We start from the raw sequence: 1,122,335 nt of genomic DNA on the forward strand, positions 1-1,122,335 counted from the left end.
CGTGGGATGCCCCCATGAACTCTGTCCTACTCCCTGCGAGGCGAGCGGGGCCTGGCTCGGCCTGCTTGCCTGCCAAAGACAGTATTTTACCTTCACGTTATCAGCATAGCCAAGCTCAGCTTCCCGAAAACACATTCCTGTCTAGCAGGGTAGATAAACAACCCCTCAGCTGCAGAGCAAAGGGCCCGGCCTTTCTGTCTCCATGCAAGTAATTCATAGCTCCCGTTACCATGGTAGGCCCATGGCCCCCTCGCTTTACACACAGACACGTAGGCACATATGCACGCATTCATAGTCAGTATAGGATAGCCTCTGCCCAAGAGACCTTTCCTTCTAGATAATATGGTTCCCAAACATCAGATATCAGATATGATATAGGAACGAGTTGATCTGACATGCCAGACTTCTGTCTCTTTCCTCTAGTGTAAATGTCAAGTCCCCTGCATCCTCCAGCTTCACGTCAATCACACGTCATGCAGCTGCGCGCGCATCCAGACCCCAGATTTCTGCTGACATTGCAAGATTCTGCTATGTACCCACCCACTTGTGACACTTTCATGTGACGTTTCTAGCACACACCTCTGTGTACGCCCTAGTTCACGCCTTCTGATTACGTATTGCTAACACGTGTGTGTTCTTATCTTGTTTCTCTCAGCTGTTACGCCTTCTGTATTGGTTACCATTCTGTGCATTAAGTATAAAAGTTATGTATTGTCAATAAAGTATGCTCTATCCCTTCCTGAACCCCAGCGGTGTCAGGAACATGATATCCGGTTCAAGAACCATTCCTTTTTAAGGAATAAAACCCCTTAGAACTCTAACACCACGGACTCTGTCTCTTTCTTTCCAACTGAGTTATTTTATAGTACTTACCTGCATAGAAATTAGGACGGTAATTAAATATTTACCACATTAATTTGGCGCCCGAATAGGGACCCCTCCCCCACCCCACGCGCCGGTAGGTGCGTTGCAGCCTTTGCCCCCTGCTACAGTCAAGACGGACAATTACGCGTACCCCCAGGATTTCCTGTATCTCCCTCAGGCCTACGGAGGTGACGGAGACTGCGATCAGCACCCAGACGAGGCGGTGAGGAGTGCGGAGGATCCCGACCAGAGCCTAGCCGAAAGAAACAAGGTCCGAGGTGTCAAGAGGCCCACCAGTTCCGAAGTATTCACGTATCGAGTCGAGCCAAGTCCAGTCGAGTTGTCCGAGGCCTTCCGTTCCGTGCTTCCCGGTGAGTACCGTTGCTGGGGACGTATCTAGACGGGTGCATTATTATGTATCCGGTAAAGACGGGTTTGGGTACACAAACACGGTCTGCACTGTTTTAGACAGTGTATCTGTACTGTTTAGCAGTATATCAAGTATTCAAGGGTCCGATTTTTGTTCTCGTTTTCTGGAGTTCAAGGATAGTCCATATGTGTTCAAAATGTTTCATGTGATTAATGTCGTGGTATGAGTGACTGTTTTGATGTACATTATTGTGTTTTTGTATATTAACTGTGTTCGGGTTAAAGTAAGTAACAAGTATCAAGTATCAAGTATCAAGTACCAAGCAACAGGATGCCATTATTCAATAAATTAAGACAGTTAGGAACTAGGAAAGGGATACTAGAGGAAGCGATTCCTGTCCCACCTAGGGACACTCCCGGAAATTTTATGTACCATAAACATGGCCTAGATGCCATACTGTATCTAGATTTATGGGCCGATTATACCAAGCACCTAGAAGAGAAACATAGGTGGCCTGTTACAGGGACATGGGATGCCGAGTGCATCATGAGAGTAGAGGAAGCGCTATGGAAAAAGAAAGCCAGACAATCTCAGAAAGACGCCATAGAATTGTGGCGTAAAGAATCGCATAAACGTGCAGAAAAAGCATTCCGAAAAGCAGAAAAACACAGAGAAGAGTCGGATGAGGTCCGAGAAAACAAATTAGTTGCTGAAGGTATCCGAGTACAAGCAGAACAAGTAGACCGTATACGAAACACTCTTGCAAATGGCAAGTATCTAGTGGCCGAGGGTTCGCCTAAAACCACTCCAGAAATACCGAAAGATCTGCCGCCACCATTGGTTCCGACTAAAGTAAGGCACAAGACCACAAAAGACATATTCCTTTCTTCTTATCTAGACGATGTAGCTCCCGCTTATACAAATCCACGTGCCCACGTACCGCCTACTGACGGTGACGGAGATGGCAACCTACTCCAAGACAATGCCCAGCCAGTACTGCAACAAGCTACACCCGTTCAGCATCCTCTACCACCTATTCCCCCACCACTTCCCGCTCCTACTATTAATCCACTAAATCCTTTCGGGCCTGATCCTGGTAAAAGACAAGTTCCGTTACACATACAGACTCCACAGAGAAGCCATGCTCAAGCCTCCGCCTCAGGAGGTGCGACAGGAGGTTACCAGACCCCGCCACAAACACACAGATTGACCCTTAGGGACCTAGCAAAGCAACGTACACCCCGAATCCAGAATTACAACCTACTTAAAGAACCCCTTCCAGATTGCAGATACGATCCAGTACCGGGTAAAACCGATAGAATGGAGCTAGCATCACTACGCCTACGACGAGTTACAGATTATTTAATGTTATTACCAGGAATGACTGATCATCTAGACAGAATATATCATTTTATCCAGACGGGGGAAGGTCCTGAAAGTATTAAAGAGGCCATGGCTCACCAGAAAACTGACACTCAAGGTTGTATATTACGCTTCTTCATAAATTGTCTAATAAGAGAACAAGACAGGCCTGGTGTAGACAAGGACAAGATGGATGCACTAAACAAGTGGGGCCAGAATATAGCCGAGGGAAAGCATGATAAACAGAGCAGTATAGCAAATATGTACAAAAGAATCAGGAAAGCAGTAATAGAAATACATGAAAGAAAGGAACCAGAAAGGGAAGGAGACAGCGACAAGATTGAATCCTCAGAGGAGGAAGAACCAGAGGATAACGACACGACCAAAGAAATGATAGCATATGTAGGTAAGGGAAATTACCTTAAGAAAGGCATTCGTCCAGAAAGCAAGAGAGTTTTTCTCTCTGGCATCTCAAAAACGAGCTCTCCTGAATATCTGTTTCAGGTTACCGACAAAATACTTCAAGAACGAATGGGGTACCATGTACTCAATTCTATGGATGAACAAGAACTAGCCCGGTCAGCAGTACAATGGGCTGACAATCCTAGCACATATAATGATGATACAATAGCTCAGACATTTTTAAATCTTTCCCCAGACGAGCAGAAATTAGCTGGTATGTACATGAGTCAGCATCTCATCACGTTATACAGAAATCAACATTCTGATCCAGGTCCCCTACCTGACACATTAGAAGCACTACTTTTAAATAGATGGAGAGGCCTAAGTACCAAGTTAATTAGAATAATTCTAGAACAACGGCACAGATATAACGCTTTCTTAGGCCCACAATATGTTTCAGCTCCGCCCCCAGAAAGAAAAATGTTTTACCTCGACAGACAGAATCCTTTACGAGAAGTACATCCAGTCAGAAAAGATGATGACACGCTAGAACGTGTATTTGTATATACACCTTTAACAAAAATGGAGCTACTAGAAATGAAGAAACTAGTACCCTGCCACGATAAAGACCCGGCAGGTTTCCACCGAGAAATTAAAGACATGTTACTCATGGGAGATTACACGTATACGGATATTATGAAAATGTTAAAAGTACTGTTGCCCACAGGCATTTACGAGAAACTCAAGGAAAAAGAATGGGAGGTGGGAGATAAAAAGATTATTTGGACTGAAATAGAAGACGAGGAAAAAGGTTGCACTCCAGGGCTGGGCCTTGGAGAAAAAGCTAAAGCATTACCAGGTTTAATAGTACAGGTTTTGCCAAGACTACTGACAACTAAAAAGGAAGACTGGGACACAATCTCAGCCTGTAAACAGAAACACGATGAAGATACTAGTGATTTTTATTCAAGATTCGAGAAATGTTTTATTATTAATAGCGGCCTGAAACCAAGTAGCGAGTCATACCCGCACCTTTTTGTAACAAAATTAGTCGAGAATTCCCTGACACAGGTTAAGAATCGTGTATATAAAGTCGAAAGCACGTGGCAAGCAAATACGCCATCCCAGATGTTACAAATGTTACAATATCACCAGAACAGAATTAGAGAAGAACAAGATCACGAACAGAGACGCATGAAAGACACGAAAATGAAAATGCTAGTTGCCCAGTCAGTTCCAGCTGACGGTCAGAAAAAGGGTGTGACACAGACAAGTAATTCAGCGGCTCCCGTTAAAGGGACATGCAACTATTGCAAGCAACCAGGTCACTACGTACATGAATGTTCGGTCCTAAAATATAATATAGCAACAGGTAAAACTAAAGAAAGACCACGTCAGCCTAGACAAGATCAGGTCCAGCAACAGACTTCCCAGAACATACAGCCTACGCATGCTCCACCTCAGACAGTACAGACCGTAGCGGTATCACAGCCACAGCCTATTGCCGCGACGCAGCAAGTTTCGCAACAGATGTACCAGTATGCCCAATCTGATTATCCCGATTATCAGAGATACACATGAAACAGCCTAGAGAGGGAGGTTGGCTTGCCTCTTATTGAAATTCCTGTAGATCAAGAGGGTCCTTATGTACATAGTCAAGTATTGGGAAAAGACAGAAAGTTTCTAATTGACACAGGGGCAAGTCGCACCACGATCAGTCATGACGAAGTTCCAGGGGCACCCCTCTCAGGCTCACAGAATGTTTCCCTTGGTTTTTCAGGACAGCCTATTGTAAATGAAGTATCAAAACCTGTACCCCTAGCAGTAGGTCCATTATCACGTGTTACAGACCTGTTACTCACGAAATCATGTCCAGAAAACTTGCTAGGTATCAAGACACTGAAGGCTCTAGGAGCAGTGATATGTTGTTCTCCGGAGGGAGTTAGACTTTTCTTACGTGACTTTAAGGGTCACTATGTACTACGAGAGTTTGATGTCAGATTGAAAAATGTACCAAAACACCTGTGGGCACAAGGCCCAACCGATGTAGGTTGTATGCACATCACACCATACCGTGTTACACTCAAGCCAGGAGTTGTATTACCCCGAATCAGACATTACAAGTTACCACCCGATGCTGTAGTGGCTTTACTGGAAATCATTGAAGAGCTCATTGCCCAAGGAGTGGTCGTAGAAACCGACTCCAATATCTGTAATTCTCCTATCATTCCGATTATTAAACGTACTGATCCTAATGCACCGCCTGTATATCGGCTGGTGATTGATTTACGAGAACTGAATAAATGCATTGTACCACAGTATCCTGTGGTTCCCGACATCTCATCATTATTGACTGCTATTGATTCAGAGGCGACGTTCTTTACTGTAATTGACCTCAAGAACGCCTTCTTCAGTGTACCCATTGATCCGGAGAGCCAATATCTCTTCGGGTTCTGTTTAAATGGCCGAAGCTTCAAATTTTCACGCGCACCTCAAGGATTCACAGAAAGCCCCAGCATCTATAGCCAAGCACTGAAAAGACAACTTGACTGTATCCAAATGCCAGTTAACGCTGCCTTACTACAGTACGTCGATGATCTGCTGATCACCGCACGAAGTGAACCCGAATGTGAACAAGCATCACTGACAGTTTTACATTTTCTGGCTGACAAGGGACACAAGGTGTCTCCTTCGAAGCTACAATTCTGTGTTCAGCAAGTGGTGTACCTTGGGCACTTACTGTCCAAGTGGGGGAGACAGCTCACACCTGATCGCATTCAGTTAATTGCACAGTTACCACAACCCAAGACACAAAAGGAAGTGCGGGCCTTTATAGGCCTCACCTCGTACTGCAGACAATGGATTCCTCAGTATGCATTTCTAGCTAAACCACTGATACAGTTGACAACACAGGAGGCAGCGACTTCGACTGTCCTCCCTTGGACTCAGGAACATACACAGGCTTTTGAGGAATTAAAGAAAGCTTTATGTCAAGCACCAGTTTTAGCTACACCATGTTACAGCAAACCTTTTACACTTTTTGTTACAGAACGTGATGGTACAGCGTTGTCTGTCCTCACACAAGATCAAGCAGGTTCACATAAGCCTTGCGCTTATTTTTCAAGTACATTAGATCCAGTGGCCCAGGCTCTGCCTGCGTGCTTAAAATCAGTTGCAGCGACAGCTCTAGCAATCAGACAAAGCGATTCAATAGTATTAGGACATCCATTGACAGTACAAGTTCCACATTCTGTAGAAGTCCTGCTAAATAGAACACAGACTCAACACCTGACTATAGCACGATTGACAGGTTATGAATTGACGTTATTCCAGCCACACATAGAAATCAGACGCTGTAACATACTCAACCCTGCCACATTGTTACCCTCGATTATGACAGATTCAGCCCTGCATGATTGTATAGAGATCATTAATGCAGTAACAAAGCCCCGACGAGACTTGACGGATGTTGTACTGACTAATCCGGACCTGACACTTTACGTGGACGGTTCATGTATGAGAACAAGCACAGGAGAATTAGTGGCCGCATATGCAGTGACCACTGAAACTGAAGTCAAAGAAACACACCGTATTGATATACTGTCTGCTCAAGCAGCAGAGCTTATCGCTCTGACCCGAGCCTGTATACTAGCCAAAAACAGGAATGTTAACATATACACAGATTCACGTTATGCCTTCGGAGTTGTACACGACTTCGGAATGTTATGGCAAGAACGAGGTTTCTTGACCTCTCACGGAGTCAAGATCCAACACGGTCCCCTCATTCAAGCACTGTTAGAAGCAATACATCTGCCTTCAGGCATATCCATCATGAAGTGTAAAGCACACACTAGAGTTACAGATTCTATTTCCCGGGGTAACGACCTGGCAGACCAAACAGCAAAACATACAGCATTGACTCACCCCCAGACAACTGATGTGACAAAGACAATAGTACCGACACACTGTATGGCAGTTAGGGATCCCACACTAGATGTAATTGATATTCAGACACATGCTACTCCAGACGAAATCAAGAAATGGACTGAACTAGGAGGGATCCAGACAGACCAGGGATGGGTGACAAAAGGGAAAGCCACGTGGTTTCTCCCCGACTCTATGGTTCAAGTCATAATTAATACAGCACATAGTCCAGCACACTTAGGAGAAAAAGCTATGTTAGACAGTTTACAGAATCTATGGTACAACAAACATTTACGAGCAGCAGCAAAACAGAAAGTGCGTACTTGCATGATCTGTTGTCAGTTCAATCCAGGTAAAAGCGTCCCTGTAGAGCAAGGTGGATTTCATCCTCCCGATCACCCTTTTGAAGTCCTCCAGATGGATTATATCCAGATGGAACGTTGTCGAGGATTCAAGTACGTCCTCGTAGTTGTTTGTGCACTTTCCCGTTGGACAGAAGCATATCCAGTCCCAGATTACACTGCCCCGACCACTGCCAAGCAGCTGGTTCGAGAATTCTTCCCACGGTACGGCTTGCCTCGTGTCGTGTACTCAGATAACGGACAGCCATTCTCATCCGAGCTTATGAAGCAGGTTTCACTCTTGCTAGGATATCAGTGGAAATTCCACTGCGTCCGACATCCCGAGGCAGCTGGCCTTGTAGAGAGGCACAATCAGACACTGAAAACCCGCCTTGCTAAAGTATGTAAAGAGAAAGGGGTCGACTGGATAGTCGCCCTGCCAGTTGCACTATTCTATATGAGAATGGTCCCACATTCGAGATCAGGACTATCCCCGTATGAGGTGGTCTTTGGCAGGCCACCAAATATGTGGGGGACGCCCATGCCTAAGAAAATAACTGATGTTGATTGTAATATGCTGACAGATTACCTTGCCTCCTTGATGTCTGCACTCCAATCATGTCGTTCACAGGTTGCTGCAGCCTTTCCCGACAACACTGATGTAAAGCCACACGATGTCCGTCCAGGGGATACTGTCCTAGTGCGAAATTTCGATAGGAGGAGTCCGCTGGAGCCCCGCTGGCAGGAGCCGAAGCTCGTCCTTCTGACCACGAGGACTGCAATCAAAGTTGAAGGCCGTAAGGGGTGGATTCATTCGAGTCACGTTAAAAAATGTAATGAACTGTTGCCAGAGACTGACTCCTCCACCCCTTCAAAGGACTGCCCAGATTCTAGTGACTCTAAACTTCCCATGGTAGAGAAAACTCCGCAAGAGGAGTATAAATCAAAGTTGCGGTCTAGCAAGTCAGACAGTTTAATTGTTTAAGTCCTCCCCTAGGTGAATCGGTTAAATAGTTTCTGACATGTATCCCCTAGACCCCAATAGAGAGAGAGATAGAGAGAAACAGATCAAGAAGCAACGATATTGCAAATCTCTCAAAAGTTACTGTATTGTTACCTTATGGATCATGTTTTCTTTAAGTCTTACGATTATTGTCACAAGTGTAATTTTGCATATGTATTTTCCTATTGCTACACGTGCACATTCTTCTTCTAATAGCACTGCCGAGCATTCTTTCAGCGAATTACCGCCTCATGAGTTGTCTTACCGACTTGCGCTGCGCAACAATACATTCATTAGTATGTTACATCACTCTCATCAGACCAGCAACGCTACAAATTGTTGGATATGTGGCCGACTCCCCCCCTACCAGAAATATGAGGGAGTTCTGCCCCTTTTTCCGTACCCGTTCACACACAATCGTTCATGTGGCGCATGGTTTAGTTTGATTAATTCTTTAGATTCAAATTCCGTAGTTTATCAGGGTAACTGGGTATGGGGAAACCTGAACACAGTTCTGCATAGAGTATGTTATCCTGACAAGGAGGGACTTCCCAAAAGGACAGGGACTGATCTAGAAAATGAAGTATATGGATTAGGAAATTTTACACTTAACCTCATGATTCTGAATGTTGAATCCGAAACCAAGCCAGACTTGCCCACTATGTCAGTATTACCAGTCAAGGGTGAATTATGTGTCAGAAAGAATGGTTCAGTACACCTGGGTCATAGTAAATGTACTACTGTGATCGAATTTAGTGATAAGGGCAAGTCCACGTTCAAAGCTACCCGTCATTCCTACTTCATTTGTGGTCAGACAGCATACATACGTTTGCCACTAGATTGGGATGGTACCTGTTATATTGGATTCTTACTGCCACCTGTTTTCCTAGCCCCACCCGATTATCATAGAAATTCCCGTCTAGTTCACAGACCCAAAAGAGATCTCCCAATTGTCGACTATACTGAGACAGCATGGGAACAGTACACAGATTTCAATAAAGGTTTCTTTCCCTATTTAGGTGCTATTTTTAATAGTAAGTCTATCCGTCACTTGACCAGAACTCTCGAAGCAGTAGTGAAAGAGACTACTTCTGCCCTAGGTAACTTGACCGAAGAACAGTCTGCTATGAGACTTGTCGTTCTTCAAAATCGTCTTATCCTTGACGTCATACTAGCCGACCGAGGAGGAGCCTGTAAGGTCCTCGGGTCAGCTTGTTGTGTTTTCATTCCAGATAATGCTCCGTCCGTATATAAGGCTATTACCCGTCTCCATAAGATAGCTAGTCAGATACATCAGAACCCAGGCACCTGGACTTGGTCCGGTTGGCTCTGGACTACTATTTCAGCTTGGGGATGGAAAATACTGTCACTCCTTGGAACGATACTACTTATAGTATTCAGTTGCTGTCTATGTTTACAATGTGGGCCAGCGATTTGCGGCTTGTGCGCCACATCCTGCACTCCCCATTCACTCCCCATTCAAGTCAACTTTCTAAATCCCGTTTGAGAAAGGATGAGCAGATGATGCTCACTACACAGATAAATGGATTAATGAAGATTGATATATCATGAAGGGTCCGTAGGGAACAAGGAGGGAATGAGGAAATAGAAATTTTATGGTCAGGAATGTTCCCTAACGTGTACCCCACCGTCTCCATGTACGAGCTTAAAGTGCATGTAACTTCCCTCCTGTGCCAGCTATGAAGACGCAAATACATTTGCGTCCAACGTTAACATGTCCTCTTTCAGATCCACCCTGAATGGGTCGGATATTCCGTTCCTAAGTATGCCTTGCCACCGTCTTTGTATGGTGCACTTTCTGTATTCCTGGCTCTGTGTGAGCTAGGCCCCGATTTCTGTCATCAAGCCTTTTCTTTTAACAAAGTCATCTCTGCCTCCTGAAACTGCAACGTGGGATGCCCCCATGAACTCTGTCCTACTCCCAGCGAGGCGAGCGGGGCCTGGCTCGGCCTGCTTGCCTGCCAAAGACAGTATTTTACCTTCACGTTATCAGCATAGCCAAGCTCAGCTTCCCGAAAACACATTCCAGTCTAGCAGGGTAGATAAACAACCCCTCAGCTGCAGAGCAAAGGGCCCGGCCTTTCTGTCTCCATGCAAGTAATTCATAGCTCCCGTTACCATGGTAGGCCCATGGCCCCCTCGCTTTACACACAGACACGTAGGCACATATGCACGCATTCATAGTCAGTATAGGATAGCCTCTGCCCAAGAGACCTTTCCTTCTAGATAATATGGTTCCCAAACATCAGATATCAGATATGATATAGGAACGAGTTGATCTGACATGCCAGACTTCTGTCTCTTTCCTCTAGTGTAAATGTCAAGTCCCCTGCATCCTCCAGCTTCACGTCAATCACACGTCATGCAGCTGCGCGCGCATCCAGACCCCAGATTTCTGCTGACATTGCAAGATTCTGCTATGTACCCACCCACTTGTGACACTTTCATGTGACGTTTCTAGCACACACCTCTGTGTACGCCCTAGTTCACGCCTTCTGATTACGTATTGCTAACACGTGTGTGTTCTTATCTTGTTTCTCTCAGCTGTTACGCCTTCTGTATTGGTTACCATTCTGTGCATTAAGTATAAAAGTTATGTATTGTCAATAAAGTATGCTCTATCCCTTCCTGAACCCCAGCGGTGTCAGGAACATGATATCCGGTTCAAGAACCATTCCTTTTTAAGGAATAAAACCCCTTAGAACTCTAACACCACAGACTCTGTCTCTTTCTTTCCAACTGAGTTATTTTATAGTACTTACCTGCATAGAAATTAGGACGGTAATTAAATATTTACCACAAGCTGGTACTGGAAATAAAATAATATGAGCAATAATGTAGTGGGTATTTGTATAACTGCTCCATGTGCAAACTATCTTGCAGCATTTCTGTTCCTGCTTGGGCTCAGAGCTGTTAATACCAAAAAATCTGAGAAAGTGGAGACCATACTGTATAAAATTAACAAGCTCTTCCATCAGTCCGACAGTCCGGTTTGCTATTGACGTCACATTAGATGCTGTTGCTTTCAGGAGCCCTGATGAAGCAGCATACTCACCATTAATTGATTTAGAATTGAGGGCATGTTTAGAGTCCGGGCCTGGGAGGTGCTGCACTAAGTGAGTGGCGTTGAAGACCTTGGAGGCATCCAGGATATTTTACAGTATGGCATCATAAATTAGGTGCCAAACCCTGAAGTATGTGTGTAGTGCATAACTTGAGACAGTGGTTTCCGGTGCTGGGCATCAGCCCTTAATTGTCAACACTGGTGCTGGTGGAAGCCTGCCACAAGGTGGCGCTGTCTGGCTAATTTAGAGATGGCCACAACAATAGTCAATTATGAATTCAATAGACATTAAAAATGACTTACCTGTTCCCAAAATTATAGATTTGGGGGTCTGGAACAGTCTGCATTGTTACACTTGTAGGTGTGTTATTACTATCATTGGAAGCATGGAAGGGGCAATGTGCAATGCAAGCTGCTGTGGCCTCCTGATGAGAGTCCTGGCACCTATTCTTTTATACATTAAGCACTGGTGTGGAGGCGTGGAGACTACTACTGTGTAAGAAACATGAAGCAACATGGGAGACAGATATCAGGAAAGATTACGAATGCAAGGTGCATCGGGAAATAGAACAAAGCAACATGAGAGCATAAAAGAAAGGCAAAATAAACGAAGTTGGTGAGAAAGAAAGAAACTGAAATGAAGTAACTTTCGATATGAGATAGGCTGCCAGTTGCTGCACATTCTGACTCTTAATGGAGTGCTGTCTCCATGGTAGCTGTACCATGGGATGGTGTTTCATCATGGGCTGCCTTCTGTTCAAGGATGTGGTGTGCCCTTCAGGCTCCATTCCTGCCACTGAACTCTTCAGTCTATGGGGTAGGGGTGGGCTGCACCCCTCTCTCTCTCCAATAGAAGTATTTGAGCCATTCGCTCACCCTGATCCCATGTCTGCTTAAAGATCTGATCATTCATAGTCAGAGATATGTAGATTTGGGATTCATTGGCTCTTCTCCATTCCACATTCCTGGATGCTGAGTGATACTAATGCTTGTTCTTCTGTTGGAGTTGTGGGTCTTGTAGATGTTCTGCCTCGGGGTTGCATGCTACTATGTGTCCTCCTTCTTGCCACGTTGTGGGGAGGCTTGTTCTCTTTATTCCATCGGTTCCTTGTGGGATTGACATCATTTTTACTTTCTCGAGCATCCTCTATCTCCTTGGTGGTCTTTCTCATCAGCTTCCTTATTGTAGTCTACACATTGGCCACTGTGGTGGGCTGCATAACTTTTTTGTGCTAATCCTTGTAATTGCCTTTGTTCTTCTCTTACACCCTCGTGGACCTTTTTCCTATGGGGTTTAACTTGTGGTTCTTACTTTCTGAAATCTCAATGCCTTCTCTGTGGGGCTTCACCCTTCATGGTCTTGTTCTTGGGCTTCCTTTTGCCCTGACTTCTTGTGCTTGTTGAGTCTTGGTCATCCTTGTGGGCTCAGAACGGTCTGTGTAGACTGTGGGTACACCTTCTCTACTGATGCCTCCAGAGTGACAACCTGCTTCTTGGTTTCAGTTGCATGCTTGGGCCTACCTGTTTGCCACCCTCAAGGACCAGTTATCTGGTCCTATACTTCCTAGAGCTTGGTTCCGCTTTAATTTCTACTGTGGGTTTTTACTGTTCTTGGGTTAAGGGCAAGTTACTCTGTGGATGGCTTCTATGTACCTTCTTGTGCCCATATCACCTGGTTTGGTGGCACTTGAACATATCAGTTGCTTGAGTTCCATATGAAGCATTCAAAATCTTTCTTTTCCATGTGTCTTGCTACGAAGGGTCCCATGGTTACCTTTTAACTGCACAGGGGCCGCCCTGCCCGCCTGTGTACTGGCTTCCTGCTTGTGCTTAATTTGTAAAACAATTAATTTTAAATAAATAAGTAGAGATGGCAAAAACGTCCTTAAGAGGCTGCTGCCAATTTTTACTGACTGCCACCAGTTGTGTGCCCATTTCCACAACTGGCCCCTCCAAAGCTGGGTGTAAAAGAGGACTTCGGTTGCAAACGAGCCCACATTATAACGCATGTCTTTACAATGCAGTTTTTACAACGCATCTACCAGTACCACGCACGTCTTTACCATGCATGTCACTACCACGGACATACATAGAGGTACATTATAAGTACTATTACCACGCATACCATTACATACAGCTATAACAATAACATTTGCAACACATTTTTTTATATATATATAGAAAATGTTAGTTAAGTAATAAAAAATATATATATATTTTACTAGAAAATGACACATTGGAAAACAAGGCAGCACAGTAACTTTATGAGAAGATTTATTGAAATGAATTTATATTAAATAACACAAATAAGCATAGAGCAAACGGCTTAAAAAACATTAAAAAATGTACATCCACACAATAGTCCTTCCTTCATTTCAACCATATATATATATATATAGGCAATGGTCAGCCGGTTGAGGTGACCATAGGGGGCGGAGAGCTTTAAGGAGCGAGAATGGCGAGTGCACTGTTTGGCCGCTGGGATGCTGTGGCTTCTTCTCCTGAAGAAGGTCAAAGGTTTAACCGAATGCATCGGGACAATAATGCCATTGCTGCAACATGAAAATAAATGTTTTTAACTTGCCGGAATGTGTGCGGCTCACCTTGTCTCTGCGAGAGAGACCCAGTTGGATATTGTGAGGCTTGGTCGAGTAAACGCACCGCCTTAAAATGAGCGCCGGATTCTGACCGAACTCGGACCACTCTAGAGAATCTGCGAAAGCCTACAGGGCAGAAGGCTGCCACCAAAGACTGGACTTTGGAAGATCCCCAGCTGCCTCAAAATGGTAAGCGTGGGGGATTTCGGACAATTTAATCAGCAGCATTAAAAACGAACATCACCCACCAATGGGAAAATACATACCAGGCCAACAGCACGAGCGGAACTGTAATGGTGCAACGAGGTTATTAACCTCAGCCTCGGCGGGTTGCTCCTTTCCTGCCCCCATTCGACTGAAACTCGTGCTTTAGGTTGAAGGATGAAGAGGGGACCCGAGGGGCATCTTTAACGTCTTCTACTGGGATTCCTGCAGCGTTGTGCACAGTACCGAGCTACCCACACATATCTTGGACAATTCTGAGTATGACCCTTGCAGCACTTACCTGGGTACCAATGGTGCATCCTGGGTGTTTGAGTCCTGGATCGATCAAGGACCTGTACAATCTAGTGAATTCACCTGCGGAGGGGCGGAGCGGACATTGCACCAATCGGCATGCAGCAAGGTACATTTACATGCAGAGCGCCAGCTATTCCCTAAGACACACCACGGCACTGACGAAGGCCTGATGAGGCCGAAATGCATTCGCCAAACTTGAGAAATAAAGGTGTTGCCTCTAATCCCCTTGTGGCTTCTGCTTCTTTCAATTTGGGAGGAGTTTTCCTGTATGTGTGTGTGTGTGTATATATATTTATATATAAAAGGAAACTTGCCAAATAATCCGCACCACTGCCACGTTCTTTCAGGCTGAGAAAAGACGAAGAGAGGAACCCATAGTTGGTGCCAAACAAAGTGCGTTTATTTTAGCTCAATTTCGCTCAGCATGCCTGCCATTACGCGTTTCGACAGTATCCACTGTCTTGATCACATGATGTGATCGCAAAGCCAAAAGGGAAATTTATACAATTGACACAAAAGGTGGACTGATCCTAACCACCTACATATGTAAACAGGTTTCGAAATGAGGAAACAAAAAGGGGACTATAAATGTAATTTACAGCCTTCCTGGTCACAAATACAACCCACAGTGGGTATATGTACAGTCATGTAATGTCATATATGTACACATGTGCAACATTGAGCAAATAAATAAATACATATATAAATAAGTTAATAAATATATAAATATATAAAATATCACAACACAATGTTAATGTCATTACATCAAAGACCAAGTTTCCTGATTAAAAAGCTGTGCAAAGTAAATCCCAAGTGGGAATCTACATTAAAGTGTCTTGTGCAACATGTAAACAATAATCTCAGTAAACATGAGCAAATTTTCATATTATTCCCATTTTATAGCAAGGAGCAGATATTATAGCTAAGTGCAAAATAGATTCGTAAAGTGCAAAGTGCAACCAGTGAATACATTTTCATATATAATGTGAAGGGAGGAGCCCCTGCCTGTAAAATAAGTTATCTGACTGGTGTTATAAAACAGCTGTGTGCCATGGCAAAAGATGGAAAAAGAAAAATGAGACACAGTTAGAAAGTTAGAAGATATTGTATGGCTGCCAATGAACATGAGATATACCTGATACTACTAATATATATATATATATATATATATATATATATATATATATATATATATATATATATATATATATATATATATATATATATATATATATATATATATATATATATATATATATATATTCAATGAAAAAACCATAGGTTATAGTCCATATATAGTTAGGAATTTGCATTTACAAAACCTTATTTTACTCGCATAAAACCATTGACATTCCATATATAGTTAGATGCGCTAACTATATATCGCGCACCCGCAATCCACTGCTGATGATGTCACATATTACATCATTCATGACATGGTCAGTGACATCACTGATGACATCACTGATGACAACATCCAGTTACTGTATGTTTCTGTAAAGTTTAAATATGTTTTACATATTGAAGAATGAGTGGATGTATAAGTGTCTGGATAAAGAATTTAGTAGGTGCATGGCTGACTGTATGAAAGAGTGATTAAATGTGTCTCACTGAGTGCATGGGTTAGTGACTAAACTGTCTTAATTTGTGCATCAATATGTCTGTTGTTGTGTAAGCTACAGCATGTGTTGATCAGTAGCTATATGAATAACTATATGGGTTATTGATTGGTTGCTCAAGTATTTGTATGGGAGACTGAGTATGTGTGTGGGTGGCTGGGAGGTGTGTCAGTCTGTGCATAGATGTGTAAGCAGTTGATTCACTAGGTGTATGAGTTCAAGAGTGCATGTGGAAACAGCTATATGGGCGGTTGACTGTGCATGGGTGTCTTGGTGAGTGAATGGATATCTCAGTGCTACATGTGCAAGTAAATACGTATGTAAAACACAATACATCTGAGAGTTGACATATATAAATAACTGTGGATTAGAGCCAGTGAATGTGTGAGTGGCTGTATGGATCACTGTGAGCTTGTATCAGGGATTGTATAAGAGAGTAAATATGTGTTAGAATATGTTTGAATAAGTAAAGTATCTATAACTGTATAGTTGAGGAAATGGAGGTGTGATTGATTCTTTCCATGACTGACTAGGTGTGTGAGTAACTCCATGGATGAGTGACAGTCTGTGAGTGTCTGTTTATACTGAGTGTATGTAAGATTATATTAGAGTCTGAAGAGGTTCATTGTATTATCACATGACTGATGTCATCAGTGATGTCATCAGTGATGTCATTTGAGATGTCATCAGTAATGTCATTTGAGTTGTCATCAGTGATGTCATCAGTGATGTCACTGACCATGTCATGAATGATGTAATATGTGACATCATCAGCAGTGGATTGCGGGTGCGCGATATATAGTTAGCGCATCTAACTATATATGGAATTTCAATGGTTTTATGCGAGTAAAATAAGGTTTTGTAAATGCAAATTCCTAACTATATATGGACTATAACCTATGGTTTTTTCATTGAATTTCAATGGTTTTTTGAAAGCTAATATTTCTATCTATAAAATGTATTCTTCTTTAAATCATAAAATATATTGTACATGTTTCCTTATACATTTAAAAAAAAAAAAAAATTTGTTCCGCTCCTAGTCTGCGAACTGGTCAGCTTCCCGTTAGCGGAATTCAAAGCCGCGACTTAGTACGCGAGCCGGTAATCGTTGCTTAAGCGTAACTGTTACGTTATCATGACGTTTTGCGTTGTCGCGTAATACGTTTTCCGACGCGCCAAGTTAGCGGACCCGGAAGCGGATTGGATAGCGGCGCAAAGCGCGAAACGTAAAGACAGCAGGTCATGTGACTCGATAATAACACTTTTCATTAGTTCATTTCACTTTTAGTTTCCTAATGATGTAATACTAGGTCATGTGATCTAAAATTAACACTTTTCATTGGTTTAGAACTTTGGCTTTTCCCAAATGATGAAAACCCCTCCTTCTTTCCTCACTCTGACTTTCATCTTGGTGAGAGAAAGACCTTTGTACAATCCAGAGAAATGGCTTCTGTTGTTGCTTCTGGTAGTGTTCCTCCACCACCACCTCCACCTCCTCATGGAAAAAAAGGACCACCTACTCAACCAATCTTTCCACAAGAGGAAGATCAGGAAGAGGAGGAAGAACCTGAATATTTGCCAGAGGAGCCCAGGAGGTACAACAGGAAGGAAAATTTCATATGGCAATTCTTTAAAATTCCACCAGGACAAAAGAAAGTGAACGCCAGATATGTCTTCTGCCGTATCTGTGATGATCGCCTTTCGAGAGGGACGGATAAAAAATATAGTTTTGGGAATTTCACTATGCACAGGCACATGAGCAGGTGGCACCCAAATAACTATAGTGCTGCTCAGCTTCGGGACGAACAACAAAATTCCCCAGCAATAGCCAGAAGATCGGTCGTGCCAGAAGTTTCGGGACCAGAAGCAAGGGAGTTGATCCCGAATATTCAAGTGGACATGGGGGAAGTGAAACAAATGTGCGTGTGGTGCAATCAAACATTATGCTTCCGCGAAAGTAGCATAACTCTCATAATGAGAGCAATCAAAAATCATGCATGTCCAAAACGCCCCAAAAAATAAATTCATCTTTGTTTTTGTTGCTCCTGTTGAGCCCTCTTCCATGAGTCATTTTTGTTTCCCCCCTACCCCCCAAAAAGTAAAAAAAATACAAAATGTTCAGAAAAAAACAAAAAATATAAAAAATGTTCAGAAAAGTAATAAAAAAATTTAAAACAACAAAAAGTAAAAAAAAGTTCTTTTCAGAACTACCTCCCCATTATTTAAAAAAATTGGTAGAATTCTTTCAACTCTGCCAAGCTCTATTTCTATTAGTTCGCTCCCAGTTCGCACTCCGGTACGCGAACTTTAAGCGCACCATAAAAAACTTTTTAAAAAAAGGAACAGTAAGTATAAGGAAAGAAAACAGACAGCTATGTTACAAAAAAGACAGCTATAGGGAGTAAAGAAAAGATACTGTGACCCGCAATTCACTTCTGATCATGTCATATATTACATTATTTTTGACATGGTCAGTGACATCATCAGCAGTGGATTGCGAGTAACAGTTTTTTTTGTGTACGTCCTATAGCTGTCTTTTTTGTAACATAACTGTCTGTTTTCTATCCTTAAACTTACTGTTCCTTTTTTTAACGAGATAACAGATATGCCCACTTATTACATCATTCATAACATAGTCAGTGACATCATCAGCAGTGGAATGCAGGTTAAAAAAGTAGAAAACATTTACCTTATAATTCTTGTTAATTTTTAAAGAAAATTTTTCATACATTCAATCTGTAAAAGAGAGAACAAACATTTCCAAAAATATTAAAACATGTATTTAAAAATTAGAAAAAAGAAGGGAAAACATTCAAGAAGAAACACTTTTTAAACAACTTTGACACTTATAGAAACCTCTACTTCTCTACGATCCCTACACAATCCTAAATATATTTATTTTAAACAAACAGTATCTTCATGCTGATGAAATGAGGCCTATTTTGAAATATGATGCTTCTTTTGCATTGCTTATGTCTCACAATAGTGATGCCATAACAGCGCAAAAAGAGATGTAAAACCATCATAAAATTGTGTCTAACATTTAAAATTATTGTTTTAGGATGCAAATAAGATGTGTGCTTTCAAGAGCTTTCTTTGAGATGAGGCCTCTTTTCTTTTTTTTAAAAAAAAACAGTACCCAGAAGTACAGCACTGTAAGCATTAAAATTGACAGTTACAGAAGACTCAGCTTTCCCATATGTACCTCACATTTCTAAATGTATATCATAAGTACAAAAAGCATAACATTAAATATACATGTTAAACGGTTTATTTTTGCTGTTCTCAGAATGTATCAAATTTCACTTAAATCAGTGACTTGAAGGTATTCATCATGTAACAGCGGGGAAAAAAAAACACAATCAAAATGACTGTGTTTAAAAAACCCATACAACCTAAGAAATCTGATTTCAAAACTCCTTAAAATTAACTTACTTTCAATGACGTCGAAGGATCTCCTATAAACAGCATCCACTCTGTTGTGCTATAAATATTTCCAGCCCGCCACTTTCTGAAAGAAAACCTCCATCGATACGTAAAATATGTTACATAGAAAAAAAAACTTCTCTCGTTCTATCACATGTTTCCACTAGGCCAAATCATGTTGCCGCGATTCGCAAGTCTTGTAATTCTTCCAATCAAATCCCGACATTTTCTATTTTCGCAACTTTCAAAAATAAAATATTTTAGATTATTTTCACAATCCTGGACTACTAATATCTTACTCTTCTTTGTCACTCATGTTCTCCTTTTCCTATGACACTGATACTGCTTACTATGAAGCAGACTTACTTGCATCAGGTTTATATAGTTGGATTTTTAATCTAGACAGCATTGCAGACTTACATTTCCTCTACTTAAAATTTTGGTTTTAAAAACACCAGGTAAGAATTTTTAAGATCAAACGGCAATTTTTTTTTGAAAGTTACAACGGAATCATTACAGAATGACCAGCCATTTCCAGACTTTAAGTAAGCTGTATAATGTCCTGATGTTGTTGATGGACCATCGTGATAGATAATTGCTACAGTTACAAAAGTCCTCCCTGATATTGACAGCTGAGAAGCCACAAATTTTTTTATTAAAGTTGACAATTTTGATCCATCAGGCCTACATCGTTGGATCATTAAAATGACATACTGGCCATATCTACGTATAAATAATGTTGACATCATTTCAGATTTACATTGGCTACACTCCATGTTGTGATCCGCTGCATTTACTAGCTTATTAAAGGACACTGATTTACTGTCTGGCAAAGTTAAATATATAAATCTTTCTGAGTCTACACTAGTAGTACTTGATACAATACAGTTCTCGCAGTCATGCTGCCATTGATAAGAAAGCCCAAACAGGTGATCTACATCTACACCCTCATCTTGCAATACATCAAGCATATACATTAAAAACTCCTGACAATCTTGCTGATTATTTTCAGAGAAGTCTGTTTGACCTGAACATTCATCTAACAGATAACGAACATCAGGCACACTTTCTACTTTTGTTCGATCAGTGCTACATTTCTCTAACACAGAATTCAACAAGCAGCATAAACTTTGTTCCGAATTGAACACAATCTGTTCTTTTAAACTCTCTAGTGAAAAGAGAACATTAACCACTACATTTGCATAGCAGTTGACACCAGAACTGTTTTCAAATTGAAAACCGACAACATCTTCAACAGAATCCACTTTCTTTCTGCTAACAACTTTCGGTTCATTGAGTTTTGGTCTTTTTGGAACAACCTCCCTACTATTACTGATATTTCTACGTTTCTGGCCTACCACACGTTTCTCAAACAAAGGATATTGAGGCAAATGTGGCGCATACTCTCTTCTTAACCTATTGTATTCCTTAACACAATCTAGATCCGCACAAATGTTTGTGACATCACAGTCAATCAAGTACAATCCCGATAAAGTTCTAACTCGTGACAATGCCACATATGCCATACCCTCCTTGAAGACAGAACTGCCAATATTGACCAATGCACAGTCTAAACTTAAACCTTGCGATTTATGGATTGTCACCGCATATGCCAAGCAAACAGGAAACTGTTTCCGGCGAACATATAAGTCTTTAACAAGCAAAAACCTAGCAGAACAACGACCAATTTGCTGTACTTCCTCAATGCCATCAAATTTAATTCTTAAAAATTCTATTCCATCTCTATTTCTGTATTTCTCAAAATCAACAACATTACCCATTGATCCATTTACCAGACCTCTTTCTACATGTAAATTCCTTCTCAAAATGATTCGGCAATTTAAACACACATTCAAAGTCTTTTCAAAACCCGCTGTTTTAGATATAGTCTTCTCTAATGAATCCAATTTTGATTTCAAATTGTCTGACAAAATAATTGTTGATCCCATATGCTCTAATTTGTCGATAGCTTCAAGTTTCACAATCTCTTGCTTTTCTAAATTCAACATTTTGTTGTTGAAGATGGCACATTCTGCAAGAGTTGGCATGAGACATATCCCGGATTTCTTCTCAGTAATTTTCTGAAAAATATTCTCAGGCACAATCTCTTGTTTGGGATATAAATTTGACAGTAATCGTGCATTTAAAGCTTCTTTCCCATGCTCGGTCACTTTTCCAATTCTAATATCTTGTAGAATATTCTTGTAATCTTCATCCTTTGCCTGACGCATATTTTGATGCAGTTCAGCATAATTGAAGTTTAACCATATATTGACGTTGCCAATGCTCCCTAGGCACTTCCTGGTATCTTCATGCGTGAGTATTTTGAACACAGGTTGACCTTTTACTGGTGTCAGCTGCAGAAGATCTCCGAAAACAATGATGTGTTTGCCACCAAATAACACATCATATTCAGTTTTAAGTACTTCTTGCATTCTCAAATGCACAAAGGCAAGCATGACATTGGAAACCATGCTTACTTCGTCAATGATAAGTAGTTTCATTTTCCTCAAGACTCTTGAAACTTCACAGCAAGCATCTCCAGATAACTTGTTGTATTGTAATTTGTTGTCATGCTCCACCGGCAGCATCAGTAGACGATGCAAAGTAATACCTTTAATGTTATGTGCTGCCAGTCCAGTAGGAGCGGTGACAACACAAGACAGCGATGACTCAGTCCTTTCCTGCAAATAACAAGAAATTGCTTTAATGAGGAAACTCTTTCCAGTTCCCGCTTCTCCACTCACGTACAGTCGGACAGGCTTCAACGACGTACATGAGCACTCTTTCTTCTCATGACTTAATCCGTGCTCAATTTCCTTGGTAACTTCATCATATATTTTCCTCTGCTCAACGTTCAGTTGTTTTTCCAAGTCTTCTAAGTTAACTGAATCCTCCTGAGCATGTGCCATGGCTCTTTCCACTTCATTCATAGCAGTGGCAGCTTCATTTTCGATAATAGGTCCTCCAAGTGGATCTTGACTCAATGAAACAGAACTCTGACTGTCCTGAGAACTGTCTCTGGCAATCTCGGCTGCAATCGTTGCTTCCTGCTCAATTTCCAAAGTTAGCATTTCTTGATATTTAGGAAAAGCAGGACATGCTATGGACTCCTTGGCTGCATTAAAAGAGTCTTCGTAACAGAGGAAATCTCCAAGCAGTTCCTCTTCTGCACGCCAAGGCTTGAAAAGTTGCAAAAGTGCTAAATAGAAAAACTCCTTTTTTTCTCGAGATTCACCACTCAATTTTCGATGGTTTACTAATTGGCATTTTCTTTGCTTGACCAGGCATCCCTCACTTCCAATTACAGCATACACTCCTTTCTCAATATTTTCTTTGATGTTCCTCTTGAATATATAATTTTGGAGAACCTCATATAGACAAACATTCTCAAGGTGACTGCTTCGATTTGGATAATATGTATCCAACATGTTGGTCTTCAAAATGTCGGTACTGTTTGGCTCCTTTTCCGCCAAATACTCAATTTCCCGGACAGGTTTAAGAACTCGATTTCGCGTTGCAGCAAGACCAAGACTCGCCCAAACGATACTCCTAGATTTGGCATAGAGACTTGCTGAAGACAATCGATCTGAACATTCGTAAGCTCCGATTTCTCGATGCGACAACATCTTCAGACTAAAACTGTACAACTTCTTGCTGAGGCTCTTTTCATGGGAAATGTCCTCCCACATATCCTTCAGTTCTGTCTTTTCTTTTTTGGTGATGTAAGATGTCACATACCGAGCCACAGCCATGCAGTTGTCACCCACAAACTGTATATCCATGTTAGCATTCCACATGGACAAAATCACTGGGTTGTAGTCGTTGATGTACTTGGACTCTTCGTTCCTTTTCAAATTGTATGTATTTTTGGGTGATTTCCTCGTCACATTATGTCGTAGTGAAGACATCAAACTGTTCACTTTTCCTTTAGAAATCACCGGCCGTGGAAAGTTGAAACGACATTTGGTGTAGAACTTGTCCTTGTTTCTGAATTTACGACGACAGTACTTTCCACAACGATGGCTTTGGAAACGTAGAACTTGTTCTCTTAGGCTTTTCTTCTCCGTTGCATTTGGAACAGCACACGTAGAATACTGTTCTATGAAATTCATCACTAAGTGATCGGGATCTGTTCCAAATTTAGGTGCATCCTTGATCCACAACAACATATGTATATGAGGAGCACCTCTTGCTTGGTACTCCTTTCTCCAGAAGAAATCCAACACCTCTCCAAGAGGTGGATTCTTCTTATTTGTGATGAAAGACATCATAGCTTCAAATTTATGATTGAAGTACCTGCATACATTCACAGGATCCAAAGAACACAGTTCTCCAGGTGTCTTGAATTCAATGTTTTCAATATTTCCATTTGCTTCTCGTAGAAATTCAAGTAAGTCTTCCCAGCCATACTCGGCACAGCTCAGAGTGAGGAACCATGTCGGAGTTCCTAAGTTCCTCAGCATACATTTTAAATCACCATGACGACGATACCAGTACTCATTAGTACCACGCTGACACGCCATGAGATTAATTAAGTGAGAATCCAAAATACTATCTTGGACATTGACTTTATGCATAAAGTCCCTTGCCGAGATGTTTCGCAGCTGTATACCACTTTTTAAGATGTGGTTCACTGCATATGACAGTCCAGACAGATCGCTTTCAAACAGGAGATGAAACAAATAGGGAATGCATTGACGAAACCTAGGATCTTCTCCATACAATCGTAAAGTCCGGTATTCAGACGCAGGAATTTGATGAGATCGCTCATCATATCTTCCTCCTCGACCTGTGGGAAATAGCTGTGGGAAACACCGAGCTTCCAAACTTTCCTCCCAAACAATAATGGGACTCCCTTTGGCTTGTTTCATTTGAAACAACTCAATAGCATTCCCCATGACTTCCTTGGAATGCAAAGGATGAACACTATAATGTTCATATATTTCTTCACTTTTAGAGGCCTCTACTTTCTCAATTTGGCCAGCACACAAATCGCTATCCTCTTCATCACTTACTTCCTCTTCTGCAACATACACATTCTTATAATACTTATTATTTTTCTTCAAATACACTGTTGCCTTTTTGACTTTCCTAACATCCACTAAATCTTGCCATATTTTCTTATTCTTTGTCGGAACCCCATTAACCAAGATAACCAGAGGTTCCTCTTCCACTTCCTCTACTCCAATTGTGTTAATGTTTTTATTCAAATCTAAAGGCAAATAAACAACTCTTCCCTTTAATCCTCTCTGTAAATCTGCTGGAGGCAACTTCCCTGTCTTTGGCTCCATTCTTACAATAGCCTGAAAGGGATGGATACTTTGAATCAAAATAGATTCATAAGTATTTAAATCCTTCAATTCAGAAGGAATCTCAACCAATTCAAGATTATTATGAACTGCCCTAGCAGGCATCTGGTTTTGGTTTAATTTATTACAACAATAAGTACACACACGTTGATCCGATCCCAAATCAAAATAATTTTCTACCATCAAGTATGTGGCCAAATCCTTCCATTCACTATTATTTTCCCTTTCAGTTTTTGCATATAAATCCACTACCTTAGTCTGATTCTTATAATAAGTGCGTCGACAACAAACACAAGTGAAATTAGGCCTCTCACTTGATTTCATCTGAAACGTGGCAATTTCCTTCTGAAAATTATCTGTACTGTAAACCTGTACATTATCTTCCACATTACTCTCTACTTCAGGGTCAATTTGAACATTCTCATCTTTACTACTAAAGTAACAAAACTCAATTTCTTCACAAATATTCTTCACATCTATTTCAGAACCATGCAAAAGAGCAGCACATAATTGTTTAAGCATAATTGCTGGACTCTTTGCATAATACAACATTCTCACTAATTTTCTCACTTTATTATGATGCACTGCTAGCATCCTGAAGTGATGAAAAACACTCTGGCATACTATCCTGGAAAGACAAGCCAGTGAATGACCACGCAAACCTGTTATTTGTCTCACTCTGCAAGGATCTAAATCTTGCAACAACTTCATTTTCTGCTTCAAACTTTTCTTATTAAATGTCCGTATAAAATCACAAAGCAAATTGATGGAAACCTGTCGCACACTGCAAATAGAACTACACTTCCAAATGAACACAGGAACCTTAGGACGTCTTCCTAAAACCTCATCACTTAGCGCCTCTTCTGTCTCTGTTGTCACAAGTTTTTCTTTTTCAACTGGACAACCATCCTTCACTTCATAAGCTCGACCACTGATGTCAACTGCATGCACCAAATCATTATCCTGAAAATAAGTCTCCTCATTAAAAAATGCCTCAGAACTTGAACTATGCATCCATTCTCCGGAAAAAACTTCACAAAAGTTAGTACGATTTACTACTCTCTTCCATCTACTGTTTGTTTGGAAATCAGAAATTACCTTGCTTAGTTTCCTAATTCTATTGATTACCAAAATAAACAACTTTCGCTTAATTTCAAAAGCATGATCAATAATTTTCTCGACATTTTTCTTCTTCTTATAAAATGCCGCTTTCTGTTTGCATTTCTTAATATTTTTCATTAAATTAACTATTATCCTATTACGGAACATTCGTTGTCGAATGTCCCTAAACTGTTCTTTCCTTCTACTATCATGCACAGAGTTATCTCTTCCTCTACCAGTAACATTTTTCATGGGTCTTTGCTTTCCATTTAAATTACTCTTGTTTTTCTGAACTGAAACATTTTGGCGAGAAATACTTTTTGTACTACAAATATTTTTTAAGAAAGATTTTGTGCTCTTACCCGGAGCTTTCTTGGTGTTTTGATAAGTATTTAGGGAAGAGGACTGCTGCAATAAAACATCACTGTGCTGTCTTTGACGTTTTCGAGCCTTTCTAATTCTATTTCTGGTAGGCATTTTCCAAACTATGAAAGAATCTGCAGTTGAATCTGTTGAAAAATTTAATAAAAAATGTTAATAACCACTATTACCAAACAGTAAATGAATAACAGTCATCAAAAACTTAATGCCCTACTTATTATTTAACATAGCAAATCAAGGCATATGACTGTGTATGATGTTATTTTTCTTTTTTAAATGGAAAGCGTTCTTCATGGTGCAAGTTTCTTGTAAATACGCTCCCACCTGCGAAACGGAACTTTGCGTGCAGAAAGCTGATTGGCTCTCCGGTGTCTGTCAACATTCTAAACAGTCCGGAGCGGCCGCCATTTTATCTCTCGGTAGGATCGAGAGAGAAGTAGAGGTGAAAAGCGAAGGGGAAATTTAATGAAAGGGGGCAAGGTATACCCCAGTTGACCCCCTAGGAATGTTGTTGGGATTTTTAAAGGGTCCCCTGGGGAAAATAAAAAAATATATATTTTTCACGATAGAACCGCTTCCCAAACACCGAACTAGGCCGCAAACTGCACGAGAATACGCCATTTTGTGCTTCGTTTTAATTAAATTACTAGGAATAAGAAGGTGCGGGAGACGTATCCTAATCCCTTATATTTTCTGAGGGTGGCTGAGGAGTCTCATATATGTTGATACATGTGTTCCAGCGGCTGTGCGTGAGCTTCTTTTTATTTTTGCTGCGCGACGTCTGTTAACATTCGATTCGAAGGAAATCAGGAAGTGTTGACCACCAATTTCTCAGTGCGATAAAATATTTTGGGGCATATTATCAAGCCTACGCGCTAAAATTATCGCCGATAAAGCGGCGACAATGGGCTTGATAATATGCTCTGTGGAATTCCAATCGAAGCCCATTTTAGATGTCTTCACATCTAGCATGTGCTTCGATTTGAAATCCATAGAGCATATTATCAAGCCCATTATCGCCGCTTTATCGGTCGTTTTCGGCCGATAAAGCGGCGATAATTGAAGCACACAGGCTTGATAAAATACCACATTGTTATAAATGAATCCTTATTGAGACACAATGTCTGCGCCAACTTGCCTTTTTTACAATGCCACAATTTTGTCGTGCACGGTAGCCATTTTACATGCCAGGCTGGTCTCAGCCTATCACCTAGCCCTGCGAATGTAGGGAAATATTATCAAACCTGTACACTAAAATTATCGTCGCATTATCGGCCGAAAACGGCTGATAAAGCGGCGATAATGGGCTTCATAATATGCTCTGTGGAAATCCAATCGAAGCCCATGTTGGATAACATGGCTAAAAACTACTCAGCACCATTGTTTGGACATTATTAACATGGCTATGTAACTCCCATAATCAAAATTTAAATTTGCCAAGAACACTTGTGTTACTGCATGCCAGAATGCTACACCGAATATGCAATTACAATTTCGCAAAGTAACAAAATCTATTTCTATATCACTACAGACAAAGCCACAATTTAAAAACACAGCTTTCTTCATCATTTTCTCCTTAGCGATAAAAAGCGGTAGCAATGCATGAATATCACGCTGAAAAGTCAGCGATATTCATGCATTATCCTGCAAATGCTCTTAGCCATGTTATCCACCTCCCATTGGATAACATGGCTAAGAACTGCTCGCAAATGCGAAAAGAAACGGCCGTAATGCATGAATAACGGTGAAAAGTCAACGATATTCATGCATTATTCAGCAAATGCTCTTAGCCATGTTATCCACCTCCCATTGGATAACATGACTAAGAACTGCTCAGAGCCCCATGAGGAACGCTTTCCATTTAAAAGAGAAAAAATAACATCATAGAAAAGAATCGTTTTTAAACACAGCATATAAATCAATTGTATACCTGCATTGTATACCACATTTTAAAAACACAGCTTTCTTCATCATTTTCTCCTTAAATCATACTATTCTCTTTCTAAATTAAATAAATCTTTTCTCACCTTAGCAAATACTTTTTGAGTTTCAAAACAGTCTCAGAAATACACCAAATTGTCTTGAGCAGATCAAACAGGATGCACTCCAGAGGCTGCAGCTATTGAAAGCACAGAAATACAGATATTCTTTTCACATATCTCTCATATTAGCCAATCATAACTCTTCCCTCACTTTTTTCAAATCAAAACCCTTCCCCCCTCTGCCCTCTCTGCCTTTTTTCCATAGCAACCACCTCCTGGAAGACCTCTCATGTTTGCAAATTCACACAACAATGTTTCAATTGAACTCTGAACTCTCAGTGCACCTGCGTATCCAGTGCAATCTTTCATTAAAAGTTTCTTCCTTGACCATTGAAATTACATCTTTCAAAGAACACATCCATGCACCCTAACTTTCTGTTTTCAGAAATGGAAATGCACCAATCACTGCTAATGAATCATTAGCATTGGAAATCCACAGTTTTTTTTCTTTACAAACTCCTACTGTTTCAACTGCCCTTTCATTACCACACTTCATCTGACTGCAGCACAACCTCCTCCCACCATGTTTAACGTCTGGATTGTTGGACATAGTTACATCCACTGGGCTCAAAGGTATGCTGACAACAGAAATTTACACAACCTCAATTTACAAGATGTGGAAATTAAATGGTTGGGCCAAAGAGGATTAGAATGTCACCAATTGATACCATTGGTGAAAACCTTTATGCATTTGCCAAAACCTGACCTGTTAATAGTGCATTGTGGAGGTAATGATTTGGGCACTTTAACAGGAGTAGGTCTGGAAATGCTTTTAAAGGACACCTTTGAGCAATTAATGGCACTTTTTCCTCAAACTGCCTTGGTATATTCCAATATATGCCAAAGACAGAAATGGAGGTGGTCCAACCAATTTGGTCCACAAATTGAGAAAGCGAGGAAGCATGTAAACAAATCTGTTTCAGCTTTCATGAGAGACCATGGAATGGGCTCCCTGTACAATAATAACTTGCGTTACTACATGCAAGATATCTACAGAGGAGATGGAGTTCACTTCTCAGATGAGGGCAACAGAATTTTCATTCTGAATTTAAGACTGTGCATTGGTACCTACTTATAAGTACCTAAATGGAACATAAACCCAAAAGCTCTTCTCAGAGCTACCCTTCATCTGATCACGCACAATTAATACTTTTCTCTAACTTATTTCTGTAATTTTCAACAAACTACGCTCAAAGAGCGCTACCCGGTACGCGAACTGGAAGCTAACCGCCGAAAATTATTTTAAAAATGTTTTTTCTACGCACATATGGTCCTCCTCAGCCACCCTCAGAAAACCTGGGGGGTCAAAATACTTGTACCGTGTCCCCTTCTACCCTTTCTGAACATTATTTAACCTCCATTTTATATGTTAATTCGACCGAAACACAAAATGGTGGACTCTCGTTACGCTTCTAGTTCGCGGACTAAACTGCTTCCCGGGAAGCGGCCCAAAGAAAAGGTGGGAAAGTAATTCACAAAAAAAAAGAACTGGAGACACTCTCACCAAATATAGATTAGCTCATACTACATAACAATCCCTTTCATTTTCACAAATTTGATTGAAATTCCATTTAGCCATTAAGCCTGTAGAACTCTCTAAATACCTTGAGGTAAATTACTTCACAAAACACATCTGAAGTGTTGGAATTGACAACCAATAAAAATCTTACTTTCATTTTCTACTTTTATTACCTGATATTTGATTGGTTATATACCTGTATATATATAAAGGAACAGAAGAAAACACAGCCATTTTGACTGCTACTTCTTGTTGTACATCACATTACAAAACTTACCTAAGACTTCAACTTGTTTCTGAAGGTAAGTTGTTATTTTTAAAAATGAAGTATATTGTGCACTATAACTTGATATGGTACACTTTTTCTTAAACATATACACTATCCCTCTGTAGTAGTTATGGATTTAGATAGACTTCTCTGTTATAGTTAGGAATGGAGTTAGGCTTCTCTTCGTTAAATCACATACACTTTTTTTATAGTCCTATTTCCACTCTGATACTATACACTGCCAAAAGACAAATTCACTGATAAAAACTACCTATCTAAAATTAATCCCAACAGTGCCCAATCTCTACTAATATATATTTTTTTATTCAAAATTTCAGGCAAAATGGAAGGCGAACAACAAGTTACATTTTCAATTGAACTGAAGGAGAACAGCCAAGACAAAATTGATGACTTTATGGATGACAGTAGAGACCACGAACTTCTACAATGTGTTGAAGCAGTGGACAACCTGCTTCAAAATGAAAAAAAATTACACCCTATAATAAATTATGACATTTCTGACAATGAAATGTTAGAAAATTTAATAAAGTATGAAACACAATCATAATAAAAAAAAAAAATAATAAAGAAAACAAAAAAACCCAACAAAAACAACAAATAATTAACATACAGTATTAGAAAAGTCTATCATTCCTTTATCCTTATAGTACGCTGCCCAGAGCGCTTCCCGGTTCGCGTACTAGGAGCTCACCACGCATAAATAATTTTTTTTTTTTTTTTTTTTTTGCCCTGCAGAAACCTTTTACAACCTCCACATAAAACCTAGGGGGTCAGGGAGGATCTACTATGCCCCCTTATCAAAATTTCCCCCTTTGTTTTGGCCTCCTCTTATCTCTCGATCCTACCGAGAGACAAGATGGCGGCCGCACCGGACTGTTTAGAATGTTGACAGACACCAGAGAGCCAATCAGCTTCGCTTCGCATAGTTCCGATAAGCGAAAAGTACGCGAACCGGATCGCTGCCCGGAGCGCTGTTACAGATATATATCTTGATTTAAACGTTAATTTCTCAAAATCCACTGAAGCACATATATTGAGACCTAGCAAAGGCACATCGGGCTAACAGTCCCTACAATTTTGCCAAGTTTCGTGCAAATCCATTCAGCCATTCGAGCTAAAAGTGAGTCCAACCGCCCTATGGAAAACTCAATGCAAAAAACGCGTTTTGGGACCCCCCTTTTTTCTCGGCCCCCCCTTGACGAAACCCCCCCAAATTGTCAGGAGCTGCTCAGAAACAAAATGTGCCATTTTCCTGAAAATTTCAGCCGATTCCGTCCACAAACGCCAAAGTTATTAGACATAGAATTTTCAGAAATCCCATAGGGAAAAAATCCTAACTATATATACCTACTGGCGACCGCCAGTAGGTGATATATATATATATATACATATATATACATATATATATATATATATATATATATATATATATATATATATATATATATATATATATATATATATATATATACATATACATATACATATATATATATATATATATATATATATATATATATATTGTGATCAAGGCCGTTTTGTGACGGCCGAAACGCGTCATGCCGATGGCGAGGAAAAATAAAGCCACTTGTTAAATCTTACCTCGGAGTTTTGGTGATCTGTTCCACGGTGGTGCGAGGAGACGCATTGCAGGACCCTGTGTTTTGATATATATATATATATATATATATATATATATCCTACTGGTGGTCGCCAGTAGGTGGTTATAGTTAGGATTTTTTTCAATGCAAAATCTCAAAATTCTATTGTGAATAACTTTGGTGCCGGTTGACGAATCTGCCTGAAAATTTCCTCAAATTTGCTCGCGGAGCTCGGTCCTTCCTTGAAAGTTTGGGGGGGATTCGTCAAGCGGGGGCCAAGATAAAAGGGGGTCCCAAAATGTGTTTTCCCCATGTTAATTTCCTTAGGGCGTCAACCTCACTTTTAGCCCGAACGGCTGAATGGATTTCCACCAAACTTGGCAAAATTGTAGGGACTGGTACCCCAATGTGCCTTTGCTATGTCTCAAGATATATGCTCCAGTGGTTTTTACGAAAATTAACTTTGAAAAAATATATATTGGGCTACATTCGGCTATATATATGTTAGAGCCCAAATGTAGCCCAATGTAGCCCAAAGATGGCCACCAGAGACAAAAAAAACAAATGTAGCCCAAATATCAGCCAGATGTAGCCCAACCATAGCCCAATGACAGAATGTCCCAGAGTGTTCTAAAGAACAACTAGAGCGCTAACAGTCTTACTTATGACAAAAGTATGGCACACCTGCAGTCATCTTGATTGGAATAAAGTGTTAACACTTAAAACATTTAATTTGCAAAGGAACAAAATGAGGGGGTTCATTTTGCCATAGAAACTATGATTAGTGCTGAAGAAAGAAAAATTAGGGCACATTTTGAGTGACTTCTCAAATCCTCTTATATTTCATTAAAAAAATTCTGATATGCAGTCTCCCAAGATGGCCACCATAGACAAAAGAGCCCAAATGTAGCCCAAATATCAGCCAGATGTAGCCCAACTATAGCCCAATGACAGAATGTCCCAGAGTGTTCTAAAGAACAACTAGAACGCTAACAGTCTTACTAATGACAAAAGTATGGCACACCTGAAGTCATCTTGATTGGAATAAAGTGGTAACACTTAATACATTTAATTTTAAAAGGAACAAAATGAGGGGTTTCATTTTGCCATAGAAATTATATATATATATATATATATATATATATATATATATATATATATATATATATATATATATATATATTCACTGAAAAAACCATAGGTTTCACACCAGTTATAGTTAGTAATTAGCATTTAAAAAACCTATTAAATTCACTGAAAAAACCATAGGTTTCACACCAGTTATAGTTAGGTGGAAATTTTACTCGCATAAAACCATTGAAATTCCCACGTTATAGTTAGTTGGACTCACTATAACTTGTGCGTGCAATGCACTGCTGATGACGTCACATATTACATCACTCATGACATGGTCAGTGACATCACTCATGATGTCACTGATGACATCTCAAATGACATCACTGATGACATCATCCAGTGAATTTGTATCTTTGTGAAAAATAAATATTTTTTTATATATGTATATCTAAAGGTTGATGGAAGAATAAATGGGTAAATAAATGTCTAAATGGATGTTTTTTTGTGTAAAATTGAATGGTTAACTGACTTATTAAATGTGTCTTAGTGAATACATATATTAGCGAGTAATGTTTAAATATTTAAATATCTGTATCTGTGTCTCACTTTGTGTATAAGTGGCTGCATGGGTTGGTGAGTAGCTACATGAGTGTGTATATGTGTTATTAGTTGTTTTTTTGAGTATCAGTATCAGTGTCTGTATGGTTCGGTGGGGGATATTACTTAGAGCACAGATGCATGAATGAGTGACTCACTATTTGTATGTATTTTGAAGACAGCATGTGTGCAAGACTGTATGGGTAATGGTTGTGTGTATAGGTGGGTTAGTGAGTATGTGTTTTTATAATTGATTGTTTAAGAGAGTAAATATGTTTCCGTTTCTGTATAAGTATGTGTAGTGGTGTGTATATAGCAGTATAATCAAGTAAATAGTTTTTTGATAGTTTATTTGCATGTGTGAATTTGTGTGTGAGTAACTATATGGATGAGTATTAGTGTGTAACAGGATGTATAGGTGTATGAGTACATATGATGAGTAAGTACATGCATGAGTGACTATATAGAACTGTGGATGTGTATGTAGATGTTGGAATTACCTAATAAGTTGTTGTACTTGGTATTGGTTTCTCCTTTTTTAAGAAAATGTTAGTTTCTATTTTTGAATGTGTGTGTCAAAGGTTATTTTATGCTGATAGGAGGTCTGCCACTTTGTCACAAGGATGTTGTCATCAGTGATGTCATTTGAGATGTCATCAGTGATGTCATGAGTGATGTCACTGACCATGTCTTGAGTGATGTAATATGTGACGTCATCGGCAGTGCATTGCACGTGCAAGTTATAGTGAGTCCAACTAACTATAACGTGGGAATTTCAATGGTTTTATGCGAGTAAAATTTCCACCTAACTATAACTGGTGTGAAACCTATGGTTTTTTCAGTGAATATATATATATATACATACATACACATATATATATATATATATATATATATATATATATATATATATATATATATATATATATATATATATATATATATATATATATATATATGTGTGTGTGTGTGTGTGTGTGTGTGTATGTATATATATGTATGTATATATATATATATGTATGTATATATATATATATATATATATATATATATATATATATGTTGCTTGTCCCCAACCAAGATGGCAGTCGTAAAATGTGAAGAAGGCCAAAAACGTGCTTTTTACCACAAACAAATGAATAATACATTCAGTCAGAATGTAAATCACGTTAAAAAATACATCCCAAAACATATTTTACTGTGAATTATCAAATACCCAAAAAAATATATAAAATGATCTGTCTGCCTTTTTGTGTTCAGTGGTACACTGGCTTCAATCGTGACCACACACACCATTAAGGGCAGGAGAGAGAGAGCCACAGCCCATTCCAAAAACTGCCATCTATCTAGAGAAGTAATTATAAATTTCACCAATACCATTCACCAACATTAGTAACAATATTCCCGAAACAAATATTTCTTCAGAATTTTTTATGTTTTACAGACTTTGTGAAAGTTCTCTGCAGCCATAATTTTCAGTTGAATTACGAAAGGTAAAAAAAAGAAACTTAATTTTTAAGAAAATCATGAAAACTTTATTTGTTAAACATAAAACGTGTCACCTACTCAGATTTAGTCCTGGCCATTGACTGAGGGACAAAATGATTATTCTAACAGCGCTAGGTCCTTATCTCGGGGAAGGTGCTGGACATTGACTGGGGACCAAAATTACTATTCTAACTCCACCAGGTACTTACCTTAGGGAAGGTGATGGACGGTGACTGAGAGCGAAATTACTTTTACAACTTTGCAGAATACTTAGTTGAGCCAAAGTACTGGACAATGACTGGGGTCAAAATTACTATTTCAACTTTGCTGGGTACTTACCTCAGGGAAGGTGCTGGACCGTCTCTTGGTGGGGGGATTCATATTCTAACTCCATCAAGTACTTACCTCATTTTGTTTTCCACAGATCTTAAAAGCAAAAACTAATTTGGAAAGTAAAAGAAAACAAAATCAGTGCATAAACCAAGTCCAACTTGTAAAGAAAAAACCCAATACATTGGTGTGTTAACCTATAAACAACTGAAAATGCAATGAACACAACAAAACAGTAATTTCGTCAGTTTTTTGATTCTACATCAAAATAGAAAACCAAGAAACAAGGATCCCGCCTCACCAGAAAACCTAACCATATTTCTACAGAACTTAGTAGACCATATTGGAAAAGGAGAAAAACTCACAAGCTGAAATTTCACATAAAAGCTATGAATAACAAATTCTAACAACTTTCACTCTACAGGGTGCAACCAATAACAATTAAACCTTTCTCAATTTCAACAGGAATAATAACATCTTTCTTTTCGTCCACCACACTCCTTCAAGTAATCATGCACATCTTTTTCCCTTAGTAGGTAGATTATTTACAAACGAAATAAAGAACAATTTTAAACCATAGCATTCACATAGTTTCCCTTTTTAAAAATATTTCTACAGATTACTGAAAACAAGGCTAGCTATGTCCAATCTCAAAGAGGTAACAGGCTCCTGAAATATGATGGCAATCTTTATTGTAAGGATAGGTTAAATGAGCCCAGGAGTCATTGGAGATGTGTGCAGTACTTTTTATCCTACTGCAAAGCCAGAGCAGTTACTCTGGGTGACACTGTTGAAAGGACCACATAATATAACCACTCTGCTTCTGCAAGGGAGATTGAAGTGATAGAGAATAGCCAGCAGATAACAATGCCAACATCCAACTCCAATTAACCGTGTGGCTCAGTTTTGATGGAGGCTGCCCAAAGCATCCCAATGTATGTTGCTTGTAGTATGCCCACAATACTCAATTTGAGGGAAATGGTTCAGAAGCAAAAACAGGCAAGTAATCATAAAGAGTAACACCACTATCCTACTCTAAAGTTAACATCCCCCTGAAATAACAGTTTCTTATACTAATTAACCTTACCGACTGTATAACAACGAAAACCCTCTCAAAAGAACTTGAGACTTTAGCACAACCCATAACTTAGTAACCCTTGAGAATAGTGAAATTTGGATGATGAACAGGACTTTTAAATCAACACCCTGTCCATTCACATAAATGTACAATGTTTAAACATTAATACAAGGGTATTAAAAATAATGCCCGAGTATTAATGCACTTCTTCACCCAATACCCCTATATCCCTTGCATCTGGTCTTTAAAGGATTGTGCTATAGTTTTTTAAATAATTCACAAAAATATATTGTTCCTAAATCTCACATATTATGTTTAAACATGAATGCTCAGGTATTAAAATTAATAATGGAGTATTAATACACTTCCCCACCCAATACCTGTATATATCGTGCATCCCACCCTAAAGGTTTGGGTTGCATTTTAAAAAATATTTTATACAAATAATATTATTACTAAGTATAACATATTATAATGTTTAAACATTTATAGTCAGGTATCAAAATGAATACCTGAGTATTAATACACCTCTCATCCAGTATCCCTATATAATTTCCCTCCCTTTTCAAAAATGTTAAATAAAAAAAATATGATTCTATAAACAAATATACCATATACTTACCTATATACTTACCGAGCAATACATATATCAAAAATGCGTGGTAAAGTCATGCGTGGTAAATGTATATAGCTATAATGCATGGTAAATGCATGCATGGTAATGACATGCATGGTAAAGGTATATACGTGCTAATGAGGTGTGGTAAAGATGTCTGTGTGTTAATGACTTTGTTGTGCATTTATTGCGTGGTAAAGACTGTGATGTAATGGATGTTTTCCTAACAAAAGAAATATATAACGACTCAACAAAGAAAACTTGAGTGTCGCAGAAAACATCACACAAAGATAAGGCTCGCTCAGAAACAGCTGAATATCTGGAAGACCGAGGGAGCATGAACTACTGATCTATGGATGCTGGGGCTGAGTTGGAGGACAGCCTTAAGGTGCAGAGGAAGATAGAAGCCAATCAGAATAGCAGAATTATGAGGGCAGCACTTCCAGAGAAGCATAAGAAACGTCAATACCTGAGCCATGTTGCCTTGTAACTTTCTTGGATGTATTTTTCCTGCTGCCATTAGTTCATTCACCGTTTTGGTTCTCACACTTTTGCTGTTTTCCCCCTTCCTTCCCTCTAGCATTTGTTCTTCCCTTTACCCTTGCTGACCATGTATCTTCAGTATTGCTACTTGTGTTTTGTCTAACAAATTTTCTTACCATACAGCTGGCAGTTCCACCTCATTTTCAGAGCATCAGGTAAGACTTGACTTTCTCAGGAGGAGATTTAGGCCTATTTATGATCATGAGCTATATTCAAAGAGCTATGCACATTCCTGGCAGATAAACCACCCCACAAGTTTGTCATTCTGAAGGACATCGTCTGTAGCTGAAGTATGAGGCATGGGGAAGACAAGCTGAGCTTCCTTTGGTTCTTACTCCTTCCCTGTACCCCATTCCTCATCACAGTGTTTCCAGCTCCCACTGTCTAGTCTCTTTTGTGAGAAGGATTAGAGAATTTAGGTTTGGGTGCAAGATTTTTTCTCTGGATCACACTCAATACAGGTCCTAAGGCACACGTGCATAATGGCAGAGTGGTACCTGACCATTATGACGTGGTATGCGGGACCAGGCAGGGGTGGATGTATGATGTTACAATGCATACTTTTACAACGCATACCTTTACAACGCATTTTTTACAACGCAACATCCATTACAACGCATTCCATTACAAAGCATGCCATTACAACAAATTTTTTTAAACTACCTTTACAACGCATTCCATTACATCGCATACTACCTTTACAACGCATACCATTACAACGCATAACATTACATTGCATGTAAGGTAAGTATTGGATAGTGTAGAGGTAAAAATTACTATTCTAACTCCAGGGGGGGGCAACAGTAGGGTAAGTGTTGGATAGTGTAGGGGTAAAAATTAATATTCTAACTCCAGGGGGTGCAATAGTAGGGTAAGTGTTGGATAGTGTGGGGGCAAAAATTACTATTCTAACTCCAGGGGGTGCAACAGTAGGGTATGTGTTGGATAGTGTAGGGGTAAAAATTACTATTCTAACTCCAGGGGGTGCAATAGTAGGGTAAGTGTTGGATAGTGTAAGGGTACTATGTGTTGTAATGCTATGCGTTGTAATGGTATGTGTTGTAATGACTGCGTTGTAATGACATGCGTTGTAGTGGTATGCGTTGTAGTGTCATGCGTTGTAATGGTTGCGTTGTAATGGCATGCGTTGTAATGGATGTTGCGTTGTAAAAGTTTTGTTGTAATGGTAGTGCGTTGTAAAAGTTGCGTTGTAAAGGTTGTTTCCCGGCAGGGGTGTCTGATGTACCGCTTATAATTTGCTATTGTAATGGACCCTCTGGCCAGTTGTGCCCGCAACAGGAATTTTTATCATGGAATGGAGGTCCCTGGGTAACCCCATTTTGCTTCATTATATGCTGCTGAATTGCTGCTCTTTCTCCAAGATGTTGGATTGGATTTGCCTAGTTGTTTAGACTTATTAAACTGCTTTGGTATAGTATCTGGCCTGCATATTAAGTGACAAAAATTTCATTTGGTTCCACTTTGCTGAGATCCCGTACAGCCCCTGAATTTACATGGCCTCATTGGAGCCCTACCTTCATTAAATATTTAGGTGTAAAAATATATCATAGACAGCAAGATTTATTAGATCGGAATATTGAAGCAGCTGTTAGAACACTTGGAATTCGTATTCATTTTTTGGACGAGCTTACCATTATATGTGGCAGCAGAATAGCGATAGCTAAGATGGTGGCACTACCAAGATCGCTCTATTTCTTTAACACGTTGCTGTTGGTGGTGTTGGTGGTGCCTCGCCAATTATTTAGGGAGTTGGAATCACTACTTCTGAAATTGTATGGGGAACAGGTAGGAGTACTAACAAAACTACAGTGCCCTGTAACGGACGAAGAGTTGGCTGCTCCTGATCTTGAATCTTATTATCTGGCAGCTCAATTGCAATGGCTAAATAGGTGGGTTGTCAAATGAACCCCATGGAGGGTGTTATTGGCTCACTGCCTGAGTTGTAGGACTTATTAAAAGTCTTCTTGCTTCCTCAGAGGAGACTGCCAGCAATTTCTCAGGAGCTGCTAGTGACACAGCAGTGTTTGCGGCGTTGCCTGCAGCAAACCTGAGTCCAAGTTACCTATTCGCCTGATATGCTATTAAAATGGAAGAAAATGGTGGCCCAGGAAGGAGCATTAGCAGGGATTGAAAGATGGACTATTTTGGGGGTTAAACGTGTTGGAGACCTAAATTGGGATGGAGTATTGGTTAGGTTTGAAGACTTGGCTGAATAATTTAATATACCTCGAGGACCTTTTTAAACACACAGGGAATTGGTTACAGCAATAAGGAATTATTGGAGAAATTGAGATGCTAAACCTGCCACACATCAGATGTGTCAGCAGCTCTATACAATAACAGGGTATGTAAGAGTAGTCTCGTATTTATATTGTGCGATTCATGCACATATTCATTCTCCTCTTGCTGATTTGAAAATGAAAATGGGAGAGAGACTTAGAGCTCCAAATTAATGATTTGGACTGGTATAGGATTGTAGCGCATATACCAGCTGTTTCTAGAAATGCTAGGTTTAAATTAATTAATTTTTACATCCTGCATAGATCTTATCTTACACCTGGCAGGATAAACAAGTTCTATGCGACTGCTGCAAACAAATGCCCTAAATGTGGGGAATTGGAGGCAGAAATGTTCCACATGGTATTATCCTGCCCTTCATTAAAGAGGTTCTGGGAGGCTGTAGTAGAATATATTAATGGAATAGCCTTGACGGATATCCCTTGTACACCCTTGGTCTGCTTCCTAGGGGATACCCTTGTCCTAAAAATAAGAAAACTACTACTAGATTTACTGACTTAGGTTTGATTTTGCCACAGTGAGAATTTACTATTCACTGGAAATCAGTGCATGGTTCTCAAATTTCTATATGGTGTAAAGAAATGGTTAAATGGGCAAGTTTGGAGAGTGTTTTGTTGTTTCCTGAGTTAAAAAAAAGGCAAGGAAAAAGTGAAAGGCTTAAAGTTTGGGAACACCTGTTCAATAGCTTGTTGGCCCGGGAAGCAGACACAGATTCATCGAATAGCTCCCTGAGTCCTTGTGGGTAAGGGAAGGGAAATCTAGTTTAATACTGATAAATTGGTTGATAATGGGTACTACTGTAATATACTTATCCATGTGGAATATTTTGACACTTTATTTATGACAACTTTTCTTAATTAGGGTTATCTGTGGGTGGGGGATTGATGTTATAGTTTTATTGTACTCTTTTTTGTAGACCTAAGATGTGTATGAAATATACAGTAGTTGGAATATGTTTGAATGCATATCAAATGAGATATATTGATATGATTTTTAATCTGTAAATTATAGTTATAAGGGTATTTCTCCTTTTTAACCTTTTTTAATGTATCTGTAGTGTACATCATTCTTGATCTGTATTATATGCCTGCCACTATTGTGCTACGGTCCATTTAATGAAGCAAACAAAAATCATTTAACCCCTCCCCTGCTGATGACGGAACCGCTCCGTCATCAGCTACAGTTGGGCTGTGCTGATGACGGAGCGGTTCCGTCATGGCCCGGCCGCCGCGCCTGCGCAGCGCTGATTTTGCGCCTGCGCGGCAGTATTAATGAGCGGGGCAGGTCATGACGGAACCGCTCCGTCACCAGCATAGCTCAACCGCAGCTGGTGACGGAGCGGTTCTGTCACCAGCATGCGCCCCTTTAGCGCTGCGGCGGAATAGCAGCCGCAGCGAAAGGGTTAAACTATCATTAGAATGTCTGTGACTTCGTAAACAACCCTTTCAAGAATAGTGACAAATTGTATAATGGATTCTTATGTTAATCTTCTTCAACTAATGCCTCAGACAACTGGGAAGAGTCAGGGGGACCTTGGGATAACTCAACAAGAGTGAACCTTTCTTCTCACAAAGATAAATACGTTTGTAGCTCAACAAGATAAAAAGTATAATGGAGAGCCTTGGCAATTTCAAGCCCTTATGACTCAATCATGTCATAAGTTGATTAATTGATCTTGTGGATTTCCTAACAACTTCTCCAAACTGCTTTTCACACCCTCATACCATGCAAAGGAAGCATGCCGTTGAGCTACTCCCTTAATTAACAACACCAGTCACAAGATAATTCATCTTCAGGGAATTCTTTGCTGTATTCTCCAAGATTTTTGAACGCTAACAAACAACCCTAGAGGAACACATGGACATCTTATGTTTACGGCACAGCAACATGGAGATAACTACATAATGTATTTACAACAACTTAGAGCTGCAGCTTTATATAATGGACGGCAGGAAGAAATACAGAATGCTCTTTCCTTGGTTGTCAATAGACCAGTCAAGTGTGATCCATTAATTTATTAGGTACTACAAGTTGATGCCCAATCATAATCTCACATAAGTGAAATGAAATAGAGTTTTAGATTTAATTTCTTGTTGATCCACACTTTCCAAGTCAGAAGAAGGAATTGAGGAACCTGTCTTCCATCAAAATAATTCCTACTCTAGAAGTGGAAAGAAAAAGAAAGGAAGGGTTATGCTAAAATTGTGGGAAAAGATGGTATTTTGTTAGAAACTGACCTTCTCTTCACAAACGATAGAAGGCTCACCTGCGAACAGCAACCCCTAGTTGAGTGTATTGGACAAACAGTTTCCTATTCAAAGAACACTTTTGCATCTACTGATAACTATTATCACTTCTATAGGGCCATGAACTCCTGGTGCCTCTGGCTGTTAATTGGCCTCACATTCTGAAACCAAAATGAAATTCCCTTTAAGGAAAGGACCATGGCAGAACTGATTCTTTGCATTGATGAGATTCCTCTAACTCTGGTGAAGTGCAGTTGAAGACTAAGGGCCCGATGTAGGTGTCCTATTACCGGTCGGTAAACCCGAAAATCGGTAAATTTCAGGTTTACCGACCGGTATTGAGTCATTTGCTATGTAGGGGAGATTCGGTAAATACCGAATCGGTATTTACCGATTCTGTATTTACCGAATCATCATTTACCGATTCAGTATTTACCAAATCGGTAAATGAAATGTAGGAAGCACTTTGAAGAGTGCTTCTGTGCTTTAAGGATCCATTATTTACCACCAACTATTAGTTGGTGGTAAATAACGAATACCTCTGTAAATGCAAATCTGTGCATTTACACCAGTGCCATGTGGCAGACATACATGCCCTTAGGGCATGTATGTGTGCCACATGTGCACACAAGCACTATTCAGGGGTGCAACAGGGTGTCAATGTGACACCCTGCCTCCCTTGACTCTTTCCCTATTTTACCGAATCGGTATTTACCGATTCGGTAATTCCCATTCATTCCTATGGGCCTGGAGGCCCATAGGAATGAATGTGAATTACCGAATCGGTAAATACCGATTCAGTAAATACCGAATCTTAACGATTCGGTAATACTTACCGAATTTTTCCCTACATAGCATTTACCGATTCTAAAATACCGAATCTGTAAAATTCGGTATTTTAGAATCGGTAAATGTCCCTCACCTACATATGGCCCTAAGTCTATTGTGACGGTGGCAGATAATGGGCACAAAGAAACCTTGACATTTGACGTCATCGCCTCTCTCATGTTCCCCTTGATTTCAGAGACAACCTGGCTTAGAAACATATGTACATGGAAGAATTGGAGCATGTTGTAAGCTTTCTCGGCTTAACGCCACCCTACACCACTTCTGAAATTGAGGGCTGCACCGTATTTACAACAATACAGTGCAGCCCTGTGTTTCCCCCTGCCCTGCTGCTAAATTTAGTTGCCTAGTGCAAACGCAGACACCCTTGCGCCATAGTGCAAGGGTGCCTGCGTTGTGGAGAATTATTGTTAATGTGCAGGAAGGTGATGTTTTAGGTAGCAGAAGGCGAAGGATAGCTTGGGGTATCAACATGATATCCATTGCAACTGTGCCGCAAGGTGATATGTCTTGAAGGATGGGCCCCACAGGCCACACCGGTCAAGCGGGAGCTGCAGCTTGCTAAGTACCACACAGCACCGTCCATTGCCCCAGATAAGAGTACCCAACAGGGTATTGAGTTCTTGGAAAGAAGAAGGAAGGGTACCAAAGGGAGATTAGCAAAATCATAAAGCAGGCTAAGTAATATAATCATTTTCACCAGGGCAATTTTTCCTTTTGGGGCAAGAGGTAGTAAGCAACGGAATTGCATTTGTGCTTTGATACTATGCAGTGTCACCTAGAGATACCCAACAAAGATATCCAATGAGTTATGGTAAAGGCAGATCCTAATTAGTGTGGAGATGTGCCCAGCCACCATAGAGGTGTAGAGCACGGTGAAATGGATTGAGATGCCTGATCAGGGTGCAGGGGGTATATTACAGATTGTTCCTAGTTGAATGTGGAGACCCGTAGCCTTTGGAAATTGACTGATAATGGACCCTGATATAAGTACAAGGGGCAGACGGATCAGGAGGGTGCTTACTTATTCGAGGTGATGTGTGGACAAAAAAAAAGTACTGACAAGTGCCATGACCCGTTTAACGTCAGTCCCATCCTTGCCCAAGTTACGTGATTTACCCACCATGTCAGAGAGGGCCTCTTTTTTTAAAAAGTTTCCTGTTTCACAGCTCTACATGACTGCATTACCACACTTTACACTCAGCAAGAAAGACTAATAATGAAACAAGCATTTGCAATGCAATAGGTCTCGCAATAGAAAAGTTTGAGCTTTTGGTGAGTAAAATGTAAAACATTTTTAATTTTTATTTGTTTTTCAAAATATAAAAGTATTAATTTTGTTATTAGAAATGCCAATAGTTATAAAGTTAGCAAATGTTACATCTATAGCATTAGTAAAGGTACATGTTTAGTTTTCCCCTGTCTTACATGTATTGATCTGACAAATCACAATGTTTTAACAAGAACAGAAGTGAAAACATTTAACATATTTTTATGACATTTGTAATAAAGCTTGAAACATTGACAGAAAATATTTGAACCAGTTGTTGTTGAATGGTTGCACAGATTGATGCTGTGGTGGCGCTGAGTGATGTTGTTTTGGGGACAAGTGATGCTGTGGCGTTCAGTGAAGCTGTTGTAGTGCATAGTGATGTTGTGGTGCCCCTGAGTGGTGCTGTGGTGACGCTGAGTGATAATGTGGTGGTGCTGAGTGATGCTGGGGTAGCGCTGAGTGATAATGTGGTGGTGCTGAGTGATGATGTGGTGATTCTGAGTGGTGCTGGGGTGGCGCTGGTTGATGCTGTGGTGGTGCTGAGTGATGCTGTGGTGGTGCTGAGTGGTGCTGTGGTGGTGCTGAGTGGTGCTGTGGTGTTGCTGAGTGATGTTGTGGTGGTGCTGTGTGATGCGGTGGTGGTGCTGAGTGGTGCTGTGGTGGTGCTGAGTGGTGCTGTGATGGTGCTGAGTGATGATGTGGTTGTGCTGAGTGATGCTGTGGTGGTGCTGAGTGGTGCTGTGGTGGTGTTGAGTGGTGCTGTGGTGATGCTGAGTGATAATGTGGTGGTGCTGAGTGATGCTGGGGTAGCGCTGAGTGATAATGTGGTGGTGCTGAGTGATGCTGGGGTAGCGCTGAGTGATGATGTGGTGATGCTTTGTGGTGCTGGGGTGGCGCTGGTTGATGCTGTGGTGGTGCTGAGTGATGCTGTGGTGGTGCTGAGTTGTGGAGTGGTGGTATCGAGTGGTGCTGTGGTGTTGCTGAGTGATGTTGTGGTGGTGATGAGTGATGCTGTGGTGGTGCTGAGTGGTGCTGTGGTGGGCTGAGTGGTGCTGTGGTGGTGCTGAGTGATGATGTGGTGGTGCTGAGTGAGGCTTTGGTGGTGCTGAGTGGTGCTGTGGTGGTGCTGAGTGGTGCTGTGGTGGTGCTGAGTGGTGCTGTGGTGGTGCTGAGTGGTGCTGTGGTGGTGCTGGGTGGTGCTGTGGTGGTGCTGAGTGATAATGTAGTGGTGCTGAGTGATGCTGGGGTAGCGCTGAGTGATAATGTGGTGGTGCTGAGTGATGCTGGGGTAGAGCCGAGTGATTATGTGGTGATGCTGAGTGGTGCTGGGGTGGCGCTGGTTGATGCTGTGGTGGTGCTGAGAGATGCTGTGGTGGTGCTGAGTGGTGCTGTGGTGGTGCTGAGTGATAATGTGGTGGTGCTGAGTGATAATGTGGTGGTGCTGAGTGATGCTGTGGTGGTGCTGATTGATAATGTGGTGGTGCTGAGTGATAATGTGGTGGTGCTGAGTGATGATGTGGTGGTGCTGAGTGATAATGTGGTGGTGCTGAGTGATAATGTGGTGGTGCTGAGTGATACTGGGGTAGCGCTGAGTGATGTTGGGGTAGCGCTGAGTGATGCTGGGGTAGCTCTGAGTGATACTGGGGTAGCGCTGAGTGATGCTGCAGCAGTTATGTCATACAGGGACACATTCTTTTGTAGCAAGCAAGGGGTGAGTAAGTGATTTGCGCTGAATCACAGGATGTTCAGCAGACGTCCAAAGCCCGTAGCTGGCAATTCTGAGCGTTAAGCCACACCCTGTCTTGGGTCTGTAATAACAGCCAGAGCAGAGAGCGAGAGAGGCTTGTACCTGGCTTAAATGCTTGGTATGTTGGGCAGGTCAGTGTTTTAGGGTATAACTCACGGCGACAAGCCCTTAGCCATGGGCTGCACGCATGCCCCTAGAATTAGGTTCTGATTTCTCTGCATTTCTTGCTGGGGACACACATTAAGTCGCCGATCCTTTTAATATCTTTCCCCTGCCATATAAAGATGTGTTTACCGAGTCCCACGCTGTTTAAATGTAACCAATGGCGCTGGTTACAACATATAATATTTAGCCATTATTTTCAAAGAAGAGTGTATTTTTTTTGTTTGTATTTTCTTTGACAAGCAAATGCAAACAAAATTGAAGGCTTGCGAGTAAAAACATACATATATTTTTGGGGTAAAAGGTGAGATTTACAGAAAATCCACAGCCAGCGACACAGCCACAGCGCACATATCTCCTTCGCAAAGCAAGCAAACTCCTGGCCGGCACCACCGCGTCGTAGGAGTGATGCAACAGCAGGCCCTGGGGCCGGCCGTGCCAAGTCTTCCTGTTTTCTGTACACTACAACAAATGGGACTGGAAAAATCACAGAAAAATAAGTTGCAGAGATTGCTTGTGAAATGGAATAAAGGCACCTCTCTGGCTGTGGACGCTCATTAACCCATCCTCCCCCGGACTGGAACAAGCCTCAAAAGGTCTCTGGCGACAAGCAGCGTCTCTCATCTGATTACAATCTACGCTAGCGACAAGAAACGGGCCAGTGACGAGATCATAACTAAATACAAATAAATGCAATCGAACAAGCCACGCGCAGAAAGGACCATTGTGTAAGCGCTAAATGACTATCCCTCCATCATACATGCCAACATTTTAGGACAGGGACGTGGGAGATTTCAAATAGAAAATCGGGAGAAGGAAAATTCCCCATTGACTTCCATTCAGGCGGGAGACAGACAAAATAAAGACATTTTTGGCTTGGAAAATCGGTAGTCTCCCATCTGTATTGGGTCTATTGGCATGTATGCTCCATGCCTCGACTCTTTGGCAGTATTAAAACATAAGCCGAAACGATTAAAAGAAGGCAGCGCTGGGAGGGGGGCTGGGCACGAACTGAAGTGCTCTGGGTGGTGCAGGCGGGGGGGCGGAGGGGGGGAGCAGAGCCTTTGAAGAGCAGAGAAGCAAAGTGAAGTGAATAATTAGGGAAGAGGGTGTGCTGGGGAAGCAACAGATGGCTTCCATCACAATCCCCGCAAGGTAACCCAAACAAAATGTGACATTTCTTTAATGTCTGCAGCCTGACAAGAACCAAAATGATGCGGACATTACACCCAACACCGTGAAAAACTTTGAGTAGCGCTTAAAAATATAAATGTTGTGTTGCAGTTTTCTGCACAGCAAACATTATCCAGGTACTGTGTAATGCTAGGCACAGCATGCACACATCATAAATATGTTTCCAAGCCCACTCATCAGACAAAATAAAGCCATTTTTGGCTTGGAAAATCGGTAGTCTCCCGTCTGTATCGGGTCTATTGGCATGTATGCTCCATGCCTCGACTCTTTGGCAGTATTAAAACATAAGCCGAAATGATTAAAAGAAGGCAGCGCTGGGAGGGGGGCTGGGCACGAACTGAAGTGCTCTGGGTGGTGCAGGTGGGGGGGGGCAGGGAGCAGAGCTTTTGAAGAGCAGAGAGGCAGATGCGCGTCACGGCCTGCGGCGTGAAAAGTGAAGTGAATAATTAGGGGAGAGGGTGTGCTGGGGAAGCAACAGATGGCTTCCATCACAAACCCCGCAAGGTAACCCAAACAAAATGTGACATTTCTTTAATGTCTGCAGCCTGACAAGAACCAAAAAATGATGCGGACAATACACCCAACACCGTGAAAAACTTTGAGTAGCGCTTAAAAATATAAATGTTGTGTTGCGGTTTTCTGCACAGCAAACATTATCCAGGTACTGTGTAATGCTAGGCACAGCATGCACAAGTCATAAATATGTTTCCAAGCCCACTCATCATAAAGACACAAATTCTATGGGTCAATCATCAAGGAACCTCTCGCCCCACCCAACCACTGGCACCACGGCGAGTCTGAGAGCGAGAGGGCGCGCTGTGACTGGGAGGTACGAGAGATGGCTGAGGGGAGACACTGTTTGTGCTGCACTTGCACTGGGGTCAGGCGCCTGCTGTCACATCCATCGCTGCCCGCGGGCACTTAAGGGTTAACCCTGTCGCAGGACTGCTCGTCCTTTCACCTTTGTTGCATAGTGAACGGATCCAGTCGCCGTGGAGTCTCTAGAGCTTGTCCCAGTGTTTTTGCGGTGGGGTGTCCCCAGGGCTTTACGTGGCATGAAAAAACGGGGGGAGGAGGGAGGTCTCAAAGGTGTGGGGCCAATGTAATTAAGTGCGGGGCTTAAAAACACGTAAACTAACAAGAAAAGTTGTGGCAGTAGTAATATATATGACAAAACGAGCAGAAAGGGGGAGAGGAAAGAAAATCGAGCACAGATAGAAGAAATAACAAGAATGGGAGATGAAGCAGACAAGAGACGTGGAACACAAAGAGTGGTGGGTGCAAGAGAAACGCACGAATTGGGAGGAGAATAAAAGGTATGAGTGTGGAAGAAGGGGAGTGAAGAGAATCATGGAGGACGAGGGGAAAGGTAAGAAAGAAGGCAGAGAGGAAGCAGAGCGCAGGAAGGGGGAAGAAAACGAGTATAGGGATGGAATGGAAAACGAGTGTGGTGCACACCTGGGAGATGTGATGAGGTGGGCTGAAAAGGAGAAGAAAGAACGAATGGAGGAAAGGACATGGAAGAGTAGAGAGACGGGCAAAGAAAGCTGAGTCATTAAACAGGACGAAAGAGACGAAAGTGGGAGCTGGCCAGCCATGAATAATTAGGGGAGGGGAAGCCACAGAGCGCACGCTGGGAGAAGCCCTTTGATATGGTGTCACGGCCTGGCGGCCGTGAAAATGCGCGAGCTTGTTTGGTCACGTGATTCACGTGAACTGTTGAAAATCCGCTGGAGAGCCTTTTGAGAGCCTTAGCTTAAGTAGTGGTTAACTGCATTAGGGCTCACCCCTATTCCTATTCCTGCGGAATGGAATAGGGGCGAGCCCTAAGAATGGAGGAAAGGACATGGGAGAGTAGAGAGACTGGCAGAGAAAGCTGAGTCATTAAACAGGACGAAAGAGATGAAAACGGGAGCTGCACGGCCGACCGGCCGGCCATGAATAATTAGGGGAGGAGAAGCCGCAGAGCGCACGCTGGGAGAAGCCCTTTGATATGGTGTCACGGCCTGGTGGCCGTGAAAATGCGCGTGCTTGTTTGGTCACGTGATTCATGTGAACTGTTGAAAATCCGCTGGAGAGCCTTTTGAGAGCCTTAGCTTAAGTAGTGGTTTAGCTGCATTAGGGCTTACCCCTATTCCTATTTCTGCGGAATGGAATAGGGGCGAGCCCTAAAAATAGGAGGTTTCCATATCATCTCCTGAGACACCATTGTTGAGAAGAAAACAAGTTTAAGAATTAGGGAAAAGATACATGGGAAGAGATTATTTTGTCATTACTTTAGATCTATTCAAAGAGATGTGTCTTCAATAATATTTTGAAGGAGAAAAGGATAGGGTGAGTTCTCAAAAGAGTGAGAAATGGTTGATATATGTTTGCTGCAATCGCAGAGCAAGAATGTTTTAACTTGGCATGTTCAAAGTGCCATATTTATGAGAGCCTTGCATTACATTTGCACCACACAACGTGGTACATGCGTAACTCAAACCATTATGTCAAATATATGAAACTTTGCATAGCTCTGAGTGCTTCATAAATCTGGAGTAATGCAGCGTAAATCACTGCGATGCATTATTCTGCCCTGGGAAGGCATTGCATGGGTGTTCCCACTTAACTCCCATGGATTTTGATTCATTCCCAGATTTACAAGCGCTTGTACACCTGGGGATTTGCTAAAATCATACAGAGGAGAAATATCACTATTTCTCCTTGTTTCTTCCTCTTTCTATGTGTGCTGCAATCTGGAGTACACATAGAAAGAGGAAAATTCCTCTCAGGAACGTTTTTATGCAGGAAGATGCCCCTTCCTGCACAAAAATAATCCTACGTACAACACAGGCACCCTTGCGCCATGGTGTAAGGGGGCCTGCATTGCCGCTAGACAGTCAAAATGGACTAGACGCAAGGGAAAGGACAGGAATGTGCATTCAATTGATTCCATTAAGTACAGCAGATTCCTGCCCTTTCCCTGTGGCGCGGCACAGCAAGGTGACTTTCTGTGCTGCATCACTTTGCCAAAATATGGCCCTTCATTTCTGGTGCAAGATAGTATTTAATCCTCAGCCCTTGTCGATCTCCAGAAATAATCCTGTAGAGTGCTGTGAATAGGCTACAGATTGAGACTGATGGTGGCGGCATAGCTAAGGTTGATAAAAGTCTGAGTTTCACTCAAAGGCTTGGGATGATTAGTTTACGTCAATAGGAACACCTACCCATAGAGTCCGATGTAATGTTTAGCTCTGGAGACATGTTTGTTGTGGTCAGGGACAGCACCTGTCCAGTTGTCGGGTGCTCTAGTGCAGTGGATCTTACCCTTTTGACTACTGCAGACCCCCACTTAATCATTACTGAAACACAAGAGATCCACTCTGAATCATTTTTGGAATTCATGAACCCCCACTGAGTCACTACTGGAAGCGAAGGACGCCTGCCTATGGATTTTCAATGATTTGAACAGCAAAACAATACAGGTTGTATTTTGTCTAAATTCTAATGAGGCCACACATCATCAATGCAATATTTTGTTAAGTGCGCTTGTATTGCTCCCACAAATCAATCTGAAGATACCAAGTTAATTTTTAAACTCTAATTTCAAATTACTTCACATTTACACGATTAACATTTTTTAACTGTATATTTTGCTTCTTTATTTATATACTCTTTATTAATCTGTTAACATTATTGAATTTTCTAAGCAATCACAGACCCTCTGAGTAAGCTTCGTGGACGCCAGGGGTCTACATACCACAGGTTAAGAACCATGGTAGTGTGAAGAAAGCCTAATTGGCCACTGTTCATGTTTGACCAGTGCCCAAGTACGCAACCCTTAGTATAGTCATTTTTTGGCTTCAGCTATTACCTTGGTTGTCCAGCGAAGGAAACTGTTATCAGCTCCTACAGCCCAGTCCAGACATAGAGTGTCCTACAGTGGTGTACTATTTAGCAGTAATTATTCATCCTTAAGGGCAATTCAATGCCAAATCTTCAGGATAGACACATGAGGTACATTTATATATAGTGACTCTACATACACATAACGTGCACACTGAATGGTTTGCCTGAACGGTGTCATTGGTCGACTTACCACAGCACCAACGCAGCACAAACCTGACCTCTACGTTCACTCCTGAAGTCATATCCGCTTCCTGGTTAGGTCTGCCTCCTTAAGCTGCTTGCTGGAAATGCATAGAATACCTCTTTGTAAGTAAGTCGACAAATTCTTCAAATCAAGGGGTCGATTAGGATCGCGGACGACCCCAGAGCAGGAGGGAACTCCTGTGCAATTAGGATGTGACCGCCACCCTGGCGGTCACATCCTCTATTTTTAACATTGCAGCGGGTGCAGCTTCAAGCTGCACCCGCGGCAATGTTAAAAATGCACGCATTGCATTTACATGCAGAAAGAGGCAGGCACCGCGCGTTGCCTGCCGCTTTCTGCATGCAAATGCAGGGGGGTACCATAGGTACCCCCCATGTGCACCCCCCACCACCCCTTCACCTAGGGGGCCCGCAATGGGCCCCCGCAGTGAAGATCCGTATGCTTTTCCACGGCGGAAAACCCGCTGCGGAAAAGCACTTTTTAAAGCCCATCCTGATATGGCGGACGGTGTCTTAGAGACACCGTCACCATATCAGAGCTTTTCCGCCGCGGTTGTAAGCCGACCGCGGCGGAAAATCTGCGGACAGAAACCAGGACTCACCAGCCATCCTAATGTGGCGGTGGGTCCTTGGTCAGTCCGCTGCGGTTTTTCCGCATCCTCTGGGCCGGCGGTGGCTTCCGCCTGCCCCGAGGATGCGGAAAAACCGCAATCATAATCGGCCCCTTAATGTGTATTGTTCTCAGTCACCAAGCAGCAGCAAAAGCTTAGATTAGTGACCATCCAACCTACCCAGGGAACAAATCCTAAAAAAAGAAGTGGGGGATTAACCAAGTTAGGCAGTACGCAGGTGGCATCACGGCAGGTGACATAATCACCCCCAATATCACACCACGAGGCATCACACCTCGTGACATCCATGTGGCATCACAGGAAGTGACATCAGAGGAATTGGCATCACAAGCCATGACTGTATAGGAAATGACATCACAGAAAGTTAGATCAGATCTTAAGACCTCACACATATGTTTAGCGGGTCACTCATGAAGTTCATTTGAGTGCATTACGAGTATACACACAAACACTCCTGATTGAGGCAAAAGACTCACGCTTTTGTACGGTACACATAAAACAATGTTGCCTTTTGTCAGTGTAAAGCTTCTTTTACCCATGGATCGAACAAACTAACTCTGCCACCAGCATACCTCAGCAAGCATACCATTCCATATGCAACACGTTTCAATGTAGATATGATTACTTTAGCAGCATGCGCTCTCCAGAGGAGAGAACGCTCCCCTATGCAAAGTATGCTTAGCCCAACCTACCCAGCACTTAATATGTCTGTGGTGGGCATCTGCACTCATTTTAGATTGGGGCTCCTTTTTCACCAGCAGACCATGACCCAAAGCAGATAGAAAGACAGAAAGGGAAGAAAACTGGAAGAGAGATAGGAAAACACTGCTAAAGGCAGAAAATAGGACCAACAAGAATAAGCAAGTGTGGAGTATTGAAAGAAAACCTTGCCATTCAGCAATAGGACCCGAAGAAAAAGTTTGGGGCTCTGCATTTATATTTCCACAAAGTACACACTGCCCCCCCACCTTCATGTCACCTCCACATTTAGCAACAGACATCTCTTGTGTTCCTATTGTTGGCATACCTGTATCTAAACCACCCTCACATTCACCAGTGCACCCCGACAGCTCACCCTGGAATCACTACAACCAGAATACCCACAAAAAGATTGGACCATAAATTTCACAGTAAGAGCTATCACCTCCATTTCAAAGTTACGTGTGAGCCACCCAGTATTCAAAGATGAGAAGGAAACTGTGACAAAGGTAATTGCCAAGAAAAATGTACATGCAATTCCAATCTCAGCTAGCAATTTCAAGAAAATATTGGCATTCACAAGGAAAGGTTGATAATTTGTGTAGAAAATCTACCCAAGTGGGGAGATGTAGGAACAGCGATAGACACCACTAACTATGGCCAGTATTCAGAATCTACACTTGACTGTGCTCAGTAATAAGAACTTGGCATATCCTAGACATGCTACACTTGAGATGGCCTACTTGACCTATTGTTTACAGTAGCGCTGACCTGTCATCTTGCCTATTCACTGTAAACTCATCCTGCAAGAGCAAGCCCTACGTAAGCACACATGATCTTTCATTTCATACATAGTTTAACTCTGAATTACATCAGTTTCCAGACCTAAGAACATCATAACAACAAAGCTACCCTGTGTTGTTGTGTTATAACACAATACATACCAAACTTTGAAGTATTGCTGCAATATGTAGGTGTGAGAAGGGCAAAAAAGCAAGACCACCCATACCACTGCAGGGTAACAACTTGGCAAAATTTAACACAGCCATATCCAGTGCTCTCAGATTTCCAGAGCTACAAAAAAGCAAATTGTTGTCCTTTCAAGGAAAACTGCTCATCAACATTTAGTGACTGGAATTCGTTAATAAAGTACATAATTTGAAATGTATTGAAATCATCTTTTTTGTGGTGTGACGGATTTAGATACTTCTGAACGCTTAAGCAGGATTATGCAAGGCAGTCTTTATTTGAAGTGAAAAATTAAGTTGTGGCATCTGCCTGCCGCCCACGCTCCAACCTTATGTGCCAAGAATTAAAGACAAAGCATTAATCTTTTAAGTAAAACAGGAGAAATAAAAAGATGTCCATGTAATGGATGAAATGAGCAAAGTGAATGCAGAAAACATGTGATCAATCTCGGCTTCCCAGATTGACCAAATTGTGTGATCCTAGGCAAATCTCTCACCTGTGTTTGATTTAATAGTCTGTAGTGTTGCACCATTTATAATAAGAATACAGGCCACATATGGGATGCACTTGACACTTGACTTTCATGTGTCTTCTGCTGGCCAGTCACACTCTAACCTCATGCACCAAGAATTTAAGACAAAACAGTATCCTTTGATGTGAAATAGGAGAAAAAAATGCATTTATTAGCTAAATTGCACAAAATGAATGCAGAAATTATGTGTGCTGCCTATGACCTCCATATGTCAAGTGTGGGCTGCGGTGATGATCGAGGGCTGTTGCCCTGTAGCATTGCTCTATCGAGAAGAGGGCTGTTGCGCTGCACAATGCTCTGACCTGAAGGTGCTGTTTCCCTGTGAGCGCTGTTATGAACCCCATACGCCAGGAGTTAGCCGTAGTGAAGTTGGAGGGATGTCACCCCTGACCAGCATGCAGCTTACCTGCACTGGCCATGGCTGATTTACTGTCAATATAATGTGTACGTGTTATGTAAGGCGTTCTGACACTGTGCATTGGGAGGAATAGCGCTATAAAAAGACATGAAAATACTGGGATCTAAATTGTTATTTTGTACTGGGACAGAGCAACACATGTGACATTCTTACAGTGCATACATATCTATTATTTATGGGGTCTGAACAAAGTTAAAATCGTGGCCTGTGAAGTGCTAACAAGCTGCGTGCTTCTGTTTCCCTTCTAGGTAGGAGTGAGGCTTCAGGCAGCTCCCAGTCTGGATACTCGGACAAAAGGGGGCCAAATGGTCCCTTAACTACGGCCTTGGCTATGGCCCAGCTGAAGTCTGAAATAACAAAGCCACCTCCCCCTGCAAGGTGCTTCTGGGAATGAAAGCAGACAACCAGCAGGATCTTCTGAATGCGTAGGGTGTTGAAAAAATACACTGGAATGAGTTCAACATATTATACAGTAGGCACCAACTTTTTCTCAGGCCGGACGGCGTCCACCCTGTGAAAATAGTGGGTGGACGCCGTCCACCCGCGTGTACCCCTGACGGACCCCAAAACCAGTCAAACTAAGGGACAGATTTATGAGGCCGTTGCGCCTCTTTGCGCCGCAATTGCGTCACTTTATTTGACGCAACTGCGGCACAAACAATGCACCCTATTTACAACGTGACGCATCTAGGAGATTCGTCACGTTGTAAAGCACTGCGCCATAAGGAGGCGTTCCTGCGCAGGGGGGTGCGTTCCTGCGCAGGAACGCCTCCTGAAAGTTGCTGAGTGAAATCTATGAGATTTCACTCAGTCACTTTCAGGGCAATGCTGCGTCAAAACCCTGCGCCTGCTTGAAGCAGGCGTAGGTCTTGACGCAGCATTGTGCAGATGGTGTACCCCCGAGCCTTGCTGGAGCTGCGTCGCGCTTGCGACGCAACTCCAGCAATGCGCCACATTTCCGGCACAGATGCGTCACGCATCTGTGCCGTTTTTGCACCATGGGTGACGGAGCTGTGGCGCACGTTAACTGGCGCATCCCAGGGGATGCGCCAGTTAACATAAATCTGCCCCTAAGTACAGTCGCGATAAATACCCCACTTCGGTGCTGCTGCTGCAGCGCGACCTGCCAGACCACGTGCCCGACTGCCTATTGGGTCCTATTCCAAACAGAGATCCGTCAAGCCGCCTGCGAGCTGGAGAGAAGGCAGAGGCTGCAATTAAGTTCTTACTCACACGGCTTCTTCGGCCTCAGCCGAGAGGAAAACTCACCAGGGGCCAGCAATATCTGCCAAAATCTGCGAGGGTGTTAACCAGCCCAATTGAGATAACTGCGAGCACGCAGTCCAAATATACAAACGCAAGATTGCTTTATATCAAAGTGAGGGCTAGATTTCATTTACATCTGTGCGTCCCCCGCGCCAAGGCATGCCTTCCACGATCTGTGCCTATGAGCAGGAACAAATCTGTGACCGCAGTCATTAAACAAAATCTAACTTAAGGCTCGTAGATTTCACGTCCGATAGCAGTAAGAGATATAATCCAAAAATATTTCAATTTGTCTGCTCAGAAAGCTGTTGAAATTAATGTAATTCACTCAAGCGTTACTTTCAATTTTAGCTCCCTTTCAACATGCTCTTGCTGTCAGAAGCATCACTTTTCAGTTGCTTATTCAAAGGGCCGATTTTGGACGCATTACTTTCTTTGTGGAATATGATGGGAAGCAGTAGGTGGCCCCTTAGAAAGGAAAGAACATTACCACGCTGTGCGGAATGCTGAGGTTGGCGTAGCCAATCAGACGGCTTGGAATTGTGTATTTGCATACCATACAAGTTTATGCAAATTGAGGAGATGGCAACAGTTGTAGTGTATGCTTCTGAGTGGCGACGTTTGGCTGGATTTCACAAATGAAGAGGAGAAGAGGAGGCCTTTTTCAGTCAGTTAAAAAGTGTGAGAGATTGGATTGTACAACATTCACAATCTTCGTCTGGGTGAACCATGAAAGTCATTAAATTAACCTGTGCTTAACCCTAAGGTAGCTTGGCACAAAAGTAGTCAGGCTTAATTTAGAGGCAATGCGTAAAGTATTTTTGCAGCACACAAACAGTAATAAAGTGAAAACACAACACAAGAAAAAACGCACACCAATAGAGCAAAATGTAATACATTATTTTAAACAAAAGCAACAAAAATCCAACCAGTAGAACCAGAGGTATGCAATTTGAAAGATTTCAGGTAAGGATAGCTCCTAAAGGCACAGAGCTACACGCACGGTTATCTGGTCAAGCAAGAATGGATGAAAGTCACAAGTTAAGGCCGACCACGATGAAGCGCTGGCCAGATTCAGGGGTCAGGTTAGTCCTGCAAATAACATTACTTTCTAAAGTCCAGCAAAAACAGTTCTGCTCGCAGTTGAGGAAGCCGCAATGACCAAGGAGAGCATCACAGTTGGTCATCGCTGTAGCGCAAAAAGTAGGACATGCCTTGAGGACAATCGTCACTGTAGTGCGAAGAGTCAGGTTAACTGGAGCTTCATGTTGGTGATCGTCATGGGCACCAAGATCTTGGAGCGAATGGGCCTGTTCACGGTCACAAAGAGGCCAAAACCTCAGGATTTCTCCTTTTCAACTAATGCCACACCAAGGGTCCATGACCTGAAAGACACCTCTTGGAGATCAGGAACTCACTCCAGTAGACTCCAGCAGAGCTAACACAGGTCCAGAACACCAAGTCGGCTGGGCACTTGATGCAGGCCCCTGGAGCTTGTGTGTCCCTGTAGCTTAGAACAGGAGGTAAGTCGGCTGACATCTGGAGTCACTTCCGTCTGGGATGAAGGGTGCAGGTGCAGCCTTTCTTCTTAGAGAACAGGGCAGGCCTCAATCAGCAGTACAGTCCCCTGGCAGCAGGGCAGTCCTTCTTCTGTACTAGCCACAGGTCCAGCAGTGTACTGAATAAGGGGTCTATACTCGGTGCCCACTTTGAAATGTAAAAAAACACCTGGAGTCTTACCCCTACAGAGGTGTCTGGATTCTCCAGCATCTCTGTCCTGGTCCTGGTCAGTCTGCAGGCACAACAGTCTAGTGTGAAGTACTTTGTGTGTGAGCTGAGGCAGTGTCTTTGAAGTGCAAGTGTGACAGGTGACAGCTCCAACCACCCTCTTTCCAAAACTCAGACCCTCTATCGTGTGGCTGCCTGGGAGGAAAACACAAAGGCCAGCTGTCAACTACACCTAGTCAAGTGACACAGGAACAGGTTGCAAGTACCATATAGTTAGGGCAAGAAAATGCCAACTTTCTAAAAGTGGAATTTTCAGAATTATGACTTAAAATCCGACTTTACAATTGAAGAAGGTTTTAAATTACAATTCCTTAGACACCAAGCATGTAATTTCTACCTGCTCCCAAACAAAAGTTATCACTTTTTAAATGTAATAAGATAACACAATGTTATCCTATTGGTGAGGTAGGCCTTGCAGTAGTGAAAAACGCATTTTTGAGTTTTTCACTACAAGGAGCTGTAAACCATAAACATGCATGTGTCAGGAGCTGACTCTAAGCGCCTACTAAATTCTCGCAGCAGACTGAAACTACATCTCCCAGAATCCCCGTTTGGCATGGGAGGAGCCAAGGTTATATTACCCAGCAGGCTCAAAGATGGAGTGCGCGTAATTCTGTTGAAGCAGCTATCGGCTGCTCATCCCGTATCCTGTGTTCCCAGTGTTTAGCATTCTGTTCATGGATCCTTCCTTCCTTTTGCTGTTCTGTTCCTGTGTTGGTTCCTAGCACTGGTCCGTGCTTCGTGGTTTGGAAGTGTTCGTGCTTCAAGCTGAAGCTCGCTGTGTTAGAGCTGCAAGTCCATTCTATTCTTTGCCACGCTAGACATTTCCATTGACATTGTTTTGAAAGTACGAGTCCAGCGCTGGCTGAGCGCGACTCGTTTTCTCTTCATTTTCCTCACCGCACTGAGGGAAGCGCCGGCAAAGGGAAATCATTACCTTCAACACGCTAAAAGAAGCGATGTTGTCGAGGTACCTTTGTTGCTGTTTGTGTTTTGTTTACCAGCGCTGTGGAAGCGCGATTTAAAGTACAAAGCTGTTACCTCGCCGCACTGAGGGAAGTGCAGGCTGAGAGAACCCTTCTTTGCAGCTTAATGAATTTGGTTCTTTGGAGAAAGTAAGGGGAGACCTTAATTACTGTGAGAGACTTCGAGACTTTTTGTTCCATGGTCTGGGGAACACCTGTTGTTCTTTGGAGTGAATTAACTTCCTACATCGAATCAAAGCGGATCGCTTAGGCAAGCTGGTCCATGGTATCTTACTTTTCTTCTTGTTCTCTTCACCACTTACCTGGGACTTATATATATATATTCTTTGGTATGTATGATTTGGTTTTATTTAATTAAGTAGTGGAATGCTCGAGGAATAGAATGAATGACTAATGTTGTGCCTTCTTGTTGTAGAATTACCCTGAAGTCCAGGAGAGAAGTATCTCCAGTAGGATTGTTGACGCCGTTGTCGGAATACAGATATTGGCTGACTTAAGCCCAGGTATTTGATAAGACCTAGCGAGATACTATGAGAGTAGTCAGTATTGTAAGCTGTACTAATAGATGCCTTTTTGTTGCAGCTCTCCCTCTCCCTGCTGTTCCCTTCCTAATACCTTCCCTCGCCTGATTACCTTACTACTCTGTGTTGAGTTCCAGAGTTGGGGACATCAGGAGGTTGACCCCTTTGTGCATCATTCGGAATCCAAGTAGAGGACGTGCATCTTACAGCATGTCTAACTTTTTAAATACAGTGACCCTGCCCTATGGGCTTTTTGGGGCCTACCTTAGGGGTGACTTATCTATACTACTATTATAAAGAGAGAACTGTGTCCTTTGAGCCAGGTAAACTCGAAAAGTACACCACCAATCCAAACACCCAAGACATCTTTGAAAACCTCAGGGCAAGCAGAAGGACATAGGCTATATAAAAATAAAAAATATACGTTCTTTAAAAAATGTAGGAATAAAAAAAAGTAGTCCCTTGCAAGTAGCGCCGGCCGCGACGTGCGTGATGACATCGGGAGCGCGGGGAGGAGCGGCGTTCAGGAGCAAGAGGAAGAGCGGCAGACATGAGCGTGGGGAGGAGCTGCGGACAGGCGGGGAGGAGCGGCGGACAAGCGGTGAGGTGCGGCGAGAAGCGGAGGAGCAGTGGAGCGGTAAACTCAGCAGCGCGGGGAGGAGCGGTGGCTGAGGTAAGTGAAGCAGCCGCGGGTGCGCACCGAGGGACGGGCGGGGGCCATGAGTGCTCGTAAGCCTTTTCCTCAAAGTCGGGACGTCGGGGGAAACAGCGGACACGAGCGTGGGCAGAATCGGCCAGGACCAACAAAACCAGAGCAAGGAAACACTGTAAGTACGCTCTGCTGCTCCCGGCCGCTCTGCTGCGCCTCTCCTGCTGCGATGCTGCCCCCAGCCCCCTTCTGCCCCGGGTAACGCCGGGGCGGGCTGCTAGTATATATTAAAAAGGAACTTTTAGGTACGAGGGAGGGCCCTTGAGAGGGGGGCTGCTGGTTTTCTGTCAAAAGGAAACCACCATTGTCGATAATTTGTCAATATGATGTGAACCTTGTGCTATATTGTTTATGTTCTTCAGTATTCAATAAAAATAAAAAAAATAAAGTTTAGGCCTGGCGAAAGGTCTGTTTTGCCAAGTCAACATGGCAGTTGACAATATACACACCAGTTGCAATGGCAGGCCTGAGACATTTTTAAAAAGGCTGCAGCCCACTAGTAGCATTTTTTTTACAGGCCCGTGTACAGATAGTACCACTTTACTAGGGACTTACAAGTAAATTAAATGTTCCAATTGGGTGTAAGCCAATTTTACTATGTTCAGAGGAGAAAACACAAGTGCTTTACCACTGGTTAGCAGTGGTAATGTCCACAGAGTCATAAAAGATAACAAAAACGGGCTCAGAAACAGGCACAGTGAAGGGAGAAAGTTTGGGTTATAACTCTGCAGAGAGGGCCAGCCCAACAGAATGCAAATGTTCAGAAAAGAAACCTGTTTGGTTGGCACTTACTTAGAAGTGCGGTATGGACAAACCTTTGTGAAGAGGCAGACATTTTGATGTCTCACCTACACAGCACATGCACTGTACTGCGAGATGTATTGTTTACAAATTACAAATTAGTGTACTTACAACCAACCCACAACAGTTGTTTTTGTTGTCGCTCGCATTTGCAATCGTTTGATTTGTTAGCTCCTATAGCCTTCCTTTCCTTTCTCGTGTTTGCTCCTTCATGGAACATGGACCAAGTATATATGCTTTTTTTTGCAACACCCTCTTTTTTTTTTCGCTTTCATAAGTATTTCGGTATTATTCCTGGAGGTGCAATGTGTTTTTCTATTTTTAACACAGCTTCATATTCATGTTTCTTTCACACTATCTGCTGTCTTTATTGATGCTTTAGTAATTTACTCCCACAGCTCCACTACTCTATGGTACTCTATTCTTCTCCACTCTACTGTACTTTACTCCATTCTACCCCATGCCATTTTACTCTACGCCTCTCTACTGTACTCCAATCTATTCTACGTCATTCTAGTCTACAACACTCCACTCAATGCAACTTGATTCTATGCCACTCCACGCCATTCCACCTGACAACACTGTACTGTACGCCACTCTACTCTATGCCACTTTGCACTAATCTATTCTGCACCACTCTACTCTACACCACTCAACTCCACTCCACGCCACTCAACTCTACACCACTCTAATCTATGCTGCTCTACACAATATCAGTTAACTCTATGCCACTAAACTCTAAACCACTCCACTCTATGCCACTCTACTTCACACAATGCCACTCTCCTGCACTCTAATCTAAGTCACTCCACTCTATTCTATGCTACACCACTCTATGCGACACTACTCTATGCCACTGTACTCTACTCTACTCCACTCCACTATATTCTACACCACACCTCTGTACTCTATGCCACTCTACTCCATTCTAAGCCATTCTACCCCACACCACTTCACCCCACACCACCTAACTCTACACCACTCTACTCTACACCACTATAAACCACTCCACTCTACGCAACAAGCCCGCATCTCCCATTCCTTGAGGGCCCTATATTGGTAACCAGTTGCCAGATGATTCACATTCGAACTGCTTTATATCACCCACTAAGCACTACATGGAGCAGGACATCCTTTCATCAGTAATAAAATCACCAAATATATACAACAGAGGAACCTCCGCTCCGGACTGGTGCTGCACTGCAAAACCCCAGCATATAAGAAAAAAAACATTGATGGTACATCTTGCTCTGTTCAAGCAGCCAACTATGGAATTAATTACTCCCAAACATAAGTTCCACACATAATCTTCATCTCTTCACAAGCCTACTCAAGAGCTGGGTCTTTCCTACATGACCATCATACTTAAAACATAAATGTACAGCATTTGCTTGTGTGTATAAAATGTATAATCTGATTATATGTATATATTTAGAAATGTGTATTTCTTTGTATAGATGTATATACGAGCTATGGTTTAAAATATAAATATATTCTTACAGTTCTGCTTAACAAATGTATATAGTCCTTAGAGGTAAAATATATATATATAAATATATATTTCTGCTTAACAGGTATTTAGATCACCGCATAGCTTACATATAAGTCATTTAATTATATGCTTAGGGGTCTCTGTTTTATTTTATTTTATTTATCACAATGTGTAATTATGATCATAACAATTTTATCTATAAGTGCTTTACTATTGAAATATTAGGGAAATATCAATATAAATAAATAGATAACTAAATAAATAACTTAAAAAAATAACATTACCAAAAATATGAATACAAATAAATAGTTAAATTAGCTTTATGCACAACAACAATTGAAAGCCCAAGTCCCATGTACATATGGGACTTTATATTATACCATTTTATAGCTCTTATTTTCCATATACATATATACCTTTTTATGCAGCTCTGTTTTATATATGCTTAACTTTACTCCCACTGTAGATAAAACATTATCAACTCTCTTTAATTTTCTACTCCATGTCTAAGCTTATACCTCTTAGAATATATCATCTACCTCCACTGTCAGACTCATCCCAAAAGTCATGTTACTACCATAATCTCCCCAAAAAACCTTTCTAGACTCTCCTCTCCGCTATTTGTCCTTTTTCCTTTTCAATCCAGCAAAAAGACTCACATTTCCACTGCTTCAATTAACAACTTATATTTCCCTATACTAATCCACCACTAATCGACCTTGAGTTCCGGAGTAGCGTGCCAATTGCCGTAAGCTCTTCAATGCCTTGGCAGGGGTAGTAATTGCTATATAAATATAATTACAATTTCTCTATGCCACTCTACTCCACACAATGCAACTCTACTCTGTGCCACTCTAAACTATGCCACTCTACTCTATGCTGCTCCACACTATTTTACACCACTCTGCGTCACTTCACTCTAAGCCACTCTATTCTATGCCACTCCATTCCAAACAATGCCACTCTGCAACTCTCTAAGCCACTCTACTCTAAGCCAATGTACTCTATCCAATGCCGCTCAAGCCTATTCCAATGCACTCTACACCACTCCACTGTACTCTATGCCACTCCTTTCCTCTCTACTCTATACCACTTTACTTTAAGCTACTCCATTCCACTCAACTCTATACCACTCCATTCTCAACACTATTTTACTCTAAACCACTCCCATTCGCACAATGCCACTCTGCACCATTCCACTCTACTGTATGCCACTTTACCCTACCTTACTCAATGCTACTCCACTCTACTCTATGATACTCATCCCTACACCACTCCACTCTATGTCTCTCAACACTACACTACTACATTCTACGCCACCCTACTGCATGCCACTCTACCCTACACCACTTCACTCTATGTCACTCCACTCCACTCCACACCATGCCACTCTACGTCACTCCACTCTATGCCACTCCAATCCACTCCTCTCTATGCCACTCTACTCTATTCCACTCCATGCCATTCTATGTCATTTCACTCTACGTAATTTTACTCCACTGTACTCTACCTTACTCCACCCCAATTTTTGCCACCTCTCTCTATGTCACTCTATTTATGCCACTGTATCCTACACCATTCCGCTCTACGCCACTCTGCGCCATTTTATTCTACATCACTCCACCCTATGTCACTCTACGCCATACCGCTACGTTTTCACCATGCTAAAACAGCAGCCAAGTTACTGTACAACAGAGCTAAAAGACATTAGCAAAGCCAATGGTTCTCACATCGGCAAGACCTATTGGCTTTGCCAATGCATGTTCTTGGACTATGTAAAATGTTGCCAATTCTGTCAAAAGGATCTTGATTTGTGAAATCACATAAAAAAGGAAGAAGGAGTGCAATTCTTGCCCAATAAAATCGTGCTTAACAATAGCAGTAATCACATTTTATTAAAAGCGACAGGGAGATTAAAACGAACATTTATATATTGCACTTTACCTCAAGATAACACATCTCCTGTCAAGTTCCATTACAATGTGAACTTTTTAATGTTATTATATGCATATTTTTGTCTCAATTTAAGTCTGCCATTTTCTCGTGCTAGTTTTGCACATGACATCACAACTATGGCGCTGCCAGGTGGCCGCATGCCATCACAAGCACTTTTGTCCAGTCCTCACCTTTTAGCACTTTGGGAGTCATAGTATATTTTCTTCTAACAAATCAAAAGTGCTATTAGCTAAAACGCTAGGACTGGATAAAGATGTCTCCGGTGGCACGGGGCTTGTTGTCAATTCTTGTAAATGTAAACTACTCTCGTTGTCAGTACTTTTAATCAGTCAAAGTAGGTGGCTTCAGGTGGCTGATAATGCAGAGACAAGACAGAAGTGTCCGAAAGCCGAAAAACCAACAATGCATAAAACAGCGGAAGTACGGTCAACATTTCCTCAATGCCAAGAGCAGAGAATGTGACAAGTAAAACAGATCTTCAGAGGTATTGCAAAACATATTTTTCGCTCCAGTCCGCCTGTCCCTTTCACATTTGGATACTTATTTGTTGATCTCTACATCATACTTTGGGGTCTGGCTGTATATGTCTCACATATCCAGAACCCAATGAAAACCTTTCTATTAAAGAGATCCAGAAACCCTACTGCCCTGTATGAGTCCTTGAACTACTATGACTATATTCACAGATGTAGACTGGTTAAAATGTCAAGAGTGACTCAAGAGGCCACAAGCAGGGCCGGACTGGTCGTAGCAGGCACCGGGCATTTCCCCGGTGGGCCTGAGGTGTGGGGGCTGGTTTTGTGTCCGTGGGGGCCGGTTTTGTCAATAGGGCCTGGTTTTGCAGCAGTGCTGCAATATCGGCCCCCTGTAACAAAAGTGAGAGTGGTGCTTCTTGATCCCAGGTCCCCTCAAGCAGCAATCTGCCAGGGCTGGTTGCTGTTCCCTGATCACAAAGCTACCACATGGATGAGCGTTTGTTCCACTTTTACCCAACCCTCTATTTGCTCCTGAGGGGCTAAGGGTAGGGCAAGAAGTGGAAACAAAAGAATCAAACTTAGGGGCTTATGTATGAGAATTTTGCGTCATGCTTCCACCACCCAACCTGGTACATGCGTGACGCAACCTCTAAGTCAGATGTATGAAGCCACGCAAAGTTTGACTTTGAATGTCTTAAAAAATCGGGAGTAAGACAAATTGCTGCGTAGCCTTACTCTGCACAAGAGAGGAGTTCCATGGGCATTGTGGTGGGTGTTCCCACACAACTCCCATGGTTTTTGACTCATTCCCAGATTTAACAGGACTTTTAAACTTGGGAATGCACCAAAAAGATATGCCTCCCCAGGAGAGGCGTAACAAGGAGAAATATCTTTATTTGTCCTTGTTTTTTCCTCTTTCTATGTCTGCTGCATTCTGCAGCAGACATAGAAAGAGAAAAAACCTCTCAGGATTGTTTTCTTGCAGGAAGTTGCCCCTTCATGCACATAAACAATCCTGCCTACATCACAGGTACACTTGCACCATGGTGCAAGAGTGTCTGCGTTGGTGCTAGGCTGCCAAAACAGTGCCAGCACAGGGGGAAACGACGGGAATGCTCCATATTGGATACATATAGCGCGTTCCTGCCCTTTCCCTGTGACACAGGGCAGCGTAACAAGGTCACTTGCTGTGCTGCCCTGCGACATACAGTTCATAAATACGGTTCCTAGTTCCTTGAGCTTTAATGTTTTATTTTTGTTGCTGGGGTTGCCTTCTTCACCTCTGAAACCAGGAGTACCAAGTGCAGGGCCAGTATAGCAAAAGGCTGACCAGCTGTGCTAGCTGCTACCTCACGCTGATGCCCTGGCCCTCCTATCATAGATAACGTTTACGACAAACAACGATTTCCTTGTAGACTGACATTCAAAGAACTATCTTGAAGACAAGCTGATCATAGAGAGGGTACAGCCAATACCATCCACAGTGCTTCAAGATACAATCATGCCAAACTCTGTGAAGCAATCTAGAAGTTAGTTAGGATCCACATAGAACTAAAATGACCTAAACGTTGCTAGTGTGATGTGAGAGGAAGATCGGTGTTTCAACTGAGAACCAAGTCAAGGGAAGCACAATGGTGTCTTCTTTCTATCTGTTATTGGTAATAATATTAGCTTGTAATGTAGTTTAGCAAGATTAAGAGATCAATTGTCAATTCTGCAGGTCACCATGTTGCAGCTAGTGTTATTTTTAGATATACTTCGACCTGTGCGTTATTTTGTAATATTTTAAGAAAATTATATGAATTTCAATGAACTGGTAGTAAACACATCACATTACATGAACTTTTGGGAAACACATTCTCGTTTATGAAAATTGAATGCAAGGGACATAGCTTGCGTGCAATAGCCATGCATGTTAATGACAAGGGGACTAGCTCAAGGAGAAAATGTCTCTTGCAAGATATTTTCTGTCTTCCTGCCTCATGCAGAACAAAACCACGTAAAATTCGGCACGTGCCAATTTGACAAAAGACTGATATTTACAAATTTTGCAAGCATTATACAAATTTCAAACGGATGCGCCCAGAGTTAATATGTATGTAAGCTTGAATCTGTATAGCTCTAAACTAACTGGGGAGCAATGGAGCGGTGTACATCAAGAGGGGTTCGAGAGAGGATTGGACACTGTAATCATGTAGAGGCTGTGGGCACATTTTAAAGCAAAATTCTCTTATCAGATCTTTGAATCATCAATGTGTTTTTGCTGCTGATTTTTTTATCATATTTTTTTAATTTAGACTATCGAGTTTAAGTTTGCAGGCAGGCACGAAAAGAGCCCAGGGCATGTACCCTCAGCTTTAATGCTGAAAGTCTCACCTATAGGGATCTACAGTCAGCAGCCAACCAGGCAGTATGATGCGTCATAATATCTGTGGAAACGACACCTTGTAGTGGTGCCTGTTAACGGCACTCAAAAGTAGGTGATGCGTGATGGCCAACACAATGCAGGTGACAGTGGTGCCGGTTTGATAGACATAAGATCTTGTAGTGTCACTTGATACCTATGGATCAGGGGACTCTTCATAGTTTTAAGAGACCACACTGGCTTTTGTGGCAGGGCCAGTTCTGGTTTTTTATTCTGTCTGTCAAATCACTCTCATTGTGGCTGAAACTGACTGTGCCAAGTCCAAGTCAGTGGCTGCATACTTTGATGTTACAGAAGGTTCCAAAAATGTTATACATGTTTCTTCTGGACCTAGCATCCAGTTCCTCATCATTTAGCTCCACCTTCAACTCCTCTAAGTTTCTGGCCTGCTGCGTCTGCACATCCTCCACATCAGAGACACACTACTCTGCATCAATTAGTCTCGTAGTTTGCTTATCGATACGGTTTTTCAAATCATCCATGCATCTGGACTAAAGTTGGATGTCCAAATGGTGAGAGGAATCTGCAGCTGATCATCGTGTGTGGCGGTTTGGAGACCGTGAGCGAGCCGAAGGCCTAGCTCACGAAAGCGAAACTGACGCCGCGGACTAAAGTGGAGATCGTAGCCGTGTTGCACGCCACGCAGCGCGGCTGGGAGCTGCGGCTCGGACTGTCGGGATCTGACTAGCCGGCATCGAAGGTATGGAGTGCGTGTTATGTTGCCGGAGGGCCGGGCTGCGGTGCATACTCGTGTAGGAGGAAGGACAGTGCTTGCCAGGCCAGAGAAACTCCGAGAGTGTTTTTAAAATAGAGACAGGACCACACGGAGGGGACGAGGTGCGGCGCTCATGAACTTGGAATGCCCGTCGACCATCGGGTAGCCTGCAAAGATGTATGGGCTGCATGGATATAATCCATATATTTACAGAGGCACCATGGCATACAATCTGAGGGAGAAAGTGTGAGGTGTGCGCAGCAGTGGGGCTCAACGGCGATCACATGCCCAGTAAGCCATACAGGATAAAACATGGTGAGAGCTAAAAAACATATACTCTGGAAACCATATTGCAGAGTGCGACAAAAAGAGCTGATGGGCGGGCGGCCCAAACTACCAGTGCGGACTCCGGACAGCACTTTGAGCAATTGGTGAGGACACCTGGGCAGACATTGCAGCGGCCCCTTGCTGGGAGCGACGGGTGACAGCTCTGCAGGCTTTGGGCTAGAAGATCTGTGCGACCCCCTCCCCCGGGTGAGACCCACAAGTACGACCACCTAAGATTTTTTAGTTCAAAAATACGCAGGAACAGAGAGTTGGGCTGCTGCATGGGACTCTGTTAGCGGATGGCCACAGTGCAGAGAAATACGACCAGCTGAACCACGTGGCAACATGAGCGTGGGAGGTGAGAGGACCGAAAAACTGAATCAGGGTACAGGGCCAAAAACGGAAAGCATGAGTAAGGCATGTGCCGATATATCTAGGTGGCCCACCGGTAATTATCCATCAGGGGCGCAACCTGAGTGCTATGCCTGAAGGGATGCCTGTGTGTCGCAGCTGCTGCTGAATGAAGTCTGGCGAGCTGAGCTCATTCTATAACCTCCCTGAAGCAACTGCTGTCTTTGTTGGGACCAATTACGGTGCTGGTGCCCCTTGAAACACTCCTGCTCTAGACATACATACTGTGGGGAAAACCAAGGGAAGAGCAGAGAATACTCTACAACATCATGGGTAAGACAGATTGGACTCAATTCAAACTTACCTTCGACCAGACACTGAAACAACCTCATCATGATGCAGATGAACACACTTCGTCGCAATCAGCGAGAGGAGCGACGGGAGGAGTAACAAATGACGACGTGCAAGCAATTTTCACCACGATCCAAACTGAATTGTCGAACATAGATGGCAAAATAGACTCATTAACATATCGAGTGGATAGGATGTCCGAGCGCATAGACAAACATGTGGAAAGGATAGACATGGCGGAGAAGAGGATATCTGAAGCAGAAGAAGACGAGGTGCAGATGGACATGAAACAGACCAAGATGGAAAAGCAACTGGTGGCAATGACTGTGAAGGCAGAAGACTTGGAAGCGAGGTCCTGTAGAAATAGCATACGCTTAATGGGAGTAACGGACACTACAAACACGGGCCCGATGGAACAGTTTGTGGAGAACCTTCTCATATCCCTGATGGGGAGAGAAAAATTCTCTGACATCTTCATTGTTGAGAGAGCCCACAGATCACTAGCGCCGAAGCCACCAATTGGATCAAGACCGTGACCGATCATAGCAAGACTACTTAACTACAGGGGCAGGGAAGCGGCGCTCCGGAAAGCTAGGGAAATGGGTAAATTGAACAATGAAGGAATGGAAATCTCTCTCTATCCAGACTTTACAGCATCTGTACATGAGGCAAGGAAAAAGTTTGGTACAGCGAAACAAAAATTAAGAGACTTAAACATACTATACGCCATGCTGTATCCAGCCAGATTTAGAGTCACGGAAGACAAAAAATCACAGATTTATAACGATCCTCAGGAAGTGCTGAAATTTCTCTAACAGAAGGGACATTCAGGGACTCGAAGGAGATCGCCAAGGGGAGAACAGGGGGATCAATCCACCACATCGGACATAGAATGAATGGGCATTGTGACTGCAGACATTGCTTACCAGGCGTGAAATAGTAGACATTGTACTGTGGAGCGGATATCTAAGGAATGCTGATTGCTCGGGTTTGCTGGACTTTCAACATATAGAAAACTGGACAGGCGCGCTGGGGAGGCTGGCCTGCGCGCAGCTGTAAATACTCCTCTGTTTGCGTTGGCACAGCCGTTTTTGAAAACTGGAACTGGTGTATCGAGCTGAATCATCACTAAGGATCAGATAAGTCGGAAGACAAGTTTTTATTATTTGAGTCACATCCTAAAATTGAGACTTTAATTTTTTGATGTATAACTATGTTAGCTACTATCTGTGATAGCTTGGTTTATAGATGATCGTAACGCTCAGAATCGCCAATTCACTGAACTATGACTATATATGCATAGTGTTGTTTTTAGCATCTGATAGCATAATTATTGGGCGTTTACCCATGTGGATAAATTCCACAAGAAACGGGGTTGCAGCTCCGACATCTCAGTGTGAACCACAACTGTTTCTTCATGGTTCTTTATTTAGACCTTTCTTTTATTTCTTCTTGTTGTTACTTGGGGGAAGAGAGGGTGGTAGGATCGATCGAATGGAATTCTGGGACTGTCTCCGCTGAATGGGACTATGCGGAGTGGGTGGGGGTGGGGGATGGGAAACTACAGAAAATGTCTGGTCAGCGTTGCACACTCACAGAGGTAAAGTTTTCAAAACACGCATGATATTCAAAGGGGTGAAGGTTTTACATCAGAAACTAGATAGACATGGCTGACAATAGCACTCCAACCCAAAAACTAATGTTTCTGACATGGAATGTACGCGGACTTCCAAATCCGCAGAAGATACGAAGAGTACTGGCATACTTACACAGGCATGGCATAGACGTCGCCTGTGTGCAGGAGACACACTTTACCCCACACACGGAAATTAGAGTGGGCATGAGATGGGCGATTTATCGTATGGCTTCTTCATTCTCCACGTACGCTAGGGGTGTGATGTTGCTGGTCAGACGCGGTATGCCCTTCCAGACGATCACTACACTTTGAAGACGATAAGGGCCGGTATGTGATAGTGCGTGGAGATTTTGGGGGTACAATACTGATGGTAGTTACGTCCTTTGGCCCAAACAATGACGACCCTGATTTCTACGCAGCCATATGGTCTAAACTCAGAGTGGAGATTTTAATACGTGTATTGACCCAACCTTGGATAGATCGACAGGTAATGCGCACTATGGCAAACAATCAGCTAGAGTGCTGCGGGAGGGAATGGATGCATGGGCCATGTATGATATATGGCGAATGTGACATGACGGCCGTAGAGAGGGCACCTGCACGTCCACGACACATAACACTTGGTCAAGAATTGACTACTGGCTTATCACTGAAGACGCATGTATGTGGACCAAGGAGATTGAACATCTACCTAAAACACTATCTGATCACTCCCCTCTCCGTCTCACACCTGCAGTCCCTACATATGTACCTAGACAATTTACATGAAAGCTGTGGGGAGACACTCTATTAGATCCAGTTTTTCACAGTGAATTACACCAAGCAATAACAGACTATTTGATTTTAACACAGGGTCAGTAGACAGTGCAGGTTCGCTATGGGAAGCATTCAAAATTACAATAAGAGGGTATTGCATCGGTAAGCATGCTGGTAATCTAAAGGATATATAACAGCAACTTAATATGATTGAGAGAGACATTGCACACCTAGAGGAAGAACATACACAAACTCAGAACCCAGCACTGCTGAAACAGATAAGGGGAAAAATGGATGATTATCAACGTTATGCAGCATATGAAGTAAAATATAAATCCCACAGATATGTGGCCCGCAGGTACGGGGAGGGAGGCAGGCCGGGACGTGCCCTTTCAAGCAAAATAAAACCAGCACCCACACAATCATACATAAAGAGACTGATAGATGACGAGGATCACACACACTATGACACCCCGTCTATTTTGGAATGCTTTAAAAACTACTTTAGCCACCTTTATGGAACCAAAATAACTGCTGGTTTGCAAGAAATTGATCAATATCTGCATGATATAGCTATAGCATGGCTGTCAGACACCCATCGTAAATTTCTCAGTCACCACATTACGAAAGATGAAATAGTGGACGCAATAAACTCCCTCCCAAACAACAAAAAGCACCTGGCCTGGATGGGCTACCTGGTGAATTCTATAAAGCATATAGCGAGCTGTTGATACCACATATGGAAGAAATGTTTGAAGAAGCATATGACAACAGTAAATTGCCCGCTTCTTTGAGGGAGGCCCTACTGGTAGCACTTCCTAAACCGGACAAAGACTCCACAAAATGCGATTCGTATCGACAGTTATTTTTCATAAATATTGATGCTAAAATTCTAGCCAAGATACTCGCCACTAGAATTCAGCTCCTGCAGGAGAAACTAGTGCTGCCAGATCAGGCAGGATTCGTGACAAGCAGATCCACCACCCTTAACCTTCGCACCATATTTGCCCTCTATCATCATTTAGTTTCTGGCACCTCAGCAGCGGCGGAATTATTGGATGCGGCAAAAGCCTTTTATTCCGTCAAAAGGGTGTACATGCATACAGTGTTACGGAGGATGGGCTTCCCTGCACAGTTTCTGAAATGGTTAGAGATATTATACACAGACCCCAGCGCCAGAGTTAGAATAAATGGGCACACATCGGACGCTAATAGAATAAGTCATGGAACAAGACAGGGATGCCCGCTCTCCCCTATCCTGTTTACGCCGATAGTAGAACCACTGGCATGCAAGATTAGACAGTTGCACTCGGAGGCAGCACTACAGTACCACCTGCGCCCACTCGGCATTTCTCTTTATGCCGACGATAGGGTACTAGTCATTCAACACCCAGACAAGCACTTAAACAAGTTAATTAGGGAGTATTTCCGATTTGAACATTTTTCTGGCCTACAAATTAATTGGGATAAGTCGGTTGTCATACCGCTCACATCGGTTACAACACAACCAAATTTGGACTATCCCCTGAAGTGGCACACGGACCCAGTAAAATATCTAGATATATGGGTACATAGAGATCCGGATCTGGTGGTGAGGAAAAATTATGGCACAGCACTGTCCAAGCTGGAAGAACAGTTCGACAAGTGGACACGGATGCCCCTCTTGTTAGCAGACCGCAAAGCTTTGCAGAAGATGATTGTGCTGCCAAAATGTTTATATTTATTTAGTAATATCCCTATTTGGTTGACACAGGCGTTGTTCACAAAATTGAGGTCAGCCATGCAGAAGCTCACATGGGCGGGGAAGCAAGCCAGGATACGCTGGGATATTTTGACCAAACCGTACCACAAAAGGGGCTTTGGGCCACCAGATTTACAATTATACTATTATTGTGCGCAGGCACACATGCATGTTATTGGTTGCAGCCACACGCTTATATCCCGCATGTGGCGGTGGAGAGGGACAGTGTATACCCAACATCATTGACAGTTTATATCTCGGACCCTGTGGCCTTCACTCACAGTGACAAAATACAAACAGTATGCTGCACCTCGAGAGCCTGGTATATGCTAGCGAGGCGAGCCGAGAAATCCCCCGTCTATGCCCCGGCGCTCCCACTCGCTCACCATCCGAAACTATCGGTCTCGCAGGAAAAAAGGATGCCCAGCTCCTTATTGAGATTAAATTGATCACTATGGCAGATGTGTTCCCACGCGGTAGTTTCATATGGAGGGGGGATCCATCGCTCAGCACGCACAACACACAAATGAAGCAGCTTGCTCACATGCGGTTACAGATGGCAATGAAGGACTTAAGCGACTCGTACCCGACGGAACCAAACACATTATTAGCTTTACAAACCCTACTGACTGCACATAGCTATAGGAAACTGGTTACCCGATTGTACAACACGTCACAATCGGAGCAAAAGGGAGCAGCAGACAAATCACTTCGTAAATGGGAACTGATGCTAGGGGACAATATAAGTGAGCAGGACTGGGACTATAGCTGCATGCAACTGCAACTGATGACGCCAAACTGCAATCTGCGTATAGTGCATTTTAAATTTCTACATCAATTTTACTATACCCGACTAAATTAAACAAATGTGGACTGCGACCAAATGATAAATGCTACAGATGTGAGATTTTGGGGGCGGACTTCTTGCATATAGCATGGGCCTGCCCACTGTTGCACAAACATTGGGAGGATGCAACGAGGGCACTATCCACCATGTTGTCCGAGATGATACCTAACACACCAAGAGTATGCCTACTGGGTATGTATAAGATAACACCAGTAAGAAGGAGGAAATTCCTGGCTGTCGCGCTTTTATTAGCTAAGTGCAGTGTAGCCATTAGGTGGGACAGTAAGAGTCCCCCTAGATTTGAAGACTGGCTCAAAGACATGACGTATTGTAGGAACACCTTAGAGATCTACTCGAAAGAACTACCGCAGGCATCCAGGCCTAGGGATTACTGGGAACCCCTGCTGCAATATCCCCAAAATGCACAGACGGCTGAGGGTACATAAGAATACACAGAAGAATAGCTGAATACATGGTGAATATGTAAGATGCTTTATGAGAGGTAGACTGTGGGTACAACATAAAAAATGTATGCATACAGTGTGAGATGGCAAAGTGGAATTTGAAATGTCAGAGGGTTTGTTTATCAACACTGAAGAGTATTGTTGTACAAAGTCAGAGATCGACAAGACTGGGATTCCCCTTGATTACAAGAAGATGTAATAACTATTTCATTGAAGATGAACATATAACATGTGATGTAAAAACTGTATTATTTTAAGAATAAGAATGAGATACTTTATATAAACGTGGAAGTGTGCTCATTGATGTCTGGACTCAATAAAAAAAAAAATACATTTATAATCAAGGGCATTGCCACTCGTTCTCAATTCTAGCAGGAGAGATTTGATTTCTTCAGCAGGGGGTGGGAGGGATTCCCCTCATCGCCTTCACCAAGTATTGACTGGTCGTTGGATGTCACAGCCAGTCGCGACCTGCCTCCTACGTTCATCGGTGAGGAGCTGTTAATTAGCATCTGTTTTAACCATGGGCAGATGTAGAAAACCAGCCATACAACATGCAGAAAACAGAGTGGGACGATGATAACATTACAGCACAGGGTAGGCCCTAGGTGGTGCAATCAGTGTACACCCAGCTGGTAGCAGAAAGTTACTTCCCACCGAACAGAGCTAAACATGGTGCAGGTATGGGGAGTGCCTAAAGAGCAGTCCCAGGTACTGGCATTAAAATTAGGCCCATTTGGTGGGAAACAGCAGAAAACAATGATATTGCCGCACTTACTGGGCTGCAGAGGAGGAGGAACAGCAAGAAAAACACCTCCTCAGGCTAGAGTCAATCAAGGCGGGTATCCGTTGCGTCAATGTTGATTGTGCTCGTCCACAAATTACGGGGAACCAGCACAGGTATAGGAAATGACTTGGCCTCAAAGCCACATAGGCGCCAACAGCCACCGGCCCTCTCCGACGTGCTCAGTACCACCTGCAACCCCTGACAGCAATCCTGGCGGCCCCCACTGAGAACAATGCAGTGCTCCAGCCCTGCAAACGAGGGTATAGGGAGCCCCCCACTACAGGAGCCTGAAACCACAGGCAGCAGCCCGGCGATTCCAAGCCCTGGCCGTCTCCACCTGATGCATGGCAGTTGGTGGACCATACATGTCCTGGTGTCACCAGATATCAAGCTGTGCAGATGGATTTACAACAGGATATTTGCTTCGTCAGGCAGAGCCAAATTAGAATGCAACCATCTTGGTGCAGTGCCAAGTCATGCCCCTTGAATTGATTTTTTTATGTAGTGCGTCTTGGCCACTAAGTGCTGTCTCTGAGGTCCTGGGAGACTTAGACATGACCCAGATGAGCTGCTCCAGAAACTGTGAAAAGTTGGGACTTGGAAAATCAGTGGGACCTTGCAGCAAAGGTGTCTGATTTTGAGAGAACGTTGTCAGAAACAGCTTCCGTTTGCCCCACTGGAGGATTTTGAACTCCAAAAAAGAGGTAAAGGCAAAATCTGAAGGTAGAAATCTTGACCAAGTGAAAGCGTGAAAACAAGAAGGCTTTGGCAGCTGCAAAGTTTGAAATTTCCCACTTGGAGCTTTTCCTGCCAAAAACGACTTTAGCTTGTTCTCACCGAGTGATTATCAGACTTTGAGACTATTGCCTTCAACCTTGCCCCAACCTCAGGATTTCGATTTCCTTAAAAAAGACCAAGTCAGAAGGTCAAAACTTTAATCATGACCAGCTTGGTGTATCCGACTTCTGCTCTATCATGGTCGACCAGAAATTGCACCTAGATCCCAGTCAACCACAAATATTAATTTCTGATTGGCGCTTTATTTTTCCGTTTGCGTTTAAAAAAAAACATAACTCCAGACACTCTTATTGGGTTTTGGTGCCACTTTTCTTATTAAATAATTTTTAAAAATTGCTTGTGAGATTTTCATTTCATTGTGTTTTGATTTATTAACTGTTGCTATGTAGTAACCAGTGTTCAAGCTCAGGTTTAAATTATTGAAACTGCATTTTGGCCTGAACGTATTTTGAAACTTACTACTTGGTTAGAATTTGCATCCTTTCCAACTAATAACCCATTTACTTACAACTAGCATACAAGAAATAAAAATAAGTACTTAACATTAAAACAATGTGTGAGAAGGTAATCTTTTTTGCCCTTATCACCCTAATTGATTGACTGATACTGGTGGGTATTGACTCTGATTGTGCCCTTCGCTCTGTTAACCAGATGCAGGACCACTCTGTTTAAAATGTACATGGTAATTAAGTGTAATTACAATTGATGTGACAATAACTGTAAACCCCTAGTATATGGTAGGGCATGTAGGTTCAGAGTTCCAGTGGATTTAATTCACTTAAGCGTGCAATGCTGTGTTGCATGCAGTCATTTTAAAGGCAGTCCTGCTTTGCAGGCTGCTTTTAAAATAAAATTATATTCAAATTCGACTTTGGAATTAAAGGTACTTCCAAAGTCTTAAACAACCTTATTTGTACATATATGTCGCCCCTAAGGTCTCCCCTAGGTGACCAAGGGGTAGGGTGCATTGTAACTATAAGCAGGGACATTATATAAGATGTTTTAATGCCCTATTGAGGGAAAAACAGCCAATTTTGTTTTTCCTGATTGTAGTAAATTAGCTCCATAGGCTAACATGGGAATACTTTACTAAAGTATTTACAGGAGCAAGCTAAAATGATAATTCCTGGATTTAAAAGAATAGTTATGATAAATCCAACTTACCAAGGTTATATTAATTATTACTATTAGAGAAAATAAGTTATAGAACTTGCTTTTCTGATGTGCCAAAATCCAATCTTTCAGCAGCCTCTCCTGATTGGCCAGCATTTGACAGGCTGAGCCACACTGCTCTGATGAGGTGTGAAGTGGCCTGCGTAGAGACAAAGGACATCTGGTGGGAGGAGATCTGTAGCTGCAGAGGAAAAGACAGAATGGGGGTGGAGTAGCCAAACTGGTCTTCAAAAGGGAATGATAGCACAGCACAGGCTCATCCCCACGTTCAGCACCCCCAACCAGACAGGAGCCCCAGTAATTGAATTGGAAGAGGGGATGGAAGAGGAGTGTTAGGGAAAGTTAGCCACGCCAGTGGACCGGATTAGGCAGATCTTAAACTCCAGTAGAGAGTTTCTCCATATTAGATTTTGTCAAACAGTGCATTCTGGGACAAGAATATGCAACACTTGGAGGAAGCTGCCATACGTCTGGGTGGCACCCAGTACCCCAATTGGTCAGCAATGCCCACCTACTTGTCACCCAAGAACACTGGATAAATATGGGAGAGCTGCCCAGCAACTCAGATCCCTGCCTGAAACTACAAGAAAGAGAAAGACTGCCCTGCTGAACCCCTGGCCTGCACCAAGAGGACTGCACTCTTAAGGACTGTACCAGCTGCACACTGTGGTCCTAAGCCCATAAGGACTTTGCAGTGCTTTGAAAAAGGAAGGAGTGGACTTCCTGAAAGCAACAGGTTAAAAGAGCTCCACCTGCATCATCTCCAGCAAGAAGAACCCAGCTGACCTACCTAACACTGGACTTCAAAGAATTTGGCCAGGTGCATTGTGGGAGACGTAGTCCCAACATCCCAAGGAGCAACACAGAGCTTCTGGAACCTTGGTTTGGTGTTTTAGACACGTTGGAAACCCAAAAGTGCCTTCTGGAATAAGTTTGAGAAGTTTGGAGACATCTGGAGAATTTTTGGTGAAAAGCTCCATACGGAGACAGACACGTCATCGAGAGACAAGTCGCCAACATTGAACCAGCCTTGATTTCAGGTTTTTCCCATTGAAGCACGACCAGATGTCCCAAGTTAGCGCTTTTCGTTTATAGGTGATATAAAGAAAAAATCTTTTTTGAAATAAAATATTTTTAAAAAACTATATCTCCAGTTCCCTACATTGGATTTTTGTAGTTTCATGTCCTTTTAATCATAACAATATTTCCTATTTTTATAAATTGGTGTTGGATTTTTACTGCATGTTGTGTCTCACTTATTCAATGTATTGGTGTTTTTAAATGCTATACACACCTGCCTTCTAAGTTATGCCTGCCTGTTCACAGCCAGCAACCAAGGCATTACCAAAGGAATAATCTATTGAGACCTTGACTGGGCCTTATATTGTGATTGCGGCTTTATTATTAGTGGTAGGTACCTCCTTACCTCTAGAAATAAACCACATTCCAACACTGTATGGTAATGAAATCCTACTGCCCCAAAACATAGCTACATTAAAAAAGTTAGCATGAGAAAAAATGTTAAATTTCATTAGTAATGTGAACTACCATCTATGGTATTTTTGCATTCATATTTTATATTCAACCTTGTCAATTGTGCTATTTATTATTGTTATTAGTTGTTAATGTCAGCTATTGGTTGCTGGTGGGCACCACTGATACTTATTTGCAGGAACAGGCTCCTTCACTCTCTCCAACTCATAATGATTGGGACTCCGCAGTTGAGGTGGGCTTCTGCTGCCTGATGACGTTTGACCTGGCCCACTCATCCATAAGTAGCATGGAACAGGCTGGGGCAGTGTGAGTTAGGACAACTGCAACTGTGCTTAGGAGACACAACTGCACAGTTCTCCTGGGTCAGCAACACTAGAAGAGGAGAGTAGCCTTTGGCAGGCTGACCCGCATGAGGAGCCCAGAGTAGCAAACACCGATCATGGCCTTGGAAGTGAGGCTGTGCCTGGGGAAGGCTGAGGCTAGGCTCGCATCACACCAGCAGTAAACTCTGTGACACCAAGGAGCACTGCCCTCCAACAACTTCTAGTGGCTATATCAGTACGTTAATGGGAATGTGGGGCTAGGGGTACCTGCCTCTGACAATAGGGAAAGGTTTAAGCACTGGCACTTACTTATCTACAAATTAAGAACTGATTGCAGTCATTATCATAATGATTATTATTATAAATATTAATTAGTCATTATAATGAGTAGTATTGTTATAATTATTGTTATTAGAAGTAGTAGCAGTATCGGTATTTTTAGCAGTTTACCACAACTATGTTGCATTTAAATGCCAGTCATCTTTACTTGTCAGATAGGAAATAAAGTGATTGTTATATTCTTCCAGGGCGCCCTTACATATTCGAGAATGCAAATACCCACCGTAGTGAACTTAAATTCAGTGTGGCTAATAGAATTTTTGCCAATTTTTGCAAGTAGGTTTACAGGATTTAACTTTAGCCATTAGCTACATATCTAAATAGGATAGAAAGATATATGTATTTTACCCTGGCCTCCATTGGACACTTGTAGGGCTCTGCCACCAATAGACATTTGGCCAGATGTAGGTGGCCCAATACCGGTCGGTAACGGCCGAAATTACTGAATTTCGGCCATTACAGACCAGTATTGGGTATTTGGGATGTAGGTGGCCTAAATTGCAAATTCGGTAATTTACCGATTCGGTATTTTAAGGAATCCGTAAATTACCGATTACTTAAAATACCGAATCAGTAAATTACCGAATTTGCAATATAGGGAGCACTCAAATGAGTGCTTTTCCCACTTTAGGATTCGTTATTTACCACCAACTATAAGTTGGTGGTAAATAAGGAATACCTTTGAAAATGCAAATCAGTGCATTTTCAACTGTGCCAAGTGGCAGACATACATGCCCCCACATCTGAACACAAGCACGATTCAGGGGTGCAACAGGGTGTCAAAGTGACACCCTGGCACCCTTGAATGTGTCCTCCATTTTACCAAATTGGTATTTACCGATTCGGTAATTGCCATTCATTTCTATGGGCCTCCAGGTCCATGGAATGAATGGCAATTACCGAATCGGTATATACCAATTCGGTAAATACCGAATCTTACCGATTCAATAATTTTTACTGAATTTTTTGCTACATAGCATTTCCCGATTCTAAAATACCGAATCAGTATAATTCGGTATTTTAGAATCTGTAAATACTATTTACCTACATCTGGCCCTTGGTTCCTTCTGCTTGAGCCTTTCGCCAGGAGGATTCATATGATTTGTTTCCCATGACGAGAACTAACTTACCTCTGTTAATTCCCAGATATAGGGCGTTTCCATATTTTGGTCAGCAATTCATCAAAAATCTCATTAGCAACTTGTAGAATTTCAGTGGAATAAAATGACTGCAGTTTCAACCTACGATTTCATTAAGAGGATCAGCATCCCATGTTTTTTAAAATTTTTCTCTACTAAGTTGTACATATTTTACATGACTCACAACATGCTGCATATGTACACCTTTTTCAGGGTCCGCATTTTTCCTTCAACTATAATCCAACATTATCATTTAGCACCCACGTTTTTTAAAAGTGTGATATTTTGACCATACATCTGAGGAATCTGCAGATGTAAATCAAAATTTATTTGAGTGTCAACTAGTAGGAGTTTGATGTCTCCATTATCTAGCTGCATAAAATGTTTGCAGTGTAAGCCATGACTTTGGCGTAGCTCCTCAAATTGTGCTTTCTCTCCCACGGGTGAGCTTAGTTCAATGCACCAACAATGAATTGGAAAGAGGTTATTGTAGCCCCGAAGAGCATTACTCAATGTGTAATTAAAATAGAGTTATTGCTTTTGGGTTACTAACAATTCCTGTAAAGGGATCAGGGGCACTGTGGTAACAGTAACAAACCTATTTAGCTATTCACAATATCACACACACATGGCATTAAGATGAACAAACATCTTTAAGTAATAGTATTTATTACTACAGGAACAATCTGTTTCTCAGTACTTCTAAAATACCGACACAAAATATTATAAAAACAGCAAGAATGCACGTTATAAATAACGAGAATAAAATTAGCATATTTTATCGCGCCAGGATACTTTGCAGTAGCAGAGAGCGCTACAAAACATTTTATAACATAACATAACATAACATTTCTAACATAGTTAAATATCATCTAGAACTTAACACCCTCTTCTATGCGTCACGTTAAGAGAGCAGGAAGGCAGAGCAACTAGGGTTTCTTAGGAAGAAGAGAAGCACTGCATAACTTGTTGACAGCAAAGGCTATCTTTATCAGGGGAGGCATGAAGATAGTGTCCCAGCGAAGGGCAAACACACACTGCAGTAGCAGTTTTTCTCCAAGACTTGGCTTTATAAGCTTGAAGCATCTGATGAGATGTACCACCCACCTAGTGTGCTGGCAGTAGGTGAGATGTTCTCTGACAGAATCTTGTGGGATAATCTGGGTAAAGGACCTCTCCTGACTAGTGGCGACGTGGCAGTCCATATATATGAAATATTATCAGAAATTGGAATTTCTGATATAAATTTAGGAATGTCTGACATAGACTGTGTGCATCAAGGTGTGCTTCCCAGATGTTTCATTGTGAACATCTAAGGTGAAAGAACATCAATTCAGATTAAATTATTTTGGCTGTATGTCTGTATTTGTACTTTGACATTGTGAAGGGTAGACATTTGACCCAGATGAATGTCGCATTAGATGTTATATCTCTGTCATTAAAACAATTACTTGACGGTTTCACAGTTCTTAGAAACATAGGGTCAGAAAATATTGGCGTCTGATGGCAGACATGACAAAGATTCTGCATAAATCAGGGAATATTGCGACTTCCGTTGTCTAGGATAGGAAAGATGGCAACCTCCATTACCTAAAATGGAGTAAGGGCCTGCATAAGATGGAGTCGGACCTTAAGGGCTTTACGTCAAGTTTTTTTATTTTCTAACTTAACTTTACCTAGATTTATCTAGAACAATTAAATGTTGGCTTTACCAAGCCACATCAGGATCCAAACATCATCTGAATATGTCAGGATCTCCAGTTTTCTTCCTCACAATGGCCATAAGAAGGTTCAGATAAATATTAAGCGAACAATGTGAAAATGTGGAATCCTAAGAACGTCACATACTAGAATGGATCAATGCGTATTTTCTATCCTCTTTTGTGAAGAAAGGAAATAACCCATCAGGGGCTTACCCCACATCTCTCTCCTCCAGCAGACTGGAATATCATGTTGCTCAGAACTGAAGGCTGTGGAGAAGTCCAAAAGTATCAGGAGAGCCAATTCTCCCTGGTTGATGATTATCAGAAGGTTATCAACTTGATCACCAAGGCTGTCTCAGTTGAGTGTGTTGCCCTAAAATTGGTTGTCATCAAGGTTGTTACAAGCCCCTCCATGTAAGACTGTATATGTGAAGTGACAATCGAACTTCCCTATGATTCACTTAAAGGAGGAAGACCAACAAATAGCGGGGTCCTTGGAGTCCAAGCTGGGTTTCTTCTGTTAAGGTTTTAAATTCTTGGGACCACTACTTTTTTAAATGAAGTGATCACTAATGGAGTTTACTACTAGATTTATAAGACACATGGAATATTTCCCTACTGTAGTTATTTTTTACAAGATTCACAAATGCTTTGTTACATAGATGTACATGAGGCTCTTGCCATAGTATTAAAAAGAGATTTTCAGAATCATATGAGATCTTGGATGAATCTTGGGGCAGTAAGATCATTTCTTGCCTGAAGGAATATTTAATGTCTACCAAAGAAGCATGGTATCATTTTACTTCTATCGTATATGCCTTGTTATCTTATTTTAAATATGTTTAATGGCATTCTGACCCAGTCTATGGGTTTATTGTCTTAAATTTGTGTTTTAATTTGCGATGATTGGATTACAACAGCTGCTTTGGTGTGTATGTTTCCAATATTCTGTGACTGTGTGTATAATTAAAAACACGTGGCAGATTGTTGTGAAATGCTTAATTGTTTGCAGGATCCTTGAAAATTTTGCTGAACCACAACTTTGATGCCAGGTTAATTAGCTTCTCTTCAGGAGCCTCTATAGAGAGCTGAACAAGGATACAAAAATATTTAAATATTATGGAAGATTGTTCGCCTCCACCCAAATGTGCAGTATGGATCAAAATGGTCTTGTCTATGGAAAGGGAATACTACCCTGAGGTCGATCAGTTACTCCTAAATACATAGGACCTTATTTATGAGGCCATGCAATACTTTTGCTCCGCCGTTGCGGCACTTTGTGATGCACAGGCGGCGTAACAAATGTGCTATGTTGCACCCTATTTACAAAGTGACACATCTAGGTATCACTTTGTAAAGCCCTGTGCTGCATTATACCTGGGTCAGGTATAATGTGTGTAGGGTGGGCGTTCCCCCGCAAAAAGCCTTGTAGAAGGGACGCAGTGAAATCTATCAGATTCACTGCGCCACTTCTAGGACGTTACCACGTCAAAATCTTATGCCCGCCTCACAGCAGGCGTAAGACTGACTCAGGTACATTTAACATGGGACTTGCCCATGTGTAATTACCCATTGCTGGAGTTGCGGCACTTTTGCGACACACTTAACAATGCATCATTACTGCGCCTACAGATACAGCAGAAATTCTGACGTATCTGTAACTCCTTGCAACATGGAGCGCCATACATTAAATACGGCGCATCCATCATGTTGCAAAGAGGGTGCAGTGAACACTGTTGCATCGCTGTTTTCACGCAGCGATGCAACAGTTTTCATAAATGAGGCCCCTATTATGGGCCTCCTTTATGGTTATTTTGCTATAGAGCGGCACAGCAGGCCTTGCTGCTGCGCTGTTCTACGGCAAAAGAAAAGGACAGGAGTGCACCATATCTATTAGATACGCCACATTCCTGTCTTTTTCCCTCCGCTGGCGAACAATGGGCTGCCGTGCGCCAACGCAGGCTCATTTTCACCACGATGCAAGGGTGCCTGTGTTGCAGGGATGGCTATTTTTGTGCAGGAAGGTTTCCCTTCCTGCACAAAAATAGCCATCTCTTTCTATGTGTGCTGCAGAATGCAGCACACATAGAAAGAGGAAAACGAGGAGAAATTAAGATATTTCTCCTTGTTGTTCCTCCCTTATGCCTCCCCTGTTAGATTTTTGGTGCTGCCTCAGACTTACGATTTCTCGTAAATATGGGGCAGTGTCAAAAAGCCATGGATGTTGCTGTGAAACACTCCCAGCAACACCCGTGGAGCGTCTCTTTCGCGCAGTTTTCTGCATGAAAGGGGCACATATTTATAGGGCCATGAAAAGCCACTTAACGTGGCTTTATGTGGCCCTATAAATGGGCCAGTGCCACATTGCGCCACCGAAACGTCAAAAAATTGACATTCCGGTGGTGCAAAAGTGCCGTAGGGCCTTAGTATTTAATGCATAGTGCCCACACCGCCAGCGCTCGCTCCACACTGCGCACGTTAACACTTACATACCAAGGAAACTCATGAGACATATTTTTGGGAAAGCAGTGGTGCAGGTTTATTTCGCACAACAAGTAGCTGATAAGGTGGGTCATCTTACAGGCGATCCAATGCGGCAGCCCCTCGCTGACCCGCATGCCTAAGGAGCCATTCTTGCACGGCGAGTCGATGCTCTGACGGTGCAGTAAATTATCACTTTATTTCGCTCTACTCCCGCCCCCCCTGTCAGGGCGGAGCGATGAGGCACACCCCCGGTCGGTTCAGGCCCCCCGACCGCCCGAAGGACTAACGGGGCGCCGACGCTGTTTCCTGGAACCCCTTCGGCTCCAGGTTCTTGGCTCAGGCACCCTTACTGTGCCAGGCAGAGGTATTTAGACTGTATCCTTCTGCCGCAGAGGTACCCCTACTGTCCATCTGCTTCCAGATCGCCCTGTGACTCCGCCTACAACACAAAACATGACCGTTAAAAGTTCACAACTTTCACCCTCCGCACTGCCGCTGGGTCAGGGTTAGGGTGGGAACAGCGCAGAGCAGCCCACGGCACCGACGCGGCAGGAAAGACCGAGCAACGTGCTAGGCCTGCTATAACAAACCCCCGGGCATGCCCCCCCACCTAGGAGCGCCCTCCCATTGGCCGTTAGTGAGGAGGGGGGATGGTGCGCTGTATGCTCCTCTCGCGCGTCGTGTGGTACTAAGGCGCTGTCTCGCCCATGCTCCCCTCTGTGTCGCGCGGCCAGCGGCATAGTGCCCACACCGCCAGCGCTTGCTCCACACTGCACATGTTAACACTTACATACCTAGGAAACTCATGAGACATATTTTTGGGAAAGCAGTGGTGCAGGTTTATTTCGCACAACAAGTAGCTGATAAGGTGGGTCATCTTACAGGCGATCCAATGCGGCAGCCCCTCGCTGACCCGCATGCCTAAGGAGCCATTCTTGCACGGCAAATCGATGCTCTGACGGTGCAGTAAATTATCACTTTATTTCGTTCTACTCCCGCCCCCCTGTCAGGGCAGAGCGATGAGGCACACCCCCGGTCGGTTCAGGCCCCCCGACCGCCCGAAGGACTAACGGGGCGCCGACGCTGTTTCCTGGAACCCCCTCGGCTCCAGGTTCTTGGCTCAGGCACCCTTACTGTGCCAGGCAGAGGTATTTAGACTGTATCCTTCTGCCGCAGAGGTACCCCTACTGTCCATCTGCTTCCAGATCGCCCTGTGACTCCGCCACAGCTCTGGAGGAGGCCCCCGTCGATGACAGAGCCCCCCACCCACCTAGCTACTTCACTACGCTGTCTCGTACCACTTGTACATCCAGGAGGGATATGTTCACCCTCAGTTTCGCTTGTACTGGTGCCACCCAAACCTCCTTCCAAGTAACTTCTGCATGGGACCGTTGCCCATCCTGCGGCATGCTCTATCGCTACCGGTTGTCTGGCCCTACGAGTGCCACCCTCAGACCATGGGAACTCGCTCGCTCTTAACCTACTGCCCACTGCTACCACCTCCTCCTGCACGATACCCTCCTGTTCTTCTTGTAGGAGTGCATGTCTAGGACCCCAGGCCTCTCTTTTCCATCAACAATTGCCTGGATCCATTGCCCCACCCAATCCAAAGTGGCATGGTGGTAAAAAACCTATGGCTTCAATTACTCCCGAGCAACTGCTGTTATTTAGACAAATTGCAACAATCGACCCATCCCCATTGCGTATATGGGAGCTCCTAACCTACACTCCCTTCGCCTGCCCAAAAATGGGGGTGCTATCCACTCCAAGTGTTCTAAGCATTAGTATTACCACTGTGAAATTTAACACTCAGAAATTCACTTTCTGGTTCTACTCAGGGTTATGTCTTTGCTCGCCTGAAGTCTTATCACTACTCTTCCTCGTTCTGGACTTGAAGGAGGAAACTGAAAATTGACGTGTATTTGTTCACATTTCCTTGTTCGCTGGACAGCCAAGACATCTGGAACTTTTACATTTACATTTACACAACTTACAGTGCCTCTGCCAGTGTATGGAGTGACAGGTCCCAAATAGTGCCGATACATCGTTATTTGGGTAAGTAAGGAACCGACAAGGCGTCTAGTAATCTACAGTACCTGGACTCATATATAGCCAGGCCAAGTAACAGGGAAGCCTCTCTTAAACAGATACATTTTACCTGCCAACGAAGATTTCTTGCTATGGTTCCCAGGTCATACTCAATTCCATAGTCACACCACTTACGGATCTTTCTTAGAACGGGTCTTAGGACTGCCATTATTGCAGTGCTCTCCTTGTACCTGTGTTTGGTACTCTTTGGTGCATGCCGCGCCACTTCTCTCTTAACACACTGTTTGCTATTTCTCGTATAAAGGCTTATTTTGAATGGTATATAATTGGGGGAGGAGTCTTTATTGTGGATCCCTTCAGAACTCTCTGGTGTAACACAGTGCTTAGCCTGGTGATTGATAAAGCGGATTTGAACTGTGTTGAAGTCAGCAAAATCATACCCACCCTTTGTGTGCTTAAGTCTAGCCTGGGTGGCTGTTTCGTCCCAGGAGGGAGTGTCTGCCTACAGTTTTAGTAGAATATGTTGAAAGAAATTGTTTGTTAGTGTGTGAACAAACATTTGGAACAATACACTTTTGCTAGCGCTAACTTTGTTTAGCAACAGAAACATAATATCACAACACAGATTTGCTATCACGCATCTTTATATTAAAAGATGAATCAGTTGTCATGGCACATTCCTATTTTATACCCAATCACAGTAAATGCTACACTTCTCTCTCACAGGTCTATCCCCCTAAACCCGCAAACTTTACTTACATCTATTCACTATTTCTGAACTGTGAATGTACACCAAGCTGCAACACCTGCAAGCTTCCAACATCACACCATCCGAAGAACACATTTCTCACCGCTCTCTGCGTAGGTTTACAAAGCTGTTGCAACCAGTACGCCGCCCAACAGACAAAGGAATGACCGATAACCAGCACAACACAGCTCTTAAGAAAGGAAATTATAAGCAGAAGTAATTTCACTGGAGCTCCCGTTTCGCGCCCCCCGTACCCCAGCTGAGGACACGCTTTGATCGAATACTAAGAAAGTAAACATAAGGCCTCTTAACCCAATGAACCCACATTGTACTTGTTGCGATACCAGGATTCTTATAGGAGACCTATGGCGGAGTAATGAGGCAACTGCCTGGTTTCAACAAATTATTCCGGCCTCATAGACCGCCAGCGCTCCAATTGTTCCCAGAAACCCCGGCGCCCCTTTTTTTAGACATGGTACACACTCCCTCTTCTCAGCTCACCAGAAAACGTCGACATGCCCTCCGCGCGCAGGACCAAGACGCCCAGTCCTCGACTCCACGCGCCCGCCGTTTAGATGTCGAACATGAAACCAGGCACCACACTATTCACAACTCTGGAGCCGGTTGCAGCAATAGAAAACACAAACAACGAGCGTGCATGGTCACCTCTTGCTCGCAGCTGCAAGACCGATAAGAAGACGGAACACCAACCCCAATTTCAATTCATTTTCCAAGTACAAAAGAAAACGCAGTATGGAGACTGCAGGCAGCAGGACCCGTGTGAATCCGCATGGAACAGACACTGCCCGGCCCGCACCCCCTCGGTCCCCCTAGGCCACACAAACCGCCGCTCTCGCGCCTACACTTCCTCCCGCTCTGTGTCCCTCTAACGCAGCCCCCCAAACTGAACACAGAAACCCGGAACCAGCACTCACCGCAAAACCCGACGAGGGAATACCCGACGCAAAACCCGCGAGGCCGGTAGGCGCACGACAGACACATCAGGAACAACAGCGCAGAGCAGCCCACGGCACCGACGCGGCAGGAAAGACCGAGCAACGTGCTAGGCCTGCTATAACAAACCCCCGGGCATGCCCCCCCGCCTAGGAGCGCCCTCCCATTGGCCGTTAGTGAGGAGGGGGGGATGGTGCGCTGTATGCTCCTCTCGCGCGTCGTGTGGTACTAAGGCGCTGTCTCGCCCATGCTACCCTCTGTGTCGCGCGGCCAGCGGCATTCCTGGTATTTGATTCTCTTCAGGGCTTGTATCGATAACCAGTCTAATACAATGATGGTAGAAATATATCTCCTTCTTGGAGGTTCGGTCTTTTTGATAAATTGCACTGGTATCTGATAAGAGATGAGTAGGGTCTTTCAAACTGCTGATATGCTATTTATAACAGATGACTTTAAGTTAGCATGAGTTATACCCCTTCAAATTTGCAAAGGGTGCCCACTAAGCCTACTTCGGGATGTGAAACATGGCTTCCAGTATTCATGGGAATTGCCCGTTCAGTGAAAGAATGTCTCTCCGCTGTACAGAAAAGATGTCATTATGAATACTATTAGGAAAAACAAAAAGTCTTCTTATTTTTGCTTTTGCTAGTCGCCACCAGGGAATTTTTTCGAAAATGCAGGTTGTTACCGAAATCCACCTATATTGAAGACTGTGGCCCAGATTTCCTACGATTTTACCAAAAGTGATGCAGCTTCGACACAAAGTCCTTTTTTGCCATTTACTAAGCCACGCAAAGCCACTTTGCGTATCTTTACGTAGGTTAGTAAATGCGCTTTGCGTGGTTTAGTACGTACAAAGTAATGCAGCGCATGGCGCTACCTTATCTTACTTTGAGTTGGATACGCACTACACAGTGGAAACCGGGCTTTCTCGTGCATCCACCCATGTATTTTGACATAAACTAGATGTACAAAAACTTGTAAACAAGGGCGTAATGCAGGCCCCTGTGCACAGGGACACCCCAATCGTTCGGGCCCCATTCAGCTGACGACCAATGGATATCTGTGAGAGATGGGAGACTCAGGGGCCCGTCATTACATTTTGTAGGGGGCCCCATTATTTTGCGTTACGCCACTGCTTGTAAACCTGGGGTTGCACCAAAATCGTGCACCTACCCAATGGAGGCGTAACCAGGAGAAATATCTCTCTGTTGCTGCCTTTTGTGCAGCACACATAGAAAGTGGAATATGCCTCTAAGGATTGCATCTCATCCGCGGCTGAAGTGCAGAACAATCAGGAAACCTATTCAACTAAATAATCCGAGGGGTTTGGGTGATTCTTGTATATTTTGTAAATATTGTAAACATTGATCTCTCTATGTCACTTTTGTTGTCATGGCTCGCTGATAATCACATTTTCACTGCGCCGTCACTTGGAGCACCTTTTTTAGACTTACTTAACAAGATGATCAATCCTTGCATGTATGAGTCTGAATACAGAATGAAAACATCTGCATTGTGGTTGCAAGAAACAGTTTTCCTGAGAGTAAGAAATTGTTTTAGACTACTGGCCAACAGAACATCTCTGTCTTTTTGGAATTAAATTCTGGTTTGAATAGTCCTCCGGTAGAGCACATGTTTAAATAACAGTCTATTATGACTTGCTCGCCCTAAACAGGCTGGCTGTAGGCACTGCACATATTTACGCCTCTTCTAAGGAATGTCCTTTTCTAAAGGTGTCAACAACACCTGTGTGCAAGCAACTGCTTGAGGGTAATGGAAGCCGTGTTTCCTGTAGTACCATGGAAAAAAGGTGTGAAAACTTGCTGGTAATTTACTCAATAAAAGCACCTGTTCCTGGCGTGTAAGTGAAATACAGATATCAACAACAGCTTGTGACTTAAGTGAAACACACACAAAATGAAACAGAATGTTATTGTGTCTGAACCAAGGGACCAATGTGAAGCCACAGTGATGCACATAGTAGTAGCACAGAAAATTGAAAGAGATTCACACTCAACCAGACACAGTAGTGAAAAGGTATTTCAAAGCAACACATAGACAGGGGCGCCTCCTCCGCTAAGGCGGAGGAGTGTTGCCCCACTGCTATTTCAGCAGTACAAAAAATAAAAATAAAATGAGAATAACAGGATGTTATTATCATTTTATTTTTCTATGCGGGAGTCAGGGCAGGGCTGGACTCTCACGCCAGAGCAGGGCAGGAGTGGTTTGCACTCCTCTAAGCACACATAACGGTACAGCTGACCCTCCCAGGCCGGCCAAACTGTCATGCGCACTTGGCATGTTCTCCATTGGGCTGCGTGTTGCACAGCCCCGTGGAGAACATGCCCAGGCTCCCAGGCACTTCCTGAGCGTCCAAACAGGATGCTCAGTGCAATCACAACACAGCTCCTGCAGTGTTATAATTGGCTGGGAGAGTCCAGAAGCCTGGGTGCTTCCGCTGCTTCCAGTAGACCTTCCTTCCAGGACTGAGGAGAGGCGGCGCAGCATAGAAGGTATATTTTTTTTTTTTTTTTAGTCTATTCCCCCGCCCTACCACCTCCATTCCGAGGCAACTGCACACTGCAATTAGAGGCTTCTATAATTGGGCTACGGCTTCCTGTTGGTTTCAAATGGCAATGGCATATGAGTGACGCCAGAGAGTGGGCAGGAAAAGGAGGTTTCTTTCCTCTCATCCCAGATTTCTCAAGGGTTATTTATTCTTTTACTCGCGAACAATTGTTTGAAATGGAAATATATAAGTGCAGGTACTACTCGGATACATGCCAACATTTTATACTAGAAAACTGGAGATTTTGACAAGATAATTAGGGGATTCTATTTCCTTTTTTTTCATTAAGGCAAAAGCAATTGTAGATGGGAGACTGCTAAAATAAAGCCATTTTTAGCTTTAAAATCTGGAGTTTCCTGCCTGAATAGGGTCTGTTGGCATGTATGTCCTTATACCAGAGGATCTGTTTGCTGCTCTGAAAAGCTGGAAGTCTCCAATTAAAAGCAGTGGAGCAGTGCTGAGAAGTGGCGACGCAACCCCTTCAAATGAAAGTACCGTAAGTGTTGAGCACCTGGTCCCATTTAAAACACTGGGCCTCATTTACAAGTCCATTGCGCCGCCAGTGGTTCACTTTTTTTATGCACCGGCAGCGCTATGGGCTTGCCCATATATGTGCCATGTAAAGTCACTCTGCGTGACTTTTCATGACCTTGTAAATATGGGCCCCTTTGATGCATTACTCTGCGTGAAAGGGGTGCCCATAGGTATTGCTGTTGGGATTCCCAAGCAACCTCCGTGGAACCGGACACATTCCCAGATTTACAACATTTTGTAAAGCTGGGAATGAGTCCGAAACCTACGCCTCACCAGGGGAGGCGTAGGAGTGGAGCAACGAGAAGAAATACTTTTATTTTTCCCTGTTTTTCCTCATTCTTTGTGTAGAGGAAAATGACATCAATGATTGGTTTTGTGCAGGAAAGTGTCCCTTCTGCCACAAAAACAATCATCTTCACAACAAGACAACCTTGCAACATGACCGGGGGGGGGGGGTCTGCGTTGGTGCACAGCTTCTGTTTGTGCCCCGGTGCAGGGGAGAAGGACAGGAATGGGCTATATCTTGTAGAAACGGCACATTCCTGCCCTTTTATTTTGACGCAGGGCAGCGAAGCAGGAATGCCTACTGCGCTGCGGTGCATCAAAATATAGTAAATGAGGCCCATTACTCTAAGCATTTCCAAACTTCTATCTTGTTCTTCGAATGTTGATTACTTTCAGGCGTTTGAAGCATATCTGTGCCAATGAAGTGGAAGGCTAGGCTCTCCTCACAACGAATTTATCGCGTCGCTACCTATTTACGAAAATATCGCCAGGCAGTCTTTTTAAGTCCTATAGCTGTTTTAAATATTAGGACAGATTTGACGTTCCCCATCAAAATTTAAAAAGGGGAACATTAATCAGCTTTTGATAAACTGGCCACTGACTGGTGGCAGTTTTTACTCTGGATTTGGTGCAATATTTCATCTTTCTATGTTCGCAAAAAGATGTGTATCTCATTGTTCTCTGTCAGAACAGAGTATAGGTACGCTGGGTATGTCAGCAGGAACTTAAAAAAATGCGTTTTACTTCATATGGCACAAAATGCTTAGACAAAATATTGTACGCTTAGAGATTATGTTTTGAGCTTATGACAGCCCAACAATCTGTTGTTTCAGGAATAGATCATCAAACTACTTTGATATGAAGATTTGTTATCACTATAGATTATCGCAGTGGTCCAGGCATCTCATGATATATCTTATGCAGACGTCAACTGAGGACTATGAGTGTAATTCACTTGCGCAGTAAACGAAACTGATGGAGCTGAACTGAGAAGTGCATGGGTCAGGAGCAAAGTGTACAGTTCCTGCTGGATGGATTGATATAGCAAGTGATGAAAGTTTCACGAAAGCCGAAAAAGTTGTTTATTGTGAAGCATGGGTCAGCTTTGGGTGAGGAGTTCATCTTGGAAAAAAAAGTCCACTTCTAGTCCTACTTTTGTTTCTGGTACTGGAGCAACTGCTAGAAATGAAGTCCCAAAGCTTAGCTATTTACTTCCTCTCGGGGTTTAGAGTAACTGACTATAGCTATATTTAAGTTGTCAACATTTGTGTAGAGTATTTCTACATTTTTTTTTATTACGTGCTGGGGGAGACTGTTGGAAACTAGGTGCACGTTCCACCTCGTTGCAGGGTTTGGGAGAGAAGGGGGCAGACCTGACTAAAACCAATTTATGTGTGAAAAAAGCTGCTTTATTGTAACAGGTGCACATTACAATACCATACCTGGCAACTGCCTTCCATAACTAAAACCTTGCTATACATCCAATATCTAACCCCTGACCCTGCCCCTATGTTCCCCTCAACATGCCCCCACCCTGCCATTACCATATTAACACATTACAAAGTATTGCAGTTTCAAATATACACTTCTATTAAACTAACATCCTACAACTGCCTTTCTGGAACTGTAAATAATGACATGTCTACAATTGAACCTTAAACTACCTGCCTACCCTTTCCTTGCCCATGTTCCCAACTTCCAACACTAACCAAAACTTCTGTGAACCCTGGTCAACTTTTCAAACCCTGCCACCCAGAAAAAGGGGGGGGGCACTACCCCTTTTTTCTGCCCCTCCTTCCTGGCTTACTCCCCAAATGCCTCTGCATGTTTAAAGTCCTGGCCAAAACCTCCCTAACCTCCAGAAGGTATAGATCCATGCCAATCCTGGAAAGGTGTATGCCATTGCCCCTAAAAAATCTCACCACATCAAAACATATTTCTGTGTGGCAAATCCTGCCAAACCCCTACAAAAACGTGCCATTTTGGTATTCAACTTCTGTCTGGCACTACCCACAGCCCCTGGGATGACCACTCCCCGCCACACTCTATGAGGTACAAACTCAGTCCATAAAACAAAACAACCTGGCCACTGCGCCAAATCTCTTTTCATGCTCCGCATCAAGACAACACCCTTTTCTTTGCACAAGTCGTTCTCACCCAGGTGTAACACCAGAATATAAGGGCACTTACCGCCCACCATCAAACCATTTAAACAAGAAAAAAACTCCTTCCAAATCATACCCCCTTTGCCCTTCCAAAAACAAGCATTCGTTAAATCCCAGATTTTGCCTGAAATAGATCTGGTGAGCCTGTACTTGGGCCCATTTTACAAACGAGTGCCCACCAACCCAAATAGTCATCTCCTCTGCCTAAGAGCCGGACACCGAACCTCAAACGAGAAAGATCAGCATGAGTTTCGAACATTGTTATCCACAGCTGGTGCAATCCCATCCTCCCTTCTCACTTATCGTCTGTAACAATCTGACGACCAGCGTCCCAATCGCATAATGTCTTCTTGCCCCCAGCCTCTGTTACTCGTGTCTAATGCTGCCCCAATGTGGAAGGAGTGGGTCCCAAAACCCGCTCTGTCTACCCTAATGTGTTTTAATGCTTTCCTCAAGACTGCCAGCAGCTGATACGCCGTTAGTCTGTCCCCGTTTGCATGTTTGAATACCGCCCCCTCTGACCTCATTGAGAAACCAAACCATTGCAACGCCCATCTGAACGGCCAAGTTAAAGTGGGGCGGCTGCCTGTAGCATCACCCATTTTCCCAGCCCCCTCTGATCTGTTTTGGAGCGGCTCAACCATATCTGCACACCAGATCTGCGCAGGATCAATTCCTGCCAAGTTACTCCCCCACCCCTTTTATTACCCAGCAGCTCAGATACTCTAAAGGCCCCACAGAACATCTACACCATCAGGGTTAAAAACATACATGTCTCTAACTCATCTTTGCAGATCTCTGGCAGTACCGCCAGCACCCGACTCAGCATCCACCAAGACAGTAGCTTCCTCCGATGTCTCCCTTGTCCATGTTCCCTCTCCCACCCTTCTACAATTCTCATTCCTAATTCCCCTGCTGTCAGCAGGTAGCCCCATAGTAGCTTACCCATGAAGGCAATACCTGTTAGTTTCCCGGCAATTGTGACCCTCCACAAACCCTTGTCAATGAGGTCCGAAATAAATTGAACGATATCTTCTGCTCGCCGCCATCCCTCCACATGCCGCTGGGTGCCTGATAGCAAGAACTCTTTCCAGGCTAAACCATAAGCTACCCTGGTGGGATCCGCTAGCGATGCTACCACCAGTTGTAGCATCCTGCATGGCCTACATACCACAAATGAAGCGGCATTGGCGTAGGAATCCTGCCGGCGTACTTGGCTAGCCCACGGAATCTCCCCCACTGTGAACGATACAAGGCATCCACAATGTCATTGTCCACATTTGGGTCGTGGTGTACCCTGAAAGCTATGTCGTGTCGCAAACAACCAAAAACAAAGACTCTCAGCAACTTTAAAACCTGCTCATCCCTTGCTGGCTGGAGATTCACTATTTCGACTACCGCCCTATTATCCACCCGGAAAAGAACCTTCTTGTGAGCTACTTGTTCCCCTCACAGAGTCACCGCTACCACTACGGGAACACACTCTAGAAACGCTATGCTCCTGCCACTGTCCCACCATTGTACCGCCCACTGTTCTGCGCACCACTTCCCTTGCCAGAAGAAGCCAAAACCCACTGCATCTAGAATTATCTCCCACGTTAGGTCTTACTCTCTTGTAAGCGGAATCCTGTTGAAGGACAGTAAAAACACTTTCCACATCCTTAAATCCTCCTTCAGACCAGCAGAGAGCTGAACGTGATGGTGAGGTAGATGTTGTCCTGACAGTGCCCGCCCCAATCTCCTATAAAAAGTCCTCCCTGCAGAATTTGAGATGACCTAAAAGGGCCTGTATTTCTTTGACCTTCACTTTCTCCCGTGATAACATGTCCCTTAACAGTGCCAGCATTTTCCTTTTTTATCCTCTGGCAAGTGCACCCACATTGCCTAGAATAAATCTCGATTCCCAAAAAAGACAGTGCCGTGCTGGGGCACATTGTCTTTTCCGGTGCCAAAGGCACCCCAAACTCCTCCATCAGCTCTTGGAAACTTTCCAGCACCTCCTGGCATTCCGCTGAGCCAGGTGAGCCGTCAAAGAAAAAATCATCCAGATAATGCATCACCAACTGGTGCCCTGTGCGCCTTGAAAACAGCCATTGTAAATACGTGCTGAAGCACTCAAACAACGGGAAAAAAATAGAGCAGCCCATCGACAGTGCTTTCTCCACGTACCATTTTACCTCAAAATGGATACCCAGAAGATCCCAGTCATCTGGATGGACTGGAAGCAAACGGAAAGGCAATTTTATGTCACATTTTGCCATTGGTGCAGCTGCGCCCGCTGTCACGACCAGTGACATGGCCACTTCAACCAATGAGTAGGACACTGTGGCCGCTTCCTCAACGATAAAGTCATTGACTGAACTTCCCTCTGGCCATGACAAGTGCTGGATTAGTATGTATTGCCCGTACTCCTTTTTTGGAAGTACCCCAATGGGGGAACGATTAACTTTTCTATGGCCCAGTCCTCGAACAGCCCTGCCATCCTCCCCTCCCTCACTTCTTTGTCTAATTTTTCTTGCACTATCTGTTTATGTTCCGTGGCTGATTGCAAGTTTCTGCCCATCTCCTGTGACTAGGACCGTGTATCCCAAACGATACTCCCATTTGAACCCGTCCCTCAAAACCTGTGCTGCCACTTGATCTTCATAGCCCTGCAGCCCTGCCTTCACTTTCTCCAGTCTAACCGAAGTACAAACCTATTGACTCAGGCCTTTGAGGTACCTTACCTCCCCTGGCACCTGCAAACTGTTGTTGGTGAACCCGGCATTGGCTCCTGCCAGTTGTGTTGCCATTGTTGGCCTCCCTAATGGTAACTGCCCCTGCCCCGAAGCAGTTGACCATCGCATGCCAACCTCCATACTTCTAGCATTTGTAGCAGAATTTACAGAACTCTAGTGTGCATAACCCTTTGTTGAAATCTTAGCAAGTCCCTCCTGCCCATGGATGACCCTTTCCTGTGGCTCCCACCCTTCCCCGGATGGGTCTCCCCTAAAAGGGACGATCAACAATATGAAGATCACTGGCCGTAAATATAGTTTTCCCCCTTTCGCTGCCCCCATGGTATGTTGCCACAAATCTGTGTCTAGCTCCCCCCATTTAGCTTTGGGGTCCCAGGCCATGCACGCTCTGAATTCTTCATCACTTTGGGCCCATGTGTATCCCCCCAACTGTGTTTTGAGGCTTCCGGATGACATCCGTGTATTTAAATAGCGCTAAGCAACGCTCCGGGTTTTTTCCGCAATATAAGCCTGCGTATATCAGTTTTCTATTGTCAATGGAACCCTCAGCAGCTTGGCCAATTAGGATTCTTCTTCTTTTGACTCTTCTTTGGACCTCACCTCCCTATGCAGCAGCTTATGCATTTCTACATATATTCCCCTTTCTAAAAACCCAGCTTCTTCGTTGTTAGCATCAAGGGCGCCCCCAAGGGTTTTGTCACCCCATGTAAGGGTGTTTTGTTATCTTCAGCTCTTTACTCTCTGGTTTTTCCTTCTTATCCTGTGTTAACTCACAGTCTATGTATGCCTTTCCAGGGTTTGTACTACCTTCAACTTTACTACCCCCTGCGTTCCCTACCTCATCTGTACCTACTCCGATGCCTGTGACTTACTTCCCTTTCCTTATCCTACCCCTCCACCCTCCCATACCCACAAAACCATTATGTGCTTCGTCTTTGCACCCATGGCCTTACCTGGCTCCAAGGAGGGTGCCCGTGAAGTTGCCGCCCACCTCGCCAGTTGCCCCGTACTTGCAGATGTCCTTGCTGGCCTCAACGAAGGCCCAACACCTTCCGTGCTGGTGCCTGAAACACACTAGTTGACAAGTTACTTTGTCCCCCTCCATCCCAGTCCTCCTCCTCCTCCTGCAACTCACCTTCTTCAAGGATCAAAATGTAGGGCCCAATTCACAATAGCAACCTGAGACAAAATCATAACTTTATGACTTTCGGTATTCACAAAATTTTGTCTCAGTTAAACTTAAGTTTTAGTCTTAACTTAAACTGAAGAACAAAATTTAAGTTTAACTGAGACAAATCCTAACTTTTACAACTTTCGGTATTCATAAATGGCATTTAGCAGTAGTAAAGTTAAGATTCCTAACTTTACTACTCCTAAATGCCCTTTGTGAATACCGAAAGTCGTAAAGTTAGGATTTTGTCTCAGATTACTTTTGTGAATCGGGCCCCTAGTACCTCCTGTCCCAACTCTTGGGGCCATTCCCTCGGGTTCCTACTCGTCCCACGTCTCCCACTTTTGGTGGGCTGACTGTACCCGCTGGTACTCCTCCGGCACCTCAACACGTTTGTTACTGTTCTTCTTTGTCCCACCAGTCCACAGAGGTCCGTCAGGTGTTGGGGACAGCGAGGTTGTTCTGCGCCTACATATTCTGACCGCAACAGGTTCCTTCGCCGGTACCTGGCGCACCGTTCTGGGCTCCACCATTCCTTCATCTCAGTACCAGCAAGCCGCTCCCAGCACTGATGAGTCTGCTGCGCTACGTTATTCCTCACACTGCAAAACAAACGTCTGGTCTGGTGTGCAAGGTCCCTGTACACCCCTTGCCTGGTCTATCCTCCTTTTCTTGCCCTGTCGTAAGTTTCCTTCTGCACATTCTCCTTTTCCCCTAAATCCATTGCCACCTCCCGGTCGCTGTCTCCCCAACCCATTCCAGCATGGCCGCTATACACACCGACGCCGGGCCCTGCTCTAAGCCCCGCACAGCTCCCCCTGCGCCCGAACCAACAATACCCCATATCCCCTGCTCCCCCAGGCCACCAAACATGGCCTATGGCCCCCTCATCCCTGAATCGACCCTCCCGAGCCATGTATGCATCTATCTGTCCCCACCCTATACAACCCCCTCACCTCCTCGTTCCAAGATGTAAATATATCCAGGCCCTCTCAAGCCTGTGTAACCCATGCAGGCTCCAGTTATACAGGTATGTCCTCCCCCTCCTCTAGACCCAGGAGCTAAAAAAAAAACTACTTTTTCCTGGTCCTCTTCCCAACCCAAGTAACCTTCCCTCAGCCCCACAGGGGCCCCTGCACTTCCCCCCCGGTGCCTCATCCTTTGTGTGCGCCATACTCCTTTCCCCCTCCCTACTCCTGCCAAAAAGGAAGCCTCTGCCCACCCCCTCCATACTCGAAATCCCCGACTGGACCTCAGAGAGTGCCTTACTCCTAGCTCTGCACTGAGTAGTGCTCTTAACCCCTTCGATGCTCATGACGAGCTCAGCTCGTCATGAGGCACAGTGGAGCTGTGCTGATGACGAGCTGAGCTCGTCAAGTAATGATGCTTTTCAAGCTTTTCAAGCACAGAACGGGAAAAGCCATAGCAGCCAAGGTGTTAAAGCCCTGCCCCTCACCCCTGGCCTTTGCTGGCTCATTCGGAGCCCTCGCTCACTTCTTGAGAGCACCGGAGGCCCAAAACCAGCCCACCATTGGTCCTGGTGCTGCATCTACCTGCTTTCCGGGCCTGCTGCTGCACCTTGCCTCTCCTCCCCCACGACTCGGGACTGCCCCACCATCCCCAGAGCCTCAGCTGATGCTCCGGCTTAGGCCTGTGCTGACGCTCTCAGGCCGTTCTCCTGGTATACGAGCAGCCACTTTCACTTACCACGCTGGCCTTTGTCTGCTTTGGCGACGTGCATGCCACGATCATAGTGGTCACTCATGCAGACGCCCGCCGAGTCGGTGCGACAAGCCTCCGGCACCAGGAGGTCAAGACGCCCTGACTCGCTCAACAACCGCAGAGCTTCAAGTACCCGATAATCCTCTACACCTCTTGTAGGATAATTTTATATATTCTTACTGAAACTACCCTGCCTGCTACTATACTACACACTGAAAAATTCTTGCTACCGCTACTCTCCGCTCCCAGCCACCAGATCACCAAACCTAAAATTATGGCTGGAAGCCCCACTAGTTGGCACTTATACCTTGGGCTACACATACATAGCCAAAAATGTAAAAATGGCAGAACTCCAGGCCTGCCCGCCCCCTCCCAATCTGCCCAGGGGCAGACCTACCTTAGTTCGGCTGCCCCCCCAAACCCCTATTATCATTAACTGTCTGCAGGGGCGGCTCCAACATTTGGGCGGAGGAGCGTCGTCCCACTGCTTTCTCACAGTGTGAGAAGTAGAAACATAAAATGGTATTTTAAATACCATTTTAAGTTTATGATTCTCGTGCTACGAAAAAGCAGAATGGTATGCCTGGTTGGGGGCAGGTGGTTGGGCGGGCGGGTCGCGGAGTAGTGGCTTGCCCAATGCTGTGGGTCTTGATTGTTTGTTCAGCCCTCTGGGGCTGACCAAACCAGTCATGCGCACTCTACATTTTCTCTATGTAGTCTGCATGCACCTACATCGAGAGAATGGCCTCCCTACAGGCGCCCGGCTATGTGCTGTCTGCACCAATCACAATACTGCCATTGCAGCGTTGTGATTGTCTTAGGGGAGGGGAGTGAGACTGCCTTGGCTTCTTTCCTGTTCCAGCAGCGGGACCCGACCAGGAGCAGAGGTGGCGCAAGACCCGGTAAGGTATGTTTTATTTAATTTTTTGTTAAATTCCCCCCCCCCCGCATGATCCTGCCACCCGCCTCACCACCTGCAAGTCATGCGAGCCGCGACTGACTGTCTGCTGTCAAAGCATGAATGGTCGTGAATGTCTCACTTGGGCACCACCTACTGGAGCCAGAATACCTGAGACTGTGCATGAAGTGGACTCTGGGTGGCAAAGTGAGTCTCCCCAAGGCATTCCTCTGGAGTTGGACACCTGTCATATGACACTTTCCATGTGCGTCCTGCTCAGTGTACTCTTTTACTCAACCTACCAAACAACGTGAAATGGGTTTACAAACACTGTGGCAATTGAACACCCACACAAATTGTAACTCATGGGGGTGATTTATATGATCAAATGTCGCTGTTCACTTAAGTGCATTGGGATGACCACACGCAAGGTCAAACAAAGAATTGTGGAACACCGGCGTTCAATTCCGGTGTAAAAAAATCGAATACATGGTTGACAAGACACTACGTTGAAATGTCCCATACTGAAGACGATCTGTCCTGGGTGGTGTTTGACAAACCCAGATATGACACACAGATTGGTCCCCTAGAAAGAGTCCTCTTCTGGAGAGAGCAACAATGGGTGTTCCTTACTAAAAGTCACATCACGTGGTGTTCGTTGTAGGATACTCACACAAAAAGGAAGGTGACCCTTCTGTACCTGGGTTAGGCAGACTACTCTATTAATATACTTTGGACCGGAGATGTACATCATGTGATTCCAACATGACCTACTCCCAATAATACACAGTCCATACTCATGGCCCCACAGTCTCCCTGGCTTTTGCTGAGAACCCTATCACACCAGAACATTGGGACACTCCCATTTGGAGCATATTTAGACCCAATTATTATCGTCACTAATGCACTGGTCGGTACCTTGGAACCATACAGGCACCATTACCTAAGTGGTTAGTATAATTTTTGTAAAAAAATGCTGTGCTCCCGGTTGTTAAGGCAGTTGTAGTAATGGGTCTTTAAATAGCTTGTAGAATTTAGAGTGTAGAGTGTTATGTAGACTCTGTATTCTATGTGATGTCAAAAAGAATGTGAATACAGGCAGACGCAGTGTAGCAGTGAATGTGCTCACATCTCAACACCAGCGCTGCTCAGGGTTACTAATAAACTACAAGAATAGATTCTCATTTGTACTGAATCATCTTTACATATTTGGCGAACTAAACGCAACATCAAATCTTTGTATTGGTAGCCTAAAGTTGAAATTGAAACAGAACGTTTTGTTAGCTCATATGTGGAATGTGTATCAGCAGACAAATCATAGAAAACATTAAAGCCTCCTTTAAGTTCTTTAGCATGCCACAATTTACAATGGGAAGAAGTAGCTTTAGATATAATGGGACCAGTGTTATGGACTGATGGATCTTAAAAATACATAATTGTCAATTTTTTCGATGTGGCTTGAAGTAGAAGTAGTTACAAAAATTGACACTCGTTCTGTTATCAAATTCCTCGAGAATATTTTTCTTAGAGAGGGTTTCCCTAAATCCTTACTTACTTATAATGGTGTTCAGTTTAAGTCCTTAGAAATGAAAAACTTCATGGAATATGCTGGTATTAATAAAAAATTCACAGCACTTTATCACCCAAGAGGAAATGCTGTCGTGGAAAGGATAAACAGAGTCATTAAAGGTGCATTGCAGCTAGCTATGCAAAACAAAAAGAACTTAGAGATAGAATGTATGAAAAAGGTGTGGAGCTACAGAGTCACCATTCATGATTCTATTGGTAATAGTTCTTTCGGTATCATGAGAGGTAGAGTTCCCCATTCTAAAGTGAATCCAGGTTGGATAAACAAAGAAAACAACATTGAATGGAATGTCAACGACGTACAGGAATGCATGTTAAAATCTTAACAGAAGAACAAAGTGTTCTTTGACTGAAAATATGGGGTCAGAGATGTTAATATTCATAAAGGTCAATGGGTACAAGTTAAATCCAGTAGGAAAGTTATAAAAGGAAAAATCAGATTTAGTGAGCCAAAGAAAATTTTCAAGGTGCATAGAAATACAGTGCAACTTGAAGATGGATCTAGTTATCATATGAGCAAATTAGGCATTGTAAAATGTTTTACTGCATGGAAAGAAACTCAAGATACTAATGTAGGTTCTGAGGAAGACAAATATTGGTGGATTACCATTGATCATACAAACGATCGAAATGTACTTCCTTCCACTAACAATATGTCTGATCAAATCTCAGACCTGTGTAATGATAATGAAATAGTCAATTGTTCTGTAAATCAAAATTAATATGTCTGATCAAAGCTCAGACCAGTGCAATGATAATGAAATAGTCAATTGTTCTGTAAATCAAAATTCTTCTACTAGCACTGACAGAGTTAGCAGTTTTGGTAGAAACATTGTTAAACCCAGGGAAACTTGAAGACTATGTTTGTGTCTCTTATATCAGATTGTTTAGTTGTTTATTACTTTGTTTTTTGTTGTTGTTGTTTATTATAACGTGAGGATATAAGCATGTTTTTAATAAAGAAGAGGAATGTGTAGTAATGGATCTTTAAATAGATTGTAGAATTTAGAGTGTTATGTAGACTCTGTATTCTATGTGATGTAAACAAGAATTTGAATACAGGCAGACGCGATGCAGCAGTGGATGTGCTCGCACCTCAACACCAGCGCTGCTCGAGGTTACTAATAAAGTACAAGAATAGATTCTCATTTGTACTGAATCATCTTTACACCAGTCTTCTGTTAATAACATAAAGACTACAATACCCATGAGCCCCCTGTGAACCAGAAGTGGTCCAGTCTACTGCTGGGCCGCCGTATTCTTAACCAGGAGAGAGGCATCCTGATTCTCCCCCTTCAGCCTTTAGCAGAAACGCGGCAGGAAACAGGAGAATCAGGTAAGGCACCTATAGTGCATGCCCAGCCAAACATTTGTAGTTTTTAGGTCTTGCATGCGCTGCTCGCTTGCCAGATCTATAGTCATTGGTTTTCTGTTGGGCTTCTTTGGAAGTGGGGTTGGTTGGTGCACGCCCGGTCTCCCTTAGGCCCCGCCGACCCGTAGTCTGCTGCTCGGCATATTTGCGTTGGACACACAAGGAGCGTCGCATCTGTGGAGCGATATCTCAGAACTTTTTTCTCCAATTAGTGCGTAGCTTTTTGCTGTACCGGGAATATTTCACTTATCTCATTGTGCCGCTGTACAGTGTTGATCTTTTTGCGGTGCTTTGTTTCCCGGTATTTTTTTGTTCAGGTGCGCGCACACAAGCGTATGCTTTTTTTTCTCTTGCTGTGCTGAGTGCTGCCTGTGCTCAGACTCAGTGCCTAGAAGCCCTCGATGTTATTGCCTGATGGGTCATTATAGAGCTGCTGACTTTGGAACTAGGCAATCAGACTTGAGTCCCAGCGTTGGCTCAGCACCCTTTGATTCCAGGCAAATCGCTTCATCTTCCCTTGTTCACAATATGAATGTGTCCCTGTGTTATGTAAGTGGGGCTCATGTTTTGCGTTAAATAACACTGCTCTGATGAGAACTAAACGAGATCTGAGCCTGTCCGTCCCATACCTCCAAGGCTAAGAGGGAACCCACCAATCAGAAGGCAGAACAGGAGCATTTCATCACTCACCAGGTGGATCCAGTCTTCTGTCCTATTGTGTTCCTGTCTGATCCTTTTCACAGTGCTTAGAAGCCCCCCGTCACCTGTCCTGGCTGCAGACCACAACGAGGTGTCTGCACAGGGGTGTCACCCCCAATCCCAGTTACTTTTTTGTTTGTTTTAAAACCTCCTTTATATGTACTGAATAAGCTTGGCACACCTACGTGGCATAAGAACCTGCCAGTGAGAAATATCTTATTGTTTGAGAACGCACCAGGCCTTCACAAGACTGCGAACAAACAGGACGTTTTCCTTTCGATAACGATAAAGATGACCTGCCGCTCTTGTGTTTGAATAGAATGCCGGGCCCCGGGGAAAGCAGAGTCGCAGACTAGTCTTCCCCCGGGGTCTTTCGCGCAGGGGATAGGCCAGGTAGGGGAAGGGGAGGAGTTAGGGGGTGGGTATTTAAGCGCGGGGGAGGAAGGAAACTTCCTCTTTCTGTGCCTGCCACCATCGGGAGGGAGATCAAAAGGAGATAGTTAGGACTAGTTTCTGTGAGGCCTAGTGCTAGTTTTGGTTGGATTTCGTTCGGAGCTGTTTCACGGCAGCTGGGTTTTTCTTGTTCCTCTTTGTGGGCGGTTTTTTGGTAAGATGTCTGGTGTGTCTGCGGAGCAGGTGCGTGAGGCCTTGCTGTTGCTTGCGAGGGCCGGCCGGGAAGACCTTATTCAGCCGGAGGTCTTGGATCAGGCCTGGGTGGGGGCCATCAGGGGTACGCGTGCTGCCTCGGCCGGGGTTAAGGCGGCGGTGTTTGCCTGCCAGGAGGACGAGCAGGACCCTGCGGGGGGGTTTGAGGGCAGGAGGGGGGGCGGTGTTCCCAAAGATCCGGCGAGGGGCGGGAAGTGCAGGAGCCTTTCAGCGCGGGCCTTCCCTCCGCTTGATTTTTTGCCTGGGGCCTCGGGGGCGGCCGTGAGGGCCGCGCCCACCGCGCTTCCACCCTAAAGGCCTCTGCTGGTGCCGGCCAGCGCCTTGCAGGGGGAGGGGCAGGCGGGCGCCCCTGCTGGGCCTGTTCCGGTCCAGGTGGGGCCTCTGGGTGGGAGTGGGGCCCATGGGCCCGCCGGGCACCTTGCAAATGGTGCTGTTCAGGGGGATGGGACTGGGGATGCCTTGCGGGAGGCAGGGGAGCTGGAGGAGGAGGCCCCCATTGGCTTGTCCAGGGGTTCCAGGGCTGGCACCCCGGCCGTTGCGCGGCCGGTGGCACCCGGGGATTTGGCGGGCCGGATCGGGACCCCCGCTCTGGTCCCCATTGGCGGGCCTGGCTGGGTTCAGGGTTTTCAGCAGGTGGGTTTCTTCCCCCCGGGGGGTGATTTCTTTGGCTACTGCCCGCCCCCCTGAACCCCCCCCCCCCCTCGGATCTGGGGTTCGGTTTCCTGGGAGGACAGGGCCCGGGGGGAGCGGATCTTGGAGCAGATTCAGGAGGTCAGGTGGGCCGAGGCGACCCGCGCCAGGGTGGGTGCGGTGTGGGGCCATGAGATTGAGGGCCCTCCCACCCCGACCTCTGAGGAGGAACAGGAGGCAGAGAGGCAGGAAGAGGAGGCTAGGAGGGCTAGGAGGGCCAGGGCGCAGAAGGCAGGGCAGGCCATCCCTCCCTCGGGGGGTGTGGCTGGAGTAGGGACGGCCAGGACGGCTTTGAGGCCCGACAACCGCCGGCTTTGATCCCCTGCCGCCCCTCAGGTTCGAGCGACCTGAGGGGCGGCAGGGGATCAAAGCCGGCGGTTGTCGGCAGAGCCCGGGGGGGCCTGGCAGGGCGCAAGGCGGCTCCAAGACGCAGGCCGGAAGCAGTAGGGCAGTCCGCGGCGGCTGTCCCTCCACCGAGGGATCGGGCGACTTCGGCACGTGGCATTCCTGGAATGCGTGGACGAGGGAGTGTGCAGAAGGGTGTGAAGCGTGCAGTGAAGGAGGTGGACAGCGTGGGTGTGGATCTGGAACCGGTGCTTGAGTTGGATTACAGTGCTGAGAGTGAGGAGCTGGAAGACGGGGAGGTGCGGGATGACCTGGGAGGCATAGGCGGCGCGGCGGGAGACAACGACCTTGGTGTGTTGCAGGTCGAGACGGTGGCGAGGAAGAAGGCCGGATCGATGGCGGTCCGGGGGACGGAGTCCAGAGGACGGCCCCGGGAGCGGACGCCGGCACTCACAGGTGAGGGCGCCTGGTGGGCGGCTTGGGATGACGCTCCACATGGGGGGGAAGGCCGGAAACGGACCTGCCGGTCGGTGGGTGTGGGGGACGGTTCTGTGCGGGAGGGGGAGAAGCCATTGGGCGGTCCGCCTGCGGATGGTGAGAAGGTGGATGGTAAGTCGCTCACTTTGGGGGTGCAGACGGACAAAGGGGATGGCAAGGAGGAAAAGAGGGTTAAGGTGCCTAAGAAGCTGCCGTATATGGGGCTGGCGATGCCTCTGGGGTCACATTTATCAGAGAAATTCAAGGACAGAATCTGGAAACATGAGTTTGTGGATGTTTTTAAGTTACTTCATCGGGAGGTTCAGGCCAAGGAGGGCTCTAAGGAGGAGGAGTGGGAGCTGACGAGGCGGCCTAGAGTGCCGGTGACTATGGAGAATTGCACGTCGGCTTTCCTGATCTATGCCAGTGTGTATTGCCAGAAGTATCTAGACCGGGCGATTGCGCTGTTTAAGTACATGGACATCATTCGCAAGGCCCAGATGCAGTTTGGGGGGTTTGCTTGGTTGAGCTACGACGAGGAGTTTCGGGCCAGGGTTAGCGCGGATCCGGAGAAGAGTTGGGGGGAGGTAGACCAGGAGCTTTGGATGCAGTGGATGGCGTCCTCGCACTCGACGGCGTCCACCCATACTGCCAGTGGTTTGCCGGTGTTGTATCGGTCTTTTCAGCCACGTCCCGCCCAAGGCGGGGCGGGGGGTGGAACAGTGCCCAGCACCATTGTTTCAGGTCAGCAGTCCAAGCAGGGGGGTTATTCCACGGGGGCATGCTGGAGCTACAATCGGGGGTACTGCTCCAGGTACCCCTGTAAGTTCAAACACGAGTGCTCGAATTGTGGCGTCAAGCACGCCCTTACGCAGTGCCTCACGCTCACCACCCCCTCTGAGTAATGGAGGAGCACGCGGGGGTGGGGCCAGCCTGGACCGAAGGGCGCCTACTCCGGTTAGGGTGGAGACGATGGCCCCGTGGCTCGCGTGCTATCCTGATCGCGAAGGCGCGGCTCTTCTGGGGGTTCACTGAGGGCTTTAGGGTGGGCTACCAGGGTCCCAGGGAGCGTCGTTGGGCTGAGAACCTGAGATCGGCAAAAGAATTGCCGGGGGTGGTGTCTGCAAAGTTGGAGAAGGAAGTGGCGGAAGGGAGAGTGGCTGGCCCGTTTACTGACTGGCCATTGCCGGACCTGATCATTTCCCCGTTGGGGGTGGTGCCGAAGAAGGAGGAAGGGGAGTTCATAATGATCCACCATTTGTCGTGGCCGGAGGGTCATTCGGTGAATGACTTTATTGCAGAAGAAGACTCGAGAGTGCTGTATGCGTCGGTGGACGATGCGGTCCGCCTGGTGAGGATTTGTGGGCCGGGTGCGGAGTTGGCGAAGTGTGACATCAAGTCGGCTTTCCGCCTCCTGCCTATTCACCCGGCGGATTTTTCGCTTTTGGGTATGCAGTTCGGGGGGGGCCATCTACGTGGACAAAGTTTTGCCCATGGGGTGTGCAATCTCCTGTGCTCTGTTTGAGCTTTTCAGCACTTTTCTGCAGTGGGTCATGGTGCGGGTCAGTGGGTGCCGTGAAGTCACCCACTACTTGGACGATTTCCTCTTCCTTGGGAGGTCGGAGTCCGGGGATTGCGGCAGGGCCCTGTCGCGGTTCCAGGCTTTGGCCTTGCAGTTTGGGGTGCCTTTGGCGCCCGAGAAGACGGCTGGTCCCAGCTGTTGCCTCACATTCCTGGGGATTGAACTGGACTCGGTGCAGTGGTTGGCGCGCCTGCCTGCAACTAAGGTGAGGGAGATTCTTGCATGTCTGGAGTGGGCTGTGGGGGAACGCCGGATCCCTTTGCGGGCAGTGCAGAGGCTTCTGGGTTTCCTTAACTTTGCGTGCAGGGTGGTGCGGGCAGGGCGGACGTTCTGCAGGCGGCTCGGCATGGCCATGTCGGGGGCAGTGCTTCTGCATCACAGAGTGAGGATTTCCTTGGGGGTGAGGACGGACTTGAGGACATGGATCACCTTCTTGCGGGATTTCAATGGGGTGTCCTTGGACTTTGACGAGGAAAGGGCGGTCTGGCAATGCCAAATTTACTCTGACGCGGCTGGGTCAGCGGGGTTTGGTGTTTTCTGGGATGGCAGGTGGTGTGCGGAGAGCTGGATCAAGCAAGGCAGGGGCATTGCCTTTTTGGAGTTCTTCCCTTTGCTGGTGGCGCTGGTGGTGTGGGGGGAGGACTTTCGGAATCGGTCCGTGCTCTTCCACGTCGACAATATGACGGTGGTGGAGCTGGTGAATCATCAGAGGGCGAGGGACCTGCGAGTGCTGCGGCTGTTGCGTAGGTTCATGTTGGCGTGCCTGCAGCTGAATGTGGTGTTTTGGGCTAAGCATGTCCCTGGGGCGAATAATGACATTGCGGATGCTTTGTCTCGTTCGCAGTGGCAGCGGTTTCGACACCTGGCACCGGGAGCAGATGCCTGCAAGACCGAGCTGCCGGCCGGCATCTGGGCCTTGGGGGAGTGAGGATGATTGGTCTGTTGGAGGGTTCGCTGGCTCCGACCACGAGGAGGACTTATCGTCTGGCATGGTCTGAATTTAGTGCTTTCATGGGCTGGACGGTGGATGGTGTTGTGAGCGGGGAGTCGACTGTGGTGGAAGGGCTGCGGGGTTACGTGTTGGCTTGCATAGACCGGGGGTTGACTGCGGCTACGATCTCTGGGAAATTGGCAGGGATTTCTTTTTACTGTATTTTGTTCTTGGGTTTTGACCCGACCAAGGATGTGGTTTTGGCTCGCATGTTGCGGGGTTGGGGTCGGGAAAGGGGGGCTGGGGGGGTCGGCTGCGAGAGACGGTGACGTTTGACTTGTTGGTTCGGCTGGTTGGGGTGTTGCCGGAATGCTGTTATGACATGGTTGAGGTGGGACTTTTTCGTTTGTGCATGGTGTGGATGTTTTTTGGGGCTTTCCGGGTGTCTGAGCTGTTGGGTACGAGACGGGGGGTGGGTAGGTTGTTTGAGGAGGTCCGTGTGGATGCGGGGCGGTTGGGAATTTGGCTGAGTTGCTCGAAAACGGATCAAATGGGCAGAGGCAAGTGGGTGTGGTTGAATGAGTCTGGCGGGGCGGTTTGCCCAGTTCTGGAGTGGCGGTCTTTCCTGGGGACGGGTGGAGTGCGTTGTGGTGAGATTTTTTGCCATGCGTCTGGTGCGAGGGTGACGGCTGGCCAGCTGTTGGCGGTGTTGCGTATGGCTTTGAGGCGTTTGGGCATGGATGGGGCTGGTTTCGGCACTCACTCTTTTCGCATTGGGGCTGCGACTGCGGCGGCCCGGCTGGGTTGGTCCTGGGACAGGATTAGGAGGATTGGGCGTTGGAAGTCGCGCTGTTGTGAGAGGTATGTGAGGAAGTAGATTGGTCCCAGGCAGGTGGTTGTTGGTTGTTTCACTGTTTTGTTGCCTGTTCTAACATCTTTTTCTTCGTAGGTTGCGTGGGTGGACCGGGCGGTAGGACGGTGACTTGGATCGTTGGGCACTCCTTCGTGCATTGGGCTTCCAAATATGCGGACCAGCAGGTTTACGGCCGTAACCTGGGACTGAAGGGACAATTGCACGAGGTGAAATGGTGGGGAAAGAGTGGTATGCGATGGGGGGCACTACTGCCCTGGCTCGCAAAGATGGTCCCACAGAGGGGATGCCCGGATTTGCTGATCATTCACTTGGGGGAAAATGACCTGGTGCAACTGTCTGGATTGGCAATGTTACAGCTCATGCAAAGGGACTTGGAGGTTTTGAAATCGAGGCTGGCAGGGGCCTGCATTGCCTGGACGGAGCTGGTCCCCAGAAAAGTGTGGAGAGGGGCTGTGAAACATGGGGCCATTGAGAAGGCCCGGAGGAAACTTAATAGGGCGATTAGGCTCTACTGTGCGGACAGGGACATTAAGGTCATTGCACATCCTGGGATTCGACTGGAGGAACCATTAGTTTTTAGGGAGGACGGAGTGCACTTGTCTCAGCTGGGCAATGCGTACTACATGATGGAGATGCGGGATGTGGTGAGCAAGTTGTGGAACGAGGCTATCTGGTGTCGCCGGGAGTGAATGGGTGTTGGTGTCGGATGAGCGGCCCTGTGGGGGTGGAGCAGTGAACCGCCCTACAGGGGTTCACTGGTTGGCAGGATTCGAAGGGACAAGGGGGTCAAGAGCGGGCACACCCATCCCTTAGGGGGGGAGTTTGCATAGGACGGATAGAAGCGTGAATGGAATGACGCAACGGCTGGGGGCTGGATGACGGTGATTGACGGGCAAGAAGAAAAGTGTTTGGAGCCTCTAGGGCTTGGTGATGAAGCGGAGTGAATGAAACGAATGAGGGGGGAAGTGTGAGTGGGGGTTTGCTGTTACTGTTATTGTGATGTTACTGTTATGTACAGATTTGCAGTTCTGGTCTAATAAAATGGCCTTTTACGCTGAAACTGCGTGGTCTGTTTATTGCGCGATGCCGGGCCCCGGGGGAAGCAGAGTCGCAGACTAGTCTTCCTCCTGGGTCTTTCGCGCAGGGAATAGGCCAGGTAGGGGAAGGGGAGGAGTTAGGGGGTGGGTATTTAAGCGCGGGGGAGGAAGGGAACTTCCTCTTTCTGTGCCTGGCACCATCGGGGAGATCAAAAGGCCACCCACCCACCCGGCAATTGGAGGAGGTTTGTTGGGTCGGTCCATAGCGTTGCCAGTTTAGGCCAGAGCTGCTGTAGGCAGGATTCGAAGGGACAAGGGGGTCAAGAGCGGGCACACCCATCCCTTGGGGGGGGGGGGTTTGCATAGGACGGATAGAAGCGTGAATGGAATGACGCAACGGCTGGGGGCTGGATGACGGTGATTGACGGGCAAGAAGAAAGGTGTTTGGAGCCTCTAGGGCTTGGAGATGAAGCGGAGTGAATGAAACGAATGAGGGGGGAAGTGTGAGTGGGGGTTTGCTGTTACTGTTATTGTGATGTTACTGTTATGTACAGATTCGCAGTTCTGGTCTAATAAAATGGCCTTTTTCGCTGACACTGCGTGGTCTGTTTATTGCGCGATGTTTTGACTCTCACTCAACCATCTCGCGGTGTGTTCAGTTCACAAAACAATCATAGTGCTATACGTCTGTACGTTTTTTAACCCCTTCCATGCGGCCGCGATTCCCCTGGTGTGCTGTAAACAACACGAACAGGGGCGGGCCGTGACGAACCCCAGCCGTCATCAGCACACTAGCACCGTAGTGCATGACGGCTGGGGTTCGTCATCAGCATGGAAGGGGTTAAATGACAACTACATTTTGGAAAACACTTGCTTTTTGTAGTTTAACATCTCAGTGGTGTCAGTAAATTGGTTTCAAAGTTTTCATTTAGCTGAAAGGCGTGTTTCTTTTTTACGTGCAATACTTTCCAGACTTACGTACATATCAATTCAATCCCCATTCATCGCAGTTCTGCCCACACCTTCATCTTTAGCATACCAAATAATCCCATATTAAGAAGTATATAACAAGCATTTGCAAGGCAATAGATCTCGCATTGTAAATGACAATGCGTTTTATTCATGCTTCAAAAACATAAATAAAAGGCATTGTCATTTACAATGCCGATAACTCAAACTTGCGTAAATGCGAGACCTGTTGTATTGCAAATCAAATGCTTGTTCCCTTTATTATACCCCTTGAGCCATTACGTGTATTGAGCATGACCGTCACTTAGTCTCTGTGGATGCACCCCACGATACGGCTACAAGACGCAGACGCTGCACCACCGATATATAGTCACGTCTGTTGTTACCCCGCGATGCACATACACGAATTAGCATCAGCTCTATCGGTAGATCGTACATTACGCACCTTGTTTGCTTAGACGTCCTGATGGACCGTTCGAGTCACTACACCATCATTTTGGTGACCGGTATAGCACCCCACATAACTTTGGCACGATAACCTTGCATTAAGCGTCAAGAACTGCATGAGAGGCTTTAGGCTCATCGGACACACTGCCCAACCACATTGTTGTTACACGCCTCTCTACCAACCTTGGGAGCTATGTACTATGATCACAAGCAGCACGTACCACGGATGGTGCACTGCACTGCAGACCATACGCAGCGTGTCTGCAACATGCGAATACTGGTAACCGCTTTAGTATTCGTATAGACTCCGGCACTTCCACCTTGTCACTGGCGGTAGCTCCACACAAAGATTGTCCTGGCATATCGACCAAGGTTACACTACCCAAACTTTTAACCTGATATCACGCAGCATGCTTGACTGGTTGCCCAATATTCACTTGCCATACATGGCTAAGTAAGCGTATGTTGTGCTCGATGCAGCATGTTTGTGGTGATGTCCTCCTCTTTAGTCTAGCGCCTATGTCGATAGATGTCCATAGTGGTTAATTCCTCCCTGGTTTTAACTCCCTGTTGAACATCATGAGGAGCGGTTGGGCAAGCCTACGCTTGTATCACAGAGAGTGCATGTCAAACCATTATGTTATCATGCTGGGTAATTAATCATAGGTTGTGTACATACTGAAGCTTTGCATATCAGATACCATCACCAGCCACATTGACTAGGGCCACACCTGGCGCTGTATGTAAAGCATCATGTCATTAACCCACCCCTGATGCACCCTGCCATACAACCCCTATTGGTATATGCTCACCAAAGGGTGCTCTATTCTGGACATGCTTGACCCCATTGATATTAGAGTTCAAATGTTTTAAATAGGAGATGGTGGTTAGAAGAAAATACATTTTTGTATCTGACTATGTGCTACTGAACCTTTTATACCTTTAGAGTCCTGAATACCTGCGATCTAAAGGATCTATGAAGGATGATGTAGACTAGTAGTCTCACATTGGTGAAACTTTATACAACTGTTTGTTTTTATTTGCATCTATACAGTTTTGCAGTGATGGACACTGGTATTTTCGATAATATGGGACATTTTGTTATGCATACTGTACTACGATGTGTTTTCGTATATCCTTACAGATTGTGGACCTGACTTGATGCTGGTTCTACAGATCAGTGCCATACCAGTAAAAGTATGGTATATTCTTTCTTCTTAACTTCTTTAGAATTTACTTACATTTATCAAGCAGAGTGACAAAGCATATGGTCCTGAGGAATGCCGAGAACCTTTTGGGGTCTAAGTAGGCAGAAACATGTTGAACAAATCCGAATAGGGAACATCCATATCCCTATTCTCACTTAGCTGTTTTTAATCTATCCACTTGAGACATTAATAAAGAATTGACTTTGTCATCCAGGAGATCGTTTTAAACTCACTCTTTTGACTTTTGCACTCTGACCTCGTAGAGTTGTAGCCCACACTGGGTACCTTGCGGTCCCAGTGGGAACCCAATGATGAAGCATGTCACCTAAGGGTGAGTAAGGGTTCTCATCTTAACACGTGTGTGTCTGTCCCTCCACCCTCACAATGAAAGTTTGGCGAGTAGTGTAGATACACCATGGGTTACCTTTCTGTGAGTTCTGATTAGTTGGAGTGGTACCGTAGATGGTAATAATTCCTCCTAATTGGACCCCTATAGTTAGATTATACCACAAAGAATGTCACACCAAAAGAATGTGTAGGCTACTTGAAAGGGCTGAGGATATTTGGCGGATGAAGGGTGGAGAATGGAAAGGGGAGATGTGGCCTAACGGCCAGAGCTACAGACCGTGGAACTGGGAAACCAGGTTCGAGTCCCCACTTTGCCTCAACATCCTGTGATTCTGTACAAATCACTTCCTGTACCTAAGAAATATGACTTTATGTAATGCAGTGGCATAGCTAGAAACATGCTGCCATGACAGTCCCTGCGTTTGCCGCCATCGGCGGCCGCATGCAAGAATAGAGGGTAGGGTGCTGGCAATTCTTGCATTTGCCGCCCACAACGGCAACATGTAAGCGCGGGGGATGCCACCACCCCCAATACATGTGCCACCCGGGGCAGACCATCCTCCCTTGCTCCACCACTGGTGTACTGTAATCTGATGGTCATGTACAACGCTCCAATATGCTCGGCCCGAGTTCGCGCAATACAGAAAAAGCTAAATAAATACAAGCATTGGGAATGCCATTAGGTCTCGCATTTGCGAGAGTTAACGCTATTGGCATTGTAAACCACAATGTCTTTTACCCGTGTGTTTTTGTTTGGAGTTGTGTAGTGGAGTTGTTAGTTGTGGAATTGTGTGGCTTGGAATAGTGTGGTGAGGAATGGATTTGTGTAGTTGAATTTTGTAGCATGGCGTGCAGTGGAATTATGTGGCAAGTAATTATGTGGTATTGAGTATGGAGTGTAATTATGTGGATTTTTATTTTGTGGAGTGGTATGTAGTTGAGTTTAATTATGTAGAGTGCTGTTGAATTTTGTGGCATGCTGTGGAATTCTGTGGTGTGGATTGGACGTGTGTTGTGCAATTGTGTTGTTGAGTTGAAGTATGAGTTTTGTTGTCAAGTTGCGTGGAGTTGAATTGTGTGGCGTGGAACAGTGTGCGTTGAGTGAAATTATGCTAACTGGAATTATGCTTTATGGTGTGGAGTGTATTTATGTGGATTATTGCTATGTGGTGAAGAGTGGTTTTATGTGGGGTGTATTTATCTGGTATTGAGTAGTATAATTATGTGGAGTTGAATCATGGTGCATTGAGTGGTACTATGTGGAGTGTAATTATGTTGGGTGGTGTCAAATTGTGTGGTGTTGAATTGTGTAGTGTTGTATGTCACACTAAGTATCCAGGTATGGCACAAGGTGCCCAGGTGAGTGGAGCAATTCTGTTTATTTAGAATCTGCTTCTGACTTTTCAGATAGGATTCACATTACTGAAGATTATCGGATTTGCCCAAGATTACCCAATGTCGTCAAGTGAGAGTCAGGATTTAAACCCTACTGTCTACTGGTCCCACAGTCAACAAAACAACTCCAGATGTTTTCTAAGAAAACAAATGTATGTGTGGCTGATGATGTCTGCCATTGTGTGCACCTATATTGTTATGCAGTGGCAACCATTTTGGCATATTATTTGAAAACTTGTATTTATTTTTCCAAGATGGCTGATTGTTACTAAAGAACAAGACATTTAAAAAGAAACATTTTGCACATTGCCACATAAATGGACATTAAATATTAAACAACTGAAAAGTACTCATTGTTCCCAAGTGAGAATAAGTGTTTCTAGGTCAGATAAGTCAGGTCTTCTGATCGAATATTTATACTGATGACGTTATTAGGAAATTATGTACATTTCTGAAAGCTGTGAGGTACGCAACATATTAGTTCTCCTTTGTTCTCGGTAAATAGAAAACAGGGGCTGCTCCTCCACTAGGGCGGAGAAGCGTTGCCTCACTACTTCTCGCAATGCCAGAAGCAGAAACATAAAATGGTAATAACTTTCGTTATTACCTTTTTATGTTTGGTTGTGGGTGGGCGTGACTGCACTCAGAGCAGGGGAGGGGAGGAGTGGTGTCCCTGTCCACTCTGCAGTGCGCAAAGACTGTTTGGTCAGCCCCTTGGGGCCGCCCAAACCAGTCATGCACACTCTGCCTTTTCTCCATGTAGGTTGCATGCTGCCTACATGGAGGAAATGGCTTCACCATTAGCCCCTGGCTATTTGGCATCCCGACCACTCACAACACCGCTTGGGCAGCATTGTGATTGGCTTAGGGGAGGGAGGAAGCCTGGCTGCCTGCTTCTGCTTCCTGTTCCTGGAGAGCAGGAGAGTGGAGAAGATCAGGGACTCGGGACTCGCCAGGTAAGTTTAATTATCTTTTTTTTTTTAAATTAACGCCTCCCCTTCCTTGCGCGACTGATAGAGAACATGCATAGAAAGAGTAAAGTTAAAGGGTTTGTGAAAATGATCATCTCAGAGGTTCTGTATGAACACCTCACCAGAGTGTAGGTGCTCTGAAATGGTGAGACGCAGGTTCTTGGGGATGTTCAGCTGTACGACACCCCCAATTAAAAACATAAGCCGAGAACTTGATTTGATGCACTTGTGAGGCAGTTAAGTGCAACTTATTCTCTTTGAGAGCATTTCTAAGAAAAGAAGAGTCCAGACTGTCAGTTGCCTTTGCAGAGCAAAGATCTGGTCGGATGAATGGCTTTCACTACAATAGGGCAGTAACCCTGTAGGGAATTTAGTTAAAACTCGATTTTCTCTAAGAGGTTTTCCTTGCAGATTTTTCACCTCGGAACTTTAAAAATGATGGAACTTTTGGGGAGGGGTTATGCGAACTTCCAACTTAGATGCCTTTTGGGAAAAAGTGCTACGCAAACAAATGGGGGACGGAATGCTGAATAAATCATACATTCACCCCCAGTCAAGAGATCCATAGTTCTTTTGCTGAACATGCCACCCAGTTTAGACCCGGCCATATGAAAATCAGTCTTGACCCTGTGCCTCATGGGAACAGTCCAGACCGAACTGCCAGGCCAGGTCCTCCCTTGACTGGAAACAAGCATCCTAGGACCCGTTTCGGGCTTACAGACGATTTGTTTGCATAGCACTTTTCACCCTAAGTGGGATGGGTATGCCCAGACGTCAGTCCCTTGCTCACTGTTCCACTGGTCCAAACTGGAATGGCATGGTGAAATGGCAAAAAAACTATTTAGGCCCGGATCTCTATACTGGGGTGAATGTATGACATTATTCTGCATTCTGTCAATTGTTCTTTTTGCTTTTGGGAAAAAGTAGCATGTCTTCGGAAAGGAGTGGGAGAAGTACCCTCAATACTATTTACTCCACACTTGTGATTTAGAAAGCAGAAGATTGTACCTTGAAGTAAGTTAGGAGATGTTCTTTACCTGGTTTGGAAGAGGTTTATATGCTAATATTCCGGAAATTAAGTATTCTGGGGGATAGTCACAAGAAAGTGGCGGAGAGAGGCATTAGCCTTCATGACTTAACGTCTCTCTCCCCCACTTCGAAAACGCAAGGTTGCACCAAATTCACAAGAATATGGTGCAGCCTTATGTTTTCCTCTGCAATGGCGCTAAGTTTCACAACTTAGCGCCAACGCAGCAACCCTTGCACCAGAGTGCAAAGGTGTCTGCAAGCAGGGAGGATTGTTTATGTACAGGAAAGTGTTCCTTTCTGCACATTAAACAAACCTAAAATGGCAGTTTGTAACTTACATGTGCACTGCTTCATGCAGCACACTTGCAAATTACAAAACGGCATTTGGAAAAAAAAGTTTGTTTATGTACAGGAAGGGACACCTTCCTGTACATACACAAACCATGGCATTTTGCTTTTTCCATGTGTGCTGCACAAGGCAGCACACATGGAAAAAGCAAAAACGAGGCAAAATAAAGCATTTCTCCTCGTTTTGCCAACTTAAGACCAGGTTTTCCTGGCCTTCATTTTTGCACTGTCTCCTATTTACACTGCCCTTGCCCACCAGGAAAGCCATCTTGAGAGTGAGAAGACTTAAGGGACAGTTATGAAGGGGCTCAAAGGGAGCGCACATCAGAAAGGTCAAGACAAGATTCAAGTCCCCCTGAGGCATTATGAAAGGCACAAGTGGAAACGTATGCGTAATGCCTTTGAGGAAACGGTTAACAACCGGGGACATAAAAAGAGAAGGCTGGTCTGGAAGCCGGAGAAAGGCGGAGCTGGCCAAAAGATAACCTTTGATAGTGCCCAGCGCAGAGCCCTGCTGGGCCAAAGATAGAAGGAACAGAAGGACCTCAGAAAGAGGGGCAGAAAGGGGAACCACAGCCTTTGCTATGCACCAGGCACAAATTTGTTCCACATGCAGGTGTATACCGTTTTAGTGGAGGGACGCCTGGCTGGCAGAACACCATCACAGACTTCGGGAGGAAGGTCGAAAGCTGTCAACTGTTGTCGCTCAATCTCCACACATGGAGGTGGAGGCTGGACAGGTTCAGGTGGAGGACCCACCCCTGCTGCTGCGACAGAAGATCCTCCCAAAGAGGCAGTCGGATCGGGGGATCGATCGCCATGCTGAGTAGCTCGGGATACCAGTATCTTCGAGCCCAATCCGGAGCCACAAGGATAACTTGGGCCCGGTCGCGCCTGATCTTCTTCAGCACTCTAGGAAGAAGTGGTATAGGCAGAAAGGCGTACAATAGACCACAGCTCCACTTGCGATGAAAAGCGTCGCTGAGCAAGCGCCACCTTGGAAATTCCAACGTGCAGAATTGACGACATTGCGCATTCTCTTCAGTGGCGAATAGATCCAACCAAGGCTCTCCCCACTGCAGAAAGATACCTTGCGCCATGTCCAAGTGCAGACGCCATTCGTGATCCATCATGCACCGGCGGCTGAGTTTGTCTGCCCTAGCGTTCAGAGAACTTGCCAAGTGTTGAACCACCAAGGTAATGCCTTGATGTTCCAGCCATGTCCAGAGAAGCAGGGGCCAGGACACACACCGCCCAGTTTGTTGCAATACCACATGGCAGTGGTGTTGTACGTGAACACCTGCACCACACTTCCCCAGACAGAGGGAAAGAATGCCATCAGTGCAAGTCGGATCGCCCGCAGCTCCAGAAGGTTGATATGGAGCCGGGACTCCGCTGGAGACAAGATGCCTCTGATCTCCACCTCTCCCAAGTGGGCTCCCCATCCGAGGAGGGACACATCCGTCAGCACTGTGTGCTCCGGTTGGGAAAGGGAGAGGGATCTGCCACTGACCCAATCTAGATTCATGAGCCACCACTGCAATTGTTGAGCAGTGCCCTCTGAGATCTGGACATGATCGGACAGTTTGCCCTGATGCTGTGCCCACTGGAACTTCAGGTCCCACTGCAGAGCCCGCATATGCCTTCGGGCATGTTGCACTAGCAGGATGCAGGAGGCCATCAGGCCCAGGAGCCGGAAGGCCATCCTGACTGAAACCCGGGATAGAGGCCGAAAGATCAGAATCATAGCCTGAATATCCCGGACTCGCAGCTCAGGAGGATAAACCCAAAACAGCGTCAAATCCAGAACCGCGCCGATGAAGGGGAGCTTCTGAGAGGGACTCAGGTGCGACTTCGGCACATTGATGGAGAACCCCAGCAGATGCAGGAGGTCGGCTGTAGTCTGAAGGTGGCTGACAACAGTTTGGGCCGAGCCCACCTTCAACAACCAGTTGTTGAGGTAGGGGAAGACTGACACCCCAGACCTGCGCAGATGAGCTGCGACCACCGCCATCAGTTTTGTGAACACCCAAGGGGCGCTGGTAAGGCCGAAAGGGAGCCCGGCAAACTGAAAAGGCTCCTGGCCCACCAAGAACCGCTGGTAACACCGGTGGGCCGGCAAGACGGGGATGTGAAAATAAACGTCCTGCAAGTCCAACGCTACCATCCAGTCTCCAGGGTCTAGGGCAGCCAGGACTTGAGCCAGAGTCAGCATTTTGAACTTCTCCTTCCAGTGGAAGCGATTGATGTCCCGGGGGTCCAAGATGGGGCGCAGGCCCCCCTTGTCTTTCTTGGAGACCAGAAAGTAGTGGGAATAACAACCACTACCTACTTCCTGCCCAGGAATGCACTTGATGGCCACCTTGGCCAAGAGGGCCGTGACTTCCTGTTGGAGAAGAACCAAATGATCCCCCGACATGTGGTGGCACCGAGGTGGCATGGCTGGAGGGGAGGACTGAAAGGGAAGGGAGTAACCCTTGCAGATTATCTGCAGCACCCACCTGTCTGATGTGATATCGCGCCAGTGGGGGAGGTGGTGGCGGATCCTGCCACCCACCGGCGTGAAGTGCTCCATGAAGCTCGGACTAGGAAGGTTTGGAGGTAGGAGCAGCGGGGTGGAGGTAGACTGACCAGCAGGCTGATTCCCAGACCTGCCCTTGCGTAAGCCGCGACCACGTCCGCGCTGAGGGTAGGTATGCACAGGCTTGTTGAAGGAACGTGCCTGGGAGCCCCTGCCCTTGCCAAGAAAGGAACGAAACCCAGGAGTGGCCGGATTCTTTGCAGAAAGACCCAAGGGCTTGGCCGTGGCCCGTGAGTCCTTAAAACGCTCCAATGCACTGTCAGCCATATCGCCAAACAGGGGGGTGCCATCAAAGGGCAAATCCATGAGCAAGCTCTCGACATCGGCCGCAAACCCAGTCAAACGCAACCAGGCATGGCGTTGTAATGCCACCGTTCTACAAATCGCCCTGCCCAACGAGTCTGCGGTATCCAAACCAGACAGAATGGCGAACTTAGCCGCATCCTTACCTTCAGCAATCGCCTGAGAAAGGACAGCCTGGACCTCCTCAGGACACTGAGACAACACTTGAGCAACAGTATCCCATACTGCGTCGGAGTAGTGGCCCAATGAGCAGGCGGTGTTCACCGACCAAAGCCCCAAGCTGGCCAAAGAGAACAACCGCTTACTAAACTGTTCCAGTTTCTTAGAGTCCTTGTCCGGCGGAGCCGTGGGAAAGGCACTCTGCGACGTCGAAGCCTGGATGACCAGACACTCCGACGTGGGATTGGTGGTCAGAAAGGCTGGGTCGCCAGGTGCCGGGCGGTGGAGTCTGGCAACATTTTTATCCACAGGGCCCCCGTGGCCGGCCGCGACCAAGTGCCCAAGAGGACTTCGGTAAGGGCGTTATTGAAGGGAAGCAGCGGCTCCAACAAAGTAGATGCCGTCTGGAGCACCTCAGTGAGGAGGTTGGTTTTGAGGACCACCGTGGGGAGGTCGAGGTTCTCAGCAGCCCGACGGAGGACCATCGTGCAGGAAGCGCCCTCCTCCATCGTAGGTGGGGGAGAGGCAAACCCCGGGTCAGAAGAGACATTGAGGTCACTTGCATCCTCCAGGTCGTCCACCCAATCCTGCTCGGAGTCATACTGTCGAGGAGCAAGGGGGTCCTCGGACCCTTCCCAGTCCTCCTCTGCCTCTGGCGCAAGAGGGGTCGGTCAGGGCGCTGCTTCCCAATGTGGATCCCAGACCGGAACAAATTGTCCTGGAACCGGGGCAAGGGTGGAATGAATGGAACCCATTGCGGCGCCGATGGTGAAGCCATGGGCGGCGCTGTGGCTGGGGCCAGAGCCGGCAACGCTGCACCTCGTGGCTTGGCCTATTAAGGATGACGTGTTGTTATGCTTTCGGATCATTATATTGTTGTTTGATTTCTTTGCATTGTTATAAGTTGTGCGTAGGAGTATATATTCTAAATTGAAATTGGACGGCACCTCATACAACTGTGTAGTGCTGTTATAGGTGCCTGTGAGGGACTGACATATGTTCCTGGTGATCATGCCACCACATTATAAAATGGAGCTTGAATTGACTCTATCACAACTCCTGATACCATTTGGAGATGTATATCCCTTAATAGGACAGAAAGGAGACCCAAGAGAAAAGAAACAAGCACTAAACATTCTCCTTTCATTCCTTTTTGGCCTACAAGAAAACCAATTATGATTTCCCTCTTTACTGTATTTTATTGCTATGTTTGCTAATCTGCATTGGTAATATTATTATTTTTTCCCTCAGCCCCTCCATTTGATTATTATTATCCTCTAAATCCTGCAAATTATAGGCCCATTTCTCTTCTTCCTTACTGTAGTAAGGTCCTGGAAAGCCTAGTTAGTCAACAACTCTCCCAATATCTGGAATCCTACACTTTGCTAGACCCTTAACAATCTAGATTTAGAGGTTCACATAATACTGAAACAGCACTGATAAGGATTCTTGATACCATAAGACTGCTTGATCTCTCTGCTGCTTTCAACACCATCATGATTCAAAGACTTTCTGAGATTGGTGTCAGAGGCAAAGCACTTGGCTGACTTGAAAGCTTTCTCAGCAATCATACCCAGACCATCAATCTAGGTCCCTTTAAATATGGGGACATATCATTGGGCAGAGGAGTTGCTCAGGGCTCTTCACTGAGCCCTGTACTTTTTAACATCTTTGTGGCATCCTTGGCTCAATTAGTAAGGTCCTGTGGTTTCGGTGTCATCTCATATGCAGATGACCCACAACTAATCATCTCCATGGGACCAAACCCAGACTCTACCAAATTGAACTGCAAGGAATGCATGAGGGAAATCGATTTCTGGATGTCCCACAATTGCTTACAGCTCACTGGTGAGAAGTCTAAAATGGTGCTGTTTGGCAATGCCCTGGACAACTGGATGAATGATTGGTGACCACCTGAATTAGGCACTCTTCCTCAAACCAAAAAAAGTGGTCACAAACCTAGTCATTTTAATTGACGACAGCCTCTCAATGTGAGAACAGGTAAAATCTATGAGAGGCACTTGTTTTGGGATAATGTGCATGTTGAGAAGAGTATTTCAATGGCTGCCTCTCCACACAAGACTCTTACACAGGGGCAGGTAGTTAGCCGTCTAATTATTGAAATGCCCTAATGGCAGCGGCTAATGACTCGCTTCTGTCTAGATTACAAGTAGTCCAGAACACTGCAGCACGTCTTGTCCTCAAGCTTCCACCTAACACCTCTTCTGAACCTACTCTTAGATCCCTGCACTGGCTTCCTATTAGGAAGCAAACGATGTTTAAGCTTCTGAGCCTGGTACATAGATCTCTTGCAGGTAAAGGGCCGACATATCTGCAAAACAAGCTCTCAATCTATCGGCCCAGCAGAAATCTGAGATCCAATGATAAATTCTTACTTTGCCCATGCCATATCTGTACAGTCAGACATGATGGTCAGTCCTTCTCATACTTGGGCCTTTTTTATTGGAACAGACTTCCATTTCATATCGTGATTTTGTCTATTTCAAAAAAGCTACTTAAAACCAGGCTTTTCTGATCATATCTCCTCCTTTCCTCTCTTTTCCGGAATTTCGATTGTGTCTGTTTTATTAGCTACTTCACTCCTGGCTCTTTTTAATTGTATCTCCTGCTTCCCTTTCTGGGACTGCACTTCAGCGCCGAGATACCCCCGCGGGGGTGATTCCCTGCGCTATATTAAGTTCTGATAGCATAACACTATCATTATTATTATTTTCACATTGGCTTCAACATGGTTATGGCCTTAGAGGTATCTAGTTGCTTTCACTATACCACATATGTGTTTTGAACACAAGTGAATATAATAAATGGCCTAGGTCAAGTTATTGGGGCATGTCTTGTTTGGGCAATTGCTTCAATTTGTTTTTATAGTTTTTTAACTTGTTATAAATATTTGTTATACATTTTTGTTAATTGTACTTGATTTTGCATTTAGATTTATGTTTCTTATTTACCATTCTTCCCTTTAGTTCTTGTCTATTCTGTATTTGGCTGAAAAGCCTGTTTGATGTTGATAAATATAAAAAATGTGTCTTTCGTATGTTGCATTATATATGTGTATTTTATATTCTTACAGTCCTCATGAAGTTCACGGTGTGAACGAAACGCATTGGCTGCCCTGGGTTGTCATCAAAGAAAAATCAAATTTTTAGAACACATATAATTGATTGGAACGATATATATTGATTGGACTGATATATACATTTGACTTTTGATATTGCGGTTCATTCTAAGTCTGTTTGTTGGATTGTCTTGACATTTAGGTTGCACCTATGGAGCAGCAGCTGCTGTGTTTGTGCGAGCGAAAAGATACACTTGTTAAGAATACTGGGACAAAGAGGGAGGAGCAGTTTTGGGGCTTTGGCTCACTGCTTCATCTTGTTTTATACATGTCCAGCCAGGTATTTCTTTGTATTCTGGAGTGTGTAGTCTAGTGTAACCAATTCTAAAACTTGGACTAAAAGTCCAGGTATGCAAAGAAACAACCTGGACTGGAGCAGCCAGACATACATGGACCTGGGAAACCTGGCAGCTATGTAACACATGGCTTCTTGGTGATAAATGCGAGGATAAACAGCTGCAACGTGCTCGAGATGAGAAGAAAATCCATCGCGCAAATAACTGGAACTGTTCTGCAGGTACGTGAGGGAGACTAATTCAGTGAGCAGACGAATATGGAATCAAGTGCTGAGGAGAGGGCTAAACTAGAAAGAAATGAGTAAAACAAAATATTTTTCATTAAAACATGCCAACAGATAAGAATCTAAATATGGCTGATATAAACTTAAGTTGTGAAAGTACTCATTACCAATAATATTTGTCACGGTCTAGTTGAAAATAAATGAGACTTGAGTGTTATGTTTTGAAGATTGTCCTGAAATATAGTTCAATAGAAGTCAGGAAACGACCTGAAAAGAGTGCCCATCATCTCTAAAGCCCTCAGGCTGTAGGGTAGGATGTGCGCCACCCACAGGAGAATAATGCCAGAGAATGCTAACATCCTGACACCCAGCGAAGGAGAAGTGTAAAACAAGGTTGCAACAGATGACTTCAAAGGTGAATAGCAGCTTTCAGTCCCAGAGCAACAATTCACAATCTGGTCTCAAATCTTGTGACCAGTGGGACTTCCACCTACGGGTTGGCCACAGGAAAATGGCCTCCGCCATGCTTGGCCTTCTATGTGAAACATATTTAAACCATTCCGAACTCTAGTGCATCACAAAAATATATTTTAAGACATAACGCGAGTGGCAAGCTGTTGGCTTTGCCATGTGTTGTCTGTAGAGTATTGTTAACAAAAAAAAGTAGAAGATAAAAACATTTACAATGCTGGAAGAAAAGCAAACCCATTTTATGGCATCTCAAAAAAGTAGATTGAATTCGCAGCACAATATTTCTAAATGGTACGGCTTATTTTTCAAATACTTTTCAGGAAGGAAGGAAGCTCAGAACAGAATTTAAAAAGATTAAAGACGTGTCATATTGGAAACGGAAACGTTTGCCCCAGCCCCAGCCTAATTTACTATCTACAGGATTCAACCATTTGGTCCTTTGTAAGAGTCCAGGGAGCAGGTTTATTCGCCTTCAGATACATGTCATGCTTCTACATCAGACGCCATTAACACAGCACAAAGGGACATGACATTTTTAGGGAGTAAGAGGCACATGAGGGAAAAAACGAGAAAATCTAGAACCCACACTCAATGAGCTTTGAATGAAAAAGTAAAAAGTAGCTCCCTACATGTGATCTGTGGAATGATAAATCAGCCAACCAAATTATCACAAGGAGGCTATGCTCCAGAGGAGGGACACACAGGAGGAAGCCAAGCAATCAAATAAGAAGCAATCAACTAAGAGTGACCATAAAACCAGCCAATGGTAAGAAATGGGTGACCTGGAAGAACGCAGTAAGTTCACAAGCAGTCTTTCGCAACCAGACAGCTTGCAATGTCTGGTAGGCGAGACCTAGAAACAGATCCACAAAACACATGGGCTGTGTCTGATACAATTTGGCCAGAGGAGGACAACAGCATCAATTACACACCTCTTGACTGACTTATGTAAAACAGTTAAACATACGACCCTTACTTCATTGTGAAACAAACGGTGATGGATATCAAAAGAAATTTCTCACACCACACCGCCTACACGTAATGTTTCTGACAGCATCACCAGCTTGCTCGCAATGTGGTACAGCCGATGCCACAATCCTAGACATTGTCTGGGAGTCCTCAACACTGGTGCTAACATGGATACAGGTAATGGAACACATATTGAAAGTGACAGACGTTTGATTGCTACCAGGTCCGCTCTTATGCCTCATGGGGATCACAAAACACACTCAACGCAATAAACATTACCTAAAGATGGTTGACCTTGTACTGGTCCTATTCAAGTGCTTAATTGCAATGGCTTGGAAAGCACCACGCCCACCTATGATCAACTGCTGGCTCCGAGTGACCCCCAAACGGGCTCTGGTGAAAGGAAAACGCAATGGCACATGATCAGAAATTGCGGGTGGGAAGGGGGCTGAAGGCACTGCTACACTTTGGGACACATATATCCTTAAAGTGTTTGACAAAATGAATAAACCTTCCGCTTAGACGGAAGAACTTGCTACAGTGTGCCTGCTGAGAAACCAGGTCAAAATGAAAAGCGACCAACACTCATATTCATTTAGACTCATTGGGGGCCAAACATGACTAGGGTTGACTCGTGTGGGACTCCCTCCCCTCCCCACACGGTTCTTCGCCTTGCAGTATACTTCTTGCATACATTATAACACACTCCGTGTTAGCTGCATATAGCAGCTCCAGTCATAGGTCATAAAAAGTTTCTTGCTCTTTTCAATTTGTTTTGTATACTTTGGCTACTCCTCTAAGGGGGCAGGGTGCACAAGTTTACTCTGTGGTATTACCTTGCTCTTCTTTTGTGGCCGAATACCCTATGTAATATTATAAGTTCTGCTGTCAATAATACTGTTGATTTGGGCACAGTGGCATATACACGATTGCCAAACTCTTGGAAGTATTTACTGCTATACTTTGTACAATTTGTGGTGATTTTGATTAAATGCCAATAAGGAAATGTAAACAAAAAAAAAGGTAGATTGTTTCATTGACCGCAGCATCAGAGAAAACGTTTAAAAATAATATTTCTACAAAAGGAAATTTCCTTACTCATCATTATTGGACACCTTTAGAATCAGGAAACCTAAGCACAGAGGGATGGAAGTACAAGTTACTTACTCTCTGTAAGATTCTTCCTATTAGAGCCTATCTAGCTGCAGATTCCTCACCTTTTGAATATTCCCTAGGCATAAGACTGGATCCGGAAACGTTTCAGCAGTACCACCGCGTGGCGGTGACGCCATGTTGCTCCACACTGATGCCAAACTTCTCTGGAAATAACATGTGGAGCCTATAGAGGCTGCATACCCCGTTCTGTCAGTTGCTTTCGAGACTGTCTGCACTCCCCGATGCGGAGTCCCAAAAGCATACTGGTAGACTAGTGGACAGATTCCTAGACTTGGGATCTTATTAACAGATAGAGTCCACTCACAAAATGTGGAGGATGGGAGGGTCGTGAGGAATCTGAGGCTAGATAAAGCCTATACCAGAAAGAGTGCTACCAAAGGCAAGTAACTTGTTCTTCTAATAGAGACTTGCACAATGATTCCTCACATTTTGAATAACTACCAAAGCAGTACCTATTTGTAGGTGACCTGACCTGTGAATGGGCTCAAACCAGAAAATACAGAAGAACTAAGGGGGGAAAAAGGCCCTTCTTGGCGGAACTGACAGTCCAGAGAATAGATTTTTGGGAATGTATGGAGGGATGCCCACATAGCAGTCTCGCAAATGTCTAGGACAGGGACTCCACATTATAACACAGTGGTAGAAGCTTTAGCTCAGGGTAGAATATGCAGGCAGTCCTTTGGGAGACAGCTTTTTAGTGAATGTGTAGTAGTTTTTAATTAAGGCTCCCTGTTTTCCATTTTTACAGAATCATATAGACAGAAAACCGTTTCACTTCTTGTCTGTATTTATTTCTAAATGTGGATAAAAATGGAAATTTTGTTTTTTTTGAGTGATTTTAACTATTCTCTGCCATGACTGTCAGGCCTATAACCGTGTGGATTGATAGGTTAGGGGGTTAAAAACGAAAGGAATTTTAGTAAAGAGGCTTAAAAAGCAGGCGATATGCTCATGGTTGATACTGAAATCTGCATATTTGCATAAAAGTGCATTGAATTATCTTCTTCAGGTGTTCATATCACTGAAACCAGGAAGGCCTGCAAGCAAGAGCGCATGTTTATAAGTTAAATAAATGTGAATATGTACCAGTTTCAGCTTCATTTATTTCACAAAACCCAAATTCTTTATGGAGAAATACAGATAAAATTAGCAAAAATTAAATATGGATAAGTACAGATGGAAATGTAAAAAAAATACCATAAAACCTGGAGCCCTAATCTTAATGCAGAGCACCATCCAGCAGGAGACTGATCTTTTGCACAGCCTTGCAGTTTTTCATCCAAGCATCCACTTGGTTGTCCTTGGCAAAATCTATGGAGGTGCTCGGTGCTCTCTTGGGTTCCCAATGACTGAGCTCCTCCTCCTCAGAGAGGTGAGGCGGACCATATATTGCCAGCAGGGTTATGGTTTGGACGACGTGGAACAGATTCACAACTTTTGACAGAAGGGATGCCCAAGTCCACAGAACCAGTTTGTCTGGGAAGAAGGTGGTGTTTGGAGAGTTGACACAGACAGCTTAAAGCTCACTTAACCCTTTCGATGCTGATGACGAGCTCAGCTCGTCATCACCCACGAGTGGCGTGTGCTGATGACGAGCTGAGCTCGTCATGTAGCGCAGCAATTTGTAAATTGCCGCACAGTGCAAAAATCGCCGCAGCAGCGATGCGGTTAAAAGCTGCACTAATGTTATTATGATGAGGAACACTGTCTTGAAGTGTGAGGAGCTGCAAGGAACATCTGTGAAGCAGGTGAAATAGAATGCACATTAGAAAGGTGAGGACCAAGTTACAAACTGTAAGGAAATAAGCTTTTTGCAGGTTCACCCAGTTATTATCCCCATTTTGACTGCTATCAATTAGTGTAATGACTAAAAAGCCCGAGCCCTGCAAAACTGGACTCAGTGCATGTGCTCTGTCCATTAAAGTAGTTATGTTTGATTGGGTTGTCCCCTGTTGGCATAGCCCAACTTACTTGCAAGTCCCTATTGTATGGTAAGAGGGGTACCTAGGGCCTGTAAGTTGAGGTGTCTCTCAAGGACTGTAGCACTGGTTGTTCCATCATGAGTATGACCAGGTAAAACATGGCTCCCAGTTAGCTGCTGCAGACTGGAAGGGCAGTTTAAGACTGCTAACTTGACTTTGTCATTTGAGGTAATGGCAAAGCCCAATCCTCCCTTTTTTAATATATAAAAGTCATCCATTAAGGTAGGCATTAAGAGCGCTAAGGCAGGCTCCTGTATGTTAAAAGGTTGAACATGTAGATTTATATGTTTCAGCAGTATAACACCTAAATTGTTGTTTTTAATGTGGAAAAGCTAGTAGCCCATTTCCCAGAACAGAGCTACAGGCTGGCATCTCAGCCTGCTAACTTCTGAATGGGACTACTAAAGTTGCTACAGTCAGGTATTAAAAGAATCAGTGCATTAAATCCGATTTAATGATTACATCAAATGTAAAGTTACTGGGGAAGAAGTGCAACTTTAAAAGTGGTCATGTTAGTTACCCAAAGTTTCCAGGGCTTTTTTACTGTTGTGCACATGGTCTCTCCTGCAGAAAGCTTCATGCCCTCCTGGGGAGATGTGCTAACTACTCTTAGGGAAGGAGATAAAAGCAGCCTTCACTGGACAGAGCTGTGACCTGCCTCCTGCAGCAAAGCACACAGGTGTTGGCCAATAAAAGGCCAGCTTCAAAGGAAAAGCCACCTTCGAAGGGCAAATGGGTAACATTTGGGATAGGGGCTGCTCCATATTTTAGGTAGAAAGGCTGGAACTAGGGTCAGGGAAGGAGAAACCAACGGCCAAACGCTTTTTCTAGGGGCAAGTGGCCCCATTGTTAGCCACATTTCTGGGTTGGGGTAGGGAGCTCTGAAAGCCTAGAGAAGGGTTCTGCATGTTGGTAGTGGGCAGACTAGTGCATATAGGAATAGCCAGATGCCACACTTCCCAGGAAGTGGTCATCAGGAGGGAGGGAACCTAGCAGGCAATTGGCTACTGACAATGTCTACCCTGAGGGCACTTTTGGAGCATAACTAGGGCACTCCTGGCAACCAAGAACTCAGAGCTCGACTGAAGTAAGGACAGGAGAAGGACTGCCCTGCTGCACCATGGATCTGTTAGGCAGGATGAACTGACATGGACTGAACCTGCTGAGCCTGGTGGCTAGAAAAGAAGAGGGACTATGCCTGCTCAAGGTGGAGTCTTCTCCAGAGACCAGCCAATGCACAGCAAAGGGTCACAACAGCTGAGAAGCCGGTTGGGGCTGGTTGGTAGCCCAAAGTCTTCAGACCGCCACCAACTGTCTCTGTGCAGCACCAGGGACCAGGACGTAATGCACAAAGTTGCACCAAAGTTCGCTAAGCCTGGGAGTCTCATCGGAGTGCAGATTGGTTGCCCTGAAGACAAGTTATTACCCAGGGAAGGATTTGGCTGCAACCATAATACAAGGTAACTGATAGCTCAGTGGCAATTAGACTTCTACTAGCACCGAAAGGACTTCAAGGGACATCGACCCTTTGGCTAGAACCACCTCACTCCTTCGCGGACCAAGGAGTAGCCTCAGGAAGACCCCTGTCAAACGCATCACATCCACAGCATCCTTGAGCATCTTTCATTCCTTACCTCAGGACCACTTCCATAGGAAACAAATGGAACTGATGAAAGTGCCTGGAACTGACTGAAGACTACTTCACTTGCTGAGATTACTTTCCTGAGTACCTTGCAGGTGCTCCTGACTGGCTCCCTACTGGACTTGGTTGCATAAAGTGATACTAGGTGACGGCATTAAAATTAGCCCGATGTTTTGGTGAAAAACGTCATTGAATTTGACAATGCTTGTTCGCTGTTGAGTGAAATGCTTTGATCTATACCTTCTAAATTCTATATCCCTGGAACCCTCAATGTATCTTTTTCATTGTGGCGTCTAAAAATATATTCAAAACAGTCTATTATTATAAATTAGTGTTGGATTTCTTGAGTGTCTTGTCATGTCTTCAATTGATTTGGTGCAATTCAAATGCTTTACACTTGTTCCTTTGTGTACACCTTGCTGCTCAGAGCCACAACTACCCAGGGTCAAGCTGAAGGTAAAAGAAACAAAATCTAAAGGAGTTGGTAAGTGTATTACACAGTGAGGTCACACCATATAACACACACCATTTCTTACAAGGTCCCAGTATGATGTAACAAAAGAGAGGGAGAAAACAAATGTTGCAGCCTTTTAAAAAATATCATAACAAAGGACTTGAATAAAGGGCTGATCCGGCAACCGCTCAAAAGAGAAGAAAGGTACCCTTTAATGGTGCCCATGACAAAGCCTTGCTGGCCGAAGGCAAAAAAACCAATAACATTTCAGATAACTTGGCCTGAAGTGGGTCAAATTGCTGAGAGCGGCGCCAAGCCACAAATGTGTCCAAACGATCAGCATATACAGTTGTAGTCGAGGGCTGCCAAGATGACACCAACCATCTCCAGAGGAAGATCAAAGGTGTTCAGCTTTCACCGCGTAATCTCCACGCATGCAAGTGGAGATTGCGAAGGCCCAGTTACAGACCTCTGCAACAGTAGGTTCTCCTGGAGGGGCAGCCTATTCGAAGAACCGATGCTTAAGCACAGGAGCTCTAGATACCATACTCTCCATGCCCAATTCGGCGTCACCAGGTAACTGGGGCCCGTCAATCCTGATCTCCTTCAGAACTCAGGGAAGGAGTGGTATCAGCAAAAAGGCATACAGGAGTCCCAAATTCTATTTGAGGAAGAAAGGGTCTCCAAGTGAGTGACGCCTTGGAAATTGCAACGCGCAGATGTGCTGAAATTTGCACATTCTTGGCAGGGGTGAACAGGTTGAGCCAAGGTTCTTCCAATTCGCAGATTGGTCCCTGCGCCAACTCTGACTGTAACTGCCACTTGTGATCTGCTAGGCACAGACAGCTGAGCTTGTCCACTCTGACATTCAATGATCCTGCCAGGTGGTTCAATACCAGAAAAAGTATGCGGTGATTCAGCCACTGCAGAGGTGCTAGGTCTCCTGGCACAAGGGGGGGGGGGGGGCGGGGGGGAACACCTCCTCCCTGTTTGTTGCAGTACCACATGGATGTGGTGTACTTCTTGAACAGAAGGAAGGTTTATGCGCCAAGCAGATGACCCTCATCTTCCAAAGGATGATATGGAGCCGAGACTTGGATGGAGACCAGAGGCCTCTGATCTTCACCTCTCCCGGGAGGCTTCCCCAACCAAGAAGCAGCCCATCGGTCACCACTGTCAATTCTGGCTGAAGTAGGGAGAGAAGTCTGCCGTTGACCAATCAGTCTCCTTTGAGATCTGAACATGCTCGAAGACGTCCTTTTGATGTTAAGCCCACTGGGACTTCAGATTGCACTGCAGAATCCACATACCGCAACTGGCGTGCTCGGCCAGCAGGATGCAGTAGGTCAATCAGTCTCAGGGTCGACCTCACTGAAATACAGGATTGAGGATGAAATATCAGGACCATAGCCTAAATGTCCTGGGCTTTCTTTAACAGGGGAGAGATACAAAACCAAACCATGTCCAAAGTGGCTCCAATGAAGGGGACCATCTGAGGAGGAGTCAGGTGTGACTTTGTAGAAGTACAACATAAGGATCGAAATATAATAGCCGCAGACATGGTGGAAAATGCAAATCCACCTATCAAACAGCAAAACACAAAAATGTATATGTAGTATACCAATACAATAATTAACAAACCAAATTGACATAAGTAACCAAAATCAATAATATATGGCAAGATTATCGCCTAAAGCTGGGTAAAGCCAACCAGATTACATACCAATCCACAGCTCACTTTTGAACTCTGGAAACAAAATGTATTCTTCCTTGTGTGTTGCCAGGAAGCAGACCACTACGCCTCTGAATTTATTCCAACTCATCCCTTGATGGTAGAGGAACAATTGCAACATACAACTTCATCTCAGTCATGTTGTTTTGGAAGTGATGTTGTCCTTTTACTATTTCCCCAAATCATGGTGCAGGGATTAAAAAAATGTCTGTGTTTCCAACACCAAACAAGAGGTTTGCTCAGCTAACTGTCTATGCTCTCGGAAAACAAAGCAACTTCATCAAGTCAATAGGAGATGCTGCGACTTCTGAGAAGGAAGACAATTATCAGGGTATCATCAAAGGTAGTCTTAGTGGCCCTGCGTTCTTCTGACATTTGTTCATCAATAGCCCAGCACCCAAAGTCATGACAGTGTGCTCACTTTGTAACAGGACTCGAACACCAGGAACAAAGTCTTACGACACAGGCTATACGGCCTGGGTTGGAGAGGAGCTTACCTGAGTGTGTATAGGCAACCCAATGACCTCAAAGGTGAAACACAACTTCAGCAGGCAACAAAGAACAAGTTACTGACCTTCCATAGTGCCTTTTTGGTAGAGACTCTTACTGCAGATTCCTTAACTCTGAATATTACCCCAGACATCAGACTGGATCCGGAAACTATGAAGCTGTACCTCTGTAGTACATCATAGTTTTTGTCCATGCAAGATGTGATGTGTGCAGGCCAATATAGGCACCATCGAAGCACGTGGACATCAGTTGCTTTAGGGACTCCTCCACGCCCACAGAGCCAAAATCAGACTGGTCATGACCAGTGTGCAGATTGCTAGATAAGGATCCTTTTTGTAAAATAATCCAGTTCACAGCACTGCATGAATGAGAGGGTCAGTGAGGAATCTACTGTTACAGTCTCTGCCAGGACAAGATACTCTAACACCTTATCTGGTAGAGACTATATAGCCGCAGAGTCCTTACCTGAGAATTATCTCCAGACATCAGACTGGATCAGGGATTTGGTTTTGAGCAGTACCCGAGCGTGGCAGTAGGTGGCGTTGTTTAGCTCTAAGTGGCATTGGCAGCCGTGTCTGCGCCGGATGTGACGTATGTGGTGCCTACATAGGCGTCACCCCAGTGCGTTGACGTCAGTTACTTTTCGTGACTTTCCATGCCAGACAATTAATGTGGAATACTAGGGCACTGAATGGGGAAAAGCCCTCACACTAGAAATCTGTTCGCAGAGTGGGAAGGATGGGTTGATCAGTAAGGAGTCAGTGGCTAGATAGAGTCTCTACCAGATAAGGCATTACCAAAGGTAAGTAACTTGTTCATCTGATAGTGACTTCTAGCCACAGATTCCTTACCTAAGAAGAGATACCCAAGCAATATCTCTCCAGAAGTGTGTCTGCAGTGTAATTTCACACCAGGAAGTCCTGCAGGACCGAATGGGCATAATGCCCATCCCCATGGACTGGACTTTCTAGACAGTATTGTTTGGTAAACGTGTGCAGGAAAGACCACGTTGCTGCCTGGCAGATGTCCAGGACTGGAACTCCGCATGGAAAAGCAGTGATAACCGCATCTTTAGTTTCGAAAGAATGAGCATGCAAACCTTCAGGGGGTTGCTTCTTAGCCAATGCATAACAGATTTTGATACAGAGCACTATCCATCATGAAATTGTCCTCTTCTGTCTGGCACGTCCTATCTTCGCTCTGAAATACCCCATGAAAGGTAGGTGATCCCCCAGAACTCTAATATGCAGTCAAGGTATAACAACAACACTCTTTTGGGGTCTATGCCGTGACGTCACTCCTCTTTTTGGAGGAATGAGGCAGAGTATAATAAGTAGGCAGAGTAATGGATTGGCCTACAGGAAAGAGAGTGACTATTCGGTAGAAAGGAAGCTCTCGTACTAAGTACCAGTTTGTCTAGGTAGATGCTCAGGAAAGGAGGATTGTATGACAACGTCTGAAGCATACTGGCCATCCAGGCAGATGTTACAGCCATGAGAAAGGCTGTTTTGATGGTAAGGAGCCTGAGGGGACAATTGTGCAGGGGCTCATAGAGAGTGCACATAAGAAGACCCCCCCCAGGATATAGCGGCATGGATTTGCAAATTTAGCGGCACAAATATGGAAATTTAGCAGCACAAATATGGCAATTTAGCGGCATTTGTGCGGCACTTTATTTTACTGATAATCAATCATTTTCAGCCTTAATCAATGGAAACTGTTTTAGCAGAGTATTCCACTTTGAAATAGGCAACCTGGGATATGGAACAGAGGAAGCAGCCCACACATGAAGGCTGTTATCCCTTGGAAATGCAATCCTCCATTTGCTTAGTGTAGGTTCTGTTCACTGTTGCGTTCTCCACTTGGTCACGTTGTGGCATTTTTGGACAGCTCATGAATGTGCATCTGTCTCCTTGTTTGCTATATTTGTGAACATATGGTGAGTACTATTTCAATGATTTATTCATTTTTAAACCGGAGTCAAAAAGTTATCTCAAAGCTGCTTATGCATGTAAGCTTGGTTTACGTGTGTACGCGTTATATTGGCCCCGAAAAGATTATTAACAGAAACCATATCTGTATGCACAAATCTACTGTAGCCAAAAGGATTCTATTGTTTGAGTCAAAGTTTCCTATTCCAGTGGATAAAATAACAAGCATTGGCATAGCCAATAGGTCTCGCTTTAGAGACCTTATAAGTATTTAGTTATGCAGCACAATATCCTTGGTTCAACAACATAAACTGTTGCATGGCTAAACACTTATAAGGTCCCAAAGGCGAAACATATTGGCTATGCCAATGCTTGTTTCAAGAGTTTCGGCACTTGTTTCTTTCGAGTCTTTCACCAATTTAACGAATTCACAAACTGCAAAGCCTGTCTACAAAATAGGAGGCAAGAATGAGATAGGTGTTAAGCTCCCAGAAACCCTGTATCTTGTTGCCGTGCCAGCTATGACGACAGTGACCAAACTTCTAGAAGCCGTGTACAGTGATGTCACTATGCACAAATCGCAAAGCTCCCAGAAGCCAAGAGCCTTGTTGTGTCATTGCACGCTTAGTGTTAAAGCTCCTTGAAACCTGTAAACGGTTTCATATTACATGTACCATTAAAGCGCTAAGAAGCCCTGTATACTATTATAAAATCCCGTATACATTGCCAAAGCTCCAAGAAGCCTGACTTATAGTGTAATATCAAGTGTTTTTGAAGTCTTATGTTATGTTGGGACATCACTGACAAATTATTAAAGTACCCAGAAGCCAGTGGGTTTGCTGTGATGTCACACACAACATGGTTCATCTCCTAGAATCTTTGTATCCTGTTCGGATATATACACACATAAAAGGGGTGTACAGGACTGACACCCGTGCACCAGTTCCTATGTGCACCCTGCTGATCTGCATGTGTGTACTTATGACGTAAGAACCCGTGACATCGGACAGGCCCTGGGTCCAACCCACAGGGGGCTTTGTAATGAGAGCAATCTGTCCGCACCGTTGTTGTGTAGCACCCCAGTACTTTGTAATTGTAATGAGTGATGACGACCCCGCCTGGTTTCAGCTTCTCACGTGTCTCCCAGCTGCATTCTGTCTTTTGTGAACACAATACAGCTCATACTTCATGTCGGAAAATAAAATGCGTCTGTTTTGCATCTGTCCAGCCCGCCCTGAGTGATACCGAGGAGTGTTTTAAGGATTGCAAAGGGGTGAACCGGGGGAAATGGAGCCCACCTGCTCATTCCTTACTTACACTGATGTTAAGAACTTAATGCCGCAGGTATAAGCAGGCGGCTATTACAGCTGAACAGCGCCACGTAGTGATGTAGACGCGTACAGCCAGTAAGATGTCACCATCTTTTTTTGATGCCTGCAAGAGACCTTTTTCGCGGCCAGAAAGGCCAATATCGCGGTCATCGCGCTCATCAGCCGATTTCGCGATTATTTTGCAAATCACGAAATCGCGAAAAGCTGGAGGGTCTGCATAAGGAAAGTGAGGACAAGATTGCTGTCCCACAGTGGCATAATAAAGGGTGAATGTGGGAACAAATGTTGCAAACCTTTTTAGAAACCTATTTACAATAGGAGATTCAAAGAGGGATGGCTCATCAGGGAACCACAGAAAAGATAAAATAGCCGAAAGATACCCTTTCAGAGTGCCCGAAGCAGAGCCCTGCTGGGCAAGAGATAGAATGGAAAGGAGATCCTGAGAAAGAGGGGCAGAACGGGAATTGATTTGACTTTATGTACATAATGCAACAAATTTTCCACAACGGCAGGGGTATAACGTCTTGGTGGAGGGATGCCTGGCTGCCAAGATAGCATTACAGTCTTCAGATGGAAGGTCGAAAGTTGTCAAATGTTGATGCTCAATCACCACACAAGATAGCATAGCGTTGACCGGTTCTGAAAGAGAGTCCTACCCTGCTGCTGCGACAGACGGCCATGCTCAACAGCTTGGGATACCAGACTCTCCCTTCCAACTCCAGAGCCAGAATAATAACATGGGCCCAGTCGGTCCTGATCTTCTTCAGACCTCTGGGCAGGAGTGGTTTGGGTAGAAAGGCATACAGGAGGCCTAAGCTCCACTCAAGATAAAAATATTATCCGAGCGAAACCCGCCTTGGAAATGTCAGCACACAGAACTGTGGTGAACAGATCTAAACTATGCTCGCCCCACTGCCGAAAGAAACCTAGCACCACCTTCGGATGGAGACATTTGTGATCCACTAGGCATCTTCAACTGAGTACATCTGCTCTGGCATTCAGAGAGCCTGCCAGGTGTTGAACCACAAGGGAGATTTCCGGACAATGTCCAGAGAAGCAGGGCCTCTAGACAAAGGGTCCACAACCCCACCCGCCCTGTTTGTTGCAGTACCACATGGTGGTGGTGTCCGTGAACCCCTGTAGTAGCCTTCCCTTGTTAGAGAGTAGAAAGGCTTTTAATGTCAGGTTGAGGTGGAATCAGGATTCTGCTGGAGACCAGAGGCCTTTCACTTTTCCCTGATGGGCTTTTTTGTGTGAACATAGGTCACATCGAATATTTTGATTCACCAGATGTTTTACTTAATGTGAGTAGAAGAGAAGTAAAAAATCGTTTTGTCCTTCATCAGCGATCAAAGATTTTCAAAGGAGATGGCCAAACTAAGTGTCATTAAAAACAGCTGACACTGGTTACAGATGGGGTTCAGTTGCATCTCACTGCACTCAATACCGGCTGGTTGTTCCACGCTTTAGACGGGTGCGTCTTGGTGGGCATTCGAGCACCGCAAAAGTAGCTGCTGCATTGAACAGCCTTCCCGTGAAGTTACACATGTCTCAGGATTTTAATCTTTTTAGAAAAGCACTCAAAACCCATCTCTTTAAAATGACGGTCAAACCTTTCAATTCCATCTGTCTACTGTTTATCTGCATCTTTACGCGCCAGGATACTTCCCGAGTAATTGAGCACGCTATAAAACCACCTATAACATAACAAACAACAATCAGCATAGGTTTGTCTTAACACGTTTTAAATTAGATATTTTCTACTGATTAATTACTTTCTCAGTTGTCAATGACTGGTGAGCAATCTTGATAAAATGCCCGTGACCATTTCTGACCCAATGCACCTTGCGCTTTACATTCTTCTGTCCTTTATATGCTGTACCACGTAAATGCTATATCTTACCCATTTGACTTGATCATAATTTTAATCAATGTCGACCGGCTTTGCTTTTTCTACAAAAATTGACCTCTTTGACGATCTGTTTTAAGATTTCTAGTTTGTTATGGTCTGTGATACAGCTAAGGAAAAATATGAATGCTCTGTAATGATGTTCATCAATTTGAATTTTTATGACGTTTTTTACCTCAATTTCTTTAAAAGATATTCGAAAAAAGCTAAGACTGTAAACACCGGTTCTCATTGAAACAATAACTCAAGGGGCAGATCAAAAGAACAGGTTCATCATAAGCACATCCAAAGTAGACCCTGTCCTCGAAGTCGCTTGGGTCATGTGACTAAGTCAACCACCACATTTCATGGTCACCTAGAAAGAAAAGAAGACTCAAACACAAAATAACAGCAATCTTTAACTCTTACCGCAATCTTAAGAAGACCAGACGTCCTGGTGTGACTCTCAGTTGGAATGTAAAGTGCCAAACAGGTCAGTGCTGAGGAGGTTACTGATAACTAAATATCGATGCTTGATTTGACAGATGTTTCATTACTAACCTAATACTAGTGTAAAAGCTGTCCTACAAGTGATTTAGGAGGCCAACTATTCTCTTTCACCTTAACTGTAGCCTAAACGTCCATCACAAAACCTATCATTCAGCACATAAAGCCTGTCAAGAGGATCTGTGCTAAGTCTGTAATACAAATAGAGTCAATTGTCAGACACAAAGTAACAACAAATGTTTTTCTAAAGATACTATAGTGCTACCGCAACACATTTCCTTTATGTCTGTTGGTGGTCTGATTAGGCTGCATTCAATGAACACTGGGATATCAAGACATTTACAATGCAAAATATTCTGAATTTTTTTTATATATCTGAAGAATGTGATAGCCATATCATGCGTCTTAGATGTACAAATACAGACATTTTCTTAACATACATGATTCTGAACTGTGCAAGGCATGTCATAAATATTTGGTATAATACTTAATACAGTAAATATGAGTGAACTTATTACTTGTTTTGTGACAATATAAAAATAACGAGTGAGCATTTTACAGGTTGTGCTTAGCTATACAAATGAGCACCACAAATAAACAACTTTTGGTAAAAATCCTGAGGCAATTATTTTACATATGAAATCTGCATATATAACATTTCATACTGCATTGCTTTAAAATACCCTTTTACATTATTGCATCCGTCACAACTATAACAGTTCGGACAATCAGTTTCTCCTTTTCTGCAATAGAGCCTCTAGGTCATACACACCTGCTAATGCTGCCTGTAAATTTCACAACAGTCTGTACAAATGTGCATTACAATACCATTATTGAATGTCCAAATTTAACAAGTAATAATTTATTAATGAAAGAGAAAATATCAAGTGTTTAGAAGATTTTATCTAAGTTAAAAAAATGTAAACCCACAAATCCACCTTAACTTACTCTTCTTTTGGAAGTCAAATTTGTTATTTTGAGATTATTACTTTTAAGAGGAAGTTATAGTTTTAGGTACCTCAATGGCATGTGAAGTCTGCTCTGCGGCTGGCATGTGAATAAATATGAACATTCCATTAATGTACTGTGTTCTGTTTGTGGCAATATACACTTCAGCAGTTCGCAGACATGCAGATAATACTTACATTATCAATATGAAATCACATCAACATTCTAGGTGGGATTTACATTAAAATCAGTTCATTTACTTAACATGGAATTATGAACTAACACATGTTTATCATAGCCATTGAACTAACACGTGTTTATCATAGCCATTTCTCTATCTCCTGAATCTGTCTCCTGAATTTACAACCTCTGAAAAAATGATTGTTCAGACATGGGAAGATAAAATTATCAGAATGCTGAGGGACCCTTCTGACAGAGGAAGAATAATGTATTACATTACATACCGTTCAATTGATAGCGCAACAATTTTTGGGTTTGAATACAGAGAATCTGAGGAGTCCGAGAACAGAGTAGAAACGTTATGGAGAACAGTATCCCAACCAATGCGATTAACACAGATACACTGTTCTGTGGTCAAGAAAAACAAAAATAATGCCTCACCACCTTATTTCTGTTAAGAGACACATGACAAGATAAAGTGGACACTATACTGGATTAGGTTACAAGATAAATATTTGTGTAGATACATGCACCTTAAGGTTCACAAAAAAAACAGACAGCCCAAGGGCTTACATGTAACAGACATACCATTAACTGAAGCTCTTAAATTCTTTAAATATTAGCAGATATCAGAGGCACAGAAGAGCACTGATGAGGAAAACAATGTGGCCGCTACCACCAATGCAATCATCAAGTTATGAAACACAGAGATGGATGTCCACCCTGCTCCAACATTTGTGAGTTTAGAGAGTTATGCAGAGAAGCCCCTAGAAGGTGGGCAAAGGAAGAGTGAGGGATGTCTGTCAGGTGAATAGCTAAGATAAGAATGGCATCCCAGGTAAATTCATTAGAGTAAAAGTTCATTCCTCTTCTCCATTTTCACACTTTTCAGTCTCTTATTTACAGTGATTGAAAGCTAGTGTACCTAAGAAGTGCCAATATTGCACTGTAACAGAACATGCATCACCTTTCAAAAAAACTAAAGCTTAGACTATGGAGACCTGTGTGAATAGGTTTAAAACCCACTGTATACTCCTCAGTTTCTCGATTGACTATTGAACCCGACACGAAAATCTCTAAATCCTTGTAAGCAATTGTCCAGGTCTACAAATTCAGTACATTAGAATTGTTTTTTGTTTTCAGCTGGAGGAGAAGTATTTACGGCAGACATTTTCAATAACTAAAGGATCGGTCATGTGGAAGACAGGAAAAGAATGCTGGATACACACCACGTAATATACATAAATAAAATCACACATATATAAATAACACACATATATACATTATACATTTGTGAGAAGTGAAGATTTAAATTCCATTCTATCCCCATCCTTCCTAAAGACTATCTATAAATCCACCACTGAAGAGTCAATTTTTGAACCCTACAAAATTAACGTGGCCAGATACATATAGAAGGGTTGCAATGGTTTAAGATGATAAAAATCCGATGTGCATTTTGTCCTGTGCTGAAATCTTTACTGGAGAGGTGGAAGAAAAGAAAAGTAAGTTGTGTTAAAAACTCTTGCATATTTCAAAGCCTATAAATTAACTGTATAGAAAAATAATTCCAACCTGGATTTTATTATTACTCGAACCTATGAGCTAGAGCTAAACAGAACCTATGTCATAACTGAATGTCCTCCTAGGGAAAAAGGTGTACACTTCTGGACTCTTGTGGTAGCCAGACACAGAGGAGGTATACAAGATGTGGCAGCAACTGATTTTTTTACATTTTTTTTAAATGACACTCATTTTGGATACTATAGCCACCTTGCAGAGTGAATAATGTTTGCAGCTAGGATCACAATATTTTATGTAATAATATTCCCTTTGTAAAGTTAGTGATCAGACAAATATACTATCATGGTAGAACATAAAACCAGTAGCCTTTTAAGGGTGCTACGTAGACTCTCTCTATCTACATATATATATGTATGTATACATATATATATGAGAAAAGGTTCCTCCTTATCAGGCAAACATCATAATAGTTTAACTGTTGAAGAAGGGCACCAAGTAGTACATTGAATTTTGATATGTAGATGTGAGAACCACATGTGAGAGTGTAGGACATCTCAAAATTAATGCTGCAGACCTACTTTCAGAGTAAACAAGGATGGAAAGAAAGCCCTGAGGCTAAACAGTAAAGAGACTGTGCTGGGGACAATCTTATAAGAATCATCCTTCGTCCTAGAGATTCAGTATGTAAAAAAAAAAAGGATTTGCAGAAAGAATTAGAAAAACACATTGTGGCAGATCAGTTAGTGTTAGTCAATGCATTTGGCAACTCCTGTCTAGAAGAGGATGGAATTAGAGTGGCTGGAATAAGCAGGTCAGATAACACAAGCCCACACTGGCAAAATTCAGGTATCATTTATAGGGAATGCAGAAGGACATTAGATTTGTCATTTAAAGTCGCATAAGTTGAATATATAAACAAAGTATGCTAAACCATAGCAGCCCCAAGTTTTTGACTTCGGTGCAATGTAAGCAGTGACTCAACATTGCAAAGAGGTAGTGCCTTCAAAGGCAAGATTACCTCGGAAAACAGGCACTGCCAACTAAAAGTTCCTTACTGACTACAAGTGCCGCCTTGCTGGAATCAATTTTATCAGAGCAGGGCTTGAATGGAAGCCACAACTCACAAATTGATACATGTGCAGAAAAAACACATTCCTGTACTTGAAACCTGCTGAAAACCGCCCATCCGGGGAAATGTTGGTCCCACTACTGACTCACACTCTGGACACATGTGGCTCTTAAGTCATAGACTGCCATGTGGCTCAACACTGCAATCACAGGTGAGTTCACACAATGAGGGCAAGGGACACCCTCATGAAACTAAAGAAGTTAAGTACACATTGCTGCTAATTGCTGAAAGGGAAGACGTTACTTCAAAAGACTACCTTACTTTAAAAAAAAAAATTAAGTGCATGTCAGGACTTTCTTCATTGTACTAGTACACTGCATTAACACATTATGATGTTTGCATTGTAAATTTAGGCGGTGCACAATCAAAGTAGAGCCAGAACAATACATTTGTGGTGCAAAGACTCTAGGCACAGGTAAATGAAGCCTAATTTTGTGTTTTACTTCTAAGACAATTGGTCGCTGCAGAAAATCAAGGCCTAAGTGACAAAAAGAAAACTGAAAGTTGTCCCAGCAATGGTGCTACCCTTGGCACATGGTTGAACCAAAATGTTCAATAATGTATCATGATGATATAAAATCAGAAGCCAGGTTAACTCAACTTCAGAAATCCCTAGAGTATGTATCCGTCCATCAGGCAAGACAAAGTGCAAATGCAGAGTTGAGGCAAGATGTAACTGGAAGGACTGCTACCAGGTGACCCATGGAGCCTATGTACACGACAGAAAAAGATGATGGGCTAGAAAGGACGCCTTCGTCTAATGTGGTGTCAATGACCAGAGCTGCATAGATCAACGAGCACAGATTATATCAAAAGGAGAAATGACCTCATACTGAATCTTTCTGGTTCAAGATTAAACTTTGTAATTCGAATATGTCACAGAAGTTGCAAGGCACTGCATGGCGTTATAATCTGAAATACTTCAAGGTACATCATTGAGAGGTCTTTTTGAACATACACAAGCAAAGCTAGCTTCCTAAATCTACCATAGGACAGTTTTTCTTAAAAACCCATTGGGAGTTCTTACTTAGGAGGAGCACATTGAATTTTACATCAAATCCCCTTCTAAATTACAAAGCACAGCAGTGTCCATTTCTTGTACACCACCATCTGTAAACATTGGCAGCAGTTGAAACGTTGGCATGTTTTCGTTCTTTCCTAAAACAAGAATTTGTCTATATATTTTTTGCACCATGTAGACACATCTTCTTGCGTGTGATTTCAGTGCAGGCAGGTAGTCTCAAATAGGAGGGAGTCACACCCATTGAATCGCACTAGGTGAAAATTCCATAGATGTTACAGTCTGAGGATTCAGTTGAAATACTATTTTTGGCACTCCTTTCCTCTGATACGTCCTCATTGCTACATCAGTTCCTGAAAGCTCTCCTTTGGTTTTTCGTTGAACATTACTGATCTCCGATCTGAAAAGGTTGCCGTCACGTTCAGGATGTACACTTTTTATCATTGACTTGATAAGGTCATTCAATTCTGAGGTTTCCCAAAATGAAGTATGGTTTTTGCTTCTAAAGGTGTCTGGTGACAATCTGAACAAACTGATGTACTTCCTGATAAGCTGTGTGGAACTGGAGATATTATCCAGAGAATCAACAAGGCGATAGCCATGACCATCTGTCCCTTTGAAACAAAGAAAACAATCATTATTGCATTTGTTTTGGCTACAGATTAGAAAGCATTAAGTATAACAACAATGGTAAAAGTTGGTGGTCACCCAATAAAAAAACTATCCTTTCGATGGAAGATACTCAGCAAGCTTTCAGATGGTAACTCTTATTTGAGGAAATAGTTTACATTTTTAAACATTTCCGTGCACCAGCCCATGGCTAGTAGACCAATATAGAATTTTTTAACATATTGAAGGTAATAATTACGTGTTGACAATTACAATATAAAAGATTCACAAACTAATATAAATATGAAAAAACTCCTCAAAGAACAAACTAAAAGACTTACAACAACTTTCAATTTTTGCAAGCCGGTGTCCTTCCTTGAGGTTACCCGAGAGGGTTTTTAAACCTTGAAAGTAACCAAAGTCTATTAAGACTTCAAAACTGCAGTCAGTTCAGATGATGCAAAAGAACGAGTGAACAACCCTTCTTAGTTAAGTGAGCTTATTGCTCTCACATAAACTCAAGGGATGACATTTCTTGAGTTAGTGTGGGATCATTGAAGATGGTTATTGAACCATGGCACAAGACTCTCAGAGAAAGTTGGATCACACAGTAAGAGAAATACTCTGCCATCTGAGGGAACGTACTGTACCCCAAAACATCCCACTAAAGCCTTAACTAAGTATGACTAATTAAAACAATAAAGCACCAATTAGATATCTTCACAGCATGTATGTGTGCCAAAGGTGCAATGTGTAAATGTATAGTAAATAAGTAACGATGCACAAACATTTGTTCTGAGCAATTTAACTAGAAAAATAAACCAGTTACTTACCTTCAGTGATGATCTTTCTAGTGAATACTCTACAGCAGATTACTCACCTTTAGAATACCCACATGCATCAGACTGGATCGGAAAATGTGCAACAGCAATTCTGCACCAGTTGGTGTTGTTAGTCTCAGCATCGTGTACCACATCAGACATGCATCACTCAAGCCATATATTGGCACCTTGTCCGTTGCTCATTCATTTGTTCCAAGCCCATATTTGCAGTGGAAATGCAGTGCTACAATCTAATTTGTGGCAACCTTGGCCATTCCTCAGTAAGGGGAGGAGGTGGGTGGAACTGGTGAGGAATCTGCCAGTAGACAGAGTATAAACCAGAAAGATTGTTATCAAAGGTAAGTAATTTGACCTTCTAATGGAAAACTCTACCTGCAGATTGTTCAAATTCAGAATAGATGCCACCACAATACCAACACACCTCTAAGATGGTGAATCTGAAGGAATGGTCACAACAGAAAGTTCCGAATGGAACCAATAAGGTTTGGTAAACGTTTAAATTGATGCTCATGTCGCCACTGGACAAATTCCTGGAATGGGCTTCCCAAAGAAAATGCAGAAGAAGTCACATTCACTCTTGTGTAGTGGGGGCTGACACCTTCTGGAGGACCCTTTTTCGCAAGAACATGAAAGATCTTAACACAAAGCAAAATCCACCAGGATAGATTTCTCTTCTGGACTTCTCTGCCTTTCTTTGTGCTCACATGTCCACCAAAAGTTGATCAGGTCAAAATTCGCTGATACTGTCAAAATAACAGCTGACCTCAAAACAAGGGTTCAGCCTCTGCAGCCTCTCCTTCTCCTTGTTGCAGTGTGGCAGAAAGAAAGACGTAGAATGAGTATTGGAGAGATCCACATACAACGTAGTAGAACATTTTGGGTGAAAAGATACTTAGACCTGGTCTGCAAAACCAGCTTGTCTTTAATCCCTTGGACGTTCATGATGAGCTGAGCTCGTCATGAGCCACAGTGCTCGTGTGCTCATGACGAGCTGAGCTCGTCATGACCGTTGGAACGCTGGGCTAATTTCCCCTGCTGTGCGAACGTTCTAGAGAAACGGGTGTGGTCATGACGAGCTGAGCTCGTCGTGAGCACACGACCACCGTGGCTCCTGATGAGCTCAGCTCGTCATGAGCACTGGGGCGCTGTGCCCACCCCCCCCCCCCCCCCCCCAAAGCACAGCGGGGGAATGAGCCCCGCATGCAAGGGGTTTAAGAAGGAGTTGAAGAGGGGCCGGACACAAAGTGCTTGCATCTCACATGTGCCGAGCTGACACGATAGCCATTAAGAACAACTTTTTCAATGTCAAAAGCTATAACTGGCTGCTATGCATCAGCTCTGATATCTCCTCAAGTAAGAGAGAACCAAGGTAAGGTACAACAAAGGTACAACAAAAGCATAAAGAAAGAGGAGGGAGGGAACATATACAACATCCCCTTCAAAAACCTCAACACGATCAGGGACTTAAAAAAATGTTGGTCATATAAACAAATGAAAGCTGATGAGGCTTCAACATCCTCCTTAACCATACCAACAGCACAACCCTCAAAAACAACACACCAGAAAAGGGCACTTTAGGTAAATCAATATTCTCCCCTGTACACCAGGAAACAAAACTGTCACCATCCAGCATAAACAGATTTCGAGGAGGGCAAGCATGCTTCCAGAATGATGTATATCACCTGTGCTGGAAACAGAAAGGAACTCATATGTCCGGCTCAAAACTTAAGTCTGAAGGTGGAAGCTCTGGTGGTTGGTGTGAAGAAACATCCCCTCTGACTGCTCCAGCTGGTCCCAGAAATCTAGTACAGAGGGAGAGGTGTAGAAGATCTGCATACCACACCCTTCGCAACCAGTCAACGGAAACCAGAATAATTTGTGGCTGCTTCAGGAGCAGGTTCCTAAATACTCGAGTGATCAAGGGTATGGAAGGAAACGTATAGTCCAGGGGAAAGCCGCTGGTCAGTAGAAACACACCTCTCTGAGCGCCTCGAAATGGAAACTGGAGGGCACAAAACAGAGGCAATGCTCATTCTTGAAAGTGGTGAAGAGATTTCCCGGAGGAGTGCCCCAGAGGGCAAAGATGCTTTGTACAATATCCAAGTAAAGTGCCACTTGTGGTCGGCAATATGAAGCAGACACAGGCTGTCAAGTCTCAAGTTCAAGGAGCCTGCCAGATGTTGGGGGAACAGCCAGATTCCATTCACCTGAAGCCAGGCTCAAAGCATCAGCACTTCCAGGGATAGGGACTGAGACCACACTCCGCCTGTTTACTCAGACACATCTCAGTTATTTTGTTGTTCAGAATCTGAACAGACCAATCCTGAAGAGAAGGCTTTTGTCCTTCCACTCTTCAGGTGGAGAGAGGATGCAATATAACATCACCCTGGGTTAATTGACCCTTGCTGAGGACAGCAGGTGGCAAGGATGCCTTGAAGGACCAGAAGGTATGCTGAGGGGAAGTGGTGAGATCGATTAGGCACCAACATGTTGGCTACTGGTTCTCTGGGTATACAGATATCATTTTCCTAAATCCACATGAAATAACACTTGGACACCCTCCCATTCCTAAATACCAGGCAATGGCTACAGACGTCTCCCATTAGTCTTTAGAGTGGAAATAAGTTTCACTCCCACTTAACCACATTTAGCTCTTTGCTTCGTTATGAAAATACTATTTACTTTCGCTTGAGATCTTTCTGGTGGATACTCTACCTGTAGATTTCTCACTTTCCATAACCATTCTACACACTCTGAAGTACACAATGGTCCAAAGTAATGTCCACCACTTTGCCAGAAAATAGACATGTGACCTATGCACGCCACCACCACTGATCACACATTTCTGTTTCAAGTTGGATTAAAGACAGGTGAATCAGATTAAACTGGAATGATCAGAAACCTTAGTGGGGCACATCCAAGCATAATGCTGAATCGCAACAGAGGAGTCTATGGATATTGCCTTGGAGTCGGCCATGTCCACCATAGGGTCCAGGATTTATGTGGTCATATCCTGACCAATCTTCACGAGATGCATAAAAGAGGCATGCAGTTAGTCCTGGAGACTAATTATTGTCACATGGGCCATCTCAGCAAGTGCTTGAAAGCAGCTCCCTAGCAAGCATATGGCAATGGACTGCAAACGTAGGGTTCCAGAGGAAAAACCTTCCTCCCCACAGCATAAATGCATTTAGGCTACTAATCATGGGCAAACCAAAGAAAGGCACTAGATGTCTACTCAGAAGAGATGGCCTGTGCCACAAACTTCAGGTGATACCCCAAAACTGGTCTCAGGATGCTTGTATCCGGTCCAGAGAGGACCTGGCTTGGCAGTTCGGGCTGGACTGTTGACCATGAGGAGCAAGGTCAAGACTGATTTGCACATGGTTGGGTATAAACTGTGTTGAAAAAGAACAATTTAACCCAGATCTCTTGACTGTGGGTGAATGTTTGATTTATTTAGCATTCCGTCCATCACATGTTGCTGTAGCCTTTATCGCCCTAAGTGGGATGGGTATGCCCAGACGTGGGTCCCTTGCCTGCTGTGCCACTGGATTCAAACTAATCTGGCTGATGAGGGGTGATACCCCAAAACCGGTCCCAGGATGCTTGTTTCCAGTCCAGGGAGGACCCGGCATGGCGGTTCGGGCTGGACTGTTTCCATGAGGAGCAGGGTCAAGACTGATTTGCAAATGGTTGGGTCCAGACTGGGGTGGCGTAGTGAGCAAAAGAACAATGGATTTAACCCAGAACTCTTGACTGTGGGTGAACGTTTGATGTATTTAGCATTACGTACATCATTTGTTGCTGCAACAAACTTCAGGTGAGGCACGGGCTAAAAAGCATTTTAGGTCTCTTGCGGTTGGCCTTGGTCACAGAGCCCCCTGGCAACTAGCAGCTAGAGCAAAGAAGGGTCTTTCCCAAGCCACAAGCACTGAGAAAAGCCACATTAAGTGGACAAAAATGTTGTTTTGTACACATAAGCATTGGACTCCTCAGTACTTTGGCTGTCTTTCAGATGACTGCTGTGAAGGGGCTAACCTTCTCTGGAGAAGGACCAGTAGATTTGGGGGATAGGGGGAAAACAACACTACTTCAGGCAATTATCTAATCCACTGGCATTCTGTAAATCAGTGTAGAGTCCATCATTATCATTTTAGGAAGGAGAGCAAAGATTATCCACCTCACAGTTATCTTCATCAGTATGTGGAGCCCTTTGGGGCAACTTAATGAAATCAGAATAAGTATCTATCCTGGTGAAAACGTAAGCACATGACCGAGGTATATAAAAGCATCGTCCTCAAATAAGGCTTTGAATTTTTATTCCAAATGCTTGCATCAGAATAAGCTGCATATTAGAGACAGGAGTAATCAAATCCAGAGTCATCAGCATCAAGAGCAGTGGCATCTTGGCAACCGGAGAGGCCTTTGTGGAACACAAGTCCACCAGCGTCATGCTTAAGCTGTTTTGTGTGACTTCCATAGGATCAACCAAAACTGAAGAAGGAGCTGCTGACAGAGGATCAATCTGTGGACCTGAAGGAAACGTGGGCCCAGCAGAGAAGGTGGAACAAAGTTTAAGGGAGGACCACTTCCACTTACAGCACTTCTTGAGAGATTGTTCCTAGAAATCTCCTGTTTAAATTTAATGTCTGTAGAAGGAGACCTGAAAGAGAACAATCCCAACGTATTCAGTCCTGAGCATTAAAAGACTTGGCTTTTGCTCTCCCTGATAGCCTTAGAAGGCATGACACCTCACTTATCACAGGAGCCCAAGTTATGCTTCATGCCAAAGCCTCAAACACAATTGTTGGGAGGATTTAGATCTGACAACTGCTTGAAAAAAGCACACACCCCTTGAAACCTGACACCTTGGGGGTTGACATGCCCCTAACAGTACACTGCCAGGAAGAAACCGTTGGCTCCAGACCTATTGCAAGATTTTCTGGATCCCTTCTGGAGCCTGGGAGGATAGACAAGGTGAGGGATTTGTTGGTAGAAGTATCCATCGTAACAGCCCCCGGAAGATTTCTGGTGCTATTTCCTTTTTCAACGAGAAGACCAGAACTGCCTGGAACAGCATTTGGGGACGCTCTAAAAATAGTTGGAAAAACGCTATTGCCCTCTTAACTGACATTGCAGTGGTTAGACTTGGCACAAATAAGACCGCTACTTAACCCTCACGATTCAGAAAAGGGGGTGGTGATGGACAGAGTATCTGAATTAAGCAGAACACTCCTACCCAGTCCAAAGATCAGGGCTTGATCCATCACCGTTTTTTAGCTCACTGCACCATCCCAGATCAGAACCTAGCTACATGCAAATTAGTCTGTCCCTGGCCCAGTGGATCATGGGAACAGGGCAGACCAAACTACCAAGCCAATTCTTATACTGGGAAGGAAACAAGCTTCCGGGGACCGGTTTCTGCAGTTCTTAGCTGGGATGGTGCAGTGAGCTAAAAAACGGTGATGGATCAAGCCTTGATCTGTTGACTGGGTACGAGTATTCTGTTTAATTCAGATGCTCTGTCCATCACCACCCCCTTTTTCTGAATCGTTTTGTCCACCATGAGCGTGGTAGGGTATGCTCAGACATGAGTCCCTTGCTCACTGCACCATCAGGATTCAAGCAAGCCGGGCCGAAGATGGCTGTAATGCCAGAAACCGGTCCCCGGAAGCTTGTTTCCTTTCCAGTAAAAAGAATTGGCGTGGTGGTTTGGTCTGCCCTGTTCCCATGATGCACTGGGCCAGGGACAGACTGATTTGCATGTAGCCAGGTTCTTAGCTGGGATGGTGCAGTGAGCTAAAAAACGGTGATGGATCAAGCCCTGATCTGTTGACTGGGTACGAGTATTCTGTTTAATTCAGATGCTCTGTCCATCACCACCCCCTTTTTCTGAATCGTTTTGTCCACCATGAGCGTGGTAGGGTATGCTCAGACATGAGTCCCTTGCTCACTGCACCATCAGGATTCAAGCAAGCCGGGCCGAAGACGGCTGTAATGCCAGAAACCGGTCCCCGGAAGCTTGTTTCCTTTCCAGTAAAATAATTGGCGTGGTAGTTTGGTCTGCCCTGTTCCCATGATGCACTGGGCCAGGGACAGACTGATTTGCATGTAGCCAGGTTCTTAGCTGGGATGGTGCAGTGAGCTAAAAAATGGTGATGGATCAAGCCCTGATCTGTTGACTGGGTACGAGTATTCTGTTTAATTCAGATGCTCTGTCCATCACCACCCCCTTTTTCTGAATCGTTTTGTCCACCATGAGCGTGGTAGGGTATGCTCAGACATGAGTCCCTTGCTCACTGCACCATCAGGATTCAAGCAAGCCGGGGGGGCGAAGACGGCTGTAATGCCAGAAACCGGTCCCCGGAAGCTTGTTTCCTTTCCAGTTAAAGAATTGGCGTGGTAGTTTGGTCTGCCCTGTTCCCATGATGCACTGGGCCAGGGACAGACTGATTTGCATGTAGACAGGTTCTTAGCTGGGATGGTGCAGTGAGCTAAAAAACGGTGATGGAACAAGCCCTGATCTGTTGACTAGGTACGAGTATTCTGTTTAATTCAGATGCTCTGTCCATCACCACCCCCTTTTTCTGAAACTTAACCCTCACAGCCCTTTTGTTCCACTGTGCAAGCACCTCATCTAATGTTGGTTAGAAAAGAGTCTACCACCAATTTTTTTGTTTTTTTTTAAAGTAATTTTTATTGCAGACAGACAATACGCACACCAGGTTATACATTTACAGTATTGTTTGGGTCATATATCGTTTCATTTTCAGGTTTCAGGTTCAGGTTTTAAAGTCTTTATTTCGATTATTAAAAGAATCATAAAAGACAAATATTACAAGCAATAATTAATTGACAATAAATACACAATCATTAAAAAGAATTAAACAGTTTGTAGACAATCCTGAAACAAATTTTCCTTAAGGGGAATGGGATTGCAAGTAAATTCATACTATCCAGATTTAAACTATTGTTTTGCCCTGAGTATCCACGCCCAGCCCAGATATTTGGCTATACACACTGTGATAATTTCAAGTGTGTTGGTTTTTAATACATGGATAGCCTCTTCTGATTTTCTTATGGGCAGGCTCTGGAAAAGTGGTTTTAGCCATTTGACCCTTGGTTCATGATATTTGGGACAAGCAAACAGAAAATGGCCCTCTGTTTCCTTCTGGCCTGGGCACCATTTACATTGATCCGTGATGTTTGAGGACCAATTTTTCGTGAAGGTATTCAACGGCAATGTGCCCACCCGGAACTGGTGGAAAAGTTTCCTGTCTAAGGATTTGGAAACCGTGTCCCAATAATGTTCACGTGTGGGGTCCAACTTAAAACAAAGAAACCTACCAGTAAGATTAGTAGAGCAGGAGGCATTTATTCTGTTCAGGCGGAGCGTGGACCAGTACAATTCTTTAAATGCCAATTTAGTTGGGAAGATACTAGTGGCTGGGGATGTCCAAAGGTGCTCTAAGCCCATATCCGTCAAGATGGATTTGACCGTTCGGAACCAGGGAATTTTTTCCGATCCACTAATTGCCCTTACTTCTACTACCCCATTTGCAAATAGGATAAGGTCAGGCGAGGTCCAAAGGCGCCTCCAAAAGGCAACCAGTCTGAATCTGGCCATCTCGTTGATTGGAGGACATCCTAAGTCCAAGCAAAGGGGGATTGAGGGGGACGACTGTGGCAAGCCTACCAAGTTGCGGAGGAACTTGCACTGTATTTTAAACAGGCCCGTCAGATCCTTATGGCCCCACAGGTCTGCACCATATAGAATTGCAGGATTGATTTTTGCATCGTAAATTTTGAGAGCTGGTGTGACCCGCTTGGTAATAGATTTCCTTTGCTCACTGAGTAAGCAGCCAGTAAGTCGAGCAAGCTTAAGATGTTGGGCATCAACTTGTGTTTTCCATTTCAGGCGACTATCTAGCATAACCCCCAAGTATGTCATGTTCTCTACTTGGTCCAGTTTGACTCCGCCCATACTAACTGTACTCCGGACAGGGTGGTTCTTGGTTAGCACCATAAATTTGGTTTTCCCAACATTCACCTTAAGGTCGCTGATGACACAGAACTCCTCAAAGCGGTCCAGGGCCCGCTGTAGTCCGCTGCGTGTTCTGGAGAGGAGTAAGGTGTCATCAGCAAAGATGAGCATTGGGAATCGCTGTCCTGCCAGCATGGGGGCATCGGTTGGGGTCAATTCAAAGAATTTTACCACTTGGTCAATGAACAATAGGAAAAGAGTAGGTGCCAAGACACAGCCCTGGCGGACACCACGGGTGACTGGGAAGGGTTCTGTCACCTGGCCCTGTCCACCCCATCTTACCCTTGCAAAGTTGTCCTTATGCAGTTTGATTATCAAATCAAGCAGTTCTGTTGGCATTCCTAGAGTCTTCAAGACTCCCCACATTTTCTCCCTCGGTACAAGATCGAAGGCGGACTTCAGATCGATGAACGCTGCAAAGATGGTACCGCCGCCAAGCTGCACCACCTTCCAGTAGATCAGACAGAATCTGAACACCTGGTCGATGGTGCTGGTTCCCGATCTGAAGCCCGCCTGCATTGGGGATAAGATGTCCTCCATCTCAATCCATCCTTGGACCCTGCCCAGAACCATGCGAGCGATAAGTTTTTGTATAGAGTCAATAAGACTAATCGGGCGGTAATTACCCGGATTAGACCGATTGCCCTTTTTATAGATCGGCAAGATCTCCGCCCCCTTCCAAGATTTGGGTATGCCTGCACCTGCAGCTATGGAGTTTGCCACCGTGACAATGTATGGTATCCACAGGGCGGGGTTAGCTTTGAACAAGTCGGCAGGAATGAGATCCATACCTGGCGCTTTCCCTCGCGTGGTGCAATTTAATGCGAGCTCGACCTCTCCTTCTGTGAAAGTGATAGTCTCGCTTTGAGTGGTAGGGTGGGGTGTCTTTTCTAATATACTAGGTGGCGTAGGGTTTACTGCACGGAACTGGGTTGCATAGAAGGTCACCCATTCATTGGGGGGCACATGGTTTGTGGGAATGCGTCCGTCCGGATCCTTCCCCCACTTGACTATTTCCCAAAATTTTATGGGGTTGTTAGACATGGAGGCTTCCAAGAGGTCGGACCAGTATTTATCCTCCCACTCCCTTTTAGCTTCCCCTTGTGTTTTCCTATAGGATGACCTGGCGGCTTTCACCAAACTTATATTCCGAGACTTAACAGCTTTAACCAAGGCGGTGTGCGCTTCCCTACATTTTTTGTTGTACCATTTATGGGGACGAGTAGGTGCTGTGTTGTTACCCTGTCGGCATGGTTGCGAAAGCAGGATTTTTAAGTCATCAAAACAACGATTATGGAGATTTAAAATGAGGTCAGCTTCTCTAGTGTTGTCCCCCAACTCAGCGTGGGTCAGCATTTTGTTATAAGTATTATTAACCACGCTAGTAATCTTGTTTCTCAATAGCTCATCCCCCTCAATTTTGGACCATTTTACCCTCTTCCTATCATTTGTTAGGTAGGTGTCCCCCGTCTGAGAGACACCGGGTTCCTCTAATCTTGCAAATCCTGGCAATTTTAGTTGCAAGGTCAAGGGATTATGGTCACTTTCTGGGCGGGGAGTTACCTCCATATCCACCATCAGGGACCAATCTACTACTTTCAACAGGATGTAGTCGATGCGGCTTCTTCTTAGCCCGTTGTCAAAAGTACAGTTGGCTCCCTGGTCTGATTTAGTTCGACCATTACAGGCCCGAAAGCCACTGTTAAGACAAAAGGCCGTCCAATTCACCGCTGCCTCTGTGGCAGGTACTGGTTTAACAGTCAACAGGTCGGGTATGCCCCATACAATGTCCTCCACGGAACCCCAACAGTCCCCAGGGTCTAATAGGGGTTCAAAACAACAATTTAGGTCCCCAGCAAGCAAAATGACATTGGTACAATCGAGGGCTGCCAGAACAGATTCTAATACCTCCAACAGTGGTGGCGTACGGCCACCTGGCAGGCCTCGTGCATATATGTTTAACAAGATCAAGTCCCGATGGCCAGTCTTTCTCAGCCTAACAATAAGGAGGTCCGGGTTTGGTACACTTATCTCCGTGATACAATAACCCAGAGATTGTCTCACCCAGATCAGTAGCCCCCCGGAGGCTCTCCCTTTGGTGTTCCCAATAGCACTTCGAGTGGCTGCTTTATGAAAGTTTACATAGCCCTGCTTAAAAATTGGATCGGCAGCCCAGGTTTCCTGGAGTAGGATGACATCATGTTTACCCATGAACTCGAGCCAGTCACCAGAATGGATGCGACTTTTGATCCCAGCAATGTTCCAGGACACTAGGGCAAGAGTTTCCGGTGTGGGTACCATAGAGGAGGGCACCACCTCGGAGGCTACAAACGTATCCTGTCCTATCCCAGCTTCCAGCCCATTTTCAGACCCCCCCGTAAAACTATGTTCAATCAACAACAAAGAGGTTCCCCCTTCCCTCAAAGATGGTGTATCCCTCCCTGTTGGTGCTGGGGCCCTTTTACACTCCTCTATCATGACTGTAAGTTGGGTGGGCGCCTGACCCTGCCTCTTACCCCCTTCCCCAGGGTCGGCATTTTCTACGGGTTCAGGTGTTTGGGGTAGTTTATGGAGTCAATCAATGGCCTCCAAATCAGACAGGGGGCCAAAACGGTTGAATAGTGGTGGAAAAATTGGTAAATATGGTGTCATGGGGTGGTTCCTAGTGATGGGTCGTCCCTGTTTGGGGGCCTTTTGGGAGTGAGCCTGTCTTTGGGGATAAAAATAAGAAAGGTCTAAAGTTTGGACGTCCCCCTGTCTGGCAAACCTAGCTTCTCGGCAGATTGTATCCACCACCCAGGAGTCCCTGAACGATATTTAAATACAATCACCCTCCAAATCCTTGGGGCCCTGTCCCACCCAATCAACCCTTCTTACAAATAAGATTTCTGTTGGCGAGGATGGAGGCAGGGGTCTGTTTTTATTCAGCCAAAAGGTAACCTTATTGCGCAGGTCGTCATGGGTCTCCCTTTTACCAGATGGCAATGGGGCTACACCGGTCAGCACCATGGTATAAGGTGTTGCCTCAATAGGGATGTCGACCCGCGGCGTAGGATACCTGGGTTGTTTCTTTGCCGGGGGATTTAGTGTATTTTGCTGGTTTGCTGGGGGCCTATGGGGTGGGAGGCTATGGGTGGCTGTATTGGGTTTTGCCTGAGGGGGTGGTTTGGTTGATTGGCGTCTAGCGGGGGTTTTATTCGTAGGCTTTGTCATATGAGAGCATTGGGGCGCGGCCTTTGATACCTTGCTTGGAGGATTTTTATGAGCACCCCCTTTGTTAGAGTTGTCTGTTGCTGGCCCTGGCGGAATGCGATTGTTATCAACGAGACTAGGTGGAATAATAGTTGTTTTTGGGGCCGAAGATAAGTGGGAGTGTTTAGTCAACCCGGAATCTATGTCCGATAAGGACAATAATATTGCAGAGTTCGCATTGACTACGGCCTCCAGAGAGTTTATTTGCAGTGTCATTAATCTAGTCCTCTCCAAGACAGGTGATAGGAGGTTTTTCATTAGAGCCTCTATCTTTGCCAGCAGGGAATCATCACTGCTTAGGCATGTTGGGCATGGGTTTGAGGAACCTAAGGAGATAAGGGAGGGGCATAGAGTGTTAGTCAGTGCATTTGTGCATTGATTTCCGCTTGGGTTATACATTTACAGTATTGTTTGGGTCATATATCGTTTCATTTTCATTCCTCGTTGTACACAGCCTGTAGGCCCACAACCCGGAGGTCGGGCGGCAGCGATTAATCAACCCTCCTTTGCCCGGTTGCTATTATTAGGATCAGCTTCGTCGCATGAAAAATGTATGTCTACTTTTCTTTTCCTAATTGAAATAATCTCTATAAAACTCCCCCTTAACCTACCCCTCAACATTCCTATTTGCCCACCCTCCCCTCCACCCTGCACCACCCGCTCATAGGGACTCTTACTGCTGCAAATCTAGGGTAATATCATGGACTTGGTATTGTCTAGGTGTGTGATGTGCCCGGTGTGTCCGGGGTGCAATTCCTGTCCGCGCTGAGGGTTTCCTCATCTTCTGTTAGTATGCTATCCCCAAAAGCTTGTACTAGCGCCTCCCAGGCTGCCGCCAGTTCGAGTGCTCTAACGTCTGGTTTTCGGCGTGCGTTATAACTGATATCTGTGTGTACTGTCACAAGATGCCCACTTGAGGAATTCATTATACCATTTCCTATGAGTAGGGCCCGATCTCGCCTTCCACTGTCTTGTTATTTCCCTTTTAGCTGTTATCAATCCCATATCTATGAATTTGCTTGAATTCTTATTTTTAGGCGTGTGTGGGAACCAGTGCAGAATGCACACCGCTGCATCAAACTCAATAGTTCTATCCGTTGCTTCGTTCAAGGTGTCCCCTATTGCCCGCCAGTACTCCCGGAGGGCAGGGCAGGACCACAACATGTGTTCCAACTCCGCTCCCTCCATTGCACAGCGGGGGCATGCCGACTCAAGGACCCCAAAATACTTCTTGATTCTGCCAGGGGTCATGTAAGCCCTGTGTAGCACGTAGAAATGTATTAGCTGGAATCTCGCATTCCTCGTGCTATTTCGGGCTCGGCGCACCAGTCGGGCCCAAGTCGTCTCAGGTATGTCCTTACCAAGATCAGCTTCCCATTTGAACTTTAGCTCCGTGAGGGGCTGCAGGGTCTTGCGGAGCATCCTAGAGTACAGACACGTTACAGCCTTAAACGTCCCGGCCGCCATCGTTGTGTATTGGCAAGCCATAGCCGGTTTGGGCTCTGTCAGACCCTCTTTCCAGTGTGCCTGCATTGCTCCAACCACCGCCGCATGCAGAAGGTAGCCCCCGCGTGGTAGGTCGAAACGTTCCTGAAGTTCCTGATAAGGGAGGAGTGCCCCATCCTCGTAAAGGTCTCCCACAACCTGTATACCCGCGTCTTCCCAATTCTGCAGCTGCGACCAATCCCCTCCATGGGGCAGCGCAGTCAGCATGCCCAGGGGTATTTCCGGGACATATGGGTGTCGTATCCCCGCACGTCGCTGAGACCGGTTCCAGCAAAGCCGGAACGTTTGTTCCTCCAGCGTCAGGTCGCGAACGGCGATCTTCTGCTGTAGGGCTATATAGGCCAGGACATGTCTTGGCGTACCTCTCGCAACGTCGCTTTCAGGGCCCCGGTACACTCGCGCCACCTCCTGCGTGTATATCTGCAGCTGGGCGGCGAGATAATACTGTCAGAAGCAGTACCTGAATTGTCCTGGTTTCCGTGGGAGCGAGTGACCAAGGCTTCTATGACGATTATTTCCGAATTCCCAATCACCCCATCACCCGGATTGCTCCAAGCCCAGGAATGGAAGGGAAAGGGGAAGTGGATAACAAACAACAAAGAGAGACTTCCACACTGGTGTCTTCGTCACTACCTCTGGGATGAGTAGCTGGTGAACACCTGAAACAGTTAACAGATCATTACTAACGTTCAAACCTTTTTTGGGAAAAAACCACACTCTCTCACTCTCTCCGCTCACTTCTCTTATACCTGATTCTGTGTGGAAATTGCCGCTCTCGTGCAGAGTCCGATAAAAGTTCTTATGGAAGATTAGAGGACTCTTGTTGATGTTAGTGTCTATTAGGCGGTTGATTGAGTAGAGGTGGTAGACAACAGTATTACCATATGCATATAATATATACTCTCGTTTACTTGTAGAATTACGTAGATGCTGGACAGTAGATGAATTTCTATACTCCACGGCACAGGTACTCAAGAAAGGCTGAATGACTGAAGAGTCTTTTCTGAAGCTCAAATTCGACTTTTCAAATATTAAGTTCAACTTGGACACAGAGCTACTCTTCCTGACCATGAAGACTCAGTCTCAGAAATAACTCAATATAGCGCTGGACTGAAATTGCGCCACAAGAAGTCTTTGAGGAAAAAATATTCTTACCGCTATGGAGCTGACGAGATGCGGAATAATTACTTGCCAACAGGAATTGTCCACTGAAGCATGCCGCTTTCATGAATAGAGCCGACTCCGCCGAACACTGGAAAAGCGGAGCTGCGGCAGATTTCAGAATGCAGGAATCAGTCTGGAACTGAAGCGAAACAAGCTCCCTAAGCCCAGAGCTAAAGTCTCAAGAGTTTCTCACTGGAATTGGGCAAAAACTTGGGATTACGCAGTGACTTGACGGGAGCCAAAATCAGGGCGTCGAACTGCTGGAAACGAACAGTTGAAGTGCGCCACATAGAACGCGCGGGATAAGGAAATGGCGGACTGAATTGGAAAGACTAGAACGCTAACCCTACCACTCGGTGGCACAATCAGGAAGCGCTAACTAACCATCCCTCTGACTGCGGACATGAACTAATTTCTGGATGGAGCCCCAGATTGGAAATGGCTGCAATGCATTAAATCTTCTTTTGACCGTAGGGACTGAAAGAGGTCTCTTGACGGAACCTGGCATGGACCTGACAGTACCCCCCACCAAAGCCCCCTCCCTGGGCTTCAGAGGATGAGTCTTATGGAACTCTGTGACCAATCGGGGAGCATGAACATTACTGCTGGGTTCCCACGACCTTTCCTCAGGACCATAACCCTTCCAGTCCACTAAATAAAAGATTTTCCCTCTTTTCAACTTAGAATCTAAGATTCTTTTGACCTCAAATTCTTCTGAACTCTGCACTTGGATTGGAGCTGGAGGTAGGACACGTCTGAAATTTGGAGGGTTTCTTTTAATCAACGAGACATGAAAAGTTGGGTGGATCTTCAAGGACTTTGGGAGCGCTACCTTAACACTCACCGGATTCACCATTCGAACCACAGGGTAAGGACCCACAAACCTGGGTTGGAACTTCCGATTCCCCCTCAATCGCATGTGTCGAGTGGAAATCCAAACCTTTTCCCCGGACTCATACATGGGACTTATTCTTCTCTTCTTATCTGCCTGCACCTTGTATGCACCTGTTGCCTTCTTGAGATTCGAAGAGGCTACCTGATAGGATCTTTGCAACTCTTGTATCATCTCCCCTGCTGCAGGGACCTCAACATCCACCCGCCCCACCAGCATGTTGGGATGACGACCAGAGTTCAAAAAGAATGGAGAAAAGCCTGTAGCGGAATGGACTGCATTATTGTAAGCAAACTCTGCAGTGCTCAACAAAGAAGGCAATTCCCCTTCCTGATCCATCAAATATATCCGGAGATATTGTTCTAAATCCTGGTTCACTCTTTCCGTCTGTCCATCCGTTTCTGGGTGGAAACTGGTGGACAAACGAGAGTAGACTCCTAAACCCTTAAGGAAGGACTTCCAAAACCGAGAAACAAATTGGGGCCCATGATCTGAAATAACCACTTTAGGGACCCCATGCAGTTTGACAATGTTTTCAATGAATAGTGTGGCTAACTGAGATGCAGTGGGGAGTGCCTTCAGAGGGACGAAATGGCTCATTTTAGTAAACTGATCCACCGTTACCCAAATCACTGAATACCCCTGACTAGTAGGCAGGTCTACAATGAAATCCATGGAGATCGTGTGCCAGGGGGATGGAGCAACCGGTAAAGGCATTAAAAGACCCTGCGGGGATTGTCTCAAACTCTTGCCCTTAACACACGGTTCACAAGTGGCGATGTACTGCCTCACCTGAGCGTCCATGCCTGGCCAGAAGAAGATTCTCTTGATCAACTCCAAAGTCTTCTTGGCTCCTCTATGGCCTGCTAATGGATGGTCATGGAATTGCTGAATGACTTCATTTCGCAACTTATCACTGGGAACAAACATCTTTTCTTGCAAGAATGGTTTCCATCTCTTACAATTCGATCTGGACCTTCCAATTCCCAATTTGAAAATTCTGTTTTAGCGAATTCTTCTCTAATCTGATTCTCCAATTTATCTTCAACTGCAATAGCTACGATCTTTTCTTCAGGAATGATAAATCCCTCCACCTTGGCTTCGACTTCTTCTCCCATACTCAATCGTGAAAGGGCGTCAGCTTTTCCATTAGAGGAACCTGGCTTATAGGTCAAGACAAAATCATAGTCTGCAAAAAAGAGTGACCAACGCAGCTGCCTAGGAGTTAACGTGCGAGCTGATTTTAAGAATTGCAAATTCCGATGATCTGTAAAGACTGTGATCACATGTTTCGCTCCCAACAAGTAGTGTCTCCACACTTTGAAGGCCTCTTTTACCGCCAAGAGTTCTTTATCTGCAATGGAGTAGTTGATCTCAGCAGGGGATAGTTTACGAGAATGATAGGCCACTGGATGAAGTTGACTCGTGTCCTTCTGACGTTGAGACAGAATTCCTCCTATCGCCAAATTGGATGCGTCAGCTTCGATGAAGAATGGTTCTTTCAAGTTGGGGTGTTGCAGAACAGGAGCTGTAACAAACGCTTTCTTTAACTGTTGAAAAGCCTCCTCTGATTCACGTTCCCAGATGAATCGTACGTTCTTTTTAAGAAGACGGGTAATTGGGCTCACTTTTTCAGAGAAATGCAGAATGAAACGCCGATAAAAATTGGCGAATCCCAAAAAGCTCTGTATTTCTTTCACGGACCTTGGCGCAGGCCAAGACTTGATCGCCTGTAACTTGGAATCATCCATGGATACTCCTTCCGGAGACAAAATGAAGCCCAAAAATTCCACACTGGAGGAATGAAAGACACACTTTTCCAGCTTGACGAACAGATGATTCTCCAGCAGCCGTTCCAGAATAGCTCGTACATGGCCAACGTGTTCCTCTCGACTGTTTGAATAGATGAGGATATCATCAATGTAAACCACCGCAAAACGGTCCAAGAACTCTCGAAGCACGTCGTTCACGAAATGCTGGAAGGCTGCTGGGGCGTTACAAAGCCCAAAGGGCATCACTTGGTATTCGAACAACCCAAACCTTGTTCGGAATGCAGTTTTCCACTCCTCACCCTCAGCCATGCGCACCAAATGATATGCCCCACGTAAATCTAACTTGGTATACACACACGCATCCTTGACCTGATCAACAAGTTCAGAGATGAGGGGTAGTGGATAACGATTTTTTTTTGTAGCTAAATTCAAGGCTCGATAATCGATGCAGGTTCTCAAAGTCCCATCCTTCTTTGGGATGAAGAATAGGGGCGAAGACACGGGAGATTGTGAGGGTCGGATGAAACCGTTGGCTAAATTTTGTTCTATCTAGTCCTTCAAATGGATGTTCTCGGGCTCCGATAAGGCGTAGATTCGACTGCATGGCAGAGAAACCCCCGGCTCCAATTCAATCCGACAATCATACTCTCGATGAGGTGGTAATTTTCGAGCTTCTTTCTCATTAAAAACTTCCATCAGGTCTTGATATTCTTCTGGAATCTCTGGAATCTACAAAGCACAAATCATCTGAACTTGATTAGCCAAATTCAATGACAAGGTGGAGCTGGAAGTCTCAGGTATAGACTGAAAACAATGCTCAAGACAAAAATCCGAACTCATTTCTACTGAACGTCGAGACCAATCAATCCGGGGGTTATGCTCGGTGAGCCAAGGCAAACCCAGTATGAGCTGAAACTGAGGAGCATCTATGAGATTGAATCGAATGTAACTCCGATGTTCTCCTGGGCCCACTACGGTTATCAGTTCAGTATCATAGGCTATAGGCCCCGAAGACCAATTGGTGCCATCCACCGCTCAAACTGGTTCTGGTCTTAACTTCTTTTCAAATTGAATTCCTAAAGATTTGGCAAACTGGATGTCACAGAAATTCCCTGTAGCCCCCGAATCAACCATCACGGAAACTTCCTCCATATGAGTTTTTCCAAACACAATTCTACTTGGCAGAATCAAATGCTGGGCTGCTGATTGCAGGGTATTTGCTAAAAACTGTGGCTTTGGAGTGGTCTCTTCACTCGCTCCCACCAGTGCAACTCCGTCTACTGGTGGAGCCAGTCTTTTACCCACGTGCTGGTCTTTGGTTTCTTCGGACACTCCTTGACAAAATGGCCCGACTGACCACAATACATGCACAGCTTGCCTTGACGTCTCTTTTCTCTTTCCTCCTTGGACAGAGGACCTCGAATCGTTCCCATCTGCATGGGTTCTTCATTTGAATGACTTTGGCCTTCTAGGTTCCTAGCCAACTCCGTCCTGGCCCGATCAAATCGTGGTGGGAGAGTACGAACGTCCCTCCGACGTTCACTTAGTCTTTCCGCCTGCCGCTGGTCAATCTGCAACACTAAATCAATAAGTTCAGATACATCGGTTGGTCTTTTGGGAATCTGGGCCAATCCATCCTTCAGCTCATCCTTTAAACCTCTGTAAAAAATGGCCGCCCTCTTAGATTCGGGCCAACTTGTTTCAACTATTAATTTGTTAAATTGTGCTAAATAGGCCACCAAGTCTCGATTTCCTTGCTTCAACTCTAGAAGTTCATTGTCTGTGGTCTGTGAAACGTTTCTTCGATCAAAGATTCGCAGGAATTCGGCCTTGAATTCTTCAAATTTATACAACACAGGATCGTTGCAAGCCACCAGGGGCAATGACCACGCTGCTGCATTTCCGCTCAGGTAGGACAGCACAAACGCCACTTTAGACTGATCCTCCTTAAACAAAATGGGCTTACAAAGGAAATGTAACGAACACTGTGTAAGGAAAATTTGGGCCTTATGGGGATCTCCTTGAAATCTCTCGGGGGGGGGGGCAATGGGATCGTAGGGGACATAGCGTGCACTACCTGTGTGGTTAACTCTGTAGAGGAAGAGGAAGAAGGAGAGGAACCAAAAGCTGATGACTTTATACTCCCAAAATTTGGACGAGGACTCTCTGAAAGCTCTTCAATTCTCTGACGCAAATAACTAGCCTCCTGATTAGATTTCCTAACTTCCTCCCTAGTTTCGCTCAATTGTTTCTGTAATCCCTCTAACACCGAAGCCAAGGCTTTGACATCCAACCCTTCTGCCATCTCGCCCAGACGGAAGGTAATTAAGGCACTTCAATCTGTCAGAAGCAGTACCTGAATTGTCCTGGTTTCCGTGGGAGCGAGTGACCAAGGCTTCTATGATGATTATTTCCAAATTCCCAATCACCCCTGCACCCGGATTGCTCCAAGCCCAGGAATGGAAGGGAAAGGGGAAGTGGATAACAAACAACAAAGAGAGACTTCCACACTGGTGTCTTCGTCACTACCTCTGGGATGAGTAGCTGGTGAACACCTGAAACAGTTAACAGATCATTACTAACGTTCAAACTTTTTTTGGGAAAAAACCACACTCTCTCACTCTCTCCGCTCACTTCTCTTATACCTGATTCTGTGTGGAAATTGCCGCTCTCTTGCAGAGCCCGATAAAAGTTCTTATGGAAGATTAGAAGACTCTGTTGATGTTAGTGTCTATTAGGCGGTTGATTGAGTAGAGGTGGTAGACAACAGTATTACCATATGCATATAATATATACTCTCGTTTACTTGTAGAATTACGTAGATGCTGGACAGTAGATGAATTTCTATACTCCACGGCACAGGTACTCAAGAAAGGCTGAATCACTGAAGAGTCTTTTCTGAAGCTCAAATTCGACTTTTCAAATATTAAGTCCAACTTGGACACAGAGCTACTCTTCCTGACCATGAAGACTCAGTCTCAGAAATAACTCAATATAGCGCTGGACTGAAATTGCGCCACAAGAAGTCTTTGAGGAAAAAATATTCTTACCGCTATGGAGCTGACGAGATGCGGAAGAATTACTTGCCAACAGGAATTGTCCACTGAAGCATGCCGCTTTCATGAATAGAGCCGACTCCGCCGAACACTGGAAAAGCGGAGCTGCGGCAGATTTCAGAATGCAGGAATCAGTCTGGAACTGAAGCGAAACAAGCTCCCTAAGCCCAGAGCTAAAGTCTCAAGAGTGGCTGACTGGAATTGGGCAAAAACTTGGGATTACGCAGTGACTTGACGGGAGCCAAAATCAGGGCGTCGAACTGCCGGAAACTAACAGTTGAAGTGCGCCACATAGAACGCGCGGGATAAGGAAATGGCGGACTGAATTGGAAAGACTAGAACGCTAACCCTACCACTCGGTGGCACAATCAGGAAGCGCTAACTAACCATCCCTGACTGCGGACATGAACTAATTTCTGGATGAAGCCCCAGATTGGAAATGGCTGCAATGCGTTAAATCTTCTTTTGACCGTAGGGACTGAAAGAGGTCTCTTGACGGAACCTGGCATGGACCTGACAAATACAGCTCAAAGTCCGACACCGCGAGCCCTCCTTCGTCCTTCGGGCGGGTGAGCGTCGCCAGCGCCACTCTGCATCTACCGGCACCCCACAGGAACGTAGTCAGCTGGGACTTGAGTTGTCGGAAGAAGGAACTAGGGATCCAGATTGGAAGTGTGCCAAAGTAGTATAGTAATCGCGGCAGGGCAACCATTTTCAGTAAGGATATACGGCCAGTGACAGAGCGGGAGCGTGGCCCAAAAGTCCATGCTGCCTTTCAGCGCCCGCACTCAGCGGCCAACGTTCCCCTCCAACATGTCCGCCGCCGCGTGGTATATATATACACCCCTAGGTACTTCAGGCAATTAGGCTCCCAATTGAGCAGAGGCCGGTGGTCAGGGCGGTCCGCGCCCCTCCGTAGCGGGAACAAGCATGTTTTCGCCCAGTTAACCTTGAGACCCGATAGGTCTCCGAATCGTCCCAGCAACTTCTCTGCACCCACCAGATCTCTTGTGTCGTTATTTAGAAATAACAACAAGTCGTCGGCATACAGAGAGATATATTGCTGACCGTCTCTGCTGTCTACGCCCTCAAAGTGTTTTCCTGTCCGGGCCTCGGCCACCAGTGGCTCAATCGCTAGGGCAAATAGCAGGGGGGACAAGGAGCAGCCCTGCAGGGTGCCTCTCTCCTCCGGATATTGGTGCGAAACTAGGGGTCCTATCCTCACCCTTGCTACTGCCGCCGTATACAGGACTCGCGTCCAATTAATGTACCCTTCTCCCAGTCCGAAGCGTTCCATGACCTTGTATAGATAGTCCCATTCTAGACTGTCGAAAGCTTTTTCGATGTCTACCGATAGGACTAAAGGCGATCGGTCCATAGTGTGCGGACCCTCCAACAGGCGCGTGAGTCTCCTGATATTAATTGCCGTGTTACGTGCGGGAATGAATCCATTTTGGTCTGCGTGCACTAAGTCGGGCATATGTTGTAGGAGTCTAGTTGCTAGGATAGAACTCAGTATTTTGTAATCAGCGGTCAACATGGAAAGTGGCCTATAGGACGCAGAACTACAGCTCTCCCTTCCAGGTTTCAGGAGTGGTATTACTAGCACTTCCCGTATTGAATGGGGTAGGCGCCCCGTTATTCTGGCTTCGTAGTATATTGTTTGGAGTCTCGTGCTAATACGTCTAGGTACTTGCTATAAAATTCTATGGGCAATCCATCTAAACCCGGTGTCTTGTTGCGGGCTATCCATTTCACTGCTCCCCTGATCTCCCCATGTTCTATATCTCCCTCCAGAGCCTTTGCTTGTTCCTGGTCTATATGGGGCAATTGAAGGCCATCAAGAAAGATCTCGGTGTTACTTTCCCGTTCCCTCGGTTCACTCTTGTAGAGGCCCTCATAGTACTTCTGGAACCCATCCAAGATCTCCGTTTGGGAGTAGTGAACGTGGCCATCTTCATCCTCAATGGCTAATATTGGGGAGCATCGCTTAGTAGGGTTCGCCAGCCATGCTAGTAGTGTTCCGGCCTTGTCCCCCTCTACATGGGCCCTGAGCATATAGGCACGGTGATCGAAACCACAAAGTCGTTCCACTTCCACCGCCACCGCCTCCCTAGCCAAGCTGACCTCCTCTTGGAGTTCAGGGTGGCCAGGCCTCGCCTTCTCTGCTTCCCGTAGTTTGGAATCTGCCTTACTGAGGTCCTCTAGTACCACCCTCCGCGTGCCCACGTATTTCGTTATGCATAGGCCCCTCACTACCACGTTAAAAGCATCCCACTCCACCGCTCTAGTGGCCGCCGTCCCCTCGTTGTCGGCAAAGTATCGGGTTATGCCTTCCTCCAATGCCGCATGGAACAATGGGTCTTCTAGGGTCTCTGGTCTCAACTTCCAGGTCGGAACTCGAGGTACTTCGACAGCCAAGGCCAAGTTGGCTATTAGCAGGTTGTGGTCCGAAATTGTCCTTGTCAGGTACTCGGTCCAAGTTACAGCCGGCATTACGACCGGAGAGCACAGTATGGCGTCGATTCGGAAGTGGAGGTCATGCAGGCTAGAGAAATGCGAATAATCCCGCTCAGTTGGGTGTTGTGCGCGCCAGGCATCGGTCAAGCCCCACCCCCTCCTGCCATTCCAGTCTACCCTTAGTGAGTCGGTGAACAGGGAAGTCCCTCAATGGTGGGTGGGACCTATCTAGTGTTGTGTCCGCTACTGAATTAAAATCCCCACCTATCAGAATCGGGCCTGCTAAGAAGTGTGCTAGTGTCCCCGACAACCCCGTTAAGAAGGACAACTGCTCAGTGTTTGGGGCGTATATGCTGCACAGCACTATGTCCCTACCTCTCAACCTGCTCTCTACCACAACATGTCTCCCCTCTGGGTCTATTGAATGGCGCGTCGCCTGAAAGGGTGTGCCCGCCCTTATCCATATCAAAGCGCCCCAAGCATACGCTGAATAAGTGGTATGAAAGACCTGACCTCTCCATCTTCTTTGCAGTTCCGCCCCTTCCTGCTTTGTGAGGTGTGTTTCCTGTAGTAGTGCGATGTGGACCTCCCTACGAATCAAGTAGGCATGTATCTTATGTCTCCTCACCATCGTGTGAAGCCCCCGCACATTCCAGGTTAGGCACTTCAATACATTCGCACTAGCCATTGTCCCACCGTTCGCGTTGTTTCATCTCAGAGAATCCCAGTCCCTCGCAGGTGGTGAACCCCCCCCAACTTCCTCTTGAATCTTCCAGTTTCCAGACTCCCAGGTGCCCCGGGATCAACCGTTGCCAATTGTGGAAATCGTCCCCAACAGAACTCCCCTCAGAACAGGCCCCAATATTGGTCTATCAGTTCCCATCCAAACTTATGCAACCTTTCGAACTGTTGCTAATTCACGGTCGTAACCGCGAGTGCCTTAAGGGCGAGTGGATCGTGGCCTAGACCGGAAGGTAGCTACGCAGGCTCTCCCCCCGCACCTTCCCGTGGACCCCCCATGATTAGCAGCGGTCTCATTGCCCAGTTCGTAACCCCCGGTTGTAGTACTCTTTAGTTCGGGGGGTTCTCGTTGGCAGCACTGCCCACTACCTGTCAGCTCCGAGTCAAATGTTCAGGATCTCCTCCGACGTTTACGGCGTTATCAGCGGGCCCTTGGTGCTGTGTATTCCCGAATGACCGTTTCCGAGCCAGAGGCGTGTGTCTCTGTGTCCGTACCCTGCTTCGATTGGGAGGCATCTGATCTCGACAGCGTTTCCACTACTTGCAGCGCTGCCTTCCGCTCCACTTCCATTTGAGACGCCGAGGGTTTCCGTGTGCCTTGTCGTCTCTTGCGCAATCTCTGCTTTGTATGATTCCCACCATGCCCATGCATCCGCCGACGTGCTGAAGAAGTGTGTTTTATCGTCGACCACCACCCGGAGCTTGGCTGGGAAAAGTAAAGAGTATGGGATGCCATCAGTTCGGAGTTCCCGTTTAATGGACAGGAAGGAGGCACGCAGTCGCTGCGTCTCAAATGTAAAATCTGGGTATAATGTCACTCTGCTGTTCTCCAGTTGAAATGGGCCAGTGTCTCGAGCTCTTTGGAGCAGCAGGTCCCTGTCCTTGAAGTGCAACAATTTGGCCATAATCGGTCTCGGGGGCAGGCCTGGTTTGGGCTGCCCGGGCAGGACCCGGAGAGCGCGCACCAGGGTGAAGAAGGGCAAGAGGCCTTCTGGCGCCACCGTAGTCCTGAGCCAGTTGTCGAGGAAATCCACCATGTCGTCCCCTTCTGCTTTCTCCGGAACTCCTACTATGCGGACGTTACTGCGTCGACTCCTATTTTCAGCATCCTCAGCCCTTCTTTATTGTATCTGAATCCGGTCCAGGGCATCCGTTAGCCTTCCTTCCATAGTTTTATGGGCAGGAGCCAGGTCCTGTAGGGTAGTCTCGACGTCCTTGACCCTATCTTTAAGTTTGTCATGGTCCGCTCGTAGGAGGCCCAGTCCCGATACCACCTGCGCTATATCTTGATGCAAAGTGTCTCTTGTTGCCACTATAGCCTCCAAGTTGCGATCCTGTAGCTGCTGCAGCTCCGACGGCCCCGCCGGATCCCCTTCAGCCGCGTCGGAGGCCGCAGCTTCCTCAGACTTTCCTTTGGTTTTTACCATGTTGTAAGCCGCCTGCTCTGCCGGTGTGCGCGGTGCCTCCAGTAGCCACCCGGGTTCCCTCGTCGGCCTCCGGATCTCCTCTCGGGCGCGGGACCCCAACAGCAAGGATCGCCGCGAGCCCGGCTCTCAGACTGTTGGCGCCTCGGGACCCCCTTTACTAGATCGCTTTTGGATCTCTGCACCACTCGTCGACTCCCGCCACGTGTTCGCGGTCTTCTGTGAGCGCAGTGGCGTCAACCACAGCTCTCTCGGGCCAGGATCGTGCGAAGGCCTGGTATTGTCCAGGAGTTACTCTCCACTCAGCCCGTTCGTGCGGCCCACCGCAGGATGTGCCCGTGTGCTTTGTCTTCACGCCGCCTCTAGATAGATCTCCGCTTGTCGCCAAGTTAAGTCCAGGTCTCTCTGTTTACTGCGGGGTTGACAATATGGCCTTCCCTTCCGCTCCTCTATCCTAAGGGTGTCACGGCCACTTCTCCTCAAGTGCCTGCGATCGCCTTGTTCGCCGGCGGTAGTCCGGGGTCCGGTGCCCCGCCCCTCCGTCTTATTCAGGGGGTCCTGAGCCAGCCACCGTCTGATCCCCCAACGAGGGCGTTTTCCGCTGCTCCTCCGTGAACAGCAATCTCCCCCATAGCTCGGCGAGTCAGCAGGTCCGGGTTCGATCTTGCTCTTCTTTAGTTGAGTCCACATTTCCCTTTCAGCCATTTTGGTGTCTCTTGCATGTGAGTGAGGGTAGCGTACCTGGATTACTTTCCCCCAGAGTGATTTCGAGTGCGGATGTGCTCTATTGTCTTTGTTGACTAGCGTTGGGGGTTGACCCTGCACCTCTCCAGCGGTCTCGGTGGACTTCTCCTGCGGCTTTTTGGCAGCTTGGTGGTTCTCCGTGGTGTTGTGGTGGTGTTGCATCACTGTGTCGGCGTGCTGTCGGCGGGCTGGGTATCCTCAACCGAATTCCGTCTCCACTGCACAACTAGTTTGTGCTCCCAGAGTATATGAAATGCCACCGGGTGTTCGTGAGTCCTGTGCCTCCCACGTGTGCCAATTGCCTTCACACTGTCAATCCTGCAGCAGTGTGCGCGAGCAGGGTCTCACAGCCTTCCCACGCTGCATGTCATACATCGCAATGCCCTCCACATTAAGCAGGAGCCTTGCTATGGGACCAGGTTGAGAGGGGCCTGCTGGCCGCACCAGCAGACTGTGTGCATCACTTCTGTCGTGCGCTGCTGTCCCCAGACCGAAGTCTCAGCGGTCCACGCTGTTCATGGGCGCTCCCCACCAATTCACTGCTCCCCATTAACATGGGTCCCCTGTGCGCCGCCCCACGATGGTGAAGGCCCGAAGTACCGAGCTCAGGGCCCATAAGTCGCCTGCCGTGGACCAGCCTGCAGTCCAGCCCGTGTTCTCAGCACAAGTCTGTGCCACCACACTGTCTTCTGGGCCCCCCCTTCTTCCTGCTGATAGATATGCAGGGGTGGGTCCCCCACGCCGTGGACTAGTGTAGTACTACAGGGCCCAACAAGAACCCACGCAGGGGGAGGTTGGCCAGGGCCTCCCGCTTGCTGTTATAGCGCTGCTTCCTCCTTCCCGAGGGGTCCCCCTCACCTCTCTCAAAGCTGGGTCCTCTACTCCCATGATGGTGGGGCACTCACGCGAGCTCCCGCAGGGTCTGAGCCGTCCAGCCGGATTCGGCTTCGCCTCCTGCTCACACCTCCGCTCTCACGGTCGCTGGATACAGATGCGGCCCGCCTTCTGTCTGGCTGTCCATCTGGACCGTCACAGTGCCACCAATTGCCCCGCAGTCAGCCCAGCAGTACCACCGGCAGCCGGGCAGTCGAGAGCTATGACTACGGAGGATGGGGGAAGTGTCTTTTTTCGCCGAAGCGTCTTCCTCCTATGCCAGTCTCCGTTCCCGCCGACACTGGGAGGTGCTGACTTTCACCCGCGCTGCCCCGGGAGCGGCTCTCAAGATCGAGTCACTGTTGCCTGTGACTCAGAGCGCCGCCATCTTGTCTACTGCTGCGTTGCCATTAATGTACTGGGAGTTCTAATTGGAGAGTTTATCTATTTCTATTACATTTGAGGGGTGCCCTTGCAGGCTGTGGAAGGTTCCTTGAAGGCCTCCTCACCCTGTTCAATCGTGCTGGAAAGCATGGGGAGGTAACGATTTGCCCTCTGTGATGGCATCAGAATTTCCAGGAGAAAGCATTATTTATTCCTTTATTTCTTGAGCTGACTCTATACATGTCTGCCACCCTCTTGAGTAGTCCACTGTACATAGATAGGTCATCAGGGGGTAAGGGATAGCTGTCGAAACTCTCCTCGGGTGATTCGGCGTCCAGATCCTGTCATTCGTCATCAAACTGGCCCCGTCTCTCCACCACGTTGAGATTGTCCTCCTCATAGTTGAGAAGATTTTTCTGCACCTCTTTGTCAAGCTTCAGCATTGAGTGCGCCGTGATGGGCGGCACATCGTCGCCCACTTCCCTTGATTCTGAGGACTTTGTGGGGATGCAAAATGCATTGAGGGAGCCGTCATACACCTACTTGCACTGCAGGAGCACCCCCATCTCGGCCTTAAGCCAGTGCTACTTTTTCTAAACCTCGAGCAAACGCTTTGCGTTGGTCATGGGGAAGTATTTATCTTTGGGTTATAAGGCTCTTTGTCTTTCACCTCCCCCTTTGTGCCTGCTGGTGTCAAGGGTAGGCTCAAATGTTTGTCCCCATCTGTGTCCTTTAGTAAAGGCCTGAATGGACTCACAGTTTGTGCCCACCTTCAGTCATTGATTGTTTCGATGTTGACACCGAAGTGGGTTTGGGGTCTGTAGCTACCTCGGGCTGCATAGTTCTTTCAACATCCCTCTCCCCCTGCTTTGCTGCTTCTGCCTTTTTAAAACGCTGACGATTCTCCCTTCGGCTTCTGACTCTCCCCCTCTGCCGATCTCCACCATTAATCCCACCACTTCATTCCCTCAACTACTCCGTCCAATACCCCTCCATACAAACCATACTCCCTCCTTCCCAGACCTCTCGAAACATTGACAGAGATGCTCATGACCCCAACCCCTGCTGCCTTCTCTATGCGCACAATACATTGATGACGCCATCTCAGAGGGGCTGACTATTTATCCACCAGTCCCACCATCACTATCAGACTGGCTATGGCCTTACCCCATACAACAAGAAGCAACCATCCTGCACTCCCTCCTCACTAAAGCAAATACCCATGTCTAAGCTAAATGAGAGACCAACGCACATAGAAAATCAACTTGATAAACTACTACAGAGTCTCAACAATGTTGCAAAGAAACAAAATTACCCACAAATCACCCATCATCCCCACCTCCACCATTCATGCAACAGCACAAAACCTCTAGGACAAGCTATGACACAGCCACACAGCTGGCACACAACTCCTCTCAACAACAAAACTCAGATCTAAAAGAACAACCAACACTATCTCTCTGAGTGGAAGCAGCCGAGTTAGCCAAGTCTTACAACCTGACATATAAAAGTCACAACCCCGCCTCCATAATCCAAGTTATCACAGGACTAGGAAGAAACCCCATACCAGCAAGATAGACTTGGCCATCATCTCACCTCATCAAGACCCCCATGACTCACTCCCTCCAAGAGAATACAAACTGCAATAAGGCCAAATGCATGCTCATAAACTGCAGATCTACAACCAAGCATGCAACAGAACTAGCAGAAACAATCCTTAACCATGACATTGAGATCACATTCAATACAGAAACATGGCTAACTGAATTGTCATAACCAATCGTGGACACGCTAGTTCCACCAGGTTTTTCAATCAAAGAAAGACAGGATGGACCACCATGGTGGGGGCATCGCCATTATTGACAAGAACAGCATTAATGTGAGTGAAATAAACACCTTCTCCTACAATAAATGTTAACATATCTGCGCCACCATAAGAATGAAAGACAACATAGCAATGAACTGTCACCTGCTCTACCAACCTCCAGGTAAAACAATATCCTTTGGCGAACAATTAGCCAACATACCACCACTGTTAACTCTCCCTTACCAAGATCATCACCCTAAGTGATCTCAAACTTTACTGGAATGATGAACAAGTTACTTACCTTCGGCATTGATATATCTGTGATAAACATTAATGAGTGATAGATTCCTCACCTTAGAATTACCCCCAGGCGTCAGACTGGATCCGGAAAGTTTTGTTCAGTAGTAGCCATGCGCTTCGGTAGGTGCCGTAGTGCGGCTCCGCGTACGCTGTTGTAGTCGCAGAGATTACGTCGCTGGAGCTACTTAGACACGCCCACGCGCGCTGACGTCAGTTCTGTACACGACTTTCCGCATCAGGAACGCAGAGCCATGCAAGATACGGACCACCGGTGCATTGAAACTAGGTCCCTAAAAAGGATGACCTTAGCCCTGGAAATCAGTTCGCAGAACAGGAAAGATGAGTGGGGCGGTAAGGAATCTATCAATAACTAATGTTTCTTACAGATATATGGTTAACGGAAGTAAGTAATTTGTTCATCTAAAAGAAAAATGTTAGTGATAGATTCCTTACCTTAGAATAGATACCCCAGCAGTAGCAAACCCGGTGGTGGGTCCGTGAACCAAGGTCACACAAGAAGGTCAATCAGAACAGAACGTCCAAAGAGGCCTTCTCTGCGGACTTGACTGTCAAGGCATTAATGCTTAGTAAAAGTGTGCAGCAAGGTCACGTGACACCACGCACCAATACAGTAGTAGCTGCTGACGCCCTGGTAGAATGGGCACGCAAGCCCACCGGAGGTTTCTTTTTAGCCAGAGAATAACAGGCCTTGATACATAGGGCGACCAATTGGGAGATAGTTCTCTTGTGTACAGCCCAGCCTTTCTTGGCGCCTACGTAGCCAACAAAGAGTTGGTCATCCACCCGGAACTGGTGTGTGCAATTTAGGTAGAATGAGAGCGCACGTTTCGGGTCCAGACGGTGGAGCCTCTCTTACTCTCTGGAAGGGTGCGGAGGCGGAAAGAAGGTGGGCAAGGTGATAGTTTCCCCTATGTGGAAGGCAATAACGACCTTTGGCAAGAAGGAAGGACGAGTGCGAAGCGCAACCTTGTATGGATAAACAGACAGAAAGGGAGGCTTACAGGAAAGAAAGAATTAGACTCAAGTCCCACTGCGGCATTACAAACGGAATAGGAGGGAAAAGGTGAGTAATGCCTTTGAGAAATCCATTTACAACAGGGGACTTGAAAAGAGAGGGCTGCAGGGAGCCTGAGCAAGGCTGAAATCGCAGAAAGGTAGCCCTTAATAGAGCCCAGAGCAGAGCCCTGCTGGGCCAGAGAAAGAAGGTACAAAAGGACTTGTGAAAGAGGGGCAAAAAGGGGATCCATAGCCTTTGCTGTGCACCATGCCACAAATGTATTCCACCTGCTGGCGTATACTGATTTAGTGGCGGAACGCCTGGCTGCCAGAAGGATATCACAGACTTCAGGAGCCAAGTCAAATGGAATCAACTGTTGCCGCTGAATTTCAATGCATGTAGGTGGGGGCTGGATAGGTTCGGGTAGAGGACCATCTCCTGCTGCTGTGATAGAAGATCCTCCCGAAGAGGCAGTCAGATCATACTGAGTAGCTCGGGATACCAAACTCTTTGAGCCCAGTCCGGAGCCACAAGAATAACTTGGGCCTGGTCGCGTCTGATCTTCTTCAGCACTCTGGGTAGAAGTGGTATAGGCGGAAAGGCGTACAATAGGCCGCAGCTCCACTCGTGACTAAAAGCATCGCCGAGCGAGTGTCGCCTAGGAAATTCCAACGTGCAGAAGAGATTACATTGCACGTTCTCTTCGGTGGCAAATAGATCTAACCAAGGCTCTCCCCACTGTTGAAAGAGACCTTGCGCCACCTTTGAGTGAAGACGCCATTCGAGATCCATCATGCACCTGCGGCCTTGGAAATGCTTTGACGTTCCAGCCATGTCCAGAGACACAGAGCCTCCTGAAATAGGGTCCACGACCCCACTTCGCCCTGTTTGTTGCAGTACCACATGGCGTTGGTGTTGTCTGTGAACACCTGCACTACTCTTCCCCCATTGACAGAGGGAAGGAATGCCTTCAGTGCAAGTAGGATCGTCCGGAGCTCCAGAAAGTTGATATGGAGCCTGGTCTCTGCCGGTGACCAGAGACCCCTGTTCTCCACCTCTCCCATATGGCCGCCTCATCCCGGGAGGAACGCATCCGTCACCCCTTTGTGTGCTCCGGTTGGGGAAGGGAGAGGGATCTGCCGCTGATCCAATGCTGGTTTGTGAGCCACCACTACAACTGCTGTGCAGTGTCCTCCGAGATCTGGAGGTGCTCGGACAGGTCCCCTTGATGCTGTGCCTACTGAACTTCAGGCCCCACTGTAAAACCTGCATATGCCATCTGGCATGATTGGTCAGCAGAATGCAGGAGGCCACGAGGTCCAGCAGCCTCAAGGTTATCCGAAACCCAGGACAAGGGCCGAAAGTCCGGAATCATAGCCCAAATGTCCCGGACTAGCTGTTCGGGAGGAAATACTCGAAACTGCGCCGTGTCCAGAACTGCTCCGATTGTGGAGAGCTTCTGAGAGGGAAGCAGGTGCGACTTTGGCACGTTGATGAAGAACCCCAGAAAATGCAGGAGGTCAGCCGTAGTCTGGAGGTGGGAGACGACTGGCTGGGGCGAGCCCGTCTTCAACAGCCAGTCGACGAGACAGGGGAAGACTGAAACCCCTGATCTTCGCAGATACGCTGCGACCACTCCTATCACTTTTGTGAACACCGAGGGGCGCTGGTAAGGCCAAAAGGGAGCACGGTGAACTGAAAGTGCTCATGGCCTACCCTGAACCGCAGGTAAAGCCAGTGGGCCGGCAGGACGGTGACATGAAAATAAGCGTCCTGCAAGCCCAACGCTACCATTAAGTCTTGCGGGTCTAGGGCAGACAAGACCTGAGCAAGTGTGAGCATCTTGAACTTTTCCTTCCGGAAGAAACGATTGATGTTCCGAAGGTCTAAGATAGGACGGAGGCCCTTGTCCTTCTCTGGAACCAGGAAGCAGTGGGAGTAACAACCACGACCAACTTCTGGCGTCGGAACGTGTTTGATGGCCCCTTTGGCCAAGAGGGCTGCAACTTCCTGTTGAAGAAGTACCAAGTGATCCCCAGACATGCGGTGGTACTGAGGTGGCATGGCTGGAGGGGTAGTCTCGAAGGGGAGGGAGTAGCCCCTTTGGACTATCGTAAAACCCACCTGTCCGAAGTGATGGTGCACCAGTGGGGAAGGTGATAGCGAATCCTGCAGCCCACTGGCGTTTGATGGGTCTGAAACACCGGACTAGGAAGGTTTGGAGGCAGTGGCGGCAGGGGAGGTGGTGGACTGACCCGCCCGCTGGCCCCTTGATCCACCTCTGCGGGTCCCATGTCCGTGGCTGCGCTGTGACTGTTGCTGCGCTGGCCTGTGGCTCTGAAAAAAACGTGTTTGGGCGCCCCTTCCTTGGCCACGAAAGGAGCGAAAAGCAGAAGGGGAAGGAGTGCGGGTGGCAAAGGCCTAAGGACTTGGCTGTAGCCCGTGAATCCTTAAAAATCTCCAACGCACTGTCTGCCTTGTCGCCAAAACGGCTTATGCCATCAAAGGGTATGTCCATCAGAGTGTTCTGGAGATTCCTGGAAAAGCCAGTTGTCCTCAGCCAGGCGTGGCGGCGTAGCACCACTGTCGTGGAGATCGCCTTGCCCAGCGAGTCGGCAGTGTAATGGCCACAACAAATTGTGAACTTGGCAGCTTCTCTCCCCTCAGCAATTGCTTGGGAGGGCACCCTCTGGGCTTCCCCCGGACACTGAGGCAGCACCGGCGCAACCGTGTCCCACAGAGAATGGGAATAAGGGGTCAAGAGCCATGCGGTGTTCACAGACTGCAGCCCCAAACTGGCGGAAGTAAACAGTTTCTTCCCAAACTGTTCCAGTTTCTTGGATTCCCTGTGCTGAGGTGCGGAAGGGAATGCGCATGGGGATGCAGAGGCCTGGACAACCAAGCTCTCAGGGGTTGGATGTTGGGAGAGGAAAATGGGGCGTCGGGCCACGTTCTTATCCACAGGAGCCCCTGTGTTGGGCCTGGACCAGGTGCCCAAAAGAACGTCTGAAAGTGCGTCATTGAAGGGCAGCAGGGGCTCCGTAGCACTTCTGTCAGGAGGTTAGTCCTAACGGCCACCGTAGGGAGCTAGAGGTGGAGCACTTCGGCTGCTCTACGCAACACCACAGAATATGTACCACCCTCCTCCAGGTGGCGCTGTATGCTCGGAACCCGGAAGTGACGACAGACGCTACTGCTTGCAGTTGCTGCTTGCTGCTTGTAGCGGATTCCTCGTGTGTGGCAGAGTGCTCTCTCCTGAGAGCTGCGGGAGCCGCCAAACAGGAGCCGCTGAGCGCCGAGAGTGCCGCGAGTTGCCTTCCTGTGCGGCAGGAGCTGCGAGTTGCCTCTCGTGGAGGTGGAGTGGGTTTGAGCACAGCGCGGCGTGTGTGCTGCCGCTGCAGAGTTTCGCCGGTTGGCCCTGAGGTGCGTTGGCTGTTCCCAGTGCCTGTCTTGTCCTGTCCCTGCCCTGTGCCTGTCTTGTGCCTGTGTCCCGCCCTGCCCCGTCCTGGTCCGGGCAGCAGAGGAGGAGGCACGGCATCCAATGCAGTGTGGAGCAGCCATTTGGACCGGGTGAGCAAGCCCATGAGCCTGTAAACCTACAAATCCTACAAGCCTGTACGCCTTCATTCACTAGGAGGAGGAGAAGAGGAGGTGGAGCTGAAGTCCTGTGCCCGATTTGGGGCTTCCGTGTGGCGTGCGGGGTTACAAAACCCGATAGTCTCAGGAGAAAAGTAAGAGGCAGCGGTGGTAAGCAGGCAGACGGCTGTGGGAGCAGCAGCAGTGGAGCAGCAGTGTCCAGAGAGCATCTGGAGAGCGAGAGCAAGAGAGCAAGGTGAGCAGGGTGTGTGGGCGAGGCAGTCAAGCGTGGTTGGCTGTTGGCGCTCGCCCCTTCCTCACCCCCCCTCAGCACCCCCTCTCCCCGTGCCTGCCGCCTAACATCCAAGTTTAGAACTAAGGGATTCCTCTGCCTACCTGTGCTTGCTGAAATCTGGTGATACGGTCAGCGTAATCTTCTGCCTGGATTTGCAAGGCGCTAACCTCCACAGGCCCCGCTTCATTGACTGTCTTCGTGGGGGCGAGTGAGTACTCCAGGGCTGCGAGCGTGCAGGCAGGGACTCTATCATCCAGGAGTCCCTGCGAGGCCGATAGTTTACACCTGGCCCGCTCTCCCTGTTAACACGCCCTCTGCTAATCACGTACATAAACAGCATATTTCCCGCAGGACGCGCGCGGGACGAAGCGCAGAGCGAAGCCCGGGCAAAGGGCGGGCCCACCCATTTATATTAACATTTATTTGTATTGCAATCATTTTTGTTCAGTGTCACATATCTCGTGTTGGAATATGACGATATAGACATTGTCACTCTGACCAGGAACTCACCGTTACGTACCTCCAAATATTTATTCTTTTTCTGATTAACTGTGATTAAGTATATTCTTCGGGGTTACGGTCTCCCCTGTTTTCCACGCATAAAGAGTTACGTTCAGGGAGACTATTGGGGGGAAGGTCTTGCATGAAGACTAGATCCAACCCCCTTAGAAACAAGGATTCCAATAATTTGTTATTAAAGGGCCAATGCCAGCTGCTGCAATTGTGGGAAAAACCCAAGGATAAGGAATTGTTAAATGTTGCAAACAAAGCCTTTGACATAGCTTCTCCATCCGGCACAGCCCTTATGGTGGTCAAGAAGGTCCCTCTTTCGATGAATGAAGAACATTCGGGCTCCCTGATTACTGAGGAGCCTTGCCCAGTGCCCCCTGAAATGACTTAGACATTAAGTGTTCTGCTTCCAGTTTGGAGGGTGGGCAACAAAATAATGTGTCTGCAAATCATAAAGTGTTCTTATCGAATGTTCCTATAGGAGGTTTACTGCCAAAGGTGGGCGGTAAGGGGGACTCTCATTTGTCGAGTATTGACCTGGAGCTTTGTGGTCGATACCTAGCTGATGGTACTCTGAAATCATCTGAAACTATTAAGTCCCCGATCGGTGCTACTCCGTCTGGTATATTGCTTTATAGCAGTACTCCCTCCTTAAAATCGCAAGACATTTCCTCACAGTATAACATCTCAAAGAGCCCACTGCTTAATATATCTGGCATTGGTCCACCAGGCCTTGCTAAATCTGAAAAACCGATTTCAGAATCCCTGATTGCTTTAGAACATTTACTGGCATCCATTTTACTATTATTGGGCAAATTTGTGGGAAGCTCTGATTGTATCTTGGAATCGGTCACTCAGATATTAAATGTTTTACTGCTAAAGCTCCCCGAAAAGGTTCCTGATCTAGATCCTATGGCTGAATTGCAGGGGCCTGAGTCGGGTAGTGACCATCTAGCTGGAAATATTAATTCAGTTCAAAATAAACCTGTGGCTATTCTTAAAAATGAGCCATCTTTAGTACCCACACTTTCAGCACATAACTGTGTAAGGAATTCTGACCTTGAAATTTAAGAAGGAAGTGCTGATGTTACCGCTCCAAAATCTGAAAAAGAGCTATTCCCAATTTTTATTCCTGAAATTAAGGAGTTGGGGGGGGGAGAAAAAGAAAAATCTGGAAAACACAGAAAGAACAAAGGAAAAAAGAGGAAACCAATTCGCAGATACAGGAAGTAAAGGCAGAGACAAATAATTTTTGAGGATTCCCAAGTCCCTGATATTAATGATCCCATCACTGGAGAGTCTGTGAATGGGTCCTTGAGTCAGGAAGATGCCATTCATCCTTCCGATAATCTGAATCCCTCTGCATAAGGCATTAAAATTTCTTCCAATTGTTCTATCTCTCCCGTGGGAGGCCCCCTATTAGATGTAGGAGGATTGACGATCCCTTTCCCCGTAGTAGAGATGACAAGGCCAGCCCCTATTGTATCTGTGGCTCTCAATCCTTCTGCTCCTGCTTTTCATGCCACAGGGGAGGGCGCTGTATGGCCTCATCATTTGCCTATAAAAGTACCAGAAATTTTTGTAGATACATTGACTGTGGATTTTCTATTGTTATTTGATTTTGATCTGCCTTTAAATAGAGCATGGTTACTCAAATGTTTTAAAGAGAGAGAGTTTAAAATTAATCCAATCTAACAATATTGATTTAGTCTCCATATCAGGAACAGTTGCCGCGCCTTATGTCAGGGTAAAGTTTTATTCCAAACTTATAGTAAATCTTATATTGAAACAGGCTGAGAATTTCCAGTGTAGGGGAATTGATGTATTACCCGTTTTGTCTTCTGGAAGAGACAATTTCCCTCATAATAGACTCTCTCAGCAGGGCACTGGTCAAGATGGTCCCCCTCCCTCTTTTGATGATTTAAAGATATGGGTTTCGAAAAGCACACGTCTGGTGACGCATGTAATGCCTGCCCCGTTAATTCAGAACTGCCTCCTAATAGAAGATAACCAGCGGTGGAATTGGCTGCCCGGAGCTTTGTCTAGTAAATCCACAAATAACCCTAAACTTTTCCAACATCTTTAGCAGTAATTTGAAAGTTCTCTCTTGGAATGCTGCCGGGATAAACAATAGTCCCGAGAAATTACATTACTTGTTCTCTCTGAACGCTAATGTGATTTGCATCCAAGAGACTTGGTGTGCTAGTAGATTGTGTGTAGAGAGAGATTATTTTGTCCTTGAGGCAGTGGCCTCTCCCTCGAAGAAAGGGCATGCAAAAGGGGGAATTGCGTGCCTTCTGTACAATAGATTAAAGTGGAACTTTACCCATTATGTTGATCCAAGCAACCTCTTTCAGGCGGTGACTCTCTGTGGTTTACCCAGTATGGGAAATAATAATTCTCTGGTAATAATAAACGCTTACATCCCCCACGATGAATGTTTTAATATTCTATTGAAGCAAGTCTTTTCGTACATTAAACAGATTAAAGAGTTAGAACCTCCCCCCTATGTGTTGTTAGTTGGTGATTTTAATTGTAAAGTTTCTAACTCTAGCTTAGAGCTATTTAGAAACAAATTTAAAGAAGAAGCCTACCTTATCCCTCAATCCCTCTTCCCCAATAAAATTAAAACTAATAAGAGAGGGAAGCTGTTGCTGGAAGAACTTTCAGCGGCGGAGGGGTTAATAGTGAATGGTAGGCTTCCCTCTGATGTCCCTACAAAATATACTCATAGATCTTCCCAAAGTGAGTCCATTCTGGACTATGTAATCACCGACTATAGTATTTTCTCCCTAGTGAAGGATCTGGTGGTCACTCCGACATTATTTAGTGACCACAACATGATTACTATAAGCCTCTCATTACAACCTCCTAATTCGGATCCATGGTCCCTTAACAGTGATGTAGTAAACTTTCATAAGGACTCTGGAAGAGGCTTTTGGAATTTTATAGCCAAGAAGGGCCTGGAGTGTATTCTAGGTAAAACAATACTAGAACTGAATGATTTGCAGGGTTCCGAAATAATTCACTTAGAGAATTTTATGAAGGAGGTCATCTTTGTTGCCAAAAGGTCTAGCTCCTTAGTAAAAAAGGCTTATGTTTCTAGACCGATTACCCTCTTAAATAAGGAAATAAATTAGTGCGGGAGCAATTTTTGCGTAGATCTATTGAAATAAATAATAAAATATCCCTGTTAAAAAGAAGGAGAAGCAGAATCAGGAAGAAACTTAAAAAAGAAAAAGAAGATTCACTCTGGATAAGTCTACGGGAGGCCGCAGTTCATGGTAAAATTAGACAATTCTGGTCACTCATTGGTGAGGGTTGTGGAGCAAGAGTTAGCCCCCTTCCCATTCCCATTGCTGAATCATCATGGGTCACTTTCATCTCCAACTTGTATGCTGGGAATGGTGTAAGGGTAGAATGTAAGGGGACTACTAAAGAAGATGAGCTTCCTATTGACTCCCCTTCGGAGAACACCATTGAAATGGCCATTAAGGACATGCGTTCCTCCGGAGCAATGGGGCCTGATGAACTTCCCATATCGGTACTGAAGCAGGACCCTGTTTCTTGGAGCAAGATCCTCTTTCCATTATTTAGATCTTGCTTCATTAGTAAAATTGTGCCCTCTTCTTGGAAGGGGAGCATATTGGTTCCATTATTCAAGAAGGGCGAGAGGGATAAGCCAATGAATTATCGCCAGATAGCCCTCCTTGATGCCATTGGAAAAGTCTTTTCCAAATGTCTCCTATCGTTAATTACTGATTGGGTTGATGAGAATCAGATATTACCCCTTGAACAAACTGGTTTCCGTAAGGGGCATGGTACATTGGATAACCTCACAGCCCTTCAGGTTATTTCGGACAAATATATAAGAGTTCGCGGGGGAGGAGTGTATGCGGCCTTCATCGATTTCTCCACAGCATTCGACAAAGTTGATCGTCCCTTGCTGTGGAGAAAACTTTTCGACTTGGGTATGCCTCCTCTCCTATTAGATCTGGTGCGATCTCTACACACGGACATCTGGTGCCGAGTGTTACAAGGTGGAGAAAGGGGTTTATCGCGGGTTATTCCCTCCATTAATGGATTAAAACAGGGTTGCCTTCTGGCCCCAATACTTTTCTCCCTATATATTGCTGACCTTCCAGCTTCGCTCTCAGCTTCTGTTGGCATAGCCCCGGTAGTGGGGGGATCTTCTATTTCCTGCCTGCTATATGTAGACGACATCCTTATCCTAGATTTAACTCCCAGGGGTCTGGCTAATCGTCTGCAGGCTTTACATCTTTTTGCAGAAACCCACTACATGAGGATAAATGCCACAAAAAGCAAAGTTATGTGTATTACAGGGAAGAAAAAATCTAAATCAGAGAATTTTGGTTGGTCAGTCGGTGGTCAGAAATTGGAGGTGGTTAAGACATATACCTTTTAGGGAAAATAATTTCCGCTAATCTGAGTGAGAAGCCTCACATTGAGAATATTTCCTGTAAAGCCTTATCCCAAGGCAAAAGTCTGAGCGCCCTTTATTCCGCCACAGGGAGAAGACATTTTGCTTGTTTACTGGAGGTCATTAGGGCAAAAATTCCATCAACCCTCCTGTATGGAATGGAACTGGTTGACTTAAAGCACTGTTTTTTTTTACAGCAGACGGTTGAAGGAAAATTGTTAAGGTCTATAACTTCTCTCAATCCCGCCTGTTCTGTGACTGCCTGTAGACTTCAATTCGGTCTCCGTAGTAGTTGGGCGCAGGGCCTGTCAGCTCTTGTTCGATGGGTTGCTAGCCTGGCTAGAGGAGAAACGGGGTCTTTAAGATCCCTCCTCAAGGGGGAATTGTTGGGCAGCTTAAAAGAGTACTCCCAAATTGTTAAGAACTTTAGAAAGGCTGTGGCACTTCTTGAATTGGAAGAGAGTACCCTTTTTACCATCTCACCTACCCAGCTAAAATCCCTTTTGAAACAGGCTTCATGGGATCTTTGCTTCACGTTGGACAAGAAGTCCATGCAAGTAAAGAGGGGAGGTGATCTCCTTGTTAACACATACTCAATGAAGCTTTACCAACCCTATGTCGCCTGGAATTTACCACATGGTACTCGGAGATTTTGGTTCCTCCTAAGGCAGGACTTACTGCCCCTAAACATCCTTTTGGCAAAATGGTATGGGTCTTCTCCCATATGTAACTTTTGTAATATGTCTGTTCAGGATCGCTCTAATGTTCTGTTTATATGTCCTGCACTGCGTCCACTCCGGTTGAAGTGGTTAAGATCAATATGCTTGCAATTGGGTATCCTTAATGTGAATTCTTTTTTACAGGCCTTATATACTCCTCCAAATGAAATGTTTTGCTTCAATATTTTTACCTTTTTTAAAGGTTTTTTAGCCATTTATTGATTAAATATGGAGATATGTGTCGCTGATTATTCTGGTTTAGTGGAAAATGGTGTAGTTGTCATTTTTACTTCGAGAATGTGTACTTTGTATTTGTGTATCTTGTTTTATGTGGAACTCTTCGGAGTGCCAAAACATAATAAAATTTATTGAATTGAATACCACCCTCCTCCATAGCCACAGTAGAAGGAGACAGTGTGCCAGGTTCTGGAGTAAAATCCATGTCACCTCTTGCATCCTCCAAATCTTCTTTCCAGTACGGGTCTAACTCGCACTGGGCTGTGAGAGGGTACTTAGACCCGTCCCAGTCCTCTCTTCCTCCCCAACCTGCCAAGCAGGCGGAAAAGAGGGATGCGGATGGAGAAAGGGATAGAAATTCCCGATTGGCGTCGGTATCGGCGTTGATCGACACCGGTCCTGCGCCACCTCCACGTTGGGGTGGAAGCCGGGGACGGCGTCAGCCATGGAGCCAGAAACCGCCAGTGGTGGTGACGTCGATGTAAGTCGTACGAGGCCACCCGACATCGGCTGGGATCTAGCGGCGGCGAGACCGGAGTCGTCGGCGCCGTCGGATCCGGAGCCGGCGAAGAAGAGCGAGGACCCCCAGTCAGACCTGGGGGGCCCGAAGGCATTCCGGGGGGCATGCTGACAAGAAGTCCTGTAGATGGGCCGGAGTCACCGAAGGACCTGGGAAGGGCAGGTAGGACGTAGGAATCTGAGCAGGCTCCGCGGGGGTGGCACCACCCGCACCCTCAGCCATGTCATGCGACAGGCTAGGGGGAAGGCGAAGAGGGATAACGCTTCCTCGACTTCTTGTGCTTCGCCTTACCTGACTCAGAGTGCGAAGACTTTGACAAACTATGGTGTGGTGGTGGTGGCTCCGTGACCGATCCCTCAACCTCCCACGGGACCGGGACCTTGAACGGCGCGGAGCAGACTCCCGGGCCTCCGGCAACTTTCGGGACCGCTCCCGCAAAGTCTTCGGAGCCATGGCCCGGCATTCAGGGCACGACTCAGAGTGGTTGTCGCGTCCCAGGCAGTAGAGACACTCACTGTGTGGGGTCCGTCACCGACATCCAGCGGGGAAAAGCCGCGCAAGACTTAAAACCGGGCATCCTTATACACTAGGAGTCAAAGACTCAAAAACAGAGACAAAAGTCCCAAAAATAACTCAGTCAAAAAGTGACTGGGGGTACCTCTCTCTTCGGATCTGCGCTTGATGGAATGGAAAAAGAAAGAACTGACGTCAGCGCGCGTCCAAGTAGCTCCAGCGACGTCATCTCGGTGACTACAACACCAACGACGTACGCGGAGCTGCACAACGACGCCTACCGACGCGCAGTGGTACTGCTGATGAAAACTTTCCTGCTCCAGTCTGACGCCGGGGGTAATTCTAAGGTAAGGAATCTATCACTAATGTGTATCTTTCAGATAAAATCAGTACTATAATCCAATTGTTAAATGACCTCCTACCCAGTAAGAACCTCTCCCAGCACTGCAGAAGTAAAACCCACATTAAAGGCTCAACCCTGGAAGCTGTCAAAGCTCATGAAGAAACACTAACTAATAACAGCATCTTCCCTGTCAACTGGTCGGACCATCACTTTATTTTGTTTCACATCAACAAAGTGTCACCTCACTTAATCCAGATGCAAAAAAACACTCCAATGGACAAGAACTTAAGACAAGTTCCTCTACAGGACTTTGAATAAAGAATTACGTCACTTCTACCCCCTCCATCAGAGAACCTTACAACAACTCCCCTCACCACCACTACAATTCAACTATGACCTCCATCCTGGACCAATTAGCCCCATATAAACTGAAAAAGATGAGAAACACTCCCTCAAGATCCTGGTTCAAGAAAGACCCCAACACTGAAAGAAGACAGCTCTGAGCAACCAAAAGACTCAGGCAAACAAACCCATCCACATCCCATCTGGACCAGTTCAGGAGGGAACACAAGAAATCTAAAAAACACATTTCAAATGAAAAAGCCTCCTTTTTCTGCCACACTCTAGATAAGGCCAAAAATCACCCAAAAGAGCTCTTCAAAATCGTCAATCAACAAACCTTCAAACCAGCCTCAAAAAGCCTTCAGATATCCTAAGCACTGTGTGACAAATTCACCATATTTTTCAATTATAAAATCACGAAGATAGAGATCTCCATTGATCACAAACAATCCTCCAATATGACCCACACAACCAGAAATTAAGCCAACAACCACCACTATCACTCTACAGTCTCGCTAGCAAAGACCACTCCACAGGACAACAAATAGTGCAATAGAACCAAAGAATCCCACTTAAAACCGAGAACATGGAAGGATTTCGATCCACTCGCATGGGCAAACATATCTGCTTTGCTGGCTAATTCCAAGCCCTCCTCCCACCATGCGAACCCCCTCCCTACCTCTCACGCCCTAACACCTCTCTGGACTAAGATTATAAACGGCTCCCTGAAGACTGGAGTGATAGCAGATTGTCACAAAATAGGGCAAGTCATGCCACTGATCAAAAAACCGGGAGAACACCCAACAACCCAAATTTCAGACCAGTCTCCAATCTTTCCTTCCTAGCCAAAAATCTAGTGAGATATGTTCTTGCACAACTTACCTTACACATTGAAAACAACAATCTCCTGGACCCTCACCAATCTTGCGTCAGAAAAGGATGCAGCACAGAAACAGCTATCCTAAACATAGAGGATGACCTACACAAATCTCTGGATACAGACAAATGCTGCCTACTAATACTCCTGAACATATCGGCGGCTCTGGACACAGTCGTACACAAGTTTCTTTTGGATTACCTCCAATAAGTAATTGGTGCGGTTGGGGTGGTCCTACACTGGTTCATATCCTTTTTACAAAACCGCACACAACAAATCAAAATAAGCAATTAGACCTTGGATATAATGGCAATAACCCTGGGTGTTACCCAAGGCTCTGTCCTCTCACCCACACTGTTAAACATTTATATGGAACCCCAAACCGTCAGCCTTAACCAAGCAAAAGTCCAATTTAACTTATACACAAACGACACCGCTCTACTTAGAAATTTCCTCACTAGAATGCATACACCGATTAAATGCCATCCTTGAAGAACTCGAACACTGGCTATCTCGCAACCACCTAAAACTCAACCATGACCAGATGGAAATTCTGCTTATATCAAAGAAGGAGGAGTCTCCTCAGATGCAAGAATAGATAAAATCCATTGATGCCCCTTAACTGCACTCTAACACTAGTTGACTGTCAAATCTCTCTGTATCACACTGGACTCCGAACTGATTAAGAAAGATCATATTAAGACTAGTGCGAAGAGTGCCTTTTACAGCCAGAAAGTTCTGAACAAAATTAAACCCTACCTACCGTATCAGGATATCAACTCTGCCACATAAGCACTGGTGCTGTCCAGATTAGACTACAGGAACGCTACCCTCACAAGCACTGCTAAATCACACCTTGCGCCCCTTAGCACCACTCTCAATGCAGCAGGGTATTGCAAATTGTAGAAAGGGGGTATTCCCTACCCATCGAGCAGTCACTCCCTGGATTAATTATAACTCACCACTGTAGCATGCAGTGTGTTCAGGCATATCATGTAATTTGACATATCATAAGTGTTGTTAATAATGCAGTGATTTCACATGATGTAATTTCTGTAACACGCATGGGTATAGATACTGCATGGCGAAGGGACGAGTTAGAGTTAATGTAGTATGGCGAGTGAGGTGAGAAGACTGTGGACGGAAGTGCACGAGTTGTATGAATTTAAAGGTGGTGCATCAGTATAAATGTGAGTTATAAGTATGAAATATTAGCTTGAAAGTGATACTTAAATTATGAATTGAAGATGTGACTTTAACGGTAGAATTTCTAATGTTTGTTCAGTTTAAGTTGTGTTTGTATATCAAATATACATACAGTGTTCCTAACCATAATTTATCCTTTTTTTGGGGGTGAATTTCATTGGTTTTCGTAATGCTACTAAGATGCATGTTATATTGGTACAGTTTAGTGTTGTGGACTGGAGTGTTACTGAGTATGGAGTATGGTATAATATAGTGGAGGATAGTGTTGTAAAGTGAACTTGGGTACAGTACATTTTGGTATACTGGAGTGGAATAAAGAGGAATTAGGTACACTGGAGTGGTGTACACTGAAATGGCGTAGAGTGGAGTCGCTTACAGTGGAGTGGCGTACACTGAAGTTGGATGTAGTAGAGTGGCATATATTACAGTGGCATTGAGTGCATCGGCGTACAGTGCAGTGGTATACAGAGGGATAACAGAGTGGAGTGTGGTAAAGAACAAGGTACTTACCTTCGGTAACGATATATCTGTAAGAGGCATAGATTAGTTATGGATTCCTCACCTTAGAATTACCCACAGGTGCCAGACTGGATCTGGAGAATATTTTCTTCATCAGTACCCCTGCGCGTCGATAGGTGGCATTGGTTGACTCCGCATTCATCCTGGTCACATGAATGATGTCGCGTTATCTACTTAGACGCCGCTGACGTCCGTTCTTTACACAACATTCCAAGCCAGAATCGCAGAGCCATGCAAGACACTGACCACTGGCGCACAAAACTAGAGCCCTGAAAGGGAATACCTTACCCTAGAAGTCAGTTCGCAGAAAAGGGAGGATGGGTCGGGCTGTGAGGAATCCATAACTAATCTATGTCTCTTACAGATATATAATTACCAAAGGTAAGTAACTTGTTCATCTGAAAGAGATAATTAGTTATGGATTCCTCATCTTAGAATAGATACCCCAGCAATACCAACTCCGGAGGTGGGTCTGCGAACCAAGTTCCCACCAGAAAGTCCTGGTGAACTGAACGGCCAAAGAAGCTGCTTCTCCAGACTTGGCTATCCAGGCTGTGTGTTTGGTAAACGTGTGCAGTGAAGCCCACGTAGCTACCTGGCAGATGTCAAGGAGGGGGGCTCCACGTCCCACAGCAGTAGTGGCTGCCGTCGCCATGGTGGAATGGGCACGCAACCCCAATGGAGGTTCCTTTTTTGCTAAGGAATACCAGATTTTTATGCAAAGAACGACCCATCGAGAGATGGTTCGTTTTTGCACGGCTCGACCTTTCTTGCTGCCCACATACCCAACAAAGAGCTGGTCATCCACCCAGATTTGTTTTGCGAGATCCAGATACAATGAAAGCACACGTTTTTTGATTTAGACGGTGGAGTCTCTCTTCCTCTTTAGGAGGATACGGAGGCGGGAAGAAGGTGGGCAAAGTGATGGTCTGTCCTACGTGGAAAGAGGTAACCACTTTGGGAAGAAAGGAAGACCTATTACGAAGGACAACTTTGTCCGGATGAACAGCCAGGAAAGGAGGTTTAGAAGAAAGGGCTTGAAGCTAACTCACCCTTCCAGCAGAGGTAATGGCAACCAGAAAGGCAGTCCTAAGTGTCAGAAGTCTGAGAGGACAGTTATGGGGTGGCTCGAACGGAGCGCACAGAAGATAGTTGAGAACCAGGTTCAAGTCCCACTGGGCCATTACGAAAGGGGCTGGAGGAAACAAGTGAGTAATGCCCTTAAGGAAGCGATTTACAATAGGTGACTTGAAAAGAGAAGGCTTGTCAGGCAGCCGTAGAAAGGCCGAAATATAGCCTTTGAGAGTGCCCAGAGCCCTGCTAGGCCAAAGAAAGAATGAACAGGAGAACCTCTGAAAGGGGGGGCAGAAAGGGGATCCACAGCCTTTGTTGCGCACCATGCCACTAACTTGTTCCATCTACAGACAGACCATTTTGGTGGAGGGACGCCTGGCTCCCAAAATAACATTACAGACTTTGGGAGGAAGGTCAAAAGCTGTCAACTGTCGCTGCTCAATCTCCACGCAAGGAGGTGGAGGCAGGACAGGTTTGGGTGGAGGACCGTCCCCTGCTGCTGCGACAGAAGATCCTCCCTTAGAGGCAGTCTGATCGGAGCATCGATGGCCATATGCAATAGCTCGGGATACCATACTCCGTGCCCAATCCGGAGCCATAAAAAATGACTTGGGCCTGGTCGCGCTTGATCTTCTTAAGCACACTGGGCAAAGGTGGTATAGGCGGAAAGGCGTATAGAAGACCGCAACTCCACTCGTGACAAAAAGCGCCGCCTATCGAGTGCTGCCTTGGAAATTCCAATGTGCAGAACTGTTGACATTTTGCATTCTCTTCTGTGGCGAATAGATCTAACCAAGACTCTCCCTACTGCTGAAAGAGACCTTGCATCACTTTCAAGTGAAGATGCCATTCGTGATCCATCATGCACCTGTGGCTGACTTCGTCCGTCCTGGTGTTCAGAGAACCTGCCAGGTGCTGAACCACCAGAGATATGCCCTGATGTTCCAGCGGAAAGCCTCCTGACATAGGCTCCACCAGCAGGATGCAGGGGGCAATGATGCCCAGTAGTTTCAGGGTCATTCTGACGGACCCCCGAGATAGAGGCTGAAAGATCAGAATCATAGCCCGAATATCCCAGACTCGCTGATGGGAAAGATCAGCCCGAAACTACGCTGTGTCAAGAACTGCGCCGATGAAAAGGGCTTCTGAAAGGAAATCTGGTGTGACTTCGCACATTGATGGTGAACCCCAATGAATGCAGGAGGTCGGCCGTAGTCTGGAGGTAGGAGACGACAGCATGGGGCGAGTCATCGAGGTAGGGAAAGACTGGAACCCCTGATCTGCACAGATGAGCTGAAACCACCGCCATCACTTTCGTGAACACCCGAGAGGCGGTGGTAAGGCCAAAGGGAAAGTGCTTGTGACCTACCGTGAACCGCAGGTAACGCCTGTGGGCCGGTAGGACAGGGATATGAAAATAAGTGTTCTGCAAGTCAACGCTACCATCCAGTCTCCGGGTCGAGAACAGACAGGACCTGAGCTAGTGTCCACATCTTGAACTTCTTCTACCGGAGGAAGCGGTTGACGTTCCTGAGATCCAAGATAGGACGCAGGTTCTTGTCCTTCTTGGGCACCAGAAAGTAGTGGGAATAACAACCACAACCTAGTTTTGGGGCAGGAACTCGCTCGATGGGTCCCTTGGCCAAGAGAGCGGTAACTTCCTGTTGGAGAAGGGCCAAGTGATCCTCAGACATGCGACGGGTTTAAGGTGGCATGGATGGAGGGGTAGTCTCGAAGAGGAGAGAGTAGCCCCTTTGGACTATCTGCAAAACCCACCTGTCCAACGTGATGTTGAGCCAGTGGGGGAGGTGATGGCGAATCCTGCCGCCCACTGGCAAATAGTGGCCCTAAAAGGTCGGACTAGGAGGGCTTGGAGGATGCTGCAGAGGGGGCGCTGGTGGACTGGCCTGCCCGCTGGCCCTTAGACGCACGACGGTGGGTCCCACAACCCCGGCCACGCAGATGTTGGACAGCTAGCACAGGCCTGTAGCTCTGGGCAGGACGTTGTGGGGCACCCATTCCGTAGCCGCGAAAGGCAGACTGCGCTGGGCGGGAGGTGGATGCGAGGCCCAAGGACCTGGCCATAGCCTTGGAGTCCTTAAAGCGCTCAAGCGCGCTGTCCGCCTTGTTACCAAACAAGCGACGGCCATCAATGGGCATAACTTGGACATCACCCGAAAAACCAGTAGACCTCAACGAGGCGTAGCGTCTAAGGGCTACCGACGTGGAAATCGTCCTGCCTACTGAGTCAGCGGTGTCCAGCCCACAATGGATGGCAAACTTCGCTGCGTCTCTCCCTTCTGTAACTGCACACTGTGGCAGCACCTGCCCAACCAGTAGGAGTAACGGCCGAAGAGACATGCAGTGTTCACCGACCGCAGTCCTAAGTTGGAGAAAGACAACATCTTATTCCCAAGGTGGTCCAGCTTTTTGGAATCCCTATCAGGTGGTGTGGTAGGGAAAGCACCCTTGGAAGTAGGGTCTTGCACCACCAAGCTCTCAGGGGTGGGGTGTTGGGAGAGGAAAATGGGGTCGCCCGGGTCCGGGTGGTGGCGTTGGGGCAATAATCCTATCCACAGGAGCCCCTGTGTTAGGCTTGGACCAAGTGCCCAAAATGATATCCGTGAGGGCCTCATTGAATGGCAGCAGGGGCTCCGAAGAGGCCACTGCTGGCTGAAGCACCTCGGTCAGGAGATTAGTCCGGACTGTCACCGTAGGAAGGTTTAAGGCCTCGGCCGCCCTACGCAACACCACTGCATAAGATGCACCCTCCTCCTTAGCCACAGTAGGGGGGAGAAAGCATGCCAAGGTCTGGGGACGTATCCAAACCACTGGCCTCACCAAACTCCTCTCTTCAGTCTGGTTCTTCCAACTGGTCTGATTGAGGGTCCACAGAGCCCTCCCAGTCCGCCGCACCCTCCTCTGGTAGCCACTCAGGGCAATAAGTAACACCAGAGGCGAAAAATGTTACAACAGTACTGGTCGGTGTTGGTCCGGCTCCGTGTCCACATCGAGAGGGAGGCTGGGGTCGACATCAGCTGGGGACACAACCAGTGTTGGAGGGGGAGGAAGTGTCACGAGTTTGACCGGCATCGATCCAGATCTGGATCCTTGGGGGCCCTGCGGTGCATCGAAGGCCTAGAGTCGCCAGCAGAGTCTGCGGGGACCGAGGGCGCGCCGGCAAAGTAGGGCCTCCCAAAGATGCAATGTAAGGCTTCGTAAATGCTTCGAAGCTGAGCAGGGGTCACTCCAGCTCCCAGAAAGGGAGGGAAGGCTGTAGTCGACCCAACTGAGTCCGCGGGCAAACTGGTTTCCGTAAGGGGCATGGTACATTGGATAACCTCACAGCCCTTCAGGGTATTTCGGACAAATATATAAGAGTTCGCGGGGGAGGAGTGTATGCGGCCTTCATCGATTTCTCCACAGCATTCGACAAAGTTGATCGTCCCTTGCTGTGGAGAAAACTTTTCGACTTGGGGATGCCTCCTCTCCTATTAGATCTGGTGCGATCTCTACACACGGACACCTGGTGCCGAGTGTTACAAGGTGGAGAAAGGGGTTTATCGCGGGTTATTCCCTCCATTAATGGATTAAAACAGGGTTGCCTTCTGGCCCCAATACTTTTCTCCCTATATATTGCTGACCTTCCAGCTTCGCTCTCAGCTTCTGTTGGCATAGCCCCGGTAGTGGGGGGATCTTCTATTTCCTGCCTGCTATATGTAGACGACATCCTTATCCTAGATTTAACTCCCAGGGGTCTGGCTAATCGTCTGCAGGCTTTACATCTTTTTGCAGAAACGCACTACATGAGGATAAATGCCACAAAAAGCAAAGTTATGTGTATTACAGGGAAGAAAAAATCTAAATCAGAGAATTTTGGTTGGTCAGTCGGTGGTCAGAAATTGGAGGTGGTTAAGACATATACCTTTTAGGGAAAATAATTTCCGCTAACCTGAGTGAGAAGCCTCACATTGAGAATATTTCCCGTAAAGCCTTATCCCAAGGCAAAAGTCTGAGCGCCCTTTATTCCGCCACAGGGAGAAGACATTTTGCTTGTTTACTGGAGGTCATTAGGGCAAAAATTCCATCAACCCTCCTGTATGGAATGGAACTGGTTGACTTAAAGCACTGTTTTTTTTACAGCAGACGGTTGAAGGAAAATTGTTAAGGTCTATATCTTCTCTCAATCCCGCCTGTTCTGTGACTGCCTGTAGACTTGAATTCGGTCTCCGTAGTAGTTGGGCGCAGGGCCTGTCAGCTCTTGTTCGATGGGTTGCTAGCCTGGCTAGAGGAGAAACGGGGTCTTTAAGATCCCTCCTCAAGGGGGAATTGTTGGGCAGCTTAAAAGAGTACTCCCAAATTGTTAAGAACTTTAGAAAGGCTGTGGCACTTCTTGAATTGGAAGAGAGTACCCTTTTTACCATCTCACCTACCCAGCTAAAATCCCTTTTGAAACAGGCTTCATGGGATCTTTGCTTCACGTTGGACAAGAAGTCCATGCAAGTAAAGAGGGGAGGTGATCTCCTTGTTAACACATACTCAATGAAGCTTTACCAACCCTATGTCGCCTGGAATTTACCACATGGTACTCGGAGATTTTGGTTCCTCCTAAGGCAGGACTTACTGCCCCTAAACATCCTTTTGGCAAAATGGTATGGGTCTTCTCCCATATGTAACTTTTGTAATATGTCTGTTCAGGATCGCTCTCATGTTCTGTTTATATGTCCCGCACTGCGTCCACTCCGGTTGAAGTGGTTAAGATCAATATGCTTGCAATTGGGTATCCTTAATGTGAATTCTTTTTTTACAGGCCTTATATACTCCTCCAAATGAAATGTTTTGCTTCAATATTTTTACCTTTTTTAAAGGTTTTTTAGCCATTTATTGATTAAATATGGAGATATGTGTCGCTGATTATTCTGGTTTAGTGGAAAATGGCGTAGTTGTCATTTTTACTTCGAGAATGTGTACTTTGTATTTGTGTATCTTGTTTTATGTGGAACTCTTCGGAGTGCCAAAACATAATAAAATTTATTGAATTGAATACCACCCTCCTCCATAGCCACAGTAGAAGGAGACAGTGTGCCAGGTTCTGGAGTAAAATCCATGTCACCTCTTGCATCCTCCAAATCTTCTTTCCAGTACGGGTCTAACTCGCACTGGGCTGTGAGAGGGTACTTAGACCCGTCCCAGTCCTCTCTTCCTCCCCAACCTGCCAAGCAGGCGGAAAAGAGGGATGCGGATGGAGAAAGGGATAGACATTCCCGATTGGCGTCGGTATCGGTGTTGATCGACACCGGTCCTGCGCCACCTCCACGTTGGGGTGGAAGCCGGGGACGGCGTCAGCCATGGAGCCAGAAACCGCCAGTGGTGGTGACGTAGACGTCGATGTAAGTCGTACGAGGCCACCCGACATCGGCTGGGATCTAGCGGCGGCGAGACCGGAGTCGTCGGCGCCGTCGGATCCGGAGCCGGCGAAGAAGAGCGAGGACCCCCAGTCAGACCTGGGGGGCCCGAAGGCATTCCGGGGGGCATGGCTGACAAGAAGTCCTGTAGATGGGCCGGAGTCACCGAAGGACCTGGGAAGGGCAGGTAGGACGTAGGAATCTGAGCAGGCTCCGCGGGGGTGGCACCACCCGCACCCTCAGCCATGTCATGCGACATGCTAGGGGGAAGGCGAAGAGGGATAACGCTTCCTCGACTTCTTGTGCTTCGCCTTACCTGACTCAGAGTGCGAAGACTTTGACAAACTATGGTGTGGTGGTGGTGGCTCCGTGACCGATCCCTCAACCTCCCACGGGACCGGGACCTTGAACGGCGCGGAGCAGACTCCCGGGCCTCCGGCAACTTTCGGGACCGCTCCCGCAAAGTCTTCGGAGCCATGGCCCGGCATTCAGGGCACGACTCGGAGTGGTTGTCGCGTCCCAGGCAGTAGAGACACTCACTGTGTGGGGTCCGTCACCGACATCCAGCGGGGAAAAGCCGCGCAAGACTTAAAACCGGGCATCCTTATACACTAGGAGTCAAAGACTCAAAAACAGAGACAAAAGTCCCAAAAAAAACTCAGTCAAAAAGTGACTGGGGGTACCTCTCTCTTCGGATCTGCGCTTGATGGAATGGAAAAAGAAAGAACTGACGTCAGCGCGCGTCCAAGTAGCTCCAGCGACGTCATCTCGGTGACTACAACACCAACGACGTACGCGGAGCTGCACAACGACGCCTACCGACGCGCAGTGGTACTGCTGATGAAAACTTTCCTGCTCCAGTCTGACGCCGGGGGTAATTCTAAGGTAAGGAATCTATCACTAATGTGTATCTTTCAGATAAAATCAGTACTATAATCCAATTGTTAAATGACCTCCTACCCAGTAAGAACCTCTCCCAGCACTGCAGAAGTAAAACCCACATTAAAGGCTCAACCCTGGAAGCTGTCAAAGCTCATGAAGAAACACTAACTAATAACAGCATCTTCCCTGTCAACTGGTCGGACCATCACTTTATTTTGTTTCACATCAACAAAGTGTCACCTCACTTAATCCAGATGCAAAAAAACACTCCAATGGACAAGAACTTAAGACAAGTTCCTCTACAGGACTTTGAATAAAGAATTACGTCACTTCTACCCCCTCCATCAGAGAACCTTACAACAACTCCCCTCACCACCACTACAATTCAACTATGACCTCCATCCTGGACCAATTAGCCCCATATAAACTGAAAAAGATGAGAAACACTCCCTCAAGATCCTGGTTCAAGAAAGACCCCAAAACTGAAAGAAGACAGCTCTGAGCAACCAAAAGACTCAGGCAAACAAATCCATCCACATCCCATCTGGACCAGTTCAGGGGAGAACACAAGAAATCTAAAAAACACATTTCAAATGAAAAAGCCTCCTTTTTCTGCCACACTCTAGATAAGGCCAAAAATCACCCAAAAGAGCTCTTCAAAATCGTCAATCAACAAACCTTCAAACCAGCCTCAAAAAGCCTTCAGTTATCCTAAGCACTGTGACAAATTCACCATATTTTTCAATTATCAAATCACGAAGATAGAGATCTCCATTGATCACAAACAATCCTCCAATATGACCCACACAACCAGAAATTAAGCCAACAACCCCCACTATCACTCTACAGTCTCGCTAGCAAAGACCACTCCACAGGACAACAAATAGTGCAATAGAACCAAAGAATCCCACTTAAAACCGAGAACATGGAAGGATTTCGATCCACTCGCATGGGCAAACATATCTGCTTTGCTGGCTAATTCCAAGCCCTCCTCCCACCATGCGAACCCCCTCCCTACCTCTCACGCCCTAACACCTCTCTGGACTAAGATTATAAACGGCTCCCTGAAGACTGGAGTGATAGCAGATTGTCACAAAATAGGGCAAGTCATGCCACTGATCAAAAAACCGGGAGAACACCCAACAACCCAAATTTCAGACCAGTCTCCAATCTTTCCTTCCTAGCCAAAAATCTAGTGAGATATGTTCTTGCACAACTTACCTTACACATTGAAAACAACAATCTCCTGGACCCTCACCAATCTTGCGTCAGAAAAGGGTGCAGCACAGAAACAGCTATCCTAAACATAGAGGATGACCTACACAAATCTCTGGATACAGACAAATGCTGCCTACTAATACTCCTGAACATATCGGCGGCGCTGGACACAGTCGTACACAAGTTTCTTTTGGATTACCTCCAATAAGTAATTGGTGCGGTTGGGGTGGTCCTACACTGGTTCATATCCTTTTTACAAAACCGCACACAACAAATCAAAATAAGCAATTAGACCTTGGATATAATGGCAATAACCCTGGGTGTTACCCAAGGCTCTGTCCTCTCACCCACACTGTTAAACATTTATATGGAACCCCAAACCGTCAGCCTTAACCAAGCAAAAGTCCAATTTAACTTATACACAAACGACATCGCTCTACTTAGAAATTTCCTCACTAGAATGCATACACCGATTAAATGCCATCCTTGAAGAACTCGAACACTGGCTATCTCGCAACCACCTAAAACTCAACCATGACCAGATGGAAATTCTGCTTATATCAAAGAAGGAGGAGTCTCCTCAGATGCAAGAATAGATAAAATCCATTGATGCCCCTTAACTGCACTCTAACACTAGTTGACTGTCAAATCTCTCTGTATCACACTGGACTCCGAACTGATTAAGAAAGATCATATTAAGACTAGTGCGAAGAGTGCCTTTTACAGCCAGAAAGTTCTGAACAAAATTAAACCCTACCTACCGTATCAGGATATCAACTCTGCCACATAAGCACTGGTGCTGTCCAGATTAGACTACAGGAACGCTACCCTCACAAGCACTGCTAAATCACACCTTGCGCCCCTTAGCACCACTCTCAATGCAGCAGGGTATTGCAAATTGTAGAAAGGGGGTATTCCCTACCCATCGAGCAGTCACTTCCTGGATTAATTATAACTCACCACTGTAGCATGCAGTGTGTTCAGGCATATCATGTAATTTGACATATCATAAGTGTTGTTAATAATGCAGTGATTTCACATGATGTAATTTCTGTAACACGCATGGGTATAGATACTGCATGGCGAAGGGACGAGTTAGAGTTAATGTAGTATGGCGAGTGAGGTGAGAAGACTGGACGGAAGTGCACGAGTTGTATGAATTTAAAGGTGGTGCATCAGTATAAATGTGAGTTATAAGTATGAAATATTAGCTTGAAAGTGATACTTAAATTATGAATTGAAGATGTGACTATAACTGTAGAATTTCTAATGTTTGTTCAGTTTAAGTTGTGTTTGTATATCAAATATATATACAGTTTTCCTAACTATAATTTATCCTTTTTTTGGGGGTGAATTTCATTGGTTTTCGTAATGCTACTAAGATGCGTGTTATATTGGTACAGTTTAGTGTTGTGGACTGGAGTGTTACTGAGTATGGAGTATGGTATAATATAGTGGAGGATAGTGTTGTAAAGTGAACTTGGGTACAGTATATTTTGGTATACTGGAGTGGAATAAAGAGGAATTCGGTACACTGGAGTGGTGTACACTGAAATGGCGTAGAGTGGAGTCGCTTACAGTGGAGTGGCGTACACTGAAGTTGGATGTAGTAGAGTGGCATATATTACAGTGGCATTGAGTGCATCGGCGTACAGTGCAGTGGTATACAGAGGGATAACAGAGTGGAGTGTGGTAAAGAACAAGGTACTTACCTTCGGTAACGATATATCTGTAAGAGGCATAGATTAGTTATGGATTCCTCACCTTAGAATTACCCACAGGTGCCAGACTGGATCTGGAGAATATTTTCTTCAGCAGTACCCCTGCGCGTCGATAGGTGGCATTGGTTGACTCCGCATTCATCCTGGTCACATGAATGATGTCGCGTTATCTACTTAGACGCCGCTGACGTCCGTTCTTTACACAACATTCCAAGCCAGAATCGCAGAGCCATGCAAGACACTGACCACTGGCGCACAAAACTAGAGCCCTGAAAGGGAATACCTTACCCTAGAAGTCAGTTCGCAGAAAAGGGATGATGGGTCGGGCTGTGAGGAATCCATAACTAATCTATGTCTCTTACAGATATATAATTACCAAAGGTAAGTAACTTGTTCATCTGAAAGAGATAATTAGTTATGGATTCCTCATCTTAGAATAGATACCCCAGCAATACCAACTCCGGAGGTGGGTCTGCGAACCAAGTTCCCACCAGAAAGTCCTGGTGAACTGAACGGCCAAAGAAGCTGCTTCTCCAGACTTGGCTATCCAGGCTATGTGTTTGGTAAACGTGTGCAGTGAAGCCCACGTAGCTACCTGGCAGATGTCAAGGAGGGGGGCTCCACGTCTCACAGCAGTAGTGGCTGCCGTCGCCATGGTGGAATGGGCACGCAACCCCAATGGAGGTTCCTTTTTTGCTAAGGAATACCAGATTTTTATGCAAAGAACGACCCATCGAGAGATGGTTCGTTTTTGCACGGCTCGACCTTTCTTGCTGCCCTCATACCCAACAAAGAGCTGGTCATCCACCCAGAATTGTTTTGCGAGATCCAGATACAATGAAAGCGCACGTTTTTTGATTTAGACGGTGGAGTCTCTCTTCCTCTTTAGGAGGATACGGAGGCGGGAAGAAGGTGGGCAAAGTGATGGTCTGTCCTATGTGGAAAGAGGTAACCACTTTGGGAAGAAAGGAAGACCTATTACGAAGGACAACTTTGTCCGGATGAACAGCCAGGAAAGGAGGTTTAGAAGAAAGGGCTTGAAGCTAACTCACCCTTCCAGCAGAGGTAATGGCAACCAGAAAGGCAGTCCTAAGTGTCAGAAGTCTGAGAGGACAGTTATGGGGTGGCTCGAACGGAGCGCACAGAAGATAGTTGAGAACCAGGTTCAAGTCCCACTGGGCCATTACGAAAGGGGCTGGAGGAAACAAGTGAGTAATGCCCTTAAGGAAGCGATTTACAATAGGTGACTTGAAAAGTGAAGGCTTGTCAGGCAGCCGTAGAAAGGCCGAAATATAGCCTTTGAGAGTGCCCAGAGCCCTGCTAGGCCAAAGAAAGAATGAACAGGAGAACCTCTGAAAGGGGGGGCAGAAAGGGGATCCACAGCCTTTGCTGCGCACCATGCCACTAACTTGTTCCATCTACAGACTTGGACCATTCTGGTGGAGGGACGCCTGGCTCCCAAAATAACATTACAGACTTTGGGAGGAAGGTCAAAAGCTGTCAACTGTCGCCGCTCAATCTCCACGCAAGGAGGTGGAGGCAGGACAGGTTTGGGTGGAGGACCGTCCCCTGCTGCTGCGACAGAAGATCCTCCCTTAGAGGCAGTCTGATCTGAGCATCGATGGCCATATGCAATAGCTCGGGATACCATACTCCGTGCCCAATCCGGAGCCATAAAAAATGACTTGGGCCTGGTCGCGCTTGATCTTCTTAAGCACACTGGGCAAAGGTGGTATAGGCGGAAAGGCGTATAGAAGACCGCAACTCCACTCGTGACAAAAAGCGCCGCCTATCGAGTGCTGCCTTGGAAATTCCAATATGCAGAACTGTTGACATTTTGCATTCTCTTCTGTGGCGAATAGATCTAACCAAGACTCTCCCTACTGCTGAAAGAGACCTTGCATCACTTTCAAGTGAAGATGCCATTCGTGATCCATCATGCACCTGTGGCTGACTTCGTCCGTCCTGGTGTTCAGAGAACCTGCCAGGTGCTGAACCACCAGAGATATGCCCTGATGTTCCAGCGGAAAGCCTCCTGACATAGGCTCCGCCAGCAGGATGCAGGGGGCAATGATGCCCAGTAGTTTCAGGGTCATTCTGACGGACCCCCGAGATAGAGGCTGAAAGATCAGAATCATAGCCCGAATATCCCAGACTCGCTGATGGGAAAGATCAGCCCGAAACTACGCTGTGTCAAGAACTGCGCCGATGAAAAGGGCTTCTGAAAGGAAATCTGGTGTGACTTCGCACATTGATGGTGAACCCCAATGAATGCAGGAGGTCGGCCGTAGTCTGGAGGTAGGAGACGACAGCATGGGGCGAGTCATCGAGGTAGGGAAAGACTGGAACCCCTGATCTGCACAGATGAGCTGCGACCACCGCCATCACTTTCGTGAACACCCGAGAGGCGGTGGTAAGGCCAAAGGGAAAGTGCTTGTGACCTACCGTGAACCGCAGGTAACGCCTGTGGGCCGGTAGGACAGGGATATGAAAATAAGTGTTCTGCAATTCAACGCTACCATCCAGTCTCCGGGTCGAGAACAGACAGGACCTGAGCTAGTGTCCACATCTTGAACTTCTTCTACCGGAGGAAGCGGTTGACGTTCCTGAGATCCAAGATAGGACGCAGGTTCTTGTCCTTCTTGGGCACCAGAAAGTAGTGGGAATAACAACCACAACCTAGTTTTGGGGCAGGAACTCGCTCGATGGGTCCCTTGGCCAAGAGAGCGGTAACTTCCTGTTGGAGAAGGGCCAAGTGATCCTCAGACATGCGACGGGTTTAAGGTGGCATGGATGGAGGGGTAGTCTCGAAGAGGAGAGAGTAGCCCCTTTGGACTATCTGCAAAACCCACCTGTCCAACGTGATGTTGAGCCAGTGGGGGAGGTGATGGCGAATCCTGCCGCCCACTGGCAAATAGTGGCCCTAAAAGGTCGGACTAGGAGGGCTTGGAGGATGCTGCAGAGGGGGCGCTGGTGGACTGGCCTGCCCGCTGGCCCTTAGACGCACGACGGTGGGTCCCACAACCCCGGCCACGCAGATGTTGGACAGCTAGCACAGGCCTGTGGCTCTGGGCAGGACGTTGTGGGGCACCCATTCCGTAGCCGCGAAAGGCAGACTGCGCTGGGCGGGAGGTGGATGCGAGGCCCAAGGACCTGGCCATAGCCTTGGAGTCCTTAAAGCGCTCAAGCGCGCTGTCCGCCTTGTTACCAAACAAGCGACGGCCATCAATGGGCATAACTTGGACATCACCCGAAAAACCAGTAGACCTCAACGAGGCGTAGCGTCTAAGGGCTACCGACGTGGAAATCGTCCTGCCTACTGAGTCAGCGGTGTCCAGCCCACAATGGATGGCAAACTTCGCGGCGTCTCTCCCTTCTGTAACTGCACACTGTGGCAGCACCTGCCCAACCAGTAGGAGTAACGGCCGAAGAGACATGCAGTGTTCACCGACCGCAGTCCTAAGTTGGAGAAAGACAACATCTTATTCCCAAGGTGGTCCAGCTTTTTGGAATCCCTATCAGGTGGTGTGGTAGGGAAAGCACCCTTGGAAGTAGGGTCTTGCACCACCAAGCTCTCAGGGGTGGGGTGTTGGGAGAGGAAAATGGGGTCGCCCGGGTCCGGGTGGTGGCGTTGGGGCAATAATCCTATCCACAGGAGCCCCTGTGTTAGGCTTGGACCAAGTGCCCAAAATGATATCCGTGAGGGCCTCATTGAATGGCAGCAGGGGCTCCGAAGAGGCCACTGCTGGCTAAAGCACCTCGGTCAGGAGATTAGTCCGGACTGTCACCGTAGGAAGATTTAAGGCCTCGGCCGCCCTACGCAACACCACTGCATAAGATGCACCCTCCTCCTTAGCCACAGTAGGGGGGAGAAAGCATGCCAAGGTCTGGGGACGTATCCAAACCACTGGCCTCACCAAACTCCTCTCTTCAGTCTGGTTCTTCCAACTGGTCTGATTGAGGGTCCACAGAGCCCTCCCAGTCCTCCGCACCATCCTCTGGTAGCCACTCAGGGCAATAAGTAACACCAGAGGCGAAAAATGGTACAACAGTACTGGTCGGTGTTGGTCCGGCTCCGTGTCCACATCGAGAGGGAGGCTGGGGTCGACATCAGCTGGGGACACAACCAGTGTTGGAGGGGGAGGAAGTGTCACGAGTTTGACCGGCACCGATCCAGATCTGGATCCTTGGGGGCCCTGCGGTGCATCGAAGGCCTAGAGTCGCCAGCAGAGTCTGCGGGGACCGAGGGCGCGCCGGCAAAGTAGGGCCTCCCAAAGATGGAATGTAAGGCTTCGTAAATGCTTCGAAGCTGAGCAGGGGTCACTCCAGCTCCCAGAAAGGGAGGGAAGGCTGGAGTCGACCCAACTGAGTCTGCGGGCGGTGCTGGACGACTACCTTCCACTTCCCACGTCATGATGGACAGGGAGAATGCGAAGAGTGACAATGATTCTTCGCCGCCTTCTTCTTGTGCTTCGATTTACCCAAAGATGAAGACTTCGATGACGACTGCTGGTGATGGTGGTGGCTCCGCGACCTTCCTCTCGACCGGGACCTCGACGGCAAGGAGCGGGCTGCCGGGCCTCGAGAAGCTTTTGGGGCCGCTCCAGCAAAGACTTCGGGTTCATGGAACGGCGGTCAGAGCAGGACTTTGGGTCGTGGTCGTGCACCAAGCACGAAAGGCACACGAGGTGCGGGTCCGTGACCGACATCAATTTTCAACAGAAGTTGCAAGCCTTGAAGCCGGTCCGACATGAGATCCCTCTGTGCACCAGCAGTCGTACAACTTAAAAAAGGTGTGGACAAAAGTTACAAAAGTTGAGTCGTCAGCACTCTGGGTAGAAGTCGTATAGGCGGAAAGGCGTACAATAGACCGCAATTCCACTCACGCAGAACCCCCAACATTGAGAGTTCTCTTCGGTGGCGAATATATCTAACCAAGGCTCTCCCCACTGTTAAAAAAGACCTTGAACCACCTCCGAATGAAGACACCATTCGTGATCCATCCTGCACCTGGGGCTGAGTTCGTCCGCCCTGGTGTTCAAAGAACCTGCCAAGTGTTGAACCACCAAGGAAATGCCTTTCTGTTCCAGCCATGTCCAGAGACGCAGAGCCTCCTGACATAGGGTCCATGACCCCACCTCGACTTGCTTGTTGCAATACCACATGGCGGTTGTGTTGTCTATGAAATCCTGCACTACTCTCTCCTTGACAGAGGGAAGGAATGCCTTCAGTGCAAGTAGGATCGCCCGGAGCTCCAGAAGGTTGATATGGAGCCTGGACTCCGCCTGAGACCAGAGGCCTCTGATCTCCGCCTCTCCCATGTGGCCAACCCATCCCAGGAAGGATGCATCCTTTACCACTATGTGCTCCTGTTGGGGAAGGGAGAGTGATCTGCTGCTGACCCAATGCCGGTTCGTGGCCCTCCGAGCCCTGGACATACTCGGACGGGTCTCCTTGATGCTGCGCCCACTGGAACTTCAGGTCCCACTGTAGAGCCCGCATATGCCACCTGGCATGATTTGTCAGCAGCATGCAGGAGACCATGAGGCCCAGCAGCCTCAAGGTCATCCTGACCGAAACCCAGGAAAAGGGCCAAAAGATCTGAATCATAGCCCAAATGTCCCAGACTCGCTGTTCTGGAGGATAAACCCGAAACTGCGCTGTGTCCAGAACCGCTGCGATAAAGAGGAGCTTCTGAAAGGGAATCAGGTGCGACTTCGGCACGTTGATGGAGAACCCCAGCAAATGCAGGAGGTCGGCCGTAGTCTGGAGATAGGAGACGACTGCCTGGGGCGAGCCCGCCTTCAACAACCAGTCATCGAGATAGGCGAAAACTGAAACCCCTGATCTGCGTAGATGAGCTGCGACCACCGCCATCACTTTCGTGAACACTCGAGGGGTGCTGGTAAGGTCAAAAGGGAGCACGGTGAGCTGAAAGTGCGCATGGCCTACCGTGAACCGAAGGTAGCGCCGGTAGGCCGGCAGGACGGGGATATGAAAATAAGCACCCTGCAAGTCCAACGCTACCATCCAGTCTTGCGGGTCCAAGGCAGACAAGACCTGAGCAAGTGTGAGTATCTTGAACTTCTCCTTATGGAGGAAGTGATTGACGTTCCGAAGTTCTAAGATAGGACGCAGGCCCTTGTCCTGCTTTGGAACCAGGAAGTAGTAGGAGTAACAACCCCAACCTACTTCTGGCGTCGGAACATGCTCTATGGCCTCCTTAGCCAAGAGGGCCACAACTTCCTGCTGGAGAAGTGCCAAGTGATCCCCCAACATGCGGTGGTACTGAGGTGGCATGGCTGGAGGGGTGGTCTCGAAGGGGAGGGATTAACCCCTTCGGACAATCTATAAAACCCACTGGTCCGTCGTGATGGTGCACCAGTAGGGGAGGTGATGGCAAATCCTGCCACCCACTGGCGTATGACGGGCCTGAAACACCGGACTAGGAAGGTTTGGAGGCAGTGGTGGCAGGGGAGGTAGTGGACTGACCCGCCTGTTCGCCCCGTAACCCACCTCGGCGGGTTCCACATCCGCGGTTGCGCTGAGACTGTTGTGCGCAAGCCTGTGGCTCTGAAACAAATGTGTTTGGGCGCCCCTTCCTAGGCCACGAAAGGAGCGAAAAGCAGACCCCGATGAATGCGCGTGGCCGAAAGGCCCAAGGACTTGGCCGTAGCCTGTGAGTCCTTAAAGCGCTCCAACGCACTATCTGCCTTGATGCCAAAAAGGCAAGTGCCTTCAAAGGGCATGTCCATCAGAGTGTTCTGGACATCCCCTGAAAAGCCAGTGGCACTCAGCCAGGCGTGACGGCATAGCGCCACGGTCGTGAAAATCGCTCTGACAGTGAGTCGGAAGTGTCAAGGCCACAACAAATCGTTAACTTGGCTGCATCTCTCCCCTCAGCAATAGCTTGGGAGAGCACCATCTGCGCCTCGTCCGGACACAGAGTGGGAATAACAGCCCAAGAGGCATGCGGCGTTCACAGACCGCAGCCCTAAACTGGCAGAAGAGAAAATCTTCTTCCCAAACTGCTCCAGTATCTTTGATACCCTGTCTGGAGGTGCGGAAGGGAATGCGCTTGGGGATGCAGAGGCTTGGACAACTAAGCTCTCAGAGGTAGGGTGTTGGGAGAAGTAAATGAGGTCGCCCAGGGCTGGTCGATGGCGTCGGGCCACGTTCCTATCCACAGGAGCCCCTGTGTTGGGCCAGGACCCGGTGCATCATTAAAGGGCAGCAGCAGCTCTGCAGAGGAAGCCGCCGGCCACAGCACTTCTGTCAGAAGGTTAGTCCTGACTGCCACTGTAGGGAGCTCGGGGTGGAGAGCCCCTGCTGCCCTACGTAACACCACCGAATAAGTACCACCCTCCTCCGTAGCCACAGAAGAAGGAGACAGTGCGCCAGGTTCTGGTGAGAAATTCAGATCACCGGCGTCTCCCAAATCCTCTGTCCAGTCCGGGTCTAACTGGCATTAGGCTGCGAGAGGGTCTTCAGACCCCTGTCAGTCCTCCCCGTCCTCCATAACCTGATGGGCAGGTGAGAAAGATGGAGGAGGATGGACATAGGGATAAAAATTCCCCATTGGCATTGGAATCGGCTTCGATCGACACCGGTTAGGCACCATGTCCATGTTCTGCAGGGTACCCGGCCGACGCCGGTGGCTGTGCCGTAGATGTCGGTGGAGGTCCTACGAGGTCAACCGACATCGGCTGGGATACTTGCATGGATCAATGGGGTCTCGCGGCACCGAGGCCGCAGCCGTCGGCGACATCGGGGCACGGGCCGCCGACGAATGCCGAGGATCCCCAGTCGGACCAGCGGCCCAGACGGCATGCCGGCGGAGCCCGACGGACCATGGCTGACAGAAATTCCGGCAGCTGGGCCGGAGTCACCGACGGACCCAGGAAGGGCGGGTAGGCTGATGGCAACTGCGTAGGCTCTGCAGGAGCCACGGGGGAGGCACCACCCGCCCTCAGAGCCGTGTTGCGGAACAGGCTAGTGGAAGGCGAAGAGAGACGTAGCTTTTTCAACTTCTTGTGCTTCTTCTTACCTGACCCCGAGTGCGAAGACTTCGTCGAACGATGGTGGCGGCTCCGCGACTGGTCCCTCGACCTCTCACAGGAGCAGGACCTTGAACGGCGCGGAGCCGACTCCCAGGCCTCAAGCAACTTTCGGCACCACTCCTGCAAAGTTTCGGAGCCATGGCCCGGCAGTCGGGGCACGACGTGGGGTCGCGCCCAGGCATTAGAGACACTCGCGGTGCGGGTCCGTCACCGACATCATGCGGGATAAGCCTCGCAAGACTTGAAACCAGGCATCCCTATACACCAGGAGTCAAAGACTCAAAAGACAGACAAAAGTCCCAAAAAACTCAGTCAAAAAATGACTGGGGGTAACCCTCTCTCCAGATCTGCGCTTGCTGGCGGTGAAAAAGAAAGAAATGACGTCAGCGAGCGAGGGCGGCGTCTAAGTAGCTGCCGCAACGTCATCCCGGCGATCATGATGCCTACTATGGACGCGGAGCCGCACAACGCCACCTTCCGACGCGCAGGGGTACTGCTGACGAAAACTTTTCGGATCCAGTCTGACGTCTGGGGGTAATTCTAAGGTAAAGAATCTATCACTAACGTGTCTCTCTCAGATATATATTTATAACTTTCTCGATAAAAACAGAGTAGTGCGGGATTGTTGCAGTACCCCCAAACTAATTTCTAAGATTTACATATTTGTTAAATGTATCTATATTTTTATACCAGTGTACGGTGAACTGCTGTTTTTTTTAAGTAGCGTGGTCATTTTTACAAATGAACATGCTACTCTGTACACTTTTTTGTGCATATTTAAAAATTTTAAGAATTGCATAATCGCTTAAACACTAATATTAAAATACAGTGTCTTATAGACTATTTTCAATTTTTTTATTTATATTTTAGTACCGCAGTATTTGTATTTTTTCCTTAAATATATAAACTTATAAATCTTTTTCCCTACCGATTACCACTTCAGCAAGTGGTATCGGTATGGACAAAAATACCAAACCGAATACTTACCTACATTGAATAAAGGAACGCAGATTACAGGGAAACTCAAGCTAAAAATAAATTGTCTGCCTTTAAGTTTTGTAAAGAAAGTCATTATCCAATCAGCGAATGACTTGACATCGCTATATACCTCAAGAAGTACCATGGTACTACCATGGCCACAGATATACCTAAACACTTAAAACATATGAAATTCTTACCTGCAGTACCTCACAGAATCATCTGCGCATCATAATACACAATCCTTCCAAATTCAATCAAAAGCCGAGTGACTGTTTTCACGCTACGTGAAATACAAAAGTCTATGTAAAATGCATTTGATATTTACGTCTGTTTTGGGATCCCCTGACCAAATGCCTTGAAACTTTGGGACTCCAAGAACAAAACGTGGGCACAAGGTCTGCAAAGTTTCACGGACATTCGTCAAACTGGTACAAAGTTATTAAGAGACAATGATCCCTCTCTCTGGTCACTCTAACTATAAAAGTGGCTACCACCACTCTAATTAAAATAACCTTCTGGCGGTCGCCAGTAGGTAGTTCTAGTTCAGTCCAGAATCCATCGAAGAAGGTTTTTTTGACTTGTCTATATCTGTGGCGCCGGTTGATGAATCTTCAATTAATTTTCCAAAAATAGTATGCCGGTGGGTCTGATTGTGCATGGAAAGTTTCGGGGTATTTTGTCAAGAGGGGGCTGAGAAAAGCGGGGCGGGTGAAAAAAATAAAAAGTACATTTCCTATGTTAATTCCCATAGGAATTTTGAACACTACTACATCCTGAACTGCTGGATGGAATTACACCAAATTTGGCAGAAAGGTAGCTGCTGGTCAAGAAAGAGCTCTTTTAGTTATTTGGTGTTAATCTGTTCAGTAGTTTGGATATTACAAATTTATATATCAAGGGTCGCAAATTCTTTACAACTATATTGCGACTAGTCTCGAATACACACGCCAACAGGAATATTGTGATTGGCTGGCGGCAACCTGTGGAGAAAAATGCTGCCGCCATTTTATCTAATGGCACAAGGTTGTGAAGAGTCAAAATAAAAATTTTAAGAGATGGAAGGGGTCAGGGTGAGGTACCCTGACCCCATGAATCGAATATAGGGGGGTTTGTGGGACCCTTATGTGTTTAAGATGTTGAAAAAGTTTTTTCCCCCGTGTACGATCTTCGTCACGGCGCTCAATAGGGCCCCCTGTGTAACGTCGCCACAAATTTGGGAATACTGCAGAAAATTTTTAAAAATATATATTTAGACCCTCACTCAGAAACTATTGCACTATCAGACACATTCAGACACTCATGCACCCACTTACAGACCCGCTCAGAAGCTCACACAAACATACTTACACACCTATTTAGAGGCTCATGACCCTACTCACAAATCCACTCAGGTTCTCATGCACTGACTCACAAAGCGAGTCAGAGACTCATGAACCAGGCACAAACCCATTGAGACTCATGCATGCACTCAGAGACCCACTCAGACACTTATGCATACACTGACAGACCCACTCACAGTCATGCATCCAGTCACAGAACTACTCAGACTCCTACACACACTCACGGATCCACTCAGAGACTCATGCACCCACTCAGAACTAAGACACTCACCGTCACTCCCAGAACCAGAGACTCATGCACTCAGTTACAGACCCACTCAGACACTCTCACACCCACTCAGATACTCATGCACTAACTCACAGACTCACTCAGAAAGTCATGCAGCCAGTCACAGACCCACTCACACTCAAGCACCCACTCACAGACCCACTCAAATCCTCACACAACCAGTCACAGATAAAGTCAGACTAGTCATAAACCCACTCAGACTCATGCACCCACTCACAGACCCACTTAGACACTCACTCACAGAACCAATGGGACTCACTCACCCATTCACAGACCCACTCAGAGACTCATGAACCCACTCATGCACCTACTCACAGATCAACTCAGGCATTCGTACAGCCACCCACAGACCCACTCAGACACTTTCAATCCCACTCACAGCTGCATAAACCTACTTACACACCTAAACAGTCACTCATACACCAACTTACAGATCCATTACAGCCACTCACACATCCATTCACAGACCCACAGAGCCACTCGCACACCCACTCACAGAGCCACATACCCACTAACAAAGGTCATAGTTAAATCACTGACAAAATCCAAAGGTTACAAGGACGTTATAGTTAGGAAATGCAATTAAAAAACACTTTTGAACTTCACAGCAATAACCAAACATGGAAATTATAGGTAGGCTCAGATTTCACTCATATACAAATTCAGCAGTTTTAGTTACCTGAGCTGACTATAAGTTACGCCCCACAATGCACTGTTATAACTTCACATATTACATCTCAAATTACATCATCCACTGAGTGTTATTGTCTAAAACGATTTTGAGACTTAAAGATATATACTAACCTACTGCATACATTAAAGTACTATTCTTTCTACTATTACTAAGTGATAACATTTCTAACATATGTAATCTGAGTAGTTGTGTGATTATCCGTGTGAGCAGTTGTATGGGTGGATATGTGACTAGTTTATAGGTGAGTGAGGGGTTATATGAGTGGATGTATGGGTGGGTGAGTGGGTATGTGAGTGGCTATATGGATGAGTGAGTGGGTTTGTGAATGAGTGAGTGAGTGGCAGTTTGGGTGGGTGTTTGCTTAACTGAGTGGGTTTGTGTAGAAAGCTGGCCCTCTATATAGTGTACTAAAACGGACACTGTGCAGGGAGTCCACTGGATCCTTTACTGGTATACAAGTCAAGTCAGAGAATTTATATAGCGCACTACATACCCAGAGGGTCTCAAGGCGCTTAGGGAGGGGAAGAGGATTACTTGTCAAATATCAGAGACAAAAGTAGCTATTACTAACGCTCTTTTTGTGGTGGTTTTGGCGAGCTGTTAGGCTTATCAGAGGGTAGTGCTAAGAATTTGTTGTACTTAGAGGCAATAAATGAGACACACTCTAGAATAAATCAAAGACCATTTTGTAAAAATAAAGCACAAGTTACTTACCTTCGGTAACGATATATCTGCAAGAAACAGTAGTTAGTGTTAGATTCTTTACCTTAGAATATCCCCAGGCATCAGACTGGATCCTGAAAGTTTTGCGAACTGATGACATTGCGCGTTCTCTTATGTGGCGAATAGATCTAACCAAGGCTCTCCCCACTGCTGAAAGAGGCCTTTCACCCCGTCAGAGTTCAGACGCCATTCGTGATCCATCATGCATTGGCGGATGAGTTAGTCCGCCCTGGCGTTCAGGGAACCTGCCAGGTGTTGAACCACCAGGGTGATGCCCTGGTGTTCCAGCCACGTCCAGAGGCGCAGAGCCTCCTGACAAAGGGTCCACGACCCCACCCCGTCCTGTTTGTTGCAATACCACATGGCGGTGGTGTTGTCCGTGAACACCTGCACTACACTTCCCCGGACAGAGGGAAGGAATGCTTTCAGTGCAAGCCTAATCGCCCGCAGCTCCAGAAGGTTGATGTGGAGCCGGGACTCCGCCGGAGACCAGAGGCCACTGATCTCCCTCTCTCCCATGTGGCCCCCACCAACCCAGGAGGGAGGCATCTGTCACCACTACATGCTCTGTGTGGGGAAGGGAGAGAGATCTGCTGCTGTGGTTCGTGAGCCACCACTGCAGCTGTTTCGCAGTGCCCTCCCTGATGCTGTGCCCACTGAAACTCCAGGTCTCACTGCAGAGGCCGCATCCGCCACCGGGCGTGATGCACCAGAAGGATGCAGGAGGCCATCAGCCCCAGGAGCCGCAGCGCCAACCTGACCGAGAATCAGGATAAAGGCTGAAAGACCGGAATCAGGGCCTGAATATCCCAAACCTGCTGTTCGGGAGGATGTACCCGAAACTGCGCTGAGTCCAGAACTGCTCCGATGAATAGGAGCTTCTGAGAAGGACACAGGTGTGACTTTGCACGTTGACTAAGAACCCCAGCGAGTGCAGGAGGTCGGCCGTAGTCTGGAGGTGGGAGACGACTGTCTGGGGCGAGCCCGCCTTCAACAGCCAGCCGTCGAGATAGGGGAAGACTGAAACCCCTAATCTGCGCAGATGAGCTGCGACCACCGCCATCACCTTCGAGAACACCTGTGGGGCGCTGGTAAGGCTGAAGGGGAGCACGGTAAACTGAAAGTGCTTGTGGCCTACCGTGAACTGCAGGTATCGCCGGTGGGCCGGCAGGACGGGGATGTGGAAATATGCGTCCTGCATGTCCAACGCTACCATCCAGTCTTCTGGGTCCAGGGCAGCTAGGACCTGAGCCAAAGTCAGCATCTTGAACTTCTCCTTCCGGAGGAAGCCGTTGACACTCCTTAGATTCAAGATAGGGCATAGGCCCACTTTGCCCTTCTTGTGTACCAGAAAGTAGTGGGAATAGCAAACACGTCCTACTTCTGGCCCAGGAACGTGCTCGACAGCCCCCTTGGCCAGGAGGGCCGTAACTTCCTCCTGCAGAAGTTGCAAGTGATCCCCCCGACATGCGGTGATACTGCAGTGGCGTGGCTGGAGGGGTCGCCTCGAAGGGGAGGGGGTAGCCCCTTCGGACGATTTGCAGCACCCATCTGTCCGATGTGATGGAGCGCCAGTGGAGGAGGTGATGGCGAACCCTGCCCCCCACTGACGTCGAATGGGCCTGAAAACTCGGACTAGGAGGATTTTGAGGCAGATGCTGCGGGGGCGGGTGTGAACTGGCCTAGCCTTTGTTCCAGGCACCACCACGGCGGTTACCACGTCCGCGACCGTATTGAGGTGGGTTATGCGGCCTGTGGCTAGCAGGACGTGAGGGGGTGCCCCTTCCTTGACCACAAAAGGGACGAAAGGCGGAAGTCTGCTGGCGTTGGGCGAGGCGCAAGGACTTGGCCGTATCCCTGAAGTCCTTAAAACGTTCCAGCGCGCTGTCCGCCTTGTCGCCAAAAAGGCGACGGCCATCAAAGGGCATGTCCATAAGGGATGCTAGGACATCGCTCGAAAAGTTGGTGGAACTCAGCCAGGTGTGCCGGCGAACCGCCACCGTCGTTGCAATCGGCCTGCCTAGCGAGTCTGTGGTATCCAGTCCACACCTAATAGAATATCGTGCTGTGTCCCTTCCCTCCACGAGGGCCTGGGTTAGCTTTGCCTGGACCTCTGCCGGGCACTGCGGCAGCACTTCCGCAACTGTATCCTACAAAGAGTGAGAATAACGGCCAAAAAGGCAGGATGTGTTGACCGACCGCAACCCCAAGCTCAGTGAGGAGAACAGCTTCTTACCGAACTGGTCGTACCTTTTGGATTCCCAATCCAGAGGGGCGTCGGGATTGCGGTCTGGGAAGTAGAGGCCTGGATCACCAGGCTCTCAGATTGTGGGATGAACGGACAGGAAATTGGGGTCGCCCGGAGCCGGGCGGTGGCGTCGGGCCACGTTGCGATCCACAGGGAGGCCTGTGGAGGGCTTGGACCAGGTGCCCAACAGAACGTCAGTGAGGGCCTCGTTGAACGGCAGGAGAGGCTGCGGTTTGAGTACCTCAGTGAGGAGGTTAGTCCTCACGGCCGCGATTGGGAGCTCAAGAGCCAAGGCCTTGGCTGCTCGAGTCAACACAACGCTGTACGCAGTCCCCTCCTCCATAGCCGCGGTAGGAGGGAGACAAACCCAGTGTCGGGCGAAGTGTCCAGACCACTGGCCTCCCCAAGTTTGTCCGTTCAGTCCTGACTCAACAGGCACTCCAGTGCCAGAGGGTCCTCAGACCCCTCCCAATCCCCCTCGTCCTCCATCTCCTGAAGGTCAGGAAAAAATGATAAAGCCGGATCGTCGGTGAAGGGCTCAACTATCGGCGTCGAAGACGGCGCCGGTCCGACGCCGGATCCGGACCAGGGTGGGGATCAGGGACGCCGCCGCCGGAGGACGGTGCCGGGGGAGACACCCTTGGTGACGACGCCGGCGGAGGGGTCATAAGGTCGACCGGCGTCGACACGGATCCAGGCCTGGATCCTGAGGAGCCCTGCGGCATCGGGACTAAAGTCACCGACGGTGCCGGGGCCGAAGCCGCCAGCCAGCTTGGGCTCCCAGACCGGTCCGCAGGGCCCTAAGGCACCTCGACGGGACCCGACTGAGGGAAGCACGACCTCATGACCGTGAGAAAGGCGCTGATCTCCTCCTGCGTCGCGTTCCGCCCAGGGACCGCAGGATGTGGAGCTGGACGCGGCGACGGTGTCGCCTGAACCCCCGGCCGCGTCGCGCGAGCGTCGGGGGTAGTCAGAAGAGCGATGTCGTTTCTTCGACTTCTTGTGCCTCGACTTACCTGAGGACTTTGAACCAGACGAGTGGTATCGACTCGCCGAACTGTGATGACTGTGGCCCCGTGACCGGTCCCTCGACCTCCTCCTGGACTGGGACCTCGAGCGGCGTGGGGCCGACTGACGGATCTCGAGTCGCTTACGGGACCGCTCCCGCCTAGCTTTCGACGTCAAGGCCAGACAGTCTGGGCACGACTTGTCATCATGGTCAGCCCCGAAGCAATAAAGGCACCGACGGTAGGGGTCGGTAACCGACATCAGTCGGCTACAGTCGTCACAGGGCTTGAACCCGGGCATCTCTACCGGCACCGGAGTCGGTAAACGTCTCGAGAAGATCCAAAATAGAGCGAAAAAAATTTGTCAAAAAGTGACTAAGGAGTACTGCTCTTCGAAATCTGCGCTTGCTGGCGCGGAAAAAGAAGAACTGACGTCAGCACGCGAGGGCGGCGTCTATGTACTCAAACGTCATCCAGGCGATCACAACGCCGAACGCGGAGCCGCAGACGACGCCTACTGACACGCAGTGGTACTGCTACGCAAAACTTTCCGGATCCAGTCTGACGCCTGGGGATATTCTAAGGTAAGGAATCTAACATTAACCTGTTTCTTTCAGAAATTGATTTTTATATAATTTCCAGACCAAGAAATTCGTTCTAAGGTAAGTATTTTTTGAGTTATGATTAATCAAAGTTCGCAAAATAAATCACTTGTGCGCAACTACGCACAATAGATGTCAATGGGCAAAAATAGTAAAAAGCATAGAAAATCACACACACACAGTGTTCTTAAGGCTCACCTTCTGGATTTAGATAAATAGCACGGCCAGTACCAATGTTCTAGCAGCGGAAGATCAGGAGTGTCCCAGATTCGGCCGCGAGCAAGGTGATGAGGTTGTTGGTAGCCAGTACAGAGGGACTCAAATGTATGTCCAGGATGTCCTACTTGAGGAAGCAGGTTGCAAGGGCCTCAGGACCACAGCTTGTTCGTTGTTACCCATGCCGGGCGAGCTGGGTGGAGAGTAGGATGGGGCAGCCAAGCGCCGAGATGGTCCTCGCGGTTAAGGGCAGGCAGGTCGCAGGTGCAATTTCAGAACTGCTGGACCACTCGCGGAGCAGGTCTCAGGGGTCTCAAAGTCCCTCGATCAATATCTGCGTCCTGTGAAGTTGGAGTCTGGATTGAACTCTTTCTTCTTGGTCATCTGTGTAGGGGCCCCGGTACCCCTGGTATTGGCACAACTCCGGTAGGTCTTGGTGTACTCTCACTTGGGGGGGGGGGGGGGGCAATGGGGGACCCTTTGGAGCAGATGTACCTCTTCTGGCTTGGCTGTTGCATCAGAGTCAGTGGGGAGCAGCAGATCAGTCACTGGACCTCGCAGTTCAGTGGCTGCAGGGGAGTAGCTCCTCTACTCCTGGGGAGATTCTCAGCAATTGGTAGAAAGCTGTAGGGCTCTTGGAGGCCTCACAGCTGCAGGACAAGACAGCACACCACAATTGTTGAGCCCGGGAAGCAGCCGGCAAGGTCTGGCAGCAATTTTCTGCAGCAGGTCTCCGGTTCTCAGGTCAGCAGCTCTTCTTTGTTTGTTGCTCTACTTAGGTCCATCGACTAAGTTCAGGGTCCAGGGATGCCACCCAAATACTAAATGTTGGGGTGTTAAAGGGGGTGACAGGTAGTAGCCAATGGGCTACCTACCTTTAGGGTGTCTACTCTCTCTAAGTGACCACTTTCTGTGGGAAGGGGCACTACCCTAGCCCTGATAGGTTGATTTTCTACCTTCACAAGACGGAGGAATGTACAAGTAGTGGCCACATCGCCTGTCCCACCTTAGGGGTGGTGCTGACAATGTGAGCCCACGTCCTATCTAATTGATTTTTCCACCTGTTCTCCCGCCAAAAGTGGGAGCAGGAAAGGGGAGTTGGCATCCTCCACTATCTGGAGATGCCTGGGTTCTCTTTCAAAGGCGGAATCCCCTTTGAAGCTTACCGCCTTGGTAGGACCTCCCGGCCTGGAGGAGGTCTGATGCATCTATGCCCAGAGCAGGCTATATTCCTGGCCTCTGAGAGCACTGGCTCTCATCCCATGAGGTCAGAAACATGCCTGTTGGCGGCAGGAGACCACACCACTGCTTGGTAGGTTTTCAGGGGACCCTTTAAGAAGGTCTCCAGTATACATTTATTAATAAATCCAACACTGGCATCTGTGAGGATTTATTAAGACTAGATGCCTGGTAATAAACATCTTAGGGTACAGTGAAGCCATCATGGAGCTAGGAAACTTGTAATGAAAAATATCCAGCCTATGTACTCTCTATGGTTTCCCTGTGCACTTACAGTATCCGGGAATGGAATTAGACATTGTAGGTAATATCTGTGCATGCTGATATGTCCACACACTGGATATAGTGCACCCTGCCTTTGGGCTGTAAGGACTGCAATAGGGGTGACCTACCTATACCTCATGCAATGTCTGTGGGCATGGCACACAGGGCTGTGTGCCATGTCGACTCTTCGTTTTTTTTGTGCACCAAGATATGCAGCCTGCAATGGCAGTTTTCATGGTCTTGGTGAGGGGTCCCTAGGGTGGCACAATTCTTGCTGCAGCCCTAGAGGACCCTCTTCAGTACCCAGGCCCTAGGTACCAGGGTTACCATTTACTAGAGACTTACAGGGGGTGCAGAAGTAGTGTCAATCGTGGTACAGTTTTAGGAAAGAGATCTGGCACTGGGAGCCTCGTTAGCAGGGACCCAGTGCACTTAAATTCAAAATCACATCATGCATCAGATAAAAAGAGTGGGCTAAATGTGAAAAGAGGCACTTTCCTACAGTGTGTGAGTGGCTCTATTGGAGAGTGAGTGTCCATATGAATGGCTGTATGGGTGAGTGAGAGGACGCGAGAGTGCTTGTATGGATGTGTGAATGGGTATGTAAGTGGTTTTATGAGTGGGTACGTGAGTGGTTGGGTTAGAGAGTAGCTCTGTTGAGAGGCTGTATGTGTGAATGAGTGGGTGTGTGAGTGGCTGTATGGGTGAATTTACTGGTGTGTGAGTGGCTGTATGGGTGAATATACTGGTGTGTGAGTGGCTGTATGGGTGAATATACTGGTGCGTGAGTAGCTGTATGGGTGAGTGAGTGGCTGTGTGAATAGGTGTATGGGTGTATGGGGAAGACAGTGGCAGTGTGGGTGATTGAATGGGCGTGCGTGGCTCTATGGATTGGTGAGTGGGTTTGTGAGCTGTTGTATGGGTGTGTGAGTGGGTGCATGCGTGGTTGTGTGAGTGAAAGTGTGAATGGTTCTGTCTGTGGATAATGTCATCAGTGATGTCATTTGAGATGTCATCAGCAATGTCACTGACCATTTCATGAGTGATGTAATATGTGAGATCATAAGCAGTGCATTGCGGGGGGCATAAGTTATAGTTAGCTCAGGTAATTGTAACTACTGAATTTCTATGGTTTTGTACGAGTGAAATCTGTGCCTAACTTTTGGTTTTTGCAGGCTGAGATATATATATATATATATATATATATTACCTACTGGCGATAGCCAGTAGGTATATATAGTTAGGATTTTTTCTCTATGGAACTTTTGAAAATTCTATGCCTAATAACTTTGGCGTTTGTGGACGGAATTGGCTGAAATTTTCAGGAAAATGGCACATTTTGTTTCTGAGCAGCTCCTGGAAATTTGGGGAGGGTTCGTCAAGGGGGGGCTGAGAAAAAAGGGGGGTCCCAAAACACGTTTTTCCCATGTTAATTTCCATAGGGTGGTTGGCCTCACTTTTAGCCCGAACGGCTGAATGGATTTCCACTAAACTTGGCAAAATTGTAGGGACTGTTAGCCCGATGTGCCTTTGCTAGGTCTCAATATATGTGCTTCAGTGGATTTTGAGAAATTAACGTTTAAAACAAGATATATATCTGTAACAGCGCTCCGGGCAGCGCTCCGGTTCGCGAACTTTTCGCGTATCGGAACTTTGCGAAGCGAAGCTGATTGGCTCTCCGGTGTCTGTCAACATTCTAAACAGTCCGGAGCGGCCGCCATCTTGTCTCTCGGTAGGATCGAGAGACAAGAGGAGGCCAAAACAAAGGGGGAAATGAAGGAAAGGGGGCAAGGTAGACCCCTTCTGACCCCCTAGGATTGATGAGGGGGATATTATAGAGCCACGCCGGGCCCCAAAAAAAAAAAAAAAATCCGATTTTTTTCGCCGTAGAGACGCGTCTTGGTTCGCGAACCGGGCAGCTAACCAGGAAGCTAACCGGCAGTGTAACCCAAAAAAAAAAAAAAAAAATCCGATTTTTTTCGCCGTAGAGACGCGTCTTGGTACGCGAACCGGGCAGCTAACCGGGCAGCTAACCGGGAAGCTAACCAGCAGTGTAACCCCAAAAAAAAAAAAAAAAATCCGATTTTTTCGCCGTAGAGACGCGTCTTGGTACGCGAACCGGGCAGCTAACCGGGCAGCTAACCGGGAAGCTAACCGGCAGTGTAACCCAAAAAAAAAAAAAAAAAAATCCGATTTTTTCGCCGTAGAGACGCGTCTTGTTACGCGAACCGGGCAGCTAACCGGGCAGCTAACCGGGAAGCTAACCGGCAGTGTAACGGGAGTCTGAGGAGTAGCTGATTGGCTGTCAATATTGTAAACAGTCCGGAGCGGCCGCCATCTTGTCTCTCGGTAGGATCGAGAGACAAGAGGAGGCCAAAACAAAGGGGGAAATGAAGGAAAGAGGGCAAGGTAGACCCCTTCTGACCCCCTAGGATTGATGAGGGGGATATTATAGAGCCACGCCGGGCCCAAAAAAAAAAAAAAAAAATTCCGATTTTTTCGCCGTAGAGACGCGTCTTGGTACGCGAACCAGGCAGCTAACCGGGCAGCTAACCGGGAAGCTAACCGGCAGTGTAACCCAAAAAAAAAAAAAAAATCTGATTTTTTCGCCGTAGAGACGCGTCTTGTACGCGAACCGGGCAGCTAACCGGGCAGCTAACCGGGCAGCTAACCGGGCAGCTAACCGGCAGTGTAACGGGAGTCTGAGGAGTAGCTGATTGGCTGTCAATATTGTAAACAGTCCGGAGCGGCCGCCATCTTGTCTCTCGGTAGGATCGAGAGACAAGAGGAGGCCAAAACAAAGGGGGAAATGAAGGAAAGAGGGCAAGGTAGACTCCTTCTGACCCCCTAGGATTGATGAGGGGGATATTATAAAGCCACGCGGGGCCAAAAAACAAACAAAAACAAAATCCGATTTTTTCGCCGTAGAGACGCGTCTTGGTACGCGAACTGGGCAGCTAACCGGGCAGCTAACCGGGCAGCTAACCGGGAAGCTAACCGGCAGTGTAACGGGAGTCTGAGGAGAAGCTGATTGGCTGTTATCATTGTAAACAGTCTGGAGCGGCCGCCATCTTGTCTCTCTGTGGGATCGAGAGACAAGAGGTGGAAAAAAAAAGGTGTAAATGAATGAAAGGGGTAGGGCAGACCCCTCCTGAACCCCTAGGATTGATGAGGGGGCTATTAAAGTTCCCTGGGGGGTGGAAAAAAAAAAGAATTGCGATTTTTCGCGGTAAAGGTGCTTCCTGGTACGTTAACCAGGCAGCTAACCGGCAGCGTAACGGGAGTCCGACATATTGTGTTTTTTGAACGTTTGTGATATGTGCACGTGTGGATTTTGTCTAATTAAGGTTAAAAAAATATATATATATCTTTAAGCGTGTTCTGGCGCGCTTACGTTTTGGGTTTGGTTTGCGCTGCAGAGACGATACGTCACGGTTATGCGATGCATCATGAGGCGTCTCACGGGCTACGTGATACGTCACTTAATAAAGAATATATTTTACAGCTATAGATATTAGCTTTTAAAAAACCAATGAAATTCACAGAAAAAACCATAGGTTATAGACCATATATAGTTAGGAATTTGCATTTACAAAACCTTGAAAATTCACTGAAAAAACCATAGGTTATAGACCATATATAGTTAGGGATTAGCATTTAAAAAACCTTATTTTATTTGCACAAAACCATTGAAATTCCATATATAGTTAGTTGCACTAACTATATATCGCGGACCCGCAATCCACTGCTAATGATGTCACATATTACATCATTCATGACATGGTCAGTGACATCACTGATGACATCACTGATGACATCTCAAATGACATCACTGATGACATCACTGATGACAACACCCAGTGACTGTATGTTTCTGTAAAGTTAAAATATGTCTTACATATTGAAGAATGAGTGGATGTATAAGTGTCTGGATGAAGGATTTAGTAGGTGCATGACTGACTGTATGAGAGAATGATTAAATGTGTCTCACTGAGTGCATGGGTTAGTGATTAAAGTGTCTTAATTTGGCAATCATTATTTATGTTCTTCTGTAAACTGCTGCATGTTTAAATCAGTAGCTATATCAGTAACTATATGGGTTATTGAATGGTTGCCCAAGTATTTGTATGGGAGACTGAGTATGTGTGTGGGTGGCTGGGAGGTGTATAACTCTGTGCATAGATGTGTGAGCAGTTGATTCCCTAGGTGTATGGGTTCAAAAGTGCATGTAGAAACAGCTGTATGGACAGTTGACTGTGTGCATGAGTATATTGGTGAGTGAATGGATATCTCAGTTCTACATGTCAAAGTAAGTACATATGTAAAACACACTCCATGTGAGAGTTGACATATATAAATAACTGAACATAAGAGCCAGTGAATGTGAGAGTGGCTGTATGAATCATTGTGAACTTGTATCAAGGATTGTATACGAGAGTAAATATGTGTTAGTATATGTTTGAATAAGTAAGGTGTGTATAACTGTATAGTTAAGGAAATGGAGATGTGATTGATTCTTTGCATGACTGACTAGGTGTGTTAGTAACTCCATGGATGTGTGACAGTCTGTGAATGCCTGTTTACACTGAGTGTATCTAAGGTTATATTAGAGTCTGAAGATGTATTATCACATAAATGATATCATCAGTGATGTAATCAGTAATGTCAAATGAGATGTCAGTGATGTCATCAGTGATGTCATTTGAGATGTCATCAGTGATGTCATCAGTGATGTCATTTGAGATGTCATCAGTGATGTCATCAGTGATGTCACTGACCATGTCATGAATGATGTAATATGTGACATCATTAGCAGTGGATTGCGGGTCCGCGATATATAGTTAGTGCAACTAACTATATATGGAATTTCAATGGTTTTGTGCAAATAAAATAAGGTTTTTTAAATGCTAATCCCTAACTATATATGGTCTATAACCTATGGTTTTTTCAGTGAATATATATATATATATATATAATTAATTAATTATAGGCATTTTAGCGGTTATGCTCCAACTGATATTTTGTAGGAGTCCTTGTCAGTTGAAATGACAATTGTATTTCATTCTTTTGCTGTGCTGCCCGCTATTTTCCATTAAACAATACTTGGACTTTAGGCTTTCCATCCTGTTGTGTTTTATTTTTAACATCTGGCAGTTTCTGCACATTTAAAATAAAGTCAATAACCTGCTGGGTTGCACAAACGTGATTGAACTTGTGGGACTAAAGAGAAAATAACTTGAGACTTATTCTGCTTTCAATGTCGAAATTTAACATGCTGAAACATTTCTGTAGCAAACCTAAAGAAGCCCAATGGCCATACAGCATTGTTTGTCTGCATTTATAATGTCAGAAAACCCCTCAAATTACAGAACCTGGGAAACATACCTTTTATGAAAGAGACACAAATCCGGAAAAACTGATCAACAGAGTGAGTCAGTTTCAAGAGCTCCTCGCCAAGGCTGGCAATCTTCTTCAAGTCATGACAACCGGCATCTTGTTCTTTTAACTGCGCCTCAATATTAACCTGCATCAATGTCGAAACATTCAATAAACTTACATTTACAAAGGCAGTGGAAGGAAAGCAGAACATGTTCATAAAGACATTTCAGTTTGGATGCATTCCTACAAATCTCACTTACCTTTTTGTATTCCTTTAAAGGACTTTGCAGAAATATCAATAGTCGCACAGCAATATTTTTTGCCTCCTTCAGGGCCTGCAAAAAGATACATTAAAGAAGTAAATGGAGTACGTTATTCACAAATGTCAAAGGTACGCTAGCACACAACAAATTGACATACTACTCGCCAGATAATTTTTTTTTTAAATAAAGAAGCAATCAGTTTGTGTGGAAACACAGCCAATCAACAATTCCTTGGCCAATATCCAGAAATTCTAAGTTACATCGAACTCTATCATACATCAGAGCCAGAACTATTAAAACAAGCATTTACAGTGCAATAGGTCTCGCAATTGCGATTTTTTTTTAGCTATTGCCATTGTAAATGGCAATACCTTTTACAATATTAAAAGGCATTGTCATTTACAATACTAACAGTTCAAACTTTTGCAAAAGTGATACCTATTGTCGCAATACCCATTTTAAATGTATCCTATATATGGTGACGCCGAGGGCATATCCGACTCCACAAAGGTTACATATCATTTTTCCTACCATCCTGCCCTCCTGTCCTAGATGTCCTGAACAGGACGCAGATCTGTGACTCATGCTATGGACCTGCCCAGCTTGGGGAGATACAGGGGTGGCGTAACTACTTTTTTAAAGGACTTGATAGATGACATAGGGTGGCTTACAGCAGATACATGTCTACTGGGGCTATATAGAAGCCGTAAAGAGCGCAAAGTACAGGCTAAATTCGTAGACCTGGCTTTGCTACTTGCCAAACGAGGTATCACTAGGTCCTGGAGGTGGAAATCCACTGTAGCCCCCAACACTACTTAGCTGGATGGAGGAATTAGAAAAATGTGGACTGGTTGAGAGTCTAGCTATCCGGCAAGAGAAGAGAAACCTAAGAAAGGAACCAATCGCTATGAATTGGGACTTCTTGTTGGAGGCTTTCAGGGAGGCCAGCACCCCCGTTCCATGAAATCTTGTAGGAGTTTCTGCACATGGTCACTACGCTCCTACATAGATGGGGGCATCTGCTAAGGTAGTTACACTATACGAATTACTGAGCTTAGGATCTAGTTTGATCCTCCCTTGTCCTCCTACAATTTAAACGGCCTCATTCATTTATAGGGATAGACCCCCCACTTACGGCTCTTAGAAGCTAGGCTCGAGAGACATCCTAACGGATTTCGGTTTTCAAAGCACAGGCCCGTCAGCAAGGGAGGGGGTGGGGAGTTTTGCAAAAATGTGTATTACTAAACAATTCTTGACTTCAGAAACAAGTACACTTGATATGGTGGCAGGATGTGAAGAGTTATTATATCGGGACGTAGGCTGGCTAGCCGGGTCCCAAATATGACAAGCATACCGAGGTGGCATATGGCCAAACTGTGTAGGAATTGTATGCGATTTATTTTTACCACCCTGTATATAAGTGATATCCTGCTGCACAGATAGTAATTATTCAAATGTTCTACTTGCTTGTACTGTAATGGGAGAAATTGAATAACATTTGTTTTTAAAAAAAAGCGATACTTATTGTACTGCAGAGCGCGGTGTCCGTGAAACAGGCACCGCACTCACAATTAAAGTTAAAAAAGAAACAGAGCGTGGTATCCCTGAAGAGGGCATCAAGCTCAACATCAAGTTTTATTTTTTTAAACGTTGATACTGCGTGCGGTGCCCCTAAGCAGGCGCAGCGCTCAACATGCAAGTTAGTGCGGCACAGCGCTCTATAAGAAAAGCGGCCGCCATTGTCCTTTGTAGGCGCAATGCAAATACAACAAAAAGCAGTCGCCATTGTTCCCATCAGTGTCAGTAAACAAAATAGTGCTCACCGACTTATAATGCAGACCGTGTAACAAGCCAAGTAAAAGGTCCAGTTTTCATGGGAGGTAACAAATGCAGACAAGGCGGTGCCAAGGAAGGACTAACAAGCCAATTTACAAATCAGAAGCCTGCATTTACGAAGGACAATGACACAAGCCAATGACGAATATGGGCAGAGAGTGGGCGGGGCTTCTCCAATACAGCATGCCTTACAGAGCGAGCAGCACATGCAGGCTGCCGCTAGGCTTGACCTTAAAATCGAAAGAGATTATGACATTGGAGGATAAACGGAGAGAAATAGACAAAAAGTAAAAGAGAAGAAATAAAGATTAGTAGCTAGAAAGAGAGGGAGATTGTGGGAAGGAAAAGTGGAAGCAAAAGTGCAGGGAGGGAAAAATGTGAAAAGGAATAGAGTTAGGCATAGAGTTAGGCACTGTGAAAAGAAGGAAGAAAGGGTGAAAAACGACAATAAAAGAATGGAAATATGTTGGATAGATTAAATTGTGAAAGTGAATGGCGAGGAGAACTGATCCATGGCTGAAAGGAAGGATAGGTGGATGGCAGACAGTATGGGTAAAAGTAAGGGTTTATGGAAGGCTTAAAGTCTGGTTTGATGGGTGAATGGAACGATGATCAGAAGGGTTTAAGGCTGGGGAGAGGGATAAAAGTATGTATTGTTTGATTAACATATATAGGTATTGATGGATGGATGAATTTATGTATTGGTGCACAAATGGACAGTTGGACAGTTGGATGGGAGGAGGATAACATGAGAACCTGTAGATGGATGGTTTGATGGAAGGTGAAAATATGGATGGACAGATAAATTGAAGGAAGAATGGAAAGGTGAAATGAACTCCTCTAGTGAGGTATGAGCAGCACACTTCACACACTTGCTGCTATTAAATGTATAATTCAAATCTGGACGTATTTTGGGCCAACTGCCGAGCATGGCGGCAGCTTGAAGAGGGAGCTCCGCAAGGCATAACGGCCTGACCAACTATCCGTCGACCCATCCGTGAAATCGCCCGCTCGAAGGAGCGACATCGGCTGCGGGAAACAAGCGGCACGCATCGACCCGCTCCCGGCGACCATCTGACGCCGAGAAGTGCTCCGATCAGAGGCGGACTGCTGCGGCCTTTCACTGCCCGGCAGCACCGGACTGGCGTGCTTGGCGAACCCGGGCGGAAGTGCACCCTGGGCGGCTGCGGCGCACTGACTCCAGCCGGCACCTGCGGAAGCCCGGAGTAAAAAGAAACGCTCCGACGCTCCATGCTTCCAGACTGGACCCTCGAGGGAGCGACATCGGCTGCATTACCCCGGACAGGATAAGCACCCTCGCAAGCGGGGAATTCCCTGACCGTCGGCGGCGCCATCTACGGGGAGAGAAGAAGACTGATATCGCCGCCCCGGTTGTGAGGTGAGACAGCAGCGCGCCCACAGATCCGTGCAGCGCACACTGGCTCGAGCCCACCTGGGGGGGTCGGCGCTGATCATTGTCCCGAGGAAAGCGGGCGCTGCCCTGGGAAGGCGTGTGCTGCGCTATCTACGCTACTGGTGGGGGCTGCGACCTCCCGGGTACTGCACCCCCGGCACTGCGGCCCGAAACGCAGCGGGACCCTGCCGCAATTTACAAGACACAATCGGTCCTGAGGACACAGAAAGAGACCTCGAGGCACAGATAATAAGCGTGCTGTAGCGCGCAGAGGAGCGGAGTACACACGGAAACAGGTCTTCTAACAAGTGCGACCCCTCGGCCGCAGTGAACGGAGAGACTGTAACTAACGGTGCAAGATACTGCTGGCGGTAGGACTCCCGTCAGGCCACACATAGCCTGGTGTCCGGGGAAAGGCGCGGCCCTCAAGCAGTCTGCGTTGGACATATATAAGGGACCGGGTCGCACGACAGAACGCGACGCCATGGCGGGCAAAGGTTTAAGGAGCACAACAACACAGGCAAAACTGGATAAATTTGCATATGGTCCGGACACAGAAGGAGCGAAGAAAGTAACCCTGGAGGACATTATGAGGACGCTCACTGATGTGCAGGCGACAGTGGGCACTATTTCTTCCGAAGTAAATTTGCTGAGGGCGGACTTTAAGAAGATGTCAGAGAGAGTGTCACAAGTGGAGGTGGTCACAAAATCGCTCATTGAGGACACTTCAGACCTGCAAGTGGCGATGGAGCGAATGGAAAAGGTCACGAAGCAACTACAGGACAAACTGGATGACCAGGAAGGGCGCTCCCGAAGAAACAACGTTCGCATCTTAGGCCTTCCGGAGTCGGAAGGGAAAGGCGCCATGGACCTGTACGTAGAGGACCTTATCAAAAGCAAGCTACAACCGAAGGGCCTGTCCAATTTCTTCTCGGTTGAGAGGGCGCACCGGGTCCCGGGAGGTGCGGCCAAACCGGGAGCAACGCCGCGGCCTGTCCTGGCCCGGCTGTTCAACTTCAGAGATAGAGACGCCATCTTGCAGGCAGCAAGGGTCGCACCACCTGTAAAAATTCAGAACTCTACTTTGGCCTTCTTTCCGGACTATACGGCAGAGGTGGCTAGGCGCCGGAAATCATTCACTGAAGTGAAAAAGACGCTACGCGATAGGGGCCTACCCTACTCAATGCTTTTCCCCGCCAAATTGCGGATTGTGGCCGAGGGCAAGACATGGTTTTTTGACACACCGGAGGTGGCACGAGAATGGCTGGATGGATGGAGGCAGGTGGGCCAGCCCCAACGCCCGCAAAGGGACCGCCAGAACCAGCGTAACGGGAGGACGACGGAGCACCAAACCAGTAGCCCTACAACTGAAGAGGGAGCCGCGGGGCTGGACTCGGATCTAGAGAGAGACCCTCTCGACTCAGGACAACCTGCTAGGGGCTGAATGAATGTGATGCATGTGGACCGGCGCATCTGCTGCCATTGGGACCTTGTAGCTGATGAAGCTGAGTAGGGCGGGCATTGGCCGATGCCTGTGGGGGACTCACCGACCCCACGAGCAAGTAAGATAGATAGGGATGGGACTAAGCACTCTGCCGAGTTGGGGATGCGGGCGGGTCATCGTCCGTGGAGCAGGGGAGCAGGGAGGGGGTGGGAGGGGAAAGTTGTATTGTTATGGTTATCGTTACTGGTCATCACTACTTCCATAAGGACAGCGGTCACACTGTGGGCCATCCACATTTGGCGCACGGACACACAGTATTCCTCACAGATAGCGCCACATTGCTGCACACTGGCGTCACGGGTTTTAAATACAGATAGCAAGACGAGAACAAGCTGCACCCACTGAGGGCGCTCCCGCACTAACAACGGTGCCCCCACTGAAACTACTTACGTGGAACGTCAGGGGATTGGGAGATAAAATAAAAAGGGGATTGGTACTACACACCATCAAACGCCACGGGCCTGAGTTGGTTTTGCTTCAAGAAACACACCTGACAGGGAATGCATGCAAGGCTTTAAATAGGCGCGGATACACCATGGCAGTTCATGCTCAATTTACTACGGGTTCCAGGGGCACTGGGATACTCCTTAAGAAAAACTCGCCCTTTCTGGCTCACAGCCACAGGACGGACGACCAGGGACGTTTTGCGGCGATCTCTGGCCAGTGGGAGGGAAGAACCCTTAATGTGGTGTCAGTATACATCCCCCCGGCGCTGCACTCTACTGCACTGCCGGCACTAGGGCAGTTTCTCCTAGAACTACCGGAGGGAAACATAATCATTGGGGGGGACTTTAATGCTATAACAGACCCCTTGCTAGACACCTTTCCCACATGGGACCGCCCGAGAGGAGCCTCTGCTCTTCCCAGCTTCCTGAACGCACTGGGCCTCACGGATGCATGGCGCCAACTGAATCCCACAGCTCATCAATACACGCACTACTCCTCCTCACACAACAGCCTCTCACGTATTGATTTCTTCTTCCTTCTGGGGGTAGGCTTGGGCTCCATAGATAAGCTGGAAATTCTACCCAGGGGCATTTCAGATCACTCCCCGATATCACTACATCTTACTACCAAAGAATCAAAGCGCGCCAGAGTATATCCGATATATCCCAACTACCTACAGATCCCAGGGGTCAGGAAGAAACTCAAGCTAGCCACGACACATTACTTTACCGAAAATGCAGGAACAGTCTCCTCACCCTCGGTGCTTTGGGAGGCGTACAAAACGGTCTTACGTGGCGCTGCCATAGCGGCAATCGCAGGGCACAAAAAGGACTCCAGAACAGAACTTACGAATTTAGAACTGGCGCTTGGCGCAGCGAACACTGCCCACATGTCGGACCCCACCCCGGACACAGCTCATACATTACACCTCCGACAACAGCAATACCAGGCTCACTTGACAACGATCACTAAGGGTCACTTAGCAAACACCGCACACCGAATATATGATGTGGGGGACAAGGCCGGGAAGATGTTGGCATGGCTGGATAAACGAGGCGGTAGTAACAGAGGGATACAGAGACTGTACGACAGTGAGGGCCAACTACAGACACACCCGGAACAAATAGTACGCACCCTAGCGCGCCACTTTCGGGGGATATACACCCCGGAGCGCTCCGTCACGGAACAGGAGGCGATGGCCTCGATTAGTCACATTGATATCCCAGTGCTGTCCAACGAAACGCAGCAAGAACTAGACGCAGACCTGACTGAGGGCGAGATCCACTTGGCAATACAGGCACTACAATCAGGCAAAGCGCTGGGGCCCAACGGCATACCTGTAGAGTGGTATAAAGCGACGGCCTCAGTGCTGGCGTCCCCTGTTAGATATGTATACTGAAAGCGTAGAGAAGGCAATGCTCCCACTCGACCAGCGCACAGCCACGATTGTAGCCATTCCCAAACCAGCCAAGCCACCAACTGAATGTAACTCGTACCGGCCCATTTCCTTGCTTAACATTGAAGCGAAGATACTAGCAAAACTCCTAGCCAGTCGCCTGACTCAACACCTACACACCTTGATACACCCAGACCAGTCGGGTTTCATGCCACACCGTAGCACGGCACTGAACCTACGAAGACTACATGGGGTAATGGCGCGGGCGCATCTTATCGCGGACCAGGCGGTGATAATATCCCTAGACGCTAGGATGGCGTTCGATCTGGTTGAATGGGAATACTTGTTCGCTGTACTGACTCGAATGGGCTTCGGCCCCAAATATCTTGCATGGGTATGGTTACTGTACACGTCACCAGTCGCGCAGGTGGTAGCGAATGGTCACATTTCATCGCCTTTCCCACTGTGGCGGGGAACTAGACAGGGGTGCCCGCTATCACCCCTTCTCTTTGCACTAGTGCTGGAACCTTTGGCAATCTTGCTCAGAGCAACGCCACTGTTCCGGGGCATCTCCTGGGAGGAAGGGTGGGAGGATAAAGTCTCCCTGTATGCAGACGATATGCTAATTTACATGGTCAATCCCACCGAAGGAGTCCCTGCCTTATTGACAATGTGCGATGAGCATGGCAGGGCGTCGGGCTACACCCTGAATTGGGCCAAATCCATAATGTACGTGCTCAAGGGCCCAGCCCCATTGTTGCACGACGACTGCCCCCTAAAGATAACATCCACCTCTTTTAAGTATCTGGGAATTTTCGTTACTACTGATGCTAAGGGATATTATACCGAGAACTTACTGCCGCCTCTAGTTCGCCTACGTGCGGACGTTAAATTCTGGGCTACACTGCCGCTGACCCTCCTTGGGCGGGCAGCGCTGTATAAAATGATGGCTCTCCCGAGGTTTCTATATGTGCTTGAGAACTCCCCCTATATCGTGGACCCACGCTACTTTAAACAAATCGCTGCACTGGTATCGAGCTTGCTGTGGAGTAATGGCCCAGCGCGGATAGCGCATGATAAACTGGTGAAGAGCTGGTATGAGGGGGGGATTGCGTTGCCCAATCTTCAATTATATTATTGGGCGTCCCAGCTGAAAATAATTAACCACTGGATCCACACCTCACGGAGCGATCCCGCATATAAGGCGGACTGGTCTCAGCTGGGTACAGACGGCATGCTCGCGGTGCTATACAACTACTCACAAGTTAAGAACCTACTAGGCCCGACATTTCACACGGCAACACTATGGCACACAGCACAATCACGTCTGGGTTGGAAGGGAAGAATTACCAGATTAACACCGTTGTGGGACACTAAGGCGCTGGGAAACCTGAGGTCCTGTAAGGGATTCACACAGTGGGACAGCATAGGGATCTCAGTGGTAGGAGACCTTTGGGAGGGGGGCACAGTGCTTGCATTTTCCCAACTCCAACAACAATATGGACTAGGCCCCACCGAGACATTCAGGTATGTACAGATACGACACGCCCTCCTACAGGCAATTCCACCTGACACCACACTCCCAGACTCATCACCACTGGAAGACAGGCTACTGACAGAGTTTATGGAGCAAAAGGCTACCTCTCTCACATATAAAAAAACTAGTTAACAACTTACCGGACCCCACACAGAAGCTTAAAGAGAAATGGGTTGGGGAACTGGGCGAGATGGACGAGACGGTATGGAACGAGGCGCTTGCATCACCACGGGAGGTAGGCATATCGGCCAGGTTCCGTTTAGTACAACTCAAGATTCTACACCGCACTTATTACACCAGACCACTCCTACATAAAATACAACGGGCGCCACACCCATACTGCCTCAGGGGCTGCGGGGAGGAGGGTACTCTGCTCCACACCTTGTGGGATTGCCCACGAATCCAGGATGTGTGGAGGCAAATTATGCGTACTGTCTCCCAGGCCATGGAAGTGTCAGTCCTGCCAGAACCCTGTATGTGCCTGTTAAACGTCTGGGAGCCTAATGACCTGAACCGGTATAGGCAGTTGTGGGTTACGCTGGCCGTAACGGTGGCCAAACGTGATATAGCGCAAAAATGGGGTGCCCCGGAACTGCCTACAGTAGCTGGGTGGATCAGGAACATGGACCTTTTAATGGTAAAAGAAAGGGCAGTATACGTGATGAGAGCTTGCCCCCGTAAGTGGAATAAGGTGTGGATGCAGTGGAACAAATATAGGGGAGAACCATGTACACCACTGCCGGAGGGCCAGGATTCAGAATCTGAGGAGGATGACGACTAGATGGAATGAGTCCATACACTGAGCACTGGGATGGACTGAGAGGGTGTGGGGTGGCGAAGCTATCTTAGAACTAGTAATGCTTGTGTGGAATGGCCGACTGCTGACTGTATGCGGAATTACCCCTTGCCAAGTGATGACCTTAGTTGGGTTAACTGTTTTTGTTATGCTTTAAAATTGAACTGTTAGGAGCGGGTAAACGTACCACGAGTGAGAAACGCAAGGATTACCGTGAGGAACTGTTATGAAGGTATGACTTGAAACCTGTATTTCACGGAATCTTATGAATGCTCCATGCACAAATCAAGGTGGCAGACAAAGATGTTTGATCACGACATGCTATTATTTTTTCCATTTCTCTTGATTGAAAACACCAATGGTCCAAGATCGAGATTTCTGTATGTTTATGTGATTGTGTAATATGCCATCTTGACAATAAAGATTTTTCAAAAAAAAAAAAAATCTGGACGTATTTTGGGTACTCACTTGGACTTACAAAATCTTTTTGTCTTTACAAAAAACAATTGAGCGCATGGCCGATGAACTGAAGCAGATCGCAATGAAGTACTTACAAAGCCAATAGATTTTTTTTAACGTTCACTTTTCCAGAGACATTCAACTTCCATGTAACCTCTTCATGACAAAACTCCTGCATGCTGGATTTTGAAAGTTGACAAACGTCACCGCTGTGGTCATATTTTTGCAGTGACAAAAGTGATGTGTGGGTTTTATTTGGTGCATTATGATTCAACTTAAATGGGGGGTATCTTGCTTGGAACGCAAACTGCAGGGTAGGTAGGTGGTTTGATACTGAAGAATTGCCTGGCTGGTTCCTTTCACCCAGTCAGGGTTCAGACAGCAGGAACCCCGATGTCATCTGAGCGGGGTGGGGTACATTCGGCTGATCCCAGAATGCCTGCAGCATGCCTGCCTTTTGTTCCCCATCACACGCCTCTGGGCAGTCTGTAATTATCAGGAAGCACAGCGCAGCCTGTGATTACCAGCCCGAGTGATGGCAGCCAACCCCAGCCAGCCCTGCCAGGCTTCATAGTTTGGTTTGCCCTGCTCCCATCATGCACTGGGACAGGAACAGACTAATTTGCATATAGCCAGGTTCTGAACTGGGATGGTGCAGTGAGCTAAAAAACGGTGTTGGATCTAGCCCTGATCTCTTGACTGGGTGAGAGTATTCTGCTTAATTCAGAAACTCTGTCCATCACCACCCCTTGTTGTTAAATATTTTGTCCACCCTAAGCGTGGAAGGGTATACTCAGATGTGAGTCCCTTGCTCATTGCACCATCAGGATTCAAGCAAGCCGGGCCGAAGACGGCTGAAATGCCAGAAACCGGTCCCCGGAAGCTTGTTTCCTTCCCAGTGTAAGAATTGGCTTGGTAGTTTGGTTTGCCCTGTTCCCATCATGCACTGGGCCAGGAACAGACTAATTTGCATATAGCCAGGTTCTGAACTGGGATGGCGCAGTGAGCTAAAAAACGGTGTTGGATCTAGCCCTGATCTCTTGACTGGGTGAGAGTATTCTGCTTAATTCAGAAACTCTGTCCATCACCACCCCTTGTTGTTAAATATTTTGTCCACCCTAAGCGTGGAAGGGTATACTCAGATGTGAGTCCCTTGCTCATTGCACCATCAGGTTTCAAGCAAGCCGGGCCGAAGACGGCTGAAATGCCAGAAACCGGTCCCCGGAAGCTTGTTTCCTTCCCAGTGTAAGAATTGGCTTGGTAGTTTGGTTTGCCCTGTTCCCATCATGTACTGGGACAGGAACAGACTAATTTGCATATAGCCAGGTTCTGAACTGGGATGGCGCAGTGAGCTAAAAAACGGTGTTGGATCTAGCCCTGATCTCTTGACTGGGTGAGAGTATTCTGCTTAATTCAGAAACTCTGTCCATCACCACCCCTTGTTGTTAAATAGGCTTCATAGCCCTGCATTGTCCTGGGCCAATACAGCGGGCACTAAAAAGCAGCAATGGACCCAACTCTTATGCCTTCGTTGCCTGTCCTTTCTGCAGCTAATAGCATTCTATGCACCGACAACTGTTTGTTCTGGGCATCGCCACCTCGCTTGGGATTGTCCTTCTAACACAATCCCCGTGCTCTGTGGGGGTGTCTGTCCCCCAGAGGACTCCTGCAACCAAGCCAAGCACCTTTACTTTTAAAGCCTTAACTGCTTTTATGGTGGCTGGCGGAATATCCATTTCGCCAGTTGAAGATAAACACCAGAGCAGAACTCTGTTTCATCACACTCCAGATTTTTAACAACCCTTGCAGGCAGGCATTGTCGATTCCCTGATGAAGGGCATGATGTAAATGCCCGAAATGCATTGGACACACGATAAAGACTTTGCCTGAAAGAAATATATTTCATAATGATCTTGAAGATATAAGATACAATTTTGAAAAACTGGAGTTTAAATTGCAATGAAACATAAAGAAACGCAAACGAAAATACATTGAGTGGAAGTCTTTTGTTACCTAGGAAAGACGACAACAAGTGTGCCGGCAAGGGATGAGACTAGAGATTCTCTAGACTCACTTTTTGGGGAATATCCATTTCGCCAGTTGTGAATGGTTTATATTGGCTCTGACCGCGTGTATACTTTTTTTTAATCATCATATGAAGTGCAATGTATACAGTTATAGTTGAGTCCTGGTCCATTTTGTAATTTAGGGATTGCTGATCAGTTGGTGTTCTATTTTACATGTAGAACTTCATTTTTTCCTCCATTGGTCAGATATAGTCTAATGCACATTCCGCAACTGGATTCAGAAAAAAACATTAGTAACTGGTCAACTGGAAATTTCTCCATTACTGGTCTATCTAGTTCTCTGGTTCTTTGGAAAATGGACCATCAAGGGAAATGTGTTCAAAACTGATCTTAATTCCCCACCATGCGTCTCAAACACTGGGCACGCTGGGAACTCCTTGTTACTGATTTTTAAAAAGGCATGCATGGATGTAAAGGACTGAAGTTGGTGGCCCCATTAAAGAGAAGGTGCCCTCCCATGTTTTACAGTTCTGTGTGGCTTTCTACCAGTGACAGAGGTGCGGCCATGCCCTCGCCCCCAGCAACAGTTTCCCAAACGATGTCATTGAAACGCTGTGTGGCTTTCTACCAGTGACAGGTGTGGCCATGCCCTCTCCCCCAGCAACAGTTTCCCAAACAATGTCATTGAAACACCACAGTCAGCAAGCGCCATAAACGCGCATTTTTTGTGGCGTGAGTTTGCCTTTCAAAGGATGTACCGATGCCACCTGGGGTGTGAGTGGCGCCGAGGGACGGGTTCCCACCGTCTACTTTGGTCTCGGGCCAGTCCCTTCCCACCTCTGGGGGGAAGCGTCATCCAGTCCACCCGCGATTTTACCTAGTGTGCAGAGTGGATTTAGGGGCACGTCGTTTACTGACATGCAGGGTGAGATTGGCCGCACGTTGTTTACTTGTGGGGGGCTACCGGCACGCCGTTTCTCTGGGGTGCCTGGCTGTGTTACCGGCACCTCGTTTACCTTCGGTGAGGTTACTTGCAGCGATGCTGAAGTTACTGGTACGCATCACTTCCTGCGATATGACTTACGGATTACATAATTGCACATTGCCTATGTTTATAGTTTATAGGACGTGTGCCCTGCCAGAACTTGGTTTTTAACATTAAACTTTAATACAGCAAAATCGAAGAGACAAAAGCATGGAGAGAAAAAAATAAAGTAAAACAGAAAATATCAACCTCAAGAGTGAGATGCAGTGACAGGAAGCGTAGGAAAGAATTATGAGTTGAAATCAAAGCTTGTCCGCCTTGCTATTCAGAAATACCACACCCTTCAAAAACTGTTGCCTCCTCCCCCACTCCCTGCATTATTCCTTCCCTTATTCTGTGCAATTACCGCTGCCTCGTAGGAACGCTGGGCCCTCCACACAAAGCCACCTGTTCTGTACGTGCGGTGCCTGCAGCAGGTGTCACATGCAGCTACTGTGACACATGGTATTTATAAAAGCAAGCAGAGGAAGGCGTCTATGCTCGTTAGTGTGAACATCGGGCATTTGTGGAGGTAGGAGGAGAGGTGAAGGCCTGGACAAAGCTGCGTGAATGGAGAAACTTAATAAAGGAAATAGTACACGCCCCGTGTAACAACCAAGTAAAGGGGCCAGTAGCCACGGGAGGATAAAAATGATGACATGACTGTACTAAGGAGGGACTAACAAGCCTCATAATTTATCAGAAGCCAGCATTTACAAAGGACAAACACACAAGGCAATGAAAAATAAGGGTGGGGTAATGGGCGAAGCTTCTCTCTGTACTGAACTAAAACAGATCTTCGCAGAGCAGCGCGCTGGTTCACCTCGACCTAAAAATGTAAATGACAAAATAAAAAGGTCAAGAGAACACAAAACAGCCAACCATACTGCCTGGGACCCTGCAGATGTGATGATGGAGTAGGATTTTACCAAAATGTCCTAATTAACGGATAAGTAATAATCCACCTCTCTCGCTCTCTCTCTCTCTCACATATACACACACACATCGACAATGGCAAATCAATATCATCCACAAAACAAGTGCACTCACGGAAATTGATAGCAAAGTGCAATTAATGTGCAAGCCTCCTCGCACTGAAAGATGCGTTTCGGCACTACGCCTTTGTCTAAGACAGTTAATGTTTGTTCACGGAGCCATTCTAATAATGACGTGAAAATCATCGAAAGAGAAGTCGGCCTAAGAATGTCTTATTGTTAACAAAATAACAGTGGCCATCTTGTAACACGATTAAAGCACAATCACGTATTCATGAAAAACACATAAGTGATACTGATTGAATCGGACCTTTGGGAGAAAAGTATGATCTGCAAGAGTGACACAAAATGATAATGAAAATTCATCATTTGTAACAAATTAATTTCCCCTAATCGCAATGCATGAATCTACTCTGTAATTTCTCCAATTAGCAAAATAAGTCTCCTACGTCCTTGCGTGATCAAGCCTTGAATTGGCAATCAAGATGTAGTCACGGAAGGAGAAAGTGAGTGTGTGAATGTAATGGTATTTTCCAGTGCTAAGTGGCAAAACTGAAACACCCATATACATTTCCACATCTTTCATTAATTACGCCCCGAGTGGGCAATCCAAATGTATTGGTAGAGTACATGTTTTCTCAAGCAGGCTTGCCCAGCCCTATCTGTTGCAGCTTTCATTGTCAATAAAATACAGTCCAAATTGAAATACATTAGTGCATAGAATAAAATAAATCTCAGCAGAGTAACCCAAATATAGCCAACTGATGTATCATTTCTATTCCAGATGTACACACATTTCTTTGTCATTATTAAGACCCAATGGAGCTTTTGTCTGAAGGTCTATTATGTATCTTGATTCTTATGTACACACTCTCCTAACTCTGTCTCCCCCTCTTTCATCCTCTGGTACCTGGTTGATACAAAAGAATTTGAGTAGATCTTGATTACTCTGATAGGTAGTTTCAAAATGGCACGCCACCAGATAGTTAACATCATTCTTAGTGATGGCACGCATTTGTTCCAAAACACATTTCTTGGTGGGGTGAATGGTACTCCCTTTATAGCGTTTGGGACAGGGACACCCGTCAATATACTGTAAACTCTGAATTGCAGTTCAGTAGCCGATTAATGTTCCTGCGTGTTTTGGAGCCCTGCTGTGTAACACTGTAATTAGTGACTTTAAAGCTGTATTTGCAGTCCTTGCATTTCATGCATGGAAAGAAACCGGTGATGCTATCGATTTAGGGAGGGGTGGGTCAGTAGTGACTATGTATCAGATGGTCACTGATGGACTTGCAACGTCTATATGTGATCTACGGTTGTGTGGGAATCATTTTTCCTATTATGGTGTCGATTTGGAGGATGTGCCAGTTTCTTTTGAAAATCTGAACTATCTGGGGTGATTTCTCATTATAGAGTGTAATCATCCTCACTGGTCCCCCTTCCTTTTGTTTTTTAGAGGTGCCAGTAGTTTTCACTTCTAGGAGTTCAGATCTGGTCACTTTCCCAGTCCTTTTCTCTGCATAATATATAGTACAGTTAGTATATCCCCTAGCCTTAAATCGTTCTAAGGCCCCAGCTTTTGCTTTCGGATATTTAGGCTGAGTGGCACAGTTTTGATCAAACGTCTAGGATGGATACCCCCTGTGTGTAGGACTGAGTTCTCTGCTGTGGATTTTCTATATAATCTTGTTAAAATGTATCATCCTCCACAGAGACTTCCAAATCCAAATAGCATACCTTAGTATTGCTGAAATGCTCAGTGAATGCCAAATTTAAATCATTGGTATTGAGGGAGGTTATGTACTCTTCAGCAGATGAACGACTACCTCGCCACACAATGAAAAGATCATCTATATATCGGGCCCATAATGCCACCTTTTCGATCCAGTTCTCAAAGGCCACGTGCTTCTCCCACATGCCCATCGCGGTTCCACACTGCTGTCTGTACAGTTATCCTGAGAACATAAAAATATTGTTCTCTAGACAGAATCTAACCATGTCTAGAAGCAAGAGGTTATGTTTTTGATATACAAGAGATCTTTTGTTTAGGAACAATTTCACTGCGGCAATACCTTGTTCATGGTTAATGCAAGTATATAGGCTAGTTATGTCCAAGGTGATCAATAACATATCATCCTCCCAGGTTATACCCTCAATTAGTCTAAAAAAAATCTTGTGCTTCTAGTACATAGGAGCTTAAGTCCTTAACCAAAGGTGATTAAAAAAAAAAGAGTCAATATATATGGAGGTGTTCTCCAAGAGATTATTGATGGAGGCAACAATGGGTCTTCCAGGAGGATTCTGCATGTCTTTACGTACTTTTGGGAGATGATAAAAAGTTGGAAGGACAGGATATTCACAATGCAAGAAGGTATATTCCGTCTTGATCCAGCATGCCTTGATCTCGCCAATACTGCAGACAATGATGGAATGTTCTGATACAATTTACATATTCCGCTCTCTTGATGGGCAGATAGCATTGTTCATCGCTTAGTTGTCTCATGGCCTCTTGGTAGTATTGGTCCTTGTAAAACAAGACAATGCCCCCCCCCCCCCCGTCCAAGGGTTTGATCAAATTACAAATCATGCATTCTCATCTTGCTTAACATCTCGGTGGCGTTCAACACAATTGCCCATCCTTCAATGCTCACAACACTTTACTTACTTGGCTTCACAGGTTGATGCACTCGACAGGCCACACTGATGGTGCAACAATCTTTATTCAGGAGTTCAGCAGCTTCTCAAGTGACCAGACAGAGCCCTTACATGAGATTGGAACACAACTAGAACCTGGCACAAGCAGCCATGCAGTTTTCTACTGTTCCAACACTATAAAACCCTCATCTGTCTGAGTCCTCCCAAAGATAAGTTTTGGAATCTCTTCTTTTCTCCCTATATACAGCCAACTGGAAAATTGAAACCTTCATGCAAAGTATTGCTACAGTTGTGAGATGCTGATTATGGCTTTTTCAATACTTTTAACAATTCTATCTGCCTTCCTAGCTCAGTATCGCTTAAGACCTCTAGACAACCTTTTTTAACATGCCCAAATAAATATTCATCACCTATTTAAAACTCTCAGCGAGCTCACTGCAACAAAATTGAGCTATATTTCAGCTACCAATAATACAGCGTTGTTTCAATATATTGTGTCCATACACCTACTCCAGCGCACACCTGCATGAAACTGCACAACTAACCACAACCTACTGGTCACATCATGCCTTGCACCTTCTTCATACTGCGATCATTTAGCCTCCAAACTTCCCTCTATTAAAAACTACTCCCCACGAACTCCAGAGTATTACTTCTAATCATGAACTGCACCAGTGAATGACAAGAGAACCACCATGGCCAAACAGTTCCAAGACAACATCAAAACAGGAACATGTGTTCTCTGCATAAGTGGGACTTGACCATCACTCCGGATTTTCTGCATATTTTTGTCTATTGTAAGCTAGATATTTTTACCCATTTTCCTTGATTACTCCTATATGTATTGTTCTGAACTCTTACAGTATATTTTGCAGAAATGTTCTGGTTGTTTTATAGTAAACCAGGTCATTGCAGTGTTTGGTTAGGATCCTGATGATTTGTTTTCCCCTAGAAGGCTTGCAATATACAGACTGGGCGGAACATTGCACCAATTGTACAATGTCAAAAATACCCTTAGAAAAGCCTGTACATGGTTAGTGTTTCCAAACCATGGCTAGTCCTGCTATGTTCCTAGGACTCCGTTGCTTGACCTTCCACTGCCCCATGTGCATTCCTCAAGCACACAGATCCAACAAGTCTCAACATGAAGTTCCAGGAAAAGGCAGTTACCAAGAAGACCTTTTACGAGACACCTCAGGAATATTTAATCATTCACTCCTACACTGGGACCCTCTTTGTATCTATTTAGAGCAATATCATATATGGTCCATTTAACTACACTGGTATACTACATCCAAGCATCCTTCAGTACCAGCTCAATATCTTCACATGTCCAGAACCAGAACTTGAGATGTGTTGCTGGCTTAAAAGAGTAATGAAAAAGGAGATTTTATCCCTTAGTCCATAGAAACTTTCACTGGATGCCAACTGAAATCCAATTATGATTGGCAGCAGCAAACCTATCTTACCAACCAAAAACCAATTCTAGTCAGGGACTGAATCTAAATCAATCAATCAATCAATCAAGGCATTTATATAGCGCACTACTCACCCAGAGGGTCTCAAGGCGCTAGGGGAGGGGGGTCCGCTACTGCTCGAACAGCCAGGTCTTGAGTGGTTTCCTGAAGGCAAGGTGGTCCTGGGTCTGGCGGAGGTGGGTCAGGAGGGAGTTCCATGTCTTGGCGGCGAGGTAGGAGAAGAACCGTCCCCTGTGGTGGCTCTTCGAATGCGGGAGACGGGGGAGAGGGCGTGGCCGGTCGATCGAAGCTGGCGTTTGGGAGCGTAGAAGTTGAGGCGGCTGTTGAGGTATCCTAGGCCTTGGTTGTGTAGGGCTTTGTGTGCGTGGGTGAGGAGACGGAAGGTGATTCTCTTGTTGACCGGGTGCCAGTGCAGGTTTCTCAGGTGTCCGGAGATGTGGCTGCGACGGGGGATGTCCAGGATGAGTCGTGCTGAGGCGTTCTGGATCCGCTGGAGTCTCTTCTGGAGTTTGGCGGTGGTTCCGGCGTAGAGGGAGTTGCCGTAGTCCAGCCGGCTGGTGACGAGGGCCTGGGTGACCGTCTTCCTGGTCTCGGTGGGGATCCACCGGAAGATCATACGTAGCATGCGCAGGATGTTGAAGCACGACGAGGAGACGGCGTTGACTTGTCTGGTCATGGAGAGGGAGGAGTCCAGGATGAAGCCCAGGTTGCGTGCGTGGTCTGTTGGTTGGGGTGCGCTGCCTAGGGCGGGGGGCCACCAGGAGTCGTCCCAGGCAGGGGGTGAGGATCCCAGGATGAGGACTTCCGTCTTGTCCGAGTTCAGTTTCAGGCGACTGTTCTTCATCCATTCGGCTACCTCTTTCATCCCTTCGTGGAGGTTGGCTCTGGCGGGGTCGTTGGTGAGGGAGAGGATCAGCTGGGTGTCGTCGGCGTAGGAGAAGATGTTGAGGTTGTGCTGGCGTGCGATGTCTGCGAGGGGGCTCATGTAGACGTTGAGGAGGGTTGGACTGAGCGAGGACCCTTGAGGAACGCCTCAGATGACTTCGGTGGCTTCAGATCTGAACGGGGGAGGCGGACTCTCTGTGTCCTTCCGGCGAGGAAGGAGATGATCCATTCCAGTGCCTTCTCCTGGATTCCGATGTTGCTGCGTCGCTGCACTAGTGTACGGTGGCAGACAGTGTCGAAGGCCGCGGAGAGGTCTAGGAGGTTGAGGGCCGCTGTTTCTCCGTTGTCAAGCAGTGCTCGGATGTCATCGGTGGCTGCGATCAGGGCGGTCTCGTTGCTGTGTTTGGCTCAGAAGCCAGACTGCGAGAGGTCGAGGGATCCGTTCGTCTCGAGGAAGGCGGCCAGCTGCTTGTTGACGGTCTTCTCGATGACTTTTGCAGGGAACGGGAGCAGCGAGATGGGGCGGTAGTTCTTGAGGTCGGTGGGGTCGGCTGATGGCTTCTTTAGTAGAGCGCTGAGTTCGGCGTGCTTCCAGCTCTCCGGGAAGGTCGCGGTGTCGAAGGAGGTGTTGATGATGTCCCGCAGGTGGGGTGCGATGACGTCGGCCTTGTTGAAGACGTGGTGAGGGCAGGGGTCGGGAGGATGGGGTCCCCAGGGCGTTTTAGGCTCAGAGAGAGGGGCTGTGCGGCACCCTCCCTTTAATTGAAGGCTGCAGGGAATGGGGTCACCGGGGTCTCTTAAAGGCTCGAGGAGGGAACCTGCACCCCCTCCCCTTTATTTAAGTACGGCCCAGGGAAAGGGGTCCCTGGTGCCTCTTATAGGCTTGGGAAGGAAGGGGGACTTTGTGCCCCCCACCCCGGGGGTATTTATTTTAAATAACACTTAAAAAAAAATGTTTACTGCTGATTCATGGAACATCCGCAAATTTACTGTCAAATTAAAAAATAAAAACATGTTTGGCCCCAGGCAGGTCCCTCTAGGAAATCACCACCATACCCAGGTGGTCAGGGGATCCCTACCCTGTCCCCTTATGTCTTTTTGGTGCATTTTGTTTAGGACCAGAGTCCTAAGATGGCAGCCCAAATTAGTCAATCTTGAATTTGAGACAAATCATGAATTGTGAATCAGAAGTGTTCTGTCAATGTATCTTTTTCTGTGCCTTTTGCTTGACAGTCAGAATTAAATTACCAGTACTTAGCATAGCTATGGACTGATAACCATGTTGCTGTTCCACAACCCTGAATTATTCAAGTGCTAGGTGAACTGTATCAATAGCTAAGTGTCAGACATTCTGCAACTGCTTACCTACTCATGCACCCATAAAAACACAGCCTCATTTTTAGAAATAATGTGTTTCTTTTGCTGCTAAAATTCATTAGACAGGTGCTGCTAGAAGAGAACTGGGTCAGAAGAAAAAGTTGATTATGTTTTAGAAAGATTAGCTCTGCCACTTTTCTTCCACAGATTCCTCACTGAGCAGCGCCAACCAGTAGGCTGTAACTACACAGATTTCTGTTGTGGGTCTACATGGTAACAGGTATACACATCTGAGCAAAACATCAATTGACATTACAGGGCAAACCTAGTACACTCAAACAAATATATATAACATGTGGAGTGGTGTGGCTCACTGATTAGAGGCGGCAGACCTGTAAGCACAGAACGGCCCGGGGCCAGGGTTCAATTCCCGACCCGACCAGGGTCAAAACAGACTCGATAATTCTTGCCTCGGTGCCTACTCTAACCAGGGAACACACTCGGCAACTCTGGGCATTAAGCTTGCCTCATCCCTACAACGGCCCCCCACAGACGCCGGGGATGCCTGGTTTCACCTTGAAGATACCCAGAAAGGGACCATCTCACAGGGAAAACCAGGACGGGTTCCCCAGCGGTCTTCAGCACCAGGATACTCCATGGAGTCGCAGTGCGCTTTACAATTACACCCACATTTACATTTACATATCATAAAAACAAGTAGCACATGTTTCAGAGGAGTGGTGATACAATATGAAAAGGACAACAGTTTCAATTAAAACTATTGTTATTTATGTAGTTGGAATCTATTCCTTAGTAGATACTTGGTTTTATAAACAAGTTCCTTGAGAAGTAAAGGGTATAGATTTCAAGAAGGACCTTGGTTGTTAAGGATACAAAAACTGATAGAACACTGAACTTTGAAACACACTCTAGAGGCAAGCATATGAGGCAAGGGAATAGAGTTCTGAAAACATATTTCGAGGATCATGTAGCTTCCATTCAAAATGTTAAGAATTGTACCTGTATTTATAGTTTTCCAGCCTTGGTATCTTTCATAGATTTTCACACTTGCTTTCGAGGTGGTCCACACCCCCAGAAGCAGAGCCTCAAGAGTAAATTGGTCGTTATCAGTCTGCAGATGACTAGATTGGGATCTTATTAATGGATAGAGCCGAATTACAACAAGCATTTGCAATGCAATAGGTCTCGCATTTACACAAGTTTGAGCTATTGGCATTCGAAATGACAATGCGTTTTATTTATGCTTCAAAAACCAAAACATAAATAAAAGGCATTGTCATTTACAATGCCGACAGCTCAAACTCGAGTAAACGTGAGACCTGTTGCATTGCAAATGCTTGTTTTTTTTGCAAGCAGGAGACAAGTTCCCCTGTAGGCCCTTCCCACTGGTGGCAATCATTTCAAGGCAGTGATGTCTCACTACAGCTGCTGCCGCAACCGTAGAAAAAACGCCTAGAAGGGGGAGATCAGGTGGCAGGGTTCTAAGCTGGCAAGGGGTGCAAAGCTCTTACAGCCCATCGAAGGGACTATTTCTAGATCACTTAGGCTCAGGCCGTCTGGGAAAGCTGCAGGGACTGATTTAACACGAGGACAAACACAATCATATTTTCCAAGTGCTTTTCTTAAAGTAGGCAAAAAAAACGTTAATTGACATGTGAAAAGTCTAACAAAAACAAATCCCTTATAGAACCGCTCAGCGAGTCACCCTGTCTGGGTCAGGCAGGCCAGGGACAAACAATGAGGCGGTGTGAGTAAAAGGTACACCACACGATTAAGAGAGGCTAACAGAGTGGCCTTGGCCTTTTTTAGTTTTTTAGAAGGGTCGAAAAAGAAAGACTGTAATTTAAGAGAATAATAAAAATGCAATAATATTTGGAAGATAACGAACACAGTGAAAATCTCCGGCTGCGTTTTCAGACTTTGTCGTGCGTCGTTTCATTATTAATCACACTGGAGATGTATGAAACATCGTAACGCACTCTTCGCAGGGGGTGGGGGCGTGGTTTGGAAGTGACGGTCAACTAGTGGAACAGTAAACACGTCTTATTTATAGTGGACCTTTGTGAGCTGGAGATTTACGCCGGGAATAAATATTTGCTGACTTGTTTCGCCGAGGCCACTCGCTGAGACAACACATTGAACCTTTTAGTAACAAAACAAGAACGCATGGCTACTATTTTGGTTAAAATGTCGCCGCACGTGACAGTCCTTTCACGTAGCCAAAAATAGATCTCAGTGACAACAGACCTCAAAAACATCCTTAATCTTAAAACAAAACATACACAGTTAGGAGGAAAGACACCGTATGGGGAGATTTTAAGCACAGCGAGATATTTAAACAGACAAAATTATACACATGCAGTTCTGCGAATAATGAGGATGGAGCAGATGAAAAGTGTACTCAGCTGGTCTAAGGTCAAAGTCTGGGCCTTCTGCAGAGGGGCAACCCCTGGTGCCATAAATCACCCTGTCAAAGAGTCCAGTCAGCTAACAACCGCGGTATGAAAGCAACACATGACTTGCAATGACCTCAAATCACGGAGATGATTACAGCTGAAGCTAGCCAGCATTTATGCATCTTTTCGTCCACTCGTCTTGGCAAACGTGGGGGTCAGTGGAAGCAGGGCCGCGTGAGATTATGGAGTACAATCTCTGTGTACAATTACGTAGAAAACAAGCTCTTGGCATTGCTGAGGGAGGGGGGCTGGGCTACCATGCCAGCATCCCGATTCACGAGCAGATGGTCCTGTTTATGACCTGCGGAGCGCGTGAAGTGGATGGTGGCAAATGGACTCAAAGCGGCCGGTAGCTTTGATGTTCTTGGCTTGCTTTGTGGGAGGGGTGGATTCATTGCAAGTGTAAACCAGCATGAGTGCGAATGGTGTGCGATGTACACGCGCTCGGACACATGCACTGCACGTAATCCGCGCTTGGTCAAGAGTTTGTTTCGCCTACTTTATACTCGCTAGTAATCCCTGCGGGATATAATAGCTCGACCTAAAAACTGTTGATGCATTTACTGCAGAAATGCACATGTAACCTGTAGATACAAAGCACCAAGGTGGGTAACAACAACAAAACCGCTGCTGAAAGTCATTCAAACAACTAAGGAACATCAACATTTTAAGACAATCTCTTAAGATACTGCTGTTGGGAGAGCTTGTGGTTGCAGGTCAGTTTCACCTTGGGAACTGTGCCCGTTCTTTTTAAGTCCTCCTCGGTTAGTAATAATCCACAGTAAATAAAACCTTATTAACCATTACAGCAACCACTAAGTAAAGAAAAAAGATATTGTCACATAGCTGGCAACAAGGCTCTGTGAATTAATAGCTTGCTATGGAGAACTGTTTGTCACCTGAAATCCTAGATTTGAATACAGAAAAAACGCAACTAAATATTTATAATCCCATTGCCGATAAATTGAGCAAAACCGATAAGGGTAAGACTGGAGGTGTGCAGCACAGCAAAGAAGCAAAATGGAGATAGTAAGTGTTATACAAAATTACTAGTTATATTAGGTGCTAACAAATTAGCACATTAAGGGCAGTCTAGTCACTATACAAAAGCACAAACAAACAGTGACCCTCTCTCCAAACTACCTGGGAGCCATCGAGCCACTGTGAATCTGCGCCCCAATTCAGTATGGGCAGCCTCGTCCGATCCATTTATCCGTGGGGACATCTACAAAAGGTCAGGACCGCCTCACATTCTCCTCCGCCTTTCAAGGTGGTCTCCATACTCTAAGCAGGGAACCTACCCAACAGCCCCCTTCAAGCAAGCAGTGTCAGGCCCATGCATGCTCGGGCCACCAGTTAGTTCAGCCTCCTCCAAATCTGCATAAGCTTACCCCGTAATAAACTGAGTGAGAAGTGGTCCCAGATTTGGGGGACCTCATATATTTACCTACCCACTAAAGGAGCCCCAACACTTGCACTTGTGGCGGGAGCACGCGCCCCCGGCCATCCGCATGTGCAAATAATGCGTAGGGGTAGATGCAATGGAAAGCACCCATGGCCCCCACCTGTGAGGGCCACCCCTCTTCAAGTCTATCTGCCCAGCGTGGCCCCCACCCATGCCCCCTCACTCTGCAGAGCTAGGCTCCATCCCCATGTGCATCTACACTTAAACCTATGCAGCATCCTCCACCCTCTTTTGGAGCCTCTTCTCCCCATTCCCACCTCCCTCCCCCAGGGACGGTGTCACTTCCACGGTGACACTCACCACACCATGCCTTATGCCCCTTTCCTGATGTAGGAGAGGCTGGTGTAACGGGGGCCCACGTCGAAGGCCTGCCCCCGCACAATCTCGTGCCCCCCCTGGTTGGCTGACCCCATCTTCCCCCCGGTGCGGTGTGGCTGGCTGGGGCACGGCGCCGGAGCTTGGCTGTCCTCGGGCTCCGCCGCTCACACTCTCCCCTGGAGGGTGGGGGCAGCTCACGCAGCGGCCGTTACAAGCACAGGGGAGCTCGCGCCTGCTGCCGCCGCTGATGGTGACATGAGAAGCAGCCGGGCTCACGCTGCTGATGCTGTGCACAGGCAGCGAGAGCGCCTAGGCCCCTCCCACCGACCCGCCCACCTACTCCTTGGCTGAAGTCGCGCGCACGTACTTGACCGAGAGGAGCGGGCGCAGTGCAGAGAAACAAGCATCTCAGAAGCGCGTCCACAGACCAGAATCTGCTCGTGCACCGGTCTGTGCCACTTGGACGGCAACACAACCACAATACGTCTCGCTGGCTACAGCGCTTCGCGCTGCAACGCCAGGCGAGACCTAAAAAAAGAGAGGATGGGAATGTTGGTGAGGAATATGAGACAAGATAAAGTTTCTACTAGAAGAACAAGTTATTTATCTTCCATAATGACTTATCTGGTAGAGACTTTCTAGCAGCAAATTCCTTACCTTAGAATTATCCCCAGGTGTCAGACTGGATATTGAAATTTTTCAAGCAGTAACCCTGTACCCCAGCAGGTTGCTTCGATCTGCTTCTCGTCGTCAGCCGTGCCAGGAAATGACATATGCGGTACCTTTATAGGCGCCTCCTTGGGGCACTGTTATCAGTTCATTTTCACAACTTTCCACACCGGGAGCACCGAGCCACGATAAAGACTGACCACTGGTGTCAGCTGCTAGGGCCCTTCGTAAGAGGATGCCCTTATTCATCAGGTCACAGAGCAGGGAGGATGGGACAGTCTGTAAGGAATCTGTGTCTAGATAGAGTATATACACCAGATAAGGCATTACCAAAGGTAAGTAACTGGTTCATCTGATAGAGACTTCTAACCGCAGATTCCTTACCTTACAATAGATACCCAAGCAATACCCATCCAGAAGGACTTGACTGTCCAGGCAGTAATGTTTCGTGAACGTGTGTAGTGAAGCCCACGCTGCAGCCTGACAGAAGTCCAGGACTAGAAATTTGCAGGCTAACACAGTGGTCATGGCTTTAGCTCATGTAGAATGAGTGCACAAGACCTCAAGTGGTTGCTTTTTGGCCAATGTGTAGCAGATTTTTATGCACCGCATAATCTATCGGGAGACGGCTTGTTTTCACACCGCCTTCCCTTTCTTGGCTCCAACGTAACCTACAAAGAGTTGGTCATCCACCCAGAATTCTTTTGTGTGGTCAAAGTAGAGCAACAATGCTCTTTTTGGATCCAGACGGTGGAGTCCATCCTCTTCCTTAGAAGGAAGAGGCAGGGCAAAAAAGGTGGGCAAGGTGACCTGGCCAACGTGGAAAGCAGTGACTACCTTCGGGAGGAAGGAGACCAGTCCGGAGTACCAGCTTGTCAGGATCAAAAGTAATGTAAGGCAGGTGCATCGAGAGATCCTGCAACTCGCATACTCCCCTGACCAATGTAATGGCAAAAAGAAAGGCAGTTTTGATGGTTAATAACCAAAGAGGGCAGTTGTGTAACGGCTTAAAATGAGCACACATCAGAAAATTAAGGACCAGGTTCAAATCCCACTGGAGCATAATAAATGGTCTTGGGGGAGGTGTTGCAAACCCTTGAAGAGAGTCATGTCACAATGAATGTCTTAAATAAGGAAGAAAGGCACAAATGGCTGAAAGATAGCCCTTAACTGTGCTCAGAGCAGAGCCCTGCTGGGAGAAACAGAGAATAAATATTAGGATCTGGAAAAGAGGGGAAGATAGGGGATCCATACTTTTAGAAACACAACAGGTCACAAATGTGTCTCATCAGCAGGCATATGGAATAACAAAAAACACAGTTGATGGACAGAATGTAGAACAATGTCATACATTCAACCCAGTACAAGGATCTGGGCCTAAATCCATTGTTTTTTGCACTCCACACCACCCTGGGTTAGACACTGGCTATATGCAAATCAGCTCTGACCCTGTGCCTCATGGGAACAGTCCAGTCCGAACTACCAAGCCATGTCTTTCCCAGACCGGAATCAAGCATCCAAGGACCGGTTTCTGGCTATCAGCCTTCTTCAGCCTGGATAGCTTGACTCCAGTGGTGTGGAGAGCCTGGGACTCACGTCTGAGTATACCCAGCACACTCGGGGTGAAAATTGCAAAAAACACAGTTGATGGACAGAATGTAGAACAATGTCATACATTCAACCCAGTACAAGGATCTGGGCCTAAATCCATTGTTTTTTTGCACTCCACACCACCCTGGGTTAGACACTGGCTATATGAAAATCAGCTCTGACCCTGTGCCTCATAGGAAGAAGATGTATTCTCTCCCTCCAGTGGGTATATAAAAAAAGCGTTCAAGATTCCTGGTAGATATGTAACTTTTTGAATTACATTCACTATTTTACTTTATAGATTATGTACTTTTGCAGTAGCTTTTCCATGTCTTAAGGTCCTGAAGAAAGCCGGGGTAGCGCCCCATAGGCTGAAACATGTCGACCGTTCTGCAACAGCGCCGTAGGGTAGTCATCACTACTCGGCGTGTTTTTAACCTTTGACACATTGATTTCTGTTTCAATATTTCCAGAATCTATGTAGTTGATTTTATCTGTCACTATATTCTTTTGAGCACTGCACTTTATTCAGATTAGTCCAGACTTATATTAAGGATGAACATAAAAGCTAGACTTCTGACATCCATCCCTGCAATGGCATCATGCGGTCATATGCGGCACTGGATTGATCAGCTCTTCCCACATGACGTGATCTCCACCGAAAGGGTGGTCTGATGGGAATTGTCTCAGCTCTTGGTTTGCCTTGTACCACATTGTGTCATGCATTGTAGTTTGTTTTCCACAGCATTTGTTCACACGTCTCCCAACTGTTTTGCTGACTGGTATAGTCACACACCATCCTTTCTGACCTGTTCTGCTCTGTTGTGTTTTGTATCTTATGAGTAGGGGATTGAGCAGTCAGGTCGTTAAACATTCCCCTTAACCCCCCCCACATCGTGTTTGTTTTTCAGCAAGGTGATGGTGTATCCTGCCCTCACAGGATGCTCAAGATGGTGAGAGGGCAAGCTAAAGTGACTTGGAGGCTTTGGCTGCAGGGGGAGTGGTGGATTGGCGCAACCGCTGGCTACCTGTCCCATGTAGTCTGTCAGAACCGTGTCCTCGGTCACAAAAAGGCGAGGAAGCCTCGTGGCCATGGTGGCTGACAGGTAATTGACAAGCTTGGAAAACCCTTCAGTGGCTACGAAATTGACGTTGGCTATAGGGAGGCCCAAGGACCTGGCCTTAGCCCAGAAGTCCTTAAAACGCTCTAGTGCAAAGTCTGCCTTCTCTCTGAAGAGACAGGAACCATCAAGGGCATGTCCACTGAACATTATTGGAAAATCATGTAGCTCTCAGCCAGGCCTGGCGCTGAAGGGCCACCGATGAAGAAACCACTCTGCCCAGTGAGTTGGTCGTGTCCAGACCATAATGAATGGCAAACTTTGCCACATCTCTCCTGTCTGCAATAGCCTGAGAAAATATGGCTCAGGATTTCTCTGAGACCATTGGCAGTACTTACACGACCAAATCCAAGATCACGTGGGAATAACTACCCAAGAGGCATGCAGGGTTCACCGACTGCAGTGCTAGGCTGACAGAAGAGAACATTCTCTTGTCAAAGGTATCCAGTCTCTTTGATTCCCTATCTGGTGGAGTTCAAATGAAAGCACCAGGGTGATTCGGGAAGTGCAGGCCTGGACCACCCAACTCTCCGGAGTGGAGTGCTGGGTTAGGAAACTCGGGTCGTCTGGACCGTAGGGGTGGTGAGCAATTGTTCTGTGCACAGAAGCCGTTATGCAGGGTTTGGAACAGGCCCCGGGTAGGACATCAGTGAGGGTTTCATTAAAGGGGAGCAAGGGTTTGGAGAGGGCAGTCCCCGGTTGAAGCACCTCCATCAAGGTATTAGTCTTGACAGCCATTGAAGGCAACTGAATATCCAAGACCTCGGCCTCCCTCTGCATTACTGTAGCGAAAGAGGCCACCGCCACAGTAGGAGGGGAGGAGAGGGGAACAACGTGTCAGGTGAGGTGTCTAACCTACTGGCATCCTCCAGATGGTCATACCAAGTGCCCTCAGTATCATCCAATTGGTGCGATATTCATCAGGGTCACAGTACCCCTCCCATTCTTCCCTGTCCAGGTCTGTCATAGATAAAAGGCCCTGACTGTGATCTGGAATGCATTGCTCTGAACCGTGCCAAATCTGGAGTCGTGACACACAGGTCCTGCTCCTTGTCGGTGTCAAGGATGATGGGGATGGCATGGTCGATGGCCCCCCGGGTGACGGCACACGAGCAGGCACCAGAGGTGGTCTTGCTTTGCGATGCCGTTCTGGATAAAGCACCGGATCCATTGAGCCCAACTGGCTCCGAAGGTGTGCCCACAGGCGGGAATCCAGTAGGGGCCCCTCCTGAACACATAGGGCCCAAAGACCCTTCAGTCGGGTCAGGCGGTCCTAAAATGAGGTGCATGGCCTCATAGCATCCATGTAGTAGGGCAGGGGTCCCTCCAGCAAAATCTGGGAATCGTGGAGTTGACCCTGGTTGGGGCTCTGCAGAGGTGTGGGGCCTGGAGTGCTGACACTCCCTCGTCTCGTCCGAAGATTTAGACAGTCGCAGAGAAGTTAAAGATGTCTTTAACTTCTTAGACTTTTTTTGTGTGACTTACTCAACAACAACTTCCACTGGGACGACTTTGGTCAGGTGCGGCTCGGCAAGCAGTTATGGGACATTCTACTCGACTGGGATCTTTATCGTCATGGGGTCGCCTGATGTCAGGCGGCGAGGCACTTGAGGGAGCTCAGTGGCTACGCGTTTTTGGCGCCGTAATCCTCGCAGGCTTTGAGTCATGGTCTTTCTTGACGCCCCATAGACAGACCAAGTGGTGGTCAGTCCCAGACGTCTGCCTGGGACAGGTGCCACATGGTTTGAAACCAGTCGATTTCTTGGGCGACATCCTTGTTAGACCAGCAGAAAGGAAGTTTTCTCAAAAATAGTCACAAAAATGTCAAAAAGCGCCAGTCAAAAAGTGACTGAGGGGTAGATCTTCATGGATCTGTGTTATCTGGGCTGGAAAGGAGCGACATCAGAGCGCTGAGGTGGTATCTATTTAGGTACAGAGTATGTCATTTCTGGGGTAGACAATGCAGACGTAGTGCCAAACAATGCCACCTACCAGTGTGCAGGGACACTGGTTGAAAAATGTTCTCATTCAGTCTGCCATCTGGGATATCGGATGCCTGGGGAATAATTCTGAGGTAAGGAATCTGCGGCTAGAAGTCCATTAGACAGAGCGTTACCGAAGCACTTGTTCTTCTAACAAAGACTATTAGTCGCAGATTTTTCACCTTTTAAATAGATACAAATGCAATACCTATTGGAGGCGGGTGTGTGAATGGACTCAAACCACAAAAGTACGGCAGGACTGAGAGGGCAAAATGCCCTTCTTGGAAGACCCAACTGTTGAGACAATTGTGCTTCATGAACATATGGGGAAACATGCAAATAGCTGCCTGAATAGGTCTAGGACCAGGACTGCATATGCTAGCACAGTGGAAGCAGCTTTGGACCTGGTAATATGAGCACGCAGTTGACCTGGAGGCTGCTTTTTAGCCAAAACAATGCACGCATTAATGCAGAGCACTATCCAGTGGGATACACTTCTCTTCTGCGCAACCTTGCCTTTTTTCGCACCTGCAAACCCTACAAAGAGCGGATTGTCCACCTGGTGATCTTTGGTACGACCTATGTAATAGCTCAGCGCTCTCTTGGGCTCCAAACAATGGAGTCTCTTCTCCTCAGAGGGGTGATAAGGAGCACAAAATCCTGGCAGTGCGATAGTTTGACTAGCATGGAATGGAGTCACAACTTCAGGCAAAAAAAATGGCTGAGGCCACAGAACCAGTTTGTCTGAATTGAAGGTGGTATACTGTGGATAAACACAAAGAGAATGAAGTTCACTGACATTTTGCGCTGAGGTGAAACGGAACACATTATTAATAGTAAGGAGACATAAGGGGCAGCTGCGAAGCAGCTTGAACATAGTGCACTTCAACTAAGAACCAGATCATGGTCCCATTGGGGTATCACAAAAAGAGGAGGGAGTAAGATGTGTTGAAGCTCCTTCAAAAATTGCATCACAACTGGTGACTTAAACAAGGAGGGCTGATCTGGCCACTACAAGATGGCCGAAAGGGCTGAAAGATAATCTTTAACCATGCCCATGGCAAAGCAGGTGAATCTGTTGTGTACCGCATCAAAATTTGTCTCAATGGTCGTATACAGTTTTCGTCGAGGGACGCATGGCTGCGAAGAGGATATCAATCCCCTCTGGAGGTAGGTCGAAGATGATCAGCTGTTGCCGGTCAATCTCCAAACATGAAGGTGGAGTTGGTGAAAGACTGGCAGTAGAACTATGTCCTGTTGCTGCGATAGCAGGTCCTCCTAGAGAGGCACACTGATAGGAGATCAGATGCTCAAGCTCAGGAATTCTGGATACCAAACTCTCCATGCTCAATCCAGAACTGATAGGGCAACTTGGGCACAGTCATTTCTAATCTTCTTGAGAAATCCGGGCAGGAGTGGTGTCTGCGGAAAGGCATACAGGAGTGCTGAGTTCGAAGCGAGAGCAAGAGGCACCTTGGAAACTCCAAAGTGCAGAAATGCTTACATTGCGCATTCTTGATAGTGTCAAACATTTCTAGCCAAGGTTCTCCTAATTCACCAAAGAGACCTCTTGCCACCACCGCGTGAAACAGCCACTTTTGATAAGCTAGGTGCCGAAGGCTCATCCACCCTGGCATTCAAAGATCTGCAAGGTGGTTCACCACCAGGAAAATTCCTTGGTGGTTCAGCCACTTCCATAGGTGTCAGGTTTCCTGCACAGGGTCCGGGACATCACCCAGTCCTGTTTGTTGCAGTACCACATGGCAGTGGTGTTGTCAGAAAGCACCTGAACCAGTCTCCCACTTGATGGATTTAAGAAAGGCTTTCTGTGCCAAGTGCATGGCCCACAACTCCAGAAGATTGATATAGATTTGGGATTCTGCAGGAGACAAGAGGTCCCTGATCTCCACCTCTCCCAGGTAATAGTCCCAGCCCAGAAGACCCACAACGGTCACTGCTGTCAGCTCTGGGTGGAGAAGGAAGAGGGATCTGCCGCAATATCAATCTGAACGTGCTTGTAGAGGTCCCTTTGATGTTAGGTTCACTGAGACTCCCATCGCAGAGCCCGCATATGCCACCTGGAGTGTTCAACCAGAAGCATGCAGGAGGACATGAGTTCCAGCAGCTTCAGAGTGGACCTTATTAAAAGCCAGGACAAAGGCTGAAAGATCGGGATCATAGCCTGAATGTTCTAAACTCTCTTTCTCAGGGTAAAGGCACAAAATTGAAGTCCACCTTCAACAGCCTGTCGTCAGGGTAGGGTAAGACTGGCACCCCTGACCTACGAAAATGTGCTGCCACCACCACCATCACTTTTGTGAACACCAGATGGGCACTTGTGAGACCAAAAGGAAACACAGCAAACTAAAAATGCTCCTGTCCCACCACTGACGACACAAGTGGGCGGCAGGACAGGTATAACAGAAATAGGCATCATGCATGTGCAACGCTAATATCCAGTTTTCAGGGTCTAGAGCAGACAAGACCTGGGCTAATGTGAACATTTGGAATTTCTCCTTCCGGGGGAAGGCACTGAAAGGGGGTCGGTCTAAAATAGGCCACAGGCCTCTTGCGCACCAGAAAGGAGCAGGAATACCAGGAGTACCGCCCCACAAGCAGCTGGCATTAAAAGATCTGAAGACCAGATTGGCGGAAGAACACACACACTTGCCAAACGTTTCTACCCGTTTAGATTCCTGATCCGGGGGAGATGTAGAAAAGGTGTTAGGATTTGAAACTTGTGGATTCTTGCACCCCTAGGTTGTCAGGCAAAGGGTGCCTGACAATTTTTCAACTGACTGGGGGACCAGAGCAAAGTTTAGCCCACGCCCCAAATAAGATATCAGTTGGTGCCACATTAAGTGGAAGAGATGCTCAGAAGATGTTTCCTGGGTGGAGGACTTCCGTCAAGATGTTGGCCTTACCCTCCATGGTGGGGAGCGGGAGGTGAAGAACTGCAGCTGCCCTAAGCATTACCATGGCGTAGGAATCAGATTCCTCTGTAGTATGTTCTGTGATGAGAGGAGACCCATTCAGGGGACGTATAAACACCAGTAGCCTACTGTAGTTCGGTGTACCAATTATCTTCCTGTAGGGTTGAGTCAACTCATCACACAGGTCATTGTCAGAATCTGTCCCGAAAAGGGAATGTAGTGTGTGCAGTTGTGCTTATGAGATTGACAAAAAAAAAAAAGAGAAGGGCGGTGGGGGTGGAGAGGCACCTTGGGAGGAATTGGATGCAACTTCAATTGATGGGATCGATGTCTGAGAGCCCAGGGCCAGCATAGGTCATGGTGCCAGAAGCAGATTCGGAAAAGAAAGCTGGAGGCACGATGGGCTCCTAGGATCCAACTAGTGTCAAGGGTGAACCCGTTAGAGGTATTCCAGACAGAATGCCTCTCAACTCCTAGGGAACTGAAAAAGCACAAGAGAGAGTTGGTAAGGATCAGAAGAGCCGGAGCATATCCATACAAAACTCTTCAATCTATTGTGGCATGTCTGAAGTCCTCAGAAACTCAGGTTATGTCAGAACCAAGTGAGGGGTCGGGAGAATTTGGGAACAAGATCGAAAAGTGTGCCTCCACCCTCGCGCCAGCTCAGGCAAATGAGTGGCACGAGGGAGCAGAATTCAACTCAGATTTCTTGAGCTGCATCTTACACATACCTTATTATTTTGACCCAGAGAAAGATTGACCTTTCAAGCAGATTCAATCAATCAATCAATCAGGGACTTTGTAAAGCGCACTACTCACCCGTTAGGGTCTCAAGGCGCTGGGGTGGGGGGTGGGGGGGGCATCGCTACTGCTCGAACAGCCAGGTCTTGAGTTGTTTCCTGAAGGCGAGGTGGTCCTGGGTCAGCCGGAGGTGGGTGGGGAGGGAGTTCCAAGTCCACACGATGAGGACTTCCGTCTTGACTGAGTTCAGTTTCAGACGGCTGAGCTTCATCCATTCCACAACGTCCTTCATTCCTTCCTGGAGGCTGGCTCTGGTGGTGTCCGGGTCGTTGGTGAGGGAGAGGATCAGCTGCATGTCGTCGGCGTAGGAGATGATGTTGAGGTTGTGTATGCGTGCGATGGCTGCGAGGGGGCTCATGTAGACATTGAAGAGGGTGGGGCTGAGCGAGGATCCTTGTGGGACGCCGCAGATCACTTCGGTAGCCGCAGACCGTAACGGGGGGAGGCGGACTCTCTGGGTTCTACCGGCGAGGAAAGAGATGATCCACTCCAAGGCCTTTCCCTGGATTCCGATGTTGCTGAGGCGCTGTATCAGGGTGTGGTGGCATACCGTGTCGAAGGCTGCTGAGAGATCCAGGAGGATGAGTGCGGTGGTTTCCCCGTTGTCGTGCATAGACCTGAGTGGGAACAGGACCGAGACTACACTATGGATGCAGACCGTGACTTGGAGAGGTTCCATCAATGAGTCTTTTTGTGCTTGGTGACCTAGAGCCTTGTCTTGTGACCCCTGATGGCCTTCTAGTTCATCGACGTGTAGTCAATGCAGGTATCGAAGTTGAGGGCTAACCCCAGACACCATAGGAATACCTGAGGGGGATCTGACACAGACATTTGTGAACAACAGTCCCTACAGGTCTTGAAACCAGACGTTTTTGGGGGTGACATTCCTTGCATACTGGAAAAAATTGTGAAGCTAGTTCTCTGAGAAACCTGAAGGAAGCTCTGGACAGGCTTCTTGTGGTGCGGAAAGAAAGGAACTGACATTAGTGTGCAGGTGTGGTGCCCATATGGGCCCTGTATGCAATTTCCGGAGAATAACATTGTCAGTGCAGAGATACTACTGAAAGGTTTCTAGATCCAGTCTGGGGAATATTCGAAAGGTGAAGAATCTTCTAGCTGTAATTACGCTTCGTTGTCTGCCTTTCAAATTGGCTGCTGGCTCTGGTAACAGTTGTGACATCATAACTACTGAAATAACTAATTAAAGTTGAAAAGCTATATAATTTCGTTATTACAGGGTGTAATAAGGAAATTAGAAACCGGCTTTTATACCCAGGTTGTAGACCCTCTTGCATAATTAGGTTCTTAGGCCCACTCATGGTAGTATAATTAATAAGTACAAGGACAGGAAAGTATAGGTGGCCTCTTTAACAGTATTATGGAAGTTTGAACATGAATCTATGAAATATGACAATGACGATGATGAAGAACAGTAGATACTGTTAACTACAGTTTCCTATGAATTGTTTTTATAAAAATACAAAATCAAATGCCTGAATTAGACTGGTAAACACTAGAATAAGCATTTAAGACTGCCGGATTAAGACTCACTTTACTGAACAGAGCCTTACACACACTGCTATTCACACTCTGGATTTGGCGCCCTATGGATATAAAAGCAGCATTGCTTTATAAACCTAAGATGCCTATTGTGAGAGAGAACCTGGTTAGACATTTGTGAAGAAAAAGTTACTTACCTTTGGTAAAGCTTTTATGGTAGATACTCTAACTGGTGATACCTCCCCTTTTAAATACCCCCAGCACTCCACTGGCTCCAGAAACCTTCCCTACCATAATCTCACATGCATCAGGTTGTTGTGCCAAGGACTCCACGGCAGCTTCAAGCCGCCTCGGAAGTGAGTATATTAGGCGCCACCCAGCATGCTGATGCACCATCAGACATGGAGCAACTAAAATAATTGGTGGCCAAAGGTTTCATAGTATCTACATTGGAATCTTCAGACTTAACTAAAGTCCACTTCACAGGAAGGGGATGAGAGATGGTGGTGAAAAATGTATGTTACAGAAGATAAGTAGCTTGATCTTATGATGGATAATTCTAACTGTGGAATCCTCATCTTCTGTAAAGATACCCAAGCAGTACCCCCACCAAAGGTGATGAGTCTGAGAAATCCCTGCAGGACTGAGCTGGCAAAATGACACTCCCTAAGGACCTGAGAGTCAATTCAGTACTGGCAGTTAAAAGTGTGGATGGATGGACGCCATTGTAGCAGCTTGGCAGATACCCAACACAAGAATACTCGTAGCTAAAGCTGTAGTAACAACTTTGGCTTTGATGGAATGAGCCCAAAGGCCCTCAGGAGGCCTAGTTTTGTCCAAGGAATAGCAAGTCATGATCCAGAGGACGATCCATTTCAAAAGGGTCAGTTTGTGAACTGCTGTTCCTTTCCATTCACTGGTGAATCCAAACAAAGGCATGGTTGCCTAATCAATATAGAAGTTCAGGCCGTAGTGGCCTAATTAGTAAAGCCTTTGGTCCTCCTTCGAGGCATGTGGGGGAGAGTAGACCACCACCCCGACATGAAAGGCCTACATCAATTTCGGAAGAAAGTATTCTGGAGTCCAAAGTATCGATTTGTTATGGAAGAAAGTCTTATATGGAAGTTGCACTAACAACATTTGCAATTCATCGACAAAATGCACAGGAGTAATTGAAATGAGGTAAACATTCCTAAGGGTCAGCAACCTTAAATAACAACTGTGCATGGGTTCAAAAGGCATGCACATTAAGAAAGAACCAACGTTTTCAGTAATCCTAGTGAGAGATCAGCTCCTCCACTTTTAGCATCTTCACTCAATGTGTTGCTGACATCTATGTATAACGCAAAGGTTTATACACTGGGGCACAACTCAATACCCTCATTGTTAAGAGATCACCTTCTTCAAATGAGATTTCAAAAACTATTGATTTTGTTCCATTTAGATCCTTTATTGTCAATTACTCTCAGTTTTCATTATTACAAGCTTCTCACACGTGATGGGTGCTATTTCAAAATGGGTACATTTTATTGGGTTTGTTCAACACATTAAAAAATATCTGAATTCAGTGTTTTAATGCACACCTTCCAACATTTGTTTTGCAACATATGCTGTTTCTTTAAAGCTAAAAGCAGAAAACAAAATGTAAAACATCACATTTATAAAAAGACAGCAACTTATCAGTTTAATAAAGGACAACTTGCTGTTGGGTTAGCTAACCAGATACAACCCATAGGAAGTCAAGAGAGCCACAAGCTAACTTAAGAAGGCCTCAGAAAATCAAAGTCCATTATCTAGTCCTTCAAGGTAGCGGCCACTGCAATGCTAAATAAAGCAGAAAAGAATGCAGAACTCAGAAAAATTCCCTTCACAAGATGTTTGGTAGAAAATCAGAGATAAAAGCATCCACTATGGGAAATTGGAGAAGTCATTCACCACATTGGCTGCAGTGCAGAACAAACAAACAGCGAAGTGGATGGACTACAAATACTTTACAATAAATATATCTATATTTTCACATTGCTCTGCATAATATATTACTAGGGACTTCCAAACCAACTAAGGGGATTAATTCAAGTATGAAAATAATTGAAAGATTCAATGATGGAAAACTTTATATGCAAGTACTGAACACAGCTTTCAGCATGTTCCCTATTTATACTCTTTTTCTCATTTTCAGAAATCCATTTCAACACCCATTGCTACTTGGCACATACTTTTTAGCAGCCTGCATATGAATTGCATTGCCATTATAGTATAAAGGTGCCTCAGTATCATCAAAATGGAGGCAAAGACTTGGCTTAGAGAGGCACAAATCAATCCAAACGGGTAACTCAAATGTCGACCATAAAAATAAAAAATAATAAAATGTAGTCCCAAATTAACCTCTGGCTAAGAGGCAACCCTGAAAAACTGGTACTCTTGTGATCTTTAAATCACCCAGGAGCACCCGTGTCACTCCTTCCTTCAGACAAAGGAAATTTTTGGGTTACTACTTCAATAAATGGGATCCACACCCCTTTTGCAGCAGTTATGGGCAGACACCGCCCCCACAGAGGCTATGATGTTGTCACTCCTCCCACAGCTCAAACCGAAAATAAACAGAACCTTGCATATTATGCATGAATACCAAACAATGTAGGTCCGACATTGTCGTAAATAGACGGTTTTATTCTGTTAAAAAGCTGTGGCATTTGCAAATATATGTATAATAGGTAAAATCAAAAAAGTGCTTTTTACACTCTGGAAAACTAGTAAAGACAATGAATTATAAATGCGTCTGTTTTCTAAAGCACAAAAATAGAAATTGATGTAATGTAGAATATATAAATCATGCATCATTTACCTCACTCTGCGGAAAATGGCCAAGAAGTTCTTCCTCCATGTCCTCTAATTTCTTTGTAGTAATATCCAGCAGACTATGCAATCCCGCAGCTATTCCTTCATAAATGGCATGAATAAAACTTTTCTAAAAGAAGCATTAAAATGTGTTATCGTAAAATACATTGTAGGTATGAAGTTATGAACCAAGTTCATAATTAGTTCTATACCCAACTCATAAGCTTAACCGCTAAATGACCGTTTTCCAAAATCATATTATCCTTCAAACCATGCCTTTAAATTGTTGTCAGAACACCCATTCTTCTACTGGATGCTTAGCAGAGGTTCCACAATTGTAGAAAAACTCGATAGCAATGCATCCTCATACTGGAGCCGGGTCAGATGAGCCAACGATGAGCATCTATTAGCAGCAGGGCACACCCACAACCTTTTTACAAACTGAACATCCACATCCAAGAAGAACGTTCCTGAAAACATATTAAACCAAGGCCCTCCCTCCCATGATCACAGTAAGATATCCTTTCCTCTAGTGGAATGAGCCGGCATCTCCATAGAGGATTCATTTCCTTCTAGTTTATGGCACAGTTTCACATCAAACACAATCTTTCTGCCTCGCCCTTCTCATCACAGAGAACCCACAGTAATGGCTTCTCTCATATGATCTCAGATGCACAAGGTGATCATTTTAAGGCTCGTATGATAAATGCACTTCTCTGCCTTAGTATGTTGTGGAATAAAAGGCTAATGAAAGAAGGCTAATGAAAGAAGACCAGTCGCTGAATTCTCAGGCTAAAGGGAACTTTGAGGTTACCATTGGTCAAGCAGGAGACTTCCAACTTTTTCTTTTTTTTTCTACTTATGGTCATTGAAAATCCTACTGAGCTACTATTATTGTTAGTGTGGTAATAGTGATCACATTAGACAAGATTAAATTAGTGATCACCCCATGTAAGATTACCAGCAGTGATCAGCTCAGGGCATCCAGCAGAGATACCAGGAGTAATGTAAAAACAAAAGGCGTTGGAAAGGCTCTCTATGGGTAAGACATAACAGCCATAGTTACAAGGCCCATGATACCAAGGTAAAAAGCTTCCCTCATGCATCAAGAATTATCACTCAAGAATCATCTTTAAATATATCATAACCTAACGTATTTGTAAAGCGTACATTTACACTGAATGGTATCCGTAGCATCCTCCCCAGCCCGGTAGCAATGTAATTGAATTCATGCCGCACACGGAGCTCGATATTACACATCTTTATTCTCTTGATTGTAACTGCTAACTGAAACGTACTGCTTCAATAATTTTATCAACCATACCCAATCACTTACATTACTAGACTACGGAGACCAATACGGACCATAGGGGTCCCATGCGCTATAATACACAAGTCACTACAGTATCTTACTGCTGAAATAACAGGTTTATTGTTACACAAGTTTGCTGTAGGAATGGTTGGATTGGAAATGCAACCATTTTTCTCCAAATTACAGCTTATCAGTTCTGAAAATAAACACATTTTCATCTCAAATACTCGCTTTTCAATTTTGGTATAAATGTGATAGTTCAACCAAACAAAAGCTTTAAATGGAATAAGCTCTTGTTCACACAGGAACGTTATTTACAGGTAGCTGGAGAGCTACCAGTAGCTCATGAGCTACTCACTGAAGAAGTTGGGGTAACACTCGTACGACGTTGTCCAGCAAAAAAGTTAGAAATTGGATTTTCGCAAAACACCTAAAGTTGACCTATTCTCTTGCCAGATGTAGCAGCAAATGAAAAAAAAACAATATTCAGCACAAAAAGTTTCAGATTGAAAGGCAAAACTATTAAAAAGGAAAAAATAACTTGAACTCCCATGAACATGGGTCAGCACAAAAGAATGCTTGTGTACGTCTTTGCTTTTTGGCCAGGTTTAATTTCCAGAAAGAGCAGAGAGCTGTTTCTGGTTGTGTGACATACATCCAAGATTGTCAACTTCTCACAGTTCTAGAATTATTCTTAGGAGAATTAAGGCCTTTAGTGTAACGTGAACATATTTAAAGTAATGCAGACTTCAATGGGGAGACAATGAATGAGGATATGTGATTTATGGTATTATTTCATCATGCATATGGCCAGTCATGATGCAGAGTTTACGATCATGCCTGGGGGTGGCAAGGAAGCATTAGGGGGATTTTCTGAGGCGGTGTGCAACTATCTTAATGAACTACTGACCAGGCGTATATGGGACACTTTAGTGTGCTGGTACAAACCAGATTTCGAGACTTTGTTGTGTGGCCTTATGCAGATAGGCGGGAGAAAGGGTTAAATTAAAGGACATGCTCAAGTGAAGGCAGATTCACCTACTGGTGTAGCGATTGAGGCCTACGTGTGTGTGCAGTTGGCTACAAGCCTACTACCACTTGTAGCACAAGTTACTTACCTTCGGTTTGGGGTTTCCGGATCCAGTCTGACGCCTATATTCTGAGGTAAGGAATCTAACACTAACCTGTTTCTCTCAGATTTGCAATATACAGTTGGGAACATGTACTATACTCACCGTTAGGTCAGAGCATGAACAAGTACGACTAGTGTGTTCTAAATAAACAGACTGGAAAAAAACTAAAAATGGACTATGATGACAACTATTATTAACAATTGGTAGAAAGGAGCATACAATTGGAAGTGCTCTAAAAACTAGCATCACACAACCTGAGAAACATATTGGCTGAACTGGCATGCTTTTGATGAAGTTGATTGGAAAAAATAAAGAATCAAGATTGAAAATTGTTGTGGTAGTTTTGGTGCATTCTGAATTTGCACCTTCGAGATGAAGGCTAGATTGCTGTGTCATAGATCTTGTGATTTATTTATATTTTTTTTGACAATGTGAAGTTTTAATAATCCAGTCAGAAAAGTGTGCTGTTTTAGTTGTCTTTAGGAACTATTAGCATACCGTACTCTTCATCTGGTGAATGATTTAAAAAAAAAAATTTTTATTGCAATAACCAGCTCCATAAAATCGCACATCAGGTGGCATTGGAAGTTCATTGGGAAATACAATCATAATCAATCGTAGATTCACTATAACCAAGTTGGCCTACACACAGAGAGCAAGTCCCAGGCCATCCATCCATATAATATTAAAGGCGCCCCAAATCCCTCAGGACCAAAACCACCCATTTGCAAAACAACTTCCACCGCACGCTCCCTCCCTATCCCTCCGACTCCAGCATATGCCCCTCATGATTAATAGCAGTAGTCTGTTCGGCTCAGGGGGGTGAAGTAATCCACAACATCATCAAAAACAGAGCATACATGAATATAAATCCGTGAATATACATCTCATTAATCAAGTGTTAATCCAGACTGAGTGTCCATCAATTCCCCCCTGTAACGCCTCCATGCCTCCCATATTTTCTCCCACTTCTTGGGGCAACCCCGGCTCTTATAGATAACTTTCTCCGCCCTCTGACACCAGTCCAAGTCCCGCTCCCACTCTTTCACCGTTGGCAAAAGATCACTTCCCCATAACCTTGCTATATTTATTTTGGCCACCATACTCGCTAGAGCAGCCATATCTTGTTCCATTTTGGCCAAGTGTTGTCACTCGTTACTCCTAAAACATGCCATCGGGCCTCCAGCTGGACCTCTGTACCCACCACTTCTGACATGATGCCCGCCAACCTAGTCCAGTATGCCCGGATCCTGGTGCAGTCCCACAAAATGTGAAAGAAGGTGCCCTCCTCTCCACATCCCCTTATGCAAAACCGTGAGTCTACATACCATGTCCGATACTGTATTGTGCGTGAAGTGTATGACCGGTGTAGGACCCGTAATTGAACCAACCTAAACCTGGCACGGATCGCCACCTCCCGGGGACATTGTAAAGCCTCACCCCAGTCGTCATCCTCCAGCAACCCAACATCCGACTCCCACTTTTCTCGCAGAGGTCCCAGTGGGTCCGGGAGGTTATTAATGAGCTTTTATACGTGAGGGAGATGGCTTTATCGATCATGGGGTCCATCAATAACCTGTCTTCCAGCGGGGCGAACTCAGGTAGTTGGACCCCTGTCGCATGTGGTGATGCAAGGCGTGTCTAAGCTGTTGGTAATGTAAAAACTCACTGCTCCCCATGTGAAATTCTGTCTGTAGTGTCGGAAAGCCCACCATATCCCCCCTTCTCCAAACGTCCCCTAGCACATCAATACCGATTAGAGTCCACTGACGAAGACCCTGTAGTTTCGCCACCTCCGGGAGGAAGTTCCCAGCCCATAATGGGGTTTGTGCCGTGAGTTTCGCCTCCCATCCCAGTAGTTTTGTTGCCCGCTTCCAGACCCCTACCACTACCGCCGTTTGGGGCGGCAAGGGCCGACCACGCCTGCCCTTAGTATAAAGAGCTGCTAAGTAAGTATCGCAACCAAGGACCATGCGGTCCACCCTGTACGCTGGATCTTCCATCGGGGCAAATACCCATCCATTGATATTAACTAGTTGTGTCGCCCAATAGTAGAGACGGATATCCGGGACAGCTAGTCCTCCCTCATATGGCCCCCGCTGTAACTTCTTAAGAGCTATTCGCGGGCAACCCTCATTCCACTATATGCGCTCCTCCCAGCACCCTCCCAGATCTATGCCCCACACCCTAGTGTCCGTCCGGATCCAGTGTGCCAGCGGTTCCAGTGCCAAGGCGAACAGGGTTGGTGACAGGGGGCAACTCTAACCCTTGCAAGTGGCTCAGTATACATCAGCCGCACCCATGAGCAGAAATTCCCCCCCAAAGCCCAGTTTCTCCAAAACCGCGTATATGTATTGCCACTCCATGCTATCATAAGCCATATCGGCATCGAGGGATAATAGGGCTGCCGGTATGTCGGGTCGTATAGCCAGCGCCTGCATCATACCGAACAGGCGCCGCAGATTCAGCTGCGTGCTTCCATGGGGCATAAAGCCCGACTGGTCCGGGTGGATCAGGGATTGGATAACCGCCCCCAGTCGTGTGGCCAGGATCTTTCCAAGGACCTTCGTTTCGTAATTAAGATGGGTCTAAATGAGATGCACACGTCTTGCGGTTTGCCGGCTTTATGAATAACTACGATCGGGCCGACTTTAGGTCCCGTGGAAGCTTTCTAACCTCTTTTGCCTCGGTGAATATGCGCAGCATGTGGGGTGCAACTCTACCCGAGACACACCCAAACGCCTCTGCCGGGAATCCGTTGGGGCCCGGCGCCTTTCCCACCTGTAAGTCCCCCATGGCCTCTTCCACCTCCTTGACAGTTATATCGGCCTCCAGAATGTCCCTATCCGCCCGATCCAAGGCAGGCAACTGGAGAGGAGCCAGGAAGTCCCGGCATTCCTGCTCTCACCTGGCAGTTTGAGACCAGTATATAGCCTCATAATAGAGCGCAAACTCCTCCGCTATACCCTTGCTCGTATCTCGCACAGTCCCGTCCGTTAGTCTAATCCCAGGCACCCAGTTGCGATCCCTATATCGCATCTCCAGCAAGGCAATCTTCCAATTGGCCTTGTTCCCTAGATCATACACCTGCCTTTGGGTGGCCAGAGCAAGCGATCTCGCCTGGTCGGTAAGCACATCCCTCACTTCTTTTTCTAGGAGCTGCATCATGTGTCGCCGGTCCCGTTCCTGCTCTTGAGTTTGCCCCATTGCCTCTTCCAAGGTGTGTAGCTCCACTTCTAGTTTGTCAATTTGTGCGTACTTGTCCTTGTGCCGTTTTCCCACCTCCGCCTGAACAAAGTCCCTGGCCACAGTCTTATATGCCTCCCACACTATACCATGGGATCTGACTGAACCTACATTGTCTGCGAAATATTGGTCTACTGGCTCTCGGAACTGCTCCTGAAATTCCTGATCCTTGAAGAGAAATGTGTCAAGCCTGGGGGGGTTAGTCCATTCGCGCTCTGGACCCCGCAGTTGTACTCCTGCCGGACAGTGGTCAGAGATCCCCCTCGCCTTATGATACCTACCCTGGTAAAGGCCCATGTGTCCAGTCTGTGTGAATATGGAATCGATCCTGGACCCTGAGCCATGAGCTCCGGATATATGTGTGTATTGCTGAATGTGGGGGTTGTGTGCTCTCCAGAGATCCACCAGGCCCATTGCATGCACAAAATCCCGGAGGTGGGACCTCCCCCCTCTAGCTGGTGGCACCTGTGACCTATCAAGGTCCCTAGCCTTGACCTCATAGATCTTGTGACTTTTGTTTCCTTTCCATGACTATCTTTTTTGGTTATGGGCATATCATGTGTTACCAGAATTATTCAGAAAGTGAATGTTTATGATAGTGTCAAGAGTGCATTTTTTAAAATATCTTTTTGTTCTGTACATATGATCAAGCTTATGTGAATATATTTATGGAGCCCAATCATTGAAACATCATTTAATGTTTGGATTGTTTTTGTGAAATAGTTAAGCTTTTAGGAGGCCACAAATTGGTATTTCATATTGTTGTCTTTTCAAAACAATACTGTCTAACAGAATGAAAGGGGCTGAAAGGACAGGTCTTCCCCTTTGTTAAATTGTTACTTTGATGACTTTCAACAAACAACTTGATTTATCTTATACAAACTGAGCCCAGCTTTAGTTTAGTTTATTTTTTTTATAGCATTGGTTAATTAAAATCTTAGCAGTCCACACATCAATATAAAATTTATAAAAAATACATGTATACCTTGATTTATATTTCCTTAAAAACGTGGTGCACATGTTTTAAAATCGAACGATTACTAAGTGAAATAGATACAGTTTATTTACGATAGGAGTAAAAAGGGGTAACGCCCAATCTGGTGGCAGCCCCAGTGTCCATAGCTCTGACAGTCTGTTGTATAGTCTTAACGACTGAAGTTAGGGTCAGGGCGTTAAGGGGGTCGAGGAGAGTTACCGGACAAGGTGGCTTGGGCGGTGGCAGTTAGGCTTAGACTGCGGCAGAAAGCTTTATTTGGGCAGTTTTCATGAAGCGGACGATGCTGCAGATTAATTTAACGTTGGTCCCGCTGAAACAGGCCTTTACTGCCTGTCGACAAGACCTAATATGCATTTCATTTATATGTGGTTTTAACAGCTCTCTCCTCTCCCGCTCTAGGAACTTGCATATGCATAGGAGATGCAGCATGTCTTTATTTGTTGGTCATATGACCCGTTCTGGTAAAAAATTATCCCAAGATATTTATAGTTTTGACGACTTCGAGTTCTCTCTTGCCCAGCTGCCATTTCAATCGTTTTTTTGTGATGCGTTGGTCTAGCACCATTATTTTCGATTTTTCTAGGTTAATTTCTAACCCGTTTGTTGAGGCAAATTTGTTCGTAGTATGAAGTAGGTGTTGTAGGCCGACTGGTGTTTGACTAATTAAAATCAGGTCGTCGGCGTACAATAGGTTTGAAAGCGGAAGGCCTCCCAATTTTGGGGCATGATGATTACTGTTGTCGAGTTCGGTTGAGAGATCGGCCACAAAAAGGTTGAATAAGGTGGGGGCCAGAACGCAGCCCTGCTTTAAGCCTCTGGAGGTTTGGATCCGCCTGGATAAGGTTGTGCCATTCCCCAGTTTAATTTGGACCCACGTCTCAGAATGTAGTAGAATGAGTTGGCTCAGGAGGGCGGAAGGTATTTCCCATTGAGATAGCTTTGACCATAACTTTCCTCGATCTATACTGTCGAAGGTGGCCTTGTAGTCGATGAAACTGACAAATAATGGTTTTCTTGCTGCTTTTGTTGAGTCGGCTAGAAGGAAAGAGCCAAGATGTTTGTGGTGGTTCCTAGGTTTGCGTGGAACCCAGTTTGATTGATTGGGATTAAGGACTTTTGACTTGCCCATTCCCGAAGGTCGGCTAGGACGAGGCCTGCGTAATACTTGGCCTCAATGTCAATGAGAGCGATGAGCCTATAGTTTTTTGGGTTGCTCTTACAGCCTTTTTTATAAATAGGCGAGATGATAGAGCCTTTTCAGGAATCTGGGATTGTTCGTGTTATGGTGATATTGTCAAAGAGCGGTTGTAGTGCGCCGGACCAGTACTGTCGGTCTTGTTTGTATAAGGTTGGAGGCAGGCTGTTTGGCCCAGGGGCACCCTCGTGGTGACTTTGCTGAATTCTGCCCTCGATCGTTTTTAGAGAGGAACTGGGTCGTTGTTCATTACTGTGTGAGGGGGTGGAGGGAATGCAAAAGGAGGCTCGACTGGTTTTTGCAGATTACTTTGGACGTCTGCGTTGAAATAATTTTGCAGATGGGTTGTCCAGACGTCCTCCGCTATATGTGAGTTGATCCTGGGGGCCGATGGATTTTCAATGCTCTTGACAGTTTTCCAGAATCTTGCACTATTTTTCGTATTTGCATTGTGAAGTAGTTTGGCCCAGAGTGATTCCGCGTGGTCCTTTTTTGCACGCCAGATAATTTTCCTTTTCCTTATTCTGAGATTTCTTAGTGCATCTACAGTGCCGGCAGATGCGCTGTTTTGACGAGTTGCGCGAATTGCTCTGTTTATATCGCCCGTTGGTTGTCCTAGTTCGGCGTCCTGGCTTGATGTCAAATAGAAGCACTCTCTTGTTCTCGCCCAAATATTTTGTTTTAGTTGGGGCCCTCTTTGTGCTGAATGTGTAGGGGCCAGTGGGGCTGGATGACCCAAAGCTTTGGAGAAGATTTCCCATGCATGGACGGTGCTTACTTCGCTGAATTTGATTTCTTCCCACAGTGTTTTTGCCGCGACCGATAGCTTTTCTGGATCGCGTATTTTACACCGAATTCTGTTGCGTTGATATCTCGTTGTTTGGTGGGGTTCTGGGTTGGCGTATGTTATGGCGGTACCCTGGATTCCAGGAGTGAGCTCCTGGGGTTGATGGTCGCTGTGGTCTGACACCCCAATCCTGAAGTCTTTAACTAAATCAAGAAGTGGGAGGGCGAGAAAGGTGTAGTCGATTGCGGTGTTAGCTGAGTTCCTGTGGAAAGTTGGGGCTTGAGGTCTGTCCCCTGGCATACGACCGTTTAGTGCTGCCAGTGAAAGACTTTCCAGTTCACTATGCAAGTCCTTAGAGATTTTTGTTGGTTTGCCCCGCTTATAATTATCCTGGGAGGTTTTCCCCACATGCTTGATTTTTATCGTCTTCTACGTTGCATTCGTCCGTTGTCCCCCCATGGAACATATTGAAATCTCCAGTTAGGATGTAACTCACACTTTCGTCCTCCGTTATTAGCTGGGTGAGTTCGCGTGTCAGCTGCCTAGCGCCAGTCCTCTTGCTCTGGGGATGAATATAGATGTTTACCAGAGTGGTATGTTGTTGGGTGTTTTGACCCCGTATTTCAAATTGGATTGCCATTATTTCGAGGGATGGTGTGTTTTTGCTTGTGCGTTCTTTCCCTACTGTTATAGCTCCGATCGAGGCAAAAACGGTTAGTCCTCCTTTGCAGTGACCATAGTTCGATCATCGGGTTGCGGGGAGATGGTAAGTCATATAGCCTTGAAGATGTGGCGGGTCCTCCATCCAAGTTTCCTGCAAACAGACTAAGTCGAAATTTTGAAGATGTAACAATAGAGACGGGTCAATAATTTTGGTCCCGAGACCGTTGATGTTCCATGAGCAGAGTTTTAGGTTCCTTCCCTTGTTTCCCTGTTCAAGGTTGGGTCATGCATTGTCGGTTCTTAAGTTTTGGATATCCAAGACCAGTCGGTTGGGGGGTAGATTTCTTCAGACCGCCTTCCCTTCCTGTTTGTAGGACTGGGTCCATCGGGCCCTGTGACCGAGGTGCTGCGCGCTCCTTTGAGGAATGTGCTGGTTTGATTGCGTTCACTCCGGTTACTTAGTAGTCGCTTGTTGGAGTTGGGTTGGATTTGAAGCAGCGGGGTCGGGTACCCAACTGGTCGGTACTGGTGCACTCTGATCCCCCAGGCTTCTAGTTGTGAAGCTTCACTGAGGATTTTTTCTGCTAGCTCGAGTGTAGCCCATTCGGTCTTGGTCGTCTCTTGTTCCGAGAAGTGCTTAAGGAATTCAAATTCTACTGACAGCAAGTCTTGGGTTTTGATCTCGGCTGGACTTCTGGTTGCTTGTAGAATTTGTTGACGTTGATTTACTGAGTTGCTACTGCCTAAGTCATTACGGTCTTGCTCTTTGGTCTGGGTATTCGTTTGAATTTTTTCTGATTTATTTTCATGACCATTGGTTGACTCCCTGTAGTAAAGTCGATCAGCGGTGTTAGTTAGAGGAGTTAGGGTTGTTTCGGTTATTGATACTAAGTTTGGTTGTACAACTGGTGGTTGTTGGTGATTAGTATCGCATACTGGAGGGGGTCTGCCTGTTTTTGGGTCGTCGCTTACGAGTGTGCTGGGTTTTTGGCCACAAATCACTTTATCCTGAATATTTTTTAGGATTTGTTTATGATCCTTGGGGGGTCGTCTTCTACTCAGACTAGGCTTCTTGGTGTCTGAGGGCTGGTTGAGCTTTGGTTCAGCTGTTGGCTTTTTGGCGTGGTTGATTCTTTAAGGTACTGCAGGAGACCATTCGGAGGGGTTGGTAAGATTTGAAGGTATGCTTTAATAGGTGAATTCTTGTACCTCCCTTTCCTCCTTTGTTTCCTTCGCTGCTTGGAGGATTGTCCTTTATTCTGCTCGACTTTGCTATCTAAAGTTATTGCTTCCTGCGTTTTTAGCTGGCTGATGATTACTGCCTTTGATTCCATGTGCTTGACCTCAGCTCTCATGGAGGACTTTGAGGGAGATGGTTTGAGTACCGTAGAGTAACTTTGCATTCCGGTTTCCAGGTCTTGGCCTGCCTCTTGGGTGTTTTGGACCATCGGGTGGGTTGCTTCTTCCTTTGTTCTTTTCCCTTGACCTTTGCTGTGGTCAAGAGGGTTGCAGGTGGTGAATGGATTAAGATTTTGGGTAGCTGGTTCGTGCACCTCTTTTTGTGACCTCATCTTAAAGCCTTTTTCAATGCTGGCTGCAGGTCCTCTAGTACAGGTAATCGTACTTTCAGTCTCAGACTTCGAACCGGAACCTATGGTTTTCAGGTCGGTAAGGAGGTCACTCATCACTGTGGGTAACGAGGCGATTTTTTCCACGATTAGGTGGCAGGTGCAGCTTGGTGGGAGTATGGTTGTGTCCCGTTGGGCCCTTTCGATAAAGTTGTTCATATCTGAGAGCTTGCGGTCAATGCTGGTAACATGTAATGCAAGACAGTGAAGAAGTGTGAGTTGGATGTCCATTTTGTCAGAGTGGTATTCCAGAGCTTTGGTGGAAAGTTGCATGGTGTTTAAGAGGGAAGCCCATACTCCTGATTCACTTGGCTCGGAATTAACGTCTGTCTTTTTGAGAGGGGTTCCCAAACCTTGTGGTGCCGCTGCTTTCTTTTCCTCGCATGAATATGTGGTGACTAGATTTTCCCATTCTTCCATTGTGAGGGAAGCGAAATTGGTGCCTCTTAAAGATGTGTCGTCTAGGTCGCCCTCCTTGTTAATCGTTGTAGGGTAATAATTCGATAAGGATGGTTCAGGGTGGAGTTCCTCCGTGGTGGACTTTGAGGTCTTATGGTCTGAGCTGTTTCGCGTGGGAGAATGATTCACTGCCGTCTCTGTGAAGGCAGTATCTTCCTTGTTGTCTTTATGCTCCTGTTCGAGTTTGTACTTATTGGATTCGTTGTTACAGTTGATGTTGTTTGAAAAGTTGGTTTTCAGAGGTTATGGGGGAATTGGCTCGCTGGGTGCCTTTGTAGTGGTTATGTCTTTGGGTGGGACAGTCGTGGAGCCTGTGAATTGAAATACGTCGAACTCTGTGGGAAGAAGAGCAGGGGGTCCGATGACTAGGGGGAGACTTGTTTGCTGGCAACGAAATAGTGTGATTTTGGGCTCCAAGGGAACCTCAGATGGATCTGCTGGTAGTTCTGTTTCGTTTGCTAGTGGAGACTGAGGAGTTAGCAAAGCTGGAGGGGCCGATGAAGGTGTGCGTTCGTCGCTTGACAGGGCCTCTTCTGGGGTGCTTTCGGTGGCTAATTTGAATTTGATTGTGGGGGATACAGTAAGTATTGGTGGTCCCGTGACATCTTTTGGGGACTCTACGGTTGAGTTGATCGGCGAGTCAGAGGGGTTTTGTCTTCTCTCCCCTGGAACGGTTGGTAGAGATGACAGACCGGTGTCATTGTCAGGTGGGGCCGGTGCGGCCACGAGGTATCCTGGAGCGCCATCTGACAGTTGGGGGTGTAGCAGGGAAGGGAGGTTCGGATGGTGGCTGGGGTTAAGGTGGAGTAGCGCACCTGTGTCTTTGATGAAGAAGAATTTGGAGTAAATTTTGTGTTGAAATGTTTTTCTCCCCTGGGGCTCAGGTTGCTTCCCAGTGAACCCGTTTCCTGCCTCTCTTGAGCTTTGGGCTAAATCCACTAGCAGGGTATCAGGTGATTCTGAATTAACTGTGATAGCCGTGTTAAAGGCATTCTCCCTTCCAGTTTCCCTTCCAGCCCGAGTGGTCGAAGTAGACAAGGTTTGCATATTGTTCTCAGGTAGCTCGTTTGGTACCTTAGGGTTCTTGGTTTTCTTTTTCGTGGTGTTAGTAGTGGAGATTGCAACTCGCCTCACCCTGCCGGACCTCATTGACAACTTGGCTCCTTATGTGATTAATTAAATTGAGGTACTTAAATTCTTAAGGTACTTGGTGGGTTTTCGGGTAGTTCGTCCTTTTGTAGCCTTTGCTGTCTTTAGTTGTCTTTAGTTGTCTTTTTACCTAATATCCTTTCCTAGATGTTGGTGTACGTCTGCGTTGCCTTCTGGTGTTTTTGGCGATGAATTTGCGTTTTTTTTTTGGGACTAATACTGAACCCACGGCTTATGTCGTTCTGAGTTGGTTGTTAAAGTTGATGCCTGTCTACCGCCGACTGCAGAGTTTTAAGTGATTAGGCAACGTTTAGGGCAATTTTGGATTTGCCTGACGTGGGCTCCTTTCTCCTTCCTTTTCTTTGTAGTTCGAGAGGCCTTCTTTATTCTGGCAGGTGGGTCACTAAAGGTTGCTCAGGTGGAGGGATTACTGTCTCGTAAGGTAATGGTTGCCGGGTCTCTCTTACAGGGGGGGCGAGGACGGGGGGTGCTGGGTACCGGGGACAAGAAAAAAGGAGCAGTGTGGCCCCTGGAGCCCGACCGCTGGTCTCCCCCTCTTACGCCGATCTTTTTGGGTGTTACGGCCAGCTATTTTCCACGCCCCCCCCTCCTCACCTCACCTCACCTCCCGGAACGGTGGTGCATAACGCGGTGATGTGTTGCAGCACGAGGAGTCCGGGATTTTGTGTGAGCTGCGGTCGCCGGGTGCAGATAGCGGCTCTCCCCCCGTGGTGCTCCCCGGGCTCTGGCTCCGACCTGAGGGGGGGGGGGGGGGGGGTAAGTTTGTTGCTGACTGCCGGTAAAGCTGGGAAAAAGCGGAGAGGGCTACGTGCGTGGTGCTTCTGCTTTCACAATCTCGATCTGGCCTTCTGGCGTTCTGATCTGCTCTGCTCAGCTGGCAAACAGATTAGAGGGAATTTTCATGCCAACGATACTACTGCAGGCCAGACAATTTCAGCACCCGCCTTAACTAAAAGCTGTATTGAGGGGTACCCCATTTACTGGCTGCTTCATTGGCTGTGTTACTCTTTTAAAATACACAGCTGCCTTTGTGACAGGAATATCACAGGGTTGCTATTAGAGAGAAACAATAGGCCATGTTGTTCTCAACTTGAAACCCTGACAAGGATTTGCTTTTTTTTATTAAACTGCTAGAGTAAGCTTAGTGGCTACAAGTAGCAAATAAAGGTGTTAGTGCTATAAATGTAATAACATTGTAAGAACCTTTTTTTACTCTTTATTCTAATTGTAGACATCTTAGCTACCATAATGCATATCTTTTGTCTGGTTACAATTCATTTTGCGTGCAGAAGATTAAGATTTTAAAATAAATCATTTAAAATGCATGTTCTGCTTTCTAGTGCACCTTAAGTGTGTTATTCCTTTATGAAAGAGGATTTGCTGTTCCACTAATTGTCCCTGTGTTGTATCATGGGATTGATCATTACCAGAAACACATCTTATGCAAACACTGCTCTGGGCATTGTGGCATGGTTGCAGTCCACCTGGTTTTCTGATTAGGGTTGGCACACTGATTTTGTCCTTAGAGCCAGGGGGTCTAGAAAACTTAAATCTGTTTGTATAGAAGGCTCTTGAGAACATATTAGCTGGATTATTTTTCTCTTATGAATGAAATAAATATAATTGAGATGTGGGACCATCTGCTAAGAGTGGTTTCCCCATTGAGATAACCATTGCCTTGCTCAGCATTGCAATACATTAAAGGGGCTATAGGTAGTTGACCTCCAGGCTGATTGCATCAATTAGAAAAAACAGTGTGATAACTGAAAATGTGATTAAATTACCCACAGTCACCTTTGTGAATTAATATCAGACCATACAAACGTCCCTAGCTTCCACAAGTCTGTCATGCGATAAAAAAGATGTCAACAGTGCCTTTTCGTAGCCAAAGGACCATTTCTTGTAGTGACATTATTTTGACTCCGTTCTGGGGGATTACACAGCTAGTTTCATGTATGAAAAGAACCCATATGTGCAATAACAATAGTCATACATGCCAAATGTTGCTATCCCGGAGACGGTCTACACAAGCAAAGATTCTATCATTCTTTCACTAAATATGCAGAGTCAGCAAGCCTGATACAGCCTAACTACACAAGCTCATGTGGCTCAATAAGAATGTAGGTTTTTTCAGGAACAGCCAACTGTGGGTCAGCTCAGCTAGTGTGATGATACATTCTTGTGTCTAGAGATGAACAGAACTACCTGCACCAACTTTAGTGTAATACTACTACTAATAGTCAAGTAAGCACTAATTGTGAACTCTATTCACCATAATGCAAAGAGGCAACCATGCTGGCACGTGAGGCAATGTGCTCCTATCTCCCTTCGGTTTAAAAAGGCTCACTTACTTAAGCCAGTGAGCCGAAAAGCTTTTGGAGATGCATCTATGCGCCTGTGTGAGGTACTGAGATGTTCTGTTTAAAAAGGCTCCCTTGAGCCAGTGAGCTGGCAAGCATTCGGAGATGCACCTGTGAGAGGTACAGAGATCCGAGAGGACTGTGGCAGCATTCTCAGCAACCCCTGATAAAATGTGTTTTTGATCTCGACTGATGGAAGCATAAAATCCAGAAACGCATGTGTCTAGAGTTGAACAGCATTCCCTGCAGCAACTTTGGTGAAATACTACTACTAATATTCAAGTAAGCGCTAATTGTAAACTGCTTTCACCATAACACGAAGGGGCGACCTGTGCTGGGATGTGAAGCAGTGTGCTCCCACCCCCCTTCTACCCTTGTGGCACTCATTGCATTAATACTAGGTTGTTTGGAAACAGAATCAAGAAAATACCTCTAAATTAGAGAAATGTACAGGACAATGGGGTCTTTCCAGAAAAAAAGGTAAAATTTCAACTCTACACAAACAAACGTTTATGTTTTTTTTTTAGATCACAAACATTCCCAGTAGTATGGTGGAAAGTTGCATCAGGTGTCCAAGCGTACAACTGGGAAAGTCAAAAGACTTGTCCCATGGGCCTCTATTCCTCGCAGGGCAGAATTCTATACAGTCTAGAATTCTGCCCAGGGGGAATGGAGCGTCCTGTGCAAATGCACGTTTTTTTCCAGGAGGAAACAATTTCCAAATGGCGAAACCTCTACCGCTGAGGCTTAAGGGAATCTGGCAATGTCTCGTAATACCATGGTTCTGTACACCGAACTGGGAGAAGGGATACAAGAACCATTTTCCATGAATGAAGGAATCCAGCAGAGCTGTAAATTTATGTCCACAGGAGAAAAAGAAGTATGTTGTCTGGCAAAGGTCATGTTTGCAAGGGAGAAAACCACAATTGTGGTGACTATACTTATATTCTCTGCTGTATAATATAACAACTAAACTATCAAGGAAATATGGTGATCTTGCAAAGGCACTTGTGATGTTAAAATACAGTCTTTGAACAAGCAGTAGAGATAATGACTAAACTACTCATCCCTCTCCAAAAGTCTCAATCAAGGATCTTGTACACTGCATGGACTACGATTAGAAGAGATCTTTAAATGATCATGGTGACTACGCTGTGACACAAAAAAGGCAAAATACTAGGCAGATAATGCAAAATGAGTCCAATTCAGGTATGCAAAAGCATCTTTGGCATATGTGGCTTGGCAAAATAATTTACAATGTAATACTTTAAAATGTTGTGTGACCAAATACCCTCAACCTTTTACAAGATGCATTATTAATTGTACCTTGGGACTTGTTATTTCTTCAGTAAGGTGCAGTTCTGTGCCGGTACACGCAGCTATGTGTCCAACCCTTTTTATTGCTTGTTCTATTGTTTGCAGAGCTCGGTCCTGAGCTTCACGAACCATGGAGGAAATATCTGAACAGCAACCCTGCCAAATAGAGAATATGTGGATTAAGAGCTAAAAATAATTACTAGTAAAAAACCATATCAAACTAAATTATAACATTTGAGTATTATCATAGGCAAGCAAAACGAGATAGAAAAGTGTTGTACTGGTCAAAAGCCAACAGAACAATCTTGATACAATATCTAACTATACAAGTATAATTTTGCTGAAATAAGCAGCTGTTAATCAGAGATCACACAATTCAATAATTCAGTATTGGAGACCTAATTCTGCACATAAAAGATACCATCCATAAGACTAACTAACATTGAAGAAGCTGTCAATTTCAGCAAACCCAAAACACAATCAGGCAAGTTTACGTGGTCATCTGAAGGGGTGCAGTGACAATTTAATGTAGGGCATGTATCTACTTAGGGATGGTGGTGTCCATTTAGATGTATGTTTGTCCATGATGACCTGAATAACGCTGAACCTGGAGCCTGACAATAAAATAATAAGAGTGCTCTTGATCACCAAAATTCGATGTAATCTTCCCAATATTACATTTACTCATTACATGGAGATCTCAACGTGTTTCACAAGTTGATGTAAAAAAACAAATCTTCTGTAAAGTGCACCATAACTAAAGACAGTAAAAACGGGAAGTAAAGATAGAAAAAGTGAGAGTAAGAAAGGATAGATAATGAAATTGACAGAGACAAGGAAACTGTGTGCAGCCTTGGGAGTGTTTACGTCATGAAAGTAATGCAAATATCACCTGTAAAAGCAACTGTAAATATCCTCCCAATTTCTTCAAATCATGTTGCAACTCATCAATCTTTGGTGATTCAACAAACTGCTGAAATCGATCTAGCCAATGCTTTGTCAGCATCACCAGCTGCTCAAATGCTGATGTCATCCTGATGCTGTGGGACTGTGTATCTCGGTCAGAAGAGAAAACTACATAAAGAAAGTAAATAAGATAAAAATAATCAGAGTAATATGTATTGCAAAAGTTCATATTAGTATTTTAATAATCAGTCAATAGACTTTATTTCGCTCAACTGGCATACAAAAGACATGCACATACACAACATTAAAAATACAAAGTCAATGTGGTTATGTACAATATACAAGACAATAAAAATGGCCTACAATCATCATTTAAATACATTAAAAATAGTTAGATAAAATCGGTAAAGCATTATCCCACATTATATATACACAAAAGTGACACTGCATGTTAAAAAGACACAATGATTTTCAAAGGGCTATAAACTAAATCTATCAACTTGATACAAGGCATTAGTGCTCGCAGCACATTAGTAGGTTAGAGAAAAGATATTATTTGGAACATCAACAAAGACAACATTCCCACATGTGAGGTTCCACTAAGGGCCTTACAGCGCTGCTATCCTTTCAAACAGCCATTGGCAGGACGTTTTTTCCTCCTCATTCGCCACATATCAAATAATACCTGAATACTGCAAATACAATGTATCTGCTACTGTCAATGTGTGGTACCCAGGTTCCTGCAAATAATGATTATCCATTTTGCCCTGGGCCTACTATAATCAGGGCAGAAAACAGGGTGTGAGCCACTGTTTTTTGCCGTTGCAACCAGTTGGGCAGTCCGACTCATTTCAACATGATTAATCAAATTGGCAGTGACCTGTGCCTAAACTGGACATACAGCTTTCTGGCCAGATTTGGTTCAACTTCATCTAGGAACTCCTCAGTTTTGTAAAAGTCCTTTAGCCTAAAGAAGGAGCCTGTTAAGGTACCTAGGGCTAGGCTTGACATGAGCATACCAGTTTTGAAGTTCCTAGAACACCTCTTCAGCTCCGATTTGCTAGTTAACAGACCAATCCCCACAGGATCGTCCCAGAGTTTAACTAACCACAGGCTTGACAATGCGTCTCAGACATATTTGATCCAGGGGAGAGTGCCAACCCTTGGAAGACTATATATCTCTTCTAGGCCCCGGCTTTAGCGGAGCAGTTGGGGAGTAGCCCATAGTTTTCTGTAATACCTTCATGGTCTGACTGCAATTATTTCTAAGATTGGCCTGAGCACCAAGTATAACCTTAGCAGGACTAGAGAACGGCTGACCAGAAGGCTCAGCACTTACCTCAGGAAACTATTCTCGACTATTTCTAGAGGTTTGGTGTCCTTTTGATCCCCAGAGCTCGGCACCATAGAGAACCGCGCCTAGTGCTTGGATGGTGTATATTTGGCCCACCAGAGTGACCGGTTTGAAAGAGGCACCCCGGTGAACTATCAGCAAACCACCAACATATTGCTCCAATTTGAGCCTATGTTTTAAAATATGTGGAGCCGAATCAAGCTTCTCGTTCAGAGTGATGCCTAATGAGTCAAGCAGATAGGCCTTCTCTAGTGGGGACCCATTCAAGGTGGGTTTGGCACATATTGTATTACAGGGGTTGAAAAGCACAAGTTACTTACCTTCGGTAACGATATATCTGTAAGAAACAGTAGTTAGTATTAGATTCCTTACCTTAGAATATCCCCAGGCGTCAGACTGGATCCGGAAACCTTTGCGTAGCAGTACCCTTGCGCGTCGGTAGGGTCTGCGGCTCAGTCGTCAGCGCCGAGATGACGTCGCCGGAGTACTTAGACGCCGCCCTCGCACGCGGACGTCAGTTCTTATACACAGCTTTTCGGTGCCAGAAACGCAGAGCCATGACAAAAACCAACACTGGTGCCATGAAACCAGGGCCCTGAAAGGGGATGAACTTAACCCTAGATATCGGTTCGCAGAACAGGGAGGATGGGTGGGGCGGTAAGGAATCTAATACTAACTACTGTTTCTTACAGATATATTGTTACCGAAGATAAGTAACTTGTGCATCTGAAAGAAACAGGTTAGTATTAGATTCCTTACCTTAGAATAGATACCTCAGCAATACCAACCCCGGTGGTGGGTCTGCGAACCAATAATCACACCAGAAAGTCCTGGAGGACGGAACGGCCAAAGAAGCCATCCCTCCGGACTTGGCTGTCCAGGCAGTAGTGTCTTGCGAATGTATGCAGCGTGGCCCACGTAGCTGCCTGACAGATGTCCTGCAAGGGGACTCCCCGGCTCAGGGCAGTAGTAGCCACCGTGGCCCGAGTGGAATGGGCCCTCAGCCCAACAGGAAGCTCCTTATTAGCCAAAGAGTAGCATGCCTTGATACACAAGACGACCCACCGAGAGATGGTCCGTTTGTGCACCGCCCGTCCCTTCTTAGCGCCCACGTAACCAAAAAAGAGTTGGTCATCCACCCGGAACTGGTGTGTGCGATCCAAATAGAAAGAGAGCGCACGTTTTGTGTCCAGATGGTGGAGCCGCTCTTCCTCTTTAGAGGGATGCGGAGGCGGAAAGAAGGTGGGCAAGGTGATCGACTGCGAGATGTGGAAGGCTGTGACTACCTTGGGCAGGAAAGAGGGTCTTGTCCGCAACACAACCTTGTCCGGATGGACAGAAAGGAAAGGAGGCTTGGATGAAAGAGCTTGGAGCTCACTCACTGTCCTGGCAGAGGTGATGGCAACCAGGAAAGCAGTCTTATGGGTAAGAAGACGGAGAGGACAGTTATGAAGTTGCTCGAGGGGAGCGCACATCAGAAAAGTTAGTACAAGGTTCAAGTCCCACTGAGGCATCACGAAAGGAACAGGGGGAAAAATATGAGTAATGCCCTTCAAGAACCTATTTACAATCGGGGACTTGAACAAAGAAGGCTGATCAGGTAGCCTTAAGAAGGCGGAACGGGCAGTAAGGTAGCCCTTGGGAGTGCCCAGAGCAGAGCCCTGCTGGGCAAGAGAAAGAAGGAAAAGGAGAACCTCAAAAAGAGGGGCAGAAAGGGGATCCACAGCCTTTGCTGTGCACCATGCCCCAAATTTGTTCCACCTGCAGGGGTATACCGACTTTGTGGAGGGACGCCTGGATGCCAGAATCACATTACAAACTTCAGGAGGCAAGTCAAATGGCCTCAACTATCGCCGCTCAATCATCAAGCATGGAGGTGGAGACTGGAAAGGTTCGGGTGGAGGACCGTCCCCTGCTGCTGCGACAGAAGGTCCTCCTGAAGAGGCAGACGAATCGGGGGATCGACTGACATGCTGAGTAGCTCGGGATACCAGTATCTTCGTGCCCAGTCCGGAGCCACAAGGATAACTTGGGCCCGGTCGTGCCTGATCTTCTTCAGCACTCTGGGCAGAAGTGGTATAGGCGGAAAGGCATACAACAGACCGCAACTCCACTTGCGTGGAAAAGCGTCTCCTAGCGAGTGCCGCCTTGGAAATTCCAACGTGCAGAACTGATGACATTGCGCGTTCTCTTCGGTGGCGAATAGATCTAACCAAGGCTCTTCCCATCGCTGAAAGAGGCCTTGCGCCACGTATGAGCTCAGATGCCATTCGTGATCCATCATGCACCGTCGGCTGAGTTTGTCCCCCCTGGCGTTCAGAGAACCTGCCAGGTGTTGAACCACCAGGGGCACGCCCTGATGTTCCAGCCACTGCCAGAGGGGCAGAGCCTCCTGGCATAGGGTCCACGACCCCACCCCGCCCTGTTTGTTACAGTACCACATGGCGGTGGTGTTGTCTGTGAACACCTGCACTGCACTCCCCCGGACAGAGGGGAGGAATGCCTTCAGTGCAAGATGAATCGCCCGCAGCTCCAGAAGGTTGATGTGGAGCCAGGACTCCGCCGGAGACCAGAGGCCTCTGATCTCCGCCTCTCCCATGTGCCCCCCCCCAACCTTGGGGGGATGCGTCAGTCACAACTACATGCTCCGGTTGGGGTAGGGAGAGGGATCTGCCGCTGACCCAATCGCGGTCCGTGAGCCACCACTGCAGCTGTGTCGCAGGGAGGGCCCTCCGAGATCAGGACATGGTCGGACAGGTTGCCCTGATGCCAGGCCCACTGAAACTTCAGGTCCCACTGCAGAGCCCGCATGCGCCATCTGGCGTGATGCACCAGAAGGATGCAGGAGGCCATCATCCCCAGAAGCCGCAGCGTCAACCTGACCGAGACCCGGGATAAGGGTTGAAAGATCGGAATCAGAGCCTGAATATCTCGAACCCGCTGTTCGGGAGGATAAACCCGAAACTGCGCCGAGTAGAGAACCGCTCCGATGAAGAGGAGCTTCTGAGAGGGACACAGGTGTGACTTTGGCACATTGATGGAAAACCCCAGCTGGTGCAGTAGGTCGGCCGTAGTCTGGAGGTGGCTGACGACTGTCTGGGGCGAGCCCGCCTTCAACAACCAGTCGTCGAGGTAGGGGAAGACCGAAGCCCCTAACCTGCGCAGATGAGCTGCGACCCCCGCCATCACCTTCGTGAACACCCGTGGGGCGCCGGTAAGGCCGAAGGGGAGCAGGGTAAACTGAAAGTGCTCGTGGCCTACCGTGAACCGCAGGTAGCGCCGGCAGGACGGGGATGTGGAAATAAGCGTCCTGCAAGTCCAACGCTACCATCCAGTCTCCCGGGTCCATGGCAGCTAAGACCTGAGCCAGTGTCAGCATCTTGAACTTCTCCTTCCGGAGGAAGCCGTTGACGTTCCGCAGGTTCAAGATAGGGTGTAGGCCCCCCTTTGCCCTTCTTGGGTACCAGAAAGCAGTGAGAGTAACAACCACACCCTACTTCTGGCCCAGGAACGCGCTCGATGGCCCCCATAGCCAAGAGGGCCGTAACTTCTTCTTGTAGAAGTTTCAAGTGATCCACCGACACGCAGTGGTACTGCGATGGCATGGCTGGAGGGGTTGCCTCGAAGGGGAGGGAGTAGCCCCTTCGGACAATCTGTAGCACCCATCTGTCGATTTGTCAGTGCGCCAGTGGAGGAGGTGATGGTGAACCCTGCCCCCCACTGGCGTCACATGGGCCGGAAAGCTCGGTCTAAGAGGGTTTTGAGGCGGGTGCTGCAGGGGCAGGTGTGGACTGGCCTCGCCGTTGTCCCAGACAGCTGCCAGGCCGGTTTCCACGTCCGCCACCGCGCTGGATGGTAGTCTGCGGTCCGCGGCTGGCAGGACGTGTGGGGGCGCCCCTTCCTTGGCCACGAATGGAGCGAAAGGCAGCCGTTTGCTGGCGCAGGGCCGAGAGGCCCAAGGACTTGGCCGTAGCCCTGGAGTCCTTAAAGCGCTCAAGCGCATGGTCTGCCTTGTCGCCAGAGGCGATGGCCATTAAACGGCATGTCCATAAGGGTGTTTTGGACATCAGCCGAAAAGTTGGCAGACCTCAAACAGGCGTGGCGACGAATCGCCACCGTCGTTGCCATCGCTCTGCCCAGTGAGTCCGTGGTATCCAGCCCACACCGGATGGAAAACCATGCCGCATCTCGACCCTCCGCAAGGGCTTGGGCAAGTTTAGTCCAGGCCTCCTCCGGACATTGTGGCAGCACATCCGCGACCGTGTCCCACAGAGAGTGGGAGTAACGACCCAAGAGGCACGCAGTATTGACGGACCGCAACCCCAAACTCAGGGAGGAGAACACTTTCTTTCCGTATTGCTCATACCTCTTGGATTCCCGATCGGAGGGAGCCTTCAGGAATGCGGTCTGGGAGTTAGAGGCCTGGATGACCAGGCTCTCAGGGGTGGGGTGGGTGGACAGGAAGCAAGGGTCGCCCGGAGCCAGGCGGTGGCGTCTGCTCACGTTCCTATCTACAGGCTGACCTATAGCGGGCTTGGACCAAGTGCCCAGAAGAACGTCAGACAGGGCCTCATTAAACGACAGCAGAGGCTCAGCCGAGCTTGCCTGCAGTTTAAGGACCTCAGTGAGGAGGTTAGTCCTCACGGCCGCGACGGGGAGCTCCAGGCCCAAGGCCTTGGCCGCCGGCGTCAGCACCACACTATAGGCAGCCCCCTCCTCCGTAGCCACGGTAGGAAGGGAGACAAAACCAGTGTCTGTCGAGGTGTCCAGACCACTGGCCTCACCTAGCTCACCTGTACAGTCCTGATAAGACTGGCACTCCTGTGCCAGAGGGTCCTCAGACCTCTCCCAATCCCCCTCGCCACCCATCTCCTGAAACTCAGGACCAAAGTAGAAATCTCCCATTGGCGTCGAGAGCGGCGCCAGTCCGGCGCCGGACCCGAATCGAGGGTGGGATCGGGGACGGCGCCGCCCGGAGGTGGTGCCAGAGGCGACACCCTGGGGGCCGGCATCGGGGAGGTCGTAAGGTCGACCGGTGACATCCCGGATCCAGAACCGGATCCAGCGGGGGCCTGCGGCGCCGGGACCGAAGCACCCGGCGGCGTCGGGGCCGAAGCACCCGACCCGCTGGGGCCCCCAGTCCGGAGCACTGGGCCCGAAGGCGCCGCGGAGCCCGACGGAGGAGTGAGCGACCTCATGGCCGCGAGGAAGGCCTCTATCTCCTCCGGCGTCGCGTTCTGCCCAGGGACCGGCGGGTAAGAAGCAGGCCGCGACGCCTGCGGCTCCGGCAGAGGCGCGAGGGCGGTGTCGCCCGAACCCCCGGCTGCGTCGTGCGAGCGTCGGGGGGAGTCGGAAAAGCAATGACGCCTCTTTGACTTTTTGTGTCCCTTACCTGAGGACTTCGAGCCCGAAGACGACTCCCGGAGCTATGATGGCTTAGACCCCGCGACCGGTCCCTCGACCTCCTTTCGGACTGGGACCTCGAGCGGCGCGGGCCGACTGCCGGAGCTCGAATCGCTTGCGGGACCGCTCCAGTCTAGCTTTGGACGTCAGGGTCCGGCAGTCGGAGCAGGCCTTGTCGTCGTGGTCGATGCCCAGACAGTGAAGACACCGGCGATGGGGGTCGGTAACCGACATCAGTCGGTCGCTGTCGGCGCAGGGTTTGAATCCGGGCATCCCTACCGGCACCGTCGGAGGAGATAGACTTCGAAAAAGGATCAAAAAAGTTTAGTAAAAAATTGACTAAGGGTACCACTTTTTCCGGATCGGCACTTGCTGGCGCGTAAAAAAGAAGAACTGACGTCAGCGCGCGACTGCGGCGTCTAAGTACTCCGGCGACGTCATCCCGGCACCAACGACGGACGCGGAGCCATAGACGACGCCTACCGATGCGCAAGGGTACTGCTACGCAAAAGTTTCCGGATCCAGTCTGACGCCAGGGGATATTCTAAGGTAAGGAATCTAATACTAAAACCTGTTTCTTTCAGATCCATGACTTTGTTTTACTGACATCTATTTCCAACCCTCTCTTTATACAGAAGATACTAAATTTATCCAGGATTCTCTGTATGCCCATGGGCGATTATTATAAGAGTAATGTGTTGCCTGCAAGCATTAGCACTGGGATCCTCCTATTGGCTAATGGAGGGTCATCACTGTCACAGGAATAAAGGAGGGCAGCCAAGTCAACAGTGTAAAGTGTGTTGGAGCAAGAGCACAGCCCTGTCTAACACCCTCATTGACTGGAAATTGTTCTGTTACTTCTCCTAGTCGGCCACAGCAGACCTGGGCAAAGTTTGGTTCATGCAGCCTTTCAATGATTTAACAAAGGTAACTAGGGACACACATCTCAGCCAGCACTTTCCATTGCATATTTCTGGGAACCAAATCAAACGCAGATCGAAGATCTACAAATACCATATAAAGTTTGCCATTTTTAAACAATAGATTTCCAGTACATCAGCTGCAGCCTAAACACTTAATCTATTGTTGATGTGCAATTACGGAATCCTGCTTGCATGGGGCTTACAATGTCCTTAGCCTCTAGCCAATCTTGTAGTCTTAATAAAATAGTTCTGCTAAAGCGTTTCTGCAAATTAACAATTAGGCTGATGGGGGTTGCAGTTTGCTGGCACCAGAGGGAGCCCTTTTTGTATATAGGGATTATTTATGCCCCTGCCCATGATTGACGGATTGGTAGCCCACTAATAATGGCATTAAAAACTGGTGAAGCCATCCTGTAAAATAGGGTGTGTAGGGAGTGCGCTAGTGTGTAAGTATATTTTGTACCGCTGAGCCCAGTTTGATGGCTTTCTGCCTGCCTCTGAGATCTTAGTGGGTAGGTCAGGGATTGGGAAGACCCAGTAGTACGTAGGCTGGGAAGCGTGGGATCTCCGTCTCAAAGTGCTTGTCTACCTCATCCAACACCTGAGTCCAATAGGGTTGAATATGTACACAGTCCCACAGTAAATGCACTAGGTTGCCCACCTGGTCACAGCCCCGCCAGCAGGTCGACTCTCGGTCGTGAGATATGTTTGTGTGTTGAAAATCAATAAAGACATTTAAATCATAAAAACTACTGAGAGACCGGGACCCAAGGCATCGGTCCCAGCTAAAAACAGGTAACGTGGTATTTTGTGTTGGCCAGCGGCTTTGTGCGGGACAATCTTCCATAATAGCCAGGACCACTTCCTTGCATGTAATATTCAGATACTCGTGTGTAGCGAGTGGGTTCTCGGTAGATGGTAGCTGAGGCCTTCTTACAGGGACTGGAAGTGCACTGTCACCCGGAACTGTTGAATAGAGATTTAAAAAGTGTGTATTCCAGTCCTCAGCAGCGATGTTGCTTTCAATAACAACAATCCTGATTGTTCTCAGTGGCAACTACATTCTAAAATGCTGCTTGATCTTTGTCACTGGAGGCAACAAGAAGTGCCTCCCACCTCCTTAGGTCCAATTCCCTCCTGGCATTATTGACAGCCCTCTTAAAAGCCGCTTTTGTGGCTGGAATTGTGCATCAAACTTGTGACTTAATTGTGGTGATAAGCGCAAGTTTGGCAGACCTGCAATGACTGGTAAACCACGAAGACAGGTTTCTTCTCGCTCCCATAAGCCCGGCTTCTACAGAAAAGTGTTTTTTTTTACTCTGCAAAGAGTTGGTTAGGTACTTCCCGAATCCTTACTAGAGGAGTTTCCTGGCCCGGGATAAAATCTCTAATACACAAGTCTCCCAGACTCTGTCACTAGCTTGTGAATATACTTTAATGACTCCTGTGATTGCACCACTTCACACCAGGCTATCCTGCATCTGTTAGTTGCTTGTTGATGTCTACAATCAGAGGGTTGTACTTGCGTGGCTGTGAGCTTGGCGAGGGGGAGGTCCAGATTTAGGGCAAGCACATTATGGTTGCTGTTGTGCTTTGTAATGACTGTCAGGTCAGTAACAAATGGCCATAATCTAACATCGACTAAGATTAAGTCCATCAGGCTGGTGCTAGGCAATCTGTTGAAAGTGTGCCTCCCTTCCTTATCTGACCTTTCAAAAAAATGGGGTATTCCCAAGGTTAGTCCTGGACGTGGGCACTACGTGATACAAAAGACAATGGTCCTAGAACCTTATTCACAACAGCAATTTAGTCAGAACACAGTTAATTTAAATATTATGTTCAATGAAGAGCCTAGAGCCAAAATTCGGGGCAAGCTCCTAACCAAGACTTAAATCAATTTTTCTTAAAACATCAGACTTTCAAAGGATAAACAGACAACAACAGACCAAAATTATATTGTGTCCACCAAGCGATTTAATGCACTTGTTTTCAGGTGGAAACTCATTACATATTCAAAGAGTACCAGTTTAAAATGAGGTTGCTCCAAGAGGGAACGTGCTAGTGGGATGAGAGGTGCTCAGTGTAGAAGGAAGAAAGGATTCAGTGGCATAGAGGAGAAAAACTGCGTATTATTTGAAAAGCAATATGAGCGGTTATCATTCACCGTCATATGCAGCCTAGCTATACAAAAGTATATATACAGTTTAATTTACATGTATGACTGCAGAAATAAATTCAACTTTTGCACGATAAGGGACAGTATGTCGTCTGAAATCACCTCCACTTTTTCTACTTTGCAACCCAAATGGGTTCCCACCCATGTCAGCAACTCCCGGACAGTCTGCCCCTGGTTATAGCTTCTGCACAATGAGTTACAAAGCTAGGTCACTGTACTTCTAAGTATGACCAGGTTTCTTGGAAGAAACAAATAGCAAAGTGGTCGACAAAAAGACCCCAATCTATATGGTCAAGTTTAGTGCTTAAGCTCGCAACATTCCATGACAAGACCCTTATGGTAGACTTAGGATCTACAGGTCCTAGGGCCTTTTTTTTGCCTATTTGTTCCACCATTTCCCTGGGGTCAACGGATATTGTATAGCCAGAGAGGGGGCCGTGGTACTGTTTTTGCTTCATCTGCTCGATATTCTGAATACGTCTTGACCCAAGATGGCCAAGGGGAATATAGTTCCTGCCATATTTACCTCACCGGCCTCCTACAGACCACGACATTAGTGTCTACAGTGGCCACTTGGGGAAGGGGTGGGCAAACAGGCAAAGGGTCTGCTGCGGGGCTGCCCACAGATGCGGGGTACTTGTTTCTATTGACTAGTATGGGAGGGTCTGACTGAATCTGATCCCCATTTTTGGATATCCACCATTTGAACTGCCATCTGTGGCATTCTATATTAACATGATTTTCAGCATTGTCCTACAACATTAGCAGAATAAAAGCGTCTTCCAATAATGGAAGATTCTCAATAGTCATTTCTGGTGTCAAGGCCATGACTCTGCTACATTTACTTTATCAGTTCACTGTTCATAACAATTCACACAGCACACTTGTGGTGTTTTTTCAACTCCTGGGAAGGATTTTTTTTTCTATATCTCCATGTTAAAAATGGTGTACACTATTACATCATTGCTACAAGAAACACAACCAAATCACGGAGTACAGTGCCTTACTAATTAAATAAATTTACTAGCTCTTAGGGTACTGGCTTTCAGGGCCAAATAAGATATATTTGATTGTGTGTGTATTGTCATACATGTTATTTTCTAACAGATAAATGTTCACACAACTCAAGTTGTGCCTATAAAAGCACAAGTTATTTACCAACACCTCTTTTACGCTGAGCTCAAGGCCTATCCACCACACTGATTGGTCACTTATAACCCATTTTTGAGAGGAGTATCGTGGTAGTCTCAGCAATGCATTACTACTTGCTCTAACCCAGAAACGGGGTGAAAAATACCCTATACTATAAACGGGTTACAAAGCATCCTCACTTATTAACAAGTAACCATATCATCCTCACCAGCTAACCATTGTATCCAGGCATGAAAGACTATCTATGTACGTCCCAGCTAGTAAGAAGGGGAGCAATGAGTATCCATTCATGATAAATCGAATCCATATTTGCTAAAATAGTTTATTGTATATCAATTGCCCATAATCATAATTTGCTAGAGAGTGTGTACTGATTTGGGGGCCTGAAATGAGGTGGGTTCCTAATACTCATTGCAAAGCGTCTGGAAAGTCTATTTTAAAAAAAACTTCATTACAATGTGTATTGTTCAACAGGAGAGGAGTTGGATATTGTTCTGTTCTACCTCATTCTGTAGAGATAAGACTATAGCAAAAAATCCAGAATTCTGTTCCTAAAGAGAAAATGGGAGAGGATGTAGCCTTTCGGCTAGAGCTGTCGACCTCGAAGCTGGGGAACTGGGCTAGAGTCCCGGCAACGACGCTCAATATCCTGTGATTCTGGGCAAATCACTTAATCTCCCCATGCCTAACAAAAAAGAATGCTTCCATCTGTAACTAAGCTGGTACTCATGTAAAGCACTCTGATACCCGATATCTTCGAGTCTAGTACGCGCTATATAAAACTAAAAATAAAAAGCACTATCACCTGGTCTATAATGACAGCAGGATACACGAAGTAGGAATCTCAAGGGACAGAAACATGTTACTTACAATGTAAGCATCTGTTTATAGCATAAAGTGCTATAGATGTACCTGCTCTACATACTCCTGCCAGTTTTCTGCACAACTGGCGAGCGTAAAACGAAGCAGTAGGAAAGGTAAGTGTGATGACCATGCAAGAATGTACAAACAAACAGATTAAGTCAAAGTAAAAGTGTACATCTGTAACAACCAAAGACTCCAAGGGAGTAGGGTGGCCACAAACAAACCTACAGCACTACATGCTATTAACAAATTACATAACATAACGTGCATTTGTAAAGCACACTTTCACCCAGAAGGACAACTTGTCGCTAAATAACAAACTCAATGGAACTCATTTTATCGACCTCAGAAGGATGAAGGGCTCAGTGGAACCAAAGGGTTTCAAACCTGTGACCATGAGGTCAAAAAGGCCCCTACAGTGAAAACATTACTCCACTAAGCCACCAGACCCAGCTTCCAAGATACGCAACATATTGCAAGTGGCCCAGTGGCAGTGGGCTGGCTCTGCTAACGCTCAGAGAGCAATTTTAGGCATCACCTGCTTTGTGCCCCGCTGATTGCGAGCGGGTCGCGTTTTCTCGCTAAGATCTATTTTAATTGTTTTAACACAATCCTTTTTGTTATGCAGGCAACTAACCCCTGAAATTCTATTTTCTGAAGGTGAGCTGTTGGCTGGGGGCTGCCTGGAACCACCGGTTCCCAGCGCTCGCGGGCGCCATCTTGGATTGGGCTTGTTCCTTTGGAGTGTAGCCCTGACACTCCACCCTCGTTCCGCCCCTATTTAGGAGCGCGTTTCTCTTCTTGCTCCGTGTTTGCAAGTGGCCCAGTGCAGTGGGCTGGCTCTGCTAACGCTCAGAGAGCAATTTTAGGCATCACCTGCTTTGTGCCCCGCTGATTGCGAGCGGGTCGCGTTTTCTCGCTAAGATCTATTTTAATTGTTTTAACACAATCCTTTTTGTTATGCAGGCAACTAACCCCTGAAATTCTATTTTCTGAAGGTGAGCTGTTGGCTGGGGGCTGCCTGGAACCACCGGTTCCCAGCGCTCGCGGGCGCCATCTTGGATTGGGCTTGTTCCTTTGGAGTGTAGCCCTGACACTCCACCCTCGTTCCGCCCCTATTTAGGAGCGCGTTTCTCTTCTTGCTCCGTGTTTGCAAGTGGCCCAGTGGCAGTGGGCTGGCTCTGCTAACGCTCAGAGAGCAATTTTAGGCATCACCTGCTTTGTGCCCCGCTGATTGCGAGCGGGTCGCGTTTTCTCGCTAAGATCTATTTTAATTGTTTTAACACAATCCTTTTTGTTATGCAGGCAACTAACCCCTGAAATTCTATTTTCTGAAGGTGAGCTGTTGGCTGGGGGCTGCCTGGAACCACTGGTTCCCAGCGCTCGCGGGCGCCATCTTGGATTGGGCTTGTTCCTTTGGAGTGTAGCCCTGACACTCCACCCTCGTTCCGCCCCTATTTAGGAGCGCGTTTCTCTTCTTGCTCCGTGTTTGCAAGTGGCCCAGTGGCAGTGGGCTGGCTCTGCTAACGCTCAGAGAGCAATTTTAGGCATCACCTGCTTTGTGCCCCGCTGATTGCGAGCGGGTCGCGTTTTCTCGCTAAGATCTATTTTAATTGTTTTAACACAATCCTTTTTGTTATGCAGGCAACTAACCCATGAAATTCTATTTTCTGAAGGTGAGCTGTTGGCTGGGGGCTGCCTGGAACCACCGGTTCCCAGCGCTCGCGGGCGCCATCTTGGATTGGGCTTGTTCCTTTGGAGTGTAGCCCTGACACTCCACCCTCGTTCCGCCCCTATTTAAACGGCCCTTATGTGTCAGCGCAGCGGACGAGCGCAGCGGGCGCGACGTAGGCGTGCCGGAGTTGCGCCCGAGTTAAGCCCGTCTGCGCCCGTCCGCGGCCGGCCGGGGCTAGGGGCATGTTACTCTGCTTCCCCTCTTACCTACACCCGCTCTTTTCTTGTCTCCGCTCACGACCCTGCCCTTCCTCCCCCCCCCCTCCCACCCCTAAACTGCTACTTCACAACCTGTTCACGACCAGAACTTCCTTCCCGGAAATCTCTCCTACCTTCCCTGACAAATGTTTTCCTACCCCGGACCCCGTGGCCCGCAACCCGTCACTCCCTAGCTCCTCTTCCTCCCCACTGTCCGTAATGTACCTCAATACCCGGTCTCTGGTCCGCCATCAATCAGAAATTTTCCACCTCCTGGATTCAGAATAGCCTGACATCTTGTTCTTGACCGAGACCTGGCTTACAGATGACTCGTCTCCAGACATCCTGGCAGCCATCCCCTCTGGTTATTACATTCTGCAGACCAATCGCCCTACTGGCAAAGCGGGCGGTGGGGTTGCAGCTATCATCAGACACCCCATTAGGTTCTCCCTAGTGCCCTTTCTCAGCATCTCCTCGACAGACTGTCTCGTACTAAGACTGGAGCAGCCTGGGTCCTCGCTCATCTGTGTGCTGATTTACCGTCCCCCTCAACCCATGCCCGACTTCTCTATTCAGTTCGGCAACCTGATCACCCAGCTTACCATCAGCAATTCCAACGTGCTGGTCCTGGGCGATTTTAACTACTGGCCGTCAGACACTCACGAAACCTCTGACTCGCGCGCCTTCTCTGATCTAATGCAGAGTCTCAATTGCACCCAACACATACATGCTTCTACGCATGTTAAAGGTCACACTTTAGATCAAGTCTGGACCACCTCTCTCGTCACTTCTGTCCCCCTTATCTCTCCCTGTCTCTGGTCAGATCACCACCTCATTACCTTCTCCTTAGCAATGTCCTCCCCTATCACTCCTGCCCGCCAATCCAATTTCTTGGCACGTAAGTGGAATAAAGCCGACCTCAACCATTCTACTGCTCTTCTGAGCTCATCGTCCCCACTCATCACTGGACCCAACACCTCCACTGACCTTCAGTCCAAAACCCTTACACACTGGCTCACCACCGCGGCCGACACTGTGGCACCTTTAAAACCTGTCAAGACAAGGCGCAGACATGATGCCCAAAAGTGGTTTACCGCTGAGCTCAGCGCACACAAACTCAGTCTCCGCCAGGCAGAGAGGCGCTGGCGCCGGGACTACTCCCTCGAATCAAAAGGGATTTTTTCGTCTCGGTTGAAGGAGTACAAGAAGGCAATTACTGCGGCCAAATCATGCTACTTCTCAAGCAAAATCTTGAACTCCTCCAATAAATCCAAAGATATTTTTTCTATAGTGGATGAACTATCTAACCAGGAAAGAGTCGCCCTAGCCCCCCTCCCTTCCCAATCCTTGTGCGACTCCCTTAACCAATTCTTTGTGGAGAAAATCATCAAAATTAAAACCAGTATCTCTATTTCTCCACCTGCTCCCACACCTTCTTGTGTTCCCAGCTATTCTTACACTCAAACTCTCACTCACATTCCCCTTATCTCAAAGGATAACTTTTTGTCACTCCTACACAAAGTCTCTTCTGGCTCCCCCAGCGACTGTTGCCCCCCCTCGGTCCTCCGAGAAGCTTTTACTTCCTGTCCAGACCCCCCCTTTGCTCTTTTGAACAACTCTTTGACCATAGGGGAGGTTCCTGGACCCTTCAAACGGGCCGAGGTGGTTGCCATTCTAAAGAAACCCTCGGCAGACCCTTCTATTATGAGCAACTATCGCCCAATTTCCCTTCTCCCTTTAAGGTTTTAGAGTCGCACGTCACTCAGATTTTTAGTTCTTTTGTGGAAGACTCTAGAGTACTGGACCCCCAGCAGGCTGGATTTAGACCCGCGCACTCAACAGAAGCCGTCATTCTTTCTGTTATGGAGGAACTGCGCAGGGGAGCGGACGCTAACATCTGCCAGGCTCTGGTCCTCCTGGATTTGTCGGCCGCCTTTGACACGGTCGACCATGATATCCTGGTCGACTGTGTCGGGGAGGCAGGCATCCAGGGTTCCGCCCTGGACTGGGTCCGCTCCTTTCTGACCCAACGCCATCAAGCTGTCAGACTGTCCCAGTTCTCTGCTTCCCAGGTCAAACTTACCTGTGGTGTCCCACAAGGCTCTTCTTTATCCCCCCTCCTTTTTAATTTGTATCTTTCCCCACTTATTCGCGCCCTCCGACAGTTTAATGTCACAGCGTTCAACTACGCTGATGACATACAACTAATTTTCAACATTGATTCCTCTGCTGATTCCATTTCTACCTTTCAAAACACCCTCTGCTTTATCAGCAACTGGATGAGCTCAAACCATCTGAAGCTCAACCCCGACAAGACCGAGCTGGTTCTTGTCGGGGGTTCTTCCAACCCTTGGGACTCTTCCTTCTGGCCGGTCAGCCTCGGCAGTCCACCCCGCCCTGCCAACTGTGCCAAAAGTCTGGGCGTCGTCATAAGCAGCGACCTCTCTATGACGCCCCAGATTAGCGCGGTAGTCTCCTCCAGCCATTTTCAATTAAGGAAAATTAGGAAAATCTCCCGGCTACTTACTACTGAGGCCCTTACCCTGGCCCTGCTTGCGCTAGTAATATCGAGGATCGACTACGCCAACGCGCTCTATGTTGGCATTCCAGCCTACCAACTTAGGCGGCTCCAGCTGATTCAGAATCAGGCTGCCCGCCTGATCCACTCCCTCCCAAGAGATCAACACGTCCGTCCCTTCCTAAAAAGCCTCCATTGGCTTCCGGTAGCTGCCCGCTGTAAGTTTAAGCTGGGCTGCATCATTTTCAAATCCCTTGCCGGTCAGGGCCCCCTCTTTATTTCTTCCCTCCTTCAACCCTACGTCCCTCCTCGCACTCTCCGGTCTTCCCAACTGGCTCTGTTATCCACTCCTAGATACAAGAGGAAGAAACACGGCGGGCTCAAGTTCTCCTTCCTGGCCCCCACCTTTTGGAATTCCCTCCCTCTGCCTCTCAGATTGTCTACTCCGTACCCCAAATTCAGATCTTCCCTCAAAACTCTTCTTTTTACTGAATCCTACAAATAAATGGTCTCTGTTGCTCCCTCATCTGCTCTCTTCATTATGGCGCCAAGAAACCTAATGGTGTTAGTTGCGCCTTACAAATTTGTTTAACATAACATAACATAACATAACTAAGCCACCAGACCCAGCTTCCAAGATACGCAACATATTCCATTTGTAGCATGTGTGGCTGTAGATACACATGCTCTGCATAGAAGGGTGTTATAGAGGACTGAAACAGAGTTCTGAGAACTGCTTGGCCAACTCTTGCTTGTTGGCCTGCTGGAACATCCACACATGAATGTTTGGTGAATATGTGTGGAGTGGATCACATAGCTGCTTTGTATGTCATCTATGGTAATGTTCCCAAGTAAGCCATAGTGGCTCCTTTTTTGTGAGTGGAATGTGGTCTGAGAAGGTTAAAAAAAATTCCTTCAAGCCTTAGTGTACCAGGCGTGGATACATTTGACAATCCATCTAGCTATGTCTGCCTCTAAATCGGCATAACCTCTGTATGGCTTGGTGAAAGCAACAACAAGTTGTTGAGTTTTGTGGAAGGGCATAGTACCAATGCAAAACATGAGGGCAACCTTGATATCAAGGGTGTGAAGGGCATTCCCTCTCTTCCACAGAGTCTGGTTGGAGGAAAAGACTAGTAGCTCAATGGTTTGATTGAGGTGGAAAGGGGAGACCACCTCAGGAAGGAATTTGGGGTTAGTTCCAAGGGCAAATCTGTTGTTATGAACCGGTCAGCCTCGAATTCGCTAACACAATTTAAAGAAGCGATAGTCACAAGGAAAGCGACCTTCCAGGAAAGGAATTGTAGGGGGCAGGAATTCAGAGACTCAAAAGGAGGGCCCATAAGTCTACTAAGGATTATGTTAAGGATCCAGGCAGGGGCGGGGAGTACCCTGGGTGGACTAACCCGCTTGAGTACTTCCATGTAAGCCTTCATGACAGGGATTCTGAATAAAGAAGCGTTTGCTCTTTTGCAAGTAAGCTGCAACAGTGTCTAAGTGAAGGCATATGAACGTATAGACGAGGCCTGATTTGCAAAAGTGAAGGAGATAGCGACAATATTTTGAACTGCAGGTTTAAGTCAGTCTATGTACTTAGGAATGAGCAGTGAACAAATCTCTTGCAGCGAAGTAGGCCCATGTAGTGTGTTTGTGTTCTTCTCCGAAGATAGACACTCACTATTGAGGGACGTTATGTGAGCTGAATTCTAGGACCTCAGGTGCCAAATCGCTAGATTCAGTTGCCTGGGGTGCCTGATTGTCCCAGGGTTCTGATTGGGAAGGTCAGTCTTGTTGGGGAGCTTCTCGTGGAGAACATGGTTCACAGGCCCATATGGGAGCTACCAGGATGAAAGTGAGATATTTGCTAAAGCCTCCAGACCATGTATGGAATAAGTGGGAGGAGGGAAAGCACAGGCAAATACCCCCTCACCAATTCATCTATAGAGCATCTCCCATGGACTGTGGGCATGGGAAGTTGGATTCAAAGCTTTGACGTTTTGTGTTTTAAGCTCTGGTGAAGAAGCTGATATCGTGGAACCTCCAACGGCAGAAGTAGGGGAATAGGACTTGTGGGTTTAGTTCCCACTTGTTTAATTGTTGCTGCATCACGCTGAAGTCATCAAAATTATTGTCTGCTCTCAGGAGGTACTTCTCCAGCAGCTGCATCTTGTGGTGAAGCGCCCAATGCCAAATGCTTCGCGACAATGAGAGCTGTAGTGAGAGTGTGCCCCCTTGCTTTTCAAGATAATACATGGTGGCCAGGGTGTCTGTTTTTATCAACATTTTGTGCCGAAGGTAGGGAAAAATTCCCTTGAGGGCTAGCTGGATGGCCAGGAGCTCGAGATAGTCGATGTGGAGGGCCACTGTTGTGGCAACCACATGCTCTGAATGGTCAGTTCTTGCTTGTGAATGTGCTTCACTCTCATAGAGCGAACATCTGTGGTTGCCTGCGGGAGAGGGTCTATGGAGGGTCAGGCTGCATAAAGATTGTACTCCGCAATCACTGCAGAGAGCGATGGGCCCTAGCCCTTATCAACACTAGATCTTCCCAGTGACCCTCCACTTGTGACCAGTGTTGAAAGGCACTGGTGGAGTAGAAGCATGTGAAGTCTGATGCGAGGAAAGATGCTATGCATGAGGAAATGAATGAATGAAGGGTTTTCTAACATGCACAGCTACCCATAGGAGAGTCCGGCACGCTGAACCAAATAACTACAAACTGAGAGAAACCAGTGTCATGCCCCCCCAAATATGACAGGAGCCAGGAGTAGTATTCGACACATCTTTATTCTTCTGTGTCCTACTCATCACTGACCTCTCGGTCCTTGTCCCTCCTGTTCCTGTTCCTGCTTGTCAGCTCCGCCCCCCAACCACTAGACTGCATCACGATACGACATCTCCCCCCTTTTTAACAAATAAAGTTGATTCTCATGGCGTCTATAGTTCCTTCATCAGCTGCACAGGGCTGCGGCCCGCCTGTTTGAGTCATGAAACCCATCTCCATTACAAACTCAAACTCGGTCTGTTTCTGTTTCTCAGGTGTCAGCAGGGTGCAGTCTGTTGGAGACACTTCATTGTGTCTTTCCGGCTGTCTTGACAGGAGTGTCGCTTCTTGTGATGTGGCTGTTGATGGCTCCGATAGATGTCGGCTGTCCGTTTTCTTTTGTAGTTCTTGTTTGAGTGGCAATTGATCTCTTACACGAGTGTCCGTTGTTTTAGTTTTCTTCCGAGCGCCTGCATGCACTTCTATTCCTCGTTGTCTTATTCGGTCAGGGGCCTCCCTGTCCGTCTGTCCGTGGACAGGCATACCAGATAACCCAGGTGCACGTTTCCCTTCTGACTGATGATAGTGACCTCTCTTTCCCAACGGGTTGGCTCCTCTGGGTAGGGTGACTGGATGGTCTCTTCCCGCCCAGTGGGTACAGTCACCGGCATCTGTGCTTCTTTTGTGTCCCTTTTGTGTAAGCCTTGCTGACCCCTTCAGCGGTGACGGTTTATTCTTCACGTCATGATGTTCCTGGGGCTGGCATGGCATGTTGTCTTGTGGAGAGTTCAGGCATTGCAGGTTGTTGGCTTGAGGTGTGTTGTTTCGGACAGGGATGGCGGTCTTTGCTTCCTCTGTGTTTTCAAGTGGTGGACACCGTGACCGTTGTCGGTACCAGGATTCTGTTGATTTAAGTGATTGTCCGGACATGCTTTCTGAGTCGGTCGATGACGCACTCCTAGAGTCGAGGCTGTCGAGGAGATACTCCTCTGGGTGCATCTCTTGAAGCGATGACACACTCTTGGAGTCGATGCTATCAAGGAGACACTCCTCTGGGGGCATCTTTTGAAGTGTCTTTTGTGTTATTGCTGTGGCGGGTTTGTTTGCTAGCCCCGTATCTACTTCCTTGGTTTGGTCTTGGGATAATATTCGACTCTTCTCTGTTTTCTCCTGATCAGAGATGGCTCGAGCGTATGCGTCTTGAGTTGTTCGAGTGTGTGTGTATATCGGTTTTTGGAGATGGCGTGGCTTGTTCTTTCGCTTGTGTTTGGTCCTTTCCTCATAACCATTGAGTCGGCTGTCGTCGGTCTCCTCTGTGTGGTCTGTGTCTCTGCTTGATGTTTCTCCAGAATAGTATGTTAGTTTCCGGAGATAACGTGACTTGTCCCCTCGCCGGTGTTTGGTGTTTTCATCATAACCGTTGAGTAGACTGTCTTCGGCCTCCTCTGTGTGGTCTGTGTCACTGCTTGATATTTCTCCAGAGTAGTGTGTTGGGTGACTTCTCGACGTTATGTCAATCAGGCTGCCACAATTCCTGGTTGTCCCAGTCTTTCGTACACTCTTATCCATTATCCTTTGTGTTGGTGACTTAGGGGGTTCCCTGTCACTTTGTCTCTCACGTTGTCCTTTCTCTAGTCCGCCTTCTCTCTCCCTCTCTCGTGTTTTAATTGTCTCCTGGGCTTTCATCACGGACATGGGGGATATCTTTTTCCTTTCCTTTGTCCTTTGTATCGTTGACTCAGGGAGTTCCCTGTCACTTTGTATCTCATGGTATCTTGTCTCTGGTCCGCTGTCGCCCTCCCTCTCTCGGGTTTTGTTTGTCTCCTTGGCTTGCCTCGCGGACGTGGAGGATGTCTCCTTTCTTCTCTTTTTCTTTCCTGCGTCCTGGTGAAATTCTTTAGATGTTTTCCTTGCTGTCACCCGCTCTCCAACTTCGGCTCTCCTGATGATCTCTTTTAGTGAGAACCGCCCTTGAATGATCTTGCGCTTGGTGTCGGGTTTTGAACAGCCTTCAATCACCCGCAGTCGGATTGCATCTTCGTTTGTGAAAGTGTCGAAGTGGCAACATTTCACTAGACGTTGCAGCCGGGTAATGAAGCTTGGTAAGGATTCTAATGGTTCCTGCCGTGCTGCATTGAAAGCAATGCGTTCATGATCCACATCCTCCTTTGCGTAGAAATAAGCGAGCAGTGTCTCTCTGAGTTCCCTATATGTCTCTGTGTCTTTTGCTGAAAATGTTTTGATTAGGCGTCGGCCTTCGTGACCCACCAGCTGAAGCAATAGTAGTCGACGTTTGCTATCCCTTCGCTCACCAGTCGTTGCGAGGAATTCGTCCACCGACTCCAGCCACCTTGACCACTTGGGACCTAAACAGTGGTCGCTGGTCTGTGCCACTGGAGGAGGTACTCCGATGCAAGGGTTGGGTTTATGCGTGTCTTTCCTCATTGGCATGATGGTGGAATGCGCACGCTTCAGTTGGACGGGCTTGGTTTCTTGAGATCAGCTTGGTCGTCACTCACCCGCTGGCGGTATGTTTCTTTGTTCGTTTATGCTTATTGTTTGTACTCTTTTGTGGTTTCCTCTCGTCTTTGCCGCTTTTGTTTTTGTTTCTTGCTGTTGCTTGTGCTTGTTTGCAGCATTTCTTTCTTTGCCAGTGTTCGTTGTGCTTCTTGCTGTCTTCTTGTAACTGCTTGTGCTCGTGTCCGATATTTCTTCTGTGCTTGCATTTGCCAGTGTTTGATGTGTTTCACTTCTTGTCTTTACCAGTGTTTGTTTCGTAGCTGCTTGTGCTTGTTTGATTACATTTTGTTCTCTTGCAGTCGCTCGTGCTTGTTTACTCTACTGTTGTCCTTGTTTGTGCCTTACTTATTCTATATTTTGTATTTGCGCAGGCTTATTTTATTGCCTGTTTGTCGCGCATTTACCACTGCTTGTTGTATGTGTCAGTCTTATTCTGTTGTTTCAGGCTCTTTGCCTGACTTCAAAATGGCCGCCGATGATCCCTCGCAGGGGATTGGTCAATATTGCCTGACTTCAAGATGGCCGCCGGGAATCTCGTTTTCAGCGAGATTTCGGTCGTTTCTTCGACCGGAGCCACAGATTCACTCGGCGCTTCGATTTTAGACTCACCACTCGTCGTTTTCAGCCGCGATCCACCGCCAGAGTCACTGCTGCAGGTGAGGTTTCTTTTCTTCGTCTTTTGCCGCCGGAGTGGGCTCCCGGTTGGCTTTTGGTTGTTTCTTTGTTCACTCCTCACACGTGGGGCGATCTTCACTACTTCTGCCGCCGGGTGGGCTCCGGTGGGCACTTTTGCTCCAGCCTCACACGTGGGACGAGCTTGGCTTCTTCTGCCGCCGGGTGGGCTCCGGTGATCACTTTCGCTCGAGCCTCACACGTGGGCGAGCTTGGCTTCTTCAGCCTCTGCACGGCCTTTCGCGCCGTTCCTTTTCTTCCGGCCGCTTTGTTTTGAAGTGCTGACGTTCTGGACGGTAGCTTCACTTTACCCACTTGTCATGTCACGGGGCAGCATTCAGGCACAACGCGTAGCGCGTTTCGTTTTCGCGCTTCCGACGCGCGGCGCTGACACAGGCTGCAGGCTCTCTCGTCTCGGGCCGTTCACACACGGCAGGGGTTCAGGCAATGTGGGTTTTGCAATGATCCCACCCTCGTCGCCAGTGTCATGCCCCCCCAAATATGACAGGAGCCAGGAGTAGTATTCGACACATCTTTATTCTTCTGTGTCCTACTCATCACTGACCTCTCGGTCCTTGTCCCTCCTGTTCCTGTTCCTGCTTGTCAGCTCCGCCCCCCAACCACTAGACTGCATCACGATACGACAACCAGGTCACAGCCTAAGGAGCCAGGTCTTGAGATTTTTTTAGAAAGCCCTTGACCAGGAGGCGATTTCAGGCTTGCGCCGCCTAATTAGAAAAAGATGTTCCCCCTTTCCTTGTCGGTTTAATATTTAGGTTCACAACAACTATAGTGTGTGAGGAACGTAGGAGTCTTGAAGGTATAAATCTCTTTGTGAGGTATTGCAGCCAAGAGCTAAGAAAGGTCTGGTGTGCAAATATCAATGTTTTAAATAAAATACTTTTGTTAATTGGCAGCCAGTGAGATGCTGAGAAATAGGAGGATGGTGGGGAACTTTTAACAGCAAATGCGCTGCTGCACTGCTGAATTTAGTACCACCTGAAATCAGCTAATGAGTGATGCAGGTAGGACTAAGTAGAACATGTTTGAGTAATCCAATTTTGACAAAATCAGGGCATGGACCATTGTTTTCCTGGAATGTAGTAGAAGGAGAAACAAGAAATTCTTTAGGGTTCCAAGTATAGCAAAACACGTTTCCACCACTGCAGTGATCTGAGGCTGGGATGCAACTGACACTAGTTTAACTTCCAAATTCCTAGCTATTGGCGGCTGGGGGCGAGGAGGAGACGGTGAAGCTTGCCAACAGTATTCCCACCTCAAAGATGTTAATGCCCCAAAACGCAGAATCTCAGTCTTATCGGAGTTATATTGTATATTGCTGGCCCACATCCAGTCCAAGACTGGATCTAAAAAAGCATTTAAAAGACTCCAGGGCATCCAGGGATTTGTTTTCAATACAAAGAAGCAGCTGCATATCATCTACATATGAGATCACCTTTACCCCAAATGTCTCCCTAAAAGTTTCCAAAGGGGTCATATAGATGTTGAACACAGTGGGGCTCAAAGAAGAGCCCAGTGGCATCGCAGGGTTAAGAGACTTGGTTACATCAAAACAGCCTGACCTCTATTTCTCAAAAAGACGCAAATCTATTGGAGCACCTGTTCTCCCATCCCAATATCACTCACTCTCTGCAGAAGAATGCAGTGAGTGACCACTTAAAACACTGCAGATAGATCTAGCAGTATCAAGGCAGCTTTTTTCCTTGATCTAACAGCTGGATAGAGTCAACCAACTCAAGAAGAAAACAAGCATTTACAATGTAATAGGTCTCGCAGCATTAAAGTTTGAGTTATTGGCATTGTGTATGACAATGCGTTGCATAACATTATTAGCAAACTTCGAATTGGTGAGCAGTGAGAGTGTGTGCAAGAGTATGCTGTTCGTGAAAGCAGTGTGGTAGAGAGTGCAGGAATTTGGATGACCTGAGCAATGTGGATGATGCACATCATGCACGGGGCTGACGCAGTTATTATTCACACAGCTCTGATGATGCACCTTAGGCACGGGCTCACAGCTGTTATTATTCACACAGCTCTGATGATGCACCTTAGGCACGGGCTCACAGCTGTTATTATTCACACAGCTCTGATGATGCACCTCAGGCACGGGGCTCACAGTTATTATTCACATAGCTCTGATGATGCACCTCACGCACGGGCTCACAGCTGTGTTATTATTCACACACCTCTGATGATGCACCTCCGGCACTGGCTCACAGCTGTTATTATTCACACAGCTCTGATGATGCACCTCAGCACGGGGCTGACGCAGGTATTATTCACACAGCTCTGATGATGCACCTCAGGCACGGGCTCACAGCTGTTATTATTCACACAGCTCTGATGATGCACCTCACGCACGGGGCTGACACAGTCATTATTCACACAGCTCTGATGATGCACTTCTGGGGCCTACAACAAGACTATTTTACCGAAGTTGTTACTTATGTATTCCTTTATGCTTATCTCTCTACAATGGTTGTTTTACACTCAAGATCTGTTATTAGGCCCTTTGCATTTTTGCTAATAAATGATATTAACTATTGAGCTTGCCAGGAAATACTTCATGGGTGGGTATTGCCCCCTGCTCCTATGACAAACCTGTTTTTATTTAAATCTGTTTTATTGTTTTTCAAATAATACACAAACAGTCATGTTACAAAAAGTGTTAGCATTGTTTGTATACTATATTTTGCTGGATGATCGCTACATATGCAAAGTTACGAACAACGCCATAATATAATCATTAACAGTGTAACACTGGTATGTATGAAAAGTTCACACAATTTATTTTTATTTATTTTTTTCCGGGCGGCGGCAGTGGACCCAATAGGTGAATGGAGGCGAGCCGCTATGAGCGAATTGCAGTAGCGTGAAGATAGCCTCCCCCGTCTAAGCCCACAGATGACAGCACTCTAGACCTGTGCTTTTTTTGCGCACCTGGAAATACTAGGTTGCAGCAACCGTACTTTACGGTTATTCTCTTTTATATGCCTATTTTTCACATATATCCACTGGTTGGACGCACCTTAGCGAGCACGGACCACCAGGGATTTTTTTTTCGTCACTGGTCCTGAAGAAAGCTGCATGAATATAAAGAGACAGCTGAAACATGTCGACCTACTATTGAAGGGATAGAAGTGGTCAATAATATTACCACCCTTAATATCCCACACAGTGTTTTTAACAATATTGGTTGACCGCTGAATAAAATAGATTTTGGGTACAACTAATATTTTTAAATTCACCTTCACTTGCACTTATTCACATACACCAAGTCCAATTCACAACAACCCGCTCCGCTGCAAATCAGGCGTCGAAGCACACTGGAGGGACATTCGGTTCCTCCAGTAGGAATCCCGTGATGAAGCATGTCACCACTAGGGTGAGTGAGGGTTCTTCTTAACAATTCAATTTTTTTGTTTCTGGTGTATGTGTTTTCACGTTTTTCCTTTTGTCCGGTTCCAATATTGGTTTATCACTAGGAGGTGGAAGAATGTCTTGTCCTCAGGGTTGTCTGACTCTATTTATATGTCTAAGGCTTCAATAAGTCACTCCTTAGTTGTTTTTTGTATTTATGATCGGGGATATAGGAGTGTTCCTTTTTCAAATCCTCCCTCTATTGTTGTTAATTAATGTATGAAAAGTTCCCATTAGTGATCGCTGGCAAATGTTCCAGGATTTACAAACTTGTAATTACAGATCTAAACTGCGTTTGCTTCAAACAAAAGTAATATAACAAAAACTGTATATAAGGCTGCCTAAAACGCATTTGTCACGTCGACAGATCTCATCTCTCCAATGCTACGTGCATTATATATATTCATCTAAGTGAGTGCAGGTAGCCATTTAGGAATCTCCCTCTCAGTTTTAAAGATGGGGTGTCCTATTAATGTTAGCTCCCTGAAAAATACGAACGTGGGGGGTTATCCGATTAATAAAAACCCATCAATACAGCGTTGCTTTAATTTTACAAATATTAGAGCAGCTCTAATTGCAAATGCTCTTTGTCAAGGAAAAGGTTTGTCGTATATTTACCATAAACAATAAAAGCTACGAACGCATGGCATCAGGGAAGCATAATTTGTTTAGATCCATTCTTTTCACACATGCAACAGCTTTAAGATGTCGCCAGTTAAACAAAATAAAAATAGGTGATGACAGCCTGTTAAGTTTAGAGGCAGCAGTACCTCATTTTGCAGCAAATGTGTAACTGCAACATCAAAAACAAGAAACACTTGCACGCTGGTCGAAACAACCTCTCTCTCTTTTAGGGAGGGTTGCGGCGGTGAAAATGTCCATTCTGCCTAGGATTCTCTATCTTTTTCAGACCCTCCCGGTCATGACCCCTGTGGGCACCTTAAAGGAACTACAGGCTGATCTCCACAACTTTATCTGGAAAGGTCAGCGAGCACGTATCCATAAACAACTAGCATTTAGGAGTATGGATGAGGGAGGCCTCGGCATCCCGAATCTGCTGCAGTATTTTCAAGCCTCTCAGCTCCGCTATTTGGTGGAGTGGTACAGGCCGGAATCGGAGAAAAGATGGCTCTTCCAGGACAGGGCCATGGCTCAAACCCCACTCTGGAGGATCCAATTCCTTCCCAAACAATACCGGCCCCGTTGCCTATTAAAATCCCCTATTACCCGCACGACTATGAAGGTCTGGGATAGTGTTGCCCTCAAGAGTGAACTGACGACCTTCCCGTCTCCATTCACTCCCATATTGGACAACCCGGAATTCCCTCCGGGCAATGATCCACGTGCGTTCTCACAATGGCGCGGTACCGAGGGTCGCTGCGCCGGGGATCTGTTTGACACACAGGGCTTTCTCCCCCTTCCTGATATTAAACAAGGATACGGAATAGACAACCCTCACATCTTCCAATACTTCCAACTTCGACACTGGCTCACCAACCCTGCTACTGTTACACTGGTAGGGCGCCCAATGACTACCTTCTAGAAGTGGCTAATCACTAAGGACACAGACAAACATCTCATCTCAGAAATTTACAAGATGCTCACACCACCACCTAGTCCAGATAAGACACCAGGTCAGAGGCGCTGGCAGGCTGAATTGGGGAGGGCACTGACTCCTAGAGAGTGGAGAGATGTGTATTACAGAGCCTCACACACCACACGCAATACGGCAGCCAGAGAGGCTGCGGTGAAACTGGCAATGTACTGGCACCTCACCCCGGTCTGCCTACACAAAGGAAATCCAGCGCGTAGTGCGCTGTGCTGGAGGGGTGGCGGGGCACAGGGCACACTGACCCATCTTCTCTGGGAATGCCCAGAACTCCAGAATTACTGGGAGGCGATAATGGATGACATCAACTCCACCTTTGACACAGATATCCCAAGATTTCCGGCATATGCTATTCTTGGCTTGCCCAACGCACTCACCTTCCCACTGAAATCAATGAGGGGTTGTCAAATGGGGATCGCTATGCAAGCGGCCACACAGCACATTTTATCATTGTGGGGCTCAACCACCAGGCCCACACACACGGGGTGGCTACATAAACTCTGGTTCACCCTTGGAATGGAACGCATACAAGCTACGATCACGAATTCTACCACCACATTCCGTAAAATATGGCATCCACTGTTGTCTCTTCTATCCAAAGAATTCAATGAAGTCACTTGCCCTAGATATCTTCGAGTTCTACGCCTCACTGAGGTTCCACGCGACCCTCATTAAACAACTAGTCACTTACACCATTCGGCATTGGTCTACTGATAAACTTCATGCCGATACCTGGCACACTGGATGGGGTGGGGAAGGGGGGATTGGTTTGCGGTTGGGAGGGAGGGTTTGGTTGTTGATTTCCTTATTGTATCTTCTTGCAGCGGTCACTAGCCGCTTTCTTGACATCCATATTCCCTTTAGGCATTTAAACCTCCCTTGTCATCTCGTCCTAAGGGAAGACATGCTCGTTTGTCCCGCCAGCTGTAGATGCCCGATGCCTTTATATTTTATCAAGATGTCTATCATTGCTTTTGTTGGAAAAATTAATAAAACACATTTGAAATTAAAAATAAAGAAACAAACAACAAGCAAACTCACCACCGCAGCCCGGCTTCAACAGGAAGCCAGGCAACCTTTGTGGGGGCGGGGCCGGACAAATACAGGAAGCAGACGGGAGCCTACCCCGTCGCGCTCCTGTGCCCGCCGGAAGATTTGCGTCTCAGCTAGCGGGGCTCCCGTGCTCGTGGAGAGCCCTGCGTCCCCCGCCTGTTGCCCAGAATGACCCGCTGGCTGCCGAGGGACACGCGAGAAGAACCTGGTGAGTGGGGTCTGAGGGGGATGTGTGCGCGCGTGTCTGTGTGTGCGCTTGTGTGTATGTGTGCGACGGCGGGGGTGGGAGGGGTTCTCTGTATGTATGTGTGCGTGCGTGCATGGGCGCTCGTGTGTGTGTGTCTCTGTGTATGCGCAAGCGTGTGTCGTGTTGGAGCTTTCCAGGACAGGAGACAGGAGCTGGCCACAGCGAGCGTGTTCGCGTGGCCCGCTCAATTCCGAGCGCGTGGCCAGCTCCTGTCCCCTCTCCTGGAAAGAAGAATCCCTAACAATAGGTCTCTGGCGAGACCGCGCTTCGCGCGTTCAACGCCACGAGACCTAAAATTCAATGCTATGCCTTCGATGAAAGCCAGACTGAGAAGTAGGTGTTACTCAGCTATTCTAGCATTTTAAAAGCAGTAGGTAGAAAACAAATAGGACAGACATTAGCCAACTGGGGCTTATCTGCTGTGCTTTTTTTAAAAGTGGGATAACCTTCACTACCTCCCACCTGGTTAAGAGTTGTGCTGTCCACAAGGAGATGTTGAAGGTGTAATTTAATATGGGAATTAACTCATTTAGCTAGTGACTAGGGTCAAAGGTGGACATGGATCATAAGGAGAGACAGATTTGCAACCTATGACAGCCTTTTCCTGATTCCTCTGAGGGAATAGCTTCTAATTGAAGAAGCTCCACCTCCCATCCCCCACTAGAATACCGGGGAGGAGCTATAGAATTTATCACAGGGGTGCCAGTGGGTGCTCGTAGGATGACGTCAATCTTTATGATTTCTCAGTGAAAAATTCTGACAACTTGCTATACAAATCGGAAGACAGAGAGTTGGCCTGAGTCAGAGCCTTTAGCTGTAAGAACTTCTTGAATATTTTAAACATTTTGCATGGGCTATTCGTGACATTAACGATTTCAACTTCAAAGTATGAGGCTTGGGCTGCTTTTATAACTACATGATATTTCCTTACAGCCTCCTTATACTTAGCCTTATCCACTGGGAGATATTGTTTCCTACACACACAAGTTTTTGCAAGCTTTTTTTCTGTCCAACTATTGAGCTGAAGAGCCATGGTGCAAAGTAGCTGCAATTCCTTTTAACAGTATTTCTCAAAGGGGGTATATTCTCCAACACCACCCAAATCCAAGTATCTGCTGTCTCCACGTCCCTCTCTATTTCGCTACAAAGCTCAGGTAAGGAGTAACATAGCGCCTCCTCTAGTTCTAGAGGTTTCATTTTACTCCAGGACAGAGATTCACTCAATGAGGGTCCTCTGTCTACTCTACCTATATTGCACCAGGTGAAAGGTATCAAGAAATGATCAGACCATGAAACAGCATTGGGCATTTCAATACATAGACTTCTAACAAAGATACAAAACGCAGACCCAGGGCTTCCGTACCTTTAAGCGCTGGTACACTAAAATTAGCACATTTAAAATGACTTGTAAAAACAAAGGCCACCCCGCCACCTTACGCTTTTATCTACTCTATCACCATGAAAATAGACCTAACTTGCTGGAAAGGTCAGTTCAATATCAGGCAGCGGAATCAATCATCAAAGTTTCAGTGAGAAAAATTATATCAGGCTGACTCTCCTTACAATGATGATGCTAGAGGGAGATTCTGTGAAGTGAGAGCACATTAATTAGAGCCATTCTAATGTCATGAGAACTATTCCCTTGCCCCCTTTACCTCCCGATTCTTGGCTGAAATTGCATTCTTAAATGGTAATACACTGGAGCACAGCCTACAGGATAATAACAACTGAAAACATACTATTACAACGATGAGGGGCCTCAGCTTTAGCAACACCAACGAATATATATAACCATATACCACAAGGTTATACAGAGGGCGCCTACTTTCATAAAGTAGATATGCATGTTGTCCAAGAGAACAAGGACTTTCTGGTTTAAACACTTTTAAAAACACAACACACCCTGAAATTCCTCCCCATGCTCAAAGTGATGCTGAAAACAGCTCCTGCGAACTTCAACGAGCTGGTCAAGGCTATAATAATAACACTGAGGGTCAACAAAAAATACAAACCTTCACCCAATGGACAACCCTTAAATCCGCAGCCCTATTCTACCAGACTCTCTCGTTGTCCTCACCATGCGGAAACATGGCAACACCAAGCATACATGGAGAGTAAAAAGATTGATGCTTCCAGCAAGAGGGTGCCAGTACACCAAGAAAGTGCATGACTGTTCTGTCAATTGAAGATTTGGATGAAAAAAAAGGTAACTGTTGGAATGTCTGCACTCTTTTCCTGCAACTGTATTGAGTACAGCTCCCAGAAAGGGTTAAATCTGAAGGAGCCAAAGGGTGGACGTGACCTTATTTAGTGTGAAGTTAAGAACGAGGAGGAGAGAGATAGTGTTTCCGGTGTTAGCGACACACTGCTGTTAGCATGTACTCTTGATCAGCCAATCATCTCATTAAGGGAATATGTAAATGCCGGTCCTCCTGAGTTGAACGGCTACCACGGTGAGGCATTTTGGGAATACTGAGGGAAGCGGTGACCCTGAAAGACAACACTCTGATATTAATGATAATGAAATGTAGATACCGGCGAAAAGCGGGATGAATTGGTATGTAATAGTAGGCGTCTTTCAGATCAAGAGCCTTCATTAAGTAACCTTGCTTATGTAGATGGATGATGTCTTGCAGAGTGACCACGTAAGAATGTTCTGAGAGGATGTACTCATTGAGGGACCTCAGGTCCAGTACTGGCCTTAGAGACATGTCCTTTTTTTTTTTTAAACACTTTATTTTTCAAATAAAGGAGAGTATTCACATTGCATGTTATATAACATCGTCAAACTCAAAAAACATACCGTTCCTGACAGTTGCAGCGCAATCGCGGACATTATCTCAATCAGTGGAATGGCAATATTACAACATGTACAGGACCCCAGCACCACCCAACAACCGCTCCCGCGACCCCATCCTCAGTGTCATGCTGAAAGCTGTCCATGTATGACCAACGTGCCGAGCACCTGCCTGCTGTTGTGTTCACAGTGCACCCCTTCACGCAGTCGTATGTCCTTGCACTCTCCCCTCAGCCCACTCCCTCAGGCACAATGCCACTGCCCACCTGTGAGCTGGTAGTCTGCTTAGTCGTTTCTAGATGAGCCCTCAGTGGTCTCCAAATGTCTTAGGGGCGAGACATTGATGGCATGAGGCTGGCATATGCTTCCGCATTGGTGTTGCAGTAGGTCAGGCAAGTCAGCCAATCTTGTAGCTTAGGGGCCGTCTTCCTGCCCTAGTGAATGGCCACTTCCCTCTTCGCCAGTAGTAGCCCTAGGGACGTCAATTTCCTGACTTTCTTGGAAATCTGGACAGTATACCTCAAAAGGGCAATTTCAGGGAGGGGGGAAAGTGGGACCCCAATTGTTTTCCCTAATGTCTCATGAACTGCAGCCCAATATGTGTGTAACCGAGGACATGTCCATGCCAAGTGTATAAATTCAGCATGCGGGGATGCGCATTTGAAGCAATTGTGTGGTTTGGTAGCGTCAATCCTATGGGCGATGGCAGGTGTAAAATAGGCCCGGCGGAGGAATTTGAAATGCAGTAACTTATGTTGGCTATTGAGTGAGATATCCCTGGTAGCCTCGCAGCACTTCGCCCATTGTTCGTCCGAAATTTCCCCTCCCGTGTCCGCCTCCCATTCCCTTCTAAGTTTGGAATCCTCTACAGGTAGCATCTGAACACAGGCTTCGTACAGTTTAGAAACCAGGTGTGCACCACCTCAGCATTCCAGAACCAATGTAAGAGGGGGGAATGAATCTGGTTCCACCGGATAAGTAGGGAACGTCGTACGCAGCACGTTTTTCACTCTGCACATGTTAAAGCAGGTCATGAAATTGCTGTCCATGAACCTGCCGTTCTCATCTATGGAAAAAACGTGACTCCAAGGAAACAGGTCGCCCACCTTCCCTATGTCAGATGCTGTGAGCGTGCGTTGTACCGTACCCTCTCCCGTGATCGGAATCCATCTAGCGTTAGGTAATGGTAATGTAGAGGTATACAAAAGAGGAGCCCCAGTACGCTTCCTCTGGATGTCATACCTATCCTGTGGAAAGCCACTCAGCTACACCTGGCACAGTTTGTCCGGGAGAACTAGGTCAGCTACTGGTCTCAGAAAGGGGATGTGGGCGTCCGAATGAAACTAAGCATGTGCATAATGACATTGCGTCACCAAGTAGTACAATTGAAAGTCAGGGACATTAAAGCCCCACCTTTCGTATGGTAGGGTCAAAATGGACCAGCGCACGCGTGGCCGCCTTCCAACCCAGACTAGGCGAATCGTAAGGGACCGGAGCGTCCGAAAAAACCCATCCGACAAGGAAACAGGGATGTTATTAAAAAAATATAAAAACTTTGGAAGAACCACCATTTTTAGTATTGCCATCCTGCCTGCCATTGACAAAGGTAACTTCAGCTATCTTTCCACTTGTGTTTCTAGCTTTTGAAAGGTTTGTACATAATTTAAGCAGATCATCTGAGCAGTGTCTAAGTGGACATGGACCCCCAGATATTTCACTGAGTCGTGGCACCACTCAAGCGGGAATTCACACTTCCACTTAACAGTACTCGTCGTTAGAGGGAATATGATCGATTTGAGCCAGATGATGCATAGTCCTGCCAAAACTGATTATTTCTCGAATCAGGGGGGGCAAGATTTAAGTGTAGCTCCCGGACATATAGAATGGTATCGTCCGCATACAGGGAGGCCAGCAGTGGGTCCATCTGAAACTGAAAGCCTCTATGCAGATGTCGCTCTTGGAAGTGTCTGACCAGTGGGTCCATTGCCAGGATAAACAGCAGGTGTGACAGAGGGCAGCCCTGTCCAGTCCCACGGTATAAGTGAAACGGTATGGACAGTGTGCCGTTCAGGCGGAGCCTTGCCGTTGGGCCGCTATATAGTAGGGAAACTGTTGCAATGAAGCCATAGGGCAAGCCCATACGCTGCATAACTTCCACCAAGAAGGGCCATTCTAGGGAGTCAAACGCTTTTTCTGCGTCTAGGAGCAGCGCCGCGGCCGGGACGTCAGGTTGAATCCTATGCAGCAAAGTAAACAGCGTCCGGAGTTTCAAGGATGTCGAGCGTTTGGGGACAAAGCCAGACTGAACCGGGGAGATGATGTACTCCATCAGTTGCGAAAGCTTGTTGGCGAGTACTTTCGCCAAAATTTTGTAGTTCAAGTTCAGTAAGGACAGCAGTCTGTAAGAGCCGCATTGTCTGGGGTCCTTGCCCGCTTTGGAAGCAGGATGATCACCGCTTCTCGCTTTGTAGGGGGGAGACTCTGCTTTTCCAGCGCCTCTGCAAACACTTCGATTAGCTGGGGGGCCAAGATATCCTTGAACTCTTTATAAAAATCACCAGTGAACCCATCTAGCCCGGGGGCCATGGATCCTCGCAAGGTGTCTATAGCCAGTCCAACGTCTTCAAAGGAAATCGGCTCAGCCATGAAATCTAACATATATTTTTCCAGAAACACCAGCGATATCTCGTCCAGGTATGTAGTTTGTGCTGTACCGTCGGGGTCTGCCCTGGTCGCATAGCATAGTGAAATACTCTAGGAATTTGTCCCGAATGGTCGCTGTGGACGTGAGGGTGGCGCCAGTGGACGATTGCAATTCGGTAATGTAGGTCTTACTGTGAGGCGGTCTAATCATGTGCGCCAGTACTCTGCCAGGGCGTTCTCCCTCGCCATACCTCCTTGCAGTGTGGTATTTCCCCATATAAAGAATCTCACGGTCGGCTGTGTCTCTGTATTCTGTAGGCAGTGTAAGACAAGCAGTTTGGGCCTCCGTGTCAGGTTGTCGCGCCAGTTGTGAATCTAATGCAGCAATGTCACGTTCAAGTCGACTCAAAGTTTGTCGGAGATCTTTAAGTACCCCCCTTGTTTGGAAATGCACACTCCCCGTATGAATGCCGTGAAACCCTCCCACAACACTGCAACGTTGTCCACTGAGCCAGTATTAAGCTCAAAATAGTCTTCTATAGTCTCCCGGATTTTAGCTTTAAACAGATCGTCCTGTAGAGCTCTATCAAGGAAACGCTATTGCCTCTCGTAGCCCTCCGGCAGAGGAAATAGTAAACGCAGAACTATAGGTGAGTGGTAAGAGTATGTGCACGGGAGCGTGGTGTGGGAGCAAACCAGTCTGCGACCAAGGGGGAGATCAGCCAGTAGTCTATCCTAGACCAGGTTCCAAGTGGGCCACAATGGTGAGTGTACTTAGTGAGGGTGGGGTCCTACCCAGTGTCGATTAATGCATGCTGCTCGCAGAGGTCTCTCAGAGCACGACAAGCCAGAGGCTTGACGTCTGGTGCTTTGAAGGTGCTATCAAGGACCGGTTGTATGCGCAGATTAAGGTCCCATCCCAAAAGAAGGGCTTGGGGGTCGTGAGTCATGAGTCGCGAATTTGAGCTGTAGAAGAATTCAAGGTCGACTACATTGTGGGCATAAACATTTGCCAAGGTAATTCTACGTCCGTAGAGATTCCCTGTAACTATAACATATCTACCCTCAGGATCTCGTGCAGTATCAATGAGTGTAAAGGGGAGTCTCTTGTGGATCAAAATGGCTGTGCCCCTGGCGTAATTGCTGTAATTGGCAAAAAATCTGTGCACGCCCCAGCTGGTGCCAAAACGCGCTGAGTCAGTGGTGGGGAGGTGAGTCTCCTGCAAGTAAGCTATATCAACCCTATGCCTGATAAGGTAGTGGATCACCTGTCTCTTCTTTCGCGTATTATTAAAACCTCTGACGTTCCAGGACATGAGGGTGACGGCCGAGGGTCCCTGTACATTACCCAACTGCGCCATTCAACCAATGGGAAGATCGCCGTCTGTGCACTTTAATTGCACTCACACATCTATTTTGTTTGGACACATTTCTTTAAAGCTTGATGACTGCCGATGATGAGAACAGGGCAACATTGGTGAGTACCGACTAGGTTCCCCGTTGGTGGTTCGCCCGTGAGGTGTCATCTTGCTTTCTCACATTTATTTCACAATCCACATTGTTGTTTGTTGCCCATTAATCACGACTGTCTTAGATGGGATGGAGGCCTTTTAAAATTGGCGTGTTAAACGGTGTACTCTCTACCCCACTGGTCCTTAAGGAAGGGGAGATAGTTGTAAAGGATTGCAACACGTTGTACACTTGTTGAGAAAGTATAAAACACTGCTTAAGTGGACCAGGTCATTGTTGTTTGCATGGCCTTCTATTTCAACCACACAGTAGTGGTTGGTACATATGTATGGGGTAGACCATGTAGCTGCCTTACAAATGTCAGCTATGGGAATATTTCCTACAAAGGTCATAGTAGCTCCCTTTTTACGAGTGGAATGTGCTCTGGGAGTAACTGGTAAAGGTCTTTTAGCCTTAAAGTAGCAAGTTTGAATTCATTGGACTATCCATCTGGCTATGCCTGATTTGGATATAGGGTTGCCTTTATGAAGTGGAGAAAAGGTTTCAAAGAGTTGCTTTATTTTTCTCCAAGTTTTAGTTCTATCCATCTAGAACATGAGTGCTCTTTTTACATTTAGGGGATGAAGAGCTCTTTCTGCCACAGAATCAGGGTTAGGAAAAAACACTGGGAACTCAATGGATTGATTGAAATCAAACTATGGGCTGCGTTAGGTAGGAATTTAGGATTAGTACGAACAGCCAACTTTTCTTTACGTATTTGGAAGAATGGTTCTGCTAAGGTTAAAGCCTGGAGCTCACAAACACTCCTGAGTGAGGTAATGGCAACTAAGAATGCCACTTTCCATGAAAGAAACTGAAGGAAGCATGAGTGAAGAGGCTCAGAAGGAGGACCCATGAGTCTGATTAGAAAACTGTTAAGGTTCCAAGAGGGTGTGGGAAGAACCAGAAGAGGAATTACTGTTTTCAGACCTTCCATGAATGCCTTATTGACTGGGATTTTGCACAAAGAGATGCTGTTTATTTTGACAATCATTGGGGCAAGATGTAACCTAATGGAAGAGAAGGGTAAATTAGCCTTTTGCAGATGAAGTAGGTAGCAGATAACGTCTTGCACCTTGGCTTTCCTAGGATTAATGTGTTTGGGTTGGCAGTAGCAAACAAAACGTTTTTATTGTGCAGCATAACATGCTCTAGTTGTGGATTTCTGAGCTTGCTTAAGAATTATCATACATTCTTGTGGTAAATTAAGATAACAAAACTGTATGAACTCAGGAGCCAAACTTAGACATTCTGAGTTTTGGGGTCTGGGTGTCTGATTTGCCCTTGATTAAGTGAGAAGGTCAAGCCTGTTGGGGAGCGTCTTGCGCGGAACTACTGAGAGATATAGTAGTGTTGTGAACCATGGCTGATGCTGCCAAGTGGGAGCTACAAGGATCATGGTGAGATATGTCTGCCTGAGTCTCCGAACCAGAAACTGAATGACAGGGAGAGATGGAAAAGTGCAGCCAAGGGGTGTGGGTACCTGTAGTCGAACTTTGGGCATTTTGTGTTTTTGGCTGTGGGGAAAAGGTCTATTTGAGGAAAACTCCTCTTTTGAAAGTAGGCAAGGAGGGCTTGTGGGTGGAGTTTCCACTTTTGGGCCTGTTGATGTATCTTACTGAGCAGGTCGGCAAAACCGTTGTCTGCTCCTGCCATATATTCCGCCAAGAGATGGATGTGGTGATGAAGAGCCCAGTGCCATATGGTCTGAGCCAGTTGTGACAGTTGAGAAGGCCATTTCCCTCCCTGTTTTTGCAAATAATACAAGCCTGTCACATTGACCGCCAGGACTAGGACAACCTTGGACGATAGGAGAGGAAGGAAAGCTTTTAGTGCTAGGAAGATCTCCAAGTAGCTGATATGTAGGGATTGATGTTTGGAATCCCTAGACCTTGTGCTGTGAAGTCTTGTAGATGGGCACCACAACCGGTCTCTGATGAGTCTGTAGTGAAAGGGAGGTGATGAACAGGGTCCAGAAAAGGCCACCCCTGCAGCAGGTTGTTGCTGATCAATTAGATCCTTGAGGTGACCCTGTGATTGAGACAATGGCGAGCTAGACATTGCTGTAGGGACGCATGTGCAACCTCGGGTGGGGAACCATGACAATGCAAGAGGCCATCATTCCTAACCAATACATCACAGGTTCGAACAGTGAAAGTTTTGTTTGGTTGGAACTATGGTACAGTTACCTGAAAGTTCTGAATCTGGGGAGGTTGAAGGTGAGACTTGGGTAAAGTAATTGTAAACCCTAGTCTGTGAAGTAGATCCAGCGTCAATTGAGTGTACTGTTGACACTGTAACAAGGTCCTGGCTTTGATGAACCAATCATCCAGGTACTGGAATACGTGAACGTTTTGTCTTCGCAGATGTGGTGTAACTACTCCCAAACACAAACTCATGGGGCTGTGGTGGCCCCGAATGGTAGAACTTTTAATTGGTAATGTTTGACGGCTATGAGAAATCTGAGGAATTTGCGGTGTGAAGGGTGTACTGGTATAGGGAAATAGGCGTCCTTAAGGTCCAGTGTTGCAATACAGTTGCCCTGTTGGAGAAGTAGAATAACATCCTGTAGAGTCACCATATGGAAATGTTCTGATAGGATGCATTGTTTAAAGGGTTGGAGATCTAAGATTGGTATCAGTGACCCATCCTTTTTGTGGATGAGAAAGTATATATATCATACCCTTGATCCCTATTGTTGAAGCGGAACAGGTTCTATAGCCCATTTGAGAAGAAGGACTTTGATTTCTTATTTAAGAAGTGTTCGATGATTTTGTGATAACCGGTGAGTGCGAGGTGGGATGTTGGGTGGTGTGGTAATGAGCTCCAGACAATAGCCATGTTGGATAATGGCTAGTACCCATTGGTCTGTTGTGATGGTTTCGCAGACTGGGTGGAAAGATTGTAGTCTGCCCCCCAGGTGTGAAGTGATCGGCGGTAAGGACTGGGTAGTCATTGCTTTGCAGTGGGTGTTGTCCCAAGTGCTGAGGCGCCAGTGCCTCTTCCTTTATTGTTTCACCTCTCAAGGAACCTAAAAATGGCCCATCCTGTAGACAGACTGGCCCTGTTTTTGTTGGGAAGTCGAGGAGTCTGTGGTGATGAATTCTTCATCAGGGGTCCTTTCATCGCACAGGCTAACCCTGTAGCCTGTGCGATGAAATGACCCCCTAGGAGCTGTCGTCTGTAATGCTCCAATGGCCTTTGCTATATCATTGTCCTTTTTTTTTTTTACTTTATTTATAATTTTCCAAATAATAAGCCAATGATGTATCATAAGTTACAGATTATAGCATATAAACAATATCAAAGGAGGAGAGGTAGCACACATAGCACACATCATAGGACATTATGGTGTTCAGGCACTGAAAATCGTTTAGTTTACCATTAGATTGACAATAATAATAAATAACACTACAAGAGAGGATGGGAAAAACAAAATCGTTAAGGAACAAAGGCCTATACAGTCACATTGGTACGACTTCATGTATGTTTTGACCAGACAATTGGTATAATCCAGGGAACCGCGAAAAGGACCATCAACAACTAAAAATATAAATGCATAATTATAAACATGCACAACACCTCAGCCCACTCCCTCCGGGACTATGCAGCTCTCTAACTGAGACTGCTGATCAGCCGTGATCTTAGCAATGTAGGAGCGGTATGTCCCCCAAACATCAATAGGACGGCCCAGGGACCTGTGTCGAGTATTCCACGCAGTTAATATTGCAAAAAGCCATACTCCTGAGCCAGGACTTCAAACTCGGAGGCCGTCTAGCACACCAGAGTAACGCAACTTTCCTTTGCTGCAAGTTTACGAACAGTGCGTGGGAAGTTGGAGACATAACCCAGTAATGCTATTTCTGGGGTGGGGGTCTGGTTCAGACCTAGCATGTCGCTGAAAGTGTGGTGTACCCGAGACCAATAATCATGTAAAAGGGGACAGGTCCAAGATAGGTGGGCGAAGTGAGCGTAGAGGGCCTTGCATTTGGGGCACTGGTGGGAGCGACTATAATCTATTTTGTGTGAAAGTGCTGGAGTGTGATAAAGCCTACGGAGGAATTTAAAATGGATGAGTTTGTGCCTGCTGTTTAGGGACACTTCATTCGTAGCTTTGCAGCACTGCGCCCATTGATCGTCCGATATGGGTTTTCCCAGATCCTCCTCCCACGCAGTGCGTACCTTGGTGTCCAGAGTGGAAGTGAGGCACTGCACAATCTATATAATTTAGAAACCAGGTGCGTTCCCAGTTGGTGTTGGATGTGGAGTGTGAGAGGGGGGACATCTTCAGGAGCGAGTGGGAATGTGGTAAACACAGCCCGCATCATGGATCGCAATCTATTCAAGACAAGGGAGTCCATGAATGAGACGTCAGAGAAACGATCTTCAGATGTGGAAAAAGTGTGACCTTCAGGTAAAAGGTCGCCGATAGTGTGGATGTGGAATTTGGTCAGGTGTGTTTGACTACTGTTTCCCCTACTGTTTCCCCGGTAATCAGGATCCAATAGGCATTGGGCAATGGAAGGGCTGGAGAATACAGTTGGTCCAGGCCAAGAAGCCTGCACACTCTATCCAATGCCCAACAGGTAGATGGGACAGTCTGTATATCTTGTGGGTCCCGAGGGAAACCCCTGGAAGAAAGGTGGAAAGCAATCCAGGCAGGACCAAATCCGCTTCAGATTTCAAATACAGAATGCGGGCGACAGGGTGAAACCAAGAATATGCAAATGAGCATTGTGCAACTAAAAATATAAATATGAATCTGGAACGCCAAAGCCGCCCTTTTCATATGGGAGGGTTAACCTCCGCCAGGATACCCGCAGATTTTTGTCACCCCAAACTAACCGCAATAACATTGAGCGCAGTAGGGAAAAAAAATCTTGGTGAGAGGAATCGGGATGTTATTAAAAAGATATAAAAAGCGAGGAAGTACAACCATTTTGATTATGACAATCCTCCCAGCCATAGACAGAGGGAGGCGGATCCACCTCTCTAAAAAATCCATCGCGCTACCATAATTTAGTCTAATGATGGCTACAGTGTCCAGATGGATATGAACCCCTAGATATTTGATTGAGTCGTGACTCCATTCAAGAGGAAACAAGCGATTCCACTCTGTGGTACTCGGGGTGAGCGGAAAGATAACTGATTTGTGCCAATTGATGCGGAGACCAGAAAATTTGCCGAAGCTGGTTATTTCCAAAATAAGAGGTTCCAGGTTGATGTGAGGCAGTCTGACATATAAGACTGTGTCATCCGCATATAAAGATATCAAAAGGGGACCGGTGCGGAACTGGAGTCCCCGGTCTAGATGTTTTTCTTGAAAGTGACGGACCAAGGGTTCCATCGCCAAGATGAAAAGCAGCGGGGACAGGGGGTATCCCCGACTTGTGCCACGTGACAAGGAAAACTGTTCGGTTATGGTGCCGTTGAGGCGCAGTCTGGCCGTGGGTGCAGTGTACAATAACGCAACCGTAGAGACAAAACAGTCCGGCATACCCATGAGTCTCATGATGGACAGGAAGAAGGGCCATTACAAAGAATCAAACGCTTTCTCAGCGTCAAGAAGGATTGCGGCGGCCGGTGTGGATGGGTCTATTCTATGCAAAACGGAGAACAGGGTCCTCAGTTTCAAAGAAGTGGAGCGATGTGGGACAAATCCAGACTGTGCTGGGGATATGATAGACTCCATCAGCAAGGAGAGCCGGATGGCGATCACCTTAGCCAAAATCTTGTAGTCTGGATTTAATAAAGAAAGAGGTCTGTATGAGCTGCATATTGTGGTGTCCCTGCCTGGCTTGGGAAGGAGAATGATGACTGCCTCTCTGAACGTGGGTGGCAGGCATCCCGTCTCAAGTGCTTCCGGGTATACTTCCACCAATCGCGGGACTAAGACCTCTTTGTAAAAATCGGCAGAAAAGCCGTCTAGGCCTGGTGCTGAGGAACCCTTCAACGCCTCAATGGCTTGAACTATGCTGTACTGAGTGATGGGAGTAGCTAAAAATTCCTGCATGTATTTTTCAAGGTATACCATAGCAATCTCGTTTAGGTAGGCCCCCCCGGTCCCCCTGGTCCCCCGTTAGCATGGACGTGTAGAGGCGTTTGTAATAAAAGGTGCTGCAGATTTCTGGCGTGGAACGAAGCACCTCTCCCTACGGACCCATAACCCCTGTGATATAAGACGCATGATGAGGGGGCGAAGTAGCTGCGTCAATAGTTTACCGGGTCTGTCACCTTCCCCATACTGTCGTGCTGTGCACTGTTTGGTCAGAAACCTCAGCTCTCTGTCCGCCTCCTCCCTAAACTCCATCATTAACGACAAGCGCCTGGCCTCTGTCACCCGATGGGTTCTGTAATAACTCTCTGTCTAGTGCAGCAATGTCCTTTTCAATGCGAGACAGTGTGGAACGGATATCTCTTAAAGCACCAACATGTTTGGCAATGCAGACACCACGAATAGTTGCCTTGAACCCCTCCCAAAGAACTGCCCAAGACTCCACAGACCCAGTGTTAAAATCGAAATATTCCCCAATGGCTTGACGAATTACCTCAGTGAAAACAGGGTCAGTCAGTGCTCTCCCGGGAAATCGCCACTGCATCTCATACCCACCCAACCTGGGGATATTCAATTTAAGGACTATTGGAGAGTGGTCTGACAGCGTGGGCGGGAGAGTGAGAAGGTTCTCGACCCAACCAGCGGCCCCAGGGGAAAGGAGCCAGTAATCAATTCTGGTCCAGGTGTTGTGGAATCCAGAGTGGTGTGTATAATCAAGAAGCTGTGGGTGAAGCAGTGCCTCTATGTCAATTAGGGAGAAGCGTGTGCATATATCGAGCAAAATTGAACATGATCTAGCTTTAGCGTCAGGAGAGGAGGATGTACTGTCCTTAGTCGAATTCATCAATAAATTAAAGTCCCTTCCAACAACAAATAGCCCAGGATCAAGCGTGAGGAGCTTCACTTGTAATTCTTGGAAAAAAGAAGGAGTATCGGCATTGGGGCCATGGATCCACCCCAATGTGACCTTATATCCTATAAGTGTACCCGTGACTATCAGGTAACGACCCTCTTTGTCCAAGATACTGTTAAATAAAGCAAATGGCACTCGCTTGTGTATAATTATGGCTACCCCTCTTGAATATCTGCTATAATGAGAAAAAAAACTGATGGGTACCCCAACTTTAAGCAACTAGAGAAGAGTCAGAGGGGGCCAAATGTGTTTCCTGTAAAAAAGCAATGTCAATCTCGTGTCAAGTGATATCATTGAAAACCTGTCTACGCTTCCTAGTATTACTCAGCCCCCGAACGTTCCAGGACATCAGTGAAAGCCCGGATGGACCGAGCTGAAGGCCTAACTTGGCCTTCTGGCAAACAATAACAAAGATAGTCTGGATTGCGTGCTACTCCATCTCAACTCAAATGCATGATAAATGATGTAACAATCGTAAATATAAAAGAGCAAAACAAACCCCACCCCCCACCCACCACCCAGCCTCATTACAACCCCATAGAGGCAAACCCATTGCAATCGTACAGCAGAATGCAGTAATATACATGACACTGACCAATTAAGAAGGAAATGAAGAATTAAAAAAAAAAAAAAAGCAAGGATACAAAGGCATCCGCCATGAGGGGCAGCAACGCCACACCGGTCAGGCATACCCGTAAATCAAAATATGAATAAACCTAGAATGTACATAATCATGCAACACCAAGAGGGGCGTGGCTTGGATGCCGAGGCGGCCGGCAGCGTGAGCGCCGAGCTCCGCTAAGGGACCCGGCATTTCTCCTGGAAATTGACCCCCTAAACCCCCCACATAGCCACGAGGGTCGGGGAACCGATGGGCAGCTGGCCTGGAGTGTTCCGGTAATGTGAGACGGCGAATTTGGGGATTGTGGAGTGAACCCCAGGGCCAATCACAAAGGCAGCTTCAAGATGGCGGCGCCACCTTCCTGAGAGGCTCCTAGACGACGTCACCAAGGTTGTTTGTTTGTTTGTATTTGAATTTGTATAGCGCATAAATCACCGATAGGTCTCATAGCGCTTGCAGAAAACCAGGAAGAAATAGGGTGGAGAGGTAGCACAAGGTCTAAAAGAGCCATGTTTTCAGATTCTTGCGGAATGTTTTGTGGTTTGAATCATTTCTGATTGATAATGGTAAGGTGTTCCAGGTTGTGGGTCCTATTTTGGAGAAGCTTCTGTCGCCATTTCTAACCGTACGTACTTTTGGGACTATTAGAAGGTGTTTGTTTGAGGATCGGAGGGTTCTAACTGGGCGATACCCCTGGAGTTTTCTTTCCAGGTACTTTGGTCCCTGGCCGTTTATAGATTTATGTTATGTTATATGTTATAAATGGATTTGTATCGCGCACTGTTACTCAAGAGTGTCCTGGCCCGTGGAGAGAACAATGACAGATTAAGCAGGGGGTCTAGACCACTTGTTGAAACAGATGTGTTTTCAGGAGTTTTTTAAAAGTGGTTAGGTCAGTCGTATGCCTCAGAGGGTCTGGCAAGGCATTCCACATATTGGCAGCTCTTACCGCCAGGGACTGACCACCCAGGCGTGTTTTTCTAAACCTAGGGATAACCAGTCGTCAATGAGCAGCCAAGCGTAGGTGGCGTGTCCGCTGGTAGAACGAAAATCTGGCCCTCAAGTAAGATGGGCAAGGACCATGTAAGGCTTTGTGAGTCAGGACCAAGACTTTGAAGCACACTCTTTGAGCCACCGGGAGCCAATGAAGGTCACATAGCTGTTTGCGGACACTTTGTCTCCTAGGGATGTTAAAGAGGAGCCTAACAGCTGCATTTTGTACTACTTGAAGTTTGCTCAAGAGAAAGCCAGGAGAGCCGATCTAAAGGGCATTGGCGTAGTCCAGGCGCGAAAGTATGAGTGCCCTGGCTACTGCCTCCTTGGCTGCTCGGGGAAGGAGGGGGAAGAACTTCCTTAGGGTTTTTAGAGTGCTGAAGCAAGCTCCTGACAGTCTCGTGATCTGTTCGCGAAAGCACAGGTCACCCCCGCACCAGATCCCTAAGTTCTTAGATACCCCGTAATAACCTTTAGGACATGGTGACCCTTTGGGCCATAGAGATTCTTTTAAGGCCACCGGGAATTGTCCATATAAGAGAATTTCTGATTTGTCCTCGTTACATTTCATGGACCAAACAGCAGATTTTGAATTTGATTCGTTTTCTTACGGGGAGCCAGTGCAGTTTCTTCAGACCTGGGGCCGAAGGAGTACGGGGTGGAAGGTCCAGGACCAGTCTGGCTGCTGTATTTTGGAGGGTTTGAAGTTTGGTTAAGGAGCTTTCATTTACATCCGCTAGTAGTGCATTTCCGCAGTCCAGGCGGCTTATAATTAGACCCTGCACTAGGGGTTTACGGAATGATAGCGGTATCCACTTAAAGATCTTTCTGAGGCTGCGCATTAGTCCTACGCTGGAATGCACTACTTTGTTTACATGGGAGGACATGGATAGTTTGTCATCGATGGTGACTCCCAAATTCCTGACTGAGTTTTTAGGGGCAGGGCAGAGGCCAAGTGCAGGTGGCCACCATTCGTTTGTCCAGTATTTATGCGCATTTCCAAATAGCATAATTTTGGTTTTTCCGGCGTTTAGCATCAGGTGGTTGTTAGTCATCCACTCTTTTATAGAAATCATACACTGTTGGAATCCGAGTTTCGTATTCGAGGGGTTGGGACCTAAGGTGATTAAGATCCGAGTGTCATCGGCGTAAGACACAGTATCAAAGCCATAGGCTCTGATTACCTTAGCTAGTGGGGATAGATATATATTAAAAAGGGTGTGACTTAGTATTGATCCCTGGGTGACACCTTTATCGTTTTCTACACTAGCTGAGGAGAAAGGTCCAATTTTGACCCTTGATAGCCTACCGGTTAGATGGCTCTGGATCCAAAGTAGGGCAGAGCCCTCGACACCAATCTCAGCTAGGCGCTCTTGCATCTCAGAGCGGATCTTGCAGGGCAGTGCCCCTTGAGGGGGCGACTGAGGCCCGGGAGAAGACTGGTGAATGCAGGCTCACTCCTCTTGATCTGCTGAGCGGAGGGCAGCAGCTGCTGGGACCGAGAGCCGCAAAAGTCACTGGGCGGCCCTGGAGAGCCGCAGGCTGTGCACCGGCGGACAGCGGCGGGAGGCGGGCCTCATGTTGGGCCTCTGCTGCGGTGGGCCGGGGGTGCCCTAACTCGAAGCCATACGGGAAGAGCCTTGTGAAGGCAGAGGCGAGCTGGGCGGACTGTGGAGCTGACCGTAAGGGAGCCTGCGCCCTGGCAGGGTTGGACATACGCCCACCTGGGACTCACGGTAGGGACGGGGCATTCCACTTGGAAACTTGACGGCACCCCTGGCTGGCTCTTCGGTGACTCGAACACTGGTTTGGGCTCGGGGGGACATTGGCTGAGCTGTCTGGCTGCTGTTGCCCTGTCGGGACCTGCACGGATTCCGCATTGGAGTGGAGGGGCTCGCTAACGGCGCTACACGGGGCGGTTTTGGCAGGCCAGGAAGAGCAGAGAAGGGACGCCTCAGACTCCTCTGTCCTGGCAGCTGACCCTTGAGATCACCCAACACACATCGGGTGACCCCACGGCGGGGGCCCTTTGGAGGGCTCCAACGGTTGACGTCATGGGCAAGCCCCGGGGGAGGAAGGAAGAGGACCCACAACCCTCTGACTCCGAATCCCTGCCCCAAGATGACAGGGAAACGCATGGCTTGCCGCAAAACCCGGGGCTCCGACTTCAATTGGATAAGATTCTGGCTGCCATTGCGGACTCCCGTACCGCCCTGCAGCAGGACATTGCGCAGGTGGCAACGGGGCTGGGCCTCCTGCGAGCTGATCACTCTAAGTTATCGGACCGGGTGAAACAAGTAGAGGACACGATCCAAGAGATGGAGCCTGCGCAAACCGCGCTGACCGCAACGATGGCAAACGCTTTAGACCGAATTGCGGTGCTGGAGAAGCGGGCGGAGGACGCAAAAGGAAGGAATAGGCGGAACAACATCCGAGTGGTGGGATTGCCGGAATAGATAGAGGGATCAGACATGGAGCACTATCTGGAAGACTGGCTCGGAACAGTGGTGGCCCCTGAGGGATTATTGGCCTTCTATACCCTGGAACGCGCGCACCGTGTCCCTGCCAGACCTCCGCCGCAGGGGCGCCCCTCCACGGCCGGTGGTGGCGTGGCTGCTGCATTTTAGGGATTGAGACTTGCTTCTTCAGAAGGCTCGCACAGACGGCCCTTTCCAGGTCGACAATAGCAGAGTTACTCTATTCCCGGACTACTCCTTCGACACTCAGTGGCGCCGCATGTCCTTTCCGGCTGTCAAGAAAGAATTGCACGCAGAAGGGATCCAGTACTCTCTGTTGTTTCCGGCCAAGTTGCGCATTGCCCTAGATGGGAAACCTGCTTTCATGACACACCAGAGGAAGTGTGGGCATTGCTGGAATCCTACAGGCGGTCGGGAGGTGGAAGTGCGGGAGTTGGCTAGAGACTCCCAACCCTGCAGATCGCAGCAGCTGCGGCGCCGACGGCAGGGTTTGCGGAGTCCATCGACCTCAAAATGGAAGTGGAGCACAGGAGAGTGCTGGAAGCGGTGAAGGCGATATCCGGGGACGTGCTGAGGACCTCGCCGAAGGGCTCGGACCCGGAAGGTGATAAAGGCCAATCGGAAGCAGAATCCTCTGCGTCGGAAGTGTACATCTACTGCTGGTTACACCGGGAACAGCGGACGGACTTCTGGATGAGTAGACTTTGCACTCTTAATGGGACTGGGAGTTCTGGTAAGACTAGATATAGCAAAATGATTATCACTGTTGGGGGATCCCTATAGTGCGTTGGATGTACAGAATAATGGGGCCCGGGCTGAGTTTGCATAGACGAGGAATACGGCAGTAAATGTGGGGGGTTTTGGGGGGGCTACATTTTTGGGGGGTCCTGGGGCGGACACTGGGTGCCGTTTTGATTATTCGTAGGTTACTTGCTAGGCTCTATCCAGCCCCACTGGATGGTCCCAGTTAGTTTGCCTTAACTCCATGCGCGCTAGCGGAATTCCGCTCCTGCGCTGAGTTTTCGTAAATCGCATGTTACGTGACGAGCTGGGCTCGTCATCAGCGTGCGAGGAGGCTACGCCATGATGAGCCCAGCTCGTCATCAGCGTCGAAGGGGTTAACGTCGTTTGAGGCATATTGTTGGGTTAGTTTGGATGGGATTCACTATGTTGGTGCCTGTTCTTGGGGGGGAGGGTGCTGTTGTGGGCGGGCGGGATTGTTGGGGGATGGGATTGCCTTGCTTGGGGGACAACGCCTGTCGGCGCGTCTAAGCGGGAACGGAGAGTTCCTGTGTTTTGTGCATCTGTACTATGGGCCTGTTACCGGATGTGAAATGTGTGACTAGGAATGTGCGGGAACTACACTCAATGCAGCGCAGGTATAAGGTCCACTCCTATTTGGTGCGTAGGGGCGTGCAGATAGCATTCCTACAGGAAACTCAATGGACTAGGGCAGAAGGGGTAGCGCTACAGCGTAGATGGTGGGGACAACTGTATTATACTACTTATTCCGCTTTTGCGCGAGGGGTGTTGATCTGGATTAGAGCTGGTGTCCCCTTCCAAATGACTGACCAACTGATAGACCCGGAGGGGCGCTACGTGGTGGTTAGGGGGCGCCTAAATGGACGGGAGATCACCCTCTGCTGCATTTATTCCCCTAATGTGGAGCAGGCGTCCTTCTTGGAGCGCTTGTCTGACGTCCTAGAGGCTTACTTTACGAACCCGGTACTCATGGGTGGGGACTTTAATTCCATTGCGGACGAGGTCATGGACAGATCCCATCCACCGCTTTCTGGGGCCCGATTCATAAATTGGCAAAATTAGGACCCAGTGGCAGGATCACTGGGGTTTTGTGGATGTCTGGCGGGCACAACACCTGAGTGAACAAGATTATTCCTACTTCTCTGAGTTACACGATTTGCATGTGCGGCTGGACGCGATTCTGTGTAGTACCGGTCTGGCTGCTATGGTATCTAGTAGTGAGTACTTATCGCGCACCATCTTGGACCACAACCCACTGCTGGTGAGTTTTTGTTGGGCCGTGGAGCTGGAGGTTGCGCCCGGAGTTGCTGGAAGATCCAGCCTTCCAAGTTGGGCTGGGCACGGCTTTTAACTGTTTATCTTGTTCCACCCTCTTTTGAATTCATAACGAGATGGGTGTGTTCCTAATTAGCTTTTAATTGTTCCCTAGGAGTTTGCCCACCCACAACTTCTTTGTCCTGATGAAGACCCGTCCGTAAGGAAAAGAATCCTACTGTCTATTTGGGTCGAAACGTAGACGACTACACAACCGCAGACCAACTCCGGTCCCAATCTAGGCACTTATCGCTCTAACGGAGTTAGGCCTATTTTGCCAGCTACAATTTGGACTCTTTAGGAGCCTCATGATGTGGCCTTTACTTTAAGGGACCACTTGTACATATTTTTCAGAATAAGAATAAGATTTGTCACTGAATGATTCAGACCATGTCTATCCCATCCCTGACACTTCCCTCACTTCACCCCTCCCCGTTGTGAATGTGGGCACACACATGTTCAGAAACTTGGTGAATATAATATGAATCCAAATCCAATTGAATAGGATGTATATGCAATTTTGAAATAAACTCTCTTTTGCATCCAATAACTTTGTTTTTTGAATTAATACAACAGAATGAACTTGTAAATTTCTTTGTTCTATGTCTGAGGACCCCTTCCTTTCATTCTTCTCGGGCACAGGGATTGAGCAATACTTCGCTGAGAATGAAGGCACAGCTACGACAGCGGCCTCGGTGTGGGACGCTTTCAAGGTGGTGACCCGCGGGTTTTGTATTACTAAATGGGTGGGAGTACGGAAACTGCTATTTCAAGAAATTGAGGCTGCTGAGGAAGCCCTTAGAGTGACTGAGCGTGACCACTCCATTGCCCAGGAAGCGCGAGGCACCGTCCAGGACCTGAAGGAAGCGGTGGCAGTGGTGGTGGAGCGCTTAAGGTGCTTCGACCACAGAGCATATTTGGCTTGTGTACACGCTGAAAGAGATAAAGTGGGCACCTTGCTGGCATGGTTGGCTAACCCCGTCCCTAGATGCGTCCCTATCCTGGCGCTAGTCTCCTCATGGGGGAGATTAGAATATGCGCAACATCAAATTAATGAGCGGTTCCGCTCCGTTTATGCTGAATTATATACGAGCCACCTGCACACCGGGGAGGCGGAAATACAGGCGTTTTTAGAGGACCTGGAGCTGCCTACCGTAGGGACGGAACAAGCGGAATCCCTTGGACAGGATATATCGCTTGCTGAGATCCGTTGTGCCGTTAAATAGCCGGCATGCAACAAAACTCCGGGCAGCGATGGACTGCCTATTGACTTCTATTTAGCTTATATTGATGTCCTGGCTCCTAGGTTGTTGTTGATGTATAGAGAGGCCAGGCTGCTGGGAGTACTGCCGGCCTCCACTAGGGAGGCCATTATTATTCCCCTCCTAAAGTCGGGAAAGGATCCTACGGACCCAGCGGCATATCGCCCGTTATCTATGCTCACCACCGGTTATAAGATATTAAGTCGGGTGCTGGCCACTCGACTCCTTCCTCTTATGATGCAGCTGGTTCACTCCAATCAGGCAGGTTTCATCCCTTCTCGTATCACTGCTAGCAGCATACGTAGGCTACTACACATATTGAATGGGGGCTATGGTGAGGATAGCCAGGCACAAGTCCTCTCGGTGGACATTGCAAAAGCATTTGACAGCTTGGAGTCGCCTTATTTGTTTTCAAAATGCAAAACAACAGTTGATAGACAGAATGCAGAACAATGTCATACATTCACCCCAGTACAGAGATCTGGGCCTGAATCCATCGTTTTTTTGCACTCCACACCACCCCAGTTCAGACATGGGCATATGCAAATCAGCCTTGACCCTGTGCCTCATGGGAACAGTCCAGCCCGAACTGCCAAGCCATGTCTTTCCTGGACCGGAATCAAGCATCCTAGGACAGGTTTCTGGCTATCAGCCGTCTTCAGCCAGGATAGCTTGACTCCAGTGGTGTGGAGAGCATGGGACTCGCGTCTGAGCATACCCATCTCACTCGGGGTGACAAAATGCAAAACAACAGTTGATGGATTCAAGATAGCCTGGCTGATGAGGATTATGAATCCGAAACTGGTGCCAGGATGCTTGTTTCCGGTCCAGGGAAAACATGGCTTGGCAGTTCGGGCTGGACTGTTCCCATGAGGCACAGGGTCAGACTGATTTGCATATGGCCATGTCTGAACTGGGGTGGCTGAGTGAGCTAAAGAATGGTGATGGATTAAACCCAGATCAGTTGACTGGGGGTGAGTGTTTGATTTGCTCAAACGCTCCGTCCATCATCCCCTTTTGTATCGCTTATTTGTTTTCAGTCATGAAAGCATTCGGCCTTGGGGAGGGGTATGTCCGCTGGATTGAAATTTGAAATTTTGTATGCTTCGGCGAGTGCTAGAGTGAGGGTAGGTAGGGTCATTTCCTCCTCATACCCAGTGGGGTGCGGCACTAGGCAGGGTTGCCCGCTCTCTCCGTTGTTATTTGCCCTTGCCATTGAGCCTCTGGCGACACGAGCGAGAATGGGGAGGGCATTCCAGGGCCTGAGGCTTCGTGACCAGACACATTATATTTCGCTGTACGCAGATGACCTTTTGCTCTTCCTGCATGATGCCGAAAGGGCATTGGAGGGCGCGCTGGACCTGCTCTGTCGCTTCGGAGGCATTTCTGGCTTGCGAGTCAATTGGGCAAAGACTTGCGTGTTCCCAGTAACCAGAGACTGTGACCCACCTGCGCACTTGTCAGATATCACATGGGAGCCCAGATGCCTCCCCTACTTGGGGACGCATGTATATCACACCCAGGTCAATTTGCTTGAGGGGAATATAGGCAGAGCAATAAGGAGCCTTAAGGGCAGCATGCAGTTCTGGGGTACTTTGCCCTTGTCGGTGGCAGGTCGGGTGGCGCTGATGAAGATGGTGGCGCTTCCGCCACTGTTATATTTCTTCTGCACCTTACCTATAAGAATACTGGTTGCTCTTTTTCGACAACTCTGATCGGCAGTGAGTGGCTTCATATGGGGGGCAGGTAGGCGTCGAGTAGCGCTGGACACTTTGATACACCCAAGAGCGGAGGGGGGCCTGGCTGTCCCATACTTTGAACTAGATTATCTGGCTGCGCAGTTCTAGAGCCTTACCCAGGCAGTGGCACAGGAATTTCAGGGACCGGAGCGAGGCTCCGAACCAGATGTGCCGCGGCATGTATTATCGTTTGTGGTGCTGCAACATCCACTACGGGCTGCTGAACTGTCAGTCGAAGAAAGCGCACTGCGACAGTGTTGGAAACGATACCACAATAGAGTTGGGGTGCAGCGGCCCTACGCCCCGGAGATACCACTGGGGATGTGCATGGCCCTGCCGCACGGGGGGATTGGTCTGCGCTTGCGGACTGGAAGATGCTAGGATTACAGATGGTAGGGGATTTATTCGGAGATGGTGAATTATTGCCCTAGAGTGCATTACAAGAGGGCTCTGGGCTTCCGCGGGGCCATTTCTTGATGCATACGGCCCTCGTTGCTGTCAGAAACATTGGGATACCGGCCTTTCGGAACCACCAGTCAGTGCTGCATGCCAATACGTAGTGATGGCAGCGGGCACATATAAAGCGGTCATTTGCCAATATAGGCGCATGCTTGGAGAGGGACTGACGCCATTGCAGAGGCTACAAGGACAGTGGACGGAGGATATAGATAAAGAAATACCCGACTTGGCCTGGTCGCAGATCCTTAAGAGGGCATGGAAGGGCACTAGAAACGCCAGGTTCCAATTGATTCAATTTTTTATCTTGCACAGAGCATACCTCACACCAGCGAAAATCAACCAATATTTCCATGTAGACACTGCACAATGCCCCCGGTGTAGGCTGCGAAACGCAGATCTAGTGCACATGCTATGGGATTGCCCGCAACTCTGCACATACTGGGAGGAGGTGGCCACTTTGCTCTGCAATGTAACGGAGCGACGGATTACTCCGGATAAGGGGACCTGTTTGTTACATTGGTTTCCACACACTAGCAAGACAAAATTGACAAGTACGTTTTTAAACTTGGGGTTGTTGCTTGCCAAGAGAGAAATTCCGGCCCACTTGAGAGCTGCTACAGGGCCCTGCTACCTCAGATGGAAGGCTGCGTTACTCATGTGGGCTGGCAGCGAGGGCGTAGTTCGTCTGCAGCAAGCCCATAGGTCCCGCAATGATAAGGTGCTAGAGGCAGCGCGAGCGTGGGAGGCCCTAGTTACTGAGTTGAAGACGGCAGATTTAGACTCTGAGTCAGAGCTGAGTGCGCTCACTCGGGACGGGGACTGGCAGAATACTTGCCTGGAAGGTGCTGAGGAGATGCGTGGAGCATCCCCCCGCTCCCATTATTAAGACACGGATGTCAGATTTTATATTTCTAACCTGTATCTGCTTTAGTTGTTACTCTAACGGAAGACTTGGGGACCCTTGGGATAATTACTATTGGTTCAATCTCCCGAACAGTACGAACAATGATCCTATAGGTTATTAAATGTGTCGGGGAACTGCGTTTATGTATACATGCTCAGTCATTCTCATGTTTGTTAACTGTGTTGGAAAACAATAAAAAAGATTATTTTTTTTTATAAATAAATCATGCAACACCAAGAAGGTAAAAGGATATGCAATAATGGGTGTTCAGCCAGTCCCGGGTCCGTGAAAAGTTCTACGCTGTTTTGCGAATCGCCATGGACCGGAGAAAGCGAGCCAGAAGCAGAAGCCGCACTCGACCCCTGCTTCTTATAGTGCTGGCAAAACTCCAGCACCTCCGTGGGTATGTCAAAAATTCGGAATCTGCCTGCAACTTCCACCTTTAGTCATGCTGGGTATAGCATACTGTACTTGAGGCCCAAGTTCCGGAGCGTAGCCTTGACTCCCTTATATTTACGCGTGCCTCCTGGACCATAAAGGTAAAGTCCGGAAAAAATACAAGGTGCTGCCCAGCCACTGTCTCTCACCCTTCTCACGCGCAGCTCGAAGGTGCAGCGTAGCGGTCACGAAAATTCATGAGTCTGCAATGATAGGGCGAGGAGGCAGGCCAGGGCGAGGCAGGGGTCCCAAAGATCTATAGGCTCGCTCCACCACAAACCCCTGTGTGAACACCTCCCGGCCGAACAGGTCGACGAGCAGCTTTTCCACGAAGAGATCCATCCATCCAGTCGACGTCGTCTCCGCCACGCCGAGGATGCGGATATTGTTGCGACGGCTATGCACCTCAAGGTCCTCATTCTTGATGGCTACTTCCTTGAGGTCATTTTCGGCACGCTCCAGCCGTTTCAGCAATTTCGATGAGTTGTCTTCTATGTCCGAGACTCTAGACTCCACCACATCCAGCCGTCGGTCATGGGCCTGGACCTTAGACCCCATGTCCGCCAATTTTTGTTCGAGACTGTCGAACCAGCCGTCCGACGACTTGAAACCCGCCCTCATCTCACTCATCATGGCAGTGACCAAAGAAGTTGCGTCGTCTCGTTCAGCAGACTGCACAGCGCCTGTGGAGGAGCCCGGCAGGGCATCAGTGGTGAGGAGGGAAGCTTTGTCAAAACTGAGTTTGCGTTGGTTTGGATCCCTTTTCCCCATGGTGGGAGTCTAGGGGAAACAAGCAGCGTTGAGGAAGCAACGTGGCAGAGGGCGATGGCCCCGGAGAACAAGGAGGGATAATAAAATAGCAGTGAAGGAAAGTTCACTATCGCATTCGAGTGAGCGGCCAAGGCAGTGACAGGCGCGTAGTAGGCAATATAATGTCGTGGGGCACCAGCAGAAAGGCAGATGAAATAAGCCCTCATGACCGTGGCCCATCTTGTAGTTGGTCAGGGGTCGCCTATGTCACATAGTCCCACTGCGAGATCAATTGGTAGCAGTAAAAGGTCGCGGTTGCTTCTTTAGTATTAGGCCTGTGATGCCAAAATGGCTCCACAGCGATGGGCAGCAGACTCGCCTCCACGCGGCCCCAGGAGAATTACCAAGGTCTCCCCAGGACTAGGCTGACCATATATAGTGGGCGCTGGTAGGTCGATGGCAGGAAGATCACCAAATCAAGCCGTGTGGCCTGGCCACGGGAGCGTTTTTGGTCATGGCAGCCCGTTCGCCACAGGGAGGCAGCTGTAGGCAGGAGCATCGCGGTGGAGAAAAGGACAGCGAGACACCAGGGCGGGCCACCACAATGCAGGGGGGGCACCAGCACCCGCAGCGCCAGTCACTGCCTCCGCACACCCTCGCGGCCCACAGAGCGCCCAGCCCCTACCCCCAGGGCCCCAACTCAAGGCCCCAGCCTGGGACCACGCCAAAGGCCCAAGAGCCGCGAGCGCGTCCCCGGAACAGCACCGCCCGACCCGGCGAGGAAACTGGGAGAGAGGCAGGGCAAACCAAGCGCCGCGAGCGGGCGCAGAGCACAGCAGGGGCACGACAGGTGCAGCACTTACCGTCCAGCCAGGCGCAGTCAGGGATTCCACCGGCGAGGGCTAGGGGCCCTTGATCCCCGCCGTTCTCACTTCTCCCGCCGTCCTCTGGCACTGCGCGGGTGTCGGAAGGCGCCAAATCGGGACCGCTGCAGGATGGAAGTGTCTTGTAGGCTTTAATGTGGAGAATCACATATTTAAATGTTTATACGGGAGCCCGGCCGACGGAGCTTCAAACAGAGGCAGCCATCTTTGTTGCCTCCGTGGCCACGCCCCCCATATCATTGTCCTTTTTCATTTAATACAAGGTTAGTGTCTACTTGTGGGCCAAAAAGGTGCTCTTTGTCAAAATGTATATTTAAGTGCTGCCTGCTGGGCCTCTGACTTGAACCCAGCACACCTAGGCCATGCGTGTCATCTAAGAAGTACCCTGGTATTAACACCCCTATTAGCTGTTTCCGCCGTATTTAGTGCGCATCAAATGGAGTTGTTGGTAATGGCCTGACCGTCTGTGACAATTTGTTGTCCCCTTTAGCTGTGTTCCTCCAGGAGGTACTGTAAGAGTTCCTTCATCTCATCCCAATGTCTCTCACAAAGCAGGCCAGAAGGACTTGGGAATTGGCAAAATACCAATGATTAGCTGCCTGTGCTGCAAGTCTCTTACCTGCTGCATCTTTTTGCTTACTCTCCTTTACAGGAGGCGGAGTATCCCCAGTAGCCTAGCTGTTAGCTCTCTTACAAGCTGTAGTGGCAACTAGGGAGTCAGGTGGAACCTGACCCCTAATAAAGATTGGGTAAGAAGTAGCCACCTTGATTTTTTTTTTCTACAGGTGGGGTGGTAACTCAGGAATGGGCACGTTCCTTAAAAACGTCCTCAGCATGCCGGGAAGCATGGGTAAATGCTGGGTGTCTCTATGTTTAGAAGAGAGGGTGTGAAACAGAAAGTCCTCTTCTAGGGACTCTTTGTGCAGCTCAACATTGTGGAAAGAAGCTGCCCTAGCAAGTACTTGTTGAAAATAAGTGGCATCTTTTGGAGGGGAGGAATGGGCCAAGATATAGACCCGGATTGTTGGGGGTAAGGGGATCAGTGTTGTATGCATTCCATGGGTCAGGATCTCCTATTGGCCCTTGTACCCCCACATCATCTGTACCTGGTGACCCTGGAGGTGACCAGGTGGGGGAGATGTAGGAGAGGAAGGAGGGGTGGTGATGGTGGTGCTGGAGGAGGTGGAGGAGGAGGCTGGTGTGTTGGACCAGTGGCTTTGTCCGTCATCTTCCTTTTTTGATGGACAGGGCTGTCTTGTGCCTCTTGGAAGGACAGCTTCCTCTTTGATGGAGGAGAAGAAAGTATCCGTCCTGTACCTTCACAAATCAGGATTTTCTGTAGTCGAAAGTCCATTTTCTCAAGAATGGGCTCAATTGTAAGCCAATAAAAACGTAGAGGCTTTTGGCTCCGTAATTTTAGGGACCAAGGCTTTCGCCGTGGAATCGAGATTTTTGCTAGGCCAAAGCTAGACATGGTCAGTTGCTGGCTCGATCCTGAAGGTCGGTCTAGGAACGAAGAGGTCAATGCCAAAGGCTTGACCTAGGTATCCTTTGTTGGTGCCGGGACCGAGGGCTAGGCGTCGGAAGTCTTTCAGATCCGACAATGGCCAGAAGGCAGTGGTGGTCCAGAGACCTCTGTATGAGAATGTTTTGAGGCCTGCTTGGGTATTGGAGCAGGGTCAGGGGCCTTAGTACTAACGGGCCGACCGGATGGAAGGCTACGCATCTCCGTATTGGATCTCCACGCTGGAGCTTTCATAAGTGGAGAAGACCCCTTGTTTGTCTTCTGTAGATGGCTCCTCCTGAGCGTGCTGCTCACCGAAAATGTTGGAGTTTTCATCTCTGTGAGACTTGTCCAATTTAAGCACCCATCGATCCCAGTCAGATTCATGATAGTCTGGTGAAAAACGCAAGTTGCAAACAAGATGTTGAACGATGTGTGGATATTTCGCCTGGCAACATGGACAAAATCTGAAAGGTGTTTGTTCCAACAGAAGAGCATCTTCGATGGAAAGGAGTACAAGCAGGAGTTGGCCAGAGACATGCGGCGCCACGCTGAGCAGTCGGTCAAAGCCTGAACCGACGAAATTCGAGAATAGCATAGAAGTGAAAAGCACGATTGAAACTATACCATTGAAGACAGTAAAATAAATGAAGAATCGTAGTGAACTGAGTCTCACACCTTCGCATCCGATGGCAGAGAGAAATCAATCGAACAAAGGAGTCAATGCCCATGCACACCATTACCGAGAGGAGGAGTCACTTGGTTTTGTGACACAAAAGACTTCTTCGAAGAAAAACAACTTGCACAACTCAGGACCCAACACTAGATGGCAGGAGTATGCAGAGCATGTGTATCTACAGCCACACATGCCAACGAACATCTTATCATAAGGACTATTGTATTCCCTCCACTTGGGCCTTATTAAATTAATTCTCTTTTGGCTTCTAAGAAAAAAAAATCATCAGTGAGGCTTATTTTTTGCTTACCTCACTGGACTTCGATTACTGCTTCCAGGACTTTGCTGCACTGGCTGTCTCCAAACCGATTTCGTTTAAATCTGTGTGTGTGGTTCAACAAGCCTACCACGAGCAAGTTCCCAATATATCTTCAAGTCAAGTTCTCGCTCTATCTGGCATTTTCCTCCCTCAAATCTTCAGCTTCCAGGCTTCTGGTGATTTCACACCACCTCATGCTTTTCAATGTGGTCCAAAGCCCCCAAGACCTGACTTTTCAATGTGACACTTTGGACCCCATGTTTCTAGTCATAATGGTGACCCTTAACGTCAACAAACCCTTCTGTGTAGCTGTCTCGTTTTGTGTTTAGAGTATTAATTGTTTAACAGAGGAGTATCACTTTATAACAGAAGGCTAATGTTTGATGTTGCAAAAAGAGTTTGGTACTAATAAGCTAGGGCTCCTAAAACCAACTATTTAACTAAAAAGGGTACAATTAAACAATTGAAGGTAATACAAGGCACGCAATTGAAAAAGGTTCATGATAAAACCCCATAATGTTTGAATAATTATTTGTATGCTCCCCTGAACGCCAGTACAATCAATTTTTAAAGTTGCCTTAAAAGCTAGGGGAGGGAATGCAAACATTTTTTGTGAAAGTCACGTCCTCATAAACAAATACTGTGTTGAGTAATGTTTAGCACAATTGAAATCCACAGATATGACTCACAGTTCTCTAGACTTTCATCATCTTGACTTTCATAGGCACTGGAAATAGCTGTCACCCCGGTGTGAACAGTAATCAGGTCCATGATTATACTGTCTGCGACACTCCGCTCGTTGGCATGCCCCTGTCCCAGGAAGTCTAGCGCTGAACTGATCAGGTCCTTGCAAATGCCAGGCAAGAAGGACTCAGAAGAACTTGAACAAGTGCTGCTGGATTTACTCAGAAAACTGCTGGATTTGTTCATCAAGCCTACATAGATGGAAAATACACAAATCAAGTCAAAGAAACCTTTAACAAAGATTCGACAAAATTAAGGAATAGCGTTAGCAAATGTTTATTACATAAAGTGGAGTAATTTTTTTCACTTTAATAAATGTTTTCATTCTAGGGGCCCTATTACACATAGGGAGCACTTTCCCTGTTTGTGCCACGGCACACCTTAAAGAACAAGTTACTTACTTTCGGTAACGATATATCTGTAAGAGACATATATTAGTTATAGATTCCTTACCTTAGAATAACCCCCAGGCGTCAGACTGGATCCGGAGAATTTTTTCGTAGCAGTACCCATGGTCGTTGGTAGGTAGCGTCAGTTGACTCCACGTTCGACGTCGGCATTGTGATCGCCGGGATGATGTTGCGGTATCTACTTAGACGCTGCCCTCCCACACGGACGTCAGTTCTTTACATGACATTCCACACCAGAAGAGCAGAGCCATGCAAGACCCTGACCACTGGGGCACAAAACTAGGGCCATGAAAGGAAGTCCCTTACCCTAGAAGTCAGTTCGCAGAATGGTGAGGATGGGTGGGGCGGTAAGGAATCTATAACTAATATATGTCTCTTACAGATATATTGTTACAGAAGGCAAGTAACTTGTTCATCTGAAAGAGACTAATAGTTATAGATTCCTTACCCTAGAAAGAAAGATAGTGCACGTTTTAGATCCAGACGGGAGAGTCTCTCCTCTTCCTTTGAAGTATTCGGGCGGGAAGACGGTGGGCAAAGTGATAGTCCGTCCAATGTGGAAAGAGGTAACCACTTTAGGAAGGAAGGTCGAGTTCTAAGGACAACCTTGTCCAGATGAACAGCAAGGAAAGGAGGTTTTGAAGACAGAACTTAAAGCTCATTCATACTGCGAGCAGAGGTGATGTCAATCAGAAAAGCAGTTTTCAAAGTAAGGAGCCTGAGAGGAAAATTATGTAGCAGCTCGAAGGAAGCGCACATAGGATAAGTCCAAACCAGATTCAAGTCCACTGCGGTATTATGAAAGGAATAGGAGGAAAGAGATGAGTAATGCCCATAAGGAATCTATTTACAATAGGGGACTTGAAAAGAGAAGGCTGAGCAGGAATCCGAAGAAAGACTGCAATGGTCGATATATAGCCCTTAAGTGTGCGCAGAGCAGAGCCCTGCTGGGACAAAGAGAGGAGGAACAGAAGAACCTCGGAAAGAGGGGCTGAAAGGGGATCCACAGCCTTTTCTGTGCACCATGCCACAAATTTGTTCCATCTAGAGCGTATAAAGTTTTAGTGGAGGGAAACCTGGCTGCCAGAACAACATTACAGACTTCAGGAGGAAGGTCGAAATCTGTCACCTGTCGCCACTCAATCATCACACAAGGAAGTAGAGACTGAACAGGTTCCGTTGTGGATCGTCCTCTGCTGCTGCAACAGAAGATCCTATCGAAAAGGGAGCCTGATCGGAGAATTAATGGCCATGTGTAAGAGCTCGGGATACCAGACTCTCCATGCCCAATCCGGAGCTTGATCTTCTTCAGCACTCTGGGCAGAAGTGGTATAGGCGGAAAGGCGTACAACAGACCGCAACTCCACTCGCAATGAAAAGCGTCTCCAAGCGAGTGCCGCCTTGGAAATTCCAACGCGCAGAACTGATGACATTGCGCGTTCTCTTCTGTGGCGAATAGATCTAACCAAGGCTCTCCCCACTGCTGAAAGAGGCCTTGCGCCACGTCAGAGTTCAGACGCCATTCGTGATCCATCATGCACCGACGGCTGAGTTTGTCCGCCCTTGCGTTCAGGGAACCTGCCAGGTGTTGAACCACCAGGGTCACGCTCTGATGTTCCAGCCACTGCCAGAGGCGCGGAGCCTCCTGGCATAGGGTACATGACCCCACCCCGCCCTGTTTGTTGCAGTACCACATGGCGGTGGTGTTGTCCGTGAACACCTGCACTACACTCCCCCGGATAGAGGGGAGGAATGCCTTCAGTGCAAGCCGAATCGCCCGCAGCTCCAAAAGGTTGATATGGAGCTGGGACTCCGCCAGAGACCAGAGGCCTCTGATGTCCGCCTCTCCCATCTGGCCTCCCCAGCCCTGGAGGGACGCGTCCGGCACAACCACGTGCTCCGGTTGGGGTAGGGAGAGGGATCTGCTGCTGACCCAATCGCGGTCCGTGAGCCACCACTGCAACTGTCTTGCAGTGCCCTCGGAGATCAAGACATGGTCGGACAAGTTGCCCTGATGCTGGGCCCACTGAAACTTCAGGTCCCACTGCAGAGCCCGCATCCGCCACCTGGCGTGATGCACCAGAAGGATGCAGGAGGCCATCAGCCCCAGAAGCAGCAGCGTCAACCTGACCGCGACTCGGGATAATGGCTGAAAGATCGGAATCAGAGCCTGAATATCCCGAACCCGCTGTTCGGGAGGATAAACCCGAAACTGCGCTGAGTCTAGAACCGCTCCGATGAAAAGGAGCGTCTGAGAGGGACACAGGTTTGACTTTGGCACATTAATGGAGAACCCCAGCAGGTGCAGGAGGTCGGCCGTAGTCTGGAGGTGGCTGACGACTGTCTGGGGCGAGCCCGCCTTCAACAACCAGTCGTCGAGGTAGGGGAAGACTGAAGCCCCTAACCTGCGCAGATGAGCTGCGACCACCGCCATAACCTTCGTGAACACCCGTGGGGCGCTGGTAAGGCCGAAGAAGAACAGGGTAAACTGAAAGTGCTCGTGGCCTACCGTGAACCGCAGGTAGCGCCGGTGGGCCGGCAGGACGGGAATGTGAAAATAAGCGTCCTGCAAGTCCAACGCTACCATCCAGTCTCCCGGATCCAGGGCAGCTAAGACCTGAACCAGTGTCAGCATCTTGAACCTCTCCTTCCGGAGGAAGTCGTTGACATTCCGCAGGTCCAAGATAGGGCGTGGGCCCCCTTTGCCCTTCTTGGGAACCAGAAAGTAGTGGCAGTAACAACCACACCCTACTTCTGGCCCAGAAACGTGCTCGATGGCCCTCGTGGCCAAGAGGGCCGTAACTTCCTCCCGCAGAAGATTCAAGTGATCCCCCGACATGCGGTGGTACTGCGGTGGCATGGCTGGAGGGGTCGCCTCGAAGGGGAGGGAGTAGCCCCTTTGGACGATTTGCAGCACCCACCTGTCCGATATGATGTTGCACCAGTGGAGGAGGTGATGGCGAGCCCTTCCCCCCCACTGGCGTCACGTTGGCCTGAAAGCTCGGACTAGGAGGGCTTTGAGGCGGATGCTGCGGGGTGGATGTAGACTGGCCTCGCCGCTGTCCCCGGCCCGGCGGTTACCACGTCCGCCACCATGCAGGACGTGTGGGGGTGCCCCTTCCTTGGCCACGAAAGGAGCGAAAGGCAGCAGATTGCTGGCACGGGGACGACAGACCCAAAGAGGTGACGGCCATCAAACGGCATGTCCATAAGGGTGTTTTGGACATCGGCAGAAAAGTTGTGGGACCTCAGCCAGGTGTGGCGAAGAATCGCCACCGTCGTTGCCATCGCTCTACCCAGCAAGTCCGTTGTGTCCAGTTAACATCGGATGGAGTACTGTGCCGCATCACGACCCTCGGCAAGGGCTTGGCTGAGTTTAGTCCGGGCCTCCTCCGGACATTGTGGCAGCACGTCCGCGAAGTGTCCCACAGAGAGGCACGCGGTGTTAACGGACCGCAACCCAAACTCAGTGAGGAGAACATCTTTTTGCCATACTGCTCGTACCTCTTGGATTCCCGATCGGGGGGAGCTGTCGGGAATGCGGTCTGGGAGTTGGAGGCTGGATGACCAGGCTCTCGGGGTGGGGTGGGTGGACAGGAAGCAAGGGTTGCCCGGAGCCGGGCAGTGGTGTCTGGCCACGTTCCTATCTGCAGGGGGACCTGTAGCGGGCCTGGACCAGGTTCTCAAAAGAACGTCAGACAAGGCCTCATTAAACGGCAACAGAGGCTCAGAGGAGCTTGCTTGCGGTTTAAGGACCTCAGTGAGGAGGTTAGTCCTCACTTCTGTGACGGGGAAATCAAGGGATAAGGCCTTGGCCGCCCGCGTCAACGCCACACTATAGGCAGCCCCCTCCTCCGTAGCCACGGTAGGAGGGGAGACAATGCCAGTGTCTGGCGAGGTGTCCAGACCACTGGCGCCCCCTAGCTCACCTGAGCAGTCCTGATAAGGCTGGCACTCTCGTGCCAGAGGGTCCTCAGACCCCTCCCTATCTGCATCGCCACCCATCTCCTGGTACTCAGCGTCAAATGATGGGGCTGGGTCATAGAAGTAAAAATCTCCCATCGGCGTCGAGAGCGGCACCGCAACGGCGCCGGACCCAGATAGAGGGGAGGACCGGGGACGACGTCGTCCTGGGACGGCGCCGGGGGCGACACCCTAGGGGCTGGCGCCGGCGAGGTCGTAAGGTAGACCGGCGACGGCCCGGATCTGGAACCGGATCCGGTGGGGCCATGCGGTGTCGGAACCGAAGTCGCCGACAGCGCCGGGGCCGAAGCACCCGGCCCGGTTGGACTCTCAGTCGGGGCCGCTGGGCCCGAAGGCGCCGCGAAACCCGACGGAGGAGTGAGCGACCTCATGGCCGTGAGGAACGCGTCTGACTCCTCCGGCTTCGTGTGCTGCCCAGGGACCGGCGGGTATTGAGCAGGCCTCGACACCTGCGGCGGAGCCGCGTGGGCAGTGTCGCCTGAACTCCCGGCCACGTCGCGCGAGCGTCGGGGGAGTCAGAAGAGCGATGTTGCCTCTTCGACTTCCTGTGCCTCTTACCTGAGGACTTGGAGCTCGAGGAGTGGTGTCGATCCTCCGAGCCGTGATGACTCCGGCCCTGCTACCGGTCCCTCGACCTCCTTCCGGACCGGGACCTCGAACGGCGCGGGCCGACTGCCGGAGCTCGAGGCTTTTGCGGGACCGGTACCGCCTAGCCTTCAACGTCAAGGCCCGGCAGTCGGGGCACAACTTGTCATCGTGGTCGGGCCCCAGGCAATAAAGACACCGGCGATGGTGGTCGACGCAGGGCTTAAACCCGGGCATCCCTACCGGCACCGTCGGAGTCGTTCAACTTCGAAAAGATGATCAAAAATGATCCAAAAAGTTAGTCAAAAATTTACTAAGGGTATCGGCGCTTGCTGGTGTGGAAAAAATAGGAACAGACGTCAGGGCGGCGTCTAAGTACTCCGGGGATGTCATTCCTGCGCCAACGACGACGACGCCTACGAACGCGCAAGGGTACTGCTACTCAAAAGTTTACGGATCCAGTCTGATGCCTGGGGGTATTCTAAGGTAAGGAATCTAATACTAACCTGTTTCTTTCAGATCAGGCAGCACCCTACCTGCACTCGAAGAGGGGATAGAGATTCCCTTGCAGGCAGATGCACCTGCCTGTAAAAGGATGTCTGGAGGGTCCATAGGGATCCTAGTTCTCCCACTCCAGAGGGCTGCCATCAGGGGGCACAATGTCAGTGTGCCTCCGGACAGCTTCTTTGCCTCTGCACCCTTGTCTATAATGCGGGAGCAGAGGCAAAGGGATTCCATCATTTGCATGGAGCCACACCTCCGTGCAAATTTGGGAACACCCTCTAGTGAGCGTTAGAGCTATCTGTATTACAGAAAAAGCAACACAAGCATCTGCGGCCCTTTCTGTAATATCAAAGTGTGCCAGGGGTGCACAAAGTGGCCACAGATGCCTGTTGTGCCCCAAGGCACTTTTCATAATATGGCCCAAGATGTGTAATCTTTGCCAAAAAACAATATGAGTATTATTCCTGCAGGGTGTGGAGAAATGGAAACGTGGCTCTTATTAGTAAGTAAGCCATTGAAGTAAAAAGGCATGCTAATTTCAATATTGCCATGTTCCTCATCCCATCCACGGGAAGTATCAAACACAAAAGCCACCAGAAAGATCCCAAACGCAATCATTGACCACTTTTACCTCACATACTACAAATAATGTGAGAGTGGAGTGGATGTGGAAAGAAAGACTATATACATGAACCAAAACATATCTTTAATTCTTTAGTATCTAGAAGAAATATTAAAGCTTTAAAGTGCTTTGCAACAACAAAACACTGAATAAAGTTGTAGGTGGTCCCGTTTGAGGTCCTGGAACTCAACGATGACAAACATAAGTTGATATTTGATAAGTTGATATTATACAGTTTAAGATTTGTTTATCTTCTATAAAGCAACACACATACACATTTAAATATAGGAATAGTGAAAAATAAATATACATTGTTCACGTCGGGTTGTATAATTAAGCAACTACTAAGTGTGCTGCATTGCATGGGGAGCGCTATCTAGGTTGCTAGTATATTAAGCCTACATGTTTGGTTTACTTTGCTCACTAGCACCTTAAGACGGTCATTTAAATAAGCAGAGCATTGTAACTTAATTTAGTTATGTAAAGATTTTGCCCTGCGAAACCAGAGTGAGACTGATATATATTGGCTTTGCATTGATATTCGAAATAATCAGCACTGGCAAAACTAATAAGTCCAGGGTTAACTGCAAGCCTCTTAGGTAAGTGAATTCTTGTTTTGCAATTGACAGGCATACAAACATATACACACACTGAGAGAAAGTGCCTATTTTTACATGGTGAGCAGCCAATTTTGCTTGGTTTTGCTGTGGTTTCGATGGTAGTGCACTGGGTCCCTTCTAACCAGGTCCCCTGTGCCAGTGCTTCTTCCCCAAAACATTTCCACAATTGGTACTCCTGCCCCCTGTAAGTCCCTAATAAATGGTACCTTGGATACCAAGGGTGTGGGAGCTGAACAGGGTCCCCTGGGACCCCCTCACTGAGATTATGCCATTGCCCTTGAACCTTGCGTGCCCCTGTGAGAAAGAAAATGACAAAGTCGACATGGCACTATACCACAGGTGAGGAAAGTTCTGCATGAGCAGATATGACCCTACAATATTAGGGTCCATTCCTTAATATTGTAAGTGCCAGTGAAGCCATAGAGAGTACATGGACTGAAAACTCTGCAACTCGAGTTCCACAGCCCCATGATGGCTTCACTGAACAAAGGAGTGTTTGGTACCAAGCTAGTCAGAGGGCACCTCAGACGTGCCCTTTAAGAACCTACCAACGCTGGTGTGGTCTTCGACTGGCTGTAGGCAGCCAGCCACCACCAGACAGGTTTCCGGACCCTGAAGTGGAGAGCCTCTACTCTCTGGGACCAGAATCAATGCACATCTTGGGCAGAGGTGTCACACATTCTATCCCAGGATAGGCCAGTGCTCGAAGGGGAAGCTTCAAATGTCTTCTGCCTTTGTAAGGCGACCTTCCAGCCTCTGCTGCTAGCGGCAGATGGCAGCCCCGGGTTTACACCCCCACTTTGGGTGGGAAGACAAGCGAGAAAACGTAGGAGAATAGGAGGTGTGCCCACCTCTGCCAACTCTACCCCTCCGGAGGGAGAGTCGAGGTAAAGCATATCTTTCATTCCCAGTCATCTTGAAGGTGGAGAGACCCCTCCAATCAGGACTAGGTCTACTACCCCCCTCCCTCCCCCCCACAGGACGAAGGCATAATTGAGGATGTTGTCACCCCAGGTAAGGTGCCCATTTGCCCTGCCTGCTACTCCCCTAAAACACCCTTAAATTTAGAATGTAGGTGGCTCCCCCAGAGTTGAAAAGTAGATTTGCGACAACCTCAGAAGAAAGAAGACATCCCTGCAGAGAAGACTGAAGAGGACGAATGCCTTGGCCCCAGCCCTATACCCACCTTTTGCGAACCTATGACCTGTCTTGCACCAGTGACCTCTGAAAGCCCAGGGTGGACTGCTGCCTTTGAACAGGACTCCAATCTCCTGTAGACAGCAGACCTGTCCAGAAGAAAACGACTCCAAGGGCTCCGGATGTAGCTGGAACTGTGATCCCTGCCCACTTTGTACCAGACGCCATTGGCCAGAGTATAAGTAGCCCACCTGTCCAGTTAAGTCTCCCCAGCGATCCTGACCTTGAGTCAAGTGTTGACTGACTGTTCCTGACCTTCACAGACAAACCAGAGGCACCCCCTGACCACGAGTGTCAAGAAGACTCGGCCGTCGAAAGGGACTCCTGCACCCAAAGCCCCTGAGCCTCGCTCAGCTGAAAAGACTGTGACCCCTTCCATCTCTTCTTACCTCTGCTGTCGTTAATCTCCCTCTTGCAACCTTTGGTACGATGCCCAAAGCCTGCTCGGCAAAAGAAGAAACTCCATTGAAAAGTATTGGGCCACCAATGCTGATTTTGCACCCTGCACCTGGCCGCCCCTGGCCCGCTGGCGGTGTTATGTTTGGGGCTGCTTTGTCTCTCCCCCACCCCCTGTTCTAACCCCCAAAGTTTGGCTCCTGCAGCCAATCCACTTACCTACAAGCAGTGTGGCACCAGGCACTCCCGGCACCCGTTGAAAAGCATTGGGCCGAACTCTGACTTTGACCTCTGAACCCAGCCACCCCTGGCCCACTGGTGGTGCAGTTTTGGTACTCACCAGACCATTGCTGACCGTTGGGCCGTAAGACTGGATTTGTAAATGCCTTACTTTACTGTTTAAACGTGCTATTGTTTTCTTCATAGGATAACATTGAACTGTTCAGAAAAGTTTTTAAGTGTTGACGTTTGAAAGTGAAAAGGTATCTTTAATTAACATTGTACTAACCTTATTGCGAAGATCTTGGTCTTAAAATAAAATACAAATAAAGAATATTTTTCCAAAATTGGTGTAGATCTCCTTTTTGAGTTGTTTTTCCATTATTGGTCCATGTTGTGCAATAAATGTTTTACACGCATCTGTGTTAGGCCTAAGGCTGCTCGCCCACACTACCACTAATAGAGCACTTTAGCACTTACATTGAGCCCTGTACACTTTTGAGGATCCCCTGGACTCTGTGCATGGTATAACAACCTATTGGGCATACCATATACAGAGCCAGGTTCCTACACATAAAACACACATTGCCTTAGTAGTTCCAGGCACTAAAGGGAACTACTTTGTTTGTGGAGGTGCTCCTTTTAAAGGTGAGAATGCCATCACTCACAGAGAAGTTAGCCAATGGGTGAAATTGGCTGGCTCACTGCCCCATGCTGTATGCTGTACTGGGTAGAAGAAAAATGCAAATTACACCTCAACTGATCAATGGATGATGAGGCCTGACAAAGGCTATTATACATATAACTTTATTAAAAAGAAAAGGCTAACACCAGGACTTAAGATTACACCAAATATCATTCACTCAGGCCTTCAATAGCACAACAAATCATGAAAGTAGCTTTAGGGCAATAATAGAAGCATGGGAAAATTAAATTGGCCAAGTGCATACATGCAAGATAACCCCATTTTCAATACATACATCAAGTTCATACTTCTACCCTAGCGTTTTAACTCTGTCCCTGGAAAAAATCAAATCTGAGCTAAATCGCCATTTGAAAGCAAGGCTACCTGATGGATGTGACCCTTGAAGACTCTGAATCGGGTGGACTCTGATTTCATATAAACATCCTGATATTCGCCTGTTCTTCATAAGACTTCTGCTCCTGGAACACAGACATGAAGGAAAGTTTATTAGGGCCATCATATATCACATCATTTAGCCTGACAACAAAAATTCTCTACCATAAAACCAGCAAAATATTATCTCTTTGAGGCTTACTCAAGGCAACACCCAATTTTTTCATGCCAATTTTCCATCCCTTTTCCAGCAATTCTGCTGTGCTATATTATGTTCATAACCCCAATCTGCCCTTATACTGACTATTCAAAAAAACTGTTACTCTCTCTCACTGATGTATTTATTTCTGTCATTGACCAATGGATCTTTTAGTTTATCTTGCACTGTTTACCAATACTGTTTTTGCTCTCTTTTCCCCATAAATGGCAAGAAAGCCTACACCATATGTGAAATAATGTAAGAATAATTTGATTATGGAGTTAAAATACTTTACCTTTTGCTCTCTTACTCTCTCTAGATATATATATATATACAAACCCCCAGGGAGCACGAGGACTAGCTGGGACAGGACTTACCCCCGTAAGACACAGAGAAACGGCCAGGTATGGTGCATTCTGGGTCCTGTAGGCACCGCACTACACGCAGCCTGCAGGAAGTGTCAAACGATTGGTACTCACCTGAAGGGGTGGAGTCACGTATCCAGCAGGAGGAGGAGGCAAGGACATTTAAAGTTGAGCAGAAGCCTCAAACGTGCTTATACCCATGGCGCTGAGGAAGGCGGATTTCAAGCCGAAATGCATTCGCCACTGTGGGAGTTTTTATGAATAAAGGAAGCCTTCACTGATTCCCCTGTGTGGCCTCTCTTCTTCCTTTGGAGGAGTTCTGTTGGACATTTTCAGCGCGTGTGCCAGAAGTCGCGCTTCGAGAGGCCCCCGCAGCATGTAGTTGGCCCTGGCTACGCTGGTCTTCGCATTCGCGAAATTCTGTTGTCCCTGGTAAGGGAAAGACCGGGGCCCACCACCGAGCCTGGGAGGAGCGTTGGCGGAGTAGCAATCGGTATGATTGCACTGTGGGCGTGGAGGATCCCACTTTGCCCCCGTCTATGGTGTTTCCCGGATTCTGGAGGTGGCTGCGGACTGGGGAGCGGAGGAGGCGACTGGTGTTCGTAAACAAACCCCCAGGGAGCACGAGGACTAGCTGGGACAGGACTTACCCCCGTAAGACACAGAGAAACGGCCAGGTATGGTGCATTCTGGGTCCTGTAGGCACCGCACTACACGCAGCCTGCAGGAAGTGTCAAACGATTGGTACTCACCTGAAGGGGTGGAGTCACGTATCCAGCAGTAGGAGGAGGCAAGGACATTTAAAGTTGAGCAGAAGCCTCAAACGTGCTTATACCCATGGCGCTGAGGAAGGCGGATTTCAAGCCGAAATGCATTCGCCACTGTGGGAGTTTTTATGAATAAAGGAAGCCTTCACTGATTCCCCTGTGTGGCCTCTCTTCTTCCTTTGGAGGAGTTCTGTTGGACATTTTCAGCGCGTGTGCCAGAAGTCGCGCTTCGAGAGGCCCCCGCAGCATGTAGTTGGCCCTGGCTACGCTGGTCTTCGCATTCGCGAAATTCTGTTGTCCCTGGTAAGGGAAAGACCGGGGCCCACCACCGAGCCTGGGAGGAGCGTTGGCGGAGTAGCAATCGGTATGATTGCACTGTGGGCGTGGAGGATCCCACTTTGCCCCCGTCTATGGTGTTTCCCGGATTCTGGAGGTGGCTGCGGACTGGGGAGCGGAGGAGGCGACTGGTGTTCGTAAACAAACCCCCAGGGAGCACGAGGACTAGCTGGGACAGGACTTACCCCCGTAAGACACAGAGAAACGGCCAGGTATGGTGCATTCTGGGTCCTGTAGGCACCGCACTACACGCAGCCTGCAGGAAGTGTCAAACGATTGGTACTCACCTGAAGGGGTGGAGTCACGTATCCAGCAGTAGGAGGAGGCAAGGACATTTAAAGTTGAGCAGAAGCCTCAAACGTGCTTATACCCATGGCGCTGAGGAAGGCGGATTTCAAGCCGAAATGCATTCGCCACTGTGGGAGTTTTTATGAATAAAGGAAGCCTTCACTGATTCCCCTGTGTGGCCTCTCTTCTTCCTTTGGAGGAGTTCTGTTGGACATTTTCAGCGCGTGTGCCAGAAGTCGCGCTTCGAGAGGCCCCCGCAGCATGTAGTTGGCCCTGGCTACGCTGGTCTTCGCATTCGCGAAATTCTGTTGTCCCTGGTAAGGGAAAGACCGGGGCCCACCACCGAGCCTGGGAGGAGCGTTGGCGGAGTAGCAATCGGTATGATTGCACTGTGGGCGTGGAGGATCCCACTTTGCCCCCGTCTATGGTGTTTCCCGGATTCTGGAGGTGGCTGCGGACTGGGGAGCGGAGGAGGCGACTGGTGTTCGTAAACAAACCCCCAGGGAGCACGAGGACTAGCTGGGACAGGACTTACCCCCGTAAGACACAGAGAAACGGCCAGGTATGGTGCATTCTGGGTCCTGTAGGCACCGCACTACACGCAGCCTGCAGGAAGTGTCAAACGATTGGTACTCACCTGAAGGGGTGGAGTCACGTATCCAGCAGTAGGAGGAGGCAAGGACATTTAAAGTTGAGCAGAAGCCTCAAACGTGCTTATACCCATGGCGCTGAGGAAGGCGGATTTCAAGCCGAAATGCATTCGCCACTGTGGGAGTTTTTATGAATAAAGGAAGCCTTCACTGATTCCCCTGTGTGGCCTCTCTTCTTCCTTTGGAGGAGTTCTGTTGGACATTTTCAGCGCGTGTGCCAGAAGTCGCGCTTCGAGAGGCCCCCGCAGCATGTAGTTGGCCCTGGCTACGCTGGTCTTCGCATTCGCGAAATTCTGTTGTCCCTGGTAAGGGAAAGACCGGGGCCCACCACCGAGCCTGGGAGGAGCGTTGGCGGAGTAGCAATCGGTATGATTGCACTGTGGGCGTGGAGGATCCCACTTTGCCCCCGTCTATGGTGTTTCCCGGATTCTGGAGGTGGCTGCGGACTGGGGAGCGGAGGAGGCGACTGGTGTTCGTAAACAAACCCCCAGGGAGCACGAGGACTAGCTGGGACAGGACTTACCCCCGTAAGACACAGAGAAACGGCCAGGTATGGTGCATTCTGGGTCCTGTAGGCACCGCACTACACGCAGCCTGCAGGAAGTGTCAAACGATTGGTACTCACCTGAAGGGGTGGAGTCACGTATCCAGCAGTAGGAGGAGGCAAGGACATTTAAAGTTGAGCAGAAGCCTCAAACGTGCTTATACCCATGGCGCTGAGGAAGGCGGATTTCAAGCCGAAATGCATTCGCCACTGTGGGAGTTTTTATGAATAAAGGAAGCCTTCACTGATTCCCCTGTGTGGCCTCTCTTCTTCCTTTGGAGGAGTTCTGTTGGACATTTTCAGCGCGTGTGCCAGAAGTCGCGCTTCGAGAGGCCCCCGCAGCATGTAGTTGGCCCTGGCTACGCTGGTCTTCGCATTCGCGAAATTCTGTTGTCCCTGGTAAGGGAAAGACCGGGGCCCACCACCGAGCCTGGGAGGAGCGTTGGCGGAGTAGCAATCGGTATGATTGCACTGTGGGCGTGGAGGATCCCACTTTGCCCCCGTCTATGGTGTTTCCCGGATTCTGGAGGTGGCTGCGGACTGGGGAGCGGAGGAGGCGACTGGTGTTCGTAAACAAACCCCCAGGGAGCACGAGGACTAGCTGGGACAGGACTTACCCCCGTAAGACACAGAGAAACGGCCAGGTATGGTGCATTCTGGGTCCTGTAGGCACCGCACTACACGCAGCCTGCAGGAAGTGTCAAACGATTGGTACTCACCTGAAGGGGTGGAGTCACGTATCCAGCAGTAGGAGGAGGCAAGGACATTTAAAGTTGAGCAGAAGCCTCAAACGTGCTTATACCCATGGCGCTGAGGAAGGCGGATTTCAAGCCGAAATGCATTCGCCACTGTGGGAGTTTTTATGAATAAAGGAAGCCTTCACTGATTCCCCTGTGTGGCCTCTCTTCTTCCTTTGGAGGAGTTCTGTTGGACATTTTCAGCGCGTGTGCCAGAAGTCGCGCTTCGAGAGGCCCCCGCAGCATGTAGTTGGCCCTGGCTACGCTGGTCTTCGCATTCGCGAAATTCTGTTGTCCCTGGTAAGGGAAAGACCGGGGCCCACCACCGAGCCTGGGAGGAGCGTTGGCGGAGTAGCAATCGGTATGATTGCACTGTGGGCGTGGAGGATCCCACTTTGCCCCCGTCTATGGTGTTTCCCGGATTCTGGAGGTGGCTGCGGACTGGGGAGCGGAGGAGGCGACTGGTGTTCGTAAACAAACCCCCAGGGAGCACGAGGACTAGCTGGGACAGGACTTACCCCCGTAAGACACAGAGAAACGGCCAGGTATGGTGCATTCTGGGTCCTGTAGGCACCGCACTACACGCAGCCTGCAGGAAGTGTCAAACGATTGGTACTCACCTGAAGGGGTGGAGTCACGTATCCAGCAGTAGGAGGAGGCAAGGACATTTAAAGTTGAGCAGAAGCCTCAAACGTGCTTATACCCATGGCGCTGAGGAAGGCGGATTTCAAGCCGAAATGCATTCGCCACTGTGGGAGTTTTTATGAATAAAGGAAGCCTTCACTGATTCCCCTGTGTGGCCTCTCTTCTTCCTTTGGAGGAGTTCTGTTGGACATTTTCAGCGCGTGTGCCAGAAGTCGCGCTTCGAGAGGCCCCCGCAGCATGTAGTTGGCCCTGGCTACGCTGGTCTTCGCATTCGCGAAATTCTGTTGTCCCTGGTAAGGGAAAGACCGGGGCCCACCACCGAGCCTGGGAGGAGCGTTGGCGGAGTAGCAATCGGTATGATTGCACTGTGGGCGTGGAGGATCCCACTTTGCCCCCGTCTATGGTGTTTCCCGGATTCTGGAGGTGGCTGCGGACTGGGGAGCGGAGGAGGCGACTGGTGTTCGTAAACAAACCCCCAGGGAGCACGAGGACTAGCTGGGACAGGACTTACCCCCGTAAGACACAGAGAAACGGCCAGGTATGGTGCATTCTGGGTCCTGTAGGCACCGCACTACACGCAGCCTGCAGGAAGTGTCAAACGATTGGTACTCACCTGAAGGGGTGGAGTCACGTATCCAGCAGTAGGAGGAGGCAAGGACATTTAAAGTTGAGCAGAAGCCTCAAACGTGCTTATACCCATGGCGCTGAGGAAGGCGGATTTCAAGCCGAAATGCATTCGCCACTGTGGGAGTTTTTATGAATAAAGGAAGCCTTCACTGATTCCCCTGTGTGGCCTCTCTTCTTCCTTTGGAGGAGTTCTGTTGGACATTTTCAGCGCGTGTGCCAGAAGTCGCGCTTCGAGAGGCCCCCGCAGCATGTAGTTGGCCCTGGCTACGCTGGTCTTCGCATTCGCGAAATTCTGTTGTCCCTGGTAAGGGAAAGACCGGGGCCCACCACCGAGCCTGGGAGGAGCGTTGGCGGAGTAGCAATCGGTATGATTGCACTGTGGGCGTGGAGGATCCCACTTTGCCCCCGTCTATGGTGTTTCCCGGATTCTGGAGGTGGCTGCGGACTGGGGAGCGGAGGAGGCGACTGGTGTTCGTAAACAAACCCCCAGGGAGCACGAGGACTAGCTGGGACAGGACTTACCCCCGTAAGACACAGAGAAACGGCCAGGTATGGTGCATTCTGGGTCCTGTAGGCACCGCACTACACGCAGCCTGCAGGAAGTGTCAAACGATTGGTACTCACCTGAAGGGGTGGAGTCACGTATCCAGCAGTAGGAGGAGGCAAGGACATTTAAAGTTGAGCAGAAGCCTCAAACGTGCTTATACCCATGGCGCTGAGGAAGGCGGATTTCAAGCCGAAATGCATTCGCCACTGTGGGAGTTTTTATGAATAAAGGAAGCCTTCACTGATTCCCCTGTGTGGCCTCTCTTCTTCCTTTGGAGGAGTTCTGTTGGATATATATATATATATATACATATACACACACACACACACACACACATAACCTACTGGCAGTTGACAGTAGGTAGCTATAGTTAGGACCAAACGTTTCCATAGGAAAAGCATTTTTTGTTTTTCCAATCACTTTTGCACCGATAGACGACCATATGGGGAAACCGTCTTAAGACAACACATCAGTGGACATTCTTTAGATTAAGTCAAACCACAGAATTAAAAACAGTGTATGTCATATGAAGAAACAGAAGTTTCCCCAGGAGATTCATCTGTGTGAGAGTGTGTTGCGTGTGTGATAGTGTTCTGATTGGTGAGAGTGACTGTTTGATGGTTGTTTGTGGGGCTACTGTCATTTTTTATGATGTTATTGATTGACTCTTCTATGTTACTTTGTTATTATCTTTGGGTATATTTTTCAAGTAAATAACGTTGCCTTGCTCTTGTGAAATATAGAATGTTGTTCACTCTTTGTAAACATTGGAATTAAATGTACAACTCTGTCTAGACAGAACTGTTATGAACAAAATATACAAAAATTCTATAAAAATATTTAAAAATGCGGTTTATATATATATATTTTTTAAACTGCCCCAAGTATGAGCCTACTGGAGACAGTTTGAAAAGAAATCGAGGTCTGACAAGAGTTTTTCTACAGCAGCCGATTGACGAATCTTCACAAACTTTTAAAAAACTTCTCTTTTTTGTTTCAGCTGCTGTTTTAAAAGTTTTGGGGTGATCCGTCAAGCGGGGCGAGAAACAAAGGGGGTCCCAAAACACGTTTCCCCCATGTTACGTGTATGGAGATTCTTCATTTTTTGAACAGGACTGCAGCCAAAACAGCTGGAAGGGATTAACCCAAATTTGGCAGAAAACTAGATTTTGATCCAGAAAGCATGTTTTTAGCGTTTTAGAGATATTTAAGTTTGAAAAATAAAGATATTTGGGGACGCGAGTCCTTGCAGTGGACTTGAGGATCCTACTAAAATTGGATTGGCTGTCAACACTTTAACCAGGAAGTGTTGGCAGCCATCTTGGGACTCGGTTTGAAGCCAAGTCCAACAAAAAAAGTAAAAAAATAAAGAAAAGAGGGCAGGGTATTAATACCCTCACCCACCTAGATATGGGGGGTGGGGGGTCCACAGCGGCTCCGCAAGGGGTTAAACTATTTTTTTTTACATTTTGCAGTGAAATCAAAGGTGGACCTGCGGATCAGTTGCAATATTTTTTTCAAAAAAAGAGACATGAGGGCTCCTACGTGTCTTTTCTAAGAAGCCTAAGGGTGAGCCACATCCCCAGGGCTGTGTTTATTCATTATGCAGGGGATGCCCACACGGCACCCCCACACATGGGGACCGCAACTTGAATGGGCAAAAAATAAAATTAATGCGGAGAGGTCTGTATGGCCTCCCCTGTAAGAGAGCAGCGTGGACACCACCCCTGCAATCACCAGGGCCTCAAGTTTGAATGCGGCGTAGCCTAGTAACCGCCACCTCCCCCAGGCTTTAGCTAAAGTAAATGCATGCCGCATGCGCAGTGCGGCTCCCTCGAAGCCCCGGGAACCAGTACCGCCCCGGGGGTTTTACTTTAATAATTGAGGCTCCCCCCGCCATGAAGCCATGCAAAGAAGGCATATGGTTTCACTGGAAAAGGATGAGTAGTTCATCTCCTGGGTGTATGGGTTATCGGAGGTGGTGTCCGGTGACCTGGAGACCCTACCTGAGCCCCTTGCCAAGAGGAACAAATTAGTCGTTCTTTCTGGTAAAGAATGAAGGTGCCTCACAAATTGAATACTCCTCCAGCGTCAGACTAGATCTGGAGAATCTACTGCAGTACCCCTACAAGCCAGCTGGTGGCGCTATTGGCTTCCCATCAACATCATTCCACCTCAAATGTGACATACGCAGACCTATATAGGCACCACCTATGCCCACCAACATCAGTTGCTTTCTTGATATTTCGCACCCACAGAAGCAGTCAATGAGATTGGTCAACAAGTGTGCAGATTCCAAAATTGGGATTTTATATGTTAAGGGACCAGTTCACGGAATGGGAGGGTCAGTGAGGAATCTGAAAGAATCTCTACCAGAAATAACTGGACCTGTTGGAGATATTGGAATGTCCTACAATTTCCTTGAAGGGGGCGAAACTGTTTGTGCAGCTGGCGCAGTGGAGCAAAATGGACTAGGGAGCGCCCAGTGGCCCTGCTATCTTTGAAGAGCGTAAACGCAGAGTCTGCTTTATCCCAAAAACCTCTGGAGCCATCACACAGCATGTCCTTAGACTGACCTAAAGGACTAGCGAAAAGTCAGTAAACCGCATCCAGGAATGGCCACACTGGTGTTATTATCCCTGCCAAGGGAATCAGTGGTAACCATACGTGATATCTTCGAAAATTGAGGGTAGGACTCCAACCGAAAATACTTAGACTCCCATGTTTTGCAGCCATGCGGTCAAAGAACAACAACACAATCTATATGGTGCTGAGCTAAGAACAAAACTAGCCCAATAAGTTATACTGACACCACACACTACTAATAGCCTCATTGACTCATTCAGACTAACTCTCCTTACCGCTTGAGTCAGGTGAGCTCCCCACAGTGTCCAAGCAACAAAACCCTTGCTCCAAAATCCACACATGTTTAAGGGGAATATGCATCCCAACTGAGATTGTTTGTAAGAAAACAGAAATGCAATCCATCTGGATATCGGATTTTCATTAAACTCTTTACTAGTTCCATCTTCGTTCATGACTGCCAGCTTAGATGGGTAACCATACATAAATAATTATTATTATTATTATTATTAGACAAGAAGTCTCAAAACCCCCTTAATTGACCTTGACGTTCCTTCTTTCTTCACCTGTTTATTATGCCTCATTACTGCTTACATTGTCTCCTTTTTATGATATTTTATCCCATTTGTTTTTTCTTAGAACCCATTGTAATTATTATTACTGATGCATTGCTTTATTTGATTGTTATTACTTTTTCTTTGTATCGCTTTTGTATTTTGTATTGACACCCTTCTCTTGATCAATAAAATTCTTTCTGAACTTAAAAGAATTATTATTCTACTCGCAGGATTTTGGCCACAATACTAGGTTCAGCCACAAAAGAACTCAAAGCGCTCTCTATGGAATTAATAAGCATCACACCCAAGAGTGAATTCTCCACTCGGAAACCGCATCCCACCTGGAATTAATAGTATATGTGAACGAAATTACAATCAACCAGGATATCAGACTGACTCACCCACTATAAGTTCCATATTTGTTCCTGGTAGCCATCTTTAGTAGGGTAGCCATAAGTAAGAAATATTTATAGACCAACAGGTACTGTAGTACATTGTCAGTTGGAGTCCGACACTCAATTTTCTAAGATGTTGTATATGGCTGTAGGATTATATATGAACATCAAGCATAAGGGGAAAAACTTAGGAGCACTTTTATGGATAAAGTGAGTGGTGTTTCAGGAAAGGCGTAGGTGGGGTGGTATTTGTAAAGTGAATTGAAAATATTAAATGTAGGTATTTGTTATATATACGCCATAGGAACAAATTGAGTATTGCTGTTCTAGTAAAAAAAATAGGGAGAACATATCAAGTGGCGTGAGTTGAAATCCTTCCTTGTAATTGAGAGCTAGAGGTAATGTAATATTGGGACATGTAAAATACAAAAAAACCCGGGGGTCTAGAGTCGCAACAAATCTATGCTCTCTGAGGACTATACTCATCAATTCTGTCTATAAAGTACTAGAATAGATAGTACAACAGTCCATTTTGAATGTTTACAGACCAACGCAAAAGACCACTAGCAACGGTAGGTGAGACTCAAGATCCAGAGATGGATTACCATCAAAATTCTTGTTAGTGATCTAATTTTATCATCTGGCCATCCACAGTACAAGGCTGGAAAGTCTCTAGATCATATGAGACTAATTCCAGTGCCGTCTGGAAGTTCTACCAGACTAGTGTCATATGATCTAGAGACTTTCCAGCCTTGTACCGTTGATGGCCAGATGATAAAATTAGATCACTAACAAGAATTTTGATGGTAATCCATCTCTGGATCTTGGGTCGCACCTACCGTTGCTAGTGGTCTTTTGCATTGGTCTGTAAACATTCAAAATGGACTATTGTACTATCTATTCTAGTACTTTATGGACAGAATTGATGAGTATAGTCCTCAGAGAGCAAAGATTTGTTGCGACTCTGGACCCCTGTTTTTTTTTGTATTTTACTAATGTGCAAGGGGACGTTAACCTGGGCAGGTCTTTAAACTCCCTTAGACCCTCCAACCCCTGTCTTTGTTTTCACATATAGGGACATGTAACAGAATAGAAAAGACAGTAAGAATACTAGACTACAAGTATGTATGCTATGGTATTGTGATTTATACAGCGCACAGCTACTCTAGGGCCTGTTCCGGCCTATGATGAGCGAAACTTATGAATTTGGATTTTTAAAGCATATGAGAAGAGTCCACTCCTACAAAGACTAACATATGAAGGGTGCAAGACTTAAAACATTTGAGCAAATACACTTTTGGAAAATGATTTATAATTTCAAGTACTGGGAAAATTTGAAGGCAAGGTGAGATGAAATGGAAATATTGACTTTTTGTCATTGCAGCCATATGATAAGATCTAGAGTACTTATTTATAGAAGTATTGGCATAATATTTATCAGCTACAAAAGTTCCCTGTTGGAGTATCAGGTGAAAAGCATGCCTGGTTGTTCATCTGGTTCGATACACCGGATTGACATTTGGCGAGTCATAAATAGTAAAGATAGGATCCTCGTGGACATAGTAAAAATGAGATAATCACCAAACTTGGTTGGCGAGGTGAAGTAGCAGGTGTGTTTTTTTACATGAAGAGGATTTTAGTAGATGATTGAAGAAATGTGAATATGTTGTAGTGTGGGATTGGTTGTTTGATTACATATATGGGTGAGAAATATGTATTCTTTGTAAATTTACACAGAGACAGGGGAAATGAGATGACATTACCTATGCTACTAATTGGTCGATAGGGTAAACATTTGCAATAGAATGCCATATGTTGCCAGATGAATATTTATCTTAAGTGACAACGTTTCTATACTGTTTTTTAAATGAATGTGCACATAAAGTTTATGCATAGCAATGATTTGTATCCACGTTGTAGGGATATGTTTTTATGTTAACTTTGGTAGCTGATGAACTTAGTAGTTGTTTATGTTCTTGATTGTGACGTAATTATGATTATGGTTTTTCGGTTTGCTTTGTAAATGTTGTGAAATGTTTTCTAATTGTAAGGAAGATAATCATCTAACTTAGCCCTGAAGATGGACTCTATAAAATCTTCTCCACCAAACGTGACAAAGAAATATTGTGGCATCTACTAGAACTGGCCATTTTTACATGAGAACTAAGTTTCATAAATGCTCATTGACATATTAAGTAGATTTGTACATGTTCAAAGACACATTGATTGGTCTGATTAAATTATTCCTTTTTAGGTTGAGCCTGGAAAGCGCATGCACTGCTGTGAGGCATGCAGTATTGGAGTATGGCTTTGAAGCCCCACCCACTCTACCCATATTTTTAATTGGCTTGCTTAATTGTCCTTCGTAAATGCTGGCTTCCGAGTCGTTATTAGGCTTGTTAGTCCCTCCTTGGTACCACCTTGTCTGCATTTGTTACCTCCCATAACGATAGGACCTTTCACTTGTCTTGTTACATGGTCTTCTTTATCTTAGCTGTGAGCACTATTTTGTTTAATGATTTGCCCCTATACCACCCACTTTGTTGCAGCGTGCAGCCCGCTTTTATTTGAATTAGCTATTTGGTCTCGCAATTTCGAGAGTTTAAGCTATTACATTGCCAATAGCTCAAACTCTTGTAAATGTGAAACCTATTGCATTGCAAATGCTTGTTGTGTTATGTAATTAGGGTGCCCGGTTTTATGGTATTTATTTTTGAAACATTTTCGTCTTTATTTATCTATATTTATTTTTTCGCCATCTAACTGGTATTTGCCCATATTTATTTTGTGTATAAATAGAGCTGTAAAATGGTATATTTCCACGTTTATTTAACTCTTGGACGTGCACTCATACATGGCTGCCTGTCACGTTTTAACAAATTAATCATTTGCGTATAACAAGACTACACTCACAGGTACATAATAGCGTTACACTACAAATATATGTTAACATATGCTGTATTTAGGAAAAGGTCATCCTGTTTTTTTCTTTTTTTAACTCTCCATGGTGTCTATCTGCTTACCTGTTGCCTGGAATTTATGAAAGATATCGTCGAGAGTCTCTAACAAGAAGCGCCATTTTCTGTATTTTACCGCCTTTAAAAATAAATACAGGCAGGAAACACATTGTTTTCGGTCTGTATTTATCTGTAAAAACAGAAAACCGGAAGCCTTATATGTAATATATGTTTTTAAATGACTGAAAGAATAAGTGTAATTGCGATTTTTGATTTGTATCCTACACTAAGGGGAGCGGCCTCTGGTCTCGCTCTGCTTAGGAAACGATTAGATAAGGAAGTAAGAGGTTCACCTGAAGTCTGAATGGCTCGTCCTACCTTGGACAGCAGGGTGGTGGCCAAAGTCAAGACTGATGGCAACACTCCGGGCTAAGTTTGTCAAGGACCGTAAGAAGGGGACAGGCAGATCTTAGTGGTATAGCCGGGATAAACATCTGGACATAGCAGGGCCTCTCACAAAGATACTGGATATAGCAGAAGAGGACATTCAGGGCAGTGATCTTCTCAGAGGTCCTTTCAGACTGGGCTCATCTACCGGTCACCTTCCTTGACGCAAAAGTCAAGGACTTGGACACTTTGGAGGCAGACATGGTGGCAGAGGCTGGCATCTTTCGATACGCCTTCACCAAGGAATTAGGCAACAATGCATCTTCCTTCACTCCCCTTGACAAGACACAAGCTTCAACAAAGTTTTTTGGCCAAATGTTTTAGAGGGGCTGGAAAATGGTGTCATTCTGGTTGCTTTCTCAAGGAAGATCCACGGAGAGGTCAGGCATCCCACAGAGGTTAGTAGCAGGACAAGAACTGCTTTGGCACCTTCTTCCCCACCTGGTGAGCAGGCAGAAACAGTAGCAGCAACAATGACTGGGTTCCCCAACCAGCCTAGGTCTTCCAAATAGAGTTTTATGTCTCACATAGGCAATGGCGTAGGCGGAAGCAGATTTATTTTTTGGTCAAAGATCCTGTTATAATAGACCAAGAGGTGCTAGCCTTGGAGCCAAAAGGGGTCATCACTCCTCTGCTGGCCCTTACCAGAGGTTTCATGAGCAATATCTTTTTAGTGCAAAAGAAAGACAAAAGGCAGCAGAGAGAGATATCAATTTGAGGGAGTCCAATGAGTTTTTGGTTTTGCGCTATTTCAAGATGGAAGGAATCGTAAATGCTGGCTTCCGAGTCGTTATTAGGCTTGTTAGTCCCTCCTTGGTACCACCTTGTCTGCATTTGTTACCTCCCATAACGATAGGACCTTTCACTTGTCTTGTTACATGGTCTTCTTTATCTTAGCTGTGAGCACTATTTTGTTTAATGATTTGCCCCTATACCACCCACTTTGTTGCAGCGTGCAGCCCGCTTTTATTTGAATTAGAATTACTAATGGCGGTCTGTTTTAACTACAGTGACCTAGTTTCTTTCTTACTTTATTTTAGCAGCGTGGTCCGCTTTAAGTATAGCGGCCGCTTACATATTTTTTTTTTTGTTTACTAGCGCCCATGCAGCGCTTTTACATTTGTGGAGGCTGTGCCTCTTCCTTTAGACAAGCCACGTCTAATCAAATGTGCACGGCTGCTATTGAAGTGAAAGCACAGCATGGGCGTTTTTCCCCCAAAAAAATCTGTTCGTCAACTTGACAAACCAATGCTTTTTTTTGTCAAAGCGCACCATGCCACGGTTTTTTAATGTTGGCCACACCCCTTTTTTTAGACGCAGTGTGTCTAAAGAAAGTGGCGCGGCCACCATGAATGGGAAAGCACTGCATGGGCGCTAGTAATTTGCAATGCATTAGGTCTCGCAATTTCGAGAGTTTAAGCTATTACATTGCCAATAGCTCAAACTCTTGTAAATGTGAAACCTATTGCATTGCAAATGCTTGTTGTGTTATGTAATTAGGGTGCCCGGTTTTATGGTATTTATTTTTGAAACATTTCCGTCTTTATTTATCTATATTTATTTTTTCGCCATCTAACTGGTATTTGCCCATATTTATTTTGTGTATAAATAGAGCTGTAAAATGGTATATTTCCACGTTTATTTAACTCTTGGACGTGCACTCATACATGGCTGCCTGTCACGTTTTAACAAATTAATCATTTGCGTATAACAAGACTACACTCACAGGTACATAATAGCGTTACACTACAAATATATGTTAACATATGCTGTATTTAGGAAAAGGTCATCCTGTTTTTTTCTTTTTTTAACTCTCCATGGTGTCTATCTGCTTACCTGTTGCCTGGAATTTATGAAAGATATCGTCGAGAGTCTCTAACAAGAAGCGCCATTTTCTGTATTTTACCGCCTTTAAAAATAAATACAGGCAGGAAACACATTGTTTTCGGTCTGTATTTATCTGTAAAAACAGAAAACCGGAAGCCTTATATGTAATATATGTTTTTAAATGACTGAAAGAATAAGTGTAATTGCGATTTTTGATTTGTATCCTACACTAAGGGGAGCGGCCTCTGGTCTCGCTCTGCTTAGGAAACGATTAGATAAGGAAGTAAGAGGTTCACCTGAAGTCTGAATGGCTCGTCCTACCTTGGACAGCAGGGTGGTGGCCAAAGTCAAGACTGATGGCAACACTCCGGGCTAAGTTTGTCAAGGACCGTAAGAAGGGGACAGGCAGATCTTAGTGGTATAGCCGGGATAAACATCTGGACATAGCAGGGCCTCTCACAAAGATACTGGATATAGCAGAAGAGGACATTCAGGGCAGTGATCTTCTCAGAGGTCCTTTCAGACTGGGCTCATCTACCGGTCACCTTCCTTGACGCAAAAGTCAAGGACTTGGACACTTTGGAGGCAGACATGGTGGCAGAGGCTGGCATCTTTCGATACGCCTTCACCAAGGAATTAGGCAACAATGCATCTTCCTTCACTCCCCTTGACAAGACACAAGCTTCAACAAAGTTTTTTGGCCAAATGTTTTAGAGGGGCTGGAAAATGGTGTCATTCTGGTTGCTTTCTCAAGGAAGATCCACGGAGAGGTCAGGCATCCCACAGAGGTTAGTAGCAGGACAAGAACCGCTTTGGCACCTTCTTCCCCACCTGGTGAGCAGGCAGAAACAGTAGCAGCAACAATGACTGGGTTCCCCAACCAGCCTAGGTCTTCCAAATAGAGTTTTATGTCTCACATAGGCAATGGCGTAGGCGGAAGCAGATTTATTTTTTGGTCAAAGATCCTGTTATAATAGACCAAGAGGTGCTAGCCTTGGAGCCAAAAGGGGTCATCACTCCTCTGCTGGCCCTTACCAGAGGTTTCATGAGCAATATCTTTTTAGTGCAAAAGAAAGACAAAAGGCAGCAGAGAGAGATATCAATTTGAGGGAGTCCAATGAGTTTTTGGTTTTGCGCTATTTCAAGATGGAAGGAATCCATCTTTTCTGGGATTTCCTCCAGTTAGGTGACTGGATTTTCAAGCTAGACCTGAAGGATGCCTACCCAATGGTGCTTATCTTCCACCCTCATCGCAGGCTCCTGCAGTTCCTAATGAAGCACCTGGTGTACGAACTTAAGACCTTACAAATGTATATTGTCATCAGCCCCCTGATGCTTCATAAAGATGCTCAGACTAGTCATGGAATTTCTTCAAACAAGGAACGGGGTGGGGGAGGCGGGAGGGAGGATTCACCTGTTTCTGTACTTTGATGATATACTGACCATGGACCAATGCCTCATTGTCTAGGGCAGGGGTCTCCAAACCTGTCCTGGAGGGCCGGACCCATGCCAGATTTTTTGGATATCCCCATTGAGATACATGTAGTAATTTAAAAAATCTGGCATGGATCCGGCCCTCCAGGACCGGTTTGGAGACCCCTGGTCTAGGGTACCATCTAGGATTGGCGGCCAACCAACTCCAGAGCTTGGGGTTTATAATCAACGCTGATAAATTGGTTCTCATCCTGACTTAGAACATTCTGTTCTTAGGCATCATCACAGATGCCATTCAAGCTACCTTTTGGCTGCTACAATCATAGATTTCAAACATCAAGAAAGAGCTGAGACAACACTCCTCTAGCCAAAGGTCCATTTGTTGTAGATCGCTCGGGTAATGGGATTATAGGAGTCCCCCATACAGGCAATCTTCCATGGGCCTCTCCATTAACGGGCTCTGCGGTGTATGAAAAACTTTTTTTTATTAGGCCAAAGATAGCAATGGCATTGCACATTGCCACACTCAAATCACAGAGAAGGCAGGAAATAGCGCCCCCTCCCGCTGCTCCTCCTGAGCCGCAACAGTGTAATCACAGAGCAAAAGGTGTTCGAGCACTTTGTTAGTGTTTATAGCTCGGATCATATGTAACTCTCACTTCACACTTTGTGTCGGTGTAAGTTACAACACTTACACATCTTCTTCACTGCACTTTTTATCACTACTTTGAAGACGTCGCAAGCTGGTCTCTTTCTCTGATATTTACAATCTAACAAGCTATCGAGAAGGCCCTTTATTGCAATGCAATAGTTCTCGCATTCACACGAGCTATTGGCATTGTAAAGGACTATGCCTTTTATCTATGTTTTAAAACACAAAACAAAAAAAAAGGCATTATCATTTACAATGCCAATAACTCAAACTTGCGTGATTGCGTGACCTATTGCATTGCAAATGCTTGTTTTAATGGGCAAGTGCCTGTTAAAATCAATCTGAGGGGCACGACGACTTTGGCAGAGGCACAATGATCTCCTAAACGCTTCTGTAGTAGTTTACTATCTATATGGTTTTAAGTTAACTGGCAGAACTACAATAGCTATGCATGTAACTATATGGGCTGGCCTGTGTTTCACGGCGCCCCCACACATTGAGTGCACTTGCAGTGACTGATATGATAACAGTTTGTTTTTTGTTGTTTTCCTTCTTAAGAGGGGGTACAGACTGACAATTGGGGTTAGGGTGGGATGGGGATTGTGAATGGGGAAGTACATTGTTTTGATTTGACAGAAAGAATGTTGCAACTAGTTGCAGTGAATAAGTATGATTTGGTCATGCGCAACAGCTCTTTTCTCTGAAAGAGCTGCCACTTCCTGGCTGAGTAGAGAATGGTGGTCCTCTGTCAGCCCGTCATAAGTAGGTGGCATGGAGGGAGGAGTAGACTCCAAAAGGAGGGAGTAGCCCCTCTGGATAATCTGCAAAACCCACCTGTCCAAAGTTGTGGACTGCCAGTGGGCTGGTGATGGGGAATCCTGATGCCCACTGGGTGCCCATGATGTTAAAAGGCAGACTAGAAGGGTTTGGAGGCTGAGGCTGCTGGGGGGGTTGGTGGACAGACCTGATCATCCGTCACAAGACCCATGGATCCAGTAGGGAATGTGTCCGTAGCAACGCAGTGGCTGGAAGGCTTGCCCACCGTGGTGGCTGGGTGGGTAAGGGCACAGTTGTACGCCCCTTCTGTGGCCTGAAAAGGAGCAAAAGGCAGATTGAGGGTGACAAGGGGGCAACAGAAAGATCCAAGGAACTGGCCACAGACCTGCTGTCCTTAAAGCACTCCAGCGCTGAATACACCTTTTCTCCGAAGAGACGGGATCCATCAAAGGGCATGTACATGATGGAGGACTGGACATCCCCAGAAAAAACAGTTGATCTTAACCAGCCGTGGTGTCACAGAGCCACTGTTGACACAACCACTCTCCCTAGTGAGTCGGTTGTGTCTAGTCCACAGCAGAAGGTGAACTAGCTGCATCACACCCATCGACAAGAGCCTGGGAGAGCACAGCCCAGACCGCCACTGGTACCGTTGGCAGCATCTGCGCAACCGCATCCACAGGGCGTGGGAATAGCTGCCAGAAAACATCTTCCCATGATTTTCCAGACTTTTGAAATCCCTGTCTGGGATTGTGGTAGGGAATGCGCCTGGATTTACATGCAAAATTGAGTCTTGGACCACCAAGCTCTCTGGGGCAGGGTGTTGGGTGAGGAAATTTGTGTTCCCTGGAATGAGGCAGTGTCGGCAGGCAATCGTCCTGTTCACAGGAGCCCCAGTGTTGGGCTCGGATCTAGTCCCAAGCAGGATGTCAGTAAAAGCCTTATTGAAAGGGAGAAGCGATTCTGATTGGGACACTCCTGGCAGAAGCATTTCAGTCAAAACATTAGTCTTGACTGCCCCCGGAGCAAGCTAAGGTCCAGGACCTCACCATTGCAAAAGGAAGCTTCAAGGGCAGATCCTCCATTACAACACCCCACTAATTAAAATGCCCCCAGGTGAAAAATAAAATAGTAATAAATATTACCATTTTATTTTCATTAACTCAGCAAACAGGCATCCCGAGCTCAGTGTCAGGACGGGACAAGGCCACTACTGAGAGGCAGCAGCAGAGAGGAGTGATCGGCAGGGCACTTAAAGTTTAAAGTGCATATATCTTTTTGTCCGGATGTGTTGCGATGGCCAGCCAGATATGCACACTGTAAACCTCTCAACCGACCTGTCTTGGACATCCAAGTTGAGAGCAAGCATAGGCCTCCAGAGCCCTTTGGAGCACTGAGAGAGCCTTCTCCATCTAATCATGCCACTTTCCTCATGCTGATTAACACCATGACAGAAGCATCAGGATTGGTTAGGGGATTAGGCTGGAGGAGATAAGAACATCGAGACTGGAGCAAGGGCCTGCAGCAAGGTAAGTGACTTTATTTCCTTTTTTTGCATGTGTATATGTATGCCCTAAATCACGACATGCATTACATTACAGTATTAAAGTTAAAAATGTTAACTTTAAAACGATAATATAATGCATGTCTGCATGAATTTAGTTAATGTAGTTTTGCCCGTGTATGCACCCGCCAACCATTTGCACGCCGCACTACTTTGCATAGCTGGCAGCCGCCACTGGGAAGCTCCCTCCTCCGTAGTCACGGTAGGGGGAGGCAGTATGCCAGTATCTTGTGAAGTCAACTGGCTTCACTCAGACCCTCACCCCAGTCCATTTGTTCTTCATAAGGCTAGTATACTCCAGGGTCTAGCGACCCCACCCATTCCTTCCTGAGCCCAAGACCATAAGAACTGGGCTCAGGCTACGGCCTGGAAAGCATTGCTCCAGTCGGCGTCAGACGATGACACTCTGGCTCAATGTCGGAGTTGGGGGATGAGGAACGGGATAGCACCAGAAGCATCGGCGTCGGTGAAGGTCGAAGTGGCATAACTGGTGCCGATCCTTCTGTGTATCCCTGGGGTCCGACTGGGTCCGGCGTCACCGGGGTTGGTCCATTAGGAGTTTCTTCCAAACCCACGGGGCGCAAAGACATACGGGAGGGAATAGGCAGAACAAATATTAGGTGCAGCCCTCATGAAATTCTTTCAATTGGGCCGGGGTTGCTATGGCTCCCAGAAAGTCGGGGAGGCACAATGCTGACCCAGTTCCTGGCTCAAACGTGGAGCCAGGCCTCAAGTGGCGAAGCTCCCTCGTCTATTTGCCCAAAGGATGAGGTGGTGTTGAAGCATGCTTGGACTTTTTATTCTTGTGCAACATTGACTTACCCAAATGGCTTGACGACTTGGATGGCAACGACTATCCCAGGCTCCGTGGCCGCTCCCGGTACCTTCCTTTAGACCAGGAGCTCAACCGTCGTGGTATCACACGTCGAGCCACTAAAAGCTTGAGGAATAACTCCCTGAGGGCCTTCGGGTGCATGGCGTGGCAGTCAGGGCAGCCCTTCGGGTCATGGTCCCACTCGAGGCACTAGAAGCATACAAGGTGCGGATCCGTCACCGACATCTGTCGGTGACAGGCGCCGAAGGGCTTGAAGCCGGCCCTTTTAGATAACAGTTCTGCCAAACCGGGAGATAAACCTCAAAAAAGACTTTGGCAAATTGACGAAAAAACCTAATTAACAAGCATTGGCATAGCCAATAGGTCTCGCTTTTGGGCCCTTATAAGTATTTAGTTAAGCAGCACAATATCCATGGTGCAACAACATTAACTGTTGCATGGCTAACACTTATAAGGTCCCAAAAGCGAGACCTATTGGCTATGCCAATGCCTGAATGCTCTGAACCTGATGATAAGTGTTAGGACAGAGCAGGGGGGTAAGCACGGCGAGCTTTAAACCTGATAAGTGTTAGGACAGGGCGGGGGCAGGGGGGTAAGAACGGCAAGCTTTGAACCTGATGATAAGTGTTAGGACAGAGCAGGGTGCAAGCACAGTGAGGTTTGAACCTGATGATAAGTGTTAGGACAGAGCGGGCATGGGGTAAGCACGTCGAGCTTTGAACCTGATGATCAGTTTAAGGCAGAGCGGGGGGCAGGGGGATAAGCGCGGCGAGCTTTGAACCAGATGATAAGTGTCAGGACAGAGCGGGGTCAAGCACGGTGAGCTTTGAACCCGATAAGTGTTAGGACAGAGCAGGTGCAGGGGGGTAAGCACAGCGAGCTTTGTACCCGATAAGTGTTAGGACAGAGCAGGTGCAGGGGGGTAAGCACAGCGAGCTTTAAACATGATGATAAGTGTTAGGACAGAGCAAGGGGCAAGCACGGCGAGCTTTGAACCTGATGATAAGTGTTAGGACAGAGCGGGGCAGGGGGATAAGCACGGCGAGCTTTGAAACTGATAAGTGTTAGGACAGAGCGGAAGCAGGGGGGTAAGCACGGCGAGCTTTGAACCTGATGATAAGTGTTAGGACAGAGCGAGGGCAGGGGGATAAGCACGGCGAGCTTTGAAACTGATAAGTGTTAGGACAGAGCGGAAGCAGGGGGGTAAGCACGGCGAGCTTTGAACCTGATGATAAGTGTTAGGACAGAGCGAGGGCAGGGGGGTAAGCACAGCGAGCATGCGCTGCTCTAGGCTCGACCTAAAAAGCAAGCAAATAACCGAGTGACAATAAAGCAACCAATGGTAATCATGGGGCAGGCTATAGCCATCTGTAAGTTTTTAGTATGTCCACATAAACTTTTGCCGACAAACCTCTAAAAGGTGGCTCGTAGGATAGACCAAAAATGTATATTCTTTGAGTCAACAAAGTCCCCATCTGTGATACATCCTAGTAGCTATTGCCTATAAAACGTTCATCTCCTAATTTTTTATATCCATAAAACAACCATATTTAAGACAAAGAGGGATGAACGCAGGAGGAGGCTAACTTTGATTTCAATGAAGCAACATTATTCAAAGCAATGAAGCAACCATCATAAAGTAAACTCAATAGCCACCTTTACGTCATCCAAGTGACCAACTTTGAGTCAACTGACCATGTTTAAGCCAGTGAAACAGCTATTTTTCATAAACACCTCCACCTTTAAGCCATTGAGGACCAACAAGGAGTAGATGAAGAGATAATACTGATCGACAAAACAAACGTTCTAGGTCACAATCAATCAATCAATTATTAATCATATTGTGGCGGTCGCAGAATGACGTGAAACCAAAACCCAGCCTTAAGGTGTCCCAACACAGATGATTATAGTTAGTTTATTTAAAAATCTGGACCACAAATACCAGTGTACTCTGGGGCAGAGGCTGTACCGTTGCAAGGCCATGTGGCGGTAAACATACCTTCAGCACCTTGAGCTGGCTGCCGTCGTCTCCTTCTCTTTTAAAAGACAGCCTCTGGCGTGGCCAAGATGGCGGGGTAAACAGACGTGTTCTTCCCGAGCTCCCGCGCCCGACTAGGCCCTGAGCCTCAGAAAATAGCTTTTCTCCCCCCCCCGCCAGCCCGGGAGAACGGGCGCGGTTGGGAGAGCTTCCGGACACGGCGGTCCTGTGATCCGGTCCACCAGGCAGCTGACGCATCGAGAGCGGTGAGCTCGATCGCTGGAGCCCCAAGCCACAGTAGCGGAGCAAGCCGGAATTGAGACCCGACCAGAGGTGGCGCCGGACCGGGAGATTCTGGAAAGGGGTCCTGCGGTGCGGAGGAGCACGTCGGCGGCCCTGCGGGACTGAGAGCCTGGGGTAGGAGAACATTGACCAGATCTTCGGTGGCGAGGTGGGCCCCGGTCCCGCTCCAGAGACAACTCGAGGCCGCGGCTGCGGCCTAACCGGAAGGGGCTGAAGGCCTGGAGCACTGGAGTAGCGGTACTGGTGGCGCGGCGAGACACGTCGCAGCGACGGAGGAGGAGGTCCCCGGTGCTCTGCGAGGAGCACTTGAGAACTGGAGCGGTGCGGGTCCGGAGAGCCGAGACCGGACGGAGACGGAGCTGGGCCCGGGTCACCCCTCCCCCCCCGGCGGTCAGCAGAAGAGGTGAGGAGGTAGCTGGTGGGGCGTGGGGCTACGCCGAGTCCCCGGAGGCTCTACCCATAGACCCCGCGCGGAGCCGGTGAGTGATGTGCACCACGTCGGGGGCGATTGGAGGCCGCAGCGACACCTGACCCAAAGAGCCTCGCAGGAGAGGGGAAGTGGCCCATGGGGGCAGAGACTGAATAGGAGAAGGCCCCACGCGAGTACACGGACACTAGAGGCATAGCGGGATCCACCGGCCAACGCTGCAGGATTTGGGGGAGCGGCGCACCGGCCCTGGGCCACTACGACGTCATAGCGCTGGCAGTTGTGGGGTACTGACAGACCCCTGGAGGACAGGCGTTCGCAGGGCACAGAGAAGCGGCGGCTGCTGCTGGGACTGAATTACACCTGACCCGCTGCCCAATCGGACCTATCGAGGGCTCGGACCTGTGTCGCAGCAAGCACTTGGGACAGAGCAACGGACACAGGGGCTCCCGGGGACACACGCTGGAGCTACCGGCCTGGTCCGGTGTGAAGTTGGCTGGGTGTTGCAGCGGATAGCGCACGTGCTGCTGGGCCACAGGGAAGATGGCCGGACAGAAGGGTGGCAAGGGGAGTAATCGCACACTCACGGAGATGCTTAATAAACCCCAAGGTAAAGGAGACAAGAACTCGACGCCGCCGGGAGGCGCAAGCGGCTCCCACATGGGGGGCAGTGGAGAGTCCCGGGTCACCAGATCCTTTCTGGAATCACTTTTTGGGACATTAAGGGAAGACTTTCAAGCGCTAAAGCAGGAAGTGGCTGGTGAAGTGCGTGAAATACGTAGAGAGGTGGATGGCCTCGGCGAGAGGGTGGCCACGGTTGAAAGCTCCACGCAGAGACAAGACGAGGAGATCACGCACTTGCAGCAGGAGGTGCTCCGCCTCAGAGACCAACACATAGATCTTCAACTGCATAATGAGGATTTGGAGAACAGATCACGGCGGAACAATATAAGGGTCCGGGGAGTGCCGTCCGCAGAAGAGAATACAGGCATGGTAGACTACCTGCAGGAGCTATTCCGTACCATCCTTGGCGAGTCTGCGGACTTCCCCATTAGGATAGATAGGGCTCATAGGGTGGGTCCGCAACGACGTGCAACAGGGCCTCCCCCGGACATTCTGGCTTTCCTCCCTGATTTTCCACTGAAGGAGCGGATCATGACCGAGGCGAGGAGGAAGCAGACGATAACATTCCGAGGTCACCCAGTGGCACTGTATCAGGACCTGTCCACGACCACACTCCAGAAGCGCAAAGCGTTTAAGATAGCAACGGACTTCCTGAGGCAACATGACACGCCCTACTCGTGGGGGCACCCTTTTCGCCTCATTTTCAGATGGAATGGAGAGTCGCACCAGCTACGGTCTCTCCAGGACGTATGCGAAGTGCTGGGGATCACTGCGGAAGAGGAGGAATCGTCCACGCCGAGGAGGAGAGATTCTACAAACGGAGGTTGGCGGAGGGTTTCGAGACGCAGGCCGTCGGGCGCATCACGGAGACCGGGTTCGCCCACTATTAGAGCTGGGATGGCAAATGCAATTCGGACTGTTTCCGGGACTTCAGAGGTTGAGGATGAAGTGGCACTGACCGCATAACATGGCTCCGGGGGGAGAATGACATTGCATTACTGTTGGAGCAGGCTTGGGAGGGGGCGGGCGCGGGAGGGCGAAGGGGGGATGCTTGTGGCAGGTCGCCCACGAAGGTAATTCACCACAGACTTGTCCGGTAAGGGCAGGACTGGGACTATCAGGACTGAGGACCAAGGGGGGGTTGAGAGAGATGGGTTGGAGGGGGAAGTTTGGGGTTCAAGTTGGGGTAGGGGGTGGGGGGGGGTTGGGGAGTTGGGGGTTGGGGGCCTTGGGATCCGGGAGGGGGGAGTTCGGGGCAGCTCTGTCCGGTGCTTCCGCTAAGTTCATTCAGCTTTGCCAGAGCTCACAGGCCGATCCGATCAATGGTTTGATGCTTTCTGCTCCTGGCCGACGGCTGCTGCGAGGTGACGCTGATTTGGTATGGCAGGACTGAAAGTAGTGACCCTGAATGTAAAAGGGTTGAACAATCCCACAAAACGTAGAGCGATTCTTTCCTTATTAGAGGGCTCACAGGCAGACATCTGTCTGCTTCAAGAAACGCACCTGCTAGCCGGTGACTGCCATAGGTTACGGTCCCGTTCCTTCCCCACACAGTTCTTTTCCTCCAATACCACTAAAACGGCTGGGGTAGCTATCCTAGTATCTAAATCCTTTAGAGGTGAAGTATTACACAAATTCATAGAGCAGAAGGGGAGACTGCTAGCATACAGATTTAAATTGGGGCCTCTGCAGTTCACAATAGGGTCGGTTTACAGCCCAAACGAGCGTCAGGACCGTTTCCTCCACTCCGCATTGGTAGATGTCACAGCTTCACCAGACAGACACATCATTCTGGGGGGGGACCTGAACCTGGTGTTCGATTCCTCACTGGACAGATCAGCGCAGCGTTATCCACAGACTGGAGAACTGTCGAACACTGTGAGAACACAATTAGCTGATTTAGATATGCACGATCTTTGGCGGGGGTTCCATCCCTTCGATAGGGACTACTCTTATTATTCACACGCACACAAAACATACGCTCGGTTGGACTATCTACTGGTCTCTGGCCCGGTTCGGGACATGGCCACTGCCTCCGAGGTAGGGGTTATCTCCCTTTCAGACCACGCGCCGGTCTCGGGGACCTTCCTCCCCCCGTCCACCCCAGTCCAGCGTGGAGTCTGGCGTCTTCGAGACACTCTCTTACACAAAAAGGCTATGGTGCAGCGTATAACCGAGTCTGTGACAGAATTTCAGCTGCATAACTCCAACCCCGACACCAAATTAGCGACTCAGTGGGGAGCCCTTAAGGCAGTTCTGCGGGGAGAATTCATAGCGATCTCTTCAGCCGAAAATAAAGAGAGGAAGGTTAAACGGAAGGAACTCACGCAAAAGGTCAGGGAACTGGAGCAAGTACATCATCGCACGGGGGCTCCCAGGATTTGGAAACAGCTGAAGGCGGCGAGGAAACTCCTATCGTCTTTGGACTTAGACAGGGCTGAATATGCGGCACTACGTCTAAAACACGCATATTATACGGGAGGAGATCGTTGTGGCCGATTACTGGCGGCTAAGCTCAGAGTTGCACACCAATGCCGTCGAGTTAAAGAAATTGCGGTAACAGGAGGGCAGTCAGTTACAGAGGACGTCGAAATAGCCGAGGCTTTCCGCCGATTCTACTCTGAGCTCTATGCGGAGGATGACATGCTGATGGGTGAGCCTGATGAGTATCTGGAATCGGTGACTCTCCCATCCCTGGCTCCGACGCAAACCGACTACCTAGACCGTGAGATCAGGATAGAGGAGGTTGTTGCAGCAATTGCTAGGCTGAAACACGGGAAAGCCCCGGGCCCAGACGTTACACCACCCTTTTCTACAGAACATTCTGCACGATTTTAGCGCCCGTACTGACCAAGCTGTTTAACTCCTTCGCCTGCCCCGGTGCTATCCCGCCGGATCTCCTGCAAGCTACAGTGTCAGTCATACCGAAACCTGGGAAGGATAGGGCTCAGTGTAGCTCGTACAGACCGATTTCCCTCCTAAATGTCGACCTCAAAATCTATACGGGAATCCTTGCTGCGAGATTGGCGCAGTATCTTCCTGGGCTGATTGAACCGGACCAGTCCGGCTTTGTACCCGGCAGGCAAACGGTAGATAATACTAAGAGGTTAGTGCATATACTGGAAAAGGCTTCGCGGATCCCGGGAGAGAGGATGCTCCTTTCGGTCGACACCGAAAAAGCGTTCGACCGGGTGCACTGGCCGTATCTGGAGCGGGTGATGGCACGAATGGGTATAGGGGAGAAATTTAGAAGCATGGTATTTAACTGTTATAAGTTCCCGTCGGCAACGGTGCGTGTCAATGGCTGTGGCTCGAGGCACTTCAATATTGAATGCGGCACGAGACAGGGGTGCCCACCATCCCCTCTCCTTTTCGCTCTCTACATGGAGCCCTTTGCCCAGAGAGTGAGACAGAACCCGGACGCGGCCGGTGTGCGGATGGGAGGTTATCCCCACACGGTTAGCCTCTATGCGGACGATGTCATTTTTACGCTAGAGGACCCGCGGCGGGCCTTACCCGCGTGTATGGAAGAGCTCGAGGCTTTCGCGGGAGCGGCTGGATTTAGGATGAATGTGGGGAAATCCACGGCATTGGATGTCTCCGTGACGCCTGCGACGAGACAGGACTTGCAGAGGCGTTTCCCGCTAACATGGTCACGGGACCATGTGCCTTACTTGGGTATCCTGCTGGCTCCCACGTTACCGGCGATGGTAGCGGTTAATTACGAGGCGCTGAGCAAGAAAGTGAAAGAGGAGTTGGGGAGGTGGAACAAGGGGACGATATCCTGGCTAGGCAGGATAGCGGCACTTAAGATGACAGTCTTACCACAGATCCTGTATCTATTCCATGCACTTCCGCTACAGCCCCCTAAGGGTTGGATACGAATGATGCAGACTGAACTATCCCAATTTGTTTGGCAGGGCCGTAAACCCCGAATGAAGAGGGCGTTGACGACTTTAGCACCGGAGGCGGGGGGGACTGGGGGTCCCTGATCTTCACAAATATTTCCAGGCGTCACAGCTAAGGTACCTGGTGGAATGGAGCAGATGGGAGTCAGACAAGCACTGGCTCTTCCAGGATCAGGCGGTGGCGGGCCGGCCCCTGCAAGAGATACCATTCCTGCGCAGACCGCACCGTCCCCCGAACCTTTACGCATCCTATATCACGAGGGTGCCGCTGAAGGTATGGGATGCCACTAACGAACTTTTTGATCTCACTACGTTCCCTTCTCCGTTCACACCTATTGTGGACAACCCGGACTTCACACCGGGGACGGAACCGGGAGCCTTTACACACTGGCGAGTGAGAGGATGCAGGGCACTTTTTCATGTATACGGTGAGGACGGGATCCTCCCCTTTGAGGACCTCAAAGAGAATTACCAGTTGACCGAGGCAGATAAAATGAGATACTGGCAGGTCCGACATTGGGCCCTGCAGCCACAGGTGCGGGAGTCAGCAGACAGGCACCTTCTTCCTTATGAAAGGTGGCTAGCGACGCGTACATCGGACGCTAAACTCATATCTGATCTGTACAAAATGCTGCAGCCGCCGCCCACACATTTTTATAACCCCGGCAGGGAGAGATGGAACAGGGAACTGGGGAGAACACTTAGCCACAAGGAATGGGAGCAAATCTCGTACCGAGCGCGACATTCGGCATATCATGTAGGGCTCACCGAAACCTTCACCAAGGTGTCTACGTACTGGTACCACACTCCAGAGCGCTTGCATGAAATGAACAGGCTCATAGACACTGCATGTTGGCGCAACTGCGGGCACATTGGCACGCTGACGCATATTTTATGGGACTGCCCACTGCTACAGGACTATTGGACAGAGGTGATCAATGAGATAGATACCTGTTTTAGTATCTAGTTGCCCCGCTTCCCGGCCTATACCCTGCTGGGTCTCCCCAATGCCTTAATGTACCCGCTGAAATCCCGGAGGGGGAGACACATTGCCATCGCGTTGGGCTCAGCGGTACAGAACATTCTAATACACTGGCGCACACCCACTATCCCCTCAATCACGGGTTGGCTACACAGGCTGTGGCATGTTCTGGGAATGGAAAAAATTTCGCTCACACTCGCTGGGGAGGTTGATCAATTCGAAGAGCTGTGGCTACCCTTCCACACACTACTGGCCACCGAATTCAAGGAGCTTACATGCCCGAGATACTTGAGGCTTCTGAGGCTTACACCGCCGATACATTGAACGGCCAGGAGGGAGGGGGAGGGAACCTCACACGTAAGGTGGGAGTAGAGAAGGAGGGGAGTTGTGAGTGTCTGAGCTCTACCTTGTGCAGCACCGGACGGAGGGGAGAGGGGGGGGGGGGGAATGGGGTGGGCACGGGTGGTTGTTGGGGAAGTTTGTTACACTGAAAAGAGGTACAGAGGGGTTGTTAATTGCTTACAGTCCATCACTCGGGTTCAATGCTCAAGACAGCCACCCAGGGCGGCCCTTACAAGGATGGGACTGTTTAACTTTGCAGGTGGCGGCGAGCCCTGAAGAAAGCATTGATTTATTATGCCATTGCCTGTCTATTATTGCCCGTTTTCCTTTATATTTCTTCACTGCTGTACCACTGTACTTAATAAAATACTTAAAACCTAAAAGACAGCCTCTTCTTTCTATTCTCACGGCTTATGCCGACCGGTCTCCTCACCCCCGCCTGTCACTTAGAGCTCTGTTTATCAGGAAGCACCACGGACGACTACAATTCCCATCAGCACACAACACAGATGACTACACCTTCCAGCATGCCAATTACGACATGAGTTGGCGGTTTAAGAAACAAAAGGGGGACTAAAACAAACAGCGCGATTAGCACACTCACCCACTATTTGGAATGGGAAGATTCAATTGAAAGCACAGTCATAAAACGTTTATTTCCAATAACAAAATATTAATTTTGCATGGTCTCTGAACAGTTAGGAAATTTCTAAAATGCTCATCATACTTTTTATACGTTCCCTATGTGTGATAAATAAAATGTCAGCCTCTGCAGTAGCACATCTTACTTTTGAAACTTTATCTTTAACGTTTCTAAAGTTAACTCCTTTTAAAGATTTTCTCTTGTTTTGTCGGCAGTAGTACTTATAAACTGAAATGAACTAAGATGGCAGCCAGACCTTAGCTCGAGTCTCTGTGTACACTATACGTTTCTAGGAATATCCGTGTTGCAGGCAGTGTGGCTATTGGTAACGATCACCCCAGCTCGGCAAACAATTGGTAGGAGGCCAGGATGTGCCAGGTTGGGTGGAGGGATTGGGAGAAGGTTCTCACAGCCCGGGCGGCCGCTGGAAAAGAAAGTGAAAGGGTACCCGAGTAGGCATAGTTTATGGCAGCAGGAAGGGGCAGGACAGTGGTGATAACGGCTGCACTGTGGCACAAGGAGTTGTATAATGCCAGGACCAACAAGCATTGGCCGCGCGGCCGTAAAAGCGAAAGTAATCGCGATTGCAGTGAAAGCAAAAGTGATCGCGATCACGCGCTCTGTGCAAAGCACGCGAGGGATGAGCGCCCAGCAGTTAATAGAGAGGCGGGGCGTGGCGGGCGTGCTTGTGCGCGTGACCGCAAGCTGGTGACCGCGTTGGGAGCACTTCAAAAAGACCCTTACTAAATGTCTTGCCAGACAGCGGATGCTCTGGCTCAGGCGATACCTAAAAAGGGACTAAGTTAGTTGCTCTTTCCAGATCTGCAGTGGTTGGCATGGAAAAAAGAAACTGATGTCAGCGCAATGGGTGGCACCTCTATCGACACCGGGAACGTCATTTCTGGTGAGGCCAAAGACGCTACACAGAGCCTACTACATCCCCTACCAGCGCACAGGGATATTGCTCACGAAAACAAAATAGATGGTAAAAAACTAGTCAAACACCTGGGTATAATTCGAAGGTAAGGAATCTTTGGATACAAGTCTTATTCAGATGAAAGCTTCAAATAGACCCTTAAAGGCATGACTATGGGCCTGGCAGAGTCCATAAGGCGGAAGTAGGACAGCCTCATGCCATGCCATCTTTTTGCCTAAAGGGGGGCCACAAAGAGGAGTAGATTTAAATTTCTTTGAGCTCCTTCATAGCCACCCTGCTAGAGGACCGCTAAGTCTTGTCAAGGAGGGGTGAGAGCAAGCTCCCAAGAAGACCCCCCAGGGTGTAGTTGGCTACATGTTGTCTCACAGTACTCAGATACAGTGCTTCTGGAAGAAAGCCTCTGAGAACTTTAAAGACAGTCAAGAGGTGATGAAGCTCTGGCATGACCAGAAGGCCACTCTGGTCGAATTTAAGCCTGGCCAAAAAGTGTGAGTGATGGAGCGAGTGGAGCCCAGGGCCCTACAAGACTGTTGGTCTGGGCCTTATGAGTTGAAGGAGAGAAAGGGGGAGGTCACTTACCTGGTGGACCTCAACACCCTCAGGAATGCCTTAAGAGTCATCGAGGTTAACCACCTCAAACCACACTAGGAGAGGTCTGAAGTAACAATCCTCCTGGTGACAGATAATGGGGTGGAAGAGGAGAGTGAACCTCTCCCCGACCTCCTTTTTTCAAAGGCGTAGGATGGGTCAGTGGAAGGTGTCCACCTCTCCCCTACCCTGACCCCGGAATATCAGAGGGACTGTCACCACTTTCTAGGGGAGTTTGCCTCTCTATTCACATTGACACCTATGTTCATACATCTGTGTACCCATAATATCAACACTAGGGACAGCATGCCTGCAAACAATAACATTTTCAGGCTATTTGACAAGGTGAGAGCCAGTACGAGATTCTGGAGTTGGGAAAGATTGAGCACTCCAATAGCCCTTGGTCCAGCCCAGTAGTGCTAGCAGCCAACATTGCCCCAGTACTCAGGTTCTGTAAAGCCTATAAGGGGCTAAACTCAGTTACAAAAACTGATGCTCACACCATCCCGAGCTGATGACCTCATAGATAGGTAGGGAGCTGCCAAGTCCCTAATGACCTTTTCTTTGATATCAGGGTACTGGCAGATTGCCCTAACCAAGGGGGTTAAGAAGAGGTCTGCATTCTCCACCCCATAGGACCACTTCCACATCAAAGTGATGTACTTTGGGTTAAAGACTGCCCAAGCCAACTTCCAGAGGCTAAGCAACATGGTCATGGCTGGGATGCCTACCTGGATGACATTGCCATCTTTAGTTCCAGCTGGGAAGAACACATGTTCCACTTCCAAGAGGTTCTTCAGGCCCTGCAACAGGCAGGACTCTATATTAAGGCCAGCAAGTGCCAGATAGGACAGGCATATGTTGTGAGTCTGGGACACCTAGTGGGCAGAGGCAAGGTGCAGCCCCTCCAATCCAAAAGTAAGACTATCCTGGCTTGGGAACCCCACCAACCAAAGTGAGGGCCTTCCTGGGCCACATTTGATTTTACAGGAGGTTTGTCAAGATTTATGACAGCATTGTTGCCCCCTTGACTGAACTGGCTTCTAAGAAGCAGACCAAAATGGTGTTCTGGACAGAGACCTGTCAGAAAGCCATTGATATCCTCAAGGAGGCCAAGTATACAGCACCAATATTCAAGGCCTGTGACTACTTCAAGGAGTTCATAGTTCAGACAGGTACATCAGAACACGGCATAGGGGCTGTGCTCACAGCAAAATGAAGAGGGCCTAGGCCAACCTGTAGCCTTCACCAGTAGGGGGTTAGTGCCCAGAGGTGGAGTGTTATTGAGAGAGAAGCTTTTGCTGTGGTCTGGGCACCAAGGAAGCTGCAACCATACCTACTTGGGACTCACTTCCGGGTTCCGACAGAACATGCAGAACATCTGCATGAGCTCTTAGAGGGCTCATGCAGAGGAGGGGTGAGAATCCCAAACTTGATGTGGTCCATCTTCCTATAGCCAATAGACTTTATGGTGGAATACCGCCCTGGATCTGACCACTCCAATGCTGATGGACATTCCAGGTTCTTCTACCTTAGTGGTGAGAATTCCCATGTGTGTTTAGTTCTCCCTACTTTCTGAGGCAGGGGATACATTTTAAACCTGCGCTTCTTGGTGCTGTTTTCGACTCACCTTTTTCCCTTCTGCACTCCTATTTTCTAAAATTCGTTTTTGTTGGCATTAGGACTTAAGCACTTCACCACTACTAACCAGTGCCAACACTCTCTAAAGCATGGTCCAATTGACTTACACTGAATTGGCACATTTATTGTACTTATAAGTCCCTAGTTAGTGGTCCATGTTCAATGGTAAAGTCAAATTTTAAGTCACAATTCTGAAAATGCCACTTTTAGAAACTTGTCATTTTCCAGTCCCAACCATTTGGTGCCTGTGTCGCAGGACAGATGAACGTGAATAGCCTGGCAGTTGGGCTTTGTGTATTCCCCTCAGACAGTGAGCCAAGGGATTTAGATGTTGGGAGGTCGGGTCATCCTGCCAGTATGGATGAGGCAGATCTGTTCCCTGCCCCACTTAAATTTCAAGAGGCTGCTTCCAGCACACTGACAAAAGAATTTGACACCAGTCTTTCGTCACCTCAAACTGCTTGTAACCTTGAGAGGGGAAAGAAAGAACTTTCCAGAACTAGATGTGGGGGTAGCCTAGAAGGTTCTCCTACTTCAATGAATGGCATCAAGCATAAATATTGGACCTCTTGAAATACTTTTAAGTACACGTATGGGCCTGCAGAGGACACCTGGAGGACTGCCTTGTACTCTATAGGACTGCCCTGATTATTGAGGCCCGCTTTGTACCTCAGAGGGCTGCCCTGCTGCTATCAGAGGGCTACCATGCTGCTTGAAGCCTTTCCTGTACCTCAGAGGACTGCTCTACTGCTGAGGGCTGCCTTGGTGCTTGATCCTGGACTACAGAGAGTCATGCCAAGGGCTAGTTGGCTGGTTTCGTGTGAGAGCTACAGGGGGATAAGTTCTGGAGACCTTGAGTCCTGCAACTGGGCTCTGCTAGAGTGAGCCCTAATACCCCAAGTGGTGCCCAACCTGTCCTGGGCCGTTGGTTGTGGTAGTGAAGGTGCTGCTCCAGCCAAACCCTAAAAGTTGGGACTTAGAAACTGTGTCTCCAAAAAGCGGCCTGAGAACCAACAGAAAACTGGGACCTACCTACCTGCCTGCTGTCCCAACCGAGGGGCATCTATGGTCGGCATGACTTTGCCATAGCTCCCACTAAGTTCTTCTCTGAAGCAGGAAAGTCCAAAGCTGTGCAGAGTCCGGGCCCAATCCACCTTGTGTAGACGATTCACGCTCTACTGCAGTTGGCCTTAACTTTTGATTTTGACCCAGTCTCGCGTGACCAGATACCCATGGTTGCTGCTTTATTTTAGATGCCAGATTTCGCTAAAAACTTTAAAATTTCATAACTCCGGCTCTACTGATTGGATTAATTGGTTTTCTAGTTATTTTATGTATCTACATTTTCTCTGTTTTTCTAATTATTATAATTATTTTTTTACTTGTGTTGTATTTTAACTTTATTACCGTTTGTGTGCTGCATAAATTAATCCTAAATGTTTTTGTGCCAAGCTACTAGAGGGTTAAGCACAGGTTCATTTGGTGGTTCACCCTGACAAGGATTGTGGTTGTTGCTTGAGAATGGTTTCCTCACCCTTAAACCAACAACCCATTTTTTTAAATTTTTTTTTTTACAGAGTTCCTCTCCCGAAAGGGTTTGGGAGGTAAATTACCTATGCTTCTCTGCTTGATATTGTTTGAGTATCGGAGGTCAAGGCTCTGGACATGGCTGAAGGATGTTTACTCCACATGGGATTATGTTTCCCATACCCATTTACACAAAATGCAATATCAGCACAGCATCTTATCCGGAGTTTGAGAGTACTCATAAATTATGCATGGTACATTGTATTAACACTTATAAAGCTACAATGGAAGACTTCAGAACTCCAGGATTATCACAACTGCTTATTGCTATCAGAAAGCCATTCATGGAGATTTAATATCCTACCACTGCTAGATGGGTGGGATGGGTCTTGCAAGAGGCAAGAATAGGCATCTCTGAATTTGGAGCTAATTTGATAAGAGGGGTAATGGCCTCAAACACTTATTCTCTGGGGGCCAGACTGGAGGATAATATAAAGGGAGGGGATTGGTCCTCAGACTCGACCCTCAAGGGGTGATATGGCTTAGCTGGTTGTCAACACACTTTAAACTAACATAATTCTCGCCTTTGGTCCTGATATGGAATACAAGGTTTCCTAAGTAACCTGTTAAAAAAGTTCCAGTTCTATTAAGGGAACTGAGGTGAGAGTTTTTCCCTCCCGGTGGATGTCTCAAGGACCTTTGGTTTGGAGATGAAACACACAAAATCTTAAGAAGTAGGTATGGTGAACTGACACCAGTTAATAATGTGATTCTTGCCTAGTTGCAAGTATAACTCATATTTGTTATTGTTGCAATGTTTTGACCAAGACATACCAAAGCTTACTGCTTTTCGTTATTCAACTGGTATAGAACAGAAACAGGAGGAAATGTGGTATGGAATGGCTGAGTTTGCAGGAAGAAAGAGAGACGGGCTAGTGAAACAGGATTACATGTAGCATTATTGATTTTCACTGGTTCTTTATTGCACTAATGTTTTCCCAATGAATGCTTGAATTAAAATAAAGAAAGAACACATAATCCTCGTCTCTGTGTTCTTAATGGAATTGAAAACTTTCCTTCAAGTTAGCTAGGATATTTTATATTGCCCTCTGATGCTCTGATGCTCTGAAAGGGTTTTACAAAAGTGATAATCAACACTGGAGAAAAAAGTCTGCATAGACACATTGTGCTCCCGAATCGTAGCATCCTAAAAGGCTCGCCGAAATTTGTCTGACATGGAACTGTTTGATGTTCATAAACCACTTTTTTTTCTTTTCTAGAAAAGGAGAGAAATAGATTTGGCAATTTGGTCTTTTAACTGGCATTACTACAACAAGAAAACGTACTTCCAATAGTTATACACAGTATCTAAAGGAGAGCGATTTATTTTCGGTACTTATTAAAAACACCAAAATTGTACACATGACTAATTGTTAAGGTTAGAAAATAAGTCATATATCCACTGTGAAGAATTCTCATCCCATGCCATTAGTTACCTTCGCCTTGAAAATGAAGTCTCCGGTGTTCTTGCCAGATCAGGTTCCCATTCATCGCAAGGATCATAGAAGACATCATCGTCTTTGCTGTTATTACTCTGTAGGAATAGAGGTCAGATCTATTCAGTCATTGGAATTTTTAAAGCATTCATTACCAATACGCAAGTAATTTACAAGGTCAACTCTATATGTTAATCTTAAGCAATAGTTCAGAATACCAAAAGAGAGGGCGGGACCATCACTTCATTTTAGGATTACCCTCTAAAAAGGCTAATATATGCCTTTATTCCCGAGTTGTCTCTCTCACAACACAGAGCCCTGGCACACACGTAAGAAGATATGTATGCATGCTTGAATGCATTGATGCCTGTTGGACAAGTTACTTACCTTCGGTAAGGCATTATCTGGTAGAGACATGATCTAGCCGCAGATTCCTTCTCTTTGAACTTCCAGGCATCAAGCTGGATCTGGAAGAATTTTTGTACCAGTACCCCAAGTGCCAGTAGGTGGTGTTGCGTTCCTGGTTGTCATGACGTCAGTGTCGTCAATATAACCGCCATGCGGACGTCAGTACTTTTCACGACTTTCCACGACAGAAGCGCGGAGCCATGAAGTAACTGACCACGGTGTGTTAAGAAAGAACAGCTAGGGCCCAGAAGGGGAACATGCCTGACACTTAAAGCCAATTCTGCAGAGCATGGGGGATGGGTAGGTCAGTAAGGAATCTGATAAGGCATTACTGAAGATTAGTAACTTGCCCATCTGATAGGGTCACCTAGCCGCAGATTCCTTATCTTTTAACACAAACCCAAGCAATACCATCCCGAGGAGGGACTGCGGAACAATTCAAATCAGAAAATCCTGTAAAACAAAAGCGACCAAAAAGGCCCTCTCTGCGAACCTGGGAGTCCAGGCAGTAGTGTCTGCTGAACGTGTGCAGAGGTGCCCACGTGGTAGCTTGGCAATATCCGATACAGGAACACCACGCTGGAGAGCTGTGGTGGCAGCTTTTGCCCTGGTGGAATAAGCCCTAATCCCCTCAGGAGGCTCCTTCTTCGCCAAGGCGTAACACATTTTTATGCAGAGGATAACCCATCGGGATATAGTCCTCTTCTGGACAGCACGGCCTCTCTTTGCGCCCACGTACCCTATTAAGAGTTGGTCATCCACCCAGAACTCTTTTGTTCGATCAAGGTAGACGACAATGCTCTTTTTGGGTCCAGACGGTGAAGAGGTTAATCTTCCAAGGATGCGGGGGCACATAGAAGGAGGGCAGGGTAACTGAGTGTGCCTGATGGAAGGGTGATACTACCTTAGGAAGAAAAGATGCCCTAGTCCAGAGTACTAGCTTATCCGAAAAGGTCGTCAGGTAGGGGGGCTTTGACGAAAGTGCTTGCAGTTCACTGACTCTCCTGGCAGAGGTTTTTGCCACAAAAAAAGCGGTTTTAATGGTGAGCAACTGCAGAGGGCAGTTATGCAGCGGCTCAAACAGTGCACACATCAAGAAGATGAGCACCAAATTATGGTCCCACTATGGCATGATAAATGGTGAAGGAGGAAACAAATGGGTTAGCCACTTCAAAAATCTCTGCACAATAGGAGATTTGAATAAAGAAGGCTGATCAGGCAGCCAAAGAAAAGTAGAAAGGACCTTAAAATAGTCCTTCAAGGTGCCTAGAGCAGAGGCCTGTCGGGCCAAAGAAAGTATGAAGAGTAGTACTTCAGGTAAGTAAGCAGACAGAGGGTCAACAGACCGATCTGTACAATATTTACAAAATTTGTTCCATCGGCAGACGTATACTGATATGGTAGAAGGACGCCTACCTGCCAAGATAACCTCACAGACTTCAGGAAGAAGGTCAAAAGCTATCAACTGTCACCGCTCAATCTCCACGCAAGGAGGGAGTGGGCAGGTTTGGGTGGAAGCCCCTCCTCCTGAAAGGGCAGCCTTACCAGACTATCAATGCTCATGTCCAGAAGCTCGGGATACCACACTCCAAGTGCCCGGTCCTGAGCCACAAGGAATGACTTGTGCCTGGTTGCTCCTGAATCTTCTTCAGCACTCTGGGCAGAAGTGTATAGGCGGAAAGGCATATAGGAGACCCGAGTTCCACTTGCTACGAAAAGCGTCGCCAAGTGAATGCCGCCTTGGAAACTCCAACATGTAAAACAGCTAACATTGCTTGATCTCTTCAGAGGCGATTAGATCTAACCAAGGCTCTCCCCACCATTTAAAGAGACCTTGTGCCACCTTCAGATGGAGACGCCATTTGTGATCCGAAAAGCACCTTTGGCTGAGCTCGTCTGCCCTGGCATTCAAAGAACCGGCCTGGTGTTGAACCACCAGGGAAATGCCCTGATATTCCAACCAAGTTCAGAGACGCAGGGCCTCTTGACAGATGGTCCACGACCACACCCCACCCTGTGTCATGCCGTACCAATTGGCGGTAGTATTATCATAACATTTGAACAAGCCTTCCTTTTATGGATGGCAAAAAGGCTTTTAGTGCCAGTCTAATCGCCCGAAGCTCCAGCAGGTTGATATGGAGCTTGGTTTCCACCGGAGCCAGAGTCATTTGATCTCCACTTACCCCAGATGGCAACCCCAGTCAAGAAGAGACGCGCCGGTCACTACTGTGAGATATGGGTGGGGAAGGGAGAGAGGTCTGCCGTTGAACCACTCGCAGCTCCTCCGCCACCACTGCAGATCTTTCGCAGTTCCCTCTGAAATCTGGACCAGGTCGGCAGGTTTTCCTCGATGCTGTGCCCATAGGAACTGCTGAGCCCGCATGTGCCACCATGTATGGGTCACTAGCAGGATGCAGGTGGCCATGAGGCCCAACAGCCTCAGAGTCTGTCTCACCAGAACCAAGGAAAGAGGCTAAACGTCGGTATCATAGCCTGAATATCCCGGACTGGCCATTCGGGAGGATAGGCTCGAAACTGCACCGTGTCCAGAACCGCCCCAGTGAAAAGAAGCAACAGAGGGAGTCAGGTGTGACTTTGGCACGCTGAAAGAGAACCCCAGCGAATGCAAGAGGTTTTGCCATCGTCTAGAGGTGACAGACAACTGCCTGGGGTGAACCCACCTTCAACAACCAGTCATCGAGATCGGGAAAGACTGGGACCCCAGATCTCCGCAGATCAGCTGCGACCACGGCCATCATTTTTGTGAACACCCGAGGGGCACTGGTGAGGCCAAAGGGAAGCACCATTAACTGAAAGTGCTTGTGGCCCACCGTGAACCACAGGTAGCGACGATGGGCAGGCATGATGGGAACATCAAAGTAGCCATCCTGTAAGTCAAGTGCTACCAACCAGTATCCTGGTTCCTGGGCAAATAGGACCTGACCAAGGGTGAGCATTTTCTCCTTCTTAAGGAAGAAATTGAGGGTTCTGAGATCTAGGATAGGACGAAGGCCTCCGTCCTTCTTGGGGACCAGGAAGTAGCGGGAGTAGCCACCACTGCCTACTCCGGGCCCGGGAACCCTCACTATAGCTCCCTTGGCCAAAAGAGCATTGACTTTCTCCCGGAGCAAAGCAAGGTGATCCTCAGTCAGCCAAATCGTATGCTGGAGACATAGAAGGAGGGGTCTCGAAGGGGAGGGAGTGTCCCATTCAGACTATTTGCAGCACCCACCTGTCCGATGTGATGGATTACCAGTGGTGGAAGTGATGGCGTATTCTGCCACCAACTGGCCAAGACTGTTCCTGGAGGATCGGACTAGGATGGTTTTGCAGTGAAGGAGAGGATGGTGCCTTGGCTCGCTTTCTGGGTTCACGGACTCACGAGGCCGGGGTGAGCCGCGTCCACTGCCACGCAGAGGTTGCTGAACTTGCGGGGCCCACTGGCCAGAATAGGGTTGACGCGGCTGGTAGCAACGAAAGGATCGAAAGCTGGATGAATACTTGAGGACAGTAGTAAGGCCCAAGAACGTGGCCAATGCCCACGAGCCCTTGAAGCACTCAAGGACAGTATCTGCTTTGTCTCCGAAGTGACGGGAGCCATCAAAAGGCATGTCCATGAGGTTGGCTTAGACATCCCCCGAAAAACCAGATGTTCTCAACCAGGCGTGGCGACCTGTCACTGTTGTGGAAATCGCTCTACCTAGCAAGTCCGTCGTTTTTGTCAGCTGGTGAACTTCGCAGCATCTCTCCCGTCCGATTTAGCTTGGGAGATTAGGGCCCAGTTCCCCTCCAAGACTATGGGCAGCACCTGCGCAACCATATCCCATAGAGAATGGGAATAACGGCCCAAGAGGCATGCTGTGTTCACCGACCACAGCGCTAGGCTGGTGGAAGAGAAACTTTTATTCACAAAGTTTTGCAGCCTCTTGGACTCCCTGTCCGGGGAGGCAGAAGGGAATGTACCTCTGCACGTAGAAGCTTGGACTACTAAGCTTTGGGGGTGGTATGAGTGGTGAGGAAAAGTGGGTCCGCGGGGCAATGGTGGCGAAGTATCATCCTATTCACAGGAGCCCATGGGCTGGGTTTGGACCATGTCCCCAGAAGGAGGTCTGTAAAAGCCTCATTGAAAGGCAGTACAGGTTCCGAGCTCGAAACCCCTGGCTGCAGGACCTCTGTCAAGACGTTTGTCTTGACCACCACTGTAGGAATCGTAGATCAAAGACCTCCGCAGCCCTACGCACCACCATGGCAAAAGTTGCTCTGTCCTTCGTAGCCAGGGTAGGAGGAGAAAGCCTGCCAGAATCTGCTGAGATGTCCAGACCACTGGCATCACCCAATTCCTCACACCTGTCCAGGTCTTGCTAAGGCAGAATTTCTATGGTATAGAAATTAGAGATCGAGACAATAATACAGTTCTGGGAAATTGGAGTTGATAATTAGCTGAAACACAATCACAGTACATATGTGAGAAAATGCAGTTGAGAGGTGTCCTACCAAGTATCATTTGTTACCATTACTATTTTTCTATATAGGTGTTATTTTATTAAGAGTGTGACTACAGGAGAATATTTCTACTCAGACCCAATGTTGAGATCAGCAATGGTGAAATCCAGGTAAGACTGATACCGTTATCCTGGCAGGCAACTTTGCTACTACTTTCAATCATATATAACGCTGTTTTTTTTTTTTCACTGGGCAAGAATCACATTGTGAAGGTTTTTAATGACACGTGGATTCTATAAGGTTATATTTAGGGACGTATACCTGTTAAAAGGATTGCACTAGATTCTAGAAACATGTTCTCTCTAAAACAAAAAAAAATATGCGCTCCACCCTGCCCGTTGGTCTGCACCAGGGTCTGTTAGCGGCCCAATGATGAAGCATGCCACTATCTAGTGGGTGAGGGCAGTATTTACAACCTTTTGCGTTTTCCTCCCGAAGTGAATATTACAAGACCAGAATAGCATCTCTGTATGGCCAAACGGGATGCTCAGAGTTTTAAGTTTGTTCTATAGTCCTTCTCATGTTGTGAGTTTTTGGGCGTAGCCTTCTAGAACAAGGGACGGCTTAATCTCTAGTCCTCATTATTGTGTGACAGTGAGTTTCTGCCTGTCAGGAAGTTGCTTCAGAAGGTGAAATCTCATATGCCATGATATATCCAGCCAAATTGCATATCTCCTAAGAAGGTAAACCACATTTCTTTCCTGACGGCAAATCAGCCCTCAAGTTTGGAAAGCACATCACACTGCAGCAGCCCTCTCCTGGTGCTTCACTGCATCATACTGGGGGCAACTCTTAACAATGACTAGAGGAGAGAGTCTGCAGAGACGCTGCACCAATTTCTTCATTAGCCCAACTCCCCCACTACTTTTTGGCTCTGTTACTATGTGCACTACTCCTAGGGCCTTTCTGCAGTGTCCTGCCTATTGCATGTTAATACTGCGCTCACTGTGTCACACTATTAGGGATTGATATCCCACTTGGCCACCCAGCCACTACCTGGCAGAGGTGTATGTTCAGCTCAACTTCGCCTCCTGAGATGTTTCCCAATTCAGATGTTATGGTTGTTAAGGGTTGGTGGGGGGTAATAATGCTCAATCATGTTTGGGGGTTGGTGTGGGAGGCAGGTTGGTTGGGCTAAGGTACATTGAACATTTTGTTCTCCTTTTCTTTTGTCCTTTCTGGTCCCTTAGGAGATTTACCACCCCTCATGGGGCGTCTAGCACTCTGTACACTAAACAGACTGCCCTTTTCACAATTCAGGCTAGCAGCACTTCAATATGATATCGACAAAATGGCTCATTTGGAATATCCACTGTCTTAATGAGCACAGAAAAGCATGCTTAAATCACACCTACTTAGTCTGTCATCACATAGACATCTGCTTTCTCCAGGAGTTGCATCTCACCTCATGCGCTGCTCCAGGGCTGCAAGCCAAATGGTACGGCGAAACACACACCTCCCTGTGCTCCAACTATGCTAGATGGGTCAACATTTTAATCTGTGGAGGCCTCGCATGGCTTCTCACTGGCTCCCTCGTAGACAAAGAAGCCGGCTATCTCATATTAGCAGGCACTCTACACAGACAGCCCATGGTTCCTGTTGCTGTATATAGTCCAAACATAGATGCCCCCGAGTTTTTTTTCCGATCTGTGGAGACTATTGGCCGGCATGGGTCCTGGAGCTATGCTCTGGGGAAAGGACTTCAATATAGCATTTAACAACCAGCTGGACCGCTTCGGGTCCTCACGATGTCCACACCCCAGTGCAGCCCCGGCTCTCAACATACTCCTACATGACAACCACTTGCAGGATGTGTGGAGACTGTCATATGGGGGTGTGAAGGAGGGCACATGCTTCACGTCAAAACACAATGCTTGGTCAAGAATAGATTACGGACTCGTATCTAAGTATGTCCAGAAGTGGGGCCTAAGATCAAAGCATTTGGCCCCCACTCTCTCGGATCATGCCACAGTACTTTTAGAACTGATGGTGCCCCAATCCTCCCCCTCTCAGAGTCTTCTCTTGGCATCACACCCTGGAGGCACTGTTTTGTGAGGCGTTCTGCACAGAGATAAGCGCATACTTTGTGCACAAATAGGGCTCGGTGAGCACCCAGTCCATGTTATGGGCTGGCACTTAAGGGGGTGAAATGCAGAGTTTGCATTGCCGAACAGTCAGGCGTCCTGAGGACTATAAGCCAATAGCTGGCAAGGTTGGAGAATGATATACGGTGTCTGGAGTCAGAATATTTCAAGACCAATGACACTATCAAGCTGGCAACGGACTGAGAAAAAATATCAATATCTGAATATTCAGAACAATGGATATAAATAGTGTAGGGGCATATCTGCATCGCACCCTGCCTTAGGGCTGTAGGGCCTGCTAGTGGCGAGACTTACCTATACCTTAGGAAGGGCTAGTTGGCATGGCACACATGTTGTGTCTGTACCAGGTCATGTATGCTGCAGCGGCAGCCTGCATAGCCTAGGTGAGTAGTCTGGGGGACATTCTTCAGTCCAATGCCCTGGGTACCATTTACTAGGGACTAACAGGGGGCCTGAAGGGCCCATGTGAAAAATGTTTAAGGAAGAAGCACTGGCACAGGGGACCTGGTTGGCAGGGACCCTGTGCACTGCAATTGAAACCACAGCATTTTCCAGGCACAAAGTGGGGGGCTAACCATGTCAAAAGAGGCACTTTCTCACAGATCCTATAGAGGAAGTCCACCCCATCTGCCATACATGAGGCCTTGATTTTTTTAGGATTAGAGAATGCTTACCCCAAATTAACTTACTGTTCAGGCCATTCAGGATTTAGGGAAATATGATAAATGAATCCAAACCATGGATTAGGCTGAGGTGTATAGACCGATTTCAACCACAGGTGTCAGATCACTAATACAGTGGTCTATATAGGTGAAGTTGTAAAGGAATCCTGGATCAAATAATTGTTTTGCCTACTAAATTATTACAGAAGATCCATGAGGCCCAAAACGTGTCAGTGCACAATGGATGAAAGAGCAGAGGATTATGCTTGGATGGAGTATGTGTTTAACACCAGCAGAATCACCTCTGATATATAAAATGGTGTCTTGGGGCATTTCTGGGTATATCAGAGACTACCCAGTGCTGAATGTGTGTAACTTCGAACATTGTTCTGTGTTCCATGATGGCATTGTTCTGTGTTCTATGTTTCAGTCACATTAGACATAAAATACAGCCCATTTTCACAAGGCCTCTTTAACACACTCGTTAAATAAAATTGTTTATAACTTCAATAGATGCCAAGAGAGCATAGTCTAAAATATGTACACTATCAATAATGTTGAGGGAGGCATCATGAGCTTTTTGCCTCCAATGAATCATCCCCTGTTCCCTACTGGAACAACGGTAATAGAGAACCTAAAACAAGTAGTACATACAGTTCTGCAAAGACATGTTATAACATCAAAATACAATTTAATTTTCATATACCTCATAGAGCTCCTTCATCTGAGCCAGCTTGTACTCAAACTTCTCCAGACTCCAGAACGTTGAGATCCCTAGCTTGCTGTTCCGAACTTGCACTTGAACAGGAGGGCCCGCAACATTTTCTTTATCCAATAAATCATGTCTGTTTTTTATTTGCCGTGGAGAGGAGGGAGAGAAGAGGAGAAATAAACATGTAATTGGCTGGAAAGACAATTGGCTAGAGCACATGGAGATCATTTCTATAGAGTTTATTTTCATAAGATGAAAGGTGTCTCTGTTTTACAGGTAACTCTATAGCAATTTTCAGCAATTCTTCCTCCTTTCAGCACCCTGTGCTCTTGGAAGTATTACGCAGATAGTCATGGGCATCCAAGTCATCCTTTTCTATCACAAAGTTTAAGGACAAGTTACTTACCTTTGGTAACACTTTCTTTGGTAGACACAGGATCTAGCCGCAGATTCCTTATCTTCGAATCCTCCCCAGGCACAAGACTGGATCCAGAATTGTTTTCAACAGTACCTCTGCATGCCGGTACAGGGAGTCGAGTGAATCCATAGCGACGTTAATGAAGTACATATAAGCCTTCCCCGACAGGATGTCAATTTATTTTGTTTATTTCATTTGTGACTATCTTCGCGCCAACAAAGCAGAGCTACTTAGAGAAACAGTCTCTGGAAACAGTCTGCCAAAAAGAGGAAAATCTTATATCAACAAGTACAGATTGAAAGAAAATGAGTATAATGCGAAGAGCAGATCTTGGAGACAACATGGCCCTCAGTTCGCAGAGTGGGGAGGATGGCTAGATCCTGTCTCTACCAGGTAAGGCGTTACCGAGGGTAAGTAACTTGTCCATCTGATAGAGACATCTAGCTGCAGATTTCTTATCTTAGAATCAGATACCCAAGCAATAACATCCTTGCTGGAGGGGTTGAGAACTGACTGCACCAAAGATTCCCTAAATAGAAGAAGCCGGTCCAAAAGACAGAAAGGGATCATACTATCCTAAAATGATAAGTGAAGCAAAGATGCTCAGTGATTGGACTGATCTCCGAAAAAGGACTATAGGAAGCCCATAGGGAGTAGAAAGCTCTAAGCTATGACAAACATGGTATATATCCAGTAAAAGAGGCAGCACCAACAGGGGATGCAACCTAAGATCGGTGAATGTAAAGGGACCAAGGACCACAGTCCATAGAGTCTAGACTCAAAACCAAATGGAAGGAGCATACACAACGTGCTCAGCCGCAGTGAACACCTACAATGAAAAAGAGCACCCACCAATCATCTAGGAAATTATCCTGAGAAACAGATTTCGAAAATATAGACCTCCAATGATAGAATGATGGAGAACAGAGAAAGAGAGATCAATGAATGCTGAAGAGCATCACTAGGAAGACAGAAACAGTAAAAAGATAATGTTCTTATACCGAGAACCTTGAAGATATATAAAGCATTCTCCCGTTACAACTATATTTGCAAGATTCTTAGAGAGGGGCTATAACTTAGACTCCATTCAAGCTTCACGCTCTAGTTTAAGTCGCACAAGTTATAATGTCTTTCCCTAACTGCTTTTGTACTAATATCTGGCTTTCAATAACTGCAAATCGTGTGGGGACTGTGTTTCTGACTGGGGTACTGGGAATGGTTTGACTGGCTCCTCCTCCCGCTTCACTTGTAGTTTTTGAGGGTCGCAGATTAGGATGGCCTTTTCTCACTCTCTATATTCCATGGTAACACTTTCATTACTTTTCTTCCTTTTTCTTTCTTCTTCCTTTGCTTGAACTATATTTCGGGTTTCTTTATGGGGCGACAGGCACATTGTCGGGGGGGGGTAGGCCGTAGCCTCCGCGTTGGTGCAGGGTGGGGGGGTAGATTTTACGTTCCGTATTTAGTTTCTATGGGCCTTTTCTCTTCTTTTCCTGCGCTTTCTTATACTGTTTTCCTTTCTGGGTCTGGGATGGAGGATGGTTGGGAGTGGGTGGCACTGGGAGCGGCACGAGCTTGGCTCCTGTTGTCAGCTTTGTTTTTCTACTGTTTTGCCGCTTTGATGAAGAGCTTTACGTAATTGGTATTATTTCTATTGTTGCCTACTCATGTGGACTCAATGTACGGACTCGGATCTCCTTTATACCTATTCTTCATTGACTTTTATTTCACCAAAAACTTTAAAATTTGACCTTTACCGATCCTTCTCCCTGGCGGCATGTTCTCTCCAGCGTAACTGTTATTAATAGTTGTTGTATCACTAGATGCCGTCGGAAGATCGTAATGCTGACACTTGTGCTCATAAGTATTGTGGCCGCCCGGATGGTTGTAGGCCCGTATTTGTATTTCTGCAACATGCACAATAAAGGTCTCCAAAAATTTAAAAAAAAAAAAAAAAAAAAAGCTTCACGCTCTAGAACATCTAAATAATCAAGATGAGTTATTGGTTCCCTCTGATCAGAAACAAGAATCTAATACTATCAGGTATATTACTACCTTCAATTCTAGCTCATTTTTGGTCCTTAAATGTCTCATGAAACATTGGAATACATTGAGAACTGAATCTGCTGTAGAGGACGCTGTAGGTAATTATCCTAACATTACCTATAGGAAAGGGAATTCCTTAAAAGACAAGCTTTGTAATAATGATGTGACAAAAAGAAAAAAACTCTGGTTCTGATATTCAGGATTTCTTTACATGCATTTCCTGCAAGGCTTGCAAATATAGTTGCAACGTGAAAAAGGTCTACTACCCCATAGCGAATATAGAAAAACCTATTGAGAAACATCTTAAGTGTCTTTCAGAACATTGTATCTATGTCCTGATGTGCCCATGTGCCAAGAAATACGTTGGAAGTGAGTTCTGAGAGCTATTCAAAATAAGGACAAATTGTCACCTATAGCAAGGCACTTTGAAGAATTTCACAAAAGTAACCGTGATGTATTGCGTTTCTTTGTAATTGACAGAATACCTCCTTGCATGAGAGGGGGCAATAGGATTCGCAGACTTTGTCAGTTAGAAACTCAATACATTTTAGAACTTGATTTGAAAATTCCGGGTGGGTTGAATTCGGGAGAAGAGATGGCTTGGTATTTAGGTGAATAGCCCGATCGTTTGTAGCCTTTGATTCTTAGATTTTATGGTCTTCGAGTAGGTTCTCAACCGTCATTTGCTGTAATAGGTTGATGAATAACTGTAGAAAAGTCTTATCTGAACACCTCCTGCAGGAGATCCGTGTCAATATCGTTTTTTAGATCACTGTCACCATGTTTTTTATAATGTACAGTACTTGTAGTGTTGTTGGGTCTAGTTTTTTGTTGCCCATTACATATTCTTTTGTTTCCTGTGTACAGGTAATGCTGGAAGGAGAGAACAAAATATGCCCTTTGACAGGAATGAAGATTAAGTCTGAATATTTGACTGTCCCACTTGGGAAAATGAATTGCAATGCACTTTCAGACGTGGAAAGAAAACCCACTTGGGATTCCTTATCATTATTTTCTGATAGTGCTGCTCAATCGTACATGTAGGAAATAAGCGTGGCTTGTGATTGTATTTCAGTTTAGGTGTTTTTGTGATCATAAGGTTTGCAGAAATAATTAGAAACCCATATGGCAGGTACTCTAATTTAACAAATTTATGTTTTTTGGAATTACCGACTTGGGAAAGTTGAGTATAACTTGGGAATGAAGATATTTAAATGGCACAACTTTATTGAGACACCTACATTTGAGTGGGACGCGCAGTAAGCCCAGAATTGATCATTTTAAGGCCCACTGAGGTCTACAAGTTGTTGTTAACTGATACTTGATAAATTACGATAGTGGCAAACAACAAAGTTAATACTTTCTTCCGCTCCACGATTGGGCACAATGTTATAGATATCGACATGTGTTAAACACTAGGAACATGAAAAAAGTATATTTATGTTTGTATTTATTTCTTGGGCACAAAAACTTAAAAAACTTAAGTAACTTAATTACATTTTTTCGAAATTAATCTTTTCTATGCTGAAAACTTGTGGTGTGATGAAAAGATGTAATGTTACACATTACAAGATGGCCGACACTTTGTTTATGTATTAGTCCACTTTCTAGATCACGTTTTGGTCAAAAATCCGTTTCAGAAAGCAATGAATTAACCCGTGAGCAAGGCGGTTTCCGCCGAAACGCGTAGGCTGTTTTCTTTGGCTTATGATGCAAATAAAGAAACTTCTTTAAAGCATATCCTTGGATTGATGGCACTATTGTTCTGAGAGGAGTGCACAGTGGCTTTGCTGCATTGTGAGGAATTTTGACAACCCGACCGCCTCTGATCCGGAGGTGCACCGTGGCAGTAAGGGTCCCGGCTTTTTCTCAGAGGATGTGATTATATATTTTGCTCTTTCAACCAGCTGAGACTTAAATAAAGAACCTGTAATTCGATCTGGTGGTCCGTCTCCTGCTTTTGCTTTGCTGATCCGAGTTGGGATTAGAGGTGGCGTTCTGGAGTTATATATATATATATCCGTCGAACAACCGCAGCAACTTTGTCGTCGCTACTTCTCAGTAATCACGGACCAGCAGGATAGGTGCAAGTTATTTTATTATGTGCTCTTTAGCCGCCATAACGTTTCGGCTCCTAGGAGCCTTGATTATATATATATATATATATATATATATACACAGAGACAGCCAAAGAAAAATGCATACAAGGATAAACATGCACATAAAAAACGTAGCAATTCCCGTAGACACACAAGTCATACAGGGTACAGCAAAAGTATATCCCCTCCCTTGAAGGTAACCCACGTCCTCTGTCAGTGAGCGGAAGGATGAGGAGTGGAGGAACGCTGGATCTTCCAAGAACAGAGGTAACCAAGGAAGGACAGAAATAATACATCCTACCATTTTAAAAGAGAGTTTACAACAGTATTTGAGGTAGAGACAGAAAGACAAGGCTGGGAAACTGCAACCTAATGCCACATAAGAGTAGGAAGTGGAAGGCATTGCCCACTACAGGAAAACAAGGGCAACCGCCCAAGAATCAATGTCACGGACTGAGAGAAGATGCCAGCAGATGGAAGGAAAGAATAAACAGCATGTGGGAGAAGGAGGGGGAGAAGAAGACCACCAGGGTGAAACGAAGAGCTAACAGAAAGTAAGGGCAACAGATAGGTGACTATGGCAATCACATTGTCAAACTAATGGAAGCAGGAGTAACAGGTAAGACCAACGCTTGACGGAAACTTGAGAAAAGTTCAAATATGCCCCAAGAAAACGTATGAAATACCCCCACCAAGAAGGGGGTTAAATGGAACCACTCCCATAGAAAAAGGTGGGAGTGAAGGGAGGAAAGATACAGGAAAGAAAGGGAAACTCAGCCTCTTGTGAAAGAAGGATACCATACAAGGATCCAAACAATCAAGGGGACCAGTGTCCCAGGTGAAGAGAACTGAAAAGAACAGTAGACACAACAGCTACTCCACGGGTGTGATGGCAGATATGTAAAAAAAAAAAAAATCAGGAGGCAACAGCAGCATCCGTAACCCATATAGGTAGGTAGAACACTGAAAGGGTGAAAACCCATACAAGAACACAAAACTGTAGCGCCCAGACGCAATTCTAAATAATATGCCAAAAAGCTGCTGTTACCAGAAGAGCATTAGGGAGGTGGAGTCGTGGAACCCAGGCCCGTACCCATAGGAACATAAATATGAGTAGGAGAAAATCCATATGTCCCACAGAGTAAAACAGAACAAAGAGTAGGTCCACACCAAAGAGGGTCGAAGACCGGAAAAAGTTAATCAGAACCAGAAGTGTGCCTGCCTCTGGTACCAGTATCGCCCATATGGCCATAAGGGGCAGAAAAAACATTATGTCAAAGTCCCTATAAGGGATACTAAGCGAATAGATAGCTTAAGAAATGTCTCTAAGGCATACAAAATAAGGTCCTAGAGGACAAGGCTATAGTGGATCCCCACAACATAAATAGAATACCTGTCACAGAGTAAGTACTCAGGTAGGAAAAATCGGGAAAAAGGCAAAAAGAAGCGGTAAGAACAGATTCCAATTAGACCACAAAGCAAGGTATGTTGCAGATGGTTGGAAACTAAACCTGTCCCCGACAGCATAGATAAGAAGACAAGTACATGCAGAAAGGAGGAACACCACACCGGGTGTAACCTCGGAAGGGAGGGAAGTACTCTGCACTATGAAGGTGGCTAAGAGTCAAAACAAGGGGAAACAAACTGTCCAGACAACCCTAGTACAGCAACAGAGTTAAGACACTGTACCACTATGACTATCTCTGAAGCGGCATAAAGCAAAGTTGGCCCATGCACCAAAAAAGTAGGTGCTATCAAAAGGCATCTAAATTAAAACAGTTTGCACAGCCTCTGGAAACCTGTAAGTACGCAAACATGCACACTGACGTAGAGCTATGGAAGAGGCCATTGTCCGACCAACAAAATCCATTGTATCCATACCACAGTGGATGCTAAGAGTGGCAGCTTGGTGCCCATCTCGTACTAGGGAACAAGAGCATTCTGGGCTTCTTCCAGAAATGAGGGCAAGAGGCGTTCCATTGAGTTTCACAATGCGTGGGAGAAGCAGGCAAAGACACAAGACATATTCAGAGAGAGGAGGGCAGAGCCTGAAGAAGAAAAAATACGCCTACCAGTGAGTATCAAATTTCCTGGCCTCTCTTTCCAGAGGGACAGGAGGAAGAAATTCAATATTCTGGGTGGCTGAAGCAGCCTGAACCACAAAGCTCTTAGTAGAAGGATGTCTACGAAGACAGGGGGAATCCCCAGGGCTGGGTGAAGCCTGTGAAAAATAGAGCAACCCAAAGGTGTAGGAAGCTGAGTTTCTGCTGCAGTAACCCACACCAACTTATTGTCAGACTACTGATGCACTTTGACTTGATGTGCCCTGGATCCCTGCCTATTAGGTTCTCAGGGCCTGTGTTCTTTCCCAAAATTGTACCTTGAAACCCCCAATTGTCTCCTCTCTGGCCACAGGTCAGTCCCTGGTAAAAGGTATCCTTGGTACCAGGGCACTGTGGCCAGGGAAGGCCTCTGAGGACTGCAGCACTTAGTGCCCCCCCCCCTCCTCCGCTTTAGAAGCCCTGTACCTTTACACACACACACTGCCGTTGCAGGCTACATGTTTTGGTACAGAACAAAGCTAATAGTCGACATGACACATATCCCTGTGTGCCATGCCTACACCCCACTACCTGGCATACGTCAGTGACCCCTCCAGCTGAGTGCACTAAACCAGTTTTGAGGGTACAGGTGCATGAGCCACTGTAAGTGCAGCAATGCCATTAAGAGTATATGGTGTTGGGAGTTTGTCATAACTAACCCCACGGCACCATGTTGGCTTTACTGAAAACTGGGAAGTTTGGTATCAAACTTCTCAGCACATTAAACCCACACTAATGCCTGTGTGGCATTTAATGAAAAATGCACTATGAGGGCATCTTAGAGACACCCCCTGAAAAACAAACAGGTGGATTCTCTGACTGGTACACACCAGTCAGCCACCTCGAGTCATGTTTTTGGACTCTCCCTGAGCCCAGAAACAAAGCCTTTACTGGGCGTAGGTGGTCCCACCTCCTCTAGGCCAGGTAGAGCCATCTGTGGCAGGGGAGTTTCAAAGGCCTTGCCGTCTTTGTAGCGCAACCTTTCCTGTCTCCCCTCCTTTTTGGTGGGAAGACAGGCGGGAACATATGCACAGTCCAGAAGGTGTGCCCACCTCTGCCAGCCCCACCCCTCAGGTGGGGCGGCGAGGTGAAGCCCACTCTTCAGTGCCAGCCATCTTGCAGCCCTGAACCTAGAAGGGAGATTCAAGCAACCTAAGAAAAAGAAGGATAAAAGACGATGCTCAGCAGAGGAGACTGCAGAGAAGAACTGACCAGGCCCCAGCCGTACCGGCCCATCAGCAGTTTCCAGATGTCCTGAGCCAAAAGTCGCTTTGTCCTGCAGTCAGCGACCTCCAGAACTGGAAGGACTGACTGCCTTCAACTAAGACCGGATCTCCTGTGAACAGCAGCTCTGTTCAAAAGAAACAGCCAAGAAAGACTCCAAGCCTGCTGAGGACAAGGAATTCGATGCCTGGAACCACCACTGCACCCAACGCCAACAGCCCGAGTTGACGCCAACGCTGCAAGTCAGAGTGGCCCACCAGTCCCAGAGAGGTCCGCCTGGCATCCAGAGTTCAAGTCCACCATGGGTTGACCCCGACATCACCTGCAGCCTCTGCAAGGAGACCTCCCCAAACCGCGAGTGGGCCGGTAAGATGAAATGCGACCTCAAAAGACACCCCTGCATCCAGCCACCCTGCGCCATAGAGAAGAGAAGAAAACAAGTTACTTACCTGTAACTGTAGTTCTCCAGTATTGTTTTTTTCATAGATTCACATGCCTGAATCATTCCCCGTCGTCGAGACGGGAGTCTCTGGTACATAAAAACGCAATGCTTAGTAGTATAGCAAACTGAAAAGAGGCCTAGGCCCATTTCCTTTTTGCAACCCATAACTGTTGTTAAGTAAAAGAGACCAAATCTTTCCCTGAACCAATCAGAGCTCCTCCCCCTCTAGAAATCTCCTGAGAGAACCTTCTGCTCCTCAGATTTTCGTGCACTTGTGCATAAAACCACTCTTCGTTCTAAATCCAAAGAGAGCCTCTCAGGGGAGGAGGGTGGGTTTCATGTGAATCTATAAAAGCTTCTAATACTGGAGAACTACAGTTACAGGTAAGTAACTTGTTTTCTTACTCCAGTATCGGAGCTTTCATAGATTCACATGCCTTAATCAGAATAGCGAGCAGTAGCATAGAGCACATTTTTCAATTTTTTTTTACAGTCACTGAATTCAGCATTATCCTGTACTTAATTATTTCAGAAATCTACATATTAATATTGCAATCGCTGTAGCTAAACAAGACAATAGAAAAAATGTGCATTTGTAACAAAGACAAAAGGACGGAGGGATGCAACGAGGGCTCACCGTTATTGGATAATGTTCCTCAGCACCGCTTTTCCCAATGCCACATCTGTCTCTGCGGCTGCTTCTAAGCAGTAGTGCCTGGTAAAGGTATGCATAGATCTCCAGGTCGCTGCCCTGCAGATATCTTGGATCGGCACTCCTGCAAATAACGCAGTGGACGTGGACAATGCTCTCGTTGAATGAGCACGAACTTGTGCGTTCAGCGGTTTTCTAGCAGCTTGGTGACAATATACTATAGCACTGGAAATCCATCTGGCAATCCCACGTTTCGTTAAATGGAAGCCCTTCCTGGGTGCGCTTAAAGCGACAAAAAGCTGTGAAGACTTATGAAAGTGCTTAGTTTCTTGCAAATAGAATCTGAGACATTGCTGGAAGTCCAGCGAATGTAAAACTCTTTCCGCTGCTGTTGTTGGTTGTGGAAAGAAACGCTTTAGAACCAATGGTTCATTCAAATGAGTCAATTGGTACTTTTGGGATAAATTTCGGATTAGTTCTGAGAACCATCCTATCCTCTTTGAATTGCAGAAAAGGGTCTTGAATTGTGAGAGCCTGTAATTCCCCTACTCTTCTGGCCGAAGTTAGAGCAATGAGAAGCACCACCTTCCAAGATAGGAATTTGAGATCTGCCCTGTGTATAGGCTCGAATGGCTGCTTCATTAATTGTGAAAGGACTATATTCAGGCGCCAAAGAGGTGGAGGAGGCTTTATTGGAGGAAAAACTCTGAGCAATCCCTTCATGAATTGTTTAACAATTCTTGCCAACCATATGGATGGTCCAGAGGCAGTCCTTCTGTAGCGTGATATTGCAGCTAAATGTACTTTTATAGATGCGTGAGCCAACTCAGACTTAGCCAAAAGCAAGATATATGGAATAATCTCACGATGTGCCGAATTCAAAGGATGAATGTTACTTTATTGACACACCAGAGACAAAATCTCTTCCACTTCATTCTGTAGGTCTTGTTCGTACTATCCGCCCTGGCCTTTGAGAGGATGTCTTTACTTTCTTCTGAGATGTTTAGATGATGAAATTCCCAGTGCTCAGGAGATAGGCCGCTAAGCGCAAGGATTTCGGGTCCGGATGGAGCACTTGTTCCCGGGACATCGTTAGTAGCGATGGTATTGGATGGAGGCGAATCGGATGGACCCCCGATACCAGCAGAAACTCCGTGAACCAGTGTTGTCTGGCCACCATGGGGCTATCAGGATCAGTCTGCACGGTTCTTTTTTGATCTTCACAAGCACTTGCAGCAGCAGGGGAACCAGAGGAAAAGCTTAGGCAAAGACGCCTGACCATGCCATCGAAAACGCATTCCCCCAAGATCCCCGCTGGGGAAGCCAGCTTGTGAAGAACCGGCATTTCCTGTTCTCCGCTGTTGCGAAGAGGTCTACTTTTGGTCCTCCCCATCTTTGAAAAATGTTGTTCAGGATCCCTTGGTCCAACTCCCACTCGTGGCAGGAAGACTTGAGCCTGCTGAGTGTATCCGCCTTGATGTTTTGATTACCTGGGAGATGTTCTGCTGTTATGGATATCCCATGTCGTAGCGCCCATTCCTATATGTCCTGGGCTTCCTGAGAGAGGGAGAGTGATCTTGTTCCTCCCTGCTTGTTTAGGTAGTGCATTACAGTTGTGTTGTCCGTTCTTGTCAACACAGATGACCCCCTTATCCTTGGTAGGAAAGCTAGCAATGCGAAGTGGACTGCTCTGAGTTCTAGTAAGTTTATGTGTAGTTGTTGCTCATGCAACTTCCTGTGACCCCTGACTTGAAGGAACACTCCCCATCCTTCTAGGGATGCATCTGTTGTCACTATCAATGGGGCTGGCTTTGTAAGGAATGAAAGACCTTGCGAGACATTACGATTTCGGGTCCACCATGTCGCTGCTTGAACCATGACCGGCGTGACTTGGACAACATCCTCGAAGGATCCCTCTGCTTGACGCAATTGCAGATCTAGTTGCTCTTGCAACTGCCCTATTCTTAACCTGCAGTAAGGTACGAGGGGGATGCAAGATGACATTGTTCCCAGTAATGACTTGTACTTGCGTACTGAAAGACACTTTCTTCTCGAAAAGTTTTGGAAGAGAGATATCATTTTCAGCTGTCTTTCCTTGGAGGGGAACGCCTTGTTTCTCTCCGTATCCAGTATTGCCCCCAAAAAATAAATGTTTTTTGTTGGTTGAAGGGGTGATTTTTCTTCGTGTAGAGTCAGACCTAGCCTGGCAAACAACTCCACGCAAGCCTCTGTTGATGCTCGGGCTAATTCTGCTGATGGTGCTTTGACTAACCAGTCGTCGAGGTAAGGAAATACTTGGTGTTTCTGTCTCCTTAGAACCGCAGCCACTGGAGCCAGGCATTTTGTAAAAAATTCTTGGGGCTGATTTCAGGCCGAAAGGCAGTACCTTGAATTGGTAATGTTCTCCGGCTACCATGAACCGAAGGTACTGCCTGTGTGAAGGATGGATGGGGATATGAAAGAACCCATCCTGTAGGTCTAGTGTGGTCATATTGTCTCCTGGGTTCAATAGTAGAAGGATGTCTTGCAGAGAAACCATCCTGAAAAATTGTTTCTTGAGATAGGTGTTTAGGGATCGGAGGACTAGAATAGGACGCCATTGAAGGATGTTTTTCTAGACGAGAAAAAAGCGGTTAGTAAAACCCCCTTCCCCTCTGTGAGTTTGGTACCGGTTCTATTGCTCCCTTTCGGAGCATAGCCCGAATCTCCTTTCGCAAAGGATTTAAATGTTTTATCTTCTGATGTGTCGGCGGTGTACGCTGGGGTTTTTGTAGAAATTCTAGAGAGTGGCCAAATTGAATAATGTTGTGGACCCATTGGTCCGTAGTTATCTGTTGCCAATTTTGAAAATAATGAGCAATCTTTCCATCCAGGGGAACATATGATCTCAGAGGAAGCAGTGTAGCCGGAATTAGAAGGTTGTCATTGTCGTCGGGAGTTGTCTTTTCCCTGACGACCTCCTTTACCCTTCGGAGTAGATTTTGTGTAACCTCCTGACTGGCACTGTGTATACTGCTGACGGTAGGGCTGGGATGAGGTGATGAGGTGGAGTGAGAGGAATATCGGCCTTGTTGGTATCCTCCCCTGTAAGATGATTGACCTCTACCCTTTGAGCCTCGAAAAGGAACTTTCCTGTATTGTAGAGTTCCCAATGACTTAGCCGTCTCCTTATCTTTATTGATACTCTACAGAGCATCATCTATATGCTTGCCAAATAGATCCTCACAGTTGAAAGGAAGGTCCAAGATTTTATTCTGGACCTCCGGTCTAAATGCCATTGCCCTCAGCCATCCTTGCCTGCTGCTCCTCCCAGAGACCTGAATGCTGTGGTAGCTATGTCCATAGCCCAATCTATAACTTCGGCCGAAGTCCTCTCCCCCTCTTGCAGAATTTTTCTAGCTTCTTGTCTCTCTGTCTCTAGTACATGGTCTATGTAAGGCGAAAGGTCGCACCACAATTGTCTACTGTACCTCTATAGGATGTCCAGTGCATTCGCAGCTCTCACTAACAGGACCGACATAGAAGAAAATTGCTTCCCCACATTGTTCAGCCTTCTACCCTCTCTATCCGGAGGCACCGTAATAGGAGCTGACAGATTTCTTGATTTTTGCTGATCCGCTTAGGTAATAACGGAGTCCGGCTTAGGATGACCTAAAAGACAAGCTGGAGCATCTGAAGGCGCCTTATATTTTTTGTCCAGTCTGGCGAGCACTGGAGTCACTGTAGCTGGTGTTTCCATGACCTTTAGGCCTTCCTCCTAAAGATGACTTACAATTGGTAAAGATCGAACTGTCCTAAGATAAGTTTCCTTGAAGTCATACAAGAAACATTCAGCCTTATCCTCTGCCATGGTAAGTGCGAATCTCTTAGTGGCTCTCTCGATTAAGTTATGAAATCCACCGATGTCCTCCGGTGGAGAATCAACAGGCTTCGGTGAAGGAGAAGAAGGTGACAGAATGAGATAATCGTCCCACTCTCTGCTAGGGTCTGTGATCTCTCCTTCCTGGTCATCATCCGTGGTCCCTGGATCTTGACCAGATCTTGGTGGTGGAGATCTTGGAAGGGGTTCCGGTAAGACCTCCCGCCTACACACTGGTGTACTTGGTACAGAGCGTGGTTGAGGTGTAGCCTCTGGAATTTCCTTTGAGGCTTGAGGTACAGGATATCTCTTCCGATAATCCTCTTACATGAACTGTAGATCCTTTAATAAAGAAGATGGCACACTCGTCATCTCTTCCTTATGTTCCTGGCGGTATTGCTGCTGGGGACGCTCGTGAAATTCATTTTTATCTGAATCCTCCTCTTGGTACTTCACCTGCAATTGAGACGGGCTACTAGCATACCCAATAGGTCCGCCATCCGAATCTTCTTCCTTCAGAAGGTGAGTTGGTACCATAGGCAACTCCTTACCTGGAGAGGTAAGTTCTGGTATAATTGTCCTTTTCCAGGCCAAAAACCTCTTTTCTGGGGTTTATTCCCTCTTCGACGAGCCCGTCGACGAGATCGCTGTCAAAACAGTTGACGATATCATCGTTGTTGCCGTTACCGTCGTCGTTGTTGCAGTCGACGATCCCGTCGTCACTGCCGTAGTCGAAGATCCCGTCGACGACTTGGTTGTAGTCATCGACGCGGTCGTCGTAGGTGTCGGTACGGTCGTCGACGGTGGTATTGTTGACGGCAATAAAGGTCTTGAAACAACTTTTACCTCAGGTTTTTTCATCGACTACGTTATTTTCCTCGTCGACGCTCCTGTCGACGATGCAGATTTCTCCACTTTCTACTCAGAAGGTGTGGAGGATGTTTTTTTTAAAGTAATCTCTACCTTAGGGGGAGATTTTGAGGGCTCTGAACTAGTTTTCTTAAAAGCATGACCCTCCTTCTCCTTTTCTTTGCCTGAAGGAGATTTTGAGGGACTGCTCCCTGAAGACCCTGGGGTGGTCTTTTTAAGGGCCTTCTCAGGTCTTTCCCCTGAGGTATGAGCCTGAGGAGATCTGCTCCTTTTCGGAGATCTCCTGGAAGAAGAGGACTCCTCCTCACTGTCACTGTATATGATCTCCTTCCTAGCTTTCACCTTTTGAAGCCAGAGTAGAAGCCTTCCTTCATGGTCCCTCAAAGTTTTATTGGAAAAGGTACGACATACCTTGCAATCCTTTGCCTGATGGTCTGGATAAAGGCAGTAGATGCAGTCTTTATGAGGGTCGTCTCGATAGAGCCTTTTCTTAGAGTAAGTGGCACAAGCTCTAAATAATCCTTTTTTTTCTCCTCGTCAGCCATGGTAGAAGAAGGAGAAATAATCTGGAGAATTCCAAATAATAAAACCTGGAGAAGGAAAAAACCCTCCGGTCCAATTGAATATATTGAAGAGTTTGAGCAGAGCTCAAAGGAGACTCCCTAGCACAAAGTGCGGTAGAAAATCTGAGGAGCAGAAGGTTCTCTCAGAAGGGTTCTGGAGGGTGAGGAGCTATGATTTGGTTCAGGGAAAGGTTTGGTCTCTTTTACATAACAACAGTTATGGGTTGCAAAAGGGGAATGGGCCGAGGCCTCTTTTCAGTTTGCTATGCTACTAAGCATTGCTTTTTTATGTACCAGAGACTCCAGCCTCGACGACGGGAAATGATTCAGGCATGTGAATCTATGAAAGCTCCAATACTAGAGGAACCAGAAATGTTGGTTACTCCCTGAAGTCTTCCTGGACCGAGCCTGCAGCCAAAATCCAAAACCGGCAACTTCCATTGGAAACAACAGCGCACCCGAAGCCAAAACAGCACCCTGCACCTGGGTGCCCCTCTGCCACTGTGAGTGCACATTTTGTGCTAAACTGTATATCCCTTTGCCCTGAGCTTAAGTCGAGAAGCTTTTTGCTCACACAACCTTGTGGCCTGCTCGTGAGCAGATACCAACTGGAGGTCCTCTATACCACATAGGATAATATTAGGCCTCAGCAGTCCGCAAACAGCTGCCCTAGTGCTACTGGGGGTGTTTCAAAAGTGCATCCTTGACCCTGGGGGAACCCTAGTTCTAACCTCAGAATACCAACTCCCACGAATAAGTGCTTACCTGCAAACAGCTAACTTTCTTTTCCTCAATAGGATTGCATTGACTGCTTTTCTTAAAAATTGTTTTAAGTGTGGAGTTGGTTTGTATGGAACATTGAAAAACAGCATATGTACTAAAAGTTAATTACTTACCTTTTGTCTAGGAGATGTCTCAGTGTGACATTTAGCCACGTCACACTAATTAGAAAAAGTCACCTGAAAAGTAATCTAAAAAGTAACGTACATAGTAATCTGTAAAGTTACTGAAAAATTATTTTGAACTGTTAACTTACCTGTAATTCAACCAAATGCATTTGAACTTGCATTCAACTGTAAAACATTGCATAAGATTTTGCAAAGAATTATTTCACTTACCAGCACCAGGCTTGGCTTGGTTCTAGAAATAAAATGACTAAATAATATTTTTTATACAAACAAATTCATCTGAGTTCAGTCTTTGAGTGTGTGACGTCATTTCTTGCCCGAGTGTGTATAACAAATGCTTAACACTACCCTCTGAAAAAACCTAATGGCTCGTCTACACTACCACAAATAGAGAGAAAGGTGTCATCTACTTTTATCTCTGCCTACCTTTGAGGTCCCACTGGACTCTGTGCACACTATACCTCATTTAAGTATAGTATATACAGAGCCAGCTTCCTACAATAGGTTGCCCTGTTTCAGGTTTAGCCCAAGCACCCGCCAGGATATCGAAAAGACAGTCACTATAAGGAAGTATAGGCTCAACATTAGACTGGTCAGGATGCAGAACGCCAATTAAAGTGTCTGTTGACAACTCCACAGAATGAAGTTGTACATCCAGTACAACCGAAACTCGATTGCGCATGTCTGCCAGAGCAAACTCCCCTTTTAGCCAAACCAGGAAGAGACAGGAGGCTGAAGATGATTCTGAGCCACTGGCATCACCCAAGTCAAGTAACCAGCTAAAATTCATAGGGGTGGAACCATACTCGAAATGGGAAGGGGACACACCACACCATCTGTAGTACTTCTACAACCATGGTCCTCAGAAGGAAAAGCCAGAGGAAGGGAGTCTGAGGCAGTCATCTCCATCAGTGCCACATCAGACGGCATAAACAAAGCTGGTCGACGCCAGGAAGGCGACGCCTCGACTTCGGAAGGAGTGTCAAACGGCGTCAACACTATGGGAGCCAGCAGTCAAGAGCCCAACGCTGACATTGGAGTAGGTAGACCAGAAGCAGGAGCCGAAGGTGGAAGCCTCGAAAGGCTGTGCACTGGCATGACTAAGAAGTCAGACACAGGAAGCCGAACAGGAGCCAACTGATAACCTGCCAACGGTGTCATAAGCACTGTGAGAAGTTGGCCTGGCATATGATGTCCACTATTCTAGTGGGCACCTTGCACCAGTCCTAACGACCCTCATTGATGGTAGGTTTAAGACAAACTTTATAGAAAGCTATCCTAGTTGTAGCTGTGGAGAGCAGCTTTCTGGCTAAGTCTTCAAGGAATGTAAAGCAGCTTGTTTTACCAGTCTATAATCTCTTGAATGAATAAATGAAAGTACATCACACAAGGTATATATATATATATAAAATATATGTATTTATTCTTAACACAACCCCTCTAGTCTCTTTATGAGGCTAGAGGCCAAAGTGCAATACAAGAACTTAAATAGCACACAGTAAACTAGCACAGTATATGATTTGCCCTAGGGGCCCTCACAAACCATATACTAAAAAAGTGGTATAAGAACCACGTGAGAGTTAGAAGTGAGGCCTAGGGCCTGTAGAACTGCTGGGACAACCAGAACCACCCAATGTAGGGACACAGGAGACCCACGGGGGTCGCGTGCAATGTCTAAACACAACCGCAAATCACCATAGACTTCTATTAGGAAAGTTTAAGTTACAAAGTTAAAGATTTAGAACACTTAGGAGTGGAATGCGAGGGAACCCCTTCAGTACTGGACACTTCGAGAGTCAAGAACCACAGAAGCACTGAAGTACTCGTGTTACCTCACCCAGGAAAGCCGGGTGCATAGGTGTCTTTTCGTGTCGGGTTTCGTAGTCGATTCCTATGGAGAGCTGCAAAGAAATGCTGCAGGCGACCAGGTTCAAAGTGTCCGGATGGATCCAAGGGTGGATCGGAGATGTGAGGAGTCTGAAAGCAGAGGGGACAGAGTCTGGGTAACTAGCCAGTAACCACGACGGCGACAAGAAGATGCCAGCCGATGTCGGGTGCTTTCAAGTGAAGTAGGTGAAGCTGGTCTGTTCAGCCACGAGGACAAGGAGGCGTCGATGATTACCAGGAGTAGGATTCAAGCTGTCCCACGAAGGATGTTGACTGCTGCAGCGTCGGAATCCGGATTGGATCCAACAAGCCTTGGCAACAGCAACCCACGCAAGATGACAAGATTGGCTTCAGTGCAGACCAGCAAGGTCTGAGGGACTCACCCTTTGGAAGGGAGTCAGAGCACGTCTGGAGCAATTAGGAAAGCTCAACAAACAAAGGATTGTCATTCCTGGGGACCCACTAGCCAACGAACTAGAGATCGCGAAGGAGCCTCGAGCTGCGGTGAAGAAAACGGGCCCACGGAACACTCGTGGAGAGTAGGCCTCTCAGCTTCGGCGCAAAAGGTGCTCGGGGTAAGGGCAACAAAAAGCCAAATGCACAACTTCGGGAAACTTTGGGAAGTAGGTGCACTTGCAAACTTACAGGATGTCCTGGAATTCCGGTCCCACGTCTCTCGTAATAGCTACAGGTCTCAGCTTCACTGGGGACTCGTGTCAGCCTCAGATGTCTGGAAGTCCATGGCTTGTGTCGCAGATTCTTCAGGATCCGGCGGGAGCCTCGAAAATGCAGACCGGCAAGATGCTTCTTTGGTGCCTGTTTGAACAGGGAGGTCACTCCTTGACCCCAAGGGAGATTTCTTCCGTCTTCCAGTCGATATGGAATGTCGAAGGTCCAAAATTTCGTCTTCAGAGTTTCGTCCAGGGTAATCTAAAGTCTCAGTGACTGGGTTCCTATACTTATACTAAGATTAGGGGTTGGACTAACTCTAGGGTCCCACCTATGGGAGAACCTGGGGAAGGGGGTGGTTACACCCCTTCCCCTTTGTCCATTTTCACGCCAGAGCTGGGGCTGTGTGCCCCAGGCAGTGTCTGAAAAGCATTCACTGAATGCAACCCACCCTGCCCCAATACACTAAAGCCTGTCTGGGGAGGTGCTGGCACCTCCCTGGACAGGAAACCTATTGTCGAGGTCTCCCCTGTCCCCTGACGGAGTTTCGTCCTGCAGCAGGAAGTCAGAGTCGTGTCTGTGGCAGCAGCATCCATTTTGTGATGCTGAGGCTCTTTTAAACATTTACCGGGTAAGTAAGTGTGTACATGTCTTCTCCCTCTAGAAGGGTAGTATTTCAAAGCGTTTGACAACAAACACAACATGTTTTGATAAAGCCAAACCAAAGTTAGCATTAACCGTGAGGATTATAATACACTTAAGAGTATATGGTATAGTTATATCATAGAACAGCTATAAGGAAGGGATTCCGAAAGCTGCAGAGAGGCTCAGCTCATGCTAGGGTACCCTCTCACACAAAACCAAGCACTCTGCCTTTAGGATTGTCAAGGCCTGCCATAGGAGTGATTTATAGGTTAATATGTATCTATATATATATATATATATATGTAGATATAGGTATACTATATCTAAGTAAGGGGTGCTAACACCCCCTTACCCAGGCTGCAAGTGCAGACCTGTGGTGCAATTTTTTGAAAACCTTCCCAGGGGTGGCATAATACATGCTTCAGACCCTGGTAGGCCTCTGGGGTACCTATGCCCTTGGTACTTAAGGTGCCATATACTAGGGACTCATAAGGGTGAACCAGTAACCAATCTGCTATGTACCTAGTACATGCAATAAATTTAGAGAGAGAACAGCTAGGCTCTGGTCCTGATTAGCAGGGCCACAGCCAGACTAAAGTCGAAAAACCAGTGAAACAGCAAAAAGTGGGGGTAACCATAGGAAGCAGACCCTACTCACCTACAAGCACAACCTCATGCACTTCCATGAGGCCCAAGAATAGAATGAAGAGATTGGGAATATTGTCTTATCAGGGTTAAAGACACCCGTCCCCACTAAAGGTGGGGAGATGCAGGGCGGACCCATGCCCTGGCACTTCCACAGTAGAGTGGGGACCAACGGTAGGCGACTAAGGCCAGAGGTGCCATGACTTCGACCGCCGACGTCTACCTCCGTATTTGGAATCATTTTAAAGAGGAAGCATCTAGGCTGGGGCCCTGGATAGCAGAGCCCCAGCCAGACTAAAGTCAAAAAACACTGAAACACCAGCAAAAAGTCGGGGTAAACATCAGAAGCAGATCCTACTCTCCTACACAACCCCTAAACCCCCCGCCCCCCAAAACGCAGGGACATTAAACAAGACTTGACCAGTTGAGTCTTCATGTTCTAAGTGGGAATATCTGGAGAGTTTATCTGCATTGGCATGGTTACTTCCAGGTCTATGTTCCACTGTATAGTCCATCCCCTGTAGGGAAATGGACCACCTGAGAAGTTTGGGATTTTCACCCTTCATCTGTTTTAGCCATATGAGGGGCTTATGGTCTGTCTGAACTGTGAAGTGAGTGCCGAACAAGTATGGCCTCTGCTTCTTCAGAGTCCACACCACAGCAAAGGCCTCCCTCTCAATAGCTGACCAACGTTTCTCTCTAGGGGTCAGCCTTCTGCTAATAAAAGCTTCTGGCTGGTCCTGACCATCATTCAATTGTGACAGCACAACCCCTACCCCCAACTCAGAAGCATCTGTTTGGACAATGAATTCTTTGGAGTAGTTAGGACTTTGCAGAATTGGTGCAGTGCACATGGCCTGCTTCAGGTCTTCAAATGCCTTTTGACAGCTGACTGTCCACTGAACTTTTTTAGGCATTCTTTTATAAGTTAAGTCATTCAGGGGTGTCACTTTGGAACCATACCCCTTGACAAATCTCCTATAGTACCCAGTCAGGCCCAAGAAAGCTCTGACCTGAGTCTGGGTGGTTGGAGCGACGCAGTCCATTATGGTCTGGATTTTGCTCTGAAATGGTTGAACCTGGCCTCCGCCTACAAGGTGGCCCAGGTACACAACCTGACTCTGCCCTATCTGGCACTTAGTAGCCTTTATAGTTAGGCCAGCCTTTTGCAGGGCTCCAAAAAAATGTTCAGGTGATCTTCCCAGGTGGAGCTAAAGACTGCAATATCATCAAGATAAGCTGCACTAAAGCCTTTCAGGCCTGTTAAGACTTTATTCACCAACCTTTGAAATGTGGCAGGTGCATTTTTCAGACTAAAGGGCATTACCACAAATTGATAATGTCCACTAGGGGTTGAAAACGCTGCCTTTGGCTTTGCATCATCAGTTAGTCTGATCTGCCAGTAGCCAGCTGAGAGATCAAATGTGCTCAGAAATTTGGCAGATGCCAACATATCTATGAGTTCATCTGCTCTAGGAATTGGATGGGCATCAGTCATAGTGACTGTATTGAGACCTCTGTAGTCTACACAAAACCTCATCTCTCTCTTACCACCCTGGGTGTGAGGTTTGGGTACTAGGACTACTGGACTAGCCCAAGGGCTATCTGAAGGTTCAATCACTCCCAGATCCAACATTTTCTGGACTTCTGTCCTGATACAGTCCATGACATGATCAGGTTGCCTGTAAATCTTATTTTTAACAGGCAGACTGTCCCCAGTGTCCACTTCATGAGTGCACCAGGTAGTCAGACTTGGAGTCAGTGAAAACATATGTCTAAACTGTTGGAGAACTTGTCTGCAATCAGTTTGCTGCTGATCAGTGAGGCTGCCTGCCAAGGCTACTCCATCAACTGATCCATCATCAGGGTTCTGAGAGCAGGTCTGGGAGAGGGTCACTCTCTTCCTCCTGTCCTTCATCAGTAGCCATGAGCAAGCCCATGTCTGCCCTGTCAAGATATAGTTTCAATCTGTTGACATGAATCACCATATGGGGACTCCTGGGAGTTCCAAGATCTACCAAATAGGTGACCTCTCCCTTCTGTTCAACAATAATGTGGGGTCCACTCCACTTGTCTTGGAGAGCTGCTGGGGCCACAGGCTCCAACACCCACACTTTCTGTCCTGGCTGGTAAATAGTCAGTACAGCCTTTTGGTCATGCCAGGCTTTCTGTATTTGCTGGCTAGCCTCCAGGTTTTTAGTTGCCTTTTTCATGTGCTCAGCCATCCTGGAGCGGAGACCAAGTACATAGTCCACAAAATCCTGTTTAGGGGGTTTGAGAGGTAACTCCCATCCCTCCTTAACCAGACAAAGTGGTCCTCTGACAGGTTTTCCAAACAGAAGTTCAAATGGGCTGTAGCCAACCCCTTCTGAGGAACCTCCCTATATGCAAACTGAAGGCAGGGAAGCAGTATATCCCATATCCGCCTGAGCTTTTCTGGGAGACCCTTAATCATACCCTTTAAGACCATTGCACTGTGGATGATAGGATGTTGTGAACTTTTAGTTCACTCCACACTCCTTCCACATTTCTGTCAAGTAGCTAGACAAAGTTTGCACCTCTGTCAGATACTACCTCCTTAGGGAAACCCACTCTTGAGAAAACTCCCAAGAGGGCTCTTGCCACAACAGGTGCAGTAGTGGTGGTCCTAAGGGGAATTGCCTCTGGGTACCTAGTGGCATGATCCACTACCACTAGGATAAATCTGTGCCCAGATGCAGTTTGGGGATCCATTGGTCCAACAATGTCAATCCCTACACGTTCAAAGGGAACCCCCACCACAGGTAGAGGTATAAGGGGGGCCTTTGTAGTGCCACCTGCTTTGCCACTGGCTTGGCAGGTTACACAGGAGCAACAAAACTCCTTGGTGTCTTCAGACATGTGGGGCCAGTGAAAGTGAGGGACAATTCTGACCCAAGTCTTGTTCTGGCCCAGGTGTCCTGCTAAGGGAATATCATGGGCTAGTGTCAATAAGAAGCCCCTGAATGCCAAAGGTATGACCAACCTTCTGGCTGCACCAGGCTTGGGGTCTCTACTCTCTGAATACAGGAGTCCATCATCCCAATAGATTCTATGGGTGCCACTGGCATTCCCAGCCGCCTCAGCAGCAGCTTGCTGTCTGAGGGGTTCAAGAGAAGGGCAGCTCAACTGTGTTGGACTCATATCTGCCCTGGAAGGGCCCCCTGTCCCCAGAAACTCAACCTGATCAGGCTCAAGCTCTTCAGGGACAGTTCCTTCTTCAGGTTCACAAACAGCTTCCTCAGAAGGTTGATCCTCACTCTGAGTCGGGGGGAAGGCACTGCCTTAACCCTACTGCTCCTTTTCTTGGTAGGACACTGGTCCATTATTCCAGAATCCAGTGCCTGTCCAGTGTTAGACTTTTTGACCTGTGACCTAGTCACAGCAAACACATGTACAGGAATTCCAAGCATTGCTGCATGGATCCTCAACTCCACTTCAGACCAGTCTAAAGTTTCCAAATCATTGCCAAACAAGCATTCTACATGGAGGTCTTCACTGATCACAACCTTCTTAAGGCCAGTTACCCCTCCCCAGGAGAAATCAACAACTGCCATGGCATGTGTAGTCCTGACATTGCTGGCGTTGATCACTTGGTAATTCTCACAGAGTAGAACTTGTCCAGGGTTCAGAAACTCTGGCGTTACCATTGTGAGACTTGCCCCTGTGTCCCTGTAGGCATCAGCCCTTTTTTTTAATTAATTAAAGGTGTTTGTCTGTACTTGCCCAGATTACTGGGACTTACAGAGGAGGTCATATCCATGCCTCCATCACAGATCAAAACAGCTTGAGTAAGCATTCTGACTAGGCCAGAGTTCATCTCCGATCCCAGGGTTAACCCTACTACACCCTTCTGCTGGGAACCACCTCTTGTAGCTGTACTAGGGGGAACAGTTGCCTTAGGGGCAATGGTGGCTGGAGCGGTCTCCTTTTTGGTGCAATTACTAGTCCAGTGAGTGTTATTCTTATAAACTTTGCACCATAGTTTCTTTTGGCCTTCTTTCTTTTTCGATTGGGGACCCCCACCATTTGAAGCTTTTGGGGGACATTGTGAAGACTTCAGGCCTTTACCTTTCTCACCACCCTTTTGGTCTTGCTTCTTTTGGTCACAACCTTGGTTCTGTACCTTCTGCTTCACCCTGGTTCTGACCCATTTGTTTGCCTTCTGTCCCAATTCTTGGGAAGAGGTCAGATCAGAGTCAACCAAGTGCTGATGCAACAGCTGGTTCTGACAGTTATTAAGACTCATGATCAGATTATGCTGAGTGATGCTGTGGCCTTCAGTGGTGCTGAGTGATGCTGTGGCCTTCAGTGGTGCTGGGTGATGCTGTGGCCTTCAGTGGTGCTGGGTGGTGAGTGATGCTGTGGCGGTGAGTGATGCTGTGGCGGTGAGTGGTGCTGAGGCGGTGAGTGGTGCTGAGGCGGTGAGTGGTGCTGAGGCGGTGAGTGGTGCTGTGGCGTTGAGTGATGCTGTGGCGTTGAGTGATCCTGTGGCGTTGAGTGATGCTGTGGCGCATGTGGCATTGAATGATGCTGTGGCGTTGAGTGATTCTGTGGCGTTGAGTGGTGCTCTGGCGTTGAGTGGTGCTGTGGCGTTGAGTGGTGCTGTGGCGTTGAGTGGTGCTGTGGCGTTGAGTGGTGCTGTGGCGTTGAGTGGTGCTGTGGCGTTGAGTGGTGCTGTGGCGTTGAGTGGTGCTGTGGCGTTGAGTGATGCTGTGGCGTTGAGTGATGCTGTGGCGTTGAGTGATGCTGTGGCGTTGAGTGATGCTGTGGTGGTGCAGAGTGGTGCTGTGGTGGTGCAGAGTGGTGCTGTGGTGGTGCAGAGTGGTGCTGTGGTGGTGCAGAGTGATGCTGTGGTGGTGCAGAGTGATGCTGTGGTGCTGCAGAGTGATGCTGTGGTGGTGCAGAGTGAAGCTGTGGTGGTGCAGTGAAGCTGTGGTGGTGCAGAGTGAAGCTGTGGTGGTGCAGTGTGATGCTGTGGTGGTGCAGTGTGATGCTGTGTTGACGGTGAGTGATGCTGTGGTTGCGCTGAGTGAAGCTGTGGTGGTGGCGAGTGTTGCATTGTTTGTGGCGAGTGATATTGTTGTGGTACTGAGTGATGCTTTGTTGCTGCTGTGGGGGCGCTGAGTGATGCTGTGGTGGTGCTGAGTGATGTTTTTTATGGCCCTGAGTAATACTGTGGTGACCCTGAGTGGTGCAGTTTTTGGCCCCGAGTGATGCTGTTTTTGGCCTTTAGTGATGCTGTGGTGTCACTGAGTAATTTTGTTGTGGCCCGAGTGATGCTGTGGTGGCCCAGAGTGATGCTGTGGTGGCCCCGAGTGATGCTGTGGTGGCCCGAGTGATGCTGTGGTGACCCCGAGTGATGCTGTGGTGACCCCGAGTGATGCTGTGGTGACCCCGAGTGATGCTGTGGTGACCCCGAGTGATGCTGTGGTGACCCCGAGTGATGCTGTGGTGACCCCGAGTGATGCTGTGGTGACCCCGAGTGGTGCTGTGGTGACCCTGAGTGATGCTGTGGTGACCCTGAGTGATGCTGTGGCGGCCCTGAGTAATGCTGTGGTGCTGAGAAATGCTGTGATTAAGGAGAGTGCTATTGTTGTGGAAGGCTTTGAACCCAAAGTGGAAGCACACTGCTAATATTACCTTGGACTTTTATCTGAATACAAGCAAACAAAACCAGGTTGCTTGTGGAGTGCGCTTGGAAATATTACCATTTTCGATTCACTCATGCACGTCTGTTTGGAATTTGTCTTAGTTAAAAGCATTTGTCTTTGTCCTGTGCATCAACAAATAAAAAAAACTGACCCAATAGCGCTACATTTATAGTTAATTAGGCTGTAAAGAACAATATAACATAAATACCAATAAAAGGTGAAAAAAAAGAGGCAATAATACGAACAATCCAAAAACACCAGAGAGAGCACAAGGTGATAATAAAAACAATAATAATAATAAAAACAAGTTTGGGCTATTGACATTGTAAATGACAATGCCTTTTATTTATGTTTTTGGTAAATAAAAGATATTGTCATTTAGAATACTAATAGCTTAAACTCTCACAAATGCGAGAACTGTTGCATTGCAAATGCTTCCCCAAATGCTCTTGCAGCTATGTTCTAATTTTTCATCAACACCAGCATTACTGGTTTCCTATTTTCCCAGCTTTTATATAATTTCTTTAGAAGTTTCACGACCTATATCAGATTAAAAAATGCATTTCTTTTCCCCTTTGGGGTTGAAGTTTTTAAAAAGTGTCCATTTGCTGCAAACAGTGGCGATTAAGTGATACCTTTGCTCGGAGTGCGCACCCCCTTTCAGCGGGTGTAGGCAGATGCCATCTTCAGCAAGGACAAGTTTTAAAGAGCAGAGGAGCCTGGCCATGCAGGTCTGCAGTCTGCAGAGTGAGACGTGACGTCACAGGGGGCGGGTGCAAACATGTGTGTGAGGGAGAGAGTCAGATGGGGAAAACCTGAGAGGTGCTGCATGGCATGCACAGAGGACGACAGTCAAAGTCTGCACCAACCGGGATATATGCTGCCACACAGGAGGAGCTCAACTACATTACTATCGTGTAATCCAAAGTTCTTCACATAAAACATATTTATTCAACATTTCTTTTATTCAGTGGAGAGCCCTGACCAATGTACAGACATTGGAAAGATGAATGTTTAGGACGACATGCAAGGATTCCGCCTAGATCCCGGCAGGTCATACACAGATGAAACTGAGCGCTTGTTTATCTCTTGAAATGGTGAAGCTGAAAGACGTCACTCTGCGCACAGAGATAAAACAAATATTTATCCCCACTCTTTTCTGCACGAGCATGTTTCAAAAGAAGCTGAACAGTTTCATCTGCAGGTTTATTGTGCCAATGAGCCAAGCTGCAATCCGAGAGCTTCTTTTGAAACCTGCTCATGGAATTTGGAGCGGCACCTTTGATGTGCGCCGGACCCCGGGGGCCGTCTTGGGAGAGAAGGGGGCGAGCTGCTGGAGGCGGGAACCTCACATGATCTGAGGGGACTTGGAGTGGGTGCGGGGCGGAGCCGTGAAATAAAGACTCCTAAACTGTGTGGAGACCTGGCCTTAAACCCCACCGGGAGCCAATGTTTTTCTGCATGTTCCTCAGTGCAGTAACCTCTGCTAGCCCTCCTACACCCATAAACCTCTGGCACAGTTCATGTACACCCGGTTGGCTGCAGGTCACATGGCACCAGGCTAGGTTGCTCAGGTTGAAAAAGGTCTATAGCCAAGTATTCAAATCTCATAAATTCAGTATGATATTTCTTATGGTAAATTTCCAGTGTTTAAGTGAAAAAGTCACCCAACAAAACCACTTTAGAAACAGATTATTTCATTTATTTATTATTGAAATTAGTTTCAGAAATATATATATATATCTTTTTTTGGGTAGTGTTTTTGTTATTTATAAAAATACTTATTTATTCTTGTTTTTGTATCACAATTAATTTTATCATTGATAGATCATGTACACTCATTTTTTTTTAAAAAAAGTTATAAACAAACAGTGAATGAAAGGAAACAAAGGTGTTAGCAATGCGACAAGGTGAATCATGAGACAAAAGATGTTAGCAATACGGCAAGATGGATCACGACGCGCGTTTCGGCCAATAGCCTTCCTCAGGTAGCCGAGTATTGCTTTGGAGGCTATTTTAGGGGTCTTCAAATAGCCACACTTTACTAATAGTTGCGTTTTCTAGGTTTTCTGTCTTAGATTGTATACCTATGGTGTCACGGATCTGTCAGATTGTGGGAAGCTAGCCATCCCGAAAGTGAATATTCAGATGGAACGCTGTTATATGTTGTGTACACTTTCTAGGGTATCTCTTCTTGTGGATGACTTCTTTGTGCGGATAGTTTGTTAGTTGAGATAACTTTCTTTGGCATCAATAAAATAGTTTGTTCGTAGAGATTGCTTTCTTTTATACCGGTGTTCTAGGCGGTCATGGTGCAAACGGACAAGAGGCTCGGTTCTGTCTTTAGGGGTCCGTTTTTAAAGCGTTTTACTCTATTGCTGACTGGCAGGAGCCTCTCGGATTTAGTACCGCATCTCTGCGAGTCCGACGTGATGTATGGTTGCTCGCTGGGAGTAAACCGTGAAATAAAGACTCCTAAACTGTGTGGAGACCTGGCCTTAAACCCCACCGGGAGCCAATGTTTTTCTGCATGTTCCTCAGTGCAGTAACCTCTGCTAGCCCTCCTACACCCATAAACCTCTGGCACAGTTCATGTACACCCGGTTGGCTGCAGGTCACATGGCACCAGGCTAGGTTGCTCCATTGTGCTGGACATACTGAGAGGAGGCACCCAAGGACACGAGCCAGCCGCAGCTGTGTGCAATCCCTTCTCGAAGTTGTTGAAAGGCACATTCACCGCAACAAAAGCAGGGGGAAAAAGTAGGTAGCGAAGACGACGAGCCAGCTGGAGTGCTAAAAGGCACGCTCCTTGAAATAAGAAGCAGGGCAGTGGAGGTGGATGAGTCTGCCCAGGAGACGAGCGAGCTGAAGCACACAGGACAGCTAATAAATACATAAATAAATAAAGGTGCATATGAGAGGTGGGGGAGGGCTGCTTCAGCGGGGGAACAAAGGACTTCTGCATTTGTGGAACAGAGCATACCTAAAAGTTAAAACAAGCTGGTGTTAGTAATAACAGTAAATCTTTGCAAGTTTAAAAAAAGGGGCACTGAAGGCTATCGCAAAAGCAATCGCTATTGTAACAAGCTCTCAGCATTGCTGTGGGGGGGAGGGGTGGGCGGGGGAGCAGCAGCCTTTGATGTGCGAGCGAGTGGGAGGGAACGTCCATATGGGGTGTGATTGAGAAGTGAGGCCAAGCGCGCGCTGGGGAAGCATCGCGCTTGAGTACCTCACATGCATTGGGGACAATCCTCGCTGGTTTCAAGAGTTTGTTTGGCCTACATTAGATCTCGACATCTGTAATGCGCAAGCGCATTGGCAGAGGTCGAGACCTAAAAAGTGATATAAGAACCATGTGAGAGGTAGAAGTGAGGCCTAGGGCCTGTAGAACCGCTGGGGCAACCAGGACCACCCAAGGTAGGGACGCAGGAGACCCACAGGGGACACGTGCAGTGTCTAAACACAACCGCAAATCACCATAGACTTCTATGAGTAAAGTTTAAGTTACAAAGTTAAAGATTTAGGACACTTAGGAGTGGAATGCGAGGGAACCCCTTAAGTACTGGACACGTCGGGAGTCAAGACCCACGGGAGCACCGAAGTACTCGTGTTACCTCACCCAGGGTGCATAGGTGTCTTTTTGTGTCAGGTTTCGTCATCGATTCTTATGGAGAGCTACAAAGAAATGCTGCAGGCGACCAATAGCAAAGTGTCCGGATGGATCCAAGGGTGGATCGGAGATCTGAAGAACCTGAAAGCAGAGGGGACAGAGTCTGGGTCACTAGCCAGTGACCAGGATGGCGACAAGAAGATTCCAGCCGATGTCGGGTGCTTTCAAGTAAAGTAGGTGAAGCTTGACTCTTCAGCCACGAGGACCAGGAGACGTCGACAACTACCAGGAGCTGGATTTGAGCTGTCCCACGAAGGATGTCGAGTGCTGCAGCGTCGGAATCCGGATTGGACCCAACAAGCCTTGGCAACAGCAACCCACGCAAGATGACAAGATTGGCTTTGGTGACGACCAGCAATATCTTAGAGACTGACCCATTGGAGGGCAGTCAGAGCATGTCTGGAGCAACCAGGAAAGCTCAAGAAACAAAGGATTGCCCTTCGTGGGGACCCACTAGCCAAGTTTCATGCCAGAGCTGGGGCTGAGTGCCCCAGCAACCGGTTTGAACTGGGAAATGCATGGAGTACTTTGTGCCCCCCAGGCAGAGTCTGAAAAGCATTCACTGAATTCAACCCACCCGGCCCCAATACACTAAAGCCTGTCTGGGGACAGGAAACCAATTGTCCAGGCCTCCCCTGCCGGAGTTTCGTCCAGCAGCAGGAGGTCAGAGTCGTGTCTGTGGCAGCAGCATCCATCTTGTGATGCTGAGGCTCTTTTAAACATTTACCGGGTAAGTAAGTGTGTACATGCCTCCTCCCTCTAGACGGGTGGAATGCTACCCCAGCCTCCAGAACTGGCAGGGGGTGGGGGGGTGGGGGGGGGTCAGTATTTCAAAGTGTTTGACACCAAACACAACATGTTTTCATAAAGCAAAACCAAAGTTAGCATTAACCACGAGGATTATAATGCACACAAAACCAAGCACTCTACCTTCAGGATTGTCAAGGCCTGCCATAGGAGTGACTTATGGAGATATATATAGAGATATACATAGAGATATATATAGAGATATATATATAAGTAAGGGGTGCTTACACCACCTTACCCAAGCTGCAAGTGCAGACCTGTGGTGCCATTTTGGAAGGGCTTCCCAGGGGTGGTATAATACATGCTTCAGCCCCTGGTAGGCCTCTGGGGTACCTATGCCCTTGGTACTTAAGGTACCATATACTAGGGACTCATAAGGGTGACCCAGTAACCAATCTGGTATGTACCTAGTACATGCAATCAATTTAGAGAGAGAACAGCTATGCTGTGGTCCTGATTAGCAGGGCTACAGCCAGACTAAAGTCGAAAAACCAGTGAAACACAGCAAAAAGTGGGGGTAACCATAGGAAGCAGACCCTACTCACCTACAAGCACAACCTCATGCACTTCCATGGGGCCCAAGAATAGAATGAAGAGATTGGGAATATTGTCTTATCAGGGTTAAAGACGCCCGTCCCCACTAAAGGTGGCGAGATGCAGGGCGGACCCATGCCCTGACACTTCGTCAGTAGAGTGGGGACCGACGGTAGGCGATGAAGGCAAGAGGTGCCATGACTTCAAACGCCAACGTCTACCTCCGGATTTCGAAAGGGAATAACGCCCGCGGGAATTGCTACTAGCATGGACATGAAGTCGGTCCGTGGAGTGCATAGGGGACCGAGGACGACGATAAGACTTCGATGACTGACATCCTCACCGCAAGGAGCATCATGCGACATTCCCTGTGTGCTTTCAGTCTGAGCTGGCAACAAGAGTCACACTCGTAAGAGTCATGGTGCTCATCCAGACACCACATGCAAATGAAGTGAGGGACCATGGTGGACATTTGTCACCCACAGGTCGTACAAGGCTTAGACCCTGAAGACAATGAAGAAGGGTAGAAAAAGGCATACCGCTCCAGAGACGAAAAAACGCCAAGTAGGCCGAAAACAGCCAGAGGAACTGCAGTGCAGATCCACGTTGCTGGCGTGCAAAAGAAGGAACTGAAGTTAGCGTGTTGGGGGGAGAGCTTATAATGACATCACATTCAGGAGACAACGTCGGTACAGTCGTTTGACACCCTACCGACACGCAGAGGTACTGCTGAAACAATTTCCGGATTCAATACAATCAGGAAAAGCGGTGGGACCTAATGGCATACCCATCAAACTTTATAAAACTTTATAAAAAGACTGCTGATGTGACTGCCCCGTATCTTTTGCATATGTATCTTGAGAGTCTGGAGGCAGGGGAGCTATCGGCGAGATCAACAGATGGCCACCATATTAACAATCCCAAAACCCGGCAAGCCCCCTGAGGACTGCACCTCTCATCGCCCAATATAGTTGATTAATGGCGAAGCCAAAATTCTTGCTAAACTTCTTGCAACGCAACTTATCCCACATCTCGAGACCCTAAGACAACCAGATCAGTCAGGGTTTATGCCAAACAGAAGCACACCTCTTAACCTGAGAGGGCTGCATGGAGTGTTGACTCGTATGCCATAAGTCCAAGAGCCAGCGGTTATCCTCTCCTTAGACGTGCGAATGGGTGGAATGGTCCTATCTTTTTGCGGCACTTAAACACTTGGGCTTTGGCCCTAAATTCTGTGCATGGATACATCTGTGGTACTCAAAACCCCTGGAACATGTAGTGGCTAATGGTCATTTGTCGAGGGACTTCCCACTGTCACGTGGGATGCGCCAGGGGTGTCCATTATCCCCGTTGTTGTTCGCCTTTGTGCTGGAACCACTGGCGGCATGGATTAGATGGGAGCCAATGATCCGGGGGCTCAGGTGGACACTGAATTGGGAAGACCGCATCTCTTTATATGCGGATGATGTGCTGCTATATCTAACATCCCCTAAACGCTCCTAAATATTTGCGAAATTTTTGGGCGGGTGTCTGGTTACACCACTAATTGGTCCGAATCGATCTTGTTTGTATTGCATGGCCCGCCGCCATTGCTTCCCAAAGATTGTCCGCTGCAAATCACTGAGGGTACCTTTAAGTACTTGGGTATTTACATGACGCCTAAACCCGACACATTTTTTCAACAGACTGAGGAATTGAATTATTGGACAGCACAACTAAAAATAGTTAATCAATGGATACATGCCCCCCCCCCCCAGGCGGACCCAGCGTTCCAAGCAGACCGGCAAGGGCTGGGAGAGAAAGGCGTTCTGTCAGCACTATATAACAAAAAACGTTCTACTTCACTTATTGGGCCAACAGCATATACAGTTCACATATGGTACACAGCACATGCCAGATCAGGATGGCGGAGGGTCATCACACAGATGACACCGCTCTGCAATACTCACCGGCTCGGGCGACTCAGAAATAGTAAGGGGTTCAGTAAGTGGAACACAATAGGTATCTCTACAGTAGGTGATCTCTGGAACAAAGGCAAGATGGTCACTTTTGAACACTTAAGGAACCAATACGAGCTAGCTCCTTCAGAAATATTTAGGTACATGCAGATCAGGCACGCATTACAAGCGGTTTTAACACCCGGCACTGCTATACCGGAGGCTACTCCTCTGGAAGATAGGTTGTTAACTGACTATATGCACAAAAAGGCAACTTTCCTCTCATATCGTAAATTAGTTAATTTGCCTGACCCAATGTTAGCACTTAGGCAAAAATGGTCCCTGGATCTGGGAGAATTTGATGATACGGATTGGCAGGAGGCACTGTCGTCTCCACGTATAGTTGCAATACCTTCGAGGTTACGGTTAATACAACTCAAGATACTTCATTGCGCGTATTACACCAGATTGACCCTCTATAAAATAGGGACAGCTGCACTTCAGTTCTGCCTGAGGGAATGTGGGGAGGAAGGCACGTTTTATAACACCATATAGCAATGTCCAAAGATTGTAGCGTATTGGGTTAAGATAATGAGAACCATATCGCAGACTGTGGAGATATCAGTGGTACCAGAGCCAAAAAAGTGCCTGCTAAACATGTGGGAACAGAATGATCTTAGCCACCCAGCACAGGATTGGTCAACGTTGGGAATGATGTTCGCTAAGCGAAATATTGCCAGAAAGTGGGGTTCAGGAGAGTCGCGCACACTCCAAGATTGTTGTAAAGACATGGATGCAGATATGGTGGCGTAGAAGGCAGCATATGTACACCAAGGGTGTCCCCAAAAATGGGGGAGGGTAAGGGGAGCGCGGAATACATTCAGAGGTTACATTTGTGAACCACCTAGGTTGGAGACAGACAAGATATCCGATTAAGAGGGGAGGAGGGAGGACTGAAGAACGCGGTCTGTCAGTGGGGACATTCATGATGTTGCAGGTATTGAAGATGCATGCGGTGTCAGCGGAAATTGTACCACTGAATAATAACCAGTATGTATGTCTTCTGATTGTATTATGCCCTGACTTTCATAATAATAAAAAAAGAGTTTTAAAAAAATCATCTGAATCTAATAAAATTGTACAGGCATTGTATATTCATGACAAGTAGGGTGACCATGAATATGAAAGTCATGACCATGGGAAACAACACAAACTTAAGGAAAGAAAATGTTGCCAATAAGAAGTCTGTAACATGCGAAATAAAACTCTTCACTCTGATGCCCTTTATCTGATTGCCTGGAAGACAACTGTTAGACCTGTCAGCCTAGGGTGGTATTTTTTTGCCCTTGCCTCATTTTTTCCACCTACTTTTCGTTGGCTTTAGGACTCTGGGCACCCTTCCATTGCTAATCAATGCCAGGGTGCAGGTGCTCTCTTCCCCCAACATGGCTGCCACTGACCCCTGCTACTGCAGCGTGGTCTGTATAGGCGCACTCTAGTAGCCAGGAGCTAGCTGGAACCCTTAAAAAATGTTGCCATACCACCCTGCCAGCCTGCCCATAGCTAGAATGAGGGAAGCTCCTGGAACCTTCCAGAACAGGGGGGGTGACACCAACTGCCAACTGACGCTATATAAGGAAAGGGAGGAAAGCTTTCTAGTCAGTTGGGGCATCACTGACCTGGGGAACCCACACAGGTGTTTTAGGCGGGAGGGCCTAGTGAGGAGCCTATACTACTAGGAGTGACAGGATTTAGGTGCTGCCTCTTAAGCTGGGTTAGGTGTCCTAAGCTAGCCCCCTGATCTGGCCCAGTGGTAGGGAACCCCAGGGTCCATCTGCAGTGACTGAGGAAAAACTCTTCAAGCCTTCAGCTCAACCCCCCCCCCCCCCCCTCTCAGCAACTTCAAGAAACAAACACCCAAGGGCGCAGAACCATCCAAGCACCAAGAAGATTGCTTGCCTTTGACCAGAGACTGCTGGGGGATCGACCAGGTACTGGACTGTGCTGCCCTGCGCAACCCCCCCCCTGCCTGCAGTGGGCCCTCCTTGCCCCCCTGGTCTCCCCCTGACTGAACTGCTCTGTTGTCCCAGTGGAACAGTGTGAAAAACGCTTTATCCTGAACCCCCCTGGTCAGCGCTGTGGGTGAGACTCTGTCCTGTCAGGAGACTAGAGGTCGCCTTCCCTCCTGCAGACTCAATCTGCTGAGTGACATAGAGAAACGCTCTATTTTGATCCCCCCACTGCTCAGCGCTGTGTCCGAGATTGTCCCTCGGGCCCCCCCCCCCCCGGGTGACCCGCGCTGTGAAGCCCCACGCGCTTCCCGGGACTGGCGCTCCCGCTGTACCTTGGCACCCTGAGGCCCTTGAGGAGAGTTGCCCCCGCGGCGTCAGCGCCGCCCAAACGACGCCTCAGAGGCGCTGCTGCCCTGTCCTGTGACCGCTTGACCCGCGCTGTGACTAGCGCCGACATTGAGCCCCCTCGGCGGCCCCCGGTGCCAGAAGAGGGCCGCCGCATCGAGATTGTCGGGCCGCGTTAGGCCTGAAGCCGGCCTGGGCCCAGTCACGTGAGCGGGAGCGCCGCCGCGTCCTCGGCCGCGCCCCCGCCCAAGCTGCATCACCATTGGCTGTTACCGCCGGGCCCGCTGACAGCAGGGCCCGGCGCTTGGGGAAGCCACGTCTCACCTTGGAGGAGGGCCACGGAGCCAGAGAGCCCCCTCCGGTTGTGCCCCCACGCTGATCTTGATCCGGCCCAGGCGCTGGTGCCCCGAAGTCACCCCTGCACCGCGCCGGGCCGAGGGAGGCCCTAGGAGGGTCGAACACCCCTCCCCGTTACCAGTGACTGCGCAAGGGCCCTGGAGGGCCGAAAGTACAAGGTAACCCCCGGGGAGGAGGGCGGTAGGCCGGGTAAGGCCAGAGGTCGCCCCTCCCTCGGGGTGAACTGAGACAGGGCCCCGTTGGCCCCCCGTTTATGTGCCTCGAGAACTAGGAGGTCTGGGGATGGACACTTTTCCCCCCTATATCGTTTTGCATGCAGGTATCCAGCCTGAAATGTTCATGGTTACACCCTATTTACAAGCCTATTAATGGAAGGGTGATTTACTTCATTGTACTGAATTTCTTACAGGGGCGGGCTTCTACAGCTCCTGAAGGGATCAAACTGCGACATTTATTGATTCATTCTAAGGGTATTCTGATGATCTGATGCTGGGTCGCAAAACGATCAGTATTCACAAGAAGAAAGGCTTTTGGCTGTGTTCTTTGAAGTTATCTGTTGTGCTGAAAGTACTTGCTGAAATGTTTTATCCCTTTCTATGAAGTGCAATTTAGAAAGCGTCCAGAAGAGGTTTAATGTGGTACTTTACTGCAATGCTATAGTCGCCTCTTGTAGGATCCTCCAGGTTTATGGAAGTACCCTCTTTGCCTGCTGAAGAGTATGATGCGGCAGGCTATGTCATTTAATTTTTCACTGCTTAGATGAGCTGGTTATTATTTTAATGACAAGTCTTACTGCAACTGCCTAATGAAATGCTTAAATGAAATACTAATGAGTAGTTAAATGCATTACTTGCTTGATCCAAAGTCCATATAAAAGATCTTGATTTTCAAATACAACTACTGGTGTGGTCTCCATTATTGCGCCCACTGTGTGTCATTGGATGAGTGTGTTAAGTGGCTGCTTTACACGCAAGCCCCTGGCTGCCTTCCTGCTCGAGCCATGCTACCCCTTGGAGAGCTCGTGGCCCCAGTTCTTACAACAACACTCTGCAGTTTCCTTAAATTTGACAATTCATGTCTCTGCAAAGAAGTATCCAAGTATCACACAGATTGTAACATGTAACATTGCTGTAAAAAGTGCTTTAGATTTCTTCAGACAAAGTTTGAGAGCCAGTGTTGCAACTTTTTTTTGTCTGCTAAAGATCACTAAACAAGTGCCGTTATTCATTAAGAGAAGCACTGCATGTGGTACACAAAAGCTCATTTGATGAAAAACTTGAAATGAACAGAAAAGAATGTGTTAACACGTCTCACATATATTTTATTTGTAGATGTACGTGAAATAGCACTAACCTGATGAAGACGGTTTGCTTTTTTAATTTGCTACTAATAGCGTTTGCCTCCTGGATCATCATGGACAGCTTCATGGAATTCCAATTAGGCTTGACTAGGAGAAAAGGAAGACATAAAAACATTGCTGACAAACTAGGAACTATGTTTCACACCTGACTAAGAATAACCAATGGATCGCAACAAGCAAACAATTTTGTTTTTGTAATATATAAACGGAGAAAGAAAGGAGGTATGCAGGCCAACAGGACAACGTCAGGATTTAATAATTTTTAATTTATCTAAAGTTAAAAATGATTGGATCAGAGCAAAATGTAACATCTGGAGTGGAGTTTCGAGCACAATCGAACAAGTTACTTACCTTCGGTAACGATATATCTGCAAGAGACAGATTAGTTATGGTTTCCTCACCTTAGAATTACCCCACAGGCGTCAGACTGGATCTGGAGAATTTTTTCCTCCGCACTACCTCTGCGCATCAATAGGTGGCGTCAGTCGACTCCGCATTTGTCATTGGCGTCCTGGTCGCCGTAATGTCGTCGCGGTATCTTCTCAGACGGCGCCCTTGCGCGTTGACACCAGTTCTTTACACAACATTCCAAGCCAGAAGCACAGAGCCATGCAAGACACTGACCATAGGGCAACCAGTCCAGAACAAACAAGGAACATCTCCTATAAGGAATAAGGGCAGAGGCCCGGCAAAAAGACCCCAACCCAGAGGGCAGCAGAGAAGCATAGGGGCCAGAACCCCTAGCACTGAAAGGGGGGAAAGGGAAGGGTGGGGGGGTAGCCTCAACCTGGGGCGACCAGAGCTTAAGGGCACAGAAGCCCCTATAAACCAATCCTCCAATGACCAAGGGAGGAATTGGAACAAATACTTGTGCATAACTAATATATACTTTAAAACTCACTTGAACTTGCTGGGCTTACCTGTTCTTTTCCGGTCGGCGCCTCGTTCCATCGCGGCAAGTGCCGTTTGCTGTGGAGGGCGGTCACGACCTTGGGCACGCCCCCTGATGGTGTTTTTGTCGCCAGAGGCGGGGGCGGTGCCTATTTAGGCTAACTCACATCTTCCCGCGCAGCGGACGCACGTGGCGAGTAGCCGGCGGGTCACCAAAGGCGAGCCCGTCTGCGCACGTCTGCGCTAGTCTGTCGCCCGGTGCCAGAACCCCTGTCCGAGTTCTACAGCACATGGCCCCTTATGCCAGGGAGGAGTTACTGGCTCTCCGGTGTGAGGCTGCATGTGCTACGCTCTGCCAACGATGTCCACACTGTGGTTTCATGGCCAAGGAAGTCCCACTGGCATCACCACCTGGTAAGGTCATGATTTTAAAGGTACTGAGCCTGAATTGTAGGTCTCTAGTTAGGCATCATGAGGATGTCCATGACCTCTTGGTAGATCAATCTCCTGATCTACTATTTTTAACAGAAACATGGCTCACGATTGATTCCTCTGCCATTTTGACCCTGACACTGCCTCCTGGCTATATGATACAGACCCAGAATAGACCCAAGAAAAGAGGGGGCGGACTAGCTGTGATTTTTAAATCCATTTATTCCTGCTCACTCTCTCCCATGAGCATAGTTAACTGTGAATGCGCCCTTTTTAAGATAAAGGTCTCAGACATCTTTACCCTCACAGGGCTCCTGATCTATCGCCCCCCGGGCCCCGCAGGCGCCTTCCAGGAATCTCTGGTCTCCTTTATTTCTACGCTAGCGCTGCAGTCTGCGAACTTTAGCATACTGGGGGATCTGAATCTCCATCTTGAGTGCTGTGAGTCCCCTGCTGTATGAGAGTTTCTGGGTGATCTTGAGGCCTGCCAACTCATTCAGCTAGTCAAAGGGCCATCTCACTTGGCTGGCCATCTACTTGACCCGGTATTTTCTAACATTCCCAGTGTCTCCGCCTCTATTCCTAGTCCACTCAGTTGGTCGGATCACTTCTTGGTTCACATTTCTATTATGATCCCAGCTAGCTCCAGGAAGCAGTCCCTCCCGCCTCTCTGGAGGCGCCCTTGGCACAAACTAGATGGTGCCCTGTTCGAGACTAGCTTGAACAACTCCCGCCCAGATTGGCCAGAAGATCTGGAGGAAGCCGACCTAGTTTATAGAGACTGGGTTAATTCGTCTCTTGATGACCTCATCCCCAAGAAACTGTCCAGGCCCAAGCGAGAGCAATCCCATCCTTGGTACTCCGTGGCATTCGCTGATCAGAAAAAGCAATGCAAGCTACTAGAGCGTACTTGGAGGCGATCCTATGATCCCTTGGCGAAAGCCAACTTCAGATCAGCTACTAAAGCCTATCATAAACTTATAAAGAAAGTCAAGTCAAGGCTAATTACTATTCTGAACTGATCACTTCTAGCACAAATCGATTCAAGACCATCTTCTCCTTAGTGAAGGACATGACTAAGTCACCGGGGGGATGTAACTGTACAATAACATCTGACCTACAATGCGAAGAGATTGCTGTTTTTTTTGTCAACAAAGTCCAAGGGATCTACAATTCTTTTAAATCTGATAAGTCTGTTCTGACCTTACACCAAATTCCAGATTCACCCGAACTCCCTCATTCCCTTCTTACCTTCCCTCCTATCTCACAGACCAATATGGAACTTTTGACTGTAAAAGTTAAGTCTGGGTTTCCGGAGGACCCTGTTAAACCTGAAATGTTTAATCTATTTCAAAATTCCATCCTGGCGGAGGGTCAGGAGCTGATTGATAAATCCCTTCAGTCTTCCACCATCCCTAAATCGAGGAAATACGCTAAGGTTGTCCCTTTACTAAAAAAGCCCACCTTAGATCCCTCCAGGCCTGAAAGCTTCAGACCCATCTCTTTGCTCCCCTACTTGGCCAAGTTGGCAGAAGCGCACGTGAATGACATCTTGACAAATTATTTGGAGAGCAATGGGATTCTAGATGAGTCACAAAACGGATTCAGGGCTAACCACAGCACGGAATCCGCCCTGTTGGCCGTCACTGAACAACTGAGGGCGACACAAGATCTGGGTGACACATCGGCTCTGGTCCTGTTGGACTTGAGTGCGGTGTTCAACACGGTCTCCCATAGGATTTTACTCAGAAGACTATGGGAGATCGGAGTCCGAGACGGAGCCCTGGATTGGTTTGCGTCTTTTCTATCAGACTGTTCCTTCCAGGTTCATGCTCCACCTTTCTCATCCAGCAGGTTTCCATTGAGTTGCGGTGTTCCGCAGGTGTCAGCTCTCAGCCCTACCTTATTCAACGTATACGTCCGTCCTCTGGCAGTGCTGGCCAGAGAACGTAAGATCAAATTAACCTCTTACGCGGACGATACGCAGCTTATTTTTTCCAATGACATCGAAACTGATCATGCCAAATTCCAAGATGATATTCTGGCCATCTCTAGTTGGATGACCACGAACTGCCTGCAGTTGAATTCATCAAAAACGGAGGTACTTCTGATTGGCAAAGAAACACACAAGTGGGATGATCACTGGTGGCCCTCCACCCTAGGCCCCCCCCAATCCCTAAGATGGAAGTAAAAAATCTGGGTGTGACTATGGACTCCCTCACCCTAGAGCACAGCTTTCCAAACTGTGTGGCGCGACACATTACTGTGTCGCGCCCCAACCGTAGGTGTGTCGCGTGATGAAATGACTTCTGCCGGGAATCGGCAGAGTCGAGCTGCAGGGGCTCTTAGAAGGGGTCAAACAACAAAAAAGCCCTATTATAGGGCTTTGTTTTTGTTTCACCCCTTCTAAGTGCCCCTGCAGCTCGATTCTGCCGAGCATTTCACAGCTCTTTAAAGACCTTGTGCATGTTAATAGGGCCTATTAACATGCACAAGGTCCTTAAAGACCTGTTAAGTGCTCGGGTGCGGCTGTGAGCGGTCCCGGGCTGCCACACACGACAGGGGTGAGGGGGGGATGAGTGGGGGCTAAAGCCATCTGATGAAGATTAGCACAAACAACCGGAAATTGCGCAGGCCCGGAGAGATCTCTAGTGCAAACCCCCGTCCCCCAATCCCCTCTTCTCCCAGCTTTAATGGACGGACAGGTGCGCTCTGATACTGTATCTTGGTTCAGTCGATGCTGCCTCCAAAATACGACCAGGGCTGAAGGCAGCGCAAGGAGGGTTGAAAATAGGATGAAGGGTCTGCACAGAGCCCTGCTGCTGGGAAGACACCAGGGCCGGGAGGATCACGTCTGTATTTGGGGAATGCTTCAGAGGAGCAGACGATAAGAAAAGAGAACAGGAGGAGTGTGAGCTGATCAGCCAGATGTGTTCTCGGCCTTTGAACGGAAGGGAGGGGGCATCAACCAGAGTTTTAAAGCACAAGAGATGTCAAAAAGCAGACAAGTGTCTTTAGCATTATTAACTCTAATATAAATACAAGTGTGCTTACTGTCTCTAATATAAATACAAGTGTGCATCATGAGCAGCAGTTACAGTGCTTTGAGCCTGTGTGTGATAGGTGTCAGGAAATTATATATTTTTAGCTAGACTGGCCGACGTCCGTCGTTTTTTCCCCGCCCGAGGCCCTCTGATCGAACAATAGAACATTAATAATTTGAATAGTTTCTTCCAAAGGTAAACCTTCTAACGTCACAATTCTCAAAGAAAATGGCATGGTGTGTGTGGGGTGTGCCTGTGGTGGTGTGTGTGGTGGTGTGTGTGGGGAGGTGTGAGGTGGGTTGTGTGGGGTGTGTGTGGGGTGTGTGTGGGTGGGGTGTGGGGGGGTGTAGGGTGTGTGTGGGGTGTGTGGGGGTTTGTGTGTGGGGAGGTTGTGTGGGGTGTGTGTGGGGGGGTTGTGTGTGGGGGTGTGTGTGGGGGGTGGGTGTGGGGGTGTGTGTGTGTGTGTGGGGTTGTGTGTGTGGGGGGTTGTGTGGGGTGCGTGGGGTGGGGTGGTGTATGTGGGGTTGTGTGTGGGGTGGGGTATGTGTGTGTGGGGCCTGAACCCACCATAGGCCAGATGTGTTCTCAGCCTTTGAACGGAAGGGAGGGGGCATCAACCAGAGTTTTAAAGCACAAGAGTTGCCAAAAAGCAGACAAGTGTCTTTAGCATTATTAACTCTAATATAAATACATGTGTGCTTACTGTCTCTAATATAAATACAAGTGTGCATCATGAGCAGCAGTTACAGTGCTTTGAGCCTGTGTGTGATAGGTGTCAGGAAATTATATATTTTTAGCTAGACGGGCCGACGTCCGTCGTTTTTTCCCCGCCCGAGGCCCTCTGGTGGAACAATAGAACATCAATAATTTGAATAGTTTCTTCCAAAGGTAAACTTGCTAACGTCACAATTCTCAAAGAAAATGGCATGGTGTGTGTGGGGTGTGCCTGTGGGGGTGTGTGTGGGGGTGTGTGTGAGGGTGTGTGTGGGGGGGTGTGTGGGGGGGGTGGGTTGTGTGGGGTGGGTTGTGTGGGGTGTGTGTGGGTTGGGTGTGGGGGAGTGTAGGGGGTGTAGGGGGGTGTGTGGGGTGTGTGTGGAGTTTTTGTGTGGGGAGGTTGTGTGGGGTGTGTGTGTGTCGGGGGGTTGTATGTGGGGGGTTGTGCGTGGGGGGGGTGTCTTTGGGGTGGTATGTGTGGGGTTGTGTGTGGGGGGGTTGTGTGGGGTGTATGTGTGGGGGGGTTGTGTGTGGGGGGGTTGTGTGGGAGGTGTGGGGGGTTGCGTGGGGTGTGTGTGTGGGGGGGTGGGTGTGGGTGTGTGGGTGTGTGGGGTTGTGTGTGTGTGGGGTTGTGTGTGTGTGGGGTTGTGTGTGTGGGGGGTTGTGTGTGTGGGGGGTTGTGTGTGTGGCGGGTTGTGTGGGGTGCGTGGGGTGGTGTATGTGGGATTGTGTGTGGGGTGGGGTATGTATGTGTGGGGCCTGAACCCACCATAGGCCAAATGTGTTCTCGGCCTTTGAACGGAAGGGAGGGGGCATCAACCAGAGTTTTAAAGCACAAGAGATGCCAAAAAGCAGACAAGTGTCTTTAGCATTATTAACTCTAATATAAATACAAGTGTGCTTACTGTCTCTAATATAAATACAAGTGTGCATCATGAGCAGCAGTTACAGTGCTTTGAGCCTGTGTGTGATAGGTGTCAGGAAATTATATATTTTTAGCCAGACGGGCCGACGTCCGTCGTTTTTTCCCCGCCCGAGGCCCTCTGGTGGAACAATAGAACATCAATAATTTGAATAGTTTCTTCCAAAGGTAAACCTTCTAACGTCACAATTCTCAAAGAAAATGGCATGGTGTGTGTGGGATGTGCCTGTGGTGGTGTGTGTGGTGGTGTGTGTGGGGGGGTGTGAGGTGGGTTGTGTGGGGTGTGTGTGGGTGGGGTGTGGGGGGGTGTAGGGGTGTGTGTGGGGTGTGTGTGGGTGGGGTGTGGGGGGGTGTAGGGTGTGTGTGGGGTGTGTGGGGGTTTGTGTGTGGGGAGGTTGTGTGGGGTGTGTGTGGGGGGGTTGTGTGTGGGGGTGTGTGGGGGAGGTTGTGTGTGGGGGGTTGTGTGTGGGGGTGTGTGTCTTTGGGGTGGTATGTGTGGGGTTGTGTGGGGGGGGGGTCGTGTGTGGGGGGGTTGTGTGGGGTGTATGTGTGGGGGGTTGTGTGGGGGGGGGGTTGTGTGGGGTGTGTTTGGGGGGTTGTGTGGGGTGTGTGTGTGTGGGGTGTGTGGGGGTGGGTGGGTGTGGGGGTGTGTGGGGGGTTGTGTGGGGTGTGTGGGGTGGGGTGGTGTATGTGGGGTTGTGTGTGGGGTGGGGTATGTGTGTGTGGGGCCTGAACCCACCATAGGCCAGATGTGTTCTTGGCCTTTGAACGGAAGGGAGGGGGCATCAACCAGAGTTTTAAAGCACAAGAGATGCCAACAAGCAGACAAGTGTCTTTAGCATTATTAACTCTAATATAAATTCATGTGTGCGGGGTGTGCCTGTGGAGGTGTGTGTGGGGGGGGGTTGTGTGGGGTGTGTGTGGGTGTGGTATGGGGGGGTGTAGGGGTGTGTGTGGGGGGGGGGGTGTGTGGGGGTTTGTGTGTGGGGTGTTTTCAGGGGGTTGTGTGGGGGGTGTGTGTGGGGTGGTGTGTCTTTGGGGTGGTATGTGTGGGGTTGTGTGTGGGGGGGTTGTGTGTGGGGGGTTGTGTGGGGTGTGTGTGTGGGGGGTTGTGTGTGGGGGGGGTTGTGTGGGGTGTGTGTGGGGTGTTATGTGGGGTGTGTGTGTGTGTGTGGGGGGTGGGTGTGGGGGTGTGTGGGGGGTGGGTGTGTGTTGTGGGGTTGTGTGTGTGGGGGGTTGTGTGGGGTGGGGTATGTCTGTGTGTGGGGCCTGTGGGGGTAGGTGGTTCGGGCTCGCTCGCTGCGTTTCCTTGAGTTACCGTGTCCCTGAAATTTTTTTCACAAAAAGGTGTGTCACCAACATGAAAAGTTTGGAAAGCTGGGGCGCTAGAGGGCGCACGAGCTAATGGCCGCACTTCAGTGAGGCTCTGGCTGCCTGGTCAGGAATATCCTACTCTTATCCTGAAAACCTGCAGATGGACGCCTGAAACTCTCAGCGAGTCCGAAACTGGGTGCCCAGCTGACCCTGTCCAAGTTTGAGCCCGTTCCGAGGCTCGGCGCCGGACTTAGCCGTCTGAACATTCTGACCGGCTCACGCTACAGCGGAGGGCGACGAGGGAGCCTGGCTGCGACATCACTCGAGGCCGGGGCTCGCCACGAGGAGGGCAGGCCTTGGGGGCGGAGCGACCTGTCCGGGGCCGGAGGGACCTGCCGGGACACAGCGGTCAACAGCGGCGGTGAGTCCCCCCCCCCCCTCCCCCTTTCTACTGGCGGCCACGGCGGATTGCGGAGACGCTCAGCGGCAGTTCTAAACTCCGCTAGGAGCGCGAGCACAAGACATTGGCTACCGCCAGAACCGGACAGTGGCAGGACGGGACCCCGGCCTTGGACGGCGGACTGCCGGAGGAGCCCGTGTGCCTTCCGCGAGCTCACTGCAACTGGGGGCTGGGGGCGAGGAAGTGCTGGGGACCTCCTGGGGGGCCGCTGCCTGTGATCGTACCACGTGGGCTGCTACCTGCCGGTGGAACGGTGGGCCTGTCCCTCCCCCCCCCCCCCTCCCCGCGCCCTTCCTGCATAGAGGAGACTACAGGCTGGCTACACCTACTCAGCATGCCACTGCCCGCCGCTTGAGCCGCGTGGCCACATGGTGCCTCTGCCCCCTCACGAGCAGTCACAGCTAGCCTTGGGCAGTGGAGATTGGAGTGTGCTGGGAAGCGAGGGTCATTAGGGCGCAACTGGCCTGCTCCCTGTACGGGCGGCGCTACCACGGCCGCAAACACAGTGCTAGTGACCCCGGATGCGAAGAACCCTGGCGCTGGGCAGTGAGGACCGCCCCAACCGACTCGAACCGGGCACTTTGGGCCCCTTCAAGCGACGCACAATGGGTAAAAATGACAATAAACAGCCTAAGTTGTCATTCGAGCCTGCTACCACTAAGAGACAGCAGAAGAGCACGCATGGCGCTGGTGGTGCCCAGGAACCGACGAGCAGTGAGGCCCCTTCCCCGCCTGTGACTACTGAGCTGCAGGCAATGATGGAGGAGATGAGGCAAGGCTTCGCCACAATAGTGGACAAGGTGGACCGCCTGTCCTCAAGGATGGATGGGGTTGCACAGAAACTGGAGGTCCACGAGGAGCGCTTGACAGAAGCGGAGCGGCGTATCTCGGCGTCGGAGGACGCATCGACATCCCATGACGCCCGCCTCTCCAGAATGGACAACATCCTGCGGGTGATAGCGGCGAAGAATGAGGAGTTGGAGGCGAGGAGTAGACGCAATAACATCCGCGTCGTAGGGGTGCCGGAATCCACCAACACGGGCCGTATGGAGGAATATGTTGAGAGGATCCTCATCACTGCAGTGGGTAAGGAAGCCTTCTCCAGCCAATTTATTGTAGAAAGGGCGCATCGCTCTTTGGGCCCACAACCGAAGCCAGGAGCGGCGCCACGGCCTATTATCGCCCGATTGCTTAACTACCGCGACCGCGACGCGGCACTGCGGGCGGCACGGACAAACCATAACCTGGCTTGTGATGGTGTGCGTTTTTCAGTGTACCCGGACTTCACGCCTATGGTGCAGGAGCAGCGGAAGAAGTTTCTGGAAGTGAAGAAAAAGCTAAGAGACATGCAGGTGGACTATGCGCTCCTGTACCCGGCACGACTCAGGGTGACCCAGCAGGGCAAACAATTTTTCTTCACAAATCCGCAGCAGGTGGATGACTATATCAAAAGACTCCGCGCTACTAGAAGGGACAGGCGAAACGAGGAGAATGTCGACGCGGACGAAGAGCCTCTGGAGCAGAATGCACACTGAAACTGCCAATTAGTTCTGAACTGGATGACCTCTTGTTGATGCTCTGAAGTTCGATTCGGATTCTGCGCCCTGGCCGAGCCCTAGCTCCGCTGACCTGGTTGACGAACCGGGTTGCAGACTCATTGCTACATGCTCAAGGAGTGGCCTGGTAGATGGGGCATACAATGTGATTGGAGGAAGGGGTTATGCTTGATGTGAGCAGACTGGTGGAAATCGTGGAGGGGACGTGTGCAGCGGCTGCCAATTGGTCGGGCTCCCCTGCATTGACTACTACCTTCTCCGCCTGGAGAGGAAGTCATGTGACACTATGCTGTGATGGACAGGGTCTATTCTTCAGGGGTAATGTATACCAGGCAACACCCCCCCATCTCTGACTGTTCCCGTATGGCGTATGCGGAGCGGGAGGAGGGTACCGGGGTGTATTTGTGTGTTCCTCTGACGCCCCCAGAAGGGGATTCCCCAAACAGTTTTTCTATGGTTTTTGGATATGGGGTCTGGGGAGGGGGGAGGGGATGTGGTACTGGCAAGATTGGGTTGCTTCAGTGGGTGGGGGGGGGACTGGGAATGAAGGAGTTAAGTTGCTACATGTGGGGGGCGGGGGGGTGTGAGTTTGTTGGGGTTTGGATTGTTGTGCCTGAAGGCAGTTTTGCGGGAGATATTCATGGCCTGTATGCATATGGTGTAGCTGGAGTGCCTGAGAGTGTTTCAGTGTGGAAGGTGCTACTGTCCCGAACAGCGGAGGGAATTGAACTTGGTACACTACGAGAGGTGGCTTGCGGGCTGGCCGTAATGTGCTGTCAGGAACGTGATGGTGGTCATGGATGATAACGCTTTACGTAACATCTCAATACTGTCATGGAATGTGCGAGGCCTTAACGACCCCAGGAAATGCAGAAATGTACTTACATATTTAGATAGGCATCGTGTGCAGATAGCGTTGATTCAGGAAACCCACTTGAAACCTCGTAGCGACCCTAAATTTGCATGTAGATGGGCACTGGTGAGGGAATTTTCCTCCTATTCCACTTACTCGAGAGGTACGGCCATCCTGATTAATAAAGTACTGCCGTTCCAAAGGTTAGGAGCGAAGGTTGACACTGAAGGGAGGTATGTGATTCTGTGGGGCAGGCTGGGCACTGATGTGATTGTCATTGTGAATTGTTATGCACCCAATATTGATACGCCCGGGTTCTTCCTGACATTGTGGGGACATGTATTGGAGATTGATGCCACACATATTATCTGGGGGGGGGACTTCAACCTTGCGCTGATTCCTGGAGTAGATAGGTCTGATGGGAGTGGCCAGTACAACACAAAAGCTCGTGATACACTGCAGGGCATACTGACCGAGGCAGGGCTAATAGACAGTTGGAGGTACTCGCACCCTGGGACTAGGGAAGGCACGCACTTCACTTCACATGCACGCACATGGGCGAGAATAGACTATTGCTTCATCTCGCGGGGCCTGTCGGGAGGTGTCGCTAAAGTACAGCATCTGCCTAGAACCTATTCTGACCACTGCCCAGTATTGGCTGTGCTCGAGATGCCTGGTCTTGTCAGGACGCGCCCGCCGTGGCGGCTCTTTCCCTCTGCCCTACTTGATCCTGTCTTTAAACATGAACTTGGGGAGGAGATAGAGGCCTTCTTCCCGAGAAATAAGGGGTCAGTCGATAGCGTAGAGACGATTTGGGAAGCGTTCAAGGTTACTATACGGGGTGTCACGATTGCTAAGAGTTGCGGTATATTGAGGGACATAGTGCGAACGCTTACTAAGCTCGAACTGGAACTTAAAGATCTGGAGGCGGAGATGGTCAGGAACCCCCGCCCTGAGCTGGCGGGTGAATTTCGGTCCAAACTCACGTCCTTTGAGGAGGAGGCAGCACGGGAGGTGAAGTTTCGGGGCAAGTACTGGACGGCCAGGCGATACTGTGAGGGAGACCGGCCGGGAAAGGTACTCGCGGCGCTCACGAGGCGTCAGCGCTATGCCACCCATGTACTGGGAATCACTAATAGTGAGGGTGAGACCTATCAAGACACAAAGAGGATACAGGACACTTTCCTGCAGCACTACAAACGGTTGTATTCCACGCAGCAGTCGGGCGAAGTGGACTTCGGGAACTTCCTCGACGACATAGCGCTGTGTTGGCTGGCTGACAGCGACAGGGCCTTTCTTGGGAGCCCTCTTGAACTCGACGAGATTAGGGAGGCTATCATGTCCCTCAGTAATGGCAAGGCTGCGGGACTGGACGGCCTTCCAGCCGAATTCTATAAGTGCTACATTGACGTCATGGCACCGGTACTGAAGGAAGTCTTTGAAGAGTCGCTGGAGATAGGGATACTACCGGGCTCAATGAGAGAGGTGGCGATCACCTCACTTCTGAAGCCGGGGAAAGACCCATTAGATGCCAACTCCTATAGACCCCTCTCACTGCTCAATTGTGATGCAAAAATACTTGCTAAAGTGTTGGCGACTAGGCTATCACTACTCATGTCCACCCTGGTGCTACCAGATCAGTCCGGCTTTGTGCCGGGTCGAGCTACATCGCACAATCTCCGCACGCTGTTCTCCCTTATACCCACCATTGCGCCTGAGCTGCCTGTCGCCGCTGTGTTCCTGGACGCCACTAAAGCGTTCGATTCTGTGGAGTGGGACTACCTCATGGCTATTTTGGTTAGAATGGGGTTCCCTCGGATTTTCATATCATGGGTGAAGCTTCTCTATACTTCCCCTGTTGCCAGGGTCGTCGTGAATGGAGTGCTTTCCGCGCAAATGCCGATCACAAGAGGGACCAGACAGGGCTGCCCCCTATCGCCCCTGCTGTTTGCCTTGGCAATCGAGCCGTTGGCATGCAGGGTCCGGCAACTACATAAGGCTAGCGCCTTTAACTGCAATCAACGGCAGATAGGGATTTCCTTATACGCAGATGACGTCACGCTTTACGTGCGACACCCGCAGCAAAACCTTAACCCGCTCCTCAGAGAATTTATTGTTTTTGGTGGCATATCCGGAGTACACATTAATTGGAAAAAATCGCAATTCTTTCCCCTCACTGCCTCGGTTGACCAATTCCCCTTAGACTACCCCCTGGAGTGGTGCAGTTCAGAACTCAGATACCTGGGCATTGAGATATCACTCAATAAGGAGGACACTATCCGGCTGAATTACGGAGTGGCCATCTCACAACTAACAGATAATGTGACTCGGTGGCTGTCCCTCCCACTATCGATGGCAGGCAGAGCATCCCTGATCAAGATGATCATCCTTCCGCGATTCCTATACCTCTTCCAGAACATTCCATACTACCCGGGATCCTATTTCTTTAAGACATTGCGGACTGAGCTTCTTCGCCTCTTCTGGGGAGGTAAACAGCCGCGACTGAGTTGGGCTGTATTGACACAACCATATGAGAAGGGAGGATTCGATGTGCCGGATCTTGAGGCGTATTATCTCGGAGCTCAGGCGCAACACGCCTACCACTGGGTTTGCCCCACTCCCTTTATGCCACAGGTTGCAGCTGAGGATTGGATTACACATCCACTTCCGCTCAGTGGCATGCTCATGGGAGCGGTTGGTGATATTGAGACGCCCGCCACCACGGTTACCTGTACTATGGATGCCTGGAGGAGGATGACAAGACTACTTGGCGCTCCCATGCTCTATTCCCCTGCACTGCCCCTTACATACCACCCGAAGCTATCGCTGTTACTGGAGAATGGATTCCGGTCTATGTGCCGGCGCGTCCAAATTAGCACATGGGGTGACTTGTTTCAAGATGGCACCTTTCGCACCAAGGACCAGATATTTCGGGCAGGTCCCCCGACGCCGTTGGAGATGTTCTACTATATCAGACTTCGTCAGGGTATGCGTGACATACTCCCCAACTTCCCAGATGAACCGGGGACGGTGCTACCCCTGCATGTGTTATTAGTGTCTGATGGGAGGCATCTGGTATCGAAACTGTATACTACCATCCGAGCGCAGCGTCCACCTGTTGTGCCTAAAGCGCGGAATGACTGGAACTTAGATCTATCTACAGCACTTACTGACGAGCAATGGTTGTATTGCTGCTCGCTCACGGCTAACATCTCACCCAGCTGTCGATTGAAAATTATTCACTATAAGTTTTTACAAAGATATTATTACACGCCAGTCAGGAAGCTACGCTTTCGCCTCTCAGAAGATGACAGGTGCGCAAGGTGCCACTCGGAGGGTGCGGGTTTCCTTCATCTGGCCTGGGAGTGTAGAGTGGTACAGGAATATTGGGCGCAGGTGCATGCTGCGCTCCAAGTCATGATTGCAGGCCCCCTTCCACTAGACCCGGTATTGATGCTTTTGGGTTATACCAAAGACATACCCAAATCGGAGCGACGGTTTGTAGACATTGCGCTGCTCCTCGCCAAGAGGAGAGTGGCTTGCAGGTGGGGTAGAGGCAGGGCACCTAAGTTTAAAGAGTGGTTGGACGATCTCACGTATTGTCAAGACCAACATAGCGTCTATGCGGACTTGATGCCTGCTCGCTGTAGACCTCGAGATATCTGGTCTCCGTTACAGATGTACTTGTTGTCCCAGGTAGCTCACAGCGATGCCTCTGAAGATGAGGGTCAGCCAACTGGTCCCTGAACGATAGGATGGTGCCTGATGCACATATACTAGCGCGGCGCTCCAAACGGTCTATAGCGAAGCTTCCTTGCTTAAGAGGGTGTGGGGTGTACATTGTAGGAACGGAACTAGGGACTATGTGACCCATGTCTATCACACACTACAACACACTGCGCAAGTGGCGACGGCCCTTCCGATATCTCGAAAATGTAGTCGAGATGAGGTTCTGCATACACACTGGGAATCGCGGCTGGACGCATGTAGGGACGGCCTGTCCGGGGATAGACACCAAGTACCGCCTCATGATGGCCATCACTCAGGTTACCCATTCTTAACGTGCACACACGGGCGGAGGGACGGCCCACACTGGTCACAGCATACATAATACGCTAGAATTCATAGGGGAACTGACGATGGCCTGGTGGGGGATGAGTCAGCTACACTCTGTGTGCAGGAGGATGCCCGCCCTTCATTATGCGCTCTGTAAGGGATCGAGAGGGTATAGCAACTGTCCCTCTATCTATAACTCGAGAACTGGGGGATACTGAACCCGTCTCCTGATGCCTTAACCCTGCAGACTACTGGGGAATGTATTGCTGTTTAGACATGTCGCGCTAGGCCAGCCCATGCATATGTACGAAGTTTGAGTGTATGTACCACAAGTATTATACTGTATTGGATTGCTAATGCTGTTACTGCCATGTATCTCTGTTGTCCGCAACAAATAAAGGTTTAAAAAAAAAAAAAAAAAAAAAAAAGTTTGGAAAGCTGTGCCCTAGAGTCACACGCAAAAAAGGTGGCTGGCGTGTGCTATGGTCGCCTTCGGTCGCTTAAACCTATTTTGGGCTTTTTTGATCCACCTGTACGTCAGACAATTGTCAAAGCCCTTGTTTTATCACATATAGACTATTGTAACGTACTAATGCTGGGTTCCAACCGGACAGCTATTAACAGACTCCAAAGGGCCCAAAATGCAGCGGCCCGTATTTTGTGTGCTCTGCCCAAACACTGTCATACGTCTCACTTTCTGCGGCGTTTACACTGGCTTCCGGTGACACAACGCATTCAATTTAAGGCCCTCTGCCTACTTCATAATATCCTCCATTGCTCTGGTCCCCCAATCTTGCGGAGTTTGTGTTCCTCTTATGTTCCCACACGTGCCCTCCGTTCAGCGGACCTCCATCTTGCCTGTACCATTAAAATCAGAAGGAGCAGAGCCGGTGGCCGTTCCTTCAGGTATTTGGCTCCGAAACTGTGGAATTCGATCCCCCCGGAGGTGCGTGCTACAAACAACTACCTGTCATTTAGAAAGCAAATTAAAACGTGGCTGTTTCCGTCTACCTAAAGTATTCAATTAACGCTACATGTCCTTTTTTGGGGCTAAGCTGCTTTGCTTCAAACTGTCTGCAAGCGCTGGGACGCCCGTTGCTGGGGTAGCCATGCGCTATACAAGCTTTTTTAACATTAACATTACAGGACAACAGCCTGCCAAAAAAGAGTGAAAGAATGCACTCACAGAAGACATAGCCACCCACAGGGAGGCAAGTGCAGAAGACCAAGCCAAAGGTCCTCGCAGAACGGGAAGAAAGGGCGGGTTGTGACGGAATCTGCGGCTAGAATTGTCTCTACTAGATACACCACTACCGACGGTAAGTAACTCGTATATCTGATAGAGACTACTAGCCGCAGATTCCTTAACACAGAATAGATACCCTAGCCATACCCAAGGGGAAGAAGGGTCTGCGAGAGGACCCCACCAACCTGGACATGATTGAGAGTCCCACAGGAACGAGGCCAACGGACAGGGAAGAACCCTGAACCCCAGGCAAGGGGAACCCCTGCATCCAGAAGACCCCCAACCCCAGAGGGGATGCGGGAAGACAAGCAGCAGGAGAAACGAGGCCAAGGCGAAAGGAGGCTAAAGAGCCCCACACCCATTCAAGGTATCAAGTATCTCCACCAGGAGGCCCAAGCAAGGAAGAGGAGCACCTAGGAAGAAGAGCAACCTAGAGACTCCAAGGAAAAGAGGTAGAGCTAGACCCCAGACCCTCGGTTTGAGGCCTGCTCTCTCCCCCACAGCTCCGCTGTACACTGCTGCGCCTCGAGCCCCACTCTGGTAGGGTTCGATACTGCTGTCTGCCACTTCTGTGATCGTGTTTCTCTGCCCTGCCTTTTGGCTCTGTATTTTATTGTAACCTTGCCCCAGGTGGTGTCATTGTGCTTTTTGTTCATTTTTGTCCCTTATTGTGGTTTTCTCTCCTTGCCGCCCGTGCCCATCTCCCCTCTCAGCACCCCCTCACTGTGCCCTTGTCACTGTTACCGTTTTTTCTTGCCCCCGCTCCCAGCTGCTCATTTCCTCCTGCCTCCCCTACTTATGGCGACTGTCCCCATGTGCCCTCTGTGACCCCCGCCCTCTCACCCTTCCGTGTCTCCCGCCCCTGCGGCCCCACCCCCTGTACTCCCATTCGCCACCCGGCTCCCTCCTCCCAGCTGCTCCTCCCTCCCACATACCCTCATATGGAGGCCGCGCAGAGGCCACGCAGCGAACGCGTGCAGCGGGTGCACCGCTGGCGCGCCTAAACCAGTCTGCGTCCGTTCGCGCCTGGACCGTGCCCCAGCAACCCTGGCACCCGCACACACCACGAAGCCCGCCTCCTCTACGACTCCAGCACCCTCCACGCACTTAACGCCGGACGATCACGCACCTGCTGCCTGGCCGCCCCGAAGCGCACCCAAGGACCCTTCACCTGCTGGAACTGCAGCTTCACCAGCATCCGGCCCGCCAACCGGCCCAACAAGGAACCCAACTTCCTCAGATGCATCCTGCTAAACACCTGCTCCGCCCACAAACACACTGTCGAACTCTGACACGAACGTCCCAGACGTCGCCTTCCTGACGGAGACCTGGCTGACCCCCTCCTCGGCACCGACATCGCCATAGCCATCCCGGAAGGCTACAAGATCACCCGCAAGGACCGCACGAACGGAATAGGAGGAGGAATCGCCATCGTCCACAGAAACCCTCTCAAAATATCAACAGATACCGACGACACCCTCAAGACCGCCGAACACCTGCACTTCCAGATCCACACCGACCCTAACACCACCCTCAGAGGCACCCTCATCTACAGACCCCCCAGACCCCGACCGCAGTTCAGCGACTCCATCGCCGACTTCATCAGCACACACGCCTTCGCCTCCACAGACTACATCCTCCTCGGAGATCTGAATTTCCACCTCGAGAACAACAACAACAACGCCAACTCTTCCACCCTGATCGACAACCTCGGACTGAGACAACTCGTCACAACACCCACGCACTCCGCCGGCCACACGCTTGACCCCAGTTTCTCAGCAAGCACCCACGTTTTCTTCGACAGCACCACCGAACTCCACTGGACCGCCACCGCTGCATCCACTTCACCTTCCGGAAACCCACCAAACACCACCGCACGCAGCAGACGCCTCGCCGCAGCTGGGGCAAGATCACCGAGGACCAGCTAACCACCGCCCTCGCTCAGAGCCCACCCGCAGATCCGACCCCAACGCCGCAGCCTCAGACAATGGATCAGCATGGCACTAACTCTCGCCCCGCTCAAGAAGCCCCCCAACACCCACACCAGCAAGAGAGTCAGCTGGTTCACCGAAGACCTCCAGGCCTCCAAGCGAACCTGCCGAAAACTAGAAAAAAACGGGACCCGCGAAAGAACACCGGATAGCCACACAGTCCACAGGAACGCCACCCGCCAACACCACCAACTCATCAGACTCACCAAGAGGACCGCCTTCAGAGACCGCTTAGACAACAACGCACACAACAGCAAAGAGCTTTTCAGCACCGTGAAGGTACTCACCAACCCCAGCTCCAACACCAACACCAACGTCATCCCACCGTCACAAGACCTGTGCGACGCGCTGGCCACCTTCTTCCATCGCAAGATCGCAGACCTCCACGACAGCTTTGGCGCTGTCACCCCCCCGGCAACTGCCGACACCCCCACTCCCACGACCACCACCCGCACCAACTGCCTGCACGCCTAGACCAATATCAACGACGGTGACACCATCAAGATCATGAACACCGTCCACTCAGGATCCCCGGAAGACCCCTGCCCACACCACATCTTCAACATAGCCAGCAGCACCATCACACCCCACCTCCGGAAAAACATCAACATCTCCTTCGAGACAGCGACCTTTCCGGAGAGCTGGAAGCACGCAGAGATCAACGCCTTACTAAAGAAACCCAAGGACCTCACGAACTTCCGACCCATCTCCCTGCTCCCGGCAAAGGTCATCGAAAAGGCCGTCAACAAACAACTGACCAGCTTCCTCGAAGAGAACAAAACCCTGGACCCATCCTAGTCCGGTTTCCACAGCAACCACAGCACGGAAACTGCTCTCATCGCCGCCACTGACTACATCAGGCTCCTGCTTGACAACGGAGAAATCGCGGCTCTCATCCTCCTGGACCTGTCAGCCGCTTTCGACACAGTCTGCCACCGCACACTAAGAGCACCCCTCCATGATGCCGGAATCCAAGAGAAGGCCCTGGACTGGACCACCTCCTTCCTCTCCAGGAGAACCCAGAGCGTCCGCCCCCCCCTTCCGCTCCGAAGCCACTGAGATCACCTACGGCCTACCCCAAGGCTCATCCCTCAGCCCATTGCTGTTCAATGTCTACATGGCACCACTCACCCACGTCGCCCGACGGCACGACGTAAACATCATCTCCCAAGACGACGACACCCAGCTGATCCTCTCGCTCACCAAGGACCCCCATACCGCCAAAACCAACCTCCACGAAGGAATGAAGGCCGTCACCGACTGGATGAGGAACAGCCGACTGAAGCTGAACTCGGACAAGACGGAGGTCCTCATCCTCAATTCCACCCCCTCGGCCTGGGACGACTCCTGGTGGCTGACAGCACTAGGAGCACCCCCACACCCACCGACCACGCACAAAACCTAGGGATCATCCTCGCTCCACATTCTCCATGACGAAGCAGGTCAACGCTGTCTCCTCCTCCTGCTTCAACACCCTCTGCATGCTTCGCAGGATCTTCAAGTGGATCCCCACCGAAAATAGAAGGGCGGTCACCCAGGCCCTCATCAGTAGTAGACTTGCCTACGGCAACGCACTCTACGCAGGAGCCCCGGCCAAACTCCTGAAACGGCTCCAACGCATCCTGAACGCCTCCGCACGCCTGATCCTCGACACCCCCCGCCACAGCCACATCACACCCCACCTGAGAGACCGGCACTTGCTCCCCATCAACAAGAGGGTAACCTTCAAGCTCCTCACCCACGCAAACAAGGCACTCTGACACCGGACCTGCAGCACATGACGGAGCTCTACAATAGCTACCAGAACCCTACATAGGGCATGTTACGTCCCAAGACATGGGAACCCTCCTAGGAAAAACTTTCAGCAGCAGAGGAAAACAGAAAAGACCTGCGGAGAACCCGCAGACGGCTTGCCAATAAGAACAACAGAAGACCTAATCTCAGGTCCAACATGGCTCAGCAAAAGCCAAAAAATCACAATCTAAAAAGGGGGGCCGGACCAGCAGCCAACAGCCCCACAGTCCTAACTAAAGGACTTAAATGCGCAGTAATCACACAGAACACACACAGGGGCTACCCGCCCTAACAGAAGAACACCTCCCAAAATCCAGATCAACTCACAGGTCACTAAGGGGGAGGAGGAGTAGGAGAGGAGGAGGAAGAGGCCGATGCCCCGCCAAGAACCTCTGAATGGCCGAGTGCGCAGGTGCGTAGAACAAAAGAGCACCATCGAAAGGAAGGTCCACCAGCCCGCAGAGCAGCACTGGCAGAGGCGAACATATTACGCCCTCAGGAGTCAAGCCAGCGGGCCTCCCGTGAGGGGGGAGACAACAGCGGTGGCAGAGAGGGGAAGGCATTCTGCAAAAGAGGGCCCCCGGTAGAAGGGTGGAGGGAAAGACACACCGGGTCACGCGGCGCCGGTGCAGAAGATGTTGGGGCACCGGGTCCCCCTGGCGGGCGGCCCCAAGCCTCCTGAAGAGAAGAATGGAGCGAACCCTCGAAGGAAAGCAGCAGCTCCCTACCACCAGAACCCCGATGGAGGACCTCCAGAAGATGATCCGCGGGGAAAGGGCAGCTGGATCCCCCAATGCCCAAAATTCCCACAGCCGTGGAAACAGCACGTGCAAAGGCAGCACCCGCTTCTGTAGGAGCAAGTGCTGAACCTCTGGAGCAGAGGAGGCGTCCGAAGACGAGTCAACGACCAGACGTCGGAATGGCGCCATAAAGTCCGCAATCTGAGGCAGGACATGGTCGTCCGGCTCCAGGGGAGATGCCCAAACGACCTCCGCCACAGAGCAGGAGACCAGGGCTGGGCTGGAGCCGGGGGGGGGGGGGGGGGGGGGGGCGTAGGAAGGGTGCCGGAAAGGTGTCGACCCAACCTCCGACAAGGCAGCTGCCTGCTTGGAGGAGCGAGAGGAACCCGGAGAGGGACGAGGGGTCCCCTGCCAGCCTTGGCCCTTGATGGGACGAGAAGGGCCCTCCGCCAGCCACTGTGGCGCATGCAAGGGCCAGCATCCGCCGGCGCCTAAGCGGCGTCATCTCGGATGAGGTCACCGCCTGTCCGAAGGGGCCGAGGGGGACTCGGGGATGAGACCTGAACCCTGGCGACCTCCAGCGAAACCACAGGGAATCCCGCAGGAGTTTGCGGTGTATCAGAGGTGCCGTGGTCCGAAGGAGGGACGCCTTAAGGGCCGCAACCCAATGGCACAACATCCTCCGAACCTGGATCCGAGCCAATCTGCGCTGGGGCCAGAGCCACCGGCGACACCACGGAGGGCCCCGCACACTACAAGGGATCTGCAGACGTCCCAGGAGTGGAAGTTAGAGGAGAAGCCAGCGAGGCCTGAAAGGCCGCCACATATGTCTCCATCTGGGCTCTAGACGCCCCCACACCGGGAAACGGCGGACGACACGCGGTGCCGCACCACCCGTAGAGAGCCCATGTCACTTACTGACAGGTGAGCGGTGCCCAAAACAGGCCAGGAGCACGATCCGGATCTGCGTTGCACGCGGAAAAGGAAAAAAACTGGCGTAGGCGCGACGGGGTGGGACTTATGTGACCTCGCTGACGTCACGTACGTGGACAACGTCAGAGCGGAGTCCCAGGGATGCTGGGCTAAAGATTTTCAGGATCCAGTCTCACACCTGGGGATAATTCTACGTTAAGGAATCTGCGGTTAGTAGTCTATCAGATGCTTCCTCACTCGGTGAGCAGAGGTGAGGGCAACCTGAAAGGCAGTTTTAAGGGTCAAAAGTTTGAGAGGACAGTTGTGTAGCGGCTCGGAAGGAGCACACATCAGGTAAGTAAAAACGAGGTTTCAAGTCCCACTTGTGCATCACGAAAGGAGTTGGAGGAAACAAATGAGTAATGCCCTGAAGAAAGCGATTTACAATAGGGGACTTGAAAAGAGACAGCTGGTCAGGCAGCCGAAGGAAGTCCGAAATGCAGAAAGATAGCCATTTAGAGTTCCCAGAGCAGAGCCCTGCTGGGCCAAAGAAAGAATGAAAAGAGAACTTCTGAAAGGGGGGCTGAAAGGGGATCCAAAGCCTTGGCTGCACACCATGCCACAAATGTGTTCCATCTACAGCCACATACCGTGTTAGTGGAGGGAAGCCTGGCTGCCAAGATAACATTGCAGACTTCGGGAGGAAGGCCGAAAGCTGTCAACTGTTGCTGCTCAATCTCCACGCAAGGAGGTAGAGAAAAGGGAGGTTCGGGTGGACGACCGTACCCTGCTGCTGCGACAGAAAATCCTCCCCAAGAGGTAGCCTGATCGGTGGTTTGATGTCCATGTGTAATAGCTTGGGATACCAGACTCTCCGTGCCCAATCAGGAGCCACAAGAATGACTTAAGCCCAGACGTGCTTGATCTTCTTCAGCACTCTGGGCAGATTAGTATAGGCGTATAAACGACCGCAACTCCACTCGCGACAAAAACCGTTGCCGTGCGAGTGCCACTTTGGAAATTCCAATGTGTAGAGCTGCTAACATTTTGCTTTCTCTTTGGTGGCGAATAGGTCTAGCCAACGCTCTACCCACTAGTGAAAGAGACCTTGCACCACCTCAGAGTGAAGACGCCATTCGTGATCCATCATGCACCTGCGGCTGAGTTCGTCCGCCCTGGCATACAGAGAACCTGCCAGGTGTTGAACCTCCAAGGATATGCCCTGATGTTCCAGGCATGTCCAAAGGCGGAGCGCCTCTTGATATAGGCTCCAGGACCCCACACGCCCCGTTTGTTGCAGTACAAGGCGGTGGTGTTATCCGTGAACACCTGCACTGCTCTTCCCCGGACAGAGGGAAGGAATGCCTTCAGTGCAAGATGAATCGCCTGAAGCTCCAGAAGGTTGATGTGGAGCCCGGACTCCGCCGGAGACCCGAGGCCTCGGATCTCCGCCTCTCCCATGCGGCCGTCCCAACCCAGCAGTGATGCATCCGTCACCACTGTGAACTCTGGTTCGGTCCAACTGCAGAGCCCGCATATGCCACCTGGCATAGTCCACCAGCAGGATGCAGGAGGCCATGAGGTCCAGTAGCCTCAGGGTCATTCTGATCGAAAGCCGGGATAGAGTCTGAAAGACATAGCCCAAATTTCCTGGACCGCTCCGATGAAAAGGAGCTTCTGAGAGGGAATCAGGTGTGACTTCGGCACATTGATGGTGAACACCAGCGAATGTGGGAGACGACAGTCTGGGGTGAGCACGTCTTCAAAAGCCAGTCGTCGAGATAGGGGAAGACTGGAACCCCGGATCTGCGCAGATGAGCTGAGACCACCACCATCACCTTTGTGTACACCAGAGGGAAGGATGGTAAGGCCAATGGAGAGCACGGTAAACTGAAAGTGCTTGTGGCCTACTGCGAACCGCAGGTAACGCAGGTGGGCCGGCAGGAAGGGGACATAAAAATAAGCAGCCTGCAAGTCCAACGCTATCATCCAGTCTCCAGGGTCGAGAACAGCCAGTGTCAACATCTTGAACTTCTCCTTCCCGAGGAAGCGGTTGACGTTCCTGAGATCCAAGATAGGACACAAGCCCTTGACCTACTTGGGCACCAGAAAGGAGTGGGAATAATAACCACAACCTACTTCTGGGCAGGAACGCACTCTATGGCTCATTTGGCCAAGAGAGCCGTGACTTCCTGTTGGAGAAGGGCCTGGTGATCCTCCCACATGCAATGGAATTGAGGTGGCATGGATGGAGGGTAGTCTTGAAGGGGCGGGAGTAGCCAGACTATCTGCAAAACCCACCTGTCCGATGTGATGTTGAGCCAGTGGGGGAGGTGATGGCGAATCCTGCCACCCACTGGAGAATGATGGGCCTGAAAGGTAAGACTCAGAGGGTTTGGAGGCTGCTGCAGAGGGGGCACTGGTGGACTGAGCCACCAGCGGGCCCCGACCCACGGCGGTGGGATCCACGTCCCCGGCCGCGCAGAGGCTGGACAGCTTGCGCAGGCCTGTGGCTCTGATCAGAACGTAGCGGGCACCCCTTCCGCATCCACGAAAGGGGTGAAAAGCAGACTACGCTGGGCGAGAGTTGGAAGCGAGGCCTAAGGATCTGGCCATAGTCCTAGAATCCTTAAAGCGCCCAAGCACGTGGTCTGCCTTGTCGGCAAACAGGCGACAGCCAAAGGGCATGTCCATAAGCGTTGCTTGAACATCCCCCGAAAAGCCAGTGGACCTCAACCAGGCGTAATGTCTACCGATGTGGAAATTGTTCTGCCCAGTGAGTCGGCAGTGTCCAGCACACACCGGATGGTGAACTGCGCTGCGCCTCTCCCTTCGGCAACAGCACGGGAGAGCATGACTCGGGCCTCTTCCGGGCACTGTGGCAGCGCCTGCGCAACTGTGTCCCACCCTCCTCTGAAGCCACGGTAGGGGGAGATAGCATGGCAAGGTCTGGGGAGGTGGCCAGACCACTGGCCTCACCCAACTCCTCTCCCCAAGCCAGTTCCGCCAACTGGTCTGCAAGAGGGTTCACAGACGCCTCCCAGTCCTCCTCTCGCTCTCCTATGAGCCACTCAGGGCGGTAGGAAACATCAGGAGAGAACAGGGGTACTAAAGTATCAACCGGCACCGATCCAGATGTTATCGAAGGGGAGTCCGGGGTCGGCTACGGCTGGGGACACCACCGGCGTTGGATGCTGCGTGGGTGTTGTCACTGGATTTGGCGCCGGAGGAGGTGTCACGAGGTAGACCAGCATCGATCCAGATCCAGGCCTAGATCCTTGGGGGCCCTGCAGTGCCAAATCCAACGGAGTCGGGCTGCCCGAAGATGGAATGTGAGGATTGGTGAAAGCTTCGAAGCTGGGCAGGGGTAGCTCCGAGTCCCGGAAAGGAATGGAAGGCTGGAGTCGACCCAAAAGCTTCCGCAGGCAGAGCTGGACGACTACCTCCCACGTCGCGTTGGCCGATGGACGAGGAGAACACTAAGAGGGGCGATGCTTCTTTGCCTTCTTCTTGTACTTCAACTTAGCCGAAGACTTCGATGAAGAGTGGTGGTAGTGGCTCCGCGACTAGTTCCGCGACCTCCCTCTCGACATGGACCTCAAAGGCGCAGAGCGGACTGTCGGGCTCTCTGGAAGCTTTCGGGACGACTCCTAGTCTTTCTTCGCACCTGCAAAACCAAGAGGTTGATCATCCACACAGAAACCTTTGGTAGGACTGATATAATATGAAAGCCCTCTTTTCAAGTCCAGAAGGTGGAGTTTCTCCACTTCTTAGTTAGGATGAGGGGCGGCGAAGAAGGTAGCCTGTGCGATAGTCTGCGAGATGAGAAAAGGTGTAACCACCTTTTGATAAAAAGCAGGCACAAGTCCTAAAGACGAGCTTGTCTGGGGAAAAAGTTGTGTACATGGGTTGAACCAAAAGTGCCTGCAATTCAGCAACCTCCCTGACAGATGTGATAGGCACAAGGAAAGATGTTTCGATGCTCAGGAGTCTCAGGGGCAGCTGTGAGGAACCGGAATCGATTTTTCGTTATGCAACACTTATAATCGATACCTCGTGATTAGCATGATGTATTTAAATAATTTACCATACGCACGCAAACATTAGCATAAATTCACATTGCAGTATTTTAGATTTTCAGCTTGCGCCGTTTTTTGCATTTTACCCTCAATTGACTCGACCGACGCCATTTTGTGGCTCGCTCGAAGTCTTACATTAAGCAGACCCCATTCATTCCCTGCACCAAAGTCGTTCTCCTGAGAAACAACCCAACTGTTGCGGAACTGCTGTTTCAGCTCGTTAGGCCCGTCAAGGTTGTAGGTAGCAGGAGAAGGCCTGATAAGCACATTCCGGGAGGGGTGCGGGCGGACTGTCTTGGAGCTGGCAGAAGGGAGTCACCCGTTAAACCTTGCTAATCTAGGATGAGCTAAACCAAGAGCGCTTTGTGTGCCATATATGGCTTTTCCTTTCTGTACCAACTTGTATTTTTCCATCTTGGGCCATGATTCTGCAAATGCAACTGTATATATGTGATGTCCTGACAGTGTGCCAGCAGTCTTCTTGGCGGACCTCTTGGGGTTAGGTCGCAAGGAGCTCCTCTGGCAGAGTTTGTTTGTTATAATAAATGCTTGGACCTTCTACACTGCCAACTGACTGATTATTGGTAATGGGAATGGGATTGGTTGTGAATATAATTATAATTGGGAGGTGGTAGGGGCGTGGCCACGGCGGCGAGCGGAATGGCGGCTCTGCAGTGAAGCTCCTCCGAGTGGGCGCCCTGTAACGGCACACAGAGATGCAGACCGGTGTTCTTGAACGCTCCTCGAGCCTGTAAATGCCTCCAGACGACAGCGGATCGTGGTAGAGCCATTTCCGAGCCGCTGATGCGGCCGGACGCAGAGATCACGGCGGAGGGGTCCTGAAGCCTCCGGGCGTCGGCGATATCTTCCCTCTGCGCTGGAGCGCCGGGTGAGTCCCGCTCTGCCTTAGCGGCCGCGGCTTCCTCCCCCTTCGGTAACGCTCCCTTGCTGGGCTGTTGTGGGTGCCGCTGCGCGGTTCCTGCCCCGCCAGGGCCTGGGGTTTGGGATCGCGCGGCTCGGGGGTGGTGCCTGCGGGGCCCTGCCGGGAAGGGGGGAGGGGGGGGGGGGGAGGGGGCGTGGCTGCTGGTGGGCTGGGAACCTTATTCGGTGCTGCCCGGCGGCCCCGCTGTGCCTCTGTGTTTCATGCTTCTGAACTGCCTTGAAGAGCTCCAACATATGTACCCTGAGCACACCCACGATTAAGGTGGTGACGTGCTGCACGTGGAGCCTGCTTAGAAGCGATCCGTGGCCCTACCTGTGACTGACCTGCGCCTTCTTGCACTCTCTCTCCTGATCTGGGCCCACACTACTTGCTGCAGTTGCCGGGTGGGGGTAATACCCGACCACCTGCACTACAATTGATCCCTGCTCTCCGCCATTGTCGCTGCGTTTGCGACCCCGCCATGCGACTGCAGCCATGGGGAAGAAAGACCCGGCCCAGAGGACACTTAATTCTGATAAACCTCCACCACCGGCTGCGGATCCCCCTCCGGGCGAGACATCGGGAGCACAGGGGGTACCAGATACTGGCGACGCAACGTCCATGATGGCCGCCATGATGGGGGAGATGCGCGCTGGCTTTAAGGCGCTGGACACTCGCTTTGATAGTTTGGAAAAGAAACTGGCTGACATCGGCTCCACGGTGCAGGCTCACGACCGGAGACTGGATCTAGCGGAATCTAGGGTTTCTGATTTAGAGGACGGGTCATCCAAGGCTCTGAAAAGGCTGGAGCGGGTCGAGAAACTTCTTAAGGACGTGGCCATCAAGAATGAGGATTTGGAAGCGCGGAGCCGGCGCAACAATATCCGTATCCTTGGCGTGGCGGAGACAACAGCCACGGGCCGATTCGATACCTTTGTGGAGAAGCTCCTCATTGAACTGTTTGGCAAGGACACCTTCACGACCGGCTTCGTGGTAGAAAGGGCCCACAGGACTTTGGGGCCTAAGCCGAACCCAGGACTACCCCCCCCGGCCCATCATCGCCAGGATCATGAACTTTCGCGACCGCGACGCCGCCCTCCGGGCTGCGCGGGAAATGGGAGAAGTGCAGTGGCAAGGGAGTAAGCTATCCTTTTTTCCCGGACTACACCTTGATGGTGCAGGAGGCGCGTCGGAAGTACACCAGTGTTAAGGCGGCACTCCACAATCTCGACCTAAAATACAGCATGCTGTACCCTGCCCGGCTAAAGGTGGATGTTCATGGCAGGTTCCGTATCTTTGACTCTCCAGCTGTCGCTCAAGAGTTCTGCCGCTCCTACAAACAGGGGCCGGGTTCGGCCTCGGGCTCTAGGCCTACATCCCCGCAGCAGCCGGACACACAAGCTAGCGCAGACTTATTCGCTGACTCTGGGCGAGGCTGAACACCTGTGACATTCCATCTGGAGTTTTTCTGGTTGTCAACCGGGGTGTGTTTTCTCCGGTCTTCCATGCTTGCTAATATCTCTAATTTTGTGCTATTGGGTTGCCCGCTCGGGGGATGGCGTTGCCTCCCCCCATGGCGTATGCCTACGTGTTTTGCTCTTTTTTCTGGGGCGTGTTGCGCTTCAATTTGCAGAAATGTTCCGAAGCTTTGTATTACTGTTCACTGTTCTTCTGCACTGTTGCTCGAAACCTAGATGGGTTCTGCCTCTCTTGGGGTGCGGGGAGGCTGGGTGGCGGGTGGGGGGGAGAATGTAGGTGTTCTTTCTGGTCCCCTTTTATTTTCTTTTTATTCTTATTATTGTCTTTTGCTTGAGAGGCACATATTGTTGGTTGGTTGCATCACTGCTTCTTGCTTGCGCCTTTTGATCGGAAGCCATGGCCCGGGTAGGCTTACAGGCTGGACCATCGGGGCTGACATTGATGACATGGAATGTTAGGAGGCTGAATTCCACTCGTAAAAGGAAACAGGTTCTGCAATACGTTGAGAGGTATAAGACGGATGTCCTTTTGATACAAGAGACCCACATGACCCAGGCGGACACATCATCCTTTGCTAGGGGCTGGGGTTCCCACAGAGTATTTTCATGCTACAGCAGGTATGCGCGCGGGGTGGCAATTTTGATACATAAGCGGATTCCTTTTGTCTTTTTACATAGCAAAACAGACAGCGAAGGGAGATACGCAATGTTATCTGGACAGCTGTATGGCCATAAAATTGCTTTTGTGGTAGTCTATGGTCCGAATATCGACTCCCCGACCTGTTTTGAGGACCTGTACCTCTCCCTTTTACACTCCGACAGACATGCTGGCGATAGGGGGTGACTTCAACATGCTGATGGACGCCTCTAGGGATAGTACGTCCCCCTCCCCTGATCGCAAACCACTCGCCCGCGCAGCGGTGGCGTCCATATGCTCCCATTTCTCCCTTCTGGACATTGAGGCCAAACTACACTCTAACTCGCCTGTTTTCACACATCACTCTGGCTACCACAATACCAGCACCAGGATAGACTACTGGCTACTTTCTCCGGGATTAGCGGGTTGGGTCATGGACCATAGCACTCTTCCCCGCACCTTTTCAGACCATTCCCCCGTTGTCCTGTCCCTTGCAGTTCCTCGATTGGGTGGCTACGAACGGCAGTGGAGGTTTCCTGGGAGGGCTTTAACAGACCCGGTATTTGCAGAGGGGGTGCGTGCTGCGATTGAGGACTATTTTGAACTGAATACTGGATCGGTGACCACCTGGGCCACACTCTGGGAGGGGTTCAAAGCTACCATGAGGGGGGTCTGCATCACTAAACATGTTGGGGCGCTGCGAGAAATCCGTGCTACTCTGTCTCGCCTGGAGAAGGAGTTGCTGGCTGTCGAAAACGTGATCCTTACCAATCCCTCCCCAGGCAACAAGGCACGTCGCCTCGAGCTGCTCCTGGAGTTCAGAGACATGGCAGACAAGCAACTGAAGTATGTAAGCAAATACCACACGGCACGCCAGTACGGTGAGGGCGATCGACCGGGTAGATTGCTGGCTCAGCTCTTGCGCCCGCCCCGTCAGGCGACGTACATTACTGAGATAACTGATGCGCAAGGTGATCGCCAAGTCACCTCCCCCGCCATCTGCAGCACCTTTTTGGCCTACTATCGGCAACTTTACTCATCTGCCCTTACGGCGGAATGTCGCGATCCTGGGCCATACATTAATGCGATCGCTATGGTGTACCTGGAGAGATACATGCAGGATTTTTTGGCCCATCCCATCACGCCGGAATTGATCACGGAAGCGATTGACTCCTTGAAAGGGTCCTCAGCGCCTGGCCTTGACGGCTTCACGGCAGATTTTTATCAGGAATATAAAGAAGAACTAGTGCCCATTCTTATGGAAGTGTACGCCGAGGCCTTAGACTCTGGCATTCTTCCTCCGACTCTTCGCGAAGCGGTCATAGTTCTGTTGCCCAAGCCAGGACGCGACCCCACGGTCTGCAGCTCCTATCGCCCACTTTCGCTTCTCAACCTGGACTATAAGATCTTGGCCAAAGCTTTGGCGATGCGGTTAGCGTTGCTGGTCAACACCATTATATCTCCGGCACAATCAGGCTTTGTCCCTCAGCGGTCAACCTCACTGAACCTGCGCACGATTTTTTCGGTTCTCCATGGAATCGATCCAGCCACCCCTGCTGCCGCGGTCTTTTTGGACACCGAAAAGGCTTTCGATACGCTGGAATGGCCTTTTTTTCTAGATGTGATGCGCAGGATGGGCATGCCCGCGATGTTTGTCGCGACAGTGGAACTGCTGTACACTGCTCCCGCGGTCCGCATTCGCATAAACGGCACCATATCCGACAAATTTACTCTATCTAGAGGTACCCGTCAGGGATGCCCCTTGTCTCCCTTGCTTTTTATTTTGGCGATGGACCCCCTGGTGCGGCACTTACAGGAAAAACATCTCCACAGAGGGCTGCAATTCCGCACGGGCCCTCTATTGGTCTCGCTATATGCGGACGACATGGTCCTCTATGTCCGCACTCCAGAGGCCAATCTGCGACCCCTGCTATTTGAGATTGAACGCGTTGGTGGATATTCTGGCCTTAAGGTCAATTGGCACAAGTCACAGTTATTTCCCCACACCCCGCCACCACGCAATGGCCCTGCTCCCTCCCACTGGAGTGGTGCGAGGACTCTGTTAAATATCTGGGGATACACATACACCTGGATACCGTGTCCATTATACGTTTAAACTATGGCCGAGCCCTTGATTTTCTGGAGGATAACACTGACAGATGGCTGCGTCTCCCTTTGTCAATGGCTGGGCGCATTGCCATTGTAAAGATGGTTGTTCTCCCCCGTTTTTTGTACCTCTTCAACAATATCCCAATTCCACTTACCAAGGTTTTTTTTACGCAATTACGCACTGCATTGCGGAGATTGGTATGGGGGGGCAAACGCCCACGACTCCCTTGGCGCACGCTAACACTACCGTACGAGAGGGGCGGCTTTGGGGTCCCGGATTTCCACCTTTACTACCTGGCCGCCCAGTGCTCCTACGTACACTCTTGGTATCATCCTGATGCCAGGATTCCGCACTTGCGGCCTGAAGCGGACGCGGAGCTCCCAGTGAACCTTGCGACGGTTCTTCCTAAAGGTCTCCCCCGTGAAAAACAGGACATACTCCCGCTCACCACAACAACATGGGCCTGGGACAAACTTAAACGCTTGCTTTGCATTGATACACTGTACTCCTCCGCCCTCCCACTACCCAACACCCACTGGCTCCCCATAACAGGCGAAACGGTGGTCTGTAGAACGCTGGCGAAGTTCCAGTTACACACGATTGGTGACCTGTTCCCCAATGGCCACGTATTCACTATCACTGAAGATCCCCGATTCGCAGACCGCACATTCATGGACACATTCATTCTTACAAGAATGCAAGCGATGCTGAGAGCTACCTTCGACACATTTCCTCTCCCGCCTGAAGATACCCCGGCCCTTACACACATCATACAGAACACATCAGGGTCCCACATGGTGTCCAAACTTTACAAACTATGCTTGCTTTCACTTCCCTCATCAGATGAAACGGTCCGTACCGCTTGGGAGCTAGATCTAGGCACACAGATCACGGACGATCAGTGGGAAGCGTGCTGTGCCATGACCAGGGAGGTCTCCATGAATGCCAGACACAAGCTTATACATTTTAAATTTCTCCGCAGACTGTACTACACACCGGCACTTTCACATAAGATCGACCCCACCAGATCCCACACCTGTCCTAAATGTGGCGCCCCCCAGGCTGACTTTGCTCACCTTTCCTGGACCTGCCCGAAATTATACACCTACTGGGTTGAGATACACAGAACGTTAGGTGAAATACTGACACTATCATTAACTGTCACGCCCAAGATTGCATTGCTGGGGTATGTGTCCAATTTCCCTCGTAAAATCCGCAGATTGGCGTCCATTTGCTTCCTGCTGGCCAACAGAGAGTTGGCGCTGCTTTGGTGCTCGCGTCGCGCTCCCACGGTTGCGTCCTGGCTTAGGAGCGTGGCGCACTGTAATATGAACAGCGTGGAATATTCGGAACAGCTTCCGACCTCCTCCCGCCCCGTGGATATCTGGGGCCCTTATCGCCATTATATAACTGAAAAAGCGAAGATAGAGCCCTCTCAATCCCTACATCCCAACAATCCGACCGGGGTGGGTTAGTTAGTGAACTCTCCCTACTTGCACCCGCTTTGAGATTGCCCTCGAGGCGGCACACTTACTTTCCTTGTGCATGAGGACCTGATTCAGGTAGACCAGTGGTTCTTCTCTTTTCCTGGCACTGGAACATATTCTTGCTGGAACTGTGGGCAGTGGGGCGATACTGATCCGTCCCGTGGTTTGTTCTATCCCCTGACACTGGTGTTGGCTCTTGTTGGGTACTTGTGCCCTTCCAAGATGGTGCCGGTCATCATCGCTTTTTGTATTGCCCTAGGATGGTAGTCACCGATAGTTACGTGCATTGTCTTCCTAACTGACTTAAGGTGCTGTTCTCGCAAGATATCCCGTATGATTTCTGTTTTTTTTTTTATACTTTTTTTCTGTTATTTACGTGCCTTTTGATTTACAGCGTATCCGCACCTGTTGCCTTATTAGAAAAATTACACTACTGTATACATGCTATCCTGCTATGCAATCTTACTGTACAGTTGCAGGTTCAATTTGTATTGCTGATACCGCCACTTGCTATTCCAGTGTACAAGCTATGTACTGAATTGATGTAAATGAAGATTGCTTTACTGACTTCAATAAAGTGTTTACAAAAAAAATAATAATTGGGTGGTGGTAAATAATTTCCAGTACTTCAGTTGGCGATTCCGCCGGGACTCCGCGTTGGGGTCGTCCCTCTGTATTACAGACGACAAACAAGACATTGAAAAAGGGGTGCTCCCGATCGGGGGGGGGTGCAGAATAGACCAACGAGAATTCGGGGTTTGCTCCGCCCTCCCGATCCCGAGAGCCTCAGCTGCTAGTGGCCACACGCCGGAGTCCTTCGGGTGTGACCCGAGAACCAGCCACGTTGGCCTTATCAAGAGTTGGCAGTGAAGAACGTGCAATCAGACCTGTGTGCACCAGGTGAGTGTTTCGTCTCGTTTTGTGTTGGATTAAGTTTTCTAATTCCGGATTTGGTACTTGGCATTTGGTGAACTATGGTCACGGAGAAACTCTGAGTAGGGGGTCTGACGGGGCAACGTTGAAATTGCACGTGCAGATGCCTCTGGTTTGATTTGTGTGGAAACACTGGAGATAGAGACTATACGCCTTTTGTTGTAACTGCGGTTCTTGCTCGGCCGGACTGTTCTCGGGAACGCCGACAGTTGAGATTGGGTAGCACTCGGACAGATCTGGAGCGACGCTTGCGAAAGCGGGCTTAGCCAGCATAGTCTGGGAGGTGAACCATGAATACTGTCGGATGGCCTGTAGGTTGGTCTGTGGTTTAAAAACCTGTGTAGCTATCTCCAGGCAGTCTAAGGACAAGACTGTTGACAGAAGGTGTTCTTTGCAGCTTTGGATACTTGGGTAAAGGGTTCTCCATAGGTCGGAGTCGATGGGCTCTGCCTTTCGTTTGCAAAATATTGGTATTTTCGTTTTTCCGTTTATAAAATCTCTGTGTTTTTTGTTTTATGACCAATTGAAGGTTCGTTTTGCAACGTGAAGTATGAATATGAATGTAAACATGGCCATGTGTATGAGAGGGTTGTGATTAATGAAATTTGATCTTGCTATTTTTGCGAAAAAAATAATTCCTTTTCAGCTTGAGTAGAATAGAGAAAGGGAAATGCCGTGCCTGAATAAATTATGCTTTGGCTGTGTTCACCGAGAGAGTGTGAGGTTAGATGAAAGTCAGCCAGCCCCTCCGGAAGGAACACCCAGTCATGATATGTATTGCAAGCACGGTATTGGCCCCCTTCTTTTTAATTCCTTGTGGCATAGGTATACGAAAGATAATGTGGAACTACAGTGGCCGAAAACCGGATCTTTTGATGAGAAAAAGATTCAGTATTTACAAGAGCGTCTATTTGCTAAACGCAGCCGACAGGCTATGTTTGACACCCTATACAAATGGCAGAAAGAGGCAAAGAGAATGCGTATTCTGTCAGAAAAACTCCTCAAGATACAGCAAGGGCAAACTATAACACAGAAAGCTATTGCGCATGACAAGAATAGAACAGAAAAGAGTATCGAGAATGAGGATAGACGGTTTAGGCTGCAAGTGGATAAGAGCTATGCAACGCGAAATGAAGCTGAAGATGAGGTAGAGGATCTGCTAGACAAATGACCGCCCCCGCCATATGCCCCGCAGCGCATATATCCTGCGGTCCCTGTTCAAACGGCGGCTGCACCGCAAGCATCCGCACCAGAGGAACGAGGTTCTGCCGGCGTTCCATCCCCCTCTGCAGGGGACCTGGCCACTCTTGTCCCTGATTCCAGGCAGACTCTAACATCCCCTCGCACGCGATTAAGCATCCAGAGTCCCGTATGGGCGTCTCAATCGGCCAGCACCACACCCGGTATGTCGGAACAGACTCCAAGAGGGGAATCCGGAGGGTTGGATGGTAAACGACTATTCACTAGATCATCTGTGACATATGGCGAGAAGGAAGTATTAGCAGATCAGGCCGTCAGATGGATGCGGAGTGACGTGTACTGTATGATATTCGAGACTGGACCCATAGACTTAATTTGACACCAGAGGAAGTATACAAAAACGTAGTCACCCTGGTCCAATATCGAGGCATTTTGTTCTTAAAGAGCCCTCTGTGGACTTCACAGCATCCCATGCGAGAGGTACATCCCATTTATCATCCCGAAGTTCCCGAACTACGCGATGATAACCAACAGATCACACGGGCACAGATAAGACGCCCGGTTTCAGGAGCAATGGGTATACACTCCATGGAAAAGAAGTGAGGTCCTTGCTCTGAAATCCCAACGGCCCGACCCCCGAAAGAATCCCACCGCCTACTATAAAGAACTGACCGAAGCTGAGGCATCTGCCGTAATGAGCAGATGTCGAGCTATTCTTTGGGTTACTTGTGCCTGTTGATATATGGCGGCAGGAGCACGACTCTGATCACGCTGAACTAGGGGGGGCATGGGATGAGTTAAGAGGGTGGGATCGAGATCGCAAACCGGGAGACAAACCTAAGGGTGAAATAACATCTTTGCCAGCAAAAACTTATAGCCTTTATGCACACTTTGATACCGCCGAGGAAGGTCGACTGGGATAAACTGACTGCTTGCAGACAGAAAAAGGATGAAAGTGTGTCCGACTTCTTCACAAGGTTCGAAGGAGTCTTCATTGACTTTAGCGGACAGGATTTGGCTACGGAAGGTGGAACTAGGTTGTTCGTGAACAGGTTTGTTACGAACTTGGCTCCGGAATTTTCTGCACGATTACAGGCGGCAGAAAGTACCTGGACTACCTCCACCCCCTCGGTAATTTTGAGCATGGCACAGTACTATGAACATAGGGAGAACGAAAGTAAGGAAAAGGTGGAGAAGAAGGCCAAAGACCTTAAAACACGGGTATTGCTTCAGCAGGTAGTCCGGGGACAAGGAGGGGGGAGAGGAGTCAGAGGGCCCATGTCCAGAGGGGTGGGTGCAGGCCGAGGCACGGGCGGGGCTCCAACTGTGGGTTTAAACCAGTGTTCCTATTGTAGAGAGGAGGGGCATTGGAAAGCACAGTGTCCGTTGTTGCTTGCCCAGAACGGTGCAGTCCGAGGGCGAGGACGAGGCGGCCCGACCGGAGTGATATGCGCAGAGAAGAAGGATCAGGAAAGTCGGAGCGAAATCATTTCGACAACCACCAAGGGAAGCAGTACTACCATGACGATTACGAAGATCAAGATGCATATGTACAAGCATAGGACAGCCAGGGACAGAGTAGGGGCCAAGTGTCGATTCCGGTCAATCAAAAGGGACCTTATGTAAAAGGGGAAGCGATGGGGACTTCTGAGAATTTCCTAATTGACACGGGAGCAATGAATAGTTCTGTTGCTCGATCATTGGTTCCAGGGGCGACTCTGTCCGGGCAAAACAATGTCTCAGTGGGGTTCTCGGGAGTCCCAGTTGTCAGTCCCATCTCCAAACCTCTCCCCTTCACAGTCGGCCCCGCCACTATTGACACTCCTCTTTTACTGACCTCACACTGTGGGGAGAACCTTCGGGGCTTGGATATGTTAAAGAAACTGAACGCGACAATACATTGCTCTGCTGACGGGGTTTATTTAACAATACAACCCTAAGCGGACCCCATGAAACAATGTTTCGCTAAAAATGAACCCTTTCCCCCAGAGTTTGATGGCATCCCCGCAACTCTTTGGGCGATAGGGGATGCGGATGTGGGTAAGTTGGATATTCCCCCGGGACACATTACACTGAAACAAGGAGCGAAAATGCCGCGCATCCCGCAGTACAAAATAGCACCGGCGGGAGAACAGGCTTTGCTGTCCATTATCCAAGATCTGATCGACAAAGGGGTGGTGGAAGAAACGGCTGCCAATATTTGCAATAGCCCGATCCTCCCGATTTTGAAAAAGAATTCTGATTCTGGTGAACAGGGCCATGGCGCTGCTTACCGTTTTGTGATCGACCTTAGAGCTGTTAACAAAATTGTGGTACCACAGTATCCAGTGGTGACAGACATCACCACAATCCTCACGATGATTCCGCCGACTGCCCAGTACTTTTCGGTCATAGACCTGAAAAACGCCTTCTTCAGCATCCCTATCCATCCTGATAGCAGACAGATCTTCGGATTCTCGTTATCTGGACGAAGCTTCCGCTTCTGTCGCGCACCTCAAGGCTATACTGAAAGTCCGAGCATATATAGCCAAGCCCTTAAGGCTTTACTAGACGATCTGGACTTGCCAGAAGGTAATGTCCTTTTGCAGTATGTGGATGACTTGCTCATTGCCTCAGATACGGAAGGAGGCTGCAAAACAGCCACTGTTAAATTGTTGCACCATTTAGCTGCTAAAGGGAACAAGGTATCACTGTCTAAATTCCAATACTGTCGACAGGAGGTGACCTACCTCGGTCATCTACTATCGAAGGAGGGTAGACGACTAACACCTGAACGTATTACTACTATTTCTAACATATCTGTTCCTTGCATGCAGCGCGAAGTTCACGCTTTTCTTGGCATTACCTCTTACTGTCGCCAATGGATACCTAATTTTTCTCTTCTTGCTAAACCTCTGTTGCATCTGACCACAAAGGAAGTGCATGAACCCCTCCCCTGGACGGATGAATGTCAGCACTCTTTTGACTCTTTAAAAACTGCTTTATGTTCTGCCCCTGTCTTGGGCACTCCTGACTACCGTAAACCTTTTGTACTGTACGTGCATGAGGTCGACGGTTGCTCACTTTTGGTGTTAACGCAGGACTTTGGTGGTAAGCAAAGACCTTGCGCTTACCTGTCAGCCACACTGGATAATGTCGCCAGAGCACTTCCGAGCTGTCTGAGGGCCACAGCAGCTGTTGCAGTGGCGATCCGGCAGTCAGAAGGACTCGTCCTAAATTCCAATCTGACAGTGATGGTGCCGCATGCTGTGGACACATTACTAAACAAAACGAAGACACAGCATCTTACAAGCGCACGCCTCACTGGCTATGAACTGTCGCTGTTTGCACCACATATCACGATCACTCGATGTGCAACACTAAACCCTGCTACATTGTTACCACTCCCTCCAAGTGAATTTACCGACACACAATTACATTTATCGCACCGAAGAAGAAACTAAGGGCAGGATTGACCTTATTGACACTCCTCTACCTGACCCTCAAGGGGAGTTATATGTGGATGGGTCATGTTTTAAACTAACAGATGGAACAACAACAGCTGCATACGCGATTACGACTTTGAAGACAGTAGTCGAAACATTCCGAGTACCTCACCGATCAGCCCAAGCTGCTGAACTCATGGCCTTACTACGAGCCTGCGAATTGAGTGAGGGACTCGAAGTCAACATCTACACCGACAGCCAATACGCCTTCGGCATGGCCCATAGCTTTGAGCGGCTGTGGAGGGAGCGGGGCTTCCTTACTTCCCATGGTCAGAAAATACAGAACGGTCCCCTGGTTTTGCGGCTGCTAGATGCCCTCACCCTGCCCAAGAAATTAGCCATCATCAAATGCAGTGCGCACAAAGCAATAGTGGATGAGGTGGGGGAGGGAAATGCTTTTGCAGATCAGGTGGCCAAACAAACAGCACAGTCCCCAATGTCCACTATGTTCGTAAACTCCTCCGCAAGATGGGTGGAGGAATCTGAACTGTTTGATAACACCATGGAAAGTGTGAGAGTATTACAGAAGGAAGCTACCCCCGCAGAATTAGAGAGATGGGAAAAGGAGGTAGGAAGACTGGATGAAAATAATTGTTGGGTTGATCTGACAGAAAAGCAAAGATGGTTACGTCCCAATGCCCTAGTACAGGCCGTTGTGACTATGGCGCATGGTCCTGCACACATAGGAGCAAAAGGTATTTGCGGGCTCCTGGACCCAGTTTGGAACAACCCTAATATCCAAAGGACGGCTGTCCGGTTGGTCCAATACTGCATGGTCTGTTTGCAACACAATCCGGGGAAGGGAGAAAGTGTCCTGAGTAGGAATTTTGCACCCCCAACGCTGCCTTTTGAGGTTCTCCAAATGGATTACATTCATATGGAGCGTGTCAACAACTTGAAATACGTCCTGGTGGTGGTTTGCGCTTTTAGCAAATGGGTTGAGGCCTACCATACTAAGGAAAACACTGCAATGGCCACAGCGAAGGCCCTTCTCAAAGAGTTTGTACCCCGCTTTGGTTTGCCCCGTTTGATCTGGTCGGACAATGGGGGGCACTTCCATGGGGCCCTCGTCAAGCATATCTGTGAGGGCCTACAGATGAAACAAAAATTCCATGCTGCCCGACATCCACAATCAGCAAGGCTCGTGGAGAAATATAATGGTATCCTCAAGCTCAAAATGGCCAAGATTCAGGAAAGCACAGGGTTGAAATGGCCTGACACCTTGTCTTTAGCCCTTATGTCACTACGCGTTACCCCACACTCCCGATCTGGCCTCTCCCCGTATGAGATAATATATGCAGACCCGCGAATGTATGGGGGGTACCCAGGCCACGATCCTTTTCTGACATTGAATATCCTATGTTGATTGATTACCTATATGCCTTGACTAAAGATCTTCGTTCTATTCATCAGCAGGTAGCCTCCGTACTGCAGCCTCTGCCAGAGGGCCCCGGACATCGACTACAACCCGGCCAGTGGGTTCTAGTCAAGAAGTTTGAACGTGACACCAGTTTGGCTCTAAGGTGGTCCGAGCCACGGCAGATTCTGCTTGCGTCCTGGACGGCGGTTAAAGTGGATGGGAGAAAACATTGGATCCATGTCTCCCATCTGAAGAAGCTGCCACTTCCACTTCCCTATGATCAGCAACGCCCAGGCGGAATTCTGACACAGGAAAGGGAGAGAGCTGCTGCATTTGTACCCTTCTCCGACGCCTCTGAGATTGAGTACAGGCTAGAGGAGGGAGTGACGAGATCAGATGAATTGGTCTCTGCTGAATCTGCAATTGCTTTGAATCCTGTTTTAAGTACCCCGGCAAGCGAAAGTTCTCATGCTCGAAAAGTACCTGCAGTACTATTTTCTGATCAGGAGGTTCCGGGTCATGTGCGGTATAACCTGCGGTCAAGAAAAACAAATAACGGTGCCTCAGACCCCACCGCTAGGAGATAAGGAAAGACTCGATTGAATAGATAGGGTTTGCTAGTTTGTCGGTCTGAGGTGCTGAGCGAGACACTGGACTGAACACGTTGGGAGCTGGAACTTTGATCGCTGTGCTCTGTTCTGAAAGAAGACCAGCTATTGTCAACGGCCAGGTTACGCAGCTGGATAAAGTCTGACCACCACTCTTTTGGTTGCTTGAGATGAACGATAGGAGTCTACCTGAGAGACTCTGTCGAACACAGGGAGAAGAACCCTCTGGCAGGACGGACTGCTAGGCCCGAGCTTATTTTTGGACTTTTAGCTAGGAATGTACCCTTTTGGCCGTATTGTCTTAGAAGAAGAATTTCCAATTGCACCACGACACGTACCATTCTATGAGCCTATGTTTTCCACATGGACCACGAGGGTCAAAGTAGCATTTGTAGTGGTTATAGCGGTTATAATTGCTGTGTTTATGGGCTTGTTTGTATACCTAGAACATCAATACCCTTTGCAGAATTTTCTACCGTCCACTGCTGCCCCATCTGAGCATTTACTGTACACTTTAGCACCCCACAAAGAACGACATCGCCAGACTTATGCTAAAAATTTATTTGTTGAAATGCTTCATTAGACACACAGTGTTACCAACACTACTGATTGCTGGGTTTGTGGGCTTCTGCCATCCGTGGTGCACAATCATGATCTGTTTCTCTCACTACCCTTGTCCTATCTAGGAAGCTGTGAGGCCTGGTTCAAACTGTTTTCCGCCATATACCGTCACTGGGGTGATAATCGCAGAGATTATGATATAAATGAATACAATATGATTTTAGCATATATTGATGAGCATGGGGGTTTTGACCGAAAAGGAAATGGGGGACGGGGGTCAATAGACCCACAGGCATGCATGAACAGGTATATGGTGGCTAGGAACAATACTTGGTTGCAGGAAGAACTTTATGATTTTAGCCATTTCAATGCTTCTCAATATTTCCAGCTTTTTGTTGAACGAAATGTTACAAGTGACCGTATTGTACCCATTCCTATTTTGAATGTTTCTTCCGAATTGTGTGTGCAAGGAATAGGCCGTGTACGGGTTGGAGACAGTATCTGCAATTATACCTATCGTATGAGGAAACTCATTAGCCCCCCGTTAATTACGCCACCCAATGTGTATTTCGTCTGTGGAGAAAATGCATATACCTGGTTACCACGTAATTGGGCTGGGCATTGTTACTTGTCCTTCCTATAACCACCTCTATACATAGCACCATCTGATTATCACAGGACACACCAACTCCACCCTGTAAGCACAGCACCCACCGCGGTACCCAATAGACAATGTAGGCAGCTTGTCAAGTCCGAAGTCGATCAGACCGACACCTCTTTACAGCAATTCAGGAATTTTTGCTAAGGTTTAGTGCCATTCTGGGGACCCATATTTAATAGCAGAGAAATAAGGAGATTGTCCAGGATAGTGGAAAACGTCATTAACATAACTACTGACATCCTGGCCAACTTGACTGTTGAGCTTCAGGCGACCAGGCTTGTTGCGCTCCAAAACCGTATGGTTTTGGACGTTATCTTGGCTGATCGAGGCGGAGCATGCCGCGTGATCGGCAGTTCTTGCTGCGTATATATTCCAGATTCCGCCCCCTCCGTTCATCTAGCCATTCAAAAGCTGTATCGCATTGCCTCTGAAATCCATACTGATAATGGGCCCTGGTCACGGTCGGGTTGGTTCTGGGGGCTCCTGTCCACCTGGGGATGGAAGTTGTTATTGATTTTGGGCGGAGCAGCCGGTATCATCTTTACCTGCTGCGTCCTGATACAATGTGGCCCGGCCTGCTGCTCCTATTGTGCCTCCCGAGTTACAACACTGTGCGTGCCCACCCCAGTCCCCGCCAAAAATCAAATGCTGCAAAAGAAGATTCATGAATTGCTGGCCATTAATGAGGAGATTTTTAGGGACTAATGCCTGCCTCCGTATTTAGCGACACCACGCTAAAAGGAGGGTTTGAGGAACCGGAATCGATTTTTCGTTATGCAACACTTATAATCGATACCTCGTGATTAGCATGATGTATTTAAATAATTTAGCATACGCACGCAAACATTAGCATAAACTCACATTGCAGTATTTTAGATTTTCAGCTTGCGCCGTTTTTTGCATTTTACCCTCAATTGACTCGACCGACGCCATTTTGTGGCCTCGCTCGAAGTCTTACATTAAGCAGACCCCATTCATTCCCTGCACCAAAGTCGTTCTCCTGAGAAACAACCCAACTGTTGCGGAACTGCCGTTTCAGCTTGTTAGGCCAGTCAAGGTTGTAGGTAGCAGAAGAAGGCCTGATAAGCACATTCCGGGAGGGGTGCGGGCGGACGGTCTCGGAGCTGGCAGAAGGGAGTCACCCGTTCAACCTTGCTAATCTAGGATGAGCTAAACCAAGAGCGCTTTGTGTGCCATATATGGCTTTTCCTTTCTGTACCAACCTGTACCAACTTGTATTTTTCCATCTTGGGCCATGATTCTGCAAATGCAACTGTATGTATGTGATGTCCTGACAGTGTGCCAGCAGTCTTCTTGGCGGACCTCTTGGGGTTAGGTCGCAAGGAGCTCCTCTGGCAGAGTTTGTTATAATAAATGCTTGGACCTTCTACACTGCCAACTGACTGATTATTGGTAATGGGAATGGGATTGGTTGTGAATATAATTATAATTGGGAGGTGGTAAATAATTTCCTGTACTTCAGCTGTGCATGTGCTCAAATTATAAAGGTGAGATCTAAAATCAGGTCCCACTGTGGCATGATAGTAGCGGTAATGTGCTGTAAACCTTTCAGGAAACGAGTCACAACAGGTGACTTGAACAAGATGGGTTGATCCAGCAACAGCAGGAAGGCTGATATGGTGGAAAGGTACTCCTTAACTGTGCCCAAGGCAGGGTCCTGCTGGGAAGGGTTAAGACAAGGATGCAGACAGAGGATCAATGGGTTTGGCAGTACACCAAGTCACACATTTGTCCTATCTGCAGGCATAAATCATTTTGGTGGAGGGACAACTGGCTGCCAGAATGGATTTGCATACTTTGGGAGGGAGATGAAACACCCTCAACTTTCACTGCTCAATTTCCAAGCATAGAGATGTAGAATGTGCAAGTGTTGGTGCAGGACCCTGCCCTGTTGCTGAGACAGAAGATTGTCCAGAAGAGGCAGCCTGATCGGAGGACAGATGCTCATGCGAAGAAGTTCAGGATACCAGGCTCTCCTTGCTCAATCCGGGTCAGCCAAGATGACTTCGGTCCAGTCGTTTTTGAACGTCCTGAAAGAACTCCGACCAAGGGTGGTATCAGCAAAAATCTGTACAAGAGTCCTGAGCTCCACTCGTGAAGGAAAAGTAAATAAATAAATAAATAAAGAGAGCGAGAGAGAGCGAGAGAGAGAGAGAGAGAGAGCGAGAGAGAGCGAGAGAGAGCGAGAGAGAGCGAGAGAGAGCGAGAGAGAGCGAGAGAGAGCGAGAGCGAGAGCGAGAGAGCGAGAGAGAGAGAGAGAGAGAGATGTGCGTGCATGCTTAGGACCGGAGCCTCGTGTTAGAATAGGTTGTTACACCGTTTCATGTCGAGCAGACTATCATACAGGCTTTCTTCTGCCTTTGAGGGGGAGATACCCAGTTGAAGCACATTTGTTAAGACATTTGTCTTGACTGCCACCGAGGGCAGCGTGAGGTCTAGAACCTCAGTTGTCCTTCTCACAAAATAGCAAATGCACAAGTTACTTACCTTCGGTAACAATATATCCGTAAGAAACATTAGCCGTGATAGAATCCTTACCTTAGAATTACTCCCAGGCGTCAGACTGGATCCGCAAAGTTTTTCGTCAGCAGTACCCCTGCGCGTCGATAGGCGTCATCGTGCGGCTCCGCATGAGTCGTTGGCGTTGTTGGCGCTGTGATGACGTCGTCGGAGCTACTTGGACGCGGACGTCAGTTCTGTACACGACTTTCCACGCCAGGAACGCAGAGCCATGCAAGATAATGACCACTGGCGCCATGATACTAGGGGCCTGAAAGGGATGACCTTAACCCTAGAAATCAGTTTGCAGAACAGGGAGGATGGGTGGGGCGGTAAGGAATCTATCACCACTAATGCCGCCGTTACCGAAGGTAAGTAACTTGTGCATCTGAAAGAAACACGTAGTGATAGATTCCTTACCTTAGAATAGCTACCCCAGCAATACCAACCCCGGTGATCACACCAGAAAGTCCTGGATAACAGAATGGCCCAAGAAGCCATCTCTCCGGACTTGGTTGTCCAGGCAGTAGTGCACCGAGGCCCACGTAGCTACCTGACTTATGTCCTGCAAGGGAACGCGCGCCCCGGAGCAGTAGTGGCTGCCGTCGCCCTGGTAGAATGGGCGCACAGTCCCACCGGTGGCACTTTTTTATTCAAGGAATAAGAAGCCTTTATGCACAGAACGACCTATTGAGAAATGGTCCGTTTGTGCACCGCCCGACCTTTCTTAGCGCCCACGTAGCCAACAGAGTTGGTCATCCACCTGGAACTGCTGTGTGCGGCTCAGGTAGAAATAGAGTGCAATTTTTGGGTCCAGACGATGGAGCCTCTCTTCCTCTTTAGAAGGATGCGGAGGCGGAAAGAAGGTGGGCAAAGTGATGGTCTGCCCGATGTCAAAGGCAGTGACAACCTTTGGCAAAAAGGAAGGACGAGTTCTTATAACAACTTTGTCCAGATGGACATAAAGAAAAGGAGGTTTTGAAGAAAGAGCCTGGAGCTCACTCACTCTTCTGGCAGAGGTGATGGCAACCATGAAAGCAGTCTTTAGAGTTAGAAGACAAACAGAGCAATTATGAAGTGGCTCAAAGGGAGCGCACATCAGAAATCTAAGAACTAGATTTAAGTCCCACTGAGGCATCATGAACGGACCAGGAGGAAACATGTGCGTCATGCCTTTCAACAATCTATTTACCACAGGGGACTTGAAAAGGGAAGGCTGACCTGGGAGCCTCAGGAAGGCGGAGATGGCCGAGAGATAGCCCTTGATAGTTCCCAGAGCAGAGACCTGCTGGGCCAAAGAAAGATGAAAAAGAAGGACCTCTGAAAGAGGGGCAGAAAGGAGATCCACATCCTTTGCTGTGCACCATGCCACAAACGTATTCACCCTACAGGCATATACCGTTTTGTGGAGGGACACCTGGCTGCCAAGATAACATTACAGACTTCAGGAGGCAGGTCGAAAGACGTCAACTGCCGCCGCTCAATCTCCACGTAAGGAGGTGGAGACTGGACCGTCCTCTGTTGCTGCGACAGAAGATACTCCCGAAGAGGCAGACGGATCGGAGGATTGATGCTCATACTGAGTAGCTCGGGATACTATACTCTTCGAGCCCAGTCCCGAGCCACAAGAATCACTTGGGCCCGGATGCACCTGATCTTCTTCAGCACTGTGGGCAGAAGTGGTATAGGCAGAAAGGCGTACAACAGACCGCAACTCCACTCGTGACGAAAAGCGTCGCCAAGCGAGTGCCGTTTTGGAAATTCCAACGCACAGAACGGATGACATTGCGCGTTCTCTTCGGTGGCGAACAGATCTAACCAAGGCTCTCCCCACTACTGAAAGAGACCTTGCGCCACGTCCAAGTTCAGAAGCCATTCGTGATCCAACATGCACCGACGGCTGAGTTCGTCCGCCCTGGCGTTCAGAGAACCTGAGAGGTGTTGAACAACCAGGGACATGCCCTGATGTTCCAACCAAGCCCAGAGACACAGAGCCTTTTGGCATAGGGTACACGACCCCACCCCGCCCTGTTTTTTGAAGGACCAAATAGCGGTGGTGTTGTCCGTGAACACCTGCACTACACTTCCCCAGACAGAGGGAAGGAATGCATTCAGTGCCAGTCGGATCTCCCGAAGCTCCAACAGGTTGATGTGGAGCTGGGACTCTGCCGGAGACCAGAGGCCTCTGATCTCCACCTCCCCCATGTGGCCGCCCCATCCCAGAAGGGAAGCGTCCGTCACAATTGTCTGCTCCGGTTGGGGAAGGGAGAGGGATCTGCCATTGATTCAATCGTGATTTGTGAGACACCACTGCAATTGCCGTGCAGTGCCCCCCAAGATCTGGACGTGATCGGACAGGTTGCCCTGATGTTATGCCCACTTGAACTTCAGGTCCCACTGCAGAGCCCGCACATTCCATCTGGCGTGATCCACAAGCAGGGACAGAGGTTTAAAGATCGGAATCATAGCCTGAATGTCCTGGACTCGCTGTTCTGGAGGATAAACCCGAAACTGTGCCGAGTCCAGAACCGCTCCGATGAAAAGGAGCTTCTGCGAGGGAATCAGATGCGACTTCGGCAGGTTGATGGGGAACCCCAGCAAATGCAGGAGGTCTGCCGTCATCTGGAGGTGGGAGGCAACTGACTGGTGCAAGCCTGCCTTCAACAACCAGTCATCGAGATAGGGGGAAGACTGAAACCCCTGATCTGCGCAGATGAGCTGCGACCACCGCCATCACTTTCGTGAACACCCGAGGGGCGCTGGTAAGGCCAAATGGGAGCACGGTGAACTGAAAATGCTCGTGGCCTACCGTGAATTGCAGGTAGCGTCTGTGGGCAGGCAGGACAGGGATATGTAAATAGGCGTCGTGCAAGTCCAACGCCACCATCCAGTCTTGCGGATCTAGGCCAGACAAGATCTGAGCCAGCATGAGCATCTTGAACTTCTCCTTCCGGAGGAAGCGATTGACTTTTCCAAGGTCTAAGATAGGACGCAGGCCCTTGTCCTTCTTTGGAACCAGAAAGCAGTGGGAATAACAACCGTAACCTACTTCTGGCATTGGAACGCGCTTGAAGGCCCCCTTGATCAAGAGGGCCGCAACTTCCTGCTGGAGAAGTGCCAAGTGATCCCCCACCATATGGTGGTACTGAGGTGGGATGGCTGGAGGGGTTTTCTCAAAGGGGAGGGAGTAGCCCCTTCGGACAATTTGCAGAACCCACTTGTCAGAAGTGATGGTGCACCAGTGGTGGAGATGATGGCGTATTTGTCCACCCACTGGAGTCTGATGGGCCCGAAAGGTCGGACTAGGAAGGCTTTGAAGTGGATGCTGCAGGGGTGGTAGTAGACTGGCCAGCTTGCTGCCCCCCTGAACCGCCTCAACGGTTCCCACGTCCGCGGCCACTCTGAGGTTGTTGTAGCAGTGGCCTGTGGCTTTGCGAACGCTGTGGGGCGCCCCTTCTGTGGCCACGAGAGGAGCAAAAAGCAGAAGGGAAAGGAGGTTGAGCGTCGGACAGGCCCAAGGATTTGGCAGTAGCCCAGGAGTCCTTGAAGCACTCCATCGCACTGTCTGCCTTGTTGCCAAAAAGGCGAATGCCATCAAAGGGCATGTCCATCAAGGTGTTCTGGACATCCCCTGAGAAGCCAGTTATCCTCAACCAGGCATGGCGCCGAAGAGCCATCGGCGTGGAAATCGACCTCCACAGTGAGTCGGCGGTTTCCGGCCGACAACGTATAGTGAACTTTGCTGCATCTCTCCCGGCCGCAATCGCTTGGGAGAGAATGGACTGGGTCTGCTCCGGGCAGTTGGGCAGCACTGGCGCTAACGTGTCCCAGCGAGAGTGGGTATGACGGCCCAAGAGGCATGGGGTGTTCAGCGACCGCATCCCTAATCTGGCAGATGAAAACAGTTTCTTGCCAAACTGATCCAGCTTCTTGGATTCCCTATCCGGAGGTGCGGTAGGGAACACGCTTTGGGAAGCTGAGGCTTGGACCACCAAGCTCTCGGGGATGGGATGGGATGTTGGGTGAGGACGAGGGGGTCGCCCAGAGCCGGGTGATGGAGTCGTGCCACGTTCCTATCCACAGGAGCCCCGGTGTTGGGCCTGGACCAGGTACCCAAAAGAAGGTCTATCAGTGTTTCATTAAACAGCAGCAAGGGCTCTGAGGAGGTAGCTGCCGGTTGGAGCACTTCTGTTAGGAGGTTAGTCCTGACAGCCACCATAGGGAGTTCGAGGTGGAGAGCCTTGGCTGCCCTATGCAACACCACTGCGTAACTGGCTCCCTCCTCCGTAGCCATGATAGGAGGAGACAGCATGCCAGGGTCAGGTGAGGTATCAAGACCAATGGCATCCCCCAAATCCTCTGCCCAATCCGCATCATAAGCACATTCCTGTGCCAGAGGGTCCTCAGACCCCTCCTAGTCCTCCCCTTCCTCCGAAGTCTGTGGAACAGGCTCAAAATAAGGAGGACGGACATAGGGGATAAAAGGCCCCATTGGCGTCGGTATCGGCATCGAGCGATGCCAATCCGGCACCATCTCGGGGCTGAAGCTAGGGACGACGTTGGAAGCAGTGGCGGGGAGACCGGCGCCGGTGGAGGTGTCACGAGGTCAACCGGCGTCGATCGGGGTCCGATCCCGGATCCCTTGGTGGCCTGCGGCGGGCCGGAGTCGCCAGAGATGGAAAGGCAGGACCCCCCGTCGGGCCCGTAGGCACACCGGCAGGGCCAGATGGTCCAAAGAGTCGGGCCATGGCAGCAAGAAGTTCCTCCACCTGGGTAGGCATCGCCCCCGCAACCGGGAAGGGGGGGTAGACTAGAGGCGACGTCACAGGCTCCGCCGGAGCCACGGGGGTGGCACCACCCGCACCCTCAGCCGCGACGGGCGAGGGGAAGTCGAAGAGCGACGATGCTTCTTCGACTTCTTCTTGGAATGCTTCGACTTACCTGACCCCCGAGTGCAAAGATAGGATCCAGAAAAGTGGTGATGACTCCGCAACCGGTCCCTCGACCTCCCACGGGACCAGGACCTTGAGCGGCGCAGAGCCAACTGCCAGGCTTCAAGCAACTTTCGGGACCTCTCCCGCGAAGCCTTCGGCGCCATGGCCCGGCAGTCGGAGCATGACTTGGGGTGGTGGTCGCGCCCATGGCAGCGGAGACACACGTAGTGGGGGTCCGTCACTGACATCATGCGATGACAGTCCCCACAGTTCTTGAAACCGGGCATCCCTACGACACCAGGAGTCGATCGGCTCGGAAAGATGAGGTAAAAGGCGGCGAAAAAGTCAGTAAAAAAGTGACTGGGGTAGTTGCTCTTCACGCATCGGCGCTTGCTGACGTGGAAAAAGAAAGAACTGACGTCAGCGCGCGTGGGCGCATCTAAGTAGCTTTGACAACGTCATCACGGCGCCAACGACACACGGGGAGCAGCACGATGACACCTAACAACGCACAGGGGTACTGCGGACGAAAAACGTTCCCAATCCAGTCTGACGCCTGAGGGCAATTGTAAGGTAAGAAATCTATCATTACGTGTTTCTTTCAGATTAAGCCCTTTCATCCATAGCCACACTAGGAGGAGAGACCAGGCCAGTGTATGGAGAGGTGTCCATACCACTGGCATTCACCAGTTATTCATACCAGTTATCTTCAGTCTCATCAAGTGGTTTTGTGTAACCATAAGGTTCCACAGATCCTCCACAATCATGCTCTTCTCCAGGTTGGTCGGAAAAAGAAGGCAGTGCCTCCAACTTGGAAGGCCAAGTTCTGGTCGGTGTCTGAGTTGACGTCAGCAACATCAATCCTGATCTGTATCAGAGTTCATGGCGCTGTGGGATGTCAGCGGCACCGAGAACAACGATGCTGGAATGGGCTCCGGGGAATGTTGCAGTCTTGCAATGGGAGTTGTTCTGGTTCAAGAAAGCGATCTAAGGGGTCTGACCCAAGCAGAGGGCAAACCCGCATGCAGAAATCCAGTGTGGGCACCCACCACAGCCATGGGGCTCAAAGGCGCTCCAGGGGTTTGGCCTGCCCACAAATTAGATACATGGAGTCACAAAATTCTTTGGGTTGGGCAGGCGTCCCAGAGGCAGGCTCCATGTGGGAGCGGGGCCTAGAGTGACGTTGTTCCCACACTTCAACAGAAGAATTGGACCGGTGCAGTGACGTCTAAGAGCGCTTCAATGTGTTTGATTTTTTGGGACTTTTTGTTGGACTTACCTGACCCCAAGCTCGATGACCCGCACCAGGAACGACTCCATGAAAGAGCCGGGATCTTCTACATGACCCTGACCTGGAGAGTCTTGGAGGAGACTGATGTTGGGCAACTAGGAGCTTCAAGGATCGCTCCCTCAGCGGCATGGGCTACATGGAGCGGCAGTCCTCACAAGTCTTAGAGTCGTAGTTCGGCTCCAAGCACCGAAGGCAAAACAGATGGGGTACTGTCACAGACATCTCTTTGGGACAGGAACTACAAGGCTTAAACCTCCAAAAAGTTTATGGGGACATCCTACCACACTGGGAGACAAAGTCTCAAAAAAAGGCTTGACAAAATGAAAAAAAGAGTCAGTCACAAATTAACTGCAGGTAGCACTCTCCAGATCTGCGTTGACTGGCATGCGAAGAAATGAACTGATGTCAAAGGCGAATGCCATCAAAGGGCATGTCCATCAAGGTGTTCTGGACATCCCCTGAGAAGCCAGTTATCCTCAACCAGGCATGGCGCCGAAGAGCCATCGGCGTGGAAATCGACCTCCACAGTGAGTCGGCGGTTTCCGGCCGACAACGTATAGTGAACTTTGCTGCATCTCTCCCGGCCGCAATCGCTTGGGAGAGAATGGACTGGGTCTGCTCCGGGCAGTTGGGCAGCACTGGCGCTAACGTGTCCCAGCGAGAGTGGGTATGACGGCCCAAGAGGCATGGGGTGTTCAGCGACCGCATCCCTAATCTGGCAGATGAAAACAGTTTCTTGCCAAACTGATCCAGCTTCTTGGATTCCCTATCCGGAGGTGCGGTAGGGAACACGCTTTGGGAAGCTGAGGCTTGGACCACCAAGCTCTCGGGGATGGGATGGGATGTTGGGTGAGGACGAGGGGGTCGCCCAGAGCCGGGTGATGGAGTCGTGCCACGTTCCTATCCACAGGAGCCCCGGTGTTGGGCCTGGACCAGGTACCCAAAAGAAGGTCTATCAGTGTTTCATTAAACAGCAGCAAGGGCTCTGAGGAGGTAGCTGCCGGTTGGAGCACTTCTGTTAGGAGGTTAGTCCTGACAGCCACCATAGGGAGTTCGAGGTGGAGAGCCTTGGCTGCCCTATGCAACACCACTGCGTAACTGGCTCCCTCCTCCGTAGCCATGATAGGAGGAGACAGCATGCCAGGGTCAGGTGAGGTATCAAGACCAATGGCATCCCCCAAATCCTCTGCCCAATCCGCATCATAAGCACATTCCTGTGCCAGAGGGTCCTCAGACCCCTCCTAGTCCTCCCCTTCCTCCGAAGTCTGTGGAACAGGCTCAAAATAAGGAGGACGGACATAGGGGATAAAAGGCCCCATTGGCGTCGGTATCGGCATCGAGCGATGCCAATCCGGCACCATCTCGGGGCTGAAGCTAGGGACGACGTTGGAAGCAGTGGCGGGGAGACCGGCGCCGGTGGAGGTGTCACGAGGTCAACCGGCGTCGATCGGGGTCCGATCCCGGATCCCTTGGTGGCCTGCGGCGGGCCGGAGTCGCCAGAGATGGAAAGGCAGGACCCCCCGTCGGGCCCGTAGGCACACCGGCAGGGCCAGATGGTCCAAAGAGTCGGGCCATGGCAGCAAGAAGTTCCTCCACCTGGGTAGGCATCGCCCCCGCAACCGGGAAGGGGGGGTAGACTAGAGGCGACGTCACAGGCTCCGCCGGAGCCACGGGGGTGGCACCACCCGCACCCTCAGCCGCGACGGGCGAGGGGAAGTCGAAGAGCGACGATGCTTCTTCGACTTCTTCTTGGAATGCTTCGACTTACCTGACCCCCGAGTGCAAAGATAGGATCCAGAAAAGTGGTGATGACTCCGCAACCGGTCCCTCGACCTCCCACGGGACCAGGACCTTGAGCGGCGCAGAGCCAACTGCCAGGCTTCAAGCAACTTTCGGGACCTCTCCCGCGAAGCCTTCGGCGCCATGGCCCGGCAGTCGGAGCATGACTTGGGGTGGTGGTCGCGCCCATGGCAGCGGAGACACACGTAGTGGGGGTCCGTCACTGACATCATGCGATGACAGTCCCCACAGTTCTTGAAACCGGGCATCCCTACGACACCAGGAGTCGATCGGCTCGGAAAGATGAGGTAAAAGGCGGCGAAAAAGTCAGTAAAAAAGTGACTGGGGTAGTTGCTCTTCACGCATCGGCGCTTGCTGACGTGGAAAAAGAAAGAACTGACGTCAGCGCGCGTGGGCGCATCTAAGTAGCTTTGACAACGTCATCACGGCGCCAACGACACACGGGGAGCAGCACGATGACACCTAACAACGCACAGGGGTACTGCGGACGAAAAACGTTCCCAATCCAGTCTGACGCCTGAGGGCAATTGTAAGGTAAGAAATCTATCATTACGTGTTTCTTTCAGATTAAGCCCTTTCATCCATAGCCACACTAGGAGGAGAGACCAGGCCAGTGTATGGAGAGGTGTCCATACCACTGGCATTCACCAGTTATTCATACCAGTTATCTTCAGTCTCATCAAGTGGTTTTGTGTAACCATAAGGTTCCACAGATCCTCCACAATCATGCTCTTCTCCAGGTTGGTCGGAAAAAGAAGGCAGTGCCTCCAACTTGGAAGGCCAAGTTCTGGTCGGTGTCTGAGTTGACGTCAGCAACATCAATCCTGATCTGTATCAGAGTTCATGGCGCTGTGGGATGTCAGCGGCACCGAGAACAACGATGCTGGAATGGGCTCCGGGGAATGTTGCAGTCTTGCAATGGGAGTTGTTCTGGTTCAAGAAAGCGATCTAAGGGGTCTGACCCAAGCAGAGGGCAAACCCGCATGCAGAAATCCAGTGTGGGCACCCACCACAGCCATGGGGCTCAAAGGCGCTCCAGGGGTTTGGCCTGCCCACAAATTAGATACATGGAGTCACAAAATTCTTTGGGTTGGGCAGGCGTCCCAGAGGCAGGCTCCATGTGGGAGCGGGGCCTAGAGTGACGTTGTTCCCACACTTCAACAGAAGAATTGGACCGGTGCAGTGACGTCTAAGAGCGCTTCAATGTGTTTGATTTTTTGGGACTTTTTGTTGGACTTACCTGACCCCAAGCTCGATGACCCGCACCAGGAACGACTCCATGAAAGAGCCGGGATCTTCTACATGACCCTGACCTGGAGAGTCTTGGAGGAGACTGATGTTGGGCAACTAGGAGCTTCAAGGATCGCTCCCTCAGCGGCATGGGCTACATGGAGCGGCAGTCCTCACAAGTCTTAGAGTCGTAGTTCGGCTCCAAGCACCGAAGGCAAAACAGATGGGGTACTGTCACAGACATCTCTTTGGGACAGGAACTACAAGGCTTAAACCTCCAAAAAGTTTATGGGGACATCCTACCACACTGGGAGACAAAGTCTCAAAAAAAGGCTTGACAAAATGAAAAAAAGAGTCAGTCACAAATTAACTGCAGGTAGCACTCTCCAGATCTGCGTTGACTGGCATGCGAAGAAATGAACTGATGTCACGTGGTGACGCCATTATAAGCACTGCGCTGAGCCAAACGACGACACCTACCGGTACACAGAGGTACTGCTCAAAAAGTTTCCGGATTCAGTCTGACCTCTGGAAATTGTTCTAAGCTAAGGAATCTGCATCTTGAAGCCCCTATCTGATGTAAACTTTTCAAAGCTGACTCACAGGCATGTCACGATGTATTTATGCGTACCTTACTAGGCATTAATAAAAGTATAAGGTACATGAGAGGGAGAGGGAGAGAGATGTATGGAGTACAAGTTTACCTTGCGATAATTTCAAATCTGCATAAGATTTAGGAAACCGACACACCCAAGACAGTATCAACGGTGTTAGACAGCTGCTCATAAAGCAGTAAAGTTTGGGCATTAAGATACATTTGTGCATGCAAATATCTCATGATCTAACAGGCACCTATATGTTCTGCCCCAAGAAAATGCATAAAGTTAAAAAAAGCATATATGTGTGAGTGTGTGTGGAGGGAGTGGGCTTGTTTTTTACTGCAGGCAAATGTTATAAAATAATAGGCTACGTTTACAAATTTGTTTCCATTGCATAGAGTATGTATGATATGGAAATCAAAGCTGTAAGCATGGTGTTATGCTTGAGTCACAACCTAACAATAATGGTCAAAAAAGTATGATCAAGTAAGTGACATAGGCACTGCATAGTTTTTATATTTACTACATATTGTGAAAACGTATTTATTCATGATCAAGTACAATAATAAATGTCCATTCAAACTGAATCATTTAGTGGAAGAATATAGTTTTAAAAAGAACAATGAAAAAGACACTATAACCAAGTTTAGAAACTTACTGGGTGTCTTTTTGATCTTGCTCTTGTGTTCCTCCTGCAGTGCTTCCACTTCTTTAGCAATTTTCTGTTTCTCAGCTTCTAGGGCTTCAAGAATCTTTGCATGGCGAATTGTATGGTCCTCAAAAGCCTAAGGAGAAAAGTTAAAGATTTGCTTTAGTTTGTTGCTAGCTGTAAAGGCAAATGCACATATTTAGAAGAACCATCTGACATGCAACGGAGGACTAGAGTTCAGAGCTTAATGTAGACTTGGAGCCCACTGGTGAATAGGCATATGCGTGAAAAGGCATATGCGTTCATCCCCTACAGGTTTCTAGACTTCCACCTTGCTAAATCTGTATCTTTTGGCAAATACATAGGGTCTTCCGACGATGAGCCCTCAGTGAAGAGATAATGTTCCATTTGAAACCTCTACTTATTAATTTCATATTATTTATTGACATTTTTAGCACACTGCCTGAATATCACAAAGCTGCTTTAAAATGCAGACCTTCTCATGGATCTTGCATCTTTCTCATCTACATTTTTTTGCTTTTAAGCTCTGAAACACACAAAATGTAGCTGGTCAAGCACAAAGGTTTCTACAAGAATATGTATCTGAATGAGCCGACTGGTGATAGGTAAGTACCGCAGGATGAATCTCATCGGCAAAACGAACTGGCAACAGTAATAAACCCTGTGACAAACTGAAGTCTCCAATTATGACGCAGTCCTTCACTTCTTTTCTTAATTCCAGAGCGCATTATGCATGTCTGAGGGCTTTTCAGATGATACACTCTGTCTAGTCTTTGCTAGGGCAAAGCTTTACATTTCTTATCACTTGGGATGACATGCTCTAGTCCAAGGCATTCAGTTTAGAAATCATTATTTTGAAGAGTGCTAGTCCAAATGGTTCAGATGAAATGGACAAAGACAACACTTCCCCTCTCTGTTCAGAAGCTAGATCCTGGCCTGGAAGGAAAATGCTACTTACCAGTATGCATCTGTTCTTGGCATGTAGAGCTGCAGAGTTACACACTGTGCATAGATGGCCACCTAGTGTTGGGCCCGGATGTTTGCAGTTTGTTTTTGTCCTGGAAAGTCTTTGGAAGTCATGGGATAGGTGACTCCTCCTTTGGATCATACTGCGCATGGTCATGCAAGAAAGTAAGGATGTCCATGTAAGCTGCATCTAATTAAGATAATACTGGAACAGATAAAGGTAGCCGTGAAGGCGGGTGGGCGTGTGTAACTCTGCAGCTCTACATGCCAAGAACAGATGCATACTGGTCAGTAGCATTTTCCGTTCGAGGCATATGAGCTGCAGATTACACACTGTGCATAGATTGTATAGCAGTACCCACATTTAGCGGCAACCACCAGTATCTGTTGCAGTGGTTTGAAACAGTGTTTTGAGTACAGCCTGGCCCACAGTAGCTTTTTGTTTTGTTTGCACATCTACACAATAATGTTTTGTGAATGTGTGCGGTGTAGACCATGTAGCTGCTTTACAAATGTCATCTAAGGGAATGTTAGCTAAAAATGAAGTCCCAATTTCCCTTGTAGAATGGGCTTTAGGGGGAATAGATCACATACGTTTAGCTTTGTGGTAGCAAATTTGTATGCATTTGACAATCCACCTAGCTATCCTAGATTTTGATATGGGGTTACCCTTATGTGGTGGTGAAAAAGACACAAAAAGTTGTTTTGTGAAAATTTTGTGTCCTTTCGATGTAGTAAAGCAATGCTCTTTTGACATCTAAGGTATGAAGAGCTCTTTCTGCAACTGTTTGTGGCTGCAAGAAGAATACAGGCAGCTCTACAGATTGATTGAGGTGGAAGAGCGAAATGACTTTTGGGAGGAACTTAGGATTAGTACGAAGAACCACTTTATTATGGTGCATTTGTAGAAAAGGTTCTTGAATGGTAAATGCTTGTAGTTCACTAACTCTTTTTAGAGAAGTAATAGCTACTAGGAAAGCTACTTTCCAAGTTAGGAATTGCAGTTCACATTTATGTAACGGTTCAAAGGGAGGTCCCACTAACCATGTGAGAACAATGTTTGAATTCCACATTGGTGAAGGTGGTGTTCTGGGTGGAATTATTCTTTTGAGGCCATCCATTAAAGGTTTTATGGCAGGTACTCTAAAGAGTGATAGATGTTGTCTAATTTGTAAGTATGCTGCAATGGCAGCAAAGTGCAGTCTAATAGACGTGTATGCCAAGCTACATCTTTGGAGATGTAGTAAGTATCCTATGATGTGTTTAATAGACACATCTAAGGGATTCATTTGGTTGTTTTGACAGTATATTACAAATAGTTTCCACTTAGCTGCATAGCATGCTCTAGAAGTGGGACATCTAGCCTCTTTAATAACATTCATACAGTCAGGAGGAAGGTTGAGGTAACCAATCTCTATGACTTCAGGAGCCAGATCGCTAGGTTGAGCTGAGCTGGGTCCGGGTGTCTGATCTCTCCATGGTTCTGCGTTAGTAGGTGTGGTGACAGGTATATTCTATTTTGTGGTACCACAGAAAGTTGTAGGAGTGTGGTGTACCACGGTTGCGTGGCCCAAGGGAGCCACTAGAATGAGTATCAGGGAATGTTGTTGTAGTTTGTGTACCACTAGTGGAATTAGTGGGAGAGGTGGAAAGGCGTACACAAATTTGCCAGACCAGTTCATCCATATCGCGTTGCCTTTGAAACGCGGGTGTGGATAGCTGGCAACGAAGTTTGGGCATTTTGCGTTTTCTTGGGTGGCGAAGGGGTCTATCTGAGGTTGTCCCCACAGTTTGAAAGAACAGTTGAAGAACTTGTGGAAGAAGTTCCCACTCGTGGATCTGCTGTGTCTGCCGACTTAGCAGATCTGCTATGATGTTTTGTACTCCTGAAACATGTTGGGCAAAGAGAAAGATGTTTAGCGGTATAGCCCATCTCCATATCTGCTGTGCTAACAGAGAGCTACAGAGAGTGTGTCCCCCTTTGTTTGTTTATGTAGTACATGGCTGTCATATTGTCTCTGCAGACTAAGACAGCCTTGTTTAATACTTGCTTTTGGAATGCTTTTAGGGCTAGAAATATAGCTAGTAACTCCAAGTGGTTGATGTGGAGTACCTTTTGTTGCAGTGTCCACCTGCCTTGCATGGTGTGATGCAGTAGGTCCGCTGTCATGACTATTTGATGAACTGTCTCAAGGAACGGTCGGCCCTTGGAAAGGTTTTTGGTGTTCCACCATAGCAGAGAGCGATGAGTCTGTCTACCAACACTAGATCAGTTGATTGACCTTGAGCCTGGTTCCATTGATGTGCTAAGCACACCTGAAGTGGACGCATTTGTAGTCTTGCATGAGGTACTATGAATATGCAGGATGCCATCATTCCTATGAGTTGCATGAACACTCGAGCTGGAAGGGAGTGTTGCGGTTGGAATTTTGTTAGAAAAGTTTTACACTTGTTATCCTGGTGGGAGAAGGATAAGCTAGTGCTAATTCGGTGTTTATTTTGACACCAACGTATTGTTGCACATGGGATGGTTGCAGATGGGACTTGGTGTGGTTTACTGTGAAGCCCAGGTTGTGCAGTAGTTGAATAGTGGTGTGAGTGTTTTGTACACACTGTCTGTATGAGCTGGCTTTAATGAGCCAGTCGTCTAGAAATGGGAAGACGTGAATGTGCTGTCTTCTTAGGTGTGCTGCTACTACTGCTAGGCATTTGGTAAACACCATTGGCGCTGTTGTGACTCAGAATGGGAGTACTTTGAATTGATAGTGCTGACCGTCTACCACAAATCTGAGGTACTTTCTGTGCGCTGTGTGGATGGGAATGTGGAAATAAATGTCCTTGAGATCTATAGTGGCAAGGAAGTCGTTTTGTAACAGTAGAGGAAGGACCTGCTGGAATGTGACCATATGAAATGTGACCATATGAAAGTGGTCTAATTGTATGTACAGGTTTAAGGGTCTGAGGTCGAGAATAGGCCTTAGAGATCCATCCTTCTTTGGAATTAGAAAGTACAGAGAGTAAACTCCTGGAACCAATTCTCTTGCATTTTTCTGGAGGAGGGATATTACCTCTTGTCTGAGCAGTATCAAATGTTCTTTTGACATTGGACGCTGTTTGGGTGGTATGTTTGGGGGGGTAGATGTTAGTTCTAGACAGTAACCTGACTAAATTATTTGCTGCACCCACCTGTCTGATGTGATGTTTGTCCAGGCTGGCAGGTATTGTTGTAGCCTTCCCCCGACTGGAGTGGAATGTGGTGGGGGAAGGAGTCATTGGGCAGTTGTGGAGGCAGAGCGGGAGTTGTTTGTTTTGCCTCTTCCCTTATTGTTGTTACTTCAGTAACCGCCTCTTTGGTAGCCCTACTATAGGTGGATTGTGTGGGGGCTTTGTACGAAGTTGAGGGGCTGTCTGGAGAGTATCCCCTGTTGGTGCCTCTGTAAGATGAGCGGCGAAAGGAGCATCTGGAAACTTGCGACTGCAAGGCTCCCATAGATTTGGCTGTGTCCATATCTTTTTTAATTTTTTCAAGGGATACGTCCACAGTAGGCCCAAATAAGTGTTGCTCATCAAAAGGTTGCTTGTGTATGGCACTTTGTACTTCAGTCTTGAACCCTGAGATACGTAGCCAAGCGTGTCTACGTAATACGACACTGGTATCAATTGGCCTTGAGGCAGTGTCTGCTGCATCTAGTGCACAACGAATAGAGGTATTTGTGATGTGTTTACCCTCTCGTATAAGTTCATTTGCCCTGGTTTTGTATTTGTAGGGGAGGTGCTGCATTTTTGATTCTAATTCATCATAATGTGCCCTGTCATATTTTGCTAATAATGCTTGGGTATTGGCAACACGCCACACGTTTGCTGCCTGTGACGCAGTTCTTTTACCTGATGCGTCAAGAAGCTTAGGCTCTTTATCTGGTGGAGGAGCTTCACCTGATGTTTGGGAATTTGCTCTCTTGCGTGCATTAGATACCACAAGGGAGTCTAATTGTGCAGGCCCTTTAATGTAGACTGGATCTGAAGGGGCAGCTTTATATTTCTTCTCGATTCGTGGGTTAATGATTCGAGCTCTCACTGGGTCTTTGAAGACTTCTGGAGCATGCTTAATAACCCCTTTAAGCATGGGTAAAATTGACGTGGATCTTTGTGCGATGTCAAAGGTATCCATTAGGAAGTTTTCTTCTACGGGGTCAGTATGTAGGTCTACCCCATGGTATTGTGCAGCCCTTTGTACTAGTTGATTAAACCCCATAGTGTCTTCTGGTGGGGAAGGCCTAGAGGAATATATGTCATCTTGAGGGACTTTAGGGACGTCTGGGGTGCTATAATCATACCAATACCAATCAATCTGGAGGACTAGAAGGATCTGGGGGCTCACTATCAGCACCACCTTCTGTGTCATTAGAGGTGTCATTCCTGTTATCATCTGGTATAGGGGAGTGATGTGGCAGGGGAGTAGGCGGTGAGGGTATACGAGGAAGAGGAGAGGGAGGAAGAGGAGAAGGTATTCTTAGAGGAGAGGTTGCAATGTCCTTTTTAGAATGAGGAGCAGGTGTAGGTGTGTCCAATGGTCGTTTTTTAGAACTTAGAGTTAGTTGACCAGTCTTTGGATCTTTTACTAAAGTCTTTTGTGCAGGGTCAGGATGAAATAATTCTTCTGCAGGAGGCCGATCATTTGGCGTCGATGTTTGTCCAACAACAAGTTCCAAAGCCGAAAGATGCTCAGTGTCTTTAGCAGATGGAGTCTTTTTTGGTTCCAATGGTTTTTTCGGGTCCAATGAGGTTTTTGGCTGTGAGGTTTTTTTCGGCTCCGAGGGTTTTTTCGACTCCGAGGGTTTTTTCGACTCCGAGGGTTTTTTCGACTCCGAGGGTTTTTTTTTACTCCAAGGTTTTTTTTTTACTCCGAGGGTTTTTTCGACTCTGAAGCATGGGAGTCTGCCGAGTGTGGTTTAGGTGCCGAGGAGGGTGCACCAGTTTTCGGCGCCTAGTTTTTAGGTGCCGGTGGGGAGGAAGAAGATGGTGTCTTTTTCGGTGCCGGTTGGTGTGCACCCGCACCGGAGGTAGGCTGACTCGAGCCCGAGTCGCTTGAAGGCTTGGTAGGTTTCTTTGCCGAGCTCAAAGGCGGGGCATGGGAAGCAGTGTTTCGGTGTGCACCAGAGGGCGAGGGTGTGACCGAAGCCTTTTTGGAAGGTGTCGAGGCAGGGTCGGGGTCGACGTTCTTACTTACGACCCTCTGTGCCGGAGTGATGTCCTCGACTTCGGAATCTTCTGCCTCGGAGTTGCTGTTGACTCTGTGTTCTTGCTCCTGTTCTGGGACGTCGACGCCTTCTTGGATGATGTCGTTATTCTTCGAGCTCGTCGGTCCCGAATCGTCTTTTTGGAGCGGAAAGAGGCACAAGCCGAACAGTCTCTGGCCTCGTGCTCCGGTGAGAGGCAAAGGTTACACACCTCATGTAGATCGGTGTGGGAAAACTTGGACCCACATTGAGGACACTTTTTAAATGGTGTCCTTTCCATGAGCTGCGAGTCGAGGCCTAGGTGGGCCCGAAGGCCTTCGTCGATGATCTGAATCAAAGACTTTGAAATTGGAGATTAGCGTTGACTGGAAACGCGTTCTAAACAATATCGATGAAGTTGTGATGATTGCGCACCGAAGGAAATCGGTTCCTACATGGAGCGCAGGAATCACATCCGAGCCCGGTGGCGGAAAAAAACTATCTGGGGATGGAGCTGATGCCCATGCGCAGTATGATCCAAAGGAGGAGTCACCTATCCCGTGACTTACAAAGACTTTCCAGGACCAAAACAAACTGCAAACATCCGGGCCCAACACTAGGTGGCCATCTATGCACAGTGTGTTATCTGCAGCTCATATGCCTCTAACAAATTATTACCAGAAAGAAGCTGGGCCATTTTTACTAATTTTACAGGATGGTACATCTTGCCTAATTGTTGGTCAATGGGGACGTAAGCCTTGACAGCTAGCCTTCTTGTAAGATCCTTCAGTAAGAATGAACTAATCAAGGAAAAACTACTACAGCATGTTTCGATCTATATTTGAAGAAAACTGGCTGCTAGTGTTCAACCACAAAACACTCATGGAACCAAAACACTAACAAGTACAAACGTAAAGAAAATCATTGTTTTCCCTACAACATAAAGCGTGAAGATTTATGAAGCCAACTGATGCGCGAGTCAAACAATCACAAGAAAATTCAAAACCTAGTGGAAATTACCTGTCTGGTGGACTGTGTCTCCATCTCAAGGCGGCGCTTGTTCATTTGAACTTCTTGCTCAAGGCGGTGCTTTGTAATCTGAAGCTCTTGGATTTTGTGTGAAGCCAATTGGTGGTTTGCTTCTTCCATCTCCTTCCTCTGAAATTCTTCTTGCTAGAAAAAGAGGCAAAGATGAAGTGCAGCCAACAACGAAAATAATTTCTGAAAGTACACCAAAAATATCTGGTTGCTTATGACATGCTCCCCCCACCTCCAGATTTGCAAAATATATGAAATAAGCCTTGACAACTTAAAATGGTTTAACCATAGCAAAATGATTTTAAAAAGTGCATGAAGGTGTATTTTGCACACCTGGGAAGAGGTTAAGTATGCTTATTGATATAAATGTATATTTTGGGTTACAGGGAATTGGGTACATGTTTCTCGATCTGGTAGGTTTGGTCAAAATCTGATACGATTTGTAGACTGTGTAACATAAGAATTGAGAGGTGCTCTATGTCTCGCATAACAGACTTTATTTTACGTTCCAATAAATCTTTGAATTTTCAATTGCTACAGAGGATCACCCTCCCCATTTTCTCATTCTCACTGAAATTATTTGCCAAGATTTAGGTCAAACGGTATCGCTCCTTAGAAACTGACTCACACCTCAAATGTTCTCAACCGTGAGCCTTGTTTTCAAGGCTCTTACTGATGTGGGAAACATCACAGCCCTATAGTTTTCGGCAAAATAGTTCAATGCAGGGTTTCAAATCTTACCACCCAACTTGGCATATGTAATCTTCTCCATACCTAGTATAACCCATAGTCTATCCTATAAACCTCATATAGAGGGAGTAGCTGTTTCCAGCATTTTGCAAGGATGGATTTTTTTGGCCGCCAGTAACATACTGCAGGAAATAAGTTTTAATGACTTGTAAACAGTATGTTTTGCAGAAAGTCCCACACAAACGTTGCAACAGGCTGGTAAACCTTTAATGAAGCAATGCATGCATATTAATAAAAATCAGAAATAGATTAAAACATTATATATTTTTACCCAGGATCACCTAAATTGACCAAGTTAGGGAAGCCAAGGATGCAATGGAAATCTTTTCATCTTGCAACAGGAGCAGAATATTTTTCTTTAAAATGTACTTGTACTGCTCATGGGGGATGCTATATTTGTAATGAAGCAAAACCAATACATATCAATAAATCAATAACATTCAGGTTTTTAACACAGTCAATGTGTCCATATAAATATATCAAATTAAACACACATTGTTAAGTTACAAATTAGATCATTTACAATGGACTTAAGTTTATAAATACATAAAATCGTCAAAACCAAAAATAGTACACATGATTAAATAATCCTCCCACTACAATGACAACAGTAGGTATACTCAGTTCATACAATGCATCAACAGCCTTTCTAACTGATTGCATACCATTGGTTAAAAGTATTGGATGCATTGTCTACAAATACCTGCGAGTGGATGGAAAATTTAAATCCCCTGGAAAAAATGCGTAATAAGTCTTAGGAGAATATGTACACAATGCATCAATTGGACCAGCGATACACATAGTAGTAAGACAACGTTTTGCAGTTTGTCCTAGGAAACTGGGTATTTGTTGCAGTGCCCCATCACTTTTTACCTGGTATTCGATGCAACTATGACTGAAGTGTACTGGGTTCCTGCTAACCAGGTCTCCATTACCAGTGTTCTTTCCCAAAAAATAAAGAACTATTTCCCCAATTGGTAAAATCCTTTAGCACCCTCTGTAAAACCCTAGTAAAAAGTACCCAGGTAACTAGGGCCTGAAGTACTAAAAATGGTCCCCAAGGGTTGCAGCACGAATTGCGCTACCCTCTGGGACCCCTCACCAAGCACATGCAAGACTGCCATTGCAGTCTACATGTCTTGCCGCAGTGAAAACACAACATACCACACAGCACTGTCTATCATGTCCCTTATGCTGGATGCAATATTTGTAAGACACCCCTACAGCAGGCCTGACAACCCTACGGCATGGCGCCTAGTCTTACATGTGAGGGCATACCTGCATCAGAAGATATGCCCTTGTGCTGGTCAGTCCTATTAATGCTAGTACAAGTGACCAGGTAAGCCATTTAAACACATGTGCTGGATACTGGTGAAAACAAGTTCCCCAGCTACATGATTGCTTCAATGAAAACAGGGATGTCTGGTATCAAACATCTTGTATTGGTAAACCCACATTGATACCAGTTCGGATTTACTAATACATGCACCCAGAGGGCACCTTAGAGGTGCACCCTGAAAACCTACCAGCCTCTGGTGTGCTTGCTGACTGGTTCCTGTCAGCCTGTCACCTGAGAGACTGTTCTGACCACCTAGGGCGAGAGCCTTTGGTCTCAGGAAACCCAGAACAAAAGCCTGTTCAGGAAGAAGGTGTACACCCCCTTCCACAGGATGACCTGCTGATTAGCCTTCTTGGGCTGGCAAGCTGCCATCTTTGGAAAGCAAATCTGGCTCCCCTCAAAGGAGAGGAAGCCACTCCACTGTCTCGAGCCCCCTTGGCACCTTGACAGGTGGGAAAATTAGCAAGTCAGGTAGGCGTGCCACATCCAGGCTAGTACCACGACCTAAGGTGGGCTACTGTGAGGTGAACACAATTTTTGTAGAATTTGCCATCTTTGTGATGGCATATTTAGGAATTCTGGGATAGGGTTATGCCCACTTCCCACAGGAAGTGGTCATATAGGGGGCGTAGTGACCCCAAGGGTCAGAAGCCCATTGGCCTATAACCTACACTTCTCCTATTACCCCTAGATGCTGTATTTAGGGGAAGAGAAGCAGATCCTGATGCCGGGTCTGGTGGCTCAGTGGACTAATGTGTCCACTGCAGGGCCCTGTGTTCAACCTCAAGTTCACAGGTTCAAATCCCGGCGGGCCACTCAGCCTTTCATCCTTCTGAGGTCGATAAAATGAGTACCATTGAGTTGGATAACAATAAACATCTGTTATTCAGCACCAAGATAGCTCTGGGTGAACTTGCACTTTACAAATACACTTGTGTTGATGACCTAAGAAGAGCGAGGACACCAAAGAACTGCAAGAGTAGACTGAAGTGAGCACCTGATTTCAACCCAGCCTCGCTGGGCTGTCTGCAGCCCTTGTCGAAAACTGCGCCACAGTCCACTCCTTATGTAGCTGATGACTCCAGAATCTTGGGAAGACTGCCTAACTTTCAAAAAGACTCAAGACCTCCTGTGAACAGTGGACCTGTTACGAAGAAACTCCAAAGGGTAAGACTCAGAACCACCAAAACCAGACAGCTGAAGTAACCACTGCACCCGTCGCCTCCAGCTCGAGTTGAAGTGGGCCAACGGTGGCAACAAGGTTCCCTAACCCTCCAGTGCTCGAGTGCACCGTGGTATCACCCCTCCTGGACTCCCTAAAGTCAAATGCAGCCTCTGCATGCAGGCCCCGTCCACTGCGACTGGTCCGGTAATGAAAAATCCAACACTTAAAGACACATCTGCAACTTTCGCCTCTGGGCCTTAGGCAAGAGGTCCAAAGGTGTCTCCTAACCGCTGATTATCGCAAGGCCTGAGTCCACTAGCTGATTCAGTCCGTCCGGCTTCCTAGCCACAGCCATCAATCTTTCTTTACAGACACAGATCCCCATTGAAACACATTGGCCTCCTGACACTGATTTGCACCCTGCACCTAACCCTCGTGCCGCTGGTGGTGTACTGTTGGTTCTGCCTTGGACACTGCCCACCACTCACCTTAACTTCTGGAGATAGTAAGACGATGTAATGTACCTCTTGCAGAACTTGTTCTTGCTTTCATAATAACATTGCGGAACTCAGAAATTGCACTGTTTCCACTTTTTAAAGGCAAAAGGATTTATATTTAAAAACGTACTTACATGAATGTATTTTCTCTGAAGACTAAACATATATAAAGATACTTGCTATTTTTATACATTTGTGTGAATCTCCTTCTTGAGACATATGTGTATTTGCGAATGTCTTGCACGCCTCTGTGTTAAGACTAAGGCTGCTCGACCACACTACCCCCTAATAGAGCACTTTGGGATTGCATAGCAAGCACCTGTCCACTAGTAAGGGAACACCTGCACTATTTAAACGTTATATCAGATCAGTGATGTATCACATAAAGAGCCAGCTTCCTACACTCATCAAAAGTAATAACCTCCTAATAGCAAAATCAGGAAGAAATATCAAAAGTCATGAAAAGGGATTTATGATGATTACATTTTATCAGAGATAGCTTTTCATTCACATACTTCTTGTCCTCCCTACACTATGCACCTTAGATATCTCATTTAAAAACTCCTGGTTGAGAAGTAAGGCCATGTGATCCCCATAATCGGCAAGGAAACAAGAATTAATCTACTATTTTTATCTAATTTGTAAAGGAAAGTAGCCCTAGAGCGAGTCCATTTTATTTTGGCCCTAACTCCCTCAAAAACACGCTAGCTGTTGAGAAAGAAAATTTATTTGGCTGGTGAGGAATATAACATTTGAAACTTTACTTTAAAACGTCAAGCTACACTGTCCTAGCTCCAGATTCAGTGACTCAATTCTAACCAATCTTGGATGCGATAAACCTTTATTCCAGATCTCTTTTTTCAGTACACTAGGGTTGTGGGTTCCATCTTTTATCAAAGGAGCTAAACCAGACAGTCTAATCGAAAGGCTCGGAGTGGTAAATCCATACAGGCTATTCTCTCTCACTCGAAAATGCTGAAGAGTTCATAGGCAAACACTCAAGGAAACTATGGCAAGGAAAACCTTTGACTGAGGATGTGCCACTCAATTTAAGTGGAATTTGGTTCATCAGTTTTTAGATACATTACCTGCTAAATATCCACTTAAATGGCTATTTGTATGACATTACCAGTGGTATTGACAGTCCTAATGAGACCCACTGATGCATTCTAATAAGGTCTAAAGTCAACATTTTGAGACGGTGCATATAACTATAAGAGAGTGCTCTTTCCCATAAATAGGTAAAGTCACCTCAAGTATATAAATGCTCGAAGAATTCCTCTTATTTGTATTTATCTCACCTTTCACAGGGAGCTGCGCAGTCTGCACTATTTTGAAGTTTCACATCATTTGTTTTATAATGGAATGTGTATGTTAACAATATAGAGAACCTTTCACTATAAATGGGTTCACTTACTTCTTCCGGCTTTGCATTGACCAAAAAGGCTTCCATAGATTTTGCACTATAGGAATATGCTTTGCTACTAAATTTGTTGTGTTTTATTTGACCAAGTCTTGAGTAATCAATTCTTAATTACTTCTAGTACTATAAATGTCTAAGCCATCTTTATGCAAGAAAAGATGACAACGGATGTAGGAAGCTGGCTTTGTATATTGTAAGCTACTAGGTGGTTATACCGTGCACAGAGTTCAGGGGCTCCCCAAAAGTGTAAAGGGCTCAATGTAAAACCCAAAGTACTATATTTGTGATAAAGAGGACGAGCAGCCTTAGGCCTAAAACAGAGGAGTGGAAGACAACATTGACCAATAACGGACACACAACTCAAAAAAGAAATCCACACCAATTTTAGAAAAATAAGATTTGTTTGTATTTTATTGTAGGACCAAGATCTTCGCAATAGGGTTTTTAAATATAAATACTTTTCACTTTCAAAAATCGACACGTAGAACAATTTCTGCATAGTTCAATGTTATCCTATAGGGAAGACAATATCGAGGTTAAACAAGCAAGTAGCACACTTACAATTCCAGTCAATCTGTTCTCTTGCTAATTGAGCACGCTCACTGAACAACCTTTTGAAATCACTGAAATCCAGAGAAGACAAAGAAAGGGCTGCAGTAAAAATATTGATCTCCCAAGCAAAGTAAAGGCTGCCTTAACATACGATAGCCAGGGGATTCTATATGCTTGGTCAAGGGCTATGCAATCCATTAGAATCAATTGATTGAGCTTCAGCTTCTCCCTTGACAAGATTTTAACCTATCACAGTAGTAGGCCAAGAGCCACTATGTCTGTTATATGACTAAACCCAAGCTCTGCATGCACAGAGACTGCAGGGGTGCTTTGAAGTATCCTGCTTTGAGGAACCTGCACTACTCATCGTAAAAGCAGGTTTTCTGCTACTTGTAATTTATAAATCTTTAAAAAAAAAAAACTTGCTTCCATACCTCAGCAGGGACAGATAAATGTTTAGTAAGACACTCGGGGACCAAGATCCCAGTCAACATGCAAAACTAAAAACCGTCCCAGTGGATTTAAGAAACTCAGATCTCTATCTCTATATGAGGGGATTCCAGTTATTCTTTGCATCAAATAGCACCCCTAAATATGGGAACACAGAGTCTCTGCTAAGGGTATGAAGGGCCACTTTAAAGGTTTTAGAGATGGTATGACGTTGGCGAACAACCATAACACGCGACTTTGAAAAACAAACAGATAAGCCCAAACTCCCCATGAAAAAGACAAACTTGTCCAAGAGTAGGTCCAGACCCCTGGCCGTACGAGCCATGAGGACTTCATCATCGGCATATAACGGCACGGGAAGGGGTCTGGTACCCACCTTCAGTCAATCAGCCTAAGCAGATAGAAGGGCAAGCTCCAGCCCATTTACATATAGGGTGAACAAAAATCGCACAAGAATACACCCCTTTTGTACACCTCTTCTTGTAGAAAAGGACTGGGTGCGAGCTACACCCTGTGAAAGCCGCAATGAGGCGGTGGTATCATCATGTTAATTGGCTAAAAAGGCCACAGTGTTCGGATCCACCCCCATCTGTAAGACCATAGCCCAGAGTTTAACACGATTGACCCCATCAAAGGCAGACATGAGATCCATAAAAACTAAATAAAGGGATTCAGACCAGGCAACTGTGTATTTCTTGAATATGAGATGAAGATTCATACATTGGTCCGAAGTAGACCATTCTAGTAGCCTATTGAGGAGGACTCTACCCAAGACCTTCACTACTGGGTCTATTAATGATATGGGACGGTAACATTGGGGATTGTCCTTATCCCCCCTTCTTAAATACAGGCACAATTTCCACCGTAGACCATGAGGGAGGCGACCCCTCCTGTGCGGCCAAGTTTAAAACCAGAGTCAAAAGGGGCCCCCAGATCTTCACACTGGACCAAAATAGGGTTGGAAGAATTCAACCTGACCCGAGGCTTTGTTGCTCGATAATGCCAAGATGCCCTGGGTGACCACTACTGTACTATCCACACCCTGCCCACCCTCACTTTGATTATAGACACCCTTAAAATGGTTGACATATTGTTCTTCGGATATATGAAGACACATTGTCGGACCTGACATATGCCCAAGGTAGGGCCTGTTTACCACCTTCCAAAAAAAGGGAATTATCTCCACTCTTGCTAGCCTGACAAAGATCATTCAGGCCATCTCCCTGAGGGTAGAATTGCTGTCAGCAAGAGTCTGTAAGCCAGCTTACAACCTGCAACAAAGGTGCGAGACCTCTGCCCAGGATGTGCATGGATTCTAGTCCGAGAGAGCAGAGGTTCCCCACCAAGGGGTCCAGAAACGTGTGTGTGTGTGCGCGTGCGTGTACATGTGCATGTGCGTGTGCATGTGCGTGTGCGTGTGCATGTGCGTGTGTGTTTGGCAGGCTGCCTAAAGCTAGTCAGTGTCCACACCAGGGTCGGTAATACAGGTACAATAAATCCCACTCTGGCATCAGTGTGGATTTATTGTGAGGATTAGTTTGATACCAAACACTCCTGTGTACAGTCAAGCCATCATGGTGCTGTGGGACTCAAGTTGTCTATGTCCATGCACTCTCGATGGCTTCCCTGGCACTTACAACATTAAGGAATAGACCCCAATATTGTAGGGGGCATATGCACAAGTTACTACTTGTGTAACGATATATCTGTAAGAGACATTAGTTAGTGATAGATTCCTTACCTTAGAATATCCCCAGGCGTCAGACTGGATACGGAAACTTTTGCGTAGCAATACCCCTGCGTGTCGGTAGGCGTCGTCCGCGGCTCCGCGTCAGTCATCGGCGTCATTAGCGCGGGAATGACGTCTGAGTACTTAGACACCGCCCTCGCGCGCTGACGTCAGTTCTCATACACAGCTTTTCCGCGCCAGATACGCAGAGCCATGATAGAACCAACACTGGTGCCATGAAACTAGGGCCCTGAAAGGGGATGACCTTATTCCTAAATATCGGTTCGCAGAACGGGGAGGATGGGTGGGTCGGTAAGGAATCTATCACTAACTAATGTCTCTTACAGATATATTGTTACACAAGTAGTAACTTGTGTATCTGAAAGAGACACGTTAGTGATAGATTCCTTACCTTAGAATAGATTCCCCAGCAATACCAACCCCGGTGGTGGGTCTGCGAACCAATAATCACACCAGTAAGTCCAGGAGGACGGAACGGCCAAAGAAGCCATCCCTCCGGACTTGGCATTCCAGGCAGTAGTGTCTCGCGAACGTGTGCAGCGAGGCCCACGTAGCTGCCTGACAAATGTCCTGCATGGGGACGCCCCGGCTCAGGGCAGTAGTAGTCGCCGTGGCCCGAGTGGAGTGGGCCCTTAGCCCAACAGGAGGTTCCTTCTTAGCCAAGGAGTAACACGCTTGGATGCACAACACGATCCACAGAGAGATGGTCCGCTTGTGCACCGCCCGTCCTTTCTTAGCGCCCAAGTAACCAACAAAGAGTTGGTCATCCTCTAGGACTGGCGTGTTCGATCCAGATAGTAAGAGAGCGCACGTTTTGCGTCCAGACGGTGGAGCCTCTCTTCCTCTTTGACGTCATTCGTGATCCATCATGCACCTTCGGCTGAGCTCGTCCGCCCTGGCATTCAGAGAACCTGCCAGGTGTTGAACCACCAACGTCACGCCCTGACGTTCCAGCCACTGCCAGAGGCGCAGAGCCTCCTGGCATAGGGTCCACTACCCCACCCCGCCCTGTTTGTTGCAATACCACATGGCGGTGGTGTTGTCCGTGAACACCTCCACTACACTCCCCTGGACAGAGGAGAGGAATGCCTTCAGTGCTAGACGAATCGCCCGAAGCTCCAGAAGGTTGATATGGAGCTGGGACTCCGCCGGAGACCAGATGCCTCTGATGTCCGCCTCTCCCATGTGGCCTCCCCAGCCCTCGAGGGACGCGTCCGTCGCAACTACATGCTACGGTTGGGGAAGACAGAGGGATCTGCCGCTGACCCAATCGCGGTCCGTGAGCCACCACTGCAGCTGTCTCGCAGTGCCCTCCGAGATCATGACATGGTCGGACAGGTTGCCGTGATGCTGGGCCTACTGAAACTTCAGGTCCCACTGCAGAGCCCGTATCCGCCACCTGGCGTGATGCACCAGAAGGATGCAGGAGGCAATCAGCCCCAGAAGCCGCAGCGTCAACCTGACCGAGACCCGGGATAAAGGCTGAAAGATTGGAATCTGAGCCTGAATATCCCGGACACGCTGTTCGGGAGGATAAACCCGAAACCGCACCGAGTCGAGGACCGCTCCAATGAAGAGGAGCTTCTGAGAGGGGCACAGGTGTGACTTCGGCACATTGATGGAAAACCCCAGCTGGTGCAGGAGGTCTGCCGTTGTCTGGAGGTGGCTGACGACTGTCTGGTGCGAGCCTGCCTTCAACAACCAGTTGTCGAGGTAGGTGAAGACTGAAACCCCTAACCTGCGCAGATGAGCTGCGACCACCATCATCACCTTCGTGAACCCGTGGGGCGCTGGTAAGGCCTAAGAGGTGCACTGTAAACTGAAAGTGCTCGTGGCCTACTGTGAACCGCAGGTAGCGCCGGTGGGCCGACAGGACGGGGATGTGGAAATAGGCGTCCTGCAAGTCCAACGCTACCATCCAGTCTCCTGGGTCCAGGGCAGCTAAGACCTGAGCCAATGTCAGCATTTTGAACTTCTCCTTCCGAAGGAAGCCGTTGACGTTCCGTAGGTCCAAGATAGGGCGTAGGCCCCCTTTGCCCTTCTTGGGTACCACAAAGTAGTGGGAGTAACAACCACACCCTACTTCTGGCCCAGGAACGCGCTCGATGGCCCCCTTGGCCAAGAGGGCCGTAACTTCCTCTTGCAGAAGTTGCAAATGATCCCCCGACACGCGGTTGTATTGCGGTGGCATGGCTGGAGGGGTCGTCTCGAAGGGGAGGGAGTAGCCCCTCTGGACGATTTGCAGCACCCACACGTCCGACATGACAGTGCGCTAGTGGAAGTGGTGATGGCGAACCCTGCCCCCCACTGGCGTCACATGGGCCTGAAAGCGCGGACTAGGAGGGTTTTGAGGCAGATGCTGCAGGGGAAGGACGTCCGACGTGACAGTGCGCCAGTGGAAGTGGGGATGGCGAACCCTGCCCCCCACTGGCGTCACATGGGCCTGAAAGCGCGGACTAGGAGGGTTTTGAGGCGGATGCTGCAGGGGAAGGTGTGGACTGGCCGCGCCGTTGTCCCTGACCGCCGCCACGGCGGTTTCCACGGCCGCCACCACGCTGTGTATTAGTCTGCGGCGCGTGGCTGGTAGCACATGTGGGAGCGCCCCTTCCTTGGCCACGAAAGGAGCGAAAGGCACCCTTTTGCTGGCGTGGGGCCGAGGGGCCCAAGGACTTGGCCGTAGCCCTGGAGTCCTTAAAACGCTCAAGCGCATGGTCTGCCTTGTCGCCAAAGAGGCGACGGCCATCAAACGGCATGTCCAGAAGTGTGGCCTGGACATCAGCCAAAAAGTTGGCGGTCCTCAACCAGGCGTGGCGTCGAACAGTCACCGTCGTTGCCATCGCTCTGCCCAGTTAGTCTGTGGTATCCAGCCCACACCGGATGGAGTAGCGTGCCGCATCTCGACCCTCCGCAAGGGCTTGGGCGAGTTTAGCCCAGACCTCCTCTGGACATTGTGGCAGCACGTCCGCGACCGTGTCCCACAGAGTGTGGGTGTAGCGGCCCAAGAGGCATGCGGTATTGACTGACCGCAGTCCCAAACTCAGGGACGAGAACACCTTCTTACCAAACTGTTCATACCTCTTGGATTCCGATCGGGCGGAGCTGTCGGGAATGCGGTCTGGGAAGTGGAGGCCTGGATAACCAGGCTCTCGGGGGTGGGGTGGGTGGACAAGAAGCAAGGGTCACCGGAGGCGGACGGTAGCGTCTGGCCACGTTCCTATCCACAGGCGGACCTGTAGCGGGCCTGGACCAGGTGCCCAAAAGAACGTCACACATGGCCTCATTAAACGGTAGCAGAGGCTCAGCCGAGCTTGACTGCGGTTTAAGGACCTCAGTGAGGAGGTTAGTCCTCACCGCCGCGACGGGGAGCTCCAGGCTCAAGGCCTTGGCCGCCCGCGTCAACACTACACTGTAGGCTCCCCCTCCTCCGTAGCCATGGTTGGAGGGGAGACAAAACCAGTGTCTGGCGAAGTGTCCAGTCCACTGGCATCCCCAAGCTCACATGTCCAGTACTGTTGAGACTGGCACTCCTGTGCCAGAGGGTCCACAGATCCCTCCCAATCCCCTTCGTCAACCATCACCTGATATTCAGGTTCAAAGGATGGGGCCGGTTCGTGGCGATAAAAATTTCCAAACGACGTCGAGAGCGGAGGGCAGCGGCACCGCTCCGGCGCCGAATCGAGGGTAGGATTAGGGACGGCGTCGCCCGTAGGCAGCGCCAGGGGTTACACCCTCGGGGCCGGCGTGGGTGAAGTCGTGAGGTAGACCGGCGACGACCCGGATCCGGAAGCGGACCCAGTGGGGGTCTGAGGCGCCGGGACCGAAACACCCGACCCGCTAGACCCCCCCAGCCAGGACCTCTGGGCCCGATGGCGCCGCGGAACTCGGCGGAAGAGGGAGGGACCTAATGGTCATGAGGTACCGCTCGACCTCCTCAGGCGTTGCATCGTGCCCAGGAACCGAAAGGTGTGGGGCAGGATGTGGCGCCCGCGCCTCCGTCAGAGCCGCGTGGGTGGTTCACACGAACCCCCGGCCGCGTCGCGAGAGCGTCGGGGTGGGTCGGAAGAGCCCAATGGCAATAGGAAAGGGTTATGTAGAAGTCCAAAAGAGAAGAAAAAGCCACCAGGAGGTCCCTTCATGGATATTGATAGCCCCAGGGACTATTTCAGTTACTTGGAGTCACCTATTTCTTTATTTCTGACCTTGTGACTCCAGAACGGTCTTTTCCACCATATTCCACCCCAATAAACCAGATAGGCTTGGGGAAGCCTCATCCACCTGACCTCTGGCTGCCTGGTGTCTTCCTTTAGCAACCTGTACAGCCCCTCCCTCAACCCCTCCGGAGGCTGGCAGACCTCACACGGCATTTCACAAGTGGAGACAGACTTGTGCGGATCTTTATTTTCAACGCTTAGCGGTTGCCGACGTATGCGGTTTCTGTATCCAGTCGGATTAGTTTCACACGACGAAACACGGATTGACGTGTAAATGCTGATTTCGAGAGCAAGAGTCCATTACACTATACAGACTTCTGTCTATTGACGCACTTCAGTTCCCCCCCGCTGGTGCAAGTGGGTGCATTTTTCAAATCGTCGTACCAAGCCCAGATTACTCGAGTGCAGAGACTTGCACAATTACACGGACTGTTGTGTAACTTCTATCCACCGATCCTGAAAACCCAAAACCCTAATTGTAGTGGGTTTACAGATCATTGCATATACCTAGGCTGTCAGTCTTCTTCCTCACTGGGTGCCTGGCTGGGTCCCAAGGGAGTACCCTTCCTACATTTTTCACTTCCTTGTGGTGCACTAATGTCACTCTGATAGCGACAACCTCCTTCTCATATGTCCCTACATCACTAGGTCCAGAAGAGACCGCTTATTTTTAAGGGGCTCGAAACGCCGTTGACAAAACCTAAAGCGAACCATTCACCAGTCCCTACTACTAATTTAGGAGGCTGTGTTCATTGTACATTACTTTTGATGGTCGACTTTATTATTGTTGGAAACCACTTTCCTATGTCACAATTCCTGTAGGTTCCATGTTCACTGGGGACACGATGCACTTCTTTTGAATTCAAACGTGATGATTTATGTATAAAAAACTGTTGATATTACAAACATTGTGTGGTATATGGTTTTTTCTTTTCTTTTGGACATCTACATAACCCTTTCCTATTGCCATTGGGTGTATTTTCTATTGTTATTAATTACACTTTCCACAGGTACCATTGTTTCTGTTCATGGACTACTTACCCTGGTTCCATGTGAGTAGGGTCTCCCTTGTTTTTCTTTACACTTACCTATAGCAGTGGTAGATGGCATGGCACACAGGGAGTGTGCCATGTCAACTTTAGCATTTTGTCTGCTCCAGGCCATGCATGCTGCAGTGGCAGACTGCAAGGCCTAGGTGAGGGCTCCCTAGGGGACCCTCTTCATTCCCAATGCCTTGGTACTCAGGCAACTTTTACTAGGGTCTTATAGGGGGCCTGAAGGGCCAACTAGGGTAACGTTTTTAGGGAAGAAGCACTAGCAAAGGGGGCCTGATTTGCTGTCTTACCATCCTCGTTCTGCTGCGGGCCAGAGATCAAGATACAGATGCAAAACACAGTTTGATTATGAAATAAGGATTACAAATAGTGTGAAAATATTTAAAGTATTTCTTGCTCAAATTCTTGCATAATACACTTGGTGAAATGTATGCAAGGAAACACCGCAAGATTCCTGAGCTTTATAGCTCGGATTGGGCACATTAACCTCAACTTTGAGTTGCCAAACGCATACTGGAGAGGTAATACTGCACACAGTAAACACTGGATCATCGGTATGTATATTTGTCGGTTGTATTGTTACCTCTCCGTATCCTACAGCATTCATAATGAGGACCCCTTGTCAATACCGGGTTTCCATATATATTTAACCAGCCAGTGAAGACAGGTGAAAAAATATTAATTCTTACAGAGACGTCACTCATCTAAAGTAAAACACCAACTGGCAGGAGGACAGGGCTTTGGTCCATAGCATGCAAACATGCTCTTGTAGAGCTCTTTTCCTTCAGAGAATAAACAACATGTCAATTTAACATTTAAAGATAGCAGTTGCCCTGAAAGGAAAGGGCCAGACTTCAGAACGACTACAGGATTGTGGGTTGCAATGGGGTCCATTTCTGCTACAGGAGGTACTCATCTGTGGCGTTCACATTCCAGCCCCGAATTGGGCTTTCTCCAATATTTCCAAAAGGGTAACTTTCTGAACATTCATGTCTCCTTTCATAATGACATAAAAGGTGGAAACCAGCAAAATAATGTTTACTTGGCAAAGAACCAGCTCACCATTTTGATACACTATTGGCAGAGAAGCTGAGATGGTCAATACTAGACCAATTGCAACCACAAACATTGAATAACATGACTAAAGATATGTGGTAACAGTAACTTGCCAGTTGGGCTTCCAGAGATTTTATCTTGCTTTCATATACAGTTTTTTGTTCAGAAAGTTCTTGCTGTGCCATCTCCTTTGCTATCTGGATACCCTGTATCATTTCTTCTTTGGCTTTCAGTCGGGCCTCTTCAATTTCTGCTTCGAGTCTAAGAGAAATGGTGGGGAAACGCATTTCAATCAATATAATCATATCCACACATTTAAATTAGTTTTGTGTAGATCAATAGTACACCTTTCAGAGTTTGACAATGAACAACGTAAATATGGTTATGTAAGGACCTCAATAAAAAAAAATTATATGATTTAACAGCCTTTATGATGGAAAGGCCACTGAAGTACAGCAAGACAGTTCAGAGTTCCTCTTTATCCTAAATGTGTTCATATGAAGATCAGATCAAGATATAGGACTGGGAGAACAACAACAACTTGAAAGACTTGCCAAACTATTTTTTCATCTTTTCTATTCAAAGTGATATGCCCTTAAAAAAGCACTGAAAGAAACCGGTATAGAAAAACGAGGCTTAAAATAATAATTAATATCCTAGTCTTTACCTGTGTTTACAGCTTTCAATCATGTTCCAAAAGTAAGAGAATTTTATTTATCAATGTTTTGTCTAACAGCGGGTATACAACCTTGATAAATTGCTTTAAATACATATATTGTCTGTATAGGTTTCACACATACAATATATCTGCCTCATGATGAAGAGTATTAAATATTCAAAGTGCATTGAGGTAAAAAAGAAAGATTGTTGGAATGTTTCAATGGCAGCCCCACTTTCAGAGGCCACAAAGGTTAAAGGGATATAAAAGTGTATTGAAGCCTCACAAATTGATGTTCTGACGATAAATAATATGTGAACTATAAACAATGTAAATAAATACATGTATAACAATATTTAATTACAATAGAAAAGACGTACAAATACAGAGTATTATGTGACTTTATCTGCCAGGTGATACAGCCCATGTAGAGAGACATTACATAAAGTATGTTTTAGGTATCAGGGCAGGAGAAGGGAAAACTAAACAATAAATGTTCTCTTTTTACTCTATATAAGAGTGCTATAAGGTAATGCGAACACGGAGTGGAGAAGGCCAGTGTGGTGCAACCTCACAGGGAGGAGGCATTGTGACTCCCTACCCGAGAGTGAATCAGGGCACTAGAAGTACTCCCAGACTGGGGCAAGTTAGGAAAATATGGACCACATTGAGTCCAGCAAAACACATGCCTAAGCATGGGCAGTGTGCACCAATTGGATATAAGGAGCCAGCATTACAAAGCAGAGAAATCATTTTTGTTTTGAAGCATCAATATGCAGAGATGATGTTATGGTTTCCAGCTGGAAAAAGCCCTTACCGGTCACCAGTGACCCTCCAAAAATCATTAGAAGTATCTGAGCTAACTACCTACGGTCAAATGGATGCTTCTGTAATGAGATTTCTGCCGTTTAATGTTGAACACCTTTCTTTAAAGGCAGCAACTAGGCTGGCTTTCATACTAACATGGATTGTACATAATTCTAGACTTTCCCTATAATGTTTACAGGGTTTCATCAGTACTTACTCAATTCATTTACTGTTAAGGGACCCCAGACAAGTCTCAAACTCATCCCTGCTTTTAATATCAAACCCTCTTCATGTTTCAACCCCTGCTCTTACTTGCACAATCACAACACAGTCTATTGAAACTTCCGTTACAGAGGAATGAACATCATAGGGCCAAAATCCTTGGGTGCAATTGTAGATCGCTCGTCCTAAAGATATACGACCACTTGTAATATTAGAAGTCCTAATTCCCCTCTCCTAGCATCCTTTTCATATATTCTTCATTTCCTATTTACAATATCCCAATTTACTTAAAATGCTCAATAAATAAAAACAGGATTCTTTATATGTTGGTTTCAAGCAGCTTTATTTGTTGTTCATTAAAATACTAAACAAAGCAAAAGTGTTCTTTAAAGTAGTGTCCCTTAACCTGTAGTCCGAGCACCCCTGGGTCCTATAAGGCCTACTCAGGTTATCCACAACAGTTTTACAAAATTAATTCAAATTAATACTTTAAAATGAATAAACTATATACAAATAGAGAAACTTTTTTTCTACATTTGAGTAAATTAAACGAAATATTTCAATAGTTGAGCATTTATGGGGTGTACACTTGTTTTTGTATTTTTGTGCACTGTTATATGGTTCAAATCATTGATGTTGCTTAAGCGGGTTTGCCAGCTTCCAATGATGACTCAGTTGGGGTCCAGGGATTCTAGTAATGATTCAATTTGGGTCCATAGAAGCCAAAATGTTAAGAACTGCTGATTTAGAGTGTCAGCGAATTTACAAATGATGCTATTGCTTGCACAACAAAGTATAAGGCATTGAATTATAGTATGTATCGATCAAAAGAGAATCAACCTTGGATCATGTTAATGAGCACACTCGTTCTAGGAGAAAAACATTTTTCTTAAAAGGAACTCTTACTCACTAAATGCTATTCAGTGACATGCTACATCATCAAGTTCCACCTAATCCTTTGAGGATCTGGCATGCTATGACCTTTTTCCTTGCGAGGGAGCACTTTTTAAGGAAAAGGGATGTGGGGTCTATATGAATTGAGGGTTAAAATTGCCTAAGCTTGTTTTTGAGCAGTCTTGATCAATGTTTGACATCAAATGCATAAAGAGCGCAAAGATGAAGAAACAATATGGCAACAACATGCTAAAAAGACTGGAAAGAAAGCTCATCAAGTAATTTGTACTTTGCAAGCAACTAGACTAGATTTTAGAGATAGTCCACAAGAAAGGAAGGCGCACTCTGATTGAAGTCAGTCAGGAAACACATACATAGTACAAAAAGTCTTCTTTTTATTAAAGTTGTTTGTTTTTAAAACCGGCACACAGCGGAATTTAAGTTTTTAAAACCGGCACACAGCGCACACAGCGGAATTTAAGTTCTTGACCTTGGTCAGCTGTTATGTTCGTTTTTTACTTTTGTAAATCCCTTAGATTTTAGATGTGTTCAATATATGTGAAAAGGTATCTTTACAGTACCATAGTTTAATATTACTTACTATACAGTTAAAACAGACACCCCATTTTTCTCAAAAATGCTAATTTTTTCAAAAGCAAAACAATTCTGATGGATGAGAAAATGAATTCAATCTAAATTAGTTATTTTTTTGTACTGGAGGTTTGTTATTAGGATGCTAATAACCAATATTCTATTTCCATTATGTATTAAAGGAAAAAATGTTTTCTAAACAGCCTATATGGCAATTTACCAACAAGATGAGTTAATAACTAATCATAGACACAAGGTGCAAATATATAGTTCAGAGGAAACTGTATTGTCTTGTACATTGAACAGCAACACTTACTGTGATCTCTGTGCATCTAGCAATTCGTTTCTAGCAAATTCAAAATCTTTGATACCATCACTTGAAAGTGCAGACCCACAAGATGCTCTTTTTCCTTTTTGCACCTCCACTGGGTGATTGAACCTGAAGTAATGGTCCCCGCCAAGAATCACACGGTCTCCCTGTAAAATAAAATGTCATACAGTCATACAGTTAGTTAAGGACATAAAACAGAAGATCTAAAAAAACGAAATATAAAAAAATATATAGATCATGCTACCAGACCATGAAAAGAATCTCTCCTAGGTTTTATGTCCTAAAATACACAATTATTTGAGACATTCTTTAGAATGAAAAACAGGAAGTTTATGAGGCACTTTAAACCAATTGTAGATGGCTCAAAGAATTATCTTGAAGTCCCTTTAGAGACATAGATCAGTCTAGTGGATGTACCCAGCAGGATGATTAAACAGCACATTGATCCACATTAAATCAATATAAAATATTTGCATGTTTGCAGCCATCTGAACGATAAGCAACAAGTGAAGGAACATAATCCAATAGTTTCACCACGTGCTATTGTTATTGTTTTCACAGTCATAACCCCTTAAGTGCATGAGGTCCACCAAGTAGCAAATATGGTCGGTTATGGGATAGTAAAGAAACATGCATTTTCTGTTTCAAATATTTTTACAGTTTTTTCCCTCCAAAATGAGCGGAGAGGAGCCTGAGTCGGTTCTAGACGTGATTCTGCTAAGGGATTCTGTCCCCAGTCATTCACCTGGGCAGAATAAACACCATTTAGGGGGGACGCAGACATGCAGCGTGTGTAGCCGCTGGGGGGCAGAGGAGAGGAGCCTGTGCGGGTTCTAGACGGGATTCTGTTGGGGGATTCTGTCCCCAGTCACCTACCTGGGCAAAAGAAACGCCATTAAGGTGTGACGCAGACCTGCAGTGCGGGTCGCACCTGGGGATGCGTCCGGGCTAAGGGTAGGCCCGTCCACACCCGTCAGAGGCTGGGCTGGGCTGGGCTGGGCTGGGCTGGGCTCCCTCTCTAACAGTGACTCTAGCAAGGTACTGTGCATATAGTTTTTATTACCATTAACTTTAATACTCCCTCAAATAATGGCTAGAGCGAGCATAGGGGTTGAGGAGTAGCGGGAAGCCTTGATGTGTTTTTAACAATGGCCAGATCTGGTCTTACCCATGAAATAGAATTAACTGAACGGCGCCTATCATTGGAGCCCATGCTCCACAAGCGCACCTCTTTAGGGGGTCAAAGTATGGACAATGCCCCCACACAGCCTCTTTTTAACTGAACCACGAGCCCATACGGCGATTGTCCCTGAAGAATTCCCTACTGTGAAATCTATTACCCAAAAAAAAATCTACTAGGGGTTCAGCCTCGCAAATACAGCTGGATACTAATCCTGAATAACCAGTTAAGAGAAGAAAGGGTGGTGGACCACAGTCGCAAAAGCCTGTGAAAGTTACTTGACCTGTCAAATCAAGGGGGAATGTTCCAAATGAAACTGGACCGAGTATCATTACTCCCTCTACCCTGCCCCCACCGATGAACGATGAGGATACATGGAAGAAATTAGTAAACAAGGTCTCCGCCCTTCTGAGGCCCCTTCTACTCAAGTTAACTCAAATTGAAGGGAGATTAACCCAAATGGAGTCCCAGGGAGCAAACAACTACAGCTCCCTCAAGCTTCTGCGCCATGGGTTGGGCTCTGGTCCTGAATCACACCTACAGGCGGGGATCAGTCTATCAGAAACTGTAGTCGAGCGACCCCACCAAGATCCGTCCTAGTCCTAGAACGTCTAGTCTTCCTCCTCGACGCTGAGTATCCTTTTGACGTCGACGAACATCTCCTTGATGTCGACGAACGTCGTCTCGATGCCGACGAGCGTCTGCTCGGCGTCGATGGCCGTCTCTTTGACGTCGACGAGCGGTGCCTCAACGTCGATCGTCTCCTCGACGACGGCGATCTCTTCGTCTTGACGTCACTGACTTGCGTGTCGACGCCGATTGTGACCGGCGGTGTTGCCTCGACGGCGAGCGCCGGCGTCTTGACCACTCTCGACGATGATAGCTCGACGACGAACCAGTCCTCGACGTCGACCTCGTCGAAGGTCTCGACGTCAGTCCCCTCGACGTCGAACGTCGACGCCGCTTTGACCCGGAGCCCCGGGAAGACGGGGAACAGACTGTGGTCATTCCTTTCGATGCCGAGTGGAGACCGGTGGCGTTTTCTGGCCTTTTCTTTACCGGGGAGCCCCCCAGAGTCCGACGCACGGCCAGAGGAAGGAGCCCCTTCATGCCCAGATCCACCTTGTCCTTGCTGCCTTCTCAGCTCCAAGCCTTGGAGCCTGGTCTTCTCCCTGACCTTGAGGGTCCTTTAAGGGAACTTCATACAGATATCACACTCCTCAGGAACATGGGCAGAAGGCAGGCACAGGATGCACACACTGTGAGGATCCGATTTTGCTTTTTTTCTGGAGCACTCAGGACATTTTTCAAATAATGCAGGCATATTTGATAAAAGAGCAGCCAAAACAGCAGAGAAACTGCAGCCAGATGAGATAAGGCAAAAACACGTCGAGTGAACACACTCTAACACTTTTAAAAGTGCACAATTAGTAGAAAACAAACCCCAAAAAAGGGAGAGCTCAATGCTCCAGGGTCCTGCTAGCAGGAGCCGGAAAAAAGAACTGAAAGTGGAGGGAGTTGCTGTGCATTCTGGGATACCAGGAGAGTTCTGGAAAGTTTCCTTAAAGGCACGGTATCCCTTTTTAAGCCTCATAATGGCAGCCCATGGGGGCTTGTCTGTCCTGTCCTTCCTCTCTATCATTCCAAGGATTTGGTGAAGGGGGGAAGTGTTCTCAGTGGTAAAACCTGGCAGACAGGTCTAAGGGGGATACTTGTGGAATATCCTAGCATTTCTAGTTGAAGTACTGGACAGTGTAGCCTTGCAAGTATAGGCTGCATTATTTGTCTTTAATTTTCTCTTAAGTGTCTATGCAGTACTGCAAAGAAGACCGCTTAAGAGATTATTTTTGATTGCTCCGGGGTCCCCGCACATGAGCGGGACTATTCACTAGATTATGACTATACACAGAGATCCCCTACTACAGAAGAGTCGGTTACAGTAATCCAGGGATGACATCACCAATGCACCGACCAAGGTCCTTCCTGCATAAGAGGGAGATAAGCAGCATCTTTTTAATCATTCGAATTTTATAAAAAGAGGCTGAGACAATTGTGTTGGCATGTAACCGCAAAAGTCAGTTTGTCATCAAATGTTATACCCAAGTTTCTAACCTTAGAGACCGATTAGGTGGGGGACCGAAAGCAGATGGCCACCAGGAGCTGGACCAGATAGGAGACAGCTTACCAAAAATCATAACCTCCGTTTTGTCCGAATTGAGTTCAAGACCATTTCTGGCAATCCAGCTACTGGAGGCCAGCATGCCCTTTTGGCAGCTTTCCGCCACCTTCTCTCCACTGTCATTTATGGCGATCACCAGGTGTGTCTCATCTGCGTATGAAGTTAGGCCCATCCCATGTGCCTTGATGATTCTTGCTAAGTCCGACATGTAGATGTTAAAAAGCGTCGGACTTAGGGATGAGCCCTGAGGAACACCGCACGGTAGTGTCATCTGGGCAGAGCGGAAGTTGCCCAATGTTACAGTCTGGGTCCGATTGGAGAGGAACGAGGACAGCAGATCTCTTGCTTTGTCCTGGATGCCCATCGCAGCGACACAGTTGATTAGAGTATGGGTACCGAACTGGAGACCCTAGCTGTTCTAACAAAAATAATGCCTCTACTACACCTGCAGTAAATGCAGTGGTAAGTCTCCAGATGGGATCCCAGGAGAGCACTGACCATGTCAGAGAGCTCACGGAGGAAACTCTAGTCTCAGGGGGTGGGGTAGATGTACCTGCCTTGGCTGTGAGGAGAAATAACATTGAGAAATACAGACAACAGCCACAGACATTGGGGGACAGTTGTAGCACTGAAGAATGTAGGTGCAAGTGCCACCACGGTGACTGAAAAACTGGTATCCTAAGGGCAATACCTAACTAGTGAGACATTCACAGTCCTCTATAGTGATAATCAGGCTAAGGTTTCACAATTGCGGCGAGGCAGGCTACTTGATGCTCACTTGGCGCCAGCCTCCTCCGTGTGAATGCCTATTTTTTTATTTCGTTATGGTGTGATTTTAAAATTGTTCTACGCTACTCACCTGTTGCTTACCTTGCTCCTGACCCCGTTCCACCACGGCTGTGTGCCGATCGAGTGGAGGGTCTCCTTGCGAGCAACACGCCCTACACCACTTCCTGCCTGCCACGATCTCTACGCAGGTCAGCTCGCTAGTTGTTCCCTCCCTCTGGGTTATTTAGATGGTGACCTGGCGGAAGCGCAGCCGGCGCGCCTACATCGCGCCGAAGTTGCGCCAAAGTTAAGCCCGTCTGCGGCCCGTCGCGTCCAGCGGCCAGGCATTATGCTCATTTGACTACCTATTCCTGCACGGACCTTCTTGCCCTTCAACACTCTGGCCCCCTGGACTCTCGTGCAACTGGTGTCGCTCAAAATTGTGGTATTTTTATCTCTCCGGGCCCCTCGCAAGGTATTTTTGACTTGAGTGCCCTGACACAACACTGTATTTCTCCTACCATCTTACCTGGCGTAGGGTCCCCTGGTCCACTATCCCTGGCAGTTGTATATCTTAACACTCGCTCGCTGGTGAAACACCAGCTTGAGATATTTCAGCTGTTGGATGATGACAAAGTGGATATCCTCCTACTTCCTGAAACCTGGCTTACGGAAGATTCTGCCCCGGATATTCTTGCTGCTATCCCCACTGGTTATTATATCTTACAATCCAATAGGGCCGGCGGGAGAGCCGGAGGGGGGGTTGCAGCTATCATTCGTTCCCAGCTTAAGTTCACTACCCTAGAAACCTCTACCCTTTTCAAAACTGACTGTCTCAGTCTTAAATTCTCCTCTCCTAGGTTCTCTTTTATTTGCGTCCTTGTTTATCGACCTCCAGACTGCATGCCTCTTTTTTCTCAACAGTTTGGCGAACTGGTCTCCAGGCTTGTTATTAACTCCGCCAAAATTCTCATTATTGGCGATTTTAACTACTGGCCAACCGACCCCGTGAGAGTAATCCCTCCGAGGATTTCACCGACCTCCTACTTGGTATGAACTGCAGTCAGCATATCACTGTAGCTACTCATAGCAAAGGTCACATCCTCGACCAAGTGTGGATGACCAACCTTGACATCTCTCCTCCCTCAGTGCATCCTTGCGCTTGGTCCGATCATTCCTTTATTTCATTTTTTATTAACCTCACTTTGCCTGTTCTCCCCATTCTCATCACCAACCTTACTGCTCGTAATTGGAAGCGTGCCAATCTTGCAGAATTCCACGCTATTTTGGCCTCTACAGCCCCCAGGTCTCGTTGACCGACCAGGCCGGTCGTCTTGAGCAATGGCTGGTATCTGCCAGTGATAAAGCAGCCCCGTTAAAAACCATAAAAACTAAACGTCCCCACGACGCTCAGCGTTGGTTCACAGATCAATTAAAATCGGATAAATTGTCCCTTCGCCAAGCCGAGCGCCGATGGAGGCGCAACTACGATCCCATACTCAAAATTGAGTATGTGGATTTACTGAAACAGTACAAAAAATCCATCTTATCGGCCAAAACTTCCTATTTCTCCCAGAAAATTATGGATTCGGCCTCCAAGGCTAAGGACATTTTTTGTATAGTTGAGGAGCTCACTCTTACTGTCCAACCTCTACATACTCAAGCTCTCTGCGATTATTTGAATTCGTATTTCACTGAAAAAATAGTCCCCATAAAAAGCAACATCCCTCTCCCTTCCCCCTCCATTCCCCTTCCTTTGCCCCCCATGAACCCCCGTCGATTTGATGTCTTCCCTCCCATTTCCCTGACCGAGTTCACCTCATTGCTTCATTTAGTGAGCTCTGGCTCCCCTAATGATTGCTGTCCCCCGCAAATTCTTAAAGAAATTTTTTGGGCCTGTCCTGACCCCCCTTTGTCACTGCTCAACAAATCGCTTGCTACTGGCATGGTCCCAGATTCTTTCAAACAGGCGGTGGTATTGCCCATATTAACAAAGCTGGGCGCCGACCCTTCGGTCATGAGTAACTTTCGACCGATTTCCCTTCTTCCCTACTTGGGGAAAATCTTAGAGACCTACGTCACTCGTTGCCTCAGTACATTCATCGAGGGCTCTTCCTTTTTGGATAATCAGCAAGCTGGCTTTCGGCCAGCTCACTCCACCAAAGCGGTTATTGTGGCCGTGATGGATGTACTGAGGCAAGGCGCCGACAAGAATATCGCCCAAGCTCTTGTACTATTGGACCTGTCAGCGGCGTTTGACACGGTCGATCATGCCATCTTGATCGACCGTGTCAACAATGCGGGTATCCAAGGCGTGGCCCTCTCATGGATTACATCTTTTCTGCACCAGCACTCCCAGGCAGTCCACCTGTCCACCTATTCCGCTTCTTATTCCCATTTATCTTGTGGAGTCCCTCAGGGCTCTGCTCTGTCGCCACTTTTGTTTAATCTCTACATGCAACCCCTCATGTCATCCCTCCGTCACACCCCCGCCACTATTTTTAATTATGCGGACGATTTTCAACTGATTTTTCCGATTGATTCCTCCCCCTCCTCCTGCACTAACTTTCAATCCACTATGCTTTTGATCTCGGAGTGGATGCACTATAGTCAGCTTAAGCTCAATCCTAACAAGACGGAGTTGGTGTTGATGGGTGGGCCAGCCAACCCTTAGAATTCCAGCTTTTGGCCCCCCTCCCTTGGGCCTCCGCCCTGCCCCGTCAATTCGGTAAAGAGCCTAGGCGTCATTATATCCAGTGAACTGTCCATGAGGTCTCAAATTAATGCAGTAACATCTTCCTGTTTCTTCCATCTGCGCAGGATATGCAAAATTCGTAGATTCCTTCCAACTGAGGCACTCATTCTTGTCATCATGGCTCCCGTTACCTCGCGTATTGACAACGCCAACTCCATCTATGTTGGAATTCCCGCCTACCATCTTCACCGGCTGCAGCTGGTACAAAACCAGGCGGCAAGACTGGTCTTTCATCAGCCCAAACACCAACATGTCTCGCCCCTGTTGAGGAGATTGCACTGGCTTCCCGTGGCCTATCGCTGCTCGTTCAAACTTGGCTGTACTGTTTTTAAGGCCCTTATAGACCAAGCCCCTGCCTTTATCACATCCAGCCTTCAGCGTTACATCCCCTCTAGAGATCTCCGGTCTATGTCTCACAACCTGCTGATGATTCCAAGTTATAAACGCAAAAAGCATGGAGGATTGTGTCTTCTTTTTTGGCCCCCACTATGTGGAACTCCCTCCCTATTTCCCTTAGGCTGTGCCCTCGCTATGTTTGCTTTTGCAAATTACTTAAGACTTATTTTTTTCAGCTAGCTTATTGAGTTACCCTGCTGCCCTGTCTTCCCCCGCAATTGTTTTGAGCGCCATGAAACCGTCCGGTGACCGAGCGCGTTACAAATATTTTTAACATAACATAACAAGGTAAATCCCATGGCAATGGTATCCTTAGAGTGAGGAGGGGTTACTGGCCAAAAGAGGGCAGTGGTATCCTCTGCTATTCCTGTGGAATGTATGCTAGGTAATGATCTGGAGTCCTCAGAATAAGGCGGAAGTCAAAAGAAAGAGCCATGCAGCTATGCTAGGTATACCTGCATGGATGTGTGTAAAAACGAGAGAACCATGCAAAGCCCAGGGTGAAAAAGAAGAGGTGGGTCCTGGAATAATGGCCAATGATCCAAAAGAAAAGGCAAGAAGATTTGGAATCGGACAACAGCTCAGGTCTCCTCTCCTCTCCTCAGGGAGAAGACATGTCAGCCCCAGAAGGAACTGAGCCCCAGGAGCTTACGCCTCACAAGGCAGTTCTCTTGGGCCCAGAGGGATCCTCTAGAGAAGACCTGTGCCAGGGACCGAGGACCTGTCCCTCTCTCGAACGCCTGAGACAGCAAGCTGCTAATCAGGAAATGGAAGATGTTAGTGGCTCCCACAGAACCTATTAGGAGGAGGGACTCATTTACACTGAGGCCAGATACTCCAAACCTGATGCCACTAGGTGAGTGTTATTGCCTAAGAAGTATAGAGAGTTTCTCCTGACATTGGCTCATGACATACCCCTAGATGGGCATCTTGGCCAGGCCAAAACATGGAGTAAGTTAGTCACCCACTTCTACTGGCCAGGTAAGTCCCAGAAGGTAAAGGAGTTTTGCAGTTCGTACGCCAGGTGTCCACCCAAAGGCCAGACGTGGCACGTGCAGGTAACAGCGGTGGGGCCGGGTTCAATCAATCAATCACTTGTAGAGCGCGCTACTCACCCGTGAGGGTCTCAAGGCGCGGGTGGGGGGTGGGTAGGGGGGGGAGTACCGCTACTTCTCGAAGAGCCAGGTCTTGAGGTGTTTCCTGAAAGTGAGGCGGTCCTGGGTCGGACGTAGGTGGGCGGGGAGGGAGTTCCACGTCTTGGCCGCCAGGTAGGAGAATGATCTACCTCCGGCGGTGGTGGTTATGCGGATCCGTGGGACGGTGGCGAGGGCGAGGCTGGCGGAGCGGAGTTTGCGTGTTGGGAGTGTAGAACGTGAGGCGGTTGTTGAGGTATTCGGGGCCTATGTCGTGGAGCACTTTGTGTGCATGGGTGAGGAGCCTGAACGTGATCCTTTTGCTGACGGGGAGCCAGTGCAGGTCTCTCAGGTGGGCTGATATGTGACTGTGGCAGGGGAAGTCATGGATGAGTCGTTCAGATGTGTTCTGTATGCGTTGGAGTCTTTTCTGAAGTTTGATTGTGGTTCCTGCGTATAGGGCGTTCCCGTAGTCTAGTCGGCTGGTGACGAGGGCCTGGGTGACCGTCTTTCTAGTTCCGGTAGGGATCCACCGGAAGATCTCACGGAGCATGCGCAGGGTGTTGAAGCATGAAGATGAGATGGCGTTGACTTGCTTGGTCATCGTGAGAGAGGAGTCCAGGATGAATCCCAGGTTGCGTGCGTTGTCAGTGGGTGTCGGTGCAGTGCCCAGTTCTTTGGGCCACCAGGAGTCGTCCCAGGCAGACGGGGATGGTGCGAGGATGAGGACCCCCGTCTTATCTGAGTTCAGTTTCAGACGGCTGAGTTTCATCCATTCAGCGACGTTTTTCATTCCTTTCTGGAGGTTGGGTTTGGTGGTGGCTGGGTCTTTGGTGAGGGAGAGTATCAGCTGGGTGTTGTTGGCGTATGAGTTGATGTTGAGGTTGTGTTTGCGTGCGATGGTGGCGAGGGGGCTCATGTAGATATTGAAGAGGGGTGGGCTGAGCTATGAGCCTTGTGGTACGCCGCAGATGTTCTCGGTGGCCGCGGAAGGGAGGGAGGCGGACTCGCTGGGTTCTGTCAGAGAGGAACGAGGTGATCCAGTCCAAAGTTTTGCCTTGGATTCCGGCATTGTGGAGGCGGGTCATTAGGGTGCGATGGCAGACTGTATCAAAGGCGGCTGAGAGGTCTAGGAGGATGAGGGTGGTGGTTTCCCCGTTCTCTAGTAGGGTCCTGATGTCGTTGGTGGCTGCGATGAGGGCGGTCTCGGTACTGTGGTTGGCTCAAAATCCAGACTGGAATGGGTCGAGGGATCCATTGGCCTTGAGGAATGCGGTCAGCTGTTTATTGACTATCTTCTCGATCACTTTCGCCGCGAAGGGAAGAAGAGAGATGGGGCGGAGGTTTTTGAGGTTTTTAGGGTCCGCTGTGGGTTTCTTCAGTAGGGCGTTCATCTCTGCGTGCTTCCAGCTCTCTGGGAAGGTGGCGGACGCGAGGGAGTTGCTTATGACGTTCCGTAGGTGGAGAGCGATGATGGTGTTGGCTTTGTTGAAGATGTGGTGAGGGCATGGGTCGGAAGGAGAGCCGGAGTGGATGGTGTTCCTAGCGTGGGAGGTGTCTTCCGTACTGATGGGAGTCCAAGCGCTGAGGGTGGTTGTAGGGGGCATTGGTTCGGTGGCTGGGGGCGGAGTCTGGGCGCCGAAGCTGTTGTGGATTTTGCCGATCTTGCGGTGGAAGAAGGTGGCAAGGGAGTTGCAGAGGTCTTGAAACTGTGTGATGTTGTTGCTGTTGGGTTTGGAGAGCTCTTTTACGATGCCGAAGAGTTCCTTGCTGTTGTGTGTGTTGTTGTCCAGCCGGGTTGGGAGGGGGTCGGGGGGGACTTAGAGGGAAAATGCTGAGGGAAAATTAAATAAATAATACATTTTTCCTCATCATCGTCTGTCGGAGTCTGGTGTATCCATGATGTGAACACTGGTGACAGTCAGCCAGTCAAAAGTAAACTGTATAGACAGTCTGACCAAGTAAGGGAAAGCAACAGAGTTGAAGTCAGCAAGATGCTGGATTTAGGGGTAATTTGGCCCTCTGAAGTCTCTGTGTCAGCCCAGTGGTCCCCAAAACTCACCCCCAGGGTGGAAACAGGGAATTATGGTTTTGTGTGGACTATAGCGGCCTCAATGCTGTCACAAGGACAAATGCACACCCTAACCCAAGGGTAGATAAATTAATTGGCAGGCTAGGGGCAGACAAATTCCTCCAGTACTTTTGATTTGACATCCAGGAACTGGCTAATTGGTCTGACCCCCCAAGAGCAAAAGAAAAATCTGCATTCTCAACCTCAGATGGGTATTTTCAGTTCACTGTTATGCCTTTTGCACCAAAGATAACTCCGGCCACCTTCCAAACGCTGGTGAACAAAGTCCTTGCTGGGTTGGAGTCTTTTAGTGCAGCTTATCTTGACGATATTGCGGTCTATAATTCCACCTGGCAGGATCACCTGATCCACCTTGGAAAGGTCCTTGAGGCTCTGCAGAGTGCACACCTCACTATCAAGGCAAGCAACTGTCAGATAGTGCAGGGCTCTGTTGTGTACTCAGGCCACCTTATAGGTGGAGGCCAAATTCAACCCTTACAACCCAAGCTACAGACAATTGTGGACTGGGTAGCTCCAGCTACCCAGACTCAAGTCAGGGCATTCTCTTGCTTGACTGGATATTACAGGAGGGTTGTGAGGGGGTATGGTACTATTGTGTCACCCTCACAGAACTCACCTCCAAGAAGATGCCAAAGAAAGTGAACTGGAAAGTCAGCTGTCAAAAGGCTTTGACACTCTGAAGGAAACAATGTGCCCAGCACCAATTTTGAAAGCTCTGGATTATATAAAGCAGTTCATAGTGCAGATGCCTCTGAACATGGGATAGGAGCGGTCCTATCTCAGACCAATGATGATGGCCATGACCAACTAGTTGCTTTCATTAGCAGGAAGTTACTCCCCAGAGAGCAGCACTGGAGTGCCATTGAGAAGGAAGCCTTTTCTGTGGTTTTGTCCCTGAAGAAGCTGAGGCCATGTTTGTTCCTTGTTCAAACTGACCTCAGGTCTCTCAAATGGCAGAAACACATGAAAGGTAAAAAACCCAAACTGTCAAGGGGGTCCATCTACCTACAGGGTACGAACTTCCCAGTGGAACCCAGACCTGGGTCTGCTAATGCCAATGCAGGTGGCCTGTCCAGGTTCTTCCACTTGGAAGATGAAGACTCTCTTGGAAAATGTTAATTCATCCTCTTTTGGGGGCAGGTTAGATATGTAAGAGTAGCCGCCCTTTTTGACATGGTCACCACCACTCTTTGCCTGGTAAATGATTTAATTTCGATGAAGTGCAATGGGTTCCTCGTAACTAAGTCCCCAGTGTCAGATCTATTTCCCAAAACTGTGCAATTGTTTTAACCAATTGGAAAATCTGTAAGCATCCCCTGTAGGTCCCTATTAAATGGTACCCCTGGTACCTAGTGCCTGAGGTACTAAAGAGGTTCACTAAGGGAATGCCTCACGAATTGTGCCCACCTAAGGGGCCACACTCCAAGCACATGCAAGGCTCCCATTGCAGGCTGCGTGTCTTGGTGCAGAGAAAAGTGAAAACACGACCTGTCACACATCCCTGTCTGCCATCCCGACTAACACTGCATGTAATATTTGAAAGTCACCCCTACATCAGGCCTGACAGCCCTAAGGCAGGGTACTGAATTTTACATGTGAGGGCATATCTGAATAAGCAAATATGCCCCTATGCTGGTCAGTCCCATTACTGCCAGGGAAGCCATTTTAAACCATGTGCTGGACACTGGTGAAAACAAGTTCCCCAGAAACATGATGGCTTCACTGAAGATAGGGTTGTTTGGTATCAAACATCTCATATTGATAAACCCACAATGATGCCAGTGTTGGATTTACCAATACATGCACCCAGAGGGCACCTTTGAGGTGCCCCCTAAAAACCCACCAGCCTCCGGTGTGCTCCCTCATGGTTTCTGCCAGTCTGCCACCCAAGACACTGTTCTGACCTCCTAGGGTGAGAGCCCTCTGCTCTCAGGACACACAGAACAAAAGACTGTCCAGGAAGGGGGTGTCACACACGCTCCTACAGGATGACCAGTTGATTAGCCTTCCTAGGCCAGCAAGCTTCAAAGAGTTGCTGCCTCTGACATGCAAATCTGTCTTTCCTCACAGAAGAGGAAGCCATTTTGGCACATGGACAGGTGGTAAAATTAGTTAGTCAGGTAGACGTGCCACCCCTAGGCTAGTTTCACTCCAAAGTTGAGCTAAACTGTGGTGGACACGACTTTTCAGAAGTAGCCATATTTGTGATGGCATACTTAGAAATTCTGGAACAGGGTTATGTACACTTCCCACAGGAAGGGGTCACATAGGGCGTGGTGACCCCAGGGGTCAGTAGCCCATTGGCTACTACCCTACAGTTCCCTAACGCCCCTCAATTCAGTATTTAGGGGAGCCCCTGGCACCAGAGAAACAGACCCTGAAGAGCCGTATAAGACTGAAGAGATCAACTGACTTGGCCCCAGCCCTGCCAGACAGTCTGCAGTTCTCCATCAAAACTGCGCCAAAGATGTCTAGTTCTGCAGCTGTTGTGCCTCCGAAATCTGGGAGAACTGCCTGCCTTTAATAAAGGACTAAAATCTCCTGTGGAACAGCGGAACTGTTCCCTTCATCCTGCAGAAACTCCAAAGAAAGGCCTCTGAGGACTCCTTAACCATCATAACCCGACATCTGAAGCCACCACTGCACCGGTCACTCCAATCCAGAGGTGAAGTGGGCCAACCGTGTCATCTTGGTCCCACAGCCTTCCAGACTTGAGTCCATTGTGGTCTCACCCCTTGTGAACCCTCTGACATCACCTGCAGCCTCTGCACGTAGGCGCCCTCTACTGCGGCTGCTGAGGTAAGAAAATCCTGACATCTAAAGACACCCCAGCACCCGTCACCCCTGGGCCATGGAGAAGAGAACCAAAGGTGTCTCCTCGTACCTGAACATCATGAGGCCTGACTTCCCCCTGCTGGTGCAGCCCAACTGGTCCCCCAGTCAAAGCCTGCAGCCTCTTTTCACTGCAACAGTTCCCTATAGAATACCATTGGGCACGCAATGTTGTTTTACACCCTTGCATCTGGCCGTCCAAGTGCCGCTAGTGGTGCTCTGCTACCTTGGACCTTGCCTACCACTCACCTTAACTTCTGTAGAAGGTTGCCATAAGTTTCTGTATTATACCTGAATACCGCATTGACTTTTCCTCCCATAGGATAACACTGCAACTTCCTGAATTTGCACTGTGTCAACTTTTTTAACTGAATAGAATTCATATTTGGAAACGTACTTGCTATTTTCTATAAATTGGTGTGGATCTCCTTCTTGAGTCGTGTGTCTCATTTATTGACCTTTGTGTGAATTTTCAGATGTCTTGCACTCCTCTGTTAAGTCTAAGGCTGCTCGACCACACTACCCCCTAGCAGAGCCCCTTGGGATTGCCATAGTAAGCCCTGTGTCCACTTATAAGGGGACCTCTGCACTCTTTACATGATGTATCTCATTTTGATATATCATATAGAGTCAGTTTCCTACATTAATGATCTGGCAAGCTCTCTGGTGGAGACTGGGGCCCATACAACACAACTGGGGAACAGATTCCTGTTCTGCTCTATACAGATGATTCCTTGCTCATGGCAAGAACAGCTAATGGGCGACAAAAGTTATTAGACTCAATCAACCTTTTTATGGATAGGCTACATTTAATGACTAATATCTTCAAGATCTTGGTTATAAGAATGCAGACCTAAGAGTACAAGGGTGTGACCACACACATTCAAAAGGTGTTAAGCTTGTACGAGTACCTGCATTCATGTATTTAGGTGTTCCTTTTGACACCGATTGCAACTGGTGTCATATTTTGAAGGTGAGGAGGGTTTAATTCGAGCAGTCAAATGAAGCTATTTTTCGATTCTCAATAAAGTTTGGCTATATGCCACAAGAAGCTTTGCTCAATATTTATAAAGCTGTGAGCATTTCTGTAGCTTCGTATGGCGGGTATTCGGAGTTTCTTGGATTCATACTGCATCCAGAAAGTTGAGAATGTATTTTTTAAAACGGATGTTAGCGGTCCCTGCTATTTCTTTTACATTTACATTCTGAATTGAGTGTAACCTATTTGGAGGATGTTGAGTTATGCCCTTTCTTGCTTAGGTTTTCTATTTTGACGAAAAATTAGACTACCTTTAACCGCTGTTTAGCCTCCCACTGCCTCAGGCACAATTGAACCCTTCGGATACCTGGATATATCATGTTAAAGAGCAGTTTACCAATCTGGTTAGGAAAAACGAGAATCTTTTCGCAATCCAAACTGTATCAGTACGTCTACTATAGAGATTGTCAGAAATCTCTTTCAACTCCAAGTTATTCTTCAAGAGAGCACTCTGAGATGGCAACAAATGGTGAGAGGTTATCAAATGCTCTTGACCTCTGATTATATGAAACCCTAACTGAGAAATGTATCCAATGTGCAGCATAGGTTTTATCTCACACAGTTCTAGTTCAATATTATGCATTAGCTTTGCATTCAGAACTTGTTTCCTGCACGCGTGATTAGTCTTTATTCGATAATTAAATCATAAAAGACATATAGCACAATTTACAAAACTCTAAATTACATATACATTTCACATAATAAAAAGGAAGAGTTAAAAAAATGGTCAAAGACCAAATTGAATCGAATACAATACTTCATTGAGAGTCATTAAATGATAAAATAGACCTCAGTCTAATAACCTTAATAGGACTAACACATTTTGCAGAAACACTATTAAACATAATCAGTAGCAATTCTGTAAAATGAAGGCAATAGCCTAAGATGAGATAATAAATCTAGTTCTAAGGGTCCAGGCCCAGACTAGATATTTCGCTACACCAGTTCTGATTAGGGGAGATGGATCAGACTTTAACAATCTTCTGGCAATTGCTGCTGAGCGAATACCCAGATTCCTACAAGCTGGTCTTAGCCACTTAGCTCGAGGGACAGAATACAGGGGGCAGACAAAAAGGAAGTGATCAATACTTTTGTTCTGTCCTGGGCACCTAGGACACTGACCCGGTCCTCCCTTGCCCCACTGTTTTGTATATTCCCTTAAGGGCAAGCAGCCACACCTAAACTGGTGAAACAATTTGCGGTCCAAGGGCTTAGTTATTACATCCCAATAATTTTCAAAGCTGGAGACATCTTTCATAGCGAGGAATTTGCCAGTAAGGTTTGTATCTGACTGTCCAGTATGTCTAATGTTCAGCACCCAATCCCAATATTGCAGCTTTAAATCCTTCTTGGTGGGAAAGGTTGCAGTGTCGGGGTTTAGCCAAAGTTCCTCATATCCCATAACACATAGAGTGGATCTCAGAACCTTGAACCAACCTATGTTTGAGGAGCCAGGAAGATCCCTTACCTCTAGACACGCTCTCGCATAGAGCTGAAGTTCGGGCGTAGTCCAGAGGCGACGCCAGAATGCTATTGGGCGCTGTCTAGCCATGTCCTCCACGGGCTGACACCCAAGATCATACAAGAGTGGAAGCCGAGGTGTAGATTGTGGGAGGCCAATAGCCTGCCTTAGGAATTTATTTTGGGCAACTTTCAACGAATCAAAGTTACTATGACCCCATAACTCCGCTCCGTACAGGACAGATGGTAAAACTTTCATGCCATAAATTTTTATTAGAGGCGACATGGGCCAAGAACTGGAGCTTTTATGTTCTTTTAGCAAGGCTCCTCCAATCTGCATATGCTTTAGTGCCATTAGGTTAACCTGGTGAGCCCAACTGAGAGTCTCACTAAATGTGACTCCAAGGTAGGTAAACAGCTTTGTCTGTTCCAGAGGTGAACCTCCCATAGTAACCCTAGCTGAGATGGGCGAGTGCCTTCTTAGTACCATAAATTTTGTTTTAGATACATTTACCTCCAATTCATGCTCGCAGCAAAACAGTTCAAACCTTGGCAGAGCCTGCTGGAGACCCTGTCTGGTCTTAGATATTAAAAGAGTGTCGTCTGCGAACATGAGGAGTGGGATTTTCAATCCTGCCAGGGTCGGGGCATCAGTAGGCTGATTGGTAAAGTATTGAGTAACCCCATTTATATACAGAGAGAATAGGGTGGGTGCTAGAACGCACCCTTGCCTTACACCTTTAGAAACCGGAAATTTTTCTGTTACCTCCCCTGGTTTACCCCAACGTACCTGGGCATATGTGTGGGCATGAAGGTTGACCAATAAGTGTAGAAGAGGAGCTGGCACACCCAACTTCGCTAGACAGTCCCACAGCTTGGCCCTCGGGACAAGGTCAAATGCAGACCTTAGGTCCACGAAGGCCGCGTATAAATTTCCTTTTCCTATGGTGACGGTCTTCCAATAAAGAAGAGTAAACCGAAGTGCCTGATCCAAAGTACTCACATGTGGCCGAAAGCCAGCCTGGAGTGGGGAAAGAATGTTAAACTCATCAGTCCATTCTTGAATTCTGCCAAGGACAAGGCGGGCTATGATTTTTTGCACTGCATCAATAAGGCTGATCAGCCGGTAGCTGGAGGGAACCGATCGATCGCCTTTCTTATAAATAGGCAGGATTTCTGCCCCAAACCAAGATTCGGGGACCTCAGCGCCTGAGGCTAAAGCATTAGCCAGATGGACTAAGTAAGGGACCCAAAGGTCCTGATCTTGTTGGAATAGGTCGGCAGGAATGCAATCCGGACCGGGTGCCTTACCCCCAGGAATGGCTTTCAGGATATGTTTAACTTCACTACTTGTAAATTTAGGTGGGGGACTAGAGATAATATTTGGAATGTATTCCTGTGTATTACTACAATTCTTAAATTGTTCCACAAAGAAACATACCCACTGGGATTGACCTACCGAGGCGGGGCTTGGACGATCTTCCTGTGAGTTACCCCATTTTAGTAGGTGACAAAACTGGCACATGTTCAGGGAGCTACATGCTTCGGTTAGCGTCGCCCACCGTTCCTCATCCCAGTTGGACTTAGCTTTATGCCTTGCATTTTTATAGGCCTTCCTACAATCCTTTATTGGGCTATGGTTTTTTAACTTTATTGCTTTAAACCGATCCCCATGAGTTCGACGACAGTCCTCATCAAACCAGGATAAAGTTTTCTGTTTTCCCCTCCTGCCCTGCTTGGAAATGGTTTTAACAAAAAGTTTTTTTAGCTCTAAAAATAGATTGGTATGAGTCTTGGTAATTTTTACTTTAATATCATCCTGGGACTCACAACAAAAGATTCCATCCTGGGAGTTTAAGACCAGAGATCTAATCTCCTTGCGTGCCTCAACATTAACAGAGACTTTTGGCCACCGCACCCTCCTCATGTCATTACTAAGGATAACTTCATTTTTAACAATATTCGGGTCGTAGCTCTCACGCCCCAGGAAACTGTGATCCCTAAGTTCCATCACAAGCGGATCATGATCACTTTCAGGTCTGGTTGTGACCACCATGTCCTCTACTAAGGCCCACATCTTAACGTCTACCAAAATGTAGTCTATACGGCTATTGTATCTGTCGTTACAAAAAGTGTATCTACCTATCCTATCGGATCGCACTCTGCCATTTAGTGCTCGCAGACCCTTGTCCAGGCACATCCCTTTAATAAATGTAGCAGTTTGCGTCCATTTCCTGATCGGGGCTAACTCAAGCTGGGGAATCCCCCAGGTCATATCCTCAGCCTCTGTAAGTAACTCATTACCTACACTGAAGGGTTCAAAACAGGAGTTGAGGTCCCCCCATTACAACCGTAAAACCATTTACATGTGAATCGGAAAGGAAGTTGTCCAGAATGTAGAGGGTTGATGCAACCTTTCCTCCCCAGGTACCCCTGACATAGATGTTAATCAACAATATATCGAGGCCTTTTGATGATCTTATTGTCACCGTCAATATGTCAGGGCTATCAGTATATACCTCCTCTGCTCTTACACCCTCATATTGACGAACCCAGGTAGTCATGCCTCCCATAGCGCGCCCTCTAATGCCTTTCGTTGCTGGTTTACTAACATTTAGGTAACCTACAAGGAACACCGCTGGGAGTGCCCAGGTTTCCTGGAAGGACCAAACATCACCTTGGTTAATAAAATCAACCCATTCAGTGTTGCACAATCTGGACTCAAGGCCAGCAAAATTCCAGGAGCCAAACTTAGTACCACTTGAGACTGTCCCAGAGATACTAGTAACATCATACATTTTACCCCCAGTATTTGAGCTATCTACTGGGTGAACATCGTCACTCCTTTTACCAGTGTCGGCCTCCCCATACGCTACCGACTCGGATGGCCGAACCCCATATCGCGAGACCCCTTGGTCACCAATCACCATATCAACTACCTCAGCAGTCACTGCATCCTGGGTTACAACTTCAATTTCCTGACTCCTACCTCGTTCACCTACTGAGTTTTTATACTTTTCCCTACCACAATAGATTGATATGTCCTTTGGCATTATTTCATAATGGGAATCAATTTCTGGGGTAATAAAAGTACCCGTACAATCTAGGTTGACCTTAAAAACATGATTATGGGAAACAAGTCAATCATTTGATTCCAACCCTGACAAAGGTTCATACAGATTAGACAATGGAATATTCCAGTAGTCATTAGACCAGTTAGAATTAGTACGGTTGTTTATTGTGGGGAAAAAACTAGGAGGATAGTGACAACGGATAGGTGGGCAGGAAATGTTAGGATTATTGGTAGGATAGGGGAAGAAGGATGGGTGTTTTGACTTGTTCAATAAGGGGGTGTATCCACTAGCACTAGGATGGACAAGTGGTCTTAACATAGGCTCTGGCTAGAAGTAACTCAGATTTCGAGTGGATATACCTCCTTCATTGTTTCCTGGGAACCAGTCACTTATGTAGGAAACAACTCTGGGATCTCTAAAATTGATGATCACAATGTCGCCCTCTGTATCCTTTGGACGGAGACCCACCCAGTTGTGGTAAATATTTGATTTACCGTCCTAATTTCTATGCAGGTAAGTACTTAAACAAAAATAACTCAATCGGAAAGAAAGAAACAGAGTCCGTGGTGTTAGAGTTCTTAGGGGTTTTATTCCTTAAAAAGGAATGGTACCAGACCGGATATCATATTCCTGCCACCACAGGGGTGCAGGAAGGGATAGAGCAATATTTTATTGACAATACATAGCTTATATACTTAAATCGTATTATAGGAACCAATACAGTAGGCGTAACAGCTGAGAGAGACAAGATAAGACACACACGTGGTAGTGATACGTAATTAGAAGGCGTGAACTAGGCGTGAACATAGAGGTGTGTGCTAGAAACGTCACATGTAAGTGTCATAAGTGGGTGGAAACAAAAGCTGAATCTTGCAATGTCAGCAGAAATCTGAGGCCTGGATGTGTGCGCAGCTGCATGACGTGTGCATGACGTATGACTGGAGGGTGCAGGGGACTTGACATTTACACCAGCGGAAAGAGACAGAAGTCTGGCATGTCAGATCAACTTGGACCACTATCATATCTGATATCTGATGTTTAGGAACCATATTATCTGGACGGAAAAGGTCTCTGGGACAGAAGCTATTCTATACTGACTGTGAGTGCGTGTATAAGCGTCTAAGTGTCTGCATGAGATGCGAGGGGGGGGCATGGGCCTTCCATGGTAACAGAGGCTATGAATTACTTGCACGGAGACAGTGAGGCCGGGCCCTTTGCTCTGCAGCTGGGGGGATGTTTACTTAAACTAGTAGGCAGGAATGCATTTTCGAGGAGCGGAACAGATAATTCGAAGGTTGAATACAGTCTTGGCAGGCAGCAAGCTGAGCTAAGCGCCGTGGGCCGCGCAGGGAGTAAGGCAGTGGTCATGGGTACAGAGGCAGCCCAGGCTGAGGCGTTCGGAGTCAGAAGACAGAAAAAAGGCTCGATGGCAGAATTCGGGGCCTGCTTCGCCAGAGCTGAAAAACGTGTAAAGTACACCACAAAAAGACGTTGGCATAGCATACTTAGGAACTGAATATTGAACCCGTTCTTGGCGGGTCTGAAAGAGGACATGTTAACATTGAACGCAAATGTATTTGCGTCTTTATAGCTGGCACAGGAGGGAAGTTACATGCACTTTAAACTCGTACATGGAGACGGTGGGGTACACGTTAGGGAACATTTCTTGACCATAAAATTTATATTTCCTCACAGTTACACCTTCTCACTGAGATAATGTCTCCGTTTAGATGGGCTGGAAGGGGTCTATTATTTCTCAGCCAATAGATAACTTTATTCTTCAAGTTAGCATTTGGCTCACAATAACCATTTGTGAGCGAGGGAACACCAGTCAAAACAATAGCAAAGTTAGACGATTTGGGGGGTAGGTCCACTGTGTTCCTACGGGTTAGGGTTTTTCTTTGGGATACAGTTGTAAATTTATCAACCACAGGGGGCAAACTTTGACTATTTGCAATGGGGATCGGTTTATTTGAAGCCTGCACATGCTTCTCTATAGCTAGAGTTGGTTTGGGTATTAGGTTGGCTTTATTATTTTCGCTGGGTGGCTTTCCAGTTAATTGGGATGGTTTACTATGGGTCGGTATTGTAGGTTGAGGTTGGTCTTTCGGTTGGGACCCGTCATTACAATTTATTGGGAGGTGAATATTTTTCTGGACAGCGGTTGTTAGTAGATTGTCCATTTTTTCCCCCAGAATCCTAACTCTCTCCAAAAGGGGGAGCATATAGGATTTTAAATGTTTATCTAAAAGTTCTATCATCTCTTTTTTCAATGAGATTAATAGATCATCTATGGCGGGAGGCGTGGGGTATGTAGGAGACCCTAGAGAAACAACCCTCACGGGCGAGACTGTTATGTTAGCGTCCAGTATTTCTACCGGGGGAGGTGAAACTTGGTTGGTAAAACTTTTCCTTTTAACCCCACCTTTTCTCCTCTTCTTCTTAGGCGGGGAGTGAGACACCCTTTGAAGTTTGGTGGATTTGGTGCCAGTATTATTTTTACTTTGAATAGGCATTAGTTTATGTATAGGAGTTGACTTAGTAGGGGTTTCTTTATCAGATAAATGGTTGGACAGAGATGAGTGTGATTGGTTGGTTATAATTGGGGCTACTGGAGTATTTAGAACTATGATTCTAAGAGATATAGTAGGTGAGCTGTTACCGCTGTCAACGATATTTATTCCTGAATTTATAAGAGATGTATTGTGATCACGAAAAATGCTAGGGCGGTGGTCAGTACAGAATAGATCGACATCTCTGTCCGACCTACCAGAGCTTTCTATGACATGTGTGGGACTTCTATCAATCACGGGGGGCAGGGGGTTCTGTTTCAAATGTTCAATGGATCGACGTCGCTCAGCACGCTTTTCAGCTAATAAAAGTTCTTTATCTATTTCCTTATTAGCTTTCTCAAAGTATTTGTCTAGGGGCCCGAGGATCGACACCCCAACACAAGATGGTAAGGAGTTAGACATTACTATAAAATATATCTTAAAGTGCTAAGAAGTCCAACTAACCTGAATGCAACAGTGGTGGAATTAAAGTCTTAGAGATCGGGCCCAGCCCAGCCTCCTACGGCCCCTGACGGCCACAGACGGTCCCGCCCTTGTTCCGGGCTTCTCCCGGTCGCTCCCGCGCAGCGGGACTAGGTGGTTTTATTTATATGGTCAGTGTGAGAGGGGAGGAGCATGCAGGGAGAGAGGCCCAGGTGCTGGCAATTGGGTCAGGCGGGGGCTCCTGGGACTTGTAGTCCTGCGCCCGCAACTCGCTCGCAGCCCTGCTCAATACAAACACCCACAGTCACAGCCAGTGGCGAAGGGCGATGATCTCCACAGCCAGGTTTCGCTGTTATCACTCAAGGCCCCCCACGAAGCGGGACCCGCGAGTTGTAGCAGTACAATCAGGAAGGTTTCTCTCCAATACAGGATCCCAGCGTGAGCACTAGGAATTTCTCAAAGCGTCCCCATTAGTCATCCACCCAATCAACTTTGCACCTTTTCTTTTTTTGTAAGCTATATGAGAGACCTAGGATGTTGTTTTCAGTCGTCATCTTAAAAATGCTTAACATAAGACCGTGCAGAGTGGCATTTTCTCATTTACAATTACTATCTACTGAGCCTGTTTGCGTTCTGGTACATGAATTTATAGAGGTTGCAGTAGGGTTAAGAAGTCTAGTGGAATAATAATTGGATTTATGGACTGTATGACCAGATATTGTATTAGTGCATATTACTTTTCAAATTATTTTTTTTAATAAAGTTATTATTCATTGTTTAAATATGAACTGTATCATGTTTTTATGTATCCCTTTTATGGCTGCGTGACAAACAAAGAATTTTCAGACCGAGTAATCAACTTACATGATGAAGTTCGGTCAACTCTAGAATATGTTTCCCATTCACGTAAGTCTTGGCCTCTCCCACTGGAGTAATACTCACAGAACCATCAAAATTGTTGATAACACTATTGGAAAAAGAAGTTGCAATTACTGACATGTATTGTTCAATATATAATGAACTAACTATTTGCAAAAGGTAAAAAAATAAACAGAGTACCGTACAATGTAAGATTGTTCAGTGTTTTGTGATAAATGTTTTTAAAAAAATGACTAGTCGTCACAGAAATAGTATAATTATAAATTTACAAATTGATGATATTAATTAGGTGGATCTGGTGAAAGCAGATCAGTCTGCGATCCAATTTTTCCCTGTGGAACACTTATCAGTGATACCATGATAAGTATCTGTTAAGGAGCACATGAAATGTCATGGTGGACATATTGCTAAATTACAACTGTATAGGAACCATATAGCGTTGACTTCATTATTTTCTAGTGTTTGATAAGGTAAGCATAATGATAATGAACAAAAGTTCCCAATGAATGATACCACAGGTACCAGACCAATGAAATAACGGACCTGGACTGGTCGTTTGAGTGGTCAGGCAACTAGCACTGGAATAATACATCGAGCAACACTGCTCAGGTTAAAATATATATATATATTGTCGTTTAACAATATTGATATTTTTAATAAGGAAGTTAATATCTAAAAGAATGCTCATTTTGGAAATATATTTAGTTTAAAAAATAAATACATTTTGAGGCATGTTTTTATGCTGTAGACCAATGCTACTCGTGGATGAAAATAGTGGAAACATGTTTAAAAAAATTTGAAGTTAATACAGCTGAACCAAAAAACACCAGACGACCTAAAAGTATGCTAAATGTACAGAAAATTGGTGTTAAATGGTTCAGCAATTTAATTAACTTTGGACAAAATTTAATGTCAATAGCGGGGAAACATGTATTTTCCTCTCCTTTTTATTTTAGCTCCATTCCATCAGTTCTTATGAAGGAAAATTAAATTAACATGAAAACCTCACTATAACAGTACTACTACCTTAGAAACACAAAAATCACTGCTAGGTTTTGTAAAACTATGATTCAGATAGGGTTCCAGAAAAGGGAAAACAGTGGTCACTGTGGATTTATCTGAAGAACTAATTTAGTGAAGAGAAGAATTACAGCACGATATGCCTGTATTGAGAGTGCATAGATAATGTTGTCGCTATAAATTGTTCCAAAAAGGGGAAAAAAGAATTGGCTGTGACACTAGATTAAATCAGTCTTTTAAAACAGTTTAAGTCAATACATACCATAAATATTAATACATCCTATAGAAAAAGGAACTTACCTTAGAAGCAATATTTTTGCTACATACTTTATCTGCATCATAGGACTATCCTCCAGGCATCAGAGAATCTAAAAAAAACTTTAGCACAGAAGTGGCTCTTCAATGCGCCACAGCTCTATCTGCCCAGATGTGACAACATCTGAAAATACAGGGACCGAACAGGTGCGCTGGTGTCAGTACCTGGTACTTTTTCCGCAACCCTTTGAGCCATGCAAAGAGAAACAGAGAAAGATATGACAGCAAAAAAACAGCATATGGTTCCATTGTAGACCTTGAAATCATACAAAACAATAACACAAACTTGACAGGAGAGGACGGAGGGCACTCTAGTAGCTTTGGGAAGATGCTATATCCATCAGAAATAGTTTTTTTTTCATCTGGTGGATACTATATCCAGAAGAATCCTCAACTTATTAAAGAGTTCCGAACAACTAATTAGGGAGCTTGGTGCTGATTAACCAAGAATACGGTGTTGCACAGCCCTGGCAATGCATCAATGCTGCAAGCTTGAGCTATGAGGCAATAGTGTTTCACAAAAGACTTCAAGGATAACCAAGAGGCGGATGGCAGATGTAAGCCACCAGGAAGCCTCTCGTGAGAGCAATGGAAGCAACTGTTAAGTGTCTCGCCTGAAAGTTCATCAAGTTTATGTGGAACCTGGAATCCGCCGGAGACCAGAGATCTCAGACCTCCACCTACCCCAGCCCAGGAATGACGTATCTGTCACTAGTCAACACTGGCTGGGGAAGGGAGAGGGGTCTGCCGATGATACATTTGTGGTCTGTCAGCCACCATGGTAGGTCTTTTACAGTTCTCTCCCAGATCTGGACCATGTAGGAGAGATTGCTGACCAGAAAGTAGCGGGAAGAGCATCCAAGACCTACTTCTGATGCTGCCACCCCTCTTTAGCTCCCTTAGCAAAGAGAATCAACACTTCCTTGCGGAGAAAGGAAAATGAGTACTCCATTAACCAATTGTAAGTGGGTAGCATAAGAAGGGGCAGCCACAAAGGAAAGGGAGTAGACCCTTTGTACAAATTGTAGCACTCAATGGCCTGATAGTATTAACCTCCAGTTGAGCCGGTGATGGTGAATCCTGCCCTCCACTGGATGCCCATGATGGTAGGACGGAAAACTAAAGGGGCTTGGTAACTGCTGCTGGGGAAGTGGTGGACTGGCCTGAACTCTGGCTACCTGTTCCACATAGTCTATGGGAACTGCGTCCTCAGCCACAAAAAGGTGTGGAAGCTTGCTGGCCTTGATGGCTGGAAAGGTGCTGACGAGGTTGGAAACCCTTTTCATGTCCACAAAAGCAGCGATAGGCTTACTGGGAATTGAGAGGGTCCATAGAGAGACTCAAACTCAAAGTCCTGGCAGAGACCCTGAAGTCCTAAAAGCTCTCTAGTGCAGAGTCCGTATTCTCTTCAAAGAGACAGGAGCCATCAAAGGGTATAGCCATAAGCGATGCTTAGAAATCCCAGGAAAAGCAAGAGGTCCTCAGTCAGGAGTGGCGCCAAAGGGCGACCCGCGAAGATAATTTTCTGCCCAGCAAGTCCGTCGTGTCCAAACCACAGGGAAAGGCGAACTTTGCTGCAACCCTTTTGTCGGAAACTACCTGAGAGAGTATGGCTCGGGCCTAATCTTAGACCATGGGCAACAATTCCGCAACTGAGTCCCACACTGTGTTAGAGCAATGGCCCAAAAGGCACACAGTGGTCACCAACCACAATGCTAGGCGGGGGGGAAGAGAAAATTCTAGCCTCTTGTATTCCCTAACTGGTGGAGCTGAAGCGAACGCGCCATGGTTAATCTTGAAAGTGGAGGCTTAGGCCACCAAGCTCTCCGGAATGCGGCACTGGGTGATGAAACTGTGGTACACTGCAGTGGTGCAGTGGCAGGGCTTGGACCAGGCCCCGAGGAGAGTGTCGGTAGGGGGTCCTGAAAGGATAATTGGGGAATAGTTTTTAGAGAAGAAGCACTGGCACAGGTGACTTGATTGGCAGGGACCCTGAGCACTTCAATCAAAACAACATCAATACCAGGCAAAATGCGAGGGCCAATCATGTCGAAAGAAGCACTTTGTCACATGCAATACCACTGCATACTCCTCAACACCCGCTCCGCACGTAAACATGCCATCGAGCTCTTGGATCTGCTCGACACCTCCGCCCCAGACGTGGCCTTCCTGACCGAGACCTGGTGGAACGACTCCTCGGCGCCAAGCATCGCCATAGCCATCCAAGACGGCTACAAGATCACCCGCAGGGATCGCGCCAACGGAATCTGAGGAGGAATAGCCATTGTCCACAAGTCTACCCTCAAGGTCACCACCAACGCAGACGACACCCTCAACACCGCCGAACAACTGCACTTCCAGATCCACACCGACCCAAACACCACCTTCAGAGGAACACTCATCTACAGATCTCCCGGACCCCGAGCTCAGTTCAGCCACTCCATCGCCGACCTCGCCAGCACCCACGCACTCGCCTCCACGGACTACATCCTCCTCGGGGACCTGAACCTCCACCTCGAGAACATCAACGTCGCCAGCTCAGCCACCCTGATCGACAACTTCGCCAACCTCTGCCTCAGACAACTCGTCACCACACCACGCTGGACCCAGTCTTCTCCACAGGCATCCACGCCGCCTTCAACCAAACCACCGAACTCTACTGGACCGACCACCGCTGCATCCATTTCAACTTCAAGAAACCAACCACGCACCACCGCACCCAACAGCTACCTCGCCGCTACTGGAGCAAAGTCACCGAAGAGCAGTTGATCACCACCCTCGCCCAGAACCCACCCACCGACTCCCACCAACCCAGAAACCGCAGCCTGCAAACTCAGACAGTGGATCGACGACTTCGCCAACACCCTCGCCCCGCTGAAAAAACCCTCCAACAACCACGCCAGCAAGAGAGCCACCTGGTTCACCAACGAGCTTCAGACCTCCAAACGTGCATGCCGGAAACTGGAGAAGATATGGCTCCACGAACGCACACCGGACAACCAAGCAGCCCACAAGGACGCCACCCGCAGACATCACCACCTCATCAGATTAGCCAAGAGATCCTCCTTCAAAGACCGCCTGGATAACAAGGAACACAACAGCAAAGAGCTCTTCAGCATCGTAAAGGAACTCTCCAACCCCAGCGCCAACGACATACTGCTCTCACAAGAACTGTGCGACTCACTAGCTATCTTCTTCCACCGCAAGATCGCCGACATCCATGACCGCTTCAACACCACGACCGCCCCGAATACGCCAGACCCCACCTCCAATGTGAACACCACCAGCGCCAACCGCCTGACCTCCTAGTCCAACCTCAACGAGACACGCAAGGTCATGAACTCCATCCACTTAGGATCTCCTTCAGACCCGTGCCACACCACATATTCAACAAAGCAGACACAGCCATCGCACCTAAACTACGGAAGGTCATCAACATCTCCTTCGAAACAGCGACATTCCCGGAAAGCTGGAAATCAACGCCCTCCTCAAGAAGCCCAAGGCGGACCCCAAGGACCTCAAGAACTTCCAGCCCATCTCCCTGCTCCCGCCGAAGGTCATCGAGAAAATCGTCACCATGCAACTGGCCCGCCAACTGGAAGACAACATCTTGAACCCGTCCCAGTCCGGGTTCAGACGAAACCACAGCAACGAGACACCCTCATCGCCGCCACAGACGACATCAGGCGCCAACTTGACAACGTTGAAACATCAGCCCTCATTCTCCTGGACACGGTCTGCCATCGCACTCTAAAGACACGCCTCCTAGAAGCTGGAATCCAAGAGAAGGCCCTTGGCTGGACCACGTCCTTCCTCTCCAGCAGAACCCAGAGTGTCCGCACCCCGCCCTTCCCATCCAAAGCCACCGACATCATCTGGGGCGTCCCCCAGGGCTCATCCCTCAGCCTGACGCTGTTCAATGTCTACATGGCCCCCTTCGTACAAGAGGCCCGCCAACACGACCTCAACATCATCTCCTACACCGACGACACACAGCTCATCCTCTCCCTCAACAAGGACCCGCACACTGCCAAAAGCACAAGTTACTTACCTTCGGTAACGATATATGTGTAAGAAAGAGTAGTTAGTATTAGAATCCTTACCTTAGAATATCCCCAGGCGTCAGACTGGATCCGGAAACTTTTGCGTAGCAGTACCCTTGCGCATCGGTAGGCGTTGTATGTGGCTCCGCGTCCGTCGTCTGCGCCGGGATGACGTCGCCGGAGTACTTAGACGCCGCCCTCGCGCGCTGACGTCAGTTCTTATACACAGCTTTCCACGCCAGAAACGCAGAGCCATGATAAAAACTAACACTGGTGCCATGAAACTAGGGCCCTGAAAGGGAATGACCTTAACCCTATATATCGGTTCGCAGAAACGGGAAGGACGAGTGGGGCGGTAAGGAATCTAATACTAGCTACTGTTTCTTACAGTTATATCGTTACCGAAGGTAAGTAACTTGTGCATCTGAAATAAACAGGTTAGTATTAGATTCCTTACCTTAGAAAAGATACCCCAGCAATACCAACCCCGGTGGTGGGTCTGCGAATCAATGATCACACTAGAAAGTCCTGGAGAACGGAACAGCCGAAAAAGCCATCTCCCTGGACTTGGCTGTCCAGGCAGTAGTGTCTTGAGAACGTGTGCAGCGAGGCCCCCGTAGCTGCCTGACAGATGTCCTTTAAGGGGAATCCCCGGGAAGTAGTAGCCGCCGTGGCCCGAGTGGAATGGGCACGTAGCCCCACAGGAGGCTCCTTTTTAGCCAGAGAGTAACAAGCCTTGATGCACAAGACGGCCCATCGAGAAATGGTCCGTTTGTGCACCGCCCGTCCCTTCTTAGCGCCCACGTAACCAACAAAGAGTTGGTCATACACCCGGAACTGGCGTGTGCGGTCCAGATAGAATGAGAGCGCACGTTTTGGGTCCGGACGGTGGAGCCTCTCTTCCTCTTTCGAGGGATGCGGAGGCGGAAAGAAGGTGGGCAAAGTGATGGACTGCCCGATGTGGAAGGCTGTGACTACCTTGGGCAGGAAAGAGGGTCACGTCCGCAACACAACTTTGCCCGGATGGACAGAAAGGAAAGGAGGCTTAGAAGAAAGGGCCCGGAGGTCACTCACTCTCCTGGCAAAGGTGATGGCAACCAGGAAAGCAGTCTTTAGGGTAAGGAGGCGAAGAGGACAGTTATGAAGTGGCTCAAAGGGAGCGCACATCAGATAAGTCAGAACAAGGTTCAAGTCCCACTGAGGCATCACGAAAGGAACAGGAGGAAACATACGAGTGATGCCCTTCAAAAACCGATTTACAACCGGGAACTTAAACAGGTAGCCTTAAGAAAGCAGAAATGTCCGAGAGGTAGCCCTTCAGAGTGCCCAGAGCAGAACCCGGCTGAGCTAGAGAAAAAAAAGAGGAGAACCTCTGAAAGAGGGCCAAAAAGGGGATCCACAAGCTTTGCTGTGCACCATGCCACAAATTTGTTCCACCTGCAGGCGTATACCGATTTTGTGGAGGGACGCCTGGCTGCCAGAATCACATTACAGACTTCAGGAGGCAAGTCAAATGGTCTCAACTGCCGCCACTCAATCTCCACGCATGTAAGTGGAGACTGGACAGGTTCGGGTGGAGGACCGTCCCCTGCTGCTGCGACATAAGGTCCTCCTGAAGGGGCAGACTAATCGGGGGATCAACAGACATGCTGAGTAGCTCGGGATACCAGAATCTTCGTGCCCAGTACGGAGCCCAAGCCCGCATCTGCCACCTGGCGTGATGCACCAGAAGGATGAAGGAGGCCATCAGCCCCAGAAGCCGCAGCGTCAACCTAACCGAGACTCGGGATAACGGCTGAAAGATCGGAATCAGAGCCTGAATATCCCGAACCCACTGTTCGGGAGGATAAACCCGAAACTGCGCCGAGTCTAGAACCGCTCCGATGAAGAGGAGCTTCTGAGAGGGACACAGGTGTGACTTCGGCACATTGATGGAGAACCCCAGCAGGTGTAGGAGGTCGGCCGTAGTCTGGAGGTGGCTGACTACTGTCTGGGGCGAGCTCGCCTTCAACAACCAGTCGTAGAGGTAGGGGAAGACTGAAACCCCTAACCTGCGCAGAACAGCTGCGCCCACCGCTATCACTTTCGTGAACACCCGTGGGGCGCTGGTAAGGCCGAAGGGGAGTACCGTAAACTGAAAGTGCTCGTGGCCTACCGTGAACCGCAGGTAGCGCTGGTGGGCCGGCAGGACGGGGATGTGAAAATAAGCGTCCTCCAAGTCCAACGCTACCATCCAGTCTCCCGGGTCCAGGGCAGCTAAGACCTGAGCCAGTGTCAGCATCTGGAACTTCTCCTTCCGGAGGAAGCCGTTTACGTTCCGCAGGTCCAAGATAGGGCGTAGGCCCCCTTTGCCCTTCTTGAGAACCAGAAAGTAGTGGGAGTAACAACCACACCCTACTTCTGGCCCAGGAACGCGCTCTATGGCCCCCTTGGCCAAGAGGGCAGTAACTTCCTCTCGCAGAAGATTCAAGTGATCCCCAGACACGCGGTGGTACTACGGTGGCATGGCTGGAGGGGTCGCCTCGAAGGGGAGGGAGTAGCCCCTTCGGACGATTTGCAGCACCCACCTGTCCGATGTGATGTCGCGCCAGTGGAGGAGGTGATGGCGAACCCTTCCTCCCACTGGCGTCACGTGGGCCTGAAAGCTCGGACTAGGAGGGCTTTGAGGCGGATGCTGCGGGGGTGGATGTGGACTGGCCTCGCCGTTGTCCCCAGGCACTGCCACGGCGGTTACCATGTCCGCCAACGCGCTGGATGTTAGTCTGCGGCCCATGGCTTGACCACGAAAGGGAGCAGTTTGCTGGCGCGGGCCGACAGGCCCAAGAACTTGGCTGTAGCCCTGGAGTCCTTAAAGCGCTCAAGCGCACTGTCTGCCTTGTCGCCAATGAGGCGACGGCCATCAAACGGCATGTTCATAAGGGTGTTTTGGACATCAGCCGAAAAGTTGGCGGACCTCAGCCAGGCGTGGCGACGAATCGCAACGGTCGTTGCCATTGCTCTGCCTAGCGAGTCCATTGTATCCAGCCCACACCGGATGGAATACCGTGCCGCATCTCAACCCTCCGCAAGGGCTTGGGCGAGTTTAGTCCGGGCCTCCTCCAGACACTGTGGCAGCACGTCCGCGACCGTGTCCCACAGAGAGTGGGAATAACGGCCCAAGAGGCATGCGGTGTTAACTGACCGCAACCCAAAACTCAGTGAGGATAACATCTTACCATACTGTTCGTACCTCTTGGATTCCCGATCGGGGGGAGCCGATGCGGTCTGGGAGTTAGAGGCCTGTATGACCAGGCTCTCAGGAGTGGGGTGGGTGGACAGGAAGCAAGGGTCGCCCAGAGCCAGGCGGTGGCGTCTGGCCACGTTCCTATCTACAGGGGGACCTGTAGCGGGCCTGGACCAAGTCCCCGGAAGAACGTCAGACAAGGCCTCATTAAACGGCAACAGAGGCTCTGAAGAGCTTGCTTGCGGTTTAAGGACCTCAGTGAGGAGATTAGTCCTCACGGCCGCGACGGGGCGTTCAAGGGATAAGGCCTTGGCCGCCCGCGTCAACACCACACTATAGGCAGCCCCCTCCTCCGAAGCCACGGTAGGAGGGGAGACCAAACCAGTGTCTGGCGAAGTGTCCAGACCACTGGCATCCCCTAGCTCACCTGCCCAGTCCTGATAAGACTGGCACTCACGTGCCAGGGGGTCCTCAGACCCCTCCCAATCCGCCTCGCCACCCATCTCCTGGTACTCGGGGTGAAATGATGGAGCCGGATCATGAAAGAAACTATCTTCTCTCGACGTGGAATGCGGTGCGAGCGGCGCTGCTCCGACGTCAGAACCGGATCGAGGGGGGGACCGGGGACGACGTCGTCCGAGGATGGCGTTGGGGGGAGACACCCTAGGGGTCGGCGCCAGCGAGGTCGTGAGGTCGTAAGGTCGACCGGCGACGACCCGGAACTGGATCCAGCGGGGCCCTGCGGCGCCGGGACCGAAGTCGCCGACGGCGCCGGGGCCGAAGCACCCGACAGCGCCGGGGCCGAAGCACCCGGCCTGCTTGGGCTCCTAGTCAGGGCCGCTTGGCCCGAAGGCGCCACGGAACCCGACGGAGTGGAGAGCGGCCTCATGGCCATGAGGAAGGCATCTAGCTCCTCCGGCGTTGCGTTCTGCCCAGGGACCGGTGGGTATGGAGCAGGCCGCGACACCTGCGACTCCGGCGTGGGCAGTGTCACCCGCACCCCCGGCCGCGTTGCACGAGCATCGGGGGTGGGGGGGGGTGTCAGAAGAGCGATGTCGCTTCTTCAACTTCTTGTGCCTCTTACCTGAGGACTTGGAGCCCAAAGAGTGGTGTCAACTCCCCGAGCTGTGATGACTCCGGCCCCGCGACCGGTCCCTCGACCTCCTTCCGGACCGGGACCTCGAAAGGCGCGTCCCAACTGCCTGAGCTCGAGGCACTTGCGGGACCGCTCCCGCCTAGCCTTCGACGTCAAGGCCCGGCAGTGGGGGCGCGACTTGTCATCGTGGTCGGGCCCCAGGCAATGTAGACACCGGTGATGGGGGTCGGTAATCGACATCAGTCGGCTGCCGTTGACGCAGGGTTTGAACCCGGGCATCCATACCGGCACCATCGGAGTCGTACGAATTCGAAGAAAGATCAAAAATGATCGAAAAAGTTTAGTCAAAAATTGACTAAGGGTACCACTTTTTCCGGATCGGTGCTTGCTGGTGTGGAAAAAAGAAGAACTGACGTCAGCGCACGAGGGCGGCGTCCAAGTACTCCGGCGACGTCATCCCGGCACCAACGACGGACGCGGAGCCGCAGACAACGCCTACCGACGCGCAAGGGTACTGCTACGCAAAAGTTTCCGGATCCAGTCTGACGCCTGGGGATATTCTAAGGTAAGGAATCTAATACTAACCTGTTTCTTTCAGATCCAACCTCCACGAGGGAATTAAGGCCGTCACCGACTGGCTGAGGAACAGCCGTCTGAAGCGCTAAACGCGGACAAGACGGAGGTACTCATCCTCGGACCCACCCCCTCAGCTATGGACAACTCCTGGTGGCCGACCACACTGGGAACAGCACCAACACCCACCGACCATGCACGCAACCTAGGATTCATCCTCAACTCCTCCCTTTCCATGTCTAAATAGGTCACAACTGTCTCTTCCTCCTGCTACAACATCCTCCGCATGCTCCGCAGGATCTACAAGTGGATCCCGACCGAAACAAGGAGAACTGTGACACAGGCCCTCGTCAGCAGCAGACTGGACTACGGCAACGCACTCTACGCAGGAATCCCAGCCAAACACTTACGACGACTACAATGCATCCAAAACGCCCCTGCCCAACTGATCGTCAACTTCCCCCGCCGCAGCCACATCACCCCCCACCTGAGAGCCCTACACTGGCTCCCCGTCGACAAGAGGATCACCTTCAAGCTCCTCACCCATGCACACAAAGCACTCCACAACGCCGGACCAGCCTACCTTAACAGCAGACTCAGCTTCTACACCCCCACACGCCAGCTCTGCTCTCCGCCAGCCTCGCCCTCGCCACTGTCCCCTGCATCCAACGAATGACCTCTGGTGGCAGATCCTTCTCCTACCTCGCCGCCAAGACCTGGAACACCCTCCCTACCCACCTACGGCAAACCCAAGACCTACTCGCCTTCAGAAGACTCCTCAAGACCTGGCTCTTTGAGCAGTAGCGGCACCCCCCTCCCCTCAGCGCCTTGAGACCCTCACGGGTAAGTAGCGTGCTTTACAAGTACTCTGATTGATTGATTGATTTAGTGTCAAAAGGCTTTTGACAGCTCACAGTCCAGTTCACTTTCTTTGGCATCGTCTCTGATGTCTGCTCTGAGAGGGGTGGGGGGGGGGGGGGGGGGGGTCACTTGGACCCATAACCTTTCACAAACCTCCTGTATTACCCATTCAAGCCATGGAATGGTCTTGGTTTTTGGAGCTTCCCAGTCCAGAATTGTCTGGATTCTGGGTTGGAGTAGATTGACTTGGCCTCCACCTTCCAGGCCCAGGTATACAACCTTCCCCTGCCCTATCTGGCACGTGCTTGCCTTGATAGTAAGGCCTGCAATTCTCAGAGCTGCAAGGACCTTTCCAAGGTGGATTAGATGATCCTGCCAGAGGAGTTATAGACAGCAATATTATCTAGATAAACTGCACTATAGGATACCAGCCCAGCAAGGACTTTGTTAATCAACCTCTAGAAGGTGGCAGGGGCATTCTTTAACTCAAAAGGGCATCAAAGTGAACTGGTAGTACCATTTTGTAGTGGAGAATGCAGATGTTTCTTTTGCTCCAAGAGTCAGATCCATCTGCCAATACCCTGATGTGAGATCAAAGGTACTCTGATATTTGGCTGTCCCCTAACCTGTCAATTAACTCATCTGCCCAATTAATTGGATGTGCATACGTCTTGGTCACAGCATTGAGGCCTCTATAGTCCACACAAAACCTAATTTCTTTTCACCCTTGGAGTGAGGTTCAGGTAGCAAGACAACTGGGCTGGCTCAGTGGCACTCTGAAGTTTCAATGACACCCAATTCCAGCATATTGCTTACTTAAGCTTGGATGCTCTCTCTGACATCATCAGACTGCCTGTAAGGAAAATGCTACTTACCCAGTATGCATCTGTTCTTGGCATGTGGAGGTGAATATTCACATTCTTTGCATAAGCCAGCCATCTAGGGTTGGGTCCGGAAGTACTACTCTACAGCCACTGACAGAAATGTCCGGTTCACCAATCTGTTGACCACCGGGTCCACCGACACAACAGCCTCCCAGGAGGGGGTTAAAGTGCTCAAGGAGGTTTGATCTGTCTCCCCACCAAGTGTGGAGACGACAGGATCCAGAGGAGCTGCCCTGCACCAGTACCCAGGGTACCAGACCCTTTGCAGCAGCCAAATCTTATTCAGTATCCAGCCCGGACACCAACACTGCCAAGACCAACCTACTCAGGTGGGTCGTCAGCGTCACAGAGGCCAGCACCGAGAGAAGCCCTGCTGTTCTGTTTTGTCTCCATCTCCAGATTGGCTTAAGTGAGAGCCTCCAACGCAAGCAACCTGCTGGAAAAAACATCTCTGCACCAGAGCCCCGTGGCCAGAGTCCGAGCTCCAGAGACCCTCAAAAACCGAGCCCCCTTTGAATTCCAACAGACTGGTCCCAATGGCCCCATATGCAGCATTTTTTGGTTACGAATTTTCTCCATAGACCTCAGCTGTACAGTTCAAGACTAACCTTTCAACCAGCACCTCTGCACCTGGACACACCAGAGAAGGTAAATCAAAATTGCTGGTGGTTCTAAGGACCTTGGCCCCTACTTACCTTAAGTCCAGAAGAACAACCCTATAACTCAATTACAAGTACCCGTTTTCAGTGTACGTTTTTCCCATAGAATAACATGAACACGTTTGAGGCTCATGCCTTAAATCTGACAGTTGTATTATCTGTGTTTCTAAAAATCGCTAACTCAAAAAGTACTTAAATAACCTCGTAGATCTTGGTGTCTAAATTGATTTTAAAAATGTTTTTTTCTAAATTGGAGTTGGATTTCCTGATTGAGTTTGTGTCTCAAATATGGATTCTCTGTGTGCAACAAATGCCTAACACTCCCCTCTGATAAGCCTAATGCTGCTCGACCGCACTATCACAATTAGAGCGGTTTGGGATTGCTATAACAAGCCCCTGTAAAATGATACGGGATACCTGGGCTCTCTGCACAGAGCACCTTATTTTGGTACACTATACAGACAGCTAGCTTCCTACATCGACATGCAGCATCATCAGATTTATTTTACTCAATCTGTATTAGTTCACTGCAGTGATAAAGCAGTTGTTAAGATTTTGCTCTGTCAGCATCCGCAAAAATGAAATATCACAGAAGTGATAAAGTGGTTGTATATGATTTTATGGAAAAAAAGTAATTCACAGACTACCAGTCTGAGGACCACTGCATCTAAACTGTTTAGTGAAAGCTTTACTAGAAACCAATTTATTTCTACTATTGTCTCCTTACCTCCTCCTTTCTGCTTTCATATATAAAGAAGCTCTTGTTTTCTTATAAAAACAGCTTATGCAGATAAGTAGTAAATACGTGTTTACCTTTTATGTTTTTTTATTACTATGTTCAACTAATCTGTAATTCGATTAATTGTTTTTCCACTAAATTGAATTTCGATTTGTATTCCCAGCATGGGTTTTTAATTTTTTGCTGTTCTATTATAATGCGTAGTAAAATATAAATCCTATTATGCCAAAACTGATGAGACAACACAATGTCCCTCCGAGGATAAGGCTTACCAATGATCGTCAGATATCAGGGCTCCAGATAGTTGTATGTCATGGTTTGAACTTGGATTGTTTTTTCCAACTGTAGTTTGTCCTTCCTTTATCATGTAAAGCAGCATCTCAGAAAGCTGTGGGTCTTCATTGAGATTCACCAGGTTCGGTAAACGATTGTCCATTTTGAAGGTAATTCCTGCTTTCTTAGGAGACAAATACAGTGACAACTATTTATTTACTTTTCTAAAGTACCCACTTATCGAGAATGACCGAATGCATGCGACAACTGTGACATTATTCTAAAACACAACCATAACATTGTAATTTACCATTTAAGAAAAGTTATAATAGTCAACAAATAAATTGGGCTTGGTCCAGGTTTAATATTTGCCAGTGACACAATTAACAAAATGTAAATTCCACCAATAAAGGGTACTCCAACTGGGGAATCCAAGAAAGTTAATGTCTGATTTACTGTAAATAAACATAATAAAGCTGATGCATTTGCAATAAATGCGTAAAGAATTTATAGACACATTTTGTGTAAAATAAATTCCCAGCTTACATGCCTTTTGTAGCCACACACACACAGGATTGGAAGGTGATGCCTAAATCTGAACTTCAGTAACACAAACATACAAAGAGGGTATTTAAACAGGGAGAGGAGTTGGCCTAATGGCTATCAATCAATCAATCATCGCATTTCTATAGCGCGCTACTCACCCAGAGGGTCTCAAGGCGCTGGGGGAGGGGGGTCTGCTACTGCTCGAACAGTCAGGTCTTGAGTTGCTTCCTGAAGGCAAGGTGGTCCTGGGTCAGGCGGAGGTGGGTGGGGAGGGAGTTCCATGTCTTGGCGGCGAGGTAGGAGAAGGACCGTCCCCCTGTGGTGGCTCTTCGGATGCGGGGGACGGCGGCAAGGGCGTGGCTGGTCGATCGAAGCTGGCGTTTAGGAGCGTAGAAGTTGAGGCGGCTGTTGAGGTATCCTGGGCCTTGGTTGTGTAGGGCTTTGTGCGCGTGGGTGAGGAGACGGAAGGTGATTCTCTTGTTGACCGGGAGCCAGTGCAGGTCTCTCAGGTGTCCGGAGATGTGGCTGCGACGGGGGATGTCCAGGATGAGTCGTGCTGAGGCGTTCTGGATCCGCTGGAGTCTCTTCTGGAGTTTGGCGGTTGTTCCGGCGTAGAGGGAGTTGCCGTAGTCCAGACGGCTGGTGACGAGGGCCTGGGTGACCGTCTTCCTGGTCTCGGTGGGGATCCACCGGAAGATCTTACGTAGCATGCACAGGATGTTGAAGCACGACGAGGAGACGGCGTTGACTGTCTGGTCATGGAGAGGGAGGAGTTCAGGATGAAGCCCAGGTTGCGTGCGTGGTCTGTTGGTTGGGGTGCGCTGCCTAGGGCGGGGGGCCACCAGGAGTCGTCCCAGGCGGCGGGTGAGGATCCCAGGATGAGGACATCCGTCTTGTCCGAGTTCAGTTTCAGGCGGCTGTTCTTCATCCATTCGGCTACCTCTTTCATCCCTTCGTGAAGGTTGGCTCTGGCGGTGGCGGGGTCGTTGGTAAGGGAGAGGATCAGCTGGGTGTCGTCGGCGTAGGAGATGATGTTGAGGTTGTGCTGGTGTGCGATGTCTGCGAGGGGGCCCATGTAGACGTTGTAGAGGGTTGGACTGAGCGAGGAGCCTTGAGGAACGCCGCAGATGACTTCGGTGGCTTCTGATCTGAACGCAGGGAGGCGGACTCTCCGTGTCATTCCGGCGAGGAAGGAGATGATCCACTCCAGTGCCTTCTCCTGGATTCCGACGTTGCTGAGGCGCTGCACTAGTGTATGGTGGCAGACAGTGTCGAAGGCCGCGGAGAGGTCTAGGAGGATGAGGGCTGCTGTTTCTCCGTTGTCAAGCAGGGCTCGGATGTCATCGGTTTCTGCGATCAGGGCGGTCTCGGTGCTGTGGTTGGCCCGGAAGCCAGACTGCGAGGGGTCGAGGGATCCGTTCGTCTCGAGGAAGGCGGCCAGCTGCTTGTTGACGGTCTTCTCGATGACTTTTGCAGGAAACGGGAGCAGCGAGATGGGGCGGTAGTTCTTGAGGTCGGTGGGGTCGGCTGATGGCTTCTTTAGTAGAGCGCTGAGTTCGGCGTGCTTCCAGCTCTCCGGGAAGGTAGCGGTGTCGAAGGAGGTGTTGATGATGTCCCGCAGGTGGGGTGCGATGACAGCGTCGGCCTTGTTGAAGACGTGGTGAGGGCAGGGGTCGGTCGGAGATCCGGAGTGGATGGAGTTCACAGTGCGGACGGTGTCTTAGGTGCTGATTGGAGTCCAGGCGCGGAGGGTGGTGGTGGGGGGCGGTGGTTCAGTCGTGGCGTGCGTCGGTTGAGTGTTGAAGCTGTTGTGTATGTCCGCGATCTTGTTGTGGAGGTAGGAGGCGAGGGAGTTGCAGAGGTCTTGCGAAGGGGTGATGTCGTTGTTTCCGGCGTTAGGGTTGGAGAGCTCCTTGACGATGTTGAAGAGTTCCTTGCTGTTGTGTGCGTTGTTGTCCAGTCGTTCCTTGAATGCAGTTTTCTTGGTGGCGTGGATGAGTTGGTGGTGTTTTCGGGTGGCGAGCTTGAGGGCAGTCATGTTGTCCGGTGTTGGGTCTCTGCGCCAGGTTCTCTCGAGGGCTCGGCAGTTCTTCTTGGAGCTCTTGGCTTGGCTAGGGCAGTCTACCTCGAATCTGGGGAACTGGGTTCGAGTTTCGGCAATGACGCTGAACATCCAGTGATCACTCAATCTCCCCGCGCCTAACGCAACTTGTGCTCATGTAAAGCGCTCTGATACCCAATACCTTCAGGTAAAAGTTTGCGCTATATAAAACTCTGGGGGAAAAAACTGCCCAACCTTCCCTTGCCCACCTGTTCTGTTTGAAAAATATAATAGAACCAGCTACTAAAATTGACTTTTAGACTTCAGGGAAACGGTTTATCGACGGCACATGAAATCGAAATCTCAGTCGCGGCTGAAGCCTGTTTATTGCACTGCATAGAGTGGAGTTGGGATGGCCACCTTCCACAGAGAGGAGGACAGTACACACAGACTTGGGAGAGGATTCAGACTTCTGTTTCACCTCCAGCTAACTTCTTTTGAACAGCACCCCACAAACAGTTACAAAATTACTTTTCTTGTGGGCTTAACACCTAGGGACCTCTGCCAAAGAGTGTGTAAAGGTACATATGATGGGAAATAACCATTAAAAAGACTTCAGGCATTTGTAGAGTTGTTCTGTACTGCAGTAGAATACTGCTCATATGTAATGGAAAACATTGATCCACTAAACAAATTTGGATTCTATGTCCAGAGGCTATGTCGGCCTGGGGTCTGACGCCCCTAGGGGTCAGTAATTAAGTTCGGCGTGATTAACTCCTGCGTCCCTGACTGCAGGGGTGGTCTCTGCTCAGGCCTATGACCCTGGTGTGCTCCCACGGCTGCTGGCCTTAATTGTAGCGCTTCACTACCTGGGTACTCCCAGCACACATTAGCCCTCTTACATCTACAGGTTAACCACCTGTGCCTGCCCCCTGCTCAGTATACACCTATACTTACCTTGCATGGAGGAGTACAATGACTGCTACACAGAGGCGGTAGAAATCTGTTGCTTCCTGGTCACATATGAATTCTGTGACGCCACAGACGCCTCCATTCTTAAGGCGGTCTCGGACGCGGTGGCCCCCTTAGAGAAGAAGCTTATGGCAATGGCGCAGCGGTGCCTACAACCCTTCCCAATGACGGAAGACCATCCCAGGCCTTCCGCCCCTCCCTACCTTTAAGGTTGCCTACTGCGCCACCCACCGAAAACCTGCGCATACTCCCTCAAAACCAAGGGGTGAACCTGGATGCATTTTCCAGGCTCAAAAAAACTTTTCGGGTGAAGCACTCCTCAACCCACTTCAGACACCCCTGGTAATTCTCAATTTCACATCACCACCCACTCCCCGGCATCGGATGGCTCACATACTGATTCCAACAGGGATTCTGATCATGAACGGCCTTGGAGGCCAGTAACCAACACTTCCAAAGGCCCAGGCCCCTCCACAGAGGGAACTGGCGGGTCGCAGTCTGATATGTTGGACCCTGAGGAGTTGATGCACCCTCGTTCCTCTGACTGGTTCCAGAGGGACAAAGTAGCCACGTACGCAGCTAGAGGGGTACATAAGACCCTTGACAAGGAAATCAGAAAGCACCTTTGGGTGGAATGTCCCCGGACCGCTCTGCAGAGCAAAGTAGCTGTCACACTAACTAATGTTTTGACATTTTGAATACATTTATTTAGCATTTATTTGAACATATATTTTTTTGTATTGCAGTGGCCCCCGAGGAAGGGACTTAGGGTCCTGAAATGCATTGGGCTTCCCTCAACTGGTTGTGATTCATTAACATTGTAATGCCAGAATTTCAAAAATGTATTCAGGATGAATTGATCTATGTATAGGCTAAAGAAGAAAAAAGCAAACAATGCAGTTTCTTTCGTTTGTTTGATTTGTTCAAATGATACAATAAGAAGAATTGTTTAACAGAATTAACCTTTGTTTGAATCTTCATTTTTGAATTATCGTTGACTAATTTTGTTGATTTACATTGTTGATCGGGTTGAAATTTGACTCAGATTTTAGATCATATACTGGTAGTGCACGCAGTTTTTCAAGTGAATGTTCGCTTGATTTTCTTTTATTTATCAACACGTGGGACAGGCAACCCACAAATTCTGCGTAGCACACTGAAATTACATTTTTCAGATTTAGAAAAACATTTCAAACAGAATCTCACTCATCAGTTTAGATCACGTTACTCTAGGTTTGCTCTGCATACTTATACATTGTCTGACAAAGTTACGCTAACTGTCCACTTTGCGGTAGCACCCACTCAGTACAAACATGACCTCTTTTGAGAGCATTGCTAGCACGATGGAAAACCGCGCAGAAACCAAGGCATACACAGCAGAAGAAGCCACCGAAATCTATGCCTTAATTTCAGCTACCAAAACGTTTGACACACAAGAAGGGACAATCGCCCAACAATTAAAACCTCTTGAATTCATCTGTCGAAGAGAATTAAATCAAAGATTGCACGTGTCAACACTCATCCAGTATCATAACCACAAAAGAATACCCAGAGGACTTGGTCTACCGATCAAACCAATGTTATTTCGATTTCAATTCAATAAATCTTTCATGGATCGTTGGTATGCAGTACTGAACAAATGTTGTCTTGATTTAATTTTATTGATAGTTGAGAAACTCTCCCAAACGATTAAGGAACTTGAAGAAATCTATAGCATCCAACAGGATTTATCTAAACAAATCGACTCAGAGGATTGGGCAAATACGCTAGAGCAAATCAACACTTGACTGGAAAATTACAGCAAAGAACGTCAAGAGCGGAAACTTCGCAAATTTAAAAGGGATACCATTGATTACCGCCTAAACTAAGTTGATACATGGGTAGAAATGTATGCACAGCGTCGAACCTATAAAAATCATGTTAACACAATTCCGTTGCATTTAAACCTATGGTGTCTCACAATTTTTTGGTAGTCATACAACCAACTAACCAATGTTGTGAAATTTTGAATACATGTATTTAGCATTTATTTGAACAGATATTTTTTGTATTGCAGTGGTCCCTGAGGAAGGGACTTAGGGTCCCGAAATGCATTGGGCTTCCCTCAACTGGTTGTGATTCATTAACATTGTAATGCCAGAATTTCAATAATGTATTTAGGATGAATTGATCTATGTAAAGGCTAAAGAAGAAAAAAGCAAGCTATGCAGTTTCCTTCGTCTATTTGATTTGTTCAAATGATACAATAAGAATAATTGTTGAACAGAATTAACCTTTGTTTGAAGCTTCATTTTTGAATTAGCGTCGACTAATTTTGTTGATTTACATTGTTAATCACGTTGAAATTTGACTCCGATTTTAGAACATACACTGGTAGTGCATGCAGTTTTTCAAGTGAATGTTCGCTTAATTTTCTTGCACTCTAGAGATCGAGCCAGAAGGGCCTCTTACTGGCTAAATAAATCATGGAACTGAAAAAGGTGGCAGGATAAACTCCTGGACGTGTCCGGTCCCTTAACAAAAATTTTGGATATGGCAGAAGATGCCAAATCAGCTGAGACATTGATTTCTCCAAAGGCGCTTTCAGGTAGGGCTTAGCGGGACATAATATTTGGTAAGCGATGCCAACTGAGCATCTCTACAGAAACAAGTTTGTGTCACACTTGCACACACTGTCTCCCAGTCGGGACACGCTACTGGTTCATCTCTACAGAAAGGCACAGATCTCTTCTCATTAAAATTGACCCCAAGCTGGGGAATCTGGTGACCTCAGAGGCCTGACAGGTGGTACAGGACGAGCTTTCGCGATCCCTTCGTCAAGGATCTTGGAATGTTTGTGTCCAAGTTCAATTTGCTTGGACAAAGCCCAGTCCTCAATTGAAAGTATCTTTAACCCTCGAGTTTATCAGTACCAACAGGGCAGGGGGCTCGCGACTGGCCACGGCAAATCCTTTGTCTACTGTAGAGGCCAGCTGTAGGCAAGTGCCCCTTTTTGACAAGGTTACCCCTACTTTTTGCCTGGTACATTATGTGATTTCTACTGAAAGTGCACAGGGTTCTTGCTAACCAGGTTCCCAGTACCAGAGCTCTTCCCCAAAACTGTACAAAAGTGAAAACATCCCGAGTGCCATGTCCCCTACCACTGCATATGATATTTGTGAGTCACCCCTATGCAGGCTTGACAGCCCTAAGGCAGGGAGCTTAATATTACATAAAGGCCGTCTAGTTTTAGGTTTAACCCAATAATAACTGATAAAACCCCACCGGAAGGGAAATAGCCCTCACCAGTGTAAACATATAAACACTGAAAAAAACTGCACAACCACAAACTAAATGCCAAAGAAAGAAAAAGGAGAGTTAAAGAGTCATTTTTATTTCTTCCTGAATGGGCTAATACAATTTAACTTTGTTATATAAGGTAGTAGTAAGAAAGACTGGGCTAACATTCTGCTTGAGTTTTATTGTTTAGGGATGTCACTAAAATATTGTTTCTTCATCCTTTTTTCAGTTTTGTGGTCTTTGGTCTAAAGATACGGGGGTTAGAAGCATGTTGTAGGTGTTTGTTTATTTTATAAACTGTAGAGAATCAGGAAATAACTTATTCATATTAGATTTTTTGGCTAAGTTTGAGTCTTTAACTGACAGGAAAAAAGTAGGCTTAATAGGAATCTTTCCCAATATGTACTATCACATTTACCCACAGAGAATTGGTAAAAACCCTCGATACATCAGCCGCCTTTTCTAGGGAGTCAGTATTGATAGTAGGTGAATTGCCAAACACCCCTGGCTTTAAACATTCAATGCAAGGTATAGTGACAGGTATATGTGAAAAGAGTGCAGTCGCAAAGCATCTGGGAATACTGGTGAAAACATGACACCAGACTTTTGCAAAAAGTGGCATGAATGAATATTGGATTTATAGAGCGCAAAATTAGCCCCAGGGCGCCAAGGCACTGAAAGAGAGACACTGTCACAGAGTTAAGAAATATGCTCAATCTGATATCTGTGTAAATAGCCAGTTCTTCAGAGCTCTGCAGAAAAGGGAATGGGGTGCTTGTCCCGACAGATCATTAGGGAGGGAATTCCACAGCCTAGCAGCGGCAATGAAAAAGCCCCCGCCACACCATCTCGCCTTCTTGAACCTTGAGACTATCAGCAGATTTTTACTAGCTGATCTAAGCTGCTTGGTGGGAAGATGGCACTGGAACAGACCTCTGATAGAGGCAGGGCCTAGGCCATAGAAGGCATTAGGGGTCAGGCATAGGGTTCTTCGATCCAAAGGAAGCCAATGCAAGGTAATGAGAGAGACAGAGATATTTTGGAAGGTCCATCACCAACCTGGCAGTGGCATTCTGCACCAACTGCAAGTGTCGGACCATACTCTTGTTTATGCCAAATAAAGGGCATTACAATCGTCCAGTCTGGACATCACTAAGGCAATAGCTGTCTGCTTTCGTGCGGCAACGGAAAGAAACTGGGAAATTTTCCTGAGGATCCTGATAATCCCAAAACAGGTAGACACTGTTCTGCTAATCTGCAGATTTAGAGAAAGAATTGTCCACTATGACCCCTAAATTTTTGCCATGGGCTACAGGGCAGGGACAACAGCCAAGCGTGTCTGGCCACCAGTCGTTGGACCAGATGTTCTGTTGATTTCCGAAGATCAGGACCGGTGTCTTTTCCCCATTGAGTCTAAGATAGTTTTTGACCATCCAGGAGGAGACTGCCTGCAAACAACCATAATTTGTGTGTCGTCAGCATAAGACAACACCTCAAATCCAAAAGTCCTTACAACCATAGCCAGCGGGGCAACATAAATAATAAAAGAGGTCGGGCTCTACGAGGAACCCTGCAGGACTCCACATAACAGGGGGCTAGGAGACTAGTGGAATTGGCCCATTTTCACTATCTGAACCCGATCACTGAGGAAGGAGGCCTCAATGGAGACAGGGTATCAAAGGCTGCGGTGAGGTCAAGAAAAATCAGCAGTGTGGTATGCCCTGCGTCGACCTGAACCCGGATGTTATTAAATACAGCAATAAAACTGATAATCCTTTAGATAAGCGCTAAGGTGAGAATTTAAGTGTTTCTACAAACGTTTGTCTGGGACTGGCAGCAGGGAAATAGGGCGATAATTCTTTAGTTCCATTGGGTCCAAAGAAGGCTTTTGTTAAAGCGTTTTAACTACTGCAGTCTTCCAGGAGGTGGAGTACTACCCCACGGAAATGGGTACATTAAGTACTGCAGTAAGGTGGGGAACAATAACTTCTCTTCCTGTTTTTAACACCTTCAGAGGGCATGAGTCCAGTGGGCACCCCAATTTAATTCCCCCTAACAGGAGATCCATAGTTGCTAGAGACATAAGATGGAAGGTAAGTAGCCTATGTAACTCCTCCCTGGTAGCCAAACATTCGGCTGGAGGCGGAGTAAATTCAGTGGAGCAGATACGGCAACTTCAGCATTGGAAGTTTTCAACGAGGAATATATATCTGTGATTTTGGTCAGGGAAAATTCAGCCATTCTGTCACAGAGCTCTTAAGAGAAAACCATCAGGTCAGAGACAGGTGGGGAAATAAGAGAGTTGATGAAATTAAAGAGTTCTCTAGGAGATTTAATGGATTCCGTAACCTTTAAAAAGTAGGAACTTGAAGCAGAGGGCTTTTTCCTCGCTGCATAATAATCCTTAATAGGCGCGATGATATCCAAAGCTGCTAAAAGCCACTTAGAGAGTTTAGCTGCCGCTAGTATAGCATCCATGTGCGAGGAAAGCTGATCATTTTTAAAAACATTAGAAAGAGCCTCCTTATTAATAAGGCTGACATTTCTCTTTCCCTCTATTGGCCTTATGTTACCTGGGACAGTAGCTGATACCAAGGACTGAAAATTAAAAGGGATGGCATAATGATCTGACCAGGAGAGGGGTATAGGCTCTCCCACTTTAATCCACAGATCGTTTGAAAAGGTTCTATCTAATATATGTCCTGCCACGTGTGGGATTCAAGACCAACTGGCGAATGCTGCAGTGACAACTGTAGCGTCACTTGGAATGCTGCTGCAAAAAGTTCCTACCAAGTTCAACAAAGATTGGAGTGATATTGTTTGTATTTGCAGTGATTAAGCTACGTATATGAAAAAGTTGTGATGACCTTTCAAAATCGATACCTGAGCTGCAGTGCTACCCTGTAAGAGATCCTTGCCACTTGTTAGATGGCAATCTGAAAGCATCTTTACAATCTTCAGAGTTAATGAAGAATGCTATTGACTTTTTAGTCCATTCTGGTGCACTGTTTTGTTATGCGTGGGAACTAAAACATAAATATTTCTCACTTTGTGCGCATCAAAGAAAGTCATCCCAACTGTGTCACTTAGCTGGTGGTTCACAGTCCTAGAGGCCGTGAATGCTATATTATCCATGAGGCAACCGTTTACAGAACTTTTGCTGAGTAATGATGCAAACAGCTAGAAATGTGAGGATCTGTGGTCACATATTGATGGCGATTTGAAAGAAAGTGCACTCTACTGCATTCTTAGATTTTTACAGGAAAGCAAGACTGCTGTAGTGGACATAATAAAAAATCTAGAGTCTGAAAACACCCTTGTCTGCGAAGTGTATAGCATAATTTGTGTAGATATAAAACATCTCCTTGTGAGTAAGCTTGGTGACACTTTTAGCGACTTTGGCACTGCAACATGTTCCTTGTTAGAGTGCTTGCCACTTGGTAAGCAAAGAAATGTTGAGGAGCAATTCAGGAACTGTTATTTTACAATATATGAGAAATAGCCCTTCACCAACCATGGCATTTGAAGTCAATGAAGCCTCGCTGTGGTACTCTGCACAAGTTATAGAGCCCTTCCATAAAGGGAAATTTTCTCAGGAGTTGCAAAAGTGCTGCCCCATTTTTTACTGCTTCAATAACTCGGAGGGCATATGCGCCCAGTTCAACGCATATGTTACAGAACCTGTCACAGAGAATCGCAATCTTCCGGTGCACCAGTATTGGCATGGAAAGCTATGCCAGTGGCCACAGTTCGCAAATTGTGTACTGGCTATTTTAGCGTTGCCCCCCTCAAGTGCCAATGTTGAGAAGGAAAGAGAGACCATGCATGACCAAAGACTCACTGAAGAAGTACTGTATGGTGTACTACGATTAGTTTGATGTGTAAAAATGCATTTGGACGTACACTGTCTATATACCATGCACTAACAGTGCAGAAAGCAAGCAATAATAAAAGCAAAGAGTTCCATAAAGACTGGAAAAACACAGTTTCTGTTTTTAATGGCGCAAAAATGTGTAACCACTGATAACCACTGTTTTTTTAAGGTATTGAAGTCACTGGAAAACACTGGGAAAAAAACACCAGAATTTACCAAAAATAGAAACTGAAAACAGGAAATCCTAATTACATACGAGGGCATATCTGCATGAGCAGATATACCCCTGTGCTGCTCAGTCCGGTTACTCCCAGTGCAAGTGACCAGGGAAGCCATTTTAAATCGTGTACTGAGCACTGGTGAAAACGAGTTCCCAAGCTACATGATGGTTTCACTGAAAATAGGGATGTTTGGTACCAAACATCTCATCTTCATAAACCCACATTGATGCCAGTGTTGGATTTATCAATACATGCACTCTGACGGCACCTTAGAGGTTCCCCCCGAACACCTACCAGCCTCTGGTGTGCTTGCTGACTGGATTCTGGCAGCCAGCAACCTGAGACACTGTTCTGACCTCCTATGGTGAGAGTCTTTTGCTCGGAGTAGGTCATAAAGAAAAACTTGCCCGGGAAGAGGGTGTAACACCCCAGTCCACAGGATGGCCTGCTGATCAGCCTGCTTTGCCATGCAAGCTTCAAAGGAGTCGCCACTTTTTGAATGCAAATATGGCTCCCCCCACAGCAGAAGAAGCCACTGCCCCCCTGTCCACAGCCCACTTGGCACCATGACAGGTGGGTCAGGTAGACGTGCTACCCCCGGCTAGTACCACCCAAATGGTAGGCTAACTGGGAGGTAGACAGACATTTTCAGAGGTAGCCTTCTTTATGATGGGAAACCTAGACATTCGGGACAAGGTTAGGCCCACATCCCACAGGAAGTGGTCACATAGGGGGCGTAGTGACCTGAATGGGTCAGTAGCCCATTGGCTACAACAGTACACTCCCCTAATGCCCCTAAATTACATATTTAGGTGAGTCCCTGACACCAGAGAAACAGATCCTGCTGGCTGAAGGACACTGAAGAGTCGTAAAGAGAAGTCGTGAGACTGACTTGGCACCAACCATGCCGGCCTGCCTGTTGTCTCCAACTCCTGCACCAAAAACGTCTTGTCCTGCAGCTGTACTCCAGAAACCTGGGAGGCCTGCCTGCCTTTGACAAAGAACCAGTCACTTGCATATCACAGGCCAAGTCTGAAGCAGCAACAAAGTGCTCGCCGCTAGGTCTGTCGAGGTGGTGATCCACAGAGAAGTGGCAAGAGCACGTCAAGAGTGGCAGCTGGCTCACGCCAACGTTCCGAGCCCATGCCTCACTCCCAAAGACCTTTAGCCTGTGAGGTCCCTTTCAACTTAATTTGTTGCAGCCAAGGTTTGTTGGTAGCCAGCCCGGCCATCGACCCAGTCAGTCTTCACTTCAGCAAGAGGGCACTCCACAGCACGTGCGACAGAGGTCGGAAATGACCCTGCTCCTGTGATTTTGCATCTCCTGTTTGGTGGTGTCGATTGTGTGGCAGAACCCATCTGGGCACAACCGTCATTCGTTGATGGTCCGACCAAGGTGCATCTGTGGTGCACCCTACACCCCCGGTGATTGACATTTCCACGCATCCCTGCATCCAGAGACCCTGGGAAAGGTAAACAAAACTGCCTCTTTCGCTCGAGTTCTGGGACCTCAAAGACCACTGCTCTGAAAGAGTAGAAACCAAATCCGACCCCAAGTGTACCTTGGCACAAAACTTGCAAAACGATGGTTTTGAAGGTTCCGCCCGCTACCAGATTTCCCCTATTGCTTGCAATTCTAAATTGTTTTAGGTGACAGTTTACTATTGTGTATTTTACATTGACCTCCACTGTAAATACTTGGTGTTTAAGCATTTTCTTCTGCTACAGTTTTCTACTGTATTTCCGAAATGCACTTGCCTGATCATATTGATTTTGGTGCCAGAACATATATAAAGATACTTGATATTTTTTATAAATTGGTGTGGATCTAAATCTTGAGTTGTGTTGTCATTTATTAATCATTGAATGTATTTGGGAAGGTCTTACACTCCTATGTGTTGAGCCTTAGGCTGCTCAACCACAGTACCCCCCTAATAGTGCACTTTGGGATTGCATCGCAAGCCCTATGCACTAGTAAGGGAACCCCTGGACTTTTTACATGGTATATTAGATTATTGATATATCACATAAAGAGGCGGCTACCTACACCAGCCCTTGCATAGAGACCAATGACAAGACTCCTCCCGCTTTGGGAACTTCTGCCTAACCAGAGGATACCAACGACAGTGCCCGCGGTGGAGCTTCTTCCACCAACTCCCACGGTGAGTCTAACTCTCTTGTCTCAAAAAAGTTTGGGGGGATGTTTGCCGCAAATCATAGACAGATGGGAGGGCTATTCCGTCGGATGCCTGGGTTCTCCTAGGAGTCCAGGGTTTTCACATTGAATTCTATGAATCGCCATTCCAACCGACCCATCCATGCCCTCTTCATTTTTTGGAGCAGGAGGCAGCCATCAATTCAACAAATGGTTGGTTTTCCGTCACTTCCAAATGGAGGGCATCCACCTTCTTTGTGACCACCAACAACCCGACTGGCTGGTAAGATTGGATCTCAAGGATGCTTACCCAACTGTTCCAATCTTCCCACCACATCGACAATTCCTATAATTCCAGTGGCCGGGCTGCTCTCTCACCCAAGCAATGCCTACCCGTGGCTCCGATGATGTTCAGAGCAGAGGGTGAGAGAGCAGCTTTGTTGATTGTTTGACTAGAAGTGCTCCTCCTTTCCCATGTTTAAGCTCATGGGGGCTTTGTTACGCACCAACAATATTGTTCTCAGGAATGTACCAAATTAGGTATTTTATGGACCCATGCATATAATAGGCCCATTAGACCCAGACATTGATCAGGCAGACCCCATAGGTTTTCTCTAGAGTGGTCGAAGGGATCAACCGCATTGGTTCTGAAGAAGAAGCCTAGGGGAAGGCTTCAAAACATGTAGAGCAGGGAGGGAACAGCTCATCATAGCATACATTCCTCATTCCCACTTTTACTAATACCAGCTACAGGGAGTATTAAAATTTACTTTCCACGCATCCATTTATTTTTAACTCCCTGCATTAGATTCTGACCCTTCCACTCTCACACCTACACATAGAATCACCTCACTAATAAGTGCTCCCACATTTCCGTCGGTTGTAGCACGCACCGTCCCGCAGCGGGGCGGGAAAAACCCGAAGATGTAGCATGCTACCAAGGGACCTTTTGGTGGGTGAGGGTTATTTTAACAAAAGATAATGTTTTCCTATACACCCCTAGGAAAACATACTGATTTCTCACACTTGGTTTAGAACAATCCCTGGAAGGATTACAGTCTTAGCCTGTTTTTTAATTGCAGGTTCATTAGCTTGCAAACAGGAGTAAAATCTTCCAAATCTGGCTTTTGTCGCAGGAAGAAAGAGGGAAAGGAAGAGGGGACTAACATGGATAAAGCCACATTATGGATCCTTGTTGGATGAACTTTTCACCTTCATGTTCCCTAGATTTTATGGGAAATGAAGTTTTGTTTGTTATTTGTTTGGATCAAACATGGCTGTTATCTAAAGAAACGAATAAAGATAAAGACTAATTCTTCCTTCGGTGTCACTAATAGAACTGAAACCTTCCTTTATGATAGCTAGGAAATGTTTCATTCTTGGCTAAACTTTTCTTAGCAGTGAAGGACAGAAATATCTGTACATGTAGACTATATTCTACTTCTACCCCATAAGTATTTTGCTTAGCTTTCAATATGGGGCAAAGTATTCATAGAATCATAATCTAAACCATTAGAAAACACTTTACCAAAGTTGCATGTTTGTCAAATGGGTCCTATTTAGATTAAATGTGTATGTTGCCTGACGTAACATTGCACCCAGAAATGGAAAGTGTCTGAAATGCCATGAGCAAACCCTGGTTCTTGGACATATTGCAGTCCTCTCTTGATCTACAATTTTCATGAAGTACTCTACACAAGCCCAGCCATTCAACTTTTGAAATATGATTTTAACGCTGATGCAATGAGCCATGTTACTGAAAGTATCATAAAGAACAAGAGCAACCCATACATCCTTGCGCACTGGGTAAGCACTGAAGCTAGAGAAACAATGTTCACAAGGTACTCATTTATCCAAACAATCCAAAATATGCAAACTCCAATATGTTGCTCGGAGTTAATCTAAATCACAATATTTATATTAAATACTATCTCCAAAATAGGTCACGGTACATTTTACCATAGATAGCGTATGAAAAAGCCCATCACAATATTTAGTCAAATTGTACTTACTTCAGCCGAAGTAGGTAACATTTATTTTGCATTTACAGTTTGTACCACAGATGTATATCTTCATAAATAAGGCATTCGAGAATTTTGCATTTAGTTGCACATTTAAAAGTGATTTGTGAGTCCCACTCCACTGGGGCTCACAAATCACTTTTAAATGTACAACTACATGCAAAATTCTCTTTTTAACGTTCTTGCACTCAGCAAAATAATTTTGATCCTCCACTCTATAACCTACAAGAGCCCCAGTAAGTCCCCATCCGCCCGTAGGCAAGGCCATAGATGCTAAATAGACAAATGGCAGGCTCTCACAGTAACCCTAAATTATTAGTCATCATATATTTTTAGGCAGAAATTAGATGTATGCAGGGAAACAACAAATCTTAATCTAATAAAGAGCGGCATCTCTAACGTTTATCTAAGCCCCTAGGTGGATATGATGAATACATTCCTGCAATTAATTTTCTTTTAAAAGGCAATGTGACCATTTTTAAGTCCTTCGTCTTATGCTTGTTAAGAAAATTCATATAAAAGATGTGAATCAATAACACATTTTAGACCGTCAAAAAGTTTGAAAATCGTAAAACGGGAGGTTAAGGTGTGCTGCCTATAGTAGAGACTCATTTATACTGCTTTCAAATGAAAGTTAAACAGTTCAATGTGCTTCCCTCTAAACAGTCTGTAATGATGCACACCAGAATAGTGCTCAGACGGAAATGTAGAACAAAAGTAAGTGGTATTGGTAGGAATGTTTCTCTTTTACTATCATCAACCCACTCACTCAAGATTTTGGAGTGATGCTGCTGGTTTTTCGACTCAGAAGGGAATTGGGCCCGCTGTGCCCACTACAATGCATGTACTCCGACCCCTCAAAGTTATGTTAATTAGCTAATACCTGATTGGCTTATTTAGCTTACTTAGAAGTCAAGCATCTCCGGCATCCTCAGCATACTGTACCCCAGCACGAGGACCACTTCTTTACTTGACTGTGGTAAAGGAGAAAGGTTCACTGAGGTCCCTGAGAATGCTGGCCTCAACAGGCTGCTGTCTCCCTGGATCCAAGTGGTCCATGTGGCTGTCTCCCAACCTGTTCTGGCCTGTCCACGAGAAGATTGGTAGTCGTTCTGGCCCATTGGCTCAGAATCTGCTAAGCAGATTTCAACAATTTGTTGCACTTAAAAGACTTTACTTACCTTTAAAAAATCAGAGCTGCGGTTTCCTTCAATAGACTTTTGTAATGTTGGTGTCTTTTTAAACATACAAATATACAAATGGACTTCCCTACAGTAGTCCAACTTGCCTCTGACAAATCTTCCATTGTCCTGGTGTCTGAAATCCATTCATTAATGCTTCGAAAGAGAGTGCAAAGAAGTTTATGTGCAGGTCAAAAGTTATCCAGTGGAGGAACTTTAGTCTAAACTGATTTGGTTCAAGTGTGGTGTGCCTCCAGACAAATCTTTGTACATTTTTAAACCAAAAAATGTAGCAGTAGAGTAGAAAATCAAACTGCAGATTGTCCACCAAGAAACAGTTTTACCTTTAACATCGAAATCAAGAAATCCCTATTTTGGGCACCTGATTGGATTTAAAGAGAAAAATTGTAATATCTTCAACTATATCGTTTAAAAAAACATTCTATAAATTTGGAGATAAAACACTACAGAAAGCAGATATGCCAACGGTTACATGTTGGGCTCTTAATTACTACTGCAATCTTGCATTCTGAGAACAGAAAAGTGGGAATCCTCTCAAAAGCAAAGGCAAACTCAAATTGAAACTGTAGCTTTACAGACATAAAGCAAAACACAGAATATAATATCATCAGGGAGAGAACGATAAGTGAAAGGCACAACAATCAATTAAAAAGTACAAAATTTTGTTTATTAATAAGTATATATACTCAGAATAAAAACATGAAATTATTTCGACATATAGTAAAAATAAAATCTGTGACCTCTACTAAGGTCTCAACACAGTATCACATTACACATAACATCATTAGTTCTTAATTCCTAAAACAGTGGCGGACAACACTAGTCCTCTTCTCGACGCGCGTTTCGGCGTTTTTCACTGGAACGCCTTCTTCAGGAGCCACAAAAACCAGCTGAAAAACATATATAGCAATTCAATCTCTCTTTCCAGATCAATAATATTAGCCTTTAAGTCAGTATCTCAGTACAAATACATGCAAATCTATAATGCAATCACCTATTACATATCGCAAACTCCCTACTTATGTAGCCAGCTATAAGGTTACATAAGGTACAAAACTTTCTTGATGTTACATTTGAGCAATGGTGTAGTATTTAAATAGAGGGGTGGGCCTAGTGTGATAAATAGACCCAAACCTCAATTGTATTTTCCTATTGTTCTTAATTAACAGTAGGAAAGTTATGTATCTATATGAGGTTCTATGTATATATATATATAAATACTAGGTTCTAAATGTCTATATGATTATGAATGTTTTATTGCAACTAGGTAAAGAACTATAAATAACCTAGGCTTAGCTCCTCATGTTCATGAGTTTTATAAAAAAGGAGAAAGGAAACTCATGCAACTTATGCATTAACCTATTGTTCTTATTTAGCAGTAGGGAGGGTTCTATGTATATATATATATATATATGAGATTCTATGAATCTATTTGATTATCTATGTTTTATTGCAACTAGGTAAAGATCTATAGATGTCCTATGCTTGGTTCCTCATGTTAATGAAGTTTTACAAACAGGAAGGGGGGTTAACTTCTGCAATTACATTTTCAAAGGCCGAGGCGCGTCTGATAAGACCAATACCATAATGTACATATCATGCTCCCATTCTTACCTAAGTAGGTAGCTGTTTGTATGGGCCGCACCAGGCAGCAGCTGATGGTATAGCGTTTTTTTCTTTTTTTATTCGAAGGGATGTTTAAAACTGTAAATGTGAAAGAGGAACCCACATTTACTATTATGCTAATATTCCCATAAATGGTTTTGATCTACTCAATATTTGCTTTACTAAAAAATTCCATGCAACACATGCCCTTTTCAAAGCTGTTTCCATATTTATGATAAGTCCTAATATTTTTTACACGTGAATCTTGCACTTACATGAATAGAAATGAGTAAAATTTATAGCGATCCGATGGCCAGGAACAGCATACAGTATGTCTGCTCACTCCACGTTGTTATATTATTTCTGGGAAGTAAAGTGGATGTGACAACCATTTAACTTTAAAGTACCAAGGTTCACTCTAGACTTGTGTTTAGAGCAAGTGATGAAAACTCGAGGGCGTAGATAGCTTACCGATAATTAAGAAAATGCATTCGGCGTGTTTTAAATAGCCAGGGCTTGCAGTCGATATATCTGCTCCCTTCGTACTAGCACGCAACACTGAGGGGTAAAGCAAGAAAATATAGTATAGAGACTTTACTTTAAACAGGAGGCTGCATTAAATAAAGTACACATGAGGTAAATAAGCGGAGGGCTGCGGAGCTAAAGGCTTACCGATATTCAAAGGGAATTTTGACTGTTCAAAGAACCTTGAACTTCTGCGGAAATAATTGTATCCTCGGTGTTGTATTGCCAAGCTGCGAAATAAAAATGCAATACAATAGAGCGTTGCTAAATAGGCTCAACCTGCAGGAAAATACATTATGATGGATTAACGGCGAGTAACGCGGTTGTAAGCTTACCGATCATTAGGATGTGCTCTGCTTGTGCATCAACCCGCGGGCGTCACGGATGATAATTCCAGTAGCGTCCCGCAGCCGTTGGAAAAAGGAGATCAACTACATAGTCGGATTTCCTTCCTTTTAAAGCGGACTTGACCAATCGCCGGATTGCGCTAATTAGTTGTTCAAGTTTCCCGCGTCATGAACGGTGGTTTTAAACGGATAGCAACGACGGACTGCATTACAGCGAGAAAGTCACTGCTGAATATAAAGTATCGAAAACGGACTCATTCTTGCCAGCATCATTGTTGCAAGTAGATTCCTGATAATAAATTGCAGACATATGGACATCATAGCATATGCAACTATGTTGTACTGTGAATAAATGACATTAAAATTCATGACTTCATAACATACGCAACATTGCTGCATTATGTTATTTCTGTGAGAAAATCGATTTCTTTATGTGGCTAATAAAAAGTAACTTTTGAAAAACAAAAAAGTCACCGAAATTTATTAAGCTAAGTATAGCCTATTCATATGTGTAATACAACCATATGTATCTGCTGTTTTATATTTTACCAGCAATAATACTTTTTCTAGCATTTTGAAAGATATATTTTTATATCTTTCAAAATGCTAGAAAAAGTATTATTGCTGGTAAAATATAAAACAGCAGATACATATGGTTGTATTACACATATGAATAGGCTATACTTAGCTTAATAAATTTCGGTGACTTTTTTGTTTTTCAAAAGTTACTTTTTATTAGCCACATAAAGAAATCGATTTTCTCACAGAAATAACATAATGCAGCAATGTTGCGTATGTTATGAAGTCATGAATTTTAATGTCATTTATTCACAGTACAACATAGTTGCATATGCTATGATGTCCATATGTCTGCAATTTATTATCAGGAATCTACTTGCAACAATGATGCTGGCAAGAATGAGTCCGTTTTCGATACTTTATATTCAGCAGTGACTTTCTCGCTGTAATGCAGTCCGTCGTTGCTATCCGTTTAAAACCACCGTTCATGACGCGGGAAACTTGAACAACTAATTAGCGCAATCCGGCGATTGGTCAAGTCCGCTTTAAAAGGAAGGAAATCCGACTATGTAGTTGATCTCCTTTTTCCAACGGCTGCGGGACGCTACTGGAATTATCATCCGTGACGCCCGCGGGTTGATGCACAAGCAGAGCACATCCTAATGATCGGTAAGCTTACAACCGCGTTACTCGCCGTTAATCCATCATAATGTATTTTCCTGCAGGTTGAGCCTATTTAGCAACGCTCTATTGTATTGCATTTTTATTTCGCAGCTTGGCAATACAACACCGAGGATACAATTATTTCCGCAGAAGTTCAAGGTTCTTTGAACAGTCAAAATTCCCTTTGAATATCGGTAAGCCTTTAGCTCCGCAGCCCTCCGCTTATTTACCTCATGTGTACTTTATTTAATGCAGCCTCCTGTTTAAAGTAAAGTCTCTATACTATATTTTCTTGCTTTACCCCTCAGTGTTGCGTGCTAGTACGAAGGGAGCAGATATATCGACTGCAAGCCCTGGCTATTTAAAACACGCCGAATGCATTTTCTTAATTATCGGTAAGCTATCTACGCCCTCGAGTTTTCATCACTTGCTCTAAACACAAGTCTAGAGTGAACCTTGGTACTTTAAAGTTAAATGGTTGTCACATCCACTTTACTTCCCAGAAATAATATAACAACGTGGAGTGAGCAGACATACTGTATGCTGTTCCTGGCCATCGGATCGCTATAAATTTTACTCATTTCTATTCATGTAAGTGCAAGATTCACGTGTAAAAAATATTAGGACTTATCATAAATATGGAAACAGCTTTGAAAAGGGCATGTGTTGCATGGAATTTTTTAGTAAAGCAAATATTGAGTAGATCAAAACCATTTATGGGAATATTAGCATAATAGTAAATGTGGGTTCCTCTTTCACATTTACAGTTTTAAACATCCCTTCGAATAAAAAAAGAAAAAAACGCTATACCATCAGCTGCTGCCTGGTGCGGCCCATACAAACAGCTACCTACTTAGGTAAGAATGGGAGCATGATATGTACATTATGGTATTGGTCTTATCAGACGCGCCTCGGCCTTTGAAAATGTAATTGCAGAAGTTAACCCCCCTTCCTGTTTGTAAAACTTCATTAACATGAGGAACCAAGCATAGGACATCTATAGATCTTTACCTAGTTGCAATAAAACATAGATAATCAAATAGATTCATAGAATCTCATATATATATATATATATATACATAGAACCCTCCCTACTGCTAAATAAGAACAATAGGTTAATGCATAAGTTGCATGAGTTTCCTTTCTCCTTTTTTATAAAACTCATGAACATGAGGAGCTAAGCCTAGGTTATTTATAGTTCTTTACCTAGTTGCAATAAAACATTCATAATCATATAGACATTTAGAACCTAGTATTTATATATATATACATAGAACCTCATATAGATACATAACTTTCCTACTGTTAATTAAGAACAATAGGAAAATACAATTGAGGTTTGGGTCTATTTATCACACTAGGCCCACCCCTCTATTTAAATACTACACCATTGCTCAAATGTAACATCAAGAAAGTTTTGTACCTTATGTAACCTTATAGCTGGCTACATAAGTAGGGAGTTTGCGATATGTAATAGGTGATTGCATTATAGATTTGCATGTATTTGTACTGAGATACTGACTTAAAGGCTAATATTATTGATCTGGAAAGAGAGATTGAATTGCTATATATGTTTTTCAGCTGGTTTTTGTGGCTCCTGAAGAAGGCGTTCCAGTGAAAAACGCCGAAACGCGCGTCGAGAAGAGGACTAGTGTTGTCCGCCACTGTTTTAGGAATTAAGAACTAATGATGTTATGTGTAATGTGATACTGTGTTGAGACCTTAGTAGAGGTCACAGATTTTATTTTTACTATATGTCAAAATAATTTCATGTTTTTATTCTGAGTATATATACTTATTAATAAACAAAATTTTGTACTTTTTAATTGATTGTTGTGCCTTTCACTTATCGTTCTCTCCCTGATGATATTATATTCTGTGTTTTGCTTTACATCTTCAGTTTTTCCCTGTCAAACATATTCAGTTGCCTAAACAGGGGGTCCTTGTTATTCACACCAGCTTTACAGACATACACATGCAAGTACCTGCAACTCTTTAGTTTCCTCCATTTTTCTTCTTTCTGCTTGTTCTAGTTTTTCCTTCCAGGCTCTGTTATTAAATAAAACAAACCAATACAAATCATGTTCTCAAAGTTTGGCACAATGATGCTGCTTTTTTCTGTTTCCAGACATGTTACAATGAGCAAAAAGTGAGATGCATATATTGATTACCGTTGCATATCAGACATTTCCAACATTTGCTGATTCAGTTTCACCCTTAGAGATGCAATTTCTTGTTTGCAATGCCTGTATTCATCAGGGTTAATATTTGGAGTACTCAATTGAGCCGATTTTAGTTTCTCTATTTCAGCTTTGAGTTCTAAGGAGACAAAAAACAAATCCATGAGCGCAAAAGAGCAACGCAATTCAGGTCCTGATGGATCATTTTGGGATCTAAAGTGATCATCAATACCATACATTCAACGCATGAATATATAAAACCTTCAGGTATGGAATAAAGTACTGAATATTTCACAAACAGGCTAGGTAGGGAACTGTTTCTATGTTTCCAATGTCCATGAGAGACTGCATCCTACAGTCTATGTTTTTCTTTTTATGCTGGTTATTGTTGTCATGTTTATCCCTTTTTTTTAAAAAGGACTAAGTTACAGAACACGAAGACAGGACTCTATGCCTATTCAATGACATGGTAACTTCAGGGATCTGGTTCATTTCTTTAGCATATTCAAGTGATTGTGTCCTAACGCAAAGCAATGATAATATAGATAATGATGTACTGGGAGTTATCAGTACAGGGATTTTATCTCTGAATAATGCCAAGTTTCAACATGCTGCGGGAGAAGGAATAAGATTGCACTCCATACATATATAGGTGGATTTATGCTTTCCAATGTCAAACCACAACCATTGGCAGCCTGGTTATCCTCCCTGATACGTCACAATAAAAAAAGAAAAACCTAACTAGACACACTTTTAGTGCATTCTTAAGAGAAGTCTGTGGTGGTTGCCACCAAAAGATAAGTTTCCAAAACGGAAATAAAATGAAAAAAATACCAATGTGCTCTTATACTACATCTGTGCCTGTATGATTGTGATAGAGTGATAAAATAACATCACATCAACATGAAAAGTCTAAAATGTTGCACAAAAACCTTGCACGCTCTTTCCATGACTGTCGAAATGTCAGAATTTATTTCCCACCAAATATGAACATCAAATTTTCTTTAAAGCAGCTTAACGTGCCCCCAGTAAAACCGGCAAATGTACTCACCTAAGGATACCCTGTTCACATAAGAAACGTGATAAACCATCCCTCAGGCTTTTTTTTTTTTTTTAGGAATTCCACAACAGATGTATGTCTTTTCTGAGCTTTTCTCCCCTTTGCTTGTGTGTCTAATGGTGGCTCAAAACAGGAAAGAGGAGGGCAGAGATGCCAACCGGAACAACTAATTTTGGGATCTAATTGAAAGAGGCAGCCAACTGAGCAATTAGTGATATGTATGTGTACAACAGTGCCTTTTTGTATGGTCATATCCCTCCAAACGTTTGGACTGATGCTGCTAGTTTTTCAACTCTGACGTGCACTGGGCCTGTCGACCAGCCTCCAGTGCATGTGTTCTGACCCCTCAAATTGTATGTGCAATTGGCTAATACCTCATTGACATATTTACCCTGCCTATAAGTCTCTTGTATATGGTACAAAGTGTACCCAGGGCTAGTAAGCTAAATGTCACTAATGGACTGCAGTGACAAATTGAAAACATGACTCTCCGTCTGTCTTTGCAGCCTAGTCGGGCAGCTCAAACTGCCAACCTGACGTGGCAAAATTAATCCTTCCGCCAAGTCAAAGCCTTCTATTTTAATATTTATAAGCCACCCCTATGGAAGACCTTAGCAGCCCATAAGGCAGGGTGCTAAATATTAAAAAGAAGGATTTGTCAATTATGTTTTACATGTCCTGTCAGCGAAAACTTGTAATAGTCTTTTTTACTGTAGATAGAAAAGCTAGGACCAGCAAATATAGTACTCAGAGTATCTAATTAAAATTCACATTAAACCAGACGTATTGCTGAAGTCAGATTTAAAGTAACTTTTAATGGAAAGGTGACTTTAGAAAGCCACCACTTTCTTGCCCAAAGTTCAAGTAGCCTTTTCTGATCAACTAAAGGAGTTGTCACCTGAGCCAGTCAGTTCTCCTTCTAGGATGTGTGAAGCGCTCACAGGAACTGGTAGCTAAATAATAATTTGTGTAAGTAGGTGTGACCTCCTCCAGTAGGATGGCCAGAGGGTTGTGGCAGCAGATGGCCAGCTCCAAAGAAGCTACTGCCGCCTCAGAGGCATATGCAAGTCACACCTTAGATTGCTCGCTCCTTTATGTAGGTAGACAGGCTGGCATCTCCTCTAGATTGGAAAAAAACTGCATAACCAGTTTTCCAGGAGCAGTGGATCATTATAATGGACATGCCTCCAGACTTTGTCCATAGCACTGAACCAGGGAAGTAGGGTTTCAAACATTTAGGATATGTGCAAAGATGCTCTGTGGGATTGTGCAGTGCCAACCCCACAGGAAACGATGTTAGATGGGGAAGGGTTGCCCCATGGGAATTGTTATGGAGTCCTTCTGACCCACAAATGCGAAATGGACATACAAGTGGCACTGCTGTGTGTCGATTTAGATTCCCTATGCATTTCCCGATTCATGCCCTTATACAGGAAACGATGTTAGAGGGGGAAGGGTTGCCCCATGGGAATTGTAGCCTCAATGGCTATGGAGTCCTTCTGACCAACAAATTCGAATTGGACATACAAGTGGCACTGTTGTGTGCCGATTTAGATTCCCTATGCATTTCCCGCTTTCATGCCCTTATATAGGTATAATTCACATTGCCCTTATATAGGCATAGAAATCCAGTCCTTATTTAGGCATAGCCCATGCTACCCAAAAACAGGCATGGCTACTTACATCCATTCATCTACGTCACAACGATTTCTTGGAAAACCAGACTCTTAAGCTTTATGGACTTCCCTTTGCCTGGATATTGAGTTCATTCATGGCGTTCATATGCCTGACTTTTACGTCAATATTGGCATTCCTAAACACCTTCAAGGTATAAATATACCTTCCCTTGCTATGGCAAAGCACGATGTGGTTCGGTGGAGTTTGACTACCTACTTGCACGACGCAGCTCGCCACAGCAAGTGCCGAAGGAAGCCAACTCCCCAGCTGACGCACTGACCAGAAGCGGTCATGCTCCCGCCGAGAATCCAGCTCCAGTGTTTCGGGCTCCCCTTGCAGGGTGTTGGGAAATCGAGTCCAGGGAAAGAGATACCAACCTCTCTCACTATTAGGTATGGAGCCGATTAAAGCCTAGAGAAACCTTTGGCAATTCTTGGCAAAACTAAACTATAGCTAAAGACAGCTCCTACTTCTTCCCTCGTACTAGACCTAGGTTAGGTACACTGGGGTAGGCGTATTTTAGAAGCACCAGTTGAGTATTTTAGCCTGTGTTATTTATGTATGTATTTTTATATATGTCATAGCAACAGACAATGCTATTACAGTATTTTATACTACGGATTACTCTGTACGCATTATACTTTGCATTCTGTCTAACGATTGTAACAGTTCACCTCTATTGCATGAGAAAAAGACTGTTCAATAAACCGTTTGTATTGAAACGCCAGTCTCTCTATTTTCTGTGCAAACACTGTAGAAACGAAGCATGCACAATTGACTGAGTGAAATAGTTATCTATTATTTCCACGACTCGGAAGTTATTGTTCCGACTCTAAGGGAAACAAAGGTGTCATGTTTATGCGGTTGTCAGAGACTAATCCCTTCTTGTTTATTCGAGAAAGTTTCTAGTGACCTCTGAGTTAGCTGGCACACACAATTAAGTTTAATGTACTCAATAGAGACATACTGACCTCAGTCCGATGTCAAATCAATAGTGTATGTTATTCCAATGCGCAGAGCCTATTAGGGATATAGGAACTACACTACATGGCACCCTACAGTTTGGAAAGGCACTAATTTAACTCTAGATACTGAAGTAACTGAGTCGTGCCTTTCTCAGATACCCTTTACTCATAATACCCCAATAGACGTCTGGAGTGGGTAAGGGATAATATCCGCCATAGTTGAGTTGGGCAAAAGATCCTATGTATTAGTTTTTTGGTTTGTTCAACGTTGAAGGATACAGTGTTCCAAAATATTGTGCACCTTATCTTTGTTTCCCTGAAGCTTGCTCTGCAAACTTTCATTGAAATGGCTGTGAGTATAACGTCTTGGCATCCGTTACAAGCGGAGACGCCGTGCCAGTTTTTAACTTAACAGGTTTTTCTGAAACCGACGTGAATGCTGTAATCACTCCTTCAAATTTAAGGAAAACCATCACTATAAAACCTTTAAAAGATGGCCTATCATCAAGAGGTGTTAGAGCAGTTTTTGTGATAGAGGCACATGAATATCACCAGACAGAGGTATTCTATTCATGGATAGTATTCCCAAAATCAAATTCATGAACATATTTGTTTCACTTCTACAAAGAAGATGATCCACCAGAGGAATATATTCCTTTCGAGGATATTGAAATTCCACTCACATACCAGGAGCATGAGCTCTGGTTTAAAGGCACCCTAAAACATTTAAATCACATTACCAGGCTCGGTCCACTAGGTAGACCAGGAGCAACATGGCCGGTTTTAGCTCGATATGCACCACATCCTGACATTGAAGAAATGTCAGATGAAGATTTACTAGCTCAACTCAGAGTTAATCATAATCTGCAGACAATTGGTTCAATAGGTCATGCAGACTCTTGCAGTCCAACCTACAATAGTTATTCCACAACAAACCTCTCACCAGGGAATACACAAAAAATTACACCACAGACTTTACGTGCAGTCATGGGTAAATTACCCATAAAACGTGAACAAATTCCATTCTGGATAGCTCAAAAAATTACTCAAATCTAAGCAGTATTTCCAAATACTAGTCCTCATGAGAAACACAGAATTTTAACATTCTGTTTACCAATGGGGATCACACCACATCTGGAGGACTGCAACACTTGGGGTACAGTCTACGCCGCTATCTACACTAAAACACATGGTGTTCCGTCTATGGCGGTAATACCGGACGTCCTGAAACAGATTAAAAACGAATACAGGGCAGAGCCTGCTCTGAATTTAGGTATGAAGTTACTGAAAAGTTTTCACCCAGGTCTCATCAATAATATTATCTAATATTAAAGGAGAAGCAGCATCAGTGGCGATCCACCAGAAATTAAGGGAATTTGATGTAACAGAACTGCAAGAACTAGCCAGAATAATTGGAAAATCATACGAAGATTTATGCAGAGACAGTCTGGGTGGGAAACCAGTGAAGCCACAACGGTCTGAAAGTCCTGAAAAAAGTCTTTACTAAAAACACTCCTACCTCTTCTAAAAAGAAGTGGGAAAAAAGCAAACAAAACTTCCAAAGAGATGAGTTCTCATTCCTGAGGTAGGTCTCCTCAAAAGGAGCCCTCTGAAAGGAGGTACAACTTCCGGAATAGGGATAATTTGAGAAAACCTGACAGGTATCGATACTGATACACGTTCCTCTCTTACGTCAAAGAAATCCGAAAGAAGAGGACGGTCAGAAAACAAAGAGGAACGTGTGAAGTCCAAAGACAATCAACATGTTCAGAAAAGTAAACCAAAACATCAATTCACCAAAAAGAAGGTAGCGAGGCTAAAAATCAGACATTCTGAGGATCTTGAGGACACAACTCAAGAAAGGAGAATGGGCTCAGACAATGTTGGACAGCGCAGCAGAAGTAACAATAGCTCGGCAGAACCTGAAGGGACTTCTGGAGACAGTGTACTGGAATGAGGACATTGAAGTTGAAACTGTAGATACCAGTGTTAGCTCTCCACATAGGTTATATGAAATAACACTCCGGATGGAGAGAAACATACCAAGAAAAGTGAAAGCCCTCTTTTGGGAGCGACTTGACTTTATAAGGGTTCCGATACACTTCTGGCTGAACAAGACTGGCCACCAGAATTTGTAAGGGAGTGCCCACATGGCGAATACATAATGCCAGCCTTCTCTATCCATATTTCAAGACATTTAAAGTATACATATGCCAGGAAACGGGCAGTTGCCCAAGCCCCAGCATTATAAAAAAAATCATGTAAGATGGTATGAGGACTCGACTCACCATAAAATCCAGTTTAAGAAAAATAAACCAACTGCACAAAGTCAGTGTCAGATTAAGCAAGAACCTAAATAAACAAGTCAGGGAGTTCTTAGATCAACTTAAATACCAAGGAGTGATTGAAACATGCACCTCATCAATGAACAATCCTTTGTTTCCTGTATCCAAACCAGACAATACATATCGTTTAGTATTGGATAACAGACATTTAAACTCTTGTTGCAAAACATTTGCAGTGCAAAATGCACACAGTACAGCACTAATGAATAACATTGTGCGTAAAAAATATAAAGCCACATTAGATATTTCGAATGGTTTCTTATGTCAAAATATTGCACCTGAAAGTAGGTATTTGACCGCTTTCTCAATTATGGGGACACAGCGTCACTTCGGTCGTCTCCCTTAAGGATTCAAGAATAGTCCTGGGTTATTCTCAGCAAGGGTAATAGAGTTACTACAAACTTATGAGGACGAAGCATTGTCATATGTCGATGATATCTACAGTACCAACGATGACCTGGATAGGCCCTTGAACAGGGTGAACACCATTATACTAGGCTTCGCCTATGAGGGGTATACATTCAATTTAAAAAAAATCTAGAATTGCCCATCTAAACGTCCTCTTTCTAGGATATGAACTTTCAAGTGAAGGCAAAACCTGGCAGACAACTTTTTAGAAAAGTGTACGCTGCTCCAACCTCCAAAAAAAGCTGAAAAACACAGTCGATTCTAGGTTTCCTGAATTTCGGAAGAACTTACATTCTAAACTACGGAGAAAGGGTTCAACCGCACTACGAATTAATCAAACCTGATTCTAAAACAGTAAATTGGACACAAAAACATACAGAAATTTTGCATTCACTACAAACAGACATGTTAGCAACTAAGCATTTACAAACACGCGTAAACGTACGCAACTTAGTGATCCGAATCATTCCGAGTCAATGCGGATTCACCTACTTAACTTTTAATGAAGGGGAAAAGTACCAATTGCATATAAATCACATTTGTATACACAAGCAGAAATGAAATTCACTTCAACAGAAAAAATTCTGACAGCTGTTCAAACCGCTGTAGCAAAAGAAAGAGGCCTAGCACAGGGGAAACGCATGACGGTCCTAACTTGTGTACCTGCCTTAGAGGCAGTTACAAAGGCTAGCATTCCAAATGCAAAAGCTTTACATCCAAGATGGATACAATGGGTTAATTCTCTTGACTCAACAGATGTTGAATACGCTTTTGATCCTTATTTAAAAACACAAGCATTTCTACAATACGAACAAGAATGTCCTCTGCCTACTGAAATTCTGCCCCTAGACCAGTATGAATGTATAATTTATACTGACGGATCAGCTCAACCCGCTACAGGAGGTAAACAAGTCTATAGTGCAGCATGCACGATCGTTAAAGGTCGTATGCGCGATGGCAAATTTAGACCAATGGTCACAAAAAAGCAATCTAGGAGATTGTACAGCTTAGCGAGCTCAACTACAAGCATTCAAAATGGCACTTGAAAATAAGGATAACGAATTCCCCAAACTCCTAGTGTGCGATTTTTTCTATTGTATTTAATCTTATAATGAATATTTAAAGAATTGGCTTCAAAACGGTTTCAAAGATGCAAAAGGTGGCCCAATTTAGCATAAAACGCTTTGGGAACAAGTAGTTCAGTTAAGAGAAGGACTAGAAAACACTCATGCGATACACACGCTCACTCATCAATGTGATGGCGTTCACGTTGAAGGGAATTCATTGGCTGATGAAGTTGCGAAAGGGGCTGTGCAAACGGCTTCCGTAGCTGCAATCACTCGTTCAAAAACGAAAATAGACAGTGAAATAATGCTGGCTGTCAATGCTACAAGCAAAGACAGCGGTAGTACATAACCTAAAGAGTTTCCACTCAAATACTCGTATATAACTGATGCGAATAATGTTCAGTTTGCTCGCAATTTCAAACATGGAAAATGGATTAGGACTTATCCTAGCAGCACATGAAGGACTAGCCTCTGCTCATGCAGGTGTTTCCTCCACAGTATCCTTATTAAAACAGAGATACTTGTGGCCAGGCATGAGGAAAGAGACCCAGAACTATGTTTTGGATTGTGAAATATGTCAAAAGATGAAAGTCTCTACTGTGAAACGTCCTGCGCAGACACCCCTGTTAATTTCAGATACACAATTAGCTTGTGTAAGGGACCACTGCGGTCGCTTACAAAGGGATGGTAACTATAAATATATCATGGTCGCAGTGGATTTGTGTTCAAGATTCTTCTGGATGTGGCCTCAGCGCTCGGCTGACGCTCAAACTGAAAGAAAAGATTTACGATTCTTTATTGATGTGAGAAGTTGGCCTGGTATATAATGCTCACTAATTCTTAGTGATCACTTTGTACCATGCCAAGCAACCCTTATGATGATTGGTTGTAATTCAACCTTGTAGACCAGTTATCCTAGTGGTAACGTGGACAAAGCAGTCTTAGGCTAAACTCTGAAAGGCATGTGAAGCCAGCTGTATTACCATACACAACCCCCTTGAATACCAAACGAAAGGGACACCACACAGATATATATTGAAAATATATATTGATTTATTAACTATAAAATCCCCTGGACTCTTTATGAGCACAGAAGCACAAGCGTTAAATCACAAGACAGTTTAAAATACACAAAAGTTGCACAATATGGATGAGCCCTAGGGGCCACCTAAACCATATACTAAGAAAGTGGTATAAGAGATACCAATTGGGAAGGGAACAGGCCTAGGGCCTTGGGAATCGCTGGAGCTATTCGAGACTAGCAATGACTAAGTCGGGAAAGGCCCACGGGACTCGGGTGCAGTGTTCAAAGTGCACGCACTTTCCAATGTAAGTCTATGGTGCGTAAAAAGTACAAAGTTAGAAAGTTAGGAACCTTCCGAGTGACCTAGAACGCTGAAACTTAAGACACAGGCCCTTGAGATGTGTACCAGTGTAGGAACACCGGCGGAGCTGAGTTACCTCACCCACAGGAAGCGGGTGCACAGGGTCGAAGTAGTGTCGGGTTTCGTCACGCTGGTCGATGGTGCTTGGAGCTGAAGATGCTGCAGGCGGCTCGATGTGAAGAGTTCCGGTGGATCCAAGGGTGGATCTGAAGATGTGAAGACCTGAAAGCAGAGGGGACAATGTTCAAAGTCACTAGCCAGTGACTACCGTGGAACCAGATTGGAACCAGGCGATGTCGGGTGCAAACAGGCGTTGTCGTGTAGCTTCTCTCTGCAGCCACGTGGACACCGGGGGTCGAGGACGTCCAGGAGTCGGTCACGAGCTGTCCCACGCAGGCTTCTCGCTGTTGGCGGTGTCGGCAACTTGATCGGAGGAAACAGGCCTTGGCTAATGCAAGCCACGCAGGAATCGAAAAATGCTTAACACTCGGACCAGCAAGGTCAGAGCGAGTGCTCCTTTTTACAGGAGCTTGGGTGAGTCTGGAGCAACCAGACCCGCTGTGTAGTTCGTCGGTTTTGTCGCCAAGATGGCCGCTGACCACGTGGCTAGTGGCCGTGATGGCGCGTTGAGTGGCACAATGCAAAAGGGCCCCAGGCAGATCGTGGAGATGCTGGGGGGCTGATCTTCGGTGCAAGGGCTGCTCGATGGTGGGGGTTCTCAGTCCCCAAAGCACAACGTCGAGGATGCCTCAGATGCTGCGCAGTCAGCTTTTCGAGTGTCTTCCAAGAGGTCCGGTCCCACGTCACTCGGTGCCTCCACGGGTCCCTTCTTTGCAGGGACTGTGGATCGGGCTGTGAGAGGTCTGGGAGTCTGGTTCTTGTCGGGCTCTGGGCTCGGGCTCCGGCCGGAGGCGGCGGCAAAGCAGACGTCGAGTTGCTGGTTGGTGCCTGTGTTCACAGGGTGGCCACTCCTAGGCCACAAGGGAGATTCTCTTCAGTCTTCTGAGCAGCAGAATGTCGAAGTCCAGTCTTCTTCTGTATTTCAAGTTGATTCAGGATGATCTGCTGTGCAATGGCACTGCTCCCACTCTTATTCCCAATCTGAGGGGTGGATCACCTACTAGGTCCCTCCTCTGGGAGGAACCAGGAAGGGGTGCGGTTACACCCCCTTTCCTTTGTCCAGCTCCTCGCCAGGCCTGGGTCTGGAAAGTCCCAGGACCGGTTTGGACTGGCTTATGCACGGGGACACCTTGTGTGCCCCAGGCATGTCTGATTCTATTCAGCCCTGTCCTACCCAATACACAAAACCCTGTCTGGGGTGGTGCTCGCACCTCCCAAGGCAGGAAACCCTTTGTCCAAGCCTCCCTCGCTGGAAGGACTCCCAGCAGCAGGAGGTCAGACTCGTGTCTGTGGTGGCAGCATCCATTTTGTGATGCTGAGGCTCTGGTTAACTTTAACCGGGGTTAAGGCTACACACATGTCGTGTCCCTCTAGAAGGGTGGAATGCTATCCCCGTCGACAGAACTGTCGAGGGGATAGTATTCCAATTCGTATGACACCTTACTCGACATGTTTTGATAAAGCCAAACCAAAGATAGCATTTAACCGCGAGGATTATAATGCACTTAAGAGTATATGGTATGGCAATATCCCGGAACAGCTTAGGGAGGGGTTCCCGACAGCTGCAGACGGGCTTAGCTCATGCTAGAGCACCATCTCACATATTTCCAAGCACTCTGCCTCCAGGATTGATGAGGCCTTCCATAGGAGTGGCTGATAGGAACATATGTGTCCAGTTTAAGGGTAGATATAGGGATGCTATATCTAAGTAAGAGGTGATTACACCAACTTACCCCAGCTGAGTGATCAGCCAGTTGTGTCAAATATGGAGGCCAGGCCAGGGGTGGCACAATACATGCTGCAGCCCCTGGTAGGCCTTGGAAACACCTATGCCCTGGGTACCTAGGGTACACTGTTACATGGGCCAATAAGGTGAACCAGTTCCAATTCGTAATGCACCTAAAGGGCATTGGCAGTAATTTAGAGAGAGAACAGCAGGCTGTGGATCTGATTAGCAGGCCCACAGCCACATTAAGTCATAAACCAGTGAAGCAAAAAGCAAAAATTTGGGGTGACCATAGGATAGCAGACCCTACTCTCCTACAATTGACACATATTGCAATTGGCACGCTACATTCCGACCAGGGTCCTGCGTTTATCTCTCGAGCTTACAAAGAAACAATGGCCAGTTTGGGTGTTGCATTGCGGTATTCTAGTCCATTCCATCCCGAGGAAAATTCGGTTGAGGAGAAAAAACCGGGACATAAAGCAATCTATAACAGATAGGGTATTAGGTTCGGGTGACGGGTGGGTCAAACATTTAATAAGTGTTCATCGTAGTTTAAATAACTTGCCAGGAAATTCTCCAGGGGGTATCACTCCATATGAGGTCCTTTTTGGGACAAGAATGTTGGTCCCCGACCTTGATTGTCAGACATCAGTGGTGGAACAAAAAACATTTGGATATCAAAGATCGTTTGGCTGTTTTACAGGACTTAAATGAATTAAGAACGAAACAAAGCAACGTGTTCCTGAAGCCAACCAACACTGGAGAAAAAACAACCGTCCCTGCAAGGCCTGTATGGATCCCAAAGCTTGGGGATCTAGTCAGAGAAAAGATTGCTGACAAGAAGGAATTTGGGCCTTCTTACAGACAACCAGTACCTGTCCTAGCAATCCACAGATCAAGAACAGTTTTACTGCTGCCCCTTGCTGGTAAAAAGGAGAACAGGTTTGTGTCTATCGACCTGATCAAACCACACTATGTGGCCAATACTAAGCAGTAGGCCAAGTGGACTCCGACCAAGTAGCAGACGCACTCCTCTAGCTACAATCCAAGAGGTTCAAACTGAGAGACTCATTACCTTCGAGGAATCTGCAGTGAGATAAGAAGGACTATGCAACAAAGCTATGGAACTTGTACCTCTTGAGACCCAAATAACAGTTTGTCAAGAAACACCAGTCTACAACGAAGTAACACCTGATCAAGTGGCCCCAGTGATTTCAACAAATCTTGATGCAATCCCTACAATTGACAGAACTGCCTCTGGCTATTTCATTAACTTTGATATGTTTTCTGAGGATCCCAGCGAACCAGAAATGACGCCAGCAAAAAGAACTTTCAAAGAACAAGCAAATTACTTTTTCATCACCTGGAAAAGACTTATCTGGTTTCACCATGGAAAGAACTTTAGATTGTGTTGGGAATATGTTTTTTTCTACTTTGCTTAGCTCTGGTAATAACTCTGGGTATGCTGATAAATGGAAGATATATCAAAATGGACACAGCAAGTAAGAACGTCAACTTACTACTCAAACGACACAAATCATCTCATCGTGAACAAAGAGACTTGTCAGCAGTGAACATCACAGCCGTTCCTATACCTGATGGTATAGCTTGGGACAAAACAGAATATGAAATTCTTGGCTATCGGAGCTGTTGAAGATTCCACACCAGTTCAAAATTTTATTAAGTGATTTTGTTTCATCTAGTACCTTTTCTGATGATTGGAACTTCAAGACTGTTAATAGTATGATGTCAGATCTAGAAATATCTGCAGTGTTCACAAATCATGAATATTTAGAAAGTTCATCAGACTATAAACAAATGTATTGTTATAACCATTATAGTCATAATTTCTTGCATAAAACTGCATCACCCAGAAATGTATTAATTTATAACCAATGAGAACATTGTCCAACGCCACCCAAGGGTAGCTCAAAAACATTTGCCAATAAGGTTCCCTATTTTTCAGGGTTCAATGTATCCAATCCAGAATAGTTGTATTTTAGAAATGTAAACAAAACAGGGCTGAAGAGTATATTAACGAACACTAAACAGATTAATTCTGCAGACTTTTATGCCCAACTGTCTAGTCATGGTTTCAACTTTGGAAAGACAACATGGAGACAAAAACTGTATGGGGGACTAAAGATTGGCACATGCAGGGGGTAGAAGCTTTATTTAGAGTCTGTATAATCCCTGAGAAAATTATGTTTTTGAATGACACTGTTCAACAGATATCTTGCCTTGGGTTAGCAAAATCAAAGACATGAACAACATGTCATACCTACACACTTCAGAGGGGGAGGTCGACGTACATACAATTTTGCATCATAACAGAACAGATCCAGATTGGGAAAAATGGTTAATCTGGCCCACAGATACAAACAACTGTCAAGATAGATTCCTGAACAAAACACAAGGGTTTAAAATCAATAGGCCCGACCCAAGATATGTTCAAAGACAGCATCCTGGAATAGTAACAACGTACAGTGTAGGGAAGCTCTGTCATGATTGGCTACACAGAACTACACTTAAGGATGTAGAGCAACACTTATCTTTACTTAAAGATGGCGCAGACCTTAGGGAATTCTTGCTAGGACCAAGAAAACGTAACAAACGTTTCATATATGCTGCATATAACGAAATATGGAAGATTACGCAAGCAGATACTGCAGAACGAATACAAGAAATTGATCGTATTAATTTCGAGAAATCTCTCTCTGTAGTTGACAATGGGTTACCAACTCTGTCGTCCAGGATATATTCATTGGACAGCATAGTATCTTCTGCCAGAGACATCATGGAACAGGAAGTGGTCATGTTGTAACATGGTCAGTCACAGCTACGTTCGATCATGCTATTGGGCTGGATGCTCCAAAACTTGAGTACAGGCTATGTGCCTTGGGGTTTAATCAATACTACGTCACTGTTTTCAGAATTCAATCTCACTGATAAACAGATCAAATTGGCACGAAGGGGAGAAAACTATACGGTGCTGAGCATTGAAAAAGTGGAAAGATTGACATTTATGGTAGCAGAAAAACAGCTACTGAATGGATAATACATGGAACAATCAATCTGCCTGTTACAATTTTTCATTTTCAGTATTGCCTAAAACACATACCAGCAGGCACATATGAAAGGTTGGGTAAAGAATACATCAAGACATCCTGGGATTTCCCATACACACACACAGATGTTGGAGTGGGGGACATGAAGTGTTTCTTAGCAGTACAAACTGAAAACGCACTAAGCGGTTCTCTCCTTTGTCAGGGTATTAATTTACACGCGGCCAGCAATGGTTCCTCTAACGACTTATCCTTTCACCTGCAAGGTTCACCAGCTGCAGTGATTGATCCAATATTTGTGACATGTTGCCAGATATTCCATATCTAGTAACTGTCATCCAGGGTCACTTGCTGTATGCAAGTATTGTTTCCACAAACCAAGACAGTCAGGGAGTCGCCTCTATGGCCTTCACTGAACATCTCTTCTATACAAATTGATACTATAAGCAGAATGAAAGCCATTCTTTTGCAAAAATCTGTGCCACTGACCTCGGCCAAAGAGACCTATGATCTACAAGTCGCAAGGACTTCTGCCGAGATACATGCCCTTTTGAATACAAACTGCCCTAACCATTTCTCAGAAATGTTAAGTCGTATCTTAAATATGTCTGATACGAGTGGTATTGTACATCTATTTAAGAAAGTATGTTCCGGACTGTTCGCACCTTTTAAAGCAGTCCTCGAAATATTTCCAAACTTCGTCACTCTGTGTTTGGTGGACTGCCCCTCCTTTTACGACTCGTTGCAGGGATACTATTTTTGCTCCTACTACTACGATATAGCAAGCAAAATTACCAGCGCTACTCCAAGCACCATAGAGAGAGCTCTATTGGAGATGAAGTGTTGTGTGCGCATCGACCAAATTTTGGGGTTACCTCGTCTACGGGAATTAAATACCACATGGTTTCTTTCATTCAGGCCAATCTGGCATCCTGTTCTACGCTGCCTGCTATGCGGGGAGCTAGATCTCTGTCTAACACTCTCATCAGTCATGCCAACGGATGTTGATACTTTGCTTGAATCGATATCGGCCCATGCTCAGTGTTGTCCCCAGCAGCAACCAATTTGATGACGGCATTCATTGAGATCTCACAGACGCAAATTGCTGAGGTACGAGAAGACGCAGGTAAGCTGAAGCAACCAATGCTGAAAGCGATGCTTCACATCTATATGCAGTTAATCTTCAAAACGAGGTAATCCAACTTTCACCTACAATGATAGACGATTTTTTGTCTAGAGACATAGAAGATTTCATGTTTTCTCCAAGCCCTAACACTGACTTTTGATTTTGGCACAGTGTTCTGAGGGTCTGAATTTGACCTTCATTTAAAAAATAATATCTATATTATTTTTCATTTTTTGGCACAAGTAATCTGCTTATAGTAAAACTATTCATAGAGAACAATACATTTTTTAATACTTCCAGAGACAATATATGACCTTGTCCACATTCAAACAGTTTTATGTAATCTGGCATGAAATGGTTTCGCCTTTTTACGAGTCATTTCATAAATGTATATATTTATGATTCATTTACTACATATGCTAAGAATGAAACATTGCTTTAATGTGTACAGCACCAATAGATTTTCTATGCTTACAACCAGTTCTAATGCATTTTTTATGTATTTTGGATGTGTTTTAGCACTTAATGTGTAGATATGTTTTAGATATGTTTAAACATGTTTAGTAACGTCGTACATACGAAAGTGGAGTGGGTGTTGTATGTCGATTTAGATTCTGTATGCATCTCACGATTCATGCCCTTTTATAGGTATAACTTCCCCTTGCCTGGATATAGATTTCTCCAAGAACTCATTTATTATGCATGAACATCTATTCCTTAGGGGTTAATTCATGACGTTCATATTCCAGACTTTTAGGTCAATACTGGCATTCCTAAACACCATCAAGGTATAAATATGCCTTCACTTGCTATTGCAAGGCACGATGTGGTTCGGTGGAGTTCGACTACCTACTTGCACGACGCAGCTCACCACAGCAAGTGCTGAAGGAAGCCAACTCCCCAGCTGACGCACCGATCAGAAGCAGTCATGCTCCTGCCGAGAATCCAGCTCCAGTGTTTCTGACTCCCCTTGTGGGGTGTTGGGAAATCGAGTCCCGGGAAAGATACCAACCTCTCTCATTCTAAGGTATGGAGCTGATTAGAACCTAGAGAAACCCTTGGCAATTCTTGGCAAAACTAAACTATAGCTAAAGACAGCACCTACTTCTACCCTCGTATTTAAGAAGCACCAGTTGAGTATTTTAGCCAGTGGTATTTATGTATTTATTTTTATATATGTCAAAGCAACAGACCATGCTATTACAGTATTATTTTATATTACTGTTTACGCTGTACGCATTATACTTCGCATTCTGTCTAACGATTGTAGCAGTTCACCTCTCTGTTTTTATTGAAACGCCTGTCTCTCTATTTTCTCTGCAAACTCTGTAGAAACAAAGCATGCACGATTGACTGAGTGAAATAGTTATCTATTGTTTCCACGACTCTGAAGACATTGTTCCGACTCTAAGGGAAACAAAGTTGTCATGTTTATGCAGTTGTCAGAGACTAATCCGTTCTTGTTTATTCAAGAACGTTTCTAGTGACCTCTGAGTTAGCTGGCACACACAATTAAGTTTAATGTACTCGATAGAGACATACTGGCCTCAGTCCTATGTCAAATCTATAGTGTATATTATTCCAATACACAGAGCCTATTAGGGATATAGGAACTACACTATAGCACCTCTGGCTTCAGCTTCACAACACTGCTGGACTCGGAAAGGACTGCACTTGCTGAACCTGTGGACCTCAGAAAGAAAGGCCACACCAAGGAAGACTGCACCCAATGTACCAAGAGAGAACTTCAGGAAAAGAAATGGATGCTCCAACTGATGACTTTGTGGTGACAGACCCCAAGGGCTAGACCTGCTCTCACTCATGCCAAGAACCAGTGAGTGGCTCCAAGGGCTAGTTGGCTAGCCTCCTATTAAGCTTCGAGAACATAAAAGCTAAAGACACATGCTAAGCGCCCAGCTGACTGGTAGCCACTGGATTTGCCCTGGACTGGCCTTCTATAGAACGCGAGATTGAGTACTAGACACCTCCCCTCAAGGAGGTGCCTCCTAGATCCTGGGATGGTGCTAGAGTGTACTCTTTCTCACTGCAGAACAGCAACATGAAAGTCTATAGCAAAAGATACGGTTTTTGGGCAGAGATCTGAGGAACGTGGCTTCTGCTGCTTGCCTGTTGGTGGGTAGCTGCTAACTCAATCGACAACCAAGGTTCTTCTCTTGACCGCTGGATTTTGACTGTAAAAGTCAAATCCAATCAAAGGCCCAAGCTGCGGAGGATCCCACCAAATTGACTGGTGTCGAGAAAAAGAACTAGTACATTTTCATATGTGCAAAGGGAAAATTTTGACCAGAACAAATCCAGTGAATGCATTTGATTCAGAGTTTCATCAAGGCCAGCCTGAAACTTTGCCTTTGCCCCGGACCCTCACATTCGAGGCTCATAGATCACCAGGAAGACTGAAAAGTAGAGCTTTGTTAAACGTTTTGGAGTAAAATGCAGTTGTAGGAAAGAGCCCTCTTTTTGCATGGTTACCCCCTAACTTTTTGCCTGATGCCAACTTGTGTGTGCTGCGATCCTGCTGACCAGGCGTTAGCGCCTGTGTTCTTCCCTAAACCTGTATCTTTTACACACACTTGGCACATCTGGGCAACATGTAAGTCCCTTGTAAAAGGTAGCCCTGGTAACAAGGTCCTTGTGGCCAGAGAGGGCCTCTGAGGGCTGCAGCATTATTATGCCACCTCAGAGACCCTTCACCTTAACATACCCACCCTGCCAAAGCATACTGGGTGTTTGGTGCAGGTCAAACGAAAGAGTAGACGTGGTACACATCCCTGTGTGCCATGCCCACCAACACTGCCTGGGGCATGGGTAGGTCACCTCTCTAGCAGGCCTTACAGCCCTAAAGGCAATTTGCACAATACCCAGGTGAGGGCACAGCTGCAAGAGCAATATGGCCCTACTGTGCCAGTGCCATTCACAGATATTGTAAGTGTAGTGAAGCCCTTTTGAATACATGGGCAGGGAGTTTGTCAACACAAACTCCCCAGCTCCATGATGACTTTACTGAAACCTTTAAAGTTTGTTATCAAACTACCTAGCACATTAAACCCACACTGATGCCAGTGTTGGATTTAATGAAAAATGCACACAGGGGGCATCTTAGAGATGCCCCCTGAAAAACGACAAACTCTGGTGTGGTTTCTGACCGACTCCAAGTCTTCTGCCACCACCAGACAGGTTTCTGGGCCCTGGATAGACATCCGTCTGCTCTCTGGGTCCGTAAACAAAGCACATCCTGGGCAGAGGTGTCATGGCTCATTCCCCAGGAAGGGCAGGGCCCTCAAAGAGGGACATTTAAAGGCCTGCTGCCTTTGTTAGCTGCTCCCAGCCTTTTACTGCTATCAGCAACTGGCTCCCATCAGTTCTGGTACCCAACTTGAGTGAGATAACCAGCATGAAAACCTAGCCAGGACGGGAGGTGTGACCACCTTTGCCAACCCGACCTCTTAGGTGGGGGAGGCGAAGAGAAGGCCACCTCTCAGACCCTGCCATCTTGAAGATGGGGAGACCCCTCCCATGAGGAAGAGACCTATGTCCCCCTCCCACTGGAGGGTGGCATACTAGGGGGTGTAGACACCAGAGGGAAGGGATCCATTGGTTGCAACCTGCACATCCATGTAACGCCCCTAAATCCTCTATTTAGGGGAACCCATGAACCTTGCTTCTACAGATTCAACGTGACAAGAGGAAGGACCGAAGAGCTGTGCTTTAGAAGAGTACGGCGACGACATCTGCTTTGGCCCCAGCCCTACCGGCCTATCTCCTGCTCTGAACCTCTGCAAGCTGAACCAGTCTTATCCTGCAGCAAGCAGTCTCGAAGACCTGCCCTGTTTTCCTAAAGAAATCTTATCTCCAGTGGACACAGGATTTGTGCAGCAGCAACCAAATTCAAAGTCATTGGGCTCCCAACGCCACCTGAGCACAATGGACCCGGTCACCCCCATTGCCGCTGATGGTGTGGACTTGGTGCCAACCTGGGATCCTCCCTTTCCCCAAACTTTAACCCTAGGATTTTGGCTCCCGAGACTGAGTGGCCTGCCTGTGAGCCGCCCCCAACAACTTTGGCTAATATTGGCAGCCAGCACTCTGCACCCATCCGCCCTATTGCTGCTGATGTGCACCGCCCCTTGTGCGCCAACCAGAACCTTGGGAAGCCTTGTTTTTACCCACCTCCCCCCCAAACCTCCATTCCTAAAACCGTTTTACTCCCCTGTTAACACTTTGTTTTCTCCACAGGACTGAATGGTGGGTTTTCTGTTGTACTCAAAAGAAAGCTGGAACAGTAGGTTCTTTAAGTTATTTTATTAAGATGTTAAGTTAAGATGATAACCCCATCAGGAGCAGCTGTCCTGCTGCTCAGCCCTCACTCAACTGACATTCATAACATACTAACATTCCACTCATCCAACATTCTACAACACATGCATTCTAGCTGAGCAGCAGGGAGACTCAAGATACAACATTTTCTCTGAAAATTGTGTTGAACTGTCTTGTACTGCACAAAAAGTAACCTATTGCTTGACAAGAGTTAACCTGCTTACAAATGTCCTGTGTTGGTTAAACTGTGTTAGGAGTGTGTTTCCTACCAAACTAGAACAATAATCGAAAAGTAACCTAAAAGTAATAAAATAATTACAATCATTTTTTAATTGTTTACAAATCGTTTTTTTCAAATGAAGAAGTAATGTCAATGTTCCTACAAAACCAGTGTTAACTGTATTTTGAAAAGTCACATTGTATGAAGAGTTCAACTTACCTGCTACTAAGTTAATCTTGGCTCTATAAATAAAACAACAAAATAATAAAGTTTCCTACAAACAATTGGTCTGGATTCAGACTTTGAGTGAGTGACATGATTTCTTGCTTGAGTGTGTACAACAAACGCTTAACACTACCCTACTGATAAGTCTGACTGTTCAATCAAACTTCCACAAAAGAGAGTATGGTATTATCTACTTTAGCCTCTGCCATACCTCTGGGGATCCACTGGACTTTGTGCACACTATGCCTTACATGTACAGTATATAGAAAGTTAGCTTCCTACCGCAGTGGTTTAAGGAAATTTGCAAAAATCATAACTCCAGTTCCCATCATCAGATTTTTGTAATTTTGGTGTCTAGTTAAAGATAAAAAGAAATATACTACTTTTATTGAGTAATGTTTCTTATTTATTTACGGTTTTGGTACTGATAAATGTCTTACACTTGTTTCCCTTTGAGGTAAGGCTGGCTGCTTTGTGCCAGGGCTACCCAGGACTAAGCTAAGGTTTGACTTAAAGAAACGTAACTGGACAGGATACGGGAGGGTGACATTTTTACTTGTTGAGGTTTCACACCCACCCAAACTAATAATCCACTTTTTCAATCTATGGCTGAAGGTAGATGATGCGTTGCTACACTTGCAGATGTTCAACATGAAAGCAGCCTGTAAGAGACAAAATCTGACCCAGGCAAATCTCCAACTCTGTCAATTTACAGGCGAACAGGGAATGAACTTCAAATAAAACACATAGTTGCATCAGTCACTGGGACTATGTACCATGTTTGATAAGTTAAATTGAATTACCCACCACAAATATCGGAGTCTGATCCCGAATATACCTTCCACCAGTGGAAGAAGGTCATGGTGAGCAGGGGCGTGGGAAACTGGACTAATATGTGGTGTGGTTGTGAGACTTCACCATGTAATAAAGTCAATCTCTATCAGGTCCAGTAAGGTTTCTTTAACAAAATCTTTAGCTCAGCCCTGTGTAGCTGTGGCATAGAGAAGTCAGGCTTCATCAAAGTACCAAGTGTGAAGCATTTAAAGTACCAAAACACCAGGTAAGAATCTCGACACAATAAAAATACAATACCAATTTTTAAAAAGGGTGTATTTTGATCTTAAATTAGGTACTAAACGACAAAAATCTATAAAGGGGAACCGGGGATACAATTTTAAAAGGTAAGTAAATTCTTTGATGTTCCAAAAAATCATTGTACTCAGAATTGTGGTTTCTGAGCCAAAGGACTAGCACAACTAACAATCCTCCCTTGGATTGGCCACATCAGGTTGGGAACCAGTCACCGGGACCACTTAGTTTGAAAAAGACAGTCACCTGTCGGGTCCAGCAGTCTCAGAGTCCTCACAGAAGATTTCACCTGGATCGCAATTCCAAACAGGAAGTGACCCTTATGCTGGGTATGCAGGATGCTTAGAAGATGCCAAGGGTGCTGAAGATGATGAAGCTGTAGAGGAGATGTGGTAAGTGTTACAGGGGCAACCCTGGGATCCACAAACATCAAGGGTCCTCTCTGGCCTTGGAACTCGATCTCCCACAATGCCCCTGTGAAGTCCAGTGCAGGTCCTGTTGCCACTGGTCTGCTGGGCTCCAATTACAGTGGCCTTCAGCACTTGTCAACAGGTGAATGTCTTTTTCTTGCAGGAGGACCAGGGTTCCCGTCAACGACGGCAAAGAGTTTTAAAGACTTGGGGACACCTCATGCAGGTCAGGACTCGGTCTCCCAGTAGGCACTTGGGCTATGACACTGGCCATCGCGTGTGGGTTCCTTCAACTTTTGTTCCACTGGTGCTGAGAAGGGTCTATCCACCTAGATTTTGTAGTCACAAGTTCTTGCCTGGCACACGTGGATCCTTTTTCCACAAAGTCCCATTGCAGGGACAATACTTTTGGTGAATCCCTTTGGTTCAGCAGGTGCAGACAAGTCTTTGGTACAGCCTTTCTTTACTGGGTCCATGGAGAAGCAGGTCAGTCTTGCTTCCGCTCTGGATACCAGTGGAGCTCTTCCTCTAGTTCTATATTATTTATTTATAGTTGGCACAGCAGGTCTAGTCCTCTTGCCAGTCCCTTGAATTCAGCAGGTGCAATACTTCCCGGGTCCAGGGAACAGCAGTGCAGTCCTTATCCTGTCTTCTTACCAGTTCAGCAGTTATCTGAAGGCTGTGGTTCAGGGGTGCCACTTTTATGCCATCTTCTCGTTTGTGGGAGGGGAGGACTCGCTAGCCAATGGGACAATGGCTCACAAGAGTCTACCAATCCCACTTTACGTCACTTCCTGTGGATTTGGCCCTTAAACAATCCCAGGGTATCCCTCTCTACCCTAAACCAAGATGGCGCAAGCCTTCTTTCTCGGTGTACCCAGCATAATGTGCCACTGCTTCTGAAAAACCAGTTCTGCAACAGGTTTTCTCCTCTAGAGGAGGTGCAAGCCTATCTGTTTACACAAAGGGGCAGGAAGGCGAAGGTGTGATCAGCATTTGCTTTACTGATGCAGTAGAAACTTTGAAGCTGTGACATTTGTGGCACCACCCAGTACTCATCCTACTGAAAGAGGTCACATCTCCTCCCTTTAGCAATACTCTTTGTAACCTGTTCTTTGGAGAGCTTCACACTTCCTAGCAGGAGGGTAGTTAGGGGGATCCATGCAAGCCACACCTCTGTGGACTCTCCTGGGTGTCTATATTTCAGAACTGTCTGGGTTTGATATGTTTTCCTACATGGCCACCGAGCCTGGGATCAAAAAGAGAAGGTGCCCCCCCTTGCAAAACCAGGATGTTTTCTGATAGATAATTGTGATGCCTCCACAATAGGTTTTGGGCCCTTCCCGGTTGCGAAAACTTGGCCCACCCACACAAGTGAGGAAGCATTTTAATCAGGAGACCTGGGGGAATGCTGGGTGGTAGGAAATGTGTGCTGGCCCGGTGATCCCACAGCCTTTCCAAACAGAAATGGGAGGAAAATTTAATTTTTATAGCCAATTTTGAGGCTTGCAGGAATTCTGGGTAAGAAAACGCTCGTGGATCCACAAAAGCCACACCGCCAGCCAAGCAACAGTCCATACACACTGCCAGCCAAGTGCCAGTCCATGCACACCGTCACCCGAGCACCCTCCACGCACCCCACCAGCCAAGCCCCATCCCACGCACACTGCCAGCCAAGCACCAGTCCAAGCACCGCCGGCCAAGAGCCAGTCTACATACACTGCCAGCAAAATGGCAGTAAACATACAGCTAGCCAACGTCAGTACATGCAGACCATCAGCCGAACTCCAGTTCACACACACAAAAACGTTCCCCAATATCTAGTGGTTTTCTGCCCCTCTTGGGGGCTGATGAAACTAAAAATATCGCTAATCTGCCCGAGGGGGACAGAAACGGCTAAAGTGTGTGTCTAAGAAAAAGGGGAGCGGCCCTTGACTATGGAGCCGCTCCCTGACATCCCCATAAACATATGCCTAGTGGTCTTTCTGCCCCCACACAGGGAAGTGGGCAGATCGGGTGCAATAAGGAATAACCACCATCTGCCCCCCAGGGGGGGCAGAAAGACTTTGCCCATTGTTTTGAGTGGACACATGGCCATGCCCATAATGGGCAATCCCCATCCTTCATTTATTAAATAAATAAATTCCTGTTGTCCCCTGGGGAGCAGATCAGGGGTAGTAACACCTGTCTGCTCCCCTGTGGGGAGGGGGGGGAATGGGGAGGCGGGGCGAAAGACTGTCCCATTTGTGTCAGGGGAGTGTGGGGACATAGGCATGCCCATTTTTGGCAGCCCCCACCCCTACATATTAAAAAATTAAATCTCTGGTGCCTAGTGGGCATTTTGCCCCCCCCTCCCCCCCGGGGCAGATCAGGGGCTAATTCCCCCATCTGCCCACCAGTTGGGCAGAAAGACTTCTGTCTTAATTTATGTTGGGTGGGAGCATGGTCCAGCCCATTGGAGGCAGCCCCCATCCCTATTTTATAAAATAAAAAAATGTAAATCCCTGGTGTCTAGTGGGCTTTCTGCCCTTTCATCCTGTGGTAAATGGTTCTATGTATTTTCCCTCTCTACCACTTTATGAGAATGTCCTGTGACATCATGGAATGTTAGTGTGCCTCCCTGTGTGGAGATTGTCAGTTGGTCATCTGAGGCCGAGGAGTTGGTAGCTCTCTCCTGGTGGGGGTTTCTCCTTGTATCTTCCTATGCTGTAACCTGCCGCCTTACTACCTGCTAATAAAGAGGGATTTCTACTACACCTGGACTACGCATCCTTGTTTGTGTACCACATTTTGGCGATGTTTCTTGGACTAACCTATGCTGCGCATAAAGAGAACTGCAACTTAGCACTAAGGAAACCAAGGACTGTTTTGGGACCCAGTCAAAATTAAAACAGAAGTAAGTTTTTATTCTTTTCTAATCGGAGAAACGCCTAGCAAACCCCACCAGTGTCCTTTTTATCTTGGACAGCCTGCACCCTGGGCGTCTGTGTTGTGAGGGAACTAACTTCCGTTTCTCTGTCATCTGGACACTGACTGTTCCCAGCTACAAGAGCCACTGTTTCAGCGGGCCTGATCACCCTGTTGTGCCTTCCGGCCTTCTTGTTTGCATTGACAGTTCGCTTTTATTACAACCACTGTGTTTTGTGTGTTTTCACACAGTGAGGGCATTTATTTTGAGCACTATTTGTGTTTGCTCTTATGGAGGTGCCCTGGCGCTGGCAGTACACTCTCTCAAGCACAGCAACCTTCGTCTGTGAAGTCACATTTTTCTTTTATTTGGTTTTTGTGGAATTTTCCTTTGAGTGTCACTCAACGTTTTCAGTGTCCCACTGGGATTTAGCCGTTCTCGCAGTTTAAGGTATGAGTAACCGCCCCTCCATCACTTTGTGCCAGCTTCCTTCAATTTGGAAGTGCACACAGAGCACACGTACAGCTTTGAGGGTGCGAGTGGCCGCCCCTCCTTCACTCTTGTGCCGGTATCTTTTTGTTTGAAAGTGCACACAGGGCGCATGTACAACTTTGGGGGTGTGACTGGCCCTTCGTGTTTGAATTTGAAAATGCGCACAAGCCGCGCACATCTTACCTCTTCACGAGCGGCGTCTATGACGTTTTTCTTTGTTCCTCTTGCCTTGGCTGCCCTCAGAAGTCTCGCAGCGCAGCAATGTGCCTTGAGACATCCTGTGTGCGTCGTGCGGACGTACCGCCATCTTGGGTTTGCATTACCCTTGTCAGTTTGCGGCAGCTTCCTATGCAGTTTCTCCCGCACGAGCGTTGCCAACCACGGTGTAATTTTCAATGAAGTTACAAGCGTCAGGCAGTTTCGCAGATTCGTTGGTGCCTGTTCTGGGACTGCCGGAATCACTTTGGAGTCGTTGCTTTTCACTAAGTTTCTCTTCCTCTACAATGTTGGCACAGGGACTGTGGATGTCTCAACTTTTGACGAACTCCTGCAGCTGTCTTCTTGTTTTGGTCGGAGGTTGTCTGCACGTCACCCCTCATCGGAACTTATGGACAATTCTAACTAAGAAATCCTCGGGTGAGAAATCGCTCACCGGAGCTAAACTCATTTGTTTTTATTTTTCATATACTTTTGTTTCAACCTATTGGTATCTCAATATATAATGTGCGCTGGTGTGTGTGTGTTGTGCATAATGGGTTGTTCCATCCATTTTTGGGAGGTTGTTTCTCATTTGGTGTATTTTTGTCAGTGATTGTTTTATTCTGTACCCTACCATTGGGAATTTGGGTAGGGTTCCTAAGGCAACATCTTAACCCTACGGTGTACTCTTATTTTGGGGAGGGTGTGGGGCTAGTCAATGTCTTATTTTGAAACTAGGGCGATGTTGTACCTTATGGGGTACCCTGTATATATATAGGGGACGTTGTAGTCTTGGTCTCACAGGGTGTGTTTATCCTGTGTTTCACCGTGCTTGGGCAGCTAGGGTGTTTGTGTCTAATCAATACCCCATCCATGTACTTAGGGTTAGTACTTATGGTGTACCCTTACTTAGGGGAGGTTGTGGGGTTGTGGTGCCAGTCAGTGCCTACTTTTTGTTTCCAAGGGTCTTGTCGTTACCCTTTGGAGAAGTTACGTTGCGCACTTTTAACGTGGTGTACCCTTTTATTAGGGGAGATTGTCTGCATGTAACTATTTTTCTCCAAAGTTTCAAAGATTAGTTTTCTTTGTGTACCCTTTTCTGGGGAAGGTGGTGTGCGTTGTCAGCGCCGCCATTTAGTGATGTTATCTTGAACAATCCCTACATTGTTCAATGGTGTACCCTTTTGTTAGGGGAGGAGTTGCATCACTCTGTGGGTTGTCGGGGTGCGTTGTCAGCGCTATCTCTTGGTGTTGTTGTGCCACTATTGTGTGGCTACCGTCTACTTTGTTCCAGGGGTGTTAGTTTCCTCTGGTGTACCCTTTTCTGGGGAGTTGTTTTGTTCCACAGTTTAAAGGTTGCCTTCCTTGGTGTACCCTTGAAAGGGAGGTTGTTAGTGCACGTCATGCACTAGTCTTTATCGCAAGGCTTTCCTTTTTCTGTGTAGGTTGCTATGTTCATCTTATTGTGCTTATTTCCATCTGCACTGATTTTGTCATCAAGTTGTTACACCCTGCTTGATTTGCCAAGATCGCTACCTTGTTTTATTAAGGAGGGTGGATGGGCATGTTATGTAATTTGCATTTAGTTCATCTGTGCATCTTATGTTTATCTTCCTACATGCCTCTTTTTATTGTCTTGTTTCTGCTTTCATGCTTGAGTTTCCCTCTTTTCAAATTGTCTCTTTGACTAGCTCTTGTGTCTACATTCTCCTCTGAATCCTTCTGCTCCGTCTTGACTTCTTTCTTGCTGTTGTTTGTTAACGGAAGAGGATGTGTGGTAAATGGTTCTATGTATTTCCCTCTCTACCACTTTATGAGAATGTCCTGTGACATCATGGAATGTTAGTGTGCCTCCCTGTGTGGAGATTGTCAGTCGGTCATCTGAGGCTGAGGAGCTGGTAGCTCTCTCCTGGTGGGGTTTCTCCTTGTATCTTCCTATGCTGTAACCTGCCACCTTACTACCTGCTAATAAAGAGGGATCTTCTACTACACCTGGACTACGCATCCTTGTTTGTGTACCACACATCCCATGGGGCAGATAGGGATAATAACCCCCAGAAAGACTGCCCCTTTTTTATTGCCCCCCCTGTGGATGGGGGGGCCAGAAAGGCTTCTGTTGTCATTTATTTTGGGTGGGGGGTATGGTCTTGCCCATTGTGAGCAGCCCCACCCCTCTTTTATGAGAAAAAAAATCCCTGGTGTCTAGTGGGCTTTCTCCACCACCCAGGGGGCACATTGTTCCGTTCTCAACACGGAATTGGCTAAAGATGTCCGACTAGGCTGCAGTGGCTGGCCTAGAGTCACTTTTTTACCATTTACAGTAGTGGTGGCACAATTAAGTGATGTAGGCCACTTGTGGCATTTAATTTCATAGCCATTGGTACCTCTTGTACCATATACCAGGGGCTTATAAGTAAGTTATTTAAACAATCAGGTATTCACTAATGGTACATGTACTTTGGGGATCGGAGCACATGCACTAGCGCTTGGACATAAAGGCCCAGTGTATCACTGAGTCAAAAAAACATAAATCGATCATTTCAAAACTTTGGGCGTGATTATACAACAACAAGAGGTCCTTTCTTACACGGGAGATTTAAGAAGAATTGTGTGCTAACCTATTTAAAAGAGGCAGGGCACTTTTACAATTACATAATGTACTTATAGTGTGAGATATTTTAAACCCTTATGTGGAATGGTCATAATATATTAATCATATGTCAATTTCACAATAACAAAAATTAAGGAGAGAGACCACTTACTCGACCAGCACTTTCATGGGACAAACTGCAAAGAGAGAGGAAGTTTTGTGTCAACCCAGTGCAATTGTGATGAAGAAAAGTTAGATATTTTTTAAGTGGGGCACTAAAAACAGACCACTGCAGCCCTGGGTCCGATGGGAAAGAACAACAATGGAATAAATTCACAAAATAAAAAAAGAACTGCAGGCTTTATTTCTGAACATTATATCACAGCTTAGCACACACCCATCACACTGAATGCGTCTCAAACTGTGAAAATAGGCTTGGTGCTGTACTGTTATATACAAAGTCAGCCCTCTGGGGGGACACTGCATAGGCTGCCTTCCAGAGAACATCCCTGTTTTCTCGGACTTCATGACAGAGATCACTGGCTTTCTCAATTCTGAACCGTTGCCTACTCACCTGCACTGCCCACAGCCACAGTCCATCTAGGACTACAGGATCCAACACCACCTGACACTGCTTCACACACAAGCTGGACCAGCGACACTGTAGATTTTAGAATGATCTCACATCACAGTGTGGAACTTGTGATGTCACACCAGTCATGAATGGCACTAGAGAATGCAACTTGCTAATGGAAAGCAAATTCAGTCTAGCGAAAGACACTTTAGATATCCATAAATTAAATCAGTGCCTAGAGTCCATGTCTTCCTTAATAAGCCCTAATACTCAAAGTTTTGCGGCACCACAAGCTGAAAAGAAGGCACAAAGTAATATGAAAAATAACAGTGCAGATTATGCCTGAGGGAAGAATTACTTGCCAGCTGTGATGAAGTAGAGTAGTATTTATTTTTCTCATTGGAATACGCACACTAAAGCACCACATTCAGTCAAATATGATTCCATTTTATTGAGCAAATGCAATCCATAACTAGCCACAGCTCCCAATTATCAAATAACAAAACGAGTTGCAGTATTGTTCCACATGGTACCCCTTATGAAGTGGTTAGGAACTTTACAAAATCTGTAAGAGAACTACCACCAGGCTCAGATTTTATCATGCTCAAATGTATGAAAAATGTAAGTGAGGGCGACTGCACACAGCTTTCCGCATTAAGATGCTTTTGTCTACTTTGCTTACTAACAAGTTTGTTCCACAAGGAATGATGCTGTCAATCACAACATGCACCACGGAGAACCAAACTCTGAATATAACCTGAAAGTAGCCATACTGGACCACTTAAAGGAGCTCAGGTAAAACAGCCAGGTTTACATAGAGCACAGTTGGTCAATAGCAGTGGCTGTACTAATCCTCAACAAAAATGGAAATATTGTTATTTTGTACTTCTAAATTTTATAGTGCTATATTTAAATAACAACATTATGTTTTCCTGTGGGATATGTTGAGATGTTGGCATCCTACATAGCACCTGGTTCTTGAGGAAACTGTGAATTAGTCAGTATGGAAATCTTGCTTACCTCCATTTCAGAAGACTTTCTCTAGAAAACTGAATGGCTCTAGTGTAGCTGGGGGTGTTATGAGTCTTTTGTTTGGAAAGTCACAGGCATCTAGCAAAGGTTTTGCCACAAGTATATTTAAGGAAAAGATCATCCTGCCACCCCTGGTCTTTCGAGTCCTCGCCTACATCCAACCTGCTAGTCCTCTGACACTCTGGTCTCACTACAAATGTCCAGATATACTGTACAGGTAAATTCTGATACTGCAAAGTGCATAAATACTTCACCATTTTACATTCCTCATATCAGAATGGAGATAACATAGCAGTACTAAAGCTTTTCAAAGTGTTTAAAATAAAGCTTTGCATATCTGTACTTTTATCTCAAAATTTCTAATAAAAAATTTCAACATAAAAAAAATAATAAAGCTTTGCACTGCATGGCTTGTATGTGGTAAAAGATCCCAACCATATATTTGCCAGATCAATCGTTTGTAATGATGACTAATGGAGCAATGATCCAGCCAGTGTCAGAGGGGTGGGTGGAAGATATTTGAATCAGACGACAGTGCACATACTTTTAGAAAAGCAATCACCATAAAGATAACTTTATCCTACTCAAAAGCCTGGGACCGCTAGTGACTTTACCCCGGGAATCCAGATCAAGTCAGAAGACTTTAGGCAAGTACAAGGAAAGATCATTGCTTCTTGGCTTCGACATCAGCAGTGTTTCCTCAGCCAAGTTCTTCCCCGAAATGAACATAAACTTCTATACTTTTAGGAAATGTATAGACAGAGTTGGCATTGGCTATTATGTTAATGTTAATGTTATAGTGTGTTTTATATAGCGCTCGGCTACTCCGAGGAGTGTCCTGGCGCTTTAAACCCAAAAATGAACAGGGAGCAGTGAGAGAATAGCAGTTTATCATATTTTTGTCATATTCTGGCATCTTTATTCAAAAGATTGACGCACTGTCCTCCAAGGAATTTGCCCTCACCATAACAGTTTGAGCAGGAGGTTTCTCAAAGTCAAAGATGCAATCACCCTTTGGGACCCTGTATTTCGCATTCAAATTCTTAGAGTCTGCTGACTTAAAGGGAGACATTTTCCTACAACTCTTAGGCCTGCTTGAGGAACTGGGACTCCATCTCAAGGAAGGTTAATATGGCACAATCAAGACAGACAGAAATACATTGATATACAAATCCTTCTATAGCACAGCTAGTGCCTCAATGGACAGTATCTTCACCAGGACCAAAATGTATCTTCCTGCACAATTAAGGTAATCATTGCTGTGATCGTTTGTGTGTTAAAGCCCAGTATCGGATTAAATAATTTCTTGCAAGAAGTCGAAGAACAAATGGGACATGTTCACTGCAGAACCGAAAAGCTCAGCAACAAAAGCGAAATGTTTAGGGTACACTATAGTATATGGGTAAGGAGTGTGAGCACATACGCCTCAATGATTTTGCAATATCCGTGATGAAAATCTGAGTATTACACAGTTTTCCAGGGCCAATAGTTAGCAGCATATTCACAAGAGCTACTGGGATCGAGACCAACAGCATATGGGTATTAGGATTTTGCATAAATAAAATGTAAACTAAACCATGGTACCTAGAGGAAGTACACAGCAAACAGACGTGTGCCAAAGAAGTGGATGTATTTAAAGCTCAACACTTACTATAAAAGAGCACGTATACGTAAATGCTACTACTTTCACCATAAGAAAGGCGAGTAATGTTGGGCCAATTTATTTTAGTGAACTTGAAATTGGTAAAAGTTCCATAAGACCAACAGAGGGCACACCAGGGGTCACATTATGTATCTAGCACAGTGTCCCAATCTGTGCTGTGGCAGACATTTAAGGCGGTGAGCTGAGCGAAGCACTGGAGAGTGCGCCATCTCACAGTAAATGCACTGTTCCCAGTGCACAGTGGTTAGGGATTGTAGGACGCTGGCTCTGTATATACTATAATCTTTACAACAAGACCTGGTCTCTACAAGTGCAAGACTTTTCACTGCTTTCTAAACCATGTGCGGTATGCTATTTCTTATAGCTTTCAAAAAACTCCTACAGGTAGCTGCAACACATTTAGCACCTCTAAGTAAACTCAACAAACAAACTTTATAAAAGACTCCAGAACAGGAAAGGGGCAGGGCAGGTCCCCCAGATTCTGGGGGGCTGCGGGCTGCAGGACACACAGGAATTCAACTGGAACACGCCAAGGTTGGGGCAGACTGGGGCCAAGTCAGTTGGTGTCCTCCTATTCTTCCTTCAGCTCTTTGGTCCTTCTTCTTGTCTGAGGAGGCAAGGTTCAGGGTTGCCTCTAAATTCTAAATTTAGGGGCGTTTCAGGTAGGTAAAGTTTAAGACCAATACCACCTTTTGATCTAGCACTGGCGTCATCTGCATTCAAGAACGAGTCACAAAAGCCCTCTGTGGCCTCTTCTGTAATACCATAGTATTAAAAAGTAGTGTAAACGCCAGTTGTACCCGGAGGACGCTTTCTATAATAAGCCTCCTTATAGGGTAATGGGTTTATATTGCCATACTGCACTTACCTCTAATCAGTTTAGCATTAACATCTTCATTTACTTTGGCAACATTGATGATCATGCGAGCTTGCTTCGCGTACCGAAGAGTGCTGAGGGATTCTTCGATATTACTGGCAGCAGGACTGATTGTAGCAATCATAGTCGTCTTCGAATTTCCACCAAGACTTTCTTTTAATAACCTTTTTCAACAAGAGAAGAATGGCAATGAATAAAAAAGGCTGATTGTTGCAGCCCTACTCACAAACTTTAGTTGCTGTATGGCTGGTGTCTATAACTCTAAGGACAGTGGACCTTTCTTGACAGTAACTGACGTGATTAGGATTCAAAAGTCTAATGAGAAATAAATTGCTTACAGACTCCTCACAGAGTAGGGAATTGCCCAAAAGCATAAGTATTAAAGACACCTACATTGGAAGATGGAGTGATTTAAATTCCTTATAATTGTCTTCAGGGAATTGTAGCAGAGGATGTGAGTAAGCACAAGTCATTAAATCACCAGCATACATTTCAACAAAGTTCTTATTTGCCATTTGTACTTCCATATTTAATATTCTCTCCCCACTGGTGAGAAATTTAGATTGAGCACAACACATATGAATCATGGGGGGCGTGGCCAAGCACGCGATGTAGGAAGACGTGCCCGAGCTGAGCTCCGTGCGAGGCTCCCCTGCCACGGGCATTTTATCCTGAAGTACCGACGGTACCGAGCCCAAACTCGGACCGAGTGCACTCGGACACCCGATCCACCTCCAGGGCGATTTTCAGACGTATCGGAGCGGCTGGTCCTCCGACCGGCAGCGGCCCTGAGGACTGGCCGCCTGAAGTGCACTTCCGGCCGGCAGCCCGGTTGCCTGAGGCCGGGGATCCGGCCCTGCGGGATAGGCCGCAAAACGAGTGCCCTGCAACGTGCAGCCCGGCGGAGGGACAGGACCGCGTCCCACACGCCGGTTGCCCACCAGCGACCAGACCCTGCAGGGGCCCCAGACATCAGTGGACACTCGGCGCCCAGACTCACGGAAGGTCGCGACGCTTCCGCGCCTCGCCCGCCGCCACTGGAGCCATCCCACCGAGCCCCGGGACCAACAGGAGGTGAGCGCGCGAGCCTGGCTGGGGGCCCGCACTAACGCAGCACTGCCCCAGGGCCCTGCCGACCCATGGCGCACGCAGGGAACCCGCGACACGGTGCCAGAAGTCCCCGGCGACCCGGCCACCCGAGGGCCCACAGCGCTGCAAGCGCCCACACAGTGCCGGCCCGCAGCGGTCTGTGTCACTGCCCCTCTGCACCTGCAAACACTGGAGCCACCCGAACAGGTTGAACAGGCACCTGTGAGCTGCCGAGTTGGGCCACCACGAGGCCCACGCAGACACCGTCACCGCCAAGCCTAGCGAGCCGCCACCGGAGGCTGCACGACCCTCTCTTGCCAGACCTCTGCGCCTGCCTATCTCATAAGAGACGACACGGATCGACATCGGTCCCTCCTGGAGCCGTGAGGCCTAAAGAGCGCCACTCACGAACTGTGACCACGTTGCACCGGCCCTGCCAATACCCAGCCCAACGCTGAGAGACTCTCCCGCCCTGGCGCCACGTGGCCTACGCAGCTCACACGCCCCACATCTACCGGACTTGTACCGGACGAGCCAGACCCATGCACGGCGCTAGGTGCCGCCTAGCTTCACCCAGCAGAGCGCGTCCTCCCAAGCCCAGCAGACGGACGATTCGGGGGTGACCCACCACCCCGACCTGCCGGACCACTGAGTGGCTCGGACGAGAGGCGAACGGCAACCGGGACCCCACGGCACTGGCCGACACGCCCGGGAGCCCCCTCAACGACCGCCACGCAACCACCCTGTCCTCCCTAGGCGGCCACGTGCTACAGATCCCCGGAATCCAGCGGTGGGACGACCCTCCCCCCCCCGCCTACGGCTACGCGGCATCCACAATAGGGAGCACAGAGAACCAGACCGAGAGACCCGCGTGCTCTGGCCCTTCCGCCGCGCACGGCGAGAATATACCCCCCCGCCTGACCAGCCGCAAAGGCCTCCCACATGTCAGGGGGGACAAGGGCAAAGACTGGCACAGGAGGGACCCTCGGCAAAGGGAAAATGGTGAAAAACGCAGAGGCTGACCAGACAGCTTCCAAGCTAGACACCATGCTGGCGGCCATGGAGCGCCTGGAGGAATCCATGCAATTGACCCGTACGTCGCTGGAGAACAGGATCGACAAGGTGGCCGTGGATCTGACACTCCTCCGGGCAGACCACAAGAAACTGTCTGACCGCACCACGACCCTGGAGCACACGGTGGCGGAGGCCACCCCCAAACTAGCACAGACGGACAAGCACGTCTAGGACCTGCTCAACCGGGTGGAGTTCCTTGAGGATAGGGCAGAGGACGCGGAAGGACGGGCCAGGAGGAACAACGTGCGCATAGTGGGCCTACCGGAGCGCTGGGAGCGGAGAGAGACAGCGGAACATATGGAGACCTGGCTCAGAGAATTATTACCAGAAGGCACACTGTCACCACACTTTGTAGTGGAACGGGCACACAGAGTACCAGCCCGCCCGCCCCCGGAAGGTTCCAACCCAAGGCCGATGCTCATGCGGGTATTGAACTACCGCGACCGAGACGCCATCCTCCGCGAGACGCGGAAACTATCAAATATACAGATAGATAACGCCAAGGTGATGTTCTTCCCTGATTATACCATACAAGTTCAGCGACGACGTCAGTCCTTTCTAGAGGTGAAACACCGGCTCAGACGCTTGGCTCTCAAATACTCGCTGTTATTTCCGGCACGCCTCAGAGTGGTGGCATCTGACAAGACCCACTTCTTCGACACCCCGGAGGCGGCGATGGCCTGGCTGGATTCGGGAGTGGACACGAACCCTGAGCCCGCACCAAGAGAACAGCGCCGGAATCGAGGCACGCGCAGATGGAGACAGCGACACACCTCGAGGGCCGGGTCGCCGGCCGTGGACACGGAAATCGGCCCAACCCCGGAGCAAATACAGAATGAACAATTGGAAGCCGTCTGCATAACAGCTGTGATCAGCGGGTCGCAATCGCCTCTACTGCTATCCAACGCCAGCCCGCGCTCACGCGGGAGCGAGGACGACGACTACATCTACGGTCTACCAGACGACTCGAACCCAGGGGGCCTGCCAGACGTCACCCCCCCAAACATCAGATCTGATATCGTAAGTGCTCCTCCCCAACCCGGCCCTGGCTGGACCAAAGCGACTCGCACAGAGGAGCGGTCGGCTCCCCCCCATCGATGGCCCGACCGGGGAATTGCATGGATGCTTCTGAAGGCCTGACGGCCACGACCGCCACCTTCTCCGAGACCTGTGCTTTGCTGCCGAACCCCGCTTTCCGGCTTGCCATGGAGCTACAGTGGCGCCGGGTGGGGGGCCGGGGCTCCTCTGCTGGAACATTATCGGGACCTTGACTTTGGAGGGGTGGACGGACCCCTAGAGGTGAGTGCCCCTCCTCCGGGGGAATGAAAGATGGGGCCCCGCCGTGGGACCAATGTTCTGGGTCAAGTGACACTGGGAACCCTAAACTGGCCACAGACACTATCACTGGCTCTTGGTGCTCTTCCAGCCCACTGCCCGTGGAGGGGAGCCGCTCCGGCTCTTTCGGCATAACGAACTACCCTGTTTACTTTCAGTGCTGTACTTAGTCAACCCCCCATTGAACTCACGGATTAATTGAGCTCGATAGAGCGTTTGGGCGACGACTTGTTTTTGTTGTTGCCCTTTTGGTATTATGTTTATGTTCAAGTTATTTCTTTTGAGACTAGTGTTGGTACTGACTTGCTATTGTGTGCATCTTTGGGTCTGTGGGGAGGGGCGTGAGGTAACAATGCTCATTATTCGCCGCTGCTGGGTGGGTGGGGGCGGGACGGGTGGGGGCCCGGGGGGGGGGGGGTGGGGGGTGGGGGGGGTGGGTACTTAGCCGAAATCACCGCTGTGATGGCTACGTTTAAATTTTGTACCTGGAATGTCAGGGGCATGCACACACCCTCCCGTAGATACCAGGTATATTCCTATCTTAAAAGGCATCAGATCCAGATTGCACTGCTACAGGAGACACACCTAGTTGCCGCGGAGGTAGCCACACTTCGCCGTAAATGGAGGGGACAGATATTTGCCACAACCTTCTCGGCGTTTGCGAGGGGGACCCTGATCTGGGTCCGGCCCGGGGTCCCGTTTGCGCTAACACACAGCAACATAGACACTGAGGGACGCTACGTCTTCATACAGGGCAGACTTGACGGGCAGCAGATGGTCATAGCCTCCATATATGCGCCTAATGTAGAACAGGGGAAATTCTTCACACGACTGTCGACGGCGATAGCGACATGGCCGGACGTACCCATGATGGTGGGCGGGGATTATAACTGCGTGTTGAATGCCTCCCTTGATCGCTCATCTCTCCCAGCGACAATAGCCCCGGTACAGGCGTCCTCCAAGGCCCTCCTTGACTGGGCAACACAGTGGAACTTACAGGATGCCTGGCGTGTCAGGAACCCCACCGCTCGGGTGTATTCTTACTACTCGGTAGCCCACTCACTGCATGTCAGGCTAGACAGATTCATGCTGTCCCGTGACCTGCTCCCCTCTGTGTCCGACACTGACTACCTCGGTCGGACCCACTCGGACCATAACCCGCACACGCTGGTATATGGATGGAAGCGTCCGCACCCGCCAGTACCAACATGGCGCCTGCAACCGGACCTCCTACTCGACACCCCATTCCGAGAGGAAATCTCCGGGAAGATCCTGCAGTACTTCGAGGACAATACAGACTCGACCTCCTCCCCGAGAATTGAGTGGGACGCCTTTAAGACGGTGACCCGGGGAAGTTGCCTCAGTGTGCAAGCAGGCCTGCGTAGGCAAGTAGAGCGAGATCTGGCACAGGCGGAGAGAGCGCTACTGGGTGCAGAGCAAGGGGCAATGGGGGGTGATGACCACCCACTCGTCTCGGCCAGAGCGGACCACGCTACCTTGATGGAACGCCTCAAGAATATCAACTTCGCAGCGCACTCCGCGCGCACCCATAGCACGGGAGATAAGCCTGGCAGACTCCTGTCGTGGCTGGTGCGACAGGACGCGCAATCCGCATCGGTCCTATCTATCCGCACAGCCCAGGGCATTGAGGTCTATACCCAGCAACAAATCCATGATGCATTCACATCGCATTACAAATCCCTGTACAGCTCGCGACTACGAGCCACGGTAGCGGAGATTACAGACTACCTGGCGACACTGCAGCTCCCGACCGCTACTGCTGCCCAACAAGCAGAGCTGGGAGCCACGCTCACTGGTGAGGAACTGCGAGAGGTGATTTTCTCGCTCTCCAACTGCAAGGCGCCGGGCCCCGATGGGCTCCCGGCGGAGTTCTACAAAGCCTACTCTCTGGTGCTAATACCGGAAATGCTGAAAATGTACAAGGCGGCGCTGGAAGACGCTGAACTCCCGTCATCCCTGAACGAAGCAAACGTGGTCTCCCTGCTGAAACCAGGCAAAGAGGCGAACGAACTCGGCTCGTACCGGCCGTTAGCGCTCCTCAATACCGATTATAAGATACTCGCAGCGGCCCTAGCCCGGAGGCTTGCACCACTGGTCCCCACTCTGGTGCATGCTGACCAAAATGGCTTCGTACCCACACGGAGCACGTCCCACAACCTACGCCGGTTTTTCAGGGTCCAACGTTATGCGACCCCGACCTGGCCGCGCTCGGGATGTATCGTGCTTGACTTAGAGAAGGCATTCGACACGGTGGAATGGCCGTATCTCCTCCGAGTCCTTGAGAAGTACGAGCTGGGAGACGCCTACGTCCAGATGGTGGGGCTCCTCTATCAAACACCCGAGGTCCGGGTTCGGACCGGACGGTTGTTCTCGGACAGGATCCGCATTGGGAGGGGCACCAGACAGGGCTGCCCCCTCTCCCCCATCTTATTTGCCCTGGCGATGGAGCCACTGGCGGAGATGCTCCGCGCTTCCGGAGACGCCTGGGGCATTCCGCTGGCGGACGGCATCCATTCGGTGTCTCTGTACGCCGATGACTTGTTATTATATGTCAGAGACCTCACGCGCATACCTGAGGCGCTCTCGGACACCTTTCGGACGTTTGGAGACATGTCGGGCCTCCATGTCAACTGGGCCAAATCGGGGACCTACGCATTCGATGGCGAGCTGCCACAGTGCGACGTGCGTATGATGGGGGAGACACTCCGATGGCACCCGACGGTGTTTCGATACCTAGGGATCTTCATGTATCGGGACCCTACGGATCTCCTGGAGGGGAACCTAGTGAGGGCCATCTCCTCGCTCACAGCCCAGGTCACATTCTGGAACTCCCTCCCTTTAAATGTGCCAGCCAGAGTGGCCCTGACCAAGATGATAATGCTACCCCGGCTTCTCTATTATTATACTAATTTACCAGTGTATGTACCGGCGCGCATATTTAGGGAGCTGGACACCCTTACCAGACGCCTAATCTGGAATAAGGGGAGACCCCGGATTGCGCTAAGGACCCTGTATGCACCCACAGACGCTGGAGGTCTAGCGGTTCCCAATCAGGAGCTTTATTACTTAGCGGCACAGCTGCAGTGGGTTGCCTACTGGCTGAGCGGTAAGAACCTGGCGGACACGGCCACGGCCGATACTATCCTATCCCCCGTACAGGCGCTCACACTCTTCCACCCACTGACAGCGGGCCGATCCCCCACACAGGTTCATGTAGCAGTGGCAAAGCGATGCTTCGCACGGAGCCTCCGACTCACCAGGCATGCGGTGCCCTATGCTCCGAACCTGCCCTTGCTAGGGACACCTCTGGGCGCAGGCATATTGTCCGCAGCTGAGTTGCCCAACTGGACTGCAGCTGACCTGGATGACCTGGGCGGCCTGTACAGCGACGGAGAGCTGCTGCCATTCGGGACCTTGGCTGCGGACACAGAGTTACCGGCAGGTCAATTCCTGACACACGCCAGACTCCTTCATGAGCTGGCAAAAGCGTGGGGTGATCTTAGCCACGAGCCATCCACTCACCTGCTCATCCAATACCTGCATGTGATGGGAGACGGGTCCCACATTGTGCACTGGCTCGCACAAGCCTTGCACAGCCACACGCAATTTTCTTCCCAGAAACTGAGGGAAAAATGGGCGACCGACCACGGCTCAGACTGGACGGACAAACAATGGAATGCCATCTTAGCAGGCGCAAGGGTCATTCCCCGTAATGCACGTTTCAAGATTATCCAATACTACATCATCCACCGTGCATATCTGTCCGCGGACAAGCTGAACCGCTACTTCGGGCTCACTTCATCGGCATGTCCCAGATGCGGCCTCCAGGACTCAGACCTCCTGCACGCACTTTGGAGCTGCGCCCATCTTACCTCGTACTGGTCTACGATCGCGGACATGCTAACAGCGGCGACGGGCGAAACCCTCCCCGCGACGTGGGAAGTATGCCTACTGGGACTCTACAAGAGAACCAAACAGACCAAGCTGCGGGCACGCTTCTGGGACTTGGGCCTAATTACGGCCAAACGTCTCATTACACGACGGTGGAAGAGTCCCACTCCGCCGCGCCCTGCAGATTGGCGCCGCTCTTTTGCAAACTGGGCCTGTGCGGAGAGTGTGTCGCTCCATAGAGAGGAAACCGCGGGTCTACGGAAATACCCAATCGCCCAAGATTGGGACGCTGCCCTGATTACATATCACCGCGCATGCACCCAAGCCGGCATAGAGTACCAACTCGACACAGACCAGGGGGGGCCCACCTGATTGCTGTCCGCACCTGGCGCAGACTCCACCACCCCTCTCCCCCCCCCTCTTCCCCCCCCGCCCTCCCCCCCCCGCGTGCTTACCAGCCTCCCCGGCCCCCCCCCTCCCGGCGACAGGGGTCTTGCGCGATGGAGTTGTCCCCTGCCGCTCTCGCCCCCCCCCCCCCGCCGCTCAGTTCCCCCCCCTATTGCCCTACAGTCACGGCGATGCCGCCTCATCCGTTGTCTCTGCCCCCACACGGCCCACGCAGGATACACCACACACAGCTGGATACCTAGATGCACCACCACACACACGAATACTAGTCTAACAGTTATTATAATGTTCCTCCCCCACCCCTTGTTTTCGGCTACCCAGTTAATTATTTTGGTTGACACAGAGGCCGTTCATACTATACTCTTGGTAACGCCCGAGTACCCTTCCTTGTCTGCATCTTATGTAAAACTGCTTCGATGTGCTCAGAACTAGGAAGCGGGCACCCAGCGACCCATTAGACACCGGAGGGTATGAAGCTGCCTTAATCCTCTGCTGCGATGACCAGGGAACTTCATTTCAAACAATGACTGTGGGCTTTTCGTTTTGGACACGCTGGTTCTGTGTTGCAGTGCTATGAACCGTAGACACTGCACCATGTGACATTTCCTGACACCGTCATTTATGAACTGATGCACTTCCACCAGCCACTGTTTTGTTTTCACTAATGCGTACCTGAAATGTCGACATGTACTATCTGCTGGGTTAATGTTTGTAACAATACTCCGTGGTTCTGACAATGTATGATTAACTACTGGCTTATTTGTGAAACTAAATAAAGTTTGGGACCGTTGGTCTTAAAAAAAAAAAAAAAACCACATATGAATCATGTAAAGAATGTGAGAGAAGGATTAAGACAGTCATTTGAAGACAAATTCATTTCCATAATGGGGAAAGCTCGGTTGATTTGCTGGCATTGATGCAAGTAATTTGTGGTGTAGAACACGTATTTATACCAAGCAGAGAAATAAGAAGATTGTCACAAACTTTACACTATTTTAAAAATAATAGTGGATATACGGACATAAATCACTAAAATTACTGGCAAAGTACATATTCTGTTGTTCTTACTATCAATAAGAGTCATCCCACTCGCTCACTCCCAAAAAAACTGGAATCTAGCAGGTATAACCTGGTGGGAATGTGTAATAGTTTTACCATTCTTAGGTTGCAGGATTAATAATCGGATGCTGCAAGAGATACTGTAGGCCCATAGCTGCAGTATTCTCGAACGTGAACTGTTCATCTCCTTGGGCAGTTGGCACTCACTGTATGGTCCCCGCAACACTGCTGGAGACTATTACAATAAATCTTCTCTCTTGCCTAGCTGTGTTTTCCTCTCCGCACCACATAAAGACAGCCATACCAGGCACACTTTTAGATTTCAGTTTTCCAGATATTGTTCCACATGTAGATAGAGATATACCAGGACCAACTTCCAATGCTTTATCGAGTCCTGGCATGCCTGTTGGTGCCAGTTCTTGGTAACAATGTGGAAAGAGCTTCAGCAGCCTAGCACTAGTATGAAGTTGCTATGAACCAGAGTGCACATATATGAAATCAACTTTGTTTCCACTACCCTCTCACCCAAAAGAGAATCTGGGTTATCTTGCTGATCAAATTGTCAAGTACAGTGTTATGTTTCTGTTAGACCTGGCATCCTTAGAGTAGTTTTCCCATAAACGTTTCACTTCAGACCTCCTGTTTTTGCGGACTTCATTTTTTCTGGGCTTAGGGCACTGCACACTTTATCTCTGCTAACCAGTGCTAAAGTGCTTGTGCTCTTTCCCTAAAACATGGTAACATTGGCACATACCCAATTGGCATATTTACTTTACTTATAAGTCCCTAGTAAAGAATACTACATGTGGCCAGGGCCTGTAAATTAAATTCTGCCAGTTAGCCTGAAGAACGGATTGTAACACCCACTTAAGTAGCCTTTAAAACATATCTCAGGCCTACCATTGTAGAGCCTGTGTGAGCAGTTTTAACCTGCCATGTCAACCTGGAAAAAAAAAAAACTTTTGCCAGGCTTAAACCTTCCTTTTTTAATACATATAACTCACCTCTAGAGTAGGCCTAAGACAGCCCCACGGTCAAGGTGCAGTGGGTTAAAAAGGTTGGACATGTACTTTTAAGTTTTACATATCCTAGTAGTGAAAAACGATTACATTTGTTTTTCACCACTGCAAGGCCTATCACTCCCATAGGATAACATTGGAGTTGCCTTCACATTTCAGAAGTGCATTTTCCAAATGGGAATAGATAATTGGTTCACGTTTGGCGTCTCTGGAATCCTAATTTTAAAAAATTACCCTTGTAGAAAGTTGTAATTTTCTTGCCCAAGCCGTTTGGTGCCTGCAGCCTGTCTCTGGTCATATGGCTGGGTGTAGTTGCCAGTTGGCCTTTTGTATTCCTCCTAGTAAGTCACACACAATGAACTAGATGTGGCTAGATGGGCCATCACAGACAGGATGGGAGAGAGTAGTTGGGCCCAGCTGTGATGTGAGGAGGAGCTCGCCTTTAACCCCATGCTCAGCCCCTACCGGAGTCTTCACAGGGAACAGCTCGGCCTATAAAGGGTTAACTAACTCGGAGACCTCTTCTCTGCAGGACAGCCAATGGGAGATGAGCAGGTCCTTTAGGAGGGCGGAGCAGATAATCAGCGAGGAGAACCCGGAAGACGCCACGGACACGGAGGAGAAAACGCGGAATCGGGACCCAGGAAACCTGCCACGAGAGGACACCGGACCAGCGGACGACCGACTGAGGAGCAGTGCCGACCGGGCGGACAACGAGGATGAGCCTACCACGGGCAAAAAAGAAGTGTGGACGGAGGATGGGTGGACACCCCCAGAGGACGCCTGTATGCCACCGTAACTCTGGAGAGTTACGGCAGACGCGGTATGTGAATCGGGCTAGGAGGTGGGGAGTGGGAATTGGCCACAGTGGGAGAACGGATACCGGGGACTCGGTTCTTGTTTTTTTTTCTCTCCCGATTTCTCCTTTTGCCTTGCCTGTAAGTGTTTTAGGAAGAAAGCGGGCGTATGGTGATCACCCGTTTTAAACAACCCTCAGTAATTCCTATAAACTAACCCGGGGCAATTCCAAAGTATCAGCCCTACAACTTTTTCTGAATTCACCTAATTTCATATAGCATGTTCTCCTATTCTGGCAATGTTTGTAACGTGGGGAACTCCTGATTACCCTAAGTAGAAGTTTGTGTCCTGAAGTAAGAAACGAGCTAACAGACGGGTCAACTGATTTGTGACTAGCAAAGTTTCCTTTATTTATCAGCACTACCATTTTGACTCCTGGGCACGTGGTGATCCCTTCCATGGTGATGGTATTTCATTACTAAAACAACCTGTGACAAATACATTTACCGCCTCTGTCTCTTCTCTTTGCACGCTACCCGGGGCCTGTCAACACCACCCACCGAGATCGTCAACAACCTGAACTCAACCTCCCAAGGACATTTGTGTTATTTTTTTTGTGCACCAACCTTGAATAAAATACACCAAACTAGATCCACGCATAAGACCTCCTAGCTTCTTTTTCCGCCCGTCCCTCTCACATTCACTTGCACCTGAATTAGCTGTGTTCTGTCTCCACACAAAGGGCTACATACCAACTGTGGTTTGTCTGGAGCCAAGGCAGAGAAGGTAGGGCATTGGTGCATTTCAAGGGCATGCCTCGAGAAGCTTCTTCCCACTTCAAAGGCACAACTGTGCATAAAATAAGGACTTCAGACGCCACCACTTCAGTACACTTCTGGACCTGGGAATACTCTGCCAAGAAGGACTGCTGTGCTGCTGTAAGGACTGTCACTCCACTGGACAGACACTCTAAAGGAGCTGCTGCCCTGTTGTGCTGCGCGCTGCTATCTTACAGGGGGAGGAAGAATTGGACCTGCAACCCATCTTGAACCCAGATCCGTGGAGTGACTCAAAGGGATAGTGTGCTAGCCTACTGATCTAAGCCTCATGACCACCAAGTAGTGCCCCTCAGGTCCTGGACCGGTGGTGTCACTCAATTGGCTCTTAAATGAAGCTTTTGGTCACTTTGCAACTGCAAACGGGACAGTTTGCACAAGAATAGCACTGCTCACACCAAAAATCAGCGTGAGCCACCGCCAGCACATCTCTTTGCACCATAGAAGGCCGCAGAGGATTACCAACGTGAGGCTCCATCCCACGCGTCAGTCAAATCCAGCCGGCTCCTCGCGCCACATCGACCACTGCCACCGACACTCTTCTTGCTCCCTGTGGCCCTCTCCAATGCAAATGGGACTCTTGGCACATAACTTGAGAAGGTAAACCTTCAGGACTGATCTGGGACAGTATCTGACCCACACTCCATTGCGGTCAGCCTAAACTTTTGAATCTGATCTGACCCGGTCCAGCGTGACCAGATAGCCGTAGTTGCCACTTTCTGCTTTTAGGCGCTATATTGCAATTTATAGTATAAAAAAATCATAATGAATATGCTACTTACCAGTATGCATCTGTTCTTGGCATGTAGGGCTGCTAACATTCATATCTGTGCATAGATCGCCGCCTAGTGTTGGGTCCGGATGATTGCACATTGTTGTCCTGGAAGAGTCTTCGAAGTATCACGAGATAGGTGGCTCCTCCCCTGGACTACAGTGCGCATGGGCATCGACTCCATCCCCAGATTGTTTTTAGCCATTGTGTAGGGATGGAGTGAAATAGTGTAAATGATGTCCATGCTAATGTGTGAATGCAAGAAATTATGTGCAGCCGCTACGGGCGCCGGGGAGGAGGGCGGGCGATATGAATGTTAGCAGCCCTACACGCCAAGAACAGATGCATACTGGTAAGTAGCATATTCAGTTCGAGGCATGTGGGCTGCTAAATTCATATCTGTGCATAGAATACATAGCAGTCCCTCCATTAACGGCGGCCGCCCGTGCCGGCTGCAGAAGTTTGAAAAAGAGTTTTAAGAACAGCCTGACCTACAGCTGCCTGCTGTTTGGAATGCACATCTACACAGTAGTGTTTAGTAAAGGTGTGTGGAGTAATCCATGTGGCTGCTCTAAAAATATCTTCCAAAGGAATATTACCTAGGAAAGCCATGGAGGCCCCTAACTTGCGTGTGGAGTGGGCCCTGGGGGGGACCGTTAAAGTGCGCTTAGCCTTGTGGTAGCACATTTGAATACACTTAACGATCCACCTGGCTATTCCTGCCTTGGAAATGGGGTTGCCTTTGTGCTGGGCTGAGAAGGAAACAAATAACTGTTGTGTCTTTCTAAAGCTTTTGGTCCTGTCAATGTAGTACAGTAATGCTCGTTTGACATCAAGCGTGTGGAGCATTCTTTCTGCTACTGTTTCAGGGTTTTGAAAGAATGTGGGTAGTTCAATGGTTTGATTGACATGAAACTGCGACACCACCTTCGGAAGAAACTTAGGGTTAGTGCGCAGCACTACCCTGTTAGGATGAATTTGAATAAATGGCTCTTGTATCGTGAGCGCTTGTAGCTCACTAACCCGCCGTAGCGAAGTGATGGCAATGAGAAAAGCCACTTTCCATGTCAAGAACTGAATCTCGCAGGAATGTAGAGGTTCAAAGGGTGGTCCCATCAACCTGGTGAGGACCACATTGAGGTTCCACACAGGAGCTGGTGGGGACCTGGGGGGGATGACTCGTTTCAGCCCTTCCAGGAATGCTTTGATGGCAGGCACCCTGAAAACTGATAGGTGCTGCCTGTTTTGGAGATAAGCCGCTATGGCGGATAAGTGTATCCGAATGGAAGCATACGCCAGATTGCATTTGTAAAGATGTAACAAATAGCAGATGATATTAGGAATGGATGCATCTAGCGGGTTGATATGATGTTTTGTACAGTAAATGACAAACCGCTTCCATTTTGCCGCATAGCAAGCTCTGGTCGTTGGCCTTCTTGCCTCCCGGATGATGTCCATGCATTCTGGGGGCAAATTAAGGTAGCCAAACTCTAAGACCTCAGGAGCCAGATCGCTAGGTTCAGCTGTTGTGGATCTGGGTGCTGAATGTCGCCATGGTTCTGCGTCAAGAGCTTTGGAGTGAGGCGCAGCCTTTGATGCGGTACCACGGAGAGTTCCAGAAACGTGGTGTACCAAGGCTGGCATGCCCACGTTGGAGCAACCAGGATGAGTGTCATCGAGTGTTGCAGCAGCTTCCGTGCCACCAGCGGTATGAGAGGTGCTGGGGGAAAAGCGTACGCAAATTTGCCTGACCAGTTCATCCATATCGCATTGCCCTGCGATTGTGGGTGTGGGAACCTGGCGGCGAAGCTTGGGCATTTTGCGTTCTCCTTTGTGGCAAACAGGTCTATCTCTGGATGACCCTACTGCTGGAAGTACGGGTGGAGTACTGATGGGTGTATCTCCCACTCATGCATTTGGTGGCTGTACCTGCTGAGCAGATCCGCCATCTGATTGTCCACGCCTGGGAGGTGCTCCGCCATGAGGAAGATGTTCCTCTGAATGGCCCACTTCCACATGCTCTGAGCCAGATGAGACAACTGTGGAGAGTGTGTGCCTCCCTGCTTTTGGATATAGTACATCGCCGTCATGTTGTCCGTCCGGATCAACACGACCTTGTTGCACAGATGTACTTTGAAGGACTTCAGTGCCATGAAGATTGCCATCAGTTCTAAGTAGTTGATGTGCATCTTCTTCTGCTGTGTCGACCATAGCCCCTGCACTGTGTAGTGGAGTACATGCGCTCCCCAACCTTGGAGGGATGCGTCCGTCGTCAGGATTATTTGTGGCACAGGCTCCTGGAATGGTCGGCCCTTGCAAAGGTTGTGTGGAGTCCACCAATGCAGAGAGTTGTATGCCCGACCAGTTACCAACACTAGGTCTTTCAACTGCCCTTGAGCCCGAGTCCACTAGCGCGCCAAGCATTCCTGAAGCGGACGCATATGCAACCTCGCGTGCGGGACTATGAAGATGCAGGAGGCCATCATGCCTATCAACTGCATAAACACTCTCGCAGGGAGTGAGTGCTGCGGTCTGAATCTCTGAATCAGCGATTGGATGCTGTTGATCCTCGCTGTGTTTGGCTGAGCTGTAGCAGTCAGGGTATTTATAGTCGCGCCCAAATACTGCCGCAGATGTGCTGGCTGAAGGTGCGACTTTGGATAGTTGAGCGAAAACCCCAGACTGTGAAGAAGGTGAATAGTGCGGGACATGTCTGCGGCGCACTGCTGTTCCGACTTGGCTTGAATGAGCCAGTCGTCCAGGTAAGGGTAGACATGTATGTTTTGTCTCCTGAGGTGCGCCGCCACTGTTGCCAGGCACTTTGTGAACACTCTGGGAGCAGTGGTCACTCCGAAAGGCAGGACTCTGAACTGGTAATGCCTGTTTAGAATGGTGAACCGGAGGTATTTTTTGTGGGTTGGATGGAGTGGTACGTGAAAGTAAGCATCCTTGAGGTCCAAGGTTGCGAGAAAGTCTCCCTGGTGTAACAGTGGAAGAACTTGCTGCAGAGTTGACATGTGGAAGTGTTCTGAAAGAATATACATGTTGAGGGGGCGTAGGTCCAGAATGGGTCTGAGTGAGCCGTCCTTTTTTGGTATCAAGAAGTACAGGGAATAAACCCCTGTGCCTTGTTCCTCCAGTGGCACGAGTTCTATTGCGCCTTTTTGCAGCATCACAAGAACCTCTTGCTGCAATAAGTGCAAGTGCTCTGCCGACATAGGACGTTGTCTTGGGGGTATGTTGGGTGGAGTGGACGTTAACTCCAAACAATAGCCGAACTGGATACGTTTCCTTACCCACCTGTCTGTGGTGATGGATTTCCAGACTGGCAGGAACTGCTGGAGTCTCCCCCGACAGGTGTTGGATGGTCGGGGGGCAGTGACAGGAAGTCACTGTTTGTTGGCGGCAGAGGAACGGGAACATATTGTTTCCTCTGCCCCTGCCCTTGGCGTTGTTTCCTCTGTAACCTCCTCTACCCTGTTTGGTGTACGAGGACTGTGCCCCACTTTTACTGAACTGCGCCTGTTGTGCCAAGTGTCCTCTGGTAACACCCCGAGTGCCTGAGCGACGAAAAGTGCTCCCTCTGTATTGCTGAGACTGAAGTGCACCCATGGATTTCGCTGTCTCAGTATCTTTTTTAATTTTTTCGAGGGTGGAGTCCACCTCATTCCAAACAGTCTGTCTGGATTAACGGGCTGGTTGAGGATAACAGTCTGTATCTCTGGCTTGAATCCTGAGATGCGGAGCCATGCTTGACGCCGTAACATCACACTAGTATTTATCGCTCTGGCTGCCGTATCCGCAACGTCGAGCGCACATCTAATTGCAGCGTTGGAGATGAGCTTGCCTTCTTGGATAAGCATCTCAGCTCCCTCTTTAAACTGGTCTGGAAGGTGTTGTAAAAGCTGCTCTAAGGTGTCATAGTGTGCTCTGTCGTATCTGGCTAGCAGAGCTTGTGTGTTTGATATGCACCAGATGTTTGCTGCCTGCGCTGCCACCCTTTTCCCCGATGCCTCCAGCACTTTAGACTCTTTGTCTGGGGGAGGAGCTTCACCTGTTGTCTGTGAGTTCGCCTTTTTTCGAGCATTAGAGACCACCAAAGAGTCTAGAGGCAACTGGCCCCGTATGTAAGTTGGGTCTCCAGGTGCTGGTCTGTATTTCTTCTCTATTCTAGGGTTGACCACTCGAGCCCTTGTTGTTTCCTTGAAAATGTCTGTGGCATGCTTAAGAACACCCTTAAGCATTGGAAGTGTTTTTACGGTTTTCTCAGCAGCAGAGAAAGTGTCAAATAGAAAGTCAACGTCCACAGGGTCAGCATGCATTTCCACCTTATGGTTTGTAGCTGCCCTCTCAATTAAGGCATTGAACGCTGCAGAATCTTCTGTAGGAGAAGGCTTTGATCCAAAAGCTTGTGGGTCATGGACAGCTTGTTGGTCCCCTTGATCACCTGAGGGTGACCATGAGCCCTGTTGCTCATCAGGGTCTGTGTTTTCTGGAAAAGTATACTCGTCCTGATCACCAAGGTCTCCATCTGAGCAAGTGGGTGAGGGTGATGGGCTCCTTGCAGGGTGCAGAGGAATGCGCTCAACAAGTTCAGGAGTTTCAGGCGCTGGTTTCTTCCTTTTTAGAGGTATTACAAACGACTCCAAGGGCTGTGAAGTAATCTTCCTCTTATAGAGCGTCAACTTGCCCGTGTCGGCGTCGATATACTGTTCCGACTGCTCGTCCAGTAAGGGTTGTCGACTCAAACTGCCACTTAGCTGAGTGTGCCCTACCCCTTCTGAGTCTTTAGACACCGACCGTGGTGCAAAGGCTTTTGGCACCACTTTGGGTGGTAGAGTAAAGAGGAGCGGCTTGGAGATTTTTTTCGGTTCCGCTTCTGGAGTAGATACCGAGGGCGTTTTCGGCGCCGACGTCAGCTCTTTCTCTCGAATACGTTTGAGGGCGTCTGCCACTTGCTTCGTAAAAGAAGCGGACGGCCTCGTCGATCAGACTGTGGACCTCGATGCACCCCCAGGGGAAGACTGGAGCATCGATGAATCCTTGTTCTTAGCTGGAGGCGCAGACGTAGTCTCGACCACCGCGCGTCCGCCACCATCCACGGCCCTATGCGTCGACGACGATGGCTTCGGATCGGCGGATCTACCCTTCGGTGTAGTGGCTCCAGACTTCGGCTCGGTGCCTTTTGCCGATTTGGCCTCGACGGCCGGCTTGCCTGCAGACGCGGTAGGCTTGACCGCCGGTGGCTCGACGGTTGACTTCGACTTGGACTCGACCACCTTAGGCTGGGCGACTGCCTTCGAGCTTGGCTCCTTGACCACTTTAGCCTGTTCGACAGCCTTCTTCGGCTTCGAGGCCTCCGACGACGACGCCGCCAATGGCGTCTTCGATTTCGGTGCTGCGTCGGCCATCTTAGACTTGGTCGATCCCGAAGGTTTCACTTTCGGTTTCGATTTCGGCAATGGCGGCTCCGTAGAGGCGTCCGTAGCCGGGCCAGAAGGCGGGGCCGAGGAGCGAGGTGTAGGGTCGTGGGTAAGGCCTTGTGGCGATCCTGTGACCTGAGCCTTTGTATGATCGGGGCATAGCTCATCCTCCGAGCTATCTTCCACGGCCCCAAAAGGTTCTTCGTCGTCCCCTACCTCCTCGACGTCTTCCTCGAGGTCTTGGTCTTCCTCGTAGTCGGCCTCGACATCCGCCGATGGAGGTGAAATCTGCAGGTGAAGTTCTTGTTCTCCTGCGTCGGGGCTGTCGAAGATGTCCACCGGTGCCGGCGCCAATAGTTGGGCCTGGAGGCGCGCCACGCGCCGAAGCTTGATCGTCTTCTTCGATCGAAACCTGGAACAGGCCATACAGCTGACCTCGTCGTGGTCAGACGACAAGCACTTGTTGCACACAGGGTGCACGTCGATGTGTGGGTACTTCGACCCACACACGGGGCAGTACTTGAACGGACTCCGTTCCATTGTAGAATCGTCAGGGTCTTGCTGCGTCGACAGGGCCTCGATGACCGAAGAGTCACCCGACTCCTCCGATATCCGACTCGACGAGCCGGAGTATACACGAGACCGAACGCCAACAATACCGACGATGAAAGGAAAGCCTTTTGGCCTTTAAGAAGTTGTTTTATCGATTCCGAACAGGAGACGTCGAAATCACATCCGAACCCAATGGCGGAAAAAAACAATCTGGGGATGGAGTCGATGCCCATGCGCACTGTAGTCCAGGGGAGGAGCCACCTATCTCGTGATACTTCGAAGACTCTTCCAGGACAACAATGTGCAATCATCCGGACCCAACACTAGGCGGCGATCCATGCACAGATATGAATTTAGCAGCCCACATGCCTCGAACCTCCAGTTTTACTGATTAGAATTTTGTCATTTTGCTCTTATTTTATTTACTAAATTAGGCTAAATTTTTTTAGGTCTCGGCCTGTGAAAGAATGCGCAGTCGAGCTGGCGAGATTTAATGATGTAGGAAATTTCACTAGCGGGGTTAAGCCCCACCCCTCTTTTCCATTGGCTGGTGTCACCATTCATGTAAAACGGTGGCCAGCCATTGGAGAAGAGGTCCTAGTGACGTTCTTCTTTCTTCTTTAGCCCCGTCCTTTTAAGATTGGGTTCCTTGACTTCCTGCTGGCGTAAGGGGTTCTTATCTTTTTTATGGGTACAGATGGCCCCATAAAGAAGATAAGGAACCTTTTACCACAGCTGTAGGTCTTGCCGAGCCCGTCTGAAAAGGACGGGGCTAAAGAACAAGTTACTTACCTTCGGTAACGATATATCTGTAAGAAACAGTAGTTAGTATTAGATTCCTTACCTTAGAATATCCCCAGGCGTCAGACTGGATCTGGAATTTTTTGCGTAGCAGTACCCTTGCGCGTCGGTAGGCGTCGTCTGCGGCTCCGCGTCAGTCGTCGGCGCCGTGATGACGTCGTCGGAGTACTTAGACGCCGCCTCTGCGTGCTGACGTCAGTTCTTAGACACATTTTTTCCGCGTCAGAAACGCAGCCCATGTTAAAAACCAACACTGGTGCCATTGAAACTAGGGCCCTGAAAGGGGATGACCTTAACCCTAGATATCGGTTCGCAGAACGGGGAGGATGGGTGGGGCGGTAAGGAATCGAATACTAACTACTGTTTCTTACAGATACATAGTTACCGAAGGAAAGTAACTTGTTCATTTGAAAGAAACAGGTTAGTATTAGATTCCTTACCTTAGAATAGATACCCCAGCAATACCAACCCCGGTGGTGGGTCTTCGAACCAATAATCACACCAAAAAGTCCTGGAGGATGGAACGGCCAAAGAAGCCATCCCTCCAGACTTGGCTGTCCAGGCAGTAGTGTATTGCAAACGTGTGCAGCGAGGCCCACGTAGCTGCCTGACAAATGTCCTGCGCGGGGACTCCCCGACCCAGGGCAGTAGTAGCCGCCGTGGCCCGAGTGAAATGGGCCCTCAGCCCAACAGGAGGTTCTTTCTTAGCCAAGGAGTAACAAGCCATGATACACAAGACAACACACAGAGAGATGGTCCGCTTGTGTACCGCCTTTCCCTTTTTAGCGCCCACGTAACCAACAAAGAGTTGGTCATCCACCCGGAACTGGCGAGTGCGATCCAGATAGAATGAGAGCTCACATTTTGGGTCCAGACGGTGGAGCCGCTCTTTCTCCTTTGAGGAATGCGGAGGCGGAAAGAAGTTGGGCAAGGTGAAAGACTGCCCGATGTGGAAGGCAGTGACAACCTTGGGCAGGAAAGAGGGTCTTGTCCGCAACACAACCTTGTCCGGATGGACAGAAAGGAAAGGAGGATTGGATGAAAGAGCCTGGAGCTCACTCACTCTCCTGGCAGAGGTGATGGCAACCAGGAAAGCAGTCTTCAGAGTAAGAAGGCGGAGAGGACAGTTGTGAAGTGGCTCAAAGGGAGCACACATCAGATAGGTAAGAACCAGGTTCAAGTCCCACTGAGGCATCACAAACGGAACAGGTGGAAACGTGTGTGTGATGCCTTTTAGAAAACGAGTTACAATAGGGGACTTGAACAAAGAAGGTTGATCAGGCAGCCTTAGAAAGGCTAAAAAGGGCAGAAAGGTAGCCCTTGACAGTGCCCAGAGCAGAGCCCTGCTGGGCAAGAGAAAGAAGGAAGAGAAGAACCTCAGAAAGAGGGGCAGAGGGTCACAGCCTTTGCTGTGCACCATGCCACAAATCTGCTCCACCTGCAGGTGTATACCGACTTTATGGAGGGACGCCTGGCTGCCAGAATGATATTACAGTCTTCAGGAGGCAAGTCAAATGGCCTCAACTGTCGCCGTTCAATCTCCAAGCATGGAGGTGGAGACTGGACTGGTTCGGGTGGAGGACCGTCCCATGCTGCTGCGACAGAAGGTCCTCCTGAAGAGGCAGACGAACCGGGGGATCGACTGACATACTGAGTAGCTCGGGATACAGGTACCTTCGTGCCCAGTCCAGAGCCACAAGGATGACTTGGGCCCGGTCGCGTTTGATCTTCTTCAGCACTCTGGGCAGAAGTGGTATAGGCGGAAACGCGTACAACAGACCGCAACCCCACTCGCGACGAAAAGCGTCTCCGAGTGAGTGACGCCTTGGAAATTCCAACACGCAGAGTAGATGACATTGCGCGTTCTCTTCTGTGGCGAATAGATCTAACCAAGGCTCTCCCCACTGCAGAAAGAGACCTTGTGCCACGTCTGAGTTCAGACGCCATTTGTGATCCATCATGCACCGGCGGCTGAGTTGGTCCGCCCTGGCGTTCAGAGAACCTGCCAGGTGTTGAACCACCAGGGACACGCCCTGATGTTCCAGTCACTGCCAGAGGCGCAGAGCCGCATAGTATAGGGTCTACGACCACACCCCGCCGTGTTTGATGCAGTACCACATGGCGGTGGTGTTGTCCGTGAACACCTGCACTACTCCCCCTGACAGAGGGGAGGAATGCCTTCAGTGCTAGACGAATCGCTCGCAGCTCCAAAAGGTTGATATGGAGCCGGGACTCCGCCGGAGACCAGAGGCCTCTGATCTCCGCCTCTCCCATGTGGCCTCCCCAGCCCTGGAGGGACGCGTCCGTCACAACCACGTGCTCCGGTTGGGGAAGGGAGAGGGATCTGCCGCTGACCCAATCGGGGTCCGTGAGCCACCACTGCAGCTGTCTCGCAGTGCCCTCCGAGATCAGAACATGGTCGGACAGGTTGCCCTGATGCTGGGCCCACTGAAACTTCAGGTCCCACTGTAGAGCCCGTATCCGCCACCGGGCGTGATGCACCAGAAGGATGTAGGAGGCCATCAGCCCCAGAAGCCGCAGCGTCAACCTGACCGAGATCTGGGATAAAGGCTGAAAGAGTGGAATCAGAGCCTGAATATCCCGGACCCGCTGTTCGGGGGGATAAACCCGAAACTGGTAACGGACGATTTGCAGCACCCATCTGTCCGATGTGACAGTGCGCCAGTGGTGGAGGTGATGGCGAACACTGCCCCCCACTGGCGTCACATGGGCCTGAAAGCACGGACTATGAGGGTTTTGAGGCGGATGCTGCGGGGGAAGGTGTGGACTGGCCTCGCCGCTGTCCCCGACCACCGCCACGTAGGTTTCCACGGCCTCCACCGCGTTGGATGTTAGTCTGCGGTGCGTGGCTGGCAGCACGTGTGGGGGCGACCCTTCCTTAGCCACGAAAGGAGCGAAAGGCACCCGGTTGTTGGCGCGGGGCCGAGAGGCCCAAGGACATGGCCATAGCCCTGGAGTCCTTAAAGCGCTCAAGCGCATGGTCTGCCTCGTCGCCAAAAAGGCGACGGCCATCAAACGGCATGTCCATGTGTGTATTCTGGACATCGGCTGAAACGTTGGCGGACCTCAACCAGGCGTGGCGACGAATCGCCACCGTCAGTGCCCAGTGCACTGTGAGACTGTGGCATCCAGCCCATACCGGATAGAATACCGTGCCGCATCCCGGCCTTCCACAAGGGCTTGGCCGAGTTTGGCCCGTACCTCTAACGGGCACTCTGGCAGCACGTCCGCGACCGTGTCGCACAGAGAGTGGGTGTAGCGGCCCAAGAGGCATGCGGTGTTGGAAGACCGCAGTCCCAGAGAGGAGAATACCTTCTTGCCATACTGCTCATACCTCTTGGATTCCCTGTCCGGCAGAGCCGACGGGAATGCGGTCTGGGAATTGGAGGCCTGGATGACCAGGCTCTCGGGGGTGGGGTGTGTGGACAGGAAACATGGGTCGCTCTGGGTCGGGCGGTGGCGTCTGGCCACCTTCCTATCTACAGGCAAACCTGTAGCAGGCCTGGACCAAGTGATCAAAAGAACGTCAGTCAAGGCCTCATTAAACGGCAGCAGAGGCTCAGCCGAGCTTGACTACGGTTTAAGGACCTCAGTGAGAAGGTTAGTCCTCACGGCTGCGACGGGGAGCTCAAGGCCCAAGGCCTTGGCAGCCCGGGACAACACCACACTGTAGGTTGCCCCCTCCTCCGAAGCCACGGTAGGAGGTGAGACAAAACCAGTGTCTGGCGAGGTGTCCAGACCACTGGCATCCCCAAGTCCACCTGTCTAGTCCTCCTGGGACTGACAGTCATGTGTCAGAGGGTCTTCGAGCCGCTTGCGGGACCGCTCACACCTAGCTTTCAAAGTCAGGGCCCGGCAGTCGGAGCAGGTCTTGTCGTCGTGGTTCACGCCGAGAAGGTGGAGACACCGACGGTGAGGGTCGGTGACTGACATCAGTCGGTCGCAATCCTCACAAGGCTTGAAACCTGGCATCCCTGCCGGCACCGTCCGAAGTCGAAGACTCAAGAAAAATGATTAAAAGGGATCGCAAAAAGTTTAGTCAAAAAAGACTAAGGTACCACTTTTTCCGAATCTGCGCTGCTGGCGCGGAAAAAAGAAGAAGAACTGACGTCATACGCGGAGGCGGCGTCTAAGTACTCCGATGACGTCATCACGGCGCCCACGACGCCGACGACGGACGGGGAGCCGCAGACGACGCCTACCGACACGCAAGGGTACTGCTACGCAAAAATTTCCGGATCCAGTCCGACGCCTGGGGATATTCTGAGGTAAGGAATCTAATACTAACCTGTTTCTTTCAGATAGAGAAATTCTGTGTTATGCCACGCTCCTGACATCATCGCGTCATTAGGGGTGAAATGCTGCTAACACACTAAGTCCAAAAGTCCGCTTTCCATAAATTCACTATTTTAGTCAAGTTGCCTGATTCCCCTACACACCGTGATTCTCCATTCAAACCCAACACTCATTCATTGGCACTGCTACAAGGTGCGGTGAAGATTCGGACCTGCAGAGCACACCCAGCAGTGAGAGGCTGTCTCAGCGCGCTGTACTTTGTTGCGAGCTCAGTTCTGTGTGCCTGCTAGTTGGTAACAAGAGAACTCACTTTCTTAGGACCCCTTGAAGTAGAACACCAGGCCCCAGGCATACAGTGAGGTTCAGCGCCTGTGGGGGTGCACAGCGGCTGTTTTAGTTTCTATTACTGTGTGCTGCTGTGGGTTTGTGTTTAGTGAAAGTGAGTGTGCAAAGCCCTGCAGGGGTTGGGCAGGTGCTTTCTCCAGCAGGTACCGGGGCAGGGAGGTCCGACATGGGCTCCCTGGGGCACAGGGATGAGCTGGTCTCCGGCAAATGGCTGGCAGGGAGGAGGGTACAGGAGGGGAGAGGGCGAGCCTTCGGACTGACTGCCCGTCCCCCCTGCCCTCACTCTCAGATGACCATCTGTCTCTCTTTGTCCTAATCACAGGCAGCAGAGGCGGGACCCTCTCTGGCTAAGAGACGGGCAGCCCTCCTCTGAGCATCCTCCCGCATCTGGTACCCTCACCCACCGAGAGACAGGCAAGGACCCTCACCTGCCGAGAGAAGTGCAGCGTCCGGTACCAGCACCCACTGAGGGACCCTCATCCCTGAGAGACGGCAGCAGCTATCGCTCCTACCGAGAGACAGGCGGGCCTCCTCACCTGCCGAGAGATGGACGGAACTCCTCTGGGGGACTTGCAGCTCCTGGTACCCTCACCCTCAGAAAGACAGGAAGGGAACCTCTCTCCTTAGAGACAGGCATCCCTCAACTGAGGGAGACCTGCAGCAGGCACTAACCCCACTGAGAGACGACCAGTTTTCATCAGATTCCGAGAGAGACCCCCAGTAGCAGGGACCCGCACACACACAGAGGCAGATTGGGGGTGACCCTTGCACGAAGGATAGCGCCGGAAGAACGGATCCGGAGGGAGGAGGCTGCTCGGAGTGACTATTACGCAGGGAAAACCACCCCTGGAACCCGGCACTCGAGGAAGACCAAGGCTCCAGGTGGTACGAGCCCCCCACACCAAGGCGCACTCCACACCAGCGACCACCCAGAGAGCGGAGCCCAAGTCACAGGTGTACTGATGCCAGCACACGGAACACGCAGACATGCAAGTTGTACCAACTTCTCTAATGTGCTGAGATAAGCAGGTAAGAAAATCATAATGCAAAGAAAAATGCATGCCTATTAACCTGAGCAGTAACCTTGGCCAGCAGCGGGTGCTTTAAGGCGCTTGAGTAGAACATTAGCACATGTGTTGAAGAAGATGCCGTAGGTCTGGTTTGTTGCAAGGGTCGTATGTTTTCTGGGGGCACATGTGTTGAGGTTTGCATCTAAATGCTATAAACACTCGCTTGCGCTTCTGCCCCCTGGAATCCCGGTTCTTGTCATGTTTCTCTGGGTGCTCTGAGTGAAAGGTGTTGCCTCACACTCAATGTTTCCTGAATCTGTGGGAGGATGTGTTCATCAACTCTGACCTCTGACTTCGTGTTAGTGCAGAGAGGTGTCACGACCCCCGTTTTGTCTCGGTTATTGGTCACCATTGACCCCGGACATTGCTGCACAGCCAGGGCCTATCACAGCCTCCTCCGTTTGGTGAGGTTCCTTGAAGGGGGCTGAGGCGCAGAGGTGTCCCCCGCGCTAGGCATAGAGCGCACGGCCGTAGAACGGTGTGTGTGTGTCTGTGTGTGTGTGTGTGTGTGGTGGGGGCTCTGTGTGCGTGTGGCTCTGTGTGCGTGTGGCTCTGCGTGCGTGTGGCTCTGCGTGCGTGTGTCTATGCCCCTGTGTGGCTCTGTGTGTGTGTGTGTGTGCAAATGCAATAGGTCTTGCATTTGCGAGAGACTAAGCTATTGGCATTGTAAATGACAATGCCATTTATTTATCTGTTTTCAAAACCAACACATACATAAAAATGTTATCATTTACAATGCCAATAGCTCTAACTTTTGCAAAGGCGAGACCGTTGCATTGTAAATGCTTGTCTAATCTGGTGTGGAATCTTCATTTGCGGTATTTTAATTGTTTTACTCTTCAAAGTGTTGCACAAATACTTTACACATTGCCTCTCGTATTTCCTGACTGCTCTGTGACAAGCTACCAGGGGGGTGGGCACTGGTTAATTTGGGGTTTGCTTGTGCCTTTCCCCGACTAGGTTTGTTGTTGCTGCTTGACCAGGGCTCACATCCCAGTCAACCAGCAACACAATTTCTAACAGTTACACATCCACAACAAGTTCACTAATACTACTTTTCTGCAAGTCTAAGGTGACACTGATGCAAGCATCACATCTAGCTTGAATTTTAAAGTTGCGAAGCATAATGGAATTATTTCAACCTCTTAACAGTTATAATGGTTAACAAAAGAGTGACACACAAACATTGAAGACCTACATTGTAAAGATGTACTGCTAGAATAAGTTATACAAGTGGATATATACCAATCATGAACTACAACAGTTGGCATCCAGGTGCAAGTAATTGTACAAACGTTACAAAAAAAGGTTAATGGATTAAATGCTGACAGCAACAAAACAATCAGATTAATTTGATTGTCGATATAACCTGAAAATAGAAAAATGAGCCAAGGAGACACAGAAAAGACTGGACATGAGAAATTGCTTTCAAGAGTCTGAATTAATTGGAGAGTGCACAATGCAAAACTAGCTGCATCATCAACTAAGACATCAAGACCAGCACCCCCGCCTATCTGGCTGACAAGTTTAGCATCTCTAGAGGCTCTTTAGCAGGCTCGCAGACAGGACACTAACAGAGTGGATAAGTGCTAGAAGAATAAATGAGGCAAGAGGGCTTCTCCATTTATGCACCCAGGATATGGACAGTCTCTATCTTATTCAAATTAGCAATACGCTAAAGACCCAAGTCTCTAAAGAACATCACATTGTGACACAGTAAATGTTTCACATCCCCTCTCAGAACTCAGCTCCCCAACTTAAAATTCACAAATAAAAGTGTATCAGTACAGGATAAGTTCTACAACTCTGCCTAAACGTACTTTTTCTAATCCACATAACAGGATAATCGTACACCTTGAAAGCCATGCCAGGTACAAGTTTTTAGGTGTACTATTGGACTCATCAAGTAACCTTTTTTGGGTTGCCTATTCCACTGTGTGGAGATGTATATAGTGTACAATTCTGCACACGAGGAATAGTAGTCAAATGTACAAACACTTTTTTTACTTTGTCCAATTAAAAACATTTTTCTCTAAGGTGAAATTCCTTGTCCCACAACTGCACCAAATCTTGGGTTGATCAGTTCCCATTCCCGTCAATAAAGGGCACATACTCCAGTCCTTAGCTGGAGAAAGTGTCTGACCATTTCCTAGGTGGGAAGGGGTCGCACCTCAGTTTAAGAAAGCTCCAAACATGAATGTTTGTGGGTATTCAGAAACCTAGAAAGCAAGGCACACCTCGATCCTTCCTTCCTTCTCCTACCCCTTGCATCCGCTTTCCAACTGCAGATGTATTCACAATCATGCCTGTCAGAATCAGCTTGTGTATTTGTGACCGGTGTTAATGAAGGTTTTTACGGTTGTAAAGTTACGTTTGCAGCCAAAAACACAACTGTTAATTAGGCCCTTTGATTAAATCTCTGCCTTTGAGCCTATACAGACCTCGGATATCTTTTAAGATGGGTTCACATTCTAAACATACTACAGACATACATATGTTTACAGCCCACATACCTCATAAGTAAACCTGTACACTGGTTTGTTCTGCATTATATACCCAAGTAGTTCGGCAGTTTAGATGGCATCACAAAACACCATCCTTTACTCGTGGGCTATAATTTTAAAAAAAATTGTCAGGAGTTGTAAGTCCAATCGGTGCAACTGAAGAAAGTCAATATTGTGACTGCCCAAGTCTGCTCAATGAAAGCCCAGTATTCGATGAGCGTAGAGAAACATAAGAGACACACATGGCTGCACATATTAATCTGCCATTTTTTATTATTATACCACTCCACAGTATGAACTTACCAGGTAAGGACAGAGTCACGGTAAGGGATGAAAGCCCTCTTCTTTAAATGTGTGCTCTCAGACAATGCAGAAATAACCTTCCCCAGCGTGAAAAGGGATTTATTGATGCTCATGCCTTCCTATACAAAAGAGCATAAGAAAGAATTTCTACAAATAAATGCATTCTTTGTGGAAGCAATCCAGTACCATTTGTAAACACACTCAAGTCCTCTGTAGCAAATAAAAACAGAAAGTACCTACATCATAGTGGCTCATGACACAGAGCTACAGATTTCAACAGCAAAAGAGCACGTACAAACTTTGAGTTTGCTTTTAAAGAGCTCACAATAGCTAGTATATATGCACCTAATATAAAACAAGGAGATTTACCTTTCTTGCCAGCGCAACAACCGGTTATAATCGCCAGTTTACACATGCTATCAGTTTGGGGTTGGAACTTTAACAGTGATCCCAACAGGATGGTGTAGACAGCTTTCCTCTGCTTCCCAACACACATACAGCAAAAGCATCAGCTGCACTAGAAGACTAGCTCCAGCACTAGCAGGAAGGATTTTTGGTGTCCAGAGGTCACAGAGCAAACATAAAATTCACACATACACAATCTAAACTGAAGGTTAGATTGGCTGCTGCATTCTGAAAAACTTCAGGGTACCTTCAAGCAAGTAGAACACTTAACCAGAACGATCTCTGATCACTCGCTGGTGATGGCAGAGGTCAAATGAGGGACAACCCCCTAATCCTGAGCTAGAAATGAAGGGTTTACAAGTTAGAACATCGGGGATTTAGGTTAATTGGATCAACCCGCATACACTAACAATTTGAAGTGAATGAAGCCTCGACAGAAGACTCCCACAATGAGTGGGAGCACGACTGCCTGTCAGCATTTCAGTAGACAATCCGAGACCAGGGCAGATAAAAGCACTAAGGACCCAAGAGGGACAGATAGTAAACACTAAAGAACAAATAAAAGAAGCAAAGTCCAAATGTATGTGATTAGCGAGCTCTCGTTGAATAGGTTCAGAAGATAAAGTGTAAATAACAAACTCCAATGGAAGCCAGAGACCTTTGGTCCCCGTTAGACACTGAGGAAATTGAGCAGCCATCAAGGATTTGGCCTCAGGTAAAACACCCGGTGGGATGGACTTCTTGTGGAGCTCTAGTCCACGTTAAGTGTGGCATTGGTGCCTAAATTAAAGGAATTTTAGGAGGTATCATACAAGAGAGGAGTTCTCTTGCAGTCGCCAGAGACACTCACTGCCACAAGACTAAACTAGGAAAGGATCTTTTGGTGCTTAAAGCATATTGCTCCCTTTCAAAGCTCAGGCACTACAAGAAGTTGGCATAGATCATAATCAACAGGACCTTTGATGGTCGATCTGGTTTATCCTAACCAAATTGGCTTTATTCCTAACAGATGTACGGCCATGAACATTAGACACTTTTGCTACGTCATGGCAAAATGTACCAAGACACAACAAATACCCACAGTGGTGAAGGCCTTCAACACCCAGCGTTAGGATTTTTTTTTCAGATTCTTGGAGGAGATGGTAATTGGGACCCAATTCTTAAGTGGATCCCACTCAAACTCCCAGATAACAGCGTGTATTAATGTGACGGGACTGCCTGCTTTATCCACAACTGTGCGCCTTAGGGGATGTTACATAAGAGTGAGACTCAGACACGGGGTATAAGGATTTGCCTAAGCATGCATAATATTTCACTATATATGGGTGATGTCCTACGAATATATAGTGCAAGAACTAAAATATCTTAGCGTTTGAAGTTCTACTAGGCTTAAAGGTAAATTCCACAAAGTCCTCAATATGTGCCGCACAAAATCTTGATCAGACCCAATCTGATAGGCTGGTGGGATCCCATTTAAAATGAGAGGAGGCTCCTTCAAATATTTAAGTATTCAAATATACAATGAGGACAACACCCTCCCTATTGGGAACGTAGAGTTCTCACTTTCAAGAATTAAGGTAAATTGTGTTGTAGAAGAAAAACACTCTTTCTTGGTGAAAGGAAGAATTATAGTGGCTAATAATTATACTCCTCCAAAGAATACTTTATGTCTTCGATACTATGTCATTGAGACTGCAAACAAGTATATCTAGGGGTATAAACAGTATGAAAATGTATTTGATATGGGAAGGCCGCAGACATACATGTTTGCTGAATAAACTGCAGCTGTCTGTATCAGAGGATGGACTCAGGGCACAGGACCAGGAGCTACACTACTAGGCTGTGCAACATTAGTGGGTAGCTAGATGGACGTCTGATGATGCTGCTGCAAATTTATATCACTGGATGGGCGTGTGAGCGAAAGAAGATACACTTTTTTGTCTACTAGAGACCTTTGACAAACATCTTAAACATTCTAGACTGATGACAGTTGCATGATATTGCTTAACCACAATGTTGGCCCACACAAAATCTAAAGTCTCCTTTTCTCAGATATGCCCATTTGATCTCTCCCAATTATGTGCAGGTTGGCTAAGAGAATAAACATGTGAGCCTGGGAGGCTGGGGAAGTAGCCACATTGGCGGACCGAAGTAAGAATAGTAAATTCCACATGATCCAGAGCCTTACACAGAAGTATCTAATAATTGTGGGACAATTTCTCTCCTTCAATGCACTGCTCCAATTGATACAAAATCATGGAGTACAGACACAAAGGCCCTGCAACGCACACAGTTCTACACACATTATTAGTTATGGGTAACTCATGCAAAACAGCAACAATAATCTACAAAAGCCTGGTTGACATGACTAAATTGATAAGGATGACAGAGAAAACTGGGGGGAATAATTTTGGCAAAGATATAAATAATAATGAGTGGCGTAGGCTTCTATCATACTTCAAAACGGTTACTAGAAAAACAAGGCTTAAGCTTGTGCAATTTAATGTACAGGTATTTAATGTCCAATAAACTACATAAGATGTTCCTGTGACTTCTGATAGGAGCCTTAGATGCAAGACATGTAACAATAACTTCTTAAAGCACATGTTTTGGGTCTGTTCAATACTGACAGCCTACTCGTCAAACATGTTTGACTGTGTAAGGGAAGTAACAGACCTTCAGCTGGAATTGAGCCCTACAGAATCCCTCCTTGGCCTCTTCCCCAGGGCAAAGCAGTGTAAATGGCATGTAAAATTGCAGACCATGTATTATTGTTGGCTAAAAAGCAGACAGCAGTGTTATGGAAAAGCGATCATGCCCCACCGCTAGGTCAATGGGAAAAAGTACTTTACCAAAGTGTGGAAGCGAAGGTCACAGTATTAACCACTATGCTAAATAGAGAGAACTTACAACATATAATCAATGAGTTGGATATGTACCTAACTGAATTAGCCATTATATACTATAATCACACCCATATGGAGGCTTAATGATATCCCACACAATAGAAGGATAAAACATGTGTAATCGCAGTCATTTACGGTAGCCGGGGAAGGTTTTAGCACAGTAGAGGGGGCCTAGCACTGTATGATGACACACTGTATTTGGCTGACCTGTCTGTGAATAATAATATTCTTTCTTTGTTGTAGGTAGCAAATTCATTGCTGGCCAAATGCAGAGACACACAATGTTGAGTACTGTGCCTGAAAACTATATTTGGAACATAAATGCTGAAATGGCCCTTCCATAAATATCTAATAAGTACTGTAATATATGATACACCCTAATTTGAATATTCGTTAATGGCCGATTCCATAAAATTTATTTAAAAAAATTGACAATGGTTATGTTTTTCTCAGCTGACCAATTTCAGGGCAGGATTGTTACTTTAAGGGAAATTTAGTTTCTAAAGAAAGGATATGATATTTCTGTTATTAGGAGAGGACACCAATAACTTACCATAAACGTTTTATTCAGTGCATATAATAAATCACTTGTAAAACTGCCACTATGTTACACAATAGGCAAATATTAGTCCTACATTAGTGCTAGTTTTACCCTGCTCCCTACCCATGCAATATGACCCCCCTTTGATTACAGTTTGATAGAATTTCCTGTCTCATACCCATTAAACCTGATTAAAAGAATATAATTACCTTCAATCGGTCACCAGTGGTTTGCGCTGAAGAACAGCGTTCACTGCCAGCCAAGTCCACTAAATTTATCCGGCTTGTAATTCTATGATCGTGCTCCTCTTCTTCCACAAACTCAGTCTAAAGCATAAACATCAAATAAAGCGTGATGTAAAATTAGACAAGTGTAGAGCAATGATTCACTTTAGGCTGAAAAAAAAACTGACCTTATCTGTGACGGAAAGGTCAAGTGGGAAAACCAGTAAAGATTCATGGAAAATGTCTACAACTGCACTATACCGCTGAATGTCAATGGCTTAAACCCCATTGCAAAAAACCATCAAGTTGTGACAATGACTATTTTTCATGAGAAACTGGTGTCACGCTGCTTCCTTCCTCTAAAACAGGCGTAAAATGACTGGCACACCCAAATAATGTTAAAAAAAACCTTTCCAACACATAATTCCACTGATAAAACATGGAAAGCAATACCTTTGTTTGTGTCATCACAATTGTACAAACGGAATGGGATCGAGAGCTCTTGTCGTTCATACCAGTTGCAGCTGTTGCTCTCTGCTTATTTCCCAATTCCAGCCAACTCTTAAAAAAAATAAAAAAATAAAAGAAAGCAAACAGAATAATCAACTACGGTTCACATTTTCATACACCCACGTTTAAAAAGCAGTTCTTAAAGAATTCTTTAGACTGGCAATTTGAAGAAATATGTTCACATATTTAAATATGGAATTGCAACTTATATTGTTCAAATGACAGATTCTCTAATAAACAGAAACGTACTGGAGATGTAAATGTTAATCACTTTTATAGACGTTTCAAGGTTACTTAGGGCCTTATTAGGATGTTGGACCGACCGTCACGGATCCGTCCCACATTCAAGGTATCGGTCCAACCTCCAGATTACGAGGCCAGCGGTCGGGGCGATGCGTGGGTGGGAACGGTGCCCATCCAATAGGATCAAGGATCCTGTTGGGGCGTCGGTCAGAGGCCTAATCCCTACAATGGAGGCGGTAGGGATTAGGACGTCCCTTTCCGACAGCCTTTCCATAGAAGCCTTTCTAACATGGAATGGCCGTCTGAAAGTGACTTTGGGGGCCCCTAGAAGAGCCTCCGTCCACCTAGGCCCCTGCTGTGTGGCCTTGGGGGCACATGTGGTGCCCCTCCCCCTAAACATCTATGCACCATCTGGTCCCGCTAAGGGCTGCCATATTGGAGGTATACATGAGCAACAGCCTTGCAGCATCCGGCAGTGAGAGACTGGGGCTGCAGAACTGGCAAGGAGAAACGGTGAAGCCGCACATGTCAAGAGGGCTTGGTCAAAGGTTGAGAACTAAGGCAGGATCATACTTCGGAGGTGAGCTCAATGTAGAACTCAGCCAGTCGACTAAACCTGGATCGAATGTGGAGGTGTGCCACTCAGACCAGCTGGACAAAGGAGGCAGGGCGCAGAGGGTAAGGCCAACCAGCAATTAAAAAACATGTGGCTGAATGTACTTTAATTGAGAGCCAGCCTCACTCGGCGAGTTGTTCTACAGTAGGGTGTGGAGTGCAGGTGGGCCCTGCAGGTTCCAAACAAAGCACCTGCCATGAGCAGTATCCAGGGCATCCCGCATTTGCTAGTAAGACTGCAAAGCTGTAATGTAAGGATTTGAGACAGAGGAGGCAGGTGACAGGTGCACGAGGTGTACTCTTTCATAGTCACCAGGAGCTACACAAGAAGGCTACAATACATGAGAGAAGGAGTGTGAACATAGCAGCATAAATGAGAATGCATGTAATACAAGCACCAATTGATCTCAGACACAAAGTTGATGTAGGGAATCAGCACCTCCACATGCAACGTAAGCACAGCCGTGGTGCAGGCTGGTCTGCTCATGACCCCCGACGTAGCGGGGTACAATGGAGGGGAGTGGCAGGACTAGCTGCCAAGCACAAGACTGCCACCGTGGAACATACAGCACAACATGCCCTATCGATTTGGAGATTGTTGGCAGACTATTAGCAAGACATGATATAACCCAAACACACTAGTTGGTGGGCAGACAATATCAGACAATCTCACCAAGGAGCCAGTGCATTAGCAACAAATGCACGCCCAGAGCTTAGGAGTGTACAGCCTCAAGTACACAAGGCATGTGCTGAAGGGCGAAACGGGCAAATATAACGTAAAGCAAGCGAAGATAACATTTGAGACAGGAGACAGAGGCAGGCAAGTCACATCTAAAGACACTACTGAGAACACAACAACTAAAACACAACACACGGCAGATAAGGACCCAGATCTCCTGCTTTAAATTAAACACTACCTGGGAATAGATAAACTCCAAGACTGACACCCATTTAGAATGACTGGACCTTTTGAAGGAACAGGTAGATAAGTGGGATGACCGACACGGGCAGCTGGAATAATGGATGTCTGAAACACAGGACACTGCAAAAGAGCAAAATGAGAAGCCACTACAGATGGGGTAAGTACTGGAAGTAATCAGAACCAAGAACGTAGACCTCGAAGCAAGATCATGCCATAATAATTTGCGTATCCTAGGAATCCCTGACACAACGAACATGAAGAGATTTGAAGAATTTGTTGAAAGATTTTCATAAGCATTTTCATAGAACCTGCCTTAACCACTCTGTACTCTATCAAAAGGGCACACAGATAACTGGGGCCTCGCACACAACCAGGCGCATCTGCCCGTCCAATCATTGCGTGCCTCTTCTATTTTAAAAACCTATATTCAATACTGCGGCTCGCCATAAAACAACGTGGCCTTCAAAATAATAATATCCTTAACATTAATCCTGACTTCAGAGTTGCGTTGCAAGCGGCACTCAGGTAACTTTATCAGAAAAGAACACCCTGCAGAAGGCAGGATCCAGTTCAGCCTGTCATACCCCGCAAAGATCCATTTTCTCATGAATGGCAAACCACAAGTCATGTGCTCAGAGGAGAAAGCTGGATGCTCACCTAAACCCAGAATCTCAGATGAATGCTTTCAGCACGCTCAAAGCACTAAATCCTCACATTTCCCATTCCAATGACTAGTGTACATGTCAGCACGCTTAGTTAAACTAAGGCCGGATTACTAGTATAGGTGCTATTTATCGCACCTGCTAAACATCACGTCCAATGGTTATGTTAATTTATCGGCTGTGAAAAATAGCACCTATTTCAGAGGTTATGGGGAGTAATATGCGTATTTTGGTGTTTAACATTCAATAATTATTGGATGTGTTAAATAAAACCAAACTCATAATTCCGACCAGTGCATAAACAGAGGTTTGCTAACTGGTCAGAATTAACCAAGCTACTTGGTATCAGGCCCTAAGAGTAGCACAATCGAGACCCTTTCCTCTCCTACTTACAAGCCGGGTAAAAAGCGGCATATCCCAGGGGAAGCTCTTGGCCCTTCTAAGTTGTGGTTCCCAAACCAGTATACATGCATGAAACAGGCAAAAAAAAAAGCCAGCATGGGAGTATTTCTCTTGATTCCTCATTTGTTCTGCACCCATATAGTTCAATCAACAGGAGGGCCTGCAATCGACTTTGGCCACGTAAACAAAAAAAGTGAACTGGGGAGACAGACTATTTATAGTATCCGTATCTAGATTGTGGAACTCTCTCCCTCAATATATAAAAAACAGTCCTTCCTTAATGACTTTTCGGAAACAATTAAAAACATGGCTTTTTAATCAATAATAAATCAGCACCCCTCTTCAGCAAATGATTTGAGCAGCGCCGATACACCTCAGGGTATTTGCGTGCTATATAAGTTGTATAAAAAATAAATAAATAAATAAATTGGTGTCCGCCTTACTCTATGGTCTCCTCCTAAACCACCTCCATATGGAGTTCCCCTTCAAAAATTGACCAACAAACTACCCCCTGCTGGGGTAAACAGAATAAGTGGGCATAGGCAGGAAATCACCATTTTCCTGCAATGCTGCTGGGATACGAGTTTATGTTTTCATGGGTGGTGTAGGCTGCTTTCTCTGGCAAATTTGGGGACCCAGAGTTGACAGGGATTGGGTCAAACAGAGTTTGATTCATTTCCTTAGATATCAATGAGTAGGTCTAATCCCCCTTTTGATATTGATCATTGCCGTTGGGTGGAAATGTCCTCTCCATGGTAAAGACGTGTACCCCTGCCGTGAGTGCCCAACTGTATTTTTGTCCAGATCTCGAATGCTGATTTTGTTTCATAGGTAAACAAGGATCATGTGTGCCACCATGACATAGGCCTGTCTCACAGATTGCTGTCTGCTGGACCGGGAGGGGCTCCCAAAGAGCTACTCTCATGGTGATAGAAGGCTATCGCCTTCACCAGGAGTTAAGCAGCACAAAGAAAGTGGGGTCCGCATACAGTGTAGTGTTCAGTGTAGGAAACTGGCTCTATATATACTACACTAAAACGAGGTATAGTGTGTATAGAGTCCAGGTGACCCCAGAGGCAGGCAGAGGTTAAAGTTAGATAGAACCTTACTCTCCATTTGTGGTTGCGTAGTCTAGCAGTAAGGCAGTATCAGAGGACAGTGTTAAGCATTTGATGTACACACTCAGTCAGCAAATTAATTCAAACACTCAAGAACTGAACTCTAGGCCAATAATATGTGTATAAAAAATATACTGTTTTATTTTAAGAACCAAGCAAGCCCGGCACAAGTATGCATTAAATGCTTTTCAGTAATAAGTTGCTGATTTTAGAACAGTTTGAAAATGCAATAGAAATTGTACTTTGTTTGATTTACAGGGGATGCAGTAGGGTGCAACACTTTGCAAACACAGTACATTGAAATGAATAGGCTTTTTCAGTAAATTACAGGTAAGTTACTTTTTACATTACTTTTCTAACTCAGTGCTGGATACCTAGATTCAGCACTGGGACATTTCCTGCAACCAGGTGCGTAAATACGTTTTGGTGATTTGTGCGATTTTTTAAGAATATATTTAGTTTTCAAAACCCCACAATTAGAAACTTTTTGGAAGAAAAATTGTCAATGTTATCCTATGGAGGAAAAACAGGTTATCAGTTCACAGGTAAGTTATCGACTGTGGGAGTTAAGGTTCAGTGGTCCCACAGGGTCAGTGATGCTCTCTAGTAGCACCCTCAGCGGCACTAGGGCGGCCGGTTGCAGAGTGTCTAGGCCCAATGTTATCCAATAGGGAATAAGGGGCCGCCGGTTGGTGGCTGCTGGCTAGCAGGCCACTGGGTTGTGGGAGCAAAGCTCCTAGGGTTACTTTCAGGGCAAATGGGGAAACAAAGTAGCACAAAAAGGTGCACCCTCAGTGGCACTGGGGCGGCCGGGTGCAGAGTGCTGTTTCGACATTGGGCGCCCTGTTTTTGTCTATGGAGAACCTCCAGTTTGCAAAAGCACTGCAGGCAGGGAGAAAAAGGACTTTTGGGTGCGACCACCACTTGCAGAGGTAAGTTGGGAAGTTAAGGGTTGGTTAGGTACAGTTGGTTTGGGCACACAAGGTCGTGGGGTGTCGGGTGCAGGGGTGCCTTTTGGGGTCAGATCTTCTGAACAGCTCCTGGTCGCGGTTAGTGGAGCCTTCTGGATTTAGGCTGCAGGCGTCGGCAGGAGGATTGAGGCAGGTCAGGGGTCGCCGGATCTCGAGTCAGGATTGCCGGGGTGACCTCCTCGTGGTGTTTTTCCTCACGAGCTCAGGCCAGGTTCAGCGGGTGCAGAGTGGGCTGGAATCGCGGTTTCTGGCTGCTGCCAGAGGTTGCTGTTTGAACAAATCCAGTGTTCACGGGAGAAGCAGTCTTTTGAAGTGAAGGCAGGCAGGTCCTCCGGGGTTTCTGAGGTTGCTGGCTGCAGGACACACCGGCATTTCGCAGGAGCAGGTTCGAGGGGAGACAGGCCGGTAGGGCTGGGGCCAAGTCAGTGGGTGTCTTCCGCTTGTTAACTGGCTGCACGGCTGTTCGGTCCTTCTTCTCATCTTCTTGTTGTCAGGCTGGATCTGAGGAAGCAAGGTTCAGGGTGCCCCGGAAATACTAGATTTAGGGGTTTTCCAGGTAGGTAAAGAGCAGGGACCAATGTGTCACTTCCCTGGGGTGGGTACACCCCCTATTGTGCCACCCTCCAGTAGGAGGGGGGGTAGGAGCCTGTCCCTTGTTGGTTGGGTCCCCCCATCCTCAAGATGGCTGGGACTCAGAGTTGTGCTTCACCTTGCTTCCCCCTGCTGAAGGGTGGAGTTGGCAGAGGTAGACACCTCTTTCCCTCACTTGTTTTTCCCGCAGGCTCTCCCACCCAAAGTGGGGGAGGGGGGTAGAACCAGTGGGGACCAGTTGCTGGTCCCCACTGGTCAGATGTACCTACCAGGTTCGTCCTGGTCAAAAATTCTACCTTGTGACTTCAGTTCTTTAAGTGTTCAAAGTGATCTTAGTGTCCTCCCACATTAACACCAAAATCCAGTACGTGCACCCAGAACAACCTCAAAGACAAAAGTATGGTAGAACAGAGCTACGTTTTCAGCAACCAGACATAGGATACACAAGAAATGCTTTGGCATCCTGCCTTCGTGCTTTGAAGTGCACCTCAAAGATTATATATATAAACCCAGCTGATCTGTCAAACAGGCTGTGACACTGACTTGTCAAAAAGAGGCCAACTGTGCTTGGGGTCTGTGAAGCTGAGCTGAGCTCGTCATGAGCACACGAGAACCGTGGCTCATGACGAGCTGAGCTCGTCATGAGTGTCGGAGGGGTTAATTAGTACAAGTGATCCTGTAGGGAGGAGTGTAGTCCCCAGATAGTCAGACCTCGGGGGGCTAGGGAGCTCCAGACAGGTAAAGAAGGGTCTGGGCATGTTGGTAGTAAGAGAATTGGTAGATTTAATGCTGCACTTCCCAGCAAATAGCCACAAGGTGGGCGGTATATGCCAGGAGTGTGGTAGCCCTATTGGCTAGTGAGTCCTCTTCTCCCACAAGCTTATGCAAAGGATAAAACTGGCAACCATTCCATGAGAATTCAAAAAATTGCTAGGGCCTGTGGAGAACAGAAGGACTGTGCTCTCTGCACTCCGGGATCGCACAAAGAGAGCCTGTACCAGAGAGGACAGCACCTGTTGCACTAAGGGGTTTACCAAGGAACACTTTTCTGCAATTTGACCTGTCAGGAGCAACCCCAAAGCCTGGACCTGTCCTAGTTGTACCCAGGATGGAAGTGCGGTCTCCGAAGACTAGTTGACTTTTTTCCTGTACAGCGACAGGGTCATCACATAAAGCTACAAGACGTTACCTGCAACCCAAAGAAAAGGAAATGTCAACTGGCCAATGTCTCCTGGTTTTGCTCTGGACCCGGTTGATGGATCCTGTGAGAGCGAGTCCTGGCTGCTAAGTAATGTACATAAGGTCCTGGTGCACTAAAAAGATAGAGTATATTCATCCAGCCTAACCCTAAATGTTGAGACTTAAAGACTATTTCCAAGGATTTTTGCTGTGAGACCTGAGAGAAGACCAGGAACAACCTGTAAGCTGATCCACAGAAGTTGAATCACTGGTTGGATTAAACTTGCCAGTGGACCCAGCTGAGAGCAGCTTGACTCCAGAAAAAAGTCCCCTTTTGCAGGATTTCAGCAGATCCAATGCCAAGGAGAATGCTGTCGATGTCGAGCCTCTTGACAGATCCCCACAAGTAAAGCTCACAGTTGACAATGAAAATCTTCCAAGAATAAAGGCTAAGAGCTTGGATTTAGATTTCAGTGGACGGGTTACTCCGTCACAAAGATGATGGATATCCCATCTGCGGAAGTATAAATCCCATAGGATATTATGGGGATTTATATTTCAGCAGACGGCATATCCATCGCTGTTGTCACGAAGTAACCCATATGCCAAAATCTAAATCAAGCCTCAAGTTTGAAGGTAAAGATTTGATAGGTACGAACCTAGTCCCTGTATCCAGCCTTCATGCCGGAGCAGTCAACCTTAACTTTTGACTTTGACCCGGTATAGTGCGACCAGATACCCGGGGTTGACACTTCATCTAAAATCATAGTTTCTGTTCTTTACAATAGAATTTTATCGTTTTGGTATAATTGTAAAGATCAACATTCATACTATTGTTATAAATTGGAGTGGGATATTTATGGTGTTGTCTATCTTACTTGTTAACTATTTTGGTGTAGTTAAATGATTTACACATTTTCTTTCAAGATAAGCCGAACTGCTCTGTGCCAAGCTGCCAAGGTTTGAGATAAGGTTTAATTTATTGAGACCTAATTGTATCTCAAAATAAATTGTGGCAAGATTACTTGATGAGGGCCCATAACCCCATCAACTAATAACCCTGTTTCCTACAAGAACATTTCTAGCTTCGACGAAAATTGGCATTTTATAGCAAGGCTGCAGACTGAGAAAGCAGTGGCTTCTCTAGTATAAATTGACCTTGCAGGATGCTTTGGACAGTTGGCCTTCCCCTACCAAGTATGCCACAAATGCTATTCACTTCTCAGGATGGCAAACCTTTCAGTGAAGGATTAATTAGGAAGGTAAATTAAAAAAACCATAGCAAGGTGTCTGTTTTTATATTATTTATTTGCTATACATTTAAAATCGCCAAATTTCTTTTGACATCTACTGTAATAATTAGACCTATACTTTCCTTCAAATAAAGCCTTCTAAAAGGTTTAGTACTTCTGTGTTTTCTCTTGGGAGGAACAGTGAAGGGAACCCATTGAAAATCCTGTGAATGACAGGTGCTATTGTTATTTTCCAAATGCAATGCTATTTGTTCAATTCAATAGAGATTCGTGGGACACCACCAGTCAGTCCCCCCCCCCCCGAATCCACTCTTAATGGTAAGATGGTATACATGTGCTTGCCTTAAGATCCACAGAAATATACCAGGTGTGGTCAAGATTGACCCAATACTCAACTTTTCCCTTCTCTTACTTCATATGTCTTTATCTGGGAAGATTTTAAAGTATGAAACAGGGTGACTCAAAGATTTCAGAAACAGTCTGATCAAAGACCGCACTAGACGTGAAATTTGTCAGTAATGAGCAGCTAACGTGTGCATGACAATTTGTGATATAGCTCTGACAAGCAACAGAAGACGTCATACTTAAGATTGGGAGGACATGATGTAAACCCAATAGATAAGTTCTTTGGCTGGAGTAGTATTATGAAGTACACCAAAAGTTTATAACAAAGCCTTGCATGTCAAGAACATTTCTTCTCTATTAAACACTTATGCGGAGATTCTTTTTATTGATAATGTAAAATGTTATATACCTTCTGATTTCCCAAAAATGGAAGGTCTATCTTCGCCAAACACGTATAAGGTGTACGAAAGAAGGTGGGAGATTCATAAAGCTCGTAACAAAATATAAAAAAAGGTGTGCAGACATATAATCACTGCATCATTAAAACGATCTTTATTCTTAAAACCAACTTCCATCTCACTCACTAGAGATAGTAGAAGAGGTGAGGCCAGCAAACAGGTTTGATGCAAATGAGCAGGGAGGCAAAGTGAGTAGGGTTGGAAACATAAGTGGACAAGGTGGGCAGGAGAAAAAGCAAACCCACAGGTCGAGAGATGCAGGGAATACATTTTTGTAGTTGAATGAAGAGTATCGATAAAATGTGATTGTGTTTGAATAAGCGTGTAAGTGTCATGATATGATGGTGCACATGTTGGTGCATGCGTTGGCTTGATGGTGCACTTGTGTGTTGACAATAAGTGTAATAGGGTACTATGGTGTAGTTATGCAAATATCAATGGTGCCTGTGTGTGTGATATAGTGTGTGTTAGATACGGCTTGTGTGCGTTTGTATGGATGCAATGATATGTATATGATTGTGAGTGCTAGGACCAATTGTGTGTCAGCACACTGTATTAAGAAAATGGTTTAGGTCAAAGAACATTGATATTTCCCAAATTTGCGATTTCACAGATCTGCAAGTTTTCTCATGGGAGCTAGAAGACCATGGAGATTGCCTTTTATCATGGGCATGTAGACATACCCATGAGAGACACAAATACTTGTGGGACATCTGTAGTCTAGCAAGACCTTTTGTAACCATATTGGGTGCTGGCACTAGTATAAATGCTCCCAACCGAATCACTCTGTGCCATTCAGCGTGACTTGCATCATTACAAAGTAATGAGCATCTCATTTCAGAAGCGTATCCATAGCCACCACCTCCATGTCAAGTACCAAACAGTGATGTGTGTGTGTGTTGTTTAAAATCTCTGCCAATGTTCATCACATACCAGAAGATGATGTACCTCATGACCTTGGGTCAAGTGGTAATCTTGCTCAGGCTGTAGTGTAGGACCCTCAGGCGTGCAATAATTCCTGTTCCAAAATGATAGTGCATTCATTTGCATCGTATACATTTCCATGGCATGCTTTCAGTGCAAGTCACTAGGCAGTGTTACCCAGTAATGGAGGCACGCTTTTACCTGAAGACTTGACGTGGTGGATGCAATGACTCAGCTTCTCAGGCCTATACCACGCTCTTTTTACTGAAGAATCATCCCTTTGCCTTATTTTATCACTACACCAAAAAAAATAAAAGTACAACTGAGCTGTGATGCACCTGCAAAAGACCAACCTACTTCCCCTAAGAGAACTTGAAACCAAAGGTTGTGAAAAAGACACTACATACATGGCTGGCTGATTATCTGAAAGAGAAATGCATAAAGGCTGCCTGCTAGGGACATTTGGCAACAGTGAGGTTTGGGAGGCACCGAGGAACTTATGGTCAAATAAGGTGTGGGAGAACATTGCTTGCTCAGCTTTGTACTATTCTTGATCAGTGATGCAGATCTTCCAATAGGGCATTAAATAATATGCTTCAAAAATAGGATATTAGACTCAAGAACAAGGCATCCATTCTTTATAACAAAAGACTATATACAATTGTTTATGGAGACATATTCGTGAAACGTGGTGCATTTGAAAAATAATCAGGTTTTTAAAAATTTGTTTTAGGAATTTCTTGAAATTCAAAATAAACAGCATTTCCATGTGATATCAGATTTAATTTTGTTTCCTTCATTATATATTTATTACGCATTTGTAACCAAATATGTATCACTTAATCTCTGAATTACAAACGAACACCTTTTCACTATGTCTAGCCTGCTGTGCTCATTAAAATAACCTTTTCTGCTGTATCACTTTCAATAAATGTAACAGACTTATGCCAAGCCTGAGATTCCCTGAACTTTGTAAAGCAAGTAATTGAATACTGTGTTTGAAATTGTTCCAAAAATATAATTTATACAGATTACAAACTAATCCAAGCCGCGACTTGTAACATTTACAAGCAAGAAAAAGACTGGAGTTTGAGTGCTTAGTATATTAACAAGCATTGGAAATGCAATAGGTCTCGCAGTAGGAAAGTTAGAGTTATAGGTGTTATTTATTTTTTTGTTTTTTATTTATGTGTTGTTTTTTCTAAATAGCTAAATTAATAGCTTTCTTCTTTACAAAGCCAATAGTTATAATTTTTGTAAATGTGACACCTCTAGCATTTGTCAAGCAACATGTTTTGTATTAACGGGACTTATATGTGACTTATATGTATTGATATAAAAAAAATCAATGGCTTTAAAAAACAATTAATAATTAATACGTAAATAAAATGGATTTTATTTTATATTGCCAATAGCTTAAAGTTTATTAAATATATTTAGTGAAGATGCTGTGGTTGCGCTGAGTGAGGGTGAGTGAGGGTGAGGGTGAGTGAGGGTGAGGGTGAGTGAGGGGTTGAGGGTGAGTGAGGGGTTGAGGGTGAGTGAGGGTGAGTGAGGGTGAGTGAGGGTGAGTGAGGGTGAGTGAGGGTGAGGGGTTGAGGGTGAGTGAGGGTGAGGGTGAGGGTGAGGGGGTGAGGGGTTGAGGGTGAGTGAGGGTGAGGGTGAGGGGTTGAGGGTGAGTGAGGGTGAGGTGTTGAGGGTGAGTGAGGGTGAGGGTGAGTGAGGGTGAGGGTGAGGCGTTGAGGGTGAGTGAGGGTGAGGGGTTGAGGGTGAGTGAGGGTGAGTGAGGGGTTGAGGGTGAAGGGTTGAGAGTGAGTGAGGGTGAGGGTGAGGGGTTGAGGGTGAGTGAGGGTGAGGGGTTGAGGGTGAGTGAGGGTGAGTGTGGGTGAGGGTGAGTGAGGGTGAGGGTGAGGGTGAGTGAGGGTGAGGGGTTGAGGGTGAGTGAGGGTGAGGGTGAGCAAGTAAACAAGTAAAATAAGCTAATTCAACATTTGTTGTGGACTTCTACGAAAGGATATTTATTCGACGGGTTGAACCATAGATCGTGGAAACTGGATAACAGTTACAAGCATTTGGTGTGCCTTGGTGTTTTTTGGTTGACTTAACTAGTATATAGGGGAAGTTTGTGAACTTCTGGAGCCTGCACTAACATGGATGAACTTGCTCAAACATTGGCGGTAACATAGTGTGCAGGAACTACGAGGCTGGCTGTGCAGTTTCATATTTTTTTTTTCTGGAACCTTCTTTTGTACTTGTATTGTTGCACGTGTAAGAGTTTCAGCCTGAAAACTATTTCTGGGCCTCCAGCAGCTCTTTCTGTGCCATGCGTTTTGATATATCCCAGCGCACGAGGCGGGGCCGGCTAATGATTTTCACAAAGGATGACACCCAGTCCATAGTGGTGAAGGCAACCTTTGATGTGCGCCCTCACATCCTAACAAATGTTGCAGTGTTTACTGGCAGACGCTGGATGCTTCGAGGACGGGCCTAATGTGCAATTATTGTCGCCCTCCCAGCTTGACCTCTGTTGAAGTGTTTTATAAACAGCTGGGAGAATAAATGGAAACAGTTATTGCAGCAGGGGCAGGCCTATTTGCTTTCCTTCAGCGGAAAGCTATCATTCATAAGGGGATGATTATGCTGGCTTGTGTTCTGGGTAGCTGGCTGGTTTACTTTACCATGGCAAGGCAGAATAACTGAGGAATTGTGTCATGGGAGCCAAGTGAGAGATTGGAGAGGTAGGAAATCCAATTGCCTAGTTTTACAGACATTTGTCTTGCGCATATACTCTGTCAAATGTTTGGTGCAAAAGCAACCGAAGTCCTTGCTATTGTGCAGCAAGGAAAACAATTGAGACATTCGTGCGACAAAGACCTACTCAGTAGCTTTGCTTTCACAACAATAAAAAAAAGTCATGATATAGCGCCAAATACCATCTTCCGCAGTTCTCCGGCGCCGTAAGTAGCTGATGTTATGATTACTCAGTTTAAAGTTATCATTTTGCCCACGTCAGGAGGAGAGGGGACTCGGCGCACCGATCCAAAATGGAGGGCATTGCTGTGGGGAGGGGGGGAGGAGAAATGCGACGCGACATGGCAGGCAGGGGAGGGGGCGGAGCGGGGGTGTGGGAGAAGTGCGGGAACAGACGGCGAGGGGAGGAGAGTAGGAGGAGGAGAGTAGGGGAGCTGTGGGGAGGGGGGAGGAGAAATGCGACGCGACATGGCAGGCAGGGGAGGGGGCGGAGCGGGGGTGTGGGAGGAGTGCGGGAACAGACGGCGAGGGGAGGAGAGTAGGAGGAGGAGAGATGGGGAGCTGTGGGGAGGGGGGAGGAGAAATGCGACGCGACATGGCAGGCAGGGGAGGGGGCGGAGCGGGGGTGTGGGAGGAGTGCGGGAACAGACGGCGAGGGGAGGAGAGTAGGAGGAGGAGAGTAGGGGAGGCATGGCCTAGTGGCCGTGCAATCAAGAAGTGAGGGGGCGGGAGAGTAGGCAAGGCAGGCGGCTGGGGGCATGTGCACGCGCTTTTAAGCTCAATGCGCATGCGCATTGAGCTTAAAAGTCACGGGCACTGCAAGGAATCGCCACGATTCCTTGCAAGTTGGACAAAGAGTGGATAAGCCCCCATAGTCTCGCTTGCTCGATGCGCATGCGCATCGACAGGCGAGACCTAAAAATGGGAAAAAGATGGGGATGGGCAAGTTCCTGGGAAGGGCTTTGGGCTCTTGCTTTAAAAAAAAAAGCCAGACCTAAAATGTAAAACCATCATCACCATAATGTGTTCATTAATAAACAAGGTAAGGTTGAAGCACATTTACATTAATTAATCATTATTTGAAGATATTAACATTAAAGCTGTTTTTCACATTCACCTCAACATACTTAGATGTGTTTGCAAGTGTGTTTACTAAATGTTTGGAATCCACCTCTAATGACTAATCAAAACAGTTATCAGGTTATCTTGAGATTACAAACAACATGCACCTTTCAGGTATTCTTTTGTTTAAAAAAAAAAAGACCCTGGTTTCCTGGAATTCTTAAGCACCACCATCAAATATAATAAAGTGTAACTGTCTGTTAAAGATTGTCTTAGAGATGTTCAAGCAAAGGAACTTAAGGGACAAAAAAAATGAAGACTTTGGCAACAATATAATACAATAAATAAAAGTGGCATAAAAAAAAAGAATATTTTAAACAAAATAAAATCTTTCCATCCAGAAGTTACATATTTTAGTTGGAAAAAGTTAATGGTTTACCTGAATATCTGAATACGACGTAACCACATTACTGTAAAAATAAAAGAGAAATAAATCACGTTTTGAGTCCAATTTTCCTTAAAACAAATATCTAACACTTCCCTAGTCAAGTTATCAAGTGTTGCTCAGAAAAGTGAGAAACGGGACCGCTGCATGCAGCTATGGTGTTCTTTCTGTAAAAAAACAAGGAATAAAACCAGGTCAGAGACTGTTCATCACCATTCTACTGTACCAAGAAGCAGATCTCTGTGGGTTCACCAGACATGCTCCAGGCCCATGGCAAAAGTGTCCCTTCAATTGGTTATCCGTAGTGGTATCAGGCAACTTTAAACCCGATACAAACTATGTGGGGCACCCTGCACACCAACTAAAGTCACTTAGAAATGGGTTACATGGTAAAAGCGAAAATTAACTTTTTGTGCAACTAATTTTGGGTGAACTGCATCTGTGCCTTAACGATGCTGATTCTCTGCAGCAGGGGCTTAGACTCTAGGAATTTTCTATAGCGGGGAAAGGGTACACAGGGGGGTGCAGTGCCACACTAAAGAGTGCCACCATTATTGTAATCTATTAGCTGAGATCCTAACTTGGCTATGTAGTGTCATTTCGCTGTGAAATTAAAGTATTTTCTTTTAACAAAAACGATGAGCATTATGCTGTACAATATGCAGGGCCACTGGAATTATACAGGAGAACCAAATTATGTGGCAAGAAAAGGCAAATTATGTGGCATAATTTCTAAAAGGTTTACTCCATTATTTTGAAATTTTTACACATGGTTACACTGTCTGGGCAAAGGATGCACCTCATTAGTACCAGTTTAACACTAAACCATACTAATAAGCAACAGAAAGGTGGCTAGTCAACCTCTGAAAAAGGTCTTCGACAGCGAGGCAAAACGGGTCATTGCGTTTTAGTAACTTTTGAATCATTTGAGCTAGAAACAATTTTTGGGGGTTTAAAATCTGCAGATTATGCAGATGACTGAATATGCGGCAAATCCATAATTAGGAGAAAAATGCCACGGCGGCACAACTCTATAATTCCAGTGCCCCTGATACTAGGTTATGGTATGTGTTGGTTAGTTGTTGAGTCGGAGCTCTTCTTCCCCACATCACCTCTCGGAAAAGCCTTTGACCCTTCACCCTCAATAACCCGACAACCAACCGTGGAAAGGGTGTAATCTTCACAGCTTCCAATGCAGGAATAGAAGAATGGATCCCAGGACATCAGTGGCAAAAACCTGAACTGACATCTGGGGATCGGCAGACTCCGCCTGCCTCCCCAGATCACACCCACTTAGGTGAAGTGTTAGAGTAAACAGTTACCTATAAAAAGGTATTGTCAAGAATCAAGACCACGTCTTTGTGAAAGTTAATAGACATTCAGAGCTGCATACGTTCTCAGGTTTATTGTGTTTGTCAAGGTCTCTCAAATACTCTCCCTAAGTTTAATTTTTCCCATGTAATAGGACAACCCACCCCATCAATAGGCAGCCATGTGACTGAGCATTTTAAGAAAGAACATCTAAATAGGGCAGGCTTAACTCAAGGACTCAAACTAAGGTTCCCTAAAGGTGCTTAATTACACACCACTTTAATACATTAATGGTATATTATTTTATCTTGGTTGGTTTTAGAGTGCTTAACGCAACCCCAAGGTTGCCTCAAAGCATGAGAGGCAAAAGAAAAAGAATTATCAGGGACAGGCAAGGAGGGAGGACGTCTGCATACCAATTTCAAGTTTAGACATATCCTTGATGATGGGAAATCCCATGGGTCCAGCCTGGGACATATAGCAATAATCAAATCAATAAATATATCAATCAGAGTACTTGTAAAGCGCGCTACTTACCCGTGAGGGTCTCAAGGCGCTGTGGGGAGGAGGGTGCCGCTACTGCTCGAAGAGCCAGGTATCGAGGAGTCTTCTGAAGGCGAGTAGGTCTTGGGTCTGCCGTAGGTGAGTAGGGAGGGTGTTCCAGGTTTTGGTGGCGAGGTAGGAGAGAGAGCTTCCGCCGGAGGTTGTTCGTTGGATGCGGGGGACAGCGGCGAGGGCCAGGATGGCGGAGCTGGCGGGTGGGGGTGTACAAGTAGAGTCTGTTGTTCAGGTAGGCTGGTCCGGCGTTGTGGAGTGCTTTGAGTGCGTGGGTGGGGAGCTTGAAGGTGATCCTCTTGTCGACGGGGAGCCAGTGTTGGGCTCTAAGGTGGGGGGTGATGTGGCTGAGGCGGGGGACGTTGACGATCAGTCGGGCGGAGGCGTTTTGGATGCGTTGTAGTCGTCGTAGGTGTTTGGCTGGGATTCCTGCATAGAGTGCGTTGCCGTAGTCCAGTCTGCTGCTGACGAGGGCCTGTGTCACCGTTCTTCTGGTTTCGGTCGGGATCCACTTGTAGATCCTGCAGAGCATGCGGAGGGTGTTGTAGCAGGAGGAGGAGACGGTGTTGACCTGTTCAGACATGGAGAGGGAGGAGTTGAGGATGAATCCTAGGTTGCGTGCACGGTCGGTGGGTGTTGTTGCTGTTCCCAGTGTGGTCAGCCACCAGGAGTTGTCCCAGGCTGAGGGGGTGGGTCCGAGGATGAGTACCTCCGTTTTGTCCGAGTTTAGCTTCAGACGGCTGTTCCTCATCCAGTTGGCGACAGCCTTCAAACCCTCGTGGAGGTTGGTTTTGGCAGTGTGCGGGTCCTTGGTGAGGGAGAGGATGAGCTGGGTGTCGTCGGCGTAGGAGATGATGTTGAGGTCATGTTGGTGGGCCACTTGGGTGAGGGGGGGCCATGTAGATGTTGAACAGTGTCGGGCTGAGGGATGAGCCCTGGGGAACGCCGCAGATGATGTCGGTGGCTTTGGATCGGAAGGGCGGGAGGCGGATGCTCTCAGTTCTGCCGGACAGGAAGGACGTCGTCCAGTCAAGGGCCTTCTCTTGGATTCCGGCTTCTAGGAGGCATATCTTTAGAGTGCGATGGCAGACCGTGTCGTAGGCGGCTGACAGATCCAGGAGGATGAGGGCTGATGTTTCCCCGTTGTCAAGTTGGCGCCTGATGTCGTCTGTGGCGGCGATGAGGGCTGTCTCGGTGCTGTGGTTTCGTCTGAACCCGGACTGGGACGGGTCCAAGATGTTGTTGTCTTCCAGGTGGCGGGCCAGTTGCATGTTGACGATTTTCTCGATGACTTTCGCCGGGAACGGGGGCAGGGAGATGGGCCGGAAGTTCTTGAGGTCCTTGGGGTCCGCCTTGGGCTTCTTGAGGCGCACGTTGATTTCGGCGTGCTTCCAGCTTTCCGGGAATGTCGCTGTTTCGAAGGAGATGTTGATGACCTTCCGTAGTTGGGGTGCAATGGCTGTGTCTGCTTTGTTGACTACGTGGTGTGGGCACGGGTCTGACGGAGATCCTGAGTGGATGGAGTTCATGACCTTGTGTGTCTCATTGACATTGACCTGTAGGTCAGGCGATTGGCGCTGGTGGTGTTCACTGGGGAGGTGGGGTCTGGCGTAGTCGGGCGGTCGTGGTGTTGAAGCGGTCATGGATGTCAGCGATCTTGCGGTGGAAGAAGATAGCTAGTGAGTCGCACAGTTCTTGTGAGGGCGGTAGGACGTTGGCGCTGGGGTTGTAGAGTTCCTTTACCATGCTGAAGAGCTCTTTGCTGTCTTATGCGTTGTTCAACAAGCATTGGCAAACCCAAAACGTCTCTTCTAGATTGCAGTGAAGTAAATTGGGGTAGGTTGGAGTGGGGTAGATTGGAGTAGGGTAGATTGGAGTGGGGTAGATTGGAGTGGGGTAGATTGGAGTGGGGTAGATTGGAGTGGGGTAGAGTGGAGTGGGGTAGAGTGGAGTAGGGTAGAGTGGGCAGAGTGGGGTAGAGTGGGCAGAGTGGGGTAGAGTGGGCAGAGTGGGCAGAGTGGGGTAGAGTGGGCAGAGTGGGGTAGAGTGGGGTAGAGTGGGGTAGAGTGGGGCAGAGTGTGGTGGAGTAGATTGGAATGGGGTAGATTGAGGGTATTTGGGACTGGGGCAGATGGGAGTAATGTGGAGTAGAGTGGGGTTGATTGGGGTAGACTGAGGTGGGGTATATTGGTGTAGGGTGGGGTAGGTTGGAGTGGGATAGAGTGAGGTAGATAGGGGTTTATTGGTGTGGGGTAGATTGGGGATAGATTGGAGTGGTGTGGGGTAGACTGAAGTGGGATAGATTAGAGAGCAGTAGATTGGGTTAGACTGGATTGGGGGAGACTGGAGTGTAGTGTAGTTCCTATATACCCAATAGGCTCTGCGCATTGGAATAACATAAACAGCAGTGTAGACGTAGGACTGAGGTCATCTAGGTCTCTACTGACTATGTTAAACTTAATTAGTTTTGCCAGCTAGCTCAGAGGTCACTAGAAACTCTCTTGAATGAATAGGGAGGGGTTAACTTCCCTGATTTAGACAAGAAGGGATTAGCTTCTGACAACCATATAACATGACAAGTTTGCCCCCCCAGAATAGGGAGTATATATCTAGAGTCGTGTGAAAACAATAGACAGCTATTTCACTCAGTCAATTGTGCATGCTTAATTTCACCAGGGTGCAAAGAAATAGAGAGACAGGCGTTTTCAATAAAAGGTGTTATTTTATTGAGCAGTCTTCTTTCTCATGCAAGAGAAATGAATTGCCACAATTGCAATACTTATCATGAAGTAAAGTGCGTACAGTAAAAGGAGAATAATGAAATAATACTGCAAAAGCATGGATATGGTTTCTTAGCCATATGATACTTTAAAACGGATAAAATATTTACATACATAAAAACATTGACTAACGAACTCAACTGGTGCTTCCAAGATACCCCTACCCCGGTGCACCTGACCTAAGCCTAATATGTGGGTAGGAGTAAGTAAGTTGCAGTTTTAAGTTAAGTTGGGTTTTTGCCAAGAATCTGAATCAAGAATTCTCTCTAAGGTTTGAATAAGCTCCGTACCTTGGTTATAGAATGAAGGAGGTCTTGTATCTCGTTTCTCAGGACTCGATCTCACAATAACCCACAAGGGTGACTGGAAACACCGGAGCTGGATTTCTCGGCGTGAGAAAAGGGGAGGGACGGCTTCCTTCAGCTCTCGCATCAGCTGGGCTTCGGATAAGTAGATAGCCGCTCTGCTCTGCTCCACACCACCGTGTGTTGCTAAGGCAAGTGTTGGTTTATTTATACCTGGAAGGTTCCGTGTTTGGACATAAGACATCAATAAAAGATGTCACTAAGAACTGACTGTTCCTTTAGTGCTTGCAGGAGTTCTATGACAAATCAAAACAAAGACATGGGGAATTCCCATGTTGCTGGATGTTTGGTGTGTCGAAAGAACTCGTTGTGCTCTCTAGGAATCTAAGGAAGTAGCCTTGCCGTATTTGGGCTGCCTGGGCTATGACTAAATATGGGTAAGATTCTTATGCCTTCATAAGGACATGATTTATCATAACCACATAAGGGCATGAATCAGGAATATTTAATTAGGGTCCTAGATACATTCACAACAGGAGTAGAATGTAGTGATGTTGATTGGGGTAGAACTGAGTAATTTGGGGTGGAGTTGAGTGGGGTAGATTGGAGTGGGATAGAGTGGGTGGATTGTAGTGGGGCAGAGTGTGGTAGATTGGAGTAGGTTAGATTGGAGTGGGGTAGATTGGGGGTGGGGTGCGGTAGCTGCATCAAGAGTCCGTGGCACACATGCAGTTGCGCAGACTACTTTATAGTCTGTGCCATTTATTTGTTCCTGTATCAGGACGCGTCAAAGTAAAAAAGAAATTAGCAACCTGAAGGTGTTGGTAAAAGGAAGCGCTGAACAAAAAAAGACAGTCAAGCTGAACAAAGTCAAGGTAGAACAAAAAATGCTGGACAGAACAAATTGTGAAAAAAAGTACCCTGAACGACAGCGCAAACAGTGGAAGACATAAATTAAACTAAATCAATTGGTAATTGGTCCATGCTCCGAGAAATAAAATAAAGAGCCATGAGGCACATGGTGGCCAATTAGGAGGTAGCTAAATAGATTGATAATAAAGCCAGCAAATGGAAAGTAATTGGCAGGCTCCAAGCCCTTTACTGTATACAATACCCCTTGCAGCAACAGCACATGTTCCGTGTTAGACGAGAAAAATTATTTTGCGATTGCCGAGGTAAAAACTTGTATGTATAAACAAATGGAATCTGCAATGTAGGGGGTATCCACAATTAAGATTATATAGCTTGAACATCTTTCTCACAAAGGTTGCCTTTTTATACACAAAGATGGACTCAGATCACAAAGAAGTACTCAGATCGAAAAATATACTTCAAAAAGAGAGGAATTTCTTTTTTTACACTAAATTAATAGAAAGGTGTGCTTCTGATGTGAAAAGTTTTGGACATTTGAGATTATCTCATGTGAAAGTAATATAAATATGGGACTGTAGCAGCCAACTGAGTCACCTGCATCCTGGCACTGGTCACTGAGGTAGTCTTCTACCCAACATAACACTGCTGTGCCCTTGAAGGTGTCCATAGAGCAAAGGGAGTCTTTGATATTTACCCATAATCACATATGTATATACACTATCTAGACAGAAATTCTACACTAACAGCAAATTCTAATATTAGAGGCTTAAGGATGTAATGACCCTCGAGCTATGGACCTCCTTTTCCAAGCAGGTGCTATCCAATCATCATAGTGAATGGATCGTTCTTACCCACACACCTTTCTGCCCCAAGGGGCAGCGGTCACCTAGGTGATTGGAATGTCTCCCAAATACAAATATTTTTCTATAACCGACTCTTCCTCCACCATTTTCATGTAAGTTTGATGGCTGCACCATCACCAGCCTCAATCCAAACAAACAAGATACACCTGCTACACAGTAGGAAGTATCAGATGGGGCACCTAGGCCCAAAGCTTTGCCACAGGAATTATACAAACAAGACATCCCATTCTGAGCTGAGTAGTTTACCACTCTTTTTGACTACTGCCAAAGTGCCTCGCAGATACCAGACTCATGGCGAGGTGCCATAACACATCTGATTTTTAAAGGAGGCACAAGATCAGACCCAATAAACTACTGGTTGATAGTCCTTCATGACAACTATGCCAAATACCACACCAGCCTGCTATTGGAAGATCTATTGCTATGGGTGGAACAAAATCGGTTAATTATCTTCAATTAAACAGTGTTCGTAGCTAAATAAGAGGCACTTACCAACCTCATGTCAATATCTGTTCTGATGGATAAAGCAACAGCCTCAAAATCTTTAATACATTGTTGATTTGTTGATTCAAGGCAACGTTTGATCGAGTTTCTAGAGGATCTCTGTGGGCTAAGTTACAGCAATGGGGAATACCTCAGAACCTCTTGGAGGCCATAATCCAGCAACACGGAAACATGGATACGTATTAAATTGTGTGACGGAGCCCACATTTACAGATAATGACATTATGAACAGTAAAGCAGGGGCGCGTGCTAGCTGTAGTCACCCAGATCAGTAATCTGCTGCACACTGAAGATCTTGCTCTGTTCAGCCATACAAGGTTAGTTCTTCAACGGTTACTTGATCAGCTGTACATCTATACAATTGGCAACAAATTAGAGGTGAATATGACTAAAACCAAGGTCACAACATATGGGCTGAAAAAACATCAAGGGCGATGTTAGTCCTACAGCGGCAACAGAACTGCGACTGAATATTCCTACAACTACCTAGGGGTGAACATTTACATCAGATGCTGTATCGTGAAACAAAGAGTAGAAGAAGAAGCAAAAGCACTGACTCTCCAAGTGACGCTATCGAAACTAGGTAAACAGTTACTGGGGCCTGGTCTGTCTCCACCAATAGCAGTTATGAGGTTCAAAATCTCCCCTTCTTGAACCTATGGCCCGGAAATCATGTTAGGTAGAGACCACAGCCTGTTGAATAAACTTGTTGTCAAGGTCTACAAGCAAATCTTTTGACAACCGAAATCTTCATCTACCACCCAAGTCAGGCTTGAACTCGGCTTCATTGATCAATGGCCGGCATGTGCCAGTGACTATCTCAACCTGTGCCACAAGTTATGAAGGGCCTGGTTTGAATGCATGGAGGCACTGCTATGGTCCTAAATCAGCCAAAGCCGGCCAAGTCAAGCACATAGTCAGTTTCTAGAAGACCGCCTGCAGTTCCTGAATGCTAGAGATCTGTGGGCTAGTAACCCAATCCAACATTACTTCAAAATGAGTACAAAAACGTGCATTTGCCTCTGGTCATTTCATTCGGATAGGGCACAACTCGACAAACGCGTGCATGCCTGCCAGTTATCAGCAGCTATAAGTCAGCCGTTCTAGCATATCTTGCCTGCACGTATGCTGTCCATTTTAAGATGAGATTTATGGCCCTTTATCCTTCCTTTAACATCTAGCCAGCTGGCATCGTCTAAGAGAGAATTCAACCTGCAGAGGCTCTGGCAGCTGCGAAGGATCATTCGAACACTTTGTATGCCTTTGCCCAGAGCTGCTGAATGAACAAAGGGCTAGACTACAAAAAGAGTGGAACAATCTGGGAGTTCGCACCAGTCAGCAGGCAAACATCGCCTCCTGAAACCCCCAACAACACAGCCTTGAACATCTTGTTGACTAGGTTTGTTACCACAGCATCCAACATGTTTAGTCGGCGCGATATCCAGAAGGCATTCCCACGTATTCCCCCGACCTAATGGTTATGAGTAAACAGCTGCATCCAACTACAATTAACCAGTCCCTTGAAAGTTGCGAACTCGAGGGTGCTAGCCCTGTGGACTGCCATGCCGCTCTTAAAGGCGGTTTTGTTTTTGTATTTCAATTTTAAAAGAACTCTGCTCTATTGGTAATGAGGAACATCACATTGCTATTCTGGCACAAGCTAACCAGATGGGACATATCCAAGGTATTGGAGCTGTACTTAATTATAGTGTTGGTTCAAATGAATGACATTTAGCAGATGTTCTCAGCTACCTAAATTACTTGTTGAACATGATCCGCCACATTTGTCTGCAAAAACGCCTGTCTCAATGCACCTGTACTTTATTGAAATTATGTGCTCCTTTAACAGAGAAATATTCTTTTGCTTTCTACGTAGCTGACTAAGGTGGTAACCTCAGCACGCTGTTTTAATGCACTTGTACCTAATCTAAAGAAACGTTTTGCTACTTTAAAAGTGAATTAACTACTTGCTATCCATTGTAGTTGACCAATGTGGTAATTTTAGCATGCCTATTTTTATAGCCGAACACACAGTTTTTAATGCAGGAACTCAATTGTTGCTCAACTCATATGAATTCGATCCTGTGATGCTTTAAATGAGGAATAACCAGTATATTTCTCCAGGCAAGACAAATACCTAATCAAGTATGTTGTGATTAACAGTAACCTTATGGACAGCATAATCTTCCTCCCGCCAGAATTCAGATGGAATGTTTTAAGAAGAAGAAAAAAATCCCTTCCATTTAGAATACTAATCCCCGGTGTACCGGTATTGCACAGAGTTTTCCCAACAACATGTCTAACACAGGAGCAGGTTCTGTTTCTTGTTTTCATAAATGTTATAGCCAGTTTATTACAGAATAAGACTTACGCAGACAGGTCTTCGACATATGGCCCCAAAATCGGATTCTCCCTCACTCTAAGCTGTTGATAATAAAATATTGATGAGAGGCAAAAAGCAGAGGTCAGGTTATACAACATCGAAGTAAAACATAACAGTTCACTTTCATAGACAACTGTACTCTACTTGCTATAAGAATGTAGCAAATTTGACCTTAAAAAGCAAACAGACATCATTGAGGTCACTCTACTGTATACGGTTCTGTGTGCAGTCCTCTTTGTTACAAGCGGAATCTCAAAAACCATGAGACAAATCAATTAAGAAATTATGCCGACAAACTGACCGAAGATATATGTGGACTATATTAAATGCGACATACGCTACTTAAAGATAATAAAATATGCTTTCCCCTCAATATTATTTTGCCAAGCATTTTCTTACAAAGGCTTTCATCCACTCCTTGCAATATGTTTGAGTCCTGGCATAGGAAGTGACCTCTGAGCATGCCATTAAGTGCAGTGTTCAGTTCTATCAAAGCTCGAAGATACAAACTAAAAAGGTTACATTTTCCTACTTTCAAGTGAAAAGGAATGTAACCTCTTAAATGTAACCTTTGCTTCAGCAGTGGACCTACAAACTTCCTGCTCCACTTGTAACTGCTCTTTCTGAGTTTGACGACATTTCACAAAAGGGGGACAGTCAAGGTTAGAAAGATGCTTAGCAAACGATTTGATTGGGGAAGCTAAAAATTCAAAGCATTATTAGTAAAGAATACTTTTTTCCCTATGAAAAAGCTGTCCTCTTTAACAAATATGTATTATGGTAGCTGGGAGTATTCTACAAATAATAACTGCAAATAACACATTGGTATGCATTTTAAACTACAAGAAAAATGTTTTAAACACAAAAAGTATATATATGTACCTTGAAACAGCAAGAAGGCAAATCGAAAAAGTTAATTACCTCCAGTAACCATCTTTCTCGTATATACGGAGTCTACCAGCAGGCTCCTCGCCTTTTGTATATCCCAGGAAGCAGACTGGATGAGGAAACATCTGACACAGCTCTCCTGTTGCAGGAAGTGGTGCTGCCTCCATCTAAGCACCAGAAGCGAATCCATGGTGGTGTCACTGGGCCTATGTAATGTCCACTTAGGCGTCCTGACGTCACTTCCCTGTTTTTTTGTTTAGGACTTGGAGGCAGAGACAACAAAGAATGCCATCACCTGAGGCAATGCAGCAGTTCTAATAGAGACCTTATTAATGGAGCCAAAGCCATGCTTCAGAACATGGAGTTAGATGGCATCAGAAAGGCATACAGGTAGACAGAGTATTCACCAGAAGGATCATGTTGCTTACCCTATATTCAGCTGTTCTTGGCATGTAGAGCTGTAGATTCACATGCTTTGCTACTCCTGCCATCTAGTGTTGGGCCCGGATGTTTGAAAGTTGTTTTTCTTCGAAGAAGTCTTTTCCAGTCATGAGGTAAGGTGGCTCCTCCTTACGGTGATAGTGCGCATGGGCATCGACTCCATTGTTAAAATGTTTTTTTCCACAAGAGGGTGAGAATGGAGTCAGTGTAGTATAGAGATGTCCATTCGTGTATAAAGTGAATAATAACTGCAACAACCATAGGTGTACGGGGAGGAGGAAGGCGTATCTCAATCTACAGCTCTACATGCCAAGAACAGATGCTTACAGGGTAACAATCCATTCGAGGCATGTGTACTCTAAATACAAATGCTTTGCACAGACTGTATAAGCAGTACTATCCGAAAGCGGTGGCTAACCAGTGGGCGCTGCAGTTGTTTTGAAAAGTCTTTTTTAGAACTGCTTGTACTACATTAGCTTATTGATGTGCTAATACATCAACACAATAGTGCTTGGTAAATGTGTGTGATGTAGACCATGCAGCTGTTTTACAAATGCCAGCTATAGGAAAGTTGCCTAAAAAGGCCATATATACTTCTATTTTACGAGTAGAATGTGCTCTAGGAGGTATGGATAAAGTTATTTTGGCTTTAATATAACATGTTTGGATACATTTAACAATCCATCTAAGAATATCACATTTAGAGATAGGTTTTCCTTTGTGAGGGGGAGCGAAGGCAACAAAAAGTTGTTTTGCAAAAATCTTTTGTTCTATCAATTTAATACAATAATGTTCTTTTGACATCTAATGTATGTAGAGCTCTTTCTGCTACCGAATCAGGTTTAAGGAAGAAAACGGGCATCTCAATTGATTGGTTAATATGAAAAGCAGAAACTACTTTTGGAAGGAATTTTGGGTTAGTCGGAAGAAGCACCCTACCTTTATGAAGTTGAAAGATGGTTCTTCTAAAGTTAGTGCCTGAAGCTCACCAACACGTCTTAGTGAAGTCATAGCAACTAAGAAATCAACCTTCAAGAAAGGAATTGCAGTGGGCATATTGTGCAATGGTTCAAAAGGTGGACCCATAAGTCTTGTTAGGACAATATTACGGTTACATGCAGGTGGAACTTTTGGTGGTACCACTCTTTTAAGGCCTTCCATAAAGGCTTTAGTGACTGGTACTATGATAGAGATACGTTTTGCCTACCCCTGCAAGGTGTAGGCGTATAATATGCAGGCAAGGCCTACACGTTGTAGATGGAATAGATAACAAATGATTAGTTGCCTAAAAACATCAAATAAGTCAATAGTTTGGTTATTACAGTATTGTACTAATCTTTTCCTCTTTGCTACATAGCATGCTCTAGTGGTAGGCTTTCTTGCTTCTTTAAGAATTGTCATGAAATCTGGTGGTAAATTTAGGTATCCAAACTCTATGACTCCAGGAGCCAAATCGCAAGGTTGAGCTCCTTGAAGTTTGGATGTCTGATTTCTCCATGGTTCCGACTAAGAAGGTTTGAAGTGATGTGAAGCATCTCTTCTACCGAGAGTTCTAGAAGTGTGGTGAACCATGGTTGACGAACCCATGTGGGAGCCACCAGAAACTGAAGAAGGGGGAAGAGGCGGAAAAGCGTAAGCAAATATCCCTGACCAATTCATCCATAGAGTGCTTTGGATAGAAGGTGTAGGAACATGGAGGCGAAGTTTGGGCATTTTTGTTCGAACATCCTGTGAGGTCGGCAAGTCTGGTGTCTGCCCCCAGCAGGTGTTCTGCTAGCAGTTGGATTTTGTGATGTATTGACGCCAAATAGTCTGAGAGAGGCGTAATAACTATAGAAAGTGTTTCCCCCCCCCCTGTTTTTGTACATAGTTACATAGAGGTCATATTGTCCATCCAGCATAAGACAACTTTCCCTATCAGGTGAGGTAGAAATGCTTTCAGCGTTAGGTGAACAGCTAGAAGCTCGAGGTAGTTGATGTGGAGACTCTTGTGTTTGGTGTCCCAGAGATCCTGAACAGTTAGATTTTGTAGATGGGCACCGCACCCCGTAATTAATGCGTCCGCTGTGAGTACTATCTGTGGAATTGGGTCTATAAAGGGCCGCCTTTTTGATAAGTTTTGGGTGTTCCACCACTGCAGAGAGCAATGGGTGCGACTGTACCAAAACAAGATGTTTTAGTTGACCCTGTGATTGATTCCACTGGCGTATTGAGCAATCTTGTAGAGGACACATGTTTAATCTTGCATGAAGTACTATTGCAATGCATGATGCCATCATTCCTAAAAGTTGCATGAAAGGTCTCACTGTTAGGTATAAGTGGCTTTGGAATCGTAGTAGCAGTGTTTGAAAATTGCAAATTCTGGATGCATTGGGATAGACTAAACCCGTTTGAGTGTTTAGGATAGTTCCAAGATAGGGATGCAGTTGTGAGGGCTGCAAATGCAATTTTTATACATGGATTGTGAATCCCAGTTGATAAAGATTTATTGTAATTTGAGTGTGTTATAAACACTTAAGATGTGTATTGGCTTTGATGAGCCAATCAACTAGACATGGGAAGACATTAATTTGTTGTCTTCTTAGATGAGTTGCTACTACTGCTAGACATCTGGCTGCAGTAGTTGCTCCGAATGGCAGCACTTTGAATTGATAGTGTTTTCCTGCTACCAGAAATCTGAAGTTTTTGCGATGTGCTGGGTGAATAGGGATGTGAAAGTAGGCGTGTTTTAAGTGTAGTGTTGACAAAGTCGCTTTGCTGTCAGAGGGGAAGCATTTGTTGAAATGTGACCATATGGAAGTGTTCTGACAGTATGTATAAATTTAGAGGCCTGCGATCTAATATTGGTCGTAGAGAACCGTCCTTTTTTGGGATTAGGAAGTAAACTGAGTAAACCCCTGATCCTTGGTCATGTATTGGAACTGGTTCTATAGCCTTTGGTTAGAAGAGCTTGTACTTCTTGTTTCAGAGGTTTTTAGCGCTCTACAGAGAGTTTGTGAACGCGAGGTGTGATATTGGGAGGATTGTTGGTGAGCTCCAGGCAATAACCATGTTGGACAATGCCCAACACCAATTTGTTTGATGCTATTGATTGCCAAATATGAAGAAATGAATGCAGTCTTCCACCACAGGTGTATGATGATCGGGGGGAATTGTTATCAAGTCACTGATTGTTGGGAGATGAAGAGGTATATGTTCGCGTACCTCTACCTCAGCCTTTAAAATTGTTCCCACCCTTGTAAAATCCTCTAGAGGGTGGGGAGGATTGATTTTGTGTTTTATAGGACGATGTGTTGGCATCTGTGGAGGTAATTTTGAGCCTCCTCTATAAAATGAGCAGCGAAAGGAGCCTCTGTTAGAGGGTGACTGTAGTTCTCCCACAGATTTTGCCACTTCTGTGTACTTTTTCATTTTTTCAAGTGATTCATACACTCGAGGTCCAAAAAGATGTTCCTTGACAAAAGGGGTATTTCGTATTGTCTGTTGTACCTCTGGTTTAAAACCAGATTCGTAACCAGGCATGTCTTCTGAGGAGAATACTGGTGTTGACTCCAATGGCCGCTGTATCAGCAGCATCTAACGCACACCTTATGGAGGAATTAGAAATTAATTTTCCTGTACGTACCAATTCCTGTCCTCTTTTCCTGTGCTCCTCTAGGAGATATTGAAGTAAGTCTTCCATTTCGTCTGAGTGGGCTCTATTGTAAACAGCCAGAAGACCTTGAGTGTTGGCTATATGCCAATGTTTGGATGATTGAGTCTTACCGGAGGCATCTATTAACTTGGACACTCTGTCCAGATGTGGTGCGTCCCCTGGAGTTGGTGAATTTGCTCTTTTATGATCATTAGACACAACTAAGGAATCCAAGGGAAGCTGGCCCTTAAATAAAAATTGGGTCAGATGGTGGGTTTTCATATATTTTTTTTCCACCCTAGGTGTTATTCTAAGTCTCCTCACAGGATCTTTAAAAATGTCCTCAGCATATCTCAGCAGGCCTTTTATCATAGGTTATTAATTGTGTTGTCCTATGTGTGGTTCCTAATGTTTCAAATAAGAAATATTTTCTAAAGATTCCTTGAGTAAAGTAACTCCATGTTATGTGGTTGCTCTGGCAATTAACTCCGGATATGAAGTGTTGTCATCCGGAGGGGAAGGTTTGGAAGGGTATAGATCTGGGTCTGTATCTAAAGGAGGATCTATATTAAAGTCATCCCATGGATCTGGTGGTAGCTGTCCATAAGCGTTATCTCCATCCAGAAGATCTGTACATGGAGAGCCCTGTGGTGTAATGCCTAGAGGGTCTGACGGTGAGATAATAGGTACTGGAGAGGAGGGTGGAGGGGTTTGAGGAATGGGGTTAAGAGGGTTAGTAGCCATGTCCTTTTTCTTTTTAAGAGGGATTCTATATCCAGCATCTAATTTTCTTTTGAAGGATGGTATCATTGGTTTTGCTGTATTATGTCCCGTGTCTGGATTTGTATACAGTTTTTTCTGTTTTGGATCCAGCCTATGTTGCATGGTTTCCAGTATCTGCTCGGGAGGTAGTTCAGGAGCGTCTTTCTGTTTCGGCAGCTGGATTTGTCCCTTTTGTTGTTCGGAACCAAACCTTTAGGTGCCGCAGCTATATTCGAGCCTGAGCCGGAACATTCGCTTTTGATGCGAAGCCAGAGGGTGGGGCATTCGATGCAGAGTCTCAGTGTCTACCATGGCCGGATGGCAGTGGTGGCCCGAAAGCGTTTTGTTTGGTGGAACCGGGTGAGGTTGACAAAGGGGCTTTGGTACTCACGGCACCTTGACCGACTAGAACATACTAGGACTCCAGTTCTATCTCCAGCTCGGAATCTGAATCTTGGATGGAGAAGGCCTTCTCCTCTGCTGCAGACACTTCCATTTAATTTTGTTCGGCATCTCCGAAGATATCAGGGGTTTCTTTGATGTTTTGTTGCTGCATTTCTTTCCGTCGAGCCCAGCGGTCTCAGAGGGTCTTTTTCGAGTGAAATGAGCAACACGCGTTGCAGTCTTCTTCCATGTGCTCCGGAGACAGGCACAAGTTACAGATTTTGTGAAGGTCGGTGCACGGATCTTTGGAGTGGCACCGAGGGCAGAATTGGAATGGAGTCCGTTCCATCGGCAGATTACTCTATGTTGGTCTTTCGAGTGAAAGTGAAAGAAACGGGCTAGGCCCGAAGGCCACAGCTGGGGTTTTATGGATCCAACTATGAAAGTCAGATTTTTCGAAACACAGAGGATGGGAAAACGCGACCAAAACCGCACCAACAAGGGTACAGTGAGCTGTGAACAGAAGAGATCCCGACGAATATGTCTTGAATTGCAACACAGCAAACCACAAACAATCTAACAATAGAGTCAATGTCCATGCACACTATCACCGAAAGAAGAAGCCACTTTACCTCATGACTAAAAAAAAACTTCTTCGAAGAAAAACAACTTGCAAACATCTGGACTCAACACTAGATGGCAGGAGTATGCAAAGCATGTGTATCTAGAGCACACATGCCTTGAACAGATTGTTAACAAAGGTAGCTTTTTCTTCTGATGGATACTTTTCCCTGCAGATTCCTCACTTTTTGAACAGGTTCCCAAGCAGAACCTTCCGAAGGTGGTGGATCTAAAGGATGGTCAGCAAATGTTTGAAAGGAACACCAAGTCACCACCCTGCAAATCTCAGCCACTGGAAAACCTTTGGACAAAGCGGAGTTAGAAAACTTCGCTCTAATGGAATGGTCCCAGATTCCCTCTGGTGATTTCTTCTTTGCAAGACCTCAGTACATTTTGATTCACAAAATTATCTAGCAGGACAAAGTCCTTTTCTGAACCACCTTGCCCTTCTTCCTGCCTATGTATTCAATAACGAGCTGGTCATCAGAGACCAGATCTCTTTTGTTTGCTCTATGGAGTAGCGGACGACCGACTGAGGTCCAGGCAGTTTACTTGGTCCTTCTCTTTGGTTGGGTGAGACAGAGTAAAAATTGGGAAGTGTAATGTATGGCCCCAGATGGAAAGGGGTTACCACATCTGGGAGGAAATTGTTTTAGTTCCAAGGATACGTTTACTTGGGAATAAGCACGTAAACGATGGGCAGACACTTAGTGCCTGAAACTCACTGACAAGCCTCACCAAGGTAACTGCAACAAGAAATACATTCTTGACAGTCAACAATCATAACTGAAAACCGTGAAGGGGTTCCAAAGCAGCACCCACAAAAAAGGTCAAAATCAGGATTAGGTCCTATCGGGCATGATTAATGAAGTTAGAGGAAACCTGTACGTCAATCCTTTCGGCAACTTTATCACTACAAAGGATTTAAAGAGGAATGGCTACTCCGGGAGGCAGAAACAAGCAGACAAGACTGATAGGTATCCCTTCATGGTACTCAGTGTGCAGCCTTGCTGTGCCAGTGAAAGTGCAAATTGGAGAAACGCAAACATGCAAGTCTTCAAGGGATCTACTTGCTGTTCGCTCAGCACAGATAGACTTGCTGGAGGGTCAGTGAGCAAATAGGGTCAGGTTGACTACCTCAAGTGGCATATGGAAGCAGCTCAGATGTCCGTGCTCAATCTCATCACATGCAGATGTAGACTCTGGAGATTGGGGTGCAAAATCTGCACCCAAGACTTCATGTAAAAGATACTGGTGGGTGCAGAACTGTATGCAATGGGCATTGCTATGAGTGACAAAGAGATCCACCTGAGGTGCCCACTGGGATAAGATGTCCAGAACCACGTAACACAATGGGAGAGGTGGAGGTATGCAAAGGCACACCCTCCACAGCCATCAAAGTAAACACATTAAAGTACAACGAGCAATTGTGAAAAGTACATTTTGGCCCCTAACAAGTTATTTAAGAACAAGATCTTAGAAGAAAGCCCTGTTTGGGATTATAAGCTAATATATTTCCTGATTCCATAGTGCCAATTAGATTGGATGTGGACGCCTCTCCCACTAGTTGGGGTATTCCTCATCTGCAACCTCATCCCAACCTGGTAAGATGAAACAACAAGGGCGGATTCAATCTCAATAACAGAAGGTTTTTAATAAAAGCTAACTGGACAAGACTCTTTGCTTACAGTAACCGCAGATGCAACCACCTCAACTATACTGGATGAAAGAACCATGTCTTCATTCTTTTCTTAAACAGGTCGAAGGATGTTACTGAACGTAGCACCAAAGGGAGTTTATATGATACATCATATAAAGATCCAGCTTCCTTCAGTGGCCATACGTCAGCCTGCCATAAGTAGAGTGCATGGAGGAAGGGGTAGTTAAGAAGGGAAGACCACATGTCCAATGTTAGGAACTGGCAGCAGGGCAGGTGATGGTGAATCCTACCGCATACTGGGTGCCCATGATTGTAAACAGGCAGACTAGGAGGGTTTGGACTTTGGAGGCTGCGGAAGGGGGTGGGGGTGGACTAACCTGATCGCTAGCCACCTGACCAATGGGTTTGGTCGGAACTGCGTCTACGACCACACTGGGGCTGAAAAGCTTGTGCGTCGTGAAGGCTGTGTGGATAAGGCTGTGTGGATAAGAATGTTGCTGTACACCCCTTCCGTGGCTGTGAAAAGCGGATTGAGGATGAAGAGGGGCCATAGGAAGGACCTGGCTGTAGCCCTGCTGTCCGTAACGCGCTCCAGCGCCAAATCCGCCTTATCTCAGATAACATGGAAGCCATCAAAGGGCATGTTCATGAGCGATGTCTGGACATTACAAGAAAAGGCGTGGCGTCACAGGACCAATGTTGACAAAATCGATCTGCCTAGTGCGTCAGTGGTGTCCAGTCCACATCTAATGTGGAACTTAGCTGTGGAACTTAGCTGCATCCCACCCATCGGCAGCATCCTGGGAGAGTATGGTCTGAGCCTCCTATGGGGCTGTTGGCAGCACCTGCACAACCATATCCCACATGGCATGGGAATAGCAGCCAAAAAGGCATGTGGAGGTCACTGACCACAAGGCCAGGCTGGAGGAAGAAAACATTTTCTTGTCTAAATTGTTCAGCCTCTTGATTCCTGATCCGGCGAGGTGGTTGAGAATGTGCCAGGATTTACATGAGAAGTGGAGGCTTGGACCAACAATCTCTCTGGGGTAGGGTGTTTTGTATGGAATTTGGGGCCCCAGGATCGGGTGGTGGGGGGTGGGGGGGATAGTCCTGTTCACAGGAGCCCCTGTGGTGGGCTTGGACCAGGTCCCAAGCAGGATATCAGTAAGTGCTTCATTAAATGAGAGAAGCAGTTCAGAAATGGAATCTGTATTTGAGCAGGGGTCACTATGGCTGCCGGAAATGCAGGGAGGAATCAAGTTGGCCCAGGCGTTGGCTCATCCTTGAAACCAGGCCTTGAGGCATGCTCCCTCATCTGTTGATGAACGAGGCGAAGTCAAAGCACACTTCAACTTCTTTTTCTTCTTGAGCAGCAAGACTTACCCGAACGGCTAGTTAACTTGCAGTGGGACGACGACCTCCGACTCCGTGACCACTCCCAGGAACATCCTCTTAACCAGCGCTGTGGCGGCGAGCCGCCAGGAGCTTGAGGGATCCCTCCCTCAAAGCCTTCGAATGCATGGCGCAGCAGTCGGGACAGGCCTTTTGGTCATAGTCTCATTTGAGGCACCATAGGCAAACAAGGTGCGGCACCGCCACTGACATCTGTTGGTGACAGGCGTCACAGGGCTTGAAGCCAGTCTTCTTGGATGACATCCCTGCCACACCAGGAGGAAACACCTTAAAAAAAAAAAAGACTTCAACAAAACGCTTTAGAAAGCCTAGTCAAAAAGTAACCATGGGGTATGTCTTCCCAGATCTGCTCTAGCTGGCACGGACAGAAAAGAACGGATGCCAGAGCAACTAGGTGGCATTACTTCCGGTGTGGATAACGCCAATGACGGCACGTGGAGCTGAACACCACCACCTACTGGCATGCAGGGGTACTGCTCACAAAAGGTTTTCGGATCCAGTATGACATCTGGGGATAATTCTAAGGTAAGGAATCTGCGGCTAGAAGTCTCTATCAGATCAAGTTCATAAGCAAAATCACTTCCAAGAGTCTTTCGATTCAATTTCAAATCTTTGTTGTTCTTATTTGTCCAGAAGACAAAAGTGAAATTATCCATTCAAGCAAATTTTGACATCTACAGCCAACTGATGTGAGCTGTGATTTTGCTTCTTTTTAAGTCTTTTGTCAATAACTATTCGTTCAGTAGGTCTCCTGAAGCACTGTAGGAGTGCTTACATCTTAGCCAGTAGTTCAGAAGGAGAAGCCAATGGCACCAGAGTCAGTGCCAGAGGTGAAGAAATCAGCATGGATAGTACTGAAGGAGGGTCAACCCGCAAAGATCTCAGTACCCAGGAAACTTCCTAATGATGCCAGTGACAGACAAAGTGGACCGGGGGACGAAGGACAAGTGGCACGATTAGTAGAGTTGCCATTGGATATCATGCAGAGACCCCAAAGGTTTCCACAGGACATGCAAGTACTTCACCATGCATGCAGCAGGGCGGATTGGCACCTGGAGCCAGACACTCCAGGTAGGCTTGAGGTGGCATCGGAGGGGGTGCCGCAAACTGAAGAACTGTTAACAGCTGGCAGAAGCTGTTCTGGTGGAGTTACCTCTACCAGTACTGGCTCTGAAGAGGACTCCAGTGGAGGTAGCACTTACTTTATTTGGGGACAGTCTGTTAGATGAGGAGTCCCAATGCCTTTTCTTCTATTGGTCCATTACAATTCCTACAATGTTTACAACCTGACTTTGAGGGGAAACATTATGGTACTGCACTGCGTTTGGTAAATTTAGACAGTATCTGTAAGAAAACCCACTAAAAAAAATAAAAAAGAGTTCCGGACACGTGTTATTTGAGCACCACAACTGCTGATCTGGTTCTGCAGATACTGATGTTTGTAATCAACATAATCTACCATTCTAATCACCTTTTCAACAAACTTAGCAGACAACAAAACTGTTCTGACAAACCTGGTGCTGTGCCTAGAAATAATCATTTGTTCAGTCCATGCATATTTCTACAGCCCTAAAATGTAGTTTCCACTATTATTTCTTGCTTTCATAACACCTAACAATCCATTTTTTAGACCTTGTATACAATTTACACATGGTGTACAAAGAGGTTTTGAGAGATTTACATTTGGCTATGCCACATACTGAAGCATTGTCTTCTTTTAAGAGATGCATCAGAGAATAACTGAAGGCCTGAAAGGTCAATAAAACCGGGTATAATCCAAAAGCAGGAGTCAACTATCCTCCGTAAAAAACAGAATATTCTCAGATGTTGGGAACCAACAATAAAAATGTACAGATATTCAGATGAAAGTTGTTGTATACCACAAGTTCCACTAGTCTTATTTGATTAAAATAACTAAGGCAATATTAAACCCCAGTATCAATGGCTGGCAGAGCATAAAATTAGGGTTTTACAGCTTGTCCCAATTTACGCTGACAATGACTTGTCCTCTTCTGAAATAACACATCTAAGCTAAAAATGATGGAAAGGGGAATGGTATCCGGAGACAGCCTTGACCCAAGTAATTCCATTGATCGATTGTACATTGGAATATCGAGCAGGAGAATATTGTTATATCATAATATTGAACACAAAGTATTGAAGGACAAAATATCTAAAGGTTAGTGCATACAGAGGAAATATAGATTTACCATTCTTAAATCTACATCAAAGTATCTTGAATATATAGATATCAAGGCACAAATATGCAGAAATAGGTATAGAAAATCTTTGCATACCTTTCAATATTTTGTTCCTCGATATTCTATCTAACATATTTAGGTCCCATGCCATTCCCTACTTGATATTTAGGAAGCAAACCCCATTAAAGTCTTTCTTGCAGACAAACAAGGTTAGAGCATGTTGTTGATAACATCTTTACTATTGTTTACAAACTTAGGCTTGCCGTTTAAAACCTTACCGGTTGCTTTTTCTGTCCATTTTCTGTGGTAAGAACAAGCAGATCATGGATTCTTTCATTGTAGATTTCAAAATAGCTCATTTCAAGGTGATAAGAAATCTAAAACAAAATAAACGTTAATGTTTTAAATGCTACTGCTTACCAACCCCAGTGCCATTTTTGAATGTGCGTATTCAAAGTAATTTGTTTTTGTGTCTATTACAGAAATTATAAGACACATTTTAGGTCTTTTTTTGGCAGAAAATGCGGTCTCAAAAAGAATACTAACGTTTAGCAATCTTCGAAGGAGGCGAGGTTAAAAAAAACACCACTTACCCGAATATGGAAAAAGATATATGCTTTCTCAAAACTTCTGGAATAGATGATTTAAATGTATTCTGCCAATGCTAATAAGAAAAACTACAATAGATCAGCGAACATGAGAAAATCAAACTAATGAGGACATGACATAGGCAAGCATGGGAGCCCAAAAATGAGACTTATAGTAGAGCTTTTTTTTTTAGGTTTGTGTTTGTCTCTTCAAATTGGTCATTCTTTTCTTTTCCCCACTCCTCATTTTGGATAACATGGATTAATGCGATTAAATAAACAAATTGGTGTGGCACAAGATACTTCCAGGGTTAGGGGAATGGCCATGTGCTTCATCTAGTCCCTAAATATAACTATTAACTCAAAGATACTAGCATTACCATGTTGTATAAACAAACAGTTTCATTCATAAGTATCAGAGAGCTTTTTCCCAACATGCAGCCATACATTTTCTCACAGTTACTACAAAGCAAAGAACTGATAATTTTGCAACAACATATTTTGAGTACAGTTATAAGGATATGTGATCAATCTTTATTCATCTAATTCAATATAACATAAAAACTGAAAAAAAGCACAAAGAAAGAATAATCATAGATCCAACCTGAAGGGGAACAGACACACATATAATCATATAAATTCTACCATCTCCAATCATAACATTAAATACATGTAATCAGAAAACTAATAACCTTAACAAAAGGTAATGTCTCCACTGAGTTAATAATTTTCATTGGTTAGGTCCACTGAGTTAATAGTTTTCATTGGTTAGGCTTAAACAGGCATTCATAAGGCTTTAACCAGGATAAAGAATGTGTCATAGTCAACAAATCATCATTAGATTTCAAGGCCAAATCTGGTTTTGTCTATACCAGTTTCGAAACCTAAAGAGTCTCCTGTGGTCCAAAAAACAAACAAAATTAACTTGGTACACAAGGCTGGTGGAAATGAACTTGAAATGTGGGAGGATGGTTTCCAGAGGTGTCAAATTTATATTGCTCAATGGCTAGCATATGAGGATTGCCATCAGGGAAGTGTTTATTTAGTCCCTTGACAAGAAGACATTCTCTTTTGCCCCTTGCTCATAGTACAGATCAAAGTAGATTATTTCAAAGTAAAATCAATGTTAAATGCACTTTGTCAACTGTAATGCAGTAATCACAATAAACAGAATACCAGAACTGCAGGCACCCTGGTTTTCACAGCCAATCGCGGTGGACACAAAGTATCACAGGAGTGGTGTGAAATATATGATGGCCTGTGTTGCGCTCACAGAACTATTAACAACAAGCATTTGCAATGCAATAGGTCTCGCATTAGGAAAGTTTGAGCTATTGGTATTGTAACTGACACGTTTTTTTATTTGTGTTGGTTTTGAAAATAGCTAAATTAATAGCTTTGTCATTTATAATGCCAATAGTTATACCTTTCGCAAATGTGACACCTATAGCATTTGTAATGCAATATGTGTTGTATTTACGCGAGTTAGATGTATTGATATTACAAATAACACTAGTTTTAATTTTTTTAATAATTAGAACTTAAATTAAAGTTATTGTAATTTATAATGGCAATAGTTTAAACTTTTGTAAATAACTTTTGTGAAGATTATGTTCAGTGTATTTTATTGTGACGAAAATCCAAGAACAGAAGTGAAATATTAACATTTTTTGTGACATTTGTACTAAAGCTTGAAATATTGAGAAAACATATTTGAACCAGTTGTTGTTGAATGGTTGCACAGATTGATGCTGTGGTGGCGCTGAGTGATGTTGTGCTGAAGAGTGGGGGCTAATGTGTGGAATTTGCTCTTTTTTCCCCATTACCCTTACCACATTTTCTATACGGATTTCAAATTCAAAAAATAGCTTTTCTTCAGAAACAGTTGATAAGGAGCTTTAGCAATTCATGAAACCATTTTATTCTGACAGTGTTCTATCATAGTTGACTGCAAGCTATTTGAATGTTGATTTGTTCTTGACCAAGCGGCCAAGAAGAGTACTTATAAAGGAGTAGATCGAAGATGAACTGCAGCACCGGATGGTCAGCATGAATGGAGTCCAATGCATTATTGCCGTCAGTAAAAAAAGTAAAAGTTTCATAAGTGGACATTTTTGAGTCGGGTTAGGATATCTGTAGCCACCTGTGCCCCATACCTGATCTAATAGGAGGAACCACGGTTATTGGCCTCTTCTAATTTTGAGTTTCTCAGTACATTCGGGCCTGTACTAGAACGTTTTCCATTTAAATCGGCTATAAATACCACATTAATGGGTTGCTGTCTTTCAATTATATTGTTTATAGAGAAAAAAATATTAATTGATACAGAGTGTTATTGCAGCCAGGGCCTGGGAGAATGTAAATATTAGAAAGGGAAAGAGAACAGTTTGGAACCTGTAAAACCTCTGAAAAGTCGTTTCTTATATGTTATATGATGTTGCATGAAAGAGGAATAATTACATATTTTTAAGAACATTCTATTGAAAGAAATATAGCTGCACTGCCGCTAGCGTGATCTCCCTTAGAGTTTTTGACAGGAATGCTGATTACATAATATTTTTCTGAAAAGAAATGATCAACTTTCCAGGTTTCTTCACAGCAAATAATATCTGGATCCAGATTTTTTAGAGAGCTTATTTTATCCAAATGCAGACCTGCCATGATATAAGTTAGAATTTGTGGTTAACAAAGCATTGGCATGGTAAAGAATTCCAATCCTGGCACCTCAAGGTGTCTTTGGGTCTAGTGATGCTAGAAATGGCTCTACAAGCTTGTGTGCTATGAGAATCCAAGCACCATATTCTGATGAATAAAGGCTAAAGTATCTTGGCGAGTGTATGATGGCAACCGAACCGTGTGGAGCACTGTCGGTGCAGAACTTTGTAGTATATGCTGATCTGGGAACCTCATGGTGCTTGATGAGTCTAAAAGTTCAACTCTAAGACAACTCCAGACCTCATGGGGATCCTCTGCTTTTAAAACATTGCAATCTGCAAAAGCTGTCGAGCTTTGCAGTGGGTGATGATTAGAGAAATGTGTACTACCCAACGGCAGCGCATCCTTGTGATGAATTACGGCTCCAGAACCTGGTGGTGCTTTGTGGTTGATCACACAGTGAAGCTGAGACCAAATGATGTTTCAATGGGGAAATATAGACAGCGCCACTGGAATTATGTGATTCTGCGACAATGAAATAGATTTGCTGCACTAGCCACATAATCCATCATCTTTTGCATAAATTGCAGACTTTAGCAAAAATATGTTTCTAGGTCAAATGGATCAGAAGTTACTCAAAACATGGGACATGATCCATCATCATCTGCATAATTTGTGGATTATACCAAGAAAAAATATTTCTGTCTGAAACGGATCACAAATTACTAGAATTCTACTACACATGCAGTAGCACACCTTTTTCACCCATAGGTAGGTCACCTTTCAATTGTTGATTGTTGTAAGTGGGTGTTAAACTGAAATTATTGACCAAAATCTTTGTCCATACCGTGTTAACGTGTGTGAAATTGGTGAAATGGTGAAGTGATATTGCTTTAAAATGTGCAACATTATGCTGCATAATTTGGCGTTTTTTGTCGCATAATTTAGTCCCCCCATTGCATAACTCCAATGGCCCTGGGTAAAGATTCCCTCAGCATATTTACAGCTATACTGTAGGAGTAGCAGTGCAGGATATCCCAGTTTGTTCAGGATAGATGGATGGATGCAGGAGGCAGAGGGACTAAGATTGAGGGGAGGCAACATTCTTGAACGCTCAAGGTTGTTTTTTAAGTTGTTTATTATCTCTAATAAAAGAGAGTGCTTCTGTGTGGTTAAGTAATACGTTCCAAAGGAAAACAGCACGCATTATCTTTACGGGTTGGGCGTGGAGGTTGTCTCGTGTCAGAGTATCTATCACATCTGCTATATTAGATTATATCATATCATATTATAGTATATTATATTATATTTATGATATGATATTATATTATCGATAACAATAATAAGTACTATCATTAGTATTACTATTATATAGTATTCTATGACACTTGCAATAAGGCGGACGGAATATCCGTCACGTTTGTGATGGGGTCACCCCTCCACCAAACTATGAACTTGAAATACAGCCCCATTCCTTCACTTTTAAAAAGTAGAGAATATTTACTACCAGCACAATCTTCTTCTTATGTAAACAAAGCAGAAATAATGTGAAATAAGTGTGTGCGATATTTGCCCGGGAGCAAATACCACTTGCTACATTTCGTATTACACATACAGAAAAACTGTGCAAATTGATCGGCCTGATTTTTTTGCACCACTGTAAAGTTTTCCTAATGTGGTCCATATCAGAGCAACGTGCATTAATGGTCTGCGCACCGGCTCCGTTTGTAAACATGCTGCCGCGTTTCTGTCATTCAAATTACTAATCATAAGTTTTTGTAAACACCCTCTGTAGGTATAAGGCAGTAGAGCACAGTGCGTCAGTCGGTGCACAATTTATGTTGTTGTTCCCATTTCGTATTACACATACAGAAAAACTGTGCAAATTGATCGGCCTGATTTTTTTGCACCGCTGTAAAGTTTTCCTAATGTGGTCCATATCAGAGCAACGTGCATTAATGGTCTGCGCACCGGCTCCGTTTGTAAACATGCTGCCGCGTTTCTGTCATTCAAATTACTAATCATAAGTTTTTGTAAACACCCTCTGTAGGTATAAGGCAGTAGAGCACAGTGCGTCAGTCGGTGCACAATTTATGAGGTTGTTCCTGATAATATAGCAACGTTTTGCCATATTCCCAGGCACACGTCACGCACAGGTTTAATAAAATGAGCACCAGCTTTTGGAAAGGGCGCCGCCGCGCTGCCCGCGGCGACCCGGAAGCTCTTGCCCGGCCGGCCAATCCACTCGCGGCCGACCGGAAGTCCCGCCTCCCGAGGTCCGCGAGCGCCCGATTCAGATGAGGAGACGCGCCGCGCCGTGAGGAGCCCCGCCGGAAGAGCGCAGTCGGTGAGTGGGGCCCAGGGCTGATGTGAAGTGTGTGCGTGCCTGTGTGTATGCCTGGGGGGGGTGGGAGGGGGGGGGGGGGGGGGAGTGTGTGCGCGCGCGTGTGTGCGCGCGCGAGGGAATGTGTGTGCGCATGCGTGACTGTGTGTGATTGAGAGAGAATGCGAGGTAGGGGATAGTGTGCCTGTATGTGTGCCGTATGCCTGCGTGTGCATGCGCGCGCCTGTGTGTGTGTGTGTGCGCGTGCATGCAGAGGGGTGGGGGCTGCCTGTGTCTGTGTGTGAGGGCTTTGCACCGCGCATGCGCAGCTACCAGACGCTCGCTCCCGAGGTGAAATCTGACCTCCTCAAAGCGCGCGTCTGGTAGCTGTCCACATTCCTTAATACCGGCCACAAAAGGTCTGAAGCAGACACTCTCAATGCTCACGCATTGAGAGTAGGTCTGCTCGACCTAAAAAAGCAAATGTAGTGCTCTAGGTCAGGACCAGGAGAAGGGATCTCGCTTGTTCATTGGTAGTGGTGCCTGGAAACTATAACTGTGGCACATGGTACATACACTGAAAAACACTGGATGACAAACAAAGATAAACTGGGGGCAAGAGGGTGTGGAGGTTTGGGTCCAGTCAAAGGCCACTGCAGGTTGATCAAAGTGGCAAAGGAGAGGAGACAAATGAGGAGATAACCGGGAAGCCATAAAATAAACAATCTGAAATCGCAAACTGAAATTTGAGTCACATTCCCCATAATCATTTTTTTTTCTCGTAGGAAAACAGCCATTTCCCAAGTCTCTGGTCCAACATCACAACAGTCCTGGGTTGAGTGATTCACTGTCCATCACCTTGGCTATGAAAATGTGTTTTTCCTTTAGTGTAAAAGTCTCGATCCAATCCATCGGACTTGTAATTTAAAAATAAAATAAATGGCCCATTACCAAAATTGAGAAAAACTTCAAATGCGATTGAGGGGATTCAAGATTCTCTGAATCTGGACTTTAAATAGCAAACAATATACAAAAGTGTTAAACCTTTCAAGTCCACCTACCACCTTTATTAAATCTTTATGTAGCAAAAACGAATGAACAGATTTACACCACACCAATAAAAGCATGCTGTCAGAGTAGAGTTCTACTTTAATGTCAAGCTTGGTGTAAATCCATTCAGTAGCTTGAGCTGAAGCAGCATGAAACATTTCTAATGGAAGCTGGAATAGGAAAACACAACTTTTTTTACCCCCACCTTAACCTCTTTGAAAGTATACAGATCTGCATGAAATCGGACACGCCGAACCTTAGATGACTTCATCAAATGACTGCCAAATGTGATGCACAAAGGGTCAGAATTCATAGGCAAATCAAAAAAATGCATTTCCGCTGAATCCCAATGATCTGATCCGATTACCAGTGTCATAACGGACTGTTATTTGAACTTTGTGCTTCACTATCAGCCTATCCTACTTTGGAATTCTGATCCCTGGCTGCACCAAAGCCTAGCCTGCTGATGCACGGCAGGATCCTACAATTGCTGGTCTGCTACATCATGCTTTCTGAGACTGTTCCCTGCTCTTACTGCTCCCACTCCTCAATACATGCTGTGCCAGACCCCTGCACCCTCAATCAACCCATCAGTAAAGTCAGTTGAAAGCCTTGCAAGTTCCTCCGGCTGTCCTGGTTCTGTTAATTCTACCACTCTAATTTTCTCCGCTTGTCCTCACTTTGCTAGTACAGTACACATCAGGAACAGCTCTGCTCTTTCTATATTGTGGTCCTTTTTAGTGCAAGCTACGTGTACTTGGCCTTCTCTTAACAGAAGCAGTGAGGGTGTCACTGGGTCTTTGACTTCACTGGTGTGTCACTGAGTCAATAATAGTGTGCCTATCCAGGACCCTCCGTGTGCCCTGTGAAGTGTGACTATGTCGTCCTTGACCAGTCCTAGAGTTCAGTTGTACAACTGACTGATCAACTCTGCTGCCTACCTCCACCTGGTGTACCCTTCCACCGTGTACACCCGATCCCCATTGTGCTACTGATAACTTCCTTATTCTCGGTCCTTTCCATTGCTGACATATGCTCTCCAGTCATGATGATTTGACCCTTCCTGTCCCAGCTTTATTCCATTTGCATTCTCTTTCCACCAAGGACATTGTAGGATTATTCTTCCAGCATTCAAATATTCAAATACTATTTACAAGTAGGTTCTTCATTGAAACACAAATCTTTAGCCTGTTTTACATTTTGTCATGTCACTATCACTGTACCATTTGCATAAGGATCTAATGACTAGGTCTTTATATGTTATTGCCTGGACCTACACAGCTTAAGCACGCCTCCAGGACTGTGCGTATGGGTGGAGGAAGTTTGCATAGTACCTGGATGCAGGGAAGCAAAGGTGACCAGAGAAAAGAATTGTGCAGCTTATCACCATTTTGTTAGCCAAGTACCAATAAAATTGGCTAAACAAGTGTAAGCAGCTGGTGGTGAAAGAGGGAAGAGCAAGGGAGCTGGAGCAGAGGACAAGAGAGGGAGGAAGGGAGTGGAGCCTGTGGTAAGAGTGGAGAAGAGGGCATGGAACCTATGGTGATAGATGGAGATGGGAGAAGAATGAACGTGTACTGGGAAAATACAAAGAGGCATGGGGAATTGTGAGTGACAGTGGATAAAAGAATATGGATCTTGTGCTAAGAGGGTTGCTGGATAAACCTTATGCTGAGAAAATAGAAAGGAAGAAAGGTAGATGCCTGAGGGGCCAGTGGAAGGACTGTTGAAAGTGGGAAGAAATGAAATAATGTTAGTGCCTACGGTGAGAGAACAGTGTGGAAGGTAAATGGTTGTGGTAAGAGTCTGCAGAGATGCTCATTACTGAAGAGCAGGGAGCGAACAGGCTAACGGGGTCATGTTTTCTTGGAAGCCTGAAGCAAACTAGTAACGCATGTGTGTCAGCCTACCTAACGGATTAGGAAGTAAGTGGGCCAAGCGGTTTTCGTTGGAGAACTAGTAGACTTCTGTGGCACTTAATCCCTTGGACAAGTACATGCTATCACACCTGCTATCAACTATTTTTAACAAACTGAATATAGTACTTTATAGTGTGTACATGCAGACAAATACCTATTCTGTGAAAGGCACAATGCTCGAGCTATAAAATGACAACATTACATCTGTTTGTGGCAATGAGCAGGAATGTAAGAACCTCTTGTCATGTAGGAGTATGCGAAAATTATCTTTGGTAATAAGGTGTTTTTTAAGAGGGGTTTTCCATGCAATGTTCAAGAAGAAACTTTAAAGCTTTTTCATTTTCACAAATTAATACAGAAGGAAAACAATATGCTTTAGTGCCTATATTTATTATGAAAGTAAAAACATGCAGAAAATTCTAACTGTCTCTCCATGATGTTAATCATGATCTTCGGCCTATAGTTGTGCATATTCACAGAATACAGCATCAAGATATGCTCACAATGCTACAAAAGTAAATAGGTATATGTGCTAGTAATATAATGCTATTCATTTAAAAGTCTGAATCTACATCTGTGTTCAATATGTGGATATATATTAGTTGTAAGACCAAAATATATATGTATAAAAACCAATAAGGTGAAATGAAATAAAGAAAATAGAGGTGGCAATTTAAAAAATAAATACCATAAAGAGCCCTAATGATTGATCAATTACCTGTAAATGTACTCAGGATTACAAGTTTGTTAAAAATTAACCACTACAGTGGCCTAAAGCAAGGAAATGTGCTTGCACTATGTATATTCAATCTTTTCATGGCTGATCTACATTAACATCTGGATAAGGTTCGGGAACACTCTCCTAAATTTGCAAACTGTAATCTAAAATATCTACAATATGCTGACAATACCATATTACTCAGCAATACACTCATCGGCTTACAGCGGTTAATTAAGTCCTTTGATGAATATGTAACAGCTAGTCTGGAGCTTGTCTGGAGCTGAACATTAAGAAAACTAACCATGTGGATAGGGCAGTCCGCTCTTAGACCTAGAGTCTGGCAAGTAAAGGGGATGCCCATTGAGTCTGTCAGGAGCTATAAATATCTAGGAATTTTATTTGAAGACAGAGTTTAGTTTAAAAGACATTTTAATCTTTTAAGAGCCAAAACCATATCCTCCATCTTTGCTTTTAAGATATTGTGAGGCAAATTAATGTGCCCTACCATGATCATTTACTAAATCATGAAAGTAAAATTGGTTCCTGCGCTAACCTATAACTCAGTCATCTTTGAGGTTTGAATGATAAATTATTGGGCCTGCTTAAAATTACGGCTCAATTAAGGCTCATTAATCTATCTTCGAGATTCCGAAGTACATTGGTCATGAAGAAAGTCGTTTGGACTACAAAGTCAAGTCTTAGTGAGACAGGTTGCTTTTTAAAAAAAGCTTACGTGCCTTGCTTTTATCTGAGCCTGGTTCTAGCCAGGGCTTTAAGTGGGCCAGGTCTCACCGGGTCTGAGCACTGGCAGTTTTTTGAGGGGGCCTCGAAACGGGTCTCTACCGGGCTTTGTTTTGTGCCCTGGCCCAGGTAGTCCGTTTGTTTTCCCAGAGTGGAAGTTTTTTCAGTATTATATACAAGCCATAGTTGCTGCTTATTTATCTAATGCAACTAACAACCATTGACAAAGCCAATAGTCCTGACTTGTAGATTTGATGTGACTTGTATCATATAGCTGGACGCAATGAGAGAAACAGCAAAATACATGTCGGCGGCACACGGTGCTAAACACAGATTTTTACCTTCCTTGTTTGTAAGCCACGCCCTTAATAACATGGACCACGCCCCTTTGAAAGACCCCTCCAGTTTTTTCATCCCACTTAAAGCCCTGGCTCTAGCTAATCTGTTTTGGCAAGAAATCAGCAACTGTTTATACAGAAGTTTGGTGAATCTATTTATCTGCGTATTTCAATACATTCGACTACTAGCCATAGATGCTTTAGCAGCCAAAAAGACCACTTGGACTGTAATCAACTCCTTTGAAAAATCTGAGGTCCAGTCTTACCTGCGGTCATACTTTCTACCTTATATGAGGGACGCATTTCTGATGTTAAGATTTGACAGGTATCCAACTAAGGAAGGAACACTAAGGTCGGTACCCCAAGATGGTTGCAACAATGGCCAGCAACCAGTTGTAGACTTTGTGGTTACACAAAAGAATCCTTATTGCGCATAGTTTGTGTCTGTCCGCACCTGCTACAAGCTCGACGAACTCTTAGAACCACTGTACTTAGAGGTAGGTGTGAGAACTTGCCACCAGGCCGTTATACATTTTTTTATCGGGCAAGTCAATTCCTTTAAATTGTCGACTCAAAGTTTCTGACCAGTCGGACAGTATGTTGATATTCGCATCCTAAATGACCAGCTTTTATTTTTTTTATAATAGTTATTTTTATCAAGACAGTGACTCTATACATAGTCCGCAGCTAAGAGTAAATAAGTCTGGAGTATATTTAAATATCACATTTACAACACTTATACAAGTACAACGGTGAAAACATTGTTCATGGCAATGGTGGATCTTCAAAGTGGGAAGTATGTGGGGGGTTACAAATGTTACCCCTCTACGAGTTCCAGATACTCCAAATCAATAACCACTTTTTAGGGCATCCACGTGCTACATAAACAGTTTTTTCCCTAAACATGCACCAGTCCATATCCCTCTTCCAGTCGTTTACCTTCGGTGGATAGGACCAGCTTTTATTTTTGTTTTCTCTATTGAATTTTAAAAACTTTTGACCTTGGAAAATATTGATAGGAAGATAAGAGAGTTTGCATTTTTTATGCACGTTTTTAGACTGTTAATATGCTGTGGCTTATTGGCTCTATCTTTATGAAAGCAATAGTTATCAAATTAGTTTAGCATTAGGTGTAGGAATTCGTTTTTAAAAATATTAAATTAATCTGTTCAATGTCGAAAAGAAATAGTTTATCATCTTACAATGCTAGGATAATTGATAAACTCCAATCACTTTAGTGTTACCATGCACTGACTGTAGATTATGATCGCTATTGTTTTTAGGAGCCACCTTTTCTCTTTTATAATAATGCCTAGATTGTACTGTAAACCTAAGCACCTCAACGATAACTTGCACTATTTATTTATTATTTATTTCTGTTGACATATGTACAGCGCACCGTTACCTCCAGCGGAGGTGTCCCAGCTCTAAGGCAGTTGAATACCAAGGCACACACAGGCTTAGAGACGGTTAAAGAGACAGATTTTTAGAGCTCGTCTGAAGGCAGGTTCTGGTTCAGTCAGGCGGAGAGGAAGAAGCATAGCATTCCACAGTTTTGCGGTCCTAACCGAGTAAGCTCCACCACCTACCCTCGCCTTGTGAAAGCGGGGAGTGGTGAGGAGCTTCAGGTGGTTAGATCTCAAGGCCCGGTCATGATGGCAGTGTTGGAGTCTGAATCAAGTAGGCTGGGCCTCGGCCCCGGTAGATCTGTAAGCCAGGGTGAGTGTCTTTAATTCTATTCTACTTATGACAGGCAGCCAAGGAAGGCTACTCAGGTGGGGAGTGATGGAGTGACGGTAAGACATCTTGCTATATCAGTCTAGCCGCTGCATTCTGTATCATTTGAAGTCTGCGAATCAGATATGCAGGGAGACCCAAGTAAAATGCTGTTGGCATAGTCCAGAAGAGCTGTAATTAAGACATGAACCACCGTCCTCCTGCAGTCCATTGGGAGGAAGTGGAGGAACTTCTGCAGGGTACGGAGTTTCCCGAAGCAGGAGCAGGAGACTTGCCGAATCTGGGACTAGCAAGAAAGATCATTATCAAATCGGAAACCCAAGCTTCTCACCGAGTCTGCTGGCTCAGGAGGGGTATTATATTCTTGAGGCCACCAGAGTCTAGAGGGTGGAGTGGCCTGTTGGTTGAAGAAGAGCACCTCGGTTTTCTCGGAGTTCAGCTTTAGACAATGTGGGTCATCCAGGCAGAGATGTGACTTAGACAGCTTCTAAAGTTGATAAAAGTAGTCTCAGATTGTTCTTACAGAAGCGGAGTATCGTCAGTGTAGGAGATCACCTTCACCCCCAGGGATTCGACCAAGGATGCAAGCGGGGAGAGGTATACATTGGAAAGGAGAGGATCAATGCCGAACCCTGGGGGGCCCCACAAACAAGGGGCTTCTGGGAAGAGACAACGGGACGTAGAAAAACTTGTTGTGTCCGGTTCTCTAGGAAGGACCGGATCCAGGCAAGGGCCGTACCCTGAATTCCCAGTTGTTCTAATCTGTCTAGGAGAATCTGGTGGGCACGGTGTCGAAGGCTGCAGATGGATCCAGCAGCACCAGCATTGCTGCGTTGCTTTGGTCAATAGTCTCACGGACACTCTCTGACACTTCTAAGATTGCAGTCTCCGTACTATAGCTTGCTCTAACCTGGATTGGGAGTCGAGGAATCGATTGTTAGATTCCAAGAATTCTGATATTTGACTCTGGACTATCTGTTCAAGAGTCTTTGCCGGAGCAGGTAGAAGCCAAATGGGCCTGAGGTTTTTATACTTTGCAGGGTCAGTGTCTGGTTTCTTGAGTATGAGCAGTAGGAAAGCCTGTTTCCATGCTGCAGGAAACATGCCTAAACTCAAAGAATAGTTCCAAATTTGGTTCAGGGTGGCGTTAAAACAGGGGGTCCGGGGATTAAAAAACTGGGCCGGGCAGGGATCCCCCAGTGAACCAGATTACATTTGACAACCCAGCGCAGAGGGAAGAGTCACAGTGCTATCAAGAGCTGCTGGTTTAGTGAAGCATTGAGACATTTTAAATAAATCTTTCACAGAATTTTCAGCTGATTTAATCTTGAGGGTGAAGTAGTACTGCATGGTACTTCGCTTAGGTTTATGGAAGTTTTTAAGGGCCTTTCTGTAAGAGAGTTTGGCTGCAGGGTCATAGGATTGTCTCCAAGTGCGCTCCAATTTTTTACATAAACTTTATTCGGTTCGAACTTCTGAGGAAAACCAGGGGGCAGATGGTCTCTTTCAAGAGCATTGTCCACCCATATATAAAAACTTGCAGTTTGTTCATCAGGATTACCAGACAACGTAAGGTGGACCGTAAGCAGTGCTGGTGTCATGCTGTCTCTTGTGACTTTGCTCTAGTTTCTCCTTCTCTCAGGGCAGTGCTGAGGTCTGGTACTGCAGTGGGAAGTTTTAAAGTTGAATGGTATCAATAAATGGTCAGACCACGTTAGTGGTAGGGGAGCCTCAGCCATCAAGTTGGGGCCATTAGTAAAAATGAGATAGTGTATGAGGCCGGAGGAATGTGTGGGGGCGGTGACGCGTTGTGTAAAGTTTAGTTCGACAAGCGTATCTGCTAGTTGGTTGGCTTTTGCGCATATGTCGCTGTCCATGTGGACGTTAAAGTCCCCTAGAATAGTAAAGCTAGTGTATTTTAAAGAGAGGTCTGCTGCTATATCGCAGAAATCTGGTACATGACAGGCCAGGGTGTTAGGAGGTCTATATACTAGGATCCCTGCCACTGATACAGTGGATGCGATTTTTATGCAGAAAGACATGGCCTCCAAGATCCCTAATTGTTCAAACCTTTTGCAGGAGATTTCCCAGCCCACCCTAAGAATGATAGCCACCCCACCACCGGTCTTGTGCCACCTCTATTGACACCCGTCAACCTGAAGCCAACAGGCATGGCCAGTGTCAGATCTGGATTAGAGCTCTCCTTGAGCCAAGTTTCTGTGAGAAACATTAAATCCCATGAGTTTGCCTCCAAGGAGATGTTGTGAATGTATCTAGGACCCTAATTAGATATTCCCGATTTATGCCCTTATGTGGTTATAACAAATCATATCCTTAAAAAGGCATAAGAATCATATCCATTTTAAGTCATAGCCAATGCAGTCCAATTACGGCACGGCTACTCCCATAGACTCCTAGAAAGTACAACGCGTTCTTAAACAAACCAAGCCTCCAGCAGCCCGGGAATTTCCTCTGCTTCTGTTTTGATTTGTCCTAGAACTCCTGAGAGTCCTGAAAGAACTGCCAGTTCTTAGTGACATCTTATGTCCAACCTTACGTCAAACTCGGCACCTTCCAGGTATAAATATACCAGCATCTGCCTTAAGCAACACACGGTGGTTTGGAGCAGATCAGCTATCTACTTGCCCGACGCCCTGCTGATGCGAGTGCCGAAAGAAGCCGATCCTCCCTGCTGACGCACTGAGAGAGACGCTGTCTTTTCTCCTGCCGAGAAATCCAGCTCCAGTGTTTTCCGGTCACCCTTGCGGGTTTCTGGGAGATCGAGTCCTGAGAGAGAGATACAAGACCTCCTTCATTCTATACCTAAGGTATGGAGCTGATTAGACCCATAGAGAATTCTTGATTCAGATTCTTGGCAAAAACTGTAACTCATCTACTCCTTACCTGTACTAGGCTTAGGTTAGGTACACTGGGGTAGGCGCATCTTATAAACACCAGTTGAGTACGTTTAGTCATTATTTTATCATTGTATGTATTTTATCCATTTTAAGTATCTTATGGCTTAGAAACCATATAAATGCTTTTACAGTATTATTTCATAATACTCCTTTTACTGTACGCACTTTACTTTATGACAAGTATTGCAATTGTGGCAATTCATTTCTCTTGCATGAGAAGAAGACTGCTCAATAAATAACCCTTTTATTGAAAACACCCGTCTCTCTATTTCTCTCCATCTCTGGTGAAACGAAGCATGCACGATTGACTGAGTAAAATAGCTATCTATTGTTTCCGCGACTCTGGAGATATTCCTCATTGCAGGGGGAACAAAGTTGTCATGTCATATGGTTGTCGGAAGCTAATCCCTTCTTGTCTATCCAGGAAAGTTAACGCCAATGCGCAGAGCCTATTGGGAATATAGGAACTACACTACAGAGAGCCAGATGTGGTCTGCGTGTTTGGGAAGGGATCTGCAGTTAATCAGGCAGACCTCAATAGGGCTAATTTCTCCCTGAGCGGAAATAGCAGGGGGGAGAGTTGAGAGAGGAGTCCTCCTTGAATATCCTGGAACCTGCCTCTATAGAGAAAGAACAGGAGCTGCAAGCCGTAGGCTGGTTAGCCTTCAAATGGTCTTGCTCGATTGTGAACTCACAGGCGTATTATTCAAACTCAGAAGTTGCTCTTTGGACCATACAATGCTGCCACATAACGGGCAGCGTGACTGGTACAGGCCGCGTTCCGGACGCGGACGGGTGCAGACGGACTTCCCTTTGGCACGTGGCCACGCAGCGGCCCCATTTATATGGACAACCATCTGAGAGCAGCTACAGTGCAGCCCAACTGTTTGCTGCTTCCGGTGCCTCGTGGTGATTTCCTGACGTTCAGGAATCAACTCAATCAGAAATGGCTTCCCCCCTCCCAAGCCACGCAACAGCATGGAGAGTCGGATTAAGAGATTCTGCTACGGGACATGTGCAAATTTAATTTCATACAGTACTGAGAACAGTGCTTTTAAAATCAAGACCGGTATTAAGAGCATTTAATTTCAGCAGGACAAGTATTAAAGCACAAGTTACTAACCTTCGGTAAACATATCTGTAAGAAACATTAGTTAGTGTTAGAATCCTTACCTTAGAATATCCCCAGGCATCAGGCTGGATCCGGAAAGTTTTCGTCAGCAGTACCCCTGCGCGCCGGTAGGCGTTGTCTGCGGCTCCGCATCGATTGTCGTCGTGATCGCTGGATGACGTCGCTGGAGTACTTAGAAGCCGTTCTCGCGCACTGACATCAGTTCTGTACATAGCTTTCCGCACCAGGAATGCAGAGCCATGCAAGAAACAGACAATGGTGCCATGAAACTAGGGCCCTGACAGGGAAAGTCCTTAACCCTAGATATCGGTTCCCAGAACGGGGAGGATGGGCGGGGCGTTAAGGAATCTAACACTTACTAATGTTTCTTACAGATATATCATTACCGAAGGTAAGTAACTTGTGCATCTGAAAGAAACACATTAGTGTTAGATTCCTTATCTTAGAATAGATACCCCAGCAATACCAACCCCGGTGGTGGGTCTGTGAACGAAAATCACACCAGAAAGTCCTGGAGAACTGAACGGCCAAAGAAGCCGTCTCTCTGGACTTGGCTGTCCAGGCAGTAATGCTTGGCAAACGTGTGCAGCGAGGCCCACGTAGCTGCCTGACAAATGTCTTGCAAAGGGACTCCCCGTCCCAAGGCAGTAGTAGCCGCCGTGGCCGAGTGGAATGGGCGCGCGGCCCCTCAGGAGGTTCCTTTTTAGCCAAGGTATAACAGATCTTGATGCACAAAACGACCCACCGAGAGATGACCAGCTTGTGCACCGCCCGTCCCTTCTTAGCACCCACGTAGCCAACAAAAAGTTGGTTGTCCACCCAGAACTGTTGTGTGTCGTTCAGGTAAAAGGAGAGCGCACGTTTTGGGTCCAGACGGTGGAGCCTCTCTTCCTCTTTCGAGGGATGCGGAGGCAGAAAGAAGGTGGGCAAGGTAATGGGCTGGCTGATGTGAAAGACAGTAAACACATTGGGCAGAAAAGAAGGAGAGTCCTCAGAACAACTTTGTTCGGATGGATAGAGAGGAAAGGAGACTTAGAAGCCTGGAGCTCACTCACTCTTCTGGCAGGGGTGATGGCAACCAGAAAAGCAGTCTTGAGAGTCAGAAGACAAAGGACAGTTATGGAGCGGCTCAAAGGTAGCACACAGATAGGTTAACACCAGATTCAAGCCCCACTGAGGCATTACAAAGGGAACAGGAAGAAACATGTGAGTAATACCTTTCAAGAATCTATTTACAACAGGGGACTTGAAAAGAGAAGCCTGATCAGGAAGCCTCAAGAAGGATGAAACAGCTGAAAGATATCCCTTGATCGTGCCCAGAGCAGAGCCTCGCTGGGCCAGGGAAAGAAGAAAGAGGAGAACCTCAGAAAGAGGGGTCGAAAGGGGATCCACAGCCTTCGCTGTGCACCATGCCACAAGTTTGGCTGCCAGAATGACATCACAGACTTCAGGAGGCAAGTCAAATGGCATCAACTGTCGCCGCTCAATCTCCACGGATGTAGGTGGAGGTGGAGGCTGGACAGGTTTGGGTGGGGGACCATCCCCTGTTGCTGCAACAGAAGGTCCTCCTGAAGAGGCAGTCGAATCGGGGGATCGATTTATAGACTGAGTAGCTCGGGATACCAGTATCTTCGTGCTAAATCCTGAGCCACAAGGATGACCTGGGCCTCGTCGCGCCTGATCTTCAGGACTCTGGGCAGAAGTGGTATAGGCGGAAAGGCGTATAACAGACCGCAACTCCACTTGCGATGAAAGGGTCTCCGAGCGAATGCCGCCTTGAAAATTCCAACGCGCAGAACTGATGACATTGCGCGTTCTCTTCGGTGGCGAATAGATCTAACCAAGGCTCCCCTCACTGCTGAAAGAGACCTTGGGCCACGTCCGAGTTCAGACGCCACTCGTGATCCATCATGCACCGACGGCTGAGTTCGTCCGACCTGGCGTTCAGAGAACCTGCCAGGTGTTGAACCACCAGAGTTATGCCCTGATGTTCCAACAATGTCCAGAGGAGCAGAGTCTCCTGACAAAGGGTCCCCGACCCCACCCCGCCCTGTTTGTTGCAATACACATGGCAGTGGTGTTGTCTGTGAACACCTGCACTACACTTCACCGGACAGAGGGAAGGAATGCCTTCAGTGCAAGTCAGATCGCCTACAGCTCCGGATGGTGGATATGGAGGCGGGACTCCGCCGGAGACCAGAGGCCTCTGTTCTCCGCCTCTCCCATGTGCCCCACCCCATCCCAGGAGGGACGCATCCGTCACCACTGTGTGCTCCGGTTGGGGTAGGGAGAGAGATCTGCCACTGACCCAATCGCGGTCCGTGAGCCACCACTGCAACTGTCTTGCAGTGCCCTCCGAGATTAGGACGTGGTCGGACAGGTTGCCCGGATGTTGTGCCCACTGGAACTTTAGGTCCCACTGCAGAGCCCGCATCTGCCACCTGGCGTGATATACTAGCAGGATGCACCAAGATCGGAATCAGAGCCTGAATATATCAAACCCGCTGCTCGGGAGGATAAACCCGAAAATGCGCCGTCTAGAACCGCTCCGATGAAGAGGAGCTTGTGGGAGGGACTCAGGTGTGACTTCTGCACATTGATGGACAACCCCAGCGAATGCAGGAGGTAGGCCATAGTCTGGAGGTGGGCGACGACTGTTTGGGGCGAGCACGCCTTCAACAACCAGGCGTCGAGATAGGGTAAGACTGACACCCCCGATCTGCACAGATAAGCTGCGACCACCGCCATCACTTTCGTGAACACCCGAGGGGCACTGGTGAGGCCGATGGGGAGCACGGTAAACTGAAAGTGCTCGTGGCCCACCGTGAACCGCAGGTAACACAGATGGGCCAGCAAGACGGGAATATGGAAATAAGAGTCCTTCAAGTCCAACCAGTCTCCAGGGTCGAGGGCAGCCAGAACCTGAGCTAAAGACTGCATCTTGAACTTCTCCTTCCGGTGGAAGATGTTGACGCTCCTGAAGTCCAAGCTAGGGTGCAGGCCCCCATTGGCCTTCTTGGGAACCAGAAAGTAGTAACAACCCCGCCTTACTTCTGGGCCAAGAACGCGCTCAATGGCCCCTTTGGCCAAGAGGGCCATAACTTCCTCCTGCAGAATTTGCAAGTGATCCCCCAACATGTGGTGAAACTGCGGTGGCATGGCTGGAGGGGTCATCTCGAAGGGGAGGAAGTGCCCCTTCGGACGATTTGCAGCACCCACCTGTCCGAAGTGATGGTACGCCAGTGGAGCAGGTGATGGCGAACTCTGCCTCCCACTGGTGTGGAATGGCCCTGAAAGCTCGGACTTGGAAGGCTTTGAGGCAGATGCTGCAGGAGGGGATGTGGACTGACCGGCTCTCTGACCCCCTGTTCCGCCACGGCGGAAGGCACGTCCGCGGCTGCGTTGGGGCTGGTTCTGTGGCCTGTGGCTGGACGAACGTGCGGGGCACCCTTTCCAAGCCACGAAAGGAGCAAAAGGCAGAAGTCAGCTGGCGCTGGGCCGACAGGCCCAAGGACTTGGCCGTAGCCCTGGAGTCCTTAAATCGATCCAGCGCGCTATCTGCCTTGTCGCCAAAGAGGTGACGGCCATCAAAAGGCATGTTCATGAGTGCGCTCTGGACATCCCCTGAAAAATGGGTGGACCTCAGCCAGGCGTGACGACAAATCGTCACCATCGTTGCAATCTCTCTACCCAGCGCGTCCGTGGTGTCAAGTCCACATCGAATGGAGTACTGTGCTGCATCTCGCCCCTCAGCAAGAGCCTGGGCGAGCCGTGTCCTGGCCTCCTCCGGACACTGGGGGAGCACGTCGGCCACCGTATCCCACAGAGATTGGGTGTAACGGCCCAAAAGGCATGCAGAATTAATGGACAGCAGTCCTAGACTGACCGAGGAAAACAGTTTCTTGCCAAACTGTTCCAGCCTTTTCGATTCCCGGTTCAGGGGTGCAGAAGGGAATGCGGTTTGGGACGTGGAGGCCTGGATAACCAGACTCTCAGGGGTGCGGTGGGTGGACAGAAAGCAGGGGTTGCCCGGAGCTGGGCGATGGCGCCGGGCCACGTTCCGATCCACAGGAGGAACTGTGGTGGGCTTGGACCAAGTGCCCAAAAGAACATCAGTGAGGGCCTCATTAAACTGCAGTAGAGGCTCCGAAGAGCTTACTGGCGGTTGAAGCACCTCAGTGAGGCGGTTAGTCCTCACGGCCGCTGCAGGGAGCTCAAGGCCCAAGGTCTTGGCCGCCTTACACAGCATCACAGCTTAAATCGCTCCCTCCTCTGTAGCCACGGAAGGAGAAGAGAGAAAACCAGTGTCAGGCGAAGTGTCTAGACCACTAGCCTCCCCTAGCTCATCTGCCCAGTCCTGACTTAACTGGCACTGCTGTGCCAAAGGGTCCTCAGACCCCTCCCAGTCCTCCCCTTCATCTGTGTCCTGATAAACAGGCAAAAATTACGCAGCCGGGGCATAGGTGAAAAGCTCACCGGTCGCCGTCGGAAACTGCGCCGAGCGGCGCCGGTCCGATGCAGAGCCTGGACTGGGGCTGAAACCGGGGACGACGTCGTCCGAGGACAGCGCCGGAGGTGGCACCGAGGGGGTCAGCGCCAGCGGAGTCGTAAGGTCAACTGGCATCGACCGGGATCCGGGCCTGGATCTCACGGGGTCCTGCGGCGTGGAGGCCGAAGCTGCAGCACCACAGGGCAAGGACCACCAGTCAGACCCGCGGGGCCCGAAGGCGCGCCGGGGGTCTCGACGGCGAGAAGAGACTCCTCATGGTCACGAGGAAGTCTCTGATCTGCTCCGGAGTCACATCAAGCCCAGGGACCGGAGGGTGTGGGGCTGGATGGCACGGGTCCCGCCAGAGCCGCGTGGGAGGTGCCACCCGAACCCTCTGCCGAGTCACGCGACCGGCAAGGGAATGTCGAAGAACGATGGTGCTTCTTTGACTTCTTCCCATGCCTCGACTTACCCGAGTGAGAGGACTTCAATCCAGACGATCAGTGATGACTGCGGCTCCGCAGCCGGTCCCTCGACTTCCTCCTCGACCGGGACCTCGAGCGGCACGGAGCCGGCTGCCGAAGCTCGAGTAGCTTACGAGAACGCTCCCACCTAGCTTTCGACGTCAAGACCCGTCAGTCGGGGCACGACTTGTAATCATGGTCGGCCCCCAAACAGTACAGACACCGGAGGGGGGGTCGGTAACCGACAGTCGGTGACAGGCGTCACAGGGCTTGAAAGCGGGCATACCTACTGGCATCAGGAGTTGAAGTCGACTCGAAAAAGATAGACAAAAATGTCCGAATAGTTAGTAAAAAAAAAATGACTACGGGTACGCTCTTCCTAGATCTGCGCTTGCTAGCGTGGAAAAAACAAGTACGGACATCAGCGCGCGAGGGCGGCGTCTAAGTACTCCAGCGACGTCATCCCGGCGATCATGTTACAGAATACGGACCCGCAGACGACGCCTACCGATGCGCCGGGGTACTGCTGACGAAAACTTTCCGGAACCAGTCTGATGCCTGGGGATATTCTAAGGTAAGGAATCTAACACTAACGTGTTTCTTTCAGATACATTCAGCATTAAAAGTATGTCAATGTGGAGGAGGAGCCTAGCACGGGACCAAGTTGGCCGTGTGATCGTGTAGCTCCGTAAGACCCGTTCCTCCGATTGTCTATCCTGTCAATTATCCTGTGACCTGAGGACCGCATTCGATGGGAGAATAGTATTGCTGTGCCCTGGTGAAATTGCGGCTCGAAAGGTGCAATTCTACCCTCCCGGATCGTCGTCTGAAGTTTTGGGCCTTCGCGTCGCCGGAGCCGCGGATTGTGGTGACAATCGTGGACGGACACTAATGCGACAACAACGGCTGTGTCGACCGGAAGTGGTGCCTCCTCCTGGAACTGCTACCAGGAATTATCCCCAACGACTAGGCGTTTTGAGGGGGCCCTCTCTGTACTAATCGACTGCTCTGGTTTTGATTTCGGAGTGAGGAGGAAGTAGGAAGTGTTGCCTGTGTTGTGAATTTGTGCGACATCACCCGGTTGCTTGAGGCCTTCCTGATCACCCTCCATGGCGGCGAGATCTGAGATCGAGAAACCTCCCTCTAAAGGTGGGAGAGCACAGAGAGCTGTTCAGTCCAATAAACTGGACAGATATACGTTGCCCAAGGCATCACGAGTGACCAGAGGCAGCACCCCGTGACCGGACCTCCCTCCCCAAGTGGCGGCTCCGAGCCTTCTCTGAAAGACATAATGGATGTCGTCACTAGGATTGAGGCTTCACTGGGGACTAGAATGGATGCGCTTGATACAAAATTGGACTCGGTTAAGATTGACGTTAACCTTTTGCGCACGGATCATGCCAAGACTAGTGAAAAAGTGAAGTCCCTAGACATTAGAACATCTAGCCTGGTGGACGATGTCGCTGAAGTACAGAGAGAGGTCCGGGCCTTGCAAGCGGCATGAGAGGAGACCCAACGGCTGCTTGATGACTACGAGGGCCGTAATCGGCGCACAACGTTTGCATCCTAGGAGTACCGGAAAAGGCGGAAGATCGTGCACCTGATCTATTTGTGGAAGACTTGATTCTCAACCACCTGAAGCCTAAGGGACTCAGCAAGTTTTTCACAGTGGAGAAGGCGCATAGGGTCCCGGGCGGGCCGCCGGAAATTGGGGCGCCAGCTAGACCCAGGATTGCGAGGGTCCTAAATTATCGGGACCGGGATGTCATACTCCAGGCCTCACGGACGGACGGCACGCTGCGGTACGAAAATACCACTGTGTCATCCTTACCGGACTTTACGCAAGCTGTGCAGAGGATGCGTCAGAGTTTCCTCCAAGTCAAGCGGAGGATGAGAGACAAAGAAATGAAATACTATATGCTATATCCAGCAAAGCTGCGAGTCGAAGCAAATGGGAAGACTTGGTTCTTTGATAATGCGGAGAGTGGCATCGGACTGGTTGGACACTTTGATGATTGATGGTGCTGAAGACCGGCGACAAGAGGCGGAGGATGAAAGGCAGGGCCCGGAATGATAGACTTCCGCACTGATCGATTTACTTGATTATTGGACACGGGGGTGGATATATCCCTTTCTTATTGTGTAACAGTACTGCTTTGGGCTATTATGTTTGTTCCCTGGACATGATTCGTAGGGGGGTTTGGGGCTATGCGGCAGGCGCTTCCTCTTCCTACTTTTAGTTACCATTGTTGGGCGGGGCGACAGGCACACTGCGAGTTGGGGTTGGGGCGTTGTCCTGATGCAGGGGTGCAGGGTGGGGGGGAGGAGTTGTGAGTGTGGGGGGAGAGTTGTTTGTTTCTTTGTGGTTTCAGTTTTGTTTTGAAATGCATTGGGTGTTAGCAGATGTGAATGTACGCGCATGGAGTGGAGTGAATGTCTTGCTCTAATCATGGATCGGGGATCCAGGTGTTGAGTTGGAACGTAAATGGCTTGGGAGACAAAATCAAGAGAGGTATGGTTAGTCAGCTTATCAGGCGTCATTCACCGGATGTGGTACTTCTCCAGAAAACGCATCTTGTGGGTAACCGTTGTATGGCCCTTCACAGAGGGGGATATAAACTGATCGCACATGCGGGGTTCACGACAGGCTCCAGGGGAGTTGGAATCTTGGTGAAGAAGGCCTTCCCATTAGAAGTTCAGGCTGCGTGGTCCGATCAGCGGGGCAGATATGTGGGTGTCTCTGGGAGGTTGGGGGGTAAAGTCGTCACCTTTCTCTCTATCTATGTTCCCCTGGGCCTCCAATCTGACACCTTTAAGGATCTTGCCAAGGTTTTTCTCACGCTCCCACTTGGTCTCCTAGTTCTGGGCGGTGACTTTAACGCTGTGGTTGATGGTAGTTTAGATCGTACACCGCCGAGATCGCTTCCTCCATCGCATCAGTGGCTCCCCGAATTCTTGGATTCTTTGGGTTTGGTCGATGTGTGGTGTCTTTTGAATCCTGCCTTACGGAGCTATACTCATCTTTCGGCTGCACATGGCTCTATGTCGCGGCTCGACTATGTTCTGTTGCCGGCGGCTATGGCAGACACCATCAGGGAGGCGCGTCATTTGGGTTGGGGTGTCTCCGATCACTCCCCGGTTCGGGTTCGAGTTGAGATGGGACAGCCCACGGTGGGTAGAGTTGCGCCTATTAACGCCTGGCACCTTCGTGACCCCGTCATTAGAAAGGAGATATGCAGGGCTTCAGAACAGTATTTTCAGCATAATCAGGGCACTGTGGACTCCGCGCAGACGCTGTGGGAGGCTTATAAAGTTGTTCTACGTGGTGAGGCCCTGTCTCTCATTGCGGGTAAGAAAAGGAGGTGTTTGGCGGAGATCAATACGGTTGAAGCGGAGGTTATCAATTTGGAAGAGCAGGTTGCTAGTGGTGCTTCTGTTGAGAATCAGCATCAGTTACACCTCAAGCAGGACGAGTACCATAGGCTGTCTAGGGAATCGGCGGTGACGCAGCACAATGATGTCCAGAGTAGGATCTATGAGCATGGGGATAGGGCTGGCAAGCTCATAGCGTGGCTGGAGCGTGCCGCTCGGCTGGTGCCGGAGCTTGAGAGTGACGGTCCTGAGGCTCTCACGGACCGTCAGATGATCGCGGATTCCTTTGGTAGCTACTATAAGGGTGTTTATGCATTCTCAGACGTATATACTGGCGCAGAACAAGCTGAGATGATCAGAGATATTATTATGCATAGTTTGACGGAGGAAGATCGGAAATTTATGGACTCCGATATTACTGATGACGAAATAGCGGGAGCCATCAAGAGCATTAACTCTGGGAAGGCGACGGGCCCGAATGGCATTCCGATTGAGCTTTATAAATTGAATGCTTATAAAATTGCGCCCTTTATTAAAGCCACGTTTATTGAAAGTAAAGAGTCTGGTTGCCTCCCCTACGATCAGCGGATTGCGAATATCGTCGTTATCCACAAGCCAGGTAAGCCCCGAACCTCCCCAGCTTCCTATAGACCCATCTCGTTGCTCAAAGCGGAACCCAAGATTTTAGCCAAAATACTAGCGATCAGGTTGGTCAAGGTGATCTCCACTTTGATACACCCAGATCAGTCGGGCTTTATGACGCGCCGCAACATCGCGTTGAATCTTCGGCGTTTACACGGAGTGCTAGGTAGGACCAGTGATTTGTTGCAACCTGCTGTGTTGGTGTCCTTAGATGCCACCATGGCCTTTGATCGGGTTGAATGGTCGTACCTATTCGCGGTGTTGGAGAAGCTGGGTTTCGGGCCTGAGTTTGTAGGATGGGTGCGCCTGCTATACTCTGCCCCATTGGCTCGCGTCGTGGTTAACAATTGTCAATCAGATGATTTTGCACTGGAGAGAGGGACGCGGCAGGGATGTACTCTATCGCCCCTCCTGTTTGCGTTGGCGCTGGAGCCGTTGGCGGCTTGGGTCAGATGGGATAGGTTGGTGCGTGGGCTGCGATGGTCCAAGTGGGAAGATAAGATTTCGCTTTATGCCGACGACGTGCTTCTCTATCTCACTTCGCCTAGGTCCTCGTTGCTTGTCTTCCTCGACATTCTTAGAGTGTTTGGTGAATACTCGGGGTTTGCTATTAACTGGGCGAAGTCTGTCTTGTTAGTTTTGTCGGGTAACCCGCCGGTGATTCCACAGACCTGCCCTCTTCAAATTGCTACTACGGGCTTTGTGTATCTGGGAATTTATATTGCCTTGGACGCCAGGTAAAGGTACGTAGAGAACTTGTTACCCCCGCTGGTTAGATTACGTACTGAGGTTGAGCGTTGGAAAGCGCTGCCTCTGTCTCTCCTGGGCAGAGCGGTATTATTTAAAATGTTGGCGCTTCCTCGGTTTCTATATGCCCTCCAAAATGCTATGGACCCCGTGCCCGCAAAATACTTCAAGGAGATAGAGGCGCTTCAGAGGCGGCTTCTATGGGATGGTAGACCCCGCATCGCCGCTACTAAACTCACCTTGGCCTGGTATGATGGAGGTATCGGGCTTCCCGATTTAAAGAAATATTATTGGGCCTCCCAGCTAGCAGCTATTAACCAGATAGTGTATGGCTTGCCCGGTGATCCTGGGTACGCTATGGATCGTAGTCAGTCGCCCGGGGGAGATTTCCTTCGGGCCTTGTATAATCGGCCGGGACGATTCTCGCAAGCGGGTCCCACTTCGCATGCGGTGAAGGTTTGGCATGCAGCTAAAAGGAGTCTGGGATAGGAAGGGAGACTAACTCTCCCGACCCCGCTCTTTAGCTCCGCCAAATTGGGCAATCTGTGGACCACCAAAGGATTTGACAAGTGGGAGTTGATTGGTATTGGTCAGATTAAGGATGTTTGGGGGAAAAAGGTAAGTACTGTCCTTTGAGGCGCTCCAGCAGCGACATCACCTCCATAGTAATGAGCGGTTTCGCTACCTGCAGGTCAGGCATGCCCTCCTCTCCCATGTGTTACCGGGAGACACCCTCCCTTAGGCCTCCCCTCTTGAAGATCGGGTGTTGGATGGGCATATACCGGAGAAAACTATCTCCTTGATTTATTGAAAATTGATCAATCACATGGAAGACCCCTTGGGGCCTCTTAGGGCGGCATGGGTTGCTGATGGATTGGAGATGGACGATGAGGACTGGGTTGAGGCTGTGTCCTCCCCTAGGGTGGTGGCGATACAGATGAGGTTGCGCCTGGTGCAATTAAAGATTCTACATAGATCGTTTGTTACGGGGCCAGGTCTGGTGAGGATGGGATGGAGTACGAATGGTGTATGCAAGAGAGGCTGTGGAGAGATTGCGACGTTTATGCACATACTGTGGCACTGCGATAGCGTTCAGAGTTACTGGCGCGCCACTCATGATACGCTGAAGGAGGTCCTGGGCTGTGAGGTGCGACTGGAAGCGCGCAGATGTCTTTTGAATATTTGGGAACCCACGGACCTTAACCAATACTTAAAGCAATGGGTTACTCTGGCCTGTATGATTGTGAAGCGCAATATAGCACAGCTTTGGGGAGCCACTCAATTGCCACAGCGCACCAAATGGGTCCAAGATTTGGACTGGTGTATGTTCAGAGAGCGTGCGGTATATGTGGCAAGGGGCTGCCCTGAAAAGTGGATTAAGGTTTGGGGGCCGTGGAATGATTACCGTGGCGACATTTGTGCTCCCCCGGCCGGGCGGTCTGATTTGGACACTCAGGGCTCCCCGTGATTCTAAATTTAATTTCATTCTGTGTAACATAGTTTGTTTGCGAGACTTCCTCTTCTCCGAGCACTGCTGAAATAATGTTGATGCCTTCCCAATGCATTTGTTACCTATTGTTTCATTGTTTATTATATCTTAATAAAAAGAAATATTAAAAAAAAAAAAAGGGTGTCAACGTTCCAGCGTTAAAAAGTTACACGCGGCTGTGTCAGTCGATAGCCTTATGTGATCTGCGCAGCGGCCCCGTTTATATGGACACCCATCTGCGAGAAGCTAGAGCACTGCCCAACTGTGCGCTGCTTCCGGTGCCTCGAGGTGATTTCCTGGCGTTCAGCTATCAACTCAATCAGAATTGGTTTCCCCCCTTCTCGAGCCACGCAAGAGCCAGGTGAGTTGGACTAAGGGATTCTGCCCCAGGACATGTGCAAACTCAATTTCATACAGTCTTGAGAACAGTGCTTTTAAAATCAAGACAGGTATTAAAAGCATTCAATTGCAGCAGGACAAGTATTAAAACATTCAGCATTAAAAGCGTTTCAACATTCCAGTGTTAAAAGCATTAAAAAGTTACATGCGGCCATGTCAGTCGATAGCCTTATCCTAACTGCTGAATTGTCTGCATATAATGAACTGAAAATCCTTAGCAATTAATTTAAAATCCTGAATTATCTCCTTATAATGCTTATAACAAATTGAAAATCCTAAGAACTTTTCATTGATGGTAGATCATGATTGGTAATGTTTTTAGTACCTACGTTTGTCTGGTTTTTAATGCAAGGAATGTACTGTAAAAACTGAAGCACCTTAGCGTTTCTTGGCACTACATTTTAAATATTGACTGATACTTTTTTTAGAAGCCAATCTCTATAGACTTGATTTTTTTTATTCTCATTCCTAGATGAGATGTTTGTTGACAAGTACTTTAGTTTTTATCATGGCTACATTTTGATTGTGACTGATGTATAGTTGTGAAAATGCAATTTGATCACATTGTAATAATTTGTATTAATCAGACAATAAAAGTTTTATATACTAAATTGATTAATTACATGTTCCATCACGGATTTGTGGAGAAAGCCAGTGCTTACTTTCAGGGGAAGATTCTCCTAGGCACTTATGAATTACAATGACCCTATAGACCCTGTATTAAGGCTAGGTTCTTTTGTATTAGGATACATGTGCGCCCAAACGTTATTTGGCTTCTCAGTATGGAGGCCTCGGACTGTGCGAAGCGCATTAACCCATAAACTGTAAGAGAAACAGAACCCATTGGTCTTAATAAAAACAGCGTCTTTACACCTTGAAAAGCATACCAGCATTTGTCAGTGTGCTCAAGGTGAGTGATCATCAGGGAAAGGTAGATACCGAGGGGGTTAGTGGCATGCATAGTTAGATCAAATGTAAAATAAAGAAAATGTGTTGTCTCAAACCTGCTTTGCTTCAGTTTTTGCAATCTGGGAAAATAAAGCTTCACAAAATCTTGGAATTATACCTTGTTCTTCACCATATCCCATCATCCTATAGAAAAACAAATTATAGCTACACTTAGAAGAAAAAAAAAACACTGCAGCCTGTCCAATTATTAGTACTAAAATACAAAGAAAAGTATGAGGTTAAAGACAGTTGAACTTGCAAAGAAAATCTCTTGTGATATTAATAACGTCAAATCATTTTCATTCATAATCACACTGGCAAAAGTAATATATTGGCTGGGTCGATTACGTCTTTTTGGGCTTACCATTGCTAAACTCACATACTTAAGCAAATGTATTGTCCTATGACAAAAAGTCCACAAAATGTTTACACCCTCGAAGTTAAATATTAAACATTTATAGGTTTGGTATTTCGACTTTTTTTTCCATACATTTAATCCAGGTCACTGCTTGGTAGTGCCTAAGTTTGCCTTCAAGTTATTGAGATTTATATTGGTCTACCACCGACACCAACTTCACAACAAACAATTTCAAACTTTTATATGGGCACGGGACATTGAACGTGTGCCCATATAAGCATTTCTGCATGTTATGTGCTATAATGAGAGACACGCGTGTACACGGTTTAGCTAATATTCAGTTGCAGATGGGTCCACCTGTGTCAGCTAAACTTTGATTTAAATTTGTTAAGTCGGGTTTCAATATGGAGGCATTTGTTTAACTCACATTCGGCCACTGGTATGGCCTCATAGTGCTATAGGCAATCCAGTGACTTCCCGACTAGTTCAGAAGTTAGAAATGCAGGGCAGATAGAGTCTGATTACACCTGTGATATGTTACAGGCATTGTGCTAGGATCCTACTCTCGGTTACGCGACTTCGTCTTGTTCATCAAGCTGCTAGTGTATGATTTTGGTGCTTAAGGGCTTGTCCTGTGCAGATAATCAAAATGCAGGAGTCTATACTTTGTAGTGATGGATACTAACCTCACCTCACTATCAAACCGACTATGCTTGTTAAGACAATCCAGCCCATAGAACTTGAAGGCCCACATCTACTTATAGTACGCAACCCACTTTGGACTGAAGTCAAATCTCTTTAATAGCTGGTCATATCAACAGAGTACTTGATCTAAAAGACGGCTGCGGCACTATGCAGTCTAACATTTTCTGCTCATTTTACAGACGATATCAGAAATAAGAGTTTCTGTGCATTTTCAACAATTTTAGAAATGGACATACCTCAAGTCGCTGTACCACTTACATCCACAATTGAACATACTGATTGAGGAGGACGGAACACTCACTCAGATTCATCGGTAGTTCAGTAAAAGCATGTGGTAACATCACCCATCTATTGGGTTTCAAACATCCAACGGCAACTTTCAAGCAACTTGCTAGAAAAAGCGTGACACAGGAAGCCAACACACTATTTTGAAAGGATGATCTTGTAGAAATGAAACAGTTGTCTGCTTTAAATTAATATTAATTATGATCACTAGAATTTATAGAGCACAGCTGATATCTATACAGGGGTCTTGGAATTAGTAATAGCCAAATACAGTACCCGCAGCAGCAAGTGAGAAGGTGTACAGCCAGGTGGTTTTTAAGGCCTTTCTGAATGCCAGGAGTTCACTTAAAGAGTAAAGAGGCTGAAGTGGGCTATTCTACAGATGTGCATCTAGCAGAGAACACTCTGCCTCCAGCTTGATCTCATCTCAACTTGGTAACAATTATCCACTTTGCATCAGCGCAAAGTAGAAAGGGACTGGGTCAATGCCATTCGAATGTTCATTGGAGTAACAGTGGCCCTACCTTGTGAATAGCTTTATGAACAATACAGACAAATTTAAACATAACCCAGTGCTAGCCAATCAAGGGAAAAAGATGAAGACTAGTAGTGTGGGCGTAGTACTGCTAGTCCGGCAGTGGCAATTTGGATCTGATAGAGTTACTTAAGTATATACTTGGGGCAGGCAGAAATAAATACTTGCAATAATCTAATCTGCTTAGAGCAGTTGACTAACTATCAGAGGAGACATAAGCAGGAAGAAGTTTACAGAAAACACGCATCAAGGAGAAGGAAGATGACAAATTGTTTACATGAATAGACAATGACAATGTCATCTACTCATCACTGAGCGCCTTCTTAATTATGCACTTGGGTTTAATTAACGATTCTTTCTAGAAGTTGATAGCTTTGTGCTATTGCGTTATGCTCCACAGAAAATGTAATAGTGTGCTTATATTACACGATACAACTGTAGTTACCAAGTGCCTTCTAGTACCTTCATAATTATGATACCATTGCTTTCTTTTCCATGTTTATCATAAGGTTCTCTTACCATATCTCCATTGCTGGAGACTGATAAGTACTCTAAGACCACACTTTCTTTTGCATTGTCCTTCAGTACGAAATGTCTGGTCCTTTCCCAGCAGTCGAGACTTTCTCCTGCACATTTTAGTCACCTATAGCACCAAAGCTTTCTCAAGAAGCTTGTTGGGAAATCTCATTAACACAAAGTAAGAGGGAAATTGTCTTAAAGTGGGCAATAGAAACACTTTTCTTCATCATGGTACTATTCCATTATTGTGCGAGTATCCTTAGACACTGTCGTCCATGGAGAGAAATGTAAAACCCTTTCTACGACCCTCCGAATCAAGCATTGACAATGTCAATAGGTCTCACATTTGCGAGAGTTAGAGCTAGAGCTATTGACGTTGTAAATGACAATGTATTTTACCCATGTGTTTTGGTTTGGTGTGGAGTGGATGTATGTGGTTTGGTATCGAATTGAGTGGATTGGATTCGAATTGTTAGGTGTGGAATTGTGTAAGGTGAAATTGTGTCGTCAAATTATGTGGCATGGTAGACAGATAGGGGTTAGGGACTCTAAGATTAATTAAGACGACGAATACGGGAGCTGCAGCAGGGAGTTAGGGGAACAACAGAGGAGCTGTGTGGGATATGTCTGGGTAAAACTAAACATTGGTGTTGTAAATGAATATGTCTTTTGCCCATGTGTTATAGAGTGGATGTATGTGGTGCAGAGTGGAATTATGTGGGTTGTATTGGAATTGTTAGTGGAATGGTGTGCAGTAGAATTATGTGGATGGTAATTATGTGGTATTGAGTGCAGAGTGTAATTATGTGGATTTGGTTTTTTTGTGTTGTGGAGTGGTATGCAGTGTTTACTTATGTGGTGTGCTGTTGACTTTTGTGGCTTGATGTGGAATTCAGTGATGTGGTTTGGATGTATGTGGTGTGTTGTATAATTGTGTTGCCGAGTTGAAATATGTGGTTTGTTGAATTGTATGGAAGAGAATGGAGTGGAGTTGTGTGGCAAGGAATTGCGCAGTGTGAAATTATGCTGATTGGAATTATGTGACATGGTGTGCACTGCATTTTTGTGGATTGTTGCTATGTTTCATAGAGTGGTTTATGTGGGGTATATGTATCTGGTATTGTGTGGAGTGCAATTATGTTGGGTAGTGCTGAATTGTGTGGCAGTGAATTGTGTTGTGTTGCATGTTATGTTAAAAGGAATACTGTTGGAAGACGCGGAAATGCCCTCAAGACCAAAAGTACCGACCCTGTCAAATTGCAGTTGAGAGAGCGCTCACAGCTCTCTAAAATATATGGGCGCATCATACTTATGGTTTCAACGCATTTATTCATATGTGTATTGTGTGCAGTGTATCATGTTTATTAAATGCATGTATTCTACATTTTAAGCAAGATATGTAATGTACACTTTCAAATAGAATTTACATGTATTAGAGACACCGTCATTTCTGTATGCAGAATGTACAGAATGACATTATATTCATATTAATGTAATTGTGTGTCCTTTAAGTTGCCTGCACGGGTTGTTGACAGTTTCGTTACTCTTGGTAGCTAAAAGAAATAATTAAATGAATTGCTTTTGTGAACAGGAACAGTATGCTCTCATCCCATTGCAGGGATAAAGAATTCAACATCATTCTTTTAGTTTAAGAAGCTAACTGGAATGTCTTTAAAAAGTCTGAGAAGCGGGAAGGGAGGATATCTTCTGTGCCTGGCCTATGTACACTCCAAGGTCACTAGAAGAAAAGAAGAATTAATTAAAAGAAGCCATGGAAATTCACCACAACCTTTAGCAGTGAAATGGTTTGTCATGTGATACATTTAGGAGAGGGGGGGGCTGAGTTTGTCCTTTTTGTATTATGTGTAGGGACAGGAAAATCAGACTTCTAGATGTTCGGAGGAGAAGGTGCATCTTAAGAGCGAGTTCCATAGCCTTAAGCCTGTTGACCCATTGGACGTGAGTACTTCTAAGGAAGTCTACACGTGCGGACACCTTTGAGAAATGAGATAGAGGAAACAGCCAGAAACATCATCAATGAGGGTAGTGTAGGGAACAATAATTTATGCTTTCCTTCCAAATGAAAAAGGACTTGGATTCAGCCTCCATCTTGGGTTGTGTACTAATCTTGGAGGTTATTATTCTGGGTCTTCTATGCCAATTCAATTATATGCAAAGATTTGGCTCTGTATTCATTTTTCTGTATCTATATTCACTGATACTCCATTGTGTGTATATTCAGCTATTTTTGGCCTTATAATAAAATTCATCAACTAGAACTCGGAGCCTGTGGTATTTAAAGCATGACTACATTATTGGTATAATCTTGAAGTGTTTACTCCCCTCGACAACTTTCAGCAGGCAAATAAAAAACCATCAGTGCTAAATTTGGAAGGTAAGGCAAGGTCTAAATTTGGCGCAATCACAGCCATTTACATGCAGGAGAGGTCTGGTGTTCTATGAAAAACAACATGTGAAGCCTAAACTTAACTACGGCCGGGTGGAGAGCACTTTTTTTGGCAGGACTAGTAGAATTTTTCAGATTTATCGAGCCCTGTTTGTTCAATGATTTGCTTATCATTTTATCATGCTACTATGAACTATGCACGTTTTAGGCCGGGGTCTGTATTTCAGCTCACATGAGCAATTTAAGGAGCGCATAGATGCCAAGGTTTCAGATTGCTTATGTGTAACATTTTCATAATTTCAGTGTAATTATGAGTGACATTCAAGGACTGAGAGGGACACTTTCAAGTGTGCCAAATCAAGCAAGGAAGACGAGGCAGACATATAAATAACAGAAATTAAGCCCATTGAAGCAACAGGATACTCTAAGAAGATCTTAAAACTTCTACTAAGCACAAGAAAAGGAAGGGCACTAGCCTAGTGCCCTTACATACGGGGACTGCATGGAGGCTGTGCGTTGCTGCAGCCAGGCCCCAAAGTCAGGTGTATGAGGAAAGCGGGAGGTGTGAGAAGTCCCCATACATGGTGTTGCTACCTGAAGACTGTTTCACTGTACCATGACGCAGATTCTGGGGTTTTGAGGGAAGCAAATGTGTGTGAGAAGGCTACATACACATAGCTGCCAAGTTTACAGATTGTGTGACATTACCATGGATTCAGTGCACTTGTGAATGACACTCAACTGCCAAATGTGTGACACTTAATGTGACATTTTCTAGCAAGTAAAACCAAGCAATAAAGTGCAAGGAAATAAATAATTAGAAATTACACCGTTTTGATAAAGGACAAACCCTAAAATATCTTTCAACTGCTTCAAAGCCCTGAAATGAAAGGTTAAAATACTGATACAAAACTATTTGTGTTCCAAAAATATAGAAAAGTAAAGCAATCATCATAAAATGTCTTACACCAAGATGCCATTGAACTTTATTGCATCCTAATAACACAGTGAAGTATGTGCTGCAGAGATCGAATAAACACAGGGTTGATATGTTGGTGTTGAAGCCAGTAAAAGAATAAGCAAAATCACAGCTGGTGCATATGTATAGTGTTTATCAGTATAATTCACACATATAAATAGAAAGTACGTTTAGATGTGTTCTGACCAATTGAAACTTCAAGTAAACAAACATTGAAATTGCACATTACAAACTACTAAATACGATTTTGTTTCCAGTTAGTATAAGGCATGGCCAGGATCCAAGCCTTTGCAGACTCTTAAAATAACTATTAATGACCGGTATTTCTCCATTTGAAAGGTGTTAACTCTAAGCAGAATGCATGACTCACCCTAGTGCTGCCATTTCAGAGCTGCAGTTGAAAGCTACCTCAGAGCACACGGCGAGCAACTGTCAGCTAGCTCTCCTCAACAGTGCTTGCTTTGGCTGGCGGTAGTTTTCAGTGATTCAAAGACCCCCTGAATGTTGTTTTCTGGCAGGCCAGCCTTAAGCAGCAGTGATGCCTTCCTGGGGGTAGTCAGGATAGCAAAACAGGGGGTGCCAGTCACGTGCGCCAACGAGCCTGTGAAGGCATGTTTATTAGCACAGTGCATGGCCAATACTGTCAAGTGGACCTGAGCCTCACACTCTGTGGCGGAAAAAGAAAGAGAAAGTTAATTTGCCCGCCACTCATCCATTGGCTATAGTGATCCCAGCACAAACCGTGATGATAGTGTTGGGGTGGCGGAGGAGTATTTGGGGGGGGGGGGGGTGCCAGTTGCCGGAAATTAAAATCAACAATGCACGATGCCGCCTCCCGATTTATTTAGTGCAGGCATACTGAGGTGATATTCTCACTTATAAGAACGGATGTAGGTTGTCTTCTGTGCAGCCCTGCCAAGTTGTGACAGCAACATCACCTGATGCTGTGCCATGGCTGTCCTGAGAGTGAGACAGGCTAACTGAATGCAGCCATCACCCCAGGCCGCAGGCCGTGCCAACTCTTGAGCCTGTAAGGCTTCCTAGTATGTGTGCAACAGGCTGTGGTCAGACAGCACACTGTGTGCACTGCACTTAGCCAGCATCGCTCAGGCTCATGCTGCTTTGATATTATTATAATAAAAAGCTACAGCCAGCGCTCGGGCAACCGCGCTTGGCAGGCACAGGCGCTAAAATGCGTGACATGGTATTTCAGTGCAGTGATGCGGACGACCACATTAAAATGTGGTCGTCCGCAAGTACCACGCCTGATGCGTGGTACTTGGCTGGACAGCGAGTGGTTGACGCCTGGCTGATCCAGGTCTGTATTTAATTTAACAGACAAGTCCCATCCGGCATTTATTATTCCACGTTAACCTTAAGGGAGCATTAGCCCTGGGGTGTAGACCCCCCCAGAGTGTGCTGGTAATAATAAAACTATGCTGGTGTTGTCCAGTGCCACAATTAAGCCCTTGTGGCTGCCCTACACAAATACTGCATTATTTAAGCATCCTTCGCTATTACGCTTATTGGTCATACATTAGACCTACCCTTGCTAATCATCATGCAGGAGTACCAAGAGGAAGAGTCCATTTCGGTTCTTCCCTTGGACAACGAATTCTGTGAGGCAGTAGAAGCCTCTGTACACCAGGCAGTGGCTGCTGCCATGAGGCCCTTTGTAAAGCACTTGATGCAGCTGGCACATTCTTACGCAAGCCCTATAGATCTCTCCGTATGCAGTCTAATTCCTCAGGCGCACTAACAGATCAGCAACTAGCCAGACTACATTCCCGCAAGCACAATGGTGACCCATAAATAGACCGGAGCACGTTTGACAGGCATTCCTGGCACACACAGACCCCCTAAAGAGGACGCAGAGGACGCCCTTGGTGCCCCGCTTGCACCCTTGGTGCCCCGCTTGAACTGCCCTTCTCCCACACAGTACCAGCAGGAGATGATGACTACTCCCACGGGGATTCGAATGACGAGGCGGATCCCTCCAGACCCTGGAGCCACTCTCCCGATCCTTCCCAGGAGACCTACACCTCTTAAAAGGAAGATATGCCTGACATGCTTGATCCTGATGATCTAATACAACCTCGCGTAGCAGAGTGGTTTGAATCAGCCAAGATTGACAATTAAGTGGCAGTTCAACTTCCAAAGCCCCTAGAGAGGACGCACGCACCTTAGAGCAGAATGTCCACATCTCACCCTCGCCGGCAAGGTGGCCCAAACACCAGAGGTCGATACTCGAATGGACACCTGTAGGAAGCTGGCTCTGTATATACTATACCAACATGAGGTATAATGTGCACAGAGTCCAGTGGATCCCCAAAGGCAAGCAGAAGTAAAAGTAGATAGCACCTTACTCTCTATTTGTGGTAGTGGGGGCGAGCAGTAAGGCTTTATCAAAGTGTAGTGTTAAGCATTTGTTGTACACAATCAGCAAATGATGTCACACACTCAAAGACTGAGCAATTTGATTTGTATTAAAAGATTAATTTAGTTGCATGTATTTCCTAGAACCAAGCAAGCCTGGCGCAGGTAAGTGTACAGGAGAATGTTTACGGCAGGTTTACAAGCACGCTGAATGAAAATGACTGTTACAGGTTTGTAAATGCTTTCAATACAGTTGAAATTACTGTTAGATTACTTTTGTTTACTGTACAGATTACTTTCTGGATTACTTTTTCTACTCAGTGTGATACACCTAGATATCACACTGGGACATTTCCTACAAAAAAGTTAAGTAAGCAATTTTTAGTTCTTTGCAGTTTTTCAAAATTCCATACAAAACCAACTCCACAATTTTGCAAGGAAAAACACTCAATGCATTCCTATGGAGAGAAATGAAGTCATCAGTTAACAGGTAAGCACAAGTTTGTGGGAATTGGTATTCTGGGGTTACAACCAGGATTCCCCCAGGGTCAGAGATGCACTCTCAAAGCACCCTCAGCGGCACTATGGCTGCCGGGCGCAGAGAGCTGCGGCCCAATGTTATCCAATGGGGGATAGGAGGCCTCAGGTTGGTGGCTGCTCACGAGCAGGCCACAAGGTGGTAGGAGCCAAGCTCCTGGTGTTAGTGCTCAGGGCAAAGCGGGATCCGGTTTAGCACACAAAGTACACTCGCAGGGGCGGCTGGGTGCAGGGTGCTGGTTTGGCGTCGAGAGCCCTGTTGTTTGCATTGGGGATTCTCCGGTTTCAGCAAAGACTGTAGGCTCAGGGACGAAGATCTTCTGGAGGTGACCACTGGTTGGAGAGGTAAGTTGGGATGCCTGGGGATGCTGGGACACCATTGATTGGGCCACCCAGGGCTGTGGGACTTCGGGTGCAGGAGTGTCTTTAGGCATCGGGTTTTCTTACCAGCTTCGGTCGCGGTCGTCCTCCAGAAAGAGGATGCAGGCTTCCATGGGAGATTTGAGGCAGGTCAGAGATCACCAGATCTCAGGTCAGGATTGGCGGGGGGACCTCCCCGTGGTGTTGGCCCTCTCGAACTCAGCCGTGGGCGTCAGGTGTAGACTCGCGAATTTGGCCGGAGCCAGAGTCTGTGGGTCAGCAAATCCGGTGCTCACGGGAGACAAAGTCTTTCTTGTGGAAGGCAGGGCAGGTCCTCGGGGTTCTTGAGGTTGTTGGCTGCAGGACACACCGGGATTTAGCTTCTGCGGGTTCGAGGTGGGGACAGGTTGGTAGGGCTGGGGTTAAGTCAGTGGGCATCCTCCTCTTCTTAGCTTTGGCACTGCTTCATCGGTCCTTCTTTTCTTCTTAGTTGGTTCTGGTCTGCGGAGGCAAGGTTCAGGGTTGCCCATAAATACTAGATTTAGGGGTGTTACAGGTAGGTAAGTGTTGGAACCAAAGGGTCCCTTCCTTGGGGTGGGTACACCCCCTATTATACCACCTTCCTGTGGGAGGGGGGGGCATATGTCTCACTCTGGTTGTCTAGGGCCCCCCATTATACGGAGGGAAGGAAAAGGTTTATTATACCACTGTTGAAAAATAGGGGTTTCATACAAGTAAAACCTGCCTTAATATACTTACAGTTGATGGAATCCTCAGCTGTTATGTTCGGGGTAGCAAATTTCATTGTAACATCTATTCGTAACAAAAAAGATAGACATTTAGAGGAAACAAATTGTGAGTAAAAGTAATTCTCAATGACGGAAGAGATTTTAATGATTTAATTTACTAGATTTCTTTTGCTTTTTGCTGCTGACTTCACGCTGGGATAAAACGTGCCTTTAAAGCCTGCCCTGCATCACCGGGATACTGCTCGCGGAACCCGCTGCGCGGGTCCCGCTTCGCTTGAGGCTTCGTCTTACCGCTGAAACTGCTGGGACTCTGATTCTGGGTGCCGAGACCTGCAGGGCTGCGAGCGTGTTGTGGGCGCAGGACTACAAGTCCCAGGAGCGCCCACAACTCCCAATTGCTGCCACCTGGGACGCTCTCCCTGCAGGCTCCTCCCCTTCCCTTTTTAGATAGTATATTATCAACTGGAGATCCCCGCGGTGCGGGAGCGCGCGGGAGGGCGCCGGGAGAAGCCCGGGACAAGGGCGGGACCATCTGTGGCCGTCAGGGGCCGAAGGAGGCCGGGCTGGGCCATTCCATTGACATTTGCAGAACTGGTACTGTAAGCAAGTTATTTGTGTAGTGTTAGTGATCGAACCTGTTCCTATATATTGAGGTGGCAAAGGGTTACCTATATGGCCTGTCCTACAAACACTTCCACCTTGCTGCCATTCATGGGTGAGGTGGAAGCAGCTGTTATGGGCCCCCTAGATACCTATTTTAAACAGCTGCCTCAGGATATTGATAGGGAAATCGCCTTGGCAGAAAGACGTGCGGGCGCAGGTTGTCCATTGAACTTATGAAAACCCCTCTTGAGAAACGTAAAAGTCAAAGTTTCCCCTCATTGGTCACCCCCTTATCATCTATTTCGTTGCCTGCTGTACACGATATTTCACATCTTCCACCCCCAGTAAATGAGTCATTGGTTACCTTTCCTTCAGAAATAGTAACCGCTAGTCTGCCTGCAAAGTCCCCCAGTGTTCTTACTAATCCACCCACTGGGCAACATTCTACATCCCAATCCAGTGTTCTAGCACATGCTATAAAACCCAAACCCTGTCCAAAAAGGAAAAGGGGTGTTACTGTAAAGAAATGCCAGGTCCTAAAACCCCCCAAAAAATATAGGAAATTGGGCACAAACACACGACCTCGTCATACTACTGGGGACTATCCTACTGGGTTACCAGAGGGAGAGGGAGAAATTGTTTCGTTAGGCGTGCATCCCGTAACAATAGTATCTCCTAAGACACCATTACCATCAGGCTCAGATCCCATTGTTATAGCAACCCCTGGGACACCAACATCTAAGCCAGAATTCTTTCTAGAATTGGAAAAATTAATACGCTCCCTCTTGAACCCCTTTGAGGTTAGACTCAAAAAGCTAGCTGAACAATTGGATCACCTAGAGCAGGCTAGCCTAGATAACTTCTTCTCTACAAAATCTCTAATCAAGTCTTGCCTCAAAACGGGAGAAAATGGAAACAACCAACAAACAGTTGAGCGAGATGTAGGTGCCCCGTCGGTTGATTTACAACCTTCTACTGCGAGTATTGCAACTAGCCACCGGGGAAAAGGACAAAGTAGTAAGACTACCAATGACCAACCAACTACTCTAACTAATAGCAATTGTGGGAAAACCAAGCCTCATGGTACTGTAGTCAAGGGTAGAAAGGATTGCACAAAGAATGCCACCCCTGTCAACAACAATAATACTCTACCCCTGCCAAGTACTTCGACAACCAGTCATGGTCCTTTGGCAAGTAATGATAAAATTCCCTGTAAAAATAGTGTTGGAACATATATGCCCCATGCTCCAAAAGTGCCAAATAGGGGCGGTCCTGCAAGTGATGGAAATAATATATTTGTGGGAAATAAGGCTCCTATGGTACCAAAGAATGTTGCCCCACCATGCCCTGTCGTTCCAGAACAAAGCCAACCAATACCCTATGTGACAAAACTTCCGACTAGGATACCCCCGGTACAACTTACCCCCGATTCCTATCCCTATGTGGCTATCCTTACCAATGTTCCACCCCTATTGGTAGGGCAAAGAGAAACCTATGAAATGTTAAAAAATAAGGTTATGCATTGGTTAAGGGTTAATAGACCTCTGCCCGGGGAAGTGGATGGTTTGATTATCGGGGTTAGAAGGGTTAATTGCATAGGAAGCACCCTGAAAAAACTGGGGGGTGAATGCATTATAATTAACTTCCAAGATCCAAGGGTGGTAGGATTGATTACGAGACCTGGTTGGAGCACTAGCAGTGGTGGGATTGATATTGTGGATCTCACTTTTTCCTATCCAAGACCTGTGGACACTTATTTTGGTGGGAACAACGAGCCAGGGAGATTAAGTTTCTTTCGTCGGGCAGAGATCAACCCTTTTTTATGTTCCTATCCCACGACTAAATGACTGCTACGAACATGCATGCAATCCTCATGATGGGTTGGGAAATTTGAGGTGGGGATGTTGACGGAAATCGGCTGAACCCATTGATACTGGGGGTAATATGGCTAGGGAGAATATATCTGAGAAACCGATGGCAATAACTAGGGATGTAACGTCCAGTCTAGATGGAGTGATCATCAATAGGGAAAATGGAAATGTGAGGGGGGACAGTATGGTATGTATGGAAGATATGGGGGGGTGAATCAAGACCTTTACCAAATACGGGTGTTACCGAGGGTAAGGATGGTAACTGTGTGGACACTGTTCTAGAAGAGGAAGGTAATTGTGAGAGCTTGATTAACCTCCCGTCTATGCCAGTCATCGATGTGGGGATTTGTAATGGCAATACCACGGGGAGGTTCTTTTCGTGGAATATCGCGGGGCTGTGTACTAGATTGCCGTCACAAAATTGGATAGATTTTGTCAATGGGTTTGAAATGTGTTTATTCCAGGAGACACGGGCTTGCGACCCAATCTTCCTCCCAGGTTATTTAAATTTCTGTATCCCAGCGAGTAGAGGCCCAAGGGGCAGACCTATGGGAGGTTTAACAGTTTGGATCAAGCAAAGCTTACAAGTTAAAATAAAAGTGCTTGACCTGGGTTGCAAGGATATACAATTGTTAAGAATATCACCAGACAAGGGGGGTGTGATAGACATATATAATATCTATGCCAGGGGTACGAACGCTGGGAATTCTCCTACCCTAGAGGCTCTATCCACCTTCCTAGAATCGCAGTCTCTGGGAAATAGAGTGGTTGTGGCTGGTGACCTCAATAGGACCTTCGAGCCGTTGGAAAATACGGAACACCCAATAGGGCAGGAGGAAGATGCCCAATGGGGTGTCCCAAACCTAAATCTTGTACCAGTTAAACGGTGGACAAAAGATATATTGCTGCTGAACGCGCTATGTTTGGAATATGGCTTGAGGGCCCTTAATGGAAGGACAAAGAGCGACCAGGGAGGCAACTGTACATTTGACAATGGTCACAGTAAAAGTAGAATAGACTATGTCATTTGTAGCCTTAATTTATGGTGTGGGGTAGGCGACATGGAAATCAAGGGTAGATTAGAAAGTGACCATAATCCCCTTTGTGTCACCCATTTCTGGTGGAGGGTCACGCCTGACAACTCAGAGTCGCGTAGCGAAGTTGTACCGGTTATGGCCAATAATACACGAAGAGTTAAATGGTCAAATGTGTTGGCAAATGTGGCTTCCATGGACTACATAGACTCTGAGGTGGATAAAGCAATTGCCGCCATGGAGGTAGTAAATCCTGTAACACCTGGTTCCTCTTCAATAACAGCTATACACGACACGTTCTTTTCCCTTATAAAACCACATTTTACTAGATTAAATAAGGTAAATAGAAAAGCACCAGTTAAAATGGCGAGGTGGTTTAATAAACAGTGCAGGTTAACCAGATTGGAGTTGGGTAGGGCAATTAAAAGCAGAGACAAGGTTTCGATTAGTATAGCTAGGAAACAATATAATGATAACATCCGTAAGGCCAAGAAAAAGTGGGATGAGGAATATTGGGAAGAGCTGCTTGAAGCTTCTGGGTCAAGGGATTCCAGACTTTTCTGGAAAATCGTGAAGTGGGGCCGAGGTGGTACCCCTAACAATCCAGATAACAATGTCAATGAGGCATCATGGGTTGAGTATTTTAAACCCCAGTATGCAGAGAACAGGGATATTGTGGCCATAGAACTTATTCCAGTGATATTTTGCAAGGGAAACTTGTTCACAAATAAAGAAGCAGAACTGGTAATCTCAACCCTACAAGGGGGGAAAGCACCAGGGTTAGATGGAATTCCCTCAGACATATTCAAGCACGACAAGGTACGGTGGGCTAGGTATGTGACCTCACTGGGAAATGCTCTAGCTAAAGGGGCCAAAATCCCAGAAATATGGAAGGGGGCAATAATTATACCGATCTACAAGAAAGGTGATCGGTCACTCCCGGCCAACTACAGGTCGATAAGTTTGATTGCCACTATCCAAAAAGTGGTGGGGAAGATGGTGGTTAATAAACTTATGGACTGGGTAGACGAGAATAATGCCCTCTCCCCCTATCAGGCAGGATTTAGGCGGGCAACCAGCACGGTAGATCAAATATTTCGATTTACCATGTTACGGTGGGGGACTGTACTCCTTGGCGAGGGCAGCCTATATGTCGCATTTGTAGACTTGAGGGCTGCCTTCGACCTGGTGCCAAGGAGCAAGCTATGGGCAGTTCTGAAAAAGATAGGGGTCCCACTTGAGTTGCTTACTCTAATAATGTGTCTCCACGAAAGCAACTTTGCCAAAGTCCAGTGGGGGAGTAACGGGGAATCTACCGCTAATTTTCCTGTCGAGCGGGGTGTACGGCAGGGATGTGCAATGGCACCCCTGCTATTCTCCCTGTTCATCAATGGTATTGTGGATAGGATGTTGGATGCAAGTGTGGATGCACCCTCGCTAGCGGGCATCAGGGTCCCGATCCTGATGTTCGCTGACGACACCCTAATTGTGTCCAAAACCCCAGCAGGACTCCAGCGCGCCCTGAATATATTTGACATGTTTTGCAGTGAACATGGTCTCGAAGTTAATGTAAGCAAAACAAAGCTGATGGTTTTTGGCCAAAGGCGCCGATCCCAACCAAGGGTATCTCTGAATAACATCAAGCTTGAGGTAGTAAATGTTTTTACTTACTTAGGGGTAGAGATATCAAGCAAGCCAGGTTGGTCACGACACATTGAGAAGGCGGTACTGAGACACCAGCAGATTTCAGGGGCGCTCCGGGTAGAACAAGTAAAATCAAAAACTAGGCCTATAAAACCGGTCCTCATGGTATACGATGCTAAAGCCCTGGGTGCAGCCCTGTATGGGGCAGACGTATGGGGTTTTGAGAGGCTCCCTACCCTACAAATATCAGAGAATAGGTTTCTGAGGGGAATAACGAGTCTCCCCCAGAGTACGCCATTAATACCACTTGGCCTGGATTTAGGAAGGAGATTGGTTAGTGACCGTGCCCGATTAAGGCCTATCCTTTATTGGAGACGGCTTTGGACGACCCCAGAGATCCGACACTATGCTGATGGGTTTCTAGCCCTAGTTAAATCAGATATATTTCACAAAATATCATGGTTGAAGACGCTCAGGGTTGTCCTTGCTGAGCTCGGTCTCTCTAACCTTTGGGAAAATCTGTCTGGGGAAGTATTCCCAAGTAAAAATACTATCAAGGCCATATATTGGGATTATATAGAACATAAGCTCTGGAGGAGTACACATGCAGAAACAATGGGGGGTAGATTTATGGAAATCAAAACCAGACCTGCACTGGAACAGTATTGGGACAGTATAACTGTCCCGACAGATAGGAAGTTATTTTTCCAGTTAAGGTCAGGTTCCCTCCCCTTGAGGTCATTGACGGGTAGGTGGAGGAGTAGTAATAGCTCGTGTTGCCCGGTATGTGGTGCCCCCAATGAAAGCATTACTCACTTTTTATTTCTGTGCGAGGCCTATGCAAACCCAAGGAAAGTATGGTTGGCCCCAGTTTGTAGGAACCTTGGGGTATTAAGCGGTGTTGAGGGGTTGAGAATCATTTGTACCTCCACCGAAATGCCTATTGTGCTGGGAACAGCAAAATACTTGGGGTGGGCATGGTCTATTGGGCGGAGGGCTCTATCTTCCAATATGTACTAAATTTTACAATAATTCAAAAATTCTTTTTGTCAAAGCTTGCACAACTGCTTAAAATGTATTTTATGTGTATGAAATATGAATTTTTATTGTAATGTATTTTAAAATGTATGAATTTTAAAATGTATGTTTGTGCTTTTATGAGTGTATAACTCAAAGCTTTTTCAATCAATCACTAGACAATTGAATATGAACCCCTGTCGATTTAATGCTGATTTATAGATATTGTGTATATTTGGCAAGATATTCTGGAAACTTGTGTACTTGATGAACTCTGTGAGTTGTGTATATGAATTGTATTATATGTAAATACAACTATTTTATCTTGTAAATGTGATTTTAAAAATGTAATTGAATAGCATACTTTTATGATTTTTAATAATCGAATAAAGTGGTTTTGAATTGAATTGAATACAAGATGGCAGGGACTGAGAGTTGTGCTTCACCTCGCCTCCCCCACCTGTGGGGTGGGTTTGGCAAAAGTGGGCACACCTCTCTTCCTCACTTGGTTTTTCCGCCGATTCTCCCGCCCAAAGTGGGTGTCAGAACCGGTGGTGGCCAGTTACTGAAAGCAGCAACAGGCCTGGGGAAGCTCAAAAAGGCGGCAAGCCTTGGAAGCTTCCCCTTCGTGGACCCTGCCTATCTGGGGGAAGGAGGCTTGCCACCTCGTCCCAGGATGTGCATTGTTTCAGACCCCAGATAGCAGCAGGCTCTCTGGTGGAGGCAGCTGGTGAGCAGCCAGCCTGGACACTAGCATTAGGTCATTTTTCAGTGGGCATCTCTAAGATGCCCTCTGAGTGCATTTTTCATTAAATCCCACATTGGCATCAGTGTGGGTTTACTGTGCTGAAAAGTTTGGTACCAAATGTGAGAAAGTGGCTCTGTATATACTGGACCAAAGTAAGGTGCAGTGTGTATAGAGGCCACCGACCCCAGAGGTATAACAGAGGTTAAAGTCAGGTCTGACCTTACTCTCAAAAGTGGTAGCTTGGTCGAGCAGTAAGGCAGTACCAGAGGACAGTGTAAAGCATTTGTCGTACACACTCAGTCAGCAAAAGGTTTCACACACTCAAGGACTGAACTCCAGGCCAATTGTTTTTATATCAAAAGATATAGTTGTTTTATTTTTTAGAACCAACAGGTATCAAAATATACTTTTCTCAGTGAGGAGTACTCTCAGGTTAATGCTTTGCATAAAGCAATGACTTTGTAAACACAATAGGTACCGGGGTTGCAATAGGCAACACAGTTCTACACACAATTTAGCACTGAGCTCAATGGGTTTTTCAACACAATTACTGTTGATTACTTTGCAGATTACTTTTGTAAGTCAAAGCCTGGATCCTAGATTCAGTCCTGGGGTCTAAGCTGGAAACAGTTTAGTAAAAACGTTTTGGTTATTGCAATGATTTTTAAGGAATAAAAAGGTATTTTAAAAGTTCACACTTGAAAATCTGACAATGTTATCCAATGGGAGAAAATTCAGGTTGCATGTAAAGTACGTTCTCGTTACTTTTGTAATCCAGTACTGGGCTCCTAGTTCCAGCACTGGGGTCTCAACTTACAACTGGTGAGTAATTACGTTTCAGTAGTATGTGCAAATTTTAAAGAATACTTCAAGTTTTCAAAAGTAGACAGAAGAAATGTCATAGAAAAGCAGACAATGGATTCCTATGGAGAAAATACAGGTTAATGGTAAACCCGGTTCGGATTACTTTTGTGGTTCAATACTGGGCTACAAGGTACAGTACTGGCTTCTCTCCTGATCACAGGTGAGTACTTCTGAATTTGTTACTCTGCTGATTTCATAGGAATATTTTAAGTTTTCAAAACTTCACACTTAGAAGATTTTTTGAGTCAAACCAGTCAATGTTATCCAATGGCAGGTAAGTGAGTGAGTGGTTTCCAGGTGAGTACTCGGCTGGTGTAGTTAAGGTTCTGGGCATAGGCTCAGGGGTCCCCCAGGGTCAGGTAGGTATAGTTTGGTTCACCCTCCGCGGCACAGGGGCAGCCGGGGGCAGAGGTAGTTCGGCCCAATGTTAGCCAATGAGGGGCAGGGGGCCTTCGGTTGGTGGCTGCTGGCTAGCAGGCTGTGGGAGCTGGGCTCCTGGTCACTTGCTCAGGGAAACGGGGAAGTAAGATAGTGCGAAGGTTGCACTGCCAGAGGCACTCGGGCGGCTGGGTGCAGGGTGCTTTTGAGCCGTCGGGCGCTCAATGTTATTCAATGGGAAAGGTAAAAAGGGAACAAAGGCTGCAGACTCGGGGACGTTGATTCTTCAGGTGCGACCACCACTTCGAGAGGTAAGTTGGGATCCTGGAGAAGAGGTAGGTACCCCAAAGGGAGGCACAGGGAGCGGCAGGGCGACGGGTGCAGGGGTGTCTTTGGGTGTCGGGAAATCTTACCCTCGGCTGGTCGTGGTTGGAGGGGTCCCTGGTTCTGAGGCTGCAGGCTTAGTCTAGTTCGTCGAGGAGGGTCTTTGGGCACTGGACTTCGGGTCCCAGTCGCCGTGGGGACGTCCTTGTGGTCTTGGATCACTCTGGCACTTGCCGGGCTCAGCGGGTGCAGAGTGGACAGTTCTTGAGCTTCCTGGCTGGCACCAGGGGTTGGTTGTTGAAGCAGAGCCTCTGCTCATGAGAGTCCCAGTCTTTAAGAGGGTCAAGGCAGGCAGGTCCTCCGGGTGTCCCAAGGTTGCTGTCCGCAGTAGTCGCCGGGATTAAGCAGGAGTAGGTTCCAGGATCGACAGGCCGGTAGGGCTGGGGCCAAGTCAGTGGGTGTTGTCCTATTGTGAGCAGCTGCACGGTGGGTCTTCTTCTTGATCTTCTTTCTTCTTTTATTATCGGGATCTGAGGAAGGAAGGTTCAGGGAGCCCCTATATACTGAATTTAGGAGCGTTACAGGTAGGGCAAGGGCAGGGACCAATAGGTCCCTGTCCTGGGGTGGGTACACCCCCTAGCCTGCTCCTCTCCGGTGGGAGGGGGGCAGGAACCTAGCTGTGATTGGGCACGGCTCCCGATCTTCAAGATGGCGGAGCAACTCGCCTCCCCCACCTGAGGGATGGGGTTGGCACAGGCTGGCACACCCCCCTTCCTGACGTAGGGTTTCCCGCCATTCGTCCCGCCAGAGTGGGGGGTAAGAACTGGTGGGGGCCAGTTGCTGGGTACAGCAAATGGTCTGGAGAAGCTCACAGAGGCGGCATGCCTTTGAAGCTTCCCCCTGCCCATCCTGGGGGAGGAGACCTAGCACCTCGCCCAGGATGTGCATCGTTGCAGGCCCAGGAGACTGGGGGCTCTCCACCCAGGGATCCAGCAACATGTCTGCTGTGTGGCAGCCTAGGCAGCCTTTAAGTCCAGACGTGGATTGTAGGTTCGGTTTCAGGGGGCAACTCTAAGATGCCCTCTGGTGCATTTCACATTGCACCTCACACTGGCATCAGTGCGGGTTTAATGTGCTGAGCAGTTTGATACCAAACTTTTCAGTCTTCAGTGAAGCCATCATGGTGCTGTGGAGTTTTTAACGACGACCTCCCAGCATCATATACTCATAAATGGCAGCACTGCACTTACAGTGCCCAGGAATAGCCATGGGTACTGTAGGGGCACATGGCTCGTGCACCTGTGCCCACACTACTGGCAGAGGGCACCCAGCTAGAGGGGTGACCGATGTATGCCAGGGTAGTGGGGTTTGTGGGCATGGCACACAGGGATGTGTGCCATGTCGACTCTCTGTTTAGTTCTGTACTTAGACATTCAGCCTGCAAAGGCAGTGTGTGGGTGTCAGGGTACAGTGCCCCTAAGGGTGGCACAATAAGTGCTGCAGCCCTTAGGGGTCTTCTCTGGTCACCATGCCCTGAGTACCTAGGGTACCATTTACTAGTGGCTGATAGGTGGCCAGAGATGCCAATTGGGTTTTGTTTCAACACAGCTTTAGGGAATGAACACAGGCCCTGGGTACCTGGTTGGCAGGAGCCCAGGGCACACTCAGTCAAAGCACATCAGCAGTTCAGCAAAAAGTGGGGGCATACCAATGCAAGAAAGATGGCACTTTCTCACACCAAACTTCTCGGTTTTCAGTAAAGCCATCATGGTGCTGTGGAGTTCGTAATGACAAACTCCCAACACCATATACTCCTAATGGCAGTTCTGCACGTACAATGCCTAAGAATTGGCTTAGACACTTTAAGGGTACAGGGCTCATGCACCTGTAACCTCACCACTTGTATAGTGCACCCAGCTAGAGGGGTGGCGGACCTATGCCAGGGCAGTTGTTTGTAGGCATGGCACACTGCCATGTCAACTCCTCACTTTGTTCTGCCTCAAAACACACGGCCTGCAAAGGCAGTGTGTCTGTGTGTGTAAAGGTACAGGGCCTCTAAGAGTGGCACAATAAGTGTTGCAGCTCTTAGAGGCCTTCCCTGGCCACCGTACCCTTGGTACCTGTAGTACCATTTACAAGGGACTGACCTGTGGCCAAAGAGTGCCAATTTGGGTTTTCTTTTCAATGCAGTTTTAGGGAAAGAACATAGGCCCTGGGTACCTGTTTGGCAGGAACCTAGGGCACACTCAAAGTACATCAGCAGTTTAGCAAATAGTGGGGGCTACCATGCAAAAAGAGGGCACCTTCTTACACCACCTTCCTTCAGAAATATATCCGGGATCCCAAGTAAGGGATCGACAGATTATGGTGCTCCTGTCAGGGCAAATTACTAGATGTCATTGAGCCCCTTACAAAAATCTTGGAGATGGTTGAGGAGGCCAAAGCCTGCCATTCTGCGATTTCACCGGAATCCCTATCCGGCTGGGCACAGCGAGCAATCATTTTCCTCAGAAATGCTAACTCGCCCTATCAGCTGAGAGGCGCGACTCTTTGCTAATAAAGGCGGACTCCAAATTAGGAGATCTGGCCTCGACAGAGGCAGGGGCTGTGGTGCAGGAAGGGCTTTTCGGAGAGCCTTTCATAAAAGATCTAGGCATATTCATTGCCACCTTTACCTCCATCGATAAGTCGCAAGCATCCATTAAGAAAATGTTGCTCCCTATCATTTTTGTGGGGGCAGCTATGGCAGAGGGCCAGGGGCGGCTCTAGGCTCATGGAGGCCTTGGGCAGGGAGCGTAGGTAGGGGGCCCTGGAAGAGGGGGTGCAGGCGGGGCAGAGCGCGGAGGCCAGTGAAGAGTGAAGTGGAACAGAGCCGGAGGCTGCCAAATCCCTGCCAGGGGCCGACATGCAAATATGTATCCATCCTCAGAGGATTATTATATTAAGGATATATATTGGCGTGTTGGCCCCTGGGGTTTGGCGGCCCTGTGCAGGTGCACAGCTTGCACATGCCTAAGGCCGCCCCTGAGAGGGCGCTCGGCTGGCTGCCTCTATACACAAATCCCTTCCCCAGCCCAAGGCTTCCACAAGAGTCAGGACCAGACCCGCTCCGGAGAATTGTTCCCCACCCGGAGAGAATACAGAGGCCGTAACCACAGAGGAACCTCCAGGGGACAATTCCAGTCATCCCAGCAGGTGAATGTTTTTCATTCCTCAGAGATACTGGTGGGCAGTCGCTGTCCATGGAGGGAGTTCCGTGGGGCGGAAAGGCGGGGCAGGGGAGGGGCAGGGTGGGGGGTAGTAAACACCGGAATATGGATGATCAGAGGTAAGTAAACAATGTAATAAAACGAATTTCATTGCGCTCCCTGCATTGCAAAATTTGATAAATGGCGCGCAACCAAATTAGTTTTATTTATTTAATGGTTTATTTACCTCTGATCATCTATATTCCGGTGTTTACTACCCCCACTCTCCCCCTCCCCCGCCCAGCCTTTCTGCCCCACGGAACTCCCTCAACGGGCCACGACTGCTGGTGGGAGGTCGTTTGGTTCTATTCTTGCACAACTGTGAGGCTCTTACCTCCAAAGCCTGGGTTCTGCAAACCATGCAAGACTTCCAAATAGAGTGTTATGGGTCCCCTGTTCAGGTCTTACATCAACGTCCATTGGTTTTCTCGGAATTCCAAACAGCCTTGATAGACAAGGAGGTGGTGGATCTGCTAAGGAAAGTGGCGATTTCCCCTACTTTTCTTCACCCACGGGTTCCTCAGCAATCTTTTTTTTAGTGGAGAAACACAATAGGGTCAGAGGCCTGTGACCAACCTCAGGGGGTTCAATGGATCGCTAGTGTATCACCACTTCAAGATGGAAGGCATGCTCCTTCTGCACGATCTCTTGAGACCAGACACATACTTTACAGTCCCAATATTTTCCGTGCACCGCAGATTCCTCCAGTTCAGATGGAGAGATCACGTTTAAGAGTACATGACTCTACCATTTGGACTCTACTCAGCACCTTGGGGTTTTACCAAGGTATTGAAGTCAGTCATAGAGAATCTCGGGGCTCAAGGTTATCGTTTGGTAATCCATCTAGACAATCTCCTTTTGATGGATTAGTGTCCGGTTATCTAGACGCAACAACTGCAGAGGATTCATCTGTTGGAGAACTTGGGGTTTGTTCTCAACAAAAGGAAGTCGCTGCTGACCCCCTCCAAGCAGACCACACTTTTGGGCTTTGTGTACAACACCGAGGAGAGGTCCCTCAGTCTCCCAACTCGAAAGATTACCAAAATCTGACGGGAGCTGCGGAAGACTTTATCCAGGCTGGTAACTTCCTTACGCAGATCGCAAGGGTGGTAGGTCTCTTATCGTCCTCAATTCAAGCACTCTTTCCGGGCCCACTACATTACAGGGCCATGCAGCGTCTCAAAGGCTTGCACCTCCGCAGGGGCCACTAGTATTCAGAAAAAGTCCTGTTGTTGGAGGAGGTCAATGACGAAATAAGGTGGTGGCTGGTGCATTTGGAAGCCTGGAACGGGCGGGCCATCTTTGGATCGAATCTGGACCTGATTATAGAGTCAGACACCAGAAAGTCCAGATGCAGCACTTGCTGCGGGGATTCGTATGCAGGAGGAATGTGGTCTGCCAAAGAGCAGTCACTACACAAATTGTTTGGAGCTCATGGCAGGCTCCTTTGCAGTCAAATGTTGGACCGAGGACAAAATCTCCTGCTGTGTCCTACTCAAGATGGACAATCGGTCGGCGGTCCACTAAATCAATCATCTGGGGGGCTCCAAACCAAAACTCCTGGCAGACCTAGCCAAAGAGATCTGGGCCTTTTGCCTGGCCAACAATGTGTTAGTGACGGCAGAATATCTTCCAGGTGCCTCCAACAAGATGTTGGATTAGTGCTTGAGAGAATGGTCAGACTAGAGTATGCGGCAGTTATACCCAAGGGTCTTCAAGAAGTTGGAAGAATGTTGGGGCCCACTCATGGTGCACCTGTTTGCGTCCTGGCAGGACCACCAGGTGGCCAGATACTTCAGCTGGAAGCCAGACCCGCTAGCAGCAGCGACAGATGCCTTCCTTACGGACCGGTCAGCGGAGCAGGGGGTATGTGTTTCCCCCTTTGTGAAGATTATGCGCCTTTCAAAGCAACTTCAACGTCAGCAAGCATCCATGGTTTTGATCACGCCATATTGAAAATCTCAAGTATGGTTTCCAGTACTTCTGGAACTTTCTTGGGATTCTCGAAGCCTTCGACCCCACGCTCCGGATCGCCTTCAGGATCCCATGGGCAATTTTTACCCACTCATTCTACAACAGAAAATGCCTTATGGCATGGCAGATTACAAGGAACGTTGGCGAGTTCCAGGCCTTTCACGAGAAGCTCTGAAAATGTATTGGCCACCACATGGCTGAGGGCACCACAAAGAGTTACAAATCAGCATGGTCCACATGGGTTTGTTGGTGTCTTCAACTCGGTGAGGATCTCTTGAGGTGCGATGTTGTCCCAGTAATGAACTTCTTTGCCTCTTTGGGGTCTCTAGGTCAAGATGAAGAGAGAGATTTGTCTAGCCCTTCCCCCAGCCGCATTACTCAACATTGAGGGATATCAATAATGTGCTCCCCCCTCTAGTCTTAGCAGCATAATTATTTTTGTCACCAAAGGTACTGTCAGCAAATTTTGCAACGCTGATATGCTTAATCTCTTGTCGCAAGGTTTCCGATGTGAACGTGCTCGATATTACCTGGTGAGTTTTTACTCCTCAAGGAGTTACCTTCAACATTTTGCGACGTACAAAATCCAACTCGCGAGTGATATCTTGCCGGCTGTTGATAAATCCCCCAAGCTGTGTGTGGTTCGATGTTTAACCCCTTGCATGCTGATGACGGCCCCCAGCCGTCATGCACTACAGTGCTCGTGTGCTGATGACTGCTGGGGGCCGTCATGAACCCACCCACTCAATAAAAGTGCCGCACAGGCGCAGAATCGCGGCAGCATGCAAGGGGTTAAAGGCTTATGTGAGTAGGACGGAGGAACTTAGTCCCCCTGGGGAATAACAACTGTTAATAGCATTGAAGAAACGTTTCAAAGCAGACCCTTCCCCACTATTGCCCGATGGATCCGTTGGGTCATGCAGGAGGCAGGCGCTGATGTGTCGCATTTTGGAGCTCACTCCGTAAGAGGGGCAATAGCTTTCAAAGATGCTTCTCACCTTCGATTCTACAGAGTAACGGATACGGGTAGGAGGGGACAGAAGGAATACAGGCAACTGCGACTGAAAACACACCAAATAGCACGACAGGCAGGAGGTGGCGGGGGGCGATGCCTCGCAGGGAGATTAAATTAATTGGGATGGATGCCAAAACAAAATAGGAAACCACCACGAGCAGAGTTAAAAGAAAAGGTAGTGATTCAAAACTTTCTAAATGGCCAGAAGTGACTGGGTCAGTCCCCTGGGCAGTAACAAAACAGTCAAAAGGTGGGACAAATGCAAAGCATTTACCAATGAAACCAATGGATTTTTAAAAGGCAGGCCAAGGAAAGAATGAAAGTTATGGGCATGTGATGGATGAGGTGAAAGCCACATAAGTAGATACAGTTTTTCAAGAGACAGAACAAGCGCACTGCCTAGGCTCGACTCAAAAAACTATAAGCTGCCTCAAAATCATGGGTTCTCCAAGCAGCTTTACATTTTGATAGCGCTGGAAACTGAACCACTCTTCAACTGGTGACTAAGGATAGTGGTGCCATTTAACAAGGCAATTACCCCCGTCAAAACTATAGCTCATTTTATCAGGCTTGGTAATAATCAACAGCATTGCTCAATCAAAGTGGAGTATTCATTTCCCTTCACTGCGTGATTTCAGCTGAAAAGGAATGAGGAGGGCTCAGACGACCCTCTCGCTATAAAGCAATGATCTTCAGACTTTGGTCTGTGCCACTTGGGAGAGAAAGCCCACTTCTGACGCCTAGTTAACCAAGTTGTGGTCAAGTAGTTCTCAGAAGTGACACATCTGGCGGTCACTTCACAAACATACAGCTAAATGGAGACATTAAATTGAGTGTAATGCCACAAGAACAAGAAGACAGTTTTTAGCATATCCTAGCTTTATTACATGCAGGAAAAGGTTTGCATATTAAAACGTGTATATACCCTATCAACCTAATGTTTAATCTCTACAGAGCACACAAACAAATGAAACTGCTTTGGCCTTTCATAATATTTCTATCCTACTCAATGACACATTTTCTCAGTAGTCGATGAGTTAAAGTTTCATTCAGATGTGAAGTGATTCAAACGTATGCCAAGCAGCTCATAGACAGAGTTTTACACCAGAAGCACAATCTACTTCAAACAATTCCTAGACCAAATATGTACCCTACAAGTTATACAAAGCCATCTGTAACAAATGCATGAGCACACAGCACTGTTTCACAAAAAAAGTATAATTTGGAACCTCCATGTTTGCAAGTAGTGCTATGCAGAAAAAAATATCATCAACTACTAAACCACAGGACGGTGATAGCATGTTGCATGCCAAAAACGTATGAATGTTTGCTTATGCACACACAGGCACACACCCACACCCACACACACACACGCAGACACCGGGTGTGTATAGACATATTACCTTTTTTATTGCTTTTTTTTTACACTTTGTTAGAACAGTCATGCGAGTAATAATAATATTTCTTCAGCACAGCCCTCGAAAAAGTAGCTGTCACTTTCCGGAGGACAGGGCTTAAAATCCTATTTTTTGTTTTAAACCAAGGTGGCCAAAGGATTAGAATGTAAGCTTCACAGTACACGTTACATTTTATTATCACAGAACGGAGGTGGGCAGCACGTACTACAAAAAAACACATTTGTTATGCTATCTTGCAGTTATGTCACCTGGGGACTAGAATGGGGTGAGAGAGCATAGGCAATTGTTTTTCAAAAATCAGATGGACACGACATAATAGAGTTTAAAGACCACTGCCAAAGTAAAATTCAAGGAATTATTAAATCCCTCCATGGATAAGTCTTTTCCTAAGAATTTCCATTATAGAAATATGGAAAAAGCCCTCAAACAGAAGTTTATTTCTTAAATTCACTGTTATTAAGTTTTTGAAATATTTGAGTCTAATAGAAAGAATGTTCAGCCATGTTTAAATACAATGGAATAGCTGACATTAGTTAACATTGGCGAAATTTTAATCTTCACAAAGAATGCAAAGAATGTGTCAATGTTGCAATTAAAACATGCACTGCCCGCCTCAACTAATAACCCCATTTCTAACAATCATTTGAAATATCAGGATAATAGTAAATATCATAAATAAAGAACACAAATTAAGACAATGTATTTGTCATCAATTAGATTGAAAACTGTCAATGGCTGCTATTAACCCAAAATACTAAAGCCTACTTCTACCTAGACTCTTCTAGTTATGTGTTAGTAATATTATTAAACCAAGGCAAGAATATTAAGACACACACATAGCTATGTGTCCCCTAATAATTGCGGTGAAAAAGTTTGTTCCACAGAGGCCTCTTACTCATATCCTATAAAAGAGTCAGTATCACTTTCCGAGACGTGCTGCTAAGTTTCTGGTCCAAGACTCAGCTTTCAGGCCGAATGAAAGATGCAACCTCAAGATGAAGGCTTCTGTGAGTCCACCAGCTCTCAAAGTTCATCGACGAGGAACATGCCCTGTACATCTCTCAATCTGGCTTCCAAAGCAAACACAGCACCGAGACTGCACTCCTCGCTGCCACTGATGCATTCGCTTCCTCCTTGACCACGGCGAAATCGCAGCCCTCATCTTACTGGACCTCTCAGCCATCTTCGATATCGTCTCCCACTGCACCCTAATCACAAGACTCCATGACGCTTGCATCCGCAACAAGGCCCGAGACTGGTTCTTCTCCTTCCTTACCGGTCGAACACAGCGAGTCAAACTACCTCCAATCATCTCAGAACCTACATAGATCAGCTGAGGAGTGCCCCGGGGCTCCTCCCTGAGCCCACCCTCTTCAACGTCACAATTCCCCCCCCTCGCAGCCATCGTTTGAAACCACTGACTCAAATCCATTTCCTATGCCAACAACCAGCTGATCCTCTTCCTCACCAACGAACCCACAGCCGCCAGAACCAACTTCCACAGTGGGATGAAGGCAGTAGCCACCAGGATGAAAGATAACTGCCTCAAGCTCAACTCGGATAAGACCGAAGTACTCATCCTGGGACCCACCCCCTCAGCATGGGTTCGACTCCTGGTGGCCCACCACTCTGGGAACTCCTCCCACCCCCCACGGACGATGCACACAAACTCTGCATCATACTGGACTCCTCGCTCACAATGAACCGCCAGATCAACGCCATATCCTATCCGGTTTCCACACGCCCTGCCTGCTCCGGAAGACATTCAGATGGATCCCCACAGAATCCAGAAAGACAGTCACCCATGCACTCATCACAAGCAGACTCTACTACGACAACGCACTTTACTCCGGTATTACCCAGAAACAGCTCAGGAAACTACAGAACGTCCAAAACAGTGCAGCTAGACTGATCCTCGACATCCCCCCGCTGCAGTCTTACCACTCAACATCTCCGACAACTCCACTGGCTCCCAGTAAACAAGAGAATCAACTTCAAGCTCCTAAACACATGCCTACAAAGCTCTCCACGACGCTGGACCAGCATATCTGACCACTGCCTCTCATTTCATGTATCCGTCAGTCAACTCCGCTCCACCCACATTGCCCTGGCTACCCTCCCACGGATTCACAAGACCAGAACCGGAGGAAGATCCTTGTTCTACCCCACCGCCAAGACCTGGAACACCCTGCCCCTCCACCTCATGCAATCCCTGTTGGTGACCCAATTCTGGAAGGATCTCAAGATCTGGCTCATCCACTGAACCTCTATGTTCAGAAGATCAGCAGGGCCCTCCTCCCACCCCCTCAACGCCTTGAGACCCTCACCGGTGGGTAGCCGCTCTTCACAAACCCCTGATTGATTGATTGATTGAAGCTTAAATAAAATCATTGACTGCAGGCCCTGCTTTGTCACAGAAAGTTCTTAACTTGTCCCAAGAAAAAGGTAGCCACTGGGGTTGTCAGTGTAGCCTTGGAGGATTGCTCCTCGGATGAGGAAATCCTTGAAGCTTTTAACTGTGAAACTGGGCCAGAAAATGATTTGGTAAATCCAGAGGGAAGCAGTCACTTCCATCCCATCAAGGTACATGAAATCTCAATCACGGCCCTGAGAGATACTTTTGCCAGTCACACCATTGTGAATGAAAGGTTGGTGTCTTCCGACCAGTATTTGCCAGGAGAGAATAGAAAAGCAAGGGTTGTCCCAGGGAAGGTTACTGTTAGGCCTATGGCTTTAGTGCCTCTAAAGATAGCTGGGTCCCTTAGTTGGCAGAGTGTGGTAGTCAGATCAGACCTCCCCCTCAATTGTCTCATTGGAAATTAACTCCCAGAGGTTGGTCCGAGCCCAAAAGAGGTACTGGTTCCAGTGCCAGCCCTCGCCCAAAGATTCTTGATATGCTGGATCCCCTGTTAGTAAAAGTAGGCCCCATATGAAAGGCAAGAGAAAGAAGTGTAGGAAAGGTGGGCATCTTTTAGAAAAAGTTCCAGTGTGCCAAGGAGATTCTGCTCCATTAAGGAAGAGCTCCAAAGTTGACCCTGGTGAAGCTTTACCTACCCCACAAAGTCCTGACTAGTCAAGCAACTGTTCAGCAAGAGGCTGTGGCCCCTGAACTGACTGAAGAGAGTGTGGAAGGAGGGTGTTTTCTACAGGATGTGGTAAGCCCACACTCCAAAACAGCAGTAGGACCCCCTGAACCCAAGGAAGCCTAGGTATTAGCCAACCCACCGGTCAGTGAAGAGCTAAAGGTGTGGTTCTGGGTGCTGACAGCTGTCCTCTTTTGGGTGTTAGCCTTTATGGCTTCACTGTCCTTGGCATGGCGGTCTAACCACTATGTCAAATAGCAAGTTAGGCCCCTGACCCGGTTGGTCTTGGTGGGGTTTCTCCAGCTGTGGATAACCTCTTTGGGTTAGCTGGGGGTTGCCCTGGCAAAGATAGTTAGCAAAAGTATCTACATCTAACCTCAAGGAAAGGAGAAAAGGTCAAACAGATCTAGTGCATTTTAAAATGGGTCCTGTTACTGTTGGGATAGGTCAGCTGCACAGAGGAAGTGACCTGAATATGAGGATGGGAGGCAGAGTAGGCCCTGCAATCCTGCAGCATGTTTGCTTACTCTCTTCGTCGCCTCACAGAGTAGAAAGACTCTCCCAGGTTGTGTTAGAGTCTTTTGATCTGTTGGCAAGAGAGGGAGGGGGGAGGGGGGATTGTGTAGGGAACTGTTTTTTTGTTGCAGTTGTCCCCCTTTTTTAGCTACTGGATGCTGATCTTCGACAGACAGTGCTCCGAGGTCTGCTATCCAGACCTCAATGCTCCTTCTCTAAAACAAGGGGAAGTCTAATTGTTTTATAATTGTCTAAGGACATAAGCACCCCTGTAAGTCTCAAGTAAATGGTACAACAGGTACCTAGGGCAGGAGTACACAAGAGGGTCCCTAAGGGCTGCAGCATATCTTATGCCACTCTAAGGGACACATACAAATTACACACAGACTGCCATAGCAGGCTGAGCAACTTGGTGCAAACCATGAATGAAAGCATGCAACACTCCAGTGTGTCATGCCAAAGTCAATGCATCTAATATATGTAAGTCACCCCTACAGCAGGCCTTTGAGCCTTAAGGCAGGGTGCATTATATTTTGTGAGCACCTATCTGCATGAACATTTGTGTCCCTGTGATGTCTAGTTCTATTACTAGATATTAAAAAGCGAGCAGGGAAGCCATCTTAAGGTATGTACTGGGCACTGGTCAAAACAAGTTGCCCTGCTACATAGAGGCTTCACTAAAACCTACGGTATTTTGTGTCAAACAACTTGTATTAGTAAATCCACACCGTTTCCAGGGATGGATTTTTTAATACATGCACCCAGAGGGTACTTCAGAGGTACTCGCTGAACCATTCTAGCTTTCTAGTGTGCTGGCTGACAGGTAAAGTCTGGCCTGCCACCACAGATGGGTTTCTGATCCCCTAGGAGGTGAGAGCCGCGCTCTCAGATGACAGAAACAATGTCTGCTCTGGAGAAAGGTGTTTGCACCTCCTCCTCCAAGAAGGCTGGTACATCAGCATATCAAAAGGTAGGAGGCTTCAAAGGCCTCTGCCGCCTTTGATATGTGATCCAAGGCTTCCCCAGACAGGAGAGATGCCACCTCCTGCCCTTGGCCCATTTGGCAGGAGGCGTGTTGCACTGCCAGGCATGACACCTTAAGGTGACCAGCCTGAAGTGAACACAAAGTTAGGAATTCCACCATCTTGTGTGTGGTGGAATTTGGAATTCTGGGACAAAGTGATGCCCACTACCCAAAGGAAGAAGTCATCTAGGGGGGTGTAGTGAGCACAGGAGCAAGTAGCCCATTGGCTACTACCCCTCACTCCCCAGAACGCCCCTAAATTGAGTATTGAGGGGACACCCCTGATACCAGGAATACAGATCTCGACAGACAAAGAGAAGGTATGTACAAAGAAGAGTGCTACCACGAGAGCAGAGGAGCAACGACTGACTTGGCACCAACCCTGCAAGCCTGCCCCGGACAATCGTGAAAGAAACAGACTTGTCTTGCCACTGTGCAGACTTCAAGAAACCCGGAGGACTGCCAGTGCTTCGCCAATCGCAAAAACATCTCCCCTAGAGTAGAGGAGCTACTCCACTGCAGCTGCAAGCACCAAAGAAGCAAGGTCCAGTTCAGCATCCTGCTGCTTACCAAGACTACCGAAGCTTCAGCCACCCATTAAGAGATTGCAGTGCTCCTACAGCACAGGTCCGTCCTCCCTTGATGTGTGGGGACATCAAGACCGATCAGAGCTGCACAGCACCAAGTCTGGAGTACCAAACCCCTTGCAGCAACCAAGACTTGAGGCTTTCAGTCCAAACATCAATGGCCAGGAAGACCGTGCACATCGAGGGATTACATGGACAGTGAGACTCACAGCGAGAGTGGCCCAGCTGTCCCGTTTGTCCCTCTTTTGCAAAACCAAAGCCATAGAGTGGGTCGCCGACTGCCGCCCTGACACCTCCAAGCACCTCTGCACGGGGTCCTGAGACCACAAGAGCTGAGACTACCCTTGGGTTTGGCCAGACTGGACATTCAGTCAACGCCTGCACCCTCTTTCTGTAGGCCCCCTCCAACCGCGAATGAGACCAGCAATGCGACCAGATGCCAAAAGACACCACCGCACTCGAGCCCCAGAGCCAGAGGAGAAGTGAAGTAGACCACCGGTGTCCGTACGTGTCTGAGCATCTCAAAGTTCGAGACCCCTACTCGGTTCACCCGGACTAGCACCCTAGACCCTGCTCGCAGCCCCTTTCTGACTGAAACAATCTCCATTAAAGTGAACGGGACACCCAACGCTGTGAAGCACCTCTGCACATTGCTGTCCCAGTGCTGCCCGAAATGACCTGTTGATACTGCCTTGGAGGCGATGGTGCCCACCAAACATACTTAAAAAGGTAGAAAACAACAGACAGTGTCACCTGCCATTAGACTCTGACCTAACGCGCTATATCCTTTTATCTCCTGGGCTGCTGCCATGCTAAGGAGCTACGAACTGTCCTCTCTCTTAACCCCGCTCTTGCCTTGCCTGGGGGTGTAGGTGGAGGGGAGGAAGCTTGAATGACTCTTCCACATTGTCCTCTGTGGTGCCTGATGACCACCTAACTCACCGCCTATGGCCCCTCTCCTTGGCACAAAGGATGCTTTCTACCACCACGAGATGGGCAGCTCAAGCTGAAGCAGATCTGTGGCAAGCGGGTCGAATCTCCACCATAAGTGTGCTGTGTAACACCACTGCTCCATGGTCATGGGTAAAAACAAATCAGCCCACCCATCGACCTCACAAAATACACCACTGAATCCGCAAATGGACATCCTGGGTGCAACAGGTGGGAAAAAATCCCCTTCATCGGATGGGGATCTTGCCACGATTCTGCAGGCCTTTCAAACTTCACAAGCAGCTGTGGAGACCAACATTGTGGAAGTGGAATGGGCTTGGCATTGCTTCGCCAGGACCTCCGAAATGCCACAGCCGGTGCACCAAAGCGGAGTCTCGGATATCCATAGTGGAGGACGAAGCAACAACTCTTAAATTCCCAGTCTCCAGCCTTGTCACACACACAACAGAACTCCATCAGGGCGCCAAAGATGCGGAGAATCGCTCCTGGCGTAACAATGCATGTGTGATTTGCATTCCTGAAGGCACTGGACCTCAACAAGTCGCAGACTTTTTAGAGCTTTGGATGAAATCCTGGTTGTGTACGGACCAACTGTCCTCCTGGTTTGCAATAGAAAGCGCCTAATGGGCTCTGATCCCAAAATCTCCCCCAGGGGCATCACAGAGGTCAGTGATCGCTCACTTCCTCAACTTCAGAGACAGATGCTAACCTCAGAAAGGTCTGCTCCCGGCTGGAGCTCTGCTGTCGTGATGCCATGGTTTTCCTTTTCCCTTACTACACCTGGGAGGCTCAACAATGGCGCTCTTACAGAGAGATCCAGGAGAACCTTAGAGCAATGGCCAGCCAATGCCACCTACTGTTTTCCGCCAGGCTCAGAGTAATCCATGCCAACATATTCTACTTCTTCGATACTCCAGTCTGCCTGGCTGTGGCTTACGGAGGAGCATCCACTTCAGACCCATGTGGAGACCTCATCGCGAGGATCTGGATCCATGGACCAGCTGGGACTACACACATCCAAGCTGCGATGGTATTGATCGACCTCCCAGAAGAGGAGCAACACCTATCGCCCCAAGTCTCCCTCAAGGTCTCCCCAAGCACGAGGACAATCACCTTCCTTGTTGCAAACCCTCCAGGCCTCCAGTGAAGGGGAGCAGAGATCAAATCGAGAGGCACTCCTGGATGTAGCATCCTTGCTACCAACTGGAAATCACGCAGACACTGATCTTTCTCAAAGCCCTGCACTATAACTCTTATGCTACTAATGGTCTATGGAACTCTAAGGTATTCCTATCTGAACGTAGTTCAACTTATTCCTATTCATTTATCCCTAACTACGGAGGGGTCCACTGCTCCCTTTATTCCCTTTTTGTGCATGTTTTTCTTTCTAGTTTTCCTTTTCAGGGTGACAGATGCTTCTAGGGTGGAAGTATGGAAAGCGGGAGAGTGTTGGGGGTTGTAATTCAGTACAATGTCAGTGTTACTTCAGTTGTCAGTACTGCATTATTTGAATGCTTGCTTTTGTTTTTACTTGCACTTAGACGCACATCTACACTATATCCACTGCAGTGCGAAATAAAATACTGCTCCAGATCATACACTGCAGATGCACACTCCGGTGCCCGGGTGAGAAAGGGCATTTCCCTTTCCCTCATCCTTATCGCAGGTAAACCTTTCTACCCCTGCAATGGCGTCCTTTCATGTTTTGCCCTGGAAAGTTAACGGCCTCCTAGACCATGTGAAACGTACCGCAGTCACCTTTGCCCACCAACACCTCCTGAGGTCCACCTGCTCCAAGAGATTCATCTTATGGGTAATCACTGCCCCTTTCTGGACCGCAAAAGCTACCACACGGTCTTTCATGCGGGTAACACTTGTGGGTCCCAAGGGGTGGCCATCCTGCTGCAGTGCTTCTTCCCTCTATCAATTTCCCACTAGCTTTGAGATCCATAAGACTGCTTCCTTGCACTCACTGGAACATTTGAAGGCCAGACCTAGTGAGTGTTTATGCTCTACCTGCGCCCCTTAACACTTTTCTCCGTGATCTGTCAAAATCCTTCATGCATCTCCCACAGCGGTTGACATTGACTGCAGGAGACCTCAATGAGGTACTCATTCCGGAGGATGACGTCACTAGGTCCCCCTCTGTATCTAGGCACTCAGGGGCCCGTCGCCTCTCTGATTGGGTCACCACCCTTGGCCCCTGTGACGCCTGGAGGATATGGAAGCCACGTCTTTATCAATTCCCACACATCAGCTGCACATCACACCTATTCTTGTATAGATTTTGTCTTCTTGCCCGCCACGGATTGTCACGCCATTTCCCCAGCCCAGATTCTCACTCAAGGAAAATCTGATCATACTCCTCTCCGCCTCCATCTGGTCTCCCCTACCAATGATCTATGCCCCATGTGGCACCTTAATGCCTGGAATCTCCAGGACAAAACATATGTTCAGACCCTGACCAATTAACTCCAAGCATACTTCCACAATAAGGAGGGCTCTGGCGTGGGGCGCGAGAGGGCGCCGGGCAAGACGGCCGCACTTATGTGAGGCTCTGCCGGACCGGAATAAAATCCTCTTAATATCCTGCACATCCTGCCATTAACACCGACCAGCTTGATGGCAAACTACAGCTGAGACGTTAAGGCGAAAAGTGAGACCTTTTTTCTTCGCCGAGCGGTACGCCTGTTAACTGTTCCCCGGCGGTGACGTTCTGCGCCGGAGCCGGACCTGGTAGCGTGCGGCCCTGCAATCGGAGCCCAGCGGCTGCTTCGGGGTTCTGCAGCTCCTACCCCTGGACGAGGGGGCTGTGAGGGAGACCGGAGGCACACGCTGAGGAGAGCGAGGGCACGTCTCATCGGAGCAGGGGAGATCGGCGATCCTTTGACCTGGCGCTCGGCCCTGCTGGAAGCGGTGAGTGGGGTAGGGGTCTAGGCGAGTCAGGGGCTGCGGAGGCGGCGCTGGGCCGCACTAGGCCGCGCCACGCGAGCTGTGACCGGCGGGGACGCGGGCGGGGTGCGGACCCCGGCGGCTGGGCAGTGCGATATCGGCCGTGCACATACAGGGGGCCGCTACCTACGTTAGAGTGCAGCAGCTGGGCTCGAGGATGGACCGTGTGAGGATCCCTGGCCTCCTGCGATAGCGATATCGATCCCTGCTCTGGTGTTGTTGCTGGGCCGGCGGGGGAGCCCGGGCGCTGTCTGGCCCTGCCTGCTCGTGGGTGCTAGCTGTAACTGCGCCACTGATCTGCACTGCGAGGGCGATTGGGTTGCTCTCTTCCCACGGGATACTGCTGTTGAGACTGGCTGTAGCGCTTAGAATCCAACATGGGCAGGCCTGAGAGAAATCAGCCCAAGATAAATTTCGAGGCCAAGAAGACAGCGATGTCTTCCTCACAGGTGCCCCCAGACATTGAATCCACCGGGGCGGTTCGCGGTACCCCGAACCTGGAAGCCACACTGGTAGCAATGCAAAAAACGCTCCAATCCATAGAAGGCACCATGGAAGCGGTCAATCATAGACTCGACCACAAGGCGACACAGTTTGACCGACAAAATGAACGGATGTGCGAAGTCGAGCAGAGAGTGTCGGCCATGGAGGACGGGCTTGCTACGGTAACAACTAAGGTGTTTAATATGGAGCGAGTGTTGGCGGTAATCCAGGCAAAGAACGAGGAGTTGGAAGGGAGATCCAGACGCGATAACATCCGCGTTACGGGTCTGCCGGAATCTACGAATGTTGGTAGAATGGAGGAATTCATGGAGCGCATGCTGGTAGACATTTTTGGATCGGACCAACTGTCGCGAGCATTTATAGTGGAGCGTGCACATCGTTCCTTGGCGAAACAACCAGTACCTGGGGCGCAGCCTCGTCCTATCATTGCCCGCATTCTTAACTATAAGGATCGGGATGTCATCTTGCGCCTTGCACGAGAGAAAGGTACTATTGAGTACCAGGGCAATAAACTTGAATTTTATCCCGATTTCACCGTGGCGGTGCAAACGGCACAGAAAGAATTCGCCTTGGTGAAGCAGCTTCTTCGCGCCGAAAATATCCCGTACGGCATGCTGTATCCGGCTAGTCTTCGGATTGGGGCTCCATCGGACAACAAAATCTTTGCTTCCCCTAAAGCGGCCATGGACTATGCAAAATAGCAGAAAAAACGTAAAAGAGACTCGAATGTGGTGCAGGATGGGGAGGAGGACCTACAAGATGACGTGGCATAAGTGTTTGCTCTAGTACTGGTAACCAATTGCTGCCTTCCATATACTATGAGAAGGGCTGCCGCTCAGTCTCAGGTTATTCAAATTCCTAATGCCTTTGAATCACTTACTTTGTATTACGGGAACAGTATCTCCATCTACAAGATTTAAGCGGCAGCCACTCTTGATTATTGAGTATGGTTCACACATTGGGTATCTCACAGTTGCAGAGATTATTGTATTGGTCTACCACGCGTCCAAGTGTTATTGAGGAACTGCACGGTTGGTGGCTATATTCGGGGGAGTAATTGCTGTACTGGCATGGCCATTCATGAGATGTTCAAAGTGAACTGAGAATTGCACTGAGGCAATGTTAGAGATATTCCTATGCCACTTGCCAAACGCTGTGCGAATCTGAAACTTTGATATCCTTGAAGCTGTGGAGTTGGGGTGGGAGGGGTGGGATGTCTATATGGCTTACACGGTCTGCTCTTTAGTTAGTTTACTAGCGGGAGCTGTGCGCCACTACGCCCCCACATATGGGAGTTCCCCACACACTTATGGTTGCACTGTTGGGGTTTTGGGGTCTGGGAGGTTGGGGACAGCTTTGGCAGGTTGAGGGTGCTGAAGTGGGTGGAGGGGGGTTTGGGGAATTCCGGAGATTTCAGGTCGGGCGGTCTGTTTCATTATTTGTGGCGGGTGGTTGGGATGGACTGGACAAAGGTTGAGACGATGTTGGTCAGTATGTTGCCTTGCTTGTGAGGCGTTTCCTGCAGATACTCGATTGTTTGATTGCTGTATGTTCTGCACCTATTGTTGGGCACGGAGGTTGTTTTACTGTTTACAGGATATACTTAAGGTCTGGTCGTATGGATAGGGGGGGTAAACTTACTTGTATCACTTGGAATGAGAGGGGATTGAATCGTCCACAGAAAACTAGACAAATGTTAGCATTTATGAATAGGCATGTTGCACAGGTTGCTTTCATTCAAGAGACACACCTTAGGGGAAAGGCGGCTGACACTGTGGGTAAGCAATGGGCTGGCACCAGACTGGCATCGAATTACTCATCGTATGTACGTGGAGTTATGATCCTGATCAAAAAAAATGTACCGTTCGTACCCCTACATGAGGAGATTGACAAGGATGGCCGATATATCATATTACATGGAAAGCTATGTGGCACCCTGGTTACGCTGATTAATGTATATGGTCCAAATGTTGATGACCCCGACTTTTATGTCAATCTATGGAATAAGATCTACATGTTGCCCCCATCGGCCATCATTTGTGGTGGAGATTTGAATGTCACTCTTGATGGAGCGATGGACAGAAAAAATGATAGGCCTTATGTGCATAGGAGAGCGGCTGACTCGGTGCAAGATGGTATGAGCGGGCTGGATTGGTGGATGTGTGGCGACTAGGACACCCTGGGATGAGAGAGGGCACTTGTTATACGTCAGCACATGACACGTGGTCGAGGCTGGACTATTGGTTAGTTACCTGGGATGTCAGCGGTTGGGTGATGAATGTCGGACACCTGCCTTGAACGATCTCTGATCATGCGCCCGTTTGCATGGAGGTATGGATGCCGTCGCATGCTCCGGCCCCCTTCTCCTGGCGATTGCCGCCGGGACCCTTGACTGACCTGGTGTTGCGTGAGCGGCTGAGAACAATTATTGAAGAGTTCTTTGATAAGAATGTTGGTTCTGTTGAAAGTATGTGTACGGTGTGGAAGCCTTTAAAGTGACCATACGGGGAGCATGTATAGGTCTACAATCAGGTGTGCTTACATCGCTAAGGGATGCTATGACTAAATTGGAAGGGGAATTGTTGTCGCTTGAATGCCAACTGGAGGAGCTACCTGAGGAGTCCTTATTGGCCAGCATTCGGCTGAAAGTCACTGAATATAATTCAGGAGGTCGAATTCCTATCAAAACAGACTAGTGCGCGTTATTACGGTGAGGGGGGGCGTCCAGGGCGAGGATTGGCGGATCGGATAAAAGACCCATGGGCTAGACACTGTGCTGTGCAGGAGATAGAGGACGGGGATACCACTGTAACTAGCGCGACTGGCGTTCTCGACTGTTTCGCGAGATATTATGAACAGATGTATGAGTATAGGGAGACGGCGGGGGAGGAGGAGATAGCACAATACTTTGAGGATATAGCTCTGGTCTGGCTCTCGAGGGGCCAACAGGAATTTCTTATGCATCATATAACGGAGGGGGAGTTTAGGGATGCGATAGCGGCCCTGCCAAACGGCAAGGCAGCTGGAACTGATGGTTTACCATCCGAATTCTATAAAGAATATGTGGATCTCTTACTTCCACACCTGGCGATGGTTCTGGAGGCGGTGGAACAGCGTCAGTTCCCGGCTACAATGAGAAATCACTCTGCTCTACACGAATCCCATAGTGCGCGTACGAGTAAACGGTCATGTATCGGCTCCATTCCCTGTGCGGAGGGGGACTAGACAGGGCTGTCCTCTTTCACCTTTACTATTTGCTCTGGTGATGGAACCTCTGGCGTGTGTTCTGAGGCAAAGATATGCGGATGCTGCCCTGAAGTTCCCTCTTCGGTCTCTGGCGGTGTCCATGTATGCCGATGATATGGTCCTGTATGTGCGAGAGCCTGCTCGACATCTTGAATCCATACTTCGGGAATTCATTCGGTTTGGGCATCACTCGGGCCTTTCCATCAACTGGGAGAAATCTATTATGCTGCCACTCACTGACGTTACCCTCCCTTTTCCCTTGGAATTCCCGTTGGAATGGGCGACGGAACCGGTGCGTTATCTAGGGATTTGGATGCATAGAGATAGCCAAGAAGTTATTCGGGCTAACTATGGAGTGGCCATTTCAAAACTTGAGGACCAGGTGGCACGTTGGATTCGGCTCCCTCTCACCTTCGCCGATCGTGTGTCTCTGATAAAAATGGTGGTACTTCCGAAATTTTTATATCTTTTTGTTAATATTCCTCTCCCGCTAAAGTCGCATTTCTTCGCCAGCCTGCAGTCTTTGCTGATTGCCTTGACCTGGGCTGGTAAGAAACCACGAGTGAAATGGGATGTGTTGACTAAGCCGTATGACTTGGGGGCCTTGGCCATTCCAGACATGAAACTGTACTATCTGTGCGCCCAGGCGCACTTTGCCGCCTACTGGCTGTCGGCCCCACCGTATACACCACACGTGGCACTCGAGGCCAGTGCGGTCATACCCATTCCTCTAAAGGCGATGATAGTCAACACTCACTCAGTGTTTGATAAGGGGGAAGTGGACACGGTGTGCTCTACCGCAAACGCTTGCCGTGAATTGGGTAGACGAGCAAACAGACTGCCGTTGTATGCCCCTAGTATGCCACTGCTGTATCACACAGATATCGGTCTCAAGTGAAATTGGGGCTTTACAGGTCTTACAGGGCGCGGGGATCAACACTGTAGGGAATCTCTTCCCGGGAGCCTCGTTCCTCTCATTACAGGCTATGACGGAACGTTCCCCTAACACAGCTATGTCTACGTTTATATACGTCAGGCTCCGGGCTGCCATACATACCTTATATCCTACATATCCGGAGGAACCATTGGCGCTGGGAGCTTTACAATTGCTATATACCACAACGGATAGAGTAAAATTACTCTCCAGACTGTACCGAGCCTCGCAAGAGGACGAGGGAGGAGGCGCGGTGACAGCCAGGGCTAGATGGGATGGGTGCCTACCAGAACCGCTAACTGATGAGGAGTGGTCTGAGTGCTGCTCCATGACCGGGGGTTTTGTGGCCAACGGCAATTTTCGCCTCATTCATTATAAATTTTTGCACCAATGGTACTAAACACCAGTGCAGTTGGTTAGGTATGGTCTCCGAGATACGTCTCAATGTGTCCGGTGTGGTATGGACAGTGCAGACTTTGTACACCTGGCCTGGGGATGTGCATGTGTGTATGCCTTCTGGGTTGCTGTGACTGAGGCACTCTCTAAAATGACGTCAACTGAGGTTGTGCTGGACATACGCCTGTGCTTGTTGGGATTGGCCTCCGGTGTGCCGGCGGGTGTGAGGCGCTTGATAGTACTGGCATTGCAGATTGCTAAACGCAAGGTTGCTATGGTCTGGGGGGGGACGAGCACCAGATGTTTAACTATGGTTGAAAGACATGGCATATTGCAGGGATCAACTGGTTTGCTATTATGAGGGGCTTCCTGCAAAGTCGCGACCGCGTGATATCTGGGGCCCATATACAGCATACATGCTTTCCCTGGCTGATGAAGATAGCGCTGGAAGTATAAGTGGGGATTCATCGATAGGTGACGGAGGGTCTGTGTAGCTATGCGTGAGTGGTGACTGTTATACAGTAGTGCTAGATGCGTGATGCTTCTTCCCCTCTACACAGGTTGTCTCTTGAGAATTGATTGCATGAACGCGTGGCTATCCCATCCGTGCACCAATGACTTGTGCTACATGCTGGGTTGGGCGATCACGGGCTACGAGGTCTGATCACCTGATTTACTGATCAAATGCGTATTGTACGTTGCTTGTCCTATGCTCTTTTGTAATACATGACAATGCTATGACCTGAATACTGGGATGTTTGGGTGGAGGGATGTTGGGGGTTCTGTATTGTTAGTTATATAAAATCACAAAATGAGACCGCGTTTAATGTGTATGATGCTACTACAAGATACACGTGGAGCCTGGAGCACTGATTATCGTTTGCTTTTGCATATATCGCACAGTAATGCCAGATGTCAATGGGGGGGAGAGGGGTACCCTTTCCCCCCCCCCATTGGCCTATTGTCCACACCAAATATTAGAAGGGCTGTAGTAGGAAACTGTAGGAGTGATTCCAATTGACTGTTATACTACATTAACCCCTTTCCCCCCCATTGGCCTATTGTCCACACCAAATATTAGAAGGACTGTAGTAGGAAACTGTAGGAGTGATTCCAATTGACTCTGTTATACTACATTAACCCCTTTCCCCCCCATTGGCCTATTGTCCACACCAAATATTAGAAGGACTGTAGTAGGAAACTGTAGGAGTGATTCCAACTGACTCTGTTATACTACATGAATGAAAAAATAACTAGGGCTCATATCTATGTATATTGAAGTAACTGTTGTGACAAAGGGCCAAAGCTCAGAGGTATAAGATGTTTTGTTTTTGTTTGTATGAAGGGTGTATGTAGTGAGTGAGTTTTGTTGTGGATCTGTAAATTTGTACAGTTAATGTTTGTTATTGTATAAAATGTGTTCATTTGTACATAGTCTGTATATGCACTAAAAAATATTTCTGCTAAAAATGAAAATGATTTAGAGTAGTCAAATAAATGACTCAAACTAGTGAGGTTAGTAAAAACGGACCGGTATGTTTTATTCATAACAGGTTCTTATGTTTAAAGGATTGAAATAAAGTCCAGTATTGGCAGGATTGTACCTGAAATCATTGATAAGCATGGTAACTCTTTCCATATCCTTTCTGATATTACACAGGTATATGCCCGCTACTACTACCACCTCTTATACACGGCTCCCCTAGAAGGGAGACGGACTCCTCCGCTCAGTTCCTCAATGACGTTCCCCTCCTTATTTTAGTAAATTTTTATAATAATATTTTTGATTCTAAAAGTATTCATGTGGTAACAGCCCTCGATTGGCAACTATAAGCTTTTTTAGCAACAATTAGTACAGATTATGTCCTACTATGGATAGGAAATTTTATTATACAGGCATGTAAGGCTTCAAACCCCCAAGCAAGCTGCCATATTCATGGTGACAGGAACAAAGCGGTCCATTTTTGCCACAGTGAGTATGGAGAAGCCCTAAACCAGATGGCATCCAAATACGATCTCCTCTTACTTAGGGGAGGTTGTATTTCCAACTTTTATAGGGAGAAATATGTACTTGGCTATTGACCACATATTAGTATCTACCCAGGATATTTTAAGGTTTGGAAACCCCACCATTGTCCCCTTCATTCTGAGTGACCACAATCTATTGGCTTTACCTTTGTTCTTTTGGGATACAAAGGGTGAAGCTTTCTCCATAGCGGCCAATATTACTCTATTTAGGAATAATGGAACTAGAATTAAGTGGACTGCTGTTGACCCAAGTAGGACACTAAAGCAAATAATTACACATAACCAGGGCAAATCGCCTATTGTCTTCAGGACGATATTTCTCCAACTGTACTAATAAGTCATTTTAACTGCATAACTATGTATATTAAAGGACTTCTAACTAGGCAGCCCGGTAACCAAGCTAAAAACAAGAAGGGGTGGTTTGGCAATACCTGTAACAAAGCACTCCAGGTGCTCAAATATGCAAGATGCATTTGTGATCAAATCCCTAAGACAAGAATATAACATAGCTCAAGTAAATAGGAAAAAGGTTTTACAGAAAGAAGCATGGGATAACCTGATGACCTCAACTGAAACAAAGAATAGCAAACTCTTTGGGACTCTGTAAATGCCCCTTCTAAAAAAAATGATGATGTACCAGAGTTTGGTTCATTTATCCCGTCAGAAAAATGGGTGACACACTTCTCTGGAACCTTTAACAACGCAGAGGAGATAGTGGGGAGATTAGATAGAGATGCCCACGAAGAGAGGATTTGCATCTTGGGTATCACATGAGCAGAGGTTGTACTGGCAACTCAGGATAGCGCCGGGGGGGCTGGCACCAGGTCCCGACAGAGTCCCAGTAGAAGTCTATAAATCGGATCCGGAATTATGGGGACCCATTTTAACTAGAGTGTTCAACTCATCCGCAAAAGAAACACCACCACAAACATGGGGTGAGTCTATTATTGTCCCAATATATAACAAGAATTTGCAATGCAATAGGTCTCGCATTAGGAAAGTTTGAGCTATTGGTATTGTAAAGGACAATTTTTTTATTTATGAGTTGGTTTTGAAAATAGCTAAATTAATAGCTTTGTCATTTACAATGCCAATAGTTTTTTCTTTCGCAAATGTGACAACTATAGCATTTATAATGCAATATGTGTTGTATTTACGTGAGTTTGATGTATTGATATTACAAATAACAATGACAGTGATCCGGCATAGATGGAGACCATGATTAAAAGAGGTACCTTGGGAAAACAAGATACCCATGTAAACATTTGTGCTCTGGCGTACACAAGTGCTCTGGTGAATAGAGGTGTTCTGTGGAGGAGAGATGCACTATCGGGTACTCCATGTGAACAGAGGTGATTTGGTAATGTGAGAGCCCCCAATTGGGGGAGGTGGTGAGGTAGCAAGAGACTCTTGGGTGAAGACAGGTGACCCGTTGAAGAGAGGTGCGCTGGTAAATGAAGGTGTGGGGAGCTGGTAAAGGCGTGTGCCTAGGTGAGGAGGGATGCGATAGTAGCGGGAGGAGCTATGGCGAAAGAAGGATGCAGTGTGAAGAGGTGCTCTGGTGAAGAATGGTTCCTCTGAGATGAGGGATTCTCTGGTAAGGAGAGTGTTGTGGTGAAAGAAGGTGCTCTGGTGAAAAGAGGGGCTTTGGTGAAAGGAGAAGCTATGGTGAAAGACGTCTGCGGTGTGAAGAGAGGTGCTCTGGTGAAGAATGGTTCCTCGAGAAGAGGGATTCTCTGGTAAGGAAAGCGCTCTGGTGAAAGGCGGTGCTCTGGTGAAAAGAGGGGCTTTGGTGAAAGGAGGTTTCTTTGGTGAAAGGAGGAGCTATGGTAAGGAAGGCTGCAGTTTGAAGAGAGGTGCTCTGGTGAAGAATTGTTCCTCTGAGAAGAGGGATGCTCTGGTAAGGAGAGTGCTCTGGTGAAGGAAGGTGCTCTGGTGAAGAGAGGAGCTGTGGTGATATGAGGTGCTGTGGTGATATGAGGTACTTTGGTGAAAGGAGGAGCTATGGTGAAAGAAGGCTGCAGTGTGAAGAGAGGTGCTCTGTAAAGAATGGTTCCTCGAAGAAGAGGGATTCTTTGGTAAGGCGAGTGCTCTGGTGAAGGAAGGTGCTCTGGTGAAAAGAGGGGCTTTGGTGGAAGAAAATACGTTGGTGAAAGGAGGAGCTATGGTAAAGGAAGGCTGCAGTTTGAAGAGAGGTGCTCTGGTGAAGAATGGTTCCTCTGAGAAGAGGGATGCTCTGGCAAGGAAAGGTGCTCTGGTGAAAAGAGGGGCTGTGATAAAAGGAGGTACTTTGGTGAAAGGGGGTGCTCTGATAAAGGAGGTGCTATGCTGGAAGTAGTGCTATAAAGAAGAAACCGCCAAGAAGTGTGATTTGAGGGTCCTTTGACCCCTCCAAGGTGCCCACCCTAGTGCTCCCATTCGTAGTTGGTATTATTTACACTATGGTCTGCGAGGCGCCTGGGCAAACAAAGTGTGTGAGGAGTGGGAGGGCGGGGGCTGCCTGCGCATGCGCGGCATTTCTAACTTTCGTTTTGAGTACCGAGCCCCGGAGCGAAAGCAAAGAGGCAGCTGAAGTCCCGGGTCGCAGGAGGGGGCCTGGGTGAAGACCAGTGGATAGCACTGCGGGGCTCCCATGCCTAAGGGGAGAGCCCCGCTTCGTGCTTGCCTGGCAGAGGAGCTGGAGTGCTCTGCGGGGCTCCCATGAAAAGTCCGGCGTGTTTCACATGATGCGAGCCCGGTGAGGTAAGGGGGGGAGGGGGGGGAGGGGTGTGTGCCTTCGTGTGTGCCTGCCGTGTGTGTGCCTGCCGTGTGTGTGCCTGCCGTGTGTGTGCATGCGCGCGTGTGTGTGTGTGTGTGTGTGTGTGTGTGTGTGCGCGCATGCGCGTGTGTGTGTGTGCCTGCCTGTGTGTGTATGTGTGTGTGTGCGCACTTCAGGGAATCTGAGGTAGGAGATGTGCACGCCACCGGCGTGGACATGCGCGCCCACAGACACCAATCGCCGCGCGTGCCCGACCCCCGTCTCAGATTCACAGGAGGCGTGCAACATTAGTTGTCGAGCTGGACGGAAGGCTTCACATTGCTTTCTCCAGCTCGACCTAAAAAGGGGGACAAAACTGACCCAAAAAATTATTGCCCTATTTACCTCCTGGATACTTCTTTAAAAAAGTCATGAGTAGGGTTCTACTTAAAAGGTTGGGGAAATGGGTTGAAGAGCATTGCATCCTTTCGCCTGTTCAGTATGGGTTCTGAAAGTGTTTGGGGACAGTTGAACAATGCCTTAATCTGGAGCTACTCATCCGCAAATACACGAAGGCAAAGATGGGTTCCATTTATCTATGCTTTGCCGATTTGAGTAGCACCTTCGATTTAGTGGCCCAGAAATTACTATGGCAAATCCTGATCGACCTGGGAGCACCTTGGGCCATTGTTAACTTTCTTTCAATCTTTTACAAAAAAAAAAAAAAAAAAAAAACTTACCAGCGTGGTTCGCTTTGGCCCCCAGGCAGAATTTACCCCTGAATTTAAAGTGGGTCGGGTATACAAGGATGCGTACTAGCCCCAATTTTATTCAGCCTTTTTATTAACAAGGTTGATACTTACCTGCAGAAAATTCAAGTTGATGTACCCAGGGAGGCTGGTCCTCCGATACCTGTATTATTATATGTGGACGACACAGTACTATTGGCACAGACCCCAGTAAGCCTCCAAAGATTGATGGATGGTTTTTCAGGTTTTATGGAACAACGGGGGATGGTAATCAACAAATCAAAAACGTTTACCATGGTATTTGGGCCTAAAAAGAAACCTTGTAGAACCTTTCAAATAGATGAGAGTTCTGCGAAGGGTTTTAAGGTATTCAGAATTTTTTGGCGCTCATCAAGTTGCAGTGAGGGTAGAGAAAATAACAAAAATGAAGAGCGGTGCTACTACACCAGGGGGACCCAAAACCCCTGTGTAAGGAAGGCGTAACAAACCCCTTCCACAAATATTCACAAACAAGGTCCAGAGCACACGCAAAGAGTTCTTTGAGAAGTAATCTGAAGTGTAAAAGAAATAAGATTGTTCACAAATGGTTGTTTTTCTTTTGCTTTATAAGTGATCAATCGTGGTTCTCCTTGCAGAAGAGATCTAGAAACCATGAAATAAGCCGACAATATTAAAACAGCGGTATCGGGGGACCGGTGATACTTCCAACCCGGTCCAGGTCGGGTGAAAAGTGAGAAATGCTGTATCCGGTAAACAGTCGGGCTTCTACAGCGCTCCACGTTGGCCTCAGCGTATGCCACGTGGGGAACTCTCACTTTGACGGCCAGACCCGTACGTCTTTGGAACATTTATTTTTTCTTTACAATCCTTTCGGACGGATTTGGCATTTCTTACTTTTCACCCGACCAGTACCGGGTTGAGTTATCACCCTTCCCCCCGATACCGCTGCTTTAATATTCATTCAGCCCTGAAGAGTCACGGGTACCCGGTTTGACGAATCACGTGTCGGCTGGTTTCATGTTTTTTGGATCTCCTCTGCAAGGAGAACCACGATCGATCACTTATAAATAAGGCTCCCTATTTTCTGTTTTTACAGATAAATAAAGACACAAAACAATGTGTTTTCTATCTGCATTTAAAAAAAAAATTATAAAATACAAAAAATCTGCTTCTTTTCAGTGACTCTTCATGCTGTCTTTCCTGAATTTAGCCCAAAAGCTGAGCAGATGGACAGCGTGGGAAATTGAAAAACAGGATGAAATTTCTTTAAATAACTGCATTTGTCAACTAACATTTATGGTATAATGCTAATATTTGCAGATGGATGGACTGTTATGTAATATTTGGCAACTTAAATAGCTAAAACACGACAGACATCAAAGTATGACTGCGCATCTATCATTTAAAAAAAATATATGGGAATGTACAGTTTTACAACTACATTTATACACAAAACACAAAATAAATATGGATAAATACAGATAACATGGCCCAAAAATAAATATGGATAAAAACATACGGAAATGTTAAAAAAAAAATACCATAAAACTGGGAGCCCTACTTATAAAGCAAAAGAAAAACAGCCATTTGTGAACCATCTTATTTCTTTTACATTTAGGCTTACTTCTCAAAGAACTCTTTCAAATAGAAGGTACCCTAATTTGTACAGTAAACTCTTTCTCCTACCTTACTTTTCAGATAACGGTACATGGTCCCAACATATCAAATACAAAAGTTAAAATGAGTGGCGCCAACCAAGGGATTTTTAAATTTGGGGCCAAATTGGGAAAACGACCAATTAAGGAGATGGTTGCCATCTATAAAGCTAAAGGAGTAAGTACTGCTATATATGGGGAAGGAGTTTGGGGCTACACAAATAGTGCTGCGTTACAAATAGAAGAAAATTGTTTAATAAAACGCTTGTTGTTTTTATCGTCCTCTGTATCGAATACCATCGCACATCATGAGGTGGGGCTGCGGGGGCGTGGCTTGGACGCCGATCTGGATGGCGGCGTGAGCTCGCAGCTCCGCGCGGAATCCCGCCAATTCTCCTGATTTTCGCACCCTGGGCAACCCGAGATCGACTCTCCTGCCCTACGACGTGCGAGGGGACCTCTGGGCACGGACGGACAGTTGCTAGGGGACTGCTGGCCCCGAGGAGACCGAGTTGGGAGTCGGCCGAGGTGTTGCCGAGAGTGAGAAGAAAATGGCGGCGATGAGGTCAGACAGCTCCGGAAATCGACTCTGAGCCGAGTTGTCGCCGGCTGGCGGGAGGCCCTGCAACCGATCGATCGGGCATTGGGGAAGAGGCAACAGCTCCGGAGGTCAAGGGACAGTGATTCGCCCTGCCCGGACTTTGGGGACCCTAGCTGGCCGCCATCTCTATCCTCTCCCTTCCCCCCCCAAGTTTCAGAGGGGGTCGGCCGAACGGTGCTCACCACGTTGGCATTGGACCTGAGGGCACCGGTGGTGGCACCTGATCCTGATCAGCATCAGAGAGTTGGCACCGAATCTCGAGTGCTGGAACTGGACGGACTTTTTGGCCTGTGACGCAGCACCCTGTAATGGCGGCGGCCGGAGGGCTGGCACCCGCGGAACGCGGCGAGGGGGACCTAGCAGAGTCGTCTCAGATAGGTGAGACTCCCCCGCCGGAGTTGGACCAGGAACAGCGGCTGAACCGACGTCTGGACGCCATACTTGATGCGATCACCTCGACCAAGGAGGCGTTGCACCAGGACATAGCACAAGTGGCCTCGGGACTGGGGCTACTGCGAGCGGACCACGCGAAGCTGGCGGATAGGGTCAAGGACCATGATCAGCTGTTGTTGGACCTGAAACCGTCGGTGGTGACCGCGGAACACAAGATCACAGACATACTGGCCCGGCTGGACTCGCTGGAACGACGGGCGGAGGATGCCGAAGGCCGCAACAACGTGCGGGTCGTGGGCCTGCCGGAGCGAATTGAGGGGGAGGATGCGGTGGCCTACATGGAGAACTGGTTTCGTACAGTGGTGGCACCGGAGGGGCTTACTCCTTTCTTTACTCTGGAGCGAGCCCACAGGGTGCCTGCTCGCCCGCCAGGGCTTGGCCGCCCCCCCCCCCCGACCGATGGTGGTGCGGCTCCTCCACTATAAGGACCGGGACCTCCTCATCCAGAGGGCTAGAATGGCAGGCCCGTTTGAGGTGGAAAACTGTAAGGTCACGATCTTCCCGGATTACACTCAGGCGGTCCAGAAGAACAGGGCATCGTTCCTAGCGGTGAAAAAGGAGCTGAGGGAAGAGGGTATACAATATTCCTTGCTCTTTCCGGCCAAGCTGCGGGTCATACTGGACGAGACTACGCATTTCTTCCTGACTCCGGACGAGGCATGGCAGTGGCTGGAATCGTATAGAGCGGGGACGGACAGGTCGCATAAAAGTAGGCGAGATCTGCCTAAGCAACCCCGGATCAGACAATCACAGCGCATCAGGTCCCGCAACAGGCGCCAGCGGGAGAAACGGGAGGCTCAAATGGCTGCGGAAAAGAGAGATGCGCTCGCAGCGACGGCGGCCATCACGGGATCGCAACGGAACAGTGACTTGGTGGAAACGGACTCCGGCGGGGAAGGCAGCAGGACAGGAGAAGACCTTTCAGAAGCGGAGAGCTCGAAGGGGCCGTTGGTAACCCCCCAGACCTCAGATGGGATTTTTTGCGGTTGAGACTGTGTTGGGACTTGGACAAGATCTTATGGTAGGGCGGTATCCTGTTGGTGATGAGCGGGTTGCCGGGAGGGGGGCTGAGTGCACAGAGCGGGATGAGGGCCCGGGGTGTGGGCTCCGCTAGCTGAGGTCGGCGATAACCCACCCCCCGTGGGCCCTTAAGGCCTCCTGTGGTGGAGACCACAGGCTAGGAGAATGGGTAGTTGGTTCGAGGTTTGGATTGGGGCTGACACTGGGTTTGTAGGCTCTGTCCTGGGGAGTGGGGTTTGGGGTGTTCTTTTGTTCAGGGTTTGTTTCGGGGGGGGCAACTGCTTTGGAGGGGATGCGAACTCTCGTTGTTTGACTCGGACTGATCGATGTGGGTATGGGGACGTTACCTAACCTGAAATGCCTAACGTGGAATGTCCGAGGGCTGAGGACTATGGTCAAACGCCACAAAGTGCACGCATATCTGGTGCGCAGGGGGGTCCAGATTGCTATGCTACAAGAAACCCATCTGACCAAAAAAAGAGTGCGCTGCGTTGCAAAAAAGATGGCGGGCCAGGTGTTCGGCACCACTTACTCAGCATATGCCAGGGGGGTATTGATTTGGGTGAGGGCAGGGATACCGTTCCAGGTGCTGAACCAAGTAGTGGACCCTGATGGCAGGTTCGTGGCGGTGGAGGGGAGGTTGTATGGCAGGGATGTGGTTCTCTGTTGTGTGTATGCACCAAACACTGATCAGGCCCGATATTTTGATGGCCTCTCTGGGTCCTTGGCCTCTTTCCTGGCGGGCTCGGTGGTGTTAGGGGGGACTTTAACTCGATCACGGATGTGGCGCTGGACAGGTCCCATCCTCCCCTTGTCGACTCCCCGGTGCGCAAGTTGGCCATGCATAGGAAGGATTGGCAGGACAGATGGGGGCTGCTGGATGTTTGGCGGGAGCAGCACAGGGACGTCAGGGATTATTCCTTTTATTCAGCCCTCCATGCACTACATGTGAGAATAGACTCAGTGCTCTGCAGTGGATCCCTAGCCCCATTAATTTCTCACACGGAGTACCTGGCTAGAACCATCTCGGACCATAACCCCCTACTGGTACATATCCAGTGGCAGCGGGAGCGCTCAGCGATACCAACATGGCGGCTCCGTCCAGACACATTGGAGGACTCAGTATTTAGGGACGCTGTCCAGCAAGGCATCGATCATTACTTTGGCGAAAACGAGGGTACGGCCACGAGCAGGTCCACTGAATGGGATGCGATGAAAGTAGTGGTGAGAGGGGTGTGTCTGGGTAGGTTCTCGAATGCTCGTACGACTGTGTTGAATGAACTTGTGAAAGCGGAGGAGACTGAGAGATTTGGAGCGCCGCAGGCCGGCCAGCCCGGACTTACAATCCCGGTTATTGGAGGCGAAGGAAGTGGTCGCCGCCGCGACGGAACGGTTGAGGTGTTACGACTACAGGCAATACGCCATCAGAGCGCACGCTGAACGGGACAAGGTGGGCACACTCTTGGCCAGACTTGCGAACCCGGAACTCAGGGGCTGCCCGATCCTTAGCATTAGCGACGCACGGGGGGAACTGGTGTATTCCCAGGCGGCGGTGCTGGAGTGCTTTCGGGTGTACTATCAGGAATTGTATCAGAGCCAGTTGGGAGTGGAGGTCCAGGAAATTGTGGAGTACCTAGGGGCGAGGCCGCTTCCGGTCCTAGATGTGGAGGACGCGAAAGAGCTGGGCGGCCCGATTACGCTCACTGAAATACGGGTGGCCATTAAACATATGGCTCGTAATAGGACGCCAGGGGTGGACGGGCTACCAATAGAATTTTATCAGCAGTATGTTGATACCCTGGCCCCCAGGTTGCTGGTGGTGTACACGGAAGCCTATGAGACAGGGGGCTTGCCTGGGTCCATGCGTGAGGCCTTGATAGTTCCGCTCCTAAAACCCGGCAGGGATGCAACAGACGTGAGGTCCTATCGCCCGCTGTCCATGTTGACGGTGGACTACAAGATCCTGAGCCGAATTCTAGCTACCAGACTGGCCCCACACATGACGGGCCTGGTGCACAGGGATCAGGCTGGGTTTATCCCCACGAGGAGCACGGCGCTGAACATCCGCCGCCTGGTGGGGATAATGGACGCCATCTTGGATGGGGACGGGGCCCAAGCGGTCCTGTCGATCGATATTGAAAAGGCCTTTGATAGTCTGGAATGGACTTTCCTGGACGAAGTGCTGGGAAGGTTTGGCATAGGAGAGGGGTTCCACCGATGGACAAGAGTCTTGTATTCCTCGGCTACGGCGCGGGTACGTCTGGGAGGTCTGGTGTCCGCGGCGTACCCAGTGGGTAGGGGCACGAGACAGGGGTGCTCTCTTTCCCCCCTATTGTTCGCTCTGGCGATGGAGCCTTTAGCGGTCCATGCTAGGTCGGGTGACAAGTACACGGGGATCGACAGCGGCGGGCAGCGGCATTACATCTCGCTGTATGCGGACGACCTACTCCTGTACCTCAGCGATACGGAGCGGGCCCTGGAGGGAGCGATGGACCTGTTATCAGAGTTTGGCCGGCTGTCGGGCCTTAAGGTCAACTGGGCAAAGACTTGTGTGTTCCCACTGAGAGCGGAGTCGCCCAACCCTGCTCGCGACTTGGGGGTAGTTTGGGAGCCATCTTGCTTCACCTATCTGGGAGTCCGTATTTACCACGCGACTGCGGACCTGTTGGAGGGCAACTAGGTCGGTGCATTCGGGCACTGAGGGGCAGCATGTCCTTCTGGTCGACCCTCCCCCTGACGGTTCTAGGCAGGATTGCTCTGTTGAAAATGGTGGCACTTCCCCGCCTACTGTACTACTTCCGGACGCTACCTATCTGGATTCCTCAGGGGATTTTTAGAGACCTGAGAACGATGGTCATTGGTTTCCTATGGGGCCATGGCCGCCGTAGGGTGGCTCTGAGCACGCTGCTTCGCCCCAAGATTGAGGGGGGTATGGCCGTGCCTGACTTCGAACTATATTATTTGGCGGCGCAACTGCAGGTCCTCACGCAACATGTGGCCAGAGTGTTTAGGGGACCGGAGGAGTACCGAGAGCTGGGGATACAACGCCATGTGCTGTCTTATATAGTTATGCAGCAGAGACTTGAGTTGCGGGGCCTCACAATGGAGGAACGGACACTCAGGCTGTGCTGGCAGAGGAGCCTTCGGAGAGCGAAGGCGACGCGGCCTTATGCGCCCGAGATTCCGATCGGTATGCTAACGGCCCTGCCACACGGGGGCGATTGGTCCCCATTGCTGGATTGGGAGGAGGCGGGCTTGCAGGTGGTAGGCGACCTGTACATCGATGGGGCTCTGGTACCCTTCGAAGTGCTTCGGGAACAGTTCGGGTTGCCTGACGGGGGGTTTCTCCTGCATGCGGCGGTGGTGGCTGCTATACAGAAGCACTGGAAGGGTGGGCTTATGGAACCGACCACGACTATGGCGTGTCAGTATGTGGTGATGGCAGCGGGCACCTTCAAGGCGGTAACATGCCTCCACAACAGGATGCTGAACGAGGGACTGGAACCGCTCCAGGGGCTCAGGGCCAAATGGGAAGCGAGTGTGGGCAGGCCCATCCCAGACACGGCGTGGGGCCATATTTTGCGACGCACGTGGAAAGGCACGAGAAACGCGTGCTTCCAACAGGTACATTTCTATGTGCTTCATAGGGCCTACTTGACCCCCGATAAAATACGGCGGTATTTCCAGGTACAGGACGCTCGGTGCCCGCGGTGTTCGTTTTCAGGAGCGGACATGGACCATTTGTTTTGGGGTTGCCCGCATTTGGAGGCCTATTGGGCGGAGGTAGGGGACCTTCTAAATGAAGTGACCGATAGGGAGGTGGATTTCGATATGGCGGCGTGTTTGTTACTCTGGTTCCCGCACACCAAACATACCAAGGTAACGAGCAAATTTATTGACTTGGGCCTGATACTGGCGCAAAGGGAAATATCATGGCATTGGAAGTCCAAGGGCGGGCCGTCCACACGGAGGTGGAAGAATGAACTGTTGAGGTGGTCTGAATGCGAGAGTGTGCTCCGGATGAAGCAGGCTGTCAAGCTTGGCAATGAGAATGCTTTGGATGCAGCGCGTGCGTGGGAGTTGGTGGTGCAAGCTTTGCGTGACTCTTTGGTGGACGATGAGGATTGAGTGAATTGGGCCTGTGGACACTGCGAGGCGCACGAACTTGGAGTAGACATTGACTCTATGGCGGGATCCATACTACACATCAGGAAGAAGCACACCATTAGCAGTTGCCGGGGTGGGGACATAGGGGGTTTGTTTAATGGGAGTTCGGGGTGGGTTGGAAGCCTAGGGGTTACCTGTCCGCGAGAGCGACTTCGAGTTACGTAGGGCCAGTGGGGAGCTGCACGGAGAGAGGGATGGCTGGGGGAGTGACCGGGACTGGGGGGCTCTATAGTGCTCGGGGTGGGCTCGGGTGCGGGTAGTAGCATTGATCGCGCAAGTAGAATGGCTGATGGTAGTATTGTTGAGGGTGGTGGGGTAAAATGCGGATACGTACAACGATCTTTAGACCATGGTCCCTATGGGACATTCACCGTGAGGTTTCTTCCTACTATGTAGAGGACTATGCCGCCCGGCCTCCGGGATGCGGGCTGAATGGCTGTGTATGGTATACGTTTTACTGTTGATCGAGGGGGGGCGTCACAAGTGGAATGGTTGACTAATTGTATTCTGTGGTTTCTAACTCTGCAATAAAAACAAATTTAAAAAAAAAAAATGAGGTGGGGCTGCAATTTTTAGAGGACATCTTGATGGCAGGACCCTTATTATTATGGGCCCAAACTGGAAAAATTAAGAAACTGCTTTTACCAGGTCAATCATTTTAGACTGCTTAAACCTGGACGATGCTCCGAAATTTCCTTGGTTGTCCTATACTAATACTACACTGGGGAATTTATTTAATATGGCGGTATGGTCGAACCCTGGAAAAATACAATTAAAAAGAAAGAACTTAAGGCCTCCTTCTTGTCATTTAGACAAAACCGTAGAGCAAAAATGGAACAAAGTAAACAAACTGTGGCTTTATACAAAACATATATGTTAGAAGAGGGAATTAATGGTTATCTGTTGCATGCGACTCACCCGCAGCATCCATTAGTTTTATTGAGGCCGAGATGTGGTATTGTACATTATTGTGTTGCTTTCCCAAAAATAAAGATACATCCTTTAGATAAGGTGCCCTGTCCTTGTGATAATAAGAGTAAACAAAGCACGCTGCATTTTATATTGTTCTGCCAATTTTACTGCAATTTTAGGAATTTTTATTTGAAGCCCCTCTTTGTTAACCGTGGAACCAGGTCCCATAAATTGAATATGAAATTCCTTGTAAGCCTATAAGATCCTTTGACATGTTATAGCGCTACCATGTTTATTTTAAAATCAATTTCCACAAGGGAAAGCTTTGTGTTATAGATTAATAATGGATGACACCAATGTCTGTACTACTTTTTTAATATGTGCCAATTTTTATGTATTATATTGTCTGTGCTTTTATGGCTGTTTTTTAATAGTTGAATAAAGATAATTGAATTGAATCGAGTATTGTATATGACAAATACATCTCGAATTCCTGGAAGCTGCCAAGAATTTCCGGCCAGGATTTAAGGCTGGGAGGACAAAAACAGGAAGCTGCTGTACTGGCTGGCCTCCCCGCAGCAAGCAGCAAGGATTGTGCTTGAAATCACTGATGAGCATGGTAACTTTTTCCATACCCTTTCTGATATTACACAGGTATTTGCCAGGTACTACTACCAGCTCTTATACACAGCTTCCCTAGAAGGGAGACGGAGTCCTCCGCTTAGTTCCTCAATGACGTTCCCCTCACTCCCTCACCTATCATCGACCGAAGCGTGTATGTTGGACGAGCCCTTCACAGCCAAGGAAATGTCTGTGGCATGGTCAGCGATGGCTCCCGGGGAAACTCCCAGCCCTGATGGATTTTCTGCTGAATATTCAAGTATATTTTGCAATATTCTGACCCCTCAATAACTATCCCTCTATAAGGAAGTGGGTCAGACAGGCATCTTTCCCCCCCCCAGAGACAGGCACTGCCACATAAGTGGCGATTCCTCAAATACAACCTCTTTCCACAGCATATGCAGATTACCATCCAATATCTCTCAATAATGGGGAAGTTAATATCTTTGCGACATTACTGACCACCAGTCTCAAACGTGCCCTGCACACACTGATACATCCAGACCAATGCGGCTTGATGTCAGCTACTAGCACAAGACATTGCCTCTTACACTTTCCTGTGGCCCTGGACCACCATCATCTTCTGCCTCCTGACTTAGCCTTACTTTTTATTGATTTAGAAAAGGCTTTCAATACAGTGGTCTGGGGCTACCTCCAGCTAATGCGGATACAGGCAAGGGTCAGGCATTAGTTCTGTGGAATGGTCCGGCCCCCTGTACCTACTCCTTTTTGCGCTCACGATTGACCCAGTAACGCAACTCATCTGTACCGATGCTCAACTGTGTGGGTGGCAATGGAGTGCCTGCCACAAAGATTGCATTGCCTTCTATGCATACAACGTCCTATTGCTATCGGCCTTCTCAGTTTCAAATACCTGGGCATCTGGGTCGCACTGCACCCTGAACTCGCCTGGTCCCTTAATCTCGAGCCCCTGACGCAAAAAGCTAAAGATGACCTCACTAAATGGCAGCCTCTTTCGCTGAACATAATGGGTTGCATAGCTCTGTATAAAATGATGATCCTGCTGCGGTTTCTCTATGTCTTTCAGAACCTGCTACTCCCCATACCATGGCCATGGTTTCGGGCCATGGACAAGATCGCAGCTTCCTTCCTGTGGTGCAGGCCCAGGCCCTGCTTTGCCAATGCTCTTGCCAATGTGCCCCATACAACGGTGGCCTGAGTATGACCATCTCTACCTCTATTATCAAGCCTCTCCTCTCCTAGCAATTCATGACAGGTTTAATGGGGGCTGATCAGATCTCGTCTACCAGTAGGAACTATCCCTTCTAGGGTTCTCTCAAATACTTGCAATGGTCAATGGTTCCCCAATCTCCAACTACACATCTCTAGTGGCCAAAACGGCTCTTCTAGCTTGGAGGGCAGCCTTATGCCACACCCACTGGAACACTAAAGTCACACAACAAACAACTCTCTAGCATGGCACTTGGTGGAGGGAGATGGCAATGTTGCAGGCGTTTGGAAGATGGAACCTTCTTGGTATTTCGCAACTAGGTGACGTCTGGTAGGAGACACACATGTAGTCTTTTTAGGAATGCCAAACCATTTATGCTCTTACTAATACGAGATTCTATAAATACCTTTAATTGAGACACGCTCTTCCATCTCACACCACACATACCAACTCTCTCCCAGAGTTCATCCCGCTGAAGGCTAAACTCCTTTTGGGTGATCTGGGAAAGGGTAGCACCTCCAAAAAGTACAGTAGTTTGATCATCAATGCCCCAAGCATGTTAGCCCATCTCAGAACCCTATGGGAGAACTGGATAGGTCCCCTTGAGGACGATGACTGGAGAGACACACTGATGGCACCGAGGGTTACCACAATTTCTTCCAGTTTGCGGTTAATCCAAACTATCTACCTCTAAACTGCTTATCTCTCCCCAGCTAGATTACACAGAGCGGGCCTCCTTTCTCAACCCACTTGCCCCCTCAGTGGCGACAGTCCTGCTGATTTCTATCACATGCTATGGTTGTTCCCCAAGATTCAAGAGTTCTGGTCTGTGGTGGTGGGAGACCCGACTGAGGTGCTGGGATATGAGGTCCTTCTCTCCACTTTGGTGCTTCTGCTAGGTATCCTCAATGGTTCTGGGGGCACAAGGGCTGATCGGTCCTTCGCAGGTATGGAGCTTATGGTAGCCAAGTGAGACATTGCCACTCGCTGTAAGTCTACTGTCCTCCAACCCTTTTGCAGTGGCACCGGGGAGTGGACTGGTGCCCACAACAAGAAAATACGATCTACGAGGTCAGGGGCTGTCCCCTTAAACATGTCCAAGTTTGGGAGAAATGGCTGGGCCAGTTAGCCTAAGGTCCCAAATCGAGACAGGGGTGCTGCGGATGTTTTGTACTCCTAAACTGTGTCATTTGATTGGCAATGACTTGATCAAACGCTCTATCACTTTCTCCAACAAGTAACTTGGGTGCCATGATGTTGTTTTCTCCACGCAAAATCGATAAAATCTGTTTATATGAAAGAAAGAAAAAAGTTCTTTTAGGATTAGGGATGGGTAGAGGTAAAGGTAAATGAGGGTGGCTTTAGAGTCAGGGGTGGGTAGAGGGAAGGGTGACTTGAGGGTGCTGGGGTGGGTAGAGGTTCTGATAGGCGAGAGTGACTTGAGGTTGCAGGAGAAGGTAGGAGTAAAGGGAAGAGATGGGAACTTGAGGGTTCAGGAGTGGGTAAAGGGTGGTTTTGGGGTGGGTAGAGGTAAGGGAGGGTACTGGCCATTTTAAGGGTTGAAGTTGGGTAGAGGTAACGGTGAAGAATTAATCTTTTGAAATCACTGTGTTTGATGATGCATAAAACGTCTTCTAAATTCTGAAAATGTAACCAACAAATAAGTAAATGCGACACTAAGGCAAAAGTTAATGCAGAAAAACACATACTGTATGGCAGCAATCTTATAGGGACATTGTTTACACCATCATCAATAATAACAAGCATTTACAATGCAATGGTCTCGGCATCATTAGAGGTAGAGCTATTGGCATTGCGCATGACATTTCTTTTTTAAATCATAAATAAATGGCAGTCATTTACATTGCCAATAGCTTAATCGTTAAATTAATGTCATTGTTGCTCACATATGCTGGTATTGTTTTTACGTAGATCTCGAGCAGGATAGGTGAACCAAGGACAGGTGGGTCAGTTAACTGTAATTCGAAGAATATTCCATATGCCATTCTAATACAAAAATTGTCATCTCTGCTAATCCATATTTTGCTTTAAATGGGTTGTTTACGACTTATATTTATAAAGCAGATACACGATAAGGCGTCAGGGTCCCGTTAATTTAGAGCTGCATTTAATAAAATTTGGCAGTGTTCCAGGCGTGCCTCTGGGGCAATAAATGGTACGAATGCGCAATACAGATATTTGGTGTGTGCCCGCTCTGTGCACAAAGCAAGTCCGACACTTTACCACTGTACATGGCCTTGCAGTGTCTCGAGGGCTCAAGTGGCATACATCCACAATAGATGAGAAATCCGAGCCCGAACGTACTGTGAAGCGCAAACGGAGCAACTAAGCATCAAAGGGCAATGAGAAATCATCACGTGTGATGACTGATGAGAACATGTTTAAGATTCTACTTGGCTGGAAATCTGCAGCTGATCAAAATGATGTCATGTTTGTGACTCACATCCATAATTCGCCAATATGACATCATGGATGTAAATTGCAGGTTGCTAACCCACTGATGCTTGTGAAATAACACCGACCAATCAGGTGATAACAAGAATGTTGGCAACATATAAAGCCCAATGCTACCGGTTGAAAGAACTACGTTCCAACACGAACAGGGTTTAGACTGGCGATGGGAAAACACAGCACCTGGTCGCCTTCTCTGTCGTGAGCAGAACCCGACTCTGTTGCTGTCCACAGCCTCGCTCCCTGCCTGCTTCTTTGGTTCACGGTAGGTGAGTCCCTGAAACGTTTGGTTCCCAGCAGTAAGACACCCTGTCAGATGTAAACACCTGCAGCAGTCAGCCATCTTGGATCTTCGCCATAATGTTCCACTCAGAAACATTCCTATGCGGTGCACGGCCCTGTTGTCATATTTATAGTTAAGATAGTTAAGATGAATACAGGTAAACATAAAATGGTGCCTTTTCAAACAAAAAAATGAAAGGTTCTTTTTCTAAATGGCACCATATATTTCTGGATACCTAAGTTCAAAATATATTTCTGAGGGTAAAAATATGACCTTAAAATGTACATATTTAAAAAGTAACAAGGGCTATATTTTGGCACTGCAAGTAATTTGACTTGAAGCTTATTTAATGAGGATATGGGTCACTGATTTCAGGCAGTCGCTCGTGTAGGGCAGTCCCCAAATAACTGCTTTCCACCAAGGGCTTGCAGGAGTCGCCCTGGGTTGCTGTGGTTAACCCACCGGTAACATCTAATCAATGCCAGGATGCGGGTTGGTCGAAAAAAATCACCCACTTCAAGAATAACCATAATCACCCCTTCACCCACCAGCCCCCGGGGACCAGCTCTTCATACAAGTTAACAAGCAGGAGCTGATAAGATAACATTTATAAGAGGTCAGGGGTCAAATGCCAGTCAAAGGCTTTTAACCTCCGGGGTCATAATTAGGAGCTGGTAAAGAGCAGCCTGAGTTCTTTATGGGAAATAAACACAGCGAAGGACAACATGACGAACCAGCGTGGAATTTATAATTCCCCCACAAAGCCAGTTTGATACAAATGATTCCCTCTGACCTGACATCACGTCAAGCCCCTCACACTAATTAACTCAAAAGCAAACAACTGTATTGAAAAGGTATTGATAAAGCACCTTCCATTTCCCTTACGGGGCCTAGAGCATAAACAATGATGCCCAAATCGCAGCTTTATGTGTATTGAAGACGTGGCGCGAGCGTGTGCTTGCGTACACGTATGAAGCACACGTCAGGTAGTCTATAATGCACATATGCACAAACAGCAGTTGCTGTAAAGCCAGTTTATCGAGGCAATGGCATAACCCTCGACCATTAAGGATTTTAACTGACCTTAAGCCTGTCAACTGTAGTTTATTTTATTCAACGTGCGTTTAAAAAGCCTGTGACATAAAATATACATTATGGTAACTTATTATGGTCAAATAATGTCATGGCTGGGATCTGGTGATATTAACAAACAACCAGACTTTTGCTTAATGGTCTCAACAGCAGAACCATCAAAGGCATTAAAAAAACCATACAGACACTTGAATATACACGCACAAGCCTGTGCAAGCGTATATCTGTGTGAACGTGTTTGTGTGTGCGTGCACAGGGATTGTCAAACGTGCGTACACATAAACACTTGCATATAAAACATTTACGTGCAATAACTTTACATACCGCACAAAGGCATGAACATTATCAGACAACAGATTGACGAAGGAGGAGGCGAAGCAGGGTTGGTTTACTTACTTCCAATTACAATGTGTCTGGTGTGAGCGGGGAAGGCATGATTTAGAACCGGGGGTGGGGGGGGGGGGGACTTTAAAAATGCTTATAAATAATGCGGGCGTTCCGGTGCGTTATTATGGTAATTGTGTTCGCGCCGTGGATCAGTCTAGATAATAAGGATTAGTCGCCTGGTGCGTCTGAAGGCACGTCCAGGGCCAGTGGGTGCTCTCGTCTCCCGTGATGGGCTCACAGAGGCACTGCTAGGCCGCTGGTGGCTGGTCCCCGCGAAGCAGCAGGCCGACCCGGAGAGGGTCCCGCGAGGCGGACACACAGACGAGGTCAGGGCAGCCACTGCAGCGGGGTCATGCAGCCCGCAGCTGATATGCACGAATATACTAGGAGGCTCGCAGTGCAGCACTGCGCACAGGCATCACGTGAAGCACTCGCGCCTTGCAGCAGGCATATCACAAAAATGCGCGAAAGATTAGATGCAACGCCAGCAGGTCCCTGTACCTGCAGCAGACATACTACAGACAGTGAAGGGCTCACAAACGCAGCCCTACGGACGGCAGCAGGTCCTTGCACTGTGCAGCAGAAATGCTAAGGGTACACAGTGAGCTGCTCAGAGACCCAAGGCTAGCCAAGGGCATCAGGTCCCCACGCCTTGCACCATACATATCACATACCCAGTGAGGCAGAGGCCCTCTCAAACACACAGCAATGCGTCATACAGTGCAGTGCAACAGGTCACTGCACTCGTTGGCAGAGAGGTCACATATATTTAGAGCAAGCGTCTAAACCAAGGCCTCCCTACCCTACAACCATTCATGCAGTTCTTCCAAGACGCTGTGTCTTTTTTGCACACTTTTCTTAACACTGCCCGACTTCCAGTCAGAGTGGCCATGGACGCACTCACCTTTATTTGCACCCGCAGCCCGGGCAGTCCTATATCCCGCCACGGGCAAACCCAGAGCGGCGCGGCTTACCCACTATCCGCCGACTCCGTCCCATTAGCGCTTAGCATCACAAAAACAAGCAGCCAAAATTGACATGCTGATTGTATCCCCTACTAACAAATAATTTACAACTGCGAGCAGCGCATTCGAATAAAAGCTCATTAAACCCCCAGTTCTCCAATGGGAGGGTAAGACGCCGCACGCAGGCCTTTCTTCGAAATTATCACGTATTCCATTTTTAATGTGTACTGTCTCTAAGTGCATACCAGCGCATGTTGTCTCAGTTATGATTGTCATTTGCATTTCAAAATGTAAGAAATTCACAATTTGGTGACAACGCTCTTTAACGGGAAGCACAGTGCTCCTTTTCACCAGAAAGAGTGCTGGGGAATGGTGGTGGCGACAACAACAACATAAAAAAAGGCGGCCGCAAAGCTCTGAAAATTTTCGGATTCGGGGGGCGTGTTTTTGGCGTTCTGAGTGACAGATGACGTCACAGTCGAAAGAACGCAAAAAAACACACCCCCGAATCCGAAAGACGGGGCTTTATTGGAGTGTCTCCCCTCTCCTCCAATGGTTGGCCTCCGTTTAGGAAGCCAGCCAATGGAGGAGAATGGAGGAGAGAAGCGGGTTCAAGCCCCCATACTCCAAAACACTAAATCTCCTCCCGGCGACTGCGCAAGCGCATCCTACGGTCCTCGACCTAAAAAGGAGTGGCAGACAAAATGTATGTTTCAGAAACTAGCCATATGCCACAAAGTTTTGCTGTTACTAGTTGTTTCCATTGAGCTCTTTGAAATATGGGGATGCGTGAGCTTCAACCTTGATGGTTTCAAGTTGCCTTGAAAAGTACCACAATCCAAAGTTCAAGCAGCACGGAAGAACACAATTCAAGAAATCCAACCAGTACTTGGTTCATGCTCCAAGGACGAAAACACAGAGACGTGAAGCTCAAGTTAGGCTGACATGCGCTCACTAACTAAAAGGAAGAAAATAAGAGTGTCAATAAAGCAAACCAATGGTGAGATCCTTTTAGACTCCCTCATAGTGACTGCAGTCATTTCCCATGTGTTGTCTTTAGTATCTGCATAAAGGGACAATCAAGCAGCATTTGCATGTCCTCTATCTGTCTAGGTAATTTAGCTCATATCACACTTAGCAACTGACACTTTAGTCTTGCATGAGCTTCTGCTGCACATGACCGCATTGCAAATGTTGGTCCTACTGCAGAAGCTTGGAGTCCATCTGCTAATAAAACTTCAGACTCCTAGGGGAGCGGAGCTTGCCGGCGACCAAGATGGCCCCATGAGCCTAGAGCTCTGTCTCGTTGTCAGCATTATCCTGAAATATCCTGCATCAGTACCTGTCTGTCGCGAATGTAACACCCCCCAAGACAGAGGACGGCTAGAGTTTGCCGCTGCAGTCTAGCGTATGCGATTGGTGCCGGAGGTCAGACGATACCAGATGCGGCAAAACGGCGCTGTGGTAGGCCTCGCGCCCACGCCCTGGAGTGCTGCCTGTGCCCGTGCTGCGTCGCAGTACGTGCGGTCTGCAGTTGGGCATAAGAGCCCAGCCAAGAAGACTCCAGAGACAGTGACGTTGAGTGATAGCCCTGGGTGCCCTGGCGACGTCGTTCCACGGCGAGTATCCCGGTGAGACATAGTGGCTCCTCTCGTGGCACATTCACCTGGCTGAGCTGTGAGGGTTCTCGGCGCTTGCACAGGAGCATTGGGGGCCCGGTCTGCTCCGGATCCACAGGAGTGAATCACAAGTGGTAGCGCTCGGTGCCCACATCGCCTGACATCGTTTGGCAGTATGTGGAGAGGCGACAAGACGCAGAGCAAGCTATCCTTCGATCAAAGACGCTCCAAGTCGCAGGAGTCTACAGGCGCGGACAGAGTCAACACGCAAGATGGGGATGACGCAGCAGGGAGCACAGACATTAAAAGCATGCTCATAGCAATGGAAAAAGGCCTCCAGAATAGTATGACGTGCCTAGGCTCGAAGATAGACGCCCTCACCTACAGAATGGACAGAATGGCGGAGCGTCTTGACAAACAACCAGAAAGGCTCGACATGTCAAAAAGAAGGTTAACAGAGGTTGAGGAGGCGCAAACTGAGCTGGACACTGATCATAAAAAGATGGAGAAGCTAATGCAGGCCCTGCAAGACAAAACTGAGGATTTGGAGGCTCGCTCCCGTCGCTGTAATCTACGAATCACAGACCTTCCAGAAACGACTCAGACGGGCAACATGGAAAAGTTTGTTGTAAAGCTCCTGGTTGCCCTCCTCGGAGAGGGGGTATTCTCTCCAATGTTCGTGGTGGAGCGAGCGCACCGCTGGTTGGGCCCGCGCCCGTGCCCTGGAGCACCGCCGCGCCCCATCATTGCCAAGTTGCTCAACTATAGGGACAGAGACGCGGCGCTGCGAATGGCCAGGGACAAGAAATCACTACAGTACGAGGGTTCAGAGATCTCGCTCTATCCAGATTTTACTGCCAGGGTGCAGGAAGCCCGCAAGCACTTAGCCCCGTTCAAAAGACAGCTCAGAGACCTTGGTTTGGATTATGCAATGCTCTATGTAGGGGGTGATGAGTGTGTTTGGCCAAGTTTGTTGGTGTCCTTAGGCTGAATCCTAATTCTTGTAATCAACGTCAGGAGTCCATATGATGTGAAAAAATTGCTTTTATTAAATAAGATTAAAACATGAACAGCCGACACGTGTTTCGCCCCCTGTGGCGATTTGCGCCGGGGCTTTTTCAAGGCTATTTACAATATCATATGTTGGTTTTGCAAGTCTTCATGGTATTGATTTATTTTTCACAAATTCCGATTGTTTTTCAAGATTTGATTTCTCAGGGTACAATCCTTTATGTCTCGTCCTATTTCGTCCGCTCGGTTTCGCCGCTTTCGCAATGTACGATTATGCAATGCTCTACCCTGCTAAACTGCGTGTTAACCGGCAGGGGGTATATTCAAGTGCAGGTGAAGCTAACAGTGTTGTCAGAACTGTTTAAAGACTCGTATTAACTATCTTTTGCTGATGCATATGTCACGGTACAACGAGAGGCTAGAGGAGGGCGCCTAGCAAAGTGTGTATTCGCACTACTTGCTGATTGTGTGGCAACCTCGGTCCCCGCGCGCAATGCACCCCTTTGACCCCCAGGAGGTCATAAAGTTGGGGAAATGGGATAGGGAGAGGGCGGGTAGTGGTGTTTTCTGCAAGGCCTTGTTGTGGGCGTTCTGCTGTGGGTGGGGGTCGGAAGTGTTTTGGTGTTTGGAGCAAATGTTGGGGGGAGGGGGAATTGGTTTCGTTTTTTGAACACACAGTTGTCTGAAAACCCACATAGTGTCCGTACACACACGAGATTCAAGACAGAGAGGAATGGCAAGTATGGCTGAACCAGAGAAACCTGGATACACTGCCAGGATCCGGGCGCTCACATGGAACGTTAGGGGGCTCAATGACCACCGGAAGCTGACAAAAGTGCTGAGTTATCTACAACCAGGGAAAACAAGAAAAGGCTTGGGTCCTGTCACTGACCGGCCTGGACCACTACTATAGAGTAAACAAAAACAGATGGCCGGGCAGGTTGAATTTTAAATAGTACACCACCTAGTCAGAAAAATCACTGGGTTGAACAACCATTAAGTTGAATGAATTAGTACTTTATAAAACACTTTTTTTGAGATTATTTTTCTTATGTCATCAAAAACAAACAGAATATTACACAGATACATATATACATGCAATAAAGTGCAACGAACATATCAAACAATTATGTGTCACAAAGTAATTGTCACATAGAATCACAAGAACAACTGTATAATGCCTCCAATGTTGTAATTATGAGGCACCAGTCCTGAATAAAATACAGACAAACAAGTGGACAAGCTGATAATTAGATCCGCCTACTTGTAAACACCAACCCAAGATATATATTATAATTCAAAAAAGGGTGCTAATTATAGGGATTGCACACGCTAGACTAAGCAATTAGAAATGCATTATTTAATTCCTATAAAGCCCCATATATTTTATATCTTGGATGGAAAGTCAACGCGTTTCGAACCCAATCTGATTCTGCGGGTTCTCCTCAGGACACGGACTGGGGGGTCACTGTCACTGTGAACAATAATTAAAAAATTGGTATCAGTAGGAGAGCTACCTCGTAGGGACCTCACATCTACCAGACTCGTACACTCTTGTAGACCGTTACCTTTTTCATAGTGCGTGGGAGTTCGAGAATTGTAAACCGTTTCCCATCCCTTTTCTGTAAACAGATAAAGCCAAAAGTATCTATTTTAGGTGCTGCCTGACTGACCAAATTACACTCGATTGACTATCCCTTCAGAGAAAGACATACCTTTTTTGTAAACGGTATGGGCGGAGGGGGTGGATGCCGGATCGGTTTTCCCTGTGTTCTTATGTTTGTGAGCTTATGAAATTCCACTGCAGAGAAACAAGCCTAGAGTTATTATGCCTGTCTCAATGCGTGGATAAATATAGCCGGACAAAGTAAGCACGCTTCCTACCTTCTCCATTAGAGAGAGCTTGGCACGGCTGCAGACGTTATCTACAACGGCAGCACGTCGATGTGGCACTCCTACAGGAGACTCATTTGCCGCTATCGAGCAGACTGCTGCATAGTAAAGGTCTGGAGGATAACATCACTGAAGCGGGCTTTACGACTCATGCTAGAGGAGTGCTAACCTGGGTAAATCCCAAATCGAAACTAACTCTTGCTCTCTTGAGAGCGGACACGGAGGGACGCTTTGTAATATCGCGATGCAAAGGTCTGGGGATGGAATTTGTGGTAGTTAATGTTTATGGTCTAAACTATGATCCCCCGGAATTCTATCAGTCCCTGGCAACTACAGCCCGTGAATAGAATACAGCACAGGCCCTTGGGGGTGGGGATTTTAACTTAGTACTTGACCCGGCGCTGGATAGATCCACGGGTCCTACACGCAGACCTTCTGCAGCTGCGCAAACACTACACAGCTTGATCACCAGTTTAGACTTAGAGGATGTGTTGAGGATGAGACATGCAGCTCAAGGGGGGTACACACAGTACTCGGCCTACTATGACATACACACCAGGATTGACTACTGGTTGGCTTCCTCCTCGATGCTGGGACAGATACGGGATTGTAGGGTCCTTCCGCGTACTTTGTCTGACCACTCGCCACTATTATTAGTGCTGGACTCCCCTAGGAGGACGATTCCTCCGTTCACATGGCGATTCCCACCATACTCGCTTCTCGATCCACTGTTCAGAGGGGAGCTAGCGGAGGGGATTGATGTATTTCTTAAGGCCAACTTAGGCTCAGTGACAGCTTCCAATCAGTGTGGGAGGCATTCAAGGTCTACATACGGGGCATAGCTATGTCCAAGCATTCAGTTCTGAAGTCTATTAGGCAAAGACTAACAGAGCTGGAGCGGCAGTTGGCACAGTTAGAGCAGCGGAACTCAGACACAGCTGTAGACGGAGAGATTAAGTCTCTCTTGACCGAATATCATGAGGAAGCAGAGAGAGAAGTTAAACACATGGGAAAGTACGCGATGGCCCGGGCGTACGGAGAGGGATAGAGGCCTGGCTCAGTTCTCGCGAGGATATTGAAAGGGCGGGAGGGAAGACCGCAGGTAACGGAGGTAAGGACTGCGGAGGTCGTGGTCCTTACAGACAAGTTTGATATCGCACAGACGTTCAGAAGCTTCTATACGGAGACCTTGATGATGAAATTCTAGATTACCTGGAACACACAGAACTACCCACACTCGCCAACAAGCATAGGGAATTCCTGATGCTTCCAATAGAGAAAGACGAAAGAGCTGAGGCTCTCGCGGGCATGCGGTCGGGCAGTGCCCCCGGGGCAGATGGGCTCACGGTGGGCTATTATAAAGCATTTCAGGATAAGCTGCTTCTGCACTTATCGATGCTGTTCGATGATATCTGCGTGGAGGGTAGCATGCCGCACTCCATGAGAGAGGCGCTCTTAGTGACTATTCTTAAGCCAGGTAAGGCACATGATGAGTGCACCTCGTACAGGCCCCTCTCCCTGCTGAATGTTGACACAAAAATTTTTGCCAAAGTGTTGGCGAATCGCCTGGCGCTCCTGGCCCCCACGCTAGTCGCGCCGGAACAGGCGGACTTCATCCCAAGTAGAAACCGAACATACAATATTCGAACGGTCCTTGGCACCATACAACACAAAGCCAGACACGAAGGCAATCGCAGTGTTCCTTTACATGGAAAAGGCCTTCGACTCGGTGGAGTGGCCATTTATGTGACACGTGCTGCAGCGAAAGGGACTGGGTCTACCGTTCCTCCCAATGAAAGACTCCCTATACAACAAGCCTAGGGCCAAACTACGGCACGGCAAGTTGGTTACGGACTCCTTCCCAATCTGCAGGGGGACTCGACAGGGGTGTCCCTTGTCTCCCCTGCTGTACGCCCTGGTGGCAGAACTGCTGGCGTGTACACTGCGGGAGTACCATTGCAACGAGGGTATAGGTTTCCCCACATACAGGATTGTGGTCTCGATTACGCGGACGACACTCTGCTGTATGTCCGCGACCCAGAAATAATTTATCATCAATGCTTAGAGAGGTTGTACACTTCAGAGCCCTCTCAGGTCTGAAAGTGAATTGGACGAAGTAATTAGCTTTCCCCCTCACCCCGGTATTTTGACATGGAGTACCCGCTGCTGTGGACCACTGACTCGATCAGATATTTGGGCGTACGGCTTCTCACAGACGCTGCGAATTTATTCAATGAAAACTATGGGGTTGCTTTCAGCAACCTGGAGGACGATGTGGAAGCCTGGTGTAGGCTCCCGCTTTCTCTCCTGGGTCGTATTTCAATCATGAAAATGGTGCTGCTACCTAGACTACTGTTTCTCTTCGATACGATCCCAATTGTGTTGCCTTAAGTTTTCTTTCAGAGACTGACGCAGCTTATGATTAAACTAGCTTGGGCGGGCAAGCACCCCAGAGCAAAGTGGACACTCCTCACACTGCCGTGTAGCATGGGTGGCCTTGGTGCCCCAGACCTGGAGCTTTACTACAGGGTGGCCCAGGCATCACGCTTGCACACCTGGGTACATGGTGATACGTGCATTCCCCATGTTCGGATGGAAAGAGTATTTGCTAACCCACTCCCACTCCCTCCGACGGTCTTCAAACCGGCGAACCGTAGGACGGGGATCTTGGATTCCATTACAGCAACAAATCATGCTTGGCACTGCCTTCTACAGCTACAGGGAGGGGGCGTTGCTATACTCGCCTAGTATGCCTGTGGAATGGGCCCAGTGGCTATCCCCTATCGGGGAGAGGGGCGTGATACAAGCCATGCATAAGCTCCACGTTCAACTTGCGGGGGACCTATTCCAAGATGGGGCAGTTAAATCCTGGGAACAGGTGGAGGGGAGTGGAGGTGCACTTTCCCTGTTACTCCGCTTTCAGTTCAATAGAGTGCGCAGCACCCTTCTAGAACTACTGGGGGACGATATGGCGGAACCGCCGGAGGTCCCTGAACTTACATATATAATAAAGACCGAGGCTCCCCGCACACTACTGACCAATTTATACAGAATCGCTATGACCCACAGAAAGCACTGGTTCACGAAGGCACGGTTGGCCTGGCAAAGGGACTTACAAGTTACAATAGATGACGACATGTGGCGTTACTGTTGTGGAAACACTAGGCGGATATCATTAAATGGTAAGCACAGACTGGTGCATTTCAAATTTCTCAACAGAGTGCATTATACCCCAGAGAGGCTTCATATGTATGGTCTCCGCCAAACAGCAGAGTGTGAGAGATGCCGTGTGCCAGAGGCAGATTTCCTCCACTTAGCGTGGCAGTGCCCGAGAGTATTGGAAGAAAATCTTCATGGAGAGGAGTAAGATAGTGGAGATTGAACTGATCCCGGACCCCACGCTGGAGCTGTTAGGTCCCTCTAGGAGGCTGCCGGGTGCAGTGCGCAGGCTGGTGGACATGGGGATGCTTATGGCTAAGCGTGTGGTTGCACTTTGTTGGATGAGAGGACCAGTACCTACAACTAAACGCTGGGCACATGACATGCTTTACTGCTGCACACAGTCTGAACACTACAGTGAGTTGCTACCCCCTACGAGCCGCCTGAAAAATTTCTGGGGACTGTAACAGACATATATTAGCGGCAGGGGTGCTGCGGATGACTCAGTGGAGGCGGGGGATGGCGGGGCGGGGATGAGGCTGTAGGGCCCTGATAGGTCTTCAAGGCATCACAAGGGTAGCCAGATTTTCAAGCGTAGAGCTCATTTCGGTTCCGACGTTGAGGTAGTCCCAGCAGATTCACTTCCACTGCTTGACGCCACAGGGGGGACTCGGGGTGTCAGGAGGAAGCTATTCTGGGGTCATGATGTGATTGCTGTGATTTCCCCGAGTGTACTGCTGCATGACTACGGGCTAGGAGGGTGTAGGACAGGGCATGGGGAGAGGGAAGGGGGGAGTGGTGGGATATATTGTCCTTTCTGGAAAACCTTTTTTTTTTTTAGATACAGGGTATTTGCCGCCTGCCCGGTCTCAGGTTTTTGGCTGAATGGCTGTGTATGGTTTTGCGGTGGGGCTGGTATATTGGAAAGCTGTCTTGTAGCACTGTGTTTGTTCATTCGGGGGGGAGAGGGGTTTATCGACTGTAGTGATTATGTACTTTAAAATCCAATTAAAAAAAACAACAACAAAAAACTTCAGACTCCTAAGAGCTAAACTGTGACACTATGAAATTAACTTGTCAGTATATCATTTTCTTTATTGTGCAAGGAATACAGAGCATACTTAAACTGGGTTCACCAATCATAGACTACAATGCACAATTAACCTCCCAAGCCTATGACATATTGGTAGATTTAGAAAATTAACACACTCACTGAAAACCAGGCAATCAATCCTCCCAATAACTAGAATGACAACATATAATTAACACTCAAACGTAAGGATACCAAGTTACTCAAGGATGACACACCACCATGTGTGCATTGATTCACTTCAACTTTACAAATCCTTTCTTCAAATCTATCTAGTTGATTCAACCAAAGCAACAAAAACCAGAAGCCCGAGAATACATAAATTTGTGAAATAAAAAGTCAGAACTGGATAATTGTGTTCTTCTGACATAGACTGAAATGGCAGCTATTCTCAACCTGTCAAAGTTTAAATAGATTCAGTTACTAGATGATTCCTTATTAAAAGAATTCAGCTTTTCCAGCTGGAAAAGGTCATTTAATAAATCAGTTTATTAAAAGAGTTGTAAACATTTTTCAGTTCAGCTGACCACTGGACCTACAAACAATAAAACCGCAATTTACCAAATCTGTCACAGCAAAGCACTGGACTAGAAAAGCTGTGTTTGATGACGCAGAATCATTTGGTAACAACAGCAATAATAGGTTATGTGAATGCTGTTACTTTTCGAACTTCATATCAAAATAAAATGGGCTGACCGAGTCACCATGCTTTCAGAAAAAGGCAAAACGAGGGGTCTACAAGCTCATTCAAATTATTTTCTTGAGACTTCACAGATAATGTTTCTATTGCACTGTATCTTGTTAAGTAAGATGGAACTTCACTTCCCCAGGGCTGCTATAGAATCACTATGGATCAGAAAATATATTGTGATTAGAAAATGTGTCTCATCTAAAGCTGTTGGATTCAGGGTCTACTTTAAGTTCCAAGATGGATAGTTCCAACAACATTTTTGTATTGTTCAAGGGCTGAAATGTCACTTTTTGAAGCAGAGCTTAAAAGACTCAGCTTTGGTTAACGAAACAAGAATCTGCTGTGGGTCACATACCACCGAATAGTTTTTTAAAATAAAAATATAGTATTCGAGCAATCATATTTAGTAAAATAAAAATAAAACCAGACAAAATACACACCAATAGCAACAGCACTACTCACAGCACTTACGTATAAGATTTCCCAGACCCGGTCTGCCCATAGGCGAATAAACAGGTGTTGTAACCCGAGAAGGCTCTATCCAACAGTGGCACTGTCAGTTTCTCATACACATTTTCCTGGCTGGCGAAGTTAGGGTGGGACTCATCGAAAGACCAGAAGGAGAAGTCGTACAGAAATTTATGGGCTTGTTTGGTTTCAGGGTGTTGCACAACTGTCTCCTGTCCATTCATGAAGACCACCTGGTAGGTATTTTCGCTTTTCTCTCTAGCAAAACAAAAACAAATTGCAATGTAAAAAACAAAACCATTCATTCATGACTGTCCGTGTTACATATAAAACTGGTAATTTTTCAAGTAATTAGCAACCTCTAATCGAGTTTGTGAAGCTAAAGTATTGGCGGCGGGAAAGTATTTTGAGTAAATGAGGATTAGGAGGTGGCACTCAAATTGCAACGTGGAGTCAGTGGATTTCCTAAGTGAACAAAATGGAGCAGAGTACAAGGTCTATCCCACACTTTTACAAGAATAATTATGACGAGGGGATTTACTAACCACCACCCAGACATTGATGGACATCCGGGGGACCCAGAGAGGTCACTCAATGATGGCAATTTACCCCTTACATTGCTTTTAGAAAGCAAGGCTTCAAGGTAGAAAATACCAAAATGGATCCCACGGGATAATAATCTAAAGGAACAGCTGTGACACCCACCATGAGATCAATGTTACCTCTCCAAAACCCACAATATGCCCAATTTTGTGCACAAGATATACAGCCTTGCAGGAACAATGACAACATCCATAGACCAATAAAGATAAGCTACATACCTTGCATTACCAATATTTCTAACTGACTAATGCTCAGCTGACCAGGACCTTTGTAAGTGGCAAGCTTAAAGATTGCCTCACAGGAGGAAGGGCACACAATTCCAAGGCTAAAAAGTAAATAAATCCGAAACGACATGGACAATTGTTATGATGCATTCATCCAGTTTCAGTAATCTCAGGAACCACCGGACATCGTGGAGCTGCAATCCAAGACATGATTCACAATCTCCCAGACAGAAAGCTCTCTCTAACAAGTGGGATACATTCAATACTACCATGGCTGGAATAGACGGTTTCAGAGAAAATATGGGTAGTGATCTGAGACCCCAAGACTGTACATTATACTGAGAAGAAAAGCCAAAATATTTCCAACCTAGTTTTTTGATTATAGAAGATGAAAAGTTGTTCACTAGGCTCCATTTACCTTCCAAGTGTTACTAGCGTTTATTGCGTTTGACCAGAGAGAGTGACCTACACAAGGGAGGGGGATAAGTTGCCTCACTATATACATTGACAGAAGAAAAGCTCGATACCGATCCTAAATTAAAAGACTTTGTACCCATCTCAGATATTCTCAATATAAAAATAAAATATTTGTTGGGGGGTGATTCGCCAGTACTGTTAATGCATGACAGTCCAAATTTGAAAGACTTCATATTGAAAGTCCAATCTAGAGTGCACAGGTACCCTATGGTCTGTTGTGAGTGTTACAACGGATTGCTGTCCAAGGTTAATACACACAGCTTGAGATAAGCTGCTTTTTGAAAGGGTGAGAGAATTGGCTGATGTAACTGTAACATCTCCCAATACTCAGCCTATTGTGCACAGAAAAGTTTTATAGTCCGTTTCTGTCAACAATTTTTACAATTGTTGGCAAGCAACCGATAAGCACGAAGAAGGAGTGACATTTGAGCACTTCTGGGCAACAGAGGAGAAATGACTGTTTAGGAAAGTGGGATAAATGTACATGTTGATTATTACTTCTATAAGCTCCTCAAACAAACAAAAATGGTTGGCACACATGCTAATTTTCTATTTGACTACAGAATACTACCATGGCATTCATCTACACTGAGGAGGGTTAATTAAGTTTATCCTCGGTCATTTTGAAGAAAAACTGAAATAACATATCTTCTATTTTCTGTTGCCTTGAAGAAAAGAAAGCAATGTCACAGGTATGCACAACTGGTCCAGTGCCCTCTAAGAATAGAAACAAACATTGGCCTTTTATTTGATTGGTGGACACCTATACGTTTCTGTGCATGACATGCTGATTCACATAAAACTGGAGCCATGGCATCAATGCTTCACTAACAAACGTATGACAAATAAAGGTGCACATCTAGGCTTCTGCATTCCACAAAATCTTTGAGCAAATCAACATGCTCCAATCAAATCAGTCACAAATAAACCACCTACAAGTTTTATGAAATGGTCATGCATAAAACGTTCTCACTCAGTCATTCAGGACATTGAAAAACTAGAATAAAACTGAAAAAAGAATCCTCTGCTTACCGGTTATTAAATGGGCGAACTCGCACAGCTACTGTCACTGTGCTGTTTTCCACTTGTAGGACATTTTCGTCTGTGTGCATCATCTGAGCAGCAATCTCCCCTTTCAACGGACGAGGACATGCTGCTGGGGTAAGGTCTTGAGATCCTTTGGGTCTGCTACCTAGTAAAGGGTTAAATGGGCTGGTTTTATTTGTTGGTGCAGCTTGCAAAAAGTCAAGTCGGCTTCTAGGTGTCGTAGATGACGAGGAATTCCTATTATGTTGTGTTGTGACACATTTTGGTATAGAACCAACTCTCTCTATTGGCTTGGGAGTTCTAGTTTTATCCAAACTTCCGTATTTGCGATCTGGTGTTTTAGTAGCTACCTTTGACATCTTAGGAAATTGATCACATTCACTTCTTTTTAATCCAGATGGCCTTTTATCAATTTTTGCCATATTTGAAGGTTCAGACTTAAGGACTGTGGATTGGATTGCTGTATTAGCACCGCCTAAAGTACACTTCAAAGTAGATCCAACACTTCCATTTAAACCACTGTAATGAGAGATAGTTTCTTTGTGCTTTGGATCAGTTTTCAATTCAGGAACCTTGGGCATTCCCATCGACTGAAGATTAGACTGAGCAGTTAACAGAGATTGATCCGGTAGGTTAGTTGGGAAAGACATTGCGCTAGATTGGAGCTGATCGTTAAAATCCCCACTTGTAACACCAACTGTGTCACTAGCTGTGTTTGCATGAACCTTTTCTAGGGAACCAGCATTTATTCGTCGTTGTAGTGTCAGTCGCACTTCTGTTTTTATAGAGCCTTGTTCCACATTCTCATCTGGCTCCTTGCGACTTCCAGGAGTACCTTTGCTGGTAGTCTTTCTTCTCTGAAGAGTTAGCCTAGCCTCTTTTTTTGGTGTGGTGGGGCCCTCTCCAACATCTGGCATGGTAGAAATCACATACGTCCTATTAATTTCTTTGCTTTTATTCAAAGCCAACACTAGTTTGGCTTCTCTGCCCTCCTCTCGCCCATCTGGGTTAGGTGGTCTTGCAAACCGGCTGCTATTACTGTGGACATTGTATGGGCTGTTCGCACGGAAAGAAGAAATACTGTGCATGCTGGATCAGTTTCTAGTAGCCGTAAGCCAACACTGCAGCCAAGTCAAATGCAGGGAAGTGGGAAAAAGCACTCATTTACATGTGCAAACTGGATGTTTGATCATGACTTCATTCTAACCTACTGACTTGAACAGTACAAAATCCTCTGCTTGTGAAATATCCTGCAGAAAAAGGAAATTATTGTTACAACAAGTGCAAAATTAGTCCAAAAAGTAGGTCAGAAATGGTTACGCTTTATTTGATGACCCCAAACCTACACTAAAAATGTAACTACTGTCCTACATCATAAGCAACAATTCATTGTAAAATCTAAACGACAAGCAGTCTGGCTTACAGTGCAGCTCTTGTCCGGTTTGAAGGTAAAGTAATATTTTACATAATGAGGGGCCCCATTATCTGTGCCCGGAACTTTGGCTGGTAGTTCCACCACCAGAACAACTGATAGAAGGGCTTTGGTGATTGCAGAGTTGGCAGAATTACCAGAAATTTCACGGTGTACCCCAAGTCGATCCTACATGAACTTAGGACCATGTTGCCTGGGTATTGCTGAAGCTCTCAGACTTTCATACAGGATCTCGAAAGGATGCACTGTGCTCCCAGCCAGTCTTCTGCCTTCCGTGCCAGCTAGTGAATCGAGTATTCAGCAGCATGGGTACCCATGAGGGTCTATAATTATCTCTTACACAGCATTTTCTTGGAGTGGGGAGTCTAGGAATGTAGTACGAAGTGAAGCAACCCCCTAAAAACGGACACTGACCCAAAAGCCCTTCTTTGTGGACAATGACCCCGAAGTATTTGCATTCCTTTGGTAAACACTCTGTCCACCCCCAAACAACTAAGGAAATTATCTGTTTGAGCATAGGCTGGGAGACAGGTGTAGAGGAGAACAAAAAGAGGTCCTTTCCCACCCAATACGGCAAAAATGTTGAAAGCGCTTCCCACCACACCTCAGGGAACTCCACTGCTTCCAGATACACAAACACGCAGAGTTCAGAATCCAAAACCAGACTTTCAAGGTAATACATAACACAGGCCCCACCTACCTGAACAGATGCAGTTTCCTTCTACCAACCTACCAGATTCCTCCGCTCTGCCGGACTCCAACTCATACATATGCCACGAATACAAAGAACCTGATCCAGAGACTGGGCCTTCTCCTACATTGAAACAAAGTAGTGGAACGACCTCCCACTACACAGCAGAGCCTCCTCCTCCCTTCGTAAAATTCCACAAGAAGCTGAAGACCTGGCTTTTCGAGTAACCTCCCTCTGCCTTGGTGAGGCTACGTACAGACCTGCTCAGCACCAGGATACCCTCCCGGGTGATATGTATTTGTAAAGCGCACTATCACATAGCATTACTGTAGGAAAATGCCTTTTTGCATGATCACCCCTATTTTTGTTGAAAGTATGCTGCGGTTTTTTGACTTGTGTGCACTGCGACTCTGCTAAGCAGGCCCCATGGCAGGTGCTCTGGTCTGAAAAAGTGCCACCAGCAGTACACAACTTAATGGCCAAGAACCGTTCAAACTTAAATAAATAATGCTACTTTGGCGGCAAGTATGGAATTTATGTTGATGGGTGGTCCAGTGCTGTGCATGGCCTGCTGTTCAATGCACACTGCCTTTGATAGTATTATAACTAGCCACAGGGAACCATTGTAAAGATTTGAGCACGCTTCAGATGTACTTTGGTTCAATGATTCAGAAATGCAATGTGTCAGTGGATGGAATCATAAGTAGTATCCTCTAGGCTAGTTCTAGGATCAAAGGTATCTAACAAACTAGATCTATTGCCTAGATTCATACCAGGACCTGAAAAATAATTTGACTAATACAATCCTTGTCACCTTGGAAAAATAAGCTTTGAGAGGGGTGTTCAAAGAAGGTCTGGACCTTTGTCAGATATTTGGGATAGCCACATAAGGCACATTTACAAAGAATTATTGCGTTTACAGAATCAGGAATTTTGAAAATATAGCAGGGATCTGACCCTCCTCAACCCACACAACAAAAAAGTCACACCCCTCTGGCACTGTTCATCTGAAACCCTCAACCTTTAGACATCTTATAATCGGACTCTTTGTGACTAATAATATAAACTAAAGAAAAAATATATTACTGTATTTTTACTTGTGGTCAAGATCTTTGGAGGAAGAGTTTGTAAAAAATAAAATACAGATGTGCAGACAAACCATATGCTGTCATTATGTCTAATCCTCAAAGCTTTTTATTTTTCTACCGCACCTCATCCCTAATTTGTGGGATTCAACAGGAAATATTTTCATTTCCAGAAGCACGCATTCCTCAATGCTTGCAGGGCTTCAAAAGTGCGGTTTACTTTCCAAGCTATTTTTCCTTCCCACTCTGACTAGCACCCATAGCAACCAGAAGACTCTAGTGCCACAATTGGCTTCCACCCTCACTGTATTGGCAGGTCCATTTCCAGGCAGCGAAAAATGTACTCGATCACTCGCAATTGCGAGTAAAATTTTATCAGGTCGAGCTATTTTTAGCACCTACTAGTTTCATCTAGCGAGTAAACTTAGGCTGGAAAGGAACAGGTGTTCTGTTCGTTCAGAGAGTGAATGAGCAATAAAGACGCCATTAAATTAATATTACAAATATTTCAAAATATATCAGGAATTACAAATGCAAATTTTTGGGTATTAAGAAGTGTGTTGCAAACAAAGATTTAAATAGGAGCAAAACAAACCACAACACTTTTCTTGGTGATGTGTAAATGACACATATTTGGAGAAACTCTATTTCAAACATTATTGTTTGTACACTACATAGTGTTATCAGTAAAGCTGCATGTCAGAGGGAAAGTCTGTGGCCATTTCAATGTAAAATCTGCTGATTACAAATAACAGCGTGCTAGCACTACATTCTTTAGTTATGTATTTATTAAAAGTGATAGTTTTTAAACATGATTGGAGAAACATTCCTGCCGCCGCCCAGATGAAAATGCTGTTAATGAACTAAGAGGCAAGTCAGGGTTCATGTGTATCCTATATGTGGCTTGATTTGTATTATATATGGAAAGCTTAGTCTATCAAATCAAGCAAAAGAGTTTTTTGTTCAGCAGATATGCTGAACTCGCACATTTGAAGGTGCTCTCATATGTGATAATGAAGAAAATGGAGGCTCAATTAATCAAATTATTTACCCACGATCACATCATTTGAGCCAGTTTATGGGTCAAGAGCATTACAAATAGGTTGAGTAGAATATTTAAGTCACTAGACCTGCAGTTCTAGTAACATTGTTTGATATTTCGAGGCCCGATTTGTGTGATTCTCAGCTAAACTCAGCCTCACCACAATGCACAAAAACACTGAATAAAAACACATGCGTACCATACAAATGTCATTACCATCATCACCTGCCTGACTCCGTCTTCATAAATAGCTGTCAAGTGTCCCTATATGCTGCATAATGCCTTACCTGTATTTTAATCACTGACTGCAAACTTAACTGTATTGTTTCATTTTTTCCAACATCTGACTTAAACAGTCTGAACGCACAGTGATGTCTGCTTAAATGCCAGGTGCCTATTGTGACTAATGTGGTCACCAAGATACATATCATATAGACACTATAGTCAGGGCAACTGAAAAAATATGATTCTACGATAATATATTCCATATAATTATGGATTTGACACATTTGCCTAATCCGCCATCCATGACATAATCAACAGATATTAATAGAAAAAATATTTCTAGCTCAAAAGGATCAGAGGTTATTAAAAATGAAGCAACAGGTGATCCCACAAGGTGGAGGACCCTTCACAATGGCTGACAAGACATCTTTCAGATGCTTAGTAGATCTACCCTTTCATCTACTGACCTCTCCAGCTCTTCCAGAGTTCTGAAAGCCCCTAAAGACCTGGCTATTCGGCAAATTAATATTAGTCCCTGTCAGCACCTGTATACCCTCAAGGGTGACAAGTAGTGCTCTACAAATCTGATTAATTGGCTGATGGTTTCTCTATTTGGTTGTGAAACGGGTACTAATGAGGTGAAATATTTGCCCAGAAGTGTTACCATGTGAAAAAATTTCAAAATAATTAAGTACGAAATGGGCCAAATAATTTGACTTTTCTTGCAGCACAATTAAGTCATATCTGGTGCATGATTTTGACTTCTCCTGCCGCCTAATTCAAGTAGTCCTAACTATATGTCCAGGCACTGGCTTTCACGTAAAGAAAACATGAGATTTAGAAAGAGGCAACCCACACCTGGCAATGCTGTTTGGGAAGCAGATGTCTTCTGCCGTATACGGCTTGCATGAATGTCAACAGTGTGGGTCACAGTATTGTGCTCCGAACCCTTTCCCGCGACTATGTGTAACAGAGTTGTAATGAACGCTCACACTGTCATGACCGGGGTGTATAGTCCTATACACCGCACCGCTTTTAAGGAGCCCCAATCTTCCGGTTACCCCAGGTTCGAACTCACCTTAATTCAGTAAAAAGCCGCTTCTCGTTTTCGAATCAGGGCGCGTCAGCTCATTCGCTGGAAGTAGCACTGACGAAAATCCCGGAAGTCGAATCTTTGTTGACTCGAAAGGCCACCGGAGTTTGCGCTCCAAGCCTCGAGGTGAAGCCACACCACGCCTGCTTTCCTGTGAAGTTTCAGATTTCCACCTCCCTTTGACGCTCAGCCAGTAGACAGAGAAAAGGGGCGAAAATACATGGTTATCGGTTGTATTTAGCTGATGTAAATAGTAGCTTGTTTCATTGTAGTGCTTGTTTTTGTCTTATTTTCCTTAGGGAAAACTTGTTATTTTTTTCAAAATGTACACAAGTTTACTTATTTTAGTTGTATTCGAACATATTTTAATAAATATTTAACGTAATAACCATTACCCATTAACATTACTTTAATTTTCGTAGAAATAACTGTTGACAGTGCCTTTAGGGGTTCCGCAGACAAACGTCCATGGCGGTCTACTGACCTTCCAAATTGATGTTCGGGTGAATTCATGCCTGGTTTATGTGTTGGAATGTTGGAATTATGAGACAACAGAGGACCACATTTTGTTTCTGGTTTTTGACATGCTGAAGCGGGACCAGAATTATGTGCTCGGGCCGGTCGACCCTTTGGTGCCTGTCTGAATCAAGGCTCTCTCCCTGTTAACAACCTATGGTGCTATTTAAGGCCAACTCAAAAATTCAGTAACCTGGTACTGTCCAGGCTTCCTGCGGAGTTATTTACCACCACTAGACAGTAAATATTATGGGATTTACCACCCGTGCAAGGACACTTTTTCCATGTCGCTCCTGTGAGGTGTGCAAATTGACTTAATGTACCACGCATGTAGATATTGGCATCAATACACCCGGTGAGGTCAGACAACACACTAATTGTAATAGTGAAGATCTATCTTGCTACTTGCCCATGCAGTCTGAGGTATGTAAGTATGACTACGCATAAAGTTAGAACACGCATCACTGAGCATCGGAGCACCATAAGATACAAGAAACTGTCTATGAAATTGACCAATCATTTTATCAAACAAGGATACACACTCAATGACTTACTCTGGACAGTGTTAGACAAATCCACACCACTGGTCACAGTCCAAGATCTCTCAGTTTCTTTATGTTAAAGAAGACCGCTGGATTTTTAGTTTGCGGAGCCATGTGAACGTTTCTCAATGATGATACTGTGGATGTCTGTACCCTAATACTTTTCCAGCACCTTTGTGACCCACACACTCTCATACAACTTGCACGATGGTCATGTATCTGGCAGTTAACCACTTGACAACATCTGGTGTTTGGAACCTTAAAGAATCCCTGAGACTTGTAAACTACATGAGCCTTGATTACGCTAAATTTAGACCCTGCCTTCCCTTCCAAATTTAGCACTGATGGTCTTTTATTTGCCTGCTGAAAGTTGTTGAGGGGAATGAACACTTCAAGATTATACTTACAATTTAGTCATACTTAAAGGACTACAAACTCCGGATTCCAGTTTAAGGATTTATTATAAGGCCAAAAATAATTGAATGTAAACGCATCGAAGAATCAACGAATATAAGTACATAAAAATCAACACAGAGCCAAATCTTTGCATATAATTAATTCAGCATAGAAGTCATACAGTAATAAATTCAAGAAGCAAAATACAACACAGAATGGGGGCTGAATCTAATTCTTTGTTCATTAGTAAGGAAAGCATGAATTATCTTACCCTATACTACTCTCATCAAGGTTCCTGACTGAGTACCCTAACTTCTTCCCAAAGGTGTCAGCACGTGTAGACTTCCTTAGAAGTACTCACGTCAAATGGGTCAAGATAGCTTAAGGCTATGGAGCTCGCTCTTAAGATGCTCATTCTCCTCCGAAAATCTAAAAGTCTAATTTCTCTGTCCCTGTGCATAATACAAAAAGGACTAACTCAGCCCCCTCCTTAATGTATCACATGACAAATCATTTCACTTTCAAAGGCTGTGATTAATTTCCATTGCTTCTCTAATTAATTCTTCTTTTCTCTGAGTGGCCTTGGAGTACAGATAGGCAAGGCACAGTAGGTATACTCCCTTCGTGCTTGTCAGATTCTTCAAATACATTCTGGTTATCATCCTTACATTAAAAATAACGAGGTGGAATTCCAATACCTGCAGTGGGGTGAGAGCATACTGTTCTGGCACACACAAAGATGCATTTAATTATCTCTTCAGCAACCGGGGCTTTCGAAACTATCAACAACTTTTAACTCTGGGCCTACAGTGCAGGCAACTTTAACACACAATTACATTGTTATGAATATAATGTCATCCTGCGCATTATGCATACAGAAAGGATGGTGTCTCTACTACATGTAAATTCTATTTAAAAGTGTACATTATATTTCTTGCTTAAGTTGTAAAATAAATGCATTTAATAAACATAATACACTGCACACAATACAAATATATATGAATGCGTTTAAACCATGAGTATGATGCACCCATATAGTTTAGAGTGCTGTAAGCGATCTATCAGCCTGACTGCTTTACTCTCCCCAAGCTTCCTAGATAAAGGACCTTACAAGCTATATAACTAGTTCTACCTCCTGATAAGATGTTAAGCACCATTTTACTGCACATGAGACAGTATTGTTTACTTGCATTCTGCAACAAAACACTTGCTACGTATTTGCTTATTGCTTTATTTTAAATGGTTCATGAGTCCTCTGCCCTAAACTACATTATACCTTATTGACTCTTGCCATACCTACTCGGACCACATTTCCCAGGATAACTCACTGGTTATGTCCTCTGCAATACAGCACTACTGATTTTTCATTTTATAGCATCAAATATTCTACTTATCACCACATACCTTTAATAATAATTTTGGTAGTGGTTTTACGTCATTAGCTGTTTTCTTTCTTTTGATGTAAATTCACTGAGTGCTCCACCCTGGACTGCACTTCCCATCATCCTTCCATTGCCGCTCCCTTTGCACGTGTCACACGGCACTCAATCCTGAAATTAACTAACCCTGCTGTGACCAGCATCCTCAAACGAAACGGGTGTTGGACGTTTCAGTGACACAACATTAAGGTAAGCTACTCACGTGAACCTTAAACCTCTCACCCTTTCAATTTCACCACTCAGCACACGTCTCCTTCAGCCCAAGCCATGCTGCACTCACTGAGCTTTAGCCTCAGAGTAGCATTTCTGCTCCGCATCACCCCGCCCTGCGATCAGCATTTTTTCCCAGGAACATTTACTGAGCACACAACTCCTTTCGCCCAAACAGCGCTGCCCCCACTAAGCTCTAGTTAGGGAGCAGCAAGTATGCTTGAACACTTGCTCAATAGCTGAGAGTATAAATTCACCCACCGCAGCTTGATTTGGGTTTGTGTAATAATTGCTTGCGGCCAGGGCACAAGTCCTAAAAAAAGAAGTGGGGGGACTTACCAGGTTAGGCAGTATGCAAGTGAAATCATGATGTGTGCCATCACAGCGCATGATATCACGACGCTTGACATTGCACGGGACATCACAGGAAGTGACCTAGCTGGAAGTGACATCATAAGAAGTGACATCAGATATTAAGACCTCACACATGCTTAACAGGTATATCAGGAGTACATTTAAGCGCATTATGAGATTTACCAAATGAGATTTGGTATTGGGGTTGATAGAGCACAGGTTCACCTGCCCGTTTTACCATACTCACCTGGGCCTATAAAAACTATATATACAAATGAACAGGTAAACCTACACTCCTATCAAATGTTGTTTAACCATTCAGGACCTATACCATTTGATTTACCAATCCTAGTCTCCTGGTACCTGAAATCCTAAAGGACCAAGGAGTTAGAATAATAGGTAGAAATATATATTTCGCACTCATATAATAACCACAGACTCGGGAAAAGTTTAAACTCTTTGTCTATGTAAATTATTAAATGTCAGAGTGCATATTACATTAATTGAAACTTGATCAATCAGCAAGAATATGATTAAGGTAAAATAAAATGTGAAACTTTCATTAAGAATTGAAACATAGGGAGGGTAGAAAAGGGAAAAACTGTACAATGACAAAACCACATTAATTATATTTACCTAGAATGGTGTGAAGACCACACAGGCTGGGTCACAGGACAGAACCCCAAAGTGCTGGTGCCAGCAGGAAAGAATAGATGCAAACCAGAATCAGGACAAGTACGGACCAAATTGGATCAGGACAGGACCACCTCAGGCTAAGACCGTCACCCACAGCTAACGTGCTACGCCTCCGTTGCACCTTCTCTGTAGTCAACAGCCAAACCCGATTGGGTCTTCGAATCTCCCTTCCCAGTATCCCCAATTGGGTTATTGATTCTTCTGACAGAGTGCTCCTCCTACACCTCTGCTCTCGATCGCCTATTGAGTGCGTTGAGTCAGTAACAGGTCAAGTATTCGGACAAGTCGGACAAATTAACTAACTAAGCCTACTCTTGTTATACTATTTTCCAGGGCAGTGTACCGCCCCCCAATGTTGCAAGTGTAAGGATCCCCAATTTTGATTGGACAAAAGAATGAGGAGAGGTCATCACACCATACCAAAATGAAACTTTTCTTTTGAATATTGAAATTAGCGTTCCCGCCCATCAATTTATTTTTCCCATGCGTTTTTATTCCACCCAACAATTGAATGTTCTTATAGAAATACAATGTTAACAGTTTGTCTTCCACTTGGGGTCATCAGGTTAGGTTCCCAGGTGCATCTTCTAGTGTGATGAAAGTTTGGCTTCAGTTCAATGACAAGTGACTTAAGTTCTTTCTTGGAGTTTGACATGCGCAGTGTGGGTTTCAAAATGGAGTAATAGCACCTCCCAGGTCCGAAATGTAATACATGAAAAAATAGAAAAGAAACAGTTTTAGAACACAGAATAAATTAATGCACTGCATACCACGTATCTCTACTCTATTCCCATCGATTTATTTTAACTATTGCATTTAGTGTTTAGGCAAAACAAACAGCTTAGCAAAAGCAGCAGTGCATGCTTCATGCATGCTGTAACACAAAGCAGCCATCTTAATTCTAGTGCGCAGAAGCAAAAGTTTCCCTCCAAGCAAGATAGTACGTCATGTCTCGTGAGTATGACAGACGCATGCGCAGTAGGTAATCCTGCATAGCAGCAGCCATTTTAATGCAAGCAAATTATAGTTAGTAAAATCACATTGGAAAGCTTCCCCTAGATGCTAGATATGTCATGTAATGCAATATTAATTAGACAAAACATGTTAATTAGTACGTTATGAGTTATTTGAGAGGGTTGAGTACAAGCAAGTCGCACAACTTGTAAATCCTTGCTCTATCAATCACCTCTGTGATGATATTTTATATCATCACCAATTAATGAAACAGATGCCAACTTGTACAGTTTTCCCAACTCAATCACTTCAAACTTTCTATTCGTTTTTTTTCATTGTTTGTATGGAAGTTTTTCACTTTCTTGTATAAGTTTCCATTCAATTCTTCAAGTTCTATCTCTTCAATATTTCTTTTCTTTCCTTTCTTATTTACGGTATATGTTTTCTTGTGCTTACGCCATCTACAACAAATTATTATCGCTAATATCAGTAGGCCTATTCCCACCATTGGCATCAGTATTCTACCTACAAAACTCTTTCCTACATTAGAAAACCAACTACCTATAGAGGAGAGACCATCTGTAAGTCTCTTCCATGCACTATCAACCTCCAGTGGTTTGATGTAAATCCACTGAGTGCTCCAGAGCGTTGCTGCTATTTTCCAAATGTGTAATATTCCTTACATACCCCTTAATTTCAACACTTTTGTCAGGTATGTAAGTGCAACAATGTTGTGCTTTCAACATTCTGCAGACTCTGCCCTCTTTTGCTAATAATGTATCAAGTGCAAGTCGATTTTGTAAAACCATTGATCTGATCTCAACCAATTCGGTATTGATCATCAAGAATCCGCCAGCAGTGTCAGTCGATAAGCGATCCACCACTGTAGACAGTTTGCAAATTCTCTGCATATTCAGAACCACTCCCACTGTAGGTATCAATGCACTAAATATATCACCTACTATTTCTGCAAAACTAGCTCTTTTACTGCGAATTAATCCATTAGTTTCTTCATTGCTTCCAGTGAATTTGTTTACATGATATATCTTTGAGAATACTATTCCAAAATAACAGCTCCCATACCAATGATCTGGCAGTTTGTAATATGCTTTGTTTCCGCATATAAAATAAATTCCAGGAAATACTAGTTCAGTTTCATCTTTGAAACCCCAACCCCCAATTACCTTACAATTGTGTTCACACTCACTGGAACCAATGAATATATTGTTATAATAACTGGTTCTTTCGCTATGGAGACAGAGTTTCCCTTTCTTTTCAAAATCCAACATAGCAGTGTGAGTCTTGCCATTTGAGGTGAGCCCTACATTTTCAGCCCATTTAGGGATTTTATGGTTCTTGTCTTTTGCCTTTCTTTGGAAATTTTCTCTCCTTTTCTCAACCATATTTAAAAATATTTTCTCTCTTTCATGTAATAAGCATGTTAGATTATTCTTGTGTGCTTCAGCTATATCTATTGTACCCATTGTTAGAAAATATTCACCCATATATAACGTGTTACATCACTCTTAGTATGTACAGGATTCAGGTTTCTACGTATAGGAAGTTCAGAAAATATCACGTTTGAGTGAGAATAATAATACTGTAAGTGTCCTTTCTTATAAAATAAACTAGCTAAAATACTACATGAAATACCATATGTTAGGGGTAAATGGTGGTAAGTCACACCCTCGGCTACCAATGTAGGTAACTTCATACAGACATAGCAATCGCTTATTTCCATGGCTTCTACATAGTGTACTGTGACAGAGCAGGAGCCGGTACACCTTCAGGGGATCTGGAGCAAACACGGGACTGGTGGCTAGCTACCCCCCTCTCACCTGCTTATGTCCCTTCTCACCAGGAGTCCCCTCCTTACTACCGGGATGAATAGTGCGAACAAGAAAACGAGCCCCTTTGGTCCAGCGGCACTACAAACAAAGACGGCTCCTTTAACGATGGGTTTGAGCATGACGAGACTCCTCCCAATGACGTCACCACGCTGCTGGCAACAAATGCGGGCGGAATCAGGAAGTCAGCGGACGGCGTTTCCCCGGAGGACGAGAGCAGTGCTAGAGAGCGGAGAAGAGGAGAGGAGAGGAGCGAAGCGTAACGAAGGAGGACGAGACGGAAGAAGATCCCCGTGGTGGTACCAGCAAGCCAGGAGGCCAACGTCACCACGAGGCGCCCCGCCACACTCCCGCGGTAGGAGCGTGGCTTCAACAGGTACGGGGCAGAGTGGCTGGTTGGGTGGGGCGATACAGCCTGCGTGCTACCGAATACCAGTGTAAATAAGTGTAAAACTCTGTGTACCGTCTGTCAAAGAACCCGTCCCTTTCACGAGCACTCTGAGCACTTCCTGAGTTTGTAAATAGCACTCTACCACTGGATTTCCTTCACCCCCCCCGGCCCTTGTACTTCAAGCTCCCGGTCACCCCTCTAATACCCCTACTTGTCTCTCTTTCTCTCCTGGTTGCCGGACGGAGTGGAGAACCTGCTGACCCCCCCGTGCTTCCCAGGAACGAGCCATTTGCCACCCGTGGTGTCTATCCCGATAACAAGACGGACCCCGCAGCCTTCGCCAGAGAGAGACTGACAAGCCGGAAACGGAAGTCCTATATAAAAATAAAGCCTTCTTTGAGATCCCTACTTAAGGCCTATGCCTCCCTTCCTTCTACCCCTTCCACCCCATTACATGTACTAATAGGTTAGCAAACACATTTAAGTGTGTTCTATTCTTAATTCTAGTATAATGTAATCCTTCCTCATCTGATGCTTCTAAATCTACCTTCTGTTGTTTAAGTGTTTTTTCTTGTATATCTATTTTTCTAAGTGTATTTATTGTTTCAGGTAAATTAGTGTTATTCTTTATGTCTCTACTCATTATATAAGGAATAGCTACTGTCAATCCTAACCATACTATGAGTACTATCACTATACTACATGTGCATATTTTCCAGCATGTTTTTAAACAGTTTCTTTTCGGTCTTCCATTAACAGTATGATCAGCCATTGCTGACTAGAGAGACTTAACCCCTCTTTGTAACTTTTACACAGTTTGTTTAACATGTGTAATTTCTTTCAAGCTGGTATCACTTCTTCGTCAGTCTGATCAGCAATTAATTTGTCACCACTTTCATCACTTATTTCTAAGTGTTCGAATTCTTCAAGGATGACGTAAGTCCATTCAGGGGCTCTGAATTTATTATTCAGTCTTTTGAGTCGGGGACTTCTCCTTCTTGGTTGCTCTGTGGAAGGCCCAGCTTGACTTGATATTTCATTTACTTGCTCTGGTTCTTCATTTATTGTTTTAAGGCAAAATTTCAATCTTTAGACAAAACCAGGCCACTTATCTCCTTTTCTGAGTCTTTTAGCTGAATTGTGCTTTGGTTTTCTTCAATTGTTCTTTTATTCTTGTTCAGTTGTCGCACAATTTGTACATCTGCATCTTCTGTATCCCTCTCTATCTGACTTTGTCCAGGACTTGTTTCTGTTTCTTCTGCCTGAACACTAATCTGGCCTTGTTCAGGAGTGTGCTGAATTTGATTTTGACTTTGTTCGCCCCTTCTTCCTGAACACGTTTTTCTATAACTATCTGGTCCTGCTCAGGTAACTCGATCTCGTGTTCTTTTTCCTGAGCCTCCGCCCTAATACCTATCTGTCCCTCCTCAGACTCTAGAGCTGTAACAGGTATCTGGAATGTCTGAGTATATTGATCTTTTCTTATCTGATCCTCCTCAGGATTACCATTGGCTTGGATTTCTGTAATCTGAGTACGTTCTTCTAAACCTATCTCAGCCTCACTATCACTTTGTCTATCTAAATAGGTTTTATTTATATATCTTATTTTTGAAATGTATTAAGCGCGAACAAATGCCCGTAGGCGTCTCAGCGCTAAGACTCATTGCATGATTCTCCAGTGCTAGTTCGATAGATGGATTACTGGTTAAACAGCCACGTTTTGCGAAATAACAAGAGAGAGTGACTTGCCCTGATAGACAGTGGCAGGGTATTCCAAAGTATGGCTGCAGTAACCATGAACCGTCGATCTACCCAGGAGACCGTCTTGGTGCAAGGAATCACTAGTTGATACAATGTTGTGGATCGAAGTTGTCTAGGGGGGCAGTGGAGTGTCAACTGGTCTTTAAAAAACTGTGGTCCTTGCTTATGTACAGCTTTGAATGCTATGCAGAGTGTCTTGAATTTAATCCGGTTATTAATCGTGAGCCAATGGTAGTTCCGAATTGTTTCAGCGATAGGTTTGAATTTGGGGGTCCTGGAGAGCAATCTTGCTGCAGCGTTTTGTATTGTCTGCATTTTGTTAACCACACGGGTTTGAGCATTGGCAAATAGGCCATTACAATAATCCAGTGAGGATAGCACCAGCGAGCTTACCAAGGTTTTTCCGGCACTATCTGGTAGGAAAGGGATTATCTTTCTTATAAGTCTCAGCTTGTGAAATTGCATTGCTGCTATTTGATTGGCATGAGCAACAAAGTTGAGGCTTTCATCAAAAACAACTCCCAAGTTCCTGACCTTAGGAACCGGTTTGAGCAGAACTCCGAAAGATGAGGGCCACCAGGCGGGAGACCAGCCTGGTGAAAGTTTTCCAAAAATGACGTCCTCCGTCTTCTCGGAGTTTAGCTTAAGGCAATTGGAGGCCATCCAGTCTCCAATTGCTAGCATGCCTTTTTGGAAGCATTCGGCCACCTTTTCTCCATCATTATTGATGGACAACACTAACTGTGTGTCGTCTGCGTAGGAGGTAAGGCTCATCCCGTGCGATTTGATGACTTTGGCTAGGTCCGACACATAGATGTTAAAAAGTGTCGGACTCAGGGATGAGCCTTGAGGAACCCCACAAGGCAAAGACAGATTAGCCGACTGGAACGGTCCTAGGGTAACAGCCTGTGTTCTTCCAGATAGGAAGGAGGCAAGTAGATTCTTTGCTGCCTGTTGGATGCCTATTTTTTCGACACGGTCGACCAGAATAGAATGATCGACAGTGTCGAAAGCCGCGGATAGGTCCAGTAACACGAGCACTGCTGTTCCTCCCTGATCTCGGATGACTCTAATATCCTCGGCGGCTTTAATCAGGGCAGTTTCTGTGCCGTGAAATTTACGGAACCCGAATTGGGTATTGTCCAGCTGGTGATGTTCCTCAATGAATTCAGACAACTGCTGGTTCATCGCTTTCTCTGCCACCTTTGCCAGGAATGGAAGGCTGGCTATTGGTCTGTAGTTTTTTTAATCATCTTTGTATAGGTGCAGTTATTTTAAAAGTGGTTTTAAAAGGGTATTTTTTAGTGTGTCTGGATAGATCCCTGATCTGAACATGGTGTTACATACTTGTGTAATTACAGTTATCAAGAGTCCATGACCGGGGGGAGAATTTTAAAAGGGCAAGGGTCCAGGGCTGATCCTGTTTTTATGGATGTAATGATATCCATTGTTTGTAACTCAGTGAGTTCTTTAAATTGAGTTAGCAAAAAGTCTGGTGGTATGATGCAGGTGGAGTGTGGAGTAACGTTGGTCTTGGACGAAAAGGCTAGATAGATGTCGTTAACTTTTGTGAAAAATAAATTTGCCAGCGCGTCACAAAGGGGTTGAGAGGGAGGAGGGGCCAGGTCGGGGGGTTTCCCTGCTAATTGCTTTGTTATATCATAAAGTTGTTTGTTGGAGTTCTTGGCGTTCTCGATTTGTTCAATAAAAAACTTCCTCTTGACCTCAGTAATCATCTTTTTATATGTGGCAAGCATCTCCCTGTAACGGGATTTGCTTTCTGGGTCATAGGATTTCTGCCAGTGTCTCTCACTATTCCTACAGAGTTGCTTCTGTTTTCTGAGGTCTTCTGTAAACCAGGGCGCAGAGGGCACTATCCTATTTCTGGTTACTGTTTTAAGTGGGACCAGTAGATTCGTTGCATGACCTAACCATTCCAAGTATTGGTTAGTAGCTATATTCGAGTCTGAGGATATAATGGGACAAGTGCTGTCCAGTAGGGCTTTCAAGTTTGCGTTGTTTATATCCTTCCAAGCCTTAAAAGGCTTGCGACTGGGAACCACCATACTGTTTGTGGGGGCATTCTTAGTTGTAATTGTGCACAAAATGGCATGATGGTCCGACCATGGAAGCGGGAGGATATCTTGTATATGGATACCGTCTAAGTTGGAAAAAATACCATCCAGAGTATGACCGGCATCCTGAGTGGGAGATGTAACCAATTGAGGGAGCCCTAAGGTTTCCATATCTGATAATAAGGATTGAGTTTCGATGTTGTCTAATTTTTCTAGATGAAAATTCAGATCACCTAGGACCGTTAGTGAGTCTTCTATTGCTAAAGATTCCAGCATTGTATTTAAGTTTGAGAGGAATCCAGAGCGTGCTCCTGGGGGTCTATATAGGAGAACTCCTTTAAAATTGTGCGAGGGGGTCAGAATAATGGCAAATTGCATGGCTTCGCAAGTTGGTGAGGGAATAAAGGATGTCCTCACCATGAAGGTGTCACGAGCAATTATTGCCAAGCCGCCCCCTTTTTTTTCTGTCTGTCCTGGCGGTAGGCCTTATATCCTTGAGAGACGGCAATCACTAGATCTGGGGCGGATGCACTGTCCATCCAGGTCTCTGTAATGAAAAGTATGTCTATTTTCCTATTGCTGATGAGGTCAGCTATATCCTGTCTGTGCCTACCTAGCGAACAAGCATTAATGAGCGGTATTATGGTATTTGTGAATTTTCTGTTGTTCATCATTCTAGGGTCGGCAGTGTTGTTAATAAGAGGTATAGAGGACTTACAGTGAGGGCAACTCATGATAGTTGTGTTTAAAGCATACTCAGGGTCATGCCTTGTGCAGTTACTTCCTAGTGCTGGTCGTAAGTCATACAATTTCGCTATAGAATACAGGATCTGGGGCTCTTTGTGATCAGGACCAGGGGATATGGCCCTGGGCGCGGGTCCGGCGCGGACAGGCGCAGATGGGCTTGCCTTTGGCGTGCCTTCGGCGCGCCCGCTGCGCCCGCCTGCTGTGCGGACGAAATGACATGGTCCTTATATGCGGCGTAGAGGAGGGTGGGAGGCGTCCTGCAGCTGGACCGCAACCCTTTCCTCCTAGTAATATGGCAGCTGCAAACCTTTGTCCCTCGGCGTCAGCACCTAGTCGGCTGCGCAGGGGATCAGGGTTCGAGGTGCAATGAGCTCTAAAGTGCAGGTAATTTTAAAAATCACACATCAAATTCTCAGGTCTCGTTTGAGGTGAAACAGCGTTTTCTTTAAAAATAAACACAATTCCTAAAAAGTGCTAAAGGGATAGAGATAGAACCCCCGGCATCCGCCTCAGGGGAGAAACACGCACTAAGTCTGCGCGCTGCGCTCTTACGCCAATTAACTCCTTGTTCTTATGATCCTGGTAGGTATGTCGACTACTGGAATCCACTCATCCTGATTGGTGCTTGGTCGTTCATCAGCTACTTCAGGATCAATTTCTTGAGACCCCTCAGCTGTACAACCTTCGGTTTCAGTTTCGTCAGGTTCAGTCACCTTTTTTGTGTGACTGGCATGGATCCAATTCGGATTTCCCTCACATTTTACAGCTGTGGTGGTGACCAATATCACTTGACGTGGCCTTCCCCACCTTGGTGCTAGACAAGATTCTCGAGTATGTTCCTTTATCACTACCCAGTCACCTGGAATCAGATCATGTGCTGGAGTTGATTATCTGGCGACAGCGTCTTCTCCAACCTGGTGAGAGATAGAACACACTTGTTCAGCCAGTTCTCTACAGTACTCTAGCACTAAGTCATCAGATATATTTATCAATTTGTGTTCTGGCACTCATGCCTGCCTCATTGCTCTTCCCATGAGGATTTCATGAGGACTCAAGCCTGTTTTCTTATCTAGAATATTTCTGAGTCCCATCCGAATAAGAGGTAAAGCATCAGGCCATTCTAATTTTGTAGATGCATATATTTTTCCCAATATTGATTTGATTGTGCCATTCAACTACTCCAGAAGCCTCTGGGCGATATGCACAGTGCAGCTTTTGCTCAATTTTTAATGCTTCACAGATTAGACCAATTATTTCATTATTAAAATGAGTACCTCGGTCTGATTCAATCGTTACTGGAAAACCGAAACGTGGTATCAATTCTCTGAGTAGGAGTCTAGCTACAATGATGCTATCATTTTGTTTTGTAGGGTATGCTTCTACCCATTTTGAAAATACGCAGACAATGACATGAACATATTTCATTCCTCGACAGGGTGGTAACTGGATAAAATCAATTTGTAGTCTTATAAATGGCCCTTCTGCTTTCCCAATCTTCCCAGGGCAAACTACAGTTCTCTTACCAGGATTCATTTGCTGACAAATCAAACAACTCCGGCAAAGACCTTCTGCTATGTTCCTGAATTTCGCATTAAACCATGACTGTCTGAATAGTCGCAGCATAGCATCCCGCCCTAGGTGGGAATCTCCATGGTGCATCCTAGCCATAGGAGCAAGCATACAGTCTGGTAACACAGGTCTGCCATCAAGGTTAACAATAACACCATCTTCAGCCCTTCTCTGACAACCTATCTTTCTCCATTCTTCCCTTTCTTCAGTTTCTGCCTCATTCTACAAATCTCTCACCTCTTCCCAAGTTTTCACACCTTGCAGCAACATAAGTTGGCAGCTGTTTCCACATGCATCTATTTTCTTATTTATTGCCATCTTATGTTTGGCACAGTGTTGGGCTAATTGGTCAGCATATCGGTTACCTGCTGTCACCTTGTCATTTCCAGATTGATGAGCAGCACACTTGACCACAGCCACTGTTTCTGGTAATTGAATTGCTTTTAGCAAATCATCCACATAATTTCCATTTTTAATAGGAGTGCCTAATAAAGTCAGAAACTCTCTCTGCATCCAGAGTTGACCAAGTCATGCACAACCCCGTAGCCGTATTGGCTGTCTGTGTAAATGGTTACTTTCACATTTTTCCCACTTTTGCAAGCCCTTGCCAATGCAATTAATTCAGCTACTTGTGCGGACTTGACTCCAGGTAAATAGGATGCTTCAACTCGGCCCCATAATGTATATACAGCACTCAAACCTCCTTCCTCATGTCGCATGCATGAGCCATCTACAAATAACCAATGTTCTGAATCTATTAATGGTTCTCCTCTTATGTCTAGACGAGGTTTGGTACAGTATTTTATCAGGTCGATACAATTATGTTCTACTTCATTTTTGACTTCTGCAAAATGTGATTCACGCAGCAGCGTTGCTGGATTCAAAATGTTACACCTAGCAATAGGCACATTTGCTGCACCTAAAAGTATTCGTTCATATTTAGTCAGCAGACTAGGAGTCAGATATTGGGTTTTGGTCCTTGTCAACAAAATCACAACTGCATGTGGGATGTATACAGTCACTGCATGGCCCATAATAATGGACTCACTTTGCCCAAGACTCATGCCTGTTGCAGCTACTGCTTTCAGACATCCTTGCAATGCAGATGCAACTGGATCCAGTGTGGAAGAAAAATATTAACAACAAGAGAAGTGGGGGAGGGTCTAGGGGGCAATGTTTAGAGACCAGTTGTGCTCCATACCCCTAAGTACGAACCTGACTGATTAAAGGGAGAACAACGGTCTAAAGAGTGTGACAGAAATTACCTATGTTGGAGCACTTACAGTTCACCAGTTATACATAACTTGTCCATCAGCCCACCCATTTGGCGGATCTTCGTCATCTGGAGAACCAGGAGAGAAGGGTCACATATAGCCAAGGTAGTACAAAGGCTAAATGCACAAAAATACTGGACCTCCCCGACTCTCTGGATGACTCAGCCTCTATGTTTATCCAAGGTATATAAGGACCGGTGGAGTGCAGTGCAAGAGATAAGTGCAAGTGTGATAAAAATGACTAGAAGGACAAAAAATATGTTTATTGGGGATTGTCCTAATGCCATATAATAAAAACCGCCTGATAGTTTGGGATTTTTTTTACTATCATTTGGCTAGAAGTGAGGTCAACATGTTTCAGCGGAGAGGGTCAATGACCCGGGTTTCTTCAGGACCTAACAGGTGATGTGCGCTACTGTAAATACAACTGTTCACGTGAGAACAAAAATAATATATTTAAACAAAGGAAATGGATCAGTGGTTATTAACCACCCTACCAGACATATATCCCATATGTGCGTGGTTCCAAAGTTACTTCCTCATCCCTGAAACAAAAAAGAATATTATCAAGGATAAAGCTACTCAACTTGAGGAGGTGAACGGTAAAGAGTGCTCAAAACAGAGAGGTTCTATCTGTCACATAGTCGTTCATACATTATACACGACTGGTCCCATTAGCCATAAAGTACTGATGGTGGAGATTATAATTTTAATAAAAGGAAGGTACTCACCCAGCTTTCTGTGGGGGTAAGCCTCACCTCACCCGGCAATTGCTTGGCGTATGAGGCCCCGAACTAGTGGTAAAAAGGGAAACCATGGGGAAACAACAAGAAGAAAAATATGCCACAGGACGTCTCATCAAACCATGGGTCTGGGTCAAGACTGAGAGTGTGCAATTGTCTCGTGTATCACAAAGCAATAAAAAGTATTTTGAATAATCAGGCATTCCTAATGCTGGAACTGTACACAATCACGTACTTTTAAGAAAGATGACATGCTTTCATCATCCCATTCTACTGGGTCTTTTGCTCTTTTCTTTGTAATTTGTATCAATGGTTTGCCAGGACTGCAAATCCCACAATCCACTGCCTGCAGTAACCTACAACTCAAAGAAACATTCTGATTTCTTTCTGGGTTTGAGATAGATTCATGTTTTTGATTATTTTGATCATTTCGGTGGTAACCCTTCTGACACCTCTTGCTATCTGGTGCCCCAGATATTTCACTGATATGGTGCAATGCTGTAATTTTTCAGGTGACACCTTATGTCCTCATTCATCCAAATGATTCAGCAAAGCTATGGTATCCACTACAGTCATTTCGGGTTTTAGACGCCACCAATAAGTCGTCTATGTATTGCACTAGGACAGATTTTCCAGGCAGCACCAAAGATTCAAGGCACTTTTTCAAAATCTGATTAAAAATTGATGGACTTTCTGTGTACCCCTGAGGGACACGGTTCCAGATGTAGACATGGCTGTCGAATTCAAATGAGAAAAGATACCGGCTATCTGGATGTAATGGTATGGAGAAAAATGCGCGGTACAAATCGATTACAGTGAACCAACCCGCTGCCCATGGTATCTGATATAAAATCACAGCAGGGTTTGGCACTGCAGAACAACATGGGGCAACAATTTTATTAATTTTGCGAAAGTCCTGTACGACCCTATATTTCCCACTCGGTTTCTTTATGCCAATTATGGACGAATTGCACAAGTTACTTACCTTCGGTAACGATATATCTGTAAGAAACAGTAGTTAGTATTAGATTCCTTACCTTAGAATATCCCCAGGCGTCAGACTGGATCCAGAAATGATTTCGTAGCAGTACCCCTGCGCGTCGGTAGGCATCGTCTGCGGCTCCGCGTCCATCGTCGGCGGTGCCGGGATGATGTCATCGGAGTACTTAGATGCCGCCCTCGCGGGCTGACGTCAGTTCTTATACACAGCTAATCCGCCAGAAACGCAGAGCCATGATAAAAACCAACACTGGTGCCATGAAACTAGGGCCCTGAATGGGGATGACCTTAACCCTAGATATCGGTTCGCAGAACGGGGAGGATGGGTGGGGCTTTAAGGAATCTAATACTAACTACTGTTTCTTACAGATATATCGTTACCGAAGGTAAGTAACTAGTGCATCTGAAAGGAACAGGTTAGTATTAGATTCCTTACCCTAGAATAGATACCCCAGCAATACCAACCCCGGTGGTGGGTCTGCGAACCAATGATCACACCAAAAAGTCCTGGAGAAAGGACCGGCCGAAAAAGCCATCTCTCCAGACTTGGCTGTCCAGGCAGTAGTGTCTTGCGAACGTGTGCAGCGAGGCCCACGTAGCTACCTGACAGATGTCCTGCAAGGGGACTCCCCGACCCAGGGCAGTAGTAGCAGCCGTGGCCCGAGTGGAATGGGTACATAGCCCCACAGGAGGCTCTTTTTTATCCAGAGAATAACAAGCCTTGATGCACAAGATGACCCATCGGGAAATGGTCCGTTTGTGCACCGCCCGTCCCTTCTTAGCGCCCACGTAAACAACAAAGAGTTGGCCATCCACCCAGAACTGGCGTGCGCGATCCAGATAGTATGAGAGCGCACGTTTTGGGACCAGGCGGTGGAGCCTCTCTTCCTCTTTCGAGGGATGCGGAGGCAGAAAGAAGGCGGGGAAGGTGATGGACTGCCCAATGTGGAAGGCTGTGACTACCTTGGGCAGGAAAGAGGGTCGCATCCGCAAAACAACTTTGTCCAGATGGACAGAAAGGAAAGGGGGTTGTGAAGAAAGGGCCTGGAGCTCACTCACCCTCCTGGCAGAGGTGATGGCAACAAGGAATGCAGTCTTAAGGGTAAGAAGACAAAGAGGACAGTTATGAAGTGGCTCGAAGGGAGCGCACATCAGGTAAGTCAGAACAAGGTTCAAGTCCCTCTGAGGCATCACGAAAGGAACAGGAGGGAACATATGAGTGATGCCCTTCAAGGACCTATTTACAACTGGGGACTTGAACAAAGAGGGCTGATCAGGAAGCCTTGAGAAGGCGGAAATGGCAGAGAGGTAGCCCTTGATAGTGCACAGAGCAGAGCTCTGCTGGGCAAGAGAAAGAAGAAAGAAGAGAACCTCAGAAAGGGGCAGAGAGTGGATCCACAGCCTTTGCTGTGCACCATGCCACAAATTTGTTCCACCGGCAGGCGTATACCGATTTTGTGGAGGGACGACTTGCTGCCAGAATAACATCACAGGCTTCAGGAGGCAAGTCAAATGGCCTCAACTGTCACCGCTCAATCTCCACGCATGGAGGTGGAGGCTGGACAGGTTCAGGTGGAGGACCGTCCCCTGCTGCTGCGACAGAAGGTCCTCCTGAAGAGGCAGATGAATCGGGGGATCGACTGACATGCTGAGTAGCTCGGGATACCAGTATCTTCCTACCCAGTCCGGAGCCACAAGGATGACTTGGGCCCGGTCGTGCCTGATCTTCTTCAGCACTCTGGGCAGAAGTGGTATAGGCGGAAAGGCGTACAACAGACCGCAACTCCACTCGCGACGAAAAGCATCTCCGAGCAAGTGCTGCCTTGGAAATTCCAATGCGCAGAACTGATGACATTCCTCGTTTTCTTCTGTGGCGAATAGATCTGACCAAGGCTCTCCCCACTGCTGAAAGAAACCTTGCGCCACGTCCGAGTTCAGACGCCATTTGCGATCCATCATGCACCGCCTGCTGAGTTCGTCCGCCCTGGCGTTCAGGGAACCTGCCAGTTGTTGAACCACCAGGGTCACGCCCTGATGTTCCAGCCTCTGCCAGAGGCGCAGAGCCTCCTGGCATAGGATCCACGACTCCACCCCGCTCTATTTGTTGGAGTACCACATGGCGGTGGTGTTGTCCGTGAACACCTGCACTACACTCCCCCGGACAGTGGGGAGGAATGCCTTCAGTGCAAGCTGGATCGCCTGCAGCTCCAGAAGGTTGATGTGGAGCCGGGACTACGCCGGAAACCAGAGGCCTCTGATCTCTGCCTCTCCCATGTGGCCCCCCCAAGCCCTGGAGGGACGCGTCCGTCACAACTACATGCTCCAGTTGGGATGGGGAGAGGGATCTGCCGCTGACCCAATCGCGGTATGCGAGCCACCACTGCAACTGTCTTGCAGTGCCCTCCGAGATCAAGACATGGTCAGACAAGTTGACCTGATGCTGGGCCCTCTGAAACTACAAGTCCCACTGCAGAGCCCGCATCCACCACTTGGCGTGATGCACCAGAATGATGCAGGAGGCCATCAGCCCCAGAAGCCACAGCGTCAACCTGACCGAGACTCTGGATAACGGCTGAAAGATCGGAATCAGAGCCTGAATATCCCAAACCCGCTGTTCGGGAGGATAAACCCGAAACTGCGCCGAGTCTAGAACAGCTCCGATAAAGAGGAGCTTCTGAGAGGGACACAGGTGCGACTTCGGCACATTGATGGAGAACCCCAGCAGGTGCAGGAGGTTGGCCATAGTCTGGAGGTGGCTGACGACTGTCTGGGGCGAGCCCGCCTTCAACAACCAGTCGTCGAGGTTGGGGAAGACTGAAACCCCTAACCTGCGCAGATGAGCTGCGACCACCGTCATCACTTTCGTGAACACCCGTGGGGCGCTGGTAAGGCCAAAGGGGAGCACGGTAAACTGAAAGTGCTCGTGACCTACCGTGAACCGCAGGTAGCGCCGGTGGGCCGGCAGGACTGGGATGTGAAAATAAGCGTCCTGCAAGTCCAACGCTACCATCCAGTCTCCTAGGTCCAGGGCAGCTAAGACCTGAGCTAGTGTCAGCATCTTGAACTTCTCCTTCCGGAGGAAGCCGTTGACGTTCCGCAGGTCCAAGATAGGGCGTAGGCCCCCTTTGCCCATCTTGGGAACCAGAAAGTAGTGGGAGTAACAACCACACCCTACTTCTGGCCCAGGAACGCGTCCGATGGCCCTCTTGGCCAAGAGGGCTGTAACTTCCTCTTGTAGCAGTTGCAAGTGATCCCCCAACACGCGGTGGTACTGCAGTGGCATGGCTGGAGGGGTCGCCTCGAAGGGGAGGGAGTAGCCCCTTCGGTCGATTTGCAGCACCCATCTGTCCGATGTGATGGTGCGCCAGTGGAGGAGGTGATGGCGATCCCTGTCCCCCACTGGCGTTAAATGGGCCTGAAAGCTTGGACTAGGAAGGCTTTGAGGCAGATGCTGCGGGGGTGGATGTGGACTGGCCGCGTCGTTGTCCCCTGTTACCGCTGCGGCGGTAACTACGCCCGCCGCCACGCTGAATGGTAGTCTGCGGCCCGTGGCTGGCAGGACGTGTGGGGGCGCCCCTTCCGTAGCCACAAAAGGAGCGCTGGGCAGAAGATAGTGGATGCGGGGCCGACAGGCCCAAGTACTTGCCTGTGGTCCTGGAGTCCTTAAAGCGTTCCAGCGGAGTATCTGCCTTGCCACCGAAGAGGTGGCTGCCATCAAACGGCATGTCCATAAGGGTGTTCTGGACATCGACCAAGAAGTTGGCGGACCTCAGTCAGGCGTGGTGGCGAACCGCCACAGACATGGATATCGCTCTTCCCAGCGAGTCAGTGGTATCCAGTCCACATTGTATTGAATACCGCACTGCATCTCTTCCCTCCCCGAGGGCCTGAGCGAGCTTCACCTGGGCTCCCTCCGGGCACTCAGGCAGCACTTCCGCAACCGTATCCCACAGAGAGTGGGTGTAACGGCCCAAGAGGCACGCCATGTTGACCGACCGCAATCCCAAACTAAGGGAGGAGAACATCTTCTTGCAGAATTGTTCATACATCAGGTGGTGCAGTCAGGATTGCGGATTGGGAAGTAGAGGCCTGGATAACCAGGCTCCCGGGGTGGGGTGGGTGGACAAGAAACTAGGGTCGCCCGGAGCAGGGCGGTCGCGCCTAGCGACGTTCCTATCTACAGGGGCACCTGTAGCGGGCCTGGACCAGGTGCCCAACAGGACGTCCGTGAGAGCATCATTAAACAGCAGTAGAGGCTCTGGGGAGCTTACCTGCGGTTTAAGGACCTCTGTGAGGATGTTAGACCTCACCTTTGCGACAGGGAGCTCAAGAGCCAAGACCTTGGCCGCCCTCATCAGAACCACACTATAAGCAGCCCCCTCCTCCGTAGCCAAGGTAGGAGGGGAGACAAAACCAGTATCTGGGGAGGTATCCAGGCCACTGGCTTCCCCTAGTTCCTGTGTCCAGTCCTGAAATGACTGGCACTCACATGCCAGAGGGTCCTCAGACCCCCCAGTCTCCCTTGTCATCCATGTCTTGAAATTCAGGGGTAAAGGATGGACCCAGATCATCGAATAATTCCTCTTCGGCCGGCGCCGAATGCGGCGTCGAGCGACGCCGCTCCGATGCCGGATCCGGACCGAGGGGTGGACCAGGGACGGCGTCCTGCGGGGACGATGCCGGGGATGACACCCTAGGGGCCGACGCCAGCGGGGTCGCAAGGTCGACCAGTGGCGATCCGGAACCGGATCCAGCGGGGCCTTGCGGCGCCGGGACCGGTCACCAACGGCGCCGGGGACAAAGCACCCGGCCCGCTTGGGTTCCCAGTCCTTGGCCCGAAGGAGTCGCGGAACCCGACGGAGGAGAGAGCGACCTCATGGCCATGAGGAAGCCTTCGATCTCCTCCGGCGTCGCATTCTGCCCAGGGACCGGCGGGTATGGAGCAGGCCGCGACTTCTGCGGCTCTGGCAGAGCCGCGTGGGCGGTGTCACCCGAACCCCCGGCCGCATCGCGCGAGCGTGGGGGGGGAGTCAAAAGAGCGATGTCGCCTCTTCGACTTCTTGTGCCTCTTACCTGAGGACTTGGAGGCCGACGAGTGGTGTCGACTCGCCGAGCTGTGATGACTCTGGCCCGCAACCGTTCCCTCTACCTCCTTCCTGACCGGAACCTCGAACCGGGGCCGACTGCCGGAGCTTGAGGCGCTTGCGGGACCGCTCTCGCCTAGCCTTCCACGTCAAGACCCGGCAGTCGGGGCACGACTTGTCATCATGGTCGGGCCCCAGGCAATGTAGGCACCGGCGATGGGGGTCGGTAACCGACATCAGTCGGTTGCAGTCGACACAGGGCTTGAACCCGGGCATCCCTACCAGCACCGATGGAGTCGTATGACTCGAAACGGATCCAAAAAGGATCGAAAAAGCTTAGTCAAAAAGTGACTAAAGGGTACCATTTTCTCTGAACCTGCAATTGCTGGTGCGGAAAAAAGAAAAACTGACATCAGCGTGCGAGGGCGGCGTCTAAGTACTCTGACAACGTCATCCCGGCGCCAACGACGCCAACGACGGACGCGGAGCTGCAGACGACACCTACCGACGTGCAGGGGTGCTGCTACGCAAAATTTTCCGGATCCAGTCTGACGCCTGGGGATATTCTAAGGTAAGGAATCTAATACTAACCTGTTTCTTTCAGATACATGGACTGCTCATTATTTCTTGCAAAATGCCTTTTTCAACCAAACTTTTTATTTTTGCTGCAACTCCTGCTTTTATTTCTGGGCTCATTTTATACTGTCGAGTATTTGGGTAAACTGCACCTTCTATTACTGTCACTTTTATTGGATTAACATTTGCCATTAATCCTACATCTTTTCCTGTAAAATCCCACACTTCAGGATTCACAGTATCTTGTAATTCTTTAGGTAAGTTTTCAATGGTCAATATTTTATTTTCAGTTTCCTGTTTTGCCAACATTTTTTTTAAAAACTCTTTTTATTCAGAATATAGGCTCTCATGAAAATGGCGTTTTACATAGTAGTGAATGGCAGGTGGACATACATGCGGCAGATAGATACATACAAATCAATATGAACATCATGATTCTACAGAAACAGATCGGAATCCATACAAAACCTCAGGGCTGTAATGAGGCAGCCTGAGTATCCCACACTCACCCTCTATACCTCCTCCACGCTCCCCATATCTTTTCCCATTTCCTAGGACACCCCCTGCTCTTGTAAATCCCTCTTTCCGCCCTTTGGCACCAGTCCAGGTCATGTTCCCATTCTTCCACAGTCGGTAGGAGGTCACTACCCCACAAGCGGGCTATGTTTCTCTTGGCGACCATGCTTGCCAGCGCCAGCCAGATCTTATTCCATTTCGGCCAGGTGATGTCATTCATTACTCCTAGGATATGCCATCTGGCCTCCATCGGGACCTCCGCCCCAATCACCTCGGACATTATGGCAGCCAGGTTAGACCAGTACGCCCGGATCCTGGCGCAGTCCCATAAAATGTGGAAAAAGGAGCCCTCCTCTCCACAACCTCGCAGACAAAACCTAGAGTCAACATACCCAATACGATATTGTGTTGTGCGGGGAGTGTAGGAGCGGTGCAGGATGTGCAACTGGACCAATCAAAACCTTGCTTGGATTGCTACTTCCCTAGGGCTCTGCAGTGCCTCTCGCCAGTCATCCTCCTCTAACAACCCAACATCAGACTCCCATTTTTCTCGGATCGGTTCCAGGGGATCAGGGAAGTTATTAATGAGCTTCTTGTACGTGAGGGAGATGGCCTTATTTATCATCAGGTCCAACAGCAATCTGTCTTCTAGCAGGGCATATTCTGGTAGCTCTAGCACGTCTCCTCTTTTCCAGAGGTCTCCTAGCACGTCAATACCAATCAGGCGCCATCTGCCAAGGCCCTTCAATTTCGTCACCTCGGGAAGATAGTCCCCGACCCACAACGGAGTTTGTGCCGTGAGTTTCGCCTCCCAACCCAGCAGCTTTGATGACTTCCTCCAAGCTCCTACCACTGCAGCCGTCTGAGGCAGCGGGGGTAATCTACGCCTACCCTTACGTTAGAGCACGTCCAAGTAGGTACCACTCCCCAGAAGCATGCGGTCTACTCTGTAGGCTGGTTCGTCCATCGGGGCGAACACCCACCCATTAACATTCACCAACTGAGCCGCCCAATAGTAGAGTCTAATATCAGGGACAGCAAGCCCCCCCTCATATACCCCTCTCTGGAGCATCCTCAACGCGATTCTAGGGTATCCACCTCCCCAAAGCAGTGCACGGATCTCCGAATCTTTTACCCGGAAAATCCTCTCTGGGACTGGGAATATATAAAGGAGGCGGTGAAGGGCCATAATTTTAAAGAGGACGGCTCGTCCCATCAGAGAGAGCGGGAGAGTCATCCAATGCGCCACATCGCCATGCAGGCGCTCTAACTGAGTCTGTATATTCAAACGTGTGAACTCCGTCTCTGATGTCGTAATCCAGATTGAAGAAAAGTGGAAAATGACTCACTCTCCCCACCAGGGATCTATCCAGCAGTTTGCATAATAAAGCAGAACAGGAATTGACAACCAATCTGTAAAATCAAAAGACATCTTTATTATAATTATCATGAGGCTTCGTCGTCCAACCGTAGTTTTACAATTGAAAGAGGGAGCCTGCCTGAGCTTTCTCAGGCAGGCTTTTTATACAAAAAGTTTGCCCCTAGGCTCACATTCTTGCTGACGAACACATCATTGTAGGTCGCTCCCATGGTACCATAACAAAGCAGGCTATAATTATGAATTCCATTCTACTTGCCCAAACTGACCAACCCATCTTCCATCATGAACATATGTCAAACTTCACATATTTTCCTGTGTAGGCCCGGTTGAGCACACAATAGAACTGGTTTCCTCCCCATCATATAAACAGTCACCTCCCCATTGTAAAAGCCCAGAAGCAGAGAAACAGAGCCAGGTGTGGAAGATAGAAATGTAGGATAAGGGATGCTTGTGGGTCATAAACAGGCATGGCTACTGTATTCGGCCTTCTAATCTTGCTCAGGCCAATGTACACAACAAGTTGCTCAGATCTTTAATATAGATTGACTAGAGGGCATGGACTGGTTTGGTGAGGCCAACATCACGTAGGCAGATTCAGCCTGTTCAGGTCAAATGGGAGTCAGGAAGAACTCAAGCTAAGGAATACGTGTCCTTTAAGAATCATTGGCTCATGTATATGCCTATGTAAAGGGCAACAACTAGAATGGACGCTTGTTCACAACCTAGAGCCTGTGGGCTCAGAATGAATTTGCCAATAACTCCTGCATGCATCATTGTATCGTGATGAAAATACACAGGCATAATGTCCTGATCATTACCGGTCTTATTGATACCAAATTCGTCGTGGTATGATGATATTTTCTGCACGAGTGTTTAGGCCTTGGTACACCATTATGGCAGGGTCCGGAATTTTCAGAACCACAGACGCCCCTTTTGCCCTTTATATAGGCAATAACCTAAACCCATGTCAGTCTGAATCTAGGTCTATACTTATCAGATCATCAAAGGTGTTGCTGTAGTATTATCTTACTACTTAGCAACTCTCTCGGGACAAGTCTTCTTACACACGTAGTGGTACAAAGGCCATATATGGCAGGACCAAATAGTGAACACCTCTATCTGTAGTACGTGGTATAAGATCACCCACCCAACAATTATTGATGTTCTAGTGTTGATGTAGAAGCTGTACAGAAGGGTCTATCAGTAAACTCTGGCCTAACCAATGTATGTTCAGGTAAAATATGAAAGTCATGTGAAGAAACAGTAAAGAAAGAGTAGGTTGAGAAGTTGGTGCAGACGTAATATAATAACTAATAGAATACATAAAAGTATTAAAATAGAGAAAGTTATACCACCCTTAGAGAACAACATTCTATAATTTCGGTTTTTCATCTCTTGCTTTTCATCGTCATTCCTCAATACAATCTCCATTTTCTAATGTCGCTCACGCGATCTTGATAGAGTACTTCAGCTGTGATTATTAGCAGGTCATAGGGACACTGCAAGTCCTGCAGGCCTACTGCCACTACTCAGGTCACAAACTGAACCGTTGGTACTCCTACGTGACCCTGCAACTGGCAAATGGTAACCAATCAAAAATTTAACAAAAAACCATAATACAATTTCAGAAAAAGCAAGAGAAAAGGAAAAGCAAAAGTCAAATGCAAAGAAGTAATAGTAGGAAGAGACATAGGTTGGAAGGTGGGTACAGATGTCAATTTGGGTAGCAACAAGAACAATCCCACCCACAAAAGACAAGGTCATTTTAGAATGACACTAGTAAACACGTTGTTGAGAACATATAGACCACGGGAGGATGTAGTGACCATTATTACGAATGAAATCATAATTTTCCACAATCCTAAACAGAAGGCAAATCCTAGAATTATCTAATAACATTCTATATAGCTTCCTATGCATTTCAGTAATCTATTATATGTTCAAGTGAAACAGTGGCGTTCCTGATCAATGCTCTCAGATGAAAAAGGGATACACTTCCACAGAGAGACTTCATTCTGCTTTTACTAAACAGAATAGTACTTTAAAACAAATGCCAACAAAGCAGCAAAAATTAGTTTCCAAACTCCAATTCTATGCAAGCTCACAGAAAATACCCAGAGTCCGCCAAAGCCTCTCATTGCAGGCTTCTATTGTCCATCAAATCAGCTTCCAGTGTCTTCTTCGCGTTGGACCTCTTCAATTCAGGCTTTTTCATGAGAAGACAATACTGTTTAGTACGAGTGCCCTCCGGGCAAAACACTCACAGCTCACTCGAAAGTCTCAATGTCTTAAAACAATGCACCAGTGTCTCTTCTCTGTGACACCTCAGGAAATGTGCTCTTCATTGATCAAGGGCACAAAACATCTTGTGCAGAAACAAGCACCACTGAGAATCAACCTCTCAAGATCAGTAACTCCTTTCAGACTCCAACACTCATCAATTAGTGTCAGAGGACGATCAAGCTGCTCTCTCATGGGCACCAGAATGTAGTGCCGTTTTCCAAACGTGGATGCTTGGGTGCACCGCCGTTCCGCTGGTGCAAAGCAAAAGAGGTGTGGGTGAGGCCAAAACTCGGGCCAAGGGGTCAGGGGACCGCGCGCTGTCAGAGGTTCAAGCACATGACAGTTTGAACAAATTGCACAAAGTGGATGACAGTCCTGCCATCAAAAGCAGGGATCCTCCGCATCTTTGCACTGAACTTCTGAGGCAAAACAGAAAATCAGCTCCTTTATTCTTTTCTTTTCACAACGCCTTCTGATGAAACAAATGGCTTGCTTAGGAGGTACCACTGGAGGCACGCTGATGATCGCTGTCCATGCTGATGACCGCTGTTCACGCTGCTGATTGCTGTCAGGAATTGCAAGGCCAAGAGGTCTGTAGTCGTCTGCCATGTTTACTGATGGGGACCAGGCTTTTTTGATTACCGGTCTGCAGGGTAACATTCTTCCTTTTTGACTCTGGAAGATTCCCGCAGAACCTAGTGGTATAGGAAGTGTAACACAATTGTTAGTTTCCTTCAAGTCAGATATAAAAACAGTTAAGCAAGTGGCCTGTAATCTGCAAAGGAGTGGCGATACACCATGGGAACCTAAATGGATGCCCTCACACAGTGGCATTGTCTAATGGGGTACATTATTTAATGGTGTAAATACGTATTCTTCTTAATGATGAAGCCTAGGTGTTCCTAAACTCCTTGTCTAGAGCATCTCAAATACAGCAATGACATAATACACCTTATCAAGGACATGAAGAAGTCCCTTCTTTAAACAATGTGCATCAAATGCGCTATGTAATATCAACTGTGCAGACAAAAGGACAAGAACTAGAGAGTCCTGGTATCTGCATGATTAGAACACATCTTATTAAAAAATTGAAACAGCAGAAACAGAAGAGAACTGAAAAATTAAAAATAGACATAAAAATATGCCGTACTAAAAAGAATGTAAACTTGAGATATCTCCTATTGAGATGGAAAACTTGTATTGGGTCATTTAACCAGGCTATCACTATCCTGACAGTCAGTCTGAAAAAGACATTTGAAGTGGGCCTAAAGTAAATTCTTGAAAATTAGTCTCATCAATCAAAAGGGAATGTATGTGGAACATGAACAATACACCCATAATAATAAATGGGCTGACTGGTGAAAGGAAGATGGAGAAGGGAAAAAAAAATGGAAGTAGGACACAACTAAAATCTTCAATAACTAAACATGATGCAACATTGGTCAGGGAAAAAGCAAAAAGAAAAATCTATAGGAAGGACAAGAGTTTGCTTGGGTGGCCTAAGGCATGTGACACAGCACCAAGAGCACGGGGATACATGAAAAGACCAATGTTACAGAATTTTAACTCTACCGCTGACAATCTATACCCTACACAGTAATTCTAACTAATGTTCAGTTGTCTCTTCAGGGGAAAAAAATGAATCCATAGGCTTATTCAGGAATCAAAAAATGCGATAAAAAATGCGATATCAAAATTAGGCCACCTTTAGTCACGGATCTATAATTCCATCCTTAGGCCCAATCAAGGATACATAAATGCAGAGCTGCCTGTCCTTAAGGAAAAAGGCAGTTAAGTGACTAACAGCGGATGGCATACTTTAATCCAGTATATCATTTTAGTTTTCTTAAAAAAATCATTACAGCCAAATTAGGCATACACTGGAAAAACACAGCTGCCTTACTGCTCACAGTATGAGGTCCATATCTGTGAAATTTATCTTAATACAATATTCATCCAATTTTCTCAAGCCATAAGATATACTTGCTGTATATCAAGCACAAGGAAAAACAGCCCAGACAAACAAACAGCATATATGAATAAACGGTCATGCATAATACCATGGCACATGCCCTTCTTTTGACAGCAGGGCATCAGGTAATTGATACCCTGCAGTCAACTATAATGTTGCTGTGTCAAATAACGCGTTTCAGTGGACCAAATGTACAAATGAAACATAACCACACACATTTTTTTCTTAAACAAATTACGCAAAAAAAAAAACATTTCTCTTCAACCAGCCAACTCACGTGTCTTGTGAATTAATCCATGAATCATCTGTAGGAAGAAGCAGAAAAAGATACACGACACACACATTTTTCATAACACAACATCAATTTTAACCCTTTTTATCAGACTACAAAACATGGCACAACGTGACATACAAAAACTTTTCATTACTTACCTGTAACCTATTTTCCATGTACCTTGCAAAAACGCGCATTCTCACTCAGGCCTAAGGCCTTTAAGTTGCAGAACTTTGGGGAAGGGCTTCTACTTATTGCCTATCTAAAACTCAATGTAACACTTCGTTTTTCTTTTTGTCAAATAAACTTAACTAAAAAAAATTCGTTCCTAGCATGGAGACACACATATACCAGTTCTACAGATCATTTAGCAGAATGTTTGATATTTGTTTTCTCAAAGAAATCACTTTTGCATTTGCCCTTTTTAAATCATGTTCCTTCATTTTACACAGTGCTTAATTTGTAAGACATGAAGTGCAGGTGCTACAATTTTGCATGAGGAATACCTTTCCTATTTGTTTATTATCTCAGATGTGCGCTTTTAACGCAGATGTAATGTGAATGCGGTAAATGAGAACAAGCCAGCCTGCAATGAATGAAGGTTACAGATTTAAATCATATACAATCAACTACATCTCATATAAAGCGCTTGTGTGCAGCATTTTGAAAGCAACTGGGAGCTATGCAAACCACGTGTGGGCTGTACAATCCTTAGGGTACTGACAAATGAGGCTGCAGTTTTACAAATTAAATAGTGTTCCTTTTATTATTATTAGCGGGATGCAATGCTGTGTCAGCCCTGCCGTATTTCTAATTTGAGATAAATGTGGTGATGACATAATTTACAGAACAACAAGCGTTTTGTAGGAACATGCTGGAGCTATTATTTATTCTTTGGCTAAAATGCAATCATCATTGCTGTACATGTGCCTTGCATCCTCTGCTCATTTTAGTTCAAAAACAAAAACCCCATCCCAGCTAATGTCAAATTTGTAACACTTTAAGAAGACACTTTTAAACAAGTCAGGCTATTCAAGTGACCTCAGGTCAGGACCGTGGCATGGGCAGGGATTTAAATACAAAGAGGCAGCTGATGCATGCTTAACCATGTCATGCTGCATTCCACAGGCGAGGCCCTAATTAAAAGGTCACAAATGTCAACAAGACAGCCTTACAAGATAACATCTCAGCCGCTACTGCTGGAAACACGTTATACAGGTTCTGCCAGTCCCCTGCTCCTGGTAACTGAAGCTGACAAGGCCAGTAGGTTTAACCATTTCCACATAACCTGCAATATTTCACTATATTTAAAATAATTTCTATGACACATTGCCTCGCTGAATCCTAAGAAGGCACAACCTGCAAACATATATATTAAGATCTAAATGTATGTATTTACTAAAGAGACACTTTAAAAAGGGGCCCTGAAACCATTTAAAACAGTCTATTTATCTGAAAATCGACTTTTGCATTCTGGATACTAAGAAATAAATATTCTATAATTGTATTGCTTAATGGGTATTACTAGAATGTCTAATACCTAATTCATGAGCCATACTTTTGAAAATACTAAGTTATACCTTATAGAAATGAGCTTGTTTGCGCCTGGGGTAAGGGAAATTGCGCACAGAAGTGTTTGGTCATTTTCGTGGTACAACATAACTTAAATCAAACATTTTAATGCTAGGGGGTCATAGCATGAGTGTTAAGCTTCACAAATATTAAAAAACGATTTTTGTAGCACTTTTTTTTAATAATTATTTTTCATAATTAATAATTATTTTTTCCTAATGAAGCCTAATTATTGCTATTTGTGACTGTTCTACTTATAAAACGCTCACTACATCCCTAGCCTATTATTTAGATATATTTTAACACACAAGCCTAGGTGCAGCTGCCTAGCTGGGAATGCGTGAGATTACTGCGCCACAATTTTTTTTAAAAGGACTGTTTGCAAAATTCCACCACCCGTGTTTAACTAGAGAGGTGCTAGCTGAAAGAACATTCTTATTAGATATACTACAGCTGAAAAGACTTGGCTGCGAACATCTAACACCGTGCGTCTAAAGAACACGCAATTTCGTTTTTTCATTTTTCTTTCTTTGGAGCCTTATTTACATCTATTGAACGTGACCCATACACATACATACATTGAGCTCATTCCAGACACAAAACAGAAGGGGGGTCAAACACTCAGGACACACAAAGCAGCGCGCTCTAAACATTTCTTGTAAATCGCGCAGTCGCAATTTACAACAAAACCCACAAACAACATAGACATTTAAACACACATTTTAACCCATAGGTCAACACTTAGGACAGGAACAAGGAACAGCCTACAAACTGTGTTCAAAAATAACCTGCCAAAACTAGTTGTAAACCATATTTACAACAAAAACGTTTTAGTTCCTATTTTTTTTAAATTCTTCAACAGATTTCCAGAAGGCTGCAAAAGGGACAGCCTCACAGACCTTTTAGAGAGAGCTCATAAATTGGAGTTCCAACCGGAGGTATCAGACGCGAATCCTCCAACCGGGAATCCTTTGTTGCAACCTAGTCAATACTAATACAAAATACCGCGACCAGGCATCTGCGCTCACTAGTCGGGTTTCAAACTTCATGGGGCTATCTCCAACGATATACACGCAAATGTACGTGACCCACGGTTTTTGAATACTGCAGTGTTCAAATAATACCAAGGAACCAATACTGAGGAAGATTATCCAACGATAATCTGAACCACAGCAACCAAAAGGCCTACCAAACTGAACCAAATGTACCGGTACCCAAACCAAAGCGTCACATTTCTGCGACCAATAAATAACTAAGGACTGCGTCACATTTCTGCGACCAATAAATAACCAAGGACTCAGAACCAAAAAAGGACTGGGAGCGACCCATTTTTATTCTTCAACTAAAACAGATGGAGAAAATATCTCTTCAACTGCCTATACAAATTGCAATTTGCATATACACAAATATTTGTCCAGATTATAACTGTCAATTCCCCACTGCACTAACAGTCTGTTAAAAAATACTTACAGCAAAAAAAAGAATGGGTTCCTTAGTCAGGAGTGACATCTTTAGGAGAGTTTTAAGTCAGAAAAATCGAAAAACATACTGGGCCACAAAGACAGATAATCCCCCAGAAAACCCTGTGCCCAGAGTACCTCTTTTTGGTAGAATTCTGTCCTGCCTCCAGTAGTTTTTCCATCCTTTGACAAAACACTCCTGCAGATAACCACTCCATGATAAGGCCCCGAGTTGGGCAGCCAACTGAAGAAAAGTGGAAAATGACTCACTCTCCCCACCAGGGATCTATCCAGCAGTTTGCATAATAAAGCAGAACAGGAATTGACAACCAATCTGTAAAATCAAAAGACATCTTTATTATAATTATCATGAGGCTTCGTCGTCCAACCGTAGTTTTACAATTGAAAGAGGGAGCCTGCCTGAGCTTTCTCAGGCAGGCTTTTTATACAAAAAGTTTGCCCCTAGGCTCACATTCTTGCTGACGAACACATCATTGTAGGTCGCTCCCATGGTACCATAACAAAGCAGGCTATAATTATGAATTCCATTCTACTTGCCCAAACTGACCAACCCATCTTCCATCATGAACATATGTCAAACTTCACATATTTTCCTGTGTAGGCCCGGTTGAGCACACAATAGAACTGGTTTCCTCCCCATCATATAAACAGTCACCTCCCCATTGTAAAAGCCCAGAAGCAGAGAAACAGAGCCAGGTGTGGAAGATAGAAATGTAGGATAAGGGATGCTTGTGGGTCATAAACAGGCATGGCTACTGTATTCGGCCTTCTAATCTTGCTCAGGCCAATGTACACAACAAGTTGCTCAGATCTTTAATATAGATTGACTAGAGGGCATGGACTGGTTTGGTGAGGCCAACATCACGTAGGCAGATTCAGCCTGTTCAGGTCAAATGGGAGTCAGGAAGAACTCAAGCTAAGGAATACGTGTCCTTTAAGAATCATTGGCTCATGTATATGCCTATGTAAAGGGCAACAACTAGAATGGACGCTTGTTCACAACCTAGAGCCTGTGGGCTCAGAATGAATTTGCCAATAACTCCTGCATGCATCATTGTATCGTGATGAAAATACACAGGCATAATGTCCTGATCATTACCGGTCTTATTGATACCAAATTCGTCGTGGTATGATGATATTTTCTGCACGAGTGTTTAGGCCTTGGTACACCATTATGGCAGGGTCCGGAATTTTCAGAACCACAAGATGCCCAGATATCGGAAGGTTTCTTTCCAGACCAGCCCTTCACAGACCTCACCCAGATCCAGCGAAGGCCCCGACAGCCGATGCCCCAGAGATTTATCCCAATTGATAATGAATCCAGAATGTTCCCCGAACCACCGCAAGAGTAACATCAGACGCGGGATGGAGATCGCCGGCTCCTGTACATAAAGTAACACATCATCTGCGTATAACGAGATACGCTCCTCCCATCCACCCCCTAGGTCAATGCCTCGAACTATGGGATCAGCTCTTACCCAGGACATCAGCGGCTCGAGGGCCAGAGCAAATAGTGTCAGGGAAAGCGGACAACCCTGTTGCGTCCCTCACCCCAGTTCAAACTCCCTGGAGAGGGCGCCATTAACACGGACCCTCGCAAGCGGTGCCGTGTATCGGAGTCTCCTGAAAGGTGTCTCCAAAGCCCATTCTGGTCAGGACCGCATATATGTAGAGCCATTCCATGCTGTCAAAGGCCATGTGGTACAAAAGGGGGAGGTGATGGACGGTCCAGGGAAGACATGGCTTGGCAGTTCGGGCTGGACTGTTCCCATGAGGCACAGGGTCAGACTGATCTGCATATAGCCATGTCTGAACTGGGGTGGCAGAGTGGGCTAAAGAACGGTGATGGATTAAACCCAGATCTTTTGACAGGGTGTGAGTGTTTGATTGTTTCAGATGCTCTGTCCATCACCACCCCCTTTTGTACCGCTTTTGGCCACCATAAGTGTGGCAGGGTATGCTCAGACGTGAGTCCCTTGCTCACTTTGCCACTGGATTCAAGCAAGCCGGGCTGAAGACGGCCGGAATGCCAGAAACCGGTCCTCGGAAGCTTGTTTCCGGTCCAGGGAAGACATGGCTTGGCAGTTCGGGCTGGACTGTTCCCATGAGGCACAGGATCAGACTGATTTGCATATAGCCATGTCTGAACTGGGGTGGCAGAGTGGGCAAAAGAACGGTGATGGAATAAGCCCAGATCTTTTGACTGGGTGTGAGTGTTTGATTGTTTCAGATGCTCTGTCCATCACCACCCCCTTTTGTACCGCTTTTGGCCACCATAAGTGTGGCAGGGTATGCTCAGACGTGAGTCCCTTGCTCACTTTGCCACGGGATTCAAGCAAGCCGGGCTGAAGACGGCTGGAATGCCAGAAACCGGTCATCGGAAGCTTGTTTCCGGTCCAGGGAAGACATGGCTTGGCAGTTCGGGCTGGACTGTTCCCATGAGGCACATGTCAGACTGATTTGCATATAGCCTTGTCTGAACTGGGGTGGCAGAGTGGGCAAAAGCACGGTGATGGATTAAACCCAGATCTTTGGACTGGGTGTGAGTGTTTGATTGTTTCAGGTGCTCTGTCCATCACCACCCCCTTTTGTACCGCTTTTGGCCACCATAAGTGTGGCAGGGTATGCTCAGACGTGAGTCCCTTGCTCACTTTGCCACTGGATTCAAGCAAGCCGGGCTGAAGACGGCTGGAATGCCAGAAACCGGTCCTCGGAAGCTTGTTTCCGGTCCAGGGAAGACATGGCTTGGCAGTTCGGGCTGGACTGTTCCCATGAGGCACAGGGTCAGACGGATTTGCATATAGCCATGTCTGAACTGGGGTGGCAGAGTGGGCTAAAGAACGGTGATGGATTAAACCCAGATCTTTTGACTGGGTGTGAGTGTTTGATTGTTTCAGATGCTCTGTCCATCACCACCCCCTTTTGTACCGCTTTTGGCTACCATAAGTGTGGCAGGGTATGCTCAGACGTGAGTCCCTTGCTCACTTTGCCACTGGATTCAAGCAAGCCGGGCTGAAGACGGCTGGAATGCCAGAAACCGGTCCTCAGAAGCTTGTTTCCGGTCCAGGGAAGACATGGCTTGGCAGTTCGGGCTGGACTGTTCCCATGAGGCACATGCCAGACTGATTTGCATATAGCCATGTCTGAACTGGGGTGGCAGAGTGGGCTAAAGAACGGTGATGGATTAAACCCAGATCTTTTGACTGGGTGTGAGTGTTTGATTGTTTCAGATGCTCTGTCCATCACCACCCCCTTTTGTACCGCTTTTGGCCACCATAAGTGTGGCAGGGTATGCTCAGACGTGAGTCCCTTGCTCACTTTGCCACTGGATTCAAGCAAGCCGGGCTGAAGACGGCTGGAATGCCAGAAACCGGTCCTCGGAAGCTTGTTTCCGGTCCAGGGAAGACATGGCTTGGCAGTTCGGGCTGGACTGTTCCCATGAGGCACAGGGTCAGACGGATTTGCATTTAGCCATGTCTGAACTGGGGTGGCAGAGTGGGCTAAAGAACGGTGATGGATTAAACCCAGATCTTTTGACTGGGTGTGAGTGTTTGATTGTTTCAGATGCTCTGTCCATCACCACCCCCTTTTGTACCGCTTTTGGCCACCATAAGTGTGGCAGGGTATGCTCAGACGTGAGTCCCTTGCTCACTTTGCCACTGGATTCAAGCAAGCCGGGCTGAAGACGGCTGGAATGCCAGAAACCGGTCCTCGGAAGCTTGTTTCCGGTCCAGGGAAGACATGGCTTGGCAGTTCGGGCTGGACTGTTCCCATGAGGCACATGCCAGACTGATTTGCATATAGCCATGTCTGAACTGGGGTGGCAGAGTGGGCTAAAGAACGGTGATGGATTAAACCCAGATCTTTTGACTGGGTGTGAGTGTTTGATTGTTTCAGATGCTCTGTCCATCACCACCCCCTTTTGTACCGCTTTTGGCCACCATAAGTGTGGCAGGGTATGCTCAGACGTGAGTCCCTTGCTCACTTTGCCACTGGATTCAAGCAAGCCGGGCTGAAGACGGCTGGAATGCCAGAAACCGGTCCTGGGAAGCTTGTTTCCGGTCCAGGGAAGACATGGCTTGGCAGTTCGGGCTGGACTGTTCCCATGAGCCACAGGGTCAGACTGATTTGCATATAGCCATGTCTGAACTGGGATGGCAGAGTGGGCCAAAGAACGGTGATGGATTAAACCCAGATCTTTTGACTGGGTGTGAGGGTTTGATTGTTTCAGATGCTCTGTCCATCACCACCCCCTTTTGTACCGCTTTTGGCCACCATAAGTGTGGCAGGGTATCCTCAGACATGAGTCCCTTGCTCACTTTGCCACTGGATTCAAGCAAGCCGGGCTGAAGACGGCTGGAAAGCCAGAAACCGGTCCTCGGAAGCTTGTTTCCGGTCCAGGGAAGACATGGCTTGGCAGTTCGGGCTGGACTGTTCCCATGAGGCACAGGTTCAGACTGATTTGCATATAGCCATGTCTGAACTGGGGTGGCAGAGTGGGCTAAAGTACGGTGATAGAATAATCCCAGAACTTTTGACTGGGTGTGAGTGTTTGATTGTTTCAGATGCTCTGTCCATCACCAACCCCTTTTGTACCGCTTTTGGCCACCATAAGTATGGCAGGGTATGCTCAGACGTGAGTCCCCTGCTCACTTTGCCACTGGATTCAAGCAAGCCGGGCTGAAGACGGCTGGAATGCCAGAAACCGGTCCTCGGAAGCTTGTTTCCGGTCCAGGGAAGACATGGCTTGGCATTTCGGGCTGGACTGTTCCCATGGGGCACAGGGTCAGACTGATTTGCATATAGCCATGTCTGAACTGGGGTGGCAGAGTGGGCTAAAGAACGGTGATGGACTAAACCCAGATCTTTTGACTGGGTGTGAGTGTTTGATTGTTTCAGATGCTCTGTCCATCACCACCCCCTTTTGTACCGCTTTTGGCCACCATAAGTGTGGCAGGGTATGCTCAGACGTGAGTCCCTTGCTCATTTTGCCACTGGATTCAAGCAAGCCGGGCTGAAGACGGCTGGAATGCCAGAAACCGGTCCTCGGAAGCTTGTTTCCGGTCCAGGGAAGACATGGCTTGGCAATTCGGGCTGGACTGTTCCCATGAGGCACAGGATCAGACTGATTTGCATATAGCCATGTCTGAACTGGGGTGGCAGAGTGGGCAAAAGAACGGTGATGGAATATACCCAGATCTTTTGACTGGGTGTGAGTGTTTGATTGTTTCAGATGCTCTGTCCATCACCACCCCCTTTTGTACCGCTTTTGGCCACCATAAGTGTGGCAGGGTATGCTCAGACCTGAGTCCCTTGCTCACTTTGCCACTGGATTCAAGCAAGCCGGGCTGAAGACGTCTGGAATGCTAGAAACCGGTCATCGGAAGCTTGTTTCCGGTCCAGGGAAGACATGGCTTGGCAGTTCGAGCTGGACTGTTCCCATGAGGCACATGTCAGACTGATTTGCATATAGCCTTGTCTGAACTGGGGTGGCAGAGTGGGCAAAAGCACGGTGATGGATTAAACCCAGATCTTTTGACTGGGTGTGAGTGTTTGATTGTTTCAGGTGCTCTGTCCATCACCACCCCCTTTTGTACCGCTTTTGGTCACCATAAGTGTGGCAGGGTATGCTCAGACGTGAGTCCCTTGCTCACTTTGCCACTGGATTCAAGCAAGCCGGGCTGAAGACGGTTGGAATGCCAGAAACCGGTCCTCGGGAGCTTGTTTCCGGTCCAGGGAAGACATGGCTTGGCAGTTCGGGCTGGACTGTTCCCATGAGGCACAGGGCCAGACTGATTTGCATATAGCCATGTCTAAACTGGGGTGGCAGAGTGGGCTAAAGAACAGTGATGGATTAAACCCAGATCTTTTGACTGGGTGTGAGTGTTTGATTGTTTCAGATGCTCTGTCCATCACCACCCCCTTTTGTACAGCTTTTGCCACCATAAGTGTGGCAGGGTATGCTCAGACGTGAGTCCCTTGCTCACTTTGCCACTGGATTCAAGCAAGCCAGCTGAAGACAGCTGGAATGCCAGAAACCGGTCCTCTGAAGCTTGTTTCCGGTCCAGGGAAGACATGGCTTGGCAGTTCGGGCTGGACTGTTCCCATGAGGCACAGGGTCAGACTGATTTGCATATAGCCATGTCTGAACTGGGGTGGCAGAGTGGGCTAAAGAATGGTGATGGATTAAACCCAGATCTTTTGACTGGGTGTGAGTGTTTGATTGTTTCAGATGCTCTGTCCATCACCACCCCCTTTTGTACCGCTTTTGGCCACCATAAGTGTGGCAGGGTATGCTCAGACGTGAGTCCCTTGCTCACTTTGCCACTGGATTCAAGCAAGCCAGCTGAAGACAGCTGGAATGCCAGAAACCGGTCCTCTGAAGCTTGTTTCCGGTCCTGGGAAGACATGGCTTGGCAGTTCGGGCTGGACTGTTCCCATGAGGCACAGGGTCAGACTGATTTGCATATAGCCATGTCTGAACTGGGGTGGCAGAGTGGGCTAAAGAATGGTGATGGATTAAACCCAGATCTTTTGACTGGGTGTGAGTGTTTGATTGTTTCAGATGCTCTGTCCATCACCACCCCCTTTTGTACCGCTTTTGGCCACCATAAGTGTGGCAGGGTATGCTCAGACGCGAGTCCCTTGCTCACTTTGCCACTGGATTCAAGCAAGCCGGGCTGAAGACGGCTGGAATGCCAGAAACCGGTCATCGGAAGCTTGTTTCCGGTCCAGGGAAGACATGGCTTGGCAGTTCGGGCTGGACTGTTCCCATGAGGCACATGTCAGACTGATTTGCATATAGCCTTGTCTGAACTGGGGTGGCAGAGTGGGCAAAAGCACGGTGATGGATTAAACCCAGATCTTTGGACTGGGTGTGAGTGTTTGATTGTTTCAGGTGCTCTGTCCATCACCACCCCCTTTTGTACCGCTTTTGGCCACCATAAGTGTGGCAGGGTATGCTCAGACGTGAGTCCCTTGCTCACTTTGCCACTGGATTCAAGCAAGCCGGGCTGAAGACGGCTGGAATGCCAGAAACCGGTCCTCGGAAGCTTGTTTCCGGTCCAGGGAAGACATGGCTTGGCAGTTCGGGCTGGACTGTTCCCATGAGGCACAGGGTCAGACGGATTTGCATATAGCCATGTCTGAACTGGGGTGGCAGAGTGGGCTAAAGAACGGTGATGGATTAAACCCAGATCTTTTGACTGGGTGTGAGTGTTTGATTGTTTCAGATGCTCTGTCCATCACCACCCCCTTTTGTACCGCTTTTGGCCACCATAAGTGTGGCAGGGTATGCTCAGACGTGAGTCCCTTGCTCACTTTGCCACTGGATTCAAGCAAGCCAGGCTGAAGACGGCTGGAATGCCAGAAACCGGTCCTCGGAAGCTTGTTTCCGGTCCAGGGAAGACATGGCTTGGCAGTTCGGGCTGGACTGTTCCCATGAGGCACATGCCAGACTGATTTGCATATAGCCATGTCTGAACTGGGGTGGCAGAGTGGGCTAAAGAACGGTGATGGATTAAACCCAGATCTTTTGACTGGGTGTGAGTGTTTGATTGTTTCAGATGCTCTGTCCATCACCACCCCCTTTTGTACCGCTTTTGGCCACCATAAGTGTGGCAGGGTATGCTCAGACGTGAGTCCCTTGCTCACTTTGCCACTGGATTCAAGCAAGCCGGGCTGAAGACGGCTGGAATGCCAGAAACCGGTCCTGGGAAGCTTGTTTCCGGTCCAGGGAAGACATGGCTTGGCAGTTCGGGCTGGACTGTTCCCATGAGCCACAGGGTCAGACTGATTTGCATATAGCCATGTCTGAACTGGGGTGGCAGAGTGGGCCAAAGAACGGTGATGGATTAAACCCAGATCTTTTGACTGGGTGTGAGTGTTTTATTGTTTCAGATGCTCTGTCCATCACCACCCCCTTTTGTACCGCTTTTGGCCACCATAAGTGTGGCAGGGTATGCTCAGACATGAGTCCCTTGCTCACTTTGCCACTGGATTCAAGCAAGCCGGGCTGAAGACGGCTGGAAAGCCAGAAACCGGTCCTCGGAAGCTTGTTTCCGGTCCAGGGAAGACATGGCTTGGCAGTTCGGGCTGGACTGTTCCCATGAGGCACAGGGTCAGACTGATTTGCATATAGCCATGTCTGAACTGGGGTGGCAGAGTGGGCTAAAGTACGGTGATAGAATAATCCCAGAACTTTTGACTGGGTGTGAGTGTTTGATTGTTTCAGATGCTCTGTCCATCACCAACCCCTTTTGTACCGCTTTTGGCCACCATAAGTATGGCAGGGTATGCTCAGACGTGAGTCCCCTGCTCACTTTGCCACTGGATTCAAGCAAGCCGGGCTGAAGACGGCTGGAATGCCAGAAACCGGTCTTTGGAAGCTTGTTTCCGGTCCAGGGAAGACATGGCTTGGCATTTCGGGCTGGACTGTTCCCATGGGGCACAGGGTCAGACTGATTTGCATATAGCCATGTCTGAACTGGGGTGGCAGAGTGGGCTAAAGAACGGTGATGGACTAAACCCAGATCTTTTGACTGGGTGTGAGTGTTTGATTGTTTCAGATGCTCTGTCCATCACCACCCCCTTTTGTACCGCTTTTGGCCACCATAAGTGTGGCAGGGTATGCTCAGACGTGAGTCCCTTGCTCATTTTGCCACTGGATTCAAGCAAGCCGGGCTGAAGACGGCTGGAATGCCAGAAACCGGTCCTCGGAAGCTTGTTTCCGGTCCAGGGAAGACATGGCTTGGCAATTCGGGCTGGACTGTTCCCATGAGGCACAGGATCAGACTGATTTGCATATAGCCATGTCTGAACTGGGGTGGCAGAGTGGGCAAAAGAACGGTGATGGAATATACCCAGATCTTTTGACTGGGTGTGAGTGTTTGATTGTTTCAGATGCTCTGTCCATCACCACCCCCTTTTGTACCGCTTTTGGCCACCATAAGTGTGGCAGGGTATGCTCAGACCTGAGTCCCTTGCTCACTTTGCCACTGGATTCAAGCAAGCCGGGCTGAAGACGTCTGGAATGCTAGAAACCGGTCATCGGAAGCTTGTTTCCGGTCCAGGGAAGACATGGCTTGGCAGTTCGAGCTGGACTGTTCCCATGAGGCACATGTCAGACTGATTTGCATATAGCCTTGTCTGAACTGGGGTGGCAGAGTGGGCAAAAGCACGGTGATGGATTAAACCCAGATCTTTTGACTGGGTGTGAGTGTTTGATTGTTTCAGGTGCTCTGTCCATCACCACCCCCTTTTGTACCGCTTTTGGTCACCATAAGTGTGGCAGGGTATGCTCAGACGTGAGTCCCTTGCTCACTTTGCCACTGGATTCAAGCAAGCCGGGCTGAAGACGGCTGGAATGCCAGAAACCGGTCCTCGGAAGCTTGTTTCCGGTCCAGGGAAGACATGGCTTGGCAGTTCGGGCTGGACTGTTCCCATGAGGCACAGGTTCAGACTGATTTGCATATAGCCATGTCTGAACTGGGGTGGCAGAGTGGGCTAAAGTACGGTGATAGAATAATCCCAGAACTTTTGACTGGGTGTGAGTGTTTGATTGTTTCAGATGCTCTGTCCATCACCAACCCCTTTTGTACCGCTTTTGGCCACCATAAGTATGGCAGGGTATGCTCAGACGTGAGTCCCCTGCTCACTTTGCCACTGGATTCAAGCAAGCCGGGCTGAAGACGGCTGGAATGCCAGAAACCGGTCCTCGGAAGCTTGTTTCCGGTCCAGGGAAGACATGGCTTGGCATTTCGGGCTGGACTGTTCCCATGGGGCACAGGGTCAGACTGATTTGCATATAGCCATGTCTGAACTGGGGTGGCAGAGTGGGCTAAAGAACGGTGATGGACTAAACCCAGATCTTTTGACTGGGTGTGAGTGTTTGATTGTTTCAGATGCTCTGTCCATCACCACCCCCTTTTGTACCGCTTTTGGCCACCATAAGTGTGGCAGGGTATGCTCAGACGTGAGTCCCTTGCTCATTTTGCCACTGGATTCAAGCAAGCCGGGCTGAAGACGGCTGGAATGCCAGAAACCGGTCCTCGGAAGCTTGTTTCCGGTCCAGGGAAGACATGGCTTGGCAATTCGGGCTGGACTGTTCCCATGAGGCACAGGATCAGACTGATTTGCATATAGCCATGTCTGAACTGGGGTGGCACAGTGGGCTAAAGAACGGTGATGGACTAAACCCAGATCTTTTGACTGGGTGTGAGTGTTTGATTGTTTCAGATGCTCTGTCCATCACCACCCCCTTTTGTACAGCTTTTGCCACCATAAGTGTGGCAGGGTATGCTCAGACGTGAGTCCCTTGCTCACTTTGCCACTGGATTCAAGCAAGCCAGCTGAAGACAGCTGGAATGCCAGAAACCGGTCCTCTGAAGCTTGTTTCCGGTCCAGGGAAGACATGGCTTGGCAGTTCGGGCTGGACTGTTCCCATGAGGCACAGGGTCAGACTGATTTGCATATAGCCATGTCTGAACTGGGGTGGCAGAGTGGGCTAAAGAATGGTGATGGATTAAACCCAGATCTTTTGACTAGGTGTGAGTGTTTGATTGTTTCAGATGCTCTGTCCATCACCACCCCCTTTTGTACCGCTTTTGGCCACCATAAGTGTGGCAGGGTATGCTCAGACGCGAGTCCCTTGCTCACTTTGCCACTGGATTCAAGCAAGCCGGGCTGAAGACGGCTGGAATGCCAGAAACCGGTCATCGGAAGCTTGTTTCCGGTCCAGGGAAGACATGGCTTGGCAGTTCGGGCTGGACTGTTCCCATGAGGCACATGTCAGACTGATTTGCATATACTCTTGTCTGAACTGGGGTGGCAGAGTGGGCAAAAGCACGGTGATGGATTAAACCCAGATCTTTGGACTGGGTGTGAGTGTTTGATTGTTTCAGGTGCTCTGTCCATCACCACCCCCTTTTGTACCGCTTTTGGCCACCATAAGTGTGGCAGGGTATGCTCAGACGTGAGTCCCTTGCTCACTTTGCCACTGGATTCAAGCAAGCCGGGCTGAAGACGGCTGGAATGCCAGAAACCGGTCCTCGGAAGCTTGTTTCCGGTCCAGGGAAGACATGGCTTGGCAGTTCGGGCTGGACTGTTCCCATGAGGCACAGGGTCAGACGGATTTGCATATAGCCATGTCTGAACTGGGGTGGCAGAGTGGGCTAAAGAACGGTGATGGATTAAACCCAGATCTTTTGACTGGGTGTGAGTGTTTGATTGTTTCAGATGCTCTGTCCATCACCACCCCCTTTTGTACCGCTTTTGGCCACCATAAGTGTGGCAGGGTATGCTCAGACGTGAGTCCCTTGCTCACTTTGCCACTGGATTCAAGCAAGCCGGGCTGAAGACGGCTGGAATGCCAGAAACCAGTCCTCGGAAGCTTGTTTCCGGTCCAGGGAAGACATGGCTTGGCAGTTCGGGCTGGACTGTTCCCATGAGGCACATGCCAGACTGATTTGCATATAGCCATGTCTGAACTGGGGTGGCAGAGTGGGCTAAAGAACGGTGATGGATTAAACCCAGATCTTTTGACTGGGTGTGAGTGTTTGATTGTTTCAGATGCTCTGTCCATCACCACCCCCTTTTGTACCGCTTTTGGCCACCATAAGTGTGGCAGGGTATGCTCAGACGTGAGTCCCTTGCTCACTTTGCCACTGGATTCAAGCAAGCCGGGCTGAAGACGGCTGGAATGCCAGAAACCGGTCCTGGGAAGCTTGTTTCCGGTCCAGGGAAGACATGGCTTGGCAGTTCGGGCTGGACTGTTCCCATGAGCCACAGGGTCAGACTGATTTGCATATAGCCATGTCTGAACTGGGGTGGCAGAGTGGGCCAAAGAACGGTGATGGATTAAACCCAGATCTTTTGACTGGGTGTGAGTGTTTTATTGTTTCAGATGCTCTGTCCATCACCACCCCCTTTTGTACCGCTTTTGGCCACCATAAGTGTGGCAGGGTATGCTCAGACATGAGTCCCTTGCTCACTTTGCCACTGGATTCAAGCAAGCCGGGCTGAAGACGGCTGGAAAGCCAGAAACCGGTCCTCGGAAGCTTGTTTCCGGTCCAGGGAAGACATGGCTTGGCAGTTCGGGCTGGACTGTTCCCATGAGGCACAGGGTCAGACTGATTTGCATATAGCCATGTCTGAACTGGGGTGGCAGAGTGGGCTAAAGTACGCTGATAGAATAATCCCAGAACTTTTGACTGGGTGTGAGTGTTTGATTGTTTCAGATGCTCTGTCCATCACCAACCCCTTTTGTACCGCTTTTGGCCACCATAAGTATGGCAGGGTATGCTCAGACGTGAGTCCCCTGCTCACTTTGCCACTGGATTCAAGCAAGCCGGGCTGAAGACGGCTGGAATGCCAGAAACCGGTCCTCGGAAGCTTGTTTCCGGTCCAGGGAAGACATGGCTTGGCATTTCGGGCTGAACTGTTCCCATGGGGCACAGGGTCAGACTGATTTGCATATAGCCATGTCTGAACTGGGGTGGCAGAGTGGGCTAAAGAACGGTGATGGACTAAACCCAGATCTTTTGACTGGGTGTGAGTGTTTGATTGTTTCAGATGCTCTGTCCATCACCACCCCCTTTTGTACCGCTTTTGGCCACCATAAGTGTGGCAGGGTATGCTCAGACGTGAGTCCCTTGCTCATTTTGCCACTGGATTCAAGCAAGCCGGGCTGAAGACGGCTGGAATGCCAGAAACCGGTCCTCGGAAGCTTGTTTCCGGTCCAGGGAAGACATGGCTTGGCAATTCGGGCTGGACTGTTCCCATGAGGCACAGGATCAGACTGATTTGCATATAGCCATGTCTGAACTGGGGTGGCAGAGTGGGCAAAAGAACGGTGATGGAATATACCCAGATCTTTTGACTGGGTGTGAGTGTTTGATTGTTTCAGATGCTCTGTCCATCACCACCCCCTTTTGTACCGCTTTTGGCCACCATAAGTGTGGCAGGGTATGCTCAGACCTGAATCCCTTGCTCACTTTGCCACTGGATTCAAGCAAGCCGGGCTGAAGACGTCTGGAATGCTAGAAACCGGTCATCGGAAGCTTGTTTCCGGTCCAGGGAAGACATGGCTTGGCAGTTCGAGCTGGACTGTTCCCATGAGGCACATGTCAGACTGATTTGCATATAGCCTTGTCTGAACTGGGGTGGCAGAGTGGGCAAAAGCACGGTGATGGATTAAACCCAGATCTTTTGACTGGGTGTGAGTGTTTGATTGTTTCAGGTGCTCTGTCCATCACCACCCCCTTTTGTACCGCTTTTGGTCACCATAAGTGTGGCAGGGTATGCTCAGACGTGAGTCCCTTGCTCACTTTGCCACTGGATTCAAGCAAGCCGGGCTGAAGACGGCTGGAATGCCAGAAACCGGTCCTCGGAAGCTTGTTTCCGGTCCAGGGAAGACATGGCTTGGCAGTTCGGGCTGGACTGTTCCCATGAGGCACAGGGCCAGACTGATTTGCATATAGCCATGTCTAAACTGGGGTGGCAGAGTGGGCTAAAGAACAGTGATGGATTAAACCCAGATCTTTTGACTGGGTGTGAGTGTTTGATTGTTTCAGATGCTCTGTCCATCACCACCCCCTTTTGTACAGCTTTTGCCACCATAAGTGTGGCAGGGTATGCTCAGACGTGAGTCCCTTGCTCACTTTGCCACTGGATTCAAGCAAGCCAGCTGAAGACAGCTGGAATGCCAGAAACCGGTCCTCTGAAGCTTGTTTCCGGTGCAGGGAAGACATGGCTTGGCAGTTCGGGCTGGACTGTTCCCATGAGGCACAGGGTCAGACTGATTTGCATATAGCCATGTCTGAACTGGGGTGGCAGAGTGGGCTAAAGAATGGTGATGGATTAAACCCAGATCTTTTGACTGGGTGTGAGTGTTTGATTGTTTCAGATGCTCTGTCCATCACCACCCCCTTTTGTACCGCTTTTGGCCACCATAAGTGTGGCAGGGTATGCTCAGACGCGAGTCCCTTGCTCACTTTGCCACTGGATTCAAGCAAGCCGGGCTGAAGACGGCTGGAATGCCAGAAACCGGTCATCGGAAGCTTGTTTCCGGTCCAGGGAAGACATGGCTTGGCAGTTCGGGCTGGACTGTTCCCATGAGGCACATGTCAGACTGATTTGCATATAGCCTTGTCTGAACTGGGGTGGCAGAGTGGGCAAAAGCACGGTGATGGATTAAACCCAGATCTTTGGACTGGGTGTGAGTGTTTGATTGTTTCAGGTGCTCTGTCCATCACCACCCCCTTTTGTACCGCTTTTGGCCACCATAAGTGTGGCAGGGTATGCTCAGACGTGAGTCCCTTGCTCACTTTGCCACTGGATTCAAGCAAGCCGGGCTGAAGACGGCTGGAATGCCAGAAACCGGTCATCGGAAGCTTGTTTCCGGTCCAGGGAAGACATGGCTTGGCAGTTCGGGCTGGACTGTTCCCATGAGGCACATGCCAGACTGATTTGCATATAGCCATGTCTGAACTGGGGTGGCAGAGTGGGCTAAAGAACAGTGATGGATTAAACCCAGATCTTTTGACTGGGTGTGAGTGTTTGATTGTTTCAGATGCTCTGTCCATCACCACCCCCTTTTGTACCGCTTTTGGCCACCATAAGTGTGGCAGGGTATGCTCAGACGTGAGTCCCTTGCTCACTTTGCCACTGGATTCAAGCAAGCCGGGCTGAAGACGGCTGGAATGCCAGAAACCGGTCCTGGGAAGCTTGTTTCCGGTCCAGGGAAGACATGGCTTGGCAGTTCGGGCTGGACTGTTCCCATGAGCCACAGGGTCAGACTGATTTGCATATAGCCATGTCTGAACTGGGATGGCAGAGTGGGCCAAAGAACGGTGATGGATTAAACCCAGATCTTTTGACTGGGTGTGAGTGTTTGATTGTTTCAGATGCTCTGTCCATCACCACCCCCTTTTGTACCGCTTTTGGCCACCATAAGTGTGGCAGGGTATGCTCAGACATGAGTCCCTTGCTCACTTTGCCACTGGATTCAAGCAAGCCGGGCTGAAGACGGCTGGAAAGCTAAAACCGGTCCTCGGAAGCTTGTTTCCGGTCCAGGGAAGACATGGCTTGGCAGTTCGGGCTGGACTGTTCCCATGAGGCACAGGGTCAGACTGATTTGCATATAGCCATGTCTGAACTGGGGTGGCAGAGTGGGCTAAAGTACGGTGATAGAATAATCCCAGAACTTTTGACTGGGTGTGAGTGTTTGATTGTTTCAGATGCTCTGTCCATCACCAACACCTTTTGTACCGCTTTTGGCCACCATAAGTATGGCAGGGTATGCTCAGACGTGAGTCCCCTGCTCACTTTGCCACTGGATTCAAGCAAGCTGGGCTGAAGACGGCTGGAATGCCAGAAACCGGTCCTCTGAAGCTTGTTTCCGGTCCAGGGAAGACATGGCTTGGCATTTCGGGCTGGACTGTTCCCATGGGGCACAGGGTCAGACTGATTTGCATATAGCCATGTCTGAACTGGGGTGGCACAGTGGGCTAAAGAACGGTGATGGACTAAACCCAGATCTTTTGACTGGGTGTGAGTGTTTGATTGTTTCAGATGCTCTGTCCATCACCACCCCCTTTTGTACCGCTTTTGGCCACCATAAGTGTGGCAGGGTATGCTCAGACGTGAGTCCCTTGCTCATTTTGCCACTGGATTCAAACAAGCCGGGCTGAAGACGGCTGGAATGGCAGAAACCGGTCCTCGGAAGCTTGTTTCCGGTCCAGGGAAGACATGGCTTGGCAATTCGGGCTGGACTGTTCCCATGAGGCACAGGATCAGACTGATTTGCATATAGCCATGTCTGAACTGGGGTGGCAGAGTGGGCAAAAGAACGGTGATGGAATATACCCAGATCTTTTGACTGGGTGTGAGTGTTTGATTGTTTCAGATGCTCTGTCCATCACCACCCCCTTTTGTACCGCTTTTGGCCACCATAAGTGTGGCAGGGTATGCTCAGACCTGAGTCCCTTGCTCACTTTGCCACTGGATTCAAGCAAGCCGGGCTGAAGACGTCTGGAATGCTAGAAACCGGTCATCGGAAGCTTGTTTCCGGTCCAGGGAAGACATGGCTTGGCAGTTCGAGCTGGACTGTTCCCATGAGGCACATGTCAGACTGATTTGCATATAGCCTTGTCTGAACTGGGGTGGCAGAGTGGGCAAAAGCACGGTGATGGATTAAACCCAGATCTTTTGACTGGGTGTGAGTGTTGATTGTTTCAGGTGCTCTGTCCATCACCACCCCCTTTTGTACCGCTTTTGGCCACCATAAGTGTGGCAGGGTATGCTCAGACGTGAGTCCCTTGCTCACTTTGCCACTGGATTCAAGCAAGCCGGGCTGAAGACGGCTGGAATGCCAGAAACCGGTCCTCAGAAGCTTGTTTCCGGTCCAGGGAAGACATGGCTTGGCAGTTCGGGCTTGACTGTTCCCATGAGGCACAGGGCCAGACTGATTTGCATATAGCCATATCTAAACTGGGGTGGCAGAGTGGGCTAAAGAACAGTGATGGATTAAACCCAGATCTTTTGACTGGGTGTGAGTGTTTGATTGTTTCAGATGCTCTGTCCATCACCACCCCCTTTTGTACAGCTTTTGCCACCATAAGTGTGGCAGGGTATGCTCAGACGTGAGTCCCTTGCTCACTTTGCCACTGGATTCAAGCAAGCCAGCTGAAGACAGCTGGAATGCCAGAAACCGGTCCTCTGAAGCTTGTTTCCGGTCCAGGGAAGACATGGCTTGGCAGTTCGGGCTGGACTGTTCCCATGAGGCACAGGGTCAGACTGATTTGCATATAGCCATGTCTGAACTGGGGTGGCAGAGTGGGCTAAAGAATGGTGATGGATTAAACCCAGATCTTTTGACTGGGTGTGAGTGTTTGATTGTTTCAGATGCTCTGTCCATCTCCACCCCCTTTTGTACCGCTTTTGGCCACCATAAGTGTGGCAGGGTATGCTCAGACGCGAGTCCCTTGCTCACTTTGCCACTGGATTCAAGCAAGCCGGGCTGAAGACGGCTGGAATGCCAGAAACCGGTCATCGGAAGCTTGTTTCCGGTCCAGGGAAGACATGGCTTGGCAGTTCAGGCTGGACTGTTCCCATGAGGCACATGTCAGACTGATTTGCATATAGTCTTGTCTGAACTGGGGTGGCAGAGTGGGCAAAAGCACGGTGATGGATTAAACCCAGATCTTTGGACTGGGTGTGAGTGTTTGATTGTTTCAGGTGCTCTGTCCATCACCACCCCCTTTTGTACCGCTTTTGGCCACCATAAATGTGGCAGGGTATGCTCAGACGTGAGTCCCTTGCTCACTTTGCCACTGGATTCAAGCAAGCCGGGCTGAAGACGGCTGGAATGCCAGAAACCGGTCCTGGGAAGCTTGTTTCCGGTCCAGGGAAGACATGGCTTGGCAGTTCGGGCTGGACTGTTCCCATGAGCCACAGGGTCAGACTGATTTGCATATAGCCATGTCTGAACTGGGGTGGCAGAGTGGGCCAAAGAACGGTGATGGATTAAACCCAGATCTTTTGACTGGGTGTGAGTGTTTTATTGTTTCAGATGCTCTGTCCATCACCACCCCCTTTTGTACCGCTTTTGGCCACCATAAGTGTGGCAGGGTATGCTCAGACATGAGTCCCTTGCTCACTTTGCCACTGGATTCAAGCAAGCCGGGCTGAAGACGGCTGGAAAGCCAGAAACCGGTCCTCGGAAGCTTGTTTCCGGTCCAGGGAAGACATGGCTTGGCAGTTCGGGCTGGACTGTTCCCATGAGGCACAGGGTCAGACTGATTTGCATATAGCCATGTCTGAACTGGGGTGGCAGAGTGGGCTAAAGTACGGTGATAGAATAATCCCAGAACTTTTGACTGGGTGTGAGTGTTTGATTGTTTCAGATGCCCTGTCCATCACCAACCCCTTTTGTACCGCTTTTGGCCACCATAAGTATGGCAGGGTATGCTCAGACGTGAGTCCCCTGCTCACTTTGCCACTGGATTCAAGCAAGCCGGGCTGAAGTCGGCTGAAATGCCAGAAACCGGTCCTCGGAAGCTTGTTTCCGGTCCAGGGAAGACATGGCTTGGCATTTCGGGCTGGACTGTTCCCATGGGGCACAGGGTCAGACTGATTTGCAGATAGCCATGTCTGAACTGGGGTGGCAGAGTGAGCTAAAGAACGGTGATGGACTAAACCCAGATCTTTTGACTGGGTGTGAGTGTTTGATTGTTTCAGATGCTCTGTCCATCACCACCCCCTTTTGTACCGCTTTTGGCCACCATAAGTGTGGCAGGGTATGCTCAGACGTGAGTCCCTTGCTCATTTTGCCACTGGATTCAAGCAAGCCGGGCTGAAGACGGCTGGAATGCCAGAAACCGGTCCTCGGAAGCTTGTTTCCGGTCCAGGGAAGACATGGCTTGGCAATTCGGGCTGGACTGTTCCCATGAGGCACAGGATCAGACTGATTTGCATATAGCCATGTCTGAACTGGGGTGGCAGAGTGGGCAAAAGAACGGTGATGGAATATACCCAGATCTTTTGACTGGGTGCGAGTGTTTGATTGTTTCAGATGCTCTGTCCATCACCACCCCCTTTTGTACCGCTTTTGGCCACCATAAGTGTGGCAGGGTATGCTCAGACCTGAGTCCCTTGCTCACTTTGCCACTGGATTCAAGCAAGCCGGGCTGAAGACGTCTGGAATGCTAGAAACCGGTCATCGGAAGCTTGTTTCCGGTCCAGGGAAGACATGGCTTGGCAGTTCGAGCTGGACTGTTCCCATGAGGCACATGTCAGACTTATTTGCATATAGCCTTGTCTGAACTGGGGTGGCAGAGTGGGCAAAAGCACGGTGATGGATTAAACCCAGATCTTTTGACTGGGTGTGAGTGTTTGATTGTTTCAGGTGCTCTGTCCATCACCACCCCCTTTTGTACCGCTTTTGGCCACCATAAGTGTGGCAGGGTATGCTCAGACGTGAGTCCCTTGCTCACTTTGCCACTGGATTCAAGCAAGCCGGGCTGAAGACGGCTGGAATGCCAGAAACCGGTCCTCGGAAGCTTGTTTCCGGTCCAGGGAAGACATGGCTTGGCAGTTCGGGCTGGACTGTTCCCATGAGGCACAGGGCCAGACTGATTTGCATATAGCCATGTCTAAACTGGGGTGGCAGAGTGGGCTAAAGAACAGTGATGGATTAAACCCAGATCTTTTGACTGGGTGTGAGTGTTTGATTGTTTCAGATGCTCTGTCCATCACCACCCCCTTTTGTACAGCTTTTGCCACCATAAGTGTGGCATGGTATGCTCAGACGTGAGTCCCTTGCTCACTTTGCCACTGGATTCAAGCAAGCCAGCTGAAGACAGCTGGAATGCCAGAAACCGGTCCTCTGAAGCTTGTTTCCGGTCCAGGGAAGACATGGCTTGGCAGTTCGGGCTGGACTGTTCCCATGAGGCACAGGGTCAGACTGATTTGCATATAGCCATGTCTGAACTGGGGTGGCAGAGTGGGCTAAAGAATGGTGATGGATTAAACCCAGATCTTTTGACTGGGTGTGAGTATTTGATTGTTTCAGATGCTCTGTCCATCACCACCCCTTTTTGTACCGCTTTTGGCCACCATAAGTGTGGCAGGGTATGCTCAGACGCGAGTCCCTTGCTCACTTTGCCACTGGATTCAAGCAAGCCGGGCTGAAGACGGCTGGAATGCCAGAAACCGGTCCTGGGAAGCTTGTTTCCGGTTCAGGGAAGACATGGCTTGACAGTTCAGGCTGGACTGTTCCCATGAGGCACAGGGTCAGACTGATTTGCATATAGCCATGTCTGAACTGGGGTGGCAGAGTGGGCCAAAGAACGGTGATGGATTGAACCCAGATCTTTTGACTGGGTGTGAGTGTTTGATTGTTTCAGATGCTCTGTCCATCACCACCCCCTTTTGTACCGCTTTTGGCCACCATAAGTGTGGCAGGGTATGCTCAGACATGAGTCCCTTGCTCATTTTGCCACTGGATTCAAGCAAGCCGGGCTTAAGACGGCTGGAATGCCAGAAACCGGTCCTCGGAAGCTTGTTTCCGGTCCAGGGAAAACATGGCTTGGCAGTTCGGGCTGGACTGTTCCCATGAGGCACAGGGTCAGACTGATTTGCATATAGCCATGTCTGAACTGGGGTGGCAGAGTGGGCTAAAGAACGGTGATGGAATAAACCCAGATCTTTTGACTGGGTGTGAGTGTTTGATTGTTTCAGATACTCTGTCCATCACCACCCCCTTTGTACCGCTTTTGGCCACCATAAGTGTGGCAGGGTATGCTCAGACGTGAGTCCCTTGCTCATTTTGCCACTGGATTCAAGCAAGCCGGGCTGAAGACGGCTGGAATGCCAGAAACCGGTCCTCGGAAGCTTGTTTCCGGTCCAGGGAAGACATGGCTTGGCAGTTCGGGCTGGACTGTTCCCATGAGGCACAGGGTCAGACTGATTTGCATATAGCCATGTCTGAACTGGGGTGGCAGAGTGGGCTAAAGAACGGTGATGGAATAAACCCAGATCTTTTGACTGGGTGTGAGTGTTTGATTGTTTCAGATGCTCTGTCCATCACCACCCCCTTTGTACCGCTTTTGGCCACCATAAGTGTGGCAGGGTATGCTCAGACATGAGTCCCTTGCTCACTTTGCCACTCGATTCAAGCAAGCCGGGCTGAAGACAGCTGGAATGCCAGAAACCGGTCCTCGGAAGCTTGTTTCCAGTCCAGGGAAGTCATGGCTTGGCAGTTCGGGCTGGGCTGTTCCCATGAGGCACAGGGTCAGACTGATTTGCATATAGCCATGTCTGAACTGGGGTGGCAGAGTGGGCTAAAGAATGGTGATGGATTAAACCCAGATCTTTTGACTGGGTGTGAGTGTTTGATTGTTTCAGATGCTCTGTCCATCACCACCCCCTTTTGTACCGCTTTTGGCCACCATAAGTTTGGCAGGGTATGCTCAGACGCGAGTCCCTTGCTCACTTTGCCACTGGATTCAAGCAAGCCGGGCTGAAGACGGCTGGAATGCCAGAAACCGGTCCTGGGAAGCTTGTTTACGGTCCAGGGAAGACATGGCTTGGCAGTTCGGGCTGGACTGTTCCCATGAGGCACAGGGTCAGACTGATTTGCATATAGCCATGTCTGAACTGGGGTGGCAGAGTGGGCCAAAGAATGGTGATGGATTAAACCCAGATCTTTTGACTGGGTGTGAGTGTTTGATTGTTTCAGATGCTCTGTCCATCACCACCCCCTTTTGTACCGTCAAAGGCCATGTGGGCATGACAGGGGAGCCGCTGGCACCCCTGGATGAGTGGACATCAACTGGAGTACCCCAAACAACCGCCGTAGATTGTGCCTGCTATTCCTGTGGGGCATGAAGCCTGACTGATCCGGATGGATCAGGGATTGGATTATCGCTCCTAATCGAGTGGCCAAAACCTTGCAGAGGACCTTGGTTTCAAAGTTAAGGAGGGAGATGGGCCTATAGGAGCTACATAGATCTTGTGGTTTGCCCGATTTATGTATTACGACTATCGTTGCTGACCGAAGGTCTTTCGGGAGCAACCCGTCCTCCCTGGCAGTGTTAAACATATGCAGCATGTGAGGGGCAACCCGTCCCGATACACACCGGAACGCCTCCGCTGGGAACCCATTGAAGCCAGGAGCCTTCCCTGCTTGTAAATCTCTCATGGCCGCCTCCACCTCCTCCACTGTGATGTCAGAATCTAAAAGGTCCCTATCCTCTGGTGCTAAGACTGAAAGGGGTATATCCCTTAAGAAGGCAGTGCACTCCCACTGCTGCTTCTCGGTGTGTGGTTGATAGACGGATTCATAATATTGTGCAAACACCTCAGCTATTTCCACCCCGGCTTCCCTCGTGGCCCCGTCGACCTGCCGAATACCCGGGACCCAATTACGATCCCTATCTCTCTTCTCAAGCCAGGCTATCATCCTATTCGTTTTTCCCCCAGATCATATACAGGGCGTTGCGTTGCAAGAGCATGCGACCGAGCCTGGTCAGTCAACACATCCCTCAGTTCTTTTTCTTTGAGGTGTAGTGTGCGTCTAATGTCCATCTCCTGTTCCTGGGTTCCCCTCCTAGCACTCTCCAGAGCCTGAATCTCAGTTTCTAAACCAACGACCTGGGCCTGCTTCTCCGTCCTCCTGTGAAGTAGTGTGGCTCACTGGTTAGAGGCGGCAGACCCGAGAGCAGAGGACGGCCCGGGACCAGGGTTCGATTCCAGGCGCGGCAGGTTTCTGGACCAGGGTCAGCGGACTCGATAATTCTCTCGCCTCGGTGCCCACTCTGATCACCGATCACACTCGGCAACTCTGGGCATTAGCTTGCCTCATCTTCACTAACGGCCCCACCAGATCGCCGGGGATGCCTGGTCTCACCCTGGAGGTACCCATTAAGGGACCATCTCTCAGGGAAGCCAGGAAGGGTTTCGCAGCGGTCGAAGCGCCTTGGGACCCTACGGGTAAGTAGTGCGCTATATAAATGCCAATACATTTACATTTACATTTGTTCCCAGTTTCTGCCTGCACAAAATTCCTTGCCACGGTCTTGAACGCCTCCCAAATGATACCAGGAGACCGAACCAAACCCACATTCTCATCAATGTAGAGATCCACACGGTCTCCGAACCGCTCCTGGAATTCCTGGTCCTTAAACAGAAAAACATCCAGTCTAGGGGGTGTGGACCAATCTCGCTTGGGACCTCTCATCTGCACTTCCACCGGGGAGTGATCAGATAAACCTCTGGCTTTATGACAACTGTTGTAAAAGAGCCCCATATGCCCCACCTGCGTGAAGAGGTAATCAATTCTGGACCCTGATCCATGTGCTGCCGATATGTGCGTATATTGTCAAAGGTGGGGGATGTGCACCCTCCAGAGTTCCGCCAAACCCAGTGCGTTAACAAACTCCCCAAGCTGGTGTCCCACCCCCGATCATATGGGGTCCCCGACCTGTCCACCTCCCGCACCATCACATTGTTCATGTCTCCTCCCAGTATCAGGACTCCATCTGGCATCTCCAGGAGCAGTTTCCCTAGGTCCGGAAGTGTGGTGCCATGCAGCCTGGGCGGGATGTATACAGAGCAGAGATTAACCGTGGAGCCCTCCCACCGTCTGGAGATAGCTACATAGCGCCCCAGGGCGTCAAGCCACCTGTGATTGATCACTAGGGCCAGCGAGTTCTTCACAAGGATCCCAACCCCTCTGGAACCAGTGGTAAAGCCCGCGTGTGCCTGCAGTGTATATCCAAACCTATTGAGTGCCTGGTAATGGTTACCCACCAGATGCGTCTCCTGAAGGAAGACTATATCCGGGGCGTGCCTGCGGAGGTACTGAAGGACCATGGTGCGTTTTATTTTGTTCTGCAGACCATTGACATTCCAAGATAAAATGTTAACCTTCTGTGTCACCGATGTATGTGCCATAATGTATGAATAAAAAACAGCAGGAAAGCATTCGCCCTACCCTACTACGGCCCGCCACCCTCATGTCTGTCAGCCATACTACTAGAGCCCCTCTCGCACAGGTCTGCAAAAAGCAAAGCACAAAGATTACACAACCAACTACTCCCCCCAACTCCCCATTCATCCCCCCCCACCCTGCTACCCTGCTTCTCAGGTCAACTTGACCCAATGTACCCCAACCAGGAGATCGCCTGTCGCCCATAAAAATGAAAACTCTGGGGATGTGAGCGACGACCAGACAGGCCGCCCGGGGATGGCAACCAGCCCCACAATCACAGTATTGGCAACTGCAGCACCCAAACCTAGGTGAGTGCAAACAAACATTAGGAGCACACCAAACCTCAGGCATGAACGCAGCCAGTCCGGCTCCCACCCCCTCCATTGTCCAAGCCCACTTTAGGAGTCAATGTAAGACCAAATGTCTCGCCCATCAGCCAGTCCGGATAGGTATCTCCCTGCACAGCAAGTTCCCAACAGCGGAGCGTTCATACATTACGTGTTTCTCCACGCGATTCTCCAGTCTGTGGCTCTCCAGCCCACCTCAGCCAAGATCAGGCGAGACAGACAGGTTCCGAGCCCTTGCACCATCAGTCCTCTGAGTTGCATCCTGGCTCCTTCTCCCCCTCTCCGCCGACCCCGTGGAGGAGGTCGGGGACGCTCCGCCGTGTCTCTCCAGCCATCACCCGGCCGCGAACTGTTGCGATGTTGCGCCTGCTCCTCCAACCATGTGAAGACTTCCTCCGGAGACGTGAAGAAGTATGATTTCCCACGCAGAAGAATCTTAAGGCGCGCAGGGAAGAACATCATGTAGTGGATGCCACGGGTCCGGAGCTCCCTCTTAACGGCATCGAACGACCTGCGCTCCTGCTGGATCTTGATGGTGAAGTCCGGGAAGAACCGGATGGTGGCATTTTCGATCCGCAGGTCCCCATGCTGACGAGCGGCTTGCAAGATGGCGTTGGGGTCCCTGTAATTCAGGATCCTTGCAATAATCATCCTAGGAGGGGCACCGGGGCGAGGAGGGGGGATCGGGGTTCTGTGCGCTCGTTCAACAACGAAGAACTTAAAGAGTTTCTTGAGCTTTAGGTGATTCAGGATGAGGTCCTCCAGGAAGAGATCTACACTAGGCCCCTCCATTTTCTCCATGACCCCCACAACTCGCAAGTTGTTTCTCCGAGCCCTTCCTTCTTGGTCCTCCAGGCATGCCTCCGAGTGCCTCTGTTGCTGAGTTAGTCGCTGGACCTGGCCCTGTAGCTCCTTGGTGGTCTGTTGGAGAGCAGCAATTGCCATCGTGTTTTAAGTGGCCTTTTCGGAGGTTTTGTTCAGATCAGCCCGCTGGAGGGCCATTTCTATCGAGACTGTGTCTATTTTGGCTCCCAACGTTGCCCCCAGGGACTGAATCGCCTGCATGATAGCGGACAGAGACGGCTCCGTGGCCCCGGAGACTCCAGGATGGCCAGCCTCAGCCCCACCAGGTTGCACCGTGTAGTTGTCCATTGTATTCGTCTGCGTGGTGGTAGATTTCTTGGGGCACATTGCGTTCCCTGTGATGGCCCCCATCACAGGCACTCCCCGCAGTTCCTATACCTCCCCGGTCGGCCAAAACAACAGAGCTCCATGATGTACAAGGTCAGCGCCACGGGGGGCAGGTCAGGTTGGGTCCCACCGCTGCGATATCACCAGAAGCACTGGGTCTCAGGCTCCCCCGTATGATCCTTCACCATTGCACGTGGCACTCCTCCGCACAGATGTATGCGCCAATTTCCACCAGGCCGTCCCCTCTCTCTCACCGCGTCATCTGGGGGTCCGGGGTCATCAGGGAAGCATTGCGGATTTCATCCTTCGCCTGCAGGCAGTCTCCGATCAACACAGGCCAATACCAGGCCAATGCGGGCCCACGTGTTCACTCGCCGCCCGGGAGCGCCGCTGCCACCAATTTGGGTCGTCCACTAGGGCGGCCCAGGGCAGAGCCAGCGTCAGTGCCATTTAACAGGGCTGGGCCCCTCCGGGGGTAGGCAGCAGCCGGGCAGGCCCCTGCGCCCTCTGGCATCGGAGCTCCGTGTCACCAGGAGCATGGGCGCTGGCACACTCCTCTCTCAGCCAGCCTGCGCTAAAACTGGAGGCCGGTGCTTCTGGCCGCGATCAGGCCTCACAGGCCTCAAAACCGCCGGTCGGCGCCACCAAGCAGCCCGGAGAGTGACAGAGGATCTAAGCGTACCTCCAGACTCCGGAGCTCTCAGTGAGTCGGGGGACGCAAACTGGCAAGTACTGCAGCAGGATATTAAGCCGGATATTTGGGGCATTCAGTGCATCCCCGGGCGCGCTTCGGTGTTATGCGGCCATCTTGATCGCCGCCAGGCAACCCCCCCCCCTGTTTTGCCAACATTCGTTTATATATTCCATCTTTGTCTGGGGTTTGAATTTCAACACCACTTGGAGTGCAAAAGGTGGTACAATTCATTTTGCACAACAAGTCTCTGCCTAACAGGTTTACTGGACTGGAATCGCACACAACACATTTGTGCATTTCTTTAAAATTTCCTATTCTAACTACCATTGGTTCTGTAACTGGGGTACTAATTTGTTTATTAGAAACGCCCACTACTTGGATCGCTTCTCCCGAGAGGGGTAGGTTTGGAACGTCTGCTGTTCTCACAGTAGAACGGGTAGCGCCAGTGTCCAACAAAAAGGTAACATCATTTCCCTCAACTTTTCCCTCAATATATGTACCTGACTGATCTACCAGCAAGGATGCGCCAAGTATGCACTCCTCGTCCTCCCCTCTCAGGCACCGTCAGTAGGTGTACTCTGCAAAAAATGTGTCACTCAAAAGAAATTGTAGAGTCACTGAATCTCTCCTACCACTTCTCTCCCAATTTGTGGTAGCCACACTATAGCTTGCTTTGCTCCCAGGATCTGGCATAGGTGCAAGGGGTAATTGGTTCTGTATTACCTGCGGCGACTGTTTCTTTGACACTTCATTCTGCATCTGTGAATTCAAAGGGTTAGTTTGCATGTTGTTATTATTCAATGTGGCTTTACACTCGTTTTTCCAATGCCCCAATTTCCGCACCCGTGGCATGGGAATTTCTTTTTAGCCTCATCTCTGTTATAATTTCCCTTTAGCTTTGCTCTATTTCCATCTCCTTGGGCTTGATTATTTTTCAACTGATTCAATTGAAGTTTGTGTTGCTCTGCTAGTTTTACTTGTTCCCACATGACTATTTCTTCCAAATTCTAACGCTTGTTGTCCAATTCATCTTCACAATATTTTGCATATTTAAGTATTTCATCAATAGGTTTGGCCTGCCACCAGATCTTATGATCTTTAATCCACTGTGACATTTCTGTTCTCAATCCAGACACAAACCGATAGATGAAATGCGTCATATCTTTGGTATCAATGTTCCCTAGACCACTATATTGTTTAAAGATTTGTAAGAGGCGTTCATAATATGCATGTACAGATCAGCTTTATTCTGTGCAGTTCTATCTATTCTAGTCCAGCCAGTCTCTTTTGGAGGTACTTTCCCTTTCAAGTACAGTATTACCTGATTATATTTTTTCATAACCTCATCTGATGGAGCACCTATCTTTGGGTCTCTAGGATACTCATCACTTGGCCAGTCTACTGCAATTTCACATTCTGTCCACAAATCGACAGGAACAACAATATCAAATAGCCCATCTAGATCTACAGTACTTTTGAAACCTTTACAAATCTTTCGACTTGTCTGTACCATTCTACAGGTTTCTCTCGTAATTTTGGAAAATCATTTGTAAATGACAAAATATCCTGTCTGGACCATGGGACATTTACATAACGTCCACCTGGCACTTCTCTCATTGGACACAATCTTTCCACTTTTTCTGTTTCTTTCAACATATACTCTGATGCAGTGCTTTTCGCCTGCGCCTCCTCTTTTTTTTTGCCCACATGGCTTTCCATCTTTCTAAATCACCCCATTTTTGTAATATTGATAACAACTCTTTAATCTGCACTTTCCTTCCTGACACATTCATATTTTCCAAATCTTTATCAGTTAATTCAGCTCGGTAAGGTTTCTGTAGTACATTTGATTTACCAATATCAATTCCCATTTCCAGTGCCATATTCTTTAATTTTTCATGAAATACTCTGGTGTTCTGTTTAATACTTTGACATATAAACAACAATTCATCTTCGCTGAATGTGTTCAATCTTTCTAAACCCACATTTTCTGCCATCATTTCTTCTAATTCAACCCTTAATTTGAATATATCCAATGCTTTTTATTTCGATTTTGGCTTATCAATTTCTCGGGTCCATCTCTCTACTTCTTCTGGGGTAACCACTGTTGCATTTACTGTACCTGTTGGTGTTTCCATTTGCACTTCTCTAGAGCTTCCAGGAGTACTTTTCCTAACTGAGCTCCTTTCAGGTTCTCTTATAGGTAAATCCATAAGGGAAATTACCGACCCACATTCACTTGCTTGATCATCTACTATAACCGTTTCCTTTCTTGTCTGCACTACAGGTGTAGTTAAAACAGGAGGTTTAGGACTATACTGTTTGTCTCCAGACAAAGGAACAACAGGACCAATGGTTACCGGAATTGTTAGGGCTTCAGGACTCGTATTTAATTTAGAAATTTTCGGAATTAACTAACTTCTTTGTTTATTTAATGCTTCTCTCTCTCTGTCCTGAAGTACCTTTTCTAATGAGGTTTCATGTAGTACTTGTGGTATCAAAGGTGGTTTCAATAATGGTGCACTAGGATTAATTGTGCTTGGTTCCTAATTATATGGTGGTGGAATTTTCATTAACAGATCCTCCAAATAATCTTTTTCTGGATTATCGCTAATCATTAAATTTCTTGTTTTCTCTGTGCTTTTACTTCCTGACGGGTTTTCTTGAGTAAATACAGGATACAACCCTTCCACTATCATGGACTGTCTCCATTGTTTCATTTGCTTATCTCTAGTCTCACATGGAAACTTAGGGTAAAACGTACTCATACCTCTGTCATTTCTGGGTCTGTCTCGCTCAAATGCTTCAATTTCCCATTCTTCTAATGCCTCATACTGTGTTAATCTTAGTCTGGGGTCTAATTCATTAATGCGATTTCTCAAATTATACAAAATTCTGCCATTAAAGGTACCATGTTCTGGAAATGCCAAAATTCTGTCATCTTTGGTGTATTCTACCCAATTCTCTAACCACACACAGGTGTGGTAACCTCTTTCAACCATCATGTATGATGCAGGCGTATTTGATGGTGGGATAATAATTCCTTCTCTAGTTTTAATTGGTTTATCCTTTTTAAAGAAATTCTTAACTCTTTTGAAAAACAACATTTTTCTTTCACCTCCGTACATGATATAGGGTCTTCCTCTTATCATCTGCTCTTTAGCAAAACCTAGGTATTTTTTATCAGGTCGGTTTCCTATGAATCCTGGATCTGAATGCCTCATATAACTTAAATTTTAACCTTTGAGGTGACACTCAGTTGTTTACAAAATGTCTTCCAATACCTACGCGTTTCTTAATTTTACATAACCAATTAAAACTTCTAATTCAAATAAATCCAACCAATAGTTGCACGGCTTTTCTTTGTGAGACGAGTTCTCACGCTCCTGTACGCACTCCTCCTTTACAATTATTACCTCAGCTACACACCCGCTGTCTCAACCAATACCAGCGCGGTTCTTAGTGACGTCAGTGCAGCTCCGCAACTGACTCCCCTCTTTGCAAGGTAATACAAAACTTATTTCTTTTCACCTTTTAAAATCCTCATATCATTAATTAACAACGAAGAAACATTCGCCACTGTGCCTAAGTGACTAAATTCAAAGGAAAGATCATTTTCACCCACTACGAGTAAATCCCTTCCGTTTACTCTTCAATCACTACGAGTAGATCTCTTCCGCCTACCCTTCATACAAACATTGGAGAACCTGTTACTCCCTCGCACTTACCCTTTCTAGGTGATATAAGGCCAAGGTTTTACTAAACCTACACTCATATCAAATGTTGTTTAACCATTCAGGACCTATACCATTTGACTTACCAATCCTAGTCTCCTGATACTTGAAATCCTAAAGGATCAAGGAGTTAGAATAATAGGTAGAAATATATCATTTGCAATCATATAATAAATACAGACTCGGGAAAAGTTTAAACTCTTTATCTATGTAAATTATTAAATGTCTGTGTCCATACTACATTAATTGAAACTTGATCAATCAGCAAGAATATGATTAAGGTAAAATAAAATGAGAAACTTTCTTTAAGCATTGAAACAGGGTAGAAAAGGGAAAAACAGTACAATGACGAACCCACATTAATTATATTTACCTAGAATGGTGTGAAGACCTACCCTGGCCACGGGCTGGGTCACAGGACAGAACCCCAAAGTGCTTGTGCCAGAAGGAAAGAATAGATGCAAACCAGAATCAGGACAAGTACGGACCAAATTGGATCAGGACAGGACCACCTCAGGCTAAGACCGGCACCCACAGCTAACGTGCTATGCCTGCGTTGCACCTTCTCTGCAGTCAACAGCCAAACCCTGATTGGGTCTTCAAATCTCCCTTCCCAGTAACCCCGAATGAGTTATCGATTCTTCTGACAGAGTGCTCCGCCTGCACCTCTGCTCTTGATCGCCTATTGAGTAAGTTGAGTCAGTGAGAGGTCAGCTATTCGGACAAGTTGGACAAATTAACTAACTAAGCCTACTCTTGGTATACTATTTTCCAGGGCAGTGTACCACCCCCCAATGTTGCAAGTGTAAGGATCCCTAATTTTGATTGGACAAAAAGATGAGGAGAGGTCATCACACCATACCAAAATGAAACTTTTCTTCTGAATATTGAAATTAGCGTTCCCGCCCATCAATTTATTTTTCCCATGCGTTTTTATTCCACCCAACAATTGAATGTTCTTATAGAAAAACAATGTTAACAGTTTGTCTTCCACTTGGGGTCATCAGGTTAGGTTCCCAGGCGCATCTTCTAGTGTGATGAAAGTTTGGCTTCAGTTCAATGACAAATGACTTAAGTTCTTTCTTGGAGTTTGACATGCGCAGTGTGGGTTTCAAAATGGAGTAATAGCACCTCCCAGGCCAGAAATGTAATACATGATAAAATTGAAAAGAAACAGTTTTAGAACACAGAATAAAGGAATGCACTGTATACCACTTGTCTCTACTCTATTCCCATCGATTTATTTTAAATATTGCGTTTAGTGTTTAGGCAAAACAAACAGCTTAGCAAAAGCAGCAGTGCAAGCTTCATGCATGCTGTAACACAAAGCAGCCATCTTAATTCTAGTGCACAGAAGCAAAAGTTTCCCTCCAAGCAAGATAGTACGTCATGTCCAGCAGCGGTGCGTCCATTGGGGCGTAGGGGCGTAGCCCCACCAGCACCATGGACGCATCGCGGCCGCCAGCCTATCTAAATAAAAGACATTGTGCTGAACAATCAGCCGCCGGGAATGCGCAGGGGGGGTGGCCTGCTGCAGCTTGAGTGACAGACACTCAGGCTGCAGCAGACCGTAGTGGGCAGTCCCGCTGTTGAAAGTGAGCCCATAATTCTATCGATGCCCAGGCTGCTGGCGCAAACCGCCTCTTAGTTCCCATTCGGAATAGTTACCAAAATAAAGAGACGGGCGCTGGAAGCAGGAATCAAGAACAGAGTTTAATTCTCATGAGGAGAGCCAGTCATTTCGGACACGAAACACAGTGTCTTTCGGGAGGTGCTCTAACAAGTGAGCTTGAGACTCTTGCTTTTATACATTGCAGAACATTTGATGATACAATCAGGTCAGTATGTCGCAAAAGGAAAACATTCCTATAATCCTCGTGATGATCCTATTCCACATACATTCACAATGGGGACCCTTGACCTGCTGATAAGAGGGGAGGGCGATCGTGCAGCTGAGTGTGTCGTAGGATGTGTGCGCCTGATCATGGCCCAGGGGGTGGGGTGGCTAGGCATACAATAAGGGCAGTAAATGGTATCTCCTGGCTTAGGCGATGGCCTCGGACATGTGTGGTCAGCCGAACTCGGGGGAAGGGGTCATCAAAGGAGTGGTATTCATGCCTGCGTGGACAATCGAGCGTGGAGGGAGGGTTTGTCAATAGAGGGGCATTCAGGGAAGGGAAGGAGGTGCTGGTCAGGCGCGGCCGTGACTTCTCAAGGACAGGGCTTTGCGGAAGAAGAGGGTTTATGACTTGCTCATATGAGGAGAAGGAGGGGGTCAGGGTGCGTGCAGGGCCGGAGTCGCGCAGAGAGAGAGAGAGAGAGAGAGAGAGAGAGTGAGAGATCTTATGACCTGTACATGAGAGAACAGGGGCAGTCAGATACAACTGGGGGGGGCTATGTCAGCTGAGGCGAAGGATGCTTCTTCGAGAGGGAAATGAGGAAGGCCTGGGTCGAGCGGGAGGGTTACCTTTTCACATCAGGATCGTGCAAAGGGAAAGGGTTTCGTGGTCTATACATGAGAGAGAGAGTGCAAGATACGCGCGGGAGGGAAGCTGGGGATTCCAATGGGTAAAAAAGGCCATGGTGCCTAGAATGGCTGCACATATGCATAGGGGTACGGGTTCTTACTGGCAGGGTGATACGGTCAATAATTTACAGTATCCATGGTGCCCACAGGGAGAGGAGTGGGAAAGGAAGGGAAATGAGTGCTGTCTATGTACATCAGTTTCGTCCGATTTTACAGTCGCCCCTTTTTACATAGCAGCAATCATTTTTGCAGCTGATGGCATTACAGGTAGACAAGCATCGTTGACGAATTAGCACTTTGTCGATACTAACATGTGGCGTACAATCATAGACAGTCAAGGTGATGGGAAAAACGCAGTACATAGGAAATTACTTTTTCGTTGTGTTCCGGGCAATTAAACGCACTACATAGCATAAATCTTTCTGACTTAAAAAAAAAATGTGACCAATGAACAGTTTTGACCAGATAGTTGAGAGCGGAATTCAGTTCAATACACAAGATCTCTTCGTCACAGTGTCTTTTATCAGCGAGCCATCACTGGTAGGCTCTAATCCGGGTACTTTCGTTGGCGCTGTTGAGCACCGGCGGTGGAGCTATAGGTCCAGCTCGGTTCGATCCTTACGCGTTGCAGGGTGCGGTCAGTCCTCTGCTGTTAGACCACAGTCCTGTTCCCTAAACAGTCCGTTGGCGGCGCCTTATGCTCGGCACCTATAGTTCTGTGGCAACACCCTCTTCCCATATAATTGCAGCTTTTTCCTTTGGCAGGAAGTCACGTGGGAAGGTGGGTGGATGTGGTTCAAATAGTCGATAGGAGAAAGAGCGAGCGGAGTTGGGTCAGAGTTCCTGGGACACACAAAAGGGACCAAGGGAGCAAAGGATAACAAGCAGGCAGGCCCATCAATCGGGCCCAAAGAAGGCAGACGGAGACTCCAGGCACACGTGGGTTAGCAGTCGGAGGGCTTCGAGGCGGCCCGTCATTTTTCATTTTCCACGTTGAAATTGTGGTCTCGTCCCGTGCCTTGTCGCTCTGCAGCTCCACTTCTGGTCGATGTCATACGTGTCCCAAGGTCTGCAGTCAGGCTGAACGTCACATCTGACCCATCTCCTCCGGTGATCGTGAATGTTTGAATGGGTACAAGACAACGTTTTAGAGAAATGGCAGAAGAAGACATCTACGCATATGAATTCCTCCCTCAATCCTCCGCATTTGGGTTCTTATGCTCATCGGTCACAGTCAGAGGTCTATTACCAAGTAGTGCATGTATCAGCATTCCTACTGAGTTTATGGCAGGTTTATTCATTGTCCTATTTATAACTCACATGAGGATAAATGACATTTCCATCAACTGTGCGTCACATCACATTCAATATTACAGAGCATTTCCTTTCAGGAACAATCATATTTTCAGACAGGGCGGGGGTGCTATCATCGAGAGTCGGGCAAAACAACATTTCCTCAAGGGTCAACAGCTACTCATGGTCATTATGTTTATACCCGGGACAGCAGAAGTTGTTCTATCAAAAATGGGGCAGGGATGCTTCGGGCGCTTGCGCTTGGGTGCAAAGGGGGTGGGACAATCTGGGTATTGGGTGTCAGTCTAGACGTTGGCGCTCGTTTCTGAAGAACAGACATAGGATGCCATTGACATACAGTTCCCCTATAAATGGCCAGATTTGGGAGACTTTAGTCGTCTTACCTGTCCTTTCTATCTCGGCCAATTCAAGTTCATTCATTTTACAGAAAGGAGAGGCAGTAACATGGCGAGAGATGTTCATTTTAGTTTCGGTCAATTTCGCTGAACACCTTTGCGTTCAAATAAGTATCAAATCAGACTGGTGCCGGTGGGGCACAATTTTACCAAAAGAGGGAGAAACAAATAGGGAGACTCTCATAGAGAGCGAGAGTCGTCCGCAATCTAAACGAGCCATTTGGTACACGTATGACATGTAAGGAGAGACAGAGAGAGATAGAGAAAGAGATAAAAAGGAGCGGAGAGAGAGAGAGAGATAGGGAGAGAGAGAGAGAGGCGTGTACGAAAATAGGTCATTTAGTGCGCTCACAACACAGAACGGCAAAGGTCAGGTGACCTATGGATACAGACAGAGGGGAGACATAAATTCGTACGTTACATACACACAAACTCAGACAGGGAAGACAGCACATATATTACGCATGTACGAGACATTCACGACAAGACAGGAAACAAGTGTTAGTCTACAAGATCTGTTTTTATATTTTCTTCATATCGTTACTATCCTATTTATCTACGTGCTTAGCTCTTTCTGCCCTTCACCCTTTTCCTTCTCGCGTGTCATGCCTGCGAGCGTTCCCAATTACCAATACTCACACCTCGGTTGGTCGATCAGAAATTAACCTGGTTGCGCTAGTTACCCATGGTTGGATCTTAAACCATTTTTCAGTTCCTTCCTTTGGTGGAAAGTTCTCCAGGCTGAGGTAACGGCAAGTATTGATCGGGAAAACAGTCGGGCAGCTTGGCTATATCTGCAGGAGTGTGAGAAAGGGGGCAGTGCATTTTGAACATCGGCAACATTTTCTAACTTCCTAGGCGGGTGGTGCCGTGGCAACCCTTACCCGTACAATTTTTCTTTGTCCTTTCCCTACCTAGTCAAAACGTCCAGTCATTTCATTTAACGCGTCGTTTCTAGTCAATTTTATTTTTGTCATTCAGTACTTGTCCAGTCTCTATGTCAGTCCATCCTCCCGTTGCTATGCTCTAAGGCTATGCTCTAAGGAGGAACAGTCATGTTTAAGCCTACGTCTTTTTTAAAGAAACTTTTATTTGTCCTAAGGACCATGCTCATATTCCCTTTTTCCCCCTCTCATCGGCGGTTCGGTCGTCGTCCATCCATACATCAGCCAGTGTTCCGACGTGACCTGCAGAAGGGAGGAGAAAGAAGGGGTGGGGGGGCAACATTCAAAACCTCATCAACGTGCAGTAATCCGGAAATGCTTTACCTACCACATACTCGACCTATTTCCACGTAGTGCACTTCCCTACCATCACGGCGTTTAAGCCCAGATGGACCAGAAAGGTCAGACAGATAATCATTGACGATCTGTGTGACATGAGCTACCTGGTCGTAACCCCTTTCCATCGGGTACAAGGGTGGCGGTCAGGTGGCATTCCTGTGGTGTCGTTTTAGGGCTTCTAAAGCACCTTTCCGGCTGCCTGTGACACATAGTGTGGCTGCTGAATATCGGGTCCTTTTAACCCCTTACCTTCATCATACTTTCTCGTCGCTCATAGTAGTAATACATTCAAAACTCATTAATGCAACCGCTACAACTATGCTTTCGTTTTCAAAATACCTTTAATAAAAAGTGTTGACACATAAATACAGGCCTACAACCCGGTGGGCTAGCCACGGAGCAGATTGGAACTGTACATGGGAAGAACGAAGCTGGTGGCAGTTCATTGCATAAAGTGCGGCAGTGCAATAAAATCATATTAAATTCCCCTACAGAGCAAGCATGATGCATGTCAGTAATTCATCTTTAATAAATTCATGAATACATTATCCAATGTTCATTCATTACCTTAAATTACACCAATTCATTCTTCAACTCATAATCGGTACCCACCCTTAAGTCAATTCATTGTCCAAGCACATACTCAATATCCCTCATATCTACTTTCATTATCCAAACGTTATATATATCTCGGGGTAAAAAGCTTGCGTAATCAGGGTGCAACAAAGTTCATTAAAAACGTCTCATTTTGGGTCGGCGCCATTTTGGGTGGGGTCAGGCAAGTTCTAGCACAGTCAGAGTGTCTCTAGTCTCGCAAAGTTGGCCCAGAACTTTCCATTGGCAGTTCAGAAAGTCTCGTGCAATGTGGTTAACAATCTAACAAATATGGACCATGAGTCAAAGAGTGGGAAGGGCGGCAACAATTTTCCTACCGGGTCATTCTGGTGTTCCTCCGGAACTGAACAAGCCTGTGCCGTGGCGGCATCTTAGCCATTTCCGATCCGAGTCTGGTGCCGGCAGGAGTAGCACCGATGTTGTGGTTCCCAGCGAAGGGGGCGGGGGTGCCCATGCAGAGGGTCGGGGGCCCCCCGGCTCTTATAGAATCTTCAAGGTCGAGGAGAGGCGATATGGAGCGGGTGCCCGTCCTGGGCAGAAGACCTCTTTTTGATGTTGACCCTCTTTAAGCAAAGAGTGTTGGGGTGTCGCTGGAAGCCTCCACCTGGAGGGAGGTGGGGGAGGGTCGTTCGCGCCACCTCCCCCTTCCAGCGACCCCGCGCCGTTCTCCGGCTCCATCGTTTTCGACATTGGCCGTGCCAGCCATTGATGATGGGGGGGGGGGTGGTCGGCGGCTGAGGCAAGACAGCCCCCCCCCTTCCCTTGGCGACATGTGGCGGGACTACCTTCAACCCTCCAGGGAGCATGGAATGTGGCGGGACTGCCTGCACCTATGCAGGCGGCGGCAGGCGGCGAATTTGGCATCTGGCGGGACTACTTGATTTGCCGCCGTTCTTGCCTTGGCTTCGGCTCTGGACCAGCAGGCGATGGTTTGCGGCGAATTTGAAATGTGGCGGGACTACTTGATTCGCCGCCGTTCTCGCCTTGGCGTCGGCCTTGGGCAAAAGCCGGATCGGGTGAGAGAGAGGGGTGGTCGGTGGCCGAGGCAAGACAGCCCCCTCTCTCCCCGCGGCCTGCAGGGCGGCAGAAGGGAGAAGATGGAGAGGTCCTTGTCATCCTTTGGACCGCCTGCCCAACATCATCTCCTCCTGACCGTGGCCAGGCGAGTCCCTCGTGCCTCCAGGCCTCGCCTTCCGGATGGGCGTAACCGCGGACCTGTTGCACTTCGGGAGCTTCCGGAACGGGGGTAGGTACCTATTGAGTTGTTTCTATTTCATGTGGCCGTTATTTGGGCGGGGCGGGCAATGAGGCAGACATGTTGGGAACAGGAACAGGCAGTGAAGCCTAGCTACCTCGTGGCTATGTTCTGCTATCGAATCTTTTCGCCATTTTACATTTCTTATTACGAATTATTTCTAATGTTTCTTATTTTTGGTGAAGTCAAAAGCTCATCAGGGGGTTACTGACTTAGCCTGATTTCTTTTTATTTTTCTTTCTCTTCCTTAGCGTGTTTCGAGCTAAAGCTTTCTGTTAGTAGGGAACGGTGATCACTTCATATTTTTATGTGTCCTTTTCACTAGGGGGGTACATCTGGACGGACCAGACGAGTCCCCTCCAATAAATGGTCCGGGGTGGAACGAGATTATCGATCAAAAGGGGAACATATATTCCTTCATTAGGGTATCATCCTGGACAGACCGAGCGATGTACTTCCACTTACTAGGGTAGCCTCCTGGACGGACCAGTCGGTCTATTTCTATTAAATGGCCCATGAGTAGAGAGCATATGTCCTCCATAAGAGTAGTCTCCTGGGCGGACCATGCGAGCTACCCCACAATAACCAACCAGTGGGGAGTGGGTAGGACTGACGAATTCACAAAGGGGCATAACCTACCCTTTTCTACTTGCAAAGACTAGACAGAGTGTTTCTATTTCACGTTGTTTGCAAATAGAAAATACCTCAAACGAAACAATTCCTGAGACAACAATGTCCAGGCAACCAACCAATCAGTGGGGAGAAAAACAGGCATGACGGATTACAACGGGGACAAATGTCTGCATTACCTGCCCTTCGCTATCCAAAAAGGAAGACAGAATATTTCTACTCGTCTCAGTTTGTAGACAGGGAAGATCTCAAAGAGCAACAATCGATTATTAATCGACTTCAAACAATCAGTGGGGAGAAAAGTAGGCATGACGGATTACAACGGGGACAAAAGTCTGCATTACCTACCCTTCTCTATCTGCAAAGAGGGACGACGTTCCTATTCGCCGCTGTTTGCAAACAGAGAATGTCTCGTTCTCAAAAGAGAACCAATATGTCAAGTAGCCCTCAAAGCTAAATGAACCAATACCAACCAATACAATATCAGTATACAAATACCGATTTCAATACAATCAATCAATCAATCAGGTGGATAGAACCACCCTACCAATCAGGCGTAAAAACACCCTACTTAATCTTACCCGGACCGGACCATACGGACAGTTCTTCGACTCCCTCCTCCAGCGCCCGATCGTTCTCTTACTCCATGTAGCATTCCTGTGGGATTCCAGTCAGGACAATAGGTCACTCAAGAGAGGTCCGTTCAGAATTGGTGAAGTTCTGTCGATCGGCAGCCGGGCTAGGGCCCTCTCAAGGCAGGTATACTCCGATCATTTTAGACGTTCACTTCTTCGTCTGGATCTCTCTTACCGAACCCTATGTCACTGATGGACCCCGCGTTGGGACGCCAATTGTTGAAAGTGAGCCCATAATTCTATCGATGCCCAGGCTGCTGGCGCAAACCGCCTCTTAGTTCCCATTCGGAATAGTTACCAAAATAAAGAGACGGGCGCTGGAAGCAGGAATCAAGAACAGAGTTTAATTCTCATGAGGAGAGCCAGTCATTCCGGACACGAAACACAGTGTCTTTCGGGAGGTGCTCTAACAAGTGAGCTTGAGACTCTTGCTTTTATACATTGCAGAACATTTGATGATACAATCAGGTCAGTATGTCGCAAAAGGAAAACATTCCTATAATCCTCGTGATGATCCTATTCCACATACATTCACAATGGGGACCCTTGACCTGCTGATAAGAGGGGAGGGCGATCGTGCAGCTGAGTGTGTCGTAGGATGTGTGCGCCTGATCATGGCCCAGGGGGTGGGGTGGCTAGGCATACAATAAGGGCAGTAAATGGTATCTCCTGGCTTAGGCGATGGCCTCGGACATGTGTGGTCAGCCGAACTCGGGGGAAGGGGTCATCAAAGGAGTGGTATTCATGCCTGCGTGGACAATCGAGCGTGGAGGGAGGGTTTGTCAATAGAGGGGCATTCAGGGAAGGGAAGGAGGTGCTGGTCAGGCGCGGCCGTGACTTCTCAAGGACAGGGCTTTGCGGAAGAAGAGGGTTTATGACTTGCTCATATGAGGAGAAGGAGGGGGTCAGGGTGCGTGCAGGGCCGGAGTCGCGCAGAGAGAGAGAGAGAGAGAGAGAGAGTGAGAGATCTTATGACCTGTACATGAGAGAACAGGGGCAGTCAGATACAACTGGGGGGGGGCTATGTCAGCTGAGGCGAAGGATGCTTCTTCGAGAGGGAAATGAGGAAGGCCTGGGTCGAGCGGGAGGGTTACCTTTTCACATCAGGATCGTGCAAAGGGAAAGGGTTTCGTGGTCTATACATGAGAGAGAGAGTGCAAGATACGCGCGGGAGGGAAGCTGGGGATTCCAATGGGTAAAAAAGGCCATGGTGCCTAGAATGGCTGCACATATGCATAGGGGTACGGGTTCTTACTGGCAGGGTGATACGGTCAATAATTTACAGTATCCATGGTGCCCACAGGGAGAGGAGTGGGAAAGGAAGGGAAATGAGTGCTGTCTATGTACATCAGTTTCGTCCGATTTTACACCGCTGGGGAACTTATAGAGCGCATGCTTGGGAACGTTGAAAACTTTCCCAAGCATGCGCACTGTAAGGTCCCCAGCGGGACCCATGGGTGCTGTTCGCCTGCCACAGCCCGGGTTTACAGAGGGCGACAGGGCGAGCAGAAAATATGCCACGCTAGCCAATCCTGGCGCTGCATGCTGCGCCTGGATTGGATGGTCCACCGGTGCAGCATCCCATTGGATGCCGCGCTTGGGGGTGGCACACACACTGTCTGACGCACGCACTGCGAGGATGTCGGCGCCGCGGTAAGAAAACTTTGGGAACCTTTCTCCCGTTATTGTTTTTTTTTTCAGGACGACTTGTAAAAAATGTATTATTGGCAGGCCTGACTGGTGTCCTGAAGGTCAGTGATGAAATCTTGGTCCATGGCGCTACCTTGAAAGAACATAGGAAGTATGACACAGAAAGGAGAAATTAAATTAGGAGGATAGTAAACACGTGTCCAGAAAAAGAGACGGGCCTCTATTGGAAAGTTAAGAACGATGCTGTGATTGTGGAAAGTGAATGTTAATTCACAGTTTTACTAAGCAGTATTTCCCCTCACTGGAATAAAAATTGAATTTTAAGAACATGACGCTCATTATATATGCTCAAAATTGGGATAGAATGTGTCAAGTGTACGTGAAATATTATCCTATTAGAAACCGTTTTTGTACCCAACAATGATGACAGCAGTTAGTTTTTTGTTTTGATGAATATTCAGCTGTACATTTACTTACACTCCACAAGAAAGTGCATCCACCTGGTCAGCATGGAAATAAATAATTGCACGTCATGGACAGCCTCTCTCCATATGCTGCACATTGTTATGGCTGCCTTAAATGTACACGCAGTCCTGGTGCCGTTTTTGAATGTTTTTTAAAAAAACCTAACAAAATACATTCAAAGATGTCCTTCATGCTTGAGTACACATGCGCATGATAAAAAAATATTTTCGGATGCCTAACTGGTGGTGTTAATTAGTGGCGCTTGGAGGGCAAAATGCTGGGGCGAGGGGTTGTTTTTAATTAGAAGGTGGGTTCGGGATGACAGGGGAAATGGAGAGGATAGAGATAGAGAAGGAGATAAAGAAACCTGTGCTTTGGAGGCCTGGCAATTCAAGTTCTCGTGTCAGTAATAAAAGGATACAGGCCATCCAATCCACACACTGTTACACAGAAATGCTTCTGAGCGAGACAAGGACAAGAATAGACAGGCCATATGTCAAATCAGTAGCAGGGAAGTTCTCTCCTTTCTCACTTCCCCAACGTGGTCACTTTTTCTCTACCTCCTTACTCGCTCCCGCTCTTTCTCTCTCTTTTGAAGCATCCCCTCCCCCCATGCCTGCTGCAATTAACCTTGGTTAGTTGGAGAAAGTGGCAGAGGCACCAGGAGTTTCCTTATGCTTTCAAAACCGGCCTTCAAGGGCTCCAACTCTAGGGGGAAATGCCCGGTGGAATAAAAGGCCTCTCAGACCAGAGTACAGTTGAGCCAAGTTTTTTTTTCAAGTCAAGTTTTTATTTGATTTAGTTCTCTGCTGAGAACAACAAATTTAAAAAATACATTTGTTATAAAACATTAATAGGATAGTCATTTCAAAACAGTTTTAAAAAGCTCTTCAAAAATGTAAACAAAAGATGACATACAAATTTATCCTGAGGCGATTTAAGAAGCAAAATAAGGCCTTGGACCGAAGTAATATTATATCTGGTTCATATAGGTTTTAAATACTGGAGTCTGGCCTCGACTAGTGTCAGATTTGGCATTTAAACAGAACGTGCGGTAAGTCTTGCACTCCTCCGTCGCACAAATCTAAAATACTGGTGGCATTTTCAGTGAGGTTCCATCTGGAAGTAAATGCTTTTAAAGGGAGAATCCCGAGCTGTAATAAAATGATACAACGCCGGACTCCATGCTCTAAGGTAAATCGGATGTAATGTTGCTGGTATTTGTGTTCTATTGATTCTACATATTGTTCGTAATGTTTTAATTGAGAGCAATGCGTGGTGTCGATTTCGTAACATATTCTCAGTGTTAAGTGTTTCAAAAAGTACCTCAAGTGCGCAGGAGTCCAAGATTTCAAAAGTGTAATTGTACAGTTCGATGAGTTAAAAGCTGTAATTAGATTTTGTCTAACGGTGTGATGCGATGATTTGGTCTTAAAAGTCTCAGTTTTTAATAAAAATCTTACGGTTTCTTGTTCAAAGTGTATAAGATTGTATTGCCAAGTACATGTTACTGCGTCTCTTCCATTGAACCTTCTCAGCACACATCATGCTGTTGTAGCTACCGCACCCCATACCCAACATTTTTATGGTAGAGCGTTTCAGGGCCTTTCAACATGGCAGTGCAAAAATAAATTTGCAGATGTGTGTACCAGCGATGAGGTTGATCAAATCCATGTGTTGTGAGGCAGGAGGTGGGTCTTGCAGTGGGGTTAAAGGAACAGGGGCATCGGGACCCATGGGAGTAGGAATGTTACCAGCATCTGAAAGTGATCACATGCAGTAGTCTGGGCTTGGTGTGGTGTGTTCTTGTTTGCAGAACTGCTGGCGAGAGTTGTCTGTAAGCCCTGTCTGCGCAGTGTTTATATGTACGTCATGTTTGCTGTCAGTTGACCTCTGTTGCAAATGTATATTAAACAGTTTTGGATGGGAAGGGAGTTCTGCTGAATCCCAGGATAGTACCTATTGTATTACGAGGGAAACTGGGAATTGCATTTATATAACGCCTACTACCCCTGGCCATTCGTTGGCGCGCTACACTGCAAGTATCCAGTTGTTCCGACTACCGTCCTCAATGTAGCATCCTTGTTGGCTAGGCTACCCCGGCATTCGATGGCGGCTGTATAACTAGTTATTTTTATGTAATTAAAATGATAATGGAATCGATTAGTCGTTGACTGCGAAAAGCAGAATTTGTATGATTTCCAAAGTCGTCCTAAAGAACATTGTAACAGAAAGGTGTTTTTTTTCTCGCCAGTTCACTTAAATTGGTGTGAAATCCCCTTTTATTTAGCTCCGCGGGTTAATACATCTGCTGCAGAAATATGCAAGTGCAGATCGATTTGAAGTGCCCCAAAGGGCTGACTAAGAGGTTCGTTCTTCTGTACTTAGGAACATTTCCTTTTTTTACTAAGGGGGGGCGAGTATATCTTTTGCGACCGATACCCACATCTGGGTACATTGCCTTCCTTCCCAAAATCCCATCAGTGCCCGATAAATAAGCCAAACAAAGGGTTTTGCCAAGAGGGACATGTTTTTAACGTGCCTTTTTATTCTTCCTTTTTAGTTTGAAAGATTGGAAAGCCCGCATGAACTACTTCCTGCAGCATTCCCCCGCTTCCAACGACTCCCCGAAAACCGTCCAGGGCAAGAAGGGCAAAAAGTACGCCTATTGCAGGTAAGAGTGCCACTACCTTGTGTGTACATATTGCATCTCGGGTGCTGAAGTGCACTTTATACTTTGCTTTTGGGTGACACCAAGTATTGCTGGTTTAATTGGATTCAGTTTGCTGACTTGTGATGCACGGCTTGATGGGTGCATGCGTTTGTTTTCCTGTGACTAGTTTGTTCTGATATAATTGTCTTATTTGCAATAGTTTTCAGTACACAGTTTGCTCAATCAGTTATGATTTTGTGTGACTACCTGGATTCCTGGAGTGCCTCTGACTTCATTCTGTTTCTTTACTTTTTGTGACTGTTGGTCCTGCGGGGAAACATTTTCAATTTATGTTGTCTTGTTTACTGGGAGCATTGCTTTTATTTTCCTTTAGTGTAATAGGCTGGCTGGTGAAGTGCACTTCCCATAGTGTGCAGTCACTTCAATTTGCCTTTAGGTGACTACCTGGCTTGATGGTGGTTTTCTATTTGATTTCATGTAAATCCTTGTCTTGATGAGGGCATTGGTTTTAGTTTGTTTGAGGTAACTGCTTCACATGCTGGTTTCATCACACAGCTGACACCCACCCTGAGAAAGCCAGAGCTGCCCTGTTAGTGGTATCAACACCAGTGCGCTTAGGTTCCTTACAGCTCCTTCACTTGAAGTGGGTTACCACCTACCCATTACTTTTTGTATCCTGCTCGTACCAAGTCAGATCCAGACCCAGACCAGTCCCCACAGTTGCTCCGGATTAAGGGACATTGTCATGTCATCTCAGGCGCGATGTAAAGACTCCCAGTGAGCTGAGGACTCTTGGCTCAAGAACCAACTAGCTGGAGACCCTTGTGGTTGTTTAAAGATTTAGGATCAGCCTGTAACTCAGTCTTGAGCTGGGTGGGTGACCTCGATTACAAAGTGGCTGTGCCAGATGTCCCATTATGACCCCTTTTGCCTGTCTCCCCTTAAGACACACAGGGCATAAAAGTGGGGGGTGCTCAACCCTGCCAAAAAACGGAGGGGTGACCCTAAGAGCACAGCTGCCATCCTATCAGTGGTGGGATGCTTTGGTGTGCTGGTCTGGTTTTCTGGATGCATTGGCTCAAGTTTTTTCCCATGTAATTGATTGGGTGTCTTGGTAAGTTGCTTTAATGTGAATGCCTGACTAATGACTGCGCATTCCTTTCAGTGTGCACTTGCTTCAGTTTACTTTTTGAGTCACTGTCTAGTTTGCTGGATGTATTGCTTTCATTTTTCTTTCATTAAACTGTTTGACTTGCTTGGCGCTTTTATGTTGGTGCCTGCATGCTGAGGTGTACTCTTCTTCAGTTTAAATGTATGTGACTGGCCTGTTGACTAGCACCCTGCTTTCAAAGTGAAGGTTCACAGGTTCACAGGTTCACACTTGCTTTAGTTTACTTTTGTATGGTTGACTGCATGCACAGTTTTGCTGGATGCATTGCTTTAAGTTACTACTTGATGCATTGCTTTCAGTTTGCTTTCAAGTAATTGCCTCTCATTTTCCCAATGCTTGTGAAGGCTGTTTCCCAACTGCTGTGCAACTTCTTCTACTCTTAGAGCTGAGATTTTCATGAAAGTCTTATAGTCTGAATTCAGCACCTGAGCGTAATAGGACGGAATGTATGAAGCTCTGTGGTTATACTGAATAAGCAGCTACCTATGTTATGCCATCTATTAATGTAATAACTGCACTTTCACAATGGCTTTATTAACCTTCCTGCTTTCTCAAATTTGCTTGAAAATGCACGATTTGTCTTTTTTTTTTCAAAATTTTCTTGGGGGGGGTTATCCCCCCAAACCCCCTTTTGGCGTTCGGGGTCGCTCGCTGCGCTCGCTCGCTATGGTGCAGGATGCTAATTACTTTGCGCCCCACCACTTTCAAATGTCACCCACCGCCCCTGGTCATGTCACTTGAGTATGACAGACGCATGCACAGTAGGAAATACTGTGTAGCAGCAGCCATTTTAATGCAAGCGAATTATAGTTAGTAAAAGCACATTGGAAAGGTTCCCCTAGATGCTAGATATGTCATGTAATGCAATATTAATTAGACAAAACATGTTAATTAGTACGTTATGAGTCATTTGAGAGGGTTGAATACAAGCAAGTCGCTCTACGTGCGAATCCTTGCTCCATCAGGGTTGAGCCAAAAAAGTGGCGCAATCCTGATGCAAAATCTGGGCCTCAACTAATACATTAATTTTTTTAACCCCTGGCACAAAGAAATTGGCAACAAGAAGCATGGTAGTAGATCTGTATTGCTTAATTGGTTGCAAAGTCTACATTTACAAATACTTGATTAGGTTAAGGCATCTGCTGTGAAGGTGCCCAGTAAATCTTAGGGAATAGTAAAAATGGTGAGATAACTCTGGTGGTTAATGCACTTGCTGGAGAGATCTGTGTTTTGTGAAGTCCCAGATTTGAATCAAAGTGGTAGAGAAGGTAAATTTGTCTCCTGCAAAGCACATCATCTAATACAAAGATGACTGATTCTTCTTTTATGTAGATAGTTAAGTGGGTTACTGCTTTTAACACATATCCTTTTGTTAACTGCAGTTCATAAATTGTAATCCTTTTAAAAGACCACAGTGGGGTATGAAGGACATGTGACTTCTACACCTTGTAACCCTCACTGTCTCATGTAACTCATCTTGAACATTGATTTACACATGTACATGATTTATTGTCAATGTGTATGTTATATAAAGAGCTCTTACACCCTGCATTGGGTTACAGAGCACTATAAAAGAAACAAAATAGTGCTAATGAAATAGTTATTTGTGTAAATACTGAGACAGACCAACACACCTGACATTCTTACAGTGCATTCATCTATTATATACAGGGACTGAACAAAGGCAAAAGCAGGCCTCTCTTAACCCCTTGGCCGTGGGGGTTATTCCCCCACTGTGCTTGGGGGCGGAGGGGGCTCGCACAGCGCCCCAGTGCTCGTGAAGAGCTCAGCTCGTCATGAGCCACGGTGGCCGTGTGCTCATGACGAGCTGAGATCGTCCCGGCCACACCCGAATGCTCAGCACAGTGGGGGAATTAGCCCCGCGTGCGAGCGTTGGAGCCGTTATGGCGAGCTCAGCTCATCATGAGCACACGGCAACCGTGGCTCATGGCGAGCTGAGCTTGTTATGAGCATAGGAGGGGTTAAGTACCTGTGAAGAAATAAGATGTGTGCCTTTGTTTCCCCTCCATGGCATTTGCGTTTAAGTGTGAGGTTCCAGGACGCCTCCAGTCAGGATATTCAAACAAAAGGAGGCATGATGGCCCCATAACTTCGTCCCAGCTGGAGGTGGAAAAAAAAGCCCCCTCCCTGCACGCTGCCGCTGGGAACCAAAAGCAGGCGCTGCTGAACGTGTCCCGGTGTCTGAAAATTACACTGGGACAAGTTCAGCATAATTCTGTGGAGCCCAACCTCTTGGCAGAGCGGACTGTGTCCACCCTGTGAAAAGAGCGAGAAGACGCTGTGTACCTACGTGTACCCCGAATGTGCCCTGCTTGCAGCTTCTGCAGTGTATTTGCCAGGCTTTTAAATCTGCACCTCTCGTTTGAGCACCAAACTTGTTAAACAATATTCACATTATTTGTATGGTGCAGAGGATTATACCACTTCCCACTAACAGACTGCTAAAGTCGAGACTGATTTGAAAACACACACTATTGATGGAGCAGATTTCATCTGCAGTCAGGCATGGTTTTATTTTTTGTGCTTCAGACAGACTGCATTTAAATTGCCACGCACCTTTTGGTGCAAGTTAAAAACATGGCACATGAAAAATATGAAAGTGAGGCCTATTCAGTCTGAGTTGCTTTTGCTGAATTAACATGTGTTTTTGCAATGTAGAGAAAAGTGGCCTTTTTAGCTTTGAAGATTAATAGAATATGTTTCTCTCTTCCCAGATCATTGATTGTATTCTAAATACACTATTCCTGTCTTAAAAGACTTTGACTTGTTGCATATTTTGATAAATATTTTCAGTTAATAACACCTCTTTTTCTTTGTTGCACATTGCACATTTATTTTGCATGTTGTCATAAATAATAGAAAAGCTGCTTTACACTAGTAGCTTGGCTAGGTAAACATTTATAAGGGGTATTAGTATAGAGTTGGGAAACATAATGGGCTGATTTACATGAAATTAATGTTATCTTTGTGTTTGTTTTATTTTTGGGGCCTACCATTAAATGGCTGCCTGCAGGGGCGGCTGGTGACATTTGAAAGTAGTGGGGCGTAAACTAATTTGCATATTGCACCGCAGCGATCAAGCGCAGCGAGCGAGCCCGAACCACCTTGCATCCATCCATACATCATTCATGCATCCACCCATCTATCCACCCACCCACCCTGCATCCATACATCATTCATTCATGCATCCACCCATCCATCCATCATGCATCCACCCATCATGCATGCATACATCCATACATCATTCATACATAAACCCATACATCCACCCACCCATCCTGCATCCATAAATCATTCATTCATGCACCCACCATTCCACCCATCCACCCATCATGCATCCACCCATCATGCATGCATCCACCCATCCATCCACCCACCCACCCTGCATACATCATTCATTCATGCATCCACCCATCCATCCATCATGCATGCATGCATCCATACATCATTCATGCATCCACCCATCCATCCACCCAACCATCCTGCATCCATACATCATTCATTCATGAACCCACCCACCCATCCATCCATCCACCCATCCATCCATCATGCATCCACCCATCATGCATGCATCCATGCATCCATCCATACATCATTCATGCATCCATCCACCCATCCATCCATCATGCATCCACCTATCATGCATGCATCCACCCATCCATCCACCCATCCTGCATCCATACATCATTCATTCATGCATCCACCCATCCACCCACCCATCCATCCTGCATCCATCATTCATTCATGCATCCATCCATCCACCCATCATGCATGCATCCATCCATGCACCCATCCACCCACCCATCCACCGAACAATCATTAATGCACCCACCCTGCATCCATCCATTATTCATGTATTTTTATGACCATATTAAAATAAATTATGGACTCTAACAAGCCTTTAGGATCGATGTTGAAGGATGTGCCAGTTTACATATTACATCACCCCTACCTTTTTATGCTGGAAACCTTCTACCGCCCATGTATTTGCCATCCTGTAAGCCCTAGGTATGTACTATACAAATTTACATACAAACATACACCAACATGCATGCAATAATAAATGCATATATCATGCTATTCCGCCTCTACCGCTTGTTAACATTTTGAAATTTTATAACCTTAGTTCAAAGAGTACATTATATTTGTGGTGACAGTTGTTAACACATTTTCTGGAAAATGTTTATAAAATGAAATCTGTTGAAGGCTGTTGTTGCAACTATCGAAAATGAAATTCTGAGAATTTTTACATTTCCAAAATTACCCAGCCTACAGAGTTCACCCACCCCAACAAAGTCTCCAGTCCGCCTCCTGCTTTTCCCAGCTCTCTATCATCATGAGATCTGTTGACTCTGCCCTGAACCACAGCCGTCAGCACCCAATGTTGGCCTCGGATGACAATTTATTAATTACTAACATGCGCCTTTCAAAAAGGATTTCACACGTGCTTTTAATTTGGCAAGTAAATGCTAGCTACAGTTTAAGGCCTCTTAAATACCTGACAAGAGGGCACGAACACAGTTCAGCACTACTAATAACTTTTAAAGCTCGCTCATATCGAACACTTTATAAATATGTACATTTTAATTTTCACTCACCGGAGGTGCAAGGAATCATGACGCAGCTTCTTTCTTTCCACTTTTACCCATTCTTGTCTCATTGGTCACAGGGCAGGGAAGGGAGGGGTTACCATTACCGGGAGGCTTCAAGAACTATGATTGACATGTAGCCCTGGCCACAGCAGAGCTGAAGCAGACAGCGCCCAGGGCTAACTCTATCGGCGGGGGAGGACCTTCAGCAAGGACTTCAATGTCTTTGCCGAGGTGCTGACGTCACACGTCTCAGGGCTGTGAGCTCCTCAGCCGGCAAATCTAGGATTGGTGGCGCATGCTCAGAGTGCATGATTTGTGCCTGCCAGGTCTATGGCAGGCACAAATCATGCACTTTGAGCATGCGCCACCAATCCTAGATTTGCCGGCTGTGGAGCTCACAGCGCTGAAGCAGGTTACCTGCAGGAATATGTTTACTTAATTGTAGAGTAAAAAGCACAAATAGGGGGCAGAAAAAGGACGAGGGCGTAGCCCCTCCGCCCATATAAAAGAACCGCCACTGGCTGCCTGTGAAACCAGCAAGGCTATGGCTTGCTTTGAAAGAGAAGAGAGCATGCGCAGACTGTGGCAGCTTGACTCAAACTGCGGAAGGAGTCAAGGACATCTTGAACTGTACATTCTTGTGACTGTGCTAATGTACCAGTTAGTTAAAAGTATCCATCTGACTGCACTGTGACAGGAAGGATGGAAAACTATAGAAACATTTTTCCTAGTAAATGTTGCAAATGTTTATAAATGTATTATTCATGTATGCTTCTTTTGTTAAAACTGTTTTTTTAGAATGAGTCAGGCTAGTGAGAACTCATGCCATCATGACTGACCAATCACGTACAAGTTTTCCTAAAGATGTAACCTTTTTTGTGTGGTCTGCCAAAATGTAGAGTATAAAATAATGTCCTCTCTGGATGGGGGCTGGCTTTCTCAGCTCAGCTGGCTTCTAGGCTCATTAGGGGGGTGTGTGAGCTCTTGAGAGAAGGAACAGATTAGGCCAGACATCCTATGGGTTAGGTACGAGATCGTCACGGGTGCATGGGCGTCTGAGGAGAGTCAGGGGGAGGTTTCTTGCTTCCACGTCATATCTTGGCACTGCAGGCCACATTCCTTTGAGGTCTGGTGAAGGGCGGGCTGTCTTTCTCTCTGCTTGCTCTTTAGACACAGACAGATGCAGAAGAACAGCAACAGATAGAAGGCTTTTTAGATTTAGATGCTAAACTTTAAGTTTATGCTTTGACTAATTAATTAGGTCTGAAAAGAGTTATTTGTCTTATGCATTTATTTCTCTTAATGGGAGATTTTTGCCAACTATTTAATTATTGATTAGCTTTGCAAGGCTATTTTTCTTAGAAACTCTGAGTTTTGAATGACATTTTGTGCCACATTTTCTTTCCTATATGTAATGCTTATATGCAGACTGTAATATGTTCTGTATTAATGCTATTTTTCCTGTTTTCCAAATTCTGTAACCTGATTGATATTTTTTAATGAATAAAGGGTCAGAGAAAAATTAACTTTTGACTAGAAAATAAAACCCTTTAAATACTCAACAACTCTCTTTATTGGCTTAAATTAATAATTGCATTTTGACTGTTCATCTTTATTTAAAGTCTCCTGAAGGTAATACAGGGTGTGAGGGGCCCAACACATTTTGAGCGGTAAATTAGAGGTAGCATGAAGGTTTTGCATTGAGAAACTACCAGAAGAAATTACCGCTCCATCAGTTTTTGGTAGCAGAGGATGGTCATTATTGATTAGTTTGGTGATTAATGATTATTGATTTTACCATCAACTATTCAACTAATGGATCATTGACCTTAGGAGGGAACTAAAATAATTGCCCAAGTTAGATAAATGTCCAAGTCCTGATTCCTGACTCCAATGCTCAGAACCTGAAGACTGGCAAAGCAGTACTGGAAGGTGATGCAAGAAGTGGTGTGAGTATCAATAGGGTTGTGAAATGTTGTTAATATGCTAGGATGTATTTCTGAAGTGTTGAAAATATTAAGGTTTTTTTTTACTGTTGGTGACATTTTGCTAATTTTGAATTGATGGTGTTATTGATTATATTGGTAATTTCATAGGATATAATTTTTTGGTTATTGATTACATGTTTTAACTCTTTATGTTAAGTTAGTGTCTTGTTCTATGTTGTCTGGAACACGCAGGTATGCACACCTGTGGAATCCCGGGAAGGAATAGCGGGTGGTAAATGGAAGCCACACTGCACTGAGGTTACTCGTCTGTTGGAATAACACTGAGAAGCTAGGTAGGGCTGGCAGTGTTAAATTAGGAACTATTTTCTGTGTGAGTGATTGTAGCAAAGAGTTCGCTGGTGAAACTTTGGTCTGATATCACCTAGAAAGGGTCACACTAAAGGAGTAGCAGGTTCTTCTGAGCTTAATTGACAGCAAAAGGGTTCGCTGGTGAAATTTTGGCCTAAGATATATCCTGAAGGATAAGGCCAAAGGAGTAGCAGGTTCTTCTGAGCTTGAGTGAAAGGTAAGCGGAAGGGATTTACCTGTAGTGTTTGAAGAGTAAACGAAAAGTCTTACTTTGTGAAGGGTAAGCAGAATGTGTTACTCGCAGTGAATATAAATCTATCCTTTATTTAGCACAACAGACAGAGTAGCGAATGTATTTATGTTGTTACTAACAGAGTTATTGATTAAGAGAAATATTGCAGTAAGATTTTGAGGAGGGTCAGTAGTAGGAGTAAAACTGACTGAAATTGAGACTGACAGCTTTGTAAAAAAGAAATTGCATTGAACTATTGCAAAAATGAAATTGTTTGAAGGCTTAAAGAAGCTGTTAGGAGGTAAAGTGAAAAATGCGTTTTTTATTGGTGATGCTTCTGAAGGAACACCTGTGCATTTTAAGTCTACCAATTTGGGACAAAATACATGTATGTGGGTTCACCAATGGTGCAAGATTACTGAAAAAGAGGGTGCTTCGAGGTTTCCAAAAGATGGTACTTTTGAATTGCAAATTATTGACAAATTAAGGGAAGTCTTATGTGAAATAAAGACACCATCTAAAGCTCACAATTTGAGGCCTTAAGCATGTGGGAAAAGGTAGCAAGAGAGAAAGCAAGTGAGGATAAAAAGGTAAAGCACCACATACAGGAGAAGAGAATTAATGATGATAAAGAGCTTCAAATAAATAATGATTCAGGTGATAAAATAATGGATGAATTGTTAACTGAGTGTCCACCACTTTATGTGGTTTCCATTAAAAATACTGAAAATAGTGTACTAGTAAGCACTACAGTGGCTACTGCTTCTGTTGAGCAGAGAAAAACATAGATTGAGAAAACTGTGCAAACACTTCAGATTGACCCATTACCTGTCGATTCAGCACTGACAGTGATACCTCCAGGTGTTACTGCTTCAAATGTGCCTGATTCAGTCCAAGAATTGCTAACTGCAGATGCACAGATAATGCATAGAAAAATTATGACTGTTCCAATTAATATGGTCCCTACTGAAAAGGTTCAAAGAGCTGCAGAAGGAGTGATTATGGAGGAATGTATTTCAGAAACTCAGAATTCACAGATTATTGAACAGAAATTACCCCAAGCACTGAAAGGTGAGGGAAAAATGGCCTTTACAACATCTACAGCTCAGGATAAAATAAATATATTTGAAAATGGGATTTCTCAAACCTGCTTTGAGGAAGCAGCAGTGATTAAAAAGATAGAAAACATGGGAGAACATATTAACACAGGCCCTGAAAAAGAGAGACAGCTTAGTGTTTTAAATTCAGCACTTGAACATGGAGAAAATAACAGGCCATGCTGTTTAAATAATGAAAATGTGAACCAGTGTCAGGAAAAATAATTATTTTCCCTGAGTAAGGAAACAGTTGCATGTGCATTAACTACACATAATGGCTTGACAGATTTGGCTCAAAAATATGAAACTGATGGTTCAGGAAATTTTCCATCTCAGAAAAGTTTTAGGGTACATATGGATGATGAAGCAAATGAGAAAATGTGTTCTTCAGGAATGCAATTGCACATTGCAGAAATAAAATATATTTTTAAATGCAATGGGTTTGAGAAATTAAGAGACAAATGGGCAAGAAAACATGAGAAGAAAAAGAAACCACCAGACCTAGCAAAGAAACTGGATAAGGAAAAGAAGCCACCAGATTTAGTTGAGAAAAATAATAAGCAGAATGAGGGAGAAGCTTTTGCTTACTCGTTGAGAGAAAAGGTGGGAGAAGTACATGTTCCTATGCCACAGAATAAAAGTGAACCTGCAGCATTTCTGAACACATTCCCACAATTGAGAGACAGAATTATGCTGTGGTACCCACAAGTTGATGGATTTGTTGAGATTTTAAAAGAGCTGTGCATTAATTTGGAAATGTTCTTTTACATTGCCATGCAGAATGAATTGTGGTTTGAATCTAAAGTTATTCAAAGGCCAAGTGAAGAGACAATGAAAAGGGTTTGCATGAATGCACCATCATTTTCTGTTGTTATGGAGGAAAATATAGCAGTGATTACTTTCCTGAAGGGTGGAGTGCCAGCAAAGGATGTTGATTGGGTACAGATTAAAATAACACAGGATGGAAGTAAAGGTGTTTTGGTTTGTGAAAATTCAGGTATGGATGTTGTACTGCTGGAAAATGTGTCCTTTTGCCATCTTTATAGCAGATTTGAGCAATGGAAGAGGAAAAATAAATTTAAAAATGATGCACAAAAACATGAAGAAATGCAGATGCAAAAAATGCAAGCAAAGCAAATGCAAATGCCAGTTCAGAAACAGGTACCTATGGCAGGAATTTTCCAAGCAAAGATGGTCCCACAAAATATGGAAAAAGCTCAAATTAATTTAAATAAGGTGTCCAGAGCAGGAGTGAATTATTTCCAGAGAAAAAATCAGAACCCAGTCCAACAGGTTGGGGTGTTTGAAAATGAGAGTTTTAACCCTCACAATTCCGAATTTACCAAGTCCATTGTGAAAGTAGTGGAAAGTCCAGATTTAGTGGCAGGAGTTTTAAACAAAGAAATTACAAATCCAGTTTTAGAAGAATTTGAACCAAAATTAGGCCCATCTGAGGAAAACTACAAAACTGTTGTCTGTGACTCTGGCCTAGCTGAAAAACAATTGTTTTGCAAATTAAGCAGCACGGATTACTGTACATCAGATAATGTTATTCATCAGATTCCTGATGAGGATGTACATTTTAAAATGGCCCAACAAGAAACAGCTGTAGCATTATTTTCAGAAAAGACAGTTGAAAAGTTACCTTCTGATTTTGAAAAAATAATAAACACAGAAATAAGAGAATTCACAGAGAAGGATGCCAGATTAATAAAATGTGCAGAAAATGTCTTACTAAAATTAGAACTAAATTACATGTATTCAGGATCACCATCAGTTGCAGAAATGTTACCAATAAAAGGATTTTTAATGAAATTGATTAGAAGTGTATGTAACTTTCTGATCACAGGTTCACAGAAAATAAATGAAAAGAACAGAAAAGTGCAGGAGATTAAAAGCATATTTTTTATGTTGTCCTGTGGTACCGAATCCAGCCAATATATTTTTTCACATTCCATGTGCTGAAGAATGGCTTACTTTTATTGATGTTTGCAAAGCTCATGTCACAGTGCCAATGCATGACAATAGTCAGGAGTACTGTCAAAAAGAAGATGAATATCTGGGACACAAAATTGGAAAGGGAGGTAGAAAGGTGTCACCAGAAAGGGTGGAAATAATTTCCAAGATTAATCCACCTCAAATAAAGAAAGAAGTCAGGACATTTTTGGGAATGGTTAGCTGCTGTAGAGAGTGGTTACTAAACCTTCCCCTAGTGGCTAAGTCTTTACTGAGGCTGACACATGAGGATGTGTCTGATCCACTTCCATTGGACAACAGTTGCACAAAAGCATTCCTAGAGTTGAAAGAGAAAGAATGTTGCGCCCCAGCACTAGGAATGAAAGTTTATTTGAAAGAAAATACACCAATTTGCAGTGAGAGGGAGGGCTGCACTCTCTCATTGCCTATTCAAAAAGATGACTGTGTTCAAAGGTCTGTGATGTATTGCCCAATGACCTTTGACCCTAACTTCACAAAAATGTCAGCAAATGAATTGGACTGTGATGAAACTGAATATGAGTGTCTAAATATCATGAAAATATGCATAAAGCCAAATTCAGACTTTAAGGATGAACACCTGAGTCAGCCCAACAATGTCCATTTTGTAGATGGCCCATGTTTGAAAGGTGATACATTAAAAGCAGCACATGCTGTGCTCCTTATACATTATGTTGTCAAAGCTTCATGGCTTTCAGTAGTTACCTCAGCCCAAAATTCGAATTGATTGCCCTTACTATAACATGCAGTATATCTGCTCAAATGGGAGTCACTGTTCTCATGGGAGAGAGAAATGCTAATTTAGTTGCACAAATTTGTGTTCTGTTAGCACATACATTCTATGGAATCTTCACAGTTGAATTAAAAGAGGCTCAAGAAAATGTTTTTGAAGCAGCACTACAGGGTTGTATCAGAACTGTTTTTGAGAAAAGTGACAACTGCATAGTGGCAAAAATGTTATTGCAAAGACTGATGCCCAGGTATAGATTGCCAGTTTCTCTGAAATCAGATCGTAATGTGGTCTCAAAGATAATGAGTGCAGAACAACAGATTGGACAAGGAATGGATTGTAACTATCTGCCTGAAGTGTCGAGCATAATAAAGCAACACAATGGCAGCACAGAGTTACCTTTTGCAAAAGACTGTGTTTCAGCATCACCAAAGTGGCTTGAAAATACATATGCAAATGCACTAATGGAAAAAACTGATGAGAACACTAGCCATTGCTGTGTAGGTCTGGTTGATGTACAGTGTGCAGTTTCTCACTAGATTGCAGCTGCTACACAAGATCTGCATAATGGACGGTGCAACGGCTTTGATCTGAGAGATGCTATGGTGAAACATCTGAATCTGATCAAAGTGAAAATAAGAGTGAAAGGTATTGGTTGAAAAAGTGCAAGAGATTGATGGTGCTCTGTCAGAGTTTCTCAGCACCTAAGTAGGCTAATTGCATAGACAACATACAGAATGCCACACTGTATGAGCCATTCTGATGGCAAGCTGATGACAAAGAGAAAAGAAATGCTGAAACTGTCCTGTTTAATTTTCCTTTTTTATTATTTTAGTTACTTATTTTAAAGAAGACTAACTGTTCCAAGAAGCTACTTACAGAACTCTGCACTAAAACGTTTGAGCTTGCCTATATATGATCTGATTACAGACCAAACTTGTGTTTACCTTAGAAATAGAAGTAACATTGTTATATGCTCAGCTTTTGCAATAAGAAATGTCACTGGTGAAATGAAATATGTGTGAGGAATTATAAATCATTTTATTATAATTTGAATCATGAGAAGGGTGGATTGGTGGAGCAGATTTCATCTGCAGTCAGGCATGGTTGTATTTTTTGTGCTTCAGACAGACTGCATTTAAATTGCCACACACATTTTGGTGCAAGTTAAAAACATGGCACATGAAAAACATGAAAGTGAGGCCTATTCAGTCTGAGTTGCTTTTGCTGAATTAACATGTGTTTTTGCAATGTAGAGAAAAGTGGCCTTTTTAGCTTTGAAGATTAATAGAATATGTTTCTCTCTTCCCAGATCATCCCTTGTATTCTAAATACACTATTCCTGTCTTAAAAGACTTTGACTTGTTGCATATTTTGATAAATATTTTCAGTTAATAACACCTCTTTTTCTTTGTTGCACATTGCACATTTATTTTGCATGTTGTCATAAATAATAGGAAAGCTGCTTTACACTAGTAGCTTGGCTAGGTAAACATTTATAAGGGGTATTAGTATAGAGTTGGGAAACATAATGGGCTGATTTACATGAAATTAATGTTATCTTTGTGTTTGTTTTATTTTTGGGGCCTACCATTAAATGGCTGCCTGTGAAACCAGCAAGGCTATGGCTTGCTTTGAAAGAGAAGAGAGCATGCGCAGACTGTGGCAGCTTGACTCAAACTGCGGAAGGAGTCAAGGACATCTTGAACTGTACATTCTTGTGACTGTGCCAATGTACCAGTTAGTTAAAAGTATCCATCTGACTGCACTGTGACAGGAAGGATGGAAAACTATAGAAACATTTTTCCTAGTAAATGTTGCAAATGTTTATAAATGTATTATTCATGTATGCTTCTTTTGTTAAAACTGTTTTTTTAGAATGAGTCAGGGTAGTGAGAACTCACGCCATCATGACTGACCAATCACGTACAAGTTTTCCTAAACATGTAACCTTTTTTGTGTGGTCTGCCAAAATTTAGAGTATAAAATAATGTCCTCTCTGGATGGGGGCTGGCTTTCTCAGCTCAGCTGGCTTCTAGGCTCATTAGGGGGGTGTGTGAGCTCTTGCGGGGGAAGGAACAGATTAGGCCAGACATCCTATGGGTTAGGTACGAGATCGTCACGGGTGCATGGGCGTCCGAGGAGAGTCAGGGGGAGGTTTCTTGCTTCCATGTCATATCTTGGCACTGCAGGCCACATTCCTTTGAGGTCTGGTGAAGGGCGGGCTGTCTTGCTCTCTGCTTGCTCTTTAGACACAGACAGATGCAGAAGAACAGCAACAGATAGAAGGCTTTTTAGATTTAGATGCTAAACTTTAAGTTTATGCTTTGACTAATTAATTAGGTCTGAAAAGAGTTATTTGTCTTATGCATTTATTTCTCTTAATGGGAGATTTTTGCCAACTATTAATTTATTGATTAGCTTTGCAAGACTATTTTTCTTAGAAACTCTTTGAGTTTTGAATGACATTTTGTGCCACATTTTCTTTCCTATATGTAATGCTTATATGCAGACTGTAATATGTTCTGTATTAATGCTATTGTTCCTGTTTTCCAAATTCTGTAACCTGATTGATATTTTTTAATGAATAAAGGGTCAGAGAAAAATTAACTTTTGACTAGAAAATAAAACCCTTTAAATACTCAACAACTCTCTTTATTGGCTTAAATTAATAATTGCATTTTTGACTGTTCATCTTTATTTAAAGTCTCCTGAAGGTAATACATGGTGTGAAGGGCCCAACAGCTTTTGAGCGGTAAATTAGAGGTAGCATGAAGGTTTTGCATTGAGAAACTACCAGAAGAAATTACCGCTCCATCACTATCATTGAGTACTTAGAGACAATATGCTGTTACCTTATGCTCTCCTTGGCAATAAGAGCATGACATTGCTAGTTTCTGAGGGATTCTACCACTATCCATGGGCATACTAGGCTAGTATGGTCAGTGAGCTTTCTTAGCCAGCATTACTACACTTGGGCTAGTCTGACTCAGGCACCACTGTGTTTTTTAGCTAGACATTCAATCCTAGATGTAACTCCCACACCATACTTTTAATCCTTCATAAGTGTATGACCAAGTCTTCATACAGCACTTTCGTCATTAGTTTAATTTTTCTGACTTCCACAAATGATATGCCACAGTCACTGTTTTTGTCACTATCTGTTAAGACTTTTGGCTGAGTGTGTCAGTACCAAGGACCCTTGCCTTTTTACCAATGTAATATTTACCTATATCACTCCTTACAAGATAGAGTGCACCCTGAGACACACACCAGGGTCCCTCGAGTTGAGGCATGACACTCGACTATTGCGGGTAAGCGTGTGTGCTTTGTATGAATGCCACAATTGTATCTATGTTACACACACACATTTGTGGAGGATATATCATATCAGTGTTTGGGTAGCTGGTGGCAGCATATTGGGAAGTGTTACTAACACTGCTGCAATAACCTAACTGTCATTATATCACTCTAGAGGTTGTAATAAAGTGGATCCGCTGTTGAGACTTTTTGTGGACCACTAAATTTCGTTTTGTATTTTTCCATTATATGCACGTTATTTGAATGGAAGCAATACTTCAGGGTACTGATGAATACTAATACATCTCTCATGAGGGTCTAGTTGGCAGAAACATGTTGACCAATGACACACAGAATTAGGGTTAGTTGACCGCTGCAGTGCCTCTTCACTCTTTTTCACCCAGCGCTATATAAAACTCTTTAAATAAAATAAAAAAATTAAACAAAACCAGGCACGCAAAAATAAAGTTGTACACCTGCTCTGGAATCAGTTTTAATCATCACTATCACATTTTTGTTCCTGTATTGCACGCTCTGCTAGCCTCACCACCCTTTAGATCTCCATATGGAATCTACCATATTTCAAAACATCAGAAGAGCTCCTCCTTTTTAAAGAGAGAGTTGTAGCTCGCATTGTGGTCTGCTGTCACGGTGTGATGAGAATCTCAATGATAAACCATGCCACATCTGATGAGGGAGGGATTTCTCTCTAAAAAATTAATACTTTTGTTCAGCCAGGTTTCCAATTTTCTCTTAGACCGGGACATTTCTTTGTGTGACAGACGGGCTGATATCATCATAATCCGATGTTCACAAAATCTCAGACACCAGATGGCGAAGGCATCCGCTAGGTCCTGATGAAAGCTGGGAGACCCCTTGGGCTGCACATTACTGGCACTCCCTTCACAACCCACTATTTTTAATTTGCCAAAGGGATACTAAAAATAAAATAGGAAGGATTTACCCACAAGCCATTTTGAAGTTCAGATCCCTGCTTGTGATTTAACAACAAAGAGCTCCCTCAAAAAGCAGGGTTGAGCCCACCCGGTAATATTAGATGTACCCGGCTTAGGACTTGATGATGGAGCATGCTACGTGATCCTAGATGCGTCCCAATCCTGGCGCTGACTTCTGAATCAGGGGTGTTAGAATACCCGTAACATCAAATAAATGATCGGTTTCGGTCCTTTTATGCTACCTTATATACGAGCCATTTGCGGACCGGGGAACGGGATATACAAGTGTTCTTGGAAGATTTAGAGTTGCCAATGGTGGTGGAAGAAGAAGCAGACTCCCTTGGACGGGACATCTCGTTAGCTGAAATCCGTTGCGCCATTAAGCAGTTGGCACGTAACAAAACTCCGGGCAGCGACGGGTTGCCTATCGAGTTTTATTTAGCTTACATTGATGTTCTGGCTCCTAGACTGCTGTCAATGTATAGGGAGGCTAAGCAGTTGGGAGTGCTGCCGACCTCGACTAGGGAGGCCATAATCATTCCCCTCCTTAAGCCAGGGAAGGACCCCACGGACCCTGCAGCATACCGGCCGTTGTCAATGCTCAACACTGATATAAGATCTTGAGTCGAGTGCTGGTCACAAGACTCCTTCCCCATATGACACGGTTGATTCACCCGGACCAGTCCGGCTTTATCCCTACTCGTAACACGGCTGGTAGCGTACATAGATTGATACGTATACTGAGTGGGGACTATGGCGAGGAAGATCCAGGAATGGTCCTCTCGGTGGACATTGCGAAGGCATTTGACAGCTTGGAATGGCCTTACTTATTTTTAGTCATGAGAGCCTTCGGACTAGGGGAGGGCTATGTCCGCTAGACCGAAATTCTATATGTTTCGGCGAGCGCTAGGGTAAGAGTGGGTAGGGTCATCTCCTTGTCAAACTCGGTAGGGCGTGGTACCAGACAGGGCTTGCCACTCTCCCTGCTGCTGTTTGCCCTTGCTATTCAACATTTGGCGACGCGAGCCAGAATGGGAATGGAGTTTCAAGGCTTGGGGAGTGGTGGCCGCATGCACTATATTTTGCTGTACGCGGACGACCTCTTGCTCTTCTTGAACGATGCTGGAGGAACGCTGAAAGGAGCGCGGGACCTACTCCGCCGAGTCAGAGATGTATCAGGTCCGAGAGTCAATTGGACAAAGACTTGTGTGTTCCCGGTCACCAGAACGTGTGCCCGACCTCTGCATTTACCTGATGTAACGTGGGAGCCCGCGTGCCTCCCCTATTTGGGGACGCACGTATATCATACCCAGGAGGACTTACTGGAAGGTAATATCGGCAGGGCGCTGAGGGGTCTTAGGGGCAGTATGCAGTTCTGGGGAACCTTGCCATTGTCGGTGGCGGGTCGGTGGCCTTGCTGAAAATGGTGGCACTTCCTCGGCTGCTATACTTTTTCCGTACCTTATCCATATGGATACCTGTTGCGCTGTTTCGACAACTTCGATCAGTGGTGAGAGGCTTTATCTGGGGAACGGGAAGGCGCTGAGTAGCACTAGACACACTGATGCGACCGAGGGCTGAGGCGGGCCTTGCTATCCCTGACTTCGAGCTGTATTACCTGGCTGCACAGTTCCAGGGCCTTACTCAAGCGGTGGTACAGGAGTTCCGCGGACCAGAACGGGAATTCGAACCGGATGTCCCGCGGCACGTACTATCATATGTGATACTACAGCAAAAGTTGCGCACAGCCGAGCTATTGATTGAGGAAAGCACTTTCAGACACTGCTGGAAGCGATACCACAATAGAATTGGCGTGCAGCGGCCCTATGCCCCGGAGATACCACTGGGGATGTGTACGGCTCTGCCACCAGGGGGGGACTGGTCTTTTCTTGCGGAGTGGGAGAGACTAGGGCAACAGATGGTAGGGGATTTGTTGGGAGATGGCGTATTGTTGTCTTATAGTGTGCTGCAGGAGAGTTTTGGGCTCCCACTGGGTAATTTTTAGGGCTCGCCTGCTGATGCGCTTCTGCGCATAGCTGGCGAAGCTCTATTGTGGCTTATCCAGAGTTCAACCACCACTGGCGATTCCACTGGCGATTCCTTGCAGTGCATGTGCTTTTTAGGTCATTGCGCAAGCGCAAGCCCTAAAAAGCACGTGCACAATGCCACCAGCCGCCTGCCTCGCATTACCACATCAAAGGCAGCCCAGCCTCCCCTCCTACAAGCTTCTCCTCCCCTCATTATTCACTGCACGGCCTGCTGCTCCCCGTGCGTCTCGTCACCCTTCCTCCCTTGTAATTATTTACTTCACAAAGCAAGCCCACGTTTACTCACTTCTTATTTTAATTCTAAACAGCAACGCTTTGACTTTTAGAGTGCCTTTAATTGTTTTAAGATCGGAGTCGCTTTCACTACATATTTGCATTTCTTTATTTCACAAACCAATTGATTTGCTTTTCCAAAGGTGTTGAACCAACAGCCAGTTCTCCCGTACCCAAATTACCCCCCTCCCGCTGTTCACTGTTAATCCAACTTGTCTCTCCTGTCCCAGCCTCTCATCTCCCCACCCCAAACGACTTCCCTTGCTGCAGTCTTCTGAGCCCTGATCGCTTGATTTACAACCACAATAAGTATAACTCTAATTTCCTCGGAAAAATAAATAAAAATCCAAACTGCAAACAAAATATCATATGTAAAAACATTACCATTTAAAACATGAGTACCTCTAACTTTCATAAATACAACACTGATTGCACTGCAAATTCTTGTATCTCAAGCATTCAGTCTCTCCTGACGCACCCCACCAGTACTTAAAGCCTGTCTCCCCCCTCTCTTTGACACCCTGTCCCATCTTTAACCAGAGGCTCTCTGTTTCTCACCCCCTCACTCATATCATCTCAGTCTTACAGTCTCTCTTTGTGGCACACCCCACGGTATTTCACAGTTATCTCTCCTGTCTCCTTTTTACCCTGTCCCACCAATCATCAGTCTTTTTCTTTCTTACTCGATTACTCATTTCATCTGTCATTCGCTCAGTCCTTGTGGTACCCCCCTCCCCCCCGCCCCCCAACTGTACTTCACAGCTGTCTCTCCGCTCTCCTGGTCATCCTGCCCCTTTCTACACTAGAGTCTCTGCTTCTTGCCAGACTCCTCCTTTCATCTCAGTCTTTCAGTCTCTCCGCTCTCCTGGTCATCCTGCCCGTTCCTTCACTAGTCTCTGCTTCTCGCCGAACTCCTCCTTTCACCTCAGCCTTTCAGTCTCTCCTAATAGCATTCCCCATGGGCTGCCTCTCCGTGTCTACTGTCCCTCTTTTCCCCACATGGCCTCAGTTTTTATCACCCGGCCCCTCTTTCATCCCAGCCTTTTCACTCTCCTCCATCTCATCCATTCCTTCTCATTACGGCTCTACCACCGGTACTTCACTGCTCTCTCTCAGCTCTCCTGGTCACACTGTCCCTTCTTTCACCAGAGGCTTGCGACTGCTTACTGGACTCCTTCTTTCACCAGAGTCTCTGTTTTCACGCTCTTCTAATAGCCCCCCACCCTCCCCTCTGGTACTTCACGTACTATCTCTCCCCTCGTCATTCTGTACCTCCTCTCACCAGAGGCTCTCCATTTCTCACCCAGTCCCCTATTTCAACACAATCTTTAGGTCTCTCATTGTGGCACTCTCCACCGGCATTTCACGGACTCTCCTTGTCATCCTGCCCTTTCCTTCACTAGAGTCTTTGCTTCATACCGGACTCTTCCTTTCACCTCAGCCTTTCAACTCTCCTATAACACTCCCCACCGGCCGTCTCTCCCCTCTATGTGTCATTCAACCGACATAGCTCCACCGATGCACACACCACACAGCTCCACCGATGCACCCACCACACAGCTCCACCAAGGCACCCACCATACAGCTCCACCGAGGCACCCACCACACAGCTCCACCGATGCACCCACCACACAGCTCCACCGATGCACCCACCACACAGCTCCACCGATGCACCCACCACACAGCTCCACCGATGCAGCCACTACACAGCTCCACTGATGCAGCCACCACCACACAGCTCCACCGATGCAGCCACCACACAGCTCCACCGATGCAGCCACCACACAGCTCCACCGATGCAGCCACCACACAGCTCCACCGATGCACCCACCATACAGCTCCACCGATGCACCCACCACAGAGCTCCACCGATGCACCCACCACACAGCTCCACCGATGCACCCACCACACAGCTCCACTGATGCAGCCACCACACAGCTCCACCCACACAGCTCCACCGATGCACCCACCATCCAGTTCCACCAATGCACCCACTAAGCTCCACCGATGCACACACCACTCAGCGCAACCACAGCATCACTCAGCGCAACCACAGCATCACTCAGCGCCACCACAGCATCACTCCGCCGAGGCACCCACCACACAGCTCCACCGATGCACCCACCGCACAGCTCCACAGATGCACCCACCACACAGCTCCACAGATGCACCCACCACACAGCTCCGCAGATGCACCTACCACACAGCTCCACAGATACACCCACCACACAGCTCCACCGAAGCCCCCACCACACAGCTCCGCCGATGTACCCACCACACAGCTCCGCCGATGCACCCACCACACAGCTCCGCCTAGGCACCCACCACACAGCTCCACCGATGCACCCACCACACAGCTCCACCGATGCTCCAACTAAGCTCCACCAATGCACCCACCACACAGCTCCACCAATGCACCCACTAAGCTCCACCAATGCACCCACCACACAGCTCCACCAATGCACCCACTAAGCTCCACCGATGCACACACCACTCAGCGCAACCACAGCATCACTCAGCGCAAGCACAGCATCACTCAGCGCCACCACAGCGTCACTCAGCGCAACCACAGCATCACTTAGCGCAACCACAGCATCACTGGTTCAAATATGTTCTTTCAATGTTTCAAGCTGTTGTCAAGCTTTCATGCTTTATTACAAATCACAAAAAGATGTTAATAATTCACTTCTGTTCTTGGATTTTCGTCACAACAAAAATCACTGAACATAATCTTCACAAACGTTATTTACAAAAGTTTAAGCTATTGCCATTACAAATTAAATAAATTATTTAAGTATTAATTATTTAAAAAAAATTAAAAGCCATTGTTATTTGTAATATCAATACTTCTAAGTCATGTAAATACAAAACATGTTGCATTACAAATGCTATAGGTGTCACATTTGCGAAAGTTATAACTATTGGCATTATAATTGACAAAGTTATTAATTTAGCTATTTTAAAAAATAACACATAAATGAAAAAAAATTCATTTATAAGACCAATAGCTCAAACTTTTCTAATGCGAGCCCTTTTGCATTTCCAATGCTTGTTTAATACATGCGGCCCTGGTTGCTGCCATCCAAAAACACTGGGGCATGGGCCTCTCGGAACCGCCAGTAAGCGAAACGTGTCAATATGTAGTGATGGCGGCGCAAACTGTTAAGGCAGTTACCTGTTTATAAAGGCGCATGACTGGGGAGGGCTGACACCGCTGCAGAAGCTGTAGGATCAGTGGGCGGCGGATATAAACAAAGAGATACCCGACTCGGCCTGGTCGCACATCCTCAAGAGAGCGTGGAAGAGCACTAGGAACGCCAGGTTCCAATTGATCCAATTTTTTATTTTGCACAGAGCATATCTCACACCGGCAAAAATCAATCAATATTTCCAGGTGGACACTGCACAGTGCCCCCGATGCACATTACGAGACACAGACCTGATGCACATGCTGTGGGACTGCCCGCAATTGGGCATGTACTGGGAGGAGGTGGTCGAGCTGCTATGCAGGGTAACTGGACGACAGATTGTTCTGAATAAGGGGACCTGCTTGCTGCATTGGTTTCCGTATACTAGCAAAACGAAACTGATGAGTAAATTCTTGGACCTGGGACTGTTGCTCGCCAAGAGAGAAATTACGTTCCAATGGAAGGCTGCGGCGGGGCCCAGCTACCTTAGGTGGAGGGCTGCATTGCTCTTATGGGCGAGCAGCGAGAGCGCTGTTCGACTGCAGCAGACTCATAGGTCCCACAATGACAAAGCACTGGAGGGGGCACGAGCGTGGGTGGCACTTGTTATCGAACTGAAGGGGGCAGATATAGAGTCTGAATCAGAGATGAGTGCCCTAACTGGGAAGAGGACTAGGAGAATAGTGTCCTCTTAAGGGATGGGATGCGCAATGGGGAGTCCCTGTACCTCCTCAATAGCAGTGGGCGGCGGATATAAATAAAGAGATACCCGACTCGGCCTGGTCCCACATCCTCAAGAGAGCGTGGAAGAGCACTAGGAACGCCAGGTTCCAATTGATCCAATTTTTTATTTTGCACAGAGCATATCTCACACCGGCAAAAATCAATCAATATTTCCAGGTGGACACTGCACAGTGCCCCCGATGCACATTACGAGACACAGACCTGATGCACATGCTGTGGGACTGCCCGCAATTGGGCATGTACTGGGAGGAGGTGGTCGAGCTGCTATGCAGGGTAACTGGACGACAGATTGTTCTGGATAAGGGGACCTGCTTGCTGCATTGGTTTCCGTATACTAGCAAAACGAAACTGATGAGTAAATTCTTGGACTTGGGACTGTTGCTCGCCAAGAGAGAAATTACGTTCCAATTGAAGGCTGCGGCGGGGCCCAGCTACCTTTGGTTGGAGGGCTGCATTGCTTTTATGGGCGAGCAGCGAGAGCGCTGTTCGACTGCAGTAGACTCATAGGTCCCACAATGACAAAGCACTGGAGGGGGCGCGAGCGTGGGTGGCACTTGTTATCGAACTGAAGGGGGCAGATATAGTCTGAATCAGAGATGAGTGACCTATCCAGGAAGAGGACTAGGAGAATAGTGTCCTCTTAAGGGATGGGATGAGAGATGGGGAGTCCCTGTACCTCCTCAATAGTCACTATACCTATTCAAGATGTAAATTGAAGACAGGTATGGGCTCCATGGATGACTGGATCTAACAATTGATCATATACAATCTCAGAGCTGACGCGCCGGCAGGGGGGAGGGTATTGGGTAGGGGAGTTGGGGCTGCAATGAGAATGGGTATAGTGCATGGGGCAATAAGACGGAGATGTATTGAACTATGATGGTATTCTATAACTGCCATAGTTACTGCCTACGGGGGTGACTTCAGGACATTGGAAATGGGTTCTTAATTCAGCATTCCGAGCAGTGGGGATTAATGCCTTAGCCCTCATGTTCTATATCGAGAATTTGTTGTATGTATACATGCTCAGCCATTCTCATGTGTGTTGTCTATGTTTGAAAACAATAAAAAGATTTTTTTTCTTTTTTTTTTTAAATGGAGCATGCTACGTGATAGTGTGGACGAGAATGATGTCTTAAAAAAAATAAGGACCGTTTTCTAGGGAATAGGTTACACATTTTTTATGGGGGGGGGGAACTCTGCGAAGAAGGCTAAGTGATTTGGAGAGGGTTTTGAAATTAGGCAACAAGAAAAGGCAACTCATGAGGATTTATGCAGAGCATTATATAGCAGTACTAGCTTACCCGTCGCGCGTTGCTGCGATCTCAGAAGAAAGTAAATTTAAGGAAACTTGTTATGATAATATTCAATTTACATTGTGTCATTTTTATTGAAACGTATTCATTTTAATATGGAAAACATTTTAAAGTGTTGTTATAATTCTGTTTATTTATTCGAGTGCTTGTGGATACACAGTATTTTTTGTTTTTCCATCTGGTGCGTACACGAATAAATCAGAAGGGTTAATACGCGTGTGCTGGCTACATACAGTTGTCCATGTGAGAAGCACGGATTCTCCAAATCTAGTCCACACACTTGCAGCGATTGTCCTTGTGCTTTGTTGATGGTCATTGCAAAAGCGAGTCACATCGTAAACTTTAAACGTTCAGTATTGGAAAGATTATGAGGGCCCTGGGGGGCCGGGGTGCCGATATTTAACACATTTTTTGCCAGAAACCTTCGTGGGAGTGTACTCAACAACTTCCCAAAGTTTCATGGCGATCGGATGAATGGTGTAGTAATGCATAAAGGACAAACAGACATACTTTCGTTTTTATATATATAGATTATCTCTATTATGTACTTTGTCATTTTAATACACAAAATAGTTACAAAAGAGATTGCAATGCATACTTACCAATATTTGGAAACGAGTAAGAGAGTGATTTTTAAAAATTTCTCCAATTAGAAATAGAATATGCATTCCCCAGAAATTCTTGAAAACAATATTCACAAAAAATGATGTTGTGTATCGCTTCCAGACGAAGTCATTATTACCAATGCAGGTTTTCAAAAGTCTGTTACTTCCTGCTCTGACCTATGGCCAGTAAAATAATATAGGGGCATATTACCAACAACTAGCGATAATTATCGCTATGTTGGTTTAGCGGGGATATTTTTATCGCTTAGGAACCTTGCTATTATCAAGGTTTATCTCCTAAGCGATAAAAATCGGCCGAAATGCATGAATATCGCTGAAAAGTCCGCGATATTCATGCATTACCGAGCTAATGCTCTAAGCCATGTTATCCACCTACCATTGGATAACATGGCTAAGAACTGCTCAGGGGCAGGTGTTAGCTTTTGGAGATATTAGCGCTTAGCGCGAATATCTCCAAAAGTTGGTAATAGGAGATAGCGATGTTAGCGACTGTTTCCAGTCGCTAACACCTTGACACGCCCACTTTGCATGTCATTAGTGATAAATATCACTGACATGCAAAGCGGGGCCCAAGAGGGTCGCTATCTCCTACTAGCTGTCGCTAACTGGTGTTAGCGACAGCTAGGTAATAGGGAGATAATTTTATCTCCGCTTTCTTGGCTTTTAAAGCCAAAAAAGCGGAGATAAACCCCCTTGATAATATGCCCCATAGAGTTTCTTTAGCAGGGAAACAAAGCTTGTGCTGTGACTGACAGTGAAGCATAAATAACCAACCATACTCTCTCAAGAGACTCGAAGTTGGCCACATGTCTAAAAACCCAAAACAGACGGGAGACTTCTCATTTTTAAAACCAAAAATGTTTTAACTTTATCCCTCCTAAAATTGCCTCTACTTTATTTCTAGTGCCTAAATATTTTTTCAAAATTTCCAATTTGTTTTTCAAAATGTTGTCCCACATCGGCGGCAGCAGAACTAACTGCCATCTCTGTTGTCAGTATGGGTCTTCAGGTCAGAAAGGGGAGGGAATGGCAGGATTTTGTAGGGGAAGGGTAGCAGGAGGCTAGGTGTGTTATCTGTATTCGTATAGGGTATGACTAACTCAAAGGGTCGAGCGGAGGTCCTGGCGCAGCCGCAGCAACTGTATGGGCAGAGCCAGGACAGGGGAGGTGATGGACCAGGACTTCAGTATACTACGGAATTCAATAATTACGGATGGGGCTCTGATGTGTAGGGGCATGTGGTTCCAGGCTTTAGGAGCAAGGTAGAAAAAGGCCCGACTGCCAGATCTGGTTCTGCGTATGGGGGTTGGGAGTAGAAGTCCGGTTGAGCGGAGGTGTCCGGAAATTTTCTGGAGGTTTATGGGTTTGTTGAGGCATGCAGGGCTAATGTTGTGTAAGGCTTTGTATGTGGGCTCAAGGAGTTAAAAGTGTGCTTGTTCATGAATTGGGAGCCAGTGGAACTCTTTGAGGTGCGGAGTGGGAGGATGAGGGCGAGCCAGGCCACTGAGTTTTGTAAGGTCTGGAGTCTTTTGGTCAGTTGAGCATTGACTAAGGCACAGCTTTCCAAACTTTTCATGTTGGTGACACACCTTTTTGTGAAAAGAAATTCAGGGACACAGTAACGCGAGAAAGCGCAGCGAGCGAGCCCGAACCACCTTTGGTGGGTTCAGACCCCACACACACATACCCCACCCCACACACAACCCACACACACACCCCCGACCTCCCCCACACACACACACACACCCCACACAACCCCCCACACCCCCCACACAACCCCACACATACCACCCCACAGACACACCACCCCCACACACACACCCCACACAACCCCCCCACAAACAACCCACATACACACCCCCCACACCTTACCCACACACACCCCACACAACCCACCCCCCCCAATCAACCGTATGGTGGGTTCCGGCCCCACACACACATACCCCACCCCACACACAACCCACACACAACCCCACACACACCACCCCACAGACACACCACCGCACATACCCCACACAACCCCCCCACACACACAACCCCACACACACCCCACACACACACACACCCACACACACCCCCCCACACACACCCCACACACAACCCCCCCACACACACACACCCACACACACCCCACACACACAACCCACCCCACACCTCCCAATCAACCCTGCACAGGGCAAGGGGGAGTTGGAAAGTTATCATTGTACCACAGATTATCTGGTGCGTGGACTATGAGTGTAGCAGCAGCACGCAATGCCCTCTGCAGGAAACCACCAGAAGGACTGCGCTAGAATACAAGCAGATTTATGACAATTGTGTTCATCTTGGCTAAAAATTCCCCAAGAGCAGCACTCAAACTGCTCCGTAGATAGGACTAACACTACAACAAAGCCAGGAAGTTACCATCTGATCACCCCATCTTCAAGGGATATACTTGGTTTGGCTACCTTTTAGGTAGCACAATTTCATAACACATTATAAAGTTAAACATGAATTAGAAAGCAGAAGATGAACACTGTTTTCAGTTGGTGATAAGCAGAGCTATTGGAATTAGGAGATTTTACGACCGGGCGTATTTTTCAAAATTATAAATTTGCAGTTACCATAAAACGTGGCAACACATGTTGCAACACAGTGGAAAGTCTTTCGTACAGGTGGATTTGTCACCAACCTGTTGCTTATTGCTGCTGTTCAGTGTTAAACTGGTACTAATGACGTATAACCTTTGCCACAATAGCGTTAATGTGTAAAAAAAAAGACAAAATAATTCAAAAGTAGTACTATCACAAACTGTGCTGTATTATGCCACCAAATTTGCCTTTTCTTGCAGTATCATTTAGTCGACCCTGTTGCATAATTTGGACCATCCCTTCAGCATACTTCCAGTGGCCCAAGTGATCTAATATAATCATTAACAAGTAAATAGTCTGCAACGATGCAAACGATAAAGGTTTTAAAGCACATCATTGGCTAGTGTTCTTAATCGTGCAATGAAACCCTTTTATACCGTCTCCACTCCTCTTTCGATACCGACTGTCCATGCACTTGGGTCATAAAAACCCCAGAATGAAATCTAACTACACTGAGCCTTTTGAGCAGTATGTAAAGACAAGAACATTTACGATATCGAGCCGAAAAAAGGCCAGAAAACTGCGAAAGTACAAAAGATCTTGTAGATACAAAGGCAGAAACAAAGTAATAAAGTTACGGTATTGATCAAAACAAGAGGATAATATTAAAGAGAAAAAAAATAAACAGCAGGGTAGTGATATAAGGTCAATACAATAGGCAGGCAAATATACCGAAATCCACACACTGCAGCTACAGAAATGGAATGTGGCTGGGGTGACAGCTTCAAACGACAGTGGTCATGAGTGCCCGGAGGGTTGCCTTCTACAGGAGATGAGGTGGGCATCAAAGGGTTTCAGCCCCCACCCCCATTAGCATCAGAGGGCTTCAGCCCCCACTCATCCCCCCCCCCCCACCTCACCCCCCGTCGCGTGCGGCAGCCCGGGACTGCTCACAGCCGCACCCGAGCACTTCACAGGTCGTTAAAGACCTTGTGCATGTTAATAGGGCTTTGTTGTTGTTTCACCCCTGCAACTCGACTCTGCCGATTCCCGGCAGAAGTCATCTCATTGTGAGACACACCTACAGTTGGGGCGCGACACAGTAATGTGTCGCGCCACACAGTTTGGAAAGCTGTGGACTAAGGCATAGAGTTCATTGCTGTAATCAAGCTTGCTGGTGATGAGTGCTTGGGTGGCAGTTCTGCGAGTGTTGGGGCTACTTTGAGGTGCTGGGGGGCCTGGAAATTCACTGTTTTAGCGGCCCACAGGAGGTGAGTTCAGTGGCTTGAGTGCTTCTCTAAGACATTTCACACATCTGATTGATAGCTGCACATCACTGTTCAGTGATATCCCATAGAACTTAACGAAACTCCTTTTCAAACTTGCCTCCCTCCTCCTCTAAAATTATCAGCCAAAATGCAGGCACCAAGTTCCCAGGAAATCCTCACTCTATTACACAAACAAGCAATCCAACACTCTTACCCTCATCCCTCAGGTTTCTTAAGCTTGCTATTCTTAGTTTAAAAAAAAAAAAGATGAGACCGGTCATAAACCTCTAAGTCGATTGGATGATATGTTTGGATCTTCAGGATGCATACATGCATACATCACAATCTCCATCCACCACCATCACAGGAAATGTTTTCAGTTCCAATGACCCTTTTGGACTTTCCTCCGCACCATGGTGCTTAACCAAACTAATGAAACCTGTTGTTTTCTTCCTCAAGTCCCTGAGTATCAGATTCATTATCTTCCCAGACTACATTCTTCTAATGTGTAAAACCCTGCAAATTCTTTAATCCCAAATTTACATCACCTGTTCTCTCCACTCAGATTTGGGGTTCCTCATAAGCAAAGAGAAGTCTGTCTTAATTCCTGCTCAACAGATGGAGTTTCTCAGCTTTCTCATAAATTCAATACACAACTCTCCACTTACCCCAATCTAAAGAAGAAGCAATAAAATCAGAAATTATCCACACCCTAAAAACTCTCCACCATCTTGCTCCGATCTCTTGCAAGGATTGTCAGTCTGCTTTCCTCATCGACTCGAGCCATTTTCCCGGGTCCACTTCATTCTTATCTCTCAGAGTTAAGGGACTAATACTTCACCATCGCCGCAAAGGACTTGCTTATTCCAACTCTTTTAGACCACAAATCCTAACTAGAACTCCAATGGTGGTTAGACCATTTAGATGCCTGGAACGGCAAACTATGTTTGCTTGGTTCCAAATCTTGTATTATAATCTGATGCAAGCCTGACCTGTTGGAGCACCCGATGTGGTCAAATCTCAACTGTAGGTACATGGTCTCCACATGAGTCCTCATTGACATCAACTGTTTAGAGATGCTTGCTGGCTTCTTTGTGATTACAAGTTCCACAAAAAAAAATCCAGTGTTCCACACCTCTCCCGATGGACACTCTTTTGGCAGTGCGATACACAAACCACCTAGGCGACACCAAATCAAAACCCTTAGCGGAACTGGCAAAAAATCATCTGGGAATTTTGCCTGCTTCACAAACTTACTGTTCATGCAGGATATTTACCACACAATCTCGATTCCGTAGCAGACTGGCATTCTTGTAATCTTCACGATTACAGGAATGGAGACTCCATCCTTCAGTCTTTGATAGGCTGTTTCACAAATAGGGACCATTTCAAATAGATCTCTTTGGATCCCAACTGAACTCTCACCTTTCCCAGTTCTTCAGCTGGCGTCCGGATCCTTTAGCATTGAGCACAGAGTCTTTTTTTAAGGATTGGTCTCCTGCAATCAAATACACCTCCTCATGATCAACAGGGTCCTAGCCAGATTTGTGGTCAGAAGGCCACTCTAATAATAGTTGTCCCTTTTTGGCAATCACAAGGATGGTATCCTCCCCTCTAAGAACTTGCGATAGACTTCCCCATTCTCCTACCCTTCTCTTAAGATCTTCTTCTGGACCTGGTGGGTCACGCTCACAATCTAATTCTAAACAACACTCTTTCCTTAACAGCGGTACCTAGGCATTTCGGCAGAAGCTTAAGATTATATCAGCAAATCATGGGCTCCAGGCACTACCTGTGAGAAGGTGATCTGGTATATGCTGTCCACTAGTTAAAGTGGGCACCCTGCACCAGTCCACACGACCCTTATGATGTATGAGGTCAGAGATAATCTTATTGAAAGCAATCCTAGTGGTAGCTATAGAGAGCAGCCTTCATGCTTAATCTTGAAGGAATGTAAAGCAGCTTGTTTTACCACAATATCACCTCCTGAATGACTAAATAAAGGAGAACCACATAGTATTTATATAAAAATATGTATTTATTAATATAACACTCTCTACTATCCTCTAAACGAGGATATAACACAAAGCACACAATGCGAGTTCAATAGAACAATTATAAGTAGCACAATACACGGTGGGCTCCAGGGGGAGACCAAACCATATACTAAAATAGTAGTATAACAATCACAACTTGACTAGACACCGTGTCTAGTGCACGTAGAATCACTGGGACCCCAAGGAACCACCCAAGGTGATGATACAGGGAGCCCACGGAGGACGGGTGCATTGAGGAAACATGACTGCGTGCTCCATACAACTCTATGGGAAAGTTGCGGTTACAAAGTTAAAGTTTAAGGACCCTTTTACGAGGACTTCGAGCAAACCTTTTTGAACTTGAGGTTGGAGAGCCACCCCACCTGTGGATACTGTAGTACCAGAGTTACCTATCCCAGGGGAGCCGGGTGCATAGGTCTGAATTGGTGTCGGAAACCTCAGTCGTTCTCTATGGAAGCTGGTGAAGAAGTACTGCTGCCAAGAAAGTGAAAAGGTTCCGGTGGAATCCAAGCCTGGATTCTAGATGGAAGGAGCCTGAAAGCAGAGGGGACAGAGTCTGGGTCACTTCAGAGTGACCAGGGGCTCGGTAGACAAATGCCCACTGATGTCGGGTGCTTCAGGTGCGAAGAAGGGATGCTTGACTCTGGAGAACCAGGAGACGTCGAGGACGACCAGGGGCTGGAGGTGAGCTGTCCCACAAAGTATGTTGAGTGCGGAGGGGTCGATGTCGGCTGAAGCACCAACAAGCTTTGGCAAAAGCAACCCAAGCACGAAGGTCAAACAGGTTACGGTGTGGACCAGCAAGGTCCAGGGGACTCACCAAGCAATAGGGAGTCATTGCACGTCTGGATTAATCAGGAAAGCCCAAGAACAATTAAGATGACCTTCAGGAGGACCTACAGGCCGAATGACCAGGAGTCGCAAGGGGACCTCGAGCAAGACTGCAAAGCACCAGACCACGGAGCACTCGGCGCGAGAGGGCCGGAGTTCTTTGGGGCAAATACTGCTCAGGAATCGCCAACAAGCATATGCACTTGCAAATGGACTCGGTGCACAGGGGTTCGGGTTACGCAGGATTCTGGCCTCACACTCGGTGAGAGGGCAGATTGACCTTAGGGACCTTCAGGAACCCACCTCCTGTGTTGCTGAAATCTTCGGAGTCCGCAGGAGAAGCAAACCAGTCAGTTGCGCTTTAGGTGCCTGTGAAGCAGGGGAGCGACACCTTCACTCCAAGAGAGATTCTTCTGTTGTCTTAAGTGCACCACTGGTCCTGCACGGAGCCTGTATGGAGCAACGACACAAACTAATCTTCGTCCGAAAAGGGGGATGAAGTCGAGCTCAGTCGAGGTCCAGCGAAGTCCAAGGTGTCCAGACGGTCAAAGGTCAGTGGTTTCTTTGTGTAGAATCTTGTCCACGTAAAATCTAAAGTCTTACAGCCAGGTAAGCCCTTTTGTACCACGGGAGAGGGTTGGACAGATTCAGGGGACCCTCCTAGGGGAGGGGCAGGACAGAGAGGTGGCTACACCCATGTCCTTTGTCCAGTTTCATGCCAGAGAAGGGGTCAATGGCTCCCAGAACTGGGTTGAGCTGGACTATGCACAGGGACACTAAATGTGCCCCAGTGCAGACTTTCAGGCACTCTCAGAGTGCGCCCACCCAGCCCCAATACAATAAACACTGTCTAGGAGGTAGTCACACCGCCCAGTGACAGGATGCCTATTGTGCTGCCTTCCTCTGCTCAAGCTTGGCTCAGCAGCAGGAGGGCAGAAATGTGCCTCTGGCTGGCAGCATCCATTTTGTGCTGTCCGGGTCGAGAAGGCTGGCACTGGGTAGACCGGTTACCCCCGGAAGGTCGCTTCTGAAGGGTGGAATCATGCCTCCCACAAGAGTAACTGATGTGGAGGTATGATTCCAAGGTGTTTGATACCAAATACGATATGTTTCTATGCAGCCGTTTTCGAGCTAGCATTTACCACGAGGTTATAATGCACCTCTACCTATATGTCCGGCTGAGTCACATGCAACCTGGGAGAATGGTCTCCGAAGGCTGCAGAGAGGCTCTGCTCATGCAGGGGCACCCTCTCACATAAAACCCAGCAGCCTGCCTTCAGGATTAATAAGGCCTAACATAAGGGTGACATAAGTTTTAAGTGTAGTGACCATTAGATATAGTGAACCTATATCTAAAGTAAGTGGTGCAAGCACCCTCTCACCAGGCTGCAGTAGCAGACCTAGAGTTCAATTTTGCATGGCCTCTCATGGGTGGTATAATACATGCGTCAGCCAATGGGAGGCCTCTGGGGTACTTATGCCCTGGGTACATGGTGTACCATATACTAGGGACTTATAAGGGTACCCAGTATCCAATCTGGAGTGTACCAAAGTACATGTATGTCAATTTAAGGGAGAAAGCAGATAGACGGGTCCTGGTTAGCAGGATCCCTGTCAGACTAGTCAAAAATAGTGAGACATCAGGCAAAAAGTGTGGGTAACCATATAAAGCATATACTACTTTCCTACACTAGCAAAGCCTACAAGTCAGCCTGGTCTCTTTGGTCTAGCTGGTGTGTGAGAAAAACTGTTAATCCCTTTTCAACAGACAGCATCTTCATAGCTAACTTCTTGGAAAACTAGTAGGAGAGTATCCCCTCTTATGTAGTCTTCTAAAGAGAGTAACATTTTCTAATCCACCTATTTAAAAGTACAGTGAATTATGGGAATTTAACCTGGTTTTGCAATTGTTCATTTCTTGACCAGATAACGTTTATCTTTCCCTCAAAAGGCTTTCAGGCAAGTTCACTATGTTACTGTGCTTAATTTCCATCAAACATTTATCTAATTTAAAAGCTTTAGACATTTAATTTCACCATTTTACTCCTATAGGAATTCTCTTCAACATCAGAAGATCACACAAAACCAATTTGTCTTCTGTGTTTTACCCCTACTTTCCCAACCAGCCCAAATTATATGTGGGAAATGTCTTAAGTTTATGAACAAGAAACAATACATCACAGAACGTCCCTTACACCCAAACTCCTCCTTTCCTTCAGGAAACCCCACATACCCATCCCTTCCCCACTCATGCCCATTGATTGAAATGGATTAGGTCCCTTGCTGGTATTGACACCTCCCTTTTTGGAGCCCATTCCTCCCATGGAGCCACGGAGTTCAAGGCCTTCTGGGCAGGTTCCCGGTTAAAGGACATTCTGAGATCGACATTCTGGTCTAATGATGCTATTTTTCGCACTTTTTTGTACACCTGTTGATATTGAATCTTCTGTAGAAATTAATATGCTTTAAACAAGCATAGTATGGGCCTCTGGTCTTGCCATAAAATGTATATTTTCCTAGTAATTTATAAAGGAAAGTCTTACTTTTATTAAAGGCAAGTATTATCCATCTGCAACACTGTATTAATTCTGTGTTTTCCCACCCTAACAGTTTAATCTACCCCCAATATCCACTCCTTCATCAGAAGCTCCTGGTCTCTAATGACTCTCCATCCACGGATCCTACAGAGAAAACAACTCCTGGCTGGTCCGGTCCTTCCATGGTTTCTTCTCTGTAATCCCGATCTATTTGGAAAGACTCTGTTCAAGACATTTCTACTTTCATCTTAGCTATTTCTATTGTGTTTTGCATATATCCTATGGTCAAGACCTACTCATAACTGCTCACACAAGAAAAGAGGGCTGTTTGCAGCCAAGTTAGGTATAATAGACTATTCCTTAGTCCTAATTGGTGCATTGTACTACTGTTCTTCTTTCCCACTGGCCTGTTGTTCCATGGCCTCATGGGACAGGTAGTTTTTAGGTCTCGCATGCGCTGCATAGGAGAGGACCTTTTGGAATCGATCAGCACTTTGGCCAAAACCTTGCACGTTTTGCATTGCTTACTCTTGCAAAGCGTGCATGTTTGGCGTTTCCCTTGCGGGAGTGAGCAGCAGTGCCATGTGTTACCACTTATCGCGCTGGCTCACGTAAGGTAAACACTGGATGTCAGTGCTCTCGGCCGCACTCGCCCAACCCTCCCACTTGTTTATTATGTAGGCGGCCACTCCCCTTCCTGTATGAGATGCTCGCCGGGGCCGTTGTCTTTAAGCGCTTGTTTTTATAGCAGTGCAGGCTCCCTGTGTTTTAAGGAAGGCGTACTCACAGGTGAGTGTTGCAGCCAAAAAGGTGAATTTACTTGACTTTTCATCTACACTGAAGCTCAGGGTTGAACGGCACTGTGCTCTAAGGCAGTGACGTGTTCAAGGAGAGGCTGGAAAGTAACAATGGTGAGCTCCCCACTCAAGCAAGAAATCAAAACTGAAGGCATTTCCACTTGTGACGTGTATGGATTATGTATATCAACCAACCTGTCAAGATGTCGAGGATAAGCTGAACCAATAAAATGCAGAGCGGTGAAATGTCATAGTTGCTGAAATGCTGGTACAGGGGTGTTGGCGCCTTGGCACGGTTTCCAAACAGCAGCTGTCGCTTTTCAGCATCTCTCTTCAGTGTTTGAGGAGCGGTCTCGAAGGTTCGTGCCACACACCGCCTTAATATATCTCCGATTCCAGAACTAAAGGTAAGGGTGATTGAATCTCTGGCTGCGACAAACACCTTTCTTGGAAACAAAATGTTCTTAATCCGACGTCTAACACTGTCGCCCGTTCTTGGAAAATCGTCTGAACTTTACTCCAGTCAAGGGTCTAGGACTTTTGGCAGCCGGGGCAGAAAGGAACGAATGTGTGAGGCTCCTCTAATATCAATCAATCAATCACATCATTTGTGTAGCACACTACTCACCCGGAAGGGTCTCAAGGCGCTGGGGGAGGGGAAAGTTACTGCTCGAACAGCCAGGTCTTGAGCTGCTTCCTGAAGGCAAGATGGTCTTGGGTTCGCCGAAGGTGGGTGGGGAGGGAGTTCCACGTCTTGGCTGCCAGGTAGGAGAAGGATCTTCCTCCGGCGGTGGCTCTGCGGATGCGTGGTACGGTGGCGAGTGCGTGGCCGGTCGATCGTAGCTGGCGGGTGGGCGTGTAGAAGGTCATGCGGTCGTTGAGGTACTTGGGGCCCAGGTCGTGGAGAGCCTTGTGTGCGTGGGTGAGGAGTCTGAACGTGATTCTCTTGCTGACGGGGAGCCAGTGCAGGTCTCTCAGGTGTCCGGTGATGTGGCTGTGTCGGGGGATGTCGAGGATGAGTCAGGCGGAGGCATTCTGGATGGGTTGGAGTCTTTTTTGAAGTTTCGCTGTGGTTCCGGCGTAGAGGGTGTTCCCGTAGTCCAGTCGGCTGGTGACGAGGGCCTGGGTTACGGTCTTCCTGGTTTCCGTGGGGATCCATCTGAAGATCTTGCGGAGCATGCGCAGGGTGTTGTAGCACGAGGATGAGACGGCGTTGACTTGTCTGGTCATTGACAGGGAGGAGTCCAGGATGAAGCCCAGGTTGCGTGCGTGGTCCGTCGGTTTGGGAGCGGTGCCCAGGGCCAGGGGCCACCAGGAGTCGTCCCAGGCGGAGGGTGATGATCCCAGGATGAGGACTTCCGTCTTGTCCGAGTTCAGTTTAAGGCGGCTGTTCCTCATCCAGTCGGCGACGTTTTTCATCCCTTCGTGTAGGTTGGCTCTGGCGGTGGTGGAGTCGCTGGTGAGGGAGAGGATGAGCTGGATGTCGTCGGCGTAGGAGATGATGTTGAGGTTGTGCTGGCGTGCGATGGCTGCGAGGGGGCTCATGTAGACGTTGAAGAGGGTTGGGCTGAGTGAAGATCCTTGTGGTACGCCGCAGATGACTTCGGTGGCCTCGGATCTGAACGGAGGGAGGCGGAGTCTATGGGTTCTTCCGGTGAGGAACGAGATGACACATTAAATGACATCAGAGAAAGTGCTGTTACTTGACTATTGTTGAAGCGATTTTGCAAGAGGCAACGGTAGCTGCCGAGTTTTCGGAGTCCACTATGAGTGACCTTTGCAGGGTCCATGCCTGCTTAGCTGTGACTTGTCTGATACTTTGAGTGACACTTTCTCACCAGTAAAAACCAAGCACTGAAATCTATAACACAAGATGATTATCAAAAAGCATTTCTTTGCATAAAGAGATGGTTGCGTTGAAATAGTCGCACCACCCCTAGAATGCGTCTGGTGGGGGTAAAACATGATAGACAACAATTCATCATTACAGATGGGATTTTAACAAGCATTTGCAATGCAATAGGTCTCGCAGTTACCAGAGTTTAAGCTAATGGCATTGTAAATGACAATGCCTTTTATTTATGTTTTTAAAACGAAAACAAAAATAAAAGGCATTGCTATTCGTAATGTCAATAGCTCAAACTCGCATAAATGCGAGACCTATTGCATTGCAAATGCTTGTTTTAAGTGTCTTGACTGTAGCTATTCAATAAAGCAAGACAAGGGACAACATTATATTTGCCTCCGTGTCTTTCATAAAATGAAGACTTTCCTTTATAAATTACTAGGAAAATCTACAATCTCTTTGACCTCACAGCAGTGTTTGATACTGTGGCTCTCCTCCTGCAAGGGTACACTCTAGGATGGCTATGAGTAGTCTTGTACTCAGCTGGTTCAGCTCATGCAAGTTCTTGTCAAAAAGTGAGCTTCTATTACTAGGGTGGTGTTGTAGACTGGCATTTGTGAAAACTTAGCATAGAGCTCAGATGCCGGGATAGCGTCTAAGAGTAGCAGAAATAGCCAAGGAGGAACAGAGGATTAGTTAGTTTCTTCAAATGTGATTGGTATACTGAATAGTTAACTTTATTATTAAGAAATTGTGACACGATGTTTCAGCAAAAGAAGGCAGGGATTCTCATGGAGCTGCTTGGAAACATGAACTTACAAAACTTGGACACGCTGTGCCACTGGAGAAGCAGTACATGGGAAAGTATCCTAGGTCATACTTATATTACGTCGTTGCTTCCTAGATGGCAAGCACACATGCTGTTTACGTTCTGATCACCCTATTTTGGCTAGAGACAGTCCTGGGAACCAGCCCTTCCACCCTTGAAGAAAGGGCGAGAAGGTATGAATTGCACTAGGAGCAAAAACACCTCCATAGACATGATATATGGAAAAGTACAGTGCAGGGCTAAAAGGTTTCCAAAGTGAGAAGATTCTAGAGGGGACAATTGCCAGTTTTTACAGATATAAGACCATACAATACGCACTTAGTGGAGAAGTAGAAGGTTCTTAAGTAAGAAGATTGTAGCTTTTACAGACATAAGACTATACAATCCGGACTTAGTGGAGGCTCAACATTGAATTGGGTCACAAGGTTCTGTCACATAGGAAGCTGCTGTTCCCTGGTGCGGCTCAATATCTAGGCTTGGATTGAACATCAAGTGGGTCTCTGCACACCAACGCAGACTGCAACAGGAAGTATGTGATGGATTGTTTCTGTGTTGCAATTGTCAGTTTATTCCTCATGAGAAATATCATTTGCTTATTTTCATCATTAGCCTTTCTGTTATAATGAATGCATAGGAAAACCTCTACCCCAGTGTTCGATGTAATTCATTATGTTGAGGGTTGCATGACTTCACTGTTGTCCTAAGGCCTCTGTGCCTGTGCTTTGAGATTCAACTGTTACTGCCAGGTTTGGTTATTTGTTTTAGTAACTGACAAATGCTGGATAGACATTTGACTTCCTGACATAAATAACTTGGACCTAAAAGTTTGTCCTTTCCCCCTTTATGTTCAACATATGTGTTCTCCTGGTTGAGCTATGCATTTGTTACCATCAATAAGCGGATGACACAGCTGTACAAACCTCTCAACCCATCAACAGATTCCGCACACTTGATTAAAACACATCTCCATCTACCCTTGGATAATACAGTTACATCTAATTGAGTTCAGTCAAGGCAGCGTTTCTGCTCCTCATCTACAACCCAGATAGAGCTCACTTGGTTGTGACTCAGCTTCCTGGAAGCTAGGAATACCTAAAAGTGGCCACCACTGCCATGTCCTTCAGAGCTTTCTCCTGAATAACAGGCTTCGGCTAGGCTCATACATTAAGAAAACTCCAAATGTACCCCAACCAGCAGAATCGTTTTTAGGTCGAGGACCTAAAAGCTGTGCTTGCGCAGTCTGGGGAGGAGATTTAATGATTCTTAGTAGGGCTTTAGAACCCACCTCCCTGGCCCGTCTCTCCCCCATTGGCTGGCTTCCTAAACGGAGGCCACCCATTGGAGGAGAGATGCATCACTCCAATTTAGCCCCGTCTTTTTCAGGTTTGGGGGCGTAAATGTTGCTGTTCTTTAGATAGTGACGTCGTCTGTCACTCAAAACAGCAAAACCACGCCCCCGAATCCGAAAATGTTCGATGTTTGCGGCCGCCATTTTGGTTAAATCCCGGGTACTGCGTGTCTGCTGTTCTTGCGCTCTGCTTGTTTTTCTTGTTTCTTGTTTCTAATGATTGCTCTACAATTGAGGAAAACTCTGCCTTCTACCGGGATCTGAGTTACATTTCATGTGCCGGCACCTCTTCTTTCAATACACATTTTTAATGAGCCGTGCTGAGCCCTGAGCAGCGAGCCCCTGAGAGGAAGAGAAACCCGGATGAGGCGGGAGCGAGAGGGCGCGCGCTAATGTTTGTGTACAGGCACCAGAAGCCGCCAGGAGTCAATGCGGGCAGACGCACGCAGGGTGACAGGGAGCGGGGGCGCCCCTGAGCACAGCCTGCAATCCACACCGGGGACCCCCGTCCACGCCACCACTACTCTGGGAATAATAAAGAAAAACAATTCCACCAAAAAGGTAAGTTGAAATGACTCCCCCCTCGCATGTTTACACCTCACCTCTAGCGGTAACCCGGGCCGCCCTCTGCCCCACCCAGCCCCTTCCCTGCTGCTGGGGAATCCTCGCTGTGCAGGGAGGAGGGGGCGCCTCGTGCTGCAACATACCCCCCCTCCCGCTCTCCGTGCATGTGGCAGCCACACAAGCCTGCCACGGGGGCAGGCACATCATAATGTCTGTTCAGATTGAAGCAGGCACGGGGCGCCGCATCACATCCCTCCTGTGTCTCTCTGACTTTGCGAGTCTGCGGAGGTCCGGCTGAATGGACAAAGCGCAGCTGTCTGCCATCAGATGGGCAGAGGGTATGCCCAGCCCCCTGGAGAGTAAAGTGCCCAATGATATGCTCTGTTGTTGGCTGCCCGGGGGCTGCCACTGACTGATCTGGACGCACTGATGATCGATCTTGTGTGTCTGCTCCCCCCAGGGTCGGCAGGATGGAAGCCAGCCGCCCTCGCAGCCGGACAAGGTGGGATGGATCCGGTAATTCTGTGGCAAGGGGATCTTTCGGGAGATCTGGAAGAACCGCTATGTGATCCTGAAGGGCGATCAGCTCTACATATCGGAGAAGGAGGTAAGGCTGCCCCGCAGCGTATTATTAGCGGTCCCTGGAGGGGGGGATTGTTGAGCCAGAGTGAGCGCAGGTCTAAAAAGAACTTACAGGGGAGGGGACATGGTCCTTTATCCCAGCAGCTGAGCCTCGCATTGCTTATTTATTTACTAAATCACTGAGGAGTTTTTGTATAGAGCTACACGTCGCCACTTCAAAGCTGTTCTGGTTCCAGACAGGCGCAAATGTCCTTGACCCTTTGGGAACACCTGCTCTGTGTCAAGCTAGATCTGTGATAATAATAATTATGGCAAGCGCCTTGAGCCTTGCAAGCGGTCGGAAAACTCTATTTATGTCCCATTACAGTACAGCCAAACTGCTTTTTTATGTAGAGCTTATTAGTAATTGAATTGTCTGTTTTGGCAGCTGTTAGTGTTGGTATCTGCACCCAACAGCACTTATCTCCCTCGCGAGGATGAATTAGTGCTGTTATCTGCACCCAGCAGAACTTAGCTACCTCACACGGATGAAGAGCTGCGCCATTTAAACATGTAACTTGCAGTTTGCATCCAGATTTCTGCAGCTGGGCACCACAAACACCACCTCTCAGTAGCCAGACTGGTCTATCTTTGAAAGCTCTGACCTGCTCATTTCTTCAGAATGTCCAAGTCGGTTGTTGCTGTTGAAATCCGAGTTTAATGGCGGCTGCTGCGGGTTTAAGGAGTCTGGTGGTGGGCTTCTGTCACGAGACTTGATACATTGATGGCCTCCTGCCTGGGTCTTGCACAGTGTTGTCTCTACAGCAGGGCGGCTGCCTTTGTGACACATTGGTATGCAAGGCACGAGCCTAAGTGCTCTTGACTTAAGTGTGAGCCATTCTAGGCCTCATCATGTGGGGACCGTGATGTCTGGCCCCTTTACTACTGCATCATACAATTCTACCTTCAATGAGCAGCTCTGAAGCTGGGAAGCCTGGCTGCTGAGGGGCCACAGAGGAAGGGTTTCAAATAGGCCTTCTTAGGAGCGTATCTTTGTGTGTGTGGCTCTGTGTGGGTGTAAATGAAATAGGTCATGCATTTGCGAGCGATTATGCTATTGGCATTGTAAATGACAGTGCCATTTATTTAACGATTAAGCTATTGGCAATGTAAATGACAATGCCATTTATTTATGATTTTAAAAAAAATGTCATGAGCAATGCCAATAGCTCTACTTTTAATAATGCTAAATGCTTGTTGTAGTATCAAGCTGTGTACTCCAGAGAAAATGTAAATACATTTAAAATTAAAATAAAAAATGCAGTACATGTATCAGTCATTTTTTTGGATCGACTACAGCAAAGCTGTCCTGACAAGCTGGTGCACAGATATAGTAGTTACCCTCAATGCCACAGCATGCCTCATCTCAGGCTCCCTCAAATGCGACCACATCAACCCAGAAGTGTAAAATCTCATATGGTTGCCTCAAGAATTCCTGACCCAGAACAGCGTGACTGACTGACTCATTTACAAAGTAGTGCACTAGAGCACTTCCAAATAACTGCTCATACTTAGCGCTATGGCTTCACGTTCTGGATTCCTGCACTACCACGCTCTCCTAACTTGTTCTTCTCACGAGTGTATCATCTCCTTCAAATTTTATCACATGGTATTTTGCGCCCTTTTCAGACACTCATTGATGCAATTCGGTTTCTTTTATATTCTATACATTTTCACCTGTAATCTATTTTAATACCCCTGAAGAATGATCCTATGTAGACTTTGATGAGTATATGTAAAGATATTGCTAAGAATTTCTACCTCAACTGTGTTTTGATGAAGAATAAGTAAATAAGTTATGCAAGTGGATTGATTATTGGTTCCCCACAGACTATTCCTGTCATCACATTATTCTTCTTGACCCGTTTGTGCTAACAGAAGCTTGCTGAGCTTGTGTTCTGGGAGATTAGGATGGAATAATCTGGATATTGGCCAAGTCCAGATTTTTGTTCTTCAGCTACTAGGGTCCCAGATCTGGTTCCACTGTCTGGTCATAAAGTAAACTACCATGTTGTCTGCCTTGATCAGGATATTTTAATGCTAGTACTCTGAGAAAGCACTTAAGGGCAAGATACATTCCCCACTGCCCTCGCATGCTGATATGGTAGGTTTTTTCCACTTTTGGGCCATAGTCCCTGAACTGCGAGTTGGCTAATAGGGTCCCATAATGAATGCATGTGTGGATGGGGCTAGCCTTTGGGATGACTATAAGTAACAGGCTCTTTTGATGATGCTACAGCAAGAAGAAAGAAGTGTATGTCATATTTTCTACCCGTTTTTCTGATCTTTAACATAGCTGTCTAAGCTTCCCCAGAAAGGCCTTATGGGCAGACACAAGAGTGACAAAATGTTTCTGACTATGGAATGAAGCGGATTGTGGGACAATACTTTTTCTGATGCGGAGATTATGGTCTCTCCAGGCAGGGACATACACTTACAGCTCAGGTGAAGGAATTAATTTGCTGGGTTGCTTGCTTCCAGAAAAGTGATCAGTCTTGTTCGACAGTTTTGATATAACCCCCCCGCCAGCACAATTTCCGATAATGCATATGAACAGCACAGATGTGGCTGATTTCCAGACAGCTGTTCATTCTCCTCTGTCCCTTGCTTCTTTACAAGACTGGTAGCCAAGGGCTGTGAGCTTAAGGGGTTACTATGACCATCCATACAGACATGTTCAATACTTACTCATAACTTCTCACACAGCAAAGAGGACTGCTTGCAGCCAAGTTAGGTATAATGGACTTTTCCTTAGTCCTGATTGCTGCAATGTACTACTGTTGTTCTTCATTCCCATAAGCCTGTTGATCCCTGGCCTCATGGGACAGGTAGTTTTTTTAAGTTTCCTATTCAATAAAGCAAGTATTTGTGTCTGAGAAAGACAACACACTCAAATATCACATTCAGATAACTACATTCCTTTTCAGGACCAAGTTTTCTTCAACTACTTCAAAAGAAATAGACAACAGACAGTGCGGCTTTTAGTAGCTTTAAAGTATGCAAATAATGTTTCAGGCTTAAATGGTCGTGACAGGTTCCTGTTACACAGATCGGTTTGCATCCAGGCTGAAGTCTAGACAACGCACTTTCAGTCAGTAACCGGGCACAGAAGCATCGATGACACATGGGTTTCTGCAACACTGGTGTCTAGTAATAAATTATGCCTTCCCTCCCTTTTATAATTCCCATGGTTCTGAGCCTGGTCTCCCTCCAAAGCACAAAACCATGTGACCATGGCACTCTTTTAGTGCAAGCACTGTCTCTATCTATGGAGGAACGTTTTACAAATGATCAAACCAGGCACACTCTGATATTGGCAGGCACACCCACACTGTATGAATAGGCTGCCCTCTGCTGATCTGCATCAGAGGCATGTCGGGGACAATTCCTTGCCCTTTCTCCAGAGCATGTCAGAGGTGACCTAGACCCTTTGCCGAAATTGGAGTTGTATGAGGAGATAGGGGGTAGAAATGACCCCCACCTTGGGCAACCCGAGGGCATCCCACAAATCCTTATCTGTCAGGGGGACAGACATCGCCTTCCAAGCCTCTCATAATTATAGTAATGTGGGAGAGACATTAATAATCATTGCTTAGTATGTCAGATTTTTTGTATCCCAATGGGGGTCCATCTTTACTTTGGCCTCAAGGACAATGAAATCGTTCACTTCAACTAGACTTTTGAGCTAGGAGCTAATGGCTTGCCTGAACTGAGATTTATGAATACTGAAGTATAGAAATCTAGAAATGATCACAAGAGTGATTGACTTGGAATGCCTTTGAGTTGAGTTATCGCAACCACCCATGGAAACACGTGTAAGAGGAGATCATTTGTGTCCCAACCCTTTGCAACTGGCTTACACATAACGAGTCCTTCCAAAAGCTGATGACCCATTTACCACAGAAAACTCCTGAAAAACACCAGCAAAAGAGCATGGTTTATTCCCAGCAAGTATCTACTGTTGAAGAAAGAAGATGATTAGTCCATTAGATTGTGTCAATACATTTACCCCAATTGCCAATGGTTTCAAGAAAATCATCAACTGGAACATTCTGGCTACACTGGTTTCCCTGAAAAGGAAAAGAAGCATACAAGACAAACTGGTGAAAGCTCATTTAAGAATAAAAAAATTCAGACGACCACTATACCAAACATTTGGAAAAGAAGACCCTGTTGGATACCGTAGATGTGGAAATGCTCCTGCTGTGACTCAACCATCACAAGTGATGTCTTAACATGCCAACAAAGGAAGATCAAGCCTTCTGACTTCCCCAGCTGTAGTACTAAAAATGACATATTTGGAATGATTTTACCGTTTCAGAAGGTCTATATGTAGGGAAAATGAACCAAGAAATGATCGCAAGAATAAGACAATAGAAGTCCAGAATCAAGAGAATGCAGTGATTGTTAACTAGTTCTTTAAAGAAAAACACAAGTTAAGTTACTTCAAAATTGACAATTTTGAAGATCGCCAAACAAGTTTCTAGAGAGGGTATGATTAAAAAAAGAAGCAGCAGTGATTATTTTGCATCTTAAAACCACACATCATTTTGGAATTCCACTGACTACTCACTCAGCACAACACCCACAGGTACTCTCCAAGACTTAGATATCTCCCTTTCTGATACACTGATAAATGCTGACGCCCTTGACCCCCCGCATATCATCAGAGACAATACCTGCTATGGCTAGAGTAGTGTTTTCCAGCGGTGTGAAAGGACTCGGAAAACTTAACAGGGCCACACTACCCCTTCTTTCCCACTATCCTTTTCCCTTTCTTCATCCCTGCATATTGGTTATGTCTTCGTTTTCCTTTGTTTGTTTCTCTTTTATCTTATCTTTTCTTGTTCATAATTTCCAGCACATGGATACATTACCGATAGCATAACACAGCCTAGGCATGTTCACTAGAGAAAGAGTGCTAACATGTTAGACAGTGATCTTGCACCGCAGATACATGCTACCACTGATAGACAATTGGAACTCTAAGATGCTAGTAATAGAGATTTGTGCAGCTGCCGCTGTCGTTTACCACTGATATGATAGATAGGAATATGTAAAGCAATGTCATCTGATTGCCTAGGCCCGCCATGCTAGCACTGCTTGGGAAGATGAGGCCCATGGATTCTTGCTCTTATTCCTTCTGTGTTGCCTTGAAACGTCTGCATATTGTTGGACTAAATGCTATGTTGTGTTTCATTTCTCTTTGTTTTCCCCTATAAATGCCAATAAACACGTTTTGAAACAACGTTTTGAAACAAAAAACACACATCAGGACTAAATGAACAGTCAGAGTTACATAAAAGGTACTGCGATCAACAATATGCCAATGCAAGAAAAGAGAACATCCACTTATGCATAATGGAAGCCTGCATGCAAGGTCCCTATTTATCAAAGATCCACAGAATAGCTGAATGCCACAGCCAAGAGAGGATTGACCTTGTAAGGCACGCAGCATAAATGGTCCTCCCCATGTCTGGGCATTCATCAAGAGGCCAGCACCGCCAAACGTTTACAAGTACCTTCAAGACAAATCTTAAGTATAAATGAAAACGTTATCAAATTCATGGAAATGACTTGCACAATTGTGCTCAGTTCATCTGCCAGAAAACCATGCCTTTCTTGTTTAAAGCAAAAAAAAAAAAAAAAAAAAAATTAAACACTCCTTTGGCCGAACCACAATCCGGTCCAAAGCAACCAGATGCTCTTACATAAACTGCCAGTGGCTTCACAGGAATAACACAACTATCATTCATGGTTCACATAATAAACACGGAAGCTGGGCTAGCACAGTAACGCATATGAAGGTGCAGTGAGCACTCAATTGAGTCCCTGTGGCAAAGTTGAATTTAGATCAATTCCAGGCCCTCCAACTCTTCACACTTAGAGAAAATCAAATGATAAATACCATGGCAGTAGGTTACCAGACGTTCCCACTACACGGGATGCCGTACAGAAACACTAATCCTGACAACAGACCACAAATAGTGGAACCAAAGTCAACAGAGGTAACCTTAACAAATTTCACATCTGATGAACCATATTTCCGCTGGTAACTCCTCCTCCTCCCCCCCCCCCCCAAAAAATAATCCACAGGTTATTTCACTTCACCCTGTCCTCAGTGTCCTCACTGTCTTTCAATGTATTGTATGTTGCAAAACGATGAGCAAAATGTGTTTTTAGTTGCTCAACTGTATCCTCCAGGTAGCAGATTCAAGTGTCTGCTAATGCGACTCTGTTGCCTGCAATGCAGAGGTCCTGACGCAAAGGTGACTTTTCAATGCCCATCTCGCCAACTTTTCCCTCGAGCCCGGCTTCGGATGATTGGATTACCTTAATGATAAGTCTGGGGGATGAAAAGGAATCAATCTGTCCAGAGGAGAAAGAAGCTTGCTCGGTGTCAATGTCAGGGGCTAATACAAGAGGGGATAGGGGAGGTTCTGCTCTGCGTATTTGTGTAGATTTTGCTGGTGTCGAATGTGATTCACTATGTCTTTTACTCCTCACACCAGTCACATTGTTGGGGATCAGTTATGCATAGTGTTGCCGGGCCGGTGACTAGGGGCAGTTAACACCAATGGGTGGGGCAGGAGTGGGCCCTATGCTTCATAAAAATAAAAGTGAGATTCTAACATGTTTGTCCCTAAAATCCACAGTAGGCGCTCTTCAGCCAAATTCATATCTGTATGGTCTGGATAATGGCTCGGCCACACTCAGATGACTGTCCTGGATGAGTAGTGGTAGTCTATCCCTCCACTGAGTGTACCCCACTAAGAGAAAGGCAGACCATATGGAACTAGTGCTGAAGAGTATTCGGTCACAGGAAGGTGGCATCTTCTTCAGTTCCACCACTTTGCCAGGTGCCAGGTTACAGACCTAGGATCATGACCCTTGGCTCAGCATCCAGGGGTCACCGAACAAGGTGACATCCAGAAGTGCCAGGGAGGGGGCAGGGGATATGTAGACGTGTGGCAAGTCCCTTAACTGCCACCATTTTTTATCATGGCAACAGCTGATGAAAATATAGACAGGGGGAGGAGTGTCCAAGGCCCATGGATATACCCCTGTAAACCCGACAGTATACTCTATACAAGACACCAAAAAGTAGGCGGGTGCTGGTGGAGGGATCCCTTCTCTACCCCAGCTTGAAGAGTAGGCAAAAAGCACAAACGCTGGGAGGTGTGGTTCAGCTCATCCCACACGCACTGTTGCATGGCCATTTCGGGCTCATGGTGCGTTTGGCAAGATTTCTTTCAGAAGCATCAGATGGTGATGGGCATCATGTAACACGTTCCCAGGCCACCCCCTATGGCTGTGGATGTAGCTAGTAATAACGAGTGAGAAGGCCTCCCCCTGTGTCTGTAGCTGTTCCCCTGCAGATCTGACAGGACACTCCTTGGGAGGTTCCAGGAAGGAGAAGCACAAGCAGCCGGCAAGCAATGCAATTACTCTGGCTGGGGCCATTGGTGCATCACCCACGCAATGCTGGCTGCCATTTTAAAACCCCACAGCCTGGTACCCAATGCCCAACAGGGCCTATTTGGCCGGGGTCCCAATAAGCACTAGGATCTCCACTGAGTCTGACTTCTCACACCAAGTGAGCAGGGCAAGCAGGGGAAGTCTGTGTTGAGTGCTTCAGCCTCAACAGGTAATCCTGCAAGTTAAGTATGGTCTCCAAAAGCAGTAGCTGCCTATATCACTGGTTCCCCCTGTGAGAAGTTGGCCTGGCATATGATGTCGACTATTCTAGTGGTAGCTGTGGAGAGCAGCCTTCAGGCTAAGACTTAGAGGCGAGTTAAGCAAGTTGTTTTAGCAGTAATAATCTCTTGAATGATCAAATGAAAGCATACCACACAAGGTGTATATCAAATATATATGTATTTAATCAAGACACAACCCCTATGGTCTCTTTATGAGAGCAGAGGTAAAAGTACAATACAAGGAATGTAATTGGCATATAAGTTGCGAAGTATACCTTATGCCCTAGGGACCTCACAAACCATATAATAAAATAGTGGTATAAGAACCACGTGAGGGTTAGAAAGCAGGCCTAGGGCGTGCAGAACCGCTGGGGCTACCTAAAACCACTCACGGTTAGGACGTAGGAGGCCCACGGTGGACGCGTGCAGTGTCTAAACACAGCCGCTGGTCACCATTGATTTTCTATGGAGAACGAACAAGTTACAATTTTAAATATTAAGGACACTTAGAGGTGAACTACAATGAAACCCTTTTATACTTAGACACTTCGAGAGTCAAGACCCATGGGAGCACCAGAGTACTCGAGTTACCTCACCCACGGGAGCCGGGTGCATAGGTGTGTAGTGTAGTTCCTATTTTCCCAATAGGCTCTGTGCATTGGAATAACATAAACAATAGTTTAGACGTAGGACTGAGGTCGACTAGGTCTCTATTGAACAGGGAGGAGTTAACTTCCCTGATTAGACAAGAAGGGATTAGCTTCTGACAACCGCATAAACATGACAACTTTGCTCCCCCAGAATAAGGAGTATATCTCCAGAGTCGTGTGAAAACAAGATGGCTATTTCACTCAGTCAATTGTGCATACTTAGTTTCACCAGAGTGCAGAGAAATAGAGAGACGGGCGTTTTCAATAAAAGGTGTTATTTATTGAGCAGTCTTCTTTCTCATGCAAGAGAAATGAATTGCCACAATTGCAATACTTGTTATAAAGTAAAGTGCGTACAGTAAAAGGAGTATTATGAAATAATACTGTAAAAGCATTGATATGGTTTCTGAGCCATATGATACTTAAAAGGTATAAAATATATACAATTACATACAATTATTAAAAGTTTGACTAAACGTACTCAACTGATGTTTCTAAATACGCCTACCCCAGTGTACTTAACTTAAGCCTAGCACGTGGGAAGGAGTAAAGGAGTTTTTAAGTTAAGTTAGTTTTTCCAAGAATCTGACTCAAGAATTCTATAAGGATCTAATCAGCTCCGTACCTTGGTTTTAGAATGAAGGAGGTCTTGTATCTCGCTCTCAGGACTCGATCTCCCAGTAACCCGCAAAGGTGACTGGAAACACTGGAGCTGGATTTTCTCGGCAGGAGAAAAAGACAGCGTCTTTCTCAGTGCGTCAAATGGGAGGGACGGCTTCCTTCGGCACTCGCAGCGGCTGGGCTTCGGATAAGTAGATAGACGCTCTGCTCCAAATCACTGTGTGTTGCTTAAGGCAAACATTGGTATATTTATACCTGGAAGGTGCCGAGTTTGACGTAAGGTTGGACATAAGACGTCAATAAAAGATGTCACTAAGAACTGGCCGTTCTTTCGGACTCGCAGGAGTTCTAGGACAAATCAAAACTAAAGCATGGGGAATTCCCAGGTTGCTGGACGTTTGGTTTGGTTAAAAGAACTTGTTGTACTTTCTAGGAGTCTAAGGAAGTAGCCTTTCCGTATTTGGATTGCATTGGCTATTACTAAATATGGATAGGATTCTTATGCCTTTATAAGGGTATGATTTGTTATAACCACATAAGGGCATAAATAGGGAATATTTAATTAGGGTCCTAGATACGATCACAACAGGTGTCTTTTTGTGTCAGGTTTCGTCGTCGATTCCAATGGAGAGCTGCGAAGAAATGCTGCAGGCGACTAGAGGAAAAGTGTCCGGGTGGATCCGAAATCGGAAGAACCTGAAAGCAGAGGGGACAGAGTCTGGCTCACTAGCCAGGGACCAGGATGGCGAGGAGAAGATACCAGTCGATGTCGGGTGTTTTCAGGTGAAAGAGGTGAAGCTTGACTCTTCAGCCACGAGGTCCAGGAGGCGTCGACGAGGACCAAGAGCTGGATTCGAGCTGTCCCATGAAGGATCTCGAATGCTGCAGGGTCGAAAACCGGATTGGACCCAACAAGCCTTGGCAACAGCAATCCACGCAAGATGACAAGATTGGCTTCGGTTCAGACCAGCAAGGTCTGGGGGACTCTTCCTTTGAAGAGGAGTGAGAGCACGTCTGGAGCAACCAGGAAAGCTCAAGAAATCAAGGATTGTCCTTTGTGGGGGCTCACCAGACAACGGACTAGGACCCGCAAAGACGCCTCGAGCTGAAATGCACAAAGCAGGCCCACGGAACACTCGTGGAGTGTAGGCCTCTGAGCTTCGGTGCAAAACGTGCTCGGGCAGAGGTTTCAAATACCCCAAAGCACAACTTCGGGATACCTCGGGAAGTAGTTGCAAAGATGCAGGATGTCCAGGAGTTCCGGTCCTACGTCTCTCGTGTCCGCTACGGGTCTCAGCTTTGCTGGGAGCTCGGGTCAGCGTCAGAGATGTCTGGAAGTCCGTGTTCAGTGTCGAAGATTCTTCGAGATCCGGCGGGAGCCTCGAAAATGCAGACCAGCAAAGATGCAGATGGTGCCTGTTTGGATAGGGTGGTCACTCCTTGACCACAAGGGAGATTTCTTCCGTCTTCCAGTCGATATGGAATGTCGAAGGTCCAAGATGTATGTATCAAAGTTTCGTCCAGGGTAATCTAAAGTCCTAGGGACTGGGATCCTATTCTTATAGCAAGATTATGGGTTGGACTAACTCTTGTCCCACCTATGGGAGGACCTGGGGTGGGGGTGGTTACACCCTTCCCCTTTGTCCAGTTTCGCACCAGAGCTGGGGCTGAGTGCCCCAGCAACCGCTTTGAACTGGGAAATGCATGGAGCCCCTTGTGCCCCAGGCAGTGTCTGAAAAGCATTCATTGAATGCAACCCATTGGTGGAGTGGTGTGGCTCACTGGTTAGAGGCGGCAGACCCGTAAGCAGAGGACGGCCCGGGACCAGGGTTCGATTCCCGACCCGGCAGGGTCGTGGACCATGGTCAGCGGGCTCGATAATTCTCGCCTCGGTGCCTACTCCAGTCAGGGACCACACTCGGCAACTCTGGGCATTAGCTTGCCTCATCTTCACAACGGCCCCCCCAGACCGCCGGGGATGCTTGGTCGCACCTTAGAGATACCCATTAGGGACCATCTCTCAGGGTGAGCCAGGACGGGTTCCCCAGCGGTCGAAGCGCGGAGATACTCCTCCGGGAGTCGATTCCTAGCGCTATATAAACCCACAATTAATTAATTAATTAACCCACCTTGCCCCAATACACTAAAGCCTATCTGGGTAGGTGCTGGAACCTCCCTGGTCAGAGTTTCGTCCAGCAGCAGGAGGGCAGACTCGTGTCTGTGGCAGCAGCATCCATTTTGTGATGCTGGGGCTCCGTTTAACTTTATCCGGGTTTACCAGTATGTACAGGTCTTCTCCCTCTAGAAGGGTGGAATGCTACACCTGCCGCCAGAACTGGCGATGGGGTAGTATTCTAAAGCAGTGGTTCCCAAACATTTGACTCCTGAGGACCCCCATTGAGTCACCACTGGAAGCCGGGGACCCCCAAGCAATTTGTATGAGTTAAATGTCATACATTAAAACAGTAATTCGAAAAAAATACACACGTGTGCACACAAAACAAATACTCAAAGTACTAAGGATTTTGGGGCCAGATGTACGACCATTTCATTTAGCGCCTCGCAATTGGCGACACATTGCGAGTGGCAAATTGCAAGTCGCTAAATGAAATGTACAGCAGTGTGTTCAACACTAATTGGGATTCCCAATGGGGTCGCAAATTGCGAGGTTCATTAATATTAATGAGCCTCTCGCAATTTGCGAGCCCATTGGGAATGCCAGCCCTCCCAGCGATGGTGGCCTGCTGGGCTCTGCAGGCCACCATGTCTCGGACTGCTTTTAAATAAAGCAGTTTAAAAAAAAAATGCAGCCTGTTTACCATGCATTTAAAAAAAAAAGAAAATGAAACGTTTTCGTTTCATTTTCTAAGGGAAGGCAAAGGTCCCTGGGACCACTGCCTGGCCTTAAAAAATAATTTTGCATGCATTTGCAAAGGGACCCCTTCCCATTTGCGAATGCATTGCCATCTACTTGAAGTAGGTGGTAATTGTGACTGTTTTGCGACCGCAAAACATTTGTACATGGTTTTGAGACTCGCTATTTGGAAGGGAATGCCCCTTCCAAATAGCAAGTTGCAAAACCTATTTAGAGAGTCGCAAACAAATTGCGACTTGCGAAATAGGCTATGTACATGACCCAATAGGATTTTGCATGCGTAAATGGGTTCGCGAACCTGTTCGCGCATATAAAAACAGATCGCACATCTGGCCCTTAGTATTTTATATTGAAGTAATAGCCCCTCTGTCACATGTATTTCATTTGTTTTATAGCATCTCTCATACCATTGTAGGATGTCAGAGCACTTTACATCACACACATATAGAGACATTGAATCATACATGTAAATCAGTGTGTATATAAAATGTTTAAAGAGTGCTTGGTCTGGAAAAGCACAAACTCAGGATTCAGAGCATAACAATGTGGCTAGCATTGACTTTAACATTAAAAATGTATTTCCACCCAAATATATCTTTTTAGCAGCATCAGGATAATGAATAACTGGGACAAAATATAAGTTACTAACTGGTACCATGCAGTTTGCAAGCAGCTCTTTGATGACAGTTTATAGGTCCCTCTGCTAGATTACGATTGTCACTTATGAAGTGCACAGTAATAAAGGAATCTCTGTGACAAAAGCAGTAACCACGAACCTAGGCACATAAAATGCTGCTTTTTAAGATGCATGTTACACGTCCTTTGCAGTAGGCACATTAACCCTCTGTGCTACATGAGTTAAATCAAAGCTGCCACTGAAGGAAACTCTCCAGCTCTCCAGCAAGTACATTAATCACTGGCATTCTCTTGACACTTTTATTGTTGCTGGAAAGCTGCTAATTATACAAGAAATATGTTTGTGCTTTTAAAACTGTTGCCTACGGACCCCCTGGGAATGTGTCACAGACCCCTGGGGGTCCGCGGACCACAGTTTGGGAAACACTGTTCTAAAGTGTTTGACACCTTACACGACATATTTTGATAAAGCCAAACCAAAGTTAGCATTAACCGCGAGGATTATAATGCACTTAGAGTATATGGTACAGCTATAACATAGAACAGCTATAAGGAGATGGTTCCGAAAGCTGCAGAGGGGCTCAGCTCATGCTAGGGCACCCTCTCACACAAAACCAAGCACTCTGCCTTCAGGATTGTCAAGGCATGCCATAGGAGTGACTTATAGGTTAATATATATATATATATATTTTAACACCACCTTACCCAGGCTGCAGGTGCAGACCTATGATGGCAGTTTGGAAGGCTAACCAGGGGTGGCACAATACATGCTGCAGCCACCGGTAGGCCTCTGGGGTCCCTATGCCCTGGGTAGCTAAGGTACCTTATACAGGGACTCACAAGGGTGCCTCAGTAACCAATGTGGTATGTACCTAAAGTAAATGGTATACATTTTATAGAGAAAGCAGATGGATCAGTCCAACTACGTCGAAAACCAGCAAAACACCAGGCAAAAAGTGGGGGTAACCATGCAGTAAGATTTCACCTTCCTACACCCCCCACCCTCCAATGGCAGATCACTTTTGCATGATTCCTGACCCGGCTTTTCTGGCAGTACCAGGCTTCAACCGCTGATTCCACGCATGCCCACCTTCGGTCTTGGCCTGTTGGCAGCATATCATATGGCTTGAAGTACAAGCAATCTATGCCATTTCCCCACTCCAATTGCAGTTGACAGATGCCTATGTAGTCGGATTGTGTCTCAATGGGAAGGGTTAAGCAAGATATTTTAGCCACAGTGAAGGAGCTCTTCCAGAAAAACTGGATGTAATACCGCACCACTGCCAAAACAGCATGTGGAGTCCCAAAGAGTTCAAGCCTATTCAATCTTTTCATGAAGCCATCAAGTTTAATCCTCAATAACTCTGATGCCACCCTGCACCTCTATGCTGACAACACATGACTTTATTTTAAAACCTCTATGATTTAGAGCACTACCCTCCTAAGAAATGAGTTATCTCGATTACAAATGTGGATGTGAAACATCTTGTATCCAGAAAACGGAATTTCTTATGACCTCAATCTTTTGGGTTCCTTAAAACTGGAGTGCTTCTCACATATTCCAACCCCCTCAGGCAAATCCTTATGCTTCACACTATAAAAGATGGACACACCCTAAACAAAATTTTTCATCTTATACCCAGGATCCTCCTAAAATAGCTGTCTAGTTACTAATCTTTAGGACATAATTTCAGAAAGGTCATACTAGCAGGGGTACACTATACACTCATTACTATTCTTGGCAACAAGGCTGATCCATTCTGCAGCCTAATTTGACCACATCATCGCCATACTCTACGATCTCCATATGCATTCCAGCACAGGTACAGTCCGGTTTAAAATCTGCTGCCCAGTACACAAAGCAATCAATAAGATTATTTTGTTCTTACTAGTGGATCTACTTACCATCTCTGGTACCTGAAGGAGGCCAATATGTAATTAAACTCTTCTGGAATTTCCCAAATTTAAGAAAGTACAAAAACAGCACTTCCTTGTCACGGCCATCCCAGTCTCGAATTCTTTGTCCCCTGATCTCAGAATGCTCACCAACTTCAGGAAACAGCTCACACCCCACGTCATTGGACAATAACTGAAGTAACTTTGCTAAGGATTCTGCTCTACAATAAGGAAGTAGTTGTGCAAATGCCATGCAATGTCAAGATCTAACTTTCAAATTCCTATCTTATCTCGATGTTAGTGTTCAGTCTAAAATGCTTTAACGTAAATTGGCATCAAACTGCGGTGTACTACGTAAACGGTAAAAACCACAACTTCTCAATGGTCCACTTCAAAGCCGACGCTGTCATCGCACCCCACCTGCGAGACATCATCAACACATCCCTCGACACCACCATCTTCCCCGAGAGCTGGAAACACGCCGAACTCAGCGCCCTACTCAAGAAACCAACAGCGGACCCCACCGACCTCAAGAATTACCGCCCCATCTCGCTCCTCCCGTTTCCAGCCAAAGTCATCGAGAAGACCGTCAACAAGCAGATGGCCGCTTTCCTCGAGACGAACGGATCCCTCGACCCCTCACAGTCCGGCTTCCGAGCCAACCACAGCACCGAGACCGCCCTCATCGCCGCCACCGACGACATCCGAGCCCTGATGGACAATGGAGAAACAGCGGCCCTCATCCTCCTAGACCTCTCCGCGGCATTCGACACGGTCTGCCACCGCACCCTAGTACGGCACCTCAGCAACGTCGGAATCCAGGACAAGGCGCTGGAGTGGATCACCTCCTTCCTCGACGGGAGAACACAGAGAGTCCGCCTACCACCGTACAAGTCAGAGGCCACCGAAGTCATCTGCGGCGTCCCCCAAGGATCATCTCTGAGCCCCACCCTCTTCAACGTCTACATGAGCCCCCTCGCGGCCATCGTACGCAAACACAACCTCAGCATAATCTCCTACGCCGACGACACCCAGCTGATCCTCTCCCTGACCAACGACCCCGCCGCCGCCAGAGCCAACCTGCACGAAGGGATGAAAGAGGTAGCCGAGTGGATGACGACCAGCCGCCTGAAACTGAACTCGGACAAGACGGAGGTCCTCATCCTGGGCTCCTCTCCCTCCGCCTGGGACGACTCCTGGTGGCCTCCCGCCCTGGGCACCGCACCCAAACCGACAGACCATGCACGCAACCTGGGCTTCATCCTGGACTCCTCCCTCTCCATGACCAGGCAAGTCAACAACGTCTCCTCGGCATGCTTCAACATCCTACGCATGCTACGGAAGATCTTCTGGTGGATCCCCACCGAGACCAGGAAGACCGTCACCCAGGCCCTCGTCACCAGCCGACTGGACTACGGCAACGCCCTCTACGCCGGGACCACCGCCAAGCTCCAGAAGAGACTCCAGCGGATCCAGAACGCCTCAGCCAGACTCATCCTCGACATCCCACGAACCAGCCACATCTCCGGACATCTGCGAGACCTTCACTGGCTCCCCGTCAACAAAAGAATCACCTTCCGCCTCCTCACCCACGCACACAAAGCCCTACACGACCAAGGCCCGAGCTACCTCAACAGCCGAGTCAACTTCTACGCTCCCAAACGCCACCTCCGATCAGCCAACCACGCCCTCGCCGCCGTCCCCCGCATCCGAAGAGCGACTACAGGAGGAAGGTCCTTCTCCCACCTGGCCGCCAAGACCTGGAACTCCCTCCCGACCGACCTGCGCCTGACCCAAGACCACCTCTCCTTCAGGAAGAAGCTGAAGACCTGGCTGTTCGAGCAGTAGCGGCTCCCCCCCCCCCCCAGCGCCTTGAGACCCCACGGGTATGTAGCGCGCTTTATAAGTGTCACTGATTGATTGATTCTCCTCAGAGATGACTTCCTAATGAGCTCAATAACCTGATTGTCGTTTGACTGAGGAAGTTTGGATATCCACCAAAAATAATGGACCCTTTGCAAGTCTGCATGCGATTCACCACTTGTCCAAGTAAAACAGACCTCAATGAAGATGTAAGATCTTCATTCTCTGATGAGCTTGATTACATGAGGGCCCGCTATATACTGCCTAAACAGAGATCAATAGTAGACCCATAATATGAGCGCCGGTCCTCAAGGAAATCACCTGTACTCTCAAAACCACTTATCTCTCAACTAAGGCTCCAAATCTTGTTTGAAGGAAAAGAAAGAGCTTCAGATGATATAACGAACAGAAACCCCCCGAAATTCTATTTTTTCCCTGCGGTAAGATAAGCCATCTCACAGTTTACAACAAACTCATAACTGTAAAGATCTATGGTAATGTTAGAGCATCTGACATACTAGACAAAGCCCTTTTAATTTCTTTTGGACTAGAAACAAATTGCTTAGAAAGCAGAGCTAGGTTTTAATATTGGGGTGGCAATGACATCTGTTCAAAACGTTTGTCATTGTACTTCTCATGTCCAATAATTTAGATTGACTTTTGTTTTAGAGACCTGAGCAAACTTTTGTGGAATCTGGTCTCGATTTTGCCATTAATTACATCAACTGCCAATATACATCTATACATTATGTAGCCTTAGAAATAGTAAATTAATATAGGCATTCTGCAGTAAATTATTTTTCTCATCTCATTCCTCAAGATTTCTTAATCTAAATCCGAATGTTGGGCCACATCCTTGGGTGTGACGTGTCAGCTGGACCAAATATAGAAATACCATGGTAACCTCGAATTATATTGACTCCTCAAAATATATATTGGCGGAGCCATGCCTCTCAGGATTAGAAGCTGATGAATTAGGAACCATTAACCAACTTTGTCTGGGAAAAAAAGCCTGAGGAATTAGTAGCAAAATACATTTTTATTACCAGAGAAGGTGAAAAGCAATCAATCAATCAATCACGGCATTTGTAAAGCGCTCTATTCACCCGGGAGGGTGTCAAGGCACTGGGGGAGGGGGGGTATATTACTACTCGAACCGCCAGGTCTTGAGCTGCTTCCTGAAGGAGAGATGGTCTTGGGTTCGCCGAAGGTGGGTGGGGAGGGAGTTCCAAGTCTTGGCTGCCAGGTAGGAGAAGGATCTTCCTCCGGCGGTGGCTCTGCGGATGCGTGGTACGGTGGCGAGGGCGTGGCTGGTCGATCGTAGCTGGCGGGTGGGCGTGTAGAAGGTCATGCGGTCGTTGAGGTACTTGGGGCCCAGGTCGTGGAGAGCCTTCTGTGCGGAGTCTGAACGTGATTCTCTTGCTGACGAGGAGCCAGTGCAGGTCTCTCAGGTGTCCGGTGATGTGGCTGAGTCGGGGGATGTCCAGGATGAGTCGTGCGGAGGCGTTCTGGATGCGTTGGAGTCTTTTTTGGATTTGGCTGTGGTTCCGGCGTAGAGGGTGTTTCCGTAGTCCAGTCGGCTGGTGACGAGTACCTGGGTAACGGTCTTCCTGGTTTCAGTGGGGATCCATCTGAAGATCTTGCGGAGCATGCGCAGGGTGTTGAAGCATGAGGATGAGATGGCGTTGACTTGTCTGGTCATCGACAGGGAGGAGTCCAGGATGAAGCCCAGGTTGCGTGCGTGGTCCGTTGGCTTGGGAGAGGTGCCCAGGGCCGGGGGCCACCAGGAGTCGTCCCAGGCGTAGGGTGATGATCCCAGGATGAGGACTTCTGTCTTGCCGAGTTCAGCTTAAGGCGGCTGTTCTTCATCCAGTCGGCGACGTCTCATCCCTTCGTGTAGGCTGGCTCTGGCGGTGGTGGGGTCGTTGGTGAGGGAGAGGATCAGCTGGGTGTCGTCGGCGTAGGAGATGATGTTGAGGTTGTGTTGGCGTGCGATGGCTGCGAGGGGGCTCATGTAGACGTTGAAGAGGGTTGGGCTGAGTGAAGATCCTTGTGGTACGCCGTAGATGACTTTGGTGGCCTCGGATCTGAACGGGGGAGGGGGACTCTCTGGGTTCTACCTACGAGGAACGAGATAATCCACTCCAGTGCTTTCTCTCGGATTCCGATGTTGCTGAGGCGCTTCACTAGGGTGCGGTGGCAGACAGTGTCGAACGCCGCAGAGAGGTCCAGGAGGATGAGGGCCGCTGTTTCCCCATTGTCGATCAGGGTTCTGATGTCGTCAGTGGCTGCGATTAGGGCGGTCTGGGTGCTGTGGTTGGCCCGAAACCCGGACTGCGAGGGGTCGAGGAAGGCGGCGAGCTGTCTGTTGACGGTCTTCTCGATGACTTTGGCCGGAAAAGGAAGGAGCGAGATGGGACGGTAGTTCTTGAGGTCGGTGGGGTCCGCCGTTGGTTTCTTCAGGATGGCGGTAAGCTCAGCGTGCTTCCAGCTCTCCGGGAAGGTGGCGGTGTGGAAGGAGGAGTTGATGATGTCCCGGAGATGGGGTGCAATGATGGCGTCGGCTTTGTTGAAGACGTGGTGTGGGCAGGGGTCGGTTGGTGATCCGGAGTGGATGGAGTTCATCGCATTCTTCGGTGCTGATCGGGGTCCAGTTGCAGAGGGTGGTGGTGGCGGGCGTTGGTTCGGTTGTAGGGTGCGTGGTCTGTGCGTCGAAGCGGTTGTGTATGTCAGCGATCTTGCGGTGGAAGAACGAAAAGCACACCACTTACTTGCTTCCTTTTCAGTTTTGAAAGCTGGGACACACATATTACCTTTTCAGCAGTATAAGGATTATTGACATTCTCTTCATTCATTTACACACACCATACTGTATTTTCCTCTCCAGTATATGATGGTACGTACAAGCATTGATGCTTCTTTTTAGCTCTTTATTTATTTTTATTTATTTGCGTGCTTATATAGCGCTATGAATAAACCCCCGAAGGAGTATCTCCGCGCTTATGACACCTGGGATAGGAAACTTAAAAGAAGCCACATGGAATATGATTTATAATCCAGAAAATTCCGACCTGCTCATTTCTTCTCTTGACATAATACACCCACTTTCTTCTGTACAAGGAGACTTGTGCTCCTTTTTTTCTGAAGGGACTTAATCAGGGGCTTGCTGCTGGTCAAGAGGCTCAAGGCACTGTCAGTGATCGTTTGTGTAGTGGTTTACTAGAAATGGTCAATTTTGAAACGCTCCACATTTTGAGCATGGCACATGCCTAACATTCCCTATAGAAGGTGCCCTTCTAGTTCACGTTTACAAATGACTCTATGAAAACTATTAATATTGTCGAATGGGGGTGGGAGCTCACCTTCTGGCACACCATTTTCTCAAATGCATTTTGGTAAATGCAGTGAGCAATAATACCTAATTTAGTTGAAATCTTTGTATTCACCATAGTTGATGCAGCCAGTGCTCTGCATCTTCAGATGTGTTTCAGGAGATCAGTCCTTATTCAGGAGAGTAACAAATTAAATTTGGGCGTACTAGCAATGTTCCTCACTGTCTTTTCAGGTTTCTGTACCAGTCCCAGAGCGCAGATGGATCCCAGAGCTAGAGAGATCAACAACTCAACATGGAGCCAATCACAAAAGGGGGAAGGAGCACATTGCCTGGCATACCAAAAACAATTTGCCTATATGCATTCTGGCAAATGCACTGGATGATAACACTCACTTAAGCTGAATCTTTGTTAGTCATATTTTATTAGTAATAATAATTTTATATGGTATTAATGTTATGCTACTAGGAACCTTGCAATTGTGAACCTAATTCCAGTTAGCTGAGCACTCATCTGAGAGAAGAAGGAACACCCCCTATATGTATGTTTTCACGATCGCTACATAAGCTCAAAGTTGGCAGCGTATGCCCAGACGTGGGTCCCTTGCTCACTAAGCCACTGGAGTCAAGCTATCCTGGCTGAAGACGGCTGATAGCCAGAAACCAGTCCTAGGATGCTTGATTCCGGTTTGGGAAAGACATGGCTTGGTAGTTCGGACTGGACTGTTCCCATGAGGCACAGGGTCAAGACTGATTTGCATATGGCCATGTCTGAACTGGGGTGGCTTGGTGAGCAAAATAACGATGGATTAAACCCAGATCTGTGACTGGGGGTGAATGTATTGCCATTGTGCAACATTCCGTCCATCATCTTGTGTGTTTTCCTATTAAAGTGAAAGCACGGTACGTGGCACTTTTACTAAAAAAAAGCATTTGTTTGTCAAGTTGACAAACAAGTGCTTTTTTTTTTTTTTAAAGTGCCCCAGTGAAGTGTGCATGGCGTGCTGAATGTTGCAGGAAAGCACGTAGTGCCTGAGGTACGAGAAACTCATTAAACAAAATAGTCAGGGGCGGATTGGGAACAGCAACCAGCCCTAGGAGCTGGCGGAGAGGGATGGAGGAGCTAGCAAGAAGCACCGCTCCCAATTTTCTTACAGGGGAGATATAGTGCAGCACTGCCGCATTAACGGCCATCAGTGACAAAAGTGGCCTCACTGGCACAAAACCGGCCCCCACCCCTCCGGCTCACTGGGGAATTGCCCAGAGCCTGCAATGGCCAGTCCAGCCCTGAAAATAGTGCTTACAGACTAAATAAGACTTACTGTGGAACAACCAAAGTAAAAGGGCCAGTACTTATGGGAGGTTACAAACGAAGACATGGTGGTACTAAGCAGGGACTAACAAGCCTATTAAGGAATCAGAAGCCAGTATTTACGAAGGACAATGACAAGCAAATGACAAATATGGGCAGAGAGTGAGCTGGGCTTCAAGTCCGTACTCCAATACAGCATGCCTCACAGAGCAGTGCATGCGCTGCCCAGGATTGACCTAAAAAAAAAAAAATATATATATATATATATATATATATATATATATATATATATATATGAGACAAGGAACATAAACAGCTGGTGCTCCTGGTGCCAGTGAGGGGCTTGATCCATCTTAAAATCAAATTCTGAACGATACCCAAGAAAGAGATCCAAATTACTTAGGTCTGGCTTGAAAATGCAGTAGTGAAAAATTCTCTAAAATATATATAGAATGGAGTTTGACTCCATCCAGAGGTGTATTTTCTCTCACCTTATGTTACTGACTATGTACCATTCCATCCTCTATGGCATGCTAGTTTTGCAAAGCGTTAGGGATTCATTTACATTTCAAAAGTACACTGAATCATCCCTCATTTATTTTACTTATAAGAGTATTCTGTACAGAATGCAATAAACAGTTTTCCTTTGTTTTTCAGTGCATCAGGATTGTTAATGCATTTAATCATGACTCAAAATGCAAGGCAGAGTAACAGGCTTTGCCAATGCTTGATTGTTAGGGCATGTTGTCCTATCCTCATACGAGGCTCTATCTCCTCCTATTGTTAGGATTTGTAGGCGACGAGGCGCAGGTGATCACAACTTCTACTGGCGATTCCAGAGTAAGGTCCTAAATACGCTGTGGATATCAAACATGACCACTTCACCACTATCCTCAAGAGTACTTCGGTTTCAACTAGAGTGCAGTTTGGTTACACTATCTGCGCAATGCGTCAAAAGTTCTATGTTTATGAAAACCCTTCCTACTAAGCTTAAAAGGGACATGGCAACGTCAAAGTGTCAAATATGAAGAGGTGATGATTATTCAACGAAGCACAAATTAAACATGTCGACGTAATTTAGTCAAGGCATGGAATAATCTTCGTTCACAGCCATGGCTCCTGTCAGATGAACTGAGTTTTCATAAAAACAGTAGAACACTTTTTCAAAAGTACACATGGAAGCAAAGGGAACATGACAATCTGTACTAAGCCAACTTTATGGACCAAAATATACTCTAGAAACTAATTTGAAGATGACGCAATATTTTATTAGTTTAATCACGGAGATGAACTTTAGAAATCTTTGCAAAACTCCTAACCGAAGGTGCGATTCAATCTAAATAATACTTTCAACACAACAAAATAGGACATTATTATCATCCTTGCGTTCATTCATCATTTTAGCCATACTCAAATCCATGCTCTCACTTATCCATCACTCTTTCATCAATTCATGCACACACTTCCTCTCCATACATCAGTTCAAATATTCACTCACTCCTTCTCGCAGTCCCTGTGGCTGTAAATGTCCCTCGACGGTCACCTCGTTGGTCAGGCAATCCGGCACTATTACTGCCTCGAGCGGCTCCCGCGAAGCGGGGGCCGCGAGGCGTGGGGCTAAAAGCGGCAAAGAACAAAGGCACCCGCTGACAATTTTCAAAGTCTCTGTGTGCTGGTATAACTGCGAGGACCAGCGGGCGCTGCGGTACCTAACTCGCCTCAGCTGGTCCTCTTCCCGACCCCTCCCGCCTGGTCTTGAAGAGCGGAGGGCTGAGTGTGCTCTGTGTTATACCAGCACACAGAGACTTTGAAAATTGTCAGCGGGTGCCTTTGTTCTTTGCCGCTTCTCGCCCCACGCCTCGCAGCCCCCGCTTCGCGGGAGCCGCTTGAGGCAGTAATAGTGCCGGATTGCCTGACCAACGAGGTGACCGTCGAGGGACATTTACAGCCACAGGGACTGCGAGGACCAGCGGGCGCTGCGGTACCTAACTCGCCTCAGCTGGTCCTCTTCCCGATCCCTCCAGCTATTTAAAGACAGCCCCTGACGCGCTAGCGGGACGCGCGCGGAGCAAAGCACGGTGTGAAGCCCGGGTAAAGGGCGGGCCCTCTGAGGCCCTCCGAGGACCGCAGAGACTGGACTGGGCACTAAATGCTGGTGCTCCTGGGACTTGGGATATCTTTGAGCTAGGTACTGTTACTGACATTGATTGTCATATTTACATTGCACAATAGCGCGGATTGTGAGTGCTGTAGCCGTGTTGTTGTGCTTTGTTTAGTTTTTATCTTTATTTATCCTATTTACTTGTAAAAATAGTTCAGAATCTGTTTAAATTTAAGCTAGTGAAATGAATAAGGAAAAATTAGATAAAGGGCCTATGGATAGTTACTGAATCCAAAAAATCACTCAGATTAATTCTAATAGACGTGCCTCTCTTGGACAGGGGAATCTTTTAACATCTCGGGAGGAGGCTACTTTAATTGATATATCCTCGCCTAAAAAACCTCCTATTCCCTGTGGTAGGGTAGTTATTGCCACCGCACAGGTCCATGCTATTAAATCTTCCGACTATCAGCTTATCATGGAAAAACAAATTCACACCCCACCTGCAAGAATATTTAAAAAGGCAAAAACACGAAAGAGAAGGGGGAAGCAAATGCACAAAGTACAATTACAAGCACCTAGAAAAAGCTCACAAGTAGCTACTTGTGTGGGCAATATAGGGTCAGCCCCATTGGGATTACACGTACACAGTAGTGTGGAAGACAACAGGCATCCCAATTTGGGTAAAAGGGAGGATAAAATTGTCGTCTCTGATCATTCAACAAATGATCTTTCCATTCTAATAACTCCGGTTAGTTTGAAATCTCATCACATGAGTCCATGTAGTACTTATGATGACGAAGGGCTATCTGATTCACCAAGATTTTCACCTACTCTATCTACTAATTTAACACAGCTATCACCATTGAAAATTACCACTAACATTAAAAAAAGAGGGGGTTGTCCTATGCCTACTAGGGAGGCTAAAGTACAGAAGAGGAGTTCGACCCCAGCTGTGACTGAGGTGGTCACTTTACATCTTTCCCAATTTTGCCTCAATCCATAACTGATTTTTGTACCCCTGGTGAGACTGCTTTATTTGTGAAGTTAGAAAGTTTGTTAAAAGATCTAATTCCGCCACTGTTGGAAAGAATGACTTTGTGTAATACTAGACTTGATCAGCTAGATGGAAAAATTGGGAGAAATACGCAACTGCTAGCTGACCTGATACAAGGGGTGAATTTAATGAAATCTAGTGGTTTACCTGTGCCACCGGCCACTGTTACTGCCCCTAAATTAGCATCACCTTGTCCAATCCTCCCTTTAAAATCTGGTCATGATGGGATAAAATTAACCGGTCCTATACCCAAAAGTGACCTGCCTGTAACCTCGTTGAAAAATAAACCTGTCAGTAAACTTGCGAGTAGTGTAGGCGCCCAAGGTGAGGACAAAACGCCGGTAGAAGAAAGGCCACAGATACTCCAATGTAAGGCCAGTAAGGAGAATGGTACCGCAAATCCACATAATGGAAAACGGCACCAAAGGAGAATGGTTGACCAACCGCCTGAAGCAGCTCCCTATACTATAGTTATGGCAGGCGTCCCCGAGTTACCCAAGTATGCCAGGGAAGACCACCGTGCATTAAGAAATAAAGTAACATATTGGTTACATAATAACAGACCCTTGCCAGCACACATTAATGGTGAAATTCTGACAGTGAGGCGATCTGTATGGGCGGGCTCCAGACCCAAAGATAAGAAAGGTGATGTTATTATTGTAAATTTTAAAGACCATAGAGTAGTTCGTCATATAGGAGACTGGTATGAGTCAAATGACAGTGACTCTATCTCTACTCATTACCTCAGTTATTTCTATCCATACTGTCCAGGACAAAAGCCTGGAGGTAGGGATAGAGTAAGACAATCTGCAGATTGGCTTTCGTCAAATCAACGTGGATACGGTTCGAATGCTTTACCCCAATTTGGGGCACACCTTGGTACTGCTCAGAGACAATTCTTCCCAATTACCCCTAGAATGGATTATAGGACTAACAATCTCTTCCGGGGGAATAGTGCTTTTTTGCGCCGAGCCTATAACCTTCCAACCTATAATAGATTCGATGTGTTTTCGGGCCTTGATTATGTGGATTTATTTATTTTATTTATTTATTTATGGGCTTATATAGCGCTATGAATAAACTCCCAAGGGAGTATCTCCGCGCTGTGACTGCCGGTGCAAAACTGAAAAAGGGAGCGCATAGTTAAAAGTGCTGTAAACAAGGAACACTTTAAAATGAACCAAACAGAAACGTTTTTAAATGTTTTCTAAATTGACAGTGGTCATTACATTGTCTTAATGACAACGGAAGTGAGTTCCACAATTTGGGATTGACATGAAAAAGGTGCAGATTACACAAATTCTCAGAGTCTGGTAGAGGCTGACATTCCTAAAAGTAACCTTATAATGCCCTCCTTAGGGGAGGAAAGTCAAATAATCTTTCTCTCAGAACTGTCCAGTAATATAAATGTTGGTGCTGGCGAGGAGCCTCCTCCTCCTTCTAGTTCTATTATAGCTCAGAAGGATGACATTAGGAATAACAGTGGGGAAGTGAGACCTCAATGTAAGGAGATAGATTGTGATATCTTTATGGAGCAAGAGGTAGGAAGAAATAAAAAACAGGATCTCTGTACATTCCTATCCTGGAATGTAGCTGGTTTAAACAATAAGATAGATAATCCATCATTGGACCTAATCCTAAATGAGCGGGATGTTGTGGTCCTTCAAGAAACATGGACCACAGAGCCTGTCCATTTGAGTGGGTATAGAACTTTCTTTACCTCAGCTGAGGGCGGCCTACATGGCCGTGCGAAGGGAGGTTTAACAACATTCCTCTCAAACAAGCTTAAATATGAGAAAGTAACTTTTAAATCTAATTCGAATTACTTCCAACGTATAACCATATGTACCAAGGGACTTATTGTAATTGTGATTAACTTTTAGAATAATATCCCGAAAACTGAAATACTGATTACCTTAAAAACACTAAGAGAAAACATACAACATGAAACAGAAAAATCAAATAAGGAAACAGTAATTTTATGGGGGGGTGATTTTAACTGTTCACTTTGTACAAGGGGGAAAAAGGGGATTCGTGGCCTTATGTTAGAACAAGATACACATCTAACACATTTTGAACATTCCCTGATTGGGGACCTACTTAATATTTAGTATTTATGTATGATTTGGGTTTTGCAAATGAAATAGCTCAGAACCCCACTCCATTTAAACCGACATTTGTTGGCAGAGGAGCAATGTCCACTATTGATTTTGTTCTCGTATCAAATAGTTGTGGTAACAAAATCAATAGCTTAACGATATTACAGTTGCCCCTAAGTGATCATCTGCCCTTATCACTAGAGGTCGATAACCTTTTTTATGAATGTCCTGAATATACCCTCACTCGAGACATAGCCTCTGATTTGATTTTAGGTAGACAAAATGGGTATACTCTAAAATGGGGTAAGGTTATGCCAGAAAAGTTTCTGGCAAAATTGTTAAATACCTGTTCAGATAGTTTTTCTATTTGCCTAGGGGGATCGGCCTGCGCCAGACAGATCTTAGAGCATTTTGATAAAATAGCCCTAGAAATGAAGAAAAGTTTGTGGGTGGAGCTAGGAAATAAAACTAGGCGTACTAAAAGCTGGTTTGATACCGCCTGTACCAGGGCACTAAGTGACTTGAAAAATGCCATTCATAGATCACCCCGGGATCACTTAGTAATAAGAGGGTTAAGGAATTCCTATAATAAGGCCCTGAAAGATAGGAAAAACGTTATAAAAAAGGAGGCCCTTGAAGAACTCTGCGAGGCTGCACAGTCTAAAGATGCATCTGCATTCTGGAAGGCAGTTAATGCCCCTTTTCTCTTCGACAGTCATAAGGCTCGTATTGAGACGGCGATTACCGAAGAGGAATGGGTGGAACACTTCTCAACTTTATATAGCTCGCAGGATGTCCCATGTTCGACTAATGTTCTTAAATCTGTGAATGGTGTAATGGGCGAGGAAAAGTTGGTGATATCTCTGTAGGAAGTTTTAATCGGATTAAATGCAACTAAGGGTGGAAAGGCCGCTGGCCCAGACGGGATCCCTGCAGATTTATATAAAGCAAACGTGGAGATTTGGGGTCCCATGTTGGCACAGCTTTTTAATGCCGCGCTAGCCAATGGTATGCATTCTTCCTGGTTTACTTCGATAATCGTGCCAATTTTCAAGAAGGGAGAGAGACAAAATTGTGCTTGTTATAGGGAAAATTTCCCTTCTTGATTCATCTGTAAAAAAATTTGGGAGAATAATTCTGGCAAGACTTAAAAATTGGGCTGATGATAATGAAATTTTGAGTGACCTACAGTACGGCTTCCGGAAAGGTTTAGGAACCGTGGAACAATGCCTAAATTTAATGATCATCCAACAAAAATATATTAGGGTTAAAGGGGGAACGGTTATATTTTACATTTGTGGATTTGTCTTCAGCATTTGATTGCGTATCGCATACCAAACTGTGGGATATTTTGCAAGGGTTGGGCGTTGACAATGCCATAATTTGCTTCCTGAGAGATTTATGCTCAGGTGCTACAGCATCAGTCCGCTATGGCCGTGGGGGAGAATGTACTAGAAGATTTGGAGTGGGGCGCGGAGTACGCCAGGGCTGCGTTCTGGCCCCGTTCCTATTTCTTCTTTATATTAATGGACTTGAACATCGTCTTCTGCAAGAGTGCAGGGACATGCCTAGAGTGGGGAAAAGGTTGATCCCTGCGCTCATGTATGCGGACGATGCTGTCCTAATGGCTCGAACCCCCTTGGCCTTACAGAAACTGTTAGTATCCTTTGAAAAGTTTATGTTAAGTTTAGATTTGAAAATTAACTGTGGTAAAACATATTCCATGAACTGCGGCACATAATCTGGTAAAAAATCGAAAACTATGTTTTTAAATAACGTTCCCTTGGAAAATATTTCGTTTTTTCCCTATTTGGGTATTCTGTTTCATGAACGGGGAGGATGGTTAACTGCCATAAAGGCCAGAACTCTTCTGTTCCAAAAAACTTTAATGGCCGTTAGGACTTTCATGAAAAAGCTGGGGAAAAAAACAATAAAAGAAATCTTGAGCATTTACAATGCCACATGTATATCCGTAGCCCTCAATGGTGCGGGACTTTGGGGCTTTTGTAATATTGATCCACTGCAAATTGCAGAAAACAACTTTCTACGGGATGTTTTATCTGTACCACAGAGTGTTTCTACTTACATTTGCCATGTGGAGTTGGTACAATCTTACTTATCAGATTTAATTAGAATACAGCCCATTCTTGTGTGGCACAGGGTGTGGACTACTAATGAATGTGTAGTTAACCGGGCTGTGATACAGGATATTTTGAATATGGAAAATTTGGCTAGGGTCGAATGGTTAGCATATATTAAACAATTTATGTTTGATATTGGTCACTGCGAATACTACGAGGATCCATTATCCATGGGAACTATACCCAGAAGATCTTTGAAAAAACTGAGTCTGGAATACCTCATGGATAAAAGAAGAAGAGCAGAGGCCAGTAAAAAGACAGTTGCTTGGCATAACCAGATACTGACTGGAGTAAAAGTACAGCCCTATTTGACCGTGTTAATATCAAATTATGATAGATTTCTTTAAACCCGCTTTAGACTGAATCTTGTTTTTAGACTTTTATCTTTCCCAAAGATGAATTTATGGTCACAGACTTTACCTACCTGCCCCTATGATGATTCCTCCTCCAAATCCGACATTCACATTTTATTTTTCTGTAAATTTTATTCTATTCCCCGTCGAAAATTTTTAATCCCCTTTATCAAAGATATGAATTTAAAAAGATGTCGTTTAGCATTCCTTGAATGTCAGAGAATGGATACTGTTTTTACTGTTGTGGTTCTTTTAAACTATTTTAAACATGTCTTGAAATTAAGGAAAACTATTAGTGAAAATGAAATATAACAGTATGTCTATTTCTTTTTTAAGTCAGTTTCTTCATGTAGTATGCTGTTTACGATGTTGTTACTTTCATGGTTAATGATTTTAGCCGAATAAAGTACTTTCTGATTCTGATTCTGATTCACTCACTCCTTCATCCATACACCAAAATCGGCACAATATGCATTTATCCATGCACCAAATCGGTCACACATTCAAAAAACAACTAACCTTTCATCCATCCATGCATTCACCCATTGATTCATAAACTCACTCATCCATCAATTCATGAACTAATCCTTTGACTTATTCTCAGAATCAAACTCTCACCATCACACTATGACATACAAAATAGCCAAATAATGTTTTCATTAAAAATTAAGGAAGTTAGCAAGAGAAGAATGGCGCAAGGAAGCTGAAATAAGAAGGGGCCATGTGCAGCAGCTGGAAAGCTGCTAGCGAGGTAGGAGGCTAGCTCCTCCAAGCAGCACGGACATGAATATTCACCAAACAACAAGGTCGATAAATCCACCACCGTACTGTACACCTCTCTAAGTAGAAGGCATGAAAAATAATTATGTAATAGTGTTGAGTAACCAATAAGGAATTACTAAAACCCAAGGAGAAAATGTCAGTTTTTTTTAGCAAACTGCCCATGATTTAAGAAGGTACTGAGGACAGACTACAAATCCTATGATGCCCAGAGTCGGTTTCCATGCAGGCACCATTCTTCAACCCAGGTTCAAACGCCTTACCCCTCGTATGTGCACACTTGGAGCCTTTCCTCACTGTATCCCTCTCGACCGATATGCGAGCATATGAATAATCATATCCGTGGGTGCAAGAGGGGAAAGACAAGATTACAAAGCCCAGAGGGTGTACTGGTCTCCAGACCAGGCATCTACAGCCTAATCCAGTCTTGGAGACTCAGACCCGAACCTCGCCTATGTTTTAGAATATTAAATAAAAGTACTGGTGGCAGCATAATGTGTCCCATAGTGAACTCGGGAGGGGGAGCTTATCGTGCTATCCTATTACATAGATGAGCCGGTGACACTCTCCTCTGCGGCTGCTTGTGAGCCTGCAGCCAAGCAGGAAATATATGCATCGCTTGGCTACTACTACAGTTTATGGGACAAAACCGAAGCACACCTTTGCTGCACGGCCGCTATTGTTTAAGATTAATGTCATGCCGCCGAAAGGAATAGCAAACATCACAAATGCCAATACTGGACTACACTCTAAAATGTTTCCTTTCCACCTATACGAATAAAACATATACTGGTGTGTTTGTTATAACGTCACTAGTTTATTTTGTATTTTTCTCATTAGTCAAATTATTTTAGACTTTTTTTCAGAACCAATTTTTGTGCATATACAAAATTTACAATAAAAAACAATGAAAAACAATAATCAACACTCACTATACCTTTTTACAACTTATCCACTCCAAACTTTGGCCAACATTCATCCTTCAGTCAAACAAAAACAGACATACAACATAAAAAGTGTGGCCCATAGCCAACAGTGTAAATTGAATGAACAATTTATGAATCCTAGTTGAGATCACAGTGGGACCATGTTGCATTTCAAAATAGAACTTAATTTCTTAGTTTCCTAACACATTCCTTCTAATCTTTATCATTGACACAGGGCCAGGTAAGGGTCGACGCGATTCGAACCCCCTAATTGCGGGGTTCTCCTCAGGACCAAACAATTCTATAAAAAGACAAAAGACAACAGTGCCGAATTAAGTCACCTATTCGTCAAACTGTGTTAAAATCAAACAACAAACAGCCACCAACCGGCTCACTTCCGCCCACCTTAATTCTAGTGGAATGGGTGTCCCTGGGGGGGTCATACGGTGTAGTCACAGAGTTCTAGACATGGAACACAGTTACATAGAGACATTTACTATGGCAATCCTCATGTTAACAAAATCACTATCTAACTGTGTCTTATATCGTGACAGAGTGACTGATGAGGATAGATATAGATTGCTTAGGCCTAAGCCTTATTTGTAATTACGTTGTCTTCTGCTGTTAACCAATTTTTAAAAGGATTGCACTTTGCACTGTTTTGCTGCATCACACTTTATGATACAGATGAGACTGTTTGGCAGGTTGCTCTTAGCCTAGCAATATACCCACTTTTGGAGGACAGTTGGATTTAACTTCAGAGTTTATAGTTTTGCACATTTCCAGCTTTCCGGTATATGTTCTTTCAATATAGGTACTTCATGATCGGCTGATCACGAGTATGAATATTCTGTAATAGGTACTGATTTCAGGTGACTGCGATTTAGGTTCTATTTGGGGAGCAGACCTTGTTAAATATGCACTTTCACTTTATTTAACATGATTGGAAGTTCCGCAATACTAAGTTGTGAATAGTTATGTCAATCAACCAGTTTTAGATATGGATTGTGAAGTGATTTTACATCAGTCTCTTTAAAAAATTGATTGGTTAAATCAGATACCGAGCATATTATGAAACACTAGCACATTTTTTTACCACTATTAAAATTATCTTAACCATTGTAATAGGACAGATTAGGTACATGCTTTTTAAAGAGATTATCGCCTAAGTTTTATGAACTGTAACATACTACTAATGAACGTTGTTGAATTGAACTGCCGTATATTTTAGAAGATTGGCACTGTTATTTGCACTAAGCAATTACTAGATGAATGAATTCACCAGATGCTGAATTCTTGTTCTAAATTGATGAAGATACTATATTATTTTCAATCGGCATAATTCGTTCGGAGACATTATACATAACTATTTATTGGCAATATAGATTGATCTCTTCTTGGTTTGATAATGACACTAAGTAATCTGTATGTGTACTGAGCATTTGTGTTTCTATTTCCCAACCGTGCCATAGTCTGTTGTCATTTTTCACTAACATTCAGTCTTGTTTTTACGGTTTGTATGCACTTTTTTTAATTGTATTGCACTTTAAATTATGTCATAATGAATGGACGCATCATGTGATCAAGCTCCCACGAGGAGCGAAACGTGTCATGGAGGGCACTAGTCCCAGTGATTTTTATGCCGATTTATAAATAAAATTTCCACTGCTCACCACGAAGAATGATGTGGAGGTCGTTGATTGCATAGGGAGCGAGTACGAGGTCCTTGCCTGGACAGGTATATATATATATATATATATATATATATATATATATATATATATATTCACGGGTGAGTAAACTTCGAAACGCGTAGGGTGTTTCCCTTTTGTGCCAATAAATCACACGGAGCACTATTTGAGGCCTCGGCTCTGGTTTTTCCAAATTTAAGGATTTATCACCAAGATCTTTGTGGAAGTTGAGGGGTTGGTGACCCCGCCGAGTGCCCTCCGTCACGAGAGGCTCGGACACGCCAAAGTTTGGTGTTTGGATATATATATATATATATATATATATATATATATATATATATATATTCTCTGTAAATCTGTTGAAACTTTAAACTGGAGGCTAAAAATTAAGTTATCCTTCAAATAATTAATGAATGGGGCAGTGCACTGACAACTAGAATCTAGTACAGATGCTTGGATGCCTCAACTGAAGTATCCATGTGCGCCAACAAAATGAGAGCATGCATAGGAGCAAATATGACAAAGTGATATGCTAAAGTCTAGCATTTAACTTCCTCTTTTAGTAATAAAATCACATTTTGAAATCTCCAGTCTTCCCACCACAATTGAGTTTTGCATATTTTTGCCTTTGTGAACTAAATACAATATTTCATAGTGGGAGTATTTGTTTGATGTATACTTGTTTCTGTATTTTTGTGCCATGTTTTGAAGGTCAGTCCATGGAAATGTCCTAAACCTGGCTTCCAGTGGCAAATCTGTGGGGGCCCACAGTAGTCAAAAGGTTAAAAACCACTGTGCTAAATCAATAGGAGTGATGAAGGAAAAGAATGTCAAGAATAACTGTCACAGATAAAGAGAGGGAGACATGAGCTCTCAAGCAGAAGATAAACACAAAGTAAAACTAGAAAGCACAAAATAAAATACTAATGTTATTTTATCCTCAATTACATTTATAATGTCATAAGCAGTGCACCAGTGAAACAAGACATGGTTGTTTAGCTAATCTTGACTGGCACATTGTTTTGGGTTTGACTTTTAATGTTGTATCCTTAACAATCTTTAAGTGATGTTTTTAATAAACCTGGTTTACAAGATAAGGTTTTGTTAAATAGCAAAATCAGCCATTTTGTTTCATTGTGTTAAGTCATTACAACCATTCACTATTAAATAAACTTTTTCAGACAGATTTTCTGGAATTCAATAATTTTCAGAAACCATTTATATGTACAATTTACAATTTATAGTTCATGGACAACATTATGAAACTGTACAAATTCATATTTTATAGTATAAACTTAATTTGAACACAATATTATCTTTATCAAACTTTACAAATGTGTAATTTACAGTATAAACAAGAAATGAACAAAGTTACAAGTAATGCAAACTATCATTTTTTACTTTTATCATGCTGTCTGATCAGAGCCATGAGATTGTTGCCAGTCACAAGCTGGTTGTGAGACTGCTTTGCCTTCTGCTCTTTTTTTTGCTGGTCGTGAAGGTACGGTGAATATAGCAACTGCGGTGGGAGAATGGAACCAGTAGGCTTTACTCTCTTTACAACATCCCAGAAAAGGTTCTTGTTCTTTTTGTTGACAAAGGTAATTGCTGTTCCTTTGTGACCCAACCTCCCAGCTCTTCCAACCTGAAAATAAGGACAAAAACAAAATTCCAAGTGAAAGTGTTCTGGTTAAGCAATTAGGTAAGTTCAGGACACTGTGTATTATATGCTTAATGTATCTTAATTGTTGTATTCCATTTCTATGCATTACACTTTCATGCAAACTCTACCACAGCACGTTAGAGGAATTTGTGAAGTGTAAATTCTACGTTTTACATGACACTGAAATGTGTTGTGCATGTGACAAACCCACAACGTTTTAAAGCCACATCTGATGACTATTCACTTCAGCAGTACAACCATCCCCAATCCAAGCAATGTTCAGCTTTTCACCGCACAGAAACAACTTTGACCACATCATGAGTTTGTTTACAGGTATAAATGCTTATCTTATGCCTGACCACTATGCTCAAAAGGATACTTGACAAATGTTAAGTTGCTGCACAACTTACATGATTCTCTGTCATAAGTACTTACAATTACGAGGGAGGTAGTACACCCCACTGAAGGAGTAAACAGATCAAGGGATGGTTTGCCTTGTAAGTTTGTGAATACCCACAAACGTGTGTTTGTTGCAACACACTAACTCCTATTTGATCCTTTCCCACCATGGAAACAGTCAAAGTGTTACTCCAGTGGAGGGCTGGAGTACCTCCCCTTCTTGAGTGGGTAGGGGACTGGATCACATCAAAATTTGGTTTAGGTGTAGAAGAGAATTCTTTAAAGGGAAAACACATTTTTTCATGTATTTGCACAGCCAGGTGCTTTTCCACAGTGCATAATTATAGACTGTGTACAATTACACACTGGGGAAATTCCAACTTTAAAATAAAAAAAAGTAACACCTACAGTATTTCACCTGCAAAGCTGCAACTGGAACAGCTTTTCAGGCATACAACTGTTGAATTGTGGGAATTACGCCGAATTGTAAATCTGCACCCTTGTGAAAAAGTACAGCAAGTGCAGATTTAAGATACCATTTGTAAATTGGGTACAGTGCGGAATGTGGTCTCTATAAAGTTCGAAACTGTAGACTACTTTACTAATATAATTATCCACAGCATACATGAGCACAAGACCTTCATTGGCATCTTACCCAGTCAAATAGGCACATTCAGGTTTGAGATTTCAACCTGCAGTCTTTTCTGACCAACTTGGACTGACTCATTGCTTAGGCAGCTCCGATCGTTCTTCTCCCATAAGCAGATATGCAGGTTTTCTAGCTACTTGTGTAGTTAGATGAAACTGTTAAACATAGCAAGCATTTGCAATGCAATAGGTCTCGCATTGGGAAATTTTGAGCTATTGGTATTGTAAATGACAATTTTTTTATTTCTGTGTTGGTTTTGAAAATAGCTAAATTAATAGCTTTGTCATTTACAATGCCAATAGTTATTATAACTTTCGCAAATGTGACACCTATAGCATTTGTAATGCAATATGTGTTGTATTTACGTGACTTAGATGTATTGCTATTACAAATAACAATGGCTTTTAATTTTTTTAAAATAATTAATACTTAAATAAAAGTTATTGTCATTTATAATAGCAATAGCTTACACTTTTGTAAATAACTTTTGTAAAGATTGTGTTAAGTGTATGTTATTGAGACGAAAATCCAAGAACAGAAGTGAAATATTAACATCTTTTTGTGACATTTGTAATAAAGTTTGAGACATTGAGAGAACATATTTGAACCAGTTGTTGTTGAATGGTTGCACAGATTGATGCTGTGGTGCCCCTGAGTGGTGGTGCTGAGTGAGTGTGATAGATAGAGTGAGGGCGATAGATAAATAGAGTGAGGGCGATAGATAGATAGATAGAGTGAGGGCGATAGATAGATAGATAGAGTGAGGGCGATAGATAGATAGATAGAGTGAGGGCGATAGATAGAGTGAGGGCGATAGATAGAGTGAGGGCGATAGATAAGAGTGAGGGCGATAGATAAGAGTGAGGGCGATAGATAAGAGTGAGGGCGATAGATAAGAGTGAGGGCGATAGATAAGAGTGAGGGCGATAGATAAGAGTGAGGGCGATAGATAAGAGTGAGGGCGATAGATAAGAGTGAGGGCGATAGATAAGAGTGAGGGCGATAGATAAGAGTGAGGGCGATAGATAAGAGTGAGGGCGATAGATAAGAGTGAGGTCGATAGATAGAGTGAGGGCGATAGATAGAGTGAGGGCGATAGATAGAGTGAGGGCGATAGAGTGAGGGCGATAGATAGATAGATAGATAGATAGATAGTGCCTATAAATAAACCCATCAAAAACATAAACACCTAATAAACAAAAATGCCTGATTATTGAAAAGGAATAGACCAAGATATTAGATTTGTGCAAATACAATAAACAGAAGCAAGACAGTGAAGGGGCAGGAGAGAGTGAAACGGAAACTGAGGAAGAGTGGAGAGGCCAAGACAGTGAAGGGGCAGGAGAGAGTGCAACAGAAATAGAGGAAGAGTGGGGAGGCCAAGACAGTGAAGGGGTAGGAGAGAGTGAGACGGAAACTGTGGAAGAGTGGAGAGGCCAAGACAGTGAAGGGGCAGGAGAGAGACAGACGGAAACTGAGGAAGATTGGAGATGCCAAGACAGTGAAGGGGCAGGAGAGAGTGAGACAGAAATAGAGCAAGAGTGGCGAGGCCAAGACAGTGAAGGGGCAGGAGAGAGTGAGACAGAAATAGAAGAAGAGTGGCGAGACCAAGACAGTGAAGGGGCAGGAGAGAGTGAGACAGAAATAAAGGAAGAGTGGAGAGGTCAAGACAGTGAAGGGGCAGGAGAGAGTGAGACAGAAATAGAGGAAGAGTGGAGAGGCCAGGACAGTGAAGGGGCAGGAGAGAGTGAAACGGAAACTGAGGAAGAGTGGAGAGGCCAAGACAGTGAAGGGGCAGGAGAGAGTGAGACAGAAATAGAGGAAGAGTGGAGAGGCCAAGACAGTGAAGGGGCAGGAGAGAGTGAAACGGAAACTGAGGAAGAGTGGAGAGGCCAAGACAGTGAAGGGGCAGGAGAGAGTGAAACGGAAACAGAGGAAGAGTGGAGAGGCCAAGGCAGTTAAGGGGCAGGAGAGAGTGAGACAGAAATAGAGGAAGAGTGGAGAGAGAGGAGAGAGTGGTGTGAGAGGAGAGGGTGGTGTGAGAGGAGAGAGTGGTGTGAGAGGAGAGAGTGGTGTGAGAGGAGAGAGTGGTGTGAGAGGAGAGAGAGTGGTGTGAGAGGAGAGAGAGTGGTGTGAGAGGAGAGAGAGTGGTGTGAGAGGAGAGAGAGTGGTGTGGAGGAGAGAGTGGTGTGAGAGGAGAGAGTGGTGTGAGAGGAGAGAGTGGTGTGAGAGGAGAGAGTGGGGAGAGTGAGGATAGTGAGGAGAGGGGAGATTGAAGTGAGAGGGAGGTGAGAGAGGGAGGGGAGAGTGGTGAGAGACGGGAGAGTGGGGAGAGTGAGGAGAGGGGAGAAAGGAGAGAGTAGAAGAGAGAGAGGCAGGGAGAGGGGAGAGAGGAGAGAGGAGAGTGGAGAGACTGAGGGGAGGGGAGAGTGAGGAGAGAGAGGAAAGGAGAGGGGAGAGTGAGGAGAGGGGAGAGTGAGGAGTGAGGAGAGGGAAGAGTGAGGAGAGGGGGGAGTGAGGAGAGAGGATAGAGTGGTGAGAGAGGAGAGAGTGGGGGGAGTGAGGATAGTGAGTAGAGGGGAATAGTGGGGAGAGTGAGGAGAGGGGAGAGCTAGAGAGGAGAAGAGAGGGGAGAGAGGGGAGAGAGGAGAGGCGAGAGGAGGGGAGAGTGGTGAGAGGGGATAGTGGTGAGAGGAGAGTGGTGAGAGGGGAGAGTGGTGGGAGGAGAGAGTGGTGGGAGAGGACAGAGTGGAGAGTGGTGAGATTGGGGATGGAAGGGCTTCGCTGGGATGGAAGAGCATGTTCTTCACTTTGCACAGAAAATAAGTTCATAATCCGTTCCTAAATTTGTCACAGTATCTGTTTTTTCTCTGCTGAAATGAGTTAGAGGTCTTGTTTTTTCCTCTCTTACAAACGTAAAATATCAATGACAGCATCTGTCAAAAGCTAAAAAAGAAAGTCGTTGTAGGCCAAAGATGATAGGCGCATACCCTGTTTATGCTGCAGCACAGAAATAACAGAATGGAAAGTCCAGGCAGGCCCTTCAATTCCATCTGAATTTAAGGACAGGCAAAAGTATGTCTGGGGATGCGGGACCTTTAGAAGTGCAATTATCAAGTATGGTTAGATCATAAATAAAGCTATTACTCCATGCTAGGCGTAAAGAAGCCTGTTTCTAAAATGGCTAGATAGCATTTGAAAAGCATAGTCAAGTTACAACCGTTTCAACCAGCTTGTTGGCTTAAAAGACTGTAACCAGGCAGGGAGCATCGGAGGAGTACAATTTAATAATATCAACATCTGTTTACAGATACATTACATCTCCAGACCTTCGAACTCACACCATGCAACAGTGTGCCCCACGATAACGACTGCCCTCACACGGTGGGAGGGAAACTGCTGGAGATCACTGCACAATAGTTTCTTTTCAGCTGTTTTGGGAGGCTCGGAGTAGCTGATGTCAATTAAGAAGTGTGAAAAGACCCAAGGACATCGTCTGCAGCTCAGCAAGCTTTTGTTACTTGTTTTTTGTTGTTTTTTCCTCGAGGGGAGGCAATCAAGGGGGGCAGAGTGCCTCTTCCAGAAGCAGTTCTCCGCATGAAGCCCGCACCTTTCAGGGCCACGTCTCCGCCACAAACGGTGAAATGTATTAAGTTGGCAGGTCTGCAACTCACATTTTTATTAGTATAATTGAATAGAAATAAACTCAGTATAGCTAGAGAAATACACAAAGACTAAAAAATATAGCCACATTAAGTGGAAACTTTGTATCAAAAGTGAATTTTTTTTAAAGCCCGTACTATCTTTTTTACATATTAAGTGCTTGGTCATTGTAAAGAAGGGTGGTGAGGTCCTACAAAATGTGCTAGGGTAGTAATTAACGTTATTGATGCAGGAGGAGTGTATGTGTTTTTAAAATTTCATATTAAAGTGCACGCACAATTGTCCGCCATTTTATGAGCTTTATTGTTAGTTTGATGTGCTTTTTTCTTTATTACTGGATGGATTGCTGAATAATTCGTTTTAATTAAACTGGGCTACAAAATCATTCAATGTACCCATTCCCTCGGTTTTACTTTTTTAGATTTCTTTTACTAAATGCAGTTCTTGGTACACCTGCTCGATAAGGTATTAACAAAAAAAGAGAACAAGAGAGTAAAGTTAGATTCAGATTTAGAGGGGGTGAAACGAGGACAAAGGCAGAGAGGAAAGGAGAAATACAGAGGGAGTGAAAGAGTGTATAAGGAAACGAGACCGGCGCAGACATCTGAGAATAATAAAAGACACAGAGGAAGAGAAAGAAAGGAAACAAGGTGAACAAGCAGTGTAACAAGAGGCTTCCTTTCAAGTCGGGTGGGGGCAGAGGGGACTGGGAAGCGAACGAGTGGGAGGGAACGAGGGGCGAGCGATGTGAGCGCTGGCTGCACAGGACAAAACGAGAATGAGCGGTGGGGTGGGGGGTGCAAGGGAAAGTAAATGCACACACATAGAAACGAAAAGATAATGTGCGGCGCTCATGAAAGAGCTCTGCGCCAAAGCTAAATTATGTTAAAGTGTCTTCAAAGTTAACAAGACACACAGCTGCATCCATTTAGATAGGAGCAGCGATGGCGCAGGGAGAGATTAGGTGCAGGGCATGAAATGATCACAAAAGCCTACGGAGTCTTCCGGGATCCCAGGGGTTAATTACCATTGCAGCAGTGGCTTCAAAGCGGCTGATCACCGTGGCTGTTGCAGCTGAAGAGATGATCCCCAGGAGAGGCTGATGATGAATGGGCAGTCTCCTTAACCTGGCAGCTGGGATGGGGGGTGCGTTAACCAGGCAGCCGGTTTTAAGTGGTGGAAGTGAGGGCACCTTACGGACAAATGCATCGTCCAAACTGCAAGGGAAGCGGAAGAGACTGAACCGGGTCGCAGATGAACTCCTTAACCTGGCAGCAGGGGTGGGAGGGGAGTTCCATAGGCAGCCTGTGTTTGGTGGTGGGAGGGAGAGCACCCTTCGGGGAGATGGGGCTTTAAAGTTGAAAGCACGGCGTTCGTAAAATGGGTGAAGGACAATAAAAACAAGCTCTTGGCATTGCTGTGGGGGGGGGGCAAGCGGAAGCGCATTGGCGGAGGAGCAGCAGCCTTTGATGTGCGAGCGAGTGGGAGGGAACACCATATGGGGTTTGATTGAGAAGTGAGGCCAAGCGCGCGCTGGGGAAGCGTCGCGCTTGAGTACCTCACATGCATTGGGGACAATCCTCGCTGGTTTCAAGAGTTGTTTTGCCTACTATACTCTCGCAGAACAACGCATGCATGTTGGTTCAGCGAGACCTAAAAATGATACTGTGTTTCTGATAACCACCCTCTCCCTGTTTTCCTTTATTTAACACATGGCTACAGGTCCTTGTTGCAACTAAATATAAACAGCACACATTTAAAATAGTGTGGCTGTTTCAAACAGGACAAACGTCAACAAATATGTGCAAATCAATGTAGCAATATGACAGAGGATGCTAATATCCAAGTGTATGTAAAACATTTCATTTTGTTATACGAGTTAGATACATTATTTATTTATTTATTATGTCGCTTATAGAACGCGCGGCTACCCCCAACTGGAGTGTCCCGGCGCTGAAGCGGAGATAGATGGATTAGGAGATCAGCACTGTGAGGCCCGCGTGAATCTAAGGGAGACTGAAGAGCCATGTTTTCAGTAGCTTAAGGAAGCTAGGCTCCGATGAGGCATTTCTGATTTGTAGAGCATTCCAGAGAATGGTTGTTTTGACTGAGAATAAGCATCCGCCCAATCTGGCCTTGGCAAAGAGAGGGGTAACGAGAAGTTCTTGGTGATTAGACCTTAGATTTCTTATGTGCTGTGATTCGTAGATTCTTTTCCTTAAGTAGTGGGGGCCAGTTCCATTTATTGCGCTGTAAGCAAGGGTGAGTGCCTTGAATTCTGTTTGTTTTCTTACTGGTAGCCAGTGAAGGCTACTTAGATGTGATGTCTTAAAGGGACATTTGTTAGGAGCCTTGCAGCTGCGTTCTGTATTGTCTGCAGCTTTCTGAACAGGTAGGCTCAGATATAGACTATTGGCATAGTCCAATTGTGATGTCACCAGTGCGTGGACAATAGTTTTTCTGAAATCCATTGGTAGAAGGTGGAGGAATTTCCGCAGTGCCTTTACTTTCCAGAAGCATGTAGAAGAAAAATGTCCTATCTCGGTCTTGCACGACAATGTATTGTCGAATTTTAATCCCAAATTCCTTGATGATGAGACAGGGCATCGGGGGGGAGGGAAGGGGAGGGGGGAGGGGGGGAGGGGATTGAGTATTTAAGGCCACCAAAGGTCGGGTCGGGGGGGGGGGCAAAGGTGGATTAAAAAAGCAATACTTCCGTTTTATCGTCGTTAAGCCACAAGCAGTTTGGAGTCATCCGGGTGGAGAGGTCTGTCAGACAATGCTTCAATTTATTAATAGCTGCATCTGAGTGATCCTTAAAAGAAAACATCAGCTGTGTGTCATCAGCATACGAGATGACACTAACGTTGTGTTGCTCAATAAGTGGGGCCAGGGGGGCAGGGTAAATATTAAAAAGGGTGGGGCCTAGGGCCGAGCCCTGTTGAGCTCCACAAATCAAAGGGCGGGGCGACGAGATGTGTGGTTAGGGTGATGATTAAATGAAAAGCGTGTAAAAAAATGCCCAAGCGGTACGACCCTATTGGGTAAACCCTTAGGGAAATTAATGGACCAGGTCTTGCTGACAAAATTCAGTTAAGTTCATACACAAATAATGCTGGATTTGCCAAGTATCAGTAAATGTAAGAGAGGAACTTTGCACGGTCCAGAACTATTAATGTTGATGTTGCATATTTTAGATCATGAGCCCACATACAACAATAGCTGAGCTCTTGTTCTGTTAAGTGTTCTTTGGTTCAATTTTTGTAGTAATTTGGGATAACTAATTTGCTCTCACCCCCAACCACAGCGCACATCCTTGATGTCCGTAATTAGAATCATGTTAGGCTTAGACTTCAAAGAGTGCTCTGCTGATTTTGTGCAAGATTTACGATAGCTACATCATTTAGAACCAAGAGCAGCACATTTCACCCTCCTTCTGCACTTGCATTTTACAATCCTCCTTGCCCGCACTGCAAATGGATTTTTATAGTTTTATGCAGGAGCTACACCTCAAGGTAAATAATGATAAATCCTACATTTTAAATGCAGGCCAAAGACCACCCGCTCAAAGATGTTTTTAGTTGCCATACACCAATAAAGAAAACAATGGACTTTAGCTACCTAGACATTCTATTTAGCACTAGTTTGAATTGGGGCAGTTTGATTCTTCAAAAAGCCAAGTCGTTGGAGATGGCTTGTGAATCTCTGTTTAGATTTTCAAACAAATTAGGACACAACCCCCCCCCCCCCCCCACTAAAATAACAGACAATGCTATACAGAAGTAAAGGCCTATAGGTGGGTATATATGGTGCAGGAGTCTGGGAACTTACATCTGTAAAGACCCTCCAGGCAGCAAGCCTTTTAGGACTTCTCAGAGCAACATCAAGTTTTATCAGTCACAATGAAATGGGCCTAGATTTCATAGAAGATATGGTGGGCTAGACACCCATCTTGTTGTGGGTTAAAATCTGGTCCACTCCAGAGTTAAGTTTTACTCAGGGAATAGTAGAGGATTGTCTGAAACAGACTAATAAGCTAGACATCTCATAGATCAAGTATATAAAAAAACACTTTTCATGACCTAGGAATACCCAGTGTCTTCGAGAATACTAGCGAGATTGGCTTACGCAGAAGGTCTTGGTAAAGTACACATACCATTCCCATAGAGATAAGATGAGACTTGAGAAAGTTCTAGACATGTATATTTCTTTGCCAACCTGCGAAGGCTTGGAGCCCCATCTATCATGGATAAAGGCACCAGAACAGATTTGTTTTAACCCGCCTTCAGATAAATATGATTCACGTTCTGGTGGCTTTCCCCTTTACAGGCACGTGGTTTGCTTCACTACCCTGCTGCCCATGCAATACAGTGTCCATGCGGTCCACTAAGCACTTTGTTATTCTGCACTTTATGCTCAGCTTTTAGAACCTGGTTTTTATGCCCACTTTTAGCTGAGCAAGGTTTTAAAACACACCAAGAAGGATTATTGCTTTTACAATGCTGTGAGTTACTAACAATCTCTTACCCAGTGTTGAATTTTATTACTCAGGCGAGGAGCTTAATGAAAAAATACGCAAAGTGACCCAGCTATGATGGCAAGGAAGAGCAATGATGAAGTACAACTCAGTAATTGACTTTTGCCATTTTAATGTGTGGGATCTGTTTGTAATTTGCTTTTAACATCTGCTTTTATGGTCTTTTTGGACGGATAAAGATTATTTGATTTGACAATACTATTTGTAGGGAGTCGCTCTTACAGTGGGGCACTGAACTTGTCAACTACCATTCTCGAAGTGATCCATTTTCTGCCACACTTCATATCCCTTTGGGGATTTTATTCTGGGGCTTGGACAGCAGATGCTCCATGAAGGAAGCAACTCTATTTACTCTGTTGCAGTTTGAATACCTAGGCAGGAGTGACTGATCCTTGTGGTAATGCCCGGGGCCATCACATAATACGATTGTCTCCCCTCCCTTGCAGAATATGAAAAGGGCCCCGTGGGCATCCCATATTCCACAGACATTAATTTGCCTTGGTTAACATGGGTCCCCTCTGAAGAGTTTTGGATCCACTGAACCAGCGCTGCAGGGGCCTTCTTCACTTAGGCTGGTAGACCCTAAGGGGCTGATTTACAAGCCCCCAAAGAGCCGCAGGTACGTCGCTTTTTGTGACGCACCAGTGGCGCAATCTGCTGCCCCATATTTACAAGTACAGGTTAAGCCACACTGCATGGCTTTTCCTGTCCTTGTAAATACGGCACCTTTACACGCAGCACTTTGCGATAAAGGTGCATTCCATGGGTGTTGCTGTGGATTTTCCCAGGCAACACTTATGGAACCTGACACATACCCAGAATAATGAGAAATCAAACATGGAATGCATCTGAAGGCCCGACAAGGAGAAAGGTTTTCATTTCGCCTTGTTTTCTTCCTCTTTTTATGTGTGTGGCATTCTGTAGTACACACAGGAAGAGGAAATCACCCCATCGTTGTTTTTCTGCAGGAAGGGGCACCTTCCTCCAGAAAAACAATCACTGGAAAAAAATGCTGTTTTTCAACTATGTGTGCTGCATTAAGCAGCACACATACAAGTATAAAAATGCCATTTCAGATTGGTTATGTGCAGGAAGGGACACCTTCCTGCACATACACAAACTTACCCCACAACGCAGCCACCCTTGCACTATGGTGCAAGTGTGCCTGTGTTCACGCATGGTAGCAAATTGTGCACCAGCGCAAGGGAGAACAAAGGGATCGGCCATTTTGTTGTAAATATGATGCATCCCTGTGCTTCGGAATTAAAGCAGCATAGCACAGCCAAATGGCTTGCTGCACTGCCCTGCGTTAATTCCTTGTAAATGAGGCCCAGAGTAAATGGAACCCTCAACTTCCACAACCATATATTAAGAGCTTGTTTTGACTAATAAGCTCCCTCAACTTTCCCCTTTATTGCAAGCTGAGATAGGGACAGGCTGCAGTAAATTGGGTGTGTACTGGAATAATGCATAATAATAATAAATCAGCTGAGGTGTAGCGACTTACACCGGCGTAAACAGTGCAACTGTAAGTGGTAAAATAGTTCTGTACATATCCTCCACTAAACTCAACTGTCTATTGCCATTGGGCCAGTAGGTTGGTTCTTCCATTGTTTTTTTGGAGGACCTTTCATCTCTAAGGTTTCCTACGCTAGGACCAGTAGAGGTCCTCAAGGCAATGTCAAAAGCTCATCCTGGAGGAACGATTGAATAGGTTTTGGTAATTAAACAACCACGAAACAATCACTTTTTAAGCTAATTATTTCAGGCACCAAATTTCGGCATACAGCTCGGTACGGGTCTCCGCACGCAGCTGCTACCATAAGATGAAACAGGTTTGAACCAAACTCTTTTTTTATGTCTTAGTAAAATAAATAAGCAGAGCATCACAGCTACTACACAGCAAGGTTTTTTTTTTTAATAGGAAGGCATCATTAACCTTCCGCTTAGGGTGATCAACCGTCCGTAAATTTCACGGACCGGCCGTTATTTTAGTATGATGTCCATCATCATTTCTTTTATGGACTCCTTTTGTCCGGAATTTCGGGTATTTCAGGAAGCTATGCTGTTCCCCTGCTAGAGGCCAAATGAGTTTAAAAGTTTTCACTCAGGGCCTCTCGCACTTATCTTTTAAACTGTAGACTGAGCCTGCCTGCAGCAGCCCCTCCCAGACCTCGCAAAGACTGCGGACTGGACCATTGTCATTCTAAGACTGCAGCTGATTATCACTTATAGAATGACAATGTGCCCTATTGTAGTGACAGCATCTGGTGTGCCTTCTCCTGCAGCAGACTAGAGCAAGGCATTCTGCTTTTGTCTTGGAGCCATGCTGGATGGAAAAAATACAAATAAAATAAAACGTTGGCGGCAGAGCAATCATTTGTGCAAGGCCTCCATCTATAGGTCATTTACCACATTGTCAAGGTGGATATTTCTGAAGGGTAGAAGTGATGCTCACTTTTAAAACAGTATTCAGTTCATTTTTTTTTTTTTTTTTTTTTATTTTCTTTTTTTTTGTCCTCATATTTGCCACCAGAATATATTTGCTCTAGATGGGTCTCACCGATGCCTCTTATACTGTCATTTTTCGAGTCTGCCATGGAGACAGTATCATAGCATACAGGGAAGTCCCAGAGGTAGGCTGCTTTCCTTATCCCACTCCTCCAAGCCTATATTGGGCGCCCTAGGCCTGGTGGAGGACAGGACCGACTCAACCTCTGGCATAATCACAGGACCGTTCACCTATTTATCCAGACCACCAGTTTAGACCAAACGTTCTCAATGTTCTCTTTTCGACCAGCCAAATCCATTTTACAGACTTCCATTATATACTTCAGGCATTCTGCAAAACGAGGAGGAGACACTGACTTCCACTCCATACAAATTTGTCTCCTAGCAATGATTATTATATAAAAAATAAACTGTGAGTCCAGACTATTGATAACATAATCTTTCGATAAACCGAAAAAAACAAGTCTGCGGGAACATATAATAGTCGTTAATAGTACATCACACAAAAAATCCATAACCGCTTTCCAAAAGTCTTGAATGGCTGGACATTCTAAAAAGATATGAATATCATCAGCTGCATTATGTTTACATCGGGGGCAATAGTAGTTCTTTCGTGTGATCTTGTTCAGTTTGGCCGGAGTCCAATATACTCTATAGGCCGTAAATAGATGGTTACGTCTTAAGTTTGCTGGCTTAATTAGCCTCGATGACAACCAAAAGGAATCTAACCATACTTTATTAACTTCATCAAGAGTGTCCGGTATACAATGACCCCATAAATTTATAACCTCTGAATTGGTTTTACTCTCTTCTTCTTTGATCAACAGTTTATACCAAAATGAGAGTTCTTTTACCCATTTCCCCCTCCTTCCTATATAGTCAAAAATATCTGTGTCTTTCTCTTTTTGCATATTTTGACTGGACCACCAGGAAGATAGTTGATAGTATTTGAACCTAGTCAACTGCCCATCAGTAAGTTGTACTAAAGAATTCCAGTCCACCAGGCCCGAATCCCTCCTAAGATCACCCCATGTTTTTAACCCAGCATTTCTCAAAGGTTGTGACAGATGATCTTGGAGGCATAAAGGTGTACCAGGAGAGTCCCAAATTGGGGTGTATGTATGGTAATATGGGATATCAAATATCTTCCTGATGAACCCCCAGTTTTTTAGTGCGGTCAATAGGATTTTAAGGCGAATTTTTTAAAAAAAATTCTGGTCTCCAAATTTAAACAAAATTCAGTTCAGTTTCTGATGTTCCTGAAAATATTATTCCTTAATAAATATAAGGTGCAAGGTAAAAGAATTCTGTATAAAACATGAATACAATGGGTTATTCAGCAAAGTGCTTCTTAATGTCATGGGACTGGAACAGCGTTTTCACTGTACATTTAAAAGCAAGATTTAAACATACGAATACAAAAATACTATTTTATGTTGATTGTTACATTAGCACAAATCTTGATTGCAGAAAGGGCCTAATAGCTTCTGTTCTCTTCTTTCCTTCTTTTCTTAATTACACAAAATAGCAAAAAATGTGATGTTCTGAGTACAGAATGATTTCATTTATTAAGTTTATGATGTACTCCTTCCTTTGAATTAAGTCTTAGTAATTTTTTGCCTTTCTGGTTAAAATTATAGTTCATAGTTTGATTTCTCATTATGTGTAATATATAATTGTGTACATTCATATTTTATTTATTTTTATTTATTTGAAAAGTTTTATATAGCGCCGGCTAGACCCGGAGGTATCAGAGCGCTTTGCATGAGGATCAGCGAGTTACAGGATACATAGTTATATCAGTTTGAATCAGCGAGTTACAGGTTACATAGTTACATCAATTTGAATCAAAGAATCACAGGGGGAAGAGGAGTGGGAGGGAAGGAGACACGAACGGGGAGACGAGGAAAAACAATGGCAGATGACCGGCTGGGTAGGTGATGGCCAAGGGGCCAGACTCCTCTATAGCTGCATAGGACAGCTCCACCGGGCATCGGCCAAGGTTGCTCGGTCTCCGCGGAGGGTACAAACAGTTTTGGTATCCACCCAGGGGCGTCGTCATCGATCCATCGAAGGGGAAGAGAAGGAGACACAAATGGGGAGACGAAGGAGACACAAATGGGGAGACGAGGAAAAACAATGTCAATTGCCCGGCTGGGTAGGTGATGCCAAGGAGCCAGACTCCTCTATAGCTGCATAGGACAGCTCCACAGGGCATCGGCCAAGGTTGCTCAGGCTCCGTGGTAGGTAAAAACTGTTTTCGGGCCCGCCCAGGGGGCGTCGTCATAGTTCCATCGAAGGGGTAGGGAAAGAGACACAAACGGGGAGACAAGGAAAAACAATGTCAGATGATCGCTGGGTAGGTGACGGCCAAGGGGCCAGATTCCTCTATAGCTGCATAGGACAGCTCCACCGGACATCGGCCAAGGTTGCTCAGGCTCCGTGGTAGGTAAAAACGAGTGCCCTCTCTTCCATATTGAACCCAGTCCAACATCTTTGGTAATCTTGTCATTTGATATTTGGAACATCCATGTTGTGAGTGGAAGGGCAGATATCTTCATATTTCTTACCACTGAATATATCATTGCCAACCAGGTGAACCATCTACATTGTTGCTTCATGAAGAAAGCTTGGTTTCTTCCGACAAACGCACCAGAGGCCCAACGTACATATTTGGTAATGGCAACCTTGGCATGTCTGTGCTTGCCAGTTTTGGAAGTTGACATTTCAACGATCTTGCAGGGACATCCCTTCAGGACCACAAACTCATTTTTGCGCAGTGCAGAGCACTGCATAGGGAAAGTGGTGGAAGCCCCAGAATCTCCAGTGGTGAAGTCAATGTCATCAGCCATGGGCTTGATTGAAGCTATACTCCTATCAGTAAGACTGCGGCTGCCGCCATTTTAGTGTCAGGCGGGGCGAATCCTATTTTCTGTTTGCTGTGCTGAGATCAATTGTAGATCCCTTTTTTTGCTCTTATACTCCTCCTCCAAAGTAATGATTTTCTCAGCAGCTAGGTAGGGAAGGGGGCCAGCAACTGACCACGATTAGAAATTTGCTATGATTCCCGAGTCTTGTTTGTTCGTTGTAGCCGCCATTTTAGAGTCAGGCAGGGCGAGACCGGTCTTCCCAGTTTGCTGTTTTCACCAATTCAGATTGTATTGTAGCCCCCCTCTCTTCAATTATACTCTGGCTCAGTGTAATGCATTACTCACCAGCAGGGGAGGGGAGACGGTCAGCCACAGCCCCTTGATTAGAAAAAACAGTTATAGTTCCGGTCTCGTTTGTCCGCGGCGGCTGACATTTTAGTGTCAGGCGGGGCGGGTCCTGCTTTCCCAGTTTGCTGCTTTACCCCGCTGTATAATACAGCATTGTCGCCTTATTTATCAATTCCCTCACCAACAGGGGGGTGAGATAGGATGTCGAGACGGCGAGTGGAAGTTATCGTCTCGCAGTTATTCACTCCGTCTTCCCCAGCTCTAACAGCGTCTCGCAGATCGCGTCCCCCAGGAGCTCAGGGCGCTCCCATCAACGGACTAAAAAGAAAACTGACCTGATGTCGCTTTGCAAAGCTGTTCGCATACGGACTAAAAAGAAAACTGACCTGATGTCGCTTTGCAAAGCTGTTCGCATACTGAAAAACTGTGAAGTGCACGATTGTCTCAACCTAATATAAACTTATTTTGACTTTTACTTATTTTGGTTGTCTATTTACGTACTTTTATACTATTGTGTGACCTCTTCTGATATGTCTGTAAAATGTATGTGTTGTCCCAAATTTTTGTCCTGAATTTTTACACTCACCGTCCTGAATTTGCACCCATGCCAGTTGGTCACCCTACTGCTGCTCCATCTTTTCAAGAGTATACATAAAGTAGTTCCTAAACAGAATTATCTCTTTCAGCTCAGACAATTGAGCATTGCTTACATTTCCAATGACCACTAGATGGTGCTAACGTACCGTTCACAATTTGTCAATTAAAATGTCGATCTCAAATAACCTTATTCTAGGTAATAACCACATTTTTTTACCTTCGTAAAATACTACACAAAATATCAGTATGATTGATATTATAATTAAATTAATGAGAAGTGAATACATCACTGAAGTCGAGGATCGTGAAGGTACCTATTTCAACTCTGAAGACTAAGAAATAAATAAATAAATAAATAATCAGGCACGTTAAAAAAAACGTTCTGATTCTTTTAGCGGTCAACAGAATACAAAAAGACAATAAACAATACAATTGTTAGATTGCGTTTATTAGTTCCGGCATAGAAGTGCAACCATCTGTCAATTTTTAGGATGCTAAAGTAGTTATAGGAGGTGAAGCCAAGCAAGCCACAGAAATAAAATTCGAAACACAGTATCAACTAATTAACATATCAAGTTTGCCGGTTTGTTAGTATTAGTATGAGGGCATTTCATTAGCGAAGAATAACTTATCCATCGGGTCTTGAGAGCCCAATCAACTGGTCACATTGGACCACTTAGGCCCATCAGGAGGGCACAGAGGACGTTAGACGTACCCTATAGCTTGGTAGAAGCGGGGATAGAGGGCAGTGCAATCAGTGGCGGCTGACTGCATTAGAAAGTGGTAGGCGGGCACTCCAGGAAATATGAGCGGGACAAAGTTGAAGATCGAGTGAAACGGAAGGCAGTGTCTAACACAGGGAACAGCAGAGGAACAGGGCCGGCTCTAGGCTCATGGTGGCCCTGTGCAGGGAGCGTAGGTGGGGGCCCCGGAAGAGGGGGTCCGGACGGGGTGGAGCCAAGTCTAAATATGGTTATGATTTCTATGCCTATATACAGTGGCGTCACTAGGGTTGGTGTCACCCGGTGCGGGTAACTCATGGTGTCACCCCCTCACGACTTACCGCATGGACCAAGGATACCAGTAAAAACCCTGGGGCTTATTTTATTTACAAGCCCCTTGCGCCGCCGGTGCGCCATTTTTTCCCATATTAAAAGTGACGCACTGGTCGCGCAAGGGGCTTGTAAATAAGCCCCCCGTTCCACTCACTAGTCATAGCTGCCACCAGCTAGCTGCCTGTCTCCCTTAGACTGGTGAGAGGGCACTGTACCAATACCCCAGCGGGCTTCAAAAACAACAAGGAGCACGTCCAGTGAGATCCAAGATAGGAAGCCTTTCGTCCTTACAAAAAATCTGCTCTGCCTTCCCCCCCCAAAAAAAGACCTAATCCAGTTAGCTCTGAAATGTTATGTGTTTTGGCGAAGGAACTATGCCAGCAGCGGTGTTCTAACAAGGCGCTATTTTCTTGTTGTTTTTAAGCAATCTATGGTTTGTGCACTCATATAATTCACACACATTGTTACACTTGCCATAAGCCCTAGCTTTCCGCTCAAATCATTCTTTTAATTGCTGTTGGCCCTTGAAAAAAAGCCTTCCTGTTTGGAAAAAAAAAAGCAAAAATGATGGCACGCGCGCTGCTAGGAACAGTAGTGAAACATGAGGAGAAAATTACAAGTGAACAAATTACAAAAGCAAACGTTAAGTTACAATTGGCAAAAGTGACAATTGTGAACAAACAAAATACATGAGGTTGCACACGGTGCATTACAGGAGGAAAAAGTGACATGTGTGCAGGTTACACAAGTCCTTAAAAGATGACTGAAGGCAGCCAGGTTTTGAATTTTCCAATCCCTGAATGTAAGAGCTTCACATCCACTGTCTGAATGCTAGATGAATTATCTACACGAGTAGTTAAACTAATAACAGTGTATAAAAGCAATTACTACTAATGCGTCTTTATTAAGGAACACTTTTGGGAAAAATTTGAATAATGAAATACTGAGCAAGAAGCACTGTTTCTAAACTTATACCTTGCAGTTACCATCCATGCAATTCCTTAAAGATGGTTCATAATTCATTAAGCAGGTATATTACAAGGTGGTAACCTGAGACCTATCTCACTAAAGAATGTCTGCAACCTCGCCTACTCCTTCCGTGAGTCCCAGTGGCGGTGCGTCCATTGGGGGCGCCGGGGCATTGCCCCACTAACCTTGTCCCATCTTCCAGAAAATACAGTCACCTAACATTCATCAATAATGAAAAATACATTAACTCGCGTCCGGAGTCACGGCTGCGGCTCACTGACGCGGCACGCCCGAGGCAATGGACGCTAAGGGGGTAGGACTCGGGTGGGGCTGGTGTTTGACTGAGTGACAGCCTGCAGGTCAGGGTAGCATAGTGCAGCAGCAAATAGTGCACATTTTACGTTGTGGGCTGATCATTGTTACGATCAGCCCGAACATGCGCACTACTAGCCTTCCCTTAGGAGACCGAGGGTTGCTTCATGCAACAACCTCCGGTCTTCTATGGGCAGAGAGTATCCTGGCGCTGCTAATGCAGTGTCTGGATTGGCTGAGTCTCCAGACACCGCACAGGACTGGGTTATTCATGTCACTGTTCCAGAACTTAGAGGCGCGCCGCCAACGTGGGACCCTGGACCAGTCAGGCAGGTTTGTATTTTATTTTTAAACTCCCCCAACCCGTGCAACCCCCCCCCCCACACCTGTATTGCAAGCACAACTAAGTGGGTGCTGAAGATAGGACTGGGGTGCATGGGAGGGCAGTGTGCGGATCGGAGTACCGGGATATATACTGGAGGATAGAACAGAGTTTCATGGGGGGCGGGGCGTGTGTGGATGAGGATCTCAGTGCTGACACTGCACGACGGGCGGGAGGTGCACGTACGGTATCTTGGTCTCACTCTCCGCACTGAAATATAACGCAGAATAGGTCTGAGTGCCGTTTTTATGAATCTTTTCTTTCGTTCTTTGTGACTGCTGCTTGTAAACTGTATACCTCGATTTAAATAGATCTTTCTGTGAGGCTGTGAGAGGGATCGATATTTTATGAAAGTACATCTGAGAAGTGTTTGTCTCGGTGCTGATGGCTGCACTTGGAATAAAGTCTGCGTTTGGCGCTTTTGAGTCATGTTGTGCATGAGCTATGGGTTTCAGTGATGCTTGTAAAATGTACCAGAGGCACTATGAGGTATGGAGAAGTCGAGGTACACCTGGATAGAGAGAGAAAGGGTGGGGGAGGGGGCATCGGCAGGAGGGATTCTCCACGTCGAGATGGTTCGGCTGGGGAAGGCAACCACGGGGGTGGAGGAGGCCGGAAGAGACTGGAACACTAGAACACAGTCTAGAATACAATGTCTACACAAGGGTGAAGTGCTGACTGTGTGTAAACATCATTGCATTGCCGTTTGTGTAGCACTTCCCTGCCCTCTGCTTGGCACAAAGCGCTGTCTTGGTTGTGAAATTATTACCTGTCTGCATGAATTATGTGTCTAGCGCTTCAGTGCCCTAACAAAGTCATACAGCGCTGTGATTGGCATCGGGCGCATGGTGAATTCTGTGTGCATGCAGGCGTGTTCATGTGTGTGTGTGCAGGTGTGAAGGTATGTGAGAGACTCTGTACAGGTGTGTGTGCATATTTGTAAGTGTGTGTGTGACTGCAGCTGTGAGTGTGTATTTACAGGTGCGTGCACAATTGTGTGTGTGTGTGCATGTGTGAATGAATTTGAAAAGCTGTGTGTGTTTACAGGTGTGTATGTATTTACTAGCGTCCGTCTTCGTGAATGTATGTGAGATGCTGGGCGCGAACAGGTGTTTTGTGCCAAGGTGCCAGGGCGGGGGGCCTTCCACTAAGTCCAAGATGCATTTCTGGCTCGAGTTCTCATCTCTAGATAAGGTGAGTGTTCCTGATCCCGTGTCCCCCCTGCCCTCGTGTGCCTGACCCCGGGTGCTCCTGTCCCTGTATGCCCCTGTCCCTGTATGCCCTTGCATGCCCCTGACCCCTTGTTCACTCCCTGCCCTACCCACCCCTGTTCATGCCCCTGGGTACGCAGCCGGTGTCTGTTGCAGGGGTGAATTTAGCGGTGGTCTCTGTGCCTATTCGCCTCTGGGCCTCTCGGGTAGGGAGAAGGTGACGGTGCCAACAGTCAGTGAATGCCACTCTTTGGGGCCCCCTCCTCGGCTGGCAGTTCCTTGTCCTCTCAGGCTGACAGCTGGAGCAGAGGTATTGGCGGGGATTCCTCTGCTGTTTCCAGAACAGCTGCAGTTTATCCACGAAAGCAGAGAACACAGCCTGTGTCCCGAGCAGTGGAGTGTGAAAAGTAAAGCCAAGACGTACACAAATGTAGTTATATGTATTTAGAGGGGAGGCACAGACATCTGAGGTTGAAGATCACCGACCTGCATTGGGGCCGCCAGTGATCCTTCCGATCAGATCCTCGTCGTGGCGGCCCCTGGGGTTTGGCGGCCCTGTGCAGGTGCACAGTTTGCACATGCCTTGGGCCGGCCCTGAGAGGAACGAGGAAGGGAGAGAGCAATCTGGGCCCAAATAGTAGCACGTAAACTCGGCGGTGTTGATGGAGCATTTTTTTACTCACAACATAATCATTGCCTGTTGCAGGGCTTTATGTGGGATGTAAAAATGGGGGGTGGCTCTCAAAGGGGCGTGGCCCATATAATTAAGGGTGTGGCTTAAAAACACAAGCTAAAAATCTGTGCTTAGCATAGTGTACCGGCCCACTAGTATTTTGCTGTTTCTGTCATTGCAACCAGATATAGTATTCAACAAGTAACATCATACCTACAATTCAGGACTCTTGGCTTTATCAATGGTTGTTAGTTGCATAAGATAAATAATCAGCAACTTTGGCTTGTATAGAATATTGAAAATGCTTCCACTTAAAGCCCTGGGGGACACCACGACAATGTTGCTGCTTCTGAGTTTCAAAAAGAGAAGGGAAATCCAGAGAGATAAGGACTCTCTTTAAAGGATTTCCCTTCCCCTACAACGCTCACCTGGCATGACGTCATGCCGTAACTTCTTCACTAGTGAGAAGTGAGCAGTGTGAGCACACGTGCATCGATGTGCCTGCTGTCACTGCAGTCCGGGGAAAATCGGACCGCGTGTGCCGGGGAACAAAACAGAGCCCAATAGGAACCTGTTTCGAGCCTCCCTTTAAACAACTGACGGTGCTCAGTTCCGGTGAGACCCGGCCCACAAAGCCCGGACCTGTTGTGTCAGTTCCAGAGCCGATAGTATATTAGAGGCAGCAGTGTGTTGCTGCTGTTTCTCCGCTGTCACCATGTAAAGTCAGTTGCTGTTTTTTTTGGGGCCTGCATCCGTGGGAGAGGTAGAGGAGGGAGAGGCGATGGGCCATGACAAAGAAATAAAGGCGTTGGAGGGAACTACCTCAGGCGCAACCCCAAAGCTCTCAATCGTGGTCCGTAATTAATAGTGTTTCTAATGAGTCACGATTAAGAGCTCTGGAGTTGATGGCAGTGCAAGTTTCTCACACTGCCTGGTATAATCCGAAAATACATAAACGGTACAAAATAAAAACGTAATTACCTACTACTTTCTGGTCCTGCAGTTCATCGAAAAAAAGGAAGAAAACTGTTTCTGAACCAGCTTCCCTAACCAATCCAGTCGCGGCTGGCCCGGAAAAGGGGTGGTGAGGCAGGGAAAGGGGGTGAATGGATTAAAAAAATAAACTTATCCTTCGCCGCCGCCCGCCTCTGCTCCTTCCTCTTCGCCTGCACTGGCAGCACCAGAAGCAGACTCTCAGCCAATCGCGACGCTGCTTGAGAAGCACTGTGATTGGTCTGAGTGGCCTGCTTGGCCGCTCAGGCAGTGCCTGGGAGCTTGGTCATGTTCTCAATCAGGCTGCACAACACAGCCAGGTGAAGAACATGCTAAGTGTGCATGACTGTTAGGCCAGCCCATGAGGGCCGGCCAAACAGTGATGCGCACTTAGGTAATGTAAATCATTCCTGCGCCCGCAGACGGCGGGGAGCCGAGCCTCGCGCGACCTGGCTCCAGTCCCTCACAGAAAATTAAAATGATAATAACCTATTGTTATTATCACTTCATTTTCATTTTTGCACTGCTCAAATAGCAGTGGGGCAACGCTCCTCCGCTTTAGCAGAGAAGCCTGCTTGCCAGGTGGATAATCAGCATGAGAGAAGCGCTAGGATTGGTTGGAGCAGGCTGGCTCAGCACTCCTGCAGATACTGGAGCCCTGTTCCTGCTCTCCACCCAGCTGTATAAGACCGCTCAGGTGGAGAGGTTTAAAGTGCGCTTATGAGGCTGCCCAACGCAAGACAGACCAGCCAAAGTGGCATGCACACTTTAAACTTTAGGTGTACACCATTCCTCTTGCACTGCTGGCAGTCAGCAGTGATGGTCCCGCCAACACTTGGCGCCAGATGGCCAGCTGAACTGAAAAATACAACTGTAATAAAATTATTTTATTACAGTTTTATTTTGCAGGTTTGCTGCGCTGGCAGAAGGGTGGGCAACTCTCCTCTACCCTTATAGAGGCACTGCACCTTCAGTGCATCAATATATTATGGTGGGTTTTTTTTTGGTTACGGAAATTATATTATGGTGTTTTTTTTGTGCAACTTCAGGGCAACTTCTAGGATGAAGGTATTCTAGTTTAATGGGACCATCTCCCTCCCTCGACCACTACATTTTGCAGAGTAAGGCTCATTTGACAACTGCCCACTTAGACAATTATTCAGTTACGCGATTATTTAACGCTTGCACTTTACACGCCATCTGGACACTTCTTTCCACCATCTTTTGCCCTTACACGCTCTAGTGTTCCGGCTGGTCCCAAAAAATGAGGGACGCAGCATGGACAAGCGGTTACGTCTCCTAACTTATGGGGAAATGGAAGCTTTGAAAACTCTTGCACTGGGGGAATTGTGACGCTTTAAAAACGTTTTTAAAAACCTTTGCATTGGGGTAATTATGTTTTTTAAAATCCTGCATCAATTGTTTCTTTTTAATAGTTGTGAATCCTATACTGAGTGCTGATTGCTACTAGAACCATTGCCACTAGAATTTCAAAATATGTGAGGGACTGCACAGTGAGGAAATTCTGCACACGGGTTACACACAGTCTGGACACTTGTCCGCCATCTTTTGTCCTGACGCACTCTAGTGTTCCAGATAACCCCAATAAATGAAGGATGCAGTACAGACGAGCACATAAGGAAAGCCAGTTTGCACCAATCCGGGGCCAGATACCCTGCTCTTTTTGCTCAAACTAAGATACATTATACAGTGAGTCAATTGTATGCGCACCAATCCAATCCTCTTTAGCTGTTTCCTGTCTTCATCCAATGGACCCTAATCACTTTTCTGTAGCTTGTGCCAATTGCAGCCAGCGGCTCCAACCAAGACATGACCCAGTCACTCAGGTGTCCCTCTTCCACAGTTTGGTATATGCTTATGGTTAACTGCCATACATAACTCAATATTCGCTGCCTCTTATTGGAATCTGCGTCCAATGTACTTTTCCTTATTGAGACTTAGCTCAAACATGCCAACCCTCCAGATTCAGGCAGGAGACTACTGATTTCAAGGCTAGTCTCCTCCCCATTCCTGTATGCAAAGATCTGAATGCTCAGCAGGCTTTTGCAGACAGGGCCTGGCCTTGTGTGACTCGGAGTGTACACTACCAGTAACCTGCTCCTGCAGGCCAGCGCACAACATTTGTCATGCTGTCTGTGCCCGTCACAGCACTTTCTCCGTGCTCCTGACAAGTAAGGAGTAAAAAATGTATATTTGTATTCAGTCCCATACTAATGAACCCGATTGAGGCCTTAATATAAGTCAATGGGGGAAATATATTCTTCTAATTTATAAAAATAATCTTCCATTTTCATTTTATAATATATTGGCAGCATGATAGCTCCTGCCCTGATGTGGTCCAAGGCTATTCTATCACTAGGCATGACCCTCAGGTAAAGGAGCAGGTGGGATTGCCATTATCCATTGAGAAACCGTGAAATGAATTTTTGCTCCTCTCCATATTGACAACTGTAAAAGCCTCCTTTTTAACTTGACAGTACTCCTTTCAGCTTCTCGAGGATCCTACTGTATGGACCACCCGGCTCTTCTGCTCAATTCCTGCGACCCTTCCTGATGTAGTTGCAGGATTAGGTGTAAAAAGGGTAAATTTCACTGTACTTGGTGATTTTAACTTACACCGGACAATGCGGTCTCTAGGAACCCGTCACATGACTGTTTCTACAACGGTTACATTTGGTAAAGGGGCCAACCGATGAAAAGGGCCACACTATCCATTTTTTGCTTAGTAATGTCACCAATCTTCAGCCATTCAGCACTATCCCTTTAATATGGTCTGGTCACTTTTTGATCCCTTTAACATTATCTGTCACCTATATTGCTAGGCCTCAGGTTAGGCACTAGGAACATCGCTGATCAAAGTTAAATCTGGATGATCAGGGCCGGCCCTAGGCATGTGCAAAGTGTGCACCTGCACAGGGCCGCCAAACCTCAGGGGCCGCCACGAGGATCGGATCGGAAGGACCGTTTGTGTTGTGCCGGTTCTTCAGGCCTGCAAACCATCACCGCAACACCGCACTGAAATGCATTGTCACGCATTTTAATTCCATTGTGAGACTGCTGTAGTCATGCCATGCCATGCCATGCCAGGCTGCTAGCGCTCATGCTTGTGACCTGCGCAGGCTCTGCTGATCATGAGACTTGCCGGCTGGGGCGCTTCCACCAGCGCAGGCTTTGTAACTATTGTGCAGCTGCACTGCTGCGACAATATATCTTAATAGCCTTGAATTCGCAGCTCCGCGACTGGATCTCTCACGTCTAGAGAAAGGGAAAGTGCTTACTGGCTGTTGCACGGCTGGCGCCGCCAGCAGGAGAGGCGGGAGACGTGACCTTGCATACTAGTTCTGGGAGGAAGTGAGGTCGGGGATTCAGGAAGCGCGAGCTGGCGGGCAATCTAACTCTGTGCCCTGTCCGTGTCCCGGCATCTCCATAAACATACTGGCGATGGCAGCTCTGTTCCTAGCATACCGCATGCATTCTGCTAAAATAATCTGATCCAGCATGCAACGTGAACGAAGGAAGGCCTGGAGCCGTCCGGTGCTGGTGTTCGAGATAGCCAGTGTCTAAGCATAAGCACACACCGCAGTGCAAGGAGAGTTACCGAGCCAGGCCCAGAATCGTGGCCAAGCCGACGCTTGCTGGAGTAGTTGCCACAGCCACACGGAGGCTGCAAAACCAAGTAAGTTAGTGACTAATTTAACATTTACCTAACCATAGCACCAGCCCGCAGCTTTCATAAAGCCAGTAGCTCACAGCACGGTCCGCTGCGGAGACAGCTAAGAGTACAGCTTAGACTGTCTGTAGACTCTGTTAGACTTGTGAGACACCCGGCATGTAGGGGTATAAAAAGTGGAAGTGCTGAGATTCACAGAACAACACAGGCTGGTTTAAACTAGCAGCACTGGGCGCAAAACAGGAAAAGATGATAGATGTAAGAAGACACCGCGTGCGTCCTTTCTCCTGGTGAGGTAGTAAGGCCGTCGGACCCTGCTCCTCTCACATGTTTGTCATTCTCACCTGAACTGCTGCAGTGTCAGGCAAGGATTGGAACCCTGGGAAAGGTAAAAATGTCTGGTTACCTGGTGTGACCCCAAATAGTGAATAACTTTTATCGGCTGAGCTTAGTATAATCGCGGGTTGTTGTGAGCAAAAAATGTGATTAAAAAAATCATTTGCAAAATAAATTCAGTAGTTGGCCTTTCCGGGAGAAAAAGCAAACCGACTATTTCACTTTGCAGTGTATTACAAAGACCATGGCTAAAATGTGTTTTCCTGTGTAAAGTCGTCTTGTCAGTGTGATCCTCGGATCAACTTCCGTTCCGTTTTCCTCCCGCCTGACATTATAGCTGTCTTTATAGGAGCTACATCAAAACACAATTTCATGAACAGCTGCTTAAACCAGCTGTAACTCTTTGATATCTAGTTTTCACGTCAGATCTTTTATCTGTGTTTGCCCAGGCTGGTATACAAACAAAGTAATCACAGTAATCAAAGTAATCACAGACAACCATGCCTTTCGCTGGTACAATTTAGTGCAAGTTGCTTCATCCATAAATATATTTAAATCAACCTGCGTGTTTCACAGACAGAAACTTAATTATCCCGGGGTCTCGTTACAATGCATTTTGTTACCATTTTACTTGTGGGATAGAATCACACACCCTCTTTTTGGCACATAGATGATACCGGAGGAAAAAGTAGTGCACACCATTCTTGAAATGTGGATGAAAAGTGCTCGGTTGCCTCTATTAATTCTTTGCTGTGCTTTGTTTTTTGCATATATGCGGATTAGATATGCAACGTGTGATATGCTATTTATTACTAAAGTTGAGATTGGGGGATGGCCATGACTCACAAGAGGCGAATATGGAAGGTGGTATTTAACTAAAACCCAGATGTAGTGGTGTAAGATTGCATTGAAGAGATACATGGGTATTAGGACAGTTGTTTACCTGTGTAAAGTAATTGTTACAGCCAGTGTGTGAGGAAGTAAAAAAAATGTTTTCATCCTTTCAACTTTCTGTGGTAAAGACTGTATGTCTGTTAGTACAGTGGCACTACATAACGTGTTATGGGCCATATTTATTTTCAGTTAGAATGGCATACAAATATGTGAAAACTGCATCTCACTCTAATCTGCACCTTGTAAACAGTGACTAATGTGAGCTGGTGTTTTCCATTGCTCAGCACCAGCACTTTTCAGGATTACTAGTTAAGGACACATTCATATACAGGGGGAGATTGAGTGAGACTCGAACCTGGTTCCAGCGCTCCGACGTCGCCAACGTCCTCACCCCACTTTCATGGTTAGTAGATGGTTTTGTTTTAGGCGGTACTAACAAGAGAAATGGGCTGGTGCAAGCTGCCTCCTGATGAGAGCCCCGGCACTTATTTTTTTTACAAATTAAGCACTGCACTGGCGGCCCCCTGGCAGGATTTGGCGGCCTCCGGCTCCGACCCCGGCTAACAATGGCACTTGGAGACATAGATTTCTTGAGTCGCAACTCATCTTTTGCTAACTTAAATCACTGCATCCTAGGTAGTCTAGTGGGAGCCGAAATAAAAGCCAAAATAAATGGTTGCCCTTCTTCTGACTCCGAGTCTGACATGCAAAAAATAACTTCAGAGAGAAGATGGTACTAGTGCGGGGTGTGATGCAGGCAGCTGAAGCAGATGCTTGGTGCTGGTTTCCCTGCTCGAGTGAGAGCATGCTGTGCTGGGGATAACGCTGAGTGAGAAATAACAGTGACGGCGAAGCCGGCGACTCACTTCTTTTCAAATAATGGCAGCATTGTTGTTTTCAGTTTCACTTGCTTGCCCAGCCAGCCAGCAGTTTGGATTCCAGGGCCGTCAATCTTAGCCCTACTACGGTCCGGACCCCCTATTCCGGGGCCCCCACCTACGCTCTCTGCACAGGGCCACCATGAGCCTAGAGCCGGCCCTGGGATGATTGGTCAGCAGTCCTCCTGACAACGACAACGAGACCGGACTTGACAGATAATGTCAGTTCCTCAGCACGTAGACTCTACTGGGAGAAGAAATCCCCCTGGTTTAAGGCCAATCTGTTCGCTCTGAAAAAAGCCTACAAATGACTGGAATGCAAGGGATGGTCCTATGATGAAGCTAGTAAAGCCAAGTATAGAAGTGCCATTAGACGTTATCATACAGAGATTAAAGCATCTCAATCCACCTACAATTTGATCAAAATTGAACATACTGCCAACTACCCCAGATCCTTAGGGATATTACAAAACCCAAGCCTGTGGACTCTGCGCTAGAAGCCTCTGCTGAGCATAGTAACACTCTGTCTCTTTTCTTTCATAAAAATAAACATTATATATACTCTTCCTTTTCCGATGGCACAGTCACTGAGGTACCCTCAAGTTGAGAAGTTTCTTGAGCACAAGCCAGGGTAGACTTTCAACTTTGCTAGACCTTAGTGTGAGCCTGCTTGAGGACCATGTAAAGGAAGTAAAATCAGGTTCACCTCGAGACCCTGTCCACTTTCATATCCTGCAGCAAGGATATGACAGTATTGCTCCCACCTTGATAGATGTGCTTAACCTCTCCCTTATCAGTGGTCAGGTCCCCGCACAAAGGAAGCATGAAGTGGTTAGGCACCTCCTAAAAAAGACGGGGTTAGACCTTTGTGTGAGCAACTTTAGGCCAATCTCTATGTTGCTAGGATTTGCGATGCTTCTGGAGAAGTAGGTCAATAAGCATCTCTCAACTTTGACTTCCTCCACCCCACCCAAATGGGGTTCAGGCCACAGCACTGAAACAGCTGTGCTGGCTGTGGTCATGGAACTTATAGCTTTGTTGGACAGAGGAGGGTTGACCACCCTGTTGGACTGGAGCGTGGCATTCAACATGGCAAATCATGCCCTCTTATTCAGAGGACGGCAACAATGCCTATGTGAGGAATAGATCGTTCCGGGTGCTTGACCAGTCTTGGTATTCTCACTATTTTCCTCTGAACTGTGGGGTGCCACAGGTGTCCTTTTTGAAATCCACCCTTTTTTTAATCTTTATCTCCTTCCACTGGCCGAGACGGTTTGCTCCTTTGGGATGTCATTGGTTTCATATGCCGATGGCACCCAGTTGGTTATATCTGTCTCCACAGACAACAGCTCCAATAACCATAATTTGATACCCCATCTTCATTAGCCCAGTAATGACTCAGTGGTGGCCCTCGGATTCCAATAATGATTAAGCGCAGCTCGACAGAAGTTAAAAAGGTTAAGAACCACTGCCCTAGCTGGTTTGTACGGCTATTTGCTAGTTGATTAATGATGGTGCTGCACCACTTTGTTCATTACAGCCAAAATTGATTTGTGCCCAAATGTAGTACCACCCTACATTGGAGACGTCTACGTCATATCAAAGCAGAGGCACAACCACAAAGACTAGCAGGCCAAAAGGATTATAATGCAAAAACCCTCTATAACTCTTCTTCTTAAGAAAGAACTCGGACAAATCATTTTTATTCCCCCGCTATCGCACAAAGGTGGCGGCCCTGGCCAGGGTAGCCCTAACAAATATATAGGCTTACAAATGTATCATTTTAACTCAGAATACTTTGCAGGAAACCTAGGTCAAACTGAGAGAGTTATCAGCACATTTATATGGTTTTGGAACTGCTGACCACTTTTCATAGATGTGGAGAAACTCCCATTCTAAAACTGTGATCCTACCAGTATTATTTTATTTCTCTGCTAATATCACGATCGTAGCGTACACTTTTGAAAAAAACTAAACATATTGTAGGAACTAGTGTGGAATGAAGGAAGTTGCAGGGTCACATTCAGCAAACTGCAATTATTTTTGTTACGGAGCGAACCTAGATTTTTAATTAGGTTATATAGCAGTGCAGCTTGAAATTGTATCAATGTGGGGCCCATTATTACAATCATTGGTGACACAGTATACAAGAGTCATTATCACCACGGTGAGCCCTGTTTAACAAGTATACCAATAGATCTAATAACTACTCTAAATTGATACGGGTGGTCAGATACCGCTAGCACCAATACCTTGACAAATTGGACATCACTTTGGTGTACTCTAGAACACGTGCTTCGGGCGGTGATCCCAAGGGAAACAGACCTTCCGGAGTTCTCTCCTCTTAAGGATAGGGTACTGGACGAACTCATGCTGCAAAAGGCCACGTCACTGACTTATAAAGACTACTGAACCACACTCGATGTCTTATCACATGTAAAGGAGCAGTGGGAACGAGTGCTAGGGAGATTATAAGACCGAGAATGGGAAGAGCCCCTTGCATCCCTCATGGAGGTAGCCATACGCTCAGGGTTTAAGCTGATCCAGCGATGGATCCTTCATTGCTCTAATTAAGCCCAAAGAACAGTGGTAAATATGGGGAGGACGAGGGATGTCCATGGTCTGTCTTCCACATTCTCTCTAGTACCCAATACTGCAGGAGTTTTGTTCTACAGTGGTGGAATGCCTGGGTGAGGTGGGGGGTGACGGCATACGTGTCTTTGCAATGCAATGTATTCGGACTATCTGGGGAGAGACAGACACCAGAAGGGCACAAGAGACATGGAGGACATTGGGCCTAGTAGTGGCAAAAAGAAATATAGCAAAGTCATGGGAAGCTAGGCAGGCACCAGACTTAGGGCCATGGACTGGTGCATGATGGTGGAATGGGTGGTGTACGAGGGTAGAGGTTACCCCAGGAAATGGGGGAAAATCTGAAATGGCTGAACTACCTATGGAGGACAGATTTGTCAGAGCATTGACCTTCCTGGTGAAGATGTGGCACATTCAAGGGACACTAAAATAGACGAGCGCAGGGACCGGAGAGGGGCGAGTTGGTGGGACAGGGAAGGGCGTTAAAAGATAATGCAAGAAATACAACAGAGGCAAATTTGAAGATTGTTGTTGTATTCGAAATGTCAATATAAAGAATAAAAAAAACGTAGGTGTCCCTGACTGGTCACTCACTAAGTAGTTTGACATTTTCCATTGGGTATGTGCCTTGCTAAGATGCAGGTCTTTGGAAAAGTTATTCCTTCTATAAAAGTTAGAAATACGTACAACAAACCTTCTTCTGAAGTTTGAAAAGTTTGAGAAAGATCACGGCATGTCACCAGGCCAAATCCCAGCATATGGTTCTACTACAAGAGTAGTGAGGTTTATTTGAGGGTACAGAGATACTTAACCTAACTACACACAATATTTATATTAGAGTGATACATAGTGTTACAACTTTTTACCTCTACCATCTTACTCTGTCTACTACAACCAAACCATTAAATCTGAGATCCAAATGGGAGAGAACTCTGGGGAATTAATTGTTACACAGCGAGTGGGACACTATTACAGCACATGTGGCCTGGCTATCGAAGAACAGAAGATTCAAATTGATACAGTTGAATTATCTTCATCAGGCAGTCCCACATCAGCCAGGCTGAGTCATATCTTACACAGGAGAAGCTGTTGTCCCAGGTACCTCGCCATTACTGCAGTTAATAACTATATAGTATGAGATTGCCCACTACTAACAACGTAATGGCAAAAGACAAACCGCATCCAGGCAGACCTGTGGAAGCACTGGGCTCCCCCAGAGACATGAACCCGACACACAAATTGATTAAGGCCTTATACTACATGGAGACAAGGAGTCACCTCATCAAATGGTTATATGTAGGAGTACCTGTGAACGCTGCGGTTCAACTTACAGACTTATAAGCAAAATGGGTGGCGGATATTGGGCAAGAGATTTCAGACAAGGAGTGAGCTTTGAAATGGAAGATAATCAGTCTGTTGGTGGTATGGGACCAATCACTGATACCCTGCCTTTGACTACCGTAATGTGGAGCTCACCCCAGTATACAGGAAGATGTAGTTAGAAAAATGGAAGGAAATTTTTGCTCTCCTCAAAACATATTACACGGGACGAATCTGAAATTTTAAAAACTGCAAAAAAGCTCCGAGGGCCAAAACCTGAAAGATTTAGATAAACAACTTCGACCCGAACATTAAACAGGCCGCCACTCGGGAAGTGATTACATTTGAAAAATACATTACCACATGAGAAGGTATTAAGGGAGTTTTATTTAACTCATACAAAAGCCTAACATAAATAAAGCATCAAACTGGAACCAAAGAAGTGGGACATTTGAGTTGTGGGGGAGAGACAAAAAAAAATGTGAGCGTTTATAGATACACATCAGATTACAAATGGATACTCTTACATAGGGAGCCATCTGTAAAGTCAATGTTCTGGTAGCCAACACAGGACTGGCTGAAAAGTATGTACCTCTCCCGCTCTGGAAGTGTTGAAGGGATTGTGAAGGAGTAGGTGATGTCCAATACATTTGGCAGGAATGCCCCAAACTAAAGACCTGCAGGTCAGATGTACTCCATATGGTTACAGCCATAATAGGTTGCTGCATCCCCTCACACCAGAATACAGTGGTCTCTGGCCTTAAACCAAATGGATGGTACTACCTTTGCAATCTTGAATGGAAGTTTGAATCCCAGCAACTGCTAAACTGAATATTGCGAGGAACTGAAAGAAGGTAGCTGCATCCACCTTAGGAGGTGTCTCTAAAGGGCCTGGGACACCATGGTGACTGATGGAATGTCAACTGCCTGGTAAACAAGCATTGGAAATGCAATAGGTCTCGCACCATTAGAGTTAGTGCTTTTAGAATTGTTTATGGGTTTTTTTTGTAAATGTTTAGCATTTTTGTTTCCTGTAGCCAATGCTAAAGTATTACAAATAAAAAAAGCCATAAACATTTCTAAAAGCTCTAACTGAAATGGTCTGAGAACTATTGCACTGGGTGAGGGTGAGTGAGGGTGAGTGAGGGTGAGTGAGGGGTTGAGGGTGAGTGAGGGTGAGTGAGGGTGAGTGAGGGTGAGTGAGGGTGAGTGAGGGTGAGTGAGGGTGAGTGAGGGTGAGTGAGGGTGAGTGAGGGTGAGTGAGGGTGAGTGAGGGTGAGTGAGGGTGAGTGAGGGTGAGTGAGGGTGAGTGAGGGTGAGTGAGGGTGAGTGAGGGTGAGTGAGGGTGAGTGAGGGTGAGTGAGGGTGGGTGAGGGGTTGAGGTTGAGAGTGAGGTGTTGAGGGTGAGTGAAGGTGGGTGAGGGTGAGTGAGGGTGAGGGTGAGTGAGGGTGAGGGGTTTTGGGTGAGTGAGGGTGAGGGGGAGTAGTTGAGGCTGAGTGAGGGTGAGTGAGAGTGAGGGTGAGTGAGGGGTTGAGGGTGAGGGGTTGAGGGTGAGTGAGAGGGTGAGGGGGTGAGTGAGGGTGAGTGAGGGTGAGGGGTTGAGGGTGAGTGAGGGGTTGAGGGAAAGTGAGGGTTTGAGGGTGAGGGGTTGAGGGTGAGGGAGGGTGAGTGAGGGTGAGGGGTTGAGGGGGAGGGGTCGAGGGGGAGGGGTTGAGGGTGAGAGAGGGTGAGTGAGTGAGGGTGAGGGGTTGAGGGTGAGGGGTTGAGGGTGGGTGAGTGAGGGTGAGGGTTTGAGGGTGAGGGGTTCAGGGTGAGTGAGTGAGGGTGAGGGGTTGAGGGTGAGTGAGTGTGAGGGGTTGAGGTTGAGGGTGGTTGAGTGAGGATGAGTGAGAGTGAGGGTGAGTGAGGGGTTGAGGGTGAGGGGTTGAGGGTGAGTGAGTGAGGGTGAGGGGTTGAGGGTGAGTGAGGGTGAGGGTGAGTGAGGGTGAGTGAGGGTGAGGGGTTGAGGGTGAGTGAGGATGAGTGAGAGTGAGGAAGATCACCTGCCAATGTGAGCCCAGCATTCACTCGAAAACTGAACTCCAGTTGTCTTACAGGAAGTATGCAGCGGGCGTAGATAAATGGGTGAATAGTTGCGACAGTCAGAGAAAGTGTATCAGGCCCTGCGAAGATTATATTTCTATAAAGCGTACTGGAGCTTTACAAGGCCCCTTACTATGTCAAACTCAACCCTACTTGTTGGGCCCTCCGAAGGAGGTGAGGCTGGGTTGGAACAGAGGGAATCGAATCAGTAATTCGAAATAGTGCTCCCAGACATGTCACATTGGCGCTAGGCAGGAGTAAGTACGCCATCTCTGCAAAGAATGCTCATCAAACCAGAAGGCAAAATGAATATAGTTTCTACCCTGGGAGTCATCCATTAATTCTATTTTAAAGTGCCCCAGAAGTAAGGCAATGCAAGAACTCAGTTAAAGACGGTGCGAGATAACTGTATTCTAAACTTTTTTTTTCCAAACAAATGGGGGCAAGAATTGTTCAGTTACAAAAGAGCTGAACGAACTGCACTGTGCGAGTTCTTTGCTACCCATATCTTTGCGAGTTATAAGTCTACTTGGTAAAGTGCACTTCAAATTAATATTTTAAAATCGAACTTACGTTAGGGTGCGTTTACAAGCGTGTGACAGATTCTAGCAGTTGCAGCCAATGAATATTGATACAAAAACAAATTCTTCACTTTTCTAGGGTAAAAACAAATATTTTTTTCTGTGGGGCTCGTAAAATAGAGCATGGAAAAATAAGGCTGCGCCTGAATTTAAATGAATAAAAGCCCTCACAGCGCTAAAAACAGACATCCGTAAGGAAGAGTCGCCCACAGCGTGAAACATAAAAGGGTATGCAGGGCTCTGGAAGTGTATGCTACCTCTCACATACGTACATTTTATTTAGTTCGTCCACGGACGTTATTGTATTGGGTATGTAAATAGGGGGTTGCCTTACACGTCATTGTAGAGGCTGCCATGGTTTTATAAAACACATCCTTGCCCTCTCCGTCCCCTTAAAGAGGGCCGATGGCCAGCCCGGACCAGCAGCAAGTGCTCTTGGACTCCAGTCCGGTGAGGAGGAGAAGCAGCTCAAACACTAGGCTTCGAATAAAAAAAAATGCGACACGGCGGGCAGGGGAGGGGGCGGAGCGGGTAAAATAAACAAACGAGACGGAGGGAAGAGAGGGGAGGGGGGAGGAGAAATGCGACACGGCGGGAAGGGGAGGGGGCGGAGCGGGTTAAATTAAACAAACGAGACGGAGGGAAGAGAGGGGAGGGGGGAGGAGAAATGCGACACGGCGGGAAGGGGAGGGGGCGGAGCGGGTTAAATTAAACAAACAAGACGGACGGAGGAGAGGGGAGGGGGGAGGAGAAATGCGACACGGCGGGAAGGGGAGGGGGCGGAGCGGGTAAAACAAGACGGACGTGCACGCGCTTTTAAGCTCAATGCGCATGCGCATTGAGCTTAAAAGTCACGGGCACTGCAAGGAATCGCCACGATTCCTTGCAGTGGATAAAGAGTGGATAAGCCCCCATAGTCTCGCTTGCTCGATGCGCATGCGCATCGACAGGCGAGACCTAAAAACGAAGATAACTTTTAGCCCTTTGGCAAACAACTTATTTGAAAAAGGACTGCAGAGAAGTTTGACACCTTGCCTAATGGTACTATAACTGCTGATACAACTGGATATAACCTAGGTTTTTGCCCTTTATCAACGTTCATTGATGCAAATGTTATTGGTGCAGATCTGGCAGATTAAATTGGATGGACTAGTATTTCTGGTTCTTACAAGGAGGGGATGAACAGCAGAAGAAATTTCGTTTTTATTTTTCAGAAACAATGACTGCAATTTCATAATGGAACTGACAATTTAAGGATTGAATACCCATGAGAGTCCACTTAAATTCTGACTACAGGCCTGCAATTGCCTCCTTTGTGAGATGGTGCTAACACCTCTCACAGTAACTTCTCTTATTATCGGAGGTCACTGCACTTAAAACCTGTAAGTCACTCCTATGGTACGCCATTCAGTCCTGAGGGTAGGACGCTTGGTTATAAGTGTAAAGGTGCCCCTGCATGAGCAGGATAGTCCTACAAATCTCACAGTCCTTTCTCCAGGCTTTGTGAGTGTGGTCAGCCATTTTAAGACATCAGTCATTGTGCCGAACATGGTCATGTTTGGTATCAAACATGTTGGAATCATACCCAAACACTGATTCCGGTGTTGGAGGTATGATCCCATGTACTGAGGGGCTCATTAGAGGAGCATCCTCTACCTCCGGTTACATACTTTCAGGGTCTGCCAGCAAGCTAGTGCTGCTGCCAACCACAGACATTAATCTGCCCGCCTGCTGCTGAGCTCGAGAAGATATAACAATAGGTTTCCTGTCCTGTATTAGGCTGGGGTGGGGGAGCTTTCCCAGCACCACAAGACTGCACTGAAGGGCACATTTGGTGCCCTCCTTGCATACACCGGTTTGAGCCAGTTCTGAACCCTTGGTTCATGCTATGGCGTAATACTGGACGTGATACTACCCTCTGTCCAGCCCCTCCTCTAGGAGGAATCCCGAGTTGTTCCAACCCTTTCCTTTGGTATTTAAGGGCTCCCCCGTGGGTGGGTCCTAAGATTCGTTGTGGAACAAGACTCCTCTCTGAAACCAAGACACTCTTGGACCGTCTGGACACTAGGATTTCGCCTGGGAAGACTTCTGCTGCTCCTGGTCTGCAAGTAATCTGCCTTGTCTGTGCTTCGCTCAGGATCTCCAGGGACCTGTGGGCATCAAGAACATCCAAAGTAATCTCTTGGAGTGAAGGAGTCACTTCCCTGCATCTGCCAGCGCCACACCCAAAGCTGACCTGTCTGCTGATCCTGTTTTCCTAGGGACCTCTTGATGCTCAGTAACATAGGTGGTGGATCCGTAGCTGTCGTTCCTGTAATTTGGAGGACAGAATCCCTCGTCTGAGCCGCTGAGACCGAGCCCCTGTGCACTTTGTTGACTAGTTATTGCAAAGGCTTGTTGGCTCTGCACTCTAGAGACCTTCAGGCTACAAGAAGCTCCAGCATCTCATCCCTCAAAGAACAGCATCCTCCCTGCATCCCCTGCTTGTGGGCTTCCATCTTTGGTGAGCTGCCTGGGGTCCTCTTGCGACTCCTGTGCTTTTGGCCTGTGGGTCCTCCCCAGTCTTCTTCTGTTTTGGTGGGCTTCCCTGCTTGCTTGGGGCCTGCTCGGTCTCTCCTACACGTGATAAGTCCCTTGGACCTTGCTGGTCACCACACTGTTAGTCTTCCCGCTATGTTGCGGCTACCAAGGATTGTTTGTGCTCCAGCTGGACACTCACCACCAACGTGGGACAGCTCATGGACAGCTCCTTGTCTTCCACAGCGTCGCTGGGTCCCCACAGCTGCAGCAACAAAGTCCTTGTGAACTCTTCTGAACTTCCTGACAAAGGTGGGCATTGTGCTTCCGTGCCTCCTGGTCACCTCTGAGTGGCATAGACTCTGCCCCTCTGCTTGCAGGTTCACCTCTTCAAAAAACCACCGTTGGGATTCCACCGGACATCTTCACAGACTTCTCCAGAGGCATTTCCTCCCGAGTCGCCCATTGTCATCTACGAGTGGTTCCGACGTCACTTCACCCCTACGACTTCCCTGGTGCAAGTAACCTGGTTTCTTGGGCATTCACGTGTGAGGTGGCTCTCCAACAATCCATCCTTCAAAGGGTTTCTTCAGGGTCCTCTGGGAAGGGTCCTTTTTCTTTAAAACTGCAACTGCTCTTTTATGGCACTGCCCAAAGCTCACTAGATATTGGAATCTGATTCTGGATGAGGTTGAGGGGTCCTTTGACCCTGCCATCCCGAGAGTCTCTGCCTATACACTGCTTGGTCTACCAAACACATTAATATTCCCACTTCGCTCAATAAGGGGAAGGCAGATGGCCTTAGCACTTAACGCTGCCCATCGAGTACTATTGTCCTGCTGGAATTTGGGTAGAATCCGTGATCATCTGCAGTGGCTCCACCAGCTTTGAGCTTTACTTGGCATGGAAAGATTATTGACGACAACCTTAGGAGACAAATCAGAGTACTCAAAGATTTGGACACCCTTTATATCTACCCTCTCCTGTGAATTCCGGGAACTGACTTGCCCCAAATACTTACGCATTTTGAGATTTATCCTAAATTCTCAGGAGGAGGAGGAAGTCATTGGTACTATAGCACGTTCATCATAGCCCCGCTTCTCTTCCTTTGCGCAATGTTCCTGGGTTATTGGCTCGTTCTGATGGGGTCTGGGGGTTGATTTTTGTTTCATTTTTTGTTGTTGTTTTCAGTCTTGGAAATGGCAAGTTAGACGGCTCAGCAGCTAATTTTATACGAGGGTATCTTTGGGGGGCACGATGTACTGTTTCAAAGATTTTATCTGTCTTTAAAAGCACTTGGGCTACTGATCAGCTCCCCTTGTTCCTCTGAGGACGCGGCTGGCCCTGGATGGGTTGTAGGAGACTTGCTGTGTATTTCGCATTTACATTGCCATCTGTACTCTTTCCTCTGGTAATTTCAGTGCGGCCGGCCCTTCGGGTTGTAGGCGGCTTGCTGTGTATTGCCTTTTATTAAGGGTTTTGCCAATAAAATTGATTTCATTCTAAAACTGCAACTGCGACTTATCCATTGACTTCTATTGAACATGCAGCTGTGTTTCCACTCTGCACACAGCCTCCTTGGGGTTTCTGGGTGCCTATTTTGTATAGTGCTTGGTTTACCAAGCTCTTTTAAGTCCTTTGGTCTAAGTCCTGTTCTCCTTTGCAGTTTGCAGTTTGCATTCCACTTATTTAGTATATGGTTTGGTCTTCCCCTGGAGACCAGTGTATATTTGTGCTACTTACCTGATTTCTATTAAGTATTTTTTGTGTATTTTTGATATATCTGGGTAGGAGATATACCAAGTGGGATTGATAGCGTGGTAGTAATAAATATCCTTTTTTTTCTTAAACACTGTGTGGTTTTTTCTCATCAAATATTCACTCTTGATTAAATGTAGTAAAACGAGCTGTTTTACACTCCTTCAAGATAAGCCTAAAGGCTGCTCTCCACAGCTACTTCTTTGAGAGCTTTAAGGTTATCAAAGACCACTAAAATCACCATAAAGTTTGTCTGGATTAGTGAAAGGTTCATCATTCCTTTAAGTGTGCATCATATACTAAGCCAGCCTCCTACAGTTTGTATTTGTATGCATGTTTTTAATGTTTGTGAAAACCACAACTTCACATAGACTTGAGAGTGGTAAATAATCACTTGCAATCCAGGAATTCATAAGGAACATGATCCTGAAGAAAGCCCATTGACCTGGAGTGGCATTTGATAGGCCTGAAATCTATCGACCTTTGATGTTTTGGGTCATAATACAGCCTAGCAACATTGTTCTATAAGTATTTTTAACCTTGTCAAATGTATACTCAATAAATGAACTACTTACTTTAATCGGAGAAACCTGAATGCAATTTGAACCATAGCTCTCGCCATAATAAGTGCTACTCTTACAAACTGCGTCGCGCCCACGTCCTCACATTAGGTGCAGTGGGTGAGGATCAAATGGTGAAGCATACCACTGGTGGTACCAGTGGGTGAAGATCCTTCTAAATAATAAGAGATTGAGGGGGTTTCAACCATTAAAAGCCTCTGGGAACAAGGCATCATAGGACAGCCCACTCATTTCGATAGAATCTAGTGGAACAACAGACAAAGCATCTCTTCACATACCCACCCATTGACCCCACTCCAAATGGGACCATGAAAAGTACTTGAAATTTCCATGAGTGCCTTTTAATCCTTTGCGTGCGGACGGCCCTCGGCCTTCCGACGTCATGGTGACCGTGTGCATCGCACGGCAGGTGCTGTCCAATCTGCGCCCGCGTCAAATTTCCCCACACAGTACGCCAGAGCCAAAGGGTTAAAATTGATATTGGTCAGTCATTAGGTTTGTTTTTTTGTAAGTGAAAATTGGGCTCTAAGATGCGCTATTAGACTCCATACATTCAAACTTTTCTCGAGTGCATATAAGGCGTACGCAGATTTACTTACACCGCATATATTAGAAATGTACGCTGAGACCCACGAGACGGGCATGCTCCCCCATCCCTGAGACAGGCCTTAATTATTACTCTGCTGAAGAAAGATAAGCCCTCCTCGCTGTGCGATTCATATCGCCCGTCATCCCTGATAAATTTGGATGCAAATATACTGGCGAAGATTCTAGCCGCTAAATTACAGCCTTTGATGCCGCTTCTAGTGTTGCCGGATCAATCTGGTTTTATTCCGGAGTGCTCGACCTTCCTCAATCTACGCACAATATTTGTCATGTTCCATGTGCTCAATCCAGAACTGTCTGCTTTGGCAGTTCTTCTTGACGCTGCCAAAGCGTTTGATTCTATAGAGTGGAGGTACATGATGTACATTTATTTATTTAGAAAATTTTATATAGCGCGAACAAGATCCTGGCGGATATCAGAGCGTTGTACAGTCAGTAAAAATTACTTCTACATCACATCAGTGTAAATCAGGGCACATATACAAAACATTTTGTAGAAAGCAAAAATAGTTCAGTGCAACGCCAAATCTATCTTGTGGAATGTGACAGAGGAAAGATAAAATGTATAGGTTGTTTAGATAGTTCTTTATCATAATCAGGTGTGCGGTTGGTCCCGAAATTTCAATAGACCTTATTTCACGTGAATTTGGCCATGAATATAAATTTTACTTCTTTTTTGAAAGGATGGGATTCCCCCTTGTTTTTTCTTTGCTGAATTCATGTCCTATACACTGCCGCTTCCGCGAGAGTCAGGGTGGGTGGGCTTACATCAGAACCGTTTAGCATACAGCGCGGTACTAGGCAGAGTTGCCCCCTGTCCCCCTTTCTATTCACTATTGTACTGGAACCGCTGGCATGTAAAATCCGGCAATCCCACAGGGCGGCTGCTTTAAACTTTAGCAATCGGCCAGTTGGCATTTCACTGTACGCTGATGATATGGTCCTATACGTCAGTGAACCACAGTGATACCTCTCCCCGCTTATCCGTGAATATATCAAATTGATCTCTTTTCGGGTCTTCAAATAAATTGGGGGAAATCAGTTATAATTTCATTGACGCCTGTCACAATGTGTCCCCAGGTGGAATATTCCTTAGTATGGTCGGAAGAACCAGTTAAGTATTTAGGGGTATGGTTAGACAGAGACCCCGAGGTCGTAATCAGGGAGAACTACGGTCGCACATACACCGAGCTGGTGCAGCAGATCGATCACTGGGTTTGTTTACCACTGTTCTTGGCAGACCGTATAGCGGTGATAAAAATGGCTATCCTCCCCAAGCTTCTCTACTAATATTCCTATCAGACTGGCTAAACATTATTTCAAAACAGTTTAGACCCAACTATTGAAACTAGTGGGGGGGGTAAGCATTATTGATGTGGACAGGCTCAGTATGCGTATTTTTGGTTTAGGGCTCACAACTTCATCCCGCATATGGCCGTGGAAGAGGGGGACGCACACCCATTGCAGCTAAAAAGTATTACCCACACGTGTAGGCAGACGCCCAAGTCGGAGATAAACACGATCAATGTAGGAGAGTAGGGTCTGCTTCCTATGGTCACCCCCACTTTTTGCTGTGATACTCTGGTTTTTCGACTTTAGTGTGGCTGTGGGCCTGCTAATCAGACCTACAGCCCAGTTGCCTTTCTCTAAATTGATACCATGTACTTTAGGTACATACCTAATAGGGAATTGGGTCACTTTTGTGAGCCCCTGTATAGTGTGCCATAGGTACCCAGGGCATAGGTGCATCAAAGGCCTACCAGGGGCTGCAGGATGTATTATGCCACCGCTGGCTGGCCATCCAAACTAACACCACAGGCTGATCACTCAGCTTGGGCAAGGTGGTGTAATCACCCCTTGCTTAGATATAGTATACCTATATCTACCCTTATATATAGACACATATATACCTATAAGTCATTCCTATGGCAGGCCTTGACAATCCTGAAGGCGGAGTGCTTGGTTTTACGTGAGAGGGAGCTCTAGCATGAACTGAGCCCTTCTGCAGCTTTCGGAACAATGTCCTTATAGCTGTTCTATGATATAGCCTTACCCTATACTCTTAAGTGCATTATAATCCTCGCGGGTAATGCTAACTTTGGTTTGGCTTTATCAAAACATGTCGTGTAAGGTGTCAAACACTTTGGAATACTACCCCCCCCCCCCGCCAGTTCTGACGGCGGGGGTAGCATTCCACCCTTCTAGAGGGAGAAGACATGTAGTTACTGCTTTACCCGGTTAAAGTTAAACAGAGCCTCAGCACCACAAAATGGATGCTGCTGCCACAGACATGAGTCTGACCTCCTGCAGCTGGACGAAACTCCGGCAAGGGAGGCCTGGACAATAGGTTTCCTGTCGAGACAGCCTGTAGTGTATTGGGGCAGGGTGGGTTCAATGGAAAGATGCTTTCCAGACACTGCCTGGGGCACACAATGTGCTCCATGCATAGCCCGGTTCAAACTAGTTGCTGGGGCACTCCAGCCCCAGGTCTGGCGCAAATCTGGACAAAGGGAAAGGGGTGTAACCAGGTTCCATCCATAGGAGGGACCTAGCAGGTAATCCAGCCCCTTAGTTTAGTATGAAGATAGGAGCTGTGTCTAGAGAAATTAGATTATCCTGGACTGAAACTCTGAAACGAAACTTTTGGACCTTAGACGTTCTATTCCGACTACAAGACTGACGACATCTCCCTTGTGGTCAAGGAGTTACCACCCTGTGCAAACAGGCACCACCAGTAACTTGCCGGTTTGCTTTGTCGACGCTCCCGCCGGAACCCAAAGATTCCGCGACTCAGGAACTGGACTTCCAGACTTCTCCGACTCCGATCCACATCAAAGCGGAGGCCCATGGCGGACAGGAGAGACGTGGGACTGGACACCCTGGACTATCTGCTCTTTGCTAACCGTGCAGCTTTTGAGGTACCCTCCAAGTTGTGCATTGGGGATTGAGAAGCCCCAGACCTGAGCAGCATTTGCACCAAAGCTCAGCCCTCCACACTCCACGAGTGCCGCGTGGGGCCTGCTCCTGCATTTCAGCTCGACGCGTCTTCCCGGTTGCGAGTCCGTTGGCTATTGAGCCCTCCGAAGACTTCCTTTTGAAAATACACTGCTTGCCTGGTTGCTCCGGGCTTGCTCCAGCTTCCCTGCAAAGGAGAAGCTCACCAGACCTTGCTGGTCTGACCTGAAGCCAAGCTTCCCTTCCTGCGTGGATTGCGTTTGCCAAGGCTTGTTGGGTCCAATCCGCATACCGACACCACAGTCAACAAGATCCTTCGTGGGACAGGTCGAATCCAGCTCCTGGTCGTCGTCGACACCTCCTGGTCCTCGTGGCTGCAGAGAGACCAGCTTCACCTTCTTCACCTGAATCAGCTCGACATCGCCCGGTTCCTACCTGGTCACTGGCTAGTGACCCAGACTCTGTCCCCTCTGCTTTCAGGTTCTTCACATCTTCGATCCACCCTTGGATCCACCCGGACACTTTTCTCCTGGTCGCCTGCAGCACTTTCTTGCAGCTCTCCATAGGAAACACCAACGAAACCAGACACGAAAGAACACCTATGCACCCGGCTTCCCTGGGTGAGGTAACTCGAGTACTCTGGTGCTCCCGTGGGTGTTGACTCTCGAAGTGTCCTAGTTTAAAAGGGTTTTCCCGTAGTCCATCCGGAAGTGTCCTGAATCTACTACTTTGTAACTTTTACGTTCCCATTATAACTCTATGGTAACTCGCGACTGTGTTTAGACACTGCACTCCTACTTCCAATCCCTTGGTTGTTCAGTATAGCCCCAGCGATTCCCTAGGCTCTAGGCCTATTTACTATTCCTGAAGTGGTTCTTATACCACTTACTTAGTATATGGTTCGTGAGGCCCCTAGGGCAGAATTGGATTTGTGCAACTTAAAGTATGCTTATTGAGTAACTTGTAATGTATCTCGATCTCTGACCTCATAAAGAGTTCAAAGGGGTTGTGTTAGTAATAAATACATATATATTTTGTATATACCTTGTCTGGTGTCCTTTCATTTGGTATTCAAGGGATTATAATTCGTAAAACAGCTTGCTTCACACGCTCTCTGAAGTCTTAGCCTAAGACTGCTGGTCCATGCTACCACTAGGATAGCTGATCTATAAGGTTGACTTTACAACAATCATCATAAGGGTCGTTTAGACTGGTGCAAGGTGCCCACTAGAATAGTGGACATCGTATACCAGGCTAACTTCTCACAATCAACAGCACTATTTCAGCGTGTCAAGAGATTGGGAGGCGGGCCCATAAGCTTCCGCTGTATGCTCCTGCGCTGCCTATAGAGGGCCATGTTGCTTTATCGGTGGCAAGAGAGAGAGGCCCCATTACAGCCCTCAGAGAGGCAGGTTTTACACGTATGAGTGATCTGTATGTTGATGGGCAGTATATCACGAAGAATGACTTAGAATATATACAGAATCCCACCCCTCGCTTTCAATACACCTGTTACAGGCTCCGATCGGCAGTACGGGATCACTACACTAATTTCCCAGATGAACCGATGACGCTGAAGGCGCTTCAGTTGATCATAGTAGCTCCGTTGAGGAAAAAGCTGCTCACTAGGTTATATAAGGCGGTACGCGGGGTGGACAAAAGTATGGAACGCTGGAGCGCTACGTTAGACTCACAGTTGACTGAAGAAATGTGGGAACAGGTATGCAAGTTAAAAGGGAGACTGACGCCTAACAGTAACTTACGAATTATCCATCTGAAGTTCCTACATCAGGTATACCACACTCCCAAAAAACTACACAGGATGGGACTGCGAGATTCAGACTGCTGTAAGAGGTGTGGGCAGGGTGGGGCTGATTTCCTTCACCTTGCGTGGCAGTGCATGCTGGTCCATCAGTACTGGGAGAAGGTTGTTAGTCTTCTGTGCACCATGACCGGCTAAGTGGTGGATTGCACGCCATAGGGATGTCTATTGGGGTATCTGTCTGGGTTGAAAGCCTTAGTGGGGCAATTTATAAGGGTAGGTTTAGTGCAGGCAAAGAGGCGAGTTTTAGTCACATGGGACAGTCATTTGCGACCGAAAGCTAATCTGTGGGTAAAGGACATGAGCATTGTCGTCAGCAGCTGGAATTGTACGCGGAGGAACTACCGACATCCTCTTGACCAACGGATATCCGGGCCCCTCTGCGGGAATCTTTACTGGCACAGGGTGAACATGAGGGTGGGTAATTAATGCAGGCTGTGAGTCAACTAGTGCTGTCAATGCCTTGGTCACTCCAGGTATATGATATAGTGGGATTGTGTTGTAGATAGGTCTATGGCTGTATGATCATATGAGAATACCTGTTTTTGTCAATGTGTTTTATTATGAGACGGGGATATGTTGTTGTTGTTAAATTTTGCGGAGCGGCATTGTAATGTACTCTCACTGAAAACGCTCAATAGAAAAAAAAAAAGAAAATGTATTGTTGCAAACAATGACCGGAGCCTCTCCTTGAGAGACTGATGCCGGCAGTCAAGCCCGCAATACCTAAGGGCAGCCCGGGGGACTTAATCCTCTTCTCTCCTGAACCACGGCAAGTGCATCTATGGAATTACACAGTATTCTTCATACCAGAGCAGGCTGAAATACACCAATCTTCCTGCAAGGTAGCTCCTCTAAATGTGTCTGGGAAAGAACATTCTAAAATGTTACCTTCATGACTGTCCACAGCCAAATACAAAAATGCCTCAGAGGCGGCAAGCGGAGGGGCAGTGAAGAGAGCAGAGACGGACGGGCTTACCACAGTGCGTTGAACTCCTTCTGCAAAGGTCTATGGCAGAAAAGTGCAACAAACAACCCAAAAGATAAAAACGTCTCTTCTGTGCCAATGACCGGACTCAGACTAAGTCATATAGAAGAGTAGCAAATGCACACGCTCTTCCTACAAATAAATACTTTTTCTTATTTGCAACATCAAAAAAAAAAAAACTAAGCAAAAGGGTTACAGATCTGTCACCACAATTCCCTTGGGGAGCCAGGGTTGTCATGTTTGGAGGTTGCACATCCACTTGTTACCTTGTCAGGTTAGGGGTACAGATGGAGCACTGTGATCTAGCAGGCCAACATATCCAGATGGTGTAGAGTTCTGATGTTTATATTGTCCAACAAACGCCCATTTTTACTTGGGAAGGTATAAACCATATGACAGGAGGAGCCGAGTACTGGTTTGCCTCAGCTGGATTACTTCTGCCAGAAGGTTGGTTTTGACTTCTAAGGTGGGAAGCTCGATGTCAAAACCTTTGGTCGCACTCCGCATGGCCATCGCAAAAGAAGCAGAGTTCTCAGTGGCAGAGACTGGGGAAATATTAAACAAGTATCATGAGAAGGGTGAAGTCTGCTGGCCTCTTGAAGATCATCATAACTGTTGTCTTTGTGGTAGGGTTGACCAATTTCATCCCCTGCATCATAATTCTGGTCGGAATGAATCCCAAACAATAATTGTAATGTATGGGATATGCCTTGCGTAGGTTGGACAGAAAGTGGGTCAACGGGCAGAAGACTGTAGTATGGTGGAAACCGGTCTTGGCCCCGTTCGAGGTCAGAACGGCACCCACTCCGAGTCGGAAAGCACAATGGATGCAGCATCCTCCAACATTGATGAAGTCAGCATTGCTGTTCCGTGTGGCCTTTGGGTTTATCGACGTACAGTGACTGGAGGCTTTAGAATTATGGTTCCACCCCAATCACTACAAACAAACCTGGTGAGTGTTTAAAACCTTTTTTGGGTGGAGGCCTTTCGCTTGTACACTGTAAAATATTTGACTCAAAGAGAAGAGAGGTAGCTCCGGATCCATGTCTGGTGGCGTGGAAAGTAAAGAACAGACATCCGTATGCTAGAGTGGGGCACACATAGGCTCAGTACGTCATTTCCAGGGCATAACAGTCAGTGGGGAGCCACACAGCTCCACGTACTGCTGTGCAGAGGTAATGCTGAAAAAGTTTCCGGATCCAGTCTGACACCTGGGGAATATTCCAAAGGTGAGGAATCTGCAGTTAAAATTCTGTATAAGAAGTTCTGGATACATTTTCATTGACCAATCCGGAGCCATGAGAATGACTTATGCCCGGACGTTCCTGCTCTTCAGAACTCTAAGTATGAGAGGTAGTGACAGAAAGACATACAGAAGTCTAAAGCCCCACTCCATTCAGGATGCGTCTCCGAGAGAGCCTTCTTAGGAACTACAATGCTCAAAAGGTTCGACAAAGCGCATTTTCTGTGGTGGAGAAAAGGTCTAACCAATGTTCTCCCTATTGCTGGCAGATGCACTATGCCACTTTGGAGTGTTCACTGTGCCACTGGATTCAAGCTATCCTGGCTGAAGAGGGGTGAAACCCCGAAACCAGTCCTAGGATGCTTGTTTCCGGTCCAGGGAGGACCTGGCTTGGCAGTTCGGGTTGGACTGTTCCCATGAGGCACAGGGTCAAGACTGATTTGCATATGGCCAGGTTTAAACTTGGGTGGCATGGTGAGCAAAATACTGATGGATTTAACCCAGATCTCTTGACTGGGGGTGAATGTTTTGATTTGTTCTGTGTTCCGTCCATCAATTGTGTGTCTTTTGCTTTCTCGCCCTACGTGTACCAGGTATGCCCAGACGTGGGTCCTGGGCTCACTGTGCCAATGGAATCAAGCTATCCTGGCTGAAGAGGGGTGAAACCCCGAAACCGGTCCTAGGATGCTTATTTCCGGTCCAGGGAGGACATAGCTTGGCAGTTCGGGCTGGACTGTTCCCATGGGGCACAGGGTCAAGACTGATTTGCATATGGCAAGGTCTAAACTAGGGTGGCATGGTGAGCAAAAGAATGATGGATTTAACCCAGATCTCTTGACTGGGGGTGAATGTTTTGATTTGTTCTGCATTCTGTCCATCAATTGTGTGTCTTTTACTTTGGAGTGTAGCCACTATTTGTGATCTTGCTGGCACCGCCAGCTGAGTTTCTGCCCTGGCATTCAAATATTCGGCCAGGTAGCTTTCAGCCAAGGAAATACCCATATACCCGATGCTCCAGCCAGCACCACTGACAAAGTGCTTCTTGGCACATGGCCTAGGACCCCACCTTGCCACCCCATGTTTGCTGCAGTATCACCCTAGCAAAACGTCATCACTGAGAAATTGAACCAATCCCTTTTTGACAGATGGTAGAAAGGCTTTCATGATGTGAAGCAAGGTCTCTGCAAGAGACCACAGTCCTGATCGCCACTTTTCTCAGATGACGTCCCCATGTTGGCAGTGATGCATCGGTCACTACTGTCAGCTCTGGTTGGAAGCAGGAAGCGTGTCACCAGTCCAATTATGATTCTACCACAGCTTCTGGTCCTGTGCAGTCTCCTCTGAAACTTGGATGGAACCTTACAGGTTCCCCTGCTTCTGCGCCCTGCAGAGCCTGCATATGCCACCTGGTGTAATAGACTATTAGGAAGCAGGAGGCCTTGAGGCCCAGAAGCTCCAGAGTCACTCTCACCGATACCCAGGACCAAGAATGAAACATCGGGATCGTAGCCCAAATGTCCTGGACTGGTTCTGATTGAGGGAAGGTCTGAAACTGTGCCTTATCTAGGATGGTTGCAATTAAAAGGAGCATTGGTGAAGACGTCAGGTGTTACTTTGACATGTTGAGAGAGACCCATAACAATGTCAAGAGGTCCGGCATCATTTGGAGGTGGTCTACAACGGACTGTGGCGAGCACGCTTTTAACAGCCAGTTACTGAGGAAGGAAACACTGTAATCCCCAACCTCCAAAGAAGGCTGCCTCATCTGCAGCACTTTTGTGAACACTAGAAGGGCACTGGGAAGGCCTAAGGGGAGCATGGCAAACTGGAAATGTTCCTGGCCCACCTTAAACCACAAGTAGAATCTGTGGGACTGCAGGACGGGTACTTGAAGGTAAGCGCCCTGCAGGTGCAAAGCCATCATCCAGTCACCTGGATCCAAGCCAGACAGAACCTAGGCCAATGTGAGCATCTTGAATTTGTCCTTCCACAAGGAGGCATGCAGAGTGCAAGGAAGAAGTGAGAGTAACTGCCAGTCCCTATCTCTGGTTCGGGGAACCTCTCTACCTCTGCTTTGGCAAAAAGAGCTTCCACTTCTTAGTTCCAGATGGGTAGTTGCTCCTCAGTAAGATGCTCTGATCTAGGTGGAAGATGCAGATCAAAATGGAACGTCGGGGCATAGCCATGTTAAACAATCTGAAGGATCCACCTGTTGGAGGTTATAGTTTAGCAACCTTAGAGGAAATATCTGATCCTGCCTCCCACAGGGTGCTTGTGTGCCACTAAGGACAAACTAGAGCAGCTTGAAGGCTGATGCTGCAGGGGTGTGGGGTGGGGACTGGGAAGTAAGTTGCTCCTTTTGGCCTGGTCCCCGAAAGGATTGAGGTGCCAGTTGCACAGGTGGTGGGAGTGGGTATTGCGTGTAAAGCAGCCCTCTGGAGTGGTCTTGAAAGGGACAACATTGTCGAGGGTATTGTCTAGCAAGGGTAAAATAGCCTAAGGAGCATGCTGTGGCCCTGCGTTCCTATGGAATTAACCTTGTTGCCAACCAGGCGAAACCCATCGTATGGAATAGCCAATATAGAGGTCTCACCAGAGAAGTCTGTGGACCTCATCCAAGTGTGATGCCAAACCACCACATTAGTGCTAATTGCTCTACCCAAGCAGTCGGTGGTGTCCATTCCTGAACATATAATATATCTGGTTGCCTCCAGACCATCCTGGATGGTTTGTGCCAGAATGACCCGAAATTCCTCAGGCACGGCCGGCATGATCTTGCAAAGCACATTCCATAAAGCATGGGTATATCTCCACTGCAAACAGCTGGCAATCACTAACTGGAGGGCTATGCTGGAGGGGAAATCAGCTTCCTGAATGTCTCCATTCGTTTGGACTGTCAGGAGGCATCATAGAGAATTAATTGGATTTACCCTGCTGGTGGATGCCTGAACCACCAAACCTTCTGATGTATGGTGTTGTATCAACATCTCAGGTTTGCCTGGCTGTGGCCTGTGGCTCTTGGCGACCTACTGTAACCAGCAGACATACACAAGGCTTAGGCAGATTGTATGTACCATTGCATTTATTTTGCTTTTCTTTTTTTTTATATGAAGAAAGGATTGGAGCTCAGAGTGGATAAGCGTAAGAAGCTAACCTAGCAGGACAGCAATGGAACATAATCAAGCAATTTTTGGATAGAAATAAAGCTAGGATTAAGACCCATGTGGAGGTTCCAAACTCATTAACTTATCCACAAGACCAACTTACATCTGTACCCAGATAGGCCGCAACCACATATGGGCAGACATTTGATTTAGCAAGTGTGCACAGCGTTGTTTTCACCAGCTTACAAAACTTTTCTGCCCGGGGTCAGGTTCATAAAAGTTTGAAAAAGACAAGAGTAGGATATAGAGGCAATCAGAAATACTGTGAAGAGCTTAAAGTATAAAATGTTTTTGCCTAGCATTCAAAGATCTACTGGGGAGATTGTAAAAATAGTCACTGTGCGCAGGGACTTCTATTGGCTTGAGGGCAAAAGATTAAAAGCTCACTGGCTTTTCGAAAGATATACTCTTTGAACCTAGGGGGAATGCAGATAATGTGAAATATCTAAGTGCTTACCATTGACTCTCTAACGGAGAATTCATGGCATAAAAAGACTATTTCAGTCTCACTTCTTAAAACACCCACACGATAATGGAAATACAGTATTTTCTTTTCCCCTTAAATATAACAGATTTTGCGAGAAAAGTTCTGAAAAGTGTTTTTTTAATAGGTAAAAGTTGGAAAAGCACCAACTGTAGTTTCACATTGAAATGGATGAACAATGTTCCGCAGCGTATAATTTACATTTGTATTTTACAGATGCGACATAGCAAGAGAGACATCCCGCACTGTAGAAAGGTATTTGTCTTTTCAATCTTAATACAATTAATGTGTGGTGGGTAGGTTCAGACAGATGATTATTAACAAACCAACATTTTTATTTTAAAAAAACATCCATTATAAAAACTGCATATATGTAAAACCAAGACATTACCTGGTGAACGTACTCATCCATGCTAGAAGGCATATCAAAGTTTACTACTAATTTCACGTTGACCAAATCAAGGCCTCGTCCAAGTACTCCTGTGCTCACTACAACTTCATATTCTCCTTGCAGCAGCCCCTGGATAAAATGAAATACAGTTAAGATATGTGTTTTAGAAGTCAGACATTAGTAATGAACCTTTGTTTTCATGTGCACTAATACAGTAGTTAACTGTTTCTTTCTCTAGTTTTGCAAAGTTCAGACCATCACTTACCTCAACGTACAATCCTTTTTCTTTGCCCCCCTCCACCACAAAAAAACCCACAAAAATAAGGCGTACCAATTACTATTGAATGCTTCAGGCTCTGCTACAATGTGAGCAGATATTAGATTTATATTTGGGCTATTTGAAAAAACATTCGTTCATGTGTAGCAAACAGCCAAATTCGCTTAACAGGGACCTTCAGATTTAAAAACACAAAGTGCCAAACATGTAACGGTAGATGTCTAAACCTACATTCACACAGAACATGTAATTCAGCCTAAATATGAGGGAGATTGAGCACGCCACAGGAGAGACCAAATAGTGGGTTTGGCATTCTTGCAACATAAGGCTCCAATTATGGCGGGCTCAGTGCACACCCTGCAGCAACCTATTTGGTTGATCAAGCAAAGCTCACAAAACAGCTTATACGAGCTGCATACTAAGTCTCCTTTTCATTCACACTTAAGGTCAAGCAGGCATAACATCTAGAGCTATCGCACAGTTCTTTACTAGCCACCATACTTTCAAACAAAAGGCCTTGACAATCCCTTGGTTAATGGATCCTTCAGGTTAAGCTGCGGACAAACATTTGGTCTCGATTGAGGTTGACATTAATGCAACAGGATACCAAATGTTTGATGGGGAGCACATGAAGGACATAAAGGTGGCAATTAATCTGAAATAACTGCGTTTATGACCTCAACAATAACTATCTGCGATAGATGGTTTATTGTTCTCATACAGTCATTAATAAAGAGAAATTTTAAAAAGAAAATTTGATTGGGGCATACGCCACAATATTAGAGAGCTCTTAGATAATCAAGAAAACTATCATCAGAGGACATGTACGATATTCCTCTGGGGATACCATATCCTGCACAAACCTAATTTCTCTTATTCTACAGATTAAAGTCACCCTTGAAAGCTGAAGCTATGTGCAAAGTGTCAAAGGATTTGGAAAAGCAAAAATACATTATTTAAAAAAAATACAACTTTAAAATCCCTGAGCAAAGGGTAAATAAATTATAAATGTAAATGAAAGTAACATCAGGCACAATACATCGCAAGCTGGAGAGGTCTTGAATACAGGTCTCAAGTTGTTCTCTATTAGAGAATATGGAACGTCGTAGCATACATTAAATGCTATCTCAATTCTAAAGTCCTTCGTAGAGTCTATCCCATTCTAGGCTTTTTTCCTAATTATGTAATTCACCAGGGGTTCCAACTCTGTGCAGGTTTGAAAAAAAATCTTTGCAAAACACTTTCCATACAGTGTTCAAGTGTGTGCTATTAAACCACACACTGTACTTCAACTAGAGAAAGTTAAAAGTATGTGTTGGGTAAAGACTAGAAGAAAGCTTTTTCTAAAAGTAATGTTAATTGAGGAAAGTGGGTATGTCCAGATGAGGGTTTTTGGCTCAGATTTTAATAGAATTGTATTACCGTAAACCCAATAAACCCAACTCGCACAATGTCAACAATTTACTTAGATGCGGTGTTTGGCCAATAACATCAATAAAAAGACATGGCTATCCTGCACATCTGACACCAAACAATTCTTTGTGAAGGTGCGAAAAGTTCCACACTGCAGCTCTTGTCTGTATTTGTGATGTAGTCTTTCATCGGTATAAGAGCCAGCATCGAGATACAGGAGCCGCTATACCAAAAGATCATAAAAGCCAGGCTACAGCTTCCAGCTAAAATGTGCATTTCAGGTGGTTAATTACCATCTATGTTGATACTTAAGGTTTATGACTGCGAAAAAAGTACTTAATTACCAACTTTGCTTAAATGATAAGTTTAAGGCTATATCGTATTGTTGACGTTATAGATGCCAGCAGTGGGTGGGCGGTGTATTTTACTAAGTTGCCTGGGGAGGTTCATGACACATAAGGAGTAATTCCAGTAGAATTCAGCCTGAAAGATAAGAAAATGGAGGAACGGAGGGTTTGAAATAATGGTTGATGGAATTGTAGGGAAGAAGAGTAGGGAGGTGCGTGAAATTGGTTAATTGGGAAGGGGGAAGTTACATCTGTAAGGTTAAAGAGGAAGCAGGTGATAATGCCTTTTTATGGACTGGTGGAAGGAAAGAGTACGCTGGGAAGGAGATTAAGCTGACAACGCAGGTACGGGAGAAGGCTGTGGATATTTTCTTTGAGGGAATAGGGGAAGCTAAAGCCATGTTTATGGGGAAAACGATTGAGTGGCTTAGAAAGGAATAGGGAGAGGAATAAGGGATGGCCATGTGCTCCTTTGGGCATTGCTTTTCAGCATTTTGTCATACATTTAGAGGGAAAAACGTCAAGTACAGGGATAGTATTTTAAGCAGGCATGCACTGGGTGATGATTGAACTAGTAAAATGGAACAGTTTATCTAAAGTTGATTTCTTGTAATTTGTAGTAAACCCCTGACGAATGCATTGGGTATTATATCTACTACGAGGATTAATCATGTTTATTACCTACTTCAGAAAAAGGCCTCATGTGCATATCTGTTCTATTAGAAATATTTGAAGACATGATGCTTCTCATGGGACAAGATAAAAAACAAAAGTATGAAGAAAGTTTGGAATACCACGAAATAAATGGATTTAAACAAAAGAAAAAAGCGTGTGATCTTTGTAATGATGCAGGGATTAAGCTGTGCATCCAGGATAGGAGTGGAACTCCACTCCAGTTCTTTGACATTTCTGGTTGTAACCAGCACAGTTGTCAAAGTATACAATGAGCTTCCCCAAAACATTACCTTGCTTAAATAATGAAAAACAACACAGCTAGATACATGCTTTTGCCATGATCTCCTAGGTAATTAAAAAGTTTAATCTGTTCAGATATGACATACAAGTAAACATAAAGAGATACATCTGTTTGATTATGAACTGTGGTTTACTGATGAAAAACATTTCGTCTAATCATAAAAGAGTCATCCACTTGAAAAAAAAAATAACCTGAAGAATACGTGTTCGTTCGCTCTGAGTTTTTTCTGAATGGATCGAGACGCACTGCAGCTCTGTGATTTTGTGAACAGCATCACTCAGAAGATCAGCTCCAAGCCTGCAGTCCACAAACACCAAAACAGGTGGTTGGAAGAGCTTTGCATCCTGAAAAACACAATTTTATTGAGTGGCATTAAAAAAAAACTGTGTGAGAAAGAAAATGTTGGGCAATGTCTTTGCTACGTTAGGGTTTTGACGATGCGAGGCAGTGGAGTCAATTCCTAGGACACTAGAGATCCATACCAAATACAAATATGCTGCACTTAATAAAGCAACAGTTCCCCTTTTCTTCAACCCAGTCTGGCAATCGTTAAAGGAGGGAGGGAACACATAAAACCATATTCATTTTGTTAAGAATAGCTACAGAGTAATAATTCCAAAAGGCCAAAGCAACATAACACCAACAGATAATACAAATACTGGCCATACAAATGCCAATAGCCAACTGGAACAAGACCTCAAAAGGAAGCCTTCTCGAAACTACCACTCAAAGCAGAGGCTGTTTTTGCTTTCCCTTAAAAACAAAGTACGGAACACTATCTAAAAAAGATCATTTTGCTTGGATTAATTTGAAAAAAAAATGGCAACACCAAATTGTGTCAACACCACAGTGCACACAGAACCTCTATGATGAATACATGATGTTATTCAAGCACACTTCACCCAAAAAGGATAGTAACCCTTGTGAGTAACACAAAGCCTCTCCCCCTGTTCACGCCAAGTGACATGAGAAAATTTGAGCATGGGAGAATTTTGCTTTCAACTGCAAGTCCGGTAGTGAAATGAGTTCTTATGTCCTGCACATCCAGTAGTCTGGATTTTAGGTGTTCGTGCTGGTTCTCTCAGCCCTTGCTAAATGTAATCTTAAGTCCTCAAAACATCACTTCAGCGATTTTAACAAGGCTTAGCTACCCCAACAGAGTGAGAATCAAGACAACATCTAGTTCACTTTTAAGAATGTGATGACCCAGTAAAAAGACTCAAAAGCTAGCAAAACTTCCCCTAACTGGCCATGTTTTTCACCAAATTTGAATCATTTTAAAACTAAACACTCATAATTAATTTGCAAAATTCCTGTACAGGATTAGAAGTCACAAACCACTAAGTAAAAGAAGATCATTGAGTCTTCAGCAATACTTTGTGGGGTTGGTAGAAGCAAGCATAGAAGACATTTTATAAATATTTAAACTTACATTTAAAATTTCAAACAATTTCTTCTTTTTGGAAGGTTCTTCGACCCACAGAATAATTTGACGCACATTGGAACAAGGTAGATTCTTTTCCCCAACAGTTATCCTGAGGGGATTGTGCAAGAGCTGATTTGCAAACTGCTCTATGCTCGTCGGAATAGTAGCAGATACTAGTATGGTCTGATGATCTTTGGACGTGCTTTCCAAAACATCCAAGACTTGCTGCTGAAACCCCATCTTCAACATTGTGTCAGCCTGCATGAAAAGAGCATAAATAAAAAATTAATTTCAGTCAGTCGAAAACTTTATTTCGCCAATCGAGCCATAAAAGTACATTGAAAAATCTTCAAACATTTACACAAACTAATCAATATTTACAATCCCATACATTTGTGCAAGATTAAAACGACTGACAGTCACACAACAATTTAAAATGCATAAAAACAATAATTAAAATGCAATAAACAGTTTACATAATTTGTTGTGCTTCATTTTAGAAGCGCACAGAATGTGGCATACAATAATGATTTCCAAATGATCCTCACCTATAATTGCTTTAAAAACCTTCTCCTAATGTCCCACATAACATTTAAAAAACGAGATACAGCAAATACGATTGGAGGATCAGCATCACATTTTAACTCTGTAAGCCTCTAAGCAAAGGACAAACCGTAGGTTTTTACATAGTTGGATTATCCAGCGTTTACGAGGCAAAACATATGCAAGGCAGAAAAACAGTACATGGATTTCAGACTCGCCGTTGAATTACATGCAGGACACACACTTGAGTTCTCAGTGTGCGCTCCCAAAGTTAGAATCCCCAATCTGAACTCTGCAGATACAATTTCCTAGCAATAGGAGGGTAAATTACATCCAGGAAGAGTGCTTTTCAATATACCTCTTTTATTTGTAGGAACTCCATCGTCAGCCTGCCCTCTTTGACACTTTCCTGGAGGGACAATAGGTTGGATTGCCTGTAGTGTTTTACAAGGTCCGGCCTGGATATCAAAGCACAGGATAGCTCTGACCTGCCAAGCCTAGTGGAGAGATTCCTTATGTGGGCCAGCCACGGAATTTTACTGGAATTTAATCTTGGGAGGAGCTCCTTTAGCTCGACTTCGTAGGATAACAGCTCTGGAGTTACCCATACCCGGTGCTAAAAAGTCAGAGGCCTAAGGGCAATCTCTTCATCAATTGGCCTCATGCCCAGATCCATACAGAGGGGAACTAATTGGGTGCTATGTGGAAGGCCTATAAGCGGTCTCATAAAGTTGTCCAGCTTGACGAGGTCAGAGGTAGAACAATGCCCCCAATGCTCCGCCCCATATAGTGTAGCCCCCCTTGCTTGGGCCTTGAATATCCCTACCACAGGAGCTGCTGACTTATATACAGATGTTCTAAACAATTTCATGATCCCGGCCATTGTCTGGGTTAGCCTAAGTCTTGCTTTGGCCATCTGGGGGCCCCACCCAAATTGCTCAGACAATGTAATACCCAAATAATCGAATATCCTCACTTTTTCAAGGAGGATAGCGTTGAGAGAGGGGTTTGGGCACATACTCTTGGGAGGGTTGAAGACCATAAATTTAGTCTTGGATAAGTTAATCTCCAAACCTCTCATATTGCAAAACTGTGCAAACCCATCCAGGATGCGTTGTATACCTAGAGGTGACTTTGACAATAGCAAGGTATCATCCGAGAACATCAACGCAGGTATCTTCCCCTTGGTTAGCTTTGGGGCATCAGTGTCTTTTATGTTAAGAAAGTCAATAAGCCCATTGATATAGAGACAAAATAGGGTGGGGGCTGAATCGCATCCCTGTCTCACCCCCTTTTTGACAGGAAAGCGTGTGGAGAGTTCCACATATTTTCCACATCTAACCTGTACATAGTTGCCAGTATGTAGCCTCACTAACACATTGTGGAGGTAAGGAGGAATCCCAAGGTCGCTAAGCACTTCCCAAAGCTTCTTCCTGGGTACAAGATCGAAGGCCGACTTCAGATCAACAAATATAAGATAGAGGCTGCCACCCTCCATCTTCACCGTTTCCCAGAAAAGTAGCTGTAATCTAAATATCTGGTCCACGGTTGACATGTTTGATCTTAAGCCGGCCTGGTAGGGACTCAAAATCTCCTCCTCCTCAATCCACCCCTGTATCCGGTCCAAGAGAACCCATCCCATCAGTTTTTGAGTGATGTCAATTAAGCTGATGGGTCTGTAGTTAGAGGGTAGCAGAGGGCAGCCTTTTTTGAATATGGATACTATCTCAGCGCCATTCCAAGTATCGGGGTGGGGGGGAAGATTCATGCCCTTCAGAATAGCATTGAATAGGGCACACAAATATGGGGCCCATATTTTGGGTTCCTCCGGAAGGAGATCCCCCGGGAGTTTGTCAAGACCAGGGGCTTTGTAGGGGTGCAAGCTGTTAATAGCATTTCCAACATCCATCAATGATTTGTCCCAGCTCCCCTCCTGACAATGCTTCAGAGTTATACTCTGGATATCTGAGCTGGTGGGACCATCAGCCGCACAGTCATACAGAGACCCAAAGTGTGACTCCCAAACTTCGGGCGCTATGTTGGGCTCTATAGCCGAACGTCCTTCCCCCTCTCCAGTGCTCACTAGCCTCCAAAGCAATTTAAGATAGTTATTCTTAAAGGCAATCCTGAGGGCATCCCACCTCTCATTTTCCCATTCTTTATTTTTCTGCTGCATAATCTTCCTATACCTAAGGCCTGCCTTTAGCCTTCACTGCTTGCATAAGCTCCTGTTTTGCTTTGCGGCACTGGTTGTTAAACCAAGAGAATTTGGGTCGGTTTATTTCCCTCTTTAGTGTTACCGGATAGAATACAACGGTCAGATTTACAATTAGCTCCTCATGAATTTTCTTGACCATGTCTCTATCCCTTGCAGGTGCCTCCAACTGTCCCACCTCCCACAGTCTGGCTATCAAAGGTATTGCTAGCTGGTAAACTTTAGCCAATTTGAGGGAAGAGTGTTGGATACAGCTCCATTTAACTTTCCTTCTGTTGTTGGTGGTCTTTAGAGCACTAGGCTCGGTTGCTGTGTGGGTACGGGTGGTGGACACGCCAAGATTCCCCAACTTCCAGTTTGGAATCAAGGCATTGTGGTCACTATCCTGCATCTGCTGAACATAGAAATCAATAACTTTTCCCCAGGTTCTAGTTTCCACCATGGCCATCTCTATTAAATGTAAATTGACCAGGAAGGTCAGACATTGTCCTCCCGTTGCATGCCCTCAGAGAGTGGGATAACATAAGTGAGTGGAGTTGCATGGCCAGAGGGGACCATACTTTGATAGGAGTGATCTGGGGGATCAGAAATTAACCAGTATAGAGCTTCTTCTGAGGAAGGCTCATGGGTTTGGTCAGTTAGTGGCTCGAATTGGCAATTAAAATCACCTCCTATGATCAGCAAGGTCGCTGGATCCAAGGTTGGAATAAAACGCCCTAAATGGTCTATGGTGGCGGATTCTAGTCTATTGGTCACAGGTCTTGAATAGACATTAATTAGGGCTATTTTCATCTTAAGCAGGGAAATTAATTTCTCTTTCATTACCTTTAAAGCATGGTATATTATATTACAATGGTGCAACCATCTAACTATCTTTTTGGTCCAATTCTTTTCATTAAGCCTTAGATGTAAAATGTATTTTACTCTTATATAAAAAACATCACACGAGTGCAACCCAAAAACAAGGGTTCTCGGTTCCGAAAAATCGAAACTATAAAAAGATGTTTTAAAAATGCAGTAACCCACTTAAACTACTATATCTGAAATAAAACAAGAAGAAATAGAATTATAAACAGGGCCAGTGAAATGATGCTGATGGAGCAGATTTCATCTGCAGTCAGGCATTGTTTTATTTTTTGTGCTTCAGACAGACTGCATTTAAATTGCCACGCACATTTTGGTGCAAGTTAAAAACATGGCACATGAAAAATATGAAAGTGAGGCCTATTCAGTCTGAAATGCTTTTGCTGACTTAACGTGTTTTTTTCAGTGTAGAGAAAAGTGGCCTTTTTAGCTTTGAAGATTAATAGAATGTGTTTCTCTCTTCCCAGCTCATACCTTGCAATTTAAATTCACTATTTCTGTCTTAAAAGACTTTGACTTGTTGCATATATTGATAAACATTTTCAGTTAATAACACCTCTTTTTATAATGTGTGTGAATTAATAATATAAAGAACCAAACACTACACAGGGGGCTAAATGCTTTGTTGCATGAATAGCTATCTAAAACACTAAAGCATGTTGCTATGTGCTCTGTATTAACTGTGTGTGCTTTTAAAATTTACATTAAAGCATGAAAATGCTATGTTGCACATTGCACATTTATTTTGCATGTTGTCATAAATAATAGAAATGTTGCTTGAAACTAATAGCTTGGCTAGGTAAACATTTATAAGGGGTATTAGTATGGAGTTGGGAAACATAATGGGCTGATTTACATGAAATTAATATTCTCTTTGTGTCTGTTTTTTTTGGGGCCTACAATTAAATGGCTGCCTGTGAATCCAGCAAGGCTATGACTTGCATTTTCAGAAAAGAGTGCATGCACAGACTGTGGCAGCTTTCCTCAAATCGAAGAAGTCAAGGCCATCTTGAACTGTACATTCTTGTGATTGTGCCAATGTACCAGTTAGTTAAAATATCCGTCCTACTGCGCTGTAAAAGGAAGGAAGAGAATTAGAATGAAACATTTTTCCTAGTAAACGTTGCAAACGTATATAAATGTATTTATTCATGTAGGCTTCTTTTGTTAAAACTGGTATAGTCAGGATTTTAGATTGAGTCAGGGTAGTGAGAACTCTTGCCATCATGACTGACCAATCACGTACAAGTTTTCCTGAAGATGCAACATTTTTGTGTCGACTGTCAAGAATTAGAGTATAAATAATGACCTCTCTGGAGGTGGACTTTGGCTTCTAGGCTCATATGGCTTTCTTAGCTCAGCTGGTTTCTTGCTCATTTTGGCTTAGGCTTTGCTTCATTCTATGGGTTAGGTACGAGATCGTCACGGGTGCAGCCTTGGGCTTACGAGGAGAGTCAGGTGGGAGGTTCCCTGGTGATTTTTTCTTCCAAAGTCCTGGCACGTCATATTTTGGCACTGCAGGCCACATTCCTTGAGGCCTTGTGAAGGGCGGGCTGTTTTCCTCTTTAGACACAGACAGACAGAGAGTGCAGCTGATTAAGATAGAATTAGATGCTGAACTTTAAGTTTATGCTTTGACTAATGAATTAGGTCTGAAAAGATTTGACTTATGCATATATTTCTCTTAATGGGAGATTTTTGCAAACTATTTGATTTTTGATTAGCCTTGCAAGACTATTTTCCTTAGAATGTCTTTAAGAATTTTGAATGACATTTTGCGCCACATTTTCTTTCCTACATGTAATGCTTATATGCAGACTGTAATGTGTTCTGTATTAATGCTATTTTTCCTGTTCTCTAAATTCTGTAACCTGATTGATATTTTACTAACGAATAAAGGGTCAGAGAAAAACTTAACTTTTGACTAGAAAATAAAACACTTTAAAATACTCAACAACTCTCTTTATTGGCTTAAAATATTAATTGCATTTTTGACTGTTCAGGTTTATTTAAATCTCCTGAAGGTAATACATGGTGTGAAGGGCCCAACAGCTTTTCAGCAGTAAATAGAGGTAGCATGAGGTTTTGGTATTGAGAAATTACCAGAAGAAATTACTGCACCATCCATGCGATTCTGGGGCCATCATCTGCTGCATAATATGCCAATCTTAACAAAAAAATGACGTCTAGCTCAAAAGGATCAAAAATTACTAAAAGTACAGTGACCTGTGTTGTCGTGCAGTGGAAGGCCCTACGCAAAGTTTAACAGGTCATCTTTCAGTTGTTTGTACTGTATTTGGATGTTAAACTAGTACTCATAGAGGTGGAAACTTTTCCTAGGTAGTCTTTACATGTGAAACAAGCATTGCTATAGCCAATAGGTCTCGTCTATGGCTTTGCCAATATGTTTTAGTCATGTTGTACTCTGCGGCTGTATATTTCCAGAATTCAAAAACATTTAAGGACACTGGTGAACTCCTGGGCCCCTTTATTTCCAGGTAATATTTATGTTGTAGACCCGACAACTTAATAACACAAGATTACACAGTCATTGTAGCAAAGCTTACTTTCCTAAAAAGATGCAGACTGTTAGTGATCATGAGAGAGACAGATGTTGGGGAGCCCTGCGTAGGGCATGGAGTGCTACGGCACAGAGGCAATAGAAGCACGTCCATGGGAGTAAAGTGGGCAGGCAATGGGGATAGCATGTGAATAGGACAAGGGTATATGAGAGGGGCATGGGGCAAAGAACAATAGGAAGGAGGAGCAAATAAAACAAATGCAGGGGCATTGATGTTTGCAAAGCCTTAGTTGATTTTTCTTTTACATTTGATCTGCATTTAAAACCACAGAAGGAGCACAGTTCAGATTCCCACCAAGTGAAATAGTTCTCTTAATACCGCTTAAAAAACAATAACAGTTGATCAGTTGTACCCTTTGGGAATACAGCACATGGGTTTTAGAAAACTGCAAATTAGCAATAAATATTGTCCAGTACATTTTAGTGCAATATAGCAAAAAAATCAGTGTGAATGCAACATACAGTACTTCCATAAATTAAGCATAGATATCCTCCATGAAAGTGGCCCTATTTACAAGAGAGGGTTTGGTTCGAGAGATCAAGCATGCAGGGCCATAGGAGCATCTCCAAAATATATAATGGGCAGTGCAAACAAAGCAACAAATAAAAAAATGTATAAACCACACCCAAACTACATTGTCCACGAGTGGGGGACCGCAATATGGATTTCAGGACAAACCATCAATCCATTGATTAACTGAAAGCCATATCCGGACCTCCCCACCCATTTCTGCGACTTTCACCCTTTGCAGTCATATAACAATCTCCATGTTATAGATAACCAAGAACCTGGATCTCCATTCAGAAAATGTGGGGAGGGTTCAGAGTTAAGCCAACTTGCAGCGATACACATTTGTGCTACTGTTATGGCAATTAAAACCATATACCCCTCCTTTTTGGCCAACCCATTATCCATTGAGTGCGGGTGTTCCCAATACTGGTTAAGTGACTTGAGGCAGCCCCAGCCGTGGGAGAGGAGGATGGCTCCTTCCTTCAGCAGCAAAGGTTCCCTCAGCATGGACCGTGCAGAGGTGGACCCCCAGCTGCTGACTCACCCCCAAGCTCTCGGGGGGGGGGGGGCATTAACATAAAAGAGAAGACACACAGATGCTCATTAGTGGCTGATTTTTACAAAGTGAAACAGGAAAACCTGGATAAATTGCAGCTTCCCCCACTTAAATTGTGTGATCTCCGGCCAATATCGTTCACTAATTGTTAATGTGTATTAATATCAAAGCTTCCACGTTATTTGGCTCTCCCCCGTCACGCCACTCTGTCAACTCGCCAACCGCTACTGGATAAATCGTATCTTCCCTGCCTAAACTGTGGGATCTTAGACAAGTATTATATTTTGCTAATACACTTTTTCTTCATTATCGCATATGAAAGCATTTTCAAATGTAAGTTCAGAATACCGATTGTACAAAATCCTATTGTGTTTGATTTAATAGACTACGATGATGCTCCATAATATTCTGGCCCACTACAGGGATTACATGACAATTGCCTTGCCACTTAGTTCACTAATGGTTTATGTTTAACAACTACCATTTATAATAAAGTACGTCTCAGTACAGTGCATAGTGTGTCGTATTAACGTTAAAAGTTCCGAATGCTAAAGAAATAAACGTTGAATTTTGAAGAGACTTTATGGTACTTTGCCTGATGTTTAGTCTGTGATTTCCATAGCAAACATTTTGAGGGCTCAGCTCGTGCATGGGCTTCAAGATTAGAGCCCGGCTATGGCTCGGCTCTCCTGATTCATTTGTTTGCTTGCCCTCCTCTATTACGTGTCTACTTCATATGCCCCCAGTGGCACCTGGTCCGTACAATGGAAAGAACATGGCTGTGGCTTGGCTCGGGGTGTGAGCTGGTGTGTGCGGCGGGCGTGCACCCACCTTGATTCCTAGGCAGCTGGGAAGCCGCGCCTCGGCGGCCGTGAGAACGCGCTCGTGAAGGTCTCCCTTTCCCAGCGCCCGCACCTGCTCGGAGGTCACGTTCCCCGACCTGGCATAGGAGCCGGCATCAGCGCTGAAACGCCTGGGAAGTCCCTTCTTCCCAGGCGTTAGTTGTTGCCAGATTTTTTCACAACTTTCAAGCCCAAAAGCAACGAAACAGTAGCCCAAAGTAGCAAAAAGTAGCCCAATTTTGCCACTCCATTAACTTACGTGTAGCCTGACTACAACATTCACAAATATACTTCTATTTCAAGGATTATATGTTTTCCTCCCACATTAATCAGATAACTTACATTTTGTACACTGAAATCAAAGTTGGTCTGTCAGGAAAACTGTCACTCACTTGATATCGCATGGTGTGGAGCAAGCGGCCCAAAATATTCTGGGTTCAATTTGGGGGACTGCAAGTGCGAAAACGTTCTTCTTGGGAAAGGTGCTCATCAGCTTGCATACTCACGTCAGGCCCCCCAGAATAACGGCACTATAGCCCAATGCTTCATGTTTTTTCACACTTGTTTGAATTCTCCCAAAGCAATGCTGAACATCTCTTTACATACGCAAATTAGTATGTTTCGTACTTTTTGGTACTCATCAGAAGAGAGCAGTTCGAGGCATGGGGTGCAGGGCTTGCTGCTTTATGTTCCCATGAGCTGATACCTGATAAAGTGCAAGTGCATTTTGCAGACTCACACAAGCGCCATCTCCTGTTTTTTGCCAGACAACAGCATGGTAGATCCTTGTTCATACAGTGGAAAGTTCAATTGTGCCAAAGTTCTTCTGGGCCAGGCACTGGCAAGATAAGCAGCAGCCCATAGTCTGGCAGTGGCATGGTGAAGGCTAGCAGCTTCTCAGTCTGTCGTTCTGCCAAGATTAACAGCATCCTTCAGGGTCTGGCAGTGGCAGGTTGAGGTGTGGAAAATGCTTCAGGCAGTGCAGAATGTAGCAGCATCCTCCAGAGTCTGGCAGTGGCAGGTTGAGGTGGGCAAAATTGTTCCGACTGGTAAAGGTGCACAAACGTCTTCTTCTGGGCCATGAACTGCCACGATTAGTAGCATCCCATAGTCTGGCAGTGCTACTGCCAAGATTAGCAGCATCCTTCTGGGTCTGGTAGTGGCACTGCCAAAAATAGCAGCATCCTTCAGGGACAGGCAGTGGCAGGGTGAGGTGTGGAAAATGCTCCAGGCAGTGCAGAATGTAGCAGCATCCTTCAGGGTTTGGCAGTGGCAGGTTGAGGTGGGCAAAATTGTTCTGACTCGTTAAGGTGCACAAACTTCTTCTTCTGGGCCAGGCACTGCCAAGATTACCAGCACCATAGAATCTGGCAGTGGCACTGCCAAGAATAGCAGCATGTTAAGACAGTAAAACAATTAATTGTAGATACAGCTGTTGAACTTTGGTAGCAGTTCCGGCGAGGGCTTGAACGAAGAGGAGTTAAGACCATTGCGCTTTAGTCCAAATTTTATGTTGAGTATATTTGATAGCAGTTTCAGACCCATTCGGTTACGGTTCTCATTTTTAAGCAGGGTCATTTGTGAGAACACTCGTTCCACTTGTGCATTTGATATGGGTAGGGTCAGAAGTTTAATGGCGCCCATGGCCAACTCCTGAAACCGATGATTCCCAGCTGCATCTCTATAATTCAATACTTCAATCCAGAAGGATTCCATGCCTGAGGAGGTATTGAATGAACATGAAGTCACTGTTCGCCACTGCGTTTCTAATATGTGTGTTGGATCTGCAAAACACTCTTTTGGCAAATCAGTAACCAGAGGTTTAGAATCTGAAAGCACATTTTGGGGCTTCAGAAGCTCCAAATTTCTTAGGAGGCTCAGTGAATCTGGCAAGCGCATCTGATACTCTGCTGCCAGAACTTTAAGAAAGTCTGTGCACCGTTTTTCTATGCAGTCCTTGGCAGCATCAGGCAGTTTGCTTTCTTGGAGCTTTTTACGGAAGTCAAGGCCAAGGTCAGCATCCTCCTGCCCAAGATAAATGGCACTACTTTGAAGATCCAAATTACACAATTGCTTCTCACTATTGGTACTGAAGACACTGGGCTTTACAATTCTTCTCATAGTGGACCTATATAAAGTTTGCAAATCCCGGAATATGTGGAGGACATCACCAAATTCAAGCTGAAATGCTTTGTTCACTACCTTAATTTCTAGCAACATAGGTTTGAGGAAAATAAGATAGAGATAATTTGTCTTGTCATTGTACATTTCTTGCAGCATTCTAGCTGCATAGCAATGTTCTACGTATGATGCTTTGCAAAAGTGCAGCTTTAGAGCATCATACTGCTCCAGAAAATGCTCCACACAATCCGCCATGATAAGCCACCACGTTTCACATGGCGAAATAAGCTTCAATGGCATTCCTCCATCCAGAGTTTGATATAAATCTCTGTAGACTGCCTGGCGCTTTGGAGAATGTGCAAACCAGTTGTAGGTTTCTCTCACCATGAACTCCACATTGCTGCGCAAACTCCGCATTGCTTTTCTAGCAACAATGTCGAGCGAATGGCAGATGCACCGTACAAGCTGCAAAGTAGGCTGCTTTTCTCTCAACAAAGTGTATGTGGAGTGGTTTTTGCCACACATCACACTTGCGCCATCTGTACCTACCCCTACCATATTTTCAATTGGAAGCCTGCTGTCCTTGAGGAACTCCAGAAGTGCATTTGCAATGTCTTGTGCACATGCCTCTTGCAGTTCTGTCATCCCAAGGTAACTACTCACAATTCTGCTACTTTTCTTACTGAAGTATTTTACACAGATGCACAGTAGTTTCTTTACAGAAATGTCAGTGGATTCATCAATGATCAAAGAATACGGAGAACTGCCCATATCTTGAAGGAGCTCCCCTTTGAAATAGGGGCCTAAAAGTCCATTTATTAAAGCTGTGAACTTTGTCCTGTGCATACGGAAAGGAGGAACGTCTTCACTTAAAATTTCTCCCAGTCTGTCAATGCTGTTGATTGATGTGCTACATGCAGTTTGCACAGCAATCCTAAGCTCTCTCCTTTTCTGGTCATTTGATAACTGACAAACTGGTTGTGCAAAAGATGCCATGGTTAGGCTAGGTGGGTCCATGCGCGCACGATGTCTAGCTGTGGATGCATGCAGCTTTAAATCATGGTAATGGGCCCGCAGCTGTAAGTGACAGTATTTACAGTTTGCCTTTGCTTCATCTGTTTTTACAGGGGCAATCCACTTTTTTAGTTCGGGGTCAGACTCCCATTCCTTTCTGTACACTTTCTTGTACTTTGACCACTTGCCCATTTTGAAAGTTAGTTTGTAGCTTCTTGGGACCTGGTAGAGGACTGTACAATCTCTGCTGTGTGGTAGGGCAAGTATCTGCAATTGGAAGAGATAGAATATCCATCAACATCCCTGGTTCGATAAAGTTAGCCAAAAACCATATCATCACTTGGTCCCAAGCATCTGTGTAGCAGTGTGGAGCTTAACCCAGTTTTTGGTCTGGTGCATGGTCTCCTGCATTGATCACCCAAACAACCCACACAAAAGGACAAAGTCAAATCATAATTGAACCTTAAAACGCATTGCACACGTCACCCATGGTCAACGTACTAGCCATCTCCTTAGCATTGTAACTCAGTTTATCACTCATCCCAATATGCAATGCAAAGTAACCTTCAACATATCTCCACCTGTGTTTGCCCCTGTAAATATTTGGCCATAGGCTGGACCACTGGGATTGTGAGACTGCGAGACAGAGGCATTTTTCCACATAATTATAGATTTGACACATTCGGCGCAAATCGATCTGCTGCATAATCGTCAGATATTACCAAAATAAATTGTTTACACCTGAAATGGATCAAAAGTTAACAAAAACAGAGACAGCTGTTGCCACGCAGTTGCAGCCCCATTGCGATGGTTGAATCAGCAGATTTCTGTTGCTTTCTGCTCGCTTTGGGTGTTAAACTGGTACTACTGGAGGTGCACATACCCAGATAGTGTTAACAATGCAAAAATGACAATATGGCACATCATGTGATTCATCCGCTTAGCTTGTTACTGCAAGGGGATGCCCATATGAAATTTGTGTATAATTGTGTTCCTGAGCTGGCATGGTTGAAGAGATCTGTGGGGTGGTCATTTTCAACATCAGCCCATATTGGAGCCTTTTTGTGAGTTGTCAAGAACACATTCTTTAGAGAATTTGCAGGCTATAGTGCCCAGCCCTGTTGCAAGCAGTCTAGGGAAAATAGGGCCAGCAGTAGATTTGCACAATCATGATACAAAAATGTACATACTTTCTTGCACGTGCATAATTTGCCACCTGCGTGTGAGTGTGTGTGTATATGTGTGTCATTGAAACCTGCCAGGTGTTCAGGCAAGAGTGCACATTAACTGGTTAAATAAATGCAGAAATATACACTTTTCATCGGAATTTCACTAAACCTAAAATAAATATGGATAAATACAGGTAAAATTTGCAAAAATTAGCCCCAATTATAAGGCACTGGACAACTGCTATCTACAGCCATATAAATCATGAGCACACAATTCATTTGCCCACAAATACAACCCTTCTAAAACAAAGCAACAACTGCCATGAAAACAATATTAAGAAACCCACTCCTAAGGAAGATAGGCGTCTAATTTGGGCAGAGACCCCTCTGTTGAAACATCAAACAGAGGCCAGCGGAGCACTGATGTGGAATTGCTTGGCATTGGTGGTAAACACTCTGGCAGCTTCTTTGGATAAGGAAAACTGCCCTTGCTTGACATTGGTACTTAAGACTGTGGTATACTTTAGACATGGAATGGGTTTCAAAAACAGCCACTATTATCAATAGAGACTGAATCCATACGGCACCCTTTGCTTGATTACCCAGCCAAATATTACACCTGGAAAAAGCAAACACTCATAGGGAATGAAAGATTAAGTAAAGCATGTGAAGTGTAAGCAGGAACAACATGGTGAACTTAACGCTTTTACATTTATGCAGAAATCAACAAGTATGTTTGCCTGCAAACTACAGGGCCCACAAAGGAACCATTTCAATGTCCCCTGCTTATATGCTCACAAAACGTAAGCAGTATGGTTTAAAAAGACTACGGGCATATTATCAAGGAACGGCGATAATGTTATCGCCGTTACTTGCTAATATGGCCCCACATTCGTGAACACAAAGCCGCCCTACACATTTTGTATTGCAATACCTCCAGGTTTGACGCACTTCGCCAGGGGGGGCGGGGGAACAGCGCTTCACTGGCAAACTCGGTAAAATGACGCTAATGTTTTTGTGGTTTGAATAAAACTAATCTGCCCACTTTAAGAACACTCAGTCTTCCTTTATTTCATTATTGATTTTTCATATTTTGAACCATTTTATTTCCGAGGCTGCTGCAGGATCGGACATTTGAAATGCAAATGCACGGTTTTTCCCTTACCTTTCTGAAGCATGGAGCGCAATGGCAGGCAGAGAGAGGGTGATGCAAGTGTTGTGCACCCTGGCAGGTTGCTGGCAGTGCGACCCCCCCGACCCCCCCCTACCCCCCCTTGGGCCACCCCGGGCTGAAACTGCTTGTTAATGGGGCTTTGTTGGTTTTTCACCCCTCCTAGAGCCCCTGCATCGCCACTCTAACTATTGCTGGAAGAATTTATGTTACACAATACCAAGCCTGAGGCGGGAGACTAGCCTTGAAATCGGTAGTCTCCCGCCTGAATCGGGAGGGTTGACATGTATCTATACAAATAAAGTAGGGGCACGCTGCGCCGTGCCGATCCCGCCCACTTTGACCACTTCGACCATACATTTCAAATTACACACCTGCCTCACCTTTAAACTTGCTGGGGACGGCCGCCGGAGCAATCTGCAAAGTTCACAGGAGAGGAGGGGCTGGGGCCGGGAGGAGCAGCTGACTGCAGGGCAGGCTGAGGCTGCTACAAGTCGAAGGCCAAAGACGAGGAGCCATGCAGAGGCCTCGTCGTCGTAACCAAGATGGTTGGTCAGTCAGTGGTACTGGTCACTCTCCCTCGCAGTCCGTAGTCGCAGCGCAGGCTCAGCTCGGAAGTGGGGGGAGGGGATCCCAAAGATAAAGGGCAAAGGTATGGGGCGGGGCAGTACCCTGCCTGACGCGCCCACCACAGCACCACTGAGTAAATAATCTGACCCACGATTGGGTCACAGGAACCCCAGGGCAGGTCAGCACACTTTTGGGGGCAGGTCGGGAAGTCGCTGCTGGTATAGCAGGACCCTCATTGGCAGCAGCTTCCCGCCTGCAAAGATATACGACCGTGCAGGTGTTACTTGTGGGCAGGGGCCGCAGGGCACAGACACCTTAAAGTCAAAAAGGGGTGTGATGAGGAAGGCAACCATCGGCTGCAGCGTGGGCGGGGCGGCGCCGCACAAAGCTTTGAATCCACCGCACACTCGGCGGATTCTAGCCCAAATTTCGGCAGCCAGCCTAACACGATTTTTTCTCGTGCAATAGGGCCCAAATATCGCCCAATTGTCCAAGCTGTACCAGCCTCTTCCAAGCTGTAGCCTCTCTGGAAATTCCCGTTTCCCCATTGATCAGTCCTCCTGCATCAACTAAATGGCTTATTTCCCATTTTGCAATATCGCCAGTCCCACAAACGTAGGTTTTTTTCTCACTTTAATGTACAGCTACGTTTGGATAACATTTGTATTCTTTTTCTTAATTAAAAATACAATCAGGAGTATGCATGGGAAGAGTGCACTAGCTTTCCAGGATAAAGAAACACATACATGGTGTATACTAAGGTAGATGCAAAAGCGTCCGTAACGCGCAACAAGCGGCACTTCAAACGATCGGGAAAGCGATCATATTGTAAAATGAGACGAGAGCGCGACGGAGGATAGCTCGCGGGCGTGTTTTTCGTGGTCTCCCCTTCCCATTGGCTGGAAGGTAAAATTCCAGCCAATGGGAAGAGGAGAGGGCGGGACTTAAAAAAAGACACGAAAACGCCCCCGAATCGCGTTCCGATGGGGAAAGAGTGACTGACAGCCAATCTCTTCCAATGGCTAGCCTCCATTTATGGAGCTAGCCAATGGAAGACAGAGGCGGGACCAAAGCCCCATACTGTAGGACATAAGATTTCGCCCTGGGCGGAGCACTGCTTTGCAGTGCTACGGCCAGGCCGAAACCTAAATACAAAACCAATATGCGAATGATGGGGGGGAAGAAACAATATGTCCCGACAGGAAGGACAGTAGGATAAAACCAAAAGGTTTGTGACTAAGGTTGACTTGTATGCATGAACAGGATAAAGAATAAGCAGTCGATATATAGGTTTTATTAACAGTGGTTTTAATGGACTGAAAATGATGAAATCTAAATGAATGACAGCACAGAAATGAAATATAATTTTCTGTAAGTAATGGATTGGTCCTCCTATATATACCATATTCACCAGTATGCTCAGTTAGGTGGAAAGGAATGTAGAGAATGAAATAAAACACACTGTGTAGCTGTAATCACGAAGATCATAGGGGATAATTTAGGTTAGGAGACGCATAAAATTAATTGACTCACAAAGTATGTAAAAGTCTAGTCTGAACATGTAAAGCTGGGCTAGTTTGAATTGAGTTTTCAGGAATGTGAATTAGACACAGGCCTGGGGTGTATATTTTTTATATAAAAGGTAGAATTTATTCTTCTTATTTTCTTAAACGTAAAACAATTTTTAGACAAAAAAAAATAAGAAATGTGATGAGGTTTAGAATATATTTAATGCTCTGATTATGTATCTATGTATAATTGTTTTACGCCCTGATTAAGTCCCTATAAGGGATCAAACGTGTTGACTGGGTCTGCCAAAAAAATGATTAAGATCTGATTTGCAATAAAAATACATTTAGAAAAAAAACATCAACATAACAAAGAAAACAAGCATTTGCAATGCAATAGGTCTCGCATTAGGAAAGTGTGAGCTATTGGTATTGTAAATGACAATTTTTTTTAAATATGTGTTGGCTTTAAAAATATATAAATTAATAGCCTTGTTATTCACAAAGCCAATAGCTTACACTTTCCTAATGAGAGTCCTATTGGCTATGGCAATGCTCGTTGGTAGCAAGCAAGGACAGTGCTGTTGTGGTGTTGAGTGATGATGTGGTTGGGCTGAGTGATGTGGTGGTGTCCCAGAGTGAAGCGGTGGATGTCCCCGAGTGAAGCGGTGGATGTCCCCGAGTGATGCGGTGGTGTCCCCCAGTGATGCGGTGGTGTCCCCCAGTGATGCGGTGGTGCCCCAGAGTGATGCGGTGGTGCCCCAGAGTGATGTGGTGTGCCCCAGAGTGATGTGGTGTGCCCCAGAGTGATGTGGTGTGCCCCAGAGTGATGTGGTGGTGCCCCAGAGTGACGTGGTGGTGCCCCCGAGTGATGTGGTGGTGCCCCCGAGTGATGTGGTGGTGCCCCCGAGTGATGTGGTGGTGCCCCCGAGTGATGTGGTGGTGCCCCCGAGTGGTGCCCCGAGTGATGTGGTGGTGCCACAGAGTGATGTGGTGGTGCCCCAGAGTGATGTGGTGGTGCCCCAGAGTGATGTTGTGGTGCCCTAGAGTGATGTGGTGGTGCCCCAGAGTGACATGGTGGTGCCCCAGAGTGACATGGTGGTGCCCCAGAGTGACATGGTGGTGCCCCAGAGTGATGTGGTGGTGCCCCAGAGTGATGTGGTGGTGTTCCCGAGTGATGTGGTGGTGTTCCCGAGTGATGTGGTGGTGTTCCCGAGTGATGTGGGTGGTGGTGTTCCCAAGTGATGTGGTGGTGTTCCCGAGTGATGTGGGTGGTGGTGTTCCCAAGTGATGTGGTGGTGCCCCCGAGTGATGTGGTGGTGCCCCCGAGTGATGTGGTGGTGCCCCCGAGTGATGTGGTGGTGTCCCAGAGTGGTGCCCCAGAGTGATGTGGTGGTGTTCCCGAGTGATGTGGGTGGTGGTGTTCCCAAGTGATGTGGTGGTGTTCCCAAGTGATGTGGTGGTGCCCCCGAGTGATGTGGTGGTGCCCCCGAGTGATGTGGTGGTGTCCCAGAGTGGTGCCCCCGAGTGATGTGGTGGTGCCCCAGAGTGATGTGGTGGTGCCCCAGAGTGATGTGGTGGTGCCCCAGAGTGATGTGGTGGTGCCCCAGAGTGACGTGGTGGTGCCCCAGAGTGATGTGGTGGTGCCCCAGAGTGATGTGGTGGTGTTCCCGAGTGATGTGGTGGTGTTCCCGAGTGATGTGGTGGTGTTCCCGAGTGATGTGGGTGGTGGTGTTCCCAAGTGATGTGGTGGTGTTCCCGAGTGATGTGGGTGGTGGTGTTCCCGAGTGATGTGGTGGTGTTCCCGAGTGATGTGGTTGTGTTCCCGAGTGATGTGGTGGTGTTCCCGAGTGATGTGGTGGTGCCCCAGAGTGATGTGGTGGTGCCCCAGAGTGATGTGGTGGTGCCCCAGAGTGATGTGGTGGTGCCCCAGAGTGATGTGGTGGTGCCCCAGAGTGATGTGGTGGTGCCCCAGAGTGATGTGGTGGTGCCCCAGAGTATTTATTTATTTATTTTATTTATTCAGAGTTTTATATAGCGCGAACAAGATCTTTGCAGATATCAGAGCGCTTCACAGAAGCAGGGGGTGAGGGCAACAGGAGGGTGACTAAACATGGTGTTGGGTACAGTATACTATTCAATAGCATGATCGGGTAGTAGTCATATGCTGTTAGAATAACAATAAACGATCAAATAGACGATAATATAAGAACGGTGCAGAGTCTTTGATCCAGCTACAATAGAGATCAGGAGAGCTAGGCTATAAGGTTGGCTTATACCACTTTCTAAGAGTTACAGAGAGAGAAGGGGTAGGAACATCAAGTTTCAGCAGACTAACATGAACATTAAAGTAATAGGTAGTGAGAGAGTAGTATAATAGGCTCGCAATCAACTAAGGATATGATATCATTAGACATTAGACAATGAGGTAGCAAGTAAAACCAAGGCGGTGCAAAGTCTCTAGTCCAACAACGATAAAGGTCAGGAGAACTTGGCCATAAGGAAGCCTTTCACCTCTTTCTTGAAGAAGGCAGAGGAGGTGATAAGCCTGGTTTCAGGAGGGAGTGCGTTCCAAATCCTGGGTGCCATTCCTGAGAAGGAGCGTTTGTAAGTTTTTTCCTTCCGGAATCTGCGAGGTTTCAGGAGTAGATTTTTTGTACTTCTATTGGATCTCGACCCTCCTGATATAGTCAACTTTTGAGTGAGGTAGTTGGGTGCCTTGTGGTGTACGGCCGAGTGTGTCATAACAGCAATTTTCAGCTGTATTCTGGCTTCAAAGGGCAGCCATTTCAGGGATATCAAATCAGGGGATATATGAGAGTGTTTTCTTGAGCCAGTGATGAGTCTCGCGGCAGAGTTCAAGGAGGCTCTTAGGGGTGCAGTTGTTGCTAGAGGGAGTCCGCTGAGGGCCACAATTCCATAGTCTATGCAGGGGATGACTATGGCTTGTACAGCAGTTTGGAAGTCTTTGACTGGGAGGAAGGGTTTAAGTTTCCTTAATGTATTGATTTGGAAGTTAGCTCCTTTCGCTGCTTTGCTAATGTGCTGTTGCATGCTGAGCTTTGCGTCGAGTGTGATGCCTAAGGATTTCGCAGAATCCACAATGGTCGGTCGGACATGGAGTGCTGTTAGGTGATTGAGCCAGATTTGGGTGGTGGTAGTTTTCGCAGGGAGTGATATCAGGAGGAACTCAGTTTTCAGAGCATTTAGTTTAAGGTGATTATCGGCCAGCCATGATTGGGTGTTGCTCAGTGTGTAGTTCAGGAGTTTGATGTCCTCCGGGGATTGTACCTTTAGGTAAAGTTGAGTGTCATCGGCATACATATGGAAGTGTACATTGGATGCTTGGAGCAAGGTGGCCAGTGGTTCCATGATGAGGTTGAACAGTGTGGGTGAAAGGGAGGATCCTTGTGGAACGCCTAAGTCTACTGGCACAGGTGAGGACAGCACATTGTTGATCTTGAACCTCTGAGACCGGTTATGTAGGAAGGAGGTGAACCATTTGAGAACAGTCCCGGATAAACCCATTCTGGTGTTTAGCAGCTCCAGTAGGTTCTCATGTTTGACCGTGTCAAATGCTGAAGAGAGGTCAAGAAGGATGAGGAGGCATGAGTCATTGCGATCAAGAATTTGGAGGGCGTCATCAATTATGTGCGTCATGGCCGTTTCCGTGCTGTGTTTCGCTCTGAAGCCTGATTGATGAGGGTTGAGGAGGTCAAACTGGTCAATGTGTTTTGTTAGTTGGAGTTGTACACATTTTTCCAGCAGTTTGGCCAAGGTGGGGATATTGGTGATAGGGCGGTAATTGTTTAGGTCAGACGGGTCAGCTGTAAGTTTCTTGAGTATGGGCGTGACTTGCCCCACCTTGAGGGAGTCAGGGATGAAACCTTGTTGAAGGGAACTGTTGATGATTTTGGTCCAGAGTGGGAGGAGCATGGGGGTGAAGTCTTTTACAGCATTAGCCGGTAGGGGGTCTATGAGGTGATTAGAGGGCTTCAAGGTGCCGAGCAGTTTGTGTATTGCTTCTTCAGAGTAGGTGTCGAAGGACGTCCATGATGCGCTATTTTTAGGTTGAGTGTTAGGCATTCTGATGTGGCTAGGGTATCGGCTTGCATCATTGAGGAGGTCAGTTCTTCTGAGACCGGTTATGTAGGAAGGAGGTGAACCATTTGAGAACAGTCCCGGATAAACCCATTCTGGTGTTTAGCAGCTCCAGTAGGTTCTCATATTTGACCGTGTCAAATGCTGAAGAGAGGTCAAGAAGGATGAGGAGGCATGAGTCATTGCGATCAAGAATTTGGAGGGCGTCATCAATTATGTGCGTCATGGCCGTTTCCGTGCTGTGTTTCGCTCTGAAGCCTGATTGATGAGGGTTGTCGGTCTTTAGCTTAAAGAAAGCAGAAAAGTCTTACCTGTGTGGGATATCGCTTGTTGTGTCTTTTGATTGTAAGGGTTGCGACTTGGTTTGAGTTTTGACTAGTTCGAACAATTTTCTTGGTCGGTTATTTGCTTGGTCAAGCTGGAGGCTAAAAAAGTCAGCTTTCGCACGCTTGATTTTCCTAAAGTAGGCATTTCTCTTATTCTTAAGCGTTTTGCGATGCAGTGATGAGGGGTCCGCTCTCCAAGTGCGCTCTGCCATTCGCATAACACCCCTGTCTTCATTGAGTCTGCCGTCATACCAAGGGTTGAATTCTTGGTGGAGACTCTCTTTAGTTGCAGTGGGGCGACTCCGTTGATTATTGAGTTCATAGAGTCGAGGTAGTGGTCGGTCAGTGATTGAACATCAGAGGCGCCAGCAGGGGGAAAGAGGAGACTGTAGGTGTGGGGAGGTAGGGAGTTAGGGTTAAGATTCTTCATGTCCCTTTTCCAGATCTTGGGTTTGGTGTGTTGAGCCGGGGTAGGTTTGACTTTTTCATTGATAAAGAAGGTGATGATGTGGTGGTCTGACCAATCACAAGGTTGGATTGCCCCCAGTTGGGTAGAGTCCTCTTTGGCGATGATCAGATCGAGTATCGGACCTTTATCGTGCGTTGGGCTGTTGCATATTTGGGTGAGGTCAAGCGCATTAAGGAAAGTTTTGAGACTATTCACCACTGCGTCTTTCTGGTCGTCTCCAATGGAGATTAAAGTCACCCAGGTAGATTTGAGTGATCTGTCGACCAGCATTGGATGTGATGGTGTCCATGAGTTGTTGGGTGAAGATGAGGTTGTCCCCCGGCGGGTGATAGATGAGATGTAAGGCACATACTGGTTTGCCCTCGCTGGAGACATCCCCAGTGATGTGGTGGTGTTCCCCAGTGATTTGGGGGTGTTCCCCAGTGATGTGGGGGTGTTCCCCAGTGATGTGGGGGTGTTCCCCAGTGATGTGGGGGTGTTCCCCAGTGATGTGGGGGTGTTCCCCAGTGATGTGGTGGGTGGTGTTCCCCAGTGATGTGGTGGTGTTCCCGAGTGATGTGGTGGTGTTATCGAGTGATGTGGTGGTGCCCCCGAGTGATGTGGTGGTGTCCCAGAGTGGTGCCCCAGAGTGATGTGGTGGTGCCCCAGAGTGATGTGGTGGTGCCCCAGAGTGATGTGGTGGTGCCCCAGAGTGATGTGGTGGTGCCCCAGAGTGATGTGGTGGTGCCCCAGAGTGATGTGGTGGTGCCCCAGAGTGATGTGGTGGTGCCCCAGAGTGATGTGGTGGTGCCCCAGAGTGATGTGGGTGGTGGTGTTCCCGAGTGATGTGGGTGGTGGTGCTCCCGAGTGATGTGGGTGGTGGTGTTCCCGAGTGATGTGGGTGGTGGTGTTCCCGAGTGATGTGGGTGGTGGTGTTCCCGAGTGATGTGGGTGGTGGTGTTCCCGAGTGATGTGGGTGGTGGTGTTCCCGAGTGATGTGGGTGGTGGTGTTCCCGAGTGATGTGGGTGGTGGTGTTCCCGAGTGATGTGGGTGGTGGTGTTCCCGAGTGATGTGGGTGGTGGTGTTCCCGAGTGATGTGGGTGGTGGTGTTCCCGAGTGATGTGGGTGGTGTTCCCGAGTGATGTGGTGGTGTTCCCAGAGTGATGTGGTGGTGTTCCCAGAGTGATGTGGTGGTGTCCCAGAGTGATGTGGTGGTGCCCCAGAGTGATGTGGTCGTGCCCCAGAGTGATGTGGGTGGTGGTGTTCCCGAGTGATGTGGGTGGTGGTGTTCCCGAGTGATGTGGGTGGTGGTGTTCCCGAGTGATGTGGGTGGTGGTGTTCCCGAGTGATGTGGGTGGTGGTGTTCCCGAGTGATGTGGGTGGTGGTGTTCCCGAGTGATGTGGGTGGTGGTGTTCCCGAGTGATGTGGGTGGTGGTGTTCCCGAGTGATGTGGGTGGTGGTGTTCCCGAGTGATGTGGGTGGTGTTCCCGAGTGATGTGGTGGTGTTCCCAGAGTGATGTGGTGGTGTCCCAGAGTGATGTGGTGGTGTCCCAGAGTGATGTGGTGGTGCCCCAGAGTGATGTGGTGGTGCCCCAGAGTGATGTGGTGGTGCCCCAGAGTGATGTGGTGGTGCCCCAGAGTGATGTGGTGGTGCCTCAGAGTGATGTGGTGGTGCCCCAGAGTGATGTGGTGGTGCCCCAGAGTGATGTGGTGGTGCCCCAGAGTGATGTGGGTGGTGGTGTTCCCGAGTGATGTGGGTGGTGGTGTTCCCGAGTGATGTGGGTGGTGGTGTTCCCGAGTGATGTGGGTGGTGGTGTTCCCGAGTGATGTGGGTGGTGGTGTTCCCGAGTGATGTGGGTGGTGGTGTTCCCGAGTGATGTGGGTGGTGGTGTTCCCGAGTGATGTGGGTGGTGGTGTTCCCGAGTGATGTGGTGGTGTCCCCGAGTGATGTGGTGGTGTCCCCGAGTGATGTGGGTGGTGGTGTTCCCGAGTGATGTGGGTGGTGGTGTTCCCGAGTGATGTGGGTGGTGGTGTTCCCGAGTGATGTGGGTGGTGGTGTTCCCGAGTGATGTGGTGGTGTTCCCGAGTGATGTGGGTGGTGGTGTTCCCGAGTGATGTGGTGGTGTTCCCGAGTGATGTCCCCGAGTGATGTGGTGGTGTCCCCGAGTGATACGGTGGTGTCCCCGAGTGATACGGTGGTGTCCCTGAGTGATGTGGTGGTGCCCCTGAGTGATGTGGTGGTGCCCCTGAGTGATGTGGTGGTGCCTCTGAGTGATGTGGTGATGTCCCTGAGTGATGTGGTGGTGTTCCTGAGTGATGTGGAGTGTGAGGGTGTGAGGGGGTGAGTGAGGGTGAGAGGGTTGTGGGGGTGAGGGGTGTGAGGGTGTGAGATTGTGAGATTGTGAGGGTGAGTGAGGGTGTGTGAGGTTGAATGGGTGTGAGGGTGGTGAGGTTGAATGGGTGTGAGGGTGGTGAGGGTGAGGGTGTGTGAGGGTGGGTGAGGGTCCGAAGTAAATGGTGGCAGGGCAGACATCATAAGAGAGGAGAGACTGCGTGGTGACTGCGTTGGTCAGTTTCAGAATCAGGAGGGGCAAAGTCAGCACAGTCTGCGAGGGATCAACGTGTCTAGAGGCAAAGCATAGAGGATGTATTATTGCAGCTAGCAAGTCGAGTGTTTTCAAGCTGTGTCCCTAGAGAGATGGCAACACAGCAACAGCATTTGAAAAGCAAGGCTACTGTAAACAAGCACGGTAGGCTTTCACTTTCGTCCAGAAATAAGCTCTCTGCATTGCTGTGGCGGGGGTTGGGGGAGCGCATTCCTTTGAAGTCTGATGCGGGGGCGGGGTAACAGCAGCCTTTGAAGTCTGATGCCGAGGCACAGACAAATGGTGGTGTGTTATGTGGCTGGCGATGGTGTGCATGCGCATAGATCACATGAACTGTATGCGATCCGCAGCCGTATTGGTAGACTTTTCTTTTCCGCTTACGAAAATCTCGCCAGAGGAATGCGCAAGCGCATTGGCTCAGGCGAGACCTAAAAAGGAAAGACTTTACATATAAATATTTAGATCTAGAGTGATTACAGCTTTATACAACAGAATCATGGACATATGAATAAAAAAAGATAGATTGTTGCCTTCCTACTAAAAAGTATTGTTGATTTATATTGAGTTTTATGGGCGGTAAAAACTCTAGGAGTAGGCACAATATACATACAAATTTTGGGATATTGACCGGTGCAGTCTAAAAGATCACTACAGACATTGTTTTGAAATTCTACAATAATCCACTCCAAGTCACTCTGAAATAATCTACTTTAAGCCACTCTATTCTACTCTGCACCACTATACTCTACGCCACTATGCTGCATTCCAAACCACTCTACTCAAAACCACTGCACCATGCATCAATGCACTCTACCCACTGCACTGCACTGTAGGCCGCTCTGCTACTCCACTGTATGCCACTACTCTCCACTATATGCAATGCCACTACACTCTACTCCATGCCACTACACCTCAATTTACGCATTCCAACCCACTTTATGCAACTCCACAATACTTTACTCCACTCTATGCTATGCCCCTCCACTGTATGTCACTCCACTCTGACGCTTAACTCTAATCCACTATATTCTCCTCCATTCTAGGATACAACACTCTACTCCATTCTACGTCACTGTACGCTACACTGCTCCACGACACTCTACGCCACTCCATGACTCTCCACTTCACGACAGGACACTCCATACCACTGATCTTCTATGCCATAAATGTATAGCCAGACTGAACAGCAGCCACGCTGGTGCACAACATGGCTAAAACATATTGACAAAGCCAATAGTTCTTGCATAGGCGTAACCTACTGGCTTTGCCATTGTTTAAGGCTGGTCAACACAAACCTCCAAGTTACAAAAAATAACTAGAGAACATAAGTAACATTTAAGCTAATTAATGTTCAGTATGGATCTAAGCAAGCACAATACTTGCCAGCTCAAAGCTTTCACGTTTGCAATTTAACTGGCTGGATTTGTTCTCTTTAGAATGAGGTACACAAATAGTCAAATATCCACTTCTGTGCAACAATACCAAAACCTGTGAATTAGAGGACTACAGCTACAATAAAATGGGTAACATGTTGCTTGTGGTCAACTATATTCACATTATTGGTGACAGTGGCATGTGTCCAAATAATCAATCAGAGAATGATTAGACAGTGGCATGTGTCCAAATAATCAAACAGAGAATGATTATCAAGCAGTATTTACTTATGTCCCGATTTTATTTTTTTGCTTTATTGGTTCACAAATACATTTAATAAAACACTGGAAACTGAACGTCGTCTGAAAATCTGGGATAAGTTGGCGTAACTGCCACCGCTGAGCCACAGTGGCCTGACAATAGTCCGGTCTCACAAAAATTTCACAATTCATACCTTCAGCTTTTTTGTCGGGCCTGGCTAATGAAAAGATTGCTTCCCTGGCCAAAAAATTGTTAAAGGAGACCAGAATAGCCCTAGTATATTCTTCTTGCCCTTGACGCTGCTTTCTTATTACAAAAGGAAATCTGTGTGCTCGTTGCACTTCTTTGGACCAATCCCAAGTCATCAGTTCTGGAAAAGCATCATTCAATAACCCGATAATGAACCCCCTAGCTTCAACCCCCTATTTTTTCTCGGGTACACCTAAGAAACGCAGGTTGTTTCTAAGAGCCTGGTTCTCCAAGCCGGATAGCTTATAAGATATATCGTCTTTATGAGCCTTAATGTTATCGGGTTCCTGTTTTTGCGCAGATGTCTCGTCTTCCAAAGCAGAGATTCTTACCTCTGCCTCCGTGACTCTATCGGCAGTTTCCCTACATAACTTAATGGCTCGGCGAACTGCGTTCTTAACTTTAGAACAAGTAGCCTGTGTATGCTGGTTCTCTGCTTTGCTTTCTGCACGATGGCTCATCAAAATATTATAAATAGTGGTTAAAGTGATTTCCTTGGGATGATCATTGGGGGTCCCATCATCATGATCGGCATCCTCAGCTATAGGACAGACACCCTGAGTAGTAACCTCTGAGTGATTAGCCGAGCTGCTTATCTCCTGGATTTTAGACGTGGATAGAGCGTCTTCTACCAGCTCAGGCGAGTTAACTTCGGTCTCTTTGCTCGCAGCCCGTTGAGAACCTCTCTTCTTACGTCTCCTTACTGTGGAGGCAGAAACATTTGGTAAATCTAGGCTGCCGCTTAATTCACCTTCGCCTTCCATAGAGCTGCTCTCATTACTGCACTCAGCCCCATCCCTGCTGGCATTAGTACTATCAACTGAAGAAAAGTCAGATAGAGAATAGAAGTTCTCAACAAGTTCCTGTGGGACTGAGCCTACTAAATCAGGAGTGCCCTCAGTCATCACTGGGGAGCACGATTCTTCCCCTGTAACTTGCAGGTCTGCCAACGCTACCGAAACACCAGCTCCCACAACGCTGCAATTATTATCCAAAAAAGCCGGGTTTAAACCACTCATTTGTGCAGCTTCATTTTTCTGTTTGGAGGATTGTTTCTCAAATAGTTCAGGGAGCGTTCTAAGAGTAGAGCCTTTCCCTTTCAGCCCGCCGTTTTTTCAGCAGCAGCCTTCGGGGATTTTGCAACCCCCTTCTGAATGGTCTTACCCCTACCGGCAGCAGGCTTACCAGGGAGAGTCTCCACCACCTCGTCATTTCCCAAAGTGCCTCCAGCATTTTCTTCTGGCTTGCCGCGTGTAGCCGCCTGAGCTCTGGGTTGCATCTTTTTCTTACGGGCTCCCTGGCATCCTGGATAAACACTGCTCTGAGCCCAGAGCAGATACAATGTAGCACGCCACAGCGGAGCACGCCGCTGAATGTAGAACAGTTCCGTCAGATTTTCAGAAGAAAGGTGCCACCGTTTTTCTGCAAAATCCAGCGAAATTGAAAATCGTATTTAAGGGGAGAATAGATTCTTCTTTTCAGACGTCAAAGCTAAAGAATATTTGGACTCTTTATGATAATATATGATATAATATTGCAATATACTACATTTTTTTCTGATCGAATAAGCTGCATTCGAATGTATTTTTCTCTATGCATGCTCGCTTAGACGCTTTACGTGCTCGTAAAATTAGGTCTCCTTCCTCCTGGGGGTGTCTCAAGGGTGGAGACATGGCACGCCATTTTTTTCAGGAACTGGACGTTCCTGTGCCTCATATATTGGGGAGGGCGGGGGGTGGGGTTCAATGTGGGAGGAGGGTGGGGGGGCAGGGTTGGTGGTGGGGGTGTAAGGCAGTGGTAGTTGCTAGTGGTCAGGTTCTTTGGCACAAATTTGTTTCATTTCTGAGATTTTTTTTGTCTGTATCTTTTTGTGAATTTAGGAAAGAAGAAATAAGGTTCATATTTTTTAGTCCCACAATTATGTTATAAATGGATAGGAAGATAAAAGTATGTACTCTAAATATTAATGGCCTTAATGACCCTAAAAAAGTAGGGGTTCTACGTAGATTGATTCAGTTGCTATATCTTGATATTTTGTGTATACAAGAGACACATATTCCATGGGATAAGCGAACGACTTTGAAAAATTTGGGGCTTGAATTATTAGTAACTTCTAAACAAACGGGGGTTAAAAGAGGTATTGCGATTTGTATGAAAAAAGGAGTTGGTAAATGTGTTAGAACTTTAGCGGACAAATGGGGGAGATGGGGTCTGGCAGAATTAGTTGTGGAAGGTCATAAATTCACCATCTGTTGTTTATACAGTCCTAATTTGGATGATGGTGAAATATTTAATACTGTTAGCTCGGAATTGTCAACCTGGCCTCATCCCATAATTTTGTGCGGGGATTTGAATGTCCATGTCGAATCAAACTGTAATATTAGATCTAATCTGAAATATACTGGCCGTAAGATTAACATTTATAGAGCTTTAAGAGAACTAGCTCTAGAGAACGGATTATTTGATGTGTGGAACAGGTTGCAACCTAATGACTCTGGATATACCTTTTTTTCAATCCCCCACCAGAAGTTTGTTCGTCTAGACTATTTTTTTATTTCATCATCATTTATGGAGAATGTGGGGATAGAGCTATTACCACAACTGGTTTCTGACCACAATCCTGTTATACTGGAATTAAAGCTCCCTTTCAAAAGTCCTAAATTGAATTCACAATGGTCCTTTCAAAGAACTCTGTTGCTTGATGAAGAGTACCTTCAATATATGACCAAAATTATTAAGGACTTTTTTCTCTACAATAATGAGACATCCTCAATCCAAGTTGTGTGGGATACTTTTAAATCTGTTGTTAGAGGCGAAACTATTAGTTACTCCAACTTCAAACAAAAGAAAACACAAGCTGAATTCAAGAATAAATTAGCTCTAATTCGGGATGCTGAATTAAATTTAGTTTTAGCACTTAGAAATGGTCAGGGTGCGGACGAGGCTCAGCGCCTTTTAACTGTTAAAAGGTCTGTCCTATATTCTCACATAATAGATCAGGTGGCGGTTAAATATAAACAGCACAGGGCTGAGTGTTATGAATAATGTGAGCAAACGGGGAGGATCTTAGCTCGGCGGCTTAGACAGAAAGCTATGCAAAATGAAATAGTCGGAGTTGTAGATTTAGAGGGATCACTACAAGAGACCAGGGCAGGGATACTGCAAGCATTCAATTCCTTTTATAAGGTTTTATATAACAAAGATAATAATGAAACTAATACAGCCAGCGCCCCAATGGACTATTTGAATAATATCGATAACACACCACTTCTTGAAGATTATAGAGATTCTTTTACAGCTCCTATTACATGGCAGGAGATTGAAACGGCAATCCTTAGCCTTGCTCCAGGGAAAGCAATGGGGTCAGATCAAATCCCTCTTGAATTTTATCGTACTTTTAGAAATATGCTCAAACCTGAGCTAATTAAAGTCTATCATCAAGCTTTTCAAGGGAATCCACCTGCTTCATGGTCTATGGCTACTATTGCAGTATTTAATAAGAAAGGAAAAGATCCAAAAGAGTTAAGCTCATATCGTCCAATATCTCTCATTACATCTGACAGCAAAATCTTTTCTAAAATTCTGGCTAACAGATTGAACGATATAATGCCCGATTTAGTGTGTAAGACTCAGCATGGTTTTATTAAGAAGAGAGATACCACAGATCATGTTAGACGCATTATTGCTTTGTTAGACTGGGCATAGGCCACAGAATCCCCGGTCGGGGTCATCCTGTTGGAAGCTGAAAAAGCCTTCGACAGGGTTGACTGGGGGTTCCTGTGGTCTGTCCTGGTTTGGAAGGGCTTCCCATTTGAATTCATTAGGCCATTCAGGCACTGTATTGTAACCCTACGGCAATGATTCGTATAGGAATGGAGATGTCTGACCCTTTTTCAATCAGCAGAGGAACAAGACAAGGCTGTCTTTGCTCTCCACTACCCTTTGCGCTATACATAGAACCATACCTGACTAAACTTATGCGAGATACAAGTATTCCTTCGGTTAAACTGTATCAGTCTGAGCACAACGTCCTCGCCTATGCAGACGACGTTGCCATTGTGACTACTGATGCTGTCTTAGCGCTACCGAAAATTGTAGAACTGGTCCATGAGTTTGGTAGGCTCTCAGGACACAAGCTCAATATCTCAAAAACCCAAATACTACATTCCTCTACTGGTCGACCAGGTGGTGTCGTTCTGGCTTCGACAGTTAAATAACTTGGTGTTACAATTTCTGAGAAGGTAGAGGACATAGTCCGGCTCAATATGGATCCTTTGTTAGTTTCTACTAATAGGACATTAGAGAGACTGAATAACCTGCATCTATCCCTTGTTGGTCGCACAAACGCTGTGAAAATGTTGATTCTTCCAAAGTTTCTTTATTTTTTTCGCACCATACCACTTCGTTTTTCCTCATCAGTTTTTAGTAAAATAGATCGAATTATATCTAGGTTTTTATGGGGTTACCGCCGTACCAGGAGATCCATTAAGTGGTGTATTCTTCCGAGAGTACGTGGTGGTTTAAGTATCCCTAGTTTCCGACTTTATTATTGGGTTATTACTCTCAAAGTGATGGGCATCTTATTATTCCAAGAGTATAGCTTAGACGAATCTTTAATACCATCTATATATGAAATGCTGTTGGGAACTGAAGTGCGTCAATGTCTGGTAAAATTCACAGAACCCAGCTATTACAAAAAAACCAAGTTCAAGATTATGATATCTGTATTCCAGCTATGGAAACAAATTAATAAGAAATTCTATTTCCTATCTAAGTTGAATTACTATACGCCTCTATTTGGGAACCCCTTACTGCCTGGGATTTTTTCTGATCCTGTCATGCACCGTTGGCACGGTCTTCAGATCTGTTTACTTGGGCAGCTATATCAAGATGGATCTTTCGTTTCGTTTGCTGAGTTACAGATGCAATTTGACCTCACTAGAGGTGATTTTTTTAAATATCTGCAGATTCGCAGTTTTTTGGAATCTAATAATCTACTACACACTGATTTAATGCATACGTCTGACGTTTTGGAGAGCTGTAGGAAGAAAAATAAAATTGGTGCAATTTATCAATTAATGTTAAACAGAGTGCCAGATAACTTAGATTTCTATGTGGAGAAATGGCAAAGAAATTTGGGAATTGAGGGAATTGATATTTCTAGGGCTCTAGAGGTGAGCAACAGGGTTCTAGTTAATGGCTCCCTTAAAAGTCAGCATTTTATGTCAGTGTTTGACCTGTATTATACACCATCAAAATTAGCAAAATGGAAAGCTCTAAAGGGGACTGGATGTAGCTGTTGTGGGCTTTTTGCCGCTGATTTAAATCATATGCTCTTTAGTTGCCCGAAAATTGTGCAATTTGTGTTTAAAGTTCAAGAATTTTTGAATAGTGTGTTGAATGCTAATATCATCTTATCACCTGTATTAATAATATTTGGAATTCAAATGGAACTTACCGAGTTATCGGCAGCTGAAGAAGGTTTTCTATTTATTGCAATGGCAGTATTACGATCTTGCATAACTTCCCGCTGGCTCGACACGGATTCGCCAACGTTTTATCATTGGCAATCTAAATTATTAAATATTTATAGGCTGGAGAATGCTGTTTACAAATTTAAGGGTCGGAAAAGGAAGATCTTTGGCCAAAAATTATGGTCACCAATCGCAACTTGGATATGAGAATTCTGTCTAGTTTTTCTTTTTCTTTTAGGGTGTTTCTTCTTTCTGTAATTTTATTGTCATGAATAATTGTGCCTTCTTCTGTTATATGTATTGTATGCTATATGTGCTGTATATGCAATTTACCACTGCCCAAAAAACTCAATAAAAAATATTTATAAAAAAAAAAGGAAACTGAACGTCGTCTTATATCTACAATTATGTTTTCTTTTTTACACACAAATTATCTGCATCATCAACATGAGCAGGATTCTTTCACTATGCACATGTTTAAAAACTGAAGGTTTTTTTTGCAAGCTTTTCTAAAGATTTGATTTACCACAGCAAAATACCATGTTTGAGAGTAATTAAGTTTTCATAAAAATTAAAATGTGGGCTTTAGCCTTTGTACATACTTACTTCATCAATAACAACAATTTGTATGTCTCCAAGTTCAACTGACTCTTGCTTCAGAATTTCAAGCAGCCTTCCTGGGGTTGCTATAATAACCTAAAATAGGGGTGACAAAAGCAACATTTTAATAAAATCACAATCTGTGAACAATCTCAAGAAATACTATTCCTTGAAGGCCACACTGTCGACTGTTCAATCTTTTTTCAGGACACAATTGATTTTTGTACCTAAAATACACATTACAACAAAATAGTACTGAGGCATTGTCAGCGTTGGGCAGAGAAACTTCTTATAACAGTATGATATTTCGTATTTAGGATATGGGACAGAGATGTGACCTACACAATGCAGTACCAGTCACAAGTTAAGTGTTCACTTACCAGTAGCTATACCATCCATCCACAGCATCGGGATCTAAACACACAGTTCCATGAATATTTCTCCATGTTTCAGGTTGGTTTCAAGTTTAGGGTCCGTTTGGCAAATAGACATTCGTATCTCTTCAGCTGGCGCCCAATTCAGCCACATCACACCTCGAAAGCCTTGGACCTTCCAATCATTTCAAATGAATCACTATGTGTCTTTTGACGTTAGAATCCTTAGTGAGCAGCTTAGGTTCCTAAGTTTAATGCAATTAATGGACTTGTTCAGTTTGATCTTCTTGCATCATATCCTTATCACACTGCTTATATTAGGAGGGTGAGGTTTGTCCGAGAAGAGTCACCCGTGCTAGCTTTAAAAATTTCAAAGAACTATATACTTTAGCCCTTCCCCTCGCAGAGCGTCCAAACAACAGCCTTTTCACTAAGAAGTCCTGTTTGCCTGTGTTTATGGATGCCATATCCTGCTCTGCATGCTACATTGTATGTAGTCTTAATTCATAATTCATTTCTTTTTTATTTTTGTACAATACACCTTTTTGCTTTGTATAGGGTGCAGTTTGGAAAGGCCCCGCTTAAACAGTCCTCATGTTCACGTCCAGAAACTAAGCTCCGGTTTATTTATTCTTTATTAGGATGGATCCTGCCATTCAAGCCAATATTCTAGAAGGAAGACTTGACCTGTAATGTTTAGTGCAACACACAGAATCAAGGGCTAGATGTAGGTAAATAGGTTTTACCGATTCTAAAATATCGAATTTTACCGATTCGGTATTTTAGAATCGGTAAATCCTATGTAGGTAATTAATCAGTAAAAAATACCGAATCATTAAGATTCGGTATTTACCGAATCGGTAATTACAGATTCGGTATTTGCCATGGATTCCTATGGGCCTGGAGGCCCATAGGAATGAATGTCAATTACCGAATCGGTAATTACCGATTCGGTAAAATTGGGGAAAAGTCAAGGGTAGCAGGGTATCACTTTGACACCCTGTTGCACCCCTGATTAGTGCTGGTGTGCACATGTGGCATACATACATGCCCTAAGGGCATGTATGTCTGTCACATGGCACAGGTGTAAATGCACATTTATGCATTTACATAATAGTTGGTGGTAAATAACGAATTCTTAAAGCCCAGAAGCACTGTTTACAGTGCTTCCTACATGTCATTTACCTATTTGGTAAATACCGAATAGGTAAATGATAATACCGATTTGTTATTTACCGAATCTGTAAAATAGCCTCCTACATAGGAAAAGGCTTTTACCGGCCGGTAACGGCCGATTTCGGCCGTTACCGACCGGTAAAAGCCTACCTACATCTGGCCCCTAGTTCTCCAGCGTTGTGCTTGATCGATGTATACTGGTCCCGGACCTAGCCTTTTTATATTGATTTATTCGCTTTCTCATTCACAGAGATCAGCCCTTCCTTAGGATAAATAATGGGAATAGGTCTGAAGAGAGATGTAGACCGAGCCCCATCTGCTGCGTACAATCCAGGAATTCACACTTTAAGGGTGGGTTGATTATACTGCTATGGATATTACTTAATCTTTAGTATTGTCGTCTGTGGCATGCGTTTCCTCTCATAGGTTTGAGGGCCTAACTGGTTTTAACCTGTCCTAGCTGTACAAACATTATGGAAGCTTACCTTTGTGCCTTATTGCTGTGTACATGCTTTACAAGACCACTGGGTATGAATAGTTCGTGCACAAGTGGATGAGGGCTTCCTGCACAGGTTCTTGTGGGCCACCTGTCACAAACCTTATTCTGTTTTTATGAGCGAAGCATACTTTGCTTCGTTTCACGATAGATGCTCTGAAAATGTTTCTGGCTCTTTATTCTGCTTTTGACTGGTTTTCAGCTACACAAAGAGTTGCAACATGCCCAAGATAGCTAGGCTATATTACCGCTACTAAAGAGAATATGGAAAACTTTGCACTATGTAGTAGAAGGCATCAATGTGTCTGTCATAGATAAGTAGTCTTTACTTATTATTCCTATCCCCTACATACCAATGTTCTATGACCATTTATTTCCTCACTGCACAGTATTTATTTTAGGTGTTTATGCGAAGTGTTGGCCCATGTCAACCCAGACTTCGTAATGGAATCTTCGGTCAGGAGCTTGAACTGTTGAACGTGTTCTCTTCATATCACCCGAATTTCAAAACACAATCCCTTCTACTCACCAAACTCTCCAAGGTCCTTTCTTGGGCGTACAGGTGGTAGGAGTGCTTCCTTTATGTAATATTCTCTTTGTTATTTTTCTAAAAGAACAAAGAAGTTGACCGGTATTACATCTGCTGGGACGTAAGTTTGCTGCCAGCAAAGGCCTGGCAATCTTTATTGCATGTTAGCGCCTTGGTTCTTCATCTGTGTCGAATTGTTTGAGAACAGTTGACATCAGGACCAGGTTATTTTTTATCTATAAACCGATCTTTATCCTCCTTCGCAGACCGGCATAAATGTGGCCTTATAACATCTGTTGTCAGTCTGCATGGTTAAGAACCTCTCACTTACGGAATCTTGGTCATTCGTTAAAGGCAGCACGTTGCTGGAAATTGGGAGTATTCTGTAGCCTGGTGCGGTTTCATCTCCAGGTTTCTATTTTTAGTGCCTGCAATGTTGCCTGGATGTTAGGACACTGAAGTTAATGTTCTGGTGGAAATAAATGAAAATAACCGTAGCTGCTCACATTTTTTGGGTTGCTCATTGGAGTGTCTGCTATTTTGGGGGCAGTCCAGAAGGACAGAGTCTGCATCAAGCTCATCAGTTGGGGCGAAGATTTATGTTCCACGCTTCATGCATGGATTCTTGTTTTTACATTTTCCTGGGGCGACGCTGGCAATTGGTTACAAACTAGCCTGGATTGCAGGTCAGATCCCTGTTCCTCTCCTCAGGTCTAAAGTACTGGAAAGCATACCCTGATAGAATCAGGATGTTGTGCACCTACCCTGTAGCTAGAGCAAGTGTGTGCTGAACTGTGTCAATGTCACCAAGATAAACTTCTGAAGGGTTTCTTCTTCTGGAGTGACCCTGTATCAATAGGAATGACTAATTTATCATTTTCAAGGTTTATGACACACATGATATATGTACATGTGTTGGTCCTTTGGAGGTATGCGTGCCTGGTCCACATCCATAAAACTCCTTGATTACATAATTTTTGGTCCTAGCCGTTGTTGGCTGGCTCTTCTGGTACTTTTGTACCCATTAATGACAATGCCCTATTGATTTGGGGGTATTTCATTTCCCAAAATGTGGACTTGCTGTGGCATTCTTCGGAGGACAATTATATTAACCTCTTTAACAGGTGTTTTGGAACCAGTAATCTCCCAAGCCCCTTCGGGTTTCTGGCAACTGTGTCAGGGAAAACCTATTTCAGTTGAGCCTGTAATGAATGTACTAAACTACAAACACAGAACAAGCATTTGCAATGCAATAGGTCTCGCATTAGGAAAGTTTGAGCTATTGGTATTGTAAATGACAAATGTTTTAGTTATGTGTTGGTCCTGAAATAGTGAAATAAATAGCTTTGTCATTTACAATGCCAATAGTTTTAACTTCCGCAAATGTGACACCAATAGCATTTGTAATGCAATATGTGTTGTATTTACCTGACTTAGATGTATTGATATTACAAATAAGAATGTTTTAATTTTTTTTATAATTAATGCTACATAAGTTATTGTAATTTCAGAATGGCACTAGCTTAAACTTTTGTAAATAAATTGTGTGAAGATTATGTTCAGTGTACTTTATTGTGACGAAAATCCAAGAACAGAAGTGAAATATTAAAATTTTTTGTGACATTTGTAATACAGCTTGAAACGTTGAGATAACATATTTGAACCAGTTCTTGTTGAATGGTTGCACAGATTGATGCTGTGGTGGCGCTGAGTGAGTGATGTTGTAGTGGCGACTAGTGATGCTGTGGCGTTCAGTGATGCTGTGCTGTTCAGTGATGCTGTGGTAGCACATAGTGATGTTGTGGTGCCCTTGAGTGATGCTGTGGTGGTGCAATAGATAGAGGGAGGGCGATAGATAGATAGAGGGAGGGCGATAGATAGATAGAGGGAGGGCGATAGATAGATAGAGGGAGGGCGATAGATAGATAGAGGGAGGGCGATAGATAGAGTAAGGACTAAAGATAGATAGAATGAATGAGTACGCTCTTGTATAGCGCATGGCTACCCTGAGGCATCCCAGCGCTGCAAGACCACAGACAGAAGAAGACAATCAGTGGAACAGAAATGTCTTCAGTCGCTTCCTGAATACGAGATGATTCATTTCCAGCCTAATGTTATCTGGGAGATTGTTCCAGCCCATGGCAACATGGAAGGAAAGCTGGCGGCCACCCATACGGGCTCGCTTCACCCTGGGTACCACCAGCAAATTTCGCGGATTATATCTCAAGGATCTAGCGGCATGATGCCGTCAAAACAAGGGCTGGAGGATGGTAGGCCCAACATTGCTTATAGACTTAGAGGTTGTAACTATTAACATTAATATTTTAAACTTGCCATGGATTTATTTTTAAGCAACTGAGAAATTGTTTAGCAAAAATCTACTAGAAACAAAAACGGAAGTGTGAAGTTGGCAAAGATTCAATTAGTGACTTCATGAGCCGAGAATATTCAAGCCTACAACTATCAATCAATCAGGAGTTTGTTAAAGCGCGACTACTCACCCGTAAGGGTCTCAAGGCGCTAGGGGTGGGGGGGGGGGGGGGGGGGGGGTGCAGGTTCCATTCCATCAAGGAGGGGGTCTGTCGAAGAGCCAGGTTTTGAGGTTTCTTGCGAAGATGGGGAGCGATGTTGTCTGTCTGAGGTGGAGCGGAAGGGCATTCCATGCTTTGGCCGCGAGGAAGGAGAAGGAGCGGCCTCCCGATCTGGTCTTTCTGGTGCGGGGGACCACGGCGTAGGAAAGCTGGGCTGATCGTTGGGTCCTTTGGGGTGCGTGGAATTTGAGTCGGCTGTTCAGGTATGCTGGTCCGGTGCCGTGGAGGGCCTTGTGTGCGTGGGTGAGCATCTTAAAGGTGATTCTCGCCTCGACGGGGAGCCAGTGGGGTGTGCGCAGGTGCTGGGAGATGTGGCAGTGTTTTGGCAGGTTGAGGACCAGTCTTGCGGCGGCGTTCTGGATGTTCTGTAGCTTGCGGATGAGGTTTTTGTTTATTCCGGCGTAGAGTGCGTTGCCGTAGTCGAGTCTGCTGGTGACCAGGGCGTGAGTGACTGTCTTTCGGTGTTCGAGGGGGATCCATTTGAAGGTCTTACGAAGGAGGCGGAGGGTGTGGAAGCAGGAAGATGAGAGAGTTGATCTGGCGGTCCATTTTGAGCTCGGAGTCCAGGATGATTCCCAAGTTGCGTGCGTGGTCTGTGGGGGTTGGCGGGTTTCCGAGGGCGGTGGGCCACCAGGTGTCGCTCCAGGCGTCGGGGTTTGGGCCCATGATGAGTACTTCTGTTTTGTTGGTGTTTAGTTGAAGGCAGCTGTTTTTCATCCATTTGGCGACGGCTTCCATGCCTTCTCGAAAGTTGCGTCTGGCGGTGTTGGGCTCGTTGGATAGGGAGAGGATGAGCTGGGTGTCGTCTGCATATGACACGATGTTGAGTCCGTAGGTTCTGACGATGGGGGCAAGTGGAGCCATGTAGACGTTGAAGAGCGTCGGGCTGAGGGAGGAGCCCTGGGGGACTCCGCAGGCGATCGGTGTGGGGTCCGAGAGGAAAGGGGGGAGTCTGACCCGCTGCGTCCTGCCGGAGAGGAAGGAGCAGATCCAGTCGAGGGCCTTGTCCTGGATTCCTGCATCGTAGAGTCTGCGTATTAGCGTGCGGTGGGAGACTGTGTCGAACGCCGCTGATAGGTCGAGGAGGATGAGGGCTACTGTTTCTCCTTTGTCCGGTAAGGTGCGGATGACAGGACAGTTACACCACTGTAGAAAACAAGTCAACCAACCAAGCTGTTTTACTCAGATTCGAACTAGGTCTGCAGGTTACACAATGATGAAGACAGCACGCCTACTAAATTAGCTGTCTTCCCGGACTTTCGATGTGATCTGCGATTTATTTAAACATCTCTGATGGTTACAATCTAAGCAGGTGCCTGGGGCTTACACCCGCATTAAAACACATGCATACACACCTGCATGTTAGCTCGTGTGTCACTGTGCTGCGTGCGCTAGTGTTAAAGAGCATGTGTAGAGGCAGGTATTGTTGCGGAAGGGTGGTGGATAACAAAAGCAGTTCTTCAGCTTTGGGTTGCTGAAAGCCCAAGTCGGGCATTCCACGTTAATGGCCCACAGGCTAGCTACCGACCACATGCATGAACACGAAAGGTGCATTAACCTGTCGGGCTATCACAGAGTCGTGCACAGCTGCCTGGAGGCTCGCTCGCGGCCTGGCATTGCTAACAACATTCATTGATCCGCCTTACCTGTGTCCGTGGAGGCCAGGAGCAGCAGCAGGACCGCCGGCCACACCAGCCGTGCCATGTCGAGTGAGAGCGGAGGGGCCGCAGCGGCCCCCCTCAAGGTGTGCTGCGTCCGGCCCGGTGGAGGTTTTCACCCCGCTCGGGTTTCTGTTGTTCAATGAAAGATACAGGAGGGAGGTTGCGGCCTAGAGGCAAGGAGAACATGGAGCGTGTGCATGGGTGTCTGCTGGTGAGGTGTCGCTAGGGAAGTCCGACTAGGCCACCGGAGCTTGGGGAGTACACACTGCACCAGAGGGGGGCACAGTACATAGGAGTATGTGCATAGCGCTGGAAGTAGGGGTGCGGGAGCAGTGGCGCTGCAACTAGAACTAGGGGCACAGTAGTTGAAAGGCATTTAACACCTGCGTATCCACATCTGCTTGTTGCTTCACAGGTGAGATGGTATCAGCAGTTAGACGCCGTAGGAGGGTGTTGGGTAAACATTAGTTTAGCAGCGTGCATGAGAAGTGCCAGGGCGCCGGGCACAGCTCTGAAGCCTGCAAGCAAAAGAGACCCCGTGCGAGACGCTGTGCGTGTGCACATCTGCTGTTCGGCGCCGGGCACAGCTCTGAAGCCCATGAGCAAAAGAGGCGTTGTGTGTGTGCACAGCTGCTGTCCAGCGACAGGCAGAGCTCTGAAGCCCGCGAGCAAATTAAGCACTTCCTGAACGCCAGTTGTGTTTGGAAGGACGGCCTTTCCACACCCACTTTGGCATTATCGTGCTGCTTTGTTTGCCTGATTGAAAGCGTGATATGAATTACGTACTTTCCCGCGCTGCTCACCTCGTCAGAAGCTGGCTATTTATTACCCTTGCTCAGCCTGCGTCAAGTTGGTAATCTTGGAGTCGGTTCACATTCAGCTCCACGCGATATGAATGTGTGCTGTGAGCCGCCTATCTGGAAATGTAAAAATACACGGCGTGGTTCATGCGCGTGGTGATTCATAGATCTTGCTTTGAAACTCCTGCAATTACTCCTCAGAACATATTAGTATCTGCTCGCAGCGCCCGAAAAGCACTTCTGGATGAGAGCATCTACAAATAACCCCAAAATCTGTGATCCTTACAAACGTTCACATTTGGTGGCAGTGTTAACAAGTAGCAAGAATTATATTTACCCAGTAGTAATTAGTGGGTTTGCACGTCTCACGCTTGTTAATTTCTTTCCGTTGAGGATGAAGAATACGGCAATTTCTAGAGACAAGACCTGCGCGCGCACTGACAAAACCGAAACCTATCGTGGGGCGGGACTTCCGTTTTGTGAAGCCCGCGTCCACGGAGTGCCTGGTCAGAGGAAGAGCCCCGCGGAGGCTGCAGATGTCCGGAGTGCCGGTAAGTGGGCCTTAGTTGTAGGGGGGCAGGAGGGGGGGGGGGGGTCTTGGTGCGCTTGTGTGTGTGTGTGTGTGCGCGCGCGTGTGTGTATGTGTGCGACGGCGGGGGGGGCGGCGGCGGTCTGTGTGCGCGTGTGTGTATGCAGTGTGCGTGCGTATGCCTGTGTGTGTGTGTGTGCCTGCGTGTGTGTGTGTGCGGGACAGGGGATGTGCACGGCAGCCTTGGAAACAAGAAGAGCCCGGTGAGTGGGGGGGTGGGGAGCGTGTGTGGGTGTAACTGTGTGTGTCTGTATATGTGTGGCTGTTAGCTGTGCGTGTGTACATGTGTGTCCCGATGCATTGTGCCTTCGTGGGTGTATGTGTGTGTGCGCGTATGTGTGACTGTGGCTGTGTGTGATTGAGAGAGGCTGTAAATGGGAGGCAGGGGATGTGCACGGCGCCGTGCGCGCCCTCGAGGTCGAATCTGAGACAGCAGAGGCGCGTGGCCGAACGCTGTCTCAGATTCCCCCGAAAGCAAAAACAATAGGTTCTTCGCTGACACTCGACCTAAAAATGATGCAGTGAATTCCCTTGCATAGATGGATTGAGCTTCCTAAAGAGGAACAGCAGACACATTTAAACCCAATTTTAGAAGGTTCTAGAATTGGTCATATGGCTACATGTTTCTCTATTCAGATGAGCAGATACGGAGTGAGCTCATGAGAGAAAGACAAAACAAAATCAGACGGGCTTCAAACGTATTAATATACAGACTAATTCTAAGTACAACAGCTTTTGAAAATCATGCTATCAGCTGCCAAGAGAACGTCTTGGCTCAGTTGCAAGACGGGAACTGCTGTATAAAAGGATTTAGTATGTCCAGGAATACCAGGCCATTTACATTAATTACGTTTTACTATAATTAAACTTCAAGATGAACAATTTGCATTTAACTTATATTAAAACTGTTGAAAGATGTGCATTGAAGAATGAGAACTTCTTTGCATATCCTCAGAATGGGTGGACCATGAAAAGGAACAAGGAAAAGGTGGGAACACTCAGTTAACCTTCCAGTATCGTTATTACACCAAGCCCTACTGCTCCTCATCACAGTCCTCATTTACCTTCCTCACCCCTCTGTAGTCTCCCTTCAACCTGGTGATGCAGGATTTCCGAGAAAAAGGCCAGGCACTTATGACATGGTAGATGGGGTAAACACAATGATGGTAATATGTTTCAAAACTGGACTTATCACTACAGAAGGGCCTTGATACACATATGTAGGTCATAAGGACTACCAGTTGCAAATCAGATCATCATTAAACTAAACTTATTTTGAGAAGCTGAATAACAAGACCACACGCTGAATTTTCTGAAAATGCACCAGGTACACGTAAAAGGAATTCAAAAACAACAATTTCAAATGTCCTAGACACAATACCAATTATGAAATTCGCCTGGGGAATCTATTGTAAAAATTGGAAAGTCACAGAAGGCTTTCAGTAAACCAGGGCGCAGTAATGCATTTACTTTCTGAAGTCATGTGGTTGGGCATGCACTGGGATATTCTTTTTTTAGGTCTCGCTGGTGTTAGCAGCGCGAAGCGCTGAATCCAGCGAAAGACCTATTGTTGTCGACTTGCCGGGATGTTGGACAGGGGATGGGCACGCGCTTACCCTCGGCGATTTCATTGCCTGTCCAGGCCGGCGCCGTGCACATCCCCTGTCCCACATTCAGAGCAAGTCAGGCTTTCGAAATCGCGCGCGCACACACGCACACAGAGACACACACACACATACACATGCACATGCACAGCTACACGCACAGCTACACACACGCACACACACACACAGCTACACCCACACACGCACACCCCCCACCACCACCCCCACCACTGCCCCCCACTCACAGGGCTTTTACGTCGCGTCATGGGATGGTCTGTGAGTTGGAGGACCTTCCTCGCTTGCACCATTATGCCTTGCCTGCTCTCTGCCGGGAACCCCAGCAGTCCCAGAATCCCTGCTTTCTTCTGGGCTCTCCACTACCCACACCAAACTGCCTCCAAGATGCCGCGCTCCGGACGAGCTACGTCACCGCGAGCCTGGCACAAAGGTGGGGCATCTCCCGGATCCTCGCAGGCTCCAAGGAACTTTCCTCCCTATCAAAGCTGAGCCCACCTCTTTCGTCTGCGTTTCAGGCCTCGCTCGTAACATACGGCCGCCTCTTGTTGATCCTGTTTCTAAGGCGTTCTCATTATACCAGAGTTTTGTGGTATGACGAGGGAGGTTTTTCAGACGTAAGGGGTCATGGGCCTGCAGTAGTGGGTAGAGAGGGGTGTATGGCTGAAGGGGTCCTTTGCAGAAACTTTACTATGATGGAAAGACATGGGTCCCAGCCATGTTGTGGCACAGTAGTTTGATGCCGCTAATCATACCAGTCTTGCAGAAGGATTTGGATGCAATGAAGAGCTGTAATGCACATGTGGAACAGACCGGGATATAGAAGTGACCTCATTTGCCTGAGCATTGCAGCGCACTATTCCCTCACTGGTAAATGTTCCCTTGCACTGCTGTACTGCAGCTGGTCTTGCGTGGATTGCATCCATATCAGAAAGCACAATGTTCCACGAGGAGCTAGAAGAGCCAACACCAGAAGGTATGCTCCACCGTCACAAAAATGCTTACATTTCACTTGCATTGAATTTGCCTGCTGCATGGGGATGAAGTTACAGTAAGTTGTACTCAAAAAGAACCGCCAGCCAATTGTAAGACTCGTCAGCCAATGAAATAGCCATAAAACACAACGGGTACAGCTTCTTTGAGTACTTCATCCTCACACTGGTGAGCGGGTTCTGCACACTGGTGGAATGCCTTTAGCAATGAAACAACTCACCTATATCTTAGAGTGTCACATGTGCTCTGTAATTGGCTAGGCCTGCCCTCATTTTGGGGCCTAGCTGTCGATGCCACAAAAGGCATTCTCTCATGCAGACCCTTCTGTACTATAATGGAAACACAAGGTTTAGCGTTCCTAACTGAACTGAGGCCTGAACCATCTTAGGGTGCTTTAGGCATAATGCGCACATAGGATCCTTGTATAAATACTCCTCTAAAGAGGAGAGATGAACACTTATTCATTTAGGATTGTTTATTCGTTTGATTTGTGAGCCCCTCTCTGCAATTAGGAACATCCTAGCTCACGTCCCCAGTGGACCTCCTGAGACCCAGTCAGCTGTTAGGCTGTCACTGTCAATTCTCTCAAATTAATTTTCTCTCTGCCTGCTTAATCTGCAGGCAAATGAGGGCGAGGCGCCGTGAGCGCGTGCATACCTGACCGCTCACGAGAAGCCACGCGTTCTACGGCGGCTTTCTTCACCACCCCTGAACTTTCTCTACTGATGAGGGATATAAATCCCGAAACCCGGGCCATATCTCGGGTCTAGAGATGATTGAACTTTCTAGAACAGACTTGCACCAACCAAGGTGATATACTTTGAACTTTCCGGTTCTTTGTGCTACTCGCACTACAAATACCAGGAAGCAAAGGGGTTATCCGGTGGAGAGGCCAGCAGTGTTGCGCCCATTTTGGTTTCTAGCCACGCGGTAGGTAATGACCCAGTTGCTCGCGGTGCTTCACGGGTGACGGGAGCACAATTAAGTGAAATGTGGCGCAAAGAAAACCCTAAAACGTGTTCTGCTAAAAACATTTAGCTCACTTCAGTCAGGCCTTTCCGTTTTTTTTACAAATTGTGTTTAACCTTCATCTGTCAAAATGTTTCTTAACTTTTTCATAACGGAAATCAAAATCCCTCGAACTCTGATGACATGTGCCTTTTCTGATGTCCTATCTATCATACGTGTAAATCCTATGCGCCTTGAAGAGTATGGATAGTAAGATGCTTCTGAGTTGGGAGCATTTATGCGAATCTTTTTAGATCGATATTTTTTTTTTATAGAAAATATGCTTGGCCGCCGGAGGCTCGTAGGAGCATCCAGGCGCAGTATAGGATGCGGCGGTGCCCCGCTGCGTTGTTCATTAAGTTCACAGTGTGCCCCCAGCTGTTCCCTGGCAGGCTGTGCGCCGTATCAACAGCCCAGAGTTATTTTACTCAAAGACTGTGGGGAAATATCTGCAAATGCATTGTCGTTCTATTAAACGCCTCGGATCTCGAAGTGTCAGCAGCCACCACGTTAAGAAAACAGTTCACTGTTCATTTGGGATCAAACACTGTATTTTTTTTTTTTTGCTACGTTGTTTTGGAGGCTTTACTGGAACTTTCCTAACCAGAACTATTAAAAGGAACTGCGCCACAGCATAAATACATAATTTATTAAATAGTATTCTAAAAGCCGATGGGGATTAAGTTTTCATGAACAATTATTACATATTTATGATGTTAATAGTCTTGGCAGACCCTCTCCCCCCTTCCTCCCCAAAGTCTGACATACTGCAGCCATATCTGTACAGACGGGACGCCGTCTACAGAAATTCAAGTTGAGCAGTAACAAAATGCAAAATGGTTTATGAAGACCCAGCAGCTGGCATATGCGTATTTAACATCTACCCCTTCACACACCTTCACCTTCACCCACCCTCACACCCCTCACTCACCCTCACACACACTCACCCTCACCTCACACACCTTCACCCACCCTCACACACCTTCACACCCCCTCGCACACCCTCTCACCCTCGGACACCCTCTCACCCTCACACCTCTCACCCTCACACACCCTCACCAGCATAGCATAACATAACAAAACATGGCATAGCATAACAAAACACAGCAGAGCATAACAAAAAAAGCATAGGATAGCAAAACATAGCATGGCATAACAAAACATAGCATAGCAAAACACAACAAAGCATAGCAGAACAAAACATAGCATAACAAAACATAACAAAGCATAGCAAAACAAAACATAGCATAGCAAAAAACAACAAAGCATAGTATAACAAAACACAACAAAACATGGCATACATAACAAAACATAGCAAAGCATAGCAAAACATAACATAGCATAACAAAACACAACAAAACATAGTATAACAAAACAAAGCTTAGCATAACATAACAAAACATAGCATAGCATAACAAAACATAGCATAGCAAAACGTAGCATAGCAAAACAGAGCGTAGCATAATAAAACACAACAAAACATAGCATAACAAAACACCAAAAAACATAGCATAAGATAAAACATAGCATAACAAAAAATAGCAAAACACAACAAAGCATAGTATAACTAAACACAACAAAACATAGCATACATAACAAAACATAGCATAGCAAAACATAACATAACATAGCATAGCATAACAAAACAACAAAACATAGCATAACAAAACACAACATAGCATAGCATAACAAAATACAACATAGCATAGCATAACAAAACAAAGCTTAGCATAGCAGAACAAAAAATAGAATAACAAAGCATAGCATAACAAAGCCTAAGTGGTGTGGGTAAGGTTCTGGACGAGACTGGAGATGGCTCTCCCGCGACTGAAGAACTGACATTGAGGGACGTCATGGGCGCCATTGCAAGTGTGAAGACATCTATGGGCCAGCAGTACAAGAAACTGGCTTTGAAGATTGACACAGTGGCGATCGAAGTTAACTTAATCAGGACTGACCTCGCGAAGACCAATGAGCGGGTCAAGTCCCTGGATATTAAGACTGCAAGTCTCTACTGATGTTTCTGATCTTCAGACCGAAGTTCGCAATCTCCGATCATCTAACGACTTGTTTGTCCGTCGGCTGGATGATTTCGAGAGCCGGGCTAGGCGCAACAACGTCCACATCAGCGGTGTTCCGGAGAAGCCCACTGAATTATCTACAGATCTACTTGTGGAGGACCTCGTATTGAATCACTTAATACCCAAGGGCCTCAGTAACTTCTTCACAGTGGAGCGTGCTGACAGAGTACCCGGCGGGAAGCCTAAATTGGGTGCTGCCCCGCGGCCTATCATAGCCAGGATTTTCAATTTTCGGGACAGAGACGCTATTCTTCAGACGCTATTCTTCAAGCATCACGAACTAATGGTCCCACAAAATTCGAAAATGCATCGATCAGTTTTTACCCGGATTTTACACAGGCTGGGCAGAAGCAACGCATGGGTTTCCTGGGGGTGAAACGGCTACTTAGAGACATGGGGCTGAAGTACACCATGCTTTTCCCGGCCCGATTGAGGATTGAATATGAGGAACGTGCGCTCTTCTTTGACTGCCCTGAGGTTGTCAGTGACTGGCTCGATACCTTGCCGACACAGCGAGATCGCCCGGAACAATCGAGGGGCGCCGAAGGTGGCCTGGAGGAACAGGAGGAGTAAGGCCTCACCGGCGTGCGAGATCTATAGACTTATAGCAGTGGTTCGATGACTCTTGTGTGCATATATCGGGACTCTTCCTCCTCTAGGGGTTTCTTCTCTCTTTTTGTAGATTAGTTTAATGGGGCGACAGGCACACTGCAAGTTGGGGTGGTTTTTAGTTTACCGCAGGGGTGCAGGGTGGGGGGGGGGGTGTTTTTTGGGATTTCTCTGGGGGTGGTACTTGTTTCTTTGTTTATTTCGAGGTCACGCTTTGCTGAATATTTCGTTTTTTGTGCCTGTTTCTTCGTGGGGGGGGGGGCATTGTTCTTATTTCTGGGATGGGGGGTAGGGGCCCGAGGGTGCTGAGTTGGAATGTCAATGGTCTGGGTGATAGGATAAAGCGGGGGATAGTATTGCAATTCTTGAAGCGTCTTTCCCCGGATATAGTGTTGTTGCAGGAAACGCATCTGATAGGGAACACATGCCATGCATTCAATAGATGGGGCTATCGTCTTGTGGCACACTCCGGATTCACTACTGGGTCGAGGGGGGCGGGCGTTCTTGTCAGGAGCTCCCTCCCCCTGGAGATAGACGACACTGTGCGCGACAATAGGGGCCGATATGCGGCTATTACGGGCCGCTGGGAGGGGAAGACGATCTCCGTACTTTCTGTATATGTCCCGCCAGGCTTGCAGTCCACGACATTTTCTGATCTGGGAAGGGTGGTTCTGGGTCTCCCCGAAGGTATGCTAGTTGTAGGTGGTGACTTTAACTCGGTTGTCTGTGGTAGTGAGGATCGTAGTTCCCCCAGGGTTCTCCCGAAATCACAAACATGGCTGGGCAACTTCCTGGACGCACTGGGTCTAGTGGATTGTTGGAGGCAACTGCACCCCGGACAGGCACAATATACCTTCTATTCGGGAGCACATGGGAGTCTCTTGAGGCTTGATTATATCCCAATACCGGCGGTGCAGGTGGACTCTGTGATAGAAATTCGACACTTAGCCAGGGGAATCTCAAACCACTCCTCACTCTGGCTTACTATTGATATGCAGCTGGGAGCTGAGGGCCGGGTGGCTCCGATTAACCCCTGGCACCTTCGTAATCCTAAAACTAGAGCCGAGGTGGTCAAATGCATGGACTATTACTTTGCTGAGAACGTGGGGTCTGTGACCTCTTCCATCTCACTATGTGAGGCCTATAAGACTGTGATTCATGGTCAGACCTTGTCCTTGATCGCCAGTGCAAAGAAAAGCAAAAATGAGGAGGTGGTACGTCTGGAGAATGAAATTACTGCTTTGGAAGTTGAATTAGAATCTGGGGTTACACCTGTGGGGTTGCATGTTTTAGCCCTTAAACAGTCTGACTACAGGGCTCTGGTGACTGATGCGGCCACGGTAATGAGTCGTGAGCAACAGGGGCGTCTGTATGATGTTGGTGATAAAGCGGGAAAATTGATTGCTTGGTTGGATAAAAGAGAAAGATTGAATCGTGTGGTGCCTGTTGTAGAAAGAGCGGATGGGGAGTGGGTTGTGGACCCGGTTGAGATAGTTGGAGTCTTTGCCCAGCACTTTCAGAAGGTTTACGCGCCGGTTTCGGACAGATCGGAGGAAGACTCACATTTGCTACTCAGAGATATCGCGCTGCCTAGCCTGTCTGAGTCGGACAAGGAGCTTATGGAGGCGGAATTTTCCACCGATGAAATAGCGCTCGCTATCCGCTCCATTCGCTCGGGGAAGGCCTCAGGCCCGAACGGCATCCCGATCGAGCTGTATAAGTTGTGTCCTGTCAAAATGGCGCCGCATCTTCGTTAAATGTTTCTGGAATCGCGAGATATCGGATCTCTTCCCCGAGATCAGAGACTAGCGTCCATTGTTGTCATCCACAAAGACGGGAAGCCCCGTGACCAATGTACATCATATAGGCCGATATCGCTTCTGAACGCCGAGCCAAAGATTTTTGCAAAACTTTTGGCAAATCGGCTGATAAAGGTGATCAGCGACTTGATACACCCAGATCAGTCGGGGTTCATTCCCCATCGAAATACCGCGCTCAACCTTCGCCGTCTACATGGCGTATTGGAAAGGGCGGGGTCGCTTCGTGAGCCGGCCATCTTGGTTTCCTTGGATGCCTCGATGGCCTTCGACACGGTGGAATGGCCGTACTTGTGGGCGGCCCTTGCAAAATTCGGGTTTTGCCCCAGTTTCATCAGGTGGGTTAGACTCCTGTATGAGCAACCGCTGGCCCAGGTGGTGGTCAACGTTAGGGCCTCGGGAACCTTTTGTTCTCGGAAGAGGCACGCGGCAGGGCTGCCCCTTGTCACCATTGCTCTTCGCGCTCGCCCTTGAACCCCTTGCCGGGTGGCTTCGGTGGGAACCATCGCTCAAGGGTATTCGGTGGTCCCCTGACTTTGAGGATCGTATATCGTTGTATGCGGATGATATTTTGCTGTACCTAACTTCCCCTCGAAAGTCATTAGGGGTACTGTTCGACATGTTGAGTTCCTTCGGGAGGAATTCTGGCTTGGTAATTAATTGGGCCAAGTCCTGTATTTACTCGCTTACTGGAGAATTGCCTCCCTTGCCCCGTATCTGTCCGATACCGATTTCGCACGTCGGTTTTAAGTATCTGGGGATTTATATATCGTTGGACTCCGCTGCACGTTATGAGAGGAATTTGCTTCCTCCGCTCCTCCGGCTTAGATCAGACGTTACGGCGTGGTGTGGCTTGCCGCTGTCCCCGGTGGGGAGAGTGGCTCTTTTTAAGATGATGTCTATTCCCCGATTCCTGTACGCCATCCAAAACACGCTTGATTTGGTGCCTGCCAGTTATTTCCGCGAGATTGAGGGCCTCCAGAGGAAACTTGTGTGGGGCGGGCAGCCTCGCATTGCATTGGCGAAACTGACTTTGCCCTGGTATGACGGAGGCATAGCGTTGCCCGATATCAAACGATACTATTGGGCATCCCAATTAAGTGCAGTCAACCACGCAATGTACGGCCCAGTCCTAAATCCCGCGTTCGAAATGGATAGATGGCAGTTACCAGGAGGTAACTACAATAGGGCGCTCTACTCTAGATCGGCTAGGAAGAATCTGACTGGCCCCACCGGGGTTGCGGTACGGGTGTGGGGTAGTGCAACCGCTGCCACGGGGTGGTCAGATAGACTGACTAGACCTATCCCGCTTTACGTGGCAGAGAGACTGGGCAGTCTCTGGACGACAAAAGGATTCGACAAATGGGACCTCATTGGTATTAGTACTGTCGGAGATCTCTGGGTCAAGAACAGAATCAAAACTTTCGATGAACTCCAACGGGAATACGCATTAAGTGATAGGGAGCACCTTCGTTATATCCAGATCCGCCACGCGCTTGAGTCGGTCTTTCCAGTCGGAACCACTATTCCAGAGTCCTCTCCCTCTGGAAGATAGAGTGCTTGACGGATGCGTCCCCAATAGCACTATTTCTCTCATCTACAAGAAACTTATTAATGATTATTCGGACCTACTCGTACAGCTTCGGGGGGCTTGGACCAACGATGGACTGGAATTGGATGATGAAGACTGGCAGGCTGCGATATCTTCCCCCAAGGAGGTCGCGATTCCGGCGCGTCTCCGGCTGGTGCAACTGAAGATTTTACACCGAGTCTATGTCACAGGTCCACGCCTGATGTGTAAGGGCTATTCTGTGGATGGGTTGTGCAGGTGTGGCTGCGGTATGCTTGCTACCTTTCTTCATATTTTATGGGAGTGTCCGGATGTTGTGGTATTTTGGAACCGTGTGCATGCTGTTATGGAAGAGGTGACGGGTGTTTCGTTATTGCCAGAAGCCAGACGCTGTTTGTTGAATGTCTGGGAGCCAAATGACTATAGCGTTGCTCAGACTCAATGGGCCACCCTTGGCAATATGATAGCGAAAAGGGACATAGCCCAACTGTGGGGGTCTCAGAGGGCACCGCTAGTCTCAACATGGAAAGAAAACATGGACTGGTGCATGTTCAGAGAAAAGATTGTGTATGTTGCCCGGGGTAGGCCCAAGAAGTGGGGGAGGATATGGAGCCAATGGAACTCATATCGTGGAGAGATTTGCACCCCCCTTTTGTAGAAGTCTCTGACATTCCTCTGTCCCCGTGACCATGCATTCCCTGGCTCTTACATCCTATTGTTTATGATTTGCTTGCCTGCTCTCGGCCCCCCTCCCTCCCCGAGACCCTCAATCCTTCATCAAATATATTCATTTAGCTAGGATCGCTCCCCCTCCTGCCTGGGACGGCCACTTACTATATAGTTTATTGCCTCGAAATTGTGTTTGTTTTATAAAATGTAAAATGTGAATCCTTTCATTTATCCTCCCTATCGCCACAGGTTCTCTACAATGTTGTACGACATCACTGCCGGGCCCACGGGTTGTCGGCTGATGAGCTGTGTAACATTGCAACTTTGGTTTTGATTGCTGACGGCCGGCCCCTGTGGTTGTAGGTCTGCAACTGTATTCCTTTTATTGTAATAAAGGTTTTAAAAAAAGATTTTTTTAAAAATAAAAGAAGGTTAATATTTCACTTCTATTCCTGGATTTTCGTCACAATGAAATACACGGAACATAATCTTCAAAAAAGTTTAAGCTTTTGCCATTATAAATTACAATAACTTTTATTTAAGTATTAATAATTAAAAAAATAAAGAAACATTGTTATTTGTAATATCAATACATGTAAGTCACGTAATTACAACACATTTTGCATTACAAATGCTATAGGTGTCACATTTGCAAAAGTTATAACTATTGGCATTGTAAATGACAAAGCTATTAATTTCGCTATTTTCAAAAATAAAAATAAATAAAAAATGTGTCATTTACAATACCAATACCTCAAACTTTCCTAATGCGAGACCTATTGCATTGCAAATGCTTGTTTTTGTTAGGTCCGACTGCTCTTGCTAGCGATTTGTGTTTGGTTTCACATCTAGAGCTGGTAAAATTAATGTTTGAAAAAACCTAGATGACTGCACTGTCCCCATGACAACCGCGTACTTGGGACGTTACAAGACATGTAAGGCATACAGATCTACACAAACTATCAACAACTGTTAGCACTAACCTGTCCCTAGGGCTAAATGTGCAGTTTAGAAATACATCCGTTATGTTATATAAATTTACATTTTACAAATGCACTTTCTATAAGAGAAAATACTTTTCTTACAGATCTCCACTTATCATTTGTAGTGTAGTGCAAGAAGATGAAAAACATTTTTTGAGAGGCAACTCATTCCTCTCAAAAATCTACAAAAAGCCCCATAATAATAAGCCCACTAGCACAAATTCCTAGTATGATTTTTGAGGCTGCACTTTAGTTTGTGGGAAGTAATGTAGTGGATTATTCTACACAAGAGTTAAATTTGCAAACAATCAATGGACACGGCACCATGAAAGATGACCCCAAATCATCTGAATCCATCCCCACAACATAACCTTAAAAGGGAACTGCCTCTTTGTAACAAGCTTTGCATTATCACTTAAGAAACCATTGTCAAGGATTGGACATATGCGAGAAGAACTATTGATGTCCAAACAACTGAATTCTTAAGACTTCGATGCATTACCATTTTTCCTACAAATGCACACAATATGAAACTGAACTCCTTTCAAGAATAGTTCTAAAAGACTGCCATGTTTGAATGAGCAAACTTTGTCAGCCAGTTCCCACAAGAGAATTACTACTTGGAGAAAGGATTGACCAAACCGACCCACAACAAAGGTTATCTAAAACCTGAAAGAGCAGCTTCCCTGGTATTAGTTTAGGACCACCAAACAGCAAATTTGGTGGCAACTCAGTATTGTTGGAGTATACTGCACTAATCAAAGAAAGACCATAGCTCTAGCACTTTCATAAGATTTTTTTCTGGAGAACATAATGGGCTTGAAAATGGACTCATGGCGAACTTAAAAGCAAGGATCAAGCTGCATATATATTTATGAAAGATAACAACAATGCAGAAGAAACATAATGCAATACATCTAAAAGATTATGCTTTTTATCCGTAAAAGTAGAAGCAAAAGCCTAATAAAAGATACCTTGCTCACTTCAAATACTGTGCCCATTAAAAAGAATACCCAAGTGCAGTTTTATCATCAAATTTTTAAAGTACGATTTGCAAAACAATATGCTGGTGTTGGGGGGATTGAAAAGAAAAGTATGGCAGAGCTATTGATTGGAGACATTCAGAATATTTAAAAATGGGAAAAAAACTAAAACTCGTGCCCACGCCATGCACTGCTAATTACCTTCCATATTACATCACTAATAACATTTTCTAAGATATCACTGGCACCATCACTGCAACATCTGAATACTGCTTGGTGGGGGCACGAGTTAGTTACTTTAGGGCACAAGTTATAATTATCGGATGTGAGGAAACCAGCTTTTTGCATGTTTCTCCCCACTTTTTTGCCCACATTTGGAGTACAAGCAGCTGGTTTTTCGACTGAGTGCGGACCGAGGCCTGCTAACCTGAACTCAGTGCCTGTGTTCTGACCCATTACAAAAGTGCATATCAAAATGGCTATACCCAAATGGCAAGTACTGGCTTAATTATTATAAGTCCCTAGTATATGGTACCCAAGGCATGTAAGGCAGAGTGTCCACCCAGGGCTGCAGCACGGTTTGTGCCACCCTGAGTGTGACAAAGGAAAAATGGCTCCCAGCCTGCAATTGCAGATGGCATGGTGAGCAAAAAAAGATTGATTTAGGCCCAGATCTCTGTACTGGGGTGAATGTATGACATTGTTCTGAATTCTGTCCATCAATTGTTCTTTTTGCATTGTCACCCAGAGTGGGACGGGTATGCCTAGATGTGGGTCCCTTGCTCACCATGCCACTGGAGTCAAGCTATCCTGGCTGATGAGGGCTGAAAGCCCGAAACCGGGCCGGGGATGCTTGTTTCCAGTCCGGGGAGGACCTGGCTTGGCAGTTCGGGCTGGACTGTTCCCATTGGGCTCAGGGTCAAGACTGATTTGCATATGGCTGGGTCCAAACTGGAATGGCATGGTGAGCAAAAAAACGATGGATTTAGACCCAGATCTCTGTGCTGGGGTGAATGTATGACATTGTACTGCATTCTGTCCATCTATTGCTCTTTTTGCATTCGTCACCCCGAGTGGGACGGGTATGCCTAGACGTGGGCCCCGTGCTCAACATGCCACTGGAGTCAAGCTATCCTGGCTGATGGGAGCTAAAAGCCCGAAACCAGTCCTAGGATGCTGGTTTCCAGTCCAGGGAGGACTAAATTGCATTTAGTAGGGCAGGGATTTGGTTGAATAAAGATCACATACATTGAACAAAATAAAAAAGCAGATCACCCAGTTGCTGCCAGATTGCTATTTCAATGCCTAAAATAACTGACCTGTATACTCTGCTTTAATCGATGCAGCTGAAGCGGCAGAGGTATTCCCCCTACCAAAAGCGCAGTTCTCATATTGGGAAGTCCGGTCATCAGTTCCTTCGCCTGGTGCTCAATCTGAATGGCCAACTCTCTTGTAGGAGTCAAGATTAGAGCAACTGGCCTGCCACCCTATAAAAAAAAATAAAAAAATATACCTATGTATAATCTTCATATAAAATTCACTCTTGGAAGGCAGTTTTACCACAACCTAAAATAAAACAGTTAAAAATATAAAAACGTGAGACGTTCAAGTGAATCACTCAGATAGTAAACTCTGCCAGTTTTGCATTTGAACAAGCAAACTGGGATACAAATCAAATATAATTGATGAAAAGGCACACCTATTGTCCATCACTAATATTTCATATTCCCTTTATATAAGCTTCTCATTCAGCATCACGTATGCACCCCACGTTACAGAACATTTAAAAAAGAAATACATAATCATTCCATCATTAGTCAATGTTGAAGTCTAGTCATTATTCTTTCAAACAAATGTTATACATTTTTGCAGGTATATTTCCAATGGATCCAACATGGCTCATGTGAGCATATAATGGCAAAGAAACAGATACATAGTGTAACCAGTGAAAAATAAAGAAGACCCAAGAAAGGATACTGATCTGCCCCCACCCACACCACCTCTCCACCCCCACACCAAAGACTCTTGATGACGGGAAATCAATAGCGCTGAAACCAAATAGAATATTGGAGTATGATGGCCATGTAAAGTAGAGAAACACAGACATCAGATATGAATGTAAATGCCTCTCTAGTCAAGATATCCAGAACTGGCATTTAGTATCACGATACAGAGACCAGGAGCAGGCCACCGATCCCAACGTTCTCTCCTGCCTTTCTCCACATTCCAGCTTGTGGTGCTGAGTGATAATGTGGTGGTGCTGAGTGATAACGTGGTGGTGCTGAGTGATAACCTGGTGGTGCTGAGTGATAATGTGGTGGTGCTGAGTGGTGCTGAGTGATGCTGTGGTGGTGCTGAGTGATGCTGTGGTGGTGCTGAGTGATGCTGTGGTGGTGCTGAGTGATGCTGTGGTGGTGCTGAGTGATGCTGTGGTGGTGCAGAGTGATGCTGTAGTGGAGCAGAGTGATGCTGTAGTGATGTTGAGTGATAATGTGGTGGTGCTGAGTGATGCTGGGGTAGCGCGGAGTGATAATGTGGTGGTGCTGAGTGATGCTGGGGTAGCGCTGACTGATGATGTGGTAAGCTGAGTGGTGCTGGGGTGGCGCTGGTTGATGCTATTGTGGTGCTGAGTGATGCTGTGGTGGTGCTGAGTGATGCTATGGTGGTGCTGTGGTGGTGCTGAGTGATGCTGTGGTGGTGCTGAGTGGGGCTGTGGTGGTGCTGAGTGATGATGTGGTGGTGCTGAGTGATGATGTGGTGGTGCTGAGTGATGCTGGGGTGGTGCTGAGTGATGCTGGGGTGGTGCTGAGTGATAATGTGGTGGTGCTGAGTGATGCTGGGGTAGCGCTGAGTGATGTTGGGGTAGCGCTGAGTGATGCTGGGGTAGCGCTGAGTGATGCTGGGGTAGCGCTGAGTGATGCTGGGGTAGCGCTGAGTGATGCTGGGGTAGCGCTGAGTGATGCTGCAGCAGTTATATCATACAGGGACACATTCTTTTGTAGCAAGCAAGGGGTGAGTAAGTGATTTGCGCTGAATCACAGGATGTTCAGCAGACGTCCAAAGCACGGAGCCGGTAAATCTGAGCTTTAAGCCACACCCTGTCTTGGTTCTGTAATGACAGTCAGAGCAGAGAGCGAGAGAGAGGGGGCTTGTACCTGGCTTAGATGCTTGGTATGTTGGGCAGGTCAGTGTTTTAGGGTGTAACTTACGGCGACAAGCGCTTAGCCGTGGGCTGCACGCATGCCCCTAGAATTATGTTCCGACTTCTCTGCATTTCTTGCTGGGGACACAGATTAAGTCGCCGATCCTTTTAATATCTTTCCCCTGCCATATAAAGATGTGTTTACCGAGTCCCACGCTCTTTAAATGTAAACAATGTAAGTATGCTTCAGCTCACAAGTAAGAATCCGCGCAAGGCCAGCTCTGCCTTCCATCCTTCAGCGCACGCTACGTTGGGATTTAGTCCAGTTATTCGCAGCACTTAGCATTTGTAAACTTGCGAAGTGAGGCCGTGGTCATGGTCTGTATTATTTTCAGTTCTTAGAAACAACAGCAGTGCGCAATTTAGCGCTATATAAAATCAAGGAGCTAGATTTAATCAAGAAGCAATTCCCATGGGAAGTCGGCTTTTAAAGCAGATAATGGTGTATTCCCACAAGGAAATGTCACCTTAAACTGCGATGTTTGTGTTTTTCACTCCGATGTCGAAATCAGTGGAATTCTTCGCCTGGTTTCCAAGGGAGTGAAGTAATCCTCCCTGTCCGTGGACAGCTGATAAGATTTCACCGGGTGCTCGTGGCTGGAGGTGGGTAGACTTTGCTCGCTCGTTCACATGCCCGGGGCGAGGCAGATTCTAACGTACACACCCTGCTCGTTGCGTCTAGGCCCCACTTACAAATGAACGTACCTTGTAATGAGACTTAACGAGTGGATTTGTAAGAGTTAAAAAAACTAGAGTCAGTGAGAGATGGGCCCAACGGACGGTTGTATGTATAGTGTTGTGGCGAGATGGTGAGCTAGGCGTGTATGAAAAGAAGGTAGACGCTATACTGTTAAAATGTGGAATTTCAAACCATTCATTAAGCAGGATGGCTCCGTCTAGTGGTCCTTGTGCAGTGTGTACTAAGCCATGTGGTATGATGTGATCAGATATATTTTCTGCCAATGTGCAGTGTAAAGTCCAGTAGCCTTGCTAATACATGTTTATGTGATCGAATCTGGAGTGATAGGGTATGCTGGGTTGTTTTTGGGGTTGACGAGTGAGAGGAAAGTGTGAAGAAACCTGGCGGGAGGATCCTATTTGAAATGCTAACTTTGTTCAGCTGTGCATGGATGTGTTTCGAGGTCATAGATGGTTGGTGTGAGTCAGTGGCAGAGACAGTAAGGTATCATGCAGATGAGGCGAATGATAACTGAAAGGGGACAGGAAAATTAAAGAAGCGGAAGGAAAAAGACAGGAGGAAGGAAAAGGTGTAGAGAAAGGAAGGTGAAGGAGGAAGACAGTCGGAAACGAGGACGGAGGAGGGGAAGGGGTGAGTAGACTTAAGAGGAGAGGCAGGAGGATGAGAAGGAGTAGAGAAGGGTGGGAGGGAGAGGCAGGAGGATGAGAAGGAAGGAAACGAGGACGGAGGAGGGGAAGGGGTGAGTAGACTTAAGAGGAGAGGCAGGAGGATGAGAAGGAGTAGAGAAGGGTGGGAGGGAGAGGCAGGAGGATGAGAAGGAGTAGAGAAGGGTGGGAGGGAATTAAAGTGCAGGAAATTGAATGGATGGCTGGTTTCGCTATTTAAAGGCCTGAACTGGTTGTGTGAACTGAAGATAGTTATAGTCCTGGAGGAGTTAAGGTATTCGAGAGATCTGATCCAGGTTACGACTTAGTGGGCCAAGACTGACCCTGATGGATGCAGCATGGTAAAAGCGGCTCACCCAGATGCCCAGGTAACCAAAGAACCAGATATACAGAATCAGCACCAGAGGTAGAAAGATCCAGGTATTTACAAGCACTTCCATGCAATTCCTCGCATTATTCAAGCAATTTCAAACTCGGCCCATAATTTCCAATGGGGACGTCACAAGTGTCGGCCATTTTAGGGTCAGGCATGAACAGATAAAGCTATCCTCGTTGACATTATCAGTAGAGAACCACTTGTCATGCACAAATTGAGTCACAGTAACAGCGCAGCACCTTGTAGTACATTCCCAGGTGAGATGATGGTATGGTTTCACTCTGTTAATTAAATAAATAATTATTCGCGTGTCAAGCAAACAAACAAGCAGGCATCACAATGTAGAAGGAAAGTGCAAAGCCTTCACAGTATTGGTAGGGGCAGATATCCTTTTAACGCGATTTGCCCTGCAATTAACAGACCACCCGAGTTCATGAGCAGGAGGTCAGGCCGATAAGGAGTCGGATGGCCGCCATTTTCAGACGCTACGCGCCGTACCTTGATTTTGGGAAATGGCACCTAGCGTAGCGTTTAGCCTTCCTGCACGTACTTCATTGTGCATAAACTGCAATTGCTGGTTGAGACAGCATGCAGTTATGGTGGTTAGATCCCGTGATGAGTTGTGGGGCAGCCTCTTGCATCAGGCCGGTTGAGGAGCCGAGTAGGGGCCGCCGGAATAGCCACGCGGCGGTGTGCAGGGACAGATGCTCTCGCAGCGGAGGTCGAGCAGGCTCTCGGGGTGTCCAAACAGCGCCGCTAGCTTCGTTGTTCGTTCCGACTCCTCACTTCACTATCTGAGCGCGTGAGTAATGGCTGAAGCGCACAGCTTACATAGGAGATTCCGGCGCCACGGAAGGAGAAGAAGGTTCAGGCAGCCATCTTCTTCAGCGTCCAAGCCACGCCCCCCTTGTTAGGAAAATTATAAAGACGGTGGTGGGAAATTGTGTTGAGCCCAAGAATTGTCATGGGGAACACTATATGTTTTTTTAAATACCCCTCACGCACTAAAAATTCATTCAGTGTCATGTTTCATCATAGGGGTCTTCCCGTCCCTATACGGGGAGGGCGTGCTGCGACCTACGGAGACGCGGGAGCACTTACATGAAAAACTATGTGTTGTGCAAAAGTGGGACTGGTAGGGTCAGGAAAGATAGTGGTGCAGAATTAAAAAGTTACCTGGCTAGTGGGAAAAAAAATGTATTGCCTTCCCTAGCTGTAAACATAAAAAATGGGGAGACATAGAGGGTATACTTTTATGAGTTGCCTCCTACTTGGTCAACATGTTTCAAAAGCCATCCCCTTGACTTTCCTTTCAGGGCCATGCGTGAGCCCTACTCCACTCACACATTAATTATGTGTAATTCGTGTGCCTAATAATTTTCAGCCACAGTTCATGCTAAAATAAGCATGCAAAAAACCATACACAATCGGTATGGTTTTTTTGCATACCACTGTGATATATTTTTTTATCAAATTTATCGACGTGCACCATACTCATTCTTTAGAGTGGGTGCGATGCTGCCCAATGCTGATTTTCAAGTCACTTCTCACACGGTTTAAAACACTTAAAAACACACATATATAAATGGCTCACATAAAAGGCTCAGCATTTTTAACGGGCATACTTTGGATATATTCTACATGCATTTCATTTCACTCATGCGCAGCGATATGTTTTATACAGTGCATTACTGTTTCTTTTTTTGTTCTTTCATTAAAGGTTATAAGAGATACCCATTGGGTATGGTTTTTTCGCATGCTTATTTTAGCATGAACTGTGGCTGAATATTACTAGGCTCACAAATTACACATAATTAATGTGTGAGTGGAGTTGGATCACGCATGGGCTGGCCATGAGGATGGCTTTTGAAACATGTTGACCAAGTAGGAGGCAACTCATAAAAGTATACCCCCTACGTCGCCCCATTTTTTAGGTCTCGGCTAGCATAGGCTGCGCACATGCGCAGTCTCCCCGACGAGATTGAATGTCTCTGAGTAGCGAGGTTAAGCCCCACCCCTCTTCTCCATTGGCTGTCCTCCTAAACGGCGGCCAGCCATTGGAGAAGAGGTCCCAGTGACGACATTCTCCCGATCTAAGCCCCGTCCTTTTCGGATTGGGGGCCGTTTTTTAGTTTCTTTCTCCCCTGTTCTCCATTGGCTGGAATGTAAACAACAGTCAAAAACACGCCCGTCCTTTACATTCCAGCCAATGGAGAAGAGGGAAGAAAAACTAAAAAACGCGCCCCCCAATCTGAAAAGGACGGGGCTTAGTGACAAATGGCAAACGCTTGTTGTCAGCAGTTTGTGAGGCGGACAATGTGGTTATTAAAGTAATGCTAGCTTGCATAGAAGAATAGAGAACTGACAGGACTAGCTAGAATAAGCAGCTGAGTGTCAGGCAGCAGTGAGAGTCTGACAGGAACCAGAGGGTGTTTTGACATCAGATGACAGTTGTCAAGAGGAGGTCAGAATGGCAATAGCATAGTGAGTTGTTCCGCTAGACAGCTCTATTGCCAGGGCATACACGGGACAGGAGCTCCAGTTCTTTGCTTTCCTTACCTTTAACAGATTAGACGTCCCCATGTTCCCTGACGCTCTCGTCTCGCGAGATCCCGCGAGCTTGAGCCGCATGCGATTCCTCCTCCCCCTTAGCGTGTTCATCTGCCACTTGCGCTGATGATGGAACGAGTAGTAAGCAGAACCATACTGGTGACCTTTCGCGAGACCTATGTCACGGGGGTATCGCGCGGCTGAAAATTTGAGACAAAGCTGTACACGCTTGGTCCTGCCTGGCAACACCGGTCTGGCGGGTCTTTATGTAATGCGAGAGACGTTTTTGATGTACGTGCCGTTGGGTGTGCGCCGCCTGCTGTTGAGATACAACGCCGGTTGGTGCGTCCCCTTCAATGTGAAAGCCATATCAGAGTCAGGCAACTGTTAGTGTTAGCAATTAAGTTGTAATACCCGAAGGGGTGGTGGGATACAAATAGAGCATTAACTGCGGGTGCTTGTGACTACTTCTAGGTAGAGTGAAGAGCTTCTGCTCAGTGACTGTACGTTTGCGGCCACATTATAGTAATGAGGTTTTCAGGTAGGCAGGGCTTCAGATTCTGCTATCAGTTATTTTAAGTTTTAATCTTTTTCAAACTTAACACGTTTGAAAAGTGTTCGGACTTAAAGAATACATGGGTGTTCCCCATGTTCTTTTATTGTTGATTTGAGCTCCGTCTTCCATGTTATTGGTCAGAAGATGCTTGTTTTTCGTCCTTGAGGCAACACCCAGCAAGTGCTCTCTGCCCCTTCCGCGATCCTGGGTGTGCCTTGTGTTCGCAGGCTCCCGTCGGGACCCTGCTCTCTTAGGCAGGCAGTTGTGGGCATTTCTGTGCAATGGTGGTTAGTGCTTGTACACTTTCTGTATTTTTTAAAAAAAAAATAACAGTAGGCACAGTCTATCCTTTTCGTGAGCTTGGTACAGTTCTTGTTTTCCCATTAGGCATACTGTGTTGCAGTTCCACAGCACGTGCTTCTTTTCGTGCGGGCTGATTAAAATATGCTTTTATCGCACCCACCTTGCCAAAAATATGTTAAGGACTGCTGCCCAGAAACGCTTAGACTTCCACTACCACCACATCCACCACCACATCCACTACCACCACCATCACATCCACCACCACCATCACCATCACATCCACCACCACCATCACATCCACCACCACCACATCCACATCTACCAACACCACATCTACCACCACTACATCCACATCCACAACCACCACATCCACATCCACAACCACCACATCCACATCCACAACCACCACATCCACATCCACAACCACCACATCCACATCCACAACCACCACATCCACCACATCCACAACCACCACATCCACAACCACCACATCCACAACCACCACATCCACCACATCCACATCCACAACCACCACATCCACATCCACATCCACCACATCCACCTCATCCACCACCACCACCACATTCACATCCACCATCACCACATCTGTGTGTGTGTGGCTGTGTGTGGCCGTGTGCGCGCACGTGTGGCCGTGTGCGCGCACGTGTGGCCGTGTGCGCGCACGTGTGGCCGTGTGCGCGCACGTGTGGCCGTGTGCGCGCACGTGTGGCCGTGTGCGCGCGCGTGTGGCCGTGTGCGCGCGCGTGTGGCCGTGTGCGCGCGCGTGTGTGGCTCTGTGCGCGCGCGTGTGTGGCTCTGTGGCTCTGTGCGCGCGCGTGTGTGTGTGTGGCTCTGTGCGCGCGCGTGTGTGGCTCTGTGCGCGCGCGTGTGTGGCTCTGTGCGCGCGCGTGTGTGGCTCTGTGCGCGCGCGTGTGTGGCTCTGTGCGCGCGCGTGTGTGGCTCTGTGCGCGCGCGTGTGTGGCTGTGCGCGCGCGTGTGTGGCTCTGTGCGCGCGCGTGTGTGGCTCTGTGCGCGCGCGTGTGTGGCTCTGTGCGCGCGCGTGTGTGGCTCTGTGCGCGCGCGTGTGTGGCTCTGTGCGAGCGTGGCTCTGTGCGCGCACGTGTGTGGCTCTGTGCGCGCGCGTGTGCGACTCTGTGTGCGACTCTGTGTGCGACTCTGTGTGCGACTCTGTGTGCGACTCTGTGTGCGACTCTGTGTGCGACTGTGTGCGACTGTGTGCGACTCTGTGTGTGTGTGTGTGCGCAAATGCAATAGGTCTCGCATTTGCGAGAGATTAACCCATGGGTACTCACAAACTTTCTCTCGGGGGCCAAATTTACAGTGTGGTTTGTGTCTGAGGGCCGCACCAGTGGGGGCGGGGCCAGTGGGGGAGGGGGCGGGGATAGACCAACCAAAAAAAACTGACCATGAGGTTGATCACTGGTCCCTGCAGCGGACACCTTCGTCCACTGAGCCACCAGACTCGGCATGCCCACCTCTCTCTCTAGCTCCCTCTCTCTAGCTCTCTTTCTCTCACTCCCTCCCTCTCTCTCTCTCACTCTCCCTTACTCTGTCCCCCTCCCTCTGTCTCCCTCCCTCTGTCTCCCTTACCCTCTCTCACTCCCTCATTCTGTCTCCCTTTCCCTCTCTCACTCCCTTTCCCTCCCTCTGTCTCCCTTTCCCTCTCTCACTCCCTCACCCCCTTTCCCTCCCTTCCTTTCCCTCCCTCCCTTTCCCTCTCTCACTCCCTCACTCTGTCTCCCTTTCCCTCGTTCACTCCCTCACCCCCTTTCCCTCCCTCCCTTTCACTCTCTCACTCCCTCACTCTGTCTCCCTTTCCCTCTCTCACTCCCTCACTCTGTCACTCCCTTTCCTTCCCTCCCTCACTCCCTCACTATCACTCTCTTTCCCTCCCTCACCATCCCTTTCCCTCTCACTCCCTCACCCAGACTCCCTTTCCCTCCCTCACTTTGTCTCAACTTCAGGGATTCCGCACTACTTGATTTGTTCCATAATTTGCCTGCAGTAAGAAGAATTCACATTTATTACCAGTGTATTAGTATTAGGCAGAAACTATTCTTGAATCAAAGCTAATAGGGTCTTGAATGCAGTAGACTCAAGTGCAAGGGACTCTGCAGTAAAGCACATGGCACCCTCCTAAACTTCACATGGTTAAATATGAGTAAAGATAAGCATTTTAAAATTCGTAATGCTCCATGATAACTTATTATTATATTTGAGTTTGTAAAGCGCACAGATACCCTAGGGTTTCCCGGCGCTAACAGAGAAAAAGAGGCGGAGAGACAAGGTGGGAGACAATTAGACAGAGAAAAGCCAGGTTTTCAGGCCTTTCCTGAATTTCAGATAGCAAGATTCAAAGCGCAAAGAGATGGGGAGTGTGTTCCAGAGTGATGGCGCCAGATAAGAAAAGGAGCGACCACCAGCTCTGGTGCGTTTGAAGCGGGGCACGGAGAAGGTGCCAAGAGAGGAGGATCTTAGGGTACGAACTGGACAGTACGGGTGAACTAGACTGGAGAGGATGGGGGGGGAGTTGCCTGTTTTAATCCGGTGCATATAGCAGAGGGCTTTGAATTTTGCTCTTGATTCGATGCGCAGCCAGTGAAGGCTGCGCAGGGAAACAGTGGCAGAGGCAGTTCTAGGCAGGTTGCAGAGCAGGCGAGCTGCCATGTTTTGCACCACCTGTAGTTTACGTATAACCTCCTTGCTAGCCCCAAGGAGGAGTACGTTGCCGTAATCTAACCTGGAGGTTACTAAAGCCTGGACCACAGTTCTTAGGGTGTCTGGCGGAAGCATCCATGCTATTTTTCTCAGCCACCGCATGATGTTAGTACAGGTGGCTGAGACTTTCACAACATGCTGCTTCATGGACAGTTGGTTATCAAATGTAACTCCCACTTTATCCGCCTACTCGAACAGGGGCCACCCACATTTAACCAACAACCCAGTTTCTCATAATCCATCATTCCATCTTTAGCCATTCCATTCATTCTTCCACTAATCCATCTACCTACTCATCCATCCTTCTGTCTGTCCATCCATCTATCCATCCATTCACTCTGCCATCCATCTTTCATTCATTCATCTATCCATTCTTCCATCCACCCATCCATCTACTTTTCTATCCACCCATCCCTCCACTCTGCCATCTAGTCACTCATCCTTTCACCAACTCATCCACCACCTTGCTATGCCATCCCATCTCATGTCCATCCACATATTAATCCCTCCATTCTCTCATCTTTCACCTGTCCATCCATCTATTCATCCACCCCTTTACTCTGCCATCCTTCCACCTGTTCATTCACTTATCCATTAACTCACCTATACATTCACCCATCCAACCCTTTACTCTCCCCTCCTTTCACCTGTCCGTCCACCTATCCATTTACCTATCTAGTCACTCATTCATCCATTCATCTGCCATTCTTTCACATATCCATCCACCTATCAATTCACTCAACCTTTCACCCATACATCTACCCAGTCATTCATCCATTTATTCATCCACCTTTCAATATTCCTTCCTTCTTGCATTTACTCATCTTTGTTTCCTTACTCCTGCTTGCGTTATTTATGAGCATTTGTCTGCTGAGCTTCAGGCAGAAGAAACCCCCCAAAAATCCCACTCCCAGTGTAACTGCAAAAGCGGGGGTTCACAACGCTCCTGCAGGTGATATGTTTAAATGTTTGTCGGGCGCATGGTAGCATTAGATGTCTTGGGGCAATCTATAGAGCTGATGATTAATATCATTAAGAGATCTCCTGCTCATTAATGGCAAACAAAGGTAGGACGCAAGGCAATAGCACACATAATATTCAGACAACATTTGAAGGAAGTATAAGGCAGTGCGACATGGTGTGAATTTATATTTCTCCATAAGAGGGAATATGTACTTTTTGTGATACACCGTATAAGATTTACAAAAAAAAATGAGGTGCAAATTAGATTGTGGTGAAGTTCCATCGCCCGGGTGGAGACAGCTTCGGAGCGCGCACACACACACAGCCGCACCGAGCGCATTAACGGGTCTTTAAAAGACCATTAATATGTGAATGAGGCTGTGTTGTTCAACTCTTAGGCCCCTGCAGCTCCACTCTAAGTATGGCAGGAATCGCCCGGCCAGTCCCCACAGAGCAGCAGTCTCCAAGTCACGCTGCTGCAACTTGTGTTGGCAGACACTCTTTAAAAAAAAAAAAATTAAAACACCGGTACGATATGTGCAAGGTCCGTGGTCCGCCAGGGAAAGCTTGCCGGGCCGCTGTTGGCCCGCGGGCAGTACTACGAGTACCCGTAGATTAACCTATTGGCATTGTAAATGACATTGCCATTTATTTATCTGTTTTCAAAACCAAGACATAAATAAAAACAATTGTCATTTACAATGCCAATAGCTCTAACTTTTGCAAAGGCGAGACCGTTGTATTGTAAATGCTTGTTAAAGTTTCCAGCTAGGGAAGGCAATAACATTTATTTTTTCTACTAGCCAGGTAAGTTTTAATTCTGCACCACTATCTTTCCTGAGCCTATCACTCCTACCTCTGCACAACACATAGTGTTTCACTTAATTAAGTTCTCCCGCGTCTCCATAGGTCGCAGGACGCCCCGCAGAGGGACGGGAAGACCCCTATGATGAAGCATGACACTGAATTAATTTTTAGTGTTTGAGGGATACTTTAAAAAACATATAGTGTTCCCCATGACAATTCTTGATCTCAACACCATTTTCCCACCAACATCATTATAATTTTCCAAACATGGAAGGATATATTGTAAGTGGTAGAATCTTACTATGGGGAAAAGTCATGAGGGAAATGTGTAAGCTCCTGTGCTGCAGCTACTACATTCCACCCTGCCAAAGTGTGTTTAGTGACCAAGGACGAATAGAGGAACAACTGCAGTCATTCCTTTTCAATAGTGGAATCTTTTCTTTCATACGTGTAATTCAGCAATACAATGGACTATGAAGATCTTTGAATTTCAGTTTCTCTCATTCGAAAATATAACATGTGTGTTGCCTGATTGTAGTGAACAATACTGGAGATACCTAGGCCATTCGTTAGGAGGACTGGAGAGTAAAAAACGTTACCAAAAAGGTAGGTAACTTGTTGTTCTGGTGGATACTTCGAACTGTAGCATGAAAGATGGGACCCCCTCAAGGATTAATTTGTGACCAAGGAACAGAGGGGAGAGGAAAATTCGTACTAGAAAAGTGTTCCTTCAATGGTCATAGATATCACTACACAATATACATCGAATTATTTAAGAAAGGTGACAGAATTATATAACAATGTTTACTTTGTCATAGTTTTTATTTTCATTTAATGCAGTTTTACTTTTTTATATGAAAAAGACATAATTCATCATAAATACATTTTTCAATCAGACATTTTTAGCTTTTAAGAACAAACACAATTATTGACACACCAATGATTGAGAAATTATACAAAGTGATAATATACAATTGATTTTTAAGAAAACCACCTGATATGAAATACTCAACTCAATTCACTGACATACACACATACATACCACAAACACTCCACACTACCAAAAGGGGAAAAAGGGAGAAACTAAGTATTAATTGACAAGTTCACAAGTTGTCAAATATTAGGGTCTCAGAAGAGATTCGAGACCCCCGCACATGATCGGTCGACGCGCGTTTCGGTGGGTAAACCACCTTCCTCAGGACCTTTTTTCTCTTGTGGATCAAAGATATCAGGGGACCTAAAGAGATTTATTTTCAAAAAGAGAAAAATATATATCTGTCACCAACCCTTCTCATAGTAATTTAAAAACAAAAGCACTAACACAACAAAGAAACATTGTTTAGATTTTGCATGGCCGCTCCTCACATGACCAAAGATAACAAGAGAGACATATGCACAAGGGCCATTTACTCTGATATAGATGGGTCATAATGTAATTCAAGACTCAAGTCGCATAAAAACGAAAAATCAAGTATACTGGTGTTATTTAACTGAATTCCCTTTATGCTAATTTGAGACATAAGAGGCACTGTCATTTTAACCAAGACATGGTTCTACTTACGATAGAAAACAAACAGATTTATAGTTCTTTGGCATTCATTTCCTATTAGTTGATCGATTTTAGAACAGGATACATGTTAAAGGGCACCTGCATAGAAGATACAACAACCCTTACTCTATATTCCACAACTAAATGGGCACAACATCCGTTTACCCATTGGTGGTTAATCTTACCAATTTGCGTTTACACGACAGGGTGCAATTACTTCAATCTATTCAGGGGTAGTTGTCTGTTCTCCAGGAAGTCGAATTAGCTAAAAAATAAACGTACCCATATGTAATATCCCATTTCTTCCTTTAGTTTGCAAGCACGATTTTAAACAGGATGCAAAACTTCCTAGAGGACATAGCGCTCAAGAATATACCTTATAATGGTTGAAGATGCCCTCAACGGTGCGACACAGGTAGGTAAAAGAAGGTCTCAACAACTGTGATCTAAGAGAGCAAAAAAGGAAGGCAAATACCCTATTGTCAGATGTTATTCACTATGGCGCCTCAAGTTATACAAATAGATACAAGGAAGATGATCTTACATCTTTTTCCTGGGACGGAAAATGAAAAATATTCCTTTCTTTAATTGGGTTTAAAACGCCGTTCTTGAGACGAAAACGGAGGGTATTCCTTTCTTTAATCGGGTAAATAACATCATTCTTTATACTGCAACCATCTATGGTATAAGGGAGTGTGGTCGTGGGGTGCCCGCGGGCCGGTAAATCAGGCAAGGAGGCCGGAGATAGTGTGCTATAGTTAAGGTAGTTTATTCGCAGTACAACAGTCATACAAGATGTGAAGACAGGGGGCTCCTGATGTTCGGATCCGGCGTCTCTGGGGTGTAGCTCTCTTCGGATGGTCCTTTGCCGGGTAGTAGGTCGTCGTGGGACGTGGAGAGACCTCGGAGGGCAAGAAGAGAGAAAGGGACCGTTAGTCCGAACCGCGATTCGGCAAATATGCCACTACCAACACCGGGAGGTGAAAGGGTGGAGCGGAAGCTGGTGAGGGAAGGAGGGAACGGGGAAGAGGGACGATAGGCCAGGACCAAGATAGCGAATCAGCAAGGGTGTTCAGGACGTGATGGGGGATCGGGCCGTGCACGGTGATAAATGCTATACAATACGTTACAGTGTTTACTCTAAGTGCTTCGTGCCTACAAGGATAGAGATTATTTACAATATATACAGAGAGCACCTAGCGCGCTCCAGGGGCGGTTAAAGGTACTCACGCGGTCTGCCAAGCTCTCCAGGTGAGCTACGGCCGCTCTTCAGCTTCCTCCTTAAGGGTTCCACCACTCCTCCGACCACTCGTCTGCTTCGGTTGGCTCCTCTCCTCTGTCTCCAGCTCCAGCCTGAGTATCCTGCCACGATTCTCCGACCCTGCTTCCACTGTTCGGGGTGCTTTTCACCGGTTCTGACGCTATTTCCGGGGCGGGACTTCCGGGTTCACGGCGTAGTGCTTCCGGTGCTTGCAGGTCCGCGATTGGCTCCTGTATTGAAGAGAGAGGCGGGGAACTGTCGGTCAATGTTATTTTTCCGGCTCGGGGGCGGACCCGAGGGATTGGCCGGCCAGAGTTCGTGTGGACGTCCCCGGGATGAGGTAAAGACACAGGGGGAAAGAATCCTGGGGGGGGAAGACGCCGGGACTCCGTCACAGGGAGATTGAGATGTTTATACGAAGTGAAACAAATCGGTATATGTAAGGTCCTATAAACTCTCTAGTCTCACAAATTTATGGCAAGATGATCACGGCAAGGTTTAAAAACGGAGACAAAGCAGTGAATGCAAAGTAACGTGGAGCCTCTAATCTCTCCAGATTATGACGAGATAGTCACGGCAGAAAATTAAGCCGGTGCAATAGACAAACAGCGTCTCAGATGGTTACGTACCCGAGCGTGTAAGGTCGCGGAGTCTGCTTACATCTTCCTTGGCAATCGGCGATAAGCTGTGTGCTGCGTCTTGGGTCCAGTTTATAAACCCTCCCTTCGAGTGTAAAATAACACGTTGTGTTATCGCGAGAGAACGGGTGTCGGATCGCAGTTAACATAGAGGGTGGACTCTCTTTTCCTGGCATATACTCGCGTCGGAGTGGAGTGAACACAAAAGGTGGACACTAATTTTTTTGTCAATAACCCGACGTATCAACATAGCCTTAGCTCTAACCAAACGTCATAGAAACACTTGTCAATGACTGAGGACATATTCGTGACGCCAGTTGCGGCTGGGAGGCGAGGTTATAAGTAGAGAGATGAATCACGTGTAGTAAGCCAACAGTATGCAGAGTCGACAGGATCAGTTAATAAACAATAACAAGGGTCAAAGAGTTACATGAATGAATACAGACAAATCAGTCGAACGGGTAACCATAATTAGGTGTCATCAGAGGAAAGCATAGTGTATATACATTCCAACATAGTCCAACAAAGTGATTGGGGGTACAATTTAACAAGATACAGAGAGATGAGAGGAAGGACCAAAGTTGCAATGTATGTTCAGAAGGTGGTAGCTCAAAACTGAATGCTAAGGAATAGATACTGGTAAAATCTACATATGTTTATTTAGTGACATACCAGGAAATTTCCTCATTCAGTCCATGTTTCACACTATCAAGATGGTATATCCAAAAGGTTTCTCGTTTCTTGCGGGTAATTTCATTGGGCTGGCCTATTTTAGATATTATTTTTTCTAATATCGACCATTTAATATCTTGCTCAGAATGGTTTTTATCCAAACAATGTTGGACTAGGGGTGCCAACAATTTTTTAGTCTTGATGGCAGACTTGTGTTCACTGTAACGGACGCGAAATTCACGAGCCGTTTCTCCCACATAGGCCAGACCACAACTGCAGAAGAGAATGTAAACAATGTTGCTGCTGCGACAATTGGTCAGATGACGTAGTTTAATCTCTCTGTCGTTATATTTGATGGTCTCAGATGTTATTGCCGAGTCACATGCGTGGCACGAGCCACATCTGTGGTTACCTAGAACAACCGGTAAACCAGTAATAGAACGCAGGTTTTCTGAAGGGACACTTTTGTTTTGTCTAGTATGTACTAACATGTCCCTAAGGTTTCTATTTCTTCTGTAGGCTACCAATGGTGGTGGTAACGGGGGAACATTGTCATCACAATTTAAAATTCTCCAGTTCTTATTAATGATATTCCTGATTTTAAAATTCAGGGTGGAGTGATTGATAACACATGTAATTCGATTTTGTTTCATACGTTTGGTGCCTTGAAGTAATGCAGTCCTGTCGTAATATTTGGCTCTCTTATAAGCATGCCGCACGAGGCGGTGGGGATATCCTCTTTTGAGTAGCCTTTCTTGCAGGGCATCTCCATGCTTGTGAAAGGATGTCATGTCTGTACAATTGCGATGGATGCGCAGGAATTCCCCAAAGGGGATGGATTCTCTCTGACAATTGGGGTGATAACTGTCGAACTTAAGGATAGTGTTCTTGGCTGTGCTTTTTCTAAAAAGGCTTTTTCTAATGGTCACCCGTCAGTAAGCCTTTTTAGAAAAAGCACAGCCAATTGTCAGAGAGAATCCATCCCCTTTGGGGAATTCCTGCGCATCCGAACTGGAGAATTTTAAATTGTAAAAGGTAACCACAGATGTGGCTCGTGCCACGCATGTGACTCAGCAATAACATCTGAGACCATCAAATATAACGACAGAGAGATTAAACTACGTGATCTGACCAATTGTCGCAGCAGCAACATTGTTTACATTCTCTTCTGCAGTTGTGGTCTGGCCTATGTGGGAGAAACGGCTCGTGAATTTCGCGTCCGTTACAGTGAACACAAGTCTGCCATCAAGACTAAAAAATTGTTGGCACCCCTAGTCCAACATTGTTTGGATAAAAACCATTCTGAGCAAGATATTAAATGGTCGATATTAGAAAAAATAATATCTAAAATAGGCCAGCCCAATGAAATTACCCGCAAGAAACGAGAAACCTTTTGGATATACCATCTTGATAGTGTGAAACATGGACTGAATGAGGAAATTTCCTGGTATGTCACTAAATAAACATATGTAGATTTTACCAGTATCTATTCCTTAGCATTCAGTTTTGAGCTACCACCTTCTGAACATACATTGCAACTTTGGTCCTTCCTCTCATCTCTCTGTATCTTGTTAAATTGTACCCCCAATCACTTTGTTGGACTATGTTGGAATGTATATACACTATGCTTTCCTCTGATGACACCTAATTATGGTTACCCGTTCGACTGATTTGTCTGTATTCATTCATGTAACTCTTTGACCCTTGTTATTGTTTATTAACTGATCCTGTCGACTCTGCATACTGTTGGCTTACTACACGTGATTCATCGCTCTACTTAGAACCTCGCCTCCCAGCCGCAACTGGCGTCACGAATATGTCCTCAGTCATTGACAAGTGTTTCTATGACGTTTGGTTAGAGCTAAGGCTATGTTGATACGTCGGGTTATTGACAAAAAAATTAGTGTCCACCTTTTGTGTTCACTCCACTCCGACGCGAGTATATGCCAGGAAAAGAGAGTCCACCCTCTATGTTAACTGCGATCCGACACCCGTTCTCTCGCGATAACACAACGTGTTATTTTACACTCGAAGGGAGGGTTTATAAACTGGACCCAAGACGCAGCACACAGCTTATCGCCGATTGCCAAGGAAGATGTAAGCAGACTCCGCGACCTTACACGCTCGGGTACGTAACCATCTGAGACGCTGTTTGTCTATTGCACCGGCTTAATTTTCTGCCGTGACTATCTCGTCATAATCTGGAGAGATTAGAGGCTCCACGTTACTTTGCATTCACTGCTTTGTCTCCGTTTTTAAACCTTGCCGTGATCATCTTGCCATAAATTTGTGAGACTAGAGAGTTTATAGGACCTTACATATACCGATTTGTTTCACTTCGTATAAACATCTCAATCTCCCTTATACCATAGATGGTTGCAGTATAAAGAATGATGTTATTTACCCGATTAAAGAAAGGAATACCCTCCGTTTTCGTCTCAAGAACGGCGTTTTAAACCCAATTAAAGAAAGGAATATTTTTCATTTTCCGTCCCAGGAAAAAGATGTAAGATCATCTTCCTTGTATCTATTTGTATAACTTGAGGCGCCATAGTGAATAACATCTGACAATAGGGTATTTGCCTTCCTTTTTTGCTCTCTTAGATCACAGTTGTTGAGACCTTCTTTTACCTACCTGTGTCGCACCGTTGAGGGCATCTTCAACCATTATAAGGTATATTCTTGAGCGCTATGTCCTCTAGGAAGTTTTGCATCCTGTTTAAAATCGTGCTTGCAAACTAAAGGAAGAAATGGGATATTACATATGGGTACGTTTATTTTTTAGCTAATTCGACTTCCTGGAGAACAGACAACTACCCCTGAATAGATTGAAGTAATTGCACCCTGTCGTGTAAACGCAAATTGGTAAGATTAACCACCAATGGGTAAACGGATGTTGTGCCCATTTAGTTGTGGAATATAGAGTAAGGGTTGTTGTATCTTCTATGCAGGTGCCCTTTAACATGTATCCTGTTCTAAAATCGATCAACTAATAGGAAATGAATGCCAAAGAACTATAAATCTGTTTGTTTTCTATCGTAAGTAGAACCATGTCTTGGTTAAAATGACAGTGCCTCTTATGTCTCAAATTAGCATAAAGGGAATTCAGTTAAATAACACCAGTATACTTGATTTTTCGTTTTTATGCGACTTGAGTCTTGAATTACATTATGACCCATCTATATCAGAGTAAATGGCCCTTGTGCATATGTCTCTCTTGTTATCTTTGGTCATGTGAGGAGCGGCCATGCAAAATCTAAACAATGTTTCTTTGTTGTGTTAGTGCTTTTGTTTTTAAATTACTATGAGAAGGGTTGGTGACAGATATATATTTTTCTCTTTTTGAAAATAAATCTCTTTAGGTCCCCTGATATCTTTGATCCACAAGAGAAAAAAGGTCCTGAGGAAGGTGGTTTACCCACCGAAACGCGCGTCGACCGATCATGTGCGGGGGTCTCGAATCTCTTCTGAGACCCTAATATTTGACAACTTGTGAACTTGTCAATTAATACTTAGTTTCTCCCTTTTTCCCCTTTTGGTAGTGTGGAGTGTTTGTGGTATGTATGTGTGTATGTCAGTGAATTGAGTTGAGTATTTCATATCAGGTGGTTTTCTTAAAAATCAATTGTATATTATCACTTTGTATAATTTCTCAATCATTGGTGTGTCAATAATTGTGTTTGTTCTTAAAAGCTAAAAATGTCTGATTGAAAAATGTATTTATGATGAATTATGTCTTTTTCATATAAAAAAGTAAAACTGCATTAAATGAAAATAAAAACTATGACAAAGTAAACATTGTTATATAATTCTGTCACCTTTCTTAAATAATTCGATGTATATTGTGTAGTGATATCTATGACCATTGAAGGAACACTTTTCTAGTACGGATACTTCGAACTGCAAATTCCTCAACCTGTGAATAAATGCCTTAGCAGTACCTCCGAATATGGTGGCGCATACCAAAAAGTCCAGCAGGACCAACCCCCAGATGCCTCAAGCATCCATTTTGCGATTCCTTATTAGCGAAAAATAAGGAATCGCTAATATAGAATAGCAAAATGCTATGCATGAAGAAATCGCTAAAAAAATTGGGATTTCTTAATATTCCTTAATTGGAACTCGCAAATTGCGAGTCGCAATTAAGGAATACCTCCCCATTCATTCCTATGGGCCTAGAGGCCCATAGGAATGAATCGGAAGACATTCTCAATTTGCGATTCGCAATTAGCGAATCGAAAATGCAATTTCAAGGGTGCAGGGGTGTCCAAAGGACACCCTGTTGCACCCCTGAAATTAATCTGTGCACATATGTTGCCCACACACATGCCCTAAGGGCATGTGTGTGCTCAACATGAACCTTTGAAAAATGCACAAAAGTACATTTTTCAAAGTTTTTGCAAATTACCATGAAGTTTAACTTCATGGTAATTTGCTCCCCCTATTAGCGAAATCGCTCATTTTTAGGTCGAGCTGACGTTAGCATTCATGCGAAGCATGAATGCTGTCAGCTCGACAACTAATGTTATCAGTATTTAGGAGAGTGGACACCAAAGTGTTACGAGCTTTTTCAGTGTCGGATTTCACCTCGGGAGCGCGCAGCATTGTCTGCAGTGGCAGTGGCAGTTTCGCTTTTTTATTACTTTCGTTTTTCCCGAGGCTGGCTGAGGCTGGCTTGGAATGAACAGGCTTGCTTTGAACATCATGATTAATTATTTTTAGCCGTCTTGTAATGAACATGCACGCTGGGATTCCTTTTAAAACACTTCTTTGTAAAGGCACATTTATAATTATCGGAAGCATCACAGTGAATAAATGGGTCAAGCTGCTGGTTTATTTATTTTTATTAACCTGGCTCCGTTAGCGTTGTAACTATTTTTGGAAGCCTGACGGCAGCGTTAGCTGGCAATGCAATGCTTACATTTAAATAAATGTTGTCCATGTTTGCGCAAACTCGTTCCCGCACGTCGCCTTGCCCCTCTCGTGTCTCATTCCCTTGCGTAAACACACTCCACAGTCACGCATGCGCACATACCCAGCCACACACACTGCATACACACACTGCATACACACACGCAGACCCACGCGCACACACGCAGACCCACGCGCACACACACAGACACATTGGAACAGACACACACGCATACACCCCCCTCCCCTCCCACTCACCGGGCTCTTTCGGCGTGTCTCCTCTGCAGCGCTGGTCGGAGTCGGCCGGCTTCACTGCTTCCTCGGCGGCGGCGGGCGGAACTTCCTGCTGGATTGCAGGCCCCGTCCCCGTCTCGACCAAAAGTGCCTGACTTCCGGTTTTCACGGAGCAGGGCTGCGGCGGTGATTTCTTTTGGGGGCAACAGCGGTAGGCACCCTCTATTCTGTTCTTCCAATACTCCTGCGATAGGATTTTTACTCGTAAGAAGTCTCAATTTCACAGCATGGCGTACTGGCGTAATCTCAGGCATTTGTAACGTTAGTGTTGGAAATTTTGCAAGAATATGCCTGTGTTTATAAAATACCACCCTGGCCAACTTCTAAGCTAGTGGGTGGAGGATTTCTTTTTATTAGCTTGATGGACCTCTATAATTTACAAACATACTTCTCAGGTTGAGTATATATACTGTCCACAGATAATGGAGCTTTTAATAAACCAAGTAGCTTTCTCCATCACTTCCTACTGAGGAAGTGTCATGTGGTTCATGCAAGATTAACCTGTCACATGCGTGGTTGTCCCTCAAAATTCAACCCCCATGTTAACTTATTTGTATCCATTAACGTTGCCATTTATTTTCTCTAAACAGACTTTCTACATCGGGCACGCTAACACCAGTCCGCAACCCTCAGAAGGTTCTGCAGAAAACATATCATTAATGAACACTAGAAAAATACATTATTGCTGCTAGCAGTGTGCGTCCCCGTTATGCCCTGGCTATTTCGAATATAATATAATATATGTCCTGTACAGCACCGCTGGCACGTGCTTAGTCTCAAATCCTTCGCATCCTCACCTTCTCCACACAGATGACAGACAGGTTTTGAGTAATGAGATTTCTTTACATCCTGTATATCTGTATTTATCATAGAACCCTTCTATCTGCTTGAATGTGAAGCAATGAATCTCACCATTTCGGATGTGTTGCTGCTCCAGGCATCTTTCCGTTTGAGGTGCTTTACATTGCAGGGATGGGGTGCACATACACTCCAAACAATACCACTCAGTGCCACATAATTACACGCCACACAATTACAATCTACTGAATACATCATACACTCCACATAATTACACGCCACATCATTACACTGCACTCAACGCAACATACACTCCAAATACCACTGTGTCACATAATTACACGCCACATAATTATACTCTACTGAATGCAACACACTCCACAGAATACCACTCAGTGCCACATAATTATGCTTCATAACTACATTGCACTCAACGCAACATACACTCCAAATACCACTCAGTGCCACATAATTACATGCCACATAATTACACTCTACTGATTAGACTGCGCTCAATGCAACATACACTCCAAATACCACTCAGTGCCACATAATTACACTCTACTGATTAGACTGCGCTCAATGCAACATACAATACACTCCAAATACCACTCAGTGCCACATAATTACACGCCACATAATTACACTACTGATTAGACTGCGCTCAATGCAACATACACTCCAAATACAGTTCAGTGCCACATAATTACACACCACATAATTACACTGCACTCAATGCAACATACACTCCAAATACAACTCAGTGCCACATAATTACACGCCACATAATTACACTGCACTCAACATCTAAGTCACGTAAATACAACACATATTGCATTACAAATGCTATAGGTGTCACATTTGCGAAAGTTAAAACTATTGGCATTGTAAATGACAAAGCTATTAATTTTGGTATTTTCAAAACCAACAGATAAATATAAAATTTGTCATTTACAATACCAACAGCTCAAACTTTCCTAATGCGAGACCTATTGCATTGCAAATGCTTGTTTTACTTTGTTGCATTGCATTTAAGGAATCTCAATTTGGGATTCCTTAAATGCAATCACAATTTAAGGAATCTCAATTTAGAGATTCCTTAGATTGCGATTTTTGCATTTGGGATGATGCATCCCAAATGCAAAAATACAGGTCGCAAAGGGCAGATTCTCAGAATCTGCCCCTTTGCGACCAGATTTTCCTTTCATGCGTCTGGGCCCAAGTGAACAAAATGGCCCTCTAGACTGACCAGACAGACAAGGCATAAGTGCTCTGTGACTGTATGAACCAAAGCCCATGTAGCAGCCTGAAAGACTTCCATAACAGGCACTCCATGTGCTAAAGCAGCAGTACCAGCTCTGGCCCTAGTGGAATGAGCCCACAAGCCTTTTCACCAGTACAAAGCACATCTTTATACAGAGAACAATCAATCAGGAGATTGGCTGTTTTGTACTGCTTCACCCTTCTTTGCCCTGGAAAACCCAAAGAAGACCAGTTTGTCAACTCAATGCTTTTTGGTACGATCAATGTTGAAACTGAAAGCTCTTTTAGGATCCAAAAGATGAAATCTCTCTCTCTCTCTCTAGAGGGATGATGTGGAGCAAAGAGCATTAGAAGGGCGATACCCTGATTGATATGGGAAGGAAGCACTACTTTTGGTAGTAATGAGGATCAGGTCTTTAGAACTGGATCAGGTCTTTAGAACTAACTTGTCAGAAAAGAAGGTGATGTACGATGAATTGACACAGAGAGCCTAAAGTTCGCTCCCAAAAGCGGCACATCAAAAAGATGAGGACTAAATTCAAGACACATTGGGGAATCACAGGGGGTTTGGGTGAAAACAAATGCTGCAAACCTTTCAAAAACCTCATCAAGAGGGGAAGATTTGAATAATAAAGGCCGACCCGGCAACTGCAAGAAAGCTAAAATAGCTGGCAAGTAGCCCTTAACAGTGCCCAAGGCAAGTTTTTGCTGGGTCAGGGATAGAGCAATTCTTAAAACTTCAGACAAATTTGCCTGTAAAGGGTCAAAGTTTCAAGTAAAGCACTAATCCAAAAAACTGTCCCAACGGCTGGGTGCATACCACTTTTCTGAAGAGAAGACTCGCCGTCAAGATGACAAACGGCCGATGCAGGTTGGAGATCAACTGTTGCCACTCAAACAGCAAATGTACATCCTGCCCTGCTGCTGAGACCGTAGACCCCCCGAAGCGGCAGCTTAATCGAATGCAGATGCTCATGTCCAGGAGTTCCAAGTGCAACCCTTTCCTGGCTCAAACTGGTGCAACGAAGACAGCTTTGTTCCTGAACTTGAGGCAGGAAAGGCAGTGGTGCTAAGACATACAGAAGTCCTGAGCTTCACTTTAGAGTGAAGGAGTCTCTGGGGTAGAACTGCTGTGAAAACTTCAATGCGGAGAACGGCTGACATAGCAGGTTGTTGGTAGTGGTGGTCTTAAGCTCTAGTCAGGGTTTTCCCCATTGCTAAATGTTTGCCTATGCCATTTATAATCCCCAGGCGCTTGCAGCTGAGTTTGCCAGCCCTGGTTTTTAAAGATCTTGCCTTGTACTTCACCACCAGAGAAATCCCTTGGCAGTTCAGCCACTTCCAGAGACGCAAGGCCTCCTGACACAGGGCACAAGCTCCAGGACTCCTACCTGCTTGTTACGAACCACAGGATGGTGTTGCTGTCCATGAGCACCTGCACCAACCTTCCTTTGACAATGGCCGGAAGGCCTCGAATAAAAGCGAAACCCCTGTAACTCCAACAAGTTAATGTTGAGTTCAGCCCCTGCCGGAGACCAAAGGCCTGATATCCACCACTTCTAGATGGCCTTCCCAACGAAGTAGTAGTGATGAATCTGTTGACCATCAGCTCTAGGTGGGTTAAGGAGAGTGGTCAGCTACTGGCCCAATCACAGTCCAGCATCCAACACTGCAGATCTTTTGCACTCCCTTTCGAAATTTGGATACGATCGGACAGAATTCCATGATACTACGGCGACTGGGATTTTAGGTCACACTACATAGCAAGTATGTGCCATCTGGAATTCTTTACCAGCAGGAGACAAACAATCTCAGCAGCATCTTCACTGAGATGCAGGACAGATTCTAAACAATCGTCCAAATGCCCTGGACTCTCCATTCCACGAGAAAGGCAACATACCCATAATAGCTCTGATGAAAGGGAGCATATGCGAAAGAATCCGGTTTGACTTGGGCTGGTTGATGGTGAACCCCAAGAGGTTACAGAGGTGTGGAATACCCATAGCCCGACATCCGGGACATATTGTTTGGGGTCAAGGGCAACATGTTCCTTTTGTCCTGGGGACAAGGAGGCCCAACACTCCGCAGCACAAACCCTTTGGCTGCCAGTTTACAGTACCACATTATGGATCATGGTAAGGCATTGACTACAGTTAAGGTAATATTTGAGTCCATATGTTAATACTGATCAAACTTGTATCAATGGGTCATTAATGCAAAGCCTTTATTATTAGGGTGAGCACTGTAAGGAAATGCCATCAGTTCAAACTGCACTATTGGCAGTGGTTCCAGTATAAAAATGTGTACACGTTTGAAAAGTATACCGATGCAAGGCTATGTATAATGCTCCCAGAATACTGCCGGAATAGTTGCAAATTTCGCTAACATTGAAATCAAGATTGAGTATTCTTTGCTTTCAAAATAAAAATATTAACATAAAGTTCAACTAGGAAAAAAGACGTTTTTATAAACTACTGTTAAATTTTAGTTACCATTTCTTTGAAGCATCATTTATAAAAATGTGTTGACGCATGCAAGTATTTCCATTTCCCAAAAATATTCATAATGGAAATTCAGTGTAACCAGTTTCAACAAGATTATAGGAAACAAAACAAAAAACAAGCAAAGGCAAAGCCAATAGGTGGAACATTGGTGGTCAGTCTTTTGGTTTTGTCAATGTGTGCCTTGTTTTCACATTGTTTTTGTAAAGCTTTATTGTTATGGGGGCTGCTGGGCCCTCACCACTATAACAAACTTTGGCAAAAACAAAAATATTTTTGGATCTCAAAAAGCACACATTGCCACAGTAGTCCTTGGCATTGACAAAACTACGTTGTGTGCCGATATGCTCCTTGTGAAAGAGCAAAATGCTGACACTCACATTGAAGCCAGCGGGCAGATGGAGAGAGATCGAATGTAATTTAAAAAAAAGTCCTGGTTTAAGCCGGACCTAATTACGGGTCCAAATCTTAAAGAAAGCCACAAAGGTGCACCCATGGTATATGTCCTTGGATTAGTGCAGACTTAGGGCTTTCATGAATTCACAAGAATTAACAGAAGTAGGTAATTGTACTCTTAGAAAATATTTGTGAACTGCACTTTAGAACTAGCATATGCATGTGTAGATTTGCTCATATGAAAATCTGTTGAGCATTTACAAATTCACTTTCCCCCAACATTTTTTTTTATTTTATTTTAAATAGTCGAACCCTAGAAAAAGTTTTACTTCTACCCTGGTCAAGAATTCATTTCCATCCTTTCTCAGGATGGGAAACTATTAGAGAAAAGATGGCGAATACCCCTTAAACATTCAAGTTAGTAGGTTTGCATAGACACATAAGGGCATCCCAACCTTCAAACTAGTACATACAGCTACCTTTAGCCCCAGTATGTAGATCTGCGGAAAGGTGAGAAAATAAGGGAATTGCTAGTATTCAAACTCTACTATTGTTTGAGCACTGGCATAATCGTAGGATATTATTAGAGCGCTAATATAATGAGATTTCTGCCATAATTTTTCGCTGTGCTATGTGGCACCAAAGGGACAAGTTAATTTTTTTCACTGGACAAATACATTTATGAAGCAACCTGTCTCATGGACAAGTAGATATTTTATTAAATTCCACAACCCTGTGTTAGGAGGTTCACCGTTGTCTGGAGGTTGTTGATAGATCTGAAGCGAATCTTCAACAGCCAGTCGTTGAGGTGGGGGAAGCCTGGAATCCATGACTGACTATGCACTGCAACCACAGCCATCACTTTCGAGGAGCACTGGTGAGACCAAAAGGGAGCACTGAGAACTGAAAAAGCTCCTAACCCACTGAACTGCTGGTTGAACCAGTGAGCCTGAAAGGCAGGGATATGGGAATAGGCACCCTTCAGGTCCTATGCCACAAACCAATCTACAAGCACTAGGGCAGACCGGACCTAGATTAGCATGAGTATTGTGAATTTGTCCTTCCACAGGAATGCATTAGGGCAATGATTTAAACAGGACAAAAGCCCCCATCCTACTTCGGCACAAGGAAATAGGAGGACAAACACTCATTTCCTACTTCAGAACCTACTTTCAGGCCCCTTTGACCAAAAGGACTTGCACTTCCTGCTTTAATATGGGGAGATGGTTCTCGGTCAGGCGTCCTGAGAGTGGTGGGAGGTGTAGTGGATAGGAAATAAAACAGGAGGGCATAACACAACCATATAATTTGTAATACCCACTTGTCTGAAGAGATTGCTTGCCACCCTGTTCTTCTCAATCACTATTGGCTTCACCTACTTCAGCGCTGGTTAATCACAGAGAGCTCTTTACCTGTCCCTCACTCAGTGCTTTGGGCAAAAACAAATGCAGGTCCTCACCAAACTGAGTGGGGGTGGGACTTAAGGGGCAGTTAGGGACCTGGATTGGTACGTTTCTGCAAGGCAGGCATTTAACATCATCAGCATTTTCTTGGTGTCCACCTGTGGCTGGTATTCTTTGATCCAAGTAGCCTTGCAGATTCATCTCGCTATGCCTTTTCCCGTCCAAGGGACTGGAGAAAGTGATCAACAGGGACCTCTCCACCCATCTAAAACAGTGAGGGTTCCGCAGCAACCACAGCACAGAAACAGCCAGCCTGGTAGCAAAAGACGATATCTGGTCTATAATGGATAGAGGGGAAACAGACACTCATCATGCTCGACCTCACTGCGGCCTTCAACAGCATCTCCCATGGCACCCTCATCACCAGTCTCCAGGACTCAGGACTTCAGGGACCTCACCCTCAGATGGATCGCCTCTTTCATCTCAAACAGAGGCATGTATCACGCTCACCCCTTACACACCCGAACACAAACTAGTCTGCAGAGTCCCCAGGGCTCCTGCCTAAGCCCAACCCTGCTCAATATGTACATGGCACCCCTCGCCCACATCATCAAAAGTATCTCCTACGCCAATGACACTGCTCAGCCTCCCCCTCACCGACGCAAACACCACCAGGATGACCAATGAGGCAAACTGGATGAGAGAGAACCGCCTTACACTCAAACAGGAACAAAAAGATATCCTGATCTTTGCAAACAAGAGCTCCCCTTGAGACTCCTCCGGATAGCCATCCACAATAGGCCCCAGGCCCATCCCCACTGACCACGCCTGAAATCTCAGCATCACCCTTGAAGACAAACTCACAATAAACAAACAGATCAATGCTGTGACCACATCCTGCTGCCTCATTCTCAGAATGCTTCACAAGATCTTCAAGTGGCTCCCCATGCACACAACATGCCTAGCCCTCATAACCGGCAGACTAATACAGCAAAGCTGACTAATACAGCAATGCGCTCTACGTTGTCATCTGCAACCAGCTCATGCAAAGACTCGACACCATCCAAAACACCACCGCCAGACTCATTCTAGATATCCCAAGAAGCGCTAACATCACTCCCAATCTCACTGAACTACACCAGCTACCCATCATGAAACGCTGCCAATTCAAGCTACTGATCCACACCTACAAAGCCCTACACAACACAACACCAGCATACCACAACGACCAACTCCAACTCTACCAGTATTCCAGACAAATATGCTCTACCTCTCATCCAGGTACCCTGCACCCGCAGAAGCAAGCCAGGAGGGTTTGATTTCTCGGTCATCGCACCAGACCTGGAATAAGCTTCCTCAACATATCAGGACAGTTCCTTCGCTTCTCAACGTCTGTAAGAAATTGAATACCTGGCTGTTCAGCTAACCTCTCTGCCTGGCCTATGTTTATATAATAGACTTCAGGGGGGCAGGCAGCGAGCAGCTCAGCAGAAGCGCGCTAGGCTTCTGAAATTGAGCTAGAGTAAGTGACTGCCACGTTGTCCCCTCCAGCTCTAATATCACTGTGAGACTTGTGGAGGTGGACACATGCATAAATGTCAGAACACTCAGACTTGCACCATAATTCAGTACATTTTTGTTTTTTTAATATACCCGTGGCTGAGATTCTACATGCGTCTGCTGTGCCTCAACTTACTGCCTCACACTCAGCCAAGTTACAAAACATTCTCCTTCAGACACGTACTTTTGGATTTTGTGCATGTTATTAGACATGGCAGGTAGATGCCCCGGTTTTAAAATTGCAGGGCCTAATTGGTACTTGTGCTGTTAATTGGAATGTAATGCTGCAGGAGCAGCTTTGTGCTACAATACATTGGTTATTGACTGTAACAGTGGTGCACACACATGCTCCGATCTGAAAGCCTCAGTCTCATCAGAACTTACACTGACTCTAGTTATGGGCCGCAGTTCCAGACACTTCTGCAGAACTGATTTAGGACCAGCTGCAGATGGAAGTAGTACACATAAGCAGCATCTTGGAGAGTTTCCAATGGCTGAGCTAGATAACTGAAAGATCTGAAATCTACCAAATGCATTAGGCAGTCACAGATTGCTGCGCTGCAGATCTGTTATGGACGGCCATCAACAGAGGGCTTGAGTACGTAATGAGAAGAAGAACGAGGTCCGTTACTGCTGAGGAAGTAGTATGTTTGGGGGAAAAAAAAAAGAGGGTAGTGACTTTGCGTATGCACCGCAAAACTATGACAGTTATGTTTAGGCAGTTTCCAGATCACTACATTTCACAAAATGGGTAGGTTCTGATATTTAACTATTTATATGTCTACAATTGTTTTTCAACTTGTAATAAAGTATCATACAAAGTGCTATGCACATGGCACTTATATAGCACACATACCCAAACTAAAAAAATTGGCAGATTTCCTGTAACTTCCAAATAGAACAGTACATATGACTCTTCTCACATTATAAACAAGCATTGGAAATGCAATAGGTCTCGCTGCATTAGAGTTAGTGCTTTTAGAATTGTTTATGGTTTTTTTTGTAAATCTTTAGCATTTTTATTTCCTGTAGCCAATGCTAAAGAATTAAAAAAAAAAAGCCATAAACATTTCTAAAAGCTCTAACTCAAATGCTCCGAGACCTATTGCACTGAGTGAGGGTGAGTGAGGGTGAGTGAGGGTGAGTGAGGGTGAGTGAGGGTGAGTGAGGGTGAGTGAGGGTGAGTGAGGGTGAGTGAGGGTGAGTGAGGGTGAGTGAGGGTGAGGGGTTGAGGGTGAGTGAGAGTGAGGGTGAGTGAGAGTGGGGTGAGTGTGAGGGTGAGTGTGAGAGTGAGAGTGAGGGTGAGAGTGAGTGAGGGTGAGTGAGGGTGAGTGAGGGTGAGTGAGGGTGAGTGAGGGTGAGTGAGGGTGAGTGAGGGTGAGTGAGGGTGAGTGAGGGTGAGTGAGGGTGAGTGAGGGTGAGTGAGGGTGAGTGAGGGTGAGTGAGGGTGAGTGAGGGTGAGTGAGGGTGAGTGAGGGTGAGTGAGGGTGAGTGAGGGTGAGTGAGGGTGAGTGAGGGTGAGTGAGGGTGAGGGTGAGGGTGAGGGTGAATGAGGGTGAATGAGGGTGAGGGTGAGGGTGAGTGAGGGTGAGTGTGAGTGAGGTATTGAGGGTGAGTGAGGGTAGAGGGTGAGTGAGGGTAGAGGGTGAGTGAGGGTAGAGGGTGAGTGAGGGTAGAGGGTGAGTGAGGGTGAGGGTGAGTGAGTGTGAGGTGTTGAGGGTGAGTGAGGGTGAGGCGTTGAGGGTGAGTGAGGGTGAGTGTGGGTGAGGTGTTGAAGGTGAGTGAGGGTGAGTGTGGGTGAGGGTGAGGGAGGGTGAGGGGTTTAAAATGTTACTCAACAAGTGATTAAATTGCATCCTAAAGTACGTAACAGCTTTTTACTAACAGAGCCCCTTCTATCACTCAGAGTAAAATATTTATTGAAAAGTTGCTTACCATACTAGAAAGGCTAGTAGCCCATCACAATATTGTTGATTGCTCTCGCCACAATAGGACAATAAAAGGGCACCTGCCACTCCCCGCCCCCACAGGCCGTCCACATGAACCCCATCTGCATGCAACGAATGTGGGATGCCAAGAGATGGGCGAAGGGCCTCGAAACGCAACCCCTTACTGCGAACCAGTACAAGGCAGAGAGAGCCCACTACACTCACCATTCACACGGCTAACGACTGATGGAGGCCGATGCCCCATCCAAGAACACAGTAACATAAAGATATAGGTAGCTTGAGCGTATGCGTGTTCCTGTCATCAGCATGGCCTCGCATAAGTGCTAAGAGCCTGTGTCATGTAGCGTCTGTTGCCACGCTCTTGCACCTTCATTGAGCTATAAATAACTTACTCTATTGTTCCCTTTTCGTTCAGGGCAGAACGGGTTGTCCGCAGCCTCCAAACAGATTTCCGCAGCCAAACAAACTCAGCAGAGCTATCTCACCGGATGTTTGAAGTGGAACTTTGGTTCCACCTCTTGGCTGGGACTGTCTTAAAACCACCAACTTAGCGCAGCAAGCGTGAACGGAAGTCGTGCAAACCTACAGTGTCGCGAAATCACAAAACACGACAATAAAAACGGCGCTTTAAAAAAAAAAGTTAAAAGAAACAGCAGCTTAGCTTTGGGTAACAAAACCGCAAATACAGTACGCAAGAATGCGGTAGGTTCGCTCCAAGATTATAAAAATAAAAACTTTGGCAAGCATCGTAAAAAAGAATCGGGGGCAAAACTAAGCCGGAAACATTAAACTCAGTGATGTGAAGCACAGTTCAGAAAGCCCCGCTCTGTAGTGCCTGCCTCTGCGGGGTAATTAAGCGTGCATTACATTACCCTGCAGTTTGACCAACCAGGGTGATTCCAAATAGAGCATTAACATGGCACCTGGAAAAATTGAGGGAAGAGAATATGGAGGCTCGTACTGAGCGGTTCAATGGCCAAATAGCGCAAGAATGGAACGCCGGCCGTGGCTTCTATTTACTGGCGGCAGCAGCGCCTGCCTTTCCTGCACGGGGAGGAGGAGGGTGGTTATCGCCTGCCAGGCCTGAAAAGAGAGACGCCAGCCGCCTGGCAGGAGAAAGCGATCGGGGGTTCTCGCTCTCGGAAACAACACGCGTCTTGTGAAAGATTCCCAGGCTGGCGGGAGCCTCAGTGCCCAGGGAGGGGGCATTGTGGAGAACCAGCCTGCCGTTGGCATCACCCCGGGCAGTGGCTTAGAGCCCGCATAGCCACCACGCGACGTTTTAGAGCTAAAACAGCTGTGGCTTCGTGTACATTAGTGCGCGTGCAGAAATACGAGCGTGTGGAAATGTTTTTTTTCTATTTAACTGCTTAAAACGAAAAGAAAAGGTGCATTTGTGGATGGGGTGCACAGGAAAGAAGGAATATACATTTGGGGCTTTCAGAAAAAAAAAACAGAACCTTGACGCCAACTTTTTTGCTCTTGGTTCTACACCCACATGGCGCTATACAGCTTACATGCGCACAAGGGTGGTCTCTTGAAAGATGGGAGGGAGTCTGAAACGAGACGGAGGGAAGAGAGGGGAGGGGGGGAGGAGAAATGCGACACGGCGGGAAGGGGAGGGGGCGGAGCGGGTTAAATTAAACAAACAAGACGGACGGAGGAGAGGGGGGAGGAGAAATGCGACACGGCGGGAAGGGGAGGGGGCGGAGCGGGTAAAACAAGACGGACGTGCACGCGCTTTTAAAGCTCAATGCGCATGCGCATTGAGCTTAAAAGTCACGGGCACTGCAAGGAATCGCCACGATTCCTTGCAGTGGATAAAGAGTGGATAAGCCCCCATAGTCTCGCTTGCTCGATGCGCATGCGCATCGACAGGCGAGACCTAAAAATCCATCAACCACGACAAGATGTTAGGCAGGCATTGTTATTATCGGAAGCTCGCAAAATCAGCTTTCAAGCGCCTCAAGATTCATTATTCAGCACCACCCTCTTTAACCTTTACAGGATCCCTCTGTCCAACGTCACCCGTGGGCATGAAAACATCCTCTCTTACACAGATGACACACAACTCATAATCTTCTTCTCAGATAAGACCCCCAACACAAAAAAACGAGTTCACTGCATGCTTGTACAAGTCGCTAACTGGATGAAAGCCAACTGTCTAACTCAATACCCACAAGACAAAAGTAGAGATAGTCTGCAATAACACCTCACCAAAGGACTACAGTTGGTGACAGGCCAAATGCAGAACCCCTACCCAACCCCCACGCTAGAAACCTTGGAATTATCAACAACAAACTTAACAAGATCGCACAAGTCAAAATTGTGACTGCATCCTGCTTCAACACCCTTAAAATACTTAGGAAGCTCTTGAAATGGTTCCCATGCAACACTGGAAGAACTGTCCCTCACACCCTAGTTACCAGCAAGTTAGACTACAGGCACACCTGCCAAAGCAACTCACTAGAAGACTATAAACCACACAGAACTCGGCAGCAAGACATCCTCAACCTCCAGCGCAGAACTGACACCACACCTCGGAGAGTTCCACTAGCTCCTAATACACTAACTTACTCATTTCAGACTCAGTGGCGTCACTAGGAGGGTGCGGGGGGTGCGGACCGCACCGGGTGACACCCTCACATGGGGGTGACACCATCTGGTTGCGCCCCCCGCCCCCCCCAGCAGGCCTCTGTACATGGCACCCCCTGCACCGCACCCGAAGGCCTCGGAGAGACTCGATCCGCTTTAAAAACAAAAGCGAACCGAGATATTTTCTCACCTATTCGAATTAAAATGTTCTCATTAGATAAAGTTTGAAAAGTGTAGTAATGAGGGGCCCCCGCCATTTATATGGAAAAAGACACAGTGCTAAAGAGGGAGGGGGGTATTAACCGCTTGGAAATTAGCTTTTACTTTAGCTGTTACATATCGTAACATTCTCACGTCTACAAACTCGCTGGTGCCTTGTACACAGATTTCTTTTTGCATCTTGAAAAGCTTTAAAAGAGAAACCACATGAAAGCGGCAGAGAGTGTAAAAGGGGGGGGGCGGGGTACCTGCCCCTTCCTTCCCCCCCCCCCTTTCCGGGGTTTAATGTGCGAGAGAGAGGGAGCTAGAGGGGGTAAGAAGACAGAGAGAGAGAGAGCTAGAGGGAGTAAGACAGAGTGAGGGAGACAGAGGTAGCTAGAGGAAGTAAGACAGAGAGAGAGGGAGCTAGACAGAGAGAGGGAGCTAGAGGGAGTATGATAGAGAGAGAGGGAGCTAGAGGGAGCAAGACAGAGAGAGAGAGGGAGCAAGACAGAGAGAGAGGGAGCTAGAGGGAATAAGAGAGATGGAGGTAGAGGGAGCAAGACAGAGAGAGAGGGAGACAGAGGGAGCTAGAGGGAGCAAGACAGAGAGAGAGAGGGAGCTAGACAGAGACAGAGGGAGCTAGAGGGAGCAAGACAGAGAGAGAGGGAGCTCGAGGGAGCTAGACAGAGAGGGAGCTAGAGGGAGTAAGACAGAGAGAGAGGGAGCTAGAGGGAGCTAGACAGAGAGGGAGCTAGAGGGAGTAAGACAGAGAGAGAGGGAATCAGAGGGGGCTAGAGGGAGAAAGAGAGAGGGAGCTAGACAGAGAGAGGGAGCTAGAGGGAGTAAGAGAGAGAGAGAGAGGGAGCGAAAGGGAGTAAGACAGAGAGAGAGGGAGCTAGAGGGAGTAAGAGAGAGAGAGGGAGCTAGAGGGTGGAAGACAGAGCGAGGAGCTTGAGGGAGTACGACAGAGAGAGAGGGAGCTAGAGGAAGTAAGACAGAGAGAGAGGGAGCTAGAGGGAGTAAGATCGAGAGAGAGGGAGCTAGAGGGACTAAGACCGAGAGAGAGGGAGACAGAGGGAGCTAGAGGGAGCAAGAGAGAGGGAGCTAGACAGAGAGAGGGAGCTAGAGGGAGTAAGACAGAGAGAGAGGGAGCTAGAGAGAATAAGACAGCGAGAGAGGGAGCTATAGAGAATAAGACAGCGAGAGAGGGAGCTATACAGAGAGAGGGAGCTAGAGGGAGTAAGATAGAGAGAGAGGGAGCTACAGGGAGCTAGAGCGAGCAAGACAGAGAGAGAGGGAGCTAGAGGGAGTAAGAGAGAGAGAGAGGGAGCTAGAGGGAGCAAGACAGAGAGAGAGGGAGCTAGGCGGAGCAAGACAGATAGAGAGGGAGCTAGAGGGAGCAAGACAGATAGAGAGGGAGCTAGAGGGAGCAAGACAGATAGAGAGGGAGCTAGAGGGACCAAACCGGAGAGAGAGGGAGCTAGAGGGAGTAAGACAGAGAGAGAGGGAGCTAGGCGGAGCAAGACAGATAGAGAGGGAGCTAGAGGGAGCAAGACAGATAGAGAGGGAGCTAGAGGGAGCAAGACAGATAGAGAGGGAGCTAGAGGGAGTAAGAGAGAGGGAGCTAGAGGGAATAAGACAGAGAGAGAGGGAGCTATAGGGAGCAAGACAGAGAGAGGGGGGGCTAGAGGGAGTAAGAGAGAGAGAGAAGGAGCTAGAGGGAGTAAGAGAGAGAGAGAAGGAGCTAGAGGGAGTAAGAAAGAGGGGGCCAGAGGGAGTAAGACAGAGAGAGAGGAAGCTAGAGGGAGCAAGGCAGAGAGAGGGAGCTAGAGGGAGCAAGAAAGAGAGAGAGGGAGCTAGAGGGAGTAAGAGAGAGAGAGGGAGCTAGAGGGAGTAAGAGAGAGAGTGGGAGCTAGAGAGAGTAAGACAGAGAGAGGGAGCTAGAGGGAGTAAGACAGAGAGAGGGAGCTAGAGGGAGTAAGACAGAGAGAGAGGGAGCTAGAAGGAGTAAGAGAGGGAGAGAGGGAGCTAGAGGGAGCAAGACAGAGAGAGGGAGCTAGAGGGAGTAAGACAGAGAGAGAGGGAGCTAGAGGGCGTAAGACAGAGAGGGAGGGAGCAAGACAGAGAGAGAGGGAGACAGAGGGAGCTAGAGGGAGTAAGACAGAGAGAGGGAGCTAGACAGAGAGAGGGAGCAAGACAGTACCTAGCACCGTACATTTCCGACAGAGGTAGTCCATGCGGTAAGTCGTGAGGGGGTGACACCATGAGTTACCCGCACCGGGTGACACCAACCCCAGTGACGCCACTGTTCAGACTCCTCTCACACATTCAAGGAGCTACACAAATTATGCTTCACCTACCTGAACAGTCCATCTCCTTCTACCAACCACCCAGACACCTCTGCAAAACTCCTACGTGCACAAGTTTAATGCACCCACAGAGACAGAACAGGAGAATAGGAGTTCCTTAGATCACTCCTAAAGCATGGAACAGACTCACCCCACATCATAACCTGCTCCACTCTCCTTCAATTCTGCGAGTAGCGGACGACCTGAATTTTCAATTAACCAACCTACCATTTGCAGGGCTAAGCACTCACACATACAGCGCCAGGATATCCTTGCCGGCGATAGTGCACTTTTCAAACACCCAGCACTCGCGTTGCTTGTCTTCCGTGGCGTATCTGGCTGTGACAGACCAGCTTCAAAGGCGTTTTCCGTGTACACTGCAATGAAAAGACGCATAATTTACCTGCCCCATGGCCCTAGAGATCACCGGCAGAAGAAAGGCAAGGCTCTTGCCAGACCCGGTGTCAGCGCTGGCGACCACGTCCCTGCCCGCTAGGGCGGCAGGCAACACCTGCATCTGCACAGGTGTGGGTGCTTCATAGCCGGCCCTGGCTAAGTTGCCGCAAAGGGCTTCTGGTAGGCCACAGTGCTCGAACTCCACAATTGGCCGTGGTGGCTCGAGACCCTGTACCAAGAGACCCAGCTGTTGCTTAAGCCGCTGCACCTGCTCTTCCTGCAGGCCGGAGATGAAAGGGTGCTCCGAATACCGGTAGCGAGCATCTGCAGGCTCTGAATGTTCGGTAGGCACCAAGGGAACAGGAGGCATTGCGGGTTCCGGCGGCCTGGGCCCTAGTCCCGCTTGCATTAGGCCCAGCGCCTTGCACTCAAGGCTGCACACATCCTTTTCAGTCTGCTCACAGATATACTCCCCATAGCGGCCGCACAGCACACACACTGGCTCCCCCGGCCGCGGCCATCGCTGACTCTTGCTAAACGACTTCACGGGCTCTTCTTCTAAGGAGCCGTCCGGAATGACTGCTGTAGTCGGAACATCTGGCAGCGGCGCTGCTATGTGCGAGTTATCGGGCATAGGGGGAGCGGAGACCCGTTCAGGAGTTGGCGGAGTTCGCTCGTCCAATTGAGGGGTGAAATGGAATATACATTTGGGGGGAGAAACTGTGGCTAAGGAATTACCCTCTCGGTCGTAGTCTTGTAAATGTTCCACCGGTTTGTCCACAGAGACCAACGGACTGAGGCTGCTCTTCTTGGCAGGGCAGCTTTCCTCATCTACGGTTCTCTTCACTTTGAGAGAACGGGGCAAAAACATCGTACACCGAACCCGGCTTTTCTCCGCTTGTGAACAACAAAACTTATCAGCAACAGTCTATCGTTCCGTGAGAAACTCAGAGCAGCGCCATTTTAAAATACAGAGGTCAGTCCCCCCTAGAAAGCACAACAAATGAGATTCTTTCCTGGCATCGATTGGCCAATGAGAGTTGCTCATTGCTCTAATTTTGATAGCGAGGCTTGGAATGCAAACAGTGCCGGATAGATTGCTGTATCCTTCTTCCGGTTGAGAGGTGATTGGAAGTTTGAGCTACAGAGACTGGAAGCGGAAATGCGATTCGAGGTATTTCGTCTCCGTCTCCCAGTGCTGGTCATTTAATTAAATTGTTGCCGGATGGATACCAAAAAGTGGTGGTCTAGGAGTGACAGCAGAGAGGGACGACGGGGTCACAATAGTGGAGGCACAAGCATCGGAATTTGGCAATCATATTACACATTTCTTATTATTTTGTTTTCATTGAGTGTAAGGCATAGTCTTTCTTCTGTTACTTCTTTCATCACGCGCTCTCTGCTATGTTGTGTATTCCACTTCACGCTCCTATGTTCCACCAGCTACATCCTCGCAGGAGAGTGTATCTTCAAACATGTTTATGTTTGAAGATGCATCTCTCGTGGGCGAGCTTCCAGTTAGAGCCACAGCTGTTGTTTCTGTAAATGTATAGGCATTTATATAGCGCACTACTTACCCGTAGGGTCCCAAGGCACTTCGACCGCTGCGAAACCCTTCCTGGTTTCCCTGAGAGATGGTCCCTTAATGGGTATCTCCAGGGTGAGACCAGGCATCCCCGGCGGTCTGGTGGGGCCGTTAGTGAAGATGAGGCAAGCTAATGCCCAGAGTTGCCGAGTGTGATCGCTGATCAGCGTGGGCACCGAGGCGAGAGAATTATCGAGTCCGCTGACCCTGGTCCAGAAACCTGCCGCGCCGGGAATCGAACCCTGGTCCCGGGCCGTCCTCTGCTCTCGGGTCTGCCGCCTCTAACCAGTGAGCCACACTACTTCATTAAGCTGTTGGACTAACTGGAAGGCGGTAGCACTCCCGTGAAGTTGCTGTATTTAACTTGGAAATAAACCTTCAATTGAATTTTAACCCACATCTCTTCAACCTTGTTATTTTGGATTTAATCAACCTACTTTACATTTGGCGACGGGATTGGATTTTACATTGTTTTTGGCATCTTCACTAAATCTTTAAAAATTCACTCGGAGTTACGAAGAGTCAATTCGAAGGATTACTTTGTTCTACTGCACTTTTTAAGAAGGAAAATTTGCGGATTTACTCACTCTTTGCAACGAAGTCAAACGGAGGAAAAGTGAAGCTTTTACAAATTTTTGTACGTTTCCGTGATTTCAGTCAGTCCGCTCTTGTCAGGAAACAATGCGAAGTTGGAACGTGATGACATCATCACGCAACGTAGGAGACCATCTTGGAAGTAATTAAACTGATTTGAAACCGGGTTTCATTTTAGCTTATAAAAAGCGCAACGCACACGATTTCTACAGCTTGTTTTTCTGAAATCAATCAAAATTGAATGCGGAAGCGCTTTTATAACGAAAGATTATATTTATGTCTAGTAGTGGTTTGCTCTACAAAGGGACTTCAAAATGGTATGTAAAAGATTTCCTTTTTAATGTATTAAGGATTTATAAAAGACTTAAGGAAATCGATTTCAGTGAGAAAGTTGAAAAGTACAGTCTCCGGGCATTTTAAAAGTTACATTTTTTATTGTTGTCATAACGAATAAGGAGGCCCGTTACCTGCATTAAAATTGAAAGTACATTTGCCTGACAGTATATTAAATTGAAAGTGAAACATTTTTTTTTTTTTTTACATTTTAAAGACCTTCAGCATTTTTAAAACATTTAACATTTTAAAGACTTGGAATATTGTTTTCAGCATTTTAAAGACTTTGGAGTTTTAAAAAAAAAAACAACTGCTTTTACTCAAATTTTAAGAAACGCAAATTTTAAGAAACAGCACTTTAAAGACATTTGACAGAAATATCTTCTGGGGCATTTTAAAGGCAGTCAGCATTTAAAAAAAAAAAAAGTTTAACATTTTAAAGACTCAGCATTTTAAAGACATTCAGCAGTTTAAAGACATTTAACATTTTAAGACTACATCTTCAGCATTTTTAAAGACATTTTACATTTGATTTAAAGTCCAAAGCTTAGTTAATAGCTATAAGAAAGGAAGAGTACAAGAGTTGCATATTTACAAATTGAATTATTTTCAGTACAATTTTTTTTTTTTTTTTAAAAATGGCTAATAATCAACAGGTAATTATTCTGAACAAATTCTTGCCTGTTAATGGAAAACCTGTGGAACTGTGGAAAACTTGGTTTAGAAGCGTCGAGAATTATTTAGTGGCAATTGATGCAGAGGAATATGCTCCAAAAAGGAAGCTTGCTATTCTTTATAGTCACTTGGGGAGAGCTGGTAGAGAAGTTTACGATAACTTACCCCTTACACATCTCAGTAACAGTCCCATGTGTAATGCTCTAGGGAAGAAGTGTACGAACTGTCAGAAGTTTGGTCATTTTAATAATGTGTGCAGGGCCAGACCTACCGTACAAGTTAGTTCTGTGTCAACACTTGAGAATTTTGATCAACATAATCAACATGATATTCTTTCAGGGTTTGATGTGGTTCCCTTAGAATCTGATATGCAACATGTTAATATTAACACCTTAGATTTACCTTCAGTTTCAAATGAGTCTCTACAGGGAGGTATTGTTCAACTATAGAAACTTTAGCTTCTTTGGGGGTGTTTGAGAAACCTAGGGTTTTGGTTGGAGCACACACTTTGTCCTATTGGGTTTCCACAAAATTTATACAAAGGTTTGGCAAGAACTTTTATTATAAGTAATATTTTGATGTTTGGAGATTAAGGGATTTATATGTGCCTTTTTCATCTCTTTCCTGCACTTGTTACTCTTTTTCTATATTCAACCTACCTTTACCCTGGTATGGCCTAGTGGTTTTTGTTGTTTCAGCTCCATGTCTGTCATATCCTCACACCTTATTTGCAGCGCAGATTCCATTTCTTTACTTACCTTTTATTGAGAAGAAGGGGTGGTGGTGTCAAAGGGTTTTTGTGAAGATTTTCATGTTTTAAGCATTTTTATGGTTAAAGCATCTTAATTCCTTTTCGTACGTGATGCCACTGTTATGTAATTAGTTCTATGACATTCATGTTCTGCATGTAATGTGTTCTAGGACATTCAAGTTCTGCATGTTCCTTGCAATGTTTCCTGTTGAACTTAAGGGCTCATTGTAATTGTCCCTTTCCCTTAAGGTTTTGAGATAGGCTAACCTCACTCATTTCAATTTTGTTATTATAGGAAGGGAGATGATGTAAGGTATAGTCTTTCTTCTGTTACTTCTTTCATCACGCGCTCTCTGCTATGTTGTGTATTCTACTTCACGCTCCTATGTTCCACCAGCTACATCCTCGCAGGAGAGTGTATCTTCAAACATGTTTATGTTTGAAGATGCATCTCTCGTGGGCGAGCTTCCAGTTAGAGCCACAGCTGTTGTTTCTCTCATTAAGCTGTTGGACTAACTGGAAGGCGGTAGCACTCCCGTGAAGTTGCTGTATTTAACTTGGAAATAAACCTTCATTTGAATTTTAACCCAAATCTCTTCAACCTTGTTATTTTGGATTTAATCAACCTACTTTACATTGAGCCTAAGAGTCAGACATAGCTGCCAAGGTTTCAGATTGCTGTGTGTGACATTTTCATAATATCTGTATAATTATGAGTGACATTTGAAAAACTGTGAGTGACACTTTCTCGCCAGCAAAATCAAGCAAAGAAGATAAAATAAAACATATACATATCAGAAATTACACCCATCTGAGCAACGAGAAACTCTAAGACGTTAACTGCTGCAAAGTACCAGAAATGGAAAGGCACTAACCTAATGCCTCTACCTGAAGTGGCATTTGAGCTCTGTGGAACTTACTGGTGATTGCTTGCCTGTGATGCAATTAGAGGAGGACTCCAAACTGCTGAAAACTGTTGTGTAATGATGGCAGGTAATGGGACATCAACCGAAAACTGATGGCTACAAAATATTTCTTACCTCTCAGCTCCCAACAGTACTGCTACTCCTCATTCAGAGGTTGTGTACATCGGTGTGTTCGATGCTGAATTGTACAGTGGCTCCATCGTCATAGAAGCCTTGCAGTAGTGGTGTGGGGCGTCAGCTGCTACAATTTGGTATGGCATTACATAAGAGGGCAAACCAAATCTGCTGTGTTTTTTTTCTGCATTCATGATGCGGAACATGGGGGTGCTGGTCATGAAAAAATGATCAATGACTGCTGACTTTGGCACTGGGAGCCAGGTTCGAGTCAAGGTGTACCGTCCCAAAATCTTGTGAATCTGGGAAAACAGTTAATTTCCACGTGCCAAACAACAAATTAAAGTGTCCTTGTAAAGTAACTGTGGCGCAAGTAAAGCCCTCCAATACCATCGGGTCACGTTCGCGCCATATGAAACTGCAAAAGAAAACACGCGCTTGGAGAAAAGTCCCAGTGTGTTTGGAAAACGAACTGAATAGTGTCAACTAAAAAAGCCACGCCTGAAACCTCCTTCGCTCTCGTGAAAAAGCCGACTGAATCTCCACTGCGACCGCGTGCCACAGTAGATTAGGAAACACTGAAAAATGTCAATAAAAGTTGTCATTTGAGAGGTGAAGTCCGAGTTGGGCACAAGGCTGCAGGGTCAGCGGTGACAGGTACTCGACACACCAGTAGCTTGGCAACTCCGTAGCATAAGTCTGAATGAGGCCATTATTAGTTAGTGAAGGCGGCTGCAATCATTTCGGCGGGGCCCAGGGGTAAATTAACAGCTGAGCTACAGGCACAGCAACAGCCTGGGTCAGTGCGAGGTGCCCGCTGCAGTGTTGTGAACGTTGGCGCCATCATTCAGTTTGTGGCACCACCAGCAAAATGGCCAGCACAGAGGCGCACCTTCCTCAAAACTCCCCGCCGGCTTCAGCAGCAAGATGTGACGTCCCCCGCGGCGCTGCAAAGTAGCACAACCTGACAGAGCCTGGCATCCTAGTCATTGGATCATGACGTCAGGCTATCTGTCAGAGCCACAGGGGAATGATCACAATAGTGCAGTTGAGTGAGTTGTGAGGATGCCAATAGTTCCTGACCTCACAGCTCACGCAATGCACAACACTTGGGGCACAGCGCACTGTAGCTGCCACACTTTGTGCTTTCAGAGTCACAGTAGATATGCGTGACAATGCATTTTAGTGCAGTAATGCGGATTACCACACTAAAATGCATTCATGTCACGCCTGATGCTTGATACTTGGCAGGACTGAAGAGATCATGATCATCAATCGTAAGTAGCTGCCAAGTTTCCCCTTGCCCATGCGTTACTAGTTTGTCCATTTTTTTCTTCAATCAATCAATCATAGCATTTGTAAAGCGCACTACATACCTGTGAGGGTCTCAAGGCGCTGGGGGGGGGGGGGGGGGGGGGGGGGGGGGGGAACGCTGCTACTGTTCGAAGAGCCAGGTCTTGAGGAGTCTCCTGAAGGTCAGGTGGTCTTTGGTCTGCCGTTGGCGGTTAGGGAGGGTGTTCCACGTCTTGGCGGCGAGGTGGGAAAATGATCTGCCACCGGCGGTCACTCTTCGGATGTGTGGAACAGTGGCGAGGGCGCGGCATGCGGAGCTGGTGGGCGGGGGTGTAGCGGCTGAGTTCTGACACCTGTAGTTCTGGATTTGAACTGGGGTGTAGAAAGCTCCAAGTCCCAGAGTTAAAAGAAAACAAGCATTTGTAATGCAATAGGTCTCACATTACTGAAAGTTTGAGCTATTGACATGGCTAATAATAATGCAACAGCAATAGCTCAAACTTTTAGTAATATGAGGCCTATTGCTTTGCAAAACTTGTTTTTTTTGTTTTTTGTTTTTTACATAAAACTACGTACTGTTGGCTTACAAGTGGAAGAAACTTCAGGACAATGGCAAAACAACCTCTGCAGAGTTCAAAATGTGACTTATGCCTGTCAGAGAGACAAGCTCTTTAACATAGCTAAAGTTGCGCTGATCACGGAAGTCGGAAGCAGGAAGTCAGGCTGCTCTCAGGAAGCCAGGCAGCCCGGCGATCAGCGGCTGCAGTGGAGAGCAGCGGCAGGCGGGCTGGTTGCGGGCAAGCCGGTTCTGAAGACTGAGGCCAGAATCGGCACACTCTGCGCTGTGCCGCCGCATTACACCACTGTGGTGGAGGACGTCAGGAGGGCGCGTGGAGGACAGCGCAATGCGGGTGCAAACAGCAGGTATAAGCAGATGGAGAGACGGAGGTGAGCTAAGTCGAGCTACTGGCAGCAACGGTCGGCACTCCGCCCCCCCTCCACCAACAGCGATTAGCCCAGCCAGTCAGCCAGCGATTGCCTAGAGACCACCATCTGGACCTCCGGGATGGAAAAAAGCCAAAGCAGCCAAAACAGCCAGAACCACCAAAAACCGCCAAAAGGACATAAAACACACAAAAGCGCAAACAGCATAATCCAACAGATATTCAATAGAAAACGTGGCAGCGAGCGCAACCACCGCAGAGTGCGTGCCCGGATAGCTCACTGAGGTGGCCAGACTAGGTTGAGTGCAGCCTGTGGGCCATCTGTGAGCCCTGCTCCCCTAAGAGCCTAAGACCCCTTGAGCCCAAGTGCCCAAATACCCCAAGAGTAGCCCAAACAGAGTGTACCAGACAGAGTGTTTCAAAGGAGGGGAGGGCAGGAAGGTAGCACACAGCTGGTAACTAAAGACCTCCTGAGCTGTGCACTGACCAGTCTTGACTTGACCTGACCCAGACTCTGACTCCAACTCAACTCCAACTCAATTTGGGCTCAAACTTGACTCAACTTGACACCCTGACAAGGAAATTGGTTCCAAATCTTATGCAACAACACTATTTCCTGGACTCAAAGGGACTCACAGGCCATAGTGCCTCCTTTGGAGTCTCAAGCGCTACAGACAACCAAAAGTTCACTCCAGCTGTTGGTGAAACTAAAAAAAAACACTGTCTACTGCCATATACCCTTCAAAACCTTTCAATTTAAGGCAAATTCGGCTAAGCTAAGCTCAGCTGAGGTGCCACCGACCGACTAACTCTCCAATCCACCGAGACGTCGAAAGTCTCTAACAAGCATTTGCAATGCAATAGGTCTCGCATTAGGAAAGTGTGAGCTATTGGTATTGTAAATGACACATTTTTTAATATGTGTTGGCTTTGAAAATATATACATTAATAGCATCGTTATTCACAAAGTCAATAGCTTACACTTTCCTAATGCGAGTCCTATTGGCTATGGCAATGCTTGTTGGCAGCAAGCAAGGACAGTGCTGTTGTGGTGCTGAGTGATGATGTGGTTGGGCTGAGTGATGTGGTGGTGTATTAGAGTTATGTGGTGGTGTATTAGAGTGATGTGGTGGTGTCCCAGAGTGATGTGGTGGTATCCCCGAGTGATGTGGTGGTGTCCCCGAGTGATGTGGTGGTGTCCCCGAGTGATGTGGTGGTGCTCCTCAGTGATGTGGTGGTGCCCCTGGGTAATGTGGTGGTGTTCCCGAGTGATGTGGTGGTGTTCCCGAGTGATGTGGTGGTGTTCCCGAGTGATGTGGTGGTGTCCCCGAGTGATGTGGTGGTGACCCTGAGTGATGTGGTGGTGTCCCCGAGTGATGTGGTGGTGCCCCTGAGTGATGTGGTGGTACCCCTGAGTGATGTGGTGGTTTTCCCGAGTGATGTGGTGGTGTCCCCGAGTGATGTGGTGGTGTCCCCGAGTGATGTGGTGGTGTCCTTGAGTGATGTGGTGGTGTTCCCGAGTGATATGGTGGTGCCCCTGAGTGGTGCCCCTGAGTGATGTGGTGGTGCCCCTGAGTGATTTGGTGGTTTTCCCGAGTGATGTGGTGGTGTTCCCGAGTGATGTGGTGGTGTCCCCGAGTGATGTGGTGGTGTCCCGAGTGATGTGGTGGTGTCCCCGAATGATGTGGTGGTGTTCCCGAGTGATGTGGTGGTGTCCCCGAGTGATGTGGTGGTGTCCCCGAGTGATGTGATGGTGTCCCCGAGTGATGTGATGGTGTCCCTGATGTGGTGGTGTCCCCGAGTGATGTGGTGATGTCCCTGAGTGGTGCCCCTGAGTTATCTGGTGGTGTCCCGAGTGATGTGGTGGTGTCCTCGAGTGATGTGGTGGTGTCCCCGAGTGATGTGGTGGTGTCCCCGAGTGATGTGGAGGTGTTCCCGAGTGATGTGGTGGTGTCCCTGAGTTATGTGGTGGTGTTCCCGAGTGATGTGGTGGTGTCCCCGAGTGATGTGGTGGTGCTCCTGAGTGATGTGGTGGTGTCCCTGAGTGATGTGGTGGTGTCCCTGAGTGATGTGGTGGTGTTCCTGAGGGTGGAGTTGGAGTCGGAGGTTGGAGTTGGAATTGGAGTTTGGAGTTGGAGGGTGGAGTTGGTGGGTGGAGTTGGAGTTGGAGGGTGGAGTTGGAGTTGCAGGGTGGAGTTGGAGTTGGAGGGTGGAGTTGGAGGGTGGAGTTGGAGGTGGAGTTGGAGGGTGGAGTTGGAGGGTGGAGTTGGAGGGTAGAGGTGGAGTTGGAGGGTGGAGTTGGAGGGTGGAGATGGAGGGTGGAGTTGGAGTTGGAGGGTGGAGTTGGAGGGTGGCCTTGGAGTTGGAGGGTAGAGATGGAATTGGAGGGTGGAGTTGGAGTTGGAGGGTGGAGTTGGAGGGTGGAGGATGGAGTTGGAGTTGGAGGGTGGAGTTGGAGGTTGGAGTTGGAGGATGGAGTTGGAGGGTGGAGTTGGAGTTGGAGGGTAGAGTTGGAGTGGGAGGGTGGAGTTGGAGTTGGAGGGTGGAGTTGAAGTTGGAGGTTGGAGGATGGATTTAAAGTTGGAGGGTGGAGTTGGAGTTTGGAAGTTGGAGGGTGGTGTTGGAGTTGGAGGGTGGAGTTAGAGGGTGGAGTTGGAGGGTAGAGTTGGAGGGTGGAGTTGGAGGGTGGAGTTGGGGAATCACAGCCGCCTCCCCCAGAAGGGACGCCTAATAATGATATGTATTTTAAAATATGGTCTTTCTTCTATAATGTACAGCACATTATGGAACAAATAAACTCGTGCGGATCCAGAGTTGAGATGGCCAATGCATGGGTCATTTGATTTGCAAAAGATTGAGTATGTGGAGCAGTGTATGTTTTTTCGGAAATCCAGACAAGATATGTTTGAATGCATACGAATGTGGGTGAAAGAGGTACGTGAACGAGAGAGGCGTGAGCAAGCCTTGATTGAGAAAGAGCAGCAAAAGAGTGTGTATGAGAAAGCGCAAGAGTTGAGAAAGAAAGAGGTGCAAGAATTGAAAGAGAGAGAAGATAAAGAACGCAGATTACAGGTATCTGGCCAATCCGCTGTTCGGCAACCTCTCTATCCTGTCCTTAATAAACCGCGAGATGATTTTTCATTATTAGAGAGTCCTCCGCCTCCGTATGCCGTTCCGTCTGCCCCGGCTGGCAAGGATGAGGACTCTGATTCAGAGCAACAAAAGACACATGACACTCGTTCTATGCTAACTGCAGACCGTGCATCCCAGCTTAGATCGGCCGCCCGCAAAGCACTTCGTGATACTGCCCCCGCTTCTGACTTATTAAACAATATGGAAGGGTGGCAGGAAAGGGAACAACTGTATTTTACTTAAGTGTTTGCCGGGGAGGTTCTTGAGCTGTTTAGGAAATACTCTGAGGAATTAGAACCTAATGATGTGGCAGCTGATATTAAGCATCGGCGTGATGGTTCTTTTCTTCCCTCTCAGGTGGCTGACATGATCAGACGGTTGGTGAAACTGCGGGTTGAAGCAGTCCATTTGCGAAAGGAGAAAAGGATTGCGGATGCAGCTGCGAAGGCATCTCAGACTGGCGGGGCGCAAGCACCTATCTTCGGATCAGATAAGATTGCACTAGTGCCAGCGAAACCAATGTGAGAGGCTGCGCCTTTATATGTCCCTCCTAAAGGAGCGGGCATCAGTGAGGACAAGAGTTCTATTGATGCAAAAGGCCATTTCATTCATAATTGAGTGTATACTCCCTGGAACAGGGCAGATGTAATGGCACTTAAAGCTGCACTGCCTGACCCACGGAAAAATCCAGCCGCTTTCTATGAGGAAGTTGAGGGAGCCATTAACTCATGCACTATGACCTTGCCTGATGTTGATTTATTTTTCGGGTTGATATTACCCCCAGACATGTGGAGTACTGTGAGTAAAGTTGACAATCGCACAGCTTATGGGGCATCGTGGAAAGAGATAGAACAAGCGGATGAGGAAAGGGAGCCCGCACAAAAGCCGTGTCAGTTGATTTTAGATTTTCCAGCAGCCATATTAGTTAAGTTAAAAACGATTATTCCCCCTAAAAAGATAGATTGGACAGTTTTAGCGTCATGCAAGCAAAAGGCAGATGAATCGGTTTCCGGTTTCTTTATGCGCTTTGAGGAAGCATTTCATGATTTTAGTGGCCAGTCATTAACAGATGATACAGGTAGACATCTGTTTGTAGATAAGTATGTAGCAAACCTATTACCAGGAGTGGCTAGCCGTTTAAAAGCTAGTGAAAGCTCTTGGTCTACGTCTTCTCCGGCATCTCTCTTGACGATGGCTCAATATTATGAGCGTCAGGAATTAGAAGCGAAGCGTAATGAAGATAAGAAGTCTAAGGAATTAAAAACAAAGGTTATGTTATCGCAAGTTTATGGTCCGCCTTCTAGAGGTAATGATAGAGGTGGACGTGGATCTTATGGTTCTTCTTACACTCTCTCGACTCTATCTGTTGATCAATGTGCGTATTGTAAGAAATTTGGGCATTGGGCAGCTGAGTGTCCAGCATTACGATCACAGCAGTTTACACGTGGTCGGGGACAAATGAGGAATCGCCTAGGATATTCAGGGCCTAGGGGAAATACGAATGATCGCGCTAGGTTTGATTCTAATGCGCAGACACAGAATGGGTTTAATATTTTTGACAGGCGTAACCAATATCAAATGTCTGACTTTGTGCAGCCTGACTCACATGACTCTGCTTATGCATAGGATTGCCTGGGATGGGGTAAGGAATCAGTTGAAGTCCCAGTAGATCAGAAGGGTACTTATATTACAGCACATGTTTTGGGTTCTACTGATCAGTTTCTGGTTGATACAGGAGCTACTCGTAGCGCTCTGTCTAAACAATTGGTTCCGAGGGCTCCCCTGTCTGGCTTGACGATTACATCGATAGGGTTCGATGGAACACCTTCCCTTAGCCCATTGTCACAACCACTTGCATTACATGTTGATAAATTCATTGCTCCATGTCTGTTTCTGCTTTCTCCAAACACACCAGACAATATTGTGGGTCTTGATATGCTCAAGCATTTCAGGGCTACAATACAGTGTTCTCCTGAAGGAGTACGGGTGATTTTAAATGATAACCATCCTGTGATGGGAAGAGCCTGTCTTGCTTTAGGATATTGCATTAGCTTCACTCCCTAGTACTTTGTGGGCTACTTCAGACACTGATGTAGGACAGATGGTTATTCCACCGGTGCATATTAGTGTAAAGGAGGGAGCTGTGCTGCCACGCTTACCTCAGTATAGAATTTCACAGGAGGGAGAAGAGGCACTTATACGCATTGTTCATGATCTGATTGAAGTTGGAGTTGTTGAGGAAGTTCCATTTAATGTTTGTAATAGCCCGATTCTTCCTATTTTGAAAAAAGATACTGACACTAGGATTTACAGATTTATAATTGATTTAAGAGAAGTGAATAAGATCGTGGTACCACAATATCCTGTGGTCTCTGATATTACGACACTTCTTACCTTGGTTCCCCCGACTGCAACTACGTTTTCTGTGATAGACTTGAAGAACGCTTTCTTTTCGATCCCTATTCATCCTGATAGCCGATATTTGTTTGGTTTTACTTTGAATAATCGATCGTATAGATTTTGTAGAGTTCCTCAAGGCTGTACTGAAAGTCCTAGTATTTACGGTCAAGCATTAAAAAGATATTTTGATTCTTTTGTCTTACGTGAAGGTGTGGCTCTCATACAATATGTTGATGACATCTTGTTGGCAGCCGATACTCCTGAACAATGTGAAAAATGCACCTTGTCCTTGCTTTCTTTTCTTGCTTTGCACCATCATAAAGTGTGACGAAAGAAACTGCAATATTGTAGACCAAAGGTAACCTATTTAGGTCACCTTTTGTCTAAGGAGGGCCGTGCACTCACATCAGATCGTATTCAGGCAATTTTAGAAACACCAGTACATTCTACACAGAAAGAAGTTTGTGCATTTCTTGGTCTTACTTCCTTTTGTAGGCAATGGATATTGGGGTTTTCATACATTGCTAAACCTTTGTTAGCACATTTGACAAAAGATACACCAATACCCCTCCCATGGACAGATGAATGTGAAAATGCTTTTAGACAGTTACGACAAGCTCTTTGTTCAGCACCAGTGTTAGGTACCCCAGATTACATGAAGCCCTTCACCCTCTAAGTACATGAGAAAGATGGATGTGCATTGTCAGTTTTAGTACAGACACATGGCGATAAGCAACGCCACTGTGTATATTTCTCAGCAGTACTTGATCCTGTAGCTCGAGCGTTGCCTGGGTGTTTCCGTTCAGTTGCGGCAACAGCTGTGTCAATACGCCAGAGTGAAGGGATAGTTTTTTCACATAAGTTGTTAGTGCTGGTACCCCATGCTGTTGATGCCCTTTTAAATCAAACAAAGACGCAGCATTTCACTAGCGCCCCCTTGACAGGATATGAACTGACATTGCCAGCTCCTCACATTACACTGAAGAGATGTGCAACACTAAACCCAGCCACTTTGTTGCCGTATCCGGTGACTCAGCCTGAGTCACAAGAAACACTTGACTGCATACTTCTTACTGAAGAACAGACAAAGGTCGTGTTGATCTACAGGATACACCCCTTCCAGATGTAGATGGAGAATTGTGGGTTGATGGGTCCTGCTTGAAGTTGCCAGATGGTACAACTTCAGCTGCCTATGCAATCACTACGCTTCACACGATAGTGGAGACAGCTCGCATACCACAGAAGTCGGCTCAAGCAGCTGAACTGATAGCTTTGACACGAGCATGTGAGCTAAGTGGTGATTTATGTGTAAATATTTATACAGATAGCCGCTATGCTTTTGGAGTGGCGCACGATTTTGGCCTGCTCTGGAAGGAAAGAGGCTTTCTTACGTCTCACGGGATACAAATAATGCATGGGGAACTAGTGCATAACCTTTTGACTGCACTGACATACCCAAAGAAAATAGCTATTGTGAAGTGTAGTGCGCATAAGAAGGTGACTAATAAGGTGGGACAGGGTAATGCTTTTGCAGACCGTGTGGCACGTGAGACTGCGATGCAGCGAAGTACTACTTCCATGTATGTAGTGACGTCACAAGCTGAACGTTGGCACAATGCTAGACAAGAAGTATTAGAGATACCGAAGACCGCTTCTGAGAAAGAACGGGAGCAGTGGTCTAAAGATGGGGAGTTGGATGATGAGGGTTGTTGGCGGAATAAGCAGATGGATAAATGGAAGTTGCCCATAGCTTTTGTACAACCTATGGTTAAGATGGCACATGGGCTAGCACATGTTGGAGCTTCAGCGATAACGAAATTGCTTCCGCAAGTTTGGGAGCATCCAGAGATTGGTAGCACAGCTAAGAGAGTAGTACAGTCTTGTTTGATCTGCTTACAATACAATCCTGGAAAAGGGACGCGAACTCCTAAAGGAGAGGTTGCGACACCAACTGCACCTTTTGAAGTTTTGCAAATGGATTATATTCAGCTTGAACGCTGCAATAATCTAAAGTATGTCTTGGTGGTGGTATGCGCCTTCAGTAAATGGATTGAGGCGTACCCCACAAAGGACAATACTGCTATTATTACAGCCAAGGTGCTTTTGAAGGAATTCTTTCCTTGCTGTGGTGTTTGCAGATTTTTGTGGAATGATAATGGACCTCATTTTGTTGGAGAAGTTATCAAGTATGTCCTGAAAGGATTAGGGATCAAGCAGAAGTTTCATGCAGTGTTTCATCCACAATCAGCAGGATTGGTGGAAAGATATAATGCTACTCTGAAGTTGAAATTAGCAAAGATACAGGCTTCTACATCTTTGACTTGGCCAGATGCACTGCCACTGGCATTATTGTCTATCAGATCAGTGCCGCATTCTCGAACAGGTCTCACACCATATGAGATTGTGTTTGGACGACCCATGAATATATGGGGAGTTCCTGAACCAAGTTCTGTATGTGATGTACCTTGTGTCTTAATGAATGACTATTTGGCACAATTAACTGATAGCTTGGTTTCTATTCATCAACAGGTTCGAGGAGCACTTCCTGATTGATCTACAGGTGAAGGTCATGAGCTCCGACCTGGCGACCATGTGATGATCAAGGTCTTCAAGAGGTCGAGCAGCTTGGAGCCGAGGTGGCGTGGACCAGAGCAAGTGTTACTCGCCACGAGGACAGCAGTTCGAGTCACAAACCGGAAGAATTGGATCCACAGTACCCACTGTCGGCGAGTACTTCCTACCTTGGTGAAGCCAGCTGTGTTGATTGACCATCAAGAGGTTCTGACTGCGGAGAAAGGTCACGCAGTGACACCTGAGGGATTTGAGGAGTTCTTCCCGGACCAGAAAATCCCTGGAGCAACGAGATATAATTTGAGACAGAGAAAGGAGTCTACAGTGCTTGTGAAGGTTGTCTGAGCGGTGCCTGGGTTAGTGAAACGGAGAGCCGATGTGGCAAGGGGGGGGATCAGCCATGCATTAGTGTAGTGACACCCGTCTTGGCCCGTGGTGATGAAATCAGCGGCTGCCCAGGGGTAAGAGATCTGACAACTACTTTAGTTTCTGAAAGAGTCAATTAGGGTTGTTGCGAGAATGGAAAAGAAGAAGCTGATAGTTTGTGCTGTAGGGTTTATTGCTGCTTTGGTGATTATGGCAGCAATCGCCTGGTCTGTTGAGAAGATGGCCCCTGCTCTTGAGTTGTTTGTTGCTACTACACCGATACTGGAAGAACAACTCTTTTTCACACTTCCTTATCATGAGCGGATGCATCACCAGTCTTATCTCAACAACACTTTTATTCAGATGCTGCACCACACCCATAATGCTACAAACATGACCAATTGTTGGGTATGTGGGATGATACCTGCACATCAAAAGAAAGGAGGAACATCTTTTATACCTCTTCCTTTCTCGCATAATGGCTCCTGCCGAGCCTGGTATACGCTCTTGTTTGCATCTAAAGTATCTACAGTAGGTGGACTTCTTTTCCGCCTTAATAAAGTATGTTACCAGGATAAAGATGGGTACCCCCAAGCTAATGGAACTGAGTGGGAATGGGAAGAGTACCAACCGGACAATATTTCAGCACTGTAAGTCTTCACCAACATAAGAGACTCTGCTGAAGATGGACAATTTATAATTTCAGTTACAAAGACTAAAGCAGATTTATGTGTACAAAATGTTGGACGAATTCCAGAAGGAATAAGTGACTGTATTGTAGTTTTGAATATTGATGGAGTGAACAATAGTTATTTTATAGCTTCGCATAATTCTTATTTTGTGTGTGGTAATTATGGATATTATCGACTACCAATTGGGTGGTCAGGCATATGTTATGTATCGTTCTTATTGCCTACTATATTCTTGGCACCTGCATCATACCATCGAGATCTTAAACTGTTTAATGACATTACTAAGAATAGATATAAGAGGACACTAAGTACAGATGATGTAGATCAGACAGATACTAGTCTACAGCAATATGTGGATTTCAATCTGGGAATGTTTTTCTTTGTGGGTGCTGCATTAAATAGTAGGAAAGTGCGACGATTGACTAGGGTTGTGGAAGCTGTTACTAATCAAGCAGCTATTGCACTTGGAAATATTACTGAGGAACTACAAATTGCTAGAATTATAGCACTCCAAAACAGAATGCTATTAGATGTGATGTTGGCTGATCGAGGTGGTGCATCCCGCATCATTGGAAGTAGTTGTTGTGTTTTTATCCCGGATCGCTCACCTTCAGTATATGGTGCGATTTCTAAATCGCATAAAATAGCTGCAGAGATCCATACAGAAAATGGTACCTGGACTTTAGCGGGCTGGTTCTGGGGTTTGATTTCTACTTGGGACTGGAAACTACTGACTATCTAGTGTATAATAACTGCTATATTCTTCACATGCTGCATGTGTATTCAGTGCGGTCCAATGCTTTGTTCGACATGCATTACTGCCTGTATACCAACTAAGAAAGATGTGGCAGAAATGAAGGTACAATATATGTTAGACAAAGAAGTAGCTGAAATGATGAACATTAACATACAGGATGAATATTTGGACTATCCCAGAAAACCGGATGACTTCAGCTAATGCTGAAAGGGTCGTCTGTTGTAATTTAGCAGCGATCAGGTTAAGCATTAGCAGAAGACATGCTGTATTTAGCAACTATTGTAATATTGCACAACTTCCATTTTGCATTTGCGGCAGCCATTTTGTCTGCCACATATTGCCATGTGTTCACCATGCTCTTTGTCCTACCTCCTTGTTAACTGCGTATGATATTTGCCCAGCAACAGGCTATTTTTAGTATCCCCCACTTTCAGACATGCTCAGTAGGGTCTGCAGCTGTTACTGATTAGTCTCAGATAGGAATGTGTTTACCACTTTCTGAAAACTGTTAACTCCACCCACTCATCAATTGTGCCTTCCAAAATGTCCTTATATGTCCCTAATGTGTGCCCTTGTGTTTTGTACCGCCTTCTTTTGAGCCCCTGTGAGGGTATCAAAGAAGCATGCTTCCTTTGTCTGGTGTGCTACTTCATTCAATACTGAAGGGTGTTGTGTGGACTGTAGTACCCCTCATGAGGTGTAATAAATGCTGTTTTTCTATTTCCAGTGTCTGTGCCAACTTCTTCCTGTGGTCTGAGGACTCTGTGCAGAGAAGGGCAAACCCCTTGCATTGGTAGGCCTTGTTGAGGCTCATCTCTACAGGAGGATAAGGTTGATGAGGGCCGCACAGGTGTTAGGTTGGGGGTCAATCTGAGCTAGAGCGTCCTTGAGCTCCTCTGTTAGTCCTTGATAAAAGATAGCTGACTGCTTGGATTCTGGCCAGTCAGTTTCTGCCACGAGTCTTCTCTAATTATTAAGATAATTCACCAGATCAGAATTGCCTTTTTGAGTTCTAGCAGATCTCTATCCGTGGAGAACGTCTCAGCCCGACGATCAAAAGTTTTCTCAAAGCTCACCCTAAATTCGTCCCAGTCATAGAGGAGAGGGTCGTCTCTTCGCAAAATGGGGATCGCCCACTGTACCGCTTCACCAACCAAGTAAGAAATCAGAAAAGCCACTCAGGCTTGATAAGTAGCAAACATTTTAGGCTTGCAGGTGAAGTGCAGTAGTACTTGAGTAATGAAGACCTGGACCTTTTTTATATCCCCATAAAACCTTTCCGGTGGGGCCAAGGGTATTTGTGCTGGTATCTCCACTACTACTGATGTTGGGTGATGGGCTCCCCCTGCATCAAATGGGTTTCTCTGCAACCTACCTACCCTGGTTTGCAAGGCCGCTGTCTCCTGGTGTGAGGCAGCCAATTCAGCCTGAACAAAGGCTAGAGCGGCCATGACGTCATCCAAAGTGGCCATCCCCAAAACTCAGCACACGGGAGGAATCAAATTCTTGGTCCGATTATTCTGTCAGGCTCCTCAACCTCGATTCCGCACGATCGTGCCGATGCTCAATGGGGGCCCACCTCTGAACCACTCGAAGACTGTTGAGGTGATTGAGCGGGGGAAGGAAATGGTTTGAACTGCAGGGAGGGAGATCTAAGAAAGAAAACAAAAACAATCATAAGCATCTATGTTTCTTTTCCTTTACCCTATAGTTTGTATCAAACCCTCTATACAATAACCCCTACCTGAAGCAATAAAGAAGTATAGCTGTCTTCAGTAGAGAGAAGAGGGTGGAGGCAGGTTCATGATACCACTATCAAATGAAAGCAAAATAAAACATGAAAGAACTGGTAAGAAAGAATCTTTCTACAACCCTGAACACTTCTTCTAATCTTTGTTAAACCTTCTAACACACCTATCAAAAGGCTTGCATCTTACAGGGAACTGCCAGTCTGTTTCATTGCTACCCCTCTTTAATGTTCTCTCTCTTCTGGAATAAATGTTACATAGGACAAAATCCATTAAATCATGGTAGAGCGGTAATGAGGCTTTGTAAACAAAATAGGGTCTCTTAACCAATTCGGACCATAAAGATCAATTCCCTCTGGTATGCAAGGGTCAGCATTGTGCCATTGACACCCCCTATAAAATGAGTACAGGAAATCCTATGACAAGAGTTACATCAAATATCAATTCCAACATTTTGCTTTGGATTCACCCCATGCGAAGAATTAAGTGCATCATGTCAGGCCATGGACCAGGTGTGGTGGCGCATGTTCTGTGTCCCTGCCGCTGCGTTTGGCTGGGTTAGCAGCTTTCTCAGTTAGGCAGCTCAAGTCCCCACAGCCAATGATGGTGTCTTCATAGAAGCATGTCAGGGCCTACAGTTTGCCATAGGTAACACCTCCCATCCATATTCGATTAGTGCCCTTGTCTATAAGGTGAGGATAACCTCCAGTATGCCAAACTAGCAGCACACCTAGCACACACAAACATAGTCTCACTATATCTCTTGCACTCTTTCATAGCTAAGTACTCTGTCACACACATAAACAGTACCACTCACACTTCCATTAGTCAATTGGCCTTTTTTGTGTTAGAACAGCTTGCCCTGCTGCTTCTGCTATACCTGCCTTGTCTTTTAGTGAAACTTAATAAAAACATATCCTGTATGCGCTATTCAAAAATAATAATAGATTGACTTGTCGATGTTTGTTACAGGTATGGTGTGAATGAAAAGTGTACTTCCTTACAATAGCTGTGCAGGTCATATATTTGATTTCACACGTGGATCAAGTGATTACAGTATTGAACATTAACTAATCCATGTTCTAACATGTAATATCATGGCATCCAACTGAGCTTATGAAGTGGTTGACTTCTTTAGCAACCATGGATTTCATCCAGTAACACTTTACATTTTTGGGTTTTTTGAGACCCAACTTGCAATGTAAAAAATAAATGTGTGTCCTGGAATAAAGCATTGTGGTGAATGGCAAGCTGGGAATGGTTAAAGATGTCACACAATCCTCAATCAAGTCCCATACCCCAAAACCTCAGCCCTAGTCTCCCTCCTTGTGTTATTATACATTATGAGTCCACTTTCCCCACTTGCACCAGCCCCGTTGTTGAAGGTGAAGGTAAGTAGGCATCTTGTACCAAGGAAAGAGCAGGTATTCTATCTGTGCTTTTGTAAAAAAAATATGTGTAGATTCATGAGAGCTGTGTAATTATTATATGTGCAGAGTAAGAGGTGTGCTCATGTAAGTGCTGGGTGATGATGAATATTGTGAGTGAATGCAGCGTGAGTGGTGCAAGTAAAGGGTGAAAAATGTGCAGATGTTAGTGTCAGGTGAGCTGCATGAATGCAATCTGAGAGGAGGGCCCAGATGAGTGTCGGGTGAGAGGAGTGCGTGCAGAGTGAGAGGAGAGAGTGCAGGGTGGTGTGAGCAGGTTAAATGTAGGGTGAGTGGTGTGCCTGTGTCACAAGCAGCGAGAGTGAAGGGAGAACGGTGAGAGTGATTGGTGAGTGTATGATGAGAGGAGTTAGTGCAGAGTGACTGGTGTGTCCCTATGTCAAGTCAAGTCAAGTCAAAGAATTTATATAGCGCACTACATACCCAGAGGGTCTCAAGGCGCTTAGGGAGGGGAGGAGGATTACTTGTCAAATATCCACGTTTTAAGTTGCTTTCTGAATGCTAGGTGGTTCTGGGTAAGGCGAAGGTAAGTGGGGAGTGAGTTCCATGTTTTAGCAGCCAGGTATGAGAAGGATCTGCCTCCCATGGTGGTCTTGTTGATGCGAGGTATAGTGGCGAGGGCTTGGTTGGAGGAACGTAGTTGGCGGGAGGGGGTGTAGAAGGACAGACGTGAGTTGAGGCATTCTGGTCCGATGTCGTAGAGTGATTTGTGTGCGTGGGTTAGCAGTCGGAAAGTGATCCTCTTATTGACGGGTAGCCAGTGGAGGTCTTTCAGGTGACCAGAGATGTGTTCGTTGCGTGGGATGTCTAATATGATCCTGGCTGAGGCGTTCTGGATTCGTTGGAGTTTCTTCTGGAGTTTTGCGGTAGTACCTGCGTATAGGGTGTTTCCGTAGTCCAGTCGGCTCGTGACCAGAGCATGGGTGACTGTTTTTCTGGTTTCGGTGGGGATCCAGCGAAATGTTTTTTTGAGCATGCGAAGAATGTTGTAGCAGGATGAGGATACGGCGTTGACTTGTCTGTTCATTGAAAGTGAAGAATCCAGGATAACGCCTAGGTTCCGTGCGTGGTCTGTCGGGATGGGTGCTTTTCCAAGGGCTTCCGGCCACCAAGAGTCGTCCCATGCGGAGGGGGATGTACCTAAGATGAGGACTTCTGTTTTATCTGAGTTCAGTTTCAGACGGCTGTGTTTCATCCATTCGGCAACTTCTTTCATTCCTTCGTGTAGGTTAGTTTTGGCGGTGCTGGGGTCATTGGTGAGAGAAAGGATCAGTTGAGTGTCATCCGCGTAAGAGATTATGTTGAGGTTGTGTTGGCGGGCGATGGCCGCGAGGGGGCTCATGTATACGTTGAAGAGGGTAGGACTGAGTGAGGATCCTTGTGGAACGCCACAGATGACTTCGGTGGCCTCGGACTTGAATGGTGGAAGGCGGACTCTCTGGGTTCTTCCGGTGAGGAACGAGGTGATCCATTCAAGTGCTTTTCCTTGGATTCCGATGTTTCTGAGGCGCTGTAAAAGGGTGGAGTGGCAGACTGTGTCGAAGGCTGCAGAGAGGTCGAGGAGGATGAGGGCGACTGTGTCTCCATTGTCCAGTAGAGTTCGAATGTCATCTGTTGCTGCGATGAGGGCGGTCTCAGTGCTGTGTTTTGCTCGGAAGCCAGATTGTGAGGAGTCGAGGGATTTGTTGGCTTTGAGGAAAGCGGCGAGCTGGTTGTTGACAGCTTTCTCGATGACTTTGGCCGGGAATGGAAGGAGCGAAATGGGGCGGTAGTTTTTGAGTTCGGTGGGGTCCGCTGTGGGTTTTTTCAGAAGGGCGGTGAGTTCAGCGTGTTTCCAGCTTTCCGGGAAGGTGGCGGAGTTGAAGGAGCAGTTGATGACGTCTCGGAGGTGTGGTGCTATGACGGAGTCTGCTTTGTTGAAGATGTGATGAGGGCATGGGTCAGTTGGGGATCCTGAGTGGATGGAGTTCATTAGACGGATGGTGTCTTCAGTGGAGATTGGGTTCCAGTCATTTAGGATGTTCAAGGGTGGTGAAGGTCCTGCAGAAGGATGGGTGGGTTGGTCTCCGGGTTGGTTGTCGAAGCTGTTGTGGATGTCTGCAATTTTGTTGTGGAAGAATGAGGCTAGGGAGTCGCAGAGGACTTGAGAGGGGGTGATGTCGTTGGAGTTGGCCGAGGGATTGGTAAATTCCTTGACGATGTTGAAAAGTTCCTTGCTGTTGTGGGCGTTGTTGTCGAGTCGGTCCTTGAATGCTATTTTCTTGGCCTTTCGGATTAGTTGGTGGTGTATGCGAGTGGCGTTTTTGAAGGCGTCCTTGGTGCTAGTTGTTGGGTCTTTTTTCCAGGCCTTTTCAAGGGAGCGGCAGAGTTTCTTGGACTTCTTAAGATCATCGTTGAACCAAGAGGCCTTCTTGCTGCCAGATTTGCTTTGACGTTTTTTCAGTGGGGCTAAGGTGTCGGCGGTGTTAGATAACCATAAGGTGAAGTTGGCGGCGGCTTGGTCTGGGTTAGAAGAGTGGGCTGGGGTGTTTAGAAGGAGCTATGAGGAGATCTGGTCGAAGGTGATTTTGTTCCAGTTTCTTTGCAGAGTTGGTTGGGGGTGGTTGGTGGGTTTTGGCTTGTTGTAGGTGAAGTGAACGCAGCTGTGGTCAGTCCAGAGGAGATCCGTAGTGTGGCTGAAGGAGACATGATTGCTGGAGGTGAAGATAGGGTCGAGTGTGTGACCTGCGATGTGGGTGGGGGAAGTGACCAGTTGTTTAAGTCCGAGGTTGGCGAGGTTGTCCAAGAGGGTGGTGGTGTTGCGGTCGTTGATCTTTTCAAGGTGAAAGTTGAGGTCTCCCAGAAGGATGTAGTCTTTGGAGGGGAGCGCGTGTGGGGTGATGAAGTCCATGATGTCTTCACTGAATTTTGCGCGGGGTCCTGGTGGTCTGTAGAGGAGGGTGCCTCTGAGTGTGGTCTTGGGGTCGATGTGGATCTGGAAGTGAAGGTGTTCGGAGTTGGCGAGGTTGGCGTCCGAGCTGCAGGATGAACTAAGTGCCTGTATGAGAAGAGGAAGTGCAGGGTGAGTGGTGTGACTCCAGGATGAGTGCTGTGCTTGTTTGTGTGGTGTGAGTGCATGGTGAGGGCTGTGCCCATGTGAGTGAAGATGTGAGTAAAGAGTGAACTGTGTGAGTGAAAGGAGTGCCTATGTGAATGCACAGTGAGCGATGTGACACTGTGAGAGTAGGGTGAGAGGAGTGACTCCAGGGTAAGTGATGTGACATACAAGTTTGGGTGCGGATTGAAAGTGCAGAGTGGGAGGAATGAATGCATGGTGGGAAATGTGCTTGTTTGAGTGAGATTGCAAACTGAGCAGTGAGAGTGACAGGAGAGTGAAATGTTACATTAGTGAAGGGTGAGTGGTGTGTGCGTGTAAGTGCAGGGTGAAAAGTGTGAGTGCAGGGTGAGTGGTGTGAGTGCAGTGTGATCACCGTGAGTACAGGGTGAGCGGTGTGCTGATGTGACCAAAGGAAAAAAGGAGGGAGAACAGAATGAGTTCATGGCGAGTGACATCAGTGCAGTGTGATTGCTGTGAGTGCAAGGTGGGCGGTATGATTGTGTGAGTGCAGGGTGAGAGGAGGATGAACGGTGTGAGTGTTGGGTAACAGCATGCCTGCAATGTGATTGCTGTGAGTGTAGGGTGAATGGTGAAAGTGACAAGTGAGTGGAGTGGAGTGTGCATGCAGGGTGAGTGGTGTGCTCATGTGAGTGCAGGTAAGGAGGAGGGTGAACGACGAGAGTGCATGGTGAGAAGTGTTATCTCTATGAGTGCAGGGTGAGCGTAAAAGTGAAGGGTGAGTGATGAGATGAGGAGTGAGTTGTCTGAATGCAGGATGTATACCAAGAATCCCGGAGTAACTCAGCATTGTATTGACGACTGGCGTGGGGTTTCAGATATGTTAAACTATTGCTATTATGGCATCAATCAGGGATGAAGGGTAGAGGAAATAAATAATGTGCTGATCCTGCAAAAAACTTTCAGTCTCCTCATTTGGGTTGCCAGCTGATCGGATTCCTACCGGCACCACCGGTATTTTGCTCTCCCCTCTGTAGTGATGTATGGAGCTTACCAGCACGCTGCCAAGGGTGTGCACGGATGCAGTCCATCTCCAGAGAGCAGACCCAGAAAGCACCGGCTGAAAAGTGGGCCACAGTGTGCGCCCTCAACAAGCTCCGCTAGGCAGCTCGCTTAGCAGCACACGGCAGAAGGATAAAAGCACAAGACATGACGTTTAGGTATATCATTCTAAAGATATATACATTTGGTGCCAAAATAGCATTGTGATATAGGTAGTTGACTTTCTATTAAAACACAAGGTATGACATAAGCATCTGATAGTTAGATTTTGTTACGTTTCTTGTGAATTTTGAGAAACTGAATGGATGGTTTTGACAGGTTACATTCTAAAATGATTATTGCGTTACAAAGGTCCCCTTCTGTTTACAGGTTCGGCTACACCATAAAGTGAAGCTGGATTTCAGTGGTTCAAACCAAACATGACTTCCAGAGGAAAGAAATCCATGAATTCGGAATGTTCCAAGCCACTGTACTTGGCTGTGCAAGATAAGAATGACTATGGTGAGGAGTGAAAACATAAAATACCCAAACTCTACTCCTAGCATCACCGGGACATCTCTGCAACCTTTCCTAAGACAGTGCCTGCCTGGTAAAAAGGTAGCTGGATCAGGAACAGCCTGAAATTGTCACATTATGGCCTTCTCTCTGCCATGGACTGCTTTACCACGTCTTTGACTTGACTATCAGACTATGGTTTATTTTTCTGAAAGATAACAGTTTGAAAGTTGTTTCTCTCTTTGTTTGACAACAAGGCAAATTGTATTGACCCGGTCACTCTACTACCGCACGGCCCCCGTGTGCCCGGATTCTGCTGCCGCTGCCTGCTTGGCCCTCTTGCTGCCGCCTCTCCTTAGGGCCCCTGCTCTCCAGGCTTGCCCTCGCTCCCCAGGCTTGCCCTCGCTCTCCAGGCTTGCCCTCGCTCTCCAGGCTTGCCCAGGCTTGCCCTCCCCCGCTCCGCTTTCCCGCTCTTTCCAACCCCCTCTCTGCTCCCCGCCGCTGCTCTCCTGTGGCCCCGCCCCCTTCTCCTGTGTCTCGCTCCCAATTTGCCGCTCCGCTCCTGCCTCCCAGCTGCTCCTCCCTCCCACTTGGCCATAAATGACGGGGACCGCACGGCAGTGAGCTGTGACCCTTGACCCAGTCATTCTACTACCGCATTGCCCCGTGTGCCCGGATTCTGCTGTCGCTGCCTGCTTGGCCCTCTTGCTGCCGCCTCTCCTTAGGGCCCCTGCTCCCTAGGCTTGCCCTCGCTCTCCCCCGCTCCGCTTTCCCGCTCTTTCCAACCCCCCCTCTGCTCCCCGCTGCTGCTCTCCTGCAGCCCCGCCCCCTTCTCCCGTCTCCCACTCCCCATTCGCCGCACCGCTCTCGCCTCCCAGCTGCTCCTCCCTCCCACTTCGCAATAATGGCGGGGACCGCGCGTACGCGCAGCGGCCACGCGCAGCGGGCGCTCCGGAGTCGCGCCAAAGGCAAACCCGTCTACGCCCATCCGCGTCTGGACCGCGCCCAGCGGCAGAACCCCTGGACCCCGCCAGAGCCAGCTAACCCGACTGAGCTACGACGACGCCACCCTCCACGCACTCAACACCGGCCGACATCCAGCCTGCTACCAAACAACCCCGAAACGCACCCACGGAGCCTTCAACTGCCACGCCTGCTACTTCACCTGCACTCGGTCCTGCACCATGCCAGCCAAAACAGCCGCCAACAACAACCACCTCAAGGGCATCCTGCTCAACACCCGCTCCATCCACAGGCATGCCGTCGAACTATGGGACCTCCTCGACAAAACGGCACCAGACGTCGCCTTCTTCACGGAAACCTGGATGAACGCCTCCTCAGCCCCCGACATCGCCATTGCCATCCCGGACGGCTACAAGATCATCCGGAGGGACCGCATCAACCAGACCGGAGGAGGCATCGCCATCGCCCACAGAAACACTATCCGCATCACGACCAACACCGACGACGCCCTCGCCACCGCAGAGCTCCTGCACTTCCAGATTCACACCGACCCTAAGACCACCCTCAGAGGAACCCTCATCTACAGACCCCCGGGACCTCGCTCACACTTCAGCGAGGTCATCGCAGACTTCATCAGCCCACTTGCCCTCGCCTCCCCCGACTACATCCTCCTGGGGCACCTCAATTTCCACCTGGAGAATGACCAGGACAACAACACCACCGCCCTACTAGACAACCTCGCCAACCTCGGATTCAAGCAACTGGTCAACACCCCCACCCATTACGCGGCCACACGCTCGACCCTGTCTTCTCCTCCAGCAACCACATCTCCTTCAGCCACACCACCGAGCTCCACTGGACCGACCACAGCTGCGTACACTTCAACTTCAGGAAAACAATGACCCACCACCGCCCTCAACAAACCCCCGAAGATGCTGGAGCAAGATCACCACCAACCAACTCACCACCTCCTTGCGACTAAACCCTCCCACCAACACCACGGACCCCAACGAAGGAGCCCGCAACCTCACACAGTGGATCACTGACTGCGCCAACACCCTTGCTCCACTGAAAAACCCTACCAGCAACCTCAACAGCAAGAAAGCCGCGTGGTTCACCAACGATCTCAAAGACTCCAAGAAATCCTGCCGGGACCTCGAGAAAGCCTGGTGCCACCACCAGTCAACGGACAACATGACAGCCCTCAAGAACGCCACCCGCAAACACCACCAGCTGATCTGCACCACCAAAAGGTCATCCTTCAGAGAACGACTGGACAACAACACCCACAACAGCAAGGAACTCTTCAACGTCGAGAAAGAGCTCTCCAACCCCAACGCCAGCAACAACGACATCACGCCTTCTCAAGACCTCTGCAACTCTCTGGCCACCTTTTTTCACCATAAGATTGTCGACATACACGACAGCTTCGGCGCTCAGAACACGTACCCCACCACTGAACCTACAACCCCCACCACCACCATGTGCGCCTGGACTCAGCACGGAAGATACCACCCACACGATGAACACCATCCACTCGGGCTCCCCAGCCGATCCCTGCCCACACCACATCTTCAACAAAGCCGACTCCATCATCGCACCCAAACTTCGGGACATCATCAACAACTCCTTCATATCCGCCACTTTCCCGGAGAGCTGGAAGAACGCAGAGATCAGCGCCCTCCTGAAGAAACCCACCGCAGACCCCTCAGACCTCAAGAACTTCCGCCCCATCCCGCCCCTCCCCTTCCCTGCAAAAGTAATCGAGAAAACCGTCAACAAACAGCTGACAGCCTTCCTGGAGACGAACGGCTCCCTTGACCCATCGCTGTCCGGATTCCGAGCGAACTACAGCACCGAGACCGCCCTCATCGGGCCACCGACGACATCCGGACTCTGCTGGACAACGGAGAAATCGGCGCCCTCATGCTGCTAGACCTTTCGGCTGCATTCGACACGGTCTGCCACCGCACCCTGACAACCCGCCTCCGCCACGCCGGGATCCAAAGAAAGGCCCTAGAATGGATCACCTCCTTCCTCTCCGACAGAACCCAAAGAGTCCGTCTCCCGCCCTTCCTCGCAGAAGCCACCAAGATCATCTGCGGCGTACCTCAAGGCTCCTCGCTCAGCCCCACCCTCTTCAACGTCTACATGAGCCCCCTCGCAGCCATCGCACGCAAGCACAACCTCAACATCATCTCCTACGCCGACGATACCCAACTGATCCTCTCCCTCACCAACGACCCCACCTCCGCCAGAGCCAGCTACCAGGACGTAATGAAAGACATCGCAGACTGGATGAAGCTCAGCTGCCTGAAACTGAACTCAGACAAGATGGAAGTCCTCATCCTCGGCCTTTCCATCTCCGCCTGGGACGACTCCTGGTGGCCCCCTGCTCTGGGCCCCCCACCCAAGCCCACGGACCACGCACGCAACCTGGGCTTCATCCTTGACTCCTCCCTCACGATGGCCAAGCAAGTTAACGCCGTTACCTCCTCCTGCTTCAACACACTCCGCATGCTCCGTAAGATCTTCCGCTGGATCCCCACTGGAACCAGGAAAACGGTCACCCAGGCCCTCGTCCCCAGCCATCTGGACTACGGGAACGCCCTCTACGCTGGGATCACCGCTAAACTACAGAAAAGACTCCAGCGCATCCAGAACGCCTCAGCACGACCCGTCTTGGACATCTCCCGACACAGCCACATCTCCGCCCACCTGAGGGACCTGCACTGGCTCCCCGTCAGCAAAAGGATCACGTTCAGACTCCTCACCCACGCACACAAGGCTCTCCACGACTTGGGCCCCGAATACTTCAACAACCGCCTCACGTTCCACACGCCAACCCGTCAGCTCCGCTCCGCCAGCCTCGCCCTCGTCCCACGGATCCGCAGAACCACCACCGGAGAAAGATCCTTCACCTACCTGGCGGCCAAGACCTGGAACACCCTCCCCACCCACCTACGACTCACCCAGGACCATCTCTCCTTCAGGAAGCAACTCAAGACTCAGCCACTCCCCCCCACCCCCCCGCCTTGAGACCCTAGCGGGTGAGTAGCGCGCTTTACAAATACTCTTGATTGATTGATTGATATGCAGTTCGCTCAATAGGAGAGTTTTGTGACAGCATGTCTGGTTCCCTGTGGAATCTTGTTGTAGGTTCTATGTAGAATCTCTGTGTGTGGAGGTTCTTAAGTACTCAGTTATGTTTTAGCTGTTGATAGTTGAGGTGAATAAACCGGACCTTCTTACAACAGTCTGTGTGGATTCAACTTACTTATGCAAAATACACTACATTAATTTGACAATGGAGGTAGTTCTCACCTCAACATCGAGCGAAGCTTGGTTAACAAAATACTTCTCCAGCAGCAGATTGCGGCTTCCTCAGAACATCGTTTACGAGTGAGGAGTGAGGTGAGGAGGTCCAAGGGAGGGGTCTGTGGTGAAATGCATCTGTGTTTCACCGGATGATTAACAACAGGCCTTGGGAGGCGTAGGAACGCATTTACCTTCCAGCTGAAGAGCCCTGCCAGCGTGTCAACGTGTGTAAAAAGGGGTCCATTTTGTTTGCGAGGTGCCAAAGGAGGATACGTGCGTCATCACGCAAAGCAGACATTTTGAAACTTTGGGAGAAGCGTTGGCACGCATGGAGGACATCTTGAATCGTTGGGATGGATTATTTTGGATAACATTGTAACCATACTTATCCCATGCTCTGCATTGTTTTATTTCCTTCCTTTTGTGTTTCAGAGAAGTTCTACGTTGAGAATATATTTACTTCATCGGTGACAGGCTCGTCTTTCGTCATCGCATTTTTGGGAATACTTTCAGCTTTTCGAATGTTGGCAATTTTTTAAAGATATGTTATTTTTGGAGTCACATTCATTGGCAGCAGTAATTGGGATATTATCTCCAGCTTTTGGGAGTAGTAAGTTATATTGTTTTTTTCTAGAAGTCCTTGTGCGAAGGAGGAGAAGTTTACAAGTTCACAATTGGATATTAATTCCCCCCCCAAAATACTCTTATTTAGCTGCATAAATTCAGGTATTATTCATTGGCACTGTCACATCACAGTTCAGTGTTATTCTTCTTTAGGTGTGTTTCAAGTTAATTTTAGTTTCAGGGTTTTATACTTATTCAGTATGCAGAATGTAACTCAACCACTTTTTTTTTAACAAGTCCAGGAGAAACCCCGATAAAGTGGCAAAAGTAGAAGAAGATTTTTAATAACTATGCACGTGTTTGAAGGACTAACTTAAGTGCGGAGAGAAAACATTCTTTATTTTTACACTGTACACTTCGGGGGGAGAAGGTCAGGAAGTTCTTGAGCACTTGCCGGAGCTTAGTGCTGCTGACCAAAGAACTTTAAATGAGTATGAAATGTGTATACTACAGTTGGATCGACATTATTTTCCCCGATTGAGTACAATTATGGAGAGGTCTCTTTTTTGCTTACGAGAGCAGAAGAAAGACCAGACAAATCAATTGAAGAGTTTGTCACAGCTTTAAGGAAGCTTGCTTCCTCATGCAAATTTGGTGGTGCTATTGAAGAAAGGATAAGAGATCAGTTAGTCTTAAAATGTGTGCATGACAAAATAAGAGAAGAATTATGGTTTAAAGATGAGCTTCCTTTGGATGAGGTTCTAGCTATTGCCAAACGTGTGGAGCATATGATGAAATGTGTAGAAGAGTTGAGTACCGTAAAAAAACTAATTGAATACTGTGGGTGATAGTAATGTTGAAGAAGTGGTTTGTCTTGTAAAAAACAATACAGCTGTTGACAGTGATAGAGACAAGTCTTCACGTGTTTCTGAGGGTGTCTCTTCGCTGGACAACAGTTCCACCTGTTTCAGGTGTGGGAGAATAGGCCATAGAGCTAATGCTCCATTTTGCCCTGCTCTGCGTTTTAATTGCAACACTTGTGGTAGAAAGGGGCACTTTGCAAAATGTTGCAAAAGTAAAGTGAAAAAGAGAGAACAACCTCAGATAAAAGATCAGCCACAAGTAAAATAAATAATTTATCAGGTGGGTGAGCAGGAAATTAAACATCCCTCTCATGTTGTCACTGTTTATGGAGTTCAGCTTGAGTTAAAATTTGATTGTTGCTCACATCTCACCATGATTAGTAAAGACATCTATGAACAGCATTTAAAAGATAAAGTTTCTCTCATAAAAAGTGATGTCTCACCTGTTGGGTAGGGAGGGCTACCAATAAAAGTGCTTGGTTATTTTGTAGCTTGCATTGAACTGAGTGAACGTATGACTGCTGGCAAAGTTTATGTAGCCAAGCAAGGAGATGCACTTTTAGGGTGGCCTCATCAACGTTTGCTTGGGGTTCTTCTGAATCCTAATTATGTGCCTCAAGTTCAAGTTGTCGATGATTCAGTCACTGCCATAGCTGAACGATTTCCTGATGTATTTAGTGACAAATTAGGTTGTTTGAAAGGGCACAAACATCATATTAAATTGAGAGAAGGTGCTGTTCCTGTTGTTGCAAAGGTTAGAGGAGTCCCTTTGAATGAACATGCAGGGGTCCAGAAAGAGACTGAACACTTGGTTGACATGGGAGTTATTGAGCCTGTTGAGGCAACTGAGTGGTTGGCTCCCATAGTCGTTGCCAAGAAGGCCAGTGGCGAGTTACGCCTCTGCATTGACTTACGTTCAGTGGTAGTTGTGGACAGGTTTCCTCTGCCTAATATTGATGAGATGATTAGTACTTTGGTGGGTGCTAAATACTTCACCACGCTGAATCTTGCCTCCGCCTACCATCAGGTGAAGTTGCATGAACCTTTGCAGAACTTGACTGCCTTTTTTACGCCTATGGGAACTTTTAAATTTCGTAGGATGCCATTTGGGCTCGTCTCTGCTGCGTCTATTTTACAGCGGATAATGTCTAATGATCTGGAGGGCATGTCAGGGGTTGATTTATGGTAGCACAAAGACTGAACATTTTTCTAGAGTTTGTGCTGTTCTTGAATGTCTTAGGAAGGCTGGATTGCCCCTAAAGAAGGAGAAATGCAAGTTTGCTGTGGAGGAAGTGAATTACTTAGGTCATTGTATCACTGGACATGGTGTTTTTCCTAAAAAAGCTTTTGTGGAATCCATTGTTAAGATTTGTGTGTCTTCTAACAAAGAGGAGTTGCTCTCTTTTCTTAGTATGATGGAATTCTACAGTAAGTTTATACCGGGATATGCTGACAAGACTAGGAGTCTTAGGAAGCTTACGGGAAAAAGTATGGTTTTTGATTGGAGTATTGAGTGTGCCAGAGAGTTTGTCTCCATCAAAGCAGAATTAATGGGAGCACCCTCTTTACAAGCTTTTGTGTCAGGTGAAGAAACTCTTATTTTGACGGATGGTAGTGCAAAGGGTTTAGGAGCTGTGTTACTTCAAAGAAATCATGGTGTAGAACGTTTGATTGCTTGTGCGTCCAAGTGTTTGAGGGGATCGGAACTTAACTATTCAGTAATCGAGAAGGAGGCTTTAGCTATCTTTTGGGTCCTGAGGAAATTCAGAAACTTGGTTTGGGGTACTAAAGTGAAGGTTCTGTCAGACCACAAATCTCTTAAGGAAGTTTTGGGAAAAAAAGGGTTAGACTCTATCTCCTCAAGGATTAAGACATGGATTATTTCACTTCAGGAGTTTGATTTTGATGTAGACTATATTCCAGGTATTATTAACAAGTCAGCTGATTGTTTATTTCGGTTGGTCGATGTTGATGTTGTGGATTTGGATGATGTGAGTCTTGTAGATGATGTAGTTAATGTTTGTGAAGTGACTTTGGGTGCTGTGGATTAATCAGAGTGGAAAACTGAAATTGGAAAAGACTAAAATCATGAAAGTTATGGATTTGCTTAGGTTGGGAAAAAACAAGTATCTTGAGAAGCCTTGGTCTTTAGTTTGTGAGGAATCGTCAGTTATGGATGGCATTCTTTATTTTTATTTTTATTTTTATAAGTCTTTTTATTAAACAATCTCGACATAAAGGTACATTGTCACAATGATTAGTGGGTAGGGTACAGCAGGTTACAAAAGAAAAAGCATATGATTGCAATAGAATAATGCAGTGGAAATCTCGGGAAAGGGTGGATCGTCGCTGTCCAATTCGTGAGGGGGAGTATAAATGTCCCCACGATATGCATTCCAAGGGGCCCATATCCTAGACCATTTCAGGGGGCAGCCCCGGGCCACATGTACGTTTTTTTTTCACGTAACATACTCCAATCAAGGTCTTTTTCCCAATCAGTAATGTGGGTGCATGGGTGGCCCCCCAGAGCTGTGCTATATTCCTCATGGCAGTCATGCAAGCAAGAGTGACCCATTGTGTTGCATGTGTAGTGAAGTCGGTTGGTTCCCAGACATTGAGAAAGCACCTGGGTGCTTCTGGTTTGATTTCAACCCCCAATGTTTCGCTCATGACCAAGTGGATTGCACGCCAGTATTCTTGGATTGAGTCACAGTGCCAGAGAATATGCACGAATGTGCCTGTCTGAGTGCATCCCCGCCTACACGAGTCGTCTGTCAGCCCACCTATGTATAATAATTGGGGTCCAGTCATGTACCCCTGTGAAGGATTTTTAGTTGTACTAGGCGGAGGGGCGCCGGGATAGCAATAGTCCTGGGGGAGGAGGTTGCCGTCTGCCAGTCCTCATCATCTAGTTCGAACCCATCCCTAGTCCATTTCTCACGCAGTGCCAGTAGTGGGTCGCCTGTCTTATTGATCAGCTTCCGATAGGTAAGGGAGATGGCCTTCTCGGGTAGGTGTCCGTCCAACAGTCAGTCCTATAATGGGGAGCTTTCTGGGGGGTGACGTCACAGGGCAGTGTTGTCTGTAGTGCGTGCCGGACTTGGAGGTAGCGAAAGTGCTCCGAGTTCGCGAGGGGGTATTGGCTTTGTAGCAAGGCAAAGGGTTTCACGCCCTCAGAATTCCACAGGTCTCTGATGTGGGAGATACTGATTAGGTCCCACTTGTCGAAGCCCTTAGATTGTCGCAAGTCTCCTAGTTTGTGCGAGTCCCATAATGGAGTGGTGAGAGTCAATTTATTACTCCAGCCGAGGGATTTAGTTACAGCATGCCAAACTTTAACCGTGTGTTGTGTAGGGCCAGTGAGTGGGTACCTGTCCGGTTTGGAGTATAATGCACGGGTAAAAGACCCAATCGGGAAAAGCCAGCGGTCCATAATGAAACCCGGATCATCTGGACGGCCATATGTGCAATGGTTAATAGCCGTAAGGTGCGCCGCCCCTTAGTACCTCTTGACATCAGGTAAACCAATACCGCCGTCGTACCAACTGAGCGTACGTTTTTGCATGGCAATAAGCGGTCTTCCTCCCCACAGAAGGTCTCTCTGGAGCCCTTCGATCTCTTTAAAATACGTGTTTAGGACAGGATCGGCAGAGTTTTGCAGGGCATACAGAAAGCGAGGTAGGGACATCATTTTAAAAAGGGCCGCCTTACCCAGTAGCGAAAGCGGGAGTGTCTTCCAATGCATGGTGTCACTTCTGAGTCGTTGCAGGGTAGGGCAAGGTTATGGGCATGTCTGACCAGTGGGTCGAGAGAGGTGTATATGCCCAGGTATTTGAAGCCTTCTGAGACCATAGGTATGGGGCAGTTCCGGGGTAAGGGAGGAGGACCCCCTTGTAGAACATGGAAGAGAGATTTCTGCAAGTTCACACGGAATCCGGAATACTTGCCGAAGTTGGCTAGGATGTCAAAAACGACAATGAGTGAACTCATGGGGGACCTAAGGTAAAGGAGAATATCGTCCGCGTATAGGGAGATGCAGTCTTCCCAGTCCGCCGACCATCGCATCCCTCGGATCATTACATCCTTACGGATCCATGCTGCAAGAGGTTCGAGGGCCAGAGCAAATAGCAACGGTGAGAGGGGGCACCCCTGACGGATACCCCGGCTGAGCTTGAATGTCTCAGATTTCCTGTTATTAACAACAACTTGAGCCATAGGCCCACTATACAGCAAACGCACCCATCGACGGAAAACCGGACCGAATCCCATTTTCCCAAGTACTGTGAAGAGATAAGGCCATTCAAGTGTATCAAATGCTATACTGGCATCTAAGGAGGCTATGACTGCATATTCCTGTATGGTAGGAGCCCTACCCAGCACCCCATGCACAGATTCAGAGCTGTGTTCCTTCGCGGCATAAAGCCTGATTGATCGGGATGCACTAAATCCCCGATTACTTTAACCAGTCTGTTGGCGAGTATTTTAGCTTGGATTTTGGGTTCTGCGTTCAGAAGGGATAAGGGGTGGTAGGAGGTGCAGTCTGTTTTTGGCTTTCTGTCTTTGTGGATTGTGACTATAGTGGCAATTCTCTGATTGGGGGCAGCGCTCCTCTGTCAAGGCTGTCTTCATACATGAGTTTCAGATAATGGGCTAATTTGTCAGGGCGGATCTTATACAGTTCAATTGGAATTCCATTAGGGCCAAGAGCCTTGCCCGGTTGGAGTGTTCGGATCATCAATGCAATTTCGTCCATGGTAAGATCGCTGTCAATGAAAGTTCGGTCAGTTTCAGAGAGCGTTGGAACTGAGATGTATCTGATGAGGTAACAGGAGTCTGACTCTATGTAGAACGCCACCAAGCTGTACACTGAGTGAAAGTGAGCAGCAAAGTGATTGACTATGGATTGGGGTCCAAGATAGGGGATCCATCAGCGTCTCTCAGTTCTGGGACGAGTCTACTAGCGTGCTCTTTCTTGTCAAGCCAGGCGATTAATGTCCCGGCCTTGTCTCCCCAGTAATAAATGCGGCCTAGCCTGTCTTGCCCCATTAGCTTTGCACGGTCGGTGGCCAGAGCCCGATATTCGCCTTCATACTAACGAAGTGAGTACAGGGCTTCCGGGGTGGCGTCAGTGCTTATTTCCTGTTCGAGGCTGTAGATATTTTGTTCGGCCTCCGAGATGGCTTTAATCCGGTCTTTTTTGGATCCTGCTAGGAGAGAGAGGGCCTGGCCCCGAACCACGGTTTTAAAGGCCTCCCACAATATCGGGGGGGATTCTACCGTACCCTCATTTTCCAGGAAGTAGTTGTCTATGGATTTACTGAGGTCTTTACGACCAGATGTCGGATCTTGTGGATAGTAGAGACTTGTGAAGCCGGGAAAGTTATGTAGTCAAGGCGTGAAAGGTTATTGTGGGCCCCAGAGTGGAAAGAGTGTTGGATCTTGTCTTGGTTGTATGTTCTCCAACCATCCACTAAACCCATCACCTCTAAAAACCTCGGAAAGGACTGGGAGGCCTGGGGTAGTGTGCGAGGAGGTTGCCTGTCAAACAAGCCTGACAAAACTGAGTTAAAATCGCCGCCTAATACTAAGTGCCCCTCAGGCAGCGCTAGCTATATGGCGCTGAGGTCTGCGAAGGTTGCGGCTTGTAGCCCTGACGGCGCATATATGGACATGAAAGTAAAAGTTATGCCCTCCCAGGTGCCTGTGATCCCCGCGTATCTCCCACAGTCGTCTAGATACGTGGATATAACAGATAAGGGGAATGATTTCCTCTGCAGTATGCCCACCCCTTTTGAGCTAGACGTGAAGCCCGCATGTGCCACCATGTGGCATCCATACCTGTGCATTGCCTTGCATACATTGCCTATAAGATGGGTTTCTTGGAGCAATACAATGTCTGGCGAAAATCTCTTGATATGTTGTAGTACCACCGTTCTTTTGATTCTGTCCCCCAACCTGTTAACATTCCAACTTAGGACTCTGAGTTCATTGTTCTGCTGTGCCCCCATGGATTTGTGCATGCTGTGTGACAGGTTACATTATTAACAAAAGCTGCACAATCGAGATAGAACAAAATACAATAAACAAGAAAAAACAACCCTTCCCAACAACCCCCCAGCCTGCTTCCCTGCACTCTGGGCTCAGAACTGCCCATGTATAAAAAATGCAGAGTGCCTGTCGCCCAACTATGTGACTAAAAGAAGAACATGGAGGGAGGCCTTACTTCCCCATTTGCCCTCCCCTCCCACCGTTATGGATTTTAGGTGCATATTGATTATCATATCATATCATAAAAGGCACATTGGCTACTAAAGGAAGCGAGTGCCCAGTTCAGCGTTATCGAATGTCAGAGGTCTGCGGGCGGAATCATGAGCAAAAAGTAAAAGGGAGGCCTGGTACTGCCAGAGACAGGCTGATCAAAGGATACTTGTGTTTCAAAGGACTCAAGGTATTCACTCCGATGATGCTTTCAGGGTGTCCAGCCAGTCAGATGCGACCTCCGGCAAGTCAAAAAACATGGTTTTGCCCTCAATCTCCACACGCAAACGGGCGGGGAAGAGCATGGTGTACTTGAGCCCCTTTTCCCGCAGTTGTCACTTGACATCCAGGAAGGAGCGTCGGCGCATCTGCACTGCACGAGTGAAGTCGGGAAAGAAGGAGATTTTGGAGTTGTCCAGCTGGATTGGCGGGGCGACCCTGGCCGCCTGCAGAATGGTGTCCCTATCTCTATAGTTCAGCAGTCTAGCTAGGATTGGACGAGGCAGGTCACCCGGCCTTTGGCGGTACCCTGTGTGCTCGTTTAACCATGAACAGTGGGGACAGTCCCTTCGGCTGCAGTTTTGTAGCAATCGGGTTTTCAATAAACAGGTCGGCGGCAGGTCCCTCTGCATTCTCCGGCACCCCAAGGACGCGGATGTTATTGCGTCTCAAGCGCCCCTCATAGTCATCCAGCTTATCCTCAGAGAATCTTCGGAACGCCTGAAGCTCCCTTACGTCAGTCTGTAATTGTGATGCGTCTTCCAGTAGGCTGGCAGTGGTGAGTTCCAGCTGTTTGACCTTTTCCAGATTTTAGTGAGTTCCTCCCTGATCAGCGTCACTTCAGTTGAAAGGGCATCGATGGAATTGCGAACCCCGGTTATTGCCGCCATAAGTTCTTTCATTGTAGGTTCAGGGGAGTCTTGTTCCGTGCTGCCAGTCTGTTTGTCACTAGTCAGGGAGGTCGGCCTTCGGACAGGTGTAGCAGTCCAATCTGCTGTGTTGAGAGGCCCTCGCGCCCTTCGTGTTGGATATGGTGAGGGTTGAGTTTATACACAAGGCAGGAAAAGCACTGGCTGACAAGCGTGTCCGATAAGTGCTACAAAGAAGTTATCGCAGGGCAGTGGTGAAAAAATCACTTTGGGGTGGGCCCCCAGCGAACTGGGCACAATCTGTTGGGTACTGGTCGTGCTCCCCTATGGTGCTTCTGGTCGCGGAGGATCGGAGGGCTACAGAGAAACCCTCGCAAGCAGCCATCTTGGTCTGCCACGTAGCCACGCCCCATGGATGGCATTCTTGTTAGGGGTACAAAACGTGTTCCTCCTTTGGGTGTGCAAAATACATTACTTTGTCATGCACACTCTGGTCATCTTGGAATTGTGAAGACAAAAGAGTATTTGAGAATGCAGTTCTGGTGGCCAGGCATGGACAAGGAGGTTGAAAGAATGGTTTGTGATTTATGGAATGTTGTTCCAGTGATTTTCTGCCCATGGTCTGCAGAAAATTACCTGATTACCCTTGGGGTGAGATAGCCATTGACATTGTTGGACCCTACTCCTTCTGGATTTGTATTCCAGATGGATCGAAGTAAGTTCAGTTAGGGATATCTCTTCAGCTAGTGTCCAGAATTTTCTGGTGAAGTTTTCTAGAGAGAAAGTTTCCCTAATTGCATTCTCTCTGATAATGGTCCTCAGTTTTGTTCCTCTGAATTTCAGTCTTTCCTGAGAGAGTGTGGTATAAAACACAAGCGCATTTCTATTTATCACCCAGAAACCAATGGGGCTGTAGAAAGAGTCAACAAAACTCTTAAGGAGAGTATACAGTTAGCCAGAGCGAATCATTTAAACTGGAAAGTTGTTCTACAAGATAGGATCACAGCTTATCGTATGTCACCTCACATGACTACAGGAAGATCACCCTTTGAGTTGTTCAAAGGAAGAGCTTCAAATTCTAAGCTCTGTCCAGGGTGGATGTGTATTGACAAAGGTTTCAAAGACAATCAGTTAGGAGATTGGAGATGTAGGGAGTATGATAAGTTATTATCAAGAAAAATTTACTTTGATGAGAAACAATGTGTTCAAAATAATGACTTGAGTGTTGGAGACCATGTTAAGATTAGGACGCCTATTGGATGTCAGCCCTGGTCTAAGTTTACAAAAGTTTGAAGAGTTGTAAAGATCTTCAAAAATGCTGTGAAAACAGAAGATGGAAGGATTTGGAATAAGAGTTGTTTGGTGTTAGTTAATTCCAATCCTAATTCTGATTGTACTAACTTCAGTTCATCTTCTTCTGTTGCTGATCCTTCTCTTATAAGGTTGGGTTCATTATCTGCCACAGACAGAAAAAGGAGTCAGAGGGTGCACGGATTACCATTGTATATGAAAGACTATGTTACTTGAGTTTCATTTTTAGCATTGGCATTTGTTTTCAAATATGTCTCTTGTTTTTTTATTTTCCTCTCTCTTTTTCTCTTCTATAAGTTTTTTTAACATATTGTTGTTGTAAAGAGGGAAGATGTGTGACATCATGCCTGGTTTCCTGTGGAATCTTGTTGTAGGTTCTATGTAGAATCTCTATGTGTGGAGGTTCTTAATTTGTCAGTTATGTTTTAGCTGTTGATGGCTGAGGTGAATAAACCGGACCTGCTTACCACAGTCTGCGTGGATTTAACGTACTTATGCAAAAGACACTACAAGTTTGCCTTTGAGCAATAGAATGGCGTGCTGTACGTGTTGCTATTCAGTGTAATGTATTCTTTTTGTATGATATTTGCAAGCGTTTACGAACCAGCTTGTCCCACAGGACAGCACCTCCAACATGAATTCAGTCCACTCCAGGGCCCCCAACCGACCCATGCCCTTACCACATCTTCAACCTCAGTCACGTACTCACCACCTTGTTCAACATCTCAATTGTCATGGCCACCTTTCCAGAGGGCTTGAAACATGGAGAAGTCAACTCCCTACTAAAGAAACAATCGGCAGACCCCAGCAAACTCAACAACTACCGACCGATCTCCCTGCTCCCATTCACAGCCATGAAGTAGAAAAAGCCATCAACCAACAACTCTCCTGACATGAAGAATGGAACCGCCTTCTCGACTTCTCCCAATCTGGATTCCGCAGCAACCACAGCACTGAGACAGCCCTCATTGCAGCTACAGACGATATCCGATCACTACTCTATCAAGGAGAGACTGGAGCTCTAACCCCCCTGACCCTATTACTTCAAAAGACAAAGGTCCTAAGCAATTGTTTAACAAATAGAAAAGAAATGAAATATAGACTGTGTTAGGTTACTATATAGTTCCAATGTCCAGCCGGACATGGAGTTTTATTCATATTATGTTCAAGAGATGAAGTCAAAAATGCACGTACAAAAACATTTATGGTAGGGCACAGTCCTGGACCTTACAACAAAGTGGAGGTGCAGGGAAATAGATTAACAAACACAGTTTACCCAAACAACAATAATTACAGGCAAAGACTGAGCGTTGTGGCCACTCGTATTCAGTGACAAGAATGCATCAAGTATAGCCAGAAATAGTGGTCACAAAGGTTAGACACAATGGTTACTTGTGGCACTATTATAGAAAGTCGACGTTTCGATCCCTTGCTCAAAAATAAATTGGGATCATCATCAGGACTAGAAAATAACATTTGCCTGGTGTATATAGTTACGGCCTGTTGAGGGAAAAAAAACAGGGAAACAAAAAGGAAAGTGACCGATAAGAATCACTAGAAACATAAAGGAATTGAAATCTGACAGCAAGTAGATTTTAAAAGCACACTTCGGTCGATTTCAGACAATAAGGATTGTGGAAGACAAGTGCCTGTGACACATTCGTGACAAGGAGTGTTTTTGGAGAACCATACATTTCGTTATCATAATAAGAGCCCATGTTCGAAAGCCTATTAGGGTATAGAGTACTTAATTGAGTTACATGTTACTCCATTATCCGATCCTGTATTCGACATTTAAAACTTTCAATTTACATGTTTGACCCGTTATTCGTACATGTCCATTGGGATCTGAGTAAGTGCCTAGGCAGAAGCGGTGCTAATCAAAAAAGTGCGCAATTCGTGACATAAAATGGCGCGCTGTTGGTGCTCATCCTAATTGGCATAAACAAATTTCAATCCTATGGATCGGCGCGGGCGAAGGCGTGACGACCAGTCTGGTGTGGCTTAGTTAGAATGTCAGGTGAATCTTGAAAGTGACTATCTAGAGCCAGGTGGGTTGATGGAAGAAGGGCTTACCGTGGGCCACAGTCCATAACGGGCACGTGCCTATGTGGGTGAGGATTAAAACAGCAACCCGTCTGAGCAGGGAGGATTCCAACTGCTGTGAAAAAACAAGGGGTTGTGGTAAGGTAACTAAAATCAATTTGGCAGAACCTAGATGAGTTCCGAAAGGGATTAACAACGCCTACCTTATCCTTCTGCGAAGGCTCCGTGTGGCCCCTAGCCAGGGGAGACCAGCCGGTCGTTGTGGTCCCTGGGAGAACTGCCAAGTGAAAACCTCCTGGTCGAGGGTTTGAGAGGGGGAGCGTCCGCTGAAGAGTAAGGAGAAGCGCTGTGTGAGTCGGACCTCTTATAGTGGGGAGGGGGGATTTTTGGGCATGGCCCTGGCGGTGTGAGCGTCTTACCTAAATTGCGGTAGTGATGGTATCAGTGCAGGGATGTGCTCAAGGCGAAGTTCAGCAGCGATGTGCTCTTCAGTATCCAGCGCGGTGGTTGAAACTGAATGTGGCAGGCGAGGAGCCCTGTTAAATGCAACCTCGCACTCGCCATTTTGGGAATGAGTCAGTGATTAGGAGAAAGTGAGAACAGACTGGGGGTGGTTGCTGGGAATTGCGGCCGCCATCTTGTGTGAGTGTTTGCGCGGATGTCTGCCGAATGAATGTGTGACCCCGTACCTTCGTGGGTCACAAGATATAATACATTATAGCCATATGTGCAGCGGAGCCCTATTGAGTGAAAATTAAAAGCTGAAGGTCTAGCGGGTTGTTATTAAAACCAGTGCCCAAGTGAATAAGAGTGATAAGTGACATGATAATGCCATATTTACAGTGAAACCATATTTACAATAAAAGGGGAAGGAAAATTAAAACATGGAAATTCATTTTTTGCGAGTTATAATACAATTCTGATTACACAATCAGGGAGCAAAGTGAAGCTTTCAAGGCAGTGTCATAGTAACGTAGTCCAATCCTCACTTCTGTTGAGGCCAGTTCGAATTGTGTCAAAAAGTATTATTGTCTTTAGCTCTTCTCGGTTTAGCAATTGAGCCATGTTGCCTCCTCTTTGCGATTCAGAAAAGTGGGTGGTGATGGACAGGATTCAAGCAAGCCGGGCCGAAGACGGCTGTAATGCCAGAAACCGGTCCCCGGAAGCTTGTTTCCTTTCCAGTAAAAGAATTGGCTTGGTAGTTTGGTCTGCCCTGTTCCCATGATGCACAGGGCCAGGGACAGACTAATTTGCATGTAGCCAGGTTCTGAGCTGGGATGGTGTAGTGAGCTAAAAAACGGTGATGGATCAAGCCCTGATCTGTTGACTGGGTAGGAGTGTTCTGCTTAATTCAGATACTCTGTCCATCACCACCCCCTTTTCTGAATCGTTTTGTCCACCATAAGCGTGGAAGGGTATGCTCAGACATGAGTCCCTTGCTCACTGCACCATCAGGATTCAAGCAAGCCAGGCCGAAGACGGCTGTAATGCCAGAAACCGGTCCCCGGAAGCTTGTTTCCTTTCCAGTAAAAGAATTGGCTTGGTAGTTTGGTCTGCCCTGTTCCCATGATGCACTGGGCCAGGGACAGACTAATTTGCATGTAGCCAGGTTCTGAGCAGGGATGGTGCAGTGAGCTAAAAAACGGTGATGGATCAAGCCCTGATCTGTTGACTGGGAAGGAGTGTTTGCTTAATTCAGATACTCTGTCCATCACCACCCCCTTTTCTGAATCGTTTTGTCCACCATAAGCGTGGAAGGGTATGCTCAGACAAGAGTCCCTTGCTCACTGCACCATCAGGATTCAAGCAAGCCGGGCCGAAGACGGCTGTAATGCCAGAAACTGGTCCCCGGAAGCTTGTTTCCTTTCCAGTAAAATAATTGGCTTGGTAGTTTGGTCTGCCCTGTTCCCATGATGCACTGGGCCAGGGACAGACTAATTTGCATGTAGCCAGGTTCTGAGCTGGGATGGTGCAGTGAGCTAAAAAACGGTGATGGATCAAGCCCTGATCTGTTGACTGGGTAGGAGTGTTCTGCTTAATTCAGATACTCTGTCCATCACCATCCCCTTTTCTGAATCGTTTTGTCCACCATAAGCGTGGAAGGGTATGCTCAGACATGAGTCCCTTGCTCACTGCACCATCAGGATTCAAGCAAGCCGGGCCGAAGACGGCTGTAATGCCAGAAACCGGTCCCCGGAAGCTTGTTTCCTTTCCAGTAAAAGAATTGGCTTGGTAGTTTGGTCTGCCCTGTTCCCATGATGCACTGGGCCAGGGACAGACTAATTTGAATGTAGCCAGGTTCTGAGCTGGGATGGTGCAGTGAGCTAAAAAACTGTGATGGATCAAGCCCTGATCTGTTGACTGGGTAGGAGTGTTCTGCTTAATTCAGATAATCTGTCCATCACCATCCCCTTTTCTGAATCGTTTTGTCCACCATAAGCGTGGAAGGGTATGCTCAGACATGAGTCCTTGCTCACTGCACCATCAGGATTCAAGCAAGCCGGGCCGAAGACAGCTGTAATGCCAGAAACAGGTCCCCGGAAGCTTGTTTCCTTTCCAGTAAAAGAATTGGCTTGGTAGTTTGGTCTGCCCTGTTCCCATGATGCACTGGGCCAGGGACAGACTAATTTGCATGTAGCCAGGTTCTGAGCTGGGATGGTGCAGTGAGCTAAAAAACGGTGATGGATCAAGCCCTGATCTGTTGACTGGGTAGGAGTGTTCTGCTTAATTCAGATACTTTATCCATCACCACCCCCTTTTCTGAATCGCCTCCTCTTTGCGGCAGTTTGAGAACTTTCAAAATTGACCAGCGAATGTCGTCTTCACTGTGGTTAGCAGCGGTGAAAGGGTCCACCAGCGGTGCATTCGGTGTTTTGCATCTGATGCGGCTTCTGTGTTGTCCGATTCTTGTTTTGGCTTTCTGGGTCATTTGGCCTATGTACAGTTTCATGCATGGACAGTGTATTAGATAAATCACATTACATGTGTTACAATTTGAAAAGGTGCGACAATTCACTGTGATGTTATTGAAGGTGAAGTTTTTCCCTTCGATGGTGAACTCACACACTTTACATCCACTGCATTTTGCATGTCCTATAATGGGGGTGAGTCCCCAGACAGTATCCAATGTTGTGTGGGAAGGGGGAGTAGGCAAGGCTGCTCTGACTAGATGGTCTTTCAAATTCTTGCAAAACCTTTGATTTCATCAAAGGTTTTGTACCTGTGACAGCCTGCTATGTAAGAGACAGCACGGCTATGATGAACCTCATCGAACACCACCCATTCAATCCCACCACTGACACATTATGTACCATGGATGTAGAGTCACTCTATACCAATATCCCTCAGACTGCTGCCCTTTTGGTAATACAAAAAATACTTGACTCTCGCCCACACCCACACACGGTCCCCACCCTGTTCATTCTTCAACTCCTTGAACTCTGCCTTGCCAGAAACTTCTTCAACTTTGAAAATGTCTATTACCAACAAATTAAGGGTACCTCCATGGGGGCTATTTTTGCCCCAAACTTAGCAATCCTGTTTATGGACCAATTAGAAACAGGTTCCATTCTTATCCACACAAACCCATTCTACTCAGGCATCTGTCTCTGCCGCAGATACATCGATGATATTTTCATCATCTGGAGACAGGATACCAATACAGTACATCAATTCCTCCACTGGTTAAACAATAATTGTTCTGGCTTATCTTTCACCATCTCCACTGACAAATCGGCCATAGCCTTCCTTGACCTAACGATTTTCCACTCTGAGGGTGAGTTGCTTACACGTCTCTATAGAAAACCAACGGAGCGCAATACGCTCCTGAGCTATGCAAGCAACCATCCTCGAGCTTTAAGGGACTCACTCCCGTATTCTCAATTTTTGAGGATCAGACAGAACTGTTCTTCAAAAGAGGACTATTTCAGAGAAGCATCCATTCTCTCTTCTAAGCTAAAAGACAGAGGCTATCCTGAAAGAATTGTTCGGAATGCTTCCAAACGTGCATGGTATTGCCCCTGCGATGTCTTGCTGACCGCCATACCCAAAAACGAACTTGAACGAATTGCTTGCGTAACCACTTTCTCTCCAGTGTCGAACAAAATACGCAAATTGATATTGCATCACTGGACAATAATCAATGCAGGTTGCCTTAAGATAGAGAGACCATTGTTTGCCTTTTGCAAAAGTAAGAATTTGAAAGACCATCTAGTCAGAGCAGCCTTGCCTACTCCTCCTTCCCACACAACATTGGATACTGTCTGGGGACTCACCCCCATTGTAGGACTTGCAGAATGCGGTGGATTTAACGTGTGTGAGTTCAACATTGAAGAAAAAAACTTCACCTTCAATTACATCACAGTGAACTGCCGCACCTTTTCAAATTGTAACACATGTAATGTGATTTATCTAATACACTGTCCATGCATGAAACTGTACATAGGACAAACGACCCAGAAAGCCAAAACAAGAATCGGACAACACAGAAGCCGCATCAGATGCAAAACACCGAATGCACCAAAGGTTGACCATTTCACCGCTGCTAACCACAGTGAAGACGACATTCACTGGACAATTTTGAAAGTTCTCAAACTGCCGTAAAGAGGAGGCAACATGGCTCTATTGATAAACCGAGAAGAGCTAACGACAATAATACTTTTTTACACAATTCGAACTGGCCTCAACAGAAGTGAGGATTGGACCACGTTACTATGGCACTTCCTTGACAGCTTCACTTTGCTCCCTGATTGTGTAATCAGAATTGGATTATAACTCGCAAAAAATGAATTTCCATGTATTAATTTTCCTTCCCCTTTTATTGTAAATATGGTTTTACTGTAAATATGGCTTTATCATGTCACTTATCACTCTTATTCACTTGGGCACTGGTTTTAATAACAACCTGCGAGACCTTCAGCTTTTAATTTTCACTCAATAGGGCTCCGCTGCACATATGGCTATAATGTATTATACCTTGTGACCCACGAAGGTACGGGGTCACACATTCATTCGCCAGACATCCGCGCAAACACTCACACAAGATGGCGGCCACAATTCCCAGCAACCGCCCCCAGTCCGCTCTCTCTTTCTCCTAATCGCTGACTCATTCATAAAAAATGGCGAGTGCGAGGTTGCATTTAACCGGGCTCCTCGCCTGCCACATTCAGTTCCAACCACCGCGCTGGATACTGGAGCACATCGCAGCACTGATACCATCACTACCGCAATTTAGGTAAGACGCTCACACCGCCGGGGCCATGCCCAAAAATACCCCCTCCCCGCTATAAGAGGTCCGACTCACACAGCGCTTCTCCTTACTCTTCAGCGGACGCCCCCCCTCTCAAACCCTCGACCAGGAGGTTTTCACTTGGCAGTTCTCCAAGGGACCACAACGACCGGCTGGTCTCCCCTGGCTAGGAGCCACACGCAGCCTTCGCAGACCAATGAGGTAGGCGTCGTTAATCCCTTTCGGAACTCACTAGGTTCAGCCCAATTGATTTTAGTTACCTCACCACAACCCCTTGTTTTTTCACAGCGGTCGGAATCCTCCCTGCTCAGACGGGTTGCTGTATTAATCCTCACCCACATAGGCACGTGCCCGTTATGGACCGAGGCCCCCGGTATGGCCTTCTTCCATCAACCCACCTCGCTCCAGATAGTCACTTTTAAGATTCACCTGACATTCTAACTAAGCCACACCAGGCTGGTCGTCAAGCCTTTGCCCGCACCGATCCATAGGATTGAAATTTGTTTATGCCAATTAGGATGAGCACCAACAGCGCGCCGTTTTATGTCAGAAATTGCGCACTTTTTTTATTACCACCACTTCTGCCTAGGCACTTACTCAGATCCCTATGGACATGTACGAATAACGGGTCAAACATGTAAATTGAAAGTTTTAAATGTCGAATACAGGATTGGATAATGGAGTAACATGTAACTCAATTAAGTACTCTATACCCTAATAGGCTTTCGAACATGCACTTTTATTACGATAACGAAATGTATGGTTCTCCAAAAACACTCCTTGTCACGGATGTGTCACAGGCACAACCACCCTCACTTGTCTTCCACAATCCTTATCGTCTGAAATCGACCGAAGTGTGCTTTTAATATCTACTCGCTGTCAGATTTCAATTCCTTTATGTTTCTAGTGAATCTTATCAGTCACTTTCCTTTTTGTTTCCCTGTTTTTTTCCCTCAACAGGCCGTTACTATATACACCAGGCAAATGTTATTTTCTAGTCCCGATAATGATCCCAATGAGCAAGGGATCGAAACGTCGACTTTCTCTAATAGTGCCACAAGTAACCATTGTGTCTAACCTTTGTGACCACTATTTCTGGCTATACTTGATGCACCCTAGTCACTGAATACGAGTGGCCACAACGCTCAGTCTTTGCCTGTAATTATTGTTGTTTGGGTAAACTGAGTTTGTTAATCAATTTCCCTGCACCTCCCCCTTGTTGTAAGGTCCAGGACTGTGCCCTACCATAAATGTTTTTGTTCGTGCATTTTTGACTTCATCTCTTGAACATAATATGAATAAAACTCCATGTCCGGCTGGACATTGGAATTATATAGTAACCTAACACGGTCTATATTTCATTTCTGTTCTATATGTTAAACAACTGCTTAAGACCTTTGTCTTTTGAAGTAATATTGATACCCGTGGTCCTCATTCTCTTTCGGGTCCCCTTGTGTATACAGAAACCCCCAGACCCTATTGGCAGACTTTCATGTGGTCTCCCACCACACACTTGTCACAAGGCTGCACAACATAGGCATCCAAGGTGCAACTCTTAGATGGATCGCCTCTTTCCTCACTGGAACAATGCAAAAAGCCAACATTCTCCCTTCACCTGTGAACCCAAGGAAATCGTCTTTTGAGTACCCTGAAGACCCTCCCTCAGCCCCACCCCCTTCAACACTTATTTGACACCTCTGGTCAGCATCACCAAAACCCATGGACTCAATGTCATATCCTACGCAATCACAAACAAGTCATCCTCTCCCTCTTCGAAGACACCGCCATCACCAAGAGGAACTTCCAGTAACTGCATGACAGACTAACCCAATAGGATAAGGGACACTTGCCTGAAGCTCAACATGGCCAAGAAAGAGATACTGATTTTCAGAAACAGAGGCTCCCCATGGGACGCATCCTGTTGGCCTTCAGAATTAGGACCTACTCCTGCCCCACTGACCACGCTAGGAATGTTGTCATAATTCTGGACCAGCTAACCATGATGACTCAGGTCAACTCTGTCTCCTCCTCCTGCTTCTTCATCCTCAACATACTTCATAAGATATTCAAATGGCTCCAGCAAAGCTCAAGACGTACCATCACCCAGGCCCTCATCTCCAGCCGGGATGTATGATTGAACAACTACTGCCTAAAACACAAAGGCTAATCAACGAGCCATGCCAAATAACTACATCGTTAAGAACGAGTTCCTAAACCACAAATTGGCTGAAGCCAGAGCATTCCCTGCGACGCTATGCCCCCGACGTGCAGCCAAGCTGGAAGAATGAAGGCAATCTGCAGCCTGCGCTCGTCAGAGCCCGCCACCCTGGAGGCTGCAATGCCAAGTAAATCATGCCGGGGGGCGAGAAGCATGTCAGGTCAGGGGGAGCAGAAGGGAGAAACGCATGGGCGCCCTGTACCCAGTCACCATACATCATCTCACCTTGTAACCACCTTAGTATGCTTTCCGCGCGGACACCCTGCACCCAGTCACCACACATTCCTGCATTCTAACTACCTAAGCAAGCGTGTGCTACTAGCAGGATGAATGCAGGCTGCAGCCCCGCATTCTAACTACCTAAGCAAGCATTTGCCACCGGCAGGATGAAGTCAGGCTGCAATGTAATTTGTTTTGCGAGTCCTGCCTCTGTTTTTTCCAAAATGTTATTGACGTCACTTCCCCGATGGCTCTGTGCCCTAGGGGGAAGTGAGAAATTTAAGGAGAGGACGGCCGTGAACAGAGCTGGAGAAGTCAGGGGGGAGTCATGCCCGTCTCCTGCTTCGAAAAAAAAACCTCCTCAGCCAGCCACAATTCCGTCTCTCTCCGTGAAGGAGAGAGACCTCGTTAAAGCTAGCAGTGCCCCCCACGCAGGAGAGAGGCCTGTAAGAGCACCATTTGCACCCTCTGCGGCGTCCTCATCAACTATTCCCCATGTCGGGAAAATTGGAATTGTGATGCCTCGGGCGCGGTGGAGGTGCTCTCTCCTAGAGTGCCGTGCGACAGGCTGGTTAGGAGTAGGACAGGCTGGGGTGTCTAATGGACGGAAGAGGGTATTAGAAACGTGGGACGGGTTGGTCAGCACCGGCCGTAATAATAGTATGCATTTGTTTTGCTGTTTTATAAAGCGCAAACTTGGCCCCAGGACATTAGAGCGCTTTACATGAGCTTTACATGAGCACTGGGTTACATTACACGAGGTCTGATTAATTTTTTGTTTTGGGTTACAGAAAAAAACATTTGTGAGTTTATAGTGGCAGTACATCCCGCCCATAGTTTACCTTTGGCCGGCTTTATTGTCACTTTAATTTCCTTGTCAACTATTCCCTGTTGTGAAGTTAGCATACCAGTAGTTGGGAGTGGGCGGAGCTAGGGGGCCAGAGGAAGAGGAGGAGTGGACACAGGAAGAGGGCAGTTAGAGCAGGGACGGGGCAGGAGTAAGAGGAGTAAGAGGTACCAAATAAAGCTCCAATTTATAAAGTAAGAAGTGTCTGTGGTTATTGTAGCAGGATGCTACAACTGGCGACGAGGGTGGGATATTACTAATTACAGACCACGAGATCACCTAGAGACACCCTGTCCCTTGCAGCGTCGAGAGACGAGCTCCGCTGCTGGAAGAAGCCGAGGCCGGACGAGGAAGGTCAAGAGCAAGGGACCACGGCCCCAAAGACGCTGGGAAACCCTGAAGAAATCCTGACCTGGGAGCGCTGAAACGCTCGGTCGAAGAACCGCCTGAGCGCAAGTCCCGCCGGGGGTGTGTCACCCAGCAGTTGTGAAACAGGAGTCGGGAGCCCACTCCGACCCTGTCCAGTGCCCCACAGCAAGTAAAGAGGCGCCCTGGTGGAAGGGGCGCTGCCCCGAGAAACTGCCGTCCAGCGCGATCAAGCGCGCCAGAACCGGAGCCTGCGCCGGTGAAAGTGCCGACCTCATGCTGATGCGTGGTCTTTGGCACGCGATCGGCCGAGAAAAGCGGGAACGTGCCGAGCAAGGCGGGAGCCCACCCCAACCTCACCTGGTTGCTGTGGTGGCCAAAGAAGAGTGATTCCTGGAGCGCGCTGCCCTGAAGCTGCTGGCCGGTGAGTCTGGAGTGACTGAATCCAGAGAGAGAAAGCCTTGTGTGATTGCAGTGACGGCGGCCATCTTAGAGTCAGGCGCTCGTCAGGACAGACCCCTTGAGTATCATAGAGCGGCCATCTTGAAGTCAGACACTGGGAAAGAAACAAGCATTGGTCAAGTAAACAAGCATTGGCGACTGAAAGAAGACAAGCATTGGCAAATAAACAAGCATTGGTGACAGAAATAAAACAAGCACTGGCAAATAAACAAGCATTGGCCAGGAAACAAGCATTGGCGAAACCAAGTGAGAATGCTGCAAAATGTCCGACGTAGAGAACGCTCAGCCTCCACCAAGTGGATCGCTCCTGCGGGCACCCGCACCTATCAAGGTGACAACTGGAGGGAGCATGGGTCCCAAATGGCAAGAATGGCTGGAAGAGTTTGAAGACTACACTGAAGGATCGGACATCGTAGAAGACAAAAAGAAGTTGATTGCTCTGCGCAACCTGGCGGGGCGAGAGGTAGTTAAAATACTCAAGGACCTTCCTGCTACCGACGTGGATACTTATGTTAAAGCACGAGAGGTTTTGAATAAAAAGTTTCTTCACAAACGAAATGTAGATTACGAGCGACACACATTCCACTCCGCTCGGCAAGGGAAGGATGAACCCATGAGTCCCTTCATGATGCGTCTGCGGAGACTAGCCAAGTACTGTGAATTTGATAATTTCTCTACAGATGACGCCATCAAATCACAAATAATAGATGGATGTTATTCGGATCAACTCAGGAGGCGCCTGCTGAGAAAAGCACATGGACTGGATGAAATAGAGGAAATGACACGAGTTTATGATCAGGCGGAGAAGTATGCAGCCGATATTGAAACGGAACACAAAGGGAGTCACGAACAGGTGCGACGTGTGCACGCCAAGAAGCTCACAAGACAAACAATGGAGGTCGCACACGTCTTCCCGTCAAGAACAATCAAGATACCAACGACGAGAACCATGGAAGAAGGAGAAAAGATCAGAAAGAGTGAGAAAATTTTACCGATGTGGGTATGATTACCCTCATGTGGACAGCTGCCCTGCCATGGGCCAGAGATGTCGGAAGTGTGGTCGAACTAACCACTTCGAAGTGATGTGTGGGGACTACAACAAAGAGAAACGAAGTGGTACCACAGGGACAACACGGTCTGACACGCGAAGCCGAGCTCCAAGAATGTCGCGGTCCGACACTCGAAGACACCACGCGCGAGCTGTCCAAGATCAGACGGAACCGTCCTCTGGATCGTCACATTCTAGCAGAGAGTCACGTCGGTCCAGGTGGGAGCGGAGGTCACCTTCCAGAGAATCCAGACCGTCGTCCCGAGACTCAGCATACACTATTGAATATCTGAACTTGGCAGCAGATCCGGACCAGCTTAAGAGATACCCTCGGCTGGATATCAAAGTTGGAAATCACGACACAAAGTTTGTACTAGACTCTGGTGCATCCTTAAACTACATTCCAGTCACCGAATACGAAAGAATGAGCCCACGACCTCCTCTGACATTCGCACCCGTGAGGGTTTTCACGTGGATGGCCAAGAAGCCACTTCCCTGCCTGGGGAAGTTCTCGACGACCCTTACACACGACAACACAACTATATCAGCGGTCATCCATGTCATCAAGGGCCCCGAAGCAGACTGTCTTTTGAGCTTACCAACCGCTGAGCGGCTTCACCTGGTAGAAATTCTTTTCAAGGTCAGCGACAACCAAGATGTGACTCGCCAGTTTCCCGGATTGTTTCAGGGATTGGGCAAACTGAAAGACTGTCAGGTGCGATTGCATATTAATGAACAAGTCAGGCCCGTAGCTCAACACCCTCGACGGGTACCGTTTCATCTACAGACTGCTGTTGAGGAAGAACTCCAGGATTTGTTAGCTGCAGATATCATCGAGCGCACTGATGGCCCAACCCCATGGGTATCACCAGTCGTTATCGTCCCAAAGAAGGGCACGGCCAACAAAGTCAGACTCTGTGTGGACATGCGCCTGCCCAACACTGCAATAGAAAGAGAACGACACCCGGGGCCACATTTGAGCGACATGATCGCAGCGCTTAATGGGGCCACTGTGTTTTCCAAGTTTGATTTGAATAAAGGTTACCATCAATTGGAACTAGAAGTGGGGTCCAGATATATCACCACCTTTGCAACCCACCTGGGGTTGTTTAGATATAAAAGACTGAGCTTCGGAGTTTCCTCAGCGGCTGAAATATTTCAAGAAACAATTCGGCAAGTCATTCAAAACATTCCTAACACGCTCAACTATAGCGATGACATCCTTGTCTATGGTTCTGACGTCCGAGAGCACGACATCGCACTCAATCGTGTCTGCCATGCCCTATTGGCGGCAAACCTGACTCTGAACAAAGAGAAATGCGAATTTCACCAGGCCACGCTGAAGTTCTTTGGTCATATCTTTTCTGGAGCCGGCATGAAGCCTGACCCTGACAAAATTGTGACCTTAAATAACACCAAGAGTCCCCAAGATGTCAGCGAACTCAGGTCGTTCCTTGGAATGGCCAGCTATTGTGCTCGTTATATCAGGGACTACGCAACGATCAGCCATCCCCTCCACATGCTGACTAAACAGGGTCAGCCATTTGAATGGACTCCCCAATGTGAGCAGTCATTCAAGGAAATCAAGAAAGCGGTGGAATCAGCGGATCACTTGTCATACTTCAACCCGAAGCGAAAGACTGAAATAACCGTGGATGCCAGCCCCGTGGGGCTTGGAGCGATCCTGGCACAATATGAGAATGACTCAGATCAACGCCGTATCATTGCCTACGCGAGTCGTAGTCTGACTGACCCGGAACGGGCCTACTCACAGCCCGAAAAGGAGAGCCTAGCCGTAGTATGGGCATGTGAACATTTTCATGTTTTCATTTATGGCAAACATTTCACTTTAATTACAGACCATCAAGCTCTCATCACCATCTATGGAAACCCAAAATCCAAGATGCCCCCAAGGATTGAACGGTGGGGCTTAAGGCTACAGGAATATACTTTCACCATAATCCACAAACCGGGGAAGTCTGAAAATCCAGCGGACTACATGTCCCGACACCCCCGTCCATCGTCAGCTTCCAAGTCATCTATCGCCGAAGAGTACATTCATTTTGTAACTGACCAAGCTCTACCTCCAGCTATCCCCATGGAGACCATTCGAGAGAGTACAGCACAGGACAACGTCCTGCAGAAAGTCATTTACAGAGTCCGCAACAATCGATGGAGACACGACCCTCAGGAGGAGAATGCCGACTCCGTAGTCCAACGTGAAATGCAGGCCTTCCGGCATGTGAGTGGCGAGCTGTCAGTCACCACTGATGGCATACTGTTGCGAGACCAGAGGATTGTAATCCCCACTCAACTGAGAACAGGAGTGGTTGCTCTTGCACATGAAGGGCATCGGGGGATTGTGTCAACCAAACGAGCACTAAGGGAACGAGTGTGGTTTCCATACCTCGATCAACTGGTGGAAGCCACCTTGAAGGATTGTCACCTCTGTCAACTCACTAGCAAGAGCGATCCTCCGGCACCATTACACATGACCACCCTACCCGGTGGTGTGTGGCAAGAGATCGCCATAGATTTCTATGGACCCCTGTCATCGGGCAAATATGTACTGGCCATCATCGATGAGTATTCCAGATACCCCATTGCAAGCTTTGTATCGTCCACGAACACCTCCAATACTCTTAAAGTACTTGATGAAGTCTTTGCAACGTGGGGGGTTCCCAAGACAGTTAAATCAGACAATGGGCCCCCGTTCAATGGAAATGACTTTGCAGCCTTTGCGAAACACCTAGACTTTCATCACCGCAGGATTACACCCCTTTGGCCACAGGCAAATGGGACAATTGAGAGATTCATGGCCACGCTCAAAAAGACCTTCCAACATGCTACCGCGGAAGGGAGGGATCTGCAAGCTGCACTCAATGAAGTCCTTCGAGCTTATCGCACAACTCCTCACGCAACGACTGGCCAATGCCCAGCGACCCTTATGCTGGGACGTCCCATGAGGAATCGCATTCCAACGTGGGATGGAGCCTTGAAAGCATCATCATCTGCAAAAGACCCGCGTGAAATAAGAGCAACTGACGAACGCAACAAAGGGAAAATGAAGGCCTACGCAGACCACCGGAGAAGAGCGAGGTCATTATCATTACATGAAGGGGACCATGTTATCGTCAAACAGGAGCCGCAGAAAAAGACCGACTGTCCATTCAAGGACGAACCATTGGTGGTCACGAAAAAGAAAGGAACTATGGTGACAGCGGAATCCGAGCAGCGGCGAGTCACGAGAAATATCTCGCATTTCAAGAAACTGCCACCAGATACATCAAGAACCATGATGAGTGAAATGGACAATCTCAGATCGGAAGAACTGCGTTCAGATGATCGTGAGAGCATTGCTCCGATCATTGAGACACTGAGCACTAATAGTCCGAGACCCAGGTCGCCACGACCTCATCGTGACGTACGTCCACCCAAGAGACTGATCGAGGAGATGGACTGAAAAGTCAGTATGTTTTGCTTGTTTTGTCACAAAAGGGGGAGATGTTGTGAAGTTAGCATACCAGTAGTTGGGAGTGGGCGGAGCTAGGGGGTCAGAGGAAGAGGAGGAGTGGACACAGGAAGAGGGCAGTTAGAGCAGGGACGGGGCAGGAGTAAGAGGTACCATATAAAGCTCCAATTTATAAAGTAAGAAGTGTCTGTGGTTATTGTAGCAGGATGCTACATTCCCCATGTCGGGAAAATTGGATTTGTGACTCCTCAGGCGCGGTGCCCGAACGGAGCCCCACTGGAAACTTCTCTCCCTACGGTCAGTTTAATTCGCTTATTTTTGCAGACATGGTTTTCGTGGTTTATGAAAGTTGTTGTTAAGGATGTCATTTAAGGATGTCGTGGTTAACTTATTGGTCGTTGTTCGGGATTCGTGGTTCCGGTCATTCATTAATCATACTTCGTTGTTAAAGATGTTTCCACTCAAGTGAACTGGACTACAGCAACGGTCTCTATGCAGGGATGCTAGCTCACCTTCTCAGATAACTACAGACCATACAGAATGCTACTGCCGAACTTGTCCTGGTTCTCCCTAGACAAACCCACATCACCCCCTACCTCAGGGACCTCCACTGGCTCCCTCTACAGAAAAGATGTCAGTTGAAGCTCCTCCTCCACGCATACACAGCCTTGCACAACTACAGACCCACCTACTTGAACCACCACCTGAACTTCTATCAGCCTATCAGACACCTCTGGTCCGCGTCCCTTTCTCTAACCCTCACACCCCACATCCAACATGGAAGATGCGGAGGTCACTCCTTTTTCTGCCTAGCAGTGAAGACATGGACCGAGCTACCCCTTCATCTATGGACCCCCTATGTCTTCCAGAGTTCCGAAAGTCCCTGAAGACCTGGCTACTTGGCTAATCAACAAGACCCTGCCTGTGCCTGGATACCCTCATGGGTGACAAGTAGTGCTCTACAAATCTTCTGGTTGATTGTCTGATTGAGATGTATGCATATCTGAGATGGCGGCATGTAAACATTGCCTATATTGAAGAAACAAACTTAAATGCAAAACTACTAACAAGTCTAGCCAAATGATGGAGGGGCAGACAGTGGGAAATAAATATTCACTATACACCAGAGGTGCAGGGATTTGGGTGGCTGCAGGAGTGTGTTAAGTGATACTACAAGGACAGGTAGTGAAGGCAGATATGTGCTCATCAGTAGTACATTAGATAAAGAACTACTGGCACCGGTTTAGTTTTACACCCCCAACTCTAACCATTGGTTGTACGAATTGCATCAGGGAGGGAGACTTCAACTGTGCTCATGATGTAGACCTAAATCACTCATTCCCACCACACAAAGGTCAAAAGTGTTGTAGCAGTATAATTCATTTTAACACATGGGGGGGGGGGGGGCAGGGTGGCGACATAGGCAACTGATGAACATTTGGAGAAATATGTACCCAATAGCAAGAGAGTATTCTTTCTTCTCCCCAGTATACCAATTACACACTTAATGTACACCAATTACACACAAGAATAGATATGTTTCTGATCACACAGAGCCTAATATGTGTTTCTACATTATAAAACCACAGCACTCTCATAATGACTTTGGGTTGGTAGGTTGTGCCTACCATTCCCACTTGGCAGATTCAAGAAGAAGCACTGTTGAACCCTCCTTATCGAGGGACCGTCTGTCAAAGCATTCACCAATAGTTCTACGAAAATATGCGTACGTCCTCGGATGAGAAAAAAAAATGGGAAGCTGACAAGTTGGTCTTGAGAGGCATGCAAAGAAAGGGCTGTGCCTGTGGTGCCCTGCTCAAGTAAAAGTAATCCCAAAGCCCCAAACAGAAGAGGTGAACTCCAAGAGTCATGTTACAGCTCCTGGGCTACAAAAACTGAAGAAGTCGTCTCAGCAGAGGCTTAAAATTACGAATCACGGACTGCACAGGGCACTTTCCCTGTGCCTTCCCACTTCACTAATGAAGCCTATTAAAGGTACCAAATGACACCGTATCGGGAAAAATGCTATTTTGCAGTCCCCGGCTTTCCTTAAGTACAATAATGCATTCTGGGATATGTAGTCTTGCATTACATCAGCTTAACCTAGTGGACTAATACACCTGAGAGGAATGTTAGGAAAAGGGAAAGCCCATGACTTGACCGTTGTGTCTCTAATGTTACCAGAGTACTCCATCATATCATCAACGGTAAGCCACGCTTATTCAGGCAGTACCACTCTGAACCCAGATAGCAATATGAGGGCCCTTTTTGCAGGCACGCCAAGTGTAAACCAAGTGGCCCCATTATCAAGTCTGTACCATTAATGGCCTGACATTGTTCCCAATTTAAAACTTAATTTTGCCACTTAGGCCTGTTGTGCTTGTGATTCACAAAAAGTTCAAGAGACTTACTCACAGTATTGCACAAACATTTGAAACGTGAGTAGCCCTTATGACCCCACTGCACCAGTTGATGGCCCGTCCACCTTTAGAAATCACAAGCCTGCTAGGGCATCTTCTTGATAAAACGTGTGCCCAGTGCTTTAGCACCACATGCACTCTGTGCTGTCTCTTTGTGTTTTTCTGTGACAGCTATGGTTCTTCTTGAATTAGGGACACTCTGGCCTTTCAATGAAAAACTATGCTTTGAAGACTGTACAGATTGGATTTTTAGCAGAGTGACTTTAAATTTTAAAGCTCCAAGTAGACAAGAATCATAGATGAGGTCATCAGCCAGTCGTAGCTCTTTAGGCAGCAGCCCTCTGCATTCTGGTTCTTGTAATTTTACATTTTCTACTACAGGCATGGACTTTGAAATCCAGGCATGCAAAGTACAGTGAGCCAAAAATTGGGAATGGCCTGAAGGCTACATTTGACATGTGGCCAGGTGGCAGCTAGGAGTGTAACAGTTCTAGGCATGAATCTGGGTCCAGATGACATAGGGATGATGGCTCTCAACGAATGCAATCTGTGGAATTCACTTGTCAACAACGTAGGGCCAGTATGAATACTTCTGGATTCCATATCGAGTTGCAAACTCAGAAGGCAGTTGTAAGTTCTGTACACTTCACTTGTTAGGCCTCTTCTGCAGTATTGGGTCCAGTCATGCGGGTCACATCTAAAAAACAATGCAAAATTATCAACAGGCCAGTCAGTGACATTTTCAAACACCTTCATTCATGGGGACAAAGACTTGCAGGAACCAGTAAAACAATCCCATCCAGACACTTAGGATCTGTAACTACATCCCTGTATCCATCAGGGCTTCGAGTTAGGAAGGCGCTGAAGACGCATGTCTTAAAAGAACACAACACAGTTACAAGTCCACCTCCCTTTGCAGAACCCAGGACTTCCCACACATATTCACTTTCTGATTGGATCTCTGCTTTTGACCATGTACCGCACTCCGTTGCCTTACACCTACATGTGCCTTTTACAAATACCGTCCATGCGAAAATGATGGCATGGGGTTCAAGCAACAAATCCTTCCTGTGGAGGCTCTATATTTTTGCAAAGCGGGGAGGGTACATGGGGGGATGCATGAATGAGAAACAGCTGAAGCTGTACACAGTGCAGTTGGCAAGCATTCTTTAGTAGTTTAACCCTCCGACAATTACAGACAAGAGATTGGTAGCTGGTGATACTCTGAAGCAGCATTCACTCTGATAGAAATAGTAATGTAAGTACCCCAGGCAGAAGTAACAAGGATAGGAGAAGATATATTAAAGTGGGCTCGGATTAACACCAGAGTCAGTTGTGCTGAGTGAGAACAGTTAACTTTAGAGACTGTTTTGGGGAGAAAGGGTATAGGGACTCTGAGATGAGGTTGACCCTGTGGCCCTTATTTTTGGTCATATGTAATGTTTCTGTGCTACGCCATGTGGAAGGGAGAAGGTGGGTGTCCTTGTGTCTTACAGAAAGGAGAGAAAATTGTGTATCTGCTCTTTAGGCAGGACATACAATGCAGAAAGGGTCAAACTAGCCATTCTGGCATTTCCTGTGTGGGCTGCAAGCTAAGGATGCTTAATTTAAGCTGGTGGATGCAGGTGGGCTCAATTACATTATTTTTTAGAAACTAGTACATTTTTTAAACCATCAGACTGTAAAACAGAACAAGAGACAGAAAGGCTGTGGGCAGAAGGAAGAAGGGAAATATGGAAAAGGGAGAAAGCAAAGATTAGAAAGAACCTGCAAGAGATAATGTGAATGGAGAATATGTTGGTGGATGAAAGAGCCAGGAGCTGAAATCGAGTAGACAGCCTTGGTATTCAACAACCCAGCTCCGCCATGGTATCCCTCACTACCACCTTATAGCAGTGCCCCTCAAGTCTCCATAACCACTCTCTCCGATGCATTTAATTAGTTATATAGCGCCACTCATACCAATGTAGGGTTTTAGAGCACTTTACATCACACACACACACACAGACAATCAATAATAGATGTCTAAATCAGTGTATAGGAAATGTTATATAAAACGAGGACTACAAGGTGTAGAAATCACATGCCATCCATACGCAGTCAGGAGAAAAATTCAACACCATGGTTGGGGGTTCTGTTTAATAATAAGAATGTATTTCTACCCAAATGAACCCATTTTACAACATTAGGAATTCATGCAGCTCTTTGATGATGGCTAATAGCTCACTGTTCTATGTTAGGATTTTAACTTATAAACTGCAAGTAAAAAAAAATCTCTCAGAGAAAAGCAGTAACCCATTGACCTATTTACATTATATGCACTTCGTGAACTGCATGGTACATTGGACACGTTCTTTGCTGCAGGCATATTAACCCACTGTGGCAGCCTTTGCATGAGTCAAAACTTCCACTAGATAAACCTCCGATCTCTCTCAGAAGAATATTAATCACTTGAGTTATCTTGACATTTTTATTGTTGCCTGAAAGTTGCTAGAGACCAGGAATGCAGCAGCATGTACTTTTCAAACCATAATGCACTTGCAAACAAGACGCCCCCAACCGAATTCAGCGACCTTTGTTTGCTTGGTGCATGAAAATGCAAGATTCAGAAGTATGTTTTTTTTCACATTTGGTCTAATTACTATGTGAATGTAAATAACAATAAAGCATACTTGCAAACTGTGACTATATGTCTGCCTTTCTCAAAATTTCACTTCAAAACTATGCAATTGTATCCGTTTACTGGGCGTACGGTCTCACGCAACTAGCTATTTGTATAGGGTCACTGGAAAGTACACAAGGTTGTCCCTGCCCCCCCCCCCTCCCCCCCCCAGATCTTTAGTGTCTCCTACGCCCCTGGTGGGAATCCAGCCTTGAGACTGAAAGCAAACCAACAACATAACAGGCAGACATAAGGCGAGGGTCCTCAGCTTACTTGGAAGGTCCTCTGTGTGCTTGTGTCCTAAAAATGTTAAGGCGTGGCTGGCACGCATAGGCCTTATTTGCCCTGTGTGCTAGTCAGATGCCAAGCATTGTTTCCTCCTAAGAGCTCCTGGAGTGCAATCTCCGAAGACGATGAGGTGAAATACTGTCAACAGATATTCTGCGATTTCTCTGGACAGGTTGTTTCACTCGTTCGTTGGCTACAATTCAGGACAAGTATTCCCATCCACCACTTTTAAAGATCACGTCTGCACCCTAATATAAGAAGTATCTAAAATAGACCTTTTGTCTTTATTCTTGTGTTATTTTATTCAAGCATTTAATGTTAATTTTTTTCATGTTGTCAAGGTTAAGGTCATTTTACATCACTTCCTAGGAAAATTCGGGGTCGTGGATAATATGGTGTAACTTCCTGTGATGCTGTTAAGGTGAAAGTGTTTGTGATGTCAGTTCTGTTATCCCTGTTGTTCCCATGAGGCACAGGGTCAGACTGATTTGCATATAGCCATGTCTGAACTGGGGTGGCAGAGTGGGCTAAAGAACGTTGATGGATTAAACCCAGATCTTTCGACTGGGTGTGAGTGTTTGATTGGTTCAGATGCTCCGTCCATTACCACCCCCTTTTGTACCGCTTTTGGCCGCCATAAGTGTGGCAGGGTATGCTCAGGCGTGAGTCCCTTGCTCACTTTGCCACTGGATTCAAGCAAGCCGGGCTGAAGACGGCTGGAATGCCAGAAACCGGTCCTCGGAAGCTTGTATCCGGTCCAGGGAAGGCATGGCTTGGCAGTTAGGGCTGGACTGTTCCCATGAGGCACAGGATCAGACTGATTTGCATATAGCCATGTCTGAACTGGGGTGGCAGAGTGGGCTAAAGAACGGTGATGGATTAAACCCGGATCTTTTGACTGGGTGTGAGTGTTTGATTGGTTCAGATGCTCCGTCCATTACCACCCCCTTTTGTACCGCATTTGTTAAATTGGCAGTGCTTTAAATGAGGGGGGGAGTGCAGATACTCATTTAAATGTGGTGAGTGGGCAGGGGGTGGGGCTTGGGGGAAGACATGATTCTTGACTTGTATACTACTTGCAGCACATACCAAAACACATTAGAAATGTATTTCAATAAACAAAGAAGGTGTGTTTACTCATCACACAACAAAAGCCAAACGTGGTGATAATTTCGCAGTTCCTTGTTTTGTAATATTTGCAACATCACTCCTGTTAATTGCTGTTGCTTGGCACAATACCATATATTTTCGAGCGACACAAAGCATTAAGCAGAGGTGAATACACAAGCATTCCACACATTTCTGTTAATATATCTTCAAAGAGTGTGTCTATTCCCCCCCCCCACCCCCTCCCTCTCTCGTATTTCTCTCACACAAAAACAATCACAGGCAAGCACACAGGCAAGGAGCCAAACAATAGCAGACACTTACGCCAAAGAATCAGGTAGGATTAAAGCCATTTGAACCTGGTTACCTCCCAGGGCTTTCTGAATAGTGCTGTCACCAAGCTGCCTCGATTTCTGTGTTTGCGATGAGCACCCGGATGGTATGCAGATGAGCCCAAGCTGAATAGTTCAGCAGGGGCTCGGGTCTACAGAAGTGCCTTGGCTTTCATAGACAGGCCGCCAGCACCAGGGCTTCATGAGTACAGGTACTCTCCTCGGCAGTGGAGAAGTGCCGGTACTCAGAGTGATAAAACTAAGAAGTACCGGTACTCAGTACCTGTGAGTACCGGCCCATTTAAAGCTCTGCATCTAAGGACACGCACTCGGAATGTCCCTATTTCTTATTATCTAATTCATGCACCTGCTCCTAAGAGAATTCAAATTTAAGATTAAGGACTCTAACCTAGATGTGTCAAGGTATGTAATGTTACTGCTGGGGTTGCTCTGCACC

At 46.7% G+C, this 1,122,335-nt stretch overlaps 3 protein-coding genes and 1 pseudogene across 3 annotated transcripts; all 4 read right to left on the reverse strand.

Annotated features, from left to right (window-relative positions):
* Positions 1-142,469: 142,469 nt before the first annotated feature.
* KIF14 (kinesin family member 14) lies at positions 142,470-768,235 on the reverse strand. Its single transcript, XM_086957758.1, has 30 exons — positions 768,199-768,235; positions 762,631-763,895; positions 760,298-760,552; positions 688,945-689,032; positions 660,496-660,594; positions 648,202-648,254; positions 638,634-638,664; positions 624,642-624,749; positions 624,174-624,290; positions 620,113-620,231; positions 592,487-592,659; positions 560,927-561,074; positions 560,741-560,804; positions 538,785-538,969; positions 525,085-525,187; positions 502,301-502,461; positions 498,926-499,073; positions 484,547-484,699; positions 477,333-477,459; positions 423,848-423,941; positions 388,126-388,264; positions 379,742-379,839; positions 344,604-344,698; positions 334,943-335,188; positions 276,592-276,773; positions 275,709-275,855; positions 259,440-259,562; positions 221,963-222,037; positions 221,709-221,847; positions 142,470-143,985 (listed from the first exon to the last, which is right to left on the reverse strand). The coding sequence occupies exons 2-30, from the start codon at positions 763,731-763,733 to the stop codon at positions 143,606-143,608; spliced, it is 4,953 nt and encodes a 1,650-aa protein (XP_086813884.1). The 5' UTR covers positions 763,734-763,895; positions 768,199-768,235; the 3' UTR covers positions 142,470-143,605.
* LOC147748007 (uncharacterized) lies at positions 605,913-607,008 on the reverse strand (annotated as a pseudogene).
* A 147,332-nt stretch (positions 768,236-915,567) lies between the features above and the next one.
* Positions 915,568-1,061,080, reverse strand: DDX59 (DEAD-box helicase 59). Its single transcript, XM_086957770.1, has 7 exons — positions 1,060,064-1,061,080; positions 1,023,780-1,023,947; positions 1,001,919-1,002,008; positions 970,813-971,064; positions 969,572-969,724; positions 966,368-966,496; positions 915,568-916,296 (listed from the first exon to the last, which is right to left on the reverse strand). The coding sequence occupies exons 1-7, from the start codon at positions 1,060,925-1,060,927 to the stop codon at positions 916,042-916,044; spliced, it is 1,911 nt and encodes a 636-aa protein (XP_086813896.1). The 5' UTR covers positions 1,060,928-1,061,080; the 3' UTR covers positions 915,568-916,041.
* LOC147748009 (uncharacterized) lies at positions 980,335-982,245 on the reverse strand. The gene has a single exon (XM_086942422.1). It carries the CDS (start codon positions 982,243-982,245, stop codon positions 980,335-980,337), a length of 1,911 nt encoding a protein of 636 aa, XP_086798548.1.
* Positions 1,061,081-1,122,335: the final 61,255 nt, after the last annotated feature.

This window comes from Lissotriton vulgaris, chromosome 1_1, assembly GCF_964263255.1.
Source record: "Lissotriton vulgaris chromosome 1_1, aLisVul1.2, whole genome shotgun sequence".
Taxonomy (NCBI): Eukaryota; Metazoa; Chordata; class Amphibia; order Caudata; family Salamandridae; genus Lissotriton; species Lissotriton vulgaris.

Bases quoted from the DNA above. Each gene is read 5' to 3' on its own strand.
- KIF14 (XM_086957758.1), bottom strand. From the start codon at position 763,733: ATGCACAGTATTTCTTCTTTCCGTGCGAACAGCCCATACAATGTCCAC. The intron at 538,970-560,740 runs GTACTTGCATGT...TTGTCTCCTAAG, and splicing joins AGGAAACTAAAGAGTTGCAG to AAAGCAGGAATTACCTTCAA. The intron at 222,038-259,439 runs GTAAATGATGCA...ATCTTTTTGCAG, and splicing joins GCCATTTTCCGCAGAGTGAG to GCCCTGAAGGAGGCAAAAAA.
- LOC147748009 (XM_086942422.1), bottom strand. From the start codon at position 982,245: ATGGGCAAGTGGTCAAAGTACAAGAAAGTGTACAGAAAGGAATGGGAG.
- DDX59 (XM_086957770.1), bottom strand. From the start codon at position 1,060,927: ATGTTTTTGCCCCGTTCTCTCAAAGTGAAGAGAACCGTAGATGAGGAA. The intron at 1,023,948-1,060,063 runs GTAAATTATGCG...TTTTTTTTATAG, and splicing joins TCTCTAGGGCCATGGGGCAG to GGTGGCAGGCCAGTTGCTCT. The intron at 1,002,009-1,023,779 runs GTCAGTTATTTT...CCCCTATTTTAG, and splicing joins GATTAAAGCAGAGTATACAG to GTTATTATAGCAACCCCAGG.